The sequence below is a fragment of the Malaclemys terrapin genome, chromosome 7 (genome assembly GCF_027887155.1).
Source record: "Malaclemys terrapin pileata isolate rMalTer1 chromosome 7, rMalTer1.hap1, whole genome shotgun sequence".
NCBI lineage: Eukaryota > Metazoa > Chordata > Testudines > Emydidae > Malaclemys > Malaclemys terrapin.
Genome location: NC_071511.1, coordinates 104,873,266 through 105,929,425, shown reverse-complemented (window position 1 = coordinate 105,929,425; position 1,056,160 = coordinate 104,873,266). Strand labels below are relative to the sequence as shown.

Here is a 1,056,160-nt window from a genome sequence, read left to right as displayed (position 1 = left end):
CCGTCGAGGGCGTTCACAGAGCATCAAGATCGCGGCCCCGTGACCATCACAGATCATTGCACCACCGCTCCTCTCGGTCAAGAGATAGCAACGGATCCTACGCCAGCCAGGTCTCCGCTCATAGCCGCCTTTCGACGAGCCAAACCAGCCAACCTGGCCCGCCGGCCCTGCCAGTGCCACGGACACAGCAAGTGCAGTGGCACCGAGCGTCGTAGCTGGCCCAGTGGGCACCGTGGCCTCCGACGCAGCCTCCGATGGGAGCTCGCTTCATGGCCGGAGCTTCAGAGGCTCCGTCGGCATCCATCTCCAGACCCCCAACAAAGGAGTCGGTGGGACGCACATCCTCGGCACCGTGTCCAGAGTCTGACCAGGTGGTGGATCCTCCAGTGCCGGCCTCTTTGCTCCACCTGGAGGAGGCGATTGCGGTCCTGCTCCCCCTGCCCCCCCATCCCACAGGAGGACTTTAGGGCTCACCAAGACTTCTTAAAGAGGGTGGCAGCAAGCCTCCACCTCCAGGCAGAGGAGATGGAAGAGCCTGCGGACTCCCTGTTTAACGTGCTGTCCACATCGGCACCCAGTAGGGTGGCCTTTCCACTCCATGAAGGGGTGGCTAAGATTTCGAATGCCCTGTGGCAAACACTGGCCTCGTTGGCCCCTATATCAAAAAAGGCTGAGCTAAAGTACTTCGTACCCACTAAGGGGCATGCATACCTATATACCCACCCAGCGCCCAACTCCCTGGTGGTCGAGTCGGTCAACCACAGGGAATGACAATGTCAGCCAGCCCCGACCGCAAAGAACAAAGACTCTCGGAGACTGGACTCTTTCGGGAGAAAAATGTATTCATCTTTGAGCTTCCAATTATGAGTGTCGAATCATCAGGCTCTCCAGGGCTGGTACAAATTCAATCTGTGGGGCTCCCTGCCCAAATTTGAGGACTCCCTCCAGGAGCGTGATAAGAAGTAATTCAGGGCGCTCGTGGAGGAAGGGGCAACAACAGCTCTAGCTTCCCTACAGGCTGCCTCAGATGCTGCGGACATGGCCGTGCGATCTATGGCCTCAGTGGTGTCCATGAGACAGGCGTCATGGTTCTTACTCTCTGGGCTGTCCAGCGAGGCGCAATCTTCCATGCAGGACCTCCCGTTTGATGGGAAAGCCCTGTTTGCAGAGGAAACAGATACAAGCCTGCATGGCATGAAGGACTCCTGCGCAACCCTCCAGACACGGGGCCTATATGTCCCGGCAAAACCTAAATTTAAGCCACATCAGACTTTTACCCTGGCCGCCCTCCTGAAGTACGAGGCCGCTCATAAAAAGCAGCAGGACTATAAGAGACGCCCTCATAGGCAGTCTTGACCTGACCCCCAGCCTGGACCCTCTAAGGGCAAGCACGCGGGGAAAAGGTGGTTTTGACGGGATGCTTGGGGGCATCCCACCAGTCCTCGTCAGGGATCCAACCCCAATAAAGCTTCCCGTCTCCAACCGGTTGTGTGCTTTCCTCCCGGAATGGTCACGGATCACCTCAGACTGATGGGTCCTCAACACCATCTCCCAGGGTTATACCCTCCAGTTTACCTCCTCCCCACCCAACCACCCCCTGCCCCTGTCCCTCCTGAGGGACTCCTCTCATGAAGCTCTGCTTGAGAAGGAGGTGGGGCAGTTCCTGGAACTAGGAGTGATAGAGGTGGTGCCCGAGGAGTTCACAGGCAAGGAGTACTACTCCCATTATCTCCTTATCCCGAAGACCAAAGGGGGGCTCAGACCCATACTGGACCTGTGGGGCCTAAACAAGCATGTGGTGAAGCTCAAATTCCGCATGGTCTCCCTGGCCTCCATCATCCCCTCCCTGGATCCCTGGGACTGGTACGCTGCCCTCGATCTACAGGACACGTACTTCCACATCCACATATTCGAGGGGCACAGGCACTTCCTCCAGTTTGTGGTGGGACACAATCATTACCAATTTATGGTCCTCCCGTTTGGACTGTCCACTGCCCCCAGGATGTTTACAAAATGCATGTCGGTGGTAGCGGCCTCCCTCAGATGGCGGGGGGTCCAGATATTTCCTTATCTAGACGATTGGCTTATCAAGGGCACCTCCCGGTCGCAGGTGAGGGATCACGTGGCGCTCCTCCTGTCCATGTGCACTGCCTTGGGCCTGCTGGTAAACAATACCAAGTCCACATTAGTCCCGGTCCAACGCATCGAGTTTATCGGGGCGCACCTGGACACAATGTTGGCCAGGGCCTCTCTCCCACCAGACAGGTTCGAGACCCTGAAGGGTCTCATCGACTCGGTCACGAGGTTCCTGGTTACAACAGCCAGGGTTTGCCTGCAGCTCTTGGGCCATATGTCAGTGTGCACGTACGTGGTCCATCATGCCAGATTCAGGATGAGGCCCTCCAGCTCTGGCTGGCCTCGAATTTCTTCCAGGCCACAGACGGGATGGACAAGGTCCTCACGGTGCCAGACTTGGTGATCACCTCCCTGAGGTGGTGGTCCACCCCAAGCAACATGCTCCAAGGGGTCCCGTTCAGAGACAAGGCCCCATCATTGGAGCTGGTGTCTGATGCATCGAACCTGGGTTGGGGAGCCCACATGGAGAGTGTTCAGACCCAAGGCCTGTGGTCGGCTCAAGATCTGACCCTACATATAAATGTCAAAGAACTCAGGGTGGTGCGGCTGGCATGTATGGCCTTCTGCTCATGCCTGGAGGGTAAGGTAGTCAAAGTCCTCACAGACAACATGGCCTCCATGTTCTATATCAACAGGCAAGGCGGGGGACTTCTGTATAGCCCACAATATCCACCTGAAGGCCTTCCACTTACCGGGCAACCGGAACGAGAGGGCAGATCGCCTAAGCAGGGACTTCTCCTCGCAACACGAGTGGTCCCTCCACCTGGAAGTGGCCCACCGGCTCTTCCGAAGGTGGGAAACTCCCCAGGTGGACCTGTTCACGTCTTGACAGAACCGGCGTTGCCCCCGGTTCTGCTCCAGGGGGCTCCTGGGGAGGGGCGCTATCTCCGATGCCTTTCTCCTGTCCTGGTCAGGAAGGCTCCTCTATTCCTTTCCCTCGTTCCCTCTAATCAGCAGGGTCCTGGAAAAGATAAAGTTGGACAAGGCTCAGATCCTCCTGATTGCCCTGGCATGGCCTACACAGTACTGGTACAGGACCCTCATGAGCCTGGCGGTAGCTCCGCTGTGGCAGTTACCACTCCTCCCAGATCTGCTCTTACAGGATCAAGGCCACCTCCTCCACCCCAACCTGGCAGCTCTCCATCTCACGGCATGGCTGCTCAATGGTTGTGGGGAGGAGAAGGGCATGCTCGGAACAGGTTCAGCATGTCCTCCTTGAAAGTAGACGGCCCTCCACTTGCCGCGCTTACTTGGCTAAGTGGTTATGATTCTCTAAGTGGGTGACGGACTAGGGTGTCTCCCCAGTGTCTGCCCCTATCCAGCTTGTCCTTGATTACCTCCTCCACCTGAGGGCCCAGGGCCTGGCGCCCTCGTCGGTCAAGGTGCACCTGGCGGCCATATCGGCCTTCCATCTGCCAGTGCAAGGACACATGGTGTTCTCCCACGCTATGACTAGCCGGTTGCTTAAAGGTCTGGAACACCTCTTCCTGTACTCTAGACCCCCAGTTCCACAGTGGGACTTAAATCTGGTCTTAGATTGTCTCACGGGGCCCCCGTTTGAGCCATTGGCCATGTGCTTCTTGTCTCACCTTTCGTGGAAGGTGGCATTTCTGGTTGTTATCACGTTGGCTAGACGAGTCTCGGAGCTCCAAACCACAGTACACGGTTTTTTCACAAGGACGAGGTACAGCTCTGCCCACACCCCGTGTTCCTCCCTAAGGTGGTCTCTGCAAACCACATGAGTCAGTCAGGACATTTTTCTACCGGTCCTCTGCCCCAAGCCTCACTCATCCAGTGAGGAATGCCTCCTCCACAAGCTAGACGTGCAGTGGGCTTTGGCTTTCTACCTCGAGCGGACTAACCCATTCAGAAAGTCCTTGCAACAGTTTGTCACCTCGGCTGAGCATGCTAGGGACTAGCCAATCTCCACCCAGAGGCTCTCCAACTGGATCACTTCGTGAATCCGGTCCTGTTATGAGCTGGCAGGCATTGCCCCACTCCCCATTGTGAGCAGGGCCGGCTCCAGTATTTCTGCCGCCCCAAGCAAAAATAAATAAATAAATAAAGCTGCAATCGCAATTGCGACCGGCAGCGGCAATTGGGAAAGAAAAGGAAAAAAAAAAAAAACGCGATCGGCGGTGGCAGTTCGGTGGCAGGTCCTTCACTCCTAGAGGGAGTGAGGGACCTGCCGCCCCCGAATTGCCGCACCTGCCGCCCCTCTCCCTTGGCCGCCCCAAGCACCTGCTTGTTAAGCTGGTGCCTGGAGCCGGCCCTGATTGTGAGGGCACACTCATAGACTTTAAGGTCAGAAGGGACCATTATGATCATCTAGTCTGACCTCCCGCATGATGCAGGCCACAAAGCCGTCCCAACCCCTTTCCCTTGACTCTGCTGTTGAAGTCCCCAAATCCTGTGGTTTAGAGACTTCAAGTAGCAGAGGATCTTCCAGCTAGCGACTCCTGCCCCATGCTGCGGAGGAAGGCGAAAAACCTCCAGGGCCTCTGCCAATCTACCCTGGAGGAAAATTCCTTCCCGACCCCAAATATGGCGATCGGTAGAACCCCGAGCATGTAGGCAAGATTCTCCAGCCAGACCCTCATTGGCCATTGATACTATTTACCAGCAATGGCACGCTGTTCATTTGACTAAAATCACGTTATCCCATTAAACCATTCCCTCCATAAACTTATCTAGCTCAACCCGGGCACAGGCCTCATCAGCTGCCTTCGTGGCCCACGTCACCATCCAGGACTTTTGTAGGGCTACCAGGTAGTCCTTGGTTCACACGTTCACCTCGCATTATGCGATCGTCTCCCAAACCAGGGATGACGCCGGGTTCAGCAGGGCCATCCTCCATCCTGGGAACTTGTGAACTCCTATCCACCTCCAACAGATATAGCTTGTAATCACCTACTGTGGAATACACATGAGCAATCACTCAAAGAAGAAAAAGCAGTTTCCTTTCCATAACTGTTGTTTTTCGAGATGTGTTTCTCATGTCTATTCCACGTCCCACCCTCCTTCCCCTCTGTCGGAGTTGTCTGGCAAGAAGGAACTGAGGGTGAGTGGAGCACGCAGGCAGGCAGGCAGGCACCACCCCACCTACGGGTGCTAGGGGAAAAACTTCCGGACCGGTGCACATGGCAAGCATGCACACCTACTGTGGAATAGACATGAGCAACACATCTCGAAGAACACCAGTTACAGAAAGGTAACTGCTTTTTATGTAATAGCCCAGTTCCCCCAGCCACAATCTTCTCTGCCCCTCAAGGAGTCTGGCTTTAGTCCCCACTTGCTATAGATTAGCTCTTCCTCTGTCCTATACCAAACTATCACTGCTAAAGGAAGCAGTGACTCCCCCAAACCAAGGTTCTGTGGAGGAACAGGCTGGACCCTGAATGGATCAGGCCTGTCAATTTGTCTTCATCTATTTTCTACTCTGTTTTGATACTAGTGCACTAATGTGGATTTTAAAATGTGCAAGAATTACTTCCAACTCAGACTATTAGTCCTAAACCAGGATCCCAAGTATGTTTCCTCCACCTAGCCCCAGGGCTTTCACAGCTTCTCCACTGCCTCCTTGCTTCCCTCAGTGCTTTGTTCCATACCCTGCAGTGCTTTTCTGTCCTGGGATGGAGAAGCCCATGAAACTTGCTACCAGGGGTCATACTCAACACATAGCACCCCACTAGGGCAGTACTGTCTGGTGAATAAAGCACTGGATTGTTACTCAGGAGTCCTGGGTTTTTCTCCCACCTCTGTCATTGGATTGCTGAGAGACCTTAGACAAGTTACAGCATTGCCCTGCGCCTCAGATTCCTCAGCTGTAAAATGGGGATAATAAGGCTGACCTCCTTGGTAAAGTGCTTTGAGATCTATGGATGAAACGGGCTATAAGAACTAGATATTAGTATTTACTTTTATTAGAGACTGGCAGGGCAACAAATGTGCTGTTTGAGCCTATCGGGGGGAGAAGCACTTTAAATTTTCCTATCCACTTGACAGAAGCCTACCGATCTAGAGGGAGGACATTCTTCACCAGAAGCCCTTTATTCAGACATTTCACTTTCAAATACTTATTTGGGGACCAGCAAGCAAGTCTCCTTATTTGACACCATTTAAAAATGTTATTGAATTTTCCTTCCTTTAATCAGTCTTTAAAAATTAACACTGTTAGTCCTTGTTATTTTCACTCATTTTAATGTTACTGTGTCTCTGAGGATGTAAATAAAAATACTTTAAAAAAAAGATTTCAGAGGATAAGAGACAGTAGTATTAAACCAGGGCAAAGGTATAATTAAATCCAATTTTTTTTTCTACTGTGCCCATCTAATCCTCTGCAGTATACAATCACAAAGCAATACAATAATACACAATATTACCAAAAATTGGGACAATGAACAATGTTTTTTTTGTTTTGTTTTTTAAATCCCCTGGAGAAATTTGTCACTATCATGAAAAAGAAGAAATTCCCCTCATGCTGTACTCAATAAAAAAGCATTGCTGTGTATGTGATGTGAGTATTAAAAAAAAGTCTATCTCCTGCTAGGGATGAAATGAAGAGTAGGGCATCATTATTTTTATTATTGGTGGTATTAGTGGTTTCCTGATGATTACTATATGAATCAAACCTTTCTCTCATATCCTTCAGACCATAGACACAGCAAGTGAAATATGCAAAACTAAAAGATGGTAAGTAAAAAGTTGGCTTTTTTGTAACATCAGCTGATAATATTTGATAGAACATTTAACCAATAATTATATATCTTCCATGCGCTTTAACATATGCCATTATATAATTATATTTAAGACCAGCTAGCCCTCAAAATTATATTTTTACACAGTAACAAATACAAAAATTATATATGTACTCCCAGTAGCATTACAAGTTAAGTATGTATTTGGCAACACTTTACACTAAGTGGGTATTCATTACTAATTCCTTTGGTATGCATTGTAATAACATTAGTCATGAGGAACTAATGTGGATATAATATTTAAATACTGGTTTATTTCTTTGTAAATCGTCAGCAGAGAACACACTGGTAATTCCCTTTTGCTGACATCTTTGGAAGGCTGTAAAACCTCCCTGACATCAATGGGAGGGTGGTAAGAAAACCCTGTATTATTAACGCGAGTGGAAGTGTTATACCTTTTTAGTGATAACAGGCCCAATACAATTTTCAATTATTTCAGGGTACTAAAAAGTCTAAAAGATAAGAACAGCAAAGCCAAATGTGAAATAAAGCTATCAAATTGCAGCTTTCTCCCCATTCTTTGCCCGTGTGGTTATTTCTTAAGCATGGACTTCAAAATAAATCTTCAGAGCTTTTCTCTTAAAATGCATTACATCTCATTACAACATTAGATGGACTAGGAAAGAATATAAGATTAAAATTCATTCAACAGACACATTGCCATTTTGTACTAGAGCTCTCTAAAGTGAATTGTAGCCTTGTATTAAATCCAGGGCCATTTATTAATATTTCTATAATATCTGAATACATAGGAATTATTTTTTAATTTCACATTAATGTCCAGTTGTTGTAAAATGTTGATGACAAAAAGAATTGTAAAATATATAAAAGATTCCTATAAATGTGTCTTTTCATTTATAAAAAAGGCCTCTGTAATTAGTGGATTCATTTTTCTTGTTCCTATAAGAGAAATAGGGATATCAACAAGTAATTTATTTTGCTTCCCTAGTTACAGTAAAAGCTGTGCTATCTGGCACTTTACCAACCAGAAAGCTCTAGAAACCGGCATTTCTGATATCTCCCAATACAAATCGTCAATAGGGTTGCCGGGTGTTTGGCTTTTGACCAGAACACTTGGTGGAAAAGGGACCGTGGCAGCTCCGGTCAGCACCACTGACATGGCCATTAAAAGTCCAGTTGGCACGGCCAATGGGAGCTGCGGGGCTGGCGCCTGCGGGCAGAGGCAGCGCGCAGAGCTGCCTAACTGCGCCTCTGCCTAGGAGCAGCAGGGACATGTTGCCGCTTGCAGAGAGCCGCCTGAGGTGAGCGCTGCCTGGATCCAGCACCCCAAACCCCCTCCCGCACCCAAACTCCCTCCCAGAGCCCATACCCTGCACACACACACACACACAGACCCCGTACCCAAACTCCTTCCCTACATTGGTAAGTATAACTCTAGGTTAACCGGAATTTTTGACTAACCAGCACCCATCATTCCCCCCAACATGCCGGATAACAAAGGTTTTACTATACTAACCTTAGAACAATTCTGTTTAGTGTTTTATATAATTGCATGTACGATGAGCACATCTGTACATTTCCTTCTTCTCATACTTCATTTGGTAGGCAGATGATACATATCATTATCTGATTTTGTAGGACATCTAAAATGGACATCAAGCAATTCTACCTCCTACAGCTTTGGTAAAGAGCCAAACAGAACTAGATTCAAGATTCTTGAGAAATAGGATTTGTTTTCCCTCCAGTATAGAACAAGTGGTGGTTCCATTTGGTATACTTCTTTCAACAGCCTTGTCATAGCCAAGCAGATGGGGGCTGGAGGCTGGAGTCATGACCTCCTAAAACACGGAACATTTCCAGTAGGTTTGGTTAGTAAAGGATTTTCAGTTACAAAATGGAATCAAGTATTATTCCATTGTCAGCTAGTAGTGCTGCCATGACAGACAACCAAAATAGGCTTCTCTTTTTTAGAAAGAATGTCAAGGCTATACAAAAAGGGAAGGTTGTGTTATGAAGGTAAATCCTATCTTCCCTTCTGCACTATAGACTATCAGGGTTGGAAGGGACCTCAGGAGATCATCTAGTCCAACCCCCTGCTCAAAGCAGGACCAATCCTCAATTAAATCATCCAACAGATTTTTGCCCCATATCCCTAAATGGCCCCCTCAAGGATTGAACTCATAACCCTGGGTTTAACAGGCCAATGTTCAAACCACTGAGCTATTCCTCCCCAATATTTTGCAGGACTCATTGAACAATTATTTCAATATAAAAATGTATATTCTCCCATTAATATGAAGAATATTTGTACAAGTGACACTCTCTGGGCTAAATCATACTCTTAGGGATATGGATGCAACACCTCAGGTGTCACTTATTAACATTAACCAGGAGTAGTGGCATGTGTCAATCCCTTGCCCATCAGCAAAATAGTCCCATAGGGCAATTTTCAGAATCATAGGGTTAGAAGGAACTACAAGGATCATCTAGTCTGAACTCCTGCCAAGATGCAGGATTTGTTGCATCTAAACAAGGGGTAGGCAACCTGTGGCACGCGTGCCAAAGGCTGCAAGTGAGCTGATTTTTCAGTGGCACTCACACTGCCCGGGTCCTGGCCACTGGTCTGGGGGTCTCTGCATTTTAATTTAATTTTAAATGAAGCTTCTTAAACATTTTAAAAACCGTATTTATTTTACATACAACAATAGTTTAGTTATATATTATAGACTTATGGAAAGAGACCTTCTAAAAACATTAAAATGTATTACTGGCACGTGAAACCTTAAATTAGAGTGAATAAATGAAGACTCGGCACACCACTTCTGAAAGGTTGCTGACCCCTGATCTAAACCATCCAAGACAGATGGCTATCCAGCCTCCTTTTGAAAACATCCAGTGAATAAGCTTCCACAACCTCCTGAGGCAGTCTGTTCTATTGTCCTACTATTCTTACAGTTAGGAAGTTTTTCATGAGATTTAATCTAAATCTGCTATGCTGTAGTTTGAACCCATTGCCTCTTGTCCTGCCCTCTGTGGCAAAAGAGAACAACTTTACTCTATCTTTTTTCATGGCAGCCTTTCAAGTATTTAAAGACTGCTATCATGTCCCCACTTAATCTCCTCTTTTCCAAATTAAACATCCCCAGTTCCTTTAGCCTTTGCTCATATGGCTTTCGTTCCATCCCTTTGATCATCTTTGTCGCTCGCCTCTGGATCCTTTCCAGTTTCTCTACATCCTTTCTATACATTAGTGACCAAAACTGGACACAGTTCTCCAGCTGAGGCCTAACCAGCGCCGAGTAGAGCGGTACTATCACCTCCTGTGACTTGCATGCTATGCCTCTGTTAATGCAACCTAAAATTGCATTTGCTTTTTTTGCAACAGCATCACATTGCTGACTCATGGTGAGGTTGTGATCCATCACAACTCCCAGATCTTTCTCAGCAGTGTTGCTGCCAAGCCAGTTTTCCCCCATTCTGTATTTGTGCATTGGTTTTTCTTCCTTAAGTGTAGTACCTTACATTTGTCTTTGTTGAGTTTCATTTTGTTGTCTATAGGCCAGTTCTCCAATTTATCAAGATTCCTCTGAATTTTAGCTCTATTCTCCATAGTGTTGGCAACCCCACCCTAGCTTTATCTCATCTGCAAACTTGATCAGTATGTCCTCTATACCTACATCCAGGTCATTAATAAAGATGTTAAACAACACCAGACACAGAACAGCTCCCTGTGGAATCCCACTTGAGACCACCCTCCAATCCGACATCATTCCATTAATAGTTACTCTTTGTTTGCAGTTGTTTAACCAATTATGTATCCACTCATTGGTAGCTCTGTCAAGCCCGCATTTCTCCAGCTTACTTATCAGAATGTCTAATGGGACTGTGTCAAAAGCCTTGCTGAAGTCCAGGTATGTCTACAGCATTCCCCCATCCACCAAATCAGTTACCCTGTCAAAGAAGTAAATCAGGCTGGTTTGGCATGATTTGTTCTTGGTAAATCCACGCTGGCTGCTAATGATTACTCCTTCATCCTCCATGTATTCACAAATTGAATGTTTTATTCATTGCTCTAGTAGCTTCCCAGGTACGGAAGTCAGACTGACTGGTCTATAGTTCCCCAGCTCCTCCTTTCCCCCCTTTTTAAAGCTGTGCACTATGGTAGCTCTTCTCCAGTCTTTTGGGATCTCTCATGTCATCCATAAGTTTGTAAATATTATTGCCAGAGACTCCGAGATTTCTTTAGCTAATTCCTTCAGTACCCTGAGGTGAATAGCATCCAGTCCTGCTGATTTGAATTCAAATTGGTCAGAAGATGTCTGACATATTTTTTACTTACTAACCCAATCTGCATCCCTTCCCCTTTATTGTCTATGGTAACTTCACTAGTCATCCAGTTATATATTATTTTTTGCGAGAAGACTGAAGCAAAGAAGACATTGAGCAGTTCTGCCTTCCTACCATCTTCCATTATCAGTTCACCTTCTCCATTGAGCAGCAGACCCACAACATCCTTGATCTTCCTTTTTGTCTGACATATTTGAAGAACCTAGGGTTGCCAACCCTCCCGGTTTCGCCGGGAGTCTCCCAGAATCAGGCCCTATTTCCCAGAGGCTACTGCAGCCAAACTGGGAGATTTTGAGTGCTAACAGTCTGGCAGCACAGTGGAGCTAAGGCAGGCTTCCTGCCTGCCCTCGCCCATGCCGCTTCCAGAAGCAGCCAGCACCATCCCTGCGACCCCTGGGCAGGACCAAGGACTCTCCATGCGCTGCCCTTGCCCCAAGCGCTGACTCCGCAGCTCCCATTGGCCAGGAACTGCAGCCAATGGGAGCTGCAGGGGTGGTGCCTGTGGGCAGGGGCAGCGTGTGGAGCTCCCTAGCTCTGCCCCCCCCCCCCCCCCCCAGTAACTGCTGCCAGAGGGATGCGTCAGTCACTTTCGGGAGCCTCCTGAGGCAAGCGCCACCCTCCCTCACCCTCTCCCACACCCCAACCCTCTGCACCCAAACTCCCTCCCAGAGCCCACACCCCCTCCTGTATCCCAACCATCTGCCCCAGGCTCAGCCCAGAGCCCCCTCCCACACCCAAACTCCATCCCAGAGCCTGCAACCCTTCCTGCACCCCAATCCCCTGCCCCGGGCTCATCCTGGAGCCACTCCTACATTCCGAACCCCTCGGGCCCACCCTCCAGCCTAGAGCCTGCACCCCCTCCTGCACCTCAACCTCCTACCCCAGCCCGGTGAAAGTGAGTGTGGCTGGGGGAGAGCGAGAGATGGAGGGAAGGGAGCTGGAGTGAGCACGGACAGGGCCTTGGAGAAGGGGCAGGGCAGAGGTGGGGCCTTGGGAAAGGGGCGGGGCAGGGGCAGGGCCAGGGTGTTTGAGTTTGTGCCATTAGACAGTTGGCAACCCTAGAGGAACCCCTTCATGTTGTCTCTACCATTTCTTGTCAGCTGTAACTCATTCTATGCCATGAGTTTCCTGATTCTGTCCCTACATGCTCACACTATTCCCATGTATACTTCCTTGGTGACATGCTCCTTCTTTCATTTCCTGTATGTATCCCTTTTGGTTTTTAGATAGCTAAAAAGCTCTTTGTACAGCCATATTGGCCTCCTGTGGCTCTTCTTATCTTTCTTCTGTGTGAGAATAGCGTGATGTTGAGCCTCTAGTATTACATCTTTTAAGAAGTGCCAGTCCCTTTCTACTCCTTTTCCTCCCAATTGGTCTTTCCATGGGCCGTTGCCTACTATTTCTCTGAGCCAGTTGAAATCTGCCTTTCTGAAGTGCAGTGTCCTTGTTTTGCTGTTCTCATATCCTCTTTTCCATAGGAACTTTAATTCTATCAGATTATGATCACTTCCTCCCAAGTTCCCGACTACCTTTATGTATGCAACTAATTCATACCTGTTGGTCAAAGCCAGATCCAAAATGGATGACCCCATAGTTGTTTCCTCAACTTTCTCAATCAGCTCCAGTAATGTTAATGATAGTTACATATTTATGTCAAAGGGCAGAATTTGGCTTCTTAATTTTTGTTTGTCCATAAATAGGAATATACTTGAGAGATTTTGCATGTCTAATTTTATGCTGATTTTTGCCCTTGTACCAAACACTAAGCATAGCTCTTCCATCTTATTTTGTCAGTTTTCAAACTGAAGAATGTGACAATGACCTTTAATATTTAAACCAATCACTTCTAAAGGTGGCTACTATCTGAGAAACCTCCTGGTCTGTTTATGAACCACAAACAAGTCAAGACAGAGAGCAACAGAGGAAAAATCCCACCTCAAAAGCATTCAATCTGCCTTAAGAGAAGTCAACACCAAGCTTATTGAGTAGTGATCTATGCAGGCTTATTTGCAGTGTTGTTGTAGCCGTGTTGGTCCCAGGATATGAGAGAGCAAGATGAATGAGGCAATATCTTTTAATGGACCAATCTTGTCTCTCTTATATAGACTCATGTCACATCACTTGATATATTACATGAGAGATGACGTATTGTACATTGAGATACACGTGTAACTATCTATTCTATCAGTGAACGAGTAGGTGGGAAATCCATTTGAACACACAATTACCCACTCTATCAGAATAAGTGGAAGGTTTTATTTGTTATTGAAGTCATAGAGGTCAAACATCTTTATGCAACGGGCAAGCTTGCTGATCTTCAGCCATGGTGTTCCTGTGATTACTGATGATGTAGCATGGAACAGCTTCCAATGAACAGAGTCACCAGAAAGATTCTCCTCCTTTGCCACTTTGCTTTCCTTGTAAATTGGTTCTGTAGCAGAATTCATTAGACTAATGTAACCAAATCTCAGATACCTCAAGTAAGCAACAAAATTAATAGCAAGTCCTTTTATGCAGAGAGTCTACTGGTATATCAGACTAGCTAAGTAGATTCTAGTAAGTAACTATTGTGTTGCACAGACCCATACAAGAAATTATTAGTTTTAAATATATGCCCAGAATACCATAACCCTTGGTGTCCTGTGGTGTAATGATTTTGGCCCTAACTGATGTATTCTTTTCAGATAAAACTGTTGGTGCCAACATCATAGAGAGCCTTTATATCCTGCACAACTAAAACATTGTGCATCCTTAATTTTGACCCCTTTCTGAATACACCTCTACCCCGATATAACACTGTCCTCGGGAGCCAAAAAATCTTACCGTGTTATAGGTGAAACCGCGTTATATTGAACTTGCTTTGATCTGCCGGAGTGAGCAGCCTCCCCCCTCCCCAGAGCACTGCTTTACCGCGTTATATCCGAATTTGTGTTATATCGGGTCGTGTTATATCGGGCTAGAGGTGTAATGCGAAAATTAAAAACCAGTGGAAAGTGGTCTGCTAGAACTCTGATCTTCCTATTGAATATGTAAGGCCTTACCTGCCTGACAGACCACACAAGTGCATAATATTCTCTTTCTCTGGCAGAGTAATGTTGTTCAGTGGAAATCCCTTTTTTTACTTAAGAAAGCAAAAGGATGCTTTTTATTGCCTTTGCCTGCTTGCATTAACATGGCCCCCAGGCCTGCATTAGAGGCACCAGTACAGAGTTCAAATACCTTATCAAAGTTTGGACTGCCTAGGACCAATTTCACTGACAGAATTCTTTTCACTTTATTAAAGCCCCCCTGACAGGCTGTAGACCAAACCACCTTGTCAGGAGGTCTTTTTGAAGAGGGCTTCTAATGGGTCTGCAAACCCCAAACTGAGCATAGATAGAAGGGGGAGGAGAGCCTCTCCTGTTTACAGACCACACCTCTATGCAGTTGCCTGTCAAGAAGGCAGGCACCCACAACTGAGGAAATAGAGGAAAGGAGTCCTGCTCTAAAGGAGAGAATACAGCAAAGGAAGAGAAGGCAGAAATGCTTGGGACAGCAAAGGGGTAACATCCCTACACTAGACTGCTTCCATATACACAGCTCAGAGACTGCTGGACTCAATTAGAGGTGAGAGTCTAAGAACTGCCTTGAGCACGGGCAAACTAAGGAGGGCCAGTCAGGAGCAGCAGATCACAGCAGGAGCTGGTGACAGGGCTGTAATTGCAAACATGTTGCTGCAACCTTCCCCAAACCTGTGGTAATTAGCCAATCCTATAAAAGACTGAGGTCTGGTCTATACTACCCGCCTGAATCGGCGGGTAGAAATCGACCTCTCGGGGATCGATTTATCGCGTCCCGTCGGGACGCGACAATCGATCCCCAAATCGGCGCTCTAACTCCACCAGCGGAGGTGGTAGTAAGCGCCGCCGACAAAAAGCGGCAGAAGTCGATTTTGCCGCCGTCCTCACAACGGGGTAAGTCGGCTGCAATACGTCGAATTCAGCTACGCTATTCACGTAGCTGAATTTGCGTATCTTAAATTGACTCCCCGCTGTAGTGTAGATGTACCCTGAGCTAGCACTTTGGTTTGGGGTACAGACCAGTTCTACTTTTAATGGATCTGGGCAAATCTAGCTTCTTCCTACCCAGTGACCTAGATTACGGAGTTTTCCCTCCTATTTTACACTTACTCTATTTCTGAGTCTCTTTGGCTCCATTTCCTTATGATCTTGCCAGGCATTGCTAAAGATTACAATATCATCAATGTTGTCCTGAGCGAAGTCCTATAACCTGACTAATATTTGATTAACAAGCCTCTGAAATATGGCTCCTGCATTAATTATTCCAAAGTTAACACTTTAAACTCAAAGTCTTGAATTAGTAATGAAGGTGGATTATTGTCTAAGGGGATTTCTAATACCCTTTTATTAAATCCAGGGTACTTAGGAACTTTGCCCTGCCTAAAGCATCCAGCACAAAATAGATTCTGGACATAAGGTATGCATCAAAAACTGTGCCAATGTTAAGCAACACAAAATCTTATGGTTTATCCTTTTTGGGGACCATAGCTACTGGAGAAGCTCTGGGACTGTTTTGACTCTGTAATTATTCCCATTTCCAGCATGCTTGCTATTTCCTTACAAACTTGCTGCTGCATTTTATTGGTTGTTTGGTATGGTTTGCTGGGTGCAAAGGCTGTAGGCCTGCAATGTTATGGTCCATTTAGGATCATTTTGTGTGCCTGGCCTACTGGAAAATATCTAAGGGTGACTTTTCAGCACAGCCATAATCTCTCTCTTCAGTCCAGGTTAACATTTCATATAAATCCATGCTCTCCAGGGGGAATCACTATGACATTCAGTCATCAAATCAATAGAAGGGGTTGTGTCTCAGTCCTCTGCACAGCATATCATGTTTACAATGGCTTTTCCCTCTATTTCAGTGCCACCCTCCCAGGAGTCCCTTAAGCAATCCAGGAGACTTCTGACCTTTCTCCCATATAGGACGCCAAATGGGGCAAAACTGGTGGACTCTTGGAGCACCTCCCAATAAGCAAACAAGAGATAGGGTAACATTACATCCCAGTCACTTTCCCTCTTGCTTGCATGCATTCTTAGCAGAAATGTTAGGGTCCAATTGAACCTCTCAACTAATCCATTTGTTTCTGGGTGATAGGGGGCAGATTTCAGCTGTTTAACCCCCTACACACATCCTCCATAACTCACCAAATAGCTGAGATGTGAAATTTGACCCATGATCTGATAAGATCTCCTTTGGAAAATCTACCCTGCTAAATATAATAAATAGTGCCTTACCAACTGTTTCAGCTTCCATATTTGACAGAGCAACTGCTTCTGGATACCTGTTGGCAAAATCCACCAACTCTAATATAAATCTTTTTCCCCTTTGGGCTGGCCTGGGTAATGGCCTATGATATCCATAGCAACCCTGATAAATGCTTCATTGACTAACAGTAAAGAATGCAAAGGAGCCTTGCAGAAACCTACATGCTGCTTTTTCTGCTTTAGACATAGTCATCATCCTTGCAGTATTCCTTTACCTCATTTTGAATATTTGACCAACATCAATTTTTCTTTAGCCTTTCATATGCCCTTTCCATTCCCAAGTGACCAGCAAAAGGGCTAGCATCATTAACTCATCATTAGCTTCTGTTCTTCCAAACCAGGACCTGCCTGTGTGGTTCCGCAAGGCTCCCAGAAGCAGCGGCATGCAAGCGCCAGCTCCACTGCTCCCATTGGCTGTGGCTCAGACAATGGGAGCTGCGGGGGTGGCGCCTGTGGACAGGGTAGCACAGAGCCGCCTGGACATGGCTCCGCGTAGGAGCCAGAGTGGGGACATGCAGCTGCTTCCGGGAGCCGCCTGAGGTAAGCGCTGCCCGGAGCCTGCACCCATTACCCCCTCTCGTGCCCCAACCTCCTGCCTCAGCCCTGATCCCCCTCCTGCCCTCCGAACCCCTCAGCCTCAGCCCAGAGCACCCTCTCACCCTCCGAACCCCTCAATCCCATCCCAGAGCCCCCTCCTGCACCCCAAATCCCTCATCACCAGCCCTATGCCAGAGTCCGCACTCCCAGCTGGAGCCCTCACTCCTCCCCACACCCCAACCCTCTGCCCCAGCCCAGAGACCCCTCCTACACCCTGAACCCCTCATTTCTGGCCCCATCCTGGAATCTGCATCCCCAGCCCATAGCCCCTCCCACACCCCAACTCCCTGCCTCAGCCCACAGCCCCCTCCCATACTCCAAATCACTCAGCTGCACCCCCCCAGCCCAGATCCCCCTCTTACACCCCAAATCCTTCATCCCTGGCTGAGCCCCTACCCGGAGCCCTCCCCCCTCCCCCGCACCTCCCTGCATCCCAACCCCCTGAGCCAGCCCAATGAAAATGAGCGAGTGAGTGAGGGTGGGGAGAGCAAGCGACAGAGGGAGGGGAGATGGAGTGAGTGGGAGCAGGGCCTCGGAGAAGGGGTGGGGCAGGAGCGGGGCAAGGGTGTTCCGTTTTGTGCGAGTAGAAAGTTGGCAACCCTATTTAATCCTCAGTGAAGGATAAAATCTTCTCCTCCCTCTTCTTCTTCTTCTTTTTTTTTTTTTAAATGTAGTTACATACTATTGTTTCTTACCTCAGGAGGTCCTCTCTTCAAAGACTTACTTTGTGGTTCCTTTGTCTCTGGCCCACACCTGTCCCAGCCTGTAAACATAGCCTGTCTCCACGGATGTCCATTGTTCTGAGTGCTGACTGAGTTAGCCCTCAATTTAGGTGACATACTTTACTTCAACAGTTTTGGAATGTAATATTTTGCATATCTCAAACTATTTCTTGTACAAACATCTTGCAATAATTATGATGACCAGTGGACCTCTGGCTTGTGGTAGAAACATCACATGCCACCCTTTGGTGAACTATTATGTAGACATCAGACCCTGGGGATCCCTGTAAAACTCTATGCACCAACTGTGAACCAGGAACTTCTATATGATTACTGGCAGAGGGCACAATATTGTTCTGCTGGAACTCACATATTAGGACTAAAAAGATGGATTAAGCTATATACAGAAATTGGGCTGGCCTATTCAAAACTAAGGAACAAATCATAATATCTAATATTCAGCGATAAAATGTGAGCGTCCTTACTTAAGTTATAAGGGTTTGGGCATATAGACTTAGGCACCGGTTAATTCTATTTAAGTCAGTGGAACTATACTAATGTATAACTACTGATATCAGAATCAGGCCTGTGAATTTTCCATATTAAATAATATCAAATGGCAAAATTTCTCTTTCATTGTAAAGTGTGTGCAAATTTAAAATGGAATTGTGCAAACTTTGGCTGTAATTCTAAACCTTATTCTTTGGTTGCAAAGATTCTACACCTATAAGGCTTTTTCAGGTGGTTTGAAACTTTATCAAGAAGTAGCATTTTTCCCTGAAGGCCTATGACTTACTACAATAACCTGACTGTAGAACTGAAATGGGTGAGAGAACTGTTTGAATATAATGTAGGATATTCAGTTCTTACACGATTAGAATGAGAAATTAGGTCTGCCACAGAGATTATTTTTGTTGTCTTAAACTATGGCTTCATATCATATCATATCAAATGTTCCCAGCCAATGACTTGCCTTCGGCATCTTGTTCATTAACTGTGCTCCAAAACTCATTTCTCTGATAGAATTTTCATTGCAAACTGCTACATATTTATCCTTTAGATTTAGGAAATTACTCTTGGAGAAAATAAAAACATTTGGGGAATCTAGACTTTCATAAAACAAAATGATGAGTGAACTTTAATTGAGGTTTTTAAAAATTCACTAAATTTAAGCAATTTGCAAAATTGGCAAGTATAACTCCATGGAGGTGTGTGCAAAAAGTCAAACCAACACATCATAGAGCAGTGTATTTAAGATTTTATGATCACAAGGGTGAAAAATCTAGGTTTGAAATTTTGATCCTATTAAAGTTAATGGAAATTTTGCCATTGACTTCAATATGAAAGTTAGGATTTCATCCTTGGAAATTCCCTGAACAGATTGGCCTGAGAGAAGTAGGAAAGAACAGTTTGAAAGATATTTTATGTGGCTTCAGTCAGTGGGAGATCAAGCTTGTGGGTGCACTGAAGGCCAGACTCCTTTACCCTTGCTCACAATGAGTAGTAACTTACTTCAGTTAGTTCCATAGATTGCAATGAGACTGCTTGTGAAGTAAGTTACTACTGCTCCACATGAGCAAGGCTGGAGGAGATCTAAATGGCCTATACAAATAACTGCTCTTGCAAAGCTCAGTGATTTGAGCAGTGGCCTGCTAAACCCAGGGTTGTGAGTTCAATCCTTGAGGGAGCCATTTAGGGAACTGGGGTAAAAATCTGTCTGGGGATTAATCCCCCTTTGAGTAGGGGATTGGACTGGATGACCTCCTGAGGTCCCTTCCAACCCTGATATTCTATTTAGGAGGAGGGCTAGCTCAGTGGTTTGAGCATTAGCCTGCTAAACCCAGGGCTGTGAGTTCAATCCTTGAGGGGGCCACTTAGGGATCTGGGGCAAAATCAGTACTTGGTCCTGCTAGTGAAGGCAGGGGGCTGGACTCAATGACCTTTCAAGGTCCCTTCCAGCTCTAGGAGATAGGATATCTCCATTTTTATTTTTTTTTTTAAAGGGAGGATGCTTTTAAAAAAATCTGGTCCTAAATCTCAATCCAAATTAGGAGTTTAGAAGCTAAGGGTCAAATTCTGATCTCCTTCACATGAATACAAATCAGCAGTTTACTCTACTGAGGTTAATGGAATTACTTCTGATTTACATTACTGATGTACTTAAGATGAGAATTTTGCCCAATAAATGTTTAATAATCCTATTAGTTTGTTCTCACAGTAGAATTTATGACACAATGAAGACCTCTTTATTAATACTAAGCCATGATTTTGTAAATGCTTTGAAATAACAATATAAAAAAGATCACATTTGGATTATTATATTTGTTTATTCCATTTGATATGAAAATTGGTAGATTTTACTTCCAAAATGTACAAATACAGATTTAAATATTGTTGGAGGAAACATTACAGATGTTTTTAATTATGTAATCTTTACACCCACGTATTTCTTGGTGGAAACCACTGCATGGGTCTGCACCACTTCTTAATATGCCATTTCTATAAATACTTTATGCTCATAGAAGCAAGCAGAATTATATGTTATAGTGAAGAACATGTAAAAAGTATTATTACTGAGGTTCTAAATATTGCTTTCTACAAGATAACCCTGTTATTTGGGTTCAGTACATAAACAGGAATGAACTCCTTCAGAGCACTAAAATATTGGTCCCTTTTGGTGCATTAACCATTAATTTAAAACTGCTGCTCAGATGATTGTGGTAATGCCATTTCAGCTAGTTTCTAAACATAACAAATAATGCTATTCATTTTTCTAGGATTTTACTCTCAGGAAATCAATGAGTAGAGTACTTTGGAAAAATAAGTTTCCTATGTCTTGAAAACCCAGTTCTATTGCTAAAACGGTATATATATTTAAAAGGTGAAAATAAATACCATTGTAATCCAATGTTTGCATAAAAGTTTCTTAAAATTATTTTCTCTGGGTAAACCAACTATAAGATGATAGTCCTAAAGCAGTTTGCTCATTTATAGGTTCTCTCTTGGTTATTTGGAAGTTTCATTCAAATCCTACTGAAGTGCAAATTATCTTCCTTTACATAGATAGTTAAAGGTAAGAATGATGTCTCCAGGTAATTAAGATAATGCTAAATTTTATGTCTTATCTAATAGTCAAAGACATTCAAGATCCAATGGTCTCCTTTGTCACTCCGTATTTCTTTGAAGAAGCTGGTCCAGTAGTTGCTAGAGGATAAAAATAAGAACAAACCCTTAAGTCACAATTTAGATGCGTGGTTGGGACATATAGAAGAAGCCACAGTGACCACTATAATTAAGGGTTGCATTAACAGTTTCCATTCGAATCTACTGACTTCAGTCACTTGAAACTTTCACCCTTCAGCCACATATGTTCCTGGTTCGGTCTCTCCTCAACAGGCATTCTGTGTGTGTGTAAAACTGTTGATATTTGAGTATGAGAGCAGTGAATAAACAATACCTTCCTATTATAAAAAAATTCTTGTGACTCCTCATGTTTGAAAAGTTCTAGTGTCAAAATAGCTGGGGGTAGAGAACTGAAAGATACACCTGTGCACATCATCTGTACTAACCTTTTTGTCTCTGGTTCTCCCATTGCACCATGTCCACATGCAGCAGTGCTCACAAACATTTTAGGGCTTTTGGAGTGTTGCATCTATCTATCCCACGGTTCCTAGCAAAGCTCCCTGGAACAGGTTGGGATGTCTATGGCATATAATCTCTATTTGCACCTGCTGCTCTTTTTCATTTATTCCATTGGATACTTGATCTCTGTACAGGACAGAGGCATCAACACTAGGGTGACCAGACAGCAAATGTGAAAAATCGGGACAGGAGGTAGGGGATAATAGGAGCCTATAAAAGAAAAAGACCCAAAAATCGCGACTGTCACTATAAAATCGGGACATCTGGTCACCCTAATAAATGAACCATTAGGCTATACCCTGCTAAATCCTTGCTTTTGGAAATTCATGGCAGAGAGTCACCAGTTTCCCCATAAACACCTGCCAGAGCAACTCTGGACCTGGAGGCTTGGGATAATGAACTCTGCTTTGACTAGTGGCTCTTGAAGAGATAAGGAGTTTGGTTTCATTATTTCATAAATGTACTCATTTTTATTATCATTTAACATGTATACTGCATTGTTTTAGTTTTTCTTCCTCTTTTTGCTTTGTTTTGTAACTGCACTAATTTTTCCTCCTCTCTTGCATTTCCTTCTACTAGCCAGAGATGGGAGCCAGATGCTTTAGACCGGGGTATAGAGATATGGTTTCCCTTTGAGCCCACCATTCAGGGGAGAAAAGGGTGTGACCAGTAGTAATGGAATACAATGGTGAAATGGAATGGTCCAGTGGTTAGGGCACTGGCATGGGACTCAGAGCTCCAGGTTCACTTCCATGTGTGATCTTGGGCAAGTCACTTAAACCCAGGTCTTCAAAATGTCTTCAGGAGCCTAACTCCCACTGATTTCGCCTTTGAGGATCTGGACCCTCTCAGGGTATGTCTACACTGCAATAAAACACCCGTTACTGTCCTGTGTTAGCTGACTCGGGCTTGGGCTGCAAGGTTAAAAAACTACAATGTAAATGTTTGGGTTCAGGCTGGAGCCTGGGCTCCTGGACCCACCCAAACATCTACACTGCAATTTTATAGACCTGTAGCCTGAGCCATACAAGCCTGAGGCAAGTGACATGGGCCATGTGTGTTTTGTTGCAGTGTAGACATAACCACTATGTTTCAGTTCTCAGTCTGTATAATGGAAATAATAGCACTTCCCTACCTCACAAAGGTGTTATGAGGATAAATACATTAAAGATTGTGAGGTGCTCAGTATAGAAATGCATAAAATAGATAGGTAAGTGGATTTACTTGGGGGTTATGGGACCAGAGGTACGATTTTAGGGCAGTTATAACCAAATCAGGCCTATTCACAATGGAACCATTACCTTTTTGAAGACCTCCACCCGTAGTCTGTTGCTCTGTATGATTATTCGTTTCTGTTTTTCTTCTTCTTTCTTTTTCACTTCAGGCAAGTTATTATAAATCCTGACATAAATTCAGAATGTAAATTTTAACATATCATTCTACAGTGTCACCACTAACTTAATTTTTCAAAGTGGAAAAAATTCTTCTAGGCAATCACTGATATTATTATGCATTTATAAATATCTGAATTAGATTTCATACAGGTATCTATTAGCAATAGCACTGGTATCACAATGAAAGGTTTTGAACTGAGAAACTTGAGAAATGGTCTTTATTCTGAAATGATTAAATGAAAGTAGAGGGCCAGGTTATTTCAGTTACGTCTGTGCAATTCTGGAGTAACTTCACTGAGCTCAGTGGAGATCATCTAGATTTATAGCAGTGACTGAGACAAGAATCTGGCCCATAAGCTTGTTGTAGATATATCACAGGGGTAGGCAACCTATGGCACGGCACGCGACCTGATTTTCAATGGCACTCACACTGCCCGGGTCCTGGCCACTGGTCCGGGGGGGTCTGCATTTTAATTTAATTTTAAATGAAGCATTTTAAAAACCTTATTTACTTTACATACAATAATAGTTTAGTTATATATTATAGACTTACAGAAAGAGACCTTCTAAAAACGTTAAAATGTATTACTGGCACGTGAAATCTTAAATTAGAGTGAATAAATGAAGGCTCGGCACACCACTTCTTAAAGATTGCCGACCCCTGATATATCACAATACAGATTCCAAGCAATAACCTTCAGTGATTACTAAAAAATGTGTAAGAAAAATAAAATGATAATTATATAAACTGATAAGTTTTTCTCTCTGTCACTGTGATCCTTTCACCAGAAAACAAAATAGTCAATTCTTAATGTAATTGCAGTTCTTGGTTACAATCATAAAATTAACGTTGGGTCTGATCCTTTTCCCATTGCAGTCAGTGGCAAAATTTCCATTGACTCAAGTGGGAGCAAGATTAGGCACTCTGTAACACATATCTTCTTACTCAGCAATTCTGCTCTTTGTGTGTATTCTGATCTAAATCACAAGTATTCAGACTTAATTAGTTTAGTGGACTATAAAACTTTCCTTTCCCCCCCCAACCTATTTTGCACTACAGCGTCCCTATAGCAGCCTATTCTGGCTTATAATTATCAGTGGTGTTTTATTTTTAAGGACAGTGGGACAGATTCTGATCTCTGTGACATTAGGGTACATTCAGAAAAACTCCTTGACATCACTTTGCATTTTTCATTGTTGTAAATGACTATATAAGGTGCAAGGCAATGGAAGATCAGACCCCCTAAGTATCTAATAATTGCAGTCTTTGCTAGGATATGTGCTGTGGTCAAGATTTAAAAAAAATTTTGTGTGTACAACTTAATCCACCTTAAAAAGGCCTGATTTTCAGAGGATGAATAAGTGAGTGCTTGGTGAAAACCAGGTCATTTTAAGGTGCCTCAAGTTGGGCCTTCAAAATCACTAGTCACTATTAAAAATCTTGACCTCAACTTCTCTGCAGAAAGACAGCTTTCACTACTGGAGAAAAACCACATTCAATGCTTACCTAAGAAATTAACTCCTGCTGTTAACAAGAAAATGCACTGGATTGTTTATGGTAGATGAATAATAATGAGTATGGCAGAAGATGGAGAAAGCAGCCTGCAGAATAAGAGCCCCAAAGGAATATGCAGCAGGATGTGGTGCAAACTTCATTGTGAGACGTGAAATTAGGTATTACAGAGCTGAAACTTCTGGTATATTTTGAGGGCTACAATATATGCACAATATTACCACAAATCTCTAAAATGTTAATAAACAGATTTGAAGAAATAACATTTAGTAAATTACTAAAGACCATCAGATAATATGTGAGAGCAAGTGGAGCATTATAGGCCACAAAGTAAAGACAGAAGCCTCCCAAATTATACCCCTCCACAGAGGCCAGCCATAATTGCACTTCCTATGCTCTCTGAGCGCAGGGATGCTCCCTGCCATCACCCCCAGGGCACTAGATACCCCAAAAAGGGGTGGGAGGAGGCAGAACCAAGACATACACACACTGGGCAGAAGAACTGGTGTCCATCCAAGGCAGTGTAAGCTGCACTCCATAAAGGGAGGTAATGGAGGGGGTGTTCTCTCCTCTCTCTCCCTCAGTGCTCATGAGAGCCCCCAGAAGCATTGTTTTTCCCTGCAGTAGAAGGCCTCCTGTTGCTTCTGCTAGGACAGTACAGCTCCACACCATCCACTAAGTAGGGCTACAGCTCCTATCCACTCGAGCCATTTTAGGGGGAAGAACATTGCCCATGTTTGTGCATATTGCACAAGGCATGAAATACAACAAACGCAAGATTACAATGCTAATTAGGAAGTGCAAAGTCTTGGCACTGGATCCCAGGGAATTACAGTGAATTCTAAACCGAAATGTTGTGTACCTTTTAGATCTCATGTGCATCTCCTTCTCCGAAATGAACCTTTCCTTTGGTTTGAACAGGTTATCTAATAAAAGAAACATTTAGTTAATTTCTGAGGAATCTTTATTTAGCATGTTTTAATGAAACGATAACAGCACTGCTTTCCCTAAATTTATCCACATGGTGTTATTTCGTATTAAATCATTGCTGACCTACTGCCTGATCCAGCTTGCATTGAAGGAAAGACTCTTGATGACTTCATCTGGAGTTGAATCAGACCCTTAAGCTGCCCTTTAGAGGGGGAAGGATGGATAGACCTATTGCCACCAGCCTTATTACATGGCTCATTTAATTTAAATGGATATAACTTTTGTCACTGTCACAAGCAGTAGTGCATACCTCCAATTCAAACCATGAACCAGCTGATGATTAGTCTGGCATAAGATGGCCTATTTTTCTGTCATTCTTTCTTGCCATTAGAAAGCCCAAGTGACTGATTCTCCACTGCCATGCATCTTCTGTAGTTAATTACATTGTAGCAACATAGATCAGATCCTCGGCCAGTGTTAACTGATTTACACCTGCAGAAACTTGGCCCAATGGGTGCAATTCTGATTTGACAGAGTTTTCCATCCACTTTGCACAGGTGGAAACAGCTGCACACGGCAGTGGAGAATCAGGCTCAGGAGTCTTTGCTGATAAGATATGAGGAGACTCTCACATCTCCAGCACTTCCCTGGTCAAAGGGAAATAATTATGGATCAAAATGGTTAGTTTGATTCCTAAGATGTTAGGTAATTTTGATATTCTTCCTTCATATACTCTTATTAATGCAAAGTAATGGTAGACAATTTAATCCAGACACCTTCCCTGCTCCTGAGTCCTGCCTGTTAACAGCAACTTTAAATTCTGCCCTATTGTACATGTGTGTTACAATTTTATAACAACTCTACTATCCCCATGGCTTTTAGTAGCAGGGTGGCTGAGCAGTCATCCCACTTGTATCAGGAATTGGTTCATGATTTGGCGATAATGACCTTACATCTATTGCAGGAGTGTGAATGTGTTTACAGGGGAAAGAGAGGAAGGACTCCTTCCTGCTGTGGGAAGGTAATTTAGGGATTGTATTGAAAGGGTCAGGAGAAAAGGCAAACATTACCCAAGACATTATTATAAAAGTACAGGACACAATAAACACAGCAGAGTATAATCCAAAAATTTACAAGGAGTCTGGTGGCACCTTAAAGACTAACAGATTTATTTGGGCATAAGCTTTCGTGGGTAAAAACCTCACTTCTTCAGATGCATAGAGTGAAAGTTACAGATGCAGGCATTATATACTGACACATGGAGAGCAGGGAGTTACCAATGGTCAAACCAGCCAGTCCCTCTGCAAAAGAATAAATGGACACAAATCGGACATCAGGAATGGTAACATACAAAAGCTAGTAAATGAACACTTCAATCTCCCTGGTCATTCTATTACAGATTTAAAAGTCGCTATCAATGAACAAAAAAACTTCAGAAACAGACTTCAAAGAGAAACAGCAGAACTAAAATTCATTTGCAAATTTAACACCATTAATCTGGGTTTGAATAGGGACTGGGAGTGGCTGGCTCATTACAGAAGCAGCTTTTCCTCTCCTGGAATTGACACCTCCTCATCTATTATTGGGAGTGGACTACATCCACTCTGATTGAATTGGCCCTGTCAACACTGGTTCTCCATTTGCAAAGTAACTCCCTGCTCTCCATGGGCAGGTCTTCACTGATTTAAGATACGCATATTGCGTAGTTGAATTCGACGTATCGCAGCCGACTTACCCCGCTGTAGGGACGGTGGCAAAATCGACCTGTGCGGCTTCCCGTCGACGGCGCTTACTCCCACCTCCGCTGGTGGAGTAAGAGCGTCGATTCGGGGATCGATTGTCGCGTCCGATCCCCGAGAGGTCGATTTCTACCCGCCGACTCAGGCGGGTAGTGTAGACCTAGCCCATGTGTCAGTATATAATGCCTGCATCTGTAACTTTCACTCTATGCATCTGAAGAAGTGAGGTTTTTACCCACGAAAGCTTATGCCCAAATAAATCTGTTAGTCTTTAAGGTGCCACCAGACTCCTTGTTGTTTTTGTAGATACAGACTAACACGGCTACCCCCTGATACTTAATCCAAAAAATTGAAATTTAAAACCCAATATTTTACAAATTTTCGTATCAGAAAACATTGCTACGTATCATTGAAAAGCTGGGTCCTCATATCATGAGTTTCTAGATCCTCACTGGGCCCTGGACCCATGTTTTTTTTTTAAAAAAAGACCATCACAGGGTATTTACTAGCAGGAGCAGGGCAGGGTGGATTTGATTTAAATCACTAGTCAGAAAGACTCAATTTAATCATGGTTTTCTACATAAAAGTGCATTCTTGTTGGTTGTTATAACCTTAATACATATTCTTCACAACTCAGAGATAGATGTAGGTTTCATTTTTAGAAGGTACACACTATACATTTTTAAACAGTGATTTATTTTGAAAACTTTTCAGATTAGTTTTACAGCTATATCAGAAAATGAATGATTGTTTGGTTATTTCATTTACCAAAGGTAATTGAAGCAGATACTTATGAAGTCTGTGGAACCCCATAAGATTGGGTCCCTAATCCATGAACTATTGGAACTCATTTACAAAACTTTTCTTAAACATTACATGAATATATTGTCTCATACTACAGAATTAGAATTTATAATCCGTATTCCATGATGAGATATCTTTGAGCTATAATGTATCTTAATTAAAACTATCTTTAGATAGATTTTTTCCTCAAAAAGCATTTTATCAAAAAAATCTGATTTAAATAAAAAAATCGGATTTTTTTTATTTTATTTTATTTTAAATTATTGATTTTTATCCACCCTGGGTCAGGGTGATTTCGGTAATGCAAATTTGCAGGACCACTTAGAGGGCCACTGGGACACTTTAATACCACTGCATTATCAAAGGACTTTAGAAGACAGTATATTTCACAGTAAATGACAAATGTGCTTCTCTTCTGTCTCACTACAAATAAGAGAAAATAATATTGAAGATAAAGAAATAAATATTAAGTTCCAGAACTACTTGACACACAGGTCAGCTCAGGGCTGAGCCTGTATCCACTGCCCTGAGTACAGACCTTCCCCCTTCACATTCTGCTCCTAGCTTTTTAAGACACCACATATGTTTCACTGGTATTTATGGAGGTTGCCCCTGGCAACCAAACAGCCTAGAGCCATTTAAAGGGGCCACACCCAGCATCTCAATTACATTCAGTTTACTGAGGAAAAAAGCACCTTGTCTTTAAGAGCACTGTCATTCACATATCTGATGAAAGGAACCATTCAGCAATTTCCCTCCTGAGCTGATAAAGTTTTCAGAATGAAAGTTGTGCAAAAAGAAACTCCTCTATGCTTGAGGATTAACCCTTTTTCAAATGCTTTATAACTGGCAAATAAACCTATAAATTAGCCAAATAAATTTTAACTAAACTTAATCATATTGTATTACAAACTTTAAACAAACAATATCCCCCCACACACATATGAGGACACATTGTCTGATATGACCAAGCAAAGCTTGGCACAGGATGGGGGCTGCAAAGTTAAGTGGGGCCACTTTGGCTCCTCATGTACCTTAGAGCTGCCTCACTGATGCTCCACATCCTCTAACCCGCAGAAGGTCACGTTAATCCTCTGGGGTCTTGTTAAGCTAGCTTTATAGCCCCTATGCAGTGGAAGGGTGCAAAGGAACACAGCGGAACTAAGAACTTGGCTGATCAGATATTTAAAAATAAAGGACAAACTCCCCTCCTCTGTGGTTGCACAGAACTAATATGTGGGGATCTTGTACAAAAGATTCATACCCCTGCCCAGCATAGAGTCCAGCTTCAGGAGTGTTCCCTCCTCATTCCTGTGCAGAGCAGGAGACAGCCAGGGGCGGAGTGAGGGTGAGCGAGTAGCCCCAGCAGTGGCCTTGATTGTCCTACACTGAGCCTTCCTGAACTCAATCAAATTTGGCTTGGGGCAAGCAGTGGATTTGGCCTGATCAGATGAATAATGTCATTTGGGTGCACAGAGCATTTGCTCACATAACTCCCTATACATCAAGATTAGTATTTGCGGAAACCTCTAATTTTTTGTCTGGAGAGCGGTGGTTTTCTGACTGCTGGGACAAAAATCATCTCTTAAAAGGTTTTACTTTTTTTAATAAAAAGTTATGTTAGTGACATTTCCAGCCAGCAAGCTGGAAAGGCTTCTTTCCAGATTCCCACCCATGGAACACAGTGAAGAAATGTCAGCTGGCTTCAGACTAACCAAGCTCCTGCCAGAAGCTTTGGGCTCCCCATCCTGGAGTGCAGTGAAGACAACAGCAGCTGGCTTCATCTCTTCAGAAAGCAGTTAATCTCCAGTTAGGTTTCACCTGAGGAGTGGCTAATGTCTAAGGGGTGGTTAGTCAGTAATTGTAAGAAGAGGAAGAAGAATTTCCTGCAGCTGGGAGATGAAGTTAGGCTGGGACTCATATTTATGTGTCTAGTCCAACCATGTCCCCCAGCCTACATAAGCTTTTTCTGCAAATGCCATTTACATACTATTCCCTCAGGTTATGAAATGGCAGAAGAGCTGCAGCTTGAACTGGGAGGTCAGGCCAGCACCGAGCTGCTTCTTTGCAGGGAAGCAGGGCCACCAGCAGGGGAGAGATGGACATGGAGAATAAGACTGCCCACCTGCTCAAGTAGTGAGGGATAAGGCTTTTTCTTCAGGGACTCTTGAGGAAAGGAGTAAACTATTCCTCAGTGCCTCAGCACATAATGCTGGGAACAAGCATAGGGTACAAGAGGGTGTGCTCTGAAATGCAGGCCCATGACTTTTCTGTGACTTCATAATAATAAGCTGAGGCTATTCTCTAATTTTACCACAAGTCAATGTGACAAAATGGCCTCCATGTTTGAATTACAGAGAATTACCACAGAGGCAGCAAGCAGGACTACAACTGTAGTGTATGCCTTCTATTGCTCTAGAGCAATAATCTCCAGCTGACCTCAGAGCTGTCGTGAAGGACACTGGAACAAGAAACAGCCAGCACGCCTTGGCAGGAAAGAGAGGTTGCCGTGGTAGAGGCTTTTAAAGGAAGAATAAAACGGGGAAATCCTGAAAAATCTTCCCTGGAAGATAAAAAAAAACTACCTTGCATATAAAAATATCTGCTGCATAAGAGAACAGTCATAAGATTTATAATGCAATGTAATAGGCAAACCATGCAATACCCAGTCACATGGCATCTCTCCGCTAACTCTCAGGGCAATACTCAAGAGAAAAAATAATGTAAAATATGGCTTTACAAAAAGGTTAAACCTTGGGGGATTGCACCAGGAGAAAATCTTAAAATCATTGAAAAAGGAAATGAAAAGCCAATGCAAATTATAGAGTAAAAATAATATGTGCATAGTACTTAATTATTGTTAACATCCAAGCAGCAAAATATAGTTCCAAGTGGAAGTTTGCCATGCTGGTTCTTCAAAAGGGCCACCATGCTAAGAATTATAATAGCTATGACCAAATGCATAATCAAGACCTGAATTAACATCCCTATTGAGCAAAGATCAAAGTAAGGCATAAGGTAGACAATGCACCAAGATGATAATAGCCAGCCTCTAAATTACATTTGTTAGATTATTACAATTCAGCATCAAATTCATAGCTTTGATTTTTAATGTGAAAAATATTCTAGGCAGGGAAAAGTACTGAGTTCTAAGATTGACAGCTATTCAGGGTTTTTGCTGAGAAATTCCACAGAAAAAAATGAGATGCTTCATCCATGTTTTATTCAAATCCTGTAAGACTGCTGAGATACTGGTATTTATAACAATACCATGCACAGCAGTGATTTATTTGTAACATTCCTTTAATGGGGTGAGGAAGCCACACCAAGGTCTTGAAGTTGCTAACCAAGATAAATAGCTCATCATCATCAATATATTTTTAACAAATGCTAATGCTAAGCCCAGAGATGGATTAGAAAAAAAAAATACATTTCCTGACTGGGAAGCTATTAAATGTTTAGACAGAGGACAGACAGCTTAGGAATGAGAAGAGTAGGAATAGGTTCCTTGGCTTCCCACGTTGAAATAAATCACTGAGCCACTGAAATATAGACAAAATGTACTGTGGGCTAGTTTCTGCCTACGTACATGGATGTGCCTTCCACTTATGAGTGGGAGCCCTAAAAATGTGAACACAGCTAGAATGTGACCCTGCATTGTATGTTGCCAGTAACTGAAAAGAGACGCCCTGGTGTGGCACTTGCAGGTAGTTATACGCATGTGCATCTCTCCCATTCAGCTAAAACAGGAATCCACCAAAAGCACATTGATCCTCCTTCACTGACAAATTAGCCAGTTACTTCCACCAGTTCAGTGGTTTGACTTTCTTTAAAACTTCAGCAGCAAACGTACTGCAGAATATTTTTTTTAATGTCTGGAACTGCACTCTGCTGTCTTTTGCAGAGATGCCGTTGAGTACATACAGACTTCATGGCTACTGCATTATAAATCATTAGTCTGTGTGTCCATTTTAAAAAGAAAATTAACCCTGAACATAAACTGAATACATGGGAAAAATTCTGCTTAGTGACACCCATGCCACCCTGCTAACCAAGGGAAGAATTTTTCCCTGTGGTGTTTTCAGAGTAGCCAGATTCAGATGTGCTGTATATTGTATGCTGGTCACCTGGTGCAAGGGAGTTAAAGCATTTATATTGACCAGGATTTAAAGGAGTGTTGTAAGAACATGTTAGCTAACACATGTTAACTAACAAACACATTCTAAAGGTCTAGTGTGGACAACATTAACATGAGCTCCTGCTTAAGTTTCAACTCAACCAGCTAGCTCATGTTTAAGTCTACACTGCCTAGTGAATACTACGCCCTTAGAACACGTTCTACCAACACACTTTTTATCTAAGTCTAAGGGCCTGTTTATTCTCTGCTGTGCAGCCTGTGTGGTCATTTACATCAGTGCAGAATGGATGAAGTGTAGGAGTAACATGCTACCATTTTGATCTGGTGACAGTGGATAATCAGTCCTAAATTGGTGTAACTTATATGGCAAAGGGCCAGAAGAAGGTGTAAGTAAAAGTGTGTAGGCCTGATTCTCTGTTTCTTCACTCCTTGTTAATCACTTCCCCCTGTACAAATTTGATCTGTGCTCTGGATATCCATCCTCACTGGCCTTTCTTAACATGACAGGTCCAACAATGAGAGACTTCACCAGTTATCCTATAAAACCTGTCAAGTTTGTGTATGAAATCCAGATAGTGCCAATGTTATGCTAAAAGTTTCTGGACCAAATTCATCCCTAGTGTATGAATTCAGTCCCTTGTCCAAATTTACTAAGATCTTCTGGAGGGCTTAGCACATAGGTCAGAAAACTTTGGAATAACAATTGTCTTGCACAGTATAGCACTCTGGGGCACTAGGTCCCAAGTGTGTCTCTCTCCTCCTTCCTTGAAGAGAAACTGCAGAGAGGAACAAGCTAGAAGGAACAGCTGCAGAAGCAGGGATCTTTGGACATTCAGAGAACTTTCTACAGTTTTGACTGGACTTTCTCTGACCTATACTGATTGGCTGTTTGCTCCAACCCTCTCCCGTCCCCTCCCTCACAGCCTTTTCACCTTAGCTTCACTGCCCACCTGCCCCTCTTACCCTCTTCTCCCCTGCCCTGTCCCTCTCACCCGCTTCCTTCAATCCCCTCTCTACCGTCACTTGTCTTTCGATTTAGCTTATCCCCTCTTCCCTCCCCTAAATGTGGAACTAATGTGTGTCACCATCCCATTGTTCACTCTGCTTCTGTGTTCTACCCCTTCCCGCACTCTGTGTCTGCCTTGTCTATTTATGTTGTTAGCTCTTGGGGGCTGTGTTTGTACAGTGCCTAGCACAATGGAGCCCTAGTCTTGCTTGGCCCATAGGCACCACCATAATAAACATGGTTAATAATAAAACAATAACAAAAATAGGTAGTTGCTGTTCTCAGTTAGATTTTTCTGAGCATACCCTAATCTGTATTCATCACTTTTGGCTCCAAACTACTAGCAAGGTGCCAACAGTGTGAGTGATGCTGTTGCTAGCAATGAATAATGTCTGGGGGGGGGGGGGGGGGAATCAGAGTCTTGACAAAATGGGAGTAATATACAACTTACAATGGAAATGTGGCTGCAAACATTTAATCAACCAGCAATGCCACCTGAAGGCAGGCAGGCTGCATTATAATGGCTGTGTGATTGGTTGGTTGTGTATTTTTTTTTTTGGTCCATATTCTCTGATTACCATTGTCCACATTCCCTATTAAACCTATAAATCTAAATGATAATCAGGTCTACACAGTTCTTCTCAGGACAGCCCAAATGAAAAAGCCTGTTTTCTACAGCCATTTTGAACATAGTTCAGGAGGTGTTCCACGCATTTGCTTCCAAAATACTTTTGAAGATAGAAGATTTGAGACTGACTGCTGGATATTAATATAAATCAGGAGAAATCAGCAGACATCTATTGAGGGGGTGGATGGTAACTTAATGATTTCCTATATTGCTGTTTCCAGTAAACAGTCTCCCAGAAGGAAAGGAAAATAGAGGGTATAAAAATATGTTCTTGTGAATTAAAAAAAAACCTTCTAAAAGTGCTTATGTACACTAAGATCACAAGGCTGTTCATTAGGAGGATTTAAAGGCCTGTGAACAGCTGGTAGTCTTGTCACTAAAGTAATTACATCATGGTTTTTGAGATTTAAATCCAGTTATTTGAACATTGTTTCTATTCAGTTCGTCACAGTGGGATCTCTAATTTGTTCGGCATAGTCAACAGCAGAATAGTGTTTCTTGGAATAATTAGCACTCTAGAAATTTAACAGTACACATTGCACAGTACAAAGGCTAGTAAAAGAGTTGTAGGTTGTTTGCCTCTGAAATGTACTTGTGATAATAAAATCTTCTGCTGGATAAACATTCACATTTTTATAACATTACTTCGGGCATTTTGTGAAATCCTGTTCATGAATTACAATTACAAATGGTAAACAACTTGTTTTTGAAGATGAGAAGGTAAAGGGAAGCTGCACAGATGTTGGTATTTATATGGAAATGATATTGGATACCAATTATCTTTCTCCTTTATGAGAAACAGTAAAGTTATAACAACATGGGCAAAATGGTTTGAAGATTATGTGTGATCTAATAATCCTATATTCTCAATAAACACACTTCATTCTGTTAAAGTGATGTTAAAGAGAGGTCTCTAAATGCCAATGTGTCTTTTTCACAGTAACATTAAGATAAAAAGTATGTGTTTTTCATGGTGAAATAGGTGTAGACTAGAGCATGCTCATCTAGGAGCAATTCAGTGCAACAACATACAAATTTGTTCAAGCCAACGGTACAAACAGCATCTCAATCACAGTTTTTAAACCCTTTCTGATAAAATCATCTGTCAAATTACTAGAAGCTAGATGTGATTTACAAGAAGAAAAAAAGATTGATGAAGGAGTGGCTGCTGGGATTTGCAGTGGATAGACTAAAGAGACTCACAGACTTTAGGGACAGAGGGAACATCATGATCATCTAGTCTGACCTCCAGTAACACAGTATTCCACACGAGCTTTCACTAGTGCCTTTTATAATATTACTAACACTGGAAATATCTCACCTGATGCATCCTACGATTGCATTAGCCTTTTTCACAGCGCCTCACATTGGCAGCTCGTAGTTATCCTGTGATCAACCAATATACCCAGGGATCTTTTTCCTCCTGTGTCACTTCCAACTGATAAGTTCCCAGTTTAGAGCAAAAATTCTTGTTGTTGGTAATAGTGCAAGACTTTGCACTATTATATTTCATCCCATTTCTATTATTCCAGTTTACAAGGTCACCCAGATCTTTTTGTTTGATATTCCAGTCCTTCTCTGTATTAGCTACACCTCCCAATTTTGTGCCATCCTCAAATTTTATTAGCACACTTCCACTTTGTGTGCTCAGATCATTAACAAAAATGTTAAAGAAGGTTGATCCCAACACCAATCCCTGTGGACTCCCACTGAAGCATGACAGTTCACCTTTCAGTATGACCTGCTGTAGTCTCCCCTTTAACCAGTTCCTTATCCACCTTTCAATTCTCCTATTAATCCCCATCTTCTCCAATTTAACAAATAATTTCCCATGCAGAACTGTATCAAATGCCTTACTGAAATCCAAGTAGATTAGACCTACTACATTTCCTTTGTCTAAAAAAAATCAGTTATCTCAAAGAAGGATATCAGGTTGGTCTGGAGTCATCTACGTTTTGTAAAACCATGATGTATTTTATTCCAATTACCTCTGTCCTTAACTACTTTCTCTTTCAAAATTTGTTTCAAGACCTTGCATACAACCAAGAGCAAACTAACAGGCCTGTAGTTTCCTGCATCACTTTTTCCCCCTTTCTTAGGAACTATGCTAGCAATTCTCCAGTCATAGGGTAATACCCGCAAGTTTACTCACTGTAAGTAGCCCAGGAGTATAATAAGGATGCTGTGCTGCCCAGCTAGAAAGTTTCAGAACCTATCACCAGGGTCACTTATGTCCTGGCCAGTGGAAGTCATGTCTGCTAGTCAAGTTGCCCTTACAAAAACTGTTGCTGGCATATGCATGAATTACCATTGATGATATTCTGAAAAGGAGCTGTGTGTTTGACATGGTTACAAAGACCCCAGGAAAGGAGGAAAGAGTGTAAATCATCATTCTCAGGCTAAAGAGGCAATCAAAAGACCATACTCTGAAGTCTATGGACCCTATTAAAAATCATAGTATATGCTTTAACCTGGTTTCCATCTCAACATTCTGTTCTCTAGGGTTCTCTGTTTTTCTAATGCTGTTTTTATGTCTATTGTTTTGAAAGAACATACTGCTCCCCAGAGACCAAGAAACGTGCAGACAAGCCGGATTTGGCAGAGTCCCTGCAGTTTTCCCTCAGCTGTTGTGAAAATGGCCCCAGAAGATGCTAGTTTAGAGGTTTAGAATTAGCTGTTTAACCCTTGCCATATTATTTTCTTTATTCCAATAGTTCTTAGTGCCTGATAATGGCACTGCCCTTGCTAAGTGCCCTATGGACTTCAGGGTAATGAACACCTACATGGATACTAATTTAACCTGTTTCACAGTTCAGGGCTACCAAGGTCTTGAATTTTTTCAGTAGAATATTCATTCTCATTTCCAACGATACAGGGAGAAGAAGCTTAAAGACTGTAGCATTCCTTTTAGATCATCAGAGAGAATGGAAGGGAGGTTACAAGGCTACTGCCTTTGTTATCCTAATGGAGCAGCCAGTGCTAATATAAAAGAATGGAACAGCTGTCCAAAGGAGGACTTGTGCACTAAAAAGGAAATTCAGTGCATTTGTAAAACAACAACAACAACAACAAAACCAGACAAACAAAAAAACACTTTAAGATCCCAGCTTCTTAACAGAATATATAGGTTCCTATGGTGATGGGTGCCATACAAAGATATCGTAAATGACAATCCTTGCCCCCAATGAGCTTACAACCCTAAAGTGAGTTTACAATCTGAAGCAAGCACACTTACATTTTAATATAAAATAATTGGGAAATTTTTCTTCCCTTACTTATCTGTCAAGACCTAAGTTCTCAATTACATGATCCCATTGCCAGAGTATATTATTCTTTATGTAGGATCAGATTTCTGCATGATGCTTTGCAGGTAACGAAGATGACTTACTGTTATCTGAGCAGCTTGCATTTTGGGTTGGCCTCAGGCTCACGAGCATGTAAAGGGGAAAGCCGGCTTTATGTGTTAGTCATACAATGTCACCTTTTCTGAGCTGACTGACTTCCAGGCATTCTGTTGCAAAGTGACATCATTCTCCAACAGCATGAGAGAACTGTGTTGGAGACTACAGCTGGGATTTCTGAAGCTACCTAGGGGATACAGATGCCATTTCCCACTAAAATGAATGTGAATTGGTCCAAATCTCCAAAACAGTCTACCGATCCATTACCATATTTACACCTCTACCCCGATATAACGCAACCCAATATAACATGAATTCGGATATAGCGTGGTAAAGGAGCACCCCGGGGGGGGGGGCAGGGCTGCAAGCTCCGGCGGATCAAAGCAAGTTCAATATAACACGGTTTCACCTATAACGTGGTAAGATTTTTTGGCTCCCGAGGACAGCGTTATATTGGGGGTAGAGGTGTATTTTAATATTGTATTAAATATCCTTAAAAAAGCCTCAAATTGTTTTAAAAGCAAAACTTTAAACTTTCAAATACACCTACTAGATTATATAGTACTAAAGTAGGACAATAACTCTTCCACAACCTTCTAAATAAGTACTCAAACGCATGCTAAATAAGTGCACTCAAAGGCCACTCAATTCAAGCTGATGCTCTAGGCAAAACTTCTGTGTGCTGTTCCTCTGCCCGGTGCAGACTATCAAATCTTATTGCAACACAGCCATGGAACAGAAGTGTGGAATGGAACCAGCCCTCCTCTCCCCCCCACCCCCCAACACACACACACTCCGACAGCCTGCTGGAATCTGGGGCCATTTGTTACCAATGCAGCCAGCACTCCGTAGCCATTCATTACCAATGCGGTCTCACTGAGAGGCTCCTCTCCCATGCTCTGGAGTGTACAGCTGGCTTAGCCCTTCAGCATAAGTATACTTAATTCTGAGTCGAGTTGTTATATCATTTATCAGCAAGGATGCGCACTGCAGGCTGCTCCCACTTAGAACAACTGGCCCACGCTCCTGTGTGGGGTGCAAAGAGGCAGCCATCTCTGCTCTCAGCTCTGCCCAGCGCTGGGCCTAGGACTGAGTGGGGGGCTGGAGTAATCAGAATTTGGGGGATCTGCCAAATGACAGTGGAGGTGAAGACTCTGAGCCAGGCTGACCCCCTTACTGCCTGCTTTGAGGAACAATTCACCAGCCGGGATCACACTCCTGCCCTCTGGTGGTTTAGGCTCAGTGGGGTCAGGATTCAGCACTGAGACGCATTGCCCTGCACAGCCCTTCCAACCAACTCCTGGACCACCCGCCTTCCCCTGGTAGCCCTCCTTTCCCTCCCAACCCCCCAGAGAGCCTGCTAGGTCCATGGGGGGTTTGCCCTGCCCTTGGTCTCTGCCTGCTATATACACCCCCTGCAGTCGGGAAGGTCCTGGAGGTGCCTTACTTGCCCCAGTCACTCACTCCAGTCAGCTCAGCTGGTCACCAACTCAGGCTCAGGCTGAGGGCAGGGACAGACTAGCACTCAGCACACTGGTGGCCATGCCCACGCTTGCAGGCTCTGATGACAGTCAGCCTTAATTTTCAGCTTGCTCCACAGTGGGCCCTCGGCAGCCTGGGCTCTGTGCGCTGGGAACACTGGCCTGCCTGGTTAGCAGCATGTTTGATTCTAGGGGGTATGAGATGCTGTGCAGGCATTTGCTGGCTGGGGAGCCGGCAGCACCAGCCACCTGGGATGAATGGATGAGCAAGGAGTGATCACAAGGTGAGGAACGAGGGGGTGGAGGTGACAGGACAGCTGCAGGGGAAGGAAGAGAAGTATAGGGAAGCTGCAGGGCAAAAGGGGTAGGTGGAGAAGCTGGAAGGGGAACTTGGGTTTCCCAGCCTAGCTGTCAGGCTCTGTCTCATGCAGCATTCAGCACTCCGCCATAGTCACCAGGAATTAAAATCTTTATTTTTAAATAAAATATTCATCGGTGGGTCCCTGGCAGCATGGAGTCAGCAAGGGTCCCACGTCCACATGGGGATAGTTCCCCCCTCCCTGGCCAACTGCCCAGGGCATTTGCCTTTGGATGGATTTGGTGCTACCATTTCAATACACACAAACTTGCACACACATTCATCTTTGTTCTCAGACACACACCCGACTACCCTCCATGCAATGAATCGCTCCTGAGTAACAGGTGTCACCACCTCAGGGTCTAGGCTTTTGCATCTGCGGCTATTGGTGGGAACCATGCTCCCTGTTAATATTACTCCCCTCCACTGGGACTTGCTGTCCCTCCCAGCCAGTGGTATGAGGAGCTTGGTGCTTGTAAACAGGTAGCAAACTGTGGAGCTTAAACTGAGCTAAGAGGGTTAGTGGGCAGCTCTCTCCCCTCCTGCCAATAGGAGCAAGATTGGGTCTCCTCTGGGGTCCTGATACCCCAGAGCCAGACTGCTGCAGGACTCCCCTCTTCCTCTCTGCTCCAGGTCACCCCACTCCAGGGGGGGCATGTTTTGTCATTTCAGCCTACCATTTAAAGGCCTGGTCCCAGGCTCCCCGGTTTGACTAGAGTGCATCAGAACCTCCCTTTCTCCCCATTCCCAGATGGATGGTAGCTCCAGAGATCTGCCTGCTTTGTTCAACATTTGAGTACAGAACAGTATTCAGATTTGTGTCCAGAAGCAAAAAGGGGAAGGGGGAGAAGATAGGGTGGGGGAGAGGCGAGAGGCATAGGGCCACACTGGCGATTTTGTGCTCCAATTCTCCAGCCCCTATCCTTCTCACCCAGAGGGTCCTCTAGCTATAGGCAAACTAAGTAGCTATTTCCTAAGGAGGCAGCTGCCTAGAGGCAGGGTCTATGGGGGTGTGAATTGCAGAGCACTCTAATGTGTAGTGCTCTAACTGGCCTACGTGAACGCTGCCGCGGTGAACTAGAAGGTATCTAGTACACATTGATGTAGTCCTGTGGACTATATCAGCAGGCACCTTTTAGTTAGTGCCAGCGAGGTCCACACAGACCAGTTAGAGCGTTCTGCAATTCACCCCACCCCAATCTGTCTCCTCCAATAGACCAGTCTGCTGTGCTGCTTCTCCCAGAAATCTGCTGCAAAGTTTGCCTATTACTAGAAAGGCCTCTGCCTGCACTGCTAATACCATTAATGACAGTAGGCTCTGCATAATAGCCACCATTAGTAGAAGGTTCAAAATGGCCATGGTCATGACTCAGTACAAATTAAGTATGCTCAATATATTTATATACTTCCCAATTTCTCTTTTTTTGTTGTGGTTGTGCTTACTTGAATAAGGAAATAGTTGTTTTTAAAAAGTTGTACTTGGTCATTACCAATTTAGTAAACCATTTCTTAACAGTAGCCTACATATTTATGCTTAGTCAGACACCTAAAATTTACTATTTATCCATAAGTTAATTTACTATGGCATAGATGTGACTATTTCTGTCCAGGGCCGCCGAGAGCGGGTTCGGGCCCTGGTGAAAAAAAAATTTCGGGCTGCCTGGCAAGGGCGGACTGGCTAAACAGTCAGGGAAACCGGGCCCGGGCCCCCTTCCGGACCGCCAGGCCCCTGTAATTTGTACCGGCTCCCCCCACGCCCTGCTCGGCGGCCCTGTTTCTGTCATGATAAGAATGATAAGATATCACAAATAGAAAATTCAATGAGACTTTCTATGAGTAACAAGTTGTGGCAGATGAGTTATGGGAACAAAAGCTCTTCTTTAGACACATTTATCTTTAATAACTAACCATAAAGAGATGGAAACAGCCATTTACTTGTGCCATTAATGAATGCATTTCAATATTATGTTTTTCTCATTGAACAAGCATATAAATTAATATTTAATAATCATTCAAGGAGAAAGAGGTTAAATTTTTCATTTTTATTTTCAGAAAATATTTTTATAGTTGGACTTGGGGGCCTTAAACATGACCTAACAAAGGGAAAACATTGAGTTGTGTCTTTTTTTTTTTTTGCTTCTTCTCCAAGATGTATGACAAAAACCTGGTATCCCCAATCCTGTGTTCCCCTCCAATACCATCCAAATACCGCCTCCCCAAGAACCAGCCAACCAAATAAAAACCCATACAGCCACAGCCAGGTATTTCCTTCTTGTCTTTTACATTAGAAATCCAGGTCTTGCCTCCCTGCCTTCCTTGGACTGGAAAACCAGTAGCTTTATGACATTACAATCTCCAAGGGTGAATTTCTGGGAGTTTTGCCATTGACTTCAATGGGGTCAGGATTTCGCAACAAGTAAATACATGAACCTGATTAATTGGATGGGGAAATGAATTTTATTCACCTTTTTAAAGTATTCTTTGGCTTTTGTTTTTACACCTATTGAACTGTAAAGCAATAATCTATATTCCACTTTTACAGCCAAGGTAGAATGGACTGTATTATACTATAGATCAAATAACACCAGGAATTAGAATTCCCCAAAGCAATGATCCAAAATGCATTAGCACTAACAATGTCACCTGGGGTTTAGATAGAATGGATGTAACCTTGAAAATTATAGAACACCCTAGATTTTGTTTTAAAGCTTTACTGTTGTGCAACTAAGGCATCAGAAGTCTGAGCACAGTTCAATACTCCAACTACCAAGAGATGGCTGGGGGAGAGGAGAGGAAGCTGAGCCACGGAAGTCTACTAATTTCTGCTTGGCCTGCAAGGTGAAAACTTCAGTGGCAGCCGTGTTCAGACGAAAGTCAAATCCCCCTAAGGCTTCTGCCAATCTGGGACTGAACAAGTGAGCACCTTGCAACTATCTTTCTGGGATTTTCATCTCCCCACTACGCCATCAAAACTTGAATTAATTCTCAGTGCAGGATTTTGCCTCTTGTTGGAGAACCAGAACTTGCCATCTCTTCCAAGGCCTCTCATTCATAAGCAATTGGGAGGAAACATCTAATTTCCTCCCTGCCACACCATTTGAGTATCAAGCATGTCATTCCTGGAATGAGTTTGGTATTCAGTAGCTGGGGAGCAGAGGACTGGAGGTTACATACCTGAGTCTCTGCTGGCCCAGCGCAGAGCACTGCTGCCAACATACTGGTCCAACTATAACTTTAAAAGAAAACAGAGTCCCTTTCAAAACAGTGGCATGAATACTACAGTAAGAGATCATTCAAGCATGTGGTCTACTAGCTAATTTAGCATATCAGAAAAACAACTGCATTTTTGCTTTTTAATGCTTTATCAGCAGAATAGCTAAAGACAAGCTTCTTATTGTGTACTTGTTTAATAAGGCCTTCTGTTGTTTTGGTTTTTTAATACAAAGCTGTGGTTTCAGAAGCCTGCAGCTTTAACTGAACTTAAAAATAAAATATAAAGAGGAATGCTATCCATGTAAATAAATATGATATTAAAGCACACACTTTTCTTTTGTGAATGGTATTAATAAAGAAAAAATTGATGATGAAGCTAAGAAAGTCCAAAAGTAATAGTTTTAAGTAATGTGGTTTGGTGTCATTTATCTGGACACCTCTGTGATCTAAGCAATGAGAAGGTCTATCAGGCATACAGCTACTGCACACCACACCAAAACAATTCAGTATGTTACTCACTAGGGCTAACAATCTCTCCTCTTCTCTTGCATATCCAAGTTTATTCTTAGGAAAGTGGCCAGTTTAAAGGTGTATTGATACAGCAGTCTGTCTCTCATGTGCTCATCTCTGTAGCATCTGCGTAGCACCATGATATATGGATGTAACCTCATGACTGGTTAATTTCCAAAGTTTTGATAAGGCCACGGGTCATTTCAATGGGTGCCTCAATAAGTTTGAGAATCTGTGTCACTGTCCCTAAAACTGTTCTCTCTCTCTCTCTCCCTCTGCATCCTAGCACAGCTTCTGTTTAGAACATTAGTATAGAGGTTGGGACGTTGACAGTTGGGTAACAACAACAGTGGGTCTGATTTTCACCAAAATTAATGTAGAAATACTGCATTCGTACCAAGATTTCAAATCCAGTTACAAACCTGATGTTGATGCAACAATCACAATTCATCTTACCACTGAGAGGGTGAGGAACAGTATATTGCTTCTTTTTGTTAGAAATGGATGCTGAGGAAAGTTTTCGAGGAAGAAGAGCTCCTTCTTGCTTTTCTGGAGTGTCATTCTGCTGGGTTTTCCTCAGTTGTGCCATGTGTTCAAGTTTTTTCAACCGTTCTTGTGAACGAGAAATAAACTGAGGTTTATGGACTTCCAGAGCCTCCTAAAAGAAACAGTCAAAACACACAACATTGAGACGCCCATCAAGTATGGAGAAGTTAATGCATCTCAGCAGTTAAAGTAAAAACCATCTTCCAGCCCTGTATTTGCTCCCCTTTAACTTTAGCTTGGAAAACTGAGTTGGCTTGAATATTGCCAGATTTATTCTAAAGGCAAAGGGGAATATTCCTGCCAAATTTGAAGTAAATTTATTAAACTGTTTTTGTGTTTCAGATTTTTACAAAATTATCCTGATTTAAGATTCTGACTTTTTGTCCAATGTTTCTCAAAAAAAAAACAACTCAGCAACAGCTTGTCACTAGCAGCTCACAAACTTTCCTTATATTTAAATCTTCTTGAAAACGCAAGAAAATAAACTGCAGGTGTTTCGGAAGCACCATGGCCTAAGCAGCCCTGCTCAACCAATGCAAGTGAGTCATGGGGGAGAGGGGGCTGGTGTAACTCATTGCAACAGATGAGACAGCAGCAAATCCCTCGGTTCTCAGGGCCTGGTGGGAGTCTGGGCGGGAGTTCATTCCCTGTTTCCTCTCCTGCCCATGGCTGCTGCCTCTGCCCAAGCACTGCATCTTCCTGAATGCCAATAAGAATTTACATTATAGCCAGCATGTACTAATAATTCCTGCTAAGAGTTGAGCTTGAGTAGTGCCATTTTAGGATTTGTGTAAATTATCCCCAGGCTCACGAAGGGTTGAGGAGCAGTTCTAGAGCATATGGAAACTGTGACTTTCTGAACACTGAGCTCCCAGCTCTTATCATCATTCCATTGGCTTCTGAAGCTGTGGAAATGGCATTTGTTCTAGATACAACCAGTTGCACTGCGTCTCTTTTGCAGTCAGACAAGATGGTTCTGTGAATAATTCAACAGCAGATGCAAGTGACAAACACTTAAGTGAAAAAGGAACACAAAACTAACTGTGAACTTCTGCCCGTGGTGAGTTCCCAGGAAGGAACCAGCATTCATGAAAAATCAGTCCCAGAATTAACAGCAGAGAAACATTTGATATTTTACCCTTAAAGTCAGTAGGCTGGATGGAATTTTCTCAGGCTCAGCGTAGATTTCTGGCTGTGTGAATGCTTCTTGTTTCTCATGAGGAACATCTGGTAAGTGAGCTGCGGAGGTTGTTACCCTGCTGGCCGTCTCTTGTTTGTCACTCTTCTTACAATCCTTTATTTTGTCAACTGAACCACAGAATTTGTAATCACCTTAGAGAGATTTAAAAGTTCATTAAGGGTGCATGGTTAATTTTTGATTGGGTTCTGCACATCATTAGACATGGAGGGCAATTTCTGAAATAAGAATGCCAAGGTGTTAATAATAGGCCTCATTAAGCAGAATAGATCAGGCCTGATCATAGGTGCTAGTCACTGCCCTGTGACACAGAAGTATCTTTCACATTAAACAAGTCTTCACAATTAAGTGTAAAGATACCATTTTGATATTTAGATCCATTTGGTGTTTGCTTCCTGAAAAGCAAGATACCTCATAACACACTGACTTTATGTAAAACAATAATATTGCACTGCAACTCACAGACTTTGAGACCGTTTAAAATTATTGCACTGATAATGGAAAATAATAAACTGCTGTGGAACTTAGTCACATATCACTTCTCTCTGACCAAACTGAGGCTTTAATGAGAATTGGTATTGCTTTTTAATTTCTAATATATTAGTTTTCCTTCTTTCTGTTGTTCCTGGGCATTCATTAGGCCTACTTTGGTGTGATTATATGAAATGCTAATAAAGAAAAGGTAAAACACAATACAGCAATTCATTATAACTGTACTTATTCCAATAGGTTCTGTAATCAGACTTTTAAAAAGATTTTCCTCATTTATGACCATGCTCTATTGCTCTTTTATAATCAATATTTCCTGCATAATGTAGACCCAAGAGAAGACTTGTGCCTAAAATGCAAAAGACACCTTTTCAAAACAGTTGAGAAGTATCTGATTTAAAATGTAGAATTAACCCAGAATAACAAATTAACTACTGAACAATCCCCATGTGCACAGTTCTAAAACAGCAACACTAACTGCATCTCTCATGCCAAATAATATGATTTCTGAGATTTTTATATCTGGAAATAAAGCCCATTGCTGTTTGCTTCAATTGATTGGTTGCAGTAAACTGAAAATATTTTCCCTCGTGACATACTGTAAACATTATGCTGTACTTTAAAAAAAATCAAAATGATCTAAGTTATTAGACACAGATGTCTTAAAAAAATTCAGATGCATTTCCCCTCTCATATTAGTTGTTTGCTTTATTTTTTTGGGGGCAAAATTTTGAAACTGATGTACCTGAAGTTAAGCCCCTAAATAAAGTGGTCTTATTTTCAAAGATGCTAATTGCCTATTGCTTCAATGGGATTTGTGAATGTTCAGCACATCTGCAAAACCAGGTCACTTTTAGTCGGTGGATTAAAATGGATTTAACTTTAGGTACTGATATTTGAAAATTGTGTCCTCGGTCAGTTAAACAGGTGTTATACACTATAGTTTTATTCAGTCATAAATTATAAGAAAAAATAGGCTGAATTGCTACTATCATAGCAAAACCAGTATATTTGTTCATAGTGCCTTGGGCCAAATCATCCCTGGAGTAATTTCTTAGAAACCAATAGATATTAGAGCCAAATTCAACTCTGGTGTCTCTCCCAGGGTGATTTTGGCCCCTTGGGGTCATCTCAGTTATAGACATATGAATGTTTACGGAGGTCAAACCTTTGTGCGGGAACTGAAGCCTAAGAAAAATGTGTTTTAATGTAATGACATTTGGAAAAACAGAAAATACATAGATATATTATGTAAGATGGCAGTATTTTAGGCGGGGCAGGTAGTGCTGCATATAGTTAAGGTTGCTCAACACTTCCCCTTATAAAACCCTGTTTTCAGTTGCTTATACCTTTTGTCAGACTTCAGCTACATGGGCTGAAATTTTTGATGCAGTTTCCATGCTGAGATTGCATGCTGAATGAGGCAAGGGTCCTGGGGAAAAAACAGTATGTGATCATGTAATTAAAACAAGAGGGCCAAATCAAGATTGCAAGGGCAATCTGAATTCTGGCATTTCCTTCTCAGTGCTTGACTCTACAATCTTATCATTTTTAAGGTAGGTTTTTTTTGTGTGTGTAATCTATTTATAAAGGCACTGGCTTTTTCTTTTCCTTTTTGGTCTCCGTAGACCTCGGCAATGTATAGTGTTTATACAAATCAATTATGTGAAGTGACCTGTCACCAGATAACTCTTATACAGTATTGAAAACTAGACAACTATGAATAGGCTTTGCATTATTTCATTTATACCTTTAAGTCTGACCTCATTTTAACACTGAAATTGCATTCCTAAGATCCAAGACAAGATTTACAGCTTACCTTTTGGGAACTGATTTTTCCTGTGGACATCATTTTCTTCCAGTGCAGTTTTTGATAAGGCCTTTATATCACATACACAATCAGACACAGAGATTTTTGGTTTTAGAAAGCTTTGTGCTTGAATCTCTTTGGACTTTGAAGTGCCTTTGGATGGATCTCTGTCTTTCAAAGAGCCACCAGCATCAGCCCTGAATTCATTTTTGGGAGCTCGTTCCATAAGGGAAGCAGGAGCAGTTGCATTGCACTTGTCTTTAGTGTACTGCCTCCTATGGCTTCCAGAAAAAGTTTGCATTCCTATAAAAAAAATAAAGTAAAAGCAAATGGAAGACACACCAGGTAAAAAAAGCCCATTTCACACTGACGGCTACTGAAAACAATATTTTTGCAAGGTTCTTTTTAATACAGTTTGCTACTTCACATGTAATGTTTTCATTAAATTAATAATTCATTAATTAGTAATATAAATTAATTAATATCACTATATAACTTTGAAACAGGGATGATGTACCACGGCCATAAGAAAGCAATGTGTGAGATCTTTAGCTTCCTCAGTTCCCTATTCCATAAATTGCTTTTCAGCATGTTATCCTTATTCCTAATACAACTGCCTGCAATTATAAATTAGAAACTTCAGATCTGATACAAATACCAATGCATTACTGCCACTGGGATGCAGATTGTTTGGAATGCAATGTGATCTGTGTGTCTTTAAAAAAAACTGTGAAGAAAAATTATTACAAAGGCCATTCTCCATAACAGATAGACTGTTGATCTAAATCACACATATGTTCTACTGAGATATTTTGGAAGGGGTCAGTGTAAGGCTACTCCAGACACACAGCTGCTATTTGACTTTCTCCTGCTTCTTTCTCTCACTGCTAATGCATTTTTGGGCTGAGCAGAACTGGTCAAGAGAGATGGTTGAATGCATAGTCATAGTAAGAACCACAGCAGCAATGGTGGTGGTGATGAGATGCGAGATCCATGATCACTGGCATAGCCTAAGTAGTTAGGGTTTGAGGACCAGAATTTTAATTGCTTCAGTACTGCCCTATATAGCTGGACTATTACCTTGGAAGTCCCAGAATTAAAGGAATATTGCCATGTTCCATCACCACACAAAGCTGCAGCAGGCCCCAGGAGCAGAGAGCGTAACTTGCATACAGTGCATTTTCCCTTTTGATTCGCTCCAACCTAAAACTGCTGCTGCCAGAAGCACAGCCATTGCAGTAGCAGAACCCTGTTGCAGCAGCCGGAGAAGCACGAGTCAGTCCAGCATTATTATTTATTGACTAGGACAATGTGCTCTGCCTTATCCAAAATTTCAGGGTCGTAATGGTCCCTGACACAAGGGTCTTATAGTCTAAGCAGACAAACAATATATGTGTATAGAAACACACACTTTACAGAACGACAGCTTAAATCTCAAACACGAAGAGTGCTCTGAGGAGGAATTTGAATGAGGAGACAGAGGAATTCCAAGCATTAGGAGCAGCATGGAAAAAGGGCATCAAGATCAGAGAGAGAGAGAGATAAAGGGGATCAGTTAGGTGAGATTTATTTTAAGACCCCATGAACTGGTCCCTATATTCCTGTGAGGTGTGCAATTGCATGGCCGTGCACCCATCAGCATGGTTCTGGCCTTATATTGTTAGTGATGTGCATATATTGCCTGCTGGTGATCCGTAACAGGAAGTTGGACCGGGACCTGAGGACTTGAGGGGGATAAAAATGACCTGGATTCATCTAATATTTGGAGAACAAATCTGAGAGGGCAGGCAGACTGGAGACTTAGGTAGTGTGGGGGCAGGAATGGGAGAGAAAAACCTGACTCAGGCCAAAAATAAGAGACAGGAATTTTATTGTCTTCTGTCTGCAACATATAGAAGTACATTTAACAAGCTACTGATGTGTCGTGGAAATCACATTTAGAAATACTGGCCACGTGATCCTCTGTCTTTCCAGCCCCAGTACTACCCCTTTTCCAATAAATCCCAACTCTCTCTAAGTAGACCTTTCCCTGCTTTCTTGGGATAAGGGGCTGTAAGACTAGCTGTATCACATGGCACCACACCAAGGGATGGGCTGCCTGGTCAGTTCCCACCGAAGACACCAGAAGCCAGAGGAGTAAATAGGTGACCTAGTTGTTCCCCGAAGAGGAGACACAAATGACAGAGGGTTAATTTTCCCCCTACACTCCATCCCTGAATAAAATATGCCATGAGGCAAGAGATGACTGATCAGGGATATGTTGGGCTCTCCCCCATCTCTAACAGATTATGGATAAGTGAAGGTTTCGGGTGAGGTGGTAGTCTTATGTTGCCAAACCACTTTGCCCATGTTTAATCTGTACACAAGTGATTAAATAAGAAACCTATTTTTCCACATAAAAGTAGACATGCTGTACATTTATATAATGACCTGATTGGGTCATATTTTCTTACATGTCATCTTATTTCTGCAGGAGAATCAAAGAAGTAAAAGGATAGAGAAGATCTTGTAGGTCATCTAGTCCATTCCCTTGCAATGATATTCAACTTGTATTGTATTTTTCCTCACAACACCTCTGTGAGGTAGACAAGAACTATTATCCCTGTTGTTGTTGTTGTTTTTAGATTGGGAACTGAGGCACAGAGAGATTAAGTGATTTGCACAAAGTCTGAGGAAGAGCAGGGAACTGAACCCACATATCCCAAATTCCAGAGTAAGCCCCTAACCATCTAGACCATCCTTCCTGAAAAACTTATCTTCCGCCGTAGTGTTTACATCCTTCAAATATTTGCAGAGAGTAATCCTATCCCCCACCAGGAAAAATTTTGGATACAGGGAAAGACTGGTAGGGTCGCTGAGTGGTGAAGGGCAGCAGAGATCATCTCTGGGGAGAAACAGAAAAGACCACCTTGAACAGACTCGGAATGATGGACGGAGGGAAAGGAAGTGCAGGAGCAGAGGAGGAAAGGATAGTAATGGGGAAGCTGCAGGCAGCATAAAGCGGCAGAGGCAGTCTCTACACAAAGTACTCCTGAGGAAATTCTGCACCACTGAGCATGCACAGAATTTATGTCCTCCCACCCCCCCCCCGCCCGCAGATTTCTTTGCTTCCCCACAGAAAAATGACTTTCTGAAGGGGAAGCAAAGGGAAGCCACAAGAGCAGTATGTTTCGGGTGCCCAGGGCAGCCAGCAGAGAGGTAAATCATTGTGGAGCAGGAGGCGGGACGAGGGAAGACCCAGCTGCTAGTCCTCTCCGAGCTCTATCTCCCTCATACCCAGACCCCACCACTGAGCCCCAACCACCTTCACCTGGACCCCCCTGCCAGGGCCGGCTCCAGGCACCAGCCCACCAAGCATGTGCTTGGGGCGGCGCGTGGAGGGGGGTGGCGCGGCGGGGCGGGGCGCTCCGGCCCGAGAGCAGGGCCGCGACTGGGCTCGCCGCCCTCCTCCCGGAGCTCTGGCTGCCGGGGGCTTGCCGCCGGGGAGAGCGGAGAGCCCCAGCCGGGCTCTCCGCGCTGCTCCCGGCACTCTGGCTGCCGGGGGCTCTCCGCCCTCCCCCCGGTGGTCTGGCCGCCGGGGAGAGCGGAGCCGCGGCGGGCTCCCCGCCCTCCCTCCGGTGCTCTGGCTGGTCGGGGATTGCGGGCCCGCAGCCGGGCTCGGTGCCCTCCCCTGCCGCGCTGGTGGGAGTTAGGGGGAGGGCGTCGGGTGGCTTTTTTGCCTAGGGCGGCAAAAAAGCCAGAGCCGGCCCTGCCCCCTGAAGAGTCCCATTACTATTGCACCCAGAACCCCCCAATAGCCCCTGTAAATCCATATCCCCTCGCACCCAGTTTTTTTCTCAGTACTTGTACAAGTGTAAATATCTGAATATGATAACTCACAGTGGGCATTCTTGTAATTAAGGTCAATGGACCTTAATGCACCTTGTTCTTGGTTAACACATAAAGCAATCAGGTTAAGAACAGAGCCGATCTGGCAAATCCCTCTCCCCACCTTGTGAATTAGCTAGTCTTTCAGTTCAAAAGATGCAGCCAAACCCAGCCCTTCCCTAGAAAAAAAAGCAGACACAGACTTGGAAGATGAAAAAAACCGCAAACCAGCTGTCAATTATTTTAGCTAATGTATGCAGATGAAATAATGCATTAAAAAAAGAAAAAGGCAAAGATGCTTAAAGCTGAGATCACAGTCTCATTCTTCACATTCTGGGTACTTTTTCCATGTACCGTGTGGGGAATTAAGCATGTAACTCTCATTAAGTCTATCTGGAGTTGTATATCTAACTCCCCAAGCAACAAACTGGAGATATATATACCCCTCTGAGAACAGCTAGAATTGCCACTGGCTGAGTAGACAGAGATGTTTTTTCTATTATCCCAGCTGAAGAAAGACTTTAAAACCAATGAACAAAGACATGAAAGTGTAATGCTTTGGGAAACACATGAGAACAAAGCCCACAGAAAGAGAAAGCAGAATGACTGCCATTAATAAAATTTGCTAAAAATATTTATCCTAGCTGTAAATAGTTGAACTAAAAAAGAAAAAGCAAGAAATTAATTAAACTGCAACAAAAGTTATTTCTGCCTCCTGATGCAAAAAGCAGAGTACAGATCATTTTTCAAATAAGCACTTGATGAAAGTACCAAAACCCAGCCTTGTAACAAAAACAGGGAAAAGGTTAGAACTGTTCTGTAAAATTGATGGTAGGTTTTCAAATGTGACTAGTTTCCTGATGACACTAAAATGCACATATTTTTCACTGTTGTGTGCTTTTATATTTTTAATTTTATTTGCTGAGTATTTGCTTGTAACTAAAAGAAAGTGACCTTGTTCTGCACTAGAATAGATTAAACTGTATCATCTCAAAAATATTGTCCAGTCTAAGCAAAAATATACTTCTTTTGCCATTGTCTCTAAATATTCCTCCTTGCTTTACTGTATTATAATGAGGCTTTTAGGCTGCTTCCTATTATTTCATCAGGGATTTTTACAACTCATGACAAAATAACTCTCTGAAATTGATCAAAGATCATTTTAACAGCTGTATGGAACCATGAATTATCAATGACCAGCAAACAAACTTGATAGGATAAGATCAGAGAAAGAGATGGATAGGTTGTTTCTCTATGTGTCATCACTGAAGTCAAACGATCACACCATTGATCTTTTTTCTAGGCCACCGGCCATTTTATATAATGGCCCAATCTAGCGAGGTGCTGAACATCTCCTGCAAGGTAGTGGGAACTAATGGTGCTCAGCAATTCAAGCTCTGATAGAACCACAGGAGTAGCAATTAAAAACTTATGTTTTGAGAAAATATTACTGGTTCCAATAGTTTGTCCCATTTTAAGTAGAGGGAATCTCAGGCTGCATCTACACTATGAGCTCTTTACTAGTATAGGAGTACCGGTATACTATAAAGGCAAATCTCTCCTAGGGCAGATCTATACTTAAAACGCTGAAGCTGGGCTGCTGTAGCACTTCAGTGAAGACGCTACTATACTAACGGGAAAGCTTCTCCTGTCAGCGTAGTTAATCCTCTTTCTCCATCACTGGGAAGATTCCTGCTAGAATCTTACTGAATCGCCAGCTCCCTCTTGCAAAGAAAGTACTTCCAGAGTCTCCGTGTAGCTTCAGACCATCACAAGGCACCACCGTGAGGCTCTGTGGAAAATCATTTTAAAGTTTGGCTGCCCAAGCAAATTAGCACCATTGTAAGACTCCTCCACAACCAGATGACTGCCTCCATCCTGTGCAGTGGCTCCACCTCTGAGCCCTTTGTCATCCAAACTTGAGTAAAACAAGGTTCTGTACTGGCACCCACACTTTTCTTCATTTTCTTAGCAGTTATGAAAACATTAACCCAAGACCGTCTACCACAGGGCATTGGCATCCAATATTGGACTGACAGCAACCTCTTCAGCCTTTCTCGTCTCCATGCCAGAACTACAGTAATATCGGCAACAATAACCGAACTTCAGTACGCAGATGATTGTGCTGTAGTTGCACACTCAAAGGAGGATCTACAAACAGCCCTTAATTGCTTCTCTGAAGCTTACAAAAGCCTAGGGTTAACTTTGAACAACAGCAAAACAAAAAATTCTCCACCAGCCAATCCCCGGTCAACCATCAGACCCAGAAAGGAAGATCTACATCAACAAAAAAGAGCTGGAAAATGTAGAATATTTTGCCTATCTTAGCAGCCATCTCTCACAGAGGACAGACACAGACGTCAAGATTCAGCACAGAATCCGCTGTGGCAGCTTTGGCTTTGGCAGACTGTCTCACCGGGTGTTCAACAATCACAACCATCAGAACACACACTAGACTTTTAGTTTATAAAGCGGAGGTAATCCCAGCTCTCCTCTACGGCTCTGTGACTTGGGTGACCTATAGAAAACTCCTGAAAAACCTGGAACACCAGCACCAGCAACTTTCTTCGGAAGCTCCTCAACATAAAGTGGGAGGATTGTCGCACTAATGTCAGTGTCCTCACAGAGGCCGACATCTTCATTGTAGAGGCCCTGATTATCCAGCACCAGCTGAGATGGAACGGGCACTGTGTGTGCATGCCTAATGTACGCTTACCAAAACAACTGCTGTATGCCCAGCTCACCAAAAGAGAAAGGAAATGGGGAGGCCAAAATAAATGCTTTAAAGACATTCTCACGATAAGCATCAAGAGATGTGGCATCGACACCGCACACTGGGAGACAGCAGCCCAGGATAGGGTAACCTGCGAAGACTTGTCAGAGAGGGAATGTTCACTTTTGAGGAAAATCGCCTTGTCCTGTCACAGAAGAACACCAGAAAAGAAAGGAAAGACAACCGGCACGCAGCCATCGCGGCCCAACCCTGACTTCCAACACCACCTGCAACATTTGCCAATGAGCCCGTGGTTCAAGGATTGGACTCCTCAGTCACCAAAGGATCCATAAAAAATAAAACCTGTGAAAGATCATCCTCAACCTTGTGGAATCACCGACGAATCCACCTTTGTGAGAGGCAGTAGCTATGTCAACGGGAGAAGTCCTCATGTCAATATAGTGCTGTCTACCCCAGGGGCTAGGTCGGTATCACTGTGTCACTCAGGGGTGTGGATTTTTCACACCCCTGTGCGACATAGTTATATTCATGTACATTTATAGTACAGACCTGTCCCTAGCGTGGACACAGGTATACCGGCAAAGCTGCTCTTTACCAGTATAGTAAAACCACCAATGCCTCTCCCACCAGATGAAGCAAGCTAGACTGGTAAAAAGACAGCTTTGTCCACATAGCTGCATCTACACTAAGGACTTCTTCCAATTAGGGATCACACTTCTTCATGTCCCTGACCAACATAGTTATGCTGGCAGAAGTCTGTAGTGTAGACATAGTCTCTTTCTCAAACCCACACAGTCTTTAAAGCTGGAAAGGAATCTTTTAAGTGCAGCCACTGTATATAATAACACAGTGTTTTAAAAATCCCAAAACATTCTGGATGGTTTACATTTTGTACAGAGCTCAAATTGGGGCCATATGCGCATATATGCTGTTTAACCTCTTCCCCCGAAGCTGGCAACTTCTGCTCCAGAATTGAAGTTTTCATTTAAAGCAAAAACATAAGTCTCAAGCTCTTATGATTGCAAACAAAACCTTCAAAACAGGAATCTAGTATAACTATTGCAGTACACAAAGAGCTTGAAACAATAGCTCTGAAAGGTGGGAACTGCACCAGTGATCTTAATGGGGTGTTAATTCAGATGCCCCGTTATGTTACTATAAATGTCAATATTGTTAACTATTTCATTGTTGTTCAAAGCATGTAAAAAAATAGTGGCAAACATATTGTGAAGATCTGTACAATCTTCTGCGGGTGGCACTTGGAACAATATCATCTCTTTTTTTTACCCAGTCAATAAGAAATCAAGCCCAAGTTGTTTAGCAGAGACTAGCAGGACATTTGAGTCCCACTGCCTGGCACTCAAGCCAAAAATATCTCATTAGCTGCCTTTCAAAGTTAATTTTTCAATATAAATGAATGAATGGGTTCTGGGGCAGCAGGGTGTGCAATTTAGAATTTTCACCTCTGGAAACCTACTATAGATTCAACAAAGCCTCGTTTGACTTTCAAGCAAAGATGTATTTTGTGACCCCCCCATCCATCTCACTCTTCATTTATACACATCACAAACCACCACAAAATTCATCCCAACTAGCCAGTTTTGCTCAAGGCCTAAAACAAGCATAATAAGAGCATTTTAGGTCACAAATAAAGGGGAACACTTGAGAGGCATCTTGATCCAGTGGGCAGAGCACTGGAGAGAGAGTCAGGAAACCTTTGTTCTATTCCCAGCTTTCTGACCTGCTGCAACACCTTGGCCAAGTCACTTCAGCCCTGTGTGTCTTTGTTTCCTCTCTCACATTTATCTGTCTTGTTTAATTACAGTTTAACTCTTCAGGCAAGGGACTGCCTCTTACTACATGTACATATAATGCTTAGTACAATGGGACCCAGCTCTTGGTCGGGCCCTCTAGACACTACTATAATACAAATAATAGCAACAATAATAAAAAGGGCACTAGTAGAACTCTGTGTGAAGCTTGTGGCACATCTGCCTGACCTATCAGCTTATAAATAATCACACTGCTTTGTGGGGGTGGGGCAGAGAAAAGAAGAAAAAGGATCTATATTCATACTGTTTATTTGTATAAGAAGATCCTTCTTACTCTGAAAATAAATGTTTTTTCAAAAAAATGCTCTAGGAGCTGAATCTATTGCATTGCTTTTTTGATAGTTAAAATGGAAAAATGTCAGTGGTGCTCTAGGAATCACATATTTTCCATTTCTAGGACAAAAATGGTTTATTTTTGTGAAAACTAACCTGTGATTGTGAAAAGCTGTATTTGTGAAACAGCAGTCCGAAGGTGTACGTAGGCATTGTCCTTTGAGGGTCCAGCCCTGAAACTTGAGCTGAGTGGATGGAGGCCCATTGATTTCAGTGCACAGCAGAGATGGAGGGCTCCACCTACATACAGCTCATTGCAGGTTTGGGGTTTAACCAATACCTGATGTTTCATAGGAAGGTGAAAAAAATCCCGTAATGTATCTAATCAAGTGGCTAATAATGCTTCACATAGTAATAAGCACTCCATAGTGTCTTCCAATTTAAGATCTCAAAAGCACTTAATCAATTAATTAAGCCTCTCAGCACTATTTTGTGATAGACAAAGGAATCACACTCAACACTAGAGTAATTATACAGATACTATATAACAGCACAGCAGTTTAGGAAGGACATGATACACTGATCTAGCCCAATGCTGCTTCAATTGAGAGATTTGATGGAATAAGAGCACAATGTGGAACAACTGCATCAGAATGAAGGAAAATAATTCTGCCTAACACCTGTACCTGCAGGAGATCATTAGATTTGACCATAAGGTATCTTATGTTGAACAGCTACAGAATATTTTAGTGGCCATGACGTAATCCAACAATATTATTTGATTCAACCTCTTGCATCAATGAGTTCTGCAGATTAATTCTACACTGCATAAAACAGAGGGTTTTTTTATTTAGTCCATATTTACTGTGGTTATAATTTTGAGTCCTCCCCCTTTTTCTTGTAATTTAGGGCAGGATAAAAGGAGGAACTGTTCAATTTTCATTAACCCCTTCATAATTCTGAATACCTCAATCAAGCCCCTGTTAATTATTCTTCTTTCCATCATAATTAATCCTAGAACCATACCTCGAACCATCTTTGTGGCCTTTCTTGTGGTGTCTTTTTGGTCATGCTGTAGCAAAGCAATATCTTTTACAAACAAAATATTTCCAGGTAGCTGATCCTTAGGCTGACTGGGTCTCTGTTGATAATTATTAAGAAAATTATGAAAATTGGCTGATGCATTTGTGAGGCTTTTCCATAACATTTTAATATGCTCTCTAGATTAGACATTCATATTCACATCATAATGAGATCACACTAGAAGCTGTTACACTATATCGTAGTGGCTGAGAAGGTATTTTTTGTGCTAATTTTTAGAAAAAAAATTCAGTGTGACTCAATACAATGAAATGGCTCTTGGGATTTTAAAGTGACGTACACTGGCCACATGGTATTCTGATCAAAGCATATTAAGGGTACCTCGTTATTCACTCCACTATTTCTGGTAATTTGCCATAGCCAGACTGAGCCAGATTCTCATCTCATTTACAATAGTGTGGCTCTGTTAGGGAGATTTTGACAGCCCAGCAAAACGCCTAGGCCAGTACTGGAATATCGATTATTATGCTTATTGCCAAACACATGTAAGTTAGTAGGCCTTTGTAGCAGCCTTAGCATAAGTAGGCAAGCCAGAGGGGAGTGGTTTGAGTGATCATGAGAAGTGAGCATGACCCTGCTGCCTTCCTAGTTAGGCTCTCTTTTGAAATTGCTGAAGTCTGTCTCTTTTAAAAAAAATAGGAAGTCTAGCTATATCTTTGGACTGTTGTTGTGTGGAAATACAGTTGCAGGACCAACAGATTAAAAGTGCTTGCTTAATTGATTTTTGTTTTGTTTTGTCTTTTTTTATTGACATGTTGATGTAACTGTAGCAGTTACTAACATAAAAGGGGTAGATAGGTCTGAGGAATTTGGCTTTGACCTTCTGGACATCTCTTGGAATCCCCAGTGACAGACGGATAGCTGGCCACTTGAACCTTGTCATTTGACCACTCAAGACCCTTCCAGACTGTGGGTAACTATTGCTTGGGGGCACTCTAACACTTTTGCATATCTGTATGTGCTGGAGATCTAATAAAATAGTAATTTTGGATAAAAGCACTTTGGATTTGTGCCAATCTTTAACCAGATGGACAGGCTGTGTCCCCAGTGATTTATCTCCTGACACTACCCCACAAAGAGTAAAGTTGCCAAGAGCTTTGGGTTGAGAGAACCCCATGTGACAGCTCCATTGACTTCAGTGAAGTTACTATTGATTTACACTAGTGTAAGTGAGAGGAGAATTGGGTCCACTGACTCCACATAGCCCATTTGTCTAATTATCTAAAAATGCTATCTTGTCCTCCACTATTTGTCCTGCAAGTATCACTGAATGCCTGAGGTTACCTTAGCAGCATCCACAGCTTTGCATAGTATTTTAAATCTGTACAAAGTGTAGGCAGATCAGAACCATGGTATTTTTCACTCACTTTGAACAAGTGCAAATGACTGAAAAAGTAGGAAGACAGGAAACTATCAGGCCCTAGATTTTCACCTGCCAAAATGAGAACAGTCTATATTTAAACTTTTGTCCCTACCAGACAAGCTGTTCTCCTTTTGAATAAAAGATCAATTAACACTATCAGTTTCATTTATGGAAAAATTAAAAGAGGCTCAGTGGAAAATTCCAGGAACTTGGAATATGATTTTGTACTGGATTAATGCCTAGAATAGCATAAATGGGGCAGAAAGGAATTCCAGACACAAATGAATGTGATTTTCCTTTCATCATCAAGAGAAAATAATGGAGCCTGATTCATGCATGTCAATGAGAGCTTTGTCATTCACTCCAGTGAGTGTAGGACTGGGTCTAATGTTTGTTGCAGGATAAAAGCTTGATTGTACAAGGTGCTTCCCAGTCAACTTAAAAGTTACTGCAGGATCAGGCCCTATAATGAGTGGGATGAGAGGGACTCCATGGCTAATGTGAAGGGCTCTTTATAGTCTTATACAGTGGACAAATTGTTCAAGAACAATTAGTTCCATGTCAAAATATTATGGTTGTGATTACAGCCAAAGTCACAAAGGCACTAATGACCTGCTGCTGAAGTACCTGTTATGTAATTGAAAGCAGGTCTAGGGGCTGCTTTGGTTTATGCAGTTGGGGGTATATTCTCCCCTTCATTTATATGTTTATCTCCCATGATCTCTAATGGGAGCTATATAGCAACATGGAGTGGGGGTGGGGCAAGATAAGATGTTCTTTGATTCCCACATTTTCTCTAAATAAATAATTAACCAAATTAAATGCATGCAAGTTCTGTTAAAAAAAAACAAAACACTTGGGCTATTCCCTCATTTTTCTTTTAGACATGAAAAGCCTCATCCTCTCACTTCACTCCACCAGATTCTGGGATGACAGGGAAATTGACAATCATAGTTTAAATGAAGGAGCAAAACTATAAGGTTTAATGCTCTGGCTATTTAGGACAAGTAAAAAGTTTGCCCTGAGATTAGGGGACATTCTATATTGAAAAGCATAAGGGGAGAGAAGAGGGAACCAAGAATAAGGGATTTCTTGACATTGCTGACTACAAGTTATACAGCTAAGCCTCTATCTTGCAAGTGCTGAGTGACTCCTGGAGTCAATGGAAATTGAGGGTGCTTAGTACTTACAAAGGTTACTCAGTAGATTATAGGCTTTGGACATTTTCCTAAAACTGTTAAACTAAAACCATCTAATGTGAAATATACACAATGACACAAAACATTTAGCGCTAGAGAAAACTGACAAACTCCCTCTTTTTAAATGTATACCAGCTGAAGTAAAACATCAAAGTACTCCTTTTAATATGCTTTTGGGCATGTGATCCTCGGCTCTGAACAAGTCAGCACCAGCTACTACTTCCATAAAGCCCCATTATGAACATTTTGGGCCAGATCCTCAGCTGGGGTAAATCAGCATAGCTCCAATGAAATCAACAGATATATGCTGATTTACCCCAGCTGAGGATCTGGCCCCACATGTTTAGCAAGTGTACACTGAAGTGAAATCTTCTGCATCATACTTCACATTCTGCTCGGTCTTCACCGCCACTACCTCTACACTCAAACTAATACTTGAGAACAAATTGGCACCAGCTGCAGCTACTTGAGTTGCTGAACAATAAATTCCATATTGTAATTAATGGGTCTTATGTACTATTTTAAACACCAAATCATTTTTTCTTCTAATCTTAAATTCTAGGCCTCTGTGTGGTGACTTCCTCAAGGGCAGATGATCAAAAAAAACGTCAGAAACTCACTTTTTTCCCCATTGTAACCTTTCCAATGTATTCAATAACTGAAAATAAATACAATACTACTACTACTTTCCACTCCTATGCCTTAGTAACAAATTAGGTTAGCCTGCTAACCATGAGCGCCTTTTAGTTTAAAGGTGACCTATACATATTTCAATAAAAATGAAGAAATTTTATCCTTATGGGCTGAATGCCCCAAATATCCAGGAGATTTCAATGTATAACTATTTTTAAACCACCTTTTTTTGCATTTCAGGTACCCCAAAGATAGGTCAGCTTCTCTGGAATCTAGCTCAGCATTTTTACCACACTCACCACTATGATATCTGAATGTGGAAGTTGAGTGCACATAACATCGCATGTCACAGGCGTTTGTCCTTTAATAGTCTATGAGACCAGGTACATGGGAGTTCAGGCAAATGACAAGATGTTTTTAGTTATACAGTGAAGTTTTAAATAACATTTTAATCATTATTTTATAGCCAAGTACAAATATTAAATATTTTTAAACAAATAACAGACACATACTTAACTATGGCATCTTGAAATAAAATAATTGAAAACCAGTTCTCTTCCCCTTTAACTAAGAAGACTTATGATCAGATATCTATGTTGTCCATGCAAGAGCTGATGGAACTCTTCAAGCTCAAATACTAGTTGATAGGACTCTGTTTGCTCCAGCATTAGTTGAAGGAACTCTTTAGCTCAAGAATGAAAGCAAGCTTACAATGTGTTGGGAGACATTTAGCATTCCACAAGATCAGCTCCTTTCTTAGCTTTACTCGTCCATTTTCTTAGGCTGCCTTGATCAAGTAAACTTGTGCTTTCATCTCAACAGTCCTTCAGCTAAATGACTGACAGTCAGAAGCACTCCTCTTAGGTCTATGACACCATCTCTCTCCTCTGTCCCCTTCACTGATTCACACCTTCCATTTACCACCTCCGTGTGTAACATGGGTGTCATCCTTGATCCTGAACTTTCCTCTCCCAACCCTTATGGGTGCCTATCCCCAATTCTGCAAAGTTGCTTATGCATGTGCCACTTCACTTGACTTAACTCTACTGAAGACTTCATCTGCAGAATTCCTTCACCACATCCCATCTCCATTATGGATGCTTCCTTCTCTGTGCTCTTCACCAGTCTCAACTCCCTAGACTCCAGCATGTACAGAATTCTGATGTCTACCTTTTTGCCCACACTAATAAGGGCGACCATAGCACCTCATCTTCAAACATCGCCAATGGCTCCCTATTCATTCCATAATCCTATTCAAAATTGCTTCTCTTGTTTCAAATGGTTTAGCTCCACCCTTCATCACAACAGAACTTGCCCATCTCCACTTCCCTCTCTGCTCTCCTCACTAATCTACCACTGTTTCTTTCCCTGGCTTCACTTATCCTCACGACTATGGTTGCCAACCCTCCAGGACTGTCCTGGAGTCTCCAGGAATTAAATATTAATCTCTAATTAAAGATTATGTTATGTGATGAAACCTCCAGGAATACGTCCATCCAGAATTGGCAACCCTACTCACCACTCTTGGTGGGAGAGCCTTCTCTGCAGCTTCTACCATCTGAATTAGATTTCCTGTATCCCTCTGTCTTACTGAAGTTACATTTCATATCACAATTTACTCTCTGTATTCCCTTCCCACACCTCAGTTTCTGTCTGCTTCTGCTATGCTTCATTATGTTATGCTGGTCATAGGTTTTAGATATAACACCAGCAGAAGGACTAATATGTACTGGCTTAATAGATGAACTGTTCTGCTCAAATTAACCCAGTTTAAATTATAGATATGATGATCAGAGGCTCACGAAGTCACCCTACAGGACCAAGATTGATATATCAATGTTAATAATCTGCATTAGTTTTAAAAAGACTTTTATTTAATTCAAAGGTTAAAAGGAACTTTTAAAACAGTTTAATTTATTTTGCTTTGCTCCTTTTAAAGATTCAGTCTGCACAACCAAATAGGACATGTAAAATTTATATATTGCTGTAAGCCAAGGATCTCTTGATGACAACCGGCAGAAGGCTCAAGGGGCATACAGGTTACAGGAATCCTTGGGGTGTGGTATTTACACTCCAGTTCACCAAAGAGGGTCATGTAGGGTTTCTAGTGAAAGCCTGTGTCACACTGATCATCACAATCTTTGTGCAATACGTGTGCAGACAATATACAGTGAGATATACACATTGGAAAATATGTTCTTAAGGCCTTGTCGTTAAAGGTGGGTCACTCAGAAGTAGCACCTTGAAACAAACTTCTCCAGCCAGGAGATGGGAGACACTTATCTCCCTGGCTTACCATTGTGTATCTTACCACAGAAGTCTATTCACATACTGAGTCAAATGCTAATTAAGAGCTCCAAGGGACTTCAGAAGGAAATTACCAGGAAAGGGTAAACAGCAGGGGGTGGGGTGAAAGGTGGGAGAGGGAACACCCTATTTTAGAAGTGAACACCAAAGGACTAGTCTGGTATATCTGGAGGTGCAGAGAGACATTCAGGCATCCTTCACCTGGGTGAGGCAATCTGCCAGCAGTCTTGACCTCATGAAAGAAGGGTCTCAGCAATCCTGGTGGACAAATGCTGTGAGAAGGACTTTGGGGTATGTAGTATCTTATCAGATAAAAGTGTATCTTTTTAGTTGAGTGTAGATTCTACCATATATGTTATGATTTTATTTTCTACATAACAAATAGAAATATTGGAAACAAAGGGTTATCATACAAATCCCTATGCTTTGCTAAACTTAGATTAGTTTATAGTGAAAGCAAGTATAAGTGCTGTGTGTTAAGTGGAACTGTGTACCAAGGTGTGACTAGTAAGCTGTGTACCAACACGTGACTAGTATTCCTTTGGGAACAGCAAGCCTAGAAATTCTGTGAGTGTCTAGTGGATAAGGGGAGAAATATTGGATACTAGATATGAAAGTGACACTCAGAGGACTTGAGGATTGGAGCACCTGTTACTAGCCTGCAAGAGGGACAAAAAAGCCCACATAGGCTGACAGGAATGCTTGTGTTGCTTGTGGCAGGTGGTGCAGTGAGCTGACACCTGGCAGGCACAGATAAGTGTCCCTCATGTTAAGGGCACATGGTAGTGAGATGCCTCATAACCATGTGTAAACCCAGGAAGCGTCAGAATTACACACACACACACACACACACACACACCCCTACAAGATCCCATGTTATTCTTCTTGCAAGCTAAGGTATGAAATTAGGACTTAAAAAGATCTTGAGATCAACTCAAGAAGATATTCCTATCTTGAGTTAAAATAAGACAAATTATTTTTGTATTTTTAAACTTACCTTGTATTTATGAGACATCAGGTAAGCTACATGATACCACACAGCTTGCAATGAAAGTTTAAGTTAACCTAAACAGGTTAAGGCAATATCTCATTAAAAGTTATGACCAGACTCAGACTGGCAATTATTTAATTGCTGAGGGCACAGTTTATGACCTCAAACGGTCCTGATGTCAACATGATCACCATGAGAATGAAGCTGACGTGGTTTGTGATATCATCAGGAACTTGAGATGTGTATGTAGCTTCAGTTAGGCTTAGTCTGTACTGTAGTTTATGTATGGGGATGGATTCTACGGATTTTAATAAGAAGACTATTTTGTATTAAATGCACATACAGGCTGGGACTTTGAAAGCTACCTAAGAGATTTAGATGTCCAATTCTCATTAAAATTAATAAGAATTAGGTGCCCAAAGGCCTTTAGGAAGCTTCAAAAATCCCACCTCTGATGTTCTAGCTTGTTTTTACATGTAACACATGGATTTGAGGCACTTACAGTACAGCTCTTTGATGGATACAGGAGCTGCAGCTTCAGGAGTGACTAAGCCCCTATAGACACCATTTATTTTCATTTATTTAAATTCTACAATGCCATTAATTAAAATACAAAGTCAACTGAGGTGAAACCACAGCTCTAAAACAAGGCTTTCAACTGTCACAACCATGAAACATGACTCTGTGCACTAGCTGATAATGAGCTTTGGTTTACTAGGGAGAATTAGCATCTATATATATATTCTAGATTTTCACCCCAAAATATGCTATAGAAAAATACATTCATGGTACGATACACACAAAAAATTTCAATAACTTGAGATCAATCATTTCACATTTGCATCAAAAGCAAAGAGGCCTATTGCTAGCTGACAGTGTTTTAGATGCCACTCACTATTAAACTCAGCTGTTGAAATCCAAGTCAAACTATATTTGCAATCTGAACAACTTACTGTCAGGAAGCCTGACAATAAAATTTAAACGTAAAACACTGAATGAGATGAAGTTGTATGAATACTGGGCTAGATTCTCTCTGTTGCCCTGCATCTTCCCTAGTCACCTGTGCCATTGCAAAGTGAGTGTAAGACACTACCAGCTCAGAATGTTAATGATTTACTCCATTTCACGCACTTGGCACTAGTGTAAATTTTAATACACAATGCAAGGAACAGTGGAGGATCAGGTCACCTGCCTATGGAAAAGGAAGATACCTTCCCATTCCACAAGATGGATGTTCCTGATGCATAATTCACTTGCCCAATCCAAACTGTGGTCCATGCACCCTTGGTGGTCCATGGAGACCTGTCTGGTGATGTGATACTGGTTCTCCTACTGGTTTACAGCTGCCAAATTGCATTAAAAGGCAGATAAACAGACATTAAATAATTTTCTATTTTTTTTCCATGTAAGCAATTGCTGTAGTTGAACAGGTGACTGTGATATGTGATCACAAATTGGAAGAGGCTCACCAGACATTTTATTAACATGAGGCCCACACTAATATACAAATTTTAGAACCCCTGAATTAGATTATGTTTTTAGAATGATTTAAATATGAAAAGTGCTAAGGGTTGTTAACTATTGCTTGACTAATATCCCCAATAAGGTCACATGAAAACTAATTTTTTTTAATATGCCAGCAATTAGAAGCCAAAATAAAAGTTCACTCATTGACTTTCTTTTTCCTTATCCTGGTGAGGATATTATCTACCTACTCCCCTTCCCACATTCCCCAGAAAGCTATTGGCTAACTATTTAGTGCTCTAAATTGATATACGTTCAAACTTTTTAAGTTGCTGGGAACTCAGCAGGCAAGCCAGCTAATGTAGCAACGCACTATATGGTGGCATGGGTTGCTTGTCAAATGATTTGATCCTGCATTCCTTGCACAGCCCTAACTCCCACTGAAGCCTGGGATGAAGCACAGTTTGACATGGCCACCTTCAAACCAAACCAGTCAATATTATAAGAGGGGACAAGGAAAATGAGTGTTGGCCTTGGAAATTTTTAACTCTCTAACTTTGGTATTTTAGTGGGTGCAGTTAAAAAGGCTTTCCATTTTAATCAGAAAGGGCAACAATAAAGAAAACTTTATCTACTGTACAGAGTATCAGTCACTGTAATAGATAGGCACCACATATGATAGAATAAAAGTGGTATAAGAATATAAAATGAAGGATCTCCACTTGTATTTCTTGGGCTCAGTCATTTATACTATTACTATACTATACTATTTCTTCCTCTTCATCATTCCTTTTCTTTCTTTGTTTCTCTCATCCTCCTCTTCTCTAGTTCCTTCCTTCTACATATTTCCCTCATACTCAAATGTTATTCTCAGCTACCATAATGTGAGTAGGCTTGTTACATACCCCATGATCCAACACTGAAGAAACACTGACACCAGGTCTCAGTAGTTTCACCCCAAGCTCGGATAGTTTCTATCTCTCCAATGGTCTCAGAGTATCAAGAACAGAAAGGCTATCATTAAGGTAGCCCAGTTCAAGCCCATTAAAAGTTGTAGAGATCAGGATCAGGTTCCTGATTTGGACCCAGTAGTATATGGTGAATCGGGAAGGCAAACGCTGCATTTGGAAGACTCAAAAACATCTGGCAACTCAAAAACATCTCCCTCAAGACAAAACTGAATGTGTACAAAGCAATTGTTATCACCATCACAACATATAGCAGTGAGACATGGCAACTTACCAAGAACGTTACACAAAAGCTGGATGCATTTAGTCACAAATGTCTGAGAAGAATATTGGGAATAACATATAGAGATAGGAAGACGAATGAAGAAGTCAGAAAAATTACTGGACAAGGTACCCTCTCAAAAATAATCTACAAAAGAAGACATCAGTGGCTGGGACATGTGCTGAGAATGGAAAAAGAACACTTACCAAATACCGCCCTTGAATGGAAGCCAGAAAATACAAGAAGAAAGACAGGAAGACCGCACATAACGTGGAAACGAATAGTTCTGAACGACATCAAGCACCTCAACATAAAATGGGAAGATTTGGAGAGAAGGGCAGTTGACAGGCAAGCATGGCAAATGTGGGTAGCCCAATGTGCAGCAAAGCACGGGATGGACTAAGGTGTAAGGTAAGTATACGGTGAGCCAGTGGAAAATAGGGTATTGGTACAATGTGCTTCCTGCAGCTAGTCATCCTCAAGAGGCAGCCTGCCACATATTACACCACCTGGAGTCTGTTGTTGACCTTGACTGATAGCACTAGGTAAAGAAAGTTGTAATAGTCTAGGCATGAAATGAAGAATGTATGAATCACAGTTGCTAGTCCTCATCGGAGGGACTAGGCAGAGTCTTCTAGCTAGTGTTAGCTGGAAGAAGGCATTTCTCGCAACTGGACCTACCTGAGTCTAGGAGACACATCTAATAGTACTCAGATTCCAACATGGACAAATTCAAGCTAGTACATTTTGGGAGAAAGACACTTGGAAAGCAGTAATGGTGAAAACTACTTAGAGATGACAGTGGATAATCGATTAGTTTTACTTGCAATGTGATATGGCATCTAAAAAGGCTCTTGCAAATTTGACTGCATACACAGAGGTGTCACATCATGAAACAGGAAGGTATGACTTCATCACTTGAGATATTTGAAACTAGTTTAGACAAAAGCCTAGATAAATGGCACAAACATACTGCGCTTGCAATGGAATGGACTAGTCAACCTAATAGATCTTCTCCATCTCTCATTGCGATGATTCTATGAACTCAAAAGAGCTCTATTTTTCATTTTCTCACAGGTGAAAAAAATCAAACCAATTCCCTTTCATTTTAATGAGCAGTTTACATGACTCATGAATTTTACTAGGTTTCCTAAGATTTGTCACAGTTAAAGGCTGACAAGTATTTGAGTGCTCATTAATTTTTGGATCCTAACAAGAAAGACCGTGCCCTTTGGAGGCATTATATCAGTTGTATTTACAAATCTCACACAGGAAAGCTGTAGTAAGGTGACAAAACATCTTGTTATCTATTATACAGAAACATACACATTTGCATATTACATTGTCATATGAATAAACAGTGTAAGCCATTTAAAAGACAACACTTCCCACCTGGTTACCACAGTTATTTACTCTTAAAGTATAGGCGGATAAATTGTGATAATCTCACACCTCATTTTCTAATAACTTCTGGCAAATGCTGACTTTATTAATGGAAGCCACTGTTTCTCTTGACCCCTGAGAAGTCTCAAAAAGTATTCTAGGTAACCACTTCTGTCGTAAATCACATGCAGTGTCTAAACTATGTACAGCAAAGACTTGCATGCATAGCATTTGCCCCTCAAAATACCAACAGAACATTTGTTCTTCAAAGTAAGCTTGCAAATGCCACAGATATACAGGTATCATGGCTAAGCAGAGAAGTGAAAGAGTTAAATTAATAGCATCAGTCAGAGAGGATGCTCCTCCTATGTTCTTTTTGCTCCCCCCCCCCCATTTCCCTTATCCTCCTTACCATGGCTTGTCATTCCCCTTGTGACTTCCAATTCATGTTCAAATTGTGTTAAACACTTTGCCATTGGGAACTTAGCACCTTTGCAAATCCAGCTACTGATTTAGTGCCTAAATATGGATTTAGGAACCAAACCTTGTCCTCTGTTTTGAAAATCTTGGCCTCACTGATCCGTCCTGCTGAAATTTCCCATTGATAAGTTACCTGGGATGTACAGCAGCAGCTTTTCTCTATAGAATATCTGCTAGTTAATCATTTTGCCTTAATAAATAAAATAAATAATAATAATAAATACTACTACTGCTAATAATAAAGATTACTATCACACATTTCAGAGGCGGGGAGGTACTGAGTCTAGTGGCAACAACAGGGGATGAGGAAACGTGTCCACCAGGATTCTATGCCTTGCTCTGCCACTGAGTCAGTGTGTGACTTTGAACAAAATCCATTTGTGTCCCACTTCCCCCCCCCCCATCTGTAAATGGAAAAATCTCAGTGGTTGTTGTGAGGTTTAATTAATTAATGTTCATATAGTGATCAAAGGCAAAGTATTTCAGATGGGATGTAATCAAGGTTCTGCCCACCTACAATTACTATTACATCCCATGGTATTTTTCACAAGAGAAAGTGTGCTAGCTTTGGTGTCTTTGCCAAATTCCAACTCATCTGAATACGTTTGCCTATCTGCATTCTCTCCCTGCATGGTCAATATTTTTCTTGCCCTAAACTGATCTGTAGTTATTGCTTGTGCACTCTAAAACAGCTGCTGCGTTCCACTCCAGTGGAGGTTACGCTTCAGCAGTGACTGAAGCAATCCCTACAGCATCTATTTCTCACCTAACTCACAGAGATGTTGTGAGGATTAATTTTATATTAGTCAAATGCTTTGAGATATTTGGAAGAAATATTTTAAAGCCTTGCAAAACATTGCTGGGAATGAAGCTGCAGCCTTTTACACGTGGAAAATTGCCATCTATTTTAGTTGCCAGAAGACTGGTCTTATTATTATTTTATTATGGCTTTCCAAATTAAATCTAGAAACAATTTTTTTTAATCATAAGGAGCACAAACCAGTCTGAATCCATTGATTTCTTATTTTCCACAATCTCTATTTTAAAAGTGAATCCTTCAGAACAAAGATTTTCTTGAAATTCTCTTTTGGGCTAAAAGCTTATATGTGTTTGGAACAAATATTTATATCAAAGTTACAGATGTTTACAGGGGCTTTATGCTGAAAACATAGGTACCGCTTTATCCTATATTGTGTCAGGTGGCATCCATCACTGGTATGGTAAACATTATATCCACAGCAGTCCTAGAATTTAAAATTCTAGTTTGCACTCAGACTCATTATGGATTTATTCTTGCAGAAGCAAAGATTTTTATTACCTGCTTGCATAATAATGCTATGATGGGTCTGTTCCAGTCTGAATCTCTGAAACAGACTCAAGTTTATGCAAATTACTCACCTGCCTCATAACTCCACTTAGGAACTTGAATGGACAATTTGATGTCATTGCCAGTACACTGTTTATCCGAATTATCTTCTTTATTAGTTCCTTTGGGTGCATCCACAAATGCTGGACAGTCAGAGGGAGATGTACTTTTCCAAGGGCATGCAGTACCCAAATATTCCTTTTCTGCTGTCTGTTTTGTATCTACATTATTTTCTTTTAAATTTGCATTTGAATTTGTTCTGAGTGGAGTCTTGTTTTCTTCTGGGAGCTTTGTTTTAAGTATCTCTGCTATTGACTCTTCATTAGCTATGCCATCTGCTCCATCTGGTGTTAATCTGGGTGAACTGCAATTTATATTGAAGGACAATATTGATCTATGAATTTTTTGGCTTTTAATTTGAAGTTGGTCAATACATACAGAAAGTGACTTGTCAAAGTAATAGATTGTATTTGGACAGTGCTGGGAAATTTTGAAATGAACAGATGAAGTGAATGAAACTGGTGCTTTTTTCCTGTGATTGCTGCCTGGAGGAAACATTCTGTTTTCTTTGTTGTCAATGTTAGAAATCCAGTCTCCATGCCCTTCACATACTTGTGAATAAGATTCAGAAACCTTTAATCTGGTGGCATATCGGTTTATATAAGATTCTTGATTATGCAAAGGTTTGCAGTGCTGAGCTCGTCCTGCATTGTTTGAAGTAGCAGTAGTGTTTATTAGAACATCACCTCCCCAGCATTTCAAACACAGAGAATCAGTAACAGCTACCTGCACTGGGTTGTTAAAAGGTGGAACAACCCGTCTAGCAGTAACTGTTATGGATGCAAATCCTTTTTTATGAGAGTCTGTTCTAGATATGTTGTCATCGAAAGATGCCTGAATTCCTAATCTGCTGGGAAGTAACAAGAATGCTCTATTAATGTTGACTGAACTATCATTAGCCAGAGATTGCTTCGTATGATAAGCATTAGGCTGAGTGATCACAGACTGCATCGGCAAAGCAGACCCATTTTCTTTTGATTTAGTCTCATCAATCAACTGTGAAATGACTATGGATGAAATCATTTTTGTGTTTTGTGATGCCAGAGACTCCTGCAAATGAAAAAGATCCAAATTATTAAAATATTCTATTGTCAAACATATAACTATTTCTCCTTCAGAGTCTATAATAGGGTTTGTTCAAGGTTTCTTGTTAAATTTCTTTTTGTACCAGTTTGCTTTCTGTCATTTTGAAGACATGTTCCTAAAATCAATTCAGAATTGTCTAGAAGAGTTCAACAAAAATCGGATCAATTTTATGCAAAAATTAAACATTCTAAAACCATTAGCTTGAATGATTAACTGATTCTCTCAGTTGGCGTATCTGGTCCTATGTTTGTCTAACAATATATGTGTCAATGGTGATTGTCAATTTCAAATTATAACCTGCTCTTTCATGCTGATCTACTGAAATATTAAAAGTGCTTTAAGCACTTACTGCCTGTACAAAATGAACAACGTAGGTGTACTGTGATTTTCTGTGGAGTGTTTATGTGGGAGTTGGGTCAGTGCTGCTACACAAAAGCATCAAATATGACCGTGGGGAAAACTCCTCCATGTTCTCTCCAATAAAAGATATGCAGAAATTCCTGTAAGTGCTTTGGATACCATTTAATTCACTAGCTTAATATTTGCTGGGTGCACAAAATAACAGTATAAGGAGGCATATGCCCAAGATTGATTGACAGCAGTCCAGACTCATTTTTCTAACCACAACAACCGCCATCTATCTTAACATAATGTACCTGATGTCCTTAGAGAAGTGTAAGCATGAAGTTTAACTCTACCTACAATTATTATCTAGATGACTGGTTACATAATGTTTATTTCATGCAGAGTATATGGCTCAAATTCTCTGCTGCTGTAAATTGTTACATCTCCACTGAGGTCAATGTTAGCTGCATCAATTTACACCAGCAGGGAATTTGGCCCTATGATCTGAGCATCCTCAGTCCTCACTTAGTCAAAGTTCCCACTGAGTCACAAAGTAAATTCTACACGATTGGAACCATGGTGAATTGTCATCTGAATGACTCTTTTTTTTTTTATTTAAGTGGTTTATGGGACCTATTTTATTGCTCATGAAGTTAGCCAGATTGATAGCCCTGGAAACTCAACTGAAGGTGATACTGCAGTCAGCCAGCATCCAAATTTCTCTACAACAGTTTCACCAGTATACCTCAACCTTGTTCTTGAGGGACAATCTTTTGGGGCAAGTAGGATTTCTTTATATCCCTTCTGTCCTTAATTTTTCTGCAGTGTGTGCCATCCAGGCAGCCAACTGAGGTGATGGGCTGTGTGATGTAAACACGTCTACCAGGAACTACACTGAGAAATAAATTCATGTCATCTATGGCACCAAAAAAATGGTCAAAAACATTGATCCTTACCAGTATGGCTAAAGGCAATCCTGTGATCATTAAGTCAAAGGCTCCAATGCCCATTACCCAATTCCCTCAGCCAGCCATCACCTCAGAGTTACAAACACCAGAGTTTTACGAACTGACCGGTCAACCACACACCTCATTTGGAACCAGAAGTATCCAATCAGGCAACAGCAGAGACCAAAAAAAAAAAAAAAAAAAGGCAAATACAGTACAGTACTGTGTTAAAGTTAACCTACTAAAAAAAAATGAAGGGCAATTTTAAGAAAAAAATATTTGACAAGTTTTGACAGAAAACTATTTCTGTGCTTGTTTCATTTAAATTAAGAGGGTTAAAAGCAGCATTTTTCTTCTGCATAGTAAAGTTTCAAAGGTTTATTATGTCAATGTTCGGTTGTAAACTTTTGAAAGAACAACCATAACGTTTTGTTCAGAGTTATGAACATTTCAGAGTTATGAACAACCTCCATTCCTGAGGTGTTCATAACTCTGAAGCTCTACTGTAGTTGTATATTCAGAGATACACTGCTATTATTTGAATTGAACATGAGAGTATTCAGGATGTACATGTTCACATAGTTACATAAATATATATTCAGATATACATGCCAAAATGTTCAATTTAGATAACCACAGTTATGAATATCTGGAGTAAAGTACAGGACATCTTCACATATTAGAATGTACAGTCATTTAATACGCATTTTGTTTATATTACAAAAATAAAACACACATATTGTTTGACTTCATAGCCACAAAATGCTACTCTAATGTCCCTCAACTTACGAGAACCATCCCTGTGTATCTGTAATTGTCCCAGGCATTAGATGACACATTATACACACAAGGTCACAAGGTTCTGGTAAATCGTAAGTAAGGACAGGGCTATGGCAGAATTTTATGGCCTTCTTAAAGTCTTTGCTGAGGCTACTTGCCCTCATCAGATTGGTCATAACAAGAAAGGGGAAGGGTGGCTTGCTCACCTGCTTATAAAGATCATCTGCCCCCATCCCCCCACCATTGCCAAGCTGCAAGTAACAACAAGCGTAGTAAGCTTTGGTATCCAGTTAATTATGCAAAGCTTTGGAATTTGTTAGGTAGATGAGGAGAATATGAATATAAAGGGGATGCTGAAAGATGGAAGAATGTTTTATTTTTTTAGAAGGGCTGTGTGCTTTGCAAGAGTTTAGGTGGTATTCAGTACTCTATTCTTATACCACACCTGTCACAATGGTATTTGAGCACCCAAGACTTCAATAATAAAACAATCATATTATACATATATTGACTAATTTGGACAGCAACAGCTGTAAAATATAGCCTGAGAGGGAGAAAATATTCTCCTGAGGTTTCATATTTTGCCTGAAGGCTGACAGCAATCTATTCCATCCAAGGAACTATGTTCACTTCAGAAATGTGTTTATTTCTATTGTTTCTGGCCCTGGAGCCACGTTGTATTTGCTTTACTATCTCTGTTGAAATTTTCCCTGTGCCTTCTCAGACCCTTTTCAACCCCTTCTCTTGACATTATTATTTATTTCTTCTGCAGTAGCACCAGCTCCAGAGCCTCAAACCACACCATTGAAATCTCAGGTGATCACAGGACCTCCTGCTGTTAGTGTGCTGAGATGGGAGACTCAGAGTGATAAGTCTGAGGTCCATAGTGTCTCTCCTGTGGAGGAATCCATGCTGAAGATCATCACACTCTGTGCAAACTATTGCCCTGTTTGCTGTGGTATTGCCATAACAGGAAAATAGCACAGAATACTGTCTTTTAAATAATCCTCAGATTAAGGTTTGAGGAAGGTAAATTTTTGGGACCTAAACAGCAGACCAAATCCAGGGAAATGTTTCCTATCTTCTAAACTAACTGTTTGTGGCTCTGACAATCCAATATCCTCCCAGCCCCAGGAAATGTATTTTTTCCCTTCCCTAATTTTTTTTCCATGGCTTGAATAATATTTTCTTCCTATTGTATTGTACTATATTTACCTCAACCTGCATTTTTAAGACCTTTGCATGGCTTTCAATCTTCTCAATCTCCCTTCGATTTTTACAGATCTATGAATATAAATGGTCGTTGAAATGCATTATTTTGTATGTCTCTCATGTGCTCCAGCAATTAACATGAAAATTACTTAATTTCTTTTGTTAAGTACAAAACAGATGGAAATCATAGAATCATAGAATATCAGAGTTGGAAGGGACCTCAAGAGGTCATCTAGTCCAACCCCCTGCTCAAAGCAGGACCAATTCCCAGCTAAATCATCCCAGCCAGGGCTTTGTCAAGCCGGGCCTTAAAAACCTCCAAGGAAGGAGACTCCACCACCTCCCTAGGTAACGCATTCCAGTGTTTCACCACCCTCCTAGTGAAATAGTTTTTCCTGATATCCAACCTGGACCTCCCCCACCGCAACTTGAGACCATTGCTCCTTGTTCTGTCATCTGCCACCACTGAGAACAGCCGAGCTACATCCTCTTTGGAACCCCCCTTCAGGTAGTTGAAGGCTGCTATCAAATCCCCCCTCATTCTTCTCTTCTGGAGACTAAACAATCCCAGTTCTCTCAGCCTCTCCTCATAAGTCATGTGCTCCAGACCCCTAATCATTTTTGTTGCCCTCCGCTGGACTCTTTCCAATTTTTCCACATCCTTTTTGTAGTGTGAGGCCCAAAACTGGACACAGTATTCCAGATGAGGCCTCACCAATGTCGAATAAAGGGGAACGATCACGTTCCTCGATCTGCTGGCAATGCCCCTACTTATACAGCCCAAAATGCCGTTAGCCTTCTTGGCAACAAGAGCACACTGTTGACTCATATCCAGCTTCTCATCCACTGTGACCCCTAGGTCCTTTTCAGCAGAACTGCTACCTAGCCATTCGGTCCCTAGTCTGTAGCAGTGCATGGGATTCTTCCGTCCTAAGTGCAGGACTCTGCACTTGTCCTTGTTGAACCTCATCAGGTTTTTTTCTGCCCAATCCTCTAATTTGTCTAGGTCCCTCTGTATCCGATTCCTACCCTCTAGTGTATCTACCACGCCTCCTAGTTTAGTGTCATCTGCAAACTTGCTGAGAGTGCAGTCCACACCATCCTCCAGATCATTAATAAAGATATTAAACAAAACCGGCCCCAGGACCGACCCTTGGGGCACTCCACTTGAAACCGGCTGCCAACTAGACATGGAGCCATTGATCACTACCCGTTGAGCCCGACGATCTAGCCAGCTTTCTATCCACCTTACAGTCCATTCATCCAGCCCATACTTCTTTAACTTGGTGGCAAGAATACTGTGGGAGACAGTATCAAAAGCTTTGCCAAAGTCAAGAAATAACACATCCACTGCTTTCCCCTCATCTACAGAGCCAGTTATCTCATCATAGAAGGCAATTAGGTTAGTCAGGCACGACTTCCCCTTCGTGAATCCATGCTGACTGTTCCTGATCACTTTCCTCTCCTCTAAATGTTTCATAATTGATTCCTTGAGGACCTGCTCCATAATTTTTCCAGGGACTGAGGTGAGGCTGACTGGCCTGTAGTTCCCCGGATCCTCCTTCTTCCCTTTTTTAAAGATGGGCACTACATTAGCCTTTTTCCAGTCATCTGGGACCTCCCCCGATCGCCATGAGTTTTCAAAAATAATGGCTAATGGCTCTGCAATCTCACCCGCCAACTCCTTTAGCACCCTCGGATGCAGCGCATCCGGCCCCATGGACTTGTGCACGTCCAGTTTTTCTAAATAGTCCCGAACCACTTCTTTCTCCACAGAGGGCTGGTCACCTTCTCCCCATGCTGTACTGCCCAGTGCAGCAATCTGGGAGCTGACCTTGTGCGTGAAGACAGAGGCAAAAAAATCATTGAGTACATTAGCTTTTTCCACATCCTCGGTCACTAGGTTGCCTCCCTCATTCAGTAAGGGGCCCACACTTCCCTTGATTTTCTTCTTGTTGCTAACATACCTGAAGAAACCCTTCTTGTTACTCTTAACATCTCTTGCTAACTGCAACTCCAAGTGTGATTTGGCCTTCCTGATTTCACTCCTGCACGCCTGAGCAATATTTTTATACTCCTCCCTGGTCATTTGTCCAATCTTCCACTTCTTATAAGCCTCTTTTTTGCGTTTAAGATCAGCAAGGATTTCACTGTTTAGCCAAGCTGGTTGCCTGCCATATTTACTATTCTTTCTACACATCGGGATGGTTTGTTCCTGCAACCTCAATAAGGATTCTTTAAAATACAATGTAATGCAATCCCATGTAATGGTCCAAATGCAAGTCAGAAACGCTTCTGATTAGTTTCAGCTCATGTAGCAGTATTTTGAATGAGTAAATTATAAAAATAAATAGCAAATAATGTCTCCTCCCAATGTTTTGAGAAGGTAATGAGTCTCTCTGAGCTGGCCCTACATTCTTTTGGGAGTTTGCAAGCTTCATAGTCTTAGTGCAAAAGGAAAGAGTATTCTGGCGAACTGCAAATCCATGACTTTATTTTCAGGGGATCAGAGGATGGGAGTATCCCACACATTGCTTAGATCACTGGTATCATTGGTTGAGTCTGCCTGGTATATTTCTCAAAAACTTACTTTTCTCCAAAATATGCATTTTATTTTTCTTCAACAAGAATATAGATAATAAGATGAATTAAATCTACTGCAAACAGAATCATGACCACTTAGCCATCGTTTTTTTTGGCTTTTCTGCTGCCTAAGTTGAGTGTGACTAACCAAAAACAACTGTAAACACACTATATGGAGACAGGGTGATCATTTTTTAAACCTGAATGAATTCTGCTGACTACTATGAAAGCTCAACTGTGGGGTTTTTTGTTTTTACCTTAGTGGAGTCTGATTCTCTCTCTGCAGCATTATCGTGCTGATGGCTTTTGAGTTCTTTTGGATCGTTAGCACCACACTGTTTTTCTCTGATTCCTAGGAGGGGGGGGAAAAGGAAGACATGTTACTGTCAACTACATGATGGTGTAGCTAAAATGAGATATAAAACCGAGTACAAACAGAAGGCAAAAGGGTATTACTAACTGATTCTGAATGGTCTAGGATCCACTTATCTGAGAGACCGCATCTCCTTGTTTCCAGTGGTTGTACTTTAAACCACACTGTGAGGCTGCTCCCAGGATAGGTTCCAGGACAGTCTCACGCTGTACTGAGGCCTGATCAAAAGCCCCTTGAAGTCAATGGAAGGTCTCCCATTGACGCCCAGTGGGTTTTGGAGTATGGGCCTTCACAAATTGGCTGTCTTTTGCAGAGTCTGAGACTAGTGTCTGATACAAGACATTATGGACCTTGTTTTTATTTGAACTAAGGACATTATACACTACCCTGGCAGTGCAAAGGAGCCTTAAAAGTCGTCATAAATCGCATTAGTAAATGTCAGTATATTTATCTGGTCTAACTTTTGTTTGGCTGTTGGTTTGAGGGTTTTTTTTAGTTTTCTGGGCCGCATGGTGCCTGGGATTGCTGTAACTGGGTATTCTTTAACACCACACATTGTGAGTCATTTTACATAAACAACGTTTCTTTGCTTCTCGGTGCTTATTTGAAAATGCAAAGTAATAAAATAAGTATTTAAATGGCATAAAATTCCCTCACTCTTCTGCCCAACCAACTCTGCAGTAAAAATTCATGGGAACATAGGCTTTAGTTTTCGCAACACACTGCACAAGGCTGCAGTTTTTACTAAATTTAATTTCATTTTACATACATTGTTCTATTAGCAGAGGAATAGAAGTCAGATCCTCTTACTGTAGAAACTGCTTATTAAACCTCATCTGCAATAGCAGGTCTGAGTCCTTCCCACTGGTGCAGGGATCAGGGGAGGGAGAAGGGGGTGTACTGTGTGACTCCATCTGCTTCAGTGAGAACTGCTCTTCTGAGAGTTCCATTGTGGGAAGGCAGCTGCAAGTTGCAGCTGGGGCTCCCTAGGAGGCCTGCTAGCAGAGGCTGCCCAGAAGGATTCAATGATACAGACTATCTCTTGGAGTGCTCATAGTCCACTTTGAAGGCAGTGCTGACTGGCTGCAGATTTCTTCACACTGCTTCTTATGGGCACAGTTTCCACCACTGGGGCTCTGCTGACATCACTCTGTGGTGGATCTGCTGTGTACAGTACTAGTCACCATATCAAAAGAAGGCTATTGTTGCCATAGAAAGTGCACAGACATGGAGCAACAAAGATACCAAGGCTGAAGAATCCAGCAATGAGGAGGAGGGTGAAAGGAGTCAGGAAGGAGTGGATTTGAGGGGAGCCAACAGAAGTTCTTGCAAAGATGAAAGACAAAGCTCACGGTGTCATGTTTTACACCAGTAAAAGCTCCAAGAAATAGGGTATAAATAGGTAGAGAAATCAGGAATGGTTATGATGTTTGGAATAAGATTCTTTCAGAATTACTTAGCAACACAGAACTCCTGGTGACAAATTAACCCTTCTCAGGTGCCACATAAATAGTAATAACTGCTTCATTCCACCACTAATGAATGCTCTGGAGCTGCCGCTTCCTTGGTTTAAAACACCTGGAGCTGCTGGCACAGAAGTGACTACAAGGGGTTCTCAGCTTTGAAACTCACTCCTCCCCGTTGTCTGAAGGAGGCCGAACAAATCTGCTGACCAGTAGAGGAAGCTGCAAAACCTACAGATGTCCACAATTGTTTGGGAAGGGGAAGTACAATGTGGGTTGGTGTTTGTAGGGAGAATGGGGTACTTGCAGTGATACATTAAATGTGGATATTTGGATGAAGAGAGAGTGTTGCATGTCATTTAATATTTGTCAAAGGTGCCTCTCCTCTGTGCTTTTTAAAAATATGAATTTTAATAAATAAATGTGGGATAAATGGCCAAGGTAGGTCATGAAAGCAAAATGTAAGAATTAGTTCAGGAGAAAAATCAGAGGTTTGCCAAATGCAATGGTAGTAATTGAAAAGTCATCATTAACCTACAGTTTTCAATTGTTTCCTATTGTAAGTAAAGTGGGAAAACTGCAGTTCTCTCAGATATCTCTGTGAGGCAACTGTGGGTAAATACTGACTTTTTAATGCTAATCACAGTGTATAAGGAAAGCTGGAAGGCTGGATAAAGATAAACCAAAACTGAGCAGGCATGCTGTACCAGATGGTTTTTTCCCCTGTATTTCTCTCAGATGACTTGTATTCAAAGTCCAAGAGAAAGAAGAAACACTACAAGGTCAAACAAGGATAAGATGTCAATGTCCACAGAGAAATATATAAGATGTAAATTATGGCTTTCAAGGTAACCTCTTCTAGCATATGTTTTCACTGCAAAAAATCATGTGTACTCAACTTAACTTAGCAAACTCAAGTTCAACCCTAGGCTCACCTGCAGGCTTTAACTTGAGCTGCTAACCCAAGTTGCCATGTCTTCGCTGATATTTTAACTTGAATCAGCTAACCCGAATTAAATACATCTTTTTTTTCCCCACAGTGAAAACATATCCATAGACAGTTATGGCTACTGTCCACAGATGCAACCTCCCCACAGATCTTCTTGGTGTAGGTTTGTTCAGCCATTTTGTGGTCGGAGAAAGTTAGAAGAGAAGGGGGAAGTGAATGTTTCTCCTGTCTGCTAAATCATTCAGTTTGGGTTTTTTTTGCATCGTGTCCTGGGTAATGACACCCGTATGCTACCATGGGAATCCCAGTGATGGCAGATACTCAGACTTTTGGCAAACAATTTAACAATTGCTGTAATGGATTAATAAAAGTAGTGAATAAACCTCCACCAACTTCCCTGCTATTATTCAAATATATATTCTTGGAAGCCTCACATTTGTTAATTCATGTGAACAGTAAAAACACCAATACTGACCTTATGAAAAGAGCTTGAAGCTCCTCATTTAAAATGAGGACACTGCATGAAATAACAGCAGCTTAGATTAGAAGTAAATGTCAGGCACAGAGCACCCATACAGGTTCTTGTTGCTGACAAAGTGCTTTGTACTATAACAATTATCATTCAACAAAATATAAAGTTCAATATTTCCCTGACACACAGCTATGGAAGTCATGGCATTTCAAGTATTTCCTATCAGTGTGGGGAGAAAAGAAAGCTTGTTCCTGCCTGATATGAAGTCCTGAGGATTTCTGTTTTATCCCGTTCCACTGTAACCTATTTTCACAAACCCCATCTTTAAGGCTGAGAAAGACTTTCCTAGTCCCTCAGTACTGTCCAACAGTATCCTCAGGCTCATAGATGGATGCATGCTGAATGTACAGTCCAGTTCGTGAAAAAGGGGGAGGCAGCTGTTGGCATCCTGACCCTTGCGATCTATATTGCACCTTTAACCCTTTTATTTTCTCACAGCACCGTTTGCTGGACGAAATGATACACTCCCTGGCATCTGGACACTAGGGCACAACCTGTGGTGTTCGTAATTACAGAGTGGAGCTGGAACTGAATCTCTAACTCACAAATGCCTGGATGTCTACCTTGGACCAACTGGTAGCACACTCAGGCGATGTCTGAAATCGGCCCGTTAAAACACAGTGATTGCAAAGATAGGTATGCTAGTGAGAAATAGTTATGTTATGGACCTAAGGAGTACACAGCACAATTTTTACACACCAGGACTCTGTAGAAAGCTTGATAGAAACTCAACCAGACAGGCCACCTTTGGGACTATTACACCAGAACTTCTGGTCTTGACTGGCACTACACTTGTGTAAATGGGCATGCTGCAGAATGACATGGTATACCTTGCTCAGAGCAAGTGCAGTCAAAACAATGGGGTGAATGCCTGTCATTGGAAGAAACTGTGTGTGGGGGCACCAAAAGGCAGTTAGCACCCCAATTTTTAGTAGTGCAAGTTGCACATTTTCATTCAGTTGCCATCTCTGCTGACAACTTTCAAATATACTTCCCCACTACCCTCTGATCTCTTCCTCTCTATGTAAACTCCTATCCATGCTATCGGCACCTCTTTGTGTCACAATGCCATGAAGCGTGGGTTCTTTCTTCTAGCTCCCCACTGTAGGTAGTTTGCCTTTATGTGCCATTCAGCCCTCCAGCTGAGAAGCGGTTCGTTAACAAAATGTTCAATGTAGTCCAAAGTCCCAGAGAATCAACCTATCTTCTGAGCTTAATCACCTCCTGGAATTAATCCACTGTATTTCCCTGCCTCTGTTACTGAGCACTGTCCTGTCCAGTCAAAGTATTCCTGAGGCCTCTAGCCTCCCACAGTCTTTGGCATTTCAGCTCTTCATAGAGTGAGCAAGTGAACCAATGTGTGAGCAAGCAAGCAACCCTGCTTGCTCCCTGTGGCTCCTTCCCTCTTTACTGAGTTCTCAGCCTATTTATACGTCCCAGGAGTCTGCTGAGTTTTCACCTGATGCTTTTCGTCCCACCCTGTCTGGCTGACAAGTAACTACCTAATTACCACCATGGTGAAGTGAATTTGACTAACTGGACCTTTATCCCTTTCTTGTGCGTTCAGCCCATCTCATATACTTTATGCCTTGACTTGGCCTGTGTTGCCCTCATCTTACCTTTCTTTAAGTCTCTCCTCAGAATAAACTTCTCAGAATCCTTCAACTGTAGTTCTCTCTTAAATAAGGGTTTAGTAGAGAAATGTGGGAACGCACACACATTGAAACTAACAAGAAAGCTGCTAAACATCTCCACTCAATCATCTGCTTTTTGTTGATCCTCAATCCTTATCCTATATCTCCAAATTGTCTGTTTAAATAGTAAGTATTCAAGGACATGGACTTTTTTTGGCTGTCTGTAAAACACTTAGCACTATATAAATAATTTCTAGCACTTATAAATAACATTAGAAAGAGAAAATTCACCTTCATTGATTTCACTCATCATATTTAACTAAAGATTTAGAAACCATACAAGGTCTTTTATCAGCTGATAAATGTTATGTACAAGTGGCACAAAACCGACAGTTTAAGATCCAAAAATATCTCAGAGGCAAGTCAGCCTCCCAGCCTTCCACTTCTGTGCCTAAAGAGTGTCACAAAGTTCTAAATTGCACCTAACTCACTGGAATGTTTACACTGTTTGTTACTAAGACAGTTATATTAGGATTCCATCTTCAAAACTTTCATGGTAATTAACAGCAGTTGTTTTGGTTTGACATTGATGTTTGAAGATGCTTGTAACTTATACATTAAAAACCAAAATTATCTCAGGTATAATTTAAAACTTTTGTTTAAGGCATTTTATCTATAGATAAGACAGCCATACAACTCTCCCGCCCCAAGCTATATGCATATATTTATATATAGCATCATTCAAAGACATGTAAGGAGTTTTATTTATACTGTTTAAAACAGTTTGGGTTTTTTTTTTTTTTCTTAATACTTATTTAACTCAAAAACCTGAAAAACACTTGGGGAAAAGATGTAATCATCACAGGTCCAGTACCCCAGCCTCCACAATGGCTAAGGCTAAGAAAGCTCCCAGTGCACATCTCAGATCTGCAGTGAGTCATCCAGCAAAACCAGGGAAGACCAATGAACACCCGATTTGACATTCCTGATATTTCTAAGCCCTGATCTACGCTTAAAAGTTCTGCCAGCATAGCTATGTCAGTTAGGAGTGTGAAACAAGTCAGCAACTAACCAACATTGCTGTGCCAGCAAAAGCCCTAGCGTAAAGGCTGCTATACTCGCAAAAAGTTCTTTAGCGAGTACAGCTTATTTTATTTGTTGAACTGGTATAAGCTATACCAGCCACCACCTGCAGGGGTCAAGAAGGGATTCCCTTCCTCCTCCTTCCCCCCCGCCAATGTATTCAGTTTTTGTTTGTTTTTGTTTTTTAACCTCCTTCCTCTGAAGCTTCAAGGATGGCCAGAGCTGGAGGAGGGACATTGGATGGGGTGGCCCAAGGCTCTGAGGTGGCACTGAGCATTCTTTCTCCCTCAGATGTTTGGCTGACTGGTTCTTGTTCACACGCTCACAGTCTAACTAATCACCATATGTGAGGTCAGGAAGAAATTTTCCCTCAGGTCAGATTGGCAGTGACCTTGGGGGGTTTCGACTTCTTTTGCAGCATGTGGGTGTGGTTGACTTGGACATTGGTGCATCTCAATCCCTCCTATTCTTTTCCTGTGGCACACAGTAGTCTAGTCTCCTGTGGGCTGTAATACTTTGGTCTAATTTCAGCTGTTGGGTTAATGTGCAGTTGCTGGGTGGTGTTGGTAGCCTGTGATATATAGGAGGGCAAACTAGATATTTTGGTGGTCCTTTGTGGCCTTAAACTCTGTGACTCAAAGTTCTTTTGCTGGTGTAGACTCATAAACAATATAAGCTATATCTCTCCACTAGTGGGAGTTTGCTGGTATAGCTAGCTCAGCAAATCCTTTCTAATGTAGAAAAAGGCCTAAGGTAAAAGCCAAACGAGAATAAATGACAAAGACAAATTTACTTAACACTTTTCAGGTTTCCTTATATTTCATCAAGAAGCAAATAAAATTGCATTTTTCTTTAATTGCAGGCCATCTTTATTAAAACAAAAACGTACAACCAAACTGAGGTCAACATTTAAAATGGGAATAGAGGTAGGCAAATGCTGAATATTTTTGAAAATGCAATCCTGCATATATAAACCCTATATTCCCCATCTGGGGTTTGCCCCAAGCAGCTACACTGAGGTGAAAACTACCTGTGCTGTATGTCCACAAGACAAAAAAAAAACACCTATTTTTTGCAGTCATAGCCTTAATGAGATTAAGAGGGTTTTTCAATTGAGTTAATAGGCCCAGAGAGAGAGAAGGCATCAGCACCGCTATTGTATCTCTTTCAGCATCTCTACACAGAGCAACAGACAGAAGTTTATAATGTGAATCAGAGTGAAGTATGTGGTTTAATTGAGGAATATAATTGCAGCCGTCTCCTTCTTTTGATTCCTTTTTGCAAACTGATTCACTCTGTGCAGAGAAAAGAAATTAAAAATTAAAACCAAAACCCAACCACCCCAAAATGAAGTGCTTCAAGTCTGTGCTAAAGAAGTACACCTCTACCCTGATATAACACTGTCCTCGGGAGCCCAAAAATCTTACCGCGTTATAGGGGAAACCGCGTTATATCGAACTTGCTTTAATCTGCCGGAGTGCGCAGCCCTGCCTCCCCCTCCCTCCTCCCCCAGAGCACTGCTTTACCGCGTTATATTCAAATTCATGTTATATCGGGTCGCATTATATCGGGGTAGAGGTGTATCAATATTTTAATGCAGCTTTGTGACGTTGTGCAGTCTATATGGTTTTATAAAAAACTTGATAATAAGTCAATATAATGTAACTGAGATAGTTTTAGAGAAAATACGGTAATAAGTGAATGTAAGTAACTGGGATATGCCTCATGCAAAAGGTCTCTTGTAAGGTATCATTACAAAGCTTATAATCTACTGAGTGTGATCATCTGATTTGTATAAATGTACCACTCTTGTATCTAAAACTAGAAATATAAAATGTAACTCTGAGGGCCTATTGTAATTGTGTAAAGTGTGGACCATTAATGATGGTTTGGAATCTTGATGACTCCCATTATCTGCAGATGGCTGTATTTACCTGTGAGTCTTCCTGTATATGTGTGTGCTGGCAAGTGAGTAATGAAGTCTTGCAGTGACATGTGATCATGTCACCTGAACTGGAATCCATCTTTAACCCGGTGCTTTTCCAGTGAGGGGGGGTGGAAACCCAGAGAGACAAAGAGTTCCCGCCTTATGCAAAAGATATATAAAGGGGGGAAGAGAACAGAAGGAGGAAGCCATCATGAAGAATCCCCTAGCTACCACCTGAGCTGCAACAAGAGCTGTACCAGGGGAAAGGATTGTGCCCAGGCCTGGAAGATGTCCAGTCTGAGAAAAACTTACTGAAGCATCTCTGAGGGTGAGATTATCTGTATTCAGTTTGATTAGGCATAGATTTGCGCATTTTATTTTATTTTGCTTGTGACTTACTTTGTTGTGTCTGTTACTACTTTGAACCACTTAAATCCTACTGTCTGTATTTAATAAAATCGCTTTCTATTTAGTAATTCACTCAGAGTATGTATTAATACCTGGGGGAGCAAACAACTGTGCATATCTCTCTATCAGTGTTATAGAGGGCGAACAATTTATGAGTTTGCCCTGCATAAACTTTATGCAGGGTAAAACGGATTTATCTGGGTTTAGACCCCATTGGGAGTTGGGCATCTGAGTGCTAAAGACAAGCACACTACTGCGAGCTGTTTTCAGGTAAACTTGCAGCTTTGGGACAGGAGATTCTGACCCTGGATCTGTGTCTGGAGCCAGACGGGAGTGTCTGGCTCAGCAAGACAGGGTGCTGGAGTCCTGAGCTGGCAGGGAAAGCAGAAGCAGGGGTAGTCTTTGCACATCGGGTGGCAGCTCCCAAGGGGGTTTCTGTGATCCAACCCGTCACAAGCTTCATTGGGAAAGTTTTTCAAAACAGAGTAAACAAAACAACTTGAAGTCAGTCCTCTCTGCAAGAGGATTCATTGTGTAAGCAAAGTAGAAAATTATTTTCTTAAGATGTCAGGATAAATTTACTTTTATTACAAGGAGCATCATGAGATTTGTTAACTGAATTATCTTTCACTGCTTGCACATCTTGAAGCAGTAGCTGACTGCCTGCAGAGATGATTACAGGATCTGCCATGAAACGGACGAATGAGTTCTGGTCTGCTATCAGAAAGCCAAAAGTCGTAAATCTCTCATTATATGTGCCATTAGAAGCAAGGCTCTCATCAGGGGGCTAGCAAGATGCCATTGGCATAGGACCTATATCTTGAAGTCTGCTTTCATTGTACATTGCTATTATTTTGTATCCCTACTTAACAAAATAAAGTGCCTTCTTTATGGAATTACCCGCAGCTTATCAGCCATCCAGAATTATTTTAACAAGGTAGTCCCTTTTTTAAAAAATTCTATTTGTGTAGGGAGGAACCCAAGCATGTGGTGCCCTTTGCAGTACTGGGTTATGCTAACAGATCTTCTCAGCTCCCTGTAGTGACGAACTCTCCTCATCTGCTGAGGCCCATCTACTCTCTGAGTATAATGCAGGACAATGATTCCAATGGAGGGATGAAAAGAAGATATTACGGCAAGATTTTAAATGGTATGGAAAAGATGTCTTTAGCTCAAATAACATTGTCCATCACAGCTTCCTCAGGCAGCTTTTCTGACATGCTTCATTTACAATCATGAAAGCTAGATAGGCATGCGGCAGAGGCTTGCTTAGGTCAAAAAGGTAAAATACCTGAGAGATGTGCAGAGGTGGGAGGTTCAGTCTGGATGGTGTTATATAGTCAGTTCATTCGGCATTGTTATTTTTCCTCAGTGCTTGAATTGTAGGGTTGGGATAAAAGGTGATTATGTCACACACATCCATTTCTGACTGCGGCTGTCAGAGAGCTGAGATAAAGTGGGAGCGCTCCAAAACTACACTCTTACTTTTTTCTTCAGTTCCAGTTCCCCCATTATCATCCATATACCCTCTTCCTTCCATCGTTGAGCTGTACCCAGCCTACAGCAACAGTGTGGGGAACTAGAAGAATGGCGCATGCTAACCTCAACCCTTCTGAATGAAACATCCTACTCACCACACTCTCTTCTGAGCCAAGGGGCTTAAAGCCACTATGCTTCTCCCACTCAGGTCTGGTCTATACTACCCGCCTGAATCGGCGGGTAGAAATCGACCTCTCGGGGATTGATTTATCGCGTCCCGTTGGGACGCGACAATCGATCCCCGAATCGGCACTCTAACTCCACCAGCGGAGGTGGTAGTAAGCGCCGCCGACAAAAAGCCGCAGAAGTCGATTTTGCCGCCGTCCTCACAATGGGGTAAGTCGGCTGTGATACGTCGAATTCAGCTACGCTATTCACGTAGCTGAATTTGCGTATCTTAAATCGACTCCCCCCTGTAGTGTAGATGTACCCTCAGTAACTCACAGACCTATGTAACATGCAACTGATGCGTCTGGTCTTGGGAATCTATTTTTCCAACTCCACTGCAACCAGGTTAGGAAACACAGATGATTTCCAAGATTAAAACAAAATGTAATCACATAAAAATAAAACAGAATGTAAGCGGATTTTGTGCTTATCTCTAGTTTCAACAAGAGATAGCTCGTAATTGGGTTTTTTTTTTATCACTGAAGCTTTAAATTTAAAAGTGGTAGAGAGTGTAGAAAAGCTTGATATTATGGCTTAAATGTTAAGGCCCCAATTCTTTAACTTTCTATTCTTTTAGAAAATACTAGTAGTTAAATAACCCCTGTAGAATTTAATTTAAAAAAATCACAAGTAGCAGAGAAAATCACAAAGAATGACATGGAGTTGCCACCGAATTATATTTGATTTTGGAGCTGTTACCAGAATTGAAGTAAGTAAAAGTTCTCAATTGTTAGCCGTTCTATCTGTTACCTCCATCTAAGCAGGATAGTTCATACTAGGCAATGACTCTAGCATTTTCAAGAAGCTAGTTGCTTAGCAACAAACCAAAATTTCATTCAAACCTAAAACCTCAGACCCCAAATTGCCACATTCAACAGCAAAAAAAAGCAGCGAAAAAAAAGAGATTATATTTTTTATCTCCTAAAGGACTTTCCCTATTCTGCAATGTGACAACTACTCACGAGCATTAAAACATATGGATTTAAGGCCAATACTGCAAACATTTACATATGCAAGTAACTTTACTCACAACAGTAGGCCCAAAGTTATTGCCATGCATAAGTATTTTCATGACTGGGCTTTTAAAGAGTGACTGTTGGGTTAAACATCACAGGCCACATTCTCTGCTGGCATAAGTGCACTGAAACCAGTAGAGTTATGCTAGCAGAGAATTTGTCACTGTGTATTTAAAAAAAGATGATTTTTTCCCTTATTACTGATGCACTATTCAAACAAAGAATTTTACAAATCTAATTTACCATTTACACTATGCTTTCTCTGTTGGCTTTTTGCATTTCTTTCTGCTTGGGCACATTTTTTCTTGTCAGCTTATTCTTCGCCCTTTATGTTCTCATGTAATAATATTATAATGCATAGGCTGAAAACACTGCAAAGCATACTTTTTTAAATATCTGTGTCCATTAGGACTTTAAAAATCATGGAAATATTTGTATTGATGTTACAAATGTAAAATTTTGTCTTGTAAAATTTTAAGGGAGGATTTTCTAAGCACAAAGGTGAGTTAGGTGCTTAAGTTTGACTCAACAGTGTCTCTCTAGTAGTTTGCCCTCAGTATTGTTTTACCTTTGTTTTGATTAATTATGCTGAACACATGTCATGTGTACAATCGCTTATTAAGTGATTACTATAGTGGTCACCCTTAAATCTTACCAGCTATTCTTTACAATGCATTGGAGAACGAATTTTTTTTACCTCAGGTTGCATTATTTTAAGTATTTCCTATAGTAACTAATGCACAGTTTAGATACTGTTAAGCCTGTAAGTGCTAAGGTAACCATATATATTTGTCTAAGAAAGCAAAACCAGAAAGTTTTTAAGGGTGGCCATTGTACAGATAGCCCACTGGCTCCTATTTTAAGTACATGTATTAATCAAAGCTTGGAAGTTTCACTGGTTCTCTCTATGAAGAATCAAGGACTAACCACTCACAGAGCCCAAGTGTATCACAAATTGAAAAGCAATTTGTATTTTGTCAATCCCAACTTCCACACAAATTCCATTCAATTCAATGACAGTTTGCCACTAGCTTCAATGGGACCAGAATTTAGCGGAGAGTCTCAAGTCATAACATAACTTTATGACAACTAGTTAAAGCAGGTATACTCTGCTGATTCTGCTTAGGAAACTTCTTAAGTCATTATGGTGGTTTTCTGAAATGATAACTGGTGGCAAACTCACTGCTTAAGAACCATGGAAAGTCTTATAGGCCAATATACACTATTTAAAGGATTGACCAGGAGTACAAGTATTGTAGGCTGATGACCCAGTCTTGGAAATACTTACTGCTGAGTATAATGCTTACATGGGATTGTAATCATTAGCAGATATGCTGGAGAATCAGGCTCTCAGGTATTGGTGAGGGAGTGACTTCTGCAGCAGTTAAGCTGAGCCGTAGGCTGGAATAATTTTAGAACATGAATAGTTTCTATGATCACAAGGTGAAGATTTTCAGGCCCATATGAGCCGATTGATATGCTCCCTTATATGAAACCTCTCTGAAGTATTTAAAGATAAAAAAGAGAAAAGGGGTTCTTTCTGCCTACCATTTTTCAAAAAAATTATTAATGTGTGTGAAGTCAAGACCTATGAATTTTGCACTGTGGGAAAAACTCACCCAAGTTCAGAGAGCCTGCACAAGGTTTATGCACTACTGAATCCTACTTAAGTCCCTTTTCAACATCTAAAATTTGATTATGGTGTGATTTTCTGTCAGGAAAATCTGACTGAAACACTTTGGTTTGTCTTGGCATTAATCTCTACCTCTACTTGAGCTGTTGTGCTTCTCATGGGAGCTGTAGTTCCGGGTCCCTGATGTTCCCATTCTGCGTTCTGCGCCCATGATGTATCACCTTCTCTCCTTGTCGCTGAGCTGCAGGTTGCCTCATGGGAGACATACACCATGGGAGATCAAGCAGATGCAGAAATGAATGTCAACTTGAAATGAACCATTTCAAATGGGGAAGGCTGAAACATTTTGTTTTGATCCAAAATGTCAATACAAAGCATTGCAATATTTCCAAATAAAAATTCTTCTGAACTTTTTGTTTTGTGAAAAATTTCAATATTTTGACTTCTTGTCCCAATTTAGGAAGAAAATAAATGTCAAAATATCAGAATTTTGCACAGGATAGTATTCTGTCTTTTGATCAGCTCTAATGACTACATCTTGGATTTGTCCCCACAGACCTACAGGCGGTGCACAGACCTTCAGATCAATTGGGACTAACTGCAAGTGCTTTTACACAGCATGTCAGGTTATTTAGAAAACTAAACACCATCCTTGGGCTAACAGCATTTTGTTTGAGATATTATAAAAGCCTGAATAATTGATGGGCTTTGCTGCAGTTCAGTAACATTATATCAGAGGAAGAGAAAGTTCTAAAATGGAGAGTCTTCTAATGAGAATGAAGTATATTTGAAAGACAAATCTACATCAATAATTTTGCAATGACAGTATTCATTGAGCACAACACTGAAAATCTGTAACAAACAGAACACATGTAGAATGTATTCATTACATTTTGTGTGTGTCATGTATGTATCAACCTATGCTGCTGCACAATAATACAATTATTTTTCATAATTTCAAAAACCTGGAAAGATCTGTTGTTCTTTCCATTAGTTTGCATAGCTGACATGTTTTCCACACAGTCAAAAAGTTTATCTGTGGATAATCTGGCAGACCTTCCATACAGCAGAAAAAAATGGAGAACAACAGGATCAGTTATAAGGATGGGATCAGAGCACAGTCTGATGGCCAGGGCCGGCTCCAGGGTTTTGGCCGCCCCAAGCAGCCAAAACCAAAAAAAAAAAAAAAAGCCGCGGCCGCGATCTGCAGCGGCACTTCGGCGGGAGGTCCTTCACTCCGAACCGGAGTGAGGGACCGTCCGCTGAATTGCCGCCGAATACCTGGACCTGCCGCCCCTTTCCCGAGCGGATGCTCCAAGCACCTGCTTGAGAAGCTGGTGCCTGGAGCCGGCCCTGCTAATGGCCAGCCCATAAAGAGGATAAAATATATCAAGTGACAACCAACCATGGTCAAAGTGACATATAGAGGCCTGTTTTTTTTCTTTTAGAGCTCAAACTTCTTGTTTTCTTTTCTCCATGCCACAAGTCTGCAGTTTGGCTGGCGAGGATGGTGTCAGTACATATGTAGACACTGATTCATTACAAATTGTTGCAATACCTAGAAGAGCTGAGGATATAGTGCTGACTTTTACCATGGTAGAATGTATTGTAAATTAGAATTTTACTAATTAAAATAATCTTTAATGGATTAACCTGAGGTTCAGCCATTACTTTAACTTCAATTAATCACAAAGACTAAGTTCAAATAATGTCAAGGGTCTGAGAAACCCACAAGTGCAAGAAAATTCAGAGCTTACTCGCTTGCACAATTCTTTATACGTTCTGTTGTTCCCAGTCTTTACAGCACGTACTGATGTTATGTAAGGTCACACACTGTTCAAAGCCAACTATAATAGTAGACATAACTGGGTGAATTAAGTGCTGTATCTTAGCCATAATGGCATTGCTTGGTTTCTGGAGGTCACCACCTCTTTTAACAGATCAAAAATATAGGGTTTTTATGGATCAGATTTTTTTTTTTTAAAGTCTTTTAAAACACCTGTGAAATAAGTAAAAATGTAAATTAATGTAAATAAGTATTTGGACAATTTTAAAATTGGATATTATACGTCTGTCGTATAAGGTCAAACCATTCTTAAGCACTTTGATTTTAAAGGGTTAATTTTTTGATACCCAAGCGCATAAATGCGTCTTTGGAGGAACAATATTGATCTGTAACTTGTTACCATATTTATTCAGTATCACATTACTGCATTTGCCATAGTAAGTTTGATATTGACACTTGACAGATATTTTTAAAGCTGAATAGGCACTTAAATACAGTCTAATCCACCTCATTTGGTGTATATGGACAATCTATGCACCTATGGAATTTTTAAATAGGTGACTGAGGACCAGGTGTGTCTGTGCCTTGGGAATACGTGCAGGCTTTTTAGACATGGTGGACATGGGTGTGGGTTTAGGAGCTTTACAGAGTTTTTCAGTTTATTTCAAAGAGAATTGCCTTCTTTAGTTATGCCATTTCTTTTAAAGGTAATGGCCCTGATCCTCAGCTACGGTAAATCAGTATAGCTGTATTAACTTCAGTGAAGCTACATTGATTTCAGCAGCTGAGGATAAGACCCAATATCATAAAATAATAACTAGCTCTCATAGAGCGCTTCTCAGATGTAAAGCAGAACGTACTTTACAAATGAGGTCAGCATCATTATCCCTATTTTACAGATGTGGAGACTGAGACACAGAAAGAAGAAGTGACTTATCTTAGGTTACCCAATAGGCCAGTGGCAGAGTGGGGAATACAGTCCAGGTCTCCTGAGTGCCAGTCCAGTGCTCTACCTACTAGGCCATTCTTCCTCCTGAATTGTTCTACCATATTTCTGGGGCCCTTTTGAAATTAATGGATATTACTTGTATCATACTGACAGGGCTGGATTAAAGTAGAAACTAGGGCTGTCAAGTGATTAAAAAAATTAATCGTGATTAATCGTGCTATTAAACAATAATAGAATACCATTTATTTAAATATTTTTGGATATTTTCTACATTTTCAAATATATTGATTTCAATTACAACACAGAATACAAAGTGTACAGTCTTCACTTTATATTTATTTCTATTGCAAATATTTGCACTGTAAAAAACAAAAGAAATAGTATTTTTCAATTCACCTAATACAGGTGCTGTAGTGCAATCTCTTTATCATGAAAGTTGAACTTACAAATGTAGAATTATGTACAAAAAAACCCCCTGCATTCAAAAATAAAACAATGTAAAACTTTAGAGCCTACCAGTCCACTCAGTACTATTTCTTGTTCAGCAAATCGCTCAGACAAACTAGTTCGGTTACAATTTGCAGGAGATAATGCTGCTCACTTCTTGTTTACAATGTCACCTGAAAGTGAGAACAGGCGTTCGCATGGAACTGTTGTAGCCGGCGTAGCAAGATATTTACATGCCGGATATACTAAAGAGATATGCTAAATATGCGTATGCCCCTTCATGTTTCCACCACCATTCCAGAGGACATGCATCCATGCTGATGACAGGTTCTGCTTGATAATGATTCAAAGTACAGCAGACCGACGCATGTTCATTTTCATCATCTGAGTCAGATGCCACCAGCAGAAGGTTGATTTTCTTTTTTGGTGGTTCAGGTTCTGTAGTTTCTGCATTGGAGTGTTGATCTTTTAAGACTTTTGAAAGCATGCTCCAAACCTCATCCTGCTCAGATTTTGGAAGGCACTTCAGATTCTTAAACCTTGGGTCGAGTGCTGTAGCAATCTTTATAAATCTCATATTGGTACCTTCTTTGCATTTTTCAAATCTGCTGTGAAAATATGAACATGTGCTGGGTCATCATCTGAGATTGCTATAACATGAAATAGATGGCAGAATCTGGGTAAAACAGAACAGGAGACATACAATTCTCCCCCAGGGAGTTCAGTCACAAATTTAATTAACACATTTTTTTAAACAAGATTATCAGTATGGAAGCATGTCCTCTGGAATGGTGGCCAAAGCATGAAGGGGCATACACATGTTTAGCATAACTGGCAGGTAGATACCTTGCAGCGCTGGCTACAAAAGTGCCATGCGAAAGCCTGTTCTCACTTTCAGGTGACATTGTAAATAAGAAGCAGGCTGCATTATCTCCCATAGATGTAAACAAACTTGTTTGTCTTAGTGATTGGCTGAACAAGAAGTAGGACTGAGTGGACTTGTAGGCTCTAAAGTTTTACATTGTTTTGTTTTTGAGTGCAGTTATACAACAAAAAAAATCTACATTTGTAAATTGCACTTTCACGATAAAGAGATTGCACTACGGTACTTGTATGAGATTAATTGAAAAATACTATTTCTTTTATCATTTTTACAATGCAAATATTTGTAATCAAAAATAATAATATAAAGTGAGCACTGTACACTTTGTATTCTATGTTGCAATAGAAATCAATATATTTGAAAATGTAGAAAAGCATCAAAAAATATTTAATATATTTCAATTGGTATTCTATTATTTAACAGTGCAATTAATCATGATTAATTTTTTTGAATTAATTGTGTGAGTTTACTGCGATTAATCAACAGCCTCAGTAGAAACACTAGAGGCTAATGCTTACAGCCCAAGTTCCTAGAGCCAGATGATTACTTCAGAATTTAAGCTTTCATTTAAAAGAAAAAGTAAGTTCCTGCCCTCTGGCTAGGGAGAAGATCTTGAAAATGTGACCTGAGTGTAACCGATACAGTATCATCTGCCTGAGCCTACAGACAGCTGGAAAAAAACAGCCCTTAGATGTCTGCACTGCCCCAGGTATCTCAGTGGAGTGGTAACTCCAAGACCCACTTCTCTGGAGGATCTTACCAATACCATCCCAAGCTGAGGACTGTTTGTGTGACAAGAAAAGACAAGTGCAATGGATCCAGCCCACCCACCCAGCTTCACCTTGGCTACTGGAATAAATACTGAGAGCCCACCTTTCTTCATCTGTTGGGGGTTGGAGAGGAGAAGGGACCCCTGCTGCCACTCTTGGAGAAAGAAAGGGATCCCATGCTTCTGCTCCCATCTCTCTTGGAAGGGAGAAGGCTCCCCTTGCCATAACATTACCACTCTGTGGGTATGTCTCCACTGCACACCACTGGCAGCTGTGAGTAGGCTACACGTAGCTACACACTGCAGTGAAAAGCAGGCTGCAGCCACACTATGGTGTTACTACATGTGGTAGGGAAAGGTTCGGTGCCTCCCCCCAGCAGAGCCTTTCCCTGCAGCTGGGAAAGATTCAAGCAGCAGGACACTGCGCTGATAAAAAATAGCAGTGTAGATCATGCCTGAGCATATAGAGAGCTTTGTAGGGCACATACCCAATAGCTCTGGCACGTCTTCACTCACCTAAGCAGTGCCTCACTATCTACACTGCTGTTTGTACCCATGCTGGGACGGGCATGCAGTGTATGTACTCTACACTGCCGTAAGGAATGTGCAATGTACACATACCCTATCTGGAGGATGGGACCATCTGGAAAATGGCACAGAGGCAGGGCCGCAGTGCAGGGGTGGGACTCTGGAGGCACAGCAATTGTGAGCTAAGCATGTCACCGTGTGACTAGGGCAGTTGTGCCCAAACTTCTTTTCTCTCACTCCCCCTGCCCCCCCGTTACAAGCAATGGAACGTGTCCGCACCCCCTGGACTGGGAGTGGAGTCGCGGCTGGGGCCGGAGCTGAGGCCAGGGAGCTGTGGACAGGGTGGGGGGCTGGAAGCAGAACTGTGGCTGGAGGCCAGGAGTGGGGGCCAAACCATGGCCAGGAGTCAGGTCTGGGAGAGGGTGTCAGGGGCCGAGAAAGCTGGGGGCCATGGGCCGGGAGCAGGCCCAGGAGCAGGGGCCGGCGGGTGAGCCAAAGCCAGGAGCGGGGGCCAGGAGAGGAGCTGGGGTGCAGCTGCGGCTTGGGGCTGGAGCCAGGGATAGAGTAGGGCTGGGTGGCGCTATCTGCCTATCCACTGTGGGGGCTGGCCTAGGCCTTGCTGCACCCCCCTAAAGTTCTTCCATGCCTCCCTAGGAAGTCATGTCCCACAGTTTGGGGACCACTGGCCTTGGGCCATGGATTGCTTTCAGTCCAGCTCTGAATGCTGAGGGGAAGAGGGTGAAGTAACTGTTCCCTTCAATGAAATTGGGCCCAGCTCTCCTGTTCCAGTCCAGGTGCACCCAAGGCTGGTGTAATAAGAAGGTCGGAGCTGCCCCTGGGAGTTGTAAATGAGAGACAGCCCAAAAGCAAGAGAGTTCAAAACCCAGAACAAAAAACACCAGAAGGATCAGAGAGTTCAGCACCCAAAGCCCCAAGAGAAGTAGAGAGACTTCAGAAGAAGAGCAGAGGCTGGGGTCAGATCTTCATAGAGGGGACACTCCTCAGAGAATGGTGAGAATTCCCTAGTGAGCTGTGGAGCCAGATCAGACTGCTGAAAGCTGAAGGCAGGGAGACATTTGGGGGGGGGGGGATGGTCACCTACAAACTTCCCCAGGCCAGACAACCATGGCTAGAAAAGGCTGGAGAGAGCTGAAGGCTGAGAGCAGCAGAGGGAGATTCCTGCTGGCTCTCTGAGATGGAGAGCTGAAACCAGAGGTCCAGAGAGGACTGAAGTCTCAGCAATGATGGAACGGTGAGCCTGCTTATGTCTCCAAGCAAGAGCTAGAACCATACATGTTAAGAAAAACAGGACAGAGAAGCACCCCAGCTACAAGGGCTGGGGATGGGATGGGGTGGGGAGAGATACCCCAGAGCCATACTGGAGTGCCAAGGCCTTGTGAGAGATCCCAGAACTGTACTTGGTGTGATGACTGGTATAATATTTGAACTGTGCTGGGGAACTCTGGATTATGGTTTTTGGACTTTTGGTATGATTTTCATGCATGGCACTCTTGTAATAAAATAACCCAGCAAAGGGCTTTATATTTGGAAAAACTGTGTGAAGTTCTAAGGGGCTCTGAAGAGGGGAAACAGAGTGTAGCTAACTATGTCATGTTAGCCATTTTGTATGAGTAGGAGGAAGAGGAATACAGGACTTCAGGCCTGAAAGATATTTAGCTTAGCCAAACTGATCAAGACAAAGGCCTGGATTTAGTTTGACATAAGGGGCTAATCTATAGTGACCCTGTGTCTCAAGATAAAATTAGTGCAGTGAACAAGTAGGCTAAAGTGCTGATGCGTGTTCTGTCAGCAACCACAAAGTACAGGTTTTCGATATTTGGGCAATTCTAAGAAATGGGTGTAAGCCAAATATTTAGATATTTAATCTCAGAAATGCCATTGCAAGTAATTGACATATATGCTGATAAGTAAAACATAAATGATTAAGTAACTTACAGGAGATGGGAACGCCAATATTAGTAGGGTACAGAAACTCAGATAAGGAAAAGGGGATGAATGAGCATGTATCAAAGGTTGGAATCAGCATAACTTATTATAAAAGTTGTCCCCTGGCCTGCGTGCCATGTGAGATACATTGGAACATTCCAGGCTGATGTACTCCTGATGATCACCCCACCTATTCTGGATTTCTACCACCAGAAGACATAAGTGATGAATATACAAGTGCTGGACATGTTTTACTATCTCTCATCTCTTATGTTATAGGGTACGTCTACACTGAGATAAAAAAAAACAGTGGGCACCGAGTCTCAGGCTATGTCTACACTACATTATTTTCAGTGGCACAGCTGAACTGATGCAGCTATGCCACTGTAGCGCTTCTGGTGAAGCCACTCTAAGCCGACAGGAAAGAGCTCTCTCATTGGCTTAATACTCCTGCTTCCATGATAGGCAGTAGCTGTGTCAGTGGGAGAAATAGTGTAGACATAGCCTCAGAGCTCACTAGGCTCAGGCTTTGGGGCTAGAAACTGCAGTGTAGACGTTCGGGCTATAGCCCAGGCTCTGAGACCCTCCTCTGTCATGCAGTCTCAGAGCCCAGACTCCAGCCCAATCCTGAATATCTACATTCAGAACCCCACAGCACGAGCCCCACAAGTCAGCTGACCCAGGCTAGCTGCAGGCATGTGGTGGGTGGTTCATAGCAGTGAAGACATACCCATAAGTATTCTTGGCAGTACCTATTTGGAAAATAAACATATTAATAAGCACAAATATAATTACTTCACGTTGTTTCTCGTGTGCTCATCGAGTCTCTCACTTTGATGATAATCAGAATACTGTAGCTGACTTAATGGCTGAACTCCCTGACACCACTGGGCTCTAAAAGGTTAATCAATAATATACCAATCACTCAATTAGGATATAAGAGGCAGGGTGCTGCAGAGCCACCCCTGCCCACAGGGGGTGCTTGAGTGTTGGCCGCTCTACCATAAGCCTCTATGGTAGCCTCAGTGTGGCTAAGTACTGATGAGTTAGAGAAAGAAGATGGGTGGAAGGGAAAGAAATCTACATAATATCAAGCAGTGTTATAATAAAATTAATTTCCCTCAATGAACAACCTTCCAATAACCCAGCCTAGAGTGTTTTATGGTTAAGGCCATTTCTTTGTGTGAGGAAATAAATGGCCTTATAGACCTCTATCCCAATATAATGCGACCCGATATAACACGAATTCGGATATAACGCGGTAAAGCAGCGCTCTGGGGGGACAGGGCTGTGTGCTCCGGCAAATCAGTGTGTCAGGCTCCGACACGCTGCTCTGAGCAGTGTGTTAAGGGTGGCAAGTGGGGTGAGGAAGCGAATGGGAAGGTGAGTGGCAGGCAAGAAGGGGGTGAGGAGGCAGGCAGGCAGGAAGACGGCGAGCAGAAGAGCGGCAGTCAGGCGGACGCGGGGAGGCGCACCAGACAGATGGTGAGGAGACTAGTGGGGAGGCGAGCGGCGGGTAGGTAGGTGGAGCGACTGGGCGGGTGGGAACGCTGGGTGGACAGTGAGGAGACTAGCGGGAGGCTGATTTGTCCCGGGCCCCGCACCCCTCCAGGTACGGCTCCGACACGCTGCTCTGAGCGGCGTGTTAAGGGTGCCAGGCGGGAGCCGAGGGGGTGGATAAGGGGCAGAGAGGCTCGGGGGGCAGTCAGGGGACAAGGATCCTTCCCTACCTGCTATAAAGCAGTTTCACCTATAACGCGGTAAGATTTTTTGGCTCCCGAGGACCGCGTTATATCGGGGTAGAGGTGTACTACTGACTTCATAGATTATAGGATTGGAAGGGACCTCAGGAGGTCATCTAGTCCAACCCCCAGCTCAAAGCAGGACCTAATCCCCAACTAAATCATTCCAGCCAGGGCTTCGTCAAACCTGACCTTAAAAACCTCTAAGGAAGGGATTCCACCACCTCCCTAGGTAACCCATTCCAGTGCTTCACCACCCTTCTGGTGAAAATGTTTTTCCAATATCCAACCTAAACCTCCCCCACTGCAACTTGAGACCATTACTCCTTGTTCTGTCATCTGCTACCACTGAGAACAGTCTAGATCCATCCTCTTTGGAACCCCCTTTCAGGTAGTTAAAAGCAGCTACCAAATCCCCCCTCATTCTTCTCGTCTGCAGACTAAATAAGCCCAGTTCCCTCAGCCTCTCCTCATAAGTCATGTGCTCCAGCCCCCTAATCATTTTTGTTGCCCTCCACTGGACTCTTTCCAATTTTTCTACATCCTTCTTGTAGTTTGAGGCACAAAACTGGACGCAGTACTCCAGATGAGGCCTCACCAATGCCAAATAGAGGGGAATGATCAGGTTCGTCGATCTGCTGGCAATGTTCCCACTTACACAGCCCAAAATGCTGTTAGCCTTCTTGGCAACAAGGGCACACTCTTGACTCATATCCAGCTTCTCATCTACTGTAACCCCTAGGTCCTTTTCTGCAGAACTGCTGCCTAGCCACTTGGTCCCTAGTCTGTAGCAATGCATGGGATTCTTCCTTCCTAAATGCAGGACTCTGCACTTGTCCTTGTTGAACCTCATCAGATATCTTCTGGCCCAATCCTCTAATTTGTCTAGGTCCCTCTGTATTCTATCCCTACCCTCCAGCGTATCTACCACTCCTCCTAGTTTAGTGTCATCTGCAAACTTGCTGAGGGTGTAATCCACACTGTCCTCAGATCATTAATAAAGATATTGAACAAAACTGGCCCCAGGACTGACCTGACTCCGCTTGATACCGGCTGCCAACTAAACACGAAGCCATTGATCACTACCCATTGAGCCTGAATTCCACCATGTATGGCACTGAAGTCACAAATGTAGTCACTTGGTCCTTTTCAGATATTCACTCCTTTTCAGTGCTTGAAAGAGCTGACTTAATGGGGGGATAAGATTAGACTTCCGACACCTTCGTGAATTAAAGACTTCAAAATACACTTTTCCTTTTGGGAGGGGAAAATGCTGAGTCATTTATTTTAAAGACATGATGAAGGTCATCGCACATGAAAAGCAGAATAATGGTTCAAACCATATATGCTAAATATAATGGAGCCAACCTACTGTTGCCACCTAACTCCCTGAGTAAAGGCGTGAGTCTCTAAGAAATATTTACACTTCTACTATGTCAACTTGCACTCACTCCATTCTTTTCTTACATCCTTTTTAACAGCCATACAATACCTGCTCATTTGATATAATAATGCAGATTAATAAAGACTCATCTGATGGAAATGTGAGCCAGAAATAATTATGGTTTAAAATGCAAATGATTGGCAGAAAGGGCATGTCGTTTGTAAAATTCAGTCAATTTTATGATGAAGTGTCCTGTATATTACAGTAGAGGATAATTTGGAAGCTACAAATTCAGCACTGAAACACATAAAATACAAGCTCATCAATGAGTAAGACTATCACATAGGGGCTAATCTCTTCTAAAATCATCAGTTAAGCCGTAGACTCCATCTGGGAACATTTTGTAATGATGCCTCAGGGAGAGGTAGGATGGGACCTTTAACTTACGTGATTTGGAAAGGACTGAGACATAATTAAATTTGAAAAGATGCAATAACTATTGTAAAAGAAATCTTAAATAAAAGACACATTTCTTTTTTCTAAACAAGGTCCATTACACTTCTGGAATAGTAAAATAATGAATCAAAATACAGTAAGGAAATGGCTGCTCTAAAATGTATGGTTGCCAAATACCAGATGATAAAATTATCCAAGAACATTAAGAAGTTTCTCTGGGACAAATTATTTTTCATGAATCAAATATGCAAAAGATGCCATAATTTTTCATCTTTAACTCTTACAAAAGAGCTGACATACTGCTGTCTGAGTAGATATTATAGCAGATACTAATTATGTTACAGAAAACAAATGCTAATTTTCTTACCAAAAAGGTAATGTAAAATTTAGCTCCTTTCTCTTTAAATATTATTCAATACAAAAAGCAGTCTGACAGCTCTTTGAAAGTGGAACTTACAGAGCCATTACATTTTGCCATTGAATTCCAAAAAGTACTTCCCATATTTCAGCATCTTTAAAAATGTTAGGGGCATTTCCCTTCATCATACATTTCTGTATTAGAGACAACAAAATCTATATAAATTATCTTCTCAGCAGTGATTTGTCTTGTTTACATTATTGCACCTTCCCACTAAACGTCTTAAGAGGGAAACAGTACCATATGGTCCAGTCTCTCTAATCTGCACTTCATTTCTTAACAGATAGCTCGACCTGAGGTTGACGAAAATTTGCAGGCGAAATGGAGCAGATTTTGAAGGCAAAAGCTAAAACAAAGCAATTTTCATTGATAGCAACACAAGCTCAGAGAAAAACAGTACCAATGTAACATGTTTAAATTTATACATTTTCATCACAAAGTTTAAAAGAAGCTAATTAAATTGCATCAGACTCATATTTAGGTCAATGTGAAATGAAATTAGCATTAACCAGAAATGCAGATATTTCTCTCTCTCTCTCTCTACTTAGGTAGTTAATAAGGTTTAAGAATCCTCATAAATATGAGAAACAACTAATATTTTGCAATAAAGTTAATCTCCACCTGAGTCAATTTAATGTATTAATCTATCATAAAAACTTGTGAAATATTTCTGAATACCTGTAAAATTGTGAACTGAGTAACCCATATTTTAGCCAGAACTGGTGAAAGGATGTCAAGCTCACCCTCTAGCCATAAATAAATCCCCACTAATATTACATCCATTGCAATATACCCACAACCAATTGTGCAGCAGCTAACGACACGTTGCCAACATGGTGACCAAAGTGACCCAGACTTCTTGCTTGCTCAAGTGCACAAACCAACCAATATAGCATCACATTGTATTAATTGCAATGTACAGATCAACCACGGTTAAAGTGACACCTGTGACAGACCCAGACCAGTGGGGTACAGGAGTCTGGTAGAGGGCAAATATACTGGTCACTGGATGAGTAGTTTTCTGTTCCCTGAGTGACCAGAGCAGGGGCTGCACTAGAGTAATCAGGAACCTGCTAGAACCAGTTAAGGCAGGCAGGCTAATTAGAGCACCTGGAGCCAATTAAGAAGAAGCGTCTAGAATCAATTAAGGCAGGCTAATCAGGGCACCTGGGTTTTAAAAGGAGCTCACTTCAGTTTGTGGTGCGAGTATGAGGAGCTGGGAGCAAGAGGCACAAGGAGCTGAGAGTGAGAGAGTGCGCTGCTGGAGGACTGAGGAGCACAAGCGTTATCAGACATCAGGAGGAAGGTCCTGTGGTGAGAATAAGGAAGGTGTTTGGAGGAGGCCATGGGGAAGTAGCCCAGGGAGTTGTAGCTGTCATGCAGCTATTACAGGAGGCACTATCGACAGCTGCAGTCCACAGGGCCCTGGGCTGGAACCTGGAGTAGAGGGCGGGCCCGGGTTCCCCCAAACCTCCCAATTGACCTGGACTGTGGGTTCTTCCAGAGGGGAAGGTCTCTGGGCTGGTCCCCAACCCACATGGTGAATCTCTGAGGCAAGAAAATCTGCCAATAAGCGCAGGACCCACCAACACAGAGGAGGAACTTTGTCACACACCATATTACTTATCTTATATAGATAACTGCAAAGTATTCAGCATAAATTCTACTAGAAACTTTCACTAAACTATTTATTGTATATACTTTTAATACATTACATGAACTAAATTTTTATGCACATTAGTTCCTTACACTGTCTAGTCCAACCCATGAGCCATTTTTGTGGACATCTATCTGTACAAAATGCATTGATAGCTGCAACAACATATAGCCATGATTCTCTCTTTACGGAGAAAGGTAAATATAATTGCTTATTTTGTTTAGATTACACTCTCTTCTAATGAGCTGGTTCATTGATTTCAGATATACAGTCAATATTAGCGGGCATCTAGATGCCCAAGTATTTCAAGCCTGCAGGTGACCTTTCAAAGAAGATTCAAAAAGACCCTAGTTGGGAAACCTATTAGGAGGAAAAACTATGGATTTTGGTAATACACCTTATATCTCAATACCTTGCTAAATGAATTGATATGAAAGAGCATTACTAGGACACGTATCAGGGGGTAGCTGTGTGACTCTGTATCCACAAAAACAACAAGGAGTCTGGTGGCACCTTAAAGACTAACAGATTTATTTGGGCATAAGTTTTTTTGGGTAAAAAACCCACTTCTTCAGATGCATGGAGTGAAAATTACAGATGCAGACATTATTATACTGACACATGAAGAGAAGGGAGTTACCTTACATAATGCCTGCATCTGTAATTTTCACTCCATGCATCTGAAGAAGTGTTTTTTTTACTCACGAAAGCTTATGCCCAAATAAATCTGTTAGTCTTTAAGGTGCCACCGGACTCCTCATTGTTATTACTAGGACAGTGGCCTGAAGATATGTGGGTGCTAAGAAAATACCACATTCTCGGTGTAATATACACTGTGGCCATTGTATAAATCTTCTTTGAGCTATGGGTTCTAAAATGAGAAAGCATGAGAACATAACATGAAATATGCCACTAAGGATTTATAAATTAACTGACTGAGTAGCAGCTGTCAATGATACTATGTAAAATCTGTATCCACTAATAAATTCCTCTTCAGAGGCAAGCACTACAATGCAAATATTTACTGTATAGGGAACCACAAAGCTTTATTCCTATTAGAAATCTCTACAGTGCCAAGCAGTTTACACCCATTATCCCCTGAAAGACACCTTGTAGGAAAATCCTATCCAGTCTCAATATAGCTATATACCAATTACACTGCCCAATTAAGAGCTTCATATTTTAGTTATTTTACTCCCCAACACACTGTAAAAGATACAATTGATGTAATTTATAATAGCTATCCTCTTTTGTCTCTCCTTACTATAATGTGAGCATTCAATAAATTCATATTAATTATGAAACAGATACTAAAAGAAAGTGGAATTTCCAAGCCAGTATCAGCTAAATGCAGGTACATTGAGCCTACTAGGAGTTGCCTGTTTTATAAATAAGATGGTAAACTGCTTACTGTAAAGTGAAGGGATACTGAATCTATTCCCATGCCTTTGTCCGCCCTCATATTTATGGGATGACATTTTAGAAAATGTGGTCATAAATTATGTTTTCTGTACTGCGGTCAGAAATCTGGAGAGATTTATTGTAAATATAAAATGCGTGAATAATATCAATGAAATTAGTATGCACTGATACATAGCAAGTGATTACTTAAATCCATTTATTACAATGTGAAGGCTAGACAGTTCCCTATTCAATTCTTTAGCTGGAAAAAGCACGTATTTACCTTGTAAATTTGTAAATCAGCATCAACATTCAGCTAATTGGAGGTTTACTGTCATTAATTTAGCTAATGTACTTCTACATACGAGAATAACTTCCAGTTGCCTCTCTAATTTAACCTTTCTTTCAGCCCTCTTTTTTTTTTTTTGCTGTCACACAACCAGCAATTCAGAGCTCACAAATGACCTTCAGTGCTCCAATCATGGCAGAGGCATCTGTGGTAGAAACTTCATAGACTAGATTAAATACTGCAGTGTTCTCTTTGATGAGTTTGCAGGATTCTCTGCCTTTAGTTACTGACAAGTTTAGGCATTGATTTTTAGCTTTATGCACTTCATGTGACTTTATGTTACAGAAAGAATAAGCAACACACATGAAGATTAGTAGATTTCTGCATTCATAGACATACAGTAGAAAGAGCTACACTGACAAATGTAGTAGAGCATAGTGGCTTTTTAAGATTCAGGAGAGGAACTGTCCTGTGCCAGTGCTACCCATTGTTTCATTAGTGAAGAGTGAAGCTGAATGCAGGTTAAGTTGAACAAGTGGAATTTTATTAAACCCTGTGGACTGCTCTGTCCATGTGGCAGAGTTGCTTCCAGCCTAACTCCACCAGTTCCCTTGGTGTGTCGTCCATAACAGTCCCTTCAGAGAGCATGGGCCCTTTGACTCCAGTTCCACTGCTCACCGAATCATAGAAATTGTAGGTCTGGAAGGAACCTTGAGAAGCCATCACATCCAGCCCCCTGCACCCGGGCAGGACCAAGTAAACCTAAGCCATCCCTGTTTTTTAAAAAAGGGCTGGACAATCTCCAATTATGGAGATTCCACAACCTCCCTGGGAAGCCTGTTCCAGAGCTTAAATACCTTTATAGTTTGAAGGTTTCTAACCTAAACCTCCTTTGCTGCAGATTAAGACCATTACTTCTTATTCTACCTTCAGTGGACATGGAAAATAACTGATCACTGTCCGCTTTATAACAGCCCTTAACATAGTTGAAGACGGTTAATAGGTTCCCCCCCTTCAGCTGTCTTCTCTCAAGACTAAACTTGCTCAGTTTTTTTTAACCTTTCCTCATAGGTCAGGTTTTCTAAACCTTTTATCATTTTTGTTGCCTTCCTCTGGACTCTCTCCAATTTGTCTACATCTTTCCTAACATGTGGCGACCAGCATTGGACACAGTACTCCAGCGGAAGCCTCATCAGTGATGAATACAGTAGAACAATTACCTCCTGTGTCTTACATACAATATTTTTGTTAATACACCCCAGAATGATATTAGCATTTTTTGCAACCTCATCACATTGTTGACTCATATTCCATTTGTGATCCACTATAATCCCCAGATCCTTTTCAGCAGCACTATGACCTAGCCAGTTATTCCCCAGTTTGAGCTGTGCATTCGACTTTTCCTTCCTAAGTGAAGTACTTCGTACTTGTCTTTATTGAATTTCATCTTGTTGATTTCAGACCAATTTTCCAATTTATCATGGTCATTTTGAATTCTAATCCTGTCCTCCAAGTTGCCTGCAACCCTTCCCAGTGTGGTATCATCCACAAATGTTATAAGCATACGCTACTACATTATCATGATACACCCACTAATTGTCAATATGGAGTGGGGGTGAGAGGACTGAGATAAAGGAAGTGGTTTTGGGGCAACAGTTCAGATGTTGGGAAAAATCAAACCACTAACACTGTTATTTGGGATTGAGACTTATCTGCTAAGAGCAAAGTAGGCTCCCCTTTCTCCTGTCTGGTCAGAGATCAAGCGGACCCTCCACCTCTCTCCCACACCTTCCAAAGAGCAGGGCACGCTTAGAATCACAGTTCCCGGGACAGCCATTACTATCATTGCAAAGGGGCAAGGTTGTGGCCTCTGACCCTACTCTCCTTTGCACCAACAAGCTCAGATGGGCCAGCAGAAGGTGGTGAACTCTCTACGGTATCATGCTTTCTTCTGAGCCCCAAGAAGAATTCTGGAGGAGTCAGCTGGAATTCCTCCTCAGATTCTGGTTACACTGTGGCTCCTTCTCCTCCAATTCAGGTTGTGGCTTAAAGTAATAATCCAGCCCAGAGCAAGAAATCTGCAAGTAAAGTTTAGGGTCGTTGCCTTTATGACAAAATGATCATACGTGTGACAGAGTATATAAACCCCACACTGGAACTGAAGGGGTTAAGGAGCAAGCCTGGCCACAGGAGACTTTGCCTAGCCACACCTGCAGAGCAAGCTGCACCTTGATGTGATGCTTAAAAGGGAGGTAGGCAGTGCAGAAGGGGCCTGACAGGGCAGGGAGAGAGACCTTCTCTAAGAACTCCTGGGGAAGGGTGCTGCAGAAACCTTCCAGAGAGCAAGAACTTGCTTGCTGAGCCTGTTGTTGGCTGAACTATTATCTTTTCCTTTACTACTGTGAGGCAAACTATAAGACTTTGGAAAGACAGTGTGTGGTATGAAGTGGCCCAGGGAGGAAGCTACAAGACTGGTGCAAGACATTGGTACCTCTTAGAGGGCTCTGGGCTAGAGCCTGGTGGAGTGGGAGGACTCTGGCTTCCCTACCAACCCCTCTCACTAAGAGGGATATGAAAACTCTTGATTCTAAACTCTTCCTCCCTTCAGGAAGGAAGGAAAAAGGCAAAGACCCTTGGAAACCCCGAGGTTGGACTGGACACCCACATGGGTCAGTAGATGGATCCCATATCTTCCTTGGAACCCAATCATAGTGGGGAGAGATAAGACTGAGTGGTGACCTCACTGGAGGGTATGGTCATCTTCCATCAAAAGACAGACACTACAGGACATGATAGCAGCCTAGGGGAAAGATTAGAGTCATGGCAAACAGAGGCCTAACCTCTTAACCAGTAGGCAATGCCACCAGCAAACACCGTCCATCACAACATCATGTTGTGCTTCATTGACTTTGTGCTAGCATACTATTGTGCTTTGCCAAACCCAAAGAGATTTGGGGTCTGTTTTAAAATAGAGTTTGCAGGATGGCAGATATCCTGACAACAGTCTGCCCAGAGACAAAGTGCAGAAAAATAGGCTGCATGAAGCCTGAACCTCTCCTGGGGAAAATAACATTGTAGAAAAAACACTAAGACATACTGTTTAACTGTGCTTTTAGGAAGAGAAGTGAAAACTAATTTATCAAACTGAAACTACAATCTAAGAATTTTTTATATATAGATCAGCGAGAATATTTGGAAACTCTGACAGTGTGTATGTTATATGATACTTTGCTAAACTTACACTATGTAAATCATGTGTGCATGGATTGGTGTCATCTTTCATTTATATCTGATTTCTCATCCTAAAGATCTCCACTGTGTTTTAGAAACAAACAGATATATAAACTATACAGAAGGATCACATTATCCACCACCAAATGCCTCAAACATGGCAGCTGCAAATCTACCCTACACAACAATTTGTGGCCAAATACTACACCAAACTGAAAACACTGGGGGAATTCAAGAAAACAGATTGTACTGGCTTGAGGAGATCTTTGGCAAGGACAGCAGCATTAGCACTCTTATTTACTGTGGGGTGGGGGGGGAATAAAAAGATCATAGATTCTTTAAATGTGCACATTAGTTTTATATGACCTTAGTATTTTATGTCCTCCAGAAACAGCACCTATAGCATTAATAAGCACCCTGAATACAATGCTGGAGCAATGGATTAGTTATGACTATGTGGAATAAACACCAGCAACATGTCCTGAAGCACTCACCAGCAAGTGCATTTTGATGGTCTCCCCATCTATATATGATCCAGCTTGACTGTGTTTAGCTTACCAGAGCTGAAGGAATCATATCACAAGGTATTGTGGCTGTAGGCCAAGCAGGAATTTTTGACTTAGGTAGGCCCTGCAGGATAAGTCATTTAGGGTATGTGAGTCATTTTGAAAATGTACAGTAACTCCTCATTTAACGTTGTCCCACTTAACATTGTTTCAATGTTACGTCCCTGCTCAATTAGGGAACATGCTCGTTTAAAGGGGGGGAGGGATAGCTCAGTGGTTTGAGCATTGGCCTGCTAAACCCAGGGTTGTGAGTTCAATCCTTGAGGGGGCCACTTAGGGATCTGGGGCAAAATCAGTACTTGGTCCTGCTAGTGAAGGCAGGGGGCTGGACTCGATGACCTTTCAAGGTCCCTTCCAGTTCTAGGAGATGGGATATCTCCATTAAAAAAAAAAAAAAAAAAAAAAAAGTTGTGCAATGCTCCCTTATAACGTCGTTTGGCTGCCTGCTTCTAAGATTCTGTGGAAGAGCAGCGACTTTACAAGGGAGCATTGCACAAGTTCCGCTTCTCCGCCTCCTCCCCCACCCTCCAAGTGCTTCCCCCACCACCAAACAGCTGTTTGGCGGCACTTAGGACTTTCTGGGAGGGAGGGGCAGGAGCGGGGAAGTGCCATGTCTCTACTCCTCTCCCTCCCTCACAGAAAGTCCTAAGCACCGCCAAACAGCTGTTTAGCGGCGCTTAGGATTTTCCGTGAGGGAGGGGGAAGAGTGGAGACGTCGGGCTTCCCTGCTCCTCTCCCTCCCTCCCAGCACCTCGCACTTAGGACTTTCTGGGAGGTAGGGGCAGCTGCAGGGAAGCGTTGCATCTCCACTCCTCCGCCTCCCTCCCAAAAAGTCTTAAGTGCCTCCAAACAGCTGTTTGGCGGTGCTTAGGACTTTGGGGGGGAGGGATGTGGCATGCTCTGGAGAGGAGGTGGAGTGGGGGTGGGAAGAGGTGGGCCTGGAGTAGAGCGGGGACAGGGAGAGGCGGGCCTGGAGCATTCCCGGCAAAATCTGAACCTGTTCTCTGGGGAAGCTGCCGCTGCTGCTACAAAGGTGCTTCCTAGCGTCCTTTCCTGCAGTGGGCTGTGCCTGTGTGAGGTAAGCCAGAGGCACTTCCCAACCACAGTATAGTACTGTACTGTACAGTATACAGTATAATGCCTTTTGTCTGCCCCAAAAAAATTTCCTTGGAACCTAACCCCCAGCATTTACATTAAATCTTATGGGACAATTGGATTCGTTTAACATTGTTTCACTTAAAGTTGCATTTTTCAGGAACATACCTACAAAGTTAAGTGAGGAGTTACTGTATAATGCATGTTAGGTTACAAGTTCTCCACAGATTTGGTTCTAGACTTTTTTTAAAAAATTCTTCTAAGTAACTGCTACTCTTGGGGATGTCATCTGATTGGTATAAGAAACCAGATATAACTGGGGAAGTACAGGAAATTTCTGCCTTTTATAGAGTAACAAATATATTTCAATTTTGTAGGGAACCCACATGCTACAGTAATGGGTGCTCTAGAAAGGCATACATACCAGACGCTCCCATTAACTTCAGTTCAGCTGCTTAGGTGCTTAACACTTTTAAAAATCAGGCCAAATATTTAGATGTGTAAATATGGATTTAGGAGCCCAACTTGAAGTACCTACTCTTGAAAATATTTAATATACCCCTGATCACCATCACCAGATGATGTTCTTCCTGAAAACACCATCCTGGCCACCATGGATGTAGAAGCACTTTACACCAATATTCCACATGAGGATGGACTACAAGCTGTCAGGAACAGTATCCCTGATGAGGCCACAGCAAGCCTGGTGGCTGAGCTTTGTGACTTTGTCCTCACCCACAACCACTTCAGATTTGGGGACAACTTATACCTTCAAGTCAGTGGCACTGCTATGGGTACTCGCATGGCCCCACAGTATGCCAACATTTTTATGGCTGACTTAGAACAACGCTTCCTCAGCTCTCGTCCCCTAATGCCCCTCCTCTACTTGTGCTATATTGATGACATCTTCATCATATGGACCCACGGAAAGGAGGCCCTTGAAGAATTCCACCTGGACTTCAACAATTTCCACCCCACCATCAACCTCAGCCTGGACCAGTCCACACAAGAGATCCACTTCCTGGACACTACAATACAAATAATTGATGGTCACATAAACACCACCCTATACCGGAAACCTACTGACCGCTATACGTACCTACATGCCTCCAGCTTCCATCCAAGACACATCACACGATCCATTGTCTACAGCCAAGCCCTAAGATACAACCGAATTTGCTCCAACCCCTCAGACAGAGACAAACACCTACAAGATCTTTATCAAGCATTCGTAAAACTACAATACCCACCTGGGGAAGTGAGGAAACAGATTGACAGAGCTAGACGGGTACCCAGAAATCACCTACTGCAGGACAGGCCCCACAAGGACAATAACAGAACACCACTGGCCATCACATACAGCCCCCAGCTAAAACCTCTCCAGCGCATTATCCACGATCTACAACCTATCCTAGAAAATGATCCCTCACTCTCACAGACCTTGGGAGGCAGGCCAGTCCTCGCTTACAGACAACCCCCCAACCTGAAGCAAATACTCACCAGCAACTACACACCACACCACAGAAACATCAACCCAGGAACCTATCCCTGTAGCAAACCTCGTTGCCTACTCTGTCCCCATATCTACTCTGGAAACAGCATCACAGGACCCAACCACATCAGCCACACCATCAGGGGCTCATTCACCTGCACATCCACTAATGTCATATATGCCATCATGTGCCAGCAATGCCCCTCTGCCATGTACATTGGCCAAACCGGACAGTCCCTCCGCAAAAGAATAAATGGACACAAATCAGACATCAGGAATGGTAACATACATAAGCCAGTAAGTGAACACTTCAATCTCCCTGGTCATTCTATTACAGATTTAAAAGTCACCATCATTGAACAAAAAAACTTCAGAAACAGACTTCAAAGAGAAACAGCAGAACTAAAATTCATTTGCAAATTCAACACCATTAATCTGGGCTTGAATAGGGACTGGGAGTGGCTGGCTCACTACAGAAGCAGCTTTTCCTCTCCTGGAATTGACACCTCCTCATCTATTATTGGGAGTGGACTACATCCACCCTGATTGAATTGGCTCTGTCAACACTGGTTCTCCACTTGTGAAGTAACTCCCTGCTCTCCATGTGTCAGTATATAATGCCTGCATCTGTAACTTTCACTCTATGCATCCGAAGAAGTGAGGTTTTTACTCACGAAAGCTTATGCCCAAATAAATCTGTTAGTCTTTAAGGTGCCACCAGACTCCTTGTTGTTTTTGTAGATACAGACTAACACGGCTACCCCCTGATACTGATCACCATAGTATCTGAGCTATTCTCACAACACCCCAGTGAAGTAGGGAAGTTCTGTTTTCTCCAGATGTTGAAGAGAGGCAGAGAGAACATAAGTAACTTGCCAAAGGTCACAGAGAAAGTCTATGATAGAGGAAGGAACCGAATCCAGGTTTTTTTATGCTCCAGCTAGCACCCTAACTATTGATCATCCTTCCGCTCCTTGCCTTGTCTACGAAAAAATAATACCAAAAACAGGTGACAATCTATTTAATATACAATAGGTCATTGTTTGGTGGACCTTTTCTTGTACTTACAGGGGAATGGATTCAATCTCATAACAGGTGTTTATCTCCAAATACTGTACTATCATCCTTTCTGGTAAATCATACATAGGGAAAGTATTTGTGGTATGTGCTAATCAGGAGACTCCCTCTGTAAGGTCAAATATTTCAAATTACTTTGTAAAAGTAACCTGCTACAGCTGAATGCTGTATATCCTTCCAAGAATACCATCCCTGTACCCCACCAACTACAGTATAAAATCAAATTTCCCCAAACATTTACATGTGACAAATAATACTCTGATCATATTACCCAACTCTTTTCTAATGACAAAATCACAAGCTTGCAGGGTGAACAAAGCCACTGTCTGCCAGATCAGTACAGACCTTGACTGTCAGTGGGCTACCTTTTTAAGTCCACGGGACCTCCAACTCCTGCAGCTAGACTAGAAGAACTCTATTAGCACTGTACTCCTGGCACTAGTAGATTCCTAGTCAGTTTCACTCTGCAGGTGGCACTGATGGGAAAGCACTTGTTCTTAGAAGCCCAGCACTAATAGAATTCTGTTGCAGCTGCCAGCTGGTTCAAAGACAAATTTAAAAGAAGCAAAAAAGAGAGCTAAAAAAGAGAAATAAACAGAGGACAGTCATCAGAAAGTGAGTGAGGGGGAAACAAAGCAGAGGGTAGATGTAGAAATGAAAGACAGACTGACACAGAGGAAAAACAAATAGAGATGAGGAAAAAGACAAACTTGGAGAACAGTAAGTAGATACAAATAAGGAGAAAAACTATAAATGGTCAGGTGAGAGGTATACAGAAGAAGGATGCAGGAGGAGAGAATGGTACTTGGACAAGAACTTTTTTTTTTTCTTTACTTATTTTAGTACCCAACAAAATATTTATTCTGAAAATTATATCGGTTACCAAAGAGATATTGGAGAGCAACTAAATTTTCACTTTTGGCAGCCATTAGGCTCTCAAGTGCTGGTAACATTACACAGGAAATTTTTCTGTGTAAGGGAGGGAAGAAAAACAAGAATGGAGGAAGGAGAATAGGCTGGTGAAAAGATAAAATAAAATAAAAATCAGGGGAAGGGAAATTTGGAAGGATGAAAGGCAACCAGAACTTAAACATTTTCTATTCATTCCCAAATTCTGGACTCTAAAAAATTATGAAAAAGAGGAAAGGAGAAAAATATGGAGAGGAGGAAGTAGGGGACACCCCCCCCCAACAATCAATTGAAACCCTGATAAATAAACAAGCAGGGTGGCCATGAATCTTTCACCTCTCTGGAATTCAAGTTCTTCATTGACTGTGAACAAAGGGAAAATAATGACATGAGCAATCCACACAAACTAGAGCCAAGTTTTTAACTCCAAGATTCTGAATAGCTTAGTAAAAATGAACCAAAGCTACCATGCCCCCAACAGAAGTATGATGATTCATTATGATTCATGCTGGAGCATAAAACAACAAACAAAACAAACAAGGATTAGGAAACTAAAGAAGAATAGTCTTTTAAAAGCCTCAAAATTATGGTGCAAGTTTTTTTGTTGACTTCAAGTATGCTGCCTTTTGACAGAAGTAGTTCCCCATTCATTATAGTTATACTCACGACTTCTCTAACATTTCCTTTTGGTTTGGCTTGTCTCTCCTAGCCAAATACGTACAGAGACGTGGTGACATGCTGCTTAGAGCTGGGCCTAAAAACTTCAGCTGACAATTTAAATTGGATGCCAGCTGTTTCCTGTGCTGTTTGTTGTTAATTTATAAACCCTTCAATACTTCTGCATAATCAATAAAAATATAACAAATGAAAAGTTGGATGCCTCATGCAGAACTGACCTGGTTATGAATTTGGAGCTATTAGCAGTGATCTTTCCATGATGCACAGTTTAAGTCTATCCTACTGGACACACAGATATTTTCAGGCTTTTGTTTTGTTTTTTGTATCTTTGACAACCAAAGGTGAAATCCTGGCCCCAGTGAAGATTCTGGAAATTTTGCCACTGATTTCAAAGATGACAGTATTTCACCCAAAGTCTTGACAACACCTATCTACCAAGCCACAGTTTTATTATTTTCTTCTTCATCCAAAATTTGTTCTGTACTTTGAAATAGAAGAACTATCCCATTCCCCAACTCTGATCTCAAGCATCCATGTTGCTTTGGGATTTGTTTCCTTGCAGTTTCACTCTGTTTGAGCTTGCTAAAGGAGACTTCAGTTATAACAGCCCACAGTTACATTTTGTTCTATTTTAACTGAGCATAAGAGAGAACCCAGGATGTTTCTTACAGACATATAGTTTTTTTTCTCTTCTCTTAACTTCCTGTACTAAGGGAACTGGGGTTATTTAGTCTGCAGAAGAGAAGAGTGAGGGGGAATTTGATAGCAGCCTTCAACTACCTGAAGGGGGGTTCCAAAGAGGATGGAGCTTGGCTGTTCTCAGTGGTGGTAGATGACAGAACAAGGAGCAATGGTCTCAAGTTGCAGTGGGGAAGATCTATGTTGGATATTAGTAAACACTATTTCACTAGGACGGTGGTGAAGCACTGGAATGGTTACCTAGGGAGGTGGTGGAATCTCCATCCTTAAAGGTGTTTAAGGCCCGGCTTGACAAAGCCTTGGCTGGGATGATTTAGTTGGTGTTGGTCCTGCTTTGAACAGGAGATTGGACTAAATGACCTCCTAAGGTCTCTTCCAACCCTAATATTCTATGATTTCCCTGCGCCACTTTCTCCTATATACAAGCACTGCTTACAAAATGCATTCTATTTAAAGAAACTTTTTTACACTGTTCATGAATGTTACACTTCCAACAATTATTGGAACCTGAATATTACAGATGGATCCAAGCCTCAACATTTGGATCTGAAACTTCCTCAAAGTTTATAGGTGTTCAGAGCGAGGGTTTTTGGTTCAGCAATTACAGAGACATGAGCCATCTTTGATTTTGGCTCTGGTTGCATAATCAAACTGCTCCATAATTTGGAGATGGCATTGGAGTAGAGCTGGTCAGATGTGGGGAGAAAGAAAATCAGATAATGAATGATGAAAAATAATCAGGTGTCAATGTGAACAGCTCAGGGGAAGGCTTTGCTCAGTATGCAACAACAGTAAAAAAAGCAAACCACATATTAGTGTGTAAACAATGGGATGGAAAATGCTAAAAATGTAATCGTCAATATATAAACTGATGAAATGCCAAAAAATACTGTGTCCAGTCCTGGTCCTCTGGGTAAAATTTTCACAAGTGCCTAAAACATCTAGGTGCTTTTGAAATGTTTACACTCAATCTCTAAAAGGAGTTCAATAGAGATGGTTCAGAGATGGACAATTATTAGGAGCATGGAAAGACTTCCATATGGAGAGAGAATAAAAAGAGTAGGCCTGTTTACTTTAGAGAGGTGAGGATCAATAAGGGGCATGATAGGGTTATACAGAACAATGAATTGAGGAGAGAAGGACAATCATGTGCACCTATTCACCCCTTCTAATAATCCAATAACAATAGGATAATCACTGAAACTGAAAGGTAGTAAATTTAAAACTGACGAAAGGAGATGCTATTTTTTTTACATAATGCAGCATTATCCTATCAAACTCATTCCCACAAGATATCATTGAGGCCAAGAGCACAGTAGGATTCACAAATGGATTAGACATTTCTATGGGTAATGGGAACATCCACAGTTACATAAGGAAAAGGAACACAAATAAATCCTCATGCTTTAGGGCATAAGCCTGCCTCTAACTTAGAAGAAATAGGAAGAAACTCCCCCTTCATTGTCTACTAAGAGGTTTCTTGCACTTTCCTCTTGAGCTTTTGGCCCTAGTCACTGCCTGAGCAAAAACATTGGATTAGGTGGATCACCGTTCTGACCCAGTATGCAAATTCCTCTATTCCTATGAATAAAGGCGTGAAATTTGTTGAATAACGTATTTGATGAAAACTCAACCAACTACACATCTGAGCTTTGGATTCTGTCCATTTCTACTGTTATTAATCATTATAAGTGTTAGCAGTTTGGATTTCCCCAGATCTTTTCCCTGCTATAGGTTCCAAGTGCTATTAACAACAATGGTAGGTTTGGAAGAAGCACTTGAATTCAGGATTCTAATCACAAATAGAAGTGTAGGTGGCAGAGGTTTCATGTGAAACTCTGTCATTGTTCCAACTCCAGCTGATGATCCATAGGTGGAGGTAAGATTCAGAATATTTGGATGATTGTCTATATCATACTTGGCCTCTGAGCCCCTTGAGATTTGCAAATCACTACTTTTGATCCTTCTATCTCTGTTACTCTAATAAACAGTAATAGGAGTGCTGCATAGCTAATTGCCCATGTCATGCTGAAAATTCATCCCACAATTTACATTCAAGGTATTAAAAAGCCTTGAATTCCTTAGCAAGTGAGTGATTCCATGGTGATGAAATTGTGAAAAGCTGAGGTTCCGGGAATTTTGTAGTCAACCAAGTGTCCTGCGTGTGTGTGAAATTGTAGGCAATTATATTTGATCACTGCTGCAGAAGTTTTTGCTGAACATATTCAAATTTGCTATAGAAATTGGCCTGAAGTATTACAAAATTCCAGGGGCCCTGATTAAAGCAAATTGTGTCTACAATCTGTAGCGCTGCAGAAAAAGTCTTGAGTCCAGTGAGAGTTGTGCATGATTAGGAAATGTCAAGCATCAGAACAACAAGCAACAACAACAAATTAAAGAAATAAAATGTCTCAGAAAATATTACTTTTGAATTCCAAAGCAATCCAAAAGGGAGTAGCTAACAGGAGGGCAGAAAGGAAAAGAAAAGCATTACAAATAATAAAGCAGAACCCAATGTGACTAGCAGGCAAACTAGCACATTCAAAATCCAGACAGGTAGAAAACATCCAGGATCAAACCTTAATGATTTTGCAATGGTTGATAACCTGCCAAGCAAAACTGCAATCTGCCTGCAACAGGGTTCCCACCCTTTCCTAGCACAGCACAGACATGATAAGCTTTTGTCCAAACTCACTCCTTTTCCTTAGAGACAAATCTTGAGTAGTAAAGCCCTGGGGCAGAAGTGTATTTACAGACAGCTCAACCTAGACTGTAGCATGAACTTTGTCCCAGGTTAGTTATTCCCTGGGTTTATCCCTGCAGGAATTCCTGTTAATCACTCTGGCTCTTTCTTAACTACTTCTCTCTGTGAGTTGGAGGTCTCTTCCTTACCTTTTTAATCTCTCTGAGCTGGAGATAATGAGACCTACTCTGGTCTAACTGCCAGGATAAGTCAGCAAAATAGTTCTTCACTTCCACAAAGGCGCCAAAAGCTTGACATTCACAGTACTCTTTCCATAGACCGTATCTGCCTGTATACTCTCTGCACACACATTTATTGATGAGGAGTTTCTTGTGGCACTGAGTAATTTCTATGTTGTAGCCTTGCCAATAAACCCAGAATCAGCCAAATTCTGGAATCTCAGTCACAGAGAACAGAGTACCTCTCACAGGATCATTCCAAGCAGAGTGGATAGAGTGTAGCAAAAGAAAGGGGGGTATGGGAGCTTCTGGGTCCTCCTTCACATGAAGATGAAAAGGAGCGCAACATAGACTCTCCCAACAACTTAGAGTCTATGAAAGATATATGGGAAGGAAAGAGTGATGATGATGATGATGATGAAATCTTCCTTTGTAGTATCATGTTGCTAGTATAGGTGTGAATATGGCATTGCTAAGATGATGTAATTATAGAGGCACCAGTCATAAATCCATATTAAGGTTGAGTTTTGCCCTTGAAGCAAGGATTCAACTTCTCTGTTATGGATAAAGAATATAGTGTCTTCTCCCCAAATTTACACGACTTACTCTTTGAGTAGAGAATTAATTTTCTGAGATTTTACAGGTAAATCTGTTTCTGAGTTTAAATGAATTTTTAAATGGATCCTGTAAGAAATTTAGCACCTCGCCAGGCTTTTTATGTCCCTAATAATCTCAGTAATTGAAGTTATGACATCCAGATGATCTTACCTCTCTTCTGTAATGGTACCATAAGTAAATAATAAACTAATCTCATCAGTTTAACCTAATCTGGATCAACAAACACTGAACTATTGTACTTATATAGTTATTACATAGTGTCTCTACAGGGTAGAGTTTGGGTGCCCTAGCTGTACATTTCCATATGTTTAAATAAATTTAACCTTAACTTTGAATTATCTGTTGTAGAAATGCTTGTAGCTGGAATAATTAAAACATTCTTGGGGTTTTTTTAATCCTTAAATTGCTTATATGTACTCTCAACTTTAACTCCACTTTACTGTAGGGTTTTGTTTTGTTTTTTTGTTCTAGCATATTAGTATGAGAGTAACTCTATTAAGTTTATATGGCCCCTTCCCTATATTACTAGAGCACCTTTAGTCCACCATGCTATGAGATCATTTCTCTAGGTATATTATTTCAGTTTTTACCCATCCTGGCACAAAATGGCATTTTATTTAGCTAACAAAATACAACTGTATGTACACCAAATCTGAGTCTGAGAAAATAAGACACTGATAATATGACTACTCTGCGAATAACATGTGGCACTATCTACAGTAAATTTAATGAAGGATAATAAATAACATTTTTAAGTATGTAGATATCTCTTGCCTTTTCTCCCAAAGGCTTAAAAGTGCTTTACAAACTGTGTACACACAGCTCCTCTGAAGTGCATCCCCCTTTCGGGTGGCTGGAGGCAGCCACACAGGTAACCAGCCCTTTCAGCATGGGGAGTGGGGGGGGGGAGATATTAGTTTAGGAGAACAAGACAAACCTCTGTTCATAGGAGAAGTCCTGTGGGATAGTTAGAAAACATTGCTTGCAGGCAGACTGGTTTGTAAGCAGAAAGTTGCTGAAGAGAATGTTTTGGTTCAGATTACATTTTCTGTTTGGAGCCCATCTCTGTATTTATGTAGGGTTACCATACGTCCTCTTTTTCCCGGACATGTCCGGCTTTTCAGCAATCAAACCCCCATCCGGGGGGAATTGCTGAAAAGCCACACATGTCCGGGAAAATGGCCGGCACTTCCTCTCCCCCTGTGGCTCTGCTCCACTCCTCCTCTCTCAGATTTACAGAGCCAAGCTGCCCGAGCAAGCGCTACTGGCTTCAGGCAGCCTCCGGACCCCGAGCCCCCAGCCAGGCACTTCTCCTACCCGGCTCCAGCTGAGCTGCTCCCACGGTGCAAGGTCCGGTAACGCTGGCTCCTGCAGCTCTGCTCTGTAAGTCTGAGGGGGCGGAGCCGAGCAGCTCGTCTGGAGCTGGGGAAGGGACGTGTCCAGCCAGCTCTGGGTCCTGAGGTAGGGGAGGGCTGCCAGAAGCCAGCAGCTCGGCTCTTACAGTCTGAGCTGGGAGGAGCAGCTCAGCTGGAGCCCAGGTAGGAGAAGTGCCTGAAGCCGGGAGCACTAGGGCAGCTCGGCTCTTAAACAGAGCCGAAGAGTCAGGGAGCAGCAGCAGTCGCCAGAGCCTGCTCTAAGGTAAGCCAGGGATGCCAGCAAAGCTGGGAGTACCATGCGCCGCTGATTGCACAGGTGGGGGGCAGCGCTGGGGGAGCTGCTCCGGGGAGTCGCCAAAAAGCACTGACTGGTGGGGGAGGAAGGGAGGGCAGTGTGAAAAAGGCAGGAGTGTGCAGAGGGATCAGAGCTCTGGCTGCGATGGGCATCGGGCTGCCTTGCCTGCAAGTGGATCAGAGCTCCTGGGGCTGGGGTGTGCTGTATGGCACTCAGCTCCCCATTTGTGATGAGACACAGCAGTGTGGTGGATCACTGCGAAATACCTGCCCAATCAGAGCTGTGGGGGCAGGACTTGCAGGGGCTGGCTCCGACAGCTCCCATTGGAGCTTTTCCCAGCCAATGGGAGCCACTGAGCTTGCCTTGTGGCGGGCCCAGCACGTGGAGACCCTGGCTGCCCCTGGTCCTAGGAGCAAACACAATGCCAAAACGAAAGTGTAAATTCACTGCAGAACTAAAGACAAAGTTCCCATGTTTTCGAAGTGGTAGAGATGAATGGGAAGCTGAGTGCATGGTATGTAGACCTGGTACTTACATCTCTGTGAAAAATAAAGGTGCTAATGATTTACAAACTCATGTGGACTCAGACAAGCACAAAAAAGCAGTTCAAGGAGAGAGCTCATCAACAAAATTGACAGATTATTTTGTAAAACCAGGCAGCGAATCAGAGGATGCTGTTACTGCAGCAGAGGGTGCGTTTGCATTTCACACTGTTAAGCATCATAATAGCTTTAAGTCAATGGATTGCACATCTGTCTTGTTGAAGAAGACATTCCCTGATTCTGAAGTGGCACGGAAATTTTCAAGTGCTAGAACCAAGACAGAAGCAATTGTTATCTCCGTGCTTGCACCACATTCTGTTGATGTTGTTCTGAAAACATTTGAAGAAAATGACATAGCTTACTGTGGAGTTGCTACAGATGGAAGCAATCACGGTTCAGTGAAAATATTTCCAGTAATTATTCAGTATTTCAACTGGAAGAATGGCGGTTTGCAGTCAAGTTTGATTGAGGTCCAGAACACACCTAATGAGACTGCCGACACAATTGCTCATTACGTAAAAGAAACGCTTGAAAAAAATGGTTTGTTCGAGAAGTGTATTGCATTTACAGGTGACAACTGCAATACAATGTTTGGAGGACTCCGGCGTGATGACGATGGAAAGAACGTGTTTGCAAACTTAAAGAAGTTGTTGCAGAAGAGAACATTAATTGGTGTGGGTTGCCCAGCACACATTTTGAACAACTGTGTTCACCATGCAGCAGAAAGAATGAACATTGACATTGAGAACATTATTTTTAAAATTTACCAGTACTTTCATATCTACACTGTCCGAACTGAGCGACTGAAGGAGTACTGTGAGTTTGTTGATGTTGAATACAGAAAGCTGCTTTCTCATAGCAAGACACGATGGCTGTCATTATTTCCGGGCATTACAAGGCTGATACAGATGTTTCCAGCCTTGAAGTCATTCTTTCTGTCACAGGACAAACCACCCATAGTGCTTAAGACATTTTTTGAGTATGAATTAAGTGAGATTTACCTCTGGCACATGCATTCACTCATGAGTGTATTCCAAACTTACATCCAAGAAATCGAAAGGGAAAGCAATTCTGTTGTGGAAGTGCTGAACAGTTTGAACTCGGTTCAGACTATCCTTCTTGAACGCAAGACTCACAACTTTATGTCCCTGAAAGTTAAGGGACTACTGGCACAAAAGCGCATGGAAGGAATTGATGAAGAGTGTGACAAATTCTGTGCTGAAGTGAATAATATGTACAGCAGATGCTTAGAATATTTGGAGATGTGGCTTAGACCCCTTGAAGACTTCTCTTGTTTCAGGTGGATTACCCTGAGTGAGACCCGAATTGGAGTGATGTGGAACCTTGTATCAAGTACCTGACCGATAAGGGGATGCAAATTGATGACGTGAAGTGTTTTGATCAGTTCAGCAACCTGAAGAAGTTTACAGAAAGTTGCAACAGTGATGAAGAGTTCAGTAATTTGCTAGCACACCAGAAGTGGACCAAATATTTTGAGAAATCCAAAAACATTGAGTGTCATTCAGAACTGTTAAAGATTGCACAGTTTTTCTTTGCTATTCCTTCTCACAATGCAAATGTAGAGCGAATTTTTTCACTGATGCAAAGCCAGTGGACAAAGGAAAGGACCAACTTGAATGTTGAGTCGTTGAAAGGAATTCTACTTGTACAGTACAACTTCAGACAAACTTCTTGTAAAGACTTTCATGCCTTCTTAAAGAGCAATCAACCACTGCTGAGAAAAATGCGATCTGCAGAGAAGTATGCGTGGGCACATGAGGAGAAAGAAAACTGAAGAACTGGTGAAAGGAAAGGACTCACTACATATAAAGAATTACGTTTTAGAATTAAAGAATTAAATAGCTCAAAATGTCCGGGATTTTACCCGGCAGGGAGGAGAACTGGGTGCTCCAAGGCATCTGGGGAGCTGGGAAACAGAACAGTGTGAGCTGCGTGTCCTGACCGCTCCCAAAAACGGAGCGCTGGGGCAGATCCTCCACTGAGCAGCTTCATTAAAGTCATGGGAGTCTATACTAGTGGAGTGCCTGACTTTAGAATTGGTGCAGTTGTTTCGTGTGGCTGGGAGGGAGGAGGGGGAATGTGGGGTGCTCAGGGGAAGGGGTTGGAATGGGGGCAGGGAAGGGGCGGAGTTGGGCGGGGCCAGGGGCGGGGAAAGGGGTGGGGCGGGGGAGGGGAAGGGGCGGAGTTGGGGCGGGGCCAGGGCCCCGTGGAGTGTCCTCTTTTTTCAATGTTCAAATATGGTAACCCTAATTTATGGTCTCATCTGATAGGCCAGCTTGTCAAACTGCACAATACAGTACTTACCGTATCTATCTGAGGAAGATGAAGTGCTGTTTATACTGCCAGAGTCTGAACTTGTGACTCCAAGAAGTATCTCACATAATCCAAACCTGATGCCTTGATCACTGAGCTACAATCACTACCTAGTGCACACATGCCTATAGGTGCTGAGTATCTTCAACTCCTGTTGACTCCAATGGGAATTACATGCATTATTTAATATTCTTTCTGTGGTAGTAGTCAGAGGACAAAGCCAGGTCAGGGCTCATTGTTCTAAGTCCTGTACAGATTTACAGTACATTTCAGTTCCTGCCCCAAAGAACTCACCGCTGAGAGGACAAACAAGAAATAACAGATGGATGAGACAAACAAGCAGAAGAGGACAGAGTACCAAAACAACAGGGGTTTAGCACAGAGTTGTGTGCTCAACTCTTAACCAGTCAGTAGCAGTAATCTCAGCTCACCACCTGCCTAGTTATAATCAGACGGCAGTTTTCTGTATGTGCTAATGGCAGAGTTGAGTTTTAAGGCAGGCTTTGAAGGAGGATAAGATGATGAGCACCTAGCAGGGGTGCTCAGCACCTCATAGGATCAGCCTCAACATAAAAGCCTCACACACACACACACCAACTTATGCTGTACATGTTAAATATTTCCATACATCTACATATGTAAATTGTTTGCAGGAGCCAGAAACTGGAGGCATTTCTATGGCTGGAGGAGTTTCATAAAAGAAACTACAGCAACCCTCCTAAGTGTACTGGAGAAGCAATCAGCAGTCTGATATATCCACTCTGGCACTTAGTTTTTCCTTGCTTTCTTCTGCTTCACGCTAACCATTTGATTTCATATGGAAATAGGTATATGAAAAAGACATCCCCATACTGTCCAGAAAATACCAAATTAAAACTATAGTGCATGTTGCATTGTGCTGATTCAGTTCTGACTGTAGGAAGCGAAAGCGAACTGCCTTGCCAGTGGTTTCCCTAATTTTTTATTTCTTTTGCACTCAGAAAACATGTACTTTTTGTCCTGTTTTCAGTAAGTCATTACTATGTATTTTCAGTGCAGACTGCTTTCTGGGGCACATTTTAAATATTACATTTGGTTAATAAGTAACAATATAGTAGGTCAGAAACCATATGCCAATTGTTTACTTAAAGGTGTATAGTGCTTATAGGTGCTCAATTTCCTGAGTGCATCATGAGAATAAAAACAAATCAATAAATGTTGGCAATCATGAACAGCAAGTCAGTCTAATCTTGCCTACCTTTACCTGACAACAGAACTAATAGCCCCAGCTACATGCCCAAAACAAGGAAATCCATCAGACTCACCTATGGCACTATACATAACTATTATATAATATTATAATAAAGTAGAGCTGTCAAGCGATTTAAAAAATTAATCGTGATTAATCGCATGATTAAAAAAATAATCACGATTAATCACACTGTTAAACAATAATAGAATACCATTTATTTAAATATTTTGGATGCTTTCTACATTTTCAAATATATTGATTTCAATTACAACACAGAATACAAAGTGCACAGTGCTCATATTATGTTTATTTTTATTACAAATATTTGTGCTGTAAAAAACAAAAGAAATAGTATTTTTCAATTCACCTCATACAAGTACTGTAATACAATCTCTTTATTATGAAAATTGAACTTACAAATGTAGAATTATGTACAAAAAATAACTGTATTCAAAAATAAAACAATGTAAAACTTTAGAGCCTACATGTCCACTCAGTCCTACTTCTTGTTCAGCCAGTCACTCAGACAAAAAAGTTTGTCTACATGTGCAGGAGATAATGCTGCCCACTTCTTATTTACAATGTCACCTGAAAGTGAGCACAGGCGTTCATATGGCGCTGTTGTAGCCAGTGTCACAAGATAATTACGTGCCAGATGTGCTAAAGATTCATATGTCCCTTCATCTTCAACCATCATTCCAGAGAACATGCATCCATGCTGATGACTGGTTCCGCTCAATAATGATCCAAAGCAGTGCAGACCAACACATATTCATTTTCATCATCTAAGTCAGATGCCAAGCAAAAAAGTCAGATGCCAAGCAAAAGGTTGATTTTCTTTTTTTGTGGCTTGGGTTCTGCAGTTTCTGCATCAAAGTGTTGCTCTTTTAAGACTTCTGAAAGGACGCTCCACACCTCGTCCCTCTCAGAATTTGGAAGGCATTTCAGATTCTTAAACCTTGGGTCAAGTGCTGTAGCTATCTTTAGAAATCTCACATTGGTACCTGCTTTGTGTTTTGTCAAATCTGCAATGAAAATGTTCTTAAAGCGAACAACATGTGCTGGGTCACTATCCGAGACCGGTATAATATGAAATACATGGCTGAATTCAAGTAAAACAGAGCAGGAGACATACTATTCTCCCCCCAAGGAGTTCAGTCAAAATTTAATTAACGCATTATTTTTTTAAGTAGCAACATCAACATGGAAACATGTCCTCTGGAATGGTGGCCAAAGCATGAAGGAGCATACAAATGATTAGCATATCTAGCACATAAATACCTTGCAATGCCAGCTACAAAAGTGCCATGCAAACACCTGTTCTCACTTTCAGGTGACACTGTAAATAAGAAACCGGCAGCATTATCTCCCATAAATATAAGCAAACTTGTTTGTCTTAGCGATTGGCTGAATAAGAAGTAGGACTGAGTGGACTTGTAGGCACTAAAGTTTTACGTTGTTTTGTTTTTGAGTGCAGTTATGTAACAAAAAAAATCTACATTTGTAAGTTGCATTTTCACGATAAAGAGATTGCACTATAGTACTTGTATCAGGTGAACTGAAAAATACTATTTCTTCTATCATTTTTACAGTGCAAATAATTGTAATAAAAATAATATAAAGTGAGCACTGTATACTTTGTATTCTGTGTTATAAGTGAAATCAATATACTTAAATATAGAAAAACATCAAAAATATTTAATAAATTTCAATTGGTATTCTATTGTTTAACAGTTCGATTAAAACTGCAATTAATCATGATTAATTTGTTTAATCGTGATTAATTTTTTGAGTCAATCTTGTGAGTTAACTGCGATTAATCGACGGCCCTATAATAAAGTCTAAGCATCTAGCTCCCATTCAAGTACCTATCTTGGCCAGGGAGTGAAAGGAGACTAAAGAATCCTTCATAAAATGGATATGCTGCAGTGAGAATCATCATCAGCATACTAATTATAGGTATACTGTGAGTATTTTGGGCTATCATACACAATTAAATCTCCACAAGCATAGTTCTTGATGCAAGATGAGCAACTGACACTGGACGTCTCTGAATGAGCAGAGACTTTCTAGAGCAGCCTCATTCTCTTTTGCCTGGTCCCATAGGCATTTCAGTCATATCAAAGACTACTGAAATGGCTAATAAAATCAGCATGGATACTTGACCCTGTCTATCACCAGAAGTAGACCATTAAACAAAGATCTGAATTAAATCTCTATATTTCAACTAAAAATAGGATGAACCTACAGGCTCAGAGCTGTGGGTTCTACACATAATTCTGGTGATCTCCAGTGGGAGAGCTGCAGGATTGAATCCTATAGCAATTCAGGAAATACTTGATATCAAATTCCCCTGGTAAACTTCTTTACTCACATCATTATCCTTATTGATTTATTGCAAAAAATTTTAAACTATTCCTTTGTTTTATTTTAAAATTTTTAAACAAATTGAAGCAAAGAGAAATAAGGAACACTAGAAGACAAGGATGCAACAAATCAGCATGAATGGATAAAAATAATATAATAAAACTCAGCACTTAGCAAACAAGAGAATTATTTTCATGTAACAGATCAAAAATTAGAGAATTAGTCAAGCTGTTGTTTGCTATCTAATGCAAACACCATTACAAAAGCCAACCGGTGTTTCATACCATCTGCAAATGATACATTATCATCCAGCACTATGGTTTTATGATATTCATAGTATTGCTCTTCCATTTTGTTCTTGTCCTTTCAAAGGACACGGGAGAATGTTTCCACAATGTTAATGTTTTATCACTGCAACTATTGGCATGTTTACATTTCAACAGCAACAGCTCTATTATCACTGCTACCATACAGATCGAGGGTACCAAGAGTGTCTAGGGCTGTTTGTTATTGTTATCATGATACAGAGTTTCTCAATGATGAATTTTCACAATCTCCCATTGTAATGTTTATTGGTTAGTGCACAGAGAGTGTATGTGTTCCCCGGCCCTCTGCTGGATGGAATGGCACACCTCCTCAAGTGTATGTGATCAAATCTGCTCTAGTTACCTACCTGCAGTGTATATAAGCACCGGTATGCAAAGGGATAGGTTACAAGTGCATATGGAAACTTGCGTCTCTTTGCGCATCCAGGTCTGAGACAGAGCAATCTTAGCACCAGTCTACACCTAAAACTTAGGTTTACTTAGCTATATTACTCAGGGGTATGAAAAAGTCACACCCCATGAGACATAGCTAAGCCAGCCTCAACTTTCGTGTAGACACTGCTAGGTTGACAGAAGAATTCTTCCATTGACCTAGCTACCACTTCTGGAGTGAGTAGATTTACTACAGTGAGAGAAAAACCTCTTCCATCGCTATAGCAGGTGTTTACACTACAGCAGCAAAGCTGCAGTTGTGCTGCTGTAGTGCAACTATACCCTTAGTCACCATGCACCCCTGGGGGGTTTATTCAACCCCAAAGGGAAGGCTGTAGGCCTCCTCTCTGTATCCTTTCATGGACAAAGAAGCAAGTTTGTTTCAGAGGGATGGTGCAGTGTTACCACACCTCTGGGACTCTGGAGAGATCAGTGAGCGGCTGTACTCCCAAAGGCACCACTTTTCCCTGAGCTTTCCATGGGTCAATGTGGCTCCATATCATCACTAATGCAGGCAAACAGCTGCAGTCCACAATTTGATATAAGCCCTAGTACTAATACAGCTAATAGACTCTTTCGTTTAGCCCAAGTGATTGGAACCTGTGTTTCTGGCACAGAAGTTCCTGAGTTCCATTTCCACTAATAACTATGATGTCTTTTGCAGGCATGGAGTCATTACATTTCATTGGGGAGAGACACCAATTCTACCTGTGTTATAGTCCAGTGCTTAAAGTAGCTTGAGATGGTGTCATGGTGTTCTCTATGCTAAATGATGCACCCACACCAGTGTAAAGCAAGGCAAAGTTTGCATGCTTCATGTACTGAAAATTAATCTCTTTTACAAATAAAATAAATTAAGGTGAGTAGTGCTGTTCCACTGGTAGCACATCTCTACAATAAATCATGTGCTTCTTGTACCTTGTTACTGACACATCTAATATATTGTTCCATTTTTCTTTTTTGTACTTTAAAAAAAAAAGACATTCTGTAAACTCTAATTTAATCATAAACACTTTAAGGCATTTAAACTCAGAATTAAAAAACCCTGCTGCTCAAATTACCTTGCACAACAGCCACATAAGACAGTCAGTTATTTTCTGGTAAAACATGGGCCCTCTGCTACAATTCTTACTGATGTGAGTAACTCTGTTGAAGACAATAAGTCAACTTATGTGAACACTCCTATGAGTAAGAGTTGCAAGATCACACCCCATATTTGTGTAGCTCTGTCTGTCTACATATCCTTATTTTCATCACTTTTTGCATACAATTTACCTAGCAAATTGCCTTAGTACATTGCCTTAATACATGCAGATATCTGCTCTTTTCAACTCTTATAAATATGATTCTTCTGGACATGAAATAAAAAGATTGTTTTCTTCATTTTGACAGGTCTGGCAAAATACATCAAAAGCAGAATATGCACCAAAACAATCAATATTTTCACAAGACAAAGTTAATAACATTTTGGCCTCTCATCTTAGACACTGATTATTTCCAATTCTTTTTATTATGAAAAATTCTACTTAGTAAGTTGACTTGTGAGTTCTATTGGAATAATGTAAATACTATTTTAAATACTGAGATTTTTTTCATTGCTCAATCAAGACTATGGAAAACGTTGCAGTTGCAGTGGTGTTGACTAACAAATAAAAACTTTCTTCCTTATGCTAATGGAAACAGATTCCAAACACTGCTTCCCCACTGTTACGTGTTTTACATGCACAGCATCTGTCATTTCTTTACTTAGAAAAATAAAATTCATTACTAACTTTGCTTTCAACTAATTTATGCTACATCAGTATAGTTTATGTAATCTATAAGAATGTTACACTGTTCGCTATTTCTATTCCCAGATAACACAAAAATGTGTTTTACTGCACAAAGCAGCAACAATACAAGGTGTACATAAATATGCAACTTAAAGCAGAGAACCAAAACACCTTCTGCGGAGTACTATTCTGATTTCTTTTGGCCTCTCCAGTTTGATACTGTGTTACATGAGTCTTTCTTTTGCTTGCAAGAAACCAGATATTGGATCAAAGATTTATTTTTTTGTTTAAATCTTATTAGGATTTGACTGTCAGGAGAAATTTATTTTAATAATGCAGACCAATTTTTAGAAGTTTTGATTTTAACTTTTAAAGACAATTACTGTTACATCTTTTCTAGGGTTAAAACAATGTGCAGAATTGTGAGTCATCAGTATTATCATTTTTATGCTTTTTTAAATCTATTTTAAAATAAAAACAACGCAAGCTATTCAACATTCCTTCGCAAGACACAGAAAAACATTGCACATTACATTTGCCATGAAATATACAACAGTTTCCAACTAATTTGGAAAAGCTCAACTTGTACAAACTTACCAAAGCAACATTCTTTCTCCAAAGAGGAGTTGTTTATGGTAAAGTAAATTTGAGACACAAAAGGCTTGGGTTCCTGGGTCCATTTTGTATAAGGTTTAGCTTTTAAATCCATCTGAATGTGATCTGTACAGTTCAGAAACATGGGTTTCCTTTCTCCAGAAGGCATACTTGTGATCTCTAGTCTGTTTCTGTTGAAATGTTTTATGGCCTTGTTCTGACTAGGCCAGCGGCCACTTGTTGCAATGGTAACAGGAAAAGCCAGGATCTGCCTTCTCAGTCGACAGGCATGAATAATTAATGAATTTTCACCTCCCATCATTAGCATTCCATTCAAGCAACACAAATGAAGCGATTCATTTCTTCTTTTGTCTTCAAAAAAAAGCTCACTGGATTAATGAGGGTTATCTGTGAAGATAAAACCTGGGTCTGCTGATTTATTTAGTCTGATTAGTTAGTATTTGTGTCTCTAAATGCAGGCTTTATTGACAACATATACATTGTCAGTGAATTTCCAACCTTATTCAGGCAGGCGCTGGTACATTCAGCTACAGCAACAATATCTGGCTGCAGCACATGAATGTTTCATTTTCTTGACTTTAATATTTAAGCTGGTGTTCTTTGTTTCTGAGTGCCTTCTTGAGCAAAGTTAAGAACAGATCTAGAGGCATAATGCTTGCACATGTTTCTCTAATGATCTCTTGGTCTGTTAGATAACACTTGTTTTCAAAATCTTCCAATCTTAATGTAAATGAGTGGGAAAAAAAACTGCAAAGAAAAATATCAGCTTTCAAAAAGTGATATTTTGGAGATCATTTATTCCATTTTGACAATTTCATTTTCATCTAAAATGTCAGTGATAAAATAATACTAACATTGATGTTTGTCAATCATTCCAGTAAACAAGAGAAGTTCCTATCACTGCTCTCTGGGTCCTGTTCAAGAGCCTGATTAGGGAAATTGCAATGTAATCCGTCTACTTCACCTATATAATATGTGGGTCAGCAGCAGCTTCTGCTTTATTGTGTTTGAAAGCTGCAGAGATGTTGAGTAGCATTCGCATTACAATATGGCCCCTATACCCATTGCTCTAAGGACATCATCTTTTACTGCCACTAGTGCTGTTGACAGTTCAATAGCTAATTCTTTACATTGCAACTATTGTATTATTGTCACTACATTATTTATTCGGACTGGTACCTTCTCTACAAGATTTTAAACAAACAGGATGACACAGGATTAACCTATGGTATACTCACAAATGTTTTCCTTCCTATCAGAACTCATGTTAGCAAACTAAAGGAGTTTGTAGGTAAGATCTCATGGAAAGCAAGTCTAGGGGGGAAAACATTTCAAGAGAGTTGGCAGTTTCTCAAAGAGACATTATTAAGGGCACAAGAGCAAACTATCCCACTGTGTAGGAAAGATAGGCAGTATGGCAAGAGACCACCCTGGCTTAGCCAGGAGATCTTCAATGGTCTGAAACTCAAAAAGAAATCCTACAAAAAGTGGAAACTAGGTCAAATTTCAAAGGATGAATATACACAAATAACACAAGTATGTAGGGACAAAATTCAAAAGGCCAAGGCACAAAATGAGATTCAACTAGCTAGAGACCTAAAGGGTAACAAGAAAACACGGCCGCCCAGAGGGCCCCGCAGGGCCCCCCTGAGAATATAGTATTCTATAGTATTGCAACTTTTTTTTATGGAAGGGGCCCCCAAAATTGCTTTGCCCCAGGCCCCCTGAATCCTCTGGGTGGCCCTGCAAGAAAATATTCTATAATTACACTGGAAGCAAGAGGAAGACCAAGGACAGAGTAGGCCCATTATTCAAGGGAGCAGGGAGAACAATAACATAAAATGTGTAAATGGCAGAAGTGCTAAATGACTTTTTTGTTCTAGTTTCCCCAAAAAAGTTAGCAGCAATTGGGCATCTAACATAATGAATGCTAGTGAAAATGAGGTTGGATCAGCGGCTAAAATAGGAAAAGAAAAAATTAAAAATTACTTAGACAAATTAGATGTCTTCAAGTCACCAGGGCCTGATGGAATACATCCTAGAATACTCAAGGAGCTGACTGAGGAGTTATCTGAGCCATTAGCAATTATCTTCAAAAAGTCATGGAAGATGGGAGAGATTCAGAGGACTGGAAATGGGGAAATATAGTGCCTGTCTATAAAAAGGGAAATAAGGACAATCCGAGGAATTACAGACCAGTCAGCTTAACTTCAGAACCCGGAAAGATAATGGAGTAAATTAAGCAATCAATTTGTAAACACCTAGAAGACAATAAGGTGATAAGTAACAGTCAGCATTAATTTGTCAAGAACAAATCACATCAAGCCAACCTAATAGCTTTCTTCAACAGGGTAACAAGCCTTCTGGATAGGTAGGAAGGAGTAGATTTGGTATATCTTGACTTTAGTGAGGCTTTTGATACTATCTCAGATGACCTTGTAATAAACAAGAGAAATATGACCTACATGGAGCTACTGTAAGATGGGTGCATAAATGGTTGGAAAACCATACCCAGAGAGTAGTTATCAGTAGTTCACAGTCATGCTGGAAGGGCATGGGGTCTCACAGTGACAGGGCCGGCTCCAGGGTTTTTGCCGTCCCAAGCGGCGCAAAAAAAAAAAAAAAAAAAAGCCATGATCGCGATCTGCGGCGGCAATTCAGCGGGAGGTCCTTCGCTCCCAGCGAGAGTGAGGGACCATCCACCGAATTGCCACCGAACAGCTGGACCTGCCGCCCCTCTCCGGAGTGGCCGCCCCAAGCGCCTGCTTGGCAAGCTGGTGCCTGGAGCCGGCCCTGCACAGTGATCAGTTATGTGTCCGGTTCTGTTCAATATCTTCATCAGTGATTTAGAAAATGGCAGACAGAGTACATTTATAAAGTTTGTGGACAATATCAAGCTGGGAGGGGTTGGAAGTGCTTTGGAGGATAGGATTAAAATTCAAAATGATCTGGACAAACTGGAAAAATGGTCTGAAGTAAATAGGATGAAATTCAATAAGGACAAATGCAAAGTACTCCATTTAGGAAGGAACAATCAGTTGCACACATGCAAAATGGGAAATGACTGCCTAGGAAGAAGTACTGCAGAAAGGTGTCTGGGGGTCATAGTGGATCACAAGCTAAATATGAGTGATCAGTGTAACACTGTTGCAAAAAAAGCAAACATCATTCTGGGATACATCAGCAGGAGTGTTGTAAGCAAGACACGAGAAGTAATTCTTCTGCTCTACTGCATGTTGATTAGGCCTCAACTGGAGCGTTGTTTCCAGTTCTGGGTGCCACATTTCAGGAAAGATGTGGACAAACTGTAGAAAGTACAGAGAAGAGGAACAAAAATGATTAAAGGTCTAGAAAACATGACCTATGAAGAAAGATTGAAAAAAAAACTGCATTTGTTTAGTCTGGAGAAGAGAAGACTGAGGGGTGACATGCTAACAGTTTTCAAGTACATAAAAGGTTGTTACAAGGAGGAGGGAGAAAAATTGTACTTCTTAATCTCTGAGGATAGGACAAGAAGCAATGGGCTTAAATTGCAGCAAGGGAGGTTTAGGTTGGACGTTAGGAAAAACTTCCTAACTGTCAGAGTGGTTAAGCACTGGAATAAGTTGCCTAGGAAGTTGTGGAATCTCCATGATTGGAGATTTTTAAAAGCAGGTTAGAGAAACATCTATCAGGCATGATCTAGATCCCCTACCATGAGTGCAGGGGACTGGACTGGATGACCTCTCGGGGTCCCTTCCAGTCCTGCAATTCTATGATTCTATACTGAAAGGGTCACAAAAATGCTACCCCCACCAAGGATTTCGCTAAGATCAAAGAGACAGTATTCAGTGCAAAACAAAGATATGTAGTTTTATACTGTATAGTTCATAAATTATATTTGTACAAATGTATCAATCACCAAAATCCACATACTTCAGTTTTACCATATTAAAATTGTAACCGATATCTATATCTATATATTTACTTCTAGAGTACCGTATATCCTCGAACATAAGCCGATTCGTTTATAAGCTGACTCCCCCAAGATGGATAAGTAAAAATGGAAAAAAATGTATAACCCGTTCATAAGCCGACCCTATAATTCAGGGATCAGCAAACTTTGGCTCCCGGGCCATCAGAATAAGCCGCTGGCAGGCCGAGATGGTTTGTTTACCTTGAGCGTCCGCAGGCACGGAGGTAAACCTAAGTAAACAAAGTGTCCCGACGCGCCAGCTGCTTGCCCTGACGGGCCAGGACACCAACTGGTGGGGAAATTTTTGGGGGAGGAAAAGCTGGGAGTCAGGGGAGTAACCCCTGTGACCACCACCCACATACCCCACCCCTAGCCCGGGATCCCCACACTCTCCCCATCCCATCCCTTCCCACCTTATCTGAGAAGACCAGGGGAGGATGTCTCTGACCTGGCTGGAGCTGCTCCAGCAGGCTGGGCAGCGCCACCGCAACCTGCTCTGGCGGGCCAGACCGGGCAGCGCGGCCGCAGCATGTTCCAGCGGGCTGGGGCGGGCGGCATGGCCACAGCGTGCTCTGGCGGCATGGCCACAGCCTGCTCTGGGGGGCAGGGCTGAACGGAACAGCTGCAGCCTGCCAGCCCCGGAGCTGCAGCTGCTTCGGAGGCTTGGGGGAGAGCAGCGTGGCCAGAAGCAGAGAGACTCTGGCCCCGCCTCTTCCCTTCTGGCTGTGCTGCCTCTCTTTGCTCCCTCTGTTGTGGGGAGGGGCTGTGTCCCACCTCTCCCTCTCTATACCTTTTCATAAGCCGCTCCCCTTCTCTGGTGCTTCTCTTTTTTACTAAAAAAATTTGGCTTATGAATGAGTATATACAGTATATCTAGAACATATTAAATTATAGCATAAACTTTGAAATGGTTTGTACGTGTTTCAGATTTTTCATAGTTAAATATATATTTTATATAATAGTACCTAGAGAAAATATATTTTGTGTTTATGGAGAGAAAGGGTGATAATTTGACTACAGAACAGGTTTGGGAGTAAGGAGATCCGGGACCGAATGTCTACTGGCATCTTCAAAGTAGCTATCACTATAGTATCTAGCTGCTGTAGTTCAATTGCAGAAAATCAGTGAGATGTAGACAGCAAGTCAGTCAATCAATCAATTCTCCATCCTACCCTCTGGTTTACCCATCATTGCTAGCTGTCTTTCAGTGTGTGGCCTGTTTTTCCCCCTTTACTTCTCTGGTTCTTTGACAAAGCCATGGACTCATTGCTGAGAAGGACCTAGCAACAGTTCCCTCAGATCCTTGACTAAGGGAGCTTCAGTATAACAAACTAGCTGTTTATAGATACTGTGATGAGTTGTGATAGTGAGATAGTATAGGCGTATCCCTTTAAGGCTTTGTAGATCAATAGCAGTGCAAAGCCTTGATTTACAATGGGGTTATGCATTCTACTGCGACATTGTTTCCCATTTGTATTTTTAAAATACCAGAAAAAACAAAGTATTTTTAAAATGTCAAGCTGTGAAACAAATGACAAAAGCTAGAAAATTCAAAGATAATGCTGATTCCTTAACTCGAGCCATTAACTCAGGAGCACGTCTTAAGCCTAGAACGGCAGCATTTAATTGAACTTCCAAGCTTTTGTTGGTTTGTGTCTTGCCTAAACATTTTGCACATTTAGGGGGCACATATTGATACATTATTTTGTAAGCTGGTGGGCAGATACACCACCCAAGGAAGATAAAATAAAGCCCAAACTATAGTTCAGTCCAAGGTTCTTTGCTCAGATCTGGTTTACTACAAAAGGATTCAAAGCAAGGGCAAAGAAACTCAAAATACTTGATTCTAGCCAGCAGAGGTATTTCCATCTTTTTCCAAGCTAGAAAAGGAGAGGACACACCCTTCCAGGGTGTCCTACCTGGTCCCCATTGAGGGGCTTCCTTCAGGGTCTTACCTGAACACTCAACTTCACAAGACCGAGTCAACAGCATTCCTTTATAGAGTTTCCAACAGGCAGACACATGACTCTGCCAGCTCATTGCTATCATCCTGTGCCTATTCTGGAGGCTACAGTTCCCATTAACCCCCATGCTTAAAGGGGCTGTATTCCCGCAACAAGCTCACTGGCTGTGCCTACACTTACATATATCGATACATAATTTTTGCAGCAACAAGTTATTTACCCCCTAGAGTGCAAAGCCTCCTTTGGATAGATGATAGATGGGTTTAGTAGCATCACCTTGGGGACTGGTATGATAATTCCTATTATAAGACTCTGTTTTCAATTGCTTATAACTTTGCCAAACTTTAAGCCTTTGAGCTGAAGTTTTCCATGTCACGTGGCTGCCTTAGGTTGAATTTTGGGGGGAGGGGGGGAATTTCAGCCAAACTGGCTCAGCTGTTTCTAAGAATGAGTTTAGCAAAAGAACCATCATTTTGCCCAAGTTTAAAAATTCTGGAAACTATTTCCTTCAGAAGCTCTAGTGCCCCCATGCTATGGAGCAAGTACTTGAAATTTGGCATGGGGTCACTGTTGTGCCAGGTATGTGCCTTTTGCTCTCCATGGTAAAAGTCAGCCAAACTTTAGCCAAGTCATAAGCCTTTGAAAAAGTCAGTTCACATGTGGCCAGTAGAAACTTGCTGCAGATTAGCGCTAAAGTTCCTGAAGATTCCATCTGCAGAAGCAACCTTAATTCTGGCATTTCTTAACTTTTGAGTGCTTGATTTTACAGACTTAATAATGTTCTTTTAACATGTGTTTTTCTGTGTAATATGTTTATAGGCACTTTCAAAAGATCCATTAAGCAAGTAGCTTTGCCTACACATTAATACAATAAAACCCTTTGTTTAGTTTTTTGTGCATTTGTCTTATTTCTGCTCCATTGTTTGATACATATAATTCATGCATTGTATAAATCAGTACAATGAAAAAAAAATAACCTTAAGGTAGGTTGCAAAGACAGACACAGACAGTTGCAGCAATACAGATAAATGGGCTAAGGGTATAGTACGCTGGCTTATTTTTTCTATGCATTAAATAAAGCAACTAAATATTCACTTACAGTATAATTAACCTTCTATCTTTCCTTATTAGGAGAAGATTTTACAAGGTGCTGAGCATTTTCAGTTACAATGGAAGTCAATGGGAGATGAGAGGACCCAGCACTTTCTAAGCCACACTCATTTAGGCCACAGTCTGATAACTGACTTTACTAGCACAGACCCCTGTATCCATATCAAACCTCTCTGATTTCAGATGGTCTCTGCATGGATCCTGACTTGCTGTTTGTAGGAGTGGGGCTCAAATTTCCACTTCTTATAAGTATCTAAAAGATGGTGCAGTTTCTCAAGTTGTCAACCGTTGAGCCAAAATTTTAGTAATTGTTCTGGCTTTACAATTTGGCATTTCTATTGCTGAAAAGTCACCAGCAACAATGTTACAGTAAAACTTCAGTGGAAAGCTTGCACACAGGGAAAGGGAGTTGAACCAAATGCTATTTGCCCTCAACAATTTAACAGCTATTGTCCCACAATGTTCTCTCTGATTCTCCATGAAAACTACTTTTCTAAACTTCATTTAGATGTTTTCTCCCAAATTTCTTGGCTTTTTCCCCTGTTTTTAAAGGAATGCAAAAAAATCTGAAATTACAAAATATCTTTCTTTCATACTCTTGTAATTTTAAAATTGGCAGATTAGTTTATTTCGGTTTTGACTACCAATGAGGTTCCCCTAGATCTTGTATAATATCAGTGAAATCCTGGCCCCAATGAAATCAATCGGCATTTTGCCGTTGACTTAATTGACGACAGAATTTCACTCTAAATCTTCTTTGTTTGTTTCACCCACTTATTGCATCTGGTCTGTCATTTAGATTTTGAGGGCTCTGGGACAGGGACTGTCTCTCTGCTACACGTATCTACAGCACCTAGGTGGTACTATGGGGCGCTGATCCTTGTTTGAGGTTCCTAGATGCTATCTTAATACAATTACTAATCATCTTGGCTGACAGAAAGGTTTCACTGGAAAAAATGATATAACCTTAAGTATATTGCAGCATGAATGTCATTGTTATAACACAGCATTTGATATTAAAGGTTTGCAACCAGATTCACTAATACAGATCCCTATGGTCATGGAAAGTCTCATTGTTTCAATTGCAGGACTGGGACCTAAAAAGACACAAAATCACCCTGGAAGGTTCATATCAAAGTTACAATAAATTATGTTAATAGGGAATCTCTTTATTCAGGCAGGGCCCTGGTGCAAAGGGTATTTAAAACTTACAAAGAATTGTATCCTTCCTAATTTTGAGGAATTAAAAATAGATGCACTCTGTAAATTCTTCACCTTAATTTAGCAGAAAAGGGTATTTATGAATCGTTTTCTATATTACCAGGAATCTGTGACATAGAGATCAAGCTAAAAAGAATAACTATTTTGTATAAACAGACACGCCTATTGCTTAATGATTGTGTTCAAGAGCAATTTGTACAAAGGAGAAGCATTTGCTTTTTGCCTCATTTTAGTTCCCATAATAAACAGAAAAATACATGGAGTCAATATTCATTGTCTAAACTGACAATGCACTTGAAATGGCCTGTATTTATTAAATTAGTTCTCTCCTGAAGCCCTTACAATTTAACGTGAGCTATTTCATTGCCTAGTAAATATTTGTTTTTAATTGTGCTCATAGCACTTAAATAAAATATATATACGTTAGCTGACAGCACTGTACACCTCTCATAAATACCACAACCTCTGGACATGGGACACAGGTTGATCTTTGCAGCATCCCTGTGTTTATTAACAAACAATATTTGTTTACCCTCAACTTAAATTTTCTAGTTTGCATTACAGTGGAAACATGTCAACCAAGGAATTTTAAAAAAATTTTAAACATGCAAATGAAAATTATGGGAATGGATATAAATATACAATCTCTTCAATAAATGAGCCTGTCTAATATATTGCTTGCCAAAGACCCCTGCTTCACAGTAGCACCAAGAGCAGAGTTTGTGTAGAGAGGGGCCATATAATCAAATTGGCATAATTTGGTGTAGCTCCATAGAATTTAGTCCATGTCTTTATCTTGCTACTTCTCCCTGCACATCTCCTCTAAGATAGATCTGATCTTTCCTCTACATCTACACAGCTAAATTGCTCGCCAGGCCCTCATCATCTTGTGTCTTGGCTACCGCAACCTCCTCCTCTCTGACCTTGAGAAATCTCTTCCTGCCCCATTTATATCCTTGCTGCTACAATGATTGTTTTTCTAGCTCCTCACTTCATCCACATCACTTCTCCATTGGCTCCCCATTTTCTGCAGCATCAAACAAACTACTGGTCTTCATTTAAAGGCCCTTCATGGCCTATTTCCACCTTTTCTATCATCTCTCGTATGCTACTGAAGTGTTTATTCCTCCATCCAGTCTGCCAACAGTGCCAGCCTTCACTGCCATATTTTCCAACAAGCATCTTTGTTATTGGCCTTGTTGACCTTCTCAGGCCAGCCATGGAGTATTAGGCAAAGCCACCTAATTTTCTTCTTTCAAATCCTTCCTTAAAACTCACCTCTGCCATGACTCCTAAAAAACATTTGACAATGGTTAGGCAACTAGTATCCTGTGACTGTTGCTTATCCCACTCATAGACTTTAAGCTCAAAAGGGACAATCGTGATTATCTAGTCTGAACTCCTGCACAGTGTTAAACACTAATCATCATAGTCTAATTGCTACCTTGTTCTCTCCTTGTCATATGGTTGTAGTCACCTGTTGTCTCGGCATTTACTTAGATTGTAAATGCTTTGGGGCAGGCACCATCTTATTATGTGTTTGTACAGTACCTAGCACAACAAAGCTTCTGCAATACAAAGAATAATAATAATCTGTCCCAGGAACTTCAGAGAACCACAAGTAGCAGCATTAGCAAGCTGTCTTTTGGTAATGTTCTTACACTGTTCAATAAAACCAATTAGCTCCGGAGTACTAGGTCATCTCCTTGTCACTGCGTAACAAGGATAGTGTATAATCTGATGCTGAAAGATGCAGTTTTTCCATTTAAAATCCATACTCAAATACACCTTTGGTGTAATTCCACTTTAAAGCAGAGTTGGCTATTTTGGATGTCCCTGCTGAAATGCTGTGTAACCAGTACATCTACTGTATATTGCAGGGTAAACAATGAGTGAGAGAGAGAGAGAAAGACATTCCCCATGACATAGCGCCACAGTCAAGAATGAGACAACAGGACATCCTCTGTGAGAGACCCTCAGGTTTGGAACTCACTGCTAGGCCCCTGGTCTTCAAAGCATGCCTTCTAGGAATGGTGAAAAGCCCATCTTCCCCTACCCGACCATCCCTATCTTTTTTATAAGGCTACTGTTTATGGACCATCTTTTTGAATTAATGTGATTTAGTTTATAGACTAAGCACCCAGATCACAAGGTAGTCATCTCTAGTTACATTTTAGAAATTGGAACTCAGAAAATGAATGTGTGCTAATAGAGTAGATCACTGAAATGTGATGCCATGTGTTTAGGGCTAGATTCAGTTCTCACATATCAATATAAGTCAAGAGTAACTGACATCAATGGCATTAAACTGGTGAATTTGAGATCAGGTCTTAAAATGTTTGTAAAATGTCCCAGTTGATTCTAAGGAAACTGGCCTCTCCACAGCACTGATCAATAAATCTAGTTCATTCATTCAGAAACAGATATACATACACACACTAACACACAACTCCTCAGCCTGTGAAAGTCTGCCATTACTTCTGAAAAAATAATTATATGACAGCAAGCAAGACAGAGCAAGAGGAAAGTACCATAGTTGCCTTTTAAAATTTTCAATTGTCTTTGATAACTAAATAACATTACCTCAGTATTTTCAGTTCTTCCTGTTCTTAGTTAATCGTTAGAGCTTCTAATACATTTAAAACTGAAAAAAAAAAAAAACAGTAAGCTAATGTGATGTGCCTGAGCAACCCCATAACGTTACTTTGTGGTTTTCAACTGGTTTACCATTGTGGGCTGCATCCAATACTACCTGTATGGCCTGGAGGATGTCACATGGGCTGCAGCTCTATGCTGATTGGGCTGCAAGTGGCCAACGGGCCGCAGGTTGAGAACCACTGTTCCATTTATCTTTCTCTGTTGCATTTCCCCCAGTCTGTTTGGATTGTAAACTCTTCAAGGCTCTGGAAGAAATCTTGGCCACATTGATGCCGATGGCAAAATTCCCACAGACTTTAATGGGACTAGTATTTCATCCTGTCTTTGCTTGCCTTGTAAAATACTATGCATCTCTTTGGTGAATACTTAGATTGCTTTGTCATTTGCTGATACTCAGAGGTGAAAGTAAGCCAGTCCAGTCCGGTATGGCGTACCGGCAAGAGCCAGTATGCCATGTTGGATCGGATCAGCTTCCCCAGGCTGGCAATTTAAAGGGCCCAGGGTCCCCTGCAGTGGCCAGAGCCCCGGTCCTTTAAATCGCTGCCTGAGCCCGGCTGCCAGAGCCCTGGGATAGTGCCAGCAGGGCTCCGCTGTCAGAGCCGCGGGGTAGCAGCAGGAGGGATCCATCAGCGATTTAAAAGGCCCGGGTATTTAAAGGCCCCGCCTCTTCTGGTTGAGGCCACGCCTCTTCCAGTTGAGGCCATGACCCCTGCTCAGGACTCCGGCATATTGGTAAGTCCTTTAAGTTACTTTCACCCCTGCTGATACTGTACTTTATGTTAAAGTGAAATGTACAGGCATGACAACCTATATGGCCAAGAACAATTGTCTACAAGGAGTAACTCCATCATTCACTGTATGAAGTTTCATAGTTCCCTTTGGCCATGATCCTATTTCCCAACTCTACTAATTACATTATTACCCTGATACAATGAAAACTAACCTTCACTAAAAATGTATATCCCTTTTGCCTGGTCAGCTGAGAAATCACTGATCTCTTCAAATAATTCAAAGGGGGGAATGCAACTAGGAGATAAAGATTTGTCTGATATTGCAAATGATGCTAGGCAGGATGTAGCTTCCCAGGGAGTTCAAATGAATGAGAGGTCTGAGGTAAATTAAAACCTAAAACAGGTCAATTAGGTTGGCTGACAAGATTATGTGCTAAGATTTAGGAAAACAAAACCGTGATTTAGATGATAATGCAAATGCTATTCCCACTCCTATATGGCTAATTTAGATGTCTGCATAGGGCGTGGGTGGAGAATGTCTCTATATATTTTTCAAAGTCAAAGAAATTAGAGGTTAGATCAAGCAACCCAATCACCCAATACATATTATAATTTCAGTAGGTGCAGGGCCGGCTCTAGCTTTTTTGCTGCCCCAAGCTGCAAAAAAAAGCGCCGCCCCCAAGCCCCCCCGCCGAGTGCCGCGCCACCCCCACGCCGAGGTCTGGAGCCCGCCCCCCCCCTCTGCGCCAAGCGCCGCCGGAACCGCCCCCCGACCGCGCCACCGGAGCCCGCCCCCTGCCGAGTGCCGCCGGAACCCCCCTCCTACGCCGCACCCCCACCAAGCACCGCGCGCCGGAACCCCCCCCCGAGCGCCGTGCCGCCAGAGCCCGCCCCCGCCCTCTGCCGACCGCCGCCGGAACCCCCCCCAGCGCCGCGCCCGCGCCACCCCCTCGCCGAGCCCCATGCAACCGGAGCCCGCCCCCCTCCAGCGCCCCCCCCGCGGAATGCCGCACCGCGCTCCCCCCGCCGCCCCTTACCAGGTGCCGCCCCAAGCATGTGCTTGGGTGCCTGGTGCCGGCACTGAGTAGGTGTAATCAAGAGCAAAATTTTGTCCCATGTAAGAAAATTAGATGTGATAGAAGTGAATTTCTTGCCTGAACAATAATGGGGAGTGTGAATGGGGTACACTAGGCACTCATCTCAAAGTGGGATGATAAGTGGTAGCAGTGACAGTGTGCAAGTGTAAGATGTGAGCTGCTGCCCATAATAGGAGAATAAGGAGTGGAAGGGTCTCTAGTCACTAAGTAGTAGGCGCAGTAACAAGCACATATTTTTCCGTGGGATAGAGGTGGTTTATGGTAGATGGGGATATGTGGTTAAGCGTAGCGAGGCAGACTTAAGGAGGATGTAGGAAAGTTAGAAGAAGTTCCTTGGGTGTGGCTGAACTATACAGAGCACAGGTCAGAAAATTGTGTACAAAGGTGGATGTATATGTTTATACTATGAACTATTAACACACGGCTCAGGAGTGGTCATACTTAAGCTTAGAAGACTGGTGGTTATATTACTGATTTATACCTGCCTCTGGAAATTTCCATTACTTGCATCTGAAGAAGTGAGGTTCTTACCCACAAAAGCTTATGCTCCCAATACTTCTGTTAGTCTTAAAGGTGCCACAGGACCCTCTGTTGCTTTTTACAGATTCAGACTAACACAGGTACCCCTCTGATACTTCATAAGCTTTGTTGCACTGCACTGGAGATTAATAACATCATAGTGCTGAATACAGAATTTAGGAGTTCTGTACCTTCTAATGGCTGCATTTTTGTCCACAGTTATTAAACTCTACAGTAGTCAGCACAGAGATCATAAAGCCCACAGATTGCACTTGTGGGCCTTGCAAATTCAGCAGGAATAAACACAGAATTAATGCTCTACACAAACACTGACTAGAATTTAAAATATTGGTGGAAAATTAAGAAAGCAATAAATGAAAAAGGAACTCCAAAAAAAAGTAAAATTAGACATAGGCACTGGTTTACTTTGAGAATAAAAGTGTAAAATATGTTTGAAGTCTTTTGACCAATCTCTTCATGAGTTGTGCTGGGACACACACACACACACACCCCCTAGATCAGTCATCAAAAAGTTAAAAACTTCAGGCCTGATTCCCCTCTTACATTACTTTTGTCCCACTGTTCAATGGTGTTACTCTTGATTTACACCAAAGAAAGCGAGAGGAGAATTGAGCCCCTTCAGGGTTTTTCTAAACACAAGCAATCCTTCTTAACTAACCTGAAATTTCCCACTCCCAACAAATTTCTATTGGAACATGACTAAGGCCCTAATCTTGCAAACAGATAAACACGATTAAGTTTACAATCCCTAACTGTTTGCAAAATTAGGACCTAGAGTATATAAATATTAAGGATGAACAGATATTTTTTGCAAAAGTTAAAGGTGTGCTCAAGTCTGGGCTAGAATAGAATCTGTTTTACAACCTTAACTATTTAATCACAACCATGCTCCTTAAAATATATAAGTGGAAAAACCCCTTTATTTTATCATTTTTAAAAATATCATCGGGAATGTTACACATTTTACCATTGCCTGCTTTTATAACAGTTATTTAATTAAGTGGTTCTTTTCAGTGTGCTGTTTCAGTTGCTGTTGGCATGTGACCAGGTCCTTCAAAAGGAAGCAATCATAAACTTTTAGATGGGTTTATTCAGCTGTGGCATTTCTAAGCTGATTTAAGCAGTATGTCAAAACTGAATAAAATTAATTAGTTTACTAGAGCTTCACCATCTCCGATATTCAGAAAAAGTAATGCAAACTAGTGGGAATCAGATCTACATCATTCAATTTTTTTTGAAGACAAACTGCAGAGGAATTACATAAAAATACAACCAAACTATTGTTACTTATCACCATTTTAGAATATTGAAAATATGCTCTAATATAGATGGTGCAAATCATCTGCTGATGTAAATTGGCATAGACTCATTGATGATCTACCCCCAGTATATTATATTCATGCATGCATTTGTATATTGATAGATATACATGTATATCTAATACACATCTATAACTAAAAACAAAAAAGAGAATATGCTTTTTGCCCCAAAAAAATACACAGCTGCTTAATTTGTGCCTGATTCTGTTCCCATTGGAGCAAAACTCCCATTGGGCTCAATGGTACAAGAGAAGGCTCTTACACCCAGCTGTCTCCTTATAAGAGCTCCCACAAAAACTATACAGTGGATTTCATGAGCCTTAGTAGATAGCCAAACTATCATGTTTTGGAAGCCAAAATTATCAGATTGTCAAGCTGTCCAAGGGACGGAAGAAATATTAGAAGGAAAGAGTACGAGACAGTAGTTGGATTATGTCCACATTCAGTCCTCTGAGATACTGGAGCAGACAATTGCCTTCTGGTTCTTACTAAAGCTTTTTAAGGTTTAAGTGCTTCAGTGATAGCTTGGTACTATTATAGGTGGATTAGAGAAACTGGTAATAGGGGATTTTTGCTATAATCTTCTTTCAATTGTTAATATTAATTACTGTACTTTTTTCTCGTCATTATGCAATAAACATGAACCACATCTTTAAAGGAGCGTTTTATCTTACCAGCTAACTTGTGCTGCCTTTTTCTTTATAAGAGTTATACAGAATACAGAGAGGCTTATGAGCACAGGAGACAGAACGCTGACAGGAACCACACTATGACAATGGAACTCAGTACCAGAACAGATAAGAATGACCAATGACCTCATCACATTAATAATTTAATGCAAACCCCATCTCTTTGACTTAGCTTTCCCCCAATAAATTTGTCAATCTCACACATGACAGACCGACAACACACCCACACACAAAAACTGCAAACTAATCAGGCTGCTTCACCCACAGACTGGAAAGATGGGAGAGATGGCTATTTGTCCTTCTATTTTTAACAACTTTGGGAAGTGCTCAAATACTCTCTGATGGAGGCCAGAAGTACCTAGAGGAGACACAGAAAGTTAAGTATTATTGTGGATGCAGCGTGTATTGATAAAACCAATTAGTTCTCACCACCAAACTTTTCAAACAACTCTGCACAACAACAGATCTGATTATTTATTATGTGAAACAAAATTTTGACTATGCTTTCTACGTTCTTGGCACAGGGTAGGTAACTTCACTAAATTATTTCAAGGATATGCCATTGATGGGGGGTGGGGGGGAGTACAAAGAGGTAATATCCAGAAGTCACCTATCTACTCAGACTGGCTGAGAAAAACACAAAGTAACTCCAGCAACAAGCAAACGAGAATCTTTTTAGATCATATTAGTAAAATAAAACATCTTATTGCATTTATAAAGAAGGCACTTATCTTTATGCCTGATCCTAAAAACACTTACTAGTGAGCACGAGCTTTCTACCAGAAGTAATTCCATTGGAAGCATTGAACTCTGATGTGAGAATTTGTACGACAAGGCCCTTCAGGAGTTAATTTTTAATCAAATAATTGTATTTGTAGATTCTTATGTGGGGGTCTATGTTATGTCCACAGCGTATATAGAGAAAAGTTAAATAAAAATCGTGCTGGAAGGTTACAGAGAAACTCTACTTTATTCTTAGATTCCAAAACAATAATACACAGTAATCAAAAACAGAAAGAGACAAAGCAGGCTGCTCCCTAAGGCATCTTTAGGCTGATTCTATCCAGAGTCCAGACTAACTGCTGATCACACAATTCATTACAGAGTCTCCTAGCCTGCAAGCAGGACCAGGACCTTCCCTTCTCTCATCCCGCAAACACACACTGTTGAAGTGACAGCTTGCAATTCCAACAGAGTCTTTAATACATCACTGTCTATGTGCCAGGAAATGTGTAAAGGTCAACTATAGTGTGTGGTTGGGGATACAAAACTACGCAACCAATACAACTGCTAACATTCCATTTGAAGCATCAGTTTTCCATATTTGTTTCTTTTTCTGCTATTCAAGTACCACCAGAGATTTTTAAATCGTGAATTCCTTCTGACCTGATCATAAATTGCTGTTGACTTTTAACAGGAAAGGACAGTTACCTGTTCCGTAACTGGCGTTCTTCGAGATGTGTTGCTCATGTGTATTCCACAGTAGGTGTGCGTGTTCACCAAGTGCACTGGTGCCGAAAGTTTTTCCCTTAGCAGTACCCGAACTGGGGGAGCACCGCTGCGACCCTTGGAGTGGCGCCTGTATATCGCGCTATAAGGGGAGCTACGGGCTCCCCCCACCCTTGGTTCCTTCTTGCCAGACAACTCCGACAGAGGGGAAGGAGGGCGGGGTGTGGAATAGACAGGAGCAACACATCTCGAAGAACGCCAGTTACAGAACAGGTAACTGTCCTTTCTTCTTCGAGTGATTGCTCCTGTGTATTCCACAGTAGGTGACTCCAAGCAATATATGTTGGAGGTGGGTAGGAGTTCCTGATGGTTCGGGATGAAGTACCGCCCTGCCGAACCTGGAGTCATCCCTAGACTGGGAGATGATTGTGTAATGCGAAGTAAAAGTGTGAACTGAGGCCCACGTGGCCGCCCTACAAATGTCCTGGAAGGGGACATGGGCAACGTAGGCAGCTGATGAGGCCTGAGCCCTCGTAGAGTGTGCGCTGACAATCGGTGGCGGGGGAATCCCCGCCAAATCATAACATGTGTGTATGCACGAGGTGATCCAGCGGGAAAGCCGCTGGGTGGAGATGGGTTGCCCCTTAGCCCATTTGGCCAAGGCAATAAAGAGTTGGGAGGATTTCCGGAACGGCTTAGTCCGATCCAGATAAAAAGCCAATGCCCTACGCACATCGAGTGTGTGGAGGCGGCGTTCCTCATTAGAGGAGTGGGGCTTAGGACAGAGCACTGGGAGGAAGATGCTCTGCTCCATAAGGAAGTGGGAGACCACCTTTGGGAGGAACATCAGGTGTGGGCAGAGCTGGACTTTATCCTTATGGAAAACGATATAGGGAGGTTCTGAGGTTAAGGCCCTGAGCTCCGAAACACGTTGGGCCGACATGATCGCCACTAGGAAGGCCACCTTCCACGACAGGTGCGACCAGGAACATGTGGCCAGTGGTTCAAAGGGGGGTCCCGTGAGATGGGACAAGACCAGGTTGAGGTCCCATTGCGGCACGGAGGGCCTAGCATACGGAAACGAACGGTCAAGGCCCTTCAGGAAATGGGAGGTCATCGAGTGGAAGAAGACTGAGTGGCCTTGCACTGGCGGGTGAAAGGCCGATATGGCTGCCAGGTGCACCCTGACTGAGGCAGGTGCCAGTCCCTGGGCCCTGAGGGATAAGAGGTAGTCCAGGATAAACTGGAGAGGTGCGACGGAGGGGGACACTCCCCACTCACTCGCCCACCTGGTGAACCTGGACCATTTTGCCACGTATGTCCAACGCATGGACAGTTTCCTGCTTTCCAGGAGGACTCACCTTACCTGCTCTGAACACTGATTCTCCTCCTCATTCAGCCACAGAGCAGCCACACTGTCAGGTGAAGCACTGCCAGATTGGGGTGGAGGAGGCGCCCGTCCTGGGAGAGGAGGTCCGGGCGGAGTGGAGGGGCCCATACCAGTGCTGGCAGGTCCACGCCGGGGCTATGAGAATGACTCTCGCCTCGTCCGCTTTCACCTTCTGAAGGACCTTGGTGATGAGGGGGAATGGGGGAAAGGCATAGAGGAGCTGGTCTGACAAGCTCAGGAAGAATGCGTCGGAGATCATGCCTTCCCCCACCCCTCCCCTGGAGCAGAACCGGGGGCAACGCCAGTTCTGACGGGTTGCAAACTGGTCGATCTGGGGAGCTCCCCACTCTCAGAAGAGCCGATGCGTGACCTCTGAGTTGAGTGACCACTCGTACTGGGGGGAGAAGACCCTGCTGAGGTGGTCCGCTTGCGTATTGCGGATGCCCGGAGGTGAGCTGCCGGCAGGGAGATATTGTGGGCTATACAGAACTCCCATGGGTTCAGGACTTCCCAGCAGAGGACTAGGGAGCGAGTCCCGCCTTGCCTGTTGATATAATACATGGTGGCAGTGTTGTCCGTGAGGACTCTGACCACCTTGCCACAGAGGTGCATGAGGAAAGCCACGCACGCCAACCGAACTGCCCTGATCTCCTTGACATTTATGTGAAGGGGCAAGTCCAGGGCCAACCAAGTTCCCTGGGTTTGCACGTCCCCCGTGTGGGCTCCCCAGCTGAGGTCCGAAGCATCGGACATCAGGTCTATGGACGGGTTGGTCTCCCTGAAGGGAACCTCTTGCAACATATTGCTTGGGCAGGACCACCATAGGAGGGATGCCAGTATCGGGGACGGGACCATGAGATCCTTGTCCAGACCATCCTGAGCTTGGGAGAACTGGGAGGCCAGCCATATCTGGAGGGGCCTCATACGGAGCCTGGCATGACGGACCATGTAAGTACATGCCTCCATGTGTCCCAGAATCCGAAGACACGCCCTTGCCATGGTCACCGGGAAGGTCGTGACCGAGGTGATGAGATCCCTTGGGGTCTTGAACCTGTCCAGAGGGAGAGGCTGTGGCCTTGGAGTCCAGCAGGGCCCCAATGAACTCTATGCACTGAACGAGCACTAATGTCGATTTGGTCTCGTTCACGACCAGGCCTAGATCCGCACATGTCGAGAGGAGCAGCCCTACATGGGACTCCACCTCGAAACAGGACTCCCCCTTGAGGAGCCAGTCATCCAGGTAAGGAAAGATTTGTACGCCCTCCCACCTGAGGTAGGCCGCCACCACAGACATACATTTCGTGAAAACCCTGGGAGCCATAGATAGGCCAAAAGGGAGGACCGTGAATTGGTAGTGGTCCATCCACAGATGGAGGAAGCGTCTGTGCCCCTCGAAAATATGGACATGAAAGTACGCGTCTTGGAGATCCAGGGCCGTGAACCAGTCCCCCAGGTGCAGGGAGGGGGTAATAGAGGCCAGGGACACCATAAGGAACTTGGAACAGGTTAGGAACCTGTTCAGGTCGCGCAAGTCCCGAATAGGCCTGAGACCCCCTTTCGTCTTTGGGATCAGGAAGTATCGGGAGTAGAACCCTTTGCCCTGGAACTGAGCCGGTACCCTTTCCACCACCCCTAGGTGGAGCAACCGGTCCACCTCCTGGCGCAGGAGGCGGACATGTTCCGGGTCTCCCGGGGCCATCGTGGATGGTGGGTGATTTGGCGGGGGAGAGGTGAACTGCAACATGTAACCCTTGGAGATGGTACTGAGGACCCATTGGTCCGAAGTTATGCGGGACCACGCCCTGAGGAAGGCAAACAATCGGTTGCAGAACACAAACTTTATTAATCGGGGGGTCTCCCTGGCAACAGGCCCGGTGCCCCCCCTGCAGATAGTCAAAACCGCCTCTTCCCCTGCCTCTTGCCCTTAGAGGGACCAGGCTGCGGGGCAGAGTGGGATTGCCTCTGAGACCGACGCTTCTGGTCTCTGGGCCTTTTGTAAGGGGGCTCATATCTGCTCCTCGCAGGCTGAGCCGTCGCAAGTGATTTGGCCTTATCCTTAGCTGGAGGGACATAGAGGCCCAAGGTCTGCAAGGTGGTGCGGGAATCTTTCATCCCATGCAGCCTGATGTCCGTCTGGTCCGCAAAGAGCACCTTGCCATCAAATGGGAGGTCCTGCATCAGTGATTGCGCTTCCGTCGACAGACCAGACAACAAGAGCCACTACACCCTGCGCATGGTGATTGCGGAAGCCATCGAGCGGGCCACCGTGTCCGCCGCATCGGACACCGCTTGCAGAGCCGCTTTTGCCGCCACCAACCCCTCTTCCACCAGTGCCTTGAAGTCCTTCCTGTCCCGATCCGGGAGAAGGGGCTCAAACTTAGGCAGGGACTCCCACAGGTTGAAGTCGTACCTGCTCAGTAGGGCCTGGTGGTTGGCTACACGAAGCTGGAAGCTAGCCGACGAATAAAATTTTCGGCCAAAGGAGTACAGTCTCCTGGCGTCTTTGTTTTTCGGGGTGGGCATGGGCTGGCCCTGACGCTCTCTGTGGTTTACCGATTCCACAACGAGCGAGTTGGGTGCTGGGTGTGAATACAGTTATTCATGGTCCTTTGCTGGCACAAAGTATTTCCTCTCGGCCTTTTTCGAGATAGGGGCCAAGGAGGCAGGAGTTTGCCACAAGGAGTTTGAAATGTTGGCAATACCCTGGTGCAGAGGCAGGGACATGCGGCCCGGTGCCGAGGGAGACAGGATGTTAAAGAGGGAATCAGACGGACCCTCCATCTCCTCGGCCTGCAGCTGGAGGTTGGAAGCCACCCGCTTTAGCAGATCCTGGTGCACCTTGAAGTCCTCCTGTGGGACCGATGGTGGAGGCACTGCTGTGGTGTCGTCCGGTACCAGAGAGAGGGCCCGTACGGAGCCGGGTGCCTAGGTCGGTGCCAGGGCGTCGAGACTGAGGTCAGAGTCCTGATGTGGGTCCGCCGACTCGTGACCTGCTGACTTGTCCTGTGGGCGGCCAGAGGAGACCAATGGAGCCCGGGACACTCCGGCGACCGAACGGGCCTCCGCTTGGGCTGGCACCGATGGCCAAGGTGCCCACTGGCACCACTGTCCTTGCCACGGAGTCCCTTGCCATTGGTTCGGCTGAGCACAGGATGGCAATACGTGCCCCGGCGGAGCTGCGCTTGCCGAGGGTGGGTGGATGTGTGCCAAGGCCGAGGTTGCCAAAGAACGCTCGGTGCCGCGGGAGCAACAGGAGTGGCGTCTGTGGCGTCATCTCCCTCGGGACCGGTATCTCGACGACGATGAATGGTATCCACGCAACGAACTGCTTCGGTACGTGTGATGGCGACGCAAGGCTCAGTGCCCTGATGCCGAGGTACCCCGAGGGGAGCCTCTGGCGTGTCGCCGAGACAAGTGGGAACTGGAATGGGAGCGGCGACGTCTGTCCCGTCGAGAGCGGCTCCGGTACCCATGTCTAGCTGGTGAGCGTTCCGGGTGCCTCTCTCGGTGCCTTCACTCACTGACAGGTGGCGTGGAGGGTCCCCATGACTCCCGTCCCCACGGCGGCCCGGACAGTCTGGACAGCATCAAGGGTGGCCGGGAGCTGTCCGAAGAGCAGTGCGGGGAGCGATCTTCGGAGCAGGAACTGTGGCTGCTCGGAGAGGTCTGGTGGGCACCCAAAGGGGGCTTGCCCCGAGACATAGGGCCCATACCTGGTTGTGAGCTCGGAACAGGCAGGGACATAATGTCCTTCGCAGCCTGCACCGCCTCCGGCGTCGACGGCATCTGTACCTGTGGGGATGCCTGGGTTGACGGTACCGGGCTGCTCCGCTCAACACAAGTCAGAGCCTGGGGGGGATCGAGAACTGCCCAGCACGGGACCAGCCTCCCCCTTGTCCTTATTGCGGCGACGTTGCAAGGCCGAGCTCTTCCCTTGCTTTTTGTCGGGAGAGCCCAACTGGTTGAAGGGGCCTCGCTACGTACTGACAACATGGCGGCTGGTGCTGAGTCCGATCTGCGCATCGGCGTCGGAGTCAGCGCCGACTCCATCAGGAGAGCTTGAAGTCTGAAGTCTCTCTCCATCTTGATTCCTGGCTTGAATGACCTGCTGATCTTGCAACGGTCGCTGATGTGAGTCTCACCCAGGCAGCGAAGGCACTCAGCGTGAGGGTCGCTCCTGGGCATAGAATGGCGACAGGAGTCGCGCGACTTGAAGCCTGAGGCACGGGGCATGCCCCGAGCCCGCTCTGTCCACTGAAGAACAATCTACAATGGTACCACTAAGGTCGAGAAGAAGGGCTGCAGCAGAGCTGGAGCACAAAAGTTCTGACTACCTTCACTGGTGGCAAGAAGGAACTGAGGGTGGGGGAGCCCGTAGCTCCCCTTATAGCGCTATATACAGGCGCCACTCCAGGGGTCCCAGTGGTGCTCCCCCAGTACGGGTACTGCTAAGGGAAAAACTTCCGGCACCAGTGCACGTGGCGAGCACGCACACCTACTGTGGAATACACAGGAGCAATCACTCGAAGAAGATATGTTGCACTCTGTTACACCAGTATTCTCCGGGGCCCAACATTCTGAGTACTGACTATTGTTATAAGGAGCTTAATTATAACAAGATTTGTTGACAATTAAAGTACTGTAGTTAGGTCACAGAGATTATTATAATAACAGGAAACTTACCCTGAGAACTTGAAGTGTATTTGCAATGGATGCCTTTCAGACAGTAACATTTTTGATTCATGTTGTCCCAAATTAACTGTGGAAGAATCGTGTCCCTCCAAACATGGACTCAGGATCACTCTTATATTTAATCATTTATATATGCCCCAGGAGATATCATCTATGTAACACCCATAAAAACTGTAATTTGCATAAAGCTAGAACTACAGCTTCCACCAGCAGCTAGGCAATAGTATCAAGTCTACAGGGTTTGATGATCCATGATGAGTTTCTTCTGATGATATATTGCGTTAACAGACAGATACAGTAGTTTTAGTAGATGGAGCTTTTATGGAACCAGAAGAAACTAGAAATTTCCCTCTATAGCCTTCTTGTGCAGTTTCATTAAATTAATCTCTTCCTCTTAATAAAATCAGTTATGTTCCTAAATAGCCATTAGGAATTTTTGCTTCTTTAATAGCTGTTACTCCAAATTTTTTCAGCTATGCTCAGATAATCTTCCCACCATCACACAGGAATAGTCCTCCTTCATGATGCATCGCATTATGTTCTCCAGACCTCCTTTTCCAGTATTACTGCATAGGAATTCCCATAGAGCATGTATTGCTGCATGAATAAGTCACAGCAAATAATTTTCTTAATTAATTCAACCTCTTTCTGCTTCCAGACATTCTCTAAGTAGATCGCTATTTACTCCTAGTTATTTATTATTCAAATGCTTTTGATAGATTGATTCATGGATATTTGTTTATGTGGAGGTAGGGGTTGTGCTTGTTTGTGTTTTTACAAACTTGCCTCTCCACAGGCACGTGCTGAGAGGCTAGCCTTCATTAAAACAAAACACACCTGCATCCATGCAATTATAGAACATTCTTGCCAGCTGTTTCATTTTGGCCTGGACTGCCCAGAGTTTTCAAATACACTCCTGAATCTCTTCAGTCCCAGGCCAATTCCAGGCAGCTGTCACAGCAAGTAAGTATATTTCCCTGCCACTAGAGGGTGCTGTGCAGATTGAAGCAAAGCATCCTGCATCAGTGTTCCTGCCACCTCAGCTGCTCTGGGCACTTAGACTAGCAAAGGCTCACGCAGGTACCAGAGGAGCATTCAGCTCTCAGCCTTAACCGCACTGCTGCTCAGGACCATGAAAGCATCATCTCCCTTTTCCGTATGCTGTAGTGAAGGGAAGGAAGGAAGGAGACACAGAAAGGGCAAAGGCACACACCACGGGGGCCAAAACACAGAGAACACAAAGAAAGGGAGACTTAGAAAAGGAAACGGGGGACAAATATGAGATAGGCAAAGAAAAGGAAGACAGGGGGCACAAATGGGAGGAAGGACGGACAAATAACATGCAGGAGACAGACAGATATAACAATAGGCACAGATTGGGGGGGGTGAATAGGATTGTATGGTGGGGGGGAATGAGGAAGAAAGGCATATAAATTGTCCCCTCCAACATGGGAGAAAGAGAGCAGAAAACTTCAGGAGATAGAGAGTGAATTTAGCCCTGTAGCTCATTCCACACAGAAAGAGGGAGTGGGGGGAACAGAACAGCTCAGTCATCCAGAAGTTGTCAAACCCAATGACTTCTAAAATATATAAGATGTGGCTATCCCCTCTCTTTTAAGGTGAGGAGCAGAGACAGTCCTGAAGTACAAGACAGGGATCAGAATATGGATCCTGGATACCAAATCTGTTTATTTCTGGGGGCTTGGAGCAGACCTAAACGAGTTATTAGTAAAGCAGAATCTGAACTTTCTCAAAGTGAAAGGTGTCTGGTCCTGGCCTGGCTCCATCTTATAGAGTTGGGATTGGACAATGCAGGTTATGTCAGTCCCAAAATTTCCCCACATTCATCCAGTGTTAGGGTAGGAAAGTCTCAAGGGATTTTAGAGTAGCAGCCGTGTTAGTCTGTATCCGCAAAAAGAACAGGAGTACTTGTGGCACCTTAGAGATATGCATCCGAAGAAGTGGGCTGTAGTCCACGAAAGCTTATGCTCTAATAAATTTGTTAGTCTCTAAGGTGCCACACGTACTCCTGTTCTTTTTTCAAAGGATTTTGGCTATTAAAAAGTTATCTATCAAATCAGAATAATTTTCTTTAGAGAGTAAACATCCATCTCCTCTTCCTCATCCTCCTTTTCTATTCACTCATCTTCATTGTCTCTGCAGTTCAATGTCAACCCCACCTCTAATCTCCTATCTTTTTTGTACATCTTAATTTTTCAAGGCCTCTAACCTTGCCCATTAGGTTCCAGCTGTCTGCAGCATGACCTCATTTTCCTGTTGGCCTGCCACAAGATCATCTAATAGTGCCTGTATGCTGTCCAAACACCTGATGTGTGTTCCCATTCCACTTAATCTGCATTTTGCTTCCCTTCTGTTATTCTCTGCCTCTCCAGCTTCATGTGCTAACACTTTCTTCCTAATTTTTTTTTAATTCCCTCTGCTCCATTTCCACTCTCCCTCGTCCCCATCTTAATGAAGACACTCTGCCACTGATTCCCAGGCTCAAACTCATTAAATTTGTGTGTCTGGATTTTGCATTAGTGCCCATTTGTGCATGCCAGTTGGGTAGTTAGATATATTACCTGATTTGTGTATGGTACTGCTTCTTTGTATAGCCAGAGGTGGGTGTTGCAATTTCAGTTAAATGCAGAATTATCCATTCCTGAAAAATTGGCAGTTGAGAAGGAAACAGCTCTTGAGAAAACAAAGAAGTTAATGAAATTGAGTCATGTGAGTCTCTGCTTCACAAAAACATATGGAAAAAAATCAATGTCTGCCAAACCAAAAGGCTATTTGGGTGTTTTGACTTGCTTAGGTATTAGATGTAGTAGAAGTGAGAGGATTGAGATGGGACATCTTTAATAGCCTAATCAAGGATCAGATTGTTGTCCTTAGATCCAGGCATGAAGCAGACCCTCCCCACCTATGAATCTCTTCCCCCTCCCTCTGCACGGAAAGGGGGCTCAGCAGTACTATACACAACCGCTGCAAAGGCCTCCTTGTGAGGTCTGGGATCAGTTCTGTGGATGAGGTTGAAGACTGGGCAGTGAGGTGTGAGAGAGGGAGAGTCACACATTGCCCCATTTCTAGCCACAAGGAAATTACTTCCAGACACATGGAAATTAGTCAGGAAAGACAGTCTTGCCTAGGACTGTATTATATTTTCTGTGGGCCTCCCTTTAAGGGGGGGAGGAGAGGCACTAGGAAATTTGCTGCCAGGGAGCTAGGGCTGGTGTTGAGGCATAGGGCATCCATGAGTTTCCCAGGATATTTGTCAAATTTGGGGTTAGATTCTTTTCTTTAGGGGGCACAAATTTCACTTTTCTGACACGATTGTGTGTGTTTCTGTCCATCTTCATGAAAGGATACACAGAGATTTCCAAGCCTCTTCTAGGGAATATTTGAGAGCAAGACCTCGTGGGCTGTGGAGTAGTCTCCCATGGCAAGCCATGGAAGCTCCATGGCCTTGAATATTTAAAGCTAGACTGGACAAAGCTCTAGAAAACATACTGTAGGGCAGTGTTTCCCAAACTTGGGACGCCACTTGTGTAGGGAAAGACCCAGGTGGGCCGGGCTGGTTTGTTTACCTGCCGCGTCCGCAGGTCCGGCCGATCGCGGCTCCCACTGGCCGCGGTTCACCGCTCCAGGCCAATGGGAGCTGCTGGAAGTGGCGCGGGCTGGGGGACGTACTGGCCGCCGCTTCCTGCAGCCCCCATTGGCCTGGAGCGGTGAACCGCGACCAGTGGGAGCCGCGATCGGCCAGACCTGCGGACACGGCAGGTAAACAGACTGGCCCAGCCTGCCAGGGGCTTTCCCTACACAAGCGGCGTCCCAAGTTTGGGAAACACTGCTGTAGGACAATGCCTTTATAGTAGCAGGCATTTTGACAAGACAGCTATACTGGTCTTTATCATATCCAGTTCCTGTTATGTCTCTCAAAAGATGTATCACAGTTTTGTCTTTAATCTTCAATTCCGTTGAATACTAGAAGGGATATAAAAATAAAAAAGCTAAAGTTCAAATCAGATCTACACTTACATATTCCAGAATCCATCAGCACACTGGGTCACTCCTGAATGTCAAAACAAAGAGTCTGAGTCTACGCTTAATAATTTTCCTAGAGTTCCATTGTCCTGGAAAGACAGTTGCCTTCCAGATTTCAAATGCTTCTAAGTGAAAGGTGAAGTATTTACTGAATTGCTTGCTGTAAAAACTTAAACTAAGCTCAGCATCTCTGGCTGCTTAATTTCAGGTCAGATCTTAGGTTTAGATTTTCCTTTAGATCTGCATATTAGAGTCTTGCTGCTTTTTATAATATAATTTTGCCCTGGCTTTAAATATATCTTCTAACCTAAGTAAGGATTACTTCGTCTTTGATATCACAATTAAAATGGATCAGGAGGGAGAAATAATGATTGATCATGAACCACGGTGCTGATCTGTGAAACGTGCTGACTTATGCCTGTGAGCAAAAACACTGAATCACAAGGATCAATAAACAGAGCTGTAGTGGTGCAACTGCTGCAGGCTGCACTGTTAGACTGCACTGGCAATTAAAGAAACTGGGTTGAGTTGACAACCACTTCAACAGAAGACCTGTAACCTTGATTCTTCTTATGTGAAAGCATAACTGTCCTTGGAATTGCAAAGAAGGCTGAACTAGTTTGTTGCCGTCTGCCAGGATAGGGCAAAAATACCTTTTGTGTTTAGTAACTGCTTAGATCTGTGCCATATGCACCTTCACTTTAAATTAATGTATGTAAAGTAGCTTCTCTCTGACTTTAACAGCTTATATCTATTGTTTAGAGGTGGTTTTACTACCACTGAGAAATTACTCTGCATTTTTGATGTAGCATGTAAACAATTTAAAATATATATGAATCTAATAGTTCTGGTAGTTCAAAAGTTGTGAGTATGCCCATTAGCAATCACAACAGATTTTGTGAGAACTTCCTAAGTCTCCTCTTCTACACTAGCCTGTGCCCTAAGTAATGCTGATTTTTGGTTAACATATATGGTAAATGCTTAGTTTTTTGTTTATTTTGTTTTTTTTAGTGCAGTGCTCACCCACTTGGAGTTCTTGAAGTACAATTAAATGCTTGGCTGACCTATTACTAAAAAGACTAGTCATGACCTAAAGAGACCTACTACCAAAGAGACTAAAGAGAGTAGTCATGTCCCAAAGGAAGCAACTGAGGAGAAGAGAGGGGGCAAATGCATTTCAAAGGAGGGAGTTACACATGCAAAACTAGTCAGAAAAGTCTGGTGTGTTGACCCCAACCAGATTATCTCGCATGACTAGCCTTCCAGAGAAGAAGGTCAGAGTTCCCAGGAGTCAGACCAAGTGTTTTTCAGTCACTTCTGATACAGTTCTATATTTAATTGCAGCTCTATTTAATTGACTTGACAGTTCTGCTAACCTAGCTTTCCTATAAGACTTAACATCTCAGAACTAGTTATTCCTTTCTGTAGATAGGGCAATAACCAGAATCCTCTTGGAAGACCTTTAATAAGACTTACTTTACAAATGAAGATAAAGGCAAAGCATCTGAAACTCAAATAGCTCTGGCTGGACTTTTCAACTGTTACTGAGGTGAAGGAGAGGCTTAGGGCTAAAGCACAGAGCTAGGAGTCAGGAGACGTGGATTCGGTGGTTGGATATGCCATGGATATATACTCTGTGATGCAGAGCAAACTGCCTAACTTCTCTTTGATTCATTTCTCCCCTATGTAGCATGAGAACATCACTTCCCTGCTAGACATGGACCTTAATATATGTACGGCTCTTTGAGACCCTTGCATAGCAATATGAAAACGCACAGTATTTTTATTATATTGAAAATGGCCATTCAGGATAATACAGTATTTTATCCCTTTTCAAAATGTACTTAGTAGAGGCTTAGTAAAAGCCAGTGGGTTTTGGCACCTGCTGGTTGTGGGTTGAGTTGCTGCCTTCCTCTCAAAATTTCTATTGGATGGAGTTTCTATCTGACGGCTTATTTATCATCTTACTGGTGATTATAATAATAATTGGTTTTAAATCTGTTTTGTGTCTGAAATGAAGATTTCCCCCAAACAATCCATCATTTAAAAAATGAAGTCTTCGAATTTTCTGCTAATATAGTGAACTATTTATCATGGTAGTTGAAGATGCTGTATATAAATGTACATCTGTAAGGCTATGTGTGATGTTGCACTCTATATGAGTTTATGAAAATATGCTAATGAGTATGAATATAATGTAACTGGAATATGCTTCATGCAAAAGATCTCTTGTAAGGTATCATTACAAAGCTTATAATCTACTGAGTGTGGTCATCCTATTTGTATTAATGTATCACTCTTGTATCTGAAACTAGAAATATAAAATTTAACTCTTAAGGCCTATTGTAATTATGAAAAGTGGGGGCCATTAATGGTGGCTTGGAATCTTGATGGCTCCCATTAACCAGGACAATTGACTTTGGATAGCTCTGTTTGCAGGCAGGCCTTCCTGTGAGTCAGGCTGGGAGGAATGGCTTGGGGTCTTACAGTGACATGTGATCATGTCACCTGAACTGGAATCCATCTTTAACCTGACGTTTTTCCATTGAGAAGGAGGGGTGGGAACCCAGAGGGACAAAGGATTTCCGCCTTATGCAAAAGATATATAAGTGGGTGGAACTGAACAAAGAGTGGAGCCATCATAAGAAATCCCCTAGCTACCACCTGAGCTGAAACAAGAGCTGTACCGGGGAAAGGATTGTGCCCAGACTAGGAAGGCGTCCAGTCTGTGAAAGAAACTTATTGAAACATCTCTGAGGGTGAGATTTTATCTGTATTCAGTGGTATTACTATATTAGACTTAAATTTGCATGTTTTATTTTAGTTTACTTGGTAATTCACATTGTTCTGTCTGTTACTACTTGGAACCACTTAAATCCTACTTTCTGTGTTTAATAAAATCACTTTTTACTTATTCATTAACCCAGAGTATGTATTAATACCTGGGGGGGGGAGGGGCAAACAGCTGTGCATATCTCTCTATAGAGAGCGAACAATTTATGAGTTTACCCTGCATAAGCTTTAAATAAAACTGATTTATTTGGGGTTTTGACCCCATTGGGAGTTGGGCGTTAAAGACAGGAACACTTCTGTAAGTTGCTTTCAGGTTAAGTCTGCAGCTTTGGGGCACATGGTTCAGACCCTGGGTCTATGTTGGATCCTGTATCTGGAAGAGACTGGGAAAGATGAGAATGTCTTGGGGCAAATAATGCAGGGCCTCCCAGAGGATTCAGGGGGCCTGGGGTCTTCGGCGGTGGGGGGCCCCTGCCGCCGAAGACCCAGCACTTCAGCGGCAGGTCCGGGGCGGAAGGAGTCTTCGGGGCACTTCAGCGGCGGGACCCGGAGCGGAAGAAACTCCGGGGACCTGGGCCCCACGAGAGTTTTCCGGGGCCCGCAGAGCGAGTGAAGGACCCCGCTTCAGGGCCTCTGAAAAACTCTCGTGGGGGCCTGGGGCAAATTGCCCCCCGCTCTGGGTGGCCCTGAAATAATGTGATCCATTAATGGGTGTAAGAAAGAAAACAGAATTCCTCTACATGGAGTTTGGTGAGAACCCAGTGACTCCCCCAATCTGAGCCTATTTATTGCCTCAGCTAGGAGTAGGAAATATAGCCATGTGCAGCTGGACTTTGTCAGGCACAGGAAAACTGAACCTGGGACATCAGAAGAAAGAAATGGAGCCAGTTCTAACTCATTGCATTTGAAAGGCTGGTCCTTAAGAATTTTGAGATTTCCAGGCTTGGAAGATAGATTCCACAGTTCACTGCCAATGAGAGAAATCTTTTAGAGGAATATTAAAACCACTTCACTTAATCTGGGCTCAGATGGTTTTCAGTCCTGATTTTAGACTTTATTTAATCTGAGGCTGGGGGGGGTGGAGCTGCCCGGGGGAAACTAGCAGATGAGTTTGCAACTGTCAAAGCAGCCGTTATGATGAGGGGTGTGGATTCCCAGGTAGCAGTAGCAGCAAGGGTACAAGGGGATACCAGGACTCGATTCCCCTCCCCTCTACCAGAGGTGAAACCAGTCTTGGGAGCCCAGAGACTGAGTGGGCAGCATGAGTTGAGAAGTAGGAAAGGCTTCCACTATGCCCTAAACACCTCTGACATGAGCAGTGAACTACTGTTTCCCATCTGTCTTTTTCAGATGATCTAAAAAGGGACAGGGACTGTCTTCCTCAGTTTTTGCAAAGCACCTATGAATTTGAACACTGCCACAATCTACATAATAGATGCAATCCTTTACAGTTGTTTATTTGAAAAAGCTATTCATCGTCACTGAGACGCATTTTCAAGATGAGCTCCAAGTGACACATAAAATTCTACATACTTGTGCTTTATTGCATGTTTCTGCAAATTCACGGCTGGGGTTTGCACAAGTAATTTGATTTGTCAGGTATTTCCCTAGTTTGCATGTGCAAATCACTTTTGCACACCCAAGATTCAAGCCTGTCAAAAATGTAGGTGTGAGAGATTGTGTGCTAAACATTACTTGCTGCTTTTGAACTTTTCTCCCATTATAGCCTTCATAGAGACTTTAAATAATATAACAAAAATGATTCTATAGATCCTCCATATTACCAAAGGTTTTATACAGTTGTTCATTACTATTACAGATATATGAATTGCTAAGCAGAACCTGTTGCTACTAGGCATTAACCATCCTGAAATGGGAACATATACAGGTCCTTGTAATAGAAAGGATATTTTAATATTGTGGTTTCATCTGAGGAAAACATTTTCCAGCTGACCCAAGAGCCCATTCAGTTCAGTGACTTCTATCATATTACCCTTGGCGGGCTTTACTATTTGTACCAGGAGGAGAATTGTTGCTACATTAAATACAAATAGCTGATGAATAATTATCAGCTATCAGCACATGTTAACATATCATTTTGTTCCATGGTTGTTTCAATCCACACACTATTTATTTTAAAATAATAATATGCTAAATGATCATTTTGGCATAAGTGTCACAAAAATACACAAACATTACCTCATTATCAACTCTTTCCATCCACTGCTGTATTAACAACATTTCACTAAGACAAGCAATCAAGAAGCAAACAGCAGGATTTGGTAATGACTCATGTACAGTAATTGCCTGAATTTTTTTTTGTATGAATGAATCAGTTACTTTTGAAGCTTAGTCACCAGAAATATTTTTTCCAGAGCATTCTTCACATATATGCAGTATTAAACCAGATAGGGGAGCCCAGGGGAATTGTATTTTTCACTCACAGATATCAGAATTATGTTTAAAATTAAATGGCACCTTTCATCCAAGGATTTCAAGTCACTTTACAAACACTAATGCTTGCAATAGCCCTTGGTAAGCCATGGCAGAGTCTGGAAATTCTACAGAAGGGTAAACTGAGCCACATAGTAATTGGGATACTTGGTTAATGGCAGAGCTGGGAACAGATCCCAAGAGTTCAAATTCCCAGACCTCTATTCTAACCAAACAACACTACTCTGAAAAAAATACTCTAAGGATGACTTACTGCTTTGGAAGAGTAACTGATGATGCAGTGCATGGGAATAGTCTAGAAGGGGAAGATGTATTTCAACTTCAAAACTACTGCCCTCAATCCTGCAAATCTAATGCCTACAGTGCTGCTTTGGCTCACAAAAATGAGAAAAAGGCCCCCAAATGATCAGAATTCTTCCTTATACTTATTCTCTTTGGTGCACCACTATGGACTGTAGTCTATGGAAAATATAGTGTCATTTCTGAATAACATAACACAATAAGTTTGCAGATCACAGAAAGATTGGGGGAGTGATAAATAATGAAGAGAAGAGGTCACTGACACAGAATGATCTGGATCGCAAGCAAACCATGTGTTTTTATATGGCTAAAGGTGAATATATACATCTAGGAACAAAATGCAGGCCATACTTACAGGTTGGGGGGGAATTATCTTGGGAAGCAGTGACTCCAAAAGAGATTTGGGGGTCAGGGTGGATAAATCAGCCCAGCATGAGCTCCCAGTGTGATGCAGTGACTAAAAAGGCTAAGGTAATACTTGGATGCATAAAAAGGAGACTCTTGAGTAGGAATAGAGAGATTATTTTACCTCTGTATTTGGCACTGGTGCCACTGCTGCTGTCCAGTTCTGATGTCCACAATTCAAGAAGGGTGTTGAGAAATAGGAGAGGGTTCAGAGCCACGGGAACGATTAAAGGATTTGAAAACTTGCCGCACAATGGTAGACTCAAGGAGCAAAATCTATTTAAATTATCAAAAAGAAAGTTAAGGGGTGATTTGATTACATCCTTTAAGTACCTACATGGGAATAAATATTTAATAGTGGGCTCCTCAGGCTAACAGAGAAAGGTATAACATGATCCAATGGCTGGAAGTTGAAACTAGACACATTGAAACTGGGAATAAGGAATACAAAATAATACAAAAAATAAACCTTAACACTGACGGTAATTAACCAAGGGTTTCAATGCATTCTCCATCAATGGCAATTTTTCAATCAAGATTGGATGTTTTTCTAGAAGATACGCTTTAGGAATTTTTTCATGCAAGTTCTATGGCCTCTGCTATACAGGAGGTCAGCCTACATGCTCACTATGGTCCCTCACTCTTCCCATAAAGAGTTGTCTACTTGGGGCTGCAAGGGCAACTTGTCAAGAGTTTGAAGGCTGCATCTAACATTAATTTTGAAGTAAATTTACATCAGTTTTGAAGTAATCAGGCAATACAATAACAGCCCTTGAATATTCTTTGATAGCTGAAAAATTGCTTTTCTAGCTGTGAAATAAAAAGCTGAAACTGATCAGCATTAGCATCAGCCAGTACTAGTATTAGACTATATTTTGGGCCATGTAGATGTCCATTAGCAAATTACTAGACCCAAGTACCTGATAAAATGGAGTACCATTTCTTAGCTCATCCCCACAGACACAATGTCCTCCTAAAAACACAGTCAAGGGGAGAAACACAACCATCCAAAATCTTAACCTCTGGCTTTGGAACAAAAGTAGAAGAAACAAGAAGCTAAAACAGATGCATGAATTATTGAGGAAAGCATGATGTTTATGCAGTATGTTATTGCATGATACACTGTTTACACTCGGCAGCACCTCTCTTGGTATTTTAATGTACTTGCATGATTAGTTTGAGACAAACCAAGAAGACGGCAAGAAAAATTCTTTTTCACCTGAGCTGAGAGTATGACACACAGGGAATTGTACATGTACCTCCTATAATTGCTACGGGAAACTAATGGCATAAACCTCTCCCAAATCCTCCACACACAACTCATGTATCTGGGCAGACGCAATGGGAGGAAAACTAATCTTCCCAGCAGGCTACAAAGCAGCAACAGAGCAGCTGCAGAGGGTATTTCAGCGCAAAGGCTGAAGCAGCACTTGTTGGACCCTTCTTTCCTTCCCTCCAGTGGGAGACATGGCCATATCATCCACTCAGTAACACATCTCTGGCTCTAGTTTCGGGGGCAGAACTGCACCAGTTCTACTGACAAGGGATCTTCTGAGGCACCAAAGAAGAGGGCAGGATTTGCTTCCAAGTGAACAGAACTCTGGGTTTTCCTTGACGGTCCTATTTCCAGCTACTAGCCAGCCCCTTTGTTAATGAGACCCCAACCCAAGATGATGCCACAAAGTTGTTTATATTGGAGATTCTACAAAAACAAGGTGCCAGGTATATATGTCCAGACAGACAAGAGAAACTGGAAGTTCCGTGAACAGCACCAACTAATAAGCTATCATTTAGATATCTTCAAAGGCCATTCTAGCATGAAAAAAAATGGTTTTAGAATATGTTTATTGATATTACCATTAAACTATATAAGTGAAGGAGACAGGCAGCCAATCTATATGAGCAATCTGCACAGCTGAGTCAGGCAGCATATGTATTAAAAAGCACCACACCCCAGATCCTACTCTCTGGCATCAGGAGACACGTGCAATGAGAACTCTGCTGGTTGATAGCTGTGTCCCACAGTTCTCCTTCCATTCAACTCATTTCTTACATATACAAAAGAGGAAACCTGAAATTGGTCCATAGTGTGTTTTTTTTCACCCAAACTCTGTGCATGGAATGCCCTCTTCACCCTGGTTTGCTAAGAACTCTTGGGAAGTCATTAGGCTTTGGTTTAGCTTTCCCTTCAGATGGCAGTTGGAATTCAGTGACTAAGAGAATTTCTGACATCCTTCAAGATTATTATTTGGGTATTGTTCATTCCTGCTCTCAGCCTCAGATATTTTGCATCAGACTTTTGGAATTCTGAGCTTGGATCCCCCTCACAGCAGCCCTACCTGATAGCAGCAGAGAGCCTTTGCTAGGTTCTGTGAAAACTGGACATGGTGCACATGGAGTTGGTCGCTGTCCACTTCTAACAGCACTTACCATATCTGAAGACATGAGGTTTTCCCCTCGGTCTTCTTTTCTCAAGACTAAACAGGCTCAGGTTTTTTTTTTAACCTTTTCTCATAGGTCAGATTTTCTAAACCTTTTGTAATTTTGTTGCTCTCCTCTGGACTCTCTCCAGTTTGTCCACATCTTTCCTAAAGTGTGGCACCCAGAACTGGACACAGTACTCCAGCTGAGGCCTCAACAGGGCTGAGTAGAACAAGACAACAACCTTCCATGTCTTATATATGACACTTCAGTTAAAACAGCCCAGAACGATATTAGCCTTTTTTGCAACAGCATCACACTGTTGTCTCTCATTCAATATGTGAACTATAACCCACACACTATAACCCCCAGATTCTTTTACAGTGGTACTACTGCCTACACAGTTATTCCTCATTTTGTATTTCTGCAGTTGATTTTTCCTTCCTAAGTGTAGTACTTTGAACTTGTCTTTATTGAATTTCATCTGGCTGATTTCAGACCAATTCTCCAATTTGTCAAGGTCATTTTGAGTTTTAATTCGGTCCTTCAAAGTGCCTGCAGTCCTTTATTATTAGAAATTTCACTCAAATGGTTGCCAAAATGTCACTGCCGGTGCTCTTTGTGAAAAAGAGAGAGAAAGAGACACAGGACTTTCAAGAGTGCCATCAATGTAGCCAATCAAAGCCAATGGGACATATGTGGATAAATCCCAAGTAACTCCCTGAAGATAGTGGAATGGCTTCAGATGGTGTTGACCTCAGTGGAATTGTATCACAGGCACTTCCAAGGAGCATGATGATGACAGAAAACAAAACTGCTATGTGCAGCTTTTTATAACTATTTTGCGGGTCCTTCCTCTTCGGGAATATTATGAACTCCAGATATCAGAGTCCATCACTGATCATATCACAGAGAGCAACAAAACCAGTATTGGAACTGGTCAATAAAAAACAAAAACAAACAAAAAAACATTTTGCATTTTTTTAAATATTTCCACATTTTTTAAAATTTTGTCAAAAAAATCCAATTTTCAAAAAAATTTCAACCAGCTCTATAAACCAGTCAAAAATCTCAGAATTTTTTTCAACAAAATTGTCCAGGTATTTTTGTTTTTGAGAATTGAATTTGTGAAAAAAATAATCAAAAATGCTAAGTTAGGGACATTCCAGCAGCTCCACTGTCCAAAAGATCCACTTCTCAGATTTGCACGTGCTATTTACCAGCACCTTTGACTAGTAGTGTGCAGTAGCTCACCTTTGACAGCACCATACTCTTGCGCAGTGTCCGGTACCATCACATTATAATGAATTCCTTTCCCATTTTACCTTCTCTTTCTCTTTCATCTCTCCATTCACTTCTTCTATTTCCAATTCTCCTCCCCAAACTATCCTTTAGATACTTTTATATGTACACAATATAGAACTATATTTTTGTATCCATTTTAATTATAGTCTGTATTGCCATAGCAACGTTGTTTTCAGCACACATAACTCTTCAGAACTTGTAACAATCTCTGTATATTATTTTAAAAAGCCTTCTAAATTTGCTACCACCATGCCCCTACTCCTGCCCCAGTCTTCTCATTCCCAACATGCTGAACTAAATCTATCAAAACAAGACCAAACGTAACTGACGGAACTCTTAGCCTACCAAAATTCTAGTTCAATGGTGTTGGGCAGGGGATAGAGTGATTTTGTCATTTTTATTTGATGTATCTTTTTTCACATTTAGTAGAGGCATATATCCCAAAAAATGATGGGGTAATAGGAGAGAAGTTAGGAAGACAGATCACTTCCAGTTGGTAACGGTGATGCTTACATAATAAGATGCCTTTCTTAACATCAGTGAAGTCTAATCCAGGCCTATTGTAAATGTTTAAACCAACAACATTGTCAATTTTATATAGCTAATCCTATAAAAAGGACACAATTTCCTGAAATGTAACTTTGTAATTTATATTGCTAGACTCATCATGTTAACAACAAGTTTATATCTGCACCACAGTCTATTGTGTAAATCAGATATCAAAGTATCCACTGGTACCTAGAAATGAACACTCATTTTCAGTAAAGGAAAGGTTGTACAAAAAATGGTTATCTAGCTTCTCATAACTGTTGTTCTTTGAGATGTGTTGCTCATGTCCATTCCAAGTAGGTGTGTGCGCATCGTGTACACAGTCGTAGGAAGTTTTTTCCCCTAGCGGCACCCATCAAGTTGGCTGTGGAGCCCCCTGGAGTCACACCTTCATTGCGGCATATATAGGTCCCTGCCAACCACCGCCTCTTCAATTCCTTCTTGCCAGGGTACTCTGACAGAAGGGCAGGTCTTGGAATGGACATGAGCAACACATCTCAAGGAACAAAAGTTACAAAAAGGTAGATAACCGTTTTTTCTTCTTTGAGTGTTTGCTCATGTTGATTCCAAATAGGTGATTTCCAAGCATCTCCTAGGAGAAGGAGGAGTACAGTGGGTCGCCGACTGCAGCACCGCTCTGCCAAATGCAGCATCATCCCTGGCCTGCTGTGTAATGGTGTAGTGTGATGTAAACGTATGAATTGATACCCATGTTGCTGCCCTGTAGATGTCTTGGATGGGGACTTGTGCCAGAAATGCCGCCAAGGATGCCTGCGCCCTTGTGGAGAGTGCTGTCAGCATGGAGACAGGTAAGTTTGCCAGGTTGTAGCATGTCCTAATACAGGCCATGATCCAGGAGGAGATTCTTTGGGACGACATGGGGAGTCCCTTCATTCATTCCGCAATTGAAACGAAGAGTTGAGTCAATTTCCAAAATGGCTTTGTTCATTCAATATAAAAAGCCAATGCTCGTCTGACATCCAGGGAGTGGAGCATTCATTCCCAGTTGCTAGTGTGCAGCTTAGGGCAGAACACTGAAAGTAATATGTCCTGGTTCGCATGAATTATGAAACTACCTTTGGGAGAAAAGCCAGGTGTGGCCGCAAATGTATCTTCTCCTCATAAAAAACGGTATGGGGGGGCTCAGAAGTCAAGGCCTCAAGCTCAGACACCCTCCTGGCTGAAATTATAGCCACCAAAAATGTTAATTTCCAGGAGAGTAGAGGAGAGAGCATGTTGCTAGGGGCTCAAAGAGAGGGCCCATCAGTCTTGAGAGCACCAGGTTGAGATCTCATTGGCTGTCTTACTTGAGGGTACAGTCTATCTAGTCCTTTGAGGAATCCGCCAACCATGGGGATAGCGAAAACTGACTGGCTGGCTGACCCGGGATGGAAAGCTGAGATGGTGGCCAGCTTTACTGATGACACCAACAAGCCTTGCTGTTTCAGGTGTAATAGATAATCCAGGATAAGGGGAATCGATGTCTGTAAAGACTGAGTGACCTTTTGTAATGATCAAATCGAGAATCTCTTCCACTTAGCCAAAAAAAATGGCCCTGGTGGATGGTTTCCTGCTGCCAAGGAGAACCTCCCTAATGGAGTTTGAGCATGAGAGCTCTGAAGGGCTTAGCCATGGAGCTTCCATGCTGTGAGGTGGTGAGACTCCAGATTGGGGTGCTGGAGGCAGCTGTGGTCTTGAGTGATCAAGTCCGGGACCAGGGGCAGGGTTATAGGCATGTCCACCGAAAGGTCAAAAAGCATGGTGTTGACATGGCCACTCTGGTGCTATTAAGATTATTGATGCTCCCTCTCTTCTGACCTTCAGCAGGACTTTGTGTACGAGCAGGAAGGGCGGGAATGCATACACCATGTGCCCCTTCCAAGGGAGGAGAAAGGCATCTGCGAGCGAACCCTGGTGGTGATTCAGGAAGGAACAGAACTGGTGACACTTCCAGTTGTTCCATGTTGCGAACAAGTCTATCTGAGAAATGCCCCCCTTTGGAAGAGGTTGATCACAACATCTGGGCGGAAAGAACCGGTTGTGAAAAGACCAGCTGAGATGATCAGCCAGCTCGTTCTGAGATCCTGGAAGGTATGATGCCTCTAGATGTATCGAGGGGGCAATGCAGAAGTCCCACAGTTGAGGGCTTCCCAGACCAGGGGAGAGGAGTGAGCACCACCCTGTTTGTTTATATAGAACATCGCTGTTGTGTTGTCAGTCAATACCAAACAACATCTGCCCTCCAGATGGGCTTGAAACATCAGGCAAGCAAGGCGAATCGCTCTCAGCTCCCTGACGTTGATGTGCAGCGAAAGTTCTGCCTGGGACCAGAGACCTTGAGTCTTGAGTCTGCTTAGGTGCACCCCACCATCCCATCGCTGACATGTCAGTGATTAGAGACAGCGAGGGTTGGGGCCTGGAGAAGGGGACTCCCATGCAGACTGCTTACGGGTCGAGCCACCACAGAAAGGACTCTATAACTGGAGGAATAAGTGTGACTATCTTGTCTAGTTGGTCTCGGTTTGGCCTGTATACCGAGGCCAGCCAATCTTGAAGGGGACAGAGCCACAGCCTGGCATGCTGTACTACATATGTACAAGTGGCCATATGGCCAAGCAACTTCAGGCAATTTCACACTGTAGTAGTGGAGTATTGTCTTAAGTCCTCTATGATGGCACCCATGGCCAGAAAATGCATTCCAGAAGGAATGCTCTGGCTTGACTGGAGTCTAGGAGAGCTCCGATGAATTCTATCCTCTGAGTGGGGGCTAGAGTCGACATTGTCACATTCAGTATCAAGCTGAGACTGTCGACTGTCAATTGAACTACGCTCTTGTGGTCCTCCACTTGCGCCCTGGAGTGGTCCTTGATTAACCAGTCATCTAGGTACGGTAATACCTGCACCTGCTGCCTCCTCAGGAAGGTGGCTACGACCGACATGCACATGGTGAACACCCGAGGGGCTTCCATGAGGCTGAAGGGAAGAACCGTAAACTGATAGTGGGTGTTGTTGACCACAAAGCAGAGAAACCACCTGTGGGGCAGGACTATAGACAGATGAAAGTACACATCATTCAAGGCGAAGGTGGAGTACTAGCCCCCCAGATCCAGGGAGGGAATAATGGAAGCCAGGGAGACCATGCAGAACATCTTCTTCTTTAAAAATCTGTTGAGGTTTCGCAGGTCTAAAACAGGCCTGAGCCCATCCTTGGCCTCAGTCTGAGAAAATTCTGGGAATAGAACCCTCTGCCCCTGATTTCCGGAGGGACCTCCTCCACTGCTCCGAGTTCAAGGAGCGTTTGCACCTACTGCACGAGGAGTTGCTCATGAGAAAGGTCCCTGAAGAGAGACAGGGAAGGGGGGTGGGAAGGCAGGAGAGAACAGAATTGGAGAGAATATCCCAATTCTACCGTGTTCAAGACCCATTGGTCTGAGGTGATTTGTGACTAGGCATGGTAGAAATGGGATAGATCCATGCCAGCCTCAGTGCCAGTTCCTGCTGCAGCCTCTGTGCTGGCCTAGGTGCCCATCTCGTGGCCTTGTGGAGGTTCCCAGGCTACAGATGATGATGGAGGGTCCTGTCCTTCCAATACACCTGATAATGATCTGGACCCCGGCCTCTGGGCTTGGTGGTAGGCCACTGAGCTGGCACCTACACTGCGGTGGCCCCAGCATCATAGGCAATGGCTGTCCTTCCTCCTTTCTCGAGCAGTGCCAAGAGTAATGTCAAGAGTGGTGCCGGCTCTGCCTAGGCACATAGGACTCCACTTCCTAGTCCAACTAAGATTCCAACCTCGGTGACCAAGGTGGTGGAGAGCAAAACGGTGCTGGAGGGCAGTGCCTAGGCAAGGGCAAACAGTGCCTCATCATAGTAGGCTTGCCCTTGGAAGGCATGGTGCTTCTTTGCAGTGCCGGAGCTGGTGCAGGGGAGTGCGCTGTCATAGCTATAAGGTCCCTGGCCACGTCAAAGGAGTCTGTAGTGGAGGGAAGGTCCAACTCCTCCACCTGACTCTCCTGCACTGGGAATTCCACAAGAACTGGTCTCGACGGACGCCCCTGTGAGGCCGGAGTCGACGGTGCTGGCTGAGTCGGAGCTGGAGCAGGGTATCCTGGCACGGGACACACCCCGCTAGTGCCTCCTTGCTCCACTGCTCTAGTGAGAGAGTGACCTCTGTTGGTCTTCTTCTTGTGCAGCACCAGCGAATGGGTGCAGTACTGGGCACTCACATTGGAGGAGGCCTTCTGTGCTGGGGAGAGGTGGTGCCAAGGGTCTCTGGAGCCTAAGTCCTTTTTCAGCCTCTTACTGAAGCCGGCATGCTCTGCACTGAAGTGCTGGGCTTGGGGTTGGACCCCACCTGTACTGGCTGGAGACCAAGGGGTGACTCCATGAGGAACAATTTTAGCCTAAAGTCCCTCTCCTTCTTAGTTCTTGGACGGAAGCCTCTGCAGATTTTATACTTATCAGTCTGATGGGTTTCCCCCAAACACTTCAAACAGGAGTCGTGTGGCCGTCTCTTTGGCATAGGCTTCAGACAGGACCCGCACGGTTTGAACCGCTGAGACCAAGGCATACCCCGGACCACGGGAATGGAAGAACGTGGTGGTGGGGGGAACCCCCAACTGAAACTTATCTTAACTAACTATAAGCCAATTAAAACTAACTAATCCTAAATTAACTATTTACAGATGCAACAAGGGAAAGTCCACTAGGAAATCACTTGCAGTAGCAAGAAAAGAGAGCAGCTCCAACGATTGTCACTGGTGTAAGAAGGAACTGAAGAGGCGGCAGGTTGGCAGGGACCTATATACACCGCCATGAAGGCATGACTCCAGGGAGCTCCACAGTCGACCCAACAGGTACTGCTAGGGGAAAACCTTCCGATGACTATGCACACAGAGTACACACACCTACTTGGAATCAACATGAGCAAGCACTCGAAGAAGAAGAAACTTTCTCAGCTGAGAGTGGGGTACAAGAGTCTCATCTTAAATACCAACTTTGATCCTACGCCCCGATTGATCATAGGTATCATTTTTATGCATGAAAGAGAAATTCCTTTTCTGAGCTAGGCCACCAATCTGTTACTTAGGAGAATTGGAAATGAAACTGGGACTGCTTTTTTAATAAATCCTACTTTCCTGCTCTACAGTATTCTTTCTGTATTTATTATTGCTGCAGTCTCTGAACTGAAACATTCCATTAACCTAATAGCAATATGTGAATACACATTAGACAGTTTGGCCCACACACACACAACTGATCTCATCAAAGAAATAAAACTTGATTTGCAAACAATTTACATTGACACTCACTTGTGTGGTTGCAATTTAATGACACCACATTAGTGGTACCATTATTATTTTAAACATGATTTATAAAAAAGGGGGTTTATCTATATTTAAAATGCATAATGCATGAAAAAATGTGCTGTGTATTCCATTAATCATTCTATATGGCACACTGCAATATGGCTGGTATAAACTTGGCCTAATTAGCAATCTTCTTATAATCCCAAAAGTCAAATACAGTACTGGGCGATCAACAAGCTTTCTTTTGCATTTCTTTTCCTTTCAGTGGTTTTTATTCTGAAAGCTTTTGTTCTTATTTAGAAATTCAAATCTGCCCCACATCTTGTCCTTAACATTGCACTGTATTTTTATATTTGTGGCTAGATTGTACTTCAAAGATAATGTATCATTATTTATTACTAGTTAGTAAGAGAAGTGGTAAATAAATGCTCCACCGAATATTCCTATAGCCTGAAAACAGTTTTCTTTACCTATATAAGAAAGACTTTCATTTCTTCTCCATAGACAATGATCTTTTTGAGATGAGAACAATCTGCACTGATCTATAAAATCTTAAGATCATTAATACCAGTATAAAAACAAGCAAAAACAGTATCCTAAAGCATTTTAGCATTTTCGGACTAAGGAAAGGAATTTTGCTTGATTAAGGACTCCAAAGAGGCAGTTAGCTGTGGAATCATACTCATAATATTTCTTCTTTTCCCCCTGAGCTAATTCTAACAGAAAACAAAGCTGGGATATGGATGTTCAAAGGAACAGCAAAGACTACATAACAAGCCATGATCAACCTACACACTTAAATACCCTCTGATGATGATTATGATATGTTATAGAGGACAGAAAAACGTATTTTAAGTCTCTGGTATTTTTCTACAGTGTATAATGAAGTTGGTAATGGTGTGTACATATATAATACTGAAACAACAGCGCTGGAGAGGTGGGGCCATGTTAGTCCCATTTTTCTTGATGTAATTATCAGCTGTTTAGAAGATGTTCTGTTTAATTTAGAATCTGGTTCACTGTGGGTGGTGGCTGCAGGCAAATTGTCAGAGTGAACTATTGACTTAGACATCCCCCAGTGGTTACCGGACTTCTGTTTATTACCATATTTGTATTACAATAGCACCTAGAGGGCCTCAACCATGAATTGTTCTCTTGTGCTACGGCTGTACAAACACGTAGTAAGATACCCTTTATCAGACTGAATTCCCTTATGCCATTTGCATCAATTCAGTAATATTTAATTAATACATTTTATGAGGATCTGTATATTATCTAGTTTGATCAGATCTTTCCATTTAATTTCTAAGGACAAATTCTATTTAGTGATTCTGTAACCATTCCTTTCAAGAAGTTTAACACCAGCAGGTGTCTGAAACCACAGGACATTTGCTTAGCTGTGTGTCTATATAAATTGTATGAAATTTTGTTTTCTACTTAATTAAGAACATCTTCAAAGAATTCCTTTAAAAAAATGCTAGGGTTAGCTGGTTGGGAATATAAAATGGAACAGTGTTTTGAGCAATACAATTGAACTGGAGAGATCTGAAGCCCACTCCAGGCTGTGTTCTTTCCCCCAGACATTTACAAACCATGCATGAGGAGAGATTGAGCCCTGCTACAGCCACACAGCACTCCATCGCCATTCGGCCAGTCAGTGCTAGAATGGGGCCAAAACTCCTAAAACAATCTTCAGACTCTCTCACTGTCATTGTAAGTGAAACCAAACTGCTTTGGGGAAGTCATGGAAGGGCTGGCAGCTCATCTAGAAGAAAGGTCATGTAGATGACAATGTATCATCTCTTGTGGCATCAGACAATTGTATTAGTGTATAATATGCCTGACAGATGTTCTGGGATTGGGTTTCTCAAACTTTTTTTTTATTGGATTTGAAAAAAACAAACAGGACCACATCTTATTTGAGAAATTGTCGCATAAAACAACATACCCTCGTATTCTGAAGAAGGTAACTACTTGCCCGCCCATTGACTATCTGTGGTAACTGTAGCAATTGCTCACCTGAAAAAGTAATTAGGAATGTAGCATACTTTTAGCTGTAATTTGGAAGCTGCAAGAAAGAAAAACCAACACTGTGTTACCAGCCATCTCCTTTTGGACAACCAACAATCCTCTGATCTAACGTGAGAACCTCTTGCATGCAAGACATTCAAATCTATATATTTTGTTCAGATGAAATGAAATTCAGATCCAGAATTATAGCATACGAGGATGCATGGGTTCAGACTGAGGCTTTGCATTTTATCTACTTAAAGTTATTGTCAACCTGCAGATTTAAATTCTGGATCAACATTTGGAATTCACACACACACACACACACACACAGTGTTTTGATCCTCAGGCCCATTGTCACCATCAATATATACAGTAAGTTAATGAACCAAGGGTAATCTTAAATAGGTCATTACAGGGCAACTGTTTCACCCTTTTCCTGTTGTATATGGTGTGTGATATATGTAAGTAAGTTAATATCAACTATAGAAGTAACTCACATTTGAGATTAGCACTTGATGTACATCTAGAGACATGCACCAAATATAAATTGCCTGTTTTCCTCCCACTGTGAAATCAGAGTGAGTTGTGTTGCACAAACATGAAATACAAAATATTCTAGCCACTGCATCTGATTTTTAAAAAAATATTAGCACTAAAAATGTAAGTACATTAAATATATTGAGAAAGTGCCCCAGGACACTACCAGATGAGAGGAAGTGACTTTTCTTGCCCCACAAACTATATTCCCAAGTAAATTTCCTACAGGTAAACTGCAACATGGTAAGCCCCACCCTATAAACAATACACTCTCTTATCCTGGAAAAGAAGTCAATTTCTATCAACATTGTCTGCTCCTAGCTATGACCACTGTGACCAGTGGACTGTTGGTTGTTGTGAGGCTCTCCTCAAGGTGCCCAGAACCGGGAACCACTGTGTTACCCCTCTCCCTCAGCAAGACAGAGCTTTGCGGGAGTTTAAATTGTGTCTCAACTGCCTACCACACCAGGCTCTGGCTCCTTGGGCGGGGCAGAGCAACAGGCAATCTTTAGCCTGAGCCTTCAGGCTAAGGCAGGCAGTAACTACAGTCTGGGCTCTAACCCTCTGGATGACGTAGAGCAGTAAACATTTAAGCAGTCTTTAGCCTAGCCTCTTGGCTAAGGCAGACAGCAAACACAGTCTAGGGCAGGGACAGGCAACCTTTGGCATGCGGCCCGTCAGGAAATCCGCTGGCAGGCTGGGACGGTTTGTTTATCTGCAGCGTCCACAGATTCAGCTGATCGCACCTCCCACTGGCCGCAGTTCGCTGTTCCAGGCCAATGGGGGCTGTGGGAAGCGACGGCCAGTACATCCCTCAGTTTGCCCCACTTTCTACAGCACCCATTGGCCTGGAACGGTGAACGGCAGCCAGTGGGAGCTGCTATTGGCTGAATCTGTGGATGCTGCAGGTAAACAAACTGTCCTGGCCCGCCAGCAGATTTCCCCGATGGGCCGTGTGCCAAAGGTTGCCAATCCCTGGTCTAGGGGCTTACAACGTTCTGGTTGGGGCGAGCCACAAACGAGGCACAGGCCTTCTGGCCTAGAGTGAGTAGGCCGCCACCCCAGGGTTGGGGTTGGTGGCAGGGGGTAGGGAGACCCGGGCCCACTCTACACTACTGGGTCCCAACCCAGGGCCTTAACAGTGGCGGGCGTCCTGCCGAAACACACTGGCTCATATTGCAACTGCACAACATGACTAATGTGTGGTTCCTCTGGGCTACTTCCTACCCCAGTCCATTGGTGTGACTCCATAGTCTGCAGGTCCTCGGTCTCCTTGAGGTAAGTGGCAGACAGCAGTCCCAGCAACTTTTCCCTACTCTCAGTCTCCTCGGGGAGCAGAGTGTCTCATGGCTCAGGGTCTGGTCCAGAATCCTGCAGCTGGCTAGAAACATCTGCCTCCTTCACTGGCTCCAGCTTCCAACGGAGCTGAAGGGCCCACCTCTTATACTTCTTGTCCCACCCCTCTGCTTCCGGCACAGGGGGCAGGGTTGGCTTGGCGCCGCCCAGCAGGGAGAGCATAGTGGTCCCTCTGCTTCAGGTCTGGAGGGAGGCCACTCTGCCTCACTACAAGACCACAGACAAGTGATTCTAAGCGGAGGTAACAGAAACAGGTATGGTTATAAACAAAACACACTTTCTAGTGCCAAAAGTTAACTTTAGTGAGCTACAATCTTAGCCTAAACAGCTTTCTCATTTACATCAAGCTACAAGCATCTCCAGCCTTTCTGGCAGGAGGATTTAACATTCACAGCATCGGAGGGTGCTCTCCTTTTTAGCCCTTAAGAGATGAATAATTAAGGGGTTCTCTTCTCTTATTTTTAAAGTCCAGTAAACCTTAGAAATGTATTCTTTTGAAGTGTATGCCCCAGATAAAGTTTTTCCTCCCCTGTTGTTTGTCTTTTTCCACTGACTTCCCATCTCCCTGCTGACTTGTATGCCTGGCATCAACTTGCTCAATTTACACTGGAGACACAGGTAACCAGGAAAAACCACATACCTTTGTCTAGGACAAACACGTTTATCAGGAATGGCCCCAAAAACATATTTTAGGAACATATTTCCAGCACACACACAGCTCTTTACACACTAACTGTACATACATCACACAATAATATTAATGACGAGAGGGTCACCATCTTTCATAAAAAACTTTACTAATGCACTTTTATAGTACAATAATGTTGTATAGAATCAGTTGATTTAATTACTTATTCTTTGGGGTTCAGACCCCCTGTTCTCCCATACGGTGTATGGATGCTCTTTAACACAGCTGTCCAGAGAGAAATGGCTGGTTATAGGCTGTTGGTTCTTCCTTCCCTTAGCTGCTGAATTGCAGCTAAAAATTTACTACTTATCTAGTTACTTTTTTGTGTGCCTCTTATTCATTTCAACATGATATGCAAACATGCACAGATGAAGACAGAATTGGGCCTTCTTAAGCACATACTGCCTGCATTACCAAGCTCTGTGGATGAAGTTTACCCATTTGTCATACACCCATATATGGGTGTAAGTGGTTCTGATGGCTCCTTGCGCACTGTCTGCATAGAACTGAAATTTTTGTTCCATCACAGTAGTCAATTTCACCCTTATGTTGACAGCATAAATCTTTGACGGTTAACCTAGACCAAACTGATCTATGCCAACATATCATGTTGACAATTGATCTCTTACATTTTCTTCTGCAGCAGTAATTAAGTATTGGAGAAGCTTATGGAGCAACTTATTTTAGTTAATGCAAGTCTGAACCTATACCATGAAACAGAAATTTATCACTCTACAGTGATTTTCTTTTCATGCTTCATCAATTCATGTTTACAGCTGGTTTAACTTTTTCTAATCAAAAATAAATCAGCATGAAAAAGCATTAGATTTTTCATTTAGATTCTCAATTGCCTTTTATTACAGAGATAACATCCCTTGTCTGATTTTAAATGGTAGATTATTCCCTTGTTTGGATATGAATAAAAATGCTCTGGTTCCATAATCCAAATGAGCCTCATTTTTATTTTGCCTTAAAAAATGTTGCACTAGACTGAGATGAATTGGCTTAGTTGTGCACGGACATCTCTGAACCTACCCCAAATTGACACAGAATACTCATTTGTTATAGATGAGTGCTTTTATAACAATAAACTAACAACTGTTTGACATCTCTTATGAACAAACTTCACCTTGATGTAGACACCCTATGGATCATGTAAGCCATTTAAATAGGATTTTACTGCATAGGCTCTTGTATGGGACCTATACAGTGGGCTGAATTTCACCCAGCATGGCTGTACTCATGCTTAACTTCCCTGTTGGCCTAACACCACTGACTTCTGTAGAGTTAGGCTAGCAGAGAATCTGGACCTAGGAATTTAAAAGGATAGTAAAAAACTTTTGATATAACTTTAGAGGTCTATATTTCCCCTACAAATGTGATAACGTCACCAACACCTTCAGCAGAGCAGGGAGCTGCATTTTGTATACTACTTCAGGACTTTGCAACATCTTCAACAGTAGATGGAGAAACCCTGGGCTGGGTCTAACCAATTTAATAAATATGGTACCAATTTTCAACTATTTTGTTTTAAAAAATTAGAAATCAATGTGGTCGTGTTTTGCAGGTAGGATCTGTGGCTACTCACAATTGTTCTGTTGTGTTAGTGGGTGTCTCATTGCAATTGCACTCTTTTCCACAGAAACTAATTCATAATGTTCAGCTGATTGGTAGGCACTCCAAAATGCTCTTTGTATGATGCAACAACCTCTTTACAGAGGAATTGTTTCCTGCCACTGCCTTCTTTTCCTCAGTTGTGTTTCTGAGCAGTCTGAAATATATCCAAATCTAATATGGTTGCCATGACTTTGAGCACAGCGTGGAAGTATGCAGAATGCATTCATTCACTAGACCACTATGACTAAGAATAAGATTCTGTCATGGATGTCACAGATTCCGGGACTTTCTGGGACCTCTGGGATTTCTTCAGGGGCCACCGGAGCAGCTGTTGTCCCTGGAGTTCAGCCCCGGGGCCACCGGAGCAGCTGGCCAGAGGGCTGACTGCTGGAGCCACAGTCCCTGGGCTCCTGGAGCAGCATCTGGGGTTGGGTCAGCCCCACAGCAGGTGCAGCAACCGTGGGGCTGGAGCAGCTGCTGAAGTTCAGCCCCTGGCAGCACTCTGACTGTAAGTCCTCTCCACCCCAAGGATATTTTTAGTAAAAGTCAGGGACAGGTCACAGGCTTCCATGCATTTTTGTTTATTGCCGTGACCTGTTCCTGACTTTTACTAAAAATACCAGGGTCAGAATCTTAACCCTAGCTATGACTTTTATCTAATGTTGTGTATTTCCTAAGCCCCCTTTTAAATACTTCACAATTACTATACTGATGCATCTAGATTGTGCATATAATTATCATCTGCAGATCTCAACTGTTATATCAACATAATTCAGACTGTCCCTAGTCAAATACTGGAGCGGGGAAAATAAATGTCAGCTAATGAAAAAGGTGAATCTTAGAATTTCCCCCAAAGAATTCCTAGAACATATCTTTTAGAAAAACATTGAATGTTAATTTTAAAAATGGCCAGTGATTGAGAAACCATCATGATTCTTGGTAAATCGTTCCAATGGTTAATTGCTCTCACTGTTAAAAGATAGGCCTTATTTCCATTCTTAATTTGTCTAGTTTCAACTGCCAGCCACTGGATCATGTTATACCTTTCTCTGCTAGATTGAAGAGTCCATTATTAAATAGTTCCCCCATAAGTACTTATAGACTGTAATCAAGTCACCCATTAACCTTCTCTTTGTTACCTAAACAGCTCCTTGAATCTGTGATCATATGGCATATTTTCTAAACCTTTAATCTTCTTGTGGTTCCTCTGTGAACCCACTTCAATTTCTCAACATCCTTCTTAAATTGTGAACAGCACAAATAGACAGAGTATTGGTCACACCAGTGCCAAATCTAGAAGTAAAATAACCTCTCTATTCCCACTCAAGATTCCCCAGTTTATGCATCCCAGGATTGCATTAGCCCTTTTGGCCACAACATTGAATTGGGAGCTCATGTTCAACAGATTATCCGCCACAACCACATTTTTTTCAGAGTCACTGCTTCCCAAGATGACGTTCCCATCATATAAGTATGGCCTACATTCTTTGGTCCCAGATGTATACAATTAGAATCATAGAAGATTAGGGATGGAAGAAACCTCAGGAGGTCATCTAGTCCAACCTCCTGCTCAAAGCAGAACCAACCCCAACTAAATCATCCCAGCCAGGGCTTTTCAAACCGGGCCTTAAAAACCTCTAAGGATGGAGATTCCACCACCTCCCTAGGTAACCTATTCCAGTGCTTCGCCACCCTCTTAATGAAACAGTTTTTCCTAATATCCAACCTAGACCTCCCCCACTGCAACTTGAAACCATTGCTCCTTGTTCTGTCATCTGCCACCACTTAGAACAGCCGAGCGCCATTCTCTTTGGAACCCTCCTTCAGGTAGTTGAAGGCTGCTATCAAATCCCCCCTCACTCTTCTCTTTTGCAGACTAAATAAGCCAAGTTCCCTCAGCCTCTCCTCATAAGTCATGTGTCTCAACTCCCTAATCAGTTTTGTTGCCCTCTGCTGGACTGTCTCCAATTTGTTCACATCCTTTCTGTAGTGTGGGGCCCAAAACTGGATGCAGTACTCCAGATGTGGCCTCACCAGTGCCAAATAGAGGGGAATAATCACTTCCCTCGATCTGCTGGCAATGCTCCTACTAATGCAGCCCAATATGCCGTTAGCCTTCTTGGCAACAAGGGCACACTGTTGACTCCTATCCAGTTCTTGTCCACTGTAATCCCCAGGTCCTTTTCTGCAGAACTGCTACTTAGCCAGTCAGTCCCCAGCCTGTAGCAGTGCATGGGCGTCTTCTGTCCTAAGTGCAGGACTCGGCACTTGTCCTTGTTGAACCTCATCAGATTTCTTTTGGCCCAATCCTCCAATTTGTCTAGGTCCCTCTGGACCCTATCCCTACCCTCCAGCATATCTACCTCTCCCCACATCTTAGTATCATCCACGAACTTGCTGAGGGTGCAATCCATCCCATCATTAATGGAGATGTTTAGCTACATTAAAACTCCCCCCTAAAAGTTGCTGTTTGCTGGTGAAGAAGGACTACTCTATTTGATTTTGGAGAGGACTACTTTTTGGTACTGGGCCAGTATGATGTTGACAAAAAGTCTGTAAAGTGCTTTGAGATTATTTGTGGCACAGATTACTTTATAAGCATTATTTTGCAGTACTGAGTTTTCAATGTGAGAGGCTGTATACTAGCATATAGGGTGTTTTTATACAATATTTCACATACACATGTGAAAAATAAGCTCATCTAGATATACTTAATTCTCCCTCTGTACAGGGAGGTGAGGGATAGACTAGATGACATCTTGAGATCCCTTCCAGTTCTAAATTATATGAAATCAGAATTTTCTACAAATATGTCATTTTTGGCACAACTCTAAGGGCTGGATTCTAATTTCCAGTGCTCAGCAAGGATCATGGAACATCTCTTAAGAGGCAGTGCAGTCTAGCAGATTGCACAATGGCACCAGGTGCCAAGAAAACCCAAGTATAACCTGAGAGCTGCCCCTGACTCACTGTGTGGGACTAGGTAAACCACTTCACTTCTGAGGGTCTCAGCCTTTCCACCCATAAAGTGACAATACTACTCAGTTCCCTCTTCTCCTGGTGACTGCTATGAAATTTGTTTTGTATAGAACTTTGGAAAAATGAAGCTCTACATAAGTGGTAAATATTATTATCTAGAATATCCTGCACCTTTGCATACTGAATACACAGATCTCAACCTGAAATTTCTGCATTCCTAGTCAATACTGCAGTCATCAAGTAAATATAAGGACATGAAGAGCATTCTCCTATGGAAACTGGTGAATTTGCTATTTGAGCCCTTTTTTTCCTTTGACCATATCTGAACAGTTTGTAGGTTTTTTTATAACCTATTCATCCAAAACCCCATGTAGGTTCTACATTGTATTGATTTTGTTCTTTTCAGAAAGTGCTGACTGAAGAGACAGACTAAAACTCTTCTGTGTGATTTTTTTGGTTTCTGAAGGTTCATAAAGGTCAGATTAAAATGCTGGTCCACATTCTTCAAGTGCATGATTGCTTGGGAGCTATGTGAATGATTTTCAGATTGTTTGGTACATCAAAAACTACAGTTTAAGTAGTTTTAAGATTTTTAAAGGAGAGAGAATGGCAGGACTAGTGAATGCAGGTCTTGGTCTTTGATTTTACTCTTTCCCCATGAAATCTTTTTGTCCCATTCAATAGCACATCCTCTGCATAAGTCTTTACTACTACTACCTCCTGATCTATGCAGGTCAATTTCCAAGAGGAAATTTTAACTTGAGACCATCTACTTGATAGCATATGCAGTGTGCATAACCAAAATGAAATCAATGTGAGTTTTGTAAGTGGAAGAACTGTAGGAATGTGTGAGACGGTAGGGTATACTATCAAGTACTAATTTTTGTGTACATAAATCACCATGTAACTAACATGATGACATTATCATAATCAAAGTTTGGGCTGTAGGTTAGCACATTCTGGGATGCAATCCAGACTAATGAGGACTTGCATCCCCACCTACCCTGCAATCTTGGGTGCCTCACAGTACTTTGCTGCTGTAGCTCCCAACTTGGGCACCTCATAAACAACCAAAAAGCATGCAGGTCCCACCTGGATTGTCTGTGTATAGCTGCAGCCTGCCAGCAACACTCCAGTCACACTCCAGCTTCCACCAGCCTTGGATGCCACTCGCAGGGTGACCCCAACACACTCCCAAGTCTCAAATTTCCCCCCAAAAGCTTGTGTTCTGCACTGTCCAGCCCTCTCCTGGACAGCTGAGATATTATAGGCCGGTTGCCCCTGTAAGGGGTCAGTATCCAACAGTTTGCCACTTCAACTGGAGTTACCCAAACAGTTCACATGCGTCTGACGAAGTGGGTATTCACCCATGAAAGCTTATGCTCCAATACATCTGTTAGTCTTAAAGGTGCCACAGGACTCTCTGTTGCTTTTTACAGATCCAGACTAACACGGCTACCCCTCTGATACCAAACAGTTCAGTTTAAACACAACAGTGGATTAGTTTTGATTAAAAAATAAGATAAATGTATAACTACAAAGGGATATACTTGCACTCACGTAAAATCTAAGGTATTAAAGTCAGAAATGGTTACAAAAGAAATAAATATGAAATGCATTCTAGTAACTAAAACTTAAAAAGACAGACTTGGTTCAAGGTAAAATCCTTACCATCCATTCCTAGAAATAGGACTGACCAAATTCTCAGGTCAGAATCCCTCATCTTAGGTGAAAGAGAAAGAAAGAAGAGGGAGAGAAAGAAAGAGAACCTGCGGTATTTTGCCCCTCACTTTTAGAGTCCAGTCACCCTGTGAAATGCATTTTCTTGAGGGCTACCCCTAGATAAAGTTCCTTCCTGCTGTGAGGATGGAGACAAAGTCTCATGGTGAAAGAGGTTCTATATTTTTGTTTGTTAAAATGCAGATTGACCTGTTCCTGCCCCCCCACCCAGATGCCAAAGAATGGCCACCTGACTGGTAATTGCCAATCAACTTTGATGACACACAGCTAGAAGCATCAGCTTGTCCTTTGTCTTTGAGAAACATGTTTACCCCCTCCACAGACTTATCTGGGCAATACATTTCAGTCAATTTCAGCTTATGTTCATAACTTTACATATAATGTTGCTACACACCTTTAACCAAGATATTGACCAGCAGCGTATTCTTTTTCAAATGATACATCACAAGGCATATTTTGTATAAAGATTATTACAATGATGTGTAGGCTGTGAATATAGGGAAGCATTCGGTCACAGTTATATTCTGAGAGTTATCCTAGACCAAGGCACAGTAATGACAATTTCTTATTTATTTGATTTATTTCAGTACACTTACCAGTCTCAAAAATGGACTATTAAAATCACAAGAGAACTGAAAACAGAAACTTCAACTCAGCTTCCTCCAGCTAAAAATCTAAGACAAGAGCCTCTTTGGGGGAAGGAGAGCTTTCTCAATACGGTTCTGAGAACCAAACTGTGCCACTTAAGCACTATCCACTGGTGCTCAGTTGCTCCCTATTGTGTGGCAGGAACATGCACAATGTACCATCCTTTCAGTCCTGCTGCATATCCAGCCAATCCCAACATACTGTGCAGAGAAAATAAGGGCCTGTGTTCCTGTCTCTTCTTCACATCTTGGGGATGATCTGCTCCTCCCCAGAACCTGCTGTTGTAAATGCCTTTCTTCCTTGCCTATATCTTCTAACTCCTCTTGATTTGTTAAACTCTAGAGTGCTACTAGCAACAGAGGGTCCTGTGGCACCTTTGAGACTAACAGAAGTATTGGGAGCATAAGCTTTTGTGGGTAAGAACTTCACTTCTTCAGATGCAAGACTTGCATCTGAAGAAGTGAGGTTCTTACCCACGAAAGCTTATGCTCCCAATACTTCTGTTAGTCTCAAAGGTGCCACAGGACCCTCTGTTGCTTTTTACAGATTAGACTAACACAGCTACCCCTCTGATACTAGAGTGCTACTGGTTAACTCTACAAAGTGTACTAACTTACATTTTTCATGGAAGAAACTATAAAATTTTATTCTATTCTATTCTTTTAATAAATCAATACATGCTGACAATTTTAGTCTGCTGGAGGCAAGGGCTAAATTTAGAGACACCTTTAAAAGTTGTGGAAAACTGACAGCCCATTCTGCTTTAGTTTAGTTTATTCAGTTTCTGTAGTACTGAATAATTCCTAATTAAGTAGGCCACAGATTTACAGAGCTATGCAAGTACATGATTAGACTTCCTTTTTTCTTAAATATGAAGTTGTTCATACTGATTTGATGGGCTTTTTGAAAAACAAACAAAAAACAAAACAAAAAAACCCACTAAAATAGCTTAAGGAATACATTTGCTATGATACCACATTTACAATGTTAATGTTGTGGGTGAAGCCAACTCACATGGTTTCTCTATCTGCATGGCTGATTTTCACATCCTGACAGCCATTGCTGACGTTCTTCAAGACATTTTGATGATCAGTGTTACAGTGATAGCTGCAGTGGAGGAGGCAATAAGTTCCTGTAATTCAGATTGAACTGATGACCCAGAAGAACCTGCAGAGCCTATGAGAGCTCTGCCAATTACGATCTTTCTTTTTGATTTCACTATGTCGATTTTGTTTGAGATTATTTGAAACTTGATTTAGTTAAAACTAGTAGCCTTTGGCTAGTGGGAGATTTCAGAGTAGTGCGCTCTGGAGAATAAGGATGGTCCAGTGCTTAGGGCACTACCATGGGACTCTAAAAGATCTGGATTCAGCTCCATGTTCTGCCAGTTTCCCTGGACAAGTCACTTGGTGCCTAAAGATGCAGACAGGTGGTTAGTGGGATGTTAAAAAGCACCTAACTCCCACTGAAATACATTTAAAACTCTGAGCCTGAGTCTTTCTGTGCCTCAGTTCCCCATCTGTAAAATGGACTAATAGCACTTCCCTAACTCACAGGAGTGTTGCAAGGATAAACACACTAGACAGATTATGAAGGTCTCAGGATCGTATAAGTACCTAAGACAGACAGTGGGCTCAGCAGCTGACACTTCATGCCCAAGGTAGGGAAACAGAGACACTTTTCCATCCCAGCAGCCAGCAAATAATTTCACAAATGAGCAATTTTTCCCTGTCACACAAATTCTAAACCTACCAAATAAACTGTAAATTTAAGTGAAAATATTTAGTTTTCAAATATCTTACCAAGTCAAGGGTTTAGTAGGATGATTTTGCTAATTAGTCTAAAATTTGGCACAAAGATTCCAGAAAAATAGCAAGTCTGTTTAATTGTTCTTTACTCTCAGATCCCTTCTTGGCCCAACTTCTCCCATGGACAATAAAATTATTTAAAAATTTCTCAGACAGAGATTGACAGACACCAGAAATTAATCCCACTGGCTGCAATCTTTCAGCGCTATTAAACAGTGTTGCCGCATCTCACCAGTTTATATGTTTTTCTTAAAACCCTAGCTCCTAGAGGTAAAGGATTATGGATCATTTTTTAAAAGTGAAAGTATGTCTCACAGGTTGGTCTGGGACCCATCTCCCCTTGAAGAGGCCAGCCGCCTTGCAGAAGGTAGCCAGGTGGAAAGTATACCAGAGTGGTGGCAGGTAAGATGGTGCTCTCTCTTTCACAAATTATAGAGAAATGCGCAGACCTTCAAATCTAACGTATTTGTTATTTAGACTGGGGGCAGAGATTCTCTCTTACTATGTGTATACATTGCCTAGCCCAGTCATCATCATCAAATATGGATAGTTTACTGAGGACCATTGCACCAGCCAGAATGACTACGGTTGATGGTGTTACACCAGGCATCGTGTAGTGAAGTTCCCAGATCTGGCTCAATCCTGCAATCTATGAATCTCTTGGGCAGCCCCACAGGCCAGGAAGGGTCAGGTCAGGTACCCTTTGGGCATCAGTGAACCATCTGAGTGCATGGTGTGCTGGGGTCTTTTATTCATCCTGGTGATCTGACTGAAGAGCGTGCAGTGCTGCTTTTGAATATAATGAGCAACTGAAGGAAGGCCAGTATCTTCAAGATTATAATGTAGAACCATTTTTGGCTCAAGATTTAGCACTAACTGTTCATATAGAATGCATCTAGCCGCTCCAAGTCTGCTTGAAAGAGAATCAATACAGGTAATACACAGGTTTGGCAGATCCTGAGCTTTGTCTGAGTGAAAATGTTTTTGTGTCCATAAACAAGACATGAACTTTATGCAGGAAGTGGTGAGACCTATTTATCAAAGAAAGTCTGGTTTGCCACAACCATTTGAACTCTGCTTGCAGCCTAGGTTGACAACCTGTCAACACTCTGCATTGTACTTGACCCCACCTGCATTGGTAGTTTTGGTGGCCCAGCTCTGAAGTTCTGGTCTTCTTCTTGGTCTTCTGTCACAAGACATTCAATCCCACAGTGTGGGTGGAGTCTTGGGGACCTCGAAGGGCATGGCAGCAATTCTCTGACTTCTCCACAAGCAAGGCATTGTCATCAGTGTAGTCTTGGTCAGCAAACACTTCTTGACCAACCTTGATTCCGACATGCGTAGTGGCAAGTGGATAGCCAAGCAATAGCTTCACTAAATAGAGCCAAGGCTAGAATACATCCCTGCTGCCCACCTGCGGTTGTATAGAAACACTACAAAATGATATACCAGGAATCAGTACTAATGTGGACACTAGAACGAATGGCTATAAACTGGCCATCGGGAAGTTTAGGCTTGAAATTAGATGAAGGTTTCTAACCATCAGAGGGGTGAAGTTTTGGAATAGCCTTCCGAGGGAAACAGTGGGGGCGAAAGACCTCTCTGGCTTTAAGATCAAGCTTGATAAGTTTATGGAGGGGATGGTTTGATGGGATACAGTGATTTTAGTCAATAGGTCGATAACAATGGTCAATGATGGGATATTAAAAGTTACTACAGAGTACTATTCCAGAAGGTCTGGCTAGTGAACCTTGCCTGCAATGCTCGGGGATCAGCTGATCGCCATATTTGGGGTCGGGAAGGAATTTTCCTTCAGGGTAGATTGGCAGAGGCCCTGGAGGTTTTTCGCCTTCCTCCGCAGCATGGGGCAGGGGTCGCTTGCTGGAGGATTCTGAGCGACTAGAAGTCTTTAAATAATGATGATTTGGGAGTTCTACAGCTAAGTCAAGGGAGAGAATTCTTCCAGGAGCGGGTGGGTCAGGTTTTGTGGCCCGCATCATGCGGGAGGTCAGACTAGATGATCATAATTGTCCCTTCTGACCTTAGAGTCTAAGAGTCTATGAACACGCACACTTGCACCGGTACCAGTGTAAAGATCACCTACCAGATTTAGCAGAAGATCTGGGATACCAGCTCCTTTCAGTGTGAGCCAAAGTGAAGACCTGTCAAACAAATCAAAATTGATATACACCACATGAAGCGGGCAGTTAAATTCTTGGTGCAGCTCAGCCAGAAACTGAAGGGTAAGGATAACATCCATTATGTACCACCGAAAAATGAAACCTGATTCCTGTGGAACTCAAGGTCTGTTAAGGAACAGCTGAATACTACCAAGCAGAATGTGAGCAAAGACCTTTCCAAGGACCAGTAACTATGAGACTGGCATGTAACACAAGGACACTATGGTGCCATCTCTCCATTCTGCTGGTATTTTGCCTCATGATCACACATTTAAGAACAGTTGATGCAGGCCGATGCTCATTAGTTGAAGGCACCTTTGAGCAACTCTGGCGGAAAACCATCAGGTCCTGCAACACATCCATTCCATAACTTTTGGATGGCCTTTTATACTTCCTCAAGTGATGGGGGAGGGATCAATGTTTGTCCCTGGGTCTGAAGCCATATGTTTGCCAGGTCACTTAGCTCTGGACAGTCACAACAGATATGTGGCTCAGCATGATTACATAATGAGACACTAATTTCAATTTGTGCCTCCAGAAGCTACCATAATACAGAGTAAGAGCAGATGAATTTTTGGTCATTTTAAATAATTTCTACTGTGGGCAAAGGTTTCTGGTATCTCATCAATATTTCCAAGTTTTTCAATAATGTAAAATATTGTGATTGAACCTCCTCCTCCTCCATCACCATAAAAGAGTCCTTTCTTCTCTTGCTTGACTGTCAGTCCTCACTCTGGTTGTCTTATTACCAGAAGAATTATGTAGTTCAATAAATTCCCACTGCCATTGTATCCATAAACCTGCAGTCTTAAACTCTGTTCAAAACATGTTAAGGGTTGAAGTGACTAGGAGTCTCATCATCTATGCCATCCATTTTCATTTCTAATTTTACAACATCTGTCCTTGATCTGTTACTCATCATTCACTGCTGGCAAATTAGAATATATAAACTGGATTGTAGAATCAACCATAGAAGTGATTCTATCTCCAGTCTTATCCCTAGGGTCAGACTGAGCACTAACCGGTTGTGTGGCTATTCTTGTTCCTTTGTACAGTACACCGCAGCAGGGCTGGTTCAACCTGCAGTCACAGAGGTCTGCAGCTAATATGGCCATGCCATCTCTAGTGTGACATTCAGTTTATGTGCTTTAATGGCCTGTGGGATACTGTGTGAGCTCTGGGGTGATCATTTAAACTCCACAAGAAATTAATATGTTTTGCCTTTATTGCAATGCGGACAGGGCACAATGGAAGCTCCCACTCTTCCCCCAAAAAGAAGCCACCTTTGGCTAGCCTACACTAGTTCTGGACACATTATATAGCATCTTCTTACCACTCAGTCAAAGCTAGCATGGCACATGAATCAGCAAAGAAGGCTGCACACCAAACACTGGACATTCTTGCTGGAATGCCTAGTCAAGTTGCTTTGCAGAGAGGTCTAGCTTTGCTTGCATCAACCCTCCTATTCAGTACAGAAATAAGGAAGGACAAATACTGCTATGTTTACTACTGCATCTTTTTGCTACTATAGTAACAAGTTTAGTCCCTCCCTGGCTGAGAAGCCAGCCAAGCTGCCTCTTGGCCTTAAAATATGATTTCTTGCCCTTTTTCCTTAGTATTTCTCTAGTAAGGATTTTGAACTTACCAAAATAAAAAAAACTATAACTTCTCTCTGATGCAGTTCCCTGTGCTGTCTTTTTTCTTTGCAGGAAAAAAGAACTTTTGCAAACTTATTTCCACAATCAGGCCATCACACACAAGGTAGACACTCACTGTCATTTATCAGCAATTTTTCTATAACCATTTCTCAAAGTTCTCTAGACACAGCTGCACAGCTTCATAGTTCCTCTAATATATCAAACCAAGGGTTTTAAAAGAAACAACCTATGGTTACATGCACTCTTGCAGGACACATATGTAACAATCACTTTTGCCAAGGTCTTCAAGAGTGACTACTGATTTTGGCTGTTTCAGTTTTTGAGTGCCTAACTTGAGACACTTGAAGGGAACTGATTTTCTGAGATTGGGCTCATCACTTTCTCAAATGTCAGGCTTATTTAAGGTGTCTCAAATGGGCATCCAAAAATTGAAGCATCTGAAATCACTAGTCACTGTTGAAGCTCTTGACCATTCTCTTGATCAGATCTGAATGAACTGTATTATCTTGCAACACCAAAAGAACTATTAAATGGTTCCTGTTAATTACTGGTGAATAATCAGTATCTTCCCATCCATCACCAATTGGCTGTATTCTAATTGCCCATCTTCCACATTGGATAATTGCAATATTGTAAATAACACTTCGCTGTGTTACTATAATTGCAATTATTTGATCTCCTTAAATCTTAATATTTAGATGAGAATTCATATAAGACACTAGACTCTGAAGAAGCTACATTTGTAGAATGCTGAGCAAGTCCTTCCTGGGTAGGAGACTTGCTTTCTTCCAAAGGGTGAAAGAAAGGTCTTTGACTGCCCGTCAGATTTCAGAACAGCAGCATCAATATGCAAGAAGGTTAATGTCTCACAAAGTACTGGGAAGCTGCATATTACATTTATCAAAAGATGTGTAAATGAGCTATATGGGAGTCTATTACAATGTCTTGCATAATTTATTCCATGTACAATAAAAAGCTGATCAGATTTCATGCATGTTTACTTTTTGAAAGATAAATTGCCTGCCTGTTTGAACTAGCTGGAGAATACAAATATGTTTCAAAGTAATGTGTTTATCTCTCTGACATTTTAATCTTTAAAACTTTCTTATCCTTGTTATTTTCACATAGCAGTTCTCTTTTATAAAAGAGACTAATCTCTCCCGAACATGAGATGAGTTATATTGTTTGAAACATTCAGTGTATATAAAGACTATTCAGGTGTATTACATATGCATAAATTAAATAGAAACATATAAAAAAAACTAACTTCAGATTTCCCCCCCTAACATTTTAAAGGCTAAAAAAATAAATTACTTTCAACAGACTCTTAAATTGATACTATTACAAGTTTGTGTATTTTAGAGTTGGTCGTCTGATAAATAAATTTATAATGTAAAAGTCCTGATGGTAGTATCACTTACTCTAGTAAGTAATTCTTACTTGAACAAGTAGTCCATTGCAAGATCAGACCCTTATTCATCAGCCTTTTCTGTATTAAGAACATTATAATAGCCAGTAACACACATTGTAAGGGCATATGTATGGCTTCTTTTCTAAATTGAAAAATCAGATAAATAAATAAAACATGTAGTTTAATGTATAAATCTATTTTTGGCATTTCCATGACATCCATCACCATATTATCTTAAAAGATTTTATTACTATGTAATAATTTCCCCTAAATAAACAGATGGACATTTTCCTACAGTTAAGTAGTCTTGTACAAACCTTGTGCTCTCTATCTTGTCGGAAAGTGTAGATGCTTTGTCTGGAAAACCAGTTACTTTCCCCCAAATCCATTGTTACTGCATTTTTTTTTTTAGTTTTGTACATTAGGTTTTTATCTGAAGTTTCCTGGCCACACTTTCTATGTCCCTTGAAGAATATTTCTTGCAACAGTTGTGAATCCAGAATACAGCATGTTATTGACAACCTTGTTGATGTTGTTAAGAAGTCTGGTAGATGAACAGGACTTTTTGTTTAGAGTTCAGGTACTGATCATCTCTTGAAAAGGCACTGCTATTAAGCTAACTTGTTACACTTCCAAAAAATTTTCAAACTGAGTAGTTAAATTTTCAAGCTTGTTATTTCCAAAGATCAAGAAAGAGAATTTGGAATGCAGAAGTCTCATCTGTGGCCTTACACTGTCCTAGTAAGCCCCTTCACACCATTTGATATTTTATATTTCATCTGCTTGCTTGCAGGGTAGCTCCACTGCTCCATGAATATCACTTAACTTCAAGTTCTTGTCTGATTTCAAAGGAGCAGTTTTATTTCACATTACAGTAAAGTTTTCTGAACTAAGATTTTATCCACTTGCAAAGCAAGATGCTGTATTTTTCAGACCAAAACCCCTGAATCCAAATAATTTTAAAAGGCCTTTGTAAGAGAGTCTCTAGCAATTATATGAACTCTGCAAAATATTTTTTTTTAAATGCGACTTATAATTGAGCATATACTATATAATAGATATAATGAATGTCCTCGGTAATGAAACGGACAAGATACACATTTGAGTAGGAAACAAAACTTCCTACATAGAGAAAACAATTACAGAAATCTTTCTGTAATGAAAGAACTTCATTTATAATGAAGCTGCAGTGACAAATTCTACACTGATTTGCACAAAATTAGGCCAGTAATGTCTTTACAAATCTACAACTCTAGATTATTAGATATATTCTGCAAACTCCTTACTTTAAAAAAATCTCTTATATTATTTTATTATGGTATTTCCTAGCATCCCCCCTCCCATTGTGCAAAGCACTGTATAAACACATAACAAAGGGATGGTCCCAGTCTGGAAGAGTTTACTTAAAAATGAACCCATTACCAAAGTCTCTGGGCCCCAGTACAAAATGGAAAGCTGTAAATAAGTTGGTGGAGCTTTTTACAATGGTTTTCCAGCAACATTTTGTCTCGGATGAAATTAAAAATGCCATGCACTTCATCAGATTCTTCCACATATAGACACCCATTGACCTGAGCCATAATTCCATCATAAAGAAACTATTGATTGGAAGGATATCATGGGACATTGCACTAGCTCATCAGGGAACTGAGGTTCTAAAGCTCCCCCTACAAGGGCAACCTAAAGCTACAGTGTTATGTATCTTATGCCAACAAAAGGGAGGGACACAACAAAAAGGAAAAACAAAACATTGGGTGAAATCCTGGCCCTATTGATGTCAATGGCAAAACTCTCTAACTGCAGTGGGGCCAGAATTTCACCCATTGTCTCTTTGGGTGAGTCTACATTTCAAGTTATTCCGAGCTCAAGGAGACATACTTGCACTAACTCTCATTGAGCTAGTGTGATAAAAATAGCATATACGTGCCTAGGATCTCAGATAATGTGTGCGGGCATGGGGCAGCTAGCTGCAGCAACATTCTATTTTTAGCATACTAGCTGGATTTAAGCCGGGAGCCCCTTTGCCCCGGACAACTTCCACAGTCAGGCCAAGGCTTTCCTCAGCTTGGCCCAAAGGGGAGAGTCCAGTGTGTAATGTAGGCAGCCTTGCTTCACCCAGGAGAAACCAAAATAAAGATGAAATAAACATCCGTAACTTAAATTGTCTGGCAAAAAAATGCAGTCCCCCTATTATGAATAAGTTGGTCAGTTTCTCAGGTTATCTTTGCTTTGTGGTTAGGGCTTGGCTCTCCGAACTAGGAGTAAAGAGACAAAGCATGTCCACCTTCCTTGGCAAGCCCCACGGCATTTCCTCTTCCTGTTTATATATTTGACATAATGAACCTTGGTGGAAAGGATCCTCCCATTATAACTTCTCTGGGGAAGGGCAGGCACTATTCATTCATCCATCCATCCAGATTTGTATATAGATGCCCAGCACCACAGAGTTTTCTGGCTGGTTCCCTCTGAAGACAATTAACCTTTCACTTTATGGGTTTCTGTTCTCCTCAGCTTACTCACATATTGCCAAATAATGACATTTTTCACTGGTAAGATAATACTCAGTTACAATTATGACAGAAAATAATTCATAATAAATATGAAAATACTTATACTTGTAACTGACTGGGTCATATTTTACTTCACTAGGTAAATACATGAAAGTGATTTCTTGATTAAACATTTCATCTCAGAAAAAAATCATAAGTTAATATTTCACTTGTTTATATTTAACTTTTTAGCAATTGTAGAACTTATGGGGAATAATGCAAAGCACTTAGATGACAATTTTGGATACTGTATAAACGTAATCCTGATTCTGGAGACAAAATACTCTCTAACTCAACTGCAGATAATTTATTCCTGGCTGTGACTATACCTGATGGCTTCAGGAGGACAGACTAGTCCTTGATGGCCATTATGGAATCTAGATCTTCTGGAGGACACATGAAGGACTACACTGAACACATGTTACAAAAACAGCAATGTACACACAGAATATTTAAATTACTCAATTTTTAAATGGGGGAGCTTTTAAAATCATGCTTTATTCACTTTTTTTAACAAAGTATTTTGAAGATGGATCTTCACTATCTAGAAGACCAACCTTCTCCCTGTGAGCCTTTATAGCAGCTGAGGTCAGCTAAGACAGCTGAGGTAAGACAGTGAAGTAGCACAATATGGTTTTTCCACAATGAACTTACTCAAAACAAGCCCAAACCCATATATGTAGAAAAGCCAACTCCAGGCCTTTATGCTGAGATGAGTTGCCCAAGGGTAGATGATTTTGATCCCATCCGGCTATTCTCTGCTGCCTTAAAGGGGGACCAGGCCAAAACATGTTCCTTGACAGGGTGATAGAGAGTACTCAACTGCAATAACAGTCAGCAGTAATAGATGACTAAACCAATGCTATTCTATATAATCAGCAGATCAAGAATGTCAAACAGATGGACATCCTCTATAAATATTTTTTAACTATTAGAATTTTACTTGCATCTGCTGTAAGTTACATAGTCTCAGTTCTGGCTAACACCCTCAGGCCAAATCTACTAGGACCACTTTTCCAGTATAGCTAGACCAGTATATATACAGCAAAGCACTTCTAGTGTGTACTCTGCTTATACCAGCCAAATTGTGCTTTTGGCAGCACAGTTTATTTCCCACTCCTGCTGAGCAAAATAAGCTATACCAGCAAAAGTGCAGCTTTACTGGCATAATAAATTGATCTCTTCATGGAGTGGCTTTTGGGGGCATACTGCATTTGTGAGGGAATCAGACCTTTTCACACCTCTAACCTACATAGCTAAGCCAGCAAAACTTTGTAGTGTAGACTGGGTCTCATATTGGTGACAGCAGTGGCATAATTAATTTGGAAGGAGATCCACGCAAGTATATCTGATTGCAGGTCTGGGGCCTAAGGCTCAGATCCACAAAGTGATTTAGGTATTAGGATGCTCAGCATCACACCGCCTAACTTTTAGGCACTAAGAAAATCATAGGAAAAACTCTGCAATCCACAAAGCCTGAGATAGGCACCTAGGCTCCCTATACAATGAATGAGGAAAGAAGGTGCCTTAGAATGCGATCCACAAGTAAGCACACTAGATGGTGAGCTACCTAAACTAGCCAATGGGAGACCTGGATGAGAATGGTTTGTACTAAGCCCTGCCTGTCTCTGAGAAATATACACCTAAAGCCAGGGCAACGTCTAAAACTTAGGTTGACCTAGCTACGTTGCTCGGAACTGAAATTTCATGCCCTGTGCAACGTAGTTAGGTCAAACTAACCTCCATTGTAGACACAGCTAGATAGACAGAAGAATTCTTCTGTTGACATAGATACCACCTCTCAAGGTGATGGATTTACTAGAGCAAAAGAAAAACTGTTGCTGTATGAGTGTCTACACCACAGTGACATAGCTGCAGCACTGCAGTTGTGCCACTGTAGCACTTGTAGTATTGACATGCCCTCAGTCCTGGCTGCAGGGAGGTGCCTATCTCTGCTAATGAACCAAGAACCAGGGGAAGATAGGCCTCTTCCACATAAGTCACCTGTGGGACCCAATCTGGTAAGCATGCTCAGAGGCTAACTAACTCCACACAAAACAACTGGGGGAGTGGGGGGAGAGGAGAAGGAGAAGCTTCTTTATAATCTTTAGCCCAGTGGTTAGTCACTCCTCATGTGAAATGTGGGAGTCCACTCATTCAAGTCCCCCTCTGTCTGAGGAGCAGAAGGGATCTGAATAGGTATCTGTCACCTCTCAGGTGAGTGCCCTAACCATTGGGCTCTTGAATAGCCCGATGTGGGTCTCCCTCCATCTCTCCTATTGAAATTGTTCCACTTTAATTAAATAGTTGACAGATTAAATATTAATTGGGCCAGAGAAAAAGTGAGAATGACTCCAGCAGCAGCCAAATTGGTGAGGGATAGACTAGCAGAACCACAATGGAAATATGAAAACTCATATACCCCTAGAGGAAGCAGAGGTGAGAACAGGACCCAGAGGGTCTGAAGCAGCCACAGCAGCAACCAGGATATGACAGAGGAGCAGGGTGTGGGAACCAGAGGGTCTGGCATGGGCCCAGGAGCAGATAGAAATCCCCCAGACTCTCTTTTGCAGCCAGCTCTACTCCCCATTCCACTGAGCCTCCCCTCACTCCCCCTCTGTCCTCCCGTTTGCAGGGAACTTCCACCCCTCCATTGACTCTGTAGCCTAATGTGTAGAGCACTCACCTGAGAAATGGCAGATCCCTGTTCAAATTCCTTCTCCTCCGGCAGAGCGGGGACTTGAACCAGTGGTCTCCCACATCCTGGTTAGTGCTCTAACCATTGGACTAAAGCTTATAAGGGAGATCCTCCTTCCCCAGCTGTTTTGTGCACAGCTAGGCAGCCTCTGACCTCTACATTTGGTTTGTTTAGGATTTCCGAGGGGGAAAAAACCCACAAAATATTTCACAACATTGCAACAAGTAAAAATACAATATTTTATCCATCTCTAATTAGGTAGCAGGTCATGGCTGGGGTTTCCAGGGCGAGTCCTTTTCTCTCTATTCTCTGAAGAAACCAGCCAAGTCTTAATACCAAATAAAAGCCAGGTATATAAATCAATCTATGAATTTCTTCAACTTCCTATACTAGGGGACAGATTGTGCCTTTAAGACACAGCTCTGTGCCAGAAGGCTATCAAGGAGGTGACACTGTAGTGGCAGCCCCAGGAGGAGGACTCCACCAGCATTCCTCTTGGAGCCCAGCGGGCCCGTGCTGTCAGCAGGAGATAGCTGTCCTGTGCTGGGTATAGCATGCATTCATCTCTGTGCTCACCAAGCTCCAAGTAAGGTATAGAAGGGGATAGGAACATGGATCGGCCTTTCCTCTGACCTTTTCTCTTTGGGAGGCTGCAGTTACCAATGATGCTAGTGCAATGACTACGCTCCTTAGCTACCTAGTGGCTGCACAGTGTACAGAGATATAGGTGATAGGGTAGACTCATTGTACTAACTCCTACTCCTGCATCTGCAGAAGACCAAAGTCACTCTACTCCTAAATTTCTTCTAAACTGAACCCTTAGTGCTAACTGTAAAAGAACAGCAGGGTTACCAGTTGTATTTCATTGGTAGGACAAATGAAAAGTACTCCACTTAGGAAGGAACAATCAGTTGTACTCATACAAAATGAGAAATGACTGCCTAGGAAGGAGTACTGCGGAAAGTGATACGGGGGTCATAGTGGACAACAAGCTAAATAGGAGTCAAGAGTGTAACACTGGTGCAAAAAAAGCGAACATCATTCTGGGATGTATTAGTGGGAGTGTGGTAAGCAAGACGTGAGAATTAATTCTTCCACTCTAGTCCGCACTGATTATCCTCAGCTGGAGTATTGTGAGGAGTCCAGTGGCACCTTAAAGACTAACAGATTTATTTGGCATAAGCTTTCGTAGGTAAAAAACTCACTTTTTCAGATGCGTGAAGTAAAAATTACAGATACAGGCATAAATATATATTGGCACATTTTGAAGGGCAATTTAGTCATGGTGGATGTAATCCACTCCCAATAATTGATGAGGAGGTGCCAATACCAAGAAAGGGAAAATTGCTTTTGTAGTGGCTTTGTAGTGGCTGGCTCACTACAAAAGCAATTTTCCCTTTCTTGGTATTGACACCTCCTCATCAATTATTGGGAGTGGACTACACCCATCCTAAAGTGGCCTTCAACATTGGTTCTCCACTTGTAAGGTAACTCCCTTCTCTTCATGTGCCAATATATATTTATGCCTGTATCTGTAATTTTCACTCCATGCATCTGAAGAAGTGGGCTTTTTACCCATGAAAGCTTATGCCCAAATAAACCTGTTAGTCTTTAAGGTCCACCGGACTCCTCGTTGATTTTGTGGACACAAACTAACATGGCTACCCCTCTGATACTGGAGTATTGTGTCCATTTCTGGGCGACACGTTTCAGGAAAGATCGGGACAAATTGGAGAAAGTCCAGAGAAGAGCAACAAAAATGATTAAAGGTCTAGAAAACATGATCTATGAAGGAAGATTGAAAAAAATGGGGTTTGTTTAGTCTGGAAAAGAGAAGACTGAGAGGGGACATAATAACCGTTTTCAAGTACATAAAAGGTTGTTACAAGGAGGAGAGAGAAAAATTGTTCTTAACCACTGAGGACAGGATTAGAAGCAATGGGCTTAAATTGCAGCAAGGGAGGTTTAAGTTGGACATTAGGAAAAACTTCCTAACTGTCAGGGTGGTTAAGCACTGGAATAAATTGCCTAAGTAGGTTGTGGAATCTCCATCATTAGAACTTTTTAAGAGCAGCTGAGACAAACACCTGTCAGGGATGGTCTAGATAATACTTAGTCCTGCCATGAGTGCAGGGGACTGGACTAGATGACCTCTCGAGGTCCCTTTCAGTCCTATGATTCTATGATAAATGAGCTCCACTGACAGTTTTAACACATATGGAATTAATCCGTTCTTCCTTGCTTGTAATGAAATGGGATATGCAGTATCTGATACGAATTTAAATATTTTAAAAATGAATTCTTCAAAAAGACAAGGAACCACAGGTATAGAATGTCAGAAATTCATGTCTGTGAATTCTTAATATGTTTTACAATAAGATCACCATTTACAGCTATGAAATATGTTCCAACATAGGTGGCATTTCTGAGCTTATCTGCAGAGGGCTGCACAGATCCAACAAGCCATTAAGTATCAATAAAAACAGATTACCATGAATTCATGACTGGGTAATTTAGTTTCTTTTGAGGGGATGATATGTTATTTTTTACTTCTGAGCATTTCATTGACCACTCAGCTGAGTGAATTCATGTTCCTGCCTTCTTCATGAAACAAGAGCCCTTATTAAAATAATTCAAACAAATGCCCTCTTTACATTGAGCCAATATACCATGGTCTCCATCCATCATAGTTAGTTTGGTGTTGTATCAGGTAAAAATAAATCAGGTTGAGAACAATTATTCAGTTTATTTAAAACAGTCACAATACGAATGCCTTGGGCCAACATGCCACATCCCTAGACTATATAGACAGAGAGATAAAATATATCCAGGCAGAGGACATGACAAAATTCTTCCTTACCTGATGAGACTTATGCATGAATGAAATCCCCATGCAGCATGTAAATAATGGGTTCTTGTCAGATAGCAGAAGTATGAACATCATAGTGTATGATGACTGTAAAATGAGAACCAGTTCCATGTTTACTAGTGTGCACTTTCCTCTTAAGGAAACAAATCTTTCTATACCTTTGATGCCCTTGGCATTTTGAATAAAACATGTGGGGATTTTATTCTCCAGAGAAGATCAGTTGTAAACATTCAAGCTACTTATCAATTTTTTTTATATAAAAGGAACATCACTCTTGCTTATCTATCACTAACTCTTAAGTGAATTCAGTGAAAATAATTATTATATTAACAGCTTTTTTGTCTTCTTGTAATTAAAAACTTTTTTTGTAATCCTGATAGGTGTTTTGCCTGAAAAGCTTTGTAAAACTATTTGCCTGATTTAGATCCCATCACAATGTTTACCCTTTTCTAAAAGAATTTTACAGTAGATTATTAAGCCTAATATGAACAGTGACTGTGTTCTGCCGTCAGTGAACAAAGGACAGCTCTGTTGCAGTGTGAGAGAGAGCTGCACAGATGGAATTAGCAGAGGACTATTGTTTCTTTGCCCCCTGCCCGCCCCCCAAAAAGCCCCGATATCATTAGTATCTTGTTCTATTTTTGATCCTTGGGGAAAACACTGGATACAGACATTCAAATACAACTTCTCCCACTTACATTAGCTTGCTCTGAATTAATGTGATTTCTTCTTGATTTTAAAATTGAATTTAGTGCTCATGAAATGTACCAAATTGCGCAGCCTTAGAGATTAAAGTCATGTCAATTCACAGAACAAGTAACAATTGGATTTAATGATGCAAATTGCCCTGCCAAAATGTTTTAACCTAATTCACTTAACTTTATGAAGGATGTCAGAGTTCAGCTGTCATCACCCCATTCAGTCTTTAGCCTTTTTGCTAATAAGGGTGCAAATTACTCTGATAATTTTAGTGGTGTGGACACCTACCCAGTAGAAACTGTATTGCTTGTGCATAAATCAAGTAATTATCAAAGGATAATAAGTGGTGGTGTATAGAAACAGATAAACCTCTGACCTGTAGAGGTGAAAGTCTCCAAATCCCATAACTTGTGATACCAGCTCACTGAGTCACATCACGTTATACACAGATCATGAAAAGAGCACTGTTCAAATAATTACACCCACAAATTTAATCATTAAAGTTATGTAGCGTATTGTACAGTAACTGAAAGTGTGCATCTCAATTAAAAAATCCAACATCTAAACCAAGAAGTTATAACATAAGAATATGCATGTTTTCAACAGATGGAATGAAATTCACCCCTATGCAGTAGGCCAGTACATGTCCTAGACTCCATTTTAGTCTTACATAAACCCTCAAAATGGCACTTAAGTGGTGCCTATGACTTCTGCTAGCCCCTGTATATGACAGACTGCACCTACGCAAATTTCTTAAGTGTAAGAGGATTTATTTCAAATTCCATGTTTAAAAAAGTCAAACCTGCAACAATTTGTTTAATAAAACACTAGTATAGAATAAATACCACATTTTTATACTAAACTAATAATTTTAAATGTGGGGTAAGTGGTTTATTCTGTTGTAAATATACACTCATGACACCATATTTTGACTTAAACTAGAGCCCTGCGTGACACCATCTTTTTAATCCTGCTCCCATCCTGTCCCCCAATACCCACTCCCTCATTGTTATCCCACACCCACCTGCAAAAACCTTAGATCCCACAAATCCTGCAAGAGAGACAGATTCCCCCAGAAAAAAGAAGAACAGGAGTACTTGTGATTCCCCCAGATTACTAAAAAAAAAAAAAAAGGCTGTTATAGATAAAATGTTATATATACAAAATATAATAAATATTTATATACAGTAACTCCCCACTTAATGTCCTCTCACTTAACATTGTTTTGATCTTACGTCCCAGCTCAATTACAGAACATGCTCCATTTAAAGTTGTGCAGTGCTTCACTATAATGTCGTTTGGCTGTCTGCTTTGTCCACAACTGGCAGCCCCCCTATCATCTCCCCTGCGCGCCCCCCCCCCAGCATGTCCCACCCACCGGCAGACCCCATGGATCAGCGCCTTCCCCCTCCTCCCCCCGCCTCCTGCCCGCAGCAATCAGCTGGCTTGTGGCGTTCAGGAGGAAGGAGCGAGGTCTCGGTGCGCAGGCTCCCCCTCCCTCCCCTGCCTCCCGAACGCTGCAAACGAGCTGACTACTGCGGGCAGGAAGCAGGGGAGGGAGAGGGAGCCTGTGCGCCGAGTCCTCACTCCTCCTCCCTACCCCCTGAACGCCACAAGCCAGCTGATTGCCGCGGCAAGAGGGAGGGGGGAGGAGCGAGGATGCAGCGTGTGGAGTAAAGGGGGGGGGAAGAAGAGGTGGGTTAAGGGTGGAGGCTTGGGTGAAGGGGTGGCGTGGGCAGGCCAAGAGTCGAGCCCCCCACCCCTGGTGATTGCAGAGTAGGGGAAGCTGCTGCTGCTGCTGCGCAACGTGCTTCTCCTAGCCTACAGCACCTTCAGCCTCCTTGACTGCCTCATTGTCTCCGGTGCCAGTGGGCTGTGCCTGTGTGGAGTAAGGCAGGGGCACCTCCCAACTATAGTACTGTACTATACTGCATGGCAAAAAAAAATTTCCCTGGAACCTAACTCACCCATTTACATTCATTCTTATGGGGAAATTGGATTCGTTTAACATCATTTCACTTAAAGTCACATTTTTCTGGAACATAACTACGTTAAGTGAGGAGTTACTGTATATACACACATAAAAACTGGAATTCAGACACAATTTTTACTACTAAAAGAATAAAACAAATCTTGCTTAAATCATGTAAAAAATACTTTAACTCCTGTTATAATAGACACCAGATCTTTTTCTGTCCTCGCTTAAATTTAAATATTAAAACCTTTATTTAAAAAAAAATTAGTGTTTTCCTGCAAATTACCACAGTCTGTTAGTGGTTTTTTTGCCCATCCAATCCCACCTGCAACAAAGTATATTTTATCCACTCCCGCTATTATGGCAGCAGGTCCTGCAGGACCTGTGGGATCCCAGTCCCGCTGCAGGTCATTAACTTAGACGACATGTCTGTGTAGAGGAATAAGGAGGAGTAAGCATCTTAGATCAGGTGCACTGGTCATATGTATTTTAAGACTGGATGAGGAGGGTGTGGATTGGGAGGAGTCTTGGCTCCAGGTATCAGTGCACCAGACCATGCATACCCACCATCACGGGGTGGGTTGTAATTTGCTGCTTGTGTGGGCTAGCCACCCCCAAAGCAAAGGGGAAGAAGGGTGGGAATGATGCCTCAGCCCCTTCTGGGGCTACTCTAGGGATGGCCCAGTTTCCGCTTCATCTCTATGTATGGACTGTGCATAATGGTATAAATTAGCCCTTAGCATGTTGAAAGTAACGGCGATTCTATCAGCAGCAAACCAGAGCCCAAGTTTTTCATTACTCATTAATTTTATTTTGTAAATTGCTTTAAATGTTGTTGGATTTCTGACTTTATTATGAAATAGAAACAGTCACTGAGTCAAAGACTTGCTGCAGTGAACTGCAACGTATATTATTGTAGATGAAAAGTAAGTAATATAGGCCTTGCTGGAGGCCTAGGCTTAACTAGCAGTGTGAACCAATGGCTGTGAACCAGAGTAGGCCTGGCCTTGGCAGAACAGTAACACACTGGGTGTCAGCTAACCAGGTAAGCACATTCCTGACCAGAGAGGATGGTGCAAAAACACACAGCTCTCTCAAGTAACTACATAAATGCATTCCTAAGAGATGGTACAAGAACACACCAACCCCTCACAAAGATAAGGGGGCATGACAGGATAATGGATAAGGATGTTTTGTTTGAACTAGCAGGTATGAGGATTAGGGTGGTAACTAACAACATCTGGAGCAAAATACCTAACTTGTTGGTAACAATGTCCTAAAATACAAAGGAGAAGTTATAGGAGGGGCATCTTTGTCTTGGTCTAGGGCAGTGGTTCTCAACCAGGAGTCCGGGGCCCCCTGGCAGGCCACGAGCAGATTTCAAGGGGACCATGAAGCTGGGCCAGTGTTGGACTTGCTGTGACCCAGGGCCAAAGGCCCATCACATGGGACTGAAGCCTGGGGCTCTGAGTCCCACCACCCGGGGCTGAAGCCGAAGCCTGAGCATTGTAGCTTCCCTGGGACCCCTATGGCGTGGGCCCCAGGCAATTGCCCTGCTTCCTACCGCCTAACACTGACCCTGGCTTTTATAAGCAGAAAACCAGTTATTGTGGCACATGTGGGCTGTGGAATTTTTATAGGATGTTGGTGGGGGCCTCAGAAAGAAAAAGGTTGAGAACCCCTGCTATAAGGCACAAGTACCATGCTTTGTCAACAATAAACCTGGACAAACACCTTTACCGCCAAACCAAGCCTGTGGTCTGTCTTTAAAAATAATATTGAGGTCTGTCGAATCAGCATGCGGAGCTCTCTGCTCACGCAGCTAACACCAGAGATCCAAGAAAAGCAGCTCTAGCAGCCTTAACAACACTCCTCAGCACTAAGAAATTCCAGCAAGCAAGGGTCAAAAAAGCTGGATTCTTCCCCTTCCCCTCCACTTTATATACGTTGTTCAGTCTTTGCAATAAATGTGCACTGCCTTCTCCAGTCAGTCTGAGTGGGGGAAGAGGGTCATGTATTTTGCCTACCTCAAAAGAGCAAGGAATAGTTATTAAAGTTAACAACTGGTGATAGTTCTAGAATTAAAACGTAGAAAATTAATAGCTCTCACGACAGAAGAAGAACGCAGAACAAAATCAGAGATGTAAAGACAGAGTTGCCATTGTGGGGCAGGTGCATAGGGCATACATCTGCATACTTAGCTGCCACTTTCAGAATGGTTTGAGCATGTTAATCTGAGGGCCAGTGAACAACTGCATGATAAAACAGGATAGGAAGTAATCAGCAATATTGTGGAGGAGGATGAGGGACTGTACATTAATCCTAATCTATATTTGGTGTAAATCAGGACCTGCCTAAAGACTGCACTTTTCTCCTTTTAGAAATATTTTTAGTAGGTTCATGTGTAGGATCACTTGACTTTTGGTGGTGAAAAAAGATTCCTTAAATGATAAACAAATGCCTCAGAATATTCTGTGGTAATAAAATAGGACATTGCAAACTGAGCTGAGTTTCAGGTTCATAAACAAAAAAAACGGCTCATGACAGTTTTGTCTGATTTCAAGTTCTGTTACAAATGCTATGCACAGCTATAGTATAGATCTGCATTTAGTTTGTACCCTATGTGATTTGTAGTCTCATGTGTCTCTAACATTGCAACACAAAGATGTTTTGGCTCAGAAAGAATCTTTATAAAATGAAGTTATCACTGAACAAAGTAAGCCCTATCATGTTCAGCTCCATTCAGAACAGGCCCAGAAAAGTCAATGGGTGTCACTTTTTAAGTAAAACTCTCTATTGGTCCAATGACATTCACTAAACATTAAAAGGCAAAAGTGGCCAGGAAAAAAAGTGTTCATTTTTTTAGGATCCAAAGGAAAAGTTACAACAGTTAAAAAAAACCCCAGAAAACAAATTCATTAAGCACAGGCTACACAAACATAAAAGGTGGATAATACATTATATCTTACGTAAATTATAAACACAATGTAGTAAAAACAAAAGAGATTAAATAAAAAAGAGATTACCTTAGTCTCAAGTCTGCAATGACCCCCTTGTGCCATTCTGTATGTTCCAGGGACTGTAAAGCTTGTTTAAATAGCCAAATGAGGATTGTCCTGATGTGGGGGAACCACAGGTGTCCATTGAGCCAGGTGTACTGGCTCTGTACCAACTCTACCTCCTAATCTCCAGCATATTATTGCCTTAATTATTATTTATATTGTGTTTGCCCCTAGAAGGCAGGACATCATTGTGCTAGGTGCTGTACACACATAATGAAAAGATGGTCCCTGCCTCAAAGAAGTTACAGTCTATGGCTGGAATGCAGCTACAATCCAACTATCCCCCAGCTGCCAGAATGACCTGTTAGGCTTGTTGCCAGGCAGATGCAATTTAGAACCACTGTAAACTGCTTTAAAATGTGGAGGGAGCCCAGCTGGTCCCCAGCCAATCCCAGAATTGAGTGAATGGAAAGGTAAGAGGACATAAAACTACCTTTACTCCTCCTCTTCCTCGGGTCCTGCATCAAGCACAGATGGATGGAATCTAAGAATTGGTCCCAGAGTGTTGTAAGTGGTGATGAAGAAAAGGGGATGTGATACCAAGAAGGGCTTAAAAAAAAATCTACCCTTGCATCTGAACAGGGAGAATGCTCTGTTCTGTATTACTGAAAAATGAATGGCTGGTGTAATCTATATTAAATATAAAGGAGCCGTTTGACTATAAATCAGGTGAACTTTTAGTTGGCGTATTGAACTAGAAAGGGCTGCCAGGTCTGGTTAGACACATTTAGCTTACTAGATCTTGCAAGAGCAATTTTATTAAAAATTAATTTTGTATTTCTTGTAGTAACATTAATCGTGACAACTTTATTTAGTATAAAGCTGGATGTGAATATTAAATCCATTTTAGTTTCATTGTAATTTAACAATGAAATAAAGCACCAACATTTAAAACTTTTTTGTGTTTATGATTGTGCATTAATATAAAATTATACATGGCATATTTAAATAAAGAGAAAATGAAACATACAGCCATTACAGCATGCACCCTGATTTGACATCTCCAATATATATTTTACCATCATAAGACACCATTTAAAGTTATGATTTAACCATTGTCATCCAAGACAATGCTTTTTTGTGTCCAGTTTACACTAAGAAGGTTTGATACAAATGCTTCTACAAAAAGCTTTTATACTCTTCATTGACAAGACTCAAATTCTCTGTCATGTTTACTATAAGACACATAGTTGGCCTAAGTGTGCATTATGGAGCAACTGCATTTGTACACATGGGATTACTCAGACACAAATAAAGGGAGAATTGGTTCACTGCTATTAGGAATGTATATATGAAATATGCTGCTGACATCTTGTTTAAATAGTTTTTAAAACATTTGGATATCCACTTAATCCTTAAAAGAAAATAAGATGCAAAGAGGAGCAAGAATAACAAATGACAGAAGGAAATAATGTGGAGAGGGATAAGTTATTGTATTTTAGGCTACCTTACTTTAAGTTACTCAAGTGATAGAAGAAAAGCAGGAGTTAGACAAGATAATATAAATGTGATGCTTGAACCCATTAATCAGATTAAATAACATGAGGAGCACCAAAGACCCTGTAGGCTGAAAGAATAAAACATCACAAATGTAGCTGGAAATTGGACTACAACAGTGGGTAGTTATGGGGGGGGGAAATCAATGATTAAAGAACATATTGTAGAAATCAATGCTGATTACATAAGGCACTGGCAGTGGTTGCTTTAGAGATACAAGAGAGCAATGACCCTAGGGGTAAACATGCATCACCCCTTCAGGACATATGGTACTTGTTCAAAATTCAAGCCACATTTCCCAATTGATAGGCAGAGAATAATCCCACTTTCTGTTCAGGTTTGTGATGCCATGAGCATCACACCCCACTTTGGAGACACGCAGATTCAAAGTGTGCTATCCATGCTTACATTACTATTTTGTGTGATGCAACAGGTTAGATCTCAACCCTTTAGTTGATTGATGATGAGATTACTGCTGAGCGTGCACAGGAGCCCACTGAGTTCAGGGCGGCTCCCCGCAGGACCTGCAGTCTGCTCAACACACTATCAGTTACAGGATTGGGACGTTAGTATGCCATACTCTAGGAAACACATTTAGCAGCTGGGCTAAGTCCTGCACCATGACTAACTTAAACAAGGATCAGAAAAGGATTTTTCTATTTGAACACAGTAATAAAAGTAGCCTCTGTAGAGATGGATCCAAGTCACACATTTGGCTTCTAGATCCCAAATGCCCAAAATTTGGGGGGCATTTGGAACCATTATTGTAGTTCAGGCCCATCTCCAATTGTCTGTGGAGTCGCAGTCTTGCAAACAACCTCTTTTTAAAAATTTAATTTCATTCACTGCTGGGTTGCATTATACTATTATTAGCTCACAGCCAAAGATGTGCTTATGTCATAATATATTTTACAATGTAATTCATATACTGCACGTAGGTTTTTTTAAACCTCTAAAAACGTTTGAAGTTGGATTTTGTGGGTAGATGGGTAACCGGTTGAGGAAATAAGAACAGATTAGACTTCACCCAACTCTTCTCTAAGACAGAACCCAATTCATATGTTTTATTAGGTTAATATTTTTGGTTTTAATGTTCAGCTCTTGCACCTGTTTCTGCTTTTTTTTCTTCTCCTACCTCTGAGTTAGCCAAAACTCTAAAGTGTTGGGAATGGGTTGAAATGATGATTAAGATCGAATTATAAACACATTTTTAAAAACAGTGACACTCATTGCCACAGGATATCATCTTGGAGCTAAGAGCTTTGTGGTGTTTTTTTTTAAAATGATTAGATGTTTATAAGGATAACAAGAGCATTAGATAGGAAAAAAGATTTTAGAAAAGATATAAATCCTCAGGCCACTAAGCACTAATTGAGGGAGGAAATCAGGAAAAACTTTCCTTGTGGGCAAGATACTCCATAGTTGTGTACTCCAGGGATTCTAGAAGCATCTGGTACACACACTATCAGAAAGGGTGCTGGCCAAGGTGCTCCACTGGTATGGAATGACAATTCATATGTATCTATACTAACTGTGGAAATGTATTCCCTTGGATCACTGTATCATTTAAAGTAAATCTCACTTGAATGAGAAATAAAATAATGGAAGGAATAAATTAAAGGATATTCAAATTAATATAATTCCCTCCCTACTTACTTAGTCCTCAGTTCAGCAAGATATTTAAGCACATGCTTACCTTTAAGCATGAGAGAAGTCCCATTGAAATCAGTTGGTATTACTTGCATGCAGGGCCAGCTCTGGGTTTTTTGCAGTCCCCTGAAAAGAGCCACCCCCAAAAGGCCAGAATGCCGCCCCTTGAGAAGTGCTGCCCCAAGCACATGCTTGGAACGCTGGTGCCTAGAGCCGGCCCTGCTTGCATGCTTAAAGTTTAGCACATGCAGAAACACGTAGAGCTCTGCAAATCTGCGGATATCGGCAAATATGGAAGCAGATATCTGCAGATCGTGTTTGCGGATCATGAATCAGATGCAGATAAAAATTTTGAATCCACGCAGGGATCAAGAAAGAACTAAAGCAGCAGAATACAGCATTTCAGCATCTACTTAGGAATCATAATGTCATACTCACTGTCTTCATTCTCATTCATGCACTAGGCCCCTACATGCAAAATTATAAGACTAGGGATACTGTCTGAACATCATTAAGTACTTTATAATAGCAGAGACAGATTAGGTAAAATATGTTGGGTAACCATTTTTAGCTGTAAAGGAATAAAGAGATAGAATAAAACTATTAATCGATTAAACTGCATAAGGGCTATAAAATTCCTTTGGGATAAAAGTCAAAAATATGTAATATAGATTCACAGGAACATATACTTCACTGAAGCAGGTAGAGAGTTAGGTATTAGGATCAATGAGCAATTAAAAGGAAGAGCAGTGTTTAGAAGCATTTAAAACGACCATATCATATTATCACTAACAAGACATAAATTTTGATAAATGGAACCACGGGAAACTGTGGGACTATGTTCTCATTAGAGAGACAAGGTGGATGAGGTAATATCTCTTACTGGACCAACTTCTGTTGGTGAGAGAGAAAGCTTGTCTCTCTCTTGTCTCTAATGTCCATAGCTACAACACCACTGCATATGTTCCCATTAGATATTCAGGTTTAACATCCTGCTTAAGGACAATGAGGATGCCGGGAAGCCTGGATATTAAGCCATTAGTTTGGACCATTAAACTAAAGGCTCAGAAAATAGGTCTTTTTTCTCAATATAAGCAAGCGTAATAGCAAGTGTTATTTTTAAATTACAATGTACTGGCCCTGTATGCCTAATGTACTGAGTTCCAAAATGAACAGATGCTACACATAGGACCAAATCCTGCTATTGGTCAGCATCGGGCCCAAGAATGACAGTTTTTCAATAGCGTTCAGTATGTACTGATAATCATCTGATATATAAGAAGATGATTAAGCAAGTTGTGATGCTACAATAGGCACAATTCTGCATTCCTGACAGAGGTAAGACTCCCATTTTCTATAGACTCAAATTAAAACTGTCAAAACCACTAAAGTGAATTAGGCGCCGAAGTCCCATTGAATTTCATTTCAGTCCCTTAGACATTTGTATCTCCACACCCTAAATAATATCACCTGGAGTTCATTATGTGGCTTGAAATGCTCAGTATTGTAAGCCAGGCATAGATGCTGTCTAATGGCTTTGCATTTTTAACGATCTATCAGATTCTTATTTCTGAATGATGCCGTTGTACTACAAACAACTACTACTCGATATAGCACACAAAACTTACAGCTAGTGCACACCTATCAACTTAAAATCCTTCACTACAGATCCCTTTTATCATGCTAAAAGGAAAAGGTGCATCTTGAAGATAATTAGAGTTGTTAAATATTAAGTGCTGGATTGAGTGGTCAAACAGACAAAACAATAAGAACACGGCAGAGCAACATACAGAACAAGAGTTTGTAGAGGAATATTGGCAATTTGTGAAAAATTATACATTGTTTTCTAAAATCTAGATTATAGCTGATACCTTGATTAGCTCTATATCAAATTATTAAGAATATAGGGGGATATTTTAAAAGGCACAAGGGGGAGTTAATTGCCTATTATGCCTTTTATTCTTTACACAAACGTAATATTAAGGAACCACATTGGCATGCTGGGGTTCAAATAACTACGTTGATTGAATATAAACAACACTGCTGCTCTGGTTGGATTCTAGCAGTGAGCTAAACACAGAACACAGTGAGCACAGATAGCAGACTCAACTATTTAAAGGGATACTACCCTGTTCCTATACAGTATATTCAACTCTCCCTTTAGGGTATGTCTACACTACTGCTGCCTGAGTTAGTGTGCTAAAAACAGGAGTGCTGCTGTGGTGGTATGGATAGCGGTTTGTGCTAGATGATGGAGTACAACCTTGCCTGACTGGGTACATACTTAGGTGGCTAGCCTGCGCTGCAGTGGCCACACTGCTATTTTGCTATTTTTAGTGCTCGAACTTAGTTAGCACTGTCTGTCTACCCATGCTAGGAATCATCATCATCACAGCCGCAGTGTCAACATACCCTGAATTAATGTAAAGGACAAAAAAGTTACCAATGCATTACTCTCAAAATTACTATCGCTAACCATACAACATGCTACAAATTAAACCTGAGAAGTGCTTTACTACCCTATACACTACACAACAGCACCTGACTCCCACTGGCATACAGTTAGGCACCTAACTTCCATTGTCATCACTCTCCTTAGAGCCTTTGAAAATCTCCCCCATTTCAAAAATCAAGTATTTGAAATACTGTACAGTAGTACGGCTCCAGTCCTGCAACTGGATCCACACAGACAGATCTGTGCACGTGCAGGGAGCCCCATTGACTTCAATGCAGGCAGAATTGGAGCTTATATTTGTACTAGGAAAAATAAAAGGGAAGGTTAAGCATGTGCTGGTCATTATCATTGGTATGTTTCAAATGCCTAACTGTTTTCTACTGTCCTGGATCCCAAGTGGCTTGTTATTATAGATATTATTGTGCACAGATTTCATTTTGATACAAAATTCATTCTTTATCTACAGCACAGCTATATGACCCCACCACCAAAATAGTGCTATCTAATGGGAACCATCTAGCAGAGCTCATATATACCGGGCAGAAGAGAGGCCCATGATAGCAGCAGTGAGCACTTCACTCCCAGAGAAACGCTGCACATGTGTAAACCGCCCTGGGAGAATAATGTTCACAAGAAGATCTGTGATATAAATCATTTTCACTTTCAAAATGTATTTTCCATGCTCTGGAAGGAATCATAAAAGCTCATTATGAAAAATTCACACACTTAATTACATGCATTTCCAAATTAAGCTACACTCTGTCAGGGAAAATATACAACACCACACATACTAATATTACAGCTTTTCAGTATTGTTGTAAAGAATCCACAATCAAAATGATCAAGCAGCAATGGGATAACTACTTGCTCTCTCTTTTTAAGAAGTGAAATGCAACAAACTAAAAACAAAAAACAAAATCAAGAAGTGATCTGACTTATAAAACAGAAGCCCTTAAATATGCATGTGTTTAGTATTGATAGTTTTGTCCTATTTACTTGAAGCTGCATTAGAAAGGTAGGATGTACATATAACTGCAATCAGTATTTCTACTTAACTATAACATGCTTATGTTTTAATTGGAAAGACTATGATTATACATCTAATTTTCTTCTATAGAATGAGCAAAGTAATTACCTCTGCCTACATCACTTCCGTCATACCCTCTGAGAACGATCTCTGCATGCGACCTTCAAATGCCAAAAATGGCCTTTAGCCACAATCCACTTATTCCACTTTTCTTAAGATTTTTAGAGCAGTCTCATTTCTGCATAGTGTCTCTTAAAAGTATATCTTACAGAAAATGGACCTACTGTCTCCCTTGTCCTGGAAAAAAATGAAAGTAATTTATTTTCCTTCAGAAGAAGAGAAGCTCAGGTTATCTAAGTAAACTCAAAAAGGAAATACGGTTAATCAGATTAATGCACAAAAGCCAGTCATGCAGCCAAAATGTTCATGAGTTGTTTAATAATTAACTGGATTTTTAAAAGCTGGCTGATGTTTTTAGATCAAGAGCTTGTGCTTATTATGAGGAGTACAGTTTAGTCAGTTAGTTTATTTAGAAGTGTTTTACCAGACGGAAAGCAAACTAGGATACAATCTTTCACTATTTCATCTTTTTATTCTTCTCTCAAAACTAAGTATTCAAATACTTCATGGTCTATAATCCTTCACAATTAAATACAGAAATAAAGACTCTGTGCCTGATTCTCCATTGCCTGGTACTTTGTGTAGTCATTTCCACCGGGACAAAGGGAGGGTAAAATGGCTGTAAAATCATTCTGGTTCGGTGACGTCTTATATTGTACTCACATTGCACTGGTGTAAACAATGATGGCACAAGAGAAGAAGCAGGATCAATGGGTTAAGTTTTCAAACCATACGGACATCTTACTGATTATCCAGAACAATACTAATACTTCACCCCACCTACCTCCTTACTCCATCACCACAACCCTCCTCCCCCCACAAAAAAACAAAGAAGCCTCAAATATTACTCTCTCTCTCTCTCACACACACACACACACGCGGACAATGTGGTAGTTTACTATAACTGAAATGAGCTTCTTTAGCTCAAGGGTCAACTCCCACATGTTCTCTACTGAGATTACCATTGACATTAAGGCAAGTAGCATTTGGACTTATGTACCTGTTTAAGTTTCAGTGTTACTGGTTAATCTGAAATTCTGATTATAGAATATCTAATTTCCTTTCAATTCCCCATTTTAACTAGGATTTATTTCCTTGAAATCTTTTTAAACTTCTGTGAACGTCAAGTGCTTCAAGAGAAGTGCAGTACTCAACCCAACCTCCTGACTGGATTCCAGTGTTCTGAGAGTGAAATTCACCCATATGCAGAAGGCCAGCAAGAGGACTGTGTACCATTTAAAGTAAGGCTTAAGTGGGATGTAAGAGTTTAAGTAGGATTTATGACCACTTGCAACTAAAGCTGGTCAAAAAAAAATCTTTCTAAACTATTTTTGCGTGGAAAATTGAGTTTCCAACTAAATGAATTTTTCATGAAGAAGTATCTGCTTTTTTTGTCAAAAAAACAAACAAACACTCTGATGCCTTCAGCCAAAATATTTTGGCTGAAAAACTAAATATTTTGATTTGGAAATGCTTCCATGGTGCCTCATGGGAGCTGTGGTTTAGTTGCCTCATGTCCTCTATGAGCTGAAGTCCCTGGCTAGATCACTCTCTCCTTCAAATCTCTTCTTAAAATTTTATTCTTCCACAAAGACTACAATGCTAATCCTTCACTTCAAGATGATTCACTCATTTATATATTTATGCAAATATGTATAAAAATTAATAGAGTAACTAGAGGAAAAAATCTGTAATGCAACTTTATTTGTCAGTGGGAAAATGTGCCTCTTAAACACCCATTTTTTTTCTCTCACCTTTCTGTGTCTGTTTGCCTTTTGTTGTGTTTTCAGTTTAACTTTAGCTGTTGGGTCAGGGATGTGGGTCTTGATTATTCCATAGCCTGTATCTCTCCCTGTGGGATACTTCAGTAACTGAGAACAGCTGAGGACCTGAATTAATAGCCCCTTGATTTAATTATGAGGGACTGGAGGCAGGTGGTTTTCAGTGAAAAGTCTTGGAATGTAGAATTAATTTCTCTCATTAGCTACCAGACCCTGAACTAACTCACTTTTAGGTCATATTCCAAGACCCGTATATTGTCCCAGGCTTTTGCAGGCTGAGCAACAAGTAGATAACCAGGAGAAAGAGAGTGAGGTTTTCAGTAGGAGAAGAGTTCAAGTCAAGACTGGGTGTTTCTGAAAATCCATCCTTACGTTTTAAATTATGGAGACCAAACAGGGTGTTGGTTTCTGGGAAACTAGATCCTTTTTGTTATCTGCATTTTTATAAAGATTTTACATGTTTTCTGAGCATTGGATAAGGACATTTTCAGAAGCTGAGACAAATGAACAAGCATTTGCCAGTTTAGCAGCATGCACACCTGTGGTGCTATTTAAAATATTAAAAATAAATGATGAGAAAAATAACATTCCATGCTCTGATGGCATTGGCCTCATGCTAACAGTAGGCAGATTCATTATAATGGAGTTTCACCCACTCATGCCAGTAGCAAAGTTGGCCCAAATCTTTACCCAGAGCTTTATCCATCTTCCCAATTATATTTTTAATATATGAAAACAAAAATACCCTTTGAATTAAGAACCACACAAATGAAAATAAGAACCATGTTGGGGGTGACTATGAACATTTTAAAAACTGAACAGCTAGAAGAAGGTCTTATTTTTTTAAATTAAGAATGGTCTTGATGGAATAATTCATTCATAAAACACCTTAAAGGAAGCAAAGAAACTAAAAAAAAAGGTTTTGCTAACAGTTGAATTAGATTTCAAAACTTTAATTCAGAGTGAATTGTACTTATGATCAGTGTGACTCATTAAACCTCTGACAGAGGTTTCCATCTACTGTAAAAAATATTGTTAGAGATGAAAAAAGAGATTGTCAAATGGTCATATATGAAGACACTATTCAAAAAGTATCTGAGCGCTGAGTCTTATCCTTAGAAGTGCAATTGATGTGGGACATCAGAATGCTGACATCTGCAAAAAATGAATGGATTCACAGCCACTCTGATATATTTAGGACGGCAGCTATATGTAAGGAAAGCCGCATGGTCTTGTGGATAGGGCACTGAACAGAGTCAAGAGACCTGCAATGAAATACTGGCCCCATTGAAGTCAATGGCAACGCTTCCACTGACTTCAGTGGAGCCAGGATTTCACCCCTAGTTGCTATTCCTGGCTTTTCAACTGACCTGCCATCGCTTCATCTGCTGCCCTTGATCTTGGAGTAATCACTTTACTTCTCCATGTCTTAGATTTCCATCTGTAAAATGAGTCTAATGACACTTTATAAAGTGCTCTGAAATGTATGGATGAAAGTTATTATAGAAGGGTATCATAGCTAATAGAGGTCCTTATGGGAGTTCTAATTTCTAAAAGGAAATACCTCCAAATTTCAACACTGTCATACAGAATAAGAAGTTGGAGTTGCATTATTCCAGTCATAGCAGCCTAGCTTATGTCAGGTCCTTTTTAAACAGGCTTGGCAGAATTCAATTTTTATTTTTTTATAGTTTTGACAAATGAAAAAATTTCTTAAAAATAAACATCAATATTGATTTCAGTTTTCACAGTCCTGGGAAAGACGGGGGGGGGGGGTGTCTTTGAAACAATTATTTAATGATAGCGGAGACTGAGATTCAGGAAGTTAAAACCTTAACCATTAAAACACGAATACTCAACGTCCCATGTCCAAATATACAAAATGTCCTTAAATCAAACCTTAAAGTTCTCAAGCAGCATTTTTTGTATTTTAGCTATCTGTACATTTCTATTATCATCAGTGGAAATATTTTTTCATTGGTTTGTGTGTGGGTATGGTGAAATCAATGTTTACCAACAATAAAAATCTAATCCTTCCAAGCCTCTTTTTAAAACTTTTGTCATTTTTCCATTATGGAACCATCTAAAATTTTTATGAATCTCAACAACTATGTTTAATCAAGATAGTAGACTTGATTTAACAAAGTAACATTATATTTCTATATAGGAAAAATGACCAATACTTTACAAAGGGAAAAGAAATAAAGCTTGGGAGAAGAAAGATTATTTTATTACTCTAAAGAGGAAGTGATTTGTAGGATTTGATAGAGATGGCCCAAACTGGAACCTGGCCCCAACTCGATCATACTTTGGAGGAATTTGAATCTAAATCTGGTCAGACTTTTGCAGCTCACCTACATATCTATTTGAGGAAACATTTTCTTGCAGATCAATAAGAGGAGGCAGAAGAATGTCAATACTTGTAGAGACAATGACCATTTGCAAAATTATTAACTGAATCTGGATTTTGATCACTTCAAAGTTCAGGATTTTCAGCTCACCTGATAATGCTGTTTTCAATCAATGACAAGTATCCCAGTTTGAATCTTGGCTCTAGTCAGCTAATGGGGGACTCCATCAATTGATTAACTAGTCTCTAGCGTTGGAGACCATTTGACTCAATCTTAGCCTCACTGGAGCTGGCAAAGTTAAACTATCACCTCATAAAGCTACTTTCTGAAAGTCTTCCCAAAACTTGGATGGAGGTTGAAAACCAGGCTGAAACACTGTGCTATTAAGTCATTCCAGGACTTCTGGGGTGATAGGACAAAGTCTGCCAATCCATGACAACGTGTGATCTCCGTGTGACTGTGACTTTTGCATCTGTTGTGGGCTGAAATGTTTGATACTGACTATTTGTTGAAAGAGGAAAGGAAATAAATTGCTGTCAAAACAAGTGTGGAATGTGTTTTTCTGAAATGCACAGAGTGAAGTGTGATTTGAAAGCGTCAGGGGTGATTTGAAATGATAGAGTGTGTGTTCTTTCAAGAGAGTATGCCATGGGGACAGAGAGGAAAATGATGAACCTGCTGCTTCAGGAATTTTCTTGCAGACCACTCTGCATTTACAAAAGAATCCATGTGGAGGGAGGCAAAGGCAAGTGGAATTTTTGTCCTGACGGTACTTTTTCTTTTCGTTTAAACAAGGAGAGAAAGGTGCAATGTGTATCCTGCAGAAATTATATAAGTATTTTTCATAATGAAAAAGATGCCTTCAAAAGCTCATAATTGAATCTCACACATAATTGCATGCTCACTGAACCTCATACTTATGTACTGTTGGCACACATCTGCGTAAGACTTCAATTTCTTACTCACATGTGGGAGATCCACAGCAACAATGTACCCAACTTACATACATACAAATGTAAAAACCTCTGTGAAACTGCAAACAAAACCAGTGCCAAATGATCTATAGCATTACTCAGGTGCCTCACCTTCTCTCAAGGGTGCCATGGCAGCTTCTCATGCCAGCTGCGAAATCCATTGCAGCTGTCCTGTTTTAATTTCATTTACAGAACATAGTTTATATTTTCAACTATTCCTCATATGCACAATGTGTGAAAAGCTATGGACTATACAATAAATGATGGGAATGGCAGCTATTTGAACTGTGATTTTTAAAGTACTATAATGTGAGTTTTGGAAACATTGGAATATTCATCTCAGGAAAAAAAAAGGCTTTAGCTAAATAAACTAGACCTAGAAATAGATTTGGGGCTAGTGGTGTTCAATAATTCAGTTGGATCATACAGGCATATATTCCGATCCACTGAGTCAGCCACTTCCTCTCTTCATGTGCCCTTATTGCCAAGAAGGCTAACGGCATATTGGGCTGCATTAGTAGGAGCATTGCCAGCAGATTGAGGGAAGTGATTATTCTCCTCTACTCGGCACTGCTAAAGCCACATCTGGAGTATTGCGTTCAGTTTTGGGCTCCCTACTACAGAAAGGATGTGGACAAATTGGAGAGAGTCCAACGGAGGGCAACGAAAATGATTAGGGGGCTGGGGCACATGATTTATGAGAAGCAGCTGAGGGAACTAGGCTTATTTAATCTGCAGAAGAGAAGAGTGAGGAGGGATTTGATAGCAGCCTTCAACTAACTGAAGGAGGGTTCCAAAGAGGATGGAGCTCGGCTGTTCTCAGTGGTGGCAGATGACAGAACAAGGAGTAATGGTTTCAAGTTGCAATGGGGGAGTTCTAGGTTGGATATTAGGAAAAACTATTTCACTAGGAGGGTGGCGAAGCACTGGAATGGGTACTTAGGGAAGTGGTGGAATGTCCATCCTTAGAGATTTTTAAGACCTGGCTTGACAAACCCTGGCTGGGATGATTTAGCTGGGGTTGGTCCTGCTTTGAGCAGGAAGTTGAACTAGATGACCTCCTGAGGTCTCTTCCAGCCCTAATCTTCTATGATTCTATGTCTCACCTTAAAACTACCCTGTTCAGTTTAGCCTACGTCCAATACTAAATTTCCCTCATATTTCCCTTCCTCCAGCAATACCTACTTCTATTCTCCTGTCTCTGTAGCTTTCCTCCAGAAATTATTGCATCTCTATAGTTTTAAGGCTAGGTTGCATCTTAATCTAATGTAGCTGTAAACAAGGAGTTTACCCCATTTTTGACTGTGAGCAAGGCCAAATTACAATCGTTGGGCTCCCCTGCGTGCAAGAACTGCATGAAGCTAGTGCCACTATTCACCTCATGGGATACAGCAGGGCAAAGAAGGAGGTAGGGCTATGACACACCTTGGTCAGGAGCACATATTGCACTTTCTTATGGTTGGCACAGCTGCTATGTTCCTCCACCTGCATGCCAGATACATGCCCCCTGAAGCACCTGCTGGGGCAATCCTTTTCTGCACCACAGCCAACATGCAGAAGTGCCTATGAGGCACAATCCATCTCTTAAAAGTAAACTCTCTCTCTCTTCCTTCTTTATACAACTGTTTCCCATCTCTTTCTGCTTGTATAAGTTACCTTATCCAGGTCTGAAAGATAAGCAGCCTGATTCTGTAAAACATTTCTAAATACTTTATGTGAAGGACATTATATAAAAATAAATTGTATTGTTATATTATATTCTGACTCTTCTTTTCAAAGAAAGAAAGCTCAGTTAAAAAGACAGAATTCCCCTCTTCATACTTGAAAAGAATAATAATTTTTAAAGTAAAGTAAATGAATACTAGGGCCCTACAACTTGACCATGTCCTTTTAAACCTCTGATAGTCTTGCAGTGAAGTATTTTAAATGTCAAAAGGGTAGAATGTTTGGCAGAGACTTGACGTTCCATGTACAAGAGACCCCTAATCAGAGGCTATTCTTAAACTCCATAATAGAATACAACAAATAGCACCTTATGAAACTGCTCATGTTTGCTGTCCTTTAAAAAAATAAATCATTTGTTGCATTTTAAGCCCAGGTGAACAAGATCTGGTTTTTACCTGAACTATACAATTAACACTTGTTCACTGGTCTTCTTCTATATTATTTAAATCTCCTGAACTACTTATAACACTGCTTTACCTTCACTGATTGCTAGTGCAGGTAAACAAAGCATCTCTATAAGTTAATTAGCCTCCAGTCTTGATTATTATTAGGTAGTCAGTAACTTAGCGCTAATAATACCCAATAGGTAAAGCATTGCCTACGTTATTCTAGTATTTATCCCCATTTCACAAGGTATTCTTAAGACAGCAATTGAGTATACCATGGAAAAATATGCACTTTTCTGTATGCTCATCCATCATGGATGAATGAATAAGCCTTAGGCCTACCTCTTTTTCCTTTGAGGTACAATACTCCAGCAAAGCATGTAAGAATCCTGTAAAATTAAGTGACTAACGGTTCTGAATTTTACTCAGCAGGCTTTTGCCTTCATGACAGAGCATGTAAGTGTCTTGACACAGGTCACTGCCCAGGAAGAGTATTAAAAATGTATTATAGTATATGGTGCCAATTGCCCATCAGCTTTTGTTCATTAAGATGTCAGTGCCCTCTGGTGGTAGATATTTTTCTGCATTTAGATAATTTTAAGATCAGCTGTTTTACCCCAAGTAGGGTTTATTGCTACTAATTCTTGTAATTTATCAAAAAAGCTATCTGCACAAAGTTTTTGCCATGCACTTATGCAGTATATAGAAGAGAGCAATTTCTATTACAAATGAAAATAATGCAACCAACAGGGGGTAAAAAAGTCACAGATCAGATCTGAGAGTCTGAATACCAACATATAACAACTTAATAGTAGGAAAAAAACAACAGGTTTTTAGTGTCCCTATTTCCTTTTCTTCCTCTCCGATATGGGAAAATATTATGGTGTTTTACTGCAAATGTAGGTGAGATTCAGCCAGGAAAAAAATTGTATTGATATGTTATGTTTCTCTAGTTAGAGACATTACATGATAGAAATTATTTTTTTAGAAAACAAATGTGTGGATCCGATTTACCAAAATATTTTGTACCATTTGTTTTAAAAATAAATATATAAATTTATATAATGTATAACCAGAGATGTTCTGCAACTGTCCTGCTTCTAATTCTTTACTGTATATCAGCTGTGTCCTCTAAAATGTAAGGGGTCTAAACTTATATGTAGCCTGCTTTAATGAGTAGTTTAGACTTTTGAAAGGGCAAAAGCTCTAGATTGTTCTGCCACTGCAGAAATTTCAGGTGTGTTGGCTGCATTTGGCTAGTGGACAGATCTGACCTAAGCATCTGACAAACAACTAAGGTCTTCCTCTCCTAATCCTTTGAAGTGAGAAGAAATCTTCCCAGTAAAGGGAGACATTGCTCACGATGTGATACCTGGAAACATCTGCCATCTCCTGAGGGCTTGAGAAGAAATAAAAAAGAAGCTTATGAAATACAAAATCACCATGGAATACATATTAATGAATACAGCTTATTTTGCAGTAGAGTCCACTGTGTTGCTTCACAGATACACTGCTGCTTGCTCCTCTACTTTGTATTCAGAAAGCGAAGAGAAGCCAAGAAAACATGGAGTAGCACAATTACTTGTCTTTTACAAGAATAAGTCAGTAGCCTGGGAACCTCTGAAAAAATATTGAGTTTATTGCATGGAGTTTGTATAGCACGTGACAGCCTGTGACAGCTATATAAACATCACTATGTAAATATCACAATGCAAAATACTAAAGAGAGCAAAGAGAGGAAGACCTTTGTTGTTTTCAAATGCCTAGACTATATGTGTCCCCTAGCAACTTTCACATCTGAAGCTTTCCAGTGGGAGTGCACTGTCATTGTTTCTCAAGCTGGAGGCTCATTTTCTCATAGTGTGTGGCATCTTTGGGAGAGCTCCTATCTCTCTCAAAGGAGATTCAAGGAAGCTCAGGAGAAATGAAAAAGCTAATATATTTTCTTCTTGTTTGATCTTTTTTCTCAAAAGAATCCACATAAATGGAGCGGTCTGTCCTAGACAGAACATTCAGGATTCTGCTTTTCCTAGGCCAAATTCTGCCCCAGGAGATCCCTGTGCAACCCAAGTTAAAGTTGTATAAATGCAAAGGAGGTAGAATTTGGCCTTTGAGCCATAAGTGAAAATGAGTGATAAAAATTAACAGGCTGTCCCTATTTATTTGTTCAAATGATGACTAAATTTAGGAACAGATTTTAGGTCCATCTGTACTTGGTGAAACTCAGGATAAAGAAGATGCAAAAGGTGGGATACCGCTCACTTTTACACTCTCCCAAACCTGAGCCTGTGTTGCTGCTGGTCTAGATCCCAGACAGAAATCAGAACAGCCTTATGGTGGCTGTCAAAATCTCTGTCACAGGGTGAGCTGGCCACTTTAAGAGGGCCCTGGACCCAGCTGTATCTGTGACAGACCTAGCAAGGCTTCCCCCAGGTGGAGGAGATGCTGAATGGTCTGGTGACTAAATCAGATAATAGGCTGAGGACACCTGTGCTCATAAAAAGTCATGAAGAGTTTAAATGAGTGGAAGAACTCAGCCAGCTTTTCACAGAAACCCCTGGGTTAGGGGAGAAGATTAGGGGTGGGCTCAAGAACAGCTGTAAGAGTCAGTGCTTTATTAAAGAGTGGGAGAAACTGAGTAGAGCCCTTGCAATGTGTGTGTTTTTCAGACTCTAATGCCCTGGAAGGTTAGGACTTGTACATAACTCTACTGGAGGACTAAGTCACTTCAGCAACTGAAAGCTGGTAATTGAATGTGTTGAAAGCTGTGAGAGTTGGTAGTGAAGACTCGGGAAAGAAATTGAGGTAGGGTGGCTCTGGTAACACGCCATACCATGCGGGGATGTGTTCATAGATGACAGCCTGCTACATACTCTAATGGCTGATCAGTGGATTAGGAATCCACCCATACCCCCTTTGCTCTGGTCGAGCCACCTATGCTGGTAGTAAGGAAGGTGGTGGTGTAGGTGCTGCTATGCTGGCTGAATGGCATCAGTAGCTTCCCCTGTACTGGGGTAACACTCCTGCCGCTGTTATGCCAGCTCCACAGCCAGTTTTCATCAGTGGGTGGTGCAGAGTGGTTGCATGGCACCTTAGGATGCGGCCCAATATTTCCTTCTATGCTAGCCCCTCTTCTCCAAAAGGAAAAAGCATTCTGGGACGGAGATATTCCCATCAACCAGTTTTCAGATCAGAGATTAAGTTTTTGTGATTGAGGCACTAGAGTGGGGCACAGGCGATCAATGTTAAATTCTTAGCACTCGAACTTCCTGTGTGACTTTGTGCAAGTCATTTTAGACCAAGATTTTCAGAAATAGCTAAAGATATGTGGGTGTTCAAATTGAAATACCATAAAATAACTTGATTTGCAGAGGGTGCTTACCATCTGCCCTATGACAATCAGGACCCTTAAAGGTGTTGAAAGGTGGGCACTCAAACAACCCCCCCCCCTCAAAAAAATACAAAGCATCCAGAAATGATTGGGCATTTTTGCAAGTCTTTTCCTCTTTCTGGCTCAGTTCCTCATCTGCAAAATGGGGATGGGAGTATTCTTCTCACACTCCTTGTGATCCAGAAGAGCCTCAGCTTCCTAAACTAGATGAACCGAATCCCAAATCAAAACTTCATCAGCACCGCAATGATGGAATGACTGGGGTAAGAGAGAGAAGTTGGCATAGAAAACCCCTCCTGCTTCCCATTCTCCAGGGCCAGACTCAAGAAGCACTTGGCTGTCAGACAGTGCGTGGCATCTGTACTCCAGCTGAGACCCTGCTATATGTGTTTGGCCCTGCATAGTCTAGTTCAAACAGGAATTAATTCCGGGAAGCCTTATGTCCTGTGTTATATAGGAAGGCAGACTAAATGATCACAATGGTCCCTTCTGCCTTTATAATTTATGACTTAAACATGTGTCATTCAAATAAACTGCAGAACACACTTAGTTTCATTCAATTAGGGGCAAATCCTACCACTACTTCCCAATCATGGAATGCCCCAAGTAGTAAAACCAGTTTCCCTCTCTGTGAGGTGTATTCATTTGAATGTCATGCCCTGGCACACTTAATCACTGCTCTCTACACTGTTGTATAGTGTAGAGAGGGCTAGTGCAGAGGCACTTTTGCCGGTGTCTCTCCTGTGCATCACCACTGTAAAACTTAAGTGATGAGGAGACCCTCGCACTGGCCTGTGACCCATGGGAGAATCCCCTCCTAAAGGAGTTTTGGCTCCTGAATCTAACATCAAAGTTTCCCTCTATCATTTTTTCCCTCTATAAACTATTAACTGTTTCTTTTAGAATGAACAGCAATAAAGAGCTTACTCACATCAAAATTAGCAAAAATTCATTTTGGAAAATTATCCCCATATGCCAATGCACTATTGGTTTACTTGGAGAATACAAATTCCCTTATTCCACATCTCATCAATAATTGACAAGTGTTCTATTTCCCTGGGAAAGACTGGGGAAGCATGAAATCCACCAGCTTCTTTAAAAAAAAAAAAATCCCATGAGGAGAGTCCAAATTATTTTTTCTGTGATTTAGCGTGAAAACTCTGCAGTAAAATTAAAAAAACACTCTTCTAGGTCCTTTTGTTTGGCTTAAGTACCTAGTTGACTGATGGGAGATGTGATTTTCATGTTTTAAAATGTCTGCTATTTCTGCAGACTCAGTTATAGAATAATTGAAACGGCATGTTAAACTAATAGATTCTTTCCAAAAGCAATGGCTGCAAGAAGAGAAACTATCATGTAATAACCATAAATTAACAGACAAATAAATATAATTTACTCATTGCTGTACTAATTATGTAGTATTCCCTCCCAACCACCATCAGTTTTTAGCTATCTTTTCTTTGGTTTCCTGGATCCAGACTAATCAACAGGATCCTTTCAATAAATTGGCACCTCCTGCCCTGAAGCAAAAGGGCAAGTGACTCATGCAAATCCTGATTCTGGATGTAAACTCTCTTATACTTCAGTGAAGACTAAGAAATGATTCCTTAGAAAAAGTGTCCTGGGACACTGCAGTTTAAAACAAAATTATTTTATATTTTCAGACAAACCAATCCTCACAACATATTTCACACAAACATGGGACCAGCATGCAAACCTTTGGATGTTGTTATACCAAAGTTAAATCTGTGACAGAGTCGCTTTCAAATTCTTCTACTGTATTTTTTTCAATGGTCAGTGAATAAATCCTTTACTTAAATCCTATTTCTGCCTGAATATCTCATAGTAGGTGATTGGGAAGAAAGTGTCAATAACTTGTGCATTAGCATAAAAGTGCACATAATGAGTAAAACTCTAAAGCTAATCACAGGCTATATCTACACTACATGCGACTGCCAGTGGTGGGTAGGGTACATGTAGCTACACAAGCAGTGAAACCCAGGCTGCGTCCACATTGCGGTGTGTAGCTACGCATGTCAGTGACAGTTTCTGGCAGTGGGGGAGGCAGCAAGAAAAGGCTTCGGCAGCTGCCTTCTACCCAAGTCTTTCCCTGGGAGGGTCGGGGGGGGGAGGGAAGGGCTCCAGCAGTGGGGAGCTGGCAGAGATTTTCCCCTCTGCCAGAGTCTTTCCCTACAGAGAGTTGCGGGGGAGGGGATCCAGCAGCCTGCAGTGTAAATGGGGAGGCACTGCTTGGGCGAGTAGAAAGCCATGTAGGGTATGTATTAGCATATAAATCCACACTCTCCAGATGTGTCTTCGCACTAGTCTCTATTTATACCTATGCTATGGAGGACTCCACGCCACCAAAAGAAGCATGCAATATAGACATATACACAGTGGTAAGTGATATTAGTTCCTTCTCTCTGTATTTTGTAGCAGCAATATCACCCATGAAATCACTGAAATATCTGGAAGCCACGAGTTAAAGGAAAGTGGTCACTGGTTGTGGGTTGGTTTTTGTTTTTAAAGAATCTTAAGTTGAGCAACCTTTCTGAATGGCCAAGTCAGTGGCTTTCTGCTCTCTTTTGATGTCGGAAGCTATTAGTTACCACATCCCACTGAAAATCTTACGGGGCCTGATTCAACCATCTGCAATTTCAATGGGGTTCCATGGGTATTACAGAGGGCAAAGTGTGGCACAGAGGGTGCTGTTTTAGGCTAACTCATGTTCTGCCTCTATCTTCAATGTCTGCATGGTACGTCTTTGTGTGATGGACTGGTGTGGCAGATTGTAAGGAACCCGAGCTCAAAATGAAACTGCATAGCTATTTGCTAATTAACTTGCCATTCTTTAAACTTTGAAAAACATCCAGATATATTTGACTGTTGAAACCCACACTTCTGCAGGGAGTCTCAGGTGCTCATATTAAGAGTTACGGTAGGTAAAAGAGTCTGTGGTCTGAAAGTAGAAGACTACAACTTAAGAAGTTGTACATTTTTAAAAAGCAGGGAGAATCATTTTTGCAGTTTTGTTTTCTAACCGACTCTAGTTTTGACATTACTGTTAACATCATACTCTTACAAAAGAGGTGCTAGCACTAAAGCCATTGCACATCATTTTTACACAACTTTAAAAAGAGGAAAAAATATATATATTTTTTTTTGCAACAGTGATGCAGGATGGAATTTAGTTTTAGTGCTCAGCAGGAGAAGAGCATCACAATGCAATCACAAAGAAGGATGGCTAACAGATCATTAAAATAATTCTACTGCCTCCCCCACCTCATGCTCAGACTTTTTCAACTCTCCCTCATTCCTTAGGGAAATTATTTCTTCTTCATTGCCCTCCCCATCTCTATGCCTGAAGGCCCTTCTATTAGACTTTGTGAATTGATGGGGCCAGATGGATCTTAACAATTCACTGTGTAAATATTAAAAATCTTTATCATCCTTTTCCCTGGGAAACATCTTTTTAAGATAAGATTGCTGAACACGAGGAAGACTGAAAAGTAGTTAAGCTGTTCATAACTATTGGTAGCCTTGTTTATAAAGAGACCTTCAGATGATGAGGGAAGAGGGTTAACAAGGTTAACACTTATGAGGATAAACTTCAGGAGCTAAAACATGTTCATTATTACTGAAATCTGATGGACAAGTAGACTACAATTAGGTCACAAGTATCTAAGGAGCTCATACAAATATCAAAGCAAGACTTAATCCCACTGCAAGGAAGAAGAACAATATGTTGTCATAGTTTGAATACAAGAAGAAAGTAATAAATAGCTAGGACATCCCTGAGAAATCTTTCACCAAGGTTATCGATATGTGGCATAAAGCTTCAGTGCAGCTTGATGGAGTCAAATGACCACGGCAAGTAGCATGGAGGGATTTAAAGACATTTTAGGAAGATATCATAACTCGAATCACATCCAGAGAAGCAGACTGCAAATGTTGGAGAGCAACGGAATGGACTGGTAGGTCTTTTGGTTTCACCAATCAAAAAAACCCAAACTTTATTCTCAAAAGCATCTTCATTTTTGGATAATTTGTGATTGTTCTGTACATCGTTCCAAACATATTTCTGATTTATACAAGTGTCAGAAAAAACAGGAAAATCCAACCATTGACCCAGATTTATCTGATCTCAAAACTTAAGTTACCCTTTCACTGATAAAAGATAAAAGGCAGTTTGCTGTTTCTTGAACACAGCCCTATATAAAGGCATTATTAATTATTTAAAAATACATTAAGTTGAAGCACCTCTCCATGCCCCTTCTTAGGTCATTTCTGTCATGCTAGAGAGAGAGTACACAGAACAAGATACATTGAAATTTCTCTGTTGAGATTGCCCTGAGGTTGCTTCCTTTCTAGTTGAAGTAGCTTTCTTTTTCTAAAATAAGACTTGTCAGTTCTCACATCCATTCACTCTGTTTTGGGAAATCCTCTTTTGATTAGACTTAAAATCCAAGCAAAAAAGTCATATGGATCACTTTGGTTTTTGTTTAAATTTCAGCAAACACAAATCTTTAAACTTCTTGAAAAGATAAGCAACCAATTTATACGGAATAATAGTATTAGAGAATTTATTCTATTGCTGAACTTGAAACTTAACACAGACTACCAGAGGGAACAGATGTAGTATTTTGGAAATACCTATGGAGCAAGGCCAGGCCTTGAATATCTGCTGATGGTTCCTTACAAACCACACATCACACTCAAGATTTTCAAATGTAAATTGTAATTTTGGGTGCCTCCATTTGTGGGCCATAATTTGCTATTATTTCTCATGCAAAATTCCTATTGAAGTTGATATGAGCTTTGCAAATAGATTTAGCAAACATTTTCATGCCTTTAAAAAGTGCCTGGATGTCAGGGTCTTTATTGTGACTTAAAGCCAGAGCCATGCTCTGAGGGCTGTTGGGTCCAAGCAGCAGTAATCAGAGATACTCTGCCTGTGGAGTGGTCAAACCACCACACTTTTTATAGGGAACAGGGATGGTTGGAGAGTCTTTCTGGAGGCATAGCTGAATTCTCCTTAGTTCCACCAGCCGCACACTGGTGGCCAGCTGAGCACACCCAGGGCTCCCTATAAAGGAATACTAATTAAGTAATTACCAATTGGGCCTTTTCCATTATTCTCGTTTAGAACAGGACAGTAGAAGAGTTGCAAGTAAACAGAATAGGTGGAATTTCTCTCTCTCTCTCAAAAAAAAAAAAAAAAATCAGGCAAGTGTTCAGCACAGATTCTTAGTACATCTCTGCATCAAGTCCATTCCTGATAGAAATAGTATAGTGTATGTTTTCAGTGTCGTATACAACTATTAAAATCCTTGTGGTATTAAAGTAAATGAGATGGTCTGTTGTCAGTCATTTCAAAAACTGTTTATGAAGAAAATGTCATGCCTTAAATTTATAGGATGTTTTATCTCAAATAACATAAAATTTCAGTAATGCAATGTATGGTGGTAGAAAATCAAGGGACTAGACAAAATTTTGTGAACAATATTTCAGCTAATGGATGCATTTAAAAAAAAAAGTCTAAGATGCTGTTTTAGTTCCTAATGTAGCACACTTACACACAGGAGTAACTTTACAAATGTAAATAGTCCCAATTATTTCAATGGAATTACTTGTGTGACTAATGTTACTCATATTTTCAGGATTGGGCCCTTAGGTAGTTCCAATTTTATATGTGAGTGTACCTAAGGATTGATTTACAAGTGAGAGGGTTCAGAGAAGAGACAAATGACTAAGGATTGCAAGACAGGCTTTATAGCAGTGGTACTCAATCTTTTTGCATTTGTGAACCCCTAAAAAGTTTCAGTTGGAGGTGCAAAGCCTGTTGGAAATCTTAGACAGTTTGCGGACCACAGGTTGAAAACCACTGCCTTATAGTAAGACACGGCAGGAGATCGATCTGTTTATTTTTACAAAGAGGTTTATGGGATGATTTGATGACAGCTTGATAAGCACCTACATAGGGAACAAAAGTTTGATAATAGATCTTCAGTCTAACATATAACAAGATCCAATGGCTGGAAGCAGAAGCTAGATAGATTCAGACTAGAAATGAGGTGCACATTTTACAAAGAAGTAGTTAACCATTGGAACAATTCACCAATGGTTGTGGTATATTCTCCATGACTGAGATTTTTAAATCAAGATTGGATACTCCAGTTCAAAAAGGAATTAAGTACTATGGTCTGTGTTATGCATGAGGCCAGGGTAGATCACAGTGGTACTGTCTAGCCTTATAATCCATAACTAATAATGGGCTCTAATTAAAAGATGGCCACGGAAGTTTCAAGTTGTTAATGTAAAACATTTCTAGGCAGTGCAAATGTATATGCCATATACCTACAGCTCCCAAGGTACTGCTGAGCCTACCCTATCCAGGCCATTAAAGGCAGCAGGGTTGAAGAATGTTGGCATCAGTATTGGAGACTGAAAGTGAGCACCAGCTCAGCTGCTTTGTGCCAGTGCCAGTGAAGTGTCCCTGCTTTCTGACTGGGAGCTTTATTTTTCACATTTCTGAGGATTATTTTTCTCTGCTGAGAATGCTCATCAATTATGGTATTAAGCCTTTGCTAGGAGCAGTTTGAACAACTTCCAATGTTGTTCTCATCAAGGAATCTCTGCCTTTTGAGCGGTAGCTCTGTGTGGCTTAGCTTCACCTCATAGCTTTTTTGCTTATGTTCCTCCCCCACAGCACAGTCTATTCCAGCAGTCAAGGTACTTCCTACATCCAGTGTTCAAATTATATTTCTCAGTTAGGTGTGTGGGTGGTTATTGGGTTTGACAGTGTTTAGTGAGTTGGATGAGAATGCACTAGAGATGGAACTCACCAGCATACTGAAAAGACCAGAACCTATGACTCTTTGCAAACCTACCTACTGGCACCATATACGCCTTGAAAAACCCCAACTAACTGCACAAGTGTCCTCATTTGTATTCCTCAGAACTTTGGTACATATTTATGAATCTTCACATACCATCGTTGAAAGCTAATTTATTCATCAGTAATTAGGTTCAGTTATAGAAGCTGAGTTATTTAGGATAGCAAGGGATGTGATGAGGAGTAAATAAAATAAAATAAATAAATTAATGGAGATATCCTATCTCCTAGAACTGGAAGGGACCTTGAAAAGTCATCGAGTCCAGCCCCCTGCCTTCAGTGGCAGGACTAAGTACTGATTTTTGACCCAAACCCCGAAGTGGCCCCCTCAATGATTGAACTCACAACACTGGGTTTAGCAGGCCAATGCTCAAACCACTGAGCTCTTCCTCTCTCCCCCCCCCCTCCCCGTGGAATAACTGGATTTAATGAAGAAAAGGAACATTTTGGCTGCATATCAGGACAAAACTTCCTGACAATGGGATTCATTAGGATGTCTCACAGGGAAATGCTGGGTGCTGTGTTGTATGGACATAGACAGTTAAGTTAAACATGTATTTAAGGAAATTGAATGGATAATCTAGTAGAGATTTTCCATTTCTAAATTCTATAAATCTGAAGCAACAGTAACAGGTCAGTTCAGACACCAAACAAATCTTAATAGTAATTATCTAGAAACTAATTATGGGCCTGATTCTGAAAAGCACTTAAATACATGAATAACCATATCCCTTACTTAAACTTTGCTTTAAATTCAACAGGACTTATGCATATACAGTTAAACATGCGCTGAAGTGCTTTCTAAACAAGCAAGTGCTTAATTGTTTTCCCAAATTGGGGGGCATAATTATTTTCTGCTGTCCTGAATATAGATGCTTTCATTAATTGAGGCATCTGACTTCGATGGGCATTGTATTGGACCCCATGAGAGGAAGGAATACCAGACCTAGATAGCTAGCTAGATATAATTCCAGATACTTAAAGATTAGTTAAAATTAAATCTCCAGAGCTGTAAATTTGGATTCTAGTTCACAAGCTAGAACAAATACATATCCAAAACATAAGACTTGGTAGTGATGGCAGAATTTAACTACCCAGACATCTGTTGGGAAAAATATGGCAAACACACAAGATGTCCAATAAGTTCTTGGAATGTGCTGGGAACAAGTTCTTGTTTCAGATGGTGAAGGAAGTAACCAGAGTGGCAGATATTTTAGACCTGATTCTGACAATTGGGGATGAATTAGTTGTGAACCCAAGGCAACTTGGGTCAAGTGATCATGAAATGATGACTTCATGATTCCAAGGAAAGCTAGGATTGAGAGCAGCAGAATAAGGATGATGGATTTCACAAGAAGCAGACTTCAACAAACTTAGAGAACTGGCAGGTAAGATCCCCTGGGAAGAAATATCTAAGGGAAAAAGGAGTTCAGGAGAGCGGGCAATTTCTCAAAGAAACAATATTAAAGGCAAAACTGCAAACTATCCCAATAAGAAGGAATTAGAATAATAATAAGAGGCCAATATGGATGCATCAGGAACTCTATAATGACCTGAAAATCAAAAAGGAATCCTATAAAAAGTGGAAACATGGACAAATGTTAAGGATGAGTACAAAAGAACAGCACAAGCATGTGGAAACAAAAGGATCAGGAAGACAAAGGGTACATCTATACTTACCTCTGGGTCTGGCGGTAAGCAATTGATCTTCTGGGTTCGATTTATTGCGTCTTGTCTAAACGTGGTAAATCGATCCTGGATCGATCCCGGAAGTGCTCGCCGTCGACACCGGTACTCCTGCTCTGTGAGAGGAGTCCACGGAGTTGACGGGGGAGCCTGCCTGCCGCATCTGGACCCGCGGTAAGTTCGAACTAAGGTACTTCGACTTCAGCTACGTTATTCACGTAGCTGAAGTTGCGTATCTTAGTTCGAAGTGGGGGGTTAGTGTGGACCAGCCTAAGGCACAAAATCAGTTATAGCTAGCAAAGGATATAAAAGGCAATTTATAACTCTATAAATACATTAGGAAAAAGTCAAAGGAAAGTGTAGGTCCACTACTTAGCAGGGAAGAAGAGAGAACAGATGACACCAAAAAGGCTGAGTTTTTTAATGATTAATTTGGTTCAGTCTTCTCTAAAATAGTCAGTTGTGACTGGATGCTTAATACAATCAATACTAACAACAAAGGGAAAGTAACAAGCCAAAATAGGGAAATAACAGGTTAAAAACTATTTAGTTAAATGTATTCAAGTCGGCAGGGCCTGATGAAATTCACTAGAGGATATCTCAGAACTGTTAGTGATTATCTTCAAGAACTCCCGGTGGCTGGATGAGACCCCAGAAGACTGGAGAATGGCAAACAATTCCTATCTTTAAAAAGAGGAACAAAAAGGATTCAGGAAGTTATAGACAGTCAGCTTAATTTAGATAGCTGGAAAGATACTGGGACAAATTATTAATCAATTTATAAACACCTAGAGAATAATAAGATGATAAGTAATAGCCAACATGGATTTATCAATAACAATTTATACCAAACCAGCCTCATTTCCTTCTTTCTCAGGGTTACTGGCCTAGTGGATATGGGGTAGCTATAGACCTGATTTATCTTGATTTTGGTAAGGCTTCTGATAACATCCCACAATGGTATTCTAATCAGCAAACTAGAGAATGTGATCTGAATGAAATTATTATAAAGTGGTGGCATATCTGGTTGAAAGACTGATTCAAAGAGCAGTTATCAATGGTTCACTGTCTAACGGGGGGGGAGGGGGAAGGAGCATATCAAGTGGGGTCCCACAGGGACCCTGTCCTGCATCCAGTACTCCGCAATATTTTCATGAATGAGTTGGATAATGGAGGAGGGTGTACAATTATAAAATTTGCAGATGACACCAAGATGGGAGGGATTACAAGTGCTTTGGAGGACAGGATTAGAGTTCAAAATTACCTTGATAGATTGAAGAAATTGTAATCAACAGGTAAAATTGAACAAAGACAAGTGCAAAGAACCACTCTTATGGAAAAGTCAAATGCACAAATACAAAATGGGGAATAACTGGTTAGGCAGTAATACTGCTGAAAAGGATCTGGGAAAAACAGTGGATCACCCCATGAATATAAGTCAACAATGTGATGCAGTTGCAAAACATGGCTTGTATTCTGGTCTGTATTAAGGGAGAATGTCATGGGGACTGTGTAAAAAGCCTTGCTGAAGTTCAGATATATTATGTCAACTGCATTCCCCCTATCCACCAAACCAGTTACAAAGTCAAAGAAGGAAATCAAGATGGATTAGCATGATTTGTTCTTAGTAAATCCATGCGGGCTGCTAATGATTATCCCTTCATCCTTCAGGTGTTCGCAAATTGAATGTTTTGTACATTGCTCTGGGATGGTCTAGCTATAAGGGGGGAGGGATAGCTCAGTGGTTTGAGCATTGGCCTGCTAAACTCAGGGTTGTGAGCTCAATCCTTGAGGGGGCCACTCAAATTAATCCTTGGTCCTGCTAGTGAAGGCAGGGGGCTGGACTCAATGACCTTTCAAGGGCCCTTCCAGTTCTAGGAAATAGGATATCTCCATTATAAAAAATAATAATAATTGGTTCTGCCTCAGGTGTAGGGGGCTGGACTAGATGACCTCTTGAGGTCCCTTCCATCTCTGCATTTCTAAAATTATATGATAACCTCTTCCCTTTTTAACTTGATCTCCAGAAAGAACAGCAAATATAGAATTAGGAAAAAACAACTGAGTATCAGATTGAGAAACAACAAGGATGACTTTTGAAATGTTAAAACTCAAAGAAGTGTTTTTCCCCTCTTCCAAAGAATTTACATTAATGTGCCAATTACTCATTCCTTTCCACTGAGATTAGCATATGTGACATTTGCATAGGTTAAGATTTTGCTTTCTTACAAGTAAAAACAAACAAAAAACAAACAAACCAAATACTAGAATGAGTTCACAGAAGAAAAAAAGGAAGATTAAAGTTCTATAGATCCTTTGACTAGTAGCTGGTCACTAACATCCCCATTAACCCTCAATGCCCCAACAGTCTGTTCCAATCTGGTGGCCCTTTCTAGGGGTCTGTTGCATTCAGTACCTTTAGCAGTAGCCAGCAGTTCTGTTCCTTTAGAGGACTTGAATTTAGTGGGAAAATCATTCACATTTCATCAGAACTTAATCTTAGAACTAGCTCATATTTGAACAATTCCCTCCTCCCAGCACTATTCTACTTTTTTGTCTTGTCTCTTATTCCAAGACATTTAAGAAAGAAAATGCCAGAATATGGTTTTCTTCCTATCTTTTCTCCTTTTGGGTCAACTTTCTCATATAGAATCATTGTAATTCCATTTCTGCTAGAGTCTGGCCACTTCTCCGAGAGTCTGGCCACTTCTCCCCTCAATGGATCAGTACAACCCTCTGTGCTTCAAAGAAATTCTCTCCTACTATGCTGAACATGTGACTTCCCTCCAGAAAGGGGAGTTTTATGGAGAAGCCCTAATAGGAGACAGTCAGGCCTAAAAAATATTGGGGGATTTAAGTCTTTTCCTGTCCTTTCATATTAAACTTGTCTATGTAAGTAGACTCCAGATTTGTCTGATTAAGGGAGAAAAATGTATTAGCCTGATTTATTGACTGTCCAGCAGACTATACGTTCTATTTCCTTTTGTCACATTCACATCAAGTAATTGTGAGTACATGCACAGTCCTAGTTAGAGTCAGGAGTTTAAGGCCAGAAAGGACCATTAGATCATATCCTGTATATCACAGACCACCAACACCCCCGAGCACTTGCACACTAAATGCAGCAATGGAAATGAGACAAAAGTAAATGACACCCACAGGAGACTAGACTATTACATGCCAGAGGGAGAGAATAGGGAGTTCCGAGGTTAACTAACGTTTGAAGCCCCTGCAATGGCAAGGAAATGATTAAGTGAGATATAATCAGATAATCCTGGCACATGACCTGCACTCACATGCTGAAGAGAAAGGCGAAAGTCCCAACAGTCACTGCCAATCTGACCTAGAGGAAAATTCCTTCCTTACCCCACATATGGCAAATCAGTTAAACCCTGAGCATGTGAGGAAGACCCAGCCAGTCAAAAACCTGAGAGAGAGATAATATGCTCAGTGCCACCTCAGAGCCCTAGCCCAACTTGCCTAGTGTCCCATCTCCAGTCCTGGCCATCCTGATTCTTCAGAGGAAGGATATTAAAAATAACCCCATAATACATTGAGGGAAAAATAATCCTTTCCTGATGCCTGCCAGTGGCTGAAAATATAATTGTGTTTATACATTTGAAAAGTCTATCTAGAACTGAATATTGACCCAAAAAACTGAATATTTAATTTGAAAGTATTCATGAAATTCACCAGAGAAGTTATATTACGACTATATTGATGAATTATTCACTTCCATTCCCAACTACATACCTCTTGCCCTAGTTACATGAGCTGGGTGAATATGGGGGGAGGGGGAACTAATGGAATAAGTTATGGCAAAAAACATCAAAACACATATCCAATCAGTTTTAGTTCTGGTAAAAAATATATTTAACTGTATCCCATATAAAAATAATGAGGAGTCCGGTGGCACGTTAAAGACTAACAGATTTATTTGATCATAAAGAAGTGGGGTTTTTTACCCACGAAAGCTTATGCCCAAATAAATCTGTTAGTCTTGAAGGTGCCACTGGACTCCTCGTTGTTTTTGTGGATACAGACTAACACAGCTACCCCTCTGATATTTATCCCATATAAGAGTAGTAGTAGAATTTATACCTGTTCAAAATCATTTCAAATATACCGGAGAAAAACTTCCCTATTAACAAGAAAAAAATATGGACACAGTTAGTACTTAAGTAGTAAATGATTTTTCAGCAGGCAAGGACCACTGTTTTAGGAAATACAGGGATTTATGACCAAGTTGAGAGATTGATAAATTAATACAATATGACCCTGGGTGGGCTTCCTAGTGGCTCACAGAATACACAAGCCACAAAGTTCTGCCCTTTGCTGGGTTTTACTTTGTTCCTTCTGTGCAGGTTGCAAACAGTCAGGTCAGTGCACTTGCACTCTTCCCCTTAGATTAAAACCAGGATCACCACCAACTGTCCTCAGAACAGTCCTCAGAACAGGGTCTTCTAGTTTAATGAGCCTCTACTGAATCGGCCTCCAGCCATTTAACTCTTGTTGGCCTTGTTTGCTCTCCCAAAGACTGCCAGGACAATAGTTTTGTAGGTTTTGGCCTTAGCTAGACAACTCTGGTAAAACTGTCTGGGGGTTTCTTGGGACCTGGATGTATTCCCATCACATATCCTTTTTAACTGTAATACAGAGTTCTATAATTGTTTTGCAGACTGAATCCAAAGACATTAAAAAATCCCTACTCAAAGACAAAGTGCTGTTTGCATGTATTTGTAACCATTAGTGGGACGTATGATGACAGACAAGAAGTGCAGTATTTGAATGTACTTTTGAGCCTGATCTTGCCTTACTCAGGCACAAGAGTCAAACTGAAGTCAACTAGAGTCTTTGCCTGATTGGATCCTTTATGTGTGTTCGTGGATGCATTGTATTCATATCCCTTTTGTACAGTATATATTCAGTACAATTAGTGTGATTGTATTGTGTCTCAATTTCTTATGCTGTAATTACCTTTAACGTCTCTTTACCTTTGAGTGTTTTCAATGCACTGAAAAATTAATATTAACTCATTAAAATGTTGTATTCTGTTAGTTTTATTATTAGTGGACTGCCAACAGTGTGCTGTGCACCGTATAGAACATGCACCAAGGAGTTTTCAGTCCAAACAACACTTGCATGACATTGCTGTAGGGCAAATTTTTCACAGTCACTCTATAAACCCTGAAGATGGATGTTTTAGTAGGAACAATGACACAGATCCTTAGCTATAGTGCTGAAAACAGCACCACTGTATATTAAAAATAAAAGCAGAATGGGGTTCTTGCCAGAAAGGTTTTGATTTTCTGTGAGCATTCTTCCCTAAAATATGCTTGAATTTACACCCTGCAGGGTTTAAACAAAGAAGATAATTAAATAGATCTTTCAAAGTAAAGACCAACTGGTGTGATAGAAACTGATAGTTAAGCACGTTTTTATTTGAAAACTACCATTTCCCACACAAATAGTTTTCTAATTTTTTTTTTTGCCCATCCTTTATGCTTGTGGAGTTATGATGTGCTGATGGCTGCTAATTTAATTTTGAACATGGAATAAGATGTATACTATAACATAAAAGACATTATTAATGATAACAAGGTTTGCAGTCCCAACATATAAACTACCCTAACAATAAAAAAAAAAAAACCTTCCTGATCCTGAAAACCTTTTATCACAGCTCTCTACTAAAATGAGAGCGCTGCAGCTGTGTTTAAACTGCAGCTTCTCTGCTGGGTGATATACCAATAACAAACCCAATGCAAATACTCGATGCTGCTTGTGGAGATGAATCTTGATGAATATACTAATCTAGCCCATTCTACTACTTCCTATCTATGAACAACCACGGTTCCAAAATTTGCACCAGTTCTGATGCAGGATTATTGAACAAAAAAACAGAAGAAAGGAATAGCTAAACACAAGATCATTTAGCATAAGTAGTAATTAAATGATATACCTGAGATCCATTGATGATATTTTCATCCTCTGGACAGACGACTTAAACTGCCTCAGATTTCCACCACAACTTCAACAACTACCATTCATCCATTAAACTCTCTCTGGAACACTCCCACATTAGCATGAATTTCCTGAACATGATGATCAGCTTCAGCAATGGAACCCTACAAACAACTATATATACAAGAAACCAAATTCCAAAAAAATAAAAAACCAGAAGTTACTTAATGTAGCCCATCAATTTATGCATAAAAAAAATAAAATAACTTTACAAAAGCTAAAGCAAGTAGCAAAATAAAAGCATATAAAAAAATAATGTTAAAACATGGGTGCGAAAGGCTCGTCTTCCACACTGGTGACCCGTAATGCACCAACAAAGGCTTGGGACGTAGCACAAGGTTCAAATTAATGTTATTAATAAATTGCCAAACAATAAAAAAAATCCAGTATGTATTGGTAATAATTAATCCTTTTTCAAAATGGGTGGAAGCATTTCCTACTAAATATAATAGCACCGGGGTAGTAACCAAAAAGTTCTTTAATAAGGTAGTATGTAAATATGGCACTGCCAAAATAATAAATTCTAACAATAAAAAAGCCTTTATAAAAAATCTTTACCACAACAATACAAGCCTTTAAATTAAACAAAAGCTCCATATACCATACCGGCCTCAGTCCTCAGGCTAAGTAGAGCGCATAAACCGCACTAATAAAAAAGCGCTCCAAAAATAGTAAATCACATAAAAAACCTGGCTAAATAAACTGCCTCTAATTTTGGCTGCCATCCGCAGCAATACTAAACTAAAAACAAAAATTCAACCCTTTCAAATTCCATTTGAACATCCAATGCACCTAATAACACTGCTCTACAGCCAAAATACTTCTGAAATAAATGTAGTCAAACTTTACTAATTCTGGGTCACTGAGAACGAAAATGATGCTTAAAATTGTTGATTGGCTCTAGTTTTCAAGATATGCTATTGGGTTAGTATATACGACCCTTGACTTGGGAATGGTGGAGGATAAGTGAGTTATAAAGGGACAGGATCTCAATTTAAACCAGAAATGACTAAAATACATCTTTGACTGGATCTATGAATAAATCTATGACTGGGTTTGGACAGTACTTGCTTTTTAGGCAAAACAGGAATGATGCAATCTGAAGCTGGTATTGCATCATACATGATATGAATTGCATCATGTTATTCCTAGAAGTCATGGATGATGCAATCATAACGAAGCTTACATCACTCTGCTGAACAAATTGCCCTATATCAGCTCTCGAAATCATACAGTGTCATGCTCTCTTATTTGTCAGTGTTTGATTTTGCAAAGGGACACATTTCTGTTTAGCCCAAGTGAGCAGAGATGCCTCGTGCTTGTGTGAACAGTGCAGATAACTTCTGCTATGTTTGTGGTGAAGTGACTTTTGCATCACAAAAGCGCAGTATAACCACTATGGTTAAGAAAGCCTATCATCTTTATTTTGGCTGCAAAATTGGAGATCAGGACAAGAGGTGGGCCCCACACATATGATTAAAACTCTATCTATACAATATACATAGACATAAAATGTAAAAACTTAAATATCTTAGAAACAGTAGCCAATCAGTTGTTTTAATTGTAATATTTGAATTCAGCACATCAAAATACATAATAAATAGCACATTTTATCTCTGAAGCAGACGACTTCTCAAAAATTGTAGACCAGTGTAATTAATCTTAATTACCTAATACAAATTTTTTTTAAAAGGCTCTAATATAACCCAGCATAATTCTTTTCAATGGCTCAAACAATTACAAAAAAAATAAAACCACCCTCCAGTATAGGGTTAATCAGGGCATCAAACACATTAACAACAAAATTCAAAAACAAAGGCCCACAAGGGCAGCCCTATAAAAAATTTAAAAATATATATATATATATATATACCGTAAAATAAAAAAATAAAAATCACTCACTAAAAGCAAAATAAATAGACCCTTACTCCATAATAAACCAACTTTGCCCATTAATATACCATATTAAAAAAAAATAAGTACATATTTCACAAATTAAATTGTTTACATAAATAATAATGTTAAAAAACTCCCCAAACCTATGCACAAAGCGCTGCTTAACCACCACACTTTTAATGTACAAAAAATAAAACTTTGGTGTAAAATCTAGCTTTACCTGCTTCTAAAAACTTTTAGTGCCAAATAATTAAAGCAATCATAAAAGAAATGCAGCCCTCCTTATAAGCCAATATTTAAAAAATAATTCACTCCCCACCAACCAATCATAAATTCCGACCCATAATCCGGTAATCCTCATAAAACAGTATAATAAAAATACTAGCCAAATCTTAAAACGCTTAAAAAATACCTATGTATATGCCTAAAAACAAACAAACAAAAACAGAAACAAAAATACCAACCTTAAAATTCACCTTATAAACACAAAAATACCAAACTACTAAAAAATAAAAATAAAAATAAAAATAAAAAGTCCCTATAAAAATAGCACCTAAAGTTCCAGTTACCCACAATTACCATATCAATAAAATAAACCTATAAAAACAAAAACAATACTAACAATTATTGTAAGGTACTATCCAATACCCCGTAATAAATTAAACCTATGGTTCCCAAACACATGCATCAAAACCTAAACCAAAAAATATGCATACAAAAAAAAAAACAATTAAAAAATTGTTTATAACTCAAAATAATCCAATACAATTTTTATTAAATCCACTATTAATAAAAATAAAAATTAGTATAAATTAAACTCAATTAAGCATGTCCAAATTAAAACCCAAATGTTCACCCTACTCCCCTCCTATTATAACGGCCTAAATAAAAACACATCAACACTCCAATAGCCAAACAAAATAAAATATAATAAACACCATATAAAAAATTGGTTTTAAAGTAAAAATTATAAATACTATAAACCTAAAAATATTTAAAAATAAATTAAGTTCCTTATCACAACTGCAAAATAGTCTCATTCACAAGCAAGGAAATACTACTATAAACTTAATACAATTAAAATTAAAAAATAAAACTGCCTTAACTATAAAATGTACTAAAATACTTGGTTTAGCATCACTTAAACACAAAATGTTTTGGGTAAAAATATTCGGGTATTAACACATCTTTTAAAACAACAAAAAAGGTCCTTTCTTAACACCAACAAACATAAATAAATGCAATATGTTTCCAGCATGTTAAGCCTAATTTGTTATTAAATAAAATTATTGTTAAAATTGCTCATCAACAATCTATAAAAACAAAAATATAAAAAATAAGCCCGATCCCAAAATTAACCATAAAATCCTTTTGGCTACCCCAGGGTATGAGTCAGTGGACTTAAAAAAAAAAATTATTAAACACCCAAGGGTGTACAAAGTAAAGCCCTAAAAAATGGGTGTGCTTGTCCCTACCTATCACCACAAAACCATGCAGCAAAAACACATCATTAAAAACATATATATAAAAAAACTAAAAAAATTACCACGTTTTGTACAACAAACAATATGTATGTGTTACATCCTAAAAAACAATATTTTTTAAAAAAATGCAGGTATTAGCCAACCCCCAGTAAATAAATGTAAATATAATGTCCATATATTATATATTAGTAATCACAAATACTATTTACCAAAAATAAAAAAAACACAAAGCACTATAACTGCCACCCCGATTAATTTCTCTGTTACCCTTGGCCTTAAGTGGCACAATCTAACTAATCACCTGTTGTCAAAAACAAAGGTGACTCAGTTTTTACAACAAACACGAAAAAAATATAAAAAAGCGTGTCATTCAAATATTACATGCAAATAAAAACGTGCTAAAAATTGGGCTGGCTCCAGGCACCAACAAAGGAAGCAGGTGCTTGGGGCGGCCAATACAAAGGGGCGGCACTCAGTCTGGTATCGGGGCGGCACCTCTGGGTCTTTGGCGGGAATTCAGTGACAGGTCCCTCAGTCCCTCTCTTCCTTTTTGAGCTGCCACCGAAGTGCCGCCGAAGAGGAAGAGAGGGAGTGAAGGACCCGCCACCAAATTGCTGCCGAAGAATGAAGCGACACGATTATTGAGCTGCCGCCGAAGTGCTGCCGATCGGCTTTTATTTTTATTTTTTTTTTGCCGCTTGGAGCAGCAGAAAAGCTGGAGCCGGCCCTGGTTGTATGAGCTATTAAACAAACAAACAAACAAACAAAAGTTTGTTAAATTACAATCACAAGCTCAAATTGCCTGTCAGTATATTGCTATAAAACAGTTGTATAAAATATGACCCACTCAAGAATTGTTCTTGAGGGGTCAAAAGGGGGACGTGTAGTAGTAGGATTTTATGTTTATATTTTGTATAATTTAGAATTAAGAATAAAAAATAATGAAATAATAATGTAGCATGTATTAAATGTATTAATGTGTGTTTTGATCATATCCTGCCAGTCACCCATTTTAAATAACAGAAAGAAATGGCCTAATGTGCTATTGGTAGAGATGCGTCAGCCAAAATCTGTATCTGGGCTGATTTCAAGGCAGTAACAGACCTTTCAGAGTCACCACTTTGTTGTAGGTTTAGCATTTTAAAATAAGTAAAAGAATGCAATGATTGTTTTTCTTTTGCATTGCAACTTGATGTTCCTGTTCAAAATGTTCTACGTAAATCAGTTCTGTTTTGTGTGTGAATGAGGAATGTGTGTGTTAAGAGATAAGTGTGAAGGCCATCACGGAACCAGATATTCTAGGGAGGAATCAAAAACAAATGCAAGAGCACCAGAAGGCTGCAACACACCCCTATTGAAATGTCAAAGGAGGGCAGATTAACGACTCTAAAAATAAGACAGGCACCTATCAATGGGGACAAAATAGCTGTGATCAATACCAGCATGGGATAACTCCCTAAAAAATATAATAAAATAAAAAAAAATTAAGAAAACAAGCACTCAAACAAATTACAGCATAACAATGCAAAACTCATTGGTATCAATGAAGGAAAATCACTATATAAACAGGGTGCCTTGCCATGAATCTTTGGGTTTGTCCTGCCAAGACTTCCCTGAAGCATCATGTCACGACCGACAGACTCCAGCTACTCCCTACCCATGATCAACCTAGCTGGCCACTAGATTGATCCGGACTCTGGACCAGTAACTATAACATCGACTCGTGTGTGTGAGATTGAGTTCATATGCTATTTGTTGTATTTTCAATAAACGCGGCATATTGCCTTTTCCCCTGAAAAAGATCCAGTGTGCTTCTTATAAGAACAGCCATACTGGGTCAGACCAAAGGTCCATCTAGCCCAGTATCCTATCGACAGTGGCCAATGCCAGGTGCCCCAGAGGGAGTGAACCTAACAGGTAATGATCAAGTGCCATTCATCTCCATCCTCTGACAAACAGAGGCTAGGGACACCATTCTTTACCCATCCTGGCTAACAGTCATTAATGGACTTAACCTCCATGAATTTATCCAGTTCTCTTTTAAACTCTGTTATACTCCTAGCCTTCACAACCTCCTCAGGTAAGGAGTTCCACAAGTTGACTGTGTGCTGTTTGAAGAAGAACTTCCTTTTGTTTGTTTTAAACCTGCTGCCTATTAATTTCATTTGGTGACCCCTAGTTCTTGTATTATGGGAATAAGTAAATAACTCTTCCTTATCTACTTTCTCCACATCACTCATGATTTTATATGCCTCGATCATATCCCCCCTTAGTCTCCTCTTTTCTAAGCTGAAAAGTCCTAGCTTCTTTAATCTCTCCTCACATGGGACCCGTTCCAAACCCCTAATCATTTTAGTTGCCCTTCTCTGAACCTTTTCTAGTGCCCGTATATCATTTTTGAGAGAGGAGACCACATCTGTACGCAGTATTCAAGATGTGGGTGTACCATCGATTTATATAAGGGCAATAATATATTCTCCATCTTATTCTCTAGCCCCTTTTTAATGATTCCTGACATCCTGTTTGCTTTCTTGACCACATCTGCACACTGCGTGGACATCTTCAGAGAACTATCCACGATGACTCCAAGATCTTTTTCCTGATTTGTTGTAGCTAAATTAGCCCCCATCATATTGTATGTATAGTTGGGGTTATTTTTTCCAATGTGCATTATTTTACATTTATCCACATTAAATTTCATTTGCCATTTTGTTGCCCAATCACTTAGTTTTGTGAGATCTTTTTGAAGTTCTTCACAGTCTGCTTTGGTCTTAACTATCTTGAGCAGTTTAGTATCATCTGCAAACTTTGCCACCTCACTTTTTACCCCTTTCTCCAGATCATTTATGAATAAGTTGTAAAGGATTGGTCCTAGGACTGACCCTTAGGTAACACCACTATCTACCCCTTTCCATTCTGAGAATTTACCATTAATTCCTACCCTTTGTTCCCTGTCTTTTAACCAGTTCTCAATCCATGAAAGGACCTTCCCTTTTATTCCATGACAACTTAATTTACATAAGAGCCTTTGGTAAGGGACCTTGTCAAAGGCTTACTGGAAATATAAGTACACTATGTCCACTAGATCCCCCTTGTCCACATGTTTGTTGAAGAACAACAACCTCTCAGACAGCACCAAGTATGAATGGTGGGAAGGGCCCCCCAGTACCGGGGAAGCCCCCGGAGGTTCCAATACCGCCACTGCATTTGCCAGTGGCCCGGCAGCCAAGCGCCGGCTGCAGGGCTGGTATCAAAGTCCGGTGCATAGGTCGTGTAGCAGTACTTCTTCAGCAGGGTGAAGGATTCCCCTTTGGACTTCGAAGAGGATTCTTCCTGCAGAGACCAGGTGGTGTAGTACCTGCTTTCACCTCCAGGTGGTGCCAGGAAACTGGTGACCTATGACAGGTCAGCGACCGTTACAATGGGACCAAGGAGGGTTTTCCTCTGGACAGTGCCATGATGATCAGTGCTGTGATGGAGCTCACCGCCCCTTGATCCCTTCTATCCCTGGTACCCTAGCAGGAAGGGAGCCTTGGGGACTGGTGGGATTGGGAGGGACATCAGATCCTTTGTCATCAGGAAAGCCTCTGGAGTTGAAGGGGGCTGCAGGCATGAGGTCCCATGACCACTCCTGGGAGTCGGAGGTAAGTCCCGGACTCTTCTCGGTGCTCTTAGCAGAGTCACCGGAGCCAACAGTGGCTCTGGGGAGGATGAGTGGCTCAGCATGGATTTCACTGCACTAGTCATTCCCCACTTGTCCCTCTTCAGCACTGGAGAGTGCTCTCTCTTGGCTCGTTGTTTCTTATGCTTCTTCCTTGGCACCAAGGAGGTAGAACAGTGCTGGGAAGAGCATGGTGCCAGTGGAGCGCTTTGCATGTAAGCGAAAGTGCTCAGCGGTGATTCGGAGCAACTCAGCTCTGAGGCCAGTCAGAGGGCTACCTCCATGAGCAAGGCCTTCAGAAAAATGTCTTTTTGAGTGGGTGAGGTAAGGTGGGAGAGACAAGGTAGGTGAGGTAATATCTTATAGTGGACCAACATTTAGTGGTGAGAAACAAGCTTTTGAGGTGACAGAGAGCTCTTCTTCAGGTCTAGGTAATGTACTCTGGGAGGGGAGGGTTCCTGAGCTCAGGTTCCAGCCCAAGCCCAAAAATCTACATTGCAATCAGGACTGTCCCTAGCCATGTTGGTGCCCTATGCAGCCCCCCCTCCCCCCCCCCGTGTGTGTATGTGTGTGTGCCATGAGCAGAAAGATAGGCCTCATTATTCCCTTGTGAGGATTATGTAGTTAAAAAGTACTGCCATCTTGTTCTCAGTAAAATCTCATCAGAAGAGTCATTTCTGAGCAGTATCAGTAAAGATAGCACTTGAGAATAAGTTCTCAATAATAGAAATTTTTCATTTTAAATAAAAACAGCTATGCAGCAGTTTTTAACCACTTTGAAATGGGAAACCTCACTGTTTGCTGGTGTCACAAGTATTTAAGAACCAAGTCTGGTGATTCTTTCAAAGCTTTCTGTGTACAAAAGAAATACTGTACAAGAATCTCAGCTTCCACTCACAAAAGGTTCCCTTTAAATTCTGACATTATAACTCTTGCATTTCCAAATGAATTCTAAAGTCTTTTTATTAAGCATTTTTGGATGTACTTACTAGAAGGGAGTCTCCTAATAAAGTCTGAAAAAAATTAGAGAATCCATCAAACATGAAATAGATTGAGTAAAAATAGAATAAGACTGTGCAATGTCTGGAAGTTATCAAGGAGGTTTCCCAAACACGCAATCCACTGTACCCTTTTGAAGATAAAGGCTAAAATGTTACTCGAATTTTTACTTGTAGAGAAATGCCATATTTTGCTAGGAGACATCTTATGCGTTTTTCTAGGTTAACAATGGCTCTGAAACATTTACATGTATGTTATGCACACTCATGAAGATGTGCTGAATACATCACTGTACATGATTTAATTAAAAAAAAACACTTTTTTTATCATGAGTTAGAAATTTTGCAAAAATGACCTATTAATTCACATCATCTCACAGTTTGACAGAATTCAAGTCAACTGAGTCATATAATTACAACAGAAGGAAATAAAACACAAGAATTATAGAAAATTTAAAGAAAAATAAATGAAGAAAAATATATGTGAAACATGTACAATAGAAGGCGGAACTGGTATTTGAAGAGACATGGGAAGTAACATGAAGAAAGAAATATCAAAGTGAAAAGTGAAAAGAAAAAATAATGAAGAAACGAAATAAAGGCAGGAGACACTGAAAACACACTATAAAGAAAAGGGAATCACAAAAGGAAAAGGACATAGAGTGAACAAGGTATCAAATAAATGCAAATGTGTAAAAGCACATTATTTTATTTAGGATGCTAATTCCTGATTGTGATTGGCTTTGGATCATTTTTTTATTACATGTAACTATTTGACTTTTTGAAAAAAACAAAAAGGATATCATGGGTGATGGGGTATTCACCCCACACCAGCCTGGAAAGGATTACGGAAAGCGAGTAAGAGCCAATCAGTGTGATAGGCCACACATGAAGGTTTAGGTTAAAGAAGCAACCCCTGACTGGAGGATGAAGCTCAGCTAAGCAGGTGTGGGCTGGGCTAATATAAAGCCAGGAAGCCGGCAACAGAAACGGGGACAGTGAGAAAGTTTGCACCTACCCTCTGTGTATTATAAAGGGATGGAGGCAGTGCTTAATTTGTTATGAAAGTGGTGCAGAGCGCAAGCAATTTTTTTTACTTTCATAACTGATGTGGCAAGCCTAGAGGTGCTGTGGCTATGCACTGCCAAGCCCAAATTAAGCACTGGAGGGAACCTCTGGAAAGAGTGGAACCCCTAGGAGCCTGCCCCTGAGGGCAGGGTATATATACCCTGAAGAGAGCAGGGTGGAGAAGAGAACCTGTGGGATGTGGAGTAGGAAGCAGCCCAGGAGACAGCAGCAAGGATGGGGACTAAGCAGCCCTTGTGTTATAGGATCTCTAGGCAGGAACCTGGAGCAGTGGGTGGGCCTGAGTTCCTTCCTACTAGACAGTGATGGAGTTGTATTGCCTGGACAGAGGGTCCAGTGAGACTCTCTACCGCAGAAAGAGAAACCACACCATGACCTGACCAAGGGGCTAGGTTACACAGTGGAAGCTGTAGCTCCTGGAGCGAGAGAGGGGCTGCAGAGTGAGAAAGAGAACAAGGTGTGAGAGGTGGAGGTGTTGGACCTGAAAGAGAGCTAATTCTCCGAACAGCCAGGAGGCAGCACTACCTGTGATGAGAGAGTACCCTGTGACAGGGATATATCCTTCCCTGGTGTAAAAGGGAACAGTTTCATGAAGCTAGTAGAGCTGTATCAATTTTTGCCATCTGAAGACCAGGCCCTCACAATGAACAGTATAACAAGACACTGATTAACTGTAAGACAATGGCAACTGACTTATAATGGAATTAATAAATCAGAATTGTGCTAATTATGATCCACGGTCATTGAAATTTTGGTAGCTCAAAGACCCAGAGAAATGCCAGCTGTGACAAAAGAGAATTATATCCAATCCAATTATTTCTCCTATCTATTTTCATTTTTCCCCTTTAGTTCCACATTTAACCAATCATGGTAAATGGCAGGGCCGGCTCCAGGCACCCGCGAAGGAAGCAGGTGCCTGGGGCGGCCAATAGAAAGGGGCGGCATGTCTGTGTTTTCGGCGGCAGTTTGGCAGAAGCTCAAGCGCTCCGTCTTTGGTGGCTTTTCGGCAGCAGGTCCTTCACTCCGTCTCTACCGCTTCGGCGGCAGCCCAGTTTTTTGTTTTTTTTTCTTCGCCGCTTGGGGCGGCAAAAAAGTTGGAGCCGGCCTTGGTAAATAGGTGGGGATTGATCAGTTTTTCAAAAAAGAAAGAAGTTACCTCCAATCATAAACTTTGAATCCTTTGTTTTTTCTAAGAAGCTTATTTGAGGCATCAAGTCTATATGATGAAAAATCTCAGGAGAAGTCTTATTCTAGATAACATTTAGTCCTGCCATGAGTGCGGGGCGCTGGATTAGATAACCTCTCAAGGCCCCTCCAGTCCTTTGATTCTGCATTAAGAAGGGTGAAGGGGGGGAAGCGGCCAGGGGAAATGATTTGTGGTGCAAAAGCATAATATAATCTATCACATAAAAATACCAGTATGTGTTACTATGCAAGAACCAGCAGCATTCTGTAGATACTGCTGCTGGTGTTAATAAATTCAGGTAAAATTCTGCTTTAAGAAATGATCATGGACTTCCTACAAGTACATGATGTGTGACGAACTTGAGGTCCAAAAACAGACTGTTTCAAAATCATTATGTAGCCATAATCCTCCTTGCTGCAACAAGGATGAATCCAAATCTCTGCATGCCCTCCATGTTTACACTGTCTTTATACCCAAAAGAGGCAAAGAGCGTTCCAAGTTTGTCCAGTGCGATTCTTTAAGTGCTACTGGAACTGTGGGCTTTGGTGTGAAAGTAGGCCTAATGATTCATGACCCTCTTGGCTAGTGACAGTAAACAGGGAGATACTGGGACCATTGCTGGGGTTGATTGCTAATGCTTTCTTCAGGTGGGAAAGATCCCAGCTGCTTAAAAAGAAAAAAATATTAGATCCTTTAAAAAATCATCAGATTGTAACATTGTATTGTGTTGTCTCTTGTTTGGTCAAGATTGGGAGTGGGGATGGAAATTGGTTTGGGACAGCTCCATGCTATCCAGAGTCTTCAGATCTCCTTGACCTGTTATGTTTTTGGCACAGACCTCCCTCCTCTTGGTAAAGGATGAAGACAGGGGACCTTGGTATTTTCTGTAGGGAGCACTCTTCATCTGGTCTCCATGAACTTAACTCGCTAAAAAATTATTTCAGGGTGAAGTTTAAGGTCTTTTTTTGACCTATTAGACATTACATGGAAAACCCTCATGGAAGGCTAACTAATAAATGTAGGAAGAAAACCTGGATCACCTTTTGAGGAAATATCCAGAACGGAAACAAAACTACTTTGGATATAAGTCTACACTACAAACCTGTGTACCACGTATGCCCCCTCTTTTAGATCCTGTTCAAAACATCTTTTGGTTAACTTTCCATCACTGATCTCCCCCGCCCCCTGGCCTTCATTCCAGACACTGTCCCCAATGTTTAATAAATGAAAAAGGTATTAACAAGACAAGAATCTAACAATGAGCATATTCATGAAGTGTCATTACTGTATAACCCTCACACTTCTACACCTCCTCCTGTTTCCTATGATCTCCATAAAGATCTTGCTGTGTTAAGTAACTTAGACTCTGAATCCCTCGTATAATACCATAAACACCTATGGAGTTGTATAAAGAAGACTACAATGCAATCAAATGCTTAAGGCTTCAGACTCATTTAGTCCTAAATTATTTATTAGTATGACCAGAGAGATTTAAATGCAAGATTCATTCTTACAAAGTCTGTTAATGGTATCTATTAAATAAAGTGCATATTATTAATTGTAGATATTAACCCTGTGGATGCTAAAAAAAGAAAAACTTAATTGGACAAAGGAGATTCATTTCATTAAAGAGAGCAGAACGATGTAACATCTTGTTGGACTGCTCTGAATGACAGGAAGACTCCTAAACCAAGTTTTCTACAATGAATGCTTTCTTTACAGTGAAAAATGTGGGTCTGCATCATTGTTATCTTTCTGGATGACTCTTCTCATTCTGCACCAATGTAATGAGTAGAATCTCTAGAAAACGCCATAGATACACCATAATAAAATCAGTGTCGATGAGAGCAGGAATGGATGGACAACTAGATAGGAAAGACAGACTGACTGCTCTTGAACTTATATGGGGAAATAAGTCTGAAATATATTAAATTGAATTAATACAAAAATTAAGTGCATAACTCTGCATTTTAAAACAAATTGGCATACACAATGAATTAAAAATATGAAACATGTACCAGACTCCAATATATATTTTGCAGATTCCTGTTAGTACAAGTGATTGGTGCATATTTAACTTTTCCATTAATTTTTAATATGCCATATTGTTTTTAAAATGCATGTAAGTAATACATAAGAACTCCATGAGTGCTCCTCTGCAGAGTCCAATTTATCAAAAAGGCTAAAGATAAATAACTAGAGAGGAAAAGGCTCTAATCAGCAGGAAGAGATGAGTACTACTCCAAACGTGCAAAAAACAATTATAAAACATGTTCTATCAATGAGGAAATTTCTCATCAAAAGTCAACAGCAATACCCTGGACAAATACAGGCTCTTTATATTCCAAACACTTTCTGTCTATTTGAATAGAATCTCTCAGAAATATATTCTGTTTTTCCCACATTGAGAACTGACCTTCTCTTGAAGGACTAACTGAAAACTACTCTCCAAGTCCCAATTTAAGGCCTTTTACTTTCCCTATTCTGTCACTGCAACTCTGCGATTCATGTCTGACATTCTCTCTGGTGTGCTATGAGTATACCATAAGTAAATGAGGATTAAGCACCGAACATTAAAAAGTTTCAGTACTAGTTAAATTCTAACTTTCGTCAGATGTACCTTAATCGTACACAACATCTCATTATGGTATTTAATTATTCAAGGGAAACATGGACTTCTTTAGAAGAGGTGCACAATCTCCATTTTTTAGCAAATACTGAAAATCCCCAGACCTAATTACCCATGACTGTAACAATGCATTGCTCAGTATTGGTGTTCATTCACCCAGGAACTAAGAACCCAAGATACGCATCTCTAACAACACTTCTACCACTTCAGTATCAAACATTGAGGCAATTACATTAGGTACTGAAAAAGATATCATGTAAACTAATCAGTTTGAGGACCTAATTTTTGGATCTGGCTGAGTGGGTACCTCCCATCCTAAGGACAGACAAGACTGGTTTGGACTCCAGAGTAATTACAAAAGGCGTAAAGCTGCTCTAATTTGAGGAAGCAGTAATGTCTCCCTTAAGTTGATCTAGGGTTACCATATTCAAACATTTAAAAAAGAGGACACTCCACGGGGCCTCGGTCCCGCCCCAGGCCCTGCCCCAACTCCGCCCCTTCCCCGCCCCCATTCCAACCCCTTCCCCAAAGTCCCTGCCCCAACTCTGCCCCCTCCTCTGAGCACCCCACATTCCCCCTCCTCCCTCCCGCTCTGATCTTGGTTGGGGGTTGCTAAGTGCTTCCCTGCTCCCCAATCGCCCTGCAGCCCCTATGCCCTTGCCTGCCCTGCTCCTCCTCACCCTGCAGCCTCTGCACTCCCCCGCCCCTGCAGCCTCTGTGCCCCCTGCTCCCCACTCACCCTGCAGCCTCTGCGCCCCCTGCCTGCCCTGCTCCTTCTCGCCCTGCAGCCTCTGCACCCCTTGCCTGCCCTGCCCCTGCAGCCCCTGCGCCCCCCCGCCCCTGCAGCCTCTGTGCCCCCCTGCTCCCCACTCGCCCTGCAGCCTCTGCATCCCCCCCCCTGCAGCCTCTGTGCCCCCTGCTCCCCACTTGCCCTGCACAGCCTCTGTGCCCCCTGCCTGCCCTGCCCCTGCAGCCTCTACACACACACACACACACACACACACACACACACCGCCTGCCCTGCTCCCCCCGCTCACCCGGCAGAGGGAGAGCTACAGGCTCCACATGGAATTAAACACAGCCGCGCTGCTCTATGGGGGCGGAGGGAGCGGGGGAGGGGGAGGGACTCTGGCTGCTAGAGGCCCCAGTGGCTGCGAATGGCTTTCAATCAGGCCAGGCATCCAATCAGCCGCGCCGCACTCCGCATGAGGGGAAGGGGGAAATCCCGGACATTTCTACTTGATTAGAAATCCCCCCCCAGACGGCCATTTAACGCTGAAAAAGCCAGACATGTCCGGGGAAACCCGGACGGATGGTAACCCTAGTTGATCCCCCATCCTACAATTGCTGGTATGTAGTCTGCTCTGGCCAAGCTCTCTCCTCCTCTCTCTTTGCTGCTCTGCTCTCCACAGGAACAGATGATGTAGAGCCTGTTTCATGCCACTCAAGGGACTCACCTATATAAGGGTTATCCCCTTTTGTGACGGTGCTGCCCGTGGGAGCCAGCTGAGGTCACTCAATCAGGGTGAACTGCAAACAAAACGGGGCAGACAAACCCCAAAAGCTGGTGGTTATTCCAATACTTAGATTTACCAAGCCAGCACAAAACAGCTTCTATAGTACCTCACTGGTTACCAGAAGTCCAAACAATGCAGTTCCTTTAAAGTGACCAGCCTCAGGCCTCCGTCCAGACACACCTCTCGGATATGATGATGATTAATGAAAATCTTATCTCATCATATGAAAGAAAAGGTTCTTCCAATCCCAAAGGATCAGCCACATATCCAGGTTCAATTATAACTTAGATCTTACCCAAAATACACGCTACAGTCAATTCTTATTAACTAAACTAAAATTTATTAAAAAGAAAAGAGAGAGAGTGTTGGTTAAAAGATCAATATACATACAGACTTGAATTCAATTCTTGAGGTTCAGATGCATGAGCTTGTAGTTGCCAAAAGTCCTTTTAGATATAGTTCATAGGTTATAGTCCAATGTCCATATTCAGGGTGGCTCCAGTCAATGACTGGGGATCTAAATCCTTGTGGCTTAAGGTTTCCCCCTCTTGAAACCCAAAGCAGATCTGAGATGAAGGATCGCGTCCCAAGGTTCTTATACATTTCCAGCAGCCTTTTGGCCTGAGAAAACAATAGGCTTAATTCTCCTTCCAAACATCTTGGAAATTAGTACAGGGTAATTTATCCATTAAACAGTACAGATACAGGTACCACAACCTTCAAAGAGACATATAGACAATAATACTATTTCACTCAAGTATCATCATAAATGTTAATATTCCTTCTTTGATCTTTAAATTAAAGCTATAGCAATAGACGAGAATTGTTGCTTATATTACAAGACCTGAGCAAACATCTACCCTTGAGATCTCTAACAATGCAGACTTGCATTTCAAAGCTCTAGTCATTTACATATCTTCCTAACCAGTCCTTAAGGTTCATCCATGGGTCAGGTCAGTCTGTGAGTTAATTAACTCTTTCTGGCCCTGTCATCTTTCAATGAGATATTATATCACACTCATAACGTCACACCTTTGTTCCACCAGCATGGTGCAAATGGCACACAGTAATGTCCAGGGTCTGGCCCGGGGGTGTAAAGGCTGAGAGGATGTAAATTGCACAATACAAGCATTCAGAAGCCTGAGAGTCTGAAATCTACCTAGACACCTAAGTGTAGGGCAAGGGACGAAGTCTGGAGTTTGCAGATGGAAAATAAGGTATGGTAAATTTAAATAAGTACACCTCTACCTCGATATAACACTGTCCTCAGGAGCCAAAAAAAAAAATCTTACTGCGTTATAGGTGAAACCACGTTATATCGAACTTGCTTTGAGCCACCAGATTGCACTGCCCTGCCCCCTCCCCAAAGCACTGCTTTACTGCGTTATATCCGAATTCATGGTATATCGGGTCGCATTATATCGGGGTAGAGGTGTATGTAGCTAAGGGCACATGGGTATGGCTGATCGACACTTCACTTCATGCAGGTTCAAACTACCCCAACCTCTGCTTTAACAGTGTCAAAAACAGACAAAGTGGAGTCCCCTAGTCCTAATCTTTCCTGCCAAGTATAGGTTACTGCTGGATTATAACATCCCCCAAACTTTGATAAAGTCCTAGTGAGGCAGGCATTCAGACCTTTTAGAAGAATACACATCTTTGTAGGGGCCTACAGCCCAGGTTCCATCTTGTACTACTTACTGCATTTTTTTTTGATCCATCATTTCTGCCACATTGAGAGGATTTAGTGGGAAATGTTTAGAGCCCTGTATCAATTGATTGCTCCCCTCTGTAGTGCTGTACTCTGAGCAATTAGACCTGACCAACTTTCATTCCCGCCCATTAACATGTTTCAGTTATCAAGCAGCTGACTTGGGGAATAATTGGCTAGGCAGTCATATTTCTGAAAAGGATCTGTGGCTTACAGTGGATCATCAAGTGAATGAGTCAACAATGTGATGCAATTGAAAAAAGGCTACTATCATTCTGGAGTGCATGAACCAGAGTATCCTGTGTAAGACACCAGGAGATTATTGTCCCACTCTACTTGGCACTGGTGAGGCCCCACCTGAGTAGTGTGTCCAGTTGTGGGCACCAAGCTTGAGAAAAGATGTAGACAAATTGGAGAGATCCCTGCATAGAGCTACAAAAATGATAAAAGAGTTAGATAAAAGGTTAAAAACATTGGGTAAGTTTAGTTCTGAGAAAAGATTGAGTGGAGACCTGATAACAGTCTTCAAATGTGTTAAGGTTTGTTATAGAGAGGATTGTGATTAATTGTTTTCCTTGATTACTGAAGTGCCACTTAATCTGCAGCAGGGGAAATTTAGGTTAGATATAATTAGAAAGTTTTCCACAATAAGGTCACCTAAGCACTGGAATAGGCCTCACAGGGCAGTTGTGGAATCCCCATCAGTGGAAGTTTTTAAGAACAGGTTAGACAAACACCTGTCAGGCATGGGTCCTGCCTCAGCACAATGGGCTGAACTAGATGCCAGTCCTTCATCTCTATGATTATTTAATTAGTGTTTTCTTGGAGTGAGTTGTGAGGAAACAGTGAGACAAGCTTTTACTTCAGAAAAAGTCAAAGACATTCAAAAGATGAAAGAGCAGGCAGAAAATCTTATTTAGGGTGGAGATGTGGAAGTCTGAGTCCAATCTTTTTTATGCCAGTGTAAATCAAGAGTAATATCATTGGAATTAAGTTACACCAATGTAATACAAATGCATGTAGGATCAGAATCAGGGTCATGATCTATGGTGCCTACCACTGAACTGAATTAGTTAGAAATTGTAGAAATAATTATAGAAATATAGACAGCATATTTATGAACGAGGATAGTAATATTTAAAAGAATTTCCAAGACTATCTACTCACTTTGAGTCCTAATCCTTGCCAAAATCGCAATCAATAGATTAAATTTAAATAGCTTCCAACTATGTCCCCAAAGCAATTATTTTTTTATATAATGTTCCCTATCTTGGGAAGGAAGAGAAAGAGGGTTAAAGTCAGACTGGGATAAGCCTTGAGTAACTGGGTGGAATTCCCATGGAAGTCTCTTGGCCAAGTTCAGTGGTGATATAAATGATGATGCAAGTTACATGTTATGTGCAAGTTGGTCAGAAAATGTGAAAAGGAACTATAAAAACAGTGCAATTTGGCAGTAGATGGAAGGGTGTGGAAAGAAAGGCGAATAGCAGATGGATGTAAATAAAATATGGGGACCCAACTTTCTTCTTTCTGAGTGCGAGTTCTGTGCAAATTATACCATTTTACCACATTCACACAGTTTTGGATCAGCTTTTAGTATACTTGACATGGAGCTGACAGGGCTGTTTCTGTATGCTGAATTTGGCCCAGAGCATGTAAGGTGGGGAAGAGAGTTGTATGTAAAGGATTTGGCTGTATTTGATTTTCTTCCAATGTGTGAATCCAAATTGAACTAATTGGTTTTCATTTTATTTACGAAGTTCTGTTATAATTGATGATTACAGGTACAAGTTGAATATGAGGTTGTTGTCCTTAACACAAAATGATTACATCCAATGTCCAAATGGACAACTAGTGCGATGTCATGGAGCTGCACCCACTAATGCCAGTGGGGAAGATGGCCCATTAAAATTTACTTTTCATAACAGGCCTAAAGATAGGGTACACCTTAAAATTCCAAGCAAGGTTTGACTTTTGTACAGTAACTCAATGTTATTTAATGGAATTCCCATGCAGGATGGGTGGAATTTTATAGTTCTCCAAAACTGTAGGTACAAAACATAGCATAATGCTAAGTCCATTCCCACATGTGGCTTACAAGCTATCCTCTTACATTACAAAATTCATGTGTATGATGAAAACATTAATTTCCCATTTTATATTTGAAAATCCTAGTCCTCTGTGAGTGCACCAAAATCTCCACCCCTCGCCCACAAAGTAGTATGCAATACAAAGGGCAGAATATGTAAGTCTTCAGGATCGGTGCTGACACACCTATCTGCAAAAACTAAGTGTGGCCATAAAATGTAAGTATCAATGAACTAAAACTATGTTCTGTTTTCATATACTCATTCAGTTGGGAAAATCACACCTAGATAATTCATGGAAAGTAGGTCTTTAGCAACATCATAATTTACAGTGCTGATAAAGAAAACAATGCATAATTGATTTTAGTTGGATTTTACTGAGTCCCAAAAGTATATTGTTTATACAGAATTATGGTGGGCAAATCTCCCAGTTGCTTCTGAAATGTTGCATCTTTAAGATCTAGAATTTGTGAAAGACAGATAATGAATTTTAAGGAGTGTTTCTTTACAGATAGATGACTGGGGAGATATGCACTAAATTTATTTTTACCATGACACCTAAATACATTTATCTTCTAATATTTCACAATTGTATTTTAACTTTGCAAAAGGTTTATCTGATAAACCAAAACTAATTATCAACATTCTCTAAGTCTTATGAACTCTGATAATTCCAATTGTATACTGTGGGAAGTAGGATATCAGACCTTTCATTGCAATGCTAGCTCCAATAAAAATGAACTGAAACAGAAAATAATGCTACTTATGCTGTCTTTGTAAGGTGTTACCATTTCAAATACTTATGTCAGATAACATCGATTATCTTTAAGAGCCAATCCATTAAGAAGTTAAGTCAGTTCTATTTCTTGAGGTGACAAGTTCAAGAAATATGACTTAATAGTCAGAAGAGAAATTCTTCCTATATTTGGGTTTTAAATATCTCCATGAATACAGAAGATATAGAAAGGATTTTTTTAAATGGGATCTTAGAGTATGTCAAACAAACAAACAAAATTATAAAAACAGCAAGTCTCAGAGTCAGACTCGGGATTGCAGGACTTGAACTGTGGGCTAAAAATAGCAGTGTAGATGTTGGGTTTCAGGCTGGATCCCAGGCTCTGACACCCTTCCCCATCACCAGGTTTCAGAGCCTGGACTCCAGCCTTAGCTTGAAGAGCTAAAATTGCTCTTTTAGGTCCACAGTAAAAGCCCAAGTCAGTTGAGTCAGGCTCAGGGCACATCTACACCCTCAGCATTGAGCCTCCTAGATAAACAAATTTTGCAAAGTGCTAAGCTTCTTAGGAAAGCTGAGGATGTGCTATCACCCTTTGAACTCAATCCTGTAAAGAGTTAAAGTGAGTGGATTTCTACAAAAACTAAAGGAAGCAAGTTTTCATATTTGGTAATATCAGGGCAATATTGTAGATTCCTAGGGTTAAGCAGAACATTTTTTCAACATGTTTTTTCCCCTTGTTTTAAAAAGCTAATATTTACCAAGTTTTCCATTTTATAGATTTTGGGCTCAACATGTCACAATACATTTTTCAACAAATTGATCATTTCATTAACTGTTTGTTTTGGGGGTGTTTATATTTGTTTCTATTGTCACTGTGGGAAAAAAAAAAGGTTACTCACCGTTCGTAACTGTTGTTCTTCAAGATATGTTGCTCATGTCTATTCCATTGGAGGTGTGTGTGCTCGCCACATGCACCGGTGCTGGAAGTGTTTCCAGCAGTGGTATCCATTGTGGACAGGCTCTGGTGCCCCCTACATGCATATGTGCTGGTATAAGGGATGCCATCGCCCCACCCCCTTCAGTTCCTTCTTGTCAGAACTCCAACAGAGGGGAAGGAGAGTGGGTCATGGAATGGACACTAGTAACACATCTCGAAGAACAGTTAAAAAAGGCAAGTAACCATTTTTTCTTCTTCAAATGCTTGCTCCTGTCCATTCCATTGTAGGTGACTCTCAAGTACCACCTCTGGAGGCGGGTAGGAGTTAGTGGACGTGTCGATTGCAACACAGCTCTACCAAAGCCAGCATCATCTCTGGCCTGCTGGGTGATGGAATAGTGTGTCGTGAAGGTATGTACCAACGATCACATTGTGGCTCTGCAGATGTCCTGGATTGGGAGCTGAGTCAGGAAAGCAGCCGATGATGCCTGAGCTCTTGTGGAATGAGCCGTCACTATCGGGACCACTCATGGTGAGAGAAGAAGGACCTGCTGAAGCGATCCGCCAGCATGTTCCAGATGCCACGGAGGTGCGAGACTTGCAGGTTGATAGCGTGCTGGATGCAGAAGTCCCACAGGCGAAGGGCAGTAATTGGCTGTGATCCTGAGATAGCAGGTCCAGGCAGCTGGGAAGCGTCCACGGGGCCGCCACCACTATGTCCATGAGCATGCCGAACCAATGCTGGTGCGGCCATGCCAGGCCGATCATAATGACTCGTGCCTTGTCACTCTTGATCTTCAGATAGTGAGCTGCTGTTGAGACCCTGTAAAGAGCAGAACTGGTGACATTTTCTGATCTGTCTGGTGGCAAATAGGTCCACTGGGGAGCTCCCCACTTCTGGAAGAGCATCCTTATGACCTCCAAATGGAGGGACAACTCATGGTGAGAAGAAGGACCTGCTGAAGCGATCCGCCAGCATGTTCCAGATGCCAGGGAGGTGCGAGACTTCCAGGTTGATAGCGTGCTGGATGCAGAAGTCCCGCAGGCGAAGGACTTTCTGACAAAGGCCCGATGATCGAGCTGCTCCCTGTCTGTTGACATAGAACACGAAAGCCATGTTGTCTGTCAACACCTGCATCACACGACCAGACAGATGATAAAGAAACACTTTGCAAGCCAGGTAGATGGCTCTGAGCTCTCTGACGTTTATGTGCAATGACAGCTCCTCTCAAGAGCATAGCCCGAGTTCTGAGTGTACCGAGGTGCGCTCCCCAACCAAGATTGGACGCATCTGACTCCAGAGACACTGAGTCGTGGATTCACAAATGGAACACCTTCCAACGCTGGATCCAGGTGGGACTGCCACTGCATGGAGTTGAGTACCCACAGCGGGATCGTGAGAAATTTGTCCAGGTGATGTCTGTCTGGGGACTAGACTGATGCCAGCCACATCTGGAGGGGTCTGAGCTGCAGTCTTTTGTGCTGGACAATGTAAATGCATACGCCATGTGCCCTAATAGCCTGAGACAGACCTGGGCTGTGGTGAGCCAGTGGACAGTGACTTGGGCAATCAGATCTGCCATTGCCCTGAACCTGGCTTCTGGCAGGAACGCTCTGGCTTGGGTAGAGTCGAGGACAGCTCTAATAAACTCTATCCTCTGCACCGGGACCAATGTTGATTTTTGTTCATTCATCAACAGGCCCTGCGCTTGACAGGTGGCTCTCAGCATCATGATACGGCACTGGACGTGCTCTCTGGAGCAGCCCTTGATGAGTCAGTCGTCGAGATACAGATAGATCTGGATACCCCGACATCTGAGGCAGGCTGTGACTACTGCCATGCACTTTGTAAACATTTTGGGCACGGTCGGTAGGCTGAATGGGAGCACTGTGAACTGGTAGCGGATGTTCCTATGAATCACAGAAACCTTCTGTGCCCATGAAATATCAAAATATGAGATATATCAAAATATCAGATCAAGGGCAGCATACCAGTCTCCTGCATTCAGGGAGGGGATGATAGAGGCCAGGGAGACCATGAGGAACTTCAACTTCTTGAGATATTTGTAGAGGTTCTGCAGGTCGAGGATGTGGCGTAGACCCCCCCCTTGGCCTTTGGAATAAAAAAAAATTAGCAGGAATAAAACCCTTTCCCTCTCAAATGCTGTGGAACTTCCTCTATGGCTTCCACCTGCAGGAGGCCTTGCAACTCATGAGCGAGCAGATGCTCATGAGAAGGGTCCCTGAGAGGAATGGGGTGGGAGGGAGGGAGGGATAGAAAGGAGTTGGAGGGTATACCCCCCTGCCACAGTGCTGAGCACTCACTGGTCTGATGTTTCTGAAGTCCAAGCCCGGCTTGGGCAATAAACGGTTGGAAAACAAAAGGAGTGTTGGATCCAGGATGCAGGCTGGGAGGTCGCCCTCGAGCACACTTTCAAAATGCCTGTTTGTTACCCAGCTGGTGGTGGGTAGAGCTCAAGTGAGCTGCGAAAGCCGGTGGTTGGCCTGGTCGGTGCTTATAGCCCTTTCCCTTTTTGCGGAAGGGCTCCAAGTGGGTCTGACTCCTGAGTATCTGGGTCTGCTGCAGTTTGAACCACTTTCTTGCTGGCGCTGGTGTGTAAAGGCCCAGGGAGCGCAAAGTAGCTCTAGAATCTTTCAGGCCATGTAATCTGCTGTCTATCTGGTACAAGAACAGTTCCAAGCCATTGAAGGGGAGGTCCTGGATCAACTGCTGAACTTCCACTGACAGCATGGAGGATTGCAGCCAAGACACGCTCCTCATGAAAATGGCCAAAGCCATGGTCCTGGCTGCAGAGTCCACTGTGTCCGAAGCTGCTTGGAGGGCAGCCCTCGCCACTGTCTTGCCCTCATCAAGAACAGCCAGGAACTCCCGCTTGGAGTCCTCTGGCAGCAAGTCCACAAACTTGACCATAGAGTGCCAAATGTTATAGTCGTAGTGACCAAGCAGGGCGTGGTGATTGGCCACTCTCAATTGGAGGCTGGCAGTTGAACAAATTTTTCTGCCAAAGAGATCGAGCCTCTTTGCCTCTTTGTTCTTAGGGGTCGAACTTGATTGCACCTGTCTGTCGTGCTCATTGGCCACAGATAAAACCAGTGAGCTCAGGGCGGGATGTATATAAAGATATTCAAAGCCCTTGGCTCAGACAAAATATTTCCTCTCCGACCACTAGGAGACGGGGGGCAGGGAGGAGGGAGTTTGCCACAAGGCCTTGATTAGCTTTAGCACTCCCTTGTGGATAGGTAAGGCCACCTTAGAAGGGAGGGCCATGCTCAAAATGTCAAATAGGATGTTAGAGGGTTCTGACAACTTCTCGGCCTCTAGCCCCAGGTTTGTTGCCACCCTTTTCAGTAGATCCTGGTGAGCTTTCACATCATCCTGGAAAACCACATGGGAAGGCCCCACTACTGCCTTATCAGGTGAAGAGGATGAGGAGGTGGGTACAGGTGATCAGTCAACTCCATTTCCTCTGCTGGGGGAGCCTTGAGCACCCTGAGGCTGAGGCTGACTGACCTTGGTCACCCTGCTCCAACTCCTCCTCTCAGTCAGGAGACGGGCGGGAGACTGTCGCTGACCATTTCTCAGATGTCCCAAGACCAACCAGTGCACATGCTCCAACATCTGAGAGAACTCCCAGGGGTTCCAGAACTGCCATGGAGCCAGACACTGGCTCTGTTGCCACGCACTTGCTGTCGGTACCAGGGGAAATCCTGATGCCACAGGTAGGTGACCTTGGCCCACAGGCAATGCGCCCTCCTCACTTTCCAAGCCTGAGGAGGAAAAAACTTGTCTCGGGGACCAGGGTGGTACTATGGCTTCCTCCTTGCCGTTTCCATGCTGACTGTCCCCGTATTCTTCTCTTGGGGACCGGTGCCGGGATGGTGGAGCTTGGTGCCACATCTCCGGTGACAGTGCTCAGCAGATTGGCGATGGTAACTCGGCGATTGATGCTTCGCGCTCTGAGAATGGTGCCGCTCTGTTGACTGGGAGCGTGGAGACCTTTGTCTCGACTCTGGAGACCAGTCTAGATGATCTGGAGACTGGTGATGTGACTCCGGGGACTGGCGTCACGACTTAAGGGATCAATGCCGTGAGTCTGGAGAGCGACGCAGATGCTCAGGGGACTAGTGCCTGATCTCTGGGGACTGGTGACGTGCCTCGGTAGGTCTGCGCTAGATAGCTGGCGATCAATGCTGGCATCCTGGAGAGTGATGCCTAGAGTCTGGGGAGCGGAGCCGGGAACTCTGGCAGGTAAGATGGCTTGTATCGGAGGGCCGGTGGGGCTGCTCTGGAGACCACTGTCAGGATGCCATCTGCAGCGGTGCCAGGGAGCAGTGCTGCAGAGAAGGGGAGCGCTGGAAGGGCCACAGGGGGATTTACCTCTAAAACTGGCAACCTCTCTGGTAGGTGTCAGCAGCACAGAAGGAACAATATGTCCCTAACAGCCTGGAAGGCCTCCGGTGTGGACGGCACTGCCAGGTGCCAGATGCTCTTGCCACTTCGTGGGGTGTCAGGCAGGTCTCGGAGGGGGCTCAACAGATCTGTGGATGCTGGCTATGATCCAGAGAAGATAAGCTGCCCCACGCGAGTCTTTGCTTACTTCCAGCTTTCTCCTTCCCCTTACGGGATGTAGGAGACCACCCACTCCCAGATTTCCTCTGCTTCTTTGCAGGCACTGGGGACGGGGATGAAAGCTGGTCGGAGGTCAGTGCCAGCGGCGCACTCTGCTCCGACACAGAGGTGCACAGAGCAGAGTCCAATCTGGCTGGCTTGGAGGCTGGTGGACTCCATAAGGAGTGCTCAAAGCCAAATGTATTGCTCCTTTTTGTACTGCGGCTTTAAACTTCTAGAAATGCGACACTTGTCGCTTATGTGGGTTTCCCCCATGCACTTTGGACAGTTTTGGTGGGGATCACTGATGGGCATATGTTTTTTGCAGTAGTCACAAGTCCTGAAGCATGGGGATCATGCCATGCCCCATCCCTGTGCTAAGTTCAATAGGGGACTAAAACTATTTCTACACTTAACACTAAGGGAACTAGGAAGAACTATACAAAAATTTCTCTAGCACATATATACAGTAGAAAATACAAGAACACCACTGGAAAAAGGTAAAGCTTGCTGAGGCAAGGGAACATTCCAGCACCATCACTGGCGATAAGAAGGAACTGAAAGGGGAGGTGTCAGCGTCCCTTATCCTGGCGCATATGTGCGCCACTCCAGAGAGTGGCGGAGCTAGTCCCCTACAGATACAACTGAGGGAAAAACTTCCAGCACCAGTGAATGGGGTGAGCGCACACACCTCCAATGGAATGGACATGAGCAAGCACCTGAAGAAGAACAATATTTCTCACTTGGTGTCATATGGTAATTCTGCTTAATTTGCTGTATAGATGAATGATCTTCATCACTATTCACAAGATCTAGATAAAATACTAATGAGGCTGATTTGAAGGAGTTACTCCTGACGTACGCCAGCAACAATGAGATCAAAAGTAGATCTGTCTAAGATGTGCAGTATCTTCCCATCTCATGATGCAACATCATCAGAAGTTTTGTGTTATTTCTGCAGTGTGACACATTACCAGACATACATAGTAAGAGGAACACAAGATGCAAATTCTATATGGCCTCAGAAGCTTTAGAAACTATGCAATTTTTGAAGAAGGAAAGCTGACATTCAACACGTGCGGTCCGATTCCCCATCAAGTGTTGATTCTATGCTGAGACACAGTGCAATGACTCAGTCATATTAGAAAAAGAAAATTAGTGGAAAACTAGTAGATGCTTCCCTGGCATATCCCATAGAAATTAATTTATGTGGTCACTATATCAAATGCAGAGTGAATAACCCTTTTCCTGGCCTGGGTCATAAAATTATATTCCACCCACAATGTGCTCTTAATCCCCTTTTCCATATGATATAAACAAAGTAAGGTTTGACTTGTCGCATCCTACTAGAAACCTACCCCAACTCCTTTCTTGGCGCAAAATCCTTCAATGGGGCAAGGATTTCACCCTGGTTGCTTATTACATTATTTAAATCATTTATTAATCCTTGTAATAGTGTTTGTATCCAATCCATTTTGAAGTAATTTGTCAAGCAAGATTTTGTGAAACACCATGTCAAATGCTTTACTGAAGTGTAGATACTTTACATGCAGTCCATTCCCTTCGTCCACTAATTGTATAATTCATTTAAAAAAAAACCAATTTTGTCTGGTAGGATTTCTTCTTTATAAATCAATGCAAGATTAGTTTTTAAATTAAATAAAATGTTGAGATGTACCCCTTTTGGCCACTTCTGTCTGTTATATGACCTTATAGAGCTCTATTTACTGAGGAAGAATGACATTTCAGCACTTAGCTTTTCTCCTGCAAGTAAGAAGCATTTTATAATATTTTTACTGACATGCTTTCCTTGTGCTTCTTTATCATGCAGTTTGTTTTTGTACTTGAGAGGATAAGCTGACACTAACAACAAAACAGCACAATTACATTTTTAAAAATGTTTTAACCTAATTTAGTATGGCTGTAAAGTGCAAATGTTTATTTCCATAATAAGGCGTAGAATTAAACATAGAATCTGATCTAAAACAGTTGTTTCTCCGTGAGTAAACATTTTCCTAAATTAAACATAATTAGTACTACACATGTTGGTTACATTTCAAAATTATTTGTCACACACACACACTCTTCCTAGCGGACGTGCATCATTGATTTGGAAGGATTTCTCTTAAATGGTACATTCCTGTCACTATGTACACATTGCCTTGTTAATTTAATTTATAAATTAGCTTTGCTGAACTTGCAGATGCAGCCCATAAACTGAGCAGGGTTGACCCAGGAAAGGGTGGGGGTAGGCTACTCAAAAGATGTGCTCTTCTCCAGGGCAGCCTCCACTGACAGAGTTCCAGATGTCATTAGAGCGGCTTTCCTTGGCTGAACCTACCAAAGAAGGGACAGCAGTGATTAACTTTCAAGGGTAAATTCCTGCCAGGTACAGCTGTCTTCAGGGGAAAGTGTGGGAGCAGTTTTCACCCCCTGAGCCCATTGGTGTGAATCTGGTCCATTAGTTTACATTATATAGAGCCTTCAATGGCAAAGAATCCCAAGGTGCTGCTTTACGTTGTGATAGAACCTACTGAATATACACAGATAACTTCATCTACCACTGTAGTGCACATCAGTTTGGATCTGAAACAAAATTCCAGATCCAAATGTCCCTCAGCTTTGGGGACGTTATAAATCCAGACCCAGATTCAAAGGTTAACTACTGGCACAATGGGCCAAATCAAACCTTTAAAGCCAAACACTTCAGATTTTCCAGAACCAGATCTAACTTTTGCAGTTTGAGCTTCTCACTCTGTATCAAGTACCAAATTTTAATATATAAGAAACACAAAGGCCATACTGGGTCAGACCAAAGATCCATCTAGCCCAGTATCCTGTCTTCCGGCAGCAGCCAATGCCAGATGCCCCAGAAAGAATGAACAGAACAGGCAACTACCAAGTGATCCATCCCCTGCAGCCCACTCCCAGCCTCTGGCAAACAGAGGTTAGTGACACCATCCCTGCCCATCTTGGCTAACAGCCATCGATGGACCTATCCTCCATGAACTTATCTAGTTCTTATTTGAACCGTCTTATAATCTTGGCCTTCACAACATCCTCTGGCAAAGAGTTCCACAGGTTGACTGTGCATTGTGTGAAGAAATACATTCTTTTGTTTGTTTTAAACCTGCTGCCTATTAATTTTCATTTGGTGACCTTTAGTTCTTGTGTTATGAGAAGGAGTAAATAACACTTCCTTATTTACTTTCTCCACACCAGGCATGATTTTATAGACTTCTATCATATCCCCTCTTAGTCATCTCTTTTCCAAGCTGAAAAGTCCCAGTCTTATTAATCTCTCCACATATGGGAGCCATTCCATACCCCTAATCATTTTTGTTGCCCTTTTCTGAACCTTTTCCAAGTCCAATATATCTTTTTTGAGATGGGGCAAGTCAACCACATCTGCATGCAGTATTCAAGATGTGACCGTACCATGGATTTATAGAGAGGCAATATGATATTTTCTGTCTTATTTTAAACCTGCTGCCTATTAATTTCATTTGGTGACCCCCTAGTTCTTGTGTTATGAGAAGGAGTAAATAACACTCCCTTATTTACTTTCTCCACACCAGTCATGATTTTATAGACCTCAATCATATCCCCCCTTAGTTGTCTCTTTTCAAAGCTGAAAAGTCCCACTCTTACTAATCTCTTCTCATATGGAAGCCTAACTTATAGCAGACATACCATAACTCTTCAGAATACAGTATTTTCATGTAAACGATAAAACACTTTGACTTCAGTGGGGCCAGGCCTTCAATCCAAAACTCTCATTAACCTCAAGAGGGTCAGGATTTCACTCTTTGCATGAGAACCTCTGTGGAACCTCCTGATTTATAAGTGAGAGAGGAGAATTAGATTATTTTCACCCTCTGTTACATCTGTGTAATGCCACTGACTTTTCAGGGCAGAATTTGGCCACTTGAGTTTACCCTGAAAATTTATGCCAAAATTTATGCCAGTGAAAGAATATAATGAAACGGTTTTACAATAAACAAACTGTTTCCTAAGAATTAATTTCCTTTTAAATAGTCTTTTTCAGAGCTCATATATCTCTATAATGCAAGAGAATATAATCAATATTACAGAGAAGCATAAGTTCTAGTAAGTTATTTCAAACATATCAGTTCATATTTACTTATAATTATAATTCACAGGAGCACATTCCTGCAATCAAGAGACAGGGATGCACAGCATGAAAAAACATTTAGCACAGAACAACCTCCATGAATAATTGCCTGTCAATGTGGCTTGTTAAAGAGAAACTACAATTTTACAAGACAATTCTTGTGTCTGCTTGTCTACCCCAAAGACAGATAGGTATAACACACAAATATATTACCCGCTTTTAGAAAAAAAAAATCTTACTCTTGTTGAACTAAAATTTAAATTTGTACAGTATTAAGAGAGCCATCACACAACGATAAACTCGCGCACCCAAGTATATACCTCTCAAATTCTTAAGTTTAATTAATAGTATTTTAAAGTGACATTGGCATTGACAAGCAGTGTGGTCAGCAGCTAGGAAGAACTGAGGAGGCAACGGGGCTATGGAAACCTTCCTTTCCTCCATGCAATAACAATCAGAGCTGGCTAGGCATACCCCTCTGTAATATGCTGTACCCCTTTGGAGGGTGGATCAGTAGGTGCACTCTGTGTGCTGGGGAACTCTGAAAAGCCCTTCAAGGCAGGATGGTCCCTTTCAGCCATAATTGGACCTTCTCATAGCAGGTATTTTGAAGTCACTACAGATCATGAGTAGCCTTGACTTGAGAAGCCATTTTAAGAAACATCTTTCTTTCTGATTCTGGGCCAAACTTGATAATCTCCGTCTTCTGTCAAAATTCTGTCTAAGGCATTAATATTTGTTTCAATTCAGTGAGCTCACCATCTAATCTGTGCTGCATGCAAGAGAACTGAGTTTGGATCATGAACTTGATCTTTTATTCCTAGTCCAGCAGGACATGGCAGCTCTGCAGAGGCAATAAGCTCAACCTGCGGAGAAGACTGACCCTAGTTTACTCATCTAGGTAATATTAAATGACAGGCACCAAAGTGAACTGGTCCCACCCTCAATGACAAGTAGAGAGGTTGCTAGGAAGTGAGGACTGAGAGAGAAGATTATAAAGTGAAAAGGAATGAAGAGAAATCCCTCAAAAAGAAAGGGAAATGATGGCACAGAAGCACACCAGGGTAGATGTAAAGCTCAGTGCCTTACCATTTTTTTGTCTTTGCTTTGAAGAGACTGAAAAGGTACTTCCATATATTAAAAATTAAAAAAGGAAAATGATCAATTCATTATTAAAGAATTATATTATATAAGAACAGGAATGGATAAAAACATAACATTACAGCCATTATAGAGCAAACATAGCCTATGGCAATTTTTACACCTAGCAATATTTGTAAAAAAGTGAGTTTAGTGCTTATGAAAGGTACTAGACACCATGCAGCACTCAGTTGATTTATGCAGGGTCTCATCCAAAGCATACTAAAGTCAATGACAGTCTTTCCACTGACTTCTGTTTACTTTGGGCCTTGGCCCAAAGCTCACTGAACACAGGCAACAACAGTATGAATTACCCCACAATAAAAGTGCCTTAACCTTTCCTAGAAAGGTCACCACGAAGGCTGAAATAGCTGAGTCTTCATGGTCATCCAAGTTCTTGGCCTCTGCCCTCAGACTGTCCAAAACAATACCATTTCTGATGGTGACTTTCATAATACGTGCTCTCCACCATGCAATGGACATAGATAATGACTCCTTTCGCATACAATAGGTCATCATAACAGCCATCAGATAGTAACACCTTAATCAGCCTCAACAAGAAAGCTTCCAGACACTTCAAATTATCATACTTTCCGCCTGAAAGAAACTAACAGCTAGACCCTGCACGCAACATATAGGTTTAGAACTAACGAATCACAAATATAGACCATACTGAAGGAATGCAGTATTCAAATTTAGTACAGTAAGTATCAACTCCACATGTTATTTGAAGCAGTTTTCAAGTGAAATTGTGAACATATTACAGAGACTCCTTCATAGCTTAGGAAGCACTTTAAAAATAGCCAAAAGTTAAAAAAACCCAAAGTTGCTCGATGACAGAGTTGAAACCATTAAGATCTATTGTTTAAGCTCCCATTGTTTATATCTAGAATACCGAGTAAATGCCATTTTAGAAAAATCTGGTTCCTGGACACATCCATAATATATGGCCTTTGTAATAGCCCATAACCTCACATATATTATTGTCAGCCAGCAACATATGACAGTTGTAGCATGAGGTATTGAATTCACAACCTTTAGCTCCCAAAGCACTTGCAGCTACTTGGCAAGCTAAAGGTGCAGATGTACTCTCAGTAAACAAAGGAAGTTGATAATGAGCCGGCCAGATATATCTGAACAAGTTAAGTGTACTGCTACACATATACACATCAAAACTAGTGACCTTTTTTCAACATGACAGAAGGAATACTTGGAGGGATTTTATTTTTCAAAATTAGACAACTAGAAAGTGTTCCAGCTAACTAGAAGCCAGTATCCAAGACCCTTATGCTCCGCATACAGTGTAGTACACAGGGGAGTAAGACAAGGAGAAAACACAGCGTAGACACCAGTGCCGGGGGGGAGGAAAGGGGAAGGCAGGCAGGGGGAAGCAGTTACATATGCTGTCCTAATTTTCCTACTTCTTTAGTCACTCACTGCTTTCCTTCTTGAAGTAAATCTACATGGCCAACAGGTTGCATAGAGAGAGGGGATTATCCTGGAAGAGGAAGAGCTGGGGAACAGAAACTCTGTGCAACATGTTCCCCCTTCCCTACTTGTCAAAACGGGGATCAGTTAATGCTGCTTTATTTACAGTACTAACTATGCCTCTGCACTATGGGTCTGACCCAATTCCCACTGAAGTCAATGGGAGCCTTTCAATTCACTTTAATAGGAACTGGATCAGGCGCTCTGTTATTCCGATCAGAAGGGTCACAGTACACAGTGCCAGGCAGCTGGCAGCAGCACAGATGGGAACCAGCTCTGTACTCACTGTGGAAAATTTTCTGTGCATCTGACCTGGGACATACACAAAATTCTGCCGTCAACCATATGGATCCCTAGCCTTCACTTGTTTCTGCATCCATGACCCTGTGCACCAAAATGAGAATCCAGCTGCTTCCAATGCTCTATAGCTTTTTGGATTATTTTATTTCCCTCTGCACATTTTAACATATGTGCCTAAGACAGATGTTTTTAGAAGTAGACCACCTTCACCAAATTCAAGGAGCTCAGCATCTATTTGCCCCACTTAGCAGATAACCTTTATTACTAACTCTCTAAAGGATTCTTCTTCCTAACAGAGTCATTACAAGCCTCACATACCAAGAAAAATGAGACAACCAAAGTTAAAATAGTGCTATCTAGTAATCTCTTGTAATTGTATTGGTTTCTTTTATGTTAGAAAATCTCAAAAATAAAATGTCTTTCCATGCCATTTTCTCTTTTGCCTGGGGCAAACTTTTGTGTTTTTTTTTTTTTTTAAATTGGAGCCACTGTAAATATGGATGATTTAATTACTCCCATATTTGAATATCAGCATTATTCATCAGTGTGCAGAATATATGTACCTCAGTTTATCCTCCTGATATAGTGCTTTATGGCTGCATGGAATTAAATCAAAGGATGCTGTTCAAGGCAGACAAACAGAAAATGAATCAATGACAAAAGATAGGTACCACAGACAGAATACCAAGGGTTCTTAAGGAAACAATGGGGAAGCTATTAGTTTTGCCTAGACCTGAGCCTAGGATGAAATGGACACTAAACAATTAAATATACCAACTTGGAGAGAAAAAGGAATGAGCAGCAGCTGCTTGGGGGTGGGCAAAAGACACTGTGAGAGAAAACCACCAGGGAACAGTCTCTCTCTGCCAGCCCAGAGATAGTTTCTGGTTAGCCCAGTTTTCCTCTACCAAAACTTTCAAGAAAAGGATAAAGTTTAGATGAGACCAGATGAATATGGAGTGTTTTAATCCTTCTCTCTATTTCTGGAGAGAAGTTTCTTACAGGTACTTACAAGTAGAGTTGGGGCTGTCATATGAACAGTTGGAAATAGGGGGACTGCCACACTGGCATCTAGTCTGAGAATGGTAGAGCCACAGGGCTCCCCCCAGCTAAAGGTGAAGGTAGCAAAATCTATCACCTCAGACATGCACACAAGAAGGGCTGCAAAGGTTGGGGGAGGGGAGTCTAGGGCACCACTCACCCTGTAACCAAGAGGTGTTGTAGCCTAACAATCTAAAGTAGGGTGAACCATAGAGTTCCACTCTGGGGAACAATGCAGATAAAGGCCTGTCACTTTGAAAGAGCACTCCCAGAGATGGGGTGGGGGAGAGGTCACAGGTGTAACTCATCCCTGATTATGACACCCAGTCTCCAAATTCTGAATATCTGGCAGGTAGCTGCTTTGGCAGGGATAGGTGGCTGTGCTAGATGGGGCGGGCATTGGCTAAACTGAGGAAAAGTTAGTGAAGTATATTTTAATTTCTCTTTTTAAAACAGCATTTATGTATACCTGCTGCCACATAACACCTCCTCCTGTTTTCGGTTTCCCCTTCCCTAGGGTTTTCTTTCTCTCCTGGGCATTCACAAGTCTCAGCCCTGCAGCTGGATGATTTTCACAGTTCAGTCTCTTTCAACAGTAACAAAAGTTTAGACAAAAGGTTCTACCACCCCACTTAGGTTCTACCATCCTACTTAGGTTCTTTTGAGCTCATCCTCTGGGCTACCTTTAAGTCTCTCTGCTTTGGGACAGAGCCCTAACTCCCAGGGTGCTTCCCTGAAGTCCCCTCACAGTCTCAGCCCCTTTAGTCTATCTTTCAACCTGTTTCAATCAGATCTGCCTCTTCAAGGCTCCAAACCAGGACCTTCTGCAAGACCCCAACAAGTTTCCTGTTGTTTCACCTCCAAACTGAGTCCTCTGCCCTTTGAGGAGGCTCAGGTGTTTATCAGGCTATCACCTGACCCAAATTAGTCCTGCACCCTTAGGCTGGCAGGCCAGGGATGAGGGGTTTGGGGGTGCAGGAGAGGGCTCAGGGCTGGAGTGCAGGCTCTGGGTGGGGCCAGAAACGAGTGGTTAAGGGTGTGGGAGAGGGCTCTGAGCTGGGGGCTGCAGGTTCTGGGGTAGGGCTGGGGATGAGGGTTTGGGGGTCAGGAGGGGGCTGAGGCAGGGGATTGGTGTGTTGGGGTGGGTGCAGGCTCCGGGAGGGAGTTTGGTGCTGGAGGGGACTCCGCGTTGGGGCTCAGAGTGCAAGATGGAGGGCGGCTCCGGTTGGGGGTGCTGGGGCACGGGGTTGGGATGTGGGGGAAGTCGAGGGCTCCGGCTGGGGGTGTGGGCTGGGGATGAGGGGTTTGGGGTGTAGGAGGGGGCTGAGGCAGGGAGTTGGGGTGTTGGGCTCTGGGAGGGAGTTTGGATGCGTGAGAGGACTCTGGGATGGGACAGGGAGTTGGGGTCTGGGAGGAGCTGCGGGGTCCCGGCGATGTTTACCGTGGCTCCCAGGAAGCAGCCACAAGGTTCCTGCAGCCCCTAGACACATGGGCGGCCAGGAAGGCTCCGTGGGCTACCAGGCACCCAGAGGTGCCACCCCCGCAGCTCCTATTGATCATGGTTCCCGGCCAATGGGAGTTGCGGAGCTGGCCCTCGGGGCAGGGGCAGTGCGCAGAGCCTCCCGAGCCACCCATGCATTTGGGGCTGCAGAGACCTGGCAGACGCTTTCAGGAGCCATGCGGAGTTAGGGCAGGGAGGGAGCCTGCCTTAGCCCTGGGCCCCTGCTGTGCCACTGACTGGACTTTTAACAGCCCGGTCGGCGGTGCCACCTGGAGCCACCAGGGTCCCTTTTCAACTGGGCGTTATAGTCAAAAACCAGATGCCTGACAATCCTAGGGGAAGAGGTGGAGTGGGGGAAGGGGTGGAACAGAGGAGGGGAAGGGGTGGAATGGGGTGGGATCAAGGTGGGGCCATAGGTAGAAGGGGTGGAACGGGGGCAGGGCTCCAGGCTCAGAGCTCCAGCCAAGGCCAAGAGCTCTGCCACCATCCGAGCTGAGGTCAAGCTCTCAGCCCCCACTCCCACCAGGGCCATGGGGGGGGAAGGGACTGAACTTTCAGCTTCCCCTCACCATCCTGGCCAGGGCCGGGGGGAGGAGGATGACTGAGAGAAGCCAGGGGGCATGGCTTTGGCCAGAAAAGGCAGGACAGGGGACTAGCCTCCCCAAGGGGAAGCTTCACCTGCTGCCCATGCCTAAACCTTCTCTGGAGTTCGGCACTTAGTGCAGGCTGCAGGAAAGTGCCTATCTCAGCTTGCAATCTACAGCTGGCAACCCTTCTTCTGGAGTCAGGCAGTTTAGGTATCTATCCAAGTCATTTCTTGTCAGAATGAGTTAGGTGTCTAACTCCACACAAAATGGCCAGTTGGTGGAAGAAGCCCTCCCTCTAGCCCACTGGTTAAGGTACTCACACAGGATGTGGGATCTCCTAGTTCAATTTCCCCCCTGTGCTTAATGAGAAGAAGGGATTTAAATGTGGGGGTTCTGCAGCCTCAGGTGAATATCCGGACTACAGAGGGATTCTCATGCTTTCTCTGGCCCAATTAACATTAATTCAATTAAAGTGGAACAACTTTTATAAGCGAGATTGAGAGAGGCCCACATGAGACTATCCCATAGTCCATTTATGAGGACATTCAGCAGAGAGATGGGAGATCCCTGTTCAAATTACTTCTTCTCATCAGCTGGAGGGGGGCACTGAACTGGGGATTTCCACATCCTGAGTACCCTAATCACTGGTTTAAAGTTTAAAGCCTTTTTGTGTGGCGTTAGGTATATTCCAAGCACACCTAGTCGATCAAGCCCTACAAGAAAGATAGGCAGAGAAGCCCCTATCTTTCCCCGGTTCTGGGGTTAGAAGGGAGATAGGCATTCGGATGCCTAGAGCAAAGCAGCAGTGCACGTGCTCAGAGGCATAAGCATAGGCACCGAGGGAACTTTTACAGTGAAAATTTACGCACCAAGAAAATGTAGGCACCTACAGGATTAATCAGCAGCCGAGTGGAAGTTCTGTGGAATCCAGTGGTGCCTAAAACTATGATTTATGTGCCTAAAAGTGGGGTTTAGGCACTTAAATCCCTTTGTGAATCTGGCCCTTTGTTCCTGCAAAACCGTTTTCATCATTCCAATGAAAGCACTGAACATGAACACGACAGATCAGATGCTGGTGGGCACAGTAAAGTATTCTGGAGAGCTTGCAGCCATGATGCAATCTCCATTGACTGAAGATACACGCTCATAATTGATCAATTCAGTCCATGGGGGCATGGATCAGCATTCACGTCACACTCCTTGTTAATACCTGGCCCAGGCTGGGGAAGCCAATGATCCAACCAGTGGACCAAAATCGGTGATGAATCCTGGTCATGTGACACCTGAGGCACGCTGTGCATATAATAATAATAAGAATTCAGTCCATAGTCTAGGCATACTTGCATTCCTCACTTACTCTGAGCTCTCACAGAGCAGCATACGTGAGTAAAGATTTCTGCCATCTCCAGTTGGCTAGGAAACTCTGTCCCATCCTGGTAGATGAAGATCTGGCTTCAGTTATTCATGCCATCATCACTAAGGCTACAATTATGTCAAGGAGGTATGGAAGTCACAGAATCCATGACTTCCATTGACCTCCGTGAAATTTTCTGCCCCGGGGCTGGAGCTCCCAGCTGCCCTCCCCTCGCAACTCCCAGTCTCTGCCCTGGTGAGGGGACCTGCAGCTGCCCACCCGTGGCAGATGGCAGGGGAACTCCTTGCAGCTGCCCAGCTGCAGTGGCCGGCGGGGGAACACTCTGCAGTTGCCCAGCCACAGGGGACACTGCAGCTACCCAGCAAGTGGTGAGTGGACCTCTTGCAGCTGCTTAGCTGCAGTGGGCAGCAGGGGGGACCCCCCTGAGCTCCCAGCCACCGCGGGCAGCGGGGACCCCGGAGCTCCCATTCGCCACAAGTGGTGGGGAACCCGCCGGAGCTCCCTGCTGCCGTGGGTGGCAGGGCACCATTAGAGCTGCTCAGTGCCTTCGCGGGAGAGATCCCAGAGATGCCACTCACTGCATTGGCAGGAGCCCCAGGAGCACAAGCAGCAGTGGGTGCTTAACCCACCTCACCATTTTGTCAGGGATATATATTTTTACTGAAAGTGAGGGACAGGTCACGGGCTTCCGTGAATTTTTGTTTATTGCCCATGTCCTCTCCATTACTTTTACTAAAAATATCCGTGACAAAAGTTTTGCCTTATTCATCATCTCTTGGCTAGATTACAGCGATGAAATATACCTGGGAATGAAGCCTTTCACATTTAGGAAACTCCAACTAGTGTAGGACTCCGTAGCGCGTCTCCTCAGAAACACAGTCTACCCGGAACATATCAAACCTGTCCTTTGCACTCTACACTGACTTCCCATAAAATATCAAATCGAGTTCAAGTTCTCAGTCCTCATCTTCAAAGCATTCCTTGGCCTGGGCCGAGGATATCTAAAGCTCTGGGATGAAGACTGTGGTAAAGAACTACGATCCTCTGGCACAACGGAACTCTCAACAGTAAGAGCAAAGCTTATCTGTGCAAGAGACAGAACTTTCTCCTGGACTAGACTGAGTCTGTGGAATAAACTCCCCATGAACTAAGGACTATCACAAACCTCTTCACTTTCCACACCAAGTACAAGGCACATTTTTGACCTTCCTACCTCTAATATAAACACATAGCAACGTGTGTGTGTGTGTGTTTATATAGATAGATACGCTTCCATAACAAGACACTCCACTGCACACACTTTTCCTTTTGAGGAGAGGATGAGAGAACAAATACCACATGACAGAAGTGTAGTCACATGGCTTACTGTGCTCCTGGAAGGTACTACAATGATGGGCACAGTATAAAAACCTATGAACCCTTGTAAGGATGGCAGCTATCTGAAACAGAACAGACAACACTTCAAGCCCCTTGTCTCTTGAAACTCTTGTAAACAGGTGTTGCTATAGCATTTGGTTGCTCAATGCTAACTCATGTGACAGTAAAAGAGTAAGGGAAACATGTTCTACAGAACTGAGATAGAATTGGGGAGTTCCTAAAGTCTAACTTTGCCTTTGCTAATGATGTATTGTGTGGCCTTTTGAAAGTCACTTAGGCAAAAGTATTCAAAAAGTGGTCTCTGACCTTCGATTCTACAACTTTTGGGTGCCTGCCTGTTTTGAAAATGTTGGCCTTAGCTTTGCTGTGTCTCAGTTGTAAATGGAGATAATGATACTTTTCTCTCTCATGAAGGAAAGTTAATATTTGTATAGTGCTTTGAGAATGTAAAGTGCTACACAAGTGCAAAGTATTATTAACAGGCTAATGCATGTTTTCATCTTGAGCTTGTCAGCCTCTAACTCATCATTATCTAGCTTGTAATGAGTAATGACTTTACTTGCATACATTATAGTTCAAGTAATCTCTTCACCTATTCTCTTTAAATGTTTTTCATTTTTCATGCTAAAGTTTGAAAAATTTAGCTCATTCTTTTAAAAAATATTGAGTCAATTGGAATTTACACAGTAAAACAGATGGTCCTCTGAAAACAAAGTACTTGTTTTTACCTGCATGATACTTCCCTAACTTTTGTGAAGATATTTTCTGTTCTGCTTGTTCTTGTCTGGGAGCGCTGCTCAAACTATGTACATAGGATTTATTATTTGATTTTGAACGAGAATGTCCAATGCTTGTAAATATGTCAGCAATAACTTACAACAGGTAATATTATGTCTCTTAAAATAAGAGAATATAAAATACTATTCTGTTGGCTCATTAATGTTAGTGCAAAGAGAATCAGGTTGCAAATAAAAGACTGTTAAGATGAGTTTCTTTAGCTTTTCTAGTGTATTATACTAGTAATTTATGTAACTGTTTTGAACCTGATTGTAGAGTCCTTACTCGTGTGAGTAGTTCCACTGATTTCAAGTAAAGATTAAAGTCCAATTGACATGAGTAAGCTTTGAACAATTAACACTTTATTCTCATATTCATTAAACATCTCTGCCTGAAGTATTAAGATTACTCCCAGAATTTGGTGAACTTTTAACTTGTATCCCTAAGTGCAAGAAAGTGTTAGTGTAACTTCCTAGATACCACAGCTCTTACAATCCTGCCCAATTCAACATATTTTTTTCACAAAGTTAACATTAAGGTAAATACACTTTCCACTTAACATTCCACTCTTGGATAAAATTATTAATGATTAAAAAAGTGGCCTGCCATTCTGATTACACTTATTGACAAAGTTAACATCATTAAGGTGACAGTTCTTTCCAAAGTTAACTACTTTTTGTCTCTACCCCAGTTACTCTACAAAAAAAAAAAAAAAAAAAAACAAAAAAACACAACACTCCAATATCATCCCTTTTATGGAGCAATAAAAATCCCCATATATATCTGTAACAGGGCATGGCTCCATTCCTGTCTTCTCCCCTGCAGAAACTGTACTAACTCCACCAGGTGTGTAGTTAGTGACCTTTTATTCAAGTTATCTCCACCAATATCACTATAGTCCCTGTGCAACAGTCTATTTACAATATCTACAGTTCTTTTAGCCCTCTCCTCGGGGACCTGACGGGACCAGAGGTCTCCCTTCTCTGAGGCCTCTGTGTGATTAGGCTCAGCTAACCCTGTTGGGTTCTTTTTTTTTTTTTTTTTTTTTGCTTTCTCCTGGCACTTCCTTCCTGTGCCTCTTTATCAGACTTGGGTGGACGGGCTATTTGGCTCTTTATCCCATCCAGTCCACCGGCCTGATTAGATAACTACCCCAATCACTTCCTGGGGAAGTGCTTAGCATATAAATGATTGGAGTGCAGGCTCACCTGTTCATCCCCTGCACAGCCATACCAGACCGAACAACTCTGATCTTGGAAGGTGAACCGTCCCGCTAGGCCTGGCAAATACTTGAATCACTCCCTGCACTCTGTTACAATACCCTAACAGATAATGTAGGGTTACCATACGTCCGGATTTTCCCGGACATGTCCGGCTTTTGGGGGCTCAAATCCCCGTCCGGGGGGAAATCCCCAAAAGCCGGGCATGTCTGGGAAAATCGGGAGGGCTCTTTGGCCGGGGCCACAGGGCCGGGGGCATGGTGCCGAGCCCGGCCGGGCGCGCGGTGCCGGGCCGGGGTCGCAGTGCCGGTCCGGGGTGGGCGCGGGGCCGGGCGGGGAGCCGGGGGCGCGGTGCCGGTCTGGGGTCCGGGAGCCGGGGGGTCCGCTGGGCCGGGAGGTCCGCGGGGCTGCGAGCCGGGGGGTCCGGGGGGTCCGTGGGGCCCGCTGGGCCGCGGGGTCCGCGGGGTCCGCTGGGCCGCGGGGTCCGCGAGCCGGGGGGGGGCCGCGGGGCCCGCTGGGCCGGGGGGGCCGCGAGCCGGGGGGGGCTGCGGGGCCGCGAGCCGGGGGGGGGGGCCGCGGGGTCCGCTGGGCCGGGAGGTCTGCGGGGCCGCGAGCCGGGGGGGTCCGCGGGGCCGCCGGGGGCCGGCAGTGCTGGGCGGGCCGGGGGTGGTGGGCCGGGGCCGGCCCAGGCTGGAGCCGCCAGGGGGCCAGCCTGGGCCGCGCCTCCTCCCCCCACACCGCCCCTTACCTGCTACAGGCTTCCCGCGACTCAAATGTTCGTGGGAAGCAGGGGAGGGGGCGGAGACTTCGGGAGGGGGCGGAGTTGGGGCGGGGGCGTGGGCGGGGCCGGGGCCCCTGGGGGTGTCCTCCATTTGGAGGCACAAAATATGGTAACCCTAGATAATGCTAGTTGTGCAGATGGGGGGGGGGAACATGACCTTTCATAATTTTCCACTTTACTTTCTTATAGCACAACTGCAACATATCACATTCTGGCATGATCAAGTGCACAGCTCCCCCACAAGTAGAAACAAAGAGACTCTCACTGATTGTCTGCCATTAAATAACACTATAAAAGTCCAGTGGAAAAACCTGTATCCTAGAACACATGAGAAGACACAAGAGTCAGGTAATCTGGCTCTGGTGCACACACACTTCCAAAGAAATCTCCATCTGGAAACTCTTACGGAAACCCTAATTACTGGGAGACCTTCACAGATTCATAGATTTTAAGGTCAGAAGGGACTATGATGATCGTCTAGTCTGACCTCCTGCACAATGCAGGCCACAGAATCTACCCACCTACTCCTCTAATAAACCCCTAACCTATGTCTGAGCCATTGATGTCCTCAAATCATAGTTTAAAGACTTCAAGGTGTCTTTAATTTCAGATTTGAACGTTGGACCCTAGATGTGAAGCAACAGTGCATACACCAAGCTAGACCACTTGACCACCAAACCACAGATAACTAAACTTCATCTAAGGGAGCTATTCTGTACCCCACATTCATTCCTTATGCCTTCAATGACTTCAGTGGAGTAGCTCCTGATTTACTCCAGGATAAGAGAGAAGCAAATCGGATCCCAGACTTGCATTTATACTGTAAGTGCTAGAAAAGACCATTACATCAGTAGTTTTGAAGATCTGTGAGCCAACATGTGACAGTGCCTTCAGATCCCAACCTCTTCTGGAGCTTCCCTTCACAAATACAGAAGCACCAGAGGAACAATGTATAGACTGTATAGCAGTGCAAAATATTTATCCATAGTCATAAATACAGGTGCTGTATTTCTGTTTTATTTGTTCTTTCATTTGCATGGAAAAACAAAGATAAGAAGCGCGAAATGGAACAAGAACATTTGTTGTTTTAATATTTCAGTTTGATTTGATTCATCTTACAACCCTCTTAAACCCTTTAAATCAAAGTTACACAATACTGCAGGATAAAGATAACGAGCCGAGACTGCTGTTGAAACACTTTTGATCTCCTCACCCTATGGAATAATGCCTAAGGGTACAGTGGTTCAACACATTGCAATGGCCTTTGAATTCTAAAGGCTTGCTTTAGTTAAAAGAGCAATGAGATTCAGGGTCTCAGTCTAGTTCTTGGCAGACAATGTTCTAGGTGGTGGAATCTATATTATGCTGCAGCACACCTCTGAATTGGGAAACAAAGCACAAAGAAAGTGGGAGGGAGGGTGTATGGAAAGACTAGGTAAGAATGGGTTTCTGTGTGGATCAGATACTGATATATAGATTCATAGATTCTAGGACTGGAAGGGACCTCGAGAGGTCATCGAGTCCAGTCCCCTGCCCGCATGGCAGGACCAAATACTGTCTAGACCATCCCTGATAGACATTTATCTAACCTATATATATATAGTCTGGAACAATGCCCCAACAGTAGGCAATAATGCTTCAGGAGATGGCTCTACACAAAATGCACTGAATGTAAAGATTCCTTCCTGACCCCTGCAAGGGATTAGTTCTCACCCTGTATCTCAGGTCGATACAGAGGGATAGACGGGGCAGTACAAGGAAATGAGACAATACTGGTCAGCATGAGAGGCAGTGGCATCAGCGCACCAGGGACCTACAGCTGACAGTTTTTTTGTAGCAGAATATAGCCGTTCAGACTTTCCATAGCTATTTTGCCCTTCCCCGCTCTATTTCTTTGCAAATTTTATCCCTTTAACTTTCTCCACTACTTTTTTCCACATTTTCTTCTTAGTAAAGCCAAACAATACGAAAATTTTGCTTTACTTCAAAAGATATGCTGCCTTTCAGGTTTTCTGAGGGCACTAGGACTTGGGGAAGAGGGTGGAGAAGCTCAGCTTCTCTGTTCACCTGTCCCCCTCATAACTGAAACACCCCACACACGGACTAGCTACTAGGCATACTCTAATTTTGAGAGAATCCCCAGAACTTTGGGTTTGGGAGTGACGATCAAGTCTTTATAGTCATAGAATAGATCCATACAGAGAGGGATAACTCCAGGGAAACTCTCCCAGATACAGACAGCCTGCTGGCAAAGACATTCTAGTATCTGAGACTGGCAATCAGGGCCGTAGCAACAAAGAACGTGGCCCCCTCCGAATGGTGGCCCCCTCCGAACTTATGTCCGGGCGGGGCCCCTTACAATGCAGAAACTGGAATGCGGTATTTATGTTGCCACTTTTAGGGGCCCCCTTCCTTGCGGGGCCCTCTCCAGTCGGAGGGTACGGAGGGCGCTTGCTACGCCTCTGACTAGAATATCTTCTTATCACCTCTTAAAAGGGCTCAGTTTCTCTGGCGATGGGACGGATGGGGATAGCTTGATTTCCAAGGAAGGACAAATGTGGCACGTTATTTACCAAACTCTACCATCAAAATAGAGAAGTCTACCATTCTTACTGCACCAAAAGCAGTTTGGACCCCAACACAAGTAGAAATGAAAAAAACCTGTCTCCGAGTCCTAGAACACTTAAATAGAGGTGAAATCTAGCTCTTCCAGCTGCACCAAAACATTTTGGTGCCTGAGCAAACCAAAAGCCATGATCCATCCAGTGTTCATCCCTCATCACTCAAATTACATGGCACCAATAAGGAACCAGTGTGACTGCTTCTACTGCACCATAAATTTCTGAATCCTGTTGCATCCTTGTGCATGAGCACACCCCTTCAATGGATCTTTGTGACACTTGTGCACAAGGATACATCAGAGCCCAGAATTATTTAATGCAGCAGGAGTGGCAATACTTATTCTCTATCCATGCCATAGAACAGGGGTAGGCAAACTCTTTGGCCCAATTGCCACATCTGGGTGGGGAAATTGCATGCAGGGCCATGAATGTAGGGCTTGGGCAGGGGGTTGGGGTGCGGGAGGGAGCGTGAGAGGGGGTGCAGTATGCAGGGAGGGGCTCAGGGCAAGGGGTGTGGGGTGCAGGAGGGGGCCCGGGGCAGGGGGAATGTGGAGTGTGGGAGGGGGCTCAGGGCAGGAGGTTGGGGTGCAGGGTGTGGGCTCTGGCCCGGCGCCACTTACCTTGAGCGGCTCTGGGGTGGCAGCAGCGCGCAGCGAGGCTAAGGTAGGCTCCCAGCCTCCCCTGGCACCGCGTCACTCCTGGAACATTCCTGTGGCCCCTGGGGGTGGGAGAGCAGAGTGCTCCGCGTGCTGCGATCGCCTGCGGGTACCTCCCCTGAAGCTCCCATTGCCGGAACCATTTGTCTGGAACCAGCACACATTTGTGGTGGGCTCACGCAGTGCTCATCCTCCAAGTGAAATGGGGACTCAGATTTTTTGGGGGGTACAGTAGCTAGGGTTTTTTAGTTTCTGATAGTACTACTGGGGGTGGGGAGGACAAAAGTTGGCAAGAGTCAGGTAGATCTAGCTTCTCTTTTTTCTTGTTTCTTGGTGACAGAGTAGTTGGGCAGGGGCAGCAAGCTGGTTTCTTGGAGCAGGTTCATTTGGGTAGGAGCAGCAGTGGGACGCTGGTTTGGGCAGGGGCAGCAGTGGAGGGCTGGTTTCTTGGGGCAGGGGCAGCAGTGGCAGGCTGGTTTCTTGGGGCAGCAGTGGGGGGCGGGTTTCTTGGGGCAGGGGCAGCAGTGGGGGGCTGGTTTCTTGGGGCAGTAATGGCAGGTCGGTTTGGGCAGGGGCAGCAGTGGCGGGCTGGTTTGGGCAGGGGCAGCAGTGGCGGGCTGGTTTGGGCAGGGGCAGCAGTGGCGGGCTGGTTTCTTGGGGCAGGGGCAGCAGTGGCGGGCGGGTTTCTTGGGGCAGCAGTGGCAGGCTGGTTTCTTGGGGCAGGGGCAGCAGTGGGGGGCTGGTTTCTTGGGGCAGTAATGGCAGGTTGGTTTGGGCAGGGGCAGCAGTGGCAGGCTGGTTTGGGCAGGGGCAGCAGTGGCGGGCTGGTTTGGGCAGGGGCAGCAGTGGCGGGCTGGTTTCTTGGGGCAGGGGCAGCAGTGGCGGGCTGGTTTCTTGGGGCAGGGGCAGCAGTGGCGGGCTGGTTTCTTGGGGCAGGGGCAGCAGTGGGGGGCTGGTTTCTTGGGGCAGGGGCAGCAGTGGGGGGCTGGTTTCTTGGGGCAGCAGTGGGGGGCTGGTTTCTTGGGGCAGGGGCAGCAGTGGGGGGCTGGTTTCTTGGGGCAGTAATGGCAGGTTGGTTTGGGCAGGGGCAGCAGTGGCAGGCTGGTTTGGGCAGGGGCAGCAGTGGCGGGCTGGTTTCTTGGGGCAGGGGCAGCAGTGGCAGGCTGGTTTCTTGGGGCAGGGGCAGCAGTGGCAGGCTGGTTTCTTGGGGCAGCAGGGGCAGCAGTGGCAGGCTGGTTTCTTGGGGCAGCAGGGGCGGGCTGGTTTCTTGGGGCAGCAGGGGCAGCAGTGGCGGGCTGGTTTCTTGGGGCAGGAGCAGCAGTGGTAGGCTGGTTTGGGCAGGGGCAGCAGTGGCGGGCGGGTTTCTTGGGGCAGGGGCAGCTGTGGTGGGAGGGTTTCTTGGGGCAGGGGCAGCTGTGGCGGGCTGGTGTGTGGTGGCCTGGGCGATCATTCTGCCAGTCCCTTGGGGAGCCGCACACTCGCTCTCAGCCGGGCCGGGCAATGCCGGCGGACGCCCGGCAGGCAGTGGCTGCTCCAGCCAGGCTTGCAGGGGGGCTGGGACTCCCAGTGCTGACTCCGCCCGCACCACATGACTTCTCCATCCGCAGGAGCAAACTTTTCCCGTCCCGCGGCTGGAAAATGGCGGCTTAGGAGCGGAGTCCCCGCATCCCATCCCGGTTCGGTGGCTGCCGTCGCGGCTCCCCCAGCGCCATGACTCGCTGGGTGCCCACCAAGAGGGAGGAGAAATACGGCGTGGGTGAGGCCCTCTCCTCCGCTCCCCCGGGATCCCGCTTGTTGCGCTTTATTTGCTTGACTCAAACTTTGCCCAAGTTTGTTCTTTTCCCGGGAAAGCCCAGAGTCGGCGCCCGCTCCCCCCACCCCCGCACAACTCCCCTGCGGGAGCGTTTCCTGCTCCCCGGGGGCTGCAGCCTTTTCTCCCTTTATTTCCTCGCCTGCTGCTTATTGTCTGCATTTGCGCCGCGGCGAGCTCCGGGCGAGCGAGCTCTGCCCAGGGGATTGCCCTGCGCCGGAGCTCGTGGCTGCTTGGCACTAAACTGGGAGGAGGAGGTGGCGGGCGGACGCGCCTGTTCCCTCCGCAAAGGCCTTGCGTAGCGGGGGTGGGAATGGGGAGCAGCCGTCGCTGCTGCCTCTCTGAAACTCACATTGGAAATCGCATTTCCTCCTCGGGATTGGCTCGCACTTCCGTGGCACTGCGCTGCTAAGTAACGTGCCGGGGGGCCCTTTCCCCCTAGCCGCCTGGGTAGGGGGCAACTCGGGACAGCGCTGTGTGGCGTTGCTGGCTGGGCATTATTACCCCCCTCCTTAAAAAGATATCTAAAGTTCCGTCCCTCCCCAGGACAAGCCTGGTTTTGATTTTGTCGTCTTTGACCTAGGATGAGCCTCTCTGTAGCCAATTCTCGTTCACTGAGTCAAATTTTCTTTTATGTAGGCAGCCTAATTGCCGTGGGTTTTGACTCCTGCACTGTGAGCGCAGGTGTTGTCATCTGTGAATTACGGGTTTGCTGCTTTGAATTTCTGAAATGCTTGGTTTGGAAACATGGGAGAGGGTATAGTTCAGTGATCACGGCAAACAAGGCTGTTAGGGGTTATTGCCCTGTCACTTTTTTTTTTTGCTCCATTTTAGATGAGTATAATGGGACACACTTGTTACACACTTTATTTCAGATTTATTGAAATAGCTCTCTGCTGGTAATGGTTGAATAAAATGTAAAATTCCAGAACGGATCCCAGACATTTTAGAGGGTGTTTACTTGACTCAGTTCCTCTCCCTTGGGAGGCCATTCATGACTGTTCGGTGCATGAATTGTAGTGCTTGCCCTGCACAAATGAACGTTTTGACAGCACTGAGCGCTCTCTAACTTTACTGTTCCACATTAAGAGAAGCAAGGTTTGGGGATAGAGGGAGAAAAGGACACTCTATTCTGCAGAAAACACTATTTTAGATATTTTCTCAATTTCTATCTTCACATCTTCTGTCCCTCTGAAATGAGAGAGAGGAACTACAACTGGCTTTTAATTCAAAAGTCTCCATAGTAAAGTCAGTATTTTGGCAGAATGCTTAGATAACCAGAAACTTCCTGACTTTCAGGGTGGACCATTTCATCAAAAGCATTTGCTATGAGTAGAAGGGGAACAGACTATATCTTACTTAGTTTCTCTTGAGGAAGGAAATATAAAATCTGGTATTCCATTTGGAAATGTTAATGTGAGAGAGGGTTTTTTTTTAATTTGTGACTTCTCTTAGAAACATTGCTTGCAAATGTGAAAATGAATTTTATTTCATCTGGTTCAGTGCCTAAACCCTTTTTTTTTTTTTTGGTATTTATTTACTTTTTATTGAAGAACCACTGTACGTAATGGAGAAGGAAGTTCTGGGACTGGGAGGAGCATAGTGAACTTTAGGAGTTTGTTGTGGGTAGTGCATAGCTTTTAAAATTTCACGTCTTTGTGTTAGACCCTGGTTTAGTAGTAGACCCTTACACATAAAACATCGCTCCATTTACTATCTAGGTAGTAAGACACACAACTTCAATTATAAGGAAAATAAAAAAGGAAATTAAAAAATTAAGGCTACTAGTGGATCATTAACTCATCTCAAATGTATCTAAATATTTCAGATCACATTGTATATAGATTCACATCTGTATCTTCTGTAACTGTTTTAGGCATGATGGGATGAATGAAGGGGATGCTATAAACCTACTCATGTATATTCAAGTGTGGATTTTATATAAGGTCTTTAACAAGTACAGCAATGTGTAATCCTGTTTGTCTCTTCTCCAGTATCACCAAGGTGCAGTTGGGGAATTTACTTGTAAAGCACAGACAGTTAGTTAATTCAGTTGTTGATGATATATAGTGAAATCCAGTTAACTGAAAGTTTAAAAGACAGATGCTTGTCTGTTTAAGTGGAAAAGTCATAATGGTTGAGTATATGTAAAATCTAGTAAATATGGAGGTGTTTAATCATCTAGTGGGCTACTTGGGAAGTGGATTAAAGTTTGAACTGCAAGCTCCATCTCTTGGTTTTTGGAATACTGGGATCTATGGCCACTGCCAAGAGGCTAACTGGATGAAGAATCTGGAGAGCTTGCTTTTCAGGAGCCAAAGTAATGTCTTTTGGTTACTTTGGGGATGCGGTGTAGTAGAGGGTAAAGATTAGAGGTGTAAGTTAAGTTCTTTAAGTAAATCTGGGTATCCATTGTGGGAAACTATCACATTTTAGAGATCTGGTCTTCACTGAATTAAAATTGAAATACTGCTTTTGATATTTATAAAAGACAGAAGTATTTTGGAACTAGCTGATGTACTAGTGTTGAATCAGTGTTTTATCTCTTTAAAAATAGATTCAGAGTCTGTAGGAGAATGGTGCAGTATCTATATATTTCTTAATTCTAAATATAAGTTTCTAAATTCTAAATATAAGATCTTAGAAAAACCTCATGCTTTTATTTGGTATAACAGCTTCCTGGGGCTGCCCCCCCCCCCCCCCCCGATTAGCTGTGAGTGGTGATCACTAGCTACATTATGGACATTTTTTAATGAATTTCAAGGGTGTGGGAGTTGAAAATAGATGTATTGTTGCTATGAAGGAAAATTAGATTTGATGCTAAGTGAACATAGACATTTTCATTTGCCTGCACTGTACTGTTAAAATCTGGCTATCAAAACAGATTTAGGATGAATATCCTTTTTTCAGCATCACTGAATTTCCTTCTAAGGATGATTAATGTATTCAATTTGGTTACATGTGTTTTTCATGTCTTTGTATATTAAACTAGGAGGCTTCTGGTCTTGCCAGATTTATTGTTTTTGGGAAACCTAAAACTTCTGACAGGTTTCAGAGTAGCAGCCGTGTTAGTCTGTATCCGCAAAAAGAACAGGAGTACTTGTGGCACCTTAGAGACTAACAAATTTATTAGAGCATAAGCTTTTGTGGGCTACTGCCCACTTCTATGAAATGTTTTAAAAAGTGTTTGTGTCTATCAATACTGTATCAGTAAGAAATAATCTTGATTCATGGGAGTATCTATTTAAATTAACATTTTCATAAAGAGAGGAAATAGCTTCCTATTTAAATATGCATCTGTTTATGGAAAAATCAATATGATGTAAATGAACATCTTATTTTTTTATCAAAATTATGTGCAAGGAAAAGCTAGTTAAAAGGTTGGTAATAAAGTGTTCCCACTGAGATTTCTTTGATGAAAGTGGCTCGACTGACTGACTTTAAGTACATTAAAAATCTAAGATGTGAAAAGAGTCTTGAAACATCTTTCTTCTCACAGCTTCCCTTTGCTTCTTCACCTCTCTCTCCCCTTTTCCTTTCTAATCTTAGTTGAATGTTCTTTATTTCTACCCATATGGTGTAGCCTCTGACATCAGGGAGATCTTGATGGAATTATTGCGGAAAATGATGGATGAAGTGTTGTTGTTCTGAGTTTTCTAATTCAGTTGCCGCTTTCCATCAAAGAAGCAAAAATTCCTTTAAACAGCCTAACTGCTTGCCATGCTCTGTCTTGGAAAATGGTGTTAATAACATTGACTGGAACAATATGATCTGACGATTTGAGGGTAAAACAGGAACATCTATCACTTCATCCGTGGGATTGTTAATCCAACTGCAGTTGGCTCTTAGTGATGTATATTAAATTAATGTTTAACCCTCTCACCTTTATCATATGTGTGCTACCTCTAAACAGGAGTAGCCATCAATAGTGGTAGGATTAATAACGCCCCTTACATTTTTTTGTTGTTTTTTATTACTTCTGTGGTAGTCATGGGAGCTCTGGAAAGTATTTTCTTTCCTTTGAGCTGTATGCTTCTGTACGCGACTAGTGTTTTTAATATATCAAGTTCCAGAAACTTACTGGCTATGTTGATATGTATCTCAATAATTTATTCTCTGTATCTGTACTGATGGGTAATGGTGTCAGTATGATACTGTAGTAGGAAATAATGTCCCAGAAATGGTGTTTCCTCTCTACTAACTTAATCTTTTGGTGTGGGATTTAAAAACCATCCTGAATATCCCATGCACATACAGACGAAAATTGCTCCCTCTAAATAAAAGGCGTTATAATGCAGTTTATAAATATTATCACAGAATGCAGTTGTAAGTGTGACTCAGCTTCATTTCCTGCAGGAATACTTCACTTCATGGGGGGGGGGGGGAGAGGGGGTGTCAGGCCAGGAATGGGTGTGGGGGAACGTGTTGTCTCTTAGCAGACTGAATATCATTATTGGATTAATACAGCATAATTTAAACCACTATTATGATCAGTAATCCTACAGTTTAATGAGGTTATCTTCCCTCACTCTCACCCCACATGTAATATCTTAATTTTATATTTTGGCTCTCATCTCAAACCATTTCACAAAGATGTATACATATAACACTACTGAAAGAGAGCAAACTCTGCGGGGCCAGGGAGAGGCAGATAGGCAGGCCAGCCAGGTGGATATACAGCATTCTGCACACAATAGAGGTAGTGGTTTACAGGGGTCCAGAGATTTCACTTGGGACAACACAATAGCAGATAAGATAGACATGATCATGAAACACACCTACGCAGTCCACCACACACTTACTTGCCTTCAGTCTGGATGTAGGCACTGTAATTTTTGTGCTCTTTTGTCCTGGAGCTCACCCTCATGCATGCCAAGAAAAGGAGCTAAGTGTGGTGAGCTGTCTTAGAAGACTCAGGGTACATCTACAAAATATAGTAAATCTGTGTGTCTCATGCCTGCAGATTTAGTGTTTCCAAGCCCGCATTTCAGCATCCACTCTGTGTTAAAACCTGAGCCTCACAACCGTACTGGTGTGTCCATGCTGCACTACGCAGATCTGAGTCAGAACTTCATCTTCTTTGGGCATATACTATCGTATCCCAGGCTTCTTAGTGCCTTCATCTAATTCATTGGGTTGTGGGAGAACTTGTCTGACTGTCCTGCTGGAGTTGACCAGAAGTGTTTTGGGTGGTTTTAACCAACCATCACATCCAGCTGAGATTTTTTGTGACCACATGCTCCCAGCAGCTGGAGCCACTAACATGGATCCCAACCTGGTGGAACCGGTGTTTCTAGAGCAGGGCTCCAGACTGATGGGATCACATCACTATGTGGACCTGGGATGGCAAGAACTTTTGCATGAAGAAGCAGATGTTCTTGGAGGTTTGTGATCAGCTTGTCCCTACCCTCCAGTGCCATAATACCTATATGAGGGATACCATGCCAGTCCAGAAGTGGATCACTATAGCCATATGGAAGCTGACTACCACCATCTGCTGCAGGTACGGGGATAACCAGTTTGGAATTGGCAAATCAGTTGTGGGGCTTGTTGTGGCAGAGGTTTGCGATCAGGATTCTATGTACCCAAAGGTAGTGGGCATTATAATGTTCTTGAAATAATTGCTGGCTTTGAGAGAACAGGCGTTGCAAACTGGGCCAGGGCCATTGATGGGACTCCTGCACCTATAGTGTGCTCACTGCAAGGAGCACACGAGTACATAAACTGCAAAGGACTCCAACATGCAGGGCCTGGTTGATCACAGGGGCAGATTCATGGACAGTAATGTGGGATACACTGGTAAGGAACATGATGCCAGGGTGTTCCAGAGATCAGGACTTTAGTATTATGGGTAAGCAGGAATATTATTCCCACCAAATGGCATTGTTATAAATGGACTCACTGTCCCCACTGTTATAGGGAACCCTTCTTGTTCCCTGCTGCCATCCATGACTTATGAAACTGTACCCTGATATCAGAGGACCTAGCGAAAGAAGGTTCATCTACTCACTCAGTGGCTGTAGGATGATGGTAGAATGTGCATTTGGCAGATTGAAATCCTGTTGATGCTTCCTTCAGAGCCATTTGGAAACCATGCTGTCAATGCAGTCTGCATTACTGTGTCCCGCTGTGTTCTGCACAATGTCTGTAAGGAGAAGAATGAACCTTTTTGCCAGGCGTGGACTCAAGATATTGCTGGATTTCTGAATCAGTAAATGCAGCCAAACAATGCACTTGTCATGAATGGTTCTGGATCCAGACACTTAACAGAAATCAGGGATGCTTTATGCGCCTGCATAATGGGTTTGTGCAGTCCCATGCCTGAGGGGGAATGAAATGGTATTTGAAGTTACGCTGTGTATGGTTGTGAGGCAGCTTTGGGTTTTTTTAAAACATATTGGTATTATGTATTATGAATTTTGTAAACACTTCCATGAAATGCAAAGAGATGCTATGCATTTTGAAAATATTGGCCATGTACTTAAATTTACAGTTTATGGATTACTGTGATAACAGTTTTAAAACTTTTATTATGAAATTTCTTGAGAATAGGCTGATAATATTTGTTAGTTTGTGCCACTTTTAACATTATATATAATAAAACTTGCTTATTGTAGTCTTGTATGCAAATTCAACACTTTATTTTACACATGTATTTACATAGCAATGTGAAAACCAGCAAAGCAGGCCAGTTGACATCAAAACATATAACACAATAACCAAACTCAATGCCAATCAGTAAAAGATGCATATAAATAGATGACATGGCAAACTATTTCTAGGTGTCCTTTGTCCCTCTATTTTCCTTAGCCTTTTTGGTGCATTTTACATGTGCCATCTCTGGTCATCAGATTGCTGCGCACTACTGTTTGCTCAGTGCTTGCTACCAGTTACAGTACCTGGTCGAATTCCTCATAAAGAAGGCAGTAAGATGGGGAGTTCTCAGAGGTGCCATTATAGTCTTTGAATTTGCAGTAGTCTGTCTTCAGCCTCTTTATTTGCTCTCTGCTATCTGCTTGATCCCCATTCCTTTCAGCCGCTCGGATATAGCTTTGTAGATATGATTATTTCTTTTGTTCTTGCTAAAGTCAAACATCTTGGACACCTCGCACCAGCGGCTAATTTGAATCTGGTTGCATTCCTCCGGCCATCTAGTCATGTGCTTGATGCTGGATAACTTTAGTGCTGGCCAGTGTTTCCAGTTGAGCAGACCATGTAGAAATGAAGGGTTAAATGTCAAGCAGCTGTATTTGAATGAAGAGGTACCTTCTGGTTCCTGGAAAGTAAGTGGAAAGTATCTAGATGGAAGGTCTGGGAGAAACAGCCCCAGGGGATTATGGGATAGCATTGGTGGACTCTCCACTGGATTTGGGTGTGACTCAGACTGGAGTTGCATCCACAGTGCAAAATGCCATCACAGTGGGACTTGGATTCTGATGCATCCCCCTAGCATGGTTCACGGGCCTGAGTCCAGAGGGGTTCCTGGCCTGAGTAAGGCCAATTTCTGTGTGTATGAATGGGGGCTAGGAGGTTGGTCTTAAATCTGAGTCAAAGCTCAGAGGTAGTGTGCTGTGTGGACATATCATTATGGTCCCAACTTATACTTCATAGAAAAGCTAGTGAAGAGACTCTCCAAATACACCGGACCTCTGCTAATATTCTGGACCCTTTCCGGCTGGACTTTAAACTGGGATAAGGTCCAGAGACAGTGCCAGTCATGCTGGTGATTTATTTTGCCTTAGTCATGGGTAAATGTAATGTTTAGAATTTGTACAATGGTTGTGTGTGTTCAAAGCACTGTACAGATATTCAGGGCTGGTGTTAGGGGCTGATGAGCAGGGCAGCTATCCTAGATGCCTTCATTCGGGAGTGCCCTTTTGGGGGTTTGTCGGGGGAACTGAAAACATTTTCTGCTGTGGGCCGCAAAACACCTGGGATGGCCCTGCAGATATTTAAACCTGACAATACTGAGATAGGTGGATCGTTATCTCCATTTTACAAATGGGGGAAAACAGATGGAAAGACCAAGTATCTTGATCAAGGCACAGGGCCTCTTACCTCCCAATCCTGTGCCTATAGACACTCTTCCCCCCCCCCCCCCGGGTTATGCAAACCCGACTTACGCAAATCTGCACTTACGGAAAAAGTTCCGTAAGCTAGAAATAGGTTTTTGTTTTGTTTGTTTGGTGTAATGGTCGGGTATATGTTTCCAACTTACTTATGCATAAGTCGGGGAATGTCTGTACCTTCAAACTGCACTACCTTTCATGTCTCTGGTTGTTCTTTGGCATGCTGCTCTGAATGGCTTACAGTTTAAAGGCATGGATAGTTCTGCTGCTGTTGTCTGCTGTGGTTCCATAAAATCTCACCCTTATTGCTCTGCTCTTGGCTTTGGATAAATTAGCCATTTTCATAAATTCAAGGAGCAAGAAGATGGTGAAGGAAGGTTCTCTGACTGTGGCAAGCCATATTCCAAATACTAGTGTGAGCATATAGCTAGGTAGCGTGACCAGATGTCCTGATTTTTGGGTCTTTTTCTTATATAGGCTTCTATTACCCCTCCACCCCTTGTCCCGATTTTTCACATTTGCTGTCTGGACACCCTATAGCTAGGTAGAGTTTAACCAGGTGGTATCCATTAGCTCTGAAATTGTTGGACTAATAAATTATGCCAAATCATTTTCTTGGCATGGTATTTTTGATCTAAGTCTGTGTACAAGCACTAGCCTTCTCTGCTATACCGTGTTTATGTGACATTGGTAAAAGAACTATCTTTGGCCCTAAAAATACAGGGCATTGCTTCTACTTGAGGTAAGGGATACTAGCTGTTTGCTCTGAGCAGCATATTGGCTTATGTCTTGCACACATGCATGACTAGGTCTCATTTTAGCCAATAAAAGGCACAAGTGTAACTTCCTGCAAACCTCTTGATTTGAACATCTCTTCAAGTGGCCAGTCACTGGTGACATCTTGTTAAACTCGCTGAGGAGCCTGGTCGTAGGTTTTACAAGGTTCAGCAGGAAATAAGACAATATGGGCCTCAGGCAGATTTCAGGATGGTAAATTATAGCAGCTGACTGGGTCAGAGATGTTTCGTGAGGAGTATGTGGGAACATTTTAGTAACAGAGGGAGGGAGCTAACTATGAGGCAGTTGATCGTATGAGTGATCAAAAGGTTTTAATTGCCTACTTTGGTCACAATACATAAGCTTTTGGCAACTGGGAGAATGGTTGGGTGTTTGCATTAGTCCTACAAAATAGGTATAAGGAGAAGGCCTGGGAGTGGGTGCTGACAAAAGCTTGGGAACCTCTGCAGTCCGGCTCACTTTACTGAGTCAAACCTTCCCATTAGAGACTGAAGGAGAAAGATTGTTAGTATAAGGTTTGGGGCTTTGACTGACACTATGATAGTATATGGAGGGCTTTGACTGGCAGCATATGGGGACTCTCCTCATAGTTTTGAGTTGTAGAGCTGTTGATTTTGCATTCATGGTTTCTGAGAATTACGCCAAGAAGGAAAGGTTCATAATGTATTACAGTGAATCCCTCCTCCCAAAAATGAAGGTTAGTTCTCTGACAGGTCATATAGGATAGTTAAACTTCTGCTGGTGGGGAACCTGGCCAAAAGCCATGAAAGATATTAAAATACACATGAAGTGTTCAGTGTTAAAGATGCAATATGGATAGAAGCCTAGGTATCTTAAGGCTGATATTTTCCTTCTCATTCTCCTGTTTCTGTGTGTGCTAGTAATGTCTGAGGTGAGTCAAGGACATTGTACCAGGCTTAATTTGGAGTTTCCTGGTTTAAATAGCTTATTGAAATTGCAACTGCTCACTGTGCTTTCTGTTAGATTATCTTGAGTGGCCTGCTTTTTATTGTTTGTGCTGTGCTAAAGCAACATTGCATTACTGCTGTTCTCTTGGGACTCTCATGAAAATGAGATGTGTATCTTAAGAGGTGCTTCCAGAAAATTTTTTAAAATAATTATTGTAAATGTGGCTTGTGATATTAGTTTAAACCTGTTTATCTGTTTAAATAATAATAATGAAAATATTTGTTTTTTTAAGTCCTTTCATATATGTAATTATTTTGTGAGACTGCAGTAGGAAAAAGTACTGATAGTTTAATTCCTCATAGCTTTATGCAAAATTATGCAATACATTTCAACAAGTAAATAAGGCCTCTTCCAAGCCTCTTGAAGCCAATGAGGATCTTTCCGTTGATGAAGGTGTGTTATGGATCAGGTGATCATGATTAAATTTCAGAATTTCCTTTGGTTGGGACAAGTCATGAAAGGAGCTGAGCTCTCGTGAATCACATTGAAGGGGAGTGCTCAGCCCCTCTCAGGAGTTCGTCTATGGTTATAGTATAAATCACCTTTAAATTAAAAAAGAGAAACAAAAAAGGCAAATGTACTTACAAACTTAGTTTCATAAAAGATGTGACTGGCATTTTAAAGGAAGCAATCTGATTTCTTCTGATATTTTGATTGGTGTCTGGTGTCCCTGAGTGCTGAGAGAGGGGGATTTCCATTGTAATACAGTGATATATTTTTCATAAATATTAATAGCAATAGCTTCTGATTCTCCAGTGCCAAGGTGTCAGTTATGTATGTCCTCCACATTATTATAGTATACAGACTTATTCGAGTGTCTCTTAGATGGAGTTAGACCTGATATGTTTGAGAGAGTTTTGAGGAATGTTTTAAAATATCTATTAAATTAGCCTCTGCATAAAAAGCTTTCTTGGTGGTTGAACTACATTGTGTCTATCTTTCCTGGGGCTTCTATGGAGGATTCTGTTTGGTCTTGGGGTGACAGTGTCAACTGGTTTCTCTGAATATAGGAAATAGTTCTATGCAGGTAATTTACAATGCTAACCATTCCCCTGTCAAATCTGACCCCATTCCAGAGTGTGGCTTGTTTTCTTGGTGTAATTATTTGACATGTAAAGCGCTTCATATCACGGTAGATAAAAGTCATGACTTAAGAATTTTTTTTTCCTATTTAAATCGCATTTTTATTTCCATATTGCTAGTCTTTACTTTATCCCCATTTAATAGTCTTAAATAGCTGAAGTGGATGTTTTAGTTTTGTTTTTTAAGTTTCGCAATTGTTAGTAGAATTTCAGATTTTACAGTTCATTTTTTTTAATCAAGAATTTTCACACTTAGAATGCTTATTTGTGCTGGAAAAAAAGCAAGTCCAGGCTCTCATTAATATCCTTTCTGTGAGAACAAAACACACAAAATTGAAAAGCAAATAGTGCGTGCCATATTTGTGACCAACACCATTTTCAACATTTGAACTTCTACAAGTCGAGAAAGATTAAGTACACCTCTATCTCGATACAACACTGTCCTCGGGAGCCAAAAAATCTTACCGCGTTATAGGTGAAACTGCGTTATAGGTGAAACCATGTTATATCAAACTTACTTTGATCCGCCAGAGTGTGCAGCCCCGTCCCCCCGGAGCACTGCTTTACCGCGTTATATCAGAATTTGTGTTGTATCGGGTTGTGTTATATTGGGGTAGAGGTGTAGTTGAGCCAAGCTATACTCCTCTGCTGGTGTTTGCAGTCACTGGGACTTATGCTCATTGCCTGTGTTTTCACTAGAAAAAACGGTGAGTTTTCAACCTGAGTTAGCTAACTCAAGGTAAAAATCTAGGGATGACAAGGCAGTTTCTAATTTTCATGTGAGTTAGCAAGTTGATCTACTCTTCAATATTGGAAAACTTTTAAACTTCCTTGTCTTCCTTAGGATTTTACCTTGAGTTAAGAACATACCTTTTTTCTTAATGAAGACAAGGAAGGCCTAAGATTTTTTTTAATAAAAAATATAATGTGAGCCTGTGATGCAGTCGTGGTTGCTCAACTTCAAGAACATGCTTATGTGCTTAAAGTTATATATCTGCTTGAGTGTTTGCAGGATTATGGTGAATTTTCAATATTTAATTTTTTGCCTATAGCAGTTATGTAAAAACTGGTATAATATCTAATACCAGTAGTTGCACTTAAAAACAGTATTTATAATTTAATTCATTATAAACTTTAATTTAAAGTTGCAGTAGCAGAAATTTTCAAATTAATTTTACAAAGCCTGAGTCTGATTTAAATCAGTGATTTAAAAAAAGGTTTAATTCAATTTTTAAAATTGTTTTGGTTTAAAAACACTCTGTCCTGGTTCATGCTGAAGAGACCTTTTCCATTATGGGTACTAGGTACGTAAATATTGGTTTAAAAAGTTAAACAGTTAAATGATTAAAAATATTGTTTAACTGGTTAACTGTTAACTGAGGTCCCTCTGGCCGGCCTGGTGCGGGGCAGCAGGGGGCTAGGGTCCCGCCAGCTGGCCTGGTGCGAGGCAGTGGGGGTCTGGGGTCTGCCGGGGCTGGGGTCCTGCTCGGGTGGCCGGGGCTGCTCCAGCCAGCTGGCCTGGTGCGGGGCTGCTGAGGTAATGGTTAAGGTCGGTTAATGGTAAGCCTAATACTTACTAGTTAATTGGTTAACCTTTTGCATCCCTAATGGATACCATCAGCTCCAGTAGTCCTTTGCTTTTGTTCCATGCCTCAGAAGTAGAGGGGGAAAAATTCTCCTGACCATATTATTAAAAGGTTGATTGTCAGCTAGCACACTTGTGTTATAGCCACATGACGCTCAGTAATCTGCACCTATGCAAGACAGTCTTCTTTTTCCTTTTTCAGGGCTTTGTCCAGGAATCCTCATTTCAAGAAAGACGTTTTTGCCTTTTCTTCTCCAGCTTAGCAGCAGTACTGCTAGTGAGAGGGTCATTCTATAGGATTTCAAGGGAACTTAGGAATTCTCTGTTTTAGCACTGTTGGGACCAAATGCTCCAATGAAAGGGTCCTGCACGGTCACTGAGCTCCAAGCACCTAGACTCCCTCCCCCACTGAGTAACAGCAGTGGTCACAGATGTCTGAGGAGCTTTTCGGACAGTTTAAAGGAGGGCCTGGATTTGTGGGTATTCCCAACTTCCAATTTAGCTCCTTTCAAATGAAACTGAGCTTAGCTATAAGATAATGCAACAGGCCAGTTAAAAGGAAAGGAAATGCTCAGGACGGTACTTTTCTCTCAGCCCTCTCTAGACTTCTTCTGTAGCTGGATCCATGTGTCCTACATGTTGGGGAGGGAGGAAGTTTTGGATGCTCAGACATCTTCTGGTTCTCAGTCCCTTCTGCTCCTGATTGCTCTTCTATGGGACCAGCCAGGCATTCTGTCTTTAGTGGCAGCACTGCCTTTCACCTGGCTTGAAACTCCCAGTGACTTTACATGTAAGCAGCCTTTTGACTCTGAAGACCTGCTCCTCCCACCTGTTTTGGCCCAGCTTCAGGGCCTAAGTCCTCAGAGGAGATCCAGACTGCACTCATTCCTCTTCTCTCCCCTTGTCTCCTGCCATAGGGTCATAGTGGCCCCTGGTCTGGTGGTTGCAAGTTGTCCTGGGTCCCTCAAGTTTCCTGAATAGCACTCAGTCTCCTCAAAATCTTCTTGATTCCCACCCAGAACTTATCACAAGAAATGAAGACCTATTAGGAGCAGAGAGGTCCAACAGCCTTCCTCATTTGAAGAGTTGATCAGCATCTACAACTCTTTTTCCAAGTCATCAGCAGAGGCCTAAAAGATAAGGTTGATGAGTTGGCAGATCTTACTTACTATTGCCAGAACTCTTCTTCGTGGCCGTCCTTAACTCAGGACCTTCTCAAGATTAAACAAAGGAAGAAAGGCAACCAGTCCTCATTATGCTAGAATTTCTGGAGACAATGATGGATTTGACCCCAGAAGAAGGGGTCCATTAGCACAGTCATTCAAAAGCTATACCAGGTGAAAATAAACCCCACAGTTCTTTTCCATCCCCAAGACTGACTCTTCTTTCTTCATCTTGGCCAGGATTGCTTCCAGTACAGGTAGATCCTAAACTGAATAGATAGTGCAGAGGCCTTAAGGATTTTGTAGACCGAAAGATCAAGAGTCTGCTAAAGAGGGGCTTCAGATTTCCTGCCATTACCTTTCTAAATTGCAGAAAGACCATCTGTACTAGGCTGATGGTGCATTAGGTTCCCACATGGGAGAAGATAAAATTTAGGTAGGTAAAATTAATTTAGTTATTTTTATTTATTCTGTCTGTACAGTTTACAGTTTTGCAGCAATACTTTGTGTAATGATAGATAGGTGGAGCCTTTTGCCAGACTTAATGCAGAATTTCATTCCCATTGAATTGGTAGTCCTCTGATAAGACTTGCAAATTATTTTAGAATTACTTAAAGTTCATGATAGAGTTGTTTAGTTACGAGGACAGTTTGATTTTCCTATAATAGGATGTCTGTTCACTTGTGTAATTAGATTTAAAAAATGTTCCAGTAATAATTATATCAATGCAGAACTTAAAAAGTTTGAAGAGTATAATTAATTCTTAAACACACCTTTTTTCTATCCAGTGAAAAGAAATCCTATATTGCATTACTGAGCATTGTGTAGACAATAGCCGATATCAGCATTTTCAGCTGTAGAATTTATCAACTTTTCTTCTCTAAAGACAGTAAAAGAAATATATATAAATGTACTGTCCTGAAGATATTAATTGTATTATTGATTTTATACTTTAACCTATATGTTCTGACGGGAGTCCTGTTTTCAATGTCTGAAAATGGTTGTTTTCTTTAGTACTTTACTTGCTCTGGGGGCCCATTATAGAACTACAATCTTATTGGCAACATGTGACTGGAAGGTAAGGTATCACAAGGGGCAGCTCCAGGCACCAGCACAGCAAGTGCATGCGTGGGGCGGCAAGCCGCAGGGGGCGGGCGTACCGGTTGCCGTGAGGTGGCAGTGAGGCGGCCTTCGGCGGCATGTCTACGGGAGGTCTGCCAGTCCCATGGCTTCGGCGGCAATTTGGTGGCGGGTACAGAGAAAGCGCAGGACTAGCAGATCACCCGCAGAAACGCCGACAAATCCACGTGAGCAGTGGACCTCCAGCAGGCATACCGCCGAATGCTGCCTGACTGCCGTGCTTGGGGCGGCAAAAAACATAGAGCCGCCCCTGGGTATCACAAGCTGAAAATATGAATTATTTGCCAACACTTTTTGTTCCTAAATGTATAAAAACACGATTGATTATGCCCAGCTTACTAAGCAGTCCAGATCTCTCTCTCTCTCTCTCTCTCTCTCTCTCTCAGTAAATTGCCCTCAATATTGTTTACCACCTGCCAACCTTTGTGCTATATGCAAACTTGATCAATGGTATTATATATGATACAATTTTTTTTTTAATTGATAAAATTACTGAGTAGCATTGAGCTGAGAACTGATCCATATGGAATACTCCTAAAATCACCCCGCTCACTGATGATTCCCCATTAACAACTACATTCTGAGATCTATTAATTAGCCAGTTTTAATCCATTTAATGTGTCATATAAATTTGTATAGTGCTAATTTCTTAATCAAAATGTTTTGGCTACTTAGCTCCAGTATTGAGAACTTAGAGACGTCTTGACCATTCACCTTTCTTGTGCCAGCCTTGTGCTAGAGGCTCCTGAGGCTAATAAATCATGATCCGATAATTCTAAGGGGACTGCATCACCTATTTCTCCTTATCCAAGTCATTCTTGTGTAGTTTCATTTTGGTGATGATTTCAGATCTCATTGAGGTTGTCCTGCAATGTATAATTGCACTGTGACTATGCTGTGCTATTTCAGCAAAAGACCCTGTTCCATACCTGAATTTCAAATGCACTGTTAGCCTAAAAGGTTCTTAGAAAGTTTTATGCAGTACTGTACATTTTTATTTAAAGCCTTCATCCTCAAGGATCCCATATAGCTTTACAAACTATCTAGGTGGATCACTTATCTACTACTGATATTCATGTGCCTGTAGGAGTGAAACATGACATCTTTTTAACAGCATTTGACAACTCTACAGAATAGTTTAGGACTTGGAATTTGGCTGGGTTACCTGGTTTAACACAGCTGTCCCTGCAAAAAGTTCCATGTATCTTTAGTAATCAGAATTTCAGGTTTACATCTCATACAAAAGACTAAAATAGTGTTCTCAGCTTGGATTTTGATTTGGTATTGACTCAGAGGGAAGAGTACTGACTTGCCAATACCACTTACTGTAGCCTCTTGGTGTTTCCCTATTCAAATATTGATCTTGCCCAAACTTGATTAATTTAGAACTGCTGATGCAGTAATGATTCAAGGTGGTATGGCTGTATGCTATATATGTATTTAACAGTTTTGTGGTATAATACTGTGCCATTGGAGCATCTGCTCTGGTGTGTGGAAAAGCTGGTAGAAGAAGGAAAAGGGAAGTGAATGTAATTCAAAGTCAAATGGATGTATTCTGTCAGGAAGGACTATTGTTCTGCTTGCTACCTTAAATGCAACAACCATTGCAAGATTTATTCGCTGAAGTAAATGTGGTTATGGATCCCGTTGTCCAGTATCAGCTGTGGATCATCCGATGCACTTTTCCTAATCATAACATTGAGTCTGTGACTGGATCGATTCTGTAAATACCTGTATATATGTGTTTAAATTTATCTAAAGACTCAATGATAGATGACTTATAGCAGTGAATGGAAATGAAAATGAGGAGCTAGTTCTAATCCATATTTAAAAGATTTACTATGTTAAAGATGTCTATCAGTTTTATCTATGTACTTCTACATGTTGTAATGCTGACTCTTTGAATAAGGCTCAATGGCAACTAGTCATAGTCTGTACAGGATTTATGGGCTTCTGTTTGTCATAGTTCTCTTGCTTTGGCAGGAAGATGGACTGAATAATCTAATAGGGCTCTTTTATCTTCATCTTTATTCCATGAATGTTTACAACATAAAAGCTAAGGATTTTTTTTAATTTGAAGATATTTTTTGGCTCTAGTTCTTTGCTGTTTGTATAAAGGTTATTTGTTTAAGTATCTCAACAAAACGTTGCTTTTTACAAGACTAATGAAGTCCTAAAATAACTATAGAGATATTAGAATCATACTGGCTTGGAGGGATGTATAAATTCAAGTATATTCTACCTGAACCAGTGCTTGTTACAAATTTGGTGAATCTGGGTCCTGTAGTAATAATTTTTAAACTAGGGTTGTAAAAACAAAGTCTCACGTATTTTCCTTTGAACTAATATCAATTTTGCCATGTTTATATAGTTACTGCATTAAGTAAACTCTTGTTTTAGCCTAGAAACTTGGATAATATAAAAAAGAAGTAATTGCTGAATTTCAGTTTTAGCAGAAAAATTTAAAATATCTATTGAAGCGCATTGCCACTATGTAGTTTTGTAACAAAACCAAGATAATGCTGTTGAGAGCTATTAGATGTAATGAATCTGTATATATATGAAAAAGCAAACAGATGGATCAACAACCAAAATAATTATCAGCTGTGACACTTGCATTTTTTTCTATACAATATTTCCTGGTTCTGCTGCTTTGTTGTAATCTACTGGTCATATTGTTGCATCATGGACTTCACAAAATGTTTCAGTTGCTTGTATTGTTTAATATGACCAAAGGGCATTGAAACAGCAAAGATGTCTGAGAATCTGTTTTGACTCTCATTTTTTTTCTTTTATTAAGTGGAAAAAGTAGACCAAAGGGATTGTGTGTGTGTGTGTGTTTTTTTTTTTTTTAAATAGGTTGCTATTAGATTAACTAAAAGCCTAAATACGTCTTAAAAACAATGTTTAAAGAATCATGTGAAATAATAGATTGGTATGGATATAAATATGTACCAAAAGAAAACTGCAAGCTTCTAGAGCATTTTATACTATTCATGACTAACACCTATCTATTACTGATTCCAGCACAAGTTAGATGCAAAATGCATAGGTATTGGTGGGATTTTACTCCTTGGCCTACTTTTCTGTGGCTATTTGTACCAGATATCACTACGTCTGCTGCCATATCAGCTTGACATTTTCTGCTTAACCACTTCGTAATTTTATGCTGTGCAAACCAAGGAACTTCTGATTTTTGAAGATATACTTGATCAGAATCCAGGTTAGGCTGCTGGTGCTGAGGTGCTCACTCACTTGTGATAAGCTCCATCTATCTCCTAGTACAGTGACTCTGACCCAGGTGCATCTTTTCGCCTCTCTGTGACAGAGGTCATATGATCATTCCAAGGGGACTGCAGAAGGAGAACTGGCAGTAAGTAGTGACTCTGTTGGGTATTGTAGAGCTGAGGGGTGAAAACATTATCAGTTAAAGAATTGTTTAGTTGCTTCATTCTGATTTTTTTTTTTTTTAAAGTAACGTGGGGAGAAGGCAGTGTATTAGAAGTAAACTGAAATGGAAATTGCTGGTAATATAAGAAATATTCCTCCAGTGGCCTTTGAAACAAAAATATGTCTAAATACTGGGCCAGATGGAAGTAGCTCATGATATTTGAGTTTATAGGACCTTAAACAGACATATGGCGAGCAACTCAAAAGGTTGCACACTTTCAAAAATCTATTGGACAGAAAGAAAGAGAAATATGTCAGCATGTGAATCCAGTAGACAAATCATGCCAAACAAATATAAATCTTCAAGGTAAGTATTTGAAATGTTCAAGGAATACTGTAATCTATACTAACAACTACAAAAATATTCTGTTAAATAAAGATTTGTTAGGTGAACAGTAAGACTGAGTGGTTAGTCATCTGTAAGTTAGGAAATATTATAGTGTAGGTTGTCTGCAACCTTAAACTGTACCTCCTTGTGCAGGGGTTCTCAAACTGGGGGTCAGGACCCCTCAGTGGGTCGCGAGGTTATTACATGGGGTCGCGAGCTGTCAGCCTCCATCCCAAACCCTTTTTGCCTCCAGCATTTATAATGGTGTTATATATATAAACAAGTGTTTTTAATTTAAAAGGGGGGGTCACACTCAGAGGCTTGCTATGTGTAAGGGGTCACCAATACAATAGTTTGAGAAACACTGCCCTTGTGAGTATTCATTACAATACAATTTTTAATTAGGTGGTCACATTTCAGGCCAAAAAAACAGATCAGCAGGGGCAAAGTGGAATTTTGAAACAATGGAAAGTGGAACAAAAGATGTTCCTTCAGTGAAGCCCTGAGAATTGGGCAGTGGTGACCTCCCAAACAAAGGAGGGTAGTCCCTGAAATGGGGACTGTTGTCTTGCTGGGTTGTGACTCTCTCTCTGGCCTCACTGTGCAGTATGGGCTTACTGAAGGACTGGCCCTTAGTTTATTTTTTCAGCTTTAGAATAATATTTGAGCATTTTCTTTCATGTGACTCTTCTCCGTGTGCCAGATAACCCATGCATAATAAAAATCTAAAGGAAACAGTACCTACATACTACAAACTTAAGCATACAACACAAAATAATTTATGCTATGTTATTGTGTGTGTATGCAGGCACACCTCTTTGGAGTTTGCAGCTAAATGGTACACTGGATTTTTCAGCCACTGTATCTAACATTACAGGGGAAAAACGGGATGTTGTATCTGATAAGCAGTGTGTGATCATGTAATTAAAGGTGGCTTTTGTAATTAGGTTTGGAAGGATTAGATTTGTACTGGTAAATGTAGATAAATGTCAATTTCACTATACACATAAAACCAACGAAAAAAAAATTCCATCACTGATAATCAAAATGTACAGCTAGGCAATGTAAGAAAATATTGCTTGAGAAATTATCAGAGTTTGATTTAAAGATATGTACAAAAATTTATCAAGAAACTTTCAGCTAACTGGGGCTTTGCTTGCAAGTAGAGTAGCCTGTGTTAACCTCTGTAAAATGGGTTGTGAGACACGACAAAGCATTAAAAGGGACTAAAACAGAAGACGATAATAAGGATCTGTAGTTCAGAATGTTCAGCTCTTGGAATGTTCTAATGAGAAAACGGAGAAGCTGCTGTTCAGATACCAGTTCAACAACTAAGGTGGCAACAGAGTTTATTTAAAGGCATTTCTAATGTGGTCATCTCCATAGTGTCTGAGTGGGGGAAAAAAAACCCAAATCCTTCTGACGGAACCAAACATTTCTTCTTTTTACTGTATTGTTATAAACTGTTTATTTATCTTTAGGTGAATTTGTCAGTTTGTGCTTCTAACAAGTCATTGGGACCAAGAATGTAGAAGGATTCAAAACAGGATTAGACACTTACATGTATAATGTGAAGATCTACAGTTACATTAGGTAGGATTAAAAACATCTACAGGGATATAAATCCTTTTTCAGGGCATGAAATAATCACTAACTGACAGAGGGTTTTCCCTGTGAGGAGACTACTCCATAGTTGTCCACCAGGGCTTTCTTGCATCATCTTCTGAAACATCCGGTACTGGCCACTGTTGGAAACTGACAGTAGTTTAGACTAGATGAAATGGCAGTTCCTGTATGTTACTCTTAGGAGTAGCAGCATTGCTGCAGTTAATATGCATGCAAGTACTAAAAGAGTGATGACAGATTATGAATACTTGGCTATAGTCATGCATGAAATGTTGATAATGTAATACAGTAGTTATTTGTTTAGGCTATAGACAATTACTTTGCTTTGGAGTGAATTCTGATTATACCTGACATTATTTTCTTCTTTACTGAGTTAGATTAGTACTTTATGAAGAGCTAATAGCACTGCTCTACTGCCAAAATGCTTCTGAAATAAATGTAGTCAAACTTTACTAATTCTGGGTCACTGAGAACGAAAATGATGCTTAAAATTGTTGATTGGCTCTAGTTTTCAAGATATGCTATTGGGTCAGTATATACGACCCTTGACTTGGGAATAGCGGAGGATAAGTGAGTTATAAAGGGAAGGGATCTCAATTTAAACCAGAAATGACGAAAATACATCTTTGACTGGATCTATGACTAAATCTATGACTGGGTTTGGACAGTACTTGCTTTTTAGGCAAAACAATGAATGATGCAATCTGAAGCTGGTATTGCGTCATACATGATATGAATTGCATCATGTTATTCCTAGAAGTCATGGATGATGCAATCATAATGAAGCTTACATCACTCTGCTGAACAAATTGCCCTATATCAGCTCTAGAAATCATACAGTGTCGTGCTCTCTTATTCGTCAGTGTTTGATTTTGCAAAGGGACACATTTCTGTTTAGCCAAAGTGAGCAGAGGTGCCTCGTACTTGTGTGAACAGTACAGATAACTTCTGCTATGTTTGTGGTGAAGTGACTTTTGCATCACAAAAGCGCAGTATAACCACTATGGTTAAGAAAGCCTATCACCTTTATTTTGGCTGCAAAATTGGAGATCAGGACAAGAGGTGGGCCCCACACATATGCTGCAACACTTGTGCAACAAATCTTCACCAGTGGTTGAACAGGAAAAGGAAACCTATGCCTTTTGCAGTGCCAATGATTTGGAGAGAGCCAACAGATCATACCAGCAATTGTTACTTCTGCATGGTGCCTCCATTTGGGAAAGGTGTGTCAAAGAAGAAAAAGTGGACTGTGCATTATCCAAACATTCCATCAGCTATACGCCCAGTACCCCACGGAAAAGGACTGCCGGTTCCTGATGCACCAGAATCATTCTCACTTGAGTCAGATGAGGAAGAGGAAGAGGATGAAACTTCTGGTCCTGAACCATCAATGCCACAGGACCCACATTTTCTCCCATCCTCCTCCTCTGAACCACACCTCATATCACAAGGTGAACTGAATGACCTTGTCAGGGATTTGGAACTACCCAAGAGTAAGGCAGAGCTGTTGGGCTCCAGACTACAGCAGTGGAATCTCCTGGCAGGTGATGTTAGGGTTTCCATGTTCCGTGACCGTCAAAAGGATCTTGTCCCATTCTTCTTCATGGAAGGTGATCTTGTAGCCTGCAACAACATCGATGGTGTGATGGCAGCCCTCAACATTGTTCACGATCCAGATGAGTGGAGACTGTTGATTGATTCATCGAAGACGAGTCTTAAAGCTGTTTTATTGCATAATGGCAATGTTTTGCCATCAATTCCAGTTGGTCATGCAGTCCATATGAAGGAAACCTAGGACAACTTGAAACAACTTTTGAGGTGCATAAACTATGACCAACATCAGTGGCAGCTTTGTGGCGATTTGAAGGTTGTTGCACTCTTGCTTGGTCTGCAGACTGGATACACAAAGTACTGCTGTTTTCTCTGCTAATGGGATAGTCGTGCAAGAGATTCCCACTACATCAAGAAAGATTGGCCACTCCGACAGTCATTGGAGCCTGGGACGAAGTGTTCAGCATCCACCACTTGTTGACTCAAGGAAGATTTTGTTACCACCCTTACACATCAAGCTGGGTCTGATGAAGAACTTTGTCAAGGCCGTTGACAAACCACAAGCAGCTTTCAAGTACCTCTGTGGAAAATTTCCAAGGTGAAGTGAAGCTAAGATAAAGGAAGGTGTCTTTGTTGGTCCTCAGATTCGTGAACTTCTTCGAGATGATGCATTTGACCATGCACTGCGTGGCAAGGAAAAGACGGCATGGAAAGCCTTCCAGTTAGTGGCAATAAATTTTCTCGGAAACAACAAGGCAGACAACTAGAGGTTGTTGGTGGAAAACCTCCTCAAGGCATATAAAAGCCTTGGTTGCAACATGTCACTAAAGATACATTTTTTGCACTCTCATCTAGATTTTTTTCCACCGAACTGCGGAGCAGTGAGCGACGAGCACGGCGAGCGATTTCACCAGGACATTGCAACAATGGAGAAACGCTATCAGGGCCAATGGAGCCCATCAATGCTTGCAGACTATTGCTGGACAGTGACAAGAGATGCTCCATTTAATGAATACAAGAGACAAGCCAAGAAGCGCCGAGTAGACACTGAATAGGACTAAACTATGTACGTAATAGTTTTTTGCCTTTTGTTTCATAATAAATTTTATTTATATAACACTTTTGCTGATTTTTAAAGTGTTACATAAACAGGACAGGTGAAATATTATCATGTAAAGCAACCATAAACACATGAAAAGACCTAGGTTTACAATTTATGATTAAAACTCTACTATCTACATAATATACATAGACATAAAATGTAAAAACTTAAATATCTTAGAAACAGTAGCCAATCAGTTGTTTTAATTGTCATATTTGAATTCAGCACATCAAAATACATAATAAATAGCACATTTTATTTCTGAATCAGACGACTTCTCAAAAATTGTAGACCAGTGTAGTATCTCAATGACCTAATGTTTTCACTACGTTTCTGTTTAAAGCATGTTGTCGAGGCACAAACTTGCCCTTGATAACTTTATCCAAACTCACTTTCAACTTGCGCTAAACTTTGTGTCTGCATGGTGTTCTGCCAGAAACAGTGTCTCTTGAAAGTAACGAGATGAAAAAATTAGGCATATTGAAAAGAAAATTATTTAATTATAAGGGGCCTGTTCAGTTTTTCAGTAATTTGGGGTGTGTGTTGTGGGGGCGGGAGGTTTGTTTTTTGGTTTTCTTTTTGGCCACCTCATCTCAAAAAACAAGTTGAAGTTTCGAGAACAGATAAGTTTAGGCCTCAGTAAAAGCTGATGCCTTTGACTGTTTTGCAAAGTGTGATAGTTTTGAATGTCTGAATTCTTTAAATCCATGAGAACAATGAGTATGTAAAGTCCACACAATGGCACTGCGTGAGGCTTACGAGTTGACCTTCTTTATTTGATCAGGCTAGGACACATGGAGTTGAAGATGGCCTCATGTGAAGAAGCTTTTCTACCACTGAGACCCTTGAATATCTAAAATATTGCAGGGAATTTGTAATCTCTTTGAGTCCAGTCCTTGTGCGATCCAAGACAGCATGAAAGGGCTATGAAAAGGTTTTGCACATCAAAGTGTAAACTGTTTTGGTCAGGGACTGCCTGTTACATGTTTTACTGTGTCTATCACAATGGGGCGCTGGCTTCCAGGTGCTCTCATAATACAATTGAACAAAGAATAGAAAAACAAAGTTATAAAAACAACTTTTTGGGTAAAAATTATCTCAATCTCAGATTAAAAGAATAAAATAGCATTAGTATTAAGAGAGATCGATTAATTACTAAAACATAATTTATTAAAATTTAGGGGAAGTTTGTGAAGTTTTAGCTCTTACCTCGTTGTGTCCCTGACCATCCCATCCGATATTCCATCTGTACATATTATAGCTTCTTCTATAATTTTGTTATTTCTATACCCAACTATACCAACCTACATTGGACACATTAATATGCAAGCAAAATTCATAACATTGAAGCATATGCTCTGATACTGTCTTTATGAGCTACATCAATAAGAACAAGAACGACCATACTGGGTCAGACCAAAGATCCAACTAGCCCAGTATCCTGTCTTCTGACAGTGGCCAAGGTACCCCAGAGGGAATGAACAGAATAGATAATCCTCAAGTGATCCATTCCCTGTCACCCATTCCCAGCTCCTGGAAAACAGAGGCTAGGGATGGTGTCCATCATGGCTAATAGCCATTGATGGATCTATACTCCATGAATTTATCTAGTTCTTTTTTTAAACCCTGTTATAGTCTTGTCCTTCACAACATCCTCTGCCAAGGAGTTCCATAGGTTGACTGTGCATTGTGTGAAGAAATACTTCCTTTTGTTTGTTTTAAACTTCTGCCTATTAATTTTCATTTGGTGACTTCTAGTTCTTGTGTTATGAGAAAGAGTAAATAACACTTCCTTATTTACTTTCTCCGCACCAGTCATGATTTTATAGACCTCTATCATATCCCCTCTTAGTCATCTCTTTTCCAAGTTGGAAAGTTCCAGTCTTACTAATCTCTCCTCATGTGGCAGCCGTTTCATACCCCTAATCATTTTTGTTGCCCTTTTCTGAACCTTTTCCAATTCCAATATATCTTTTTTAAGATGGGGTGACCACATCTGCCCGCAGTATTCCAGGTATGGGTGTACCATGGATTTATATAAAGGCAATATGATATTTTCTATCTTATTCTCTATCCCTTCTTAATGATTCCCAACATTCTGTTCACTTTTTTGACTGCCGCTGTACATTGAGAGGATGTTTTCAGAGCACTATCCACAATGACTCCAAGATCTCTTTCTTGAGCGGTAACAGCTAATTTAGACCCCATCATTTTATATGTATAGTTAGGATTATGTTTTCCTATGTGCATTACTTTGCATTTATCAACATTGAATTTCATCTGCCATTTTGTTGCCCAGTCACCCAGTTTTGAGAGATCCTTTTGTAGCTCTTTGCAGTCTGCCTGGGACTTAACTATCTTCAGTAGTTTTGTATCATCTACAAATTTCTGCAAACCGTGAACTCCTTTTCATGGTTTACCCCTTTTTCCAGATTTCATATTTGAGTTCCTTCAGAACTCTTGGGTGAATACCATCTGGTATTCACCCATCTGGGCCTGGTGACTTATTACTGTTCATCAGTTTGTTCCAAAACCTTCTCTAATGACACTTCAATCTGGGACAGTTCCTCAGATTTGTCACCGAATATCATCTATTTGTCACCTCATATCCTGCTTATGTGCTGTATCATAACTCGAGACCTGTACCTGATCCATCGAACATTCTACAGCTACAGGTAAGAGACCACAATCTGTTCACGTATTACCTCTGTTATTTCCCCAGCAGCCGCTATTGAACCTCTTTGATACCGTCAAGTTAGAAGAACTAGAACAGACAAATGTTCCCCTTCTCTGGTCACAATAGAAAGACCACTAGAACTCTTATTCTTCGTGTGTGTGTCTGTCTGTCTGTCTGTCTGCGAAAAATACCTATTTACTACCAAATTTCCACTTGTACCTCACCCACTGGATAGATAATGGTAGCTAGCAATACAATGCCTGGCTGTCTACAACAAATTAGAGAGGGTGCAACTTTACGTGTTGCACACAGAAGGTAAAGAAGAGATGATGGAAAAATTATCATCATCATGTGGACAATGTGCTGTGTGGTGGAGACCGACTTAAGGTTATTTGTAAAAGGTACAGGTCTTTTAAACTTGACGTCTCTAGCTTTCTAACTTTTTTCTCAATTATCTGATTTATTTTTTCTGCTGTAAGTCTTATCAATTTTTTTTAGTCTGGGAATCTGAATTTGGGGTGGGCAGGGTGATTGGAGGCCATTTGGGGCTAATTAGCATATAAATAGACAGGAGGGAGGACATTGGTTTGCTAGGTTTTAAAAAACTAAAAAAAAAAAAAAAAAAAAAAAAAAAAGAATTCCCAAAGTAAGAACTGAACTTCCTTCTTGGATATATTTTGTTAGTTTCCATCTATTTCTGCCTGCTCTATTTAGGCTGTAAACTTTCTGGAGCATGGTGGGCTCTCTCTCTTACTATGCAATATCTAATGTGAGGGAGACGCCAGTTGTATTGCCATTGACCTCTTTAGGTGCTCCCTTAATACAAATAAAAACAAGAGTGTGCCACTTGTTAATTATAGCATAACATTGTAGAAGGACAGTGTAGCACTTTTAAGTTTCTTAAACTTTTTAATTTTTAGTTTCTTATTGGCTGGTTTCTGTGTCTTTTAAGACTCCTTTTTCATAAGTGTTTTGAAAATTTAAATAACATACAGTTGCAGAACCACTTTTTGCATTTGACGATAACACATTATTTTATTTTTCTCAGCACTGGATGAAAAGTATAAAACCGAAGGCAGATTGAAAAGGAAAATGAGGTCCCTGAAGTTAAATAATGATTCATCATTAATCATTACATGAAATAAAATCACTGATTTATGTATTAAAAGTAAGCTGTTTTTTCAGGACATAGAAACTTGGATTATCAACAGTAGATGTCTGTCTTATCATTGCCTTTGATTCCTTAATAGTCTTGCCTTGAGATAGAAGTTCACAAACTGAAGATGAAGAATGAATTGAGTGTTTAACAAATTGAGTACCATACTATCAAGCTCTATGCGTAATGCATAGAACATGAGTGAGGTTTTCTTGATACAGAAAAGAATTTAAAAGAAAAGGTGATTTGTGAAAGTTAGAGCTAGTACAGCGCAAGATTTGTTCACAGTTCCAGTGAAAGCTTGACATTCTCCTTCAAGCATGTTTGCAGTTTTCTGTACTGGATGTAAAAATTAGCGGGGGCACAGTGGCTATCTTTAAGTCAGCATTTACTAAGAGTAACTACACAGCTGTATCAGAGATACTAGAGAGTTATTTACTCTTAGGAAAATGTTCTTAGAATAGGAAATAGCAGTATCTGAGATACAATTGTGTATTGACTGTTGCTAAGCATTGACCAGTCTTTGTAAGACACCCATGCAGGAAATACTCTCCCCTGCCCCCCAACGTTTAGTAGGCCAACAGTGGGAAGATATCATACTGAAAAGAGGATGGAAAGAAGGATCAGGAGATTGATCTAGAAATATAAAGGGACAACCAACCATCCGGCATTTGCAGTTTCACAATACATTGATTTTGATTGTGAAGAAACAAACAGTGACCCATTAAATAGACTTCATTCCCCATGCCCTAGTTTGGTGGCTCGAAGATGCATTTGGATGCTCTATTTTCTAAAATACAGCCATACCCATAATGGCATAATGTTAAAATATTTGGTCTGTATGGCTGAATGCTGTGGGTCTGACTTGATGCCCACTGAAGTTAATCTATCAATGGGAGGCCTTGAATGGGCATTTGACCAGGTCCTATGTCTCAGTATGTTACTAGAAAGCTATAGCAGCCACCTGAGTTCTGACATTGCCCTCTGAGGTCATCACCACGTGGTAAAGTAAAAGGAAGAGTGGAAAGAACTGTGCAGGGCTAGAAAGGGAGAAAATCTAAAATGTTTCTTTTGCTGGTGGAATGTTTAAAGTGGCGGAGACCATTCTCCTCTTCCCGCTGCCTTACAACCCTTACAGGCTTTAGAAGGAGTTAACAGAAAAAGAGTGCTGTCTCCTATTCAGCAGGGAGAAGAAGCTTGAGGTGGTGGGACTTACATGGGCCTTGTTTACATGGGCTTGTTTACATGGGGAAATTGCACTGGTTTAGCTAAGGTGTGAGGTTAAACTGGTGCGGCTCCCTTTTATTGACTGGGAAAAAGTTTAAGCTAAATTGAAGTGTGTCCACACACTCGTGTGCATGTGCTCAGATTTAATAAAAACTAGTGCAAGTTTCCCATGTAGACAAAACATCAGATCCCTCCTAGCCACTTTTGTTATGAAAGATGGAGCCTCGGGGACAGCAGCCTGGTAGAGATTGCTTGCATCAGGTTGCACCAATTCTCACTGCTGAAGTCCCTCTCCATCCAATCTTTTCTTCTTTATCTTTCTGTGATTAGTATGTTAGTTCTGTGGTTGGTTAGTCTGGTAATCTTTTTTTTTTATTTTATTTTATTAGCACAGATGTGGTTACTGGTATACAAATAACATGTTATTATGGAACGTGCTATCTGATCTGTTATGTAAAGGTAGAAAGTAGTTAGCAAATCACTGTTTGGCTAGTGATAGTTTAAATATCATATTAACATTAATATGTATGAGCTTCAACAGCATTCTAAGTACTCTGTTCAGATTATTATGTTTACCAAGTAATTATTTATAGTACAGAATGTTATTTGAGCTAATCTGGCTTAATAGGGATGTTTTTACATCTTTAGGGTGCAAAGACAGCACTTCTGATGGGTCTTTGACCTATTAAGTATGTTAGACATATTTTAACAGCAGAGAGCAAAGTGTAGCATTCAGTTTACCGGTAATACAGCAAGCAGTAAATATTTATAGGAAAGTTATAATATTTGCATTCATCACCATAGAGTTATCATTTTTGATAAAGTCCTGTATTAAATGTATTTTGATTATCTTAGAAAGGGCTTAGAATGATCAATTAGAAATCATATGTTGAATAAGTTAGTTTGTATTAAATTATCAAATCGGTGTTACAACTGTAAGTGTAGGTTAACCTTGCACTTAAGTGTTGGGGAAGCTGGAAATAGTTATATTTGAGTTACTAAACATACTGTACCAATTAAATTTCCCTTCTCCGTTTCCTTCAGAATGGACATATTTTATATTGGTTCAAAGGGCTTCCCTAAATGGGGAAGACGCAGTTTTTGAGACCCTGAAAAATTGTAACATCACCATAGGGAAACGTCATTGTAAGAAAAAAAAGATTGATTACCAGAGTGTGGGGCTTTGAAGCCTTGACTAAGGCATACAGTAGCTCTTTGTTTGGGTTTGCTTCCAAGCCGAGTCTGTTCTGTTGCTATTCTGAAAGCTACATAAGTCATGTGACTTCTTATTGATTCGAGTAAAACAATTTCCCCCCTGTTTTTTTTTCCAAAATGCTGCTTTTCTCTTTCATGCCTGCAATACTGTTTGGCTTGCTTACCTATTTGAATCTTATATTAATTTCTGTGTATAAAAAACCTCAGAAACAAACCACATAGTTCATATTTATGAAGCTGGCTGACTGTAGTATAGGAGAGAAAATATTGGCGGGACAAGCTATAGTTGTTTTCAGTAATTTTTCTCGTTGGCAATTGTTCTTAACAGAGGAGAGTAAGTTCCTGGGGGACTATTTGACTTCTGCATGTATCTCTGCTCTTTCTCTGCAGTTCTTGCTGCAGGAGCCTGGGAGCCTCAGGGACGGGGGCCTGTATGTAAGCTGATTGCAAGTAAAGATAAATGTAATAAGGTTTGATCTCTGAAGAACATAAACAAAAATGAATACACCATGGCCTCCTGAAAAAATCAATATAGGAATTGGTTGATTTTCTGCCTGTGGAAAAAGACTGTGACAGAAGGAAAACACAAATTTCTTGCCACCACCCCTTTTTTCCCTCTTGCTCTGGGCTTTTTGCCCTGCTCTATTGCAGTGAATAGCGTCTTGCAGGGGCCATTTTTTTGCTAAGTATTTCTGCAGTAGTGCAATAGCAGCTTTATTATGCAGAGCTGTATTTTTATAGTCAATTGAAATGACTATTAAAATATAGCTAGCACATTAAACTCACTACTGCACTGCTATAGAAATACTTAGGCAAAGCCATGCTTCTTGCAAAATTGTATTCACTGCAATAGAGATCTGCTGCAACGGGGAGAGAAAAACTTGTAGAAGCAGGGGGCTGGTGTTTCAGGCATCTCCCATCATCTAAAGGAGCTAAAATTGTCTTCTTTACAAAGACCTCACACTGATGTAGCTGATTTCCTGGGCACTTGATTTTGTGCAACCACAGAAAGGGAAGACTGCAAAGTGTACTGGTGTTAGAACTACAGCTATCTAGCTTGCCAAGCTTCTGCATCAGAGAGGAAGAGTTCAGTTGTTTCATCCCGTGAATGGCTTGTAAAGAGGGGCTAGCTGGGACTAAGGCCCAACAATAACACTGCACCCAGTGTGTGTGTGTGTGTGTGGGGGGGGGAATTGACACTTTCAGCTAATTGGCAAATGGTTGGATCCCCCTCCTTCCAAATCAGGCTGCAGTCCAGCACCAGAGTCCGTGCAGTCTGGCTTTTGCTGGAGTGTCAAGAGCTGGCACTGTGCTAGCCTAGAGTTTTCAGATGAGTGCTTTTACTAAATTGAAATTTAAAAAATGGTTTCCGCAAGTCCTTCCGTCACATACATTAAGAGGTATTGTCAGAATAGGGCATCCTCAAACCATGCCCTTCCAGCCTCTGTGAGGTTGATGTCCAATATATCTACAGCAGTGGAGATGAGCTACTATTAGGGCTGTCTCCTGCCTCCACCACCTTGTTACAAGGAGGTGGAGAAAGTGACAGACTGCCAGCATGGGAGCTCTTGAAACCTGGTGGGTTCCTTTATACACATGAAGATAAGAGTTAGCGGAGGAGACAGATTCTTGTAGCCAGGAGGAGGAGGAGGGCAGGAGCAGGTAAGTAACAGCTGTTGAGTATAAAAACCCTGAGCCAGGATTGGGTAGGGGAATGGAAGCTGCAGTCTGCCTTTCACATTGTGGACACCGCGGCCAGGGTTATGGCCTCAGCGGTAACTATGAGGTAGTTGCAAAACTCTGGTGTGTGTGCAGGTGGTCTACCTCTGGTAACTATGAGGTAGTTGCAAAACTATAGATGTGCAGCAAGCCATTGAGTACTTTCACTTTGATGGCTGAGTCTTGTTCTCGGACAAGATGGATAACACCTTCAAGGATTCCAGGGCTACCTGAAGGTCCTTGGGAGTGTATACGCCGTCTGCGCAAAGACGCCACTGTGGTGCACAGCAGCAGCGACAATATTGCCTGCAGCATTCCTTTGCTCAACCTTTCCCCCCCATCCCCCCGAATCGATGGGATTACCTTAGAAAGAGGGATAGATGCCACAAGAGGAAGCAGTCAGGCTCGAGCTTTGGATAGTCCTCTTGTCTTTCCTTGGAGCAGACCAAGTGTCCATTTTGACTCCTTTGTCCAGAGCACTGGTCCAGTCATTCCTCTCCCTTCTCTGGCTCCCCTCCCCCCTGTCCTTTGGGGACAGGCTGGCCTGCTTTTACAGTGCCTGGAACTCGATTACCTCCGGCAGCTAGTCTCTAGACACTGTCAGATCGGGCTATGCAGTCCAGTTCCTATCCACACCCCCTTTCCATTCCCCTTCCTCACCCCTCTTCAGGGGCTCCTCTCACGAGACACTTCTTATCAAGCAGGTCAGCTCTCTGTTGAAGTTGTGAGTGGTGGAGGAGGTTCCACCGGAACAGCAGGGCCACGGCTTTTGCTCAGTACTTCCTGATACCAAAATCCAAGGATGGGATGAGACCTATTCTCAACCTTCGCAGCCTCAACAAATTTATCAAGTACATGAGATTATGCGTGGTCACCCTCTTGGCTATTTCTCCCCCTCTCTCCCCCCGCTGTCTCAGAACAACTGATTTGCTGCTCTGGACGTTAAGGGCACTTATTTTTGTGTGGCCATTGTGCTGAGCCAATAGAAAGCTTCTATATTTTGTGGTAGGGGCACGCTACTTTCAGCATACAGTTCTCCTATCTGGCTTCTCTTCTGTCTTCTGAATCTTCACCAAATGCATGGCGATGGTTGTGGCATATCTCAGGAGGAAGGGAATTCACATTTTCCCATACCTGGATGACTTGTTGCTGATGGGTGGCTCCAGAGGGAAGGTTCTTGCCCTTGTCTACCCCACATTGCATTTGTTCGACCATCTGGGACTCAGGTTAAACACCGCAAAGCAACCTCGGCCCCAACTCAAAAACTTGAGTTCACTGGGATCCTGCTAGACTCCACAAGGTCAAGAATGCTCCTGCTGACTGACTGCTCCCAGGCAATTCAACAGCCCTGCCTCAGTCTGCAATCCCAGCTGTCCATGACATTTCTTGTGTGTCTGAGCCTTTTGGGCCACGTGTCTGTGTGTGTGTGTGTGTGTGTGCAGGTGGTCTAGTTGGCCAGGTTGCACCTTAATCCCCTTCATATGTGGCTCAGGACAGTTTATTGCCCTGCCCTGCATCCTCTGGATGGGTTGTTTCACCTCCTTCCACCAGTCCTATATTCCCTAGATGGGAGTCCCTATGCAATGTGTGCCAAGGGGTCCCCTTCGCTCAGCCCTCTCCTACAAGACAGTGGTTATGACACTTCCCTTCTGGGTTGGGGGGTGCATCTGGACTCATTGAGAGTGCAGGGCCTGGAGTTGGAACAGGAAGCCTCACTCCATATCAGCGTGTTGGAATTTCGGGCCATCAGCAATGCATGTTGTGCCTTCCAAGACCACATCAGACACGCAGTGGTTCACATACACACTGGCAATACCACCGTGTTGTATTATGGGGACAAGCAAGAGTGTGCGCTTTCCAGGTTACTCTACTTTCAGGCAGTCAACTTGTGGCAATTTTCCATCGAAGAAAACTTCACTCCAAGAGTAATCAATTTGCTGGGGAGTACAAAATTGTCTTGTGGACCATTTCAGCAGTGTTTTCGCTCTAAGACACAAATGGTCCCTGAAGGAGAGTGTTCTCTGGCTTGTCTTTGCGATGTGGGGCATCCCTGCAATCTTTGTGATAAGGGAAAACAGGAAGTTTCTACTATTCTGCTCTCGAGAGCCCTCAGCCTGGGCTCCCTCTCTGACACCTTCCACTGTAGCTGGCAGTTGGCCCTTCTCTACACCTCCCCCCCCCCATTCCAATTATTCCACAGGTCAGCCTCTAGCTCAAGGCAGATTGGGCCAAACTCATCCTCATTGCTGCAGCGTGGCTGAGGCAGTGCTGGTTCCCAGACCTCCTTGCTCTGTCGGCTCAACCTCCCATACCACTTCTTCTCCATCCTGATCTGGTCACTCAGGATCAGGGCCTCACCCTCCATCCTGCGATCAGCTCCTTGCACCTTACGGCGTGACAGTTTCATGGCTTAATGAAGAGGAGGAGCAGTGCTCAGTGGCTGTCCAACAATCCTACTCAACGGTAGGAAGTTTTCCACTAGGTCAGCCAACTTACCAAAGTGTGGTTCTTGGCCCACAGGACCCAACCAACAGGGGCTTCCATCCATCTTGGAGTACCTGCTACATCTTCAGAAATCGGGCCTTGCACTCAGTTCAGTGAGAGTGCATTTGGCAGTGATATCAGCATTTCATTCCCCGATTCAAGGAAAGTCAGTTTTTTCCAATGCCATGGTGATGAGATTTCTGAAGAGGCTTCTCTGCTTATATCCTCCAGTCTGAGAACCGGTTCCCTTGTGGGATCTAAACACGCTTCTGGCAGTTCTGATGGGCCCTCCATTCAAGTGACTGCATCGTGTTCGCTGCCCTCCTTTCTCAGAAAATTAAGTTCCTGATAGCCATCGCTTCAGGAAGAAGGGGATATGAGTTGCAGGCTCTCATAGCTGGGCCGCCTTAGATTCAGTTCTCTCAGGACAGAGTAATGCTGCGACTACACCCAACATTTTTATCCAGAGTGGTCTCTCAGTTTCATCTGAATCAGGTGGTGTATTTACCTGTGCTTGTCCCTAGCTGCACTCTTCCCCGGAAGAACAGTGCATTCATGCTGTGGATGTCAGGCAACGTCTAGCTTTTTATCTAGACAGGACTAAAAACTGTTCTGTGTTTTGCTTCATTTGTTCATGTTATATGCGGACTGCCTGAAAGTGCAAGCAGTCTCTGCACAGACCATCTCTAGATGGATGGAGGTTAGGGTGGCACCACTTCACATAGCAAGCGCCTCCCCTCTATAGGTACTGCTAGACAAAAGTCTCTGGCTCTGGGATACTGGGCGTACACACACCTGAGTAGAATCTGCACCACATCTTGAAGAACTACGGTTACAGTAAGTAACTCTTTCTTTTTGGGCAAAGTGACAATGTTAACGTAGAGCAGTATCTTGGTTTCCTACAAAGATTGCTGTTCATTGGCTGGTTTGGTACGGTTACCTGTTGTGTGTTTCAAACACACAAAGTTGTATTTAGTTCAGTTGTGCTTTGTATGGTTGGTGGTGAGTTTTGGCACATTCACAGTACTGACTCAGCCCTTTCATTGATTTTTGGGCCTTGGCCACTATTGTGTGCACCTAATCCACTCTAATACATTTTTAACAGTGAGCTAGGGGTCATTAAGTGATGGAAGCCATTTAGCAAGGTAGATTGTTTGATTTCTTATTTCACTCTTGTCACATATGTCTTACACTTTGAGCTTTTTCATCTACTTCAATATGGGTGTGTTAAAATTTCTCTCTTGAGGTGCTGGATTGCTATTATAGTAGAACCTCAGAGTTACAAACTGACCAGTCAACCACTGGTCATTTGGAACTGGAAATCAGGCAGCAGCAGAGACCAAAAAAAAAAAAAAAAAAGCAAATACAGTAGAGTATTGTGTTTAAATGTAAACTACTAAAAAAAATAAAGGGAAAGCAGCATTTTTCTTCTGCATAGTAAAGTTTCAAAGCTGTATTAAGTCAATGTTCAGTCGTAAACTTTCATAGTATACATCATATTTGTTCCATGTGATCTCATCTGAGCTCCACCCATGTAGACTGCAGAGTTAGGTTCTCTCAGGCAGAGAGGTATTAGCCATTTGTGATTGGTTAAGTGTGCAACTATAGAGGTAGTCTCTGCAGATAGCTTTGTTTACACTGTTCCTGCTAAATCTTAGTTCAGAGCCGAGCCCTCTAAGACACAACACCTTCTCCACTGAGCACTCCCTTCTTGGTGAAGAGGCAATATTCAACCCATACCCCTGGTTTCAGTTGAGAATCTGGTTTCTAGGTCTACCAGCATATCTTTCAGCTCAGTCTACTATCTGTTAGGAAAAAGAGGGAAAAAGATTTCTCCTGTCAGAGAGAAAAATGACAGAGAAACAGCCCCTATGCTCTGCTCCAAAATGTTGGATTTAATCTAGTCCTCCTGGAAAAATACTGATTGTCATATTTGTGAAATCAACAAATAAGACTATTATGCTAGTGAGCAGGAACCCTGTGCTTTAATCTCTCCTTGTGAATTGGGGGATATCCTTATCCTCTAAGGCAGGGTTACCATATTTCAACAATCAAAAAAGAGGACACGGGGTGCTGCCCTAGCCCCGCCCCCTCCCACTTCCCGCTCCCCTCAGAATCCCCCCACCTGTTGTCCTCCCCACCCTAACTGCCCCCAGGACACCACCCCCATCTAAGTCTCCCTGCTCCCTGTCCCCTGACTGCCCCAACCGCTCTCTACACCCCCTTCTCCTGACAGCCCCCCCAGAACCCCTGACCAATCTAACCCCCCGTTCCCTGTCCCTTGCCTGCCCCAACCGCTCTCTACACCCCCTGTGTTGATATCTCCGATCAGCCCATGATGCCAGCCTCCATTAAATTTTCAAAGAAGCACTTTTGTGCTTTCTCCCGTGCTGCCCCATGTGCCCATAAACAGCCCCAAAGCTAACTCATTATCCACCTTAAAACCCTTCCTCAAAACTCGCTTGGGTGTGATGCATACACAACACTTGACAACAGGCCACTGGTGTGGTTGAGACCACTGCTTCATGCTGACCAGTATGGTCTCATTGTTTCCTTGTACTACCCTGTCTGTCTCTTGTCTTGGTTGGGGATAAAAACAAGAATGCATTGAATTTATATACTGGCTTCCGTCTGAGTGTCTCAGTATGTCTTCTGAAAATTAATCTCAAAATTACCATTACTGCACCAGATGAACTCCACAAGTTTTGGGTACAGGGAATTCTGCCTGTCAATCTTGATATGTTGTATAATTGGAACTAAATTATCCCCAAACATATATTTAGTCCAATATTAAATGTAATTATTAAATACATTCTTTGGTCTAGGAGTTTTCTTTTAATTTGCCATTACTAGCAATTTAACAGTATTTATGCTAACTCTTTTAATCCACTTTGTTTTGCTTCTCTTCTTTTTCCAGCTTCCTCCTTTCTTGTTTCAGTTCCTTCTTCCTGTGTAGACTTTTTTCTCATCCCTCACCAGTGCAATTTCTTTCCCTCATTCAGCTTTCTCTCTGCCCCAACAATCTGTGCTTCAGGAAGGAATGAAGAAAGGAGATTTTCCTTGTCTAAATATTTAATGAATTAGGCCTTGTCTACACTACATAGTTTTTGTCTACAAAAGTCAGGATTCATCAACAAAACAGTGAAGGTGTTCACATAATAATGCTTCTCCCGCTGATTTAATTCTCTTGCTGTGCTGACATAATAAAACCACCTTGACGAGTGGCATAGTTAGAGCAACGCAGTGTCAGTGTAGACACTGATCTTGCTTATGTTGCCCTAAATGGCCTCCAGGAGGTGTCCCATAATGCCCATCTGACTGTTCTGGTAAGCAGTTCCTACTCTGCTGCTATGCAGCTAGGTACACAGGCATGGGCCCCATCCCCTTTAAAACTTTGGGAATTTTTGAAATTCCACTTCCTGTTTGCTCGGTGTGGACACCTCATATCACATCTTCCCAGCTGACCACGCTGGCTTTCGTACACCGGAGTTGATGGATCTGTTGAGTCTGTGGGGAGAGGAGGCTGTGCAGTCGCAGGTCTGATCCAGCCATAGGAACGTTGACATCTACGAGCAGTTTGCACGTGGCGTGGATGAGAAGGGGCATGAAAGGGACATTCAGCGGTGCCTTGCTAAGATAAAGGAGCTGAGGCAACTGTACCAGAATGCAAGGGAGGCCAACTGTCGCTCTGGTGTAGCAACAAAAACATGGTGTTTTTATAAAGACCTGCATGCCATCCTCTGTGGCTACCCCACCTCTACTGCCAAGAGCCTTGTGGATACTTTGGGGGGATTGGAGGCAATGGCCAGCAGAGTAAACCCCGAAGATGAAGTGGTGGATGAGGATGTGGAGGAGGATGTGGGACAGGAGACGGGCTTGTTTGGTGGCGTGGCGAGCCAGGACAACTTTTTGACTTTGGAGGGGTCTAGCCAGTGCCAGAAGTCCGGCTTTGGTGTGCCTGAAGTAGGAGAGGGGAGCTCTGGTAAGTACTTATTTTTCTTTGATAGTGCATGGTTATGTGAGGTAGAGGTGTCCTTTATTTTGCTACGTGGTGCATGTGGGAGAAGGAATCGAAACTAGGTACTGTTTGCATCTGCTTCGTATTCTCCTATGCAGCTATGGGGTGGGGCCCTGTGTAAGAGTTTGTTAATGCATACCAAGATTTCCCAGGAATTTCTAGGAAACTGTCCTGCACATACTCTGCAATCCTCTGCCGAAGATTCCTTGGCAGAGCTGCTTTGTTTCTTCCCCCCATTGTAGGAAACTTTGCTGCATCAATTGGCAAGTACTTCTGGAGGACCCAAAGCAGGACACAGGCAAGCAGCATACGGACCCGGTCTAGAGCTGCACGTATACAGGAGATGCACCCTTGCATCTTCAGTTATCCTCAGTAGTGTGATTTCAGCTTCAGTCACCCACTGCCTATGGACAATGGTGCCAGTATTCAGAATAGTGTCCCCAGGCATTTGTACTGATCCTCTTCTGAAACTACCCAGACCCTTTGTCCCGTCTTGCACCCCTTCCCCCCCGGGCCGAACTCACCATGTTTAATGCTCTGACCGTGCTGCGTGCTTGCAAGATCGTGAGTGTACACATAGTACTGATTCTGCGTATTGTTTCTTTTGCTTCTGCAGATGTACCCTAGAGGGCCAGCTCCTCCATGCCAGTGGAGCGCCTCAGTCAGATAAGAAGGCGAATGAGGTGGAGTAAGGAGGATGTGTTTTGGGAATTCCTGCAATCGTCAGATTAGGCTAATAGTGAGCACAGAGCATGGAGAGAGACAATAAACAAGAAATTACAAATGGATAGCCAGGAGAGGAGGTTAGAAGCGGATAATAAAGTTCATGGAGGACCAAACAGAGATGCTGAGATTCATGATTGTGCTGCATGCTCAACTCCCCCTGCAGCACATGCCGTCCTTCCCCTTCCCAACCTCCCCCCACACATTCCTCTCATATTCCCATCCCATCCCAATACACCTTGCACTCCACCCCTAAGGACATTTTCCATAATGACAACTGGACTTACATGCAGCTGTGAGATCCTCACTTCAAAGGGTGCTGCTCACTGTCATGTCCCTTGTAAGAAATGGTAATTTGTGTAGTACTGTTTTAATAAAAATTGAGTCTTATGAAGACAGTGATTCTTTATTTGTGACCTACACAGGGTGGTTGCAACAGAAATTCCAACACAGTGGCAATTACCACAGACTATAATTAACGCTCAGGTAAGAATCATTACAGGGGTCATTCAAGGTGGCCAGTAAATGGTACCTGGCTCCGTTCATTATAGAAAGAGACAGTGGGGCTCATTTTTAAAATGCTGCTTCAAAGCCCCCCTGATTTGAATAGCCCCTTGTTGAGCTCTTCTAATAGGTCTGCTGTCTGGCTGCTCAACATTAGCTGCCAGGTGATACACCGCAACGCTCCACCCCGGGGGAATCTTTTCCCCTTTGGTTTCACAAATGTTATGCAGAGCACAGCAAGCAGCTATGACCATGGGAATGTTTTCCTCACTGAGGTCTAACCTGCCAAAAAGGCAGCACCAGCGACCCTTTAATCTGCCAAACGCACATTCTACAGTTATTCTGCACCTGTTGACAGTCTCCTTGCTGCAGTCAAGGTTTCCATTGTATGACTTCATGAACCATGGGAGTAAGGGGTAGGCTGGGTCTCCCAGGTTCACTATGGGCATTTCCACATCCTCTATTGGAATCTTCTGGTCTGGAGAGAAAGTCCCTGCATGCAGCTTTCTATACAGGCCAGTGTTCCTGAAGATGCGTGCTTCATGCACCTTCCCTGACTATCCTGCGTGGATGTCAGTGAAACAATCCTGGTGATCCACCAGCACCTGTAATACCACAGAGAAGCAGTCCTGTCTGTTGATGTGCTCCATCGCAAGATGGTTTGGGGCCAAAATTGGGATATACATGAAAGCTATTGCCCCGTCGGAAGTTAGGGAATCCCATTGCTGCAAAGACGTACACTATTTCCCGCACATTGCTCAGAGTTACAGTCCTTCGTACTAGGTGGAGATTAATGGTCACTGCAATCCCCATGGTAGACTTCCTAACTCCAAACTGATTTGTGACTGACTGGTAGCGATCACCACTTGCTTTTCCACCATTAGGGCAGCTCTCATTTTGGTGTCCTTACACTGTGGTCAGGGGCAAGCTCCACACACATTTCAAGGAAGGTGGCTTTGTGCATATGAAAGTTCTACAGCCACTGCTCATCATCTCCCATACCTGCATCACAATGCAATCCCACCACTTGACACTTGTTTCCTGAGCCCACTAGCAACAGTCTAACATATGCAGCTGCTCCGTGAATGCCAACATCAGTCTTGAATTGTTTCTTTCCATGGCACACAATAGGGCAGGCAGCACGGATTCCTGTTCAGATTTGCATCCCATGAAATACTGGAGGATCAGCCGCATTTGTGTCCATAACACTTATCTCAAGACTGGTGAGCAGTGTAGGATCCATGCTTTCAGGTAGAGATGGCGGGTGCAAAGTTCACTGGGGCAGTTGAAAACCAGCGCGAAACGCAGTTGGAATCCCTTGGAATTATTGGATGGAAAAAACTACATCATGATGTGATCTATTCCCAGAACTCTTAGTGGAAGAAGGTGATGATTTACACAGTGGGATAGCTTCCCATGGGGCACTGCTCTCTCTATCAGTGCTAGAACACCAACTGTGTATGCTCTCCACCGATCCAAGGAGTGTTGTGTGAACATGCACAAGTGATGTAATTTCAGCAGTTTATGATTGTCAGTGTAACGTAAGTCGACTTAACTCTTTAGTGTTGACATGGACTTACAAGTGTAGTAAATACAGAGAGAACAAGAAAGCAGCTTGACTAGAAAATAAGTATCCCCTCTTCCTTTTTCCTGCCTCTTTTCTGGTTTATTTTTTAAGGCTTAAATTTTGAAAAGAACCTAATGGAACTAGCTGCCTTAATTCTATTGGATTTCAATGTAATTTAGGCTCCTTTTGGAAATCCCAGCCTAAACCTGGATGGAGAAATGTGCCAAATTGTCTGACTTCAGTTATTGAAAGGCAGCTGCTGAGGATCATGGATATCTGCAGAGTCTACTTGACCACAGGATAATGAGTAGGATCACTTTATTGGGTGTACTGTAGAAGTAACTTTTCTATTCCAGGACATATTTTATCACTAGACTTTATTTCGAAGTGTGTAAGTGAACACTAATATTAAGAGAATGATGAGCAGAATGGTGGGTGTACAAATTGGTGTACGAAAGCCATCAACTGTAGTAGTACAATTCTTGCCGGCTTTCAGTTGTATTTGACTTTTATGGAAAGATAAAGTTACAATCTTTTTGGATATGTCTTTTTAGATTTGATTCTGGTAAGTAGTGAGGACCTTGTTGAGGAAGTGGTAGTGGGGGACAACTTGGGCTCCAGTGATCATGAGCTAATTCGCTTTAAACTAAATGGAAAGAGTACCAGAATTAAGTCAAAGACTAGGGTTTATAATTTTAAAAAGGCCAATTTTAACAAATTAAGGGGACTGGTAAGGGAAGTGGATTGGGCAAACGTATTAAGGGACCTAAAGGCAGAAGAAGCCTGGGATTACTTTAAGTTAAAGATGCAAGAGCTGTCAGAGGCCTGTATCCCCAAAAAGGGAAAAAGATTACTAAGCAAGAGACTTAGACCGAGCTGGATGAGCGACCGGCTGAAAGGGGCGATTAGGAAAAAACAGAAAGCGTACAAAGAGTGGAAGAGGGGAGGGATCAGTAAGGAAACTTACCTTAGTGAAGTCAGAGAATGTAGAGATAGAGTGAGAAAGGCCAAAGGCCAAGAAGAGTTGGACTTAGCGAGGGGAATTAAAAGTAATAGTAAGAGGTTTTACAGCCATATAAATAGGAAGAAAGCAAAGAAAGAAGAAGTGGGACCGCTGAAGACTATAGCTGGAGAGGAGATTAAAGATAATCTAGGCATGGCGCAATATCTCAATGAATATTTTGCATCGGTGTTTAATGAGGCCAATGAAGGTATTAGGGATACTAGCACCGTTACAGAGGGGCATACGGGATGGGGGATTACCGCATCCGAGGTAGAAACAAAACTAGAACGCCTTAATGGGACTAAGTCGGGTGGACCGGACGATCTTCATCCGAGAATGTTGAAGGAATTGGCGCGGGAAATAGCAGGCCCATTAGCGACTATATTTAATGAATCTGTAAACTCGGGGGTAGTCCCGTTAGACTGGAGAATAGCCAATGTGGTTCCTATTTTCAAGAAAGGGAAAAAAAGTGACCCGGGTAACTATAGGCCTGTTAGTTTAACATCAGTAGTGTGCAAGGTGCTGGAGAAGATTCTGAAAGAGAAACTAGTTGAGGACCTTGAAGTTAATGGCAAATGCGATAAATTACAGCATGGTTTTACGAAGGGCAGATCGTGCCAAACGAATCTGATCTCCTTCTTTGAGAAAGTAACGGACTTATTAGATAAGGGAAATGCGGTGGACCTAATATACCTGGATTTCAGTAAAGCGTTTGATACAGTACCCCATGAGGAACTATTGGTTAAAATGAAAAACATGGGGATCGATATGAAAATCCAGAGGTGGATAGGGAATTGGTTAATGGGGAGAATGCAGCGGGTCGTATTAAAGGGTGAATTGTCGGGTTGGAGGGAGGTTACTAGTGGAGTGCCTCAAGGTTCGGTTTTGGGACCCATCTTATTTAATCTATTTATAACTGACCTTGGGACCGATTGCAAGAGTGGGCTGATAAAGTTTGCGGATGATACGAAGGTGGGAGGAGTTGCAAACTCGGAGGAGGATAGGGATACTCTGCAGGGAGACTTGAATGAGCTTGTGAATTGGAGTATCAGAAATAGGATGAAATTTAATAGTAAAAAGTGTAAGGTGATGCACTTGGGGACGAATAATAACAATTTTAGTTACAAGATGGGGACGCATTGGTTAGAAGTAACGGAAGAGGAGAAGGACCTAGGGGTCCTTGTGGACCGCAGGATGACTATGAGTCGGCAATGTGACGTGGCGGTGAAAAAAGCCAATGCGGTCTTGGGATGTATTAGGCGAGGTATATCTAGTAGAGATAGGGAGGTCCTGCTTCCGTTGTATAAGGCGCTGGTGAGACCTCATTTGGAGTACTGTGTGCAGTTCTGGTCTCCAATGTTTAAAAAAGATGAACTCAAACTGGAACGGGTGCAGAGAAGGGCGACTAAGATGATCAGAGGAATGGAAAACCTGTCGTATGAAAAGAGATTAGAGGAGCTTGGGTTGTTCAGTCTGACAAAGCGAAGGCTGAGGGGGGATATGATTGCTATCTTTAAATATATCAGAGGGGTTAATACAAGGGAGGGAGAGGAATTATTCCAGTTTAGTACTAATGTGGACACGAGAACGAATGGATACAAACTGGCCGGGGGGAAGTTTAGGCTTGAAATTAGACGAAGGTTTCTGACCATCAGAGGGGTGAAATATTGGAACGGCCTTCCGAGGGAAACGGTGGGGGCGACGGACCTGTCTGGTTTTAAGATTAAGTTGGATAAGTTTATGGAGGGAATGGTTTAATGATAAAACATAGTAGCCAAGGAAAACCAAGCAATGGTACATGAACAGCATAATGGCCAACAAGGGTCAGGCTAGAGACTCTTGCCTATATGCTCGGGGTATTACTGATCGCCATATTTGGGGTCGGGAAGGAATTTTCCTCCAGGGTAGATTGGCTGAGCCTCTGGAGGTTTTTCGCCTTCCTCCGCAGCATGGGGCAGGGATCACTAGCAGGAGGGTCTCAGCCGATTGAAGTCACTAAAACACAGGATTGGGGACTTCAACGGTAGAGTCCAGGGAAGGGTCTTGCGGCCTGCAGCATGCAGGGGGTCAGACCAGATGATCATAATGGTCCCTTCTGACCTTAATGTCTATGAGTCTATGAGTCTGCACAGCAGCCCGAACCCCATGAGCCCGAGTTGGCTGGACCAGGCCAGTTGCAGGTTTTTCTTTGCTGTGTAGACATATCCTTTGTGCCTTGTCTTTAAGACATTGTGAAGGAAGAGTGGTGGTGGTTGTTAAATATATTTGTGTCTTCCTGGAGCTAAAAAACAAATAGGTGTTGGTTTTTAAGTGTAAAGCTAACGTGGGAACATACAGTACTCTATCATCTTGTGGTATATTAAGATACCTTTGCATTCAACCATTGGGAGAAAAGTCCTTTCAGTATATACTGAGATTCTCACTAGTTACTTTAGTTTTTTGTTCCTTTCCCCATATACACCTTGCTCCAATCTTCCATGTTGATCTTATCATTTTTCTATTATGCACAACTTAATGGATGTGATTTTATAGGGTTTTTTTTTATTTTTTTATACAAAGAATTGATTTGTGTGTGTGTGTGTGTGTGTGTGTAATTACAGTAGCACACCATTCGTTGCTCATTCCTTTTTCTCCTCCCAGAGTTCAGAAAGTAGTCTCTTTATGCCCATGCTAATCTTTTGGTTCTAACACTTCAGTACTTATTCAAGCCTGGTTTCTGATGGTGTGGGGGAAAAGGTGGGGTTTGCTGGAATAGAGTCACTGTGTCATTATTTCTGAAAACAGGCACTGATGAAGAAAAGGAAGTGCCATTTCAATTGAAATGCCTTTTTAAAAACAGGGAATAATGTATTTTACCCATTCTCACCCACATATGAGAGATGCTTGGAGGGCATTTTCTGTCCTTTTGACTTTAGTTCATTTTGTTTACTGTTCCCTTCCCATAGTTGCTTGGTTCATTAAATCATATAACTGAAGCTCTCAGATCCACTGGGGTAGTTTGTCATATTCACTGAATGCTCTTCAGCCCACAGGCAGATCCATATCAACTAGGTAATGGAAAATTGCTAAATCCATCTGGAACTGTTCTTGTTCAATGCAGATCTAAAGAACAGTAGCAGTTCTTCTTATTCATCATTGTGTCCTCTAAAATTATGAAGTGCTGTTCCTATTTTGATAAGTTTGCTATCTTCAGTTTCATCAGTGGATTACATTTAGTAGTAGACTGGAAATGGGCTATGGGCTATCTGCTGCAAGTCAGTATTTGAGAATATTCATAATATGATCATTCTAGAAAACACAGGCCTTATTTGCAAAGGTGCTGAGCACCTGAACCTCCAGATGACATCAATAAAAGCTATGGGTGCTCAGTTCCTTTGAAAACATGGCCTTATATTTATTTCTATATATTTTTTTATAACCTGCTGTTGTGTGCTTTTGAGGTGTACTTTTCTGCGTGTTAACTTTGTTTATAGACACAATTAGAAAATTAAATTTTAGCCTTCTAGATAGTTATAGCTCAGGCCACTGACTTCAGATAATAGTCTCTCTTCATCCTTGTCATGAATACGAAGACTAATAGTCCTCTCTGCCTGGAACCATACAGCATCCAGCTTGTGTTCCTTTCAGAAAGGCTTCCCTGCTCAGGCAAGGTTGGTGTCCAGTCCATGAGAGAAGCTGCCACATACTGGGTTTGTCAGGGAGAAGCTTTGAATGAACTGTATCAACTTGGCACTTGGTGCTTCATCCACATTGCCAAGGACTACCTGGGTCTAACTCTATTGGCTGTGATGGCATTTGGGCAGCAAGTTCTTGGAGCAATCCTACCCTACCCTGCTAGCTGTATGGCTGCTACATCTGGGGAGAATCGTTATTAGCTAGGGAAGTGGGCTCCTCCTTAAGCTCCAGTTCCTCTCTTATTACGTCTGCCTGAATTTTTAGTCTTCCCTTACCTGTGTGTGTGTCTGCTGCTAGAAGAGGCACAGAAAAATGTGTTGTTGAAAAAGTAAACCACAGGAGAAATATTAACTGAAATGGAAAAGACTGTCAGTATCCTGATAAGGGCAGTCAAGACCAAGGGTCAGAACAGGATCAATCCTGAGGCTGAGTATAGCAGAGGAGTTTAATCAAGTTCCAGGCCGAGGTCAATACCAAGGATCAGAGTCTGTCAGGTTTCAGGGTCCGGATCTGGAGGTGAGGTCCGAATCAAGGTGAGGTCGAAGTCAGGCATTTATGAACAGGAATGGTTCTGGCAGCTACAAGAGACCTGCACTGTTGTTTAGACACTTCCTGGAATGCTCTTTGGGTTTATACAGGATGGGGAGCTAATCAGGAGCCAGGAAGCTGCTGCCTGTTGGATCCCTGGAGGTGGGACTTCATGTGGTTTGTGTCTGCAGTGGGTCATGGATAGTGGAGTGCAAGCTGGTTACAGCTGCCACTGGGTGGTGGTGTGAAAGTGCTGCTAGGCAGCTCTACTGGGCCAGATTTGAGACTTGCTGGTCTTACAAAGACTAAGGGCTGGTCCATACTAAGCCCCCAGTTCAAACTAAGATACGCAACTTCAGCTACGTGAATAACGTAGCTGAAGTCGAAGTATCTTAGTTTGAACTTAAAGGTACTTACCGTGGGTCCACACGCGGCAGGCAGGCTCCCCCGTCGACTCCGCCTACTCCTCTCGTGGAGCAGGATTACCGGTGTCGACGGCGAGCACTTCTGGGATCGATTTATCGCGTCTAGACAAGACGCGATAAATCGATCCAAGAAGATCGATTGCTTGCCGCCGATCCAGCGGGTAAGTATAAACGTACCCTCAGTGTCATAAGCTCAGGTCCATCAGGAAGAGAAAAATCTTCTCGCAAATTTAAAGTATCAAGATCCTGTTTTAGAGAATGTTAATCATGTATCCCATTGTCGACTCTTCGCCTATATTAAAACTTTATAGTTTCTATTTAATTTTAGCAAAGATTCCTGTCCTGAATTTACCAGTCTCTACTGAAGTGGATCAATCCATGAGTCGGTTAGCATTCTTTAACTCCTGTACAAAGGACTGCAAAGCATAAGGCTTGTAAAGCCACAGATTCAGCGAAGGATGAAATTACAAAGTTACTATCTTCAGAGCTAGGTGGTCACAATTTTTAAAAAAAGAAATCTTTCCTCTGCTACAGTGGAGATTGGGCATACAGAGCAAAGCTTTTTTTGAGTAAAAGTTCTAAAGCTATCATTCAGGATTTTAAAACTTTAAATGGTGACTTTCCTTGGAAGCAGCATAAAATTGGTCAGATCCCTTGTCTGTTTCTTACACAAAACTTTTCAGCAATAACCTACCATAGGAATTAACCAACCTGACCATTATAGTCTCCACCTCTCTTTTTTTTTTTAAAGTCCAACAGAAACATAAGCCCAGTACTACTTTGATATTGGCCTTTCCAATCGTGGCTTATCAGGTTAATTATTTTTTAAAACTTTGTATTAAGCCCAAGTTACAATAAAATGTTAACATACTACAGATCAGGTAATAATAATGAACCTAACAAAAGATTCTGGCTTGCTGCCTGGTGAGTTCTCTTCCTCTGATTATGCTGGAAAAGGTGACCAAATTTGTAAACTCCGGCTTCTTTTTGGCATGTCTCTTGTGTACGTACTTGATGTAAAGCTTTTACATTATAAAGACAATCCATATTTTATTATACCACAATTCTACAGGAGTCATCATCACACACTTCCAATAAGCGTGCAGTTTAGGTTGCAAGATCCTTAGGCAGGAAATAATCTGTTCTGCCCTGCACTTGCGTGTGTTTGTGTTTTTAATGTACAGCGTTGAATGTGATGCATTCTGCAAATAAGAGGACTGGATCCAATGTGCATTGAACTCAATGTAATGCCTCTATTTGACTTCAGTGAGCTTTGGATCGGGCTCATAATGTTGGCATGTACTCCTGTGTCTACACTTGGCCAACACTTGTGCCAAGGGGATTCACTCTCTGAAGGTTTGTTGGTCTGAGTGACGATTATACATTTCAAATGCTGTCCCCCCAGCTTTTTGTGGGAAGCGTAGCCGGTAACTAACCGGTTTTTAGTTCAAGTTTCTTCCTATGAGTTAAGCTCTGTTTCCCTCACATCATCAAAATGATGCCATCTACTCTTGTACCTAGAACTAGAGGCCATGAATTGCTCATTTTCCCGTTTCCTCTCACCTGAATACTGGATTTCTAATGTCACTCCTGACTCCTTTTATATATTTTTCCCAGCCAAGTCCTTAGGATGGTGTTGACCCAAAGTGACTTTCAAATGTCCTGGGCTCATACCTTGTTGATCAAAAGAGTTTTACGTCTTTTCTCATAATAAATAACCTTAGTGCGATGGATAAAATGTTAATGATTATAGTAAATAGAACAGTGTTGTTTCACTTGCTGTACATAAAAATCTGCCCTCACAGTGTGTCCAGCCACTCAGGCTGGGTCTACACTACCCGCCTGAATCGGCGGGTAGAAATCGACCTCTCGGGGATCGATTTATCGCGTCCCTTCGGGACGTGACAATCAATCCCCGAATCGACGCTCTTACTCCACCAGCGGAGGTGGGAGTAAGCGCCGTTGACTGGAAGCTGCAGAGGTCGATTTTGCCGCCGTCCGTACAGCGGGATAAGTCGGCTGCGATAAGTCGAATTCAGCTACGCTATTCGCGTAGCTGAATTTGCGTATCTTAAATCGACCCCCCCTGTAGTGAAGATGTAGCCTCAGATCAGTGGTTCTCAACCTTTCGAGAGTACTGTACCCCTTGCAGGAGTCTGATTTGTCTTGTGTATTCCCAAGTTTCACTTCACTTAAAAACTACTTGCTTATAAAATCAGACACAAAAATACAAGCGTCACAGCACACTATTACTGAAAAATTACTTCCTCATTTTTACCATATAATTATAAAATAAATCAATTGGAATATAAATATTGTGCTTCTATTTTGGTATATAGTATATAGAACACTATAAACAAGTCATTGTATGAAATTTTAGTTTGTACTGACTTCACTAGTGCTTTTTATGTAGCCTGTGTTAAACTAGGCAAATATCTAGATGAGTTGATATACCCCCTGGAAGACATCTAAGTACCCCCAGGGGTACACATACTCCTGGTTGAGAACCAGTGACTTAGATTAAGTATCTGTTCTGCAAGGGAATCTTTTGACACTTGGCAGCTTTTGTAATGTACATTTTAAAATCCTTTTGTAGTGTGTTTTACATCCCTTATATGGAGTGCTTTTACCATAATTCTTGGTAATTCTTGCTTTATAACCATAATTCTTGGTACACTTTCTTTTCAGTTATTTTAGATGTTTATCTTATTCCCTGTTAGCACTACTGCAAGTAGAAAACCTGGCTGAATCGCAGGCTACAGGTACATTTTCACATGCTTTTTTAAAAGTGATTTTTAATGTAATTCTTTCTGTACAATACTCATAGGTCATTGCTCTTTATTCAGCCCACATCAATGATGATGTGACGGACAGTTACTATCTGATGACTCTTCAGTGTCCTCTATGAAAGTAGTTGGTCATCACAGTAGACTGCCTATTAGATCATAGAATCATAGAATATCAGGGTTGGAAGGGACCTTAAGAGGTCATCTAGACCAACCCCCTGCTCAAAGCAGGACCAATTCCCAACTAAATCATCCCAGCCAGGGCTTTGTCAAGCCGGGCCGTAAAAACCTCCAAGGAAGGAGACTCCACCACCTCCCTAGGTAACACATTCCAGTGTTTCACCACCCTCCTAGTGAAATAGTTTTTCCTAATATCCAACCTGGACCTCCTCCACTGCAACTTGAGACCATTGCTCCTTGTTCTGTCATCTGCCACCACTGAGAACAGCCGAGCTCCATCCTCTTTGGAACCCCCCTTCAGGTAGTTGAAGGCTGCTATCAAATCCCCCCTCATTCTTCTCTTCTGGAGACTAAACAATCCCAGTTCCCTCAGCCTCTCCTCATAAGTCATGTGCTCCAGACCCCTAATCATTTTTATTGTCCTCCGTTGGACTCTTTCCAATTTTTCCACATCCTTCTTGTATTATGGGGCCCAAAACTGGACATAGTATTCCAGATGAGGCCTCACCAATTTCGAATAAAGGGGAACCATCACATTCCTCGATCTGCTGGCAATGCCCCTACTTATACAGCCCAAAATGCCGTTAGCCTTCTTGGCAACAAGAGCACACTGTTGACTCATATCCAGCTTCTCGTCCACTGTGACCCCTAGGTCCTTTTCTGCAGAACTGCTACCTAGCCATTCGGTCCCTAGTCTGTAGCAGTGCATGGGATTCTTCCGTTCTAAGTGCAGGACTCTGCACTTGTCCTTGTTGAACCTCATCAGGTTTCTTTTGGCCCAATCCTCTAATTTGTCTAGGTCCCTCTGTATCCGATCCCTACCCTCTAGTGTATCTACCAGATGAGTTCAAATCAGTCAGCACTAATTATCACTCTCATTCTCTATCTCAGAGAGATCAAGAACTGAATCAAAATGGAGGCAGAGCTGTGTTCAGTCCTGGAGGTGGTCCTGTCAGGTTGAGTTGAGCATATTGGCAGGGAAGGGTAGGATAGATTGCACTGCTTCTTCCTCTGTAATATCAGTAGCTAAACAGAATAATTCATTTTACAGGCCTGCCAGTTGACACCTTTCATGAGCAGAGAATTCCCTTGCATGAGAGAGAAGACATAGATTCATAGATTCTAGGACTGGAAGGGACCTCGAGAGGTCATCGAGTCCAGTCCCCTGCCCGCATGGCAGGACCAAATACTGTCTAGACCATCCCTGATAGACATTTATCTAACCTACTCTTAAATATCTCCAGAGATGGAGATTCCACAACCTCCCTAGGCAATTTATTCCAGTGTTTAACCACCCTGACAGTTAGGAACTTTTTCCTAATGTCCAACCTAGACCTCCCTTGCTGCAGTTTAAGTCCATTGCTTCTTGTTCTATCCTTAGAGGCTAAGGTGAACAAGTTTTCTCCCTCCTCCTTATGGCACCCTTTTAGATACCTGAAAACTGCTATCATGTTCCCTCTCAGTCTTCTCTTTTCCAAACTAAACAAACCCAATTCCTTCAGCCTTCCTTCATAGGTCATGTTCTCAAGACCTTTAATCATTCTTGTTGCTCTTCTCTGGACCCTTTCCAATTTCTCCACATCTTTCTTGAAATGCGGTGCCCAGAACTGGACACAATACTCCAGCTGAGGCCTAACCAGAGCAGAGTAGAGCGGAAGAATGACTTCTCGTGTCTTGCTCACAACACACCTGTTAATATATCCCAGAATCATGTTTGCTTTTTTTCAACAGCATCACACTGTTGACTCATATTTAGCTTGAGGTCCACTATAACCCCTAGATCCCTTTCTGCCGTACTCCTTCCTAGACAGTCTCTTCCCATTCTGTATGTGTGAAACTGATTTTTTCTTCCTAAGTGGAGCACTTTGCATTTGTCTTTGTTGAACTTCATCCTGTTTAACTCAGACCATTTCTCCAATTTGTCCAGATCCTTTTGAATTATGACCCTGTCCTCCAAAGCACTTGCAATCCCTCCCAGTTTGGTATCATCCGCAAACTTAATAAGCGTGCTTTCTATGCCAATATCTAAGTCGTTGATGAAGATATTGAACAGAGCCGGTCCCAAAACAGACCCCTGCGGTACCCCATTCGTTATGCCTTTCCAGCAGGATTGGGAACCATTAATAACAACTCTCTGAGTACGGTTATCCAGCCAGTTATGCACCCACCTTATAGTAGCCCCATCTAAATTGTATTTGCCTAGTTTATCGATAAGAATATCATGCGAGACCGTATCAAATGCCTTACTAAAGTCTAGGTATACCACATCCACAGCTTTTCCCTTATCCACAAGGCTCGTTACCCTATCGAAGAAAGCTATCAGATTGGTTTGACATGATTTGTTCTTTACAAATCCATGCTGGCTGTTCCCTATCACCTTACCACCTTCCAAGTGTTTGCAGATGATTTCCTTAATTACTTGCTCCATCATCTTCCCTGGCACAAAAGTTAAACTAACTGGTCTGTAGTTTCCTGGGTTGTTTTTATTTCCCTTTTTATAGATGGGCACTATATTTGCCCTTTTCCAGTCTTCTGGAATCTCTCCCGTCTCCCATGATTTTCCAAAGATAATAGCTAGATGCTCAGATACCTCCTCTATTAGCTCCTTGAGTATTCTAGGATCCATTTCATCAGGCCCAGGTGACTTGCAGGCATCTAACTTTTCTAAGTGATTTTTAACTTGTTCTTTTTTTATTTTATCTGCTAAACCTACCCCCTTCCCATTAGCATTCACTATGTTAGGCATTCCTTCAGACTTCTCGGTGAAGACCGAAACAAAGAAGTCATTAAGCATCTCTGCCATTTCCAAGTTTCCTGTTACTGTTTCTCCCTCTTCACTAAGCAGTGGGCCTACCACGTTTTTGGTCTTCCTCTTGCTTCTAATGTATTGATAAAAAGTCTTCTTCTTTCCCTTTATTCCTGTAGCTAGTTTGAGCTCATTTTGTGCCTTTGCCTTTCTAATCTTGCCCCTGCATTCCTGTGTTGTTTGCCTATATTCATCCTTTGTAATCTGTCCTAGTTTTCATTTTTATATGACTCCTTTTTATTTTTTAGATCATGCAAGATCTCGTGGTTAAGCCAAGGCGGTCTTTTGCCCCATTTTCTATCTTTCCTAACCAGCGGAATAGCTTGCTTTTGGGCCCTTAATAGTGTCCCTTTGAAAAACTGCCAACTCTCCTCAGTTGTTTTTCCCCTCAGTCTTGATTCCCATGGGACCTTACCTATCAGTTCTCTGAGCTTACCAAAATCCGCCTTCCTGAAATCCATTGTTTCTATTTTGCTATTCTCCCTTCTACCCTTCCTTAGAATTTCAAACTCTGATTTCATGATCACTTTCACCCAGGCTGCCTTCTACTTTCAAATTCTCAACGAGTTCATCCCTATTTGTTAAAATCAAGTCTAGAACAGCTTCCCCCCTAGTAGCTTTTTCAACCTTCTGAAATAAAAAGTTGTCTGCAATGCAGTCCAAGAATTTGTTGGATAGTCTGTGCCCCGCTGTGTTATTTTCCCAACATATATCCGGATAGTTGAAGTCCCCCATCACCACCAAATCTTGGGCTTTGAATGATTTTGTTTTGAAAAAACCTCATCCACCTGGTTAGGTGGCCTGTAGTAGACTCTTAGCATGACATCACCCTTGTTTTTTACACCTTTTAGCCTAACCCAGAGACTCTCAACACTTCCATGTCCTGTGTCCATCTGTACCTCAGTCCAAGTGTGTACATTATTAATAGATAAGGCAACACCTCCTCCCTTTTTCCCGTCTATCCTTCCTGAGCAAGCTGTACCCATCCATACCAACATTCCAATCATGTGTATTATCCCACCAAGTTTCAGTGATGCCAACAATGTCATAGTTGTATTTATTTATTAGCACTTCCAGTTCTTCATGCTTATTACCCATACTTCTCGCATTTGTATATAGGCATCTAAGATACTGGTTTGATCTTTCCTCCCAGTTTTGTCCTGACCCTCCTTTCTCTCTGCCAATATAGCCCACACTCCCTCTCGTTTCCGACCCATCTCCCAGGTCTCCATGTGCCCCACTTACCTGTGGGCTTTGCTCACTTGTCCCCGTCGAACCTAGTTTAAAGCCCTCCTCACTAGGTTAGCCAGTCTGTGTCCAAATAGGGTCTTTCCCCTCCTCGAAAGGTGAACGCCATCTCTGCCTAGCAGTCCTTCCTCGAATAGCATCCCGTGGTCTAGGAAGCCAAAGCCCTCCTGGCGACACCATCTTCGCAGCCAGGCATTCACCTCCATGATGCATCTGTCTCTGCCCGGGCCCCTACCTTTGACAGGAAGAATCGAAGAGAATACCACCTGCGCTCCAAACTCCTTCACCTGTACTCCAAGAGCCCTGTAATCACTCTTGATCCACTCAGTGTCACACTGTGCAGTATCATTTGTGCCCACATGGATGAGTACCATGGGGTAGTAGTCAGAGGGCTGAATAATCCTCGACAATGCCTCTGTAACATTTCGGATACGGGCTCCCGGCAGGCAGCATACCTCCCGAGATGAAATGTCAGGGCGACAGATGGGCACCTCCATCCCCCTCAGCAGAGAGTCTCTGACCACCACTACCCTACGTTTCCTATTCGCAGTGGTGGCAGCAGACCTCCCAGCCTTAGGGGTATGAGGCTTCTCCTCCTTTACTGTAAGGGGTGATTCCTTCTTTCCTGTATCAAGAAGAGCATAACAGTTACCTATTACCACGGCGGGAGGATTCGGAGCAGGGGTGGAGCACTGCCTGCTGCCAGAAGTAACCAGCTGCCAGTGTCCACCCTGAGCCATCTCCTCCTCCACCAGTGGTGTATCAGCAGTCCTGTATACTGGGACAGCTACCTCAGCTGTCTCCACATGGACACTGTCCAGGAATTGCTTGTGGATTCGGATGCTCCTCAACCTAGCCACCTCCTCCTGTAGCTCTCCCACCTGCTGCCTGACAGATTCCTCCAGCAGGCACCTTTCACATTGGATGGTCCCCCCTGCCTGGATATCAGTAAGTGGAAATTGCAAGTTACAGTCTCTGCAAAACCACAGCAGGATCTGGGTAGAAGCATCCATGCTCAGGCGCTCTGTCTGGCTACAGGCACAGGTGGAGGAGACAGAAGCAGTGCTGGCACAGGTTTTGCAGGTCTTCCTAACCATCTTAAGCCTCCCTCTGTCAGACTCCCGTCTGCAGCCCCCTGTCCGCTGAAAGGGTTGTTTAAGCAAGACGTTTAGGTTTTAAGGGGAATAAAGGGAAAACAGATAGAACCAGCGACATGGATTTAATGTCTTTCATTCCTACCCACATGTGGGTTTTGTCCTATTAACATTGTTTAGTTGAGATGGGCAAAGGAAGACATTTGATCCAAAGATTTTAGACTTGGGTGCCTAAGGTTAAGCCCATAAATCCTTATTTAGCCTCCGAAGGGAAAAATATCAAGACATCTTTATCTTAGCGATGCTGAGCACCCACAGATCCTTTTGATTTCAGACCTACAAGTGCAGATCTGAAAATCAGACCACTTTCCCTTAGGAGTTTTAAGTATGAATTTAGGTGTCTAACGTTAGGCACCCAATCCTTAAAAATATGGCATTGGGCTGTACAAACTGTTAACACGGATAAACTGGAAAATTTCTGATGGCTCATAATCAAATAGAGTGTCCCTTGTACTGCTGTTTAGGAAACCAGACGTACCCATTGTTAACAGTTCACTGTTCAGAACTGTTCACAAAAATTTTTTGTTAATGTTTTTTTCATGGAACACTTTTGCTGAATAGTAGTTATGTTTTTAAAATGTCACGCTTCAGATATTTAGCAGAGGTTTCTGTTTTTAATTAAAAAGTGAAAATTTTTCACTATTTAAGGGTTAATTACATTGTCTGGGTTTGATGTCAGTAGAACTGTACTGTTCCCTAAAGTTTACCTTAAATACTGCTGAAGTGCTTAGTTTCCAGTAAAAGTCTGCAATTTATTTTTGTGACAGTTCTATCGAAACATTTTATTTTGTTACCTTAAACAATCTCCTGTATTCCTTCAGAGTCCTGTAATAGGTGTCGTGTCTGCTGTTCCTTATTTGCTTTGTTTTATATTTTATGATGTTCATTTATATGTTACTGGCATTTCATTTGCTAACTCTAAAGTCTACCTTTTGCAGAACAAAAGGTCAGTTGAAAAAGCAACCCATGTCGGGCTCCTCTGAATGTATCAAAGTGGAACTTTAAAAAAAAAAAAAAAAAAAAAAAAAAAAGGAATATATCAAAATCTCAAAGGGTAATTAAGAACTTTATTGTCAACAGTTACACTGTTTCAAGAAACAAGTCTATCTGGAAGCTAACGGAGACAGGGTGATAAATGGCTGACTACCATGAAAAACATGTTTTGATATGGTTCTTTCAGAAATGATTAAGGAAAACAGACTGAGCAATAAGATTCATGCCAATGAGATAATCATATTAAAAAAAAAATGGGAATAAGGGCTTTCCTTGTGATGCTGCCAAGCTCTGAAGTCTGTAAAAAGGTAGTGTAAACAGATTGTCCCCTTGGGGAGCACACACGCTTTTCATATTTGGAGTCTAGGCCTGTGAAGCCATATGAGGAGTTTGGCCTTTGTCATTTCATCCTGATTATCAAATACCTTAAATTTGCCAGTTTGGTTGAAGGGAATCTTAGTTATAATAGAGCAGTGAGAAAGCTTGAGCATTCAGTCTTGAATAAAGTTCTGTGTTTTAACAGCTTCATCAATAACTCGGCACAGGTTTTCAGGCATTTTCTTAACAGCATGATCTTGGTAGTGTGTGAAACAAAGCCCAGAGGCATGAAGTTCAGTGTTTTGGATCTGTGTGACCAGGCTTTATTCTTACCTGTCTTCGCTATGGCACAATCCATGCAATTGCAATAAAGTAATCCTAGCACATACAGAAATCTTTACCTCCTGAAATGTTTTGAATGAGCTTTCCCCTGTTCTGTTTGTCCTAGCACAGCTTTATAAAATAGCAAGCCTTCCTGAAGGGAACTATTGGATACATAATTCTCATACCCTAGACCAGGAGTCCCCAAGTGCATCTAAGTGCACCAGTGTACTGGCCGGCGGACAAGTATCTGCCGAAATGCCGCTGAGAAGCAGCGTCATCCAGAGGCATCGCTGCCAAAATGCCGCTGAAAATCTGGATGACGTGCTTGTCAGCGTCATTTCGGCAGCGACGCCTATTGATGCCGCTTGTCGGCGGCATTTCAGCAGATGCTCATCTGCAGCCACGGTCCTCCGTGGCTCATTGTTTGGTGCCCGCCACACGAAAAAGGTTGGGGACCACTGCCCTAGACTCTGTTCTTCACCAATGATGGAGGTTGCTTCATCTCTTTGAATTGCTAAGGGAATTTTTAACATAAGTTTTGAAAGCAATTGTTCTTGAAACATCCTCAGTCATGACACTACCATGTTGAGCAACAATGTTGTTTGAAAAAGCTGCTGTATTCAGTTTGGTATCTATTGGGCCTCCTATAACTTTTGAAGCCATATCTGTTGCATGGGATGCATTTTTCTACAAGATTGTGGAATTTGCAGAGATGCCAGATGTCTGAAATCTATTCTTGTTGGAATCCCTAGTTTGACCCAAAACAACAAAGGTTCAACTATTTTATTTCAAGTTTTGCTAAGAACGGGGGTGAACTTATTTCAGAAAATCACAGCTTCAAAGACTTCACTCTTTTTGTCAGCTAGCACTTCAGAAAACCTACTATAGTTTCTAAATAGTTGATGTAAAGTCGTATATTTTACTTAATTGTGTTTCTGAATTTTTTTCTTTGAGTTGTCATTGGAACATCTTGCCACTGTCCATCTGATCAAAACAATTAATCTTTCTGAAATTACTCCTCAGACAGGAATGAGGTCCAGCAGAGAATGAACAGTGTATGCATGCAGTCATGTGAAGCTCAGCATTGCCCTTGAGCCTTAGCAATTTACAGCAGCTAACTTCCAGTGTTCATTTTAGGGACACTTTAGCAGGGTCTGTAGGTTCATAGCTTGTACTATTTTTGTGTAAGATAAATCTGGGTATACACTTGCACAGGGTTCATTGGTGTTTTATTGGTTAGAGACTTTAGCAGCCTATAGCTGGAGTTCACAAGTTATAATAAAATGACATTAAATTGACATTGATACCTTTACATGACTTGTGTATCTTTATCGCTTCATATTTATGGAATTTCTTTGCAAACTATTTATAATTTTTTGCATGATTTTCTGTGCTGCTGGCATTCGTATGTTTGAAGGCCAGAAAGGACCATTGTGACCCTCTTGTCTGACCTCCTGTTGACACAGGCCATAGAACTTCCCCAAAATAATTCCTAGAGCATAGTTTTTAGAAGAATGCTAATGAATTGTATAGGTTTATGATGACATTTTGTTAATTAATTTTTAAATGCAGACGGTTGTTGACTTGTCAAAGTGATTACAATACACAAGGAGGTACAATAAATGAAAGTATTACCAGAAGACATGTAGATGTATTCATAGTATAATATGGTTTGAGAAGAACCTTTGCACTAGCAAACCCTTTTTTTCCCTTGTATCAGTTATTTTTATACTACTGTCAACTGTTTACACTGAATATAGCATGGACATGTCTACTAATTTAGTGCACGGCAAGCCGTGATGTGAACGTACAGCGCTGTAGCTTGCTGTGCACTGAAGTGGTTGTGTTGCCTTGCTTCCATGTAATAAAAGTTCCATGTGCACATTATGGAACTTTTAGTATATGGTGGCAGGATCCGCATGGCCATTTAGTGCATGGCAAACTAGAACGCTGTAGATTCACACTTCAGTTTGCCGAGCACTAAGTCTCCATTCAGCCAGCCCCTTACTGCTTATGATGCCTTGTGTGACCAAAGACGTTGTCAGTTGAACATTGACAGCAAGTGAATACTTGGATACTGCACTTCACCATTTACTGTAATCTGCCATATTTGGTACAATTATCTGGGACTGCTGGAAATTTCTGTGAAAACAAACACTCCTGGTAATTTTTTTTATGTCCAAGTTGAGCTTACATGAGCAGATTTAAAAAAAAAACAACACTTCACTGTATGCACATAAATGTTTCCTTTTTATTGTTTGACAAATCTTCTGGATTAGTGGTAATTATAGGACAACATTGGTCTGCTGTCAGACAATCTGATACCAGTGATGGGTGAAGTGTAAGAACCTGAATAGAATAAAATAGAATCAGGGATACTGGCCTTCTCTTGCAAGTCAGGTGAGGGTTAAGGTATTTCACTCAAAATTTCATACCCTCTGCTTTTCATAACTAGCCTTTGCTAATAATGAACGTGCCTAATTTATACGCACAATTATTTAATCCTGGTTTTTGTTTTTAGGATATAGTATTGATGCAATAAAAGCGTAGTTTGTTAGTGTACGGCCTGAAACACAGATTGTTCTTTAGTATTTTAGTAATATTTTTTAAAAAATTCATAAATCAAGCTTTCTAAACATTTTACAAGTGTATCTAAATAAAGCTGTTATAAAGGTGATAGTGAAGGACAAAATAATATAGTTAATTATAAAACCTCATGAGGTTAACGCAAAGTATTTTTACATACTTCGTTAGGTTTGTTTTCCAGGATATACATATTTTTATGAAAAAAGCAAATCAGGAATTATATTTACAGTAACATGTATTGGTTCAAATAACGAATCTGTGACATAACTGCAAAAATATTTTATCTAATTTTATCTAATTTGTGATGTTAGAAACTGAGTGAAAAGATGACTAGTGGCTTTTTTTTTTTTTTTTTTTTGGTATGTCATATGATTTGAAGAAGTAGTGGATTAGAATAGTACTGAAGATATAGAAAGCCAGTATAAAATATTGTGTCAAGAGGCTGACTGTGGTGTAAAGTCACTTTCAAATGTGTAGAAGTAAAAATCAATAACTTGAAAGTTGCGCTATTTTTCTGTGTGCTAATAACAGTATTCTCTCTTTCTAGCTTTCTATAATTATGATGCAAGGGGAGCAGATGAACTTTCCTTACAAATAGGTGACACCGTACATATATTAGAAACATATGAAGGTAAGTAAAACACATATTTGATTTAAAACCATTGTTCATACAGTCACACTGCTCTTGTGTGTGTGATTCTAACATATTCTATTTTAGCAGATGGTGAACTACTATTTTTTTCATGACTAATAAAATGTTGTATTGGGGACAGAATTAACAAGTGCTACATGTAAATGAAGAGGCAGGTGATAAAATACCTAATGAATATCTTTTTCTGAATGCACAATTTCTTTTTCTATGCAAGATAAATGTTCTCTCACCCTTAATTTGTATGGATCAATGGTAACATCTGTTGAGTGGTTAGCGAAATGATAGATGTTCTCTAGATATCCTCAGATAATGCACAAGACCTGTCTGCTTCTTAATGGTGTTAATTTTAATTTGAAAGTTATTTACCCTCTAAATTATTCATATCTCTTTGTAAAATAGAAACATTTGCTACTATGCGACTTATTCAGTCAACATTTAAAAATAAATAAAATGTGGTATATTAATTTTGATGAGAACTAGTAGCAATATTGCATACAACATAAATTTCAGTTAGTACTTCTCCCTGATTCCCATAAAATAGTAATTTATCTTGAGAAATATTTAATTTGAGAATGAGGGAAAATTCTTAGTGTTGCTGCTGTTGAGTGATCAAATAGCAATGATTAAGTACAACCTTTTTTTTTGGGTCACATATCCTTGATTTCTCATTCATTCAGTCAGTTGTATGATGTGTCTTAGAAGAGAAGCAGTGATCTAGATGGCTTTTGTGTAAGAAAATTAGAAATCATCACAGTAATAGGATAACTTTCTGTATTTTGGATATGTGATTTGCCTTTGTACATGGGTTTAAAATTTCCGCTTGTCACTGCCAAAGAATCTGTTAGGGAAGAAAAATTAATACTGGCGGTAAGTTTGTTTTAGAAATTGGATTCATGGTGATTTTTATTATGTAGATCTAGTAAAAATAGGAAAGTTGCTAATTGGATCAACTAACCTTAATTTGGTTAACCTATACAATGAATATACTAACTGTTCATCAGCTAGCAATTTGTTAATGAATTCAGTTTGCACTAGCAGTAAATGACCCCTGATACTGTCAAAGCTGTAGAGAGGGAATCTGTCCACTGAAAATTAATCTGCATACTCTGTACTTTAAATATTTGCAGTTTTATTATACATTTCTTTTAAATACACATGTAAACAGGAATATTTGAATGCTGTACAATTATACATAATTATAATACATAGAGCCCATCTTTAAAAAGGGAAATAAGGACAATGCGGGGAATTACAGACCAGTCAGCTTAACTTCTGTACCTGGAAAGATAATGGAGCAAATAATTAAGCAATCAATTTGCAAACACCTAGAAGATAATAAGGTGATAAGTAACAGTCAGCATGGATTTGTCAAGAACAAATCGTGTCAAACCAACCTTTCTTTGACAGGGTAACAAGCCTTGTGGATGGGGAGAAGCGGTAGATGTGGTATATCTTGACTTTAGTAAGGCTTTTGATACTGTCTCACATGACTTTCTCATAAACAAAATAGGGAAATACAACCTAGATGGAGCTACTATAAGGTGGGTGCATAACTAGTTGGAAAATCATTTCCAGAGAGTAGTTATCAATGGTTCACAAGCATGCTAGAAGGGCATAATGAGTGGGGTCCCACAGGGATCGGTTCTGGGTCCGGTTCTGTTCAATATCTTCATCAGTGAATTTAAATAATGCCATAGAGAGTACACTTATAAAGTTTGTGGATGATACCAAGCTGGGAGGAGTTGCAAGTGCTTTGGAGGATAGAATTAAAATTCAAAATGATCTGGACAAACTGGAGAAATGGTCTGAAGTAAATAGGATTAAATTCAATAAGGACAAATGCAAAATACTCCACTTAGGAAGGAACAATCAGTTGCACACAGACAAAATGGGAAATGACTGCCTAGGAAGGAGTACTGCGGAAAGGGATCTGGGGGGTCATAGTGGATCACAAGCCAAATATGAGTCAACAGTATAACGCTGTTGCAAAAAAAAGCAAACACCATTCTAGGATGCATTAGCAGCAGTATTGTAAGCAAGACACAAGAAGTAATTCTTCCGCTATACTCCGTGCTAATTAGGCCTCAACTGGAGTATTGTGTCCAGTTGTAGGCGCCACATTTCAGGAAAGATGTGGACAAATTGGAGAGAGTCCAGAGAAGAGGAACAAAAATGATTAAAGGTCTAGAAAACATGACCTATGAGGGAAGATTGAAAAATTGGTTTGTTTAGTCTGGAGAAGAGAAAACTGAGAGGGGACATGATAACAGTTTTCAAGTACATAAAAGGTTGTTACAAGGAGGAGGGAGAAAAATTGTTCTTAACCTCTGAGGATAGGACGAGAAGCAATGGGCTTAAATTGTAGCAAGGGCGGTTTAGGTTGAACATTAGGAAAAACGTCGTAATTGTCAGAGTGGTTAAGCACTGTAGTAAATTGCCTAGGGAGGTGGTGGAATCTCCATCATTGGGGATATTTAAGAGCAGGTTGGACAAACACCTGTCAGGGATGGTCTAGATAATACTTAGTCATGCCTTGAGTGCAGGGGACTGGACTAGATGATTTCTCGAGGTCCCCTCCAGTTCTTTGATTTTATGATTTCTATTGATAATGGATACATTTTCCTAATATGTGAATAACACTGATGCTTGGACAGCATGTTTAAAGCTTGCCTGTGACACAGGTAGCATCTGTCTATCATAGATGTGTAAAATTTTATACTTTTTGAACCCCCTGCATGCTTCAGATGAAATGGGACAAGTGAGATGACTCACTTTTCCCTAGACTGGATAATAGAATGACCTTCACACACACATCTAATGGTTATTAGGCCTCAACAGTGCTGGCTGGGTTTATTTAAAAAGAAGTTCAAATAAAATTATGTTCCTCCGAAGGCTGATCTGCTTCCTACCATGCTTGATCATTACTCATCCTCTGTATTGGGAAATAGGAGGCTATAATCCTTAGTTCTGTCATTCAAAGGAGCAGCCACTTCCAAGCAGTTTTTCCACCTGTTTGATCTGCTGGTCACTCCTTTAAAACAATATTCAGACTGTACCCTTCTAGACTTTCTCAGCATTTGCACTAAACTTGTTTCCCAGATACCCTAAACAGAAACTTGTTAAATCACCGGCATCCTATAATTAACCTGTCTCCTGTCAGTTTCCTGGCAGTTGTGATGCAGTAAAATGGGACTTGTGATGCTGATAATAGGAAAGTGTGTCAGAAAAATTCTTTGACCTTCCGGGTGCATGTTTTGCCTAAGAGTTGAGGTTTTGCTTCCCAGCTTTTTGCACAAATTTCTTAACTAAATGAATTAGTGATTTTGACTTAAGCTGCTGCCTAATCTCAAACTTAATTGTTGCTTTATTATGACAGTAGAAATAAAAACCTCTACATTAATGTGTTTTATTGCTGTCAGGAACAGAGAGAAACAATGCAAAAGTTTTGGTTTCCTGATTTTTGTCCAAGAGTTATTTTTACTGTCACTACCAAGCATAAACTTTTAAAAAAAAGACATTGATGTCAGTTGCACAAGAGTAATGGTATCCCGTTGAAGTGTTCTACAAATGCCCTTATATAATAGTCCTTTTAGAATTCTGTGCTGACCTGCATGGGTCAGCTTTTTTTTTTTTTTTTTTTTTTTTTTTAAATCTTTGCACTAGGTACTCCTAAACTCTCTTAATAAATAGCACACATAAAGGTAGTTTGCTGGTGGTTTGCTATCTCTGTTGGCCTCTCCGTGGATTGTGGAAATCATCGTGGTATCTCCCTCTTAGCCACTGCAGGCAAAGTTCTGGCGCGGATCCTTGCAACCCGTCTTCTGTCCCTGTCAGAAGAAATTTTACCAGAGTCACAGAGTGATTTCCGACCATATCGTGGAACCGCGGATATGATCTTCACAAAATGGCAGCTGCAAGAAAAGTGTCGGGAGCAAAACCGACCACTGTACATGGCTTTTATTGATCTAACTAAAGCCTTTGATTCAGTGAATCGCCGTGCCCTCTGGACTGTACTTTCTAAGATTGGATGTCCTGATAAATATATCAATGTCCTAAAATTGCTTCATGATAACATGAAAGCGGCTGTTCTGAGCAGCACTGGCTCCTAGAGTGAACCTTTCAAAGTACAAACAGGATTCAAACAGGTCTGTATCATTGCTCCAACCATGTTTGTGGTTTTTATTGCTGTCATTCTTTACCTAATTGCTGGGAAGTTTACAGCTGGCATTGAAATCAGTTACAGAATGGATGGAAAGCTTTTCAGGCTTAGCAGGCTGAAAGCCAAGAGTGAGATTTCCACAACATCTATTGTGGAACTCCAGTATGCTGATGACAACGCAATCTTTGCCCACTCTGAAAAAGATCTTCAAACGATCTTGAATGTGTTTGCCAATGTTTACGCATGTCTTGGTCTCACTCTTAATATCAAGAAGACTAAAGTGCTCTATAGCCCTCTCCAAATGAGGTATTACATGCCCCATCTATCAAAATCAATGGAGTGGCACTGGAGAATGTCGATTATTTCCTCTACCTTGGAAGTCATCTTTCATCCAAGGCAGATATTGATGCAGAAATTCAACATCGCCCAAGCTGTGCCAGTGTAGCTTTTTCTCATTTACGGCACAGGGTCTTTAAAGATCATGACATTCGAACAGACACCAAGTTTCTTGTTTATCAAGCCATTATTCTCCCAACACTATTGTATGGGTCCGAAACTTGGACAACCTATAGACAGCACTTGAAAGTCCTTGAAAGGCACCATCAACGCTGCCTTCATAAGATTCTGAAGATCAAATGGGAAGACAGGCGCACCAATATTAGTGTTCTGGAAGAGGCAAAGACCACTAGTATCGAGGCAATGATCATCCATCAGCAATTCTGCTGGACTGGTCATGTTGTCCAGATGCCAGATCATCGCATCCCAAAACAGGTCCTGTTCGCTCAGCTGAAAGAAGGATACTGTAGCCCGGGTGGACAATGGAAGCGTTATAAGGACTTGCTGAAGGACAACCTAAAAAAATGTAATATTGACATTAATACCTGGGAGACGCTTGCCCAGATCGCTTAAAATGGAGTGAAGTCCTATGTGATGGTCCCCTGCATTTTGAACTTTCTCGCCGACAAGCCGAAGAGGACAAGAGGCTCAGGAGAAAGGAGAGACTGTTCTCCAGTCATGGTCAACAGCCTCCTGCTGAGCCTGAAAATATCTGCCCTCATTGTAATAGAACTTGTGGTTCAAGGATTGGCCTTATTAGCCACCTGAGGACCCATAACTCCCAAGGAAGATGATCATACTCGGTAACGAGTGATCGCCCATCATCATCTCTGTTTGATTTTTTTTTTAAACTAATCCTCCAGACTAAATTACACTATTCTGGAATCCTACTGTATGCTTAAGGACATTAATATCTTGTATACATAACTCCTTGGTGCCCCACTCCTACTCCCCCTTAGAACATGTGATTGTCATAATTTGCTGTTGCTGTCTTGAAGTTTGCACTCTTAATAAACATTGTTGTATGGATCCCTTTATATCTAATTTATTATTATAAAATACTATACACATTCATAAGGTGTCAGCCACTTGGGTGTCTAGGCCTCACTTAAGCATATGCCTAAGGGCTTTCCGAGGCTCTGGTTTTATTTTTCTGTTTTCTAATATCTGTGCTGGATTCTTTCTCCAGCTTCTATCTCCATGATCTTTTTCAGTCTAGCAGGGGAGGGAAAAATAATTAAAAGGGTTCAGTTGCACCACCTGTAATGACACTTTGCAGTCATCCATAGGAGGATCACTCATCCTAATGTGCCTCAGTCTGTACTGTATTTTGATCATGTGTGCCAGGACATGCTTTACAATTTGTTGGTCTGAAGTTTTTTTTGTTAGTCATGCAGAGTTACCGTAATGGCATATGCAAATCAGATAATTGTGCATGCCAAAGGAATTGGTCATTTGGATACAAATCAGTAATTGCACACAAAATAGCTATGCAGTTGCTTACAGACCTTGTTTTAAAACAGGTGAGCAAACTATGGCCCGGGGGCCAGATCCGGCCCTCAAGCTCCCACCAGGAAGTGGGGTCCAGGGCTTGCCCCACTCCGGCACGCCGACCGGGGAGCAGGATCGGGGTCTTGCCCCATTCTGAATGGCTCCGGGAAGCAACGGTATGTCCCTCCTCCAGCTCCTACACATAGGGGCAGCCAGGGGGCTCCGCACCCTGCCCCCGCCCCAAGACCCCCCCCCCCCCGCAGCTCACATTGGTTGGGAACTACAGTCAATGGGAGTTGCAGGGGGGGCGCCTGCGGACAGGGTAGCACACGGAGCCACCTGGCCGCATCTCCGCATCGGAGCTGGAGAGAGGACATCCCGCTGTTTCTGGGAGCTGCTTGAGGTAAGTGCTGCCCAGAGCCTGACCCCCTCCTGTGCCCCAACCTCCTGCCCGAGCCCTGATCCCCTTCCTGCCCTCTAAACCCCTTGATCCCAGAGTGGAGTACCCTCCTACACCCCAAACCTCTCATCCCCAGCCCCACCCCAGAGCCTGCACCCTCAGCCAGAGCCCTCCCGCATCCCAACCCCAATTTTGTGAGCATTCATGGCCCGCCATGCAATTTCCGTACCTAGATGTGGCCCTCAGGTCAAAAAGTTTGCCCATCCCGTTTTAAAATCATGTCCAGTATTTTTTCTTCTTCTCCTTAAATGATATGATGGGTGAAGGTGCTGAGGATAGTCAAATGAAGAATTTGGAGCAAGCACAAGAAATTATAATTCCATTTATTAACGTTACCATTAATATGCTTCATTTTGAGTTACAATGATCCCATTTTTAAACAAGGTTTTGTGGTGCTAGTGGGGGCTCCATGGCCAAATTTGCTCCTTTGGAAGCAAATCTTTCTCATGACCAGATACATTAACCATTTAAGGACTAGATTTTTGTTGTTGTTGTTTTGTTTTAAGATGGAGCCTCCCTTGATTTGCTCTTCATTGGTCTGATAAAACAGCCGCTTTCTCCACTTAACCACATTCTCCTTGCCACAAGATTGATCACTGGGTATTAACTATGGGACAGAAGATTCTACCTCTGTCTCGTGATTTCATCTAAAAAGTACAGAGAAGAAGACACATCTAACATTGTTAAACAAGTTGTGAATGTTGCCGTTTTCCTGTCTACTTATTCCATGCTTTGGAATATTTTCCTCTGTTTCCTTTCCAGACCAAGGCTGACAAAACCATACTATATCTCCTACTGTGAAAAATTAATTATTTTTTATAGTAAATAACTTGCCAGGAAGATTTCATTTCAACAGCCATCAGCAAAGATTTACAAGTATCTTAATTTTGAATCTGAGTTTTGGACAAGTAGCTCTAAAACTGACTTATCTTTGTCTCTCTTCTCCACCACAATAAGACGATCATCCATCGGTTTTGGAGGTTTATCTCTGCAACCCTTCCCACTCAATATTCTAGGGAAAGGGAGGAGGGAAAGTAAAATGGGCTTACTACTCAGATTAGGACGCTATAAAAAGCTAACTTGAACGACAGAACTGATGGATACTATTTTATATTAGCCACTTTTATGTATCTAATTTAAATCAGTTTGCTAGGCTATATTAGGTTGGATCGCTAGGGTTGCTTTTTGTTCCTGTACAGTATTTAAAATGTTAACAACTTTTCCCACCTAAACATTTTAAATAATATTTGACTTTTTCTTTATCGCTTAAAATGAATTTTTTTCTTGGATAAGTAGTTTTATACCAAGATATAAATGTTCCTTTGGAATGCAAAAAAAAAAAAAGTGTCTTCAAGTCAACCTACACTTATTTTTCTATGTGCATCCTTTCAAGGCTATTAAGTTTGCTGCAAACAGCATGTATCCTGCTATAATTTTTAGAAAACCTCTGTGGTTTAGAGCATGAAACACAAATTCACCATCAAAATTGAAGTTAATTTCTCTTCCCTTCAAGGAAGCCAGGCTCTTCAGGAATGCACTAGACTAAATTTTAAAATTTAATCAGAGGGAATAATTAATCTTCTCAAATTACAAAAGTTAAGTTTAATGCTTTCTTATTTAGGCAGAAGCATAGAGACATTTTTTCAAAATTCCCTCCCACATTTGTAATTTGGAGTGTTAATGGAATAATACAAAAAAAAAAAAAAAAAAAAGCAAACCTACGCAATTACATGCATTTTTCCTGGTACAAGAGAAAAGAAGGGCTGTAGTCTGAAGAAAGATTTCCTAGAACAAAACACCTGACACTTTTCTAATCTCTATTTTATCTGGTTCTAGTTCTATTAACCTAATCTCACTCTGGTGTAATGGGCAAACCAAACAAACAGCCAGTGGAAATTATCCATTAAATTCAATGACTGTTGAAAAGAAAGGTGTAAAAATCCTTTAACTTTCATGACCTAATATTTTCCAGAGGTCATTCAGGCCTCAAGAGGAACTGATTTAGGTGGGGGAGGAATTCCAAAACCAGTTCTTTCAAGGAATTTATTCCTGATATTTTTTTCATTGAGTATGTTGTTGTTGTAAAATTCTGGAAGGCAACCCTATAAAAGGGACATCCTAGTAATAGATACAGGATATTTTCAGGTCTCTTTATTCTAGCTTTAGAAGTATTTCCTTAAATCCCACATTACAGTACCTGCATTTTCTTTTTCAGAATTCAACTGGAATATCAGCTTTTCAAAACAAGGCTCTCTTAATAAATTTAATCCAGGCGTTCTCAAACTCGGGGGGTCGCGAGGTTATTACATGGGGGGTCACTAGCTGTCAGCCTCCACCCCAAACCCCGCTTTGTTTCCAACATTTATAATGGTGTTAAATATATAAAAAAGTGTTTTTAATTTATAAGGGGGGGTTGCACTCAGATGCTTGCACTCAGATGCTTGCTATGTGAAAGGGGTCATCAGTACAAAAGTTTTTGAGAACCACTGGTTTGATCTGATTTGGGGACCTTGCCTCATGTTCACCTGTAATGGTAATGGCCATTTCAAGTTTTTAGGGGATATTTATCCTGCTTGATTTAGATGACTGTGTAACAAAGAGAAGGCACTGTTTAGGACAAAGTACAGTACTGGGATTGTATATCATTTAATGTTCTGCAGAGTGGGCTAGTGAAATCTAGTGTGTGTGCACGTTAGGTTTTTCTCACTTGGGATTATTTTGGACACATACCTAAAAATAAATTAAATCTTACAACATTGGTCATGGGACATTCTAAAAAGTTTAGGCATAGTTCGCAACATAATTAAAAGATTTTCAAAATCCAGGTCACCTTGGGAATCATTTGAGGCTTGGGCCAGTTTTCCCATTACTGATATTTGCCTAAAACAAAGTGCCAATAAAAGAGTCCATTGAGGAAATTTTGTAATTTCTCGAATATGGTCTTCATTTAGCCACGTGAGGGTAAATGTTTGCCATTGCTGCGTTAGACAAAAAACAAACCAGGTTTCTAAATTGAGCAAAGTATCATCTTAAATTAAATCTAATTGCACACAAAGTAAACTACATTAAAAATATTATTAAGGTTGCAAAATCAAGCACTCAGAAGTTAGGAAATGCCAGAGTTAATGTTGCCAGTGCAAGCTTAATCTGGCCCCCTTGTGCATATGCAATAATAATCTTGAATTACACAGTCATGTACTATTTTTTCCCATAGAATCCCTGTCTCATTCAGAGCACAGGATGGACAAGGATCACTTAATGGGCAGCTATTCAATATTTCGTTTTACCATCAGTCAGCATGTGGCCCCATATGTTATACTAATCAAGCCCAGCTCTGAAGACAGAATTATTAATTTCCTTATGAAATTTTATCTGGTGCTCATCACTATAGAATCAGTGTGTTTCACAAAAAATATTAATATTGAGAACACTCCCATGAGGTGAGAGGATGATATTATCCCCATTTTACAGAACAGGAGTTGAGGCACAAAGATAGTATGGTCAAAAGTGTCCCCTTACTTGGGATACTCAATTTGAGAGTACTAGGACCTGTTTTTTCAGAGTGTTTAGTATTGTATAGTATGCTAGAGATAGAGTCTAGGCGGGGGGCATTTGTGTGTGTAGGGGTGTCGGCATGCATGTATGTTCAAAGCACTACTCCATTTGATTTCAGTTGCAACTGTGAGTGCTCAGCAATTTAGCAAATCAGACCCCTAGGTATCAAGTTCAGAACCCAGAAAATGAGGAACACAGAGTTAGTGACCCCTCTGTGAAATGTCCGGTTTATGTGACTTGCCCAGCATCACGTAAGAACTCTGTGGCAGAAGTAGAGATCGAATTCACTTATCCAGGGCAGCATTAAATCGCGTTATCCATGAGAACATTCTTTCCTTTCCTACAATCGTCTGCCTCATTCACTACGTACCTTAAAAGTTCTGTAACAAGTGAAGCAGGGGTCTTATAGACAACAGTCTCCTTCATTACAGAACCTGGATTCATTCCCCAGAGCAAGTCCTTCCTGTGCACTTAATGAGGCAGGGGTCTTGTGGAAAAAAATAGCATATGATCAAGTAATTAAAGATTATCTTGCATACATGTAAAGGGACACAAATTAAGGCTGCCTAGATAAAATCTGGCCAATGAATTATCTCACCCACTGCCCTGTTTGGAAAATGAGATTCTGGTATGCATTTCAGGTCACATGAGTATCTTATGTTCTACTTAGGGATCCCAGTTTTGGTTGGATGTGTTCCTGGAGATTTCATCACATGGCAAAATCTTTAATTAAAGATCGATCTTTAATTCCTGAGACTCCAGGGACAATCCTAGTTTGCAACCCTAGTTCTGCTTCGATACACCCTTTGAACTATATTGCTTGTTTGCAATCACCTCTACACCATGTCACCCTCTATTGATCACTTCCAAATAGACTGTGAACTGTAGTAAACAAATCCTGTTGTTTAGGAGTAGTTCTTTGGCTCAATAAGTCCTGGAAGAGTTAACAGATCATTAAGTCCCTTCGTTTTCAGTTTAAATCGATTTTTTTTCCAATTTTCACTCTATTTTTTTATCATTCAAATATATTCTTTTAAAAAAGTGAAACGGATGAAGTTGAGTGTATGCGCTGCAAATGATGTGGTCCAATTATTAAATGTAAATATTTATACGCTAATAGTTCTAAGTCTACAACAATAAACTGTTTATTCAAATGAAAAGTTTTATTTGGGGATTAGAGATATATTGTTTTCTTAAGTTTCAGAGTAACAGCCGTGTTAGTCTGTATCCGCAAAAAGAAGAACAGGAGTACTTGTGGCACCTTAGAGACTAACAAATTTATTAGAGCATAAGCTTTCGTGGACTACAGCCCACTTCTTCGGATGCATTGTTTTCTTAAACTCAGAGGTGGCGTGTTTTGAGTTCTGTTTTAATTCTGCAGCATACCACATTGAATTCCATTAACGAAAGCATTAATCTACTGAATACTTTTTCCTCCTGTCCTTCTGTCCACCAAAATAAACCCCGATATTTACCCAGAAAAATTATTAATGTTTTTTTCCACTGATTTTTCACCTATTTTTGTTTTAGTAATAAACACAAATAAATTCCCAGGAAAAATTAAATAAAATAAAAACTGAAAACGAAGGGCTCCACAGATCAGTTACTCATCTACACTCTCCGCAACTAGAGGTGGGTGCATTGGTGGTTTTCTGCCACGTTCCCTTCCTCTCCCCACTTCAGTTCTGGTAACAGCTGGGAGCCATTGTGGCCCTGGTACAAGATAGAACAGCATCAGGACTGTTCAAACTTGTCCCCACTTCAGCAGGCTCTAGGAGCTATTCCATTGGCTCAGAATTGCCAGAGCACAGCATGCTTCAGCCTGCTAGGAATGGGTTGCTAAGCCATCTCTGAATCACCAATGCATTCCCTGACACACTTGGTGCTTTGACAGTTCTCTGCCAATGGAAAGGGGATGGAGTGAGGGGCCAGGATCTGACCCAGAGTGTGTGTATGTAATATAAAAATAAAATCAATGTGATACCAGGAGTGTTGCTTCAATCTTTAATATTATGGAGAAACAAATCTTTCCATCGTTGTTTGTATAAGCAAACATTCCATGTAATTTTTATTTGTATTATTATCATTGTGCAGAGGATCCCTAGTCATGAAACAGAACCACATTGTGCTACGGGCTATACAAATCATTTTAACAGTCACATACCAAAACCGAGTAGTCATATCCTGGTCTCTTCCCCCAACACTTAGTAGCCTGCAGTCTAAACCTGCTAGCCAGAGTGGAAAGATACCTATGGTACGTCTCTGTACTATACTTTGCTCTCCAATATATCCCATTTCTCTTCTCCCTTCTGCCCCCATCCCGTCACAAACTCATCCCTACATAGGGTTAGGAAATATTACTAGACCCCAAATAGCTACAGTGTGACACTTACTAGCCACAGACATTATGAGAGATGGGAGTAGGAGGCAATACTTCAGTGAGAAGTCAAAATCTCCTGCAAACTGGTGAGAAAGGGGAGGGCACTGAGTTTCCTTCTAGCATGCTGTTTCTGGGCCATGCTTGGGGGGCTTCATTTTAATTTCTGCCCCAGGCTACTATGTGTCTGAATTTTGAAGCCTCTCTGAATCTTTCTGCAAGGTAGAAAAAGTATTCCTTCTCTCTGTTCCTTCCCTTCATGCTCCCATGCAGAGCCTCCAGGCTCTTATGTGGATGACTGTAGAGGGGGATTGACTGGTGGTGGTGGTCTGTTTCTCTACCTTCCCTCCGCTAACTTTTCTATCTTCCATGTGTTGAACTGTGGGGAAGATAGGTTTAGAGGTGGGACAACTGTGCCTAGTACTTGCAGACAGGCTGCTGTGCAAGCATGAGCTCCCTGACTTATCGGAGTAGTCGGTGAGGTAGATATGTTCCAAAATCCAAACAAAATCTTTTGCTGCGCTCCAGTGTCTTTATAAGACTATGGAGAGCAGCACCATTTTACTGTGGGTTCTCTAAGGCAGGAGTGAGAGGGTGCGAGAGTACCAATATGGACACAAACTGAAATACAGAATAGTCATAAAGCAGGTTTGCAAGCCAATTTGTACTGAATTGGGAACAGTGTGCACGAGAGATGCCTACTGATCTGCCTGGCACAGCACCTTCTTTGGGAGTGAATGACTGTATTGTGAGATTTTTTAATTAAACAGTCACAAAGAAACAGAATGGTCTCAGAAACAATAAAAGCTGTAATGCTGATTGCTTGCAGATGTGTAGTGAACTGGGGGCACAATAAATGAGAGATTACCTCCATATTTTCCTGGCATGCCACCTGCCTCTGTGAGTGTGAGAAATGTCTTATTGGATTGGAATGATTGCACTACAATAGAATTGTTGGGGGGAAAGCTGGGATGCCAGCTTCCTTGCTGCCTGGCATTGAACTAGGGCTTCAGGCCCTTTAACACTGAGAACTCTGGAGAACCAACATAATTTTTACTTTTGAAAGGTAAAACACAAATCCCCCAAAGCATCGCCATTTAAATATCCATTCAGTCATTACAGAACTTGTCATCATAGGTTTTGTATTTTCTGTTGCTGTTGGACCCCTAAGCAGTTATTCCTGATGTGCTGCTCTGTAGTTTCTGTCTTGCTGAGTCCATGGTTTAACTAACAGTAGGTGGGACTCTTCCTTCTGACACTCTACTGCACCAATGCCCCAGCAGGATGCTCAGGGGGCACCCTGTGAATAAATTAACAAACACATGTAACCCTTTTTTCAGTTCATGAATAATTCATGGACTTTGATTTTCCTGATTGTTTGCTTGAAGTTGTTCTGATGCTTTATGAAAACACATTTCAGCCAGTAATTTGATCACAAACTATCTGCTTCATCTGGGTCTTCGCCTATTTATTGTTCGTGGTGTGTGAATAGCATCCTAAATTGCATGGTATTGTTCCCTGATGTGATGACAAAGGGCTGATCTAAATGAAAGAATTACCGTTGGTTTAGCTAAATCTATTTTAAAGCAAACTAGCTAAACTAGTGCAAACTTTTAATGTATGTGCACTTAAAAGGGCTTAGCTTCATTTGGGAAATACCAATTTAAGCAAAACTGATTTAAGTGAAGATGAACATTAAGCTATCAATTTTACGGCGAATTGAAATTCAGCTACAATGAGAAAATCTTTGTGGACAGAAAGAAAGCTAAGATATTATCCAACTCCAAAGGAGGATCTGTTGTAGTGTGTTAATAAACTTTTTCATAACTTTATTCTAGGTTGGTACAGAGGTTACACATTAAGAAAAAAATCAAAAAAGGTAAGTTTTCTATTCCCAGTTAGAAATTCATTTTCTCTTGTAACAAATATTTGTTATAAACATATGTCAGATTTTGCATATTGGAACTTTGTTTAAAAAGTCAACTAAGAACTTCTATAAAACTTAAAATCTAGTTGATCTGTTATGCTAATGTTAGCTTCATGTTCTGTTAAATACTGAATTACTCATAAAATGCAATTGCATCTTGCAAAGTGATAGCATTGTGATTTTCAGCCATTCTCTGTGAAAGATGGAGTAATCTTGCTTTCTGCAATGCAATTTTGCCTTGTTGTTGGCTTGAACTGAGCATAAAATGTCTGTTGACAGCAGACATTCCAAAACAAAAAAGGAAACAGCTGAACTATTGCCTATAATGTTGCATTTTAATTTTTTTTTGGGGGGGGGAGGGTTAATTTATAATAGTACTTAACCAGAATTAAAGATTTATAGTCTTGATTTTTACCTTTTAAAATAAAAATGTTTAGAAAGACATATTTGCATACAGAAATGAACTTTGAGCTCCTTTCATTTGCATAGCCTTCTGCATGTCTAAAAGTAACCAGAGTAATTACATATTGAATTCTGTGGTAGGCCTCTCCCATTTCCTAACCTTTTGATTTTTTTATTCCTTTTTGTTATTTTTCTTTTGGGGTGCTATGTTAAATTCTTTTGAAGTAAAACTTCAAGAATGTGCCTCACTAAATTCTAAGTAGTGGATATTTAAGTTGACTGAAATTAATTCCAGGTGCTGCTGTATTAATCTGATTGCTGCTAAATGTAGCAGTCCTAAAAAAAACTTCTTTTGTTTTGAAAGCTCTTACTGGTTTTAGAGAGATTTCCTATATTTAAAATGGGGAATTCCTGTACAATCCTTTTTTAATTGGTTGTAGGTGTGGTGGAGACTCACCTGACCTAAATTAACGCTAGTGCATCTTGATTGATTGTATTTGTTTTGCTCCCTGTAGAAAACCTCCTGAATGCTGACAGTGTTAATACCTATGTATTCTTACTCTTTCTCATTCCATTTCCACCCCTCCGCTTTCTTAAGGATTGGAGCTAAGTAGAGAGAGAGAACTTCTTCCTATTACAATATCCTGGGCTTTCTGCTTCCATTCCTTTCTTGGCTTTTGTCTAGATTTTGCAGCTGACCCTTTTCTTGCTTGCACATCCCATCCTTGACCTCCTGAGACTCTTTCCTCTGACCAGTGTCTCTTGGTTGTTCCTCTGGCACTTGGCATTTTCTCCTGGTTTCTGAGTCTGTTCTTCAGCTATGTTATTCACTCCTTTCCCCCACCCCTCTTTTGTGTATCTAATGTGTTTCATATTCAAAGGATTGGGATGGAGGTTAAAAAGAAAGTTAACCACTCAAGGGCTGTAACTTGGCTCCCTCAGTTAAATTAACTTGTGTGGGGGTTATGTTAAAGTGGCACTAACCTATGAAAAGTTAATGTGTGCGTGAATACAGACTTTTACAGCACAAATTGCACAAAATTTGGTTCAGTTGTGCTTCTCTACCTTTGAGAGCTAGTCTAGGTAACTGGAAAACTTGCTGAGGTAAAATAAAATCTATCCATCTTTATTAGTGTTGGTGCTGAGTAAGATCTGAAACATAACTTAGATGTTTGTGTGTTTATAATCTCAAAATGTCTACTCTTTGTGTGTGTGTGTCAAGGCAAGATACTTGGCCACTAGTTTTAAAAGCTGAGCTATGGGAAAGGTATCATCTTATCCTGGTTTAGGGGCATTTGTTAACTTTTAAAATCTAATTTGAAAGTTATGTCCTAATTCTAGGCTCTGTAATTGGGGGGAGAGAGGGAACAACTCGCTTTTAAAGTGAAATTGTTTCAGGCAAGCAGCAAACTTCCAGCAGAAATCTTTTAAGATATCCCTCATTGAAATGTGTATGCCTTGCGATGGTAGAATAGGTTGGTGTGTATGTGTGGGACACGTGTGTGTTACTGTGTGGCCAAGTCAGGTAACCAAAGGTCATGTGCAACCCTAAGGTGGTAGTTTCTATAACAGGGAGTCTGTTGGGGCAGACAGGGGAAGATCAGGGTCAGGAAGACAGCAGGAGATACCTTTAGAGAGGAGTAGAAACCTCAGCTGGGAGAGGCTTAAAAACAGGATAGGCAGCAGGGCCTGGGTTTGGGAAGGAGCCATAAAGTCTGTGAGGGAAGATTTGTGTTGAATTGAGTTGAACTGTTTTTGTTAATGAACCAGACCTAGAGAGGGGATGTGATTTAGCCCATGAGTCTATGTGCCTTCTTCTGGGAACTGAGTTGGGGAACCTGAGGCAGTAGATGCATGAGCAGAGGGAGAAGTGCATCTCCTTACAGGCCACTGTACTTTAACTAAGGAGCTACCTCTGCTGTATAATGCAGTTTTATAAAGATAATATATAAAGTTAGGGACATAACGGTTTTAAAATACACATACAAAATCAAATTCAGATCTGAGACATTCATAAAATAGCCTATTTAATGCTATTGAATAGAATATGAAAAATTCTGTGCAGAACAGAGTGTAGCTATTTGTTAGATAATAATTAGTCTGAATGTATGTATGTCGGGTTACTTATATATATATAAAAAAAACTAACTCTTTTTCCCCCCCAAAGGGCATATTTCCTGCTTCCTATATTCAGCTTAAAGAAGCAATAGTTGAAGGAAAAGGGTGAGTTGAGACTTGAAGTTTAACAAGAATAAAATTTCCTATTTGTGGAAATATAATTTCTGTGCTTTTATGAGATAGGCTAATACCTCATTTCCTATTGGCTAATGAAAGGATGTGCTGAACACTTCAAAATTGATTCATAGATCTAAAGGCGAGAAGGGAACCATTTGGAGCAAATGTCTGACCTCCTGTGTACCACAAGCTATAGAATTTCATCCATTGATTACTGCATTGAGCATGATAACTTTTAGTCTTGATTTAAATACTCCAAATGATGGGGAGTTTATTGCATTCCTTGATAATCTACTCCCGTGGTTAATAATTACCCTGACTATTGAGCAGTTGAGTTGCATTTTCAGTTTCATTGTTTCTGACTTCAATTTCCTGCCATTGGATCTTATGCCTTGCTCTAGTAGGGTAAGGATGACTCTAATAGCAGATACATTCTCATTATGTAGGAACTTGTAGATGATGTTCAAGTCAGTTATTGACCTTTCCTTGAATAAGCTAAGTAAACTTAGCTCCTCATGGTAAGGTATCTGTTGTTTGTTGCCTTGCTGAGAAGCATTTCTACAAAAGATCATCATCTCCATCGGTGAATCCTAGTGCCAAATTTTGTGGTGTTGTGTACATTCCACTGTCCTAACTTCACTTGCCCGCAGATGTTTTGAGCTGTTATATAAAAGCAATTTATATTAATGGAAACAGTGCTACCTTGATATGTATGAATTTGAACTTTGTTACCAAGTTACTATACATGTATATTAAAGATCATAATACCGTTCTAGAAGATCATTTAAAAAAGATATTTGTGAAACAAAAGTAATATTGAGTGGAATTGACAAATGACTAGCCAGATATGAACTTTGGTGCAAAGAATTAAAATATTTCCTCCTTTTTGCCTGATCTTTTTTTAACCCTCTTAAATATGTAAATGATAACACTACTAATCAGATGATTACTGCATAATGGCATCTTCCTGGCTGATTAGAAAACTGCCACTAAGTGCTGCACTTTTGACATGCTAAAAGAGCTAGCTGTCGTTCCATACTCAAATGATGGACTATTATAAAATAGTCATCTAGACACACCAATGGTGAACACCTACAAAACAGGTTTTTCCTGTGTAAAAACAGTATTTTGCTAAAGGATCAATCATAATGGCATGGTCTCATACATGCCACATAACTGGCTTTCCCCTAATCGGTTGCTACAAAATTAGTACATTAGTACATTACAAAAGAAGTACATAGTGTGATAGACGTGGAATGTTAAAATTTGTGGAAATAATACTTAACTCTCATATAGTGCTTTTCATCAGTAGATCAATATTGTTATCCCCATTTTATAGATGGGGAAACTGATGGACAGAAGTGAAGTGAGATTTGTGCAAGGTCACACAGCAGGCCAGTGGCAGAGTTGAGAATGGCATATAGTGATATACAGTATAACTTGTAATATGTTTGTTTTTTCTTTTGAATCCTGTTGTCATGGAATCGGATTTGAAACTTAGCAATAACCACTCGTGTCTACAAATTGGAATATATTAATGATTTTACTATTCTACCAAAAATTGTTTTTGCAAACTTTAGACAGCATGAAACAGTCATACCCAGTGAGCTCCCACTGATTCAGGAAGTTACCACAACACTACGAGAGTGGTCCATAATATGGCGGCAGCTATATGTGGTAAGTAAAATACGCTGTTCCCCCCCCCCCCTATATTTACAGTATTCTGGGCTTTATGACTTGGATGGAAAGAAGGAGAAAAGACAGATATTTAAATAATTAGGAATAGTGGAATGTAAAGTACACAGAGTCTATTTAACCAAGGTCACTCTTTCCTTACTCTTACTCTCCCAAAGTAGCTCTGAAACTCATTTTACAAAGCTATTTTGGGGCTTCTGTGACAAGGCAACCTGGAGATTCAGGTGTTTGACATAATTCTCCATACTGTGCCATGCTCTGAAAACTGTGGATATGATATGCAGCATCAGGGACTTGGAGAGCAGGTCTTGGTATAGCAGTACACCTCTACCCCGATATAACGCTGTCCTCGGGAGCCAAACAACCTTACTGCATTATATGTGAAACTGCATTATATCGAACTTGCTTTGATCCGCCTTAGTGTGCTTTACCGCGTTATATCGAAATTCATGTTATATCGGGTCGCGTTATATCGGGGTAGAGGTGTATCTTGTGTTCTTATGAGACCACGGCATGCAGTAAGAGCTGAGAAATGATGCAATATGATTTAGTAACATGCCTGCCTGTGATTTCAGTCACCGCACCAAGAGGTAGTGATATGAGCAGGTCACCCTGGAGGGTTGTAGATTTTTTTAAACCATATCAGATTTTTTTTTTTAAGTCAGAGAAATTTTTGGGCCTATCAAACTTTTCATTGATATTCTGTGCCAATTAATATCAACTCATGTAATATTATTTATTATATTATACAGTACAGATGAGTAGTGTTTACTGGCTAGATCTTTATCCAGCTTAGGCTCTTATTTAAAGTTTGCGGATGAATCAGGGCTAGGGGTTGATCATACCAAACTCTCCAAACTTCATCTCATGAGACTTCAAATGAAATTTCAGCTATGTCCAAAAAGGAATCAGAAAATAGTCTCCATTCTGGGTTGGAGTCTGACTCGGACCCTGTAAAATAGGGACAGATTTAGAATTAGGAATTCAAATTTGAAGTCTCTTTTCCCTAAATTTAAAAATGGTTTGGATTCAGGGTTCCAGTTTTGGCCCAGATAGCTTTGCAATACTGGGGGTAATATAATAGGACATATTTTGAAACTTAACACAATAGCTACCTCATCCTGGACAGTGTTACTATGACACTGGAATAATGGAAAGGAACTGTGCTGTTTTCTGTTATTTTAGAGGTACCATAGTTCGATATCTCATAATGGATGTTTCAAGGCTAAATCATTGTTAAATTATTTGCAATCTTCAGACTGAAGGGACTATAGAACTATAAAGTGGTATAGGATCTAGCCATTTGTTACATACTTGTGTGATCAGGTAATGAAAGATCCCTATTGTAATATTTATCTTTAAGGGAGAATGATTCAAGGTTGTTATGACAAATTCAGAAAACTGAGATTAACGTTTGTGGGGGTTAAAATATCCTTAAAATGCATCAATAGAAGCCTTTTTGGCATATAAAATACTAATGGACAAATTAAATTGCTTTGTTTGGTTAGCACAAATTTTAAATTCTCAGTCTTGATTATTTCCATATGCATATGCAAAAGTTAGTACTCATTAATTAAACCAATATGTTAATATCTCTGTCTGACACGTACAAAACTTCTTAAAATTCAACAGCTGTGTTCTATGCATGCTTGTTTTTGATTACACAGTAGCATCTTACAAATGTACAGCAATAAGCATTAATCATCTGTCAGATTAACTGAAAAACTACAAGCTTGGAGTTAGCTATGAATATTTTGTGATGATCTGGGCAGTTTCAGATAGTCAGCTTGTGTTTAAATATAGTGATTTAAAAAAAATATGGCTGAAATGTAAACAGTATTATTGTAGTCTAATACCACATTAGAGGAGATGCAGCATCCCAGTGCTCTTAGTTTAAGGTCACTACAAATGGAAGATTAGCAAACCCATCTTCTTTAAAGAAAATGGGAAATTTCCACTTCAAAGTATGTTCTTTGCTATTTGATGCAAAATTTCTAGATGTCACGAACAGCTGTATGAAATGTATATTATGTTAATTCTGTTTTTATGGCAAAAGTAAAGTGAATATCCTGCAAAAACATGATTTTGAGACCATAACTTGGGAAAAGTGAAGATAACAAGGAAATAAATTACTACTTGTGTGGTAATGAACATGTTTCACATAAAGGGACACTTAAAAGAAGCTAGAAACTTCGAATGTTACAGGGTGAGGTGAATGATGCAAAATCCACTGCAGTCAATAGAAATGTTCTGATGGACTTCTATGGGCTTTGGATGAGGCCCACAAAGGAGAGGGAAGGAGAAACAAAAATGAATTATGTTGGAAGTGAATCAGAGAATGAGATGTAATATGATGCAGTTGAGGCTAGAGAGAGAGATTGAGAATATCAGATGCAAGTGAATATAAAGTAGAAATTTGACATAATACTAGAGCAGTAATGCTTTTCTAGTGCAAGAAAAGGATGTGTGGGACAGGATCTGGAAGGGACAAAATATCAAAGGGGCAGAATTGGGAAAAATAACTAGGAAGAACAGAATGAGAAATGACCCTATGTCCCCTACAGGCCCTTCACACCCCAGTAACTTTCCAGACCCTCTCCTTGAACCCCTAAAACAGCTCATTCCATACTCTGATCCCAGTGGCTTCCCTATTTCCTCCCATACTTCTAAATTATTTAGGGATCAGAGTCCTGCCCAACCCCCTGCTTCCATTGCTTGGGAGCATTCAGAGAGGGAAATTGGTGATTCTTTCTCAACTTTGACGCACATGGAGCTGCACAAAACTTAGCATAGGTGGTTGCGAAGTGGGGGGGCATATAAGGGGGAAGTTGGTCAGAAACTCCTTCCTACTCACATACACTTCTCTTATACCAATTAAACCATTGAAGAAGGGTGCCTAAAATGTGAAGCACTAATTCTGATATTAAATATACAGCATCTCTTACATATGAACAACCTCTCTATAGAAGCAAGTATCTGATCATATTGCATGCTGCTTAAATTCAGAACTTCTTATTGAACAGGGAATGTATGCTGCTGTCTTTGGCAGGAATTCATTGAAACTACATGCAACAGTCATTGTTGTGGTTATAAAGTGAATAGATAAATTGAGTCAAATGCTACATTCTGATCCATTCATTTGTAGTCCATGTCTTACAGATAATGCTTGTATTACATAACAAAATTTGATTAATCTCTGAAAAGAGAAAAGAACCGTGGGTGGCCTTCCCAAAGGGGAGCTAGGTAGAATGAAAAGGTGGTAGATTTATAGAGTTTAATACCAGATAGAACCATGAGATCATCTAGTCCAGAGATTCTCAAACTTCATTGCAGCGCTACACTCTTCTGACGACAAAAATTACTGCACAATCCCAGGAGGAGGGACCGAAGCCTGAGCCTGGCCTGCCTGGGGACACACAAAGCCAAAGCCCAAGCCCCCCTACATTGGGTCGGACCAAAGCCCAAGGCCCCCAGGCCTGTAACCTGAACCCCGCTACCCAGAACTGAAGCCCTCTGGTTTTGTCTTCGACCCTGGGCCCCAGCAAATCTAAGCCAGCCCTGGCGACCCCACTTTGGGGTCCCGATCCACAGTTTGAGAACCGCTGATCTAATCTGACCTTCTCTATTACACAGACCATTACATTTCATCCAGTTATGCCTTTATTGACCTTGTTTGACTAAAGTTAGTGGTTCTCAAACTATGGGGCGGGCCTCCCAAGGAAAGCACAGGAACGTGTCAGAGGAGGTGTGAGCTGTGTGCACGGTTTTGTGTGTGTTTGGGTTTTTTGGAAGAGCTCTGTCTGTCAGCCCTGTGTGGCTGGGGCTCGTGCAGAAGGGCCATGCATACCCGGGAGGTGGGGATAAAGGAGACAACTGGAGCCCTGCCGCTTGGTCTCTTCTCCTCTCCCTTCCCCCCCCCAACCCCCCCCCCCCGTGAATTTCTCACCTGGAGACGGCAGAGCTCTGGCAGTCAGCCCCCCGGGTGGCAGAAGCAATGCAGAGGTAAGGGTGGTAATGCGGTGCTAAGTCTGCTGTGAAAAGTGATATTGACAAAGTGATATTCACATTCCCACTCTTACTTCTGTGCTGCTGCTGGTGTGATGGTGCCTTCAGAGCTGGGCACCCAGCCAACAACCGCTGCTCTCCACTCTGCCTTCAGAGCTGGGTGGCAGTAGATGTACTTGGGGGTGGTGTTGAGTGGAGGGCATAAACGACTACAGACACGAAGAAGGGGAGCCTAGTCCAGCGGTTCTCAAATGTATTTGGTTAAAGTATACCATCCAGAAAGGCATCCAGTCTTGATCTGAAGACATTAAGGGATGGAGAATCTACTACTATTCTTGGTAGCTTGTAATCACCCCCACTGTTTAGAAAAATTGAGATTCATTCTAATTTTAATTTGTCTGGCTTTGACTTCTAGCCTTTGGTTTTTGTTATGCCTTTCTCCACTAGATTAAAGAGCCCTTTAGTACCTGGTAGTTTCTCACCTTGAAGGTATTTATACACTGCAATTAAGTCATCTTTTTGATAAGCTAAACAGAAAGAGCTCTTGCAGTGTCTCATTTCCTCCAGCCCTCAGATAATATTTTTTTTCTTTTCTACACTAACAACTTTTCAACTTTCTTTTTAAAATGTGGACCCAAGAACTGTAGCTTAAGTTTGAGCACTTAGTTATCCCTGCTGGTCCTCGTGGGACTGATAAATAGCATTGAGCCTGATCATGGCCTGCATGGGAGACCTCGGTGAAATATCTCGACTGCAGGAAGATGCTGGCAATTCCCTTTTGGATCAGTACTCAACCGGTGGCCTAGCATGTACTGCATGACATTATGATGTTGGAAGTGCTGACTTTCTGATCATATATAACTGAGGTTCTGACTAGGGTTGTCACCCCCTGAGGTATAAAAAAACAGGACATCCAGAATGAGCCTGAGCCCAAAACACTAAAATTGGCCAGCTGGCAGTGTGTACTGAACACCCTTCCTGATTTCCCAGGACAGCTGCGTCAAAAAAGGGACAATTCTGGGAAAACCTGGGCAGGTGGCAACCCTAGTTCTGACTACTTCTCATCTTTTTAAATATATCATAGTCTCTTTTTTAAGAATAGGAAGGTTAACCGTGATTTGCTGCCAAATGGCAACTGTGGTTAGTAATCTGTCTGCTTAATAGCTATTGTAGTTTCTCGCCTGGATATAATTAGGGCCCTACCAAATTCATGGCAATGAAAAATGTGTCACGGACTGTGAAATCTTGTCTCGCCTCCATAAATCTGGTCTTTTGTGTGCTTTTACCCCACAGATTTCATAGGGGATACCAGCATTTCTCAAATTGGGGGTCCTGACCCAAAAGGAGTTGTAGGGGGGTTGCAAGGTTATTTGGGGGGGGGGGGGGGGTCATGGTATTGCCACCTGTACTTTTGTGTTGCCTTCAGATCTGGGTGGCCGGAGAGCAGTGGCTGTTGGCTGGGCACCCAGCTATGAAGACACCATCATGCCAGCAGCAGCGCAGAAGTAAGGGTGGCAATACCATACCATACCATACCACCCTTACTTCTGCGCTGCTGCTGGCGGCGGCTCTGCCTTCAGAGCTGGGCTCCCGGCCAGCAGCCGCCACTCTCCAGCTGCCCAGCTCTGAAGGCAGTGCTGCCGCCAGCAGCAGCGCAGAAGTAAGGGTAACTGTACTGCAACCTCCCTTAGAAAAACCCTGCGATCCCTTCCCTCCCACAGTTCCTTTTTGGGTCAGGACCCCTACAATTACAACACTGTGAAATTTCAGATTTAAATAGGTGAAATCATGAAATTTACAATTTTAAAAAATCCTCTGACTGTGAAATTGAGTGAAATGGACTGTGAATTTGGTAGGGCCCTAGATATAACATTCACTTGCTGCCTAAACTGTTGTGTAGCATTGCTGTGCACTGTTAAGCAACCACTGCATCTCACTCCAGAGGTGGCCCTGTTTCGTGGTCGCTAAAGTTTAATCCTATGTGTATTTATATAAATATTATCAGAGAAATTACTTCTTCCCTCTCAGATATGGAATTTCATCTCCCTGTCCCCTGCTTTCTACCTTATTTTCCCCTCCCTAAAAATATTATACTGCTCTGAGGTGCTGGAGAGCCTATATGAGTTCTGGGCTAGACAGGTTTAAGAGCTGATCTCTTGTGATCCCAGAGCGCTGTAAACAGGTATTCAATATCATCATAAATCTGGAAACACCTCTTCTTTTAATGGCAGAACAAATCCATTGTCCCCACCCCAGTAAATTATACAGTATTGTATTAGTCTTTATAACCAAAGTGTTCTTTCCTATATTATTCCTCTAATGTCCCTGCTGTCTGTCTGTCCTTTTGAATACTGTGTATATAACCATATAAACAAAAAAGATGCCTTAATCCTAAACGATTCACTGTATTGAATAAATCATGGTCAATGTTTTAAAGGAACTTAGTCTCCTAAATCAGTATTTAGGCACCTAAATAAGAGGCAAGACTTTCAAAAGTGCTGGGAACTCAACAGTTCCCATTGAGGGGACAGCACCATGCTCAGCACTATTGGAAACCAGGTCTCTAATTTTGGAGCATAGCTTTAGACACCTAGTTTTGAATCTCATGGCCCATGTTTTTAATTTGTCATATAAAAACTCTAAAATGTGCTCTGTTATTTACCTTTTTAAAATAACATTGACAGTCTTGTTTAACTATTTTATTTTCAAACAGCAAGATAACAGAGACATGTTCCACAGTGTACGACACATGATATATGATCTTATTGAATGGAGATCACAGATACTTTCTGGAACTCTACCCCAAGATGAGCTCAAGGAACTGAAAAAGAAAGTGACTGCCAAAATAGATTATGGAAACAGGTTTGTGATGACTACTTCATAGTGTGCGCTTCTTGAGGGAGTGGGGGGAATCAGCCTTGTCGTATTATATAGCAGTTCAAAGGCACCACATATATATATGAAGAAAGTAGTTCTGTAAGGAGTAGTACTTGTATTTTAAGTAGCAATCTTTTTAGAGTATGGCAAAGTGGGAAAAATTGCAATATAAAAGCATTTTGATACAGTACAAATTATAATTTGTGTACTAGAATCTGTTAAGCTGTCACTCATAAACTTTGTGACACCATCAATTTGATGTCAGATTAAAACGATGATTTTTCTGAGGTCAGATGAAAAATAAAAATGTTCCTGTCTTTGAAAACCCTTTGACAATTCCACATAAACTGTTGCTGCCTCTCTAGTATCACCAGCTGTTTGCACTCTGACCTTGTTAATCCTCTCATGCAGTGCTAGAGGATTTGTCTGGGAAATGTGGGGTATCTCATTGTGCTGCTGCTTGTGTAGTATCTAGCTTGTATTAATGGTTATACTGTTAAAAGTTGATTAGATTTCGTAAGCATTTATATTCCTCCAGAAGATGAGGATAAAAACCAGAAATGGCACCTAATTAATGACAGATGTTACAATGGGACATGCATCAGATATGTCAGCAACTTAGATGAGGTGACTTTTGATTTAAGGCTAAGCATCCTGAAAACTATTTGGATGGAGGGAATGTTGTGTTTGAAAATTGAACTGGTTAGCTGTAAATTAAATCATCCCATGGTAAGGAGGAATGTCATACTATTAAGTTGTGACATTTTTTAATTGAAAGCGAGGGATCTTTCCTTGCTGATAGACAAAATTGGAATCTGGTCAAAGTAGCATTCTCAATAATGAGAACGTGGGGTAATAAGGTTATTGAACTCCTGGGGATGGAAGATTGATCATCCAAACTTTCTTTAAGTGCCACTGTAGTATGATTAGCTCATGAGAATTCAGCTATTTGTGTTTTGCTACTTAAATACTGCAGGTTCTTCAGTTCTTGTGCTCATGTACTTTTTCAGCAAAAATAGTGATTAAAAAAATCACTAACTCCATTCAGTAAGTAATTTAACATTTATAATCCAAGATGCGGTCTGTTGTACCCCAGTAGACAGTTAACCAGATGTTGTTGATATTATTTGTTTGGCTACTGTATTTTACCATCTGGTTAAGGAGTTGGTTAAAGTTACTCTGAATAACGTCCAGATGCTCAGTGTTCAACACAATAGAACATCTTGTACTGTGTCTTTTATTCATAATGTTCTGATGGACTAATTAAGTGATCAAAACATTCCCTGTAGAGTAGGGGAGAGAATTGAATTTGAACTTTTGAGTAAATATGCACATTTAAAAGGGTGCAGTATCTTTTTAGTGTAGCCATATATCATGTTTTGCGTAAAATGAAATAAAATGACAATTTCTAATATCCAGATATAAGAAATATTCATTATGCATTAAATATATACTCTCTGGATTTCATGTATGTGCTTATTTTTTCCATTGTTTCCTGAAAGTAATTATATGAATGAGCTTTTATATAAATAAAGACAGGATATTAATTTTATTGTGTTGTGATAATCAAAAACTTTATCATTGTGGATTTATGGACTTTTGTTTTTTAAATTGGTAGATATGAGATTATGAGACTGGATCAGTTTATTGTGTATAGCTGACAGGTTTCTTTTTGGGGTTGAAAAGCTGATTGTAAACAAAATGAAACACTTGGGAACAACTCCTTAGTCATTGACATGTTTTCACAAATGTCACCTGTAAGTAGGGTGACCAGATGTCCTGATATTTGGGTCCATCCCCGTCCTGATTTTTCACATTTGCTGGTTGTCACCCTACCTGTAAGTTAAAGAGAAATGAAAACATAAAGTCAAAGTAGTTTCTGCTCCTGTTCATTTGACAATCTGCGCCAGTGGTTTCCTCTCTGTTGTTCATAGTTGCAAGGCGGAATGATCAGTCACTGAGTATTAGATTATTTCCAACCCCCCCCATCCGGCTACACTCTTCTAGATACAGGATGGCTCCTGTGCTTTCCTGAGCTCCAGGCAGAAGTATTTGGCTCCTCACAGAGCAGATAACTGGCTGAATCGATGTGCCAAATATTTCCAGTGACAGGCTCCTGTAGCCACAGTTGTTGTAAATCCTCTCATTCTGCTTCCAAACCTAGGCTAGGAGTGTCTCTGCTCTCTCACGGCAGGCAGAAGAGGGTCTCATGTCCACACCTGTGGCAGCAGTGGCAGATGAGGATGCTGTGCCTGCTCTTTATCTCAGGCTTCAACCGGAGGGTCTAGCCCTCCTTAGGAGCTGAAGCCAGTCAATGCATATTGCAAGGTTTCCTGAACTGTCCTCTGGCAACCCCACTGTCTTTAGCACTCATGTTCCACTCCAGGGCAAACAGTATTTCAAAGAGCCCACTGTCACAGATCCAGTTGGGCACCCTCTTGCTGGCTACCCTTCAAACTTGGAGGGAATCCAAGCCTCTGTGTCCTTGGATGGCTTAAGCCTCTCAAGCCTGAATGGAATCCAGCCACTCCTCTAATCTCTGGGTTCCTTGGCACATGCTCTGGGTGCACACCTCCTGTCCACACCTCATCTTGAGAGCTGGAAACTGCTGTCCAGCTGCCTAGCCCCTCAGGGCTCAGTGCTGACCCTTCAGATTCCCTCATGCTTAAGCACATCTTCTCCCAGAACGCCACCCCACATGCGTGAACTTTCTGGTTTGCAGTGGAATTCTCTCACGTGGCATGCAGTAGTTGTAAAGCATTTTACATACAGGAGAGGTACAGGTCTAACACATTTGCTCTTTTTGTCATCTGCACAAACTTTCCCCCAGCATGGGCTATTGTGCATGCTTCAAGGACAGATGTAGCCTTTGGTGCAGCTGTTTTTTGATCTCTACTAGATCGGTCATCCTGGCACCCACCCCCAGAAGTTTGGACGCTGCTCAGAACTCATCTACAGTGAAGGACCCATAGAGATAATTATTCAAACAAGGAGAGATTACTTACCTGTACAGTAACTACAGTTCTTTGAGATGTTCTGTTTCTATTAATGCGCCACTACCTGCACTCCTTCCCCTCTACTTTGCAGTCCTTGCCTTGGCTGGATTGCCTAGTTGAGAAGGTACCAGAGTGGCGATGGGTCCACCCTCCCTTGAATCAGAACACAAGGATGTATATGGCGCAGATGCAGATCTTGCAGACACTACTACCAAAATCTCAGGTCGAAAGCCTGAGGGTTTGCACACATCTGAAGTGCAGCACCCACAGGGCTAAAACATCTCAAAGAACTGCAGTTACTGTACGGGTAAGTAACCTCTCCTTCTGTTGGGAACCCTTCTGGGCTCAGGAAAGAAGGGAGGGCTTCCTGCTTTTTGCAGCCTCTAAATGCTAAGTTGCTGGAGACACGGCTGGAGACAAAAGACCCTGACCCATCAGCTCTTCACTATTGATAACTTTCAGCCCCTTCTGTCAGGTGACATCCAGCTCCGTCTGCCCAGTTGACCAGAAAGCCTGTAGGGTGAGCAGATGTCCCAATTTTATAGGAACAGTCCTGATTTTTGGGTCTTTTTCTTATATAGGCTCCTATTACACCCCCCACCCCATGTCCTGATTTTTCATATTTACTGTCTGGTCACCCTAATCCCCTGCTAAACCTGTTCTTATGGTTGGGAGCCCGCCTTTTGTAAAGAGCTGTTCTCCTTCACTGGAAGAGTACTTAACTTCGACAACTCTTTTGTTGTTCTTTTGCCCCAAATCTTTGGAATTTCAGCCCTACATAGAGGCAAACAAACAGCAGAGAAGGCAAAAGGTTGCACATTCAAAATTGAGTTTGCAGCCTGGTAAAGACACAGAGTTTGTAATCTCACTCTGTTCATAAATTCTACAGACAGATTCCCAAATCATCACGTCCTCTGCCCCAGCTTTTCTGAGCAGCAGCCCTATAAACTTTAGCACTCAAATCCTTTCTCCTAACTTAGGGACAGTGCACAGTTTTAGATGATGGTTCTGTACAAAGACCCTGGAACACCACAGCACTTAGCACTTCGTTCCTCCTTCAACTCAAGGCAAGTCATTGAAGAGTTTCTTGCACTGAGACTGGAGGACGCTCAACTTCTCAACAGTCCTGCGTTTCCTCTTTTCATGGGAATGATACTCTCAGGCCCTTAATTTAAGGTCCTCAGGTGGTAGTGTTTTATTTCAGGTAATCTGGAATGTTATCTAGAGGGGATTTACCCTAGGATCCTGTCCTTGGTGTGTCACACTGTCAAGGACTCCATGGCTCCATATGCTCATGAGGCTTCTCCTCTAACCTTATGCGTGGCTCCTCCAGCTTCCGCACCCAGCTAGAAATGGTTCAGAGTCTTCCCTGCAGAAGAGAGGAAGGAGAAACTGCTACCTCCTGTCTATGTACTTCCTACTCAGAAGAGTCAGGCTTTGTATGACATTTCAGTGCTGATGATTGGGATTCACCCAATTGGGATTTCTAGGACTCTAGATTTTAGCAAACTCCTGACAAAAGGACTGCCAAAACAAGAATTCACAAGAGAACAGGAAAGAGTAATTCCCTGAGGATATTTGGAAGATTAAGACCTTTTCTCTTCCTCAAGGCCTTGGCCAAGATTGTTAGAGAGACTTGGAGGGATATAAATGGTATGTTCTTCGTTCCTTGGTTTTATGACAAGTTCTGGAGCTGGCACAGTGGAAAACAGATGATCCTCCCAAAAGATAGGCTGTGTGTATGGGGATAAAAAATCTTTCTGAAGAGGCTAACCCTTGACACTTGGACCCTACTGACAGAAAATGGGATTCTGCCTTAAGGAAAGATAAAGGTCTTAGTATCTCCTTTGCTGGGTCTCATAGCTTTTGCTTCTATGGATTTGTGGATTTCTGAAGTAACATGGAACTGCCTGCCCAGGAAGATTTTTAAAAAAGAAGCTAGAACTCATTTATTTGACCACCAATTTATATGTGATACTACTCACTTTGTTTGTCCAGAATGTCAAATGAGACAGAGCAGAAAAAGAGATTTTTCTTGTCGTATAAATCCGGTATCTATATATTCAACATTCTGCAATTCTTGCAGGCCTTTTATGCATAATGATAAGTAATCTGTAACTTTTTACATAGGATTCTTGATTTGGATCTGGTTGTAAGGGATGAAGATGGCAACATTTTAGATCCAGAACAAACCAGCACAATCAGCCTTTTTAGAGCTCATGAAATAGCTTCCAAGCAAGTTGAGGAAAGACTACTAGAAGAAAAGGTAAGATACACTATCCCCAACTATTCTCTTTTAAAATTAAGGATCATGTAAATTAATGTAAAAAATAATGATAAAATATAATTAAAACAGGAATTTGGCTTAGTCTTCTGTTTTAGTCCATGAAGCATTCTCAAGATCAAAAGTATCAAAAATACATTGTGTAGCTTATCTTATATGGGCTGCATAACTTATCCCCTCTTAAAAAATGATTCCTATACTTCAGAAGTGTAAATGTTGATATAATATTCTACCAATAAAATAATTGATGGATTACTATGAGAGAGAACTACGAAGATGACATGAGAGAGGAGATGCATATTTAATGAAATTGTATATATTAATGGTTGTTTTTCTTGAGGCTTAATTTAGGATACAGTGCTGTGGTTCAGATCAGTTAATATTTTCATTAGGATTGTATATGTGATCTGTATGCTGAGTTTTAAAATGTACTTGTTGAATCATCTGTGACAAGTAAAAAAGGTTCCCTGATAAATGTGGAGGCAAAGCAAAAATTTTGCAGAATTTAAACTTTGCTTAAAAAATAAATTCTCTCTCCCAAAGACCTGTCCAGATGTGAACAGTGAAATCTGCTCTTCCTGAAGTTTTATGCAGATGGTTTCATTATCTCTGCTGCTACTCACTGGTTTGCCAAGCAGGAACAGAGTGTAATTAACAAAGCTCTGGACAGGTTGTGGTGCTGTTTATAGTCATCTTCTTGTTTCTCTTGGGAAAGCTCAAAGCAGCAATGACAGAGGCAGGCCCTAAAGCCATCCATTGTGGAGAAAGACTTAAAAAATAAAAATTTGGGGAAGGGCAGAGTAGCGGTCCCGTCTTCTCCCCCTTCTTTCCTTGTAGCCTGTAGGAGGCCAGGGAAAGAGTAGAAGAGTGGAGACTGAAGGAAAGCTCTTCTGTTCCAGCAGACAAATTTGAAGCTTGATCCTTTGCTCCATTCTGTCTGTTCCCCCTTGGTAGCTAGAAACTAATACAAAACAGAGCTCCAAGGAGGGTCCAAGTAGAGCAGCCTGCCAGAAATCTCAGCACTCTTCCTATTCCCAGTATAGAAAATGGCAAGGGCTGGGGCTTCTTCCCCCTGGAGGGGACGCACTCTTCTTTTGCCCTAAATGTTTCAGGTAAACATTTCATAGTGGAAGGGTAAGATTTAAGGATATGATTTAAGGGTGTGATTCTAGTCATTAGTGCTGTTTAAATTTGACTGTTTTGTCTCTATTAAATTACAGTCTCAAAAGCAGAACATTGATATTAACAGACAAGCCAAATTTGCCGCCACGCCTTCGTTTGCTTTATTTGTAAATTTAAAAAATGTAGTCTGCAAAATAGGAGAAGATGCTGAAGTCCTGATGTCTTTGTACGACCCACTAGAATCAAAGTTTATCAGGTTAGTGTTGTCTGTCTGTTGCACTATGTATACCTGTTTATCTTGTGTCTCTGGATTTTGGTCGAGTCACGGCAGATTGGAGAGGGCTTTTTGGAAGGTTAGCTTGGTGGGTAAACTTTAGCAGAAAGTTAGCTGGGAAGCATGGATTATACAGCACTTCATCTGCTTTATTCAACACAGCAACAGATTAGTCTCTCTTGCTTCAGTACATTAGGAATTTGTAGTGTTCCTTATTGTATTGTCTTTAGTTCCACCTGTGTAGAGGTAAATGACACATGAACAAGGCTTGGCTCATTCACTGTTCAGCTGCCTTGGCAGTCATCAGAGAGACTGAGTGTTCTGGATCCCCTGCTTCCTTACAGGGACTGCATTCTACTAGGCTGAAGAAGAATTGCTCTTCTATTCATATTACGTGCACAAAGCACAATAGCAGCTGCCCACTGAGTAAATGTTCCTGTGATTGTAATAGGAATGAAACACACCTGTGATATCAGGTTTAAAGAGACAAGAGTATATTACTTTTTGACCCCCATAAAACTTCATCATTAGTATCCATATGTGGTTATATGAATTATAAAATTACTTCTGTAGGCATCTAAAGTTAATGTTGATACATTTTTGGTTTAGATTTTTGAAGTATGGTTCTATTCTAAAAAGTGACTTTAAAAATGCAATTATGTGGTACCATATTTGTGTCTCACTCAACAGATTAGATCTGGAAATCAGATGGTTGGTTTGTGTTTTTTTTTCAAACTACCTACCATGCAAACTCAAACTGAGAACTGAAAGTCAAGCTGGGTACTTTTGGCTCATGCATGACCAACGACAGAACTCAGTTAATTGTCCTACTGTTTCATGAGCTGAATAAGAATCCAGCTCACTGTCTCAGAGCTGCACTGTCACTCCTGTATTAAGAGGTGTAAAACACCAAAACTAAACCCTCCCCCTCTACCAAAATAACAAGAAAACCCAAAATATAATTTAGTCAGTAAAATGACAGAAATGGCAATGTTTACACACAAGGAACAAGCAATTGGGTAAGAAGATGCTATTTAGTATAATCTCTTCACTGAGCAGAATCTCACTTATAGTGCTGAAAAATAGGTTGTTTAATGTGAACTTAACCTAATTTTGTAACATCTGAACTCATACATATATATCTAAATACATATCTATATATATTTTTAAAACCTTGTTCTTACAGTGAAAACTATCTAGTTCGATGGTCAAGTTCTGGGCTGCCTAAAGACATAGACAGGTTACATAATCTTCGAGCTGTGTTCACTGTAAGTGTGCTTTTGTTTTTGCAGTGTTTAAAGCGCTTTGTTTCCTATCTTGAAAAATGCTAAAGAGTTAACAGGAAGTAGACTACCTTTGCAGACTTGAATTTAGGTCCTGGAGAAACTTATAAGTCACTCCTTGTTAATTACTCTAATGCAATTTCTGACAACTGTGGTTCATGTGGGTAAAGGCCAAGTTGAACCTCTGACAATTGTGAAAAAGATTTCAACTGTTCAAAAATAGTTGGACTCCTTGGCTTCTGTGTAAAATTAATGGCTTAAATATTGTTATGAAAATTCTATTGTCATGAGAATAACTTATTCTAATGCTAAAAGATGAAAAGACTTTTACATTCTGAACAACAACTTGTCTTTCTGCTGGCTACTAAAATAGAACCTGAAATGAATAGGATTCTTATAATGTATGGAAATTAATATTTCTAGGATCTTGGCAGCAAAGACCTGAAAAGAGAGAAAATCAGTTTTGTCTGTCAGATTGTAAGAGTTGGCAGAATGGAACTAAGAGACAACAACACAAGAAAACTAACCTCTGGGCTAAGACGACCTTTTGGAGTAGCAGGTAATCTATTCTCCTTAGTTTTTACATAGTCAGAATTCACTGTAAATAAGAGCTTCTTTTAATATTGAATATTTGTTCCATGTTTTTGTCAGCTTTTTGGTAAGGGGGAAAAACAAGCTACTAAATCTTTTGTGTGCATATTAGATACATATGTTACACTTGATGTAATTTCACTTAGAAAGGAAAAATCAAATGCACAACTACAAAATGGCAAATAACTGGCTTGGTGGTAGTACTATGGGAAAGGATCTGGAGGGTATGGTGGATCACAAATTGAATATGAATCAATAATGTGATGCATTTTTGAAAAAAGGCAAATATCGTTCTGGGCAGTATAAACAGGAGTGTTGTATGTAAGACACTGGTGAGGCCTCTGCTGGAGTACTGTGTCCAGTTCTGGGCGCCACACTTTAGGAGAGATGTGGACAAGTTGAGAGAGTCCACAGGAGAGCTACACAAATGATTAAAGGTTTAGAAAACCTGGCCTATAAGGGAAGGGTTTAAAAAGCTGGACATGTTTAGTCTTGAGAAAAAAAGACTTGAAGGAATACCTGATAAGTCAAATATGTTAAGAGCTATTAGAAAGAGGACAGTGATCAATTGTTACCAATGTCTACTGAAGGTAGGACAAGTAATTTAATCTTCTAAGAGAGATTTAGGTTAGATATTAGAAAAAAATTTCTAACTATAAGGGTAGTTAAGTTCTGGAATAAGCTTCCAAGGGAGGTTGTGGAATCCCCATCATTGGATGTTTTAGGAGTATGTTGGACACACACCTGCCAGGGATGGTCTAGGTTTACTTGGTTCTGTCTCAGTGCAGGGGGCTGGACTTGATCACCTCTTGAGGTCCCTTTCAACCCGACAGTTCTATGATTCTGTAGGATTCTGTGTATAGCATCAGGTATTTTAAAACCTAAATGGAAATGTACAAGTGCACGATAGCTTAAATCAGTTTAATTCTCTTCATGTGGAATATACGACCTTTTAAAATGTTTGAAACGGCAGAGCATCAACTGGACTAGAGGTTCTGAAGTCACTCAGGAATAAGTGATTTAGCTGAGGCAGATACTCAGAATTATTAAGGCTAAGGTGCAGAGAGATGGAAGGTCAAAGAAACCACATGATAAAATTGCTCAGATAAAGTGGAAAACACAAATAACTTAATTGTTCACCGCATAGTTACATGAACTGATCATATGTCCTGTTTCTGTGACCCTTTGTAGTTACTTTCAGAAACAAATTACTTTGCCCTTAATAAAAACACAAGCAAAAGGAAAAAGCAACAGAAGGTCCTGTGGCACCTTTGAGACTAACAGAAGTACTGGGAGCATACGCTTTCGTGGGTAAGAACCTCACTTCTTCAGATGCAAGTGAGGTTCTTACCCACGAAAGCTTATTCTCCCAATACTTCTGTTAGTCTCAAAGGTGCCACAGGACCCTCTGTTGCTTTTTACAGATTCAGACTAACACGGCTACCCCTCTGATACTTGAAGCAAAAGGAAGGTATTCTTTTTATTAACACACAGTTGTGCAAGAACGACGTATGTTAAGATAATATTTTACAAAATATAAGTAGTAAGTAGGCTTCTAGCTCACATGGCATACACAGTGAGAAGATTTAAGCATTGATTAATGTAGGTTTTTTCTTTAATGGGCTCTTATTGACATTAAAACATGCACCAGTGAGGTCATCTTTAAAAAAAAAAAAAAAATTCTCATGGCTTTTGATAACTAAGGGCTTGTCTACATGGGGAAGTTAGTGTGCAATAAGCTCCAGTGTGAATTTAAAGCACACTGGCTACTCTGTGCCGACTCCCTCTGTGGACATTTTTTCTGTGCACTACGAGTGCCTTTGTGTGCAATAGCTTAAGGCACCTTGGGCATGTCTTAAGAGGGCCCTTGGGCAGTTTAGCTTAGTCCTCAGAAAGTGTGTCCACGTGGGCAGTTAATCCAGAGTAGCTAGTGGTGTCCTCTTCCCTGTATAGACGAGCCCCAAAAGTTCCTTATTATTCCCTACCTATTCCCTACAGTAAAGGGAATTCTTCAAATGCTGAGGTAATCATATCTTGAAATTCATATGTTGAAATTCAAATAAGCTCTACCTTGCCCTGTTGTACTCTTAAATACAGTACAGAAGTTTACAGCAAATTAAGAAAAATGTTCAGACATACAATATTTCCTCATGTTCATTTAGACTAATATGGACTCCCCCCACCCCCTTCAAATTAAAGTATCCCTTTTGTGGTCCAGCCACTACAGAGCAACATAATCACAAAAGCTTGAGCAGGTATAAACTTCCCAGCAGAGAGTAATGGTAATAATGCACATAGAATCTGAAGACAATGACTGCTCTGTGTGTTCGTGTTCTTTTCAAGGGTGGAATTTCATGGCTGGTTGTGTCTGAATGGCGCTGTTCACCAGTATTATGCCAATGGTCTCCTAGTTCTTCTATAAATCAAACAATATCTTGATATAAAGGCCATGTAACTTTTGTTTGACACAACAAAGAAGAACTTTGGTGGGCTACTATCTTTCATTTTATAGTACTGTTCAAGGAGCATATGACAGTGTTACTAGCCAACCTAATGTTATTCTCTCCAGATATCATTTATAAAGCAGTGACATGATTTGTTTCTATATATTCACAAAATATTATCTGAACAGTATCATAGAAGGATCCAGAGGCGAATTATTTCAAAGACAGTGTATGACCTTTCCTACCTTGCACCTGACTATGCCACATCTCATGGCTATTGAAAATTAAATATAGATTTGAAGACTAATATATTCTTTCTCTCGCTCTCTCCTTCTCAAATGAAGAAATAACGTCAGTAATAGTTTTCTTCATCAGGCCACGCCCTAGGTTAATAAAGTGGTGATTTGTATTGAGATTTAGATCCCTGGAGGCATGTGCAACAATAAGCTTCTCGGTTGTTCTTGTAAGCAGAAGTTTAAAGTAATGTCACATGATGGTACATGCGACAAACAAAAGCTTGTATAAAAAACATCTACTAATAGCTTCAGAGGATACCATTTATTTCACTGATGTGAAATTGAATCTGTATTTGAAACATGAAACTATTCTGCTATAGAACTATACTGGTTTTATGCCATTGTTAATTTCTTTTATTAGAGATGAAGGGACTATAGCACATTGTTTGTTTGTTTCCCCCTCTCCTCCCCCCCCCCCATTTGTTGACAAATTAAAGCAGTAGCTTTGTTTTTATTTCAGTAATGGATGTAACTGACATAATTAATGGGAAAGTTGATGATGAGGACAAACAACACTTTATACCATTTCAACCGTAAGTCTAAAATAACATAAAGCATTGTCAGAGGACTTAAGGAGGATTAAATGTAAAACACTTTTCAATGTCAATTTTGAAATTGATCTTACAGTCCACTAATGTAATGTAGATATTTTGAAGTTTGTAAACTTGCTGCAGATTGGAATTTTAACACATGAGGTCTTAAAAGCATTTCCTCCCCTTCTTAGTTCTTCACTTATTTATTTGGAATGAATAGTGGTGCCAAAAAAAAAAAAAAGTTCACCTATTTCTAAGTGCTTTTTCAGCTTCAACTTTAAACATGTCTTTTCCATTTTTGTGTGTGAAGGAGCCTGGAACTAATTAGATGGGCCCAGGGTTTTTGAGATAGATGTTTTAAGCTTCTTTCCTTTATATGTTACTAGTTTCAGTCTAGTCAAGGTTGGTAATGACCAAAAGCTGTTTCCGTCTGATGGATGTTAAGTGTCCTGTATGAAATGAGTTGGTTGTATCAGGTGCCTGTCCATGTCACTAAATCACCACCATAATTGGCACTAATTGGCAGATAATTAAAGCCAGAGAAACCAAAGAATAAATGGGCATGGGAACTGAAATAACTCCTCATACGTATAACTAGTTTTCCAGCTCTTTTAAGGATTTTGGTGTGGCAGCAGGGAAGATTGCACTGCTTTTACCTGTGCTGTGGGTGGTGTTTTATGGATAAATGGGATCATGGTCTACTAGATGCTCAGTTTGGCAGCTTTCGTAAGTACTAAATTATCTAAAAACAAAACACAAGGCTTCTAAAGGAGAAAGTGAAATAAAAGGAACCACTATGCCATGTGAAACTTCATACAGTGTTATCCGATATTTTTAAGATTAAAAGAAAGCACTGAAATGTACTGTCAAAGGTCAGATGTAGATTTTACTCTGAATTTCTTAATCTGTTTTTGTGTGTTAAATAAGTCTGAATGTTTGTGTGTGTATGGATAGGTTTTCTTTCTTTTTAAAGAAAAAAATAGTCCTTTTTAGAAGTGTGTGCTTACTATTAACAAAGGAATTAAAATTTGTGGGGATTTTAAAGATTCCAACTTTATTTATCCCCACTACCCTTTCCTCACCTTATTCTATGATATTAAAGTACATCCCCATTAAAATATGAATGCTCAGCTTTACCATTGTTGAATGCAGTGTTGTTGTAGTTGTGTTGGTCCCAGGATATGAGAGACAAGGTGGGTGAGGTGATATCTTTTATTGGACCATCTTCAGTTGGTGAGAGAGACAAGTTTTATCCAATAAAAGATATTACCTCTCCCATCTTGTCTCAGCTTTACTGTTGTAAGAAATGTAGACCACAATGCTGTTATATAACTGAGTTCTCTTTTGACTTAATCTACTTCTAGATTTCGTGAGGTTTTTTAAATAAATCTAGAGAGCAATAGACTAAAATAATGTGACATCAAATAATTTCAGTTTGGAAACTAGGCCTTATTAAAAAGTACAAGAGTTAGCAAAGATGTTTGGGGAGCTTAACAGAAAATTTGAGATTGCAGAATCAGTAGAAAGAAATCAGGTGACTAGCACTATATGCCTAATGGCTTTAGTCCTAGCCACTTCATGTTTGTATTTCATGATAGCAATGGAATTTGTGTGTAATTTGTGTACATAATAGTCCGTAGAACAGTAACAATTCTATTCAAGGAAAGTAGAAGCTTTTAAAGAAGAGTGCCTTTGTGAGATTTATTTATTGAATTTAAACAATGACAAGCTTTTATTTTAGTGAGTGTGGAAGTATGCAAAGAAAATGAATCTTTGTGGATCAAGAAAGTGGATTCTAATGGAATGTTTAGCTTTTTGCTCCATTAAAACCAATTTATAGTCTATTTATATACAAACCTGCTTTTGGAAAGGGTGTGCAATATGTTTTTGTTGCATTTTTTCTTCAGCAATTTAAAATATTCTTCAAAGTCTACACCAAGAATATGAGTAATGTGCAAACACATGAAGAATAGCTTTGTCGTTGTTTCCAATGTTGACTTAAACACTGTGTATAAGAGGCATATTTTCTTACTCGTTTCATGCTGTGCTTTTGTTGTGCTACATGCAATTCTGTTTTCATATGTATGTTTGTTTGTATTCATTCACTGCCCACCAACACAACAGCTGTCAGAAGTACTTGGCAAGACTGGTGTGGGTACTTGAATGACATTTGTAAATGTTGCATTTCATTTATAATTTTCACATTTTCTTTTCTTCACCTAGTATAACAAAATGATGGATTATCTGTTTGTTTTTCTTGCACTAAGCCATTTCTGTTAAACGTAAAAGTTTTTTCTTCTGTAAATTCCATCAAACCATCTACACTACCTCTTAATATATTCAATTGTAGAAGCTACTCTGAAGGTTGCACTGAATTAACATACTGTACATTTTTGCAAAATCATCCCAATTGGATTTCGGTATTTAACATGGGTCTCTCAGGAGATCAGTGTTCTTCTTCACTACTACACATGCTATTTATTGGAAGTGGGATTGGGACCTGACGCATGCATGTTCCCGTTGGGAAGGGTAACATAGGATTGCTTGAGTTCTCTTTAGCAGGTCAGCATTTTCCTGATTAATGATCTTCCTGTGTCTTTCTTGTTACCTTTCCTGTCTTTTGTCTTGCGTTGACTAATAAATACTCTTCGTCACAACTATGATATGATCTTTTGTGTTCCCTTGTTACTGTGACTTCTGGTTTTCTGTGACCCTTTGTTTCCTGGTGTTGGTCGTCATGTGCATCCTCCAGGCTAGCATTGGATGACGCCATTCGACACAAGCAGTTGAACATATCATCCCGTTTTTCACCCAGGGTGGCAGGGGAGAATGATTTCCTTCAGACTGTTATAAACAAAGTGATTGCTGCTAAAGAAGTTAACCACAAGGGTCAGGGTAGGTACTGTTCTTTATGTAAACTGGAATACAAAATATATCCTTGCTTCACACCATCTGACTATTTTAATTTGGACTGGAGGATTCATTTTTTTTTTTGTTTTTTGTTTGCTTGCTATTGTTTTGTACCAGAAAAGACACCTGTCCTATTTCCCCCCCTTTTTCTCCCCCCCCGTTCTTCCTCTCTCTCCGTGCTCTCTTTCCCCCCCTCTCCCCCCCCCCCCCGCCGCATCCTTTTTGGGAGTATTGTTATTCTACAGATTGTCTTCTGTCCTTATGCAGTGCTTGGCCACTTTTACATGCGTCTATATTTCTGCCTTATCCATTCTTGTATGTTTGTGTATTGAAAGCAATGACTTCAATAACTGGCTTTCATGCCTTTGAACTCTGGCACACCCTGGGTCCATCAAGGGGGCGGGGTGGGGAGTGTTTCTCTCCTCCCCATTTTTCTAATTTTTTCCTATTAGCAATTGCAGTCTAAGCAGTTGGTCTGCTGTCAATACGACAAGGCAATTACTCTCATCAGAATTGATACCAACTTGTGTTTTGAGTTGGTAAAGGAGGGCTGCAAAATAAACAACACTGTTAATTACTGTCTATAGGTTGAACAGATAATTCAGTGTATTCTCTGATGACATGAATATAAATATAAAAGATATGTACTAGTTAAAAAATTTAAATGCATTCCAACCCTAGTGCTATATACTTGATTTGTTCTTTTTCTGGTCTTGGATTAACTCCTCATTGTGTAAGTAAATGCAGAATCTCAGTCTACAAATTTCCTCTTGGAACTATTTTTCTTTTATTTATAAAGTGTCTGAGCAAAGGGTTTAAAGAAAATACACTTTGATCACTCATATGCATAACAGAATTGCAGCTTTTTTATACAATAGCAATATAAAGAGGAGATTGGGTTTTGTTTAAGAAGTTTTTTCTTCTATTTTGAACTGCCACTCCAGCCAATATTTGTAGGGAGGTATATTATTACAAGTTACTAAATTGTAACTTTAAATTTCCTTTTGGATTCTTCATCTGTAAAAATAAAAAATTAGTGGATGGAGAGTACTTGCTGTGAGCGCACAAGTTGCTGATTGTGTTACTATCCTGTTACAAACATTATGCATTGTTTTTTTTTTTTTTTTATAAAATGTGCTTGATAGATGTACTGTTTTATTGTATTGCTGCTTTTTCTTTCACTTCTGTAATTGCCTTTGTTTTTATTTAACTCATATCTCATTGCAATGACCACCATTAAGGAGTCCGTTTACCAAGTTATCCCTCATTGGTATCTGAGATTCAACAGTTCTCATCTGTGCCATAGCACAGGAAGTAATTGCATGATGTCTGTTGGCAAATGTTGACATTTTGAAGGCATCATTGACGTTTTCAGAATGGTACAAGTTATACTTGCCTTGGTTATCCCCATAGATGAAATGCAAAAATGATCTCACAGCACATGAAGCAGTGGGGTTGTTTGGCTTGTTGGAGGAAGCATGTTGCCCCTTGCAGGGTTAGAGAACCAGAGTTATCTGCTACAGAGGCAGGCAGCTCCATGCCTGGTTAGTGTTGGGGACACTGATCCATCCTTCCCACCATGTGACCGGTGTGTGTCTGGGGGAAGCTGTTTATGCCCCATCTACAATAAAAGCCTATTCAAAAATCTGAACCGGGCTGAGCAGCACCCACCCTCCCTCTCATGGAAGTACTTGAAATACCAGATTTTGTCATGATCTGCTCTGGGCATTAGGACAGTTACTCCTTTTTTGGGGGGCTGGGAAGGAATATTTCCTGATGGTCAGATTGGCCAAGTCGAGGTGGGTTTTTTGCCTTCTCTACAGTGGGTTGGGAGCTGAGTGGGGGGAACGAACAAAAAGGGGGGGGGGGGGTTAGGCTATGATGTTGCAATTTATTGGTAGCTTGTGGCGGATATCCAGTGCAGGCACTCCTTAGGGAGTGGATACGGCGATCAGATCAAATGGGAAAGTATTTAAAGGAGGTATTCTTTAAAGGAGTGGATATGGGAGCTGTTCGGGTCTCCTGTAACTGTTACGGCAGGGAGTCAACCCCTGTCCCCCAATAATCACCCTTAACCCTCATTTGATGGAGGGAGAGGTGTGCTGAGGTCCCAGAAGCAGGTTGCCTGGCAACCAGGCTGGGTAAAGGAGTGGAGTGACAGCAGCCCCCACAGAGGTATGTAAATGGTTATGGAATTACCTGTAGTGTAAAATTTTACCAGCTGGGTACTTCCAGAATTTTAGGACTAAAGTTGTAGGCTGATTAAAGTGCATCCAGTCTCTCCTGTCCTCCTCCTGGCATAGCCAGATAATGTGCATTGGGGAAGAGTATCAGAGTTGGGGACATCTTCCTCAGGTACTTGATACTTTTTTCTCAGATCTTCCATTCTAACTAATGCTGCCCCTTGTACTTTTCCTATGAAAAGAATAAAACCCTTTACTGTCATTTGGAAGATTTATGAAAAATCCGAGGGCAGGCGTAAGGTGCAGACCAGTGCTATTGGTGGCTTAATAACCATTTTCTGAATTCAAGCCTGAGAAGAACTAGCTCTCCAGTTTTGAGGACAGTTGGGATACTCTGTGGGACCTATTTTATCTTGTTCAGTGCAGAATTTATTTAAAAGTGCTATAGTAGCTCCACAGTGCAAACTTCACTGCGCCCATTGAAGCACTGAAGATTCCAACATCTTTCTGCCAATCCATACTCATGTTGTGTGGTACTGCAAAAACTGTTCCTATGCTGGACTTAAGTTTTGTTTTACTGAAGCCCTTCCTCAAATTCTGTTTTCTTAGACTTGAAAAGTCCCATCCCACCTAATCAGCCACCATGCTTACCAAAAATGTATTCTCCTGTGTGAAAAGAGGAAATTCCTTCCTATCATTGCCATCTATTAACATGTAATAGACAACAAACTGCTAATGGATTGCATTACATTCCCCAGAGAAAAAAATAAACTAGGACCCTAATTCTGCTACTGTGTATGTCTGCATGTGTAAGAGTGGGCAGAGCTGCACCTACATAGAAACCCATTGACTTTGTGTGGGCACAGGGGTCCGCCTGCCCCTGTGCACGCATTGTGGAATTGTGGCCTCTGATGCTATATCCTCCTTTAGGAATCTCCTACAAGGTATTGTGTAGGCTACATGAGCCACATCCACTATGTCTCCAACACTCTCTCTCTCTCTCGCTCTCGCTCTCGCTCTCTCTCTCTCTCTCATGCTGGATTTCCAGTTTTTCTATCGGTTTTGTATTGTTTGCCTTAAAATCTGTTCTAATCTGATGTACCCAGTGCATTCTAGGTGTGATAGTTGTAGTTCTGTTTCAAAGTTTTTCTTAAATAATTATTTCTAGTCTAGTGTTGCAAAATGTAAATATTTTGGGGGCAAGGCTTAGTAACTTTTATGTGCATTGTCTTTTGAAGTTTATAACACACTTTTGTTTGTTTTAAAACATTGGAAAATATGTCTAATAATTCTATTTTATGCTTCAGGTTTATGGGTGACTTTGAAACTTCTTCCAGGAGATATTCATCAGATTAGGAAAGAGTTTCCTCACTTGGTGGATAGGTCCACAGCTGTGGCTCGGAAAATGGGGTTTCCTGAGATTATTATGCCTGGTAGGTGTCAATAATTGCATTGGGATACTAAGAGCAAAATTGGGCACGCTGCCCAATTTACTGCTTTTTAGGGCAGTAAATTGATACATTGCCATAGATAATAGAATATAACTGTCTGAATCAAATCCATAATAATTACTAATATTTTGGTTCATAATTATTTTTTTCAGTTTATATTAAGTACTTCCTGCCTCAAAAATTTTACATTAATAATTTAGTCACAAAGTCATAGACATTGAGTAACTGTACTCAGATAGTAGAGCATCTAGTTTGTTTCAAATCACCTACACCTGAGTGGTGTTGACTACTTTGTTACCAGTGAATCTGTGAAGCAATGTATACAGTTTCAAAAGGAGCAGCTTAAACTACATGTATAAATGGACAACTACATGTTTAGTTCACGTACTTGAATGCAATAATGGGTAATTGTATTCACATGGTTTGGGTGACTGTTATATGTACCAAATGTTTGCTTTATTTCTTAAGTCACCTGTTAAATGTGTCTGTATATCTGGAAGTTTTGAAATATGATTTTTAAAAAAGACCAATTTGAGAAAAAAGCATTACTTGATTACTTGCCTAACAAATGTTCCTTTAAAGTCTCTTATTATGGTTTTATACTTCATTGTTTTATGCAGAACTGCATATGAACATTGTGAGTTAAATTTTTTTTTGTCCTGCCAGGTGACGTTCGCAATGATATCTATGTTACATTAGTTCAAGGAGATTTTGACAAAGGCAGCAAAACAACAGCAAAGAATGTAGAAGTTACAGTATCTGTTTATGATGAAGATGGCAAAAGATTGGAGGTATTTCTATTGGAAAATGTAATCTCTGAAGTATTTCAGTATATTTGTCCACATTTTTCCATCATCATCTTCGGTATTTGTCAAAATCTGAAGGCTTTTAAAAAAAAAAAAAAAAAAAGAATGCCTTGCCCAAGTTCTCACACCAAAGAATAAATACTTTAGTTTGTTATTTGTGACAAATATATAAATATTGTGGTGGTATTGCATGCAGTTTGATTGAAATTAACTAGTGATTAACTTGGAGCATAAGACCTCTTTTATTCTAACCTACCTACTCTTTCCTCTTTCACTATTGAATGACAATGCTGTTTTATTTGTTCTCTGTTAGATAGGTATGTATGTGTGGGTAAATATTTTTATTCCTTGTCTTTCAAGAGTGTGATTTTTCCTGGGGCTGGTGATGACGCTATCTCGGAATACAAGTCAGTGATCTATTACCAAGTGAAACAACCTCGCTGGTTTGAGACTGTCAAGGTACAGATGATGATAAAATAATTTTCCTCATAATGGGTTAATTTAAAATAAAATGAGAATAGATTTTAATAAGAAATCTTTAAGAACAAAATTAAAGGGAATTAATGTGGTCAATTGTAGGAAGGCTAAAAGGATCAGCTAATCAAAAGCCTTTCAAGGTTGCTAAGGAACATTGGCATTTAATAGAATGTAAATTACTCTTCCATCCTTGTGGTCAAAATAGATTTTGACAGGGATATTCCACCATCTGTTTAAGATAACTTTCTTTTGTAAACAACAGTACAAAGAAATCATCATAAACATATATTATAGTGACGCTCATTAGTATATTGGGATGCTGGGTTTACTGATGCATTATGCGAATGATGCTAAATTAGCACCATAGTAACAACTTCCCAAGCTAGGTGCCAAAGGTTTAAAATTAAAAATGAGGCTGGGGTAGTTTTCTGAAAGACACATAGTGGCTGTTATTGCTGGAAAGAATGTTAATTGAAAGGAGACTTAGCTAATTTTTTTTCTTTCTCGATATTCTTTCCAAAAAAGATGGCTTTCTCTTTGCAGTTGCAGCTAGGAGTTTGCTGCTGTGGGAATTAATAGTGCATCTACACTGCACCCCCCTAGCCCACCCTGCAGCAGTGAGTCTCCGAGGTAAGGTCAAGTTACTTGGGCTTGTGGGGCTTGAACTACAGGGCTAAAAATCGCAGTGTAGATGTTCCTGCTTGGGCTGGGGTCAAGGCTCTGAGATGCTCCCTGCCTTGCTGGATCTCAGAGCCCAAGCTCCAGCCTGAGTGGGAACTATTTTTATCCCTGTAGAGTGAGCCCTGTGAGCCCGAGTCAGTTAATCTGGGCTATGAGACTGACTACTGCTTGAATTTTTTTTTTTTCCCTTCAGTATAGACGTATCCACAGAAAATGGTTGTGGTGAGGCAGAATGAATTACAGACTTGTAGATCAGCAACATGCAATCCAAATTTAAATATGCTTAAGAAAATAGGACTTCCCTAATTAAATACCGAGGGGATAAATATATAGACTTGTGATTTTGTTTAAAGATTATTTATTGATTTAATGCATCACCCTAGGTGTGTGTGGCCTTTTACAGTGAAAAAATTGAATGGCTGGGGTAAGGGAATGTAAGACAGTCATAAGATCATATGGTTGGTTAGGTTTGCATATCTTGCATATCTTACTTGAACTGTTTTTAAGCTGAAGTTTTTAATGATATAACTTTGTGTCTGTACAAATGAGGTTGTGTTAATAATAATAATAATAATTAAAAACAGGTTAGGGTACACTGGATATTTAGATAGTGGGGAGAAGAAGACATTGTGAGAGTGAAGTTGGGGGCGGGGTGAGGTCAAGAAAAGGGCTACCAGTACAAGTGGTACGGTGAGACCAAGGCAGTTAAACTGAATAGACAGTAGTGACAGTTGTTGACAGCAGCAGTAGCAACCACCTGGATCAGAGAGAGAGACTGGTCTAGAGAGTTATGTAAGTGTCAGGAGTCCTATTACTTGAGGTGAGAGGAACTGACAACATCTGAGGGGTAAAGAATACGTCTGTTGTTGATGATGTGCAGATGTCCATAGAACTGAAGGGCTCTACGTAAGTTCTGTGTAAAGGCTCTGCCCTGACGAATGTAGAAGGGGCTGCTTCAGATATCGGTGGGGGTGAGGGCTGCTGGGTTTTGGTGTCCCTTGTGTAGCTTGCCTGTCCCATAAGGTCATGTGTTAGGGAACTTAGTAGGCATGGCTCTCTCCCAGCCTGCTAATGGCTGAGGGAGTGGAGATTTCTTCCAAGGGAGCTAGGGACTTTAAAGGCCTTTCATGGAAAAGTCATGCTGGTCCTTAAATACTTCATTTGGAAAGAGCCAAGCAAATTATTAGAAACGCAAGAAAGCTAAAATTACATTACTCTCTCTAAAAATGCAGAAAATACATTTGAAGAACCTCTGTGAAAGTCTGGTATTGGTAACAACTATCTGAAGTCATGGGTCTTATTTCTCTCTCCTGTTTTAATTTGTGAAGGTGGCAATTCCGATTGAAGATGTGAACCGCAGTCATTTAAGGTTTACATTCCGTCACAGATCATCACAGGACTGTGAGTACTTCAGTCTTGTTCCCCTGTTGCTTCTGTCAATTCCTGGTGCCTGAAGGGAGAGAGTGTTTCTGGCTATTAGTGTGGGGATGAGGTACTTCTACTATCACTACTATTTATTTATTTATTATCGTAGCACCTAGGAGCTCCATTGTACTAGGTGCTGTACAGCTTGTCTTTTTTCCTCTGTTTCCTCTCCCTCTCCTGATAGCCTTCATGCCCTCTTCCTTCTTTCCTACACACCTTCTTCCTAAGTCACCAAATAAGAGACCCAGTAAATAAATCAAATGATAGCTTTGCCTTAAGCAAGAGGCCCATGGGTAGATAGATAGGTAAGTAGGAGGTGAGGAGCCTCCTGTTTCAGATGAGGAAAATGGAGACAGGGAACTTGACTTGGTTGGCAGTTTAGACCTGGGTTTTAATCCTGGTTCTGATACTGACCTACTGTTTTGTTTTCAAATTAAGGTTTGGACATGCAAGCTATTTGCCTTCCTGCAACTCCCACTGATTTTCCTTTAAAATCTTTAGCAGTCGAGATACTCTGAGCCATCCAGAATGATGCCTTGTGACTAAGCATTTTCCATATGTTAGCAATTACTGTTCTAGTAATAGAAGGATTTACTTTGACTGTGATAGCATTCATTTGATATAGGTATTATATATGATTGTTTTGGATATGTCACACTCCATGCGGCATACCTTCCGGGACACAAAACTCCTTGACAGACGAGCTTAGCTGGACCTGGTACCTCAGTCATGAGTGGGAGTTCCGCAAGCCCATTTTCTGTTTCATCTGCCATGCTTGGGGTACCCCTTGCTGAGGACCTTTTTCACCACTTATGAAAACTGTAAGTTACTCCACTACTGCTCAAAGGGAGCAAGGGGCCGCAATTCCCAGGCCAATGCTGGTCCCATAGCAAGGTGGTCTCTGATATGCCTTTCCCTCCATCCCCCTTCTCCTCCAAATTCTGTGCAAGATCTGCCATGACCGAGCCATGGTCCTCCTAGTATCTACTCAGACTCTCAGCCCCCGCCCCCAATCTGTCACCCTGATCTGCCAGACATTCTCACGCAGGACCAGGGCAGAGTCCGACATTGCAGCCCAGGCCTGCTTCGACTGACGGCCTCGTTTTTGGATGGGGATCGCATATAGACCATGCCTGCTTGACACCAGTGCGACACATACTTATGCATAGCAGATGAGATTCCACACGGGTTTGTTACGCGGCGAAGTGGAAGTTTTTCACATCCTGGGTGCAACGTCACTGTCTCCCCCTCAAAGACCTATCTGTCCCCCTTATTCTGGACTACCTCTTAGAACTTAAGACCTTGGGCTTTGGCTTTAGCTCTGTCTGGGACCACCTGGCAGCTCTTAGTGCCTTCCTCCCACCAGTGGTCAGATACTTGTTGACGAACAGCTTCCTACCAGTCCTTAAACCTACCCCTCCCTGGGACCCCAATCTTGTGCTCTCTGCCCTCACCAGACCTCCCTTCGTGCCCCTGGCCATGTGCTCCCCCTCCTACTTACCCATGAAGGTCATCTTCTCGTGGCCATCACTTCTGCCAGGCAGGTCAGAGACTTGGCAGACATGATGGCTCACTCCCCCCCCCCCCCCCCATATATGGTCTTTCATGAGGACAAAGCCTCATTACACCTTCACCCTAAGTTTTTCCTCTTGAAAGTAGTCTCTGAGTTCCGCCTCACCCAGTCTATCCATCTTCTGGTCTTCCATCCTAAACTGCATGCCACTCCCACGCACAGGACGCTGCACTCCTTGGTCGTCTGCTGTGCACTCGCGTTCTACCTAGACAGAACCTGTGCCTTCCGTGCTTCTCCACACCGTCTCATAGCCACTGCAGAGCGATTGAGGAGCCTGGCCCTCTCCTCACAGCCTTTTATCCAAGTGGGTCTCTACCTGCATCACAGAGTGCTATGCATAGTCCAATGCCACACCGCCCGGCAGAATTATGGCCCACTCCATGAGGGCGTAAGCAACCATCTCTGCCCCCCTGGTGGACGTCCACTAGCACAATATCTGCTGAGTGGCAACCTGGCCGCTCTCTACATACCTTCACTGCCTGCTATGCCATCGGCCAAGGGGCAGCCGAAGACGTGACTGTGGGCCATGCCATCCTGCTGGCGGTGATAACTCTTGCATCCTGGCACCCACCTCCAAGCTGATCACTGCTTGATACGCAAACGTGTTTGGAATACATTTAGGGACCTTCACTCAAAGAAGAAGAGGTTACTTATCTGTAACTAGAGGTTCTTTGAGATGTGTGGTCTCTATTTGTATTCCAATACCCATCCATCATCTCCTGTGCTGCGCACAGCTCTATTCAGCAGTAAGAGGGTGACCAACGGTGCGTCGGCTTGCATGGCCTCTTATAACCTCTCCTGGAACACAAGGCAACATATGACTCATATGTGGGTCAACGGATGCTGCTGAAAACGTCCGGCTTCGGCACATGGTGCACATGCACAGCTGCCTTGGGACTACAGATAGGGACCATGTATCTCAAAGAACCTCCAGTTGCAGGTAAGCATCTCCTCATCTCTACTGCCGTGTAATTATGTGTCGGGCTTTCATTAAGGATGCTTACGTGTGGGCTGCTTTGGGGCAAGGACCGTCTTTTTGTTCTTTGTTGGTATAGTGACTAGCATAATGGGTCCTTAGCCATAAGTAGGGCTCCTAGGTGCAACGGTAATACAAATAATAAGTTGTAGTACTAAAATAGCTGACAACATATCATCATTCCAGGTATAAGAGATACCGACTTGTTGCTCTGTCAAATAGTAATTTGGGATTTGTATAAAAATGTAGGTCAAGATTTTAAAACATTGGTGCTTCAATTTAGGCTTTTAAATCCATAAGCAGCCTGACTTTCAGAAGTACTGAGCGCTCAGCAGCCCCCAAAGAGGTCAGTTTTAGGCACCTGTGTTTGAAAAATCTTTATTTTACTATCTAGCTTGTCTTATATATAGAAGACTGCATCCTTATTAAATTTCTTAGCCCTTTTCCTGCATATGGGAACCCTTATCACTGTCAGACCATTTCTAAATGATCTTTCCTTGAGATATTGGAGGAGTGTCTCTGTCAATATCAATTACTTAAACTACGCTGCGTGTCTTATTTTTTTTTAACAGCCAAAGATAAATCAGAGAAAATATTTGCTTTAGCATTTGTGAAGCTGATGAGATATGATGGAACAACTTTAAGGGATGGAGAGCATGATCTTATAGTGTACAAGGTATAATTTTAAAGATCTTTGCTTCAGTCCTTGCACAGATTTGTTTACTGTGAAAGCTTCACTTTATGGAATCTATTACACATCGGTCTAGTTGTAAGTACATGCAAAATACTATATTAAAAGAACATTGTTCGCAGAGTCAAGCAGTGGAAACGTAAATGGGATGGGAGGTAATGGAGGTTCATTTCTGTATGGCTCTTTCAGAATGACACCCAGAGGGCTCAGCAGGACCGAGCAGCATGTACTGTACAATTGGGATATTCGGAAAATTGAGGGACAGGTCTTGAACAAGTTGTACTGTGCATGTGGAAATGCTGATTTTGTAGGGTTTGTAACTTGGCTGCATATGGATGGATTTTCATGGGGGAGCAAAAAAAGCACGCCTTTGGCCATGTGAAATTTCACATTCCTGCTCCAAACCATGTAGGTGCTATAGCTGTTCAGGCCTTTTTAAAAAAACAAAGAAACAGACTTTAACCTGAAATTTCTCTAAAACCGGAACAAACATAAAGTACATTGACCGTAAATAGTTACATAGAGATTTAGGATAAATATCTTTATTCCTGTTTGAGAATATACTATATAACTTTGTTCTTTATTATTTTAATTATTTTTCATGTAATTTTTTGATTAAAAAAAAATCTTGCAGGCAGAAGCAAAGAAGTTGGAGGATGCCTCAACGTATTTAAGCTTGCCATCCACTAAAATAGAATTGGAAGAAAAAGGGCACGCCACAACTGGGAAGAGCATGCAAAACCTTGGAAGTTGCACCATCAGCAAAGATTCTTTCCAGATTTCTACTCTTGTTTGTTCAACAAAACTCACTCAGAATGGTGAGTTGTTAGAAGAAATGTCTCTCCACCCCACGTGTCCCTTTAACTTCCCCCCATTTATCAGCGGGGAAGGAATGTAGTATTATTTTCTTTTATTTAGGGGATTTTATACTGCTTGTGAAGGGTTTTGATTGGCAGCCCTGGCAAATGAAGTCCTGTCTAGACACAGCACAAGTACAGTATGAGAATTGACAGTGTAGCATCCAAACCTTGCTCAGTCTATATACTGTAGTCCAGCTCTGCCTAGGGATCAGAAAATATTTCCATGCCTATTTAAGCCAAGGTCCTTCTGGGTGTAAAACAGGGCACCATAGGCTTTATCTAAAACCTTAGTTTCTAGCATGGGTGCAAACAGGTGTGTGGGAGAGGATGATGGAACACATTCCTAGTATCCCTTCAAAGTGCCTCTGTGTATAGAAGAGCTGGTAAAGAGGGTGGTGGAATGGCTATGGTCCCCAGTGGGCTGCCTTATATGATTTTCATTGTGCGTGCAGGGTTCTCCAAGTGACAAGTTCCACCCTCTTTTTATGACTGGCACAGAGACCAGAGCAGGGATGGATAGAAGGGTCTGGGAGGGAGGAGGAAGTTGCCAAGCCTCACCCTCTCTGTAGAATGTGCCCCATGGCTGGAGTTTAAGGATTGGGCATGGAGTGGCAGGGATGTGATTAGCATCATAGTATCTCCTCTAAACCCTTCAGCCTCAGACCTGCTTTTCATGCTCCTTTGGCATAGTCACTGATGTAGCTCACGGGTCATTGAAGCAACTGATCCTCTTCTCCAGCCAGCTCTTTTGTTTTCACTCTGTTTCTATGGATTGATCAGCCTCCTTCCTTGCTTCTAGATTAGTGGATAGGATTCAGGATATGGGGTAGGGGAGGTCATCTGGGAGTGATGGAGTCATCTTGGGAAAGGAGATAGTCATTATAGGAGTCACCAGGGGGAGAGAGATCAGGTAGTACTTGGAGGCTGGCTATTTTAATGATGTATGATGGAACCCCAGACTTTGGAGGCCAGAAGGAACCTAGCCTAGAGGGGTCTAACCTAATGAACACAAGTCCTCTGCAGTATGTAATTTCTCTGTCCTCTCTTTCAAAAATGTGGTTGGATCTGTGCCTTTGAGATAGCTTAACTTAATTGACAGTTCATACACATAGTATTTTGGAATACTTCAATATCGAATTGACACAGGTTAATTAAAACTTTCAATGGATTTAATACCATGAATGACTGTGTTGATCTGTACCCCTCTTTCAATAGTATTTTACATAAGTGCTTATAAATACACATATTGTGTAAAGTGTACAATACTGAGTGATGTGTTACTGCCAGCAACCATTAAGATTGTCCTGTAAATATATTCTTTATTCAGTTCCTATCCAAGTAGAAAAATCACAGGTCTGATATGACTTCGTAGTCACCTCACAATTATACTGCAGTACTTTGTGACATCTCTGAAACACAGTCCTGTTGTTTTATATTCAAAGCACGTAAGATTCACTGCAGTCAACCAATATTATGGCATAAGGAGATACTTAGCAATAATTCTGAAATAATTTTTGAATTGCAACCCAAATATATGATAACATCCTAATGATAAAACAGTAATTTTATAGTTTCATAAAATATAGCTGACAGAATCCAATATAGAGGGTTGCACTGCTGGAAACATTATTTTAGTTTGTGATTAATAATGTTTATTGTTACAGTTTTTCTTATGTGTTTACTAATTAATGTTAGTAGTATTCAGAAGTTTGGTCAATGAGTTAATGGGACTTTGATCGAGTAAATATAGTGAATACTAACACTGAGAAAACAGTAATAAATCCTTAATAGATAACTTACATGTGCTTTATACTTTGGTTAATGCTGTAATTCCTTATTTTATGTTGCTGATAATTATGTTCTTGTAACTTTTAGTCAAAAACAAGACCTGTGTAATGTTGTGACAGTGTCAATAAGTTCCTTGTATATTCATTCATAGACATGTTAGAAAGAAAAAATATAACATTATCAAGAAATAACATATTCTATTAATTCTTCTATTAATTGAAAAATGGGAGTACTTTTTTTAAAGGGATGCAGTCAACTTAGAAATGACACTTCTGTCTGAAATAGTTTTAACTGTTGTTAAAATAATGGCTATGATTTTTCTAATTTTCCTATTATAATAAATATTTTTCTAAATCTCTTCAATTTGCTTACTTCTTGCGTTTGACTCTCCTTTGTGTGCAGTCAGTTTAACTATTTCCCTCATAGGTAAAAGCTGCACAAACAGCAATTGGAATAGAAAACCATTTAAAAAATAGATAATATAATTGCAAAATAACAACAGTTGGCTGGGGTTTCAGGGATACATTTAGTTCCTGACACTACTTTTAACTTTTTTTTTTTTTAAATACATTTCAACTCTCCGGTGTCCCTTTAACATCCTATGAGCAGTAAAATCCATGGCAGTGGTTCTTTTAGCGAATTAGACAATAATCTTGATTTTAAAGATTAATTTCCTCCTTTTTTGATGTTCTGTACTCCTTTTGTTAGCCATTCTACAGCATGTTAAAGATAGATTTATGGCTCTTTTAGTAGTTTTGAAATTCAGCTTTTCTGCCTCCCATATTTTAGTTAATCATGATATGTCTGGTTTTGTTTTTGCATTGCATTCGACATTGCATATTGGTGTATTCCAATACACAGGTTTGACAACATGCTCTTTTTGAATTCCATTCCTTCAGCGACCGTGCCTCTCTGATGTTGTTTGTTTATCAGTTCTTGAATGTGTGTCCTTAACATCTGATCATTATCTCTAAGTAGCAAATGTTGGGCACTGAAATCATGAATTTTGTTCGTTTCTCTAAGCAGACATTATCTGTTTTTTCATAGTTAATATTTGAATAGGCATGAGAGACCAGTGCAATAGCAGGATATTGAAACCTGGTCTGATGGAGTCTCTTTCCTTCTCTTGCCAAGACACACTCAGCCGTTGTGTGCAGTTGTCTCTGAGATTTCTAACACTGTTGGTCTCTCGTCCCCTTCAACTTAATCTGGTGTAGACAGCTGACAAGCTTATGATGCAGACACATGTCTAGGATGCTAAAACAGGATCCTCCCTTGGGGAGGAGACTCGTCCTCCTTTATGTCAATCTAATTATTTCAAGATAAGAATCAGTAAAGATAAGACATTGAGGCCAGATTGTTGTCCAGCATTTAGCTGGAGAATCTATCCCCTACTCCTGACAAGTCTAAAAAAGAACCTGGAATTAAGAGAGACATCTGGGGTTAAAGTGACCAGTTTTCTCATATTTTGTATTTCCTGAAAAAGAGGTCCAGAATGCTTGATTGTTCTCCCTCCTTTGAGGGAGTTCGTTGGATGCTGAACCTTCTTGAATCTGAAGAAGGAAGTGAGATGGGAGATAGCTTATAAGCAAGCTCTTACTTAATCAGATAAAACATGTCTATTTCTGAAAAAAAAATTAATTCAGTGGCTAAAGTAAGTCCCCTAAAATCCCATTCTTGATTTTTTTTTTTTGCGAGATTATATTTTATTGCCAGTTGAATTAGTAATACTTTTCACTTACTACTGTCCTACTTTGGGAAATGTATCTCCTAATAAGGGGCAGTCTTTTTTAGCTTGCACTTCCCAGTTGAAAGGTTCCCCCCACCCCGCCCATCACTTGAATCTGTTTCAGCCAAACCAGTGTCTCTTTCACCTTCAATTTATAAATGTATCTCTTTATGTAGTGTTATGGCATTCACTTTAGAGAAGGTAATAGCCTTGAAACATTTGTTGATGCTCAAAAATTATGCTACTCCATGTGTTGCTATTGGTTATTTAAGTATTTTGTAAACAAAACTCTATCTAGTAAGAGCTTGACCTTTTCCTTTGGAGGAATACTACTCAGAGGTACCATTTTTTTAATAGTAAATTGCCATACTGTAGTATGGTTTAATGAACTGATGCATTTATTATGTACGTTAGTTAGTTATGTACTTTATTTTTTTCCATGGGATATCTAATGTATACATCTGCTGCATTTGTAAAATACATTGCTAGATCGCCTCTTCAGCTGTTAGCTTTAAAAAATAGTTTCTGTGTTTTTTTTTTCTTTTAAATGCCACAGAAGAATGCACCCTCTGTAGCTTCAAAGGCATGAGATCCGGACTGGTTGGAGGCGTAAGGGTATAGCTCCTTTAAGTGTTTCCCTTTCCCTTGGGATTGAGAGAGGGATGGGGCTGTGGTGGAGTGTGGGAAGCATCATGTAAATTGATGGGCTGGCAAGCAGGGTTAAGCTAAGCCTCCGACCCTTGTTTACCCTGGGGAGAGTATAGGAGCCCCATTCACTGCTGGGTTAGAATAGCATCGAGTTGTTTTTTTGTCTGCTGTGGGCATTGCGCTTGTCACCTTTATTGAGACTGGGAAGGAATTTTGTCTTCACTGCTAGATTGGCCCGTGCAGGAAGGGCTTTTGCCTTCCCATTGCAGCTCAGAGACTGGTGGAGTGGGTCAGAAGGTTCGGTTCAGGTTGTTGCGCTTTAGTAGGTGACAGGTGTATAGTGCCATGATAAACTGGAGTTGAAAGTGGACTGAGGGGAAGGCATCCCATAAAGAAACTGGGAAATGGGGTTAGGAATCTTAATGTGAGGCACAACAAGGAGACTAACCTCCTTCCCCAGCTCCTTAACCCTTGTACCAGGCTAGTACAGTGAGGCCCCAGCAATGAGCTGAAAACCCGAAGGGAACCCTTGAACTTGTGGAAATGATTGTGGAAGAAAACCTGACCTGAACTGTACGAGTTATTACTGTAACTGTAGCTCCCAGATGAAACAAAGTGTTGAGAAACCAGCACTTTCTCAGCCTCCTTTCTAAAAGTACCTTTAGCAAATGTAATCCACTTTTTTGAAAATAGCAGTGTTTTCATAATAAAAATCATAGTCTGCATGCTATAGCACAAAGGTATCCTTATCATAATTACTATTGATTTTGAATTTCTTAAGTTTCCATGGATGACATTCTCAGAGTAAATGCACTTGAAGGTAGGAATATTGTGGTACTAGATTTCAGCAATGCAGATACACAGTAGTGAAATATGTAAACAGCCAATAAAAATGACTAACTTGGAAGTGAAGTTTTTATTTATTATGAATATAGCCAGGGTATGTGAATGAGAGCATAACTCCTGCAGCACATAATAATTTAATGTTTTTCTCACTTCTAGTGGATCTCTTGGGGCTTTTGAAATGGCGATCTAACACAAACTTGCTGCAGCAGAATTTGAGACAGCTGATGAAAGTTGATGGTGGTGAAGTGGTTAAGGTAACAAACAAGTTAAATTTTTAAAATGAATTTGATATTTTAATTTTTGCGTCCCTCTATCTTAGGTATTTATATAGCCCCCATTAATGTAGTATATGAGTGTCTTGCAATCTTTAATGTATGTGTCCTCACAACACCCCTGTAAAGTAAGGAACTACTTTTAAATACAGATGTGTAATGCACAGGTTTTTAAAATATAGATATTTTGAATACTGCAGTAAACTTGCTTTTATATGCGCATTTAAATGCCAAAAGGGATTTTTATTTAAACAGTACAATAAAAACGTCTTGAAATTATTGCTGAGGGAGAGTGCCTCAATCATTGTGAGGTAATAAAATGCATAGCAAAAGTTCAATTCTCTAAATAAATATTAAGTGCATTTTATTATGTTTGAATGTGGAGTGCAAGTATTACATTTCAGCAAGTGGTGCTAATATTTTTTTTAATTATGTTTTCTGCTGAAGATGTAGCTGGGCCAAATAATTTACATTTGCCAAGGCCATAAGGGCATTGAGTGATTGTAGAGACCAACATAAAGACAGGTTTATTTGTGGAAAACAGTAGGCTTAGTCTTTATTGGATACATTGTATTAAATCGAATCCAATAATGTCAGCAGAAGTAATATATCAGGAGTAGATGAACCTAAAGGGCCTTTATGCTTCTATTAACCAAATTAAAATTCAAATAAAGTAAAAAAGCACTAATGAATGCTTCATCTTAAGGAAACTTCGCACAGCTGAGACCACAGCCATTGTTCTTTACTGAATAAGGAAAACATGTCCTGTTACATAGGACTTCGCAGAGTGGCCTCGTTTATTATATTTTTGGCTTATATTACTTCTTAGCCATAGCTCAGTGCTGATGCTCACTGCCAACTAGTGTTATCATGGGTAATTTTCATTGTTTTTCAAATTACCTGGGAGAGTATACAGCAGGCAAATACTTGCGTACTCAGTGATTACAAAAAAATAATAGAATGTGACACAACTGAAAGTTAAAACAATATTTAGGTGAACCTCCCTTCCCCCTCCCACCACACTGCTGTTCCCCCACCTCTCCGCGCACACTTTTGTAGACAGTGCAGGTGAAATCTTAGCCTCACTGAAGTCCATCAAAAAGCTCCCATTATTAATAGGGACATGCATCAATTAAATTTTTGCCCATGACTGAAGAGTTCTTATTTGAAGTCACTGGAAGTCCTCATTGCATGTGTTCAAAACTGCTCATACAAAATGAGTTCTACAAATGAAAGCAAATGTGTGTGATGCCCACATGTGCAAAAAACATCCAGTCATGGCACCTTTTCATCTCTCTGTTTTCTTTTTAATGGAGTTTAGCCATGCTATCAAACCATCATATGCTCGGGAAAACTATCACTCCCAGTGAAAAGTGAATGTTTAAATACATACCAGTGTGAACTGCCATGTTGTTTCCCTTAATTAAATGAATATGACTGCAAGACAGCCATTGTTCTACTAAAAATTAAAACATGAAGTCAAAAGCTGATTTCTGTCCCAAACTGCGGGCCCATATGAAAATGATGTTGCAAGCTCTTCCTCTTCTATGCTGTTTACCTCCAGATTTTAGTAGCATCATATTGTGGTTACAGATTCCTGGGGATGGAAATTGGGGCCAACAGAGGATTACAGTGGATACTAAATAAAAGTTAGCTTTTGATCATTAACAATGAGTCTCTTGTTGAGCATTGTTTAGTCTGCTGAACTGCACAAGAAGCTGCCTGAGTGTGATCTTACATATCTTCATTGTTGTGGCAGTTCCAATCCCAAAAAAGTTTACTCTACTCCTCTGATTGATGGAAGATTTCCCCCCTTTCCCCCCCAATAAAATCTCTTGACAAAACAAATACCTTACTCCACCCCTAAACTGGAGTCTGGCTACAGGAGAAGATTGCCTACCTGTTTCAACGGAGACAAAAGACATTTGCTGCATAAAGCTACATTTCCCCCCAAAATCTGAATCTGAGCGGTGATCCATTCACATGTTAATCTGCCTGGGAGGAGGAGTTGTTTTCTGTCCATCTAGTAACACAAATTGCCTAGACACAGACTTATTGGTTGGTAAAACTAAATGCATCGTGCAACCTGAAGAACTCCAACCCTATGTGCTATTAGCCTATGGTAGGAAGGAATATTACATTATATGGTTATAGAGCAATTTTTCCCATTGTGCTTAAATCAAGTCCCCTTTGCTAATCTGCTTTTACTTTCATGTTGTGCAGATCAGGGTGTCCTGCCAACTGTCTAGTGAAGATTCTTCCTCAGTTACAGTGATAGAGACCTGTAGGTTTTATTGGGGGGGGGGGTGTGGGATAGAGAAGGTTGTGTGTGGTATTTCCCATGCCTGCATGTATGCTATTAGTTGACTGCTGTGGGATTGTGAGTTCATGGAGCCATAAATAGCTATGTTGTATTTTCTGTTAATGTCAAGATAATTTCAAAGCATCTGAGTACTACTTGATTTATTTAGCATGAGTCTGACTTGCTTGTTTGTGTTTTGTACTGTGATATATGATCGTGTCTCAAAAATTGCATGATTTTTTTAACAGTATGTTAAGATTGAATCCTGAAACACTTGGTATATTCACTATAAAAAGTAAAGGTTTCTGTTCAAATATTCTGTGTGTGTGGGGGGGGGTGGGGGGGGCGGGGGGGGGAGTGGAGTGAGGGAGGGGTAGTAATGCATTTTCTGGCCAACTCTGATATATAAATACTAAATTTTATAAACATTCACTGAAAAACAAAATGTGGAAAAAAATTCTTCTATTTTCCAACTAACTCTTTTTTATTTTTATATTCTTTATAATGTAAAAATAAAAATTAGTGTGTAGATCCATGTAAAATATCAATTTGGGAAATTAAATCTCAAATTTCCTGTAAAATATAGTGACTGAATATTTATCTGCAGTTCCTACAAGATACACTGGATGCACTTTTTAACATCATGATGGAGAATTCAGAGAGTGAGACGTTTGACACCCTAGTGTTTGATGCTTTGGTAAGTTGACTTGTTTGTGCATAGGTGTTTGGCTAAAATGTAAATGTTATTGATTTATAGACTTAATTATGGTATTTTTCATAAATAATATTCATCCGATCACCTGCAAATCACACCTTTTGAAATTTGTTTTATTTGAAGTGTTTTTTTTAAACTCCCAGTAGGGCTTTAATTCAAAGGGGATGGAGGTTTCTGACACACTGCATCATAGTGATTGAGGGTTCTGACATACTGCATCATAGTGATTGAAGACAAGTGTAAGGGGGGCGCTCTGCTGACAGTGTCAGGGCCAGAAGAAATGGCGGAGCATATAGTGGACCAGCTGCTGTGCTGGGACACTGGTAAAAGTATAAGAGTGGTGGTGGGGCAGAGAGAGAACCATTCCTGTGTTAGGAACAGAAAGTTGGTAAAGTAAACAGAATACAGTAACTCCTCATTTAAAGTCATCCCGGTTAACATTGTTTTGTTGTCATGTTGCTGATCAATTAGGGAACATGCTCGTTTAAAGTTGCGCAATGCTCCCTTATAACATCATTTGGCAGCCCCCTGCTTTGTCCACTGCTTGCAGAAAGCGCAGCCCTTTGCAGCTAGCTGGTGGGGGCTTGGAACCAGTGTGGACCTGCAGCCCCCCATCAGCTCCCCGTTTCCTTAAGTTCCCTGTGTGGCAGCCACCCAGCAGGCTATCAATTGCTGGCAGTTCAGCTGTCCCTCCCCCCACTGCCATGTGCTGCTCCTGCCCTCTGCCTTGGAGCTGCTCCCGTGAGTCTCCTGCTTGCTGTGCAGGGGGCGGGGGAGAGGACAGAAGGAGGGGGGCTAATATCAGGGTGCCCATTGCTCCTGCAACCCACTCACCCCATTTCCATAGAGCAGGGGGGAGAGATGACAGGGTTCAGGACGGAGGGAGCTTGCAGGCAGCAGCTGCTGTCTCAACTTGCTGATCTAAAAAGGTAATGTTCTTAGAGTGGGGCAGCATACTTAAAGGAATGAGGAGTACTTGTGACACCTAAGGGCACGTCTTCACTACCCGCCGAATTGGCGGGTAGCAATCGATCTATTGGGGATCGACTTATCGCGTCTAGTGCCGTCGACTCCGGAAACCCACCGCGGCAAGAGGCGGAAGCGGAGTCAACGGCGGAGCAGCAGCGGTTGACTCGCCGCCGTACTCACAGCCAGGTAAAGTCGACCTAAAATACGCAACTTCAGCTACGCTATTCACATAGCTGAAGTTGCGTATCTTAGGTCGACACCTCCCCCACCCCCCGTATACCTAGCCTTAGGGACTAACAAATTTTATTTGGGCATAAGCTTTCGTGGGCTAAAACCCGATGCATGCAGTGGAAAATACAGTAGGAAGATATATGTGCACAGAGAACATGGAAAAAATGGGTATTGCCATACCAACTATAATGAGACTAATCAATTAAGGTGGGCTGTTATCAGCAGGAGAAATAAAACTTTTGTAGTGATAATCAGGATGGCCCATTTCCAGCAGTTGACAAGAAGGTGTGAGTAACAGAGGGGAAAAAATAGCATGGGGAAATAGTTTTACTTTGTGTAATGACCCATCCATTCCCACTCTTTTTTCAAGCCTAATTTAATGGTGTCCAGTTTTCAGATTAATTCCAATTCTGCAGTTTCTCGTTGGAGTCTGTTTTTTAATTTTTTTTGTTGGAGTATTAGGACTTAATCACATCAGCCACAACATCGGAGGCTCGTTCACCTGCACATCTACCAATGTGATATATGCCATCGTGTGCCAGCAATGCCCCTCTGCCATGCACATTGGCCAAACTGGACAGTCTCTACGCAAAAGAATAAATGGACACAAATCAGACGTCAAGAGTTATAACGTTCAAAAACCAATCGGAGAACACCTCAACCTCCTTGGTCACTCAGTTACAGACCTAAAAGTCACAATTCTCCAACAAAAAAAACTTGCACATCTCTCACTCACACACACACGCACACACACACACTGGGTGTGTGTCTCTGTCTCTGTCTGCCATGCTGTCTCTTTTCCCTCCATTCGTTCTGCCTTGTAGAGTGTGAGACTACATTAACAACAATGTGTTAACCCTTGAGGGCTCAGCCGAATACTAGTTCATCATTTAGCAGTAAAGCATTCCCTGGGAAATATCCCACCCTCTGACTCCACCACCTCAACCAAGCTTCACAACCTCATTGCTGTGTACAGTATTAAATTGTTTGTTTAAAACTTATACTGTGTATACATATATATAATATAGTCTTTTTTTCTGGTGAAAAAAATTTCCCTTGAACCTAACTCTCCCCCCTCCCCCCCCCCCCAATTAACATTAATTCTTATGGGGAAATTGGATTCGCTTAACATCGTTTCGCTTGAAGTCGCATTTTTCAGGAACATCACTACAACGTTAAGTGAGGAGTTACTGTAGTAGGATTGTTGTTTTTAACGAAGGTCAGTCTGTGACTGTGTCCTGTATGTTACTAGTGTGGCTCGTTTGAAATGATGCAATTGGTTAGCTCCTGAGAATATAGAAATTCAAAGATTTTGTGGATAATGGAAAAATTATACTAATTTAACAGGTATTTATCATTGGACTGATTGCTGACAGAAAATTTCAGCATTTTAATCCTGTCTTGGAAACCTACATTAAGAAACATTTCAGTGCTACTTTAGCCTACACGTAAGTTTTTAAAAATATTTTTCTAATGAAAAAATTGTTGTACAGAATATCTCCAGATGATATTCACGTTTCCTTTTGCATAATTTAAATAGGTGTTTGCCTATAAACACGAAGAAACATGTTTTTTTTTTGTTTTTGAGTAAGAGATATTCCTGCTTTCCTTTTTCAAATCTGAATTAATAGTAACAGTGCTGTCAATCCTGAGGCATGAAGCCCAGAGTTCCTCCTTTTAATGAGATGGTGATTTGAACTATTTCAGACATGTTTATGGAGAAAGGTATCATAAATAAAACATGACAACTGCCAATTATACTTGTGCAAGGAATAATAAATATTTAAAAAATTAAAATCCATCTTGCTTACAGTGTAAAATTGGTGTTCTGCTTATCTTCTATTATGTGTACACCATTGTCATCTTTAAGCAAAAACAAAACCTCTCAACTTCCTTTTGCTATTTGCTTCTTCAGACTGTTCTTGTTGGATACAAAAACAGTAATCGATAGTTTTGCTTGGCAACTTTCTCTTCCTGAGAACGGAGTTTGGCATCCAACTTACCTTTATGATCTATGTGGGAAGAAGTCTGTTCACTTAAGTGATAATAAGACAAAATTAGGTCTTCATTAGCTTCAGTAGGTTATATGTGTTTTAAAAATATCACTTACTGTATGTTTAAAATAAATCTAAAGATGGTAATTTTAAAACTGGGAGTTGTCTATATTCCAGTTTAAAAAGTGATTTCCAGTCAGGAAAAGCGAGGCTATAGAAGTGGTAATTTTGTTAGTCCGTAGAAACAAAATTTTAAAAATCCCAAAGTTGGAGACTAAGTCATTTTTTAATGTCAACTGCTACTGTCTATAATTTTGAAAAGGCAAGTTTTACAGGATCTATTTTGTCACTGCTCCAAAGTAAAGCCATATGCAAGGATACTAGATACAACCCTGCAGGGGCTATTGATTTAGATAGTATAATTAAATTTAGAAATCTACTCACAAATATTTATGATAATTCTTTGCACTTGCATAGCGCCTTTCACCTGAACATCTCAAGATTCAAAGGACTTTGTAAATATTAAGCCTGCTAATTCTCCTATGAAATACGTGATGCTGTGCTCATTTTGTAGATAGGTAAAGTGTGCAACAGAGAGGTTAAGGGAATTCCCCAGAGTCACAGCTAGTCACTGGTAAGGACAAGAATTGAATGAAGAGTCCTTACTCTCACATAATAAAATGCTTTCATGTTATCTGCACTAGCTGTGGCTAATATTGTTAAATTCTTCAGGAAGCAAAATTCTTAATTAGAAAAAGTACAAGTAACCCGTATTATTTTTTAATAGAAAGCTGACTAAAGTTTTAAGAAATTACGTGGATAATGCTGAGAAACCTGGCGTAACTGATCAACTTTTTAAAGCCATGAAAGCTCTGGAATACATCTTCAAATTTATAGTGCGGTCCAGAATATTGTTCAATCAGTAAGTATTAACAATTAAAAAAAAACAGCCTTGGGGTTCATATTTTTTCCTTTCTTAAATATGATTTTTCTCTTTTTATTTAAAAATTACAATTGACATTAGAGAAGTTTGTGATGAGTTCTGCCTTTTTTTTTTGTATTTACTGTAAATGTTGTGCCTACTAGTAGACTGGTATGAAGCAAAACATTTTTCATAAGGGCACTGGCTGTTTAAAGGTAAGAAGTACTATGCAGTAAATAGAATATTATTTATTTCTTCATAAAGCACTTGTTTACTCTGCACAAATTTGGCTTATCCCCAAAGTATAAGAAAATGTAACTTAGGCATTAGACAGAAGGAATAAGATTGAGGGTGCTAAGACCTTGTGAGGTTTGATGGTTTTATGGACACATTGCTACCGTTTATTTTATGGCCACACTGCTACTAGTTTTATAGTTTGTCCCTTGTCCCCTTAATCCCTTCCCAGCTACCAAACCCTAACTACACCTGTGATTAGTTCAGCATCCTTCTCTCAGTTGCCTTGCAAACGTAAACAGTGACTATATGTGGGCATATTTAAGCATGGACCTCACAGTGGGAGTGATACCTCAGTTTAGAAAGGGCACATAAGCGCTTCCATTGTTGCTCATAGCTTTCTGAATGTTGTAAGGGTCTGAAAACAGAAGGTTAGCATGGGAAGGCAGCCTTAACTGTGGCAGTTACTCTTGCTGTAATTAGAGTATTTGATGTTGTAGTGAGGTGTAACAACTTTATTAGCATGGGTTTAGAACGGCTGTGTTACTTACAAGTGGCAAACTAATGAGTTATGCTGGTCATCCCAAACAATTCCAGTCAACATTTTAAACCATACTACATTAGTATGAATTCTGCACATGTTACCAGGAACACTATTTTAGAAATGTTTTGAGTGTCTTAAATGTATTCATATTTAAATTATTTCATTCTCATGGGTAGGATTCTTTAGTTTTTAATCAACCTGTACAAACAGAGGGTAGAGAAAAGTGAAAACTAACAATCACCCCAGGTAGCACAGTGATATATAATAGTGGCATGGTTTTGTGATCCAATAGCTCGAAACGAATACTGTGCATGCCATTGGAAATCTGTGAAACTCTTATTGGCAATAGCATCAAGATAATAATTATCCAAATATTAATGCTACTAATGGGACGCAGCTCAATAACCATCACTGGTCCGGGACTGACTTTGCTAGTTCCTCACCTCAGATTACTGTAACTTTTTCACCTGGTTGGAAGATATTCAACCTTTTGCAGGGCGGCAGAAGGAAACTTTTCTCTGGGCCACATCATTGAGGGTTGATTAAAATCAATGAATTTATAAAAAATTATTTAAAAAACAATTAAAATAAATACCTTGTCTTTTAAAAAAACCTATTTGAAATTATGGTAACCTTTGTTAAGGCCTCAACTTACTATAATCTTTTAAAATCATTTAAATAAAATAAAAAACAATAATATTCAAGTAGTATGTTTACTGCTGAAGTTTTAAAGAAAGTCAAACCAATGAATTGGGGGAAGTCACCGGCTAAGCACCTGGAACCAGAGTTTGTTGACATGCCACTCTGATAGCACTGGCTTTTTCTCCAGATGCAGAGAGAATTTTTTTCATTTCAGTTCAATGACTAGTTCATTCAAAGTTGAGAAATTGATTGATTCATTGGGAGTTGGAAAAAGCAGAAAAGCTTGATTTCCTCTTTCAATCTATGAATAAAAATAAGATGTGAGGAGATGAGATCTACTTTTTCTAAAATCTTGAAGGACATGGTGACCAGAAGCAATCAAGTCAATTCCCTAGCAGATAATATTTGATTTGTTTAAAATGTTAACTTGTTTTGTATTAAAAACGAACTTTGATAAACTTTTCTTCTTGTGCATCTAGCACATTTAAGGTAGTTTTATTTAACTAATCAAAAACAAATTTAAAAGGCTGTTTCTGTGCATTTTAATTGAATTCCAATTTCTAACCAAATGTGGCTTGAGGAGTAAATCATGATTAAAAAGTTAATCTAGTCAACAAAAAATGCATCATTCACCATTTCTAACACAATAAAATGTAAAAATTAAGAACCTGAATAAACATACTTAAATTATAATTACTTAAATGTGTATGTGTTGATATAGTGTATCCTCATGGCTAGCAAAAAGTTGTATCAGATGATACGAACCAATGAGAATGAACCTTTGTTTAGGAAAATAACTTAAAAGTACAAATAAACCACACGGTTAAAATTCTTAATTTCAATCAAGGTTTCCTGTTTGTTGATTTTAAATCATGATTAAAATATCATAAAGATCTGCATGCAACTCTGTGTCCTCTGTAGGGCAGTCCCATTCCCCGGGACCCTGCAGATGGCTTTATGCTCATTCCAAGTCCTGCATGGAGGGAGGGAAGAGAGGATGAAAAATGTCCCCCCTAAAATCTAATGCAACTTATGACAAAACGTTAGCATTTTCACAGAGACCCCCTTATCCAAGAGGTTTCCATAAGCTCCCATGGCCAAAGGAGTAGGAGGGAGCCACTGTGGATGACCATGGCCTCCTGCAGATACTGAGGGTACCTGTGAGGTTTGGGGCTGGGTTTTTCTGCAGGGGGTAGCAAACCCTTCTCCCTCTCTTCCTCCAGCGGAATGATGTGGAGCTTCTTCATGAGAAAATCCTTGAGGAGATTTCTTTGCAAAAACTCCTGTGACTTTAATATGGGAGGAGAGAGTTTCAGCCTTTCTAGCAGGCTGTTTTCCAGTTTGTTTAATTTTCTGTGACTTGAATAGGTAACTTTGTTGCCATGCCTGAAGTCAATATTCACCAATAAAGCTAAGTACAGTCATTTTCCAGCAAATTAAAAGTTACATGGAATTGCATACACCAAATATACAAATCTATAAATAAGCAAGTTTATTATGTGTTTGTCTTAACCTTTAATGTAACCCTTTTGATATTTCTTATAGGATGTAACAAGGTTATTACAAGGGATTTATGTAGAGTTCTGAAGTTAACAACGTCACCAAGTTTTTTTTATAAATTAGGCAATGTAATTTCTTTCGATAATATTCTTGCTGTGAGATTTATAAGGTACTGACTGTCACTTATTCTGTTTCTGGTCTTACAAATCATTTTACAAGAAAAAAAATAATTATCTCTCACTGCAGATGAGATTTACAGAAAAAAATGATCCTTTGGTGTTTGCCGTTGGATTTCCTGGTGCTAAGCACTAATTCAAAATGCATTAGCACTGGGAAATCACAAGTCTGAATGATAAGGGTTTAATCAGAGAAGCTACTAAATTGGAATGATACAACAATTGGTTCTCTGTTGTAAAGCTGAAACCCTGGCTAATATGTGGTGATTATTTAGAACTATTAAAACTATGGCATAAGGGGCTGTCCTTAAAAGAAATGGTCTCAGTGCTAGTGTTTTAGTGTGAAACACTTAACAAGCAAGTAGTCTCTGTTCTAAAGAAAAAGCTTTTTAAAAAGGCGTTGTTATTACAAATAACTTTTTAAATCAATAATTTATTATTGAACATGCTGACTGTGTTTGGTACTGCATAACAAACACACACACATGCCCTCCGTATGCCAAGCTTGCTATAATCTTATATAAACCCTGATCCAGCTGAAGTCATTGGGAGTTGCAGGTGCTCAGGACTTACTAAAGCACAATGATTTTTTTTTCTTGTCTTAACTAGCTTCATGTAGCTATAAAATGTCTTGATGGATACTGACTGTCAAGCTTTACAGTTCCTTTTACTGGGGGGAACATTGCAATGTCTTAGTTTATTAAATATAATTTTAATATTCTGTCCTGCATGGCCTGCAATTCTAGTTAGGAAGCAAAGTTCTCATAGCAAAACAGTACAGTTTAATTCCCTTTTTTTTTTTTCATTTTCCCTAGTGTACTACTTTAATAGCTTTTTTTTTTTTTTTTTTTTTTTGTATTTATGGCTCCCAAGGAATATGCATTTTGTGCTAGAAATAATACACATTAATTTTTAGTGTAAAGTAGCAAGACCATCCTATTCTTTTTCATGCACCACTTTTAAAAAAATAAATTTCTGTTCCTCATTTGGAATTTGTAATATAGATTCTCCATAGTGAGTTTTAAATATATCTTATGTGATGTTTTCAAGTTTGAAGAAATCAGACTAAGGTTTAAATGTGTAAAATGCTCCCATTGCCCTAGAAAAGCAGAACCGTGTGCTGAAGTTAGAAGTCTCTTTTCTGATTCAGTTTAATCAATGGGTAAAGTAAGAGGATAATAAAAGGGAAGTGCACAAATATTGATAGGCAACAGGTTTAAAACAAACAAAAGGAAGTATTTCTTCACACAACGCACAGTCAACCTGTGGAACTCTTTGCCAGAGAATGTTGTTAAGGTCAAGACTATAACAGGGTTAAAAAAAAAAAAAACTAGATAAGTTCATAGAGGACAGGTCCATCAATGGCTATTAACCAGGATGGGCAGGGATGGTGTCCCTAGCCTCTGTTTGCCAGAAGCTGGGAATGGGCGACAGGGGATGGGTCACTTGATGATAGAGACAATGGATTTCAGGAAGGCAGATTTTGGGAAGCTCAGAGAGCTGATAGGTAAGGTCCCATGGGAATCAAGACTGAGGGGAAAAACAACTGAGGAGAGTTGGCAGTTTTTCAAAGGGACACTATTAAGGGCCCAAAAGCAAGCTATTCCGCTGGTTAGGAAAGATAGAAAATGTGGCAAAAGACCACCTTGGCTTAACCACGAGATCTTGCACGATCTAAAAAATAAAAAGGAGTCATATAAAAAATGGAAACTAGGACAGATTACAAAGGATGAATATAGGCAAACAACACAGGAATGCAGGGGCAAGATTAGAAAGGCAAAGGCACAAAATGAGCTCAAACTAGCTACGGGAATAAAAGGAAACAAGAAGACTTTTTATCAATACATTAGAAGCAAGAGGAAGACCAAAGACAGGGTAGGCCCACTGCTTAGTGAAGAGGGAGAAACAGTAACAGGAAACTTGGAAATGGCAGAGATGCTTAATGACTTCTTTGTTTCGGTCTTCACCGAGAAGTCTGAAGGAATGCCTAACATAGTGAATGCTAATGGGAAGGGGGTAGGTTTAGCGGATAAAATAAAAAAAGAACAAGTTAAACATCACTTAGAAAAGTTAGATGCCTGCAAGTCACCCGGGCCTGATGAAATGCATCCTAGAATACTCAAGGAGCTAGTAGAGGAGGTATCTGAGCCTCTAGCTATTATCTTTGGAAAGTCATGGGAGACGGGAGAGATTCCAGAAGACTGGAAAAGGGCAAATATAGTGCCCATCTATAAAAAGGGAAATAAAAACAACCCAGGTAACTACAGACCAGTTAGTTTAACTTCTGTGCCAGGGAAGATAATGGAGCAAGTAATTAAGGAAATCGTCTGCCAACACTTGGAAGGTGGTAAGGTGATAGGGAATAGCCAGCATGGATTTGTGAAGAACAAATCATGTCAAACCAATCTGATAGCTTTCTTTGATAGGATAACGAGCCTTGTGGATAAGGGTGAAGCGGTGGATGTGGTATACCTAGACTTTAGTAAGGCATTTGATACGGTCTCGCATGATATTCTTATCGATAAACTAGGCAAATACAAATTAGATGGGGCTACTATAAGGTGGGTGCATAACTGGCTGGATAATCGTACTCAGAGAGTTGTTATTAATGGTTCCCAATCCTGCTGGAAAGGCGTAACGAGTGGGGTACCGCAGGGGTCTGTTTTGGGACCGGCTCTGTTCAATATCTTCATCAACGACTTAGATATTGGCATAGAAAGTACGCTTATTAAGTTTGCGGATGATACCAAACTGGGAGGGATTGCAACTACTTTGGAGGACAGGGTCATAATTCAAAATGATCTGGACAAATTGGAGAAATGGTCTGAGTTAAACAGGATGAAGTTTAACAAAGACAAATGCAAAGTGCTCCACTTAGGAAGGAAAAATCAATTTCACACATACAGAATGGGAAAAGACTGTCTAGGAAGGAGTACGGCAGAAAGGGATCTAGGGGTTATAGTGGACCACAAGCTAAATATGAGTCAACAGTGTGATGCTGTTGCAAAAAAAGCAAACATGATTCTGGGATGCATTAACAGGTGTGTTGTGAGCAAGACACGAGAAGTCATTCTTCCGCTCTACTCTGCTCTGGTTAGGCCTCAGCTGGAGTATTGTGTCCAGTTCTGGGCGCCGCATTTTAAAAAAGATGTGGAGAAACTGGAAAGGGTCCAAAGAAGAGCAACAAGAATGATTAAAGGTCTTGAGAACATGACCTATGAAGGAAGGCTGAAAGAATTGGGTTTGTTTAGTTTGGAAAAGAGAAGACTGAGAGGGGACATGATAGCAGTTTTCAGGTATATAAAAGGGTGTCATAAGGAGGAGGGAGAGAACTTGTTCACCTTAGCCTCTAAGGATAGAACCAGAAACAATGGGTTTAAACTGCAGCAAGGGAGGTCTAGATTGGACATTAGGAAAAAGTTCCTAACTGTCAGGGTGGTTAAACACTGGAACAAATTGCCTAGGGAGGTTGTGGAATCTCCGTCTCTGGAGATATTTAAGAGTAGGTTAGATAAATGTCTATTAGGGATGGTCTAGGCAGTATTTGGTCCTGCCATGCGGGCAGGGGACTGGACTCGATGACCTCTCGAGGTCCCTTCCAGTCCTAGAATCTATGAATCTATGAATCTATGATTAGATGTTCTGTTCATTCCCTCTGGAACCCTGGCATTGGCCATTGCCGGAAGACAGGATACTGGGCTAGATGGATGTTTGATCTGAACCAGTATGGCCGTTCTTATGATAGCTACTGTGACAGGTCGTGATGACATACAACAAAGGGGCACGTCAGCACTTGGTGTAAATAGAATGTAGCGAGATGGAGAAAGAGGTCAGAGACTAAATGTCTCAAATAGGCTCATAGCCAATCAAAAACTGAATATATAGTGCATGGGAAACATTTCTGGTGCTTCCCACACCCATTTTTATAAATACCACAATTTAGACTTGACAAGGATGTCATGGTTCTGTGGCCTTCTGGCCTTCTGTCTTCTATATACCATGCACCCTTAACTGTCGTTTCCCTCTCTGGCATATATTAAACCTGTCTAGTCATACTTTCTTTAATTGAAGCTCGTTAAATGGGAAGAGCTCTCAGAATTCTATTGCCTGCATCCTTGCTAAATGTGAGATATGGATATTCTCACAGAACAAACCATATGTTTTAAGTTCTACAGGAAATTTGTTCACGGTAATGGTGCTATCCTTTTGTTAGACGTAGATAGAAGCATTCCTCATCTCACTCTTCCCCCTATAGTCTAGACAAAGTCCATGTTGATTTAAAATAGAAAGGAGATTCTGGAATTGAATCACTTTTTTGCCATATTTAGAGATTGGACCAAATTCTCTAGCTGGGTTACATCTTTTTTACACCACTGAGGTGGCACAAAGGAGTTGTGATCTGGCCTCAAGCACCAACAGAGATCCTTTGGCATTGGAAGAATGCTCTGCTGATGTATCTGCTCTGCAGCGTGGCTCCTGTGAGTTCTGTTAAGCCTACAAATTTACCCTAGTTATATACTCATCTATAAACAGTACATGGAAGTTCATAAACCATCACAAAAATCTATAATAACAAATGTTAATAAATACCAAAAAATTAAAACAAAAAACCCTGAATTAGTCCAAACCAAAAAGTCTACTAATATAACTCAAAAACTCTATTAAAGTCATGCTGAATAAATAAAAAGCAAGTCCAAACATTAATAAACCAAAATTTAGTGTGTTAGATATTAAACATAATTAATAGACAAAATAATAAGGGGATGGACTATTCCCGCATCACTTCCTTTTCAAGTCCTTAAAACCCCCGCTACCTTTTATAAAAAATGATGGGGGGCTATCGGAGCAAGCCTCATCATCATGGTTACCATTCCCACCATCTCCTAAGACTCCAGACCTTCTTTTTCCTCATCCTGAAAAATGTCCTGACCAAACTGGGCCAAAAAAAAAAAAAAAAAAAGAGACCCAAATAACATCTGTCAACTCCTGCTGAATCCCAAACACCACCTAAAATAAAATGAAATCAAACTTTATCAGCAGCACAACAGATTCAGCCCATCTCAACTAGCTTCTTTTTTCCTCCAAAAAAAATTACTACCATCTTTAATACCATCTAAAAGACTGTTGACAATGAGTTCTAAAAAGAGTTCTAAAAACTCTCTCTAGTTAAAAAGAAAAGGAACCAGGAATGTTGTTAAAATAAATGCCTTATTTAATACTTTATGTGTCAAATATTGTAACTGTTTTTCTTTATCTTTATCTTTATCTTCAATAAAAAGGCTGTTCCATGGTGTGTTTGCCATAATACTAAGAAGACTAAATTGTGTGTACAGCAAATCTTGTTTAACACTGTTGAGTTTTAGACAGTAACTGAGTTATGTTAACACCCTTAGCCGATATATTCCATGTCAATTAATACAAACTCCCCTCTTCCCACGCAGTAGGTTTGCTGGTGGTGGAAAGGGGGTTGCCACAGTAATTCTCCTTGCATAGCGTCTATTAAGAACCTTACGACAGCGGCAGAATTTAAAGATGACTAGCACCACTTGTAAGTTAGGCTGGCTGTGGTCCTGAGAATCAGGGAGCTGGAACTGGCTTCCTGGCATGCTCTTCCCACCTCCTTGCTTACTTCTGTGCTGAGTGAAGGAGTGAATCTAGCGCATTATTTTGCAGCTATGTGGAGGTCGATGATAATGAGATGGATTGATAGTGTCTCCGTGACTTAGGATTCAGTGTTAAATCTCCACCTATTTGATGTTTTAGCAGGGGAAGCTTTAAATTAGTAATAATCCATTTTAGGTCTGTGACTTAAATGAATTTCCTTTTGGTTAACCATTCTGTGGAAAAACACTCCAGCTTGATTGATAAAAGTTGTGGAATTTAAGAACCCCTTTTATTTTAAATGTTGTGAGTAATACATGGCATTGTCAGTTGTCATTTGAACAAAAAATGACTGCTTTGGGAACAATTTCCATTGCTTTATACAATATTTCCGGGGTTTTTTTTCCCTTGTGGTTTATGCGTATATTACACAAGCAATTATTTGTTTCTCAGACTTTATGAAAACAAAGGAGAAGCAGACTTCATGGAATCCTTGCTTCAGCTATTTAAGTCTATCAATGAGATGATGAGTGGTGTCTCTGATCAAACTGTGATGGTGAAGGTAGGTGTTTCAAAGAAAAATGTCTTGGCTTTGCATTTGTATAATATGATAGCATGACTTAAAGAATACATTTTCATTGAATTGAGAAACAATAATTATGCAGTTGAAACAGCATGAAATTGTATAGTGTGCCAATAGTGTATTTTACTTTGAACATAGTTAATACTTAAGTATCAGAGGGGTAGCCGTGTTAGTCTGAATCTGTAAAAAGCAACATAGGGTCCTGTGGCACCTTTAAGACTAACAGAAGTATTGGGAGCATAAGCTTTCGTGGGTAAGAACCTCACTTCTTCAGATGCAAGTAATGGAAATCTCCAGAGGCAGGTATAAATCAGTATGGAGATAACGAGGTTAGTTCAGTCAGGGAGGGTGAGGTGCTCTGCTAGCAGTTGAGGTGTGAACACCAAGGGAGGAGAAACTGCTTCTGTAGTTGGATAGCCATTCACAGTCTTTGTTTAATCCTGATCTGATGGTGTCAGATTTGCAAATGAACTGGGCGAGGACTGGCCTGCCTCCTAAGGTCTGTGAAAGTGAGGGATCATTGTCCAGGATGAGTTGTAGATCACTGATGATGCGTTGGAGAGGTTTAAGCTGAGGACTGTAGGTGTTGCCCACAGACAACCTGCCAACCTTAAGCATATTCTCACCAGCAACCACGCACTGCACCATAACAACTCTAACTCAGGAACCAACCCATGCAACAAATCTCGATGCCAACTCTGCCCACATATCTACACCAGCAACACCATCACAGGACCTAACCAGATCAGCTACAACATCACCGGCTCATTCACCTGCATGTCCACCAATGTTATATATGCCATCATATGCCAGCAATGCCCCTCTGCTATGTACATAGGCCAAACTGGACAGTCACTACGCAAGAGGATAAATGGACACAAGTCAGATATCAGGAATGGCAATATACAAAAACCTGTAGAAGAACACTTCAACCTCCCTGGCCACACAATAGCAGATGTAAAGGTAGCCATCTTACAGCAAAAAAACTTCAGGACCAGACTCCAAAGAGAAACTACTGAGCTCCAGTTCATTTGCAACTGATTTATACCTGCCTCTGGAGATTTCCATTACTTGCATTTGAAGAAGTGAGATCCAAACACAGGACCCTCTGTTGCATAGTTAATATTTAATTCATTCTAGTAAAAGGTTTGTCTAGCTGTAGGTATGCAAGCCCCATCTTATACTAGTGCGGCACATATGCCCCAGGGAAAGGTGTAAGAATCCCACAGTTTGCAGATTTGGGATCATGTGCCCCTCATGTAGATCTCATCCTGATCTCGAAAAGAGTACTTAATAAAATAACTTTGTTACATTGTGATGAACAGTGATGCTCAACGGAGGACAGTGTGCTGAATTTGCTACAGGTGATTTTGTTGCTGCTCTTTACCTCTTACTCATATGAGTGATGGGTCGCCAATGGGAAGATTCTGTGGTAGTTGGGAGGGGTGAGGTACAGAAAAAGGGTATCTAGGGCCCTGGAGCAGCATGGTGTTGCAGGAAGGTGGGGATTGCACATTGAGACCCACCAAGTGTTAAAGCTGTAGAGCAGGGGTCTCAAACTCAATTTACCTCAAGGCCAGTGCCCGTCCTCAAATCCTCCCAGAGGGCCAGGGTCACTCATGCCACCCAGACCCTGCCCCCCCCAAAACTCCACCCCCCAAAAAACTCCGCCCTGCCCTACCTGCCTAAGGCTCTTGGACGGACTTTGGGTGGGGGAGGCAGTCTGGGGTAGGGGATTGGGGTTCAGGCTCTGGGAGGGAGTTTGGGTGCAGAAGGGGTGAGAGGTTGGGCTCTGGGAGGGAGTCTGGGGTGCAGGCTCTGGGATGGAGTTTGGGGGCTGGGGAGTGTGGGGATGGGGCACAGGCTCTGGGAGGAAGTTTGGGGCTGGGAGAGGATGTGTGGGAAGGGGAATGGGGTGCAGGCTCTGGGAGGGAGTTTGAGGGCTAGGGGGTATGGGGATGTGGTGCAGGGTCTGGGGGAGAGTTTGGGGGTTGGGGGTGTGTGGGGAGGGGTGGGGGATGCAGGATCTGGGAGGAAGTTTGGGGGTGGGAGGTGCAGGCTCTGGGAAGGGGGAGGGGTGCGGCGCTTACCTTGGGCTCCAAGGCAGGGCAGGCCGGGGGGCCTCTGTGCGCAGAGTCCCATTGGCCGCAGGGGTACTTGGGGCGGGGGCAGCCGTGCGGAGGCACAGCCCCGCCCCTGGGTCTCAGGGAGGGGCCGGCAGCCAGTGGAGTGAGTAGGCAGCTGCCGCTCAGCTCCACTGCACTTCTGGGGCCCCTGAGGGGGGAGCGCCTGGGGGTAGCAGGTGGGGCCAAGGGAGAGACCCCAAAACTGATGGAGCCCCACGGGCCGCATTGGAGTGGCTCGCGGGCCGGGAGGTTGAGACCCCTGCTGTAGAGCCTCACGCTATATCTACACTGGCACTTTTGTCGGTAAAATTTTTATCGGTCAGGGGTGTGAAAAGTGCTGGTGTGGACAGCTTTTTTGGTTTGACTTAACTAAATGTAACTAATAAGAATGAGTGAAAATGCTTTCTCCTAGGCACCAAATAATGTTAAGTGATGTAACCTTGATTTCCTGAGGTAGCATAATACAAATTATATTTAGCTGCAGGCACTTCGTTAATGCACATCAGAAATTGTTTTGCAATCCATTGCCTGAAAAAAGTTCATTTCTCTCCATATATTTTCTGTGGATCTGTGACAGGGAATTTTGAGGTTTCCTTTTGCACTTTCATGTTAGCTTCCTTTAATACTATGGTAAATTAAAAACTATGGTTCATCCCACAAGAAACATTTTCTTTAGTTTTAAGGTGGGAGACAGAAAATCTGAATGCTCTAATTTTGAACCACTGCATCATGTAGATGTCCTTGGTGGTAGTCTGTACAAATGCTGAGTAGGCCTGATCTTGCTAAACTTGTGGGTTTGACAGGATCACAGCCCAAGGTAATACTCATGTAGCTGTATTGTATTTTCTGTTGAATACATGGGAGATAGAAGTAACCTTGAAATCATATTATGAATAAATCTAGTAAAAGCAGCTTTATTATAAATAGCTTTCATAATTGTACATGCTGGATGTTCAGTAACAATATACTCAATTTCTTGACTACACAACTAGAGATGCAGTTTCAAATGAATGATTTAGAAAACAGGCACACTTTAAATTGCGTGTTTTGTTCTATAGGATACCAAACTGGTTTCTGTTAATCTATACAGATTAAACACTTAGTTTGATGTTTCTGCAAATACTGTTTATTCAAAACAGTAAGTTGAATCCCCTTTTTAAAACAGCTGCTTTGACAGGTATTTGGGTTTTTTGCTTCTGCTGTTCCTTGTTGGATAAATCTAAGAATGGATTGGAAATTGGCATTTTCTTCTGTTGTAAGATTTTGTTTTTGTTTACGTAGAACTATCATTTTGTTTTTACAGTGGTTTGCTACTGACTCTTTTTTGACTCTGATTCTTAAGTCCCATTTTTGTAATTCCGAAAGGATGGTTCAGTCTTCACAAGAGGCCTGCATTATGAGCAAAAATAAAATAAATAAATAAAGTCCCCATCTTTCATGTACTGCATTATTTAAAAGCTGTCAGAAGTGGTTTTAAACCACTTAGTGGGGATATTCCATCTCATTTTCTGTTTGCTCTAATATGGTAAAGAAGTGCTTGTGCATTATAGACATTGGCTTTGCGGTTTAATATTAGCCTAATATCGAGAGGCAGAAGGGTGCCATGATGCAACATAATTCTCTAACATTTATGTATCCTTTATTGTAGCTTTATGCTAATATGATAGAATACTGGTTTGTTAAATTCTGGGGTTTCAGCATAACATTTTCATAGTGGAATGTCCTCTGTCTCGTACATTCCCCAAATCTGGAAACATAAATAAGCACTCTAGACTTGTCAAAATCATGGAAATGAAGTGACTTGTTTACAAACAATTCATGATAAATCCGCTGAGTAGAGCAACGTTTCATTATATTATTTTAAAGAAAAAAAGATAATTATTGCACTTATACAAATACAAAACATGCTTCAGTTCTACTATATTGTTAACGTTTTTTATGCCACACCTTGTTACATTTGGTGATCTAGTATGTTGAAAAGGTCATTTACCAAGGTGGTCTAGATTGTTTTGGGGACTGGTGATAGAATATATACAAAAGATTAATGCTGGTTGTGACAAAGTAAACTGTCACAAGGAGAAAGGAAAAACTCAAGGTCTTTCAGGGTCTGAATATACAAGGAAACAAGATATAGAAATAGATATAGAAAGTATTCATCTAAATCAGGATTAGAAGTATGCCGTGGCAGCACCCAATGATAAAAGGAAGAGGGGATCCTGGTAGAAGTAGTGAGCTTTAGGAAAGTATGTTGTCAGTGAGAGGAGTCTGGAACTTATAAAAATCTCTTTTAAGACAGTACATAGAATGAGAGGCAGCACCAGGGAAGGGTGTGCTGTTACAGGAATGCTAAGGGAAACAACACCAGAGAAAGGCATGCTAAAGGTATGCATCAGCTCAAAGTGAAACATCCATCCAAGATATTAATCTGATCCCCATCACCGTAGTATCTGAGCGTACTTATCCTCTCAACACTTCTGTGAGGTAGGGAAGTCCCATTTATCTCAATTTTTAACAGATGGGGAGCTGAGGTGCAGAGAGGCTAAGTGACTTGCCCAAAGTCACACAGGAAGTCTGTGATGTAATAGGGGATTCAACCTGGGTCTCCCAAGATCTAGGCTAGTACCATAACCAGTGGACCATCCTGCATCTTATTTTACATTGCTAAATGACAATTGCATGTCCTTAAACAAAAGCTGAGCACCTATAGAACTTAATAGTTAAAGTCAATCTTCTTGTAAATATCACACTGCTCTAAAAAAACCCCATCAACATAGTAGGCCTGATTTTAAAATTAAAATTAATGGAGATATCCTCTCTCATAGAGCTGGAAGGGACAAAGGTCATCAAGTCCAGCCCCCTGTCTTCACAGACCAAGTACTTATTTTGCCCCAGATCCCTAAATGGTCCCCTCAAGGATTGAACTCACAACCCTGGGTTTAGCAGGCCAATGCTCAAACCACTGAGCTATCCCTCCCCTCCGTTACATTGATGGGAGTTGTGTGTACTCAGCATCTTAAAGTGAGGCCAACTCTTCTTATCAATACAAATAAATGCAGGGATTGTTTTTAGGTTACTGATGAAAGAGGTAGTACTTACTGAGCTAAAATTGTAGTACTGAAAGATATTTATATCTGATGAGAATTCTTTTTCAGTTGGCAAAATAAGTCAGATGTCCCCATGGAAGGACAAACGACAACAATTATAAGTTTGCTTAATTGCAACTGTGACGGGTTGGATCACAGAAACCCCCTTGGGAGCTGCCACCCAATGTGCAAAGACTACCCCTGCTTCTGTTTTCCCTGCCAGCTCAGGACTTCAGCACCCTGTCTTGCTGAGCCAGACACTCCCGTCTGGCTCCAGACACAGACCCAGGGTCTGAATCACTTGTCCCAAAGCTGCAAGTTTACCTGAAAACAGCTCGCAGTAGCGTGCTTGTCTTTAGCACTCAGATGCCCAACTCCCAATGGGGTCTAAACCCAGATAAATCCGTTTTACCCTGCATAAAGCTTATGCAGGGCAAACTCATAAATTGTTCGCCCTCTATAACACTGATAGAGAGATATGCACAGTTGTTTGCTCCCCCAGGTATTAATACATACTCTGAGTAAATTACTAAATAAAAAGTGATTTTATTAAATACAGACAGTAGGATTTAAGTGGTTCAAAGTAGTAACAGACAGAACAAAGTAAGTCACCAAGCAAAATAAAATAAAATGCGCAAATCTATGCCTAATCAAACTAAATACAGATAATCTCACCCTCAGAGATGCTTCAGTAAGTTTTTCTCAGACTGGACACCTTCCAGGCCTGGGCACAATTCTTTCCCCTGGTACAGCTCTTGTTGCAGCTCAGGTGGTAGCTAGGGGATTCTTCATGATGGCTTCTCTCCCTCTCTGTTCTCTTCCCCCCTTTATATATCTTTTGCATAAGGCGGGAACTCTTTGTCTCTCTGGGTTTCCACCCCCCCTCACTGGAAAAGCACCAGGTTAAAGATGGATTCCAGTTCAGGTGACATGATCACATGTTACTGCAAGACTTCATTACTCACTTGCCAGCACACACATATACAGGAAGACTCACAGGTAAATACAGCCATTTGCAGACAATGGGAGTCATCAAGATTCCAAACCATCATTAATGGTCCACACTTTACACAATTACAATAGGCCCTCAGAGTTACATTTTATATTTCTAGTTTTAGATACAAGAGTGGTACATTTATACAAATCAGATGATCACACTCAGTAGATTATAAGCTTTGTAATGATACCTTACAAGAGACCTTTTGCATGAGGCATATCCCAGTTACTTACATTCACTTATTACCGTATTTTCTCTAAAACTATCTCAGTTACATTATATTGACTTATCAAGTTTTTATAAAACCATATAGACTGCACAACGTCACAGCAACCAGTTTTCTTCAAACATATTTTATGTTTGAGTTTTCAAGGAGGTTTAACTACACTGTGTTTAGAGGAGTCATAACAAGCCAAATTCCTCCTCAGGGCCTGTCTTTTGAAGTGACATATGCAAGATATAAGCCAACCAGTAATGACTAGGTGTGACATACCAGGGCACAACCCAAACTAGTGGGGGGCTGTGTCACCCCTGCCCTGCAACCCTGGGTACCTTACAATGCTTTGCCGAAGTAGCTTGCTCCTGGACTGCTCATAAAGAAGCCTTCCAGCACATAAGCCATACCCTGAGTGTCTGCATGTAACTGTAGCCTGCCAGTTACACTGGGACTGTCACCAGCCTTGGTTATATAGCAGGGTGACCCCAATTTACCACCAGTCCCAGATCTTACCCCAGAAATGTATGTCCTGTACTGCCCATCTCTCTCCTGGACAGTACAAATATATTAAGTCCATTGTTCCTCTACGAGAATAATATGCCAGTTTATTATCTTAAATAGAGTTGCCCGGACACTTCAACTTAAACACACTGGATTAGGTAAAATAGTTAAACAAATTTATTAACTATAAAGATAGAGATTTTAAGTTAATACAGGTAATGAGGCATAAAAGTCAGAAATGCCTACAAGAAAAATAAAGATAAAACGCTTAATAGTGCCTAACTTAACAAACTATATTAGATTCAAGCAAAATTTCTCACCACATACTTCCAGCAAGTTTACTGACCAGACTGTTCAGGTCAGGACCACCCTGCACCCTGAGAGTCCAATAGCTCTTTTCCTTTGTCGTCTTAGATGCAATGCAGGAGAGAGAGGGGGTGTCTGCTCCTTCTTTTTATAGTTTGTCCCCCTCTAGAAAAAACATTTCCAGCTGGGAACTAGGAGACAGCGTCTGTGTGGAAGGATCTTCCCTGCTGTCTTTTTCCACCTGTTTGAGCTTCCTTTGTTTTCCTTCCTGCTTGATGACTCTGTTTACTGCTTAAATGCAAATTAAGGCAAGCACCCGTTCTATTGTTTAGGACAGAGCTGATTGCCAACTTCTGCTTGGTCAGGGCTGTGGGGTTTGGAATGTAAGATTCCCCTTCACATATAGTGTTGCCATGCATATTTTATCAGGACAGTACTGAGCAGCAAGCTTCGTTTTCAGAGGATACCTTGTAAAGCGTACATTGCACAAAGATTATTACAGTAGTGTGTAGAGTATGAATACAAGAGTATATTCTGTCACACTAGGAGGTTATTGTCAAAAAAATTCCCAGTACTTCTAAATGGTGCCTAACCATCAAATATGGCAATTTTCATAATAAACACAATTTTCTAATGGGGAAGGGACTGAAATAGGAAACTTAAAAATTAAGAGGCTAGTGCTTTCTTTCATCATGTAAATTTAAAAATTAAGACTAATGCTGTCTTTGCCACTAATAGTTTCAGGTAGGCTACCACTGAAATAATTGTTCAGCATTATAAAAATCTGGTAAATTTTTAAAATGTTTGGAAAAACGATTTAATGATTATTCAAATTATTTTATTTTTAAATGCCTTAAAAGGCCTCAAAGGATGATATGCAGAGATGTTTGTGATGATTGTAGAAATAACCTGCAATTTCCTGGTGCAACTATACAATATAAGAAATTCAGCCTGCATATTGCACATGCTAAGAACTGTGACTATCAATTCCTGGTTAATTTAAACTATTTAAAGCAAAGGTTGGACTTTTTTGGACCGTATTATTTTCATTTACTTTTCTTTATTTCCTGGCATAGTTAATTACCTTTTGCCATAGTTTGCAAGTGTTTCAACAAGGTAATGGCATCAGTTTGTTCATTGAGAAGAAGGGAGTCCTCTTCTTCATCTTTGTTTACAGTCTGATGAAAAGCCCATTCAAGTTTTCATTGACCGTGGATCAGTCACTTAATCACATCCCCTTAAAAATTTCACATCTGTGATACACTTTGCAGAACTACCAAGATGTGCAAATGCTTTAAACAGAATAACCACATAGACATATTTCTGTTATTCTTGTCATTTCCTACCCCATCCCCTCTCTACTACTTTTTTCTCCCTCATTTGTTGTATTATGTCTAAAATGTAGCTTGCAAGCAATTTAGGGTAGGGACTTTATTTTCTGTGAAGTACTCACCTATTTCTTGTGTGGTACAAAATAATCATTTATCACAATGTAATTGTTTGAAATTATCTAAATTAAATAGATGTACAGTAACAGTGCAAATATATCAGAGATGTGTGTTTCTAATTCTGTATGCCAGTGCTTACTTCCTAATGAGATCACTTAATGATTACGGTAATATTCTATCGGTGTTAAAAATTCTGGAATTGAAGCATTTCATTTTTGTGCTTCCCAGGCCTCTTTTTCATATGTGTTTAGGTTTTTTTGGTATGGAAATAGGTCTTTTCTTTGGACTAATTAAAACCTGTAGTTTTTGTGATTATGAGAACAGGGATCTGAACCTTGGCCCAGTGTTGCACAAGTGTGTTTGTAATTCTAATTAAAAATGTTAATTTTAAGAATTTAATAAACTGCTTAATTGTTTGGAGTTGTTCCTGATGTTGTATCAGTATCTGAAGACTATTTGTCATTTTATGAAATTAATATTCCTGAATTCTTTATTTCAGCATCTGGGAATAATTTAGATTGTAATGATGTTTCTGGTATTGTTGGGATCTATTTTCAGCTGCACCTTTTTAACAGAGTAAAAGTTAGGTTCACAGCTTAGCTTTTATAAAAGCTAGTATTTATATAGAGTAACTTAAATGGGATTTTTTTCTTAAACTAATTTAGATTAATTTTTTCTGTGGCTATGTTGCCTAACCATATTATCCCTTTTAATTTGATTTGATACGTAATCTTACTCATTGACGTATTGCCATCACTTGAGATTTTTATCACGGCTCTAGTGATTTTTTTGGGGTGTTGTTTACTTGTCTCATAAAAATGTGATGAAGGGCTGCCAGCTAGTGAGTTTTTCCTTATTCAAAATGGCCATAATCTGTCAGTGGGGCTGAATGGCCTTCTATTGTCAGTGGGGCTGAAGCCAGCAAGATGGCTGCCATTTCTCTATGGTCTATCTGCCTGTGGAAATGAGGCTGGACTTAGTAGAGTGGCTGCCACCTTCCACTGTTCTCAGTGACACTGAAGCCATGTCCACAGGCAAAATGGTTGTCACTCTGTGATTTTGGAACTGGCCAGGACATGGGAACTGTCAGGATTAGCAGGGACACTGAAAGGTGGAGGGGGGAGAATGAGTGAGAGCGGAGTATTGGGGGGAGCAGAAGGCAGATTTAGGGGTTGCAGAGGAATGAGGTATAAGGTATATGGGGGCAAGTAGAAGGGTGAGGGGATCAGAGGACAGCGATGGAGGTGGTGATAGGGAAGGAAAGCCCCTCTGAGCAGCCAGGGTAAGGCAGTATTGCATTGTTGCCAGCTCTCACAAATTGATTGTGAGACATGGGATTTTGGTGCCTGTAGGGCGAGCTGTCATGATGCAAGAAGCTCCTCCGATCCTGTTATTTTTCAGGGCTGGGCACTGGTCTGTGTGATTAGCCTCACATGCCCTCATATATGGTATTAGGGCAGACAGAGAGGGGCCTGGGGTGGGGAGAGTTGGGTTAGTGGTGCTGCTGGGACCCAGGCAGAAGAGAAGCCCTGGGGTAGGATAGCAAGAGGCGAGGGAGTGGGGAGTTGAGGAAACGGTGCAGTTGGATCCCGGGTAAAGAAGTCCTGGGCAGCAGGAGACAAAGAAATATTGTAGCTGAGAGAAGACAATATATTAAATTAGATGGCAATTCCTGTATTTTAGGGGTGAGGAGATGGTAAATGAAGTTGCTATCTGAGCAGCCAGGGACAGGTGTGAATTTCTGTGTGCATTAAAGATTGATTTTTCAATCTGAAATTATCATACACAGGCTGGCAGATTAAAAATACGGTTTGACTTAAAAAAAATGATTTGGGGGCGGGAGGGCTAATCTCATGAATTTTGAGTGTCTGACACTTGGTTTTTGACCTTTTAAGGTTGGCAGTACTGTAACTGAATCAGTTGGGATTTGTCTTGATATTACACATTTGTTTTGTGCAATTTTCTTAAAATTAAATTTAAAGGCTTTAGTGTCTAAATTTATTAACCCGTTTAGCAAAGTTGGTATAGTTAATTTTGTTTTCTGTAGAGGCATTAAAATATTGGTTAAAACAGATTTATCTGGAAGTAATCATCAAATCTGATCATCAAATTGTTTTGGTTATCATGCTGCTGCAGTGTGAAATGCTAATTCAAACTGGGTTCTAGAATTTTTTTCTTGAATTGTATTAATTTACCCCTTTTTCCATGATATATCATGATGGCACAACCTGTTTTTATTTATATTATTACTAAACATATACTGCAACATCCGTTGCTACTGAATGATAGGCAAATAAAGATGCAACAATGATTTTGTAATGGCAGCAGTTATAGCCCTACCCAGCAAAGTACTTACTTAGGATTGAAAAATCCCATACAGTGCTACAGGCTAGGGACCGAGTGGTTAGGCAGCAGTTCTGCAGAAAAGGACCTGGGGTTACAGTGGACGAGAAGCTGGATATGACAAAGCCCTGGCTGGGATGATTTAGTTGGGGATTGGTCCTGCTCTGAGCAGGGGGTTGGATTAGATGATCTCCTGAGGTCCCTTCCAACCCTGATATTCTATGATTCTATGTGCTTAATTTGTAAGCATGTGAGTAGTTCCATTAAGCATATGCTTAAATCCATTGAAGTCAATGGAAATCTTGTATCAGGCACTGTTTAACTCCTAATAATCATCTTCCTTTATTCAGTTTTGACTCTGTTATCTATTGACCTCTGAATATTTTATTAGAAAGTGTCATATAGGTCAGGGGTTCTCAACCTTTTTCTTTCTGAGGCCTCCCTAACATGTTATAAAAACTCCACAGCCCATATATGCCACAACAACTGTTTTATATGCATGTAAAAGCCAGGGTGGCATTAGGGGGTAGCAAGCAGGGCAACTGCCCGTGGCCCCACGCCACAGGGGCCCCCGCGAAGCTAAGCTGCTCAGGCTTCAGCTTGAGGCCTGGTTGGCAGGGCTCAGGGTGGTAGGGCTTTGGCTTTCTGCCCTGGACCTCAGTGAGTCTATTGCTGGCCCTGCTTGGTGGACCCCCTGAAACCTGCTTGCGGCCCCTCCAAGGGGCCTCTGACCCCTGGTTGAGAACTGCTGATCTAGGTGAGAATGGGAAGAAGGGGTTGGTTGGTAATGGAGTAGATTTTGAGAGTCGACTCTTGCTGAAAATTTTCAAAAGCATCCAAGTGATTTAGGAGTTAGGTACCAGTGAAAGTGAATTAGATTTACTCTCCTAAATCTCTTAAGCGCTTCTGTAAGTTTTACTCAATGCCTACAATGCTGCCTGCTCACCTATTTCAATAAACTAGCAAGATGAAACATTGCTATTCATATCAGGACATTAACATCACATTGCAGACCCCCCAGGGGATTATTTTTGAATTGCTGTTGATGCCACTGGATTATAACAGGACATGATCATCCCTCATCCTCAGTCTCAGTTGGAATTTATTACTTTACTGTTAATTTTTAATATTATTTGTTTTTAGTAGTGTAATGCACAAGTCACAGTATAAATAAAAAGAAGACACAGTCTCTTCTCTGAAGAGCTTATACTTTCAAAAAAACAGAGGATCTCTATTATTACTGGTTAAAGGATTTAAACTAATCCTACAAAAATCTGCAGAAGAACAATATAAGAGGCAGTTGAAAGGATTTGTATGTCATTTAAATGGGGGAATATTAGAGGTTGTCAAAATATTTGACATCTAAATTTAATAACCTAAATGTTAATCCTGTAATGTCATGGAAAATTCAAAATATTTACTAATTCCATTGTGTGGCTTAGTTTTAAATTCCAGTTGTACATTAATGGAAAACTAATAATGGCTAATTCTTCTATTTACATTTCAGTCTTGGTTCTGTTTCTATTAGCTACTGTAGTGTTTTTCAGAGCTTGAATGTAACACCAATAGTTTTCTAGATAGTAAGCTTTGTTCAGTTATCTTGTTATAAAGGATTGACACCCTGAGATAGCTAAAACTATGCAAACTCCTCACAGTTGCATTGACACATAAGAGTTGACACTGTTCAGAGAAGACAGTACAATTTCTAGTTAGCAGCTAAATTATTTAACAGTGTCCTTCCTCTCTGTTGTTTGCCAGTAAGCAATTCAGGAGTTTTATCATATGTTGTTCGTTATTTGAAATTATTTGACAAATTTCAGAGAATCATAGAAATGTAGAGCTGGAAGGGACCACAAGAAGTCACCAGGTCCAGTCCCCTGTGCTAAGGCAGGGCCAAGTAAACCTAGGCCATCGCTGACCGGTGTTTGTCCAACCTGTTCTTAAAAACCTCCAATGATGGGGATTCCACAACCTTCCTTGGAATCCTATTCCAGAGTTTAGCTGCCCTTTATAGTTAAAAAGTTTTTCCTAATATCTAACCTAAATCTCCTTTGTTGCAGATTAAGCCTATTACTTCTTGTCCTATCTTCAGCTGACATGGAGAACAATTGATCAACATCCTCTTTCTAAGAGCCCTTAACATATTTGAAGACTATCAGGTCCATCCCAGGACTAAATATGCCCAGTTTTTTAACCTTTCCTAATATGTCAGGTTTTCTAAATGTTTTTTTACCACTTTTTTGCTCTCTTATGGACTCTCTCCAGTTTGTCCATCTCATTCCTAAAGTGTGAGGCCCATAATTGGAATCATACTCCACCTGAGTCTTCAGCAGTGCTGAGTATAGCAGGACAGTTACCTTCCATGTCTTAAATAAAACACTCATTTTAATACAAGAGTCCTGTTAATGCAAAATACAAATACTCCTCTTACAAAATGATAGGTTTCAAAGTAGCAGCCCTGTTAGTCTGTATCCGCAAAAAGAACAGGAGTACTTGTGGCACCTTACAGACTAACAAATTTCGTGGACTACAGCCCACTTCTTCGGACTGGGAATGTCTGAGCCATTACAAACATTGAATCTATCTCCCCTTGTAAGTATTCTCACACTTCTTATCAAACTGTCTGTACTGGGCTATCTTGATGATCACTTCAAAAGTTTTTTTCTCTTACTTAATTGGCCTCTCAGAGTTGGTAAGACAACTCCCACCTGTTCATGCTCTCTGTATGTGTGTATATATATCTCCTCAATATATGTTTCACTCTATATGCATCCGAAGAAGTGGGCTGTAGTCCACGAAAGCTTATGCTGTAATAAATTTGTTAGTCTCTAAGGTGCCACAAGTACTCCTGTTCCTCTTACAAAAGTTTCTTTAACTTAGTGTGTGGGCTGCACAATTGGGTCACATTCTGTAAGATGAGCATATCTCTTTGGACCATATTTCTGCTGCTGAAGCTGATATTTGAATTTAAAACTCATTTTCTATATCAATCACTTTAAAATCCTCTCTTTCCATGAATGTTCCTGCCAGTAAATTCATTCATCAGATTATTTATGGAAAGCAAACACAAAAATGACATGCACACAAAGAAAGCAGATTCAATATTTTATTTGAACAAATTTATTTTTTATTAGTACAAATGTTTTGAAGTATTTACCCAACTCTAGTATAGTGCTGAAATTGAGAATTGTTTTTAGAACCCCTTTCTAGCTAATTAGTGATAAATATTTTTTTTGTTTGTTCCATCTTTGTATCAGTCATATCTTAAGAGTCATCAATGTATTTCAGTGTGTTTAGTTCAGTGTAAAACAAAATTGTGTATTTGCATTTCAGAAGAGTACATGAATTGATTTTATTCTAAGATTAGTTTCTTGTGCCTTCTGTTTGACTTTCTCTTTGCACTAAAGTTCATATCTTTTCAAATTAATTGTCCTTTTTGTCAATACTGTTCCCTCTTGATTTCTGCTGGTTTTCTACTGTTAAGACCATTTCTACACTTATTTGCAGCTGTGCATTGCTACTGGGGGCACAAAGTTGAAGTAATTTGATCATAAATTGGCCCAACGGAGGGAGGGACTCTGTGAACTCTTACTCAGCTCAGCAGTCTGAAATTTCAGACAATAAATATTTCTCACATGAATACATTCTTACATATACTTGAAATTAGTTCTAAGTGTCAGTCGTCAATAAAAACTTATTTTTAAAATCATTTTACAGTTTAGTCATGCTGGGAAGTCCTTATCTTTTGAACTTTCAGATTACAGGGCTGAGAAGTGAGTTTATTTTTTTCCCCAGATTTGAAAGCATCATATGAGATGAATTTGACAGAAATCACAGTGAAAATGTTGAACTGCGCAGTGGTCAGCCAGTTCTAGGTTTTGGGCAGCCCTGTGTGAAATAACATTTGGGGCCCCATCACCAGTTCCCACTTACTATTGTGGAAATATGAGATGCTGTTTTCCAATTCAAACTGGAACAAGTGCAAAGGAGGACTACTAGGGTGATCGGGGAAAGGAGAGATTATTTTACCTGAGGAAGCTAAAAAACTTTGGCTTGTTTAGCCTAGCAGAACAAAAGCTGTGAGGTGGTAGGATTGCTCTCTCTCTCTCTAATAAATCAGAGAGGGAAAAACGCTATTTAAACAAAAATGTTGGCCCAAGAACAGATGGGTATAAACTGGCCATGATTAAATATGGGCTGGAAATTAAAAGATTTCTAAACATCTGTGGGTGAGGTTCTGGAACAGTCTCCCACTAGGAGCAGTGTGGACATGCAATTTAATTAGTTTTAAGATGGAGTTTGATAAATTTATGAATGGAATTATATGCTGAGATTTCTTGTGATAGCAGGAGACTGGATTTGGTGAACCAAGTGGTCCCTTTCAGTCCTATGTTCTGATATATTTTTTTCTCCAGCCTGGCTTTGACTTCCCTGAGTCTGTGGTGAACCAACTGCTGCGTATTTGTAAGGCTTTTTGGACCTGGGTGGACCCCAGACAGCAACTGGGAAGACCGGAGATGAAGGAAGGCAAAGTGAACCTTTCTATGCATGATATGAGAGGGCAGTTGGGAAACTCAGTAGAGAGAGAAGAGATGGGAGAAAGAAGTGGGGATGAAAACACACCCTTTTTAGTGGTTGAATGTAAGATTGGCAAGAGCAGACTCTAGTTTGGGCTGTCCTTCTGCAATTTGTAATATCATTTTAATGTCTAAATACTACAGTGATAAATGCTCCATAAATTTTTAAGATAAACTATCTGCCACAGCCCTCTGGCATAAGCTTCATAATGGCAGCCTGGGAATTGAGAATGGTGTTCTCTCTCGTGGATTTTCTGTGCATGTAGTGTATGCACCAAAATGACTCTCCCTCTTTGTTTCATAGAATTTATGAGAAATAAACACTAGTGATTAATATATTCGTGTTAGGTTTATATAAAGCGTATTCTTCAAAAACATGCAGTAAAAGAATGGCTTTGGAATTTTTAAATTATTTGATCTGAAATCAGTCTAATTGTCCTTTAGTTATTTAATTTCCAAACAGTGTTTCCACATGGTCTTTGATTTTTTGTCAGTAATGGATAGAACACCAGGAGAAAAATCATTAAATCTTTTTTGCTTCTCCTGATGTTAAGACAATAACTCAGTGCCTGTGTTTAATAGTCATTGAAATGGTTGTCCTTGTGCATTTCTCATTGGTTTTCCATGGAACAAATTAAAGTCTATTTAATTAAAGCTGGAACATTGATAGTAGCTTGCTTCAGGGCAGTGACAGCTATCAAAATGTGCCAGGCAGCAAGTTGATGCTCATTATATACTCTTTTTAAGATTACTGCTTTGATGCAATGTTACAAGGATGATCTTGGGTCAGCCAGTATGTTGTCAGGCCAGTATTGCTGGTCCCTGCCTGAACTTTCAGTTCTCGGTTTTCTATGAAGGGGATTTTCTATGTATTTTTTTCTATATTGCTTAATGTATTTGTTTTAGTGGAAATATCACTATTTAGAACTGTCAAGTATTCTGATGCCATGTGCATGTCTTGTTAAAGGAAAGGTTTTTATATTTTGTAGATTGTTACTTGATCACTAGCCAACTTCTGCCTGGGAGCCTAGAAGTTCCATGATAGATAAATGTATGAGCCAAAAAGGAACTTACTTTGGAGCCATTCTGGTTTGACTAATTGGTGGACCACAAGATAAGAAAGCTCTAACTAGCCATAAACAAGATGTATTAGGCCCAAAGGGACATTGAGACTGAATTATTTTCCTTTCCCTAGTGAAAAATTAGTGTGACATGTTATGTAACTCCAGGCATATGCAAAAAATATATAACACAATAACCTTGTAATTGTGTTCTAAAATTGAGTTAGATATGTTCAGACATGACCATATTTTCTGTGGATGATTTTAGGAATCTGTCTATGTACATCTTATAAATTCTGGTTGATATGAAATTGTGGAATCCTAGAATGCCTCGTATGTGGAATCTTCCATTTGGTCACAGGAGCTGTATCGCATATTTACTGGACCAGGGATAATGGTCAATTGTTAGCCTTAATGGTTGCCTATTGAGTTTAAACACCTTGGGACCATTGGTTGATTGAAGCAGGACAGCCAGTTTTCTCCAACTTCCCTGGAGGGTGCTCAGTTTTAGTGAGTGGAAAATCCCTAGCTGCAGAACAAAGAAACCAGGTATTATTGGTGGAACATATACATTCAAGAGACACACAGGATGCTTTGTGCAAGAGAAAAGAAGAAGCTGGTGTGCTTTCATAGTGGTGGTGGTGGTGGTCCTGTTTAACTGCAGGATCAGCTGAGGAAGAAGGAAGCTAGCTGACCTAGAGAGTGAGAGAAACACCATGATTAGGGGAAGAAGCCATGGGCTGTAGGAGAAGGATCCTAGCCACCCCAGAGAACTCTCCAGCATTGTGAGGAAACTGAGTCAGGGAAACAAGTATAGAAGTATTTTATTTCGTATACATCTGTGTATTTCTTGTGCGGTCTAAATAACGAGTAATTTCTTTTAGAATTCTGTGCAAAGTCTGTCTGTCTGTTTGCTTTCAGTATTACATGCCCCAGAAGAGTTAAATTGTAAGCCTGGAGTGCCCACACGGTTGGAGTTTTGGGAAGGGTTTACTAAAGTTTCTGGAGAGTATGAGGGGTCAGCACAGGTTCTGGGCCCTCGGCATCTGGGCCACCTGGTCCCATTTCTGTGAAGGGATAACAGACTGGCAGCGTGTGCCCTGGAAATGTTCTGGAGAGGCCAAGGAAAGAGACAGTGCTGGAGCCTGTTCAGATCAAGGGAAGCTTCAAGCACATGGGTCCAGTGGATTGAGATGCAACAGAGCAGCCTGGGGATTGTCCTGAGGACGGTGCTTTACTCAGGGCTGACTGCGATACTGTTCTCAGTTTCTTCATTAGCACATTAGACAACTTGCTATGAAAAATGAAGGTAGATGCCTTTACCTATATATCAGAGTTGATATGCCTTTTCTTTTATCTGGAATGATTTTTTTTCCAACCGCAACAAAATACTTTCCCCATTTCATAGCTCGTGGGAGGATATTTTCAGTGAGATGGTGAAGTTCAGGGATCAAATTGGATTGTTTTAGAGTCCTCCTAATCTGAAGTCTTTCTATCCTACTCTCTCCTCTGAGACTCTGAATCACTTCTTGAGTCAAAACTTAAAGGCAAAGGAGGGTTTTGACTCTAATCTTTAAAGCAGCGTGTGTTTTGTGACAATTTCACAAAAGATCCAGAGCCTGTTGGAAAACAGGGTGGGGTTCATGTTCTGTTACTCTCAGAAAACTTCAGCCCAGAGTTCCTTGCTAATTTCCCCCCAAGGAAGAGAAAAATTTGAATCCTTAGCAAACAGTTGTCAGGAATCCCAGGTATTCCACACTGGGAATTACGAGGCATCTCTGTATCTGGCTTGGGAGAACGTCTACTAGCAGGAAAAAGTGAGTGCCCTGAGGAGTGGGCACTCCTTACAGTCCTGTTGCTCTGTGGAGTGGGCAGAGTGTTCCTACCCCACCCCTGTGCGGATAGGACCGCTTTTGCCACGCCCCTGAAGTAGATGCTGGAACCCCCTCATGACTTGGAAGATGATGGAGATGACCACAAGGCCCCTTGAAATCCCTGAGGCATCAGGAAGAAGTGGCCTACCACCTGCATGGCCAGCTAAACTCCTAATTATTTTGGGAAAAAATCTGCCACTGTTTCTATCTTGTCCCACTTACACTACAGCCTCTCAGAAATATACAGAGTCCTTTCCAATATGTAGAATCATTGGTTATTAAAATATAAAAACATTGCCAAACTCATACATCATAATGCTTATTTCTTTACTTTTAGGATTCCATGATACAAAGCTATTCACTTGAGGTCTGACCTAAAACCCAGTTCACCAATAGGTGTCTTTTTATTGGCTGATGGGGATGTGAATCACACCATTACTAGCCAGATGGTGGCCTTTTTCACAATCTAGGCCTAAGGAATTTTTTTGTCCTTGATACAGTGACCCGGATTTGGATGCCAGATGTGCCATTAGACACCAATGCCAGTGTTTCTTGAGTGGAGGCGGAGGGAGACTAAAAGGCGTTCCTAAACTGAATCCATCTTGTCATGTTTAGTCCTGCTGCCAAGACCACAAAACTAATAACCTTAGTAGATGGCTCTTAACTATTTAGAGAAAGGAACATCTCCTTTTTGAAGTTGTTTTTCTCAGTTGTATGTATTTCCGATTCAGCCATGTAACTGAATTCAGTTTAATATGCATTTTCTTAAGAAATATGTAAATTAATAATTGCTTCATACATTATTCAAGAAAAGCTTATTTTGTATCACTGATAGATCTTCTAATCTTATATAAAGATATGCTAATGGATTTAATTAAAATAATTATACTGAATAATGTACCCTGAACTTTACCCTAAAATAGTACATATTAATCATCATCAGTAGTCATATTTCTAGCTACAAAGACAATTACAATATTTGATTGATATTAGATAACAAACCAAATATTTTTCCCTTTTTTGTTTAAAGATTTGGCTTGAGTATTGGTAGTGTAATTTATCTGTGACATCATGACACTTGGCGTTGGAAAGAGTGATCATAAATAAATATGAGGACTTCTCTGCCTAGTGATTTATGGTCTATTCTGATTTAATTTTGAGAACCTGCAACTGCCTTGACTGAAATGCGAGCTGCAGGTGCTTAGCATTTCTTAGAATGATGTAGGAATCTGATTCTTTTTTTGCCTCTAAAATTTTTTTTAAGGGGCTAAACTTATTCAGTAATGCAGATCTTTTTTCATATAAATAGTAAGATCCAAGACAAAGGGAGATAATTCTCCTTTTCTGAATGGCTGTGTTACATCTGCTTCTGGAATATTATGTTCCTTCCTGGGCATTACATCGCTAGAAATATATTGGCAAAATGGAGGGAGATTGGAGAAAAGCAACAAAAATGATCAGAGACTATCACAGTTGACTTATTGAGAAAGATTTAAAAATAACTGTGTATTGCTATTTTAGGGGCACATCTAAAAATATTTGAATGGTGTAAAAACCTAGAAGGAAAAACAATTATTTAATATGTATATGAGGGTGTAAATAAGACTAAGCAGATATTAATAATTGACAATCCTAGTTATTAGTGAGATGGGGAATAATGCCTTAGTGGAGGTGATGAAAGCCCTGTTGATTGGGACTTTGAAAATCAATTGGATAAAATGCTAGAAAATGCATTGTAGAGTGAAGTCCTGCATTGACAGGGTGATGGACTTGGATGACTTAATAGGTGTTTTCTGTATCTAACTTCTATGATCATGTGTTTATAACGGGCTTTCCTATTATAGTATTGTTTCTGGAATAATTTGGCCAAGAGCTCTTGGTTCTTGGCTCACCCCAGTTATTGATAATGTGACAATCGTAAAGTGAAATTATAGTAATTTATTAATTTTGTAAAACTCAAATAATTATTGTTTTGAATTTTAACTTTAAAATTGCATTTGTGTGTGTGCACATTACAAATGTGTATGTATACACACTCATTATAAATATATGCACATGCACGCAACCCCATGCACAAACCCATCTTAAGAGCATTAAAGTTGTAAATTCAAGCATTTGATTAGGTAGGGCCACAATTAAGGTTGCCTGTGCAATCTTAATTCAGCCCCTTTGTGCATATGCATATATGATATACTCTTTTCCCCAAAGAACCCTGCCTCATTCAGTGTACAGGATGGATGTTGCTCATTGGAATTGTTCATTTCTTCTTATTCTCATCATTCATTATGTGTGGCTCTTTGCATTATTTACTCCACACCATACCAAACTCTTCACTTAATACAGAGTTAATTCCTTCATTGGCTAGTGCTCTCATTGTAGTATCTTAATTCTTAATGGATTTATCTTTACAACACTGTGAGGTCTGGTGGCATTATCCACATTTTGCAGATGGAGAACTGAGGCACAGAGATCAATGCCTAAATTATCAAGTGCCAAGTAACTTTAGGTGCTCAATTTGATAAGCCATAGGCCTCATTTTTCAGAGTACTTAGCATTTTATTGCACTTCATATGTTCAGAGCAGAGCTCCCATTGATGTCAGTAGGAGCAGTGAGTGCTTCTGCAAATTGAACAGATGTCTCAAGTTGGGTACCCAGAAAATGAGGAAGACACAGTGGCCACCTGTGAAGTTTTGGTTTAAGTGACTTGCCACGCATCATGAAGGAATTCTGGCAGAAGCAGGAATTGAATCGAGTTCTCTAGGGTGGCATTCAGCTGCCTTAACAATGAGCTCATTCTTCCTCTTCCTCCATTGTTTATTCACCACAGGTTTATTCAACACACACCTTCCAACTTTTGCAATAAATGCGGCATTGATCCTACAGAACATAGCCTTATTCACTGTACTGTCTTGATTCATTCCCAGAGCACTGTCCATCCTGTACACCGAATTAAACATGGGCCCTGTGGAAAAAGTGTGATAATGTAATTAATGATTGTCTCATAGTTAAGGCCCTTAGTTTTCAGTTTTTATTTTGTTTTACATTTTCTGGGAATTTATCTGTGTTCATTACAAAAAATTTAAAAAATGGGTGAAAATTGCTGCAAAAAATTAATGTTACAATTTTCTGGGTAAATAGTGTTAATATCACTGTTTTTTAACTTAAAAAAAACTCTGATAATCTGAAATGTAGATGGATACAGTTTTTTATTTTCAACCCATTTTAGCATGAAAAGTAATTTACTTTTATTGGTTTTGAATGCTGATAGCATGGCGAGTTATCTGTAAAGCTGGTAATCATCGATAGGCCATCTTGTCCAGTCCCCTTCCCTGAGACAGGACCAAGTATTATCCAGATCTGCGGTTCTCAAACTTCATTGCACCACAACCCCAGGACGGAGGACCGAAGCCTGAGCCCGCACGAGTCCTGTCACCCTGGTGGAGGTGGGAAGGGGGAGCCAAAGCCCAAAGGCTTCAGTCCCTGGCAGGGGGCCTATAACCTGAGCCCTGCCAGTCAAGGCTGAAGACCTCAGGCGTGGGCCCCCGGGTGGTGGGGCTTGGGAGTGGGCCCCTGGGTGGGGGGCTCGGGCTTTAGCTTTGGCCCTGGGCCCCAGCAAGTCTAACACCATTCCTGGCGACCCTGTTAAAATGGGGTCGTGACCCACTTTGGGGTCTGACCCACAGTTTGAGAACCGCTGATTGAGACCATGCTTGACAGGTGTTTGTCTAAAATGTTATTAAAACCTCCAATGACAGGGATTCCGCAATCGTCCTAGGTATTTTGTTCCAGTGCTTAACTACCCTTACAGTTAGGAAGTTTTTTCTAATGTATAACCTAAATCTTCCTTGCTGCAATTAAAGCCCATTACTTCTTGCCTGTCCTCAGTGGATAAGGAAAACAATATATCACTCTCCTCTTTATAGCAACCTTTTACATACTTGAAGATCGTTACCATGTCCCCACTCAGTCTTCTCTTCTCCAGATTAAACGAACCCAATTTTTTCAGTCTTGCCTTGAATGTCATGTTTTCTAGATGTTTGATGAGTGCAGAATTGACAACAGTACATATGCCAGTGTTTGAGTTATTACAATACTTCTGACCTGGTTCTCTGCTCCTGAAGGAGAGAGAGAGGCTTGGCAACCTGGGGTCTGGGAAGTTCCACTGTGCTGAGCGGGACCCCCACTCCCCCCCCCCCCGAATCCTGACAAGCTTCCCGCTCTGTAAGAAGAGATGGCAGTTATAGAGCTGCCTCTCCATCCAGAGTGGAGAGCTGGGTCTGGGAAGTTCCAGCACTTTCAAAATAAGGGTTAAAATTGGTAAAACCCACATCATAGCTTCTGTAAAACATGGGAAATTTTTGGCCAAAATATTTGGCTAAAATGAAGGTCCTCATTCATAGTGTATATGCACAAGGAGGCAGTATTCAAGTTCCACAGGCAACCTTAAGACTGGCATCTTCTAACTTTTGAGTGCTTAATTTTGTAATCGTAAGGTTCTTTTAATATAGTTTTTTGGATCTCTCTCTCTCTCTCTCTCTCTCTCTCTGTTTATTGTGTGTATGAAAACTCGTACTAGTACCTTGGAAACTGACAACATGTTGAAATGATTGACATTTCACTGCTTGATAAATTCAAAAAATGAACTATTGAGTCTTTGTTTTTGTTACTATATGATGCAAATATTTCATATTTATTGTGTATATAATTTGGCTTGAATGTTATTTTAGAGATGCAGCGTAATTTGAAGAATTCACCCCGGTGCTTTCTCTTCCTGTCACACTTTTTTTCTCTCCCTCCACTCTTTTTCTTTATCTGGTTGACACCCAATTTGTTGCATTATGTTGAATTTAAATGCTTACACTGTCTGGAGCAAGGACCCATAGCTACCCTTGTTTTGTGAGGCATTTGTCATCTTTTTGGGCACTTTAAAATATGATGTCAGCAGCGGGGACTGAGAACTCCTGATATCTATTCCTGACTCGTCTTCACTCACCTAACTTCTTTTAGTTCCTTCCTTAAATATTTGTTATGTATCTACCTTAAAAGTTAGAAGGGGATAAATGAAAATAAAGGTAGGGAGAGGGAGGAAACCCTTTGTTCTGTGATAAGAAAGGTCTTGGTTTGACACAAAGCAGAACTTGCCTGATCTGAGCCTAACTTTTTCAGTGAGCTTCTGCGCCTTTCTGATTAGTTTCACTTGACTTAACAGTTGTGTTTAATTCTTATTTGAACTGTGCAATTTTTTTTTTGCTATGGTTAGATTTTGCAATGACAGTGGAACTAACCAGTGTCACTTGTACACAGTATTAAGCTATGATGTGTACATAAATATTACAAGACACTTATCTGATGCCATACTATATTTAATCTGTGTGTGTGGCCAAGAGAAGAAGACGGAAGTTGAAATATCCTTAAATTAAGATTTATATAGAGTTAGTGACTGTCAGTTTTGGTGCCATGAAAAAGATTTGAACCATAATACAATTCATTAACTTGAGGATTTATTAGCTAATATATGGTGAGCCAGAAAGGGAAGCTGACTACTTTCAATGATTCAGTGACTAAAGGGCTAAGGGAAGGAACGTCAACTTACCTCCTGCTTCGAGTGGTGTCCCTATGGGTGCTCCACTGTAGGTGTTTGTGCGTTCCTGTGACATCGGAGAATTTCAATAGCAGTCAGTCCCTCCTGTGGGGCCATGAGGCCAGCTGGCATGCACGGGTATTCCCTCCTCAGTTCCTCCTCAGCAGCCCTAGGCTAGAGACTGAGCTAGGAGCTGTCCATTCACAGATCATTGGCTCCTTTAATTTTGCAAATTTTTGCTTCTCTTTAATCCTCTTTTCTTTTAGTACTTATTTGTGTTTAGTTGGCCATGTCAAAAAAAAAAAGGGGGGGGGGAGGGCAGAAAAGAAAGGTAGAAAAGGTTTGCCTCCCGCCAAGCTTGTTGGGGAGTGATCTTCCTGCACAATGGTATGCCTGGCTCCCCAGGCTTCAAAAAGCGTCTTAGCTGGAAAGATTCCAGTGGATGGACATTCGCAGTGTATCCACTGCCTCGGGGAGAAGCATAAATCCACAAAATTGTGGCTGGTGCCAGCAGCTAAAACCCAGGTCCAGGCAGGACAGAGAGTTGAAATTCCTGCCCTCCATTCCCCAGAGTCCTGACAAGAATGATCACCACAACCTTCTACGTCAAAGGAAGGTGATCCCAAAGAGACGAGCCACTCACTAAAGACCTCTAAGAAAAGGTCTGTGAGTCCCCATAACGAGCCCAGATAGAGCAGGAAATGACCTCCAGCTCCATCAGTATCTTTGGTACCAACGGCGCCGAAGCTGCCTAGAGTCAGTACCCCGGGCACGCATGGTACCGAGCCAACAGAGCCAGTTGGTCCCTCCAAAGACCCGATGGGCACAGGCAAGGAAGTTCTGGTATCGGGGGTGCATGAGAAACAGATGTTCTGCACCAGGGAAGGCTACGTCGACTAGGTTGTCGGCACCGGCACCAACAGCCATCGGAACTGATACTAGTACCACCCGCACTGACTGACTACAGGTGTGCACTGGACCTCTTGCTCTCTGATGCACCGCACTCACCCCTTCTCAGTACCGAGGCTCCGGTACTGAGCTCGCCAGGAGTAGTGGACACAATGGCATATCCATGCCCTTCACTGTTTCTCTCCTCTTCTGACTCAGATAGTGAATGAGAGGACTTAGGTTTCTACTGAGAGTCCTGTGGCACCTTAAGACTAAAAGATGTATTGGAGCATAAGCTTTCGTGGGTGAATGCCCACTTCGTCAGATGTATGATACTAGGTGATACCCCTCTGATACTAGGTTTCTACTGCGTGTCCTAGCCCCACACTGGTCCATGGTTTGGGCAGCCACAGTTCCAGCCACTAGCTCCCTACCCACAGTGGCCGAACTGAGACCTTTGGCATACCCAAAGGCAACACGCCTCACAGATCCCTAGTGTGGAGTACCAGGCACCCTCCTTTAGCAGTGGCTTCAAAGGTGGCAGACCCTCCTGAGCTATTGGGGGAAGGAATGGAAACCAAATCAGAAAAAGAGGATATTCCTCCAGCCCATCCTTCATAATCCTCACCTGACAAGGCAGTGATGCCCCCTCCGCCTTCCTTGGCAGATGGCTTTAAATCATTCCAGGACCTAGCCCAAAGAGCGGCTGAAGTCCTGCATAAAGTAACTGAACCCCATCACAAGCTGGTGGACATTCTCCACTCTTCCACTTCTACCAGAGGCCCTCCTAGACCCTGCTAGGGTCGTATGGCAGACACACAAACAGGCAGACAAAAAGTACTATGAGCTAGCAAAGGACACAGAATTTTTGTTTTCCCACCCACCTCCTTCATGGAAATGTGAGTTTGTAATCAAGTGTAACAGTCTCTGCAAAGACATTTCTGACCACACCTCTGCATTTTACTGTTAGTCAGCAGAAGAGATATACAGATCTAAAAATAAATAAATATATTCCTTATTTATCCATGTAAATAATCGATTAAAAAAAAAAAGACTCCAGAGGAGATCCTGTCAATTACAGCCCTAACTTCAGTACCAGGCAGATTAGTTGAAACTGTAGTAAAGAACAGAATTATCAGACACACAGATGAATACAATATGTTGGGGAAGAGTCACACAGCTTTTGTAACGGGAAATCATGCCTCATCAATCTATTAAAATTCTTTGAGGATGACTGCACCATACCTGAAACGGGGGGGTGCGGGAGGGGAGATGTTCTCTGGACTTGCCAGAGTAAGGGTACCAGTGCTCTGTGGGTGGGGGAGAAGGAGGTCAAGCTGCTGCAAAAGGGGGGGGGGGGTCAGCATGGGCGATGCTGACTCATACCCCTGGGAACGTAAGTGCGAAAGGCTTTAAAAGGGGCAAGTTCGCTCAGTAACCCTTTCTCCACATATCAGGGAAGGCAGCACCTTGCTTGGGGGGTTCAGGCTCCTATGATTGGAACGGCAGGGAGCCAACTCCCATTTCTCATGGCCCACCTTAACTCTCCTGTGAGGGCAGCTTGTGGAAGCCCCTGGTAGTTATTTGAATGAATATGGAATTGTGTGTACTGTATACTATTATCTGACGGGTAGTCACAGATATCTAATAATAAAGCTGTATCCTGATTAAATCCCTGTGAAGTGTCTTCTGTCCTTCATTCCATATTGTCTGACAACGTCAACAAGCATGTGGATAAAGGTGATCCAGTTGATATAGTTTACTTGTCTAATGATGTCTGTGGATTTCTACAGGTTTGAGGAACTTCATGTAGTGTTCCTAATTTTTTTTCATTATTGTTCCATTGGCAAATCTCTCAATCTATTCCTACTCTTGGGCAGAACCATTCCAACATATGGTGATAAGAGGAATTTGCCTCTTCTAATTCAAGTAGTTTCTGTTTAAATGGTCCATCTTGTAATATTGTACAACTCCCTTATTTTTAATTTCTCTCCCTTTCAGTGAACTCTGCATTGTAACTTTAAATTGTGGTAACTGTCAGACCGGTGTTTACACTAAGGTCATTGCTGTGTTTTTAATTTTTAGGGGGCTGCACTTAAATACTTGCCAACTATTGTCAATGATGTGAAATTGGTATTTGATCCAAAAGAACTTAGGTAAGTAATGTTATTAAAGTAATGTACTGTGTACTTTCTATTGTCTAGATCTACATTTTTGTGTTTGAACTTGTGTATAATTATTTAATGCACAACATTTTATATGAACTTTTATTGCTATCTTGGTAACTTGAATCCCTAGGACAAGAAATCATAATCATCTATGATATTGCACTTTGATCAAAATTCCAGCCATCTTCAGGAGTATACATACATATTTTTATTTTAAAGTAAAATGTGTGGTAGGGAAGCTTATTATTATTATTATTATTATTTTTTTTTTTGACAAATTTGCAAGCCTGTCTAGTTAAGATCATCTAATGAGATGCCAAAAATTGTAAATCATGTGAGTGATATCAGACTTATAGCTCATGTGTTTCATGCATCACTCTGCACCTCAATTGATTTGAATAATGATAGCTTTGTTATAGTTCACTGCACACTAGTTGTGTGTGGAAATTTTACTAAAGCAAAAACTATCATCTCTCCATGGACCCCTTTTACAAAAAAGATAAAGTGGAAAATTTGTTTAAAAACAAACAAATAACTAAGATTAAACACACTGCTAATGTGTTTAAAAAAACCCCTATAGTAATCTATTTTAGATATTTTAATTGCACAGGCTATACATTGTCTTCAATTGTATCGTCTGTGATTTTTATTGAGGTAGTTAAGAGAACACTCAAGTGTTAATAAAAAATAAATGTGGAAATTCAGAGTTAATTTTTAATAAAATAAATGCTTGGAGGCTGGAAAGTGAGAAGGCTATAATTCAAAAGCTAAATTTCAGTTTGGCAATACTCTGTACAAAAAATCATAATGATTGCTGAAATTTTTCATTGCACCCAGAAGCTAAAGTATAACTTTTCATTTACCTATTCTGCATGCTTCTCTATATCCTTTTCCACTAGGTCTCCTTGGGCCATGAGTATAGAGTTCCAAGACTAAGCCATTTCTGAAAGATATATGGTAGCAAAAAGTACTGAAAAATCTGTCCAAAAGTAAAATACTGGTCATTGGCCCATCTTACTAAAGGATGTTGTAAATTTCCCATCACTTGGTCTTTTAATCCAGATTGGATGTCTTTCTAAAAGATATGCTTAGCTCAACCACAAGTTATAGGGCTTGATGCAGGAACTACTGGGTCAAATTGAATGACCTCTGTTATACAGGTTGTCAACCAGGTCCCTTCTGGTCCCAAAGCCTGTGAATTTTTTTCTGCGTCAGTCTCAGTTCTGCCCCTACCCCTAATTGAAGCTGTTCACATAAAGGATCCTTACTATCATGCTTCTTCCCCTACCTAAGTAGCAGGCTTTTGCATTTACAGTAACTCATATTTATGTTTTAATTGTCTTATGTGCTTTGCCTCTGTGCATCAGTTCGATTTTGAAATACATAAGCCAAAATGAAAAATGGAGAAGCTGTATGCTGCTACACGAGTAGAGCCTCGTTCATCTGTAGTGGAGTGAGGGAGGAAAATGAAAGCAGAAATAAATATATTGGCCAAAGAAATTTAAACTAATTGTGAACACTGAATTGCCTTTCTATAACTCCTCACTATGTAGAAAAGGGCTTGGTCCTCCTCTGCTCCCCCTTCCACCCGCCCAAAAAAATGTTTACTGAACTAACTGGTCAATTTCTTCTCTAGCTATAGACATTTGGTTTTATATACTTTTGAGAAATTAACATATTCCTTTTCTTAATTGCCCATTTTTGTATAGCAAGCTGTTTACAGATTTCATCCTAAATGTTCCAACGGGTCGGCTCACAATTCAGAAGCTGTACTGTTTGATCGAAATAGTTCACAGTGACCTCTTCACGCAGCATGGTAAGCAAAGCCCTGGAAATCATTACATTGTCACATTATTCATTGTCTCTAGACCTCTATCAGTGTCAGTTTTGTCCTCAATTTAGAAGGTAGTTGAGGTTGCAACCAATTAAAGTTGTTCCACTACAAGGACAAGCAGATTTAGACTATGTAAGAAAATGCTAATTGACAGTTAGTGTAGGTGGTAGATCATGGAGAAATGAAGGCAAAAACTTGTAATTTGTAATTTAAAAGAGCATTAAACACTGTGTAATTGGCTTGGATTGTAATTTTTAAAATATGAAATTGTCACTTTTGCATTTCTATAATGGAATTTTGAGTCAAGGAAATTGAGAGAGAGAACTTGACCTTTTTGTTTTAGTTTTTAAATACTTCCCACAAATTCCAAATTAAATACATTGACACTATACCATGCACCCAGATTTTCATTCCACTTTGCAGTTAGTGGCCCAATGAAAGACAAGTTCAAATGGTTATTTTATGGTTTATCTAGGTTTTCATTTGAGGTACAGAATTGCCTTTCTTTCTAGATGGCTATAGTGTAGACCAAAGTGTTGTTTCCTGGTGAAATAAGTTAACACAGTGAGCAACTAACTGTTGCCCTCTCCTCCCTTCCTAGTAATCTCTTCAATTTTGTTAAAGTTCTAAGGGCCTGAGGAGAGAGAGGCAAAGTCCTTCTCTTCATTTAGATGTTTTGTAGTGATCAAGTAGGGTGAACGAATTTAAATAGGATAGCTTAAAAGGAAGCTGCTAAACCATTTAGACCCCAAATTTAGATTTGATGGGTTCTTTTTTAAAAGCTTTACAAATCTTAATAGTAATAAATGCTGTATTCATAAAACTATAACTGAGCAGTGAAAAATTATTTTTGGATTTAAACCTGTCCCTGAAGTATTTGCAAGCAGACAGACTTATATTGGTGTGTATATATATGGACCATAAAGTAAAATGGGCTATAAAAGAGAGCATTCTAATTTCGCTGCCCAATTTATATGAAACTACCACAGAATGGATGAAGAAAAATAATTTTTTAATTTAAAAAATATGGTCAGTCTTGATTATTTAAGGGAATTTTAGTAATACTGATAAGGATTTTAAAGAAAATTAAACCTGACAGGATGTATTTTAATGTATCTGTTTTGTGGGTAACTGTTACAGATTTAACAAACATAATTCCTTCTTTGTCTGATATGATTATAAAAAGAAGCCACTTAGGTGAGAGAAGTAACAAGTTACAGGGACTTGAAATTTTCTAGAAGGCTGTGGTCCTTTTTTATCTATTGTTGATTTTATTTGTAGGTAAAGATGACACACTGAAAAAATAAATGAAGTCTGAACTTAGTGATTGGAACATAGAGTAGTAGGACTTTGATAAATAGGCTTCCTCAGCATTGCAAGGTGTGCAAGGCAACCCGCCCAATCCCCCATCCAAAAAAAACCCCACCCTAAAGTCAATTTAAAAGTTTGTGTCCTGTCGAAAAGAAAAATGCATTGATGTTTTTATTAAAGAGTATACTGTACATTTCATTGGCTATATGATTTTTCATTCTTAACCTGTATTTCTCGGGAATTTAGTGATTATGTTGGAAAAATTCCTTTTGTTGCTAAAATATCGGGGAGAGGAGCTAGATAAAAAATTGTTGGGGAAATAGTTTTTAAAATTATTCGTAAGAGGAGTATGAAACTGATTTTTCAGAGTGCATTAGTCCTTAACACTCAACATTTTGAAAGGGCTGTGCACTAAGTGCTGCTCCTTAAAATGCACAAGTACCCTCTGCACTGGTAGTGTTCTGTAGTTATCTGAATTATATGTACCCTCATAGCACCATACTGTGAAAATGTAGTCCTAAATGTATGGAGTAATTCCTTTTCCTGTTTTGAATTTTTTTTAATAAATTGATTGGTTAAATCCAGAGTACACACATGCACAGATATTCTGTAGCAGTATATATGCTTTCACTTGCAGAATGCCTGCCTGAGAGTAACGGCTCCCAGTGGTTCACAGATCATTTAGTGTATTAGGAGGCAAATTTAGCAGATGGCTAATAAAATAAATTACATGCATCTTTCATAATAAGATGACTCTGGCACGTAAATGCAGGAATGTATATAGTAGAGATAAGAAACCACCTAGAAACAGGAAGAAGGGTCAAAATGCAACAGCATGAATGTAAAATATACTACTATGTATAAAGGAAATTAAAGGGTAAAAACTTACTCTAAGGTTACTTTGTGGGCTAAAATAAATTTGTAAAAGCAAGGAAGCATGATAGTATATGCATAAAACTTCTTACATCACATTGTATTTGCGTGTTCTTAAAACTGAAATAAGTGTGATATATCCTTTAGGACCAATGATCTATGTTAAAGGTACTGACTTAAGTCTCACACTTCAGGAGAGACTGGATGGTTAATGAGATTGATAATGAGAGTCAGAAACTACACCAGCAACATCCAGAATAGCTTTATCAGCAGAGCTGCATGGAATGAGGTCCGGTAGAGCCATCCTCTGTTTACACACCTGGGACTATGACATTAAATGCTTAGTAACCTCAGTAGATGAGGTTGAAAGAACAAGCTACAGTAAAAGCTGTTTTATCTGGCATATTGGGAGAATGAGAGGTTCCGGTAAGTGAAAAATACCAGTTAACTAAGAGGGAGGGAGTTTGGGTGCGGGAGGGGGCACGTGAGGGGGTGTGGGGTGCCGGATCCATCGGGCGTTCACCTTGGGCAGCTCCCCGCAAGCGGTGACCTGTCTCTACTGCTCTTAGGCGGAGGCACGGCAGATGACTCTGCGCACTGTCTCCATCCACAGGCGCTGCCCCCACAGCTCCCACTGGCCACAGTTCCCAACCATTGGGAGCTGAAGAGCTAGCGCTCGGGGCAGGGGCAGTGCGCGGAGCTGCCTGCTGCGCTTCCGCCTAGGAGCAGATGGGACAGGTCACTGCCTCCCAAGGTGAGCACCGCCCAGAACTGGCGCCCCGCATCCTCTCCTGTGCCCCAACCCACTGCCCTGAGCCCTCTCCCGCACCCAAATTCCCTCCCAGAGCCTGCGCTCCACACCCCCTCCAGTGCCAACCGGACTATAACCCAGAATTTCAATTAATATCAGAAATGCCGGTTTATAGAGCTTTCCGGTTGGTGAAGTGCCGGATAAAACAGTTTTTACTATACCATGAACAAGCCAGAAACTGCACCAGCAAAAGCCCTAGCTAATTCATAAATCAGAATGCCTGGAATACATAGATTTCAGAAGACTTTGGGATATTTTCTCCACACGTTTCCCCCTTCTCCCCAAGCAGCTGAAGTATCAGTTATTGACAATGCTGGAGGAAGCGTACTGAACCATAACCAATGGTCTTTATTCTTTATGGCAACCTTCAGTTCCTTAATAAACATGAATGTGTTCTTTGGTAGTCCAAATTATCTGCATGATTACAGTGATACTGTATATCCAAGTAAGATATAGGATTTTGCATTTGTATTGCAGCCCCTGTTTCTTCAGAATAGGTGATATAGGACATATGGGAGCAGTGAATATATTTACTTATTTTATCCACTGCTGTGCCATATTCTCTGTATAAGGAATTTTGTTCCCTCTGAGTGTCCTAGATTTTGTTGGTGAGGAATTACCAGTTGACTTCCAAGACCCACCTTTTCAAGGCCTGTGACCATTTCCAAATTTTCTACATAAACTTCCAAGTATAACATAGAACTCTGTACAGACTGATTCTGCTTTGGATATTCATCACATTCCTAGCTTTAAGACCATGAATATTCACTACTGTTTGAAGAAAAAATTGTTTTCTTTTACTGCTGGAAATTATTCCCCTACTAATAGAACCAAACCAATTTATATACATTTGTGAGGGTCATAGTCATTGAGTTCCATCCAAAGGCTACTTTGTACATCTACTTTAGTCTGTTAGACGTCCCACTAGTTTTATATCCTCACTTATTTCCTCATTTTTCTGAAGCTTGATAGATAAATTTAGTTTTGTCTTGGGGGGAAACAAACAACTAGTTATCTTGGTCTTTCTTTGGCATGGACAAAGCTCTTGAGAAATGATACCCAAATTCTCTCTCCTCTCACAAAAGAACCATATTTAAATTGCTTCTACATTCATTTGTCCTCAATCTGATTTGACAGAACAGTTACTGTAAGGGCATTGAAAAGATCATTTGGTCACAGTTATGTTGTTAGAGAAGTTCATTAGAGTCTTTGACAAAACATTATTGCCTTGGAATTGTATCACAAAGATGATCTAAGTGTGTCCTGTTTGATTTGCAAGAGTTATTAAAAATCTAGAGGCTGATGCTCTTTCACTCCTTTTTATGTTTTTTTGGAGGATTTCTGTTTTTGGTTTATGCAGTTTGTAGCTATATTACTGTTGGAAGCAGCGTGGTCAATAGGAATAAAGTGTGAGACTGGGAATGAGGATATGTGGAGTCAGTATCTTAAACAAGATACTTAACATTTCTGTGAAGTTGTGTAGATTTTCAAAAGAAAGTTAAGCGGGTTAGGTGCCAAAATCCCTTTGGAATTCAAGGGAATCCCAGCTTTCATTTCTAAAAATTGGGATGCTACTTTCTTACTTTGTAAAGCATTTTGAAGTCTAATTCTGCACAGTACTGAGTGTGTTGATATTTAGAATTTAAAATCCTGATTCAGCCAGGTACTTGGGTACATGCCTAACTATTAGAATGCAAGTAGTACCACTGAAAGAGACAAGGTGGGTGAGAAAATATCTTTATTGGACTGACTTCTGTTAGTGGAAGGGGCAAGCTTTCAAGCTTCACAGAGCTCTTCCTCAAGTCTGGGGAAGGTAACCAGAGTGTCCAAGCTAAATGCAAGGTGATACAGATGGTTAAGCATAAGGTGTTTATACATGTTGTAGGAGACCACTTAAAATGAAGTCTGCAATTAACATCTCTGCAGTCATAGGATAAAGGAGGATTAGTCAGCAGCAGGGTTTGTTACAAATTGTTGTAATAAGCCATAAAAGTAATGTCTCTGTTAAGTCCATGGTTTTTTAAGTGTCCAGGAGACTTATGAATTTAAGCTCCAGGCTTGTCTTTTGAAAGTGTTGTGTAGGTTTCCTTTGAGGATGAGGAATGAGAGGTCAGATATGGAGTGATTGCTTTGTGAAAAGTGTTCGCCCACAGGTGATAGGATGTTTTTGTCTTTTATCATTTTTCTCTGAGAGTTCATTCAAGAGCATAGTGCTTGTCTTGTTTCACCCAAATAGTTGTTGAGGCATTTGATGCACTGGATGAAGTACACCGTATGTTGTGATAGCATATGTTGTATAGGACCATGGATCTTGAAAAGGTATGCTTTAGGGGGCACTGATCATCATAGCAGTGGTGATAAGTCTGTAGGGTTTGCATTTGTTCTGGCAGGGTATGGTGCTGCATTAAGTTACATAGGGATTGGGCATGTGTATATATGTGTATTTGAATACAGTGGTTTTGCAATAACCTAATGGATGCTTTAAACTATAAATGTATTTAATTTTTGTTATGGATGTTGTTATGACATGTTATATGTGTGTGTGTGTGTATATATATATATATATATATACACATATGACATAAAATATATATATATATATATGACATAAAATATACAACTCAAACGCCAAGATTCGGTTTTATACTAATGATTTATCTGCATTGTCATGGTATAACTATTTTTCTGTAACTTGAGCTCTTTTGTAAAACAAAGCCAAGTGTCAACTGAATTATGTGAGTTCTGGGCTTTAATCTGAAAAATCAGGTGATTTCTCTATTAGAAAATTGCTTGCCCATAAAAGTTTAATAGAAAGCATACATCATTTATATGCACTCTTACTGTTTAATTCTCATAAAAAAATGTTAATCTTTATCTCAGTGCTATATAATGGGAGCAAAGTTATTTAACGTCACTTTATGGATCGTTTAATTTTTTGTTTGGTCACATTAAACAAAAAAACACACTACTTGGTGTTCATAAAAATAAATGTTTTAAACTGACAAATTCGTTAATGTTCATGCAGTTTGCTGTAACAAAGTTCCCATATCAGTGTTGTGGTGAAATATTTTTGCTTGGATATTCATAAGCCGATAATGCCCGTTGAGTGTCCTCTTATAAAGATTAATACTTTATTTTCAGTGCACGTTACCCTGACATTAATCATTGTGGGATATACCAGTGCAGCAGGGGAAGAACAGATGTCGAATTATTGTTGTCTGTAATCATTGTGTATCATACTTATGAGCTACCTTCAGAGCTGGCTTTTGAACAGGAGAGTAGTGATATAGACTATACATTTATTAAGGTTGTTCATTAATCAGTGTTGGGAGGTACACGTGAGAGGCAGTTTGATAAAGATTAACCTTTGCTATTCTGTGCTTTCTGATCATTTAAATATAGATGATAAAATATTGAGAATAATATTCAGGTTTGTAGGAAGGATGCATTTAAGGCATCACCTGCTTTGTACACCATATTATTGTAGTGCTGGTTGTAAAATAATTTGCCTGAAATTATCTTTGGATTGCTACATCTGGGTCATACTGCCTGTAATTAGGGCTGGCTAGAAAACATCAATTTGGTTTTGTGAGAAAAATTTGAGGTTTTGAAAATTGTTTTCATTCTAATACAGAATGAAGCAGAGACCTTTCAAAATGTTTAGTTCCATCCTGGCATTGTTTTTGACAGGAAAAAAATTTGTAAACATTTTTTCAACCTGCTCTAGCTGTGATGCATGCTATCAGCAGAGGTGAATTTGTAGTCCAAAGGTGAAGACTTTTGCCTCACAGCACAAATATTAGGTCTGCTCCTTGAGTGCTGGAAGTGGAAGTGTTTATTGACACAAAAATCACTCTCACCCTCTAAACACTACTACTGTGAAACGCTTTTTATGTATATATCTTCCAATGTATCATAATCAGAACTTCCATTTTCTTAGTTCTTGATATTTATTACTTTCAGACTGCTGGAAAATAAGCTTTAGACTATAGAATTATTTCTGTGCAGTGTTTCCCGCCCATAATTAGGTAGAGGGTACCAGCAGATCCCAGAAAGAGCTCGTGGTGATGACTGTGATTGTAATGTACCTTTATTTGCCTACGAAAGCTATGGTGTCTGGGTAGGAAATTTCCAAGTAGTATAACTATAATTAACTAATGTTACTGTCCCAAACAAATACAAGTATGGGAGTGAATAACTTTTTTCAGTGAAGCCTTTGAAATAAAGCTAAGGCCAAATCCAATAGCAGAGTTACCTTCTGTGCAAACCTTTTTTTGTGTGTGTGTGACTTATATTGATGGATGGTGCACCTGAGACATCCTTGACTCCTTGTTTTATCTTCATGTTATATAACCTGCAAGATTTACAAACTCAACAGTTCATTTACTCACAGCTTGGTTCTCGGGAAGGCAGAGATCCACTGAAATGATGACTGAGAAATTTTGTCAAGTCCTCTTCGCTACTTGAAAGGAGCCAGCCCTCAGTATAGAGGTTTATAATTTCAAATGGAAGTAATATGACAAATCAATTAGGTTGTTTTCCTTGTCTCTGAAAATCAGCTTGCTTACCTTCACTATTGATCAGTCTCAGCTCCAGGCAACCCACTCCAAACTGATATAACTGCAATTTTAGATTTCCACGTGCTTTGCAGATACTACATTGATCTGTGATCATTCTCTAGTAGTAGGATTTAAAAGAGACATGAAACTTGCAATCTCTAATTAAGGGCTTTTGTAATGGTACTGATTGATGCACCCAGAGGCTTCACAAAGACAAGTTAGCAGCAGCGGTGCTACTTTATTGAGGACCTTAGGCAGGAATATTCCCCTCCCCCAAACGCATACTAATAATTAATAGGGGGCCCCCTTGAGCTGCTCGGGGCCCTAAAGCAATTGCTTAGTTGGCTTATGCCTAGCGCCGGCTCTGGAAGTTAGTACAGTTACTTCTCCATAGCGCCTGCCAACCGTGTGTCAGAATCCTGCTTTTACTCATTTCATTAAAAGCAGTATTCCACAAACTGGTTATTTTTTTTTTTTTAAAAGATGCCTATTTTGAGTCTGAGGTAAATGAAGTCCCTCACAATTTAATCTTATTGAATTGCTTATGAATACATTACAGCAGCTAGTGTTCAAGGAGCCATTTGTTTTGTTCCTTATTAGGAGTTAAACATATTAAAGCATACTTAGTCAGTCAGACCTATGACCGTATGTATAACCTCCTCCATAACAGATCTGAAAGGCTGCACCTTGTGATAGATTTTCCAAAAATCTACAATATATTACCTCAAAACAGCTTCACAGGAAAATTAAAGTTTGGATTAATATTTATAAGACTATTTCTTAGCAACATTTCTAATACTTTTCTTATTTAGCTGATGGCAAGATATTCTTCTGTGTCCCATATCCCCATTTTTTCATTGCCATAATCTTTAGTGAATGTGGTTTAGGATCATGTATCTTGAAAAACTCATAGCAGACTATTAGGTTAAATACTTACAATTCATTACCTGCCATGTAGGAGTGTTGTCCGACTTCATATTACATAAACTGCTTTCAGATACAATGAAAGATTCTGTCAATGTGCTATATTATTAACGTTTGTTATGCATGTATACATTTTCTTGTCTGCTGGGTAACACAAAATCGTATTAATTTATTAATTAATATTGATAATTTATTATTTATTATTTATTTAATATTTATTATTGATTAATTAATTATTAAGACCCCTTAAGGTTTTGTTTGTATTTTTAAAAACTGAAATGCAGTTTGGGCCACTGTTACACTATGTTAACTTTTTAGGCTATGTCTACACTTAAAATGCTACCATAGCACAGCTGCAACGGTGCCACTGTAGAGCTTCAGTGTAGACACTCACTACAGCAACGGGAGGGGTTCTCCCTTCATTGCCCTGAAAGGCGGTAGCTAAGTTGACAGAAGAATTCTTTTGTTGACCTGGTGCTGTCAATACCAGGGGTTAGGTTGGCATAGCTACATCTCTTAAGGTGTGTGGATTTTTCACACTCTTGAGAGATGTAGCTATGCTGATGAACGTTTCAAGTGTAGACCATCCCCTGAGCTTTCTAGTCTCTAAAAATGTGAATCTATAGCTAATACTTACCTGTAAGGTACATCGAACCCTATAATGACAACATTTATCTGTGGATATACAATGCAGGCCTAATAGTGTGCCCTGAGGCAAACATTTCAACTCTCAAGCTGTGATTCTTCGTCCTTGAAGCCTTATGCCAGAGGCTAAATGACCAAGGATCAGAAAAACAGAAATACTGCATTCAAGAGTTTCTGCTGTTAGCTCTGTAAAGATGAATATTGTTCCTTTGTTGGAAACAAAAAAGTCTGAAGCTAATTGAAAGTACTTGCTAATAATTAATGCATTATTTGTGAGACTATAAAATATTAGCCGTGCCGTTAATTAAAACAGTATTAAAACATAACTATATTACTTTCCCTTTTTCCTGTGAATGTGACATTTTCTGAAAAATATGCTGCCTGTCATTTTTTTTATAACCTAGTCCCTTGTGTAACATAGAGGTACTGTGCTCAACCATTCAGGTGGAGTTCATGCTTCTGCACGGGTAGTCTCTCGGGGTGACCAAGGTGTAACACAAATGAGCTTTGTTGAGAGATCTCTCCACTGTTTTGCCAGAAAGGCTGTGGATGTAATATTAAATAAATGTTGGGTGTGTGCAGTGGGAGAGGGCTTTGGAAGGAGATGGTTGGAAAGTGTGTCCGTGGCTAAAGGAGAGTAAAATGTTTCACAAAACTATCTGGATTTTCAGACATGCTGTAAGATTAATATGCAGGAAGTGTTGTTTGGAAAAAAAATCCCATGAATTTCAGTACCAGGCTGCTTGCATGCATCATCACATAGTTGAGTGATGTTGCGATACATTAGGACTTGATGTTGCCTCGTGTTGCAGTGATATCATTCTGTGTGGCCAATATCATTACTTGTCCTGGAAGGAAATTCAGAAAAATTAGTGTGAAGCAGCATTCTCCTCAAGGAATGTGGTGTCTTCTTTATCTGTTTCTCCCCTCCCCCACCCCGTCCCCAATTGAATACCTCGAGGGCCCATGTTGTTCTTTCAGCTCTGACAAGAAACATCTAGCTTTGCTCTCTCCACCACCATCTCTGCTTCTCAGTTGGGATGGGGACACCCACAAAAATCACTGCATTGCTCCAACTCATAATTAAGGGTTCTGTGGCAAGTCAGGATCGTTCCTTACTCCTTGGCTACATCCTCCTTCCCCTTAAAGCAGTGGTCCCCAACCTTTTTGTAGCTGGTAGCACATTCATGTTTTCAGAAGAGTGTGGCGGGTGCCAACAATTTTTCAAGGCTTATTTTGTATTTGTACATTAAATAATATGAAAAACATCATATTTAATATTACATAATATATGAATCCAGAGAGGAGAGAGAAGCCATGAGGACAGAGAACACCGGCGCCCGCAGCCACAGAGAACTCTGTCCCCAGCAGGCGCGGGGCTGCGGCTTCTCTCCGGCTGGGCACTAGGTGGGCACACATAAATGGCCTGGTGGGCGCCATGGCACCCGCGGGCACTGCATTGGGGACCACTACCTTAAAGCAAAAACATAATGGAAAAAACTCTCCACTCTTTTTGCAGCCTAATTTGCAGGGCACATGTTCACCGGATTGTGTCAATGCTAACTTCCTTTTGCCTGAGTATTATAGGGAAGTTGAACAATCCTATCCATTCAAAATGTAAAGGTGCTGTACTGTTACACATGCAAAACTGCACAACTTTTCCCTCCGTTATGCAGTGCCCTGTGCTCAATTGTGGGTGTGTCATTTGCATGATCACAATGCTTAAATACATGTAGTTATCATAAGTAGAAGTAGTCGTGTGTTTAAAGTTATGCATATGCTTAAGTACCTTGCTGAATTGGAGCCTTGGGACAAAGCGTGTTCCAATCTTTATACTTCAGATTGTCTAGGGAATGTCTACACTGCAATAAAAGACATGTGGCAGCGAGTCTCAAAGCCTGAGCCAACTGACTCAGTTGACCTGGGCTCTGAGACTCACTGCTGCAGGGATTTTTTTGCTGTTCAGTTGTACTCTGCTATAAAGAGGTCAATTTGCATTTACTTATGACTGTCTGGTTTTTTGGTTTTCAAACTTTTGCCCAAAATTTGGTCTGGCTTTCTGTCTTCCAGGAAGTTAACTTTTTTCCTGAAAGTTTTGTTTAAAATATTTGATCTGTTTGCAACATATGTGTGTGTATACTATGAAATTATGTAAGACATACTTGTAACATTGTATCTTTATGTGCAGACTGCAGGGAGATCTTGCTGCCAATGATGACAGATCAGTTGAAGTATCATTTGGAAAGGCAGGAAGACTTGGAGGCTTGCTGCCAACTGCTTAGTAACATCCTGGAAGTCCTTTACAGGAAAGATGTGGTTAGTAACTGATGTTCATACCAATTAGACCTTAAGAATACTATGTCTTGCGAGTGATAGGAGTGATCATGAAGTAAAGCTGGCAATGACTTAGTTTTTGTCATTTATTTTTGTTCTGAGTTTTTGCTTTCTTTTTCTTTCTTCTCCTCCTCTATTGTGGTGGTCGGAGGTGAGGTGGTGTTGTCTGATGTTTACTCTTTCACCATGTTGCTCTCTGGCCCCAAGGTTTCTCACTTATGACAACCTTTATTCTGGCCCAGAGGAAATGAAATATGGCTCCCTCTGGAGCTCATCCCATAACACCACTCCAGATATTGGTCAGATACTCACAGGAGTTGAGCATCCTTCCTCCACAGCCCTTGCACCTGCTGCCACATTGGGGAGTGTTTGAGTTTGGAACATGAACTCTTCAACCTCTTCATTGCATTGATGCTGGTTTGTTGGGCCAGCTTTTGGTCCTTTGGTAGTTGTTCATCAACTAAAGAGGATAAAAACTGAGTGTGCTGTTTGAAATTTGTAGCAGAAAATTTCACTACAGGAAAAAAAAGTCTCTTACAAGTCACTGTAAAAGAGTAGCTTTAAATGACTTTCTTAGCAACAGGACTTGTTCAAGTTATAGGAAAATCCAAAATGCTGGTTTGATGGTGTGAATGAACAATTTGTCAGGAATTTAAAATGTACAGAAATATCCCCGTGTGATCTATGACATTTAAAAACAATCTGCGGGAAGTAGGCTACTCTTCAGACAGCCCAATAAAATAAAACAGCCCCCCTCTAGCCAATTCTCCCAAGATATAACTAAATAACTTGACAATGCTTCCTTCTGCCTGAGTATTATAGGGAAGTTGAACAGTCCTATCCATTCAGAATGTAAAGGTGCTGTACAATTACACATGCAAAACTGCACAACTTTTTTCTGTTACGCAGTTGTGGGTGTGTCATTTGCATGATTACATTTTTTTATTGACTAGACAGTAACTATACAAATCTCTCTCTTTTGGTGGGGAGCTATAATCCGTTCCAGTTATTTGCCAGCGATAAAGATTTTTGGACCAGAGGGTTGCTGCCTGAGTCTGGATTCCTATACATAAGCTGCATAGCTACCTACACTTTGGCCAGGGCAAGTTCCAACTTTTTAAAAACTGTCCTTGGTAACTGCATTCTTCTATGATCCCAGATTCTGTGGCATCAGGAAGCAGATTACATTAAAAAGATGAGTTTCTGTCCTGACAGCGCAGCAGCCCCTCCCCATTTTTTGCTGTCTGCATCTCTCTCAGCAAGCCGTACTTACTGGCTTTCAGCTCCACCACCTGCTGAGCTGAACACAGTTGAGAAGGTCTGTATGAGGGTTAGGAGGCAGAATTAGGAGCTGGCTTCTGTTACTGAGAAAGCCAACCAACAATTGGGTGAGAGAGGGCTGCTGAGCTGCCGGATGATTGATGCCTGTATGCAGACAGAAAAGGGAGACGGAGGAGCTGTGGGGAAAAGAAGGTGAGAAGGGACACAGAGTAGGAAAGTCCCAGCTTGTCACCATCAGGAAGCTTGGGTGCTGCAGAACAATAGCTGCACATACATGTACTGGAGATGCGGGATACTTTTTCACCTAGGCCAGCGGGGGACTCTGGAAATTAAATGCAACTGGTGATCCTTGGGTTATTTTTCTCACTCATTTAAAAAAAAAAAAAAAAGGCATTTCACAGGTTTACACAGCTGTCCAGCAACAGCCTACAGCATATCCTATTCAGAGAATTGTCTGGCAAAACATTTCAAATGTTGACAACCATAGAGTAGTCCCTAAAGACAGTTGCATTAGGGCAAGGGAAGGCAAATAACTTTTAAGGAGCATGTTTACATTGTGGGAGTAGGGGAAGCAAGTTCCCTATATTAGTGTGATACTTCCCTACCCCCAATCTTTGTGGGGCTTCCTCCCCTTACAAGGTTGGGACATACATCCCTAATGTGTTCACAAAGGGCATTCACAGTCAACACCAACACCACACTTTTAATGCTTTAAAAAAAAATCCTAGCAGATCACCTCTAAAACCAGAATATATATGAAACAATTGAGAATCACTTTGAAAGGCCTTAGTTAAGTTGTTTAATTTATCTGATACACTGTTAAGTATGCCATGTTTACTTTGATCAGAGACCTTTGATTTTAAATGGTGAAAAAATGTCTTTGGAAAACTAAATTGTGAACTAACCAAATGCCATAAACATTGTGTTTTTCCCCCAAGGATTTGCTTTTTATTTAAATTACTCTAATTATGTAATTGACTTTCAGTAGCAGCCAGTAATAAAAAATCTATTTTCTTTGTGCAGTCTTTGCTTTTAACAAAGACTGTTTTTCATCTTGTTGAGCAGTAGTTGTGAGGAGTTATAATTGATTTGGTTTCAACAGGATAGATGGATTTTAATAATGAGCATCAATATTTGAGTTGTATTGATTGTCTTTCGGTGATAGTTTCCACTAGATTATCCTTTCTCTTCAGGGACCAACACAACGACATGTCCAGATAATCATGGAGAAGCTATTGAGGACAGTAAATAGAACCGTCATTTCCATGGGACGCGATTCAGAGCTCATTGTAAGTGTTTCTTGACATAAACTTAAAAGTATTTTTATCACAACTTCTTGCACCTTGCATAATATATGATTTAAATCCCCGGTGATAAAAAGCAATCAAAACCTATTGTAACTCTCTTGTGTGTTCAAATAAACTGTAGAGTTTTAGATTATATTTTTTGTGTGGCTTATATTAGGAGGAGAAAGGTCCTATTTAAATTGTCAGTGATCAAATGATGAATTTAATTGGGTATGTTTAACCAAAACTAATTTTATTTTTTGCAATTACAAGATTTTAACCAGCTAAAAATGTTGTGTAAATGAAACAAACTTTTGTTGCTGACATTTAAATCGGACTGGAGGCTTAATTCTGCCAATGGTTACTCGTATTATTGGTGGTTCAATTGGGGTAATGACTCACATAGGCATATTGATTTAAATAAAGTGGAGGATTGCAGAATATGGCCCTGGCAATTACAACTTTCATATTGAAACAAAGACTTGGATGTGTGCCCATGGAAGTCCTGAGAAATAATATGGTTATTCCAAGATTATCCATTTAAGTATGCACTGACATAACTTAATATTACAAGAGCTTAACTTTTGTTGAGTTTTGCTCGATATCATATTTAACAACGTTTGTTACCTTTTAAAATATTTTGTTTGTTGGACCACTTAAATATTCTGCATCAGATGTTTGGCTTCAGTGGAGCTACACTGGTTTGTATCAGCTGAAGATATGGGCCTTTATTAACTTCTTTTAAAAAAATCTTTAAATGTTTGTCACTATTTGAAGCATATATGCACACAGTGTACTTAATTGGTGTAAAAGCTTGCATTCATTTAAAGTTCTGTACCATTCTGGAACAATTACTTTGGTGGAAACCTAGAAGGAGAGATCATGAAATGTTTCCTACCAATCTGCACACTTTAATGGCTTTGATTCTCTTCTTAAAACTTCTTTCCTTACCTCTTCCTTCTCTGTACTGTATTACATCATTTAAAAAAAAATCAAAATTGAGAATGTTCTGAATTAACTCTCTCCTCTCTTCCTCTAATTCCATATTATTCCTTTACCCCAGTCTCTCACTGTAATATCTCCCTTCATCCTTCTAGGTCCTCAGTCTGTCCCCTGGACACCATCCTCTCTCACCCTCTGTCCTCCACTCTTCATCGTCTGTAATGGTGTTTGTATCCCTAAGAATGATAAAAACCTTCTCTTACTCCTAATTGTCTCTCCAGCTATCATATTGGCACTTGCTTTCCCACTTCCAACAACATGCTGTCTGTTAATGACTTTGTATCCCCCAACCCCCCGAAATGACAAGGATTAACCCTTGAGTAAGTAAAGTAGTTATAATTCATATGGAAGACAAACTTAATATTGAGAAAGCAGACAAAAGTCATTAGGATTGGATTGTGTGTGTGTGTTTGTATATAATAAAATATATAGATAGTAGAATGCAGACAAAATGTTGTTGTTGTTTCTGTAGGTTAAATTGTAGAAATATAGCTGATGTATTTATCAAAATTCCTCAATTTTATTTCCCCTCTGCTAAACTGTGATGATGTCTGTATATTTGAAGTGATACAAAAACAGAACAGGATATATTCTGAAGCATTATGTTGTTAGAGCCATAGTTAGTTTTTCCCCTTTTTAGCTGTAGCAAAATGTATTTGCAAGTTTAAGTCTTGCATATATATATTTTTAACTAAGCGCAATTGTATTAAAAATGCACACTGTGAACATGAACATAGCCTGAAAGCATTACATCTGAACACACTATAATTATTTAATGAATGCTGACAGCATCAGGAATTTTTAAGAGGGCACTTACTATTTAAAATTCAGTGCATTTCTAAAAGCATCTCTCGGTAATCAACCAATAATGATTCACTTTTGTGGTGTCAATAAAGTAGTAAGATGGAAACGCAACCAATACTTAGTATGCATAACCTTACACTTCTTGGATCAGCATCAGATTGAGATTTATGCATTAAATTTTTTTGACTTGAAAGTTGCACCTAGAATTTAGATTAGAGAATAGATCATAGCAGAACAAATAGAAGAAAAAACAGTTTCTAGACAAAGAACCATAAAGGAGGATAGTTTAGGTGATGGCATTTTTTTAAAGTAATGTATCACAAATCATATATAATTCATTTCTTACATAAAATAACTATACAGGTGTTGCAGTAGTTGAATCTAAATCATTTTTTCACCTTGAAAAAATAACTATATTTTTCGCCTCTTATTTAAAATTTATTGCACTGGTAATAATCTGGAATTTGATATTATGTATTTGCAAAGATGTTGGAAGATTTTTGATGATGCTTGCTTCTTTAAAAGAAGGCAATATGTTCATTACGATACAAATTTATATCTTGATTCTGCAAATATTCACTCCTGAGTGGTTCTGCTTGAGTAGTCCCAATGAATACAATGGAGCTACATGTCTGAACAAGGATTTGCAGGGTTGGGCCCAATATGACAAAAGTGAATCAAATAACACTGGTTTCATTTTGCATTCTTTTCATAACTTGGTTTTAAGATCAGTGGGATTTTTATTTGGTATTCTTAGATGCACTGTAATGGGTGCTTTTTATGTATAAATATCCAACACGGTGTTCTTTTGTTGGTGCTTTTAATTTGCATAGATAACACTCTTTATGCACATTTCCAAGTTCTGAACTGTGCACAAGTATGCAGTATGCCCCAAAGTGTGTGCGTGTGTCTATGTCTGTACTTGAGAGCCTAGCATTTTGGATGTCAAAAGGGGATTTTAACAGAATTCAACTATTCAGGGTAGAATGGAGTTGCCTTGAAACAGAGGGAGTAAAGGTATGTTGATGATGGTTATTTTTTTAAATACAGTGTGTTTTCTGATCACAAGACAAAGAGCATCAGTAGGACATGAAATTCGTAGATAAGCACTAATATAACATGCAAAATGTTCGCTGTTGCAAGAGGATATATAATTCAAGACTCTAGTTATGAAACTATAAATAATTTAATACTAAGCCTCACTTTCAGCTTTTTTTGAGAATTTGTGACTATTCAAAAAGATTTATTTTCTCTGTCTTATAACTTATGGATATGATTTAAAATAGGGTTACCATATTTCAGCAAGAAAAAAAGAGGACGGGAGGAGCCCCGCCCTAGCCCCGCCCCTGCCCCTCCCACTTCCCGCCCCCCCCAGAACCCCCAACCCTCCCCCTGTTCCTTGTCCCCTGACTGCCCCCTCCTGGGACCCCTGCCCCTAACTGCCCCCCAGGACTCCACTCCCTATCTAAGCCTCCCTGCCTCTTGTCCCCTGACTGCCCCAACCCTTATCCACACCCCCACCCCCAGACAGACCCCTGGGACTCCCACGCCCCATCCAACCACTCCCCACCCCCTGACAGCCCCCCCCAGAACTCCCAACCCATCTAAACCTCTCTGCTCCCTGTCCCCTGACTGCTCCAATCCATCTCCCCACCCCTGCCACCTGACAGCCCCCCCCAGAACTCCCAAACACTCCCCCCCTGTTCCTTGTCCCCTAACTGCCCCCTCCTAAGACCCCTGCTCCTAACTGCCCCCCAGGACCCTACCCCCTACCTGTACCCTGACTGCCCAAAACTTTCTCCACTCCCCACAAAAAGCCCCCCCCGTTTCTTGACTGCCACCTCCAGAACCTTCCTGCCCCCTGACCTCCTTACCCTGCTGCTCAGAACAGAGTGTTGGGCTCTGTGCAGCCGAGCCGGACACGTGGCTGAGCTCCCCAGCACAACAAAACCCGATCCCTGGCCCTGCACAACAAAACCCGGTCTGGCCCTGCACAGTGCTGCCGGACTGGGCTGCAAGGGAGCGGCCGGCTCAGAATGCAGGGCGGATCCGGCTCCTCTACAGCTGCTCCTGAGTCCAGCCCGGGACTTCCCTGCAGCCCTCCCAGCCGCTCGCTCTGCTCTGCGGGGGGGAAATCCCGGACATTGTGAGTGCTTTACAAATTCCCCCCGGACGCTATTTTTAGCACAAAAAGGAGGACATGTCCGGGTAAATCCGGACGAATGGTAACCCTATTTAAAATCTTGATTACAGTTGTAACAATTGTTAAATTGATTCAACAAAAGTATTAACAATAGATGGTTCTGTTGTACATAATGGGCCCAGATAGCTATGTCTAACATGGGATACACTGTCACGTACTATATGTCACAAACTTACATTCCACAAGTGAGCACAGTAACAAATTTTAGAGATCAGAACATTTTAATTTTTTCTTCTTTGTTACATTTAACATTTGCAGGGATTCTGGAAACCTCATGACCCCCAAAAAACTCCCTTAAATGATTGTGGGTTTTTTTTTTACCATTTTTATCCTAAATGTGTTTTTGCTATAAAAGCTAAATCTGTTTTGATCATTTAGTTTTCTCTCTAGATTTTTTTTTTTTTTTCCAGTCTTCACCAGGGTTTGAAAACCTTCAGACACCTTCTAGTCAGAGAATGAAGCTCACTAGCTAGTTGGTAAAACTAATACCAATTTGTTTCAGTTTATCAGGGGGAGGGATAGCTCAGTGGTTTGAGCATTGGCCTGCTAAACCCAGGGTTGTGAGTTCAATCCTTAGGGATCTGTGGCAAAAATCCACTTGGGATCTGTGGCAAAAATCAGTACTTGGTCCTGCTAGTGAAGGCAGGGGGCTGGACTCAATGACCTTTCAAGGTCCCTTCCAATACTACGAGATAGGATATCTCCATTTATTTATTATTATCTCCTTGATGCTCAGGTGAAGAGAGTCATGAGTAGTTACTGGAATATGATATGGACCATGATTTTTGAAAGATAACCATGGCCCTTTTTGTTATCATGAGTGACTCTGTACACTTACACCCAGTTTCCAGTGTCTGTCTTCTTCAAGTCTGTATTCTTCCTTTGTCCTCTCACTTTCTTGTTTGGTTTGTTCTGCTATCTATAGTCACTCTGTCCACACTAGATTATTTATTTATTTATTTCATTTTATTACGGAAGACCCAATAAAGGCTTAATGTTTACAGCTGCAGCAAGATTTTGCTTTGACAGAAACAGGACCTTTAAGCTTCTGAAAAACGGGTTGCTTTAAAACAATGATAAATGGAAAGAACGGTGAGTGTCCTGTAAACACATTTTAGAATTTCCGATGCTTTCTTCTAGGCACTTTTGATAAGTATTATAAGTCCAAAAATCACGAAGACCCACACGTTACTCAAAAACACCAACTCAATATGTTTCCCCCCCACAAACACAGCAATGAAAATAAATAGATGGACTTTTCAGTATTTGCTATTTTGGATCTTTGCTTATAAAATTTGAGGACTTTTAACTCTATGAATCATGGGGTACAGTGAGTGCCAAAGTCTTGGGCAGAAGGTTTGAAATGTTATTTTCTTCATTGGCTACTGCAAAGTAAAAAATAGTATTGTGGCACAATGTAATTTTTTTTCTCATACACATTTCAAATTACTCATTACAAGCCATTATTGCAAAAATTAAGACTTTGTTCCCTCACTATTATCTAGCTTTTTGTGCGTTGAAGTATGAATTGAATATCATCATGAATGGAGCAAATGGACATGGACTATACATATAATATACCAAGTTTTATTTCGATACTGCATTCAGTTAAATAAATTGGCAGCATATTTCCAGCAGCTACAGTTGTACTTTACTGATACTGAAATAATGCTAAGAAATGTTTCAGGCCTTCTGCTTCATCCTAGTATATCAGAGCTGTAAACATACTGCCATTATATTATTGGTGGCAATCACAGCCACGAAATTGAAAGAGTAGTACATACTGTGTACTATTACATTAGATTAATGCAATTTTAACAGCTTGATTTCAAAATGCTTATGAAAAAATAATCTATTAGGTTTTTAAAATGTAATGTAGCATTAAAACATTGAAGAAAGTAAAGAATGCATAGTCAGTTATTCTGTTTGTTCATTGCATAGCATCTTATCTGAAGCAAGAAAAACCAAACACTTTGTACTTATTGTGGGTTTTTTTTCAGTTTTAATCATGATTTTTTTTCATTTTACCCTGATTATAAAGTATTTTACAGTGATTAATTTTAAGAAAACAAGTGATACTTACATGAATTGTTTCCTAATAATAATTTCAAAACATAGGAATGTCACTGTTGCTTAATGGGAATTATGCAGACTTAGAAAACATTGTCCATGTAATATGAAAACAGTAAGTAATGCAAAATTACTGCAGTATTTATTGATTAGAAACTAATTAAAGCGTATTATGGGAGCAGTGCAAATAGTAAATTTAGTGTCTGAGAATGCATGATATTGCCAATGAATTTAGCAGCAAAATTACATAATATGCTACACTAATAGTGGTGATGTTTCCTTTGTCATAATGTTGTTCCTGCTTTTTATCACATGTATCACATTAGGGTGGAAACAGTTCTATGTCAGTCACATACCATATGTAGCTAAAAGTTATTAGAATTAAATATTCTTCTCAAGATCTAAATCGAGCCTGTGTGATCCTAAATGTTATACAATATGATGCATTTAACACACTTGAAAAAACATTTTATTACAAATTACATAGTATGGTATGGTATAACACAATATGCATTTACTATGTATGTTAGCTTTTTCTTTTTAAAAAAATGTAAAAAATTAAAAATCTGCAACTTGTTTAAGAAAATAGTCTGGACATGTAGAGAACACTCAGTGATAACTTTCATTTTTTTAGCTCTTAAATATTTCACCAAGGAATCCTTCTTTTTCATTCTGAACGCCTGTATAATACTAGTTTTGGGTCTGACTCAATAACCAAGCATAAAAACATTTATAGAGTTTTGCATCAGAGTCCTTGCACACAAGAAGATTTAGAATGGATTTTTAAGAAGTCTGTCTTATTAGTTGGCATTAACCATCTCTAAAGAATTCCGTTTGTGAGATGTTTGACTCAGTGTTTTAAAAAATATACTTGACATGTATGATATTTTCTTTGTAAGTGTGACACTATACTTTGAAGTATAGCACTGTTTTAAAATATTGAATGTGGGTGTTTTTTCTACGTATGCCCATATTTGAGACTTTGTTCTGTTTAGGAAAAATAAATAAATTATATATATATATATATATTTAATGCTTTGAAATAGTTGGGATTTTTAAAACAAGATGGGATATCTAGTAAACAGTTTTATAACTTTAATTAAAAACAGTATAAAATACATGAAACATTTTTTTTCCACATGAAACAATTGCACTTCCTTCATTGCACACCTTTTCTTATCCTTTATCTCTCACAAAAATATTTTAGAATACTGTTTACTTATGTACAAGGATTTGTAGCCCTCTTGACATTTACTACACAGGTGAGTTTTTTTCATTAAAGCATCCAGTTGAAATAGTTTTGAAGTGGACATAAACAGTTTCACATATACTGTATGTACTCACATTAACTTTCTATTTACTTTGAAGACAAAGACCACACTGCTTGCTTCAGGAAATTTGTAAAATTAATAGTACTTAAAAATGGATTTGATGTTGAGGTAAGGGGATAAAAAGAGTTGAACATAAACATCTCCAGGTTTAGGTGCAGACTCTTCTGGTAGGGATTCATTTCTTCCACCTTTTTGCTGCATCTAAAGACTGAAAAATTCACATCTTAATGCTGCCTTGGGATATGAAATTACAGAGCCAGTACCTTGTATCCCAGTTTCTGTCACATGAGTGTATACTACTCAAATTATTTAACTAAAAGAAAAAAGAAACAAGATTCCCAATCCCTATCATTACAAGAGTTTTCCAGACAGTCACCTAGATTAGGGTTTTTTAACGACAGTGCTTAATATGGAAAGGGAAAAGATTGCAGTATATAACTGATAGTGGATTTAAAGTGTGACTGTTTTTAAAAATCTAAGAAGAAATTTGATTCACAGCTTTTCCCCCTATGTGTGATTGATTAGTACAGTTAATATATTACTTTAATACAAATGATATTATGTTGGTCTGGAAATTGATCCTAGAAGCTCAGCTAAATAAATAACTATTAAAGTTGCCAGGCCCTTCTGAACTCTTGTAATAAAGCATAATGCATACTATGAAATTTCTAGCACCCTCTACAATAGTGTACAGTTTTTCTGAAGATTGAATTACAAAAGGATTTAAAGTGTGGCAACTGCCAACAATTTATCATTTTAATATTATCCATCTTATTTTTTTCATATTCTGTGCCAGAATATAGCATTTTGGCGTCTGGGTACCAAAATATAAAAATGAGATCTAAGAAAGGTTAGTGTCCCATAGCTTCGACCCTGTCAACTTTTAGTGATTAAAGGTGTGTCCTGACTTCGGGTGGTTTCTGGCTGCTCATCCTTTGAAATGAGCAGTAAATATGTCACAAGTCCGGTGATAAATATGACACTAAATTAGAGGTGTCAGTATGATGCTGAGATGTAATAACTTGGTTTAACTCTACAGCACATGAAGGCAAATACACATATATAGTCACATCATAGAGATTATTCACGGTCTTCGATCATTTGAAAAGTTGTGCTTTCTCCAGGATATTATGTGCTAAAAATTGCACTTCTCATGACCCCCACTTATTTGCAAAATTAAATGTAAAATTGAAGATCTTTGCAAACACAAGGCTTGCTTTTTTTCCTCATTAATGTTTAAAACGAAACAGAACATAAAAAGGCTTAAAAATAGTGATTTTAGTTGTGTGCAGGATGCCATTTACCAGGTTGAAACATAACACTTGCAGATCTAAGGGGGGTGGTGGTGGTGAGAAAATAGTTTTACTTGTCATCTTTGTCTATACAAATTTCAATTCTGATTTTACATCCCACATTGGTGAACTTCAAATAAAAGTTGGCAAGGTATGATTTAATGCCTTGCTCATGAACATTAGTTTATAGGTACAAAGGCCTTTTTGGTACATATGGTGAGAACTGAATGCTGCCCATAATAACCAGAGTAACAGTGGCTGATTACACTGATCAATTTACCAAGATCCCTTTTTAGATGATTAATTGAATTCCAAATATGTTTCAAAGAAGGCCTTAAACTCCATAGCTAATGGACTTAGTTAAAGAAACCAGAGTTTCCATCTTCCGTGCTTTTTTGATTCAGTTTTGGATTTCTGTTTGGGAGTTGAGGAGTAACTCTCCTGAGAATAAGGCAAAGGTGCAACCTGAGTTTCCTCAATAGGGTGAAGTTTTCTCAGAACCGGCTGTAGTTTGTCTTCCTGCTGTTTAAAATCCAACTCCACACTAAAAAAAAAAAAAAAAATGCAATTAAGTGCTAAATTATTATGATATAATGATTTCAATTAAGACAACATCCAACACTGATATCCAAGTGCAAAGGTATTAACAGTATATACAAAAGAAATATAAACTAGATCTCTGTAACTCCAACAAATGTGAATTTGAAAAAAAAATTCCTTGTACCACAAATTAAAATACGAATTCTGGCCACGTTCAGAGGTGATTCCATAGTAACTTGCTATGTGGCAGATCATATAATCATCGGACTAGAAGGGACCTCGAGAGGTCATCTAGTCCAGTTCCCTGCACTCATAGCAGGACTAAGTATTATCTAGACCATCCCTGACAGGTGTCTGTCTAACCTGCTCTTAAAAATTTCCAGTGATGGAGATTCTACAACCTCCTTAGGCAATTTCATCCTTGGAGTCTGGAAACACTTCTCTATGGGTCTGCATCTATATTGAGGAAGGGTTATGCCCTGCCCCCCTAATTCCAATTCATGTGGAGATTACCCTCCCAGGAATCTCTGTTTCAGCTATCAGTAGGGCTCAACCCCCTGGTGGCATAGTTCTAGTGGGGCCAAAGCAGGTGGAAAGAGACATACTTCCTCTTTGATATTTTGGAATTTGTGTATATCTCATGGGGTTTGTAAGGTTTGGGAGCAGGTCCTTACATTTTTTCCCACAGGTGGGTGTTATCTACATGTACATTACAGTGATTAAGGCTCCTTGATGCTCAAGCTTTCTAGCATACACTAATTGCCTCTGAACTTGGCCATATTTCTGGCAGCATAATCTACAGTACACTTAACCTACTGCAAATAATAGCCCTTCCAAGTCAAAAAGATGCCTGAGTCTTTATTTTGATTGCAAGACAAAACATCTGTTGTAGATCCACATTTTTAGCTAAAGAAAGAAAAGTTGTTTTGGTAGATCTAGGGTGTACTTTTTGATAGCCCCATATTATAGTATAAAAATCTATTTATAATAGATCTATTATATTTATAAAATCTATTACTCATTCAACAATCTAAATCTAACACATGAAAGTAAACTTAAACTCATAAAATATGCATCCTAAATTGTAAGCAGTTTGTGGAGTGGAAAACCTTGCTGGCTGCCCTGTAGTTAAGAAAAAAGATGCAGATGAATTTATAGCCCTAGGATCAACATACAGCACTAAAGTACATTTCAAATTTAGTTTGTAAAAACAAAGAAATGCAATCTCAAGATGCAGCAAAAGGGTGAATAAAAATGGGAATTTGGCACAGTAATCCAAGCCAAATAAGAGCTGCAAAAGCTCTGAATGAAGCAGAAATGATCTTGTTCCAATGCATGCTGGATGTGGAGAAAGTTGACAGTGGGCCTTCTCACCTTACTCTGTATGTTAGGGAGCACAGCAGGATTTTGAAAAGAGAATTAGGGGACAGGGCAGGTTCAGGCTCAGGGAGGAATTTGAGAGAGGGACAAGTCATCTGGCCCCATTCAGCAGCTGCTATCTGATGCTTTCATAATATTTGATTAACACGTGAAAAAACAATTGTATATCATAATGCTTATGCTCAAGGGGCGGAGATAAGCCTGCACATTCAAGCTTAACTTTTGGTATTTCCCAGCTTTTCAGCACTTAATTGTGCAACAGTAGTATTGCACAAATGTATTTTTCTCTTTGTTTTCTAGGTGGTGTTGGGGCTTTTTTGCATTTAATATAGTTTTGGTTTAAGTCCTTTCTGACCCAGGTGTCAGCTTAGCATTTTTAATTTTGTAGGCCCTCAGATTCCAAGTGTAATCAACTCCATGCAAAGGGTTGATCTTAAGGAGGGATAACTCAGTGGTTTGAGCATTGGCCTGCTAAACCCAGGATTGTGAGTTCAATCCTTGAGGGGGCCATTTAGGGATCTGGGGTAAAAATCTGTCTGGGGATTGGTCCTGCATTGAGCAGGGGGTTGGACTAGATGACCTCCTGAGGTCCCTTCCAACCCTGATATTCTATGATTCTATGATGTGGGTTAGGGGAGAGATTCTTTAAGCCAGTGGTTCCTACACTTGTTCCGCTGCTTGTGCAGGGAAAGCCCCTGGCGGGCCGGGCCGGTTTGTTTACCTGCCGCATCCGCAGGTTCGGCCGATCACGGCTCCCAATGGCTGCAGTTTGCTGCTCCAGGCCAATGGAAGCTACTGGAAACGGTGCGGGCCAAGGGACTTAGTGGCCGCCGCTTCCGGCAGCTCCCATTGGCCTGGAGCAGCGAACCACGGCCACTGGGAGCCGCAATCGGCCGAACCTGCGGATGCGGCAGGTAAACAAACCGACCCGGCCCACCAGGGGCTTTCCCTGCACAAGCGGCGGAACAAGTTTTGGAACCACTGCTTTTAAGCCGTCACCAAATTAACCGGTTACATATACTAAAACGGGAGACCTTTGATTCCTCCTTCCCCAACCTCAAGCTGCATGAGATGTGAAGCCTTGTTGCTTCATACCTAACGTTACATTTTAAAGAGTTTTATGGGAAATTTTTTTAGATATCCTGGGTGTTTGGGAGCCATTATGCCTCCAGCCATTGGAAGGTTTTGGTGTATTTTAGCTCCTATGTAGCACTTTGCAGATATTGAGTGCTTCTCACTACAATCCTGTGAGTAGGGTGACCAGATGAGGGAAAGAGAAAATCGGGACACATGGTGGGGGGCAAAAAAAACAAACAACCAAGTCAGTCCCTGCCGCCAGAGCAAAAAAAAAAAACACTGCCGGCGGATATCGGGACAATTTGCGTACGGACCCAAGTCACCCTACCTGTGAGGTAGCTAAATGTTATCCTCATTTTACAGATGGGAAAAGAAAACCAGAGAGATTAAGTGACTTAGTAAGAGGAACTGGTGTCAGAGCTCACAAGAATCTACCTGCAGGACGTCCCTGTGAAATCAGTGGGCTTTGCACCAGTGTGAGGATCCATTTATGTGGATCATAAATGCAGGAGAACAGCCTAGTTTGTTAAATTGTGGAGAATGGTTAAATGTGTTCTAGGCTTCAATGTAAGTATGGACATTCCTGTCAGTTTGAAAACTTTACATAGCCTTTCTGATTGCCGGTATAAGAGAAAAGTAAATACACTTCTAACAATGGAGACACTTCAAAGTGAATATTGAGTATTAATCTAACAGTATGAAAGACATGTTAAAAATTGTAACATGTAAAAAAAAAAAAATCTGTTGCTTCAGACTCACCAAATATTGAATTTCTATTAAGCAGCTACATTGGGTATCTTGTTATTAAGCAATTAATCTCACTGCAGAACCATGTAATTACAGAGTAATATAATCCAACTTCTTGTTAACAAAATAGCAAGACTATGTGGATGACAAATTGTTATTTGCAGTTTAGCTGCACTGCTAGCAAAAGAAAGCTAGCAAGAAACCTGTGGTTTGGTTAAAAGGTTGGGATACCATTGAGTTGTGTGCATGCTGTGTGTTTATTTCCAAAAATAAAAATGGAAAAATCAGCATGGCAATTAAAAATATCTTACATAGAAAAAGAACTAATTTTGCTTTACAGATCTGTTCATTATGGTGGGGTGCAAATCTGGGCAGAATTTGGCTTGCAATGTTAGCATCAGCTTGTTTACTTGAATAAATGTATGAAATATGCAGTTCAGCTCTCACTGGGGAAAAATATTTGTTTTTACCTAGCCCAATATGTTTTTATCATGTTCTGTGATATTCACCAATGTAAAGCTTTTTTAAATTAAGGTCTATTTTAGACTTCAAAGATAATTCTTAAAATCATTTATAACGTGTTAAGCAACTTTTTATAATCAGTTTTTATTACAAAATGTTTACTGACTGCAAGATAAAAGCGTATGCAGTTTTAATTCCTGTGAGGAAAAGCATATTTGGGTTAGAAACTATTGTTATTCTGTATTGCATAAAACCATCTGTACTGCATCTCAGGCTGTTTTTATCAGTTGGCATCAAAATAACAATATGTTATTTTGAAGAGAGTGAGAGAATACTAACACTTATATCCTGTCACCTTTTATAACTGTATAGGTTTTACAGGAGAATGGCTTGTTGGCCCAGAAGATAAATGCATTTAAATTAGAATTTTCTTATCTTCCTGTAACCTTCCATGCAAATAACTTGTTTGATTACAAATTAATGACTTAATACATATTTGCATATTTTATCATTGTGAAACAAAATCAGAGTTTTTCTTTTATAATGCAGTAAAATATAGCTGGTCACGTGTTATCTATCTATCTATCTAACTATAGATATCTATATCTATGTTTATCGATAGTTACACACACGCTTATATGACCAGCTGTATTTTTATATAGTAAGTATTTTGGTGATGGTAGAATTAGGATGCTGTTCTTAGGAGATTGAAAATGAGAATTTGAAAGTCATGAGTATTGATGAATTTATACAGGTATTTTTACTGAATATTTCTGAAGTAGTCTAATAACTAACATTTACATTTTTAAGAAATGCAAGACTTCAGCTAATGGGAGCTGGTCTAAATACTGAGGTTTACTTACAGTATGTGCTGCTTTGTCCTTACACTTTGCTCAGCTGTTACTAGCATTATGCTGCTGATACAGACATTTCCGTGTACTTTTAAAAGAAGCCTAACTAAAATGAAAGCTGCTTACAGTTGACCTCTAAACGTTTGGCTGTGTATACAAGTACTACTATCAAAATAAACAAATAACATTTTGGAAAGCTTACAAACAGGAATGTCAGATACATTGTTTTTGTTTGTTTTGTCCCATTGCCTTGACTTCCATGCTGCTAACTCTGTCCGTGACTCTTCAGTCTTACTTGGCCTCTCACTCCACTGAGCCTGCACTTGCGTCCTCTTTCTGGCCAAGTCCAACAGCTTTTTCTTAATCTTCTTTTTCTGGGACCTGTCCATCATGTTCAACATAGTTGATGTACCATTATTGTAGTTTTCTCCTGCTTTGCCTTTCAAAATTCTGGGCTTGGTTGGCTTTAGTTACATCTAGTCTATTGCTAAAAAATTGCCATTTCCTCCTCTACAATATATCCCAAATGTATCCCTCCTCCTTTATCCCTACTTCCAAACACTCATCTCTTGCGTAGACTGTTTCAACTTTCTTTGTGATCTACCAGATTCCCACATTGCACATCCCTTCTAGAGTATCCAAAATACCATTCCTAAAGTCATCTCCTGCTGCTCTGACCACGTCATCCCCACTTGAGTCCCTTCATTTCCCTCATCTACGTCAATATCGAAACCCCTTGTCCTTGTCTTCAGGGAGCTGCAGATCTTTGATCACACTTAGATGTTACCTCTTACCACTCTTCTGCTTGAACTCTGATAAATTTGCATACCTTCATGCCTGTTTGTATCCTTCCTCTTTTCTCCCACGCTGTCCTCTGTGCCTTAATTATTCTTGATCCTATCAGCCACACAGTCTCATTCACCTTCAGAATCTTCCCCACTTTTTCCTCAGCCTCTCCCACAATGACCCACACAAGCTTAATAAAAGTGACGGCTGCATCACCCTTACTTGTGTGTTTTGCTGTTGGCATCAGTGCTCTGAAGTGAGGTATTACTGAACGTGTGAAAGGGAAGCAGAATAAGTAGCTTTAGCTTTTATTAGGCTGGCCTAAAAATTAATAAATAACAAATCTCACCAGAAACGAGAGACAATGCTAAATATTATAGACGGGGATGGTAGCACTCCCTAAATATAAAGTTTGCCTGACACAACCTACAGTTGCTTCTATCTTTGACAATTTTTAACTAGTTGGGCTGAAAATTTCCATGCCAGGGGTCTGCCTCTGGCTGACTTTGTATTTGTGTGTAAATTTCAACCCAAACAGTTCAGCTGTTACCCACAAAATTGCAAGTTCTTGGAAAGGGGAGTGACTTTTTGTGTCAAGGATGTGAAAATCCACCCAAATTATTAGTCTTTAGGAACTGCACACTCTCAGTAGAGACTTGCTAGAGCTTCCTAGGTAAAAAGACAGAACATTCCATTTTCAATAAACATGATTCAGCCTGCAGCTGAGCAGGACTTTGCTTTGAATTAAAGCGCTGTGCTGCTGCAGGTTGTGCTGGGCCTGGGCACTGGAACTAAGGGGAGGGAGCTTGTCTCTCCTGTGTTCAGTACTCCCCTCTGCTGATGCCCAGGCAACATGGAAAAGGAAACTGAATAATTCCAGTGCAGAGGAGATAAGAGCCAGAGCAGGGGGCATGGACAGAGGCCTGGATGGGGGTACATTACTGGGACTGTAGGCTGTTGGGGGGGGGGGGTAGAGAAGGAACCTGGGGATTGGGGTAGAAAGAGGCTGTGACTACCTGGTTGAGAAGACCAGGAGTGGGAACCCAGTGGAGACAGGGTATGTAGGTAGGGAGCAGGCATATGGAGGCGGGGGAGTGGAAAGGGAAGTGAAAGATTGGATGAGGAGCTGGGAGAAGAGAAACTGGGCATGGGAGTGGGGAGGTGATTGGGAATGGCTGGCCAAAGGACTGGGTGAAGGGGTGACAGGTCGTTGGGGAATGAGCATAGTGGGAGGGAAGGAAAGGCAGAACAGTCTGTGCCCACTAGAGCACACTCCTCTCTGGAGCCTGGAATGGAACTCATGATTTTTGAATCTCACCACTCATCTGTGAAACCCTTTGGCAGTGTATATCATCCCCTTCTAGTGCTGGTCCACATTGGATGAAAACCTGTTATCAGCTACTCTTTTAGCTCAAATCGCAGAATGACTCAGGTGGGTGTCAATGTGACTTGACATGATGGCATTTCTGATTTTTCAGCTTTTTTTAAAAAACCTAGTAAATTATGCATACACCCATATCCCTCTGTTAAGACATTATTAAAGGTGCACAGTCAAGTAGGAAACCCCAAAATGAAGGTTCCCCCTCCATTTTGCATGTGCCTTGAGACAGTCTTGAATTACATGAGCACATGCTGTTTTTTTCCCCACCGGACACCTGCCTCATTAAGTACACAGGATGGACCTGCTCTGGGAGTTAATCAAGGCTGTGTAGTCAAGGCTGTTGTGTATAGAACCCCTGCTACATTTATTGCAAAAGTTGGAACGTGTGCAGTGATTGAGGCAGGGGATTGAAGGGAAAGAAAGGATGGTTTCATGGTTAAGGCAGTTGAATGCTGCCCCGGAAAACTGGATTCTATCCCTGACTTTGTCAAAGAGTTCCTGTGTGATCCTGGGCAAGTCACACCAAACTTTTCACAGGCAGCCACTAATTGTCATTTTATGGGCACTTGACTTGAGAGCTTGGGGTCTGATTTGCAGAAGTGCTGGGCACTCACAGTACAACTGTGGTCAATGGGAGCTGTGCTTTGAACAAAAGAAGGAGTTCAGGAGAGCTCACAGTTTCAGACAATATTAAAGGCAAACCAGCAAACTGTCCTGATGGGAAGGAAAGATAAGAACAGTAAGAGGCCAATATGGCTCCATCAGAACAGTGTAATGACCTGAAAATTAAAAAGGAATCCTACAAAAAGTAGAAACATGGACAAATCGCTAAAGATGAGTACAAAAGAATAGCACCAAGCATGTAGGGGAAAAAGCAGAAAGGCTAAGGCACAAAATGAGGTATACCTAGCAAGAGACATAAAAGGCAATAAGAAGTTCTATAAATACATTAGGAGCAAGAGAAATACAAAGGAAAGCGTAGGTCCTTTCTTAGCAGGGAGGGAGAGATGATAATGGATTACGCTAAGAAGACTGAGGTGTTTAATGCCTATTTTGTTTGTTTACACTAAAAAGGTAAATTGTGACCAAATGCTTAACATAGATAATTATAATTAATATTAACAACAAAAGGGATGTATTGCAAGCCAAAATAGGGAAAGAACAGGTTAAAGAATATTTAGGAATGTTAAATGTATTAAAGTTGCAGTTCATCCTAGGGTACTAAAACAATTACAGAACTGCTGGCAGATTATCTTTGAGAAATCATGGAGATGGGTAAGGTCTCAGAGGCCCAGAGAAGGAAAACATAGCATCTCTCTTTAAAAAGGGAAAAAAGACCTGAGGAATTATAGATCAGTCAGCCTAACGTTGGTACCTGGAAAGATACTGGGACAAATTAAAAAATCAATTTGTAAGCACCCAAGGGATAATAGGATTATAAGTAATAGCCACCATGGAATTGTCAAGAACAAATGCCAATTTGCCAAGAACAAACTAATTTTCTTCTTTACCAGGGTTACTGGCCTACTGGATAGAGGAACGCAGTAGACATGATATATCTTGATTTTCAGTAAGGCTTTTGACACAGTCCCACATGACATTCTCGTACGCAAACTAGAGAAGTAAGGTCTAGATGAAAATACCATTAGGTGGGTGCAAAACTGGTTGAAAGACGATACTCGAGCAGTTCTCAATGGTTTGCTGTCAAATCTGGGGGATGTATCTGATGGGGTCTAGCAGGGGTTAATCCTTGGTCCAGTACTATTCAATGTTTTCATTTATGACTTGGATAAAGAAATGAAGAGTCCGCTTGTAAAATTAGTGGAAGACAACAAGCAGGGAAGGGTTGCAAGCACTTTGGAGGACAGGATTAAAAGAATTCAAAATATCTGTGACAGATTGGAGAATTGGCCTGAAATCAACAGGATGGAATTCAGTATAGAGAAGTGCAAAGTACTACACTTAAGAAGAAAAAAAAATCAAATGAACAACAACAAAATGAGGAATAACTGACTAGGTAATCGTATTGCAGAAAAGGATCTGGGGGTTATAGAGAATCACAAATTGACTGAGTCGTCAACATGATGTAGTTGCTAAAAAGGCTAATATCCTCTGGGGTGTTTTAACAGGAGTCTTGTCTGGAGGACTTGGAAGGTAATTATCCTACTCTACTCAGCACTGATGAGGCCCCATCTAGAGTACTGTGTCCAGTTCTGGGCACCACACTGTAAGAAAGTCCAGTGAAGGTAGGAGAAGAAGTAATCAGCTGAATCTGCAGCAAGGGAGATTTAGGCTATATTTTAGGAAAATCTTTCTAACTACAAGGGTAGTTGAGCTCTGGAATAGGCTCCCAAAGGAGGCTGTGGAATCCCCATCATTGGAGATTTTTAAGAACAGGTTGAACAAACATCGGTCAGGGATGGTATACTTGGTCATGCTGCAGCGCTTGAGGTCCCTTCCAGCTCTATATTTCTGTGATACTATATAAAGTGCTGTATAATGCTAGGCACTGTGGAAAAATCAGGTCCTAGGCTTCTCAAATTGGGTATCCAAAATTAGTAGATACTTTTGACCTTAATCTGTCAATGCTTCACTTCCCCATCTGTAAAATGGGGATAATACCCACTCTTTTCACAGGTGTTTTGTGAAGATCAGTTGTTGTTAAACACTCAGATTTTATAGTGATGGGTGCCAGAGAAAAGCCCATGAGGAAATTAATAATACTGTGTTCAGAGCAGGGTTTGAAGAGTGTGCAATAAAGAAGGGATTGGGTCACACATTGAACCATGCGTATACGATATGAATCATCCACTGAATGAGGCAACGGTCCTGTGGGGGGAAAAAAAGTTATGTGATCATGCAATTAAAGATTATCTCATAATGTATCTGCTCAGAGGGCCAAATGAAGGTTCTACAGGCATTAGCATTACGAGAGATAGTTGCCTTATTTTGCATTATATTATGACAATTTCATACAACCTCCCCTCTCCCCCAAAAATATTAAAAGACCATTATTTAAGTTGAAAAGTCAAGCTCTCAAAAGTTAGGAAATGCTGGCATTTGCTAACTTTTGAGTGCTTTGCTTTGCAAGCCCAGTAATGTCCTTTAACTCTGTTTGTGTGTGTGTGTGTGTGTGTGTGTGTGTGTGTGTGTGTGTGTGTGTGTACGCATGCTCATGCGTTTGTAATTGGCATAATATAATGCATACTTTGTGAATGCATACATCTGTCATAATGGTAGTTTGTGTAAGTTAGGCTTCCTTCCTCTCGCTTGACATATTTTCCCCCCTATCATGTCTTATCTAATTTAGATTATAAACTCTTTAGACAAGGAGCTTGTCTTTGTCTCTGTAAAATGCTACCCACACCAATATAACTACATACTCATGTTAAATATAAAGAAATATAAGGCAGCCGTCCCTTTAACCTATAACATTTATTTTTAATAGCAGATGTATAGCTACATATTTATACCAAAATTCCAATGAACAATCAGCAGGGATAGCATCATGATTTGTGACTCTCCAGCAAGGTTACTCCTGGAAGTGCCTCCATTCTAGCCTTTCATTTATCACTCCACGTCAAACTAGTTTCCCTCCTTCCTGATCCCCTTTTTTCTCCTTTCTCTTCACTTTTTCAAGTAGGATTCTTATCTTGTTTCTCATGAGGAGGAGTTCCAGCAACATAACAAGAGTCTTTAACTTTTAAAAGAAACTGGATGAGTGTACAAACTCATTTTAACCCAGATCTGTAGTAAAATGAAACCAATATATTACCTAAAGCTGGATCTTTTTTCTTTAGTAATCATTTTTTCCTCCGTTGGTTTCCTTTTGCTAATTTGACTAAGGTTTTTAAGATAACATATGCTTGTAGCTGTCCTTTATTAAAACAACAAAAAAGTATTCAACAGTAATAATCCAAAAACTTTGCAGAATCAAATATTGGAAACTGTAGTGTTTTGGATTATTATTGTGGACTACTATACTTTTTTCATGAGTGAATATATTTAAAAATGCTGGGAACAGAACAAGCTTTAAAATTGCTGTTAATAGCGTGTATGGTTTTGAGCATAGAGTCTGCTGAGTTATAAACACTAGTTTGAAACATATGGTATGTGGGAGGAGATCTAGCAGCAAACTTGGAAATTCTTTTGGATTTACTCCTTATCTAAGAATCTTACATAATACACATTGCTCTAAGAAATAATATAGTAACAAATTGAAACATGTTGGTTGTTTATAAGGTAACAATTGAGAAATCATGTCTAAAAACAAATATTACAACAGTTTTGCCCTCATTGACATTCTGATTTATTAAAAATGCTATGCCAATAGATGCCTCTGGTCTCTGCGAGACTGTCTGTGAGGCTGCATTCTGATGCAGTGTGCTAGAAAGCATGGCAGTATCATGGGTAATTTATGAGAGGTCCGAGAAGATGGCTTTGGGTGATGGCTCTTTCAGATTGGGGTACTATATGGTTCTAGTTTCTCGTCCCTCCTGTTCAATGTGTATGTAAGGCCATTAAGAGAGTTAGTGGAGCAACATGAGTGGCAGTGTCCTTGTTATTCAGCAGTCAACTAATTTTCTATGACTACGTTTCCTGGCATGGTTGATGGATTGGCAAAGATTATCCGTTTATCCTCCTTATACTTGTAAAACTAATATTAGTGAGATTAAAATCAGGCCTACTTTTAGGCTTGGAAAGATTTGATTTTTTTTACCGGTATCACCCTATAGCCACAAACCACTGAAAAAATATTTCCACGATGATTGAAATTTACAGATAGGTAAAGTAAGAAAATGCTGCTTGAGAACTTATTAGCATTTGATTTTACGGCTATTTACTTTGCATATTTTAAAATACAACATTGAACATTTGTGTTAATGGTTATAAAGCTTAAACTTTTTGAATCTGTGTCTACTGTCATTAAATAATTGTCTGATCCTCTCCATAATTTTTCACATCTATGAAAATTTAAATAACCAAAAATAGAAAAAATGGTTAAAAATAAGTATCTGTAGTATCCATCGAAATTACAAAAAAATTGAATTCCGCCAAGCCTGCCTACTTTACAGCTTCATGTAGTCATTGCTCTGTAGTCTGCACTGGCTGTTAATTTCTGGATAGAGTTTCAGGGCCTACCTATTCTAGAGATTGTCTCTCTTATTTGGTACAGTACCACAGGAATTACAGTCAGCAGACATGCTTAACTTAGCAACATCTCTGGTTAAGTAAGAATGGGGCTGAAGGGGAAGGTATTTTTCTGAAGGCCTCTGAATTCTGGATCTTGTCCCTTCCTTGGTGCCCCAGAACCTGGATCTTTTAGCCGGTGGACATGATGACAATGAGGAGAAGTTAGATGCCTGGTTATTATTAAGGCCAACTATTATGGCATTGTGAGTATATTTTTATATATTTTAGTATTACTCATTTTAATTATTGTAAGGTGTCTAGAGCAGGGTATGGGTGCTATCAAAAGTTGAAATAAACAATTTATTTTTAAGTATGAGTTTCCATGTTTGTTTCTCAATAGCCTGCATATGAAATGTGCTCACTTTACAACAAAAAGATATTTTAAAAAATTGTTATAACTATTAACCCTGTAAATTTAGGATCAGAAAGCCAAGCAGATTTGTTTCCTTCTAGCATATCACTGTTAATAAATGTTCTACGGCATTCCATTACACCTGGGGCATCCCATTGCTGTCAGTGGGGTTGCACAGGTGTAAGTGGCTCTGTAATTGGGATTATTCTGCTAATGCACAAGAAGAATTAGCATACTGCTCACTTATAGCTATGCTGGCTCTGCGGGACTAATGGGTAAGAGTAGCAAAAATGTACTTTTCTCATTCAAGTGAATGAATATGATTGTGTGTAAAAGGAGCAAATCTGTTGAATATGAAGGTGCTGTTTTCAAATGGTTTCTTCTCAGATCAGAACTACACTTCAGAGGTGACCTGTGTAACAAGTTACTAAACGTCAGTAGCCTTAACAATATATTGAATGCTCCAATAACCAAACTGAGAGGCATTTGAAAACTGCCTTCTCATGTCACTTCCTAAACAGTTTTTCTGCTGTTTTTTGGTTGTCTTTTTTTGGTTCATAGCTCAAGATAATTTGGGGTTTTGCCACTGACTTCATGCCTGTAAGTAAATATGATGTATTCAGAATTTTTGGAGTGATAAGCCTCTGTAGCCTACCTTTCAGTGGGAAATGAAGGTGCTCAACTCTTCTGTAAATCAGAATATAAATTTACATGGTGATGTTCAATAGAATATTCCCAAAATACTTTCTAAAACACTTACATTTTGTTTGTGTTCGTGTATGTAAAAGAAAACCTCAAAACTAAATGTTGAAGACATTACTATAAATTGACCAAAATAATCTAGCATTGTTATTTGCTCTAGATCCCATTCAAAAAAGCACTTACACTTGATTAAAGCGAAGTACGTGTTTAACCACTCGCCTGACTAGGGATGCTTTCCTTTCCTATTTTAGTTTATCATATAAAATAGCAATGTTTATGCACTGATCAGGAAACTGTAGAATACTTAGCCATAACTGTCAACATTTATCTCAAATATTTTTTGTTTTTGTTGGCTTAAGTTCAGAGTTGAATTATTTTAGAATGGATAGCTGTTAATTTCATCTATTTGACTAAATGACAAAAATAAAAACCCAAGCATTCCCCTATGCGAAGAACTATATAACGGGTGGATCATTCCAATGACTGGCACTGGATTTCAAATATTTGTATCTGTGTGCCTTGTTTTATCTATTTACAAGTAAAAGTGTCTGATGACAGCTTGAAGGGAGGCTAGGAGATGTTGTGTATATGAAGGAGTTTGGCGGTCTCTTATACATTTAATAAAATCACTACACAATTTGGCCTGTTGTACTGTAGTTGGTACTGTAGTTGGTGTAAGAGTGGGGCATAACTAGGAGAGCCAGGACTTTAGTGCAATCATGATCAAGCTGGATTGACAACACTGTTTGGAGAATCTTTCTGTTCCTAACTCTATCTATTAGCCAGTACTATTTATCTTTTTAACCAGCCCTATGAATTTAAACATATATACTTGGCAAGATAAAAACAAGGATGTGTGGGTACACACAGGAGCATGTAATGGAACAGTAGGTATATTTGCAATTACTGAAACATTTATTGAGAATACCTCATGTGGCTTGGTTACAGTCAGTTCCTAATATACTTAAAGCCTAAAGTAATGCCTTTTGTATGTTCACTTTATTAACTAATATGTGACATGAGTACACATTAAGGCCTGGATCCTGCAAGTGCTTACATGCTTGCTTCACTGATGTGCACAAGTAGTCCCATTGGAACAGGAAGAGAAGAAATACCATTACACTTTATCCTCCACCACCCCACCCCCACTTTTTCTAACTTACCAAAAATATATTTTTTAATTAATTGAACTCAATGCTACTCGTGTAAGTTCTTTGAAGCTTTGGGGCCAAAGTGACTAGTTACTTTTGAAAATTAGGCCAATAGATTTATATCAAAATTTTAAAATTACACAGTTTTAAATTGAATATTACTATTGTTAAGAAACTACAAGTACGTTTGATACTTCACAAACAAGTGATGCACATGCAGTTGGTTATGCATATATATTGGCAGTTTTTAGTCTATAATCTACTTACTTTTTTTTTATTTTCTCTGTCCCAGATTGACTTTAATTTAATAGACCTTTTCATAGACTTCTGGCATTGATAGGTAAGGGAAACTTAGTTCTGTGAGGATTTTCTGCTATCTAATTAGCTTTCATCTGACAAGTGTGATTTTTAACCTATGAACTTGTTTCATTTGCAGCTGTTGTATTGAGAGGATTAAATTTCATAGACTTGAATAATCTATTTTCAATTCAGTTGTCAGAACTCAACATCAGAAGAACTTTAATAGCAAGGACAAAACTTGTTAAAAATAGCAAATACAATTTTAAAATTTCATCGGAGTAGAAAATGTCTGAATTATTTTTTGACGTGGCTTTCAGTAATATTTCTCAATAACTACAGTTCTGTAGTCTGGTTTAATCAGGTTTTTTTCTCTGCAGAAATTGACTACTAATCTGATTAATAAAAGAATCTTTCCAGAAGCTAAAATAACCTTGAATAGGTTATATAGAGTACTTCTGACCTTTCTGACCAATTTGAAATCTATTGTGAATGCTTTAGGATGTTCCCAGTTTCATATTATTCATGATAAATGCCTAAGATTAATGCACAAAATATGAAACAAAAGGCTAATTTTCCCCACGTTGATTCATTGTGTTAAAGAATTTAAATTCACAAGTGATTGTAATTTAAGCAGGAATGGAAAGGGTACTTCCACTAAGAGATAATCACAGAATGACACAGGCTGCAAAGATTTTATTCCAAGTGGGCATTGGACATGATTGAATTGGCACAGTTTCTGCATACCAATACAATTATCTCCCTTAACAATAAGACTTCATTAGACTTTAGTATTTGAGTTGTCTTGATAGTGCACTATTTAATCTTTTTCTTGTTTTTATAATCTAATTCAGTGGTATACCTCCATTTGTAAAAGATAACCAATTCTGAAAGGATGTATTTGTGATTTCAGATTTTGTGATCTTAATACTAATGTACTTGAACATTTGATAAAGCAAAATGAACGCTTGAATTGTTAAGTTTATTTTACTACTTAAAATTGGGATTTTTGACTACTTTCGTTATCTATATGTGGTCTAGAATTTACTGTCATTCCACAGTATGCTGCATATTTTTGTTAACTAAATGTTAGTCTATTGCTGTGTAATAAGGGCTTCATATTGATTCTTTACGGGTTATAGTGATGGTGCTCTCTGTTAATAGAAGTTTGACTTTGAATTTAAAGCATAAAGTAGGCTAATCTCTGTAAATTAGTAGTCTGCATCACAAAACCTCTGTATGATTTAGCACAATTGACTCATGAGAAGTGTAGTGACAGAACAATGGTACTACAGTGGCAGAACCCTTCGTTATATTTACACAACCATCTACCTACACTCTCCAGGTCTAACAAGATATTTTTTCACTTGCATTAAAGATAATGAAGAATTGACATGTGCTATAAATAGGGAGATGTAGTTAAGTTTGCTTACCTTGTGAAATGGGAGAAAGTAGACAGTAATATGTTAGTGTTTTTAATCCCTGCCAAACTGTTTAGTTTACTTCTAATAGCAAAAATAATTGGGGCTTGGGAAAAAGAAGATTTTGATCTTAAATGTGTATTATTGCCCTACTGATTTCTATAGAGACTTCAATTTTGGGCCCTCCCATTCTCTTTGTAGTAACTAGTGGGAATGTATGTGCCTGTAAGATCCAGTACAGTCTGAGTATCCAGTGAAAACCTCTGTTCACTGTCTATTTTTGCGTGGCATTTTTGAGGGAACAGAGACCTCTGTTTCCCCTCTCATTATTATATAGTTGACTTTCACTGGAATTTGGCATAGAGAATATTAGCAGTATATGGCCTGTGTTATCCAGCTGATGCTTATAATAAAAACCTGTATGTACAAAAGATTACATACCTAAGTGTTGTCAGGTAAACTTTGCTATAAAAATTTGGTCTAACTCCACATTATAATGTTAGAATTTCAAAAAAACTGCTGTTCTTTTTACTCAAAAGGTAAAAATCAAATATATTCTCTCTTATAAAAAGTGTTTAACTTTTCAATACACAGTAGAGCTTTTCCTCATATGATTTATTAGTTATCCATTTATTTAAAAGGGGGAAAAGTGACTTAAAATTAAGTTTTTTCATCTTTTCCTTTTTCCTCTTCAAAAGTATTAGCGATTCACTCTTATCAGTGGGGCAAAAAGAAACATCTAAAAAGTTACAAAAGTGATAGCAATCTCTGTGGAAAATGTAAACTGCATATTGACAAATATCGTATTAGTAATGCAGACTTAAAATGTTTGCAAATATACTCAGTATATTTTGACAAAATCTACAAATTCAACAAAAAGATAAAAACGTAAAGTACTGAATCATTTTTAATCTTCTTCCACATCATGATGGTCTTTAATTAGACTTCAGCTATTGAGCTAGATAACATTAATATTTTTAAAATGTCATCTTCAGAAAAAAGTTAATTACATTAATCATTTCTACATTCCAGTTTCTCAGTTATGCTGCACTTGACATTACTAGATGCAGTTGGGTAGTCAGCAGGGCAATTGACTCATTGCTGTAAAAGTGCTGTTCTGCTTCACTTAAACCAGTTTAAAAATAAAGAGGGGATCGCTATTTGAGAAACTCACACATTTTCTATTAACCTGTTTAACTTAAACATGCTTTTATATTGCACACAAAAACGATGTTAAGAGAACATAAAGGTTGCCAAGTCAAGTACTCTAAATGTGGCAGTTCCTAAATTTAAGGTTCTCTGTACAACATAATTTGTCCCCCTGGTGCATATGCATTATGAGGTTATCTTTAATTACGAGATCATGTACTATTTTTTCCATTCAGTACACTGGATGAATGGTACTCACTGCATACGCAGCTTTTTAATATTTTATTTTATCCCCCTTATTCTATATGTAGCCCTATGCTTTACTTACTGCACACTATGCAAACCAGACATGGCAAACCTGCGGGTGAAAAAACAGAAATTGGGCTTGTTTTTGGCTTAATTGGCTTGTGAGTTGCTTGTTGGCTAGTTTTTGGTTTGTAGCTTGTTGCTTCTTTTTTTTGATCAGCTCCTGGCAAGGGTGGGGCAAGCAGGGCAAGGTGGGAGAGAGTCGGGGGTGCACAGCGGGTCCACCACAGTCCCAGATTGCACGCCCTGGGGATCTAGTCACACAAGGTGTTGGGGTTCTTGGGGATTGGCTTGTTTTGGCCTTGTTTTGAAATGGGATTAGCTTGATTTCTGGTTTATTGTGAATGTCGGGGTGCTTATTTACCGCGTGAAAGTTGGCAACTGTGATGCAAACCCTTCTCTGAAGACCGAATTATTAATTTCTTCGTGTTTCTTTTATAGCATGTATCAATGTAACATCTGAGTGCTTCACAAATATTAATGAATTTATTTTCTCAACACCGTCTGAAGTGAGGGACTATTATCCCCATTTTACAATTGGAGGAACAGAAGAATTGTAGTCAAAAGTGTACATGAATTTTGGGTGCCCAAATTGAGACACCTAGGGCCTGAGTTTTCAGAGTACTGAGCATTGTATATGTTCAAAGCACAGCTTTCATTAACTTCAGTTGAAGCTGTGAATGCTCATCACCTCTACAAATTGTATCCCAGTGGCTCAAGTCAGGCACCAAGAAAACAAGGAACACTCAATTAGTGACCACCTGTGAAATGTTTGGACATTTTGTTCCAGCAACACACAGTAACTCTGTGGCAGAGGCAGGAATATAATCAAGTTCTCCAATCAGCTACCTTAACCTTTTTCTTACTGCATTCCCATTTCAGTCACTAAACTTCAAACTTCTACAACAAATGAAGTAGATGTCCCACAGACAACAGTCTCCTTCACAACATAACCCATCCCCAGAACATCCTGTGCACTGAATGAGGCAAGAGTCCTGTGGGGGGGAAAAATTGTGTTCATGTAATTAAAGACGATCATAATGCAGACACTGAAGGGGGCAAATTAACGTTACACACATTCTTAATTTTCATTTCTTGTCTTCTGGGTGCCTGGCTTTACCTTGTGTGCAACCTTAATGTTCTTTGAACATACTTTTTTGTGTATAATTTTCTAGATTTAAAAAACTAAAATTTTATTATCTGGAATCATATTGCCACCTATGAGTTTCATAAGCAGAGTTAGAAACTTTCGATCCACCACACAGACCTCTGCCACTTGAGCTAACTGAGTAAGTGATCGCAATAGTAGGTTTTCATCCTTTCTGTGGATCAGCACTGGAGGGGGATGAGACATTTTGTTAATGGATTTCAGATATTTGCTGACAGAGGAACGGTGAGACTCAGGAATACTGGATTCCATTCCAGGTTCAGGAAGGTGAAGTGTTCTCTAGTGGTCACAGACTCTCCTGCTCCTGTTTTTCTCAACCCAGTCCTGACCCTTTCTTTCCCATTCCCCTGTGGCCTGTCTATATCTCAGTCCTTTCCCCCCACCAGCTCTTTGTCTGAGTCCCTGTTTTTCCCTCCTCTCAACAGATCCAAATCTCAATCTCCTTGCCTAGCCACTCTGCTTCCCCCTTTTCCCCCCTAGGCTACTCATTTGATCTCAGTCTTCCCCTCCTAGTCTTCTTGCACAGCCAGCATATTTTTCCCTAATCTTGTTCTCTGAAACAGGTGAAGCATTTTTCATGAAACTTTTAATCTCAGACAGCTGCCCGTCATTAAAAATTTCAGCCCAAATGATTGAAATTAGGCAAAGTTATAAGCAACTGAAAGCAGGGTCTTATAATGGAAAGCATCAAGACACTTTAGATGGGGTTACCAGAACCACCTATAGTGAAACATTTTAAAGTAAATTTCTATATTCGTTTCCTATAAATTATAATAAATATAATGGGTGGAAAGTGAAAGGGAGGGGCTGTGTGACTTAGCTAACTTCAATGGTAGAACTATTACGGTATATACAGCAGTATAGGATACTTACAATAGATGTGCAATGTAGAAGGATGAACTTGCACATCTAGTCCTGATACAGCTCCCATTGAAGTTAGCAGAACAACATCCATTTATTTTAATGGGAGCTGGACAGGCCCTTACATATGTAGTCTACTTATAGGGTAAATAACCTGTCATTTTGTTCTTCAAACCCTTGCTCCATAAACATCTTAATGTCCCATATTTCTTGTATCAGAGATGCCTCTTCTACAACCTTTCTGCCTGAAGGGTTGGAGGCTTGTTAATGCTAGTAGATAATACACTGACTAGACTATTGTGTGCAATACTATTAGTTATACTGCACTACTGTATTATGTATGTGATTATGGTTCTTAGTTGCATGTGAAACGGAAGTACCAAGTGGCTGGAACTGCCTATTGGAAATAAACATTGTATCCGTTTTCTTAATTTTTCTTATTTTTATAACAGGTAAAACAAAAACAGAGCTCTTTATCATTTCAGGCTAGATTTTAATTTTGCAATCTGCTTTGAGGAAGGGATGGTGCATAGCTGCCCAGCCTCCAGAGCTGAGCTGTGAACAAATTGTGGCTGTGTTAGTTATGCTTTTTCCTCCTCTTCCCCTCCTTGCTTAGAGGAGGAATACCTAATTTGCTTTACCCCACTTCATACAGCAGCAGCATCACCAGCCTCCTGTCTCTATGTTTGTGATCATAGGTGGCTGCTGAGCAGAGGAGGTAGAGTTGGGGACTTCTGCTCTCTGTCCACTCTTCATTCACTTGTTTGCAGGGAGGGAGCATTGGGTAAATAGCCCCAGTTCCTCCCCCCGTATGTGGGTCACAGTCTGAGCAGGACTACGTAGAGAAATGAGGTGTGTGATTCATTATTTCCCTGCATGGCTGAGTAAGGGGTGTAGAAAGCTAGCTCGTAATTAATAGGCTTCTTGTACATTTTCTTGTGAACACAGTTCCCTGAATCCCTGAAATAATTTTCATAAGCATCTCCTGGACAGGAGACAGAAAAAGAGTTCTTGATAGGTTGATAATTTAATTCTGAGACATACTGTTTTTCATGTTACTTGCAATACATGAAGACATCCAATGGTTTTGTGTAGCCTTCACTGCAGTGGGATGACAATAACTGGGTTGTCAGTATAAAACACCTTATAAAAGTCATGACATAGCTCTGTCACACTCATTGATTGTTGGAGCACTTGCATTACAGAATAGACTGGATTTAAGCTGTTCAGTAAAGCGATATGATAGTCTGCAGAAATTGAGCTATGTATGCAGTAAATCCAAACTGTCTTCCACAATTGGTAGTATGAAATGCATGTTTACAACTTGTGCACACTGATTTCTCTCTAGTGATTAAAACATCCAGTGTTACAATAAATTTGGAAACTTTCTTGCTGTTGCAGAACTCTCATCTCATGTTAAAGGCTCTGGTAAAGAAATCTGTTCATTTCATAGCCAAATGTTGTCACTGTCTATCAGTTGCTCTGATGCTACAAAATCCTGCTTGCTTTATTCAAATTGGTTGAAAATATCCCAATGCTTAATGGGTGGCATCATTGTTAACCACGCACATGTGTATGCAGAAGGCAGTGGTTCATCCTAATGAAGTTGGTGGTGCTATTTAAGTTAGGCAAGCAAGATATATCCCATATGCTTTAATACATAATTCTGTGTATTTGATCTGTAGTACAGAAAGCATGACACTTCTGGTGATGGAAGTGTAATTTTTCCATATGTAGTGCATGTCTATCTGATTATGATCTGTGCTATAAGGTCTGTCCAATACTACTTCCCCAATCCTAATGCAGGACAGCTATGAAAAGCTATTCTAAAATATTTTGCTGCAGCACATAGTACAGAAAATACTATATACCCTCAGCAATATTAAAATGAAACCCACCAGTATTAATGCTTGGTACAGTTTGACATCAGAGGGGGTACATTGTTAATCCAGTTTTACTTGTAAATCATAAACCTGAGAAATAAATGATAGTTAAGAATGATCTTAACACTTTCACAAAAGGTTCATAAATGATGGATTAAATATAGAATTATTCATTTTAGAAGTCAATCTGAAGTGGCAACAACTAGAAGTGCAGGATTTTTTTTCTGAAAAACTACATAAAACATGCATTGCAATGCAAATTTAATGGATTTTGTGCAGAAACTTGTAGACTTTCATATATACTTCTCTGCAGAAAGTTTGCTTGTTAATGGTCTCCATGGAACATTAACTGTTACTTTTTGGTGATGGCAATCCTGATAAATAATATGATGTTTGCATTAATTCATTAAGGGCTTCCGTTTGGGAAAAAATAATATTTCAAGTGATTGCTACTAGGTAAAGTTTTTGTTTGCTTTGTTTAATTTTAGGTGATGCTTAGGTTGAGATCTTGGAGTAGTGAAAACTCCTCTCTCTCTTTGTAATGGTTTTTACTTTTAAGATCTGAAGTAATTTTGTAGGTAGAAGATAGCGTTACAACCTGTGTAAATGGAGTGGGTTGGGGATGCAGAGCTGCTCTACAGCCACTGCTGCAGCTTCCCCTCCCTGCTCCAGAGGGGTAATGGTCACTAATATAGGTGCGTGCATATCCAATGGCCAGATCCCATTCTCTTTGCTGCCACAGCTCTTCCTATGGCAGCTCCAGAGAAGCCTCCCATGAAGATTATCTGTGTGGCACATAGGTGCCAGAAACCCCTCCTGCTCCCTCCTCAAGTGCAGTGCAGTTGCACCTGTTGCACTACATTCAGGGTCTTCTCTAGGACTTTTGGTTATTTTTCCTGAACAAGAGTATATATAAGTTTTCTTTACAATGGTGCAAGATGCAAAATTACGCTGAAACCCTCCAAGTCATAGCGTGTTGCTTAAAACAGCCAGTTAAACTTGCAAAGCAGAGGTGAAAAGAACCTGCTTAATTCATGGACTATATGCATGTCCTGTATTTTAGTTTTAATATTAAAAATATTTTATTCATTGAATTTTATAGTGAAATAAAGATTAATTTCCTGGTCTTTTATTTCTCCTTTCTTCTCGTTGAAATAGCAATTTATAATAGTGACTAACATTTGATCTTGCATTGGTGGATAAAATCATTACTTTCACTCAATAAAAAGTGGGAATATTAGAATTTTTAACCTACCTATAGATAATACATGCACTGTTCCTGCATGTGTCACAATTAGCTGTGTCTTGACCAGTCCGATATGAAAGCCTACAAAGATAAGAACATGACATCATTACAAGTGGTTGTTTTATCCTTTTTTTGCCCTCTATCATTGCTGTTCATTGTAACCAAAGCTTTAGTTTTGTTTTTTCCATTTTAATGTTGATTATAAAAATCTAAGTGTCCATAGGAAATAACACTGTCCAAAATTAGTGTTCTTCAACTTTTTAAAGTTTGCGACATGAAGATGAGGGAATTTTGGAAATTATGAAGAAGTTTTATTTAATCATTAAGGGAGGGAATGTCATGATTCAGTTCAGCTATACACCTATGAACCTTTCTATAGAGAACTCTGAGCAAACCAAATTATGTAAAAGCCAGCTTTTACATTACTTTTTTTGTACACCAAAATGCTGAGTTATCATTTTATATTGCCTCATTACTGTACAATTACAAGACCTAGCAATGGTGTTTTAACTACTTTTCTGTACAGCCGCCTTAGAAATTTCAGTAAACCACAGAGGTTTCACTAGCAAGCATTGTACATGTATAATCTTTTATAATAATTGCATAAGCTATTAATTTGTACTATTTAGATGGTAACATTTTCTTTTGAAATTTTGCCTGTAAGGGGAAGAGGGCGCTTACAGTGATTATCTCAAAAATCAGCAAACGGTAGCTTTCATAGCATTTCCCGTACCTACCTGCCCTGTGTCTAACTTCCATCGAATATTGCTGTGAAATGCGTGGGAGACTTCTCTGAATGTCCCTTTCACGCCAGGAAGCAAACATATTATGGGAGGATCTGTTAAATTCATGGAAAAAGTAGAATATCTGTCTGTTAGTTTTTCTGTTTGTTTCTTATAATTGCTTCTGCTTTATGGGAAATTTTCTTACACGCATAATGGATTTTTAAATGGAAAACAAAGTTTTTATTCAGTGCCTATTTATGTATTTTGTGCTACATAAACATTTTTGGAAAAACTCTACATTGTGTGTGTGTGTGTGTGTGTGTGTGTGTGTGTGTACGTGTGTATATATATATATATATAGAAAGTGAAATAAAATAGTATAAACTCTCTCTCCCTCTTAGTTAACCAGAATTTTTGACTTACTGGCACTCCCCATTCCCCCAACAAAACTTTTACTGTATAAAACTTTTACAAAGAGAAACCATTAATTATTGATGCAGTCAACCTAACTTGAGAAAATTACAATGTAACACACAGGCTGTTTACCTGCAAAACTCCTATCTGGTTACATTAAATGGGAAAATATTTAGTCAATGAATGGAAGTGTTTATTTCTTATAGGTAATCATTTGAAGTACTTAGAATTTACTTAAAAGAATGCTGTCATTTTGGTGGTTGCATTATGTGCCCTCCATCCTCCCAAAAATATTTTTAAAGACCTATATTAATGGAACTCCATTAAATTATTTTATTGTCAATTTTTATTCTTTTTATAACCTCTCTGCACCTTCCAGGGTTTTAATTACGACCATTGTGGATAGAGACCTCCTTTCCGCTACTTCCCTCTCAAATTAAAAACAACACTCCCAAAAAAACCTCCCCCATAACTATAGAAATCACTTTGGGTTTTCTTAAATTAGAGCTTTAATGCCAAATAGGTTATTAAAGAGAAAATCCAAAGGATATTAAATAATCATCTATAGCTTATCACTCAAGCTACTCTATAGGTGTAATTCTAACATGAAGAATAAATGTTACTTAAGGGATTCACAACTCTTAATGATCCTTTGAGAATTCATGGTGCTCCACAAGAGACATTCACATAGCATGTAGTCTCAAAATGGACATTTGCTTTCTTCTCTCTGAGCCTATTTAACTTTTCCATTCCTTTGGAAGTCATCCTCTAAATAGCTTATCCAATCTGTCATTACTCCCCTGCTTCTCTATAGCCTCTGGGCTTGTCCACTGGATTGACTGAAGTGCTTAAAAGATCCTTTTTCCAGTCCAAAAGAAATTAACCATGTTTTTATTTAGTTTTTGGTAATCAATCAGTGTGACCTAGAAGGTAGAGACTAGACCTGAGAGTCAGGAGACCTCTGTTCTCTGCCATTATTAGTTAAAGTAGGACTATTTAGAATCTAATCTTTTGGGTGCAGGGATGGTGTTTCTGTTTGTGTTTGTACAGCACCTAGCACAATGGGGTCCTGGTCCATGAACAAGGCACTATGCTAATACAAATAATTATAATATGGCAAGTTGTAACCTCTTTGTGGCTCAGTTTCTTCATCTGTAAACTGGGACTATTGGTCTTAACGCATCCTCCTTTCTGAAGGACTTTTGAGATCTGTGAATGAGAAGAGCTATCTTAAAGTGTTAACTAAATTGCATCAGTAATACTTGCAAGAACCTATTTAAGTTAACTTTTAATCCACCAGGTTCAAAATTTAGTAACAACACCACACATTTCATAAAATTCTTTCTTTGTGTGGTAGTTATATGTACTATGCCAGCATTACTTTCCAGGGCAACCATTGTGTTTTATTAATTGCTTGTGTTCCATCTTGTTGTCTGTCAGTGTGATGGCCTTGTATCTTTCTCTGATGACATGTAAATTTTCCTTTTAAAGAGAATTTTAGAAGCCACTAACTTTCAAATAGTCCCATAACACTTAAAGGTCCGCGTGAAACTGGATTTTTCCAGCGTTATTGAAGAAATCAGATTTAATCTTCCACTCTAGGGATTACATATTTAACATTCTTATTATAGATTTGACATTTAAAAATATGTACTGATGAATCAATAAAGTCCATAAAGGCTACAGCACATAAGTGCCAGCTGTTGTAATCTAGTTCAGAAGGCATGTGGCATTGCTGTCTAAATATGGATTTAAATGGGAGATAGAGCATTTACAATAAAATGCTAACATTTTAACATTTTCACTAGACATGTGCATTAATCTGATGGTTATTCCACATTCTGAATACACAAGCTACCATCTTACTGTATGACCTGAGTGTAAGCAACAAGTGCTCCCATCTGTGTGCAACTTGAGAAAAGAATTCTAAACTAGGACAACCAAAGCATCTGTCTATCTTGAGCTTCAGCTATTTGCACTCAGTGTTGGATTATGGATTAACTACGAAAATCAAAGAATAACTTTCATAGACATAGCATGCACTGTTTCTGGCCTAATGATTAACGATTTGCTATGGAGCAAAGGGCAGGGAAGACGGGGAAGAGTGGCGTGTAATAGAAATCTGCTCCAAGCTGCCAAATACTTGGCCAAAACTTAGTTCCATGTTTTGAACCCATTTTTACTTAATATGGCTGAAATACAATTAGATCAGTTGTGTGGCTTTTTAAGATGTACCGTATTTCTGCTGAAGGAGAGCCCTTAATGAACTGCTATATATTTAGATCAGTTGCTTTCCAAAATTCAGCCGTTTCTAATACCATATTTGGAGGGCAGTATTCTCTCTCTGCCCTATATCCATGACTCCCAACCCCCACAGCAAGTTACAGGTAGAGTCACTAGAAATCCATGCTAAAATAAAGCTTTGTGTTGAGTTAACTTTTCTCAACATTGTAGCATGTGCAGTTTTCTTAAGATTTCAGAAGTATGGAGAGAATGCTCATGAGATTTTTAGCATGGATTTCTAGTGACTACCTATAGCTTGCTTTGGGGGTTGGGAGTCAGAAAAAAATGTGATTGAGTTAGGAATTATTTAAGAACACTTTATTAAATGACCAAAAAGCCACAACTGAGGAAGAGGCTGTATTGGTTAAAAAGCCAACTTGGTTTGGAGGGGAAATGAACGCAGCTATAAAAAAAACCCCTAACAAATGGAAAGAAGGGAACATTGAAAATAAATATAAATCAGAAGCTAAGAATTGTAGAAAATTGATAGGGGAAACAAAAAGAGACCGGGAGAAATCTATGGCCAGCACAGTTAAATACAATAAGAAGGAGTGTCTTAGGAACCAAAAGAATCCTAACACTGGTATTGGTCCATTACTAAATGGAAAGGGTAGAATTATCAAAAGGGAGAAGTGTTCAATAAATATTTTTCTTTTTTGTATTTGGGAAAAAAGAGAGAGTCATATAATATAACACTCTTTCCACTGCACTATCATTAAGGTTAAGCTTCTGTTACGGTTCTTTTTAGTGAAAGTCATGGACAGATCACGGGCAATAAACAAAAATTCATGAAAGCCTGTTACTAAAAATAACTGTGACAAAATGGGGAGGGAGGAGGGTCCAGCTCCCACGGCTGCTGAGGCTCCGGGGTCCCCCCTGCTGCCCAATGTTGCTGGGAGCTGCGGACGGCTCCCTCTGGCTGACAGCTCAAGTCCCAACGCCTCGGTGCTGAAGTGGAAAATGTCACAGAGGTCTGTGGAAGTCATGGATTCTGTGACTTCCGTGACAAAAGCTTAGCCTTAACTATCATCTCAGGAGGATGTTAAATAGAAGGTCTGGATATCTTGCACCCAAGCTTTTAAAAAAGCTGGGTGAAAAGCTTGTTGGACCGTTAATGTTGATTTTTTTCAATAAGTCTTGGAACAGCAGGGACGTTCCAGAAGACAGGAAGAAAGCTAAAGGTGAGCCAATAGTAATAAAGGGTAAGTGGGATGACCCTGGTAATAGTAGGCTGGTCCTTCTGACATTGATCCCAGGCAGGGTAATGGAGTGGCTGATATGGGACTTGATTAATAAAGAATTAAAGGAGGGTAATATAATGAATACTAATCAACATGGTTTCAGAGTAGCAGCTGTGTTAGTCTGTATCCTCAAAAAGAACAGTACTTGTGGCACCTTAGAGACTAACAAATTTATTTGAGCATAAGCTTTCGTGGGCGACAGCCCACTTCTTCGGATGCATGGGTTTATGGAAAATAGATCATGTCAAAGAAATGTCTCATCTTTTTTTATAAGATTATAAATTTAGTTTATAAAGGCAATAATGTTAATGTAGTAAACTTCCGTAAGGTGTTTGACTTGGAACCACATGACATTTTCATTTTAAAAAAGTATAATAATATAAAAATTATCTTGGTACACATTCAATGGAACTGTAAACAGGGAATCATCATCAAATGTCTGTGTCTAGTGGGGTCTTGCAGGGATCAGTTTTTGGCCCTACACTATTTAACATTTTTATTAATGACCTGGAAAGAAACATATAATCATAAAGTTTGCCGATGACATAAAAATTGGGGAAGCGATAAATAGTGAAGAGTACAGGTAACAGATACAAAGCAATGTGGATTGCTGGATAAGCTGGGCTCAAGCAAACAATATGCATTTTAATAGGGGTAAATGTATACATCTAGGAACAAAGAACGTACTTACAGGATGGAGGACTCTATCCTGGGAAGCAGTGACTCTGAAAAAGATTTGGGGGTTGTGAATAATCAGCTGTACATGAGTTCCCAGTGTGACACTATGGCCAAAGGGGGTATTGTAAGTTTTGGGTGTGTAAACGTGACTTCTGAGTTGGAGTAGAGAGGTTATGTTACCCCTGAATTTGATGCTGGTGCCACTGCTTCTGGAATACTGTGTCCAGTTCTAGTATCCGCAATTCAAGAAAGAGGTTGATAAATTACAGAGGGTTCAGAGAAGAGCCAAGAGAATGACTAAAGGATTCGAAAACATGCGTTATAGTGATAGACTCAAGGAGCTCATTCTATTTAGTTTAACAGGAAAAAGTTAAGGGGTGACTTTATTACAATCTATGGGTACGTCTACACAACAAAGAAAAACCTGCGGCTGGCCTATGCCAGCCGACTCGGGCTCGTGGAGCCTGGGCTATGGAGCTGTTTCATTGCTGTGTAGACCTCTGGGTTGGGGCTGGAGCCTGAGCTCTGGGACTGTCCTACCTCACAGGGTCCTAGAGCCTGGGCTCCAGCCTGAGCCCAGAAGTCTACACAGCAGTGAAACAGCCTCACAGCCTGAGCCCTGTGAGCCTGAGTCAGCTGGCACAGGCCAGCTGCAAGTTTTTCTTTGCTGTGTAGACATAGGGAACACATATTTATTATTGGGCTCTTTAGTCTCACAGAGAAAGGGATAGCAGGAGTCAATGGCTGGAAGTTGAATCAAGACAAAATTAAATGGGAAATAAGGTGTAAAATTTTAACAAAGAGAATAGTTAACCATTGGAATAACTCCCCGAGGTTGTGATGGACTCTCCATCACAGACTATTTTTAAATCAAGATAGGATGTTTTCTAAAAGATGCTCTAGGACTAATTTTGGGGAAAGTTCTATGGCATGAGTTATACAGGAGGTCAGACTAGATAATCATAGTGGTCCATTCTGTCCTTGTACTGTATTAATGTAATTACACTCTATGCACTCAAATCTATAAGGAAAATAGTACATACACAGTTAATTATTTTCTTTGTAATTAACTTTATTTACCAACCAATTTTCCCTCTCACTTAGCAAAGCAATGTTCTTTAATGAGGATCATATTTGTGAGACATTTGAATTGTTAAATTAAAAATAGTTTGTTTATTCTTCATAAGCTATGGAAAATATGGACTTAGAATAGAAGTGGCATTTGCTTCGTAACTACAGCAGGATGCTAAAATTCACATGTTTTTTCTTAAATTGGAGTGTCCTAGGTATTTCTAAGGTAGTTTGTTAGCTGGCTAAGACATGATTCTGGAATGGTTGAAACAATGCAAGTTCAATTATTTCTTCTAAGTTAAACTCTTTCTGTCAAGGATATCTATCTTGTTCACCTTGAGGCACTGGGATCACACTTTCTCATTTCCATATAATCATCTACTTAACAGAAAATTGCATGGAATTCATCTTGTTGCTATTCTCCTTCAGGCCGAAAAAGATGATGTTGTGCTTAACTGACAATTTCCTTGTAAAATCATATGCAGTGAGGTCCTTTTAAAATACAAACCTGTTAAGAAATAGAGCTGTTAAAGATGACCTTTTCTTTCTTCCTACCCAAACATACATGGAAATTGAAGTTTATGAACATGTTCTGGGTGCAGTGGGCATGAATACAAATGACTGTATTTTGTGTGTGTGTGTGTGTGTGTGTGTGTGTGTGTGTGTGTGTGTGTGTGTGTGTGTGTGAAAATGTTAAATTCAGCTTTTTTTTTTTTTTTTAATTTTAATGTGGGGAAACGTTGCTTGAGATACCAAGACCCAAATTCACAAGAGTCTTGGTTATAAACCTAGTAACATCCATCCTTCACTAATTATTAGAGCTGGTTGGGAATTTTCTATTGCAATGATTTTCGGAAAATCAGTTCTACAAAATTGAAGTTTCTACAGGAAAAAGTTTGATTTTTTTTCATGTCAAATAGAAATTAAATATTTGATTTAGGATCCGTTCAACCTTAATCAGAATATTTATTTTTGTCCCAAAAAAACGACATGAAAGAAAGTCGGGCATCAGGCTCTCAAACTACAACTCCCAGGAGGCAATGTACCCCAGTGGGAAAATGCAGCTTAATGCTCTAAGCATTTCAAATCATTTCAACAACCCAAAATTTGATTGAGAATGTTGACTTGTGTGTGTAAGGGGGAGAGGGGGGAGCTTGAGCAAAACTTTGTAAATGAAATATTTCAACATTTCCAAATTAAAAATGTTTGGAATTTCCATTCCACAATTTTTTTTCTTTTTTTGAAATGTCAACTTTTTGTCTCATTTTGAGACTAAAAGAAATGTTTTCCATGGGACAGAACTCAGTTCACTCAGTTCTACTAATTATTCTGAAATGTTGGTTTCTGCTTGATGTCACTTGGCTTTTAAGAGTCCCATTGTCTCATCTTACATAAGAACATGAGCAAGGCATCATGTTTTTGCTGTAATGGGGCATGGAATTCTGTTGTCTTTGGTGCAACAAGTTGCCTTGCTGAACTACTTCAATGAGCACAGTTCATATACTCAGTGGAGTCCAGTCTCTTTCCCTTCCAGGAGTTAAAGTTTAGCTGAAGCCACTCACCTTAGGCTAAGCTGCTCCTTGGTTTCTTTTTCTGAGATGCTCAGCCCACACCATAGATCTTTTTTTCTCCCATCTCCATTATATCCCTTGGTAAGAAAATCAGCCACCTCCTCCCACCTAGCTGTTTCCAAGTGGAATCAACATCTGATTATAGGGTGAGGTGATTGAGGTGAACACTGCTAGCTTGTCACACTCAGCTCATTCCCTTCCATTTTAAGGACTTCTTAAGACATTTCCAAAAAGGGATTTGATTTCATCACTGTTGGAGCCTTATTTATAATTTTCCTTTTCTGTTTTTTTGTTAGAGCCTCTCTCTTTTCAAAATGTTTTTTAAGTATACAGTGTTCAAATTCTGCTGTACAACACACTGAGAACTTTGACAAATAAACATGCCAGCTAATTCAAGGTTTGGATGGGTTGCTGTTTATCAGAGATTACAATTTATTAGAACTGGGAAACCTTTTTATGCAAATTGTTTTGAAAAATGGAATGGAGCTTTTGTACAAAATATATCCCATTTTGATGGGGGGGAAATGGAGAAAAATCTGGTTTTGACAATAAAAAAAGTCTTTATTTTTTTCTTTCCCTGCATTCCTCCCCATCTACTTTCCTTTTTTAATCTTTTAAAGAAAGAGGGCAAGTATGAGGGGGCGAATCTTTTTCATTTAGTCAAAAGCCAAAAATTCTTTGGGAAAAAATTTGAACAAAACATTTTCATTTTGATAAATTATTTCATTTTGTGTAGGGATAAAGAATATAGATATTGTAAAATAACTTTGATAAACTTTGTGCTCAAACCCAAACCATGAAAGTGATGGCAAGCTCTACTTTTCTCAGCTGAGTGTCTATCAATATAACTGTCCTTTCAGTGGACATAAAAGCACATCAGAATGAAGCGAGTAAGTGTGCTTTAATAATGACAGGTTTCAGAGTAGCAGCCGTGTTAGTCTGTATCCGCAAAAAGAAGAACAGGAGTACTTGTGGCACCTTAGAGACTAACAAATTTATTAGAGCTCTAATAAATTTGTTAGTCTCTAAGGTGCCACAAGTACTCCTGTTCTTCTTTTTGTGCTTTAATAGAATGCCTATAGAGATTACAGTGAAACTAAAATAGAATTGTTTTCAATTAAAAAAAAGTGTGGATTGAGAAGCATTTTGACTGGTGAACATTAGCTACCTGACCTTGCCTATGTGACTCTGTCTCTCCCTCCATCCCACTTTGTACTTCTTTGATAAACTTATTTGGTACCATGCAGGCCTTTTGATGTGCACCTTGGTAACCTATCCAACATATTGTTTGTGCTGCAATGTAGTGGAGTCAGAGCATTCTAAATCCCATAATGTCTCAGACAATCCTGGGGGATTTGGAATGTACAACACTCTACTGTACCTTAGCACGTGCATAGTTCTATGGAAAGACAGGCAAGTAAGTTGTGCAGCATGGTCTGTTGAAGAGGTACCTGGATGCGTATACATTTGAAATGGAAGGGAAGGAAAAACTTGCTCAGAAGACAGACTGGATGGAGAAACTGGAAGGAATTGTTGGGGGCGGGAGATAAGGAGGGAATAGGCAGAGAGAAACATTTGCCATCACCTGCTCCCAATATAAATCCTCCCCTGCCTGTACTTCATTCTGATTCCTTCAGTTGCAAAAAATCTCTTCTGAATTTCATTTCCTTCCTTCCAGTGACATTATTAAAAAAGATGTCCTGGTTTTTAGTGGGAAATAAAAATTGTTCACCATGTATACAATGAAGGAAAACTATCTTAAAATTTTCTTCTGGGTAATTGGATAGAATCCCTGCTACTAGATGGCTTTCCTTAAGAAGCCATCAGAAAAGTAGTGATTTGAGTGTTAGTAAATATGAAAACATAGAGTACTGACATACAGACATGTTCTACAAGAATGAAAATGAAAGTGCTAATCAGTGAGTATTCTAGAAGACCGTTGTGTATATATTGTCATTGTTGCCTATCACTCGATACGAGGATGATGTCTGCCGGGAAGATTTTTTTTTGGGGGGGGGGGGGGGGGTTCATTGGTGAAACTTAAGATGGCTGTGAAGTCCAATCCGTGTTCGACAGGTTTTTCCACATATATGATGGATGGTTGCTTGGAGAGAGCACAACTGCTGGCCGGGATGCTGTACAATTTCTTTCTTCCTTTGCTGTTTCTCAGCCTCTTGAGCAAGGGAATTCTCTTTAAAATGGAATGAGGCTTGATGTATGATGCAACACCATATCAGTCTATTGCCAGCCAGCTCTTCCCAATTCGTGGGGTCAATGCCTCCCTTGTTAAGATATACTTTCAGGAGTCCTTGTAGTGTTCCCTCTGTTCCCCTGTGGATCTTCTTACCATGACTAAGTTGAGAAAAGAGGACTTGCTTCAGAAGATGAGGATCAGCCATCTGCACACAATGGCCAGCCCAGGGAAGTTGATTTTTCATAATCTTCACCTCAACAGGGGTGATGTTAGCTGCAGAGAGAATGCTGGCATTAGTGTGACAATCTTCCCATCTGATATGGATAATCTTTCTAAGACAGAGCTGGTGCTAGCACTGCAGATGCTTAAGATGGGTTCAGTATGTCACTCATGTCTCGCACCCATAAAGAAGAGTGGGGATGACTACTGCATTGTAGACCAGAATCTAGTTTCCATATGAAGACCTCTGTCAATAAAGACACGATGAAGCAACTTTCCAAAGGATGTGCTGGCACAAAGGATCCAATGTTCAATCTCCACATCAAGATTGGCTGTCTGGGAGAGGTGGCTACTAAGGTAAGGGAAATTTTCAGTGCTTTCCAGGAGTTCATCACCGCTGACAATTAGTGGGAGAAGGGGGGCAACTTGTGCTGGGGCTGACTGGTGGAGCACCTTAGTTTTCCCAATATTGAGAGAAAGTCCCAGGCTATGATAGGCACCTAAGAAAAGATCAAGGGTGGATTGTAAGTCAGCCTCTCTGTACACAAGGATGGCACAGTTGTCAGCATAGTGAAGGTCGGTAATAACAGTCCTGGTGACCTTAGTTTTAGAATGAAGATTCTGCAGGTTGAAGAGCTCGCTGTCCATGCAATACGCAATCCCAATTCCAGAAGAGAGGCGGTCACGAATAAGAGTCAAGATTACAGCAAAATAGATGGAAGAAATGGTTAGGCCACTAACACAGCCCTGCTTAACACCAGTATGGATGGTGAACAAGTCCATCTCCAACCCATTACAAAGGATGGTGGTGGTCATCCCATCACGAAATAGCCTGAGAACATGAATGCACTTAATGGACAACCGAACCTAGACAGCACCTTCCATAATGCTGCATGATTAAGGAAATCAAAGGCCTTAGGTCAATAAATGCCATAAACAATGGCTGGTGTTCTTCTTTACACTGCTCTTGGATCTGTCGTGCAACAAAAATCATGTCAGAGAGGAAGGCAATGCCTCAGTAATTCCTACACATTGACTTGTTCCCTTGCCAGTATTGTGACCATTTTTAGGAATTCTTTAGGTCGGATGAAATTTCTTCATTAACCCAAATTCTAATAAGAAGTTGATGACATTTTTGCAAAGTGCCATTACACCAGCTTTGAAGACTTCCAAGGGATGCCATCTGGGCCTGGTGCCTTGTTGTTTCTAGTCTGAATGATTGGAATGCCGAACTTCCTCAGGAGATGGGGGGCAAGCAAGAGATTCTATTTATTACAGAATGCTGAGAAATGGACTCAATGGTGGCAGCTGAGACTTCAGATTCGTGGTTAAGTAGAATCTTGAAGCGCTTCTTCCAACATAGCTTGAGGGCTGCATTGTCCTTAAGAAGAGTGGATCTGTCCTGGGATCGCAGAGGGGTTGTGCTGCTTGAGCTTGGTCCATAGATGTCTTTCGTTGCTTAAAAAAAAAAAAAAAAAAAAAAAAAAAAAAAAAGCTTCTCATATCAGGCTGATCGGCAAAGCTCTGGATCTCCACAGCCTTCGTTTGCCCCCACTGGTTCTTGATGTCACACAGCCTTCTTTGAAAAACCGCTTTAAGCCGATGATAAGTCTCATTTTTGCTGGTTAGAGAGTTCATTTTGCCAAGTGCAAAATGTGCTTCTCTTCTTATGAATAAGTGCTAGGATTTCCTTGTTGTTCTCATCAAACCAGTCCTGATGGTGGTGAATGGAGTATCCAGTCAACTCTCACATGCCTTGTGAATAATGCTCTTGAACTCCTCCCAGTGTGTTTGGATATCATTGATGATGTCAGATAGGTCAAATATCAGAGGGGTAGCCATGTTAGTCTGAATCTGTAAAAAGCAACAGAGGGTCTTGTGGCACCTTTGAGACTAACAGAAGTATTGGAAGCATAAGCTTTCGTGGGTAAGAACCTCACTTCTTCAGATGCAAGTACTTGGAATTCTGGAAGGTACCACTGGAAAAGAAGGGTTGGGGAAAGTCAGCTCTAATGGCATTCTCCTCATCAGCAAATGTATGGAGCATGATTTGCTTATCACAAATACCATCTTTGGACAGAGGAACAAATATAAGACCACTTGGAAACACCCAGACTCTAGACACTGGCATCTTCCTGACTATGTCATCGTTAGAGCCCGTGATCGTAATGATGTCCATATTACATGAGTCATGAGAGGTACGGATGACTGCTGGACAGACCATCATTTGGTCAAATCAATCATGAACGTGTGGCTTGCACCAAATCACTGTAAACAACCTGTAAATCACGCTGGTCCTGAGACCCTTCACAACGCCTCATCGAGAGTCTCTTTGACCTATCTGTAAAAAGCAACAGAGGGTCCTGTGGCACCTTTGAGACTAACAGAAGTATTGGGAGCATAAGCTTTCGTGGGTAAGAACCTCACTTCTTCAGATGCAAGTACTTCATGACCAGCCCCATGAATATGCCTCTCTTTAGATGACTTTCCTTTTCAAAAGGAGGTATAGCCTGGACTGGGAATTGAGAGAGACAGAGCTGGCAACAGAATCTGTTTAACTTCCTGTTTGGCCTTGGGCAAGTCACTTGACCTCTCTGCCTTTTTCTGCTCCCATCGTATGTATGTTCTTTGGGAGCAGGAGCTGTCTCAATATGTTTGTACAGAACCTAGCACAATGGGGCCTTGATCTTAGCGTGGGCATCTGGGCACTAATATGATACAAATAATAAACAATAATAATAAATAAATGGATCGACATGGACAGACATCTTTGTGACCTGTAGACTAGTGACAAAAAACATGCTGCAATTTTTTTTTGAAGGAGCCTAAGGAAGTTAAGCTCCAAAATCCCACTGAAATTCATTTGGAGCTGAGCTACCAACTGCCTTAGGCTTTTTGAAAAGCCTCGTCTTAATGCATAACAGAATCTTCCTTGCATTTGAGTTGTCATTTGCTAGATTAATTTGATTGGGAGACTATGGAGCTAAGAAACTGAAGCCCAGATGTTCTCTCTAATGTCTTCAGTTGCTGTTTGGATGATATGTAGTGGAGTCTAATTCTCTGCATACTTGTATATGTGTAAAAAGAGTTCAAATAGCCTTCCTGTTTTTTAATATTCTTTTAGTGAAGGGATTACAAACTAGGGAATCCTTCATATTGATCCTTACTTGGTGGCACGATTTTCATAGACATGACTATACTGCACATTAGTGCAGTGAGTGTTCTCTTTAGATAGTACTGATGTAATACATCGAGTGGTGAACTAAACACAACCACCTGAAAGGGGCATAAATAGAGATTTTTTTCTAAAGATTGAAATTTAAAATAAAAAACTAGTTAAATTTGTTTCTGAGGAGGGTTATGGGATTTTGAAATCCTTTTGACGTGACAATTTTGGCTGCTCCTCACTATTGAGGAAGTTTGTAGGACTTAGACTTACTGTACAAATGTATAGTAAAAATTGAGGCTCTGATCCTGCAAAGACTTAAATATGTGCTTGCAATTCCACACTGTGACTAGTTCCACTCACAGTGGACTACTCATAATGTGTATAGTTAAGCATATGAATAAGTCTTTGCAGGCTTGGGGCCTTAAAATGGAAATCCTGGTTGTAACTTGGTAACTTACCAAGTTCATACATTTTCTTGCTACTGGAAAAGCATTAAACAGTTAACACTGTATTTTAGTTCAGCATATGATTTAAGTTACTTCCTTCACTCTCCTTACTGGAGGAAAATTAAATATGTAAATGTCAGATTACTGGTATAGCAAATCCTTCTAGTATAGACACAGCTCCTACTGACAAATTTGCTTTTGGTGGTGTAGTTTATTCCCGTTCCCTGAATGAAAAAAGTGTTTTTGTTGGTGTATAATTGCATCTCTGCTAGGGCTTTTGCTGGTATAAAAACGTCAGAAATCATACTCTATTATTGTGCTGACAAAAGATTCTTGGGAGGACCTAGTCTTAATGGTGCTGTACTTGCGTTATATTCATAACTACAAGCACAGGGTTTTCATTTCCAGACACTAATGTGCATTGCTTTGCTAGTACAGTGATAATTGAGAATATATCCTTAACTGTTTCTTCATGCTCTATAATTTTATTCTAAAAATTCTCTTGAGACTTTGGTGTTCAAGGTCTTCACCTGAATATAAATTTGACATTGTTTTTCTGCTTTACAACATTTGTTTCTACCTCACTTTTTTTTTTTCCTGGATGAAATTTTTTAGGTGATTAGTCTGTGTTATATGCTAGGTCCATCTGATACTTCTGGGGAAATTCTGCATCACTATGCAATGCAGAATTTGTGCAGAATTTCATTTTTCCCTGCAGAATTGGTGCAGAGCTGCTGGCCGCCACTAGTGACCGCTGTACCTAGCAGAGCCAGGCTCTCCAGCTCACAAATACAGGACAGAGAGAGAGTGTGTGTGTGGGGGGGCGGGGGCGGAGATCTGGAGGGTTCTGGGCAGCTGCGGTTCCCATCATGTCCTGAAGGAAGGAGGCAGCATTCAGGAAACTCCATACGAGCCTGGGACCCAGCATCAGGCTGTTTCTCTTTCTGGATCCCTGGGCTCTGGGGAATTGGAGGTACAGGAGTCTGGGATGGGGGGCACCCCGTGGCTGGGCTCTGGAGGATAGAGGTGTGGGTGTCTGAGCTGGGGCGTAAGGGGTGTGAGTGTCTGGGCTGAGGGTAGCCCTGTGGCTGGGCTCTGGGGGAAGGGGATGCGGGTTTGTGGGCCATGGGGTGCCCGTGGCTGGGCTATGGTGGGAAGGGGTGCAGACGTGTGGGCCGTGGGGGGCCCTGTGGCTGGGCTCCAGGGGGAGGGGTGTAAGTGGAAATTTCTGCCTCCCCTTCCCCAAGATGAGCCCAGCTGGCACATGTGACTCACCCAGACTGAGGTGCCCAACAAAATCATAACCGAGAAACAGGAACTGAGCTGTCATAGTAGTTTCTTAATTCTCTACTCCTGGAGGAATCTTTTTTGTTATCTGTATTGTTACAGACATACTTGCTGACAGGTATTTTGAAATAAAAGTACCCAAATGAAACTTGTGTGATTATATTGTGTTATTTTGACACACAAAATATACAGAATTTTTTTTGGCCCAGATCTCCACCAGGAGTAATCTGACCATGTGATCCCAGGAAAAGTACATCCTTGCTTAGATTAAAGTTTTGGTTCATGGTCAGAATTAGAATCTAGCATGCCCTTAAACACAACACTATTATGTGAAGGTCAAGTTAAAATTTGGAGCAGTCAGTCTAGGCTGTGGCCTAGGGTTGACTCCAAGTGAGGCTAAAGTGTATTGAGCATCAGCTGTGTTATTGCCAATGGGAATGTGTTACAACAATCAATGGAAGCTAAGTATTTAATACTGTCCCATAATGCTTTGCAGAGACCACAGAATGGCCTTAAATAGCTAGTGTCAATAGGTCAACCCAACCAGAACTCGCTTCCCAATATATGTTGCCAGTCACAGTCACATGCCTTCTAGTTCTTTCATAGAGGTGAAGTTCTTCATCATACTGATTCCTGAAGTATCTGATGAACCTAGATCTATAATGGATGCTAAGAGCATATCACAGAGGGCTTGCATCTGGCCAGAGGCCACCATCAGAACTTTGGGCTGATGCATCAACATTTCACAAATTTGGCTGGCACACTTAATACCAACATTTGTACAATGTAATGCATGCCCAGAAATAATTTCAACCAACATAATTCAAGTTTAGAGCTATTATGGATACTTGGATATAACAGCAAATACACTGAATACATGTGAAAGGTCTGTGTGCAGGTGCCATGACACCCTTTAGTTTGCATGAAGCTAATAATTCTAGTTAAGCACCTCTCACCTCTAATATAATCTGTAATGTAGACAAAGCCATAGTATCTCTGACCTTGGCTGGCTTGAAGATGACCTTTCCTTTTATGATAGTGATTGATATCCTTAAAGGCTAATGTGTGTTGGGGGATGGTTTTTCCCTGACTCTGGTCACCAAGTGGGAGAGAGTCCACACTTGGATTAACTGAACCCCGAGAGAGGCATTTCCCTTCTTCAAGGGAAAGTGATGGCTGGAAGGTGCAATGAGGGTGGGAGGCAGTCCTCAGCCTGACCAAGTTTGTTGCTGCACTGTTGGCAGAAGATCAGGGGCTGCCCCTTGACTGCCACTATGGCAGTTTTCATTTGCAGGCACTAAAAGAAGAGGGGGAAGATCCTGGAATAGTCACCATAGCAAATCCTGTACGCAATTGGTTTGATCAGTAGTAGCAGCAACATGATAGTAAAATGTAACACATTAGAAGGATTAATTTTTTTTAACAGAATGTATTTGATATTTTAAATGAAAAATACAGAAATATCACACACTCTTCTTCCAATTTAGAAATGATGAGAATGCAGATTTTGTACTCCTACTTACTGGGGCCTTCATCTCAAACTTTATTCTACGTTGATTTTAACCTTGAAATTACTTATTTGGCTCATGATGAATAGTGCGTTCAAAAATATTGAATTACATGATGGCTCAATGATGAGCTTTTTCAAACTGTTCCCAGGTCAGTAATCTGTGGTGCTGTTTAAACTTCATTTTGACAATTGCAACTAGATGACTAATCTCCTTTTTGAGGTTTGTGTTTGTATGGAATAAGTCCAGGACAACAATTTTAAGTGTATGTTTTCCCATTGTAACTATATTTTGTAGTTTACTCTGAGATTAGTAGGGAATTTAAATTTTATTTTAATTTCCGCATGGCGTTTAATAAGGCAGCATATCTAGTGGTTAGAGACCAAAAGTGGGAATCGGGGGTCTTGAGTTGTATCCCTGACAGATGAGTCATAGAATCTATATTTCAAGAACCATATGATGTTCAGCAAATCACTTTGTGCTTTGATTTTCCCATAAATAAAATCAAGGAAGGTAATAAAAGTGCCAGGTATTTTAATAAATATTTAAATTTTAGCGGAAGCATACTTTTTTACTGGAACATGATGTAATAACTGTATCCTGCACTAATAAATTCTGGGGCAAAGCACTTATAACCACATTATTGGAGAGTATACTCAAAGCTGTTACACTAAAATGAACTCTGTCTTTTCAGCACCTGCAGTCTGTCATAAATCTCTCTCCTCTGATTTACCACTGAACCTCATCACTACATATGCTCCCAACCAACATCTGACCCTGTAGCCCATCCCCCTTATGAACCTGTTCTTTAATATCTCTGTGTCCTCATACTGCTGCGCCTTGCCATTTAGGAATATTTGTATTCCTTCTTCCCATTTTCGCCTACCGTCCGCTACCAGCAAAACCCCACCTAAATTTTAAAAGAATTTCTATTGTGTGTAATATCTGGGATTAGCTGGGATCATGTGTTTGCCTCATGCAAATCTGCCTTTGTGGATTATTGCCTTCATAAATCCCTATCACTTATGACCCCTAGTTGAATTGTTTCTCAACTGTACAGTGATTATTCGGCTCTCGGCATTGTAGCTAATAGCCCTTAGTCAGAGTACTGGGATTTATAACCATATAGTTATTATGCAAATTAAAATCTCTCAACCAATCATACTGTAGTGAATTTCATAACAGAGGATTAACCACATATTTATGGGTCAGTAACTGTATAGAAAACTTTGGACTCTGGTTGGCTGAGATGGTTCTACTTTCAATACAATTATCAATAAGTATAACATTTTTAAATGCTTATTTTCTGACAACGGTCAAGGAAAAAAATATAAAACAAAAGTGAAATTGCCAACCATCTATCTATACGCTGTATAATATTTTCAGATAGATGTACTTTATACTGAAACATCATTCAAATACTCCTTTTCTGCATGTGAGATTCATAATCAGATGTTGGCTTACAATAATAAAGTATTGTATGGTCCAATAGTCACTATGCAAAAAAAAACCCTCTGGTTTCAAATCCTAAATATTCAAAGTGTCGTGAAATAAAGGAGATACCATAGGAAGAGTAACCTGCAACATTACTAAATGTATAGTATCTGTAGTTGGGGCCAAAAATTTATGGAAGAAAAAAAAACAATTAAAAAAATAAAAACATGCCAACCAAAGGCTAGAACGTTTTATTAGTGTATGCAGATGTGCTGAACTTGAATACCTCTTCTCGGGTCTTAATTTTGTTTTCCCATTTGTGAGAACTCAATTTATGGCAGAGTTTGTGAGACCTTTCTGTAGTGCACATCTGGTTCTCTGGTGACTTGTGACAGGTAAAGTGGAAGGAAGAAAACTTTGAGCATCTTGGTAGAAAGCAGAAGCAGTTACAGATAGGCTCTGGCACAAGGAATTATAGAGACACACTGATCTGGAGGTGATGGTGAACGATGGCATCTCTTCCACCCAAGTAGCTGCTGAATCATGCCATGCTGAACTATTCTGGAATGTGAATTGCCTTGTTATATCTCCGTTCAATTCTAGAAACTGGCATTTTTTATGAAGAATTATTAGCCTACTTTTTGTGGAAAATCACTTGCATCCAAGATATCCTTTCAGAATGCTAGGAACCAATGGACATCCATCCATCCAATAAAGTATTATCAACCTAACTCATTCATGCAACAAGAGGCACTGCAGAAAACTTAGCCACCACCTGTAACTCTGATCCCTGACTGCCTTGATTCTCTTTCCCAAGCCAAGAGTATGAGACCTATTAGATGAGACTGTTGCCAACTCTCTTGAGGAGGAAAATCTACCATCCTAAAGTATCCCATAATCCAACCATCAATTAAACCGTTGCTTGAGCCAACTGTTCTCTTTAACTAACACCCAGTATGTAACCTCTTAAGTAGTTTGCTTAGAAATAGGAAGCTCACCAAGGGTTGCTCCATCTTGCTTGAATATTCTAATACCCTGGACCTCTCCCAATCAGTTTTCAGGCTAGGACATGGAACAGAGATGGTGCTGGTGGCAATGAGGGATGATTTAGTTTTGATTACGGACAAAGTCTGAATAGCCATACTTATGTTGTTGGACTGCTTTGCCAGTTTTGATACAGTTGACCATAGGCATCAGCTTCTCTGCCTCTAAGGTTCTTAGCTGCAAAGATCCATTGGGAGATTGTGCAACAATATTGATTATGCCAGCAATTTACAAATGAAGCTCAGCTCTTATATCAAACACAAATAGCACCATCTCCCACCTATCAAAGTGCCTGACCGAGATCAGCAACTAGTTGAAATGCAGCTGGCTCTAAAACTGAATCTTGGAAAGACCGCGTGCTGCTGTGATTGGAGGGAGTGGGGGTGGGAAGGGGGAGGAGGAGGTAGAGACAGACACCCAGTACACTACTGATTCCATACCGAGCCATCAGATTGCTAAAACTGTGCAAAGTTTTTGTGCCCAACTCAACTCTTTGTTGCTCCTGGATACCCAGATAGTGTGTCTTAGACAGCTAGGGCTATTTCCATCTACATCATATAAGTAGACTGCATAGTGTTTCACACATTTATGATGATTCTCTGGACCTAGATATTAAACTGCTGAAGTCAACTGTTGGTTCAGAACACAGCAGCCTGTGTGCTCAGCAACGTAAACCACTGAGAACACATCACAATCATGCTTTCCAGCTCCTTATTAGGATCGCCACTGAATATCAGGTCAAAGTAAAGGTTTTGGGCTTCCATCTTCAAAGCTCTCCATAGAACTGGACTGAGTTTACATAAGAATCACTTCACCCAATGACCTCCCACAATAGTTATGGCCCACTCCAATGGTCAACCTCAAAAGTAAGACTCACATGGAGAAGTTTTATTGCTGACTGACTCGCAAATCTGGAACTTGCTCCAGAATCAGTGCTGAACCCTCAGCAGTTTCAAAGCTAAACTGACCTCTTCAGTCTAGCCTTTACACAATAACAGCCCACATTCATGAAGGCCATTTTTTTTTCTGATTGGGGTGAAAGAGTTGAATGTATCTCTGTGTACTTCATAGTTTTGGGAGGTGCTCAGACACAACTGTGATGGTTTTCTCATAGGAAAGATAGGTTAATCTCTCTGAGAACAATATCAGTTCAAATGTGGATACCTTTTAAGCTTTGCATGTCTCATTTTAGCATGTTTGGATGGATATCTGGCTCACTGCCCTGTCTCCCTGGCTTTCACCACTGACAGTCAAAATGAATTTATTATAGGATTACTCTACTCATTTAAAGTGAAAATTGGTAATTTATTGCCTAAATAGTATCCTTTGTACATGACTGATTAGTAGAAAAAGCTGTCCTTGCAGGTACATAATTTGGAGGGCTGTGTGAGGAATGGAGGGTCAACTTGACACATCTGGAAAAGCATCTCTGGCAACTAATATGAATGGATTTATCAGGAAGGCTAGTTAACATTTTACAGAACTACAAAGGAATGTGGGAACTTTTAAGGACTAACACCCTGGAAATATAGTTAGTCATGAATAGCAGAGAATCCAGATCACAGTTACTTCCATGTCACTATGGTGGTCCTAGCTTCAAAGTCTCTTCATGCTGAAGGACCCTACTCTCAGACACATTTCAGAGTTCCTGCTGAAGGGAAGGTAAAATATGATGAGACTTCAAGTTGTCTTTAGAATCAGTCACATTAAATAGCCACTAGAAGTACATCAGAATCTTCTCTGAATGCCTCAAATCTTGGCTCATCTGAAAGGCGAGATAGAAAGTTTGATTCCAATTAAATGGCCATTTTTGACAGAAGATATTCTAATTGTGTTTCCATGGTATGTGCAGCCAAGCTATTAGTGAATCAGTAAAATGAGATGTGTTTTCTGGGATCCTAACATCATTTTTTGAGGAAAAAGGGTAAGTATTAAGATTCTGAAACTCAGTTATTGAAATTTTTCCCACTTGTTTTTTTCTTCAAGTTGGATGTTGCTGAAGTTTCCTTTTTCAGTGGTTTTGTACGGCTGAACCACTTTAATGGCCTCCTCATTCTGCATTCATTCATTTTTTTTTTTTTTTTCCACATTGCCTTTTGATTTTTCTGATTAGACGCAGGGCAGTTATTGTATTTCTAGAACCTTAACTGTCATAATATCTGGGTTCTCTGAAAAGATATTGTAAGGAATACTCTATGAATAGAGAAAGGTTGTCCTCCCTTTTCTCCACTCTCTAGACATTTAATCCAAGAGGAATAGAATGATCGCATCCAATTGCTATGAAAACACCTACCCAAAAAATACAAAATGCACATTATGTTCTGAAAGTCACAAGACGTGGGTTCAATTCACATCTAGTGGAAATCTGTTTCACAGCTACAGGTTCTTCAGAGAGAAAGCTCTGCCCTCTGCTCCCCCTACATAGATAATACCTTACTTGTATTTGAAGTTGGAATAGGCTGCTAATCTGAACATAGGACAACCATCTGGAGCTAGTTGTGTTCTCACAGATCTAGTTGAGACATCTAGTCTGGTTTTGGACATACAGGCCAGAAGTGGGGGTGAATCTGTGATTAAAACGTGAATGGTGTTGGATCTGTTGATGACCAATCTTGAGTTTAACAGCAAGACCTTCTGTTTGGAGCCCACTGATCCCTCTTGTTCAGAATTCTCAGGCAGTATTGAGGGAAGATGCCTGACCCTGGGTTTTAACCTGGAAGTAGGGGATGTTTGAACAGGTGTGTCTATGCCAGCACAACCAGTATGGGGGAGGTCACTAGGTCTGTATCCCAAGCATGTAGTGTATCCTAAGTCTACCCAGTCACCAATGTGAAGCACTTGTGCTCTATGTCCACTAGGTTTTTATTATGGAAGAAGTGTAAGGGGAAAGGGGTGGTAGCTATGCTGTGACCTAGCACCTACCAAGAGGCACCTCTATGAACATTTAATACTCTCATAGGCCCTAGATGCCACACTCTGGCTGGAGGTGATAGCATGAGGGCCACTGATGACACTGGAGTTGGAATGAGGAAAACAAAGTCACACAAACAACAAAGAGTCTGGTGGCACCTTAAAGACTAACAGATTTATTTGGGCATAAGCTTTCGTGAGTATAAACCTCACTTCTTCGGATGCATCCGAAGAAGTGAGGTTTATACTCACGAAAGCTTATGCCCAAATAAATCTGTTAGTCTTTAAGGTGCCACCAGACTCTTTGTTGTTTTTGTAGATACAGACTAACACGGCTACCCCCTGATACTTGACAACACGAAAGTCACACAGAGAGAAGAGAAAGCAGTGGACCTTCTCTCTCCCTTCCTATTCCCACAAAAAGTATTAGCCACAGAAGTGCTACAGGGGAGTAAAGCTATGGAAGTGTCGCATGTAAGAATGTGACTCCATGCAAGAAGGCGTGCAGTGTTTGTCCCAATATTACTACTGCTTCAAGGGAGAAGCCGTCTGAAATTCAGACAATGACAATTTTCAGAATCCGAGTTCAGTGAACTTCAGATATTGGATGTTCCCAAAAGAGGAGTATCAGAGGGGTAGCCATGTTAGTCTGGATCTGTAAAAAAGACTCTTTGTCGCTTTTTACCAAAAGAGGAGTGTTTGTGTGGAGGGTAAGAGGAGTAAAGGCGGAGATGCTGGGGTTTTTGAGATAACCTAGAAAATTAAAACACAACTGCTCCTGCTAGTAGTATAGCTGTGTCAAGAAGACAAGAGAAATGTTTGATGGGCAAATATGGTGGTGACGGTGAAAAAGGGGCAGTGTAAATGAAAAAAAAACATTCAAGGAAGTGGCAGGCCACTCTGAGCAAGTCTCAACAATGCACTAACTTGTGTGGAATTGTTTGCCTTGAACAAGAAGACATATACAAGGAAATTTGCTGTCTTTGCTTCAGAAGGGTGAGCCTCCACAGTTTCCAAGCCATCTTAATACATCTGCACTCAGGAATTAGTAAAACTATTTCCCCATGCTTATCCCCCCCCCCCCCCCCCCACAGTTCCTTATATCTCCTTGTCAAGTGCTGGAAATGGGCCATTTTCATTACCACCACAAACAGTTATTTTTCTCTCCTGCTGACAACAGCTCACCTTAACTGATCACTCTCCTTATAACTTGTATGGTAACACCCATTGTTTCATGTTCCTGGTGTGTGTGTGTGTGTGCGTGTGTATATATACAGGGCCGCCCAAGGAGGTGGGGGGGGCAAGTGGGGCAATTTGCCCCGGGCCCCACAGGGGCCCCCACGAGAGTTTTTCGGGGGCCCTGGAGCAGGGTCCTTCACTCGCTCCGGGTCCCCCAGAAAACTCTCGTGGCGCCCAGGCCCCCAGAGCTTCTTCCGCTCCGGACCCGCCGCCCAAGTGCCCTGAAGACCCGCGGCGGGGGGTCCCCTGCTGCCGAAGACCCTAGGCCCCCTGAATCCTCTGGGCGGTCCTGTGTGTGTGTGTATATCTTCCTTCTGTATTTTCCACTACATGCATCCGATGAAGTGAGCTGTAGCCCACGAAAGCTTATGCTAAAATAAATGTGTTAGTCTCTAAGGTGCCACAAGTACTCCTGTTCTTTTTTCTCAGTAAGTCACTAATTCTATCAACAAACAAACAAATGTAGAGACTACATAGTAGAAAGTAAAGTATGGTCACTGTTGTCTTGTCTTCCAAAGGATTTTTGCTACAGAAGCTAAGATTTAAATACATTCAGTGTATAATGTCATTATGTGATCTCTCAGTTTCTAGTTATCATAAAAATCTGTTTGTATTGCAGAAATCTGCAAATATGTTGCTGCCTTCTGCTCTGGAGCTTCTCCATCCACCATATTGCCTTCCTCCCTGGCCTAAGTCTCACCCACTGTAATTTTATTGATCTTCCCGTTCCTGCTTCTGTGCTATGACTGCCCTTAAAAGAGAAGAGCAGGAGGCAGGCAGAAGCAGTTCCTTCCAGAATGAGAACAGACCACTGTGAGCCCCCCATTCCCACTGGAACTTCTTTCATAGAGTGTATTTATATGGGCTCTTTGAGCTTCGCTTTTCCATTTGTGTGTAAGGAGGAAACACTTTGCTTCTAAGTTGTTTAGCTTTTGTGGTTCTTAGGAACATCCCAAGCATGGAGACCGTGTCTCTCTTGGAGGAAATGCGGGAGTAGAGGCAACCAGCATCAACAGTAGCTGCAGTATTTGTGGGGACAGAAAGAGGCTGCTACTGCAAATAGCTTAGAACTGTATGGGACATGCCTCTTGCCCTCTGTCTGTCTGGTTCTCTCACACATGCTCTCTCTATACTGCCTTCCAATCAGCCATGAAAAATACTATTCCCAACAATAGCAGTAATAAATATGAGGACCCATATTCATTTGAATTAACTGTGAATCCTGAATTTTAAACTTTAAGACTCAGTCAGCTCTACAAGTTCCAAACAGCTGAAGTTAGCCTAGGAGCTGCTTCAAATCTTTTCAGTACAAATAACAGTTGTATATTCTCACTATGGTGCATTTTAAGTTTATTGAAAAATACTCTGAAAAGGGCAACACTTTTTCAAAAGTTAAGTGACTTAAGAACATAAGAATGGCCCTACTGAGTCAGACCCAATGGTCCTCCACGCCCAGTATCCTGGCTTCGACAGTGGTTGATGCCAGATGTTTCAGAGGGAATGAACACAACAGTCAATTTGAGTGATTCATCCCCTGTCATCCAGTCCCAGCTTGTAAGTCAATGGGACTTAACGTCTTAAGTCGCTTAGAATCTTCTGAAAATTTTACCCTGATGGATTTTTCATTGCCATTGCCACATAATCCCATACAGCTCTGCCACATAAATCAGATCCTTTCTACAGAATTTCAGTCTACTTTGCCGTATAGTACAAAGGGCTTAGCTTATAGCCATTAGTCATACTTGGAAGTTTCAAAGGACTGGCCACAGATGTTCTGCAATTTAACAAATCACTTAAGTATGTTGCAATCCTCAGCAGTGCATATTCAACGTACATTCTATGTACAGTACTGTAGTTAACCAATTTTTAAGACAGTGGTTCAAATTCAGCTTTCAGTGGCTCCAGTGCAACTTCACTGGCATAACTAAGGTTGCACAAATAAAACAGAGAATTTGGCTCAAAAAATGTGTATCCATTGCATTTAAATGAGCAATACCTGTCTACACGATTATGACAGCTCACTAGGAGGTATTCCAAATACCTTCCCTCAATTGCCAGCAGAGAGTTAGTGGTTTGTTTGTTGGTTTTTGAATCTGCATCTTGTATCTTTAGTTTTGATAAAGATTACACAATAGCTAATACATTGTCAGCTGTAACTTACCCTGTAAGTCTAAACCTAAGTTTTAGCTCACTGAATCCCCATCACCATTTTCCATAATCTAAATAAATACATAATTAAAAAAAAAAAAGCCCAACAAAACTGCTGTGTGTTTTTTTTAAAAACAATTCCCTCTTTGAACTTTGATCATAGGTTAGACGTACCAAATTTTGGTTTCCTCTGGAAAATCCTACAAAACATTCAGACATTTAATATGTCAAGACTTTCTTTAATGCTTTTAAAAAAAATAAAACCTTAGACTTTCAGTATGGCTAGTAGTGTTTCTTCACGGCCCAATTTTAATGTTCTGTGAAAAGCATACAGGGATCTGCACCCAGTCCAGAGGCAAAAGAGAATCCGATTTTATTTCTCTAAATGTCAGGACTGGGGAGGGACTGTGACCAATGTACAATTTCTGCATGTAAACCAGAAAGAGCCAAACAGAGCCCTCTACTTTGCAGCACTTGTTCAGAATGTATTTTCAGTGTAGTCAAGTACTACTGCATGTTACTGTATGAACAAATATGAGTAGAGAGAATGTAGAAATGACAGTCTTAAAAAGTAAACAGGGATGCTTGTCACCTAGAGGGTGATACCACTAGCACTGGAGATGGTGATATAGTTGTTGCTGGCACAGATATATTTAGTGATGAGTGGTACATAATAGTAGTTCAAGACCTATAAAATATTAGTGAATATTACTCCACTGAGCACTAATTCCACGGCACTACCACAGTACTTAAAACCCTGACTTTCTTGAATGGAGGAAAGTCTGATTAAATGTTAAAACTTTTTATTCTACCAAATACTAAGCTGTTTGTGCTTATCTACTAATTATAAATTATTTTTATAAGCTATATTTACTTCACAAGTGTATGTACATCATATTTTTTCATTTATTGAATAAAGTGGTAGAAATGCTGAGTATTGTTGATATTTTGGCAGAAGAGATGGTTGAGTCTGCTATGATAGGCATAGAACTAGAGGAATATTTTTTGTTTTCATAAAACCAAGTAACCAAGGACAGGATCAGTTCAGAAAAAGATATTGAATAAAAGTGAGTATTCTAGCATTGTGAAAAAGGACTGATGGACAGTATGAATAACTTTGTGCATTTGCGGTCACTGTAGAAAAAAAAGTTATGGAAGAAAATTCCTAGAACAATGCAAGGTTTATTTATTTATTCGTGAGTTGGGTATTTTGGGGAAGAGAGTGATTTAAGATACAATTGGTCTTCATCAGGTATACATTTTCTAAGGGAACAGAATGTTCTTTTAGCTACTCTTATGGAATCTAATCAATAGAGCATGGACTTCCTCTATGCATAGGGTCAGATTCTTTTTTGTGTTGCTCAGTTGATGCAAACAGTCTGGCAAGCAGATAGATCTGGCATTCTGAGAATTCCCTTGGCAATGGGGGAAACTAGGCTGGCATAGAGGTGGTGTGTGCAGCTCCTGCACAACACCCCCATTTCTAAGTAGGTAGAGATTATGATTCTAAGAACCACTCAGTGCTAACTGGCAGAGGGTTCACTGTTCTGTAACAGTAGCCCCGACAGGCCTTATAAACTAACGTCACCCAACACATTGCTGACATAGTATTTATCTATAAGGAATGTCGTGGGATTTTAAATGAATCCAGGACCATACTGATCTTCATAATCATTGTGTGATGTATGTACAGAAGTCGTGTATATGTACTAAGTAGATGTCTAAATCAAGGCAGGGTTGACAAACAAGCTTTGAGTCAGACAAAGGAAGTTGTCTTGCTATTGACTATGTAAATTAAGGACTGTAAGCCAACACAATGAAAGCTAAATCTGCATAAGGAATATATGGGGTTGGGAGGACACTGGAGACTAAGGGCTTGGATCAGCACTGTGGCGATTGAGCCAACAGGGGTCGATTTAGCGGATCTAGTGAAGGCCCACTAAATTGACCGCAGATCACTCTCCCGTTGACTCCGGTACTGCACCGGAACGAAAAGAGTAAGGGGAGTCGATGGGAGAGCATCTCCCATCGACATAGCGTAGTGTGGACCTCGCGGTAAGTAAATCTAAGCTATGCCGACTTGAGTTACGCTACTAATGTAACTCAAATTGCGTCGCTTAGATAATCTTTCCCCCATAGCATAGAACTGCCCTAAATCACATGGGGGTATTCTGACTCTGGAGGCAAAACAGTGAATGTTGGGAATATCAGAAGGCAAAAAGGACACATCTTTATCCATCACTGAGGGAGCAAAATGGACAGCACGTTTTGCACTCATGAAAGGTGGATGCTGGGAGCCTGCTTTAGATAAGAGTCTGTTAAAGTTAAGTTTAGACTCTTAGGGAGTGTGTTATACTTTGGTTTATATGTGACCATTGATGTTTCCATTATCCTTACTCAGTGACAAAGAGTCCTGTGGCACCTTATAGACTAACAGACATCTGACAAAGTGGGTATTCACCCACAAAAGCTTATGCACCAATACGTCTGTTAGTCTATAAGGTGCCACAGGACTTTTTGTCGCTTCTTACAGATCCAAACTAACACGGCTACCCCTCTGATACTATCCTTACTCAGTATCTCTTAAATACTTACAGTATTAAATGAAGATAATGTATATGGAACACCAAAAGCACCCAAGGGTTGCAATTATCCGATAAAGACTAAATTATCTGTATCTGGTTAAATAACTATCACTTGCACCACTCATGCAAAAGTAATACTACTTGTAGAAAATGTGTAAGCTTATGGAAGAAAACAAATAATTACAAAATAATGTTCCCTTTGGCTGTGATGAAAAGTTTTGCATATTTTGGACAGTATCAGCATTGTGTCGAAGACTTGCTATTCAAATATTTCCTTTATATTAAATATCTGAAGGAATACAAATAAGGTTAAAAACTCTGAAGTTTAAAGAATAAAACAATCAAGATTCTCATGCAGTTAATGAGATTGTTCAGAGTTGTATTAATACCCCTTAATCTTAAAAGATATTTCTATTATAGAATGAGGCTTTTCTTCTAATTTTTAGTGCCATACAGAGAATTATTGTTCATACAAATTGTTGATATAAAAAGCATACTGAATAATGCATATTCTGAAAGGTAGTTTGTTATGTGCATATTAGAAAAAGTGAAATAGCTTCAATGTCATTTCAGGCACTAATCCTCAGACTAATAGATTCAATTCCTTAGCAAAAATATATATAGCGAGAAAGATGAATCAACTAAATATTCAACGGAAGGAATATAAATAAATAAGACCCATTTTTAAAGATGGCTATATAGTTAATCTAGGACATATTTCTAAAGCAAAAACATTTAGTACATGTGAAAAATATGACACTGGTTCAGTACTGGAATTTACTTAAGATTTATGCTTCTTGTGTAGATTAAATTAGCAAATTTAAATGACTGTACATATTAAGAAAGCTTTTAAAAACAGTTTGGTTTATACTTACCCTTCTCTATGAGCTTCTCCTTTTTCTAACTCCTGAATGACACCCAACAGCACTTTTATGGTTTCCTGGCTTGAGCTGATCAAATTCTCCATCATCTGAAGCTGTGCTTTCAAGTCTACCACTTCTGTGTGAGGCACAATTTGTTGGCATTCTTCACTCACAGCAACTGCTGTCTGACAAGGCTGGTTTTCTTCCATAGGTGAAACATTTATCTGAAGAGTCTGTTCATTACATTCGGCTGATTGGCACTGTGCCTGTGTTGAGCAGGCCTGAGCATTTACTGCCTGGGATTGCAGACCATTAAGATGCACAGTTCTCTTTTTTTCCTCATCTGTTGCTGGGCATAGTGACCATTCAGTCTCTGCTGCAGAGTTTTGCGGGTCAGGCTGTGTGGCATGTGAACTGGATGCAGGTAAATAAATTGTAGCTACTTCCGTCTTAAACACCTTCCCATGTGCTGATTGATTAGATTCCTCATTATCCAGAGGCACTGTATCATGTTTTGCGTTATCATGCAGCTGGTAATCAGGCTCTTCTGAAGTAGAGTCTGCTGAGTTTTGAAGAGAAGGAGGTTCTTTAGTACAGCTGTGCAAATCAGTGCTTTTACATGCCTCTGAACAGTTGTCACTAGAAGGCTGATCTACTGCATTCATTCGTTCATTAGTATGGGAAATAAACTCTGCTGTCTTTAGGTCACTGACCTTGCTATAATGAGCAGCCTCCCCTGAGTTTTTACTATCTTCATCCTTAATATCTATTAAAAATCCATTGTTTTGACTCTTAAAGGTGTCAACAGCTGAGACGCTTTTAATAATATTCCCTTTTTTGCGGTCCAAAGGGAATGTCTGGTAACACTTTTTAAGATCTGGTGAGGTCTGAACTCCTGTGCTCTTAGTAACATTAGGTATTGACCTTCGTGCAGGCACTGTCATATATTTACGATAAGCTGCTTTATAAGAGATGGGCTTTGTTTCTCTTTTGTCTGCATGCTGTAGTGTAGATAGTTGTTTGTCCCTTTGTTCATTCTGGGCCTCGCAGATATCTTTAAATCTCACCTGAAGAGCTTTGTTTCTTTTCTTAATCTGTCGGTTGGGATCCAATGCATATTTCATCTCCAAAGCAAGTGAAGCTGCTGGCTCCACTTCACTTTCTGAGGTTGTGAGTAAGCATTTGCTGGATTCCTTACTCACCATGATGCCTGTATTTAAAAACAGTTTAAGAAGTCTTTTATTAAAACAGAAATGTTTCCTTAATTCAAATATTATAAACTTCTAGAAAATATCTTGTATTTTTAAGTAGTCCCCTTTTATGTTTGTGAAAAACAGACTGTGTGGGGAAAACTAGATCCTCATGGTAGCTTGAAAAGTTTTACTTCCTTTGTTCGGCAACCTTTCAGAAGTGGTGTGCCGAGTCTTCATTTATTCACTCTAATTTAAGGTTTTGCGTGCCAGTAATACATTAACGTTTTTAGAAGGTCTCTTTCTCTAAGTCTATAATATATAACTAAACTATTGTTGTATGTAAAGTAAATAAGGTTTTTAAAATGTTTAAGAAGCTTCATTTAAAATTAAATTAAAATGCAGAGTCCCTCGGACCGGTGGCCAGGACCCAAGCAGTGTGAGTTCCACTGAAAATCAGCTCGCATGCCGCCTTCGGCACGTGTGCAATAGGTTGCCTACCCCGTTCTGTACCTTACTGCTTTTGGGAGAATTATGTATTTCTCTGTTGAATGTTTTATTATAATCAGCACTTCATACAATCCAAAAGTTGAAAACACTTATGGGCAGGGTGATTGTCAATGAACAGCGCTGGGTTTCTGTGAAAGACACTTCTTTCTTGCAAGAGACATGAAATTTTAAAGTACTAAGAATACTGCATAGTCCTCCCATAGTCTTCTTATTATAATTGAGTTCAGTTTTGGCTCCACTAATTTTTTGAACATTGCATAATTAATTTCTGATTAGATTTAAAGAACAATTGTCTTTAAATCCCCTGGCTATAAAATCCAGCTTTTGTAGTTCAAGGGTAGAAGTGTATGCACCTATCTAAGATCAGAACATTTGAAAGGATTAGTAATTGTGCAGTGGGTATAGAGCTTAATAGGTCTTGTTTGTATGTTATTTCATATGGACAGATTAAATATTTGGAACATGTTGCTCTGCTTGAGAAGACAGATTTTTACAACGTATTGATAGTTTTTTGCAAGCAAGTACAATGATTATGGTGGAGGGCATTCTTGTTACTGCTTCTATGTCAATGGATTCATCTGAACTTTTTTAGTCTTAAAGACAGAAAACCAGTTATCACCATTTTGAAAAAAAATCTTTTCTCTAGTAACTTTTTTGTACAGTAAGTCTATTATTGTTTACAATATCCAACAGTTAAAACAGAGAAATTCTGTCTTAAAGAAATAGTAAAATATGGAGCCCTGTTTTGAGCATTCAGTTTTCATCCTGTGCTGAACTATTAAGTGTAGCTAAGATACAGGTGGCTGGCTGATTATTCCACATTAGAGTAACACCTGAATTTATTATGTTGCTTCACAGCAGTTTTATGTGCATGGAAAAGTTTACATGATTGCTGAAGTAAGAAAATACATTTGGGCTAAATTCTCTGTCGGCATAAATTAACGGAGTCAACTGAAGTCACTGGATTTGTGTATATTTACACCAGCAAACAGTTGAACTGTCTTTCATTGATGGCATGTCCCTCCCATCTGTCCCCCCACATTCAGTAAGAATCTTGTTATGATAAATGAACTGATGTTTTTTAGGTTTCATAAAAAAAAAAATGTCTAGATATTTGTGATGTGCAGTCTATATGGTTTTATAAAAACATAATAAGTGAATATAATGTAACTGGAATAGTTTTATAAAAATATAAGTGAATATAATGTAACTGGAATATGCTTCATGGAAAAGGTCTCTTGTAAGGTATCATTACAAAGCTTATAATCTACTGAGTGTGATCATCCCATTTGTATAAATGTACCACTCTTGCATCTAAAACTAGAAATATGAAATATAACTCTGAGGGCCTATTGTAATTATGTAAAGTGTGGGCCATTAATGATGGTTTGGAATCTTGATGACTCCCATTAACAAGGACCCATTGTCTGCAGATGGCTGTGTTTACCTGTTAGTCTTCCTGTATATGTGTGTGCTGGCAAGTGGGCAATGAAGCCTTGCAGTGACATGTGATCATGTCACCTGAACTGGAATCCATCTTTAACCTGGTGCTTTTCGAGTGACGGGGGGTGGAAACCCAGAGGGACAAAGGGTTCCCGCCTTATGCAAAAGATATATAAAGGGGTGGAAGAGAACAGAGGGGAGAGAGGAGCCATCATGAAGAATCCCCTAGCTATCACCTGAGCTTCAACAAGAGCTGTACCAGGGGAAAGAATTGTGCCCAAGCCTGGAAGGTGTCCAGTCTGAGAAAAACTTACTGAAGCATCTCTGAGGGTGAGGTTATCTGTATTTAGTTTGATTAGACATAGATTTGCGCATTTTATTTTATTTTGCTTGGTGACTTACTTTGTTCTGTCTGTTACTACTTGGAACCACTTAAATCCTATATTCTGTATTTAATAAAATCACTTTTTATTTAGTAACTTACTCAGAGTATGTATTAATACCTGGGGGAGCAAACAACTGTGCATATCTCTCTATCAGTGTTATAGAGGGCGAACAATTTATGAGTTTGCCCTACATAAGCTTTATGCAGGGTAAAACGGATTTATCTGGGTTTAGACCCCATTGGGAGTTGGGCTTCTGAGTGCTAAAGACAAGCACACTTCTGTGAGCTGTTTTCAGGTAAACTTGCAGCTTTGGGACAAGTGATTCAGACCCTGGGTCTGTGTTGGAGCAGATGGAGTGTCTGGCTCAGCAAGACAGGGTGCTGGAGTCCTCAGCTGGCAGGGAAAACAGGAGCAGGGGTAGGCTTGGCACATCGGGTGGCAGCTCCCAAGGGGGTTTCTGTGATCCAACCTGTCACAGTATTACAGCAAGACTTGCATGCTGGGGCAAACATGGGGGAAATAGTGTTTTATATAAAAAGCTGTTTACATGGTTAATCCTTTTTCATTGTATTCCCTGCCATTTTAAAGCATTTATACTTGAATGAGATTTCTATCCCTCACAATCTTTTTTGCTTGATCCTGCAATGAAGTCATAATCCTGCATATCAGTCTGTTGCCATGGAAAGATTTCTACTTATAGTGTTTTTTATCTGTAAATCTCAACATGCTTTACAAACATCATTAAAGCCTCCTTACACTCCTAGGAAGATAAATATTATTATTTCCATTGTATAGATGGGGAAACAGAGGTACAGAGGTAATGACTTCTCCAAGGTCACAAAGCAAGCCAATGATAAAGTTGAGAAGTGACTCCAAGAGTCCTTATGGCAGGCTGGAATATCACCCAGGAGTCCTTATTCCCTTCCACCTTCTCAAACCACTAGAAATGTCATTACATGATTACAATGGTACTAATTCAGCATTATGAAAGCCTTTCAAATATAAATACATATAATTAGGATAAAATGTAAAGAAAGGGATCCAGCTAAAACTTTATATTAACTTAGTATAGCAATCAAAGAATAGTAGTATCTTATATTTAGATTTCATAAAGAAAAAAAACAATGTTTAAGTATGATATCCTTCAATGAAAACCCTTGCTACCAAGGAATGCCAAGTTATGTCATACCTCTTAACTGTACCCTAATGCCAGAACACACATTTCCACTTATCATAATGGATGATGTCTTCATGAGTTCCTTTGGAGACATGGGTCCATCACACTTGCAAAGAAGTATTATGCAATACACCATTTAATACTGATTTAATACTCTTGCAGTGCCAAACCAGCAGAAGGAAATGTGAGCCTTAACTGACAATTTCAGCCTTAACTTGAAATTGTCTTTTTGTCATCTGTAATATTTAGTATTTTCTCAACTGTTAACTTACGGAATTCAGGTAATGTATTGAACATGCAGAAACCTCGGTTTTCAGGGCATATTCCTTTTTAAACCCTTGTTTGTTTGTTTTTTGTTTGCTTTTTGCTTTTTTTGCTGCTGTTAGTTGTTGGATCACTACTCTTCACCCCTTACCACTTTGAAGCCATGTTTGTCAGCTGCCTATGAACAGGGCAGAATACTGATTCTTCTTTCTCCTCTCTAAGGTCTGATGTCTTCACAGCAAATGAAGGTATGATCACAGCTCTGGTGGGCATGACTGCAGTAGCTTTAATCTAGCTAGCCCCTGTAATAATAGCAGTGAAGATATGGCAGCATGGACTTCAGAGTGGGCTAGCCACCAGAGTCCAGACCAGGAGGCCCCAGTGGGCTTGTACTGGAGCAGCCAGCCTGTGCTGAAATTTGTGCCTCCGTGTCTTTACTACTATTCTTACCCATGTTAGCTACATTAAAACTAGTGCAGGTTTGCCTCCCTGGGCTACGATCACACCTTCATTTGTTGTTTAGATGTGCTCTAAATCCTGTCATCTCTCTCTCTCTCTCTCTCTCTCTCTCTCTCTCCCCCCCCCTGTGGGGATAAAGCCTAACACCTAGAAGCAGCAAAACTTAACAGTTCAACGAGCTAGGTGCAATACTGGAACATTCGTTGGATTTTAATATCATTCTAAGCTGGACGTTTTCAGAGCCACTGAGGATATTTAGATATAGGATGAAATTTTCAAAAACAGCAAAGTGGTTTAGGAGCACAAATCCCATTGAATTCAATAACTTGTGCTTCTTAACCACTTAGCTGCTTCTGAAAATCTCATGCACAGCTGCCATTAATTGTAATGAATTGTGTCCCTAAATTCTGTAGATCTAATCAATCATTAGCAAACACCTGAAGTAAGACTTTCTAGAAGCCAAAGCATATTATGTCTAGTCTAATCTATATTTATTACCATTACCTCCAGGTGGCTGTGAGTGAAGTAGAGTTACTGTAGAAAGGGAAATGTTTTCTGCATGAGCCTGCAAGGAAAATGTTCAAACTCAGTGTGGGGGAGAGACAGAGAAGCAGAATCAAAGAATTCAAATGATCACAAAAGATTTTACTGCCCACGTATTAGTTTTTCAGGCTCAATATTAAAATAATGAGGCCTTGTAATACAATTAAAATAATAAGAGGCTCATCTGTTGACACATTACTTTAAAAGATGCTAGTATGCGGCATAAAGCTGCTGAATTTCTGCTGATTCATTGTGGAAGGTGCAGCTTCTTAACTCAACCCTGAATGTAAAAAGATACCAGTAGCCCTCTATGCAGTGGTAACAGGGAGCTAGGGTAGAGGAAGTCCTGGAAGAAAACACTAGGGGCAGCCAAGCCTAGAGAAGAAACATGGGTGAGTTTCATGCAGTGAGTGATCAATAAAGCCAAATCCTAGGAAAGGGGTAAGTTAGGAGAGTGAGGGCTCTGAGTTATTACAGAGAATATTTTTCCAGGTGTCTGGGTCCTGGGTCTTGCACCCATGCTCAGGATCTAACTGATCACCATATTTGGGGTCGGGAAGGAATTTTTCCAGGGCTCAGATTGGCAGAGACCTTGAGCTTTTGCCTTCCTCTGCAGCACGAGGCATGGGTCATTTGCAGATTTAAACCAGTGTAAATGGTGGATTCTCTGTAAGCTGAAGTCTTTAAAACATAATTTGAGGACTTCAACAATTCAGCCAGCGGTTAGGGGTCTATTACAGGAGTGGGTGGGTGAGGGTCGGTGGCCTGCAACATGCAGGAGGTCAGACTAGATGATCATGATGGTCCCTTCTGGCCTTAAAGTCTGAGTCTAACTCTGGGATTCGGGTGAAATCTCACCTCACTGAAGTCAATGGGAAAAACTCCAATTCATTTCCCCTTGTGCGTTCTACTGAGGACCATGTAGGGCAAATAGTTTATTAATGAGCCACGCACGACTGTCCGTCTTTTAGCAGTAAAGAATATCCAAAAATGTCAGCCATGTTTGTTATGGGACAAAATATTAGTATACTGTACTTGCTATTTTCAGTTTTATTTTAATTCATATTCATCTATAACTGTTTCATTGGATTGGTGCCCATTTCTGTTACATGGATTCTGTATACTGAATGCCATCTGTTTCATAGCTACCAAAAATAAAAATTTGAGCTAAAGATGGATTTTCAGAATGCTGGTAGTTAAGTTATGTAGAGCTTGGTAAAATACAATATGGAGACTAGCCAACTTGGAGAGAACAGACAAACCTGAAATAGACTTAATTGAAGTAGGTCAAAAATGTAGGCTAGTATAATCAATTACATTTTTATCCTCCTATTGCTTATTTGTAGATTATAAAACTAAGGGGAACAATTATAATCATCCACTCTGACCACCTGTATAACACAGGCCATAGAACTTCCCTGAGTTAATTCCTATTTGAACTAGAGTATATCTTTTTTGAAAAACAACCAATCTTGATTTTAAAATTATCAGTGATGGAAAATCCAGCATAACGGAATAGCTTTACCTTCACTTTTTAAAATGTACGCTATATATCCAGTTTGAATTTGTCTAGCTTCAACTTCCAGCCATTGGATCTTGTCATCCCCTTTGCCTTCTAGATTGAAGAGCCCATTATCAAATTTTTGTACTTAGACACTTATACACTGTTATCAAGTCACACCTTAACTTTCTATAGTTAAGACAAATAGATTGAGATCCTTGAATCTGTTGCTATAAGACATGTTTTCCAATTCTTTTAATCATTCTAGTGGCTCTTCTCTGACTATCACCAATTTATCAGCATCCTTTTTGAATTGGGAAACCAAAAACTGGACAGAGTATTTGCCAAACAGAAAGATACTATCCTCCCTAGTCCTACTTGAGGTTCCTGTTTATACATTCAAATACTACATTAGCACTTCTGGTCCCAAATGTCTCACTGGAAGCTCATGTTCAACTGGTTATCTACCATGACCCCCACGTGCTTCTCAAAGTCACTGCTTCCCAGTGATGCTTTATTTGTAGATATGACTTTTTATCTGGCTGTATTGAAATGTATATTGTCTGTTTGCATCCAGCTTACCAAGTGATCCACATTGCTCTGTATCAGTGACCTGTCCTCTTATTATTTACCATTCCTCCAGTCATTGTGTCATCTGCAAACTTTATCAGTAATGATTTTGTTTTCTTTCAGTCATGGATTAAAAATGTTAAATAGTATAAGCCAAGAACTTATCCCTGTGGGACTCCACTAGAAACACACTTGCTTGATGATGATTTCCCATGTATGATTACTTTTTGAAACCTGTCAGGTAGCCAGTTACTTGAGATGCCCAAAACTTTGGGAAAACAGTTTTCCATGGCAATCTGTTAAACCAGTGACCCTAACAGGAAATTTAAGTGAAGACACTTATGAAATAAATCCTTTGTCTGTGGGCTTTCACTTCTGTAACCTGCTACACCACTGGATAAAAACTAAACTATGAAATTTAATCAGCTATGGAATATGTTGCATTTACTTAGTTGTCAAACACTGAAGGATTATGCCTCAAAGAAGGCCGTGTTTTGGGGCACAGGCACCCAAGATAAAAACAATTTCAAAAAATAAAAACAAAAAACAAAACTCAGTGTTCAGCCCTGAAAGTCTCATATTGAAAAGTTATTAGAATAGTTACTAGTAACTTAAGTATATGAATGCTGAGTTTTTCAGTGACTTTGCCATTTAGCTTTAGAATCTGCTAGCAACTGATAGATTTAAAAGAATTGGCGTGAGGTTTTGTTAGTACACCTCCGGATTGAAAATCCTGGCTCAATTTCCAGATTAATTGAACCACTGCTTTGTCCCATATGCTCTAGGAACGCCAGAACATTAGGTTATTTTGGAATGAGGTAATCGACAGAATTAATATTGTCCTTAATACAGATGTACCAAGGAATCTGATAATATTCTACAGAATGGAGATAAGATAAATGATGTAGTATATTCTGTGATGCAGTTAATTTTAAGTGTGGCTTTAATAGCCAGTAAATTGATACTTCAAAAATGGCTATCTCCCTTTACCAATTGCATTAGCCTGAGTAATTCAGCTAGAGAGACTTTTATTTCCAGTAGTAGCTTGAACTAATAATTTTCTAGATATCTGTGATTAGGGGTGATTGCAACCAAAAAGGGTAACTGTAAATTCTTTGCCTTATTTAACTTCTGTTGTGTTCAGTGAGAATTGCACATGCATATCTGCTGACAGAATGCTCAACAGAACAGTTGATGCACAGTAAAATTATTAAGGATTTAAAATGTACTTTTTTCCGTATGTGTACTGTTTTCACCAAGGGAATGGAAACATATGCTCTACTTAGCCATTCACGTCTATCCAGACTAAAACCTAATGGAAAGTTGGAGGTAAACCGTTCATCTGTACTTGAAAACCTGAATGCGCTGTTTTGCAGAAGACTTTCCTTATTATGAGAGGGAGGCCCACAGGCCTGTTCTGCTCCCACAGAAGTCAATGCCAAAACTCACATTGATTTCAGGGGAGCAGGAGCAGGTCCCTTGCCAGATTGTGCCCCTAAATGTGTGCCCCTGGACAGGCCAATTGAATATGGGAAACTGTAATATAACTAGGGCCCTATCAAATTCATGGCCATGAAAAATGCGTCACAGACCGTGAAATCTGGTCTTTTGTGGGCTTTTACTCTGTACTATACAGATTTCATGGGGGAGGCCACTGTTTCTCAAACTGAGTATCCTGACCCAAAAGGGGACTGCGGGGGGTTGCAAGTTTATTTTAGGAGGATTGCAGTATTGCCACCCTTACTTCTGTGCTGCCTTCAGAGCTGGGCGGCCGCAGAGCAGTGACTGTTGGCTGGGCACCCAGCTCAGAAGGCGGCGCCCCGCCAGCAGCAGTGCAGAAGTAAGGGTGGCAATACCATACCATGTTTCAGAGTAGCAGCCGTGTTAGTCTGTATCCGCAAAAAGAACAGAAGTACTTGTGGCACCTTAGAGACTAACAAATTTATTTGAGCATAAGCTTTCGTGGGCTACATCCCACTTCATCGGATGCATGTAGTGGAAAATACAGTAGGAAGATATATATATATATATACACACAGAGAAATTGAAACAATGGGTGTTACCATACATACTATAAGGAGAGTGATCAGTTAAGGTGAGCTATTATCAGCAGAAGAGAAAAAGAACTGTTTGTAGTGGTAATGAAAATGGCCCATTTCCAGCAATTGACAAGGAGATGTGAGGAACTGTGTGTGTGTGTGTGTGTGTGGGAGGAGGGGGAAATAAGCATGGGGAAATAGTTTTAGTTTGTGTAATGACCCATCCACTCCCAGTCTTTATTCAAGCCTAATTTAATGGTGTCCAATTTGCAATTTAATTCCAATTCAGGAGTCTCTCGTTGGAGTCTGTTTTTGAAGTTTTTTTGTTGTAATAGTGAGACTTTTAGGTCTGTAATTGAGTGACCAGGGAGATTGAAGTGTTCTCCAACTGGTTTTTGAATGTTATAATTCTTGACGTCTGATTTGTGTCCATTTATTCTTTTACATAGAGATTGTCCCGTTTGGCCAATGTACATGGCAGAGGGGCATTGCTGGCACATGATGGCATATATCACATTGATAGATGTGCAGGTGAACAAGCTTCTGATAGTGTGGCTGATGTGATTAGGTCCTATTATGGTATCCCCTGAATAGATATGTGGACAGAGTTGGCAGCGGGCTTTATTGCAAGGATAGGTTCCTGGGTTAGTGTTTTTGTTGTGCGGTGTGTGGTTGCTGGTGAGTATTTCCTTCAGGTTTGGGGGCTGTCTGTAAGCAAGGACTGGCCTGTCTCTCAAGATCTGTGAGAGTGATGGATCGTCCTCCAACGAGAGACTGTTGAATTGGAATTAATTTGCAAATTGGACACCATTAAATTAGGCTTGAATAAAGACTGGGAGTGGATGGGGCATTACACAAAGTAAAACTATTTCCCCATGTTTATTCCCCCCTCCCCCCAGCCCACAGTTCCTCACATCTCCTTGTCAATTGCTGGAAATGGGCCATTTTCATTACCACTACAAACAGTTCTTTTTCTCTCCTGCGGATAATAGCTCACCTTAACTGATCACTCTCCTTATAGTGTGTATGGTAACACCCATTGTTTCATGTTCTCTGTGTGTGTGTGTGTGTTTGTGTGTGTGTATATATATATATATTCTTCCCATTGTATTTTCCACTACATGCATCCAATGAAGTGGGCTGTAGCCCACGAAAGCTTATGCTCAAATAAATGTGTTAGTCTCTAAAGTGCCACAAGTACTCCAATACCATACCATGTCACACTTACTTCTGCGCTGCTGCCTTGAGAGGTGGGTGGCCAGAGCATGGTGGCTGCTGACCGACAGCCCGGCTCTGCAAGCAGCAGCACCTAAGTAAGGCGAGCAATACCATACTATGCCATCCTTACTTCTGCACTGCTGCTGGTGGCTCTACCTTCAGAATTGGGTTCCTGGCCAGCAGCCACTGCTCTCGGGCCGCCCAGCTCTGAAGGCAGCGCTGCCGACAGCAGCATCGCAGAAGTAAGAGCAGCAATATCGCAACCCCACTACAATAACCTTGTGATCCCCCCGACAACTCCTTTTTGGGTCAGGACCCCTACAATTACAACACCGTGAAATTTCAGATTTAAATATCTGAAATCATGAAACTTACGATTTTTAAAATCCTTTGACCATGAAATTGACCAAAATGGTCCATGAATTTGGTAGGGCCCTAAATATAACTTAACTCCCTTGCCTATGTTATTTCTCTGTAATTCTGCTGACATTACTTAACTCTGTAGAGTTTTTTGAGATCCAAGACAAAAGGTGACAACCATTCAGTTATATAAGAAGAGTGACTGTACCACATGGAATGAACTGATCCCTCTTCCAGAAACTACTGAGATGGAGTTCAGCAATATGCATAAATACTGCAGAAGTTCAGAGTTTGCAGACGTCCATATTAGATACTGCATTATAGCTTCTTGTACTGTAGCTACATTTAAAGAGATTAACTGATTGAATGACATGATTTGCCAAGTTAAATATTAAAGGGATCACAGAGCTTATTTTTCTAGATGCTAAACCCTAATCCTTGATTTCTTTGTTTTTGATGTTTGTTTAAGGTTGATTATGACTAAAAGACTTCACTTTCTGTCTGAATATGGAAGTAGTCTATCAAACTGTATCAAAATGTGATGTTAAAAGTACTGAGAATCTTTATGGAAAGTCACAGTAGCTGTTAACTTTTACATTGTTTCAGGTGTTCTGTGGCATATTTTATCAAACTGCATACTTCTCTCCCCCCTACTATTCTTCACCCCCTGCTAACAATCCAGTTTTCTCACCATCCAGTTTTCAGTACCAGCATTTACAAATCCAGCAAAGGGTCCTATCTGATATGATTCGAGCCCCAGTCCTGCAAAAATATATGCATGCTGATGAGTCCCATTAAAGTCCATATGTAAAGTTAAACATGTGTACAAGTCTTTTCAGGGCCAAAGCTCAGTGAAGTCACCTACCTATGTTACAACATAAATTACATTACTGCAGTTTTAGAAACTATTGATTTGTTAGTGAAGAGAAAAAACAGTCTTGTAGTCTGAAAGTGACACCAAACTGTAATTTAAAATTGATTTATAGTCTTGGATCTGTAGAAACATATATGTAAAGTAAAACTTACAAAAAGTATGTTTAATAAAAGATATTTTAACTTCATCTTGTATTTCCATAACCACTTAAGATGTAAATTCACAAATGGTATAGTTTCACACAAAATTGAAAGACTACATGAATAACAACTCTAAGGTTATATGCACATACCAGGGGATTCTGATTATATTTGATAGCCTAGGATGAAATTCACCAATGTGCACAAGATTTGCTTTCACCACAAGAAAGTGAAGACTGAGTCAGGGTACATGATGCCTTTAGACCAGGGGTAGGCAACCTATGGCACGCATGCCGCCTTCGGCACACAAGCTGATTTTCAGTGGCACTCACACTGCCCAGGTCGTGGCCACCAGTCCGGGCGGCTCTGCATTTTAATTTAACTTTAAATGAAGTTTCTTAAACATTTGAAAAACCTTATTTACTTTACATACAACAATAGTTTAGTTATATATTATAGACTTATAGAAAGAGACCTTCTAAAAATGTTAAAATGTATTACTGGCACGCGAAACCTTAAATTAAAGTAAATAAATGAAGACTCGGCACACCACTTCTGAAAGGTTGCCGACCCCTGCTTTAGACTAATATACCATAGGTACACCTTTAGCAAGAAATCTCCTGTGTGACGTTTGATACATGTAAATAATATCACATGGTTTAATGAGAAAAGCATGTTTTACTTCAAATATCCATGTGTCCTGCCTCCTCCTCCATTGTTTTTCTTGTAAGAATATGTAGTACACAATAGGCTTTTGCAGTTGAAACAAAACTTCTAAAGAAACTACATGGATTTATTTTCTATGAATGAATCCAACATGGCAGCCAAAATCTCTCTTCATTCTAAATACCACATGGTTACCACACTTATTAAAAGTGCCTTGAATTTCTGCTTACAAAATACTATAACTGTTTCTCCCAATTTCATGCATTATGGTCTTCCAGTAAAAAAATCTAGAATTTTTTTCAGTCCTGATAAAGGTACTTAATTGTTAGTAAACTCTCTGTATTACTATCAGAAAAACTTTAAAAATCAGGAGACTCATATCCTGAATATGGGACTGAGGATTATTGGTATGCAAGAAAAACTGTTCTGAAAAATTTTCCTTGCTGATACTAATGATCTTTGCCAATTATTTGCAGAAACCTTTTCCTGTGTAATATGCATTTTTCATTGAGTTTTAAAATGCAGGCACAGTACTGTAGGTTGATTTCCACTCATAATCAAATGCTTGTAGATGTTTAGTTTTTGTGGTTAAAAAGCAAAAAAGCACAGCTGATGTTATACAGAGTTGTGTACATCACAACTCTGACAACACAAGTGTCAGTTGTGTGCACCACTCTCTTAACTTTTTATTATAGTTCTCACCTAGAATAATGGAGCTAATAATGACAGTAACTGCCAAATTAAACTTTTTAAGAAATCTGTTTTGGAGACCTCGTGCATTTGATTTTAGACTTCTACTTTGTATGTTGGGCTTCCTTATTCATCTTTTATCAAAGTTATTCCTTATTATTATTCTTTTATGGATCCCTCTTTTCACCGATGTAAGTGCAAACTGCTCTAGCCATTAGCTCTCTTCTCTTGATACATGTTATTACTGCAAGAAATCAGAGCAATGCCACTGTGAGCCTTGGGTGATACTGTGTTTTTAAATTGCTATTGTCCTACTGTAGACAATAGCTGCGGCGTGTATTGTTTTTAATATGTTCTAAACAACTGTAGGTTCAGCACTAGTAAAATCCCAAAATTCGATGTGTTCAGAGTTTCAGTACCATAGTTACTATGATAACCTATGAAAACTCATGTGACTGCTTCTTCATTGCCTTAAAAATGTGAAGGTTTCTTCCTGAATAACATAAGAGGCTGTAGCTTCTGATTGCCTTCTCTTCTTATAGGTAGAGTAGCAAAGCATTTACAATAATTGCAGCACATACAAAAAAGAACATGTGTTTTTACTGTAAGAGTTTCTCTTGTTTTTATTAAAATATGCCTTTTTAGATAGTTAAGATTAGCTCTGGGTGTGAATGCACAAAAAAAAATATCATGATATTTGCATACTTTGATAGAGCAGTGCTGGAGCAAAAACATCAGTACATTGAAAAATAAAGTTTGCAACTATTCCTTAAAATAGTCTGCTGGATAAACACTTTGTTAAACTTCTCTTCTGTAAGACTGAAAAAGAGATATTATGCACACTGCCACAGTCTTCAATTATATTTCTTCTTTATTACATCCTATATACTGCATTATATGCACAAGATTAAATATAATCCTATTTATCTTGATCAAATTCTGTATAGTATGGGTTTATTTTCCCTTACTGGTAGTGTAACCAATGTTCACACTAGGAGTTAGGCATTTGCATCAAGAGGTGAATAGACCCCAGAGGTCCAAATTAATAACTATTTACTTGACATTGGAACAAATACAAGGTCAAAGGAAGTTCCATGTCAATTTATATTAATCACGGAGTTGTAATTCTGTCAAACATTGCTGGGATTTAGGATACTGGTAGAAAAAATAATAAAAGTTTTGCTTATTTTTCTACTGTGCACTGCACCTTATTGATAACATGGAAATTATCAGTAAAATTTTACCAGAATTTTCTGCAATGGAATCTGTGTAGCTATTCAGTCTGTCAAGGTTATATCTAATACTCATATTATAACCATTCTGATTAACATGTTGTTGCCATTAGAAACTCAAATGGCTCCATTTACGTTTGATGGGTCAAAAGAACCTCAAATTTGACTACTTGTTTAAAAATTCAAATAGTAAATTGTAAATGTTGTTATATCAGTTCCTCTCCTGTAGGTTATATTGTTATTTAATATGAATTTAAAATTGTTCACAGGAGGCAGCAATACTAACCCTCAATACCAGTATGCATAATGAAAACATCAAACTGCTACCACAAGACAATGCTTTTGTTTAGACACAGCAAAAGCTTATTGGTAAAGATGAGTCCGCACCAGGTGCTGAAGGCCAGTGGACTCCAGATCTGACAAACCCCTAGAAAGAGCAAGACAGGGACCTTGTATTGAGGGTGTACGTCTTGAGTCTGTCAGCAAGAATGGCTCATCTGATGTTTGATCTTAGCTGTTGTAGGTAGACAGTCAGTAAGATAACCAGATCCAAACCTCCACATAGACAAAAACTAAAACCTTGAATTTCACCTTGGAGTTGATGGGAAGCCCCTGCAATACACTGAGCACATGTGTAATGCACTAAGGCCAAACTTTTCCACTAAACGAGCAGATCATCTTTTTACTGAAGCTTCGAACTGTTCTTCAAGGGTAGCCTTCATTAGAGCCCACTGCAGCTAGGAGGTTACAAAGGCATTGGTGACTGTCCTGAGGTCAGTGTCAGAGTTAAGGCATCCAAATAGCATCACCTCATTCTGTTTGGATAATGATTATCACTACGTATCATACGATATGATGCTGGTCAAAAGCCATTTGAAATAATAGACATAAGGTGATGAGATAAGCATGCATAGACGAAGTGCTAAAGAATGCAGGCAGGTAATTTAGGCCCCAAATCTAACATATCTTTAATAGAATATTATTTGATGAATGACTTCAGGATTGTAGATATCTCTGTCTGCATTCCAAACTTTACCAGTCACCAAAAAATAAAAGGAAAGCAATATTCACTTAAAAAAAAAAAAAAAAAAACTTGTATGTAAGCAGTTTTTGTCCTCAATTGCTTCCTGTGCTGGCTCTGCAGTAGCTGTTAACTAACAAAAAGTATTGTAAGTCCTGTGCATATTCTTGCTTAGTGATGCTACTGCAAGAAAAAGAGAAGTAAGCAAAACCGGCTTCTGCAACACACTGGAGAGAGAGTACAAAAATCAATGTTACCTAAATGGAAAAGAACAAAATTGGTTGTACTAAAGTGTATTACAATACAATAAAATGTTACGGGACATCTTTGTTGTGAAGCATCTTTGATAAAAGCTGTTTCTCGAGATGCTTTTTAGGTAAATAATAGCAAAGGGAGAGCACAACTCACAGGTATAGACAAGAGGAATCCGATATTGTCATATCAAATTTGAATTAAGATGGGCAGTTAATGGGGCATACAGGAAGATTTGTTCCAGCTGACATGATTTGCAGGGGAGAAGGTTCTCGAACCACCATTGGGAAGGATTGTGTGGAGAGTAAAAGAAGAGGCTAGAGTTAAACTGGCAGATAAAGTGCAGAGGTGAGTAGACATAGAGTAGGAATTGCTTGCAGGTTTTATGAACATGAAAGACAACGTCAAATAGGATGTTGAAATGAATGAGCTAGTGGCTGTGATTTGGATAACAAAAAATGTATTAAAATTAATTAAAGGTCTTAGAACTCTGAATTTCCTCCTTTTGTTGGCTTGAATTGTGCTCTGCTTATGTAACTGTAGGATTTTAGCTGAGAACTCCCATATGCATTAATAGGAATGGTCTGAATAAAGCCCTAGGTATCAGGGTCAGACATTAGACAGACAGTTTCTGTCATTTTTAATATGGCTTTTTGTGTTTAAACAGCACTGGTAGATATGAATCTAGGAATGTGACTGAAGCCTTGAACACCTTTTTGTCACTAGTTGTGTACTTATAAAAAGCTATGTAAAGTTTACAGGTTTCACTTAAAATGAAGGGAACTTAGCCCTAGTCTACATCAGAATGGAGCAGTGTGTGTTAATCGTATTGAATTCATGCATAGTTCCTGCTGATCTACTGTCTTATGCATTTTGATGTCAATGGTTCCAGTCTTGTCTGTCCATTTGTCAGCTTCTCAAAGAAACATCTTTGTACCTCCTTTGATGCTGGTCTTTATGCACAAAAAAATTCTTGAACTGATTCATAAGATCACTACCCTCTTCTGCACATAATCTCTTCGCTCGCTTGTGGTGGGATGTCAGGAAGAAAATAACCAATGGGTTAGTTGGCACTTTATTTACAGAAACAAAAATTGCAAATGTAGATATTGTATTTATTTGACTGCCTTCTTTCTCATACCTTTCCCCCATACAACCCATACCTTTCATGTAATTTGTCTCCTTAGATTTTTTTAGTTATTTGGGTAGAGCTCATGCCCAAATTTTTAAAGATACTTAGGCATTGCTTCACTTAGTTTTGCCATGCCTAAGTGACTTAAATGGCTAAGTCCCATTTTCAAAAGAGCGGAGCAATGTCTAAATACCTCTAAAATCTGGGCCAATGTGTTTGTATTATGGCTAACAGTGCTTCTGTCCTGATTGAGGCTCCTGGGGATGACTAATATAAATATTAATAATCCAGCCATTATAGAATGAGCCAAACCATGATAAAAGCTGTTTGTTTGTTTTTAAGTGCTCACGGTTAGCCAAGAACCTAATCCCAAATAGTTTTTTTCTTAACATTATTTGGCCCTTCCCATGCGTAACCGAACCATGTTAGAAAGCGATTCAATGGGAGTTCTGCTTCCACTGTTATGTTAACATGGTTCTCAGTGCAGATGGGGCCTAGTGGAATTAAGAGCTATCTTGTGTGATTTTCATGGAATTAAGTAAAATAAGTGTATTTCTATTTAATGGGTAAATAGCGATAGATCTAGATTTAGCCATATTAATATCTGATCGTTCTAATGTGGAGCATCTAGTTTGCTTCTGCAGTTCTCTATCTTGGAGAAGTTAGAGATAAAATATGTATTAAGTCATACAATTCGCAGAATTATTTCTATGGTATGCTTTTCTGTTTAAATACTTATCTGGTCTAGACGATAATGGGGATTTTTGAGAGAGAGTGCTGAATGGCAACGTTTAGATCCAGATTGATATTGATCCAAAGTTGGGGTTAGTTGAGAATCCGGCGTTTTGGTGCAACCTATTTTAGTTAGGTGTCAATCACAAGATTTGGATCTGAAATTCTAGAGTTTTCATTAAGGGCCTGTTTCTCTATATTTGGTTAGGAACAGTATAACTTTTTTTTTTTTTAATGGCAAAAGGTTTTACTTCTTTAATATATACAATTAGGATTTGTTTCAAGGCAGATGTCTCACATGATTGAACTACTGATTAGTTGTTTTGATTTTGAAGCTTGCTGTCAAATAACTTTAACATCAGAAGTACCTGCTTGTTGAGTGAAACTTGTGCAGATGTCATTACCTCTGTAATATTTTTTCTTTTTTCAGAAATGAAAAAGTTTGTTCTTAATGATCAATTTGTCATCAGACTGAAAGATGCTTGAGACACACTTTGAAGTTTTGAGACACCAAAATAATGTGGTGTTACATCTTTGAACATTAATTTTTATATACACATATTGGAAAAGTAGCATTTTATTTTCTATGTGCTTGCTTAAGGCTTTAACTGTCATATATCTTAGCAATGTCTGTTTTGAATCTTTGGTCATACTTTTTTTGTTAGTATTTATAAGCTCTGTTGGCTTCCTGAAGAAAATGAAAAGGAGAGGAGAACATATAATACAAGCAGTATTCTATGCATGATGTCAACTGCTTGTTCAATGATGCATGTCTTTCTGTAAGAGTTCTACAAATTGGTACACTTAATTGTCATAAATGTGGGAGGATGGAGAGGCGAAAGAATAACCATGAAATTTGGATAGTTCACATCCTTCATTTTTTTGACATTTCCCCCCCTCATCTTTCAGATCATGAAAGTGGATCTCACTTAGGCTATCTTTTTAAAATCAGTTTTTAGGATCTGGTTTTGTAGCTTGATGACTGATATTTATGCTGATCCTGCAGAAGGAAAAAAGTCAAAATTAGCCTCCTCCTCCTCCTCCCTCTTCCTGTTTTCCTTCCAAACAACAACAATAACACCTAACTCTTTTCATCATTAGATCTTGAAAAGCTTTACAAAGGGAGGTACATATCACCATCCCCATTTTACAGATGTGGACACTGATGTAAAAATCGAGATAGGAGTGGGGTCCTCTAGGTGCTACCACAGTACAACTAATAAATAATAATAATGGATAAAATGAAAGATAAACTGGATAAAGAAAAAGTATAAAAACACAGACAATTAGAGACAGAAAAGCCATCTTGTGATGGGGTGGACAGTGACAGAAGGAACTGATGGAATGAAGTTGTCTCCACCCCATAACACCTACCAGCAAAATCAAACCTAAAGAAAAGGCTATCCATATGGAAGGCCATTAAAAAGGGAGGAAGTATACCTCAGAGCAAGTGCTCCTCTGAGAAGACGAATCATGGGTCTGACACAGAAAAGACTTAAGGGTCAGGCTGATCTAAAGTAGAAACCTTAGGGAGAGCCAAACTTGTGGAGAAGGTTTGGGTTGGTCTTTACGTTAATTTGTATATAATGTCAAACTCCAGGAAGGGGTTTTATCTTGACACTACACAGGTTGTGTGGACTTTTTCTTATCAGGTGGGAAAGTCGCCTAGAGATTTTGTTGGCTCCATTGTGTAAGTGTAGATCTTTACATTGCTTAATGAAGGCTCATTTTAGGGAGAGAAGTAAGAAATAGTAAACTGATTTGGTAATGTTTTGTGCAGAAAATCTAAGGAATTATTTGTCCAGGCGTATCACAGCCCTTACTTAGAATGTTTTATGATGTCTGACTGGAATGGCAGCTCTCCTGGACATGAAGTACAAAAGGATGGGTGCATATTTTTGGTTGAGGTTTATTTCTTAGCCATCTCATAGGCTATTTATTTTACCAAATATATCCTTGGTCTAATGCATTTAAACTTAGGAGTAAATGATTAAACAGTCTAACATTTTTTTCCCATAGAAACTTGCCTATAAAAATATATCTGCATTTAGCCAAGCAAGTAAATACATTAAAAATTAATGACCATATTATTCCAGAGTGCACATTAGGGTCTGGTTCTGTGATCCTTTACTGAGTTTCGGTAACTTTAACAGGATTACTCCTGTTAATAAGGATTTGCAGAATCAGGTCCTTAAATAGTACAGTATACGTGCACATATATTCACAACATTGATGAGACATTTCATACAGTTTTTGGTCTCATTTGGGATGGGTTTGGAAACCAGCTGATGTAGGATGCCATTGGAATTGGCATGTACTATGGCTTAAAGTTAGGAATTGGTGTTGTATTTAATAGTTTAGCATTTCCCAGTGAGAATGCACACTCCTCTCCACTTCCTCTGCGGACTCTTAACAACATAACAAAGTCTGTATTATAACTAGAAAGGGACCCAAGCCACAGATCTGGGATCTAAATTTCCCCAAATGTGGGAATATTCAGACCTGAGGTTTCGGTTCTGTCCATCTGTGACTGATTAAATGATCCTGACTCCCCTTTAACTTACACTGGGTGTAAAAAAGGACTAATTGCATTGAAGTCTGTGGGCCTAGTTTTAAAATTGGTATGAGAGCAAAATCAGGCCCAATATCTCTCCGCAGCTCAAGAAGAAAAGTATGCACAAGGAAGGACATCAAAATGAGCTTTTAGGTCTTTGTAATGTTTTTTGCAACCAGTTATCTTTGCCTGTGAGATTTGTGCTCATATGCATAACTGAAAAGTAGCTGATTTTAAGCCAGTGATCCCCATGACTTTGTGCTGTGTATATGCATAAAGTAGTAATACTATTTTTGAAAGCATTAAGGGATCAGTAGAGATTCTATTCTCTTTCTGAGTGTAGTAAAATGTGCAGTAAATTGACTTCAACATAGAGATGTTCCACTATAATAAAAATGCATCTGATCATATTCTGTAATTAATAATGAATCTCAAGACTTCACAAAAATATTTGTATTTGAATATCAGATTAGTTCTAGCTTTGTATGTTGCCATGTTGTCCTGTATTTATCCAATTACAAAAAAACTGAAGGACCACTTCCTGAGAGATTAATATCTTCAACTCCCATTGAATTCACCACTTCAGGATTTCACTCTAAAATATGCCTGTGATCTCAATCTATAAAAGAAATAACAGTACTAAATTTGAAAGGTGTATGCAATAAAATGTTAAATGACTTATGTGCTTTAAAACAGGTTTGCTGCATCCATGTTTTTGTTTAGTGTCTCAATGGGATTTCAGCTGGTTAACTAAAGTGTGGTTATCAGAAGGCATGAAATAAATAACGCAGTCTTAACAAATAATTAAGCAAGTTTTGTCTGGGGAGTCTTAACATTCTACATTTTTTTAGATTTACTGTGATTTGCCTCAGGTCTGTAAAATTTGTATGATTACCCAAGCTAACTGGTCCCTATCAAGGAATTGCCTTGAGATTTCACAGCTCAATTGCCTTGCAGGGCTCTGCTTACGTTCTAGCATAGATTTTTGGCAAGCTAATTGATTTCATTGACTTTCATTATCTCAGTGGTCACTACAGTGGCACTATCAGATCTTTATGTTACTATTGTGTAACTTTGCTCTTATCTTATTCTAAGAATAATAGCTTTTATACAAAAAAATATTGGTGTCTCAACATACAATGCATAAAGTCTGTTGCTGAGTTTGGATTTCCAAGTGACGTGACAGTGTGTTTTGGTGACCAATAGAATTCTGTCCACTGTGGTGCGTGTTAAGAGGAGTACACATGCTTTGTGATTCATCACTTGTGCAGAGGCTCGTGGTTCTGTTGGCCATGTTTTCATTGTACATAATCATTTCAGTGAGAATTAATCTCCTTATTTTCTCCAAATTTGTTAGATATTATATTATTCTGTTATGAAAGGTGCTACTGTCAGTGAAATAGTTAAATTGCAAACCACAAAGATGATCTGTGAAGTACTTGCTTAATGAGCAGACCTGTGCATTGAATGTCAATTGCTGAACAGTTTAAATGTTGTTCCCATAGATTAGTAAGTAATACTTTCTTTATCAGATGGCTTGTTGCCACCTGGCTACTCTTCTATATGTTGGGGGGGTGGAGATGCGGAGTGGATCCTGTTTTATTAAAAATTAGAATTATTTTGTTAATCATGTTAAAATTAAAAAGCAGGTTTTTTCCCCCTATCAAGGACATAATGATGTGATTACTAAAATAAAAATATTTTCTGTACTGTAAGTTTTCAGCAGCCCTGAGTCTTCATTAGATGATTTAATATCCTTTAAATGCAGAAGCTCATTAAAACTGTATCTGGTAATTATATTTAAGAAACTGTTCAGTGTGAGTAGTTGCATTAGAAATGTTCATAATCTGCTTTTAATAGAACCAAAATGTCATCCATATAGGGTGTAAACCTCTAGATGTTAAATTAGTAATATATAGTTAAAATTCAGATGACAGTTTCCATTATTCGAGCTACTTGCATATATTTTTAAAAGATATACTAAAATAAACAACAACTTTTCAAACTCTAATTGCCAATCTGGCTAGAGAATAATATTGTTGTAGTGAAGAAAGTGAAACATTAGCAGATTGGTGGAATACAATCTGTATAACACCAAGAGTAAGAATAAGGCTTATGATTCTCCATGCTGAGAATTTTTACAGACATATTTTTGTGGTTTGAAATTAATGTTACATTAATTTTAATGTGTACCATACAAATTGGAATGGTTAAGGCATGTAATTTACTGGTTAGTTTTTCATCCAGCATCTAGGTTTTAACCTTCATAGGTACAGCATCCCTGACACTGATAGTAAATATGAAAGGTAACCACAATGAAGGAAGGAAATAAATCTCCAATACTGATGTGATCCTTTACTGTTGTCTGTTTTGTTGCTGCCTTCCAGTGTTCAGGTGTAAAATAATATAATCGTGGAGATTTAAAAAATGAATCCTTTTCAAACTTCCAGATCCCAGAGCCTAATGAGTTAAATTTCTCTCGGTTATGCTTACACAGAATTTAAGCTGTTTAGACATACAAGGTCGAATTAAACTGCTTCACTGCCTATTCCGGCTCCCCTGGCAGAGAGAGGAGCCGCAGTTCTACTGGGACAGACCTCTTGGGAGACATTGACACAAGCTGAGAATTTGTTTCTTGCTTTGCAGAATGCAAAGATGCCCTATTTTGTCATGGTTCTCCACCCCCTGCAAATTCAGGCTAACCATAATCCGAGTTCCCCTTTATTATTGGAGCTCTCCGTAGTATTATATTAAATAGAGACGCTGAGGTCACAGGAGAGGATTTTTATTCCAGTGATACAGACGCAAGACGGAAACCCCTCTGCATGAAGCAGCAAGATGCAAGGTCCGAGGCAGTCTCTGACTTTGGTGCTTGATGTGTACTATCCTTTGTCCTATTTGTCTGCTACATTTTCATGCCGTCTCGAATTGAAATGTGTTAAGCGGTAGGGGTTTGGGAACATTAAATGGTGAGAGCCACTGTTTGCCAACTATAATAATAGTTCACAAAATGCTAGGAGCTTCAAAGCCAGAGCAAGGTGTGTGTTCCCCTGCCCCAGTACTTTACAGCAAGTTACGGGGAAGGAAATCTGCTTGGTAATAATCTCATTACCATGTTTTATAAGTGGGTATAATTATAATCTCTTTGTTGGGACTATATTTGGGCTTTATAATAGAAAAGTTAATAAGCCGTGGTAGTTGTAATCAATCCTCTAAGGCTGAAGCACCTTGTGCATCTTCTGAAAATTCTTTAACTACTTATCCCCTGGCAAGGTGTTTTATTAGCTGAAGCTGTGGTATTTTTCTAGAACAAAGAAATGGTTTGGGCACACAGTGATATTTCCTCAACCCCTTTCTCCCCTTCTCTGTCATGAAAGTTACAGGACGCAATACCTATTCCCAGGCAGCCAAATACTATTGCATAACAGCCCCTCCCCAAACATTTAGGCTAAGCGGCTTTACACTTTTCACTATGAAGTTTTAATTATGAAAACCTGGAAACTCACTATTTGCATGAATCCTCTCTCAGGGAGGTGGCAAAGCAGACTCTCTGATTCCTCCAGATCTGTGGGTAGCATTACAGTTCAGGGTAACATGTCTAATTGCAGTGGAAAGCTTACCTTACGCTGCCTTAAAAATAACTAAAAGTCTGTGCAATTCCTTTGTGATGCATTTCTCTCCGTTCACTTCTGCAAGCTTGCAGTGAAACGATCCACGGGTGTAGAGCATCTGCTGCAAGATATACCGGCTGGAAATGTTCTTTTGCTTTCCGGAGACTTGATCACCACCACCCCTTTAGCTATCACACTGAGACATTTATTCAGCTGTGACCAAGAGAGCGTTCGCCTCTAGGCAGCGGCGGCAGCAGCCACGCACTCCTGAAATGTCCTCATTTACTGCAATTGTCTTCACTGAGATCTCGAATCCAACAGGGGGAAGAGGGGGAGGAGGAGTGGGGAGTCGTTTCAGCAGACACCGTTTCCAATCTGGGTTCCGGATCTGGTCAGGATGAAGCAATCTCTGTAATGCTCCTGTCTTGTAGGCAGATGATTTGAGGAAGCTGAATTCCCTGCTACTTTTGGAAATGCAAGAGCGATGGGGGAGAGCGTGGCGTGTGATGTGGTGCTAGGAAGAGCTCTGTGTGTGTGTCTCGTAGGCAGGCAGAGGCAGCAGCCACTGGCGCCGGCTCTCCACTAGGGAGAGTTCTCGTGTTCACTCACTCTGATGTGGACGGGCTGTGACAAGGAACTTGTTGAGTTTAACGTGTAGATCTTAAAATAATGGTTGATGATTATTCTGGGTCCAGTGACGGAGGAGGGGGGAGGAGCCGTGACACTGGCTTCTAATTCGCACAAGGAGGGAATCATAGTCTAACAGAGGAAGAATTTCTTCACATATTTTGAAATTTTATGTACATTTTCTTTATTACGAGTCTACATCTGAGCCATGAGTCTGTCTCTCTTTCAGTGTAAACAAAGCTGCAAGACAACACCGGAGACTATACTAGTGTGTTGAGTTGAATTAGCATCTTTTTGGCTTTTGTGTGAGTGTGTACACAAGTGCAGTGTAACACAGCAATTCTCAAGCAGGGAGGGAGTGAGTCAGTTTCAGGGGGTCTGCAGAGCAGGGGGTCTGCAGAGCTGATACTCCACAGCTAAAGCTTGGAGCCCTCCGTCCTGCTAGGCTAAAGACTGGAGCCCCAAGACCCCTGCCCCGCAGAGGCAGAAGCCCCATGGAGCTAGAAGCCCCAAACTCCCCCAATCCCTGGCTTCACGGGGCTATCTATAGGGAGAATGCCCGGAGCTCTGAGCCTGTGCCCACTTGCCCCCTAGGGCTAAAGCCTGGAACTCCTCTGCCCCATGGGGCTAAAGCCCTGAGCCCCCCCACCCCATGGGGCTGGTGCCCGGAGCACTAAGCCCCAAGCCCCTGGGGCAGAAACCCTGAGTCTCCTCATCTGTGGGGCAGAAGCCCTGGTGCTCCCCAAGGCAGAATTCCTGAGCCCCCGTGACTCATGGAGCTAAAGCCCAGAGCCCCAAGCAACCCCACCCCGCAGGGCAGAAGCCCCTAGTTCTGGCACTCTGCGGGGCTAAAGCCCAGAGCCCCCCTGCCCTATAGGGCTAATGTTCAGAGCCCCGAGTCCCCTACCCCACCGGGCTAAAGCCAAGAATCCAGAGCCCCCCCACCCAAGGGGCTAAAGCCCTGACACACATACACTGTCTGAAGCCCTGACACACACCCCCAGTGGCTGAAGCCCTGAATCTGAGGCTTCCCCACTTCACAGCTGGACCCCCAAGACCACCCTGCTAGGTCCTGGAGTTTTTAATAGCATGTTGGTGGGGCCTCAAAAAGAAAAAGATTGAGAACCCCTGGAATAACATATATAATAGCAACCTGTGGTTCTGCGGGTACAAGCAAGGAAAACAACAAAATATACAAGTGAAATATAACTGAAGATCAACAACCTTGGAAAGCTTCTAGTGACCAAACAAGCATAGCAAATTTAAAAGCGCAGATAAATGAAATGAAATGAAAACAAACAAAATGTGGCTTGGATATATTGATCTTTTTAAATTGATGAGAAAATACAATAAAAATCATAGAAAATGTGCAGTTATGTATTATATTATTTTTAGTTAGATACTTTAAATTCCTCTATAATTTTTGGTATCTATTTAATTTTTGTTAAACCATATGCATGTAGTGATACCCATTTTTATTCAGTATAATTTATGTGCAAGCATTGCAACAATATGTGGAACTACTGAGAAATTACTGAATCACTAGGATCAAATCACAGCCATTCTTCCTTTGTTTTTTCCTGTATGTACTGCAAAGTAGGTGATGTTGGTGCATTTGGGAATTCAGTGGAGTGTTTGTCTCAAAGCTATTAGCTGGGAAAGGATGTTCAAGATGCAGAATAAACACACAAGTTTTCACTTGCTTCTGATCCCTAAGGAGCATGGGTCTAGGCTGAAACTGAAGTCGTTTGACAAAGCAATGTGGAAAACCCCACCTTGTGCTGCTTTTCCTAGAATTTCCATCCCTCACCTCCTCTCCCCTGGGCCCCCAACAGAATTTCAAATAAGAGGACAGAGATTTTGTGGCTGGCTGTGCCACACCCATTGGAATTTACTGATGTTTAACTAAATCTGTCTGGCAGGCAGGACAGAATTCTTGAGAAGGTATCTGATCTCCTGGGAACCCAGATCCTTGGGCTGAGTTTTTCATTATTTAACAATTATGTTTAAAGTGATCTGAAAATGGGTGGGTGGGGGAAGGGGGATTGGGCAATTCATCATCCCTACAACTGCCTATCCTTGCCCAGCAATTAATTCTGCCCCCTCTAGACCCTGATCGGTTCTGCCCTGTCACCTGTTCTGCCTCCTCCAACCTCTGCTGCACCTCCTCATTCCCCTCTCCCAGGCCTGGGGTTGGGGAGCAGTTTCAGTGGGGTCTCCTATCCCCCTTCCCAGGTTGGGCATTGAAAGGGGGCAGGGAGAGCAGCAGAAGAACCAACTCTTACTCACAGGAGGGAAGGGGGGAGTGGGGAGCAGGGCTGTCCTGAGATGCTGGGCTCCTTCTGCTCCCCCCTCTCCCTGCCCCTCCCCTCCTGTGAGAATGATGTCAGGGGAGAGGGGGGGAAAGCTCTGTCTCTTTCTTGTAGCAACCCTGATTGGCTGCTCTTCTTCAGGATGCAGGCAAGTGGAGAAAGCAGCCAATGAGAGGTAGATTCCCCTAGGTGATACTAAAAATGTGCACCCCTCAGCGACCTGTCTTGTTTTTCAGAAATAGTATTCCCTGTGTCTGTGGCTTGTTTTGGTGAAACACACTTTAAGCACCATCTGCTATACTGTATTGCCTCCTGTTTTAGAACACATCTTCTCCACTATATGATATTTGCTTACTAGCCTATTGTCCCACAACTGGAACCTCTCTGCAGGATTCCCCACCTCCTCAGTGACATTGTAGTATCTCATTTCTTCATATTTCTGGCTCGTTCCCTCACCTTCCTTCACGCCTTATACTGCATCAAAAAATAACTAAACACCATCAAACTATTGATCCTTAAACTAAATGTAAATGGACCCCCAGTTAAGGGGGAGAAACACTTTGATAGTCTGAATTGTGCTGGAAAAGCCCCTGTAGAAAACACCCTCCTGATTGGGTGCATGTATTTCTGTTGTACCGGGATAGTGGCTGGAAATGCTATTGTGCATTTTCTGTCCACTGCTGCAGCACCTTTTCACATTTAGTGCCTTGATGACATTGTTAAGAGATGGCAACACTAAGAAAGCTTGTGGTCTGACAGAGTTTTTCACAGTGTAATTTTCAAAGAAATGGGTGGGAAGAATTTCCACTGTCCATAATGTCTTCTAATTTTTCTTTTTCAGTGATGATAGTCTATTTCCCCACCAGGATCTCTCCTCATTGTGTTTCTGCGTGTACCAAAGCAAAGTTGTGCCCAGGTGTGCTCTACATACAGGCACTGGCAACGTTACATAATATGATTATCAAATCTTTATATATATATAAGTTAAGGCCCATGAATTAAATTATAGAACTTTGTGACAGCAGCATCTGCACCAACAATAATAGAAGCAAAGCCCTCTTCACACATATAAGATGTGAACTGCACAAACAGCATCACAGAGACGTAATGTTTGGTGCTGACGGATAATATTATTGCCATATAACCTAAAGCCCACAGATGAAATTATAGAACCGTCTGACAAAAGTAGCAATTGGAAACAGCATCCTTGTCTTCCTCTCAGTCACATTTAGCAGCTGTTCCCCCAGTGCTGAGTACTCTTAAGAAGTATTACTCATTACTAGCCTGTGGAGCAAGTGCCCTTTTCTGAAGAAGTTCATGGGAATAAGAAGGGATTTCCCACTACAGATCATGGACCAGATTCTCTGTTGCCCTGCACATTGTGTAGTCATTAGCACCAGTACAAAGTGGGTATAAAATGCTACTAAATAAAAATAGGAGCATTTTAACCTCCCTTTGCATGAGTATTAGTGACAACACAAGTAAATGACAACAGAGTAAGCAATCCTCATTGCTGCAAAATACATGTTAAAATAAAATTGTGGTCGCTCCCATCATTCCATTTGCAAATATTTTGTCCTGGGAGAGACATTAATGAGTACAAGTGTTGTGTAATGATATGCAACAACAACAACAACAAAATCACAATGATATTTGAGAGAGATAAATACAAATAGTTCTGATATTAACTGAGAAAGCAGATAGTTTCATTGTTACTTTGTCCTATCTGTGAAATGATCAGTCAACCTTGACTCTGCCCTGAAGGGAGTCACAAGAAAATCACAGTGTCTTGCCCCCTTTTTTTTTCTTCATATATCTGCAAGCATGTTGTTGGATTATGTATGGATATCAGCCTTCATTAGAGGTGGGCGAAATTTTTTGTGCAAAATGTTTTTTGGGTTCGTTTCTATCTTTTTTTTTTTTTTGACAGATTTGGGCTCATCGGTCAAATTTGCTGAACTGTTTCAGTTGGGAAACCCCACCAGAAACACTCAGTTATGATTTTTTATTTGAAATGCATTTTTGTATAGAATTTTATTGCAATTTAATATTTTAAAGAGATTTAAAAACATGTAAACAAAATGTTTAGTTTCAGGTCAAACAGTTTCACTTGAAATGAATTTTTTTTTAATAAAAGCTTCAGTTCAGCCACCAAAACAAAAAATCAATTATTCACATAGCTCTGGTTCTGATTTAGAGTTCAGAGTACATAGACAAAACAGCAGCTTTTGTTAGGGATGCATAAGGTACCATGATGTTCCCATCCCTACCAAGGCAGAGTTAAGGTGGTTGTGTTGTGAGGGATGTGTCATCTTAACTCCCCATTTCCTGATTTTCTAATGTTTGTGTTATGTTTTATCTGTAATGCTAACATTCTTATAAGAACATTTCAAATCAGCATTTCCTGATTTGGTAGTTTGTTTTTTGGAAATTGAACTCACGTTCTGGAATGTAATGGGGGCACAGAGTACTGATGAGTGCCTACAACCTTGTTAACTTCATGTTAACTCCATGTTAACAAAACTTTTTGCTTGTGAATTTTCCTTTTTCTTTGAGTATGTGTTCTTTGAGTTACATTGGATCCCACTTTAAGTGCACATGTGCTTTTGCACAAGGCCACAGGTTTTTTTGTTTTGTTTTTAATTGCAGTACCCTTTGGGGTTATGCAGGCGTCCTATGTCTCCTTGCGTTCCTATACTAGGACACAAAGTGTGGGGAGGCTGCGATCCTTCCTAGTTTCCCTTTTACCACTTGTAGCAGCAAGGCAGAACCTGGCAAGCGTCCAACCTACTAGTTTTTTGCTCAGCAAATGTCTTTGAAGCATTCCAAAGTCTTCAGAACAACTTCTGATCTATTATATTCAACTACCACAAACTGATCCAACCCATCTGGACTGAATTCTGTTAGTCAGACCCTCCCCCTCCGCTCCTCCCCCCATACAGATTCCCTGTACAGGGCTAATTATAATGGCAGATGTTAGGCTGGTCCATCCTGCAATCCCCCTGAAGGATGTCTCTCTTTGGCCTTGGAGAATTGAATATACTGAGCAGATGCTTGGTATGCTTGTTTTTCTACACTAGAACATGCAAGCTATGAGCCATGAGGCTGAAACATCATCTTTTAGAATATTCTGTCAGTGTGGGATTCCTGTCATAGACTTGTTTTGTTGCAGATGACAACACAAAGTGTTCGAATGGGAGTGTTCCCAGGGGAGGCGTGAGCTTGGGCTCTCTGCCAGATGCCTTTCTCCTTTGGTGGTCTTGCAGGCTCCTATATTCTTTCCCACTGATTCCCCTAATCCACAGAATAGTATCCAAGATCAGATGGGACATGGCTTCCATGATTATAATAGTCCTGTATGGCCAGTTTTGGATGTTAGACTTGTTACTGACGTCCTTCCGTACATGCCATGTCTTGCCTGGATATATCATCTCAGAACCAAGGTCAGATACTGCACCCAGACCAACAGTCATTGCCACTGAAGATCTGGATGTTGGCTGGCTATGCATTACAGACAGAGACTGTTTCCTACAAGTTCAGGAAATTCTCATACAAAGCAGGAAACCGTCCACTAGAAAAACTTATTTATTGAAATGGAAGATTCTCTATATAGGCAGCTCAAAATTATATTGACCCTGTGCAGGTCCTAATACTGAAGATCTTGGACTATATGCTGCTCCTGAAACATATAGCAATAACATTTAACTCTCTTAAGGTCCACCTGATATATATATGGCATGCTCCAGTAGAGGTGTAGTTGGTCTTCTTAAGACCTTGTGTTTTCCACATTCCTCAAGGGCCTCCTTCATATTTGCTTTCCAGTTGAGGCCTGCCTCCAATGTGGGGCCTCAACACTATCTTTCTAAAGGAAAGCCTCATGGAGCCTCCCTTTGAACACGGTTAGAGTGCTCAATGCAGCACTTTTCCATCAAGATGGTCTTCTTTGTGGACATTGCATCAACACAGAGAGTAGATGCACTGCAAACCCTTATGCCTGGACTGTCTTACATGTCTGTCCTTAGGGACAAGGTAGTTCTTAGATCACATTCCTAAGGTAGTCTTGGAATTCCATTTAAACCTTATCAGGCTTCTTCTCAAAACCACATTTAGCACCAGGAGAAAAAAAAGTTTCATACTTTGGAAACCCCCAGAGCTTCAACAGTACCTCAATAACACCAAGACATTATTTAGGCCATTTCTCTCTGCATCTTTGTGGCCATATCCAGCACACCAACAAGCCAACCTGTTGCAGAGAATCTTTAAGTGGATCACATAGCGTATTTCCATCATCTATCAAATAGCTAGCAAGCCTCTCATTCTGAACATGGAGGTGCACTCCACCAGGGTACAGGCATCCTCTTCTGCCTGCTTCAGGAACATGCCAGTTTCTGAGATCTGTAAGGTAGCTATGTGAAGCAACCCACTAACTTTTGTTAATTATTATTGTGCTTGTGACAATGACTGTAACGAATAGTGGTGATAGGTTATAGAAAATTGAAAAACCATTTAATTGAGTAAATGCATTTTGTAGATCCATTAATTATTGCTCTATACAGGATTGGGTATAGTGTAGTGGTTCTCAAACTTTTGTATTGATGACCCTTTTCTTATAGAAGGGGTTTGTCCCCCCCTTAAAAATTAACATTTTTAAAATATTTAATGCTATTCTAAATGCTGGAGGGTTTGGGGTTGGAGGCTGACAGCTTGTGATTCCCCATGTAATAACCTCATGACCCCCAGTTTGAGAACCCCTGATATTATGGTTAAAAGTGACACAGTATGATGTGAGAATTGTATTGCCAAAATCTTAAAATGAATTAACATTTCTGGTACTAAAAGAGCTAAATGAGACTGATAAGAGTAGGTAACTGCACACTTTACAACTATAAGTGCCCCAAAACCCTGACTAGAGCCTTGGAACATGATCTGGCTGCACCCTTCAAATCTCAGATCATGCACACACATCCCACATGCAATTACATTCTGACCGTATAAAGAGAAAATTACCTCTTACATAATCTAACCAATAATATTACAAAAGACAGATTTTTTGGGGTGTGATGTCTGTGGCAAGACCTAATTCAAGCGGCCCCAAAGGGAAAAGATTTATGATGTTCTAATTCCTTAATCCTGATAGCAAAGCTATGTATAATTCCAAAAATGGCCCCACCTCCTCTCTGAGAGAATCTAATTCTCAGCGATTTGATTACATTACATATTCATCCAATCAAAAAAAAAATACTGTGTGACTATGGTGATCAGTCAGAGTGGGCATAATAAATAGCAAATATAGAGAGTAAACTTAGTTCCTGCATAATTCAAAATCCTTTCAAAATTACACTACAAACAAAATTTAAAGTTGATATAAATCAAAGTTCTTGAACAGTTTGTGAGGGGGGAAATTTGTCAAATTTTGTGAACATTTTTTATGAAGTATGTGTCAAGCTCTTCTCATAATACAAATTGTGGAGACACCAAAAATTAGTTTCACAAGTCTATATTTGTTCAGTTTGTCTAATACATGTTCTTGTCATACATTTGTCATACTTGCCTTGTGTTTTATGATTGAAATTGCTAGTCTTGTGTTCCAATTTATATCTCAATTAAATTGTAACATATCAAATGACAACAATATGCAGAGGACTTATCCTTTATTTCTAACTCAGTGGTTCTTTTTCTAATCTTCAAAATTTTGTGCTTGCCATTTGATACAATTTGATACAATTTAAGTAATTTTTATTAAGCAAATTTAATTACTAGTATTAAATGTGCAATCTAGATTACTGTGACTACATAATTGTTTAGGACTAGCCTGATTTGATATCAGAATCTTAGCTGCTCCTTATTTAGTTGAAAAGAGAGTGAGTTTTGTTTCATTTGAAACATGCAGATGTGAATTGTGAGCTGTTCATTTGTGTAATCATTTGGGACCAACGCCATCATTAGATGTTCTGCTAAAAGCAATTATTTTCATATTGCTGAATCTTCACTGAAATTAAATAGGTCATTACTTTAGTTTCTGCACTGTGATAGTTGCTTAGCTTTCCTTCTAAATCCGCTCAATTTACCTGTAGTTGGAATCAAAAAGAAGAAATGTTACATGTGCAGTTTGAACTTTGTCATCATGTGTTTTGACTAGCTAAGGTGACTCTAAACATTGCTTGCCTCTTGTATCAGCCATGATTCTACAAGGTAGTTAAGCACATTCCTTGTTTCAAAAAACATGTGACGTTCCTTTGACCTCAATAAAGAGGAAGGATGGTCCAGTGGTTAGGGTACTGGTCTGGAATGTGGGAGACCTGGATTCAGTTCTTTGCTCAACCACAGACTTCCTTTGTGACCTTGGGCAAGTTATTTACTCTCTCCATGCTTCAGTTACCCATCTCTAAAATAGGGATAATAGCACTTCCTCACAGTGATGTTTTGAAGATAAAATTGTGAGGCACTCAGATACTATGGTAATGGGGGTTATATAAGTACCACACATAGATATACTTCAAAATAAGCACTTGCTTCAGTATCTTACTGAACTGGGGCTATAGTCACTAAGCTCCCATTTCTGAAGTAGATGTCCTGGTGTAGATCCTAATTCTGCATTGAGTTGCAATGGTTTAATTGAAATCTGCACTGCACATCTTATTTGCAGGACCAGGAATTAAGATTAATTTAACATATGCCTTATTGTTAAGAATATAAGATTAAACTATATAATGATAAATGGAAAACTATAGGACATTAAATGTTCAGTAAAATATATAAATTAAATAGCTGAGTTAAGGCTATCAGGTTTCTTTAGGACCAAATTCTGCTGTGTTCTGTCAGTGTAAACATGGAGTAACATGGAGGTATTTACACTGGTGTAACGGAGTAGAATTTGGTTCTTAACGTTAATTTTGCTTTGCACGGACCATTGGAAAAACAGTAGAACAACAAATCCCACCAGCTAAAACTGATTGTGTTCAGCTGCATAAAGCAACAGAGGGTCCTGTGGCACCTTTGAGACTAACAGAAGTACTGGGAGCATAAGCTTTCGTGGGTAAGAACCTTACTTCTTCAGATGCAAGAAGTCTTGCATCTGAAGAAGTGAGGTTCTTACCCACGAAAGCTTATGCTCCCAGTACTTCTGTTAGTCTCAAAGGTGCCACAGGACCCTCTGTTGCTTTTTACAGATTCAGACTAACACGGCTACCCCTCTGATACTTCAGCTGCATACTATCACATTAGGAATCCAAGCCACTGTAAATGTTAATGCTTTAGTTACTGATATGGATTGAGCAATGCTTTTCTTCTTCTGGGTGTGAACAGCAGGTTTTTTTCATATTATCCCTAGTTTTCTATGTGGCACCAGTGCTGCAAAAAATCATTTAAAATGTGCAAATATGGTTGTGAAGGAAATAATCGTCTTGACTTAAAATGTTTATACACAGATTTATTTGTTTCAATTTCAAATGGCTGAGATCCTGAAAGAATCTATTCTATTTTGTATACAAGTTGAAGAAACACTTACCTAATAAAGAGATTCTTAACAGATGTGAATTACAGCACCAGTTAAATGATCAGGCAGTCTCTATGGTTAGAAAATAAATGAGGGTCTGTGAGACCATGATATATGATACCCTAAATGCCTGTATTTTGTTCATATTTGAAAGGCAGTTTAGCTTGTCATCATTACTGATGATTTGTGCCTTTATAGTCCTTCTTTCTGCATTTCAGAAATCTTTTGTGTCCATCTGAATAATAAATCATCTTGTTCAATTTGTTCAGTACAAGCAAATGTAAAACATAATTTATTAAGATATCTTGAAAAGCTGTAAGTATTGTGAAACTTAGTTTTAGGGTGGTGGTTTGTGAACTTTGTTGATATTTTTTGTTGTCTGGTCTGTTTCATCATCCTCTAAGAATCATAGGAATATATCTCAAGCTATTCTAAGGACAGAGGAAGAAATAGTGTCTTGTAAGAAAATCTCTGATTATGGTTCCGACTGCACTCGGAGAAGTGGTGGACAACCTGCGGCCTGAGGGCTGCATGCAGCCCATAAGGGTAATCTGATTGTGGACCATGAGGCATTTTGCTGACGTTGGCTGTCCGCAGGCACAGCCTCCCGCAGCTCCCAGTGGCCGCGGTTTGCCGCTCCTGGCCAATGGGTGCTGCAGGAAGCCAGGGTCGGCTCTAGGATTTTTGCCGCCCCAAGCAAAACCAATTTTGCCCCTCCCCCCGTTTTTTTCTTACCCCAACCCCGGCGCCGCCTCAACTCCGCCCCTTCCCCAAATCCCCAGCCCTGTCTCCTCCCCCCAGGCTCTCAAGCCTAGGAGGGAGGGAGGGAGAGGGAGAAGCAGCGCGTGTGCCGCGGCCACTCGGGGTCTCCCCCTCCCTCCCAGGCTCTCAAACCTGGGAGGGAGGGGGAGATCCTGAGTGGCCGTGGCACGCGAAACAGCTGATTTGCGTGCCGCTGCTCCCCCTCCCTCTCAGGCTCTCGAACCTGGGAGGGAGGGGGAGATCCCGAGCGGCTGTGGCGCACGAATCAGCTGTTTCGTGTGCCGCGGCCGCTCGGGATCTCCCCCTCCCTCCCTCCCAGGTTTGAGAGCCTGGGAGGGAGGGGGAGCAGCGGCGCGCGAGCGGCAGCAGCGGAGGTGAGTTAGGGCGGCCCGGGCACATTTTTAGGGGCGGCATGGCCCGCGCCGGCCATGCCGCCCCTAAAAATGTGCCGCCCCAAGCACCAGCTTGTTTTGCTGGTGCCTAGAGCCGGCCCTGCAGGAAGTGGTGGCCAGCATGTCCCTGCAGCCCGCCGCTTCCCGCAGCTCCCATCGGCTGGGAATGGCGAACCGTGGCCACTGGGAGCTGCAAGGGCCTGTGCCTGCGAACAGTCAATGTCAGCAAACTGTCTCGTGGCCCGCCAGCGGATTACCCTCATGGGCTGCAGGTTGCCCACCACTGATTTAGACAAATAGTTTGTGATTCATGCACCATGTGAAATTTGGAATGAGTTCCCATTGCTATTTTAGCATTCTAAGCTGTTGATAACTTTTCATAATTTGTTTGTTTGTTAGTAATCTGAATATTTTCACCTGCTTCATACTGTCTCCTTTGGCAGGGCACCATTCCTTCATAAAATATTGATTTAATTGGAGAGATAAATTGATGTGAGTTTTCTGTTTAAGTAAAGAATTATTGAACTTTATAAAGAAGTTCATACACTCTTCACAGCCCCAATTCAGCTTTTCTTTAATAAAATGTTTGGATTATTTCAAATTCTAATATAAATATAGATGGTTTTTATTTTTAAAATATAATATAACAGTGGGTTTTCATATTTTTACATATTCCCATAGAATGCTGGAAACCCACACTGCAGCCTGGTGCTAATGCAGAAGATCCTGAAAGGAAAAACAAACTAAAAGTGAAGTGAATTAGACCAGTCTAAGATGAATGCAATATGTAGTTTTGTGAGATTAGTGGAACAGTAAAAGTAAACTATATAAATGGGGGAAGATCAATCAAATTTATCAACTTATTTCTGTCAATGTACTGATTTTGAACAAGATAGAAAAATCACAATTAAACGTATTTGGCCAAAATTCTCAGACCTGAGTTCCTGAGGTTAGACTCCAAAATCATATGTAGGCACATCAATGGAATTGGCCTGATTTTCAGAAGTGCTGAGCAACCCCACCTTGTACTCAGTGGAATGTGCAGGTGGTCAGCACCTTTAAAATCAGGACAGTTCTATTTAGGAGCCTAAACTCCTTCTAATAGTATCCCTATGAGTGCTGCGCTGTAGGTGTGCCTGCATTCCTGCGCTGCTGATCAGAGAATTTTGGTAGCAGTGTCTGTTGGGCCCGCACATGTGCTATTTCTCCTTGTGCTGTGCCACAAAGCTAGCCAGAGTGCAAGGGCTAACCATCCTTAGTTCCTTCTCAGCAGTCCCTGGCTAGAGACGGAGCCTTTAGCTGCCCATTAGCCGATTGTTAACTCTCCCTTTCATTTGTTAAATTTTAGCTTTTAGAAACCTTCTAGCTTTTCTTCTGACTCCTATGGCCGTGCCTTTAAAAAAGAGAAAGAAAAGACTTTGTTCTTGCGTTGACCCCCGGTGAGGGGGTTACACCACCTGGACAAGGATATGGCTCTCAGGGCTTCAAGAAGTGTCGCACTTTCAGCGAGGTGATTCTGGTCTTGGACAAGCAATCCCAGTGCATCTGCTGCCTCGGTGAGCTCCACCAGCAGCTCTGACCAAGATCCCACAAGGACAGAGAGCTCCACCAGAAAATCATTTTTATGGAGTGGCTCTCTGACCCTAGCCCTCTGGCGGGCGAGAGTCTTCCCCTCAACCTTTGACTTCAAAGGATAGTGGGTCTAAGAAACAGTCTGGGGATTTTTCCCCCAAGTCGCAAAAGAGAGTGGGAAGTCCCCTCAGTGAGCCCAGGGATAGTCGAAAGTGACCAAAATCTCACTCAGTATCCTTGGCACCACCGGCAGCGAGTAATCCAACATTCACGCCTCATAGTGACCATTGGCGTCCGATACCGTCAATACCCACAGACCCGTTGGGCACAGGCAATGGATCTTCGGTACAGAGAGGTAAGGGAAAATGCTGTAAGATGCTCCTGGTATATGAGTCGACATTAGTACAACCAGTCACATTGGCCCACCCAGCACCAGAGAGATCAGTACAAGCAAGGTTCCCATTTCTCACGGCACTGCCACCAACGCCGGGATGCTCAGTACCAATGGAATTCCATAAGGTGATCTTAGTATGTTGGTACCACCTGACTCTCCTCCCCTTGGTACTGAGATCACAGCACCTAGCTATGGCCAACAACAATCATGCCATGCCCCTCCGATGTCAAGCGAGGGATCAGATAACAAGCCGGAACTAGTCTCACAGTACTCCTCCCAAGCTCCATATGGGACTCACTATCAACAGGATCCGGGAATGTACCACAAGATGACACCACCACCATCTTGGTACAGCCACCTGTAGGCATCTCCACCAGGCCCTATGCCACTGTAGTGGCCATACTGGGACCCCTGAGCAGCGCACTGCCAGTTTGCCTCAATGGCACCAAGCATTGTCCAAGAGTTTCCCAGGCAGACCCCCTCGGCTACAGCATCGCGGGCCTCGCACCTCAAGAAACAGAGGACCAGGAGAGAGAGACAGAGGAGGAGGTAACACCTAAGAAAAGAGTGGTGGACACCCTCCACATCCCATAAAAAGACACATCACAAGCTCATCTATATTCTCCATGCTTCACCTGTTTCCAAAATTGCCCTCCCAATCAACGAGGCTTTCGTAGATCCAGGTGTATTCCTCGGCCACCTTACAGGTTTTGAATTGCCAACTACCAGACATGGCTGCCAGGACCATCTTCACGGCTGTGGTGATGAGATGGGCATTGTGGCTCACAGACATTTCTCAGGTTCACTCTGGGACATGACCACTGCCAATACAGAGTTCTCCCCTTGGGACTTTCGTCAGCCCCAAGAGTATTTCCCAAAGTTCTCTCGGTGGTCATCCATCTACAATCACAAGGGATAATGATCTATCATTACCTGGACGATTGTCTCCTCAGAGCCCAGTCACTTCAGGAGGCTGATCGAGCCACTCAGGCCACGATACACTTGTTCACGGAACTGGGCGTATAGATCAATTCCCAGAAGTTGATCCTCACATTAGTGCAATGCCTGGAATTCATGTGGGCCGACCTAGACCCGCTACAAGCCAAAGCCGTCCTACCTCAAGACAGGTTTCTATCCCTGGTCTCACTTATAGACACAGCTCAATGCAGCCTTCAAGTGCCAGCCAGAATCTGCTTCCAGCTCCTGGGGCACGTGGCAGTAAGCACGGCAGTGATTCCGCACGCCAGACTCCACGTGTGATGCCTACAGCTGTGGTTGAGTTCGGTTTACAGACCAACAGAGAGCATCTGGATGAATCCCTGTCACTGCCCATCAGGATCAAGAACTCCCTGGACTGGTGGAAGAACCTGGCCAATGCATGTAAAGTGATCCTCTTTTTACAGGCGCAACCTTCATCACTCCTTGCCACCGATGTATGCCTCAAAGGATGGGGCAAGCATTTAAACGGTCTCACAACACAAGGCAAGTGGTCACCTGCAGAGATATCCCTGCACATCAATCTACTCAAGTTGAGAGCAGTCAGGAATACCTGTGCCAATTTCCTTCTGCTGAAAACAGGATCACATACAAAAATCCCAACAGACAACATAGCCTGTGTGTATTATATCAGTCGTCAAGGAGGGGCCAGATCGTCCTCACTAAGCACGGAGGTGATGAAACCATGGAACTGGTTCATCTCTCACAACAGCACCTTGTCATGGCTTACCTCCCAGACATGCAAAATTTCAAGTACAGAACATCGTACACAGATATGTTCACCACTTATCAGAACAAGAAGTATTTACGACACTGTTCAAGGGTGGAGATCAGACAGCATTCTCTAATAATAATATAATATATGGAGATATACCTATCTCATAGAACTGGAAGGGACCTTGAAAGGTCATTGAGTCCAGCCCCCTGCCTTCACTAGCAGGACTAAGTACTGATTTTACCCCAGATCCCTAAATAGCCCCCTTAAAGATTTAACTCACAACCCTGGGTTTAGCAAGCCAATGCTCAAACCACTAAGCTATCGCTCCCCTCCACTGAGCTATCCCTCCCCTCTCTAACTACTGCCCTCCTCCACCCATGGAAAAGGACCTTCTTTACATCTTTCCTCCATTTCCTCTTCTGCTGAAGGTCCTGCTAAAGATAAGGAGGGACAGAGCTTACTTAATTTTGATTGCTCCCACGTGGCTGCGACAGACCTGGTACCCTTACCTGATGCAACTCATGATGTGCCCACCGATCTCCCTTCTGGCCACTCTGCACCTTCTCTCTCAGGACAAAGGGTGTACCATACATCACACCTTGGGGATCCTCCATCTCAAAGCATGGTTCCAGCACCTAGACAGCTCCTGCTCAAAGGAAGTGCAAGAGGAGTTCTACTGCACAGTAGAAAGTCCTCGCATGATGCACTTAGCCTGCAGAAATGGTCCAGGTTCCAGATTTGGTGCACGTCCCAACAAATCTCTCCAGTGTCAGAAACTCTTCCCCATGTTCTGGAATATGCCCTGACCCTTAAAAAATTGGGTTATCTCTGAGCTCTCTCAGGAGCCACCTCACAGCTATTACAGCATTTCACCAACCCGTAGAGGGGTACTCCATACTATTGCATCCGACCACTAAAAGTTTCCTTAAGGGAATAAGAATCCTCTTCCCTCAGCCTCTGTTTCCTACCCCGTCGTGGGACCTAAATCTAGTGCTGAAAGAGCTGAGCAGGCCCCCCTTCGAATGTTTGGCCACCTGTTCGCTAGCATACCTATTGATGAAAACAATCTTTCTGATTGCAGTTACCTCAGCTAGAAGAATAGGGGAAATAGCAGCTCTGATGGTGCATCCCCCATACACAGTGTTCTTCCCAGATAAGCTTACACTCAGGTTGCATCCTTAAAGTGACCTCCTCATTTCACATGAATCAGTCTATTCACTTTCCCACCTTTTACCCCAAGCCTCACTGAGACAATAGGGAAACCATACTACATACCCTAGACATTAGGAGAGCCCTTGCATTCTACTTTGATAGGACAAAAGCCTTCAGGAAGTCCCCTAGGCTATTCCTCTCTATGGCAGTAAGATCTAAGGATTCCGCCATTTCATCCTAAGTGGGTCTCAAGTTGCATCAGACGGTGCTACCAAATTTTTGTAACATGACCCCCTCCAGACTCGATCCATACACATTCCATGAGATAGATCTCCTCAGTCACCTCTTTAAGTTTGTCCCCATATCAGAGATCTGCAGAGCAGTGACATGGGCATCCGTCCACACCTTCGCAGAACATTATTTGATCACTGGGGACTTTACCTAAAGTGGAGCATCCATAGAGACACTCCTCGAAGAAGAAGTTACTCACTTTGTGCAGTAATGATGGTTCTTCGAGATGTGTGTCCCTATTGGTGCTCTGCTACCTGCCCTCCTCCCCTCTACTTCGGAGTTCTCGCTTATGACTCTGCAGTGAAGAAGGAACTGAGGACTGTTAATTCGCACGTGCTGGCTAGCCTCGTGGCACAGCAAGAGGAGAGACAGCGCATTTGTGTGCCCAATGGACACTGCTACCGAAGTTCTCTGATCAGCAGCACAGGGACTCAGACACACCTACAGTGGAGCACCCATAGGAATACAACTTGATGCACAGGAAAATAACAAGGTAAGTCTTAGGTGTGCTGGTGCTCTAGATGAAATTTTTTTCGTACTTCCACAATACTGAAGAGGAAAAAGAGTTCAAACATAGATATAAAATATGCCAAAACCAAAATCATGCAAAGTTAGGCACTCACAGAACAGAAAATACCAAAGCTATGTTTAAACCCACAGCCTTAACTCTCCCCACTTTTGCCATGTGTTATAATATACACAATTACATATTAGATCTCAAATAATATAACTGTTTTTTTCCTACAGCAAAAAAATCAGTCTGGAAATTATAAAGCACAAAATATTAAAATAAGGTGGGTTATACCGGACAGCAATCTAACAGTATATATAACTGGATAACATGGACTTTATGAAACGCATTAATGTCCCAAGTAAATGTACTGTAGCCATTATTAATCTGGGAATATTTATTGCTTAAAATATAGTACAATAGAAAAAGTCTGTCTTTTAGAAATTATTTCCAGGACACTTTATAAAAACTATTTAAAATACTATCATACTTCGGTTTCTTTAAATTTTTAAACTGGGAGCAATTCAGCATTTTAAATATTAATTGTCGGCACATTCTTCATTTGTAAAACATAATTAGCAAATGGTTGAAATCAAAGAGGCTTCAGTCAGCATTGTGGAGAAGAAGTCTGAATACTGACACTAGTTTATTTTTGCAAATGGGATGAGAAATTAAGGTGTTATGGTCAGAACGGTAGAGGGGGCCTTAGCAAACACTATGAACTTAAAATCAATACAGTATTTTATTGGGAATCAGTGAGAGGAACTGCTACATACTGGGAGAAAAATTGGATCTACTGAGAATTCAGAGTGCTGTTTTTGTATATTACCTGGAGCCCTTTGGCTAGAACCCTCTGGGATTTCTGCAGATACTATAGTGAGTAATCAAGTGAAGCTGGGAGTTGAGTACAAAAGTTCTTATTAAAGGCAACATTTCCTAACAGCCTCAACACAGTAGAAACCACAGTTTTCCCCAATATATAACATAAGAAATAGCTAATAGCTAATATATTTCACATTCCACTGTGTGATGTCTGTGGCAATTATATCTCATGTTATCTCTTTACCACGTTAAAATTATATTATATATGTCTATTTCTAGTAATGTGGACCAGAAAGAATGCGTACTTTAGTGTCATATTACTAACGTTCCCTGATGCATCAAAGAATACTCTGATTGCCACAGTTGGGCCCAAGAATGCAGAGGTGGAGAACAAAGATTTTGTTGCATATAGACAGGTTTTGTTTTACTTAGTCAACTGTGAATATAATGGAGGATGGGTATAGAGAGAATTTAGTGATCGCTTGGATAACTCTGTGTTCTGTTAATTCCAGGATGTGCATTAAAGTCATGTACCCTAAAAGACAGCAGCATTGACCATGGTTTATATAACACTATACTGAATTGCTCTCAGAAAGGATCTGTGTTTCCTAGCTTGTTTATAAATTTTTATAATTATCTTTTAATGCTTCGAGGATATGTGTTCATCTCTGTCCACACCCAGTGCTAGAGTTATCCTGATGTATGTCTGTGCTATGGGAAAATTACCATTTATTGTAAGATAGACATTTCACTTTCCCTGTTTGAATTAGCTGTCATAATATCTGTTCATGAACAGCTATGTCAAGATTCACTTCTAAGACTTGAGGGTTGTACTGTACTTGAAGGCTCTTGCCCTTTGGCACTCTGAGCTTCCAAAGTACAGTATGCTGTTCCCATGCTTGGGTCAGTGGGTAGGGAACAGTCTAACTATTTAGCATATTTGTAATATTGACTTTAATTACTGAGACCAAAGTTATGTAGTATTCTTTTTAATTGAATTGGAGCAGTATGTTTGGTGTTTTCTTTGCACTTTTTACTTCCTTGAGAGAATATCTTATTAGTCAAGATGTCAATAAAAAGACAACATTGGACAGATAACACTGGATTTTTATTTCAGATCTATTTAAGTGTTCTGTGAGGAGTAGAATATTTGCAATTTTTTCTGGTACCACAAGCATACAGTATTTGTTATGCTTTATTTTGTTTTTCATACCAGTTGAAGTATGAGATATGGTATTTATTGTAACTGTGTTTTGTAGTTATTTTAAAAAATCAATAAATATATAAAGTTTTTTTCTATACTCAAACTATCTTCATTGATTCAGTAAGGACCACTAAGGGACCTATTGAAAAACAGTATTCTTGGTGCACGTTTAATCTGGTTTAAGACATTTTACATTTGTGGGACAAGAGCGCTTCTGCCTTTCACCTAGAGATAATTTTTTCAAATCTAACCCAGATAAATAGTGAATGGAATTTATAATCCAATAGGTATTTGATGTCTTATGGGAAAGGTGCTGATAGACTTAGTCCGGTATCTAGTAAATAGGTATTGACCTCACAAAAGTTGCCACATAATATCCTTGTTGACGGGTCCAGTACACAAACAAATGACTGATTAAACTGGCCTCTCCCCCTAGAAGTGGTTCCTTTAGAACAAGGTTATGCACAGAATTTGGGAAATATAGGGAAACTTGCTCTACAGCAAACTGTGCTGTACCTGCTCTGAAGATCAGCTGAGAACTTGCCTTTTAAGGCTGTAAGCGTATCATTTAATTGCCTTCTATGGGTGTAAAAATACACTTTAAAACAAGCAAATAAAAGAACAACAACAGGGGCTTGATTGTGTCCCCAGGATCAACACATGGCCAGGAACCATCCCCACATTAATTACCCCCTCATGCTTAGAAGAGGGGCTTCCATGGCAGTATTCTCCATTCTCCCCCACTCTCCCAGTCAACTGTGCATGAGGCTAAATGCATGCCCAATGGCAATTCCCTGGAAATGAAGTACAGCAATAGGCTGTATTACTTTGCTGCTTCCCTCCAGGGGAGCCATTCAGTCTGGAGCAGACACAGAGCTGCTGTGGAGCCATAGAGCCTTTGTATAGAAGTGCCTGGTTCCTCTCTGAGGGTTCTCTCATAGGGTTACCATCCGTCCATATTTCCCCGTACATGTCCGGCTTTTTTGTCTTTAAATAGCCATCCGGGAGGAATTGGTAACAAGGTTAAAAGGTCCGGGATTTTTCCCCCTCTCCTCCCTCACTGCCTTCCATGCAGAGTGTGGCGTGGCTGATTGGGTGGCTGGGCCTGATTGAGCCGCTCCAATTGGCCTCCATCAGCCAGAGCCCTTCCCCTGCTCCCCCCCCTGCTGCCTCAGCACTCTGCGGGGGAGGCGTGTTTTGCCTCCACGTGGAGGAGCCAGCATCTGACCGGCATGGGCACGGTAAGGGGAGTCCTGGGGGCCAGTCAGGGAGCAGGGGGAGGGTTGGATGGGTCGGGAGTTCTGGGGGTGGGCGTGTGAATATGGGGTAGGGGGGCGACGGGTTATATTATTTTGTGGTACCTGAGCTCCAGCAATATCCAGGGCTGGGGGCACTGGGTCTCTCCCCTGGCCCTGCCTGGAGCGGGTCCTGGCCTCCACCTGACACCACCCCCCCGCGCGTCCCTCCCCACCCGAAAGAAAGCAGTGCGCGCCTCTCCCGTGCCTGGTTGTGCTGCCGGAGTAGCACATTCCTATGCGGAGCCCTGCTCCTGGCAGCAACTGCTGTCTGCTGCCCCAGGGTTCTAGTGCCCCCCATCCACTAATGGCAAGGCAGGCTGCCCTTACCCTGCCCTTCCACCCTAGCCCTGAGCCTCTCCAATGCCCCAAACCCCTCATCCCCAGCCCTCATCTCCCTGCACCCTAATCCTCTGCCCCAGCCCTGAGCCCCCTCCTGCATCATGAACCTCTCATCCACCAAAATTTCTACAAACCTGCCACCCATAAGGATCGGGGCAGTCAGGGGACAGGTAGGGTCCTAGGGGGGCAGTTAGGGTGGGGGGGTTTTCAGGAGGGGGCAGTCAGGGGATAAGAAGCAGGGGAGGTTGGGGATTCTGAGGGGGGCAGTCGGGGTGGGAAGTGGGAGGGAGTGGATGGGGGCGGGGCTCTCCTCCCCCCCTCCCCCCCGCAGTGTCCTCTTTTTTGATTGTGGAAATATGGTAACCCTATTCTCTCGTCTTGTGACTAGGTCTTGCTTTGAGGGGACAGATCTGCGTGCCTCCCTCTGACAGAATAATTGTCTTAATCTTTGTGATAAAACCTACACATAGGTTTCTCTCATTTAATCCCGGCCTTTATATTGCCTCCAGAAAGGAGCAATTGGGCCTAACCCATTATTAGAGAGAGGTGATTTCTCTCTAAATATATATATTTTTATAATTAAAAATAATTGAATCTGGAACAAAACTCTTAATTCTAGATGTGTCTGGCAAATATTGGGTGAGGACTGCTGGCTAGAAAGTGATGGGAAAAAAAGAGGGTAATTGTGCACATTCATTTTCCCATTTAATAGAGGACTGAAAATGTTTTAATAATTCAGGTGGATGCAATGACTTTTTTGCTTTTTTTTGTATATACTTATCAGTTTGCTTGCATTGTAAAAGTTTTAATTCCCACTGACAAGTTAATGGCTTGATGGGTAATATTTGGGCTGCCTTTGTGCAGAAATTGTCCATATACCTGACAATTATTTATCCAGGGAAAGATAATGAAGACCTGGTAGGTTTATTTGTTTCCCTAACACTGAAAACAACTTTATATCTTCACCTAAATAGTGTTTTTTGCGATATTATTTTAAGAAAGTCTCTTTAAATTTACCTGCTCAGTAGGTAATTCTCAGTCTGCTGTATATACCAATACGGAGTGATTTACTGCTTTATTTTGGCTATCAAGTTGAGGGACTATTGGCATTCTGAGGATTATGTTTAATTTTCCTGTATGCTGAAACCGAAGTCCTGATCTTTGGGTCTGGGCACTCTGCTCTCCTCTCAGGATCTGTGGGTGCTGAAGGGAGGGAGACGGACGGGGAAGGTGCCTCTATGCTCCTCTGATCCTGGGACTAGCTGGAGTACCAGTTTGTATCTGGGTGCAATTTTGAGCATCTTCAGGGCTGAGTTTTGGTAGCTGGCAACAGCTGGGGCCATTCTGCAGCCAGCTGAACAGTACTCTAGCACACCCCTTTCTTTCCAGCCACCTCTCCAACATATTCCCTCCACCAGGGGGCTACTTGGGGTTGGCGTATAGCTGACTAATAAGGGGAAATATTTTCAAACTAATGGAAGGTTATTAAAGTCAGCAGACTTTAAAAAAAATCTTGACTGTATCTTTGTAAGGCTAATAACAAGAGTGTATTTGAAATGCTTCCTTACCCTTTTCATGGGTGGTTACTTTTATTCTTCTGTGGATTTTTTCTTTCCTTACTCTTAATTTTTGAAGTGCCATATTCTGAATACACCTGCATGGTTTTGTATAGGAATCAAGTATATTGGCAATTAGGTTTCTCCATGGTATTATTATTGCATAGCTATTTTTTGAGAATATTATATGTTGAGAATGGGTCATTTTAATATTTTTATTATGGTGAAAGCATAGATGTGATGTGGCCTAGTAGATAGTGTGCTAAACTGGGACTCAGGACACAAATTCTGCCCAGTGACCATGGGCAAGGTGTGTCACCTCTCTGTGCCTCATCTGTAAAATGGGCATTATGATACTGACCTCCTATTGTAAAGTTTTTTTAAATGTACTAATGAAAAGTGCCATATAAGAGCTAGGTATTATTATTATTAAACCTACATCTTGTTAACTCCCCTGTTGGTAAGAATGCAAATGTTCACACCTAGAAGAAACTGGGTTCATGGGAAAGGCTTTATAAATCATCTTGAAGTGTTTTTTTGAGGAGAGACTTAAGGAAGAGAAGGTGGAGGTTTATTGTTTTAATGGTTTCAAATTTTTAAAAATCTACTTTTAAATACAAAATCCAACTATCTGAGAAAATAAACAAACACTCTTTCCTCTACCCTTCTATATTTTTTCTTTTCCAGATGCATAATCCATGAAATTCAAACATATGATTAAAAATCTGGCCAAAAACACAACAACAAAAATACCTTTTTATATCCATTTGAATTTTCTGGTTTGTTCTCCTTAGAGAGGCTTGTGAATTTGTTTCAAGAATAGTCTTAGCATTATCCAAACAATAAAATAATTAAAGCTTTTCTAAATAACCTGGGGTTTGGCTAGGTATAACATAAACACATTTGCTGTGATTTGAGAACAGAGCATTTTCAGTATAACAAGCCTTCTCCACATGCCCATACTTGCAAGGGATAGATCTGGTAACACTACATGCCATTTATTTTTCTCAGTTATTTTTTTTTTTGTTTGATTCTCAAAATGAACGCAGCCTCTTTCTCTGCTAAGACAACAATGAAAATTTATAACAGTCCTGTCACTTGAGTCTGAGGTATAAAAATGTGGAAGTGTGTGGAATTTGCCTTTAATTCTTTTTATGCATGCTCTGGAGATTTCTATGGTAATGAGAAACGTATTTTCTACTTATCCTTTTCTTTTAATGGAGAACCAAATGTTCCAAACCAAGGGTCAGTTCTGCCGTTGGACACGTGGGGATCTCAGTGTGAACTGTGCACATGCATTTGAATGTAAAATGTGTCTTCTCGTTTCCAACAGTTTACATATTGCAGCAATGAAACCCTTTAATTCAGGTCCTTCACTGAACCCTTCCATTTTGACTTTAAGCCTTGTTTTCCAATGTCTCCATTTTGCAGCAGAGAAAGTATTTTCTTACATTTAAAGCCCCAGAGATATTCTTTAAACTTTCCATTTCAGCATTTACAAGTTGAGTGCTTTTATTCACAGTTTTAGGGTTTTTTTTTTCCCTCCAGAACATTTAATCTGTCTTCATTTCTACTTATCCTTTGGTACAAATGCATCAGTTTTTACTATTAGTTTTTCCTCCAGGGACTTAGTAGCTAAAAACACTGGGCCTTATTCACCCCACTTGTATGTATTTGTAAACTGGGAGTAACTCCATTAAAGTTCAGTGGAGTTATATAGGTTTGAGAGAGAGAGAGGAGAATCAGTCCCACAGTTTTCAGTGCAATCTCATGGGTATATCTGAGAAGAAAAATCTGAGCTATAAGTAACACAAGTCCAAGAATAGAAGTCTCTATCCCATCTCCACCACTTCTTTCATTCCACATGTCCTGAGAGAAAAAGATTCTCAGCTGCTGTAAATTATCATAGCTCCATTAACTTCAGTTAAACTATGAAAATGTACACAAGTTAAAGATCTGGTGCACAAAATGAATTTAAGTTTAATTTTTATCTGCCCTCATCTTTGTTGTCATCTTAACATCTGGTGAAAAGGTTTCATATGGGTAAATATGTGGGTTACCATGAAAATTAGATTAAACAAATGTGTGACTGGCCACCAGAGAGAGCAGCAAATATACTCCTATATGAAAACTAATTCCAGACAAACTGTATATTAGGATGTTCTGCTTTTCTTTCTTTTTAAAAAGAATACAGATGGGGAATAAATGTTAATGTAAGGAATGTTACAAAAACCCCTCCGTGTGAGTGATTGCTTCTACCCACTCTGTTGAGTCAGGCTCCCTAGGACACTAAGTAGTGGAGCCTGCAAGCCCAATTCCTTTCTCTTACCTTGAGGCAGGACTACCTGATGAGAGACCGCAGTACAAACAATTGTTTTACTGGATTTGAGACTAACAAATTACTTTAATAATGCCTTTGCATTGATGGGCACAGAACATACCCCAAAGTTATACCGGTCATTTAAAAACATAAAATCTTCCTTATAGATCTTATTTTATTCGTACTGCTACTATCACATTAAACAGAAAGATAAGCAGAAATAAATGAATATGAAAAAACTGCATATACAATATAAAGAGCCTAATTCTTAATACATAGAGATGCATAAAATAAATCATAAAGGCTCCTTAAAATAATGTCTAATAATAATAGTAATAAGCTTTCCTTTTGCAGCAGGACAAAATATGTGTATAAAACATAGTCATCCCTTTGTCCAGGCAAGGTACATGAAAGTGAATTGGACATAGGGGACGTGGCCTGCCAGTGGCACTGAGACCGGGAAGTCACCAGCAACACCTGGCTAGATTCTATAAATATGTAAACCTTTCCATGTTTCTTCCTGCTTATCAGCCTCCACAGCTATTTTCTACCATGCTGTACTACCATTGACTGGGTTATCACTTACTATGTGTTCTTACCTTGAAGGCCATGAAAAGGGTATGAAGAAACCATGAAGCAATTGTCTGCATTATCCTATTTGTCCATATACAGAATAAGTGATAGGTTATCATGGGATCATGATGCTTGAGTCATTACTTTCCACATCCTCCTCCTAACTAAGCGGAGCCATGCTCCCTCAACTTTGTAGTGCAGCAACAGTGCAAATGTATGTTGCTATTGTCTGAGCAGTGCACATTTGGTGGGAAGTTTATGTTGCTCAAGGCTTGTCTACGTGGCACCAGCAAAGTGCAGTAGAGGGGTGTGATTTGTAGAGCTCTAACCTGCTGCATTCTAACCGCTCTGTGTAGACCCTACTGGTGTGAGCTAAAAGGTATCAAGTTCATGCCAGCAGGGTCTACATGGGCAGTTAGAGTGCTGCTGTTGTATCCACCAGGCAAGGTATTAACAAACTTTAACAGAACTTTATTTACAGTGGAAGTCTCTTTTCCAAGCTGTAGCTGCACACTCTGTAACTCTCCCAGCCTCCTCATCTGCTCCCCACTCCTTCCTGTTTCCTGTCCTTTCAGACTCCCAACAGCCAGTGCTCCCAGTTCTAATAATACAAGCAGCATCTAAACACCACATTCCCTCCTCTCTTAAGAAACTTTCCAAATTAAAATAAACATTGTTGTTCCAACCCCAGGAACAAATATGAAACAAGACACTATACTGTTAGCAGGAATATTACACTGAAAACACTGTAGAAACTACATAACATAGTCTTTAGTCCAGGCAGGTGGTTGTCTGAGTCTGACAGGCCGTCTCTCAAGCCCCGGTTCCAGTGCAATGTCTTGTTGTGTTGGTTCTACAGTGAAGTCATCCAATGCAGACTGGGTGTTGGCATAATCTCCTCTTGGTGCATAGGCAGGTGCAAGATAAGAAGCATTCCATACCCGCCCATCAGAAAGTCAATAGGTGTAAGGTCCCTTCTTCTCTATGATTTTAAGAGGAGCTGTGAATTTATGGTCCCCTTTGCGTAAGATTCCAGGTTTTCGTATTCTAACAAAGGAACCACACTCAAACTTGGTTCCTTAGCACCCCGCCGTTTGTCTATGAAAGCCTTAGACTTTGCTTGGTTCTGTTCAACTGTCTTTCTCACATCATCCTTGTTTTGGGCATCAGGTCGAGCCTTTAACAATCCAGCAATGTTCAGTTTAGTAGTCATCTGTTTCCCATGAAGTAACTCTGCGGGTGATCTTTGCATTGTGGCATGTCATGTAGCCCGGTATGCTTGCAAGAAATCAGTAGTGAAGAGTATCCACAATTGCCCTTCCAGTTTAGCTGTTTGCAAACTGTCTTTCAAACTTCTGTTAAACCGTTCGATTTCCCCATAGGCTTGAGGGTAATATAGGGATGACCTCCTGTGTAAAATGTTCCTCTCTGCTAGAAAAATTTCAAACTCCAGGGAAGTAAATTGACTACCATTATCTGAAACCAGTTCTTTAGGGTTACTTTCCCCGCTAAAAACTGAAGAGAGAAACTTAATTACTGTAGCTGAAGAAATTTGCGATGTAAACGCTACCTCAGGCCATTTGCTGAAATAATTTATTAAAGTGATGGCATAACGACAGTCAATTGGAGCAGTGTCAAAGGGTCCTACAGTGTCAATCGCCACTTTTTCCCATGCAGATTCAGGAAGAGAAACAGGCTGTAATGGAGGGTTACATGTCACTGCTGTCTTATCATGCATTTGGCAAGTGACACAGGATTTTATGAGTGCTTCAGTTTGAGAGTCCATCCCTGGCCACCAATACAGATACCGTAGTCGTTATTTGGTTCTGTCAATTCCTTGATGAGTATCATGTGCCAGGTGTATGAGTTTTGACTGTAATTCTTCTGGCACAAGTAGCCAGTGTGTACCTCGTAGCACACAGCCATCGTGCAAAGAAAGTTCATCCCGAACTCCAAAATAAGGCAGCAAAACTGGGTCAAGGTTTTTAGGGTTACTGGGCCATCTCTTTGTCAGAAATTCCTGTAGTTTTTGTTGAATTGGACATGCTGAACAAGCAGCTTGAAATTGTTCTCTTGTAACTGCAGTAAGAGTGCTTGTAATAAGCGCAACTACTACATCCTCATCCTCCGGTGGACCATCTGGTGAAGGCAAAGGCAGGCGAGAAAGGCAATCAGCTACCACATTTTCGTTTCCAGGCTTATATTCCAGTTCATAATTGAAAGAGGGTAGTCTTGCAGACCATCTAGCAGTACGATATCCTGCTCTTCCCAGTCCTTTCATGGTCAGCAATGTCGTCAAAGGGCTGTGGTCTGTGTGCAACTTGAACGTACGGCCCCACAGGTAAGTTCTCCATTTTTCAGTAGCCCAGACACAAGCAAGTGCTTCTTTTTCAACTGTAGAATATTTTCTCTCAGCATTACTTAGTGTCCTTGAAGCAAATGCAACAGTCCTCTCAGTGTTGTCCTCATGAAGTTGTGTGAGGACAGCCCCAAATCCATAATCAGAAGCATCAGTAGCTACAATTATGGGCAATGCGGGACTGAAGTAGTGCAAGTACTGGACTATGTACAATCAAGTCTTTCACCCTTTCGAAACTAGCTTGTTCATCCATTGTCCACACTAAGATTGAACTTCTCCGTAGTAATTCTCGTAACGGTTCAATGACAGAAACATAATTGGGAATGAATTTTGCATACCAGGAGGTAAGACCCAAGAAGGAACGTAAGGTTTGCAAATCTGTTGGAGGAGGAGCATTTGAAATTGCCAGGATATGATCTGGATCAGGTTTTAGTACAGCCTGTGAAATTGTATGCCCCAGAAAGGTGAGTTCAGTTTGTCTAAATTTGCATTTGGACCTATTGAGCTTGAGGCCTGCTTTGCTGATGCAGTTTAGTACAGACTGCAGGATATTGTCATACTCCTCAGTAGTATTTCCAAACACAATAATATCATCCAAATAGCACTGAACTCCATGTTGATTCTTCAGAATCAATGACATCATTTTTTGGAAGGCACTTGGGGCTGATGCGAGACCATATGGAACACGTTTAAAACGAAATAGTCCTTCGTGTAATAAATGCTGTGAGGTCTCTGCTATCTTCATGCAACATAACCTGGTGGTATGCGCTCTGCAAATCAAAAGTAGAAAACATCTTTGCTCCACGGAGTTCTGCAAATACTTCTTCTATGTGAGGAAGAGGATGGCTGTCAATCACAATAGCTTTATTTGGCTCCCTTAAGTCCACACAAAGGCGAATGTCTCCACCCTCCTTCTGTGTCACTACTATAGGTGAAACCCATTCCGAGGAGTTAATATCTTCAATAATGTCCTTTTGAACAAGTTTTCTAAGTTCTTCTGAAACAGCTTCCCTGACTGAAAATGGTAAGCGCCGTAATTTCTGTCGTACAGGCATCACATTATTCCGCATTTTAACTTTATGCAGAAACCCATAAGCACAGCCGAGTCTCTCCTCAACCTGGAGTTGGGTCCCAGCTGAAACTGGTGTGCGTACCGCAAGAGTGCTTTGCTGAGGAAGATCAATTCGTCCATTAACTACCCTGAGATTTAAAGCAGCTAATAAATCTCTGCCAAGGATAGCAGTGCCTTTGTGGACAATGTAGAACTCCGCAGTTACACAGCGATCACCAAAAGTAACTATTGCTGGCAGGCAGCCACGTACTGGAATATGGTTTTTCAAATAGCATACCAAGTGAAGTCTGGGTTCAGTAAGAGGCACATCTTTAAAGTAATGCAAATAGATGGAATCAGGTAGTATAGATACTGCTGAGCCAGTGTCCAACATTAGCTGAATAGAGTGTGATTTGCCTGAGGGTATGGCAGCAACATTTACAGTGCACTTTATCTGTTCTGGAATATGTGCAGTAGTGATTTTGTCCACACTCAGCACAGTAACATCTGGTATTGTAACTGCACGCACCTGTTGATTGAACTGGCTATTGTGACATACTTTAGCAAAATGCCCAATCTTTTTGCAATGATTGCACTGAGCTACTTTTGCTGGACATCCTATGTAGCTTGCAAGATGTTGTGGGGATCCACAGCGAAAGCATGCTTTTACTGTATTTTGCATTTGCTGATTCAGTGGCTTTTCATTAGTTTTCCTTTTGCAATTGTTTGTCTGCAGTGATAGTGAACTTTTCTGCAAAGGAGTCACAGCCTGGACTGGGCCTCTTGTACCCTGGCTCATTATTTTGGCTTCAGCTGTAGCTGACTCAATCTGAGTAGCAATGGTTATTGCTTTTTCTAGTGTAAGTTGTGGTTCTAGAAGTAAGCGTTTTCTTACCTGAAGCATTGTTGTTTTCTCAATGAGCTGGTCTCTAATCATCTCATCTGCCATATTGCCAAAGTCACAAGTTACAATCAGGCTCCTCAGGGAAGCCATATACTGCATTATAGTCTCCCCTGGTTTCTGCTCACGCTGGCGAAATCTGTAGCGATTAGCTACTACATTCACTTTTGGCACAAAGAAGTTCTTTAATGCAGTGAGTGCAGTCTCATATTTATCATCTGCAAGGGGAAGAGTGTAAAATATACGCTGCCCTTCTGCTCCAAGGCAGTAGATTAGCTGAGCTCGCTTTCTTACTTCAGAAATCTCTGTAGCACTGATTGCAAGCAGATAAGTCTCAAACATATGGATCCAGGCAGTAAAAGCAATTGGAAGCTCACCTGGACTTTGTAGAAAGGGTGCAGGTGGGTTCAGAGGCAGAAGATCTATCCTCGTCGCCAAAATGTTGTATCCACCAGGCAAGGTATTAACAAACTTTAACGGAACTTTATTTACAGTGGAAGTCTCTTTTCCAAGCTGTAGCTGCACATTCTGTAACTCTCCCAGCCTCCTCAACTCCTCCCCCCTCCTTCCTGTTTCCTGTCCTTTCAGACTCCCAACAGCCAGTGTTCCCAGTTCTAATAATACAAGCAGCATCTAAACACCACAGCTGCACGTTATAGCGCTCTACAAATCACACCTCTCTAGTGTGCTTTGCTGTGCCATGTACACAAGCCCGCAGACTTTGCTTTCAAAGGCACTATTTCAAGGATGCCATGGAATGGAGCATGAGGTTCAAATTCAGCAAAAATTCCCAGCTTACCACTAAATGGTCTGACTCTGTCTGTCCTATGGGGAGTGATTTGCCTCTTTTATTTGAGGCACACCTTACTTCTGCCAAGTCCAGTTACACTAGCTGTTTTCTTTAGTCTGGAATGTGAAAACTTTAAAAGAAATCACTTCACCTAGAAAAGTTTGTGTTAGGAAATACTGTATTGAAATATTTGATCATCTGATTTCTTAACCTACTTGGAAAAGGTTTAATGAAGTTATTTTTCCAGTGTATAAATGTTCAGCTATTTTTATCCATATTTATTACTGTAGATTTATCTCATATTCTTTTCGTTGAAATGCACTGTGAGCTTTTGAAGCTCTTCCTGTAACTATGCCTTATTCAGTAATAGGCTGTCTGAAGTAATTCCTATTAGTATTCTGAGTAGTTCTGTGTTTAATAAGAAATAAAATTCAAATGTAATTGATACTGTTCTAGGAAAAGAGTATATCATTCTTGCAGAAACCACCAAATGTCACCACAAATAAATCATTGGGCCAAATCCATCCCAGTTTCAACTGCAATGAACTCATTCAATAAATTGCTACTCTCTAGGACACTTTCCATTTAGTTAAATCAGGACTCAATTATTTGGTTCAGTGTCATTATAAGGTAACTATAGACATAGAGCAACTTAAAATAAAATAAAAATGTAAGTACACCGCTACCTCGATATAACGCGACCCGATATAACACCAATTCGGATATAATGTGGTAAAGCAGTGCTCCCGGGGGGGCGCGGCTGTGCACTCTCGTGGATCAAAGCAAGTTCACTATAACGTGGTTTCACCTATAACGCGGTAAGATTTTTTGGCTCCCAAGAACGGCATTATGTCGAGGTGCAGGTGTAGTTTCCAGCTCTGTCCTGAGGAAAACAGTTAAGTAGGAGCACTGTGGTGTTAATTGTCCAAATGGAAATTCCACAGACAAGTATCTGTAAAATTTTAAGCTCTGCTTTGTCCCCAAAATCAGTCAAATGTGTCACTTTTTGGAAAGTAAACCAGGCTGCAGATTCAGTATATAAAAATTCAGACCTTGTGCCAAATGCAAAAACAAATAGTAATATCATTACTTGCCAGTTCAGAATTCCCCTCAGAGTGTCAATGAGCTCTTGGTGATCTCTCTGCTCCTTTTACTGCTACAAACATCCATAGGATCTATATCCAGTTTTTTGTTGTCAGGTTACGGTGGTCCAATCAATGCAGGCAGCATGCTGCAGCACATAGGGCACCAGACTGAAGATCTGGGTTCTGATCCCAACTTTGTCATTGACTTACTAAGTGACCTTGAGCAAGTCACTTTTCTTCTCTGTGCCTCTGTTTCTCTGTTGTTGAAATGGAGATTAGGCTTATCCACTGATGTTTGTAAAGCACTTTGTAATTGCAGATGAAAATTGCTAGAGAAGTGTTGTTACTAATACTAGCCTCCTCCAGGCCATTAGTTTTAGATATGTCCTGAGGAACATCTGAGTAAAATGGTCAGATGGGAGATGAAATACAGTATGGTGCTAAGGAAACTGCTGGGAAGAGGAGAACGGAGCTGCCACATGAATGCTGCTCTCCTCTCAGATCCTCTGCTGAAATCTACTAGAAGCTAATATTCCTATCTCTTCTCATTGTCTTTTTTGCCATCCTTTGTTATGGCAAATCTAATTTAAATTATAAGTTCCTTGAGATACAGATTTGTAATGCTATCAGTCTCTAAAGTACCACGATCACCTGCAGTTCTGTATAAATAAAATTGATTTACTAACATACTGTGAAATATCACGGTGAATTAAAACTAAATTATACAAGTCAAAATAAATGAACAAAGAACTTTCTGTAATGTCTGAATTTTGTATTGGATTAATCTTCTTAGACATTGATTTGAAAAAAAATTGATTATTTATAATGGGATTCCTAAGTATTGTTTGTTTTTGATTTTGATATAAAAAATATGAAATAGCTGGTCTTTTTTGTACTGTAGGCAGGGCCGGCTCTAGGCACCAGCAAAACAAGCTGGTACTTGGGGCGGCACATTTTTAGGGGCGGCATGGCCGGCGCCACAATGCCGCCCCTAAAAATGTGCCCTGGCAGTCTTAGCTCACCTCCACTGCTGCTGCCACGGTGCCTGAAACAGCTGATTCGCACGCCGCTGCTCTCCCTGGGAGGGAGGGGGAGCAGCGGCGTGCGAATCAGCTGTTTCGCGCGCCGCGGCGGCTCGGGGTCTCCCCCTCCCTCCCAGGCTCTCAAACCTGGGAGGGAGGGGGAGATCCCGAGTGGCCGTTTTGCGCGCCGCTGCTCCACCTCCGTCCCAGGCTTGAGAGCCTGGGAGGAAGGGGGAGAAGTTGTGCCCGCGCCGCGGCCACTCGGAGTCTCCCCCTCCCTCCCAGACTTGAGAGCCTGGGGGGAGGAGGCAGGGCTGGGGATTTGGGGAAGGGGCGGAGTTGAGGCGGGGCCGGGGGTGGGGTAATTAAAGAACCTGGGGGGCGGCCAAAATTGTTTTTGCTTTGGGCGGCAAAAATCCTAGAGCCAGCCCTGACTGTAGGAACCTTTTACAGAATTTTGAAATAGCAATCCAAATTGTGACTAGCAGCCAACCCCTAACAAAACTGAATCTCAGCCTACAATGAAAAAAACCTTTCCTTTCCAGAGACTGACTTCCCTCACAAAACTCACCACCTCAGGTTTCTCCTGATAAGCCTATGTAAAAAGATTGTGCTAACAGCATGCTGTGAAGGTATGTAATCCCGTACTTATTTCACCTGCCAAATTGCAGTTAGGGCAGGGGGCACCTGCACTTTCCTCCCCATGCATGTATTTTGTGGCCTCTGCACCCACTGGCCATATTCCTGTCACTAAGTGGCCTACTTACAAAATGCCTCCTCTCCTTCATGCCCTCCTGGGATGCTTCTGAGGAGTGAGATTCTGGAACACTTTGGCTTTGTGGTGCATAATGTTGTAATCTCTATGTAATGCAGAAAAGTATTACAAATCTGTATTTTGAAATTCTGTATAAATGAATAGTTGGAAGTATTTTGTTATGTTTTCTGATAAGCTATTGATGGTATTAAACCACATAATATAAGCAGATTAAAACCCTTGCAAGGTTTATTTTAGTTTCATGATAGTCCATAGCTAATTACTAAAATCCATTAACACATTTATCCTGCAGCTTCAGGAATGAAGTTTTTTTGTATACTCTGTATGCTATATGTTTGTGAAATGAATTCCACTTCTAGAAATGCTAGATTATAAATATAATTTTCATTTTCGTCCCAGAGAAAAGGATTCTGCTTTATATTTCTAGTTTTCAAATATTTAATCCTCCTTGGCATATTTCCTTATCTGCCAGGAGAGGAACTCTGAAATAATGGCAAGATCACTTTTGAAAGGTGTAAATGTAATAATGTTTGGAGGTCCAAGTAGGCTACAACATTTGCAGGATACAGTATTCATATGCCTTTGTAGATGTTCATCTGATCACCTACTATTTAGACAGCACTTCCCTGAAAAGTAAAAATTTCCGAAGATAATTACTTGGTCTTCATTAAGAAGGATCTACACATTTCATTTGAAGATGTGGTTCATTTAAAAAAAACATAACATCCCCATGACTTATCATGCTGATATCTTCCTGCAGCATGTTAGACCATAATATGGTTACAACAGAAACAATACTTATAACATGTGAAGGCCATCGCAAACATTGGAGCTACTGAAGTGTAACCCTAACTAACTTGCTAGTTTTGTGTACAATAAATAATTTTATCTTGGTGTTTGTGGTATTCTGTAAATTTTAGATTTCAGCAAATTCTTTAGCAGGTTGAAAAGAGTTTAATCTCAGTTAATTGACACAATGCTCAACACTGATCTACACTGATGGTTAAACTGTGTTGAGGATTATGTCAGCTAACATTGCTGTTCACAAGTGTGTTCAGCCACAGGTAAAATTTTGCCATGTAGGACTAGACCGCAGAGGTTTCACTTTCCCTGTCTTGTTTACAGCCATTAATTGTCATTACTTAATCATGATGCCAGGTTCGCGTACATAGTTTGACAATCCATTAGTGCAGTAGACATATCTTTTTTGTAAATTTACAGCAAGTCTCAAATAAGCTTGAAGCCCCAGATTGATGTTCACTTCAAACAGACACACACACAAAATAGTATCATGTAGTTAATTAACGATACAAGTGCACCACTATGCTACTCTACTTTCTGCTTTCACGCCGACACTTGCATCCCTGAAAAAAACTATCTTACTGAAGGGGAAAGATCTACCTCTGAGATCTTATCTTGTTTCTCTTTTTTGTTTTGTTTTTCTTTTGTGATAATCATGCAACAAATCTTATAGTCAGAGGAAAACAACATGCAAAATTGCTGCTAAATCTAGTTTTCTGTTTTCAGAGCCAGTGGCCAGTTTACCAGCATTTCAGTGGAGGTGACAGAGAGAGAGAGACTTAAAAACAAAATCCACTATGCCATTTAGTTCAAACAGACACTCCTACTTGTTAAAGTCTCAGATGATGTGCCAACAATAAAGTTGCATTTTTAGCAGGTATTTTAAAGACACAATAAGAACATCCAGTACATATATTAGTGAAAAGCAATGTAAAGAGAGGACACTTGACTGTGGTATTTGTGTATGTGTCTGTCCCCCAGCTGCATTGCATATTTTGTTCCATTTAGGTGAGTTTTCAGTATCTTTGTAAATTCTCTGTAGTAGTTCAGGGGGTTCTATATGCTCTGTCTATATTATTTGCTTTAGAGAAAATTCTAATTTGTTTTCCATACAATTCATGTAAAGATTGAGTGTTAAAATTGAGTTACATTGTGACTTTCATATTCAAAGCACTTCAGATACATGCTCAATTATAATTAATTAATCCTTCTAATGTGAGGTAGGTATTATCCTCTGTATTTAGCAATAGAGAATCTGAGGCAAAGAGGGTAAGAGACTTTGCCGGGTCCACAAAGGTCGTGTCATAGGTTTAGAATGTAGGAGTTCCTGGTTCCAAGTTCTATATTCAGACCACCATGAGTCTGTTTCTCACTCCCCATCCTGTTTATTTCTTTGCACCCAAACCCAAGGTCTTCTGTTTACCTATCATACTCCTCATGAGACTGAAAATGTATAAAATCTCCTTAGCGTTCTTCTAAGCATTTACTTCATGAATATACAGTGGGCAGCAAATGGCAGGCAACCTGTTAGATGGAGAGAATTTATTTATGCAACGCTTTCTACAGAAAGTAACTGCCTTGGTAAAACTTTGTTTGTTTGATAAATACAACCTCAAGTCTCAGTTCATGTGAGTTTTGTTACTGTTTGCTAAGCATTTCTAGATTTAGACTGTAGCAGCGAATCTAGAGTCAGATTGTCATCCCTGACTCCACTAGATTTGTGCTGCCAATGTAAGCAGTAAACTGACCTGCAGGGGCAGCTGAGGAGTCCCTCCCAGGATACTTCAGGGAATGTAGAGTTGGCAAAACTAGCTGCAGGCCACCTGTGTTTCCTTCTGTTCCCTACACAGGTGGAGCAGAGAAGTGGTGTGGCAAAGTACTCAATATTTCCTTGGGCTACTCTAAATTACACCACGATCCAAGCCCCAAGACAGCCCAGAACCAGGAGAATGCAAAGGTAATTTAGGGCCACCTTCCTCTCCCCTGCCCTCACTCTCTTCAGAGGTAATGAATTTACACTCAGCTATGCTGAGTGTTTGACCTCTAACATCTATCTTTAGAGACACTGCCAGTGTGTAATGGCTCTGATCTGGGCTAGTCTCAGGGTTAGAGCACTGATTCAGCAAAGCGCCTAAGCCCATGCCTAAATCCTGTTGTAATCAATGGAACTTGAGCATATGCCTCAGTACTTTGTTGAACTGGGGCCTAAGTCAGTATTGGAGCTGTCCGGAGAACGACAATTCCATTTTGAGGTTTTAAAATGTTTTTTGTTCCATATTGGATTGAATGGAATAATTTAGTCTGATAGTATTTATTTTCCGTAAACCCATACTGCTTGGCATTAATTGTACTACCCACCTTTAATTCTATATTATTTGAGCCCCGTATTAGCTATTCCATTATTTTCCTCAGTATTGACATTAGGCAGCCAGTCCTATAATTACCCAGGTCATCCTGTTAACTCCTTTTAAATATTGGCACAACAGTAGTTTTCTTCCAGTTTTCTAGAACCTCTGTGGTGTTCAAGGAGTTATTGAAAATCAACATTAATGGTCTAGAGAGCTATTTGGCCAGCTCTTTTAAAATTCTTGGGTGCAAATGATGTGGACCTGCTGATTTAAAAGTGTCATGCGTTACAAGCTGCTGTTTAACATCCTTTTGAGTTACTGTTGGAATTGAAAGAGTTTCATTATCATATGCAGGGGCGGCACCTGGTAAGGGGCAGCCAATCTTGGGGGTAGCGGGGGAGGGGCACTCATGGTTTGGTGTTTTTTTCTTTTTTTTGGATTCGGTCGGGCAGCATTGGGGGTGGGTTCTTTTTGTTTTCTTGGCTGGGGGCACTGGGGGGATTCGGCAGCGGTGCTCCGCGGGCATGGGTGTGGCAGTGCGGCGGGATGCTCCACGGGGGTGTGTGTGTGTTCAGCAGCGCGGCTCGGCGGTGGGGGTGTTTGGTGGCGCGGCGCTCAGCGGGAGGTGTGTGTGGCGGCGGGCGGGCTCGGCAGCGGGGCTCGGCGGTGGGGGTGTTTGGCAGCGCGGCACTCGGCAGGAGGTGTGTGTGGCGGCGGGGGGGGTCGGCGGCATGGCACTCGGCGGGGGGGTTCGGCGGTGCTCCGCGGGGGGTGGGGTGTTCGGCTGAGCGGCGCTCCGCAGGGGGTTGGGGGGGCTCGGCAGGGAGGTTTGGCGGCGCGGCGCTCCGGGGGGGGGTGTTCGGCGGCGCTCCGCGGGGAGGCTGGGGGGTTCGGTGGCGCGGCGCTCCGTGGAGGGCTGGGGGGGGGTTCGGCGGTGGGGGGGTTTGGTGGCACGGCGCTCCCGTGGGGGGGGGGGGGGGGCGCGGTGCGGTGCTAAGGGTGTGTGTTCATAGAATCATAGAATCATAGAATATCAGAGTTGGAAGGGACCTCAAGAGGTCATCTAGTCCAACCCCCTGCTCAAAGCAGGACCAATTCCCAGCTAAATCATCCCAGCCAGGGCTTTGTCAAGCTGGGCCTTAAAAACCTCCAAGGAAGGAGACTCCACCACCTCCCTAGGTAACGCATTCCAGTGTTTCACCACCCTCCTAGTGAAATAGTTTTTCCTGATATCCAACCTGGACTCCCCCACTGCAACTTGAGACCATTGCTCCTTGTTCTGTCATCTGCCACCACTGAGAACAGCCGAGCTCCATCCTCTTTGGAACCCCCCTTCAGGTAGTTGAAGGCTGCTATCAAATCCCCCCTCATTCTTCTCTTCTGGAGACTAAACAATCCCAGTTCCCTCAGCCTCTCCTCATAAGTCATGTGCTCCAGACCCCTAATCATTTTGGTTGCTCTCCGCTGGACTCTTTCCAATTTTTCCATATCCTTCTTGTAGTATGGGGCCCAAAACTGGACACAGTATTCCAGATGAGGCCTCACCAATGTCGAATGTGTTATGGCGGCGCTCTTTTTTTTTGTTTGGGGTGGCAAAAAAGTTAGAGCCAGCCCTGATCATATGACATGACAACCATCTGTTTTTCCCCCAAATATGGAACAGAAATATGTATTTGACATTTCTGTCTTTTCTGCATTGTTATTGACAATTCTACCATTTATATCTAGTAATGAACCAATAATATTGTCAAGATTCTTTTTGTTCCTCATATACTTATAGCCACCAGAGTCAGGGACAATAGGATTTCTCCTTGTGTGCTTTTGCCTCCCTTATCAATTTTCTGTAATTCTGAGCTTCTGATTTATATTCATCATTATCAACCTCCCCTTTCTTCTGTTTGGCCTTTTTTCTGTTTTCAATCAAAAGTGAAGATAATTTCTGACTGAAAATAGGTCTCTTCTCATAAGAACATAACATAAGAACAGCCATAGCGGCTCAGACCAAAGGTCAGTCTAGCCCAGTATCCTATCTTCTGTACAGTGGCCAATGCCAGGTGCCCCAGAGGGAATGAACAGAACAGGTAATCATCAATTGATCCATCCCCTGTCTCCTATTCCCATCTTTTGTCAGAGGCCTTTTTGATCCTACCTTGTAGTAAAACCACAAACATTTCTCAATCTGAAATTTTTGTGCAGTTGATTAATTTTTAGTTGACAATATGCAGAACACTTTCATTTGTACATATTAGAAAGCAAAGCCATCCGTTTCTTGTAAATGATAGCAAAAAGTGAAATGGTTTGGAATCAAATTTAATCTGTGGATTTTTTAGCAATTGTTTTTTAATTATCTAGTACTGTTTTTCATTACATTGAAAAGTTCAGAGTCTGCAAGCTACTGAACACTTGCTGAGGGTCTTCCACTCTAAGCTGGGAGCACTAAGCACCACTCTGGGAGCACTCAGAGCCTTGCAGAATTAGGTCCAAAATGATGAACAGTAGCTATTTGGGAAAAGATATATTGTCATCTCAAATAGGATTGTTCAGCTTTCTGTGAGGAAAATTACTATAATGGAACTATTCTATATTTTATAAGATACAAACAAAATTATTTTAAATATTATACAGATGCTGTTGTTTTATGAGAAAGCGCTATTATAACTATTATATTTGGCAAACAGGCCACTTTAGTTTAATGGATGTGCCATCAGGAAAACAGTTTTCATATCAACATTCATTACTTTTTTTGGTGTCATTTGTAATTTATACCACAAAAGTCCATGCTGTTAAACTACATGGTGCAGTGCTGTAGCGTTACATATCTTAAGTTTTACAAGAGTGGAATGTGCCAACCCATATTGATAATCATATTTTATATTTTAGAGGACTAGGACTTACTAATGAAATGACAAGAATTGTGAATATCCTATCACTTTTACTGTAGTCAATATCTTTTACCCACCCCAACTCTGAAAACATTTTTCACTGCCAGACCACATAACTGTGTCATTACTATTTTAAATCTGTATTTAAAGCAAAAAAAAAAAAAAAAATCATCATCATAAGGAAAGCACTAGTATCCCCAGAGGACATTGCTTGTAAAAATGCTCTGTCTTTTAAAGTACCTGTTACCCGTTCTTGGAACCAACCAAGAAAAGGCCACAAACAAAGGTGGAACTAGAGCAGCACTGAGGGTTGATTTATTGGCATCCCTTATTTGCGCAATTATACTCACACACACAACAAATTCATGCTGGCAGGCTGCAGGCGCGGATGTTGGTTTCGATTTCGCAGGTGGCTGAGGCTGGCCAGCCGACAGCTGCCCAGAGATCAGCTGTGAGGCAACGAGAGTCCCCGAAGTCCCTTTAGATCCGCAGGAGGGCTCTACTGCTTCCGGTCCGGTCCCGAGTTTAGTGTGCTGTTACATTTCCTTGTTGGTAACCCACCTGGCCACCAGTCTCGAGATTTATACCTTCACCAAGATAATACCATGGTTCCATAAAAGGTGATATTTGCTTCTTTATTTTGCCATTGGCTGTCACTCTCACTCTCTCACTTATTCCTTACATTAATTGATTACGTATTCATAAGCATGAATACAATTGGTAATATAGAGAAATGCAGCTTTAAGCAAGCATCTAACACCATTGGAGAGCTTCCGCTGCTTGTGGCTTTGTAACAGCGTAACAGGAAACTGTGCAGACTGCACTTGAAAGAGCAAATAGCGGGGAGCGCATCTGGCTACAGTACCTAACACTCTACCTAACACTATTTTTTTATGTATAAGTCATTCATTTTTATATGTACATTTTGTAGTCTGTGAAATAATCTTTTTTTATAGTTCCTTGTTTTCAATCCTGTAATAAAATTAGTGGCACCTTTGTTTGTCTGCCCTCTGTTTTCAAGGATTTATGTGAATTTCAGTTAAAAAGTTTGAAACTCACTTCAATTGGTTTGATTTTAATTATTTGCAGTCTTCTTAGTAGTAGTTTCTAGTGTATATTTACTTTCATTTTCCAAACAACAAAGTAAAATTATTAAATGCAATTGGTGGCAGGTTGAAGTAGCTGCTCTTTGATCTGATGAATATAATGGTAGAAATAAAGGCAATGTGGTCAGAATTTTAACAAGTCGCTTACATACAGTACTTTGTTTTTTTCATAATACATTTCAGATTTAACTGCTGATCTCAGGGCCTGAATCACAGTCATTAAAATCAGTCAAAAGACACTCATTGACATCAATGGCCTTGGATCAAGCACGGGATTGGATTCTAGTTTAACTGTAAGAGACTACAATATACAGTACTTTAATGAATGTGTAGCAATACAATTTTGTGAAGATCTCAAAGAATTTTTTCTCTTTCTGAGTGAAAGCATAAACAGTAGGTAGTAGTTGTTTTAGATACCTCTCTTTTCCTACGATGAAAGCTATTCTGTGTGTGTGGTTCTCCTATGAGAATGTATCGATCAAGCTATAATCAAAGGTTGCCCCTCCTGCTATAGGAGACTTGTTGGAAGCAAATGGTACCTCACTGCATGTCCTGATGTGAGACTTGAGTGGTGTGAAGGCCTTGTATTTCAACCATTTTATAATAATCCTAAATACTGAATAAAAGAATGTTGGAGTTCATCCCAGTTTGATGGAATTCATAGTTCATATCAAGGTTTACATGCATGCAAAATTTCATGGCAGTAATCAGATTTTCTATTTTGTTCCTTTAACAAAAATTTGTAAAGTTTTCCCATGTTTGTTACCGCCTTATTCACCAATATGTATGTGATATTAGTGTGATTAGATAATTAATTAGATTGTGTAAAAACAACAACAAACCGTGAGAGCAGTGTTTTTTGGTAAATGAAAAATGTAAGTAGTGATTTCATCAAAAAGTTCAACTAAAATATCACAAAAAATTTGTTAAATTATTCCATTTTGATTCCTGTGAAAAGGAAACAACTTTGAAATTTCATTTTCCCCCCACAAAATTGTTTTTCCATTTTCCACCACTCTAGATACGAAAATTAGGCCATGTATTTAGGTGCATAAATGTACATTTAGGACCCTAAGTTTATGCACTCATTTTTTTTTTTTTAAATTGGCCTATGTAGTTATGTAACTATGGTGCCTGCTGTTTAATATGGCTCAAGTCACTACTGGGACTCAGTTTTGTAATATAATTTAAGATGGGTGCTGTATTGTGCAATTCATAAGGGTCAAATGGTGCAACCCAGCTGCTATTCATCCCAAAAACAAAAAGCAGGTTAATGGACTTATAAAAAGGGTTTGGGGAAAGGAATTCTTTACTCTGTTTCAGCAGTTGGGCATGGAACAGAAGGGAAATTATTGTGCTCTCAGTACTATAACCAACGAGGCTGCAGCAGCAGCTGGAGCCGCTGCACATTGACTTTCCAAGGCAGGTGTTTCAGGCTTCTAGATCTGTATAATGGCTGATCTCCTGGCCTCTCAATAGCCTGCCCTCACAACACCACCGCCATACTATGGGGATGGCCTTCTGTGGACTGCCGTCCCCGCCCAGTACAGAACCAGAGGTTCCTCTGCATTTGGGATTTTCTATGTCCACCTGGGCAAAGTGGGATGTGTCTCTAAAAGAATCAGTAAATGGACCAGTTGTATTGTTTACTGCTCCTTTATAATGCATTCATACCAGTATAAATACTAATCAGCTTTTAACTTGAACATGTTATATTTGATTTAAAAATAAATATTGATTCAATCTGTAAGTTATATATAATGGGCCCGAATCTCAGTGGTGTAAATGTGCTTCAGTAGAGCTATCCTGATTTGCAGCAAGGGAAGGTCTGACTCACTGTATTTGTTTCTCACATGCTTTGCATAGTTCACACTCCTCTTGTCTATGTAGAGTGGTTCTGAAGACACATGCTTTGTAATTTTATTCTTTCTATTTACATCACGCACCTATCCATTTCTCAACACACTTATAAATAAATAATCAGCCAGGTTGTTAAAATGAGAATAATTTATCAGTTTATGTAAGAATCATAAACTGCTTTTTCTCTCAGATATTGTCAGGTATCATATCTCTGATGATAGATTTTAAAAAAGATGTTGTCTTTCACATGACTAACAGTGCACTTCCCTAGCACTCACTGCTTATTTTCCTAGTGTGACGCTTGAAAGTTTGTCTCCCCTAAAAGTTCCATGCTTTATGGTCAACATTACTTCAATGGAGTTAAAGCAGTAAATGTATATTTTTTAGTTTCTGCAACCAGTAGAATGTTCACTAAATATACTTACATCAAGATGCAGGGTTAATAGTAAACTGTTGAAGCAAGATAGAAAAATATTCATGTTACACTCAAATCAGAGACATATGTCAGTTCAAAATAATTCTCAGTCTCTTAGAAGGGAAAATAAAGTTTGTTGCTTGCAGTTCAAGAAGGAAGAAGTGTGCCTGAAGCTTGTTCTGGAAATGTGATCTCAGTGGGCAAAGGGGAGGCATCAGAGCCAGTCACAGATCTTGTACAGCAGTAGGCAGATGAGAGTGGAGCTGGTTGAGTATCCTTACCTTTATCTGATTTGTTGGGGAGGGATTGGAATCTGTCAGTTTTTCTTTCCCCAGACAGACTAAATGGGAGCAGACTGTCAGGGAAATGAGGTGGAAAGTGGTCATAGATTTTGGTTCTTGCCAGCAGAAATGACCTCTGAATGATAAGTCTTCTACTGTGAAATGCAGTAGAAGCTGCAGTTTCTTTTGGTAGGCGACGTGCTTTTATTCAGATTATCAGTACATTAGCAATTAAAACACCTGAGTATTTTTTTACCATTGTACATTACTTTTGTAAAACAGTTCTTTCAACTAATAACAATATACAGAAACTGAACATTATTCTGACATCATGGTGACCCTAAAATACTATAAGCAGCCCTCTTTTATGTCTTGGATATGCCTAATTTCATGCACGTAATCTTGGTATAGTTGGTAATTGTGACAGCTGCATCACAAACCGTGGAATCAAGCAATGTAGGTGTTGCAACTGCTCAAGCTGTATGGGCAGCTAACACTCAGATGATTCATCCATGAACAGAACATTTGTTATGAGGCCATAATAAATTAATGAAGCTTTACTCTGGGTTTGCTAGAAATAAAGTTGGTTAGGAACGTATTTTAACAAGAATTACATTAAACACCTTTGACGCTGATCTCTGGCAAAATAGTGGAACAGCTGTTACAGTCCTCGATTAATAAAAAAATTAAAGGAGGGTAAAACCCATCAACATACATTTATCAAAAATAGATCCTGTCGTACTAACTTGTATTTTTTTTATGAGATTACAAGTTTGGTGGATAAATGTAATAGTGTTGATGTAATAGACTTCTTTAAGGCATTTGGCTGGGTACCACATGACATTATGATTAATAAACTAGAACAATACAAAATTAATATTACACACACACACACAGGATTAAAAGCTGCCTAACTAATTGGTCTCAAAATGTAATTGTAAATGGGAATCCTAGAGAGAGCCACTTTATTTCTACTGGAGTCTCAGAAGTATTGGTTCTTGGCCCTGTGCTATTTCACATTTTCATCAATGAATATATAACATTATTACTGATAAAGTTTGCAGATGACACCGAAATTGGGAGACTGGTAAACAATAAAGAGGACAGGTCGGTGATACCGGTACAAAGCGATCTGGATTACTTGGCAAACTGGGCTTTAGCAAACAGCAAGCATTTTACTAAGGTCAAATGTAAAGACATACATTTAGGAACAAAGAAGGTAGACTATATTTACTGGGTGGGGGAACTCTATCCTGGGAAGCAATGGCTCTGAAAACAACTTGGGGGGTTGTGGTGGATAATCAGCTGAACTTGAGCTTCCAGTGTGAAGCTTTGACCAAAAGGGCTAATGCAACCATTGAATGAATAAATAGGGGAAATTTGAGTAGGAGTAAGAAGGTTATACTCCCTCTGTATTTGGCAGTGGTGTGACCAATATAGAAATACTGTGTTCCCATTCTGGGGTCCACAATTCAAGAAGGATGTTGATAAATTGGAGAGGTTCAGAGAAGAGCTTTGAGAATGATTTAAAAGGATTGGAAAACATGCTCAATCTGTTTAGTTTAACCAAGAGCAGAGTAAGGGTTGACTAGATCAGTCTATAAGAACATATATGGGGAACAAAACTTTAATTATGAGCTCTTCGATCTTGCAGACAAAGGTATATCGAGATCTAATAGCTGGAAGCTGAAGCTGGACAAATTGAGTATGGCTACACTGCAGCTGGGAGAGTGTCTCCCAGCTTGAGTAGACAGATTTGTGCTATAAATAGCAGTGTGAACGATGTGGCACGCGCATTGGCTCCGGCTAGCCTCCAGAGTATGGACTCTGGGTCGGGTGGCTAGCCCAAGCCACTGCCTATGTCTGTGTCCAAACTAGTTTTGCATGCTAGCTTGAGCAGAACTAGTGTGTGTCTGTCTAACAAGTTGGGAGGTGCACTCTCAGCTGCATTGTAGGCATACCCATTCAGGCTAGAAATAAGGGGGCAAATTTTTAACAGTGACAGTAATTAACCATTGGAACAATTTACCAAGGTTTGTGGTGGACTCTCTGTCACTGGCAATTTTTAAATCAGGGATGTAATTTATTTTTAAAGATATGCTGTAGTTCAAACAGGAATTAAGGGAAGTCCAATGATCTGTGCTATATGGAAGGTCAGACTAGACGACCACAATGATGTCTTCTGGCCTTATAAGCTATGGGTATGTCTACACTACGAAATTAGTTCGAATTTATAGAAGCAGGTTTTATTGAAATCGGTTTAAAGGGCCCTTTAAGTCGAAAGAAAGGGCCTCGTTGTGTGGACGTGTCCAGGCTTAATTCGGTTTAACGCTGCTAAAGTCGACCTAAACCCGTAGTGTAGACCAGGCCTAAGACTCTGTGAATAACACTGGTCTACAATTTTTGAGAAGTCGTCTGCTTCAGAGATAAAATGTGCTATTTATTATGTATTTTGATGTGCTGAATTCAAATATGACAATTAAAACAAATGATTGGCTACTGTTTCTAAGATATTTAAGTTTTTACATTTTATGTCTATGTATATTATGTAGATAGTAGAGTTTTAATCATAAATTGTAAACCTAGGTCTTTTCATGTGTTTATGGTTGCTTTACATGATAATATTTCACCTGTTCTGTTTATGTAACACTTTAAAAATCAGCAAAAGGGTTATATAAATAAAATTTATTATGAAACAAAAGGCAAAAAACTATTATGTACATAGTTTAGTCCTATTCAGTGTCTACTCGGCGCTTCTTGGCTTGTCTCTTGTATTCATTAAATGGAGCATCTCTTGTCACTGTCGAGCAATAGTCTGCAAGCATTGATGGGCTCCATTTGCCCTGATAGCATTTCTCCATTGTTGCAATGTCCTGGTGAAATCGCTCGCCGCTCAGTGCTCCGCAGTTCGGTGGAAAAAAATCTAGATGAGAGTGCAAAAAATGTATCTTTAGTGACATGTGGCAATCAAGGCTTTTGTATGCCTTGAGGAGGTTTTCCGCCAACAACCTGTAGTTGTCTGCCTTGTTGTTTCCGAGAAAATTTATTGCTACTAACTGGAGGGCTTTCCATGCCGTCTTTTTCTTGCCATGCAGTGCATGGTCAAATGCATCATCTCGAAGAAGTTCATGAATCTGAGGACCAACAAAGACACCTTCCTTTATCTTAGCTTCACTTAACCTTGGAAATTCTCCACGGAGGTACTTGAAAGCTGCTTTTGTTTTGTCAATGGCCTTGACAAAGTTCTTCATCAGACCCAGCTTGATGTGAAAGGGTGGTAACAAAATCTTCCTTGATTCAACGAGTGGTGGATGCTGAACACTTTTCCTCCCAGTCTCCAATGACTGTCGGAGTGGCCAATCTTTCTTGATGTAGTGGGAATCTCTTGCATGACTATCCCATTCGCAGAGAAAACAGCAGTACTTTGTGTATCCAGTCTGCAGACCAAGCAAGAGAGCAACAACCTTCAAATCGCCACAAAGCTGCCACTGATGTTGGTCATAGTTTATGCACCTCAAAAGTTGTTTCATGTTGTCATAGGTTTCCTTCATATGGACTGCATGACCAACTGGAATTGATGGCAAAACATTGCCATTCTGCAGTAAAACAGCTTTAAGACTCGTCTTCAATGAATCAATGAACAGTCTCCACTCATCTGGATTGTGAACGATGTTGAGGGCTGCCATCACACCATCGATGTTGTGGCAGGCTACAAGATCACCTTCCATGAAAAAGAATGGGACAAGATCCTTTTGATGGTCACGGAACATGGAAACCCTAACATCACCTGCCAGGAGATTCCACTGCTGTAGTCTGGAGCCCAACAGCTCTGCCTTACTCTTGGGTAGTTCCAAATCTCTGACAAGGTCATTCAGTTCACCTTGTGTTATGAGGTGTGGTTCAGAGGAGGAGGATGGGAGAAAATGTGGGTCCTGTGACATTGATGGTTCAGGACCAGAAGTTTCATCCTCTTCCTCGTCTGACTCAAGTGAGAATGATTCTGGTGCATCAGGAACCGGCAATCCTTCTCCGTGGGGTACTGGGCGTATAGCAGATGGAATGTTTGGATAATGCACAGTCCACTTTTTCTTCTTTGACACACCTTTCCCAACTGGAGGCACCATGCAGAAGTAACAATTGCTGGTATGATCTGTTGGCTCTCTCCAAATCATTGGCACTGCAAAAGGCGTAGATTTCCTTTTCCTGTTCAACCACTGGCGAAGATTTGTTGCACAAGTGTTGCAGCATACGTGTGGGGCCCACCTCTTGTCCTGATCTCCAATTTTGCAGCCAAAATAAAGGTGATAGGCTTTCTTAACTATAGTGGTTATACTGCGCTTTTGTGATGCAAAAGTCACTTCACCACAAACATAGCAGAAGTTATCTGCACTGTTCACACAAGTACGAGGCATCTCTGCTCACTTTGGCTAAACAGAAATGTGTCCCTTTGCAAAATCAAACACTGACAAATAAGAGAGCACGACACTGTATGACTTCTGGAGCTGATATAGGGCAATTTGTTCAGCAGAGTGATGTAAGCTTTGTTATGATTGCATCATCCATGACTTCTAGGAATAACATGATGCAATTCATATCACGTATGACACAATACCAGCTTCAGATTAGATCATTCATTGTTTTGCCTAAAAAGCAAGTACTGTCCAAACCCAGTCATAGATTTATTCATAGATCCAGTCAAAGATGTATTTTAGTCATTTCTGGTTTAAATTGAGATCCCTTCCCTTTATAACTCACTTATCCTCCGCCATTCCCAAGTCAAGGGTCGTATATACTGACCCAATAGCATATCTTGAAAACTAGAGCCAATCAACAATTTTAAGCATCATGGCTGTAGAGCAGCGTAACATTAAGGCAGAACATAATTATAGCAGTTCTAATAAATAGTTCATAACAATGCCATGTTTTCATGTAGACGAGTTTGAAAACATGCTGGACCAGACACACCTTAAAAGAGAACACACAATTAAAATCTTTCCCAATTACGGATTCTATTTTTTTCCTAATAATAGCACTTTACTCCTGTACAGCACTTTTTATTTGTGGATCTCAAAACATTCTACAAAAGAGGGTAAGTATCATTATACATACAATACAGATGAGGAAACTGAGAAACATATATGTGATATGTCTTTGCAACCATTTTCTTTGATTTGGGTCCAGGTACATTCTCTTGTTCTAGTGATGCTTCAATTTACCATAAATCCTGGTTATTATGATCCTTTTTTATTGTTTTATTCAGTTTGGGAGATATTCCCAGAGTGGCACTGCTGGTCTGCCTGATTTAAGGGCTGGTCTACACTGGGCGGTGGGATCGATCGAAGATACGCAACTGCAGCTACGAGAATAGTGTAGCTGAAGTGGACGTATCTTAGATCGACTTACCTGGGGCCTCACGGCACGGGATTGACGGCCGCGGCTCCTCCGTCGACTCCGCTTCCGCCTCTTGCCCTGGCGGAGTTCCAGAGTTGACAGGGAGCGCGTTCGGGGATCGATTTATCACGTCTAGACGAGACGCAATAAATCGATCCCCGATAGATCGATTACTACCCGCCGATCCGACGGGTAGTGAAGACGTACCCTAAGAGCCACAGTGAATAGTTCCCACAAAGGTCCAGTTTGGAAGTATACCTTCCATTTTAACTTTGAACAAAACACTTAATTTAACATTTGTTTAAATGTGCTTCTAGGATATAAATGTCACTGTAGTCTACGTAGACAGACATCAACACCAAATGTTCTTCTGTTCTTCTACAGCACAACGTATGGAAATGAAAATATATTTAATTTATTGTTATATCAGATGATATATTGTATATCAGATGATATATTTATTGTTAGATGATATATTTGTCTTTTTAAAAAATCAGACTTTGTTGCACAAAACGTAAAATACTGCAATATTGTCTACTGGTCAGATGATAGGTCTAGATGTGTGAAGTCCAGGATACATAAGGAGCTTTCTTTCTAAACATATTTCTACTAGCTCAGAGATCCAGCACTCACAAACCAAATGTGGATTTGAGAGTCATCTTTGCAAAATGGAGTGTATACATCACTGAATCAATGAATTACTCCTCTATAAATCCCTTCCCCACCAGTCTTCAGAAACCTGACTGCTTCATATGCTTTTTCTAATCGAGGCAGACAGGGTTGTTACCTTAGAACCGGTGGTGAGACATCCATTTCAGGTTAATATACAAAAGAAAGAAAGCATATATTGTTCAGGGAAGTCATAAAGGAGAATGATACGTGAATTTAAAGAATTTTGGAACACTTAGCATTATTGGATCTGGATGGGCAATCACGTGAGGGGAAGAAGTGTTCTCATAATTATATCTGCAGCCACAGAACAACCAAACATTTGTCATTTAAATTCTTATAAATGTTGCTACCTTTATTTCATAGAGAGAAACTCAAATGTTGTATTGGTTCTATTTGTTTTTATTCAGGATGGCAGGATTGGGCCCTAAGAATAGGAGAGCAGCATATAACAAGTAAAAAGATGACAAATATTAACATTTTGTTCTTGTTTAAATTCTTGCTATTTCCCTTAAATACTTTTTCTTTTGACAACGCTATTGAATTTACTCTCAGATTTCATATTTTGGCGATAGCGATCTATGTTTTAATACTGAGAGCATATATGTATTTTAGCTCAGTCCCCTGTTACATTGTAATATAGATTGATGTCTTGCTACTAGAAGCTGAGGGAAGTTCTGTCAAAAACATTTTAAATGCTGCACAGACACTGATGTGACAAAATAATAGCATTGATTCTAATCTACTGCGCACTGACCAGTGGAGAGTACTTGAGCATAATGGTCTCTCAAATGCTATGAAAAGCCTGTTAGCAGAAATGAGTTTTTATGCTTCTAGGGACCTGAATTACGTGCATGCAGATTGATTTCCGTGCCTGCTTTCTGGCATATTTTGCAGTTTTGTCTTAACCTTTGCAACATATTTTGATTGATGATTACAGGAACCTGTTATTACTTGAAATCCACACTAATGTATTTTTACCATGAGTTAGTGATATATACCATATATGCATTTATTAGATTAATCAGACTAGTGCATGCTAACCAAAAAAATGGCATTATTTGTCTTACAAAAAAACAGCATGCTATGTCTTAGTATGTGTTTTAGCACATACTTTGCACCAGTGGTTCTCAAACAGTGGTTACTGGACCCCTTCCTGGGAATATGCAAAATGAAGCACTTTGAGGCCAAGCAGGAGAAGGGTTGCAGGCGGGAAGATGAAAGATTGTTTCTCTTAGAAAGTAGTCCACAGAATGCAAAATGCTGGAGATCCTCTGATTTATACCATATTAGATTGCCACTTTGTTTGCTTAAGTAAAATGATGTGTAAACTTATTTATCAGCATTACATTGAATAGACAAATTGTCTTTTAATTCAGGTTTACATACTGGCCAGGTTTTCAAAGGTGGCTAGTGATTATTGGGCGCTGAATGTGATACTTGAACACTGAACTTTAAAGGGGATTTGCAGTGCCTGCAAATCAATCCTCTTCCAGGTATCTCAACTTGGATGCCAAAAATTAAGAAAGACAATTTCACTACTTACTTTTGAAAAGCAGGGTCATTGCTTTCTAATATATGGGTTTATTATTTAGAAGCAGCTTATATCTACTTTTCACCCATTTTGCACAGATGTAAATAAAAGCATCAATTAGAAAATAGTATCATAGTAACAACACTATAATTAAAACTTCTATTGCCCTTTATTTCTAGTTTCATGTTTTAATTTGTTTATAGATTTCTGCCCAAATGATAACTTACAGAGAAACTTATAGTGGTTTGAGTCAAGTGGTACATTTTTGGGAGAGTCTGAAGAAAATCAGTTGTGTTTTTAAAACCTAATTAGGGCCTTTGGTTGCTTCTGTAATACAAGTAGTAATAATAATAATGGAGCATCCCTCCATTCTGTTCCATTTCTTTCAAATAGGTTTTCTCAGTGTAGATAAATAGTTTAATGATTCCAGCTTGAGTTTTTTCTGGGAACAGCTAGAGGCTATTTAAAGCAGAGTATCTTGGCACAAGAAAAAAATAAAAAAAGCATATCCTGCTTCTCTCTCTTTGGGTGGGACCCAGTTTAGTAGCTGAGTTGGTAGCTGTTCCAGATTGATGGATAAACTTCATGTGAGACACCAGTTTACACATAATGGCCTATTTGTTTCCCACTTTGTATGTTTTTCCTGGTACTCTAGGCAAAGAAAACTCTTGGTGTCCCTTGGGAAACTGGCTTTCAATTTGCAATCTTCTAGTGACATTGGTGAAGGGAAGAGTTTTTTAAATTAAAATGGAATTTACACTTTTAACAATAGTTTGAATATCGAATTCTTAAAGAAAATGTAATATTTGCTTCATTCTGTTGATTCATTAAGTCCATATGCAATTTCCACCTTTTTTTTTTTTTTCATTTAAAAAAGTAGACATTTTAACAAGTTATGAATTAGGTACTGGAATTGCATTCTAAAAAAAAGAAGACAACAATCACTCTCAAATAAAATATGTAATCCAAGTAATAACAGAACCCTTTATCAAAAGAAGTCAACAGTATTTTTTTTAATGGGCTGAGTTATTGATCCTTTGCCACTGAGAGCTTATTAAGAGTGAATTACTCTTGCTTATATTAGGATGTGGTTGCAGACACAGCACATCACAAAATACTGTTTTGGGAATCACAAACTTTCTCTTGCCTCAGTGTACCTGGTTTATTGATAAGAAAAAAAGGATTAAGTTAGCAGCTCTGCTGGCTGGTGATTTTGTGCTAGAAAGAAATTAGTTATATTAAGACATACAAAAATTCATGAAATGCACTTTTCTTATATTGTATGGAGTGATTACACTAGTCATTTGTGAGCATTTCATTTATAGTATTTGTTTTCCTGCTTTGTAAATATGAAAGTGTGTGAAGAGCTTGCAATGAAAACCTTGACACTGAATGAATAGCTAATAATTGCAAAGGGCAACAATAAGTCTCATATATTGCCCTTTGCTGTACTTGTTACGTAAATATAGGTCTGCAATTACTCCTACAGTAAAATTGAAATTGATTTTTTAGAAAATTAGATTTTTTGCTTTGTATTGCCTGAAGTGATCTGCTATATGAGATTATAGTATTTTCTGAGTACAACTAAACATTAAAAAAATCAACTTAAGACAAGCGTTTAATATTACTAGTTATTGCTAAATAGCTAATAGGTCATATGAAATAAGCTTAACTATTAGAAAATTATGTTTGTAGTATTGTAGCCATGATGGTCCCAGGATATTAGAGACACAATTTGGTTCAATAAAAGATATTACCTCACCCACCTTGTGTCTGTTATAAAATTACAATTTTAGACAGCTTTGTAATTAAGAGCACACTGTACTGGCTGCAAATGGAAGGAAATCTTAAAATTACTAAATCTAAAGACACATAAAAAGAGAAAATAAGTTTAATGAGGTTTTTTCAATTTGAAGCATTTTATAGGGATGGTCATTTAAATTAAAACAGCATAGTTAAATATAGTTGGAACACACATGCTCCTTGGGTTTTAAAATAAATGGAAATGGATGAAGCTTTATAGTGTATTTAACTTTTGTATGGTTTTCTTCTTTATATATATTTTAAGATGGCGTTAACAGACTTAAGATGAAATAGTGCAAAGGCCCCTTTCCTCCTCCAGCCCTCCCCCCAAAACTCCCACTCCCTCAGAATTAGGATAAAGATGAACTCCTCTGTCTCTTTGTGACCTTGCATTCAGGAGGAAGTGATATAATGGAAACACACACTGGTCAGATGGTATGACACAACGAGTGTCATTCAGATGATTTGATTGTCACTTGTATTCATTTTATGAGCATCTAGTTTTTGCCCTTTACAAGTTCTTTATGGATGAACAGATTTTTAGATGGCTAAGGGACTCTATGTTCCTCTTAGGGTTGCCAATTTTGGTTGGATATATTCCTAGAGGTTTCATCACATGACATAATCTTTGATTAAAGATTAATCTTTCATTCCTGGGGACTCCATAACAATCCTGGAGGGTTGGCAACCCTAGTTCCTCTCCTAGTGGAAATGTAGTCCCATCTAACATTGTTACCAGGCATCCCATCTCCTCTTTTTGACTTTGAGATTTTGTGTGTTAAAAATATTTTGTGGGACTTTTGCTCTTTTAATTTTGGGTATATTGTTTATTTGTGTGTTTGTGTATACTGTGGATGAGTTACTTTAAGGAGACATTTACTTATTTCCATGGACTTATCTGTATTACTATTTAAATTGTGCTTAGCTGGATAAAGACCAATACCCTAGCCTTATGGATCATTGCTGACTTGGGTGTACTCTTTGATATATTTCATTCTTTACTTTGCATTATGCTGGGTTCATATGTAGTATGTTTGTTCCTGTGTTTTTCTTTATCTAATAACATTAGAAACATTTTAAAAAAGGAAAAGATTTTATGGTTCATATGGAAACACAACATTTAAGTATAAAGTATTAACCTTCCATATATCTTGTCTAACTCTTACCATGCTAATTAATAAGATATTTTTATGTAATTATCTTTCTCTCCAATGACTCATCTTCTTTTCTTGCTTATCAGCATGATCGTAGTAATTCCCACAGACAAACACTGTGCTGTTACAAAAAGAGGATTATGTCTCTTGGCAAGAGCTAGAGGTATTGGAATATGAAGGAGAGGGCTCATGTTTGCAAACATTAATCTTCAATAATTAACCATTTAATGGGGCAGGGGCCATAAATATACATAAAAGATAAATTAATATAAGACTAACTTCATTTCTAAATGTTTATGCATCTGAAAAGTACATGCTTAAATCCATTAGGTTTGACCGTTTTCCCAAGTTAGTCTTCCATTCAAATACAAAGTTAGCATTATCAGTTCCCTTGGTACAAAATTCATCTCTCAGTTGTTGCCATTGTTCGTAATAATTTAAATTGCTAAACAAACAGAATGAGATTAGCATAACTGTGTGAACAAAGCTCTTAACCAGGTACAGAAAATATGCTATGTTTAAAAAAACAAAAAAAGTCATCTGTGTACTGATGAATTACCCATTAAGGTCCTGATTCAGTAGAGAAATAATATACATGCTTAACTTTCATTACATGAGTAAAATTAATCATGTACATAAGTGTTTGAAGGACTAAGGCCAAAAGGAGTGGACTTTTAAAAGATTAGATATTTAAATGGTCAAATACAGGAGATAGATTTTCTTCTAATCCCCTTTCTCTTCTTCACCTTTCCTGAATTTATATGAACCAGGAATTTGTGGGGGAGGTAAGACCTACTGTTATCTTGAATCTAGCCCTAGGCCAGTTTAAGAAAACAAAACACTTGTCCCCCGCCCTCCTTCCCCCCAACTCTGGCCTTTGTGGCTCAGAACCACCACATTGATTATTATATCTGACCCTTAAGGGAGATGGACTGAATATTATTTGAATTTGGCCTCTAAAGTAGCAAACCCTTTTTCTGTGTCTTTATGTACATATTATACAGTCTCTTTAGACAATTAATATTTTCCTTTCCTGTTTCCCATGAGAGGATTCCCTATTATGTACATTTCTTATTAGCATAATTTTATATCCCCATCTCTTGCTACGGATAAGAGAGAGTAACCATAAAGGTCTTTGACATAGCAAAACACCCAGTCAGCTGGCCACTCCCTTTTCTTATTCACACCTTTTGCACCTCTTAATATTTCTAATCTAGATTTGTGTAGTATAGAAAAATTAGTAAGGGAAAAGGCATTCCTTCTAACACAAACAAAGCTAGCTAAGCAGCAAAACAATTACCAGGTCTGCTGCCCTGGAGAAAGGGTATGCAGAAACCCAATGCAAGGAATCTGTCAGTTGCATACATTAGGAAGTTTGGGGACAGGGTGAGTGTGTGGTAGATTAACATAGATTATTACACAGATGCACAAGTCGAACCTCTTCCATGGCCTGATATTTGACCTCAGTTACTTGAGATTTATTTAGCAAAGAGATTGAAGTACTAAGTATTGAAGGCCTTAAATGGCAAGAATTTATCAACATCCTGCTTAGAAAGAAAGTATTTGATCAAAAAATACTTTTTTGTGTGTTCTGTTACCACTCAAATTGAATTTATATCACACTACGCATGAAATAGAATAATCTCCAAAGTAGAAAAAAAAAAGATTAATTTGAAATGTTGTGTAAGGGAGTATAGAAATCAAAGAGCATTACCTATTTATTCTCTAACTTTCCTTTGAATTTTGAGAATTTCCTAAAAATCAGACTTATTTGTTGATTTATTAAGAATAATTCCAAAGGTTTGTGTTCTGTTTGATCATGAGCAGTCCACTTAACATATTCTAATATCCCCTCTTAAGAATAAGTTTACTAAACAAGTAGAACCGTCACTGATGATACCCTAGATATGCTAGTACCAATCGGGCTTTTTCTTGGCAGAATGTAGTTTGGGGTTATGACTTTTCAGTGCATAAAAATTTAAAAATTGGAATTTAAAAAAAATAACACTTGCAAAACCTTTTTCATGGGTTTAGAGATACGGTGTGTCAGTCAATATATTTGATAATAGTATAGTGTTTTTTCATAAATCTGGTCATTCTTGCAATATCCATTGAAATGATTTTTAAAGAGATGTCTTCATTGCATACTATACTGACTTGCCCAAATGTGGATACTAGAATTGGTAATGTGTTTGTTAGATTTTAAAGTCTGTAATGCAGAAAAGGTTTATATCTCCAAATAGTTTTTGTATCAAAATATAGTCCAAAATCAGGCCTGAAATGCCTGATCAAATATGAAACAAATAAATTTAAATTTTACATTTTCATGCACTTGTATATTAGGTATGTTTGAGTGCCTATTCACTAGCAGCAGACTGTGCATGGACCCTTGGATTTCTTTCTATTCATGACATGTTAATGATAAAGTTTTACTTTGACTAGTCCATTTTATTGCCATACCAAAAGAATTGTTGGAGCCTAGTGACACAACGTTTTGATAGCGGGTACTGTTTAGCTCCATCTGTTAAACCATTATTATTATTATTATTATTATTTTTTAATAGGGGAACTTCGTTGCAAGCATGACAGCCATTTTAAGGCAAATGGAAGACTATCATTATGCTCATTTAATCAAGACTTTTGGAAAGATGAGGTCAGATGTTGTGGTAAGTTTAACATTGGCATCTTTACCCTATGTAGCATTTGTCTTACTTTCTGTTTCTGTTAGTATTTGATAAATGCAGTTACAGATTTGAAAAAAAAAGGTATTTGATTCATATGACCTAATATTAAAAAAGGGATCAATGAAGAATCATTACTTTGTCATCTTCTGAATCCAGAAATAGCATGTGAAACTTATTATTATTCCAAATTATGAAGTAATTGATCTCTCAAGCAATGTTGAAATTTGATGAACATGCCTCTAAAATATTGGATTTAGGATGGGTAACACAAATTAAATCTTAGGAGACAACACTGCCATGGTATTCCTAAAGATCTATTTTATGAAAGTATGTTTCCTTAATGAGTGAATTTTTTACACTTCTGTTTATAAATAATTTTATCCCCTAAATGTCCCAACTTTCTCTCTACCTTGACTTTAATGTTGTTTATAGAACTGCCATTTTTAAGCTTTATCCAGAACATTTTAAGTTTAAAGATGCACTCATTTAATAATCAGCAATAATGATTGAAGCTCATCAATTTTTTTTGTAATCATTCTTTAAGTCCACCTATAATACAACATAATTAGAGCATAACAGAAAGGAATTTATTGCTAAGCAGATAACTCTAATGACCTGGAACTATCCTTGCCATATGGCAAGTGCATAAGGCAAAGTAGCAACCAAACTTGTTGGCTGAGATCTGATCTGCTGTTACATTACAAATTCTGTTACTTAGGAACAATGGGTTCCCATGGTAGAGCATTTTAAGCAGTTTTTGGGTGTATTTTAATTTTAGAACAGACTTTATTCACTGTATGCAGTGGCTGCAGAGGTGTTAATGGGCCACTCTACCTTGAATGATCTCTTAGAATTTGTGCTAACTACTTATGCTAAACAATCTGTTCCACCTTCATGTTGCTGTGATCCTGGGATTACCTTTCCCTGACCAGAAGAGTATGGCTGGAAAGTTTCTCTCTCTCACCAACAGAAGTTGGTTGGGTCCAATAAAAGATAGTACCTCACCCACCTTGTCTCTTTATTCACTGTAGTGAGTTAGATACAAAAAAGAAAAAACAGGTTTCCTGATTTGTGGCAACCTCAACATTGTGTAATTTAATATTCTTGCCTGAAGTTTTATTGTAGCTTGACAGGAACAATATTGGTGCTTTTCTTGATATAACAATTCACTCATCCCTGCTGCAATATTAGTCATTTCAGTGTGTTTTAAATATTTATTTTTGAAAAGAAGAAAAAAGAGAGAGTCAAAGAAATAGCTCAGCATAACAACATGCTACTCCATAGTTACATGTGTCTGATTCTTCTTTGAGCATTTTCCCTCTGAGTGATCCATTTTCAGGATGTGTGCTCACCTGTGCCCACTTGATTGGACATGTTCGTCAGCAGTGTCTAGGCACCCTCATGCTGTGATAAGAGGGTACATAGCAGGGGTGGCCATACTTACTGGCCCTCCAAGCTGCATACAACAATCTTCAGAAGTACGAGAACCAGGGCACACCTGCCGGGGGCCGGGATTTGGGGCTTCAGCCCACCCACCCAGCCACCCCCAGTCTAATAGGTGGAGAAAGGAGGAGGCTGGGAGGCTCCGTGAGTCGCACTTTAAGGGTAAAAGAGCTGTGTTTTTTGTTTTTTCTTGTTATTTAGCACAATTGTTGCTTTTGGAGAGGCAGGTTTCCCCCTTTCCCTTGTTTGGTCAACTGGGGCTTTTGTGTTTTCTTGGGCCTCGATCCATGGCCGTGAGTGTGGGTTATGCCCAAGACCCTGGGCTTCAAACCCTGTCAGATCTGCCATAGGTCTTTTCCCTGCAGTGATGAACATTCAAGATGCCTCCACTGTCTGGGAGAGACTCACATCCCCACCAAATGTAAGATCTGTTCAGGATTTAAAAGCAGATACAAAAAATTGAGGGAGGACAGACTTAAATTCCTGCTTATGGAGTGCTCCTTGAGACAGTGTGTGTGCATGTCCTAGTCACCCCCTGTACATTAGATCCACTGACCACTTACTCTTCAGAGGTAAGCAAAGACTTCGAGGGCTCTGTGGTGCTTCCCAGGCCCTCTAAAAAGAAAAGATCCCCCTTCTCCAGAACAGGAGAAGAAAAGGGAAAAGTCACCTCCTTGCTCTCGGTCTCAGGAGACTGCTTGTCCCAATATGGGACGGGTACAGCTGAGGTTCCCACTCCCTCTGTTACTGCAGTCATGGTACCGGCTAAGAAGACCATGTCGCATACCGAAAAGCTGTTTAGAGTGACACTGGCACCAGGCTTAGTCTCCGAAATCCAGAGCCACGATGAAATCCTCATTGGTATCGTCTTCCGTAGCCAGAAGACAAAGGCACACTGATCTCACTTTGGAACAATCTCCACTAGCACCTGGCGTTCTGACACCTGAGGAGCCCCAAGCATAGTTCCCCGTACCATCTAGACTCCTTTCTCACAATGACTTGGGAATCCTTGAAAAGCCCAAATCACTTATGCTGAGAGATTTTGAGACATAATCTCCACTGGTTCAAACTCAACTCTCAGAGCTTACTTACCCTCTGCCACATCTTCGACTGTGACCTGCCTTCCAAAACCGACACAGTCTCTACACAGATGCTTTGAGGGTGCTGAGAAATATTTCCAGCTGGTACCAATTTAACATTTTCTGATACTGCCTCTCCCACTGCCCTTTCTAATCTTGGTATCAGTGCAAGTACAGGTCTGTTCCTGGGGTCTGGTACCAACTCGATCACTGGTACTGGTGCCCTTGCCCCCCATGGATACAGGGGATTATGCATCATCTGAGTTCGAGGTGTCTGTACAAGGTTAATCCACCTTCCAACCTCCCTCTTCTGAGGTTCACATTGAAGGGGAAGTGCTACTAGGAAGCATGCCCAGCTATCTTGGCAAGGACAACCTTGGTATCCTGCCCCTTTCCTTTATGCCCCACCACAGTGGGTTTAGTGGAACCCGGGGACTTCCTATTATGATCCTTTCTACAGGGTAACATTTCTAAAGAGGACTCATCAGGAGCATCAACCAACTCCCCAGGCTCTGTTCATACATAGATAATCTCTCAGAGTAGGAACCAGTGGAACAGGAAGAAACACTACCCTCCCAGAAGTCCTCTTCCTTACTAGATGAGAATGACATGCCTCTCCCCACTATCTTACCTCGATGATTTTAAGGCCTTTCAAGACTTTATAAAAAGAGTAGCAAGCACCTATTCAGGGCAAGATTGACCTGCCCATCAGCGATGCTCTGCTAACCCAAGTATGCACAGTGTGGCAAACTCCAGCTGCTATCCCATCCACATGTAAATGAGCGAGCAAAAAAATACTACATTCCACCCAGAGATTCGGAGCGTTTTTCTCCTACCCTGCTCCCAACTCTCTAGTTGTTGAGGCTGTTAAGGAACGGAACATGCAACATCAGTGTCCCATTCAACACCATCCGACAAGAAGCTAAAACGATTGGACTTTTGGGTTTCAAGAGCTACTCCTCAGACTCCTTGCAGTTCAGAATAGCCAGTTCTCAAGGGATTTCACAGACTGTTCAAAATTCTCATCATTCATTGAACACCTGCCTCAGGATCAGAGGAAAAAAATGTAGGGCTTCATTACAGAAGGTTGTACAGTTGCCAAAACATCTCTCTGGGCTTTGTTTGGTGCTGATGACACAGCTGCACCTATTCCCCTACCCTTCCAACCTTATGGGGATCATCGCTCCCCTTTCCCACCTTCCTGGAACACATAGCCTCAGACAGATGGATTCTAGAAGCGATTTCTACAAGCTATTCCATCCAGTTCAGCTTCTTTCCAGCCCCCCACCTGTCCCTCTTCAGGGACCCTTCTCAAACCTCTTAAGTCACCAGGCACGATTCCTCTTAGCTCTGGGAGCAATCAAATATGTTCCATTGGACTAGTCAGAAAAGGCTTCTGTTCTTGGTAGAATCCCTGAGAAAAATGGGGATGGATACCAATTCTGGACCTCAGGACTTTAAACACCTTTGTCCATTCCAAATGGTTCAAAATGGGGAGCCTAGCAATGATTATTCCCCCCTGGATTCCAAAGATTGGTTTGTGTCCCTCAACCTTAGGATGCCTATTTTCATGTCACCATTCATCCCTTGCAAATTCCTAAGTTTTGGGGTAGGCAGGGACCACTACTAGTATCCTGTCTTAACCTTTGGCTTTTACACTGCCCCAAGGTGTTCACTAAAGTTCTATCAGCCTCAGCAGCCTATCTTCAACAAATGGGCATAATCGTCTTCCCCTTACTGGATGATTGGCTCCTGAAAGGTTGCTCACAGACAAGATTCGTCTCCATTTCACTTACTGGACCTCCACCTCAATGTGGAAAAGTCTACCCTCACGCCCATTCAACATATAGAGTTAATCAGAGCCACTCTGGACTCTTCTTCTGATAGAACATATCTACCCAAGGACAGATTCTCTACAATGTCCAATCTTGTTTCAACAATTCAGCAGAGCCCACAAACCACAGGTTGCCTACAACTTCTGGGCCATATGGTAGCCTCTACATTCATGACTTCCTTAGCAAAACTACATTCTCGGTGTCTTCCGGCCTGGTTGAGAACTGTCTACACCCCCAACAACACAGTCTATCCAACATCCTCAATTCTCTACATTGGTGGAAGGACCCACAAAAGTTGTGCATGGAAGTTCTGTTCCTACAGCCTCCTCCCACGAGGATTATCACCACAGACACTTCCCTGATAGGTTAGGGCTCACACTCCCAGAACGTCACAGCTCAGGGTGAATGGAGAATGGACCTTTCTTGTGATGACCCTCCATATCAACATAATGGAGCTCAGAGCAGTTCCGTATTCTTGCCAACACTTTCCAACCCATATCAAGGACCATCCAATCAGAATAAATGCTGGACAACAAGACAGCAATTTATTATATCAATTGACAAGAAGGAGCAAGATCCCAGTCCTTATGTGTTGGATCCATAAAACTATGGAACAGGTGTATATCACTCCGTATACACATTTCCGTGGTTTGTCTGCCAGGTCTAGAGAACACTGGTGAACTCCCTCAGCAGAAATTTCAGGATCGATGATGAATGGGAACTGAACAATGAGGTATTCTGGAAGATATGTCTGTCTTGGGTCATTGGAACATAGATCTCATCACAATGCCATCCAATTCAAAGTGCAAACATTTCTGTTCAAGGGAGGGTGCAGCCACTACTCGACTTGAGATGCCCTATTCACTCCTTGGCGTCGTGTCCTGCTATATGCTTACCCCCAATGCCTCTATTACTCAAGTTCCTAAACAATTTGGATTCTTAAACAAAGGGTTCTCAGTCTTCACCCACCCCACTACTGCAAAATTTATCAAGGGTTCAATCTCTTCCCTCCTGCCCAAGAGCCAGCTCCACTGTGGACTTCAACTTAGTTCTCAGTGCTCTACGGAAACCCCCATTTGAACCTATGGAGAGTTGTTTCCTCTGTCATTTTCCCCTCAATACCTTGTTCTTCGGCCAGCTTCCTATATATCCTCACACCAGAGTATGGGAATACGTAGAGTGCAGGCACAGACCTGCAAACACTACTAACTAAAAATCTCTCATCAAGAGTGCATGGGCATGTGCGCATCCCGGAGGTGGAGCACACATAGGGACAAAACATTTCAGTGAATTCCAGTTCCTGTACAGGTAAGTAACCTCTCTTTATCTAATTTATACAATGGTAGCTCTTAAGTGCCTGCCAGTTTTACCTATGATGCATAGTTACAGTTAGCTCAGGATCAGGGCCGGCTCTAGGTTTTTTGCCGCCCCAAGCAAAAAATATTTTGGCTGCCCCCCACCTGAGTCCTGGGCTCTCACCCCCCCCACCAGAGCCCTCCCCCACCCACATGCCCTGCCGTCCCAGCACTGGGCTCTCCCTCTCCCCACCCTACCCCACCCGCACCCCCTGCCGCCCCAGCCCTGGGCTCTCCCCACCAGTGCTGATTCTGCCCACTCCCCCCTCGTCTCCAGCTGGTCCAGTGCTGGCAGGGTCGGGGTAAGCAGCGGGGCTCCCGGGCTGCGCCTAAGCCCAGGGTCCCTCCAGCCAGGGCTCCCACCTCCAGGACCGGCTGGGACCCGGGAGGGCAGAGCTGGGGGACTGCCCAGGCAGGGGACTGCGGAGCCGGGGCAGGGTAGCTCCAGAGGGAGTGGAGCCCCAGGGAGTGGGATGTGGGCTCCAGGCCCCACACGGCAATGTCCCACCCTCTATGGCCCGGGTGCTGCTTCTGCTTCTGGCCGCCCTGCTGCAGTCCCTGGGCGGCTCGGGCTGCTTCGCTCAGCCCCGGCTGCGGCTCTGGGGGGCGTCCGCCCTGCGGCATCTGCAGGTGGCAACCTCTGCTCCGCGGGGCGGCCCCCAGCCCAAGTGGCCCCCGCTCGGACGCTGCCCGGCCCAGCCACAAGGTGTGGGCTCTGCTCCCCGCGGTGCGAACCGCAGCAGCCCCAGGGCGCCCCCCGCCCATGACGCGCTGCTGCTGCCAGGGCCGGCTCTAGGCTTTTGCTGCCTGAGGCAACAAAACAAACAAACAAAAAAAGTGCTTGGTTTGCTGGTGCCAAGAGCCGGCCCTGCTCAGGATCCACCTATAAACACAAAGTGCCTTCTAAATCAAGATCAGCACCATCAGTTACATCCAAAAACATAACACTTCCTGTGAGAAGCTTTGTTGGGTTATCAGGGCAGTCTTGTTCTATGCTACCTAGCGTTTCTGAGTGGCCTTCAGATGTAGCCCCAAATAAAGTGTGTTACAATAATCCAAATTCCACCTCTGAAAGAAAATAGAAAATCACAGCCTCTTTGCCAAACAATTATAGGAAAACATTCTAGTCTACTGCTGCTACAGGACACCAGGAAGCAATCTAGGATCCAACAGGTTCTCCAAATTGCAATTCTGAGCAACAAAAAGCAGATATCTTGAATCAGAGGAGCAAGTATTACATCCCTTTGATTATTCTAGTGCATTAATGAGGGTTTGTCAAAGTTTGATATGAATATTCGCCCATTGTTGTTTTATTTTTTTCACTTCCTCGGCAGGTCTGAACATCAGTTTAGCAGACCAGTTTGATCTCCTTTTGGAAAAAAAGAGCATTTATTGTTTTGAAGTTTGTTAAATCATCAAATTGTACTTACTAGTTAGAAGAATTAGTGAGTTGTCTGCTTTTACCACTGCTCTGTTATTTACTAACAACCCCCTTCTTTTTCCTTTTTCTCTCTTGTGTCTTGACATCATACATAGTTCCTATTGAATATGATCTTGGATTTTATATCAGAAATTATTCTCTGTTCTACATTTTTTATCTTAGATCATTATTTGGAAGAGAGCTTCATCTCTGTATTATGAGTCTACTTTATATAGACAGTTTTTCTTTCACATTTATAGCTTTCCAAAATTTCTTATAAACTATCAAACATTCTAATAGAAATATTTCTGTCATCAGTTTTGACACGCTTTTTTTGCCTTGAACTAAAATGTTACTTCTTAAGAAATGTTGTGATATGATTGTTCTGTAAATGATAATTTATGCTATATGGGAGTAATATATATGATAATATAGTAACAAATGATAAATGTGTAATAGGTTAATGGTAAATAATTATATGTTAAATTAATATTAGAACATAAATTATACAATTGGATGTGTAATGGTAATGGATCGTAATTCTCTGGTGAAAAGAAAAAATAGCAAATTAATGGCATGGTAATGACAATGAATAAACTGATTAGTATTTTAATGTGCACAGTACCTAATAGAGTTATTAGTTCAAATTACTAGCATGAAATTACAGTATGTAACTCAGAGTGTAATAATAAATCAGTACTTTTCCTTTTTGACATAGCTAGTAGTATTATTTAAATTGTGTAGCTTTCTGTTCAAAGGAAAACATTCATGTTGCTTGTTAGTAAGAGGGAAAAGTTAAGTTACTCTTATTAAAAATAGTATTTGTATTGGTTATGTTCAGAACGGACTCTTAAATACCTCTTAAAAAGAACAGGAGTACTTGTGGCACCTTAGAGATACCTCTTGACATCTAACTCTGAAATATCATTTATTCTTTTAAAATACCTTGTAATTTTAAGATACATCATACAATAATGAATATTGAAATCAAGGCTTAGATTTCATATAAAGAGAATCCCCTACCATGGCATCATCAGTGTTGAGTGCTCTTTTGCCTTCAGTTTCGTAGAACTCCTGGTTCTTTTCCTTCCTCTTTGGTTAGTATAGAACCTTCAGTGCAACTACTGGAGCATATAGCGTGTACCCTCTGATGAAGGCTTATAGAGTCCTGCCCTGAGGCTCTTTAACCCAAGGTTTTGTCAGCCTTTCCGCCAAGGCTTTTGCGCTCACCCCTTGGAGTTTGGGGGTCACAAAAGATGAAGAGGTGACTTCATCACAGTCCATAAGCTTCTACATACAGAAATAATTTCTGATATTACATGGCTCTTTAATCCAACACACATAGGCATAATGAAGTTCTGAAGCTGGAAGTTAAAGCTAGACGCATTCAGACAAGAAATAATGTACAACTTTTTAAGTGAGGGTGATTTATCAATAGAACAGCTTACCTCAGGCTATGATTGAGGTTCCATCATTTGAAGTCTGTAAATTAAAATCAGATATCTTTCTAAAATACATATTCTACCTCAATCCAACTTGATGTTGAATGACATTTTATGGCCTGTGTTATGCAAAAAGTCAGAGTTAGATGATCATAGTGGTCCCTTCTGCCCTTAAAATCTATGAAAAGATGAGCTAGGAAAGGCAAGATCCATTTTTAGACCTGCCCAAAGGATGTCCTTCAGAGGAGTGCTCCTGAACTCTGCTTACTGTAATGAGCTGACATGGTTTGGGCTGCATGGCCCTTTTATAGTGTCAACTTTGAACTTTGAGTGTCATGAGCGGGTGTTTGTGCAGCCCTAGTGAGCATGACTTTCTAGAATGTACTGGAAGCTCCTCAGAGCTGGGGCATACCTCCAAATGTGAACATGGAGAGGTAACACTGCCAAAGAACCATAGATACTGTGATAACTGTTTTTTCTCCCCTCTTGGGATATTTCATATACACCAATATTCTTAGAGATTTGTGGTCATCTCATTTGAATGACAAAGAAGTAAAAACTACATAGAATCATGACAGACTTATCTGAAAATGGCATCAACCAGTCATCCTGTCGTAAATTGGACTGTGTTCACTATTTGATTTCTCATATCATCTGGGCAATACAAAATAGGGTGGTGTTTAGCAATGGGTGATACTAGCACTTTCACCTGCTTCCTGAAAATCTGGTTTATAGAGTTGATTTTTCTGGTGACCAAACATAGGTAGAGCGTATGTACAAGTCAGTACCCCTAAGCCCAAAACAGGAATGTAACTGGAACAAAGATTAAATTGATGTAGAATGTGTGCATTTTCAAAAGATAAGAACTATCTATGGATTCACACTTCCCAATCATTTGCGGGGCATCAATGAAGTATATTCACAGCTCTATGAATTTTAACTTTTTATTAGGAAGAACTCCCCAAAGATATTTGGCCATATACTATATCGTGTCACTTTCTCCTTCAGCATAAGTGAGATTTTCACATCATAGAATCATAGAAATGTAGGGCTGGAAGCGACCTTGAGAAATCAAGTCCACCCACTGTTCTGAGGCAGGACAAAATAAACCTAGACCCTCCCTGACAGGTGTTTGTCTAATCCAGGGGCGGGCAAACTTTTTGGCCTGATGGCCACATCATGTTTCCAAAATTGTATGGAGGGCTGGTTAGGGGAGGCTGTGCCTCCCCAAACAGCCAGGTGTGGCCTGGCCCCCGCCCCCTATCTGATCCCCCCCGCTTCTTGCCCCCTCACGGCTCCCCCAGGACTCCTGCCCCATCCAACCCCCCCGTCCCCATTCCCTGTCCCCTGACGGCCCCCCTGGGACTCCTGTCCCATCCACCACCCCCTGCTCCCTGTTCCCTCATCACCCCCGGACCCCCTGCCCCTGACTGCCCCCCCACCATCCCATCCAATCCCCCTCTCCTTCCTGACTGCCTCCCCGGGACCCCTGCCCCCATTCAACCCCCCTGTTCCCCGCCCTCAGACTTCCCCGCCCCTTATCCACACCCCCGCCATCTGACCACCACCCTGAACTCCCCTGCCCTCTATCCAACCCCCCTGCTCCCTTACCGCACTGCCTTGAGCACCGGTGGCTGGTGGCGGTACAGCCACGCTGCCCAAAGCACCAGGACAGGCACCCGTGCCGCCCAGCTGGAGCCAGCCACGCCACCGTGCAGCACAGCACCGGGTCAGGCCACGGCTCTGCAGCTGCGCTGCCCAGCTGCCCAGAGCATTGCACCGGTGGTGCGGTGAGCTGAGGCTGCGGGAGAGGGGGAACAGCAGGGGAGGGGCTGGGGACTAGCCTCACGGGCCAGGAGCTCAGGGGCCAGACAGGAGGGTCCCCCGGGCCGTAGTTTGCCCACCTCTGGTCTAATCCATTCTTAAAAACCTCCAATGATGGGGATTCCACAACCTCCCTTGGAGCCCTATTCTAGAGTTTATCTACTCTAATAGTTACAAAGTTTTTACTAATATGTTGCTTCTTCAGTGGAGACAGAGAACAATTGATCTCTATACTCTTTATAATAGCCCTTAATGTATTTGAAGACTGTTATCAGGACCCCACTCAGTCTTCTTTTCTCAAGACTAAACATACCCAGTTTTTTTAATCTTTCCTCATGTCAGGTCATGTCTAAACCTTTTTTCATTTTTGTTGCTCTCCTCTGGACTCTCTCCAGTTTGTCCATATATTTCCTAAAGTGTGGCACGCAGTACTCCAGCTGTAGTCTCACCAGTGCCAAAGAGAGGAAGACTATTATTCCTCATGTCTTACATATGACACTCCTGTTAATACAACCCAGAATATTAGTCTGCTTTGCAACTGCAGCACATTGTTGATTGGATTCACTTGGATTCATTTTGTGATCCACTATAACCTCCCAGATCTTTTTCAGCAGTACTACCACCTAGCCAGTTATTCCACATTCCACATAGCTGTACATTTGATTTTTCCTTCCTAAGTGAAGTACTTTGCACTGACCACCTTTATTGGATTTCATCTGTTGATTGTTGATTTTAGACCATGGTTTCATTTTACTTCTTCACCATCATCTGTAAATCTGACAATAATTTAAGAACTGTTACTCTTACTATGCCATGGGATCTATATTACAGTTTTTTATTGCTTCTTTAAAAAAAGGTTAAACTTGTTTTGTTTTATACTGAATATGTATTGTTATAGTAAGGGGTTTTTTTAATAGATGACATTTTGGATTTTGCTCTTTGTACAGAAACTATTTTTTGTTCATTGACGCTATTCAGGGTGTTGAGAAGAGGCCATACATTGGCTTAGGACTGCTTTGTAGGCACTAAGGATTTGACCATAACAAACTATACTATTCTGATTTAGGAATAACTAGTGATGCCAAATTTGCTATGTGATATTTTGAGTTATCTGCTCTTTGTAAAAATGGCTAATGCATCATCACCCAAAATTCATAAAATTAACTCTCTGGTACAAGCTTCTCTCTCCTTATCAGTTTGAGATTAGTCAATGCTACTTCAGTGTGGTTCAAAATTCTTTCACTTTGAGGTTATCACTCTTCGCTTGTTCAGGGAGGTCATCATATAATTAGTTAACATCGTCCATTATTGCTACAGTTCTGAAGGTGGCGCCCTGCCAGCAGCAGCACCACAGAAGTAAGGGTGGCAATACCATACTGTGCCATCCTTACTTCTGTGCTGCTGCTGGCATCGACTCTGCCTTCCTAGCTGGGCTCCCAGCCAGCAGCTGCTGCTCTCCAGCTGCACAGCCCTGAAGGCAGTGCCGCCACCAGCAGCAGTGCAGAAGTAAGAGTAGCATTACCGCAACCCTCCCTACAATAAACTTGCGACCCCTCTCCCCACAACTCCTTTTTGGGTCAGGACGCCTACAATTACAACACCATGTAATTTCAGCTTTAAATTGCCGAAACCATGAAATTTACTATTTTTAAAATCTTATGACCATGAAATTGACCAAAATGGACTGTGAATTTGGTAGGGCCCTAATTATTGCCACACTTCAGTCTCATCTTTGCATATTACTCCACTCAATCCATGGTTTAGGATGCTGACTGAATCGCACTGGAACTTGTTTTGCCTCTTCCACAGCATGTCTCAAACTACTGCAATAGTAAATACATAAAAGGCATCAGAACCAATTGACATTTCTTTAGGAACTAGTCAGTCTTCTTACATCTTGGATTTGTAACATGAATGTTTTCCTGTTCTAGAGTGGAGTGATCTGACTCACAACGATGCTTTCAAGCATAGACGGTAGATATAGATTGCCCTAGTGTTTATGCAACAGACATATACACCTGCCAGAACCTGGATTTGAAAATGAAATTTTAGTTCCAGATAATGTTAGACCTCAAATGTTGTTCATGCTTTCTACTAAACAGATGTGTAAAATAGGTTCTATCAAGTCTCTTCTCTGCTTTAGGCCTAAGATCATTCACCTTAGTTTGGGAATCTGTATGAAGGGGAAATATTAGGAGAGGAACATGAATTCATTTTACACAACTTTGAAAATATTAGCTGTCAGTGGTTAGACTCTAAATGAGGTGGGATCTCACCTTCATTTTTTCAGGCTAGCAAAAGGGTCTGTGTTAGTATTTGGCTATGAGAGTTGCTATTTTCATAATATCCTTTCGCCCAGGAGATCTTAGTGATTTAAACTGCCGTCAGTAGGCCAAGCACGCTGGCTCATGATTATAGGAGGTCATGCACTGCTAGGTAAACAAGGGCAAAGGATACATTTCCTTTACATAGTCAATTTGTGCATATTTTGGCTGACTGATACATAGCCTGGAATATATTATTGACCTTATACTTTGCTTTATGATAGACTTTTTTAAACAATAGTTTATTAAATAGTAATCCACTAAAGACAGTAGTTCCATTGTAAAGGTGTTCACTTCATATGATATAGCTAGAGACTACATAATTTCTGTAAAATTTTGAATGCCTTGGAGAGTTTTAAAAGGCTGATTTTTTATTGTTAGTGTCTATTTTTCAGTGGTAAGTGCATTATGTTTAAGTGTATCAAGCAAACCCATTATACACGTGTTTCTGTGTGTGTATGTGTGTGAGATATGTATATGTAAAATCTGTTAATCCATATCCATCCAGTTTCTTCACCTTTACCCCCCCCCCCCCACTGCCTTCCTTGTGCTAGCTTATGGCAAGGCTTCAAAAGAGAAGCTGCTGCTGTCAATCCTGCTCTGCTCAGCTGTATGTAGGTGGTATGCGCTTAGCTATTTGTTCTTTATACCCCATAACAGCCAAACAGCTGATTGTGGTATAGCCAGCAGCAGCTTTTCCTCGGAAACCCTGTTACAGCCAGGACCGGCTCTACCATTTTTGCCGCCCCAAGCAACAAAAAACAAACAAACAAAAAATGCTGGGACTGCTGCCCAAACTGCTGAAGCGCAAAAAAAAAAAAAAAAAAAAGCCGCTTGGACTCTGCCGCCCCAAGAATGGACAGAATGCCGCCCCTTAGCATGTGCCGCTCCGGCACATGCTTGCTCCGCTGTTGCCTGGAGTCGGCCCTGGTTACAGCCCAGCTAAAAGCAGACAGATGGAAGAAGCAAGGAGAGAGGAAGGAGCACTGGATGTGGGAAAGGAGCAAAAGAGAGGGAAGCGAATGTTAGAAGGAGGGGAGGGAGAGCATGGAAAGGTATTAGATGGGAAAAGAAAGCAAGATGAGTAAGAGAGTGAGGGGCAGGACCGCAAGAGAGAGGAAAGGAAATGCCACTTTTTGAGGCAAACCTGCAGCCAGACCAGGGCTGCTCACTCAGCTGCACTGACTCAGTCCTCCAACAGACTGAGTGATTCAGCTCTCAGGCATGCTGCAGCAGCCTCTCCCTGAGCAGGGCCTGGGTCAGATGACCCTCAGGTTCTAGTTCCTGCCCCAGCCTCGCCCGAGTCTTGTTCCAGTGTGCTCCAGCCTTGTCCATGCTCTAATCTGACCTTGTTCCATCCCTGTTACTGACCTGCTCCAGCCCTATATCCACCTCCTGACCTCCAGACACTTGGACTGAGTCCAACCCGGTTTCAACCCTTGGCCTACATCTCGAGTCTGACAATGATACTGATTTGGCTTGTCTAATGACTCCGACCACCTTACTTTGACGGTTGGCCTGCATCTGGACTCCAACTATGATACTGATTTGTCTTGTCTACTGACTCTGGTTCGGACCCATGGTCTGTCCCCGGAGCCCAGTTTCAGCGCTGTCTTCAGCCTGGGCCTGATCCTACATCTGGCTTTGACCACCACTCTAACCGCCAAGCCTGACTTCCTGGCACCAGAGCCTGACGCACCTCATGCCACTGCAGTGTACATTATTTGATACAAACACAACATAGGAAAAGACTTGCGCTTAAAATAAACACACACACACACACACACATAATTATGTATAGCCAGAAGTATATATAAATATGATTTAATATAAGAATATATGGGTTAGATGATAATACAATGTACCCTTATGGGGCTATGTACAAATGTGAAATAAACAACTATGTAGTTGTGATTTGTGAAGAGGCCGTATAGTTTTGACATGCAATTCATTGAAAGCCTCTTCCTTAAGTCAACTCCCAGCTAACATTCAGACTATTTGATAAGCATAGCTTTAGCACTTATGCCAAGAAGCGGGATCTCAGAAACTTTCTGCCAAAAGAATAAGCAGAAGAGCTTTCATAAACAGATCCTTGAGCTCATGGAGAAGTAAGGCCTGGTCTACACTAAGAATTTATTTCAATATAGCTACATCTCTCAGGGGTGTAAAAAATCCCCACCCCGAGAGATGCAGCTATATCCATCTAACCCCTGTGTAGACAACCACTAGGTCAATGGGAGAATTCTGCCATCAACCTAGCTACTGCCTCTCAGTGAGGTAGATTATCAGCACCAATGGGAAAACCTCACCCATCGGCATAGGTAATGTCTTCTTCACTGAAGCATTACGGCAACAAAGCTGCGCCACTGCAGCGTTTTAAGTGTAGACAAGCCCTAAGTCATAGCAGGTTTTGTTTTATACCCCACTGCATTATGGGTTGGTGCTGTTGGGATCTATTCAGTATGAAGTTCAGAAGCATCTCTATGATTTTACCATACCCAGCAGGAAAGCTGAGCAGAGATACTTATCCGAATAAGCCAATAATTCTATCTAAAATTCCTTCAGGTCACTCTACTAACAATCAGCTGCTCCATTCCTGAAAAAGTCTTAGAGAATCAGGGCCTCTCTTGTAGACTAACTATAAAAGAGTGGCTTGAAAGTCATCAACAAAGTCTGTAACTTCTCATCAATGTACATATTTTAGTATTTACATACTTTATAATCAATTTGTGAAGTTCTCTACTCTAATCTAGCATTCAGAATAAATGTGATTCAAATGAAAGTAACAGTCTACATTATGTTTAGAATATTAAGTAAAAAAACACCACCACCTTTTTTTACGATCATTGAATCTACTGGTTTGGGGTGCTTGTTTCAGCTGTCTCTTAGATTAGTGAAGAGAGAAGCTGAATCCTGCTTGCTGTTATACAAATAAATGTAATCAGTAGTTATGTTTTCCACCAAATCCACTGCTCACAACCTCCGCTTACTGAAGTCCTCCTCTTGGTTTGGTTGCCACAGCAGTTCTTCATGCTCATGGTTCTTGATCTATTATATATGCTGCCTTTGACAGGGTCATTCACTCCCTCCTTGAAACTCCTCAACTTCAGAGACACTGAGCTCAAACTTTCTCTGCTGATTTGTGTCCCGTGCTCCTCCACTTCCCCCTGTTTCTGTCTCTGTTTGGGGACCCTGGTTGAAGGGGTTGGGAGGCACTTCTGGTGCTGCTAACTGCTTCCCACCATTTTGGAGGGCTATTAAATTTTGTGAAGATTCATGTAGATCCTGTCTGGAGAACACAATGTAAGATTCATGGTTCCATTCCAGGAAGTTTAATTATCTACAAAGTTAGGGGTTCTCAACCTTTTTCTTGCTGAGCCCCCCTCCACAATATGTATAAAAACTCCAGGGCCCAGTGGGGTGGGAGGGGGGGCTCTGGGCTGATGGGGGGGACCCTTGGGTATAGGCATAATTTGATTTCTATTGGTGGGGGGGGGGGCAAGGGTTGGCGGGGCTCAGGGAGGGAGCGCCACCTCCACCCCCTGACTCACCCAAGCAGACAACCCAACCTGTCTGGGTTGTGGGAGGCCGCAACCAAAAATATAACTCAGCTCAAAAAGTTTGAAAACTGCTCAGTGTGCAGGCGGGGGGGTAGCTCGGGGTGCAGGCAGGGGTAGCTGGGGCTGTGTGCAGTGAGGGGAGTAGCTCAGGGTGTAGGAAGGGGGTAGCTAGGGAATCCGTGGGTGGGGAGGGGGTAGCTACGAGCTGTGTGCAGTGAGGGGAGTAGCTCAGGGTGTAGGAAGGGGGTAGCTAGGGAATCCGTGGGTGGGGAGGGGGTAGCTACGCGCTGTGTGCAGTGAGGGGAGTAACTCAGGGTGTAGGAAGGGGGTAGCTAGGGAATCCGTGGGTGGGGAGGGGGTAGCTACGAGCTGTGTGCAGTGAGGGGAGTAGCTCAGGGTGTAGGAAGGGGGTAGCTAGGGAATCCGTGGGTGGGGAGGGGGTAGCTACGCGCTGTGTGCAGTGAGGGGAGTAACTCAGGGTGTAGGAAGGGGGTAGCTAGGGAATCCGTGAGTGGGGAGCGGGTAGCTCAGGGTGCCGGCAGGGGGTATCTAAAGGCTGTGTGCAGTGGGGGCAGCAGCTCAGTGCAAGCAGGGGGTAGCTAGGAGCTGTGTGCAGTGAGGGGTGTAGCTCTGGGTGCAGGCAAGAGGTAGCTAGGGAATGCATGGGCAGGGAGGGGGTAGCTCTGGGTGCAGGCACGGGTTAGCTAGGAACTGTGTGCAGTGAGGGGTATAGCTCTGGGTGGAGGCAAGGGGTAGCTAGGGAATGCGTGGGCAGGGAGGGGGTAGCTCAGAGTGCAGGCAGGGGGTAGCTAGAGGCTGTGTGGGGGCGTGAGGGATAGCTCAGATTGCAGGGAGAAGGATAGTTAGGGGCGATGTGACAGAAGGGCCTCCCTGCGGTGGCTGCTCCCCGAGAGCTGTGCTGGCCCCAGAGCAGGGCCCCCCCGCCCAGGCGGCTCTTACCAGCTGCGTGAGCAGTCAAAGAGGGCTGGGAGCTGAGGAGCAGCCACAACCCTGGGCACCAGCAGCAGATGGGAAATGCCACATCTGCCCGCTCCATGGCACAGCAGCCAGAGGAGCAACTGCCCCACACTGCCTGGCTCTGGCTTCCCACCTACACCCTGGGTCTGAGGAGGGCTTGGGGAGAGGAGGAAGTAGGGGAGGCGGAGTTGCCCCACTCTGGGTAAGGCACTGTAGTTTGGGGGCCAACACCCTTGATCCCCCTTCCTCCCTCCTCCCCCCCCCCATCTCTTCCCATGGGCTCAGGGCTTCTGCCCATGGCAGGGAGATGGGACTCAGGGGCTGCCAGCTTCAGCCCCGGGCTGCTTCAGGTGAGGCTGCTGGCTTCATCCCCGCGCCGCTCCAAGCTTTAGTCGCACAGAGGTCGCCGGGGCTTGGGGCACCAGGTTTCAGACGTAGGGCCAGGTGGACCCCCTGAAAGGAGTCATGGACCCCCAGGGGGCTGCAGACCCCCGGTTGAGAACTACTGTACCAAGTATTTCATCTGAAGTCAGATTTTGAACTGGCACTACTGGGAGTGTGAGAGATTACTTTCATGGCTGCTTTATAGTTTAAAGCAATTGCTTTTTGGCTTTCTTTAACCCGCCACTTTGCTTGCTACTTCAGAAAAGCCACAATAGTTAGAAGATTTTACTCCTTACTAAAGCCCTAGCATATCTGCCTACTCTTCAAGTGCCCCTTTCCCCATAAATGGGCTGGTGTGGAGCCCACCTGCCATCTGCTTTATATAGTGGTGCTCTGGGGAAGCCTGGCTGCCAATACATGTCACTGGTAGGTGGGGATCCACTTACCATAGGGGATGCTTTACAAGGGAGTTGCTTGTCCCCTAAAATCCTCCTTATATGGAGTTCCCATGTTTCTTATGTGCTCTGTAGAGAGCTTCAAATGATCTTACTAAGCCTTGGGATTTATTGGAACTCCTGGAAAATCACAACTCTGTGGACAGTAGAGCTTGTGAAACATGGTGTGTGATGTCTGGAGGCCTGAAGGATGGAAAGGGGCATTCTCTTCTCCGTTCTGCACCCAACTACAAGGCAGAGGGTCAGGCTTATTGGGAAGAAGGGAGAATACAGCAGGGCAGCCTCAGCCCCATTTCCGGTGTTCATGAAAAAACATAGTTTGCCTGATATGAACTGTCAGGTGAGGCAGGGAAAGAGGCCATCACACAGCAGGCAGGCAATGTCAGGGTTCTCTTCCCTTTCCTATCACCTTTATTCTCTCTATGTTCAGAAACTCTTACTCTGAAATCCTATAATCCACCATTCTAGAGGTCTTTGTATATTGAGCTTGCTGGATAGTCAGCTGAAACAAGGAAAATTGCATTCTTTGTTTTTTTCACGCCAATCTCAGCTAAACACTGTGTTTAAAAGATGGAGAACTAAAATAAATGGCTCTCCATTCCCTTTCCTCACCCTGATCTCTTTGTAAGTCCTGTTTGTGTGTCTACACACTGTCTGTCGTCCTCTCCCTTCCCCTTAGTTTAAAAACAAGAAAGATTGCAAATGGAACCCATCTGTCTCGGAGCTCAGCTGGTTACCCCTTCTCTGTCACCAGTGTGAAGCTGACTGGTGCAGCATCCAAGAGGGCTTCAGACCTTACTTGTCCTCAGTGACATATCAAGTAGGCTTCTCAGTTGGTCAGAAGGCAGAAGCTGTGCTATAATGAAGGAAGAGTTGCATGGTTTGCTCCTACAATTTGATTCTGTATCCTTACTTTACAATTAGAGCAGTTTGTATTGGTTCAAAGTAGCACTAAAAGTTTCTTACCTTAAAAGTTGCCGAGGAAACATAGCATGAGCTGATGATTAAAAATAAAATCCAGCTTTTTGCTCATAATGCAAGCCATGCTGGCACAAAATCAACTACTTTTCATATAGGAAGGATAGAATCTAAACTGCCAAGAGAGCACTGATATAAATACGTAATGAATAAGTAAACTTCAGAGGGTATAAATTCTATTCAATAAACTTTACGTGCTGATGATTAAAGTACCTTTGTGAAAATGGGGTTATTAAAGTGTAAATGTCAGTAGATTAAATACGTGGCTGAATCAGCAAATTAGCACAAATCAGATATTACATCACCTTCATGGTCAGTAAAGTATGCAAGTTGATCAGCAAAATGCATGGAAATTCATCTGCCACCACATGCAGCTTGATCAGCAAAGTGTACAAAAACTCCACAGCTGAAGCATCCAGCAGAACTAATAAAGTACAAAATGAAATCTGCTATAAGAAACCAGGAAAGTATGTATCTGCATTCATAAAATATTCAGAAAGATAAACTCTATGGGTCCAAATTTGCCCTCATTCACATGAGTACAACTCCCACTGACGTCTCAGTTATTAAGCTATGAAGCAGGATCAACAAGGAAATCAACCATTTCATGTAGTAAAAACGTAGTTTAATGAAAGAAATACTGCATGATTCCAGTCAGCAAAATATGCAATATGATCATTAAAAATTTGTAACTTATATATGAAAAGCTAGTAGTGAAGTATGCAGTTTGATCACTAAACTGAGAACACATTTACTGAGCTAGTGAAGTATTTGCCTGGAATGAATTTTGCCTTATGCAACAGTAGCATCTCATATTAACTATTAGCAGTTGCAAACTCTGGAAGTCTGGGAAGTCACTTCTTTTAATGTCAGAATGTCTTCTTTTACTGATGTGCTATGGAGAGTAATTTTACCATTAGCTGTTTTACTCACCTAGTGGTGTTACTTTAAAATACATATTCTGTGCCATCTGATGTTTTGTGGGCCTCTTTGGCTGTATAGCCACTGCACCTAATTTCGATTCATCAGATAAAAATATGTGAAATATTTCCTCCTTTGGTTGCTGCAGAAAGCTGTACGAGACATTCTAAACCAGTCATCCTTTCTCTCACTCCCATCTCACTGTACAGCTGCTGAGCATGCTTAGGAACTCCTTGGTTCTTCGAGGTGAGAAATTCCCTGGCTGGTCAATGGCAGTATTCATAATATTGACCAGGGAGAGCTGTATATCCAGGGAACATGCACCTCTTCTAGTATTCTAGGGAAAGCAATAACATTCCCAGGGTATATTCAATACCAGGATTCATACCGGTGTTAAAATGTTTAAAAGGACAATGAGCAAGAAAGATTAACTCAAACAAGCATGGAGTTCCATTAAGACTTTGGATGGACAGACGAATGGGAGAACACTGTCTTGCATGAAAAGACAGATGGGTGTCATTTTTCTGTGTTGGAGAAATCTGACATTTTGAAGAGATGGTGTTGAACAAGGTTCCATGTAAGCTCCTGCACAGGAAACAGCCTTGGACTAGAATAACGGAGACAATTGTATCAAGAATAAAAAGTTCAGCGGGACTAGCTGGTACATTCTGTGGGATGAGGAGCTGTTGCATAAGCTCTTTCTGGCTCTCTGCATATTTTCTGTGGTTTTGATGCTCTGTAAAGTGTTGCATGTTAATACGCCTTATTATTTTTATAGCACCGCAAATTGTGCTAGGTGCTTCACAGCACATGTAAATTGCACAAGTTTCTTTCTCCAGAGAGTTTGTTCATGTCTATACAAAAATCAACTGGCTTATGCCACCAAGCTTATTTTGTGCAGCATCAGTTTTTCTCTTGCAGAACCAATTTATGTCTTTTTTCAGGGGGAGCCTAAAATGATCATCTACTCTGATCTCCCATATAACGCAGGCATAGGACTTCCCTGAATTAATTCTAATTCTAATTCAAACCAGAGCATAACTTTTAAAACAAGTCTATGCTGGAGAATCCACCTACTCACCAGTGAATACTTTTGTATAATTGGACCCTTATTTGCTTAACGTAGGAAATATTTTTAAAACCTTCTTCTTCCCTCTTTTTACATATACAAATAGTTTGTTTTAATGTTTATATTCAAAACAGGATTGACAGATCTCAGTTTTATATATCTATTCTTCTTTGACTGGTGTGTTATGTTGTTATGTACTATGAAGTTCATTTTGTAAGACTTCATGCTTATCCTTAACTACATATTTATCAATGAGAGCTGGAATCACCTTCAGCAAAAAATTTAAATTTGATGAATTTTTTGTCATTTGTTCTTTTTCATGGAATTATACCATGAATTGGTTGATTACAATATAGAACTATTTAGTTTAAAAAAAGAAAAAAAACCTATACTTGTTACAGATATCGTCTGGAAGGGATAAATAATATAATTATAGAATTAATATAAAGTTTACCTTAACAATAGTTTGTATTTTTTCATTCAACAAAGCAAGAGATACCTTTCTGAATTTAGTCATTAATCAAGTGAGTTTTCATCAGCCATATGGTATCATATTTGATCTGAAAGAGTGGCCTTTTTCAAATGTTTTCCCTCTTATTTTAGGACTTTCTGATGGAAACATTCATCATGTTCAAGAATCTCATTGGGAAGAATGTCTATCCCTTCGACTGGGTTATAATGAACATGATGCAGAATAAGTAAGTACGGAGAAAAAGCGCTGAACCTTTACTGAGATGACTATTTCATGTTTGATCTGAAACAACAGTGTTGCTTAGAAACAGTCACACACACAATGCAGCAGAGAGATTTTTTTTTTCTGTGATGCAAATAATTATTTGAAAAATTGGCTCTAGAGATTGCAGTAGACCTGTTATTGAAACAGAAGCAGTAAAGCATTGCCTCTTCAGGTCCATCACAAGTCAAGGGAGGGTGTCATTTTAAAAAAACATACACCAACAATTTTAGAACAGATTGTGGAGGAGGAACATTAAACCAACATTTTTAATATTATTCTTAGTTAATTGAATTTCCAATACTGTTCCAGTCAGGATACATGTGTTTGTACATCACATATTTCAGAAATAAATGGCTACTGTGCAGGGTTGAGCATCTGCCGTGAGAGTGTTTTGATGTTGTTAACATGTAGATAATGCATTTTCATACATCCTAATTGAAAGGGCAGGGATTTAAAAACTGTTCCCATCAGCTTGATAATGAAGTGACAAGTTGCGAATCTTTCAAATCATGTTTTTTTGCCTTGTCACTGCTTCTCTGTTTTTTATTATTTAATTATTATTTAACAGGATTCAGTGGAATATTTTGCATTTGCCATTTTAGTAAATATCTCCCACACATTTTTGTGCACTTTGATGCAAGTTTTAAAAAAAGCATCTTGTTTCCATGTTGCTTGGAGAAATATCTTGTGCATACTGTTAGCTATCATGGCTATAAAGTTGTCAGTTTTTACCCTATTAACCCATAAAATGGGGGTTATACTTTTGCCATAAAAATCCACTGTAACTTGAAACTTGGCATATGACAGCTCCTCTCAAGAATGAATTTTATTATGGGTAATAAATTGGATTAAAATGAATTTAGCCATCCTTGAATTTATGTTTAGTGGCTATGGTCAAACATGTTTGTGCTGCTGTAACTCAAAAAACACTGTGTTTTGAATAAAAGAACTTTTTCAAATTAGTTGATAATGTGGACTTAAACCTACTGGATTTTTTGTTCAAGTCTTAAATGGGCCCCCTGTTCATAAACTCCAGCTGAGGATTTTACTGCAGATTTATAATATGCAGAGATCACTATGGGAGCCTTTACAGCATATGTTATCCCACCATCCTTGCTGAAATCCTGAAAATATCTCTTCCCCCCTCTATTTTTCTCTGTGCGCCATCATTTTAAGAAGAATTGAGACAGCACTGGAAAGAGTTCTATTTACAGCCTATTGGCCCCACTTACTAGTCATGCAGCAGTTACTGTTAAGAGACTGATATGCTTCTTTCTCCAAACTTGACAATGATGAGTGTGATGCTTTCCCAGGATTCTGCCACTGCTGAGAATGAAATACTTGTCCTGGAATTGAACCCAAATTTCCCAAGTGGCAGGGCCAAGTGCCTTGTGAATTTTGTGGATTTGTGTGGATGTTTTGTTTTTTTTGTCTGTGTGCTACCAATTTGAAAATATAGTAGCAAATAAGTTCCTTTTTTAGGAAGGTGGGGGTGGGGGGTTAACATACAGTCAGGGCCAGCTCTAGGTACCAGCAAAACAAGCTGGAGCTTGGGGCGGCACATTTTTAGGGGCGGCATGGCCGGCGCCAGAATGCCGCCCCTAAAAATGTGCCCCAGCCGCCCTAGCTCACCTCCGCTGCTGCTGCCACGGCGCCCAAAACAGCTGATTCGCGCGCCGCTACTCGCCCTCCCTCCCAGGCTTGGGCGCCTGGGAGGGAGGGGGAGAAGCGGCGCCCGCGCCGCGGCCACTCGGAGTCTCCCCCTCCCTCCCAGGCTCTCAAACCTGGAAGGGGGGGGGAGACTCCGAGTGGCCACGGCGCGGTGCCGCTTCTCCCCCTCCCTCCTAGGCTTGAGAGCCTGGGGGGAGGAGGCAGGGCTGGGGATTTGGGGAAGGGGCAGAGTTGAGGCGGGGCTGGGGGTGGGGTAATTAAATAAGGGGGGGGGCGGCCAAAATTGTTTTTACTTTGGGCGGCAAAAATCCTAGAGCCGGCCCTGCATACAGTTCTTGGTTCAGCAAATTTTGCAGTATTTTCAAGCATGATGTTTTTATTCTCGGACTATGGCAAGTAACTTTAATACGGTACAACTGAATAAAGGTCTGCAACAACTTAGTATAGAGGTGAAATTAAGACAGTGTCTGAACTAGAATAACTTTGGAGACAGGAGTGTGCAGAGGCCTGCAAGTAGGTGATGTATTGTGATTTTTTCCTGATCTTCTGGTACCTACAAAGTGCGGCTTATTTTCCTATACCGGACATTACTTCCTGAAAAAGCAGAAAAGCCAGCTGTATTGTCACAATGTTAGGGTCTTCTGTGCTATCACTCCCATACTTTTAGAGACAGTATTTGAAGAAGGTACAGTCTAAAAGAATGTTGTATCCACAAGCTTGTTTGTATTGACAGTTATCCAGAGAGAGATGTATAGAGACTTGTTCATCTCTAAGTTAAACTTCTTTACCTAAATTTAATGGGAATGTGAGCATTTTAATTAAATGCATCATTGTGTGTGTTTCTGAAATGAATTGAACTCTTTAACTTCTAAAGTAGGGTGGGGCTTCCAAAAATAGAAAATTACATTTTGAAAATATCTTCCCCTGTCTAGTTTGTTTGTTTTCAACCTATTATTGGAAAAGAGTCACTGAAACATCCAGGAACATGTAGCAAATCTGTCTGCCAGAAATTGCTTCCTGTCGTCAGTAGAAATTGAATCTGAGTACACAGTGCCACACCACTATTAAAAAAAAAATTAAAAAGTGTGTGCTAGTTCATTAATTTATTTCAGTAGTTTTAATACTGTTATGTTCTGGCAGTATGGGGCAACCTCTCAAAGGACATCTTTTAATTGTGCCCAAAGTATTTGCAAGCACATCTGTTTCCATGCATGGAAAATCTTACAGTTAGAGACACAATTACCCAGTTTGCACATTCGAATACTCTTGTGTACAGATGAATACAGTATTGCATATATGAAGAAGGAACCTTGCAAATATTTGGGTAAAATTAAGGAGAACTTTTGAAAATGTGTATCTAGAAATTTAGTAATGTACCTACTTCAAAATCATTTTACTTGTATAATTCTGTATACAAAACTACATGCAGAACTCAAGAATTAATCTCTTATCTGCTAGTAGCTTCTCGGCTATTGGTAGTCCCTCAATGGAAAAAAGAAAAATAGCCCAACCATTGAGGAATGGTTCAAAAATATGGAATTAACATACTAATTACGTATCCAGCAAAACAGACAGATGCTTGATATTTGGTTACCTTTTATTCCTTACTCAGAAAAAGTACATTCACCTGCCAAAAAAACCCCACCTATCTAACTTTTTTGAATATTAACATTTGATAGACATACATGGTTTGTTAAACATGTGGATATAGAGGTTTCATTCAATTTAATAAAATCACTAGAAATATCATAGGTGTTGAAATGATGCTCACTCTGTAACATGGTAACAACCTGTTAAATAGAAAGATCTGATGGCTATTTTCCTGTAGAATGTCTCTTTAAACAAAAGAGAACAGTCGTAATGATTGTTTTGTTCCTGATATTTACATGGCAAGGTTTAGTAAACAGGTTAAAACTTCCTAAATTGTTAAAAAATAAAAGAAAAAAAAAAAAAAGACCTTTGCTCCATTATGATTATACCTGAGTATTAATTATTTTCTCTTGGTGCCCAGGCACACAGGGTCCCTTCTGTTCCTTTGTACTGTCATTGTTCGGAGTGTGCTGTCAGCTGTTACTCTGTGAACATGCAGCTAGTGATTTTTGCTGGTTAGTGGCACTTGTTTTGGGGTCCTCAAACCCCCTTTTTCGTTCTGTCTTTCGCCAAAGCTTCACGAATCAAGAAGGTAAGAGAAGAATGCCTTTGCCCGTCATCCTTGATCAGTTAAAGGGAGTTCGTCTTAATCCAGGAGTGCTCCCCATCCTTACCAGAAATCAGAGAAAGGTGTTCCTCTTTGTCAGAGTTCTCCTTGAAGAGACATGAATGCTCAGAGCCCTCTCAGCCTTCAAAACCAAAGAAATGGATGGCTTCACATTGTTGAAGTCCTTGGTGGGGGACTCTTTGGCTGCAGAGGGTAACTACTCCAGTACTGAAGGTAGAGCGTACCCTTTGGCTGCTGCTCCTCAATATCACTCCCTAGTGACTTGACCAGGACAGAGCTGTTGACTCTGATTCCTGAGCTGGGACAGTTGAGGCTGGCAGCTTCCTTAGAGCAGACACTGGAGCCATCACCCTTGATCATAATGGAGCAAAGGTCTATTTTGGTACCAACCACCCTGGAACCCTATGCAGCTGCAAAAGATCTCCTGAGCCTCTTAGTACCACCTTAGCAGATTACTGAGACTGAGAGTGTCTTGACAGAGTGCATACATTGCCTTCCATGTTGCTGACCCATTGATGATGAAGCCAGTTCCAAGACCAATGGTAACCACTTTGCCTCAGCATACAGTACCGATAGCCAGGAAGTCCCCAATGCCAGTACCACAGTCTAGCCATCATGGTCCCAATCTCTGATGACACCATCAGGTACTGCATCTCCCCAGCTCAATTGTAAATTAAGATTTTCCTCCCCCAAACAGCTTCTGCAATTGGCCCTGACACTAACCCCTCAACAGTCTGCAGTAGAGGAGGAACAAAGAGTCAGTGGGCATGATTTCTCCAATAGCCACTGCCGCTTTGATGAAATGACCAACCTTCCATCCACACCCCTTTCAGATGAGTTGAAAGACTCATCAGCTAATGGACTCTCGAGACTTTTCACTTGGCATCAGACAAGAAAAGCCGCGTAATGTGCTGGGTGTTCTCCGGCTCTCTCAATCAGGTAGAATGGTCCTACCAATCAATGAGGTACTGCTAGAACCAGCTAAAACTGTATGGTATGCTCCTGCATCGATCCCTGCCAACTTCCATGTATGCATATAGGAGATATAAGGCGCTGGGAAAAGGATTTGAGTACTCCTTCCAGCCCCCCACCTTGAGGTCTCTGATCATCCAAGCTTCACAGGAAAGGTCTGAACAACAAACTAGGTCGATTCCCACCGAAAAGGATCTTAAAAAACTGAACCTTTTTGGACATAAAGAGTATACCTTAGGGAGTCTTCAGGCTGGGATTACTAATTATCAGGCACTCTTCGCAAAGTACCATTTTCTGCTATGGAATCAACCCTCCTCTTTAATGGACAAGCCCCCCCAATGAATATCAGAAGGAGTTAAGATCCACCATATCCAAAGGGCAGGTAACCTCTAGAATGGCACTCCAGACAGCACTGGACTTGTCACATCGCTGCCAGGACCATGATGAAATTCCTTAAAGGACTGACCCAGGCCTTTCCACCAACTACGGAACACACTCCTGCTTGGGATCTCAGCATAGTACTGGATTAATTGGGCCTCAGTTCAAACCCATGGCTACCTGCTCAATCCAGCAGCTTTCTGTAAAGCTTTTCTTCCAAGTTGCCATAACATTGGCCAGGACAAATGGAAAAATTCAGGTCCTCATGGCAGGTCCCCTCTCTATTATCTTCCACAAGGACAAGGTCACCCTGAGACCTCACCCTAAGTTCCTGCCTATGATTGTTTTGGGTGGTAGTAATAATCGATTCACCCCATGGTTGTCTTTTCTAAACCTCATTCTTCACCAGTCAAAGTGAAGCTTCACACTCTAGAAATGGGTAGGGCATTTGTCCTTTTACCTGGATAGAACCAGAATGTTTAGAACCTCTCTGAGACTATTCATGGTGTTTGCAGGATGGATAAGAGGACAGCCAATATCCTAACAAAAACTATCCAAGTGGGTTTCGGGCTGCATACATACTTGCTATATTCTTGAGAAGAAGATTCACCTGGACGTTAGATCACATTCAACTCAAACTCAGGCAACCTCCACAGACTCTTTGAACAGTATCCCTTTGACTGAGATTTGTAGGGCAGCAAGGTGGAGTTCAGCTTACCCATTCAGTACTTACCTATGCATTGGGGCAGGCCTCTAGGTCAGATGCAAGCTTCAGCGGAGTGGTTCTCCAGTCATCATTCCAGTAGGAGAACTCCTACCGAGATTTAAAATCAAGATACTGCTTGCTAGACTACAGTGTCAAATCTGTCAACAGTCACAAGAATAAAGTTTAGTTACTTCTAGTTTAGTTTCGTTAATAAAATTTAGTTAACTTCCAGCCACTGGATCTTGTTACACCTTTATCTGCTAGATTGAAGAGCCCATTATCAAAATTTTGTTCCCCATATACGTACTTATATAGACTGATCAAATAGCCCCTCAACTTTCTCTTTGTTTAGCTAAAGAGATTGAGCTCCTGGAATCTATTCAGTATAAGACATGTTTTACAATCTTTATCATTCGTGTGGCTGTTCTCTGAAGCCTCTTCATCTTTCTTGAATTGTGGACACCAGATTGGGACACAGTATTCCAATAGTAGTAACTCCAGTGCCAAATATGGAAGTCGTATAACCTCTTTCCTCCTACTTGACATTCCCCTGTTGATACATCCAAGGATCATTTTAGCTCTTTTGGCTACAGCGTTGCACTGGAAGCTCATGTTCAGCTGATTACAAATCATGACCACAAGTCCTTTAAAGATTCCCAGCTCCCCAGGATAGTGTCCCCAATCTTGTAAGTATGACCTACATTCTTTGTTTCTAGAGGTACAGGTTAAAATGCATATTGTTTGCTTCAGCCCCGCTTACCACGCGATCCAGATGGCACCGTATTAGTATCTGTATTGGTGGTCTGTCCTCTTCATTGTTTACCACTTCCCCAATCTTTGTGTCATCTGCAAAGTTTACCAGTAATGACACACTATCTGTAATGAAATGCTACCCATTTTGAATCTGGTAAGGACACCAGAGTAAATGTTTTACTTCTATGTGTGGGATTTCTAATGACCAAGTTGTCCAGACTTTCTTTTAGCCAAAAAGCAGAACACCCAACAGCATAATGCTTACTTAACCCATGCCTTAGAGCAAAGTTGGTTGTTGACTAAGAAGAATATTATAGTAGTACCTTTTGTTTTCCTTGAAGGGGTCTCACCCAATCAGTTACCAGAAGCAATCGTTCCTAGCATGTGAGTCTGATGCAATCATGGTCTGAGATAGCAGAAGACTGCAGGTTTTTTAAACCATTTCGGCTGCAGTCCTGCAAAGATTTATTTTTATGCACTCTGAGAAGTCCCACTGAAGTCAGCAGTGCTACTCCATGTGTGTTAAGCAAATGCATAAGTCCATGCCGGATCAGGGCCTTATCATTTTTTTTCTTTAGCATATGTCTTCATAGTACTTTTATTAGACATCTTCAGTTTAAAACTATTTCTTGATCTTGTACTGAGTTAGAATTGTATCTAGCTAAATTTACATTCGTCAGCTTTTCACCTGAGGAAGTTTCTGTGCAAGACACTTGCTTTATATGACAGATAATTCTGCGCTTGGCACTGAACATTTGTTACTAAATGTGTTCCTTTTTAAATTGCTTAGAAAATAAAGATGAACCAAAATAACTTTAAAGAAAACATTTCTTGGAATTCTGCCATTGTTATCAGAAGTTGATTTGGAATTATGCTATTTAAGATACTATAGATGCTTTTAAGTTATGTTTATTTTAAGGTTTATGTATGTGGATGTTTTGACAGAATGTAGTAGTCATGCAAGTGAGGATCTAATATTACTAGTCTGAGCCCAAGTGTAGGCATAGTGTTAGTTATAGAGCAATTGTAGTACTAGCTTCCTTCCAGTACGCTATCAGTGAATTCTAGGTTTCAGACACGAGACTCCCTGAGATAGACTGCCAGTTATATTGAATAAGGCCAAAATGTTGGGTGGCTTTCCTGTGATGTTCAGAAATGGGGAGTAGGAGATAAGAACATAAGAATGGCTATACTGAGACAGAACTATGGTCCCTCTTGCCCACTATCCTGTCTTATGACAGTCGCCAATGCCTGGTGCTTCAGAGGGAGTGAACAGAACAGGGCAATTATCTAGTGATCCATCCCCTCTAGTCCACTCCCTGCTTCTGGCAGTCAGAGGCTAGGGGCACCTAGAACATGGGGTTGCATCACTGACCATTCTTGGCTAATAGCCATTGATGAACCTATCCTCCATGAACTTGCCCAATTCTTTTTTTAACCCAGTTTTAGTTTTGGCTTCACAACATCCCCTGGCAACGAGTTCCAGGTAGACTGTGTGTTGTGTTAAGAAGCAGGGCTTTGGAGCTGTGCTCCGGCTCCGCTCCAGCTCCAGGCAAAAACCTGGAGCTGCTCCAGCTCCGGGCTCTGCTCCAAAGCCCTGTTAAGAAGTGCTTCCTTTTGTTTGTTTTAAACAAGTGCTGCCTATTAAATTTCCTTTTGTTCCTTGATCATCAAAATCACTTGTGCTCTGGGACAGATTTGAACTTGGATTTTTCACTCCAGAAATCAGAGGCTAGTGATCTAATCTGCAGTGTTTGTGATAAGTGCACAGCTGATAGCCCTAGAAACTGAAGTCCATTTTCCACCAAACAGGCCTTGCATTGTCATTTCTAGTGCCAGTTTTCCTACATTATTCTACACACAAATCACAACCCTGACCGGGAAGGACCATTTCTGTAGATGAAAGGATAGTTCAATCTCAGTATTCATTTAATCCTTGAACTTTCTGTTGGCAGTGGTGGCGCCCAGTTGTGATGGCAGATCTTGTGATAAATTCATCTCTACTAAGAATTTGGTCCACACCAATAGTCATGGAGGTTTAGTTGCCCATGTAAAATAATTTTGGTGGTGTGAATCCTACTTCTTGTGGGCAGATGTCCACATCACGAAACCCACCACCACAGTTGGAATCAATTGTATCCCTGTTGGCAGTCTTACCACTGAGAAAAAAAGATAGGGATGAATCAGGAAGACTGAAGCCTCTCATGCCTACACATTGTTCCTGTAGGTGAGGTCACATTGGCAAGATGATACGCAGAAAGTTTCCCTGTTACTGCCAGTGCTGTATCTGTTCTGCAGATAAATGGAGTTGTTCATTTTCCCATTGCTGACAGTCCAGCACTTTCATGAGCTTTTTGTTTCGGTTTAAAAAACAAAAACCCCACAAAAATAAAAGAAAGAGAGAAGAGTCTGCTAAACATATACAACTCTTGTTCTTGAGCTTGAGGGCTGTCTGTTTATCTTGGGGAGCATTCAACATACTGATACTTCATTTTGTGGTTAAATGGTACTTCATGTGTATAAGAAATGTAATCAAATGTACTCTATATTTTACACACAAAACCAAAAATCTATAAACATTCTACAAAACTGAATGAATAAATTACCTCCAAGATCATTGTCAAGGTCTCCTGTGCAATCTGCATTTTATCCTACGTTCTTCCTATCCTCTTCCCCTCTTCCTCATCTAAAAGAAATCAAACTAGGGAAAGAAATACCCTTGAACAATACAGTTCAGCAATGTGCAGTAGTACCATCAACAAATGCACCCATTTCAGAAATTAATTTTGTTCTCTGGTATTTTGTAGTAGCAAGCATAGTTTGTACATCTTGCTTTATTTTGGTTGTTTGAAACTGTCAGTGAAATAAAGGGTGTGTGTTACTACATGGTTGTCATATCAGCATCTGTCAAACTGTAATGTAATTTGAGAGCAATGTCTACTGTGAGTGTATCTGTCATCATTGTGGAAACTTTGCAACACAATGTCTCATTCTGAATAAAACAAGCTTATCTTTACCTTAAAGCTTATAGTATAGTACTCACTTAAATTGCTTTAGTGAATTATGCCTGTTGACAACCCAAAGCCAAATGAAAACTACTTTTAAAATATTAAACATTTGTTTTATTGGTAAACATTTGCTCTGCAATGTTTGAACACAATTGGTTTTCTATGAATGAATGAAAACAACCTTCTGAAATTATAAATAGTTGCAGATGCTAATATAGTGTATCAAATTGGTTTTCAGTGTAAAGTTCAGTTCTAACTCTCATCTTTAGAGAGATCTGCTTTGTCTGTTTCAGTTAGGTTTCTAGATCTCCGCTATCATATTCTGTAATCATATAGGAAGAGTCAGGGAAGACTGTCATGAACTGGTTATTGATGGATCAGTAGTTGTCAGAATAGTGGAAATTCATGCAGGGCTTGTGGACATTTTTGGAAAGGAAACTGTCAGAAATTCAGAGTCAACAAGTAATTTCTGATTTATTTATTTATTTATTTATTTATAAATATAAAAAGGAGAGACTTCAAAATTAGGAGCCACTTTACCAAGAATTTTTGGTAATGCACTATTCAAGGAGATAACTGGGTGTAAAGACAACATGAAAGCTTAAATAGATAACTGAGGTACAGTTCATTTACAACATATAGTCTACTTGTTGATGTGAAGTAGTAACACTTATTAGATTAGTTTTGAGTCTGGACAGTAGAGCAGCTTTGGCTAAAGGAAAGTGACATCAGTATTGCTGTCTTGTTATATGTCTTACATCATACTACGTTTACTCCTTTGCTAAAGTTGTCCTGTTAAGAAACTGTGCATACTGAAAGGTATGGGATCATTTTGAAGTGAGAATGAGATAGGACATATCAATGTTAGCCATTCCATATTTTTCCTGAATATTATTTTTTTCCATATACTCAAAGGGAGAAACTCTAATTATTTACAGATCAGAATATAATTTTCAGAAGGGCATAAGTGAGTTGGGAGACGCTTTTCAAAAATGACTTAAGCACTTAAAACCTTAATTTTCTCTTATTATACAAAGCATGAATGGATATTGATAAGCTACATTAAGTATCAAAGGGCTACATTTCTGTAAATGGAAGGGAATTCTGTTGTCCTTTGAAGCTAGATGTATAGTGCTTTGACCTTTTCAATAAAGGCCTTGCAGGATGTTTTTACTTGATACAGTACCTGTCAAATTAACTAGAACTTAAATTAAATTGAACATTCCAGTTATGTTTTAAAATACAATTATTTTTCTTACTCTGTAGTCTGTACCTGTACCTCACAGGACAATACTTTGACAGAATGCTCTTTTCAGTTGGATGTATTTCCTCAGTAAGGGAGAAACAGTAGATCTTACACAGTGGGTTATTTTATCTGAACCATTCTGTATTAGAGCTGGTTTGTGCTTGACATTGGTATTATGTTGATAATGACATTATATGAGAGTATTTAGGGACAAGTGCTTTTCTTGGCACCCTAGGAAACCATTAGGCGTAATGGATCTGTTTTCCATCTTATCTATTTCCTAGTTCTCTGATTTGCTACCGAAGTTCTACAATGACCTCTTGAATCAGTGAAGTTGAGCTTGCCAGTACAGATGAAATGTAAAAAAAAAAAAAAAAGAGTACTATTGCTTTACTGATTAATCCTGACCGTATTACTTTGTTTCTTGAGTCATTGCTTGAAGTGGGTGAACATAAAGGTGATCATTAATTTTGTAAGACTTGCAGTTGTCAAATTTAATTATTATACAGTACTGGTGCCACCGTATATTTTGGAAAGCTTTGGGGGGGTTTTAATGGCAGGTCCAAATGGAGACACATGGAGAAAGAGGCTGGGCCCACTGACTCCTGTCTGATGGAGGAAGTCTCAGAAATTTGTGGGCCTCAAAAATATCAGTGTAGAGCACTATCATTAGACTAATATGCATAGCTTCACCATTCATTAGTAATTAATGCTTTCTGAATGCGCATGTATTGTTTTTAGCTATTTCAACCTATTGTATACCATGGGATTACTTTTAATTGATAAATTGGATATTATTTTGAAATCGTAATTTAAAAAGAATATTGGACATTGAGAAGCATCTCTCTTCTTTTTCTGGTAGTAAAGACAGGGGTGCTGGACTAGTTTGTATAGTGGGGGTGCTGAGAGCCATTGAACCCAGTGTATAATGGAAACCACTTCAAGCCAGGTTGTGGCAGCACCCTTAGTTCCAGCACCTATGAGTAAAGGCATAACAAGGCTCCAACTTGCTATCCTTTATAAAAGTTTCCAAAATTTTTCAAAGCAAGTAAATAACATAAAATAAAAAAAATCAGATTGTATTTCTAAGCCACACAGGCTGGTGTTTTTGCCTTCTTGCAAAGCATTAACTAACCAGGACAATCTAAGAGTTGAAGCTGGAAATATCCTTGTTCGTTCATTAGCTGGTTATCTTCCTCCAAGAGTGATGGAAGATCCAATCTCTTCAAGACATTTTTAATACTAAATGCATCCTCTGAAGCATGACAATTGTAAAGTGGTTTATAAGATTATAGTATTGTTCAGTCCAGGGAACTTCCCATGCACCCCCCTCCTTTATTAATTCACAGGGTAGTTCTTGTGACTTCACTGCTGGGAGAGCTGCAGTGCTAACAGTTTGCACTGCTGTTCGCCTTCTTCAATACATTTTACTGGCGCTGTAATGCTTATTCTGCCAAAATGATAATGAGCAAATTAAGAGCCAGCTCACAGTTTGTAAATTGAAGAGCAAGAAGAATCTTCAAGGAAATATTTGCCCTCCATTCTTAACATTTTTTTATAGTTCAGAAATTATTTTTAAGAGAAAAATATGACATACTGGTTATGCAGAGTCAACTTAAAAATACATACCAGCTTCAATCAGGACAGATCTATTCAGCAAAAGTAAGATTAGATCACATTATTATACAAGTCTGTTATTTTTACTTTGAGTTCTTCTCGAAGATGACTTTTTGTGTCATCATCCAAAGAGTCTTGTGTTCACTGATTCTTTTAACAGGATCCTAAGTGGAATAAAACTAAATACAACATTTTGTATATTTCTGCCAGGTTTTTTTTCCAAACTTCCATATATACACTGGTGCTAGAACTAAGGGTGCTGGGGGTGCTGCTGCACCCACTGGCTTGAAATAGTAGTAAGAAACACCAAATACATGGTTTCCGTCATCAGTACCCCCACTATAAAAATTGTTTCAGCACCCCTGTATTCAGTTGAGAACGTAACTATTTTTAGAAAGAAAATTCAGAAATGTCTCTCTTAAAGCTATAGGACAAATCTGAAATGTTATTTGAGAATCCAGTAAGCTTTCCATGTGCTATTACGTTATATGGATAAAACTAATTAAGTGAAATCAGAATGATTACTGAAAAATCAAATTAAATTAATTTCTTTTTTTGGAGGTTATTTTTTCCAGTACCAAAATATTGATATTAAAACAATATGTGACTAGTTGCACCTGAGGAAGTAGCACAAGATAAACCAACACATTTGTTATTAGTTCATCTTTATGCAATTTTTTTTGGTTGACACATGGTCTAACTGAAAAAGAAGCCCATATATTCTAGATAGAGTAGAAGGATTGAAATATTTTTCTTTATTTTGTCCCTCTTTGATTCACATTATATTTAATATTATTATAGGTGAGAGGAGCCCTTAGCATATGGCATTTAGGTTAAAAATGGATTCTTTAGTGGAAGATTCACTTCCAACTTTGTTCTCTAATTCTCAGAGCTCCCTCTGTTTCCTAGTTTCAGAACTAGATTGTACATCCCTAATGTTTGCTTTGGATGTTACACAACAGAATACCAGGTCATCTGCAGGGGATCCTGAAGTTCGGGTCTCACTTCCTGTGAGTTTGAGTGAAAATCCATCGGCTGAGTTAGATGTATTTGATTTCAGTTTTATTAAAACACAAAATGTTGGGTGTGTTTAAGAGTCCGGTCTACCATTTCTTCTTAAGTGAAAGTTTTAAGCTTCATAGCCGTGTGTAAAATAGAGACAGACCCAAACTGTAACAATGTGAATGCACGTTTTTTTAACGGTATATGTATTTGAGATGAAGCAAAGTGTGTATATTTCATTAAGGCACTTCAGGGCATGTGTCATCCATACGATGCTGTCATACCTCTGGCAGCTTAAAGGCACTCATGCTCCATAATGCACCCGAGGTGTGGTGATATCCTGCTGTGACATATACCCTGTTATGCCTTATTGCTTAATTTCACTTTGCTTGGCTCCTCGTATCCAATTTTTGTGCCAGACCAATTGCTCTGCCTGGACCACCACATTCCCTGAGAGTGCCCTGAAGGGCTTTTGTTCTCTTCCAGCAGCTGCTGAAATGGTGAAACAAGTGTATTACACTGAAGAACAGAAAGCTCCCTTCCATGCTGCCAGCAAATTAAAATGACTAATAGCACAGTCTTCACAAGAATTGGCAGACTGTGCTTGTAGAGATTACTGTCTTAAGTTTTGAAGGATTCCCAAATTGGCATTATGCGTGCTTATCTGTTTATACTATACTCAATGTCAGAGTAGGCGGTAATATGTTACATGTACAAAACCAATCTCATCAATTTAATCAGAAAAATAAATGATGCCTATAGTACTTTACACAGCACTCTTCTCCAGTGAGTATTTTAACAGATTCTTTTACATTCTTGCTCCTGTTTTTCACCATCAGATCCATGTTTTTCCAGAATACCTTTTTCACACTTGTTGCCTTTCTCGTGTCCTTGTTGGCGTATACCCAAGAGTTCGTTGTTTCTTCTAGGTACTGTTTTGGTGACCTCTAGCCCTTACTTAGAAAGCACTTTAGTAATTACAAATGAACATGAACATTTATTTCACATTTAAGAGGGGTTCATGCTCTTAGGTCTGATGCCACTTAAGTCTTAGTCCACTTAGTCCATCACTAATAAATGAAATGATTTGGAATGTACACATACTCCATTTTTAAAAAGACCTAAAACTGTAAGAAAAGACTGAGCACTTAGAAGTCAGGCGAAGCCAAAGTTAGGGTTGTGTGCCTTACAATTATTATTTATAGTATGGGAGTGTCCAAAAGACCCAGATAGAACTGGGCCTCATTGTGCTAAGTGCTGTACAAACAGGCTTTGCCTGAAGAGCAGACAGTCTTGCTATGTGGAAAAAACGAGGGTAATAGTTAAACAGTCATGTAGTGACATAAGCTTAGCTATGTGCAAAATTGGATCGGCTTACTGTAAACACTTGTAAATTTTAATTTCTGATACTCTTTGTGTAACTATATAACCCTTCATGCTCACTAACACTTTCCATTGGCCTCAGCCCTCCCCCAAAGTGATCCTGAATTCACTGCCTGTTTTCCCCTAATTCTGTTTAAATAATCCCCAATGATCCCTCTTCCTAGCAGTGTTCGTTCCCTTAAAAAACAAACCAAAAAACCCTTGGTTCTCCAATGGCTCCTCTTCCTTATGGACAGCTGCCCCACATAGAGATGGGAGTCTCCCAGAACCCACTCAGTACATCCTTTGTTCAAATAGAGACTTGAATGCCCTGATGTCACGGTGTTTTGCATTTGTGAAGGACATTGCAGGGGTGTCTCTGGGGCTCCACTTGCACTCTTCACTCTCTGCCTGCTGCCATTTGCGCAGGTGTTGGGAGTCCCTGTGGCTGTTCCTGAGCTCTTCATCCATAGGATACTTTAGCACAACTTTGCTCTCAAATTGCTGAAATAATGAGTCTTTCCTCCTTCCAGGTAGGCAAATGTAGTCAGACCATTTCTTGCTCAGCTCTGGGATGCTCATAGCATATTACCCTATATGTGTGGCTCCCTCCTCTCTCTACTGCACATATTTCACAAGCGAACATGTTGTGAAAATATTAATGCAAAGAAAGTTGGTGTTTGTGAGTGGAAGGAACACAAATGTGGTGGTGGTAGTTAATGTGAGTTTGCTGTGGAGTAAGCTGTAGCTGACTGAGGTGTTTTGAATGGTGACTAAAGAGGAGATGGTGACTTCTTGTGTGCATGGAGGTCTCTTATCTTGCAGCACCTAACTGTAAATTTCCTTACTGTTATAGGTTTGTGCCAGAAGGCATAGCATGGAAATAAACGTAACCTTTTTGACAGTGTTTTATGTGGCAGTTCAAAATTATATATAGAAATAACTGTGGACAAGCAATAGGGAAAAAAAACCACATTGAACAAAGACAAAGCCCTAGACTTCTGCATCACTTGAACCCGGCAACAACTATCCCTATCAATCTCACATTTCTCACTTGCATGTCTGTGTTTTCCTTTAGATGAGAGAAATCCACTCCTGTGTCCTATGAAGTTATCGGGTGCTGTCATTAATTTTACAAATAAGGGTCCAGACCCAGGCCACCACTCAATTCAGAATAGAGGGGTTGGGCAGCTATCTTAACAGAACAGCTGACAATTCCATTGGCGTGGGAATCAATTCTGTCCCAACCTTCAGGTTAACAACTGAGACACGTTTCACCCGATGTGATTTTTTTTTTTTAAAGCCAAGTCTAGAAAGGAGTTCACTATGGAAACACTGGGAAGCTCCAAATGATAGTTGTTGTCTAAGTAACTATATATTCCCTTCTTGATTTATATTTAATTTGAACTGTTCTTACTCTGTACTCTTATATTTCTGCAGATGAAATAATTGTGTGTTGCAGGGTGGTCTAGCATCCTTGAAGTAAAAAGTAGCAAATGTAAATGTATGTGGTAGATAAAGTTTGAATGGGCCACAGAGGTGACTAGCTTAACATTCTCAGGATGAGCACCCTTAGGGGCTGTTCCCATCCTTACACCAAGGGCAATTGAAATCCAAATGCTTGCAGGAGAGCAGGGACTGGTCCCTCCATGCACTTCTTGGAATGCAAATCTCTCCAAATGGCTTGAGTAGAACCAAGTACTTGGTCCAGTCCCTTCCTCACCAATTCACCTAGCTGGTAGAGTGCAGAGAGGGGGTAGCGCTCTACCATGTGCGCTGTCCCTGCTCCAGGCGGTATTTTGCATCCTGAGGCAAAGTCAGTCCCAGAGATCTCCTAGGGGTGTGCAGCTCAACAGCACCCACTTCTAAGGACTAGCTACATACCAAAATCTAGCTCCAAATAAATATTGATATGAAAATGTTTTGCACAAAACGTGTTTAAAAAAATGTGAATGTTACACAGAAAGTTGACATTATAAATGGGCCCAGCAACTTTGTAAAACAAAATGATTGGGGGGAAAAGACCCTGTCCTCCATAAATATGTTGTTTCATGTAATGATTACAATTTTGGTGCCCCATAGTGCAAGTACTCAGGTGACTTGTCCCATTTTATTACTTGTGAGAGTAAGACTTGCAGGATCAGGCTCTTTATTAAAAGCAATCCAATGAAGTGTTGTTAGCATCATATATCAAAATACCAAGTTTCATTATTTTTTTCTGTGACGCAGTATGTGTTAGGAACAAGAATGTGTGGGTATTTGTTTCTTATAAAAGCAAGAGTGTGAAGTAGGTAATTAAACAAGTCGGAGGTGTTAAATTAAAAAGAATACTTTAGCAGTATTCCTTTTTATTACCGTAAAAAGCTGTTATATCATGTGATAGCTATTTTTGAACAGAGGATATTGTATTTTATTTAAAATGGTGTTCTTTTCCTCTGGCATTTTAATTTAAAATAATGCTCTTACCTAGGTTTATAAAATATACCTAGTGGATGACAAATATTTTGCTTTTTCACATTTGTAAATGTAGCCTTATTCATCTCACCTATTTTTCACTATGTAAAACAATCTGACTACCCTTTTCCACGTTCGTAAATACCAGAAATTCTTCAGAGTACTATGTAAGTGGTCGTTCAGACTTTGTCGCAGATTACAGGCTGAGAGAAGCATTTAAGATTTCTGTAACCAGTTTTGAAACTGGACTGTAGATTCTTTGGCTTTGGCCATTAATGGCTTTAATGTCTCTTTATTCATCTCCCTTTCTTGTATCTTCAAACATGAAAAAGAGAAAAATGGTGTTTTAGGCTGCTTGCCGTTTTGAGGAAACATTTTACTTACTGTTTCTGCAAAATGTTGTGTGTGGACTGTATTTCTATCTCTCTGCTTGAAAAAAGCTTCTAGATTAGGTATTACTGAATTTCAGATAAGAGGAAAGTATTGTTATTTAAAGGGACTCGTATAAGACACTTGAATGAAAGAGCCCTAACAAAGGAGAGTTATGTATATCTGAGTTCTGCTCTGTGATGAAATACCCTACCCCTAGATTCTGCTCAGACTCAGGAAAACTTAAAAACACATGTGGGACCCAAACACAATGGCTTGGTGAGTGACCAGCAAGGGAGCTAGAGTAGGGCTGTGACTTACTAGGGCTACTCCTGGGGGAATTCTGCGTCACTGCCTTTGCGCAGAATTCATGCCCCCTGCAGATTGATTTGCTTCCCCGCAGAAAAATGACTTCTGATGGGGAAGCAAAGGGAAGCCCCAAGAATGGTCAGGCGCCCCCTCCCCGGCGATGCAGGCAAGTTGGTTTGGGCACCCAGAGCAGCCGGTAGAGACATAAATCACTGCCGGGGGTGGGAGGGTGGGCAGTCATGCGTGTGAGAGAGAGACTCTCTGTCCCTCTCACTTGCTATTGCGGCACACTCGGCATGGATGGGCAGGGCTTTGGGGTGTTTCTGAAGAGGAAGTTGTGGGGAAGGCTCTGTCCCCTTAGGCAGAGCAGAATGTAGAGCTTGCCTGCTTAGTGAATTGTTCCCATTGTTCTTAGTGAATTCCCCCAGGAGTATAACAGGTGTAAAAAAGTTAAGGATCCTTTATATTGCTAGAGTGGTGTAAAGGACAGTATGGCCTTATAAATGCTTATGGTGCTTTAGTGATTAGAACTGGTCTAAATTTTGGACTTGATATTTCCCTGTTTATACATCCAAGGATTGCATTTGTTCTTGTCACAGGGTGACACTAGCTCTTTAAGAGGGAAGAGACCAGTGCACCTGTGATTGGCTAGCTGATCCCCAGCTGGGATTGAAAGAGGGCAGCTGGGCCCTAGAGGGGAAGAGAGGGGGAGAGTCAGAGCCTGAAAGGACCCAGACACAGGAAGGGCAGGTGAGAGCTGCCTGAGGAGGAAAAGAGTGACCCAGGGACAGTAGATCAGCAGAGACTTGGCATGAGGTGCTTGGAAGAAAGCTATCAGGGACCTGGGAGAGAGAGCTGAGTTCTGATGAAAGCTGGAAGAGAACTGTTGACTGGAACTGTCCAAAGTTGGGAACACTGCCAAGGTCTGAGAAGGCTTGGGTTTTTAGAAAAAGGGAAAGATCCAGCTTGGTCAGGGGTAGCCCAGCCCAGAAACAAGAGAGTTGTTGCTGGAGGGTGGATCCACAGGTGTAGAACTCTCAGGCAGGAGGATGAGCAAGGGTCAGGGCTGTAGTAGAACCAGGAACAAGGGATTGATCCCAAAGAGACATTCCTTGAGCAGGTGTTGGACTCACAGGCAGGAAGGCCTTGGTAATGGAACATTGCGGGTGTTCTGTTATGGGAGACTTGACTTGGGGCCTGTGGTAAATGAGTCATAAGACTGGTCACTCTCATGTGGGGAGGGATAGCTCAGTGGTTTGAGCATTGGCCTGCTAAACCCAGAGTTGTGAGTTCAATCCTTGAGGGGGCCACCTGGAGATCTGGGGCAAAATCTGTACTTGGTCCTGCTAGTGAAGGCAGGGGGCTGGACTCGATGACCTTTCAAGGTCCCTTCCAGTTCTAGGAGATGGGATATCTCCATTAATCAATCTAATTAATCAATCAATCATGTGGAGGCCTGCAGAGTGGGCCCTGGAACAGGGGCAAAAGGAACAGGGGACAGAGTGCAGGTGGACTCTACAGTGGGTGAAAAGAAAGTGCTGTCCCTGGAGAGAGGAATGGAAAACCACTGTACTGTTTATATGTGTTACTGTGATAACGTGAGAATGGCTTTCCTACAATAGTTCTGAGGAATTACTGCAATGGTTTATATGAATAAATTATGCCTGAAGGTGGGACTTTGTACTGGACACTGAGATTGTCCATGCTCCTTTTTATGGATGAATGAAGGGGAAACTGAGACTCACAGCCATCTGGCAGTGATTAAGTTAGTGACCACTATTCTGACCACTGAGAGTAGTAGCCTATGCAAACAACTTTACTGTTACTTTATTTGACCCTACCCTATCCCCATTTGTCTGTCTGCACTTTGCATCTTTTCAAAATCCCAGACTTTTGGGGGCAGCATTACAGTCCATCCTCTGTGGGTGTTGTGTTTTGATTGTTCAAAATTTCAGTATCCTATTGAAATGCAGTGAAATAAGTGACCTCTAAAACAGGATCTAAAGCAGCGTTTCTCAAATGCAGCCACAGTGGCTGCATGCGGCCATCAGCGGCTTTTCTTGCATTCATGACAGCCTCTGGATGGTATTGGGGGGGAGGGAGGGGGAGACGGGGAAGCAGCAACCCCTCCCTTCCCTATTGATCCTGGATGTGCCACCTTGGTATTGGTTGGTGGGGCCGCCAGCACAGGTCGGCTCCTTGCACCACCTCTGGAGACACGTGGGCACAATGCTGAGGGAGCAGGCGGCCGGTGAGTTCCTGACCCGCCTTCCAAGGGACGGTGGGGCTTGGGCTCTGGTTCCGGCCACAGGGCAGTGAGGCTTTGGGCTCTGGCCATGGGATGGGGGCTCTTCGGGCTCTGGCCACAGGCTTCGACCACGGGCCGAGGAGGCTTCAGGTTCCGGCCCCAAGCTCCAGCCGCAGGGCAGGGAGGCTTCAGGCAGCAAGGCTTCGGGCTCTGGCCCCAGCTGTGGGTTGGCGAGGCTTCAGGGTCTGGCCCCGGGTTCCAGCCAGAAACCAGTGAGGTTTCTGACTCCACTCTGTGGCTTTCGCTCTGAGGCCACCAAAAAATTTGTCTTGAGAACCCCAATCTGAAGAGCCACTATCAAGTTTCGTTTCTCCACTGCCCCCCAAAAGCTTTAGATAATCTAGCTCAGAAGGCTATGATCTCAGGAAAGCTGATGGTAGGAAGGGTCTTACTTGTTGCTTCTCAGCCTTAATGCTGTAACCCTGAATTGAGGTACTTTTTAAAGCCAGTATGAACAATGACAATCCAAAGTAGGTGCTCACATACTACAATGAGGAGGGTGAGGTAAGAAACAATATAGACTAGAATAGAAAGTCAAACAGAAAATCAGGGCTCACAATTCTTTCTTAAATGATGACATTGTACTTCAATGTTATCTGCAGTACACATGGGACACACATCATGTTCTGAGACTGCAATACTTAAATGCATAGCATGCGTCTACATAAGCTGGGAATCACAACCCTCTGCTCCAATGTAGATGCAGTCTATGCATCTACACACTGTGCCTATACACCCACATTTCCTATGCTCAACCTAGTGCCCTGAAAATAAGCAGTATAGCCAGGATAGCACAGACAGCGGGCTGGGCTCCCTGCCCAAGTATGTACCAAAGGGCTGGGCGAGTGCATACCTGTCAGCCCAGATTTTTGACTTAATTTACTTTCTTGCTCTTATGGGTCCTGACCAAATCCTTAGCATTGCTGTAAAGTACTTTTCAAAAAAAATTTCAACTACTAAACAATTTAATTCTGTTGAGAGACTTGGATTCAAGGTACAGTTATAGTTACAAGAGAATGTATAGGTCAATGAAAAGTTCCTTGCTAATGCTTGTACATTAGCATGCATTGCAGCATGCTGCAAGTTAACTATTCTCAGAAACATTCAGAATTTAGTCCACCAGATGGTGTTATGCATAGTGATGAATGCCTATCATACTCTTCACTTGCAAAGATGAATTAAATGTATATTAGATGGAGTAGTGCTCACAAGATGAATGTGGGAATCCTACCTACTCTCCCTTCTCTTTACTTATCTGCTCCCTTTGTCGCCATTCCCTCCTGGTTGTGTGTGTCTCTATCTATTTGCTACTGGTTTTGTAAGTATGAAAAGACTTCCTACATTATCCCTACAGCAAAACTACTTCACCTGCTGTCTCACATAACAGGCAATCCTGTTCTCACTGGGGTCATTCCAGGATACCTCTTTGGTAGTAGCAGGAGGGTCTGGTGGTAGCAGCAGAAAATAAGAACAATTTCTGTGTGGTATTATTTATATCCTGTCAGACTCAAAGTACCCCTACAGTCGGTCAGGTATTTTGTCAGCAGTATGTCTATTCCCTCCCCACATCATGTTCAAGTGATCAAAAGTATTGTAATTATTATTTTATTTGTATTCCCAATGGTGTCCATAATGTGTTAAGCATACAAAAAGTATTAATAATGTTAGTTTGAAGACTGATGAGGTATAAAGAAAGGTAGTGAATGGTGTTCCAACACTTCGTTTACAAATATAATAAAAGGTGTTCCAACACTTTGTTTACAAATATAATAAAATAATAATAATAAAAGCACTGCTGGGTGTTTATTTTACACAGAGAAACAACAAATTGTTAATAAATATTCTTCTCATGGACACATGAAAGAAGTGCTTCACTCTTACAAATAACCCTCTCATCATGGCTTTTCCCATATGATGTGTGTTGAGTTTACTTGTAGTTTGTCAGCCAGAGGCAGCACCAGTGAGGCAGAATCAGATTTAAATAAAAACAAAAGAGGAAAAAAGTGAAGAGTATCCGAACCCCCCAGAATGTTTGACATCATTCCTCCTTGCCCATCAAACAAAGTTCTCACGCTTCAGTCAAATCACTCTGACAGTATAGTTCTTCCACAAAACCCCTACAATGATACTCCTCCAAAAAAGAAGCAGTTCTTTGGGGGAATCTGTATCATTTTGAGATTTGATCTCCATTTGCTCATCCAGTGTATTGCCTCTGTGATTTGGATTGTAAGTTCTGTGGGACTCGTTTGCCCTCTTTGCTTTGTATAGCACAACACATTGGTGATGCACAATGGATGCTAGACTCTTTCACCACTGCTACTGTATAATGGCATTTTACTTTCCCTTATAGAATCAAGAAATCAGTGATGGGAAAGGCATGCTTGGACATTCAGGCCATCCCCCTGACAGCAAAAGACCCTTTTCTCTACAATACTTGTTTTTAATGTTTGCCTGGACTAGTTTTAATAAACCTGCAGCTCCCACCACTTTGTTTAGGAGACTTTTCCACAGGTGGTTGTTTCCCCCCCCCCCCCCAGTTTGTCCATATCTTTCTGCTACAGCAGTGCTCAGAACTGAGTGCCATCGTTCAGGTGCAGTCTCATCAGAGCTGTATAGTGAGGGATTATTGCCTCCTGGTTCCCTGCCAAATTCAGTGCTGGGATAAGCGGGTATAAATCTATTAAAATCAGTGTGTTTCATATGCTCACACCTAGGCTGTATTTGGCTATTACTGATTTGACACCTCAGCATATGCAGTGATGCAGACCAAAATTCATTGCTGATTTCCCCCCATAACTTGTTTTTGTTGTGTTCACAATGATGTGAAAGGAAACAGTTGGGCTCTAGTTTAAATGAGAGCTCTTCTTCTCATCACTAATTTAATGTCTCTTCAAGGATTGCATATTAGCCTTTTCTACTCAGCTCAACCACAGAAGCTTCAGTGGGCTTTTTCATAGCACGGTCAGGGAAATTGAGACAGCATGAATCTTTCCCATCTTGCATGGCTCTCTGCCTGGTTTTTCTAGGCTCGAGAGAGCCCCAGTGCATTATGGATGAATTTAAGAAAGTAGCAACTAAAGCTGTATCTAAACTTTCAGTGCTAAAACGTTAGTTGTTCAGGGGTGTGAAAAAACACACCCCTGAGCGACAAAAGTTTAAGCGCTGAAAAGTGCCAGTATAGACAGCGCTTTATCACCGGGAGCCACGCTCCTGGCGATAAAGCTACCACCGCTCGTTCGGGGTCGTTATTTTTTTTCACCAGGAAAGCTCTCTCCTGGCGATAAAGCGTGACTACACTGCCCACGTCACAGCGCGGCCGGGCTGTAATGTGGGCAGTGTAGACATACCCTAAGTAAAAATGAAATGTCATTTCTCGTAATGCTCAGATTCATTTTGCAAAATCCTTAGTGGCAGGGATTTTGTCACAATTTCCAGGCCATCCCCCCTCATAATGAAAGCATGCTCTGGTCTCAGCCCATACTCAAAAAATCCAGCTTTTGCTCCATTTGCTGCTTCAGCTCCCACCCTATTTCTCATCTTCCTTTCATCTCCAGCCTTACTGAATGCACTGTTTACATCCGTTGTCTTAAGTTTGTCTCCAGCTCAGTCATGGATCCCCTCTAGTTGTTTCGGCACCTTCTCCACTCCATTGAAAGTATTCTCACCAAGATTTCTAATGACCATTTTCTTAAGGCTTCTACTCAGTCTTCATCCTCTTTGACCTCTGCTCTTGGCACTCTCAATCATAGCCACCATTAGTTAAGTCTAATGCTTCCTTGCTTTGGATGACTCAGTCATCTCCTGCTTTTCCTACTATTTCTGTAATAAATCATTTAGCATCTTGTTCAGTGGGTCTTTCCCTCGCAGAATTGAAGTAGCAATGGATCTTCAAAGGTGGGGCAATTGGTGCCTGGGGTATCTTGGCTGGATGACCACAGCTAGGACACTGTTGGGGAGGAGAACAGTTAACAAATTGGAAGATGGAGAGTTTTAGGATTGAGAACGAGGTCTATGGGAATGAAAATGAAGCCTGATTCACTTGTGGGTGGAGCAAGAAGATGGTATCTCTTATCTTTAGAAAGACTTGATTTCAGTATAAGGCAGAATTTCAGATTTTTTTTTATGTTAAAAGAATTGTCTTTTTCCAGTAATATAATTTATTTGCTAGATAAATTTAAGAGGGTGAAAAGCTCAAATATTTCCCATTCTGTGCAGAAGTGAAACAAAATGCAGCTCGTAAATAGGTCTGAGTTTATAAACAGATAGATATAGAATATAAAGACCTAAAGGAATCACGAGATGAGTGATGGAAACAGTCCTCAGAGTATGAAGAAAAGAAAATTGTTAATTGGCAATTCAAAGCAGTGATTCTGAATTTTGAAGTACCCTTATTTACAAAAGCATTGTTACATACTTCTTTGTATGACTACACATGCATATGGGTGATAAACACACATCATATTTGCTTGTCTAAGTATTGTTAAATGCAGATGTTATTGGTCCTTGCCAACAAGACAGTGGACAATGTGAAATGAGGCTTTACCCTTGAAGAATTTGTACCAGCATGTATGATTAACTTATCCAATTGGAAAATGAAATTCCAACTTCTCAAATTCATAGCTGGTAATACCAACTGCTAGAAGAGAAAAAGCAGGACTATTGGTTATGCGGGGTACCATAAACACTGGACACTAGGTTGAGATCCTGCAAGGTGCTTCACCCTTAATTCACAATAACATGAGTGGCAGTCAGGGCCGGCTCCAGGCACCAGCGTAGCAGGCAGGTGCCTGGGACGGCCAATGAAGAGGGGGGCGGCACGTTCGGCCGTTTGGCGGCAATTCAGCGGCAGGGCTGTCACTCCCTCTCGGAGCGAAGGACCTGCTGCCGAATTGCAGCCGTAGAATGAAGTGGTGGTAAAGCTGCTGCCGATCGCAGCTTTTTTTTTTTTTTTTGCTGCTTGGGGCGCCAAAAATGCTAGAGCCGGCCCTGGTGGCAGTTTAGGGCACTCCGCCCCTCTCAGGAGATTCTTAGTGCCTTGTTGAAACAGGCATTAACCAAAGAAGGACAGTGACATTTGTAGCAGAATACTAAAATGCCACCAGTGACACATTTCAACAAAATCATTCTGTGTCCATCCCTCAGAAAAAGGAATAGTCTAGAATGTATCTCAGAAACGTAAGTGTTGCTTTTATATCACATGGAACCATGTGTCTTAGGAGGAAAGAGTGAACCTTCGATATGCAAAGAGATACAAATGTAATTCATAGTCAGCCCTTGTGTTTCAGATGAAGGATACAGTGAGCAGGAAAACAATGTGAATCCAGGAGTGCTGGAACAATTTTTATAGTGGAGGTGCTGAGAGCCATTGAACCAGACTATAAACACTGTTTATAATGGAAACTACTTCAAGCCAGGGGGTGCAGCTGCACTCGCACCCCCAGCATCTCTAGTTCCAGCACCAGTGTGAATCTCTAAAAGAGAACAGAAGTTCTTATTATGATGCTTCTCGGGGCACCCAGGGGCACCTTGTTGCCACCTGCCTCCAGCACAAGAGAGTCTTGTCTGTGACAGCTCCATAACACAATCAGCCTGTCAGCCACTTAAGGATGGGCTATACCAGCCCTGCCTTTGCTCTTCTGCTAAACAACAGATGCACCCCAACACCCAAAGAGTTCCCCTGGATATTCAGTCCCTGATCACCAGATACCCACAGAAATCCCAGATCCTCTGTTTCCCAAGGAACATTGTACCCCAGTTTTCAAGTTTTTCCTTAGATCACCACTCTGGTATCACATACAGCACTTGAGTTTGATTACAGTAAAACAAAAGGAAATTTATTTAAGTAATAAGTGTGAGTGATGGAAACAAATGGTTATGTATAAAATAAAATCATAAAATGTTAACTAGTGCCTACACTTATGAATAGTTACCTTTCCTATATAATAAAGTGGATTCACACTCCAAAGATCAGGTCTTTTGCAATTTTGCAATGCTCACTAGCTCTATGAATTAGGACTCAGTCTTTCATGAAGCAGTCCGGCTCATCAAGATGCCTACTCTGTGAATAGATCTAGAGCAGGGGTCTCAAACTCAAATGATCACGAGGGCCACATGAGGACTAGTGCATTGGCCCGAGGGCCGCATTACTGACACTCCACTCCACCCCTTCCATGAGGCCCTGCCCCTGCTCCGCCTCTTCCCACCCCTTCCCTGTCCTCATTCTAACCCCTTCCCCGAAATCCCACCCCAACTCTGCCCCCTCCCTGCCCCCAGGGGGTGCAGGAGGGGCGTGGGGTGTGGTGGGGGCTCAGGGCAGGGGGTTGGGGTGCAAGAGGGGTGCAGGGTGCGGCAGGGGGATCAGGGCAGTCGGTTGGGGTGCAAGAGGAGTGCGGGGTGTGGCAGAGGGTTCAGGGCAGTGGGTTGGGATGCAGGAAGGGTGTGGGGTGAGGCAGGGGGTCGGGGTGCAGGGTGCAGCAGGGGGCTCAGGGCAGGGGTCAGGGTGCAGGAGGGGTGCAGGGTACGGCAGGGGGTCGGGGTGCAGGGTGCGGCAGGGGGCTCAGGGCAGGGGGTTCGGCTGCAGGATGGGTTCGGGGGGCAGGATCTGGCCCGGCGCATACCTGCCTGTCTGCCCTGCCCCTGCCCCTGCAAGTGGCTGGAACGTGGGAAAGGGAGGGCAGAACGGCTGTGTGTTTTTGTTGCTTGAGGCCCTGCCTCCAGCAGTTCCCATTGGCCGTGGATCCCCGTTCCCAGCCAATGGGAGCTGCTGGGGGCGCTGCCTAAAGCAACAGCCACACACAGCCCCTCCGCCCCCCCTCCTTCCCCACTGCCTGCCCTGCCCTGCCCTGCCTCTTCCTGGAGCTGTGCAGGACAGGCAGGCAGGGCAGGCAGGGAGCCTGCCGTGCTCCTGGTGCACGTCCGGCCGCTGGTCTGGTAAACACTAGGGGAGGGCGGGGGGGCTGCGAGGGGCTCGCGGGCTGGAGAAAATCACCCCGCGGGCCACGTGTTTGAGACCCCTGATCTAGAGCATCTTTTTTTGTGATGAACTGAATTAGTCTGTTGTGTTCATTCACAGATAGGGTCATCCTCTCACTGTCCTTTCATTCCTTTTCACTGCCAGCTGGTTTCAATATTTATAGTTTGTCTTTGAGAGTTTTCTGATAACTCTCCTGTGTTTTCTTTTTGCCTGGTAGACTGTTGAGCAATACATTACATAATTGACTAGCCAGAGAGGGGTGACAACTCCTTCCCACTTGAATGGGCCATCAGTGAGTCATATTACCCCTTGTGACTCACTTTCATGCCAAAAGCATAAGTTCATAATTTTCAATATAGTTACATTACTCCTTAAATATTACCTGTACACACATCTCGCAATGATTACAAGTATTGATAAGTTACAAGCTTTCAGCAGAGATGTCACATGCTATCCTTTATGGATAAATACCATGAAAGAAATGTATTAAGAGTAATGAGTTTGGGCTGGTCCACACTAACCCCCCACTTCGAACTAAGATACGCAACTTCATCTACGTTATTCACGTAGCTGAAGTCGAACTATCTTAGTTTGAACTTACCCTGGGTCCACACGCGGCAGGCAGGCTCCCCCGTCGACTCCACGTACTCCTCTCGCCAAGCAGGAGTACCAGCGTCGACAGCGAGCACTTCCGGGATCGATTTATCTCATCTAGACAAGACGCAATAAATCGATCCCAGAAGATCGATTGCTTACCGCCGGACCCAGAGGTAAGTATAGACGTACCCTTTGTCAGGTCTGAGACAGGAGTTGTTTGTAAAGAACAGTGAGCCCTTTGTCAGTTGGCACCAATGGCCCTCTGTGTCACACATCTGTTAAAAAGAAATTAGAGTATATACTGGAAGATCTGAATATCATGCACACGAAACAGAAATACATACTGGACAAAATCCATGGAATCATGAATCAAGAGAAATAAAGCACATTTGCTTGTTTGAATTCCATTGTTTTCTGGTTAGATTACCACATTAAATTGCCTTTATGTCTTATGGTACCTGCAGTTTTGTTTAATTTGATTACTCTGAAGATTAGGGGTGAAAACCCTTCCCCATTGAAGTTAGTGGCAAAACTCCCATTTACTTCAGCAAGGATTTCACCTTAGGTTTTCCCTCCACCATCTCCACTTCCCGTTCACTTTTTCCTTTTTCCTTTACAAATTCTTAATCAAATCCAGGCTAAAGTTCACAATGCTATGCTTGCAGTTTGGGTTAGAGCAGTGGTTCCCAAACTTGTTCCGTCGCTTGTGCAGGGAAAGACCGATCGCGGCTCCCAGTGGCTGCAGTTCACTGCTCCAGGCCAATGGGAGCTGCTGGAAGCGGCGCGGGCCGAGGGACAGAAGGTAAGGTAGGAAGTAGCCCAGCAGTAATTTAGGACTGGCAGACCTTGGACTGCTTGTTGTAGGGTCCCTGGGCGTAGTGCTTAATTTGTAATGAAAGAGGTGCTGGGGCTCAAGCAATTTTTTTACTGTCATAACTGACGCGCCAAGCCCAAAGGTGCCAGGTCTATGAATTGCCAAGCCTACAGGTGCTGGGATTAGCACAAATTAAAAAGCTCTGGCACAAATTAAGCACGGCTTGAGCTGGAACCCAATGTAGAGGGTGGGCCTGGGTTCTCCTACCAGCCATTGGAGAAGTGGCACCATTAAAGGGGCAGAGAAAGAGAAGACTTCCTTGGACAAAGGGTCTGGCAAGACTTATGTGCACATGATTTCCCTGGAAGGGTTAACCACATCACCTGGCTGAAGGGCCAAGCCATGAAATGGGAGCAGTTGAGTCCTGAGAGTGTGAGAGAGAGAGAGAGAGAGAGAGTGAGGAGACAACCCCCTCTTCCGCACCCTCTTAAACCTCGTTTGAGGAGAGGCCGATGGGGCTAGGGAATACCAGTAGCTCTCCACCAGTTGTAATGGGGTGTCGGGGCTCTCCATCAGAGGGTACAGATTACAAAGGAAGGCTGACGTATACTACATGAGTTATTGCCAGATTGTAGTAGACGCATTCCTTAATAAAGTTGCGGCCTAGTTAAACCACAGTCTTGGTGCCTTGTCTTTCTTTCTGGGACAATGAACAATCTAATTTTGTCTCTCTCTATATATATAGATATTGATAGATATATATAAACTCACCCTGTTTGTGAAGTTAGGTATTGCAGCACATGCAGCATGCAATATCATACTTTTTGGAGACCCTTCAAAATACCTAGGGACTGTAGCGTGGATAAAGAATAAAGATTTTAAAAAATCAGGTTTTTGCATTTTAATATATTGATACTCACACAAGCATCATCTAGAGGCCAGACCTTACCTTATTTTCTAACACTGTTTTAGTAAATACATTGCATTAACTGGAAACTTGAGGCTTTAATATGAAAAAACTTTGCATTGAAATTCATATCTGTAGCAGAAAATATGTTGTATAAAATTTATGTACAAAAATATATGTTTAATAGAGTGCTAGAAGCCACTCTCTTAATTATGATGCATTCCATCTGAAACTACAGTCTAATTCAGTGGCTTGTAAAAGTAAACTGCACAAACTTCACCCAGCATCAAATTATTGAATACTGTAATTTCTGCACCCTCTGTATAGAATCTGCCACTGAGGCATTTTGGGTTCTTGGCATAAAGGAAAAGAAACAGGGGAAAAAATCACTCTAAGCGTATCATTGATGTTTATCCTACCTGTAGCTTAATGTTTTAATTATTAAGAAAGAACTGATTTGAATATCACATGTTAGACCTGATCCTGCTCCCTCTGTAGACAAAGGCAAAATTGACTTCAGTAAAAGCAGGATTTGGGCCCATTGTGAATTGTGGTCTAATTTCTTTTGAACAGTTCAAAGCACTGTATGTTGTAAAATATATGAGCATATTGCTTGTTATATGATATTCTTAGACTTTTGTGTATTCACATTAATATCAATAAGGTATGCACTGATTTTCCTGGAATTGTAAAATACAGAAATCTGTTAGGAGTTAAAAATTAATCAATCTTTTTTTTCTTTTTTTTTTTTAGCATTTCGTTAGTTGCTCGCTTGCTTAAAAGTCAAATGTTAATTTGTTAAGGATTCTTATCAGTATCTGTGGGACCATTGTTTTGTAAATGCTTTGTAAAAACTCATGTTTACTAAAATGACAATTTTTTTTAGATGGTATATTTTGTAATTCAATTAATATGAGTTTCCTTGGTTTCTAAATGTACTGTAGTATCCTTCAGTTCTCCTTGACTGCACCAAGCAATTGCTTTGACCATTGTCAACCTATAAAGCAATTCCCTTAAGCATTTCCTTTTTTCACTGGAACATAAATTGTCGGGCTGCTAAGATTGCTGTCTAGGACCAGGAAATGGAAAGGTTGATGATCTGCCTCAAAGCTGAGCATTGTTAAACTGTATGAAGAGTCATAGAAAGTGTTACCCATTGATTTAAAGGAAAAAATATTGGGCATCGGTATTTTTATTTATACTTTATCTAGTATCATTCATGTATTTAAAAACACAAAACAGAAAAACCAAAACCCCCAACCAAGAGAAGGCCTACACTATCAAAAGTGCACAATTACTGTGCACAGGCATTTTTGTACACCACACCACTAAGGGGAAAAAATAAAGTTTCTGACCGTTTTGGTGGGATGTCAATGTTCTGCTGTCCTTGATTATTGAGACAGTGGCTCATAAAAGTCCTTTACTTTAGCTTCCTCCTCACAGATCACCCTGATATTCAGATAGCTTGTGACTGATCATTTGGGAGGGAAGAGGGCCAGACTTCAGGTGGTAGAAGTCCTGTCCAAATCAGAGAAGTTGCAGCATAGAGTTTTTGAAGTTTTGTAGTCTTAGAGCTTTTTAGTGCACTACGGAAAATGTATCAATTACCATCTATTTTATTCTATGGAGATTTAGAGAATAAATGTATGGGATATAAAAAGAGAGAGAGAGAATCGGCCTCTAGTTAATCTGTTTGTTTCCCCATACTGTGCACAACTTTGTTAGTGTAAAAGTTTATTTCCTCTTCTTTGTAACTAATTTTGTATGACTTGTATACAACATGTGAAAGTAGGAGAGTTGCCAAAGTAATATTTCAAAGGTAGGGTAGGGTTACCATACGTCCGGTTTTTCCCGGACATGTCCGGCTTTTCGGCAATCAAACCCCCGTCCGGGGGGAATTGCCAAAAAGCCGAACATGTCCGGGAAAAATACCGGCCGGGCACTTCCTCTCCCGCGGCTGCTCTGCTCCTCCCCTGCCTCAGACTTCAGCTCTGTTTAAGAGCCAAGCTGCCCGAGCCAGTGCTACCGGCTTCGGGCAGCCCCCTTGCCTCCAGACCCCAGCCGCTGGCTGGGCACTTCTCCTCCCCGGCTCCAGCTGCTCTGCTCCGGTGGCGCAGGGTCTGGAGGCCCGGGGGCTGCCCGAAGCCGGTAGCGCTGGCTCGGGCAGCTTGGCTCTTAAACAGAGCCGAAGAGTCAGGGGAGGAGCAGAGCAGCCGGAGCCCGGGAGGGGAAGTGCCCGGCCGGGGGCGCAGGGTCCGGAGGCATGGGGGCTGCCCGAAGCCCAAGCGCTACCAGCTTCATAGTTTGCTGGGCAGCCTTCAGACCCTGCGCCCCCGGCTGGGCGCTTCCCCTCCTGGGCTCCAGCTGCACTGGGGAAGCGCCGGCCGGGGGCGCAGGGTCTGGAGGCTGCCCGGCAAACCGTGAAGCTGGTAGCGCTTGGGCAGCCATTTTCGCGTGGCTGGGAGAGAGGAGGGGGAGTTAGGGCGGGGACTTTGGGGAAGGGGTGGGGAATGGGCGGAGTCAGGGCGGGGAAGGGGCGGAGTTGGGCAGGGCCGGGAGTGGGAAGGGGGCGGGGCCAGGGCCCCATGGAGTGTCCTTTTTTTTATTTTTTAAATATGGTAACCCTAAGGTAGGGAGCAAACCTAAGAAAACAATTTTTATACAACTTTTATCCACCTACTTAATTTAAGGCATTCTCAGTTGCCCCACTGAAGTATAATGTAACATGTAAAACAATGGGACAACTCGGAACGTGTTAAATTAAGCCCATGTCGTTCTCACCTGAAGCCAGTGGGCCTACTCTATTTGGTGTGTGTGACCCAAGAAACTTTGGATGCCAGCTGGCAGAGGGCACAGGAATACAAAGGAGCACAGGAATCCCCTGGGTTCACCAAAAGAATGTCACTTGAGGTGTTTAATAAAAGCCTGTGTCACACTGGTCATCATCATAATCATTACAAAACTTGTGTACGAATGTTATATAAGACATTATATACTGAAAATTATGTTAACATCTGTGATTAGTGGCTGATCACCAGAAAGGTGAAAAACAAGTTTTCTTTCAGGCAAGAAATGTTTATCCATCTGTCTGTTTACATGTAAATTAAGTGTTGTATGGCTCTCAATGGGCATCCATTGACAGTCTGAGCTGAATGCTAATGAAGGACTGGGAAATCTTTCCAGAGAGAACATTTACAGGAAAAAGTGAACCAGCAATCGGGGGAGGACAAGCTGCCAGCAGGCTTGATCTTATGAGAAGGAATCTCAGCCAAACTGATAGAAAATACTGGGGAAAGGACTTGGGGCAAGCCAACTTGCAGAAGATAGGGGAATGCCTTGTTAGATAAGTTTAGGCTTTAGAAAACATGTTATGATTTTGTTTTATATGTAACCACTTGTTTCCAATATTCTCACTACCACTTGAATCTCTGTTCTGTGATAAGCGTATTCTTTTTTTTTTCACTTGTATATATGTAAGTGCTGTGTGCTAAGTTAAGTGGTGATCCTGAGTTGAATCATGCAAGTTGGGTTGTGCTATTCCTTTGGGAGTAGCGAATATGAGATTTTTGTGGGTGCTCAGTGGAGCAGGAACTGGGCTCTCCAGAGGATGGTCAGAGGAATTGATGGTTGGTGTGTACCTATTGTTAACCTGTACAGAGAGAGTGAGACCTGCAGAGTCCTCGAAGGCTGTGCATGTGTTGCCAGAGGCTGGTGATTTAAGCGAGTTGAACCACAACAGGCAGAGGCAACACTCAAGGGCCGGTAGTGACGAGGTCCACAACTCTGGGAAATTGTCAGTGTACTCTAAGTTATTCATAGCGCACTAAGTGTGTATACATTTTTTTTAGGATCAGGGTCTAAGTCTATATTGGCATAGTGGGGTTTGAATACATAGTTAAAAAAATGAGCTCTACAGAAGAAGGAACAACATTTGTATATCAAGACACCAGTTTTTTAAAAAATTAATTGAAATTGAATGGTGAACATGTATGTGGTCAATAGAGTATTTTACATAAAGGAGACAGACTGCTTTTCTAAATGAAGTGCAATTCATTTCTGGAAGTGCTGAAGCATTTAGAGATGCTTCAAAATAATGTGCGTAAATTGAAGGGACAGTGGCCTTTGGGCACAGGTGTTGGTATAATAGCATGTACTGTATGATACATCAAACAGGCGTGGTGTTGCAGAATACTTTGAAAGGGTATGCCCAATAGGAAGACTGAAGAATTTTTATTAACATGTTTGTAACCACTTCACATTGTTTTTGTAGTTAAATAACACCACAGAATTTTGTAATGTACAAAACTGCAATTTGTTTCAAATCTCCACAAAACCATATTGCATTTTGGTGCATTATATAGTCTTAATAAATCACCCTAAATTAAATTGTAGCATCACAGCTGATTAAATTTGAATTTTCAGAAAATTCTGTTGGTCCTGATTTTCATTTACAGTAAGGTCATTTTACACTATTCCCAGGTTTATACTCACTGTAAAGTCTCTTTACACTGTGAGAATAGTGTGAATAGGCCTTTGTGTAAATGCGAATCAGGTCCTTTTGTTTGTAGTTGTAGTATTGTTATGCATTTTCAAAAATAAAATGGGAGGGGAGAAAAAACAGTAGCAAAGATCAGTTTTCCACAACCTATCACTTCTATGTTGGGAGTAATACATAGCATATATTTTATTATGCTTTGTATAAATCTGAATCTAAAAATATGCCAGTGGCCTTGAGAGAGGTAAAATTGTGTCTGCTATTATATATCGATTTTAGTGGGAAATAATATGTTCAGAAACGTAAAAAATTCACTAATCCAATAAATTCAAAGTTAAAATATACTTTCCATCTTTCATTCACCAAAACACAAATCTGTTGACCTAAAACCAAGAATCAACCTTAACTTTGCATTTATTTGAGTCTGTAAATTTCTTTAGCTTCTGGTTTAATCATCTTGATATAACTATATTTACTTTCCTTTATTTGTTTTCAAGAAAAGGAATAAAATAACTCCTCTATGACAAGTACACTGTGATATTTGCATAATTTGCCTGATATAGTAAAATTATTCTCAGATAGACCAAGTAGTAATAATGGTATATATTTATCTGCTAAATCATAATAATTTACAAAACATATTCAAAACTCTCATGTGAACACTTGGGCATTGCTTATGGTAAGAACATTGACGATTGCTGACAATTGGTGTCTGTAATAGGTGCAAGTAATCAGTTGCTAAAATGCTGCCTTTATTAAAAAGACTATAACTTTATTCTCTTTTTGCAGAGTGGAAAATTCATATGTAATAAGAATAATAACTACACTTTGTACTTACAAAAACAGCGAGGAGTACTTGTGGCACCTTAGAGACTAACAAATTTATTTGGGCATAAGATTTTGTGGGCTAAAACCCACTTCATCAGATGCATGGAGTGGAAAATACCGTAGGAAGATATATATATATATAGATATATAGATATAGATATATATAGATATATAGATATATACACGGTACATGAAAAGATGGGAGTTGCATTCTGTTACTTTCTTTGTTGAGCCTGTCCTGTAGTAGGTGACTTCTGGGTACCCTTCTGGCTCTGTCAATCTGTTTCTTCACTTCAGCAGGTGGGTTTTGTAGTTTTAAGAACGCCTGATAGAGATCCTGTAGGTGTTTGTCTCTGTCTGAGGGATTGGAGCAAATGCGGTTGTATCTTAGACCTTGGGTTTCCTACTGTTACTCACACCCTCTTGTCAACTGTTTGAAATGGGCCACCCTGATTACCACTACAAAAGTGATTTTTCCTCCTGTTAATTATAGCCCACTTTAATTGAATTGTCTCGTTAGAACTGACCCCCCACTTGGTAAGGCAACTCCCATCTTTTCATGTACTGTGTGTATATATATCTTCCTACTGTATTTTTCACTCCATGCATCTGATGAAGTGGGTTTTAGCCCATGAAAGCTTATGCCTACATAAATTTGTTAGTCTCTAAGGTGCCACAAGTACTCCTCGTTGGTTTTGCTGATACTGGCTACCACAGATCTCAAAGCACTTTAGGAAGATGTGTGGCATTATGCCCTTTTACTGATGGGTAAACAAATGGGTAAAGCACAGGGAAGTGAAGTAATTTCCTTATGTTCACACAGTGAGTCAGTGATAGTCCAGAATAGAACTCAGGTTTATTGTCTTCTTCCATAATCAGTGCCACTTCCCAGTGTAGTTGAAAGGAGCATACATCTTATTTTCACTGAATAACTGGAGAAATTATTCGAGGTTATAAAGCAAAAAAAGGCTTTCGTGTAGTGAAGTACTTGAGTTTTATTCAGCTCAGTTTTAAAACCTTGACTGTTTGTTATGAAAATTAGTTATAATTTGTATGAAAATGTTATAATTATGTCTAATTTATAGGTTTATAGGGACTCTTAAGAGCAAATGAACTTAATATTAACTAATAGCATTTTAACAGCTTACAGCTTTTAGAGCATGGAGTATAGAGGAGGTGCGTAATATGCCAAAAATATCTTAAATGTCAAGTTTATTCAGACTTTTATTAATAATAATTATAATTGGAACATAAATACTTTGATCAGAATTGAATAATGATTTTTGATGTTAGCAAGGATGTTTGTTCCACCTTTTTAATAGAAAAAGATGGATTAGGCAATGTACTGCATTAGCAAATTACACTGAAAGATTTGAGTGAATTGCATTTAAAGCTTCATCTCTAATAACAGTGTGCCAAATTAGCAGGAATGAATAGATGCTGAGTAAATATTCCTGTTATGTTGCTAGTTTATAATGGATTTGTTGATCGGAAACAACTTTCCTATCTGTTTACATCATGGTAATTTGATAACCCATTTGTATTACTTAAACAGCATATTTTGTAACTGTTGTCAAAGCAAAGTAATTTGTAACAGAAGCAGTATGTAGAAACTGCTGTGGTAAAAATGTTCTCTAAATTGCTTTGCTTGGAGCTACAGAGGTTGCCATAAAGAATGATTTCTCATATTGAATTTTCAAAGCCACAGGAGTGGCCACAGAGCAGAAAAGGGGACAGCCTTTTGATTTAAGACTATTTAATGTCCCAGTTGTTGTGAAACAGAATGATATAAACTACAGTGGGTTAGCAGAACATATCACTACAATCTCCGAATGCCCAAAACTAGGAAACTGATTTGTCACCTATTAGGCCTTATTTAGAGGAGGGGAAAATGAAAACTACTAAAGCTGGATGGCAGAAAATTAATTTGAAATAAAATAATATAGGTCGAGCATCTTCTGTTCTTTTATCCAAGTACATTTTTTTAGCTTTAAAGCTTGTTTTATTGTTTTGATTGGGTTTATTATAGTGAGATATGCTGTACATGTAGACTGGTATACAGAAATTATATCAAATTATCTATTCGAGAGAGATGGAAGTCTGATGTGGTTGCTTCACGCATGTAATATCTAGAACAAATAAACACATCACTTACTGTGTCACAATAAATGCCACTCTTTATCTGACTCTTTCCCTGTTATGAATATTGTGTTACAGAGGAGTGGTTGGCAAGGAAAGGGATAGCTCTCAAGCTGTCGTGTTCTATTTAGGATATTTCATCATGTGGGTTTTTCTCTCAAGTGTATATTTTTATTCCAGTAGATTGCATTCACATGTGCTCCAAAAAGAACATTTTAAGGAAGAAAGGTAGATGCAAATTTTGTTTCTTTAAAAAAATGTTTAGAAGCAGCAATTGTTCGGCAGCATATCGATCAATATGTTTTTATTTGAAATAATTTTGTTATTTTATGAAATAGTGTTTACACACTCCAACTTACTATTTTTTCACTAGCATCATCATTCACATATTATGCTTTGCAGATAGTTCCAATGTACAGCAAAAGTGTGAATTGTAGACCACTTTTCTAACAGCTGCTGAAGGTTATTTTCAGCCAATCAATCTGTGTTTAACAATTCTGAGTCAATATTACCGCCAGCAAATGTGCCTTGTCCTTAGAGGGTGTGTCTTCACTAGGAAAAAAGATGTGCTCTGACCTGGTAATAACACAAAGTAAAATCAACTGTAGATAAGGTAGTCTGTTGGGTTTTTTACATGTTAGCACGTCAAGGTAAAGATGTGGGGGGAGCCTAGAGTTTTACTTTGGCTTATTAACTTGTGTTAAAACTATATGTGGAAAGACCAACTTAATATATAGGGACCATGGCCACAGATTCCTTGAAAAGAGGGCTTTTGAATCTTTTTAATTAAAAAATAAAATAAAAAGGGATGTGGGGTGAGAAACACTCTTTCCACTTTCCTTTCTTCCTTGCTCCTCTTTCTCCCACCCCTTTTCTCCATTCCTTTTCTTTTTACCATTGTTACTTCCAATGAAAACAGACACTTCCTTGAATGCAATGTAAGGGGATGTGTCGCAAGTAAAAAAGAAATGTAATTGCTAATAACATCTAGGGTTACCACACAGTATCTGCCTTTAAAAAAAAAAAAAAGTGACATTGCTGTTGGCAATCTCAGCTAACGAGCCAGTCCAGAATATCAGTGCCCTCCAGGATCTCTGATGGCTTTTGAATTTAGGGCTGGTGAAAGTACCAAAATGCCAGTCCTAGAGAGATGCTCCATCTACAAAGCAGATCCAGCACAAGTGCAGCCCACACTGCCCTGCCAGTCACATTCCCTTCTAACTAGAGGGATAACATCTAGCAGTCAGAAGGATTTTTAAAAATTTCCCTCTAATTTGGAGTTCATGTATGTTGCCAAGATAGTGTGGGCTGTGCTTGTTCTGTAGATGGGGGACATTGCTAGGATTGTCATTTTGGTATTTTTCACTAGACCTAAATTCAAAAACCACCTGGAAGGTGGGTGTTGTACCTGCCTTGACCCTGCCAGATTTGAGCAGTCCATCGTACAATAAATTTATTATTAAATACCCATAAACCCCTATTGAAATGAAAGAAGGAAACACTGAGTTCAGCTGAGGATGAAGAAACATGGAGAGACAGCTTTGCTTAATTATTCAAACAGATCCCGATGTTTTGGGGGCAGGACTTGTTCAAAAAACAGACCTGTGTTATTTTCAGTGGCAGTACCAATGATTAGATTTTCAATTAGCTGTGGGTAAATGGAGATTATCGTGTGTTTTGTATTACTAAACAAAGGATAAAAAGCTTAAACATTTTCTCTTTCAAATGTACATCATTGTATTTCATATACAACTGGATGAATTTATGCTATGGTTGTTTGCCAGGTTTCAGTTTCTGTGATCTACAAGTTTCACCTAAGGGCAGATTGTCTTTATCAACTTTATGAAGCCAAAGTTTTGAGTCAGATAGAGTAAAACTTAGGTCTCTTTAAGATGGAAAGTCATTTCATTCTCAGCATGGTCCCTGATGAGCAAATGAGCTCTCTGATACAATGTTTTATGTTGCAAAGAAATGCAGCATGGTGTTTCCACAGCCGCAAATCACCGTTCTCACTCACTTACGCCTATCTCCTGAATTGTGATGTGCTAGGACAAACCTGTACACCTGCTCAGGATTGGGACCTAATATTTATATTGAGAAACTTTGCTCATAACTAAAATGGTTTCTGCAAACACCTGGTTTTTCAGTTTTAGTTGGCTGACGAGACCATTTGTGACATGAAACTCCCAAATGTCTTGAGGTTATCGTAGCAATGATGTCTATTTATAGTATAGCCTTGCAATGTAAAGGGCAAAATATGTAAATTACTGTTCTTTAGAATGTAGAATAGTTAATGTTGACTAATGTTTTTTTTAAATATTTTTGATATATTTTTCTTTACAAACAAACTGAAGCAAGCAAATAGGGCTCAAGAAAACACAAATAATAATTCTCAAAGACTTTTTTATTTATATGAGTAGCTGGAGCAGACATATACTGTGTACACAGTGTGATCTTGTCTCACATAACCAACACATTGATATTATTAGCGGGAAAAAATAGTAAGGCATCTGAAGGTGAACTTACCAATCATGTTGTCATTTTTTTTGGTAGTGTAACGTATGTTCCCGTAGTCTTATAGATGCTCCCTCATACATCAGTAGCAAATCTAAGGGAGAGACATTGATGTAATGTACATGAAGAGGACCTAGAAAAATATATATGTCAAAGTAGGGGTGACCTTTAACTTTCTGTTTGTTGTTCCACTTCTGGCTACATTCATCTCATCTGCCCTTGTATACTAATTTAGATTAGTTCGTGCCTTTAAGGTGCAACCCTGGATTGCGGTAATGCAGTGCTGCACTGCCTGGGGAAAATTCAGAAAGGGTGTTTGTCTCAGGGACACATAAATCCTCCTTAAGGTCACTGGTATGCAAGAAGGTTCCCTGACCTATCCAGGTGTCTATTCTGGTCCTTCTATTTACATCAGTCTGGGAAAGGAAAAAAGTGCCATATGAGTAGACCAATGGGGTTATAGTGAAGATACCAAAGAAAGGAACTCTCGGTGATTGTAATAACTGGCATCGTATCACACTTTTATCTGTGCCACGCAAGGTAGTACGTAAGATCATAGTCCAGCGTATATCAGAGGCAGTTGATAGCGTTCTCAGAAAAGAGCAAGCCGGTTTTCAGAAAGGCATGGATGCACACACCAGATCTTCACTCTACGAAACATAATAGAACAATGTTTAGAATGGAAACGGCAACTCTACATAAGCTTCATAGACTTTGAGAAGGCTTTTGATAGAATTCACAGGACCAGCCTATGGCGCATTCTGCGGGCATATGGAATCCCTCTCCATATAATCAACATAATCAAAAGCTCCTATACCAACTTTACATGCAGTGTTGATCACAATGAGCTCAGTTTTGAAGTTAAAACAAGAGTACATCAGGGGTGTGTCATGTCTGCAATCCTCTTCAACATTGCCATTGCCTGGGTAATGCAGCATACAACAAGAGGCATTAAGCAGTTATCCTTCTTATCCCGTGAAGATCTGGACTTTGCAGATGATCTTGCTCTCCTATCACATACCCAACACCATATAGAAGAAAAAACAACTTGACTCCAGCAAATTAGACTGAAAATCAACCTCAGTAAGACAGATATCATGACCTTTAATATTGCCTCACCATCACCAAGATGGATAGAGGATCATGTTTTCACCAATGTAGAAACATTCACATACTTGGACAGCACCGTCAGCCAGGACGGTGGAACAAGCCAGAACATCTGGAACAGAATCAATAGAACCAGGAACACTTTCACAGGCTTAAATAGTCTGGAAATCATCAAAATACAACACCAAAATCAAAGTCAAGATTTATGAGAGCTGTGTACTTTCAACACTACTTTATAGTTCAGAAGGGTGAGGAATGAGAAAGTATGACATGTCCAAACTGTCTTCATTCCATACAACCTGCCTCAGAAAAATCCTCCATATCCTTTGGCCCAGAACAATCTCAAACTAAGATCTATTGACACACTGCAGCCATTACCTCATTACCAGAAGGCGTTGGAGATGGATTGGCCATGTGCTTCGGATGGAAACTGATTCCATCACCAGAATAGCAATAAGATGGACACCTGAAGGCAAGTGAAAACGAGGCCGCCTGAAAACAACATGGCTAAGAGCTGTGGAAGCCGAGCTGAAAAACCTGGGGCACAGCTGGGGAACCATAGAAAGACTTGCCAGAAACAGACAGGAGTGGAGGAGCTTCGTCGCTGCCCTAAATGCCAGAGGTGTAATGGGAACATGATGATGATGATGATGCAAGAAGGGTATGCACCTTCCTTTTTGTAGGTTTGATCTGGTCATATCTCTTTTCCACCCCTCCCTCCACCCTTGATGGCACTGTGCTCCCCAGAGGCACATGGAGGGAGCAGGCCAACACTGCTCTGAACACACAAAGTGAAATTAATTGTAGCTGGCCCTTGTGCAAGCCACACATGAAAGCCACCATAACCACCAGTTCTCCCAGGAAAGGGCCAAGTTTCATCTGGCTGTTACACTTCTTATACTTAGATTCAGCAAGCCAAATTCAAAGGCTATGTGTCAGTGAATGTCTAAATAGGTAATCCTGAATTAAGCAAACTGAAGCCCTATCAACTGTGTGTAATAAAATGAAACCTTTTTCTGAACATGAACACACAGCTATATTTACAACTGAAAACAACTTAGAAATTAACACATTTATTTATACAGCTAAATGATCTCCCAGTAATAACTTGTCACAGAATAATGTTCACTTTTTTTACTAATTTAAGAGACTTACTCACTACGTTGCATACAAATTAATAACAAAGTACTTGTATACAAATTAACAACAAACTTCTGTATTGCTATTTGAATGCTTATTGCACTCATGATACTGTATTACAAAAGTGATATGTGTAGGTTTGATTTGGACTCAGGTTTTTTGTTCTGTTTTGTATAATTAAATTACTTTTCTGTGCTATGGAAAAATAATTTAGCGCAGTAAATTGACTTTGTAATGGGTTGTCACTTAATATTTTTAATGGAATGGAAAAAGTACCGTCAGCAAAACCTGGGCATTGTTACAAAAACATTCTGTATTTATGCTATGCAGATATTTGGAATTTCTAGTGGTTGAGAGATTAGATAGATAGATAAAAATGCCTTTAGAAATATATTTTCATTTTGTGCTTTAGGGATATAGCTGGCATGCAGCTCCCTGTACATCACTCTCAGAATTGTAAAAATGTTGTATGTATTGACTGTGGATAATATATTATGCTAAAGTTTGTACATGTCTTACTCTTCATGTATTGTATATCACATTTCTTTCCCCTGGTTGCCATGTGTGCTATTACTTTAGTCAGTGTAATTTGCATCCTTACTCTTATAAAGAATCTGTAAACATTCTATGAAATTCAGTGACTAGTTCAGACTTTCACATGCATACATACATTTTAGTATGCAGTAAGACTTGGGTGAATAATTTTTCATAATTTTAATCAGTTTTATAAGTCCCACTATCCTGCAAACAGTGTGTTAGCATGGACCTCACTTCAGCCCCACGCCACTCCCAGCTTCAGCCCTGCTGTGGGGCACCAACACTTGCCGCACCAGGTTTCAACCACAGGGCCACGGGGCCCCCCTGAAAGTGGGGGCTGCGGACTCCCGGTTGAGAACCGCTGAACTAGTAGACCTGGTCAATCCTGCCCTCCTTTTCTAAACAGTCAAAAACTGTCTAATCAAAATATCTGGATTTATAATACACTGTCAAAATATCATTTTACAAGGTGCCTAATAGGGCTAGTTAAAATTTTTCCCTCAAAACTGGTTTTCAATGGATAATTAGGTTTTCAACTAAGCTATTTTTTTTATCTGCTTTCTGTGGATATTTTTTGTTTTTTAACAAGAAACTAAGCGCTCAAACCACCAATTTTTTTAGTTTTGTCTGAAAACTGAAGTGTTTTGATTTTTGATATGCCAACCTGGGTGCCTCATTGGAGTTGCTTCTTGTCCCCATTCTCCTCCATCCCCGCTGGACCCTATGATGCCTTGTATCCCACCATCAAGAATGGAAACCAGGGTGGACCCTGGGCGATATAACTGAAATTTTCCACATATGGAAAAATATATTTTCTGACTAGTATTAGTGGCAAGAATCTGCTGTTGACCCATCCTGTTAATAAGTGTTGAAACCCTGCAGTGAGATGCTGCTCATTTTCTGATGACTTGTGGCATATATGTGGCTTATTAATTCCACCCTGCATATGAGGGAGGTGGGAGTAGGTCTTTGTCAGGTGGAAGTGGACTCTGTGGTAGAGAAGTTTGTGGCCCCAATTGTCCGTGCTCCGCCCTTCTGAAATAAGGAATTCTCTGATAAGAGGTTCAGTGAATCCTAAACACTTTCAAAGCTGTAATTACTTGAGGCCTCTATTGAATCCCGTGTCATCTTTTTGTGACATTTGAGGGAGTCCTAAATACTTAATTTTTTTTTGTTTAATCAGACTATTATTATTTGTTTATAATCACATACAAATCTGAAGAAATGTTGTATTAATGTAAGTATACACCAATTACAGCAATAATATTTGAGTGGCATGATTGCTGTTTAAGGCTTACTATTCATTTAATCACTTCATAACCTGTTAGGCTCATTGTCACCTTAACTTATTATGTAAGGAGCATAAGAAATGCATAGGTAGACTTTTGTTGTTAGCTTCAAAGTTGTAATGTAGCAGATTAAGTATTAAGGTAAGTAGATTTAAAAAAACTTGACTATTTGTCCCTAGGTAACATTTAAATTACCTAAATAACAACGTGTTTGATACTTTTAAAAATAAACTTAGAACATAGGAAAAGATCCTGAAAGTGTGAAGAAATCTTTATCTTCAAGCTGAGATTTTGTAAAGATAGCACTGTTGTGAATTGTTACAAAAATAATGCAAGTATCAAAGACATTTTAAAAATGTTTAGTTCTTAAAAGCATTATTTTTCCAAGTTAGACAGGTACAAAGTCAGTGAAGCTAAAATAGTACACGTATTCAGTTTTAGCATCCCCATTATGGCATTCAGTGCAGCATTTTACAGAGCATATTTAAAAACATGAAAACTGAAGTTATTTAAAATGTTAACAACAACATGTGCCATTCTGTTTGTAACTTTTTATTTGCTAATCTTGTACCTAGTAACACCAAATATGTTGTGTCATCTAGCTTGGTCAGGGTCTGGTGTTGCATTGTGTGATCCTCCCAATAGCCTCTTATTTTCATCATACTTTCCATAATGTCCAATGCATATGAGTTTGGGCATCCTGGCAAGTCCTCTCTATTTAAGCATAAATATCCTTTCCAAGAGAAGTGTTTTCACAGCCCTTCATAAACTACTTGGCAATATCAGGATCTCACTGTTCACCAAGAGGCTTCTATTGTTAGTCACTGCAAAATGCTCTAATTATTTCTAGCGTATTGGTCCTGGCACTTGAGTAGGGTTTTAACAGTAGCTTAATTACTGAATCAGGAAAAATCCAGCTGCTTCAAATCAGTTCTTCATCCTCACATGAGGTGTCTGTCTCTCTCCAGTCTTGGACCTCCTATGTCAGGTGTTTATAATTGCTACAAGCTTGGAATGTTCAAAGACAAGGCCACGAGAGTCAGAAATGTATCTTCTGACATGAAATTGATGCTTAAGCCTTGATGCAGTGGTTGGATAAAATAAATTCTTGTTTGAGTTGCTTGTGAAGTCATGATACAGTTGTCTAGGAACAACAAAATTTATATTATTTTGGTTCTCATCTGGCTAATTGTGTGTGATTGCTCTTTAAGGGAGATGTCATTCAGTTTGCTTTATAGAATTTTATAACTAAGTATTCCATCCTTCAGGTCTTTAGGTCTTTATACCAACTAACCATAGTCAGCCATTTGTAACACTTTGGGGAATGCTTATCCCTGCTATAGCCATGTTTTTTAACTAAAAGCTAAAACCATTGCTAAGGCTAAGATTTTGTCATGGTTATTTTTAGTAAAAGTCATGTATAGGTCATGGGCAATAAACAAAAACTCACAGAAGCCGTGACATGTCTTGACTTTTGCTGCTGAAGCTCCATGGTTTCCCCCACCACCGTGGTAGCTGGGAGGTTCCCCCTCCACCCATGGTGCCTGGGAGCTGCAGGATGACCATATTTCCCAAAGAGAAAATGGGACATCCCAGCTGCTCGGCCAAGGCGTTCCCTACTCCGCCCACCCTCTGTGAGGCTGTTGGCCATCACTGGAACCCTGAGGAGGGCCCCCTCAGGAGTCTGTAACCTCTCTCTGGAACTTTGCAGGGGGCCCTTTGTCGCTTGTCACTGCTGTCGCCAGAACCCTGATTCTGTGACTTCCAGAGACCATAGCAAACACCATAATCCAAATTTAGTGTATTATAAATTAAAAACAGTTTCATATGAGGAAATTAGTGAGAATATAATAAAATAAAAGGTAAAAAAAAACTAAACACATCTCTGGCTGGTTAGTGAAGAATATCTTTAAGTGAGTTAGAAACTTTCTTAGAAATATGGTTGTACCTTGAGCAACTGCAAAAACTCAACTCCTATCTCCTTGGAGTCTAAAAATTGCTTCCTTTTCAGTGATCCCTCACTGTCTCGTTGGGTATGTCTACACCCCATCTGGGAATAAGCCTCCAAGCCCAGGTCCACAAACTCGCGCTACTGTGCTAAAAATAGCTGTGTAGATGTTGCCTCATCTCCACCTTCCCAGCATGAGTGCCTGAACTCCAGCCTGAGCCGCCACGCCAAAGCCATGTCTACATGCTAGCGCAAGCCCTGCTAACACAAATCTGTCAACCAAGGCTGGGAGGCTTGTTCCCAGATGCACTGTAGACACACCCTATGAGTCCAAACAAGGGTAAGCAAGAGTCTCCTTGCACAGGCAAGCTCACCTCTTTTCTGGATCGCATGGTCCTTCATTATCCCACAGCAAATCTCTTTTCCTGATTGGCTAGTTTTCTACCCCTGTTTTCAATAAGCATTTGAACCTTGCAAGCCATGGGATGGTTTTATTGTAGTATAAGTGACTGGTTTGCTTTGTCCTTTTCATGCTCTGGCTCATAGGGTGGGAACAGCCCTTGCAGAATAATCTAAATAAGTAGTGTGGATTCTTTTTTCTTCCTGATACCAGATGGTTCAGACATATGGAAATTACATAAAGGTTTGTATCCTAAAATCAGTACGGATATTCATACAGAAGCTACCTACAGTGTAACTTGGCATTATAAACCAACTGTCTAGATGTGGCCATCGAGGGTGAAATTCAGGTCACAAAGGGTCAAAAGGGACTTCAGTGGTGCATACTCTTTGTGCAGGCCCTTTTCCCAGGGCGAATGTCATCCAGTGCCATTGGTTGCATGAAATTAATGGCTGTCTCATTTGTCCTTGCAATGGTTTAGTACCTTCATTTACTCCTGTGGGAATTCTGCGCCACTCAGCAATGCAGAATTTTGCAGAAATTAATGTTTTTTGCGCAGAATTTCTTTTCCTCCCACAGAAATGGGCTGCAATGCTGCTGGCCGCCACTAGGGGCCGCTGAACCCAGTAGATCCCAGCTTGCATGTAGAAGACACTGTCGGGAGAAGAGGAAAAGAGCTAGAGGGTTCCTGGCAGTTGGAGTTCCCCGTACACCCTGAGAGAAGGAGCGAGTGGTGCACAGGAAACCCAGTGCAAGCTCTGAGGGGTAGTGAGTGGGTGTCTGGGCTGGGTTGGGGACAGGGAGTGCAGGTATCTGGGCTGGGGACCCCCAGAGCTGGGTAGGATTGCCAAGCATCCAGTTTTCAACCGGAACGCCTGGTTGAAAAGGGATCCTGGCAGCTCTGGTCAGCACCACTGACTGGGCCATTAAAAGTCCGGTCAGCCGTCCAGCAGGGCTAAGGCAGGCTCCCTGCCTACCCTGGCTCCGTGCGGCTCCTGGAAGCGGTGGGCATCACCGGCTCCTAGGTATAGGGGAAGCCATGGGGGCTCTGCGCACTGCCCCTGCCCGGCTCCATAGCTCCCATTGGGTGGGAACCATGGCCAATGGGAGTTTCTTGGGTGGCGTCTGCAGGCGCGGACAGCGCGCAGAGCCTGCAGGCCTCTCCGCCTAGGAGCTGGACAGGCTGGTGGCTTCCAGGAGCCACGAGTAGCTAGGGTAGGCAGGGAGCCTGCCTTAGCCCTGCCACGCTGCAGACCAGGTGCCTCCTGTGTTAAGTGTCGCCCAGCTGGAGCCCACACCCCGAACACCCTCCTGCACCCAACCCCTGCCCCAGGTCAGAACCCCCTCCTGCACCCAAATCCCCTCCCAGAGCCCTCACCTCTACCCCAACCCTGAGCCCCGTCCTGGAGCCCACACCCCATATTCCCTCCCACACTCCAACCCTCTGCCCCAACCCTGAGCCCTGTTCTGCACTCAAACTCCCTCCCAGAGCCCACACCCCCTCCTGTACTCCAATCCACAGTCCAGAGCCTGCTCCTGCACCCTGAACCCCTAATTTCTGGCACCACCCCGGAGCCTGCACCCACCATCTAGAGCCCTTGTCCCCTCCTGCAGCTCAACCCCCTTCCCCAGTCCAGTGAAAGTGAGTAAGGGTGGGGGACAACGAGCAATAGAGGGAGGGGGGATGGAGTGAATGAGGGCAGGGCCTCGGAGAAGGGGCAGGGCAGGGGCGGGGCCTCGGAAAAGGGGCCGGGGGTGAAGTAAGGGTGTTCGCTTTTGTGTGATTAGAAAGTTGGCAACCCAACAGCTGGGCTCTGTGAGAGTGGACGTGGGGCAGATATCAGGGCAAGGAGGGCCTCCATGGCTGGGCCCTGGGGGGAAGGAGGTATGAGTGTCTGGCCCCCCAAGCTGGGTTTGGGGGGAAAGGGGCAGAGAAGCAGGAACTGGGTTGTTGTAGGGGTTTCTTTAACTCACTATTCCTGGGGGAAAATTTGTGTTTGTATTGTTACAGACATACTTGCTGACAGGTATTTTGAAATAAATTACCAAAATAATTGAAAGTGGCATGATTATGTAGTGTTATGTTGACAACATTTGCAGAATTTTAAAATATTGTGCGCAGAATTTTTAATTTTTTGGCACAGAATTCCCCCAGGAGTAATTCACAGAGCAGAACTGATTCTGATACAACATTTTTGTCACTTCCTTTTAGTGTGTCTTTCATCTTCTATGCCAGTGCATTGTGGGATTTATGAAATCCCAATCCTACAATTCCTAGCACTGTTGGAGTTTTTGGGTAATTTCCAAATGCACAGTGCTGCATGTTGGATGGCATTAGGAGAACCAGAGCAGCTGACAAGCTTGTTTCCTCATGTCCACATTTAACAGAAAACATTCTAGATGGCTCTTGTTTAGTAGGATTTAAGCTTAAGACTATTCCAAGATGTTGCAGCCACCCATTACAACCATTTATAACAGTCTTGCAAACTCAGCCACCTGGAGCACAATTTCAAGCTCAAGATGTTCCAATAAATGGTTTATTGCAATCATATCTACACTGCAGATGCAAAGTAATTTCCAATACTTTTCAAAATGTTTGTTTTAATCAATTTATATTATATTTGGTGGCCAGCAATAAACAATAAAAGGAGATACATTAAAGGTGCTACATATGCATGAGAGATCTTTCAGGACCAGGTTTCATGCTACTGGATTTAGCAGTAAGATTTATCAATCCAAGTAACTTGCTTAAAGAAATTGCCGATCACACCCATTTGGAGACAGTATTTTCTCAACTTTAACTCACAGTCCACTAGAAAATGACTGTGTTACCAGCTGGCACTTTGTAGCTTTGCACTTCAGAAGGCTCTGGAGAGAGATTAGAAAGCTTTGGGGATAAATCTTTTTTGCGTGTGTTTCTTCTTTTGTAGAACAGTTCTTATGTGCCATATACATTTTCAGATATGACAGTCAAAATCTGGAAAGAGAATGGAATTTAATATCTTCCAGCATAAATGCCTAGAAAATTAATTTAAATGTCTTAACCAAATGAAAGTCAGATGTGACATACCCATAATCAAATTTTCACAACTCTATTGGGGACACTCATATAGTGGCATCTAAATTCCCCCTCCAATTATTTCCCTTTCAAAATATATTACATCACCCCAAAGGGCTTGTCTTCACTTAGAACAAAGGCGTGTTCATAATTCAAGTTAGCTAATATGTGGTAACTAACATGAGGTCAAATCCTAGTGAAGACAAGGCAGTTCGTAGTTTTCACATGAGTTAGCAGGTCACGATAAATGCTAAATTCCCCGATAGTCTTTAACTCAACCTACTGACAAATTAAAATTACAGACTGCTTTGTCTTCACTAGGATTTTACCTTGGGTTAGCTAATTGACGAACACACCATTCTTCTTCGAGAGATGTCCCTGTGGGTGCTCCACTACAGGTGTTGGTGCGTCCCTGCGCCTTCGCCCGGAGATTTTTGCAGCAGTACTCATAGCGGCCACGCATGCTCAGAAGCTGCCCCCCGCTGTGACTCTAGGTTAATAGTACGCATGCGTGGCCTGTCTCCTCAGTTCCTTCTCAACCGTCCCCGGCCTGAGACGGAGCTCAGCAGACTCATTAGAAAATCCTTCACTCTTGCCTCAATTACCCTTTAGTAACCAGTTCTTGTCAGTTTTCTCTGTTAGTATAGTTACTTACCCAGTTTATCTGTCAGCCGCGGCTATGCCGGGCTCCGCAGGTTTCAAGCGCTGTGCTACCTGCAAGGAAGCTATCCCATTATCGGACAGACACTCAAAGTGCATAAAATGTTTGGGGGAAGCTCACATTTCCCAAAAATGTGCCCACTGCTGTAAACTCAGCTCCAGGGCACGGAAAGACAGGGAACTTAAACTCAAACTGCTCCTCCTTCAAAAGTCTATCTGGTCAGTTTCAGACCCAGGCATTGAAGCCGGCTCCGCTGCCCGACACAGCCCCCCCACCTCAAAAAAGCTGAAAAAGTCTACAAAGAAGGGGCACCTTTCTTCACCAAACAAGGCTATGAGGCATAAAGTCTCTCCAGGCAGATCAACGATCTCTCTGCCTGTGTTTCCTCGCCTCAGTAATTTTCATGAGCCAGGCTCTTCGGGAACCGCGCAAAAGCCGTCTGAGGCTCCAGCGGCGCCGCGAGGCTCCGGTGCCGAGGCATCAGGCTTCCAGTTGCCTGCCTCAGTTACGGCACCGTTCGGCACCGCGAATGAGACGGTGCCGACACTCCACAGCATGCCTGACCCGAGGCAGCCTGATATTTCCCGCCCGGCACCGACCGCGGCACCGACGCTTGCGGTGCACTCTGACACAGAGATCACAGGCAGAAACCCCGATCGCGGGAATGCTCCTGTGCGGCAGCCTCTCCCGGCTCAGCTTTCATCTCCCGCAGGAGCTTCATTAACTCATTTTACCCAGACAACAGATCTTCTAGTATCACCTACCTTGCAGTCTCCGCTCATGAATGCATATTCTTTTTCAATGCCTGAGTCAGGATCTGAGCAGTTTTCCTCCAGTGAGGAGGAAACAGATCCACAGGGAGTTTTTTCTCCATATCATGACTCCCAGCCCCGGACCCAGAGCAATAAGGGTTATGAGAAAACTACCTCATCCCACTCTCAGGACCCTGCCTCCTGGGGGGTGAACCCCTGGATGGCACCACCTATGCCCTACCCGCCACCATGGCAATACTGGACACCATGGGCATCATACCCTCGGGAATACATGCCCCGTGGCCACTCGACCAGGCGCAACACTGATCCAGCGCCGCCTCCTAACGAATATGCCAGTGACACGAGACGCCTGGCAACACAGCCACGCTCCCAGGATAAATCTAGCCCTACTCCTGTTCCAACAGAACCGGAGCTAGCATCTGAAGAAGCATTACTTCCCCTTCCTCCCACTCCCTCTGATGAATATACAAAATTCCAGGACCTCTTTAAAAGAGTTGCTAGCGACCTGAGAATTAACCTGGACGTGGTTACCGAACAACAGCATGAGCTAACGAACATCCTACAGCCCCCTTCTTCCTCCAGAGTGGCACTCCCAATTAACGCAGCCCTTTTAGAACCCGCTAAGTCCATCTGGCAGACTCCAGCGACAAGCCTACCTACCTGCAAGCAAGCAGACAAGAAGTATTTTATTTCTCCAAAGGACTCTGAATTCCTTTTTACTCACCCAGCACCAAATTCATTGGTAGTAGACGCTGCGAACCAGAGGGCTAGACAACACTATTCTCGTTCTGCCCCACCCAACAAGGATAACAAACGACTGGACCTTTTTGGTCGCAAGGTCTATGCATCCTCCACCCTCCAATTTCGTATAGCTAATTATACTGCAGTCCTGGCAAAATACGACCATAAAAACTATAATAAGTTAATGGACTTTATTGATGACATTCCAGAACAAAGAAAACAACAGTTCAGAGCTATGGTTTCTGAGGGCCAAGCTATTTCACGCACCGCTCTCCAAGCAGCCCTCGATATAGCCAACACAGCGGCAAGATCGACCGCTACAGCGATAGTCATGCGACGGGGCTCATGGCTCTCCTCTTCCTTTTTTCCTCGCGAAGTTCAGAACACAATTGAAGATCTTCCCTTCGACGGTGACAAACTCTTTGCTTCTAACACGAATGAAGTGCTTCATTCAATGAAAGACTCCAGGACAACCCTCCGGTCTCTAGGTCTCCAGGCACCTACGACCAGAAGACGACAATATCGATACCAACCGTACCACCGGCCACGTTACCCCGCGTTTACACAACCTTCCCATAGACCGCAGGAACAGCAACAGCCGCAACGTCAGAGACCAAGATTCCAGCGACGTCGCCCAAACTCTGCAGGGGCACCTCAACCCCCACCAGCTAATAGGCAGATTTGAAGACTTGGTCGAGGGTTTAGAAAGCAACGCCCCCACTTCAGCCGCCACACCTATCTTTGGACACCGCCTACGACCTTTCTTCCATCAATGGAGGAAGATTACCTCCGACAAGTGGGTCTTAGAGGTAGTTACAATTGGATACGTCATCCCCTTCCTCTCCTTACCTCCCACCCACCCACCCTCCCCGTCCCTCTTCAGGGACCCTTCTCACGAGCAGCTACTCCTCCAAGAAGTGCAACATCTCCTTCATCTGGGAGCAGTAGAAATCGTGCCAGAGCGACACAGAGGGAAGGGTTTTTACTCCCATTATTTCTTAACGGAGAAGAAAAATGGGGGATGGCGACCAATCCTCGATCTCAGGCGGCTCAACAGATTCATCAAAAAGCAAAAGTTCAAGATGGTGACCCTCACTACCATAATCCCAGCGCTGGAGCAGGGCGACTGGTTTTCTGCCCTCGACCTACAAGATGCCTATTTCCATGTCACTATACATCTGGCCCACAGACGTTTCCTCCGATTTACCCTTGGTTCCACACATTTCCAATACAGGTTACTCCCCTTCGGACTATCTACAGCCCCCCATGCTTTTTCCAAGCTTCTAGCTGTAGTCACTGCCTACCTCAGGAAACAAGGGGTCATAGTGTTCCCTTACCTCGACGATTGCCTCCTCAAAGCTTCAACATTCGACGAGGCGCTCCGGTTCACACGGCTCACAGTCGATTGCTTTCTATCTCTCGGCCTACAAATAAACAGAGACAAATCCACATTACGCCCCACCCAGCACCTGCAGTTCATAGGCGCAGACCTCGACTCCCGGACGGGGCTAGCATCGCTCCCACCCGATCGCTTCAATTCCATAAACCAACTGGCCACAATTATTCGCAACAGCCCTCAGGTAACTGCCCGAGACTGCCTGCAACTACTAGGTCACATGGTCTCGTGCACTTTTGTCGTCCAGAATGCACGCCTATACATGAGGTGCTTCCAAGCGTGGCTGGCAACGGTTTACAAACCGAATATGCATTCTTTAAACAAGACTCTCTCCCTGCCTACTCCAGTCAAAGATTCGCTACATTGGTGGACCGTCCACTCCAACCTCTGTTCTGGAGTCCCGTTTCTTCAACAGGCTCCATCACGCATTCTGACCACCGATGCATCTATGACAGGTTGGGGTGCACATATGTCTCATCACACAGTACAGGGACTATGGTCACCAACCGAGACCTCCCTGCACATCAATGTTCTAGAACTTCGAGCCATTCGCAACGCGTGCCGTCACTTCCTGCCACTAATCAAGCATCATCACGTACGCATAATGACGGACAACATTGCATGCATGTTTTACGTTAACAGGCAGGGCGGAGCTCGTTCCCATTCGCTGTGCACAGAGGCTATGAAGCTCTGGAATTGGTGCATTGCGAACAACATCCGGGTATCAGCAGCCTATCTTCCCGGAATCATGAACAGCACAGCGGACGAACTGAGCAGACGCTTCCCATGGGACCACGAGTGGGAGATAGACGAGAAAACCATTCACGATGTATTCAGCACCTGGGGTTACCCAACCATAGACTTGTTTGCAACTGCAAAAAACAAGAAATGTCTCAATTTCTGCTCCAGAGCAGGACTGGGCAAACATTCCCTGGGGGACGCATTCATGATCTCATGGCACCGAAACCTATTTTATGCGTTTCCCCCGATACCAGTTCTCAACAGGGTTCTGATAAAAATACGAACGGACCGAGCCAAGGTGATCCTCATTGCCCCATCGTGGCCCAGACAACCATGGTTTCCCTTCCTCACCAGAATGTCAATCCAACCACCAATCTCCCTGCCGCTTATTCCGAACCTTCTATCTCAACAGCACGGCCGTTTTCTCCACCCCAACCTGTCCATGCTTCACCTCAAGGCCTGGTTCCTACGTGGTTCTCCCAACGCAAATTAGATTGCTCCGAACAAGTTCAGGAGGTACTCCTACATAGCAGAACGCAATCTACTCGCAAGACCTATCTTCAAAAGTGGAAACGATTCACACATTGGTGTTCTGCTAAACACCTTTGTCCTACCTCGGTACCTCTTTCATTTATATTGGACTATCTCTTGGGCCTTAAGCAATCCGGCCTTTCCTTCAGCTCCATCAGGGTCCATTTAGCTGCTATTACGACTTTCCACGACAGAATTGATGATACGTCTGTCTTTGCTCACGCTACTACGAAGCGTTTCCTCAAGGGACTACAAACCTTATACCCAGACATTAAACCACCGACCACCCCGTGGGACCTTCATCTGGTACTGTCTGCCCTAACTCAACAACCTTTCGAACCCCTAGCCACGTGCTCCCTTTTACACCTATCGATGAAAACAGCGTTTCTAGTGGCAATTACTTCTGCCAGACGGGCAGGAGAAATAGCAGCTCTCATGGCACACCCACCATATACGATATTTTTTAAAGACAAGGTTACCCTCAGATTACACCCCAAATTTCTTCCAAAGGTACACTCGTCATTCCATATTAATGAACCCATACACCTGCCGACTTTTTTTCCGAAACCACATGCGAACTCCTTTGAAACCTCAATGCATACACTAGATATTCGCAGAGCCTTGTAATTCTATTTGGATAGAACCAAACCCTTTAGAACCTCCTCCAGACTTTTTGTCTCTATTGCAGAGCGCTCCAAAGGCACGCCTATTTCTACCCAGAGACTCTCGAACTGGATCTCCCAGTGTATCCGACTGTGCTATCAGATGAAGGGGGTTACACCTCCAGACGGCATTAGAACACACTCCACTAGATCTCTGGCTGCCTCGGTCGCGTTCTTACGCAAAGTTCTCTTGGCTGACATTTGTAAAGCAGCCACCTGGTCCTCTGACCACACTTTTGTTAAACACTATGCCCTTACTCAAGGCCCTCTATCTGACATACGCTTGGGCAGGGCGGTACTTTCAACGGCGTTCCTACCAGATCCGAAGTCCCTACCTCCTTAAGGTACACCGCTTTTAAGTCACCTGTAGTGGAGCACCCACAGGGACATCTCTCGAAGAAGAAGAGGAGGTTACTCACCCTGTGCAGTAACTGACGTTCTTCGAGATGAGTGTCCCTGTGGGTGCTCCACTACCCACCCTCCTCCCCTCTACTTCGGAGTTGGGGGGCCTCCGTGGTAGAGAAGGAACTGAGGAGACCGGCCACGCATGCGTACTATTAACCTAGAGTCACAGCGGGGGGCAGCTTCTGAGCATGCGTGGCCGCTATGAGTACTGCTGCAAAAATCTCCGGGCGAAGGCGCAGGGACGCACCAACACCTGTAGTGGAGCACCCACAGGGACACTCATCTCGAAGAACGTCAGTTACTGCACAGGGTGAGTAACCTCCTCTTTTTAATAGGGAAGATGTTCTTTCTAAATCTAGAGCCTCAGAAGCATATCTAAACTTCCATTTAAATATAGAATGGTCTCTGAAATAACAAACAAATATTCTCATTGAATCAGTTTCATTACACTGTCCTATAACTATAGGACAGATCAATTTTATCTGGGACACTGAAGGAAACAAAATGGACACTGTGTAGACTCAAGCACGTGGGTTTATTATGCACAGCGCTGGCAGAGTGTCACTTTGCTTATTAGGCTCAGAGACACTGCCAAACAATTGATTACAAAGGATTATATGGATTTTTCATGGGCGGAGAGCAATGACGAGGTGGGTGGCCCTGAGCCTCTGGATAGGTCTAGCAGCAAGACAAGATAAGCACAGTAGCCAATAGTCAAAGATTACATAATGTCTCTGCCCATGTTTTCAGGTTAACAAGTAACATACAATTAGTACGCAGGTGTTTTTCTTTAAACAATGTATAAAGTATATTAGTATAAAATATATATGTTGAATTCTGATTTGGGATCCATAGGAATGAGGTAGCCCTTCTGATCGTCCAACAGGTACATACCTGGGGGGTTAAAACAAAAGTACGTGGCAATAGAAATTGTTCTCCATGTTGATCATTTGTGCTTCTTGCAAACTCCTTTTTAAAAAGAAAAATACATTACTTATAGAAAAAAAACACCCAAAATGTAGATTCATCACAATTTGTACGTTTCTGATAGAGTATGGCTTCAGAATCCTTAACACTGAGGACAAACGGGTACATTTGTCTTTGGTGAATGCTTCTCAGTTTCTCAACCCTCTTTTTACCTTACATCATCCCCACCCTCAAAGGCACTCTGAGCCCTTGCAGCAACCTGATTCCCCCTGCTCAAACACTTCCTTCTCCCTAACATTACCACAACTAACTATCCCTCCTGCCCACAAGACAGGTCCTTTCCTTTACCCACTCTTCCCCCCCCCCATCCCCGCCTATCCCCTATTGCTTGATGTCCTTTGCCCCCAAGGGTTTGTACCAGGACCAGTGCTGTTCAACATATTCATAAATGATCTGGAAAAAGGGGTGATCAGTGAAGTGGCAAAGTTTGCAGACGATGCTAAATTTCTCAAAGTAGTTAAGTCCAAAACTGACTGTAAAGAGTCACAAGGGGATCTCACAAAACTGAGTGACCAGGCAACAAAATGGCAGATGAAATTCATTGTTGATAAATGTAAAGTAATGTACATATAAAAAGATGGGGTCTAAATTAGCTGTTATCACTCAAGAAAGAGATCTTGAAGTCATCATGGATCGTTCTCTGAAAACATCTGCTCAATGTGCAGTAACAGTCAAAAAAGCTAACAGAATGCTAGGAACTGTTAGGAAAGGGATAGATAATAAGGCAGAAAATATAATGACACTATATAATCACTGGTACACCTTGAATACTGCATGCAGTTCTGATTGTCCCGTCTCAAGAAAGATATGTTTGAAGTGGAAAAAGTAGAGAGAAGGGCAACAACAATTATTAGGGGATATGGAACAGCTTTTACATGAGGAGAGATTAAAAAGACTGGGAATGTTGAGCTTGGAAATGACACAGCTGAGGGGAGATATGATGGAGGTCTATAAAATCATAAATGGTATGGAGAAAGTGGGTAAGGAAGTGTTATTTACTCCTTCACATCACACAAAAGTCAGAGGTTACCCAATGAAAATAATAGGCAGCAGGTTTAAAACAAACATAAGGAAGTACTTCTTCATAGAATACACAGTCAACCTGTGGAACTTATTGCCATGGGATGTTGTGAAGGCCAAAAGTGTAACTGGATGAAAAAAAGAATTAGATCAGTTCACGTAGTATATTAACCAATATGGTCAGGGATGCAAGCCCATAGTCGGGTGTCTCTAAACCTCTGACTGCCAGAAGCTTGGACTAGATTACAAGATGGCACTTATTCTTGCCAAGAAATGTAGCCTGTCCTGCCTCTTTGCTACAGGATAGCACCAACACTGGTGTTAGCCACGGGTTAACAGTTCAAATTAAACCATGTGCAACCAATGCTCTCTGCATGCTAACCAGTATTTCCTCCTCCCCCGTGTCTCCTCTTCCTCTCTTGACACACACCAGTGCCTTTTTAAAATGTAATGTTTCTTGTTAAAATATGACAACCAGCCACTGTTTAGATCAAAACAAGCTTATCTAAAGCTGCAGTAAGGTTTTCCACTTTACCAACGTTAGTGAGCCATTTAAAGAACGAGCGTTCTCAGACCAACAAAGTAGAACAGTTTGTATGTTTGTATGAACAATTGTATCATTCTCTTCCATTATCTTGGGGGTTGAATCTTTATACCACTTGGGGGGATTTCTTTGTGTATGTATGTGTCTCTCTGCCTGTTTGTCTGTCATAATTGGCCTGAATTTTTCAGGGATGATCGTCTACATTTCTCAGATGGAGACACTGACATACGGCTACGGAAAGTGAAAGAATGAATGGGGCAGGAGTTGTGATACTAGGCAGCATTGCTGAGTGGGATGTGACCAAGCTCGTCGCTGGTGCCCCCGTGGCTGCTTTCCTGTGTGGTTAAAAGTATAAAATGAATGGTACCCAGCGGTAAAAGGCCTGAGATTTTGCTGGTGGGCCTTGGGCTCATGGGATATGATGAGACCTTGTGGGCCGAGGTCCCTACCCTTGTGCACCCTCTGTCCCCCTCCTCCAGCCTGAGTCCTGGGAGGTAGGCTGAGGAGAGCCTACCCCACATTATGGGTTGTCTGGTAGGAGCCCTGGACCCCCTGTACTGGAACCACCTAAATGCCTGGTATAAGAGAGTCTGGGTGATGGACAGGTAGCTCTCCTCCTGTGTGTTTAAGTTTAGTAAACTCTCTGTCCTCATTTCCCTGCTGTTTGCCTCAAAGATCTGGGGCTGAGAACAGAATTATTTTTAGCTAGCTTTCACTGCGAAACTTTTTGCCCATCTGACTTCATGATTAGCTTTACTGTCTTGGTAACAGAGAGAGAGAGAGACCTTTCCAGGGAATTAAATTGCTGCTGAGGCATACCTAATTTATATCTAACAACATTGAAGTGGTGTTAAACTGACCTTTTGACGCCTCCTTCATCTGCAGATTATTCTATTGCACCTTATTAGCACTTTATGATGGACATCTGACAAGGTATTTGAATGCTTGAAAGAATAATGGATGATTTTTTCTAGTTATATTACATGTTTTATTCAGTCATCAGCAATTGCCTTAACAGCTGATTGTAACATTGATGGAAATATCAAATAATTTGGGACATGGAGAAATGATTTCATTGAACGTGTTGTTTTTATCCATAATTATCTTGAGTAAGCTTTACATTTATTCAAGTCTATGTATCGTCAGAAATTTTAAAGTTACAAAATTCTGTGCTGTCAGCAGAAAACCGAGGGGATAGTCTATGAGGTATGGCAACGTATTTGAAAACTTCTTGCCAAGTTAGAACTCTAATTAGAACTCTAATGCGTTATTGAGAACTTTGCTTACAGTTCACATCCCTGCAATGTGCATGAGTTCATTCATTTTTTTCAGTTATGTCTCTTTTTAGAACTTAATGTTTCCTTCCACAGTAGTACACTAGTAAAAAGCATCTTTTGCCTTACTGTTTCTAACACTGCAATAACTAGCTGAATTGTACTTTAATATGCGACCTTTGGAATGGTAGTAATTTCTAACAGGTATGATAGAACACAAGTCCAGCAACTCTTAGTATCTTCTTGAAATATAGCTACCTGAATATCCAGCATTTTGATATAGCTCAGCACATTGTACACAACCTTTTTCTTACTTTTATTTTACTCTGTTGCTATGAAATATACTACAGCTGAACTGAATTCCACTACATTTGACAATTTTGTGGTGATAAATTTTACTAACAAATAATAAATAATAAAATCTGAATCAAACAGCTGAGCTAGAAGGCACGGGTGGTGGGATTTTTGTTTCGTGTGACAGACCACCACATTGCAATTTTCTTCTTTAAAATTTCTTTTTATAGCATCTGTCTTTAAATAAAAAATTGGGTACAGTGTAATCACAAACTTAATAAATTGTTGCTAAGTTCTGTACCTCTGCTAAAGTCAAGGCTTGGTCTACACTACAGAGTTAGGTCGACGTAAGGCATCTTATGTCACCTTAATTATGTCAGCGTCTACACTACAGTGCTTCTTCTGCCAAAATAAGACTATGTCTCCACTGCACTTTTGTCGGTAAAACTTCTCTCAGTTAGGGGTGTAAAAAAACACATCCCGACTGACAAAATTTTACTGATGAAAAGCACTAGTGTTGACAGCGCTTTGTCAACGGGACAGCATCTCCCGCCGACAAAGCTAACACCCCTCGTTGGGGGAGGTTTTATTTTGTTGGCAGCTGTGCCGCTGTAAGGTATGCAGTGCAGACATAGCCTATACCAACATAATAACTCCACCTCCATGAGAGAGACATAGTGCTTATGTCAGTGTAGTTACTTACATCAGCTGTTGGCTGTCAGCCCTATAAGGGCTAATAGTTGGAGCCCTTCTTTCCCCCCCCCCCGGGGGGGCACTGACAACCCGGAGCCCCACTACTGCCTCCCAGTGAGGGACTGAGGGAGAGGAGAGTCCAAGCCCGACTGTCCTTCCTCCCGACCCTCCATCTCTCACCAGGAGGCGACAGTGGAGCTCCCGGCTGTCAGCTCTGGCAGCGGGGCTCACAACAGGAGCGCTCCTTTCCTCCAGGACTGACAGCCTAAACTGTAATCCCGGTGCGGGCTCCCAACTGTGAGCCCCACATCAGGACAGGGGTCAGAGGGTTCCAACTGTGAACCCCCCATGCGCTGACAGCCAGAACCTGAGCTGAAAAGTGAAATAACAGTAGCCATGAAACTGACAAGAATGTCAGTTTCACTGCTGATAGGCTCCCTGCTGTGAAATTGAGCCCCACTACAGTTGGGCTGTCAGGTTGGGGGGGGGGGGGGCAGCTCTGAGCTGGCACCCACCTGACAGCTGGAGGAGGCCATCTTTGAGCCCTGTGCCTACAACTTTGTTTTGTAGAATATGAATTTGTTGAAAAAATGTTGGAAAGCCAAACTTACAGTATCACCTTAAAGTGATCCCAGTTTCCTAGTATCATGGCTTTGGCTAACCATTCTTTAAAAGTCACATTTCCATTATAAAACCCTATTTCCAAGCTTTTATGACTCAGTCAGAAAAATTCTCTCTGGAGTGAAATTTAGCATGTCAGGTCACAGTCCATGATTGAATGTTGGTTAAAATTTTGAGGAGAAAACATGTCTTTTCCCCTTATGCTTTCAAAAAGAGCAAAGATACAGATGTCAGACTTCATTTATTTATTTATTTAAATCCCAGAAGTCATCAGAAAGGGACCTCTGGGACACTTGCCCTAAATAAGGAAGTGAGGACAAGTCATTAAAAGAGAAATATCATCCAAAGATTAAGTGTTAAATTGGAATTTTTAAAAAGACAACCAGACTGGAGGTTTTTAAAACTGGCAAAGTTGTTTGGGAGCAAGAAAATCCTTAATATTCATACTTTGCTCCTGCTATTTCAGGGATGTAAAGCACAGTCCATGGAGAGGGTCGAATTGCATTTTTATTTGGGATTTGTGGGCCAGGGATATAAAGTTAGATCCATATACTAAAGTGCTGCCAACTCTTGTGATATTTGGTGTTTTACTTAATGCTTCAGCTCCTGTACACATGAGATCAGATAAGAATCTGGTTTTGTTTGTTTGTTTCTGTTTAAGTAAGTTTCTAGCCTCATAGTTGTGGAGAAAAGCTTGAAAAGACAGATGGCAAACACAAAAATCCAAAATTTATTTAAAATCTCATGATTTTTAAGACTGCATGATGTATTTTAGGGCCTCACTCATGATTTTTAACATTTGTTCTTGGCAGTATTATCCAGGACAATCCACAGATGATCTTGCACTGGCAACAATGGGAGGTTTGCACAAAGATCAAGGACGGGACATAATCCTAATGTAAAAATAGGACTCTAACTTTGTAGGAGATCAGAAGTAAAAATGTATGGATTTATGGCTTATTACAACAATCTGTAACCCAGTAACCCCTTTTTTTTAATGACTGCAGAGGTGTTAATGGGCCACTTCACCTTGAATAGGCTCTTACAATGTGCATACTACTTATGCTCAACAATATGTTCCTCGGTGTATTTAGTTGTGACACTCTTAAGTACCTTTCCCAGACCTGAAGAAGAGCTCTGTGTAAACTCAAAAGCTTGTCTCTTTCACCAAAAATAAATTGGTCCAATAAAGGATATTACCTCACTCACCCTATCTTTCTAATAAGTAAAAAATTATAGAAAAATAGGGAGAAGTCAAGAAGACAACTACCCTGTTTCCCCGAAAATAAGACATCCTCCGAAAATAAGGCCTACTTACAGTTTTGCCTCTCGTTGTAATATAAGGCATCCCCCCGATAATAAGACCTCCCCGATAATAAGGCATCCACCGATAATAAGGCATTTTTCATTTCTGAAAAATAAGACATCCCCTGAAAATAAGACCTAGCGCATCTTTGGGAGCAAAAATTAATATAAGACACTGTCTTATTTTCGGGGAAACAGGGTAGGAAAAACAAAGATAGGGGCAGGAGCAAAACAGAATTGATGATGGGGATGGGATTACATATTTAGAATGTACTTGTTTATCAGAAATGTAGTCACCAAACTACTACATATTTAGGTAATGATCTTCAGAAATCAGATTGGCAATACAATGCGTGCTAAATAAAACCATACAGAGATATTATGAAATGGTGTGTATGTGGATGTTTCAATATGGCTATGGCTGTTAATAATTTATAAGGTGTTGCATCAGAAAGTAACAACTGATAGACTGGGTGTAGGTTGTAGTGTGTATTTTCAGTCCTTTATCAGAGAGGTAGCCGTGTTAGTCTGAATCTGTAGTCCTGTGGCACCTTTGAGACTAACAGAAGTATTGGGAGCATAAGCTTTCGTGGGTAAGAACCTCACTTCTTGCATCTGAAGAAGTGAGGTTCTTACCCACGAAAGCGTATACTCCCAGTACTTCTGTTAGTCTCAAAGGTGCCACAGGACCCTCTGTTGCTTTTTTCAGTCCTTTGTTATGTGTATTGAGGGTGATAGTCTTGTTGAAAGTGCGTTTGTTAAAGAGGGCATTCATGTATGATGTGGTTGAGTATCTTGATGATTATAAGTTAATGTAACCCATTTCCTTTTTTAAGATAGTTATTTTGTGAGGAAAAGTACTTGAGAATCCTTAATTCTAAATCAACAAAGCAATGTGGGGATTCTATAGGGCTTTTAAAATTAATACATATAAATATAGGTGGAACTGAGAAGAGACCCATGACTAATGAGGGGCTGCGGGGAAGTGGTGGTATAGAACTGATTAAAATATCATATCTCATAGACCAGGGGTGGCCAAACCATGGCTCACGAGCCGCATGCAGTTCTTTTACAGTTAAATTGCGGCTTGTGGAGCCACTCGTGACCCACCCCATTCTCCACATAGCAACCTGGGGTTGGGGGAGCTCAGGGCTTCTTCCCTGCAGGGACTGGGGTCTCAGGGCTTCAGCCCCTTGGGAGGCACCTGCTAGGGCTCGGGGCTTCAGCAGGAGTGGGACTGAAGTCCCAAGCCCTGGCAGACGTGCCCTGCATGGCTGAAGCCCCGAGTCCCAGCCGGTGTGCCCAGCTCTCGAAGCTCTGAAGATTATCATACGCAGCCCGGAGGGTCAGTGAGTTTGGCCACTCCTGTCATAGACTCATAGACTTTAAGGTCAGAAGGGACCATCAAGGTCATCTAGTCTGACCTCTAGTCCTCCACATTGCAGGACACAGAACCTCACCCATTTAAAATTCTTTGCACCTGCCTTTAACTCATGCTCCAGCTTCTTCTGTCTACATTCTAAGCTTTTCACATGAAGCTGCAGGAACCTTTCAGTCTGAGAATCTTTGAATGCTGAAGGCCTTATTGAAGCTCATTTAAATTAATAACAGGCTTTCCATTGACTTCATTGGGCTTTGAATCAGACCTATGTAGGGAAAGTTTGAGTCAGTTAAAGCATTCTCTTCCTGGAGTGTAGTTTTAAACAGAAGAGATATGTATGATTTTTCCCATTTTCCCTAGCTTAGCTTCACAGACCCACAGCCAGGTTCTGAAACCTGTTTTAGGTTTTAAGCAAGTAAATTCTGCCTTTGATCTGATGTCCCTTGTCAACTCCTTTGTACAGTTGTCTTTGTGTAAAAATTATAAGCATCCACTTGTATATGTTACAACTGGCATATTTGCAAATTGCTGAAGGTGGTTTTCTGCTGATAAATGCATGGGAATAAGCTATACCATTATAAACACCCGTATACTGGTATAACAGCATCCACACTATAGGGTTGTAGTACGTTTTAATACGTTTCTAAACTGGTCCAGTTAAAGCGGTGCAAAAAATGTATGTAGACAAACCCTTAGCTTGGTGCCTAGGCTGGGTCCTTCTGGGTTGGTGGGGGAAAGTCGAGAGAATTGGAAATTCCTATCTCCTCTGCTGCTGTTATTCAGGTGATGGGGGATAGAGCAGAGTGATAGTTCTTCGAGTGATTGTTCACGTCCATTACACATTAGGTGTGCGCGCGCCGCGTGCACGGACGTCGGAAACTTTTTCCCTTAGCGGCTCCCGTCGGGCCGGCGGGGCCCCCACCTTCCCGCCAGAGCGGCGCCCCGCTCCAGGGTATATATATCCCTGCCGACCTGACCCCTCCAGTTCCTTCTTACCGTCCGTGGCGGCGTTGGAACAACTCTGTCTCTCGTCTGAGAGTGTCCCTTAGCACATTAGAGTTATCTAGCAGTTATCAGTTAGTTGTGTAGTGTTTAACCAGTAGTTAACAGCTCATTAGAGTACTTAAGTTTCCTGCTGGGGTTGTTTGTTCAGCCCTGGCACCGGCCCCGGGCGGTGGGGTATGCCACACGCCCAGGGGTTTAAGGCCTGTGCCACGTGCCGCAGGCCTATGCCTTTGAGCGACCCCCACGCTTCGTGTCTTCGTTGCCTGGGGGAGGCTCACCAGAAGGAGCGCTACAAAATCTGCAAGGCCTTTAAGCCCAGAACTAAAAAAGAGAGGGACTCTCGCCTTAAGCAGCTGCTCATGGAGACGGCGTTACAGCCCTCCACTTCGACGGCACGGTCTGCCTCCGTGCGGAGCGCCCCGGCTTCGGTGCGGGAACCGGCGCCGGCGGGTCACCCGAAGACCGCGGCACCGACCCAGCGGGGAAGTGCACGACGCCGATCGTCTTCGCCGGCAAAGGTGAAGGGCCAACCTAAGGCCCGAGGTCGCTCCCCGCACAAGAAGGCGGCACCGGTAAAGGCCTCGAGTGCCCCTAAGGCCGACACGGCCTCATCACGGACCCCGGTAGTGGCTCCGGCGCCGAAGGGCCCGTCGAGCCCCGGGATGAGCGCGTCGAGCGAGGACGCAGGGCTGGAGGAACTGGTGGAACAGCCCTCCACTCCGGACACGTTTGAGGCAGCTAAGGACCTCATTGCCTTGTCCGTCGAGGCCCCGGTACGCACTGAAGGCGCCCCGCCTATGCTGCCGCGCAGAGGCAAGCCGGCGATGGTGCGCCCACCACGGTCGCCGTCTCGGCACCGTTCCAGGGACCGGTCCCGGTCGAGCTCCGCCTCGGTGGACTCCCGGTTGCCCTCGGCGCAAGAAGCACCGCAGCAGTCGGGCTTCAACAAACGGCCGGCACCGACTCAGCAACCGAGCACGAGTCGGCACCGCGAAGCATCGGCGGCTCGTTACCCGAGGCCGACCAGCCGTAGCCATTCCCGGTCCCGCGATCACCGGTACCGTTCCGGGTCCAGGTCGACGAGGCGCCATTCCAGGTCCTGGTCGCGGAGGCGCTACTCCCCAAGACCGGACCGGCACCGTCCCACGGCCCCACCGTGGCCTTCCAGGTCACCGTCCGTGGTCTCGGGGACTGACTCGGACCGATACGGCGGCTATGCCCGTAGGTCACAAGCCAGCAGGGACTACGGTCAGTCACAATGGAGCCAGCCGGGCCAATGGCCATTCTGGACACCCTGGGCCTACCACCAACAAGAGCCCCCAGCGGGAGCCTCGAGATCCGGGCCATTCCGGTATCGATCCCGCTCCCCGCGGCACCGTCCGCCGTCGTATAGGGAGGCAACGGTCTCTAGACCACCGGAGCGGGAAGGAGTGGACTCGGCACCGAGTACGGTACCGTCCCAATCCCACGCGGCGGGTCAGGCCGCAGAGGAGCAATTGGCTGATGCCAGATTGCAGGACAATGAGGATGGGCAGAAGGCCCCGACCTCTTCCTCCTCGCCAGATGAGGCGGTAGCGGGCACACTGGTGTCCGGCCCTCCCCCGATTGACCATCGGGCACACCAAGACCTGCTTCGCCGGGTAGCCCTCAATCTGGGCTTGCAAGCGGAGGAGACCATAGAGCAGGACGACCCCATGGTCGATATCCTGAGCCCAGAGGGCCCCTCCAGAGTCGCTCTCCCGATTATACGGACAGTACAGTCCAACTATAAGACGGTGTGGCAAACACCGGCCTCCAGTGCGCCAACTGCAAGGGGAGTGGAGAGGAAATACTTCGCCCCATCTAAAGGGTTTGACTTCCTCTTTCTACACCCGTCCCCCTGTTCACTGGTGGTCTCGGCGGTCAACGAAAGGGAGCGACATGGCCAGCAAGCTCCTGCCCCCAAGGGCAAGGAAGCTAAGAGATTGGACCTATTCGGGAGGAAGGTCTATTCATCGGGGGGCCTGCAACTGAGGATCGCCAATCAGCAGGCGATTCTAAACAGGCATAATTTTAACTCTTGGGCATCAGTCGCCAAGTTCAAGGACTCCCTCCCACCGGACGCGCACCCGGAGTTCACAGCCCTGGTGGACGAGGGAATGGCAGTGGCCAAGACCTCCTTACAGGCCGCACTGGACTCAGCCGACGCTGCGGCTAGAACAATCGCGTCGGGAGTCGTGATGAGGCGTTCGGCGTGGTTGCAGGCTTCAGGTCTCCCGCCGGAGGTGCAGACCACTCTGTAGGACCTCCCGTTTGAAGGTTCGGGCTTGTTTTCCGACCAGACGGACGCCAGGCTACATAGCCTTAAGGACTCACGAGCGACCCTTAAGTCGTTGGGTATGCACACGCCGGTAACGCAGCGTAAGCCCTTCAAACCCCAGCCGCCGCAAAGGCATTACCACCCTCGGCCCCGACACGAGCCTTACCGCCGTCGAGGCAGGGATAACAGGCGGAGACGTAACAATACGCCTAACGAGGGCCAGAATCATGGCCAGGGCAAGCCGCAGCCGGGAAATAAACCAGGCTTTTGAAGCTACGCCCGAGGACAGCGTACCACTTCATATACCGGATCCTCCTTTGGGTTTCAAGGACCGTCTGTCCCAATTCTACCGGGCCTGGTCGCGCATAACATCGGACTCATACAGGAGGTACAGACCCTTCTCGCTGCAGGAGCAGTAGAAGAGGTCCCTCTGGACCTAAGGGGAAAAGGATTCTATTCCAGATACTTCCTGATCCCCAAGGCGAAAGGAGGCCTCCGTCCTATCTTGGACCTGCGCGATCTAAACAAGTTTCTGATCAAAGCGCGCTTCCGTATGGTCTCCCTTGGAACTATTATCCCATCCCTGGATCCGGGGGATTGGTATGCTGCCCTCGATATGAAAGATGCCTATTTTCACATCGCAATCAATCCGGCCCACAGGCGTTTTCTGCGCTTCGTCGTCGGACAGCGCCATTTCCAATTTACTGTCCTGCCCTTCGGCCTGGCGTCAGCTCCACGGGTGTTTACAAAGTGCATGTCCGTGGTAGCAGCCTTCCTTCGGAAAAGAAGGATGCGTGTGTTCCCGTACCTGGACGATTGGCTACTCGCGGGCAGGTCGGAGGCCGAGGTCCGATCTCACGTGACGCTGGCCTTGCAGACGTTCGACAAGCTCGGCCTCCGGGTCAACGTGCCCAAATCCACGTTAGTCCCCACACAAAGGCTGGACTTTATAGGTGCTACCCTGGACTCGGTAACCGCGCGAGCGAGTTTACCAGAGGCACGGTTCATGTCAATTCACGGGGCCGTAAGCTCGGTCCAAAAATTTCCCACGACAACGGCAAGGTGTTGCATGCAGCTTCTGGGGCATATGGCAGCCTGCACGCACGTGGTCAGACATGCCCGGCTGAGACTCCGGCCTTTACAGTTGTGGTTCGCCCACACGCATCGCCCCAACAGAGACCCATTGGATCAAGTAGTCACGATCCCGAACCAGGTGCTCAGCTCACTACGCTGGTGGCTCGATCGCCAGCAGGTGTGCGAAGGGATCCCCTTTGCTGCCCCACAACCCACTCTGACGTTAGTGACAGACGCATCAGACATGGGCTGGGGGGCGCACCTGGGGGAACTGCGGACCCAAGGGCTGTGGTCCGGAGAGGACAAGCTGCTTCACATCAATCTGAAGGAGCTAAGAGCGGTTCACCTCGCCTGCCAGACCTTCCACGCCTTCCTAAAAGGTCACAGCGTGGCAGTCCTGACGGACAACACTACCGCCATGTTCTATATAAACAAGCAGGGCGGGTCCCGGTCTTCTCCCCTCTGTCGCGAGGCACTCCAGTTATGGAACTTCTGTATAGCCCATGCGATACACCTCATCGCGACGTATCTTCCAGGAATTCAGAACGGCTTAGCAGACCGCCTCAGCCGATCCTATCGAATGCACGAATGGACACTGAGAGGAGACGTCCTGCATTTGATCTTCCGGAAGTGGGGGTTTCCCCGGGTGGATCTATTCGCCACCAGGGACAACAGCCAATGCCCTCAGTTCTGCTCGTTCCAGAACCTCAGCCCGGGATCATTAGCGGATGCTTTCATGATCCCATGGGGAGGGAGCCTAAAATATGCCTTCCCTCCATTTCCACTTATACACAAGGTTCTTCTCAAGACCTGCAGGGACAGGGCAACGATCATACTTATTGCCCCAGCCTGGCCTCGCCAGCATTGGTTCACATCCCTGCTGGAACTGTCCGTAGCCGATCCAGTCACCCTTCCCCTCCATCGCGACCTAGTCACGCAAGACAAAGGTCGCCTACTCCACCCGAACCTGTCTTCGCTTCATCTCACGGCATGGCATCTCTCTGGCTGAACGATGCAGAACACAGGTGCTCCCACCAGGTTCAGCAAATCCTCCTTAATAGTAGGAAGCCCTCTACAAGGGCAACATACCTGGCGAAGTGGAAAAGGTTCTCCCACTGGTGTGAGCCTCAACGCATACGGCCTTTACAGGCCTCGGTTCCGTCCATCTTGGACTATTTACTGCACCTCAAGAACCAAGGGCTTGCGCCCGCCTCTATTAGAGTTCACTTAGCCGCTATTTCGGCTTTCCATCCGGGAGAGTTGGGAGTGTCAGTATTCTCCAACCCCACAGTGGCCCGATTCCTCAAGGGGCTGGAAAGGGTGTTTCCCTACTCACGCCCGCCGGTTCCGACGTGGTCTCTGAACCTAGTCCTAAATAGACTCATGAGTCCTCCCTTTGAGCCCCTGGCCACTTGCTCCCTCACGCACCTCTCGTGGAAGGTGGCGTTTCTCGTGGTCATCACGTCGGCCAGAAGGGTATCGGAATTGAGGGCCCTCTCGTCGGAACCACCCTATAGGGTGTTCCATAAAGATAAGGTGCAACTTAGGCCGCACCCCAAATTCCTCCCAAAGGTGTTGTCACAGTTTCACATGGGGCAAGACATTTGCCTCCCGGTGTTTTTCCCAAAACCCCATACGGATCCTCACCACCGCAGCCTACATACCCTAGATGTCCGAAGGGCGTTGGCATTTTACCTGGAGCGGACCAGGTCGTTCCGCAGAACACCCCAGCTGTTCATTGCGATTGCGGAACGTATGAAAGGCTTGCCTATCTCGACACAGCGCTTGTCGGCATGGATTGTGCATTGCATACGCACTTGTTATGAGCTCGCCAATGTTCCGGCCCCGGTTATCCGGGCCCATTCAACTAGAGCCCAAGCGTCCTCAATCCGCAGGTCCCGATCCAGGAGATCTGTAAGGCAGCCACCTGGTCGTCCATACACATGTTCACAGCCCATTACGCGATCCATCATCAGACCAGAGAGGACGCGATGGTCGGCCGGGCTGTGTTACAGTCAGTTGTACCTTGACTCCTACCCACCTCCAATGGTAAGCTTGGGAATCACCTAATGTGTAATGGACGTGAACAATCACTCGAAGAAGAAAGAACGGTTACTTACCTTCTGTAACTGTTGTTCTTCGAGATGTGTTGTTCACGTCCATTACACTTCCCACCCTCTGTCGGAGTCTCCAGCAAGAAGGAACCGGAGGGGTCGGGTCGGCAGGGATATATATACCCTGGAGCGGGGCGCCGCTCTGGCGGGAAGGTGGGGGCCCCGCCGGCCCGATGGGAGCCGCTAAGGGAAAAAGTTTCCGACGTCCGTGCACGCGGCGCGCGCACACCTAATGTGTAATGGACGTGAACAACACATCTCGAAGAACAACAGTTACAGAAGGTAAGTAACCATTCTATATGATGGTCTCTCTCGTGCTCTACACGTTGCATCTCCTCACCCTCGCGTCCCGCCCTGACACCAAATGGCGGGACTATCTAACGCCTGTGGAGGGTGAGGAGCCCCGGTGGGCCAGCCTTTATTCCACCTTAGTCCCAAGGCCCGCCGGGGACATTGGTTGGCGGCTCCTTCACGGAGCCGTGAGCACGGGCGTGTACCTGGCGCGGTTCACCCCTATTCCTGAGGCCTGCCCATTCTGCGGCGTGAGGGAGACCCTGGCGCATGCCTACCTCGAGTGCGCCAGGTTGCAGCCCCTGTTCCGGCTCCTCCAGAACCTCTTGTTGAGGTTCTGGCTGCACTTTTCCCCACACCTGTTCATTTATGCACACCCTATCCATAGCCCCACTAAGTCGCGAGACCTCCTCGTCAACCTCCTCCTGGCTTTGGCTAAGCTTACCATCTATAATACCAGGGAGAGGATGTTAGACGAGGGGTGCACTGCGACTGAGGGGCCTATTTCCGTACTTCCCTGGTCTCCTGTCTCCGGGCAGAGTTCCACTGGGCAGCGTCCGCTGGCTCCCTCGACACCTTTGAGGAGCAGTGGGCGCTGTCCGGGGTTCTCTGCTCGGTGTCCCCATCCAGTACCCTGATTTTGAACCTTTGACCCTCACTTCACTCCCTGTTTTTTCATTAGTTGTCCCAAGAGATTACTTGGTTCCTGGGTCTAGTGGTCCCTCCCGCTAGGCTGGGGGAGGGGCCTTTAGAAGTGGGTGGGTCAGCCCGCCCGCCTCCCGGTTGCTACCAGTAAGGCTCTGGGGAGTGCCGGGGACTGCCACAAGCCTCATGTGATTGCTTCCACAACAGCAGAGATACCTCCATGTGGTTTCCCACTTTCCGTGGTTTCCCATTCTCCAACCTATGACAACAAAGATATCAGTGAGCAACTTTTTATCATAAAACTTGGATACTGCTAATACATGTAAATATTTAATACTGCATCAGATCAGTACATCTTTTGTCCACTTTCATGGCAAGGTAATCAGAGAATCAATGTACTGCGTACATTGCCATGAATAAAACCATTATACAGTAGTATATTAAAATATGGGTTTTAATAGAGCTTTTTTATATCTGAAGTAAAAAGTTGCTCAAAATTAAGTGTGCTTCATAAAGCCGATTAAATTATTCACACTTTATTGATTTTTAGAATTTCTAAGCTTACTGAAAAGAAAAAAAATATTGAAATTAAAAACAATAGTTTTTACTTGTATTTATATGTGATTGTAGCCGTTCAAGGAAAAGAGTATGCTATGCTTTAGTGAGATTCTGGTCACTCTTATTTATTTTGCTCTAGTTTCATCTGAAGTGTACCAAAAAAGGAGGTATCTGACTTTTAGGGCTTGTCCACATTACCTGCTGGATCAATGGGCAGCGATCGATCCAGCAGGGGTCGATTTATCGCGTCTAGTCTAGACGCGATAAATCAACTGCTGAGCGCTCTCCCATCGACTCTGGTACTCCACCAGGGCAAGAGGCACAGGCAGAATCGACGGGTGAGCATCAGCCATCGACTTACCGCAGTGAAGAGACCGCAGTAAGTAGATCTAAGTACGTCGACTTCAGCTACATTATTCACATAGCTGAAGTTGCATAACTTAGATCGAACCCCACCCTCCGCCCCAGTGTAGACCATGCCTTATCTATTGAATCGTCTGACTTCCAAAGATGCCAAAGCTCAAAAGTCAAAGGTTGATGTTGAACTGGAAGGTTGGTCAGCTGAAATAAAGCATTCATTATCCTTCCATCTAACTTAATTGGTGACCTCATAACAGTGCCTTTTGTAACCTGATTTTAAACTCCCTCTTCATTCACAGAATTCTCAAGTAGACCCAAATAGTAAAAAGGCTGAGTCCATGTATGGTTATTTGGATAATTGTGCTATAGTGATTGAATCTGTCACTCTTTTTTTCACTATCTAGAAGAGGTGGTGTCATTTTGGGTAACCATTTTTTATTGAAAGAGGAGTATTTGCAGCTTGACTTGTTTTAATATCAGAAATACTGCAATATGTTGAGCTTTCCAATTTAATTGTGAATCCCAAACTATATCTAACTAAATAATCTGCAGTGACTAATGTCCTCTATGAATTAGCTTTGTCCTTTTTATGCAATGTCTGTATGAGGATTATGATTTGCTCACATTTTTGGTGGGTTTGACATGTGTGTGACAGAGAGTGAATTAGATGTTTTACACTCTTAAGGCATTATTTGACTTATGCTCTTTCCCCCTACACTCGTGCAAACCCCATGGGATAAAAGGGACTGACTGAAGAGAAGGCAGATCATAAGGACTTTTTAAAACCTTGGTGATTAAGCAAGTCAGGGCACCCTGAATGAATGTAAAAGAGAATGGAAGAAGAGAAGGATGACATTACTAAATAAAGAAAAAAACCCACGCAGAGATGAATTGTGTGCCAAACCTCCAATCGCTTTGCTTGGAAGCTGCATCTTTTTACCTATCCTTCATCTATATTTTTGTCTTTTAAGCAGATTTTGCATTCTGATACACGTAGGCGTCCCCCTGAGATCCAGGGAACTATGTATGGGTGCAAGGATCTTTCCGCATGCATCAAGTGTCAAATTCATTTTAAAGTTCTTTGGGGCCGGGGCCTCTCTTAGTTTATATCCAAACCACCTAACACACTTTGGACATGATAAATGATGAATAACTACATAAAAACATAAGAGCTGCTGTATTGGGTCTGAGCATGGTCCAGCTTCCCCAGTATCCTGTCTCTGACAGTGGCCCATATCAGAGCTTCAAGGAGAATATACAGAACAGGGCAATTATGAAGTGATCTACCCTGTCTTCCATTCCTGGCTTCTGGTAGCCAAAGATTTAAGCTTGCGTCCCTGGCCACCGTGGCTACCAGCCATTGATGGGATTTATCTGCCATGAACGTATTCAGTTCTTTTTTGAGCTCAATTATACTTTTGTCCATCACAACATTCCATGGCAATGAGTTCCACAGGTTAGCTTTGGGTGAAAAAGTGCTTCCTCTTGTTTGTATTAAACCTGCTGCCTATTCATTTCATTGGGTGACCCGATGAATCATAGAAGATTAGGGTTGGAAGGACCTCAGGAGGTTATCTAGTCCAACCCCCTGCTCAAAGCAGGAATAACACCAACTAAATCATCCCATTTAGCTTCTCTATGGAGAACATTTTTCTATTCATTTGATCCACACAATTCATGATTTTATAGACCTCTATCAGATCCTCCGCTTAATTGTCTCTTTTCTAAGCTGAAGAGTCCTATCTTTTTAGTCTGTCCTCGTATGGAAGCCGTTCCATACCGTTAATCAACTTTATTGCCCTTCTTCAAACTTTTTCCACTTCCACTATATCCTTTCTGGGATGACCACAACTTAACACAATATCCAAGGTATGGGCACACCATGGGTTCATATAGTGATGTGATGTGATATTTTCTGTCTTACTTTGTATCCCTTTCCTAATTGTTCCTAACATATGGTTAGCCTTTTTGAGAGCAGAAGTTTTCCGAAACTGTTCACAGTGACTGCATGATCTTTTTCTTTTTAATAACAGATTGATTGCAAACAGTTTGTATGTATTCGGAGCTCAATATTCGAAATTCAAGTTGTTGGTTAGTTGAAATTGGTCACATAAATCACATAATTATTTGTATTGTTTCTGATTCCTGATCAGATAAGTGTAACTCATAAAATCAGGAGGTCTTGAAGAAGGCAGTGAAGCATTAACACTCTCAGGGAGCTGTAGCAATCCATGGAGAAGAGAACAGACAAGCAGAATTAGGGATTTTTTTTAGAAAATTATTAACTTTTTCCTTTCTAGCTCACACAGACTCTACCTGAGACATGAGTCCTAGAAGAATTAGGATACTGTAAAAAAGCACTGTATTGGTGCAGAATTGCAAGTTAATTTTCCACATTACATTCACACAAAGTAATTGCACGTGTATTCATGGTCCTAGCTGTGACATCTGTGGTCAGATCCTTGCCTGGCTTATTTAATTGCCTCTCTACTAAGGCTGTCTTCAGGGGTTTTGGAGAATGAAGTCCTAATATACCATTGCAATTTTATGACCTGTATTTGTGTAAGTCTATTGCAAAATTGATTTACACCTAGGTAAAACAGAAGTAATGCAGTGGTGAATAAGGGCCCCCGGTGACCCTACTGTACCAAATAGCATTCCACCCTATGCAATAGATCACTTCTGTTGTGAACACTTTCACTTTCTGTGAGCATTCATGCATCACATACATTGATGAATGCATTGTGAAAAACAAACACATGTGAGTATGACTGAAGCAAATTCATTTTATGGTCAGCCAAAATACACCTGGAAATATTTGGCAGAATTCGACTATCCTCTACCCCATACCAAGTTTAATAAGAAACAAAATTTACCTTTGGTTTCAGTATTTCTACTCAAAGTTAGATCTTTTCCTCCTTTTATCAGATAATGTATCATCAAAAATGTTGTGTTTTATTGGCACCAAACAGTCAGTAACAGACATGGTAGAAAGTGCTGTGGGCTTGATTGTAACAAATGTCATTTTAGTAACTTTAATTGTGCCAGGAGGCTATAGCAGTTAAATTGGTTTCAGATTATTCCCCTTTCTAACTTCCCCTTTCCTCAATTAACTCGTAATTATTCACGGTGGATGTTACTTTTATTGCAATGCAGATATTGCTTTTCATTATGCGGTACTGTATTCTGGAATAGTTTTATGCTAAATATCTGACATCATCATCCCTCAACTATACCACAGTAAAGATTCAGTCAGTATTTCCGTCTTGAATCGAAGAGCTCCAGTTTTGAGCCAAAAACAGACATTTTGACATAATTCCATTTAATGAATGAATGCTCTAGAAGTTTTGGTTTTGTTCCAATGTGGAACAAACACAAATTTTGAAATTTTGAAAGTTGCCTTGAAATGGAATTGTCATTTTCCAGACAGCTGTAGTCCTTTAATAGTTGCTGCAGCAGCTCTCTTTTGCAGTTCCTTGGCAGGCATCCTAAGATCTCTGGGCTTTGTCTGACATCAGCCGAAGAAATCCTACTTCCAAAAAGGGTGTTGGCATAGCAGAAAATGGCAACATTTTAATAAATAAATAAGGAGGTGGCTGAGGAGAAAGAAGTTAATATGGTAACAGGATCAAAGGCTAAGACAATCCAATTGAGACACGACGGCAAGAAGATTAGTCAATTTTGAACTGGTCAATACTTGAGGTCAGGGGATGGGACACAAAACAAAATGCCAGATACAAGGGCAGTAGGTCTCAATTATGTACAGTACTTGCTTACATGCAACTTGTTCCAGTTTAATTACAGGGGACCCCTGTGTGGACACAGTTACTGTTTTACAACTGGTTGCCCTTAGGGCAAGCTAGACCAATATAAACCAAGTTTAAATAGACTTAAGTGTGTCTAAACACAAAGTTGTACCAATTTAACTAAATTGATTAAAAATAACACTGGTGTAAGTCTGTGGGTAGACAGATCTAAATTTACTTCTCTCTCTCCCTCCCTCATTCTCTCTCAGTTGGCAGGTATTTTGGCCAAGATGATTTTATATATGTATAAAGTCTGTCTAGACCCACATTTGATAAAGATACACACTTACGTATAGTGTGAAGCTTAACTTTCACATTTTATGTCTCTTATTTTAAATTTTCTACCTTAATGGAAAAAATAACCTTAAATGTCCTATTTTTAGCTTAAAACTTAACATTTTTGTTTACTGCGAGCCATTTTTGTGTTTGTGTACAAAAACATTTGTCAGCAAACAAAAGCAAACTCATTTACAATTTTACAAAAAAGCAAAGAGTGGTATCAAAGAGACAGGCTGGAGCAAGCAATATAGTTAAGGTTGCAACTTTACTTCATTATAGCTACTATTTTCATTTGCTTCTAAGTTGTTTTTTTGTTTTGTTTTTTTAAGTTTCCTTTTTTTTTCCCCCTCAGTCCAAAGGCTGATTTACTTTTGAAAAGTTTGAAATAAATCCATTCTATTATTTGTGAACAGGAGATGCTTGAATGTCCTGCAGAAGAAAAGTTGGAGCCAATGAGGAGAATCAGTCATTGGGAGACATGGGATGCAGTCCTAGTCCATTAAAGCTAATGGAAAAACTCCAGTTGATTTCAGAGAGGCCTGAAAGTCAGTCAGGGTCATAAAGAAAGGTCTTTTGTATGTGCTTTGGATCAGCTGAAATGGGAAAGGAATGAGAATGAGGAAAGTCAGAGGGGAGTGGTTTGCATTAATCTCAATTACAGATTACCAGAGCTTTGTTCGTAGTGATGAGGGAGAGGCAGGGTTAATAGTTTTGTTGTTTCTTTTTTTAAAAAATCACCAAAAAAAAAAAAAAATACTTTCACATTCTGAAGGTAAGAGTCAAAGCCACAAAAGCAAGGAAATATTCAAGTTCTTGCCTTGTCCTCCTTTGGTCCCTTCATTAGCTTCCCATTAACTACCAGCACAAGTTTACACTGCTATACTACCTTGCCACTTCACCCCTCGCACACATAGACCTGTTTCCATCCATGACCATTCTCTCTGACCAGGCCACCTGATGAACTCCCCCTTTGTGTCCTCACTTCACTCACTTCTTCTGGCCTGCTTCTATGATGCTCCTCCCTGATCCTCTCTGCCGTGCCTCCATCCTCTTCTTCTAGACCCTCTAGAAACACACTTCTTCCAGGATAGCTTTACCCTATGTGATGGAACTACATGGAGTGTGCCCCATTCCACTGATGAGTCACACTGCCTTGTATTGTTCCCCTCTGTGTCTGCACATGGTAATGGGCCCAGGAAGGACCTAGCCTTATTTTTCTGTCTAAAATGCCTAATGCATTTTGAGCTCTATACAAATTAGAAATAATAATAAGTTCAGAGTTAAGAGCAAAGCTTGAACTCCTGGATATCACAAGGATGTCTTTGACATTAGAGAGCAAATTTCGGGCCTTTGCTGTTTTTGTAACATTATCATTAAGAAACCAGCCTGAATAAAGACTCCAGATCCAAATACTCCATATTCAGCTCATGGAAGTGATCTTGCTTCTATAATGGAGTGAATTAAATTCCAAGATATGAACTCAACCCCAGTGCACCCTTCCATTCAACACAATATTAATCACTATCCAGTTCTGAATTGTGGAGCTTGGACTCGCGTAACTGATGTCACGTAACTCACTCTGATAATGTCCGGACCATTGATTTATGTAGCAAAGGTGTTTTAACATTTCTTTGCAACCTCATACACAGCTCTACAAAAGCTTTTCGTCTAAAGTGTTTTCCTTTCAATTTTTTTCTGGTTTGACATCTGTTGGGAACTAAAGTGTGACTTATAATAAAATAGTTTTACCAAAAAGGCTGTGTCTACACAAACTGCACCTTCCAAACAGAAAAACCCTTTTTTTTCTAGTAGGATTACTGATTAACATTAAATAGTTCTGACACCATAAGTGAATGTTTACTCTGGTATGAATGAACTGTAGGAAGTAATTTATGTGTATTATTGTGCATTGCAAACAGACCTGTTTGCTACATAGATTATGCTGTTCTTTTTAGCCCTGATCTTGCAAGTTATATTGAATTCAGTGAGGCTCTGCATGAGTATATGGGTTCATTTGCACATTGTTACTTGTAGGATTGGGGCCATGATCTTTCCCATCACCTAATTTATTTGGTAGTTTACTCATAAATATATATTTTATAGACAATATTTGTTATCCTTACAGCTCCAATACACAAACAATAATACAAAATGCACAACTTTCTAATTTAAAGTTTATATACAGTCAAGTGTGTATGTGTGTATATATATATGTATGTGTGTATATATATATACTTAAAAAACCAATTTGTTGCTTTTCAGTAGTCAATTTGTTTGTTCATTATTCATAATTGTTATGTACTAGAATCAGCATAGAGTAAAATATGAACCTTAAATTTTTAAGAAAATATTTGTCTGTAAAGTCCTCAAATTTTTCCAAAGCTTAATTAGATGGATCACATTGAATCCATTATGGTGATATCTTGAGGCAACATAATTAAATTATTTGGAAAGGTAATCAGTCTTTGCATATATCACAGCAGAGTAATTGAATCACTGTAAGATCTAAATATATATTATGTGTGTCTCTGGTTTTCTTTTCAATGTACACTAAATTCATCCCACTTGTAAAATCCATTAAATAAATTGGTCCCAAAACGTATATGCTGACAAAGATAGCTAATGCAGACATACATGTTTGTGCAAACCCTCCAGTGCATGTGTGCATGCTAGGGTTGCACATACATATATTTGTGTGTTTTTTGAGAAGTGCTAGGGTCAGGGGCGGCTCTGTTTTTTGCCGTCCCAAGCATGGCAGTCAGGTAGCCTTCGGCGGCATGCCTGCAGGCAGTCCACTGCTCACGCGGATTCAGCGGCGTTTCTGCGGGTGATCTGCCGGTCTCGCACCTTCGCCGTACCCGCTGCCGAATTACCACCAAAGCCGCAGAACCGGCTGCCTCACTGCCGCCCTCATGATGACCGACATGCCGCTTCTTCTCCCCCCCCGGCTTGCCGCCCCAGGCACGAGCTTGCTGTGCTGGTGTCTGGAGCCGTCCCTGGCTAGGGTCATACTGCAAAATGTGTACATATAAAAAGGGGAGAAGAAGAGTTTAGTGTAAGACCAAAGAAGAATAACAAAAGTAATTTTGTACTTTATTCTACTATTAAAGATTATTAGGCAAATGGAATATCACTCTAGTTTTTAGACTCCGTAATAAGACTCTCTCCCATACACCGTCATACATTTTCTTTAAATTTCTAAGTGACAGTGCTACAGCAGGTATCTGGTCTGTCTATCATGTATAGGTATTTGTACCATGCTCATCACAATGGTATTATCAGAATGTCTTAAGAAATTAAGTAAATGCAAGCAGGTAGTCTATATATATATATAGAAACTCCTTTCCTATCTTGCTGTGTACATGCACCTGGGGGATTGTTTCCCTTAATTGTGAGAGAAATGTGGCAAAGACAGGGGGGTCTTCCATTTTGTTCAAATGTAGATAAGACTCTTAATTCCTGTGAAAGATATTTCCAGCTGCCAATACATCTTGTGTCCCTAACTTTAGTGTCTTAAATTTTCTGTTGCTTGCTGTTGAAATCTAGAAAAGGTAATTAAGTTTATTATCTGTATCCTAATGTGGATTCTACTTTTACAGATTGCTATTGTGCAAAAAGAGAGAAGCCATTAGAAAAAGGCATTGTGACTGGTCTTGATTATTGCACATGCCTTGAAAAGTAATAAAATCTACAGTATGTACAGTCTGCTCAAAGGTCATGTTCCTTTGCCCAGGGTTTAGCTTGACAGTCTAATAGCATCAATTAAGCAATTTACAGATGGAAGATAATGCTTGTCTCAAAAGTAGAGACCAGGAGGCTAAAGAATAATATGTTTTATTCTTTGACACCAAGAATATGTAGAGACCTACTTATCCTACTTCAACGCTTTTTATTTTTAAAGCTTCTCAAAACAACACCTGCTACTATTTGAGAAGTTCTTGTTTTAGAAAAGTAGTAAATTGATTCAGGTCCTAATTTATCATTTTAAAGCAGAGCATAGGACTAGACAACTTCAAAACATTTTTCTCAAGCACAACATATGTACTTTGGGCCACTGGCCCATAAGTAAGATGGTGAATGGTTGATAATTAGTTTACAATGTGTCTTGCCTGAACTAATAGTTAAGATACAGTTTAATGCTAAATATATAACATTAAGACACTGGGACTTTAAAAAGTAATTAATTTGCACTTTTTGTTAATGAAATGAATTTTTAATGTTCACTTGATTATCTTGTGGTATTTTAAAGAGAAGTGATTTTATCCAAAACATTGCTTCTGTTTCTTTTATTCTGCATATGCTAATTTACATGATTAATTTTGAGAACATCTGCATATAATTCTGTATGCTTAACAGTGGTGAGATCACACTGCTTTTCAAATAACTGCTACAGCTTTCACTTTCCAGATAGTCTAAGATTTGTATCTAATTGCGATGCCAAATTTACAAAGGTGCCAAAGTATAAGTGTGTAATTATGTAATTTTCTCTTGATCTTTCAGAGTCTTCCTGCGAGCAATTAATCAGTATGCAGATATGCTAAACAAAAAATTTCTTGACCAAGCCAACTTTGAGTTACAGGTAAGAGAAAATATAAACAGTATATTTGGTACTAATGTTAATGTTTTAATAAATTTCAGGTACAAACCAATAGTTTTGATATATCTATTTGTTGTTATGCATCTCTTCCTTGCAGTGTGAACGCTGAATTTATGCAATGTCTTCTGTGGCATGCTAAACTAAACAAATAACCCAAACAGCTCTGTACTTTGAGGAAACTGGCATCCAGATCCAAATGTCATGGCCTGTCCCCGCTCTTTCTGGAGCCAGGTTGAGCCAAAAGCCTGGATTTGAATAGCAATGATTTTTGAGATTAAGAGCCAGATTAAGACATTCCAGGGCTTTAGACGCAGGAACAAGGGAGGTAGGTTCCCTCTCCCCTCCGAAGAAGCAGGGGTGGCAGCACATAGGGCTTCTTGCTACTTACCCCAGCAGCTGAGGTGTATCTCCTTGGGCAGATAGCACTCCCTTTCCTCCTGCCATGCACAGTATTCTCTGCTGGTGTTGTGTTGGTGGGGTAGCCCAGAACAGTCAGTCTTGGAGTTAGCACTCCATTGAAGTGCATGGAGTAGGTCCCCGTTTTAGAGCCATTGTTTCAGGCTGTCTGCAGACTCAGATAGACATGTCTAAGTCAGTCACACAAATTTCAAACTTTTCTTCCCAATCATGAGGACAAGAAGCTTACTTGCAAAAATAAAAGATGCTATTTTGATCTAATCACATGATTCCAGGAGCTGGGGAATTAGGCACAAGCCTATAATGCCTATACCATAACCACTAGTCCTGTTTGAGAAAATGTTTAAACATCCAGATGCAAACTTTGCAACTCAGGCCCGTCTGAAATCTAAACTACAACAGGATCCTATTAAATTTAAAAATAATTCAGTTTTTGAGATGATTATAAAAAAATTTAATGAGTCAAACTGTCAGGTGAGTATGAGAAGTATGGGCCAGGGGCTCAAAAACTGGGGATGTAGTTGCATTCCTCAATTAAGGATGGAAGCATTGTAGGCTATATTCTGATTTAGAGGTGTCCTGTTGGGTCTCCAAAATATCATCTGAGGGCTGCAAACTTTCAGATTTAGGGGCCCTCTGACTTTGGCACAAAGCTGCATCTTCCTTTCCGTTTAGATGTGTATTTGTGGAAACAATGACTGGTTTAGAAATGGCATCAGACATTGATAGATTCATTGACTAAGTCCAGAAGGGATTGTGATCATCTAGCCAGACCTCCTGTACAACACAGGCCATATGACTTAATTGAATTATTTTCTGTTTGAACTGGAACATATCTGTTTAGAAAAACAGCCCATCTTCATTTAAAAAATGCAAGTGATGGGAAATCCACCACAGTTCTTGGTAAATTGTTCCAATGGTTAATTACCCTCACTTAAAAAGTTGCTGTTTATTTCCAATCTGGATTTGTCTAGCTTCAACTTCCTGTAAGTAGATCTTGTTGTACTTTTGTCTGCTAGACTGAAGAGTCCATTATCAAATTGTTGTTCCCCATGAAGGTGTCCCTGCCAGCAGGTATATGGGATCTTGGGGAGCAATTACCACACAGGTGGGGTGCCAATTAATTTCTTTATTAAAGGAAAAAGGAAGTGGTGGGAATTTAACAATGAAATACGATGGGATGGGGTGTATAGGGTATTTACAATAGACAATGATGGGGGGGGGGTCTTCTAGTAAATGGGATGGGGGTTTCAATGGTGGGGTACAATACAGTTGGTAACCAATTAACACTGAAGTATAAATGTAACAGGTAGCTAACAATTTCTATGTAAAGAGTGTGTCACAGCAGCATATAACCAACTAACAGTATGGGTAAAATGGGTTAAATAACCAACAACTTTAGGTAAAAATGTGTCACAGTGGTGTAAATTTAAAATGTGAGGTGTGTTAGAGAGAAAAGGGGTAACCAATGGGGTTTTATGCTAGAAAGAGAGAGAGCAGACAGGCTGTAAGTTTAAACAGCAGAGAGGAAGAGAGAGAGAGAGAAAGAAAGTGGTAGAGAAGTGAGGTTGGGGGATGGGGAAAGAGGAGCACATGGTGGAGGGAGATTTAAACTCAGGGAGACACAGGACAGACAGGCTGCAAGTTTAAACAGCAGAGAGACAATTATACAAAACACAGCAAAATCTTATCTATGATTTAACTTAACCAAAACTACACAAATTAGCAAGTAACAAAACACAGTGCAACAATTCTTTAAGCCTAACTTACAGGGTACAATGCAAGCAATTTTCTAAACCTAACTTAACTACAGCTATGCAAAATGAAATTACAATTTATCTAGACTAAAGGACAAAATCTAACCTAATGGGTGCACCTTATACTAGGGGTAGTTACAGAGGGCAGAGTGGTGTGTGCCCAGGATACAGCTCCAAGGGGGGAGGGGGATTTAACTAGTGGTGGCTGCAAGCTGGCAGCCCAGGATACAGTCCAGGAAGGCACAGGCTTATTTCTAGCAGCAAAGGTGCTGCAAAGCAAGAAACAGATTACAGATACAGACCAAGGAGTTTAAGAGAGGTTTTAAGACACAGACCAAGGTTTAGCTTGAGTCTGTGTGCTGGGGAAACAGAGCCAGCAGCTAAAGTAATAAAAGTATAGAAAGTTTCACAGAGGGATTCTTACCAGTCCCCAAGGCAGCAGCAAAGGCAGAAGCAGCAACAACATCAGAAGAAGCAAGGAGGGCTCGGTACGGTCTTGATAATCAGGAGGTCTCTCAGGCAGCAATTCGTTCTTCGTGGGGGGGGCGGGGTTAAAAACGGGGGTACGCTCAAAAATAAAACGAGAGCGGAGAAAGGACCCCCCAGAACCCCTGACTGATCAGACCAGGTAGCAATGCAGGAACCTTTCTGATGTTTGTTTAAAAAATGCCTGTTCTTAAAGGCAATCTCAGGCAGTTTCCCCACCTGTCCCTGATAGGCTCCTTCTGTCACAGGGGAGGAGATACAGGGAAAAACTGCAGGTGAGCATAGAGACATGCCTGGGCAGAGTCCTGGACCATAGGCGTGAGTTCACACCTCAGCACTCAAAAGCACACAAGGCCTATGACTCATGCCCAGGATCTCAAAAACACATTAGGTCTTGCAGCTCTGGACATTGCCTACCCTACACCGAGCCCAGGTTTAACAAGGTGATAACAGGACCAACCCTTTGAACAGGGCAGTGGTCCCACTTAGCACGCAGCACAAGTGGCCATCCCTTTGAGAAGGGCAATGGCTCTTGATAAACAACTTAAGGGGCCCTCCCTTGGAGAAGGGCAGTGGCCCTGGTAAACAACTTAACAGCCAGGGAGGGGCGGCCATAGGAGGAGAACAAAAACAAAATGGAGTAAGGGGACAGCTGTAAGAAACAAAATGGAATAGGGGGAAAGCTGTAACAAACAGAAGGTACAGTACTTATAAGCTGTGTCACCACTTAACCTTCTCTTTGTTAAAATAAACAGACCCAAAAGACCTCAATCATTAAAACACATGATTTCCAATACTTTAATTGTTCTCATGGTTCTTCTTTGAACCATTTCCAATTTGTCAACATCCTTCTTGAATCGTGGACACCAGAAATGGGACAGAGTATTCCATTAGTGGTTGCCCCAGTGCCAAATACATTGGTAATATATAACCTTTCAACTCCTACTTTATATTACCCATTTCTATAGCCAAGGATTGCATTAGCCCTTTTTGGCCAGTGTTGCACTGTGAGCTCATGTTCAACTGATTATCTACCATGACCCCCAAACCTGTTTGAGTCACTGCTTCCCAGGATAGAGTCCCCTAAACTGTAAGGATGGCCACCTTCTTGATCCTAGATTTATGACTTTACATTTCACTATATTAAAACACACTGTGTTTGCTTGAGCCCAGCTTACTCAGTGATCCAGATCACTCTTTGTCAGTGACCTGTCCTCTTCATTGTTTAGTACTCCCCCCAATCTTTGTGTCATCTGCAGACTTTGTCAGTGATGATTATGTGTTTTCTTTCAGGCCATTAATAAAAACGTGAAATAGCATAGGGCGAAGAACTGATTCCTGTTGGACCTCACTAGAAATACAGCCACTTGAGGATGACTTTACATTTATAATTACATTTTGAGACATATAATTTCACCAGTTTTGAATCCATGTAATATGTGCTGCATTGATTTTGTATCATTGTAGTTTATTAATCAAGAAGTCATGTGGTAACATTCAGTTTCTGTATTTCTTTCATCTTTTCTTTTCTAAGATGTTTTGCTTTCTGATTCTTTCTGTTTTGCCCCCAGCTTATTTTCTCCTCTGCAGTCTATCTTGTTCTTCCCTAAGGTTGTCTGCCTATCTTTTTCTCCTATACATACAATACGTGCACACGCACAAATACACATGCTCACCTTTGATATTTCTTTATAATCCTTTTTTATTAATTCATTAGTTTTCTTCTATTTTTGAATTGTAAAATTTTTTCTTGGCTTGTTAAATCTGTTCTGCCAATTCCCTTCTCAGTGTTCTACTCTTCTCCACAACAAGAAATGGCTCAAATGCTAAATTGCCTTTTTTCTTCTGAAAGTGAAGGGCCCCAGAACTTCCCCATATCTTATTCCTCAAAATTATCACAAAGCCTTAAAGGCCTGAGTATTTCCCAGTCCCTTTCTTATTAGCACTAATTGTGTTGAACTCACACATCATTTCTTCCAGGTGGTCCTAGTCAGTTTCACTCCACTGCCTTTCTCCTTGCCTGGAAAACTGCTGTGTGAGCACAGGAAGCAGTGCGACTGAAAGACTGCTTCTTGTTTTGAGTAACAGGAAAAATCCTGTTCAGTGTTGGAAATGCGGTGGCCTGCCATGTGTGACACTCATTTTCATTTAGTTAATTTTGGTAGGTTTAGTTGCAAGGAGATAAGTCACAAATGACATTGCAGCAGATGAGAGGTGAAAGGAGCGGACTAACATGTCTGTAGTGGAAATCATACTTTTATTCTGATTTATCACAATATATTCTTATGCCATTGTCATAATGTAAGCAAAGAAACATTCCCTCTTCTCCACCCTAGCATCTGTGAAGTCTCAGTCAGTAGAACAGTTCTGGGTGGTAAACAGCAAGGTGAATCTAGGTTGTCTGCACTTGAAATCAGAGTTAAGTGTTTCTTGCTCTGAGCAGTTTTCTACCTAATTGTGGCAAATCTCATATATGGGCCAAATTCGCTGCTTCTGCAGTTGGCAGTTTTGCGTGTGTGGGGTGTGAAAGAAGGCACAACTGCAACATGGAGTTTCAGTCAACCTGAATTTCCAGAGCTATTTGAAGAACTTCAAGTGAAATCTACTCATAGACTTTAAGGTCAGAATGGACCATGATCATCTAGTCTCATTGGAGCCAGGCACCTTTCAGGTCTGTTATTAGAGAAAGAAGGTCAACAAATTTTGAGGTCAAGATTCCAGTGTATCTCAAAGAAGTGATTATTGGGGCCATCAAGCCATGTCTTGACACTGATAATCGTCCTCATTACAGCCCTGCTCTCACGTTCCTTTTTGATGGAAAGTTAGGCCTTGCCTAGATGAGAAAGTTGCACCTATTTAACTTAAGGTATAATTTTTAAACCAATTTAGTTACATTGGTGTAAAAGGCTGTGTGACTGCCCTTATTTTGGTTTAAACAAACCTTATTTCAGTTCATTTTAAATTGTTTAGAAACCTGTTTAAGATTAACACAATAAGCATGTCTACGCACTGTTTTGTCCCAGTTTAATTAAATTAGCATAAAATCACACCTGAGGTTAAAATCAGTGCAACTTTCTCGTGTAAACAAGCTGTCATTCAGAATGTTGTGGTATGGTAGCTCTGGTATTATCTAGTGATCTCAGATTTCCTGGACCTATTTCAATTTGATTTATGACATGACTGTCCTAGATAGTCCTGGTCTGGTTGGTAAATAATCTCTGGGTAAAGAACAATAGAAAAATGTCCTTGCTGATTATTTTAAATCTCCATGAGTGTTCACCACAAGGAATTGCCTTGGTTGTGAGCCCATGTAGGTATAGATGGCAGTGGCACATTGGGTGTCTCCATTAGTTTCTCTGAGATGATCCAGCTCTTCTCCAAGAATTCTTCTATGAGAAATACTGCAGGATTCTGTTCATTCATCCCTCCTGCTACTGTGAAGTTACTAGGAGAGATGGTGAGGTAGTTTGGTTTGCTCTTCCATCAATATGCTGAAGATACTCAATTCTAAGTTACCTTTTCATCAGACTCGGACAGTGCAGTCTCTCAATTTTACTAGCGTCTGCCTGAGTGTGAAGTTTGGATGAAGACACACGGGGAAGTTAGTGCTCAGTAAGCTAGGGTGTGAATTTACAGTGCACTAGCTAGTCAGCAGTAACTCCCTATGTGGACACTCTTACTGTGCACAAAGGGTGCCCTGCAGTGGTTTAGCTTAGTACATTTCCAAAGTGTATTAAGCTAATGCACACAAAGGTACTTTTAGTGCACAGTAAAAGTGTCCACGCAGGGAGTTAGTGGAGTAACAAGTCCACTCTTTTCAACTTAATTCAGTATATAACTATTGATCTGCAGAGCTCTGCACTGATTTGGGGCCTGGCTATCTTAAAGACTGCTTCTCTGCTTTTGTTCTGTCTTGACAATTGAGATCAGCTAACACGGCCAGATTTAAACGTTTGAGGATCCGTTGCAGGGTTTCTCAGTGTGGAACCATCATTTCCACTGTTCAGTCCACAAAGCCTGAATAATATGGTGAGCCAGATTCTCTTTACAGCAACAGTGCAAAAGGGCCATAATCTGGTCACCAAGGTGCAGCTCTCTGCTGTCAGAGAACTCCCTGCTGGCACAGACATTCCACAGCTGGGTCCTCCATCAGTAGCACTCCACCCTTCCTGGTATGGGGGAGGCAGGTAGAGGGTGTGCCAGAGCAGAGTTCATCTATGCCTATCCTCTACTAGCATAGGACCCATTAAAAACCCTATGCCAGCGGCATCACTTAGAGCACCCTGGGAGCTGCTGAATGTCGTGTTGAATCTGGGGCTAGCCCAGAGAACTAGTGAGCCATAACCGGACTCCTTCCCTCCTCTCCCTTTAGGAGATAGTACGAGATACCCAACTAAACTAATGTATTTTGTTTGTGTCACCTAGAGATTTCTTTATAGTAGTAGACTTTTAAAAATCGATTAAATATTTTTATAGAGTATTGAAAAATGTATATTTCCAATAAGTAAGCTGTACATTATGTCTGCCACCGCAAAAAAATAAATACAGTGATGTTGCACAACCTTTGCAGCGCTGGGAGACCTGTTGGAAACTTCCCAAGAGCTTGAGGGCCCTACCTAATTTGCATATAAATTTAGTTTTTAATCAGATAAGTGCATGCACTTTATTTATTTATTTAATTATTTATTTATAGAGCTCTGTGAGTATGCAGAGTGCTTCAGAAAATACTTAGGAAAATGCTTTGAGGTCTGCAGTGGATAGTGTATCAAAAGGAGCGAACACTGGTAATAGTTCTCTGAAACCAAATTGTGAGGTAGCCACACACAGTGGAATGCGGGCTGGAGACTGTTAACATTATTACAGGTTTGTGATTTGTTGAGATTCCTTATAGGAAACCTCTTTTGATAGGTACTAGTGGAGTTCCTCAAGGATCAGCCTTGGGACTGATTATATTTAATACTTTCAATAATGACCTTGGCACAAAAAGGAAGAGTGTGCTAATGAAACTTGCTGATGACATGAAGTGGGGAGGCATAATCAATACAGGGAAGGATTGGAATATTATACAGGAGGAACTGCCTGACTTAGAGGATTGGATGAATAGAAATGGGATGAAATTTAATAGTACAAAGTACAAGTTTGTGCATTTAGGGACTGATAACAAGAAATTCTGCTATAAGCTGGAGGCTCATCAGTTAGAAACACCAGAGGAGGAGAAGAACCTGGATGTATTAGACGATCATCGGATAACTATAAGCCACCAATGTGATGTAGCCATGAAAAAGGCAAATGTGATCGTAGGACATATGAGGCAGGGTATTTCCAGTACAGATAGGGGAGTGTTAATGCCATTATACAAGGCATTAATAAGACCTCATTTGGAATACTGTGTACAGTTCTGGTCACCCAAGTTCAAGAAAGATTACTTCATACTGGAACAGTGGCTTAGAAGGGCTATTAGGATGAACAGGTGAATGGAGAATCTATCTTAGGACAGGAGCTAAAATATAAACAGTATGGAGATGGACTAAGATCTCTTCAAGAAGGCGATGTCTATTTTTTCTATTAATATTTATGTGCATAAATTATGTATTTTAAGATGTTTTGTAGGTGTGTAGAAGAACACTTCAGAGATTTAATAGTATTTATTCTTGTCATCTCTCTGATTTTCAGCTTTGGAACAACTACTTCCACCTGGCTGTTGCTTTTCTTACACAAGAATCTTTACAACTGGAGAATTTTTCAAGTGCTAAAAGAGCCAAAATACTTAACAAGTAAGTCCTATTCCCAATATAAAATAATGGGCAAGAACTTGAGGGACTATTAACATAATTTTACTTTAGTTCCTTAGATAAATCCATACAAATTTAAATGTAATCGTGATGTACTGAAATGTTGGTTTTAAAACTATGAATCAAATATAGCATATGTTCCTAGCAGTGAATCAAGGTCTGAAATGGCTTATGCTGCAGAATGTTCATAGTCAAGACTTTCAGAAGTATGAACATATTCTAAAAGTAGATTTTTTAAATCCTCTTTAGGTTTGTGCTTATTCTAATCTCATTTTACTTGTATTCTTTATTGCCTAATTCCTAAAGGCCTTTTACAGTGAAACTTCATAACTACAGTCAGTGTCACTGTGATATCCCTGAAGAATGTTTTGTTGCATAGCTGCAGACTTGTATGGTTTCCTGGTCAAAAGGGATTACATTGCTACCTCTGGACAGGGAATTTGAACTGTCTGGATTGAAGTTCTAAATTTCACAGCAAATAAGACCTGTCAAAAGGAGAAGACACAAAGATTTGGGAACACAGAGGATTTGCCCACTGTATTACTGTCTCCATTTCTTTAAATTCAGGTATAGTGTGCTCTTCCTTCACTGAGCAAACAAGTTAGAGACAATAAAAATCAATCTAGTGGTTTTAAACAATGTGTGTGGACTCTTTCAAAATCCAAATATTTTTAATAAATTAGTGCAAAAAATCTGAATTTAAATTTTCAACCAAAACACTGCATTAATGGCACACATGCTAGGAAGTTCAATATTATGGTTCCCTCACCACATCTATCTCAGCACCCTTGGGCTTGTGTAGTCTTTTGTATCACTGTTAGTTTTGCCTGATAGCATAGAAGTGCAGTGTGTCTGCGTTATGGTAAGAGGCAGCATAGCTCAGTGTAGTGCTACTCAACCTGTGGGGCATTTCTTTAATTGGTTCATGAAGAACCCCTTTGTGGGTTGGGCTGTCTAGATGAGGGGAGGTAAAGTCCCAGCAAAAATCCAGTGAGAGTATCCAGTAGAGATCTGGGAGGGGGAGGGAAAGAGCAATTCACACAGGTCCCCTCTACTTTCTGCTACTTTCCCCCCTGTTCCACCCCACCCCAGCCAAACTAGAGCTCCTCCCTTTCCTAATTCTCTGTCCTCCTGCCCACACAGCACTCAGCTGAAGCAAGGAAACCTTTGTTGCTAGGACCTGTAGAGCTAGCTTCACAGCCTTTGAAACCAGTGGTGCCCAGAGTTGAATGCCTTGCTGTTGGAGGACCCTCCTACCCAACAGTGCCCCATTTAGCACCAGCCCTCACCCCATAAAATGTCCATGAAATCATGTCATGGCCCAAACCTCAGAGCCCTTTTAGGCTACAACCAGATGGCAGCCATAAGTAGTATGGGAGGCAACAGGTAAGGTTCATCATTAGGATTAAATGTGCTCACATTTTTAAGGTTGAATCTTTATTTCAACCAAAGGAAAGATCAATTACTCCTCCTTGGCATCTAAATCATAGTTTTTTCAATCTGTCTTCATAGGTCATGTTTTCTTGACCTTTAATCATTATTGTTGCTTTCCAATTTGTCCACATCTTTCCTGAGATGTGGTGCCCAGAACTGGATACACTATTCCAATTGAGGGCGTATCAGCAAGGAGGACAGCAGAAGAATTACTTCATGTCTTGCTTACAACATTGCTGCTGATATATCCCAGAATGATGTTTGCTTTTTTTTTTTGCAACAGTGTTGACTCATATTTAGCTTGTGATCCACTGATGAAGATATTGATCAGAACTGGATGCAGGACCAATCCTTGTGGGACCCCACTCAATATGCCTTACCAGCTTGACTGGGAATGGTTTTCCAACCAGTTATGCACCCACCTTATAGTAGCTCCATCTAGGCTATATTTCCCTAGTTTGTTTATGAGAAGATCATGCAAAACAGTATCAAAAGCCTCAAGATATACCACATCTGCCACTTCCCCCATCCAGAAGGCTTGTTGCCCTGTCAAAGAAAGCTGTTAGATTGGTTTGACATAATTTGTTATTGACAAATCCATGTGACTGTTACTTATCACCTCATTATCTTCTAGGGGTTTGCAAATTAATTGTTTGATTATTTGCTCCATTTTCTTTCTGTGTACTGAAGTTAAGCTGACTTGTCTGTAATTCTTTAGGTTGTCCTTATTCCCTTTTTTATGGATTGGCACTCTGTTTGCCAGTCCTCTGGAATCTCTCCTGTCTTCCATGAGTTTTCTAAGATAATCACCAATGCCTCAGATATCTCCTCAGTCAGCACCTTGAGTACTCTAGAATGTATTTCATCAGGCCCTAGTGACTTGAAGACATCTGACTTGTCTAAGTAATTTTTAACTTGTTCTTTTCCTATTTTAGCCTCAGATCGTACCCCATTTACATTGGTGTTCACTATATTAAACGTCCGATTGCTAATAACCTTTTTGGTGAAAACTGAAGCAAAAAAGGCATTTAGCACTTCTGCCATTTCCACATTTTCTGTTATTGTCTTTCACCCGTCGTTGAATAATGCGCCCACCCTGTCCTTGGTCTTTCTCTGCTTTTAAGGTATTTGTAGAATGTTTTCTTGTTAGTTTAATCTCATTTTGTGCCTTGGCCATTCTAATTTTGTCCCCACATGCTTGTGTTGCTTTTTATATTCATCCTTTGTAATTTGACCTAGTTTCTACTTTTTATAGGACTCTTATTTGAGTTTCAGATCATTGAAGATCTCCTGGTTAAGCCAGGATGATCTCTTGTCATACTTCTTATCTTTCCTATGCAGTGGGACAGTTTGCTCTTATACCCTTAATTATGTCTCTTTGAAAAACTGCCAACACTCTCAAACTATTTTTCCCCTTAGACTTGCTTCCCATGGGATCTTATCTATCAGCTCTCTTCTAAAGTCTGCCTTCTTGAAATCCATTGTCTTTATACTGCTCTTTTTCCTCCTACCATTCCTTAGAATCATGAACTCTGTCATTTCATGATCACTTTCACCCAAGCTGCCTGCCAGCTTGAAATTCTCAACCAGTTCCTCCCTAATTGTCAAAATAAAATCTAGAACAACCTCTTCCCTGGTTACTTTCTCCATCTTCTGAAATAAAATGTTGTCTCCAATGCATTCCAAGAACTTGTTGGAAAATCTGTGCCCTGTTCTATTATTTTCCCAACAGATGACTGGGTAGTTGAAGTCCCCCATCACCACCAAGTCGTGTGCTTTGGATAATTTTGTTAATTGTTTAAAAAAAAGCCTCATCCACCTCTTCTTCCTGGCTAGGTAGTCTACAGTAGATCCCTGCCATGACATCACCCTTGGGTTTTTTTCCCCCCCTTTTATATTTACCAAGAGACTTTCAACAAGTCTCTTCCTGTTTCCATCTCAACTTCAATGCAAGTGTATACATCTTTAATACACAAGACAACACCTACTCGCTTTTTTCCCTGCCTGTTCTTCCTGAGCAAGTTGTACCCTTCTACACCAGTATTCCAGTCCTGTATTATCCCGCCAAGTTTCTGTGATTCCAACTATGTCATAGTTGTGATTATTCACTTGTATTTCTAGTTCTTTCTGTTTATTCCCCATACTTCTTGCATTAGTATACAGACATCTAAGATACCGATTTGATTTCCCCTCTATGTTCTGTGTTGTCTCTTTTTGTCCCTGCTATAATTGCCCATGATCCCCCCGAATTCCAACCCATCACCCAGGTCTCCGTGTTTTTGATTTACCTATGGGCTTTTGTTTCCTGCCCTCATAGAACTTAGTTTAAAGTTTGTCTCAGCAGGTTTGCCAATCTGTATCCAAACATACTCTTCCCTTCCTCGATAGGTGGACCCCATCTACACTCAGCAGTTCTTTTTCCCAGAACAAGATCCTGTGGTCAACGAAGGCAAAATCCTCCTTGCAACACCACTTGAGCAGCCATCCATTCACTTCCAGGATGCATCTCTCTCTGCCTGAGCCCTTACTCTTGATATTGCTGTTCAAGCTCTAATTTGCCCCACCATGATGTTCAAGACACTTGCTTTGGAACCTTTGCTTTGTTTGACCATTAAAACATCATTTGTAATCACTGTGTGTATACAGACATCTAAGATACTGATTTGATTTCCCCTCTATGTTCCCTGTTGTCTCTCCTTTGTCCCTGCGATAGCTCTGTAGGAAGAAGTCTTGTAGTGTAAATCTGGCCTTACAGTGACAGCCATCTCCTGAATGTTGTAAAAACATTTCCTCTCTATAGGATCTCTGCCAAGACCACAAGTTAGGATTAGTTGAGCACATTGCCTAAATACTGAAAGCTGCATATGTGGTAGATGTTTGAGGCCATTTTCAGAAGGCAAATCCTTTGTGTCATAATACAGTAAAGCCCACCTTCTTAAAAGAGGTCTGTTTTCTTAATCTTAATATTATACAGTCTTGTACTGGGGCATGAAAACTATGTAGCCGCTGAAAGAATGTAGTTGTAACAATTCGGTATCTAAAGAATGATGTTCAACCACCTACCAGACAGAGGCACTTAAAACCCCCGCCAATCCCTCTCTTCACCCAAAAACTCTCAAAACCCAAAGAGTTCACAAACCACTCAAAGAACACAATGAGATCAGCTGTAGCTGCATAGGCAAGCATATCACAGCAGAGGGGTGCTGTAATTTCCTGGATTGTGGTGTTTCATGCCACCAGCACCATTTCAGCTTTGTTTATTCTAAGAAGCATGATAATTATGCTTAGATAACCATGCCTCAAGATTTGCCTTACTGCGGTCTGAAAAAATCTGGGCAGTTTACATTTTTTATATAGGCTGAAGTTTTCAAAGGTTCCTAAGGGATTTGGACACCCAATTTGCAGTAAAATCAATACATCTGAAGAAGTGGGGATTTTACCCACAAAAGCTTATGCCCAGATACATCTGTTAGTCTTTAAGGTGCCACCAGACTCCTCCTTGTTTTTGTGGATACAGACTAACATGGCTACCCCTCTGATACTTAGTAAAATCAATGGAAATTGGATATCCAGATCCCCATGTGATAGCTTTGAAATCTGAGCCTGTGTGTGTGTGTGTGTGTGTGTGTAATTATGTATACACACATACACTACAGAGAATTATATATGATGGGGTGGTATTTTATGGACATGAGTTTGGGATGCTGATATTAGTTATGAGAGGTGGAGTCGCAGTTGAGTTATGTAGATGACACCCACAAACTCATGTTAATAAAACCTTCATACCACACTATTGTGGATTCTCTATGTGCCACATACCTTACAGCTATTTTACTGTAGTAAACTCAGAGTTTTAATTTGTTTTTATTGGGACTGTTTGTCATATCCCTGTGTGAGAAAAGCTAGGTTATTAGCGCGAGTCCAAATTACAGGGCTATAAAAACCTACAAAATGTACCTGAGAGGTTTTTTTTAGAACCTGAAAATGTTACAGCCTTAAAATCCATAATCTCATACCCTTCCAGAGCTAGATGGGAGTGTTGGACCCCACTGAGGAGGCTGGGTGCCTTTCTGTGTCTGGCCCCGCAGGGCTGTAAGATAAGGAACTTCAAAATCATGACATTTTTATGTATAGAAAGGTAATTACTGGCGTAGGACTGAATATTACACATCCCAAGCCTCAGGCAAGGGTAACTTTAAGAGGAGGAAATGCTTCTCTGACAGGCTGAGGATCTTTTATTTTTTGTTTTTTAGTTTTAATATATGTGTCTGAAGCTGTTTGGGAGAGTGGGGATTGAATGTTAGAATAAGTCCCAGGCAGCTAGCTTAGTAGGTAGATAATATGGTCATAGACATATAGTAAATTATATTTAATTCTCACATACCCATGCAATTTCACATACCTTTCCAAGTTGTTATATGGATATCACCTCCACATTATATATTTGTCTCTCTGTGTCTTTATTTATTTATTTAAATTGTGTGTGTGTGTGTGTGTGTGTGTGTATTTGTATAATATAAGTATGTTTGTATATATACACACATTTATATGGTACATATGCATCATGTATGTAGAGGTAATACTGGCATGATAAATTGTGTATGTATATAATGGTTCATACATTCACAAAATTAACTCTGTGTGTGTGTGTGTGCATATAGACATGCAAATTTCCTGTATCCATCCATGAAACGGTAGGAGATTCAAGGAGTAAAGAGCAGGGAGAATTTGGGAGGTGGTCGGACTGGAAATGCCTTATATTTTAATCTCGGAGGAAGAGATTGTGAATGAGATTGTTCACCCACCCATATAAGGTGAGAACCTTATAAGGGTTTCTTTTTCCACCAACCTGTGCTATACGCTGCACTATGGAGGAAATGTAAGAGATCAACAGACTTTCACCATATTCTTCATGTCTGATAATAAAAGTAAATAGACCAGGTCTTAGACAAGACTAGTTATTAAAATATGCTGATTTATAAAACTCTGTGATAATGGTTTTACAAATTATAATTTTAATAGAATTAGATTTGTCTAGGCAATAAAATGAGAGAAGAAATTGCTCAGCAACCAATAAAGTCATGGGTCTTGAAGCATAAGATTTTATTTACTTGTGTAACAAATATCACTCCTACTCAGCTGGGATTTTATGTGTGTTAAATAGCAGCAGACGTTTTTAAAAATACAGTAGAATCGCTTTAATCCACACTAATATCAGGGAGACCTTTTGCCAATTACCAAATGTTGTGATTTTGCTAATGTGAGAAAAGCAATGTTTTAAAAAATGTAAATGCAAATATATTCTAGGAACTCACTAGGGCCCTGATCCAGCCCCGATCAAAATCATTTACATTGATTTCTGGGAGCTGGATTAGTCCCCAATCTTCATTACTGTAGAGGGGCTCCATGATAGTTTGCTAAGTAGTGTGTACTGGGTTGGGATGTGAAGCATTAGTACCATCAGCCCTGTTTCAGGGCATCACTGCTTCCCAGCATAAACTTCAAATCCAAAAATCCCGAACCATTGTGGCTTTGTGTTGGTGACTTTAGTGTGTAAGATGTTGTGATGTGTTTCTCATTTCATTTTCAAGGACAATCTATATATGCTAAGAATATGTATAAAAATAAAATATCCTTTAGGTTGTAAAGGATAAAATATCCTTTAGGCTGTGCAGTATGCTTTCTCCCACCATTAGAGACTGAAAAACGGAAAATACTCTCATTAATCTACACAACCACCCCCATGGTCCCAAAGAACAGTTATGTAATACGCAGATATGGCAAAGAGAGATTCCCAGAGCTGACTCATTTGTGCTGTCTTTTGTAGAAATTGCAATATATTTCCTTCAAGGGAGAGCTAGTAGTGTAGAGATTAGAACCCAGGCCTGGGAGCCAGAGCTCCTGACTATGCTACCATGCATCTTCTGGGTGGCTTAAAACCACTGTCTATTTTAGAGTACTAAATGAATGGTGCTAATTGTATTATTAGTATAAGTTGGTCTTTTGGAATTTTAGGGATCTTAAGAATTTTTAAATGCTACTCAAATTGTCATAGCCAATTCATTTTCCCTACTGCCCTTTATAAAGAAATGTGTTCTTTTTTAGGTATGGTGACATGAGGAGGCAAATTGGTTTTGAGATCAGAGACATGTGGTATAACCTAGGTGAGTAGCCAGAGCACTTCTTGTTTTGATCACTCATTTTGTGTGTATATTCATTTAAAACTATATAGCATTTAAAAAAAAAAACTTTCCTAAAATAATGGAATAGTTGCAAAGTCACGCACTCAGAATTCAGGTAATGCCAGAGTTGAAGTTTCCCATGCAAGCTTAATTAAGATAGTCTTTTATTACATGATTACACAGTATCTTTTCCACAGTACTTTCACCTCACACAAGATAGTTGATGCTCAGTTAATGGCAACTGTTCAATTATTTTTTTAATCCTCATCTGTGTACATGATCCTGTCACTGGAGACTGTATCATATGCACAAGGGACAGAACGAAAGTTGACGACTAACAATTCTGGTTGACGGTGGCGGTTCAGTTCTCTGTGGCTGTGACCAACAACTCAATAAGGTTGAGTTTCATGTGTCCTCTACTGGCTCATGCTGCTGTGTGATGGTATAAAGGGTGAAGCTGCCCCTGACCAGCCTCAGTTCCTTCTTGCCTCCCATGAGCGGTAGTGGGATTGTGTTGACTTGCTTTCCAAGTGTTCTCCCTTTCAGATTTTTTATATATATTTATAGTGTGCTTGGCATAGTTAATAGAAGCTTTTCAATAGGTTTCATTTATTTATTTATTTTAGATATTTAATGTTGCGTAGAGCAGTGGTTCTCAACCTGAGTTATGCAGACGTCTTCTAGACACAGGCACCAGCTTCCTTCTTGCCCCGTGGTTGCTCAATCCCCACTCAGCCCCAGGCCTCGCCCCCACCCCTTCCCCCAAACCCGCACTCCGGCTCTTCAGCTGAGCTTCAGCGGGAAGCACTAGAGGGGAGAGGGGAACTGGCTGCTAAGCACCTGCTAATTTTTTTGTGTTGTTTTTGGTGGGTGCTCCAGCCCACGGAGTCGGTTCTCCAACCCTGGAGCACCCATGGAGTCAGTGTCTGTGCTTCGAGAAGGTACAGCGACTCATCTCGATACTTGCCTAGTTTTACAACAGGCTACATCAGAAGCAAAGTCAGTACAAACTAAAATTCCATACGGACAATGATTTGTTTATACTGCTCTATATATTATGCACTGAAATGTAAGTCCAATATTTATATTCCAATTGATTTACTTTATAATTACATGGTAAAAATGAGAAAGTAAGCAATTTTTCAGTAATAGTGTGCTGTGACACTTTTGTATTTTTATGTCTGATTTTATAAGCAGGTCATTTTTAAGTGAGGTGAAATTTGGGGATACACAAGATGAATCAGACTCCTGAAAAGGTTGAGAGCTACTGACTTAGAGTGTTGGTTCCTGTGTATCTGGGTACTGACTCCCGGTACCGGGGCATGCCTCTGTCTTTGAGTTTGCACCCACAGCAAGAAGTCAGGGCTGGTGAGTGACCCTCACTCCAGGTGTCTGAAGTGCCTTGGGGAGGGTCCCATTCCGGGACAGGTGTAAAATATGTTGAGACTACAAGCCCCTGATTAAGGAGGACAGAGAGGTGAGACTGTGTTACCTCCTCATGAAGGCGGCCTTCAGTCCACCATCAGAACCTTCCCACTAAGGACAGGGGCCAAGAGCTTCTGCTTCCATAAGAAGTGGCTATTCAGATATTGTGGAGAGTCAGCTCCGCTCTCCTTCCCCACTACCGAGGAAGAAGCATAGACAAAATGCTTCGAAGGAGCCAGCCTCTACTAGGAGATCAAGGTCTCCAGTTCCATCTGCCAGCAAGGAGGCTGAAAGGCAGGGTAGAGTATCCCTGGAAAAGAGTTGCTCACTGGTACTGACTTCATCTTGTGTGGGGTCGTTGACACTGGTGCCTCTGTGGTCGAGACATACCCACTCTGTGGTACCAACCCCTTTGATGCAACATCAGCAGCATTTGGAGAACTGGTCAGTATCCACGATGCCAGAGGCATATGCTGCACGCTGGATCTCCTATGCTTTTCAGCACCAGATTCTTCAGCTATTCTGGAGACAAATCTTCTGGTACTGATGAAACTGCAGTCTTTGTTGGGCTCCTTTGTGAGTAGCAGTATCCAACGTCCAGTATAAGGGCTCACTTCAGACTATCCAGTGCCTCCTTGTCCAGTGCCATCTAGAGGCAAGCCCAACAAGCTGTACCTGGTACCTACGTCTCCAGAGACGACACACTGCCAGTCCTCAGTACTGCGTGGTACCACACTTTCCGGGTCAGGCAACTCAGGCTCTTCCTCAGAGTTGGAAGTAGGCTCCTGTGCCCCTCGCACCTGGAATAAAAGGCATCACTCACCTTCAACAAGAGGTACCGGGCAGAGGTCCCACAGTGGTCCAAGAACCCAGATCCATGGGCTGATAGATCCATGGGCCCCCTATCCTACCAACGGCTGTTCTGGAACTCATGAAAGTTTTCTCCCAGTACCAGATCCTCCCTGGTTCCTCCTTATCCCTGAACAGACATTAGGATAGCTCTCATGCAGAGACTCATGAGGTTACCCCCGTACCAAGGTTGGTACTGAACCTGACCATCCTTCCTGACAGAGCTTCTTGCAGAGGAGGTATAAGAGACTCCATCTCAACTCCCTTTTTAGCTCCTTGTCATTATCACAGTATGAGGCAGCAATATCTGTGGTGGCCTCCTCTCTTTAGGATGACCTACTAAAGAAGGTTGCTTCCTCTCTGGACATCCAGGTGGAGGTAGTGCAAGACAGCTCCCATAGACTGGTGGACATATTGGAGTCAGTGGAACCCTTTCATGTGGCTCTGCCTATAAACGAAGCTGTATTTGGAAGCCCACAAGGCTAATGTGGCAGATGCCATCATCTCTGCTAATGATAACCAAGAAGACTGAATGGAGATTCTGGTGACATTGTAAATAAGAAGCGGGCAGCATTATCTCCTGTAAATGTAAACAAACTTGCTTGTCTTACCGATTGGCTAAACAAGAAGTAGGACTGAGTGGACTAGTAGGCTCTGAAGTTTACATTGTTTTGTTTTTGAGTGTAGTTATGTAACAAAAAAAAAATACATTTGTAAGTTGCACTTTCACGACAAAGAGATTGCACTACAGTACTTGTCTGAGGTGAATTGAAAAATACTATTTCTTTTATCATTTTATTTAATAAAAAATAATATACACTTTGATTTCAGTTACAACACAATACAATATATATGAAAATGTAGAAAAACATCCAAAATATTTAATAAATGTCAATTGGTATTCTATTGTTTAACAGTGCAATTAAAACTACAATTAACCGTGATTAATTTTTTTAATCGCTATTAATTTTTTTGAGATAATTGCATGAGTTAACTGCAATTAATCGACAGCCCCAGTAGAAAGATTTATTCTACTGCTGGCCTGCAGTTTTGTATCTCAAATCAGCAAGCCTTGCTCCGCAGCAATGTCCTTAAATTCATGGACAAATTACCAGAAGGTGCGAGGCAGGAGTTTCAGACTGTATTGGAGGATGGCAAGCTTGTGGCTATGACCACTCTTCAAGCTGCGTTGGATGTGATGGATACAACAGCCAGAGCCATGGCATCTGCAGTAATGATGCGCAGATGTTCATGGCTTCCATCATCAGTTCTTCCTCATGAGTTCTAGCAGACTATACAGAATCTCTCCCTAACCCGAACCCTAACCTCTTATCTCAGCAGGCTGACAAGAAACTTCAGTCTTTGGGGATTTATACGCTTCTCCCGAAAAAAATACAGTTCCGCCCTCAAACATACCAGTGATGTTAGTTATTTATGTCTAGGCACCCTGACCAGTCTAGGAAGAAGGGGAAGAATCATAGGAGGAGACCTTTACCTCCTCAATTTCCTTCTTCTGACGGTGTCTCTAGGCAGCCCAATAATGCCAACCAGTCGGTTTGACAGCTTGGTTGAGGGCAGTTTACATCACACCAGTTTTTCCTACCCCTGTGTTTTCCAACAGATTATCCTACTTCCTATGTGCTTGGACCCATATTATCACAGATCAATGGGTTCTAAACACTGTGGAATTGGGGATACACTCTTCCATTTATTTCCGAACTTCCCTCCCATCCCTCCTTCCTCATCTCTTTAGACACCACTCTCATGAGGCTGTCCTCCTCCCAGACATGCAGTCTGTTCTCCATTTGGGAGCTGTAGAGGAGGTTCCTGCCCTCCATCAAATAAAAGGATTTTATTCTCTTTATTTCCTGATCTCAAAGGCAAATGAAGGCCTAAGATCCATTCTAGACCTGCGAAGAACTGAACAAATATATGAATAAAATAAGTTTGTGTATGGTCACCCTAACCTTTATTATCCCCTTCCTGAATCCCAGCAACATTGCCCTCAACATGAGGGAAGCGTATTTCCATGTGGCTATCCCGTCTCCACTCAGAGGATTGTGTCATGGATTTCCTCCTGTATTCACGTGTGCTGTGACACTGCCAACATAATCCCAGCAACCAGAGTGACAGCACACTCCACTACATCTCAAGCAACTTCTGCAGCTTATCTGGCTCAAGTGCCTATATTAGACATTTGTAGGGCTGCAACTTGGTCATCGGTGCATACCTTTGTGATTCATTGTGCCGTTTCTCAGCATTCCTGAAAAGACAGCAAATTTGGACAAATAGCCCTTCAGTCATTGTTCAGGTAGACTCAAGTCCCACCTCCAGATTGAACTTCTTGTGAGTCACTTGAAATGGAATGGACATGTGCAATGAAAATGACCCATGAACCACATTCATTTCCTTCAATATCAGTGTCTCTGGTAAGAAGGAACTGAGAGTGGCTCCACCCTTTATACCATTGTGCAGCAGTATGAGGCAGCAGAGGGTGCATGCTTCGCCCCAACAGATACCACTAAGGGAAAAATCTCCAACTCTGGTGCACTATCCCCACACTCAGCTGAAGTGGAATGGACATGTGCAACACATATCAAAGAACAACAGTTACAGAACAGGTCAGTAACTGTTTTTTCTGCGTGGCTACTTCAGAATGATGTAGGACAGTCAGCAGGGCCTGGGAGCATGCACAACACATTTGGAATTTTCAGAAAATTAAGGAATATTGCACAAATTCTGCTGTGCATGTGCAAATGGCAATATTCCTTGGGTATAACGTTAGCCATAGCTGGATGGAATTTCACGGGAAAAGAGAAGATATCACTGTGACTTTAGGACTCTCCACCTGCCAAATTACAAGTTCCTGGCCCAAACTTTGGAGGCACTAGAGCTGTTCAGAAAATTATCAGATTTTTTTAAATTAGCAAAATACACCTATTTTACAGTAACTTCATTCTCAGAAATAACTAAACCATTTTTGCTGAAACTTTAAAAAATAGTGCAGTGTGTATATATAAAGAAAGAGTGCATATTTATGTGATGTGGAGGAAGTGTTCCCATTCACTCTGTTGCAGGGCTATGTAGTGATAGAAAAAGAGGCCTTTTTGAGAACAGCTGAATTCTCTTTTTATTAAAGTTGTCTTTAGTGAATTAGTGGCTGGAGACCAAAATAAAGCAAAGTACACAATAATATATGACTTGACAGACAGATTGCAAAATCAATATTACTTTCCCTTATGTCAGGTCAGCAAAGCTCAGTCTCTGTCAGTTTTCACTGAAATCTTCTTTCACTGTTCCGACCTTAAGGCTATTTATATATCAATTATTTATTTTACTAATTTCTACAGCATCTATTGCTGAGGCAATATTTAAACCTCTGTGCCTCTCAAGAAATTTACAAAATTAAAGGTAAAATCTACATCTTTATATACACACATCGTTTACCTGTATGTAGCCTATGGGCGCCCAGATTCTCCATCCATCAGATTGTTATTTCAAGGCCGAATGAAATGTTCCCTTTGAGATGTATTGTGAGGGTTTATGCCCCTCGTTACAGGGCAGCACAGCCTAGTGGCCAGAGTCCATAGAACCGCCCCTGGTTACAGGGCAGTATGGCCTAATGGCCAGAGTCCATAGAACCACCCCTGGTTACAGGGCAGTACGGCCTAATGGCCAGAGTCCATAGAACCACCCCTGGTTGCAGGGCAGTACAGCCTAATGGCCAGAGTCCATAGACCCACCACTGGTTATAGGGCAGCACGGCCTAATGGCCAGAGTCCATAGAATTGCCCGTGGTTGCAGGGCAGTACGGCCTAATGGCCAGAGTCCATAGACCCACCACTGGTTAAAGGGCAGCACGGCCTAATGGCCAGAGTCCATAGAATTGCCCGTGGTTGCAGGGCAGTACGGCCTAATGGCCAGAGTCCATAGACCCACCACTGGTTAAAGGGCAGCACGGCCTAATGGCCAGAGTCCATAGAATTGCCCGTGGTTGCAGGGCAGTATGGCCTAATGGCCAGAGTCCATAGAGCTGCCTCTGGTTACAGGGCAGCACAGCCTAATGGCCAGAGTCCATAGCATTGCCCCTGGTTGCAGGGCCGTTGGACCTTACTACTGGCTCAGTGGGGGGGGTCCTACCGAAACACGCTGAGGCTTACCGGGGGCAAGGTACCAGTCCATCACCTCCCCCAGGTCACTTCCTACCAGGTTGGGAGTTGGGGTCTCCCACGAATCCCGCGGGTCTCCGGGTCCGTCGCCTCCCCTGGTTCCTCCCACAGTAGGGGTTCGTGCCGGTCTGTAGAAGCCTCTGTTCCCGGCAGCTTCAAGAGCGTCGGCTGGTCCTCTGCAGGAGCTTCCCAGTTAAGTCCTTCCCCTGCGGCCGCCAGCCCAGACTGAGCTGACTTCCCTCCCTTTATACTCCCTGAGCACTTGGAGCATGCCTAGTACGCACGGGGTGGGACTTCCTGCATCAGGGCTACTGGTCTGACGTCGCTGGGTCCAGTGCAGGGTGGGGCTGCCCCGTCACATGTATGTTTGCACCAACCATTTACAACCCCTTTAAAACATTCAAATTAGTGCAGGCCAATAGCTCTGTGACTCATTTCCTCCCTCCTTTTAAATAAAGATAGTGGGACTATGGCTACGTCCTCACTACGGGGTGGGGGTCGATTTAAAATACGCAAATTCAGCTACACGAATAGCGTAGCTGAATTCGACATATCCGAGCCAACTTACCCCGCTGCGAGGATGGCGGCAAATCGACTTCCATGGCTCCCCTGTCGATGGCGCTTACTCCTACCTCCGCTGGTGGAGTAGAAGCGTCGATTCGGGGATCGATTGTCGCGTCCCGAGAGATCGATTTCTACACGCCGATTCAGGCGGGTAGTGTAGACCTGCCCTATGAATCAGGACTCTTAGTATCTACTCCTGTCACTGACTCTGGGTGACCTTTGCTTTGTGCCTCCTGTAAAATGGGTATTCTAATACTTACCTCCCTCACAGAAGTGTTGTGAGGCTCTGATTATTTATTATTTGTGCTTGATCCTTAGCTGCAACATACTGTAGATGAGCACAGTTTTATTATTAATTTATGCTGGAGTTTCGCATGTTAGGCGACTTGGCAAACTGTGGTTTTTTCCCCCCAACAAAACAGGGAGGAGAAAATTAATTATCAGGTAAGAAAATCAATCCCATTCCAACTAGCACTTTGCACCCTCCACTGAAGAGCAATCTTTCCACGTCCCACCTCGCTCTTATTACTGATGGAAAAAGTATGCTGGTAATGCTTATTCCCTGGCTTTGCGTTACTTGCATATATTTCATAGCAAAGATTAAGAATACTGAATTACCATTGGTAATAAACAGATTCCTATTACTACTGATACTTTTATGTCTGACAGTGTTTATTACACTGAGTAGTCAAATCACTGTTGCATATGGCACAGAAACAAAATCAGAAGTGAAAAGTTATTATTTCTGTATGTCCTTGAACATGTTTATGACGTTATTCTATCATTGTACAAAAAATATGATGAAACCAAGTAGCTGTGACTTTTGATATCCAGAATAAATGACAAGGTTCAGACTGGAAATTTCCCATTTTATCTTGTCAGTTTATGACTGCAAATATTGTGATTAAAGCTTCATATCTTTGGAACTCTGTAGCCCAGAGCAGGTGCAAAGCAACTGTGGCATACTTTATATTCCTCGGTGAAGATCGGTACAAGGCAAAGGGCTTATTTGAAATTACTTAAAGAATACCAGAAATATCCATCTTTTCACCATATATTACTATTGTGGTGTCTGTGTCAATACACAGATAGCAAAACAAAACAAAACAAAAAACTCTTGTGCTAGAAAGCAGCATCATGTAAATTTCAACACAATTCAAATATTTGTAATAGTCTAGGAGTATAATCTTCGTTGAAGCCTGTTTGGTTGTTTCAGAGTCTATATAAAAAAGAACTCCAGACAGACAATTTAATTGTACTATTTGGGTCCTGGCTACCTGAGAGAGAATTTCTCCCCTTGTGCGACACAGTGACAGCTTTGATCACTGGGGCTCAGGAGCGAACAGCACCCTAACTTAAAGTCTGGAGGCTTAAACCAAAAAGTTTAAAGTAGTAAAAAAAATTAGAGAAAAACCATAAAACATAATAGGTTGTAATTAATCAAGGGTGTCAACAATTTTCTGTTGTGTGTAGGTCTGGACTTGATCCAAGTCCCACTGATTTCTGTGGTATTTACGGACCCTCTTTTGTTCCCATTATTCCCATCAGTGAGAGGTTTTGCCATTGATTTTAGTAGGAGCAGGTTTGGGCACCATATGTATGTCTGAGCAAACTGTCCCCGACACACAGGGAAAATGACAAGATGTGAGAGGTGCTGTTTAATTGGACCACAACTTCATTAACTTAACTCATTAGGGAACTATCGAGCAATAACTCGTACAGTGCAGGTCATCACTCCTTCCTCACTCGTCCAAACCTGGCCCCAGCCCATTGCTGGGACCCCACCACCCGTCACTTGCATAAGTGTTAAGTTCCTGGCAAAGGAGGGTGTCTCCTCGCTGTACCAGATTCTAGGTTCCCCAGCTTCTTACCTTCCCCTAAGTTCATTTCCAGCTCCTGTTTATTTACTGTGGAATGAGTATCTGCACTGGATACCTATCACATGCCAAGTTGTGACAGCTTGTATTGAACCTCCTGACCTGCTCAGCCATTTCCTGGAGCTGTTGTGGGGAAGGCAAAGAAAATCACCATTCACAGGCCAGTCTAGCAGGGAGGAGAAAATTCCTTCTCTGTCCCAAAAAAGACAACTAGGGCAATACCCACAGGAGATCAACAAAAAAACGGGTCCAACTCTGATTCCCTGGGTGGAAGAGTGAGTGCTGCTGCTCTGGATGTGTGAGAGAGCTTCTACCTTTTGTCTGCAGGGGGCAATGGCTAATCTGAGCCTCTCTGGCCAGCCCTAGCACAGGTGATGACTCCCTTCCAATCTGAAGGCGATGGGAACCCTTAAAGGAGCCACAACATCTTCCCACATGACCAGAGAAAGCCACGCTGCCTTTGAGGTTGCAGGAGTTGCATTCTATTGTGTAGTTGCTGCTTTGAAAGAACATAAATGGTTGGGGTTTTTTTAGTGCTGGCAAATATGTTCCTTTGGCTTCAGTGACAGAGGCCTTACCGTATGCTGAATCTGCATGCCCAAGTCTCTAACTCTGGCTCTGCAGCTAGATGTTTGTCTTCTTATGGCCTTTCCATTATTAATGTTGGAATAATAGTCAATGTATAAGGCTCATTTTGAACCCCTGGTCATTTTTTAAAAGTGTCAAGCGTTCAGAATTTTTTTAGGGCTCAGTTTTACTGACAACTAGACTGTTTTCGGAACATTTTTTGAATAAATTAAGTGCTTTTTGAGATATAAAGGGTTTTTAAATGTCCCCTTTTTCAAATGTTTGCAAAGTATCTAATGTTTCCTTCTGCCTTTTGACCTGCTGAATGAAATCACATTACAGCCTAACAATTGAAATATACACCTCTACCTCGATATAACGCCGTCCTGGGGAGCCAAAAAATCTTACCACGTTATAGGTGAAACTGCGTTATATCGAACTTGCTTTGATCCACTGAAGTGAGCAGCCCTGCCCCCCCCCCCCGGAGCGCTGCTTTACCGTGTTATATCCGAATTCGTGTTATATCGGGTCACCTTATATAGGGGTAGTGGAGTATTATTATTACTACTTACTATCCAGTAGTGCCCAAAGGTTGCAATCACAGAGGAGTCCCATAATGCTATAGAAATGAACAGAAAGACATCTATCTCTAAGGTCTAGGAAGATAAGTGACACACAAAGGTTGGAAGAAAATGATACAATAAAGCATATTTGAAACGTAGGAAGACTTGGACATTGGTTCACGTGTGATGCAGTTTTGAGGGCCAAGAATAATGAAATGTTAAAGAAATTCTAATTATTTGAAAACTAGACCTTGATCCCACTCTCAATAAAGCTGATGGAGGAAAAAAATAATGAAAATATTTTTAATGTTGACATCTGAACTAACCAGGGCTACTTTTCAAAGTTGAAACTCCCTAGGATATAGCAAAATTACTGCTATTTCTGCATTCCCCATCAGTGTGCTAGTCACATATAGGTTCAGCAGTTCACCCCAATACTTGGTGTCAAGAAAAGTATCTTGACAGAGATGTTAATTTTGTTGGAGGGAAAGTCAAGGTCAAAAATAGACCTGAACTTTGAGTCTAACACAAATAGAAGTAATTATATTTTACCATTTTCTGAATTAGTCATACATGCTCAGATCTGACCCCAAGTGAGGTATGAGATTACTAGAATATTATTCAATGATATTGTGACCCAAATTAAAATGTAGGGTAAGTGGCGAAGATGAGGAAAAACACATAACTATCTAATATCTTCCATATCTTATTTTTGGTACAATTAATTTATTATCTATCATAAGGCACTATGCTGAAAGCACTCTAAAGGAGGCAGTGCACACTACAGCAAAGCAGAGGCCAAAATAAAGCAAAAATTTACATGCTGTTTAACAACAAATGTTGTTTCACCTATAGTTTTAAAGCAGCTGCACATTATATTACCTTGCCAAAGACAAGAGTCCTAAATTTTCTTCCAAACCTGTCACATTTTGAATCTGTATATGGGAGCTCTTCAGAAAAAGAACACGTGTGAATTCATTGTTCACTTGTTTATCTCAGGATATGCTTTGTATGTGACAGACAGCTGGAGTAGACGCTGTTGGGTCCCAGAATAAGATTGTTTCCTTGTATATTTTGTCTGTTACATTTTATATTGTGGCACAACATTGCATTGGATCATGTTGTCATGGCAAATACACACGTGTATTTCTATACATGATATACTGAAATACATCCTATAGTATATCATTTTAGTTATAGTTAGAAGGGTGTCAGTGAGAGGCCTAAACCCACTTCCATTTGAACGGTTTGCTCACATCTTACTGGACAAGCCAAAATATCTATTATTCCTTGTGTAATGTAAATTTGGGGTAACGATCAGGATTATTTAACATTTCCATTTGCTCTACTGTGATTTTTTGTGGTCCTCTTCAACTCCCCTGTATTTAAGAATGTACTTTGTATCTTAAATCTCAGGTGGGTACAATAGATCTGATTCGTGAGGCAATATGCTTAGCATCCAAAACAGGAGCGTGCTGACTCCACAGTTCTTACAGATTATTGTTCTTGTTTTTCCATGCAGCATAGAGTGTAAATTCTGGTGGGAGCCACCTACATACTCTGCAGATGAGGTGAAGAGCTAAATGGGCTTCAAATAGCAAATGAAATTATACAAAATTATACAAATAATTTTAATATTTTTGCTAATCTCTCTTACTCCCCTTTTCCCCCATGTTTTTCTCTTTTATTTCACTTGCTGAAAACCTCCCCTGTCCTCAGTGATTTAAAAACTCTGTTGATTATTACCTGTGAGAGAGGATGCTATGAATATAATGTACTCTAAATAACAAAAGGACTGAATACTTACAGCAGCAATTTCCCTAGATTCTGCTGATACCTGTAAAGGACCTGAACATATGAGGTGTGGAACAAGTCCTGAGTGTGCCCACAGCTCCCATAAATGTCAGCACTTTGTATGAGATGCTCAGCACCTCATAGGATTGGACTCAAAGCTGCATAGTCCAGATACGTAGCTGTTGGTCACTCAGCTGAGATGTTGTGTAACTTTCTGTTTGGGTAGAAACAATATATTCTGTTATAGAAAAGGAAGAGTAATCAAAAATTTTAAATGCATTATTTTGAAATTTGCTATTTTTCATATCTAGACCACAAAAGATACTAGTTATTCTTTGCTATGTATCTTTAAGCTTGGAGCAATGAAAAACTCATTGTGACAGATAGAGAACTTCATGACATTGATGTTGCACCTGACGAATAACTTTGTCACTATCATTTGTTCTCTGAAATATTGGCTCTGACACTTTTCAGGCATGATACAAGAAAACTGTCACCTGAGAGGCTGATGGTAATAGCATAAAAAAAAGAAAAAGAAAAGAATAGAAAGCTTTACAACTTTTACTTGCATTCTCCTCAAAAACATTCAGCATTGGCAGGGTCATATGTTGTCAAACACTAACCGATCTCTTGCAAACTTGCTAAAAAGATTTTAGCTATATCATAGAATCATAGGGTTAGAACGGACTGCAAGAGTCATCTACTCTAACTCCCTGCCAAGATGCAAGATTTGTTGCGTCTTCACCATCCAAGACAGATGGCTATCCAGCCTCTTTTTGAAAACCTCCAGTGAAGGAGTTTGCATGACTTCCCTAGGCAGTGTGTTCTGTTGTCCTACTGTTCTTACAGTTAGAAAGTTTTCCTGAGGTATAATCTAAATCTGCTATGCTATAATTTTGAACCCATTGCCTCTTGTCCTGCCCTCTGTGGAAAGAGAGAACAATTTTTATCCATCTTTTTTTATAGCAGTGTTTCAAGTATTTGAAGACTGTTAACATGTCCCCCCACCTTAATCTCCTTTTTTCTAAACTAAACATACCCAGTTTCTTCAGCCTTTGCTCATATGGCTTTCATTCCATCCCTTTGATCATCGTTGTCACTTGCCTCTGTGTCCTTTCCAGTTTCTCTACATCCTTTCTCTACAGTGGTGACCAAAATTGAACACAGTACTCCAGCTGAGGCCTAACCAGTGCCAAATACAAAGGTCCTATCACCTCTTATGACTTTCTATGTCTCTGTTAATGCAACCCAAAATTGCATTTCCTTTTTTTGCAACAGCGCATTGTTGGCTTATGTTGAGGCTGTGATCCACCACAACTCCCAGATCCTTCTCAGCAGTGCTACTGTCGAGCCAATTTTCCCCCATTCTGTATTTGTGCATTTGGTGTGTCTTCTCTAAGTGTAGCTCCTTACATTTATCTTTGTTGAAGTTCATTTTGTTGTCTATAGCCAGTTCTCCAATTTATCAAGATCACTTTAATTTTTGGCTCTGCCCTCCAAGTGTTTGCAACCCCGAAGAGCTTTGTGTCATGTGCAGATTTGATCAGTATGCTCTCTATTCCTACATTCAGGTCATTAATAAAGATGTTAAATAGACCCAGAACAGTTCCCTATGGGAACCCTACTTGAAACCTCCTTCCAATCTGACATCATTCCATTAACAGTTACTCTTTGTTTGTGTTTGTTTAACCAATTATGTATTCAGTTAATGGTAGTTCTACTGAGCCCGCATTTCTCCAGCTTGCTTATGAGAATGTCATGTGGGACTGTGTCAAAAGCCTTATAAAGTCCAGGTATATTATGTCCACTACATTCTTCCTATTCACCAAACCTGTTACCTTCTCAAAGAAGTAAATCAAGCTGGTTTGGCATGATTTGTTTTTAAGTATATCCATGCTGGTTGCAAGTGATCATCCCTTCATCCTCCAGGTATATCTAAAGTTCTGCCATTGCTGCTTTCAATTTAAATTCTCAATCAAGAAAGCAAAGAAAGCAACTTATTTGTTGAAAAAAATAAAATGATTATAATGTTGCTATCTTGTTATTAAGGATTTTCTTCTTGATCACCTCATGTATTAAATGATCTTATGTTAATGTTAATTGCAATCACAACTAAAATTGGTGATGAATATGAATACTATCTCAGTGATTACTACAGTAATCTTACGAGGACAAACGTGTTAATAAATACACTGTATTACATACTGCTCCATGGTTGTATGTGTGTGAAATTTCAGATTATGTGAATTCATGCTATACTGTGCATTTTTCTTGCATATAGACAGGGCTGGCTCTAGGCACCAGCAAAACAAGCTGGTGCTTGGGGCGGCACATTTTTAGGAGCGGCATGGCCGGGCGCCAGAATGCCGCCCCTAAAAATGTGCCCCGGCTGCCCTAGCTGCTGCTGCCACGGCGCACAAAACAGCTGATTCGCGCGCTGCTACTCGCCCTCCCTCCCAGGCTCTCAAACCTGGGAGGGAGGGGGAGACTCCGAGTGGCTGCGGCGCGGCGCCGCTTCTCCCCCTCCCTCCCTCCCTCCTAGGCTTGAGAGCCTGGGGGGAGGAGGCAGGGGTGGGGATTTGGGGAAGGGGCGGTGTTGAGGCGTGGCCGGAGGTGGGGTAATTAAATAAGGGGGGGGGCGGCCAAAATTGTTTTTGCTTTGGGCAGCAAAAATCCTAGAGCCGGCCCTGCATATAGATATTACATTTAATTTAAAAATCAATAGGATATACTGATTTTTTTTTTTTTTTTTTAGTGTTCTATGCATTGTACAGTATTATAATACACTGGGTCTTATTAGCAACTTCCATACAGGGATCTCACAGCACTTTACTAATATTAAGAAATTAAGTGTCACAACACTTACTTAAATTAGGTAATCATTATTTACCCCAATTCACAGCTGTGGAAACTTAGGGCTAGAGAGGTTAAGTGATTTTTTTCAGAGTCACACCAGGAAGTCTATTGCTGAGATTCGAATACAATCATATTTCTAAGACTTCTATATATTCGCCCACCCAGTGCCCCCAAATCTGTCTAACATTTCATTTACTGTGCACGATATCCATTCTTACTTCCTTAATATTATAGAATAGATAATTCATTGAATAGATAATCTCTATTGTTAGCCAATGCTGCTTACAGTAACTAGATGTTTTTAGTTCAATGGTCTAATTTTTATAAGTATTCAAGTTGCTGTTAAGAATTAATTTACTTTCTGAATCTGTGAGGGGGAAGAATTTGGGGAGGTGCAGTTTCCATTTGGGAAGAAAAATGTAAAATAAAATTAGCCAGTCAAACCAACTCTGGAAGAAAGAAGACATAATCTAGACCTGGCTTAGATGTAGTTTCATATTTTGAGTCTGTAAGTATGCAGTCATAATGACATTTTGATAGAGTGTTACATTTTGTAACACTGGGAAACATACGGAATTTTAAATAATTTAAAATAGGATGGGAGAGGGGGGGAAAGCATATTTGCATGATGTAACTCAAGTACTTAATATGTAATATGGATGTGTGTGAATTTGTTTGGTTTATCGAAGTATAGCAAGCTCTGGTTTGGGTCTCTCTTGAACAGTTCTTTAATAGTTTTACTGTTAGCCTTAAGAACAGAGTTCAATTCTCTTTCTGAGGGTTAGTGACTTACATTAGGACATAAATTGCACTTAAGAAATTGAGGCCAAAATCAAGAAATGCATTCTTACGCTCAGTATATTCAAAGCTTATTCCTTGTAGCATTTGTTAAGGTAATCTTGTAGCACTGTTGGTGGCTTTTCATTAATTCTGAAGTACATTTTCCCCCCCAAAGGTCAACATAAGATCAAATTCATCCCAGAAATGGTTGGGCCCATGTTGGAAATGACACTGATTCCTGAAACTGAGCTTCGGAAAGCTACGATCCCAATATTCTTTGACATGATGCAGTGCGAGTTTCATTCTACCAGAAGCTTCCAAATGGTAAGCATTGTTTGGCTACAAATATTTGAGGTTTGTGAATGTGATCCAAGGACCTTTTGATGCCCACTGGTAAAAGGCACAGAGATGCATAGCGTTACAGTGATCCTCAGGGTTCACCAAAAGAGGTCATGTAAGATCTCTAAGAAAGCATGTGTCACACTGTCCATCATGGCCATTAAGAAATATATGTGGAGATAATGTGTAAGGAGTTATGTGTGTATACTGAAAACTATGTTCTTAAGTCCTTGTAGATAAACACAGGTTGCTCAGAGGTAGCATGCATTGAGACAGACTTCTCCAGACAGGAGGTGGGAGATACTTATCCCCCTGGTTGATGAATGTGTATTGTGCATCTTACAATGGAAGTCTATCATCGTATTGAGTCAAAGCTAATGAATACACTGCAGGAAAACACACAAACAATAGGGATTATCCTGTCTGAGTAAAGACAGTGAATTTTAGAAGAATAATTAAGGGTATGGTGGTACACCTGGCATCATTCATTTTGGAAGACAAGCTACTAGTGGACTTGATTTTATGAAAGGAGGATCTCAGCCATCTTGGTTGAAAACTCTAGGAAAAGGACTTTGGGGTGCGCTAACCTGTAGGAGACAGGATAATGTCTTGTGAGTTAAGTTTAGGCTCTAAAAAGTTTCTTATAATTTTGTTTTGCATGTAACCATTTGTTTCCAGTATTCATTCTTGCTATCATTTGAATGTCTGTTCTTTGATAATAAACGTATTCCTGTTTTCATTATAAATATATCTTGAGTATTGCATGTTAAGCAATGTGATGATCTTGAGTTGAGTCTAGTCATCTGGTGAGTACTAATCCTTTGGGAGCAGAGAATATGAGAGTTCTGTGAGTATTCAGTTGATAAGGGGATGGGCGCTTCAGAGGGACACTTGGGGTCAGGAAGGAATTTGCCCCCAGGTCAGATTGGCAGAGACCCTGGGGGTTTTCGCCTTCCTCTGCAAGCATGCAGCACAGGTCACACAGGTTTAACCTAGTGTAAATGGTGGATTCTCTGTAACTTGAAGTCTTTAAATCATGATTTGAGGACTTCAGTAACTCAGCCAGAGGTTAGAGGGCCTATTACAGGAGTGGGTGGGTGAGGTTCTGTGACCTGCAATGTGCAGGTCAGATTAGAAAGATGATCATGATGGTTTCTTCTGACCTAAGGCCTGGTCTACACTACGACTTTAATTCGGATTTATCAGCTTTAATTCGAATTAACCCTGTAACCGTCCACACAACGACGCCATTTAATTCGATGTAAAGGGCCCTTTAAATCGATTTCTGTACTCCACCCCAACGAGCGGAGTAGCGCCAAAATCGATTTTAGCAATTCGAATTAGGGTTAGTGTGGCCGCAATTCGATGGTATTGGCCTCCGGGAGCTATCCCACAGTGCATCATTGTGACCGCTCTGGACAGCAATCCGAACTCGGATGCACTGGCCAGGTAGACAGGAAAAGCCCCGCGAACATTTGAACTTCATTTCCTGTTTGCCCAGCGTGGAGAGCACAGGTGACCACAGATACCTCATCAGCACAGGTAACCATGCAGGCTGATAATCGAAAAAGAGCACCAGCATGGACCGTGAGGGAGGTACTGGATCTGATCGCTGTATGGGGAGAGGATTCAGTGCTTGCAGAACTTCGTTCTAAAAGACGAAATGCAAAAACTTTTGAAAAAATTTCCAAGGGCATGATGGAGAGAGGCCACAATAGGGACTCTGAGCAGTGCCGCGTGAAGGTCAAGGAGCTCAGACAAGCCTATCAAAAAACAAAGGAGGCAAACGGTCGCTCCGGGTCAGAGCCGCGGACATGCCGCTACTACGCCGAGCTGCATGCAATTCTAGGGGGGGCTGCCACCACTACCCCACCTTTGTTCGTGGATTCTGGGTCGGGGATAGTCTCGACGCCTGAGGATTCTGCCGATGGGGTAGAGGAGGAGGAGGAGGAGGATGAGCTTGCAGAGAGCACACAGCACTCCATTCTCCCCAACAGCCAGGATCTTTTTCTCACCCTGACTGAAGTACCCTCCCAAGCCTCCCAAGCCAGTACCCAAGACTCTGACCCCATGGAAGGGACCTCAGGTGAGTTTACCTTTTAAAATATAAAACTTGTTTTAAAAGCAAACGGTTTTTAATGATTACTTTGCCTGACTTTGCATTCGCGGTCAGTTCAGCTACTGGAAAAGTCTGTAGCTACTGGAAAAGTCTGTTAACGTGTCTGGGGATGGAGCGGAAATCCTCCAGGGACATCTCCATGAAGCTCTCCTGGAGGTACTCCGAAAGCCTTGCCAGAAGGTTTCTGGGCAGTGCATCCTTATTCCCTCCTCCATGGTAGGACACTTGACCACGCCATGCTTGCAGCAAGTAATCTGGTATCATTGCCTGACAAAGCCTAGCAGCGTATGGTCCCGGTGTTTGCTGGCATTCAAGCAACATCCGTTCTTTATCTTGTTGTGTAATCCTCAGGAGAGTGATATCACTCCTGGTAACCTGGTTGAAATACGGGAACTTAATTAAGGGGACAGAGGTGGCCGTTTGCCTGTGGCGGAAAATAAATCCTTCCCTGCAGTTAGCCAAGCGCAGATGGGAAATTGGCCCTGAAGTTTTCCGCGTTTGGCTAGCAGGGTTCTTCCCTGTTACCAGCCACGCGGTGGGGGGAGGGTACCGTGATCATCCCAGAGAATTCATGGCGAGGGGGGGGGGGTCGGCGGCGGGGGGGGGGGTAGTTTGGTGCCTGCAGGGATCTTCCCTGATACCAGCCATGCGGTGGGGGGAGGGGTACCGTGATCATCCCAGAGAATTCATGGCGGGGGGGGGGGGGTTAGTTTGTTTTCTGGTGCTGCTGAATGTTAACAGAAAAACCGCAGCACTCTACTTGCCTGAAGGGGCCCAGACAAGCCCCCCCCACACTGCCCCCCCCCCAACTGGCTGAGATTGGCCAGGCTTCTGCAGCACTCTACAGGCTATGCTTGGTATGTGGGAAAGGAGGGTGCAGAAGCTGTAAAACAATGGCTTACCATGGCCGCATGCAAGCCGAATTCTGTTGCCCAGACCTGTGATCTCTAGCAGCAAAGCCACAAGCACTCAGCATTAAGAGGCAAAATGCGACCTTGCACAGAAATCACATGTGCTATGTAATGTGAACAGTGTTGGTCACCGTGAAAGAGTATAAGCATTGTTCTGCAAAATGTAGCTTTTAAAACAATTCTCTCTTTTTTCCCCTCCCTACAGCAGCTGCAAATTCCTCAAGCCTCCCTCCTCCATCCCGAAGGTTATCACAGATAAGGCGTCGTAAGAAGAAGACGCGGGAGGACATGTTTTCTGAAATTATGCAATCCAGCAGGAGTGACAGAGCTCATCTGAATGAGTGGAAGGAAACAGTTTCAAAGTATAGGAAAGAAGTCAGTGAACGTGAGGAGAGGAGGGACCAACGTGAGGAGAGGAGGGACCAACGTGAGGAGAGGAGAGACGATCGAGATGAGAGATGGCGGCAGGAAGACCAGAGGATGAAGGATGCAACGCTGGGGCTGCTCCGGCGTCTGGTGGAGGTTCAGGAACGGCTGCTGGAAAATAGACTGCCGCTTCAGCCCCTGTTCCACCCTCCCCCCTCCCCATGTTCCGTATCCTCCTCACCCAGACGTGTAAGAACGCGGGGGGGGAGGCTCCGTACACCTTCCCATTCCACCCCAGTAGACAGCCCAAGCAAAAGGCTGTCATTTTTTTAACCTTTTCTTTGTGGCTTTTTCCTTCCCAGCAATCCTCCTCCCAAATACCACCCGGGTTCCCTCCCTCTTTTTCTAATCTATTAATAAAGAATAAATGATTTTTAAATGATAGTGACTTTATTTGGTTTGAAAGAAAGCTGGGGGAAGGGGCAGGGTGGGTTCCTTACAGAAAATCAGTCAGTAAAGGGGGAGGGTTTTCATGAAGGAGAAACAAACAGATATTTCACACGATAGCCTGGCCAGCCATGAAACTGGTTTTCAAAGCTTCTCTGATGCACAGCGCTTCATGGTGTGATCTTCTAATCGCCCTGGTGTCTGGCTGCGCGTAATCAGCAGCCAGGCGATTTGCCTCAGCCTCCCACCCCGCCATAAAGGTTTCCCCCTTACTTTCACAGAGATTGTGGAGCACACAGCAAGCAGAAATAACAATGGGGAGATTTCTTTGGCTGAGGTCAGAGCGAGTCAATAATGAACGCCAGCGACCTTTTAAACGGCCAAATGCACATTCTACCACCATTCTGCACTTGCTTAGCCTGTAGTTAAACAGCTCCTGACTCCTGTCCAGGCTGCCTGTGTATGGCTTCATAAGCCATGGCATTAAGGGATAGGCTGGGTCCCCAAGAATAACTATGGGCATTTCAACATCCCCAACGGTTATTTTCTGGTCCGGAAAGTAAGTCCCTTGCTGCAGCCCTTTAAACAGAGTAGTGTTCCTGAAGACGCGAGCGTCATGAACCCTTCCCGCCCAGCCCGCGTTGATGTTGGTGAAACGTCCCTTGTGATCCACAAGTGCTTGCAGCACCATTGAAAAGTACCCCTTGCGGTTTATGTACTCGGTGGCTTGGTGCTCCGGTGCCAAGATAGGGATATGGGTTCCGTCTATTGCCCCACCACAGTTAGGGAATCCCATTGCAGCAAAACCATCCACTATAGCCTGCACATTTCCCAGAGTCACTAACTTTCGTAGCAGCACCTGAGTGATTGCTTTGGCTACTTGCATCACAGCAGCCCCCACCGTAGATTTGCCCACTCCAAATTGATTCCCGACTGACCGGTAGCTGTCTGGCGTTGCAAGCTTCCACAGGGCTATCGCCACGCGCTTCTCAACTGTGAGGGCTGCTCTCATCTTGGTATTCTGGCATTTCAGGGCAGGGGAAAGCAAGTCACAAAGTTCCATGAAAGTGCCCTTACGCATGCGAAAGTTCCGCAGCCACTGGGAATCGTCCCAGACCTGCAACACTATGCGGTCCCACCAGTCTGTGCTTGTTTCCCTTGCCCAGAATCGGCGTTCCATGGATAGAATCTGCCCCATTAACAACATGATCTCCAAAGCACTGGGGCCTGTGGTTTCACTGAATTCTGTGTCCGTGTCCGTGTCCATGTCCTCATCATGCTTGTCGCTGCGCTGCCGCCGCCGCTGCCTCCTCGCCTCGTTTTTCTGGTCCTGGCTGAGCATAAACTCCACAAGAACGCGCGAGGTGTTTGCAATATTCATGAGTGCTGTCTTGACCTCAGCGGGCTCCATGCTTGCCGTGGTATGGAGTCTGCAGTGTTCACCCACCCAGGAAAAAAGGCGCGAAAATGGTTGTCTGCCGTCCGTTGCTTTCATGCAGGGAGGGAGGGAGGGAGGGAGTGAGGCTGTACCCAGAACCACCTGCGACGATGTTTTTTGTCCCATCAGGCACTGGGATCTTAACCCACAATCCCAATGGGCGCAGGAGACTGCGGGAACTATGGGATAGCTATGGAATTGCTACCCACAGTGCAACGGTGCAGAAATCGACGCTAGCCCCGGTACTTGGACGCACACCACCGAATTACTGTGCTAGTGTGGCCGCACTCATTTCGACTTTATACAACCTGTTTCTCAAATCCGAATTATCTAAATTCGGATTAATCCCGTAGTGTAGACATACCCTTAGAGTCTATGAGGACTCAGGAGTTGGTGTGTGCCTATCACTGACCTGTACAGAGATAGCAAAGCCTGGAAGGTGGTGCTTGTGTTGCCAGAAGCTGATGGAGTCAGGGAGCTGATTCACAGCAGGTACAGACAAGACTTCCTCCACTAAGGGTGGAAGTGACTCTGGATACCCTGGGGAAGCATCACAATGAGTAAGCCCAATTGTAGCCTGGTTACAAATACTAAATTTTGTTTTTCATCTATTTGGTACAATTACAGATAAGTTCGTTTTCTGTAACGTTTAAGTGGCTGTAATATGTTCAGTGTAAATGGTTTTAACTCTTATTTTTTGTTGAAACTTGTTTTTCACAAAGCAAGTGAAACCTTTCTTTATGGTACAAATGGAATACAAAGGCAGATGTTTTAATTCTGCACTGTCACTCAAAAAAAGAGGCTATCTACTGAGCTAAATTAGATTAAGAAATTTTGAACATAGTAGGAAAGAAAATAGGAAGCTAAAAATTAACTGTGTAGTGTATTGTTTTAGTCTCTCTCGTAATTATGATGGTCTTTACCATGATTTTGACATCAAAATAATGTCTCATATACTGTATATGAGTATTATATCCTCTGGGGCAGAGGAGGAGATCTTCCTGCAACCATGTGAAATCTTGGCCTGCCATCTTCAGTGTTTGAGAGATTAGTGCAGTGATAGCAAACAATATCTTGACAGCACTCACTCTCTTTGTACCTTCAATCTGTTCTTTGAAACCATATTTTAAATGGGAAATATGTGAGTGTGCATTAGAGGCAAGTATCTTTGAGACCAAAGTATTGTTTTTATATGAGAAAACGTGAAGATTAGCAGTACTTTCAATATTGAGCAAAAGAACTTAGATTCCTGTGGCCCAGGTCCTCAGCTGGTGTAAATCAGCATAGTTTCATGGAAGTCAGTGGAGGTATGGCAATTTATGTCAGCTGGGGATCTATCCCTATGAATTTTGCAATGTGTTCTGAATCGAAATGGACAACATTTTTTGACCAAAACTTTTTTGGGTAAAAAAATGCAGCTGTAGCGACAACACTGAAACATTTCATGAATTTGTGTTGATTTTGCTAAATTCTTTCAATTGGAAGGAAAAAACTACAAGAAAAAACTGAAAAAAAAATTAAATATTCATTTTTAAAATTAAATATTTTGATTTTTTACTTGAAACAAGTTTCATTTGAAATTTCCTTTTTTTAAATTGTTTTTAATTGTAAAATGTTTTAAAATATACTCAAAATCCTAACCAGATGTTTCATTTTGAAAACATTTTATTCAACCTGATGCTATTTTTTTTTTTCAACTTTTTGATTCACAAAAAAAACTTAGAATAAATTTTTGGTTTGACCTGACTTATCAGGTCAATGACCTGATAACTATAAATCCTTTATTTGCCCATCTTTAGTTCTGAAGCTCTAAGTTTGTTTTTAACCATTTGTTCGTTAAAATTGAGGTTTGTGTTTCTTGTCTGGCTATACTGAAAGAAGGACAGGAGACATTTGACATGGGTTTTATCAGGCCGCAACTTTATTATTAGATGTCTGGGACTACCCGGCAGATAAAAGTGTACAGTGCAGGTAACCCCATGTTTATTCTGTAATTCCCTGGAGGGTTTTCGCCAGCGCCCCCTCTTTTTCATCCTGCTTCAGACTGCTCTGTGTAAAAGGGAGGCTTCAGGCCCAGGGCTGCCCCTTTTAAGCCCTGCATTCCTAGGGGATGAGTCAGCAACCACACTGACCCCTTTTGCAACAGTTTTCATCTTCACCCCTCCATAAAGCTCTGTTCCCTTCACTCAGCCAGCCGGCCAAATATGCCCCCCACCCCCTGCTTAAAGGTGCAGGGTGGTCATTGTATGGGAACTAATCTAATTCTGTGCAGGACTTATTTTTCATAAGTTAGTATTCATAACAAGCTTCTAACATATCTGTAGCCAAAAGAAATGAATGCCTACAAGGAATGAGTTAAACATATAAAACATGACTAGCTGTATTAATTTTCAGTTGCATTGCATTGAAAGAGGAACTTTTGATCAGTATTTTGATTCAATTAAATTTCAATAATCAGTTTTTATATTTATCTCTGATATTATTGCAGTAATAAGTAACGCACGGTGTAGTATGTTAACGTTGTGTGTAACTTTGCCATAATAAAAAGTAACAAAATAAAAACCTGAAGTGTTCAATGAGATACCATTTACACATTCTCATGTCAGATGCTTACTTTTGTTACTTGTTTTTTTATTTGTGTAACTATATGGATCATGAACTATATAAAGATGGCATAGTTTAATTTATGGCCCTATATTTCTTTGCATAGAATAGTCTGGTGATTTTAATAGATGAACAACTTAAATATTTAATGTAAACTTTCTTCCCTTTTTGAGAAGAAATATGCCTCATGCTTAAACCACAGATGTTTTGGATTTTAGATAGAAATATTCCATATATTTATATCCTTGTGTCACAACAACTTGCTTCATTATGAATACAACATTATCATAACATATACATAAACTCCTTGTACAGTACATTCGGAATGCATATTTATATCTAACAGAAAATATCCAATCTGTCCGTTCATAGTTTCACGTATAAATGCTAGAGATCTATACTTTGCAAGGCACATCACTGTGTTCACATCTGTGTGCTGGTGTTAAACTCCAGCATTTAAGCAAGACCTTAGACTATATTTGGCATAGAATGTGACATAGCCACATTATTTAACCAGTGAGTATGAGTTTTAAAATACCCGTGTCTAACTTCAACTTTCAGTACATGTGTGCCACCTTATACCTCACCAAAAAGATGCTTTCATGTTCAACATCCAACTCAGTAGGTTGGTCTTCTAATTAGATTGCACCCCAAAGGGGCTGAAAGGCAATTGCATATGACCAGTAGAGAATTCCCTCGAGGTAGAGGAAGTTCTCACTGGTACAGCTACACAGCAGCCAGACCCTTTGCCTCTTTTCCCCGACACCAAGATGTCTGGGTGTTGCAGAGCCCTGCACTGCCTTGGCACTATTCCACTAGCGCAGAGTGCATTCAGGGCCTTAAGCCAGTGTTGGGGCTGACTCTGGCCTGGAGAAGAAGGCAGCCAGCTCCAGCTCCCTGATGCTTTCTTAAGCTGAGCAGACCGAGGTTTTCCTGTCTTGTCATGCAGACCATTGCTCGTTTGCTGTTTACTGTTTATGATGAGTAATCTGCTCCCAATAACAAAAGTAGATTTATGCATTGTGAGAAAGGTGGTCATACTTTCTTCAAGAAATATTACCAGTATCTAGGTAGGCTTTCTTACTCTCTCTCTGTGTGTGTGTGTGTGTGTGTGTGTGCATTATGTACATGCAACTGCCAGTTATTGTTCTGCTTTGCTTGCAAAGAGAACTTAGAATTGAATGGTTGGCTGCTGTTTAACTAATCTGCCAGAAATCCAATTATCTAACCTTATTAGTCACATCAGCAAGGGTTTAAATTGGCTCCACTTCCCCCAGCAGATGTGTAAACCTATAATGTGTGGGAAGAATATAGATTTTTCACAGGATTGTAATACTAGAACATGTGGCCTATATTATTAACAGGCAACTCACACCAAATCTACTTTTATTTCAGTATCTATTGTTCTTATCTGGTGAAAACAGTCTTAGACAGCATGACTGTATTTACTCTTACTGTACTTGCAGTCTTGAGAAAGAACATAAGATCAGTAAAATTGTGCTCTGTCTTTAATGAACTAAGTTATAAGTTCCCAAATCGTGATATATGGAGATCTGGGGAGACAAGTAATGCTGCCTACTTCCCCTCTCTCATCTTTTGTGTGCAGCTCCAGCTAGGACACAACACAAAACAAGGAGCATTGAATTGCCACTAAGGTCCACTGAGGCTTCCCAATAGAAGAAACTGCCTCCTTTTCTCTTCTGCTTCCTTCCATCAGTGCACTCCACACTTCAAAGACCAGAGGGAATGTCAGAGCCAGAGAAAGATAGTGAGGAGAATCACTTTGACTATCAGAGTCCCAATCCCAGTCAGGTAGTGGTGATAGGTCATGTGTAGCTGCAGGAGGGAAGGTGGTCCATGAGATGACCATATTACTAAAGGTGGCCCATACCATGAAAAGTTTAGGCACCACTGGTCTACAACCTTCACTGCACCACCTGATTTCTCTCTGCCTCACCTTTCTTGGACCCTTCCAATTCATTTTCTTGCCCGTCTTTGCACACACAAAGCTTTAGCTCTCATTCCCTGGACCCATCCCATTGCTTTCCCCTCTCACCTTACTTCCGCTCATCTCCTTGATCTGCCTTCTCTAACTCCAGCCTTATCTCTCCGAAGTTGAAAATGAGAGTCATATTGAGAATGGGGGATGCAAGGTGGGAGAAGGAACGTTGGAGAATGCATTCTGAAGATCAGTGACGGTTTCCATCAGCAGAGGGGTGAGCTAGGCTGGCATCATGTGCAAGATAGGACCCACATCCAGACCTGCTGCTAGAAATCCTCTCTGAAATTGCATGTAAACACCCCAATGTGACCCACAAACAATTGAGAAAAGAGACAATCAGAATTGTTTCATTGGGGAGCTAGCTAGTTCCTAAGGGTTAAAATAGTGTAATTAATGTTAGATGAATCGGTCTGGATTAAAATAAAAACAGACTTGTAGCTTCATTCAAAACATGAACCAAACAAAAGAGAGAACTTTTTTGAGGCTCTAGTTCAATTTTTGTTTGATTGTTTATTTTATATGGCTTTGCACCTTTCTGTGTTTCCTGGTGTGGGCCAGAACAGAAGCAAACATAATATATTGATGTGTGTGGACTTTCCATCTAGGTTTACACCAAGGAGAATTCTGTAGAAAAAGCTTAATCATGTGAGATTTCCAAACCAGACCTCGGAAAGTAGAATCCTTGGGTACTTAGCTGAACTAGTATTCTGAACTTTTTGTGGTTCACCCATTGCTAATGATGATTAATTTTCTAATTTCTGTGCTCATGTTAAAAGTTTGACATGAAAATAATAGTGTTATAGTAAAGCTATATTGTCTTATCATCTTTCCATTTTAAGATTATTTAAATTATCCAGTGTATGGTGTACAAAATAAATATACACAGTTGCCAACTTTCACATGGTAAATAAGCACCCCGACTTTCACAATAAGCCAAAAATCAAGCTGATCCCATTTCAAAACAAGGCCAAAACAAGCCATTCTCTAAGAACCCCAACCCTCTATGTGACTAGATCCCCCCAGCATGCAGTCTGGGACTGTGGTGGGCCCACTGTGCACCCATGATTCTCCCTCCCCCCCCCCACCCCTGCTTGCCAGAGCTGATCAAAAAAAAAAAAGAAGCTACAAGCCAAACAATCTACAAGCAAAAAACTAGCCAACAAGCAACTCACAAGCTAATTAAGCCAAAAACAAGCGTTTTTTTCACAGGTTTGGCATGTGTGAAGGAAGCTTGCTAAGTTAATAGGAATAAAATCAGATTTTACATTTATTAGTAAGCTATCTGAATTTCAATTTAACAGTCTGATCTTCCTAACTAAGGAAACAAAGTTGTATAAATGCAGCAGTAAATTTGTAGAGCACCTTTCATGAAGCCACATCTCAAGGCATTTTACAAAGTCATGAGCAAAATATTAAACTTAGATTCACCGCTGGGCTCCACATCAATAAATCACAGGTGCATATAAGGAGCACCATTTCATTTAATTGACTTGGACAGTTTGATAATGTTAACAGGTTAAAGAGTGATTTGATAATCAATATAAGCTTCAGCAAGAAATTAGTGTAAAGTTTTCAAAATAATGAAAAATATTGGAACAAGACTCTATGGTACAGGTAGCAACCTGGTAGCAGAATTTTATTCCATTCTGAGCACCTAATAACTTTAGTCAGATCCAAAAAAAACCCAGAGTATTATAGTGATATCTCTGGGCATACAACAAAAGATTCAGTTTGGGTCCAAGTGAGAACGGAATATCACACAAAATATAAGTGTTTAGATAAAATACAGGCAGGGCCAGCTCCAGGGTTTTTGCCGCCCCAAGCAGCCACCCGGCCCGCCCCCCCTCACAAAACAAAAAACAAACAAACAAAAAAGCCGCGATCGCGATCTGCAACACTTCGGCAGGAGGTCCTTCGCTCCGAGCGGGAGTGAGGGACCCACTACCGAATTGCCGCCAAAGAGCTGGACGTGCCGCTCCTCTCTGGTGTGGCCGCCGCAAACACCTGCTTGGTAAGCTGGTGCCTGGGGCCGGCCCTGAGTACGGGGCCGGCCCTGAGTACAGGGCCAACCCTTTAGCCCCGAGTCATGTGAATAAAGGCAGTAGGAATGGAACCTGCAAAATATCCACAAAAATGACCTGGAAATCTCAGTCAAACAGGCTTTTTAATTCCCAAGCTGGCCCAAAATACTACAAAATAGCCTTTCTTAGTAATATTTGGACACTGCTTCCTCTCTTCGCTCGAGCCAGGAAGAACAGAGTCAAATCCAAATATTATCACCACCTCTTTTTTTTTTTTTTTTTTTAATCATTAACAGAACTTTTTGCAATTATTGTGTTGTTTTGGATGAAGGCCCAAATGAGGTTTTCATTTTATCCCAACTACAAATGGGCACTAGCTGCATAGTTTGGGTCAGGATCTCAGCATTCCCCAGAATTAATGGGTATTTGGATAAGACTCATCTTTAATCCATACTGGTTCAAATTACCCTTATTAAAATCCAAATTTGGAATTATAATAGTATAAAAGATCATTTTAACCTTGAACAGCCGTAATAGGTAGAATTAGCATATTCACCAAGAGATAAAAGAATCATTAACAAAATATATAAGAAATTAGTCAAAAATAACTATTGCCTATTTCTTTTCAAAATAGTTGCCATACTGCTTATGAAATAATATGGAAAGAAGGTTCCTTATCTGTAAAATAATACACCACAGAATTTCTTCACTCTCCCTACAAAAATACCCCAAAGCGCTGAGCATAAAGAAATTAGATGTCCATTTCTGCACTTTAAGGCTGAACAACAGAAATAAGAAGGACCAGCATAGTATCCAGTGGCTGAGTGTCATTGGTGTAAGCATGAAAGTTCCAACAAGTTTGTTATGATATTAAAGCTAAGAGGTACAAATAAATACTGAAAAGTAATGGTCTAAGAAAAGAGCCCCACGGGACACCAAAGCACATCTGTCCCATATCCACAAAAATTGGAATATACATTGATATAATGTGGCTATAAGCCAACTGACATCACATAAGAATGGCCATACTGGGTCAGACCAGTGGTTCATCTAGCCCAGTATCCTGTCTTCTGACAGTGGCCAATGCCAGATGCTTCAAAGGGAATGAACAGAACAGGGCAATTTCAAGTGACGTCACATCTCTGTATATGGAAGTTTTAATATACTCATCTTATAGATGGGCAAACAGAGGCACAACAAGTTTGTGACTTGTCCAAGATCTTACAATGCTGCAGTGACATGGGCGATTACACTCCCCACAAACTCAACCCTCTTCCCAAAAGGCTCTAGGACTTTGTTCTGTAGCTTATCATAAGGGGTTTTCTAGGGATGCAGTATCAATGGCATTTAACATTCTCCTGACTTCTGATTTCTTTGAAAGACAGCTGATTGGCCCACACAGTGACATCAAGAAAAAGAGGTAAGGTAGTAAAGGTCACTGAACACTAAAATCACCTTGTGGTAAGTGATTGGTCCTAGGTCCATCTGTGGAGATGGATATTGTAGGGGTATAACGAAAGAAGGAGATGAAGCCACTTGAAGTTTTCATTAAGGTTCATGCTAACCTTAGTACAAACTTAATGTGAAATCTTGTTTGTTTCTTTATTTGAACTTATTTCCTAGTTGCAGCTATCTGAGATTCTCATTTGGCAAATGTGAGTTCACAAAATTAATGATATTTAAGGCAGCTTGGCTGTACTAAAAAATAATAGCTTGGGCATCTGATCTTCATCCTTTGGCAGAAGGAAGCCATAAACCAGTGCTACCTGAGTAGTCTCTCCATACTGTTCCGAGGCCAAAAAACAAATTGATTCATGATGTTAAAAAAGACCTGAGGATGCCACATATTGTGGGCATATCCTCCCTTCAGATGTCATGGTAGTCTTTCTCAAAAATGGCAGACTAAGCAGGGAAATAATTGGGTAGATGGTCTACATCAAGGGATGGTTTCTTGACTCAGAGATCTAGCAACCATTTTAAAATGAAGCTGACATCTTGACTACCTCCAAGGAAGAGTTAACAGTAATCTCCAGTAGTGGTCCCAACACCACCCTGCTGGCTTTCACAAACCAGGGGATATGGCTCTAACTCATAGGTCCTAACAAGTACATTCCCTAAACTTCCAGATACAACCTCCAATGAGTATCACCAACTGGAACTTAAACACCACGAACTCAGCACTTGTTCCCTTAAGAATCAGTTCCACCAATCTAGAAGCAGACTGCTCAGTCTGAATCTGAGCAATTTTAATGCAAAATAATGTGAAAAATCTTCATTGCAAAAAACACTTGACTAACATCAGATGCAGTCTCCCTGAATAATTAATATAGGCAATGCCAGGGCATCATCCTTAATCAACAAATTTATGGCAACAATTTTATAAGCCTTGAATTTATCAACATGAACCCAGGGCCACTATTGACACCGTAATCTTCTGTGAAAAGACCCTGAAAGTAATATTAAATAGTGTACTCTCAGCCTGTGCCTGGTATTTGATCTAAACCAGTCAGTTTCCTTCCAAATACCACAGCAAGGATCCAGGAAACAAGCCCTTCCACAATCATTCCCTTCTGCCTCTCCCCACAGCGATTGCCATAACCCTAGTATACTCCAGCATTGTTCAGCCCACTCAGCCAACCTAAAGCGAGCATCAGAGGGATGTGCCACCATAGCTGGGTACCCAGACTGTAGTGTTAGGGTCTACAGAAGGAGCTAGAACTTATAGGAATTTGCATTTAGATGAAATGTGATTTGAATAATCTTGCTGTCAACAAAACGTTGGAAATCCTGTATGTCAAGTGTAATCCTCCTCTTCTTGTCAGTGATGGCAAACAAATACATAAATAAATAGAGATATACCTATCTCATAGAGCTGGAAGGGACCCTGAAAGGTCATTGAGTCCAGCCCCCTGCCTTCACTAGCAGGGCCAAGTACTGATTTTGCCCTAGATCCCTAAGTGGCCCCCTCAAGGATTGAACTCACAATCCCTGGTTTAGCAGGCCAATGTGCAAACCACTGAGCTATCCCTCCCCCCTTAGGTAAAGCACCCAGAGAGCTGATGCTGGCAGCAAATGTCATTTCTTCAGCTAGGAGGGGAAAGACCATTCTTTTTTGTGCCTCATTAGAGAACATGAAATTTGTGACTTTTGTTTTACTTAGTGGTTTAAATGTTATTGGATTTGTCTTTGTACTACAGGGTTGGGCTTCATAATTTGTTTTTGCTTTTTTGAAGTGGTGGATTCCTTTTCTCATTTTCATTTTATTTCTGAAATAATTCTTGCAATGTATTAAGAGTCACTTTGTTTCAGCTAGGGCACAGAAGGGGACATTTGAAATTCTCTACAACTTGCGTTTTAATTTTTTTTATGGGCTTTTTATTTTTTTAATATCTGGCCAAACAAAGCATTTAAAATGGTTGTAGTATGCACTATATCTTAGATACTCAGACGATTTTTAATACTGTATATATTGTATATTTATAGGCAGCGCTAGCAGCACTACCTATAGTTAAGGTTGCCTGAGACATCTAATTATAAATCCCTGTTTTCAATTGCTTATAACTTTACCAAACTTTAAACATTTGGGCTGAAGTTTTCCAGATCTGCCTGTCTACCTCAGGCTGCGTGTGGGTGTTTGTTTGTTAAAGCTTCAGCAAAAATGATTCAGCCAATTTCAGAGAATGATATTAGGAAAACGTCCATTATTTTGCCCACATTTTTTAAAATAAATTCAATAATCATTTTACAGAGAAGCGCTAGAGCCTCTGTGCTTTGAAACATGGGCTTGATATTTGATTGAGGGGGTTCCCTGGAGTCAGGGATGTGCCTTTTGCTGTTCCCTAAAAAGTTGCCTAAATTTGTCCAAGTTATAAACTTTTGGAAAATCTCAGTTCACACATGCTCAGTGGAGACCAGTTGGGAGTTTGGCGGCTAAATGATCACTAAGATTCAGACTGTACTGAGCATGTTCCATTCTAGGGGTTCAGGGGCTAAGCAGGACTTTCCTGCAATTGCTTTTTCTAGTTTTGCTGCTCGCCACATTGCAGCACCAGCCATCAAACTCAGAGCAGGGAGATTGGCTCTCCTCTGCTCTCAGTGCTCCCTCTGCTTGTTCCCAGGCAGTATGGAGGAGGAAGCCACCTCACTTTAAAGCAGAGGGGACAGGATCCTTACTGGGGAAGGAAAATTGGGTCAAGGAACCTGGGAGAGTGAGCCTGGGACTGGGAGTTGAAGGGGGACTGGGCCTCAGATGAGGAGATGCAAACAATGCTAGGGATCTTTTGGAAGAGTTACTGCAGGCACATCCAGATGTTAAGAGCTTGAATCAAATAATTTGACTCTAAAGAGTGGATGTTTAGATCTCCTTTGTTGCTACTAAGCTGTTCACAGATACTGATTCCTGCCATCTGTAGGACTGCTAGGAGCAGGACAGATTCTCCCACACATTCTATTCAGCCAAATGGCCAGGATTTGTATGTGAATTCTGCTGGCCTGAGACTGGTGTGTTTCCAAACCACTCTTGATTATGGTTGCTTCAGGAGTGTGAGGGGCCATGAAAGGCTGCTAATGGAAGGCAGCCACACATATCCACTTTCTTGCCCACTACAGGATGTTTCTTCTCACCATCTCTTCCCATAGCTTTTCCTTGGTAAGCACTGACATCATTTGGCCCTTCCCATATTGGTCTCTCACAGATCATGTGCATGTTGCAGTTATTTAACTACTGATTACTGTTGATGTGAGTTGATCTTTGTCCTTATGCAAATAGTTATCCCGATTGCTATATGTGGGAGTAGGAAGGAATTTTTCTTCGTGGCAGATTCACTACATTTTGGGTGTAGGACATTTGATGAGGAAAATTTGTCCAGAGCTTAGACTTCATCTAAATCTTTTGCAAGTGATCTCTATATTACACTTGTTTAAAGTCATACTTGTTTTTGTCTCATTTTTATTGTCTCTTGTGGTAAAGGAATCTGTGTTTGCTTAGTTATTTGTAATATATATGTCATTGCAATAGTAGAGTCTTAGGACTGAATTCTCAGTTATGGTACGGCCCCTGTACACTGCTCCGGCAATATAAACAGGCATTAAAGTAGGTGCAAATGTAATTTAGTCCCACTTTAAGGCCCCTGTTTGCTACAAGAGTGACATAAATGAGCCATGGTATAACTGAGAATTAAGTTATTGGCGAATGGATAGTTTGAGTTAGACTAAGAATCTCAGGCTGAAGACAATTCTTTTTCATTGAAATATATTATTGTTTACTCTACTATTAAAGAGATGCAAAGTGTAGGGGAAAAATACATCTCTTTATATTTAAAACAATTGAGTACATTTTAGTTCTTGTGAAAGATATTGGATGGAGAGTCTTGGAGACTGAAGTCTTTCATTTAGCCACAGAATAGGTAGAGCATGAGCAAGAGACAGTGAGTTTCATGACACTGCTCTACCAATGTACTCCCACTCTGACCTAATGGGACTACCTCCAGCTGTGATAGGGTAGTTCAGTGTCATTGGCCCATTCAATTCTGGCCCTTCCGCCAACTGATATACTAAATAGTATATATATTTCTGATGTGGATACCTGTACCCTAGATATTATAAGACAACATCACTCATTCCATGTATGGTAGGTTGCCAGTCACCAATCCTGTGGTAACAACTTTAGTTTACTACCAACCTGGACCAGATTCAAAATGGCATGGCAACTAGAGGCAAAAGGCTTTGTACTACGTTAAAAATCCATGGAACTATCCAATCCACTATTAAAATAGTTAATATCCCTTTGAGTGCGTACTCTCATAACTTCTTAAATACAAATACTGATCTTAACCCATTCAAAAGAACTTTCTTCCCTTCAGGAATGACATTGAAACTGTCTATTAGGTGTGTTACAGTGTAAGCCAAAAAGAGATGTTAGGATGTTCATCCAGTTGAGTTGTATTTGTTGCTATTGTAATCACTGGAGGCGAAATTGTGTGTGTCCCCCCACACACACTCCTTCCTGTCATCAGCCACCTTATTTAGATTTCCCTAATGCATATATTTAAGCTTCATTTAACAACATGACCAATGGTTTCCTCAAATGAAAATCCTTATAGGGCAGCAGATCATAATGGATATCTGAGATTGCAGACTTTTAAAGTCAATCAGGCTTAAAAACAGTGGTTAAACATATCATAGAGATATCCAACCAATCTATGAACCATTAATGCTACAGTAATAAAATGAAATATTTGCCATACTGATTATTTATGCTTGCTCTGTTTATTATAGTTTGAAAACGAGATCATCACAAAACTGGATCATGAAGTGGAAGGAGGCAGAGGAGATGAACAGTACAAAGTGTTATTTGACAAAATGTAAGTGTTGATTAGCAGTGGGATTTAAGTCAGAATATATTTAGACTACAATGAACTTTGTAGCCCAGAAATAATTAAAATCTGTTAATGGTGCAAAATATTTAAAATTGCACCTTAGTTTAGTACCTCTTCTTGAATGTGTTTAACAAGGAGCGTGTAATTATTTTTCAGACTCTTGGAGCACTGCAGAAAACACAAATATCTTGCTAAAAATGGAGAAACTTTTGTCAAACTTGTTGTCCGTCTGATGGAAAGACTGCTGGATTACAGAACTATAATGCACGATGAAAACAAAGAAAATCGCATGAGCTGCACTGTCAATGTACTGGTGAGTGAGAAGAAATGAGTCGGCTAAATTTAGAATGGGTACTGAATTTTTAATTTTAAAAGCAAGCTTCTGTTTGTTCTAAATGAAAGATCTTATGATTTTCACCCAGCTGTTAGGCTGATGAATCTGATTTAAAGAGGGGAGTTCTTGAAAAATATTGTTCGGCACATTTACTTTTTCATTTTATTTTTTTTAAGGGAGAATTTAGAAAGGGAGTAATGTAGTCATCCTCAGCTCCTGTCAGTACAACCCATCTACCACTTCATCATCTGTACAGTCAGATACCAGGATTGTCACCTGTGTGTTACTTTGAAGCCTAAAATATCTGTTGAGACAGTGTGAAGTGATGGAAGCAGCTACAAGAATGGTTGAGAGCTCCTTTGGTTCAGAATATCACTGGGTTCTTCTTCAGGTGCTTGCTTATGTCAATTCCATTGCAGGTGTGCGCGTACCCATATGCGCAGCCATCTGAGATTTTTGTCTTAGCGGTACCCGTAGAGCCGGCTGTGGCGCCTCCTGGAGTGCTGCGCTCATGCTGCGGTATATCAGGCACCGTCAGCCCTGTGCCCTCTCAGTTCCTTCTTACCGCCTGTGGTGGTGAGTCGGAGTGCCTCTGTCCCTTGCTTTGCAAGTGGCAAGTGGTTTCTTTCCAAGACATCAGAGGTAACTCAACCAATTACCAGCTTTATTCTGAAGCTAATTTGCATGAAACAATTTCATTGGTTGTATGAGGGAGACTGCACAGATGGTGGATTACTTGGCCCAGTTGCCAAACCCATGTGACAGAATGGCACAGCATACAGATCTGTCAATTTAGAAATGACAATTTGCATTAGAGTTTGCTTTTCTTGTGTATGTACAGCAGAGACTGAGCACTTTATACTCTGAAGAGGAGAGAACTCTTGAAGTTGCCACTGATCAGTGATCCAAGGAATGACTTAGATTGCTTGTGGAAGAGGCAGCATGCCATTCTGAGTAGAATTAGAGTGACAAGAGGCTGCCTGTTCGTAACTGACAAAGAAATTACAAAAATAAAGAGGCATTTGCGGTGGCTTTTAAGAAGATATAAAAGAAGTTATAGTCATTTATAAAACTGGAAAAGTCTACTAGGAAAGAGATTTATTTTTCCTTCCCATCTTCATACCCTATGCTTGTTGTTTTTCCTTTAATGTCAACTCTGAGAATCCTTCTTAGTAAAACTTGTCATATCAGCTATATGGGAATCTAAATGTGCACTCGGGTGTCTCTCTAACCACATCTTGTCTTTCAGTTAATATACTCCTCTTTCTTCATCTATATAGAGACACATTTTTGAATGCTGAATTTTTGTTATACTGGATGTGATCTCAATATTTCAAATATTTGCATATGGTAAATTTTGTGGGGGATTTATTGTCATTGAGCCAAATTGCCCTCAGATACTCCCACACAACACTCCCATTGAAGTCATTGGAAGATGCATGCAAACATCTCAGGGCAGTACTTGGCTCATAGATTTTAAATCATATTTGATGACATGGTCTCATTTTAAAGATGTATTCAGCCTTTGGGTTTAACATAATCTTTTCATCCTTAGTGCGCCTAGGGGGAAATTCATCCTTGTACAGAGGGCCAGCCTAACATCAATTCACCATTTAATTATTTCTTAAAACCTCAAAGTAGGTCTTAAATGGGACATAGGCCTTGCACTTGCCCTTTGCCACAGGGATGAATTTAGTTCGTACTTACTAGAGCAGGGGTGGGCAAAGTGCAGGCCGGATCCGGCCTGTGAGCTGTTTTAAGCTGACCCACTAGATCCCGCAGGGGAGCGGGGTCAGGGGCTACACCACGCAGCTCAGCCCCGTTCCGGTGCTCCAGCCAGGGCGCTGGGTCGGGGGTCGCACCATGCGGCTTCTGTGGCATGGCCGCGCTCCAGTGGCCCCCTCCAGTGCTCCAACAGAAGCTCCAGGGGCGGTGCCTGCAGATGGGGCAGCGTGCAGAGCTGCCTGGCCATGCCTCCATGTAGGAGCTGGAGAAGGGACACATGAATGCTCACAAAATTGGGGTTGGGGTGCGAGAGGGGATGAGGGCTCTGGTTGGGGGGCGGGCTCTGGCGTGGGGCTGGTGATGAGGAGTTTGGGGTGTAGGAGAGTGCTCTGGGCTGGGACTAAGGGGTTCGGAGGGTGGGAGGGGGATCAAGGCTGGGGCAGAGGGTTGGGGCATGGGGAGAGGCTTAGGGGTGAACGCTCCAAGCGGCGCTTACCTCAAGCAGCTCCTGGAAGCAGTGCCATGTCCCTTCTCTGGCTCCTATGCGGAGGCGTGGCCCGACAGCTCTGCACGCTGCCCCATCCACAGGTACCGCCCCTGCAGTTCTCATTGGAGCGCCGAAGGGGGCCATTGGAGCATGTAGGAGCCAGAAGAGGGCCATGCCACTGCTTCCAGGAGCTGCGTGGTGTGGCCCTCGACCCAGCACCCTGGCCGGAGCACCAGAGTGGGGCGGAGCTGCATGATGCAGCCCCTGACCCACCACCCAGGCCGGAGCACCTGAGTGAGGCCAACCTGCATGGTGCGGCCCCCCATTCCGCTCCCCGGCCGCAGCTAGCGGGCCGGCTTAAAACAGCTCGTGGGCTAGATCCAGCCCACAGGCCATAGTTTGCACACCCCTGTTCTACAGTCTCCTAGTCTCTGGCAGATTTTGCCTGTCAATCTTTCACTCCCAGGCAGCCTTACCTTACCTGCCCTTTTTCTGATGACTCCTTCTCAGTCTCTCCCCACTTATATGGGATAGATGCCTTCTTTTAAACCCAGTTTAAGAGGCAGCTAATTAGTCACAGGTGCACTAGCCTTTTTCCTCTTAAAGGAACAGTGTCTCCCCGTGACAGTTGGGAAAAAAATTTGGTAAATCTTAGCATCTTTAATATCTTTCCTAATGTTTCATATCATACATTTGCAATATTTGCAGTACTTTATCTCTGTCTCTCTCAAGGCCAGAGGCATTCAGGCATTTCCTGCAGGAGGATGAGATGTGGTATATAAAAACCGAAAAAGGAACAATTTTAACTTTCTGTTTTTGAAGAAAATATTAGAATTCAAGAGTGAATGACTTATTACTCAAGGTTGAGAGTTTAAAAATCATAGTTCAACAGTTACTTTAAAATTATGGTTTTGTAGACAAACTACTTTCAGTTAAAATTTGGTAATGCTGTGTAACTTGCAAATGCCCGAAGTATATTTCTGCCAGTACTGTGATTCTGATTCATAACCTTTGCAGTAGAACGTAAGCTGTAAAATGTTATGCAATGAAACATCATCATGGTTTTAGATTTTATAGTTAAATAACTTACAGGCTTCTCTACCAGAGGCAAATTTCATTTTTCAGTTTTTGAGGTTGATATTGTGCACTTATAACTTTTAATTTAGTACGTATTCTATGTACATGGCACACTGTGAAATCAAAGTCTTTAAAACCGAATTATTTTATATTTCAGAATTTCTACAAAGAAATTGAAAGAGAAGAAATGTACATAAGGTGTGTAAGCATGCCCTTTGACATATTTTTTCCAGCTCACTTTACTGTAATTGGAGAAAATGAATTGTCTACTAAGCTACTGATTTGGAGGGGGGGAAATGGCAGTAATGAGAGGCACATACCTGTACCAAGGCGTAAGCAGATTGAGTTTACAGAGAATAATAAGCATCAGTAATTAGGCTCATAAATTTTTTTAACCCTACTGCATCACCTTCACTTTCATTATTATTAACTATTTAAATACATAAAGGTATTATGACCTACAGACAGGGCCGGCTCCAGGCACCAGCTTAACAAGCAGGTGCTTGCGGCGGCCAAGGGAGAGGGGCGGCACCTGCAGCAATTCAGGGGCGGCAGGTCCCTCACTCCCTCTAGGAGCGAAGGACCTGCCGCTGAACTGCCGCCGCCGCCGATCGCGGCTTTTTTTTTTTTTTTGCTTGGGGCGGCAGAAATTAAGAAGAAAATTAAGGCAAAAGAAAAGCAAGGAACTGATTGAATTTTATTTTCTGCCAATTTACAAAATCTGCTGGAATAAAGACCGTTAATGAATATATGTCAAATATTTATTTTAAGCTTAAAGCTTTCAGGAGTCCATATAACATTTTCCTTTATTATGTAACTTTAAAAATGGTAACATTGCAAGATAGCTTCTGATTGCAGTTTTCTAGTGAACTTTGTTGCTACTCCCATGTTTTTACATCAATTTAAGATACTCCATCTGCTGTACTGTTGATAAAATGAAGAAACAGATTCTCTCGTTGTTGTGTTATGGGTATTTGCATATCCTTTATGCATTCATTCTTAGCCACTTATTCTCATCTTGGGAGAAAGAGTAACATAATTCTCGTCATGTACCTGCCTTTTTTTCTTAAAGCACTAAATTTGTGCCTTGCAACAGAAGGATAGATTGCTGACTATGAAAGTGCATTCAAGAGCATTATTCATGCATATGTCTGATACAACATCTGTATGAGGCCAATCGAGAAGCCATTGAAGTCAATGGGAATCAAATCCTATTTCTGTAAACAGAAACTGTTGGCTCAGTTTAATATGGGCACTAAAGCTTGTATTTAAATTGATTTTTAAAGTACACAATTAATCTATTTTTTTGTTAATTGCTACAAAAAACAAAACAGAATTCTTATCAGGATGTAGGCTGGTCTTGAGGTTCTAGAAGTCAGAATACCTTGGTTCTTTGCTGGCTCTGCCGCAGACATCATGTATGATTCTGGGCCCATTGCTTTGTTCTCCTGTGTCTATTTCCCCATCTATAAGATTAGGATAATACCACCTACCACACAGGTGTGATGTGAGGTTAAATTCATTAATATTCGCAAGGCATTTTCAGCTCTTTGGAAGAAAGACATTATGGAAATGCAAGTTATTGTTCTTTCTCATATAATTAGTATTTTATATTTATTTTCCTATCATTCTGTCTGAATTTTTTATCTGACGGGAATGGTTTGGGAAAATGAAGTGAGGACTGCAAGTTGCTAGTGTTGCTCTTTAAAGAGAATTACACTTTTATATCAAACTCTTTACTTGTCTTTTTTTTTTCCACTCATCTCCAAAAAACAGGACATCAGAACAAGTTACAGTTTTATAGCTATTCGAAAACATACCAGTATATTTTGTTGATGTTGCTGTGGATTTTCTTGGCATGCTTTATTCTAAAAATTTGTCTGAAGTAGAGAAATATGAGCTTTAAAAAATACCGGATATGTTTTACTGTTTGAACATAGAATTTATCTGTTGTAGTCTTCAACACAAATTATTTTGTGACATTTTAAGAACTGACTCTCTTTTATTACCGTAGATATTTGTACAAGCTATGTGACCTGCACAAAGAGTGTGATAACTACACTGAAGCTGCCTACACATTACTTCTGCATGCAAAGCTTCTTAAGGTAGAGTACTTGAAATATATTAAGCATTTTGAAGATTTTCTTGTTGGCAGATTACTATGTAGCTTTGTGTTTATTTTTTCATATGAGCTTTAGGACATCCACATTTACAAATTATGATTATTGACTTATTCAAAATAAAAAAAGAAGTAACTCAAAGTTGTATTGTGATTTACTATATGTTCCATAATTAGATATTATTGTAACTGTAGTACTTAGCCTAGAGAACGAAAATTGAATCCATGTTCTCTCAGTCTCATAGAAGAGCAATATGACTTACTGATGAGGATAATCTAAAATATCAGCAGTAAAAGTGCAATAAGATCAAGAGTAAATAGCATAATTCAATGGTATCATGTACTGAATGCATCTAAATTCATATAATGATACCACTGTACTTTAAGGAATGTCTGAAATAGGTCAATAAATAGACTAGTAGTATAAATTAAATTAATTTTATTACATCTTAATAAAACATACAGAATTTTAATATTACCAGGTAATAATACCTACCTTTTTATAGCTTTGATTACAGCCATAATGTAATGTTACTTAAAAGCTTCACTTTATACATATTGTTATCTAAAACTAGTGGCTTAATTACATCATTACATCATAAATATTGCTGCATATATTAACAGTTTCTTTTATTCCCTGAATTGTCATCTAGGAAGATTCCAGTTGCACTTCAACAATATGCATGCCATTTTGAAATCACATTTTTACTTTATTACTCTACCCATGTTAATGAGTGACAATGAGTTTTTATTTTTAGCTTTAAAAGAGAGAGGGGGTGAAGTAGAAATCTAAACTTCACACTGGAAATAGTCAGATTTTTTAAAATCTTTGTTTTTCTCTTTATGGCCCTGATTGTGCAAAAACTTACATCTGTACTTAACTTCGTGCATATGGAGTCAATGGGGCTACCCACACATCATAAAATTGAGCATTGGCATAAGTCTTTGCAGGGTTAGATCCTGTGTCACTGGAAGGGAGCTCAAAGAATGAGACATGGAAAAGTAGAAGAAAGAATTAAATGTGGGGGTTGAGTTTGGATAGTGCATAAACTTCAGTGTGTTAAGATCTTCACTCTTTTGATCATTCTTCCCATAGACTTTAATGCAAATTTCATATGCTTATTGAGAGAAGAATTTGGTCTTCAGTGTGTGAGAGCTGCATAAGTGAGCTGATGTTCATGCAGCACATATACCAGAAAGCATGTCCTTCTATAAACTTCAATTTTATTATGATAATTAAAACATGTAAAAATAGGGAAATTATTTGGTGAAAATTTTTGAAATTGTTTGTTATTTCTGTTTAGCAGAGTTTGAAATTACCCATTTTCTATGAAATCTTCCATTATATTTTTATGAAAACTTGTACTGCATTCATTTTAATAATACTTTGTTTATTGAAAACTCTAAGAAAAGACAGTTATTGGTAAATTAAATTTTTCCGTAACAATTTTGATAAACATTTCAATAAAAATTTGGTGAAAACTATAAAAATATTATGAACATTTTTGCAAAAAATTGAAAATGTCAATAATTTTGACCGTTTTTCATGAAAAGTTTCAGTTGTGAACAAAGGTCATTTTTCTACAATGAAAAAAGTTTCCATGCAAAATACTTTGTCCAGCCCTGAAGATATTTTTTTAGAATGAGGCTTCTGTATAGGTAACTAATGGAAAACAGTGTTTATGGTAAAATAGGTATGTATAGTGAAATCACAGCTTCCAAAAGTGGGAATCAAAATAGTCATGGGAACTTCCCTGTGAGAACTAGAATGATAACCCTGAATTCCACAAAGAATTGACTGATAGGCAAAGTAACAAAAGGTTAATGCATATTTTGCAAGGTTAATGCTTAAGTTTTGCATGCAAAATTTGTCTTTGCACTTCATTTGTAAAACCCAAATTTGCACTCTCAAGCATACAACTGTGAGTACAAAGTAGTTTAATTCTTGTAATTTGTCATTATAATATTTCATTGTTGTGATAGCAATAATTCAAAATAATTCATCAATTTAGAAAGTATGCATTTATGTAAATATGTATATACGTGTATGCATAGAGATATAAACAATATGTAGCTCAGTGTTTGTACCTAGAGCTTTAACAGACGTATAAATTAAAAGCTTTTATGATTTTGTAGTGCAGTATCCTGTAGTGGAAAGCACTACAAAAAACCCCACGTCAACAGCTATTTGCCAAAGGACAAAAACCTACCAGTTATCGGATATATGAAAGATAGAGTTGTCCTTCATAAGAAAGAAGTCGGCCCTTCAAACAGCAACTAATTTCATAAGGATTTTTAGCGAATAATTTGCAGCAAAGTAGTTTTAGTAGTTTTAATCTGGGGAACACAGAGAAAAATGTTTGGAATAAAGAATAAATAAACTTGCATTTAGAAAGACACAATTGAAAATGTTGACTGAAACACTTTTAAAGGCTATCCTGGGCGCCTTCTTACTTTTCTCTCAGGATTGTGAATACATTGTGCCAAAATTGTAGTTGTAAGGTTGAATGTGGTTCAGAACACTTTTATGGAATTGTGTGAAGACATTTTCAATGGTATATACTCCACTTTATTTTAAACTTGATTGGTGATTATATAAAAATGAAAATGTCAATGATATTCAGCTGGCACTTAAAGGATAAAGCTATTGCTAAAGTGCTTTTATAAGTTATTGCTTTCATAATGAAATATACTATACAGAGACATAACTTATGAAGATAAAGATTTGAGAAGATGGCTCTGACACCTTCAGTCACACTGAATTTTCCAGGGGGTTTTGATTACAAATTTGAATGAATAACTAGCTGATTTTGTGGACACAAGGATCTCTGTTATTCCCATTAGGGAAATTAAATGGGATTGACAGTCTGGATAATATTTTCTTACTGGGGTTATTAAATGATGTCTAGATTGTCATAACTTGCTTGATCATATGTTCCACAACCAAGTCTGATAGACCAGATAAAACATTTCCCTCTACTGAGGTGCTGCATCTTCCAGGAAGATGATGGAGTTCAGAGTGCAAGATAATTTCTCTCTGTCTTTTACTCATTAGATTTTGCAATTTTTTAATCAATATGTTTTTATGTGTCCTCAATTTAGAGTTTAAACTATTTCAATTAACCACACTTTGGAATATATTTTTATTCTCCCTTATAAAATGTTTTCAGATACCAGATGAGTATTTTAATTTACTACTGTTAATTAATTGAAATGAAATATCCATCATATAATCAGTTTTCTACTTCTGCAATGTAAGACAATAGAAAATAGCAAAAATAAAAGTAGCATTTGCTTTGGCGTACAAATAAGTCAGATCTGTTGTGATTTTCACATCCTAAAGCGTATACAGTCTACTTTACTTTCCATAGGAAAGTACTTGATGAGACCAGTGGTCCATTTAGTTTGATAGCTTGTCTCTAATAGTAGTCAAGACCATATACTTCAGAAGAAGGTGAAAGAAACCCTTCAGTAGGCATTATGGGATAACCTGCCCCTGAGAAACGTTTTCTTCTAAATCCTTCAGTGAATGGTTGGATTATGTCAAAATTTCTAAAGTTTATTTACTTCTTTTTCAGTTCATGTAGTGTCTCTTCATTACTGTGGAGCTTGTAACTTTAAACTTCAAAGCTTCAGGTTTTTTTCCACTGGACCTTGAGGATGGGATTTTCAATGGCACTCAGCACTAGAATAAATGTCGTCAGATTGAAGTCAATGGTAAAACACAAATCGGTTTTAATGGGATGAGATTTAGGTCAGCCCTGAATGCTTTTGAAAATCCCACCTTTAAATCTGCAGCTATTTAGTTCTTAGAATTACTCCACACCATATATAGGCCGGCTGGACGGACACACACACACTCATGGAGACTTTCTGTCTCATGGAAATGTTTTTTCTTGTTATTTTCATTTGGTCTAAATTAAGTTGTTCAAACTAATAGTACACAGTAGCTCTTTGTGTATGGAAAAATGTAATTGCATTTTAGACTCCTTTGGAATTTGTGTAGTTTAGCAATATGGCTTTTGCATACAAAAAAGTGGCTACTTATAGAAATGTGACTTGAAGCTGAGCAGTGGAGACTTGAAAATTGAAATTATCACTGGGTCTTTGGAAGCACATTTATTCTTCCTTCCAGATGCAACTTGTTTCTGATTAAACTCATTCTATAGAGTATATACTAAAATTGTTCTAGCCCAGACAAATAGATTGTCATACTGAGTGGTCTGGATCGCTTGGTAATCTAATCTAATCGGTTGTTAATCAAATCTAATTGCTTGGTGATCTAATCAAAGTTCTAAATCTAGGAGCAGTGACACACTTAAATAGCTAAATCTGTTTGTTTATCAAAAAGAAGATTGAGAGGTGACTTGATTACAGTACATAAGTACCTTCAGGGGGAGAAAATATTGGGTGTCAAAGGGTTCTTTAATCTAGTGGAGGAAGGCATAACAAGAACCAATGGAAGCTGGAAGCTGAATCCAGACAAATTCATATTAGAAATAAAGCACACAGTTTTAACAGTGAGGGTGATGAACCACTGGAACAGATTACCAAGGAAGTCATGGATTCTGTCTGTTGATTCTTTCCAATCAAGACTGGATGTCTTTCTGGAACATATGCTTTAGTCAAACACAAGTTATTGAGCTCAGTGCAGGAGTAACTGGGTGAAATTTCGTAATATGCAGGCGGTCTGACTAGATCACCTAATAGTCCCTTCTGACTTTAAATTCTGTGAATGAATCTATGAATTGCTGCCCTTGCAGGGACTCCTTTTCATCCCAAAGTTGTACCTTTTACTTTTGGGGACAAGAAAACAATAATTTTACATTCCGTAGGAGAAAATGAGCAGTTCTTTGAATTTTATTTTTCTAATCTACTTGAAGTTTCACCTTATCCCTCCCCCTTACCACCTCCCAGATGGATATTTTAGATAAAACACTATACCCGTAATGTTCTTATTGAAAACACATCTGTATATAAATTACGTATTTTTAAAGACAGTGTTTGTAACAGGACATTTCAGGTTGTGGGCCGTGCAGGCTTATCATCGCATCTCTGGTAGTTGGCACTGTTTTTTTGTTCTATGGTAAGTATCATGCCTCGGTATGGTAGGATCAAAGTGTGAGACAGTCTGTTGTTCATTGAGCCAGCAATTGGGGGAAAAGACCCTCTCAACCTTAATGAAGATAGTCATGGAGTCAAATTGTTTAGAAAGTTACAAAGAGCAAGATCCCCCCTCCCCCTTCCCCCACATGCACACCAATTTCAGGCAGCCTTTATATTTTTGTTTGCTATTTTTCCTTTTTCTCCAGTCATTTTTCTCCAAGAATTTTAGCTCTTTACCTTCTATGTATACAGTTCTGTCCACTCATATTGACATAACCCAGTTTTGTAGGCTTTCTCTCAGTGTAAACCTACTAATAATGGTTATTTATCCAGCCAACTGTGTTGATCAAGAGTGCCAGGTCACTCTAATCCCTTCTATCAAGGAGAAAAGGAAACCACCTCAAAGACCTGTCCCTTAGCTGATGCTGAGATATATAAACCATTCTATATTTACTATAGTTCAGGTAAGTAACTCCACTGCCCTGGAAATCAAAATACGGCATCATAGGTGCTGTAAAATCTTTTAAATATCGGGCCAGCCCTGATGGCACTTTTAAAAATAAACCAAGATTGAACATTTGCATTAGCCCAATGTCATTGATATGTTACATCACCTTTTATTGCCTTCATTTTTTTCACTCTTCATATCTGGTTTAGTGGTCAGAAGAAGCATGTGCAGCACATCTTACTCAGCGAGATGGATACCAGGCAACTACTCAAGGACAACTTAAAGATCAGCTTTATCAAGAAATTATCCATTACTTTGACAAGGGCAAGGTAAAAAAAAAAAAAAAAAAAAAAAAAAAGCATGTTGCACTGCTTTTCTCTTTTACACTCTCTCTCTCTCGCTAAATGAATGCCAAGTAGTAAACTTGCATCAAGTGACCTTCAAGGAGCTTTAAACTTGTTATAAATTGTAATTTGGAATGTTTTATGTAAACAATCTGCCAGCTACCACTTACAGATAATAATACTTTAAAAAAATCAATGGTACTTTTATAAATGCTGTGTTAAGTGTAAATAGGAAAAGAGTAAATAATTGTGTACATGCTGGGGGTGGGGAGGAGTGAAGCATCTTATTTTGAGAGGGTTCATTGGCAATTGTGGCTAATGCAGTCTGTTAGCTATCTTTGTTTTTTCCCCCTTTGTAACAATCAAATTAATTATCTAGAAGGATGGATGAATCTCAGGTTGATATCTTAAAGAGGTAGGGAGGGGAGAGGTCAGAAGGAAATATTTCATTGGAATTGCTACTTTACTCTGGATGAATATGGGTTTGACATTGGCTCATTTTTTGTGTGTGTGTCTGTCAGTTTGTCTAAATTGGGGCGGGGGGGGGAGAAGAGTGGGGAGACAGTTGGTGGCACACCATTCATTGGGCCTTTCTTGCACAAAATGGCAGACTCATCATCAGAATGTTCCAGGTACACATGTCTATGTTGTCACCGTTTATTGTACAGTTCATTTTTACAAGAATGAATTGTTGTTCTGCCAGCTCAGCACTATGCAAGCAAATTTTTAATGGCTTCGTATTGGTTTGGATGAAACTCCATTATAGTCTATGCACTGAAAAAGCCAAATATGGTCACTTTATATTACCTTTATAAATAGTTAATAAATGACAATATATATTTTAATAAAAGATTAATCTGCTAGATTGTTATATAAGCCTCCAGGTGTGCTTCTAACCATTGATAAGGTATGCTAGTCATGTATATAACATTCTTGTAACCTCTTATTAACCCTCTATCAACCATTAATAAATTGAACCTTAATACAAATCATGACCAAAAATATATTTAAATTTTCTTTGCAGTGTACATTTTTTGGGGCGGCTGGTAGAAAGGGTTTGTTTTTTATTGCATGTTATAATTTCACCCTTGTTCCTAAATAAATTACACGTTTTTGTTTTCAGTGGCCTAATTTCCTCAGTAACTGAACACCTGCAATTCCCCCAGACTCAATGGGAGCCGAACTTCTGAAAATCAGGCCACTGGATTTTAACTTTAAATTAAACCAATAATGTCCTTTCTCCTCAGCTGCATGTGAAACAGCCAAGCTACTTTAAAGTCGCACTTACCCATTTCTGCTACTTTTAGAACTAATGAGCTGTTTATGAACAGCAGGCAAAAATACCTGCTGTTTACAAACGTTCATCCTGTGCAGCATTACACAGTTAGGCATCAAAAGCTTGAGAGAACACTGTTGGATTGAATAACCCCACATAATTTGAACATACTGTACTGTCAGTTGTATAGTTCAGAAGTGAGAGAGGGAAGTAAATGTCCGCTTGTTTAAGAACCGCTGAACAGTCTATCTTTTGCCTCTTTCACTTATTTTTGGATAGTTGAAGAATATCAGTGTGCCCTGAGGTTAATAAACTCATGCAATCTTGGACTAATGTGTAAGGCAAATTCCAAAGACAAGCTACCCCTCAGTGGAGAAAGTACTGCTATTAGACCTTCAGAGTTAGGATCCAAGTCCAGAGAAATTCAGAATTAAATATTCTCTTAATATACTGGAGGGCTGCACTAAATACCATATTGGCTATAGTATTTAGGCATAGTGTAGCAGGCTAAAACAGAATATCAGCTTTAACTTTGCATGTCTTTGTTTTTGTAGGTTGAGACAAGATTAACATTTTGGAATTTAGTTTTTAAATTCCCCAATACATTTGCCTTTTTCTTGTATTTGACCTTCTATCTTGCAAACATTTTCTTTTTTCTGACTGGTTGATGTTCTCCTTTATTCTTTAGCATGCTTACCATTTTTCCTAAATAATTATAGTATTTTGCTCCCTGTCTCTTCTTTCTAAGCTGTTTTTTCTTAACCTTCCCATTACTCTTCTAATCTCTATCCTTTCCAAAGTAAAATGCAATTTCCTCCAGTTTTCCTACAAGCCTTCATATCTTTTTCTTCCTCTCCTAGATAATTATCCTTCACCTGTTTTGTACTTTTTGCTATCATATTTTGGTTTTCCCCCTAAATGGCCTTGTGTTCAGTTTTATCATGTCAGTCTACCCTATCCACTGAATCTGCCCTGAATTGTCTGGAATTACAATGTTTGGCTAAGGTCTTGTAATTTTCCATAAAGCCCTTAATCCAAGGACTTTCCTGAAAATGTAGGCTGCTCTGTAGCATGATGAGAGTAGAAAATAGAATGGCAGTAATAAAAGAAAAATGTAGTCCATGTGGAGAAGTTGATGTTAGTCAATGTTAAAGAACCACTGAAGCCAAGAAATAGGCTAGAGGCACTAGTAAAAATAATATATATTTTATAACCCAATTTATGTGGTCTCTACAACCATTTTCAACAGAAGCTGTGGAATGCCTGTTCCTATTCCTTTTTAGTAAAATGTACAACTTCTTGAACATGTTTTAAGGTTAGAGCTGGATATTATGGATATACAAACCAATAAACATTTTTCACAACTATTTTATAAATTAAAAATGTTGGCCTCAGAAGCGAGCAATAAATAAATAAATTCACATTGCTGATTGATTTGATAAGAATTATGCTTCTGCTGGATTCACAGTAATTAAAGCATAAGTGGTATTTTACACTAAATATCTTGTGATGGCAAAAAGCTCAGATGTCTGTTGCAGCTCACGTGATAGCCTTTCTCTGTGAAATTTATACTGAGGGCCAGTGCAAGGTGGGTACACTGCTTAAGTCACACTTAAGGTTTTAAATAGGAATTAAGTGGTGCCTAGGCCTTGTATGAATTTTAGCCCATGACAATATATTCAAGAAAATGAGGGATACAACTAAACATTTTATATTCTTCATACCATAAGCAATAGGGAAAGATGTGCTTACTGTGAACGATAACTAGATGGATACGTCCTCCTTTCACTGCCTCATCCCCATTATTTTTCATTTCTTCAAGACTAGATTACTTCCCTTATTACCTGTCTGTCTCAGGCTCTGTATTCTGATTTCAAATGGCTATTACTTACATATAGTGTATTATCTAATGGGCTACATCTGCTCCAGTCAGCAGTAATTAACCTTCAGCTCCCTGCCAGGTTGCAACGACTGCTCCCAAGGTGGGCAACAGAGAATTCTGCCACCCTGTTCCAAGGGTTCTCAGTAGGCAGGTTTGTGTCAACAAAGGCATGTGGGGAGGGCAGCAAGAAGAAGTGAGAAGAACTATATACGTTAGGGACGGGTTTAATAATGTGATATGTTACAAAGAATTGAACGTGATGCAAAAGATAAGAGTAAACCACTGAACAAATTCAAATAGGAGATTTAAATGGTCAAAGCAGCAGGAGGAGGAGATTAATTTTAGGAGTAGCTTTTTGATGAAACTGAGGGGGTGGAATGAAATGAGATGCATGGAGACCAGACAGGAGGAAGTTGCAAGACAGAAGGACTTTAGAGGTGATGAAGAGGAGGAAACAACAGTATTTAGAAAGAACCTGGAATAGTCTAAGGTTATGGAGAAGGAAAAGAGAGCAGAAAGCTTTTGAAGGAAAGTTGAGAAGTTCAGTTTTCACGCTTTTGAGGTTGTCATAGTTGAAGGATAATCTGGGAGGAGACATCAGAAGGACAGTCAGCAATCCAAAACTGCACAAAGATAGTTTGGGTAGACAGATAGAGATATGTAATGTTCAAGATAACCATTTATACGAGAGCTATATTAACTTTCTGCTTTAGTAAAACAGAATCACTGTTTAAAAAAAAATCACTGAATAAAGCAGATTCCTGTGTACTCTACTGAAGTAGCATGTATTTAATGTTTCTTTACAATAATATGATAAATTGTCCTTTACATAATTTGCTAAATTGCAGTTTTACAAAGATTGATACAGCATGAGCAGATGAATTTTCGTTAGGAGAGGGTAGAAGAGGATGGGATTAAGGACAGAACCCAGGTGCACACCAACGGATAACTAAAGAGAAGATGAAGAGGAAATGCTGGGTAGAGAGGTAGAAGAAGAAAGAGGGCATCAGAATCACTAACGCCCAGGGAGAGAAATCTGCAGAGGAGGAGAATGGGTGATTGACTATTTTGACAGATTGAGGAGGATGACTATGGAGTCAGACCATCTTCTGGAACTCTTTTGAAATGAATCTAGTCAGGTATTATTATTAGAGGGTTTCTAGACACCTTCCCATCAGTGTTTATGACACATGTTAAATCCAGTGTTAAGAGCTGACAAAGAATGTATTTTTATCATTTCATTACATATGTAAGCTTTTTTTAGTAGTTTTATAATAGCTTCTGGAACTTAGGTACAGTCGTTAGGACTCTCCTAAGATTTAGCAGTATTGTGAACTAATATTCCTATCTTGGAACATTATATTTTTACTTATCGTTAACTCAGCCAGAAGTTAAATAATATCATAACTGATATCCATTTCTATTGCTAAGGAACCTTTTTAAAGCATATGAATGCTAGACCCCATAGCTCTTTTCGGGCTGTGACTATTTCATGTGAACTTTAAAATTAATTTAATTATAGGCTATTCGATAAAAAGAATATCCTTTCAGATTCTCAAAGGCTTTCCCATAAAAGGATGCAGTCAGAGTCCTGTATATGCCACACAACTGAATTCAGGAGGACACTTTTTTCCCTCATTCTTTCAACAGAAGAGAGGCGTTTTCCCTATAAAATCAGAACTCATTCTCACTTGTACGCTATCCAGATCAATTGTTTCTTGCATTAAGGAATCATGCATCAAATAAGTACTATATACTAGCTCCCTTTCCCATTACAGCTCATTTCTCTAAAAGACTTAACATGTCCTAGGCAAAGCTGGGAAAAGTTCCAAAGCAAGAAGTCTGTGAGGAAGCAGATTGGGTATTACTGACCTTCAAGAATATTTATAGATTTCAGCTAACAGAATCCTTTGTCACAGACATACTGCCCTCATCCAATATACATTAGCTGTAGTATACACAAGGGAATTTTTCTGAGAGTTTGCAGTGGATTTTAGGTGCACACTTTACTTGAAGATGGATATCTAAAACCCTCACAATGTTAGAAAAATTGTAAGGATTAGTTTTATGCTTAAATTTTCTTCTTCCTGCCATGATGGTAGCTCTCCCAATTCTTGTTGAGAAAGTAAAGGAGGGGAAAAGGCAAATGGTTAACTGACTGTGGGCAACTAGAATTGAGGGCACTCAGCAACACACAGATTGGAAGGTATAAACCTCTTCGTACTCCCTCACTATATGACAATTGTGATATGATTTCCTCATCGAGTCAAAGTTGAGCATGTAGGGGTATAGTGGGATTTATAGGAAGTTCTCAATGACCAGCAGCAGCAAGTCCTTCCCTTTGGTCAGATTACTTCCACAGAAAGTAGACACAGGAAGGAAGTTAAAAGAATTTTGTCCCACAGTTACAGTTTTAACAAGAAAACTAAGCAAAACTTATTTTTAGTATTACAAAAAATGATTAGAGAGACAAGGTGGGTGAGGTAATATCTTTTATTGGACCAACTTCTGTTAGATTTAGAGACAAGCTTTCAAACTTATACAAAGCTCTTGTTCAGGTCTGGGAAATTTACAAGGTGGAACAAATTGTTTAGTATAAGTAGTTAACATATTTTAAGAGAGCATTCAAGGTGAAGTGGCCCATTAACACCTCTCCAGTGTGGGCGGAAAGAAGGGGGAGTTAAGGATGCTATTAAAGTAGTTTTAGTATTTCAAATCAGAAAATGAGGTTGTGTCTGAGATTTTTTCCTCCATTCAGGTACAATTGTAGTTAAGTGAATTGTTTCTTCAACAGAATTGAAGAAGGCTGAGGTTGTTTGACTGCAGATATAAAGGAGAGTCTCTGTTATAGTCTATATCATATTGAATTTTGGGATTCATGTTTAAGCTGTCCATGCTGTAACAATAATTTATTATTAATAAAAGTATTATTAATATGATTTGTATTACAGTTGCTTCTACGGGCCCCAACTGCGATTTTACATATTTGTATTTATTTTGTATAAGTTGCCCATCGTAGTCGCATCTAGGTTCATCAAATCTTTAAGATCAAGCATTTCTAATTAAGAGTATTCTCTAACATCAAATATATTGCTACTGTCTGGTTTTAATAGGGACATCCATCTGTCAGTGATCACTTCATAATTGCTATGTAATTATTTTTCCAAAAGCCTGGTTAATTAAATAGGCCTATCTCTGTGCCCAAAAGGCCACCAGACTCTAGCTCTGGTGAGCTGCCAGAGAGAGAGCAAATTCTCCAGGCAAAGAGCCTCTCGGAGAATGACTTGTTTCCAATCCTAGAGAGTTTTATCCCAGGAACTGTCAGTAGTAGTACCACAGTCAAAGGAGCTATGCTAATTTACACCAGCTGTGGATCTGGCCCAATGAGTTTATATTAAATGACACCATGCATTTATACTGAAGCAACACTTCTAGTTACTGAAGGTAGATTGGGAATATGCTGCTAGAATTATTGTTCTGATGCAGAGTTCAATAAAAGGACTGAATGTGCTTCTTTATAGTATTGGTGTGATTCCAAAATTATTTAGAATTACATTTATTTTAAACCTGAAGTTTTTTGAAAACTATTTGATACAGATCATCTGTCACTTTAGATCTGTCACTAAAATATTTTCACAAAAGCAGAAGCTAGTGATGCTCCAGTTTTGGAGACTGACTAGTTAAGTCTAGAGCAACCAAACAAAAAAACACATGATGAAAATTAAAGTAAGGGTATTTTCTTTGAAACAGACTTGTTCAAAAGATGTTATGGATGACTGAAGCTGTAAAGAAGTATTAAACATTAAGAAAAGTTCAATGCTTTAAAAAGAATTCTACACTTGCTGACTTACCACATTACAATAAATATTAGTTTTGGTTTGTATACATTTGCAGGATATTGTTGCTATGAGTCAGAAGAAACTTAGTCTAAAACATAAAAAGTGCAAGACTATATTAGATTTTTTCTAATTGTTCCTCAATTATTGTAGCCATATCTTCTGGTAGTCAGAGGTTTCGGGTCACCCCAAGCATGGAGTTACATCCTAGTCATTGATGGATCTATGAACTTGTCCAGCATTTTTTAACCCAGTTATACTTTTGGCCATCACAACATAACCTGTGGAACTCATTGCCATGGGAATTGTGCATTGTGTAAAAAAGTATTTCCTCTTGTTTGTATTAAATCTGCTACCTATTAATTTCATTGGGTGACCCTTGGTTTTCGTATTGTGTGATGTATAAATAACACTTCTCTATTCACTTTTTCTATACCATTTATGATTCTATAGAGCTCTGTCATAGCCCCCTTAGTTGTCTCTTTTCTAAACTGAACAGCCCTTATCTTTTAGTCTCTCCTCATATGGAAGCCATTCTATTCCCTCGATCATTTTTTTTACCCTTGTCTGAACCTTTTCCAGTTCCACTGTATTCTTTTTGAGATGGGGCGACTGGAACTGGACACAGTATTCGAAGTGTGGGCACAGCATGGATTTATATTGCACTCTCCATCTTCAAAGCTCTTTAAAAACATTAACTAATATTCATTCCATCCTTGTGTAATAGGTGAGTATGTTGTGATCCCCATTTTGCAGAGGCAGAAACTTTGGCAAAGGGGTTAAGTGATTTCTTCTACAATTACAAAGAGAACTGAATGTACCAAATTTTAGACCTCATGAATTCCTGGCTCCCATTAGTCCCAGACTAGGCAGCTGGCAGCAGACATTAGATTGGTGACACAGTCTCTGTTCCACATAATAGTGCTAGAGTCCTGAAAAAAGAAATGCTGGAACTCACTTATAAGTGAGAGAACCAGAAGTACTAGAACAGCCTTTTGGCTCCCCCAAACAGTGTCAACTCTCCAAAAAAGTGCCAAAATGGCGTTCCAGGACAATCCAACACAACTCGGGCCCTGCTCCTTCCTAGATGTCCACAGCCTGTCTTTGGGGTTCTAGACCCCTTGTTTCCTACCCCACACAAACCAGCAGCAGCAATTGCTTTTCAAGGCTTCAGATCTCCTCACGACTACTCTCCCTCCCACCATCCAGCAGCAGTTTTTGAGGATTCTGGGTTGTTATTTCATCCATTCCACCTTTGCAACTCTGACAGCAGCTTCTCTCTGGGACTCCAGGTTCACTGTATCCTTTCCGCCTGCAACTAGCCCCCAACCTATTTTCCTGCAGTCAGCAATGGCTTCCCTTTGGAGCTGTAGACAATGTTTTCACCCCTCAGCTCATAGAGAGCCAGTACTATATCTCTTTCCCCACAACGGACAGCAACTTATCTCTCCAGCTTCTGGCTCCCTCTTTCCTTTCCTCTCTCTCCCCTCCCCCCAGCTGCTAGAGTGGTTCTTCTTCCAGGCTATGGACGGTTGACTGCTGCCCTCCGTTCCAAGCTCCAGCAGCCACTAAGCTGTTCAGGCTTCTCTTCAGGGTTCTGGAATGTGGTAGGGTGGATGACAAGCAGGGGGCTGAGAGGTACTTACTCCAGGGCTTTGTACAAGGATGAGACCTATCAGGCTGGGGCATCCACTTGCCTTCCAGCTACTTGGCTCAGCACCATACCAGCTTGGAAGCAGTCTTGTTTATCATGCAGCCAGCCTGCCTACTCCAATTGCCAAGCCCCACATAAAAAAAGGAGCATGGTGAAGAGAAGACGGGATGGGTTTGTTTTGTAGAGGAGGTGGGTAGGGAGCAAAGGAATGGTTTTTTGTGGGGAGGGGAGAAGACCAAAAATGGAAGTTGAGGAGAGAAAAGGAAGGATTGATTAATGGATGGATGGATGGATGGATGTCAGGAGGTGAGAAGGAATAGATTTGATTTGTGGGAAGAGAAGGAATGGATTTGGATGGACACATGCATGTAGAGAGTGTTTGTCAAATAACTTTGTCTGGTAGAATTGTATGGGCTGCCTGAGCCCACAGGCCTCCAGCATGGTGCTCAGACCAATTGGTCACAGGTCTCTCGTTTTGGCCTAAAAAGCCTCTGGGATAATATGTAGAAAAACTCAGTTTTGCCAACTCTCGTGATTTTATTGTAAGTCCTGTGCCATTTTGGTGCTGTTCTTGAAGCCCCGGGTCCCAGGATACTGTGATTACCTGACTACCTCAGCTTTTATCTGGAAAAAAACCAAAACATTAATATTGAGCCATTATGGTTGTGGAGAAAAGCTTGAAAATGGGACCTAAGTGTACCCTGGCAAACCAGAAGGCAAACAAAATGTACTTAACATTTATAATTTTTTTTAAATCTCAGCACTTTTAAACCAATCTCATGATTTTTGGGTGGCTTGGCTCACTTTTGAATGTGTTTTGCAAAACTGTTCATTTAGACCTGCCCGTTGGCTTTGTTCCATGAAATCCACAGCCCACTGAAACCTCCCACTTCCCCTCAGAACCACCTGCTTCTCCTCTAGATGAAGCTTGTTGGATGAATAAATGTCACCAGCTTTTCTTCTGTCCCTCAGCCCTTTTCATGGCTGCTCTCACGTGGGGAAGAAGAGACAGCTCTCTTCCACAGAAAGGTGCTGCGAGAAAGGGGAAGGGCTGGCAAGATTCAGTCAGCACTATTAGAGTTGAGGGTTGAGGTGAGCAAGTGTCCATGTAGGAGACATCTGTGAATCGGTTTCACTGCATGCAGATCTCCCCAGGAGCGCTCTTTCCCCTTACACCTTCTCAGCAGCCAGCTCAGGAAGCTTGTGTTGCTGCATCTCAAATTCTTTCCCTGCAAGGCAGATGTCTTTGGGCAGTGACAGGGAAGCAAGTGCTTACCCCTTCGCTTTTACCCCATTTTTATGCTGCTGCTGTTTGAAGCAGTAGCCATGTGTCTTTCAGCATGGCAAGGAGGGGAGTGGCACGTGTCGAGAAGGAAAGTAGATGGCTCGGCGAGAGATGTAACTATGATTTAAAATTTAAGATAAAGGGTAATATGGAACAAATTGGTATCTTACTCATTCTGATGCTCATATTTTATTAAGTGAGATGCCAGCCAAGTTTCAGCCGTAAAGACAGGTTGTAAGGCCTGATTCTTGGATTTCTTGGTATGGGAATTTAAACATGATTCTTTCCATGTACATTAGTAAAAATGAAAAATAGACATTTAAAAACATTCTTGCTATTCCTCTTTAAGATTCTCTGTATTCTGAGTAGATCAAGGATATTGCTAGTTATTGTTAAATTATTTTGTGTCAATTCATGTGGCTCTTGAATCTCATGCTTGAAGGAGACAGAAAAGAGACAATAGAAATATAATGAATGTTTACACAAAGCAAAAGAAGTATCTCTCAAGTGTAGCCTGCTTTATCTAATATGGATCTGTAGATTATACCAGAATCTATCAGAAACCCTGAGTTTTAGGATTTCCAAGTAGACTGTAAGAGTTGGTCACACATTGGATACCTGGCCTGGCTGGTAGGAAGAGTGTTTATTTTTATTTAATCTTCGGTAAATAAAAAGATGGGCTCATGAAAGAAGCTGCCACAAATATTTATTTTGTCACATTTTATGCACAGTTGTTTGCAGGCGTATCAGAATGTATTTTGCTATGTTTTGTTTACATTTATTTTAATCCAATTTCATTGTTTGTCTAAGGTATATAATTCAGTTGCATTTTTTTTAAACAGATGTGGGAAGAGGCCATTGCCTTGGGCAAAGAACTGGCAGAACAGTATGAAAATGAAATGTTTGATTATGAACAACTCAGTGAACTGCTGGTAGGTTTCTTTTCCATTCAGTTTAAATTAACATAGATATTATCAAACAGTTTCTCTGGAATTTCACTTTTTAAGTTTTTAAAATAATATTGAAAACTCCTCTTACCTTGGTTATACTAGCCCAGTGGGAAGAATGATTTACTTGCCCTCTTGGGGCAGATGGTGGCTGGCAGATTAATTAAATGACCATCTTTGGAAGTGACTTAAGTGGAAAATGTTTGTTTTTTATGTTGGAACAAAGATAATCTGTTTACAGTTTGCTTGTGGTCAGAAGGAAATATGGGATTTTTTAAAAAAAATAAATGGATGTATCTTGGCAAGATGTGTACATGAAAATTTCCTATCATTCCTGGAGCAATTAAAGATAGAGAGAGCTCAGACTTTGATAGAATTATTTTAAAATTTTTAAACTGTATGTAAATACAGTTATTTCAAAGGGCATCTGCATAATAACTTTACCAATAACTGTGGAGCTTGTAGCTTGTTAGTAATAATGAGGTGTACTGAACAGAGTATAGGACTGGAAACCAGGAAATTGAATTTTTTTCATCTCTGTCACTGACCTACTATTTAGCCTTCAGAAAGTCACTTAAAGTATTGTTTTACTTTCAAAATTGACTAAGGAATGCCAGATATTTTAATTATTACTGGGCACAGTAAGGCATGACTTGAAAAGATACTGGGGAAGAGAAGGCAGGCACTGATCCATTACAAAAAGTTGTGAATCACTATTGTTCTAGAGGTATATGTTGATTTTTCCTTAGCACCAGCAATACCTAAATTCTGGATCGTGAATGGGCACTTTCTAATTCAGCTTCTCATCAATCCCATTTTTAAAAAAATCTTTGTAATTTTTAAATAATAATAATTTCTTCTCCTGAAAACTGGCTGGTCTGCGGCAATAACTGCAGGAAATACCATTAAGTGTTCCAGACTGTAGCCATACTCTGAATTCTTGATCTCATTGTGAATCCCAACAAAAGGTCGAGGATTTCTTCTTGGAATCTCATCCAACAGGGAATCCATTTATGTGCAGACCTCAGGAATAGTTCATATCCATAAAGAGACTGACTGTCCAGATGTTACATTCTCTTCCTGGGGAATGCAGTTTCTTGGCTTTGTTGCTTGCCTTGAGATTATATCCTTGGCCTGCTTCTGGGTTCAGATCCATCAGATGTTCCTTCTGTGCATCATATCCAGCAAAGAATAGAGCATGGCCCAAGTGATATGTAGTCCCTCGCATATATAACTTTTTGTAACCATTCCACAGATGATTTTCTCTCATATGGTGATCCCCTGGTTAAGAGAACTTGCATGTCTGATGTCCATTTAACTGTTCTAACTACACTTGTGAGTCTGTCTGGTTAGAAGATGCATGTGGAGATGGTAGGATGGCTCCAGGGAAATGGCCATATAAAAGTGATAAAGCTCTGTTGAAAAGTTCTAGACTCAAGAGCTATATGAAGGACACTTCTACTACTACTTACATTTATGATGTGTGGAACAGGTCCTAGCAGGAAACCAGTTCTAGTCTAGTCTGACAGTTGAGCAGCAGTTGTCTACGTGAATGTGAAGGGGGTCCACTCACTGCAGGAGTCCCTATTGTGGCTAGGTCTGACAATTAGCTCTCGCCCTGTCTGGCACCCCATTCTGCTGGGTGCTTGATCTGTGGCCCCTCTCTCTTTGGGACTTGGGATACTCCGTCTTTGTGACTTGACCCTTGGGCCAGGTAACTATACAGTCCCCTATCACTGGAAGACTGTTTTCTGGTGGTCTTCTGTTCCAATTATCCAGGTCCTGTGCCACTTCCCCTCTGGTTGGTAGGGGAACCTGGGTCCACCAGCTATTCTGGGTTCCAGAGCAGGGACCCTATGACTAGCAACCTATTTCTATGATTCTGTATATAGATTCTATCATCCATTGGCTGGCTAATTACTGTCAATCTTTAAATTGGATCATACAGATGAAACCAGGGAATAATTTTTAAATAATAGCTTAATATTTATAAGTATTCAGATATAAAATAATTTCATAAAGGGAAACATGCATATACCTTTATCAGGAAAAGTTATTACATAAGATTTTCATCTCCAATTTAAAGCTCAAATACAAACTTTTTTGAAATTACAAAATCATTTGAAACAGTGAATCAGCTGCAAGTAGTCTGCTGTCTGTCTAGATTTCAGAGAGAGATTTGGACAAATCCTCTTCAGTAGGAGGCATGCTAGATCTCATTCAGTACAAGAGTATCCATAACATGGACTTTGATAGGCAGCATATTTCTGCTCTCCAATCCTTGAAGCTAATGTATCTTTGCCCTCTTCTTGGCAAGGCAGGTTTAGATTTAGCTGGTCTCTCTTGTTTATACCAATCCAACTGTGTACCTCACACTGTCTAAAAGTGATTTTAGTGGTAGCTGACCATCTGTGAAAACTGAGCTAATTCTCCAACCTGTTAAGATTGTTCTGCAATGCTTTGGTGTTGGGAGTCCCAGGTTCAAATCTTTGCTCCACCACAGACTTACTTACTTTGTTATCTTGTTATCTTGCGCAGGTCACTTAGTGTCTCTCTGCCTCAGTTTCCCCTCTCTACGATGGGGATAAAGCACTTCCTTCCTCACAGCAGTGTGAGGATAAATATACATTAAAAGGTTATGAGGTGCTCAAATACCAAGGTAATGGGGACCACAGAAGTACCTTAGATAGATATATAGAAAGATACAGGTTGCCTAAGTGGGCAGCTAAGGATCCCTCCAGTGGCACAGAGGCAACATACCCAGCCCCACAACCTTGCTGCCCTCAGAGAAGATGGCATGCCTACTGTGCTTCAAGAATTCCCAGACCAGTCCCATGATCTTATTCTCCTTAGGCAGCTCTAACTTATGGCAGGGTTCACAGGGGAATAAAGGTAACATACAGCCACTCCCCCGCTCCCCCTCCCCCGAGCATAGTTTGGTTGTGCACCCAGCACAGCTTGGCAGTCCTGAGGTTTAGATTCCTAATGTTTGTTTAAGGAAGAGATAAGACAATTCAAGTAACGTCCCTACCATCTTCATCTACTGGGAGGCGTTTTAAAGCTGGATCCTGCAGCACCTCTGAATACTTTTTATGTAGAGGCGGCTGTTCAAATGTTAAACACTGGACTTCAGGACATTAGCAAAATGATATTTTTACTGCCAGTTGCAAAATTCACTTTTTCAAAGATGAACTGAGCTGTACTTGGTAAGTTGATGTCTTACAAACCAATTGCTCTCTGCCATATGGTTGCAGTAATAAAGCTACCCCAGACACAAAATGTTGTAGACTGAAATTATGTTAATGAGTACATATTGTAAAGTTATAAATTCTGTTCTCTTACCTCACATCTCATTCTCATCATTTGAGCTTACCGCCGATTTTAAAAGAAATAAGGATCTGAGTTCAAATACAGATCAGTGGAGAGGCCTAATAGTCCGTGGCACATTTGTCTATGTCATGGGGTTCACAAACTTTTCAATTTTATGGATGGCATCTTAAAATAGAGTCCTGTTGTCCACCTTCACTCCTATTCACAATTGCATAACATTCCTGTTGCAACTACAGCAATTGTTCACATTGAAGAGTAATGCTAGGAACATATTTATATAATGTTAGCATATTTTAATGCAATTTATCAGCTGGAAAAAAGGAGGTGAGCCAGTACCTTGAGACCAGCTAGCTCAGCAGCAAGTGCTTCCAGGATTCAACTTCGAAGCCTTTAATCTATATCACTGAATCCAATATGGAATTTGGTACTTTTGGTCAGGTCTACTCAAGAAATTTCCAGAGGGTAGGACAACAGGGTTGTTGCAAGTCAGAATTCAAGTGCTTTGGAAAATTCCTTTGGGGAAGTATGTATTTATTCTGTCCATATTCTATATCCATTAACACAAAAGGTCACCTTAACCAGCAAGAATATGGAGTTTGGCATTTTCAGATATCAGTAGATAACTGGTCGAAAGATGAATAAAGACAAAACACACTTAATAGAGAATGATGTGAACAGAAAAACTCTTACACTGGATTCTCATCTTCAGGTGAAATCTAGAAGGAAACATTCAAGTAAAGTGTTGTTGCTGTTTACTTTACAGAAAAAGCAAGCACAGTTCTATGAAAACATTGTGAAAGTGATAAGACCTAAACCAGATTATTTTGCTGTTGGATACTATGGCCAAGGATTCCCTACATTTCTACGGGTAAATATTCTTTTTTTTTTTTTCTTTCATGAGTTACAGGTAGATCACTTGGTTTGAACAGATTTTCCTTTCATGCTGGGGAGGATTTGTAAATAGGAATCTTTTTGTAGTTATACGAAACATATGTCAATTTTCTTTTCACTTATGACTTGGCAGAATTGTAGTAAAAGGAGCTATTCTTTACAGCACATCCAGTGTTTTATAAATCGTAAGTTTTGTATATAATTGGAAATGAACATGTATAACCAGTATGTTTTAAATCTAAATGATTGTCTTGCTTTTGACTGTTCCTTTTATACAGAGTGCAAATAATGATGGTCAGAGAGAACAGTTTTTTACTAGTATAATATTAGAAGGTTGTGAAGGGCCGATAAATTTAATAATTTATATTTGTCTGAACTATAGTTACAGTTTAAAATATCTAATAAAAGTATTTTCTAATTGTTTGTGATGTTCTTACATTTTGTCATAGTTCATTTGCAAATTAAAGATATTCTTAACAAAAAATTGGTAGACGATTTAGGAATAGAAAGTAGCTGCATTGTAATTATTGTATTAAAATATAATACTTAGCTAATTGGGGATTACAGCAGGCAGATATTTCCTATTCTAATTGTTAGAATCATAAATTATGAAAATGGTAAGCTCTCATGAGGGCATGCAATCCTTACACCTGGTAAGTGCAGGATTTGTCCTTACCATTTATTTTCTAATGCTTTGTCTATGTAGTTGTAAATGCTAGTTTTGCTTATTCTGTTCTTGTGAGACATCGGCTGATCTGCAATTCTGAAACTTGACTGCTTCCCCAGAAAATAATTGGATAAACATTTTATAAAATTCCTGAAAAACAAAACACAGGGAATGGTGAGAATAATAGTAATCTTCAAAACTAGAAAATAGAAGGAACCATAAAGTTGCTGGTAACTTCTTAGAGAGTATTATGTCTGTGATTTACTATTAATCTTGCCACATGTACATTAACATACAACAAAGTGCATATTTCCCATTATGGACAGAGTTATCTGTCAACGATTTAGAGCTGTTAAATACAACTTTGTGGAAATGATTCTACTGGGATCATAAGAGAGGCAGCAAGCTGTCTTGAATATCTGAGTACAATAGCAGTATATTCGCACATTCCTGCATCTCAGGCAGTAATACATTTGCATTCAGGAAATGTGCATAGAATACAACACACAATTTTCCAGTTGAAGCACTGTGTTATCTATATATTCAAAGGGATATAATGGAAAGTAAGAATAGAGAGTTAACCTAGGTTTACTAATATTGGACTGATCTTTTTCTTCACAATTGAATAATTGTGTTATTGTAGTAACATGTTTATTATGCTTCAAAAATTGTCAAGGGTCAGCGTGTCATATATATATTAGCAATAAAAACTGTAATGTTTGGCTATTAAGTGCATTGCTGACAGAAGGTTCTCAGTACAAGATTTTCCCTGTATTTCAGGGGTTTTTTTTTTGAGTTATATGAATGATTCACTTTTAATGTATCTATCTTCATATTTCTGTTCTCAAATAGAGATAAATATTTTTCAGCTCTTGTCAATTTCAAGGAGCAGCATTGCAGAACCAAACTTAATTGACTATTATAGAAATTATTAGCATTATGCTCCACAAATCATTGTTTTTCTATTAGGTTGTTAATAACTTTTTTACAAGTCTTACTTCTGAGATGAATAATAAGATTAAAACATTTTCAGATTAGATTGTTACTTTCATATCAAAATTCATTTTAATGTGTCTTGATTGCTTTAGTATTATAAAGCTATGTGCTTCCTATTATACAACATATTTATCTTTAGAATTAAGCATATTTGTTGAATGCATAACTCAGATTTATGTTTACGGTTTATCAGACCGTTAGGCATCTCATGAGCCGTGCGTAATGACGGCCCACCCCACAGGTCCTCAGCACGCATTCATTACATGGGTCCCAGGCACCCAGGGCCCCAACGAGCAGAGCATCGATGTGCACCTCGTAGCCCTTAGTCCACAGGGTGTCAGCCAGGGGGGAGTATTTTTCGAGCTTGCGGGCTCGGGCTTCACGGAAGGCCGGGGACCTGTTCTCGAATGGAATCGTGACGTCGACTAGGATGATCTTTCTTCCAGCCTCGTCCATGATGACAATGTCTGGGTGCAGTGGGCTGTCGGTGCTGGGGACGGCGCAGTTGACAGTGACCTCTCCCAGGCGCGGATCGATGGCCTTCACTGGGCGGTCCTGGACGGCGTTGTGGCGCAGCTGCCAGGCTCTGGCATGGGGCTTGCAGCAGCATAGGACGTGGGGCAGGGTTTCGGTGACGTACCCGCACTTCCTGCAGCATTTGTCCCGGTTCCCATGGTGGATGGCACCGTTGAGGGGGACGCAATTCAGCCGGGCGCGGTGTATGAACCGCCAGTCGGCGAACCGGGTGAAGCTGCCCGTGGGGAGGAAGCGGTTGCTGGAGTCCCACTTGCTGGTTACTTCGAAGGCCTTGCCCTGGTCCGTTTTTTTCTTCAGGGTGTCCACGTAGAGCGCGTGGACGGCGGCCTTCAGGGATCTCTCCAGCACGCCTCTGGCTCCGGGGGTGATGATGATGTTGTCCTCCGTTCTAATCCACGGTATCAGGACTCCCAGCTCCTGCCGTTCCTTGCTCCATTCCCAGCGGCAGCCCAGTCGCTTCCCCAGCCAGCGCGTGGCATTGCGGGTGCGGCACCACAGTGAGGCGAGATCGCCCCTGTCCTGGGCAAAATCGCCGTCCAGGGAGCCGCTCAGGAAGGTGGCCACATCTCGGTCAGAGGGAGGTCTGCCGATTCGTTTCTTGGTGGCGGCCTGCAGGGCGGTCGTTGCAACGTTCTTCACCTTGGTGTCCGGGCACGTCAGGAGGTGGAAGGCGTGCGTGACGACCACGATGTCACAGAGGTCTCCCACAGTGGACGCTGGCACCACCGTGCCTGTGCTTGATGTATACGAGCTCGTTGCTGGCTCTCCGGGGCAGGGACAGCCATTTCTTGACCAGCTGCCGGATGGTGTTGTCCGCCTTGTTGAGGGGCACCTTTGCCACGGCGGATCCTCTCAGGACGAAGGTGATGCGGGGGATCAGGAAGGTGTTGAGGGCGTTGATCTTCTGCCACGGCGCCAGCAGGGATGTGTCGATCTTGGCGGTGTCCTGCAGGATCTCCCGGATGGTGTCCTCGGGGGTCTGCCGGACGCGGAAGCCTGTCGGCGTGCCGAGGTGCTGGTACGCCTGCCCCTCCGCCAGGGGAACGGTGGACTCGCCCTGGATGAGGAACTCTGTCATCAGTACCGAGTCCCTCTTGCTCCCGTCAACATGGAGGGATGCGCACTTCTTGGCATTGAAGCAGAGTCCCGTCCAGTCCGCAGCTCTCCCGATGGTGTCAAGCATGACCTGGAGCCTCTCGGGGTCGTCCGCGATCAGGACCAGGTCATCCGCGTAGGCTAAGACGTTCACCCTCTCACCATGCCAGTCGAAGCCGTCGGTGCCGTCGGAGATCGCCCGCAGGAGCGGCTCCATGGCGAGGTTGAAGATGATGGGGCTGAGGGGGCAACCCTGCTTCACACCACTGTGGATCGGTATCTCAGCGGTCTCCCCTTCTACCGAGTGGATGGTGGTGCTGCAGCCCTCATATAGTTCCCGGATCAGGTGGAGAAAGGTCTCCGGCATCCCAAACTCCTGTAGTGTGTCGAAGATGTGGTGGCGGGGGATGGACCCGAAGGCGTTGGCCAGGTCGAGCCACGCTACCGCACACTGCTTCCACATTCTCCTGGTCGTCTGGATGATGGTCTGTCATTCAGTGACACACAGCAATAAGTAGAAATGACCTAGCATTAAAATAATTATATAGAAGCTATTCTTTTCAGATAACTGTAAAATAGTAATAGAAACCTGTTGAGAGAACTAAAATGAAATCCACAGTATCTCAATCTTTTTAGAAAAGCTAAATTAGATATAATTAGATATATCGTCTTTGGATGGTATATGAAGTGCTGTGCATTAGAGTTGAGATATTATGTGATAAGATGTCATTTTATAACTACAGACTATATGGAACTGTCCTGCTAGATACTCCTCTGATACTCCTTGAGTACTCATTTAATCAGAATTGTTTTTGTAAATGTGTAGACATAATAGCTAAATTCTGCTCTGATACACCATGCAAACACCATTAACTTCAGAGGATGATTTGTGGGTGCAATGGAGAGGATTATTTGGGCCAATATTTTTTCAGATATTCAGGAAGGTGGCACTTAAAGTTAAGAGGTGCTCAAGAGCTATCCTGAATTGAGGCCTTAATTATTTGCCATAGGCCCTTATTTAAACACACTAAAGTTCAATTAACTTCAATAGGATTTAAGCCTGTGCTTGAAGTTCAATATGCGCTTAATGGCTTTACTGAATATGGATTAATTTAAGCTTTATGGATTAATTAATGCTTCAGCGTTGTGCTAAATTTTGACCATAATACCTGTAATTTGTTGTGTGTCATTCTGCTGTAAACTAGATGTTTTATATTTCTACCACTAGTTAGTAGCATCCAGATACACTTTCAGAGGACTAGGATATTATTTTATTGTGAATTTACTGTGAATATTACTATATGAATTTCACTTTAATTTGTTTCCAGAACAAAGTGTTCATTTACCGTGGGAAGGAATATGAACGTCGTGAAGACTTTGAAGCAAGGTTATTAACCCAATTTCCAAATGCCGAAAAAATGAAGACAACATCTCCACCAGGCGATGATATTAAAAACTCCCCTGGTCAGTGTATCCTTGGAAATTGCTACATGCATATGCTCATGTAATCTAATCAGACTGAGAATGTGTTATTGTTGCTAAAATTGCACAGTAGTTCACTGCACTTTTTATGTTTTTATTGATATATTACTGTCTTTATGCCAATTTTCAAGAGACATTTCTCAGTTGAACCATCTCTCCTGCATAATTTAAACTCTGTCTCTTTTCAATTCTTAACCTGTCAATTCAGATATTCAGTGTTTTACTGTAAAACCAAAACTTGATTTACCACCCAAATTTCACAAGCCAGTATCAGAGCAAATTGTAAGGTGAGTTTTCTGTTTTTTCTACCTTCTTACCAATCTGACTGAATGGCCTGCAGACAACACTTAAATTAACATAAACCCTTGTAAACTGTAATTATTCTTCTTTGTTGTTATAGTGTGTGTTTAATTTTAAAAATAAGTTTCTATAAGCAACCACTGAAGATAACACAGACACAACGCTTGAGGAGGTGAGCCCAAGCTCATATCCCAGTGGGATTCTGATCCATAACTGGGACTGTTAGGCAGTACCACAAACCAAAATATAAATAATAATAAAAGTGACAGTAGAACGTTAGAGTTATGAACACCTCGGGAATGGAGGTTGTTCGTAATTCTGAAATGTTCGTAACTCTGAACAAAATGCTGTGGTTCTTTCAAAAGTTTACAACTGAACATTGACTTAATACAGGTTTGAAGCTTTACTGTACCGAAGAAAAATGCTGCTTTCCCTTTATTTTTTAGTAGTTTATGTTTAACACAGTACTGTACCGTATTTCGTTTTGTTTGGGGTTTTTTTTGTCTCTGGTGCTTCCTGATTGCGTACTTCTGGTTCCAAATGAGGTTTGGTTGACTGGTCAGTTCATAACTCTGAGGTTCTACTGCAGTTACTTCACTTCTTTGGGCTGACTCCACGCCTAAGTAGAGGACTGTGTTAGTTGCACATCACAGTACAGTGAATGATATGATACTGTAGCCAAGCAAGAACCAAGCAACCATTATATTCGCAGACATGACAAGAGCTGAAAGGAGAAAAGTAAAGTATGAATTTTAAACAATATCATGCTGAATTTTCCATTTTACCTGGTTACTTATAGCTTAATGGCTACTGCAGCAAATGGTCAGACCACTTCCTCATGGCCCCAGCATCCTCTTTGCCCTTGCCTCAGGGCCTCAGCCTGCAAACCCCAGCAGCCAGCCAGGAGCTGTCTGTCGCTCCCTCTGTTCCTGCGTGCAGCACTGCTCTGTCCTTGGTGCTGGCAATTCTTTCAGCCCTCCAGAGACGCAGTCCTTCCTCCCTGGGCTCCCAACAAAGAACTGAACTCTGCCCTGCAACTCCCTTTTTATATGGGCCTGTATGGCCCTTATTGGCTGCCCCCTTCAGCCCTTGCTGTCCCCAGTGCAGTCTCCCTAGGGCTCCTTTTAACCCCTTTTCTGCCAGTGAGGGGCAGGCACCCCATCACACCCCTAACCGCCTCTTTTTGTCCTATGACTGCAGAAGTGTTAACAGGCCACTCTACCTTGAATGGTCTCTTACAATATGTGCTAACTTCTTATAATAAACAGTCTGTTCCACCTTGTATTTTGTTGTGATGCTGGGAGTTCCTTTCCCAGACCCGAAGAAGAGCTCTGTGTGGCTCAAAACCTTGTCTCTCTCACCAGCAGAGATGTTGGTCCAATACAAGATAAGAACATTATGTATCTTATCTTGTATTGGACCAACGTCTGCTGGTCCAATGACCTCACCTACCTTGTCTTGCTAATATCTTGGGACCGACACGGCTACAATTACACTGCATCCATACATGCCTGCAGGCTCAAAGCCCTGGGGCAAACTGTGACTCTTCTTCCTTATTAACAGAGAGGTTCAGCAGTATTTTATTTAAATGATCTAACGACTAAACATGTTGTTAATACAAAATGTTTGCAGTTATGCGATCTGTTTGGTTTTTTTAATTCAGTTTCTATAGGGTGAATGAGGTCCAACGATTTGAGTATTCACGGCCTGTCCGAAAAGGAGAGAAAAACCCAGATAATGAATTTGCGGTAATTTTTTTTTCTCTTTTGTGAATGCAGGATAACTGTTATGTTTTGGTTTGTTGGTGGTTGGTTGATGTTTGTAACTGCAATAAAATGGGACTGAATTTATTATGAGTGCAATGAAAACTACATGTATCATGAATTTTGTTTTATAGCACTAAGAAAAATGAACAAAGCTGTTTTAGTCTGTTGAACACTTGACCACTTTGCAGGAGAAATACAAAACTGTCAGGCCTTAAAATATAACCATTCTTCACTGAAAGCTGTCTTACCTTAAGGATCTCAGCCAGGCATCCTTTAAAATCAGTCTTTGCTACAGCAATACATATTTTACAAAGCCATATGGTTCACCATATGGTCAATAAAGCTCTCTCTCTCTTATCCCAGCCTGTGACCACAAAATTGGTTACAACAAGCCACAAAATCAAGTGCTTTCCCCTTCCCTTCCCACCCTATTCATGGTATAGGAGGAGGAATAATACTAACAGTACTTATGTATAATTTTTCAATTGTAAATCTCAATTTTCTTTAAAATAATAGACTCCTTGTGCCTTTGAATATAGCTCAGTGGTTTGAGCATTGGCCTGCTAAACCCAGGGTTGTGAGTTCAGTCCTTGAGGGGGCCATTTAGGGATTTGGGGATTTAGTTGGGGATTGGTCCTGCTTTGAGCAGGGGGTTGGACTAGATGACCTCTTGGGGTCCCTTACAACCCTTTTATATTCTATGATACTAGCTGAATAGACTGGAATTGGTTTACTAGAGCAGAGAACTGTGAACAGCTTCCCCAGTTTCATTGTCCATTTCACCATTTGCTCCGAACACAGAGCTGCAATCTTATGTCTCCATACAAGCTAGCCAATTCTAATCTGCTGTGCTTTGAGGGGCTGGTGTGTTGCGGAACTCCAGATTGTCGTTGCAGGCAGCGGATACTCACTCAGGGTTTCCCCCTACCCGGCCAGCCTAACCTGATTCACTTGACAAGGCCTGTGCCACAGCTGTCTGTTCTGCTACTCACAGTAAACTTGGCTGCTAATCAAAGTGATCCCAGATGAGATGGAAGAAAATGTTCCCATCATCAGTGGATGATGCTGGTGCAAAAACCAACAAGGATGTTTTGGTGATATAAAGTGCTACAATATACAATGCATCTTGATTTCCAATTAAAAAAATTAAAATAACTAAAACACTTAGGAGCTTAGGGCTGGATTTTTAAAGGCACTTAGGCACCTAATGTGATTTTCAAAAGCACCTAGGTGCTTAACTCTAGGCATCTGGTTGTTTTTGAAAATCCCACTAGGCACCTGAATACCTTTAAAAATCTGGCCCTTATGTCCTATTGACTTTCAATGGGATTTAGGCTCCTAAGTGAGCTAATAAAAAGACAACCATGCGAGTATATTCCCCATTTAAAATGGGGAGGCAGGGCCAGATAAATCAAAATTAGGTAAAGAAACATTTTCATCATGACTTTAACATTTACAGACATGAGAGAGCAATAATTAAAACAATAATTTCTTTTTAAATTGAAGACAAAGAAGTTTTAAGATTAGGCTGCTTCTCCTTGCACTTAAACTCACTGAGATATTTGATGAAAAATACAGTCTGTAAAGCACTTTTTAAGGCACTAATGTGAGAACCCTAAAGGTTACACCTGGGAAACTTGTTTTCAGCTATATTTAAAATTGTCCAGTCAGAGAATGGAGTGGAGGATTTCTGTAGACAGATAAATTTATTCCTGAAGTCTGTCATCCCACTTTGTTTAATGTGCTTTTCACATGCAAGACAGATTAGTTGGAAAATGACAGTTCAACAGAAGCAGGTGGAGCTTTTACATAATGTTACCCTTTAGTTAAAAGACCAATGTTTGACTGTTAAATAGCACATTAGCTAGCATATTGAGACCAGTCTCGCCACAGACATAGCCCTGAAATACACATACAGATTCCATTTGCAATTTATTTTTTTTAGCTTTGTAATTTCTATACTGCTGCCGTTCTTCTTTCTGATAATGAATTTGTAGATCTTTGGTTAGGATAAAAGCTATCAATCTGCTACCATGCTATTTCTAACCTTTTTTATATTATATTTGCAGAATATGTGGATTGAGAGAACCATCTATGTGACAGCCTATAAATTACCAGGGATTTTAAGATGGTTTGAAGTCAAATCAGTTTTCATGGTAAGGACAAATCAGGATGAATTTACTGAGACTACTTAGAACTTTTTTTTTTCCAGTTACTGAATATATGCAATGTATATAACTCTGCTTAACCTCAAAGTCTAATCAATGGAACCATATGTAACCTACCAAAGGAATGGGGACTTACCTATCAACTTTTCTCATCAGGAATACTGTTGTTTATTGACTAAGGTGAATGCTCAGATAGCAAAAGTAGTATTCTTCCATCACTGGTACAAAAATATGAATGGTGAATCGTATAAACCTCTAGGCCCGGATTCAGCAAGATTTTTCAGCACTTCTTACCTTTAAGCACAGGAGTATCCACCTTAAAATCAATGGGATTACTCGTTCATTGCTGTATAAGTAGACTTGGAAGGATTCGATTTTTATCATTAAGTGTCAATTTCACCGTAAATACACAAATCAGCAAAAAAGGATTTCCAGTTTTAATAATAAAAAAATACAGATAGGCAAAGTAAGAAAAGGATACTTGAGATCTCACTGAGTTTGATTTATGAATATTTATTTTGTACATTTTGACGTGAAGCTGACAATTTGTGTTTTAGCAGTTATAAACCTTTAACTTTTTGATTCTCAACATCTATTGTTGTTAAATATTGTCTGACCTCCCTATCATTTCCCACAACTGAAAATTTAAATAAAAATTGAAAAATGTTTCAAACAAATGATGTTGCACAATTATGAAAATGTTAACTGATAAGAATTTTAAAAATACTTAAAAATAAATATAATATTATCTGTCAAAACTATTTAAAAAAAATTCTGCTAAGGGCCCTAATTTGTAAAGACCACAAAAGTATTGCTTTTTAAAAGTAGGAATTGGATAATTTAACTGTAATTTATCTAAGGGAAGATAAAGTAAATTAAATTACTTGTGCTGACTAAATTTCTTTTGTAAATATCATTAGTGATTAAATGTTGTTTGAGTTCTCTCTGTTTTTTAAAGTTAGCTAAAATATGCCCTAAAAACTTCACCAAGAATTTTAACAAATGTGTACCTCCTTTTTCTAGTGCATAACTAAAACTGTTTACATAAAATATATCCATAAAATATCTTACATACTAAATTAGCTGTAATTTTTAAGTTGCAATGAAAACATTGTTACTTACTGGAGTTTTAAAATCTTCCTTGTGAGGCTTTTTTTTTTTTTAAAGGGAAAGAAGAATTCGCATATGGTTAATTAAAAGCATTATATTGCTCCATTGAGATTCGGTTGGACAGTTGTATTTAGATGAACAAAAGTAATGCAGAAAATGACTATAGTATCTATAGTAACAGAATATGAATGTGATGTTTGACAGTATTCGGCAACTGAATAAAACATTTTGAATTTTTTTTTGTATTTTTATGTTTTCAACTTAATCCTGATAGAGATGATAGCATTTACCTTCTCTGTTGCAAGAATTGTTTTCTGTAAAACCTAACATATCTGATGAAAATTCCTTCACCTTCTGAGTTAAGAACACAGTCTGGCAGGCCACTTCATCCACTTTGTACATGTGCACTTTTAATGCTGTGCACCTGATAGAAATGTGCATGAATCTGTCTAATGGAGCTCTTTCTATAAGCCTTTTGTAAGCAAGGATTATATTAATCACAGTTGAAAAAAGGAAACAGAAGCAAAAGTAACTTAATGTTGGAGGAGAGCAAAGGATGACTTTTGACCAACTATGTAAGATCTATTTACTACAAAAGCAGTTATTAGCTGCATAAACATTCGTATCAGGTAAAACTCTAGCAGCATAATTGCAAATCTTGCACCTCTGTAACACAACATTTTAGTTCCTGATATAAATACTCTGGGTACATTACAGAACACAATGAATGAAACTCCTTTGAATATTTTATAAGTTGTTGATAGAACTAGAAAACTCCATTTTATATAAAGGGTTGATGCCACATCAAATCATTGACTAGAGAGGATTAAATAATTTAATAGATGATTTAATTTATTTTTTCTTTTTGTAAATAACTAATAGCAGCTTATGATTTCCTTTAATTTGTTGTTTGAAATTATTTTCTTCACTTTTACTAATACTTCTTGGTCTGTAGATTGTTTGCAAGCAGGTTGTTGTGAGTATTTGGATATTTTAAATTTGAGCTCTGAAATTTTAATTGGACTCACAGATCATATACTGGTGTTTCTCTGTAATGAATGGATGAGCATAACTTCTAAAATCAGGTTTCTGGTTTGAATACACAGTTTTACAAGTTTGATATTCATTTTACAAGTTTGTGTGCACAAACTTAGTTACAGACAGAGTAATTTGTCATGAAACCTTGAATTCTAAAATAATGCTCAAAACACACTTTAAAAAATTATAATTAAAACAGACTTGATTTAATCAGATAGCAGGTGTAAGAGTGACAACTAAAGAAATTTGATTATAAGTGGCTCTCAGAAGCATGTTAAGCAACTGATAGCTAGCTAGAAGTGCTTCATTTATGCAGAGTTTATGTAAATTAGAGTGTAATCAGCTACACACTTGCATTTTCCTAACAGGCCCCAATTAACCCCCCACACATGCCTTTTCCATTCCTACCACAACATTTTTTGGATAAATAGGCTAGAACTTTAACACTCTTTAATTAATTCACTTAGGGTATTCAGACCACTTGCTGGTGGTCTGTAGAGAGCTTGCTCTCCTCATAGAGAGTGTTAAATCACATTAATATGTATTTTAGCTATATTTTAAATATTTTCAAGATATTACTTTTAGACATAACCAACTGTTGTAGTTGCCAAAAGGATGTTATCTGATCACAAATGATGGAAGGTGATCCGTATGATTTCAATGGGAGGGAGGTGCATACATTGCAATCTCTCTATTAAGAACCAATGCACCTTACTAAAGAGTTTGAGGACCCCTACTTTAAACAATGAAATAACTTTAGACCATGGAATAGAATCATAGAACTGGAAGGGACCTCGAGAGGTCATCTAGTCCAATCCCCTGCACTCATGGCAGGACTAAGTATTATCTAGACCATCCCTGACAGGTGTTTGTCCAAACTGCTTTTAAAAATCGCTAATGATGGAGATTCCACAACCTCCCTAGGCAATTTATTCCAGTGCTTAACCACTCTGACAGGAAGTTTTTCCTAATGTCCAACCTAAACCGCCCTTGCTGCAATTTAAGCCCATTGCTTCTTGTCCTATCTTCAGAAGTTAAGAAGAACAATTTTTCTTCCTCCTTCTTGTAACAACTTTTTATGAACTTGAAAACATATCATGTCCCCTCTCAGTCTTCTCTTTTCCAGACTAAACAAACACAGTTTTTTCAATCTTCCCTCATAGGTCATGTTTTCTAGACCTTCAATCATTTTTGTTGCTCTTCTCTGGACTTCTCCAGTTTGTCCACATCTTTCCTGAAATGTGGCACACAGAACTGGACACAATACCCCACTTGAGGCCTAATCAGTGTGGAGTAGAACGGAAGAATTACTTCTCGTGTCTTGCTTACAATACTCCTGCTAATACATCTATAGCGAAGCAACGACTCACTGGTGCGGTGCCTCCTGGTGGTCATCCAGGGAATTAGCTTTTCCAGCCGTGGAGTACTCTCTGCCAGCCGGTATCCCCACAGAAATCCCAGAATGATGATTGCTTTTTTTGCAACAGTGTTACACTGTTGACTCATATTTAGCTTGTGATCCACTATGATGCCCAGATCCCTTTCTGCAGTACTCCTTCCTAGGCAGTCATTTCTCATTTTGTATGAGAAGAAAACATTTTTTTTTGGTTTAATTATCCAAAATAGAATGAAGACAGTGATACCTGCTGGGCAAATATGATGGCCTTTTTTTATAACATATTTAATACAACTTCCTGAGAGGCTACCAAAATTGTTACTGCAAAAGTACCTTCTCCCTTTTTAACATGTGACTTTCTGAAGAGCATATAATCAGATTCCATCAGACAATCCAGTCCAAGATGCTGGCTTTGCTGTTACCATAATGGTAATTGGATCACTTTTGTCTGCCCACTAAGACCTGCATGTCCATAAGTCTTCATAGAATAATTTTCCTCAGTATCTCACTAGAAGCTCACTTGGGCTCTGTCAAAGTAATTCCAATGTTTTAGACTTGCTTGATCTTTCTGAGAGCCTTGGCCTATGCAGTAATTATGCTATAAGTGTGAAAAATAGTAAACCTTTTATCTGTTTATATCATTTCAGTTACCGCAGTATTGACACTATATATCTTGCCTAGTAGAAACGGCAGCTTCCTGCAGCTATTGACTAAAATTCCTCTTTCACTCTAAAATCTATTAGTTATCATTGGGATGGTTTTGTGGGGAGCAAACTATTCAAGTGTGGCCTGTTACTTGACTACTGGACCAGTAATTAAAACTTATTTTTGTGCTGTTCTTTCAGGTTGAAATCAGTCCACTGGAAAATGCAATAGAAACTATGCAGTTAACAAATGATAAGATCAATAATATGGTTCAACAACATTTGAGTGATGCAGACCTACCTATTAACCCCCTTTCTATGCTACTTAATGGCATTGTGGATCCTGCAGTCATGGGAGGATTCACAAACTATGAAAAGGTATGTTCAAAATTAGCTTTGTTTGGTCATGGAATCTAATCAAGTGTGTGTGGTGTGTACGGGTGCATGAGTGTAAACATGCATTATAGGTCAGTTTTGGAATTTTCCACGTCTCGAGTATATTATAAATGAGTGATATTTATAAAGGAATTCTGTGAGTTGAAGAAAGAGAAACAACTATAAGGATTGTTAACAGTGAGGGTTATTAACCATTGGACCAATTTCCCAAGAGGTGTGGTAGATTCCATCATTTGAAATCTTTAAATGAAGATTTGATAACTTTATAAAATTTATGCTTGTAGTTCAACTGAAATTTATTGGAGCTGATGCAGGTATTACTGGGTGAAATTCTGTGGCCTCTGTTATACAACTGGTCATACTAGATCAGGGGTCCCCAACGCGGTGCCCGTGGGTGCCATGGCTCCCACTGGGGCGTCTAAGTGTGCCCGCGTACTGGCCGGCGGATGAGCATCTGCCGAAATGCCGCCGAGAAGCAGCAGCATCCAGATGCGTTGCCGCCTATTGACGTTGCCACTTGTCGGCGGCATTTCAGCAGATGCTCGTCCACTGCCATGGTCCTCCGTGACTCGTCGTCTGGCACCCGCCAGACGAAAGAGGTTGGGGACCACTGTACTAGATGATCAAGTAGTCTCTTCCTGCCTTAACATCTATGAATTAAAGGTAATTGGGATTAATTTAGTGACAGTGCATTATTATTATATTAGTTAATATACAGTCCATCCCAAATATATTTGAATGACTTCAGCTGCTTATCACAGACCTAGTCTGATAAATATGTACACATGAAAGCTTAGTATAAAAATGGTGAAAATGTAAAAACTATGTTAGTGCCTATTCAAACTGCTGTACGTAGGCAATAAGTTTTTGTAAGATAACTAACTGGGACATGTGGTTTGCACTTAGGGTGACCAGACAGCAAGTGTGAAAAATCGGGACGGGGGCGGAGGGGTAATAGGCGCCTACATAAGACAAAGCCCCAAATATTGGGACTGTCCCTATAAAATCAGGACATCTGGTCACCCTATTTGCACTCTTTGAACTGTTATCGGAAGAACTCTTCCAGCCTCCAATATCCCTGGCCTAGTTTACTACATAGGACACTTAAACCACTGGACACGGATATATAGTATTGCGGAAAGTAAATCATGTTGTTGTGCTCCAACATGTCTTGTAGGCTTCAAAATTTAACTAATCTTCCTAGTGACCCCCAAAATTGCACTTGGGCACAATACCCATAATTGTAGATGAGGAGGACTAAGTAGAAACCTTCAGCAGTACTTCTTGCTTGACCAGAGGGTTCAGTGTTGAGCAACATATGATAATATTCCTCTCCCTGCACCAAAAGGATGGATATCATGATCTCTTGCACTCTTAAATTGTCTTCCATTGCTTTTAATTTTGAATTTGTAGGCATGTTATTATTGATATTTTGTAGCAAAATCTTTTGGTTTGATTCATTTTCCTTTGCTATAACATTCTAGATAGTGAATGTTCAATCATTTTCTGAAATAACTGGTACTTTTCTGTTTTCATTAGGCTTTTTTTACTGAAAAATACATGCATGAGCATCCAGAAGATCACGAAAAGATAGAAAAACTAAAGGACCTCATAGCATGGCAGGTAAACTGTCTAATTCAAATCATGCCTGGGTCAAGTGGCATACAAAGGCAGCCTGCTGTCACTTGTGACAAAATTCAGGCATCAAACCATTCACCCTAGTGTATACATTTCCGTGGCATTTAGACTGTCTTGGAACATGAACTAAAGTTCATCTTTTCAAATCTGACATAGTTTGTCATTTGATAATCCCATAAGTGACTAACATTATTAACCCATTTTTTTATTACATAGTCTCTCCTGTTACCAGTTTAGAGATACAAATACACTCTCACTTTCAAATGACTCAATATCTTATGATAGTGTTGGCCAATTCTGTTGTCAATTTAGTTGTAATTTTTCCTCATATAGCTCAGTGGTTTGAGCATTGGCCTGCTAAACCCAGGGTTATGAGTTCAATCCTTGAGGGGGCCACTTAGGGATCTGGGGCAAAAATCAGTACTTGGTCCTGCTTGTGAAGGCAGGGAACTGGACTCTATGACCTTTTGGGGTCCCTTCCAGTTCTAGGAGATGATAATATATGGAGATATATCTATTATTATATGCTAAATTAATAAAGAATTACAATAAAAACTAAGTTAAGAGTATTAAGGCCTTACAGTTTAAGAACTCAGAATTTAAATGCCTAGGTTACATATTCAACCATAAGTCTGTCCCCTTATGCAAATGCTTTATAATGTTGTCTGTTTACATGATCACGTATTGTTTCTCCAAATAAGATATAACTTTTTTTCCACAACCACAGATGTGCATATGTACCATCTTGTAGTAGTGTATACTGTGTATGACAGATAGTCAATTAAAGTCATGTATACACAAAATGCATAGGAGGCAAGAGTTTCTGCAAAGCCTTTGCCTCATTTCCAGCACACCTTACACACACAATAATTGTGTGTGTGTGTAGATATATTATGTAATTGTAATATATATATGTATTACTATATATACACACACACAGATGATACATTGTATATTATGATATGTATGTATATATGGTGGAACTCTACAATGCCTTTTTTACAATCACTGTTCATAGAAGAAACATACTTTAAATAACTTAAGAGGTGTTACAGATATTTGTAGTGAACCAGAAATAGAACCCAGATCTCCCAAGTCCCGTGCCTTAAACATAGAACCATCCTTCCTCTGTGAAGATCTGCATTTATGTCTTCCAAAGAATACATTTTGGGAAAAACAGGAAACCACATTCTAGCTGTATTGTAAGGCTATACTCTGATATTTTTTCATTGGCCTCAGAATAATTTTATGATAAAAATCCACAGATGTGACTAGAAATGTTTTTACCCTGAAAAAAGTATATTATAGTGTTTTATATTCAATTCTGTCTTTATTATAAATGGAATAATTTAAATTTCTAGAGGATTCAATTTTAGATGTAGTAGAAACCAAAGATATAATACACAAAAATCCTTGGAAGGCCATAAAACTATTGCAGAACAAACACTAGTTTGATCTGCAAAAGTTCTATTGATTTTTGTTGTTGTTGTTGTTCCCCTGTAAGGTTTTACAGCAGATTGGATTTTAGGGACTTCAGATTCTAGAGAGGAAAATAATTTATCCCAAGAGAGTAACTTCATGTCACCACTGTCATTACCCCTAATGACCCTATTAAAAATGAATTGTATTGGTGCTCATGAACACACTTTACCCCAAAAGACAATCATCCTGCTGGCAACACGGATACAAGAAAAAACACTGGAAAATGCATTATTTAAAATCTGTAAATTTTGTTTTGTCAACATGTTTAAAAATACACACAGCTTTCTTGTCACTAGTTTAGTTCCAAGTGTGATAGAAGCTAAGCAATTTAAAGACAAGAGATTAATACAAACAAATATTTTTCTGAAACTGTCACCAGTAAGTGATAAAAATCAAAAAGCAAAAGGAATAATTTCGAAACTACCTGATATAAAATTAGAGTGTTTATGATTCCTAAAACATTGCTGAAAACTTTTTCAAATAGCGTAACTTCATAGAAAAGGTGGCAGGTTAAAGAAAACTTTTAAACTGTATTTCACATAAGGAACAAGATGGCTCAGGGGACTGGAGAGAGATATAGTATAGAGCCTTTATCCATTAAATCACTGTTTTGACTTCATCTCCAGCTCAGCAGTTGGTATCTGTTGGCCAATATGAAACACAGTAAGTTGGCAGTCTCAGTCCAATTCCTAATAAATAGGTTTCTGTATCTCAACTGAGCATATTATAGGTGCTCAGAGATTTGATATCTCAATATAGATCATTGTGTTAATAAAATATTATGATATTGAATGTTGCCAATTACCTCCATGACTATTTTGTTTATATTGTTGCACCCCTTCACCTTCCCTTTGTTTCATTTGTCTTTTGGAAAACAACCTCTTCAGGGTAGGGCTAGTGCCTTCTATTTGGAAAGTGAAAAATAAAACGTGTATCTGGAATAGAATGCTTTTTTTATTGTATATTCTTATTTTAAAATATAAGTATTGGCAGTAAGATGATCGTCTTATGCAGTAACTTTGTATGCATGGGCACCACTGGAAACAATTGGTAATAATCTTTAATTGATACTCTTTAGTTGAAGGGTAATCTTTGTTGAGAGAGAGGCCAAACATTAAGACCTCATTCCTGGGCACCTTCTAGGCTAGTGGTCTCCAACCTATTTACACACAGGATCACTTTTTGAATTTAAGTGCAACCCAGGATCTACCCCGCCCTTTCCCCGAGGTCCCACCCCCCTCACTCCATCCCTCCTCCCTCCGTCTCTTGGTCTCCCCACGCTCACTCACATTCACTGGGCTGGGGCAGGGGGTTGGGGTTCGGAGTGTAGGAGGGGGCTCCAGGCTGAGCCTGGGGCAGAGGGTTGGGGTGCAGGAGGGAGTATGGGGTGCTGGCTCTGGGAGGGGGGTCAGGGCTGCGGCATGGGGTTGGGGTGCAGGAGGGGGGTCAGGGTATAAGAGGGGTTACGGGGTGCTGGCTCTGGGAGGGGGCTCGGGGTTGGGGTGCGGGCTCCCGCTGGGTGGTACTTACATTGGGTGGCTCCCTGGTGGTGACGCAGCAGGGCTAAGGCAGGCTCCCTGCCTTCCCCAAACCCATGCCACTCCTGGAAGGGGCCAACGCACCCCTGCAGCCCCTGTGGGGGGCAGGGGGCACATGGCTCCATGCGCTGCCTCTCTCTGCAGGCACCACTCCTGCAGCTCCCATTGGCCGCAGTTCCCTGTTCCCAGCCAATGGGAACTGCGGGGGTGGTGCTTGCAGGCAGGAGCAGCGCACGGAGACCCCTGCCCCCCTCCCCGCTACACCACCAGACTTTTAGTGGCCAGAGATCATGATCAACTGGGAGAGTCTCCAGGACAACCAGTTGATCATGATCTACAGGTTGGTGACCACTTTTCTAGGCTCAGTCTCAAATTTGGCATGCAGATTGGCACTATTCTCTGGAGAGACCCCTACAGAACAAGGTGGAAGTACAGAGAAATGGAGCAATGTGTGGGAAAATTCAGTGTTGCATCCTATGCTTTACTTAAATTGTGGATGAGAACTTCATTTTTCATTGCGTCCATGTAGTCTGGTGCCTTCTGTTAATGTGTACTTCAAGCTACTACACTAAATTAGTACTGTGTAAAACAATCACAACAAAAATCAAAAACATCCAAACTTTGGGTGTTTGAACATTATTTTAAATTCATGAAAATCCTATGAAATGTCGTGGTATTTCTCTCATGGGAAATGATTGTGCTGCTTAACTGCCTATATTCTAGTTTTTAAATTTATTGTATTCATTTTAGGGGTTTATTTTTGTTTAATTTTGTGCTTTTTCACTTCCTAGAAAAATCAGATCCTGTAGTTTTATTTGACAGTATCATTTAGATCTGAAATGGGCTGTTTCATCAGCACATGACAGTAATGAAGTTCATCTCAGTGCAATAGTCACTCAACTTCTAGCCATTATACTTAGAGCACACCAAGACTACCACAGAGCACAAAGAATTATTTCTGTATCCTTCCCATACCAGTGAAAGTGAATTACAGCATACAACATGAAAAGTTAAAAAATAATCCCTTTCATGTAAAATTTTCCATTTCATAGGTGCTCAATTATTTTAAAAAACAGAATTGGTGTGATTTTACTGGTAGATTTTTGTTTAAACAAAAACCCAGAACCCCTATCTGTAGTACATCATGGTATTAAGAAGTAATGGCAACTAGAGCCATGATAAACTTTTAAAAATAGAGGATAAGGAAAATATATTATGGCATAAATAATATATGGATACATTATGGGGTTGTGTGTGTTTGTTTTTGTTTCTTCCCCCTACCCTATCTTTAATGTTCAGGTATGCATTTATTTTCTCATTGATTACATTACAATAAGACCACTTATCTAAAGCTCTGGCACCCTTCACAATCTTTTAAAATATGCCAATAAATAAACCGATCATTACTCCAAGGTCAAATAACTTAGCAACAACATAACATTCAATTAATCCCTGCTCCGTTGCCTTATACACACACACACACACACACACACACACTCCTTATCAAAATTCTACACCACTGCTAACCAGACTTACCTGTCTCCTTTTGGGTGAGGGAGAAAAGATGGTCCTTGCAGCATTAGGATTTGGGGCACTGTAGTAGGTCAGTTTCTCTTGGAAGAGAAATTGAAGACAAAATGTACACAAGTGAAAAGAGGTGGTCAAAACTGCACAAAGCAATTCCACTTTCAGAAACCCAAATTAAAACACCATCAAGTTCTTAAATTCAGCCCTGTTCATCTAAGAAACAGCTCTGTCTTCCTTGTTTCCTTGCTCTCAAGCATATCTGGTCTTCTCCTCTGTCTGTGCCCTGAGAATTTTGCTTAGCAAACCCTTTAATCTAATGTCATTAAGCTCTGGGTGCATGGTGCTCATGTTCTCAAAACTAACCTGGACTAGTTCAGACTGGCTTGGCCACTAATCTTCCTTGTTCAGCTGCTCTTGAACATCAAGGAACTTCACACAGGTTTGACTATATCCATGGTCCACTGGAGCCTGCTCATCTGCTAGTCTCCATCATAACTAAAGAGCATGCTTAACCCATACAGTCTTCTTAATGACCATCCAGTTGCTGTTGCTATAGCCAGTCCTATTGAGGTCCCTTGGGCCAGGCCTCTGTTTAACTTTCTGTGCAGAGCTTCATATCACACCTTTATATCAAGAATTCATAATACATTTCATTAACACCTCTGTCATAACAGGGGAGAGTTTAGCCCTATTGAATTCTGCTGCACAGAGCCAGCTAAATTTATGTGCTCAGCTTGACTCTGCAGTCATGGAAACAGATGTAGGTTGGGAAATAGGATGCTGCCCCTCAGGAGTTGCAGCTGATCCTGCTCAATTCCCAAAGGAAGAAGGAACAAACTCTGTTCTTCCAGGCCCCTGGGGATGGCACCAGGAGGTCCTGCTGAGCTTCCTCAATTTTGTGGGGTTGGGAGCAGATCTCTGAGGTGCTCTCTGGCTGGGGGCAAGTCAGCTGTAAAGAAGCCACATACTCCAAACAGCAATTCGGGCTGGTTTCTCCAAATTAGAGATGTCAGCACAAGAGGATGGTTCTGTTGGTGCCAAAGGTCTCTTCCTCTCTCCCTGTCTGCAGAGCTGCTGCAGAGGCACTGTATACAGCCTAATTGTTCTGAGGATTGGTCAAGCTGATGCAGAGCTCTCATTAATTTATCTCATTTATTGTTTTATTTGTACATCTATTTAAAAAAAAAAAAAGGAGCGCCCATCTCTTCCTTTAGATGCTCCTTGACAATCCTTCAAAACACATCAATGAAATAGACCCTGTTGTAACTCTTCCCCCACCAACATATGCACTGCAAACATAGCCCTGCTGCAAAAATGTATACATTTTAAGATATGTTGCCCAAGTCTTCCCATTCCTTTATAGCGAGGAAAAACAAATGAGCCAATGCATTCTTTACTTGGCCCTATGGAAACTGAGATTCATATGCTGTAGACAGAAAATTAGGAACAAGACCATCTGAAAGTTTGATTTTTTGCTACTGAGTACAAATTCATATGGATTATAAATAAAAGTGGATAGAGTAGAAATATTGTGGGGTTTTTTGAAGAGTGCCAAGAGAAGCAACAGCTGTGTGCTGTTAAATGGCACAAAATGCATTTTATTCATGGATTCATCTTGATAAGAGTTCTTAAATTTGTTCACGTGTAATTTAATTGTGTACTTCTTATCCTCCTTACTAATAAGTCTGCTCATTTAGATTGCTGATCCATCATATTAGAAAAATCTGTTTTTAATCAGTATTACAGTTTAATTATGAATTATTAAGGGGAAATCTCTTAGCTTGATTGCTGCAAAGAATATCTGACTCAGAACCGGAGCACTGTGTAGGTTTGAGCTGATCTGGAAAAGGAAATATTTTTCTTAAACATGAGATAGAACTACTAACAGATTCTTTTATGTTGCTGTGGGAATGAAAATGTCTCTCTTAAAACATTTTAAAAGGTCAGGTACACCTCCACACTATGAACTAATTATATAACCTTGTGTTGGCACGGATATTTTGTGACAGCAGCCTTGCAGATAAATTATTATTTTCAGTTATAAAAGAGAATTAATTTATTCTCCCTCCTCCCCCCCCACCTCACTCTCTACTAAAAATCATTGAAAACCAATTTATGATAAAAAATATTGTCAATTTTGGCATGTAGAGCTGTATGTTTTCTTAAATATGTTGTGTACAATATCTAAGATATTTTTTCATGATAACACAGGGTTTCATAAATAGCATGTGTTAAACAGAAATGGATATGAAGATTGTTTTTCTCTGCTGTTTATTCCCATGAAATCTGGTGGGGCTGATATTAATAGTCTAGCTCAGCGATACTCAGACTCAGGCTCGCAAGTGGCTCTTTAATGTGTCTCCTGCAGCTCTTTTTAGCACATGATATTAAAACACTGATTTACTTATTAACCAATCAGGATGCTTTTAATATGTTATTAACCAATTGTAGAGGATAAAATAATAATACTTGGTCAGTCATTTTGCTGTGAGAATTTATATATAAATATTTCCCCTATCATACTGTTTAAATATGAATATATAGTACTATAGTAAATGAAACAATGAATTCACACTACTGTGGCTCTTTTGGGTAATGTTGATCGCTAATTTGGCTCCTGAACCACTGAGGTCTGAGTATCACTGGTCTAGCTTTTGAGTCAAATTTAAAGTGCAGTATGTTTGAGGGTTTTTTAAACATAAGTAAAGGGGTATTTGTTCAACCTGATAAATTTAGCTGTACCTTATAATTGCTGGGCAGAATTATGCATACATTAATTTTAAATGACTATGCGCAACGCAGAGTGAAAATGAAATCATATACAGTACAAAAAATCACCATGTTCTGCTTTAGTTGCTATTAGTATTCCATAAAAATACTTACGGTGTAGGTAGAGCCTCCCTTGCTCTACTCCCTTTCATGAGAGAAGACCAGAAAATTCATTGTCATCTAATTGTCTTCTTTAGATTCCATTCCTGGCAGAAGGTATCCGAATTCATGGAGAGAAAGTAACTGAAGCACTAAGGCCATTTCATGAGAGAATGGAGGCCTGTTTTAAGCAGCTTAAAGAAAAAGTGGAAAAGCAATACGGTATCAGAACAATTGTAAGTTGTCTCCAAACCTGACATTTAAAAAAGAATCTGTTTTTAGAATTGCTGTAATTCACATTTCAGTGATTAAATGAATATATAGGAAAAAACAGTTTTAATAGAGGGTGACTAAGAATCTTAAGGGAGTATGTGGTTTTTCATTTTGTTTTGGTGTTGTGGTACTCGTGGATTTAAACTTATTTTTAGACAGAGGTTTATTTCTCTTAACGTCCCTAAAATGTTCCATGTGGGTAGCCACACAAAAGTATAGTGACTTGCCTTGTGTTGCATATCAAATGAGTAGCTCTCCTGAGATTAGAATATAATATCTTTCTAGTTTCTAGATTTTTGTCCTGTACTCTATGCCTCTCCAGAAGGTTGTCTTCTGAAGCATAGTTATATATCAGTGGCTTCAACAGGTATCTTTGTCTCTGGACTAGCAATTGTAGTTTAGCGCATGGGGCCCAGTTAAAGACTTCACTTAAATTGTCAGTGCTTAGGAGAAGTGACCAAAATGTCCTAAAAAACATTCAAAAACCCTTATCAACATGAGTCCACAGCATAAGAGACTTACCCAAAAATATCAGGTTCTGTCCATTGGAAGTCAAGATAGTCCCTCAAAGTGTTCAGGTTTTAAGGATCTTTTACATAGGTTACAATCTCTAGGAGGTTCTGACATCTTTGAAGCATTCATTCTTTGAAGTCAGAGGATCATATCAAGGAATATCACAGAGTATCATCACTTCCAAAGCTAGACCCTCACTTCCAAAGCTAGTTCTAAGGCTGTTTTAAATGTTTTTTTTTTTTTCCAATAAGTCAGGGTCCTGTATCTGCAGATTCTCAGCAATGACTTGCTGCTCTGAAGTACAAACTACATCCTTGACCTTACTTGTAAATCTCCTGCTACTATAACTCCAAACTGTAGTTCAGGAGACCAGGGGAGGTAGATTGTTCTCTGTGGATGGTCCTCAGTACTGTAATTTGCACTCTCCCAACATGAACAAATCATTTTTGGCCACCCTTCTGCCTCAGCTTCAAGATGCAGCCAGAAATTTTGAAAGTCCCCTTACCCTTTGAACCTTGTTGATTAAAGGCGGGTTAGTTAGTAGAGAGATTTTCTTTTGGTTTAAGACTGAGTGTTGCTGCTTAGTGCGGGGAGCGTTTCAAGTGCTGGCTCTTGTAGCCTGCACGTAGGTTCTTAATTGAGAATGTATTTTGAAAGCCATAAGTGCACTTGGAGATTATGCAAAGCAGGCATGTGTTTTATAAATACATTTTAAAAATTCAGTAACATACAAGTAAAGAGTTAGAGTCAACTTTAGGTCTGATTGTGCTGGGATTTGTGTTCTGAAAGTATATTGAAGGCTTCTGTTCCAACTCTTATGCCTTGTATATTAGTAGCATTGACAGGCTCAGAATCAAAACCTCAATCACTGTTATAAGTATTCTTTAACCTTGTTGTAGGTCTTGGTTAGATTTGTAATGAAAAAGAAACTTACATCCACTGTACACTCTTTCCCCGTTGTTACTGTTAAAAAAAACCCCAAAATAAATACATGAATGTATTCAGCGTTTATCAGAAATATAAGGGAATCTATACCAGTGAGTGAATAAACTCCGATTTTGTCTACTTCTTTATGTTGACCTGCATTGTTCATCTTGGTCCCAAATGGCTAACTAGATTTCAAGCTGTAGTAATCACAGAAATGGCTCATGAAAAATGAAATTAAGGGAGAATCTACTTAACAATTTGATAAGATGTGACCTTGTAGCAAAATATGATTTGTCTCCAAGAAGGCAAATATCAGAAATTGCTTGAGAGTAAAATATTTTCCCAGAAATTGTAAAGAATAATTTCAAGCAAGAGAAAATATACACTAATAATTGAAACTTTCAGAAAATCCCCCCCCCCAAGCAATATATTTGTAATGTTGCACAAGTGCATTTCCTATCAACAAGACCATTAAAAATAAAGAAAATCGCCAGTTGAAGAAACATTAACTACTATATTGTTCTGCAGCCAGTCCAGCTTGCCAGTGTATGCTCCTGGTTCCCAAGCTGCCTGGCTACAATCTGTACTCCAACTCTGGCTTCCTGCCTAGTTCTGTGGCATACTGTAGGAAGCATGCATGGTAATCCAGCTAACTCCCCATTAGAAGGAAAGCTGATGAACAAGACACAGCAGCAGACGGGTCCCAGCAGGGCAAGGAGACAAAATAAAATATGGAATGCCTGGCTGCAGCAGAATGGCAAATTCTATGGTGAAATGTTGACTTCTGTGGAGCTTGGAAAAATGCCAGATTCCACAGTGACCCTGTGATGGCGTGGACTCACCACTGCTGGCACCTCCTGCTGGTTGCTCCAGGAATTAGTTCAGTCCTAGCTGTGCAGCTCCCTCAGCAGGTGGTGTCCCGCCCATTGCCTGCTCTGCTGTGCTGTCTGGAACCGCATTGCTCCCTGGTTTGCGGCGTCCTCTTCTGGATACAGCCCTCCAGCTGTGCCCCACCAGTTCTCTCCCCTTCCAGGGGTAATGGCAGTCCTTCAGCTTGCACCTGCCCCAATGGCCAACCACAACTCAAAGTCTAGCCCCTCACCTCAGGGCAAGTTGCAGTCTATATCAGCCACACTCCTCCGCAGCCAGGTGCAGTGCAAGGGGGGGACCCAGGCCCACCCACTACTCTGGGTCCCAACCCAGGGACCCTCTAGTGGCAGCCTCTCTCTGCCCTCCTTCTCGCCCCTTGTCTGACTATCTTCCATGGGCCACTTCCCCTTTGGCCCCTTGCACCTTCTTGGGCCTTCTAGTCAAGGGCTGCAGTCTGGCAGGTCACAGGCGGAAGCCCTCTCTCTGCTAACCCTGAGCCGGCCCAGCACTGCTCTGTCCAAAGTGTTACCTCCTTACCTCAGGAGCCAGTCCTTCTCCCTTGCTAGTCAGAGAGAGACTGCCCTCTCCTTTGCTAGGCAGCCTTTATATAGGGCCCAGCCTGGCCCTGATTGGCTGCCTCTTTCTTTGCCCTGATTGGCTCTCCACAGGCCTTTGCTGACTGTTCCAGCCCTTTTTCTCATGCAGTGGGGCAGCCGCCCCACTACATACCCCAGTTGGGATGATTGGGGGCAGTTCATGTGAGTTATTGTATCAGGCAGTCTGCATACTTAGACAGAAGTCACTGCAGTGGTTTACATTTGGTTCACGTTTTGAAGGTTATCTCTGCAACCATAAGGGCTAGAGCCATAATTATTTAAAAATGAAAATTCTGAATTTGGAGCATGATTCTGCAGGATTGGGTGAATTCTAGAACTGCAGAATCACAGAATAAACAGGGCTCCTGCTATGCCATTTTTCAACTTTTTATGGACCTTTAAGGTAGGATTAATCAGACAGGAGCTCCCAACAGGTCTGAGATTTTGGGTAGCCCTTACCAGAGGCAGCACATAATGTGTTTCATTAATCCCACCCCACTGCACAGTGCACACCCGGGAAAGAACTAGCCACCGTCTAGTCCTTCGTGAATAGTGATTGAAACACTAATAGGAAAATTTTGCAAAGAAGTCTGTTAAAGGTTAATTCTAGGGTGATTCCTAGAAAGAGCAGCCTGACATTATGTCCCTTGTATGAAAAAGACAAACTATAATTCATGGAATGTGTAATGTAAACATATTATATCCAAGATTCAGTGCACCAAATTCTGATTGCAGTTACAATGGATGTACAGCACTGTATGTCCAGTGATGGTGCTACTCCAGATTGACACTTGTGTAACTGGGATCAGGATCTGGCCCTGAATTTCTGTTATTACTGGGGATCACACAGGTGTTTAGATGATTGTTTATTTTAAGCACACTACGTCAGAATCTTTGCTGTGCCAGATTTCCACTGGGCACAGTAGAATGGGACAACAGGGATCTGGTTATAGCTCTCTGATTCTTTGATCAGTGCCAGTGTAGCTTAGAGCATCCTGGGCCAGGTGCCAACAGTCCCCAAGAGAACAGATGCCAGCTGAAGATAGCAAGACTACAGCACACGCTAGCCACACCAACTCTCTGCCCCGACTAAACATCCTACTCTGGGAGTCTGTGAGATGAGTGGCATGAGAGCCAGTGCACCAGCGGAGCAGAATGGGCTAATGAATTTGACTGACAGCCCTGACTTCAGAAACTCATTTTCAGATCCTTCTATAGTGGTGATATTTTTAAGGTAATGACATATTTAGAGAAGAGAGAAATCCTATCTGAAGCTTACCAGCCTTGATAGTGTCCTTGTAAATGTTTTTCCCTTTATGGTCCTTAAATCCCTGCTTGATATTTTTGATGCACTGTGCCTCTAAATAGTAATTTATTCCCAAGAAGAAACGAGATATTGCCATTAACTATACTTATGTGTCACTTGCTTCAGTCATAAACATTAACACTGTCAAAGAGACGACTGGAAAGTCAGACCCAGTTGGTGTTATCTTGCCAGTGTCACTCTGATCCGCTACTAAGAATTGATGGAATTTTATCACTTCTGTCTTTCTTGTACAATGCCAACTTAGCAGTAGTTGACAGCGTGGAAAAGCTACCTGTGACTAAACAGCAGGAGATTCTTATTTTTGTCTGAAAGAGTTCAATTATTTTATGCATATATCAGTTATTAATGACTAACAAAGCTTGTATAAATATTCAGAACTATAAAAGAGCATCTGCATAAAAAACAATGTTTAAATATTTCCTTCTCAACCTAGATGTCACTCTGTGAAAGTGGTTCTGTTAACAGCAATACCATCTTTGTGGTTTTTTAAAACTTTGGCTCATTATTGCTGTTACTCAGTCCTGGACTACACTAGGGTACCAGTAGCATGCACGTGCACCCCAAGTTGGAGGAAACTGTAGGTGCTTCAACAGCTAGGCGTTGTAGGTGCTGGTAGCCCTAGTGAGTCCCAGTAACCATTCAGACATATGGCTAAGGGAAAGGTTATTTTTTGTGGAACTGGCAGGAAAGGGAAAGATTGCAAATACCCTAGGAAGAGAGACTTAATAGTTACAGTGCAAAGTGTGCAATAATGGTAAATGTTTCAGTCCCTAGGGGGCAGTCCAATTGAGAATTGGGGCTCTTCAGCCCTACTAGTGCCTGAGGTGCCCTCACCAGTCCAGTCTCTGCTCAAAGCAAATAGGACCTTGCAGGTTTCCAAGCCAGGCTCAGTTAGTGTCTATCATTGGGGCCCCTCTGCAATAGCTCCCTGCCAACCACTGCTGCTCCCCCATAAATCCCACACAAGCTGCACCCAGGTGTAATGTCTGGGAGTCACAGCCTCTTCCACAGGTGGCTCTCCATATTGTTCCTGTTTTCAACTTCTCTCCAGCTCCTGGCTTCCCTGCGGCCACTGCTTCCAACCACAGCCCAGCCACTTCCTGGTTCAGAGCCTTTCCTCTTACCTGGCCATAAGAATGGGAAGTGCAGTAGGTGAGGAGAAGTTATAGTCCCCTGCCTTGCAGAGCCATACCTGTGTTTAAAATTAAGCATATGCTTAAGTACTTTCCTGAATCAGGGCCTAACTGTTTGCTTTTTCTCCTTAAATATATCTAGTAACAGTATCTGTGTGATTATAGATTATTTGTAACTGAAATAGCATAGAATTCTAAGAGGAAAAGACGCTTTTAACCATTCAGCATTACATGATAATGACTCACAAATTTCAGGTTGTGTTCTAAAAGGAATAAGATCATATTTTTCTTTGTTGTAGCCCTCAAGTTTGGATGATAGACGAGGCAGTCGGCCAAGGTCTATGGTTAGATCATTCACAATGCCTTCATCTTCAAGACCTTTATCTGTTGCATCAGTATCATCTGTCTCATCGGACAGTACCCCTTCCAGACCTGGCTCTGATGGGTAAGTAAGAATAACAGTTAAGAGCTTGTAATTGTGGAGAAAGATTCAGCATGCAAATCCTTACTGGGTTGTGAGAAGCCGTCAACACCTAAAAATCTCTTTAATTACAAATGTATAGTATAGTGCATGTGTTAACTTTATAAAACAAAGAATTAAGATATCAATATGAGCAACTAAAACTCAAGTACATTTCTTTTGAGCAAATTGTTTCTATACTGAAAGCATTTTCGGGTATGCATGTGGGGAGACATGGGTCTTACTAGAAATTTGACATTTTAGAAAATTATTTCAGGAGTGATACTTACATCTCTCTAAAATAGAGCACCACTGAGAAGAAAGCATCGTTTTTTAACAAATACTATCATTTCTTAAAAGAACCTTGTTTTTCTCAATGCTGATTTCAAGATACACTATTTGATTTTTATTAGGGCTGTCGATTGATCGCAGTTAACTCGCACAATTAGCTCAAAAAATTAAATTGCAAATAAAAAATTAAATCGTGTTTCATTGCAGTTTAAATTGCACTGTTAAACAATAGAATACCAATTGAAATTTATTAAACATTTTGGATGTTTTTCTACATTTTCAAATATATTGATTTCAATTACATCAGTGTGTTCAGTTACAACACAGAATACAAAGTGTACACTGCTCACTTTATATTATTTTTATTACAAATATTTGCATTATAAATATGATAAAAGAAATAGTATTTCTCAATTCACCTCATACAAGTACTATAGTGCAATCTCTTTATCATGAAAGCACAATTAAAAATGTAGATTTTTTTGTTACATAACTATGCTCACAAACAAAACAATGTAAAACTTTAGAGCCTACTAGTCCACTGAGTCCTACTTCTTGTGCAGCCAATCGCTAAGGGTACATATACACTACAGCGGGGAGTCGATTTAAGATACGCAAATTCAGCTACATGAATAGCGTAGCTGAATTCGACGTATTGCAGCCGACTTACCCCGTTGTGAGGACGGCGGCAAAATCGACTTCTGCCGCTTTTTGTCGGCGGCGCTTACTACCACCTCTGCTGGTGGAGTTAGAGCGCCGATTCGGGGATCGATTGTCGCGTCCCGATGGGACGCGATAAATCGATCCCCGAGAGGTCGATTTCTACCCGCCGATTCAGGCGGGTAGTATAGACCAGACCTAAGAGAAACAAGTTTGTTTACATTTATGGGAGATAATGCTGCCTGCTTCTTATTTACGTCACCTGAAAGTGAGAACAGATGTTCACATCGCACTTTTGTAGCCGGCATTGCAAGGTATTTACATGCCAGATGTGCTAAACATTCATATGCCCCTTCATACTTTGTTCACCAGGTGTAGACTGGGATAAGGCAGGGTTTAGCTGCCAAAAAGTGAAGCTTTGTGGTAGGATTGCTCTTCATCGGCAGAAAATGACTTAAAAGAAAACTATATATCCATACAAGGCTAGTGGGGAAATTGGCTGTGTGCTGCCATCATAAAAGTGCCATTCTCTTTGTTTCTCACTCCTCATGTTCCTTTTTCCATTTCTGCATATTTGGCTCTTATCTCTTTCCGTTCAAGCCTTTTACATTTTTGCCTCTCTTTCAGCTTTTTCCATTTTCCACTTCTACTCCAGCTCTACCATTGTACATACCATTTCGCAGGCTGTGAGTTTGTGGTGGGGGTGGGGTCTGCATGTTGCAGACAGTTTGTCTGGGATTACAGTTTTCCTTTGTTCTCCTCCTCCAGTCCGCTTCCTTTTTAATCCTGCTTCATAGAGGTTGTGCAATTCAGAAGAAAGCTCTATAATGCAAGTCATCTTCCTTGTGCAAGCGCTTTACACATGGAACTGTTACAAAGAATTACAGTTACAATTTTCTTTTATAGTCATGTAGGTTGGCCCTCCCCTTCCCCTGAAGTCAGCTCTATGTGTGAATGCAATTAAGCCTGAACAGAAAAGTGAAACCAACAAGGCAGTTGTAATAAATATCACGATAACCTACTGGATACACTTCATCATCAGAAAAAATAACTTAGTTTTGAAACTCACAATAGGGCCTGATCCAAGGCTCATTGAAATTAATGCGAGTTTCTGAATTTATTTTAATGGACATTGACTCAGGCTTATAGTGCCTTGGAAGGTTGAACATGCCTATAGCTTAATATGCGCAAAGACCTTTGTCTCACTTTTGCCAGGCTGTACATCCGTCATGTTCTGGGTTGCAATTCAGACCAGTGAGAGGTTGTGTCACCACTTGTCCTGAGTGCCTTAAATGCTCTGCGCTGTAGCTCCGTGTCTGGACACTCCTAATAAACATACAGAAATGCACGGAGTGTCTGTGTGCTGTGCAACCCTGGTTCAGCGCTCTGACCCCAGCAGCCTGCCTACAACACAACAGCCCCATCCTCATCTTGACCATCCTTGGTTACTAATTGCAGGGTGACCCCAACATGCCCCCAGTCCCTAATTTCCCCAAAACCATCTATCCTGAACTGTCCAGCCCTCTCCTGGAATAGTGAGACTTAATAATATCCGTTGGTCCTTTAAAGAGACAAAAGCACAGCAACTTGTTGCCTTAACTGAACTTAACTTTCACCTCAATACAATCACAACACTGGGTTGGTTTAGATTAAAAGTAAAACACGTTTATTAACAAAGAGAGGTTTTAAGTGAATTCAAGTACAAAGGATAAAGACAAAATGGTTATAAGCAAATAAAAGGAAAATATGCTGTCTAGTGGCTAAGACTTAACTAAATAAGCTACAGCTTAGTACAAGGTAGATTTCTTACCAATCTTTCTTCTTTCCATGATGGACTTTTAGTTAGGACCTTGGGCTTGTGCATTTTAGGAACATAATTCTAGCACATACCTATAACTTTTTGTACACACTTTGTACATATGTCATGCAAGACTATTAATGATCAGTGAGTTGTTAGTTTTCCAGTGATATCTTACATGATGCCTTTTAGATACAGATTATGACAAGAGAGTGTTAGGTGTAATGAGTATGTCAGGCCTGATGAGAGTTGTTGACACAGAATAGAGAACCACAAATGGGCCTTTGTGTCACAACCTCGCAGTGCCCTATCATTTAATCCAAATATTTGTAAGGGTGGTGTGGTGGGTGAAGTTATGTGAACACCTCTCAGAGTTTAACTCTAAACCCCTTATGGATTTCTGTCTGCATTTTGGTGCCATTTCCTTACCACATTCAGCCGCTTAATGCTCATGTGGGTAAATTGGGAGGTCTAGAAAGGTGCTTAATTTGTTTAGTTACACAGTTAATGCAGGCTTTTTTCTTGTAATAAAAGGGAAATAGGTTTTTGGGGAAGTTGCTCATTACACTCCTAAAAGGCTATTCTGTATAGGTACCCTGCTGACTTCGAGTAAACCTAGAATGAGCTGTTACACTCCTCCATGGGGAGAACAAGTGAATATGGTTTTATTGGGTCTGCAATCTCATGAAAAATTACTTGAGGTTATGTAGTAAAACTCACATAATTTCTCCAAACAGAGACTGGGGAATATTCTGTCACCACCTGCACCAATGCAATTTAATCAGTCTCATAAAGGTGGCACAGATGTTCAAGGTTGTGCCAAATTACCATTAAAATCAATTGAAAGATTCCTATGGACTTCAATGGGAGTTGGATTTTTATTTGTGTGAGAGGTGCAGCTAGGCCTATTAATCCACCAATGAACTGAGCCCCAGAAGTTTGGCCTTTCTGGAGACATGCTACTGCAAACAGTTCTACCCATGTGTTGGAGATCAAAATGTTTGAAGATTCTTTGACTTAGGAAAAAATGAGTCTTTTCAGAAGTCACTATTTTAGAAAAATGCTAATTGGAACAGTATTTTGGACATTTACTACAGCACCGATCGGAAACAAAATCAATATATAGTTATAAAAACATGCTTGAAAGGACACTTTTCTCTCAAACAGTGGTGACACCTAAAATTGCCTGATGTCTAAGAAGGTGAAAGTGTATGGTTTCCTGTAAGGTCCACACCAGACTGTAAATGTTGGTACTCACCAGTAATTATACACATGTGTATTTATCAGCTGAATGTGAATAGGAAGTACCAGGTAACGGTAGGAAGCATGGATATTGGGAGAGGAGCATATTAAGGACAAGGGCCACGGGCACGTGGAACTGGACTGGGGGGCAGGGAGTAAGTATGGTGACAGTCTGGTCTGTTCATGGACGGCATTGAGTGGAACAGTGCTCTGCAGAGGGATGTCAGAGTGGATGATACCTCTGTGTGGGGGCCATTAAGTGAAATCGAGTGGGGGACATGAAAAATAACAGGGCTTTTCATTGAGAGTTGGAGGAGGCATATCATATCCATGCTTATTAAAGCCCCTGAAAATTTAACTAAACAAAAACCTTTAACTTAGAGGTAACGTTGTTGAAGTGCAAATCCCATCAGTTCATTCTCTTAAAAAAAAACAAACACCAGTTAAGCTAACATTCATATTCACAACAAACTCAATCATACCCAAACAAGATAACACCGAAATGCACCCAGACTCCATAACTACAATACCAAACTTACTTATAATTCTAATGTACAACCAGGCACAATACAATCATCATCTAAGTTCTCAAAACGATACTCAAGTGCAAAACCTTATCTCTGACTGCATGCTGACATTATATAGACTTAAAATTGTATGTATGTCTGTCAATAGTTATCTGAATCTGACTGAGGTTGGAGCAAAGTTTTCCATTTGAGTGATTTCAGGGAATTGGATATGTTTTTGTCAGTAGTTAAGGAATTATATATTAATTTGATAGATCAGGCTTGATAGCATCCTGAAAGAAAAATAAGAAGGACGTTCAGAATTGTACTTTAAGACACTAGAAGTAAAAAAATTTTATTAAATCTTTAATGTTTCCCATTGGAAAGTGAGATTCCCAAAGAATGCTTTAATGTACAAACAATAACCAGTGCTTGTTTTGCAGAAGTATTTTTCTTTAAGAATCATCTACACTATAAACTGTTCTGCATTTTAATCATAAATAGAGTTACAGAGAAATAGGTTACATTATAGCATACAAAGTTGGATTAATATTAGTGGAGAAAGTTTTTGACTAAACAGATTAGATGATGAAAGACCTAAAGAAATTAGTAGAGCTGACCAGAACATGGAAATCCCTTCCCATGGAAAATTTCATGTTTTTGAAAAAAAAAAAATTGTCCTGAGTTGGGATGTTAGGTCAAAAAGCATTAAATGTCTCACGGAAAGGGATTTCCAGAAAAATTCCATTTTGGGAGGCCCAAATCAGAATTTTTCTGCTTGCTGGCTGCCTTCCTGAAAGGCTCTTGTCAGTTTCATGTTCTGTCTGCAGGCGGGTAGTTGCCATTTCAGTATTCCCAAAGGGAAACCAAAATTTTGATTTTGCAAAAAGGACATGTTCTGTCAAAAAATCATTCCAATCAACTATAGGCCTGAAATCCAGGGACAAGGAAATAATAAGTTTGCAAGGGAAGAGGGTCATGGTTTTTCTCTGTGAGTGCTTTTTGTGATCACCAGCTGATTCACAGTAACTTGCATTGACTTTTTGGTCTGTTGATCTCTTGTATGTCCCCTACCCTTTAATGTTTCTTCCCTTGTTGGAAGGGATGGAGAAAGAAGAAGAAAAAAATTAAGTAATAAGATGTACCACCCTTACCACTTTGCTTATAATTATACTGCTCCCCAGCTCTTCCTGGTTTTGTGTTTCTTAGATCATGAGCAACTTAGACCAGAGCCTGACATACTCAGTACAGCTCCTAGAACAAGTGGTACCCTGATTCTAGAAATGGCCTCTGATTTCTATTGCAGTATTACTAATAATGTGCCCAGAAGAGAAGCAGTTAAATCACTATCGAAATGGTAGTAATCACTCCTGGGTTAGAACACAAAAATCAGGAGACCTATGGTCTATTCAAGCTCTTGACATTAGCCTGCTTTGTAACCTTGGGGAAGTCATTTCACCCTTTTGTGAGTCAGTTCCAGGTCATAAGGTTAATTAGTAAGGGCCCTGTAACGGGGTGCACTCATGAGTGTCCCCTTGGCCGAGTGTGTGTGCCTGCACTCTCTCCCTCTCAATTTGTCCCTGCTCCGGAGTATACCAGGACTACTTCCCTGGAGGCAATGACTTTGCCCTCTCAGGGCCTTTCTAGCCCCAGCTCTTCAGCTGGGCCACTAAAAGAGTTTAGTTCTCCCTTCTGGGATGTCTCAATGTCCAGTCCACTTTCCCCAGTGACTAATGGGGGACTCAGGAGGACCTGGGCCCACCCACTACTCCAGGTCCCAGCACAGGGACCCTGTAGATAGCAGCTGTCGCTGTGTCCCTTTATCTAAGTTGTGCTGCTGCTCTAATTCCCTGGGCAACTTCTCCATGGCCCTGCACCGTCTTCACTCTTATCTCAGGGCCTTGTCCTGATGGAATCTCTGCAACTAGCTCAGGGCTCCTTCTCTCTCTCTCCCTGGCTTCTGGCAGCACTACCTCATCTGAAATCCTGCAACTCCCTCAGCCAGCCACACACCATCTGCACTCCTCTAGCTCTAGCAAGGAACTGAACTCATTCTGGCCCAGCAACTCTTCTTATACTAGCCTGCTAGGCCCTGACTGGCTGCTTCCCACACAGCTGCTGTAGGCAGCTTGGAGGACCCCTCTTCTGCCCTTTTCTGTGGTAGGGTGTGGCAGGGCCACCGGCCTCCAGCAGGGGGCCTCGGGCCTAGTCCACCTCATTACAGGCCCACTTTTTCAAGGTGCTGATTTGAATGTCTTTTGTCAGATGTCTAATGAATAAACTTAAGTTCTAAGAGGGGCTGGCCAGAAACTGAAATTTCAATTCGTAGGAAATTCTGAAATTAAAAAAAAATTGTTCTCAAAAAATTGTTGTCAAAAAATGAAATTTCAAAATTTCCCACAAAACAGGAATTCCAAAATTTCATTTAGAAACAGCAGCTTTTCATTTCAACCTTTTCAAAATGTTTCCAATGCTCCAACAGCTTCCCAGAGCTGTGGCAACTCACCAGATGGGGAGCTGGGCAGCTCAGCCCTGGAAGCCCTGGCTATGGGGCAATCAAAACTGGTAGTCTGGCTGGTAGCTGCCAGGCGGTCTGCTGAGGAATCAGGTAAGCTGGTAGGAAAACCAGGTTTCCAGTAGCAGCTGGTGTCCGTGATTTTCATTGGAATTTCATCATCATCATCACATTCTCATGGAACCTTTTGATTTTAACAAATTGGTATTTTCCAGTGGGAAAACATTACATCTGAAAATTTCAAACCAGTTCTTGTTCTTTTTTTAAATCAGGTCATTGTTTTACATAATTATTTAGCAACATTTTTGTAAGACGTCTGATATGAGTTTTGAATGGATTAACATATTACAGAAGGTTCATTATAGTGTTAATTTAGATTTAAAACATGGTTTTAAAAATTCACACCATTGCTGATAAAAGTTACATATTAACAATGGAGGCAGTAGCTCTGATTTCAGGATTGCCAAAATATACTTGAAAGATGAATGTAAAAACAAAACAACCAAACCCTAACATTAATTAACAAAACTCAGTAATTTTGGAACTAGTCTTTTAAGAAGATAAACCACAAGGAGAGTCTATTGTCATTGATGCAAATGAATGTTACTAGCATAAACATTCCCTATGCGTTTTCTGCAATATAGACTTTCCAGTATAAAATACATTGAATATTTAATAGTGGGCACAAGCTGATTTATAAATACATATTATCGTATGTTAATATTCTCAGTTTCCATTCTTTGGAAATACTGTAATGTAGTAAATATGAATAATCCTGCCTGTAATACTTACTACATATTTCTTTGTCATTGTAAAAATGTGGCCTGCAAATGCCTCCTGCTGGCCAGTTTCATGCCTGAACTGTTTTTGTGGTGCCCTCCACCAGCAGTTTCTCTTTTCAGATGGATTTTCAGTGACTCAGCCCTCCCTCAGACTATATGTGAAACAAATAGAAAATAAACCCCTTCTATGTAACACAGTCCAACAAATGGTTAGCCCCCCACCCCACCCCAAGGTCCTCTGTCCCATCTCTGGGCCTGTTTGAGCACTTTCCCCCTTCTTGGGATCCACACAAAACTAATTGCCTCCTCAGCCCTTTGCCACTCAGCCTGTGGCTGGTGGAGGGATCTGGCCCTCCCCACTACTCCGGGTCCTAACCCAGAGACCCTACAACTAGTAGCCACCTGTTGCTTCCTTCGCTAATGTCTATTGCTGCATTCCTTGGGCTGCTTCCCACTCTGTCTCATCAGCTTCTTGGGTCCTTGGCCTGTTCCCTGTTTAAGCCCCCTTGCCTAGAGAGTCTCTTCCATGTTCTCTCAGGGTTCTTTCTCACAGGCCCTTCACCTCATGAGCTTATAAAAGTCTCTGGCCCTTCTTGTCAAGTCTCTCTCTCCTAGGCCGCAGTGCTTGGAGAGCTTCACAGTCCTATCCCTTCTTAGGCAGGGTTTCTCCCCATTCTCCGTACCTGTGGAATCTCCCAGCCTTCCACTCCTTTTGGTCCCAGCCAACAACTGCTCTGTCCAGCTGCTGCAGCTTCCTTAGCCAGCCAGGAACATCAGACTTCCTCCTCTGGCTCCAGCCAGCAACTGAACTGTCCAGGCCCTTCAACTCCTTTTATATGATCCTTCCCTTCAGCCTCTCTAGGCCGCTTGGAGGACCCCACTCTATTGCCTTTTTTCTGTGGCGGGATGTGGTAGGACTGCAGGGTCTTCCCGAGGGCCTCAAAGGGTACACCCCATCACAGTCACCATGTTGAAATATATATACTATATATGTTATGCAAATATAATCCTTGATTCTACACTGGAAACCTCTAGTACACAACCCTGAGCCTTTGAACCTCAGATAACATCAGTGGATTTCACAAGGTCAGTGAGAGGTCCACACTAGTGGATCCCAATGCAGGATCAGAGCCTACAGATGCAGGCATTATAGCTCAGTATATACTTTTCTTCCTTATGAAGAAAGCTTTCTTATAAAGAAGATTGACTTTGTATCACACAGTTTGTCTTTCTGCCATGTGATAATTTTAATTTGTTTTTATAAATTCTTTAATATAATGTTTAACCTAGGTTGTGTTCTTTTCTTCTTTCATAAGATCAAATACATATCAAAATAATGTGTAGTCTGAAATTTATCTTTTTAAAGCTAATTTTGTAGAAAAAATTACCTTTTACGCTGCACATTATACATGAAAAACTAGCCCAAAAGGAGTCATAGTATGTTTAGATCTTTAATTTCCTGGAAATTTAAGCCAATGGACTCAAAACAGGAAAAATATCATTGAAATATTCCTTAGAGTTTTGCTTGGCATATTTAAATAATAAAATTAAAAAACATGTTTAAATATTGAACTGTTTATTATTTTCTTTTAAAAGTTCATTAAAACCCTAAAGGCCTCTGCTGTGCAGTTGGAGCAAAAAATAGTCAACTGTGAAGGGTAAAAATTGTATCTTTTCAAAGAGAGGTTATGATAGTAGGGTACCAGCCTTGCATATATTCACACACTCAAAATACATGTCTGTTTACCAAATGCCTGAGGTTTGTACCGTTCCAGTTATGAAAATTCATCTACTATTCAGAAATCAACCTTGCCCTTAGTTATTGGCAATAAAAAAAATGAATCTAAAGACTTTCACTAACTTGTCATCCTTCAATCTTTTTTATAACATCAGAAACTTGGAATTGCTCTTTTATCCTCATAGTACAGTGTATGCACATACATCACGATCTGTAGATATATGCATACATATCATACATAGAACATACACATACACATCTAATCACATATGTACATATTATGCATTATGTTATTATACATACAGCTGGTAGCACCGTTTATTATTAAAGTTGCCTGACACGTCCCATTATAAACCCTGTTTTCAGTTGCTTATAACTTTACCAATCTTTAACCCATGTGGGTTGAGTTTTCCATGCCAGATGTCTGCCTCAGGTGGAATTTTCTTTGGAAGATTTTAGCTGAAACAGTTCAGATTCCTGAAAACGAAACTATGGAAAAATACATTGTTATGCCCATGTAAAAAAAATTCTGGGGACCTTTTCTTTGACACTCTCTAATGCATCTATGCTTTGGAGCAGGGATTAAAAATTTGGCAAGGAGGTGAGTCTTTTGCTGTGCCTGTGAAGATCCACCCATCCCAAGTCGGCCAAGTTATAAGCCTTTGAAAAATCACATTTCGCACATGTGTAGTAGACACTTGCTAGACTGCAGCTAAATTCCCCAAAGATTCCGTCTGTACTGGGCATGCTCTAGCCTTGGGTAAAACAAGAATTTCCCTGCAATTGCAGCAGCTCTGCGCTATTGTGGGTTGTCCTGGGTCCAGGTTTGGGCACCTGAACTAAGAGCAGGCATTTTGGGTTCAAGGCGAGCTAACAGGGAACCAGTTAGTCAAACCTCAAAACCATTGCACTGGAAAATTTCATACCAGCTCTAGTCACTATACACTTTCCAACTTCTGCAACAAATGAAGCAGGGGGCCAGCAGACAACAGCCTCCTTCCCTGCATAACCATGGTTCATACCCAGAGCAGGTCTGTCCTGAGTACTGAATGAGGCAGGAGTCCTGTGGAGAAAATAGTATGTGATTTCCTGTGGAGAAAATAGTATGTGATTGTGTAATTAGAGGCTCTATCAATGCATATGCACAAGGGTGCCGAATTAAGGTTACAGATGCAACATCAGTTCTGGCATTTCCTAACTTTTCAGTGCTTGACTTTGCAACCTTAATAATAATCTTTTAATGTACTTTTTTGTGGATATGTATACACAGTATGCATATGTATATGATCCTGTAAAGTGTATGTACAAGTACTGCCTCTGTGTACATGTGTGGCATACACATATTCATGAAGTAGAACTTCATCAATTTGCATTATGATCATTTGTGAATTACTAAGATTTGCAGTGAATGAGGCAGGCTGTACATGGTAGTGGATGATGGTGTGATCTATAAATGTGATGATATATAAACACACAGAGAGATGCTTATCAGTGTGTGTAACCATCTAATAGTAAATTTGCCTCAGAACTGGGAGGTACACAGTACTGTTCATTAACAGTTCTGCATTAAATTTTAGCATGAGACAATTACAGTTTGTCATTACCTTCTTTCCCCGTCGTGATAATGATGGTTAACAAAAGATCTCTGGACTAAAATTATACTTTTGTTGGGGACTGGGAAAATTAAAATTTGTTGTTTGACAGTAATATTTCATTGGTCTAAATAAACCAAATTTTCCTTCAGGTTTGTGCTTGAACCTCTTCTGCCAAAAAAGATGCATTCTAGGTCTCAAGATAAGTTGGACAAGGATGACCTAGATAAAGATAAGAAGGAAAAGAAGAAGGAAAAAAGGAACAGCAAACACCAAGAGATATTTGATAAAGAGTTGAAATCTACGGATATTTCTCTGCAACAATCTGAAGCAGTGATCCTTTCAGAAACGGTAATGTTAAGAAACAGAGTTTTATTTAATTGTGGGCAATAACTCGGACATTTTTTACAACACAGAAGGGTCATTTTGACAGTTCATTTTCTTTTTAGACTTAAAATAACTCTGAGAAAAAATTCTATACTCTTTAAAACATTAATTAGTGTACCAAAAGTAGATATTTTACTAAACAAAAAGAACAGAATAATGGTATTTCGTATAGACTTTCTGTAAGACTTTTATATATGGCCTTTTGAAAAATACAATAGTTGATATAATTAAAGAAAATTCAGTTACACCATTCATAGCAGGGATTCTTCTAGTTGCTGGTCATGTGAGATTCTGGTGGTTCTTCCATGTGGTTTCAGTTATCTTCTGCAAGATATAGTTGGTGGATATATTGTGCAGTCATTTTATATATGGCAATTACGTATTCTTTATTCCTGAGGGAATTCTGCACCAAAAAATTAAAAATTCCATGTACCATATTTTAAATTCTGCATATTTAATTTGTCAAAATAACACTATATATAATCACCCCAGTTTCAATTATTTCGTTAATTTATTTTAAAATACCTTTCAGCAACTCTGTCACGATGCAGACACACAAAAAATTCCCCCAGGAGTAGAGTTAAAAAAAACCCTACAACAATCCAGTTCCTGTTTCTCTGCCCCTCCCCACTCCAGAGCCCAGCCAGAAGCCAGACACCCATATCCCTTCCCCCAGAGCCCAACCGTGCCCCCCCCCCAGCCCAGACACCCACACTCCTATACCCCCCAGCTGTGGAGCCCATCCCCACCCCTCCCAGCCCAGACACTTGCACACACACACCCTACTCTCCCAGAGCCCAGGGATCCAGATGGAGAAACAGCCTGATGCTGGGTCCCGGACTTGTGTGGAGTTTCCTGCATGCTGCCTTCCTCCTTCAGGGCGTGCCTGGAATTGTAGCTGCCTGGAGCCCTGCAGCTCCGTTCCCCTTCCACCGGCAGAGTCTTCTATTTGTAAGCTGGGCTCTGCCAGGTCCAGCAGCTCCTAGTGGTAACCAGCAGCTCTGCAGCCCATTTCTATGGGGGGGGAGGAGGAGGGAGGAAATTCTGTGCAGAACATTAATTTCTGTGCAAATTCTGCATTGCATAGTGGCACAGAATTCCCCCAGGAGTAATTCTTGGAAAGCCATTTTTAACAGAAACATACATACATTTTCATCAGTTCACTGGTGGTTGTATGTAAAGATATTTATTATAGCGTATCTCTTCTTTGAACTGCACCCTTCTTTCCAATTTACCAGGACCACCCCACTGGTGTATGTAAATGCTGAAGTTTTATTTTTTAAATTGAAAATTAATCCGTTTTTTGCTAGAGTAGTAACCATAGCCTTGGAAGCTCAGAAGGGGCATCTATTTTGAGGCTGTTGGTTTAAAACTTTGTCCCTCAAGAAATACGTGTAATGGTCTCTTCTCTGTGTTAGTGTCATGACTACTAGAGCAAACTTCCCTGTTAGCAGGATCCCTGTCTGGTAGCTGGAGTTTTGCTGTGTGCACCCTGAACAGACCTCAGCAAGAACTTAAATCAGAATCCCTGTGCTCTCCATGGATTTGACACAAAGACTATTGAAATTAGAGTTTTTCCCTTTACTTCAGTTGGTTTTGAGTCAAGCCCTAGGTTTGTTAAAAGGGAGATTCTCTCTACCAGATCTAGCAGGGGGAGCTTTCTTAGCCTCTTCTCAACCGGAAGACACATTTTGCATAAATTTCCAATGTGCCTTATCTGTTTGGCACAGTGCAGTCAACTGTGTGACTATTAGGGTCTTTTAGTAGTCATATTTTGACTGAATCTAAGCACTCCATTTGACGTATCTCAGATAGATCACTATTGCACTGACATGTCTTAGCTGTTGGGATCAGCAACCTATCTTGGCTGTTGCTATTGATTTCAATTTGGAATCCTTAGAGTGGATTTTTTCATTTTTAAACTAGTACATACTAATGGTCCTTATCATATAGTCATGGAGGTGCTCAGTGGTGAACATTGTATAAATACTTAGATAAATAATATTTGTCAGTATATAACTGCAATTTACTTAATTTTACTTGCTGTATTCTGGGTGACAACAACATGGATTAAGTGACTGCTGCAAATTTTGGAATATCTTTTTTTCATTCTTTATGCATGATTTCGGAGTTCAGTTCACACCTGCAGACACTATCAATCATTGGTGGCCTAGTCTCAGCTCTTTGGATGGAGCATGTGTCAACACACATCTGACATATTTTGTAGGTAGAATTCACTAGCATTCACAATCTGCTGGTGTGCACATTGAGTAAACCCAGGGGCCCACACCTTGATAGCTCAGAGGGTGAATATGGTCACATCTACACATGAGGAGCTGTGCTGGCAGTGGCAGAGGAAGAGTCTGCTCCCCTAGTGACTGCACAGTTGCTTTGCGTTGGCTACAGCAATGGCTGAGGCACCATGCATCCTGCCGAGAAGATGCAAGGAAAGGTTGAAAGGAGCAAAGGTAAGTCTTAATGAGGTGTAGAAACAGATGTTTCAGTGATGGGCACCTTAGAAATGCCTACAAGGGATAGATAGGAAGTTTGATTAGCACACACACAGGTCAATGATAGACACAGGGATGGATTTAAATAGCAGTCTGCACATTTATTAAGTTAACAATGAAGGAAATGGATTTTTTATGTCTTCCTTCCATGGCCTCTCATCCCAAGAGCACTGCCGATATTGGAGGGGACAGATCCAGTTTGGTTATACTTGCACTGGTCTAGATATTGCAGGCCTTATTCTCAGAGCGTCTGGTCCTTTTCATAGATCAAGATTCACCGTCAATGGAAATCTTTAAATCAAGATTGACTATTTTTCTAAAAATATATGCTTTAGTTCAAACATAAATTAATTCAGGGAAGTCCTGTGGCCAGCCTGCGCTATACAAGAGGTCAGACTAGACCAGTGGTTCTCAAACTTTTGTACTGGTGATCCCTTTCACAGAGCAAGCCTCTGAGTGTGACCCCCTCCCCCTTATAAATTAAAAACACTTTTTTGTATATTTAACACCAGTATAAATGCTGGATGCAAAGCAGGGTTTGGGGTGGAGGCTGACAGCTCACAACCCCCTATGTAATAACTTCGCAACGTCCTGACCCCCAGTTTGAGAACCCCTGCACTAGACAATCACAATGGTTCCTTCTGGCCTTCTAGTCTACGAATCTCTTCCCCAAGTCGAGAACTCTAGTCCCAGCAGATAATCTCACCTGGCAGCATGGCTGCTGTGCTTCTAAGGCACGTCCTGTGCTTGGCTACAGAGATTGAGGCAGTCCTGTAGGAGTCCGGAATGCTTTTCAGTAGGAGGTGATATGCTGTCAAATGGAACTTGAAAAGGTTTCTGCTGGAGACAGGCACCTTGACCTCGTTTCTTGTTTAATTCCAATTATGTTGGACTTTCTCTTGACTCTGAAATCACAGCTATCCCTAGCAACTATTAACTTTTACTTATCTGCTTTTTCTATCTATCATGTCCCTGAGAAAAGGATCAGAATGTTTGCATTTTAAAAGGTCTTAGGAACAAATGCCCTCTACCTGAAAGCCATTGGACCTTGGAACTTGAATTTAACCAAACTTCTGGGAGTGCTTTGAACTCATAAAAACCTGTATTCACTCTCTCAGAATGTTTCATTCTTAGTTGTCATCACCTCTGCCAGGAAGGTTTAAGACATACAGTGCTTTAAGGCCAACCCAACTTTTATCCTTTTCCACAAAGATAAGGTGGTACTTAGATTTACTCCAAATTTCTCATTCTTAGAGTGATTGTGTAGCCCTCTAAGGGCTTCTCTACACTTTAAAAGCTACAGCAGCACCAACGGGGGCTAGGTCAGCTTAACTATGCTACTGAGGAGTGTGGATTTTTCACACCCTTGAGCCACATAGTTAAGTCAACTTAATTTTCTAGTGCAGAGCAGGCCTAAGTGTTCAAAAATATTTTGAGGCTAGGCATGCAACTTCTGCTGTGTCTGTGGAGGCAGCAAGTGCAGAAAACAGAATTACTCCTGGCAAGTAACCTCCATTTCCCCCGATATAGTATATTGCTGACATTTTTCTTTTCTTAGCTTCAGATCACTACTCCATGTTCTACCATCTACTGAGAGTAAAAATTTCCCTTTTTTTTATTATGATTGGTATATGGAAGGTATTTTTAACAATGGATGGGGCAGAAACATTAGAACTCAGAATTAAAGATAGCAAAGGGAGTAAACTGCAGAAAGGAGTTGGCTGTTTTTCTGTCTGATTAGGAGTATCTCATTGAAGACATTGTGACCGAGAATTGAAAGAGGTTTATGGGGTGGGCAGACCAGCTCTGTTGGGACATTTCAATTACCCAAACAAACTCAAGCACACAACATCAAGTAAAGAGTTTATGGACCCAATAGAGAGCTCCTTCCTAACACAATATGTAAAAGAGAAATTGAGAATGGGAGCAATTATTGAGAGAGAAGAAAGATTAGAAAGGGAAAGAGATGAGAAGAATAAAAAACGTTAGGTCAGTATGGAAAGAGAGAAAGAAAACTTTATATATGATGTAGTCTTGCATGAGAACACAGCCATTTAAACTTTTAATTAGGGTACCTAATTTGAGACAAGTGGCCTAGGTCTTGGCTCACCTTTGCAGGGAAATAGCCAGAAGTTTCTCAAAGTGAGCACAGCCTGAGCAGAACTCTTCACTTTGCTGCACAGTGGTACAGATACATGTTGGTGTTGCCATTTAGGACTCTTGACAACTAAATTATTCATATTAAGATCCTTCCAAGCAGAATTTTCTGTCTTCAGATAGCAGATCTCCATTTAGCTAATTGAATCAGCCTATCCATCGTATAAAAGGGTGGGCTTAACTTCACCGTATTTGCTTTCCTTACACTGGTGAAAGGGAAATCAGTTTTCATTTAAAATGACATTAACCTGCTCTGTCTTAAAAGAAAAGGTCAGTTATTTTGCAAGGACTTATGGTTTCTCCTTTGTCAAGTCATATTTTCCAGATATATTTAGCAGTACAGGAAAACATACTGTAGAAGGAGCTGAGCCAGTGTATACACTGAATAATATTTGCAAATAGCCAAATATAGCCATCACTATCATTTATCTGTCTTGATCATTCTTTCTGAATCCTGAGCTGTCCTCCACACTGAAACAACTGGACTGCACCTCTCTACTCAGAAATACTTGAAGCAGCTCAGACTTGTCCTGGTGGCTCCAGCACTTGCCCCACACCCCTCCTGTCTTTGTACCAGTTTCTCTGTCTCCAGGGGTACAAGCAGAGCTGCAACCACACCTTTTAAGGCTGATTTTGGGACATCAGCCTTCTCTCCCAAGGGCAAAATCATTCTCTCTGTCACTTGTCAGGATGAGCAGGCCAAATGGAGAAAGCTGAAGACCAAGAGGGGCTCTCTAGGTATGTTAGGTACTTACCTGGCTCTCATTATTGTAGTATCTGAGTACCTCACACCTTTAATATACTTATCCTCACAACACTCCTGCAAGGTACTATTTCCTGCCATTTTACAGATAGGGAATTGAGGCACAGAGAGTCTAGCCCCCAGTGGAAGCTTGTAGCAGAACAGGAATTTGAATACTGGCCTCCTTAGTCCCAGGCTAGTGCCCTAGCCACTGGACTACCTTTTGTCTATAGAAGCAGACCCTTTCAGGAGCCACAGAAAGGGAGCTCTACCATGATTGCTCCCAGCCTGTGGACCCTCACACTGTCAGAGAAAAGGGCCCAGACTTTGGGACATCTGCTTCCTCCACATCAGCTGAGTCTCTTCCAGAGACACCTCTACACGGTTGGAAGGGTGAAGTTTCAAGGTTATATCCCTGGTTCTGAAGTTGTAATTTGGCAAGGACATTTTTCTCTTAGAAACTATTCTTCCCTGAGAGGAAGAACTGAGCTGTTTTAAGGATGTTGTCCGCCATTTCCTTTCCACCTGTAGTTTGGAAGAGTTTAAGGGGTGAATAGCACAAAAGTGATCAAGAGTCCCATTTCCTTTTATGAATTTCATCACCCCTCAAAGAAGGGAAGCTTGGCTTTGAATCATGAAAAACTTGAACAAGAGAAGCTGGAGAAATGCTCCCCCTCTGACATGTTTGAAACGATGGGGAAGAAGGTGGTAGCTAGCCACCATCAAGATCCAGTCAGAGAAAGAGGATAAGTAGGCTATATTGCAAAAATAGGCCACTGTTATAGTGAAATAAGAGTGTCAACAACACTGTCCCACTGTTTTAACTAAATCAGTTTAAATCATGCTTTTAGTTAAACATGTGTGGCTTTCTTACATAGACATGAGCTAAGAACTCAAATGAATAACATTACTGACATATGGGATTGTTTGCTCTATTCTCAGACCCTCAGATAGGCAAAAAAGACCAAGATAAAATTTGAGACAACAGTTCAGATAAGGGAGATTATTGGCAAGAAGTCTAAACCATAATTTCAGGACATCAGTAACTCAGCCAGAGGTTATGGGTCTATTACAGGAATGGATGAGTGCGGTTCTGTGGCCTGCATTTATGCCAGGAGGTCAGACTAGATCAGGGGTTCTCAAACTTCATTGCATCGCGACCCCCTTCTCACATCAAAAATTACTACATGAACCCAGGAGCAGGGACCGAAGCCTGAGCCTGCCTGAGCCCTGCCAAAGCCAGAGCCCCATCACCTCGGATGGGGGTGCCAAAGCCCAAGGGCTCCAGCCTGTAATCTGTGTCCCACCATCCAGGGCTGAAGCACTTGGGCTTTGGCTTTAACCCTGGGCGGTGGAGCTCAGGCTTCAGCTTCCACCCCAGCAAGTCTAATGCCACCCCTAACAACCCCATTAAAATGGGGTCACTACCCACTTTGGGGTCCCAACCCGCAGTTTGAGAACCACTGGACTAGATAATCACGATGGTCCCTTCTGACCTTAAAGTCTATGAGTCTAAGAACAAGATAGTCCTTTTCAGCTGAGGCCTGACCTGACAGGAGTAATTAACACCTGGAAGGAGGCCTCATTCCTTGAAAGAAAGAATTAGGGAGATCCTAATAGGGTGGCACCCACCTCTCACAAGCACACGTTGGTTGAGTGCATGTGCCTGCAGTCTCTCAATTCGTGGTGACCCTTATTGTTGGGTATCTCAGATAGGTTTTCAGTGACTCAGCTTCTGGCCAAGTTTCACACACTGTCTGTACGTGAAACAGAACAAACTTCTTCCCGGGTATAGAGTCTTTAACATGTCCCAGCCCTGCTATGGGGCTGTACTCCCAGGGCTTCCTCCCTGGAGACACTGTCTTCCTGTGGCCTAACCTGGGCTCAGTCTTTACTCAGCCCCAGCAGCCAGCTAGGAGCTCTCTCTTGCTCCCCCAGTCCCTGCCAACACTGAGCAGTCCATGGTCCTGCTGCTCTTTCAGCCAGCCAACCAGGAACACAGTCGTCTCTCCTCCAGCTCCAGGCAGCAACTGATGACTCCAGCCCTGCAGCTCTTTTTATGTGAGCCTGCTGGGCCCTGATTGGCTGCTCCCTGCAGTCTCCCTCATTGGCTACTTCCCCGCAACCACTTGAGGCTGCTTGGAGGACTTCTCTTCTGCTCCTCTCTGGGACGGGGTGTGGTGGGACCCTGAGACCTCCAGCAGGGAGCCCCTGGGCCTAGTCCACCTCATCACAGAGGTAAATAGATCATGAGGTTGAAAAAGACAGAATGTCTGAGCAAGCTAAGAGGGAGAGCTCCCAGGGAACCATTTGCTTTGAAGAAGAATAACAATAGACAAGATAAGTTAGGAATGTAGAGATCAGCTAAGGAATAGGTCAAATGTGGACAATGCATAGACAGAGCATGCTATATAAGTAGGGCCCTATGAAATTCACAGTCCATTTTGGTCAATTTCACAGTCACAGGATTTTAAAAATCATAAATTTCATTATTTCAGCTATTTAAATCTGAAATGTCAGTGTTGTAATTGTAGGGGTCCTGATCCAAAAAGGAATTGGGGAGGTTGCGGTACTGCTATCCTTACTTCTGTGCTGCTGCTGGCAATGGTGCTGCCTTCAGAGTTGGGCAGCTGGAGAGTAGCAGCTGCTGGCTGGGAGCCCAACTCTGAAGGCAGAGCCACTGCCAGCAGCAGCAGCGCAGAAGTAAGGGTTGCATAGTATGGTATTGCCACCCTTACTTCTGCGCTGCTGTTGGCAGGGTGCTGTCTTCAGAGCTGGGTGCCCACCCAACAGCTGCCATTCTCTGGCCACCCAGCTCTGAAGGCAGTGCAGAAGTAAGGGTGGCAATACTGCAATCCCCCTAAAATAACTTTGTGACCCCTCTGCAACTCCTTTTTGGGCCAGGACCCCCAATTTGAGAAACACTGGTGTCCCCCATGAAATCTGTAAAGCGTAGGGTAAAAGCATACAAAAGACTAGATTTCAGGGGGGAGACCAGATTTCACGGTCCGTGACGTGTTTTTCATGGCCTTGAATTTGGTACGTCCCTATGCATAGCAGGGCCGGCTCTGGCTTTTTTGCCGCCCTAGGCAAAAAAGCCTCCCGCCGCCCCCCTCCCCCCGCGGGGACCCTGGCCGCGGGCCGCTCTCCCCAACCGGCCGGAGCACCGGGGGGAGGGCGGCGAGCCCGCCGTGACTCCACGGGCGGCCGAAGCACCGGGGGGAGGGTGGCGAGCCCGCCGTGACTCCGCGAGCGGCCGAAACACCGGGGGGAGGGCGGCGAGCCCGCCGCGGCACCGCTGGCGGCCAGAGCGCCGGGGGGAGAGCAGAGAGCCCAGCCGGGGCTCCGCTCTCCCCGGCGGCCAGAGCGCCAGGGGAGGGCGGTGAGCCCGCCGCGGCTCCGCTCTCCCCGGCGGCCAGAGCGCCAGGGGAGGGCAGCGAGCCCCATCGCGGCCCCGCTCTCCGGCTGGAGCGCCACACCGCCCCCCTCCAAGTGCCGCCCCAAGCACATGCTTGGTGGGCTGGTGCCTGGAGCCGGCCCTGATGCATAGGGATTGTTTCCTGCAAAATACCCAAAAGCAAATTCAAAAATATGTGATGTAATGTGTAGTAAATGCCATGAAATGTGTAAATGTATGCAAAGGGAGAGGGTTTCTGTGTAATTTTGGAGCTGTGATTTACTCTGCATCCACAACCCTGCATTTGAGGCTAATCAGCTCAGCTTTTGGATCCCAGAGAAATGTGCTTCCAGAACTGGACAAGGTCTTCTGGATAAGCTGAGTGGAAAAGGTCTTGAGGGAATCCCTACATCCTGGAAGACACAGGTTTTAAGGAGAGATTTGTAGGTTATGGAACTGAAGGAAGTATGCCAATATATCAGTCTGGGGCTCAGGGCCGGCTCCAGGCACCAGCCCACCAAGCTTGTGCTTGGGGCAGCACCTGGAGGGGGGCGGCGCAGCGCTCCGGCTGCTGGGGAGAGCAGAGCCCCGGTCGGGCTCGCAGCCCTCCCCTCGGCGCTCTGGCCGCCAGGGAGAGCAGAGCCGTGGCGGGCACTCCGCCCTCCCTCCGGCGCTCTGGCCGCCGGGGAGAGCGGAGCCGCAGGCGGGTGCTCTGGCCGCCGGGGAGAGTGGAGTCCTGGCCGGGCTCACTGCCCTCCCCCTGGTGCTCTGGCCGCCAGTGGAGCCGCGGCGGGCTCTCCGCCCTCCCCCTGGCTCTCTGGCCGCCGGGGAGAGCGGAGCCCCGGCCGGACTCTCCGCCCTCCTCCCGGGGCTCCGGCTGCCAGCGGAGCTGCGGCGGGCTCGCCGCCCTCCCCCCGGCGCTCCGGCCGGTCGGGGAGAGCGGCCCACGGCCAGGCTCAGCGCCCTCCCCTGCCGCACTGGCGGGGGTGCGGGGGGGGGGGGGAGCGGTGGGAGGCTTTTTTGCCTTGGGTGGCAAAAAAGCCAGAACCGGCCCTGCTGGGGCTACTGTGTATATCTGAACACCCTGGATGCATTCAATTTTGAGTTATTTTGAGGGGTTTTGGGAAAGAGGACTAATTTAACATCTAAGACAGTGGATGGATGGCAGAAACATTTTCAAAGAAAAAATTATTTGCATGAAACTGAGCTTAACTATGCTTCATGATGGCAACTAGGCTGTCTCAGTGCATTTGTTGCTAGCATTGAGGGTTTCTGGCTATTTTTTTTTTACTGTAATTTCATTTTAAAAGTATACATTAAATAAAACAATAGATGTGTGCCTGCTGGAGTGAGGAAAATGCAATATGTTTAACAACCAATTCTGCATCCCTGACTTTTGATTTTTAAGTGTTCTTTAGTTTATAACAGATTTTTTACTATGATGGAAGTTGTTGAATATCAGAGTATAGTCACAAAAGACCAGGAATAACTCCAAACACTGAACAAAAAATTAAAAACTGCCAGACTACATGCTCTAGTTCATAAAAACCTGTGCAGGAAAGGGGAAACCCATGATTTTCCTCAGTACAATTCTCATTAAATCTAAAACATATATCTTATCATTGCAATATTACAGTCTAGATCTAGGGAAATGTCTTACTTATCACAAGATCAACAGCTCAATGAGAAGTGCTTTTCTTTACAATGTAACCTGCTGTGTTGTAATAATGTGTGTTTCTGCTCAGGCTATGTGACACATTATGGTGAAACCGTCACATTTTTATGTTTTTGTCCTAATGCAGATCAGTCCACTGAGACCACAAAGACCAAAGAGCCAAGTTATCAATGTCATTGCAAGTGAAAGACGTTTTTCTGTCTCTCCGTCATCTCCAGCTCCTCAGTCAACACCACCTCCAATCACTCCAAGGACCAAACTTCCTTTCAATTTACAGTCCAGTAAGTTTTTTTTTAAAATGAAACTTTGTTTTCCTAAAATATTTTGTGCAGAATGAATTACAGTTCAGCCCCCTTACTCTGAAATGTTTCAGAATCAACTGAATCACTTAGGTCAGATCAACATGAGGATAATCCGATGTGTACATTCAGATCATGAGGTATAAGGGCATTTTGGGGAGTTAACAGAGATATGGTTGTTTAAGCTATATTATTACAGATGATGATTTCTGTGACCAGATCACTTGATCATATTTACATTTCTTACACATTTTAATATCAGAATAAATTTAAAATAATGGGAATATTGTTAATTGACTCACTCTCTCGTGACTGTATTTGTCACATCTCTTTAGAGATTTGGTGTAAAAAGTTCAGTGACTGGAGTTTTGGTTACTATCTTCTCTCTACCTCTCTATACATAGGAAACATACCACTTTTTTTAACACACACACAGGCAGGCCTTAATCCTGCAAAGTATTTCAGGTGATTTATAAGTGTTACAGTCAAATATTTCATCAACATCTGTTCCCAAAGATTCTCACCAGCATGCTCCAAGTTCTTGCTCTGAGTTTTACCGCCACTGGCCATAAGATGTAGCTTGCAGATACATGCTATAGTAAGGAATTTACTCCTTAGGCCTGTGCTATGGTACACCTCTTGTGTTTGTCAAGAGACAAAAACTATTTTTGACTTTTTACTAAAACAAGAAAAACTGCTTGAAGAAATAAGTTTTCTGCTCCTTTTCACAGAGTCATTTTTTTAAAATGTTGTTGTTTTCTAAGTGCCTAAAGATTCTTGCTGTGCTGGCTTCTGTAGAGTACAAAGGTGGAAGGAACAGTCTCCAGCTACTGCAGTTAGTACCTGAGGTGGACTTTCCTTTTGTGTGTAGTAGCTACAAGACACAGAATAGCTTGTCTTTTCCCTGCATCTCTCAGTGAATTCTTCTGTAAACTTTCATACATTGGCTTCAGTCTTCAAGAACTCCTATTATATAACTGGATGGAGTATAACCAGAGGCGGCAGGCAGGCGGCTTTAGGTGGCGCTCCTGCGGGCGGTCCGCTGGTCATGCGGATTCAGCGGCATGCCTGCGGGAGGGTCGCTGGTGCTGCGCCATCGGCATCCCCGCCACCAAAGCCGCAGGACCGGTGGACCTCCCGCAGGCATGCCGCCGAAAGCCACCTGCCTGCCGCCTTCACAGCGACCGGCAGGCCGCCCTTTGCGGCTTGCCACCCCAGGCACACGCTTGCTGCACTGGGGCTTGGAGCTGCCCTGAGTATAACTCCCATTTTGTGTACAAAGTCAGCTTCCACAAATCGCCTTGGCAAAGTGACCTGTTGTTGACACTTAGCTAAAAATCTCACTGGGCACTAAACTAGTAAAGAAACATTTAGAAAATAAGTCCTTTTTTATGCATGTGCCGAACTTCTATTACAGATAGCAAGAATTACAGATCTGGCAAGTTCACATTTGTTTATTTATTTCCTTTGATATTTCAAAGTGCTTTATTTTTAAATAAGCAAAACTTACTGGAAAGAATGTTGACACACAGCAAATTTATAAACCATAATCTGAGACTTCTGTATTCCACATATCTGTATCAACAGAATTCACTGTGTGTAGCAGAAGTGTGTTATAGAATCTGGGGGAGAGGGAGGCTTGTTTGTTTGGGATTTTAATTGTTTCTAGACCTCCTCGTTGGAAAGATAACCTCAAAAAGGTGAACCAAGTGTAAATCAAATGTTGCCTTCCTGAGTTTCCAGACTGAAACAATAATTCTGACAGGTATACATTATTTTTCAGCTCTGAAATCCAAAAATGACAATCTAGCATATTGAAAACTGAAAATTTGGACACATAGCATAATCTGAATTACATTTCACAGGGGCTACTGTGCTAATTATATATTCATTTTCATATTTAATGAAAGCTTCAGATACATTTTTAAAATGGAGGTCATCACATAGTTTTGAGAATGTTTCTACCAGATTACTGCAGACTCTAGGACCTTGCTCCATTATTTAGGTCCAGCTTGCTACAGAGTACACAGAGCCTTGACCTTAATCGTTCAAAGAATTATAGCTCTAACATTTTTAAAGAATTCCAGGATAATAGATTATTTTTGTGAAGCAAGCTGGCTAAAAAGAGTTAATCTTATATTGAGCCCTGAGAATAGTGCTTGCTTCTTGACTATCTAGGAGAATGAAAACTACAATTTGATAATCTGCTCCACAGAACCAAAGAAGGTAGAGATGAAAAAGACTTAAGTCATCTAGTTGATCCCTGCCAGTGGAGAATTGTTCCTAATGGCATATAGTAAATAAAGATAAGGGATACACAGACAACATTGGATGATTGTCATCTCTGATAAAGTACCCTGCACAGTTGTAGCAAAAATAAATTATTAGACTTATTTACACTTAAATGTTCAGAAATCAAGATGAATTCAGGCTTTTGGGTTCCAAGAGGAGGTTGGTAGGGGGTACATTGTCTTCAGGAGATCACAAATAGACATACAATATTGAGGCAAACAGTTCCTCCCCAAATCATAGCAGTGAAATTATGTGGTTTTGTTTAAATAACTTTTTGCTGCAGTAAGGTGACTTTTGTGACTGCCCATTCAGGCCAGAGACTTATTTTATGTATGTTAATTGTCTGCTAAGTGAAGTGCTGGACTTGGTCCATGGCTAAATTTGAACTTTGATTTTAAATGAAAAATAGAGTGTTACAAATACTGAATATATCAAAATCCTTCACTTTGGGACGTATCCTGCTCCTTCTCTGTAAGTGTGCAATGCTATCTGGCAATGGAACTGGGGGATCCAGGCTTTGGGGAGGCCAGGTAAGAGGTGCATACCCCCTACACAGTGGTAACTCAGGTACTACAGGGGGACAGAGTTATTTGGAAGAGGAGCATGGATGTGGCTGGAATAAAATCTACTATTATGCAGTTCCAGCCATGGTTGGGGGCCACTAGGAATTGTCAAGGCTAGTCCATCTATTAAAATGAAGTAGTGTCTCCACAGGTCATCTCCTCTGCTGCTCCTTTGTCTGAGGAAATGATTCCTTTTCTACTCTTCCATGGATCTCCCCAGTGCCTATCTGAGATTCACAGGCTGAGACTGGACAAATAGATTTGGCCCTAAAGAAATAGAGAACCAGGTCTTCTCATACTCTTAGCAAATACACTAAAATGCTTTACCAGAAATTCCTGTATAATTTCCTTTGACCAGAAATTAAAATCAAATGAAGTAAGAGTTTGAAATACAATTATAGCTACTCAAAATAATGTAAACATCAAAGGCATCTGTTTTACTGAGGGCTACATTTGTGCTCTGTTTACTCAAAAGTTTAATTTTCTAATCAAAGTAAATTTGGTATTAAATAGAAAATGTGATCATTTTCCTCACCTTAAAGAATTAGCTCTTCTATGACAGCACTGAAATTATAAACCAGGCTATTTTTATGTTAATCTAAGTAAAAATATGTGTGTGCTTCATTAAGCAAAGTGTTTCTTAAACTTAAATTGTATGAATATGTTATTTTTGTCTCCCTAACTCAGGGATTACAGTTGTGTACATTTACATTTTACAAGTAAAATTCTGCGAATGGTTGAGTTCTGTTATAGTCACTGGAATTTCACCATTCTAACTGACATCAAAATTTTGACCTTTTATCTTCTTGGTAGTTTTTAATGGTTTATCCACAATAGCATACAATGATATATTATTTAATATGTACTATACTATCATTTAATATACCTAGGGGAAGTCTTCAGTACACTTATATTTCTCTATTAAAGAGGCACAAATCTCCTACTTTAAGATGTTTATTTAGACATAATGAAATACTCTTTAACTCTCTCTGGAATGATATGATTAAATGTGAAGGCATTTAAATGTTCCTCTCAAAAACTACAGTTAGGGTTAAGTCTACAGGTTAACCTAGGGTTAAACATGTGCATGTAGCTAGTTTAAGTTAAATATGGAAGAACATCAACCAAAAAAAAAAAAAACCAGACACTTATCAAAACTGCATACCTACACAAATCTTACTTCTGCCAAGGTTCTCCAAATGTTCCACTAAATCACTGTGGAAGTATCATTTTATTTAATTTATTACTATTGTATTGTATTAAATTTTGTTGTTAAGAAGACACATGGCATATGACTGTCATGGAACTTGATTTTTCCCATGAAGAGACAGTCTTTCCCGTCAGGAGCTTAAATCTCTAAATAGACACACAAGACCTGGGCAATCTGAGAAGCCTGTTTGAAGCATTATTTTTTTTTTGGGGGGGGGGGGGATGCTATATTCTGATGATGTGTTTAAGAATAAGTGGGTTTTGAGGGGGTTGTAAGAAGAGGTGGTGGGGTGCCTGCTACTTTTGGATCTGGGAGGGAGTTCCAAGTGTAGGGAACAGAATGCAAGGAAGGATGAGAACCAGAGAAAAGGAGACAGTGGGAGAAGTGAGGCAGGATTCATTGAGGAGGAAGTAGACAGAAATGAGAACAGTGAAGCAGGCAGCCATAGAATTGCTCAGGTCCTTGAAGGAAATGACAAGTTTCAAGTTGAGGAGGCCATTGGAAGAATTTGAAAGTGATGGATGTAGCTGATGTAGTCTGAATGGAGATGAAATGACAAAGAGATTTCAGTGATAAATCAATACAACTGTCTTGAAGCTAAAGTTGTACTAGTGAAGAAAATAGTAAGGTAGGCCATTTGGGAAAACCAGAAAAGACACACAATATAAGATATTGCCAAATACTCTGCATTAAAAAAGAATCAGTGTAAACAAATCCTCCATCTACTAAAAAAAAATCCGCCTCTAAGTGACAGTGGTTTCCCCAGTTTATAAACAAAATGATGTATTATAAGAAGGGCCTTATCAGTGCTCATTCCTCTGGCAGAGCTCTTGCTTAAACGAGTGGAAGATTTGCCTGTGGAAGAATGGCTGAATATGTTCCTGTGGGTGAAATTTACCCCTGTGAGGAGGACCAGCACAAGACCTATACACCACTTAGGCCTTCAAAACAAGACTTAATTAGAAGTTAAGTGGTGCATAGGCCTAGTTCTGATCTTCTTCACTGGGCTAAATTTCACCCTGTTAATGGTTGTTCCCTACCTTCTGTGAGTAAATTAAAAAAAAATCTGTTGTACATTCTCTTGGTTTATAACGTTAGCTATTTAAGCTAGTAATGACTAATATAGGATACTGGGCTAGATGGACATTTGATCTGACCCAGTATGGCCATTCTTATGGTGCTCTAGATTTTGAAAGTTTTCAATAGAGATTTGTGCTTAATTATGGACTTCTTTAGTGCATTTAATTTTTAAAAGTCTAAATTTCTGAAAGTAGAAAAGTAAATAAAGCTCTGCTCTGTTATATTCTGTGTATACCTTGGAAAATTATTCACATCACATTTTCAATACTATACAACGCATAGACACAGAGGTTACAGCTAAGACAATTTTATTTGTTTTAAATGATCTGTGAATATCAGCAAGTAAAATCTGAGACAAGTGACAATGTTGTACAATTTCCTTTTTTATTAAACAGTGAGAGACCTTGTCAGTGTTGATAGAAACTGTACACTTAAAAGTTGACCGACCCTGACATAGTGATCCTTACTTTCATGATTCCAGCAGTTTCTTTTTTTAATTTAAAAGCTATTGTTCCATGAGCAGCAAATAATTATACAGTCTATGAAATGAAGAGTGGGCAAATGGATGCATGGGCACTATCTCTATCATAGCATTAATGCCTGAAGGAACATTCTGCATCTTAAGATTGATTTAAATGATCCAGAGACTTAAATGTTAATTTTTACAGATCTGGAGCTGAATGGTATCTCTAGTTTGGAAATGGCAGACATTCCTCCTCCTCTGCCTCTCAAAGGTAGCATGGCAGATTATGGAAATCTCATGGAAAATCAAGAATTGATTAGCCCTACAACACCCCCCGCTGCACATCAAAGGGTAAGTCTTAGAGGTACAACTGATTTTCTGCAAGTTTATTTGCAACATTATACTGGCCAAGAACATGAAGTTCTATGTAATGCTGATAGCAGACAGGTACGCATCCAAATGATTTCTACTGCTACAGAACAGTGTATTAATCAGGGCATGAAGGAATGCGGCGGCTCATTCTAAATGACTTGTAAGTAAAGTTAGATTCATTCTGGAGGAGAAAACTAAATATAAAGCAAAACACTGTTAAATATGTTAGCAAGGGAGCTTAAAGTGACAGGATGTAGTCAAAGCAGCAAATTAGTTTTTATACTTTTATACAATTCTATTTCAGGAGAGGAAATAAAGTATGTTTCTGACAGCTTTACATTTTTTAGTTCTATGTCATTTCCTATATAGGCAAGCTCAGTTCCCCCTGAAAGGAGCAGATCCCTGAAACATTTTTCATCATGAACATATTTTTCAGATTCAGGCAGGGGCAGATACTTTTTCAGCTTTCTTATTTCTCGAAAGCCACTAGACTATATTGCAGCTATTAAAAATAATTTGATTTTCAAAAAATCTTCAGCACTTTTGGAGAAGGCTATCATTTGGGCTTTGAAATGTGGAACTTTTTAGAAAAGAGATATACAGTCATATGCAGAAATGTTCCCCTGTGTAAATTCTTAGTAAGAATGATAATTTTTCAGTTTGCTTATCAGAGATATGCACAGATTTGTCTGAATTAACAAAATTATTCTGAAATTTATCCTTCAAATAATTTGTTTTAAAAAGGCTAACGGAAACTTGATCGAGTCTGGAAGAAAAGTTAGGTGGAAATTTCCCCATTTTTATAGGTGAAGAATATGGTTTACAGAGACGCTACAGGCCAGATTTTTCAGACGAGCTGAGCAATTGGAGTTGTACATACGCTCCACTTCTGAAAATCAGGCCCTGAGTGACTTGCCAAAGATCATGCATGAAGTCTGTGGTAATCCTGGAAATAGAACCCAGATTTTCTGATTCCTTGTCTTGTGCCTCAACTGCAAAGGTAATTTAATATGATCATCAATTCTGTGAACAAGTGCTAGTGAATTTATTCAAGTACAAACAGGAAAGAAACATGCATAATAGCTAAAGCACAGGTCTGAGAGTCAGAAGATAAGGGTTCTATTCTGAGATTTTGCCACTGATTTGCTGAATGATGTTGGACAATTCACTTAACTTTTGTGCTTCAGTTTCCTTATTTTTAAAATGGGGATCATAATACCATGCTTCATTGGGACTTTGTGAGGTTTTACACATTTTTTACAGTCCTCCAGAATGTTTTCTCTCTTTTACTCTGGTTTGCTAAAATGTCCTGATCCCTAACAACCAGTTTCTGAGGGAGCTCATGATTTGAATACAACCTGAAAAGTTAATCAAAAATAAGTTCTAAATCCTTAGATGATAAGCTCCTGCAATTTTATAAGACAACAATTGAGTGCTTGGCTCTTTATCTAGACTTCGTAAACTCTTTCAAGAGCAGAAAATCTGGGTGAATGAACAGTGACAAAGTCTGTGAAGTAGATTTGAAAACAGATTTGAAAACAGATTTGACACAAAGATGGAGGGATTATATTTTATATAATTTAAGAAAGGCTTCCAATTTTATAGCAATGATTGCATTTATTTCACTTTGTACTTGGACCCTAGTAAGATTATCAAAAGCAAAATGTGAAGATTGGTGCAGGGCATGAAAAAGATGAGTCAGGTATGCTCTTATAACTTTTATGACTGACCCTCACAATTTATGGTTACAGGCTATGGTATTTCATAAATGAAATAACTAACATTCTTGATTCTCAATCTAGTAAACTGATTAGTTTTAAATTATCTATTCTTAGCATCAATAAGGACAAACCATTGAAAAGTTCTGTAGATAATCTTATCCCAATTGCCTTAAAAATGATATTACAGAATGGGAAAGATCTCACTGTGTTAGAATTAAGTACTTGGAACAATACTGGTTGCCTTGAAGTCAGACATGAAAAAGCTTCAGTGAACAGAAAAGAATACATTGACAAATGTATCAAAAAATGGCCATATCTTTCTGAGTACTTTAGGTCTAACTGCTGCCAATAATCATTTATGGTGCTTGAGATTTTTATTTTTTTATGTTTAGATTATTTGGAATCTATTGTTAACCACCTTACTTAATTCTTTTTATCCCAATAATCTTCTAACTATAATGTTTTGATTGTTATCTTGTTCATTGTCATTTTAAAAATATTAACTAGTATATCCATATAATATTCATTCTTGCATTGTGTGATTTGTTCTGATACAAAAAATTCTTAATAATATACATGAACATGAAAAAGAATCCTAGGACTCTTGCAAGGATTATTATTACATCAAGGCATTCCTCTAGGCTTTTGTGCATCTTCACAGGTTCGAGTACATCTTCGCATACAAAATCAACTGCCTCTTTAGCATTCACAGTCAAAAGGGAAACTCAAAGAAAATAGACAAAGGAGCACTTACATTTATAAATATTGGCTATAATACTTACTATTCACAGGATAATAGTTTTGATGAGAAGATTTCCATCAATCCAGCAGCAGATACAAAACTTGACAAAGAATGTGGCAAAGAAGGAAGTGGTGCATAATAAAAGAACGAAATCAAACTTTGTTAATGATGATGATAACATTTATTTTGACTTTTTGAGATTCTGATCCATCAGTAACATTCAGACTGGAATCTGTTGTATATAGTGAAAATCTGTTTATAGTGAAGCAATCCAGAGTTTGCATGTTTGTATGTTGCATTGCAGATTATTTTACTCCTCTTATGTGAAGAAAATGATGATTATAAGAAAGTTTTACTGCGTGCTGGTCTCATGTAGCCATAGAAAACCAGGTGAGATTCAGCTGGAAGTTGAGTTAAGTATTAGGGGTAGATCCTAAGTTGATGTAGGTTGTCATGTCTCCATTGAAGTCAATAAAATATGATAATTTACATCAGCCGAGGATCTGATCCTAGGGGTTCATTTTCACTTGTAAAGCCCTAAATGGCCTGCATTAGTCTACCTGAGAGATTCTCTTTCTCTCTGAGATTCACTGCAGAGGCCCTGATGCTACATCCCTCTCAACAGAATGGGCTGCTGGCAGAGCAATCTCCATAATAGCCCTGGAGTTCTTGAATGTCCTTCTACCCCTGGCCTGAAATAGCTCAGAATAGCTGACTTTCAGGGCACACTACAAGGTCTGTTTGTTTCACCTGGCTTTTGAAAAGAACTAGGGGAAAGTGACGAACTAGCACACGTGTGCTCATACCTTGTGTATGGCAAAGGAATGCTTGCCTCCAATTTCAGGGCTGTCTATAGCACAGGCTTTCCTTGTAGCAAAGGACCTTCTGTGTTTCTCTCTGCCAGACTCTCTTATATTATATCGTCTGGCACTGACTGCATTAGCCTTGAGTGCATTGGCACCATCGATGTCATTTGCTTCATTGTCCCCTTGGTTCTTCCTGCATCTTCCATGCAACCCTCGACAGCAGCTCTATCCTTCTCCCTTCCAACCTTTAGGACCCCACCAGGTATTGGCAGTACCAAAACCTCCACTAACACCATCTAGAGCTGCTCTTCCATTCACTAGGAGAGCTACATCTTCTCCTCTTCAGACTCTGACCATGAACAGACCTATATTTCCTCCATGGTCTTTCAGCTCTCCATACAGGTCATGCTCTAGGGACACCTGGACCAAGGAAAAAGAACAGTATCCTTACAAAGAGTCTCCAGTATGGTACCCACCACCATGGGCAGTGCAGAGATTAGAATACTCTCCTGGGCCTTATTGGGCATCTTGGACTGTTCCAAGAGCATCTAGATCTGCATCAGAATCTCCATCTAGGAGGAGGTCACCTTTCCCTATCCAGGCTCGTCCATATGTATGACAGCATGCCAGGTTTCACCTCAGATGTCTGCAGGCCTGGCTTCACTCAGTACATCCTCCAAGCAGATGTTCTCTGGACATGCTGATTTGTGTACTTCCACAACTGTTTCAGTCCCTGGATTGGTGGCTGGATCCTGAGAATGTACGCAAAGGGGTTCCTTTTCTGCTGGAACCAACAATAACTGTTGTAACAGACATGTCCACCAAAGCCTGGGGGGCTTATCTGGGTCAACTTCAGGCGTCAGCACTTTGGAATCCTCAGGAGATTTCACTCTATATAAATGTGCTAGAGCTTTGAGCTATTCATTGGGCCTGAGATCGACCATCAGGGATCGAGCAGTTCAAGTTTTCACAGTCAATACCATAGCTATGTTTTAGCTGAACAAACAGGGAGCTGTAAGGTCATATCAGCTGTGCCAGGAAGCAATCCATTTGTTGAGCTTTTGTATAAAGAACAGTATCTCACTAAAAGCCTTTTACCTTCCAGGATTGAGGAACGCTAATGTGGATTCTCTCAGCAGGAACTTCATAGACCATCTGAGTAGTCAATAAGAAGAAACATTCTGCACCAGATCTTCCAAATTTGGGGATACCTGGTAATAGACCTTTTTTGCAACTAATCTGAACAGCCAATGCAAGAGATTCTGCTCCAGTGCAGGTCACAGCCTGGGTTCCGTGACGGATGCTTTTCTCATGATGGAGAAATCTGCTGTATGCATTCCCTCCAGTCACTTCCATTCTGAGGGTGAATGACAAGACAAACTTAATCTTTGTAGTGCCTGCCTGGCCAAGACAGTATAGGTTCATGGACCTAAATCAACTCTCCGTTTGGCCACTTGTTGTTTTACCCTTGGTTGAGGTTTTCCTGTCTCAAGACCAAGTCATGTCTCTACATTCCAACTCACAGTCTCTCCACGTCACGCCCATAAACCACACATTCCTGTTTGAGTAATGAAGAGACACTGCTCCAGAGATATCCAGACCATTTGGTGAAAAGCAGAAAGGATTCCTCTAGAGCCACATATGCAATGAAATGGAAAAGGTTTTCAGTCTGGGTGGAATCTCACCATTGATCTCCAGATTGTACAGAGATTAGACGTCTACTTTACTACCTACTGCATGTGAAATCCTCTGGTCTCTCTTCCAGGTCAGTGAGTGTCCACTTTGCATCCTCTCTGCCATACACCCTTCATTGGATGGGTTTTCTATCTTTTTGCGTTCCTTGGTTTCCAGATTTTTAAAGGGACTTATTAACATGTGCCTTCCTGTGTCCAGCCTAGTACTTTCATGGGACTTGAATTTAGTATTGTCCTGCTCAATCGATAGTACTGTCCTCCCTTTTAAACCTTTGATGACACCATCTCTGTTGCTGTTGTCAATGAAAACAGAATTCTTAGTAGTGATTATCTCTGTGAGGAGATTCTCAGAGCTTCAGGCACCTTGTGCAGGAGGATCAGCTAACTTTTTCACAAAAACAAGGTCTGTTTTAGGCCGTGCCCTAAGGTGGCATCAGCATTGCACCTGAATGAGACAATTTGCCCTCCCAGTATTCTCTTCCAAGGCTGAAGAAAAAACTCAAATCTTGGATGTTTGCAGGGCTTTGGCATTTTACCTGGACCACACAGATCCTCCCTTAGGCTCTTTGTAATCTATGCTTAAAGGATCAAATGACAACCTCATAGACTCATAGACTCATAGACTTTAAGGTCAGAAGGGACCATTATGATCATCTGGTCTGACCCCCTGCATGTTGCAGGCCGCAAGACCCTTCCCTGGACTCTACCGTTGAAGTCCCCAATCCTGTGTTTTAGTGACTTCAATCGGCTGAGACCCTCCTCCTAGTGATCCCTGCCCCATGCTGCGGAGGAAGGCGAAAAACCTCCAGAGGCTCAGCCAATCTACCCTGGAGGAAAATTCCTTCCCGACCCCAAATATGGCGATCAGTAATACCCCGAGCATATAGGCAAGAGTCTCTAGCCTGACCCTTGTTGGCCATTATGCTATTCATGTACCATTGCTTGGTTTTCCTTGGCTACTATGTTTTATCATTAAACCATTCCCTCCATAAACTTATCCAACTTAATCTTAAAACCAGACAGGTCCGTCGCCCCCACCGTTTCCTTCGGAAGGCCGTTCCAATATTTCACCCCTCTGACGGTCAGAAACCTTCGTCTAATTTCAAGCCTAAACTTCCCCCCGGCCAGTTTGTATCAGCATATTTCACATTGGATTTCAGTCTTCCTCAAACTCTGCTATAATCTTGCTAAGGTCTCTCCTCCACCAAAGATAATGGCTCACTCTATTAGGGCTCACTCCTCTTCACCAGCTTTTTTGAGCAACATTCCTGTATTGGACATTTCCAAAACAACAACATGGACATCTATACATGCCTTTTCCAGACACTATGCTATCACTCAAGTTTCCCAAAATGATGCCAACTTCATCAAGTCAGTGTTGCAGTCTCCAAATCAAAGTTCCACCACCTATTAGGAAACTGCTGTTGAATCACTTGCAGTGGAATGTATATGTTCACAATCACTCAAAGGGAAAAAAAACAAACCCAATCACCTATACAGTAACTGTTCTTCAAGATGTGTTATGCTTATTCTATGACCCTCCCACTTACCCCACTATTTTGAGTATTAGCTTCTGGCGGTACGAAGGAATGGAGAGGAAAGCAGCAATCATGCCCCTTTATACTCTTGGCTCATCGCATGAGGATAGTGAAGGCATGTGCAGGCAAAAGTCTCCCACTTGAGTGCATGATTGGGTGCACGTACACCTGCAGTAAACTGTATATGTGTATGATGCATCTCAAAGAACAACAATAACGGTATAGGTAAATAACCATTTTTTGTGTGTTTTTACCTAGTTGAGACAAGATACTCTTCTTAATGACTACCATCATTGGCGATGAGCACTACCATCACCGGCCAAATCAGCACTATACAGTATAGTATTTTAAACGTAACAGGGTTACAGATATCGGGCCAAATATTCAACTGGCGTAATTTGGTGTAGATCAATTGAAATCAGTGGAGCTATACAGACTTATACCAGCTGAAGATTTGGCACACTGTCACATTTTAATTATGGGGGTATTATATCCTGACGAATTTTTGTCATGCGTCATTTGTTTCTATAGATAAATAACAAACATGCTGCTGTTTATAGATTGTGTGACTCAGTGCCACTGTAAAAATAATAGTAAAAGAAGAGAATGAATTTTAGACAACAGGGCTGGAAAATTGTTGCACAACACTATGTAGCTTATGTCCTGATTACTTTTCATTCACTCATAGAATCATAGAATATCAGGGTTGGAAGGGACCTCAGAAGGTCATCTAGTCCAACCCCCTGCTCAAAGCAGGACCAATCCCCAACTAAATCATCCCAGCTAGGGCTTTGTCAAGCCTCACCTTAAAAACCTCTAAGGAAGGAGGTAACCCTAGGTAACCCATTCCAGTGCTTCACCACCCTCCTAGTGAAAAAGTTTTCCTAATATCCAACCTAAACCTCCCACAATTTATGGTTTATTAAGTGAAATCAGTTAATTCTGAAAAGTGAAGTATTCCTGATCAGATCTTGGAAGCTAACCATATATCTTGTTGTTCAACTCCAATAAAATAGGAATATAGGAACTCATCTCTTATACGGTGCCACAAGGTTTCATTGTAGAATTCAATTTGTGTGTTTTATATTGCTTTCTGAGTGACAAAAACCCTTCACTCATCATATTCTTCTTTTCTGTAGATTAAGAAATAATTTTTTTGTCTTTTTTAATTCTTATTTTCTGTGTGTACAACGTTTTGTGCTCTATTTCTACAAGAGAGTGAGGATAAAGGAGAGATTTTTAAATTTGATTACTTCTTTTTGTACAGGGGGAAACCAAACAAATGGGAGCAATTTAATATTTGAAATGGAAAGGACAAAATGCTTGTATTTTCCAGATGTGCCTTTTTATAAGGTTCCCATTTCTCCTGAGGTACACGTGAGTCAGGGAATCTGCCAAAAATAGGTTCTAATGTGCACTGGCAGACTCTATCTTTATCTCAGAAAGAAAAGCAATCTCCAAGAATTGAACGATTCACTATTACCACTGAAACATAAACATGAACTCTACAGAGCACCTTTAATTAAAAGTAAATGCAAGGGAAATTTGATCTTGTATTTGAGAAATGTTCTATGTGGAATTGTTTTGAGTACTGGTGATATCAGTTTTGTGAGTGTAATGATCATTTTCCCAATTTCATATTGAGTATGAATGCCATCATTCATACTATAGATGAGTAAAAGAAAAGACTGGTAAGCTCTTAGGTGACCAAATTTGGTTTTGTATCAATTCTTATTGGCTGTTAAGTTTTGTCGGGCTGATTTCTCAAAAATGCTGCCTTGGCATCATTAAATGTTCTACTAATATATTCAGTGGTAGCTTATGTAAATGAATGAGTGCTAAATTTAGCCCACATTATAATGGAATTTGTAAATTCAATTATATTAATTATCCACCTATCTCTGTTATTTCTTTTCTGGCTAATTTACTTGCAGAATGTGAGCGCTTTTACATAATATGCATGTTGTTTATGGCTAGTATATTTAGCCCATCCTCATTGTGTTTTCAATAGATTCTCTTCCCTATTAGGTCTTCAACTCTATTTTATGATAATTGATCATTTGATTTCTATGAGTGATGATAATACAAAAAAAACCATTGGTTTGATTAAGGACTTTGATCTGTAAAATTGCCAATTACTGCTAGTTTAAAGTTAATTTAATTCAAAATTAAATTTTTGATTTTGATGAGGCTCTTTGTAAGTTATGTGATCAATAAAGTTAAAGTAGTTTTGCTTAATGACAAATATGAAGTTAAAATGCCTGTGAGGAAAATATACTAAGGAATATTAAGTCACTTTTTTGTGATGTTCCATAAAGTTTTTCAGAAGGGATATGTAGTTTATTTTGTTAGTAGGAAACTAAAATCTTTTGATTTGGGATTTTTTTAAATGTTTTACTAGTGATGTGCAGTTTCTGTGTCTGATGGTCTGGGCCACTAAGTGTTCACTTTATATCTGTAGATTAATGTGGCCAAATTTTTTAAAACTGGATCCCTAACGTCAGGTTCGTAAATCCATATGTAAGTACTTCAGTAGAACTGCCCTGTTTTTCAAAAGTGCTGAGATCTGCAGATCCCAGTGGAATTTGAGAATGCTAAGTCCTTCTAATAATCAAGCCACTTTTATTCAAGTGCATAAGTATGGCTTCAGGAGCCTAACTTTAGACACCTACGTTCAAAAATTTTGGCCTGATAGGAATAAATAAACTTAAAGCTTCAGACCATCAGACCTGGAAACTGAAAGTTACTAGCACAACATAAAAGAAATTCCAATTTTTAAAAAAAGTTTCACTTTTAACCAAAAATAAATTCTAATTTTACCTATTTTTCATATTAAATAGTATGTTGACTTGATCTTCTGATACAGAGGTCACTGAGAACTGTATTTCAATGTAAATCAGGAGCAAATTGTACATCGTTTGTTAGACAAACACTGAAAATGAATGTTGCTCCGAGCATTATTTTCATTAATCATGTAACTAATGCAGCAATGCTGTTTATAGGATAAAAGCTATCCTTGGTAATCTGACTATTCCCTGGAAAGACATATTGTAAATTTAACTGGACTGTGGATGTGAAATTCCTCATTATAGGATATGCGTAATCAGGTCTTGGAAAATAGATTCATTACTATTGAGTAGGCACCTTCATATGGTAAGTGTGGAGCCTAAACTATTAATCTCTGTAAGAAAAAAATCTGAGATTTCTTTCCTTTATGACTGCAAATATAACCTTACAAATAGGAACTCATGCAGTGTTATCTTCCCTCGTCTGTAGACACAACCCAACTGTCTTTGCTGCTGTTCATAGCTTTCCGATCCAGCAGCAGATTAAAATTACCAGTTATGATCACTTTCCCAGTTGCTATCAGAACTCTGTAAAAGTCAGCAAAACCGACAAGAAACATGTCATATTCATTCTGCAGATGGTTGGATGAGGACCCAAAGATAGAGGTTATGGAAGAGGAGCATAGCAAAGGCCCCCTCCCTGCAAGAGTCAGTATTTGCTTTTCATATGAGAGTAGGTGTGGGGGAGAAATGCCATCTACCTCCTTTTGCTGCAGCCAGGAGGCTCGGGCAGGACTATAGCAACAAAGACTTCGTCATCACAATTACCACTGAATAGCTGAGAGAGAGAGAGAGAGCTCCTCTCCTCCAGCAGCCATAAAGAGGAGATGAGGCTTCAAATTTGACACCTACCAGGCAGAGACTGATATGAAAGACATTTCTCTTGAGTTAGGATCCAAGAATAGTACTTCAGTAGGAATCCAATACCCTCCCTCATCTTTTGTATCTGCCTATGGCTAATAGAGGGCTGGTAAATACTTCAAGCCCTGTGTTTAACTCTGTTTGCTCCTGTCTTAAAATGTAGCCATGAAATGGACCTTCAATTACCTTAAAAGTACTTTTCCTCTACTCCTGACATTTCTGCTGGCTCTCAATAAGTAAATTGAGTGTTTCAATATGAGCAAACATATCCAGCGTAGCTCTAGGGTTTACCCTGCCCGAAATGAATGGAGGGAATTATGTGAAATGGCAGGGAGTCATCCAGAACCACTAGGTTTTTGTATCACAACATTCGGCTTCTTTTCAAATAATGTAATTTCACATGGTCTATCCATGATGTTCTCATAATAGCATGAGTGTGTAACTATGATTTAGAAATTATGGATTGCCTTCCAAGACGCTAATAAAAATAAGGTATTGTTTACAATGAATTCTAGTAACTAAAACAATCTATAAATGGAGCCATGTGAAGTAGAAATGAAACACCAATATCAAGATTCCATGTACAGTACATGCAATAAAAGGCTAAGCTATTTCAAACATTTGAATTGTTCCCATGGCAGTGATCAGGAAACTTGGCAAACTCACAGTGTGTATTGTAATTTAAAGTATTAGTGTGTGGCTAACGTTTTTATAATCATTTGTTTGGAAGCGTGTCGGATAGCAATCTAATAAAGTGTAACGAGAATGGGTTAAGGAAGGGGGGGCATATAACATGAGTGTAAATGGCAAAAAAGGAAATTGCAGAGAAACCAAAAAAAAAAGCAAAGGTGGGTTTTATCTTCACCAGCAGGGGAAGGATGTTATGAACCGAAACACAATACTTAGTGAGTGTAACACTGCAGTATAACTTCCAATGCAGTGATTGAAAACCTGCAATGATTTCACAGCCAACATGCTGTTGAAATCTAGCCTGAAAACTGTATGAACAAGCCTGCAATGTCCTTGTATTCTTTCAGCAATATGAATTTTTGTCATCATACAGATAGCTTGAATTTTATGAAAATAAATCATTTGACTTCCATGATCAATTGGAATACTTGCTTGTATATGCCCTTCCATTCGCTTCTGAAGTAAACCGACAGCCCTGTTACGTTGTTGTGTGATTTCCTATAATGTAGAGGGATAATTTTTTGTAATGTTTTTCATTAACTCAGAATGTTATTTTGAATAATGTTGAAGATTATCAAATATCCAGTAATAAGATTAAAACTATTTATAATCTGTTTAATCTATTCCTTTTTCTTTTTTAGCATGGTGCTTTTTCTAAAAATATAAAATATGAAAAGAAAAAAGAAAAAACAAGAAGTAGAGCTGTAATTCAATGTACTTTTTAAACCATGTAGTGTTTAGGGGCGACAGCAATTAGTACAGGCTGATAATCAATATGATATAAAGTATAGGGTTATAACATTTGACAAGTTCTTTCAGTAGACTTTTTCTGAAATATTGAGATAGTTAATCAGTAACTCTTGAGAGACTTGTTATTGTCAGCAGTAAAAAATTAGGTTGAAAGTGAAAAGCTAGAAGCAAAACTGTATTCATAATGGCAAAGTTTGAGAGGAAGTTTTCAGGAATAAAGCAGATAAAGATTCACAGCAGTATATGAAATCATACATGGACAACCAGTTCATCAAAATCAGTTCATCAGTAACATGTTCTATTCAAAATTCATTTTTCCCAGCACCTGCCACCTCCATTACCCAGCAAAACTCCACCACCGCCTCCTCCAAAGACTACTCGAAAGCAAACATCTGTTGACTCTGGGATTGTCCAGTGAACAAGAAAGCATTTCTCCAAAGATGAAGCTGTAATATTTCATTTCCCTAAATATTTTAAGGTATATAACAGTTACCTCATTCACGTCTGTAGTGTCTAACATTTAGTGAAATGATTCTAACTCTGAACGGAACTCATTTGTAACAGTAAATCAGTTTTCTAAAGAGATCATGCCACTGGAATAAAGCTGTCACAGGATAAGGTGACCCATTGCTTGAGGAGCTTGTGACCTATTTTCAAAGCAAGGGGGCATTTGTCAACTGATAATACACTGTTCCCTATTTCAGAACATTTTGCTTTGTCATACCAAACTACTTAACAGAAAATAGAAATGGATACCGGTGTGTAAAAATGACCGTTGGGCACTATGGGCCTGATCCCAATACCTTTGGAAGTCAGTGAGAATACTCACATTGATTTCAGTGGGTATTGGATCGGGTCTAATAACAATACTAAGAAGCAGCATTATGATAGCTTCAAATAAAAAATGTGTTCAGCGCATTACACATTCAAAACCTGATTTTCCCGTAGCTTTTTTAATTGCTCTGTGTTATAAATAAGCTGATTTCTGACGAGCTTTTTTAAAACTTTCATTAGTGGTTGGGCACTCCTCCTTCTGTCTGATACCATTTTAAATTAAGATAACTTTTTAGCTACTGAACAGGCACTAATTTATAGGAAAAGAAACCAAGTATACAAATATGGGACCTGATGTGATTCTACAACTGAACAGTTGAACATAAGAACAGGAAGAGCTTTTTTTATAATGTGTAATATTTTAGGTGGATTAGGACAAATCGAATGTTATCTTTTTGTCCCTGTGTCATCATTCTGTACAGAAGTTTGTATATATGATGGTTCTTAGAATGTTTTTAATTTTTGCTGCCTACTTTTCATATAATAATGATTTAATGTATCTGCAAATGATTCCTTATGTGTTTTTAATTTTAACTGCTGGAAGTGTATAAATAGCTAACTTTTTTTTTTTTTCAAAAATTGGCATCTGAAAGTATTGGACAATGATAAGGGAAAAGAAAAGGAAAGTAACTCTTTTTTTTATTATTCCTCGGTGTTTTTTATTGCCCTCTCACTATATATTTTTTACTATCTCCAATCTTTATAATCTTACAGTAGATTGTTTTAAATACATCACTGACTCAAAAAATTAAGGATTATTTTTAAAAAAAGGTTTGTCTAAGAAAATAAATGTATCTACTTTATATATTTTTCATCCTTTTTACGGAAGTGTTATTAATTTCAGGAGCTGCTTTGTTAAATGTCTGTACTTTTAATTTTCTGAAATGCAGATTTATAACAAGAATAATTTGAAACTGCCTCTGATAAATTCTACATTCTTACCCTATTATTTTATAATAGTTACATAACTTGTTTATGATGCATATATGTAGTGTTGAAATAAATAAGAATTTCAACACTATGAGGGTGCATCTTTTATATGCCATTCACATTGCAATTGACAGCCTATTTCAATTTTAAAGCCATTGTTGTATAAACAGCACATAAAATAGCTTAGTTTTACATGGCGCTTTAATGCTTACTTGATGCCAACCAGATAAAAATAAAAGGCAGAGACATGACTTATGGAGCAGTAAAGCAACAATTACATTAAATATACAAATAGTCCTTGTCAGCTCAACTGGTCAGATAAATATGCAAATTACTTTGCCTTTGAGCACCATGGAGCTTTGGATCACAACCAAGCACTTTTTGTTACAATAGAGAGAACATGCCACCTGACCAGAATTTCTCCATCCAACTGAACTTCTTATACACAAGTTACAAGTTGTCCTCCAATTCCAGTTTACTGTTTTTTTATTAATATGACCTTTGATCCAAAGGGTTTGAGCAGAAAAGGATTCCAGGCTACAGTCAATCAGAAAAGTGTTTTGGGTTTTTTTAGGTAATGAAGAATTTAAATTGCAGTATGGTATGTAGCAAGAGAGTTTTGAATTTAAGAATTTTTTTTTTTGTTCTTGCTCTTGTTTTAAGTAACTGTGCTGAAATCTCCTAAATGTCATTGTGTGTGGTAATTTTTCCAGTCATTTTAATTCGTCTTAATTTCAGTTAAGAGCTGGCCTCAGAGGGCTAAATTTTCATCTGGACCTTAACACAGTCTCTACTTGTGCACACGTGAAATTGCATACATGGGCCTGTGCATACTTTTTGCAGGGACAAACACTTGCACATGGCTTTTACAAATTCTAACTTTTGTGCGAATGTTAGAATTTGGTTCTGCAAGACTATTTAGGACAAGTAAAATTTGCACTCATACATGGATCTTACAGTGCAAATTCTAACACTTGCACGGGTACTTATGTGTGTACACACAGTTTTGCAGACACACTGGTGGAGTCTGAAAATCAGGCTCTTAGATTCACTTTGAGACCCAGATTGCTCACCGTGTTTATTACCCAACAGTTTCTAGTAACTTGTACAGTAACTCCTCACTTAACATTGTAGTGATGTTCCTGAAAAATGCAACTTTAAGCTAAACAATGTTAAGCGAATCCAATTTCCCCATAAGAATTGATGTAAATAGGAGGGGTTAGGTTCCAGGGAAAAAAAATGTTGCCAGACAAAAGGCATTATATACATTTTAAACAATTTTAAATAAGCAATTTAATACAGGTATTGGGGGGGGGGTGAGGTAGTGTGCATGTGCTGTGTGTTTACAAACACACGGTACATACATTACAGTACTATAGTTGGAAGGTGCCCCCGCCTTACCCCACACTGGCACAGCCCATTGCACTGCAGACAATGAGGCAGGCAAGGAGGTTGAAGATGCCGTAGACTAGGAGAAGCACATTGCGCAGCAGCAGCGGCAACTTCCCCTATTCTGCAAACACAGGCACTAACTTTGCTGGGGGTGGGGGGGGCTCAACCCTCGGCCTGCCCACTCCACCCCTTCTCCCAAGCTTCCACCCTTAACCCGCCTCTTCTTCCCACTCCACAACCTCCCCCTTTACTCTGCACGCCGTGTCCTCGCTCCTTCCCCCTCCGCCCAGCCTCCTGAATGCCACAAATCAGCTGATTGCCACAGGGAGGAGGGAGGAGCGAGGACATGGCCCGCAGCCTCCCCCCTTCCTCCCCTGCCTCCTGCCCATGGCAATCAGCTGGTTTGCGGCGTTCAGGAGGCATGGGAGGGAGGCTGCACACCATGTCCTCACTCCTTCCCCCCTCCCCCCAGCCTCCTGAATGCCACAAACCAGCTGATTGCCGTGGGCAGGAGGCGAGGGGAGCAGGGGGAAGGCACTGATCCGCAGGGTCTGCCTGCGAGTGAGAGGCTTTGGGGGGGGCATAGAGGAGCTGATGGGGAACTGCCAGCCATGGATAAAGCAGGCAGCCAAACAACATTATAGCGGAGCATTGCACAACTTTAAACGAGCATGTTCTGTAATGGAGCAGGGACGTAACATCGAAACAACATTAAGCGAGAGGACGTTAAGTGGGGAGTTACTGTACAAAACCCAGCCACCAAGAATCCCTTCCTTCACCACAGCTATTGCTGGCAAGCCACATTTCACCAAGCCTAGGAACTAATCCAACAACAACCTTCTTACCCATTGATCACGCTGGTAGGATTGTCATTTTTCCAGCAAGATAAACTCTTGTTTCACACTCTAGTGATGTCGCATCAGAACATCCAAATGCAATGTGCGGATACTATATTTAAAAAAAAAAAATTGCAGCATTTTGTAGTATCAAGAGTAGAATGACATTTCGCAGTCCCCGGAATTGATTTCAGGGCCTGTGAGCATCCTTCAAGTCTCTTTGCAAGATACAGGCTCACCCTAATAACACCAAGATGATCCTAAAACTATTGGGACAGGTGACAGCCCTCTTGGCCTCGCAGACCAGACCTGCCAAAGGGTGTCACTGTTAGTCACACTCTAGAGTTCAGCTAGTTACTGCTCTGGCCAGTTCCAGCTATCAGGCTCCAAACACGATCTTTTCACCTTTCCTGCCCGGCTATGGTCCCCAGTATTTTTGCTGTGAGCTACAGTCAACTCATACATGAAAGCTAGTGGTACATTTAGCTGGTTCCCTATATTTATAAGTGCAGAATGATATTATCAGGAGATGGCTTATCACACGTTCATCACTCATGCAGTTTGATTGTTGTCTCTTAAACTACAAAGATTAAAACATCCTTGTCTAAAATGAAGGTACTTCGTTCCTCCATGGACCCAGTATTTCAAACTTTATGTGCATATAAGCCCGAGTTGCAAGCAGCTATTGAAACCAACAGAAGACTGCAAAATCAGCCGTTGGTGTACACTCAATAAAAAAGAGTCATAATACAGTAATTGGTTTGTTACACAAATCTGCAAAAGCAAAGAAATATTCATGTAGGAGTCCAAAACATAGGCAATCCAAGAATGACCTTCATAATGTTGAATGAACAGCTCACAGTCTCTAGTTATTGAATGTTTTTTCAAGGATTTCCTGTATAGCAAGGAAATTTAAGTTATTATTTCTTTGTCATTTACCTTGAGATATAAAGGGCAGTTTTCATGTATGTATTTCTGTCATGAACCCAGACCCCCAGTCATTGAACTGAAAATTTGGATGTTAGCTGGTTGAGCAATGCCAAAAGAGACTGCTCCCTTCAAGTTCAAAAAGTAGTGACCCTGAAAAAGATTTTTTTTGATGGAGGGTTGGATAATCAGCTGAACACGAGCTCCCAGTGCAACACTGTGGCCAAAAAGAATAATACAATCCTTAGACACATAAACAGGGGAATCTCAAGTAGGGGTGAAGTGGGTATTTTATCATTGCAGTTGATATTGGTGGTTCCGCTGCTGGAATACTGGATCCAGTTCTGATTTCCACAATTCAAGAAAGAAGTTGATAAATTGAAGAGGGTTCCGAGAAGAGCCACGAGAATGATTAATGGATTAGAAAACATGCCTTATATTAATTGACTCAAGAAGCTCAATCTATTTAGCTTAACAAAGAGAAGATTATTGGGTGACTTGAATCTATAAGTACCTACACGGGGAACAAATATTTCAACCTAGCTTTTCAATCTAGCAGAGAAAGGTATAACACAATGGCTGGAAATTGAAGCTAGACAAATTCAGATTGAAAAAAAAGGCATATTTTTTTAACATGGAGGGTTAGCAACTGTTGGAACAATTTGCCAGGGATCATGGTGGATTTTCCATCACTGGCAATTTTAAAATCAAGAATAGATATTTTTCAAAAAAATATGTTCTAGGAATTATTTTGGGGAAATTTTATGGCCTGTGTTATACAGGCAGTCAGACTAAATAATCACAACCATCCCGTCTGGTCTTGGAATCTATGAACAGTAGACCAGAAATATTTTTAATCAAATTTGTTTCAAAGAGGTACTCCAAGCCAATTTTCAGCCATAATAACCATTTTTTTATGATTGAGTTATAACTCCTGTAAATACCTCTGATGATTGTGAGGTCACAAATGCTATGTATAAGAATAATAAAGTAAGAAAAATCTGTGTTGCATTAACGCATGAAATATTTTCATAATGTATAATATAAGTACACAGTATGTCTGTGTTGACTATTTGTGCAGAGAGAGCCAAGGAGGAGCTTGTAGTAGATGATGTTAGTGAGAAACTTAGGAGTCCTGATCCTGTTCCCATTAAAGGTAATGATTAAACACTGATCGCCTTCAATAGGAGCAGGATTGAAAACAAAATCTAGGTTGGGTGCAAGTTTCATTGATGTTTTTCCGTCTTCAACTATGTCAGTATCAGGTTAAAGAAGATTCCACCATATTATGCTTCATACAAGGTATGTTTCCTAAAAACTTTATGGCCTTGTGTGGGATTGTACTGCCCAAGAAACTTAGTGCAGTTTTGAAGGAAGCTGTCCATTATGATGAATATACATGATCAACTATTTTTAACCAAAGTTCCCATGGTTACATTAGTCATTCTTAATATAAGTGTTTGATGCAATCAGATGAAATAATTATAAATAAAGGTTTTATAAAGATTACAATTCAGTATTTAAATCTGCTTGGACAAGTTTTAATAAACATATGGTATTCTGGGAGTCATGCTCTTATGTTTCAAGTGCTACAGTGCTTAATTAAACACCAGTGTGTTGGGTGCTATTAAACAAGACAAAACAAAATTTTTTATTCCCGGCAGAGATCTTGGGACATAATTGTTTTTCCTTCATCTACTGTATTATGTACTGTGTGTGTGTGTTCTGCAGCATTTCATATTGTTGTTATTGTTAATCTCTTATATAGCACCAAACATTCATTCAATTTATAAACATGAAGTAAGAAACGTTTGCTTTTTTCCCAAATTTTCCTTGGCTTCCCTCCTCTGTTACAAACACTACACCTGTCCTTTGTTCATGTTGTCACTGATGAAAATCCCTTTGCCCTGATTTTGTATTTTGGGCTATTTTTTATTCTCTTGTAAAATTCCCTGTTCCCCTAACTTACTAGATATTAGATTAATTTTCTTTTTGTGTAGTTTACCCATTTTTATTGTGCCATTTGATATACACCTCCGATAATTTAGCTGTACTCTGTTCTATACCTTTAAATTACATGAAAGGTGTTACACATGTAACAGCCACACATTCTATGGGTAAGCTTGGGAGTGGGACCCTCCTAGGGTAGCTCTGAAGGGGATGGTTTCTCAGGAGGCTCCATCCCACCCCAAGTTCACAGGGAGGGTGGACAACGTACCTTGACATTTCTTTGCCGTAGGGCAAACCTTAGACTTTGGAAGGTGCAGCTTTCTTGCTCCTGTGCTGCTGGCCCACTTTGTGCTAGGGAAAGATAGTGTCTTGTCCTGTATTTGTAGAATTAGAAAAATAAGGCATTTTTCAATTTGCATCCAGACCACATTCTGCTGGTAGGTGCTACAAATTGTACTCCATTCAGAACATACACAAAGAGAGAGCTTGCTAGATGTGAATGTGTGTGCGCGTTGAAAAGCCTATTTTAAGGTGTGTTTTTTCTTTATCTTCAGCTTTCAGCATGAATACAGTACATTATAGCTGTGAGGTCCAGTTGCTCTGACATTTCAATTTCCTTTCATTCCAGTTTTGTATTTTTCATGGATTTAAACTTAATTTCAGGCTTACAATTGTCATTTTTTCTGGTGATACAGAAGAGTGTGGGTTGGGGAATAAATAACCTCTTAGTAAATGGGAACTAGCTACAGTAATACAGTAGCTATTTTGCAGTAGTACCATTGATTATGGTTTTAATTCTTTCCTGGTTTTGTAAAAACTCCTCATGAATATACTGCAGATTTGAATAATTACTGTAAATGAGATATGTCCATCAGAAAGGGAAATGCTTTTTGTAGAGATTTCTTTTCCAATTTCTAAAATGAAAATATAACTTCCTTTGTATTCTAGCATAGATGTGATACAGTATTTAACTCCTGAATTAATGAAAGAAGCTGAATTAAAGAACTTGCCCCCAAATTTAGTCAGAGTGGGTTTTGAAGGACATGGATGAACTGATGGGTTCCTCAGGCTCCAGTCATTAAGAGATCACCCAGTGGGACCCAGCATGGCCATGGACTACATAAAACTCTGTTTTGCAAACCTGCTTCCAATTCTTTATTCACTTATGTTATATAGTTGTTGGAGTCTAAGCAGATTGTCTCAAGTCACCTTTAAGCCCCAGTCTCCAACCCCAAGTTTACAGAGATTGTGTGGGAGATGATATTAGAAGGGCTTGATTTCACAGTGAGTATACCCATTAGGTTTTTCTGGGGAACTGGATGGGGGATATTCTGGCTACGATGTGGTGGTGTTATGCAATCAGTGATGATGCTTTGTTTTCTTGCAGTATAACTTTTTTATTATTTGCATTCTATGTTTTTTTGTAATGGCGTTTCCTGTAGGCTGTGTCCTTCTTCACTGTGGGGATTCAGGCAGATTTCTCAGTGCAGCAACACACTCTGCTCATAAACCCCTGACAGTGCTTTCTCATTCCTATATTTACTTACATAAAACATCTGTTAACAAAAATGCAAACACTACAAACGAAATAAACAAATATTCAAGCAACATTCAAAATGACTACAAAATACATCCTCTGACAATCTAAAATAATTTCTGTATTCCAGGGTCCTCACAGTGGCAGTTGGCTTTTGTGTAGTTTGAGAAAATGTTGGGTTTATTCTGCCATCCTCCAATTGTTGGAGACTCCCAGTTTCTTTTTTTTCTTTCTTTTTTTTTTTTTTTGTTTTTTGTTTTTTGTTTTTTGTTACCAAAGTAAGCATGCTTTTTGGAAGAGTTGATATCTAAAACTACGGTGAAGCCCAAAAAAAGCCTCAGCTTTTTAGTGAGTCACCATGAATGGTGTTGCATGTTCTAAACCAGGGGTTCTCAAACTGGGGGTCGGGACCCCTCAGGGGGTCATGAGGTTATTACATGGGGGGTTGCGAGCTGTCAATCTCCACCCCAAACCCCACTTTGCCTCCAGCATTTATAATGGTGTTAAATATATAAACAAGTGTTTTTAATTTATAAGGGGGGGTCACACTCAGAGGCTTGCTATGTGAAAGGGGTCACCAGGAAGAAAGTTTGAGAACCGCTGTTCCAAACAAAGGAAGATCCTGCTGTTACGTTGGGTAATTGTGACTAACAAACCCCTCTGGCTTTGTCAGTCTTATTGCACTTGCCCCCCATACTGGTACTTCTGGGCCATGTTTCTTAGTGTGCATGTTCTCCCTCTCACTGTCAGAGTTCTAAACACCAGCTGGACCTTCAGTTATTCACTGCATATATTTCACGTGCCCGGCATCTGCTCATTTGCCAAATGACTCCTTACAACCCCTGTGTAAAACACACTTAGCAAAGATATCACAGTGCAGCTTCTGCAAGGCACCAGAATAGCTTTGCTACCTTTGCTACGTTAAGCTGTACAGTCACCCAGTGTATTGTATGTATCTAAACTGTTCTCTGTGTGGCTGGATTAAATTACAAACTCCTTGAAATAGGTACCATGACCCAGATTCTTGTCTTTCTTACATTGGCTTTATTAGTCTAGTGTAATCCAATGGATTTCAGTGGAGTTACTCATGATTTACAACAGTGTAGGTAAGATAGATTCAGGCCCCAAATCCCCTGATATGTTCATATAACACAGAGAAAACTGTTAGTGGTCAGTAAGCAGTGAAAACCTACAATAATTACTCTGGATGATTCTCTGGTGGATCCATACTCACTGACAAATAGGCACATGGTTAGTTTATACAAATCCAGGTGAAGGATTACAGTAAGGGGGAAACCATTCTTCTTCTTCGAACTCCGGCTATAGATAAATAAATGGGCTTCTTTATCAGGACCGCCAAGTTTCCTGCCACCCATTTTCTCTATGGGTGGTTGGCATAAATAAAGTGGGTCTTTTGTGGGAGAGCTTTGGGTCTGAAGCCTACAGTCACAATTACATGATCAAGAATGGGCATGTGGATTTCTTATAAATTTCCAGACTGCAAGGATTATTTACCAGATGCTTGAGGAAATGCCATAGTTAATTTGCTTGCTTTGCTATTGTTAAAACGTTGTGGCTTTTTGCCAATTTTCATCATAGGACTAGGAGGTGTAAGCATTGTGACTCCTCCTCAAAAAGCAAGTAAGCAATATCTTTATTTTTCCTACAAGTAGAAAGAGAATTACTACCGGGTTAGTTCATTTCTCTTGATCTATCTGCTTGGCCTGTCTGCAGTATTTATGAATTTTTTAAAAAATTTACACTGATTCCAGGGGGGTTATTTTCTTGTGACTATTCTTATTGTTTATTCAGAACTATAATCACAACTTAATTTGAGTTTTCCTTCTCTCTCATTCCTGCAGACAATGACAGATCAAAGTCTCAATGTTGTAGCACTGAGTAAAGTGAACAGTGAAATATGTTCCAACTAAAAAATACTTAGGCAAGCACATAAAAATATAAAACAATCAATGGAAATTAATGGGTATTCAAAAACCATTACAAAGCAGTATGACATGCATGCTTCAATTAATCAAAAATTCCTATGTAAAAGTGAAACAATTTATAAGGTAAAAAAAATCATCAGCTTCAGTATATTGCATAAATTATGCTATTTTTATTTACACTATTTTAAAATGCTTATTAACAGTTAAATTAACATTATGAACACTGGTTTGAGGAGTGTACTCTTCTACAGAGGAAAGAAGTCACTGCAGAATATGGAAAGTTCATTTAAGCTGTAATTAATTTGTCTGAGAAAACTGTGCGTGTTATATTCATTCATTCAACTTTTGATTACATGTGCTCAAAATCTATGGGGGGAAATCAACAAAAAAAAACCCACCCCATAGTAACTATATTCTACAGACTTGCATTAAAAAGCAGCCTGTCTTGAAATGTATCTGTAACCAGGTGGATTTCTGTTTTTCATAAAGGTCTTCGAATACTTCATGACCTTTACTTGCATTTATTACTGAGTGGTAGTACCCAAGTGTGTGTGTATGTGTGTTACAGTTTCTCTTCCTTTCAGTATCCTATTGATGAATCCATCTTAAGAGGAAATAGCTAGAAAAATGTAAATAAGAGATTCAAAGGTCAGCTTTTCATAAATAACTTCATCATCCTTGCAGAGACGAGAGGATTTGTGGAGGATTGTTGAGTGCTTTCATTTGGGTCTTCTAGAACTCAAATCACTCAAGAAGACCTACCCAACACACAGGGTCAAGTATGTTAGCGAAAATATTAACTAGGCAAAAAAGCCAATGCACTTTTGAACCTTGTATCAAAAAAAGTAACACTAGACAGGGAGGGAAAAAATCTTCATTCTTCAATGCCTGTTCTGTGGGGATTCTGGAAATGAACAGTGGTGAAAGCTTGCTGTCTTTGCAAAACTGGTTATATTTCTGTCCTTCCCTACTCAGTTTCTGTGCAAAATATTGTTCTTTATAAACAAACAAAAAAGGGGGTAGGAGAAAGAAGGGGTAAAGAGTAGAATCCATGTTCTAATATAGGGTATTTCTTTTTTAAAAAATTAATTTTAGAAGTTCTACTTTATTTGGAGGCAAATTTAGTCTCGATCTCACAAGCTTTGTAACTGTCAACTTTAAAAGCAAGAAGAGAGAGAACACGGTGGGCTATAAAGTCTTTCCTCAGTTACAGTACAATTATGTAAAGCCATCAAAGTCAGTGTTCGCAGGTATAACTAAGAGTCAACTGCAGCCCCCTGTTCTTAAGATTTACTCAGTGTAAATGTATCCATTAAATTATAACAACCTCTTCAGCATAATGCAACTGCAAGGCCAGTAGTAAGATTATGCCCATAGCACTTACACACATAATATCTACATTGCATTATTATTTTTCCTAGTACAAATGTAACACTTTTGCTGTAGGGGCTGTGATTGTTATTCTAAACTTTGGTAATATTAGGCAATAAAACACTTGCTATAAAAGCTTATTCTGTTCCTTCTGTGGTATGTCAAATATAGTTTTGCAATACCATTTACTTTCCATTTCTTTAAAAAGAAATCACCATTCTGCTCATTAGTTATAGAAAACATAGGGCAAATTGTGCAGTCTTTACTCAAGTCTCAGTCAGACGTAATTTCCAATGATGTCAAGATACTGTCTATCACCTTCATTTTTGGCTTTATTTTAAATAAAACTTTATTGTTTATAAATAAAGTAAGAAAACCCTAGAGCAAATTACAAAGGGACATAATAAATTAGTACAAATTATAAGTCTACCTTAAAAGTCAATAATGAATGCAGATTGGCCAAGACTGATACCAAATAGTATTACTTCCTTTTATATATATGTCAGTGGTTGAGTAGCAAAAATGTTCTTATTTTCTTATTCTATATTATGTATACATTTGCTTCCAAAGTGAATTTTAGGATTGTTCCAGCTTTTGTTTGACCTTTTCCAAAGGCCAGTAGACTAGCATTTGAACCCCCTTTAAAATATTTCATTCTAAATCATAGTTATTTTTTAAATGTCAATAAAAATCTCACTAGCTCACAACCCGTCCACATTGGCAAGGCACGTAGAGCGCTCTGACTCCACGGCTAGAGCACTCCTGGTACTCCACCTCGGTGAGTAGAATAACGTTTGATGCGCCCCCGCTGGAGTGACCCGGCATCAGTGTGAACGAAGTGTTGCAGTACTGCTCTCTGATCAGCCTCCGGAAACCAGGGCCGGCTCCAGCTTTTTTGCTGCCCCAAGTGGTGAAGGGGGAAAAAAACAAAAAGAAAGAAAAACCCGATTGAGCTGTCGCCGAAGTGCCGCCGAAAACGAAGAAAGTGAGGACCCGCCGCCGAATTGCTGCCACAGACCCGGACATGCTGCCCCAACAATGGACAGACTGCTGCCCCTTTCTATTGGCCGCCCCAGACACCTGCTTCCTTCACTGGTGCCTGGAGCCAGCCCTGCCGGAAACGTCCCATAATCCCCTTAAGTCAAGTGGCCACTCTTGTCATTGTTTTGGATATGCCCTTTGAAAGCTCTGTTTCTGACAGCTGGCATATTTATCTGCTCTGGGACAAAGCAACCATTACTGTGGAATGCTGTGTGTGAGAGAGAGAGGCGAGGGTGGGGTGGTCTGCTGCTGTCTGAACTTACAAGACAGCATGCTGACATGCTCTCAGCCCCCCAAAAACCCACTCTCTCCCCCCATATACACACCTCACACTCCTTGTCACACTCCACCCCACCGCCCCTATTTGAAAAGCACGTTGCAGCGGCTTGCATGCTGGGATAGCTACCACAATGCACTGCTCTCTGTGGCCGTTGCAAGAGCTGCTAATGTGGCCACGCCAGTGCGCTGTCAGCTGTCAGTGTGAACAGACTGCAGCGCTTTCCCTACTGCGCTCTACGAAGGCTGGTTTAACTCAAAGCGCTCTACATTTGGAAGTGTAGCCATGCCCTAAGGCATTCCCATTAGCAAACACTGACAGTCTGCTTCATAAATCCAGGCCCCTTGGGGATCAAAACTGAAAAGAGGAACTGCAATAGCTTCTTTAAGGTAAAACAACCCTTTAACTAGGAGAAGGTTGGAGGAATGGTTTGTGTCTGTTCTGAGCAAGGTTGGGAGCAGGGGGAGTTGGAGAAGGAAGGACTACCAGAATGCTGTACCAATACGATAAAGAAGACAGCAAGTCTATCTCATGCAAACTCCATCTATATGACATACATACATGCCACTGGAAATGTTCACTAGAGCCAAAGAGATGATTAAACTAAGCACTTTTTACTCCCCAGAGCCTATTAAAAATGCCCACATTTGCCCCTTCAGGAAGAGGATCTCAAAAATCCCGAATAAATAAAGGAGATAGCAAGAAATTTTGGGTCTTTTCCATACAAACCCCTGAAGGACGTTGTGTACAGGAATTGGGTAGAATCCATTTAAATAGCTTTAATGAGAGCAATACATATGTAATTTTATTTTTACTCTACAGGTGGAGAAGTATGTAGTGTATAAGACTTGAGTAGTATCACTTTAAATAGTTTTGGAGCCATGAAGTAGCCCTCATTGTCATCTATGTTTCAGAAGCCACCAGAACCCTGCCAATATTGCAATATACATATACATAGCTAGGCCTTGCATGTTGTCTGTAGTAAGTAAATGGGGTTATATGGACTCTACTCTGCCCTCATGGTTCCCAGCATATTCCATGTATTGTGTAAAGAGCATAACAAAGGAGAAAAGAAAAAACATTGACCAAAAGGATAAACCACCCTGACATACCTGTGCTTTCTGTGTGGTTGCACAAGGCCCTGTACACAGCTGACAATTCCAGTAACATAGCTGCCAATAAACTTCCTGCTCTCTCACTGCTTCATGGCCACTCCTCCCTGTTCAGCCTCTTTGTCCATTTCTGTGATGTGTGTGTTTCAGGGTAGTAAGATACCATGTCAGAGATATTTTCCTACCCGTTCTCCTATCTCTGCATCACTTGTCTTCCTTGCATGTTTACTGGATTTTATATAAAATGCACACACACACCCCAGCAGACTTTTGGCCGATGTGTGTTGGGTGGAAGGGTGTAATAGGTATCGTGAGGATGGGCCTTTGAACATCTTCCTTTGAATAGGGGCCCACAAGATCATAGACTGGCCTGTCCCACTAAAATTCTTGCAGCTGCATTTTGGGAATGGGAAATTTCGCACTCACCCACAGGCTTATCCTTCAAAGACTGTGTCAGTTTTTGAAGGTTACAGAATGTGCTACCATTGCTTTGTTGTAATCGTACTTCATTTCTTCTTCTCACCTTCCAGCAGTTTATGGTTTGAGACCTTTACCAGAAAGGTCAGGTTCAGGTAATTATTGTTAGGGTGTCTCAGAAAGGTCCATTCCATGATGCAGGATTTCCCCTGCTGGTCTTGAACGTTTTGTGACGTAAAGATGGGCCCAAAGCAAAACCTCATCAAAGTAAGTTCCGAGCCAAATGGGGAGTTCATGGCTGATACCTCTATAAAGGATAAAAGCAAATCCCTATAGAATTTTGGATGTTTTTGGATCAGTATCTGAACTTCGAGGATGAGGCCTGTTGTTAAGCCAAAAGCAACCTATACCCAGGATCCACTGGTCAGTAGATGGGCCTCCAGAAAATCATCTAATTATAAGCTTGATGGTATGATTTTGCCTTTTGCTTTCTCACCCTCTAAAAATTAGAACCCTGCAGAATTATTTTAAACCAGTTTCCATTGAGTTTCTTGTCCTTTAAAATTGCATTTATAGTGATCAGAATTACAAAAGATAGTATTGTCAACCTGAGATGCAGAATGCCTTTGTGATTCAACAATAGCAGTGTCTTTCTAACCAATGTGCATCTTGATTTTTATATATGTACTCAATTACATATAGTTACAATGATTTTGTCTCCTGTGTTCACTAGTCATAGAATATTATTTTAAAGGAAATACAGTACAAATGTTTGCTCCATTTTAGTCCATGAAAAGTATATCCCCAGAGCAGTGTGACCTCAAGTTGGCAGGTAATTGACAGTAGGGCACTGATCTTTAATGGGAATAAAGCAGCACTGCCATGCTTTCACTGAGATTCTGACAGGGTTATCTAACATATAATTATGTAACTTCAGCAGAAATGTTTTCTTTTTCTGTAGGCCATTATAGTACTGAAGAAACAATTTCTCTGCTTCGAACTTATTTTTCTGCATTGCTCTTTGTTTCTGGCTGACAACAAACGTTAGCTGATGGTGCAACATAATTGGAAGTGACCAGTGACCACAAAATCTTGTGTGGGAGTTTTTCCTTAAAAAAAATGTTTGCATTGAAGATACTTTTTTCCCTCTATTCCTCCCCCTCTCTCTGGTCTGCGAAGGAATAATACATTGAATGCACTGTAACCAGTGCATTGAATGCAAATTACAGTACAACATACGAACATGTAAACATTTTAAAGCAGTACAGTATCTCTATTAATTTAGCATATCGCACCTTACTTAATCAGGGGAATGTTGTAAAAATATATTTCTGGGTGAAATTTTTGCTCATGCAACTGAGGATTTAAAAGCATTGGCTGTGGGAGAGAGAGGCTCTTACAATGGTTAGGGCCCTAGCCTTTGACTCCGGAGGCCCGGGTTCAATTCACTGCTCTGCCTCAGACTTCTGGGTGTGATGTTGGCAATTCACTTAGCCTCTCTGTGCCTCAGTTCTTCATCTGCAAAATGTGGATAATGGAACTCCCATACCTCATAGAGGTGTTATGAGGATAAATACATTTACAGATTGTGAGTTGCTCAGATACTGTGGTGCTGGGGCCATATAAGTACTTAAGATACATGGTATGCTGGCTTTACGCATGCTTTCAGTCACAGCTCTGCCAATAAATCATTATCCTCCCTTTAAATTGCCTCCGGAGCCCTGCCGCTGCTACCTCAGCCGTAGCCCGGGGTAGCAGCGGCAGGGCTCTTGCAGTAATTTAAAGGGCCTGAAGCTCCGTGGCGGCCGGAGCCCCAGGCCCTTTAATTCGCCCCTGAGCCCTGGGGCTCCCAGCCTCCTCTGCAGCTGGTAGCTCCGGGGTGATTTAAAGGCTCGGAGCTCCAGCCGGAGCCCCAGGGCCTTTAAATCTTGAAAGGTCCCTCCTCTTCCGGTTGAGGCCACACCCCGCTCAGGACTCCGGTGTACTGGTAAATCCTTTAAGTTACTTTCACCCCTGCATATCGATGAATATTTTGAAAATTATGAGCAATAGAGCAACAAGTAAGCAAGCTTATACAATTTACTGCAGTGTATTTAGACGAAGCATTTACTCCAAGGCTCAATATTTTAGCTTCTAATGAGCATTTCTTACACAGCAACTGCATAGTTTCACTTCTTGGACTGCCTTGCTTCCCTAAAAATCTATGTCCATGTGTTCCATTTATCATGCTGTCTCGCATAGCAGAATTGCACTGGTTCCATTTTCCTAAGGGTAACATTTCATTCATAAACACCCTTGCTGGCAAAAAGATGCATGAAGTCCCAAAATTGTGGTGTAGGCCTTTTTCTTTTTTTTTTTAAAGTAGGTATCTTTGCAACTTCCCTGATATTCACAGTTCCACATGTGACATGTCATTAGACTGTGTTAAGAGAAGGGATCATCAGGGAACAGACAGTAGAGGATTACTCCCCCTTTTCTAGCAACAAAGATCTTCAAGGGACAAAAGAAATTGCCCAATTCCTATGAATGTCCCAGTTAGTGACTGACAACCCACCTCCCCTCTCAGCTTCTGAAGTTTCCCACTTTCATTCAGAAGCCCAAACCATCCTGAATCTTGTTTGACAATAGCAAAAACAAACGTTTTGGCTTCTATTTTAAAAAGAAGCCTGGTCACCCTACTGGTGGTCAAGCAAGGCACCCCATTTCTTTAAAAAACTGTCTCTTGGAATCCTACCTGCTATCCAAAAGCAACTTAAAGTTTCTTCATGGTCTAGTTGCAGGAATTATGGAATCCATCTGTCTATTGGCTTCTGAGTACTATTCTCAGGCAACAGCTATGAGGTCAGATCTGCCTGGAAATCAAAGCTAACTCAGTTGCAAACAGACAATAGACAGATAAATACCACATTAAGCCAACATGGAACTTCAGGTGCCATTTGGACATCAGCTAGACCTCCCTGCCCTCCAACTTGCCCTGCAGGCCATGGGAGGCTGTGGATTTCTTAGACCTCACTAAGCAATTAGTACACCTCTACCTCGATATAACGCTGTCCTCGGGAGCCAAAAAATCTTACTGCGTTATAGGTGAAACTTGAACTTGCTTTGATCCACCGGAGTGTGCACACCCCCTGCCCCCCGGAGCACTGCTTTACCGCTTTATATCCGAATTCATGTTATGTCGGGTCGCGTTATATCGAGGCAGCAGTGTATATATGGAAAATGAAGTCTCTGCTAACACACAGAACCTGATGGTAGTCTAATACCCCACTTTGCAAGGGTTTTCTGGGGGTAGGGTTCTTCGTGTCACATAGAGTCGCTTTATATTTGATCCTGAAATTAATCAAAATCTTAATGTAATTTAATTGTAATTAAAAAGTCAAGTTCTTACTCCTGCTGAAGAATTAATATTCATTTCCATGATTTTCCCAAAAACTTGCCATATTTGGGCCATTAATCTTTGCTTCCCAATATGATTAAGCACATTCAAACACAGACCTGGGGAATTATTTGGTGGTTCTGTGGGCCACCAAGTTTATTTCCATCCTGGTCTAAACTAAAATTCTAGAGGGGAGAAGCTCATCATTTAACTCCCAAAAAATCACTCTTTTGTCTCTCATGTTGCTTGGGCTTTTGATTTAAACAGCATAGCAAAACCTATAGTAAATATAATTATTATTAATAATTATGCTTTGAGAATGGAAAATATTGCTTCAGCCAACTTAGCTATTGTTAAAACTAATGAATCTACTGTGTTTTATTTCTATGATAAGAAAAGCTGAGGAGAGGAAAGCCAAGCTCTCATCTATTTCTAGATAATTTACCTGTGTTTGAGCTATAAAATAAATGTCTCCTGGATTTCTCTCTTCCATTTTAAAAGAGAATGATGGAGCAGCTGACGGCACCTTCAGGCAAGAGCAGAACTGGCTAAGAACAAAATAGAACACATGCTAGCATTCTGGTTCCTGGAAAATTATGAAAGCATTCTGCAACTCCCAGTAACATATTGTGACATCTGTATATTCTAAACAGGGGGCTGTTAAGTAACAGTGGGTAGCAAAAAAAACCAACACCACCAGGCTGGGAATTACTGTAGCCATGTCTGCCGATCACATGAATTATTTTCCGGTAGGAAAATCACATCTGTTATATATCTCAGGTTAAGATTTTATTTATTTTGCAGTATGTCCCCTCAAAGTCCTTCTCTCTTTTTTTTAATTAGCTGAAAAAAGGGCATACTTACCCCCACCTGAATCATTTAATCAGCACACTGTGATATTTCAGACATTTGGATTTATTATTATGAACACAAGTCAAAAAATTGCTACAAGATGAATAATATATCAATGCAGTACATTTTAAAAGAGATGGTATTGTACTTGTGCCATGCAAACAGGGACTTTTGCAATGTGATAAATTTTCATGTGTGGTGCAGTACTTAAGAGTGCCTCTGTTTGTTTTGTTGCCTGTTTTTTCAGCTGCCTGAATCTTGCACACTGTGAAAAGAGCCACCATTTCATAAAAGAGTGTTTCTTTCTACAAGTTTCAGTGTCTGTCCAGAAATAGAAAGAAATCCTGGTCTCATTGAAGTCAATGGGAGTTTTACTATTGACTAAATAGGGCCAAGATTTCATCTTTAGGAATGCCTTGCTGGTTCAGATGACTGCCATTTTGACTGTAGCAGATCCACGATGATCAGTGACTTGCTTCAGAAAGTGGTCACCATTAAAAAGCCAATATTTACATGCAGGTACCTCACAGTAATATATTTGATAGCAAAGTATTTCTGGAAATATTGCGACTGCGATACCTCAAATGTAAAAGTTAATTTTTTAATGGCAATTATTGCTTACATATAAATAAGAAAAAAATAAGCTCTAGGGTTACAGAAGATTTAGGCAGGAAATATTTTCCCTTAATGAGAGAGTTCTTTTATTCCTAGAGTGTTAAGGAAGCCATCATTTGATCTCCCAGGAGATATGTTCCTGCAAGCTACTAGTGTTTCTAATAGCCTTTATGGTTGTTTTTTATGCTCCTAAATCTTTATTTAGACATCTTAATACAGGGCCTGATTTTCAAAAGCACTGATCAACCAGGAGATCCTATCAAAATCAATGGATCTCCTGGGTTCTCAGAACCTGAAAAATCAGGCAACATATTTCATTGTTTTTCCGTGCGCCTCTAAGCAATCTTTTTTTTTTTTAATAAGGGTAACTTTTAGTTCACAAATATAGAAACTCTTTAAAAAATATGTTTTTTCTTTGAAGTAGTTCTCACTGCCAGGCCAGGCAGTTATGCATAGAATATGAGGGTTAGAAGGGCAGTTGGATGGGGTGGAGATTCTGGGGGGGCAGTTAGGGGATGGAGAACAGGGAGGGTTGGGAGTGGGAGTCCCGGGGGGCCTGTCCGGAGTGGGCATGTGGATAGGGGTTGGGAGGGCAGTCAGGGGACAGGGAGCAGGGGGGGTTGGATAAGGGGGTGGAATCACAGGGGCAGTTAGGAGCGGAGGCTCCTGGGAGGGGGTGGTCAGGGGATGAGGAGCAGAGAGCGGTTGGATAGGGGGGTGGGAGTCCCGGGGGAGCTGTCAGTGGGCAGGGATGTGGATAGGGGTCAGGGCGAGCAGAGGGGTTGGATGGGGGTGGGGGTCCCAGGAGGGGGCAGTCAGGGGACAAGGAGCGGGGGGGGGGGTTGGATGGGTTGGGGGTTCTCAGGAGGGCAGTCAGGGACGGGAAGTGGGAGGGGGCAGATAGGGGGCGGGAGCCAGGCTGTTTGGGGAGGCACAGCCTTCCCTACCCAGCTCTCCATACAGTTGTGCAACCCCGATGTGGCCCTCGGGCCAAGAAGTTTGCCCACCCCTGGACTAAGGGTTACATAATTAAGTCCAAATATTTTGGCACTGAAATAATGATGGAATACAGATAACATTTATTCATGTTCTGATTTCTTTGATGCAAGTGCATCCAGATGTTAGTACCTAAACTGTCACATCTGACATCACATAGTCCATAGTTGAAAATAGTGGTGTTGTGGTTGTTTTGATCCCAGGATATCACATAATCCAGTTTCATCCAAAGTGCAAATACTTAAATTTGGCCCTGGAACCCCCCTTTCAACTCTGCTGGACGTAGCAGAGCACAGCTGGGCCTAAGAACCACTGGGTGAGATCCTGGCCTCACTGACGTCAATGAGAGTTTGCCATTGACCTCACTGGAGCTAGGATTTTACCTGTTATGCTTACATTATGCTTTAATTGGCTGTTTTTCAAGTACCCATTTTTGAAAATGTTGCTTACATTTTTCACAACAAAGGGAATAAAAATCTGATGAAAACAGACCTCAGGAATGTAGTGCATGAAACCTCAGTTGGTGGCAGTTTTGTACCATAAATTGAACAACTCTTTAAAGCCCTCTAACTGATGTAGTCATCTCGGCCAACTGTTTCTTGAAGCCCTATGTGTGCTAGCATTTGTTCCTTAAAATGTACCACCATCACTACCACTCATGCACTGTAGCTGGTGATGGAAATAGTGGTGAAAATAAGGCATCATCGGCATTTTAAGATCAATTTGAACTGTCATTTCATCTAGTTCTGCTCAGAGCAGATCTGTATAGCACAGTGGCTAAAACACTGGTGTTTGCTGGTGCCTTTCATGCCCTAGAACTCCCATTGTTGCTATCATCAGCAGAATTGCAACCCTGGAAAACTTTAGGGTGGAAGAGTTTAGTGTAGACTGCCAAAAAATCTGGCAATATTCCCTAATTAACTGCTCTTGTGCTCCTTCTGTGCTCAGGTTCATCATCCTTCCTTTGTTCTCAAGATTATCTACCCTATCACAGAGCATGTTATGTATCATTATAGGCAGAATTAATAACAAAACTGAAAGAAGCATTTTCAGTTTCCTTAACATGGGCATCCAAATCTTTGATCTTGACATGGTCTCTAGATTCTGTACAAATTCACTGAATTTTTTCTGTGCCTTTTCTCATCTCTCTTAGTCATAAAAGCCCTTCAAATTCTCCATATAGGTCTTCCTTTGGCCTCTCTGCATGGGATCAGAGGCTCACAGTAATAGCAACAAGGCTGCAAAAGGTGAGTGTATTTTAGATTTAAAAGGGTTTTCTTTTAAGTGGATTAGATTTTTATCATTGTAGATGATCAAACTCTTCCCAATGCATCAAACTCTTATCAGCAGCATTGTAGCTACTATTAAAAATGGGAATCAGCCATTCTGGCAGAGTTATAGGAAAAATATAAGAGTCTAGACACCCCATCCCTTATCAAAGCACTAGAAAACACTCCCTCCATACTTTAACTCCAAGCTTTAAAGGCAAATATTGTAATAATATGCCAATACAAGTATAATGCTAACTTAACGTTGAAATTCAGAACCTGACGTGGATCAATTTTACAATTTCTCTTTTAACTTTAGACTTGTCAGGTGCCATTATTCTCAATACAGTCTGACAGTTCTAGGTTAAAAAGACATCAATTACCTTTTGAAATCACCCTCTTTGCTATAGGATTAGCTGAATTTCTGCTGCCATAGAAAGTTCATTGTGCACAGTAGACTTGAAAAAATTCTTAAAGTACTGTATATAACCCTTTAATGGGCACTTTGCTATCTGCATTAGCTGCGGTTGTGGCACCACTACTGAAACATCACTCTTGCTTGAATGCATTATGCAGGCCTTCCATTCATTAACAAAAACTATGCTGTTGAGGTTTGTGGTGCCATTTCACTAAACTTCATCTAATATGTGAAACCTGTACATTTTATATTTAAATATTGGATTATTCTACTAAATATGCAAATATCTGTGGAATCAGCATCTTGGAAGACTGTGTATTGTATGAACCTATGCATTTTCATTAGTTATGCAATGTGCTGTTTTTACAATGGGTGTAGATATACAATCGCGCATACACCCCTTTCATTCAAAGTCTGTGTCTATCCTGTGTCTAACAATATATGCTGCTATTACTTTTGTATTTCATCCCCATCATCCCCTTTCACTGCTAGTCAAAGCTTATGTGCTGTAATAGGAATTATAGACCATTTTAGAAAAAGTGGGTGAGTTGATAATAGAAATGTTGTAATTTAATGTTGAATTAAAAGCCAGAGAGTATAACTAAGAAGATATGGTGACCAACAGACTGTCCTAGATTCTCACATCTTGTTTTGAAATTCTGTGACAGTCAGAATGCCCAAGGGTACCATATAATCAGCTTGCAGTTCACTGATACATTTTCTTTTAACAGCTTGTAATTGATGTGTTTTTGCCCTCTGCTGAATGTCAGAGGTGGGTTTTTCCAGTTGCAAAAAATAATTGAATTAAGATGTATAATGGTTAAAAATATTTTTTACTCTAAGTTGGAGAGTAAAGATGTTGTTGTTGTTTTTTAAAGCAACAACCCGCCACCCAGAATTTTGCCCCTTAGTTATTTTTATTTGGTTACATCATTTTTTTCATTGTCATAGGTAATAGGTATGAATAACATCACAATAGCTTATTTTACTTTATGACCTATTAAGATGACTTCTAAATGCTTTAAATACATCCACCACACTGAAAACTCATATTGTTGTTATCAAGTTCAGAGGAGTACATTTGGTCTCATAGGAACTGTTTTGGGTTGTACCTGTAAAAAAAATTATTTTTTGAACAATTTTTTCAAGTACTTGCACCAAAAGATGTTGTTACTTTAGCTGAGGTTAAAATCATTCATAAATTTGTTACAATGGAATGGGTCTTTGAAGATGCTGATCTCTCATCTTCCTGGAGTTCCCTCCTGTGGACTTTACAAATAAACCTTGTCTCATGGTTGCTTTAACACTGCAAGGTCATGTGATGATGTCACCTGGTGTGGAGTACCACCTTGGACACTGCTGATATTTCTCCACTGGAAACAAAGAATTCCCGCCTTTTGTAAATCCTATTTAAGGCTGGGAAGTGAGGTAATCTAGGCTCTTCTCCATTGCCTCCCCGCCTAAGAAGGAAGATTGCTGAAAGTACCTGAAGAAACAAAGGAACTAAGCTGGGGAAAGGCAAGGGCTAAGTCCAGGCTGAGACATGGGTCTAGCCTGTGAAGAGAAATAACTGGAACTGTAAGCTACAGAAACTCTGCAACCTGCCTAAAACAACATTTAGGGTGAGAAATTACTATTTGTAACCTGTTTCTTTAGTGTATAGAGCTTAGTTTGTGTGTTTTGTTTTATTTGCTCAGGAATCTGTTTTGTTCTGTTTGCTATCCCTTATGATCACTTAAAATCTGCCTTTTGTAGCTAATAAACTTGTTTTTTGTTTATTTCAAAACCCAGTTTGTGCAATTCATATCTGCAGGCGAGGGGCGCAAAAAGTGGTGCATATCTCCCTCCACACTGAGGGAGGGGCGATTTTTACGAGCTTACGCACAAGACAATATTATTTTGGGTTTACACCCCAAAGGAGATATGCACATGAGTGCTGGGTAAATCCCCAAGCTGAATCCTCCCACATAGAGCTGATTTCAGTCTGTGTCTGCAGCTGGGTGTGGCCTTACCTGTGTGCATGTGCCAGAGAAGGCTTGAGGCCTGGCACAGCAAGGACAGGGTGAGGAAGCCCAGGCTTGTGGAACAGGTGGGCTCAGTGGGACCCCAGCATATCAGGTGGCATCCTAGATGGTGGGTCCAACATACCCAGAAAGGTACATACCCAGCTAGAGCAGTGGGACCTGTATCCCTCCAGATGGCATGGCATGTGGGTGGGAGGTAGCCCACCTACCACCCACCCCTGACCACCAGGCCAGTGCTCTTGACCCAGCTGAGCCAGGCAAAAGACACTGCCAAACAGATTGCTTGGCAAGCCTCTACCCATGCCAGGTCTCCTGGGTCCTGGGCATATGCTGATGGGACCACCCACAAGTCCACCTCCCACAGCACCAACCCTGTCATCATGTTAAGAGAAGATGGCGGAGGGACTTGATGGCGATGGTACAGAGCTGTCTGGACACTGAGTTTTCCTGGTATAGACAAAGCATTAGAAATAGAACTCTGGGCATTTTCCAATTTCAGGCTGGAAGTTGAGTCCCAAATTCTGAGGATGACTGAAAAATATCAAACCTGTGTAATTTGACAACTGACAAGCGATTCATATTTTCTAAAACTCTAGAGCGAAAGTGGTAAGGCTGCAACAAATCAATTAAAGTAAGGAAACTCAAACCTATACATCATATTCTGTCCTAGACCCTGTTCTGCAACCCTGGCTCATCCTGAATAGCACTTATACAAGTAGTTCTATTGATTTCAATGGACCACTAGATAAGTGCTGCTCAACCTACAACTTGAGACTGAATTTAGTTCTCTCATTTCTGTGCTCCAGATGTTAAAAGACGTGCACATCTGGTGTTACAGGCATAGAGTATTAGAAAGATAATACGTTTCAGAAGAAAAGCAAAGGGGAAAGAAAGGTGATGTTTGTTATAACTTACAAAAACATCTACATCCATATCTATAGCCAAGTAATATACACACATGTTTTTCTTTTATATTAAGCAAGCAAATGGTTTAAAAGATGTACATACATATGCCACCCCGCCAAAAAAAGGTATGCCATTAAAATACGTTATTAATGCAAAATAGACAATATAAAGAAGTTGAACTAAATTTGAAGACGCCCATTTTAATGATGTTTTTTGAAATTATGTCATATAGATCAAATAACAGAGGGAAAATGATCACTTTACATAAAGCTAATGTTAAAATTATCTAATACACAGGTTAAGGGGAAATTGTCTATACATCTGGGTATTATCCCAAAGTATAAAATTTGATTTAAAAATCATAAAATACATGTAGTGTATAATCTGCAATATCCCAAATTAAGGTTAATAAATTTAACAAGACAGTTAAAATATTAGCAACCAAATATTTGGGTACATCACTCAAAAAAAGTTATACTAAGAGTAGCTTATGGAAAACAAATATAGCAATAAGTGTAGATTGTCCCTCAGTAATTGAGAATTTAGGATAGGTTGTCCCTCAGTAAATTCAATCCATAAGAGAAGTATTATTAATCTTGTTGAATTTGTGCTTTTCCAAAAACTCTCTGGATGGCATTTTCAAAAGCACTTAACATTGTATTAACTGCTCCCATTGAAGTGAAAGTGTGTTTTATCATTGAGTTTAATGGGAGGAGAGATTAGCCAATGTTGTGCACTTTTGAAAATGTCACTCTTTGTATACAGAGAAGATGATGAAGAAAATAGATTTTATTGAGCATCAAGAGCACAGCTGTAGGGATGGAGGAGGAAGAAAGCCCATCTCATTGTCTACACAGAATCTATTTCTCTTTAATGAGGATTCATAGATTGTCTGGCCAGAATGAATTATTGTGAACATCTAGTCTGACCTCCTGTATAACACAGGCCATAGGACATACCTGAATTAACTTGTGTTTGAACTTGAGCATATATTTTGAGAAATTATCCAATCTTGTTTTTAAAATGGCCATTGATGGAGAATCCAGCACAACCCTTGATAAGTATTCCAATGGTTAATTATCCTGTTAAAAATTTGCTCCTAATTTCCGGTCTGGATTTGTCTAGCTTCAACTTCCAACCACTGGAGCTTCGTTATACCTTTGTCTGCTAGACAGAGCCCTCTATTTTCAAATTTCTGTTCTCCATGTAGGTACTTAGAGACTGTGATCAAGTCCTCCTTTAACTTTCTCTTTTTAAGTTAAGCAGATTGTGCTCCTTAAGGCTTTCTCTAAGGGCATGGCTACACGTGCAGATGTAGAGTGCTTTGGGTTAAACCAGCCTTCGGAGAGCGCACCAGGGAAAGCACTCCAGTCTGTCCACACTGACAGCTGGATGCGCACTGGCGTGGCCACAGTTGTGGCACTTGAAGCGGCATTTGGAGCAGTGCATTATGGGCAGCTATCCCACAGAGCACCTCTTCCCATTCTGGTGCTGTGGCTTGTGGGAAGGGGGCGTGGGGTGCGGGGCATTCTGGATCCTGTCCTAATGCCCCGTGATGCATTGCTTCGCATCCCAGCAATCCTTGTGTTTCCATCCACATTTGGCGCCATCTTTCAATAGTTTCTGTGCAGAGCACACTTTGTCTTCCCTTTTGGTTTGCGGCAATGGAGCCTGAACTGCTGCAGAACGTGCTGCGAGTCTCGCCAGCACTTGGCAGTCGAGTTACTGCTTAAGATCCAAAGTGACAGTGAGGAGTCCGACGATGATATCAAGTCGCGTAATGCATACGACATGAAATTGCTTGTTTCATTCACGGACATGCTCTCCAACGTGGAATGCTGCTTTTGGACTTGGGAAACAAGCACTGAGTGGTGGGATCACATAGTCCTGCAAGTCTGGGATGATGAGCAGTGCCTGCAGAACTTTCGGATGAGAAAAGACACTTTCATGGGACTGTGTGCTGAGCTCACCCCCACCCTGCAGCGCCAGGACACAAGACTGAGAGCTGCCTTGCCGGTGGAGAAGCGGGTGGCTATTGAAATTTGGAAGCTGGCAACTCCAGACAGCAACCAGTCAGTCACTAACCAGTTTGGAGTAGGAAAGTGGACGGTTGGAATTGTGTTGATGCAAGTTTGTAAGGCCATTAATTGCTTCCTGCTCAGAAGAACTGTGACTCCAGGTAACATGCATGATATTGTGGCTGGCTTTGAACAAATGGGTTTCCCTAACTGCGGAGGGACGATAGATGGGACGCATATTCCTATTCTGGCACCAGCCCACCTAGCCTCTGAATATGTTAACCGAAAGGGGTATTTCTCCATGGTTCTCCAGGCGCTTGTGGATCACCGTGGTCAAATGACGTGGTGAAACCATTGACATTAACGCAGGCTGGCCCGGAAGGGTGCATGACACACGCATCTTTCGGAATGCTGGCCTGTTCAAGAAGCTGCAAGCCAGGACTTTTTTCCCAGACCAGAGGATCACCGTAGGGGAAGTCGAAATGCCCACTGTGATCCTTGGAGACCCCGCTTACCCTTTAATGCCATGGCTCATGAAACCCTACACAGGGAGCCTGGACACCAGCCAGGAATGGTTCAACTACAGGCTGAGCCGGTGCCGAATGACTGTGGAGTGCTTTTGGCCGTTTGAAGAGCCGCTGGCGCTCTCTTTATAGGAAGCTGGATTTGGCCGAAGACAGCATCCTCGCGGTTATATCCGCGTGCTGTAACCTCCATAATATTTGTGAAGGGAAGGGTGAAAGCTTCACTCAGGCATGGGCCTTGGAGGTTCAACACCTGGAGGCTGAATTTGCACAGCCAGAGAGCAGGGCTATTAGAGGGGCCCGGCCTAGGGCTGCAAGGATTCTGGATGCCCTGAGGGAGCAATCTGAGGCTGAAAGCCACCAGTAATGTCTGATGCTCTGCATGGGAGTTAAGTGCAGTGGCTGTGTTTGGTTCACTGACTTGCAGTGCTTGTTGCTTTCCTGGGCTAAGGTATATTTTGCTTTATGCACTAATAAAGTATGTTTTCAAAGTAAAAAACTCCATTTATTGAAAAGAAAATTCGTTTATTGAAAAAAAAAAAAAAAAAAGTAACCTAGAAATACCAAAAGGTCAAGGGTGTGGGTGAGGTGGGGACCGGTTCATTCATAGGCTTGAGTATGTCCTGATTTCATACTCTTAAATCCTGTCTGGAGTGCTGTGCACTGAGTGCTGCACTTCAGCATGGCTATAAGGCATGTTGAGGGGGGTTGAGTGCAGTGGATAAGGGTCAGAGTTTTCGTGGGTGGGTGGTGAAGCTACGGGTGTAGGAGGCAGCTGGGGGCGGTAAGAACCCGGATGTTGGTTGGAGGGGACATGGCGGCACAAGGGGAAGAGTTTTGGCACAAGGGCTGCAGGCGGGGGGGTGAGCGCGGTAGTGCTCTGCCTGCATGGCGATAAGCGCCTGGATAGAGTCCGCTTGGCGCTCCATTATGCTAATAAGCCATTCCGTGCTTTGCCGCCAGTGCGTCACGTATTCCTGGCAGATCCTCCTTTCGCTCTCCCTCCATTTCTGTTTCTTTTGATTCTCGTTTACAGACTGCTGCATGACTTCATGCAGCATGTCTCCAAAGCTTTTACTAGGCCTCTTCCGGAGTCTTCTCAGTCTGTCGGCCGGTGATAAGAATGACGGCTGAGATCTCAAGGTTGCACCTAGACAGGCAATATGCAACACTTAACAGAGGCAGCATTGTACACACCAGACAGAGCAATGATTCCCCCGCACTTAAGGAGGGCAATCACAAAAACCATACTTTGTCTGTCCCAAAGCGAATGCACATAACCCATGGGAGTCCCAGAAATGGGGAGTAAGCACAGGATCCATGGGGACTGATTGTTTCATGGCTGTACTGTCCTCTGGGTTTCTGTGCCTTGGGGAGAGCCAACAGCTGCAGGGGGCACCTACACTGACCGCTGTCCCCACATTCTCCACAGGAGTTCGTCCTGGAAGATATCTCGCTGCTGAGGGTGACCCCAGGGACGCAAGGGAGGATCTTCTACAATGCAGCTTCCACCCTGGTCTATACACAGCTTGCCTGTGTGCAGCAATCGTCCCCCCACCCCTCATGGCACAGTGGCGAGGACACTTTAGCCTGACTGGGACAAGAACCACGCTGGCTCTCCCAATAAACTTGCGCAGGCACATTGCCCACATTCTGGCTGAGACTTTTGAAGAGATCACCGATGCCGATTACCGCGATATGATAGACCACATCAATGCGCTATTCCACATCTAGGCATGCATGCAGCCCTTACCCTCCTTGCTCAAAGAGTCTGTACCTAAAAACTTCCTTCCCGAAAGGAAAGCCACTTACTAGGAACCTGGCTCGAGAAGAGCTCCTGGCTGCATGCATCTAGAGATTCCGGGGTGTCTCCCCCCGCCTCAGCACCGTTGCTCATGCTTTCCTCCTCCTCCTCCTCCCCCCCCACTTGCTGTGCTGGGCTTGGAAGTGTCCATGCAGTGGAGGTGGGATCGCCCCCAAGTATCATGTCCAGCTCTTTGTAGAATTTGCATGTCGTGGGGGTAGCACCAGAGAGGCCATTTGCCTCACAGGCTTTGCGGTAGGCATTCCACAGCTCCTTCACTTTAACCCAACACTGCACCGCATCCCGGTCATGGCCCCTGTCCATCATGGCCCTTGATATATGCCCGAAGGTATCAGAATTCCTACAGCTGGAGTGCAGCTGGGACTGCACAGCTTCCTCCCCCCAAACACTGATGAGGTCCAGCATCTCGCCATTGCGCCATACTGGGGATCGCCTGGCGCGTGGAGGCCTGGGCATCTAGAAAGATGCGCTGAGAGCACTCCATGCCTGGCTGAGCAAACAGGAAGGGGATTTTCAAAATTCCCAGGGAATTTAAAGGGCGGGTCTGATGCTTGATCACCTGAGAACAGGGCAGCAGAGTTCAAAAGTGATGACCAGAGTGGCTAGAACAGGCATTGTGGGACACTTCCGGAGGCCAATCAGAGCGCATTAGGTGTCCACACTGGCGCCGCAGCGCTCCAGCGAGAGCGCAACAAACGTTATTCCTCTCAGCAAGGTGGAGTACCAGGAGCGCTCCAGACGCGGAGTCAGAGAGCTCTATGTGCCTTGCCAGTGTGGACGGGGAGTGAGATAGAGCGCTCTTGGCGACTTTATTGCGCTATAACGTGCAAGTGTAGCCAAGCCTAAAAGGCATGTTTTCCAATCCTTTAATCATTCTTGTGGCTCTTCCTGAACCCTCTCCAATTCATCAATATCCTTCTTGAATTATGGACACCAGAACCAGACACAGTATTCCAGTAGCGATCTCATCAGTAACATGTACAGAGTGATAGAACCTCCTTACTCATACTTAGGGCCCTACCAAATTCAAGGCAATGGAAAATGCATCACGGACCATAAAATCTGGTCTTTTGTGTGCTTTTACCTATACTATACAGATTTCCTGGGAGAGACCATGGGGGTCTTGATCCAAAAGGGAGTTGCAGGGGGGTTACAAGATTATTTTAGGGGGGGTCATGGCATTGCTACCCTTACTTCTGCGATGCCTTCAGAGCTGGGTGGACGGAGCGTGGCGGCTGTTGGCCAAGCACCCAGCTCTGAAGGTGGCACCCTGCCAGCAGCTGCACAGAAGTAAGGGTGGCAGGGTATGGTATCGACACCTTTACTTCTGCGCTGCTGCCTTCAGAGCTGGGCGGCTGGAGAGTGGCAGCTGCTGATTGAGGGCCCAGCTCTGAATGGCAGGCAGCAGCACAGAAGTAAAGGTGTCGATACCATACCATTCCATCCTTACTTCTGTGCTGCTGCTGGCAGTGGCTTTGCCTTTAGAGCTCTGCTCCCGGCCAGCAGCCACCGCTCTCCAGCTGCCCAGTTTTCCACTTTGTGAAACTGGCCCCTTTAAAGCACCGAGTGTGTGTGTATTACTGGTTTGGACTTTATTCTGTTTGTACATAACAAATATAATCAAATCATGATCTCTTCTGCACTAATTTCTTTTTTCTGCAATCAAGTCTTTATCTGTCAAAATGAGGACTAATATAGAATTCCCCCATGTTGGATGCAATACTTTTTGAGTTAGAAAATAGTCATCTATAAATTTTATAAATTCCAAAGACAATGTACTCCTGGCAGCATGAGACTTTTTTGAATACATCACTCAAATTGAAGTCCCCCATGGTAACTCAGCTTTCCCCCCCCTATATGATCGGTACTTAAAGAGCTGGTTGCTGGGTTCTCTAGTGTGATTTGGTGGTCTCCAAAAAACACCAAATACTACCCTCTCTTTTGTGTTTATCTTTTAGAACATTTACACATAAGAATTCAAAATAATTTTCTTCTGAATTGTCAGTGACTCAGAAACAGGTAATACTATTCCTAAATAGGTCACAAGTAGTGATTTTAACATTCAGCCATATGAATCTTCCCACCAAGTTTCAGTACTACCAACTAGATTGAATTATAGCTCCCAAATGAGCAATTCTAATCCTTGTTTGTTACCCAGGCTCCTAAAATTGGTGGATAGGCAATTTAAAAAGAATTTCTTCACTTCATGTCCTTTGGTTTCTTGATTACTTTTGTTCTCGACATCTTGATTTTGTCCTAAATGAGTGCTCATTTGTTCTCTCTTTTCATGCTCCCCTTTTGTAATTAGTTTAATGCCATCTTTACTAGTCTAGCCAGACTGTTCCCTAGATGATTGGTTCCCCGTATACTGAAATGGAGTAATCCAAACTGTACAATCCGCTTACCCTATAAAAGATGGGCCAGTGTTCCACCAAACCAAAACTTTCTACCTTGTATCGCTTACCTAGCCAGCAGTCCACTTCAAGGATGGATGGAATGAAATGATGCAATGAGGTAACTTGACAGGAAGACATCTTCCTCGTTTGCCTCAGCCAGACCTATGGAGAGAGCCTCTTTCACTTTGCAGAGCCCATCTTTCTTTGGATCATTGTAAGTTTCCCAACATGCTGTTCCAAATCCTAATATTGCTTCAAATAATTATGCTCTGCGCTTCTCATTATTGGACAGATCATTATGAATCAGCTGTATGCCCTGAGTCAGTTGACCTTGTTATTACTGCATGGTTGACCTTGTTATTACTGCATGGTTGCTGAGTCTATCATCCAAGAGACAACACATTTCCCCTACTGCTTCAGATAAAAACAGATCCTTCACATTTCCATGACTAGAAGAGCATCCTCTACCAGCTTCTCTTTGTTATGTGATTTTGCTGCATAAAATCAATAAGTAAATATAAATTATGTAGGCTTACCTGCACATAAACACAGGTTTTCTTTGGTACTACTATAGATAATTTTATTCTCCTAAACCAAGAAAAAACAAAAAACAGGCAATGCAATACATCAAGGGCAGAATGGAAGCAGCTGCTGATAAAAACAGATAGCTGTAGCATTGGATTTAAAGTCACAATGCAAAGGAAAAGATAAGTTTAAAACTCCCTTCCCTTATTCCCATAAAAGCTTTTAAGAAGGCATGCTCATTAACACTTCAGCTTTGGACTGCCCCTGCACAGCACCACTCTCCAACCCCAGCTATGGTGAGTATGGCCTGCCAGGGGCAGGAGCAAGATGGGGAAAGGAATTTCAGTTGCATGGAACAATAAAATGTTGGTCCTTATTGGGTAATGGCACTGAATATTGGCACTGTTGGTGATTTTAGCTGATATCTCACTCCTGAGGGTTACAAGTGCACAGAGCACTCAGCTGTTACTGGCATTCTGAAGCCTCTGGGGCTCATGTGTCACTAGTCTGTTTACTGCAATGGTGACAGTTGAATTCATCGTGGAGTGGCATGGAGGAAGAAATAAGGCAGCCATCCCTAGCAACCTTTGGGAAAGTCACAGGATTGGGAAAGGATTGCAGAGTATCTCCATGAAAGTTTCATCAAGATCTCTCAGGAGGATACAAGGGATATCCCTATGTAGATAAACAAGCTACTCTGCATGGGCTCTCCGCCACCTCTTTGACCCCTGTCTAATCCTACAGCGGAATGAAAAGCAGATACCAACTCTACCTCTGTTTGTCGTACTGCTACCCCTTCTCATATGAGTAAAACAATGAAAAATTGATTCCTGTGTCATGCTAACCAGGGATGGATCAGGAACCATCTTTAAATTTAAATATTGGAAAGAAGAGTGCATGCACACCCTTACCCGAGGTCCCTTCCCTTTCATCGGGTTCGTCCATGGTTGGCTGGCAGGACTGGCTAGACTGTGGTGGCTTCTCAAATAGGTCCTGCCTTGTGGCATGGCTGTGCTCCCTTCTCCTCCTTGTTGTTCGCAGCAAGAGCCTCTGTCTCAGGGCTCCTCCAAGGTATCCATGGTGGTTTGCAGGGTGCTGGAGGGGACTCCACCAAGTATGCCATGCAGCTCATTGTAAAAGCAGCAGGTCGGCAGCTAATAACCAGGTTAATTGTTGGTCTCCCTGGCCCTCCCGGGACAGTTGCTGGAGGTCTGTTAGAGCCGACACAGGTCACACAGTTTCTAAACTTGGACCGTGTTGACCTCGGTAGGTCAACCATGGCTCAACACTGTTCAGAGAGGTGGTTTTACTGTATCTCCATAACAGGGCACTTATGACTCTTGGAGACAAATTTGAGTGTAGAAACATACACAAATAGGTCGACCTGAGGCGACTTACATCACCATAACTTTTTAATGTAGACCAGGTCTTAGCATGCTTGATGCAGTATACACTGAGTGTGATGATTTGGAGAATGTGTCTGTACAACTAATGAACTCTGGCTGATGCTATAAAGTTGTTCTTATGAAATTGCTCTTTAAAAAGGATGGGGAAAGATTCTCAGAGTCACCCAAGAAGCTGTGAACAGGAGAGGGCAAGAGATGGGCATGCTTTTGTAGTGAGGGTGTAGAGGCAGATCAACTGCAGGACCAACCAAGGTCAAAGTAAGCTAACCTACAGAGAGAGGCTCTGTGGTTCTGAAGACAAGCTGTGCACTGTAGGAGAAGGATTCTGGATGCCCCCAAACACCCTAACCTTAATCCAAAGAATGTTCCAGAGTTGTGAAGAAACTGAGGCAGAGAAATACATGCAGAGTTTATTATTTTTGTCAAGATGTGTGCATTTCTCATTTTGCTAAGTAAAGAGCAATGATGTTTTAGAATTCTGAACAAAGTCCATGTGTGTGTTGTGTGTTACCTAGCACCTGCCCCTGAAGAAGTAAACTATAAACCCAGAGCACCCACAAAGACAGAGTTCTGGGAAAGGAGGTGAATAAGTTATGGGGGTGGGAAGCCTGAGGGGTTACCAGTTGAATTGTATTGTCACAGCTGTCAGAAGGGGTTTGTGATGGGGTGTGCATACCCAACACTAAGCAGGAAAGGGTTAATCCCACAGTATGGGCGGCGGAAGTCCTGCTTTTTAGACCAGACCGGGCATGCTCCACGGCCAGTCAACAGGAGCTGGAGTCCCAACAAGCTACCTGCGCCAAGAAGCTTAGAGACCCTGATGACGAATGGACCCCAGCTTCAGGACTCATGGTAAGAAGTGGCCCAGGGGGAATGTAGTGAGTGGTACCTCACACCCGAGGAAAGTCAGCGTGTTGTGGTAGGATCCCTGCTGACTGGGTGGTGACCATGTTCACTACTAACAGGGCCTTGGGCCGGGACGCAGTGGAGAGGGAGGGGCCAGGTTCCTCTACCCCCTCCACCACCACCCAGCCCTAGGTGGCAGCTCACTTTTCTGACTCTGATCACTAGGCTGCACAGCCCCGACCCCAAGGGCATTGTACTGAGGCTGGTCTCTAGGCCACACAGCCCCGATCCCAAGGGCCATTGTACTGAGGCTGGCGTGTAGGCTGCACAGCCCCGATCCCAAGGGCCATTGTACTGAGGCTGGCGTGTAGGCTGCACAGCCCCGATCCCAAGGGCCATTGTACTGAGGCTGGCCTCTAGGCCGCACAGCCCTGCCCCCAAGGGCAGCGGTAATGAGGCTGGCCACTGGGCCTCACTCCCCTAAACCCAAGGCCAACCCTTTTGAATTTGATCATTGTCCCTTATCATGGTGAAGCACGAGACAGTCGGGTAGACTGTAACTAGAGTTGCCGACTTTCTAATCGCACAAAACTGAATGCCTCTGCCCTGCCCCTTCCACAAGGCCCTGCCCCTGCCCTGCCCCTTTTCAGAGGCCCAGCCCCTGCTCTCTCCATTCCCCATCTCTCCGTCGCTCGCTTTCCCTCACCCTCACTCACTTTCACCAAGCTGGGGCAGGAGGTTGGGGTGTGGGAGGAGGGTGAGGGCTTTGGCTGGAGGTGCAGGCTCTGGGGTGGGGCCAGAAATGAGTTCAGGGTGCAGGAGAGGACTCTGGGCTGGGGTTGGCGTGGGGGGGGACTCTGGCTGGGGGTGCAGGCTCTGGGGTGGGGCTGGGAATGAGGGGCTTGGGGATGGATGAGGGGGTTCAGGGCTGGGGCAAGAGGGTTGGGGTGTTGAGGGGTGCAAGGTGTGGGCTCCGGGAGGGAGTTTGAGTGCGGGAGGGGACTCTGGGGCAGGGGGTTGGGGTGCAGGAGGGGGTTTGGGATCCTGGTGGCACTTACCACGGCTCCCAGGAAGCGGCCACCAGGACCCTGCAGCCCATAGGCGCATGGGTGGCCAGGGAGGCTCCACGCGGTTCCCGGCCAGTGGGAACTGCGGAGCCAGCACTTTGGGCGGGAGCAGTGCGCAGAGCCTCCCTAGCCGCCCCAGCGTCTAGAGGCCACAAGGACCTGGCGGCTGCTTCCAGGAGCCACGTGGAACTAGGTCAGGCAAGGAGCCTGCCTTAGTCCTGGGCCCTCGTTGCACCGCTGACTGGACTTTTAACGGCCTGGTAGGCGGTGCCAACTGAAGCCGCCAGAGTCCCTTTTCGACTGGGCGTTCCAGTCGAAAACTGGATGCCTGGCAACCCTAACTGTAACCGCAGTGTCAGCACACCCATCATCTGCTTCAATAGGAAATGGTGTGTGCATACACCCCACAGGGTGCTAGACAGAGAAGATTTGCACCTGAGGGTGTGTCTAGAGACCCCAACCTAGGGGCAATGCCTGGATTCTGGAGGCTAAAGCACACATGGATTCAGTATGTTGATCCCCTCACAGCAGTCTGGTGAGTGTCCATGCGGGAGAGCTTGACTAAATCTTTGACACTGAGGCATTCAATGATGCAGCAATTACATACAATCAACCGGAATTTGTATGTTCTACATTAGGAAATCTGTCAAACTCTTCACAGAGAGGTTTTTCCCCAGAAATCAGTTTTGGGTTTATTTTACTTCAGTTTTCTTCATTTTGTATGTCATGTAATTAGCTTTAAACTCTGCTTTCACTTTGTATTTATTAATGCCATATGGGCCACTTATCCTACTTATTAATGAGATCTGAAACCTGTGGTATATCACTTGATTCACACTTTATATTTACTGTTACTCTGATCTGGATCCATGGCAAGTTTCACTTAGTCCTCTACATAGATAAATAACATCTGTTTTATGTAATGAACCAGCTCTTTATCAGTTTTGAAGTTCCAAGCTGCATCCCCCAAGCTCATTTCTTACGCAAGACGCTGTCATGAGGAACAGTCTATTAATGTCTTTCTGAAAATCAAAATAAATGATTATGTATGCACTGTCATTATCAATATCTTAAACCCTTTTAAAAAATTCAAGGACATTAATTAGATTCTCCATGCTGATCATGCCCTCCTGGATTATTAGTATACATGAACTATTCTCATTTTGCTTTCAGTGTACTTTGCATTGTTTCCAATGGCACAGCCTTGCAAGCTGCTGGCCCTGTAAATTCCTGGCATAATTTAGCACACCGTTTTGAACACAGTTAGTAAATATGCATGTGTAATCTCTCATTTATATACTGAATAAATAACATTTGCATACCTTTCCAGGGTAAAACAATTCTGCACCATTGAAATCAAAGGGAATTTTGACATTGACCTTACAGGGAGAAAGATCTGGTCCCAAAATATACACATACCCTACCTGTGAGTAAAGGTCAAAGGAAGGATGGTCTAGTCATTAGCCTGGGACTATGGAGACCTGGGTTCATTTGCTGCTCTGCAATAGATTTTCTGTGTGATCTTGGACAGCCACTTACGGTATGTCTACACTACAATTAAACACCCACAGATGGCCTGTGCCAGCTGACTCAGTCTTGCAGGGCTCAGGCTAAAGGGATGGTTAATTGAGTTGTAGATGTTTGGATGCAGGCTGTAGCCTGTGCTCTGGAACTCTCCCTACTCCCGGGGTCCTAGAGCCCAGGCTCCAGCCCATCAGAGCCGGCTCCAGGCACCAGCGAAGGAAGTGGGTGGCCAATAGAAAGGGGCGGCCAATAGAAAGGGGCGGCACTCCGTCCGTTATTGGGGCGGCAACGCCCGGGTCTTCGGTGGGACTTCGGTGGCAGCTCAAGCGCTCTGTTTTAGTCTTCGGCGGACATTCGGCGGTGGGTCCTTCACCCCGACACTCCCTCTTCGGCGGCACTTCGGCAGCAGTTCAATCAGGTTTTTCTTTTCTTTTTTTCTTCGCTGCTTGGGGCAGCAAAAAAGCTGGAGCCGGCCCTGCAGCCCATGCTCCAATGTCTACACCGCAATTAAACAGCTCCTTAGCCCGAGCCAGCTGGCATGGGCCAGCAATGGGTGTGTAATTACAGTGTAGACATACCTTTAGTGTCTCTATGCTTCAGTTCCCCCTCTGTAATATGAAGCTAATAGTACTTCCCTACTTCACATGAATGTTGTGAGGATAAATACGTTGCCGATTGTGAGGCACTTAGCTACAGTAATGGAGATCATATAAGTATCTTAGATAGATAGACCTGCTTACGGGCCTTAAGTATCATCGTACCAACAATATTTCAACAAATACCTGTACAATAACACCACACTTCACACCTGAAAACCTGTGTATTTTACATGCTTATTTCTTGTAATTTTTTCTGTTATATAAGGAAAAAAAGCAAGTTTATGCATGTATTTTAACTTGATTTCCATAGTGATTGGCATTGTCCTCTTAAATTCTGCTCCTTTTGACACCTGGAAATTAATCTGATTTGATTGAAGAGAGTTGTTACTTTTAAATTGCCTTACCTGCCTCACTCATCCTGGAGTTATCCACGGTACTGGTTATGTTCATTGCATTCGGGTGAGTATATAGAAAAAAAGGAAATGGTTCAGATGAGAAGATATACGTTTACACTGTCTAAACACACATATTTAAAAGGTTCTATTTGAATTCCTGTTCCTGTGGTATGGCAGTTGCACAATATAATGCCAAAGCTATAGAAAACCCATCTCTCTTTCAAGGCTGAACTTGTTGTGGAGGTTCGTACTTAGACCATCTGTCCTTTCAATAATCCATGAAATACTTAACAAGAATGCACTTGTGACATCCTGAGATAAGCTGCTATGATGGCGCTGTTATCACTGAGCAGCTGGGTGGATAGGAAAGGGAGGGTGAGAGCTCCAAATGAAGGGAACTGAAGCTTTTGAACTGTACCCATATTTAATGGTGGTGAAACTGAATGTTACCTTGGTGATGGTGGGCAGGTATAACAGGGAAGGGAGGGAAAAGGAGCTGTGGGAGTGGTATGGCAAAGTTGCTCCAACAGCACAAACCCATTTTGGCAGTAAAGGAGGAGCGGCCCAAATGGTAGGATAAACTACTAGAGTTAAAATAAGAAGGAGGGAGCCCTCTGACTAACCTTGGGGGCAGGAACCTGTACAGGACATGAAACTAAGACTCAGATCCATGTATTTATACAAAATAAACAGGCAGTTTTGAATTACTGGCTTTATCTACACTGTTGTAGATAAACATCTCCTCTCCTCAGCCCCCTCAAAGGATTTACCTATGTTAGTCACTTAGAAAGCACCCATCACTGCAATACATATGATAGACACTAAATAAAAAAATAACACCTGCATTTTATCCACAGAGGACCTCAGTTTTCCCACTGCTCCTAAATTTCGCCAACTGTTCCTTATGGGGGGATTTTATTTTTCTCCCTTCCCTTCTTCATGTATGTAGTCCAGTGGGACTTCAGCTCATTGATCAAGAGTTCCATAGGTAGGGGCATCAGTCATGTTTGCTGGTTGTTTACTCTTATTTTAAAACAGAACAGTTCTGATCAGTGCTATTACAATACAGTAATCCTTGGAGCAATATTAGTAGGCTGTTTAGAAATATTAAAATAAGGTAAAACAATATAAAATATAACACAAGATATAAAAGCCTGCTAAAGAGCAATGATGGCATTCTTGTCTCATGGTAATGTCTTGGCATTTTGTTCCTATTTAAAACAAATTTAGCAGAGAGGGACTAGACGTCTCCAGGAATTGGTAATTGGATATTGATTCATTCACCTCTAGGTGGCTAGTTTGAATCCAGCCCACGCTGATGTGGCTCTTTGATAGCCTATATGAAATAGGTTTGCTGACCTACATGAGAGGCGTCCACATCACAAAAACACCACCTCACTAAGCACTAATTTGACAGCCTTATTGGGAGTCTCTGCTGAAAGACCAAAGATTTGACTGAGCATGGAGACTGAATTACCCTATCAACCCCAAGAGGTCATCCTTTCAAGCCAAGTTTGAGGCAGGTGGAGATTGGGGCAACTTCATTTGTCTCTGCTGACTGGTCTGACTGTCTGGCATCTTTTGTGAGCACTAAACTACCAGAAATTCATGTTAAAACCAGTAAAAAAAATGAAAAAGTAATCTAATTTTATTTATTTTTATCCCAAAAAGCTAGCTTGACTGTGATTAGGACAATGTGCTTGGTCTGTCAACATCATCTCTTATGCTAACATCAGATGTCAACTGAAATAAGAAACATTTTATTCCTAAAGGGCTAATCTGGTAATGAATTTCTAAGCACCTTATCTGAACCTTAGAATAATTAAATCCACAATTAAATCAAACCAGTGTAAAAATCCTTTTAAGAGGCAACATTTTAAAAGGACCAAAAAAGTTGATGATAGTCATAGGACCAAATTTAACACTAGCAGCAATAGGCACAACTGCAATAGAATTCCACTTACCTCAGCTCTGAATTTGGCCTACAGGGACCTAAGGAAAAAAGACATCAGCAATATTCAAATTCTACGTTCTTCAAAGTATATAGATGCTTTTCTTATTTAATGAAATTTATTTATTTAAACTTTATCAATGAAAGGTCAGTGTTATAAATAGAAGACTTTGTCTTCATTTGTTTATAATACTTTCACAAAGAAGAATTGCTATACATTTATGTTGTACATGAACAAACTAGACTAAACATATAATGAAAACTAATTATGTTCTCCAATAGGTGGAATTTATAGCCTGCTGTAAAGTAATTATGTTTATGTGTAGTATGAGCATAATAAACTGTGGAAATTCACACTACAATGAATGACATGATAAAAGGGTATGTATAATTTTAATGCTATACTGAACCATATCTGAAATGCTGAAAATTACCTTGTAGGGTGTGTACCAGATGCAGCAGTAGATTTTATTGGTGAAACCCTGGAACATTTACCAAAGGGCCTCCAATGAAAAAAAAGTATCCAAGGTAGCTATCCTTTAGCCTCCATTTTCCATGTGTGCGAACAGCATGATCCCAGTAATTCCTTTAACCCTGATATTGAGCTCTGTTTACAACAGAAAAAAATGCACTAGTGGAGCACTCCCAAATGCTGTCGTACACCTCTAAGGTATGTGTACGCTTTTATCCTACAGTTAAGCTGCTTATAGGGTGCAAAGTATTCTCCGCTAAGGTTATCATGGATTCTTTGCTGGCTGTACTAGTAGAACAGCCCTGTCCATTAGAATCAGAACTTTAGAAAGACCTAGTAACATGGTTTTTACTCCCACTACTCCTTCTCCCCCTACTTAACTTCTTGGATGAAGGAGTTGAATCTTCCAGAGAAAAAGACTGTTTCTGGCAATTGATATGCTGGGATCTTGAAGTACAACATGGAATTTAGTGTCCATGGCTAGGTTTTGGTATTCCTGTAGGAAACACAGCTTTGGGTCCCAGTTTGTGACCTAAAGTGTAGATGATATAAAGATGTATTTCAGCTTAAGAGCCCTGTATCACACTGTTGTAATAACTGGGGCTACAATTTACCCAAATTCTGAGCTCAACTATAATAAGTGATTCTTAAATTGCACAACAACTTATCATGAATGATGGGGAAAGATACAAAAGGGAGACAGATTGAATTAGTATAAACAAAAAGGTCTATTGGTATAATTCAAGGACTGTGTTGTGACCGTGCCTGATAAGCAAGAGAAGTGTGGGACTAGAAATCAATTAATAAAAGTGATGTGTCAGAAATTAGGCCTAATTGGTGGACAAAATAATAAGGGGATGGGCTATTCCACCATTACTCCCTTTTTGGGGTCCTAAAAATATTTTGAGGGGAAAATTAGGAGGGAAGGAAATACAAACATTTCTCACTGAAAGAAAGGGAAAGAGTGAGCTTTACAATCATGGCTGCCAACCTCACCATCTTCTAGGACCCGGGATGTAATGTAACTCTATTGTCTTCACCATCCTGACCAGACCAGGTGAGAGAGAGGGACACAGGTGACATCACCACCTTCACCTGCTTTGGCTGAATCCTACCGCCCCCCTTTCCCACACACACACAACACACACCTGGGTTCTTCACTTTCCTATCCTCCTTTTTCCTTCTGTCTAATAAGAGTTTGACTTAGTTGGCCAACACCATATATTTCACAACACTGCTGTAAGCCTGTCACCAGAGAGTCAGATAAAAGCAATAGCTGAAACAACCCGATGCTGGTACAAGTTTGCCAGGTCTCAAAGTGGTGGATAAGACCATGTGCTGTTCCTATGTTTCTCCAGCATTGTGGTTGCAAGTGAGAGCCCACACCAGAGATAGAAGGTACATTTTCTATCCTTGCTGTTCTTTTCTCTTGTGTGTGTTTTGTTTTGTTTTCTGGGAAATAGGATCAGATTTTAACAGCAACAAAAACTGCTCCAACACAGCTCAACTAACTTCTTCTCTTCCTCCACCCCCAAGGACAGTTATTACCATCTTTAATACCATGTAAAAGACTGCCAAATGGGGTTGGGTGGGAGGAGAGGAGGATTCTTTATAAAAACTCTTTCCATCTTAAGGGAAATGGAAGACGGGAAGTCATTAAAATGAAAGTCTTACTTAATACTTCTTATTTCAAATGCTTCAACACTTCCCCCTTTCTTTTCTGTATCTTTAATAAAAGGTTACAAAAAATTAATGGTGTGTTTGCCATGGCACTAAGCAAGCTGAAGTCTCCATATACAAAACCCCAACCTTTGTTTAACATTATTTTATGTTGGACAGTGACAGGGTCATGTTAACACCTTTTCCTCTTTGGGTCCATTTAGTACATTGAAATTAATACAACACGCAGATAAAATTTGAAAGCACAGTGTTGTCTTGTGATTTGAGTAAGCAAGCAGTAGGATTGTACTGAATTATTTATTTAAGATAACTCCAGAAATATAAAGAGTTTTCCAGCACCACATTATTATATTTCCTTCCCCTTTCTCCTCTCATAGTCTCCTTGGATTTAGACATAATACCCAGAGCTGACATGTTCCCAAGGACGAGTTTGTGCAATCCCCACTGAAGTCAATTGAATGTGAAAACACAGGTATAAGGGCAGAATACAGCTCATTGTATTTTAATAAAACCCCATCTAACTTTATTTCCTTACTTCTTAGTGCTTACTATCATATATTTTTATCTGGCCAGTAGTATTATTATTCTTTGCCTGCTGCTCCTATCTCTAAACTCTTTAGAGGTCATTCATTCTACAATTGGTATGGGGATATGTGTGTGTGATGCCATGAATATTGCATTGTGACAGCATGGAGAGGCTCAGGAGAAGTGAACAAGCTGATCATGCTGCAAAAATCTAAACTTTCAGTTAGGTGCAAATGCTCTTGTGTTTGTTGTTATGGGAAACAATATGTAGACAAAGAGCCTGACTGTTCAGTGATGGTTTCTAATTTTTCTTTTGTCTTTTGTTTTTAATATGATCCTGATGGTAGTTTGACTGATATTAAAAGTGGCTTGTGTAGTTCCTTTAAAAAACAAAGACTCCCCAACATACAATATTCCAATCTTCATTCACAACCAGCCAAACTAAATAAATTATCCCAATCCTCAAATAACCCTGACTCCCTGTGATTACAGATTATCTGCCTCACCTGATAGAGCTCACTGAACTGCTAATAATATACCAGATGGTTTAAGAACAATTTTTCTTTCTAGCACTAGTTAAACTTGGAATGTGAAGGGCTCTAAGAATAACCCACCTTTACAGCAGAAGATGAGATTTGTTGATATTAGACACTGAATGGTTTGTATTGCATTTAACATTAGGAAAATGCCTCTAACACCACAAAACAGTTAATCGATTTTAGCAGGTTGCAATCTAAATTGTATCCAGTGTCAGGTTTTTCTCCCGACACAGCATATAGGAAAGGTGATAAACTCATATCTAAAGATAAACATATAGAATGTATGTTAGTAATCTCATGTATACAAAGAGTGGTTTCCCAGGCAACAGTAATATCTCCAGACATAGTAGGGTCCAGGAGCTGAGCTTTGCCCATATTCCTTTCTTGCTGGTACAGAATCGTTTCCCATTTTTGTTGACGTTGGGAGAGCAAATCTGGTGAGCTGGCTCGGAACTTTCCCCTCCGAGGTTTGGGTGATTTTATGGGTGAAATGCAATGAATGAAGGCTATGGGATTGCTCAGGTTCAAAGGAAATAGGCAAACACCAAGAGATAAAGGCTATGCCCCCATTATTCTATGCTGCTTATGCAGCTAAGAGGACATTAGAAATGGAGGGCAGCATCTGTAAACCAAATGAGGCAGGCAGGCATGCATATAACCAATTAGTACCAAGTGCACTGTATCCACAGACAGGTTACCCAATTATTATCCAGTTCTCAATAAAAAATTTAATAATACTACATAAGAAGTAAGATATATGGCTGGTGAGACTAAGGGAGTTAGCCATCTGGTGCATATCTCTAGACCACTTCTGTCTTATTGCCATTGATTAATTTTGGGGGACAAAAAGGAGCGCTTTTCTGTGCTGGGAACTTGCCATGAAGTTTGGTAGGACTCTGGGCTGGTTTGGTGTGCTGGGAGATTAAGGGAGTTAGCTAGCTGAGTTTCCCAGCAGAGAAAGGCAGGGAGCAAGGTTCTCCCCCCACCTTAACTTGCAGGTACTATACAAGGAAGAACCTATAATGGGAGGAAAATGGAAAAGGAAAATGGTGCATTGCTCTTCATCTGCCTGAAACTATGAAGGCCCTGGCCTTGGCCAGACAGACATCCTGATCCAGGAGGCTTCTAACCAGGTCCTGGTCTTGACTTGCTGGGGATGCAACTTGCATGCCCCTTCCACAGAAAGCCAGGCAAAGTGAAAGACCCAGTGTGAGAGGTGTGTAATGATGGAGTCCCTCAGGAAGCAAGTAAGGGAGCTGCAGGAGAAGGTGGCTCATCTGTGTAGCCTCCAGAAGCACATGTACTTCATCAGCAGGATACACATGGAGATGGGATGGAGGATGTTAGCCTGATGACTACAGTGGCACCAGAGGAAGGAGGAGAACTGGCTCCTGGGCACTTTGGACAGTAGACAGTGCTCGAGCCCCCACCCAGGCCCCCTGTCCATTGAGGTCAAGAACCGGTATGCTGTTCTAGCAACAAGAAGTGTGAGGAGCAGACCCTGACATCTGAGGAGGAGGAGCCACCTGCTCCAAAGACTGAGAGGCTCACAACCATCACACCAAAAAGGAGGAGACATAGAGTGCTATGCTTGGGACTCCCTTCAGAGGGAGACGGAAACATCCATCTGACAACCTGACATGATGTCCCAAGAAGTGTGCTGCATGCCTGGAGCCTGCATCCAAGATGTTACGAAAAGGTTGCTGAGGCTCATTCATCTCTCTGACCACTACCCTATACTGCTTATCTACTTGGGCACTAATGATATTACCAGGTAGGACCCTAAATAGATTAGCAGTGACTATAGGGCTCTGGGAGCAAGAGTGAAGGAGTCAGGGATGTGCAGGTTTTGTTCTCAGCCATCTTCCCAGTTGAAGGTAAGAGCCGAGGCAGGGACACAAACATCCTAGAGATGACTGAATGGATGGCTTTGGCTTTCTGTACCATGGAGTTCTGGGAAGAAGGACTGCTGGGAAGAGGGGGAGAAGGATTACACTTGATTCTTTGCAATATCTGCTTATCATTATCAAGGAACATAAACACACCATATTTGTTCAGAACAATGGTCCATTGACTATTCTGTCTTCAAAATGGTCAGTTCTAGTTGTCTCTGTGGAACATAAAAGGAAACCCTGCTGTAGGCAGTTATAGGATAGTCTGCCCACAGGGAAAATGACTTCCTCTTACTATTGGTAATCCTTATTACTGATTAAAGAGTGTCATTAATAGACTCTAAAATCAGTCCTGTCTAGTCCTCCTCAGCCAGATTAATAGGGACCTTAAAGTTAAAATGGGAATTCAGAAGGCCAAAAAGGCAATGAAACAAGTAGATTAAATACTAATGTAAGAGACAAAACAATAACGGTCCCAGAGGAAACAGCCGAAGGACATACTCATGTCAGTGTGTTAAATTACCATTAGTAACTGTGGAGGGATGCATGATAGCGTCCACTCATCTTAGACAGCTTTTAAGGGAGAAAGCTGAAAACTCTGATGTCCCTTGGTATGTGATATTCTTGGATGAGCCGTTTTATTGGGGGGGCGAGAGGGGGGAAAACAGGTTCAAAAGCTTACATTCAGACAAAAGGCATGTCAGGCTGGGCACTGAATTGTACGACAGCAACATTAGCTTTATTCTACATGAGGACCTTTATGCCAGCAATGATAGTAATCAAATAATGATCTGGGGCTGACATTTGCAGTAGTAGTAAAGCTCCTTGCTGTCAGTCATAAACTTAACAAAGGGTACCATCTGATAACTGATGACTAGAGCTGTGTAGATATTGAGCTACCTGCTCTCATCCTCTCCCTCCTACTTATGGGCATTTTGTCTCCTGGCTGAATGCTGTAGCAAGGCAGAATAATGGTTTGATTTTATCTTTTTTTACAGGTGATAATTTAAAAATATTCATGTATACACACTGCGAAATTTGCTTGAGTATGAAGTGGCCCCTTTAAAACATCCCCCAGGTTTTCTGTAGTTTAGTAAGACACTCATGTAAAGACCATTTCTAGGCAAAAGGTTTTTGATGGGTTGGGTGATCCCTTAGAGCAGGTTGTAGTGTGCGAGAGTATCTGCTGTGGACACGGTAGAAAGAAAATAAATACTAATGAAAGGGACATATTGGCCAGGCATAATGGAAACTAGTTCTTGCAAGCTGAGTTTTGGAGAAGGGACTTGCACAAATTCCCTCCCCACTCACAAATGATGCGCAGGTTCCTAGAGTCGACGTTGCCAGTCACTTATGCAGGAACGTCTGCCTCTTGTATGGAGAATATGGGCTCTCTGGTGACCAGCCTCTATTAATCCCTACTCAATCTCTAATCTGTAGGAGGGCTGAATTCCACTGCATCCAAAATGATCAAATTTATGAGGCCATGAACCTTCATTTACTTGTGGTCTAAATAATGGACTATGGGCATCACGATACAGCTTACATACTGCTTAGTTGGCATTGCCTGCATCATCACCCCTAGTCCTAGGTGGCTCTACCTGAGACATTGAGGGGACCTCCAGTTGATGGGCCTGCTGATCTGCATTTCACTTTCAGGGATACAGTGCTGTAATTAAAAACCTGCCAAACTGCCAGCACCTTATCCCTTCCCGGTTATAAAACCCTATTCATCCAGTGTGTAAAAGGTGGGAACATTCAGTGTACATTTCTTGGTTTTTCCCCTCTAGTTTCCTCCTCCTGCTTACTGCTCTAAGTACTAGCTCTAAGGCCTGATCTACACTTAAAAATTAGATCGACCTAGCTACATCACTCAAGGCTGTCAAAATTTGTGCACTCTGAGTACTGTAGTTAGCTTGACATCACCCACGGTGTAGGTTGAAATTCTTCCATCAATCTAGCTACCACCTCTTGGAGAAGTGATTAACTACATCAATGGAAAACCCCTTTTTGTCAATGTAGGAAGCATCTACACTATGGCGATACAGAAACACATCTGCAGCACCATAAATGAGCCACTATACTGTAGACATACCTTAACTAACCCTCCCAGTAGCCAAAGATCTGCAGATTTCTGTTGGATTGATTGTCTCCCAACATAGTGGTTGACTGTCTGGCTAGCACAATGAATGGTCTGTGTCCCACCTTTCTTTGCCTTTCCCTTACTATGTTATATAACACTATGGTAGCTGAGTTCCTTAAAGAGTAGAGCAATTTGAGTTTGGTAGCTTTATTCTGGGTGAGCTTCCTTGGATCTGACAACTCTTTAGCCAGAAGATTTAACTTACGCCTTAGAAAAATGGTCAGCACTACTACCTCCACCCCCAAAAGCCACCCAGTCATTGATTCCCACTCACTGATAATTTCCTTGGCATACTCCTTCAGCATGTCGCTGAAGGAACAGGATGCTGGGATGGGGCTCTAGAGAGGTTTTAGAAACCCTACTGGAAAATTGCTCCTGGCCACACACTGGTGGTTTGGTCTGTGGATAAGCTGTAGTAAGTGGCTGTAGAGAAGTGGACTGCACTGGAGGCTTTTGGCCACCTTGCCTCAGTGGCTACTGCCAATCATCATCTAGCCCCTGCTCACTGGGGCAGACGGCAGTCTATAAACCACTCATCATCAGCAAAGGGGGTTGGACCATCTGCCTCTGCCTAGATCTGGGCTGCCCCTCTGCAGCCCCAGTACCCCTTTTGTGGGCCCTTAACTAAGCCTGCAGCCTGGGGTCTTGCTAGGCTGGAGCTCCCCAGCTCCCTCTGCCCTTCCCCAGCACTGCACCACCCTAGGTACCTTGCTCAGCTTCCCAGGCAGCCAGGTCCTTCTCTCTCTAAGGAGCTAGAGAGAGTATTTGTTTTCAGCCTCTGGCCCTCAGCCCTCTTATAGGGCCAGCTGGGCCATGATTGAGCTGGCCACAGCTGTGGCCGCTTCTCCAATCAGCCCAGCTTTTTCCAGCCACAGCCGTCTCCAGGGCTGCTTTAACCCCTTCAGGACTAGAGCGGGGTGACCACCCCGCTACAGAGGGCCACAGTGGAAGTCACCCGAGCATTAGAACAAGACAGCTAAGCTGAGAAGCAAGAGTGAGACCCAGCACCCAAAGGAGAAACTATGTCCCAATAGGAAAAACAATTCCCCGCTGGCAGAAGATGCGTGGTGGATTGGTTGTTTCTAGGGCTGAGCAAGTATTGGGGAATAAGACCAGGAGAGAATAATGCCTCTCTGGTGGCAAGGAATACAGTGTGAGGAGACATCTGCTATAGATCATGGTTCAAAAGTCTAATGGGAGACAGAAGAAACAGGCTGGACCCTTGCTGAATACCTGCTCTTGTGACCACATGATGTCAGAGTAGCAAATAGAAATGACAGCCACTATCTGAGGGCTGCAGGCCATAACCATCTGCCATAAATCCCAGCTTTGCGCACTCTCCCAGCAGCCATGGAGATCAGCCACACGTTGGGGAGGTCAGAATTCTAGTCTTCACACTAGACTCACCTGCCCAGGAGAGCTGTTGGAGTGTGGGGATTAAGAGAGCTGCTGGTCTACTTTTATATCCTCCTACTGCCCCATAAAAGCCTGGATAAACTGAAATGTGACTGTATGTTAAGAAACAAATATATTTACTATACATAAAAATGGATAGGGATAGACAGTGATGGTGCAGTTACAGGTGAATCACCTGTTAAGACAGTGTATCCTGTACATAATAGGCCTAATTCTCCTCTGTTATCTTGGTGTAAATCCATTGAAGTCAAAGAAATTTGTCTGGCTTTGCACCAGGGCAACTGAGAGCATGGTGTAGTACAATACACATGTGACTGTGTTCGTAAAAAATCTTGACTCAGGATGGGTTAAATTTTTCCCTAAACCAAGCTACTCTCCAGTAGACCAGGCATATTTGCTTCTGTTGGTTTCTTTAAAGTGGGATCTCTTCTTCTTAAGTCATGCCAATGTTTCCTGAGTTTCCTTTTGTCCCTGCCGCTACCTACCACATTGATTTTTATGGCTTTGCTATGCTGCATTTTCTCTTTCTTGTATAGACTCATCCTTGCTGCTCCGTCAGACACGACATGTTTATCATACTTCCTCAGTTGAGGCAGCTCTTCCATCTAAACTGAAATTAGATGTAACCTTTGACAGGTATCTTTAGCCTGATACTGACGTCTTTTCTTAGATTCTAAAGGAAGTTGTTACCTATCTGAGAAGTTTCTGAATACATAATTTATGTTGATGTGCAAATATGCATAGTAAATATGCTACTTACTCTTCTCCTAAATTTGTTGAGCTGTTTTTGCCTGCTGTATTTTTCTAAATACAAGCTCTCAAATTATTTGCACATTTTGGTCTTTTGCATGCTAAATAATTTGTCTCCAACAATCTTTAACTTTTTTCATTAGGCACCATGTAAATTCTTTTTTGGAAGATTTGCTTAAAATTCAAGATTATTTATAAATATGATTTTTTTCCACCATAAAAATGGGTTATTCTCATCAGTTGCAGTGGGCTACAGATATGCACTTGGTGGTTTCAGCAGAGGTCCCAGTGGACATTTATGCATTTCACAAAGGGCCAGATGTTGTGTAGCACTAAGGACTGAAGTCAATAGGTGATGATGACATTCAGCAGGAGCATGCTCAAAACCACTGCACAGTTTGGCATAATTGGCAGTGATGTGGATTGTCAGAGCTGTATGAGGAAACATTCACCATATGAGCCCACGCTATTCCTATATGCTTGAGCTATAATGGGAAAACAGAATGTAATGATAGATTATGACTTAAACTTTAAAAATACAGGATTGTGACTCTGATGCTGTTGAGGACACTTTTGAATCAGTCCAAGACAGGATCCACAAAATGTGATTTTACAGCTAATTTCTATTTCTGGCATCATGGAACAGATTATGGCTTTAAGCCACCTTATTATGACAGAGTGACATGCACCTTCACAAGTCTTATCACACAGAAATGCTTAGAAATAGCATAGAAGCCAGAGGTCTTGGGTTCTACTTCCAGCAGTTGACTTGTTATGAGACCTTGAGCTGATCACGTAACCTCTCTGGGTGAGATTCTGTGTTGCATGCTTTTTCAGACTGGGGTGACTAGAATAGTACACAGTATTAAAAAGAAGGCCATTGTCTTGAATAATGGTCTTTTTATTTTTTCCATATTATTCTCTATCCTATTCCTTATGCATCCTAACATCATTTGGTTTTGCTTGTTTACTACAGCTACACACTTCCTGGCTCCTAGAAATCTGCCCATTCAAAGCAAACACACACAAAAAAGCCACTGTGAAGTGAGAGTAAGGACTGGCAAATGCAGCTTCTTAAATATCAGAAATCCCCCCCCCCCATTTGTTTTCTTCCTTTTTTGTTCATTTTGTTTGTTAAAGCTGCACATAGGGGCTTGTATCAAATCAGCTTTTACATGTCAATAATGTTTATTTGATATAAAGTGGAAATAATGTTATAGTGGAATTACTGAAAAATAGGAATGGAATCTTTAAAGAGATGGTTTCAATGTAACATCTTAGACTAGGGACAATAAACATTTGGAAGGTGGTTAATTAGTATACCAAATGGGATTTCTTCCAACTGCACACCTTCATTCTGCAGATGGGGACACATGCCTGTGAACTAGGAGACAACAATTGTGTGGCTACATCTTCCAGAGAACTTTCTAAGTTAAAAAAGGATTACAGCAGAAACAGGACCGCAAAACCATTTATCCAAATCAGCAAATAGAGTTCTGAATGTGGAACTGTCATATCCTTCTCAGATAGTGCTTCTGTATACCTGCATGGGGGAAGAGCAAAGTAAAAGGTACAATGGGCAGACTCTAGGAGATGGAGGGGGATTATAGGGTTGCCAATTTTGGTTGGATATATTCCTGGAGGTTTCATCACATGATATAATCTTTAATTAAAGATTATTCTTTAATTCCTGGAGATTCCAGGGCAATCCTGGAGGGTTGGCAACCCTAAGGGGGAATGACACTTATTCTGAGACTGGAGGCGGAGTTTCTGTCATGCTGCCCAGCCAAATGATGGAAGAAGAACAAGACAAGCTGGAAAAACAAGAGACAGTCTCTAGAAGTGTCAGATATGTTTTTTTTTAATTACAGCTGCACAGATTGTCTACCTGGATTTGATTTTGAGGTGTCATGTGTATTATTTCTTCTAATATTAATTTATCTCCCTATTCTTTTGTATTCACTGAGATTCATCCTTAGCATTCTTAGGCTTTGCATCATCTTCTCCTCCAGTCCTGGGGCTGATTCAGCCTCCTCCTCCCAGTACAAATTAGAGCAGTTACAAGGCTTGCATGTATTTGTAGCAAGCCCCTCACTGGCCAAGGATGGCTGGATCATAAATGAGCTCTTGCCCTGCAACATACCCCTAAACCTGCTCTGTGCTAGAAGGGCTGGAGAGGGGATAATGTTGGAATATGGTGGCATGGCAAGGAAATCCTCAATGGTCTGCTTATGGCCACTGTCTAGCCCCTATGTGCCACTCTAGAAGATCTGCCCTATTGTCTGTCTGGCTCAGTTGACAGGCTCTGCTAATAGCAAGAGCTGAGCAAATCTTCAATAATCTCAGGAGGGAGGAATAAACCCTCTGATGCCTTCTGAATTCTGTTTTTCTATGGCCTTTGTATCTTCCTGGGATTTCCATTATCACTGAGTCAGTATCAAAATTACAGTTTACGATAGTTTGATTAGTTTCTGTTTTGCACTATGCTATGATCTTAAAGCAAACAATCCTGTCTCTTCAGTTTCCTGATTACCAAATTCCTGAAAGCAAGCAAGCAAAGTTTCAAATAACAGGAGCAAAACAATTCCATCCTTGAGGGGGAAATTTTTTTTATCTCTTTTCTCCTATACAGGCCACCAAATTGTCATGGTTTATTGATCTGGTATGTGTTAATTTAATGGAACACATAGATAGTGCTAGGTAGGTTCTTTTGACAGTTTCTAGCTTTATTCCTCCACAATGGTGCAAGATGTTCAAAACCTTTGTATTAAAAATATTGGCATGCAAGTTACAAAACCAGTTGTAACTCTTTTGATTTACCAGTATCATGTGGGGGTGGGGAGGGGTGGGGAATATTAACTGAGTTATAATAAAAGTCAAAAGCTTACTTAGACATTTTGTTAAATCAATTGTCCCAGGCCAAATCTAGACAAACCCAAACAAAAGGACCAAAGGAACACAAAAGAATGATCCTTTTACCATTAGATAGGGATGGTTTTTGCTGCTGTCATTTTAGGCACATAAAATGACTTTCTTATCTGATGAGTGGAGTTCCTTGGTCCATCTCAGGTCAGCTGGATTGGGAGGTGAAGTCCAGTAATCTGCTTGGTTTGTTCCCAAGGCCAGAGAGCAGTGAAGGCAACATCAGAGAAGCTGATATACTCCATGTCCAGGATCATCTAGGGAAAGTTGTGATACCTGAGAAATTGAGGAATTAAGTTATGCAGACAGTTAGCAAGTCACTTGAAAGCATAACTGAGAGCAAGAAAATAAAGAGTGGAGGAAAAAGGATATGTGATCACATTCAGTGCCAGGAAAAGAGACAGGTTCACACTCAATGCCAGGGTGAACCATCTGCCTCAAAGTAATCCTTGTTTTTTATAACTTTCCAGTCCACAGAAAAAACTTGGAGGCCTTTACCAGATTTTCCATCAGTTCCCAATAACTAAAACAATCTTAGCTTATAATTGGTGCAACCCTGAGACAGCCTTACAACAGATCAACAAAGTCCAGTTCTCAAGACTGTAAGGTCTTTAGGGCAAGAACTGGCTTTTACTCTGTTTGTACAGCACCTGGCACAATGAGGCCCTGATCTCAGGGCTTGTCTTCACTACCCGCCTGGATAGGCGGGTAGAAATTGATCTCTCGGGGATCGAATGATCGTGTCTCGTCGGGACGCGACAATCGATCCCTGAATCGACGCGCGTACTCCACCAGCCCAGGCAGGAGTAAGTGCCGTCGATGGGGGAGCTGCGGCGGTCGATTTGCCGCCATCCTCACAGCGGGGTAAGTCAGATCGGATACGTCGAATTCAGCTACGCTATTCGCCTAGCTGAATTTGCGTATCTTAAATCAATCTCTCCCCACCCCCCCAGTGTAGACCTAGCCTTAGTTGAGGCTTCCGGATGCTACTGCAACACACATCATAATAATAATTAATAATTAATAAAACAAAGATTCCCAGCATATATCAATGTCCCCTTAACATGACTTTAGTTAGGTGGGTTTAGGCCTTTCAGACCGGGATCATAAGTAACATTTTCAAAAGTGCCTAAGTGACATAGGAGCCAAATTCCCATTTTCTAAAATGATTTAAGGTCAGATTTTTAAACTTTATGTTTTTAGATTTTCGAAAGTGTACAGGGATCTACCTCTCATTGAAATCAAGGCACTTAGTAGCCTAAATCCAAAATCATTTATGCTCTTGGAAAATTTTATTCTCAGTCTCCTCCCATTAGGTAGCCCAGTTTATTGGAATATATTGACAAAATCAATAATGATATAACATCCTCTTGTAGATGGTAGAGGCTTCCACAAAATAACATTTCAGTTGCTGTGTGTTTATTTGTTCATGAATAAAAACCTAATAAGAGCTATAAAGTTAAGGAGTACAAAGTAGAAAAAAAGCTATGGGATATATATATATATATATATATATATATAAAAAGACACTAATAAAATGTATCAGACTCGAAAACTTTTCAGAAGCCTGGTAGAAGAGCTAAGTTTAAATATCAAAGGAAAGGAAAGATTTGGTGTCTGAGTGTGAACATTTATAACATGAGCATGAGACATGTTAGCCCTCGGACTCTTAACTTCAGTCCTCTCTAGTTTGAGGACAGATAGTGCTGGTTTTCAAAAACAAATTTTGTTTGTTTTTTTTTTTTATTGATTTTTCAGACAGAGGGGTGCTGAGTTTTGGGTTCTGGAATGTTTGTGCATCATGAAATGTCAAGAGTCTCCCTTCTCACATCCATTGCATGGAAGTTCTTTAGCAGCCATTTGACAATTTTGCGTATGAGTGAGAAAGAAGGCAGTGAGAGAGTTACAGTAACAAATTCCAGTGTATTCACATGCAGAGATAGACACAGGAGGTAAACAAGTCAGAAGGCTGAGCATTAGGGAGGAAGTGATAGTCTAGGGTTACCATATTTAAAAAATAAAAAAAAGAGGACACTCCACGGGGCCCTGGCCCCGCCCCTTTCCCACCCCCTTCCCCGCCCCAACTCTGCCCATTCCCCGCCCCTTCCCCAAAGTCCCTGCCCTAACTCCCCTTCCTCCCTCCCAGCCATGCAAAAAGGGCTGCCCAAGCGCTACCGGCTTCACGGTTTGCCGGGCAGCCCCCAGACCCTGTGCCCCCGGCCGGCACTTCCCCAGCGCAGCTGGAGCCCGGGAGACGCGCCCAGCTGGGGGCGCAAGGTCTGGGGGCTGCCTGGCAAACCGTGAAGCCGGTAGTGCTTGGGCACTTCCCCTCCCGGGCTCTGGCTGCTGTGCTCCTCCCCTGACTCTTTGGCTCTGTTTAAGAGCCGAGCTGCCCGAACGCTACCGGCTTCGGGCAGCCCCCATGCCTCTGGACCCTGTGCTGCTGGAGCAGAGCAGCTGGAGCCCGGGAGGGGAAGTGCCCGGCCAGTATTTTTCCCAGACATGTTCGGCTTTTTGGCAATTCCCCCCCAGACGGGAGTTTGATTACCAAAAAGCCGGACATGTCCGGGAAAAAACAGACGTATGGTAACCCTATGATAGTCCTAAGCAGCTTTGCCAAATAGGGAAATATCTGTGTAGCCCCCTTCAGAAACCACCCGCTCCCCAAGCAGACTGATTCCTCCCTCTCAGTGGCTCTGTGACCTTTCTTAAAACCAGTGAGTCCTAGGTTCTCCGTGCACCTTGCCTTCCTCCTTCAAAGAGCAACAGAGGAGCTACATCTCTTCCCGTTGCTGGAAGCAGACTCCCTGCAGTCAGCTTCTTTCCTCTCATGCCCCAGAAAGCTGTGTCTGTCCAATCTCATCTCATATGTGTGAGCAATCCCAGCTGTATGTAGGCTGGCTGGGGTCTGCAATTGGCTGCTCTGACGTATATCACTGAGGCTTCTTGTTTGGTCCCCAAAGGCTGTTCATGCCTCAGGCATCTGAGTAAGCAGGCTTTTGGGGTCCTGATATTCCTAATCCTCTGTGGAGTCTGAACATAGTATGGTCCTACATCTGGGAAAGCTTTTGGATGTGTGGGGCATACAGGTGGGAGTGCTGGATCCTGGTCAGGCAGTAGGATGACCAGATGTCTTGATTTTATAGGGTCAGTCCCGATTTTTGGGTCTTTTTCTCACATAGGCACCTATTACCCCCCACCTCCTGTCCCGATTTTTGACACTTGCTATCTGGTCAGCCTATCAGGTAGGAAAGAAGTTACCCAGGGACTAAGATTGCCAACTTTGGCTGGATAAATTCTTGGAGGTTTCATCACATGACATTAGCTTTAATTAAAGATTAATCTTTAATTCCTGGAGACTCCAGGACAACCCTGGAAGGTTCGCAACCCTACAGACTGATATATTTACAAATGAGGGAACTGTGTCACAGAGAAGTTGAGTGATTTGCCCAAAGTCACATGGGGTGTCTGTGGCCGAGCTCTGCATTGAACCCTGATGTCCTGAACCTTAATCACAAGACCATCCATCTCTCCACACAATAGGTTGTGAAGGTTAATGTACATTGAAATTGGGCTAACGAGTGTGGATAAGATGAAAACTGATACTACTTTTCACTCAAGCAGAACCAAACTCAAACTTATTTTGACTGTAACAGAACCATCCAGATAATCTGATTATCTCTTGGAGTTGGACATGCTGTACCTGTTGGGACTTGATGTTCAATTAAAATGAAAGGCTTTTCTCCATGAATAAGACAGTAAGTGCTGAATATGTAAACAGTCAAATGCTCGCTTAATAATCTTTATAACTGAGGGAATTGCTACTGTCTTTAAATCAGGATAATTTCATTTTATATTTCTATCACCCCTTTGGTCCTGAAGGATTCCCAAGTACTTTACAAAGCAGGAAGTTATGTTAGTTATGAGTTTTGTGACCAGCAATTACAAACATATCTCTTTAGACCACTGGATTGCAGCAAGCCTTGACATAGAGAACAGCAGCCGGGTGGGTAATTAGGTGCATGGCAATGAAGGGAGGGAAAATTTTCAACCAACGACATTGGACAAACTCCTACTTTTATGAAAAATGCTCAGGACGTTTAATACCATTGCAAATTTTCAGACTTTGTCTCAAAGGGCCAGTGCGGTAAACTTCATGACATTGCACGTATCTAGCTCCGAAGGATGTAGGGTTGGATCAATCTCACCATAATTCCTAACTGCTCATTTGCCCCAAAACCTCTCCCTAGGGTCTCATTCGGTCACCCTCTCCAATCACTTTTTCAGTGTGTGAGGAGACATAAAAGGGAACCATGCCGCATTTTGGGCCGCAGTGTCATTGGTGCCCACATGACAAAAATCGAGTGAATATCTAAGGGGGAAAATCTTTAAATGTATCACTCAAATAAAAAAAATTGAATTCACTTTGTCAGCTTTTACCCATCTTTTGTTTTCTTTCTCAGAATATTCCAGTGACATACGCATGTTTGAAGTGAATTTTAGGAATATGCAAAGCAATCACATTTTACCTTTGTAAACATGAATATTTGCGCCGGAAACCTGACTTTAGGGATTATTCTAACCCAATCAGGGAGACAAAATAACACCATTGTCCAGATTTTTAAAAGCATTTAAGCATCTGAAGATGCAGCTAGGGATCTTACTGGGATTTTTCATAAGTGCCTAGGCAATTAACTCCACTGGCTAACCAGGTGACATTGGGCAAGTCACTTCACTACTTTGTGCCTCAGTTTCCCGAACTGTAAAATGGGAAAATGACACTTATCTTCTTTGTAAATTGCTTTAAGAGCTATTATTACAATTGTCAGCTGAATTGTTCCCTGTGAATTATTCATTCTCTTCTACACCTCTGCATGCACAGAGAAAGACAAATTGGATTAAATTTTATTTGGACAAAATAGAGGAGTTACTGGTGAGTAAAGAGAGACCTGTGGTTTAGCAGAGATTTTATCTGCTGCTTCTTTTGAAATACTGTGCTCAGCTTTCAAGGATGTTTGCAAATTATGTATCCTTGTCTACTCCTGGATTCCCATGTAGCAATGGTGGCCAAGTGTCCTTTCTCACATTTATGACTCACCGTTAAGACTGATGGCATCTATTCATGTTTTTTCCTCTATTCCCTTTGAATCACTCAGAGAATCTAGCTTATTTTTTTTTCCGTTGTTGTTGTGCACTAGGTAAACCAAATATAGGGTACTCAATTGTGCCAGCATAAGTTTTGAGGGAGAAGTTTTCTTTATACACATAAGTTTTTCTTTTACCTAAAAATATTGTTTATAATGAATAATGCAGGGAATAAATACAGATTTTAATTACAGAAAACAAAAGCTCTCAAACTAGAAACCCAAAAGATCCAGAGGCGTCTGTGAATTCTCAGACTTCACAAGGTTCAAGCCTCCCTAATAAATATTGTGCCAACTAAAATATTTAGAACAAAATAGTGATGCGCTAAGTTTCAGAAACCATGTTCTAGTAATGCTAGATAAAGGTTTGATAGATAGATTAAAGTTAATAGGAACTTCCCATCAATAAACAAACAATAACATCAGCAGATACTGCATGCACAGGCCTAGAGATTAATTTAATGAATGAAGCTGGGGTTGAGTAAGATAGTGTCTGCAAGAGAAGTCCAGATGATGACTCCAAGAAGTCCTAATAAAGACTAAATTAAATGTTATACTGACACAGACACTAGCATCCCTCTGCACATCAGTTATGTGCACTTAGATTAGGCTCATGGTTTCTGAATGTGAATCTAGTTCCACTTAGACCTTGTCAAACTGAACAATCAAGCCATTTTAGCAGGAATTGTATTAAATGCAAGTTTGAACATCATTAAAAACTCAGTGCAGATGAGGCCTAAACAATATTCACAGTAAAGTCTACAAAATGGTGGGGCTTCCATGGTGCAATGTGTGGGTTTTCTAAAAGGACCAGATCATGCATGTGAGTAGGGCATTGGCCCCATTAGCTTGCTCTAGCTGTAAGAAAGTCCGTTCATTTCAAGAGTCTTATAAATATTGTCTATCCCCTTAGTCTAGTAATAAACAACAAATAGTGGAATGTACCATATAAAACAAATATACAATTCATGACAGAAGATAAACAGATTTTTGCTGAGATAAAAAAGTCCTTGGAAATATTTATTGTTTTTGATCCCAATGAATTATAATCTGCTTTGAGGAACTGGCAGCTGAATATACATTTTGACTACTTTTTGTACGCTACTAGATGTGCATGACACTGTAGAGGGTTAATATAGCATACAGTAATTGACGAAACTCTTGTTAAAATAAATTTTTGGAAATCTTGAGACCTTTTACCATTTGTCCATGATAATATGGGCTGGATGTAAGCTCACTTGAAGGACATTTTAATGGCAACACGTTTAATGAAGTCAATTGGTAGTTTTATAATGGCAGCAGAGTGTGTTCTTGCCATTTTCCCATTTAAAAAGAATAAAAGGCCAACCAAGGACCAGTCAGTCAAACTGAAATAGGATTTGATGACATTTTCACTCCTGAACTCTTGGTATAAAATGGTCATCTAAGAAAGAACTGATCGGAAATGCGAGAAATTTGGCACTAAAACTGCATAATTGCATGTAAGTGCTGAAAGAAAAAAATGATCAGGTAAAGATATTGCATTTTATATTATATCTTTGGAAAGTTTGTATTGGTGTATATGTATGTATATATTAAGTTTTCCTTTAAAAAAATTAAACTAATTCGCGTTTTTCCTTTCAGTCTGTTCAGATTAAACTTCATTTTAATTATTTGGATCTCAACAATGCACCTGTGGGGGTGTTACCCAACTGTCCCTTCTACGGTAAGCTAATCTTTGAACATCATCTACTTCATTTATTTTAAATAGACATTTTAGTTAAATTTAGTTGGATTATTTTTAAATACTATTTGATCAAACTTGTTTTTATGTTAAAGGTGTAGAATAAATATTACTATCAAATGTTCCTTGTTATGAAGAATTAGTTGCTAGCAAGGTAGACAGGATTCTCTCTAAAAGAATCTATTAGGCATGAAGTGTTTATGCTTTTGTGCATGGGATGCAGCGTATGCATTGGTTTCAGCCCTGGGACTGAGAATGGGAAGCATTGAGCTCTGACACTGACTTCCTCTATTTCATCTCCCTATATTAGCTTCCCCATCTGTAAAATAGAAATAACAACACATATTTACTTCATACTGTTATTAGTTACTATTTGTAAAGTTCTGTAACTGTTAGGCATTCTTAATAGGTTTGTATGCCGAAGGATAACTCCTAAGCAATATTGTAGTTGTCTTATTAAAAAGAACCAATGGGGAAAAAACATCAGCCTATAGAATGAATAGTAATATTTTCTCCATATTATGTATCTATGTATTTTAATAAAGTTCTCTAAAGTAGAAGTAAACAGGATATTTTAAAGGTAGTGCATACCAATATTTGATGTCTGGGATGGGGGAAATTACTATAGTAGAATATCAAACTTTATATAAAGTGCCCCATGAAAGATTATGCAAACATGTTCTGAATTAGATGTCTTGCTCCAAATAGTAATTAAGTAGTTCAATGTTCAATTTCCATGTTAGAATATAGTTTTATTTAAAGTATTTTGCTGTATTTATTTTTAACTAGAATATTATTTCTTGGGATCTTAGTTGGGATTCCTTTTTTTTTCCCTTTCAGGCATGTATTTTATATCACCAGATTTTCATTAATTAAATCTATCTCCATTACAAATAGTATCTACTTGTGTCTGTTTTCTTTTTATGTTGATGTGAAGTTTGAATTAATCTTCATCAATCAGTCTTCTGATTTTTATGTGTATGTTTTATTTGCGTAACTGTTTAATCCTGTTTCATCTTTGATTATATATTGTTTAGACCTATTTTGAGCTATTTGACTAGCCATATTTCATTTCAGCTCTCTTTATGGCAATGATATAGTATGTCAAATGCTTTTTTATTGTTTAATATATGCCCAATGCCTTTCACTTTCAAATAAGATTAACAGAATGATGACCTTGTTATCCATGAGTTCAAATTCTTGTATGGGTTGCGGTGGTGTCTCTAGAATCTCGAGATGGAATTTGCTTGCTTTATGCTTCTTGAAGAATTTTTTTTTTTATAAAAATGGATAATTTCCATTTGTCAGAAAACCATAAGCAGAGAGATTGTGTAATGCAGTGGATGGGGTGTGTTACTGGGAATTTGCCTCAGACTCACTGGGTGACCTTAGGCAAATCATAATAATACCCATCTTTTGTTAAGTGTTTAGAGATCTATTAATGAGAATATTATTAAGTATTAGATGGTATTATTATAAACAATTATCAGATCAATACTAATATTCCATGGGAGTTTTGCCATTGACTTCAGTGGAGCCAGATTTTCACCTCATGGCTTTATATTTAGTGACTTCTCAAACATTAATGAAACATCTGAAGATATGTACACATAGACATATACAGTATGTATATTGTACTATAGATACCCCCTATTGACTGCTAGTGTAATAGGATGAAAGGCTTTATGTAACTACTATATGAGAGGATAGAAAATATAGCTAATTATGGCTCCCTCAGTATGTATTTTATACATTTTTATAATTGTAAGATACAGTAAAAGCTCTGAGTGTATATGTGTGAGAGAAAGAAAGGGGAGGAGGGGGAGAGAAAGATACCAGACTACTTAAATGCAAATAATTAAAAATATTTTTGTCAGTATTAAGAAACATAATCAGGACTGTAACTGTAATAGTGAAAGAGAAACCCCCAAAGCTGCTGTGCATTACTGATGTTTCCATTTCTGGTGATATCTGTCTTTTAAACTAAATAGATTTCATGTAAATGGTAGTGAAATTGCTGTTACATTATTAATAGAAAAATCTTATTTTATAATGGCAAATGTGTACTGTACTCTAGAGAAAAGTGACTGTCACCTGCCACAACAGACAACATCATTAGTACTGCATTGAAAATAACATGTTTCGGATCATAAATATAACTATAGAAATATCAGAATTTTATACAGGTAAAATACCACTTGCATTTTCAGAAAAGCTATAAAAACATCCAATTTGGATACTTTTAATCCAAAACAAATAATAGTTAATCCTTGCCATTTTAACTGTAAATGATTTTTTTGTCTTTCGGCTTTGCTATTTACAGTGGGCAAGTCCCAGCAAATGTGCAAATCCATAATTATGGCTTTTCTGATCTGTGATATATATTTTTTTAATCTTCTGAGCAATAATCCTTTTTATTTGAATTGCCAGCTGTCCAGGAAATCTGATTACTGTCTCATCCTGCTGAATAGCTGCTTAGCCAAGCTGGACGGGAGTGAAGAATTGACTTTTCTAAAACCTTTCCTGGAGAAGTCTTTCATTAAAAGGTCCTTTCGCAATGGAGTTGGATCAGGAATTAAAAAAACTTCCTTTCAAAGAGCAAAGTAATAAATAACTGCTCAAGAAAGTATCCTCAACTTTAGCATCTAACATTTAACTGTGAGCTTAAAATAATTTGCAATGCATTTCTGTGATAAAACCAAAAGAGACAAATGTATCAGCATGTTCATAATGTAAACAGATGTTTATTTCAAATAGTGCAAGCCAAGTGAAGCAGATTAAATTGTTCAGTACAGGCATTGTTTTCAAAGTTACAATATCATAAAGTTTTGTATTGATACAAATGTGTTTTCAGCTGGTTAATTCCCCGTTTGTAAGACTACAGATTTAATCAGATTGCTCTTGATTAACACAAAAATAGTTCTGTGCTTTGAAAGCATGCACACATGCAACCGATCTTGAGGATGGCAGCATTATATCCTACATATGCTCATCTTTGGTCTAAAAGATATCCTTATGGTTAATGCAGGGCATAGCTTCACTTTATTAGCCTGATTATCATTTACATGAAGACCACTTTACACCACTCTGGTAATATAAAGAGGGTCTTAAAATGTAATTTAAGACATCTTTACACTGCTCTAGAGGTGTAAAGGGCCATTTGTGAAAAAGAATCAGGCCCTATGTTTACACTCTAATTTATTTTTAATATAGTTATCTAAAATGACTTCAGCAGGAAGTAATCTCTTGAGATGGCATTTCATTTTCAGGAGTGTCCTGGGAAATCATTCAAAGTCACTGTAGCAGTGCATGTCCCTTTGCTTCAATTAATCAATTAATGTAGGCAACAAACATCTGATGATATCTGCCAAATGTAGGTCTTGCCTATTTTCTGCTGTTATGGTTGTGCTCTAATGAACAGTGGTCCATTTTTGTTTTTTCTTTGCTGTAAAGTTAGATGTTTGTTCTCAAAATATTGTAGATTTTGTCAGCTGGAAAGGTCATCTGCAGAGTTACATTATTTGTGTGAATTTTACCTTGTGGCCATTTCCTTCAAAAAGTGATGTAACAAACTCTGAATGTTGGCTTAAAAATGTAGCAATGTGTATTTGTTCAGATGCATTTTGAATTCCAAAAAATCTATTAATAAATCAATGTATGGATCATTTCACATATCTCATTTCTAACATTATGAAGAATGAAATGGTGTTATTAGACTGGGAACAGTGTTTATTTGTCTGAACTGTCACAAAAGGAACATTGTCATTAATCATTGTTTTCGTGTTAAGAAAATATTGGATACAAGTGCTCAGCTCAGCGGTGCTCATTGCCTACTGGTTGCAGCTGAGTGGGTGGGGTGGGGGTGGAGGGGAGTTCAAAGTAACTGGTTGCTGCTCCCTGATTCTGGGGACAATTCCATATTGATTCTAGTGTATTTCAGAACAACTATGGGACTTCTCTAAAGCATGTCTGGAGATCTCTCCAGAGGCCATTAGGGGTATAGCTACACAGCAAAGAAAAACCTGCAGCTGGCCCATGCCAACTAGGCTCAAAGGGCTCTGGCTGTAGGGTTATTTCATTGCTGGGTAGACATCTAGGCTCGGGCTGGAGCCTGGGCTCTAGGATCCTGCAAGGTCGGAGGGTCCCAGAGCTTGGGCTCCAGCTTGAACCCAGAAGTCTACACAGAAATGAAACAGCCCCGCAACCCCCAAGCTCTGCAAGCCCAGTCAGTTGGCATGGGCCAGCTGCAGGTATTTCTTTACTGTGTAGACCTACCCCTGATACATGCACAGATTTTTTAAGGTGTTGCCCTATTCAGCATTATAAGTAGGGTTGGCAGAATTTGATTTTAATCAGAGGGTTTTTTTCTTCAATTTTTATTGCTTTAAATGTTCACAGTTGTGAGAAATTAAGGGGATGGGTTAGATAATTATTTAATGTCAGTAAACATTGAGATTTATAAAGTTAAAGCTTTATAACCATTAAAACACAAATTATCAACATGTCAAAATATGCAAAGCAAATATCCTTAAACCATAGTAAGTTCTCAAGCAGCATTTTTCTTACTTTGCCTACCTGTACATTTCAATTATTATCATTAGAAATATTTTTTCATTGGGTTATGTGTGTATGGGTGAAATTGAAGTTTACCAACATTTAACATAAAAATCTAGTCTGTCCAAGCCTAATCACAAAATCTAAGTGCCTTAGATAGCTACATTCCACTTTCAAAAGTCACTTAATCACTTAGGATCTTATGTCTCATTGAAAGTCAATGAGACTTAGACGCCAAAGTGCCTAAATCACTTTTAAGTGACATTCTGCCCAGTATTCACCTAAATGACAATATAAAGCCTGAGTGATATAAAGCCTGAAAAATGCCCGGTATCCAACTAAATTACACAAGTGGCTCTGCCATCTGTTGTCTGATCTTGCATTCACTGCACACTCAAATCTCTCATTGCTGATGCTGTCTTTTATAGGAATGCTAAAATCCTTTCTATGCTTTAAAGGTAGATTTTTTTTGAAGGAACATAGAGTAACCATAGTGACCTCTGTCAGAAAATAAGGATGTCAGACTGTGGTGATGATATTGCTAAGCACGTTAATGTTTGCTCCATTTGCCTATACAGTCATAGTCCACTTGATAAAGAGATTTCTTATCCTGAAAATATGATATATAGGGCTACGTTTTCAATGCACAAATACCAATATTGAAGGATGCAGAAATTTTGGCCTATAGCATCATTAAACTATCAAAAGAAATTACATTGCCATCAATACTTTTTCATTATTCTGTAACAAAACATTTCATTCACTTGCACTGTTGATTAGTTATTCTTGCAAACATGAGAGAGAGAGAAAGAGAGGTGTGATTTAGGGATTGGAGCACAATAGAGGGAGCCAGGAATGCCTGAGATCAATCCCAGCTATTAACAGTGACTCTTTCTGTAGCCTCAGATAAGTCCCTTCACTTCTTCTCAGTTTCCCCATCTGTAAAATAAGTAATTACGTTTATCCAGCTATCTCAAATCTGCAGTCAGGATTAATTGATTTTTACAGTACATTGAAGACGAAAAGTGATTCATAGGTGCTAAGCAAGAGAAGGGATAGTCTTCTTCTAAGATAAAGCACTGGACTGGGATTCAGAGGATGTGAGTTCTAGTTCCAACTCTGCTACAGACATCTAGTGTCACCTTGGGCAAACAATATCACTGATTTTTGTTGTGTGCCTGTTTACACACCTGTAAAATGGGTACAATAATATTGACCTACATCCTTGGGTGTGGGGGAAGATAAATTTATTAAGACATTCAGACCCTATGGTGATGGATCTTAAAAGCCTTTAAATAAATATTATTATTCTTTTCTCTTTACTGGATGTTATAATCCACTCTTTTAAAAAGACACTCAAATTTACTCTTTTTAAATACTGTATGCAGAATCTCTGGCCTATGAGGGTATTTAATTTATTTTGCTCCAAAATTTTTGGACAGATAAACAGCTGTATTTTAAAAGTCTTGTAAATCTCAACTTGCAAATGAAATATGGCCTGTGGAAGCACTCCTCGGGTGTAATTATTATTATTACTGTTGAACATTTATATTGCAGTAGTACTTTAAGACCACAACTACATTTGGGCCCATTATGCTAGGAGCTGTATAAACAGCAAGGAAATGGTGGTGCTGACCCCAAAGAGCTAGTAAATTTCATAAGCTAGATTTGCAAACAAAAACCCACTAATAGTAATAATAATAAAAACATGTAGAATCACGAATTATATATAAGTGCCTATGAGCCACAGCACATAAGAGGAATGTACAAAATTTGTCCAGTAACAGATATTACCTTACCCACCTCGTCTCTCAAAGTAACTCAAGAATTCTGGACTAATATGTGGTTTCTCAGGCTACTATGATACATGGGAGCCAGTCTGTGCATTCACGGGGGGCTGTTATGCGGACACTGCATCAACATCGTGGTACATCAAAGATTTCATCATGGCTTCCCTAACTACTGCAGGCCTGGGCTACTGCCATGTACGAGACTTCCCCAGCAGGACAAGAAAAACTATTCTGGGGTATGCCGTGAAGATAAGATCACCTCTTAAGACTCACCTCCTGTGTGAGTCTGGAGCCCCATGAAGGAGAATCTCAGCCTTTCTAATTCTTTTTCTTGAGAAGTTAGCCAGGAAAACGTATATTGACATAAGCCGATATAACAGATCACTACGTTTGAAAGGAACAAGCAGCTGGGTACCATTTATATAGCAGGAGGCTTGCGGGTGACAGGGGCACAAAGAGATTCCCCTTTCCCTTGCCTCCAGACACACATTCTTTGAATGCAGAAGGAGTCGGTTAGATTTTCAGTGTATCCCAAAGACTCTTCCCACTAACTGCCCCCAAAATGTGTAAGTTGGCCTCGTGCACAATCATGTGGTCATGGTGGACAGGGAAAGGCTGTGTTTGTGAGACGTGTTTCAAAGGTGTGTCCAAAAATACTACCAACAGCCCTGCTTGGTACTGTTTTCAGTCATCTTTGAGGATGGCACTGAGGTGGCTGCTGCTCACTCAGGCCTCTGCTGACCTGTAGGTAGCATCTGCTATTGCTTCAGCCACAGCTGAAGACACAAGGAAAACTGCATAGTCACCAATGCTGCTAGGTGTACATGAATGTAGGAAGGACTGAAGGAAACACACCATGTAGTCCCTGAATTCCACTCTCTGGTTGCTCCAACATCATATGAGAAGGCATTGGAGAGGAGACAAGGCTAAGATACTGCAGCCTACCACAGCTTGTCTCTCCCCCAGCTGAGGCCTACCTGCTGAACCCCAGCCCAGGGTTTAAAGTACTGGCATCATAGTATCCCTGTACCCTCCATCCACTATGCCCAGGTGAGACCTTTCCCTTAGCTCACTAGCTAGAAAAGACCGTAGGAGAAGATCTATCCACCTCAAGAACCAAAGGAAGCCCATTTTCCAACCTGCCTATGCTAGAGGTTCATGCTACGTATGTGACCAGCCACCACATAGCCAGAGGCCACAGGATGACTCAGCTTCCACCATCACTGCCAGAAGAGGCTAAAGGTTGCCCACCAGCCTGCCACCATTGCTGCTATGAGGAATAGCTGCAAGGTAGATAACTAGGGAAGCTTCCAGGAGGTGGTGGGTTGGGGAAAGCATGGTGGAATTTGGGGTGGAGATGAAAGGATTAATGAAATAGGCAGGATAAGTGTAAGAAATTAAGCGAGGGAATAAATAAATTGAATTGATGGGTATATGGAGGAAGGAGGGAAGAGACTGGAATTGATGAATTTTTCTAATAAATGGGCGTGAAGTGTCTGAGATTTATGGGTTTTTTTTCAGAGAGTGAGGGTAAAGTCTGAAACTCATAGACTGTGAGCTGGGGTAAGGCCACCTGGCCATGGCCTGCCCACTTTCAAAGAGGAATATGGAAAACAGGATTGTTACTTGGCTGTGTTTTGACCAGTCTGGCCAGTTTTCTACTCTGGTCAGTTGCTGATCAAGTGTGTTGTTTGTCAGGGGGTTTGCTGCACACACATGCAGCCTCTTGTGCTGCAATCTTGTAACTAGCAACCACACACACTGTGGCCAGGAGCATGCTGCAGCCAGCACCTGGGTCCTGCTCTGCTTGCACAGTGTGCTGCATCCTCACCTGCTGACAGCTGAAACTGCGGCAGCTCTGCTCAGTGCTGCAGACTGGCTGGGAAGAGGGACAGAGTAAGGTAAGGAGTGGGGGTGGGCAAGGCAGGAGCTTCCGAGAGAGGACAGTAGGGCTGAGGCTCCTGGGAGGGGATGGGTGTAGGAGCTCATGGGCCAGGGGACTAGTAGGGGGACACCTGAGAAGGGAAGAGGAGGCTCAGGCACAGTGTGGGGGGGAATCTATGCCCCCCCCCACACATACTTTAAATGATGCTCTGCACACTCTGCTGGGACTGATGGGTTTTATGGCAGACGGAGCAGAAGAGTATGGGATTGATGTTTTTTCTTAGGGATGGGGTGGAAGAGTTTGGAATTGACAGCTATTAATATGGAATGGAAGGTGAAAGACTGTTTTACCTATGGAATGTCACACAAATCACTCTCTCAGGAAAACGGCTGCTCAAAAATTTTCTGTCCAAGCTGCTTTTCAACAGAAATTTTTTGTGAGGTGTTTGCTCTTCATGAAAAATTTCAACTTTTAGTCATCACTAGAAAACCAAAAATGTTCAGTTTAGAAATAGCACTGCTGTGTTTCATGTGAACTGTAGCGTGGGTGCCTGGTGTCTCCATTCTCTTCTATACGCTGGGTTCCCCAGCAGGACACTCTCTCCCTGGATGCACTGCAGTCAGACTACTCCCAGGATGCACTGTGATGACTCAGCAAAGCAGGAGACTGGTGCATCATGCAGGATGTAATCTGACCTGAGAACGCAGCCCACAAAGAAGAATGGGAAGATGAGGCAGACATTTTCAATGGGGAAAAAGCCGCACTTTCCAACCAGCTTTACTGAGGAAAAATATTTTTGAGGAAGCTTTTTGGTAAAATTTTGACTACCCATCAGTGTAATAATCTCTTTGCAAAGAACTATGCATATTATTAAATGTTGTCTGGTGTTACAACGTCCCCTAATAAAGATATCTAAGCGGAGCAATGCCATAGTACAAGGTGGCTGATGTTCAGTACTAGCTTTATATGAAAAGAATAAATCCAATAAAACATAAACAAGTGAAATCTGCCAGATGCCAGTTGGTGGAATTAATATTTTTTTCACACTTTATTGACATAAAGGCAATTAGATAACCTGATGTAATGGCACATTATTTACCTGCAAGATTGAAAATTAGTTATTGTAATGACATACAGATATGGAGTTTTATGATTACCAAGCATACATTAAAGACATGAGTTTTTTCCTGTTTAGGCCTCCTAATTTGCTGCTATTTGCAGGTGCTCCCTCAGGGCCTTGGGGCAACCCTACAAGTAGCCCCTTACCTCAGTTTCCCTCTTAGGTCCCCACTAATTCTAGGCCATTTTTTCCTTTAGTCTATTAACATACACCTCTACCCCGATATAAAGCTGTCCTCGGGAGCCAAAAAATCTTACGGCGTTATAGGAGAAACCGCGTTATATCAAACTTGCTTTGATCCGCTGTAGCGTGCAGTCCCCCCTCCCCCCGGGAGGCCGCGTTATATCTGAATTCATGTTATATCGGATCACGTTATATCGGGGTAGAAGTGTAGTTTATTAACAAAAAATAGTGCAGTCAATAATAAAAGTCCAAATCATCCCCAGTGCATGTGGTCCTTAAAACCCAGTTTCGTTCTCACCATATCTGGAGTCTTCTGCCACACCTCTGTACCTCTGCCAGGACAGCAACCCCAGCCCTTCCGGCTGGGGTGCAACCCCACTCTTTCAAGTGGGAACTCTTGTAGCCTCTTTGCTGGGAGCATTCTTGCCAGGAGAGCATCCCTCCCTCCCCATAGCCCTCTCACAGTTCCTCAGGGTACAACTCTCTAGCAAGGGTATATAAGCTCCTCTGCTTCTCTTCCTTCCTTCAGCCATCTCTGGCCCTTAGTGCTGGTGCGCCAGCTTACAGCCAGCAGCCATCTCTTTCTGTGGCTGCTCTTCCTGCCTTCAGTCCTACGGCCCTGTTTCTCTGGCTTGGGGATGCCAGCCAGCAAACCCTTCTTGCTGCTCTCCTCCCTTCAACCTTCTCCCAGGAGCCACTTTCTGCCTCTAGCAGTTCTCATTTCCTGCTTTCTCCTGAGTGACTCAGTCTGCTCTGACTTTCCCAGGCACTAGACCTTTTATAGCCCCCAAGTGCTGCCCACCCCCTTTATTCGACCTACTAGGAGCACCTAGACTGGAACAGGAGAGCTGAGCCCAGTTTCATTTAATGGGCCAGCTACCCTGTTACATGCATATAGATGGTTAATTTAGTACAATAAAATACTCTAAGCATAATAAGGAAAAATATCTTGCAACATTTAGCTCTAAATATCATTTTGACCTCAGGAAAGAACAAGACAGATGTGAGAGAGTATATTAGTTGTTGTCATTACCATAATAAAATAAAGATAAAAATCATAGTGCAGAAAGAAGCCAACACAACTATTAAGAGTCTGAATTATGAAGTAAATCGAAATTTAACTTACTGTGGGTTCTAACACTTAAATGATTCATTGTGAAAAACATTTCTAATAGAAGTGTTTATCTGATGCGTCATTGATGAGTTGTGTAATTATTTAAACATTTAAATAGTGTTGGGAAAGAAAAAAGTTTCAAAGGTACACTTTTTATAGATCTGACAAAATACTTAACTATATTTAGAGTTTATGTCTAATACATTACAGGTTAGGCATTGCATTTTTTTCTAAAACAGGAGAGGTTTTTGTCCTATTATAAGATGGTGTGTTTAAATGAGGATGAATAAACTGAGAATATATTTTGCTGACAGAGAAAATATAATATACTGAACAAATTAAAATTCTGCTATCTAGTATTTGCTGTCTTATAACACTGGGGTGCCTGTGACCCAAGGACCCCTGGGTGCCAACTGGCAGAGGGCTCAGGGTGTGTACAAGGTTTACAGGGATCCCCTTAAATGCATGCTTAAGTCTGATTGACTTCAGTAGCCCCTAAGCATGTGCTTAAGTGCAATCCTGAATAGAAATGCTTTTCTGAATCAGGGTTTTCATAATCCGTTGATGCACTTGATTGCTTGAAGGTTCACTTTCAATGCACCAATAGCCTATAATGTAAACCCTGGAGTGGCTTATTTCTATGTTGGTTTATATGATCCAATAATGTACACTCATCTTTGAGTTTATGAAATTCTTAAATGTGTCAATGTATATATAAAATAAGGGGAAAATAGTAGCAATTATGGCACCTTTGCCAAGTGTGGATAAATGTATGGGCACATCATCAATGTAATTGGGTCCAATCCCAAATCATCAAGTATTCCCAGTATGTGAAGCTTTGTAGGGATGTGTCCTACATTTCTGAACACAAATAAATGTCCTCTGCCTGAAATAATTTTTCTGTAGGCTAGAGGCCATGATGAAATAGTCACCCCACTAGAACTGGCTGCTCTGTGAGGATCTCTCTGGTTAAGCCTGCTTTCCAGCTCCCCAGCGTTATGACAAGTGATGTATTTCATTATGCTGTTTTTTTTATGTTTTAGTTTTAGCCAGGTCTGCAAATTATTCCCTTCTGCTGGCAACGTGAAGCTTGTTAACTTCCTGGATCACAGGAGCAGCGCAGTCACAAGCATATTTTTTATTGCTCAGTGATGCCTAGCAAAGTGTACCCTGTGAAATGCCACTTCCATTTCATGTTTCACAGTTGTAAATTCATTTTCACATTCAAAATATGGTAAAATTATTGTTGTGCTAGACACCATGGCATGTCAGTTAGGGTGTTAAGTCATTCACACAATTAGGCAGCAATTGGAACTGGCTGGAATTCAGTACAACATAAAGAACCAACATGTCAATCAAAGAGACAAGTTATCAATTGCTTATTATCGACTGGACTTCATCTCTTGGCATCAAAAGAGGTGCCAACTGTTGGCTATCGCAATATGTTATGGCCAATGTCTGCAGAACAATATTGGATTGTGACTGCCTCCCTTAAGATGTACAGCAGAATTACAGGTGTTCTAGTTTTATCAAAGAATCACAGAAATGTAGGGCTCAAAGGGACCTCAAGAAGTCATCTACTCCATACCCCTGCACCGAAGCAGGACCAAGTAAACCTAGACCATCCATCCCAGATAGTTGTCTATCTTGTGCTTCAAAATTTCCAATAATAGGGATTCCAACCTCCCTTGAAGTTTGTTTGAGAGCTTAGCTACCTTTATAGTTAGGTTAGTTATTAGGGGAAAAAATCTAACTCTCTCTTGCTGCAGATTAAGCCCATTGCCTCTTATCCTACCTCCAGTGAACATGGAGAACAGAAAATCACCATCCTCTTTATAAGAGGCCTTAACATATTTGAAGACTATCAGGTCCCCCTCAGGGTTTTTTTTTCAAGACTAAATACGTCCAGTTTTTTTAACCTTTCCTCATAGGTCTGTTTATCATTTTTGTTGCTCTCCTCTGGACTATCTCTAATTTGTCCACATCTATCCTGAAGTGTGACACCCAGAACTGGACAAAGTACTCCATCTGAGGCTTCATCAGTGTTGAGCAAAGTGGGACAATTACTTCCTGTGTCTTATATACGACATTTCTGTTAATACACCCAAGAAAGATAGTAGCCTTTTTTTATAACTGCATGACATTGTTGACTCTCATTAAGTTATGATCCACTATAACCCCCAGATCCCTTTTAGCAGTACTAACACCTAGCCAGTTATTCTCCATTTTGTATTTGTGCTATTGATTTTTCCTTCCTAAGTGAAATACTTTGCACTTGTCTTTATTAAATTTCATCTCATTGATTTCAGACCAGTTCGCCAATCTATCAAGGTAATTTTGAATTCTAATCCTGTCCTCTAAAGTGCTTGCAACCCTACCCAGTTTGGTGTCATCTTCAAATTTTATAAGCATACTCTCTTCTCCATTATCTAAGTCATTAATTAAAAATATTGAATAGTACCAGACCCGGGACTGAAGCTTGTGGGACCCCACTAGATGCGCCCTCCCAGTCTCACAGTGAAATATTAGTAACTACTCTTTGTGTAACCAATTGTGCACTCACCTTATAGTAATTTCATCTAGACCACATTTCCATAGTTTGTTTTTGAGAATGTCATGTGGGACTGTGTCAAAAAAACTTAGTAAAATGAAGATATATCACATCTACTGCTTCATCACATCCATTAGGCCAGCAATCCCATTAAAGAAGGAAATTAGGTTGGTCTGGCATGATTTTTTCTTGACAAAGCCATGCTGGCTATTCCTTATAACCCTGTTATCCTCTAGATGCTTACAAATTGTTTGTTCAATCATTTGTTCCAGTATCTTTCCAAATATTGAAGTTAGACTTACTGGTCTATAATTTCCTGGTTCCTCTTTGTTCACCTTTTGAAGATAGGTACTATTTTAGCTCTTCTCCAGTCCTCTGGAACCTCACCTGTCCTCCATGAGTCCTCAAAGATAATTGCTAACAGTTTTGATATTGCTGCAGCTAGATACGTAAGTACCCTATGGTGAATTTCATCATGTCCTGACAACTTGAATACGTCTAACTTATCGAAATATTCTTTAACCTGTTCTTTCCCTATTTTGGCTTGCATCCCTTCCCTCTTTCTGTTAACATTAATTGTGTTGGTAGTATTAATTGGGCATCATTAGCCTTTTTAGTGGAGACTGAAGGAAAGTAGGCATTAAACATTGGAGTCTTCTTGATGTTATACATTCTTAGCTCTCTTTCCCCACTAAGTAGAGGACCTACACTTTCCTTCATTTTTTGCTTGCTCCTATTGTATTTAGGTAACTTCTTCTTATTGCCTTCTTATTTTCCCGGACATGTCTGGCTTTTTGGTTCTCAAATCCCCGTCCGGGGGGAATTGCCAAAAAGCCGAACATGTCTGGGAAAATGCCGGTATCCCTGCCCCAGTCCCCTGCTTACCTGAGCGGCTCTGGCAGGCTGCAAGCTGCAGGAGGATTCCCCGCTGCGGTGGCAGCTGCTGCTGCTCCCTCCAGACACCTCAGCTCTGTGCAGCTGAAGAGCCGAGCTGCCCGAGCGCTACCGGCTTCACGGTTTGCCGGGCAGCCCCCAGACCTCCAGACCCTGCACCCCCGGCCAGGTGCTTCCCCTCCCGGGCTCCCCCGGCTGCGCTGGGGAAGCGCTCGGCCGGGGGCGCAGTGGGTCTGGAGGTCTGGGGGTGCCCGGCAGTAGTGCTCGGGCAGCTGTTTCGTGTGGCTGGGAGGGAAGAGGGGGAATGCGGGGTGCTCAGGGCAGGGGGCGGAGTTGGGGCGGGGCAGGGCTGGGGCAGGGCCAGGGCCCCATGGAGTGTCCTCCTTTTTAAAACCTTAAATATGGTAATCCTACTTTTATGTACCTTGCTAGTTGTAACTGATTTTATATCTTAGCCTTTCTGATTTTTGTCCCTTCATGCTTGGTGCTATTCTTTGGTATTCCTTCTTAGCAATTCATCCATGTTTCCACATTTTGTAAGGTTCCTTTTTGATTTTAAGGTAATTAAAGCACTCCGAATGCAGCTGTATTGGCCTCTTACTACTATTCTTCCTATCTTTCCTTTGCATCAGGATAGTTTGCAGTTATGCCTTTAGTATTGTCTCCGTGAGAAACAGACAACCCTCCTGAACTTTTTTTATCCCTTAGATATTTTCTCATAGGACCTTACCTACAAGTTTTCTGAGTTTGTTCAAGTCTGATTTTTCAAAGTCCTTTGTCTTTATTCTGCTGTGCTCATTTTTTCCTTTCCTTAGAATAATTAAATCTATCATTTCATGATCACTTTCACCCAAATTGCCTTATACCTTCAGATTCCCAAGTTCCAACCAATTCCTCCCTGTTGGTCAGAATCAAGTCTAAAATGGCTGTCCCCATGGTTACTTTCTCCATTTTCTGAAACAAAAATATGTTCCCAATATATTCCAAGAACTAACTGGAAATTCTATATTTTGGCATATTATTTTTCCAACAGATGTTTGGGTAGTTAAAGTCCCCCATTACTATTAGATCTTGTGTTTTGGATATTTCCATTATTTGTTCTAGCAATGCCTCATCCACTTCCTTTTCCTGATTTGATGGTCTATAGTAGATCCCCTATTGTAATGGCACCCCTATTTTTCCTCTTTTGTCTTTACCTAGAAACTTTTAACTGTTTCTCACCTCCTTCTGGACCTCAGAACAAGTATATATATTCTTGATGTGTCATGTAACACCTCCTCCCTTTTTTCCTTTTTTTCTAGTTCAAAAAAGAACTAGATAAGTTCATGGAGGATAGGTCTATCAATGGCTATTAGCCAAGATGGTGTCCCGAGCCTCTGTTTGTCAGAAGCTGGGAATGGGCGACAGGGAATGGATCACTTAATGATTATCTTGTCTGTTCATTCCCTCTGGGGCACCTGGCATTGGCCACTGTCAGAAGACAGGATACTGGGCTAGATGGACCTTTGGTCTGACCCAGTATGGCTGTTCTTATGTTCCTGTCTGTCTTTCCTGAACAAGCTACATTTCTCTATGCCAATATTCCAGTCATGAGATTGATCCCATCAAGTCACAGAGATACCAATTAAGTCATAATTGAATTAATGTACTAATACTTCTGGTTTTTCCTGTTTATTCCCCCTACTCCTTGCATTTGTGTAGAGACATCTAAAAAGTTGAACAGATTCCCCCCGTTTTCCTTCTTGTTGCTTCTATGGCCCTATTGTAATATTCCAAGATCTCCCCAAAATGTTAAAGTCACCTTTTTCATGCTTACCTGTGGGCTTTTTTCACCTGTCCCTTGTGAACATCGTTTAAAGCCCTCCTCACTTGGTTGATGATCCAGTGCATTTCCCCTTCTTGATCAGATGGACCCTACCTCTTTTCATCAGACTTCCTTCCCAGAGCAGAAGCCCATGCTGCAGAAAGCCGAAGCCCTCCTGTCAACATCATCTCCACTGCCATGCATTCATCTACAGGATACACATGTTCCTGCTTGGGCCCAACCCTCAACCAGGAGGATGAATAAGAACACACATCTGAGCCCAAACATCTACACAGCAATTTTTAGCCCCATAGCCTGAACCCAAGTCAGATGACTTGGGCCAGCCACAGCAGTACCACGGGTCTTTTATTGCACTGTAGATGCAAGTGACTTCACAGCACAATTCCCATTGAAAGACAATGGCGTTTGTATTCCCAAGTCACTTATGCACTTTTAAAAATTCCAGCCAGGATCTCCATTTTTGTAACAACTGCTCTCTCTCTCTCTCTCTCTCTCTAACCTCTGCTGCAAAGCTGTGGCTTTGAGCTCAGGATGTTGTGTGATGTGCTATTGTCAGCTCATTGCGCAGTACATTATTCAAATCTGAGAAAAGAAACATGTGGAAGTACTGCGGGATGAGTATTTCTCAGCTACAGTTAGGAATCGCTTGTATTTTGCTCTTTTGTCTGCAGTGTGCGATGTCGGTTTGTATATGTCAGTATTCAAACCTTGCAAATCACTCCCTCTGATCAGTAATTAAGGTGTTGTTTATATACTTTAGTTATGAAGTGACCTGCATTTATCTCCACTAAGTTGTCAGAATTAAATCAAGTGTATAACACAGTACAAGTTATCTCTCTCCTCACAGCACATTCTTCAAATACTGTATCTCTTTCCACTCAGTATAGATCAATGGACAACAGCCATATGGGATTAGACCCAGTAAAAGGAAAAACAGGGGGTGGGGTTTAATCAGTGTTTACCTACCTGAATATTTTACCTAATATATATCCTAATTTTGACTCTTTTTTCTTCATTGTTTGAATATCTTGGCAATAATCCCATTGTGAATTTATAGCTACTGCAATCTGTAGTACATGTAGGGCTGTATGATTGAGTGCTATTACCCTTGACATGATTAAATGCTACTAGGAAAATATTTACCTCATTGATATGCAGACTTTATGCGTGAATAGGTATTGCTCAGTATGATTATATATATTACAAGGATGCCACTTGTCCTACTGTATTACAATTTTTTCGATATTCTATGATAGGCATTATGTTATGGGTGAAATCCTGGCCCCACTGAAGTCAGTGGCTGTTTTGCCATTGTCTTCAATAAGTCAGAATTTCAGTCTATATGTTTAATGTTATATATGCTAATACTCTTCAGACCTGGGTTTAAAAGATATAGCGATTTGAAAAGGAAAACATAACCTATGGTGGCTTTTTTTGGAGCTATTATAGGATTTTAATTAAGTAGCATGGTAGGTTTGCATTTTTGTAAAAAAATTTATAATAGATATTGTATATGTTTTTGGGGAAATGCATATTTGTATATTGTTTTGTTTTTATATAGCTGTATATAGATTGTATTTTTTATGTATTTGGGGCAGTTAAGTTTTAATAGAACCCCTTTATGTTTTTTTAGTAAATTTGATTATTAAATTGTTTATAGTTTAATGATTTTTATTAGATAGGTTTTTTGCTTGCATTATTTATAGATTTTGGGGGTGGGGACGGGCTTTTTTTTTTAGAATAGCTGCAAAGAAATTAAGAATTAAAATATATATATTTTTATAATGTTTAAATGCTTATTTTTTTTTAGTTTTTGCAGAGTTAATTATTTTTTTTAATTATTTGTTTATTTTTAAAATGATATTTTAATTAATTTAGATTTTATTACTTTAAGTATTGTTTTAGGGATTTAAATTTTTTATGCTTGTATTTTTTTATTTTTGTTATGTTTTTAGGGCTTTTAATTTGTTTTTTATTTTTTTTGTTTGTTTTTTGTTTGGCTGGGCTTGATTTTGCTTTTTTGTTGAATTGGGTTTTTTTATGGGCATAGGCTTTGTTTTATTATAAATTTAGCAAGGAAGGTGGGCTTTTTAACTAGCCTCCACCCCTTCTGGTCCCTTTCCTTTTTGTAATTACCCCACGGGGTGCTTTTTTTGTAGTTGGGGGTGCTGTACATATGACCTTTTCTTTTTTTATTTGCTGGACCTTTTTTTGGTTTTATTGAGAGCTGCTATAGGGGTGCAACAAGGTTTTGCCCCAAATTGAGGATTTTTACAAAGGGAGAGATTAAAGTCAGCCCTCAAAGGGTTACCAGATTCATCCCCCGTGAGGCTTGCCACCTGGACCGAACGCACGGCCAATTGACGTTTTAATTGTTTAATTTCTTGGGCCTGTGACACCCTTACTCATGTTGAGTTGTATCTTGCTCCTTGAACAGTCACAATGAAGTCAATGGAACCATTCCAGGAGTAAACTGCTACCCTGTGTGAGTAAGGATATCAGAATCTGCCCCTTCAACAGCACATCTTTACTGTACTTTAGAAGTTCCATTCCAATAGTCTATTTCCTTCTGACTCACACAAGAATTACACATTATACAAAGCATGAAGGGAAAAAATGCAGTCTCATTAGGACTATACAAGACTCATATATTGGTTACCATTAAAAAGTCAGCATTTACCAACATTTACAACAATAGCATTTCAGAAACTTGGTATATGCTGACTTTTTAATGGTGACCCAAGGGTAATTTTATATTTTACTTTATGCCTCGTTAAAGACAAAAGTAGACAGTTGCAATGATTCCTATAGATAAATGCTTTTGGGAGTGACTAGGTAAGCAAAACTACTAAAGATAAATAGAATCAATTATTGTTTGGGGAGTACCCCTATGTTAGAATGTTTAGAAAGCTGTTTTCTATGCGCTGCATTTAAAATCTCAGATCTTCCAAAAACAATCTAGTTTAATATAACAAATAAAAACTGACTCTCACCCAACATCAAGTCATATGCTGGAGACAGAGGGTCTGATTCTGTCTTCTGTGACAGCAGTTTTATGCCATGGCATTGCATTGGCATAAAACTAGTGCTACAGAGCTATAGAATTGAGCTCCAAATCTATTCTATGCAAATAGAATAATGTAAAAAAAGAAATTGGGTCACTTTTCCTGCATGATAGATGTAACAGCAGAGAATCAAAGGCATTGTATCTCTGAAATAAAGACGAAAAGTTGCAGTTCTTAGGGCATGTTCTGAATAAATACTGAGCCAAATGCAGCACAGGTATAAAGAGCTTCACCTCTATGGACTCCAATTAATTTGGCTTACTTCCTTTCTATTAAAATGACATTGATAGTCATACAAATTACAGGACAGAGTGACACCTGACAGTGAGATTTAAGTGTCTCTTGACTAAGTGAGATACCACTCCTAAAACAGTCAACATTCATTAAGGTAGCGTTGAATCCTTGGAAGTATGTTCTTGTGGTTAGGACACTGCACTGGGACTCAGGATGTCCAATTCCTAATACTATCACAAGCTTCCTGTGTGGCCTTAGGCAAATCACTTAATAGCTCTGTGCCCCAGTTTCCCATTTGTAAAATAGAGCTTATCCTTTGCTTGCTTATTTAGTTGTAGGCTATTCAGAATAGGGCCTGTCTTTTAGTGCGAGGGTGTGTCTACACTTGTGACTGTACATAGTTATATGTACATTGTTGTGCCATACCCCTCCTAGTGGCCACACCTGAAGCACTGAAGAACGATCCTGAAGGACAGTCTTGTGCGTGAAAGCTAGCATGCATGAGAGATGTGAGTACGTGCATGGCTCTGCTGTGGCATGGTCCATACCCATTCTATAGTGAAGTGTGGACCTGGGCAAGGGGCATGTACCAGGTCATGGATATCAATCATCCTCCAAGGCCCTATTCTGAATAGCCTACAACTAAATAAGCAAGCAAAGGAATTGGACATCCTGAGTCCCAGTGCAGTGTCCTAACCACAAGAACATACTTTATACAATTATTAACCATTAAAGAATCAGGCTACTGGTGGTTGTGCACAAACTTGTGGCTCCCTATTGGTCTGTGATGTATGAGCACAGAGCATGAGGAAATGTTCTGGCCTGCCGGGACCCAGGAGCTGCATGCAATGGGTGGGATCCATTTGCCTGCACAGGCTTTGAAAAATCAGATCTGGTCTGTACTTACTCACTGTGGAAGTATTCCCATCTAGCCTCACATACATTGTGCAAACCACAGCATGCCACAATAATCCTAATTGCATTGGTCACATTGGTGTCCACACGGATCTGGAGGGATCATCAATGGGCTTTCAACAGGCCCAAAGGTACATTCCACTACTATTCTGCAACTGTACTTTAATCCACGTTTTCCTTGGGTCAGCGATGTTGGGGTATGGCTTCAGGAGCCCCGGTAGGAGTGAGTGTGTGGGGTCCACCAAAATCAATGTTGACACAGAAACACCATACATAAACATGTCATTTCAGGGGAATAATGTAGTACAACCAGAACTTCCTAAGCACCTGGCATCATGGACCTTTCCCATGTGTCCACTGTTCACGAACTGACCTCTGTGGTCCACTAAGCACTGGAGAACCAGTGAATAGTAACCTTTTCAGTTCATATATTCACTGGCCCCTTTAGGTGGGCAAAGTACAGGGAAGTGTGATCCATTGAGGGCTCCCACCCAGTTGAGAAACCTCATCCTCTGAAATCCTACAATATTTTAGGGACTTGGGTTCTGGCAACCACCTCTGGGGAGATCACAGTATTGATAGCTTGGAAAACCTGTACACCACCTGTCTGACAGCTGACTTCCTAACCCGAAACTGTTAGCAGATGACCAGTAGCTGTGAGGCATTGCCAGCTTCCAAAGGGCAATAGCCACCCATTTCTGCACTGGCATGGGTTTCCAGAATCAAGTGGTCTGGTGCTAGAAGCACCATGCACAAGTCAAAGAAGGTCTGCTTCCTCATTCTGAAGTTCTGTAGCCACTGATCATCATGACAGAGTTCCAAGATGATGTGGTCCCACTACACCCTGCAGATTCTCTGGGACCAGACGCAGCAGTCCACCGATGGGCATATCATTTGATCCTGATGCTCAACACATCAGTTCATGGGACCCAAGTGGATTTTCATTCCCTCTGTGGGTCAGATGTCTTCATTATCTGAAATCTCTTGGGACTGATTCCATCCAGTATCCGGTACTGCACTGCATGAACATCTGTCCAGCAAGCAGGAGCAGAATCTCTTCTTCCTGGACCAGCTCCATGTCTCCCATGCAGTTTGGCAGAAGGGACAGATAAGCAGGAGCTGCCATCATCAAATGCATGAAGGCAGCATACGGTACCAGCAACTCACAGCAAGGTGGTTCCCAGAGTGTCTCCTGGATTCTGGGATACTCCCTCTGAAATGGTAGCATTACCATCCCATACTGAAAAGGGGTAGTATGGATGTGAGTATATGTCTGTGCACAGCAATTATCTGTTCCCTGCTCGGAATATATAGATACTTGGCACAGGCATGGGGTACATGCTGCAGTACATGGGCAAGTACCCAGGGAAATGTGAAAATGTGGACATAGCCTGAGTTTGTATGTTGCCTAACACAGTGGGGCACTGAACTTAGCTTGGACACCTAAGTGCTACAGTAATGCAAATAATAATGGAAATGGATACATGTCTGGAATGGTGAGAAAAAAGGTTTATAGAGAAGAAAACAGAGGAGAGAGAAAAGGCTGAAGTGGGAACCCTCAGCAATGTCTGTTTTGTAACCTGTTTTGTACTGAATACTTATAACTAAAAATTTTATCAGAGACTTAAAATCTGTATTGTTCACATATTTTATCCTTTCCTTATTTTCATGAACGAGCGCTTAGCTTTTTAAATTATGAAGGCCATTGAGTAAGGTTGAAGTTGATGCAGGTTAGTATTCCATAATTATTTTTGACATAAAGATAAATGCCATCCTAAAAAAGTTGGAAGCTAATAGCACCTCAGCCTTGATATATGCATATTATCCCTTTGAATGCTGAAATGGCATTATAGATGGTTTATGGCTTTATGACTGAGGCATTTTTAGTCTCTGATTCAGAAATACATTTTCTGCACATTTTGAGGCAACTTTGTTCATTTTTGGTCTCTGACACCTTTTTTCCCCCACTTTTTTCCCCTTAGATTTGAAAACATTTCTTGAAGTGAGTATTGGAAAAAAGTCATCACAAAAATCATAGCTGTAGACCAGTCACCTTTAGCCACCTCTAGTTTAATACCCTGCAATGTCAGGAAAGAACTGCATTGCATTAACTCACTCCATTTCCTGCTGGGAAATCATGCAGCCTCTAGAGTTGGCTATTCAAATGTGAATAGTTAACATGTTTTACATTTTTTAAACTGTGTGCCCTTCTGGCTATACAAAGATCATGCAAATGTGATATTTCAGAGAATATACTTGCAGAATTGTGGTCTGTTTTATAAAAAAAAATAGCATAATTTTATTTAGAAAGCATTTTGCTCCTCTTCCCCAGCCTGGCAAAGTGCTCAAGGTGCTCCACATCATAATAAAGACAAGTTAAAATGTATTTGAAAAAGCGATAGCATAAAAGATTGCCCTGTAAAATCAATATATAAAGCCAGTAAAAGGGGGCTGGAAAAAGGGAGAGAAAGGCAGTGAAAGGGCATGAAAGGCAATAAATAGGGGCCAATAGTCATCTGACTAAAATGCATTTTGGGGATAAAATAGTATTGAGACACTTTTTTAAAAGCGGCGAGAGACTGAGTAAGGGAGCAAGTTCTACACTTTGGACTGAAGGGCGGGATTTCAAAAGTACCTAAGGGAATTCAGGGCATAAGTCCCATTGGAACCCAATGAGAGTTATGCTTCTAACTGTCCAAAGCATTTTTGAAAATCTCCCCTAACTGGGTATTAAGCCATATCCTAATTCCCATTTAAGATGTAATGGTGGCATTCTTAAGCAGTGGGTGACTCTGAGTACCCTTTAGGGTGAGATTCATTGAGGAGGATTTCAGCATAGGTAGGTCCTACACCATTAAAGGGGTTTAAAAGTCAAATGTGGCACTGAAAAGTCAAGCTGACATTTAATGACCAGAGTGTAGGGCAAGAGTGACATGATCATGATAGCTCTGGCTTGAGACTGAGTGTGCTGCTGCATTCTGAACAAACTGCATAAAGTGGAAAAGCTTTTCTAATGGGAAATTGCAGTAAACAAGCGTCACGCTGTTTCAAGGTCACCATGGGATGAAACACTCTTGAATCCAGCACTTCCATAGAAACAGTGAGGTCAGAATGATGCCAAAATTATTAAACTGACTTAGTATATTTGGATGAGCACCCTCCGGTAAGTGGGATGTGAAGGAAGAGAGAGAATCTTCTCATGATTCCATCTACATGACCCTTCCTCTTGTATGCATCAAGCCGGCAATATCAATATCATTTCACTAGAGTAGAGACTGAACCTGAAGGAGGAGCAAAAGATGCATCGTTGTGTGTCCTCTCATATTGATAACATGTAGCAATGATGTCACAAAGTATTCTCATGTATATGATGAACTACATGATAGGATTCATCCTTAAGGAATGCCTCACTTCAAATCCTCAGCAATGACAGAATCTCTAACTTTAATAAAACCAGACAGCAACTCATACACAGTGAAGGTCAGCAACTACTTTTCAGAAAGAGCAACAGAGGGTCCTGTGGCACCTTTGAGACTAACAGAAGTACTGGGAGCATAAGCTTTCGTGGGTAAGAACCTCTCTTCTTCAGATGCAAGATACTTTTCAGAAGTCTTCAGTTAGAGTAAAAGTAACTGTGGTAATGATAGTTTAAGTTCACCATTAGATTGGTGTCAGCCCATATATTTATTTGTATTTCTTATAGTAGAGGCTTCAGGCGAGAAAAAGCAGGTGTGAATTTGTGTACTTTTGTTTGCAATTTAGATGAAAAAGTGGACACTAAATAGAAGCCATTGTATATTCTGTTGCAGACGGTTAAAGTGTATGGATTAAGAAAGACATATCTATTGTAAAAGTCAAAAGATGTACTGGATCTGCTCCATCTTTATGATGCAGTAAGACTATACAAGGAGTGTTACAGCCATAGAGAAAACAAGGGGATTTATCAATACTGGAATTAATACACAGTAGTGAATAATTCACAATGAATAACAAATGCAACAAATTTGATTTTGTTTCCGGTTCACTGAATATTTGCAAGCAGATTACCAGTACATCAAATGCATTTGTTTATTCAAAATTATTCTACCAATTATTTGCAGTTTTTAAAACCTTTACTGTTTAATTGGCACACAGCTCTCTGCAAATTGCAAGCTGTGTTGGTTAGCTGTGATTGGTCAGATAACTCATGTGATGTGATTTTGGTTCCCTGATTGGATTCAGGGCCACAGAATCCACATAGAAATACTTTTATGGTGAATTTGAAATTTGGTTTGTGACAGCGTATATCAGACCTTCTGAGGCCCCCTGCTAAAGGCCTCATGGCCCTGCCACACCCCGCCCCAAAAAAGGGCAGTGGAGAGGGTCCTCCAAGCTGCCTAGAGTGTCTGTGTGGGACACAGCCAATCAGAGCCCAGCAGCCTCGTATAAGAAGAGCTGCAGAGCCAGCGGGAGTTCAGTTCCTTGCTGGAGCTGCAGGAACATGGATGGTGTGCAGCTGGCTGACAGAGCTACAGAACCCTGGTCAGGGCAGCGCTGCCAGAAGCCAGGAAGAAGAAGGAGGAGGAGCCCTGAGCTGGTTGCTGGGACTTCATTAAGACAAGGCCCTGAGATAAGGGTGAAGATGGTGGGGCTGTGGGGAAGTGGCCCAGGGAATTAGAGAAGCCATGTGATATAGTTAAAGGGACACAGCAGATGGCTGCTATCTAGAGGGTCCCTGGGCAGGGACATGGAATAGTCCCACCCCTCCATTAGCTACTGGGGGGAAGTGGCCTGGATATTGAGGCACCCCAAAGAGGGAACTGAACTATAGTGGCCCAGCTGGAGAGCTGCAGCCAGTAAGCCCGTGAGGGAGGAGCTCTGGGGCACTGCTCTATTCTGTAGCAGGGACAAACTGAGAGAGAGTGAGTGAGTGCAGGGACACTCACTCGGCCAAGAAAGCGCTCATGAAAGGTGAGTGTGCCCTGTTACAGGTTTCCACAAATGCTCCTGCATGTGACTTTGAACACTTATGCTCATCCAACTGGATTATAGCAATAAACATAGGAAGAGAACATAAAAAGGGAAACGAGGGTGGCTGAAGCAAATTTATATAAAAACTTGAGCATATAGTCACTGAAAACTATTTAAAGTATTTTCTTCACTCTAGAAATGGATAACGTAATGACGTTCATGACATAATTTGATTTTGTAGACAGATTATTATTATAAGTGCTTATATTTAGAGGTTATCCACTTATCCAGCATTGGAAATGGCCACAAGAAATCCGATAGAATTGGTCAGAAAATATCTCTATGTTTTTTCATCAGAAAAACTTCCCGGTTTCCTACCGTCTCACTCGTCTTGATCTTTGGCAGCTAGCCTGGTGGTCTATAAGAGATCTGGGAGCCTGAATCACAAGGAGTCCTAGCTCTCAAGCCCATGACTCCTCGGCAACCTGGAAGCCTGGACTCCCCAAGCTGCCTGACTCCTTGCCTGGGTAGCTTGGGGAACCTCAGACATACTTTTAAAAGGTCAATACGAAATACTGTTTTGATTTTTTCAAAATAGAATGTTGAAATGCCTGGTCTACAAGAAATTTCAAATTTTCATTTTTCTGTTTCGGAAATGTATTTATGTTATATTTATTTATTTAATATTTTATAAATTTCAGAAGTTCCCATGGAACAGGAATTTCAGTTTCTGGTAAATTCTAGCATGAAAGCCAAATCAAATGCAAAACCAGCACAAAATGACCATCTCCTCCTTGGAAGGGGACTTAGGCCCCATCCATCAAAGCATTTAAGTACCTGTCTAACTTTAAGCATGCAAGTAGGTCTCCGAAAGTCAATGGAAATATTTGTTATTTATTTGTATTACAGTAACATCTAAAGGATCTAGCTGAGATCAAGGTCCCATTGTGTTAAGTGCTGTACATACACATAGGAAGAGGCAGTCTCAAACCTGAATAATTTCCATCTAAGCAGACAAGGCAGACAAAGAGCGGGAGGGGAAATGGAGGTACAGAGAGGTGAAGTTTTACTTTGCCAAGTTCACAAAGCAGATCAGTGGCAGCGCTAGGCATAGAAGTTAGGTCTCCAGAATGCTGGTGCAGTAACCTATGCATTAGACCACATTGCCTCCCCACTCTTCATGTGCTTATATATACATGTATTTAAGTACTTTGCTGGATCAAAGCCCAAGTCACTATATACAATTTAATAGTGATGGTGCCATGTGCCTTTTTAATTCTTCCTTATAATGTGACCTTATTCCCAGACATAGAGGTATGTGTGTCTGACATACATAGACATCAATGTTGGGTACATTTGTGAAGAAATCAGATGCTGTTACCACATGGAGATAGTGCAGATGCCATGGCTATCATATATTTGATACTTCACAATAGGAGTATGATACTTTTCTCAAATAGAGAGGTCAGCATATCTTTCACCTATCACTTAGTATTTTTGGTATTTGTCAGCAGGAATGCAGTGTAATTCCAGGATGGAAAGTCAATACATATGTCATGGTTATTTTGGTATTATTGGTACCTTACAGCAGGTCTGGCATTTGGATGCCATTTCCAGACAGAATTGTCTGTATTATGTGTATGTGATTTGCTGAGTAATTTTATAGCTTTTTAGTGTATGGCATAAATATAGCTCAGGCTTCTCCCCCTCTTCCCTCTGCCCCCCAGCTATTGCCATGGATCTGGTTGTATTTAAGAGGCAGGACGGTGATAGGAACATGCCATTGTTAAATGTTTGGTGATGGGAAGAGACAGTTACAATGCTCTCCTTTTCAAGAAGCGCTCTCGCTCTCTCTCTCAAAACACAATGCATAGTACTGGATAGAAAACAATATTATATCTGTCATGCTTTTATCTTGTTCTTAACATCTCTGTTCAAAATCTAAACTAATGTACGCAGGAAAAGAGAGGCTCCTTCTAACAAATCAGCATTCAGTCTGCATTAACACCCTAGCTGGAAAAGAAACAAAGCCGTGTCTTTTCTTTCCTCGCATTATATAACTATTAAAAGCAGACGGTTCCTCAGCGATGAATGAGTACTTTTATTTTTCATAAGGATGTTCGTAGAATTTCCATGGGAGAAACCTAGCAACTAAGATGCTTCCACTTTAATATCTGATAGAGTGGGTTTTGAGAAAAATGAAGGTAATATCTTTTATCTTTTTCTAATGAAAACACTGCCACCAGCTGGTTAACAAATGGCTTTGAATTTCGCACACAAGGGAGTACAACCAGGGTCATTTTTTAAAACCACAACTCAGCTGAAAGTGATATTTTCGTTAAATGAATATCTTTTCAGACTATATGGCACTGTATATTTGCATCCATTCATTACTGCTCTAAACAAAAGAACATGAAAAAATGTGGTGGCTTCATTCTATGTTACACACCTCACTGTTAAAGAGAAGCTCTTGGCTAGCTCCTTGAAGCCAGCTGAGCTCCACTCACAGAAGGGAACAAAGGTGCTCCTATGCAATTTTTACAATCTCCCAAACCAAATCAGCCTCTGGTGCAACTCAGAGCAGCGTCAGGGTTCATAAATGATTAAATATACTGTGAATAGTATAACCAGTACAGTGGTGCTGTGTCATTTTTGATATATTAAAAATAATTTGTTATGCTTTTGAGTGTCACAGATTTTTGTTCTGTTATGAGTGCTTTATTGCATCATAGATGTTATAAGGTGGGATGGGGTTGACAGCTGGATGTTCTGGTAGCTGAACAGGGTAAATTTGTGGGTTTTGGCACCGGGGGAGTCCTGGGAGGCAGTTTAGCAGAGTGGACTAAATGTTATTAGCTGTCTAATATTCTGCTAATATGACCAGTAGTGACAAAGTTCAGTCAGTGTTTGAATTGTGATATTGATCTTTCAGCATTGAGATGAATGGAGCAATTGACACTTTTTGGAACGATTTTTTCAGGCTGTCTGCAGACTCGGGAAGACAGCAATTCTGATTTTTAAAGTTCCCTTCATGAGGAATAAAAACATAATTTTTTCAAACCCTACCAAGGCAGGGTTCTCTGACACATCCTGTGGCTGAGGAATAGTGGATTGCAAGGGGTCCTGCTTATATATGTCCTCAATCACCACCAGTTTGGTTTTAGGTATGGTTTAGTCTGGCAACAAATTCAGACAGTATCCATGGTGGTTTCATTAGATCTCTCAGCAGGCTTTAGGGTGACCAGACAGCAAGTTTGAAAAAACAGGACAGGGGGTGGAGGGTAATAGGAGCCTATATAAGAAAAAGCCCCAAATATCAGGACTGTCCCTATAAAATCGGGACATCTGGTCACCCTAGTAGGCTTTAATATCATTGACCTTAGGGCTTTTTTGAGTCACCTGGAGTATCTTCCTATTGGGTTCTGGGAAGTGGGCGGGCAAAGGCCCGCCCACTGCTGAAGGACACCCCCCCCCCCCACACACACACAGCCTAAGGCGAGGATCTACAGGACCTAGAAACCAAATTATTCCGGGGGACAAGTAATGAAATAACAGGGACAGGAGTGTGGTCAAAGGGTCAAAAGAAAGGAGCCTGATGGGGACACTGAGCTGAGAACCCTGGACAGCGCCCACTACTCCTTGAAGGCATCAAAGGAGCCAGTGGACACCGCCCAGAGGAACTCTGCCCAGATACGTGAACGGACAGAGGATCGGAAACAGGCCTCACAGTCATAGGAGTCTCCATCGGCCAACCTCCTCTCCCTGGTTTTATAGACGGCCATTTTAGTCAGGGCCAGGAGGAGGTTGACCAGGAGGTCCCGTGACTTTGTGGGGCCTCTGGAGTATCTCATGGGAGTGGATGAGGCTCCTTTCAGAAGGTTAGTTTCCACTGGTTCAAGAGGTGCCAGAGTCTAAGAAAGTTACTCTTCTTCCTTGAGAGTCTTCACATGCACATCTCCCCTTTTAGTCACGACATAAGTGTGACTGTGCTGCATGACATGTTAAGAACTCTCATTGCACAAAACAGCCTACAGCAGAAATCACTGTCATTAATTCCATGCTGTCTGAGGGACAAATATTTTCACCATCAAAACAGCTTATTTTTGCACAGACCAAATATTTCTTTACTAAAAGAGAAAATAAAAGCTATGAGGAATATATCCCCCCAAACATAGAATCATAGAATATCAGGGTTGGAAAGGACCTCAAGAGGTCATCTAGTCCAACCCCCTGCTCAAAGCAGGACCAATTCCCTACTAAATCATCCCAGCCAGGGATTTGTCAAGCCGGGACTTAAAAACCTCCAAGGAAGGAGACTCCACCACCTCCCTAGGTAATGCATTCCAGTGTTTCACCGCCCTCCTAGTGAAATAGTTTTTCCTAATATCCAACCTGGACCTCCCCCACTGCATCTTGAGACCATTGCTCCTTGTTCTGTCATCTGCCACCACTGAGAACAGCCGAGCTCCATCCTCTTTGGAACCCCCCTTCAGGTAGTTGAAGGCTGCTATCAAATCCCCCCTCATTCTTCTCTTCTGGACACTAAACAATCCCAGTTCCCTCAGCCTCTCCTCATAAGTCATGTGCTCCAGACCCCTAATCATTTTTGTTGCCCTCCGTTGGACTCTTTCCAATTTTTCCACATCCTTCTTGTAGTGTGGGGCCCAAAACTGGACACAGTATTCCAGATGAGGCCTCACTAATGTCGAATAAAGGGGAACGATCACGTTCCTCGATCTGCTGGCAATGCCCCTACTTATACAGCCCAAAATGCCGTTAGCCTTCTTGGCAACAAGAGCACACTGTTGACTCATATCCAGCTTCTCGTCCACTGTGACCTCTAGGTCCTTTTCTGCAGAACTGCTACCTAGCCATTCGGTCCCTAGTCTGTAGCAGTGCATGGGATTCTTCCGTCCTAAGTGCAGGACTCTGCACTTGTCCTTGTTGAACCTCATCAGGTTTTTTCTGGCCCAATCCTCTAATTTGTCTAGGTCCCTCTGTATCCGATCCCTACCCTCTAGTGTATCTACCACGCCTCCTAGTTTAGTGTCATCTGCAAACTTGCTGAGAGTGCAGTCCACACCATCCTCCAGATGATTAATAAAGATATTAAACAAAACCGGCCCCAGGACCGACCCTTGGGGCACTCCGCTTGAAACTGGCTGCCAACTAGACATGGAGCCATTGATCACTACCCGTTGAGCCTGATGATCTAGCCAGCTTTCTATCCACCTTACAGTCCATTCATCCAGCCCATACTTCTTTAACTTGGAGGCAAGAATACTGTGGGAGACCGTATCAAAAGCTTTGCTAAAGTCAAGGAATAACACATCCACTGCTTTCCCCTCAACATGGTCTGATCCAGTGCTTTCTATGGCAGTCACTAACATATACTGAGAGTTCACCAGCCCATTCTCATAAGATACTGTCCTTTTGCTCAGGTCTACAGGTTTTTCTATTTTGAATTTATCTGGCAAGAAGTTGCTTATTGTGCATTATGGTAGCACCTAGGAGCCCCAACCCAGTTCTAAGCCCCATTGTGCTAGGCACTGTACAAACACAAAGTGAAAGACAGTCCCTGCCTTGAATAGATTGCAATCTAAATAGACATGACAAAGTGTAAGGGAAACAGAGGCACAGAGAAGGAAGTGACTTGCTCGAGGTCAGTGGCGGACCTCAAAACAACTCAACTCTCTGGAATCTCACCCTAGTGCCCCAGCCACTGTGCTGTTTTGCTGCTCAAAAAAAAAAAATGCCTTTACCATAGGAGCAAAATGTTCTAGTGTGAATCCCCATACTTCATATACTGTCTATCTAATTTAGTGGGACAGGAATTGTGTGTCTTCCCCTAAGAAACTGCATATTTATAAATGTCCAGATTTTAATTTTTCCTCTTCGATTTGTCCGTTATCTCTCATGTCTAAGTTACTACCTACTATTGCATTTCTTGCCCCACCTTTCTAGAGTCTTACCCAGAGGTGCTATAGCATTCCCACTAAACTCCACAGGAGATTTTAGTTTATGAAAATGAGTCATGAAAATGGTCCACTTTTAAAGTATAAAGAAAAATTGCATCTTCCAACATTGTACAATATGTTTTAACTGGCTTACAGCAGTTATCCAGGAAAGCCTACCTTTAATTTACAACAGAGACCTCATTTAATCCACCTTTACTTGTTGCATGAGATCTGAGTTGGCTGAAAAACATCACTGTTGTCAATCCCATTCCTCTCAGATGCTGTAGCTGAGAAGCCAGAAATCACATTTGGCAGGGCATCCCTAAGGTATGTACTACCACTGATAAGTTCAAAGGAGCTTTCCCTTTACCGTTTTTCCTTCTTCTCTTCACCATACCTTAGGACCTTCAAAAATATAATAAGAAACCTCCAGAGACACAATGGATAAATACCTTACTTCTTTATAAGAGTCAGTTTTCCTTGCCAGAGAATTGAACTGAACATCTAATGTGTTTACCCTCTTATTCCCCACTATTTCCTAAAGAGACATTGGTACCAACACTATAGTTAACATTGTGTTAAGATTACCACTTAAACTAGGTCTAAAAGTCATCTGATTCACACTTTAAATGCTGAAGTTTGCTTCCAGATTTGGCTCACCAAATCTTCAGAGGAAATTTTAATTTTCTACACACATTTTCAGAGTAATATTTACTGTCATTTCCAGTAGAAATATTTGAAGATGCTCCCCATTTTGAAATTTTGCCCTGTTTTCTTCACATTCCTTTGGGTTCCTCTAGCTAAACAACCACAGATCCTACAAACTTCAGACTTCACTCCCTCCTAGCATCCTTCTCACATATACAAACAGACATTCTGATCACATCTCAGACATAGGCTGTTTGAACTTTTAAAATTAAACACACAGTTGTTTGTGGGGCAGTGGAGAGCCCTGCTGCATGGGTGGCCTGATTGGGGGAACCAAGTCGCACTCCACTTCTCCCCAGGCACTACCAGCTAACATTCCACTTTTCCCCATGTTGCCCACAGACAACCCTGATGTGCCTTATCTCCACATCTCTCAAAAGCACGCAAATTTCTCCCATGCCCCCACAACACTGCTCAGGCTCACTCCCTTACATGTTGCTATATATTTATAGTGACCAAATGTCCCGTTTTTAAAGGGACAGTCCTGTTTTGGGGGACTTTTTCTTATAAAGGCACCTATTACCCCCCACCCCCATCCTGTTTTTTCACAGTTGCTATCTGCTCATCCTGTATATATATCCTGTGCCACAGAACCACCCCTCATTAAACTCCCATCACCCACATCCCTGCTCCCAGCTCCGCTTCTCTACTCCACTACCACATTCACCATTTAGACATGGGTATGAAACAATGTAGTGGAGTGTAGCTGAGGTGTTGAATGACTTAACTGCTGATTTCCTTTTTTTATACAGTTTGCATTGATGGGATAGCAGGTCTATCATACTTAACTCAAAGTTAATGACTTTTGGGGGAGGAATATATATTAAGCTAATGTCTCTATTTATACATTTCAATAAGAAAATGGATTTCCCTCCACTCTCAATTTGCCTCCTGCTTACATTTCACGATCCATATTTTAAACCACTTATATCATTAGTCATTTAAGCAAACAGGAAAACATATGTTTCTAGCAGAATTGCTTTATTCCCATATGCCATCATGGGCACAATACAATCTAGCCCAAACTGTTTTGGGAGGGAAGCAAGTCAACATGCAATAAACTGCAACGTCACTTACTAGTTACATAGGGTCTGCTCCAAAGCCTCTGAAGTCAATGGAAACTGTCCTTTGGATATAACCCATTGAGAGGAAAACTCAATACCATTGAGAAGAGGGATTAAAATAATTTGGTGTCTTGCTTGTAAAAGTGCTTTCGAGCAAGTGAATAAGAATCAGAGCACCCATTGGTCAATGGCTGGCTGTGCAACTCTAGGAAAATAACCTCTCTGTATATCAGACTCAATTTACCAGTCCTTAATGTAAATATGTCCATTTTATCATCCTCCATCCCCCTGGTCACTGGCGGCTTAGTTAGGACCAAATTCTTCCTTTGGTATCCATGAAAAAATTGATGGGAGCTGTGTATTATATTGGAGAGCAGATTTTGTTCTTAATATTTGAGAAATACTTTGAGCTCCTTGGATGAAAGTTAATTAGGCCTAATCCAATGTCCATTGTAGTCAATGGAAAAACTTCCACTGAATTCAGTGGACATTGGATCAAACACTTGCACTGGTGTAAATCAAGAGGAACTCCACTGAAGGTAATGGAGTTAAACTGGTATACAACTGGTGTACAAGAGAGATGAATCAGGCCCAGTATAAGTATTTTTAAGGATTGAGCTTTCCTTGAGTCAGTACATGAGGAGTGAATCCTGTCCTATATGGAGTTCAACTTGAAAGTAATTTCAGTTTGTGCCAAAAAGTATTTAATTATTAATACTGAAAGAATGTGATCTATAAACTTTACATTATACTTTAACTAGACTCAAAGGTATATACGGTATCATACTAATTACCTACTAGAGAAAATATCTGTGAAAAAACAAAACTCATCAAATTCTTCAATGAAAGGAATTCTTACCTAGGGGAAAATGGTCAAACTGTGCTTCCCCCCACCCCCTGTGGGCTACCAGGTTTCTTCTAACTTTTCCCTCTTAACACCAAATCAATTTGACACTTTAACATTACCAAGACTTAAAATAATTCATTATATTGGTTTTAGCAAGAGATAGTGATAAATTATTAAATGAGCCCAACTACGCTGCAATCTTTCTAGTTTCAAAGCAGCAGACCACAAATGCTGCTTTGGGCTTCTCTTGATTTATTATTCCACACAAATAAACGTGCTGCAACCTTCTCTTTTACTATGATATGAGATTAAATTAATTGTTCTGTTATTCCTTGGGATATGATATTTCTCAAATGATCCAATATCTCATTAAGAAATACTAAAATGCTCCCTTCCCTAAAGAGCAGTTTGCACAAACTGGACCTCCATGGTAGCTGATTTGTCATAAGGTAACATCGGGCACAATAGCTTAAACATGAGAAAATTACAACCATTTTTTTTCACTGACCTTACCAACTCCTAGTATGTTCTGTTCTTCATATCCATTACAGCAAAGTGTTGCTGTTCAACATTCCCATTAAAAAGCCATAGGTTTAACACAGCTATAAAAATTTTGCTCTGGGCTGCAACTTAGGATATACAATGTTAATGGGATTTAAAAGTATTTAGGTCCACATTCTGCCAACTTTTTTGAGCAATCCCATTAATTTCAATAAAGCTACTGAAGAAGTAAGGTACTATTAAGCGAGGAAGGAAGCTGGAAGTTTCAAATATAGAAAACATTGAACTTATGGTAAATATTCTCTAGCATTTCTGACCATGCTAAGAGTCTGTGGTTGGTGGGAAAAAATTGCTGCAGAGCTGGTGCACTGAGCTATTGTGAAAAACCATCACTGAAGACTAACTGGTGGTAGAGCAAGAAAGAGACATAAAAGCATGCACTACAAATGGAAGGCAGTAACATCAGACAGGCAATGGAAGAGGAAAGATGGTGTACATGATAAGATTTTATATATAGATTTATATATATATAAAATCTATATATAGAATGATCTTTGTAATTTCATATATGTATATATATTAAATTGTGAGTGATTTGGCCTTCACAGCCTATAATATCATTTGGTTGATTAATTGCTATTTTTACCATGCCTCTTATATTACTAGTAAGGACTAACTGTCCCTTGTTGTTTCAGTTCACATTTACCTCCATACCACAAACACGTTGGGTGTTATCTCGCTTTCATAATTAGGTTCAATATTAATTTTGTTAGAGAAATCCCACATCTTTTGAAATTCAAGGTACTGAAGGTTTTATTGTGTCCCTTATTCAGGTTCCCACATTTGGACCTTGGTACAACAGTCTGATATTTTTGATCTCCAGAAACATAATAATACTTAACATTTATATAGCATTATATTTTACATAATTAGGGCCCAGTCCTGTGAACATTTATTCACATGATTAATTTACTCATGTAAATAGTCCAATTTACTTCATTGTGGTTGCTCACATAAATAAAGCTACTGATGTGCATAGCTGTTTACAAGATCTGTCTCTTACACATCAGTTATGGTACAGATGGCTTTAGCTTCAGCGATCCAGTTCAGAGTCTCATTTATAAAGATCACACTTAGCATAAGCTAAAGTTTCAAGTGTTTGTGAAGAAATTTATATTTTAAAAAAGCATTTAGAAATCTGCCTTTTTCTGTGGTACAAGTGGTCATTTGAGATCCTGAATTTATTATTCAATTAGAGATTTTCTTATCAACAAAAATGTAATGGAATATTTGAATGCAATTAGTTGAACTCTAATGGAGGATATTAAATGGCTCAAAACTAAATTGAAAATGTATGTGTGTGACTAGCTCATATATATGGATATGTATGCATTGTCCGCATATGTATATTGCTATATTAAATTGCTTTATTTTGGCGGATAGAATCATAGAATATTAGGTTTGGAAGGGACCTCAGGAGATCATCTAGTCCAACCCCCTGCTCAAAGCAGGACCAACCCCAACTAAATCATCCCAGCCAGGGCTTTGTCAAGGCAGGCCTTAAAAACCTGTAAGGAAGGAGATTCGCGGATGCTAGCGGGCAGATTGTGACACTTCCATAGTACCACTATAACTCAAAACAGAGTACTTATCTTCTTTGCAATCTTCTGAACTACAGCTTTAGTAACCAATTGTAAAGCTCTGTATTCTACGATCATTTATTTTGAGCTACATTCTAATACTAAATTTCATTTATAATTTTCATGCAGTCTGAAGGAAGAATCAGGGTATTTATGGGATTGATTGCAGTCTCTGTAGAAAAGTAGCTGGCTGGACAAAATTGGCCAGATCCTCCAAAAGAGCAACTCTGTGGCACTCCACAGCAGCAGATTTGCACTAAAGTTGGTCTAACTGGCTGGAGGAAGGGGAGCCTCCTTTGTTTCAGAGAACTTTGGGTGGTACAGCACCCCCATAGCAGTTCCATCCTTAACCTCCTATGGCTAGAACAAGTATTGTGGCTAGGGGAAGAAGTGTTCACAAATCCTTGTACTCCAGTGTTTCCCAGAAGCAGTAACCACCCTTTGGGCTGGGTGGCAGTCAGCACTTGCTAGAGTAGACTAAAGGCTGCTCTCTGTTGTGCTGGTAGTCTAGCCATCTCTACACCTTCTCCAACCCCTTCCAGATGCACAGAGCAATCACTGGCTGCAGCTATGGATCTGGTCCATTAAGTATATCCACTGTGCTCTTTGGGCCTGAACCAAAGCCCATTGAAGTCAATGGGAGTCCTTCCATTGATTTTTAGTAAGTTTTGGATCAGGTCCTTTAAAAGCAATACAGCTTACACAATATTTTCCATGTATGACATGCAGTTTTGTTTACAGAACTCTAACTTCCTTTCAACCCAAGTGATTGTGTGTTTTTAATTTTACACAGAGTATGATATGTTTACACTGTGTGAAATGCAAACAGATACATGAGGGTAAGATTCAGAACCATCATCTTATACAAATGAAAATTGTACTGAATCAGGCATTATATATTTCCTTATTTGTCTCTCATGGATGGTCTCTTTTAGTAGTGTCACTTCTCATACAGCACCTTCAAGAAAACCTGTTACCCTAATATATCTATCAGATTTTTCATCCGGATGACTTTTGATTGGGATGTTTTGTTTGAGTTGGTGTAAGTAAACTCATAGTTCCTATTCCCCTTTGGTAAATAAATTAATGGAATAAAAGATGAACCAGTTTCTTCTAAAAATGTTTAGATATATCACACAGTTAGGAAGCTTTTGTGAAGGTTACTCATCCAAAAATATAACTAAGCTGGCATGTTTGTAGATTTACAAGAAGCTTTAAGCAAGGCCATCAGTAGTTATCAACTACATAGCAAGTTGGGTTTTTGCTGAAATACTAGTTAACTTTTTAAAAAGGAGGCAAAGAATTTCTCAATAGTTAGGGAATATTAATAACCACAAGGAAATTTCAACTAAGTGTAAGCAGTAAAAGTGGTGATAGTGTTTAGCAAGTCCTGCAGTACAAAGCTGTTTGCAAATAAAGGACCACTATTAATTTTACTATGGATTTCTCTCAATTCCAAAACAAATATTCTGACAGTCAATTGACTTTTCACTGAATTGTGAGAACCAAATACTTTGAAAAATGCCATTATATTGACTCAATCACAAGTTTGCTACATTGTTAATAAACCCCCACTTCTTCCAGTATTCCCACTACAAAATAGCTAGAATCCCTTATCTGTTTTTTCAGTATACTCTCTCTATTTTTGTTGAAGGTGTTTGTAAATGAAAACAATAGCCTCCTTTAATACATTTAGTTGTTGTACATTTTGCTAAAAATGTCTTGTAGGGTGTAATATCTCCCTTGTCACCTTTTTGCTAAGGAGAGATCAGAAAAATAATGTAAAATCTATTAAATCCAAAGATTATTTTTTATACCATTCATAAATAACTCTAACTCTATTAGTCCAATCTTGTTTTAGAAAATATGCTACTCTAGTTAATCAAATAGATTCTCCTTTAGCTGAAGTGGTACCAAATCTGTATTTCTGGAATCAATGCCAGACCCTGAGCAGCTGTATGCTGGCAGAGGTCCTTTGAAGTCATTTTATGAGAGCTGGAGATCTGGCCCTTTACTGTTCCTGTGTTCTATCCCTAGTGTCACATGTGTGACATACCCAGTAAATTTAGCTTCTGTTCTTTATAGCCACAGATTGGTTACAGTAGTTGTTCATTGGGCATAGGGGATAGAATCCAGGGTCTTTGGCTTTAATAGCCTTGTTGAGTTGGAAGAAAAGAAAGTCATTGGATGAACAAACTTTCCAAATGAGTGAGTCTACTCAGACCCACACACAGGAAAACAGCAAATATTCAGGTTTCAGAGTAGCAGTCGTGTTAGTCTGTATACACAAAAAGAACAGGAGTACTTGTGGCACCTTAGAGACTAACAAATTTATTTGAACATAAGCTTTCGTGGGCTACAGCCCACTTCATTGGATGCATAGAATGGAACATATAGTGAGGAGATGTATATACACATACAGAGAACATGAAAAGGTGGGAGTTGTCCTCCAACTCTAAGAGGCTAATTAATTAAGAGAAACAACATTTGTAATGATAATCAAGATAGCCCATTACAGACAGTTTGACAAGAGGTGTGAGAATACTTAACATGGGGAAATAGATTCAATGTGTGTAACAGCTCAGCCATTCCCAGTCTCTATTCTAGCCTAAGTTGATAGTGTCTAATTTGCATATTAATTCAAGTTCAGCAGTTTCCCGTTGGAGTCTGTTTTTGAAGCTTTTCTGTTGCAAAATTGCTACCTTTAGGTCTGTTTCTGAGTAACCAGAGAGGTTGAAGTGTTCTCCTCCTAGTTTTTGAATGTTATGATTCCTTATGTCAGATTTGTGTCCATTTATTCTTTTGCATAGAGACTGTCCAGTTTGGCCAATGTACATGGCAGAGGGGCATTGCTGGCACATGATGGCATATATAACATTGGTAGATGTGCAGGTGAACGAGCCCCTGATGGTGTGGCTGATGTGATTAGGTCCCATGATGATGTCACTTGAATAGATATGTGGACAGAGTTGGCATCGGGCTTTGTTGCTCGGATAGGTTCCTGGGTTAGTGTTTTTGTTCAGTGATGTGTGGTTGCTGGTGAGTATTTGCTTCAGGTTGGGGGGCTGTCTCTAAGCAAGGATAGGTCTGTCTCCCAAGATCTGTGAGAGTGAGGGATCATCTTTCAGGATAGGTTGTAGATCTTTGATGATGCGCTGGAGAGGTTTTAGTTGGGGGCTGAAGGTGACGGATAGTAGCGTTCTGTTATTTTCTTTGTTGGGCCTGTCTTGTAGTAGGTGTCTTCTGGGTACTCTTCTGGCTCTGTCAATCTGTATGCCCCACAGTATACCAACATTTTTATGGCTAACTTAGAACAACGCTTCCTTAGCTCTCATCCCCTAACGCCCCTACACTACTTGCGCTACATTGATGACACCTTCATCATCTGGACCCCTGGAAAAGAAGCCCTTGAGGAATTCCACCATGATTTCAACAATTTCCATCCCACCATCAACCTCAGCCTAGACCAATCCACACAAGCGGTCCATTTCCTGGACACTACTGTGCTAATAAGCGATGGTCACATAAATACCACCCTATACTGGAAACCTACTGACCGCTATATTTACCTACATGCCTCCAGCTTCCATCCAGGACACACCACATGATCCATTGTCTACAGCCAAGCTCTAAGATACAACCACATTTGCTCCAATCCCTCAAACCGAGCACCTATAAGATCTCTATCAAGCATTCTTAAAACTACAATACCCACCTGCTGAAGTGAAAAAATAGATTGACAGAGCCAGAAGAGTACCCAGAAGTCACCTACACCTCAGTGGTTGGATGAGCTCCTGAAAGGTGCATATGAGTGGTTAAGAAGTTTTTACACAGGAAATTATGTCAAACTAAGAACAAATCCTGGTTTCCCCTCAAACCTTGCTTTTCCCTCCAGCCCCACTTGTGTCATAATGATGTTTGTGACATTTTGGGGATCACCTAGACCAGTAAGGGGTTCTATCATCACCTGCCTTGGAACTTTAGGTGCCTTAATGTTATGCTGCTATGACTCAGAGCCCTGGCACCAGTATCCAGCCCATAAGCATAAAATTCTCACTCTGACTTCCACCAACCTAGTTATTCCTTGTAGCCCTTCTGCTCCACAAATCCAGCTCCCCAAGTTCTTAATTATCAGACACTTAGACTTTTCCGCTTTGGTTCATCGCCCCCCAAAATGTGAAAAACCTTCCTCCGTTGCCAGTAGGCTGACCAGATAGCAAGTGTGAAAAATCGGGACACAGGGTGGGGGGTAATAGGAGCCTATATTAAAAAAAGCCCCAAATATCGGGACTGTCCCTATAAAATCGGGACATCTGGTCACCCTAGTTACCAGTTCACTTTGGCATACACAGTCCGCACACCAGAGACCTGCTTGGAGTAAAAATAAACTAAGTTTATTCAATTGTGTAACCACAGCTTCAAAGATGAAACAGTAAGGAAAAGCAAACACCTACAAGTTACGCAGAAAATAAACATAAAGACGCAACCAGGCTTTACACTTCTATATTAGATAAACTCCCTTTTCTAATACCTCTACCTTTTCTATTGTCTCTGAACAGTTTCCCAGCATGTCCCATAGCCCTAATGGGGGACCCAGTGTTCACAGACTGCACCCCACCCTCAAGATTGTCCCTCTGTACTGGATAGCCTTCATTTCAAACCCCTTCTCTCTTAAGGGTTTGCAGGAGGTTTTTTCCTTCCTTTCTCACTCTCTTCAATATGGTGATTCATGGTTACTCAGAGTGGGAGAAGCTCCTGCTTAACTTGTTAGCCGGGGTGTCTCAATGTCTTCCCATTAACTGTAATGGTCTGTCATTTTGCTTTTCCTGGGTTGTACCAGGGATCCTTATCTTCATCTGGTTTTGTGTAAACACCTGACTTGGAAGGAGCCCTTCCCTGGTGTGAGGTATATTTGAAATTGTTGTACAGGTCATAGACATAGTATTCTATATATATAAATACAAAGATTCATAACCACAGTCTGTATGCATATCCAATAATGACCATCAAGTTCAGAACATTACAAACTTTCATAAAAGATCTTACTCAACACATTTTATACACAATACCATTGTATACCACCAGTCAACTCAGCTGCTTATTCTTTGGGGTTCAGGCCCCCTGTTCTCCCCTTGGGGGGTGTCTTGACCCTGATTGTCACAATGGATTAGTTCCTCAAGACAGGAGTGGAGCATCCCAAGAGCTCACTAGTTCTCCTCAGGAGGGTCCATTGCCTCTCATGGAGAAATAGAGCAATATAAATAAACAAATAACTCATTTCTGATGTCAGGCTCCTGAAGAAATTGAGTATAAGTAAACAGTCTGTGAGGAGGGTAAAGTTATGAATGTCCTGAATTCTCACTTTTAGATATTATTGCACTTTCCCTGTATGGGTATGAGGGAAAAGGCTGCACAAAGCCGTATAATCACTTTCCTTGTGCTCAGGGAGGATAAGGGCTATGTCTGATTGGTTCCTATTGTAGAAGGTATAGTCTTTCCAAAGGGGTGCTGGTCTCACTTGGAGCACAACAGTTACCTTTTAGAGGGTGTAGAAGTGGCACAGTACGACAATCCTCAAACGCAATGTTTCTAGAAGTTCTGACTGGGTAGTGCACCTCTACACTTTCCCCTATGGAGGACTATGGCTCAACACCACAATTTAGCCCTTAGGGGAATTTAAGGAAATAAATATAGGTATATTTGTATCAGAGTTGCTCATTATTCTTTGGTTGTTTTATCATCTAAACGTGAGGTACCATTGGTTCCAGATGACTAATGCAAGTCTGGCTTTCTGTATTCTTGTCACTTCTGTGAATGTTTAAAAAATATGTGAAAATGTTATACTGATCATAGCACTTTAATAAATTTGTGCTGGTATTGCATATAATTGTACAAATGTCACAGATTTATATTAGCTTAAAATCAGTATACGAAATTTTACTGAAAATTTGCAATTTGAGTATATGCCAGGAAAATGAATGAGATGACCTGATATGGCTTTTCCAATTCTGGCTTGTGTAACTCAATTAGCTGTAGCAGTGTAAGGTTCATATAGTTGGTCATTCACCAGTAGAGGGTGACATAGCATCAACCAGCTGAACAGGTCTGACATTCTATCCCAGACAGGATACACATACTAATTTAGGAACTTATTCTGTATTCCTCACACCTACTCAACCTTTGCAATAAGATGAATAGGGCCGTTAGCCAGCACATTATATACTTTATATTATTTGCTCATGGTTTGATGGACAAAACATTTGTACCTTCATTTTATTATAAAGCTTATTATAAAGTTCAAAAAATGACACTGAAAAACAGACCTCTTCCAAATTTCTGTGATGTTTCAAAACAAGATGTGAGCCATGTCATTAGCATAATATTTTTGTATTATTTTCTTCCTATGACTGTTAAAGCTTTGCACATAAGCTGACTAGAATCACTACCATATTTTGAAGCAGGTGACATTTGTTTTTCAGGCATGCTAGACAGTTGATGCCTCTAGTAATGCTCTAATTATGTGTGGTGAATTGTCTCTGAGTGCTGTATGAAAATGCTTACTGCATCATTAGCTACCTTGTTGTTTGCTAAATGTCTTTTATAATACTGTAGGGGCCCAAATGAAGGTTGTGTCAGTGATTGTATTTTGAATTCCTATTTTTAGGGCTTTATAACTCAGCCATTTATTTTCACTTGAAGCTGAAGCCTGGCACCCTGACTTTCAGCTGAGATTTAACTCAATTACCAAATATGAAAAAATACCATTGACTGTTTTATTGAAATATTTTTACATTATAAAAGTGAGTGGTTTTCAGATGCTTTGATTTTCATGACTGGAAAAGAGTTACTTTTGTACAAAGAGCCTTGAAATCCAAGGTATAGTTAGTGGCCCAGATCTTTGGCTATGACTGAAGAGAACAGTGCAGCTCAGGAAGGGGGATGCAAAGGTGGTCTTTGCTCTATAATGAACACTTTTGAGGACCTGGCTTCAGTTCAGGTCCCAATCCTTGGGCCCAACTAAGCTGCACTGGTTCAGAATCCGAGGGAGAGGAGGCAGGCAAAGGTGACTCTCAGCTAATTTTATTCCCTGTTCCTAACCAATTCTGAGGGACTTTCAGCCCTTAGCATAAGGGAGAACAACCTCAGGGCAGGGGTGAAAGTAACTTAAAGGACTTACCGGTACGAGGGAGTCCTGAGCGGGGGCATGGCCTCAACAGGAAGAGGCGTGTCCTCAACCGGAAGAGGCGGGGCCTTTCAAGATTTAAAGGCCCTGGGGCTCCGGCTCTGGCTGGGAGCCCTAGGGCCTTTAAATCACCCCGGAGCTACCAGCTGCAGAGGTGGCTGGGAGCCCCGGGGCTCAGGGGCGAATTAAAGGGCCCGGGGCTCTGGCCGCCGCGGAGCTCTGGGCCCTTTAAATCACTGCCGGAGCTCCGGCAGGGATTTAAAGGGCCCAGGGCTCCCCGCAGCGGCAGGAGCACCAGGCCCTTTAAATCACCGCGGGAGCCTGGCTGCTGGAGCTCCAGCGGCGCTTTAAAGGGCCCGGGGTTCCCTGCAGCAGCTGGTCCAGTCCGGCACGGCATACTGGCTCTTGCTGGCACGCCTTACCGGACCGGACCGGCTTACTTTCACCTCTGCCTCAGGGTGACCTAGCTGGTAACAGCACCTTGCCGCCAGGGACTGCCAAAATACAGTAGTGCTCTAGCCATACTCTCCCCACCTCTGCAATACTTCTGTCATGCCCACAAAGCCAGGTGCTTCAAGGCCATGGTGTAGGGACCGTTATGTCAGTAGTATACCACCCAGGGATTCCTCAGCTGCCCAGATTTATTGGCCATTTTTATTAGAGTGGTGACTTGAGTGCCAGGATCCGGCTAAAGCAGGGATGGTCTTTGTGTTTCTATAATGTAGCATTTGGTTTATCATGCTCATGATTTCCACTTGGCTTTAGTAGTTTAAATATACTACCCTACCATTTCCTTTGCAGATTTCTGGCTCTCAGTCATTCTGGAACTTTGTCTCTTGCAGTCCGTCCCTCAGACAGTAAATTGCTTTGGGCCGTAAGGAGGCAGCATGCATGCTAGTGTAACCTTTGGGTGGGCTAGAGTTTACTTCACTGCCTTTCTCCAAGTGCCTAAAAACAACTCCCACAGAAAGGCACATGGAAACACAGAATTCAGTCATTTAGGATTTTCAGCATGAATTGCACAGGGCCAACCTCCCCACAATCAAGCCCAAAAGAACAAAAGGAATTAACTTCATTCTTAAGTATTAACTTTATATAATATTATAATAAAGAAATAATAATTTAGTTTTTACAACATAACATGGCTACTTTATAAGCCACATGCATTATCTTCACAGTTATACATAAGCATAAATACAGAAAACAAATTTAATCTAAACAGGTCAGGCCCCACAGAAACACAGTGAGAAGTAACTCAGAGTTCCCAAAAGTTTAGGCTGAGTTCACGTGGTTTTTGATCACCAAAATCTACACAGTCTGCTGAGTCAAAAGCACTGCAACATCTTCCCTCCACTTGCTCGGAGAAATCTTCAGCTGGAATCCATGCAGACTCTTCTTCCTCTTCCTCTGCTGAAATCACTCAGATAACTAGTCAGCTAACTACGTAACCAACCACTCAGTTAATTATATAGATTTTAAAAAACCTGTTACAAGAAAAATAGAAACTGAGAATAGCAAAATATAAGTGATTCTTTCCCCATCATCACATTCAAATAAGAGAAGTCGGTGAATCATACTAGTTGAGACAATTTAACTAAAACAGTTTGGCTAAAATCAAACATTCCAAGTATACAATTGACATAAAAAATTAGTTTTCCCTCGCAATTTCCCCTTTCTATAGTTAACACTCCCAGGGCTTCCCTGTTGGAGGGTTAAGGATATCACTAACCTGCTGCAAAATGCTTCAGAGTTAGAGGAAACCCACCTGCTTTCTGCTCCTGGGCTCAGCTTCTCCCAACCCACACAGGGCACCTGGCCTTTTGTAAAGCAGCTTCCCTCACGGAGTCTGAGTCCAGCTACTGGGAACCTATTGAGAATACTCAAAACTATGACACCCGATTTCAAAAACTTCTGAGTGTAGAATGTTAATTGTGGATCTGCCTAGCAACAATGACCCAGACACAACTCATTCCTACCTCCCCCACATAGAGCTCTTAAAGAGATATCTCCCTATTAGGCACTTGTATCATTGTGGACTATACTGTAGCTGTTATGTCATATCGTAGGAGGACTTTTGTCATGATAGAAAGTCTTAATACAGATCATGCCATAACAATCAAAGTACAGATTTACAATATAACCCCTGAAAAGTAATTATACTTTTTACAGGTTGTTATAATAGGCTACAAAGGTATTATCCTGAGTTTTACAATGTTAGAAAATATGTTGCATGGCTATAATAGCTCTTATATAGCCTCTATCAGATTAATATTCTTGTTTTTAATATTCTCTTTGTAGGCTATATTCAACCCTGATGTAAGTAGACACGCTAATTTATTAGGGTTTTGTCCAGTTACACCAGGGCTGAACTTCACACTATATGTATTTTATAGTAATGTAATATATTTAGTGAGTTCTAGTGCTTAAGAAAGGGGCCGGAAATATGTATATACAAAGTAAGTATAGTTTAGGAAATAGCAGTGCTAGCTTTCCTCCACAACTCTATTTGTGTACCTCAAACTCTATTCACTTTGTTCCAGGAGCCATTTAATTTTTGTGCATATTCTATCCTTGCAAAAATCATCTCCCAAGATTACCCAACACTGATGCCAATTAACAAAAATTATGAGAGTGTTCTTTAAAATGTGGACATTTGTCCTTTTCTAATATACACTCACAGCCAGATTGTGAACACTTTAGTCCCATCAGTGCTTAGTTAGTCTCACTGGAGTCATAGAGCTACTCAGGAAAATAACTGCTCATCAGTAGAAGTAAAAAGTTCACCATTGGGCCCTTTTAAAGAAAAATCAGCAAATGTGTCCACTATAATAACCGCTGTTATCCAAACATCTTGGGAGACATTAAATAAGTTTATATGATCAAAGTTTTGGATAACTGAGTGAATTTTAAATATAGTGAGTGTATTGGTGGGCATGAACTTGGTTTAGATGATAGCTTTTCAGATATTTGTATAATCAAGGTTATTCTGTTTTATGTATTGGATCATTCTGCCAACTCTTGTCTCTAAGGGATTATTTTTCATCTTCAAAGATTGCCATCAAACAAATTAGCCTACAGAATTATGTTTACATAGCATTAACGCTGTCCTGACACCAACAGACAAAGTGGAATTCAAAATTAAGACTGACACCTCTGCTTCTTTTTTTTTGCCATAGGGTATTGACCATGTCCCTTTAGGTAAGGCAAGGGTTTTTTCACATAGGAATAACACTTTGGAATATATTGATGATGAACTTTTGTGAAAAGCCAAGTTTTTCTGAAGTGTCGAATGATCCCAAAAGGGAAAGGAATGATGGTCAAAAGAAGGTAATGTGACCTTGGAAACTGGAATTAATTAAGGGACTTCACAGGGATAGTGGAACAATTTTATAGTGGGGATGCTGATGATGGAACCCCTATATTTGGTGTTTGTTGTTACTACTTCAAGTTGGGGGTATGGCAGCCACCCTAGTTCCAGTACTCCTGGGACTTCAAGAACTAGAGCTAATAATGAAATAATTGATATTACACCCATGCCACCTTATTGTCAACACTCAGTTTAGAATCATATTAATTAAAATACAAAATTCATAGAATCATAGAATATCAGGGTTGCAAGGGACCTCAAGAGGTCATCTAGTCCAACCCTCTGCTCCAAGAAGGACCAATCCCCAACTAAATCATCCCAGCCAGGGCTTTGTCAAGCCTGACCTTAAAAACCTCTAAAGAAGGAGATTCCACCACCTCCCTAGGTAACCCATTCCACTGCTTCACCTCCTAGTGAAATAGTGTTTCCTAATATCCAGCCTAGACCTCCCCACACTGCAACTTGAGAGCATTGCTCCTTGTTCTGTCATCTGCCACCACTGAGAACAGCCAAGCTCCATCTTTTTTGGAACCCCCTTTCAGGTAGTTGAAAGCAGCTATCAAATCCCCCCTCATTCTTCTCTTCTGGAGACTAAACAATCCCAGTTCCCTCAGCTTCTCCTCATAAGTCATATGCCCAGCCCCCTAATCATTTTTGTTGCCCTCCGCTGGACTCTTTCCAATTTTTCTACATCCTTCTTGTAGTGTGGGGTCCAAAACTGGACACAGTACTCCAGATGAAGCCTCACCAATGTCAAATAGAGGGGAATGATCATGTCCCTCGATCTGCTGGCAATGCCCCTACTTACACACCCCTAAATGCCGTTAGCCTTCTTGGCAACAAGGGCACACTGTCGACTCATATCCAGCTTCTCATCCACTGTAACCTCTAGGTCCTTCTCTGCAGAACTGCTACCTAGCTATTTGGTCCATAGTCTGTAACAGTGGATGGGATTCTTCCGTCCTGAGTGCAGGACCCTGCACTTGTCCTTGTTGAACCTCATCAGATTTCTTTTGGCCCAATCCTCTAATTTGTCTAGGTCCCTCTGTATCCTATCCCTACCCTCCAGCATATCTACCACTCCTCCCAGTTTAGTGTCATCAGCAAACTTCCTGAGGATGCAGTCCACGCCATCCTCCAGATCATTGAACAAAACAGTCCCCATATAAGCACACCATATCAGTGCATGATGCCATTTATCACATGTGCTACAAGAGCTATGCAAAATGCTGCTTGTTTTTGATGATTTGCATCACAACCCTAAAGTTACTTAAATATAGTTTTTGTGTATGAATTATCTAGATCCTGCAGTATTCCTGCTTGAAAGCAGATATTTGAATTTATTGTGTACGGGGAAAAACCAGCTGCTGCTATTGTACTACAGATGTTAATTCAAATTATTTAGCTTCATTATCTGTTTGACACTTAGAATCTTATAACTAGAGTACATTAAGAAAGTAATAAATTGCCATAAGTCTTAAGATCCCATTAATGGTGAGTAATGGTTCCAATATGCATTCATTATTTTTTCATCATTTCAAAGGTAATAAAGCAGGGCTTCTATGGATCCTTTGAAGTTATTTCATTTGTGATACGTTACTGTTTATTGCACAGCATTAACTATTTGAAAATATCAAAGGCTTTTATTGCTCAAAGTGATGTTTCCCTTTAATGTCTCCCAGAAAGGTACACAAATGAAATTTCTCGAACATAGTATTGTTTTCATGCTGTGCATTCTAAACACAGATAGCCAGTTAAACTGTAAGCCAAAATGATTTTTTCACTGTAAATGTACTCCACTTCCTGATTTTTAAAAAAAAATGTTGTTAGAAAATGCCCCAGATAGATGGAAATATGAGTTATATGTGTGCTTTGAGAGAGAGTGCAAATTGCACGATGCTACTATTACATATGCTAGTGAATCTAAAATTAAATTATGACCATTTAATAATACACAGAATGTATTGCATTGCTGAAAATATATCCAAATGTGTCCTACTGCATAAGGGTTTGTGTTGGTGGTGTGGTAATTAGATTGGCAATTTGACATATTGTTTGGCAATATCCTAATATTAGTAATATTTCCCTTAGTGCTATAAATGATCTAGAAATAATATGAAATGATCAGTTACTGGCTGAGTCAGAATGGATGTTTACTCCATGATTTTTCCAGTATGTGACCACAATTAGCGGGATAACCAAAACTATGAATGAGGTGCTGAGAAGGATGAATGTAAAAAGAGCACAATTCCTGGAGACCCTCGGTAAAAGAATAACATCTGTTCACAGATATATTGCGTGCTGATTGCAGAGTGACTAGAACAGCACTCATATTTTCAGGTAAGATCACAGGCAAACCAGGAAGAGGAAGAAAGAGCCAGTTATTCAGAAATATTGTCAGATGGACTGATATCCAGAGGAGGGTAGAAGCTATACAAATCTGTCACAACTGTGAAAAATGGAAGGTGCTGGTTGACAACCTCCATATCAGAGCTGTCACTTGATGACAGAGAGATGTGACTACAAAATCCTTTTTAAAAATTTACTATAATTGGCCTTAGTTTTGCAAAAAGATTAATCCTTAGAAAGTGGAAGATCTCCCACTGGTATGTTGACAGGTCTGAAATTATTCCACATAGACATCTTATTTGTAAGAATAATGGCATCTTAAAGCATCTCATGTGGTATGGGGAAAATTTTTATCTCATCTGACAGAATTCACAGATCAAGCATGCACTACAGAGAGATACCATGTGTGAGACAATGAAATCTTGGTTTTTTTTTTCTCCTTCTGCCCTTTGTTCTGTCTTGTCTATTTAGACTGCAAGCTCTTTGGGGTAGGAACTTTCTTTCACTATGTGTTTGTACAGCACCTTGCACTACTGGGTCTACGATCTCATGTGGGGCTGCTGGTGGTATTGTAATACAACTAATAAATAGTAGTGATGATGATGATGATGATGTTGAGTAACATAGTGCACTGAGATGAAGATAAATTTATTTTACTTTGATCTTATTTTTGAGAGTGGAATGCTTCCCCAAGGCAGCTGCCAATGCTGTCACCTTCTGTGGGATTTGTGGAGGGGGAGGGTAGAATGCTAATCATGGCCAGCAGTGGCTCCCCTTCATCTGGAACTCAAGGAAGAGGAATTATGGTAACCCTTTAGTAGCATCTCTAAGCATGGGCAGCAGGTGATAGGACTTAATTCTGTTTCTCCAGATATGTTACATTATTTTTAATACTTAGTCTTCTCAGTATGTGTATATAAACTAACTAAATATCATGGTCAAAGAGGCACCTCCAGAATGCATCTACGTGTTGGCAAACTTTGTCTGGCCACCTCTGGTGGGTTGTGTATGCATAGCATAATAGCGTACTATTGTTACCAGTCGTGTAATAGCAGCATTCGATGCTCTACATCCTTGCCCATTTAAGCCTGGGTTCAGACTGGCTCCAGTCATTAGCACTCGACAAGGGCCCCTGCTCAGGGTGACAAGCAAAGGCCAACGATGGACCCAGCAGATGAGGGTCAAGTTAACCAATGGTGGTGAAGGTGGATGAGCTATGACTGTGGATTAAACACTCATCAAACTGCACAGGTCGGAAGAGGAGCTAGATCTTCGAAATAGTCATCCATGCCCTCAGGAACCAATGGCCTCTGGCAGAAGAGTTCCTGGAAATGGGGATGGTTTGCCCCTCAAAAAGAAACTCTGTCTCCCAAGTCCCAAGGAGGCTGAGCAAAATGAACAGGCAGCCAGCCATGATAGACTATGATAAAAGCACAAGGGTTAAAGCCCCAGTTATTACCAACTCCAGAAGGAGGGACATTTTTTCTCAGGCATGTGATGGGTACCAACCAAATCCTGCTCAGTGAAGGTGCAGCCCAGATGGCCCTAACTCCACAGAAGTCCAAATCAGACCTCAGAGGCACATTCCCCGTTGCCACATGGAATGTGTTGACACTGAATAGTATGGGGTACAAGACAGCCCTTGTCAAACAGCTCACCCACTACAGATTCATAATCACTGGCATCACAGAGGCCCACCTGCCAAAAAGTGATCGAGTCACTGTAGAAGGAGCAACCTTCCTCCACTCCAATGGTCCATAGTGTACTCAAGGTGTGGCACTTGTTAGACAACCTCTGGCACAGACCTTAATCCTCATGATGCTTACTTTATGCTCAGCTTCAATGCCATTATGGACATTTATCTGTCCTTGTGGCCTACGCACCAAAAGAAGATGCATCACCTGTGGAAAAGGACACATTCTACCATCACCTAACTGCAAAAATCCAGTCTATTCCACCATGTGACACACTGCTAGTGCTCAGAGACTTCAGTGCTATGACTGGCTGTGATCAAACTGGGTATGAAACCCTGATAGACCCCTGTGGTTTGGCCTTCCCAAATGACACCACTCAACTTCCGACATTGTGTCTGGCTGATGGCTTGTCTGTCATGGGTTCCTGGTTTAGACACTACAATAACCATCATTGGACCTGGTTTTCAAACAATGAATGTGCCATGAAAGAAACTGGCCACATCCTCATCAGAAATTGCTCCATAATGATATTTCAGCGAGTCGTCGGCAATGCAGAAGCAGCAGGAAATGCGAACCATAAACTAGCTGTTACTCAGTTCTCACAGCATCTTCCATCTGCTCACAAGCCAGACATCCATCACCAGTACAAACACCAGCATCTTTCCAAAGATCCTGTTAAGATGCACACAAGCCACTGAAGATCACATATGTAATCTCAGAACCCTTTTGGACAACACAGAGATTATCTGGAGTGGTATATGTAGTGCTATATCATGCTGCAGGAAGCTGAAACAATCAGCTTCAGATGGTTGCACAAGAAACCTTGGCTTTCTAAAGAGTGTTTGGATGCTTCAGCCTTTTAACTAATATATCAAGCAGAGAGATATCCGTGAATGTCAACAATTGAAAGGCATTTTCCAGGTCATGGCAAAATATGGCCGTGAGATCTACATCAATTCCCTACCCAGCGAAGCAGAGGACAGCCTAAAGCACAGCAATCTTCATTCTGCCTACAGAGCTATCGCATGCTTAGCTGGTGTCATAAACTGTCTTTTAACATTCCTATCACAAAACCAAATGGTTCTCCCTGTTCATCAGCGGACAAAGTCCTGGACAGATGGAAAACACATTCTGAAGGCGTGTGGAACCACGCACTTGCTGATGACCATTCAGAGCTACGTGACCTAGCAAACCATAGGGCTACAGACCCAGGGATGAATTCTGATTGACAGTCAAGGAAGTACGAAAGGCCATCTGAAAGTTACGGAATGGATGTGCCGATGGACCTGCTGATATTCCACCTGAACTTCCAAAGGTGTCTTGAAACCAGTGAGTATAGGCATGCCTCAGCTTTTCTTAAAATTGTGGGCATCAGGCAGAGTACCAGCAGAATGGAAACTCTGTCATAGTGTACTTGTACAATAGTAAAGGATCTCATATTGAGTGTGGAAACTACACAGGCTGATCTCATTGTTATTGATCCAAGGAAAGGTCTTCATTCATGTTCTGGTTGATAGGATGTGGACACTCCTTGACATCGTCATCCACAGCAATCCGATTTCACTGACAGGTGGATGACAATGGATGCTGCCCTTACTCTCTGGCTTCTGGCTGAGCTACATTGAGAATTTAACTGTCCGCTTCACATGGGGTATATTGATATCAAAATTGCTTTTGATTTGGGGAACGTGTCAGCACTTTAGCTCACACTGAAAAGAGCTGGCATTCAAGATGTTCTGCTAACTTTGGTATGCGATCTTCACACTGGTACTGGTGTGAGAGTGCACATTGGTTCATGGCTTTCATTGCAGTTCTTCACAATCTGAGGTGTGTGTCAGGGATGTACTCTCACTATTCCGTCAAGCTACCAACTGGATATTAGGACTTGCCTCTCCACATGTCAGAATCGAAGTTGGTCAAGAAGTGTTCACTGACCAAGACTATTCCAGCAACATTACTTTTCTTGTGGAGAAGCTAGGGAATTTCAGCCCCACCCTTCAAAGTTTTCAAGATACTGCCTGAACTATGAGATGGAATGTCTCGTGGGCAGAAGATCAAAGTCCAGAACCTTGGAGCTGAGCCCCCAGAGCCCGTAGTGCAGGTTAGTTCAAGCACTGTGCAAAGCACTGATGAGTTTGTCTTACCTCAGTTGCAAGCAGAGTGCAAATGATTGCAGCAAACCGCACATCCTCTGAGTAGGTCTTGCTGCTTCCTGCATGAAGTCTGTGCCTCACGTATGGCTGCAAATACATCTCTGTGCTTAGCCAAAGTTTAGGATCTATCAAACCTGTGTACTGCCTGTATTGCTATATGGGTCAGAAACCTGGATCCTCTTACAGGCAGTGCCAAATCCTGAGCATAAAGTGGTCTGACTTTGTGCAAAACACTATGATCTGGCCTTGTATGTTCGTAGTTGCAACAGCTGTGTGTAATCTTAACAAGATATCAGATGACATTATAGCTTTGAATTCCATATGCACACACACACACATGCTAGTGTCTAATCTTTGCTTTTAAATAGTGACTGAGATGCTTTTACTAATGCTTCATGGAGAATTTTTCCCAGAATGGCTGTGAGACAGATGTACAATGGACCACTATATAATGTGGGTATTGAGGCATTTTTTATGGGAAAATATCCACTTATATTGGATAACTGTGTGATAAGCAATTGATTGCAAGACTATTCCTGTTCCCTTAGCAGATCCTTCTGAAACATCATTTTTCTTCAGTGCAGATACTGGCGTGGTGGTGGTGCTGGTAATTTTTATCATTTACCTCTAACAATCTTTGAGAGTAAGCACTGTTAGTCAGTATCATAGACAGCAGAAATAAAGTGAGTTGCTTACTCCCCAGTGGCATTTCCTTTAGCATCATCATGCCTACAAAGGAAGCAAGTGCACTAATGCTTTATACCAGGACGATAATGCTATGCTGTTCAATATACATCTTGTGCTTTACTCACTGTCACTGCTTCTGCCTGAGGGAGTATTGAACAGATTTGGCATTAGTAAAACTCACTTTATTCTATAAGACTATCGTGTGAATAAGGATGTCTTTCTTTGTGAGAAAGCAGATACTGAGGAATATAAAGGGTTGCTTGAAGAACTAACTTGTAACAGGTACTGCACCTGTAGAGATTCTGTGTATATAGCCCAAAGAACGTAGGTTGCTCAGAAAATGGGGATTCCTTCCTGCAGCAATCCCATGGTACTGTATTTGGCTACATGTGAATGAATTAGGTGTAAAGTATAATGCATGATCTAAAAAATAAAAAGGAGTCATAAAAAATGGAAACTGGGACAGATTACAAAGGATGAATATAGGCAAACAACACAGGAATGCAGGGGCAAGATTAGAAAGGCAAAGGCACAAAATGAGCTCAAACTAGCTACAGGAATAAAGGGAAACAAGAAGACTTTTTATCAATACATTAGAAGCAAGAGGAAGACCAAAGACAGGGTAGGCCCACTGCTTAGTGAAGAGGGAGAAACAGTAACAGGAAACTTGGAAATGGCGGAGATGCTTAATGACTTCTTTGTTTCGGTCTTCACCGAGAAGTCTGAAGGAATGCCTAACATAGTGAATGCTAATGGGAAGGGGGTAGGTTTAGCAGATAAAATAAAAAAGAACAAGTTAAAAATCACTTAGAAAAGTTAGATGCCTGCAAGTCACCAGGGCCTGATGAAATGCATCCTAGAATACTCAAGGAGCTAATAGAGGAGGTATCTGAGCCTCTAGCTATTATCTTTGGAAAATCATGGGAGACGGGAGAGATTCCAGAAGACTGGAAAAGGGCATATATAGTGCCCATCTATAAAAAGGGAAATAAAAACAACCCAGGAAACTACAGACCAGTTAGTTTAACTTCTGTGCCAGGGAAGATAATGGAGCAAGTAATTAAGGAAATCATCTGCAAACACTTGGAAGGTGGTAAGGTGATAGGGAACAGCCAGCATGGATTTGTGAAGAACAAATCATGTCAAACCAATCTGATAGCTTTCTTTGATAGGATAACGAGCCTTGTGGATAAGGGTGAGGCTGTGGATGTGGTATACCTAGACTTTAGTAAGGCATTTGATACGGTCTCGCCTGATATTCTTATCGATAAACTAGGCAAATACAATTTAGATGGGGCTACTATAAGGTGGGTGCATAACTGGCTGGATAACCGTACTCAGAGAGTTGTTATTAATGGTTCCCAATCCTGCTGGAAAGGCATAACGAGTGGGGTACCGCAGGGGTCTGTTTTGGGACCGGCGCTGTTCAATATCTTCATCAACGACTTAGATATTGGCATAGAAAGTACGCTTATTAAGTTTGCGGATGATACCAAACTGGGAGGGATTGCAACTGCTTTGGAGGACAGGGTCATAATTCAAAATGATCTGGACAAATTGGAGAAATGGGCTGAGGTAAACAGGATGAAGTTTAACAAAGACAAATGCAAAGTGCTCCACTTAGGAAGGAAAAATCAGTTTCACACATACAGAATGGGAAGAGACTGTCTAGGAAGGAGTACGGCAGAAAGGGATCTAGGGGTTATAGTGGACCACAAGCTAAATATGAGTCAACAGTGTGATGCTGTTGCAAAAAAAGCAAACATGATTCTGGGATGTATTAACAGGTGTGTTGTGAGCAAGACACGAGAAGTCATTCTTCCGCTCTACTCTGCTCTGGTTAGGCCTCAGCTGGAGTACTGTGTCCAGTTCTGGGCACCGCATTTTAAAAAAGATGTGGAGAAATTGGAAAGGGTCCAGAGAAGAGCAACAAGAATGATTAAAGGTCTTGAGAACATGACCTATGAAGGAAGGCTGAAAGAATTGGGTTTGTTTAGTTTGGAAAAGAGAAGCCTTAGAGGGGACATGATAGCAGTTTTCAGGTATTTAAAAGGGTGTCATAAGGAGGAGGGAGAAAACTTGTTCACCTTAGCCTCTAAGGATAGAACCAGAAGCAATGGGTTTAAACTGCAGCAAGGGAGGTCTAGGTTGGACATTAGGAAAAAGTTCCTAACTGTCAGGGTGGTTAAACACTGGAATAAATTGCCTAGGGAGGTTGTGGAATCTCCATTTCTTGAGATATTTAAGAGTAGGTTAGATAAATGTCTATCAGGGATGGTCTAGATGGTATTTGGTCCTGCCATGCGGGCAGGGGACTGGACTCAATGACCTCTCGAGGTCCCTTCCAGTCCTAGAATCTATGAATAATCTGAGGCAGGGTTTTCATTAGTTTGGGTGTGACTTTTGATAAGTGACAAGGAAAGGGGAAGGTAGATATCATAACTTATGGCAAAGGGCTCGCAATCCATCTGTGTTTTGTAAAAGGCTTGCTATTCCACCTCATTTTGACATGCTACGGTCACTTCATTGTCCTTATTTGGGCATTTTACAAACCTTTTTTAAGGTTTGGGGGCAGTTTTTCTAAAGTGGTTTCCCAAGTTGTGCATGGGAAGTTTTCATACAAGCAATCCAAATATAAGCAGGAAAATGGGTAACTGATATGTTTATTCCTGTATACATAATCACTCTCTCATACAGGCACTTATGTGTGCAAGTTCACATTTACATGTGTCAATCTGGAGTTGGCATGCATGATAGGTGTATGTGCGCACTTGGCAAGATCAAGTTAGGTGGCAGTTTGGAAAATGTTTGCTATTCATCTTCTAGGCATAGATGTTTGACTATCGTTGTAAAAATGTACCTAAACGTATAACAGGTGCATAAGAACCATGAGATGCATACATTATGAACACAACTCTTATCATGCACCTCATGGGAACATTGCTTTCACTTCCTTTTATACTCTGGCATACTGATAATACTCTGTTTCAGAAAAGCCAGCCTTGTATTTTCATAGCTTTGTCCTCATTTTAGAGCGCATTATAAATATTCAGGTGAATGGAAAGATAAATACTCTTTTTTTCTTCCCCAATGTGTACATAAGACTGTATGGGCTCTAAAGAAGTACATCAGAAGCATCTTAGACAAATTCAATATAAAATTTTTTATATTATGGTTGGAAGGGACCTCAGGAGGTCATCTAGTCCAACCCCCTGCTCAAAGCAGGACCAATCTCCAGACAGATTTTTCCCCCAGATTCCTAAGTGGCCCTCTCAAGGATTGAACTCATAACCCTGGGTTTAGCAGGCCAATGCTCAAACCACTGAGCTATCCCTCCCCCTCCCTATAGCCCATCTATAGATAGAACATTTCCATAACTCTCAAACATACTTATAATCTTAGGAACAGTATCAGAGGGGTAGCCGTGTTAGTCTGGATCTGTAAAAAGCAACAGAGAGTCCTGTGGCACCTTTAAGACTAACAGATGTATTGGAGCATAAGCTTTCATGGGTGAATACCCACTTCATCAGGTGCCACAAGAGACTCTGTTGTTTTCTAAGATTATAACTAAATCACCTGGTACACTTAGCAAAATTTTAAAAACAGAGCTAGAACTAGCAACAGAGGGTCCTGTGGCACCTTTAAGACTAACAGAAGTATTGGGAGCATAAGCTTTCGTGGGTAAGAACCTCACTTCTTCAGATGCAAGAGCTAGAACTATTTTTTCAACACTGTAAGAATAGAATGCCCCAAAATATACCACTAAAAATGGTGTTTGTGTGGGTGTGAGGGGTGTTAATAAAACAGGAAATACAGTATTGACAGAGCAGTGGCATGATATTGTTTTAATTTTGTTGTTTTCCTCTTGAAACTGGAAATGCCAAATGAAAATGGATACAAAATGTGGCTTAATTTGTCCTAAGGTATAAGCTATACCTATTGTATGGCAGACACTTAAACTGCACTGAGCTGCTTAAAACAGACTTCGCTAATTCAGGATTGGATTTATTGAAAAGTAAGACAGTTTGTAGTCCCCAGAAAAAGTAGGGTCGAGGGTACTGCTTAAGCTCTAGCAAGAATAGAAAGGCCCTTGTTCGGCTTAAATGATGTCTAACTGAACACTGTGCCAAGGAGAGCTATGTCAAACAAACCCATTGGGAGAGCATGACTGAAGGCCCCTTGACTTGGTTGGACCCTCCCAGAGACCTAAGGGAAGATTCAGAAGCAAAATGTATGACAGACCATGTGATGGGAGGATTGGAGGATTAGGCCCAAAGAAATCTTTTGGCCCAAATTGGAGGATTGGGACAAAAGAAATCTGATGAGGTTCAACAAGGACAAGTGCAGAGTCCTGCACTTAGGACAGAAGAATCCCATGCACCGCTACAGGCTGGGAACCGACTGGCTAAGCAGCAGTTCTGCAGAAAAGGACCTGGGGATTACAGTGCATGAGAAGCTGTATGTGAGTCAGCAGTGTGCCCTTGTTGCCAAGAAGGCTTACGGCATACCAGGCTGCATTAGTAGGAGCATTGACAGCAGATCGAGGGAAGTGATTATTACCTTCTATTCAGCACTGGTGAGGCCACAGCTGGAGTATTGCGTCCAGTTTTGGGCCCCCCACTACAGAAAGGATGTGGATGAATTGGAGAGAGTCCAGCGGAGGGCAACTAAAAGAATCATGGGCCTGGGGCACATGACTTACAAGGAGAAGCTGAGGGAACTGGGCTTGTTTAGTCTGCAGAAGAAAAGAGTGAGGGGAGATTTCATAGCAGCCTTCAACTACCTGAAGGGGGTTCCAAAGGGGATGGAGCTCGGCTGTTCTCAGTGGTGGCAGATGACAGAACAAGGAGCAATGATCTCAAGTTGCAGTAGGGGAGATCTAGGTTGGATATTAGGAAACACTATTTCACTAGGAGGGTGGTGAAGCACGGAAATGGGTTACCTAGGGACGTGGTGGAATATCCATCCTTAGGGGTTTTTAAGGCCCGGCTTGACAAAGACCTGGCTGAGATGATTTAGTTGGTGTTGGTCCTGCTTTGAGCAGGGGATTGGACTAGATGACCTCCTAAGTCCTCTTACAACCCTAATCTTCTATGATTCAATGGGCTTTCTTTCCCATCATGTAGATCCATGACCTCTCAGCGCATATTTAGAGATCTTTTGGGTGTGATTTTTTCCATCCCCTGAAGCACTTGTCTTTCTGGGGTAAATTCTGCTGAGAAGCACTCAGTGCAGCAAACAGTAGGGCTCAGCTGCACCCCAGCCCTTTTTAGGTTTAGAGCAATCTAGAGTGAGCTGCTCTAATGTACAACAGCCTACAATGATTCCCAGATGACTTGTTTGCCAGTTGGAGATAGCTAAAGGATCATATTCTGAGGCAGGGATTGGCAACCTTTGGCACGTGGCCCGCCAGGGTAAGCACCCTGGCGGTCTGGGCCGGTTTGTTTACCTGCTGCATCCGCAGGTTCGGCTGATCGCAGCTCCCACTGGCTGCAGTTTGCCAATGTGGGCTGCGGGAAGTGGCGCGGGCCGAGGGATGTGCTGGCTGCCGCTTCCTGCAGCCCCCATTGGCCTGGGATGGTGAACCGTGGCCAGTGGGAACCGCGATAGGCCGAACCTGCGGACGCGGCAGGTAAACAAACCGGCCCGACCCGCCAGGGCGCTTACTCTGGTGGGCCGCGTGCCAAAGGTTGCCGATTCCTGTTCTAAGGTCATGCCCTCCCTATATCCCCTACACAAGGCTGAAGAAGTAAGTGGCATAGGAGCCAGGTATGCTAGCTCTATGTCAGTTAGGAGATATAAATACTTTGCACCACCCAGACAGCACAAATGGAGTGGAGCAGGGCAGTGTATCTGCCCCACCCATTATAATCTGTGTACAACCTCATTTTAGTGTCCTGGGACCTGATTCTCCAGGGCATTGCACCATGTGAGCATCTGTGTGCTTTGCACTTGTGCAAAGTGGATGTTAAATTCTGTGAGTTTGAGTTGGTTGCACTTTACACACATGATTCACTCATTCTTGCACAGGTATAAATGGTGGCACAAGATGCCAGGCACTAGAGACTCAGGCTCCATGTTTGTAGCCAGGGTGATTCTGTGGTTAGTTTGCCACCTATCTCTTCCTTTGAAGTTGGTGCCAAGCTTCTTGTGTCTCATCCAGAGAGTCAAGATCGCCTTCCGTCTCATATTAATTTCAAAAAACTTCTGCAACACTGTCTGACCCTTGTTAGTAGCTGATAGTCCCTAGCCCTGCTTCTCTGGGTGGGAAGGCATTAAAAATTCAAAGTTTGTTTCAAAAGAGCTTATTTGCCCTGAAGCATTTTCCCAAAATATCCCAAGGCAATCAGAACACCTACAGCTGTTCATCAAATTGGCAAGCCTCACTGTACTACAGTCAGAGAAATTATTCCCCTGACCTTCATTTCTAATGATGTCTTTGTCATTTTGCATTAGCAGATTATACAACCTTTTGCCTTTACCATTCATCAGGCTTCTGCGCTTTGCTGTTGCTTGGAACAGCCATAATTACAAAATTCTGCTTTTCTTAAGGTGACCTCTGTTTATTCATAGCATGCAGTTTTCAAAACTTTATCTTAGAATTAAAAGGAGTGTAAATAACATTCTGTGGACTACAGATACAGAGCCCTTACTCAGAATGCTGAATTCAGTGTAGCCTTGAGAGCCTCCCCTCACTCATATGCCCTGTTTCCTCCAAACTAGTTTAACTCTTGCTGACTGTTCAAAACAATACACACTGTAAAGACTATGACTATTCTGGATTATGTTCAGGATGATTATGTACTGTATGCAAAGCTGTAATAGAACGTACATTGTCTGTTTACATTAAACATAACTGGGCCAGATTCTCTTGTCCAGCTTAGTGTGCTCTACACAAGACCTGAGCAAGTGGAAAGCACAAAGGTAGTACTTAGCCAATTTTTAACTTTCTCCAAATCCAGGTGGCTCCCAAATGCTGGCTTGGTCTCCAGAATAAATTGTGCATCAGCTGCCAATGACTCCCAGGAAGCGTTCCCACAGCTGTGTGTACCTCAGATGCAGGGGTACACTGGCCATGCCCAGGTGCTAGCAACTAGGAGTGAGGGAAGATGTAGCCTTAAGACACTGGAGGATTCACTGATGCTGGAAGAATCGTCAGGTGGCTGGATCTGCCAGGTTGAAGTCTGCTTTGAGTTGAGGTACCACCACAAAAGCAGAATTGGGCCTAGTTATTTGTAAATGTAAGATCATTGATATGATACAGAGCCACTCAAATACGACTGCAGATTGCATATAAAATGAGACTTGAACAGTAAGACTTTTTTTTAGTTACTTTGCATGCACAGTAGCCTATTTTTAAATTTTAATAATTTACCTATTTATTTATTTAAATACCATATTTACCTAGTTTGCTTTACTGTCAATGGCCCGTAAGATTTTATTTAACATTTGTTTAGACAAGCAGAATAAAATGATCAACACTGAACCTACAACAGTTTCCCTTTGTTATCCTGCAGATAAGATTTAAAAAAAAATCAGATAAGAATTACATTTTGTAAAGAAAATAAAATCACTTCTAGATTCAGACTGTAGTCCAAGGTTAACAGTGATGTGATTTATATGAGTAAGTTATAAATCCCTAAGTATTTAAATTTATACTCTACACAGTCACAGCTAAAACAGCAAGACTGATGGAGCTCCATTATCATAGGTGACTACTATACTACATATTAGTGCTGCAGGGTATGGTAGTGAATACCATCTAATACCATATTTTTGTAGTGTTTTCCAAGAAGGCCATCGGTCAGGATTTTGCCAGTACACTTTTGAAAAACCATTAACTGTATCTTCATTTTAAGTTTATTAAATCCTCAAAATCAACATTGTCACCTCCTTCAGGGAAAATAACATTACTACTCAGATATCACCAGGACCACTCATAGTAATAAACACTATGTTTATGAAACACTTGTAAATTATTGATTAGTACACATAGAAGATGTAGGCAACTGCTGGAACTTAAAGGGAATTACTCTTTTAGCTCAAGGGCTAGTGGTGTGTGCTTTGGTGCTACATGTCCTAATTTTAAACCCTGATGATGATGCATAGTGGAAGCAAGTATATTTTTAAGATGCAATTCTGAATGTTTAACAATAATATTTGCAGACAGAGAATGACAGAGGCCTTGGAATGTGTTGATTTTTTTTTTCATTCCTCACTGAGAATAGCCTATCTTTAAAACAATATACTGGACTCAGTCCTCACTGTGCTGAAAGAAGGTGACTCTAAACCACCTTTCTGGTCCTCAGCTAGTTGAGGGCAAAACCAGCCCCTTACATAATTTAAAGACGCTAACCGTTTGCTATAAATGGTTGAGGATGTGGAGCTGGTGCCCAGGATTGAACCCGCTGTAGCTATATCTTTTCATAAATCAGAATGGAATGCTGTGGAAGTAATGTAATAGCTGTAAATCACAAACACAAAAAGTTCATAGTCCAGCAAAGACATCACACGGGACAGCAGTTCAGGTGACGGAAGGCACTGAGAGGACGTTGTTGTGTAGACCGTTCTCCTAAGCCATCTCAGTCTGCCAGATCTGATAACCTTACCTTCAGTGTATGCAGCAAAGCCTGTTTTTTCATGCTTTTTCTGGAATACCACTGGATGCAGTCATCTTCTTAGCGTACATGCAACATACCTCAGGTGACACGTGACCAGTATTCATCACTAAATTTGGTCCACTGGTTGGATCATTAGCTTCCCCAGGCTGGGTACTGATGGGTAGTGCGACATGACTGCTGATCCATGCCCCTCACTGGATGCAGTGTAGAGATGGGTGATGAGCCAGGTATGGATTAGATGGCTGGGAACATTCTTTTGTTGGCATGGGGCTGATTGGCAAAGTGATAAGATGTGCCATGCCAATGCAAGCCCCAGTTACTCTTGTATGCCCTCCTTCCTGCATAGCACCTAAATACACTAGTTCCCGTGTCTCCCTGACTGCCATCAGCCATACGCTTCCTGATGCTGAAAGTTCTTCCTTGTTAGATGTTTCCTGTGCACGGTGCCTCCAAAAGCGTCTATGCCTGGGAAAGCTGGGATGAAATTAGCCCATTATCTCTAAAAGCGTTTTTGGATCTATTCCATGAAAGGTGCTGTAAAATAGTAAGTTGTTATTAAAAACCATTTTGACTTGAAATCCCTTACTCTGCTTTAAGCACTTACACTTGAAGTATTATGCTGGTGTAAATGTAATTTTTAGATGTTTATCTTGCTCTGGTAGAGTTCGCTTTCTTTTAGCTTGAGGGTATTTTTCCTAGTAAGTAGAGGAGAGGGGATCATTATGTTCTCACCGTGATGTTTGCTTTATTGATTGTAATTTGTAACTTAACTTGCTGCTGCACTGAGAGACTGGCGGTTGCACTAGGATTCTCTGCACGTTATTCATTTTTATAGCAATGAGAAGCTGTGGAAGAAGTTCAAAGAAGATTAATAGGGCACAATTTCTAATAACTACAGAATATTAGGAAAAAATAAGAGAATGATTACTCTAGTGCATACACAACATAGCTCAATCTTATTATCCTGCATTAGTCAAATCCATAATTTATAACTTTAATAAACTCCCAATCTCTTTTAGCCAAAATATACATCCTAGTTGTTTTTATTAGCTACATAATAAGATTTATTATGCAAAATAATTACACTGTATAAACTAAGTTCTAATCACTGCTAAGAAACTATTTATAACACTGTAACAGGGACAAAATTGACAAAACACAATCCTGAGATTACATGGTTTAACCTCCTTCATCAAGAGCTTGTTGGAAACTTTTGGAAAAAACATTTTTTTCATTGGAAAATGTTCATCAAACAAAACTTGTCACTAGAATATATCTATTTTGATGAAACTTCATCATCATCAAAGGTTCTCTTCTTTGGGCTTGGGTAGAATTTCTGATCAAAATGAGAGAACCACAGAGACCCCATAATAGCCAGGTGGTTAGGGTGCTTATGTAGCTGGGGGAAATCCAGGCTCCATTATGCTGCTTTGAATCAGTTCAAGTCCCTGCTCTGCCTGATTCAGAGCAAGAATTTGAACCCATATCTTCCCCCAAGCTGAGTGAGTGTCCTAACACCTGGCTATTCTTGGTTAAGTGTCATGGTTTCATCCAGATGTGGAACAGGAAAGGAATCTGAAACCTCAAACATTTTACCAGGATGGGAAAACTGCTTTCTGCCCAGCTCTCCCTTCATCCTCCAGGTTTCCATTGCCATGGCACATTGCTAACAAGTAAACAATACAAGTCATTGTGTCCCTTTGTGTAGGAGCAGAAGTCAAGGAGAAGGAAAGGTCTTTGCATATTTCCCTTGTGAAACTCCATGTTTTCCAAGGCACAAAGTTTTTGTCCTGAACATTATATTAACCAAACGTTTGTGTAAAATCTTCATTGTAAAAACTCCTGTAGAATTTAATTGAAAAAAAGAATGTGATCCTTAAACTGGGTACATGACTTCCATTCCTAGCTCTGCTTCCCTTCTCAAATTGCCCTTGTCTATTTAGACTATACGTTCTTTTGACAAGGACTGCCTCTTAACTATGTGTTGGTACAGGGCCTAGCACATTGGGGCCCTGGTCTTGAATGAAGCCTCTGGGAACCTCTGAAATACAAATACTAAATAATTAAATAATTTTTCTATAGTTTATTGGACCATCCTATAGATTTTAATAGAAAATGACACCCTTATGATATAGTGTTATAGAATGGTAAAAAAAATAAACCCATAGAAAGGATGACATTCTCTGTTACGTTACATGATAGAGGTTTCCAGATAGTTTATGATGAACCCTATTACAGGTTTGATCCATATTCAATTCTATAAGACTTTTCCATTAGGGTTATTTTCTCTACATAGTCTATATTTCTAGTTACTTGGTTCTTAAAACTGCAGGTGTTTCCACACTGAGGCAAATTTTTATCTAGGCTGAGGCCCAGCCTCCCTGTTTAATGTGAAAAATGCAATTTCAATATTGGTGGATGTAAAACGCCCACCAGCACTTTTTGCACCCACAAACTGAGCGCATATATTTCAATAGGTATATGTCTGATTACCCAGTTTGCTCCCTAAATCAGGTTGGTTGATACATAACTACAAAGATTTGTGTCTACAATTCAGATGAAGGCAGTCAGATTTGCAAGCACATATTTTGTAGCCACAGACTAAACCCATAAACTACACTCAGTCTTCTGAAAATTTCGGTCTAGATAAACTCCCACTAACTGATTCTTGCTAAAGCCATGAAATAACCACTATTTCCTATTGCTATTGCTGTCTATTTTAATAATTCTTCCACTACCTTGAATTTTTAGCATTGTTTATTTTTGGTATTTTGGCTTACAGTAGCACTTAGGAACCCTAATCAAGAGGTTAGATATGCTTACTTGCTCTTTTGTCCTTTGCCCCTTATCAATTTACTTTGTGTAGAGGTCTTTAACCCATGACTATTTTTTGTGGGGAAGGGAGTTTAACCTGTAGCTATTTCCCCTTTTTTAGTAGAATGTATTTGGCTTGAATTCTATCTCCTTTCTTGTGGTTCTTTAATAAAGCACCTATTCCTCCTTCTCCCTTCACTGCACGCCCTTCCCTGCAAATACACAGGCCTACATGTTGACAGCTACATCATAGACTGAATGATTTTTTTTAAAGCAGATAATCCACAACACTCCCAAGTGTCTGACATTCTCTTCTCACCCCAGGCAGCAAACAGCAACAGCGCCTTCTCTCTCTCCCAGTTAGAGGAATCTGGTTCAGGATTAAGGTTATTTTAAATACTTAGACTAAACAACAATCAACCTCAGGACTAGAGTCAATACTTGGCATGAGTTGCAGCATTGAGAGCAGAGTTTAATTTAAGTGGTAGCCTCAGGCATCAGAGCCAAACAAGCAGAAGGGCAACTATGCTGCAGGAATTACAGCTGGCCAGGCCAGGAGTAGCAGCAAGCACAACCAGCCAAACTGGAGGGTGACTGACAGCAAAAGGCATGAAACAGAGGAGCCAAATAAACAAAAGGGCAGCAAGCAATAGTGCAAAGTAATCATTCAGGAGGGCTGAGACAGAACAGTGAGGCTTGAGGGAGGGGCCACTGAGCACCTTCAGCAGGGATTGCAGTATTGGTCTGTGAAAGAAAGGTAATATAACTGAGCATTAACTTGTCACGGCTCAGTATTTCAGAGACAAAAACATTCCCATTTGTATCAGAGTGGTAGCCGTGTTAGTCTGTATCAGCAAAAACAACAAGGAGTCCTTGTGGCACCTTAGAAACTAACAAATTTATTTGGGGATAAGCTTTCGTGGGCTAAAACCCATTTCATCAGATGCATGGAGTGAAAAATACAGTAAGCAGTATATATATGAAAAGATGGGTGTTGCCTTACCAAGTGGGGGGGTCAGTGCTAACGAAGCCAATTTGATAGGCCACTTCCACCTTAATTGAATTGGCCTCGTTAGCACTGACCCCCCACTTGGTAAGGCAACTCCTATCTTTTCATATATATACTGCTTACTGTATTTTTCATTCCATGCATCTGATGGGTTTTGGCCCATGAAAGCTTATGCCCAAATAAATCTTAGTCTCTAAGGTGCCACAAGGACTCCTTGTTGTTATTCCCATTTGTAGAGGACTTACATTTTAAAGTATAGGGAGTTGTTTGCTAGTTAGCTCACAGCCTTTAGAGCCCTTCAGTGAAAATATTGGCTGACTACCCTGGTCAGATTTGTAAACGTAAGTGTCACTAACAAGGCTCAGGAAAGATTATAGGAAGATATACAGCTGCAGACAGTCACACTTTACATTCTGCCACTGAGGAGTGGATTTTCATGCTGAGATCTGCTTGAAATGTACATGAAGTGGACTATATGTGGGGGTGACAAATATAAACAAATTATAGTTTTGTGTCATGAGAATTTTGTGCCATGAGGGTTTCCAGTGCACTATGTGTGTGTAACAAGCACATGCATACAATACTATAAATAAATATATTTTTGAGGGGGAAGGGGGGGAATTCTCACATAAATTTTAACTTGGGGGAGCGTAAAGGAGAAACACCCACACATGATAGATGCTAGCCAAATCACTTAATGTTGTACCTCTGTAATGCGTTCAGATAACACAATGATCAGTGCAGCATAATAACCTCAACAGAACAGATGAGAGGAGAATAGGCATAACGTTTATTTCTACACACATTTAACTTAGTAAATCTTCTTTACTTTCCTATCAACCAGTCAATTTGAATTTCATACATGTGATGCATAGCCAGGGCCGGCTCCAAGCACCAGCTTGCCAAGCAGGTGCTTGGGGCGGCCACTCCGGAGAGGGGCGGCACGTCCAGCTGTTCGGCGGCAATTCAGTGGACGGTCCCTCACTCTCGCTGGGAGCGAAGGACCTCCCACCGAATTGCCGCCGCAGATCGCGATCGCAGCTTTTTTTTTTTTTTTTTTGCACCGCTTGGGGCGGCAAAAACCCTGGAGCCGGCCCTGTGCATAGCATACAGTACTAGCATCTGAGGACAGCAGGAAGACCATGGAGAGATTGAGTAGGCTTCTGGAAAACAAAAAATCAAAAATAGATGATGATCATTGCTTAATTTACTGTTTTTTCTGTCATTTTGTTTTGGTACAAAATAGCTTTTGAAGGAGGTGTTTTAAAATGGTGTTTTCATTTTGTTGGAGTAACAAGGACCATAATGGAGGTAAGGGGTCCTTGCAACATGGTGCAGTCTCTTGGTAGCTAAAGTTGTAAGATGGTTTCATCTAGACTTATTTTTGCTCAGCCATAACTTTCACAAACCATTCTCCTTCAGGTTTGAAATTACCTGTGCTCTGCCCAAAGGCGTTTTTTGTATTTTCTCTCTTTTTTTTAGGTTTATGGGTTTATTTGTTTGTTTGTGGGTTGTTTTTTTTTTTGCCAGCTTTGAGGAAAATCCTTTTCGCCATCTTTGTATGTGTGCATATGTGCAAAAATACACTTTCCCATTTTAACAAATAACTAGGAAATGGCAGAATCTTGAGTACATCCAGGGTTGCATTACAAAAAAATTAGTTGCTAGTTATAAATTTGTGTTAATTGTATGCTGGGGTTACACAGTCGGACAATAAGTCTTAGAGTTCACCATGTGTGGATGAGAGGAGTACATTTGTGTCATGGTTTGGCTGGCCAACATACATACAGCCAGAAGGTAGGAGTTTCTACAGGGTTTGAACATGGCTTGGCCTTGTTCACACCAGAACTCTTCCCACATTACAGAAAAAACATTCCTAAAATCCAAAACCAACTCTAAAAAATTATTTTTAAAAGTTTAAGTTAGAGCAGGGGGTTGGACTAGATGACCTCCTGAGGTCCCTTCCAACCCTGATATTCTATGATTCTATATTGTCCGTGTTTGGACATAGCACAAAACTTTTTGGAAACGGGTTCCAGAGTGCTTGGTGGCTTCCTTGCCTGTTGTCTCTGCCTTTCTTAGCCCCCTTTCCAATTTCTTTTGCTTCTTCCTCACCTGTCTGAAAGCATCCAAGAGGTCACTCAGCTCTACCCTATTCTCTTCAAAACTCTTGGCTGGCCTAAGAGGAACAAAGGCATCACTAAGCTGGTCTTAGCTCTTTGGAACATACAGTGAATAAAAGCCTGAATAAAAGGGTTGCCAACCCTCCAGGGTTTGCCGGGAGTCTCCTGGAATCAGGCCCTATCTCTCAGAGGCTACTGATGCCAAACTGGGAGATTTTAAGTGCTAAAAGACTGGCAGCGCAGGAAGGCTAAGGCAGGCTCCCTGGCCCTACGCTGCTCCCAGAAGCGGCTGGCACGTACTTGCAGTTCCTGAGGGGGGCAGGGGTTCTCCCCGCGCTGCCCCTGCCTCAAGCGCCGACTTCACAGCTCCCATTGGCCAGGAACTGTGGCCAATGGGAGCTGCAGGGACAGAGCCTGCAGGCAGGGGCAGTGCATGGAGACCCCCTGCCTCCCCCCAGGTCCGCAGGGACATGGGGCCACTCCGCAGCTCCCATTGGCCAGGGAATTGTGGCCAATGGGAGCTGCAGGGGCGGTGCCTGTTGGCAGGGGCAGCGCGCAGAGATCCCTGGCCCCCCGCCTAGGAGCCCCTGCTAGATCGATGTACCAGTCACTTTCGGGAGCCGCCTGAGGTAAGTGCCACCCTCTGCCCCAGCCCTGTGTCCCCTCCTGCACCCAAACTCCCTCCCAGAGCTTGCACCTCCTCATGCACCCCAACCCCCTACCCCAGGCTCAGCCCGAAGCCCCCCACACTCTGAACCCCTAGGCCCAGAGCTTGTACCCCCCTCTCACACCCCAACCGCCTGCCCTAGCCCAGTCAAAGTGAGTGAGGGTGGGGGAGAGTGAGTGACAGAGGTAGGAAGTGGGGCTGGAGTGAGTGGGGGGGTCTTGGAGAAGGGGCAGGGTAGGGGCATGGCCTTTGGGAAGGGGTGGGGAAGGAGACGGGCAATGGTGTTTGGGTTTGTGCGATTAAGTTGGCAACCCTAGCCTGGACATAAGGTAGTAAAACTTTACTAAAAAACCTTAAACAACATAAACAAATAGTTCAACAATTTGCAAAACCAGAACAAATGCTGGCCAGGCTTTCTCCACTCCTGTGAAAAATACAGACAGGGATTTAAGCCATTAGGGGATTTTACATTTTTAAACAGTTTTCACATTTGTGAGGCCTCTATTGCTAAACTCTTGTATGTATTCTAGTCTGCCATATGGCAGCCTCAGCCACCAGGAGAACAATTTCTGAGATGCTGGAGTAAAAAAGTAATGAAGACTTTAGAGGATCTAAAAACCACTGAAAATGCAGCTATACACAAATACAGCCTATGCTATGCTAGGCTTCATTGTACCCCTGTCCACCACCCACACATACACTTTGAAATGGGAAAACTCAAATTTACCCTGCCATAGCTGTCTAAGACCCATTCTTCTTACCCCTGCCCCTTGCCTCCATAGGGCTATAAAAGTTCCAGCAGTACCACTGCTAAACATGTGTCAGGGGGAAAAAAAATTAATGGAGATATCCCATCTTCTAGAACTGGAAGGGACCTTGAAAGGTCATCAAGTTCAGCCCCCTACCTTCACTAGCAGGGCCAGGTATTGATTTTGCCCTAGATCCCCAAGTGGCCCTCTCAAGGATTGAACTCATAACCCTGGGTTTAGTAGGCCAATGCTCAAACCACTGAGCTATCCCTCCTCCCCTAAAGGAGTATATGTGAGTCATCAGTCAAGATGTTCCCACCTTAGATCTGGGTCTTAACCATACCTGTCTTTGGATCCTAGATAGGAACATAGGGGGGGACAAAGAACATCAGTTCATCTTATAAATAGGGCCCAATGATACAGCTCCTATTTACTAATACCTTAGCCTGAGTTCACACTGGAAGCTAAAAAGGATGAAACATCTCAAAAGTAAAAATCGAGCATTTACTACCTTGCTTTGAAATTTCCTCTGAATTTTGTTTTCTAGGTCACACTTCCTTCAGGGCAATTTATCTGACCTCATGGTTCAGTTACAACTACTGAATTTCCTATTTATATCAAGTTTCATCATATAAGGGTCTCTTGACAGGGATGCAAATTATATTTTGATGTGGTTCCAAACATTGGTTGCTAAGAAACATCCCATCATAAACTCCTGGGCCTGTTCTTCCTTAGGCTGCTCCACTTTCTGAGGAATATATCAGCAGAGTGGTGCCTTTTGATGATGTACAGTATTATATTTATACATCTGAATGAGAGCATCGTACATTATCCAAGTGAGCTCTGGCTCTCAAGCTGCATTATATAATCCATCACAAAAGCAAGCTGTTCTCTTTAATGATATATTAGTGTAATAATCTGAGCAAGGCACACTGGTGATATATAACTCAAAAGATGGCACCATTTATGGAAGTAAGGTTCCAGGAAGATATTCAGTATAATTACAGGCTGTTGGGTGACTTTTATTGGAAATAAAGTCAGCCAATGCACACACAGCATAATGGAAGGTGCTTTCCTAGCCCTACTCGGGAATGCTCGTATTAAAATAGGTTTTCTGCCAATATGGTGACAAACTTGCAATGCTGTTTAGCGTCAGTGACTTGGCTGTTTTTAATCTGCCTTGGTCATTGGTTAGAAAAAGAACTAGATACAAAGAAGAAAATCTCGTTTACATCCATTATTTCTGTTTTCACTACATCATATATAGTACCTCAACATTTTCCAATTAATGTCAGCAGAATTATTATTACCTGTAAACTGTCTTATTATGAACATCATGTGATGTTTTATTTCCATGTCATATCAACACATTGGAACATTTCTGGTCTAACACCATTGAAGTTACGCAAGGGATTAATTTAACCCTCTATTTTTAATTGGTTAAAATATATTATGTTATGAGAAGAAGATTGCTTGTGAAATACAATTAATGTTATTTTGTATGTGAAAGTTTACACTGCTATTCCTGTTCTCTGACCACATAGACAACTTTATTCTCCCGGGATGTGAATCAAAGCTTATTCATGAGCATTAAATTATTATTTTTTTCTTTTGGGAAGAGGTGAGGAGTAGAATATTGAAAAGCAGAAATGATAAATTAAACTGTTTTATACATCTCTAACTTGTGTTAGTCTGGGTGCAAAAACATGTGACATGGAAAGTGGAACTCTACTTGGTTGAAATGTTGAGATGTCTGAAATGATGTGAAAAACTGGTGTAGGAGACATTTCCCTCAAAATGAAGGCCGAAGGAAATATTCAAGCTTTTGGGGCATTTAAAGTTCCTTTCAGTTCCAAGGTTTGTTCCTCAAAGAAATGTATGTACTTAGGTTTATGCTTAATATTATAATAAGTATGACAATAATAACAATAACAGTGATCTTCTATAGCACTTTCCGTTCAAGACCTTGAAGTGACTTTAAAACAATAATTAAGCCAATTAAACCACTGAGGTAGATTAGTATACCATCATTTTACAGATGGGGAAACTTAGGGTTACCATATTTCAGCAAGCAAAAAAGAGGACGGGAGGAGCCCCGCCCCCGTCCTGCCCTGGCCCTGCCCCGTCCTGCCCTAGCCCCGCCTCTGCCCCTCCCACTTCCCCCCCTCAGAACCCCCAACCCTCCCCCGGCTCCTTGTCCCCTGACTGCCCCCTCCTGGGACCCCTGCCCCTAACTGCCCCCCAGGACTCCACCCCCTACCTAAGCCTCCCTGCCTCTTGTCCCCTGACTGCCCCCTCCTAAGACCCCCCCCTAAATGCCCCCCAGGACCGTACCCCCTACCTGTACCCTGACTGCCCCAACCCTTATCCACACCCCCACCCCCAGACAGACCCCTGGGACTCCCTGGCCCCATCCAACCACTCTCCACCCCCTGACAGCCCCCCCCCCCAGAACTCCCAACCCTATCCCCCGCTCCTTGTCCCCTGACTGCCTCCTCCTGGGACCCCTGCTCCTAACTGCCCTCCAGAACCCCACCCCTACCTAAGCCTCCCTGTTCCTTGTCCCCTAACTGCCCCCTCCTAAGACCCCCCCCCCAAATGCCCTCCAGGACCCTACCCCCTACCTGTACCCTGACTGCCCAAAACCTTATCCACACCCCCACCCCCAGAAAGCCTCCCCGAACTCCCGACCCCCCCCCCGGTCTCTTGACTGCCCCCTCCAGAACCTCCCTGCCCCTTCTCCGACCCCCTGGCCCCGTTGTTGTCGGCCTTTCTTCGCCTAATGTCTCTGTGAACTTGCTCAGGAACTGCCTGAGCCGCTCGTCCCGGCACGCTGGGCAGCAGTGGGGGAGGAGCTCCAGACTGCCGGAGGCGATCTGCGAATGCAGGGAACGAGGGAGGGAGTGAGCTCTGCTGCAGGGGGGAGGAGGAGCTCTCTCTGGCTGTCGGAGCCCCATATAAGTGGCACCATCCGGTCGGCTGCCCTGTTAGCAGCGCACGCTCTGCATGCGCGCGGGGGGGGGAGTCCGGACATTTACAAATTCCCCCCGGACACTATTTTTAGCTCAAAAAGCCGGACATGTCCGGGGGAATCCGGACGAATGGTAACCCTAGGGAAACTGAAGTATAAGGAAGTTAAGGGCCTGATGCAAAGCCTGTTAAATTCAATAGGAGTCTAAGACTTCATTGGCCTTTGAATCAGGCCCTAAGACTTGCAAAAAAAGTCATATAGCAAGTGTGTGGCAGAACCAGGAATAGAACTTTGATCTCCTGAATTACAGTCCTGCTCTGCTTCTGTTTTAGGTACCCAACACTTGCCTCTGACAGCTTCCCTGTGAGGAAAAATATTATTTGGTGATGCAGCATAACAATTTTCTTTTACATGTACTAGGAGTATGGAATTGATGGAAATAATTTAACTTTGTCCATAGGAGGAAAATGAAGTGGTACCCTCCTAAAACAAAAGGCCTGTGAAGAGCTAGGGAGCAAGAAGCGGGGCTTTTTGTAATATGAGGAATGTATTTTGCCTCATGTAAAAACATTTTTCTGGGCAATAACATCCTTGACTCTTTTTTCCTCTGAAAAATGCCTCAATGCACAATCAATCTTTTAGTTTGCTACTAGCTATCTCCTTATACAGTAAAATATATTCTAAAAGGAATAATTCTAAAATACACTACTATATCTATCTAATCTTTTTCACAGTGAATGCATGTGCTCATTGAACAAATGAAGACAGTTTCAAGTTGAGTTTTGTATCACAGGAATCTTAGAAGGAATTGCAAATTACAAAAGGCATCAAATTAGAGTGCCATCTTAAATTGGATTATATTTTCTTAGTGCTGAAATATCTAATGAGATGCCTAGAGACAAAGTTGGAAAGCATTTAGATTCATTTTTATTCCCTTTATAGGGAAATTGGAAGTTATGAAATACTTAGTGTAATGAACAGTTGAAGGACAAGACATTAGTCTTAACAATGTATTACTGTGTTCACCCTAGTACAGTGCAGTTTGCAAGACCAGTATCTGGCAGAGAAGTCTATAGCTGTGGAAATGCAAAATATTGACTGTAGGCTTTGTATTATAGCTGATCATTTTTCTAAAATAGGATTTTCTTTTTTAAAAAATTCTAAAGCTATATACAGTAGTGGTTCCATTTCCCCCCTGTAACTTATCAGTTATATCTGCTATAATCCACTGAAATAGTGTCTACATTCTTGCCCATATTCTCCTGTTCAATCAAGCTGCACTTGGTACAGCACTAGGGAGTGGGGCAAAGATGGCTTTATGCCATTTTTGCATTCCCTTGATCCTGATGCCAGCCAGGAAACCATCTGGCCCCAGTGCAAGTTAGAGCAGCCTCAGAGCTGCTCTAATTTACACCTGGCTTCACACAGCTCAAGGGGATCAGCATCTAGGGATTTTAAAGTCACAGAAATGCCCATCATGCTCTTCCTTTTCCTGGAAACTGCAAAAGTTTATCTGGGTTGCCATACGAAGGATGATTGCATTATCTCATACACCATTCAGCACATTTCTACTTCAGGTGTGTCAGGGTATGTCTACACTGCAATTAAAAACCCACAGTTGGCCCACACTCATGGGGCTCGGGCGAAGGGGCTGTTTAATTGTGGTGTATGCGTTCAGGGTCAGGCTGGAGCCCAGGCGCTATGATCCTGAGAAGTGGTAGGGTCCCAGAGCTCGGGTTGCAGCCTGAGCCTGAAGTCTACACTGCAATTAAACCGCTCTTTAGCCCAAGCCCAATGAGCCTGAGTCAGCACATGGGCCCGCCGCAGGGGTCTAATTGCAGTGCAGTGTAGATGTGCCCCCATTCTCCATTACCTTGTATAGACATTTACACTTGTGCAAAGCAAGTTCAAAATGCTACCCTATCAGAACTCTCCTTTCACTTTGCTCAGATATAAATGACTGTGTACGTTGCAAGGCAAAGATGTCTGTTCCCTAAGAAATCAAATCCCACTTCCCTACCAAACTTTTAGACAGAGGCAGAATGTAGCAGCAGCAACTGGAAGAGGGTGAAATAATACTAATACTGTGCATGTTGAGGTACTGAAGATATTTTGTTTTTCAAATGATAATACCTAGCCCTTATATAGTGCTATTTCATCAGTAGATCTCAAAGTTTTTCACAGTCTTTATTGTATTTAGCCTCACAACACTTATGTGAGGTAGGGAAGTATTATTATACCCATTTTTACATATGGGAAACTGAGGCACAGAGCATCCAAGTGACTTGCCCAAGGTCACGCAGGAAGTCAGAAAGATTACTTTACGGCTAATGGGTTGGATGGACAAACTCACTATACTGGTAGCTGGGAGATAGGAATGGGGATGTCACAGAAGTCACTAGAGTGGTCCTACACCACAGGAAGATTCCCCTATGCAAGAAGAATCTTCCACTGGCCAGTTAAGTTGGCTTTGTATCACCAGATCATCTTAAAGAAACATTAACAGACCAGAGAATCTGGCTTGATGTGTTTGGATTCAGATGGGCTTGCATTTCTGTGTACTTCTAAAATAGAACTGGTCGTCAAAAGGGAATTCCTATTTTGCAGGAAATTTCAGGCTGTTGACATTTTGTTTTGTTCTGATCCTGGGCAGCCAGCTAGCCAGGAAACCAGCTAGCTATGTGCCCAGGAAGGTGGCACGAGCCATTTAGATCATAAGGTGGGGAGCACAGGGAGCTGGGCAGTCTGCCTGTCCACTGGCTGACCCAATCATCCTGCCTGCCTGCTTTCCATTGAAATTTTCAATGGAATGGACATGTTCCCACAGAACGTATCAAATCAGCATTTTTGGACAGACAACTGTTGGCAACAAATTGTGTCCCATTCTATTGTAAAAGAACTGGCCCCTGAAAACCATCTTTGTTGAACATACATTTTTAATTATCTCCCTCTAGTTGCAATTTGCAGTGAAAACCATTGAAAAGTGACACTCGTCTCTGCAGGTCCTAGTACAGATTCCCTTGAGTCCCTGTAGGTCTCTGAAAACCCGCCCTCTAGGCCTTGCAGCGAAATCGTGCTTTCTAGCAGCTTTCACAATACAAAGTGTTTAAGTTCCATCACTTTTAATCATAGTAGTCTGCATTTTACAGTACAGTCTGCAAAGGTCCAGATCTTTTGGTACATTGAGGCCACTGCATCTTCACAAAGCTGCCCTTAAGCAACTTCCTCAGCCACTGATTCCACCAGAGTGGGAAAATACTGGCTTGGTGTATAGCTGTAGTTGTTTCTTTGCACTCCTCATCTCTACAGCCAGTGCAGGGAGTGTGGCCAGGGCTCCCTTAAATAGCTGGAACCAAATAGATGGGCTTTAATGCATTTCTTCTCTTCCCTTGTGAGCTTATGCTAGGTATTCCTCAGCTGCAGCCCAAAATCTGTCTGAAAGTCTGTGTATTCTTATCTGCAATAATATAGAGTAAGTGATGGCAGAGAACTAAATGTAAATGGGCTGTCAAGATTAAAAAGCATGGGCCACAGTGCAGGTTTTGTCTATATAACTATGATCAGTGTTTATCCCTCTATATATAAAAAGGTTTTTAGGTTCATAGATATGTAGGGCTGGAAGGGACCTTGAGAGGTCATCTAGCCCAGCCCCCACACCCTGAGGAAGGACCAAGTATACCTAGACCATCTTTGACAGGTGTTTGTCTAACCTGTTCTAATCTCCAGTGACAGGCTTTCCACAACCTCCTTTGGAAGCCTATTCCAGTGCTTCACTATCCTTACAGTTAGAAAGTTTCTCCTAATATCTAACCTATCTCTCCCTTGCTGCAGATTAAGCCAATTACTACTTATCCTACCTTCAGTGGACATAGAGAACAATTAATCACCATTCTCTTTGTAACAGCCCTTAACATATTTGAAGACTGTTATCAGGTCCCCCATTCAGTCTTCTTTCCTCAAGACTAAACATGTACCCGTTTTTTTAACCTTTCCTCATAGGTCAGGTTTTCTAAACCTTTCATAATTTGTTAGTCCAGAGGAGAACATCTCCAATTTTTCCACATCTATCTTAAAGTGTGGCTCCGGGAACTGAACACGGTTCTCCAGGTGAGACCTCACCAAAGCCAAGTAGAGCTGAACAATTATCTCTCATGTCTTATATAACACACTCCTATTAATACACACCGAAAGATTAGCCTTTTTTGCAACTGCAAAAAGAACAGGAGTACTTGTGGCACCTTAGAGACTAACAAATTTATTAGAGCATCTCTAATAAATTTGTTAGTCTCTAAGGTGCCACAAGTACTCCTGTTCTTTTTACGGATACAGACTAACACGGCTGCTATTTTGCAACTGCATCACTTAGTTGGCTCAAATTTAATTTGTGATACACTAACTCCTAATGGCATCAGCTTTAAAACAAAAGGAAGTACTTCTTCACACAATGCACAGTCAACCTGTGGAACGCGCTGCCAGAGGATGTTGTAAGGCCAAAAGTATAACTGGATTCAATAAAGATTTAGATAAGTTAATGGAGGACAGTCCATTAATGGCTATTAGGCAAGATGGTCAGGGATGCAATCCCATGCACCTGGTGTTCCTAAACCTCCAACTGCCAGAAGCTGGGACTGGACAACAGCTGATGGATCACTCAAAATTGCCCTGTTCTGTTCATTCCCTCTGAACCATCTGGCACTAGTAGCTGTCAGAGACAATATACTGGGCTAAATGGACCATTGGTCTGACCCAATATGGCCGTTCTTATGGAAAAGGAAGTTTAATGCACCAAGTACATTCAGAAGTCCATTGCTGCTTCTTGCCCACTTGATCATAGATCCTGGACCAGGCTCAACAGGCTGCTTTCTGCCACAACCATAAACTAGGTTGGCAGGTTTCCTCCCCATCCTGTGACTGTGGAGCAGTGATGTAGCTAATAACTGATGTGATGGCAGAGTGCCCAACCTGACATATGGAGGGTGCTCTATTACACCTAGCCTCCCATTGTTCTCTGGTTACAGAATCTGGATATCAAGCTCTGACATCTGCATATGGGGGAGAGAAAGAGGAAAAACAACAAAAGCTTATATGCTCTCTCCCCTACTTGAGAGCCTAGGTCAGTCAGTGTGGCAGGTGGATTGGCCCCTCTGCTTCCTGTTGTCAGGCAGTGGTCAGCCATTGTGTGTGTATGTGTACACACTTTCACATAGTGAGTCTGTTTTTATATATATAAACAAAATCATTTAATGAAAGTTTGTATATATATATATAGAGAGAGAGAGAATCATTTATATGAAAGTCTTTGGTAAACATCAGGAATATTGTTAAAAAAAGAGATTAAACCCACAAACATTTTTAATTAAACATTTATGTCCTGGTTTTCTTGAGCAAAGATTAAACCTTTAACATTTAGAAATGAGAATGTTACTTACTGAAGCATTAACGACACTAATTTAAGTGAATAGGCATTTTTATGCAAGGTTCAATATGTTTGTTGCTACAGGCATTGTTGTCCCTAATGCCTACTATAGAGTTATATTTTATAGTGTAACTAATTCATTGTTCTTGAAGCTAAATCCAAGATCTACTGGCCTTAGGTATAAGATTATCTGATAAATTTCACAGTTTTAAAATAAGATCTTATTTAAGGAGGAGAAATAAAATCCCTTAAGGCAAACAGTGCTATGAACAGAGAGGTAATTTACCAGTATGTTGAAAGAATTATAAAGCTTTGTCACCTACATTTTAATGAAGGTTCTGGATTCCTAGCCTCTGTCTGTGATTAATAGTTGAAAAGTGGTGCCTTGTAGTCCAAGAAGTGACAAATCCATACCCCATCACTGGCTAACAGTAACACAGAATGGCTGAGTGTTTGAACTATGTAAAGTGTTAAAAACCTCTCAGTCTCAAGACCTAATGTTTCATCAATTATAGTGACATATGGAAGATAGAGTTACATTTTGTTGGAGACACTATCTGCATCACTATAGTGCATACCTTTGTGAAAGATGTCCGTTGCTCTTCATGTGAGCCTCCAACAGGTTAGTAAAGTGCTCAGTAAGTTGTTTCACCTGCTCCCTTGAGGCAGAGAGGTGTCAATTCATTTGCTCTCTTTCTTTGCCCTGAAGCAGCATTATCCAAGTAAGCTTTTCCACAAAGCTCTTCACCTCACTAGAGGGATTATTTTTCTTCTCATTTCCTCCTTTGATGACACTCTAGTGTCTGAGACTTATGGCATCTTCTAGCAGTCTGTCACAGACACTTGGCTGAACACATATTTTGCTCTTACGCAAATTATTCCCTTGTTATTTAACCTTGTAAAACAATCTTTGAGTCTGTTGACTTTAGGAGATCTTGATTTAATGTTTAACCTGATAAACTACAAGGGACTATCCATAGCCCAGAAGATCTAGTTAATAATATTGCCTCATAAAAAAACTTAATCATTTACATGTGTTGAAATAATATGATTCATTTTACTGAGCTTTGTCATTTGTTGACTGCTCATAGTTAAACTTTCTAAAATTAGGAACCTTGGATTAGACAAGTTTGGTTAAAACCAAGAAACAAATCTAGTGCTTTCTTCACATTAACTTGATGTTAATTATGGAGCTACCACAATGTTCTGGAGAAACAATTTATCCCCCAAATTCCTATTTATTATGGCTTTAGGGAGATGTAATGATGTATTGAACTTAAACAGACACTGTTTAAAATCCTGCAGCTAATAAATGTATGTCAGTGCTATAATCACAAAAATAAATGCCCACTCTAGAAATGTGGATGACAAAACTGGAAGGATTAAGAAACACGAAACAAATTACTGCGTGTATCAGATTAACAACTGAACTAATTGAAGAAAGATAGACCAAGTCAGATGAACTGATGGAAAAAATAACCATGGATACAGGCTTTATAGTAATGATAGCCAGATTTTGATTGGCCCTTATATAGGTGTACAGAGAGCACAAGGAGCTTTGTGCACCTTGCCTGCATTTTACATGTTCCACACAAGGACTGCTCCCTCTGTGAACTCTCAGGGGTGAACCTCACACCCCAAAGAGGCAGACAGGAACAGGAGGGAGCTGAGCCTTCACCTTACCTCTGGCCCCCTCAGCCTGCCCCTGTACACCATTCCTAACATGAGACTGTACAAACTACAGTCAGACCAACTGAGTATAATTACTATAACCACACAGTTCTACAACCTTGACCCAGCCTTTATATCTGTCTTACTGCTTACCAGGGTGTAAGAAAATGGGTATGATCAATAATCCAATTTATAGTTAATAAAAGATATTAATAACTAAAAGAGGTATAAATAAAATGTTTAAAACAAATGAGCCATTCTCCAACCATTATGGCTACTTTCCATCAGCCCTACAAACTCCTTCCCGGGATCACCCTCTGCTCAACCTCGTCCCCATCTCCAGAACAACAAAGCAACCTCTGTAAGGTAAGGGGAAAGGAGGGCTGCAACTGCAGAGTCCCCTTTCACAAGGAAGCAGGGCCTGCTCCAGGGTTTTTGCCTCCCCATGCGGCGAAAAAAAAAAGAAGCCACTACATTCTTCGGCGGCAATTCAGTGGCAGGTCCTTCCCTCCGAGAGGGACTGAGGGACCCGCTGCCGAAGAGCCGGACGTGCCACCCCTCTCCGTTGGCTGCCCCAAGCACCTGCTTGCAGCACTGGTGTCTGGAGCCAGCCCTGCAAGGGAGGACTGAGATCCATGCACAGAGAGTGGCATAATCATGCCTTCTGTTTTTCAATTGTTTTCTTCAAGCAAGAGGCAGAAGAGTGCTTTTTCTTTTCTTTTTGTCTTTGTTAAAATAGTCTAAAAGTTATCGGCCATTTCAGGGGGGAAAAATCCATTCCAAGACTGCTTTGGAGATTTTAAAATTTTTAAATGGAAAAAAAAATCAGTGTCAGAACGTTTCCTGATATACATGCAAGCAGGGAAATTGATCAATTGATTCAAATATTAAGCGCCAAATTTTGTTGTAGGCTTCAAGAATCTGCATTTAAATATGCAGGCAAAATCACATGTACTGTTAAATGGCATCATTTTCCCATGCAAATGATATTTTCATGTCATATAGGATATATCTGAGTGGTTTGCATACAAAATTCATGTGTGCATGCAAATTGTACTACGTTGGGGCACAAATGGTTGCATACAAAAAGTCATACGCAAACTTCAAAGCCATTTTTAACATTTCCTGGTGGAAAGGGATTGTTTGTACCATCCAAGTCAGATACTAAATTAATAGAGTACAGTGTATAGATTAAATATTGCTAAATATAATAATTTGTCTTCATTACTGGCTTCTTTGAAATAACAGAGACTTAGTGGGAGTACTTGTGTAACCCACACACCATCTGGGTGTGCTGTTCTGTCCCATCTAGTGGCACCGAGACCACTTAGAGAGAGTTAAATGAGTCTGCTCTACAGCCTTAGCTAACAGCCAGTTAAGTAAAACTGCCATTCTGTAATAATATTTGAATTACTATGCCTTACATTGGTTGAATTTGATTTAGTTTTTGTTAACTTTGAACATTCCCAGTTAAAATTCATTCCGTTTTTGTTATTTTCTGTTATGCATCTTTATTTTACTTTCTATAACTTTATTTAAGATCTTAATTTTATTTTGGTGAAAAAGTGTATTTATTGAGGAAATCTCAAATCAATATCGTTGAACATTTATTTCATATGAATAAGTGAAAAAAGTCTAGAGTGGGTAATTCAAATTAACCATTGTGTCTTCCTCCTTTATCTCTCTTGCATATCTTCCACTGGAACATTAGCAACTGTCTTGCAAAACTTTTCCTAAAAATTGGGTTAAAATATCATTTGACCTGTAAACCTCTAAGGCATATATTTGCAACTGATGTGGAAGAGTCACTCTGAACAATTTCCATTAACATTAGTGAGAGCTGTGTGATAAAAGCCTTGTGCAGCAAGTTGAGAATATACCCCAAAGGCTGATGAAACAATAAGGTCGTGTATTTTTTAAATGTACTTGGCTGAAATGTGAAACATCTGGTAGTTGATCCACTTTTCAGGTGCAAAGCATGATGTATTGCAACAGCACCTCGCTATCTCTTCCCTTGGAGATGCATCTGCTGCTACTGCAGCAGATGCTGTGCAATGAATGGTCTCTTTGTGGCTGTTAGGCCACCCAGCTAATTATAATATTGTAATTAGCTGAGTTCTGTATCTTTAACACAGTTCTCTACAGACATAAGAAGATGGAGAGGTTCCAGTTTTAGATCTCCTTATTAAGAGAGTTACTGCTGCTTTTTTGCCCCCTCCTATTTTTGTTTATGCTTTCATGTATCCTTTAGCTGCTGAGTCAGTTGAGAGTTTTGTGGTCATCATTTCAGTGCCTAAGCAAAAAACTCCCAAGAGAATTTCCTCAAGTCAGTGCACCACCAGAGAGTTTAAGAGGGTGGAGAGAGGGGAGAAATTTGTAAGTTACTTCATTTGAAGGAGAGAGTATCTAGGAATAAGACAGTCAAAGGTGGAAATATTGTTCTGAGCCAGTGGGCCAAATCCTGTAGGTGGCTGTACATCTCAAGTCAGAGGGTGAGGTGCTTAAAGCTCACTGAACAAAAACACTAACCCAAGAACCTATCCTTGCAACAAAGCCCGATGCCAACTCTGTCCACATATCTATTCAAGTGACATCATCATAGGACCTAATCACATCAGCCATACCATCAGGGGCTCATTCACCTGCACATCTACCAATGTGATATATGCCACCATGTGCCAGCAATGCCCCTCTGCCATGTACATTGGCCAAACCGGACAGTCTCTACGCAAAGGATTAATGGACACAAATCTAACATCAGGAATCATAACACTCAAAAACCAGTAGGAGAACACTTTAACCTGTCTGGTCATTCAATGACAGACCTGCGGGTGGCTATCTTACAACAGAAAAATTTCAAAAACAGACTCCAACGAGAAACTGCTGAGCTGGAATTGATATGCAAACTAGACACAATCAACTTAGGCTTGAATAGGGACTGGGACTGGCTGAGCCATTACAAACATTGAATCTATCTCCCCTTGTAAGTATTCTCACACTTCTTATCAAACTGTCTGTACTGGGCTATCTTGATTATCACTTCAAAAGTTTTTTTCTCTTACTTAATTGGCCTCTCAGAGTTGGTAAGACAACTCCCACCTTTTCATGCTCTCTGTATGTGTATATATATCTCCTAAATATATGTTCCATTCTATGCATCCAAAGAAGTGGGCTGTAGCCCACGAAAGCTTATGCTCAAATAAATTTGTTAGTCTCTAAGGTGCCACAAGTACTCCTGTTCCTTTTACTTAAGACCATGAGTACACTTCTCCTTAGCCAAGTGATACTGTCCTGCAATCTGCTTGGTCTATGTCAGAAAAGCCTGAGATTTTCATGAGCCACATCTCCCATAGCATAAACTATATACATGAAGTATGTGAGGGTAGTTGGCATTCACCAAGAGATTGGAACTATAATTATATCAGAATAACTAACAGGTTTTGCTATGAAACTTTGGGAAAACGTGGAGCTTTAATATTGTTGGGCTGTGATATGTTCGTCCTGTAGGCTGGAATTAGTTTCTTTTCTCTTGCTGATTTTTGAACGCAGTATTCTGAGTTCAGACAGTGGCTGAACCTGTAGCTGTAGGACACATACTGAATCTGTGCTATAGAGTGTTTATACATGGGGGAGGGATAGCTCAGTGGTTTGAGCATTGGCCTGCTTAAACCCACGACTGTGAGTTCAATCCTTAAGGGGGTCACTTGGGGATCTGGGGCAAAATCAGTACTTGGTCCTGCTAGTGAAGGCAGGGGGCTGGACTCAATGACCTTTCAAGGTCTTTTCCGGAGATAGGATGTCCAGGTCACTTTGGATGTTAGTGCTGTATTTTCCATTTGTTGTTTTGTGAATGCTGGTCTCAGTAACAGGGGGTAGCTGTGTTAGTCTGTATCCATAAAAACAACAAGGAGTCCAGTGGCATCTTAAAGACTAACAGATTTATTTGGCATAAGCTTTCGGGGGTAAAAAAATCTCACTTCTTCAGATGCATGGTCTCAGTAAGTATCACAGAGGCTGCTGGCCCTGCCTCCCACATATTTACTTGAGATTGTTGCTCTAACGGGGTGGCTCTGAAATCTTAACCCTTGATACTACTGGCTTGCCTGAAGGAGAGCGAGAGACACACACAATATGCAAGTTATATATAGAAGACACAAATGGCCTTTCAAGGTCTATCTATCTATACTTTACTACATTTGAAATGGTTCAGATGGATTATTCCATATGGTCATCTATTTATTCACCTGAAGTATAATCAAGATGACATCTAGGCACTTTAACACAAAAAGAAATGAAATATATTACCTACTTGTTTTGGTGGTGGGTTTTTGTTGTTATTTTTGTTGTGTATATATGTGTTGTAATCCTTTATGAAATATACAAGAAAATAATTACAGACCACCTTGCCCAATACCTTTCATATATGTGAACTCTACTAATACAGCTCGTTAAAGCAAATATAACAAAGCACATACATGTTATAGGAAATGGAGAAATATTTAAGGCACTGAAGAAGCTCATCTCCAAACATAAGCTCTCATAAAATAAAGCAATATGATTTTTAGGGAGAGGGAGACAAAAGTAGATTTTAATGGTCTATCATCCAAACACCTGATCCTGAACTCCACTATCCATGGCCAAATCTGTAACATAATTGGAGATGTAGTCTGTTTTCCTGCTATATGGTGTAGTAGCTTCTAACATAGTTCTGTTTCATCACATTTACAAATGTTAAGCTTGGTAACAATATGTCAGGCAGGAATAGATGGTACCATTTAGCAAAGGTTGCAGGGCAGATGCTTCTTGTTTCTATTCCATAACTCTCCCTGTCAATAATATACCACATATATATAATTGGGTCTTATTGGGTCTTAATTGTTCCTGTATATTAAGTAATGCTGGAAAATGTGTGATTCTAGCTATTGAAGTGGGCTCTTTTCAGCTGGTACAATTTCCACTAGATGGCATTACAGTCACACAATTAAGAAAACAAAAAATATTTTAAGTGGGAGGGTCACACATGCACACTACTTGAACTGGATTTAGAAACATTGTGATCTGTCTGAGTTCAGATTTCAGCATGTGCAGTGAAATAGAGATACTGCAACGGTAAACTACTATTGTAAAACTATACATGCACTATTTGCCACATCTTAGTTGTGGGTTTACTTGTGCATATGCACATCTCTGTCAGCTAGCTAGCATTTGATCACTAAACACATGATGTAGAGTCAGAAACTATGTTGCTGAGTTGCCATGACATTTTAACCACTTTGAGCACAGAGCTGCCAACATTACAACAGCCAGGATAAGATTACTGTTCTGTGATCATATTACTGACACTTTTTTTTTTTTTCAGTTTGTGATCCCTTGATGTGGAGCCTCATTTAAGAAAACATGAAAAGGGGAAGAATGAGCCAAGTTCCATAATAGTAACATTGAGTATTTTTTCTGGCGGATTAGAGACTAATTAGAAAAGTAGAGATGAGCCAAGGAAACAGAATTTAATTACATTTAGAATAAGGCATGTGGCTCAGATTAAAGACCTATGGCTGAGTTTGATGGCAGAGTTGACAATGCTAAAATGTGAGTGGTTCCCTAGAGATTTGGGCTCCAAATACCAGAACTAAAGATCTGCTGGTATTGTGTGATTTCTATTTAAACCCTCTCTTTGCTCTGTTTCAGGAGTTTCATCCTCTACTGGGAGTTTCAGAGCTGTGTTTTGCAGATATTGCAGGTCTAACTGATCACCCATTCTGAGGTCAGTCAGGAAGGAATTTTTCCTCCCATAGGGGCCAAATTGGCATCAGGTCCCAGAGTTTTTACCTGCCTCGCAGCATTCTGGAGGCTCAGTTAGGGTAGTACCTGATAATGTTAGTTTGTCGCAACTCACGGCTGGTTTCCAGTCCAGTTAAAAGGATTAGTTCCCACAGGTAAAAGACCTGGCATTTTGCTGATGGGCCTTGTACTCATGGGAGAGGGGAAGACTTTGTGGCCTTCATGGATCAAGATTCTCCCACTTCCCGCACATCCTTTAGTACCTTCTGTTCCCCTCGTGGGATTCAGATGATGGAGTTGAGTCCCAGGAGCAGGCTGAAGAGTGTCTACCCCTAGTTATGGGTTATATGATGGGAGCCCTGTAACCCCCGCATTGGAGCCATTTCAAATAGCAGGCAGGGGGAGTCTGCATGATAGGGCGGGTAACCCCACTCCCCTATGTTAAGTTTAAGAAAGTTCTGGACTGCCGCTTAAAATCCACCCGTGTTTATCCTCATTGCTGCTGTGTCCAGATCAACTGTCATCAGCACTTGTTTGCCTGATGCTGACTGGCTGCCTCTGCATCACATGCAGTGAGAGTTGAACACTCCCAGTAGCAAAAAGCATGTCTCCCAAACAGCACAAATCCCCTTCCTATTGGTAACTTAAATTACCTGCTTTTTGCTACTGGATGGGGGTATGAGCTATTCCAACTGCACTGCAGTATATTAAAATAAATACTAAACAACAACAACACTGCAAACTGCGATACCAAGTCTTTTCCCACAAGGAATTTATGCTTGAAAATCTATAGTGTGTTCAGTGCCCCTCTGTCCTTCCTGAGTCTGGCTTTGAAAATATGCAATGAGTCAGAACTCCAGCAGGTGGCAGCAATCTTCTTCCCTTGCATTTTAGTGACTAATCTGCCTGTAGGTCTGACATCATGCATGTACCATGTTCACATCTGGAAATTACATTTTCTATCCCTTGCACTTTTAGTTGACACCCATCTGTCTTTTGTAACACAAAACAAAACACCCAACCTTTCAACCGAATGATTATAATCAACACATTCACTGCTACTTAGAAAAAGACAACTGTTCAGGTTTGGTTATCTCTAGCCCACTGATGAGCACAAGGTAATGAAATATTTATTAAATATCTTATAGTTATATATCTAACAGTATAACATTTGGAGCCAATTTGCTCTCCAGAATAACTCCTCTGAAGTGGGGAGGACATAGCTCTTGTTACTTTTCTGATGTGAATACAATAGGTTTAAAAATGTGACACATTTTATGGACATATATTGCCTTCAGTGTCCACTCACCTTCTCAGTGACATGAATTAATCCATTTATAGTTTTGAAATGTGTCTGTCCAGGTATTCTAGGTGCCCCTCCAGTAAAATAATTTCACAATAAGTGAACCAGCACAAAGTCAGCCTGACTTCACCTAGCTTCAACCCACCAAACTATCCACCACAAAATTCTATCAAGTCTCACCCCCAAAACCTATATATAGTCTCCTAAACTCTAATGCTGACTCAAAAGTTTAGGAAAACGGATGGACCTTGCAGAGTATCTTGAAGGTTCTTCTATCAAATCAGGATAAGGAAGCAAGTTTCAGGGTGGAGAGCCCCTCAGTGAAAACTGATGAGGCATAACCCAGAAGTGGGTCATGAGGTGGCTGCTGGTGAATCACCCTCCAGAGGCTGATAGAAGCAAAATCTTTGGGTTTCTAGGACGCAGCAGGAACCTAGGGAGTGAATGAAATAATAACTCTTTCCTTGCTGCCTCAGCCCCTGCCTTCCCTCCGCCCCCCACAGCCACAGACCCGATCCCAGGATAGCTCCCAGTCCCCAGGCTAGGATGACCAGATATCCCAATTTTATAGGGACAGTCACGATTTTTGGGTCTTTATCTTATATAGGCTCCTATTACCCCCCACCCCCTGTCCCATTTTTTCACACTTGCTGTTTGGTCACCCTACCTCAGCCTGTCTCTCCACCATCCCCACCCCCATTCCTCCTGCTCCACAGCCAAGTCTTGTGTAGGCAATCCAAGCAACACTTCAAGAGGCTGTGGAGTCATCTTCACAGCATCTTGGACCAGCATTGCCCCAGAGCTGGGCACTGTGCAGGTGGGGGAAACAGAGCAAGGGCAAGCCCTAATCCACCCATGCCCCCCATATACACAACATTATGCCAGATCCAATGAACATGTGGCTATTAGTGATACCGCCTACTGATATTAATAGATATTGTTCCTATCAAAGGCAGCACTCGGCACACATTGCAGTCACACACACACACAAAAGGACTAAATTTTGCCTTCTGAGACACCCCATCTTTCAGAGGTGAGAGCATAATTTCAGCTGGCATAGTTTAGTGGGCAAGGGGGCATTTGGGGGAAATGTATGATTTCTCATGGAGGACATCCACATTTTCATTAGGTAGAATTAAAATATATAATGGATATAAACCCCCATGCTTCAGGGCATAAACCATCCACTTCCTATCTTCCACTGGAAAGAACCCAGTCCCCTAAAGATTTCTTACATCTCTGTAGCATCCGTTACTGGCCAATATCAGACAAAGGATACTAGCCTAGATGGACTAGTGCCCAGAACTAATATGGGAATTTTTATGTTCTGAAAACACTATTCATCTAAAACTCATAGGAGGAGGCTATTAATAAGACCGGGAGTTTTCAGCTTGCAAAAGAGTCAACTAAGGGGGGATATGATAGATGTCTATAAAATCATGACTGGTGTGGAGAAAGTAAATAAGGAAGTGTTATTTACTCCTTCTCATAACACAAGAACTAGGGGGTCACCAAACGAAATTAATAGGCAGCAGATTTAAAAGAAAATGAAGTATTTTTTCACACAATGCACAGTCAACCTGTGGAACTCCTTGCAAGAGGATGTTGTGAAGGCCAAGACTATAACAGGGTTCAAAAAAGAACTAGATAAGTTCATGGAGGATATTAGCCAGGATGAACAGGGATGATGTCCCTAGCCTCTGTTTGCCAGAAGCTGGGACTGGGCGACATGAGATGGATCACTTAATGGCTTGTTCTGTTCATTCTCTCTGGGGCACCTGGCATTGGCCACTGTTGGAAGACAGGATACTGGGCTAGATGGACCTTTGATCTAACCCAGTATGGACATTCTTATGTTCTTATGGCAGCCGTTCCATACCGCTAATCATTTTTGTTGCCCTTTCTGAACCTTTTCCAATTCCAATATATCTTTGAGATGGGGCGACCACATCTGCATGCAGTATTCAAGATGTGGGCATATCATGGATTTATATAGAGGCAATATGATATTTTCTATCTTATCTATCCCTTTCTTAATGATTCCCAACATTCTGTTCACTTTTTTGACTGCTGCTGCACATTGAGTGGACATTTTCAGAGAACTATCCACAATGACTCCAAGATCTCTTTCTTGAGTGGTAACAGCTATGTTAGACCCCATCATTTTATATGTAAAGTTGGGATTACGTTTTCCAATGTGCATTACTTTGCATTTATCAACATTGAATTTCATCTGCCATTTTGTTGCCCAGTCACCCAGTTTTGAGAGATACTTTTGTAGCTCTTCCCAGTCTGCCTGGGTCTTAACTATCTTGACTAGTTTTGTATCATCTTCAAATTTTGCCACCTCACTGTTTACCCCTTTTTACAGATCATTTATGAATATGTTGAATAGGAGTGGGCCCAGTACAGACCACTGGTACAGTACAGACACCACTGTTTACCTCTCTCCATTCTGAAAACTGACCATTTATTCCTACCCTTTGTTTCCTATCTTTTAACCAGTTACCAATCCATGAGAGGACCTTCTCGCTTATTCCATGACCACTTACTTTGCTTAAGAGCCTTTGGTGAGGGACCTTGCAAAGGCTTTCTGAAAATCTAAGTATCCTATACCTCTGGATCCCCCTTGTCCACATGCTTGCTGACCCCCTCAAAGAATTCTAGTAGATTTGTGAGGCATGATTTCCCTTTTCAAAAACCATGTTGATTCTTCCCCAACAAATTATGTTCACATATCTATCTGACAATTTTGTTCTTTACTATAGTTTCAAACAGTTTGCCTGGTACTGAAGTCAGGCTTATGGGCCTGTAATTGCCAGGATCACCTCTAGAGACCTTTTAAAAATTGGCAGCTCAGGAGGGATAGCTCAGTGGTTTGAGATTTGGCCTGTTAAATGTGGGGTTGTGAGTTCAATCCTTGAGGGGGCCACTTAGGGATCTGGGGCAAAAATAATACTTGGTCCTCCTAGTGGAGGCAAGGGTCTAGACTCAATGACCTTTCAGGGTCCCTTCCAGTTCTATGAGACAGGTATATCTCTATATTTTTATTAGCTATCCTCCAGTCATTTGGTTCAGAAGTTGATTTAAATGATAGGTAACAGTGCAGTTAGTAGTTCTCCAATTTCACATTTGAGTACAGGTTGCACCAGGAAGGTGTAGGGCTGTAATAGCCTCCTCGGTCTGTGCACACAGCTTAGAACAAGGTCAAGACCTGCTGAAGTAGGCTAGGAAGTGTGGGAAACTCCTGTATTGGCACTGTCCTCTTGTGGACCTTTGTGACAAGTAGCTGTGCAACCTCTTCATGCCCCCTGTGATCTGATCATCTTCAGAGCTCCTAGGAAGTTCCTGTCTGCAGAACTAATGTACTTGAGTGGCGCTCGGGGTTTCCTGCAATGGGAAGTTTGGGTACACAAGGAGAGTAGGATCAGACCAGCAGCTGCACACATGTCTCTAACTTGCACTGGCCCCTCCCCTGGTCTCCCATGTATGTGGGCACCTGTATAGGTGAAGTCAGTTTGCATTCTTGGACGTGAGGTGTGCCTGAGTTTGCAACTCTGTCCTTGGAGCTATATTGCACCTGCCCGTACTGTATTTCCTTTGAAGGTTTGTTTCTCCTCTCCTTGCCTGAAAAACCACAGGGTGGTGGCAGTGTCCCTCCTACTTTGCTTAGAAAACATGATTAGGAAATATGTGGAAATTTAATATTTTGGATTAAATCCACATATTGTTGAAAATGTTCGGCTGAGCTGAGACTAAGCAAGAGTTGCACTTTAGCAGCTCGTTCAGGCAACACCCACGGGTGGAATAGCAATGGCAGGGAACCCCCGAGTCCCGCTGTTCCGGTTTTGATGGGGAGGAGGGAAGCGGGAAGGAAAAGCACGGATCATTTGCAGTAGCCCTGGTCTCCTTCTCCCCTGAGCTCTGAACTCAGAGGGGAGATAATAACTTGAGCAACGTTGGTTGCCAGCTTCTTCGCGTTTGCTCCTGGGCGGTAAAGTGATGTTCCCTGCTGGTGGTGCCTGAGGAGAGAGCAAGGATTTCGGAGGTACAAACGGGCTATCGTTTGTCCTCTCCCCGCGGCCATGCGCTTGTTTGTTCTTTGAGCATGGTCATCCTGCAAACCCGGCTCCGCTCTGCCAGCCTCCGGCTGGGACCCAGCCGCCCTGGGAAGGGGAAAAGCTCTGCGCGCGTTCCCAGGCTGGGTATCCGGCAGGTTCCGGGGCAGGAGAGGTGGATAAGCGGCATCCCTTCGGCTCGGGGGCGCCGGCTTGCCCTGGGGCAGTGCGCGTGCTGCGGAACTGGCCGTGGGCTTAGCAGTCTGTGGCGGGCATCGCTGGCGGGCGCGGCGGTTTCGCACCGTGTGTGCGTGTCGCGCAGGCCCTGGGGTGCCGGCGGGCCGTGCAGAGAACGGGCGGAGGCGGCCGGAGGGTGTGGGAGGTTGGGGCTGAGAAGGTGGGGCGGGGGGGGGGGGGTGCGCGCGCGCAGCGGGTGGCACGGGACGGGGGCGGGCTGTGTGGGGCTGGGGCGGTGCAAAGCGGGTTGTGTTCTCTTGTATAGAGGGTGGGGTTGTGAGCACGGTGGGGGGGAGGGTGCTGCCGCTGCACTAGGGAGAAGGTGACGTCGTGTACAGAGGGGTGTCGGGGGAGTGCAGAGGGATGCTGAGTTCATGGGTCTCTTTAGAGGGTGGTGTAATGCAGAGGATGGGGTCATATCTGGGTCGTGCAGAGGGTGCAGGGTGGGGGTATGGAGAGGTGCTGCGGACGGTTGGGAGGCATGTGGGGGTGCAGGGGGAATCTATGCACTGGATGGGGTATTATGTGAGTTGGGCTGGAGGGGGCTGTGCAGAGGATGGGTGGAGCACATGGGTTGTGCAGAGAGCGGGGTAGGGTGGTATAGAGGCTGTGAAGGGGGCGGTGCAGAGAGCGGTGGGGTGGTATAGAGGTTGTGCAGAGGGCGGGTGGTCTGTGGGGGGTGCAGGAGGAAGTGGTGAGGTGCATGTGGACAGTGTGGGTTGCTCAGAGGGTGCGGAGAGGCTGTGCCCAGGGTAGGTGTGGCAGCCCGTTGGTTGGGTGGAGGTGGAGTGGCGAATGGGCGGTGCTGCCCCCTGCTCCAGCCTGTTTGTGCTATTTGCTCTCTGGTTTGAGGTCGCCTGCAGCCTGAGTCTACCCCAGGCCATTATTTAAATGCCTTTCCCTCGTGCCTGGGAGCTCAGTAGCCCGAGATATCCAGGGCTGATGATCAGTGCTCCAGTCCTTCAAACTCCACCGATCACAGGGGATTATGAACTCTTTTGGGCAGCAGCCCGCAAATCCACAGTCGGCCCCCCTCCAGCATCCCAATGCACAGGATTTACTGGACATGGCGGTGTACTGTGATAACCTAATGTACCCGCAAAACCTGCACCACCATCACCACCCACAGAGGCCATCAGCTCATCCAGCAGGCTATGGGCTGAGCGAATATAGCCCCCCGGCAGCGAACCCCTACCTCTGGATCAATGGACCTGCCATCAACTCGTCTCCTTATCTCTCTGGGACTAATGGGGCTTCTTTCATCCCCTCAGGTTATGGGACCGGCCAGAGACAGTTCCTGGCCCCTGCAACAGGTTTTGCAGGAGCAGATCTCAGCTGGTTGTCTCTCTCCAGCCAGCAGGAGTTTTTTAAAATGGTGAGGCCCCCCTACTCCTACTCAGCTCTGATAGCTATGGCCATCCAAAACGCTCCGGAGAAGAAGTTGACCTTGAGTCAGATTTACCAGTACGTGGCCGAAAACTTCCCTTTTTACAAGAAGAGCAAAGCTGGCTGGCAGAACTCCATCAGGCACAACCTGTCCCTCAACGACTGCTTTAAGAAAGTCCCCAGGGATGAAGACGATCCAGGTAAGGAAAAACCCATTCTTCTCCTAAGTGGGAGCACGTTGCATACCGGTACCGTGTAAAGTCACACCCACGCTGGCATTTGCAAATGACCAGCTCCGGGCCCAGTGTAAAATGCTATATTATTTATCAAGGACTAAAATAAAAGCACAGCGCACTGAAGGGTAAGTAGAGACGCTTCTGGATGCTAAACTTTGGGCCTGCCTAACATTAGCACGCTCACTGTAAACGCAAAATACCAGGGGCGCGTGGCTTGTTACCCGACTGTTAACCATTGCAAAGGTCGCTGTAGCCATGGGGCAGGGGATTGGCGACTGCATCTCTGGGATTGTAACATAAACTGGGAGCGTGAGCTAAAGGCGCAGGCAGTGTTCTGCTCTCCTGCCCTGTGAAACGATCGGTCAGGCATGGACTAATGGGGCAAAGCCCTTGCCGAGCGGTACCCTCATCCCCTGAGCCCATGTGCTGTTCATTTATTCATAGGGAAAGGCAATTACTGGACCCTAGACCCGAACTGCGAGAAAATGTTCGACAACGGCAATTTTCGAAGGAAGAGGAAAAGGCGATCGGACGCTCCTGGGTCCAGCGCCCCAGGAGTACCTGGCAAAGCGGAAGACAAGAGCGGCGGTGCCTTGAAGTCTCCAAACGCCTCCAGCCTGATGGGCCTGGGCTCCCCTGCACCGCAGAACTCTCCCGCCTCCGGGAGCGGCCCCAAATCCTCCCCCACGCCAGCGCTCGAACGGAGCCCGTGTTTCTCCAGCTTCGCCTCCAACATGCAGGCCCTTGTCAATGGGAACCATGGCTTCGCCAGGCAGCTCTCGGGAGGGCTAGCGGGCGAGTTTTCACACGGAAGGCAAGATGTGCCTGCTCTGAGTTCGTGCTCCACTCCCAGCAGCGACATTGCCCAGAACCCCGAACTGAGTCCGCCGGCCCACTCGAGAATGAACTACTGTGCCAGCGGCCAGCAAAGCGGGCTCAGCATCCCCCCCATTAACAACTTCAGCGTCAATCATCTGATTTATAGCAGGGACGGGACAGAAGTTTGAACTGACTGTGAAATAACTTCGGTGCAAATCACAGAAGCCATGTTCTGTGCCTAGAAGTTTGTATAAATCATGGTACTCAAAACAGTTGCTTGTTAGTTTTGGACACTGTATTATTGTGCCTTAAACACACACACACGTATATTAAACGTCTATAGACTGTATTTGATTGAGGTGTCCCCACACCCAGAATCCTATTCAGTAGATTGTTTACAGTATTGATACTATGCATACAGATCTAGACGATTGACCTTAACAAAATGCACTAATACACAAGATGAGAATATTTTTGTAATATATATATATATATATAGTATATAATGGTTCTGTACAGCTGTTAGAATAAAGTAAATCTTTTTAAAAAATAGAGATGAGAGCACCTAGACTTGACATTCCAGTGTAATGTGTTGCTGATCTATGCAATCTTAGGTAACAAAAAGCTTTCCAATCGTGGTTGGTTGGTTTTTTTAAATTCTAAAGTAATGCAAAACTATTTTCTTCTTTTCTAAGTTTTATGGAATTATAACATTTTGCCATCTAATACTTAAAATTAAAATGGCTTTTCCTTACAGACGTCAATGAGGTTTATTTCTTCTTTCAGGTTTTTCCGTTTAGAAAATACCAAAAAGAAGCTCCTATAAGCTTGGTATAATTGAGATATTGGACACACTATATGTATGGTATCCATTTTATTCTTCTCCAGACTTTAACAGCATGACAAGAATTTGGTTTAAACAAACGGGTGCCTTCTAAAACTAAAATAATGACTACAAATAATTATCATTGGGAATTTAACACAGAATTGAAGCCATTTAACTGCAAAATTGTTCTCCAGTGCTTTATAACAATGTCAGGTAAACCGTATTATTGCCTGATACTGATCTTGGAAGTTTGGGTGTCTGTCAACGAAGTTAATATTTGTTCTGAAACCTGTTGAACAGATAAACGCTTTCGATCAGATAGGATGGGGGTGAATGGAGCGGAATACAGCGCGCTGTCCCGGGATGCAGCAGCTTTGATATCAAACAAACTCTCGTGCGAATAACTGGAAAAGACTTTCAGGCCTGGTAGGAAGGTCATTCGGAATCGAAACGTCAAATACCTGAGACTAAACCGATTTTTCGAAAAGACAAAATGGAGGTTAAAGACCCCCCCCCCCCAAAAGGAGAAAAATATCACCTTAATGCGGCTATTGGAAAGGCCATTTCTAATTCAGTCCTTACTGAGGGGTTTTGCTTCAGATTGGGCCTTTATTCAGGGAACCGGCCATGAAATTGATTTGTCAAACATAAAAAATGACTTGTAAATACATCTGAATTGGGGCAGATCCTCAACCAGTTTATACAAGCTGAGGATCCGGCCTTCTGACTATACTAGTCATTAAATGTTTGCTTTATTAAAAAAAAACAAAAAACCAAAAAAAACAAACAAAAAAAACAATCCGATCGCAGTAATGTTCCTTCCACTTAAATCTCTCTCAAGGCGCAGGTGGACTTGAAGGAGCACAGAGCCAAGGAACCATTCTTGATCTAATGCGAGTCTAACTGCAAATTGTTTACCATGGCTGCAAGCGCTAGGAAGATAGTTACAGCTGTGCAGAGTTCCCCTGCAGCAAGGAAAACGTACAACTTCCTGCAATGTGTATGAAGGTCTAAAGGAGACTTCACTAGTGGAAGGATCTGTGTTAAGTAAATCGAGTATCTCTTAATACCTAGCTTGACAAAGTAATATTTTAGGACGATAATCGACTACTCCAGATGTGCCAAAGGGGGAGAAAGAGAATCGTATCTTAGGCTGTGAAAATATTTTTGATCCTTTAGCACCAGGTGTTTTTCTTCATTTCTACTTGTTGTTCATTCCCCTCTACCGTAATAACCCACAAATATACTGTAAGCACTGGCTTACAACGAACTGGCATTTAAAATATTGGCCTTCAAAGAATTGGACCCAGCTAGGATTTCAGCAGGTTAAAAGTGAGTCTTGTCTTTCTACCTTGCAGAGGTTTAAATGAAGGTTTGAATATACAAAGATTTCAAAGCTGAACTTGTAATTTGGTGTCGGTTAGAACGCGTTTTAAGTGACTGCTTAACTTCAACTAGAGCCTGGCTGACTGAGTCATAAGTTGTGCCTCCATTGTTGAAATAAACCCAGCCATGAGCAGAGCCCGCAGTCCTTATTTTGTTTTTGTAAAATCCGTTCCCTTGTTTTCACACTGTGGTACTATCAGCAGGTTCGCGTGTTGAGCGTCCAATCTTCAGGACCGTTTGTAAATAAACTCTTTTATTTTTTCAAACACAAAAGATCATCTTTGTGTCAGCCCATGGAGCTGACAATAATTTATATGAAGAATTTCAGATTTAATCGAGCGTCCAAAATTAATCCGGATCCCCGCTGCGGAGCTCTTTAATTACTAGTTTCCTGAATGCTAACCTCTTCAACGATCTTTTTTTTTCTTTCTTTTTTTTTCCCCCCTGAGGCGGGGGGTGGTGGTAGAAATCTAGAGGACAATCCCTGTTCCCCCACCCCAACTATGTAGACTTCCAAAGTTCTTCGATCTTGTATCACGCTTTTCCCTGTGAGTCATTGCTTAAGAAGGATAGACTTTTGTAACTTAATTGCCAGTTTGGAGGGGGGAAAAGCTTTATTTCTCAGTATTAAAATTAAATCAATGGAAGGGAGTTATCTGAGACAGAGAAGCTTGCAGGATATTAGTTTACCATTCTGAGTAGTCTTATCAAAAACTAACGCCAACAAACTTTTCTCCTAAGTATGCCTGGTGCTGCAATATGTCTGATGTGGGATAGTACTTGCGGGAGATTTATTAAAAGAGAATGATAATTATTGCTTTAAAAGGTCATGTTCTAATTTGTTCTTTTCTAAGTGCTAACTGGAGAAAAGACTCCGAAGTTATAAATACTTTTATAATGTAATATAAGAAGCTTTAAACAACTAGAAAGCTAAATCTGACATTGCAGATTTTAGCTACCAAAGTTCAAACTTCTAAATCACTTGGTTGCTTGTCAATTACATAAAGCTGGCTCCGAGCAATGGCTCTAATTAGTGAGAGGGGAGTGTTTGGGCAAAAGTTCAGGTTAAGTTTGTACTTTTTATTAAATATTTGATAGGAATCAAGATCGGTTTGGCTAATACTACTCACTTAACTTCTCATTGCCTGGTACCTTTTTCCTCTTTATTTTAGATCGTGCTTTGAAGGTCTGTGAGTTTGAATAACAAACAATACTTCTGTTAGTCTTAAAGGTACCACAGGACCCTCTGTTGCTTTAAACAATATTATGTATTACACAATCTGTTAAAATGAGTTTGAAGGCTCCACCTCCACCCCGGCACATGATAAAAATATAGATATGGTAAAAGAAAAAGCTGAATACATTACTGATGTAACTTGGATTCACTTGTTGAAAGATATCATGATGGAAAATGTTTTGGTTTTTGAAGCAGCAAGCATAAACTGTACTACAACCAAACCTAAGAGTTTAAGACTATGTTGGAGTGTGTGTTTCCAGAAAAGAGGAGTTAAAGGTGCAAGATTTATGTGTAAGGCTTTTTCTAGCTAGATGTCTTAGAAGAGAATCCAACTCTAAAACGGGCCTAGAATAAGACTTAACTGTAGCTATAGCATTTGACCTGTGTCGAACTGCAGTCCTGTAAATAACGTATTATTTAATGGAGCAGTTGCGAATGCTGCATATGAGAAAAATTGCTATTTCGAAGGCTGGCCATCAAAATAGAGCAAACATTTTCTATTTCTAGAACTGTCAATTAAATACAATATTTCACGTCTAATCGCTAAATTTATTTTACATGGTCAGAATAAAACACAATGTTTCAAAATAGTGTTTCATAGCGTTTCAAAACAGTAACAATTGGCTGTAACACTGACGTTATTTGTTTGCAGTACGTTTAACTTTAGTTGCTTCCTTATAAAATGCTGGTGAATACGGTAAGTAAATTACTAATTTTCAGAATAAAGTGGAGAGACAAACTTGTAATTTGACAAATTCCTGTTGCTAAATTTCTTGCAGCAAACGGATAAAGCGGATAGATTCATTAAGCTATAAAATCTGCTTTTAGGTTCTGAAACACACTGATTAAAGTAAACTGCGTTTTATTAGGAAGAACAAAGAAACAACGCCTAATTTATAATTAAACACAGATAATAAAAGGCAGGAGATGGAAAGGGGGTTGGGGAACACAGCCCTACCCCAGATAAATGCCTGTTTGTTTGTTTGTTTATAAGAGACATGATGTGCTGAAATCAAAGCAAGTAAATAAAGTAAAACACCTTATAATTGGTTTATAATTGAACGCATTCTTTCCATCTGCGGTCAGGAGTAAAGTGAAATTGACATGAGTCCTACAAACAAGTTCCGTGCAAGCAGCCGCCGTGCAGAGCCAAAGAACTCCCCCTGAGATAGACTGAAGACGCTGTGACCTCAGAGCTGGGAAGCAAATTATATCACTCAAACCACATTTTCTTCTGCTGCAGGATTACAGGGATCCGGATCCAGCTATATTGACCGAGTGAGGTATTTTCACCTTGGGGCAACTTACATCGGGGTAAAGAGTAACATTTACAGCCCCCCTGAAAACACTCAGCAAAACTGGAATAGGAGATTCCACTTCGCTATAGGTGTCTAGCCATTTTCGACTATGGACATTCTATGTCAGTTTGTCGTAGACCGTGAGTCTGATCCTTCATCCGCTAAAATCCGGAGGAGTTTGGGCATTGACTTCAGCGAGAGCAGAATCTGGATCCCTTTTCCGGCTCTTGCTCTCACGGACTCAGTGTATGTCAAATGTCTAGGAAAGCCAGCCATCTGTCTATTTATAAACCGGGCATCATTTCAGAGAGAGCGGGAGAAAAGTTTATTTGTAAATACAGATAAGTCTAAACTATGCGGTGAAGTTGTAATTCCTTTAAGTAAATGCATCTGTTCCGGGAAGAATTCTGTCAGCAGGGGGGCAAAGGGTATACTTGCTGATTTTAGTGAAAACGTATAAATATATGCGGTGGTGTATAAGCAACCCACGGGCTTTTTCCCTGCCTAGCTGAGTGAAACATTGCCTTGCTGTTTGTCAAGCTCCTACTTGAAAGAGTTTAGCGCTGTACAAAAGACTATAGCGTCCCTGCCATCCGTGGTTAGAGACCTGAGACTGTCGCTGCCTTCTTTACTCAGGCCAAACGCCCATTGAAGCCCTGAAGTATTCTTAGTCGCAGAGTTATTTCTTGGAGACTTTCGGGATTGCCAAACTACAAATATTTTGTTGAGCTTCAGCATCTCACTACATCTGAAGGCAATGAGCCAGAACTCCCAGCCCAGGCAAGCTGCACTTGGGGCAGGATTAGGGGGATGGCAAATGTAGGTTTAGGACATCTTGATGTTTCCCCCTGATCCGGGGCAGTGCAGGAGTTGGTTCACTGCTCAGAGAGCAATCTGAGGGCTGTTTTATCTTGTGCTAGCTGCCCATGTAGGGAACAGTTGGATATAGGCATACCCCAATCACACTGCCTTTCATTCAAGCATGGAGCTGGTAGGGAAGGCTCTGTACACCACCCAAGGAGTCTCTTACACAGGGAGAATATTCAAGAAGCTTAGTTAAAACAGGTTTATGGTTGAATTGAGCCAGGGCATACTAGTGAATCTGGACCAATTATACTAACATTGAGATTACAATATACCAAAGCTACCACTATCTATCTAGAGCAGTGCACTGCTTTTATATACCAGCAGATATGAGGCTATAGGATAATCAAAATGCTTCTTTTTTGGAAGCAAAATGTGATCAACCATTTGCAGTGCTAAATTATACTGTAGCTGGTGGATTAGTGGCTAACGCGCTGTAACATTTAACTCTGGATCTGTGGTTTGAACCCAGCTTCAGATCCTAAACCAAGGGAGTTTAGAAATCTCTCTAAATGAACAATAGTCCTCCTCACAACAGCCAGCATAATTTGGTAACTATTCCTCCTCACGAAATGCCGCAGAGTGAGCTTGGAGAGTGCACAATGAATGGCCTCTGACTAAAACTTAATTTCAGCTGCATGTAAACCAGACCTGTAAGGTGTCCGGTGGATTAATTTACAGAAATGGAAGAGCTGGAGGATGAATTCCAAATAATATATTTGGTTTTGCCACAGAATTCTTATCTCTTAAAAAAACTATAATATACTGAAAACAGGCAATTATTGGTACTTTTCTTCAAAAACAAACAAAACAGCACCACAAAACACCTTAGTCTATAAATAGATCTATTGAATTTGAGCCCATACATTTTAGTCTTAGCTCTAGAGGATACAGTAAATACAATAATTCTCTATGCTTGACTAGATTTTTGGATAACCAGAAGATGGTTACTATAAATACAAACTGGCAGTGGCAAATGAAATTTGTTTGCTAGCTTTATTTTCTGTTTTCAGGCACAGAGTAGACAGATCAAATTAAGAACATAAGAATGGCCATACTGGTCAGACCAATGGTCCATGTAGCCCAATATCCTGTCTCTGACAGCAGCCAGTGTCAAATGTTTCAGTGGGAATGAACAGAACAGGGCAATTATTGAATGACCCATCCCTGTCATCCAGTCTCAGCTTCTGGCAGGGGGAGGTTTAGGAACATCAGGAGCATGGAGTTGCATCCCTGACTATGTTGCCTAATAGCCATTGATGGGCCTAACCTCTATGAACTTATCTAATTTTTTTTAACTCAGTTATACTTTTGGCCTTCACAACATCCCTGGCAATGAGTTCCATGGATTGACTGTGCATTGTGTGAAGAAGTACTTCCTTTTGTTTGTTTTAAACCAGATGCCTATTAGTTTCATCAGGTGACCACCTAGTTCTTGTGTTTTGTGTATGTTCACTTTCTCCACACCATTAATGATTTTATAGATCTCTATCATATCCCCTCTTAGTCATCTCTTTTCTAAAATGAACAGTCCCATCTTTTTAATTTCTTCTCGGATGGACGCTGTTCCATATCTCTAGTCTCTGCCCTTTCTCTGCACCCTTTTCAATTCTAATATACCTTTTTTGAGATGAGACAACCAGAACTGCACATAGTATTCAAGGTGTGGGCATACCATGGATTTATATAGTGACATGATATTTGCTGTTTTATTATCTAACCTTTTCCTAATGTTTCCTAGCATTCTATTAGATTTTTTGACTACACATTGAGCAGATGTTTTCAGAGAACTATCCAGGATGACTCCAAGATCTCTTTCTTGAGTGGAAACAGCTACCCCATAATTTTGTATGTATAGTTGGGATTATTTCTTCCAATATGCATTATACTATGCACATAAAAAATGTGCATAAACAAACTAAGGAAATGCAACCTAGATGGAGCTTCTATAAGGTGGGTGCAAAATTGGTTGGAAAACCATTCCCAGAGAGTAGTTATCAGTGGTTCACAATCATGGTGGAAGGGCATAATGAGTGGGGTCCCACAGGGATCAGTTCTGGGTCCAGTTCTGTTAAATATCTTCATCAATGATTTAGATAGTGGCATAGAGAGTACACTTATAAAGTTTGCAGACAATACAAAGCTGGGAGGGGTTGGAAGTGCTTTGGAGGATAGGATTAAAATTCAAAATGATCTGGGCAAACTGGAGTAATGGTCTGAAGTAAATAGGATGAAATTCAATAAGGACAAATGCAATGTACTCCATTTAGAAAGGAACAATCAGTTGCACACATACAAAATGGGAAATGACTGCCTAGGAAGGAGTACCCTAGGAAGGGATCTGGGAGTCATAGTGGATCATAAGCTAAATATGGTTCAACAGTGTAACACTGCTGCAAAAAAAGTGAACATCATTCTGGGATGTATTAGCAGGAGTGTTGTAAGCAAGACACAAGAAGTAATTCTTCTGCTCTACTCCACGCTGATTAGTCCTCAACTGGAGTATTGTACCCAGTTCTGGGCATCACATTTCAGGAAAGATTGTGGACAAATTAGAGAAAGTCCAGAGAAGAGTAACAAAAATGATTAAAGGTCTAGAAGACATGACCTATGAGGGAAGATTGGAAAAAAATGGGTTTGTTTAGTCTGGAAAAGAGATGACTGAGAGGGGATATAACAGTTTTCAAGTACATAAAAGATTGTTAGAAGGAGGAGGGAGAAAAAATGTTCTTCTTAACCTCTGAGGATAAGACAAGAAGCAATAGACTTAAAATTGCAGCAAGAGAGGTTTAGGCTGGACATTAGGAAAAAACTTCCTAACTGTCAGGGTGGTTAAGCACTGGAACAAGTTGCCTGGGAAGGGTGTGGAATCGCCATCATTGGAGATTTTTAAGAGAAGATAAGACAAACACCTGTCAGGAATGGTCTAGATAATAGTTAGTCCTGCCATGAGTGCAGGGGACTGGACTAGATGACCTCTTGAGGTCCCTTCTAGTCTTATGATTACATTGCACTTATCAACATTGAATTTCATCTGCCATTTTGTTGCCCTGTCATCCAGGTTAGGGAGATCGCTTTGTAACTCTTCACAGTCAGTTTTGGATTTAATTATCTTGAGTAATATTGTATTAACTGCAAATTTTGGCACCTCACCATTCACCCTCTTTTCCAGATCATTTATGAATATCACAGTACAGATCCAGTACAGATCCTTGCAGAAACCCCTCTATTTATATGTCTCCATTGCAGGGGTGAAAGTAACTTAAAGGACTTACTGGTGTGCTGGAGTCCTGAGCAGGGGGCATGGCCTCAATTGGAAGAGGTGTGGCCTCAACTGGAAGGGGGGGCTTTTAAATACCCAGGCCCTTTCAATCAAGACTTAAAGGCCCAGGGGCTCTGGCTGCAGCTGGGAGCCCCAGGGCCGTTAAATCACCCCCGGAGCTACCAGTTGCAGAGGCGGCTGGGAGCCCCAGGGCTCAGGGGCGATTTAAAGGCCTGGGGCTACTGCAGTGGAGCTCCAGGCCCTTTAAATCACCAACGGAGCCCTGCTGCCGCTACCCCAGGGCTCCGGCAGTGGGGCTCGGGAGGCAATTTAAAGGGTCCGGGGTTCCGGCCGCTGCAGGGAGCCCTGGGCCCTTTAAATCGCCAGCTTGGGGAAGCCAATCCGGCACGGTGTACTGGCTCTTGCCGATACACCATACCAGACCATACCGGCTTACTTACACCTCTGCTCCATTGTGAAAATGGACCATTTATTCCTACCCTTTGTTTCCTATCTTTTAACCAGTTGCTGATCCATGAGAAGACCTTCCCTCTTATCCCATTACTCCTTACTTTGTTTAAGAGCCTTTGGTGAGAGACCTTGTCAAAGGCTTTCTGAAAGTCCAAATCCAATATATTGACTGGATCACGCTTCTCCACATGCTTGTTAACTCCCTCAAAGAATTCTAATAGATTGGTGAGCATGATTTCCCTTTACAAAAGCCATGTTGACTCTTCCCCAACATACTGTGTTCATTTATGTGTCTTTGATAATTCTGTTCTTTACTATAGTTTCAACCAATTTGCCTGGTACTAAAGTTAGACTTACTGGCAATTGCCAGGATTACCCCAGAACCTTTTTTAAAAATTGGCTTTGCATTAGCTACCCTCCAGTCATGTGGCACGCTAGCTGATTTCATACCATAACTACATACCATAGTTAGCAGTTCTGCAATTTCATGATTGTATTTTAACACAAACTGGTTGAAGTGAAGCCTGAGAGCAAGCCTACTGTTCACATTGACCAGCTAACACTTGTTAAAATACAATTTGCCTTGTCTACATTGGCTTTAGTTAAAACATGTTAGCCAAAACGTCTTAAAAATACATCTTCTATAGATTAAGACTGAAACCTAAAGATGTCCGTTTAAATGTCAACATTAACTACCTCACTGCTGATCATTTAGCAGATGCATCCAACTAATCTGTTCATTCCACAATCCTAAACCACATCATACTACATCTGCCACCTACCGAGTGTCATAATCCTCAACTTCCCCCTGACAACTTCTAGGATGTAGTTCTGCATTTTCAATTTGGCATAATTAAATATTGAAAATGTGTGGCTAATGTAAAATAGGCTGGATTTAATATCAAAATAAATAATACTGGGGCATCTTTAATGACTGTACTATTTCATTTCCTCATTTCATTCATTAAATCCTCAATTTCTAAAATTTAAATGAAGCTGCCACAAAATTTCCAGCTTGTCACATCAGAATGCTGCTGAATCCAGGTACACAGAGCCTGATCTATAAGGCTCACATTTGCATTGCTTGTACAAATCAAGGTGCTTTATGAAAGTTCAGTACAGTGTATTTAGATTGTTATGAAATTTGCTATAATAATAATAATTACATATCCTGGACCTTATTCTCATTCACATGAAGGCTGCTTTCCAATACAGTGAATATAATTTGCATCCACTTTTAGGTATCCTCAAACTTCCAAATCAGTATAAAGAGGCATTAATGTATATAGGATTTGGTTGCCTGTCTCTAAGCCCGATAACAAAGTTCCTTTTTCTTTGTAACACTTACATTGTTTTAGTGTCCAGAATTACTGACAATTTCATCCAGTTCACTTGTTCATTCGTGCAGTCTCTGGCAAACCTTTATCGAGAATAGTCATTATATGAATGTAAGGGGGAGGGAGGGAATCACAAGAGAAAAGTTTGAAAAAAGAAATATTTGATAATGTATGTGCATATTACAATAATTGGGCAATATGTGCACACACAGATATATACAATATAAAGATATTACATTTATAATATAAATTTATACACAGCAATATTTTGTAATTGATTATTAAGTGCAACTCTCCATTAGCTTCAATGAGAATTCTCTTTAGGAACTGATTGCACAATGTGTTCCATACGTATTACTCTTTTTGCCACAATGCACAGGCTTTGACTTGTATTTGATTGTCATACATAGTAATTTATCACATGTCCTTTGACGTTTCATTGCTGTATGGGCTAATGCTCTTCATCTGCCTGAGGCACACATTAACTTTAGCACCTGACACAAAGTAACTCCTGCCAGTTTGACGTAACCTTGGTTTTTTGGTCTGAAACCTCTTTGCTATGATAAGCCTTGGGGCAGATTTGTTTGGATTGCAATTGAGATGGAAATGACTTTAAGAATGAGTAGATTTAATACTTTAATTAAAGGTTTCAGATTCAAACAAGCAATTTTAAACTCCGGACTTTTTAAAATGACATGGCCTTTGTGTTTCCAGGGTAATCTTAAGGGAGTCAGTGCCTTTCCTTAAATTCCCTTTTCACTGTTCTCTTTCTGTAATAAGACAGTTAAACATCTCATGAGGGTTAAGATAGCAGATCAAGAAAACATGTTTTAAAACTATAGTTTCAGGAAGGCAAGCTTAGCACAGCAATCACTGCCTTTTAACATTTGTCGTGTAATCTTAGGGGTCACATTCTGCCTCCTGGTGTTAAGCTTCTGTTCAGGAAAACATCCCTATTAAGGACAGCATGTACTTAATTTAAGTCCCACTGAGTCACTTGGACTTGAGTACATGTTTAGAATTGCACTTGTTTAAATGCAGATCTGAGTCAGGACCTTATTCTGTATTGGACTAGTCCCAAAACTGGAACCAATGGGAATACTCAGAGTAAGGCCTGGTCTATGCCTAAAACTTAGGTAGATCTAGCTACATTGCTTAGCTTTTTCACACACACCCCGCCCCGAGAAATGTAGTTAAGTGAGCACCGTGGTTGTGCCGTTGTAGAATAGACCCACCCTAAGTCACTGCACAACCTGAGTAAAGGCAGCAGAGCTAGGCCCTAAGTGAATATTGATGTCAATCATCTCCCTGGACTGTTTTATGAATTGTTCCTTACATGGGCTAAACACTGCTCACCTTACTCTCATGTGTAGCTTTATTGTATGACTTGATTCTGATCCCACACCAGTCTAAATCAGGAGTAACATTCACTTAAGTTGTTGGAAACTAAAACCAGTTAAAGGAAGATGAGAATCTGATCCAATGAGACTGTAAGGGGAGTGAGATGTGGATTTATATGGGTTGAGAATAATTATACAATCTACTGTAGGATCTATCTAGAACAGAACATGAAATTAGACTAGTGTTTGTATGTACAAAAATAAGGCCCCAGTCCTATAATTCATGGTGCATGGGCACCCTGTATAGCCCTGTTGACTTAACTGGGGTTCTAGATTGATGGAGAAACTTGCAGGATTGGAGTCTGGGATTATTTTTTGCTCTTCTTCTTGCTTTCAGCATCAATAATTTTACTTTTAAAATTTTATGCTCATCTTTATTTTTTTGCTAAAACAAACACAGCAGAAAAAATATATTTAGAACAAGAATTCTATTTTACTTCTTGGCTACATCAGTTCTAGCCAACTACTGCCCAGTGTCAAACCTTCTGTTCCTGAGCAAGCAATGCAATATACCTGGCCATGAAGCCATCAGCACTTAGGAAACTCCAGCTGGTACACAACACTACAGCATGTATCCTCAGCAATCCTGGCTACCATGAGTACATCAATTTTATCCTCCATTCTCTATTTTGGATTTCCATATAATATTGGATGAAGTTCAAGGTCTCAGTCCTTATTGTAAAAGTGCTCCATGGCCTGGGCCCAGGATATCTAAAATACTGACTAAAACTCTGGGATGAAAGCCATATTTGATGACTTCACTCTTCTAGCACAATGGAACTTTCTACCATAATGGTACAGCTCAGCTGTGCTGCAGATGGAAGTTTCTCAGGGCCAGCCCAAGACTCTGGAATGCCCTCTCCAGGAATTAAGGACCATTGCAAATCTCATCATCTTCTTTCCATCCTAACAGCAAGGCACATTTATTTGACCTTGCCTTTTCCAACCAACATATAGCAACATGTGTGTGTGTCTGTGTATAAAAATAAAAAACACTTCACTGTTCACATTTCTCCCACATAGGAGATGATGAGAGAAAAAACATGTGACAAATGTTAGCCATGTTGCTTAATGCACTTCTGGAAGATGCTCAGATCTATGGCGATGACCTTATTTAAGCTAAACTTTTGATAAGGTCAAAACAGAATTTCATTCTGTGTGAAATTTCATTTTTTTTCATTCTGATTTGAAATGGGAAAAAAAATCAAACTTTTGGAATTTCTTAGGGAATGAGAATTCTGGGTTCCGACCAGGTCTAGTTATAATATTTTAGTAATGGTAATAAAACATGAATTAATCTCTTCCAATAACACAGCATTGAGGGCCACAATCAGATCTTGTGTAAGTGGCTTGCAACTCCACTGAAATGAAAAAAGGTTGTCCCTCCTTACAACAGGAATGAATTTGGTCCTGTATATTTAAAAGCACATCTCTTATTGCTTCCATAATTTCAATATTATATTAACTCATGAATATCAGAGACTTTTCTCAGCCCTATTTGTTCATTATTTTCTGTTAAAATGATCCATATGAATTTTATTGTTTCCCCTCCCGCCATAAAACTTGCCATGCAGACCAAATTCAAGATGCAGATAAGATCATCCAAAATTAAACTTCAAGATTCTGTGCCCAAGTTGCTTACCTTTGGGTGTGGCAAAAGAATTCTTTCTGATTTACTACTCAGTTCTTTAAGGTGCTGAGCACCTTCAACTCTTATTGAAGTCTGTAGGAGTTGAAGATGCTCAGCATGTCACAAAAGTCCTCAGCACCTTGCAAGATCAAGGCTTTTTTGAACATTGGCCTATTATGTTCTCATTTTCTTTAAGGCATCGAGTACTCATCACTGCCAAGGCAGGGTGCCAGACTACAGTGGAAGGGTTGATTCGGTTTTACACTTTCTCTCTTTCTTTTAAAGAAAGCTACACATTCAGGGATAAAATTTGATCTTAGGCAGTAGAGATTTACTAGTAGATGTCATTCCTAGCAGCTACCCAATGTACTGAACCATGGTAAAGAAATAGCATTCAGAAAAATAAGCCTGGATACCTTTTGTAACCGTGCCTTCTTGGGCCACAACTGAGAATGCCAAATTCAGGACAAACTGCTGAGAAATAGGGCAGCTACACCCCAAGACTGGTGGCTAATCCCCCATAGGATACACCAAACCAGCAACAAAAGTAAACTTCTGTTTCACCACACAAGCTAACAAGAAGTCAAAAGCAGTTTCCTTAGGCATTCCAGTCCTTGTATTATCACTGAAAACACTAGACTTAGAGATGAGTGGTTCTTTAAAACCAATCTGTTCAAATAAAAGGTTCTTCTGATCACAAAGGACCAGCCACACACCCAGGTCAATATATAACTTAGATCTTACCCCAAAATCACGCTGATGCCAATCCTTTAGTATCTAAAATCTAAAGGTTTATTCATAAAAAGAAGGAAGGTGAGAGTTAAAATTGGTTAAAGGAATCAAATACCTACAATAATTGCAAAGTTCTTGGTTCAGGCTTGTAGCAGTGATGGAACAAACTGCTAGCTTAAGTCAAGTCTCTGGCTGCTTCTAAATCATTGGAAGGTCCTCAATTCTTTGGTTAGAATGCTCCCATTTGTATAAGTTCCTAGTCCAGAGGCTGGAGCAGGATAGAGGCAAATTGGAGGGGTTTCCAGGGCCTTTTATATCTTTGGCCATGTGGAGGGAATCCCACTGTTCTTACTGTGGAAAAGTACAGTAACGCGATGGTGGTTGGAGTCAAATAGACAAGTCACATGTCCATGCATTTCGCCTAGACATTGCAGGAAGCCATTACCTGTAGTCCAGACAGTACATTTGCAGGACAGTACATTCAGTGTAGATGGGCATCTCCCATGGTCCATTATCAGTTAAGTGTTTCTTGATGAGCCACTTAATTTGAATAGTCCCTCTAAGATGTGCAGGCTAACTTTCTTGTGGGCGTTACTCCAGGAGCACACATTTGAAATACAGGCTTAGAGCCAATACTCATAACTTCAAATACAAAAATGATACATGCATACTGATAGCATAATCATAACCATCAAATCATAACCTTTTCAGACATCTGACAGCCACATTTTGTACAAGATTTGTTGCAAATATATAACAGTGGTTGCAGCAATGATCAATATTGTCATATTTTAATCAGCTAATGTCACACCTTTTAATTTACATTTTAATGTTTTTGTGCTCCTCACTTATGATAGCAGAGATTCATAGATTAAAATCAATTATTCCCATATTATTTCTAGTGGGTCTACATGACACACTCCCAAGCTTAGATTCATTACCCAAACCTTTTCTTAGGATGGTGGACTCTGTAGTCTTGCTGCCCTAGGCCTGAAACCAGGGCTTTAGATCTCCTGAACCCCCGCACCCACTCGTATACATATGCTCCTCCAGAACCCCATGGAGGGTGTGTGAACTTCGGGCTTCTGTTTTAACCCCTTTGGAGACAATGTGACAAGAAAGCAAGGAACAATAGGTTCAGCAATGGAATTTCGTAACTGCATTGATCTTTGAAAAAGAACATAAATCCTGATTTATGAACACGCCCTCCTTATATCTAATCTCATCCCTTCTGTGAGGCTGAGGTTTGTCAGTTTTTCAGACTGGGCCACAGAATCCCTCCTGTCCCCTTTCTTTCTTTCTCCTGCCAATCCTGATTATATGTGGTGATGGTCAGCCCCTGTACAGATCAGATCCCTGCTCTTAAATAGGGTCTTTGTCTCTGAGCCACGTGCTTGATTGGGTCACTCCTCCCCAAGTCACATAGCTCACAACCTGTGGGCCCCTGTCTACTAAAGCCATTGTTCCAGGGGGGTTGGCCAATAGTTGAGTCATTCAAGTTGATAGCTCCAGACTGCAGTTTTGATGGCTTCTCAGTGATTGTCCTTCAACAAGGTGTCAGGCACCTATTCTGGGCCGCGCACTGGCTGAAATGCAGTACAATACACTGTCCTCAGGCAATCTTAGACGTGTTCAACCCATAATACAAAATGGAGTTCATAATTTGATACGGACTTACTCCATTCTGTCACTCTGAGTTCTATTTCCATCTCTGCCACAAGTTTCCTGAACATTTTCTAAAACCAACATGGCTAGGCATCTGATGTTATTGTTGTTAGTAAGTATTCATACAGCTGGCAGTTTATTTAGGAGAGTATGTGCAACTCCACAAATGTTCATTCATATTACCATGAATGATTATTCCTCTGAAAATTCTACTTATTATTCTCTAAAGGCAAATATTGGTGGGAGAGGCCTCACAATCCAGAGGACTTGTTTGATCCCCAAGGAAGGGGCTTCCCTTTGCCTGGCTCCATTGGAACACCTTGGTAGCCCAGCTTCTAAAGGAATCATTGGCAAGGGTACTCCTGTGAATACTTAGGTCTGGTCTACATTACACAGTTTTATTGGGAAACTTGCCTTCTGTCGGCATAGCCTTGCACATGTGCCCACTCAGTTCTGAGTCCTGCCAACAAAACCATGAACTTTTACTGGTGAACTTAACCAGGTCCCCTCTACCGGTACAGTGCTAGTGTCACAATGCCCTCATGAACGAAGAATTACCTCTACCACTACAAGGATTCCTCCAGCAATGAGCCCAAAATGTCCACATAGCAGTGACTTCTCTGGTCTAATTTTTAAACTCTGTTGCTCAGGGGTCATGGTGACCAGACAGACACCCGTTTAAACCCCCCAGCTTGTTTTGGAAATATACCTCCTTGCCAGTGCCACCCTGGAAGCACATCTGTACAAGCATGGCTCCAGCTAAAGCTCTTGCTGCTGCCTGGTCTAGGAGGAAGGGCCTGGATTTCCTCGGTCTGTGTTGGAAGGAACTGAGCTGGCGCAGCTTTGGAATTCCCACTGGACTAAAGATCTAGACAACGATATTGTAAAGGAGATGCAGCGTCAATGCTGGACAAAGAGGAAGGAGTTGTGGTGGGCTTATCAAAGGACAAAGGAGGGCAAAAAGAAGTCTGGTGCTGCCCCCCAGAATTGCCGCTATTATGAGGCGCTCAATGCCATACTAGGCAAAACCAACAGAAAGGAAATTTGAAAAAGAAGTCAAAAAGCATTCCCATTTTCAGGCAATGTAACCAAATAAAATGAAATACATCTGAAAAAACCCCACTGGCAGCGTGTGTATGCTACACACAAGCCAATAAGTGAGCATTCAACATAAGAACATAAGAATGGCCATACTGGGTCAGACCAAAGGTCCATCTAGCCCAGTATCCTGTCTTCCGACAATGGCCAGTGCCAGGTGCCCCAGAGGGAATGAACAGAACAGGTAATCATCAAGTGATCCTTTCCCTGTCGCTCATTCCCAGCTTCTGGCAAACAGAGGTTAGGGACATCATTCCTGCCCATCCTGGCTAATAGCCATTGATGGACCTATCCTCTATGAATTTATCTAGTTCTTTTTTGAACCCTGTTATGGTCTTGGACTTCACAACACCCTCTGGCAAAGAGTTCCACAGATTGACTGTGTGTTGTGTGAAGAAATACTTCCTTTTATTTGCTTTAAACCTGCTGCCTATTCATTTCATTTGGTGACCCCTAGTTCTTGTGTTATGAGAAGTAGTAAACTTCACTTCCTTATCTACTTTCGCTACACTAGTCATGATTTTACAAACCTCAATCATATTTCCCCTTAGCCGTCTCTTTTCCAAGCTGAAAACTCCCAGTCTTATTAATCTCTCCACATACAGAATCCGTTCCATACCCCTAATCATTTTTGTTACCCTTTTCTGAACCTGTTCCAATTCCAATATATCTTTTTTGAGATGGGGCGACCACATCTGCCCACAGTATTCAAGATGTGGGCATACCATGGATTTATATAGAGGCAACATGATATTTTCTGTCCTATTTTCTATCCCCTTCTTAATTATTCCCAGCATTCTGTTCACCTTTTTGACTGCCGCTGCACATTGAGTGGATGTTTTCAGAGAACTATCCACTATGACTCCAAGATCTTTTTCTTGAGTGGTAACAGCTAATTTAGCTAATAATTCAAGCTACATGATTTTGCAGAAAATAAACTGTAAACTGAGGGAAAGCCGGTTTTCTAGTCCAAAACTTGCCTACTGTGCTTAGATTCAGGAAAGAGGTAGAAACAATGTGCGGTTAGCTCGATGGGGCTTGGCTTGGACAGGCTTACATCTCTATCCTGCAGTCACAGGGGCTGTCTGCCGCTTGCAGAGAGGCCCATTTATCTTGGCCTGAACAGCTTTCCAGTCCTCTGGGACAATTTCACCAAACTTTTCAAGCCAGTAGTGTTTTATCCTTACCTGGCCATTTCTAGGCAGAGGAGCCTTGTTTCTCCCCCCACGGCAGGACATCTTCCAATGCCACTCTGAGAGAACCATGACTGTGCCAAGGTCCGCAGCATACGGGCCTCAGCAACCACAAGCCCCCTCAAGCAGCTACCTTTTGTGGGCCTTTGGTACCCTCATAAGCTGGAAATCTACCAGGATCACCACTGAGTGTAATAAGTTTAGTAGTCTTTACTACCCTATTCCTAAAGTCATCCAGGCCCCCCACACCTGGCCACCCACTGCTCGTGACTAGAGGGTTTGAAAAGTGTCCCCATATACTCACGATGCTGTATGCTGTTAAATGGTCAGGCACTTGTGTGCCTGTCATATTTTCATGCAGCTGCATATGGGAAACAAATCTGGGGGTTTTGTACTATTTGTTATAATTTATTTTTTGTATTACCATAGCACTAGTGGTGGACCAGGACGCCATCGTACTAGGCATGGAACAAATACAAAAAAATGCTACCTGTTGCCTACACTCACTTCTGTCATCAACCACTGAATTTGCTGCTTTTGCTAATATGACATGATGAGACAGCAGCACTTTACAAGTGTGCTTTCAGCAATACAAAAAGAGCTCTATCCTTCAGCCTACTCATGTGACTTGCCCCATTGCCCTTACATTGCACTGGGCTAGTTTTGTAATAGAATAGCATTGCGATATTGTGATAACTTGCTCTGAGACTAAGGGTACATCTACACTACAGGGGGGAGTCGATTTAAGATACACAAATTCAGCTACGTGAATAGCGTAGCTGAATTCGACGTATCGCAGCCGACTTACCCCGCTGTGAGGACGGCGGCAAAATCGACTTCTGCGGCTTCCTGTCGACGGCGCTTACTCCCACCTCCGCTGGTGGAGTAAGAGCGCCGATTCGGGGATCGATTGTCGCGTCCCAACGGGACGCGATAAATCGATCCCCGAGAGGTCGATTTCTACCCGCTGATTCAGGCGGGTAGTGTAGACCTAGCCTAACACTTTCTTATGGCGTTGTTATGGTAGTCCTAATCACTAGCATATTAGAAATACTGTCTGTTTGAGGAATGCAAGAGGAATGCATGCTTAGCCATATTTTTATATAAAGTATTATGCCCATTTCATATGGGAAGAATGCTCAATTATTTAATGGTTAGAAAATGGTATTTTCTGAATCATTTATTTATTGCATCTCTTCTGATTCTACAAATGACATTGTGCTGGGGATTTCCTTGAAGTCCTGTGTCATAGATCAGGAGTCCAAAAGTAAGCTGTTTAGGAGGTTTTGGAATAGATACACCTTTTGTGAAAGGTTATCCTTTTACAATTGTCAGACGTCGTTTCAATTTAGCTGAAAAAGTCAGCATTCAATTGTAAAAAACCTGAAGCTGACAAATCCTATTCACCCAGGAGCAAATATAATTTTGTCTACAGCAAGAATCTGATGTTAACATTTCCTTATCACAATGCACAGAGGACAGGACCAAATAAATGGGTTTGTTAGCTGTTATTAGTGTCTATTCGTTAGCACCACCAATAATATCATCGTCTCACTATGATATAATTATTTATTTTGCAGCAATGTAGTAATGCTAAAGTTTCATACTTTATTGGTAAACTTTTGCACTCTGCCACTGAATAGTTAGCACAATTAGTTTCCTCTGTGGTAGACTGCAGGTCTACTGCGAGTTTGTGACAATAAGCACAAAGTGAAATTACACTGTCTATGGTGTTTACTTGCATTTTTGTCTTGAGGATGTTTTTATAGGGAAACAAGCCTTGAATTTTCATTTTTGGGGGTGTATTCTACAATCCTTTTATTTAAAAAAATAACAACACACTTTTTGTCTGGGAAAATGATGGAACAAATAGAATGTTGAATTTAGTCATATGAAACTTCTATTTGTTTGTGCAGCTCTAGTGAAACCAGGCATATTCCTAATCTCAGGGGGCAGTTAAATATTTAGTTCTACAGTCTGATGACAGCTAGGGCAAATCCTTGCTGTTCAATGAAGAATGGCCTCTTCATTTCACACCATTGTAAAAGAGATGAAATGTATATCTGATATCTGAGTCTAATGGCTCTCTACAACCGTAAATCGGATCAGTTACATAATTTCAAAAACGCTGCTCATAAAAAGTTTCTATGGGAATCACGGCGTGATATGAGAGAATCATGCTGCCACCCTCTGGGAAATAGTGGCCAATAGCAGTCATCTTTTTGGTGGAAATGAAGGAAATATTGACTCCTGCTGAACTAGACACCTTCAGTAAGTCAATTTAGTTTAGTATAGATTTGTTTGTAATTTAAGTGCTTCACGCTGCTTTCATTATATTTTAGTTTCAGTACTTTAAAATTTGCAGTACAGCTTAACATACCTTTCAGTTTTATCCAGCTGCTAGGTTTGACTCTTATTTTAGGTCTTGTCCACAGACAAACTGGTATTGGTTTAATTAAAGTTGTGCTTTCAAACTAAATTAAACTAATGAAATGTTGTGTGTTAACCCAAATGAAAGTGTCTATCTTAATCTGGTAAAAAGGGATTACATTAAGCCCAGATAAAACCTCTTAAACCAAAATAAAAATGTCAAAGCAAAAAAATTTACACGAATTTAAGTTAAACCAGTCCAGTGTCTGAGTGCAGATTAAGTTTTAGACTTCAGTTAACTTCCATGCCACACATATGTAGTGTAAATTACTCACAGGGCAAATTCTGGTTTTAGAATCAAAGTTTATAGAACACGTTATATATTGTCAATCTTTTCTCCTTGTTATACCACCATGTGCGACCTATATATTCCTCTCCTTCCTTGGTGTTTATAGCCATCAGACATTTGTAGATTATTATCATGTTCTCATTTGGTCAAGTCATATCAAAGTTATATTGTACATATTTAAACAAGAAAACATGGAAGGGGCTGTTGCATGGACTGGGGGTGGGCAGAGCTTCTGGGTCAGCAGTTACAGATCCAAAACATGTGCAAAAGGAGCAACAGCTACTATTCCAGCCGATGGGCTGGTGGAGCAGCCGTGAAGGGCTGATCTGAGTGCTGCAGTATACTAGCAGAAGGAGGAATTAATTTCATCTGCTTTTCCTGCAGAATCCCCCAAACAATGTCAAAAACAAGGCTTTGTCTTTGGAGGGGTTAATTTCACTATCAGGGAATTGGTGATGAAGAGGCTGAGTTTTTAGTTGCTTTATTTTTAATAGAGACCAACATTTTTTTTAACTAAGATCTCAGCAATAAATCAGGGAAATCACTTGCCTGGTAACTTAAAGGAGAGAAAGAGAGCTTTAAAAGAGCTTTTAAAATAAAGTTTAATACATGCAAGAGCACATGCATGTGATGGATATTGATGTTAGTTGGGTCTTTAGCCAGTTTTATGAGAGAATTCTCAGCTTCCCGCTCGTGGATGAGTTTCTAATTAAACGGTTACAGGTAGAAGATAATGAACTATTAAGGGGTCCCATCATTTTGATGTAATAAAAATGCAATATCCTCTCTATACTCAGTTAGATTACCAGGTCAAGAGTACTAACCCAAAAGAAAAAGAAAGAAATTAAAAACCTTCAAGCAAGTTCTAGGGCTTGTGTAAAGTGCCAGGTTGATTTTAATGGAGATTGAGGCCCATTGTGTATTCTCAGAAGTTACAGAAGCAGCAGCGATATTCTTCTCAGCCCTTCTTAGACGTGACAATGTAGCTCAATCTACATATTATTTCTTGACCTCTCAACGGATCATCTTTTTCTTTTCCTTCTAGAATGTTTTCTCACCCCTTGCTAATCATATAACAGTACATTATTTTAAAGATATTTTAGGAAACTAAACAGTGAAACCCACTCACTACATATTTATGGTGCTGGGAACTAGCTGGGGCACTGAAGGGTTTAAAGAGAGCCACCACCAAATTAAATCCAAGCAACACACCCATGAGACAGCTTCAAGGAAGTCTCTGCTGGTCACACAGATGGGTTGCAAGGCTTTGGCTTCTCTATAATGATAACCATCTTGGATTGTGACGGTGGCAGCTGCCACAGGTTGAATGCTAGAGATTGCAGCAAGCATCATGATGAAGTCCCCTGGTGTGAAAGATTCTATCACTTCTAACAGAACAGTGGGTTCTACCACTTCTAACATTTAAAAGGTCAGGAATGTCTCTGGAGTTGGTAGGACCTCTCAAATTGGTGGAACTTTTTAATGGTGCCCTCTGCAGTTAGTGTTCATTGTGCTAGTATTGGACTGGGTGTCCAAACCTGTCATCTTGGCAGGAATCAGAAACTAGATTTCAGGGATTATCACCCATCATCAATGCATTTGCAGCAGAAAAATCGGGAGATAAGCCTGTGTGTTTTCAGATTAAACAGCAAGTGAAGTATGTTTGACTCAGGAAAAATACAGTAACTTGAAGTAGCATCTGTAAGGGTCTTGATTAGAGCAGCAAGTTGTTGGTGTAAATAGAAAAGAGGAAACTGAGAGTGGGGTGCAATGATCAGCATAAGACAAAGGCCCTAGAAGACTTCAGTGTAGACCTGTCCCAGAGAGAACAAACTGTCTCAGGGCCTTAAAGCAGGCAGGTATTCCAAAAAGATGGTGGGAAAGTTACACTCTGAACATCCCAAAGTCAGGTCCAGCTCAGTTACACATGCAAACTGGGGGTCTTGTCCCTTAAGTCAAACTCAGAAAGGAGGCAGGATCTGACCCTTCTCTAAGGAGATGAATGCCTTTTTGTAATCTCTCACTGGAGGGAAGATGATCTCCCCATCTGAGGTATATACAATGTTTACATTCTGTTCATTTGTACAATACTTGTCCTTCTCTTGGTTCTTCAGCCATTTTAACGATAAACTTGAATTTATCAGACTCGGTGTTGGCATAAGTGTCCAGCTCAGGATTTCCTGGGTGTAAGGAAATCCTCCAAAGGCATAGAGCCAGCAAAGCTGGCCCTACGTTTGTCCCCACCCACTCAGGGCCCCAGCATAGGAGGTGTGTTGATGGCATGAGCAGAGGAGTAGGAAGTCCTCCATTTGGGGGGTTATTGTGAGTGTATGATGGGCCTCTGAGATTAAAATGTTACTTGAGGAAAAGTTTGCTATGATTCCATATTTTTCATGGCATTTTTTGAAAACATTATTTAGCTTTAGAAAGGTGCCCACCCAATACTTTGGGAGAACTTTAATGTATTATGCAGTAGAGATATAAAGTAAACAGTAGAACTGTGGGTTTTCACATAAACTTTGCTTTCAGTAAAGTATGTTTAGAGAGTTCCAGAATTACTGCTTCAATATCTGGTGCTGTGTCTGTACTATAAGGGATGCCCCACTGAGTATCTGCACTTCTCATCATGAGTGTATAACCAGAGACATATAAGTTCTGAGTCAGAGGTTAGCTAAATATACTACATATCATTCAGTCTGACACTTACAACACTATATTCTGAGATACTTCAGAGCAAAGAGTACAATGATGACTTTTATAATTCAAAGTGACCCAAATCATTACTAGATCTTTTACCAGTAGTCATCAATTTTCAGAGTAAGTTACAAGAGTTTTCTCCTGCTGGCTGTAAAATAACCGAAAAAAAGGGTTTGCTAAGGGGGTGAGATATTTCATGCTTCTGATATTTTCTCACACTCCTGAGCTCCTGAAAATGATACACAGTCTCCATATTTCTCACTGAAAATGACAGCAGAAGCTCATTAATTCATGTTATAAAGAAATACAGGTCATGATTATATTCATTCTTACTGCATTTTGCTTGGCAAGATTATATGCTGTAAGAAATTGGAATCCATGATATATTCCATTGGCATTGCATTTATATTTTAGTGATAGCACTAAGGTTGCTTAAATGAATTTCCCTTGTTGCTGTATCCCCAACAGAGGCACTGGCTGCAATAGAGATTTCAACCCTCTGTGTCACAGCTTTCATGGCAAAGCAACTTTGTTAAGCAACCTCAATGTTAGTATTTCACCCAAAGGATATTTCTGGTAGTTATCAATGGATCTGAGAATTAGAGACCTGGGAGCAAAGAGAATAAAATCGGTGTCTGGAAACTGAAAGAATGAGAAAAATAGAGCACTGGAAGCAGAGATGAGGCAGAGAAAACATATAGCTAAAGATCCAGTTCTGAAATATCCAATGAGCCAAGGGCTCTGAGATGTTAAAATTAGTAGCTAAAATACTAGGGTGACCCCATCACTAGGAGACTTAAAATGAAATTTTTCCATATTGGTATGGTTACTGCAAAAGAAAAAATATCCACCATCACTAATGATGTAATGGAATAAGATCAGCTGACTTGGAAATAGCAAAGCAAACAGAGGAAAAAACACCCCTATAGAGTACATACATAAGACAGGATGTGGTCCTCCTGTTAGAGAAGTTAATGGGAAGAGGAGTTGGACCTTTGTTGTCTCAAGAGCACAGTCAACTCTACTCCTGACTTAGGGCTTGGCTACACTTGCGAGTTACAGCGCAAGCCCCGGGCACCCTAGCTCACTCCCCGTGCACATTGGCAAGGCACGTAGAGCGCTCTGACTCCGCGGCTACAGCACTCCTGGTACACCACCTTGGTGAGAGGAATAATGTTTGCTGCGCCTTGGCTACAACGCACGGGCATCAGTGTGAATGAGGTGTTGGGTTACTGCGCTCTGACCAGCCTCCGGAAACATCCCATAATCCCCTTAAGTCAAGTGGCCACTCTTGTCATTGTTTTGAACTCCTGTAGGAATGCGGAAATGCCCTTTCAAAGCTCCTTTTCTGACAGCCGGCATGCAAGCCATTAGTGTGGAATGCTGTGTGTGAGAAAGAGGGGGGGGGGGTCTGCTGCTGTCTGAACTTACAAGACAGCATGCTGACATGCTCTTAGCCCCCCAAACCCCACTCTCTCTCCCCCCACATATACACAACACACTCCCTGTCACACTCCACCCCCCATTTGAAAAGCACGTTGCAGTCACTTGCATGCTGGGATAGCTGACCATAATGCACCGCTCCCAATGACGCTGCAAGTGCCGCAAATGTCACCATGCTAGTGCGTAAGCAGCTGTCAGTGTGGACAGACTGCAACACTTTCTCTACTGTGCTCTCCGAAGGCTGGTTTAACTCACAGCGCTCTACAGCTGCAAGTGTAGCCATGTCCCTAGATAAAGAAACAAGGAGTTTTACCAGCACCTCCAGGGGTTTAGAAGTACATTCTGAAGTTAATACAGTGTTAATTAACCTTTCCATTCCCCAGGGGCTCTTTACATTTTCAGGTTGGTTTCAGAGCTATTTGAATACAAAATATTTCCAAAGGCCAAAGCTTTCTTGACTCACTTTCCCAAGTCCATTATCTTAAATGGGACTGCACAGGAGAGAAAGGGAAGCATGATTTGACTCCAACAGTGTTGTTATTGAAAGTCCATTACTAGGATACTTCTGAAATATACACAGAACGCTGAAAGAAATTGCCTCACCTATGTTTTTAAATTATGCATCTTAGAATGTATCGAACATGTTACTCTTTCAGGAATATTTTAATATAGGATAAAATTGGTGTAGTCTGATAAGAATCCTTTTGTAACTGCTTCATATCAAACATCTCTAATGGTTTTATGTATTTTACTTTCATTTGGGTGAAAGCTCCAAAATACTGAAAAATCATAGGAAAGAAACTAACTTTTCACTTAACTCTGGTGACTATTTTCTACAGAATCCAGGATTGAATGAACACATTGCAATGTGCCCTGACTTTCTTAGGACTTAAACCATTTCTAGGGGAAATGTCTCCTAACAACTCCTTCTCCTTGGATTGGCATCTCCAAACTGCCCTCTGCACCTGGTAGAAGCAGTGTGACTTATGAGCCCTGGTCTGTCATGGATAGGTGCTAAATTCCTTGTCACTCCTGCATCTGGGACTGCCCTTCCCCCTCACAGATATGACAGATCACAGAGGTTCAGCCGGACATTATAGTAGTCCTGTGGTGCCTGGTTAGTGTCTGGGAAGTTTGTGTCTGGGTCTTCTCGTATTCCTCCTGCTCTTTTTTCATCCTGTCAGAACTTAGTTTTGGCCTGTCTATGCGCTGTGATATTGACAGTGATTTGAATAGTATATACATTTTGCTGAATAGCATATGGGACAGATCTTCAGTGGTGTAAATTGTTTAGCTCCCCTGAAATCAGTTACCATCTACACCAGCTGAGGATCTGCCTGTGTGTGTTTACAACGGCTGGTGTATTGAGAGAATACAGACGAATGGGTGAATGGTAGGTGCTATGGGCCCATTTTGAGGTGTCACATGTTTGTCTCCCACATTTTTGTCTCAGAGTGTATCTTCACAAATACAAGGGTGGGTGATTTTCCCTGGGAATGCTTCACCCAGGTGCTATGTACAAGACACAACAAACAGACACAACTCCCAGCTGCATTGTCCTTTGAATTTGCTGGGTGGGCACAATTTCCATCTGTGGCTGATTTTACAGGTCCAAAATCCCTGTTTGGAGCTACAACCCATTTGAAAATTGAGTCCTTTTTTAGCAAGAGCTCAAGAGTGGGCCCTGAGAATTTAGAAGAATACTTAGTCCACGGCTCCATACTTGTTCTCAGTTGGTAACATCAATTTAATGGAAAACTGTACCCTCTCAATATCTGTTGGCATTGCATAAACCTCTTGAGCAATTCTTTGCTTACACAAATTCAAAAGCAGCTAGGAAAAACAAAGAGTCTTTCTAATACAACAAAGATAATGAGAATGAGGTCCTTGGTTGATCTGTTTTCTTTAACAAACAAGAGATTTCTGCATTACTTTCTCTCTTTTTTTCTAATGACAGGAATTTTTACTTACATATTCTTCATAAAGAAATTTCCTACACATGGCTATTTAAGAAACTCCACTGTCCATCCTATCAGTAAGATTCATCTCAACAAGAGATTGTACCTACTGCTTAATCAGAGACAAGAGCCTTGACTGCACCTCATCCTATAAATGTCATGGCTCCTACAGTTTAATACATCTTTATGATGGACAGCATCAGAGTGATAAGAATCTCAATTCCCCTTGTATACAGCTGAAGATGACACAGATACTAACTGGATGACTAAATGATACCCTTTGAAAGGGCAGCCATTCTTTTATCATATTTTTAGTGCATTCATTGCCAGGTCTTGACATTCAAGGTATTATTTTTTTTTTTTATCAAAGCTGCTGCTTCTAGTTTTGAAAGAAATGTTGTTCTTGATAGTATCCTCTCTACATTTTTTGATGGAATGATGCTCCATAGAGTTACCTCCGTTTGCATTTTGTCAGCAATTGCCATTGGTATGATTGCATGCAATTTTTGAGGATAATACACATCAGAGAATTCAAAGGTCAGATCATTCAGGACAATGAACTTTTTTGTGTTTATGGTGGTAATTAAACTAAATATCAGCCTTTCTTATATGTTTTTCCCCCGCCATAAATAGCTTAAAGCATCTTTGGAAGAGTAACTCATTGTACACACCTTTGTAGACTTCGGACTTGAGCCATATTCCACACTGTGTACTTGAGTATATTAATATGTACGCATGTGTATTAAGAGACCTTTCAGGTTGCACAGTTAAGCACTCAGACACTGGGAAATGAAGAAGTGAAGTTTTCATAGGTAATCTGCCTATACATTATGATACTGTTGTTAGTTACATATGATTACATACTACTGCTCCAAACAATACAGTGTAGCAGCCTGCAGTAATTTTTTTTTATTCTTGAATACTTTACACTATTTTCATTGTCATGGTGGTACAGTATGTCCTTATTGACTTAAGTATCAATATAAGTTCTCTTCGCCATAAGATTTGTATTTTAATAATTTAATCACTAGACCTGATGTAACTGAAGACAGGGAAAGAAAATTAAGCCCCAGCCTTCCACATCTTTGGTTGGCCATGTTATTGGAGCTATGTGGATTCTGAGTTTGTGTCCTTCGTGAAACACAGTTGCTGTATTCTGGATGCTCCCCTCAGACATCAGCTGGGAGGGAAAGGGGAAGAAGTAGAGTCTACAGCTATGTTTACACTAGAGACCGTACAGTGGCACAGTTGAACCAATGCAGCTGCGCTGCTGTAAGATCTCCTGTATAGCCACTCTATGCCAATAGGAGAGAGCTCTCCCATCGACATAATTAAACCATCCCCAACGAGCAGCTGTAGGTATGTCAATGGGTGAGTATCTCCCACCAACATAGCACTGTCCACACCGGCGCTTCTTCCTGTGTAACTTATGTTGCTCAGGAGTGTGGTTTTTTCATAAGTTATGCCAACAAAAGTGCTAGAGTAGACAGAGATTAAAATTGCAGTGAAACCACATACAGAAAGAAATTTAGGAACAGAGACATTTTAAACCTGGAAAAATAAGTACTACATGCAAAAATGTCTTTTTCAACAAAACAGCTACTCTTTTATGTAGTTAAATAAATAACATGTGTGTTTAAAACAATCAGATCAATTTTTTTCTAGCCATTGGATCCCACTTCACATTGCATTCAGCTCATTTTCTTCTGATCATTGAGAGCAATTCTATTTAATAAGCTAAAACACAAGTAAGCCTACAAAATGTATATGCAGCTTTACTACTATGTTGTTAGAGGAATGTCTAACCTGGTCAGCTGCCTGAGGGCCAAATCTTGCTTAAACTAACTTAGACTAACATAAACACATAGGCCTACTGAAGACAGCATCAAGCTACATTTTGATATACAGTAGGATGATTATTCTCGTGTTGCTGCAGACACAGAGCAGGATTGATCTCCAGCTGGACCTCAGTCATAAGAACATAAGAATAGCCATACTGAGTCAGACCAAAGGTCCATTCAGCCCAGTATCCTGTCGGCCAATAGTGGCCAATGCCAGGTGCCCAGAGGGATTGAACCTAACAGGTAATGATCAAGTGATCTCTCCTGCCATCTATCTCCATCCTCTGACAAACAGAGGGCAAGGGACACCATTCCATACCCATCCTGGCTAATAGCCATTAATGGACTTAACCTCCATGAATTTATCTAGTTCTCTTTTAAACCCTGTTATAGTCCTAGCCTTCACAACCTCCTCAGGCAAGGAGTTCCACAGGTTGACTGTATGCTGTGTGAAGAAGAACTTCCTTTTATTTGTTTTAAACTTGCTGCCCATTAATTTAATTTAGTGGCCCCTAGTTCTTATATTATGGGAACAAGTAAATACATTTTCCTTATTCACTTTCTCCACACCACTCATGATTTTATATACCTCTATCATATCCCCCCTTAGTCTCCTCTTTTCCAAGCTGAAAAGTCCTAGCCTCTTTAATCTCTCCTCATATGGGACCCATTCCAAACCCCTAATCATTTTAGTTGCCCTTCTCTGAACCTTTTCTAATGCCAGTATATCTTTTTTGAGATGAGGAGGCCACATCTGTATGCAATATTCAAGATGTGGGCACCATGGATTTATATAAGGCCAATAAGATATTCTCTGTCTTATTCTCTATTCCTTTTTTAATGATTCCATCTTCAGAGAATTATCCACGATGACTCCAAGATCTCTTTCCTGAGTAGTTGTAGCTAAATTAGCCCCCATCATATTGTATGTATAGTGGGGGTTATTTTTTCCAATGTGCATTACTTTACATTTATCCACACTAAATTTAATTTGCCATTTTGTTGCCCAATCCACTTAGTTTTGTTAGATCTTTTTGAAGTTCTTCACAGTCTGCTTTGGTCTTAACTATCTTGAGCAGTTTAATATCGTCTGCAAACTTTGCCACCTCACCGTTTACCCCTTTCTCCAGATCATTTATGAATAAATTGAATAGGATTGGTCCTAGGACTGACCCTTAGGGAACACCACTAGTTATCCCTCTCCATTCTGAAAATTTACCATTAATTCCTACCCTTTGTTCCCTGTCTTTTAGCCAGTTCTCAATCCATGAAAGGATCTTCCCTCTTATCCCATGACAACTTAATTTACGTAAGAGCCTTTGGTGAGGGACCTTATCAAAGGCTTTCTGGAAATCTAAGTACACTATGTCCACTGGTTCCCCCTTGTCCACATGTTTGTTGACCCCTTCAAAGAACTCTAATAGATTAGTAAGACATGATTTCCCTTTACAGAAACCATGTTGACTTTTGCCCAACAATTTATGTTCTTTTATGTGTCTGACAATTGTATTCTTTACTACTGTTTCAACTAATTTGCCCAGTACTGACGTTAGACTTACCAGTCTGTAATTGCCGGGATCACCTCTAGAGCCCTTTTTAAATATTGGCATTACATTAGCTATCTTCCAGTCATTGGGTACAGAAGCTGATTTAAAGGACAGGTTACAAACCCTAATTAATTGTTCTGCAATTTCATATTTGAGTTCTTTCAGAACCCTTGGGTGAATGCCCTCTGGTCCCAGTGACTTGTTACTGTTAAATTTATCAATTAATTCCAAAACCTCCTCTAATGACACTTCAGTCTGTGACAATTCCTCAGATTTGTCACCTACAAAAGACGGCTCAGGTTTGAGAATCTCCCTAACATCCTCAGCTGTGAAGACTGAAGCAAAGAATTCATTTAGTTTCTCCACAATGACTTTGTCGTCTTTAAGTGCTCCTTTTTTATCTCTATCGTCCAGGGACCCCACTGGTTGTTTAGCAGGCTTCCTGCTTCTGATGTACTTTAACAATATTTTATTACCTTTTGGAGTAATAGAAGAACTTTTCCACCATCCCTGCCTCAAAAAATTATGTCATAACAATGACGATACCACTCATAATTACCATATCCCTCCAACAATCATAAGAGAAAAGAATCATCTGACTGGACACCACAAAGTGGATGAAATCACACTCTTGATCATTACATTGATCACTTCAAGAAAAAAATTGGCTTTGAAATCCTTAATAAACATCACATCTCCCATAATCTCTCCACTGCTGAAAGGACAGCCATACAGTCCCTGACTTCTAATCACCAGATAGTGATCAAACCAGTAGACAAAACGGGCACCATTGTAGTCCTCAAGTGTGATGACTATGTTAACGAAGCCAACCAACACCTTTATGATACCATCTACTATAAAGAACTCAAAGAAGACTTCACACCACCAGTTTAACCAGGAACTTAAGGATATCATCAAATCCTTGCCTAAACAACTCCAAGAGAAACTCTACAAACTCATCCCCCATGAACCCACCTGTAGTGAGGCGGTGTGGCCTCCCTCCAAGCCACAGGGTGAGGGACCACTCTCTCCACTCATCCCTAGGCCATTTGGGGCTAAGCCTGGGAAGGAGACAGATGTGTCCTGTGTGCTGCTGCCCGCTGACCCTGCTGCCAAGCCAGGTGACAGCCTGGACCCGGAGAGGCCCGAGGAGGAGCTGGAGCTGATGGGACTGCCGGCAGCCAAATACCCTGACGACCCTGAGGAACCGGAGACCACGGAACCGGATCTGGAACTCAGCTAGGAGGTAGCTCAGAGGTTTAGTTTGATGGTGTTGTGGCTTAACAGCTGGTCAGCATTTTGTGGGAGGACCCCCGCTGACCTGGTGTTGGAACACCCCACCACTGTTAGAGCCCTGGGCTGGAATGCAGTGGAGTTGGGCAGACCTGCGTTCCCCTACCCCTGCCAACCCACCCCTGCATGCTTAGGCGGGAGGTGTGAGGAGGGAAGGGGAGGCGCTGATCAATGGGGCCTGCCAACGGGCGGGAGGCTCTGGGGGGGAGCTGATGGGAGGCTGCCAGTGAGTACTAAGCACCCACCATTTTTTGCAGTGAGTGCTCCAGCCCTGGAGCACCTGCGGAGGCAGTGCCTATGCTTCCTCCACAAACTTCACAATATTAATAACCTCCCTCAGAACACCCTTCTTGCCACCAGGGATGTCACTTCCCTATACACCGACATTCCTCAATTGACAGCATAGCTACCTGCCTGAAATATTTACAAGACAGTGGACAACCCTCAGATATCCACCCCAAACACATTGCCAAATTCACCCATAAGAATTTTACATTAAACAACAAACACTTTGTCTAAACCATGGGAACAGACATGGGTACTAGGATGGCTCCCCAATATGTCAATCTCTTCATGGGCCACCATGAAAAAGAATTTCTAGACAAATGTACCACAAAACCAATGATATATCTGAGACACATGGATGATATTTTCATCCTCTGGACAGACAGCTTAAACTCCCTGTGATGGGTTGGACTATGCTCAGAGGCCCCAGCTGGAGTACTAGCGGCCTTGCCACACTCATCCCAGGAAAGAAGAAGCGGAGCTAAGTCCTCAAGTGGCTAAAGAGACTGTGCCAATCAGGAGGGGAGGCTGCCAGGGACTAGCCAATCAGTCCCTGCCAGCACTGAGCTGTTCGTGGTGCTGTGGCAAAACACTCAAGAGCGCTAACCCTTAGGCAGGGGAGTGCTGGCAAAACAGTCAAGAGCCAGGGCTGCCCAGAGGATTCAGGGGGCCTGGGGCAAAGCAATTTCGGGGGCCCCTTCCATAAAAAAAAGTTGCAATACTATAGTAACATGTATTTGGAAATTTAAAAAATAACCAATGAAATACATTCAAAAATTATTTTTTAATAATTTGAAAATACATGAAATACATTATTTAAAAACATTAAATGCTTTAATGGTATGTATACATTTGCAATTACATAATGGGCTGTCGCTGGGTGATGGTGATGGTTGGTGCCAATGGGCTGTCGCTGCCTGGGGGTGGCGCTACTGTTGCCCAGGGCTGGGTGGGGAGCTGGGCTCTGGGTCAGGAGGTGCCCGGCTCAGAGGGGCTGGGCTCGGAGCTGGGGGTCAGGGCTGTGCGGGGAAAGGAGAGTGTGCGGCTCAGAGGTGCTGGGCTTGGAGCTGTGGGTCAGGGCTGTGGGGGGCTGGGCTCGGGGGGTGCCCAGCTCAGAGGGGCTGGGCTCGGAGCTGGGGGTCAGGGCTGCGGAGGGATGGGGTCGAGGGGGCCTGGCTCAGAGGGGCTGGGCTCGGAGCTGGGGGTCAGGGCTGTAGGAGGATGGGGTTGGGGAGTGCCCTGCTCAGAGGGGCTTACTATGATGCTTACTCCCTCTCCCAGAGCCTCAGCGAGCCACATCCAGGAGCTCCTGCCACTTGGCCCACCGGAGCTCGCAGACCCACCCTCTTACCATGCAGCTCTGAGTGGGAGGACCTCAGGCCCTGCCCGAGCCATGCCGCTGCAGCGCTGTCCAGGGCCGCTCCTGGACACAGAGCGCTGAGGCGCCGAAGGATGGGGGAAGGCGGAGGCAGGGGGGAGCCTCCGACATTCTCATGGGGGCAAATTGCTCCACTTGCCCCCCCCCCCTGGGCGGCCCTGTCAAGAGCGCTAAGTGTTAGGCAGGGGAGCGCTGGCAAAACAGTCTAGAGCACTAACCCTTAGGCAGGGGACTGCTGGCAGGCAGGGGTTGCAGGCTAATATAAAAGGAGCTGCAGCGTAGACCAGAGTCAGTTCCTTGCTTGAGTCAGGGAAGTGCAGATGGTGATCCTGGCTGACTGAAGGGAAGCGCAGCACTATGAACAGTTCAGTGCTGGCAGGGACTCGGGGAGCAAGGAAGAGCTCTTGGTTGACTGCTGGGCCTGAACACAGGAGAGCACTGTATTAAGGGTGAAGCACCGGTGAAGCATGGTGCTGCAGGCAAGTGGCCCAGGGAACTGAAAGCAGTTTAATTAAAGGGACATTGTACTGCATGGCTGCTATTCTTAGGGTCCCTTGGCTGGATCTGGGTCCCCCCCCCCATAGGCCACTGGGAAAGTGGCCTACAGTTGGACAGTGAGAAACCCCCAGAAGGGGATCTGAACTATTAAGAGCCCAGCTGGAGAGCTAGGACCAGGATAGACCAGAGTGAGCCAAAAGTCTCCAGGGAGGAAGTCCTGGTGGCAGGGCCCCCTACCAGGGCCAGGTGACCTTAAAGACTTTGGTGGACTAATACCAATGGAAGGGTCTATCTGAGTTGTGTTTCATATAGAAATCACCAGAAGGGGTCACCATAAACTGAGAAGTGCAGACACACCTGACCAGAAGCAGGGTGCTCATGGGAGGTGGGTGCCATGCTGTTACACGCCTTATAGATTTCCACCACAACTTCAACGACCACTACTCATCCATTAAACTCTCTCTGGAACACTCCCACACTAGCATCAACTTCTTGGACACCACAATCAGTTTCAACAATGGAACCCTACAGACCCCCGTAGGGGTGGTTTTATTTGGTTGGCAGGAGAGTTCTCTCCACCGACAAAGAATGGCTACACTGCGTACCTTACAGAGGCACTGCTGTGCCACTGTAAGGTGCGCAGTGTAGACATAGCCTTAGTATCAAGCTATGTCTTCACTTGGTTGTTTTTTACAATTATCTAACTAATGTGCATTAGTTTTCTTGCTGTAAAATCCTAGTGAGGAGAAGCTGCAGGGAGTTCTTATTACACAATGCCTAGGTGAGATCAGCCATGGATGGGGTGGAGTATAGTGTTGACCTCCCTTAGCTATAGCTACATCATAGTAAAAACTACCTATGCCTTGGCTCCACCAGGATTTTACAGCAAGGTAGCTAAAGCACATTATTTATCTCACTGTAAACTCCCTTACCTCCCCCACCAGTGGGGGGAGGGGAGATTCTGATGAGGGTACTATGCATTAGCAGTGAGCCATTGATTTATGCCCCAGTCCTGCAAAAAAAGAAAGGTGTAGGCAGACTCATGTGCATACATTAAGCCATGGTAGACACAGAATCTCATTATCATACTATTCAGGTAGTTCACAGAGACGAGCGGAAAGAGCAAAAGCTTAAGAAGATCAGAGATCAGCATTAAAACAGGTATGCTTTCATTCTCAGGATGCCCTAATAATAATCTCATCCGTTGTCTGCTGGAATACTTCAGAAAGCAATAAAAAATCCATTACAGTGAAGAAGTTTTAGACATGTAAATAAGATTTTTCTTTTGAGAATGGACAATGAACAGTGTATTGCTATGTGACATGAATGAAGCCTTACAACTGACTGGTTCCTAGAGTATGCATAAAATCTAACTGCATTCAAAATTCTGGCAGAATACTTTCCTTTAGATTACCCAGCAACCTTTATTAGTCCTTTCAGTTTATTTTCCATAAACATCTAAATATATATCTGTTACATAACAAGTCCAAAGGCGTTAGGAACATTTCTTTGCAGCAAGATTCAGCTCTGGTTCTGACTGGGGCCTGTGGACGCTACTGTAATATAAATTAATCATCTGATTTCAAAACCACAATGTTCTGGCATACCATACCCCAGTCACAAAGCCCACATTTTACTAAATGCAAGGACACTGCTCGAGTGTCATCTACTGAGCCAGAGTATATCAACTGTTTTATTTTAAAGGCATTTTAAGATTTAATATGAGTGCAACACTAATGAAGTAAACAGGGTTACCTCAGCTCATGTCGGGGCTGAACTGGACTCCTGGTCTAGAATTCTGGACAGTTCCTTGAGAACTAAGGCTCAGAAGCTGGTGGAAATAAATTCAGAAAGAGAAGCACAGGGGTAGTCAATAGGTGGACCATGAGCCAAATCTGGACTGCCTGGTGCTTTTGAATGGACCGTGACATCTTTTTATTTACTTATCATTATTGTTATTATTTTTGTATTATTTTCTCTGCAGTCTGGACCTAGACAATACCTCGACTAAGAAATTTGGACCTTGACAAAAAATAATTGACTACCCCTGGAGAAGTAGAACTCAAGAGCAGAAAATATTGTCAAACTATTGTTTCATGATTGTACTGATTGTTCACCATATAGCACAGTGACTGGACAAGGTACTTCAGAGCAGGGTGTGTACACTAAGCACAAAACAAAAAAGAGAAACACTTGCCCCAGTCAAGAATTTACATCCTGTTATCTTTATTCTGCAATTTTTTTTCTCAAGGGATATTCAATGGGACTTTCTCTGCTGAAGTCAACATGACTAGCTGTGTAGGAGTTTGTGTTCACTTTAGAGTTGACTCAAGTCATCTACATGCAACCCACTTATCCTGAGTTAGCCTAGCGCAAGTGAGAGGGGCCATGTAGTTGACATAACACTTGAGCTGTTGTGTCCACTCTGAAGCTGCACTCATCATCTGTGGCACTAGGAATTCTGCAGGTGCATCCCTTGGTTCTTCACCTCACAGTGAGCTGAGCAACCCTGAGTTCTTTCCCAGGGAATTATGGCAGAACTGGTTTAGCCCTTCCAGGATCATGGAGTGAATTGTGGGAAGGCACTGGGCCACTAGTGGCCTCAAGTGAAGCCAGCCTGCATTCACAATACAGAGTGGTCATGTGAGCAGCTAACAAATTGGCTCAGGTGAGGTTTAGTCTTTACCCAGACAGGCTAGCCAACACAATTTAAAAGCATCAGCACACTCAAGTTAAAGATTTTTGTGTGTGGATGGGACTTGAATTAAGAGCAATACTCGAGTTATAACATGATTTTAACTTTGCAGTGAAGCCCTAAGACAAGCCTTAAGTAAGGACTAAACCTGTGAGCTTGGTTTTGTGAGACTGGGCCAAATGCACAAATGGGGACAAAGGATATGATCTCCCACTTTTCCTGCAGGCATATTTCCAAGTTGGGGGGCAGGAGGATCAGGCCCAAAGAGTAGCATGTAGATGTTATCATGATAGGCTTGGCAGAAGAGATGGAGATTTGGGAAGAGATTTAGAGGAGATAGCTAGGTCTCAGTATACACTAATGGGAAAGCTGTCCCAAGTATAGGGAGTGGCATGAAAAAGGGTGGTTAGTGGGAAAGGAAGAAAAAGAGAGCAGAAGATATTTCCAAAGTTATGAACATGAGCTACTGAAAAGAATGACAAAGTGCAAGGAGAAGCATACTATAAAAACAGTGAGGGAAAGTGTACAAATACAAATTTTTCAGAGGAAGTATCATGTTTCTTTTCATTTGCCGTTATGAACTCTTATTTCTGCCCTTCGCTTCATTCTAACTTGAGAATATAAATAACTATGCCTCAAGGACAAAGGACTTTTTCCTACATCTGTTGTCAGTTGTGAGGAGTTCAGATTTTAGCACGGCTTGACTGCATTTTATTTGAAGTCTTGCATCAGTGCATTGAGCTTTCATTTTTCAAAGAGCATCATGTCAGATTAAGAACAGTTTCCTGAGCAGGTGAAGAAGTATCTGTCATTTCCTGAATGAAGAAAATAGGACCAACAATGGTTCATGTGTGGATAATACTAGGTAGCATGCAAGAGAAGATTGAATGTTTTACTCCAAATGGGCACCAGGGTGGAAAAGTGATACATGGTAAACTATAAATTAGATTGGGAGGGAAGAGGAAAGACACAGTACAGGAAACTATCAATCAAAAGAATTTATTTCACATACACAGTTTTTTTTATTAAAGATGTCACACTGATTTACTGCTTTCTTGTTAACTGAACACATAATCACTTGCCATTAAACAACCTAAAACAGTTACATTAAATAAAGAAGCATAATTAATGCTCCTGCAAAAGTCTGACCCTTACAAACTGAAATTGTTGCTACAGTCTAAAAAACATAATTAGGCCACATAACATTTCCTTTCAAATACTCTTAATTGGTTCTAAATCAAGGTTTCACTATGTGATTATATTAATAGCACCTGCGACCAGTAATTTAGACAAAGAGACACAAACAGTGATTATCAACCTTGCCTTTATGTCATCTTAAAGTTCTCTAACAGGGGCCTCAATGCCTGCTGAGCACTGGTGCATGTCATGCAGTTTTTTCACCCTACATAGTTAAGGAGCCTGTAGAAGGCTTGCAAGTATTGAAGGACATGAGTGAATCCATCATGAAATACAGTAAAGCAAAATCCATTCACATAGCTTCTGGAAAGGCCATATAACTGCAGCATATTAAAAATAACTGGGTTTAAAAAAAGCAAATAAAAATAGAGAGAATTAGCAGACATCAGTAATAAGACTAATCTTGAGCAAATTTAAGCAGATTTGTATGAAGTATTTATGAAAACAAAAGCCATGCTTAATCCTTCTGGAGGAGGTGCCTGAACAAATTGTTATACAATATTCACCATGGCAGACATTTACCCTTAAAAAAATTTTTAACTCCACAGTCATGACTATTTAAACCATTTCCACAGCTCTGTGGCACACATTGCAAACTAAAATTGGCACTGACATGTTAATAATATTTTTTTTTTTTAAAAAGCAACACATTTCTTCATTACAAATAATAAGTAATTTTAAATGAAAGTATGTTAAAAATCTAATTTTCTGTTTGTTTGGTGCATTACTGTCAGCTTGGGCCATGAAGATGGACTACTCCATTTCTCTTTTGTTTCCAGTAAGTTTCTATTCATTTTCACTCTCTGGGTCTCAAGTACTGGCAGAATGTGGCAATGTTTTGGCCAAAAACATTTAAGAGGAATGTTTATCTTTGATTCATTTTATAAAAATAAAATATTGGGCCAAACATAGGCTGATAGTGTCCCTTTGAAGTCACAATAGCAATAATTCATTAGTAGAGTGAATACTTGTATGTTTCACATTTATTTAGGTGGAATGATCAACTAGAATCCTGTTTTTAGGGTTTGGGTTTTTTGTTTGTTTTTGTTTTTAACTAATGTGTGAAACCCCAGGATCTACTTGCAGGTAAAATCTATCTTCTAGCCTGAAGAGCTACATTTTGCCCTGAATTTCCCACTCCTCTCAACTTCACCCCTTCTGACTAACAATCATAGCAGCTTTTGTTACAGGCAAGGAGAGCACTGGAAACACATGTTCTCCTTCAAGTCTGGCATTATTAATCAATTAGTAAGAGGGACTGAGAAGAAATGAGGTCAGCTGTGTTTCCTTCTTCACAATCAAATCTCCACACAGTACACTGTCACCCACATAATGTCACTGATTTTCACCTGCCAAAGAACAAGGAGGCCTGAAGTATCACTTCAACCTGATTAATGTGTTTTAGGGCAGAGTACCCTACTGAGTCACTACTACCTGTACTGAAACTCTCCATCAAGCCAAAGCTAAGTGTGTGTTTCACCCTATTCACTGAATATCTCTTCTTTTATGTGTTTCTGGATTTATGGTAGTTAGAGATGGGAAATAGCTATTGGATCAGTGAGTCTGTCCTAAAATGCAAGATACTCTTCCCAATAGAGGATAAACAAGATTTTAAATTATGTTAGGTCTTAGTTTAAAGACTGTGAATGTTTAATAGTATCAGAAGTAGAATTCTTCTCTTGGGATTTTATTGCAAGAGTTCATGATATTTAGTGCTTTTCCTGAAGACCCAGCTCCTGGAGTTATGTGATTACATGAAACTCTGTGTTTTCATTAACAAAAAAAAAAAAATTATAAACCTCAGGCTTCTGGAGATAAGTTTGAAAATGTGAGCCCTAAAGGCCACAATAACAAAACAATACAAAAGTTGTCTTCTTAAAATCTCATGATTAAGTCAATCTTAGGACTCTGGGGAGTACAGATTATGATTTTGAACATTTGGGGTTGGCAATACTGCAGAAGCAGCATTAGAACCTGCTTCTCTTAGTCCTGTGAACCTCACTTTCTCAGCTGCCTGTCAAAACAGCTGTATTGATACTGATTTATGTATGGGATTGGATTGTTGTTGCATATTGCCTCTTGTCCCGGAGTTCTTTATGTCTCGGTCTGCACTGCTTTGGTAAATAACAAAAATGACGTTTGATCTATGTAGTATTCATTTCTTTGTGAAGGGTCAAATTCTAATACTGTTGCATGGTATGTGAAATTACCTCGATAATATTTTAAAACAGCAGCTTTGAAGACAAAGGATAGAGCCCATATTTTACTTTTCTCTTACTTTAAAGTGTATTTTTGAGAAGGTTCCAAATAAATTATATTTTTAAAGACCATTGTTCAGTTGTTGTAACTATAATGGTAGAGTTTATTTAGCTTCATTTCCTTAGCACTTTGAATGCATAAGTAGTCAGTATTGTTATGTGAAAGTGCAGTCAGAAATTATATTCCTTTCAAGTAGTGTCTTTTTATTTATTTACTCCTATTAGAAATTTGAATGAAATGAGGGAAATCAGCACTTGATACATGCAAATAATTATTAAGCCACCTTTTGATGGCTTCACTTCAATAAGCTTTTAGGGTGTGCAGAGGGTGGAGAGTTGCAAGAGGTTTCCACTTAACTATAGGGTTGAGCAACAAAGTTTGGCTCCAAATTCTATCTTCTCCAAAATGTGTGGGGTATTCAGATCTAGAGTTTGGGTTTGATCCTATCTCTGATTTCCTGTTCTTGTGCAAGTAAAGGATTAGCTATTTATATCAAACAAAACATAAAATGAAGTACTGCACACACAAGCTTCTGGTGCATTCTTCATTGTGCAATTTGCATATTGTCAGGACAAGTTAGTTGCTGCCTCTTTAAGCTCACGCAAAGCAACCCACTATTTACTATACATTTCAGTTGTAACATAATGCCCACAGGCTTTGATGCCAAAGGCGAGGTTTACTGTGCTTTTTGAAAGGCTCCAGATCTCATTATGCAAATAAAGTTGCTTATTGGTTTCCAACTTTTGTCTTTAATAAATCACACTTTCACAGGAAAAGTCTTCAGGTGACACATTTATTTTCATATATCAGCTTATCTTCCTTATTAACAATTGTTCTTCATGACTACTTCAAGTGGGAGAATAACATGAAGGACAAAGGGGTCCAGGAGAGCTGGCTGTATTTTAAAGAATCCTTATTGCGGTTGCAGGAACAAACCATCCCGATGTGTAGAAAGAATAGTAAATATGGCAGGCGACCAGCTTGGCTAAACAGTGAAATCCTTGCTGATCTTAAACGCAAAAAAGAAGCTTACAAGAAGTGGAAGATTGGACAAATGACCAGGGATTTGTATAAAAATATTGCTCAGGCATGCAGGAGTGAAATCAGGAAGGCCAAATCACACTTGGAGTTGCAGCTAGCAAGAGATGTTAAGAATAACAAAAAGGGTTTCTTCAGGTATGTTAGCAACAAGAAGAAAGTCAAGGAAAGCGTGGGCCCCTTACTGAATGAGGGAGGCAACCTAGTGACCGAGGATGTGGAAAAACCTAATGTACTCAATGCTTTTTTTGCCTCTGTCTTCACGAACAAGGTCAGCTCCCAGACTGCTGCTCTGGGCAGCACAATATGGGGAGAAGGTGACCAGCCCTCTGTGGAGAAAGAAGTGGTTCGGGACTATTTAGAAAAACTGGACGTGCACAAGTCCATGGGGCCGGATGCGCTGCATTCGAGGGTGCTAAAGGAGTTGGCAGATGAGATTGCAGAGCCATTAGCCATTATTTTTGAAAACTCATGGCAATCGGGGGAGGTCCCAGATGACTGGAAAAAGGCTAATGTAGTGCCCATCTTTAAAAAGGGGAAGAAGGAGGATCCGGGGAACTACAGGCCAGTCAGCCTCACCTCAGTCCCTGGAAAAATCATGGAGCAGGTCCTCAAGGAATCAATTATGAAACATTTAGAGGAGAGGAAAGTGATCAGGAACAGTCAGCATGGATTCACCAAGGGGAAGTCATGCCTGACTAACCTAATTGCCTTCTATGATGAGATAACTGGCTCTGTGGATGAGGGGAAAGCAGTGGATGTGTTATTTCTTGACTTTAGCAAAGCTTTTGATACGGTCTCCCACAGTATTCTTGCCGCCAAGTTAAAGAAGTATGGGCTGGATGAATGGACTGTAAGGTGGATAGAAAGCTGGCTAGATCGTCGGGCTCAACGGGTAGTGATCAATGGCTCCATGTCTAGTTGGCAGCCGGTTTCAAGTGGAGTGCCCCAAGGGTTGGTCCTGGGGCCGGTTTTGTTTAATATCTTTATTAATGATCTGGAGGATGGTGTGGACTGCACTCTCAGCAAGTTTGCAGATGACACTAAATTAGGAGGTGTGGTAGATACACTAGAGGGTAGGGATCGGATACAGAGGGACCTAGACAAATTAGAGGATTGGGCCAAAAAAAACCTGATGAGGTTCAACAAGGACAAGTGCAGAGTCCTGCACTTAGGACGGAAGAATCCCATGCACTGCTACAGACTAGGGACCGAATGGCTAGGTAGCAGTTCTGCAGAAAAGGACCTAGGGGTCACAGTGGACGAGAAGCTGGATGTGAGTCAACAGTGTGCTCTTGTTGCCAAGAAGGCTAACGGCATTTTGGGCTGTATAAGTAGGGGCATTGCCAGCAGATCGAGGAACGTGATTGTTCCCCTTTATTCGACATTGGTGAGGCCTCATCTGGAATACTGTGTCCAGTTTTGGGCCCCACACTACAAGAAGGATGTGGAAAAATTGGAAAGAGTCCAGCGGAGGGCAACAAAAATGATTAGGGGTCTGGAGCACATGACATGAGGAGAGGCTGAGGGAACTGGGATTGTTTAGTCTCCAGAAGAGAAGAATGAGGGGGGATTTGATAGCAGCCTTCAACTACCTGAAGGGGGGTTCCAAAGAGGATGGAGCTCGGCTGTTCTCAGTGGTGGCAGATGACAGAACAAGGAGCAATGATCTCAAGTTGCAGTGGGGGAGGTCCAGGTTGGATATTAGGAAACACTATTTCACTAGGAGGGTGGTGAAGCACTGGAATGCATTACCTAGGGAGGTGGTGGAGTCTCCTTCCTTGGAGGTTTTTAAGTCCTGGCTTGACAAATCCCTGGCTGGGATGATTTAGTTGGGAATTGGTCCTGCTTTGAGCAGGGGGTTGGACTAGATGACCTCTTGAGGTTCTTTCCAACCCTGATATTCAATGATTCTAAGAGGGATTGTAAAAGGTGGATATGAAATGGAGTGTATTCAGATGTTGTCTTACTGCACTTTTGAAAGTAAATCACAGAATAATACAAGTCAGAAATGGAAAAGGCCTAATGGGTTATAGTGTCCATCTGCCCCTGCCATTGTAAGGCTGTGTGTTCTCTAGTGTTTTGTCAACACTTAATGGGACATCCAGCAATTCCCTTCAGACACTCTTCCAAAGTTACTGCTTTATGCATCATATGACATCATGTAGAAATTCAGTGACACTCCTTGGGATTATGATGTGACCATTAATAAAAAATTGTGCTACTGTATAATCTTGAAGTACTCAGAACATCTCTCCTGTAAAGTGGTGTACATATTGAGCCAGTCATACAAAGGGAAAATTGGCACTGCGTGGTAAATATAAGATAGTCTAGTCTAAGTATCATGCCTTTAATTTTACAGGCTCTAAAGAAACTGGGTCCCAATATTTTGCTGAGTATTCCAATGCCCTTTAAGATGAGAAAATGGGTTATTTTTGTCCTAAGTAGGAGAAAATTGCAAGTAGGTGCCACCAAAATCTGTGTCTCTTCAGCTTTGTAGCTGAAATGAGTAGTTTCCATGGACAGTATGATGCTTAAAGAAAAGTGAAAGACACTTTTTAGTTTTTGTATTTAAAAATAAATACATTTTTGGCAAGGCACAGTGATATAGTTTCAAAGAGGGGAGCAGCACTCTATGTCAAAAAATAGCATTACCGGTTTCAAATCACTGATAACTTGGAAGAAAATGATCTTTGATCCACAAGTCCAGATCAGCAATATATATACTTAGACTCATAGACTTTAAGGTCAGGAGGGACCATTATGATCATCTAGTCTGACCTCCTGCACAATGCAGGCCAAAGAATCTCACCCACCCACTCCTGTATCAAACCTGTGTCTGAGCCATTGAAGTCCTCAAATCATGGTTTAAAGACTTTAAGGTGTAGAGAATCTTCCAGCAAGTGACCCGTGCCCCACGCTGCAGAGGAAGGTGAAAAAACCCCAGGGCTTCTGCCAATCTGCCCTGGAGGAAAATTCCTTCCCGATCCCAAATATGGCGATCAGCTAAACCCTGAGCATGTGGGCAAGACTCACCAGCCAGACACCCAGGAAAGAATTCTCTGTAGTAACTCAGATACCACCCCATCTAACATCCCATCACAAGCCACTGGGCATATTTACCACTAGTAGACCAAGATGAATTAATTACCAAAATTAGGCTATCTCATTATACCATCTCCTCCATAAACTTATCAAGCTTAGTCTTGAAGCCAGATATGTCTTTTGCCCCCACTGCTCCCCTTGGAAGGCTGTTCCAGAACTTCACTCCTCTGATGGTTAGAAACCTTCATCTAATTTCAAGTCTAAACTTCCTGATAGCCAGTTTATATCCATTTGTTCTTGTGTCCATATTGGTACTGAGCTTAAATAATTCCTCTCCCTCCCTGGTATTTATTCTTGGTGTTTTAATATGGTCAGTTTCATAAAGCTGAAAATAATTGAGCCAATTCAGCTGGGAGGAAGAACTTTAATCAGAAAAATGTAAAAGATAATTGGGAATCATTTAAGAACACCTTACTACATGCCCCAAAATCCACAATCCCACAACTGAAGAAGAAGGCTGTGCTGGTTAAAAAAACAACCTGGTTTAGAGTGGAAGTGAAAGCAGCTGTAAAATATATACATAAACTAATTAAATAAAAGAGAAGTTGATAGTAATGAATAAAAATCAGAAGTTAGGAATTGTTTCTTTGCTTCTCTTATAAATTTTCTACATGTTAGTGATCAATGGCTCCATGTCTAGTTGGCAGCCGGTATCAAGCGGAGATCCCCAAGAGTCGGTCCTGGGGCTGTTTTTGTTCAATATCTTCATTAATGATCTGGAGGATTGCACCCTCAGCAAGTTTGCAGATGACACTAAACTGGGAGGAGTGGTAGATATGCTGGAGGGTAGGGATAGGATACAGAGGGATCTAGACAAATTAGAGAATTGGGCCAAAAAAAATCTGATGAGGTCCAACAAGGACAAGTGCAGAGTCCTGCACTTAGGATGGAAGAATCCCATGCACTGCTACAGACTAGGGACCAAATGGCTAGGCAACAGTTCTGCAGAAAAGGACCTAGGGGTTACAGTGGAAGAGAAGCTGGATATGAGTCGACAGTGAGCCCTTGTTGCCAAGAAGGCTAACGGCATTTAGGACTGTATAAGTAAGGGCATTGCCATCATTTCCCCTCTATTCTACATTGGTGAGGCCTCATCTGCAGTACTGTGTCCAGTTTTGGGCCCCATCACTACAAGAAGGATGTGGAAAAATTGCAAAGAGTCCAGCGGAGGGCAACAAAAATGATTAGGGAGCTGAAGCACATGACTTATGTGAAGAGGCTTAGGGAACTGGGATTGTTTAGTCCGCAGAAGAGAAGAATGAGGGGGGATTTGATAGCTGCTTTCAACTACCTGAAAGGGGGTTTCAAGGAGGATGGACCTATACTGTTCTCAGTGGTAGCAGATGACAGAACAAGGAGTAATGGTCTCAAATTGCAGTGGCGGATGTTTAGGTTGGATATTAGGAAACACTATTTCACTAGGAGGGTGGTGAAGCAGTGGAATGGGCTACCTAGGGAGGTGGTGGAATTTCCTTCTTTAGAGGTTTTTAAGGCCCGGCTTGACAAAGCCCTGGCTGGGATGATTTAGTTGAGGATTGGTCCTGCTTTGAGCAGGGGGTTGGACTAGATGACCTCCTGAGGTCCCTTGCAACCCTGATATTCTATGATTTCATAAGAGATTCAAGGAGAAATCTATGGCCAACAGAATTAAGGGAAGTGAGGAGTTTCCTAAATATATTAGGAACATTAAGACTTCTGACAGTGTTATTGGTCCATTTCTAGATGGGAATGGTAGAATTATCAATAATAATGCAGAAAAGGCAGAAGTGTTCAGTAAATGTTTATGTTCTGTATTTGGGGTGGGGGGGGACATATGATATAGTCTAATCATATGGTGATAACGCTCTTTCCATTCCACTAGTATCTCAGCAGGATGTTAAACAGCAGTTCCTAAAGTTAGACACTCTTCAATCAGGACGTTCGGATAGCTTGCATCCAAGAGTTTGAAAAAAGCTGGCTGAGAAGCTTGCTGAACAATTATTCTTTTTCAGTAAGTCTTGGCACACTGGGGAATTTCCAGAAGATTGTAAGAAAGCTAATGTTGCACCAATTTTTTTAAAAAAAGTTAAATGTGATGAGCAGGTTAATGATAGGTCTGTCAGCCTGACGTTGATACCAGGCAAGATAATGGAGTGGATAGAGGACTTGATTAATAAGGAATTAAAGGAGGGTAATGTAATTAATGGAAAACAGACCCTGTCAAACTAACTATCCTTTTTTGATTAATTACAATTTTGGCTGATAAAGATAATAGTGTTGATGTAATATACCTGGACTTCTGTAAGGTGTTTGACTTGGTACCGCACAATATTTTGACTAAAAAACTGGAATGATATAAAATTAACATGGCACACATTAAATGGATTAAAAACTGCCCAATTGATATATCTCAAAATGTAACTGTAAACAGGAATCATCATCGAGAAGGTTTATTTCCAGAGAGATCCTGTGGCGATCAGTTCTTGGCAATACTCTTTTTAACATATTTATAGACCTGGAAGAAAACATAAAATTGTCCCTGATAATGTTTGCAGATGACACACAAATTGGGGGAGTGGTAAATAATGAAGAGGGCAGGTCACTGATTCAGAGTAATCCAGATGGCTTGGCAAACTGGGTGCAAGCAATATGCATTTTAATATGGTTAAATGTATACATCTGGGAACAAAGAATTTAGGCCATATTTACAGGATAGGGGACTCTACACTGGGAAACAGTCACTCTAAAAAAGGTTTAGGGGTTGTGGTGGATAATCAAGTGAACATGAGCTCCCAGTGTGATGCTGCAGCCAAAAGTGTTAATGCAATCCTTGGGTGCATTGAATTGGAGTAGAGAGTTTATTTTACCTCTGAATTTGGCACTTGTACAACTGCTGCTGGAATAGTGTGTCCAATTCTGGTTCCCACAATTCAAAAAGGATGTTGATAAATTGGAGAGGGTTCTGAGAAGAGCCCCAAGAATGATTAAATGATTAGGAAAACATGCCTGGATATTAAGCTCCTTGAGTCTATCACTCTGTTTAGTTTAACAAAGGGAAGGTGAAGGAATGACTTGATTACAGTCTATAAGTATCCACTCTGGGCACAAATATTTAATAGGCTCTTCAGTCTAGCAGAGAAAGCTATAACAAGATCCAATGGCTGGAAGTTGAAACTGGAGAAATTCAGACTGGAAATAAGGCAAAACTTTTTAATGGTGATAGTAGTTAACCAATGGAACAATTTACCAAGGTTGTGGTGTATTCTCTATGACTGGCAATTTTTAAATCCAGAGTGGATGTTTCTCTTGGGGAAGTTCTATGGCCTGTGTTATGCAGGAGGTCAGACTTTCTGGCAGGAGTGGTCAAACTTACTGACCCTCTGAGCCGCATATGACAATCTTCAGAAGTTCGAGAGCTGGGGGGCTTCTGCCCAGTGGGAGGTACCTGCCATGCCCCACTCCTGCTGGAGCCCTGAACCCCGGCAGGTGCACCCCATGGGGTTGAAGCCCTGAGACCCTCCTACCCTGCTGGACAGAAGCTCCTAGCCCACCACCCTGCTGCAAAGCAGAGGTCCTGAGCTCCCCCGACCACCCTCTAGTCTGGTAGATGGAGAACTAGGGGTGCCGTGAGGGGCTCAGCGAGCCGCACTTTAACTGTAAAAGAGCCGCATGTGGCTCGCAAGCCACCCCTGCTTTATGGTCACAATGTTCCCTTCTGGCCTTAGAATCTATGAAGTGCTAAGCTCCCTTAACTCCCGCTAAATGCAGTGGGGCAAATACAGAATTGGGCCCTTGGTATGAAGAGAGAGAAGCTACTTATCTAAAAGAAGAACAGAGAGACAGAATGAGGGTGGATACTGTGAGAGGGCTGAAGATGCCCAATGTGACCATTTTAGAGTTGTTGTGCAAGTAATTCCCAATGAACTTGCTTAGTGAATTTAGCTTCTCTTTCTGCTTCCATGAATGTCTTTTATTCAAAATTGTGTTTATTGTGGTGAATTATTGGTTAGGACTTGTTTTGTTTCAATTAAGGATTGATCACAAAAGGGTCATTGTGAGAGAGATTTGGAATTTAAGCTGTATTGGTTAGTTGTGATTGGTCACAGAAATCATATGATATTGTTTCTGTCTCCTCAGTGGAAAAGCATAAATCCTTATTAGGGAAGAGGGCTTCAAAGAGCCACTGGACATTTGAAATCTTAGAGAGTAGCAAATACACCTCTACCCCGATATAATGCGACCCAATAGAACACGAATTCAGATATAATGCGGTCAAGCAGCACTCTGGGGGGGCAGGGCTGCACTCTCCGGTGGATCAAAGCAAGTTCAATATAGCACGGTTTCACCTATAACGCGGTAAGATTTTTTTTTTTTTTTTTTTTTGGCTCCTGAGGACAGCGTTCTATCGGGGTAGAGGTGCATACTGGATAAGAACATTTTAGAAAATATGAAACTTTCTCCATCCTTGGCCACATATGCTATCAGGGAGGCCTTATTCCTCAGGGAGGGAGGGGGGAAATTGCATCTATCCAGTGAATCTTACAGGAGGCTGAGTTTAAAATTAATTTAATCTTGTCACATATAAAAAAACTGCATGCTCCTGCACTGTCCTAGTTATGACTGAGGAAGTCAAATCCTTGTGGGCTGGCTTAATTGCCTACTTGCCAGGGCACTGCAAAGGGTTTTAGAAGCCCCATACTGTGTCAATAATTATGCCCTATTTTATACTGTTTCTAGTATAAATATTCTGAGCATGCAAAGTTACAATTCACTTTCTGTGAGCAATTGTCTGAGTACAATTCATTTATTCAAATTTTCACAGAAGACAGACAAAAGGGACTTAAGCATGTTTGAATGAAATTAATTTTCAAATGTGAGCAAATGTCCTTAGAAAACTCTATTATCTTTATGCTGCTAGGACATGGGTATTGCCTATTAGCTTCCCTATATCTTCTCTTTCCCACAAACACTGATAGGAGGTTGTATAGTGGAGTGTGGAGCATTTAAATGAACTGTTGCTGGAACTCCCTTGAGTTTAAACACAATCCTTCATACTGTACAGCATCTCTAAGAATAAAGGAAAAAATAGAAAATAGGGTACTCACACGTATTCTTGAATACCATGACTAAAGGTGGTTGAAGATTTTCTGACTGAACATTTTTTCCATTGGAAAATGCCACTTCAGCAAAAACAAAACTTTCTATGTGAAAATCTTTGATTTTTTTTTTAACAATTTTGTTCTTTTAAAAAAGGGGGGCCATTTTGATAGGTTGAAACATTCCATTTCCACTATTAGAACATCAGATGATTTTTTTTCAACTTCTCATTTTTGAAATTTTATATTGTAAATTATAAATAGAACATGAAATTAAAAAATTAACTGTAGTGAAAAAATTGATTTCATTGATTCATTTGATTTAATTGAAATTGAACATTTTGATTGACCCAAAATAATTTTTTCCCCAAAATTTTCATTTTATGGGAAACTAATTTTTTTTATTCCAATTTGGAACAATAACAGATCTCAAAACGTCAGAATTTCCTGCAGAAATTGAAAATTCTAAGATTTGACTGCTCTACCCATGATCTTGTGACTCCATTCACTCAAACAGTGTCTTAGACTGATTGACCCACAGTTTTTTTTTTATTGCTTTAACAATTATGGTTTAAGGGTATGTTGTGTTTTACTGATCTAACCCCTAGTATGGCCACAGTTTAAATTAGTATAAAGATGTTATATCTGTATATAGTTTATTCCCAGGAATAAGCTGTACTGGTACAAGCACCTTTAGACTAGTGTAACTGCATCCACAGTTGGGGGGTGTATTGTTTTAACTACACAAATACAAAAATTGTATGGATTTAACTGTATGTAGAGAAGCCTTTATTTTATTCAAGTTGCTCAAACACAGTCTGAGAAGATGCTTTCACCCTGGGATACTAGTTAAGCAGCAAGTGTCAGTTTTCATGTCAGATGTTAGTTCTACAGTTCCTTGGGAACATCAGCAAGGTTCCCTACCACATACCTCCATCTGCCAGCCTACCTTGACATGGAAGCCTTGGTTTGAGGTTGACATGCGTAAAAACTAGCAGTTCATCCGTGAACTTTTAACCAATGCTAGATATGGATTTTTCTTCCACTGCATCAGGACATACATAAACAGTCTGAAGCTACTATTCACTGGTGCATTTTGAGTTACCCATTGTTGCTGTGAAAAGTCCTATGGGGTTAAGTAACTTGCTACTATCCTACATGGCTGCTAATCCTGCATCATGTAAGGTGGTGAACATTTCAGAAACTTGAACCTTACCTTTGGATTTGGAAAGGGATTTGAACACAAACTCAGGGCCAGAAAACTCACCTGAACTTTATACACACACCCACAGTATGTGGTAATGCTGTAGGTATTTTTGTTTGGCCACCAGGTGGCAATAATGTTAGAAGCCCTAAGGCTGTATTGAGCATGCTCCAGCAGTTTGGGCGTGCCTGTGAAGAAGCTTTTCAAGATGGAGGCTAATTAGTTACCTATGTGTACCTGGACCAGAATAAAAGATCTCATTATTTCAGTTCTAATCTGTTTTGAGTTTCCATATAATATATATGTCCATTGTGATCCACACATGGAAAGCTTCACAGAGCACTGCCTAGTAATCAGTCAGTTTGCTGGAACAGCAAGATTATAAAATCCTTGCTGTTTGAAACAGGGAACTTACATTAGAAACTCTGTTCACAAACACTTGCCCAACCCAACCATGACCAATGGAAAAAAGAAAAATGTTTATATGAAATTAGTCAGTGGCATATGTATGAACAGGGGGGCAGAAATAGTAAAAATATGGGAGGATACATTGCCATATTTATCAAGAGCCTTCCCGATTTTTAGGCAAAGGTAAAACTGAGCCTCTGTGATCCTTATGGTTTCATCTTCTACCCTCCCAGATTGCATTCCTGTATCCTTCTCTGGCTTTCACAGGGTGGCGATCCCCTTCAGCATGGAAGTGACACTTCAGCAAACAGCAATTGATTCCTGTGCTTCATGGACTTCTTAAATACAATCCATGTGACAGGAAGTCAGTAGTTTTGCAAACATGATTTCAGCACACTGAAATTCAGTGCTTGTTTGTGGTAAATTGCTTTCCTGAATGCATTTGATATCTGTGTAGTAAGTTTTTACATCTCAAAAACCCTCATGTATCTTTGCTGAGCTTAAATCTGAAATAACCACTTGCAGAAGCACAAGCATGTAGCTTGCTGAATGTCTAGCATGTGTTGCCTCATTTGGAATTTGCAAGTATAGTGTTTGCATGAGGAATATAATATGCAAGCTGTTCGTATTTTTTTCTAGATACTTGGCACTCTCAATCTACAATGCAGTTTGAATTTATTACAAATGTACTTTTGGATAATTATTTGTATCAGTGTTGCGTGGAGACCCCAAGCCAAGATTCCACATAGTAAGACAGCCTCTGCCCCAAAAAGTTTACAGGCTAAATAAACAAGATGGGCTAGTGAGGGAGTAGAAGGGGAAACAGAGGCACAAACAGTTGCCCAAGTTCACTCTGTCAGTGTCAAAGACAGAAGCAGAACCTAGTTCTTCTCAGTCCCAGTCCAGTGCCCTGTCCATTAGACCACACTCCCTCTCCATTACCTCAAGTCTCAGCCACAAAGGAGACATTTCTGACTTCCAGATTTTATGCTACGTGCCCAGCACCAATATGAGGCTTCTCTGATCTATGCAGTGGTGGATTAGCCACTGGGCCAATGGGGGGGGAGGGGCTGGAAAAATGGATGCTCCCACGCCTCAACCCACTCCGCCTGCCCTCCTGTGCTCCTGCCAGGGAGCAAGTCGAAGCATGGGGTCTTGCCCTTCTCCACCCACATAGTGCTCCTGGTGGGGAGCAGGGGAAGCCCCTCACCCAACCCTGATCCCTGGCAGGAGTGCCTGGCGCGGTGGCATAAGCCCTTGCACCCCAACCCCATTTCCCCAGTATGGGGAAACTGCAGACAGAAGGGGTAGGGAGGGACCTCCACTTCCTCTGGCCCAGGGTCTCTCAAACCCCTAATCCATCTCTGAATCTACGCCTACTGGCTACAGCTTCCAAGATGCCACATGCAAGCTGGTGTACCCCAGAGCACAGTCACCCCAGAGCACAGAGCCACACCCCATCTTCTCCCTACCAACCCTCTGCTGCAGTGGGGTGGATCAGGAGCTAGCTATATTGACTCTGCTCTAGATGGGATACTCCAACACTGGGGGAAATCTCCAACTCTGCAGATTCCAGCTACTTGTTTAGGTCCCTTTGCACCACCCTAGTGATGTAATATGACCTGACCAAAAAGGGAATCTAGCCCAGTGGTTCTCAATCCGCCGTCCGTGGGCTACTTGCGGCCCATGTGACATTCCTGGGGCCATACAAGTTGTACATATGTCGGCTGCATCCACACAATATAACACACAGAGAGCTGCATATGCAGCCCACAATGGTAAATAGGTTGAGAACCACTGATCTAGCCTAATGTTTTTCTCTGGTTCCTAGGATACATCGAAGCAGACCTCCTAAAGCACAAAACTGCATTTAGTACATTAACAGTGAGACAGGATCAGTAGAAACTAATATTTGTCACTTCATGACACTGCAAGAAAGTGCTTGTAAGTCAGTATATTTAAACAGTAAATTCTGAACAAATGCCAACTTAATGTCACTGCGAATCTAATACCTCAGGATATACAACACCACATATCGTACTGTAAAGAAAAGAAAACCCCCATCAAGATACAGTGCTCCATCTACTATACAGCCTCCAGCAAAGCCCAGGCTCTTTTAAAAAATATCATATTATCAGAAATGTTCAGGCACTGCTTTGACAGGTTACCTCATTTTCAGGTTATATCAAAGGATTTAAAACTCCAGACCTGTTTTTCCTGATAAATGTTTGATTAAAATTATCCCCCAGCATTATTTCATGACTCTCATTGATAGTCATAATAATATACATAAATATCTTTTTTCCTTTGTCTAAATAAAATGTCATACTTAAATTTTACTGAAAGCAACTTGAAGAAACATCAAAATTTGTCATTTTTGGCTATAAAAAAGGATTTTTAAAAAACCCTTCTAAGCACTGCATATTATTATTGAATGAAGACTTGAATCCCAAATCATGCATAGAAAATGTCATTAAGGGTCCCACTTAGAGTACAGGCATTTTGTTTTGCTTTGTAAATAACTAGCCATATGCTACTGGTGGTGTATGAGCTTGCTATGACATTGATTATTAAAATTAATTATTCAGTAGAGTGTCATATCATCTGTTCAACTATAAAATTTTCCTACTGACTTTTATAAAGCATCATTTACAGTACAGAAAACTGTGCTTTATGCACATTTGAATCAAGGTATTTACTTTTTAAAGGTTCTCCTCCATGCAAAATCATGAAATATTCAGTTCCTGAAATGAGTTGGGTATTTTGTAACAATTTTTTTGCTAGCCATGTAGTGTCATTGCATTCAGAATACTTAATTTTGTTTTTTTTTTTTTTTAAAACTTAAGGAGATCCTAAATTAAATGTATTTGTCTATATGTGTTTCTTTCTTTCTTATACCAGCCTAACAAAGGTATACCTAGGTGGCTGTACCACTCCCCACCCCACACCCTTTTTTTTTTTTTTTTTTGGGTCCCTTCTTTCTTTCTTTCCTTATCTTCAGGCGATTGTCAAGGATCCAGATGCCAATCCATGTTAGCTATGGTTATCTCAACAGTGTTGTTTAATTTCCTTGGGAGCTCAGATAATACAGTGTATTGGTGGCTTTGGAGATGCCTCTTAGGCTGATGTAGTTAAGCTATGTATAGCCTTTGTTGAACTATGTTGTTTCCTAGACAGCACAGTTATTTGATTCCTCTCTGATTTGGTGTTTCTTTCTACCCACTTAAGAACCTGATACCAATCATCTGCTTTAAAAGATATTCACGTGATCCTTTTTTTATGTGGTCAGTGTTATTCTCTCTGTTCCCATCTATACATATTGTCTCAATCATTGGCAAGTGAGTTGTGTAGAGCACTGAACAAGTCAAGAAAACTACTCTATCAGGACTTGAATACAAATTACTGTACATTATCCATGCACACCAGGAAGACATGATGGTCTGAGTTTGGGATGGCTTCATTTGGCATTATGGTAAAGGCCTGAGTGAGTCATCCCAAAGAAATGCTGATATAACCTTTATACCACACCATAATATCACATATTCTCTATGTCATTTGTAACAAAATAAGTTTTTTTTTGTTTGTTTGTTTTTTTTAATCTCAAACAATGTCTTGTATGATTAGGAGCAAGGAACAGCTTTTATATGAGGAAAGATTAAAAAGACTGGGACTGTTCATCTTAGAAAAGAGTTGAACAAGGGGGGATAAGATAGAGATCTATAAAATCATGAATGGTGTGGAGAAAGTGGATAGGGAAGTGTTGTTTACCCTTTCACACAATACAAAACCCGGGGGTCACCCAATGAAATTAATAGGAAGCTAGTTTAAAAGAAACAAAATGAGGTATTTCTTCACACAATGCATAGTCAACCTGTGGAAATTGTTGCCAGGGGATGTTGTGAATGCCAAATATATAAGTGGGTTTAAAAAATAATTTGAAAAGTTCATGGAGGATAGGGCCATCAAAGGCAATTAGCCAAATGGTCAGGGCACAACCTCATGCTCCTGGAGTCCCTAAACCTCCAATTCCCAGGAGCTGGGACTGGACAACTCAATAATTGCCCTGTTCTGTTCATTCCCTCTGAAGCATCTAGCATTAGCTATTGTCAGAAGACAGGACACTGGGCTAGATGGACCCATTGGTCTAATCCAGTATGGCCATTCTTATGTTCTTATTCCTTCATCTGTAAATCTTAACCTTAGTTACAAAGAGTTTCCACAGTGAAGGACTCAGATGAAGAGAAAGATAAAGGGCTATTTCAGTAAATGCTTATTCCTTACTGTAGTGTTTACTGATGGGGGCACTCACATTGGTATCAAGAGGACTACTGTTGTGTTGAAGCCTATGATGTTCAGGTTCTTGAAGTGGGTCAAAGGTGGCAGTGAGTTGTCCTGACTTGTAAACTTGTCACACAGAATTGTCTACGGAATTGCATGAAGTGAATTTGTTTAGGCTGATATCTGAGACAGAGATGATCTATGCAGACTTCTGTGAAGACACAAGTTGGCCTAATGATGGGCTTAGAATACCTTTAAATGGAAATAAATGTTTTGGGACACCAGAAACTGGATTTGAGTGTCAGATGGGTGGGAAAATGATGGCTGACTACTCTCATTCTAAATATTTTTGAGAGTGGCACAGGGGGCATCTTTCTAGGTCCTGCAATTTTCTCAAGTCCTCATGTTATGGCAGCCCATAAAGAGTCTGGGGAAATTCTCTGATACAAACAGGTCAGTGAGGACAGCAGGCCATTTCCATCAGATAAGCTGAATCCTAAAGCAACATCTCAGTAATAGGAGTCTTTTATATCTCATAGCCAGTGTCTTGTGTGTCAGTTCATCTTCATTTTACATTGTCTTTCTTGTCCCTTATTTCTGGCTTCTGTTTAATTGATTCCAAGCTTGACCAACTTTGGAATTAACTGAACTCCATGATGTCCTTACCTTAACCTGCATGACAAGCTAAGATAGCATAAGCAGTCTTGCTCTGGTGGGAAGAGACCAGAGCATTCCAGCTAGATGTCCTTCCCAGCTGGGGAAGTGAGATGGTCCAAAGGTTAAAGAACACCTGTTTGTGACAGACCTGTCTGTGTACCATAGCCACATGAATAAAGCAAGCATCAGTGAGACAAATTGTTTCCTTTCATTTCTAGCATTTCCCTTCCCTGCATGTGTATATTTGTCCAAAGAGCAGGAATAATCTTAACAACAATAACTGTTGAGCCACAGGTCTAACGGTGAGTTGACTCTTGTTTATTCCCAAGTAATACTTTTGGTACCAGTAAAAAGGTGGTTGCAGCAATGTATTACCACAGCCCTCACAGTCCCTACCAGCCACAGCTGGTACAAGAAATTGTAACTGTTCTACTATATTGTGCTCTTGCTATTGCCAAGTAAACATACATTCCACCATTTGCATATGTTCTGAAGATATTTGTTCAGAGCAGGTAATTTACTGTAAACATTTGGACAATTAAATCTGTTTTGCTATTATTTCACAGTAGGAAGAATCAATCCAAGACACCTGTCTTCCCTGCCTACCTAACAGCTGAAACAACTCCAGACTGTATTTACTGTCAATATAATTCAGACTAAATAATGTGATGGAACCCAAGGTCACCTTTTGTTAACTCAGATCGAGGCATCAGAATTCTGCAGATTTCATAATATGGTGAAAAAGTTAATAGGCCTGTTCTCTCAGGTGAAAAAAAAAATGTGTGTTCTGCCATACTCAGAACTTTCTAAGGAAGAAAAACAGATCTCTGCTTTACGATGAATAGTTCTGATTAAGGTACTTTGAATTTTCACCCTGAATGTATCCTCTTATACCAAGTATTGATGAAGCCTGAGCACTTAGCACACTATCAGGGCTTTTACAAATCATAATAAACAGTATCAAACGGGTCAGAGTTTCAGTTTGGCTAAGTATCCAGTACTTGAATGCTTATTTGAATGTTCTGAGACCCTTCAGTCCACCTGAAGCTATGTGACTCTCCTGTTGCTATGCAATTGCCTCCTTCCAACAGAAGTCATCTCCCTCCTACCTCATGGGAGGCCCTGAGGTCTGTGACCCATCTTTCCCCTTCTGACTCCCTTAGAGCCTCGACTAATTTTCATGGGGGCAATCTGACAGCCCACTGCCTACCTCCTCCTCCAGTGTTTTCAAAGATCTAGGCAGTAGGTTCACTGTCCCCAGTCTAGCTTCTGGGAACAGTTGAGTGGCCTTCTCCCACTTCAAAGGGCAGTCAGTTAACCAATGTTCTCACTTTCAGGGGCCAGCTAGCAGAACAGCTCCTCCACCCATATCTCCTCCCCAGAGTTGTGAGCATCTCTGGTGACTGGCTGATCAGCTCTCCTGTTCTGGAACAGTGGGCCCTGGACCTAGAAGTTCCTCAGCTAGGGTTCACTGTTCTGTTCCTTTCAATATTTGAAAGTGTTGTGTTCACAGCATGCATGCAGAAAAAATTATAAAGTACTCTTTCAGGAAGATGGCAATGTAACATGACTCCATGTCTTAGAATCCAGAATCCTAACACACAAGAACCAAAAACAGAGAGACAAAACAGGCTGCTATATAAGGCAGAGAGACACAACTCATCCCTCCTTGCTCCAGGCTGGCTTTTTGCAGACTGCGAACTGAGGATCCAGTTCACGTGGCTTTCTTCAGAATCCCCTAGCCTGCAAGTAGGACTAGGAAATCCCTTACATGTTAGAGTAATGGCTTGTAATTTTAACAGTTTTGTATACACCACAGAAAGCACGATGCCGTTTATATCCAGAGTGCAGTGGATGATTCCATGATCCTTAGTGGTAAGTGAGATCAAGAGATTTCAAAATTCGAGTGCTTTTAATAATGGAAGGACTAGAACAGTGAGATCCAGTGACTCTTGCTCCAGAATGGGGACTTTCTTCCAAATCGCTTACACCTGACTTTCAGGGGGAACCGGCTGGAATGGAATGCTAAACTGCATTATATAGTTCAGCCACTAGGTGGTGTAGCGTGTGACACATTACTTGTGCTCACAACAGACATTCCTGGCAGCACAGGAAAAGGATCTTCTCATGAATGCAGCTAGTGTACCTCTCTGGGAAGGAAGCTCTGTAGCCAATCCAAATCGGTACAGAAGACTGACCTGCTGCAATGGTGGGCCGTGTACATGACACCTCTCAGGCATACTGCGAGAACACTAGAAACAGAAAAGGGAAGCAGATGTGCTAGCTGCCACTTACAGAAACCAAATATAAAGAAAAGGTCTCGGGGGGGCTTACAATCAACACCGTTCAGCCACAAAGCTCACAAGGAGACATAGAAGAAAGTTCTCCTTTAACTATTTATTTATTTATTCATTCTCAATCGGTTCACTCATCCCTAGTACAATTGGAAAAGCTTCCTGTAAAGCGTAATCAGGGCTGGCTCCAGGCACCAGCTGAGCAAGCTGGTGCTTGGGGCGGCAGATTGTTGGAGGTGGCATTCTGCCCAATCCTAGGGCGGCACGGCCGCTATTTGTTGTTCTTGTTCCGCTCTGGCCGCCCTGTAGGGGGCAGCAGTGCGGAGAACCAGAGCGCCCTGCAGGGCAGTCCTCTTCCTTCCCTTCCCGCCGACCGGAGCGGAGCCCTCGCGGCAGGAGGCGGCGCAGCGGGAGGGGCCGTGTGGCAGCTGTAGCCCTGGCCGCCCCCTTCTCTCTCTCTCTCCCGCCCGCTCCCCCCGCTTTCCTCCCCCCCCCCCCCCCAAGCCGGTCCCCCTGCACTCGTGCTCCGGCCGCGCCGCAGGTTTTTTTTTTTTTTGCTTGGGGCAGCCAAAAAGTCAGAGTCGGCCCTGAGTGTAATCACTTTACATCCTGCCATGATCTGTCCTGGACCTCAGGACACTCAGATAATCAAACTTAATTAAAACAGAAGAGTTTAAAGAAATACTTCCAGCACAACTATCATTTATGTCTCTGCTGGAACAAGGGACGTCCATTGCTGTTCAATACACAAGCTGAGCTAGCGTAAGTCTGTCTACCTGCGTTGGGATCACACCTCTCAGCTGCAGTGTAGTCATACACTGAGTGCCTCCCAGATTCCTCTCCACAGTGTTAGGGGCTCTCTGTGTGCACCCTTCCCATTCAATGGTAGGAGTTCTGCGTGTCCCCCATTCCCTTCTCTTCCACCTGCCAGAATCCCCTATCCTCCCCCCTGTGCCAGAGGCTGTCCCCCCATTCCTCTCTCCACCCTATTACAGGGGTTCCATGTATCCTCCATTTCTCTTGTGACTTCTCCTGTCTTAGTCTACCGATGGCTAGAGAGTCGCACGTTGCATTGTTTCTGTTGGTCAAGCTCCTTGCACACACCCAAGGTTCCTTGCATCTCTTTGCTCACCCCACAATTTGTTAAATTATTTATTTGTTTCCTTTCTATATGGGAGATAAATCATTCAGGGTATCAACATTTTAAACATTATTGGGAGGATGGACAGAGCTGAGATGGGAAGGAGTTATGCTGGAAAGTGTGAATGGCTGCCGTCAACTGTGTATGTGTGTGTGTTTTTATTTATTTTATAGACCATTACCAACCTATTTAAAGCTGATAGGTGTGCTAACAAGATGCCAGGGGCTCTATCTCCCCTACTTCTCCCTTCCAATTTTTCCCCAAATCAATAGGGTTCTGCCCATTGATGGCTAGAACATTCCCCAAAACTTATCCCATTATGAACAGACAAGCAGAGAAAAGTCATCAAGTTAAGTGTAGGGCC

At 41.2% G+C, this 1,056,160-nt stretch overlaps 5 protein-coding genes across 13 annotated transcripts; 3 read left to right on the top strand and 2 right to left on the bottom strand.

Moving 5' to 3' along the window:
* Positions 1 to 20,151: 20,151 nt before the first annotated feature.
* Positions 20,152 to 209,691, bottom strand: C7H10orf90 (chromosome 7 C10orf90 homolog). 8 transcript variants are annotated; one of them, XM_054036146.1, is made up of 10 exons: positions 209,458 to 209,691; positions 160,774 to 160,925; positions 76,138 to 76,232; positions 68,900 to 69,977; positions 46,654 to 46,947; positions 44,286 to 44,479; positions 43,058 to 43,259; positions 25,256 to 25,319; positions 22,788 to 22,887; positions 20,152 to 21,048 (listed from the first exon to the last, which is right to left on the bottom strand). In XM_054036146.1, the coding sequence occupies exons 4-10, from the start codon at positions 69,948 to 69,950 to the stop codon at positions 21,010 to 21,012; spliced, it is 1,944 nt and encodes a 647-aa protein (XP_053892121.1). In that variant the 5' UTR covers positions 69,951 to 69,977; positions 76,138 to 76,232; positions 160,774 to 160,925; positions 209,458 to 209,691; the 3' UTR covers positions 20,152 to 21,009. The 8 variants fall into 8 exon arrangements, with proteins under 8 accessions (XP_053892121.1, XP_053892124.1, XP_053892122.1 ...); XM_054036149.1 differs by lacking the exons at positions 160,774 to 160,925; positions 209,458 to 209,691 and adding exons at positions 73,301 to 73,369; positions 185,724 to 185,768; XM_054036147.1 differs by lacking the exon at positions 209,458 to 209,691 and adding an exon at positions 73,301 to 73,369 and having other exon boundaries at positions 160,774 to 160,918.
* Positions 209,692 to 279,868: 70,177 nt separating this feature from the next.
* DOCK1 (dedicator of cytokinesis 1) lies at positions 279,869 to 846,007 on the top strand. 2 transcript variants are annotated; one of them, XM_054033802.1, is made up of 52 exons: positions 279,869 to 279,992; positions 338,773 to 338,856; positions 353,094 to 353,134; positions 355,752 to 355,807; positions 357,400 to 357,496; positions 364,233 to 364,381; positions 369,523 to 369,658; positions 370,897 to 371,054; positions 372,259 to 372,340; positions 372,779 to 372,914; positions 376,147 to 376,219; positions 379,035 to 379,114; positions 382,620 to 382,745; positions 383,430 to 383,554; positions 383,930 to 384,028; positions 386,056 to 386,128; positions 389,274 to 389,377; positions 390,027 to 390,210; positions 395,420 to 395,517; positions 398,445 to 398,534; positions 401,100 to 401,200; positions 402,534 to 402,668; positions 411,819 to 411,927; positions 439,037 to 439,107; positions 440,829 to 440,935; positions 452,265 to 452,392; positions 454,885 to 454,980; positions 596,351 to 596,452; positions 618,141 to 618,235; positions 698,353 to 698,431; positions 706,783 to 706,883; positions 714,441 to 714,499; positions 730,137 to 730,285; positions 748,485 to 748,570; positions 748,742 to 748,898; positions 752,366 to 752,406; positions 754,223 to 754,313; positions 760,091 to 760,210; positions 771,001 to 771,090; positions 775,199 to 775,303; positions 779,950 to 780,091; positions 780,312 to 780,390; positions 782,067 to 782,151; positions 784,239 to 784,325; positions 788,727 to 788,903; positions 790,461 to 790,544; positions 798,073 to 798,210; positions 803,913 to 804,058; positions 815,350 to 815,548; positions 826,193 to 826,346; positions 832,178 to 832,323; positions 844,315 to 846,007. In XM_054033802.1, exons 1-52 carry the CDS (start codon positions 279,947 to 279,949, stop codon positions 844,408 to 844,410), a joined length of 5,592 nt encoding a protein of 1,863 aa, XP_053889777.1. In that variant the 5' UTR covers positions 279,869 to 279,946; the 3' UTR covers positions 844,411 to 846,007. The 2 variants fall into 2 exon arrangements, with proteins under 2 accessions (XP_053889777.1, XP_053889776.1); XM_054033801.1 differs by having other exon boundaries at positions 378,972 to 379,114.
* On the bottom strand, positions 461,177 to 540,826 carry INSYN2A (inhibitory synaptic factor 2A). Its single transcript, XM_054033803.1, has 4 exons — positions 540,235 to 540,826; positions 515,674 to 516,871; positions 486,642 to 486,713; positions 461,177 to 464,223 (listed from the first exon to the last, which is right to left on the bottom strand). The coding sequence occupies exons 2-4, from the start codon at positions 516,864 to 516,866 to the stop codon at positions 464,040 to 464,042; spliced, it is 1,449 nt and encodes a 482-aa protein (XP_053889778.1). The 5' UTR covers positions 516,867 to 516,871; positions 540,235 to 540,826; the 3' UTR covers positions 461,177 to 464,039.
* A 57,130-nt stretch (positions 846,008 to 903,137) lies between the features above and the next one.
* On the top strand, positions 903,138 to 905,973 carry NPS (neuropeptide S). The gene is made up of 2 exons (XM_054033692.1): positions 903,138 to 903,281; positions 905,730 to 905,973. Exons 1-2 carry the CDS (start codon positions 903,138 to 903,140, stop codon positions 905,904 to 905,906), a joined length of 321 nt encoding a protein of 106 aa, XP_053889667.1. The 3' UTR covers positions 905,907 to 905,973.
* An 88,961-nt stretch (positions 905,974 to 994,934) lies between these two features.
* On the top strand, positions 994,935 to 996,932 carry FOXI2 (forkhead box I2). Its single transcript, XM_054035734.1, has 2 exons — positions 994,935 to 995,532; positions 996,013 to 996,932. The coding sequence occupies exons 1-2, from the start codon at positions 994,935 to 994,937 to the stop codon at positions 996,573 to 996,575; spliced, it is 1,161 nt and encodes a 386-aa protein (XP_053891709.1). The 3' UTR covers positions 996,576 to 996,932.
* The last annotated feature ends 59,228 nt before the right edge of the window (positions 996,933 to 1,056,160 follow it).

Excerpts from the sequence above, each read along its gene's own strand:
- NPS (XM_054033692.1), top strand. The coding sequence starts at position 903,138 with ATGTATGTATATATTAAGTTTTCCTTTAAAAAAATTAAACTAATTCGC. Across the intron at positions 903,282-905,729 it reads ACCCAACTGTCCCTTCTACG|CTGTCCAGGAAATCTGATTA; the intron begins GTAAGCTAATCT and ends TTGAATTGCCAG.
- INSYN2A (XM_054033803.1), bottom strand. The coding sequence starts at position 516,866 with ATGGTGAGTAAGGAATCCAGCAAATGCTTACTCACAACCTCAGAAAGT. Across the intron at positions 486,714-515,673 it reads GGAGAAGCTCATAGAGAAGG|GCTTTCATATCGGACTGGTC; the intron begins GTAAGTATAAAC and ends TTATCTTTGTAG. Across the intron at positions 464,224-486,641 it reads AGTGCATGTATTATCTATAG|TGTGGAGTTGGATTTTAAAC; the intron begins GTAGGTTAAAAA and ends TTTTTTTTTTAG.
- C7H10orf90 (XM_054036142.1), bottom strand. The coding sequence starts at position 128,145 with ATGCTAATGATGGGAGGTGAAAATTCATTAATTATTCATGCCTGTCGA. Across the intron at positions 73,370-76,137 it reads GAGAATCAGACTCCACTAAG|ATCTGTAAAAATCGAAGGGA; the intron begins GTAAAAACAAAA and ends TTATATTCATAG. Across the intron at positions 44,480-46,653 it reads GAAAAATCAGTTCCCAAAAG|GTGATTACAAATTCTGTGGT; the intron begins GTAAGCTGTAAA and ends AATCTCTCTAAG.
- DOCK1 (XM_054033801.1), top strand. The coding sequence starts at position 279,947 with ATGACTCGCTGGGTGCCCACCAAGAGGGAGGAGAAATACGGCGTGG. Across the intron at positions 411,928-439,036 it reads ATCAAACTGTGATGGTGAAG|GGGGCTGCACTTAAATACTT; the intron begins GTAGGTGTTTCA and ends TTTAATTTTTAG. Across the intron at positions 596,453-618,140 it reads AGATGAGGTCAGATGTTGTG|GACTTTCTGATGGAAACATT; the intron begins GTAAGTTTAACA and ends CTCTTATTTTAG.
- FOXI2 (XM_054035734.1), top strand. The coding sequence starts at position 994,935 with ATGAACTCTTTTGGGCAGCAGCCCGCAAATCCACAGTCGGCCCCCCTC. Across the intron at positions 995,533-996,012 it reads CAGGGATGAAGACGATCCAG|GGAAAGGCAATTACTGGACC; the intron begins GTAAGGAAAAAC and ends ATTTATTCATAG.